The sequence below is a fragment of the Peromyscus leucopus genome, chromosome 6 (assembly GCF_004664715.2).
Source record: "Peromyscus leucopus breed LL Stock chromosome 6, UCI_PerLeu_2.1, whole genome shotgun sequence".
Taxonomy (NCBI): Eukaryota; Metazoa; Chordata; class Mammalia; order Rodentia; family Cricetidae; genus Peromyscus; species Peromyscus leucopus.
The window spans coordinates 53,157,963-54,311,395 of record NC_051068.1 but is presented as its reverse complement, the minus strand read 5'-3'; the positions used below and the strand labels follow the sequence as shown (position 1 = coordinate 54,311,395).

The following is a 1,153,433-nucleotide window of genomic DNA, read 5'->3' as shown; positions in this document are numbered from 1 at the left end:
TCTGCATTTTCACATGGGTTTAGGTGACTGGACTTAGGTTCATACTTTTCTAAGCTCTCTATTGACTGCATCATTTGAGAAGAAAAGGCAAATACCATGACAGGCTCCTAATAACTCACTTAAGAAACAGGCCTCAATTCCTGCCTCTTGAAACTAGACAAGTAGTTTCTGAGGGAGCCACAAACAATGGTCAGTCCATCTTCAATGCTCCTGATAGCAGGAACAAGAGAGATAGCACAGTGGCCCAAGCCACTGGGCCAGCCTGTAAGACGAATTGCTAAATGGTCTTATTAATAAAAAAACCCAGAGTCAGATACTAGGGTAAACACTGAGAAATCAGGGAAGCAGAAAAATGCCAGCCATGTTCTTACCACTAGAAATCCTCAGACATAAAGGCAACTACTTCCTATGTACCCACACCTTTATGCCTTTCTGTCCCCCATCTCACTTCCTCTCTCCACCCAGCTACATCATTTCCTCTTTCTGCCCAGCTCTGTCATTTCCTATCTGTCAATATAGACCTCCAGACCTCCAAGGTTAGTGCTGGAATTAAAGGTGTGCACCACCATGCCTGGCTCTGTTCCTAGTGTGGCCTTAAACTCACAGAGATCCAGATGGATCTCTGCCTCCCAAATACTAGGATTAAAGGCAATTGTCTGACTTCTGTGTTTAATATAGTGGCTGTTTTTTTTCCTCTGATCTTAAGATACACTTTATTGGGTTGCACAAATAAAATATCATCACATCAGCCCCCACAGTCAGTGGCTCAAAGTAGTAACCAAATAAGAATAAGACCTGGGGCTTGTCCAGGCCTGCCCCCAAATGGAAAAACTAGAGCCTTAGCTAGTCCCTGCCAACCCTAGCCCATTAGGAATGCACTAATATGATTGCCACTCACATAAGCCAGTCATATCTAAGATGACCTAGCTACTAAAACTCCTCTTAGCTGTGAGTAAAAGAAGTATGCAAGTCTCCTTAAAGGTCTTCATCTTGCCTTTGTGTTGGATGGGTAGCCCCAACATACTGGTACCTTTACTCTTGAGATAATAAATGCTCTTGTTGATTGCATACATAGGTGGTGGTCTTTTGTGGGACTTCTCCAGAATCCTAACACCATCCTCTCAGCATCATATTTCCTGAAGCATCTTAGATTGACATTGTTACCCTTGCCCAGGTGACGGGCATCTCTGTTGTCCTGACATTCAGCAATATTATAGCATTTTATAATTTGGTTTCATTCTCTCATAAAAATTGTTACCAGGAATGATAACCACTCTGTAGTAAATACCTGACTGTAGAGAAATATTAGGTTCACATATAATAATCAGATGAGATACAATGAAGAGGCACAACTAAAATCACTTAAACAAAAGAAACTTATTACTCAAAATTCCGGAAGGACTCGAGTGTTTCCAAGTGGCAAAGAGCTCTCTAGCACATCAAGTGAGGGGCAAAAGAGCCTGAAGGACGAGATTTTATCAATGGTGTGTTCTCCAGATTTCCCCCATGGGATTTAGAGATTGGCTGGCTTATGGAAAATGTACATGAGAAAGGAAAATGTGTACTGTACTCTTGTGTCCACTTTTGGGCTTAAATGTATTTAGTGGCTATGGAATTTGTTGAGTCTCAAGTTAATGAGAAAAAGCACAAAAAAAACTTTTCAGGGAGGGACAATTTAAATTGGCAAATGTTGATATATAGCTAGGTTTGAAAGTTAGATCTAAAGATAGCAACTCTATCAAGCAAGTTAATGACAAATATAATTACTACCACCATTCATTCCATAAAGTGTCAGTTTGTACCATATACAACTGACTGGTTTCTATAGCATGACCTAGGCAAGGTTAGAAGCAGCAGATTCACACCAGCATATTCTTGTTGACTTGTGAAAGACATTGCCATCTCAGTGATATATTTGGTAACCAGTCCACAACACCCCATGGATTATCCTGTGTCCACCTCCCTTTTCACTGAAGGAGCACTAGGATTATACACTTGTATGCCACTTTGCCTGGTTAATAAATTCTGGGACTCAAATTTAGGGCCACAGAAATGTTTGGCAAATATTTTACTCAGGCCTTCTCCCTGGCTCCACTAAAAACTAATCTTATCAAGGTAGTTTACTTATCTCACTATATAAACTATTCTCCAATTCAGCTCCAAAAATAATGTAAGAGGTAAATAAAATATAAAACTTTTATATGAAAGCATAACAAGCATAAAAGTCTTTTCAAAACTTTAGAGAATACATATCTAAATATGATTCTAGAAAATACCATTCATGAGTGAAAAAATGTTAAATGACATAAAATGAAACAATAACCTGCTGTCTAAAGTCATCATCATATAAATTAAAATTGCAGGCTAAAGTGTTTACAGTTTTTGATAATGTTTTAATAGTTTTAAGTGATTATCATTACCTAGGAGGTACACTTCATACACTCACAAAGGAGGAAATGATGAAATCCACTTAACATCATGAGTCTTTAAAGGAATAGATGTGCAAACTACAGTAAAGCATACTGAAATGCTGACTAACATAGTTAACACTATAAATGCTGTCAAAGTTAGCTATACCACACGGAAACACTGGTGCCAATGCCAGGTAACACATCCAAAAGCAGTTTACAAGGGCATGGAATTCCTTTCATGTCTATGATGAAATCCCTGACAAATGGAACAAAGGAGGCATTTATAACATCTGAGGGTGTAACTCCATAAAGGTGAACATTGCTTGACAGATGGGGCCATCCTGCAGTGGGGCAAGAGCTTGCAGACCATCTTTGTTACATCTCTGAGCACTAAGAAGCTGGGAACGCAGGAAGGGATGGAAACGGGTGGTAACCTCAAGACCTTCAAAAGTGGTCTATCTCTGCTATCTAGATAACAGTTCCAAGTGTTTTCTAGAATCTTAAAACAAGGTAATAAGATTAGGACTGAAGGTCTGAAGTCATGACAAATTGGAAATATTTTATGTTCCAACAATCGTAGCCTTTTACGGGGAGTGGGGGGAAGGTATGGCTTGCAGAAGACTCCAAACATGTTAGACAAGTTCTCTGCCTCTGAGCTATCCTTCTGTATTTGTATTCCGTGACAGTGTTTTACAAGGAGCCCTTGCTGGCCTTGTCAATTCTAATATATACACTTCTCTAAAACTATAATAAGGTGAAATGTATTCTTTTTGTCTAAGAAGCTTATAGAAACTTGATAATAAAAATATAAAATTAATCCAATAAAGACTCATTCTATTTTTAGGCAAATGGAAGTGAAATAGCTATTTTGGTTTGTGTTCACTTCCTACTTCTCTGTCAATCCACAAATGAGAGTGAATAAATGACCATCTGAGGGTGAATTCCACCTCATGTTCAGCCAAAACTCTTGAAGAATAACAATTCTTAACATATAAAAATTTGCAGAATAAATAAATTTATATGAGGTATGCTCTTAAAATGACATCAGTACTGTAATGGCTTTTCTTTTCTTTTCTTTTACAATACAATTCAGTTCTACATATCAGCCACGGATTCCCTTGTTCTCCCCCCTCCCGCCCCTCTCCCCTTCCCCCCAGCCTACTTACTCCCCATTCCCACCTCCTCCAGGGCAAAGTCTCCCCCGAGGACTGAAATCAACCTGGTAGACTCAGTCCAGTCAGGTCCAGTCCCCTTCTCCGGGGCCGAGGCTAGCAACCCTGCATAAGCCCCAGGTTTCAAACAGCCAACTCATGCAATGAGCACAGGACCTGGTCCCACTGCCTGGATGCTTCCCAAACAGATCAAGCCAATCAACTGTCTCACTCATTCAGAGGGCCTGATCCAGTTGGTGGCCCCTCAGCCACTGGTTCATAGTTCATGTGTTTCCATTAGTTTGGCTATTTGTCCCTGTGCTTTATCCAACCTTGGTTTCAACAATTCTCGCTCATATAAACCCTCCTCTTTCTCGCTAAACATCACCCTGGAAATGAAACTCCAATATTTTCATGGCTACTCCATTTCTATACATTATTATACTAAACTTTAATCTTCACCAGATACAGGAAAGACAAAGGCTGTCTTCAGCAGATTCAAGGCCAGGACAGAGAGTACAACAAAAACAAAGTAGCAATTATAGAACAAAGTTTATTTTAGCAATGCTTATTTTACTATTCTATTGAAGTGATGTAATTTCTTCCATAAAAATTAGTGAAACAATGGGGGTGTATTGAAATGTAAGAAATAGTGGAATTATTTATAAATGCATTGAGTTTGGAAATAGAGAAATAATTATTGTCTCATATAGCCAATAGAAATTGCATCACACCTATGGAAGATTATTTATCCTGAACTTCCAAATTACCATGCAGAGCAGTAGTCTTAATGTTTTTGTTTGTTATCTGTCTGTGTTGAGGACTGAAAATAGGGCTTTGCATATTCTGGGCATGAATTATTCTAGAAACCTAAACTTCAAGATAAGCATCCAACTGTTTTATTAATTCTTGTTTTACTTCACTTTTTCCTTCATAAAATTAGCACAATTAGCTAGCAAATGCATGTGTTGGTATACATCTACCAAGCATCAACAAATGATGTCATCAATACTGTATTGAAAAATCAACAGCTTCTCACCCTGAAGTTGGAGGATTCAATATGGAGTGGAACTCACTTTGCTTCTTTCTTTCTCTGTTTCTATCTCTTCTTCCTTCCTTCCTTCCTTCCTTCCTTCCTTCCTTCCTTCCTTCCTTCCTTCCTTCCTTCCTTCCACCCTTCCTTGAGAGTTTCAAGGTTCATATTCATTCCTCCCTACTTCTGGCTAGTCCAAATCCCTCTCTATTACTGTCTCCCACTTCTGATCAGCAATACCCCCTTCCATATCATCCAGCCTTGTGACCTTTAATTAAAAATTTCAAGACCAATTTGTGCTCCCCCTCTTTTTTAACACCTTCCCTTGTATAGTAGAGTCACTTGTAATCATTGCATTACAAACTTTTATATTAAACAGAACATTTGTTGATATCAGAAAAGCATTGTGGACAGTTACTTATAATAGTAAGTGTTCAATTAAGAAGTATTGGTTTATAATTTAAATCAGACAATTAGGCCAGGACAATTCTTGATGCTCGTTACTTTTCAGAATCCATTTAGTTTCTTTCAGTCAATTTTTTTTGTTCATGTTTCAAAGGCCTCCCATACTGATTTGAGGAGTTAATATACACTGTTTCTTTTTAAGTGGGGAAAAGGTATGTGATTGCCTCTAGTTTTCATTGAAATTTTCAGTAAGTCTTTGACTAGTCCACTTCAGGCTATGTGTCTGATCATTTGGTTATTTACTGAGCTCAGGGAAGACTTGTAAACTAAAGGGATAGAGTCCTGGATATGTATGAATAACTTTTCACTCCCAGTTCCTCGATTATATTGACTTACACATCATCTTTAGTACACATCTCTTTTAGCCTATTCTTTTCATTTTTTTGGCATATTCATGATAACTTGGTAATTTCTGAATTTAACACTAATATGTAGAGTCACCAAGAGTAGGTATAGCTTGCCCTTTATTGTATTTCACTTCTTTGGCATATTTCCAGTATTGCCATTTATTCTCATTTATAGAGAATCAAATCTTATCTTTTCTCATTCAGTTGATAAAAAAATGAATTGAGATTCTGAGTACTTTTCACTGCTATTAAACGTACAACATATCTTACATCTAACATTAGTAATGTTTTGTTCAACTCTTTCTTTACTGTTCTGTTATTTCAAAATGATGACTATTAAATGTCAGTAGCTTCATTCTTCCCCTTGTAAATCACAATGAATCTCCTTTTACATTATGGCAGACCCTCAAGTTTCACTAATGGAATCTTGTCTCAATAATTGCTAGAGTGTTTATTCTAACTATCAAGGAAATTGAGTAAAAAGGTAATACATTTACATGGTTTTGTGTGACTATTCTACTATTTGTAAATGTTTTTCTAAGGAAGCATGTTGTAGGATGTTCTGTGTGTCAAATTGCTCTGATTGGTCAATAAATAAAACACTGATTGGCCAGTGGCTAGGCAGGAAGTATAGGCGGGACTAACAAAGAGGAGAAAAGAAAGAACAAGAAGGCGGAAGGAGTCACTGCCAACTGCCATCAGGACAAGCATCATGTGAAGATGCCGGTAAGCCACGAGCCACGTGTCAAGGTATAGATTTATGGAAATGGATTAATTTAAGCTATAAGAACAGTTAGCAAGAAGCCTGCCATGGCCATACAGTTTGTAAGCAATATACGTCTCTGTGTTTACTTGGTTGGGTCTGAGCGACTGTGGGACTGGTGGGTGACAAAGATTTGTCCTGACTGTGGGCCAGGTAGGAAAACTCTAGCTACAGAAGCACATGATGGAGTTGGGCATGGTGGCACAAGTCTTTAATCCCAGCACTTGGGATGCAGAGGTAGGTGGATCTCTGTGAATTCAAAGCCAACCTGGTCTACAAAGAAAGTTCCAGGACAGTCAGGGCTACACAGAGACACCCTGTCTCATAAGACGAAAACAGAAACAGAAACAGAAAACAAAAAATGAGGGAGAACTTGGAGAAGAAAAATGATCACCTTTGAGTTCATCTAACATTGTTGGTTAGATACTTAGGGCAGCATGGTATTTCAGATTCACCGTATTCCTATGACCAGCTATGTTTCTATGAAAACGGTGGAGACAGGAGGGCAGAATTACTAGTGGTTTTATTGTTGCTTATGGTCTGAGCAGTGTGGTGTTTGATGGTGTTTTGGAAGACACCATCAGGCATTGCCAAACTGTGCCTTGAGAGAAGTGGCAGAAATGATGTACCTGCTAAGCTTCTACCTGAAGAATTTGCTGGGACCTTTGGCCTTAAGCCCCATAAACTCCATCAAAGAGAAGAAAGGTCATACCAAAGATAGGGTCCAACATGATGATGTCACCGTATGAGGTGACAACACTGGAATCCTACACCTTATAGATCAAAAGGAATAAATGAGACATGTTCTTTGAAAAGATCCTCTGGTGGCTGTTGGTAAATGCATATGAGGCCAAGATAAAAGATATAAGTTTGCCCTTTTACACATGTGATAGAATAAGAGAACCAAGTGTTGTATGCTGTCCTCTGATATGCCATGCAGTCCATGGCATGAGTGCACGTGTACACACATACACATACACACACACACACACACACACACACACACACACACACACACACGAACATAAGAAGACACACACAGAAATGTAATATTTTAGCTAGGAAGTGGTGGCCCACACCTTTAATGCCAGTATTTGGGAGGCAGAGACAGGCACATCTCTCTGAGTTCCAGGACAGCCTGATCTACAGAGTGAGTTCCAGGACAGGCTTCAAAGCTACACAGAGAAACTGTGTCTTGAAAAACAAAACAAAACAACAAAAACAAGTAAACAAACAAACAAAATACAATTTTTAAAATGTTCCTATAGATAGATGGAGATAATATCTTATTTTCATCAATCATAATGCTACATTTATGTTCACTTTATTTTGTCTTAACTGGTTTGCTTAAGCATTCATAATGATGGAGAACTGAAACTGTTACGCATCCCATTTATCAAATGGAAAAACATTTTAACAAAATCTTGAATAGATTTGAACTTGGTGTCACTTGAGCATTTAGAAATGCATCTTAGCTCATGTCACCTATGTGTCCTGAATGAGATGTTGAGGATGCATGATTTAGAGTGTATGTTCATTTATGAGCTAGTTCCTCATATCCTCCAGTCAGTAGAGTTTAGGGGAAAGTGAGATGATTCAAGATTTTATGAATCTCTGTTGCAAAAGTGTTTTGGGAAAAAATAGCACTGTCCTATTTAATATATTTTCCTTTGAGGCATGAGTAATAAACACAGATATATGGATAGAAGAATTTTATATCAAGTTTTAATGAAATGTTAATTACTTCAGCATCAATAAGTCATTTACTAGGAAAGGTATTCTAATTCATAACTGCAAGGTTTGATGTGTGCTTCCTTCTATTAAAATATAAGAAAAGAAAACTCAATATAATCAAACAAAATATAGCTATAAATAGCTTGGTGCTTCTTTATGCTAAGAGAGTCCTGTCAAAACAGAATCTGATTTCAAGCGACCTTGGTCAAAGTCAACTAGTACAGCAATTCAATTAACTGCTACATTAGAGTAGTAATGAGTTCACTTTATTACAGGGTGTAACTTCCCAAAGAGACAAAGCCCAAGGGTCCAGTTGGTAAGTCTGTCACAAAAGCACTTGGTGTAACAAGTTTCCTGATGTTGTAACACAGAGTCATTGCTCCTTTACAGGAAATTTCAGAACACCTGAGTGGTAGGGATGCTGCTAATAGTATCTCTGTACATATGTAAGAATGTGAGGCTGTTTTGACACACACGGCTAAGAACCAAGCTTATTCATGCTTTTTTGCACATTTTTTCTTTTTTCTTTTTTTCCTTTTTTGAAACAGGACATCACAGTGCAGTCCCCAACAGTCTGGACTTTCAGTGTATCCCATAATGTATTTGATTAGCTTTCGTAGTTCTAGTAGATCTGAGGAGTCAAGATTATTTTTATCTTCATGCTTTTGCTAAGTGAATTTTTTAAAAATATAATGTTAAGGCTTGCTTTGTTTGTTGAGCTTAGAAAAGTCTTGTCATTTGCTGCAGAATGAATGAGGCACAATTATGTATTTTAGCCACTTGAAAAGACCTTACTTCTGTTCCTTAGTTGGATACTTGCTCTGTTTTATTTTTGTTCTTTGTATTGTTTGTTTGAGACACTGTCTGTCATATGTATCTGAGACCGGCACTGCACTTGCTATGTAGCAAAGAACACCCTCAAACTCTAATCCTTCTGCTTCCACCAACCAAGTGCAGAGACTGAAGCAAACACTGCTCTATCAGATGTATGCAGTGCTGAGGACTGAACAGAGTTCCACACATGCTAGGCTATCACTTTACCAAATAACCCGTGTCTCCAGAATATATACTTCTATGTGAAATAAAGAAGACCAGATTTACCCGAAATAAAAAAAAAATGTAGTAAAAATTCCAATGATTTATCCTGAGAACCAAAATGATACAGAACTCATTGAAACTCAGCAAAACCAGAGTTCATCAGTTCTTTCCAGTTCAGGTTTCTCTGCCTGCACTCAGTGTGGCAAAGGCCTCCAGGTTTGCTATGCCCATGCTGACTCAGTGACTTGTGAGCCATGGGTTTCACAGGAAAAGATAATTGATATTATTGTTTATACTGTGTTAGAAAAAGACTTCCTTTTTGTTGTGTCTGTTTGTTTGTTGCAACTAAAGGAAACAAAAGCCTCCCTTTCACTCTACCCCATGGTATTGCAGATGAGTAGCTCAGGTGGTGGTTATAGTTAGTAATAGCAGAAATAGAGAAAAGAAATCAAACCCCATATCAATGCCTGATTCATCATGAGACAGAAAAACTAGTCCTGCTGAAATATTTATTTCATTGTTCTTACTCCAGGTGAGAATATCGCATCCTAGCATGTCCTGTTTTACCTTAGTTTCCTTCCCAATCTGCACTAATATACAATGGAGGCAGAGTTGACTGCAGAATCCCATCCCTTGTGTTTCTGCTTGCACTTTGTATGTCAGATCCCTCATATCAGGGTGTCAGCCTGTCACAAAACCATACTCCAGTTGGTTTTTTGACGGAAGCCTCTTCCCTTTTGAGACAAAGTTTACTCTACAATCAAGTTTAGTCTGATAAAGATGTAAAAAAATAATCATCCACCACATGTGATTCTTCATGGGTAATTTATGGCCTCTTGTCAACACCCATTTGTGACTCCACACCATCTCATAATGACTTGCTTCTGTCATTCCCAACTATTTACCTATGTGCTATACCTCATATATGCAGTACACTGAACAAATAAGTTTCCAGGCATTTTATATTCTAGTCTTAGTAATGGTAAACTGAATACATGTTTATTTTACCAAGATGCTACCAACTTCATTTATATAATATATGTATATATATATATATGTATGTATGTATGTATAAGTCTATATACAATGAATATATACTTCAAGCATATATAGCTGAACATTTTCTTATTCTTGAAATAAATGAACATAAGAAAAATAATGACATAATTTGCAAAAATAAATACTATGAAGTGATTTTAAAAAATCTTCCATTGGTTGAGAAGTATCAGTTTCAGGTGAGGCTGCTAATGCCAGTTTAATGGAAGAGTCAGAGACCCTTAGAGATACCCAGGAGGGAATGCAGAAATTGTATGAGCTGCAATGAGTATAGAGTTTAAGTATAGTATATGGGGGCAATAAGCTTAGTCCTGGAGGCTCTAAGGAGACACAGATCTGACAGAAGTAGTTAGTGGATGCTGAAAGTGAAGTCTGAATACAGATGAAGTGGTTCCCAGCACTAGCGCTGGATTAATGGCTAGAGACAGAATGCTCAGGTTGAGTCCAAGCTGAGACATTTAAATTGTGTGACTTTTAATGCCTACTAACAGGTTTCTGTTTCTCGCCTGTAAATAATGAATATTTTTACCTTTTAGGGTTGTTGCAAATGCTTCATACTTTATGTTATTTTCATGAGTCTTATTGTCTTATATATATTTGATTTCAGGCTGACCAGTTGGTGCCTGATAACCAATTGGGGGATTCTTCCCTGAGGAAAACTCTCCTCCCCTGCTGGCAGAATTTCTCAGTTGCCTGTAGTACTTTATACAGTTGTGCCTCGTTAGATTTACTCTATCCATGTTGTCAAGACTATTAGTGTCTTTCTTATTCAATTCTTTTTTTTTTTTTTTTTTTTTTTTTTTTTTTTTTTTTTTTTTGGTTTTTTCGAGACAGGGTTTCTCTGTGTAGCTTTGCGCCTTTCCTGGAGCTCACTTGGTAGACCAGGCTGGCCTCGAACTCACAGAGATCCGCCTGCCTCTGCCTCCCAAGTGCTGGGATTAAAGGCGTGCGCCACCACGCCCGGCATTATTCAATTCTTGTTAAGGCAGACATGTCATTAGTAACATTACGCAGACTGAACAGACTGTTATTGTTACTTATATATTCAGGAATATATATCAACAATTATAGGTAAAGCTGCCATGAAATGGAGAGAGAGCAATGTGGTAGGTACATAGTAGGGTTTGGGTGGAGAAAAAGGAAAGTGAAAATTGATTAATTATATAATAATCTTAATAAAAATACTATTAATTTCTGGTATACTGTGTCTTCTAAAATTCTTGCCCTGTTTACTGGCTTCTGAACATCTGTCTCCTTCTTTCTGTGTATATACAGTTTTTGGTTATGAGCCTAGCCTTTAATTGTTGAGGCATTTTTTCCAGCACTTTCTGGGTATATAGGTCTAACGTCCTTGAACATTTCTGCCTGCTATCTCATGATCTATTTCTTCATTTAAATTCTATCTGTTCAAACATCACATCTTTTGCTCATTCCTAGCTCATTACCTTCATTTAAAACAAAATACTTCTTACCCCTTTCTCTTTCCTTATTTTTGTATCTCCCTACATCTCTTATTGGCCCTTGTCCTAGTCACTTTTTTTTTTTTTTGGTCAATTCTATATAACCTAGAGTTATCTGAGAAAAGGAATCCCACTTAAGAAAATGCCTCCATCTGTTTGCCTGTACACAAGTCTGTGAGGAATTTTCATATTAATGATTGATGTGGGAGGGTCTAGTCAGCCCATTGTGTGTGGTATCACTCCTGATCAGGTGAACTTGGTGTGGACAGGAAAACAAACTGAGCAAGCCAGCATTTCTTCATGGCTTCTGCTTTAGACCTTGTCTCTGGATTCTTGCCTTGAGATCATGATCAACTTTTTTTAATGATGGACTGTAAAGTGGAACTATAATCTGAAATAATCCCTTTCCTCAACAGATTACCTTTTGTCATAGTGTTTAATCACAGCAGTGTAAACTTAGCTAAGACATCAGCCAACACCCAATTGTAAATTTATGAGTTTTTTAACTTTGTCTCTGTGCTAGAAAGTAAGATGAAGTAGATTTTTTACCTTCATTTTCCTGTGGTTCTCTATTCTAAATCCCTCCATTTAGAAATGGTGTAACAGAAGATACTTCCTGAGTGAAAGGTGGGAATGCAACTAAGAGAGAGTCCAGGAGCAGCTGGAACATGACAACTGCTATCACTGAGGCCTGAGAATTGTGATCCATAAGGCTGGGACTGAATTAAAGCAACATGAAATGGCTCCTTCACTGTCCTGCAACTCCAGGTACAAAATATTGAGCAGCAACTACTGCATCAGTATTGCTAGAAGAATTATGCCAGGGGAAGAGAGAAAAGAGGCTGAAATTGAGTCATCATAGAATATAAGATGTAAAGCTGAGGATGCTACAGTGAAAAAAACAGAGATATATTAGAGAAGGGAATTAAAGACAAATTATACCATAGAGGCAAATAAAGTATGAGTAATGCTGAGACACAAGTAATAGGCATAAATAGGTAAAAGAGACAAATATTTTCTTAACATGGAGAGTATGTTTGGGGACTACAAATTCTCTATGTACAAAGAAGGAAAGCACTTAGGCCATCCTTTGAAGTAGCACTGAAGACTAGTTTAGTGTGGTCACACATCATATAGAATACGCTCTAAGTACTTTCAAGTATAGATATCAGAGGCAATGAATGAAAAGGGAGTATCTATGAAAGCAACAGAATGCTGACCTAAGGTATGTCAGGTCCTAGTGTCTTCTAGACTAGGTAAGTACATTTTCCTCCATTTTCTTTCATTTTTGAGATTATAATATAGTTATATCATTTCTCCCTTTCTTCTTCCTAAACCCTCATATATACCTCTCCTTGATAGTTTTCAAATTCATGTCTCTTTCATTAATTGTTTTTACATACATATATGTAGATGCATATATATTTCTGAATATAATTTGTTCAATCTATATAATGTTACTGATATGTATGTTTTCAGGGCTTTCTATTTCATATTGGATAACCAATTGATTATTGCTATGATCTTCCTTGGGGAACACTATTTCTCCAACTCCCCGCATTCTTCAGTTGCCTGCAGTACTTTTGTAGGGTTGAGGTCTCCTGATCTCTCCCTGTCCACTTTGATATGTCTATTGCTATTGTGCTGGTTCAGCTCATGCGTAGCAGATATGTTGATGAAATTTTATGGGTGTACCTTCTGATATAACTAGGAGACACAATCTTACATCACACTCCCGATCTTCTGCTCTCATAATCTTTCTTCCACCTCCTTTATTTCCGCTAGCACACTGTCACTACTAATGCTCCAAGCTAACATCTTGTTTCTCACATTTGAGCAGTGAATATAGTCAAAATTAAGCACTGTAGTGCGAAGAAAGTGTGTCACTAAAAAGAGGGGCTAAATATATTACACACATGTTATCAATATCTAATTAGCATATTAAGACTTGATATGATTAAACAATGATGTTATTGACTTCACTTATTCACCCATGGCAACATAAATGATTTTCACTTCCTTAGGGGGCATAATGTACTTTATTTCGCATTTATAGGAGAAGCATTGACTTTTGTTGTTCTGCTTAAATAATTACACATAAATTTTGTTAGTTATTGTGTCAGCTATCCATCCCTGTAAAACAAAACAAAACAGCTTAAGAAAATTCAATTTAAAAGAGAGAAAGACACCTTTGGCACACAGTGTCAGAGCTTTGGGGCATAGTCACTTGGCTCTATCACTCTGCACTTGGTGGAATAGCAGATCACAGCACATAATGATAGAAAAAGAAAAACAAACAAATAAAACCCCACTTGCTTAATGTGGCTAAGAAGAGTAGAGAGAGGAAAGACTGGGATCCCAATTACTCTCAAGAAAGTGACCCAATGACCTAATGTCTTTCCACTAGGTCCCACCTCCTTCCATAGTGCCATGGGCTGGTAGCCATGCACTTAATTCATGACTCTTGGGAGACATTCCGTGTTTATATAGTAACTGTTACACTTCATGCTATAAATGAAGATAACTCTATAATTACATAAATTTGAAGTTCAGTCAATTTCTAGTATATGAATCCTCACTAATTCTGTGAAAACTAGTATTTCAAAACTAAAAGTTTAACTTACTTAATTTACAATATTATTTGTGTTTTAACTTCTTTTGTAGAATGTTTCAGAGTTTAGAAAAGTAACTAAAAAATGACTATTAATTTCCTGGAAATTTCTTGGAATTTATCTGCCTATAAATGAGTAGCGTAAACACTTGTTTTCTTTTTTTTTTTTTTTTTTTTTTTTAGATTTCATCCTCATTTTAACAGACATGTAATAGAAATTCAAATCAAACCTATTTTTCACACTTCCTCGGAATAATTATCCAAATTAATTATTTGTAGTCAGTAAGTGTCATGTCATGTTCAGGTAAGATTTCTAGTTAACATACTGTGACCAAACGGTGGTCACACAAGGACCTACCTAATGCCAAGATCAGGACAACAGGCATGAAACAGTAACAGTCCCAGGGCTCAGAGCCCCTGTATTAGGCATCTGCTGTCTTTTGCATGTAAGATGAAGGGCTCTGCTGGCTCTGACTTGGTCGCAGCCCTTTTTGGTCCTTTACCTGACTACTTGGAGTTCAAGATAATGAATGTAGCTCTCGAATCAGGAAGGAGAATGGAAGTAGGGCTTGAATGAAAGTGATCAAGCACTGACAATAGGAGCAAGAGACTGCAGGCAGCTCTCTTTATAGCTTTTGCAGTCCCGGCCACTGAGATGGAAAATCTGAACAGGAGAATGAGGCACCAGCATGTTACCTTAACTGTACTGTGCCTGTTGAAGATTGATGGCATTTTGTTCTTCTGGAACTGCACGTGGGATGGATGAAAAGTGTATGTGGTTTGCTTAATGCACGAGGTTAGTGTCTTGATTTATGAGCTTCATAGAGCTTTCCATCAAAGTAACGGAAAAGGTTTTACTGTTGCTTAGAGTGGCATTCTGACATCCCGACTTTTGTCTAAGAATGAAATGTGGTTTAGAGTGTATCGCCTTTTTGATGGGGAATACTAACCCCTCCCCACTGCCTAGTTTACAACTTATTTCAAATAAGTCTTTTCAGTTGGTTTTTGGTGAGTATATTTTCAGTTGTTAGAGATTTATTTTGGCTCAGACAATAACATCACAGAATAATGGTTGTGTTCTAAAAGGGAGGTACTTCTTTTTGCCTTTGGCAATGTAACAGTTTAGCAAGGGGATAATGTTCAATAACTGAATGTCTGCTCTGTGGACAGGAGCTAGCTCACATCTAGGAGTTCAGCTGCCATATGACTTAGTGAATGTAAAAAGCAAAAGAATGATAGTCTGACCAATATAGGTTTAATATTTAAAAATGATTAATAATTAAATGGGAATATTTCTAATTTTTTTACATATAACTAAGGTCCTAAAGACCACACACAGGTACACACACACACACACACACACTTAGAGATGACTAATTTTGTATATTGCTGCTTTCAGTAAAGCAAGATCCAGGATAGGTACCAAAACTACATGGAGAAACTTTGTCTCCAAAAACCAAAAAAGAAAAAAAAAAAAAAAAAAAAAAAAAAAAGAAAAGAAATTCTTCTAACTTTCATGCTTAATAATGAATTGCATTTAAAAGAAAGAGAAAACATGTGATCATAACAGAAGCTTAAAATATTAAAATATTTTTTCTCTTTTAATATTTTCAGAATTTTATTTATTTGTTTATTTGAAACTATTTTTCACTGTAGCCAAGGATGCAGGTAGGCTAGCTATAGAGTTTCACCTCTTCCTCCTCTCCTTCAAATCCATTCCCAAAGTCTCATTCTCAGCTCTGCAGCAGGACCGCTACTGATGCCTTCTCTCCTGCTTTGCCCCCACCTCCAGTGGATTCCCCAATTCACTGCTTTATCCCAGTCCTCAACTCCAGAGAGCATACCTGAGAGCAAAGGCCCACTCCAGCCAGAGAAGTAGGTAGCCTGAGGGTCTTCAACTCTCCTTCCATTCTTCTGATTTCATCATTCAAGTCTCACCCCCTACTCTGTAGCTTACCACCTACTGTGGCCTCTCCCTCCTTTCTGCCCTGGTTTCCAATGGGTCAGGCAAATCTCCCCAATCTTCCTTCCCACTCATCCTTTTATCCAAGTTTCCAAGTCTGACATTCTCTAGGAACTTGCTAGCATGCTGTGGATTCTCTTCACTCTCTGACCCTATTGCAGGGAACTAATCAAATCCTGGTGGACAACCCTGCTTTATGCCTTCCTGTAGATGTCCTCAGCTCTCCTTTCATAAGTATCAGCCCCAATATCTATATTTCACCTGGTATCCACATTGGCCACACCTAGCAGGATCCTGAAAGGATTCCCGGCAGGCAACACACAGCAATGCTCTCCTAAGAACCAGAGAGGGCCACAGAGCACCTCTCAGAGGACTTTAGCTTGTGTCATGTTGACATCAAACTATCCATCACAATATACATTAAAATCAACCTTGTGACAGATGATCGTAAAGAAAATGTCATAATTATATTTAATTGTAAGAACAAAATTGATTATTCCTTAAAGCATGGCTGCTAAAAACATTTTTAGGAACAATATGAACTATGAAGAGTCATTCAATTTTAAATTTAAAAACAATTTAATAATGATTCTCATCACAAAGAGGCTTCCCTACTCCATTTTTTGTGTCTCAATTTAAGCAAATATTTAAAAATAATTACTTATAATCTCCTTATAACACTACAAGTAGAAAAAGAACAATTCTCACATTGTGTGATTCACAATCTATAAATATGTTGTCAAACTCTTCAGCACTGGAGATTAGAAGAAAGCATCACCCTTTACTTGGACAAACATTTCTTTTCTCCTATCTCCTCACTGATTCTCTCCACCCATCCAACTCTACATCTTCTTTCTCTCTCTGTTTAGAAAACAAACAGGACAATTAAAAAAAAACAGAAAATGTAAACACATACACACACACACACACACACACACACACACACAAAGAGAGAGAGGGAGATCTGCAAAAAATACATCAATCAGAAATCTTTAAATACAAACAAAAGATTAAAAAAAAAATCCTAAGCAAAATAAAAGTGGACAAAAAGAATTCTTCAAAAGTACTATTAAGTTCATTTTGTGTTGGCCGTTTATTGCTGGGCACAGGGCTTGCACTTAAGTGTAATTTGTATGCCTAATGAGACTCCATTGGAGAAAATTAATTTTTCCTTTGCAAGTAATTATCAATTAGAGATAGTCTTTTAGTTGGGGATGGGAGTTTGTGTCCACTTTCCCATCTAACACTTGCCATCCCATCTGGCTTGAAAGTGTGCAGACCCCATGCATGCTACCACGGTCTCTTTCCATTATCAATACCCTTACTTGTTCTGTAAAATGCATTTGACCTACCCATTCAATAGGTATAGGCAGAGTTTTACCCTCCTGGGAGCCACTTTCAAATTACCACACAGAGGATTATATTAATTATAAATGTTTGACCAATAGCTCAGGCTTATTACTAACTAGCTCTTAAGTTTAAAGCATTTCTATTAATTTATATATTGCCACATGGCTCATGGCTTCCTGAGTAGCTGACTCATGTTGCTCTGACTCTGCTCCTCTCCCCTCTCCTGCCCCCCCCCCCCAGCATTTTCAGTTTAGCTTTCTGGCCTAGCCTTATTCTTGCTTGCTATAAGCCAATCTGTTTTTTATTAACCAATGAGAGTAACACATTCACAGCATACAGAGGAATATTTCATAGCAAATAGGTATCTGGTTTGCTTCCTTTATAGTCTATCATAACTTTGATTAAATAAAAAAACATTGAAGCTACAGTGCTTTGCCTGGTTCGTGTATGGTACTTACATGAATTAACATGTTTCTTTTTAGTTTTAATGCAAAAAGACAATAAGCTTAGCATATTTTTTTTTCTGTCTAGTCATTCACAAAGTAGTAATTTAAAAATAAGTTTTTTTCAGAAATGTATTATATATCAATAATTTATGTCAGTTTTATTTAAGGGTGTTATTACTAGTAGAGCAACCATATTGCAGTGGAGTTTCACACATCCATGAATATATGGGTAGCACAAACTAGACTGTATAGATGAAAACAATAAGAGGACACAAATTTGGATAAATAACGAAGGGGAAGGTGGATCTGGGAGGAGTTGGAAGGGGTGAATGTGGTTCAAAAGTCATTGTTGAAATTCTTAAAGAACTAGTTAAAAACATGCTTCCATATTAAATAAAAATAAATTTAAAATTAAAAACAAACAAAAATATCCCAATTCTCTCTCTCTACATAATTTAGAGATTTATTTTGATTTTAAATTATAGACTAACCCTCTTTCTTAAAGCAGTTCATCCCCCTGTGTAAAATATAATGTAGATATTTAAACATTTTTTCTTTCCTTTTACATACCAACTCCTGTTCCCTCTCCCTCCTCTTCTCCTGCTCCACCTACCTACCTCTATATTACCCCCATCCCTTCCTCATAGAGGGTAAGGCCTCTCTTGGGTAGTCACCATAGGCTGTCATACCAAGTTGGGGCCAAACCTAGCCCCTCCCCCTACATCAAGGCTAAGTAAGGCATTGCATCATAAAGAATAGACGCTGAAAAGCTAATTTGTGCACCCAAGATAACTTCTGGTCCCATTGCCAGGAAACCCACAAACACATCAAGACACACAACATTCACCAACATTCAGAAGCCCTAGTTTGGTCTCATGTAGGCTCCTCAGCTCTCAGTCCAGAGAAGAATTGCATTGTAACCCCCTAACTTAAAGCAGTTCATCCTCCTGTTTAAATTATATCACACATTGTTATGTTTGTTAATTGATACAATGACATTAGAATAATCCTACTTCTAAGGGTTAATCATATGGACACTCTAAGGAGATATAAAATCTCAGAGAACTAATGGTGAGTGCCATTATGCCTTCAACCCATCATCTATTGAATTACACAGTTGGCATTATAGCAACTACACAACGTTTCAAGATCATAACCAAATTACCTTTGTTCAGAGTGTTGCTTAAATATTAATAAAGGTAGGGTATACTATCCAGAAACTGACTGCCTTGACCTATGATTAAAAATAATTTCTTTGTGCAGTGGTAGAAGGAGCATACCTTAACTGGTAAGTTATACACTTATTTTTGATGTGAAAAAAAGTGTAGAACTTTGCAGATAATCCCGACTAAAATGCTGGAGGAACACTTTTTGCTAAAGTACTGAAATAATGTAAGACACGGGATAGCAGGCTCATTGCTAACTGCTGTGTAATCCAGATGCCCATTGATTGAACACTGGGGTTTGTATAAGAAAGGCATATGCTCGACTGCTAAGCTACATCCTAAGCTCATGTATCTCTGCTTTTGATTGGCTGTGTACACTGACCAAAGTACCTAATCCCAGCCATGTTTTATATTAAAATGAATGAAATATTTTTTTACATGATTTTCATTATCACTAGAAAAATAATAAGAAAACAGACTTATGCAAAAGAAAGGATGATGGGTGCTCTGGAAAGAAGAAGCAAAACAAGAGATTGAAAATATGGTTTAGGTTTATTTAGATGCATACGGTTGTTTGTTCCTATTCATTATAGTAAACTAAGCTTAAAGAAGTATAACATGTGGATAAGAAATGTATTCATCCAGTTCACACTGTCATAGAAAGTTTTTTTTTGTTTGATGAAAATGTACATTGTCAGTAATTTTATTCCACCTTCAGAATAACTCAATCATGCTGTCTCATTTAGCCAGCAGTATGCCAGCCCTCTTGCTGTTTCCAAACTGCATTGTTTATCTTCTTTCTGTCATGCCCCAAACTTACCCTTCCTTCCTGTTCAAGCTAAATCCATAATTTTACAAGTTCTTTGTCCCCTATACTAGAAATGAATGGATGCCTTCAAGTAGGTGTTCACTTGTACACAGGGTTAGTTACCATAAGTGATTCTGAAATCTCACACCCATAGCTCCATGTGGTTTTATACAGAGTTACTTTCCTTATCAGTACTGTTGCATGATCTCATCATAGCTACCGCTTGTGAATACAACACTCTTTTCTCTCCATATAGGTAAAGGAGGCTGTTCATACCAGCATGGACCCCAATAACTCGCCTCAGGTTTGATTTTATTAATAAGAACTTTTAAGATTCCTGCTACAGAGGATTCGATGATAGGTCTGTCAGCTATTTAGTTATTACATTGCATCTATCCATTTTCTATTTATGTATAATTTCTTTTATTACCATAGAATAGTTAGACTAGTTTTAATGCGGTAAAAATCAAAGCCGAAAATCAGTGACTTAATCAGCAAATATTTTCTTTTCACATTAGATCTATCAGGAGTATGTAGTCACTGTATTGCTTTGCTGTATGAAGTCACAAACTGGAATGTTACTGTAACAGAAACAAGAAATACGTGAAGGATGCTACTTACGTTTAAGTACTCTGTCCTCAAAATAGCATTCACGGTTCAATACGTAAATCCCATGTCAAGTTCATCCATGTACTCAGATTTCAGTGCTACAGAGGCTTGAAGAGAAATCCTGGCTCCCACGATAACTCACAATTCTCATCACCTTGGGAAATATAGTCGTGTCGCTCCTAAAAGAAGCAAGCGGGATATCAGTCCAACAGCATAATCATGCCATTATATTTAATGTTCAAGGTCTGTGGTATTCAGACTTTCATGGCTTGGGTCCTGGGACCCTGTCTCTGGGTAGCAAGGGAAATCAGAAAGGACAGAAACACAGACAAATGCACCATAAAGCTGAGATCATATGGGCTTGTGCACTCTGACAGAGAGCACCCACTGCTGCCATGAACCTGTAGCAGGAATCTTAAAAGTTCTTATTAATAAAATCAAACCCGAGGCGAGTTATTGAGGTCCATGATGGTAGATCAGAGAGACAGAACAAGCCACAGCTATCTCACCTTGCCAATTCCTCAGCTGGTCTTGTTTCCTCAGACTGGAGGCCTCTGAGTCCTCATCCGGAATGGGTCTCAGCTGAATTACTGCTCAAAAGCCTGAATGCTTAATCAGCCAAATGCTTAACCAGCCAAAAGCTTCTAGTTTCTGGTTCTCACGCCTTATATATCTTTCTGCTTTCTACCACCACTCCCTGGGATTAAAGGATGGCTTTCTGGGATTAAAGGTGTGTCACCATGCTTGGCTATTTCCAATGTGACCTTGAACTCACAGAGATCCAGAGGGATTTCTATCTCTGGAATGCTAGGATTAAAGGTGTGAGTGCCACCATTTTCTAGCCTTTGTATCTAGTGGCTGTCTGTTCTCTGACCCCAGATAAATTTATTAGAGTACACAATATTTTGGGGAACACAATACCACCACATTTCCTCTCTTTTTGTCTAAAATTAAAAAAGCTTATAACTAATACAAGAAAAACTATCTTCAATAAGTATATACAATATACAGTCAAGATTACATTAACAATGTCTAGTCCATTAACATTTGACAGATCCAGACAAAAAACTCCATTATATATATTAACAATGTCCAGTCCAGTAACATCTGATAAACTCAGACCAAAAAATTTTCATTACTTATCTTATTTAAAACAAGTAGTTCCTTTTTGAAAGTAGATTCCATAATCTCCCTTTTTATCTTATCATAATAGATTCATTAGTCTACCTTTTATCATTTTTATATCTTCCCCTTTTTCTTCAGTGTAGATTCAATGATCTACCTATTTATCCTATTATTTCTTTATCTTTTTTCTCAGAGTAGATTCAATGATCTATCTCATATCTATATTCTCTTTTTCTTTTTGCTTTCCAGGGGTGAAGATATCTTTAGGGAATCTTGAAAAGAAAATTTTGGGGTTAATCATCAAGTCCTTTTTCGTTTGTCCAGTCTCTGCATAATAGGAAAGTTCAGGGCTTGTTTCAAGTCCTTGTTTGAGTAGTCTGTCAGGCTGGATCATCTCAACTAGTCCTCTCGAAATTGTTCTGACCAGTTTGTAGTCCAAAGTCGATTTTTCCATGGTGTTAATCGGCTTAATGGCTTTATCATAGTCCATGTGGAATCATCGTTGTAGGATTGATTTGAAGATTTCAAAGTCACTGTTAGGCATGGTCATGGTTTCCTGCAGACTTTTTTTTTTTTTTTTTTTTTGCCTCCTCTGTGGTTGGAGCAATCATAGTCTGATAAATGTCTGTCTCTCGGAACCATGAACATTCTTCCCTAGAACAGAAAATCTTCACAGCAATTTTTCCCCACCATTTGTCTTGCCAAACTTTTCCAAACTGACCTTTGCCGATGTTTTCTTGTAACACGATGGTCCTGGCAATTCTTCTCTGAACCAGCAGCAGTAAACCCTTGTTCCCAGGTAGCAGCATCACCATAGTCACCAACAAGATGAGAAGGAGCTGGTAACGTGGAGCAGTAGCCACTGCTTCCATGGTCCCCCCACTGATTGTGGTTCAGTCTGGGCCAAAGCTTCTCCCAAACCTCCTAGGCCAGCTCAAACTCGGGATCCTCCTGCCTCTGTCTCCTTCTGCAAATCCTACCGGCGTGAGCCACCACAACCGGCTGAGTGTAACGTGGGCCTGAGCTGGGGCTCACAAGGCCACAGGCAAACAGCTTTTTCGTGAATTCGTAACACGAACGTTGGGCGCCAGATTCACTGTTATGTACAACACAAAGGGAGGCAAGGATTAGCTAGGTTCAATATAAGGTGTCTGTAGAAAAGAAGTCTCAGGCTTTAAACATTCAGGAGGAGATAGAATCTACAATTGCTAGATCTTTTATACTCAAACCTGTATGAGAAGTCTTTGCCAACTCAAAGTCTCGTTGGTATGGGCAAACAGTGTTGCCAGTTTTCCAGGAGTCTGAGGTCTGAGTTTTTGTCATGACTGTGGCCATGTCAATAATATACACTGACTCGCTCAAGGGGCTTCGTCTGATTTCTGCACTCTGGGATACCTAGAGTTGTCTCTGCACCAGGCCCAGGTGGTTATTATCTTGATCTAGATATTTATGAAATACAAAGAAAATCTTATTTCCTCTTTGTATCCTCAGCAACTTATCAGTTGTTATTGGTGAGACAGAAATAACATAAGTCTGATAAATGCCTTCATTTCATTATTTAAAGAAGAGAGAACAGTTCTTTGCACTTGGGGATGCTGAAATGCCTTTGGGCATCCAGCACTTTCCTTCATACTTCTCTAGGGAGAAACATCCTTTCTCTGCCAGGTCTTTTTCTCTCTATCTGAAAATGGGACCTTATTCAGTGTCTATCCATGTGAGTTTTGAACATCATTATTTAGCCAATATAATGGACATAGTCATCTGGAGATATATGTTTTACTCTAGGTCATGGATTATTATATTTTCTTTCAGCTACCTTAGTAAATGTGATCTTCTCCAAAGTGTAATGAGGTTTTCATCAATTAAATATAGGTCACTTCCCAATACTGACAACTTAACATATGGCCAGGGGATGTAGATCAGCAGCAGAAAGCTTGCTTAGCACATAGAAGACCCTGTATTCTATTCATATCATTCAAATCTAAAAGGAATGAATTTAGCTGCAGCTACCCGATGTCAACATAATCTCAGAGGACACCTGATTGAAACAGTGTGTCACAGATATGTGATGTTGGCAGCAACACAACATGAATTGCATATATTCAAATATTTGCAAATCTTCAAACATGTAAGAATATCATGTAATATTTTCTTTATGTCAAAAATACCTTAGTTTACAAAAAAAAAAGTTCAATATATTTGGAAGCTATTCAACGCTCCAAACTCATTTGTTTGTTTTCTCATTATGAAATAGCTAACAATTCATAAACTTCTTGTGAGTGCTATGATCCCCTTTAATTATGTCAACTCCTTTGACACAGGTTTCACACGGGGCTGAAAATATCTAGCCTCTGCTGCTGCTTTGGCTTAGTAGAATGGCAACACTCCATAATGTGGCTAAAATCATGACATGGTTCACATGATCTTTTGTTGTTGTGTGTCTACTCAATTCTTTTCTACTTTTCTTTCTCTAACACATTCTCATTTCCTAAAATTTATCCTTATCATTTTCTATATGAATTACTATATTGGTTACATCACTCTGTACAATTCATAATGAGGCTTCTGCTTTAAAAGCTCATTGTACCTTGGTACTATCGTACCTTGGTACTATCCCAGCATTTCAGAGAGATGAGATTTGTAGGTTTGATAAGCATTTTTTTTATCCTCAGGGAAAATAGCTGAGTAGGTTAAATCAGATAGAAAATATGTTGTAACACAGAGATTCTCAAAGTGAAGACTTTACTAATTCTGGCTACTGATTATTCCAGTAATGACAAAATCCTGTGAATATTGATGGACAGCCTATCTGCAAATATCATAATGATTGGACATACATGCTGTCCAATAACATGTACCACATAACAGGAAACGAGCATTGACAAAGATCATGAAACCCAATACTCTCCTTTTCCTCTGAACAGTATATGGTAAATTTATTAAATTCATGCAATTATATTACTTCACATTTGTAATAAATTTATAAATATGTGGTATTTATACTTTAAGTAAATATGGGAGTTTATCATTTCAAAATAGCATTAAATCCTCTTCTGGTCACTATCACTCTAGCAGTAGCAGTGCCATAGACAGAGACTACTTACTGGTCACTATATGAGAGAAAGGCTTTTTTTGTTTTGTTTTATTTTGATGCTCCCCTAAACCAATGGAGTAGGTGCTAAACATAAATTTCCTCTGTTTTCAAAGAGAGAACAGAGTGTTCTATAATTTTAAATAAAATTTTCAAGTACACATGATTGTTTGTACTACTTAGTTTAAAAATGTTTTATTAGCAATGTCCTATTCTTTCAATGTAATGGTTTTTAAAATCTTTGTAAGATGTAAAATTTGGCAGATATAAAGTATCATGCATTTGAATAGCATTAAATTAGAATAAACTGCAACTTGACACTAATTTTATTAAACTGTCTTTTTTCTTTTCATTTTTTAGTATAATATTATATTTAATTATGTTCATCAATTTGAACAACTTACTGGAATGAACTCTCTCTGAAAAAATTAAAACTACATTAATAAAATGAATCTTCTGAAAAATTTTATAAAGAAGCATTAGAACGATTTTCAGTAATGGAACAACAGCAAAATGGGAAATTGCTAAATATTCAAAAGGATTAATGAACTGGTAGTAATATGACTAAAAATGTCTGTTAAAAATAGAAAAATTATCAGCTTTACCAATGCAGTCAAATAATAGAAATTTCATTATATAACTATAGTATTTTAAGGACAGAAGTATACTAACATTCACATTAGACTTCAAAAAATTGTACTGAGTTCAAATTTCATAACTTACATATATAACATATATGTACATTTTATATACATAGAATTTAAATATTCATAGATTTTTATCACACTATTTATTACATTCTAAAACACAGAAAATTCCTTATAGGTTACAATGTACAGAAGTGTTTAACATACATATTTAAATGTTCTAATGTTGCCTGGCAGTTGCCTGCCTGGCATGCCTTTAATCCCAGCACTCGGGAGGCAGAGCCAGGCAGATCTCTGTGAGTTCAAGGCCTGCCTCGGCTAACAAGTGAGTTTGAGGAAAGGCACACAGCTATACAGTGAAACCCTGTCTTGAAAAACCAAAAAAAAAAAGTTCTAATGTTAATTGATATAAGAATGTACGTATTTTATAATGTATAAACAAGGGTAAATTTTCATAATCATTATTATTATTATTAAACATTTATTATATTTTAAGCTAATTTTGTAAAATAGGGACAAAGGCATTTATTTGGCTTATATGAGGGATGCCAAGGCAGGAACTCATAGCAGGAACCTGGAGGCAGGAACTGAAGCAGAGACTGGAAGAATGTTGCCTGTTAGCTTGCTGGCTTGCTTCTCACAACTTGCTTATTCTCCATTCTTAAACCACTCAGGACTAACTGCCCAGAGGTGGCATCACCCTTAGTGGACTGAACCCAACAAATTATTAATCAGGAAACTGTACCTACAGACTTCCCTACAGGCAATCCACTGATGGCATTTTGCAGTTGATATTCCTTTTCCCAGGGACCTCTGCTTAGTTCAGGTTGAAAAACAGAAGCAATTTCTTATTTGATGATCTCTGGACTCCAGTTCTGTGGTGGTCCTGTACCATTAGCTGAGCAGTGAGTTAGAAGAAGGAACTGGAAAGAGAAAAGCTTGTGGTACATGAGAACTTATTTTTTTTTTTTGGAAATAGGGACAAGACAGAGATCAGCGCCCTGTCTGTGTGCATGAGGAGAAGAAATGCTTTGACAGGTCTGGAGTGAGGTACATGGAGGGAGCAATGAAATGAAAGCTCCTATCTTAGCTGGAAAATTCTTTTCCACTAAGTAACCCTAAAAGTACAATTAAATCTGGTGAGGTAGATGAATAAGGTTGTCTTCCCAACCCCAACAATAGGGAAACGAGGAGAGGTGAAGCCCTAAAACTCCCAGAGTGGCTCTGGTGTCCAGAAGGAAAGAAACAGATCGCTTCCCTGCAAGCCTGTGGCCAAACCTAGGTCTACTGAAGTTCTTAGCTTGATGTTCCTATGCCATCTTGGTGTTTGGGTTTTACAAAAACAGACTTTAAAGTAATCTGTCTCTGATAAAGCTTAAAACATGTTCCAATCTCTCTGTCTCCCTCAACACTAACCAATACAAGCAGAGTAATAAATACTACCATGGTCACTAATTTTCTCATGGCTGCTTCTTAATATGTTCAAAATTTCTCCCAATCTCCAGAAACCAGCTTAAATCCATCTTGACAGGTCGGATCTACTTCAGGCTTTTCCTGTCTTACCAGCATCCTGTCAGACACAAAAGTGGCCAACATGCCAAGCCATGAGAAATGGACTGCTCCAGGGAAGCAGGACAGCCTAAACCACCATCCCAGGATGTTTCTCTACTTTAGAAGCTCCCCTCCCTATCCCCCCAAAGAGCTAATTGATGCTCACCAAGTCAGCTGGAAGCAGTTTTTCCAGGAGAAACAATGCCCCTATTCCTATTCACTTGTTTTTTTATAATAAGAAAAAGTCTGGAATGTTAGGATTCTGTACATGCATAGCTTGGGGCCTGGTGTCTTACATCATCAGTGAACACCATGGTCAAGCAATCCTGCCATAAAAAGCCGGATGTGGACCCCCACCCTATCTTTCTGTTTCCTCTCTGATCTCTGCTCTGCTCCTGGCTTCCCTCCCCTGCCAGGCCTGGCTTCTCCCTGCCATCCCCTTTCCTTTCTAATAAAGCTTTTTATAACTCTGGTAGTCATGGCCGTGGCCCATGACTTTTCTGCTGGCAACCAACGCCACCAACCAGTGCCATTTAACCATCATGTGGTCTTGTATATTTCTTTAAAAAAGATAAATTTTTTACTTTATTTATGCTCTGAGATCTTCTAGACTCATTCACATTGCAGAAAATGGTAGGATCCCTTCATTGTTTTAATGTTATGTAAATACTCCATTGTAAATGTGCACCGAATGTTTACTCATTCACCAACTGATTGTTGTTTATATTATTCCCATATTTTTCCTCCTGCAAAGTGGTGCAATGAATTTGAGAATAAAGCATCTTCATGAAAAAAAGAAAAGAAAAACAGAAATAAACAAATTATAAAAAAACAATAACAACAAACAAACAAAAAACCCACCAAGATACATCTTCCTGCTTAATCATAAGATTCTATTCCAAATATCTTCTAATCTCCATCTTTTAACTCACATAGAATTTGTAAATAACTTCTACCTGCATGGTGTGCCCAAGATTACAGGTAAAGAATTCTACTTTCAGGTCTTCCAATTAGTAATGACAGCAATAGTGAATGAGATACTTTATCATTTTAGACTTATGTCCAATTAAGGATGAGTAGTTTCTTAGGTAGATTATTTATTAAACACATTTAAGCTCAGAGTTATACTAGGATAGAACTTGTGTCTCTGTAACCCAAGCTAGGACACCTTACCACTGTACCTCCTACATGGTGATATTCAACTTCCCACCATTTTGCCTCTCCCAGATCCTTGGAATTTCCAATATTACCCACCTTATTTTAAAATGTTCTACTGTTCTACTTGGGCCTTTCTAGGTATTCAATCATTGTTTCAGTTAATCTTACTAAACTAAAAATTGTTGAATATTTTAAGTATGCAAAGTGACTGGAACAATTATTTCATAGTTGAAAATAGTCCTGTCAATCACACTATTCTAAGCATGCATAGTCACCTCCAAATATGTTTACATATCAAAGAAAGCAAATATATGTTTTTAAATCTATTACCATTTTATTCTAATAGCAGTCCTCTTAATATTTAGGTGGTTTATATTTAGAGGAACACTGGAGATAAATTGCACAGGTCCCATTGGACATACTCCAGTTTTTCCTAATGATTCTTAGCAAAATATCTCATTAAGGGACACTTCCTGTGTGATGGTAAGTGAAGTTTCCTGGAGTGTAAGTGGAGACACTATATAGTGCTGTGAATCAGCTTGAAGAAACCAGAAGCTCAAGTTTTACACTGAGACTTTAGAGACAGCAAGAGAGGTGCTCAGATGACACATGTGTGAAGAATATAGCTGGAGAAATCATTATGAATTCAGATAAACTTTATTAAAGGAGGATATAGTTGTCTATAGAGATGTTCACATTAAACATAGCAATATATGTACTACCCACCAATACACAGAGATACAGGCATGCACCATTGTTTGTATCCAGCCAAAACTACGAGTATTTTAAATCAAATCAAAAGAATTTTATGAATCCTAACAAATTTCACATACACACACACAAAAATGAAGTGAGAAATTCATTGTAGGGAAAATTGACTGTGGAGTCTATGAGAGGTCATCATATTCTCTTCACATTTTCTCTACAAGCCTAAAGCTCTTCTAAAATGAAAACTGTATGTTAAGATTTCTGTTTTTCTCCTGTTCTTGTTCAACCAATGATCTGTTTGTGTCTCTATCATTTTTTTTTTTTTACCAAATATCATATGAATGGAACCATACAGAATGTAAGTTCTTAGAGAACAAATGTGCATATGTACTCATCTGTGGCTTTGCACCAGTTGATAGAAATTCCTTGGATTCTGGGGCACTGTTGCTCTGTTTTTATCATCTGCTCACTTAGTGAAAACCATCTTGCTTCCTTCCAGTTTTTGTTGATATGTACAGAGCTGTTTTAAACAACCATGTGCAGATTTTAATGTGACATAAATTAACTAGAGTGAAACTGGAGCATCACATTAAAAGGCTACATTTATACAGGAGTGCCTATACTCCATACATTTGCACCTATTTGCATTTCCCCAGCTATATTTCCCGTTGCATCTGATTATGCTATTAGTTGAGTGGTCTATTTGTTCATTTTAATTGCGTTCTTTATTTACTTAAAATGCTGTTTAAAAATTTTCTTCTGTCTGGGTGAGGTATACATTTAATCCCAATACTCAGGATGCAGAAACACGAACATCCCCGTGAATCCTAGGAAGGCCTTGTCTACCTAGAAAGATTCAGGAAACTGTGTTTTTCATACACTATAGGAGAGATGCACAGGTAACCTCACAGATTATAACAGCATTCATAAGACCTACAGTAGCATAAGCCAGACAAAATCCCAGCATGGAAGAGGAGAAGTTAGTATGAAGTCCTACCTCTCACCAAAGATCTAATCAAAACTAACTATTTCTAGGAGATGGAGAATTACCCACATGAGGTAATGTCTGATAATTGTTATAAACTAAATGTGAAAGGATAGAGAGAGGGAAAGAAATATAGAGGTTTGGAGAGAATATGAAGTTGAGTGGTATGAAGACAGAGGAGGATCTGTGAGGAGTTGGAGGAAGGAGATGAATATAATCAAAATACATTAGAATTTTTCAAAGAATATAAAAAATCATTTTTTTTTCAGAGCAGAATCTAGTTAGTAAAATCAGACTTGCTAGATAGGTCATTGGCCTTAGAAAAAACCTATTCAACCCTCAGCAGAGATGCTTCTGATTGCAATAGATTGTAATTAAAGAAACCAACCACTTGCCCACTTGTGGGAGGCAAACAAGAGGCTTTGGCATGCTCAGCCTAAGTGGGATATCTATATCAAATCCCTCTTCTCAAGTCTCAGTGATCTATGTGGAAGAGAAAAAAATTCCAAAAGCCAGATTGTTAGATGATTGCAAATGAGTGAAATTGCAGCATCACATAAAACATTTAAATTTATAAGAAAGTGACTGTGTTCCACACATCTGTAACAATTTGCTCTTCTGTTGAGGGTTGAGTAGGGCACTGATCCATGGGTATGTTATTAAGTCATTAAGAGTCATTTTATTATTATAGTCATTTAGCAAAATAATAGTAGTAGATTTCCCCTAGGGACAATGACCTATCTAGCAACAGGTTTTTGCCTTCATCACCAGTGTCAAGGATGGGATAAAGCTTGTGGAGTTGAACTTAAATCCAGTAAAAAAAATTTCCATAATATTGGTACCATTATTGAATCAGTAGGCATATCTCATCAGCCAAACCATATTCTAATGCATGGGATTAGTAGCTATGTGAGATTGCAGACTTCTTTTCTCCTGCAATAGAGTGCATAACACCTTGCAATAACATGAACAGTATGGATGAAGCTTCCAGCTGCTAGATTTTTCCATGCTCTATGACTCAAGTATGTTAAAACTTCAGCAATGGAATCTTATATTAAGAAATTCCACAAGGTGACATTCGCAATGTCCGATGTTTTCAGCAGTGTCAGGGTGATGGTGGGGTTCTACAAAATTTTTCTTGCTGTAATGTTACTTGACTTTGAACATTTCCACAGTACACACATATTATCATATGAATTATTTCTGTTTTATATAAAAATGGTTACTAATAATACTTTATTGTGATCTTTGATTCTACTTACCTTTGGCTGGTAACAAGACAATAGATTTCTGTAAATTGATCTTGTGTCTAAAAAACTTATTATACACGTTTATTTATAAAAATATTAAGCATTTTGAATTTTTCTACAAAGACATGATATATAAAATTTATTGCCGGGCGGTGGTGGTGCACGCCTTTAATCCCAGCACTTGGGAGGCAGAGCCAGGTGGATCTCTGTGAGTTCGAGGCCAGCCTGGTCTCCAAAGCGAGTTCTAGGAAAGGCGCAAAGCTACACAGAGAAACCCTGTCTCGAAAAACCAAAAAAAAAAAAAAAAAAAATTATTTTTCTCCATTTCTTCCTCTATAAACTGTGTATATTTTACTCATTTCTTAAAAATTATCACACTAATAGCATGTTTGAACAGAGTGATGAGAAACAATGTTCTTGTCATCTTCCCAGATATGATAGGAACACTTTCATGCAATTACCGATCTGATGTTACCAATAGGTTTTGGTTAAAAATTCGCTATCAATGCAAAGAAGACTTCTATCCATATATATTGAGATGCATATTTTTTTCAAATTTTAACTCTTTTTTATTGAAAACATACTTTTCTTATATAATATATTTATTATAGTTTTCCCTCCCCAAACTCTTCCCAGATCTTCCCCACCTAGCCAATTCACATCCTTTCTTGATTTCTTTCATTATAAAACAGGTGTCCAGGTTCTTGCTATTACAAATAATGCTGAGATGCCCCTAAACTGAAGAATGGATAAAGAAAATGTGGCACATATACACAATGGAGTACTACTCATCAGTAAAAAACAATGACAGCATGAAATTTGCAAGCAAATGGATGGAACTAGAAAATAATCATCCTGAGTGAGGTAACCAAGATTCAGAAGAACAATCATAGTATGTACTCTGTTTTATGTTTTCCAACTTGATGAAGTGCAGGGTTTAAAATTTATCCTTATGATTCTCTGCATTTTCTCAGTGTTTGTTGTAATATCCCCCTTTGGTCTCTAATTTTGTTAATTTAGATCTCACTCTACCTTTTAGTGAATTTGGTACTGGTTTGTCAATCTTCATGATTTTATCAAAGAAGCAACTTGTTGTTTCATTGATTCTTTGTATTGGTTCTTTTTATTGTTGTTTCTATGTTATTGATTTTAGCCCTGAGTGTGATTATTTCTTGCCATCTACATCTTTGGAGTGGTGTTTCTTCTTTTTATTTATAGCTTTCAGGTGTGCTGTTATGTTAATAATATGAGACACTCATATGTATATATATAGTAACAGTACTATAAAATTGCATCTTAGAAGCACATTTCTTGAACTCTGCATCCGGTTTCCTCAGTCATTGGATGAGGTTTCTAGCGCGACAATTAGGGTATTTGGCCATCCTATCACCAGAGTAGGTCAGTTCGGGCTTTCTCTTGACCATTGCCTGTAGTCTATTGTGGAGGTATCACTGTGGATTTCTGTGGACCTCTCTAGCACTTTGCTTCTTCCTATTCTCATGTGGTCTTCATTTATCATGGTCTCTTGTTCCTTGTTCTCCCTCGGGAGTCCAATTGGCGAGAAACAGGAGGGTTTGTATGAGCGAGAATTGTTAAGACCAAGATTGGAAAAAGGTACAGGGACAAATAGCCAAACGAATGGAAACACATAAACTATGAACCAATGGCTGAGGAGCCCCCAACTGGATCAGGCCCTCTGGATAAGTGAGACAGTTGATTAGCTTTATCTGTTTGGGAGGCATCCAGGCAGTGGGACCAGGACCTGTCCTTAGTGCATGAGCTGGCTGTTTGGAACCTGGGGCTTATACAGGGACACTTTGCTCAGCCTGGGAGGAGGGGACTGGACCTGCCTGGACTGAATCTACCAGTTTGAACTCAATCCCCAGGGGAGTCTTTGCCCTGGAGGAGATGGGAATGGGGGGTGGGCTGGAGGGAAGGTGGAGAGGGAGGGGGAGGACAAGGGAATAGTGGCTGATATGTAAAATTAAATTAAATTATAAAATTAAAAAACAAAATAAATAAATAAATAATAACCACATTTATTGTGTCCCATAAATTTGGTATGTTGTGTTTCCATTTTAATACAGTTATAATTTTTTTAAATTTCCTTCTTAATTTCTGTTGAAATATTTTATTCATCCAGTAGTGAGTTGTTTAGTTTCCAGAGTTTATAAGGTTTCTGTTGTTTCTTATATCCTGCTTTAATCCATGGTTCTTAGATAGTAAAAAACAGGGTGTTTTTCCATTTTTTAATCTTTTGAGACCTGCCCATTTTGGATAAAGTTCCATGAAGAGCTAAGAAAAAGGTATATTATTTTGCGTTTGGGTAAAATGTTCTGTAAATATCTGTTAGATCTATTTAGTTTAAAATTTCACTTAACTCCAGTACTTTTTCTGTTTAGTTTTTATGTCTACTGGTGAGACAGGTATATTAAAGTTACCCACTGTTACTCGGTTGGAATCAATATGAGATTGTGACTGTAATAGTGCTTCTTTTATGAACATGATGTCCTTTTATTTGGCACATAGATATCTACAATTCTATTTTACCATGACAATATTCTCTCTGTGGATTTTTTAAATTTGTGAGTATATAGTTTCCTTCCATATCTCTTTTGATTAGGTTTGGTTTGATGTATTTTTACCAAATATTAATATTGCTCCACTGGCTTCCTTGTTTGAACTATTTGTTTGGGATATCTTTTTTATCCTTTTACCTTAAGGTTATATTTATCCTTATTGTTAAGGTGAGTTTGTTTGTTGCAGCAGAAAGCTGGATCTTGTTTTCATATCTAATCTGTTACTCTTTGTATTTTGTTGTGGATTTGATACCATTGATAATGAGAGTTATCAATGAGCAGTGTTTGTTAATTATCTTTATTCTGTTATGTTTGTATGGGGTTTTTTCTCACTCTTTTGATTTGCTAGTCTACAATTATTTACTCCTGGTGCTTGTGTGTGTCTGTGTTTGTGTGTGTGTGTGTGTGTGTGTGTGTGTGTGTGTGTGTTCAAAATTTTCTGGTTGAAGATATTCTTCTAACAGCTTCTGTTAAGCTGGAATGATAGATACTTCACAAATTTGGTTTCATTGTGGAAAGTCTTTCTGCATGTCCTGATATTGAAATTTTGGGGGGTATAATAGTCTGGGAATGGAATCTGTGATCTTGTGATATTACAGAGTTTGCAAAACAACCATCTAGGCACTACTGGCTTTTAGAGTCCCCATTGAGAAGTTGAGTGGTACTCTAACATATAAGTTCACCCTTTGTAGATTACCTGATCTTTTCCCCTTGCATCCTTTAATACTCTTTCTTTGTTCTATACATTTATTGGTTTAGTGTTTTGATTATCATATGCTATGGAGATTTTATTTTATGGTCTAGTTTGGTCTTCTCTATTCTTCTTGTATCTTGATAGACACTACCTGTAGGGAAATTTTCTTCTATGATTTTGTTGAAAATATTTTCTGTGCCTTTGGCCTGGGTTTCTTCTCCTTCCTCTGTTCTTATTATTCAAAGATTTGATGTTTTCATAGTTTTCCTAGATGCTTTGTGTCAGGAGTTTATGTAGATTTAACATTTTCTTTAACTATGCTATCCATTTATTCTTCCTTGTATTCAATGTCTGAGATTCCTTCTTCCATTTCTTGTATTCTATTGGTGAGGTTTCCTCTGATGTCCTGATGAAATTCTTAAAGTTTTTTCATTTCCATATTTTCCACTGTTGGCCTTTCTTTGTTGTTTATATTTCCTCTTTCATGTGTTAACTATTTTTTATTTTATTCTACTGTTAATTTGTCTCATGGATTTCATTAATGGATTTATGTATACCATGTTTAATGTACTTAAGCATAAACATGATAGTTATTTTTAAGTCCTTGTCTTGTCTTTCAGCTATATTGCATTTCTCCAGGCCTACTGCAGTAGGGTTACTAGATTCTAGTAGAGGCACATTGTTATGGCTGTTATTTAGTTATTTTAAAAACTGGCACCTAATCATCTGATTTCAAATAATTATGATTGTAGGTGTTGATATCTAGTCTTGTCTTTGTTGGGTGAGTTTCAAATCTTTGTTTTTTGGTGTCCTTTCTGAATCTTTGGAGTATGTGGGTGTTAGTTGCTAGGTAGGGAATTCTGATTTTCTAATAGTTGTGACCACTGGGGATCTTGAGTAGCACTTATTTCTAGATACTGGGAATCGACAAGCAAGAATCAGGATAGGCTAGGAGGAGAGGGTTTGGGTTGATTGAGAGGGTCCACAGGAAGAAGGGAAGTTGAGTCTGCCATGAAGATCTGTGGATTCCACTGGGAATGTAGAAAGACACTGAAGACAGACCCCTGCAGATGTCTGCTACAGGGCTGGGAATAAGACTGAGGAATTGGAAGGGAATGAAAGGAGAGTAGAGATCACATACCTAATGCCTGACTACCATGGCCATTACTTTTCCAGAAAGAGACTGTCTTGAGTGTTGGCAGGTGAAAGAATGGTATGGGTCGAGGAAAGAAAGACATATAAGAGAATCTGGTTGGTTCTGTGGTAGTGGGGGCAGGCAGAAATGGATGTATTTTTTTTTAAATAACTTTTTTTAGTGAACATGATTTTTTTGGTGTTCTGCTTGTTCATGTGCTGAACTCAATTATTGATTTTTATATACTGAACTTACCTTGAATTCCTAACTGTAAACAGAACCATTATTCATTTATTCATTAATATTGTATATTAATTCAGTAGGTATTATTTTAATAAGACTTTATGAGTAAATCAGGGAATATATTGATTATACTTTCTCTTATAATATCTGTGTATGGTTTTCATGTGAGTTAATGTTGGCATTATATCATTAATTAAGAAGTGGGTTTTTTTTGCCTTGATTTCTTGGAAAACTGTGAAAATTGTGGGTTTTTTTTCATAAATATTTTATGAACTTACCACCAACCCAGTATGGATGAATGTACTTATTTGACATTCATTAATTGCTCACTGAAGTTGTGTAATCAATGCAGTATTAACAAGAACTAACTTGAGCAGAAGACAGAACTGAGCTGTCAAAAGTTAAAGGATTCAATTAAAGCATCAGTATAGCAAATAAAAAAATCACAATAATGCCTGGCTGTAATCACTTAATGCAATGAAACAAGCAAAAAGCTGTAAGCTCTTAGAACTCATCGATGCTTTTAGGTTATGTTTTCCGTGGTTACTGGAGGGTCCAGTATGTCAGCACAGAAATTATAAAGTTGTTTCATTTAAGTAAAATTTGTAGGCCTGAAGTCGTCAACAGTGTTCCTGCATTACAATTTTTGAGCCGTTGTAAGACAGGAATAAGTGACTCCTGTCATTCTTAACTGCTGTTTTGTCTTTTCTCCCATGTTGTGCTGGCTAAATGTCATTTAAGTACAACAATAATTACATTGATTTTTAAAATAAGTGACAACTGGACAGTGCAGATTGCTACAGTTGTTCTGATCTCACATTCATGTAATAATTTTCTTTCCATGACCTAACCACACATTGTACTTTTCAGCTAAAATAATACTTTTCTGTCTATTTCTCTCATCCTGGTCTTATATTTTGAAGGCATTTCACTACATAAATGTGTGAGGTTGCAATGTCTTTTGGGAATATTCACCTCTTTACTCTTTGATGTCTCCTGGTCATTAACCGTCTTTCACCATCTAAACTCGAAGATGAAATTATTGTAGCTACTCCTGTTATTGTCTCTAAAGGAAAGGTGACATATATTTCTCCATCATTTTCTAGCACATGTAAGATTATACCTATTATGTAAGCTTCTTTCACAAACTACATAATTAATTGCAGATAGATGATTAATTTTAAAATGAATATTATGCAACAGAAATACTATCTCTTGCCCTGTTATTTGAATTTTCTCTCTCTTTCTCTTTCTCTCTCTCTCTCTCTCTCTCTCTTTGTCTCTCTCTCTCTCTCTCTCTCTGGTTTTTTGAGACATGTTTTCTCTGTGTAGCTTTGGAGCCTGTCCTGGAACTCACTCTGTAGCCCAGGCTGACCTCAAACTCACAGAAATCCACCTGCCTCTGCCTCCCGAGTGCTGGGATTAAAGGCGTGTGCCACCACCGCCCGGCTAATTCTCTCTTTTTTTTAATCATGTTATTTCTTCTAACTTCTCAGACTGGAGTTACTCAATTTATCATTCTTCTTGTATCCTCTCAACACATCTATTGTGCTTTGAAATTCTTTGGTATACCTTAAAATTTGAAATAACGTATAACTGTGATGATCAACTTTCATTGTGAACTTGACTGAAATTATGATTATATAGGAAATACATCCTTGGGCATATCTGTGAGTGCTTCCAGGAGGCTTACTTGAGAGGATAAAGACCTACTCTGAAAGTGTGCAGTACCTTTCAACTAGTATCCCGGATGTAAAGGCATGCAAGTTGAAGCCAGTTTCTACCTGCTTCATTACTTCCTGAGCAAGTACACCCATCCCTTCCTGCCACTTTCACTGTCCTCTACTTACACCAGACCCAGCTTCTCTGACTTGGCAGTACAGACTCAGTAGCAGAGACCCACCCGGTAACTTCCAGGTTTTCAGCATCAGACTGTAAATGTTGAGGTATCTAATTTAACAGACTGAATCACTGCCCTTATATGACCCCAACAGAGTTTTGGAGCTTAAATTCTAGTAAGAACCTCAATGATTGAAATAGTGCTCTCCTGACACATTTCTTACAGTAACAGTATAGTGCATGATGTTTCTATTTATTAAGAAGGCCCACCCTAAATGTGGACATTACCATTCTGTGGACTCGGGAGCTAGAAGTCATGAAAGAGGTGAGGGAAAAGCACTCATCACTGCTACCTGACTGCAAATGCAATGTGACAGTTTCCTTCAAGATCTTGAGGTCATGACTTCCTCATCATGACAGACTGTGAACCAAAGCAAGCCTTTTCTCCCTTAAATTGCTCTTGTGAAGTATTTTGTTGCAGCAACAAAACAGGTAACTAATTTAATGCCTACTAAAGTAACAGGCATAAATCTACTGTGAAATAGTGTTATACCACGTGCTCTATATGTTTTCACCAGAATAGCACAGTTGTTCCTCCAGTACTTGTAACCCTGCTGCTTCTGTTTTATGTGAATATAATCTATAATCACTCAGTATGCTGGAACCTCTGCTATTTTAAAAAAAGCGTTTTCTTTTTGATATCGTAAGAAAAAGTAAGTGATTTTACCTTACTCTGTAGTGTAAATTCTCTGATGTACTTTTTAATTACAGTTTCTCACTTACATCACTTTATGTCTGCTTGAATAATTTCTATTAACATTTCCTGTGGAACAGATTTGTTAAACAGTAATTCTGTCCTTGTTTCCTGAGAGGTGATTCCTTCTTATCTGTGTACAATAATTTTGCTAGGTTAAAAAAATTCTATGGTGCTTATTTATTTATTTGTTTGTTTGTTTTTGTATCTTAACACAGTTTCTCTCCCTCTTCTCCTCCCAGGACACCCCTCACATCCCTTCTCTCTCTTCCCCCATCCAGTCCTTCTCCTTTTCTCTTTGGAAAAGGACTGGCCTCCCATAGATATCAACCAGCCACAGTACATCAAGTTGCACTGAGAATACTTTAAATATTTCTACTTATTTTTATTTTTCTTAGATGGCTTCAGATGAGGATATTGTAATTCTAATTTTTTTTTTCTGCTTTGTATTTAAACTGTTACATCATTTTCATTTGGCTTTGTTCCTTCTTTGTTTTTTTCTGTATTTAGGAGACATGTTATAGCCAAACCAAACTAGTGGGAACTCATGAAATTTAGATCAACAGCTGTGGAGCCTGCATGAGACTGAGCTAGGCCCTCTGCATAGCGAGACTCTTGTGTAGCTTGCTCTGCTTAGGGGACCCCTTAGCAGTAGGATCAGAATCCATCCCTGGTGCATGAGCAGGCCTTTTAGAGCCCCCTTCTATGATGGCACATCTAGCACAGCCTTGAAGGGGCTTGGACCTGCCTCTTTTAAATGTACCTCCCCATGGGAGGCCTTACCTTCTTATAGGAGGGAATGGAAGGGGGTTTGACAGGGGGAGGTTGGAGGGGCAGGAGGAGAGAAGAGGGGGATCATTGGTTTGTAAAATGAATTTTTTTCTTAATTAAAAAAAAGAGGAAGACCTGTAATATATTTTCTTTATAGCTGTGCCATTTCAATCCATTGTGATAGTGAATGTGTGGTTGAACAGCTCACTGACCAGGTGGCCAAGGTCCTCACATTACAACTAGAGCAGGATGCAGAAAATTATAGGCTTGACAGTATTTTCCTAGTGGTCTCTGGCTACCAGGTAGACTTTACACCATGAAAACCCACAACCTTCCAAAAACAGCAACAGCAAATGGTGAACAAGTGTTCCAACATGTGGTAGGAGAAAGGGCATTTAGACCTTATATCATTACAGAAGTTACTATGCCTGGCGTATTTCTTCTTTTTACTTTTGTTTGTTTAGCTTTCTTAAAGTTCAGTGTATATTCTGCTTGGTATTCTCACAGCTTCTTCAGGCTATGGTTTTATTTACATACCTCAAATATTGTTCCTTTCCCCTTCTATTTCTGGCATTTCACTTGCACTTACATCTTGCAAAATGAAGTGTACATCTCACTTGGGTGAAAATTCCCCCTGCAGACTCAGCTCTCTATGAAATCTGAAAAGATTCAGTGGTGTTTATTTTATCTAAAGATGTTGTTGTAAGGATTCAAATCATGTCCTACAGACTTATTATACCCTAGAGCATCTGTTCATCTCTTGCCACAGGCTACTGTCTACAGAGTCCAGTTCTTCTGGTTACCAACTAATTTTTAGCATATTAATATTTCTGCATTTTCAAATGTTATTTTAAATCAATTCAAAATTCTCTAAGTTTTTAGATATTTATTGAATTAGAGAGTCCCAAATTAATATTCAAGAAAGCATCAAATGTGTTCATGTGATAATATAATTGATATGACACCTGATTTCTACATTTCTGATAAGACAGAGTTATTCAGTTCATGTGAATAAAGTAAATCCTCATCTACAAGAGGAAATTTTATTGGCCTCTGGGAAGTAATTTTAATTCCAGAATAACTTTCTTCAAACTGATATGTGAAATAGCTTTCACAAGAGATCAATCTTTTAAACCCAATGAAAAAATTTCAAATATCTCCTTGGAGAAGTAATATACTGGGTTCAGTTCTTCCAGATCAAAATTAAATAACAAGTCCTTTGTAGGCAGTAAGAACCTGAAAAAGAAATGTAATGGAGCAGGAAAACGGCAGCAATAACAAAATGAACAAAAATATAAACCTTCTCTGAAGAAACATTAAATGAGGACCAGCTCTCATTTAAACAACAAGTCTATATCCTTATACAGGAAAGTATCTCACGGTTATAGAACAAGTCCAGATATACTTCACAAACAAAGTAATTGCCAGTCAATGCCTGCAGGAAAATCACTGGCATAGTCTTGACAAAAATTTAATGATCAGTTCATTTTCACAAGCAAAAAGAGATTCAAATGGCTAGTGATCCCCCTTATATGAGAGATAACAAAAACATATGTGTAATTAGAGTAAATCTATATGAACTTTTGTCTTAATTCTTATTCTACAATAATCACTTTACTGATCTTTTATGTTCATACCAAGAATATGCAACTTAAGTTAGAAAAGCAGAATGTAGCAAAGTTTGTTCTTCATTCTTTGAACTCTAAAATTATGAGATTGGACCTGAATTCATAAATTGAAATATACAATCTATACCACAAAATCTTATAAAGAGGTGGTAAACTGAGCACATTGCTCTGGTTATTTTTTTAAGATTGTGTTATTCATCTATAATATTTTAAACTTTTGTACATTTTTGGAATGCTAGAAATTTAATGTTTAATAGATTAAAATATCAAAGCTCAGATATATGATAAAGCAATGGCATATTATTGAACAATAATTGTGAATTAACATGTGTTTTAATGAATGTTTTTATGAGTCATCCTAATTCTAGAAGAGGTCTCCCAACCTAATAAAAACAGGCACAAAATAGATAAAATACCTAAAATTACCTAAAAAAAAATTCTTGAGACAATATACATCAGAAAACAAGGGAGTCTGTTCACTGAGAATGAGAACAGAAAAACAAAGATGATTACTTAAAGTGTCCTATATCAAATCCATGGAAAAAAGTTTTCAATATATGTGGAAGCATGGAACAATCTAGTCTGATTTAACTTGCTGATAATGAAACCATATAACAAGATATGCTAAGGAAACTAGAATTCCCATAGAGAGGCATGTGGGTGAGTTTATATTTTTAAACATTACTAACGTATTTTTGAAACTACAGAGATGACCAGCCCATAAGTGCTTGTCCCTGAAGCATTCAGTTCTGCAGCACCCAAGGAAAAGCCTGGTGTGTTGGTGCATCTCTAACACTAGTGATGGTTCTAAGGAAGTAAGATGGACATATCCCTGAAGCTCACTGCCTAGTCTCCGAAGTCTAATGAATAAGCTCTGACTCATTGGGAGATTTCATCTAAAAAACATAATACAGAGACCTATCAAGGAAAGACAACAAACAAAGGCTTCTGGACATGACATGCACACGTCCACACTAACAAGTATATTCAAAATACATACATACAACATCACACACATCATATTACACATAGCAGGCACTCACAAAATTAAAACTACAAGTAGCAATGAAAGAAGTAAACAGATTCAACCATTCTAGTTAAAATCTTAGCAGGTCAACTAAAGAAAAATATGTAAAGCACAGAAATAAGCTTAATATGTGAAGTAAGAGATCTTTCACCATAAAACAAGGCAAACTCATCAATGCTTCAGGGTAAATTAGATTTGAAAATATGATAAATAAACCTTAATCTGACCTAACTTCACATAAAAACTAAATGGAAATGAAGCACCATGTAAGTAAACAACCAAAACTAGAATATTTCTGAAGTAAACATGTCAAACAAATGTTTATACCACAATTTTGCCAAACATTTCATATAGTCTCAATTATATAATGCATAACTGAAAAAATTAATAACTTGTGGCATTGTACTTAAATTTATGATATTCCTTCCTCAGGAGTGCACCCCACAGTTGGCCTAAAAGGCTTTTTTCAAAGTTTATATAAGTTAAAGTCCATGGAGGTCATTGCATAGGTTGATATCAATTACATGTACTTCTACACTCAGAAATGAGCATCATAAGTTTAAATACAGGTAATGGCCTCAGAAAAACCTTCACAAGTAAGGGTTTTCAAAAAGGAAACAGGTGCTGAGTGTAAAGACGTAGGTTTTTTTTTTTTTTTTTTTTTTTTTTTTTTTTTTTTTTTTTTTTTTTTTTTTTTTTTTTTTGTCTAGCTGTGGCTCTTAAAAACTATGAACCTAAAATTGTGGAAACATATGAGCATTTTAGTTTTGCTAAAACAGACTTTCTAAGGTAGGCTAATACAGATGCCTCCAGATTCTATGATTTCATTGCAGTAGTAAACTTCCATATTTTCTCTGAAATTGATGTTAAGTCCTTGTTTCATGGGCTCTAAATATCCATCTATATTCAGGAATGAGAAATGTTTCCTAAGCAGCAAATAGAATTAGAAAGTGATATTTGGAGATAAAATGGGGAAAAGAAACCTTTGCTAACTAACCTATTTAAACTGCTTTGCATTTTCATATATCTCTTTAGACACAAGAAGTGGGAAAAGTCTGAAGAGTTGTATGTTCCAGAGGAAGTAGGGCTTTCCAAGAACAGCTCTTGTTATGTTCCTATCTGCAGCAGTGGAATGAATATGTGTCTTGGGAAGGGAGAAAGAACAGCTTGTTGATCTGGACTAAAATGGAGAACAGATAAAGAACTAAAATGGAGAACTGGAGAGCCAAGTGCTGCTCAGCAGTGAGAGGCCATCATTCTTAATTTCTCTAAATAAAAATGAAAATTTCAATGTACACCCCCAAGTGGCAAACGCTACTAGGTAACCCAGGAAATGATAGAATCATAATGATCTGAATAAAATAATACTATGTCATCACATTCTAAAAGGTGATAAATATTGACTCAGAGTCCTAATGAACATGACAGCATATGTCAGATAACCCTCATACCAATGGAAATGAGGAAATTATCACAAGACTCCACCCTCCAATTAATGATTCCTGAAATAGGAAGAATTATATGTCCCTTTGAGAGCCCCTCAAACAGTTTCATAAACACCAAATGATCAGACTTAAATGACTATAAACATGAAATGTCCTGAGAAGGCTGTTTTATTTTTAATCTTTATCAACCATCTATCAATTTGTCTATCATCTATCTATGTATATCTCTCTACCTATCATCTATCCATCTCTCTCTATGTGTTTATAACAACAATAATTTAAAAAACAATAACTAAAAAAAGAAGCCCTAATTTTGGGAGAGGATGGAGAGGTGATACTGGAGATCCTGGAGGAAGATAAAGGTGTGAAAGATAATATTAACTATGATCTTTTATTTTATTTTTTCATGAGATTAAGAAAGGGTAAATGACAAAGTAAGAAATAAAAATGAAAAATAAATTACAGAATAAAATTTGTAGGGATTCAGAAATCCTTGTCTTTTAATCTTCAGGTTTTTAAAGATTGAAAGCTTCTTACTGGTGTCACCTTGTATCAAGGATAACTGTGAAGTGTGCTAGCCTTATTTATATAACCAAAGCTGTGTCCCAGGAGTGAGTATAAGTCTGAGAAAATGTGCAGTTTGCTTAGTGAAACGCTGCAATACATAGACCTCTATGCTTGTGTCTTTGTGAAAACCCATGAGGAGAAATATTCAATGTGGTCTATGATATAATTACAGATTATATGCAATACTGAGCCAAAATTTAGTTAGTAATAAGCTGCTCCCTTTGTAACTCATAATACCTAAAGTATTTAAGTTCAATATATTATCTAACATAAATGTTATTAAAGTTGATATCAAGAGTTTCACCATAAAATAGTCTGTTAGAGTTTAATTAGAAGTGATGTATTAATTGGGAGGAGGAATATTAACACTTTGTGATTCTGTAACCTAAGAAAACACTTGGGAATACAGATCAGCTGGCAATACCAACAGAAACATGTCTGTATCAATGAAGTTAAAGAAGCCCAAAATAATACTTAGCATATGACACATGGAACTAGACTGCATATATTGCATTTAAATTCTTGGTATAAATGTATGTTGCCTCTCATAAGATTATAAATGATTGCTGTTAAAATTGTTCACTTTTGAATTTCATGAGCATTCAGAAAACATATCCCAATCGCTTTTATGGGAGTATCCCTTTCTCTCTTTTCAGTAACACTTCTTTTTTGATATTCAGGACAATGCTTGCTGCTGTGGTTAGGGTTACTATTGATGTGATGGAATTCCATGACCACAAGCAACCTGGGTTCATCATCAAAAGTAGTGAAGGCAGAAACTTGAGCAGGGCAGAAACCTGGAAGCTGGTGCCAAAGCAGAGGCCGTGCTGGAGTGAGTGATGCTTACTGGCTTGCTGATCATGGTTTTCTCAGCCTGTTTTCTTAGAGAACCTTGAACCAACAGGCCAGGGTTGGCACCACCCACAATGGGTTGGCAGACACCCATTCATCACTAAGGAAATGCCCCCTACGGGCATATCTTATAACTAAGGCCCCCTCTGCTCCCAGTAACTCTAACCTGAGTCAAGTTTACATAGAATTAAGCAGCACACTTGCTATTATGATGTTTTACCCTAAAATGTGAGTATTGAATAACATTTCACTTTTGAGCAAGTGTTCAAACACATCAGTCAATCAGGGGATGCTCCTTACCACAATAACAATAGCTTTATTAGTAAGACAGAATATATCTATATCATAAAATACAACCCAAAATAAATTATTCTCAAAAGAATTTAGAAAATGCATTCATAATATCAAGTAAATAGCACCAATCTCTGAAATCATTTAATATTTTAAGTAATTGTGTAGTTTTTTTCCTTTTAAGTATTTACTATGGTTTGACTGTCTTCTATATCTAAGGATTAAGAGATTTTAGTCATGTGTTTATGGTATTTAATGGTGGGACCTTTTGGCAGTAATTCAAAGTAGAGGGTGTCACCACAACATGCCAGTAAAGAGACTAGGGATTTAACAAATGAGGTGGCAGGCAGAGCCGGGCTGCATAAGTCTGTATTTTCACCCACTTTGCGGTTGGGGGAAAATTACAATTTTAAGGCCTGCCTGGGCTACAGAGTGAATTCAAGGACAATATGCACAACTTATTGAGACTCATCTAGTAAAAATTTAAAACTGATCTATACAGAATGCACTGCAAATGTAAAGAGATTGTAAGAGTTTGCTTAAAATATGAAGGTCTTGCACTCAATCTCCAGAAACTGGTGAAAGAGAAGCAGAAAGAGAGAGAGGAAAAGGAGAGAGAGGGAGAAAAAGAGAGAGAGAGATGAGAGAGAGAGAGAAAGAGCATTGTGCCTCAGCATAGAATGTTTTCCACTGAATTTTGCAGTATGAAGTCTCCTGTTTTACAGCTGATTCATGTACCACATTTCCAAATCACAGAATTATGCACAATGAAACTTCTATTCTTTAAAAAGTTATCTCATTTTATGTATTTTTTCTAAAAAAAAAGTAAAATTGTATTCATCTTCATACATTTTGTCTCAAGATAATATTATATTTTAAATGTTTCACTTACAAATATAAATGCTTTTACAACTACTACTATTTTAAAATTGCTAATATTTTGCTAGTTGTAAATAAGCAAAAACATGTTGATTTTATAGGCAGCATTCATTTTCAGCACTCAGGAGAATAACATTCTAAAAGGAAAATAGTGAATTTAAAGATACTTATCTCAAGACATAAATCAAATCAAAAATTTCCTGATTTTTTTTCCCTTCTTTTTTTTTTCATTTTAAGTAAATTTATTTTACAACATCATTTAGTTCAACATAATAGCCACAGATTCCCCTGTTCTCCCACTCTCGCCCCCCTCCCCCTCCCCCATCCCACCCCCCATTCCCACCTCCTCCAGATCAAGGTCTCCCCTGAGGACCGGGATCGACCTGGTAGACTCAGTCCAGCCAGGACCAGTCCCCCCCTCCCAGACCGAGCCAAGTGTCCCTGCATATGTCCCAGGATTCAAACAGCCAACTCATGCAACAAGCCCAGGACCCGGCACCAACACACGGCTGCCTCCCAAACAGATCAAGCCAAATGACTGTCTCACCCGTTCAGGGGGCCTGATGCAGTTGGGGGCCCCTCAGCCTTTGGTTCATAGATCCTGTGCTTCCATTCGTTTGGCTATTTGTCCCTGTGCTTTATCCAACCCTGGCTTCAACAATTCTCGTTCATATAAACCCTCTTCTTTCTCACTAATTAGACTCCCAGTGCTCCACCAGGGGCCCAGCCATGGATGTCTGCATCCAGAATCCTCAGACCTTCCTTGGATGGGGTTTATGGCACAACTAACAGGGTGTCTGGCCATCCCATCACCGGGGTAGGTCAGTTCCTGCCGTCTCTCGTCCATTGCCAGCAGTCTTTTCTGGCGGTATCTTTGTGGATCTCCGTGGGCCTCCCTAGCTCTCTGCTTCCTCCCCTTCTCATGTGGTCTTCATTTACCATGGTCTCCTATTCGTTGTTCTCCCTCTCTTTTCTTGATCCAGCTAGGATCTCCCACTCTCTTTCCCTCGACCGTCGCTCTTCATTGTTCCCACTCATGACCAGGCTGTTCATGTAGATCTCATCCATTTCTCCATGTCTTTTTGGGGTCCCGTTTTCCAGGTAGCCTCACTGGTGATGTGAGTAGCAGTTCAGTCATCCTTGTTCCACATCTAGTATCTTCCTATGAGTGGGTACATACCATATTTGTCTTTCTGAGTCTGGGTCACCTCACTCAGGATGATTTTTTCTAGATCCATCCATTTGTCTGCAAACCGTATGATGTCATTGTTTTTCTCTGCTGAGTAGTATTCCATTGTGTATATGTGCCACAATTTCTTTATCCATTCTTCAGTTGAAGGGCATCTAGGTTGTTTCCAGGTTTTGGCTATTACAAACAATGCTGATATGAACATAGCTGAGCAAGTGCTCTTGTGGTATGATTGAGCATTTCTTGGGTATATGCCCAAAAGTGGTATAGCTGGATCTTGGGGGAGATTGATTCCCAATTTTCTAAGAAAGCGCCATATTGATTTCCAAAGTGGTTGTACAAGCTTGCATTCCCACCAGCAGTGGAGGAGAGTTCCTCTAGCTCCACAACCTCTCCAGCATAAAGTGTCTTCAGTGTTTTTGATCTTAGCCATTCTGACAGGCGTAAGGTGGTATCTCAGAGTTGTTTTGATTTGCATTTCCCTGATGATTAGGGATGTTGAGCAGTTCCTTAAATGTCTTTCAGCCATTTGGGTTTCCTCTGTTGAGAATTCTCTGTTTAATTCTAAAGCCCATTTCTCAATTGGACTGTTGGTCGTTTTGATGTCTAATTTCTTGAGTTCCTTATATATTCTGGATATCATTACTTCCCTTCTGGACCAGAGAGTTGGACAAGAGAACTCCCTTTTGGACAAAAGAGAGAGTCTTCCTGAATCTGTCAGCTCTTTCTGAAACAAGTACACTGATAAGACGAAGAAAGAACCACAAGGAGATGGGCAGACGTCAAGGCAGAAGTACATACAGCAAAATGAAGAGCAATACAGCATCACCAGAACCTAGCCCGCCTCCAACATCTAGACCTGAACACCAAAAATTGGAAGAAGCAGAAGAAAGTAGCCTTATGAGTAACTTCATGAAGAAGGTAGAGGCTTGTGTAGAGGAAAAGACAAGGAAATTGGAAGAACGCTATAAACAACTAGAGGAAAGAGCAAACAAATTAGAAGAAAACAATAAAGCCCTCCAAGAAAAAAATAAATTCCTGGAAGAAAACATTAAAGTCCTGGAAGAAAACATTAAAGTCCTGGAAGAAAACAATAAAACACTGAAAAAAAATCATGAAAAAGCAATGAAACAAACAAAGGAAACAGGCCAAGAACTGAAAAAGGAAATTGAAAAAATAAAGAAGACACAAACAGAGGGAATGCTGGAAATAGAAACCCTGAGTAAAAGATCAGGAACTTCGGATGCAAGTATAACCAACAGAATGCAAGACATGGAAGAGAGGATCTCTGGCATTGAAGATACAGTAGAAGAAATAGTTTCATCAGTCGAAGGAAACACTAAAGCCAACAAAGTCATGAACCAAAATGTCCAAGAAATCTGGGACACCATGAAAAGACCAAACCTACGAATTATAGGGATAGAAGAAGGTGAAGAATACCAACTCAAAGGCACAGAAAATATATTCAACAAAATTATAGAAGAAAACTTTCCCAACTTAAAGAAGGAAATGCCTATGAAGATACAAGAAGCCTATAGAACACCAAACAGACTAGACTCCCAAAAAAAATCCCCTCGACACATAATAATTAAACAACTAAATGTACAGAATAAAGAAAGAATATTAAGAGCAGCCAAGGAAAAAGGCCAAGTGACCTATAAAGGTAAACCCATCAGAATAACACCCGATTTCTCAATGGAGACTTTGAAAGCCAGAAGGACCTGGACAGATGTAATGCAGACACTAAGAAACCATGGATGTCAGCCCAGACTAATATACCCAGCAAAACTTTCAATCATCATAGACGGAAGGAATTTCCTGATTTTTATCATATTGCTTCAACGTTTGTAACTTCATGTAACCTATCGAAGACTATATTATGCTTGTAAATTCTATTAGCAATATAAATGAATATGATTGTGACCATTATTCCAAAAATAGGAGTTTGTCTAAAATGTGAATTTATTGGTATCTTACATATACTATATATCTCAAAAAATAAAATCTGATAAAAATGAGTCATTTCAAAAAACTAATTTATATTCTTTGTAATAGAAGGAATAGTGAAAATAAAACAATAATATATACATTGCCTAAGCAATCCTAAATAAATCCTACATAAACTGAGTACATTTGACTTAAGAACTAGACTAAAATGTTTTGTGTTACTCTTCACTTTCAAGAGTTTTGGAAACAATATGGGAAAATAACTATGAAATATCTTCCCTAAAGAAAATTTAAAGGGTCAATTGTGTCATTGAAAGATGTACCGAATAGCGTATATATATCTACATGGACGTATAAATGATACTATTTTGTATCTTGTTAGTATAAGTTCTTCCTCTTACTCCTTAATTCATGCATTTAGTGTGTCATTTTTATCATTACAAATCAGGAACCCATCTATATTCTGACTTCAGGAAAAGCTCTAATAATTCAGACTTAAGAATCAAATTCACTGTCAGATACTGGCAACTGCCCTGCAATAATTAAAGCTCAGAATTGGGAATTATTATGAAGAAAGGAATTGACCAAGTGCGTTTTTCACTTATTGAGCATCTTTAGCATCACGGGTACATTATGACTCTTATATTTAACCGGAAGTGTTTTCTCCTAGGGTCATAGTGAAATTTGTCTTTGAACCCTCTGTTGTTTCTGTCTCCCACTTTGCTCATTTTCTGAGATTTTGCAGTTCCTTATGCCTTGACGACCCACTGAGTTGGTGGTTCCCATGAGATAGGATTGAGGGGTTTTCATTTCATGGATATTGGGTTTTGACTCTACTTAGCACCCAAATAGCTCCCCCTAGAACTATATAAAATTAATGTTCCTGTTTGGATTTCCACGGGTTTTAGCACAAAATAGTCTCAAGGCCCACGTCACTGTGGGCTCAAGCCTGTGTTTACAAATTCTTTTTGGAAAAATAATCTTTTTTACAGATACTTTGGTTGATAAATGCAGCTCTCTGTGTTGTACATGAAGGTTGGTTCTCTCAGAGGAGGGAAACAGCCTCCCACAGAAGTCATTTCTTCAGAAGTCTTTGACCTTGTTGGATGTCCAGAGAGGAATGTCCAGGTAGAACAGCTTTCTCTCTGTTCTCATCTCTTAGATCACAAATTCTTCTGTTTTGTCACTCATGTGATTCTTAGACTCCCCAAACTACACACAGCAGACAATAAGGGCAAAAATGCCTTTGTCCCTGATACATACCCCCTTGCCAGGGCTTCGCTTGCGTGGCTTGGAACTTTTCTCTGGAAAGCAATCAGTTCTATTACTCTCTTCCTCTGTCTCTGTCTCTGTTTCTCTCTCTCTCTTCCCCTCTCTCTCTCTGTCTCTCATAATTTCTCCTGCATGCACAGCTACCTGTAAATTCAATTAATTATTTGTCATATAAATACAATTATTTATGGTATATTGCTGTGATTTTTTTCATATAGTTTTGCTAATTTTGCTATCATTTGTCTCTAGTGAAATGAGTTAGTTCTATGATGTGAGAGAAGAATCATTATTTTTTTTTCATACAGTGACTGACGTATTAGCTTCAGGGATTCCTAATTTTATTCTGATTATGTTGACCAAAGAACTGCCTAGTTATGTAACTGCCTACCTGTAACATAATTAAGAAGATGGTTACTTTATTAAAGTCAACATGTCATCCTGAGAGTCAAGCAGCAATTAAACCTATAGCTTTGCTATATGCTAGAGATGAAAACTCTTACATCTGAAGGTTAATTACATTTCACGATCCACTCCTTGTCAAGGTAGACTTTGACCACATATATTGGATTTAAGGATTTCATATCCAAAGCAACATCTTTTGAAAAATCAATGAATTTCATTTCAATTTTATGGGAGGAAGGACCATTAAGTAGAATCTTCATGCTTTCCCTTTTTTATTATCATATTAGTTTTAGAATTCTTTCTTTTTGTCTAGTTCTATAAATAATATAATTGTAATTTTGGTGAGGATCCCTTTGGATTTGTATGATATTTTCACAAATATAGCCATTTTTAAAATCTATACTTGGACATTTTATGAGCATAGAAAGTCTTTACATCTTCTGGAGTATTCTGTAATTATTCTTTTCAATGTTTTTAAAGCTTTCATTATAGAGGTCTCTCATTGCTTTGGGTAGTTTTTCCAATAGTCATGATCACTTACTGTTTTCTGATAGGACTGTAAGTGGAATTTTTTCTTTACTTCATTGTTGTTGCATAGAAAAATCTAAGAGTTTTAAAACTTTTAAACTATATCCTTCCAAATTTCTGTTATGTCTTTTCTAGCTTTAAGAATTTCCTGATTTAGTTTTAAGCACAGGATACTGCAGCTTCCAAGTAGGAGCCATTTCATTTCCCCTTTCCTATTTCTACTCCTTTCTCTCTCTTGGATTTTTGAGCAGCATGAATAATAAAAAACTGAAACAGTGGATACTTTTGATGCTTACACAGTTTTAGAAGAAATGCCTTCAGTTTTCCTCCATTTAGTACAATAGTGGCTATTGGCTTATCACATGTAGCCTTTATTATCGTGATATATGTTCCCCTTATTTATACTTTCATCTGGGCCTTTCTCTTTAAGACATTTGGAGGTGGTAAGGTGTGCATTAAAACATACAAGGAAGGACTTTCTCTTCTTGTACACTTCATTGTTTGAGCAAACCTCGTGTCATATTATTTTCTTTCAATTGACCCTACCTCCTGATCTTCATTCACCTTTATGTGTGGAACCTGTCATTAGGATGGCTTTGGAACCTCTGACATGAATTCTCTTTGTTCTCAAGTCTTTGCTTAACTTAGTTTGAAAGAGTTTTTCTTCAAACTTTTACTCTGCCACAACTTTCTGAGACATATGTTGTGATGTACTAGGTCCATGGTTGATAGGTCTATCCAGAGGATCACTGTCTCCCAAAAGGTCCCACCTGGAATTAAGGCTTGTGAGATATGAGTGTTTATTTTTAGGTAAGCAAGGTAGTCTCTGTCAATTAAGGCCATCAGGCTTGCCTTTTTCATGAGGGTTCTGCCTGCCCTTCTTCAAGGGCCTCTCAGCTGAACCCTGTGCTGCTTACATCTTTGTGTATAGTTGTCTGTCTGTTTCTTAGGCATTTTACAGCTGTCCTCTAATGCTCTTTGAAATCTCTGATGTGCTTTTTTTTTCTTTGTTAGAGTAGTTATTCTTTTGCTATCCTGACAATTTTCATTTTTTTTTCCATCACAAAAAGAGAGCTTTCAATCCACATTGCACCTAAAAGTTTTTCAAAAGTTTATATTCCTTTAATGGATGTAACAGGACCATTTATGGTAACCATACTAACTTTATTTTAGTTCATCTTCATAGATACTGATTTAACTTTTAGATTTAAGTATTTTCTGATTCTCTACTTTCAAGTCCATATGTCAAATTTCCTTCTGCAGCTCAAACATGCCTCTTTTATACTAATTTGGTGACTACATTAAAATGAAGACCTATATTTGTTATTTTTACTTATGTTAATTTATGAACCTTAGCAAAAATATAAATATATTTTCTGTTTTCCCCCACCCCATTTTCTTTCTTGTCGTGTTGTTTTTGTTTGCTATTTTTCTTTTCTTTTCTTTTTTATTCTTCCTTTCTTTTCTTTTTTTTTGTTTGTTTTTGCTTGCTTGTTTGTTTTTCAAGACAGAGTTTCTCTGTGTAACTCTGGTTGTCTTGGAACTCACTCTGTAGACCAGGCTGGCCTCAAATTCAGAGATTCACCTGTCTGTGTCTCCTGGGTGCTTGCAGTTAAAGGCATGCACCACCACTGCCCAGCTGAAAATATATTTTCAAACAGAGAAAAGAACTTGAACATGGTTTCTCATTGAAAGATTTTCTATTTTTGCCTATATTTGTATTTTCTATAGCTTTATATTGGATTTTATATATATGCAGCTCTGTTTATAATTTTCTTTTATGTTAATCCTTAATTTGCCTATCCAGTGTAGCATAATCTGGCTTATTGTTTCTCCTACAACATTTCTCTACACTTTTTTCAATGAATATTTTGATTAAAATATTCAAATTTTAAATAACAATAATGGCATTGTGCCTTGCACTAAATGACAATATAAATTAGAAATAAATTTTTATAGTTCAAAATTTGACATTCTTTTCAATAATTGGATCATTGTCTTCAGAGAGGTAAGTTTCTTCTGATTATAAAGAATATTATTCAACTATCCACTCTCATATGACATGTTCTTGAGGAATACAAAAAGAGAGAACATAATGCAATAAGAAGAGAGAGTTTCTGCTATCATAAAAACACATTTGGCTACCTATTGCATTATTACTGACACTTAGCCATGTATTTATCACTTTCGTTATGTCTCTTAAGATGAAAATATCCCCCAAAACAGCAGAAGTATTATATTTACAAACACATCATTATTTAAATATGTTATTTGACACCGTCTCTGTATTCACTTAATTTTTATAGAAAATTTATAAACTAAGCATCATTATCCTACTTGGCAGAAAGGATAACATTTCTTTATAGGTATTGTAGTTAATCAAACTCTGTTCTTTCTTGTCATCTAGATGTCAACACATCAGATGAGGTATAGGGAGACAGAAACAAAAGAGACAAAGAATGAAAAATATATAAACTGTCCTTATAGAGGATTTGGTTTAGCATAAAATTGCTTTTAAAAATATAGCATTTATGTTTCGTGCATTTTCTTTTGAGTCTTTTATTGATCAAGGTTCTGAATCAGAAAATATTCTATTCCAAATAATTTGAATTGGAACAGTTTTGTTAGAACATACCAAACATTTTGTAGAGTTGTGATATTACTGCAGAAAAAAAAGTCAAAATTTATATTCCAAAAATTGCTCTCAAATCTACACTGATGAACAAGGGTGGAAAAAGGACTTGATTGCCCTGAAAATATTAGGATGGCCTAGTGAAATCAAAAGACATCTATTATTAAGGATGTAAATGGTACAAGTGCCTCAGTTCTGAGCTGCAGTGTTAGCTTCTTCAAGTTCCTGAACATTGTTATTCTTCAGTCAGGAAACTGTTATTATGCCACAGTCTCACCCATGACATTTCTGTTCTCTAGAGTTGATTTTTGCTAGAGACTAAACACACCACATCTCCCTCAAGCCATGATAACAAAATGCATGGCCTGTTTCCTGTTCATTTCTAATTCAGTTTAGGTTCTCACATGATTACATGTGACGAGAGACCTAAATCAAATCACACTAATAACTTGAAGTAAAATGAACTGGGAAATTTATTTTTTAGATTTCTATCCTTTCTAGGGATGAGAAATCACTTCGGGAGAAAGTCTAAATACATTCACAACTGTGCTAGGAATTTATTACACCTCTCTTCCACCTTTATCTTTTTTAATTGAAACATATTACATAATTGACCCACTATCATACACAGTATTAGAGTCTATACTATTTCAACAATGAAGAACTTAAATTTCTACATATCTATATAAATATATTAATGATGGGTATTGTTAATCACATTTTATGGAATTAAACAACTCTGTATAACAAATTGTAAAGAATGAAAAATTTTCATATACTATAAAATTGCCTAATAAATTCAATTAGTCAAGAAATGATGCATAATATAAAAAGTTTTAAAGTTATCATTATAACCAAGTAATTAATGTTCATATTCTTTGTTGAGTTCTCATAGTTACATGGATTGATACCCAGGAGAACAGTGTTTGAAATGAATTGCTATAACAGCTGTTTTTGAAAAATATCAACAAACAAAACCCATAAAATTTTATAGTTCAAACAAAAATTCTAGATTATGATATATAAAAATGTAAAATTATACCCTCCACCACTCTTATAAAAACTCACCATGACTAGAAGTCGTTCTAAAATGGAAGGGCCTTATATGACAGTATTAGATTTGTGTCATTACAATGAAATGCCCTGAATTACCAGCCTATACAGAAGGAAGGCAACTTTAGATCACAGTTTTGTGGTTTACAGAGCATGATTTATTTGTCACAGAATTTGGGCCTGCCATTCGAGGCCACAATGTATGATGTAGCTCATTACTGAAAGTGTAGATGGTATGGAAAAATCCTTTCCTCTCCAGAAAAAAAAGCAAGTGAGAGTAAGTTAAGGGTCTCACAGTCACCTTCAGTACTTTGATCTAAGTCCTACTGAGGTTCTTCTGTCTCTCAGGAATGACACTGAATGACTTACTTTCCTATGCTGCAATGAAATACCATGGTCAAAAACAGCTTAGAGAAGAAAGAGTTTATTTAGACTTATAGTTCCAGAGGTTAAAACCCATGATAGTAAAACAAAGGTTGCTGGGTAAAGCAAGAAGCTGATGGCTCACATAATGAATACCAACCATGAAGCAGAGAGTGAGCATGACTCTTTAGCCCTCAAAGCCCAACCTTGGTGGCATGCTTCCTTCAAAAAGTCCAAACCCCCTAACCTTACCAAACAGTGCCACCACCTTGGGACCAATACTCAAATTCCGGAGCATCATTTTATTTAAACCTCCACAAACACCCTGGGGACCAACAAGGGATGTGTGGGATTTGGGGGAACTACCATACCATAGCAAAGAGCCCCAAACTGGTAATTTTGCATTGTCATCATTTTCTCTTATTATTGAATGAATTGATAGCTATTACTTCTATGAGTTCATGATTTCTGTTCAAACATGGCTACTTTTCAGGGTTTGTAGACCAGTAAGAACTGGTGAGTGAAAGCCAGATATGGTTATGTTATTTTATTATTTTATTTGTATGAGTATTTTGCCTGCTTGTGTGCATGTGTATGTACCACATATATGCCTGGTGCCTGTAAAGGACCCATACAGCTTCAGATTCCCAGGACCGGAGTTACATATAGTTGTAAGCTGCCTTATGGGTGCTTGGAATCAAACCATATTCATCTACAAGAACAACAAGTACTCTTAACCACTGAATCAAATTTCTAGATGAAGCCAATTATATTTAGGCTACTGGTTAAATCCATAGAAGCAGGGCTGCCTCTATAATCTGCCTCATGAGAACATCATAGGTGCTTGGGTGAGTAAAATGTAGGTGAGTCTTTTAGAATATGTTGCCTCTAGTTGTAAAGGACCTCTTATATACCAGGTATTTTTTAATGAGCTTTAAAATGGGCAAAGGCACATCCAATATCTTGGAACAAGGCTTCACTGTTTGCTGTAAGTTAGCATATGTATGTGCATGTAATTACGTCCCTTATTAGGCACAATATAAAGGGTAATGTGATAGTGTTAGTTACACCTGCTTTTAAATGTATCTTCTCTATAATTCCAAAGGCCACATAAAGACAGAACCTATGTCATTATAGTATATAGTATAGCTCTTTGGTTTCTTGTTGTATGTCCATGGTCACAAAATGTCACACATGAAGTCTAAAATGGAAGTAGAAGTAGATTCTGCAAAATTACCAGATTGGAAAAATATGTTTGGAGGAAAGAAAATTGTCCTTGAAATTAAACTGAGCTTTCCAAGTTCTTTTAGTTCTTTTGCATGAATTATAATTAATAATAGCATTCTTCTAGTCACATACAATTCAGACATCATATCAGATATGTTAGCATATCAGATAATGTTAAACATACTGTAGACAGTAAGGTATCCTAATTTTCTTTTTAAAAATTCCAATTTTTCAGTTTTCCTCAGAAAGTCATCATTCTTTTGCTTTTCTTCATCATTTTATTTTTTGATAATTATGCATAATGTATTCTGATCATAATCATGCACCTTCCCCAAATACACAAAAATTCAATGTCATGCTTACTCATCCAATTTTGCTTCCTATCTTTCTTATTTTTTTAACCAATTCAAGTCAAATATATATTCTTGGATGCTTGGTCATTCACTGAAACATGGTTGACTTACCACGGGATATGTCCTTCAAGAAAAGTGACTTTTCCTCTTCCAGTAGCTTTTATAGAACAATCTTTCTGTACACCGTGAAGCAGTGTCATTGCCAATGTGCTTTCTGATTGGTTTAATAAAAACCTAAATGACCAATAGATAGGCAGGAAGTATAGCTGGGATTTCTGGGCAAAGAGAGCTCTGGAAGGAAGAAATGCAGAGTTATCAGCTGGAAGCAGAGGAAACATGACATGCAGGAGGGGAGGTAAAAGGAACAACTCCTGTGAAAACATGTAGATGATTAGAAATTGGTTGATTTAAGTTATAAGAACTAGTTGACACAATCCTAAGCTAAAGGCCAAGCTTTAATAACTAGTAAGAAGTCTCTGTGTCATTTTTTTGTGATCTGATGGCCCAAAGAAAAATCTGTCTACAAGTATCTAAGTTCAATTAAGGAGAACAAATTCACAGAGCTTGGCTATTGCTATCATAGACTGATTTGATGTCATTCACAAAGAATCCTATAGATATTTTAATGAATTGGCTGATTGACAAGGCAAATAGAACTTGTAGAACCATTGTTCTACAGTAGTCATACCTTCCCATGGCCTAGATCCTACATAAAAAGTGAGGAATGAAAATACATTGAAAATTTTCTTTAGGTCAATAAGGTTGTCTCTTAACATTAGATAGCATAAAGTTCAGCAATGTATTCACAACATTAAAGGACTAAAACCAATTTATTTAAGTGGAAAAACCTGCCCAAAGTGTACAATGTATCAGAATCGCATGCAGCAAAATTGTGCTCATGTCTGCCAAACTTGTATCTTATTGAGTCAGACAGCAAATTGTTATTTCATAATTTGATTAATAATATTAGTTCATTAAAAGCCAATACATTAGCTTCTATGATTGAAATGGCTAAAGAGCCCACAGTTTGTACTCTGACTTTATGTATGATACGAGAATATTACCTAAGATGAACAAATAAAATTATTTAACATTCTTTATCAAAGTGGAGACAATGAGCCTTATTCACAATAAAAGTTTTAAAATATATTACAGAAAGTGTGTAAAAGAAATAAACTGAACAAAGAGAAGCAGCACACACTTCAACAATGTGAGCCTTCCAACAAGCCTCATTTCTTGTCTATACATACCTCTGTGATATTTGGGTAGCTTTGATTACTTGACTCTAAGTCAATGTTTGATGTAAGCTAGATCTTTGAATGATTTCCTTTATTTACTCAAGTTATTTTGGAATGATTAGAAATGCATTTGTATCTATTTCCTTGGTAAAGATTCTTCATACAAAATGACCAAGGAGATAAAAGATACTACCCATGAGGTAACACACAATCCATGGTTTCTTTCTGAACTAAACAGTATGTGACAACATCTTCTTTAGACCATCTTATATGAAGGAGGGTGATAGGTGATGCAGGTAAACCTATATAAATATAATATAAATCCAAGTATAGAAGAACTGAAACTGTATGGGATGTTTCCAAGGGTCCAGACACATCCATATTAATGACAAATTTAATAATTCTGGGATAAACATTTTTTTAAGATAAAAGACTGTGATTTGGGGAAAAATATATTTTCTAAGCATCAGTCTCAGTAGAAACTATGCAATGAGCACTATCCAACAACATTAGTTCTCCATGTAAAGGGGTCTTCCATAGGAGATGTTGCCAGTACTGAAAGGTAATATGACATTATTGACTTTGTACTGCAAGAAACATTATAAAGATAAATGACTAAGGAGAGCTTAAATTCATGGAAATAAAAAAAAAAGACAAAACAAAATAGGAGTCTTAGTTAAGATTTCTATTGATGTGATGAAACCTCATGGGCCCATATTAGGCTGAGGAGGAAAGGGTTTATTTGGTTTACATTTTAGATCACTGGAGGAAGTCAGAATAGGAACTCAAGAAGGGCTGGAACCTGGAGGCAGGAGCTGATGTGGAAACCATGGAGGCATGCTGCTTACTGGCTTCCTTCCCATAGCTTGCTCATCCTGCTTTCTTAAAGAACCCAGGATGGTCCAGTGATGGCACCACCCACCATCAATTGGTCCCTCCCCTACTGATCACTAATTGATAAAATGCCTTACAGCTGGATCTCATGAAGGCATTTCTTCAACTTGGACTCCTTCCTTTCTGATGACTCTAGCTTGTGTCAAGTTGGCACACAAAACCATCCAGTATAGCAGGTTTTCAGACAACATGACAATTTCTACTCAGCTGGGTAGGAAAGTTTGATTGCGTTTCTTCAGATGTATCTTATTCTGAAAGATGCTGTAAGCCTCCAAAACCTCTCAGCCTCAATGTACAGAAAAGAGTTTTCTTTCCCCTTTAATTCTCTAAGTTTCACATTAAAGCATGAGAAATGTCTGAATTTAACTGAAATATACATGAGCCAACTCTAAACTTACATAATTTTGACTGGTTTAGGATTGTAATAAAATAAATAAGACATTCTGTTAGACCACAGAATAATCCTAATTTCAAATAAATAATTGAAGGTTTGAAATATTGAAAGTTATTAGTGTTATGCCCCATGTATGTTAGTGAGAGAGAGACAGAGATAGAGACACAGAGAGAGATAAATAGAGACAGAGACACAAACACAGAAAGAGAGAAAATAATTTAACTTTTTACTCCTTGACTTCTGCAAGCCATTTTAATAAAATTCTCTGTACCCTCCATGCTCTTGCTCAGTAATCTGTTAATAGTCTTGCATTAGCTATTTCTCTCAATGCAGTGACTGATTACCTGGAAGGAAAAAAAGCAACTTATAGAAAAGAGGCTTTATTCTAGCAAACACTTCCAGAGCATACAAACCATCAAAACAAAGGAAGTATGGTGGTAGGAAGAGGAGGAGACTGATCACACTGAGTTCCCAGACATGAAGCCGAGTGATTAATTCTTATGTTCAGTTTTCTTTGTCTTTTGCCCTGAGTGCAGACCCTAGCCTGTAGCATGAATTCTAATTTGTCTTAATAATAAAAACCCTGAGTCATGTATTGCAGTAAATACTGAAAGATCAGAGAAGTAAAGGAGCAGCCCAAGTCACTTTTATCTCCACAACGCCTCAGACCAAAAAGGGGCCTGAGCTCCTGTCTTTACCTGTCTTATATATGCCTAGCCATATCACTTCTTGTCTCCTGTCTGTCCAGACCTCCAGGCTTCTATGGTTAGTTATGGCTAACTCTACCCTCTGATATTCAGGCAAGCTATATTTGTTAAAGCACAAATAAAATATCAACACATTCCTCCCTTTTTGTCTAAAATAAAAAAAAGATTATCACTACTATTAGAGAAACTTTATACATAAGTAAAATAACTATATACAATATATACAGGCAATAAATACACCAACAATTGTCAACCATAAAAAATTTGACAACTTCAGAGAAAATATTCCATTATCTAGACTATCTTGGTGAGTCCAAATGGTTGTACCTAATTCACCTTCTATTGGCACTTACAGTACCAAAACTATCTTTTAATGCCTCTCAACACTATATACCTTATATCTCTTGAGGGTATTTCTTTTCTGAATCTGGTAACAAGGGAAACTATAATTATAAAGTCTTAAGCTTCATCAGACACCAAAGAAGGAAATATTACTTGAGTAAGCAGGAAGTGCAAACAAGTGATTTCAAAAAAAAAAAAAAAAAAAAAGATGTGAGAAATGACAGAAACTGCTGGCTGCCTGGACAGTCACCCAAGGTTCCTCTTTTACATTTGGGCATCCATCTTTAGCCTACAGACCTAAAATATCTGAAAAGACAAAAACAAACCTCTTCCCCAACCCTGATTTTGGGGAGGTTCCCTTATGGCAAGTTATATCTGATCAAATAAATAGCACCTGTTAGTTTTATAAGTTAGTTTAGATTGAATGACCAGGCTGTTTGATGAACTATCACCTCTTCTAATCAATAGGTCTCTCTTGTTCAAATCTAATATTTATCAGTTTTGATGGTATCCATAGCTTTGCTTCTCCTGTGGAATAAAAGCAAAACCCCTTTCTCAACGTAACACATATCCTGGTTTCCATTCTGAGGTCATCACATCTATAACTTATACAAACTAATTTAATTTGGTAGTTTTTTCTATTATCCAACATCTCTCCATAGCTGTTGTTACTTGTTCATTAGCATTTAGAAAATTTAAAGTTAGTAAAGCATTGTGTAATCTATTTCTGGGGGGGTCTTTATTACTCTTTTCTCTTTAATAAGCATATTTTTTAGAGTTTAATTTGATCTTCCTATAACTGCTTGTCCTGTGCGATTGTGTGGTATAACTGTAATATGCTTTATAGTGTAATACACAAAAAATGTTTCATTTTACCAGAGATATATGCAGGAACAGGTATACCCATGATGGCCATAACTTCTAACAAATGTGTGATTACAGAATCAGCCTTTTCAGAACTCAAAGTAGTTACCCATTGAAATCCTGAATACATATCTATGTTAAGATGTACACATTTTAATATTTGAAATTCTAAAAAATGAAGCACATTCATCTGCAAGATTTCATTTCTTTGAATACCCTTTGGGTCACTTAATGTAGGTAGTGGAGTTTGCTTATATAAAGAACAAGTAGGACATTTCCTTATAATTTCCTTGACTAGTTGCCAAGTGATGAAAAAAATTTTTTGCAAACCTTTGCTATTGACATGGTGTTTATGAAATGCTGATGCCTCCCACATATTTCCTATCAATAGTTGATCAACTTCATCATTATCTTGTGCTAGAGGGCCTGCAGACACATCTGGGATCTGATGTGTGTAATATCTAAGGGATGGTTCCTATTCCTAATTGTTTTTTTCTGTAATTTTATGAATAACAAAGTTAATTCTTACTCATCAGGAATAAATTAAGCAGTTCAAAGTGTAGAATAACTCTCTACTGAATAAAAAATAGGACAAAACAGAAGAAAGAAATTGAAGATTTTCTAGAATTCAAAGAGAATGAATATAAGCATACAAAAATTTATGGGACACAATGAAAGTGATTTTAGAGAAGATTTCATAGCACTAAATCCTTACATTAAAAACAAATTAAAGAGATCTCATACTAACAACTTAAAAGCACACCTATAAGATCTAGATCAAAAAGAAGCTGACCCAAGATGAGTAGATGGCAAAAAGTAATCAAAATGAGGGCTAAAATCAATTAAATAGAAACAAGGAGAATGATACAAAGAATCAATGAAAAAATGATTAGTTCTTTGAGAAAATCAACAAGATAAACAAATCCTTATTTTTAACTAATTAAAAGAAAGATAGAGAATATCCAAAATAACAAAACCAGAAATTAAAAGGTGGATATGACAGAATCATAAAAGGTAATCCACAGAAACATAAAGTCATACTTTAAAAACCTGTATGCCACCAAATTGGAAAGCCTAAAAAAATGGATAATTTTTTCAATAAGCATCACTTATCAAATTTAGTGAAGATCAGATAAACAATTGAAATAGACCTTTAACCCCTAGTGAAATAGCAGCAGTAATTGAAAGTGTCCCAACCAAAACCAGCCCAGGGCCAGACAGTTTTTGTGCAGAATTCTTGTAGACTTTTAAAAAAGAATAAACACCAATACTCCTCAAATTATTCCAGAAAATAGATATAGAAAGAATATTGCCCAATTCATTATTTTAGGCTTTATTTACACTGATATACAAACCACATAAAAACTCAACAAATAATGAGAATTACAAATCAATTTCCCTCATGAACACAGATGCAAAAATACTTGCAAATTGAATCCAAGAACACATCAACAAGATCATCATGATGAAATAAACTTTATTCTAAAAGTGTTGGGATGGTTCAATATATGAAACATCAGTAAACACAATCAACCATATAAACATACTAAAAGAATAAAAAACATGATCATCTCATTAGCTACAGAAAAGACCTTTGAAATATCCAATAGAACTTCATTATAAATGTCCTGGAGAGATTAGGGATACAAAGGACATACATCAACAAATAAGATAATTCACAATGAGCCTATATACAAAACCAATCTTAATGGGGAAAACCCCAAAACTTTTCCATTAAAATAAGGACAAAGACAAGGCTGTCCACTCTTTCCATAACTACTCAATATAGTGCTTGAAGTTCTAGCTAGAGCAATAACACGACCAAAGGAAACCAAATAGATACAAAGAAAGAAAGAAGTCAAAGCATCTTCATTTGCAGATGATATGACAGTATACATAAATGACAGTGAAAATTCCACTTTGCTACTTCACACTGATAAATCCTTTCAACAAAGTTACTGAATACACGATCAACACAAAAAAAAAATTCAAAAAGAAAGAAAGATCAGTAACCTTCCTTTATATAAAATAACAAATTGACTGATAAATCAAGGAAATAGTGTCTCATAAAAACATCAAATTATATAAAATACCCTGTGTTGAATCTAACCAAGCACATAAAAGATTTGTCTAAGAAAGAAAACAAGTCGCTGAAGAAAAAAATTGAAAAAGTTAGCAGAGGATATTAAGATTTACCATTCTTATGGATTGGCAACATTAACATAGTAAAAATTGTCATCTTATCAAAAGCAATTTACATATTCTATGCAATCCTAATCAAAATTCCAACACAATTATTTATAGACCTTGAAAGTACAATTCTCAACTTCATATGGAATAACAAAAATCCAATACAGCTAAAACAATCCTGAACAATGAAAGTACTGCTGGACACATCGCCATCCCTGATTTTAAGTTGTTCTCCAGAGCTGTGGGCTAAAAACTGCATGGCAATGGCATAAAATAGATATGCTGAGAAATAGAATCAAATTAAAGACACAGATATAAGTACTCATACCCATGTACACCCGATTTTTCATAAAGAAGCTGGAAGTACACACTGGGGGGGAAAGCATCTTTAATAAATGGTTCTGGTCAATTTGAATGTCTGCATGTACAGGAATGCAAATATATACATACTTATCATCCTGCACAAAACTCAAGTTCAAGTGGGTCAAAGAACTTAGAAACATACGTGTTTTCTGGCTTCTCATTTAAATGTAAAAGTCATCAAATTCATTAACTTCTTAAGCCATTTTTTGGTGCTAATAAAACAAAATTACAAACTGGTTATGATAAAAGAAATACATTTATTTTGGCTCATGATTCTGGTCAAGCATCAATATCTAGTATCAATTGTATTGTTGGGAAATTTCCAATGACTCAAAGGATCTGAGGCTGGAAAAACAGGAACACATCCACCGAGGCTTCACTTTTTCTTTTATAATCAACACTATTAAGCACAAAACAAAACTCTTGAATTTGTCTCATCTTAGCTACTTATCACAGGCTCCACTTCTAAGAAAAAAAGTTGGATTGAATTTCTACCCTCTCAGGAACTCACACATGAGATTCCACTCCCATGTGAGTTACAGTTCCCAATTGGAGGAACAAAGCAAGCACAGTAGTGCCACAAGAAGTTCATCTGTTAAATGCATAATTGCTTCTCTTGTGAACTATAGTCTTGCTTTCTATAAAGCATATGTAGAAATTTGAAAGAAATGCATTATAAAAAGAAAATCATTAATATGCATCTTAAAAGAAGGTGTGCACTTAACAAATGTATTTCTTTACATATTTTTTTGTATTTGTCCCTTATTTTTTGAAACAATACCTAGATTACTTACACAGTTCTTTCTCTAGGGTATACAATCCTGATAGAAAATTCTAATAGTTCTGACAGTTATTAGTAATATTACGATAATATTAGTTTTTTTTTTTATAAAAGAGAAAAGTGTACAAAGTGAAAAGGTGTGAGGGGCCAGGCGGTGGTGGCGCACGCCTTTAATCCCAGCACTCGGGAGGCAGAGCCAGGCGGATCTCTGCGAGTTCGAGGCCAGCCTGGGCTACCAAGTGAGCTCCAGGAAAGGCGCAAAGCTACACAGAGAAACCCTGTCTCGAAAAAAAACAAAACAAAACAAAACAAAAAAAAAAAAAGAAAAAGAAAAAAAAAAAAAGAAAAGGTGTGAGGGAGGAAACCTGATGATGTTTTATTGAAAATGAGGAAAGAAAGCACTTCAAGAAGTGGGCTTTCTGAATAGTGGTCAAAGTGCCTAACACTCCCACAGCCACTACAAAAGGAATTGTCTAGTAGTCACTCTGCAAAGTACTTTGCAGCTTATCAGGCAGTTGAGGAAACTCTTTGAAAAAAAAATAGAAATGTTAGCGGGAAAAATGTAAGAAAAAAAGAGCCAAATATGTTTGAGCTGGCACTTCTTGGATTCCTGACTCTTTGGAGTTTCAAAATCAATACCAACTGGTGACCCTTTTTCTGGTTAATCTTCCACCCTTATGCATTAAAACAGTTCCAACATTTAAAATTATGGTATGTGCAGAAGCACCATACAATGTTACTGAGTGCATTTTAGGAAAATGCAATCATGTTAAAGAAATCTTTATTACAAAACTAAAATAGAAATGATCTCAAGTATTGTGAAAAAAGAATAAACTCATAAAATATTACTAATATGGGAGTAAGCATGCGGTGCTTTCTGAATAGACAGTTGTCTTTTAAGAAACTTTTTAAAGGTAGAGAAAGTGAAGAATTAAAAATGTAAATGAATTATACAGATGAGAATTTGCAAGGCAGGAAAATTGAATAAGCTTATCTGAAAACAGAGAGCATTCATTATATCCCTAGACAACAAGGAACCAATTTAATGCACTTGATGTTTTTTTATTTCTTTTTCATTTAAATTTACTATTACAATATACTGTATTTGTACGATTCAAAGTAAAACAATTTAACACATAAATTGAGAAAAAACTTTTGCATATTTCTATACCTAATATTTCTGCCACAGATAATCTTTTTTTTTTTTTTAACTCTCCAACATCATCTTTTCAGGTTTCTACTAATAAGTATATTTGTACTCCCTTAAAGTATTTAAAAACTATTCCAGCCATTTCATTGATTTTAGCTAATTATGGGAAGCAGATGAAACATTCTTTGCTCTTCCATTTTTCTGCTGATGTATCTTTAATTTGCTCCTGTCTGGAGTCACCTAGCTCTTGTGTCCTTTATTTAGACTGTGGGACAACTTCCATTAGTTTCTACTTCAGCTCAGTGGTTGTTCATTGTCGAGAGACTCCTAGTTTGTGCTGGATTTCTAAAACAATGATAGTAATTATTCTTTTATCAACATCTCAATTTAATTATTGATAGAAATAATCCAGTTGTGACTTTGACATATGATCACATAGGCAATGTAATATTATCCCCAAACTACACACAGAAATAGGAAGTACAAGTTGCCAGGACTCACTCCTGCTGGATTAACCTAGGAAGAAAGATAAGCAAGCTCAGTCTGGGAAAACAGGCACACACCACACTAAGTGCCCTTTTGTGTGCATGACTGTTGTCTTTGTATTTTCTCCTATAGAGCGCTCTTCACCAGAGACATACAGATAGTGATTGTGGTCTTGGTGCAAATACAGTTTTCAAACAATTTATGTCAATGGTTTGAAACAGGGCCACTTATCTGCTGAAAAGAAGAATTCATGCAGACAGGGATAAAAATCTGAAGGAGTTGTGGGTGGTTTGTAAACATGAACATGAACATGAACAGGTCTAATTGAAACTTGCTTGTGATACTGGAGCCTGCTTGTAACCGTTATAGTAATTTCTAATGTGTTGTCCTTCTTGCATTATATACATGTGGCTATGCATGCAAAACCATCTTAATATGTTGAAATGCCAATGTGTGAGTTTTATTTCTTGTTATCCTTACAAAATTTTCAGTTTAATCACAGTAAACTTCTCTACTCATTAGAAAGCGTAGAAATAATAAATATAAAAGTAATAACAGTGATGACTGTGTACTGTAGAAGGAATCTTAAAAGTTCTTATTAATAAGAGCAAACCTGGACCAAGTATTGAGGTGAACACTGGAATGATCAGAGAGACAGAACAAGCCACAGCTAACCTCACCTGGCCAACTTCTCAGCTGGTCTGTGCTGCTCCAAAGCCTGAAAGCTTAACCAGCCAAATGCTGCTTGTTTCTGGTCTTCACACCTTATATATCTTTCCTTTCTACCATCACTCCCTGGGATTAAAGGCTTGCTTTCTGCGATTAAAGCCATGTGTCACCATTCCTGGCTGTTTCCAATGTGGCCTTGAACTCACAGAGATCCAGAGACATTTCTACCTCTGAAATGCTAGGATTAAAGATGTGAGTGCCGCCATTTTCTAGCCTTTGTATCTAGTGGCTGTTCTGTCTCTGACCCCAGATAAATTTATTAGGGTGCACAATATTTTGGGGAACACAATACCACCACAGTGTACCTAGGACTAAACACAGATTTAGGTACAAATCTAACAATTCCATTTTGAATTTGCATAATTAGCTTCATTCTGTGAGTTGGATCAACGGCTGTGGAGCCTACATGGGACTGAACTGGGTAGGCCCTTTGCATGGTGAGACAGTAGTGTAGCTTGATCTGCTTGGAAGGTCCCCTGGCAGTAGAATCAGAATCCATCTCTGGTGCATGAGCAGGATTTGTGCAGCCCACTACCCATGATGGGACAACTTGTGCAGCCTTGAGGCAGGGGGAAGGGCTTGGACTTGCCTCTACTGAATGTGCCCCCCCATGGGAGGCCTTGTCTTCTTGTGGGTGGGAGTGGGGGTTGGGTTGGGAGGGGTGGCTGGGGGGGGTGAGGAGGGAATATTGGTGTGTAAAATGAATGAAAAAAATTCTTAATAAAAATTATTTAAAAAATATGCTTCTCTTTCTAAAATGTGATGAATTAAAGTGTAATTTTTCACCATATAACTGAATAATAAAACAGCCTTCAGTGAAATCCTTGTGCATCTTGCAATATTTTCATTTTTCAATTCTGGTCCAATCTACTAGTTTCTTAAGAGAGCCAACATGTATCCACTAGCCATTCCAACACATTTATCCCATTTAATCACCATTTAAATTTAACTGATAATTGTGAGAACTGTGAAATGTCATTGTGCATCCTGTCCCACGGCAAAAATGTTTGGATTAGATAATATTTATTTTATATAACTCTAGTTTTCCTGTCCTAATACATGAGACATTAAAACTTATATTCTCAAGTTACTAAAATCAATGCACATAACAATAGTCTTGCCCATGTGCAATACCTATGAATCATAACAAGGACCAGCATGGCAAAATATCCGTAAAAGTGCAGCAAGTACCATTCATATGTCAGTGACAACTAAGAGCTGTCTAATTGGACTTAAGGCCCTAACAACAGGATGGAAGCCATGCCTCTTACAAGAAATCCTGCCAACTTCCTGGGGTTAGTGACATCATGGTCCCAAGAAAATGAATCTACTCCCACCACTTTGCAAGACCAGCATAATTCCTTACTATATATGTTTTTAACATGACAAAATAAAATACAAGCCGAAACAAAAACTATCATATTGAAATTGGACCTAACAACTCAACAGGAGGGAAAAAGTCCTAGGAGTTGACACAAGAGTCAGAGACACATTCCTTCTCATAGTCAGGAGACCCATATAATACTGAACTAATAGTTTTCAAACATACACAAAGGACCTGGCGTAGACCCATGTAGGCCCTGAGCTTGTTACTTCAGTTTCTGAGTTCATATGTACCTTGATTCGTTGATTCAGAAGGCTTTCTTCTCCTGGCATCCACAATCATATCTATATCTTACCATCTTCTGCCTCCTATTCCTCTGGATTCCCTGAGATCTAGGGGGAGAGCTTTAAAGGAGACCTCCAATTTCAACTCTCTCTGTGAAAAATGTCTGACTGTGGGTCTGTGACTATGTTCTCATCTACTGCCAGAAGAAGCCTCTCTGACAATGACTGGTTAAGGGATTGGTTTATGAGTATAACAAAATATCATTAGGAATCATTTTTATTGATTTTTTTTAACCAGTAGCATTTGTTTTTGCCCCAGATCTCTGGGCTATTTAGTCTCTAGTTCTTGGTTACCCAAGCAGTTTTGCGTGTGGATTTTTTGTTCAGGAGTGAACATTAATTCAAAGCAGACATTGTTTGGCTACTCCCACAAGTTCTGTGCCACCACTGGTCTGGTGTATTTTGCATGCAGGACAGATTATAGGTCAAAGGTTTTGTGGCGCAGTCGGTGTCCACGTTTATCTTTCAGTAGCCTGCAGAGTATCTTCCAAAGAGACAAGAATGTAAGACCTAGGGCTCTATGTAGGCATCAGCTTGACTTCTCCATGTTCAATGGCTTGTATGGATGTTAACCTCATCAATCGGACCCCACTGTTAGATTGCAGAGTGCAGCCTTGTCTTAGCAACATACTGGGTTGCTTAGAGATTTCCATAGGACTTTCTTGTCCAACAACTCAACTTAATGCATTCTAGCTCCACCATCAGATGCCTTACCTGGCTACAAGTGATGGCCAGTTGAAACTTTGTATCCCCCATTACTAGGTATCCTTATTAGATTCACCTTTATAGATGCTGAAGACACATCAGTTCCCAAGTTTTTGTGGAAGCACTACCATGATTTCCATAATTCATAAAGAACTGAAGAAACTAGACATCAGAATACCAAGCAATCCAATTAAAAAAATAGGCTACACAGCTAAACAGAGAATTCTTAACAGGAGAATCTCAAATGGATGAAAAACATTTAAGGAATTTCTAGTTATCAGGGAAATGCAAATCAAAATGACTATGAGATACCCTCTTACAAGAAGTATGCATGGATAGCATTGGGAAGGGAAAAGCGATGACATAAGATCCATAACACAAATGACAGTTGATGCCAGCAAGTCTGTGGAGCCAGGGGAGTACTCCTCTATTGCTCATGAGAGTGCAAACATTTCCTACTAAGGTTCTAGTCCTAGACAAAAACTATAGGTAACTAACTAATGGCTGCAAGAATGAATCTTTCATATGGAAATATTTTTAAATTACATTAGGCAATGACTTCTTTAATATATTGCAAGATTCAATTTGTTCTACCTCTCCTTTCTTTCTTTTTTCTCTTTCTCCCTCTCTCTTCCTTTATTTCTTTCTCTCTGCTCTGCTTCATCTGCTTCATCAGTTTCTGCTCCTCTCACTCTTTGACAACTTACTCTTTTCTGACTTTCTATTTTTAGATTTCCCCCTCCCTTTTCTTCTCCCTCTTTGTTACCTGATATCTCTTTCTCCATTCCAAATCTATTCCCTTTATTAGTGAATTTCATTACGATCTCAGGACAAAGATTGACGACAGCTTTTCAGAAAGATTCCCAAGGGGTATTAATGAATAGCTTAAATTCTGAGCTTTCATTCTATCATCTGTGGACAAAGGCAATGATAAATCATTGTGCAAACACTACACTGAATAAAATACAAATACAAACACTGAAGCTAGGTTCAGTATCCTGAGGTTCCCTGTTGGTGTCATAATTAGCGATTCAATATACTTCCTAAGCCATGTAAAATTAAACTTGCTTACCCAAAGGAAACCAAACCATGAAATATTGCTTATTGTGTCACTTTCACACACATTCTGTTGACAAACATGGGAAGTGTGTGACAGCTAGGTTACAGTTTGTCACCACAGGAGCTACCACTGGGCAGCTTCACAGCATCGAACCAAAGGCGTCCAGTCACGGTCAAGCTGCCCTCTTCACTGGGAATCTGGCCTACCCTATTAACAGAAATAACTCATTTTCCTCCTTTCTCTTTTGGCTTCTGCACGCTGATTCATTTTACATTAAAAATTCTACATTGTTTTTATTTAAATTTATGGATGACTTTTTGTTCAGATTTTTCGTTGGCAAACAGTTACTTCATTATACCACAGAATTTTAACATTTTATGAAAACATTTATTTTCAAACTCACATGACAATAATTGATACTACTATTGTTAATGGTAACTTCCCCAAAAGCATTAAATTTAATTAGTATCTATATGTTTAAAATACCTATTAAGTACTTTCAGAAAGATCTATTGTAATAACAATAATTCTATTTATGACTAGTTAATATATCATTATGTTAAATATAGTTACCCACATAAATACACATGATTATAATCACATGGAGCAAAGATTATAATACTGATGCTATCTGTCAAGTAACAAATAATTACAAAATTACATACCCACAGAACTATACAATAAAGAGGCAGTGTTATTTACAGTTCAGAACTGTCTGTTACTTTCTTAATATTATGCCACTTATCTTCCAGAAGAAACCATTCCCCCAAATTAGCAACCTCATAATAACAACAAAGGTTTATTTTCTTCACTTAGAAACTTTCATTCTCAGGACCAGGAATGGAGCCCAGTGTTAGATTATTTGCCAAGGATACATAAAGCTTAGGATTTACCCTAACCACAGACAAGTAAAATGGAAAGAAAAAGAAAAGGAACAGGAAGATCTGTCAATGTTGATTAGTAAATATGAGGATATTGCTGTAATGACTCCTAAATTGTTAACCACATAAAATATATGAGCCTATTCTAACCCATGTATGTCCAGTTCTGTGATGTGCATCTTACTGTGATAATTTTGCGTGAGCAAATTAGCTGAGGAAATTAACTAATATCAGATAAGTGGTATGTTTGTTGTAGGCAGTATGATACTAAATATGGGAAAGAGACCTGAGGAAAAAGCCTCATTTTAATATGTGATAACATGTGATGTGTGGTGCCAGAAATCATCTGAGGTATTAGGTTAAACAACCAGACAAGGAGCTGAATTGAGGGAAAGCATTTACAGCCACAGAGAGTCTAGTTAGAATACAGAGATGTCAGCTATAATTGAAGAACTTGGTGTGCCTAAAGATAAAATGTCAAGATTTTTTATTTCTCTTTTTAACCTTAGTATATCTATTCACCGAAATCATGGAACTAAGGAGAACAATTAATAGAAGGTGGACTACATGAAACTGAAAGGACACCATCATTTAGATAAAGTGGGAAGCTATAGAATGAGAAAAAAAATTACCAACTTCATGACTGATAGAGGGTTAATATCTAAAACGCATCAAAGAACACATAAACACACAAAAATGGACATCAAGGAAACACTCAATTAAAAATGGATTACAGATATAAAATAGGAAACTAGTATTTGAAAACACTTAACAAACTGATTAACATCCTATGTCCTTATGGAAAACTGAAATAAAATGTCTTTCAGGTCTTATCTTATATCATCAGAATGATCAAGATCAATAAAACAAGTGACAGCTCAGGCTGGCATGGATATGGAGTAAGGGGAACTCTCATACATCACTGGTGGGAGTGCAAACTCGTACAGTATTAAGTACTAAGGCAACTCCATGTAGATAAAAGGGAGATTTATTTTGTGGGGTAACTTACAAGTAAAGGGATAGGTTATAGGTTACAGGGTTTAGGAGAGGTGAGGTACAGTCCAGTGATGTTCTCTGGAGAACTTTACTCAGTCTATTTCTAGCATCCAGGATCCAGGAACCAAGAGAGCTGGCATATCCAGATCTGAGGTCTTAAGGGCTCCCATCTTAGGCCTGCCTTGTAGGCATGACAGTTACCAGAAGCCTCAATGCGGGTAGTACCTCCAGGTCAAAGCTGGAACAGCTACCCACTACAGTACAGCCACTATGAAAATTGTTGTGGCAGTTTCTCAGGATGCTGAGACTAGATTACTTTAACATCCAGCTACATCATTCATGAGCACATACCCCAAAGATTTGACATCGTTTAACAGGGAAACATGCCCAAACTTCTTCATCGCTGCTCTATTCCTAACAGATAGAAATTAGAACCAGCCTAGATTCCCATCAATCAATCAATGAGGGAAAAAAGTACATAGTACATTTACATCATGGGAAATTGCTCAGGTGTTGAAAAAATCAAAATCATGAAATTTACAGGTAAATGGATAGAACTAGACAAAATCATCTTGAGCGAGGTATCCAGACCTCAGAACACAAATGTGGTATGTATTCACGTGTGCTAATGTTAGATAGTAACTCTTAGAAAAGTAATCTATAGTTCATATAACCACAGCCGCTAAGTAGAGAATAAGAGATTATGGGGAAGGGAAGAATCTTCAAAGGAAGGGGAAATAGAATAGATAGTTATGGCTAGATGGGGAACAGGAGCAGACTGGAACAGAAGAACAAATATAGAGGGGGATGCAGCCAGCAATAAGGGAGTGGGGTATGGTGAGGGGCAACTGAATATAAGGGGTATTTGTGGGGTGAAATGAAAACCTAATTCAACAGAAGCTTCTTAAGAAATATATAATAGAAATATAAGGAGAATTACCAAGTAATAGAGGAGACAGGTCTCAATTAGACATATTGGGTTACATGTAATTGAGTTGTTGGCTAAAGGGGCTCCATGGAAACCCTCAAACAACTCAAGCTATGGGTTGCTCTCCACAATGTGCCAGTGCTGGAAAAAAATCTGCATAACTCATTGAACAAGAAGAAGTTGAACTGGTGACTACCTAGAGCTTTCACCCTTACTGATCAATGTTTGTGGTAGTGGAAGGTATCTGCACACTCCCAGGGAAAAAAGGTAAACACCAACTCAGCTAACTTCCCTTTGACCTACAGTGGTGACCTGCCTACAAGATACACTGGTGTAATTGTGGCACAAAAGTTGCAGGTGTAACTAACCACAATCTGATCAGATTTAAGATAGAACCCATGTTCAACGTTGTTAAGATGTCAAAGAAACTGAGACTTGATAGGTTATGGACCAAGGGTAAAACAAAATAATATTGTTCTATTAATAGGACATAATAATAAAGTGTCTCCTAACAACATTCTGCTATACTTGCAGATCATCTTTTTTGCTCAGTCACCATCAGAGAAGCTTCCTCTTGCAGTAAATGGGAACAAATACAGAGCCTAACAACTGGACTATATGCCTACTGAGAGACATTGGAACACTCAGCCAAAATGAGATAGTCCAATCAAACCCCTCTCCTCAAGTGCCAGGGAAGTTTGCAGAAGAAGAGAGAGAAAGAGCATAAGAGCAAGTAAGGATGGAAGATACACACATACACACACACACACACACACACACACACACACACACACACACACAAATCAAGGCCTTCAAGATGAAATAGGATTGATGACATATGTATTCACAGAGACTGTGACAGCATGCACAGGGCCTGCAGAAGTCTACGCCAGGTCTAAGCTCTACCCAGCCCTGAGAGGCAAAGTAGATACAAGCCTCCATCTCAAAACCAGAAGCTGCCTCCAATTGATAACTGCTCACAAAGGAAAATATAGTTTTCTCCATGGAGTTTAACAGGGTATATAAACAAAAATATTGGGCATGCCCCTTTAAGAAAGTTGAGAGTTTTATTGTTTGTCTGGGTATCTCTTCTTCTTCTTCTTCTTCTTCTTCTTCTTCTTCTTCTTCTTCTTCTTCTTCTTCTTCTTCTTCTGCTTCTGCTTCTGCTTCTGCTTCTGCTTCTGCTTCTGCTTCTGCTTCTCTCTCTCTCTCTCTCTCTCTCTCTCAACAAGTCTTTTGATTATCTATTATAGTTTCACAATTTGTGTGTGTGTGTGTGTGTGTGTGTGTGTATGTGTGTGTGTGTGTGTGTGTGTTTCTTATGCTTTTTCTTTGGTTCTTTTATTCATGTTTTTTTTGTACTGTCCTCAAGTTTGTTTTTATTTTATTATTATTTTTATTTTTTAAAAGATGCTTGCATTTTTTCTCAGGAGAGATCAGGAAAGGGTATAGACTTGGGGATGTGTGGAGGTGGGGAACTCTGAAAGAGGATGGGGAGAGGAAGCTGTAGTTGGAATCTAGAGTATGAAAAATTATTTTAAATAAAAACCACACAAATCACGTAAAAGTATTTATTCTTGGTATTGCATTGAAAGCTAGAAATGAACTATACTACTGATCAAAACTAAAGTCAGCATTTTATTTTTTTTCAAACCCTTTAACTCTCTAGAAATACATGTCTACTTTGTAAGACTTCAAATGGGTATGTTCATATAGATGTTATAAGATACCATTAAATAATAAAATTGGCAAAACATAAAATGTAAGAGTGAATATTAAAATACCATAGTGCAGGGAGAAAGAAAAATAATAAGAGTGTGCCCTGATACACATCAGCCACCACCATTCAGATGTGAAACAGACTTAATACAAACCAGTCATTTTCCTCTCTTAAGCTAGTATGTGTAGTTTTTGGCCATTTATATCTGCAATAGCAAAGAGTGGAAAAAGCAGTACTGAGAATTGTAATACAGAAGTTCCCAGGATGAATGACTGCTAAGTGAACACTCGCATAGTTGGTCAGTAGAGCAGAATTACCACAATGTGGATGTAACATTCCCTGAGAATTATCTGGTTTCAATTTCACTGTCCAATACATCTAAGTGAACAAAGCTTCAAATTTAAGTTTTTGTAATGTGTTGACACTTACAATCTTTAATATGTTGCAAATACTTTAAACACCAGAAAAAAACACAGAGATCAAATATGTTTGTGAATAATGTACAGATCATGATTTCACAGTTTTCTGACTCAATGTGTGAAGCAACATCAATCCTAAGCAGGAAGAAGAGTCAATCTTGAGAACAAACTGAAGGTTGTTAAGGATAAAGGTAAATTTGTTCAACTTCAAAAAGCTTTCAGATATCAGAGTGTTCTCCCATTCATTATCATCCTCCCCAAAGAAGTTATAAGTATTCTCGTGAAAAAAAAAAATGATATAACACAGGAGACATCAATGGTGGATGCACCTGATTAATACTGGGTGGAGAGAATAAAATAAATCTTTTTCCCATGCTCAGTTTGGTGACAGTTTAGCAGGTGGATATTGGCCATGGTGGCCTGCTTCTATGACAAACCCTACACACATTAAATACCTACTAACTGTTACCGGGACAAGTTGTATGTCAGAAATTAAGTCTGTAATATTATTTTTTATTTGTAATATCTTGCACTTTTTAAATATTTCTAATTTTCACATATGAGGTTTTCCTTTGATACAGACATGGAGATGTTATGAAGATTTATAACAAGAAATTTTTGGAAGCGATGAGATTAAAATAATTTATGATTTATAATTATGTCATGTGTATAAAAAGAGAAAGAAGTAAAGACAGCACTAGGGAGAACAGCCACTCATATAGTACACCAGTAAACATGTACCTGATTTGGAAGACTCAACTCCAATTAATACCCTTAATTTAATTTCCCCCGGGTGAAAAATAATGGAGGTCACATGTTGGTTATACAAGAAAAGGTACTGAAAACCAGCCTTCACCTCTCCCTGTCTCTTTCTTACCGTAGTATACTTATTTATGATAAAATATATGAAAGTGTTTACCTAGGCGTACACACACACACACACACACACACACACACACACACACACATTCATGTATAAACTCTCACATAAATATAAATGTAAGTATCTACACATTTTTATGTTTCTCTAGATTTAAACATTGCTTGTTTAAGTAAGAATGTTTGAGCATTATATACAGATGTGTGTGTGTGTGTGTGTGTGTGTGTGTGTGTGTGTGTGTGTTTGTCATTTGAACAAAGTTGTGAATGAAGTGCAGTCTTTATTTATATTCTGGTACAAGTTCCCTATAGTACAATAGATAGATTGATTGGTAGTAGATTGATTCAGACCTCTTATCTGGCAAAAGGCTGGAAAAGATCTGAAAGGTGAGAAACAAAAGAGGAAAATAAGCTTGTTTGTATAATTTGAAAGACAGGTAGAGCTGCAAAAGACAAAAGCTGGGGATGGAAATGGATAAGGCTGAAGTAACACATAAAGATGAATTTGAAAAACTTAACTGGAAGTTGTGAGTAGTGCCAACTAATTATTAATCCAGTGGTTTTAATATAAGCAATTTATACTTTTGGTTTAATAGTGCTTTTTATTCATAAAAGAGTGCCTATGATGACAATACTTTAAAATTCAATGAGCTTTGTTTAATTGCACTGGTGAATGTTTTACATGTACTTAAAAATTCATGTGTATTCTGGTGGCCTTTTGTGAAGATCTATTGGGTCAGTTTTCATGATGGTATTTTCTCTATACCTAATATACTTAGTTTTTAATCAAATATTGAAGAATTCTATAATTCATTATATGATTTATTTCCTCTTTCTGTTTACCTCCTTTTTATTTCATGTATTCTGAAGCTCCATTATCAGTTGCTTGCATACTTAAACTTTGTTCTTTTATAAAATATAATATTAAGTTTGTATTTGCTACTACTCTCTGATCTGAAATCTGTCTACGTGATATTAAAAAAACCACCTCATTTGTATAATGTTGAAGATGTATTTGGTGCATTTTATGCTATTTAAAATGTGTAATGACTTAGTTCCTGGAAATTTTCATACATGTACCTAATGCATTCTGGTTACTCTATGTAATTTATAACTGAAAAAATGCTTTCTGAGCATGCTCAAGCACCTTGCTTCTTCTTTGAAAGAAAAATTAAAACCAAGACTCTAATCAAACAAAAACAGAAAATAAAGAAAATAAAAAACAGCAGCAAGAAATCCAAGGGTGTTAAATGCCTATGAAGCAGTTCATTTACCTTATATTTATTCTTACTTATTTATTTTACATCTGGACCTTAGTTTCCCCCTTCCTCCTCTCCTCCAAGTCTCTCCCCAAGACCTTCCCTTTGCCTCCATCTCCATCCACTCCACCTCCATTTTTATTGAGAAAAGTGCAGGCATCCCATGGATATCAATAACATATGGCATATCAAGTAGCAGTAAGGTTAAGCACCTCGTCTTGTATTAAAGCTGGTCAAAACACCCCAGTATGAGGAATAGTGTCTTAAAAGACAGTGAAAGAGTCAGAAACACCCTCTGCTCCCAGTGTTAAGAGTCCAATAAGAAGACCATGCTATACAACTGTCATACATATGCAGAATGCCTAGGTCAGTCCCGTATAGCCTCCCTGGTTGTTTGTGGGGTCCTATGAACCCATGTTAATTGATTCTGTGGGTTTTCTTGTGATTTCCTTGACTGCTCTGGCTCCTACAATCCTTCTTCCTTCTCTTCTGCAGGATTCCCAAAGCTTGGCCTAATGTCTGACTGTGGCTCTCTGCATCCACCAATTTTGGAAGAAGATTCTCTAATGACTATTGGGCTAGACATCAATCTATGAAGATAGCAGAATATCATTAGGCATCAATACACTGACATTTTTTCCTCCAGTCATATTTGTTTATATCATAGGTCTCTGGGCCATCCAATCCCTCTATCCTGGCACTCTAGGTAGTGTCAGGGGTGAGTTTACTATTCTGTCATGGGTCTCAGGCTGAACCAGTCATTGGTTGTCCATCCCTACAATCTCTGTGCCACCCTTACTTCAACACATTCCATAGGCAGGACAGAATGTAGGTTGAAGGTTATTTGGCTGGGTTGCTGTCTCATTCCCTACACTGGAAGTCTTGCCTGGTCACAGGAGATGACTAGTCCAGGCTACATATGTGCAATTGTTAGGATCCTTGTGGGATATTGGTAAAATTATTAAGGCCACTCCATGTAGTTAAAAGGGAGGTTTATTTTGTGGAGTGACTTACAAGTGAATGGATAGTTTACAGAGTCTGGAAAAGGCATGGCGCAGTGTAGCTAGAGTTTTCCTGCCTGGTCCACAGTCAGGACAAATCTTTATCACCCGCCAGTCCCACAGCTGCTCAGACCCAACCAAGTAAACACAGAGACTTATATTGCTTACAAACTGTATGGCCGTGGCAGGCTTCTTGCTAACTGTTCTTATAACTTAAATTAATCCATTTCCATAAATCTATACCTTGCCAAGTGGCTTGTGGCTTACCGGCATCTTCACATGCTGCTTGTCATGGTGGCAGCTGGCAGTGTCTCTGACTCAGCCTTCCTGTTCTTTCGTTTCTCCTCTCTGTTAGTCCCGCCTATACTTCCTGCCTAGCCACGGGCCAATCAATATTTTATTTATTGACCAATCAGAGCAACACATTTGCTATACAGAACATCCTACAGCAGTGCAGTTCAGCGGTGTTCTCTGGAGAACTCTGTTCAGTCTACCTCTAGCATCCAGGGTCCAGGAACTAAGAGAGCCCGCGCATCTAGAACCAGGGTCTTCAACATCCTCTCACACACCTTGTAGGCGTGACCATTACTGAAGCCTCAAAAGGGGTTGGAGCTTCCAGGTCAAAGCTGGAATAGCTACCCACTACAGTCTGGGGTCATCCTTGTAGACTCCTGGGAGTTTCCCTTGTTCCAGGTTTCTACCTAACCCTGAAATACCCCAGTTTTCCAATTGGCTCTTTCAGTAATCTCCCCCCATCCCATGCCCACCTGATTCCTCATGTTTCCATACCACCCACCCCTAGTACACCCACGAAATCTCTTCTATTCCTCCTTTCCAGGGAGATCAGAGTGTCCCCCTTGGACCTTCCTTGTTACCTAGCCTCTCTGGATTTGTGGATTATAGCAAGGTTATCCTTTACTTTGCATCTAATATCCACTTATTAGTGAGTACATACCTTGTTTGTCTTTCTGGGTCTTGATTACCTCACTCAGGATGATTTTTTTCTAGTTCCATCCTTTTGCCTTCAAGTTTCCTGATGTCATTAAAAAAAAAAAAAAAAAAAAAACACCTGAATAATGCTCCATTGTGTAAAAATATCACTTTTTCTTTATCCATTCTTCAGTTGAGGGACATCTGGGTTGTTTTCATGTTCTGGCTATTATGAATAACACGGCTGTGAACGTAGTTGAGTAAGTATCTTTGTGGTATGGTTGAGTGTCCTTTGGGTATATGCCCATGAATGGAATCGCTGGGTTTTGAGGTAGATCAACTCCCATTTTTCTATTTTTCTAGGAAACTATGGTACTGATTTCCAGAGTGGCTGTACAAGTTTGCACTCCCACCTGCAATGAAGGAGTGTTCTCTTTGTTCCATAGCCTCCCCAGGATGGGTTGTCTCTTGTGTTTCTGATTTTAGCCATTTTTGCAGGTATAAGATAGGATCCCAGAGGTTTTTTTTTTTTTTTTTTTTTTTTTTTTTTTTTTTTTTAATTTCCATTTCACTGATGGCTAAGAATGGAGAACATTTCTTTAAGTGTTTGTCAAACATTTGAGATTCTTTGTTGAGAATCCTCTGTCTAGCTCTGTACCCCATTTTAAAATTAGATTATTTGGGTTTTTGATGACTTGTTACTTGAGTTCTATAGATGAATTGCTAAATGGTCTTATTAATAAAAAACCTCAGAGCCAGATAGATATTGGGGTTAAAACTGAGGTCAGAAAAGCAGAAAGAAGCCAGCCACGTTCTCACCACTTAGAGATCCTCAGCCAAAGAAAGCTATTTCCTGTATACCCATGCCTATTTGGCTTTCTGTTCTGCCATCTCATTTCCTCTCTCTGTCCAGCTACATTACTTCCTCTTCCTGCCCAGCTCTGTCACTTCCTGTCTGCCTGTACAGACCTCCAGACATTTATGGTTAGTTCTGGGATTAAAAGTATATACCACCATGTCTGGCTCTGTTCCCAGTGAGGCCATGAACTAACAGAGATCCAGATGGATCTCTGGATTTCTAGTGATAATATTAAAGGCATGTGCTACTATTGCCTGACCTCCATGTTTACTATAGTGGCTGATTTTTTCCTCTTATCCTCAAATAAACTTTATTGGGATACACATATGAAATGTTACCACAGAGTTCTTTATATATTTTGAAAAGTAGTCCTTTTTCATATATGTGGTTGTTGAAGATATTTTCCCATTCTGTAGGCTGCTGCTTTGTCTTATTGACAGTGTCCTTTGCCTTACAGAAACTTTTCAGATTAGTGAGGTCCCATTTGTAATTTTTGATCTTAGTGTCTGTGCCATTAATGTTCTGTTCAGGAAGTTGTCTCCTGTGCCAGTGTACTCAAGACTATTTCCCACTTTCTCTTCTAACAGGTTCTGTGTAACTGGATTTATGTTGAGATCATTTATGTACTTGGACTTTAATTTTGTGCAGTGTGCTAGATATAGATCTATGTTGTTCAGATTTCTAAAGGTCTTATTAATAAAAAAGAAACAGTACCAGATATTGGAGTAAATGCTGAAAGATAGAGAGACAAAGGAACAAGCCTCTGCCATGTCTCACCTCACCAATTCCATGAATTCTCTGAATGAAATTCTCTGAGTCCTCACTTGAAAGGCTTCAGCCAAAAAAGCCTCTAGCTGAAAGGGTTGCTTCTGCTGAAAAGCCTTTTAGTTCCTGTCTCCTAATGCCTTATATACCTTTCTCTGCCCAGCCATCACTTCCTGGGATTGAAGGCATGAGTACTTCCCAGTACTGGGATTAAAGGTGTGTGCCACCACTATCTGGCTCTGTTTCTGTCCTATACTGAATCAATCTCATGTAGTTCAGGGTGGCTTTGAACTCACAGAGATCCAGATGGATTGCTGCCTCCCAAGTGCTAGGATTAAAGATGTGTGCTACCACTGACTGGCATCTATGTTTAATCTAGTGGCTTGTTCTGTTCTCTTATCTTCAGGCAAATTTTAATGGGGTATACAGTATGTCACTACAGATCTATATGCATTCTTCTACATGCTGACATCCAGTTATACCAGTGCCATTTGTTGAAGATGATTTTTTCCATATATAATTTTTGCTTCTTTTTTCAAAAATCAGGTGACCATAGGTTTGTGGATTTATATTTGGGTCTTCAATTCTATTCCATTGATACACTTGTCTTTTTTTATGCCAAAATCATGTGGTTTTTTTTTTTTTATTACTATATAGCCCTGTAGTAGAATTTGAAATCTGGGTTGGTGATACTGCTGGAATTTCTTTTATTGTACAGGATTATTTTAGCTATCATGAGTTTTTTTTTTTTCTTTTTCCATATGAAGTTGAGTATAGTTCTTTCAAAATCTGTAAATAATTGTATTGGGATTTTAATGGGAATTGCATAGAATCTATAGATTTCTTTTGGCAAGATAGCCATTTTTACTGTGTTAATAGTGCTGATCTATGAGCATGGAAGATCTTACCATCTAGACAACTAAATGAGATTAAGGGAATACAAAATAGAAAGGAAAAAGTCAGAGTATCATTATTCACAGATCATATAATAAGTGACCCCAATTTTACCAAGGAACCTTATAGATGGTAAACACCTTTAGTGAAATATCTGGATACAAGTGACTCAGATAAATCAGTATATATGAACGATATATACACAAATGATAAACAGGCTGAGAAAGAAATCAGACAAAGAACACCCTTCACAATAATCACAAATAGTATAAAAAATTTTTATTTATTTATTTTTTAAATTACACTCACGATATTAATTACATTTGTGGTATTCATAGATTACATTCGCAGTATTCATTCAATTATATATATATTTAATTTTAAATGTCGAATATCATTTCTTGAAGTGGGTAGGAGGTCTTAATTACAGGCTTACAGCACAATGGGAGGACCCCAGAGGGCAGAAGTTTGCTATTGATGTTTTACAATCTTGCATCTAAGCTGTTAATACCCATTATTCAGGATACACAGACAAGGAACTTCCCTTAAGCATTCAGGAGGGTGGAACCTGGCAGGGAATTAGCATTGGGAGGATATCAAGGTCAAGGTCCTCAAGCAAGGCAACAATTACCCAAAATGGGGTCCAGGACACTGCAAGACCCCCTTTTATTAAAAAATGAGCTTCTGACTTGGGTTGAGTGGGACATCAGCAGGTCACCTTACCTGTCATGGAAACACCTGCCCAGGCAACACAGGTGCTCTGTCTTAGGTTGGTGAGTGCCCCCCAGGAATTACCCGTCTCTGAATACTCATTATCATACCAGCTCAATCGTGTGTGAGCTGCATGGTTAATTGCTGCCAACGATCTCAAAATGGCACTGGGCTTGCAATCTGTGTGTTCGATACAGAAAAGACCAACAGAGGTCCTATCTCACCCATAGCCAGTAGGCTAAAGGCAACTGAGCCATTCCCTCCCTTATTGAGCCATACTGTATGTTAGAGTCCTTGTAGGATAGTATCCCAAAAGAAACTGGAACTTGAGTTGATAAATTTATAATTTTCAAAGCCAATCAAGATGTATATAACTACTGAATTAAATTTATCATGCCCAATATAATGAAAGATTAACTAACTGTAGTAGCTACTTTTGTTGCCAGGGTCTCCACTGTGCTAGCTGTAGTAAGCAGTAATGAAATGGTAATGCCAGAAACAGTAGCAGTGGTATGCACCATTGTTATAACAGCAACAGCAGCAGCAGGAATGTCAAATTCTCTTCTGGATTGTGTGGACATCCACTGGCATGGATACAACTCCAGGAACACGAACCACCAAGGCCCGTTTTTCTTGATCCGAGTATGACTTTGGCTGGCAGCTCTTCTGGAGAATACAATCTCATGGCTACAGTTCCTAGGCTTACATTAATGCTTGCCAAAGCTGGCCATATTGGGCTATAAAATTTCTTGATGTAACTCTAACAAAGAAAGTGAAAGACACGAGTGACAAGAACTTCAAATCCTTGAAGAAAGAAATTGTGAGAGTTAGTTGATTTTGATGGGTTTTACTTACTAAAAGTTAAGGGAGAAAATGACCAACAATAGACTAACAGATTAGATGTTCTGACACACTCAAGTCTCTGTGGAAATGCATCCTCAAGTTACTGTTTTCTTTTTAGTCTACAAATCTAAAGTAGTTTTTGAACATACAGTCCTTAGATGCAAGTTTATTTCATTTTATTTTAACTGTTTAATGTTTAATTTATGTATAGAACTGAAAGATTTTTTTATTGTTGTTATGTTAGAACATAAGAGAAGTGTACTTTTTTCTCATCTGTTTTATTTTATTTTTTCCTGTGTTTTGTTTTGAATTAGTTATACATCTACATCTTAACTTCAATTGTATCTTCTTTGGCATTTGTTGTTATTATTGTTGTTAACTTCCTCAATTAAAGTTTGTTTTTAATATTGAAATTTCTTTTTACAATTTTCACTGGCTTTCTGAAGTACCTTTCATGTACTTCCTCATAAGTTGTCTCCTTTGCATACTTATTCATATTTATAGTTCATTTAACTTTGCTAATTATATCATTTACATTATTTACTAGTCTTATGGACACATTTTCTCATCAAGTAATAAGTCACAATTTTCTTTTTTTCATAGAAGTTTACTATATTTTTATTGAATAACAGGCTATATGAAAGTTAGTGATTTCTTAGATTTTTAATTTATAATTATTTTTAAAATGTATTAATTGTATAAATCAAGACTGTGACATTTCAATATGTTCATAGAGACCTCTTCTTATCCATCCCTCTATTTTACCTATGTCTAGTAATCAGTATGCTATATTTAAGTCAACATTTTTTAAATATCCACCTATTGACGAGAAAATACAGTACCTGTATTGATTTAAAGACTGTTGTGTGTATTATATCATTCATTTCAATTATTTTCAGATTGGTTTGATAATCTACTCTGTATGTATGTGTAGGGATAGCCTATTGCTTATTCTAGTGGGTATATGTATCTATGTACCTAAGTTACCTATCTATTTAAGACATCACTGTGAATATCTTAAAAGATCTAATAACAGAATCTACACACATTTGTTGAAGACATTTTTATATCTTCCTACCCTCGATTAAAATCTGTGAATTGATGTTTATAATGTGGTTTTCTCACTGCTTTCCCCCAGCATCTTGGAGTTTAACATGCTTGCAGGTGAGATAAAGTAGCAAAGGAGGAAGACAGGAATAGCATACATTTCCTACACGAGTCTTTTCTCTTTCTCTTAGGAAGAAAATCCTGTTCATCTTATTGTTAAGTATCATATCAATATGATTTATTTTTTATTTCTTATATTATTTCTAGTTTTTCCTTGGTTTAACATAGGAATGCATCGTTCTCATTACTGTCTTAATAAAATATGACACTTGCTTCAGACTTATTACGTTCATTAGGTTTTTGAGTGATTTCATTTGTAAAACTTATTGATCTATAATGAAATATTAACCTTGTGAGTAGTTAACATATTTCTCCACAGTTTCCATTTTCATTGATGAACATTATACCTGACACTAAAGAAATATGTAAAAACAATCTAATTTCAAAGGTCTCCATATTTAGAAGGACATAACTATACACAGTTGAGACTAAAATCCTTTCATTTAGCATAAAATAAGATACCCACATGTGGCAATGTCTGGTACATAATAATGCTTTTAGTAAAAACTAAAGTACATTAATACTAATGCTTACCAAAGTGAATAATGGATAATGATAGCACCAGCAAAACTAAAGTACTGATATAATTTATACATAAGGTACAGGATAACCAGACTATTTATTCACATAGAAAGTTTTATCTATTCAGTATCTGACAAATAATAAGACAATTTATTTTATGCAAATTTAATAAGCAGTCTTTTCCTTTTCTCATTTTTTGTCTCTTTTTTTATTTCATCTCTCTCTCTCTCTGTGCCTTCTATAGATCTTTTTTTTTCAGGTTAAATAGATCTAAATGAAATAAATGTCAGTATATACTATTAGACTGCGTGGTTCTCTAGAACTAAGTTGCTTGTCTGGGCTGGGGTCAGCTATGCAGATTGCACTGCATCTTGAAACAATAGCTGAGGAAGGAACTTCCTTGGTTCGAAACTAACCCAAGCTCCTTGCTTTATATTTGATGTTAATAACTCGATCATCACCACTATTTATATGAATGTAATAATAAAGTGCCGCTAACGTGATTAACTCATCTTGGGCATTTTTCAGGTTAATGGAAACACATGGAAGAACAATTTTGTGACAAGAGTGATAGAAGTGATTGCCTGAATCGAGGGAATTGATAAAGCATGACACAATATAGACATATGTGGACAGGACAGTAGTCAATAGTTGCATTAGGAAACTTGTTATTATTTTAAGATCTTCTCTTGCCTGTTTGTTTAACATATTTGTCATTCTAGTGGAAATTTAGCTTTCAGTGTAAGAAATATTGAGCGACTCATTCACTTCAAATGTCTGTACAACTAAAGGAAAGGAAAAATTGCACAGGTTTATTTAAGAATTTTTTAATTTTATTTCTATTTTTGTCAATAAGTGGGGTGAATATTAATTTTTCAAAAAAAAAAATGAAGAGCTTTAAGGGATGGCTCAGCAGTTACGAATACTTGCTACTTACTCTTCCAGAGACCTGGCATTGGTTTTCAGAACCCATATGGCAACTCATAATCATCTCTAACTCCAGTTCCAGGAGATCTGATTTGCCCTCTGATGTCCATGAACACTGTAGCATGAATCTTAAAAGGTCTTATCAATAGAAACAAACCTGGAGGAGCCAGGTATTGGGGTGAACTCTGAAAGATCAGAGAAACAGAACAACCCACATCCAACCTTATCATGCCAATTCCTCAGCTGATCTTTTTTTCCTCAAACTGAAAGCTTCTGAGTCCTTATCTGAATGGCTCTCAGCTGAATTGCTACTAAAAGCCTAAAATCTTAATGAAAGACTCTAGTTCCTGGTCCTCATACCTTATATACCTTTCTGTTTCTTGCCATCACTTCCTGAGATTAAGGCATGTGTCACCATGCCTGGCTGTTTCCAGTGAGGAAATGGCTCTCTGCCTCTGAAATGTTAGGACTAAAGGCGCGCGTGCGTGTGTGTGTGTGTGTGTGTGTGCGCGTGCGCGCCACCATTTTCTAGCCTCTATGTCTGTCTAGTGGCTGTTCTGTTCTCTGATCCTAGATAAGTTTACTAGGGTGCACAGTATATTGGGGGACACAATATCACCACATTTCCATTTTTTCTTCTTTAAGATAATAAAAAAAACCTTTTAACTATATCCAATAAGTATATACAATATATACAGTCAAGAATTACACTAACAATGTCTACTCCATTAACATTTGACAGATTCAAACAAAAAACTCCATTATATACATTAACAATGACCAGTTCATTAACATTTGACAAATTCAGACAAAAAATATTTCATTACTTATCCTATTTTAAAAAAGCAGTTCTTTTTAAAAAGCATATTCAATAATATACCTTTTATATTATCATATCCATATTCTCTTTTTTTTTCTTTTCTGAGTAGATTCAAAAGTCTGCCTTTTATCTTATCATTTCTATATCTTCCCTTTTTTAAATCTACCTTTCATCTTATTACTTCTATATCTTCTCTTTTTTCTTTTTCAGACTAGATTCAATAATCTACCTCTTATCTATATCCTCTTTTTTCTTTTTCTTTTTTTAAAATAAGAATCCTGAATCTAATCTTTTTTGTTTAGCTTTTTTTTCAACCATTAACAATTAACAACTTGTAACCAACCATCATAAACAATAATAATATCCATAATTCAAACAACAAAAAATACCCATCCCACCTCTTGGGAATGTGAGTGTCATTTTCTTAAAATTACTTCCTGCTTTCTGGGGGGTGAAGACATCTTAGGGAATCCTGAAAAGAAAAATTTTGGGTTAATTGTTAAGTCTTGAGAGAGTTAGTTGTATCATTTGTCTAGTATCTGCATAATGGGAAAGTGCAGGGCTTGTCTCAAGTCCTTGTTCTAATAGCCTGTGAAGGTGAATCATCTCAGCTGGCCATCTCAAAATTGTCCTGAGCAGTTTGTCGTCCAAAGCCGAACTTTGGGTGGTGTTAATCAGCTTAATGGTATTATCATAGTCCATGTGGAATCCTCAGTCACTGTGGGGTCCCATCATCCTTTTGTAGATTTCAAAGTTGCTGTTCGGCATGATCATGGTTCCCTGTAGAAATTTTTTTTCTTTTCTTTTTGTTCTTTTTTTTTTCTTTTTTGCCTCCTGTGTGGTTTGGAGCAATCACAGTCTGATAAATGTCTGCCTCTCAGAACCACGAAAGCTCTTCTCTAGAAGAAAATAACTTGACAGCAGTTATTTTCTCCCCACCACTTGCCTCACCAAACTTCTCCAAACTGACCTTTGCCCATGTTTTCTAGTAACACGATGGGCCTGGCAATTCTTCTCTGAATAAGCAGTGGTAAACTCTTCATCTCTGGTAGCAGCGTCGCCACCGCCACCAACATGATGAGAAGCAGCTTGTAGCTCAGAGCAGAAGCCACCACCTCCATGGTCCTGTCACCACTGTTTGTGGCCCAGCTCTGGCCACAGCTCCTCCTCAGCAAGCCTCCCAGGCTGGCTTCAAACTTGGGATCCTCCTGCTTCTGTCTCCTTTAGTAAATCCTACCAGCCCCTGCATCACCACAAATGGCCACATGCAGCTCGGTCCTGAGCTGGGAACCACAAGGCCACAGGCAAGTAGCTTTTTCATGAATTTGTACCCAACAAGTTGGGCACCAGATGTAGCATGAATATTAAAAGGTCTTATTAATAAAAAGAAACCCGGAAAAGACAGGTCAATACATGTGCTATGTAAATGTACATGCAGGCTATGTACACGTACACACAAAATTAAATAAAAATATTTTAAGGGGTTGGGGATTTAGCTCAGTGGTAGAACAATTGCCTAGCAAGCACAAGACCCTGGGTTCTGTCCTTAGCTCCGAAAAAAAAAATATTTTAAACTGTAAAATAAGAGCTATAACCCAATATATCTTCATAATTTGTCTACTGTATGAGAGTCTTGTTCTTCTTCCTTAGCATATCAATAGATGTAGACACACTCTACATTCCGAATTTAGCAGGCTTTTTATTTGGCTAACCAACCAGCTCCCAAATCATGATACCGAGACTTCTTAGTTCTGAGTGCTTGGCCTTAGTTTATGCTCATTTCTGGCTAGCTTTTTTCTTTAACTTAATCTGCTTCTCTTCATGTGCATTTTACCTCAGGGCTTTTTACATATATATTACTGAGTGTCTGCTGGCTGGTGGCTGCCTGGTTAGTCCTAGGCACCTCCCTTTCTTTCTCCCTCATTCTCTCATTTCTTCTTCTTCTTTGAACCTAGATTTCTTCTTCTACTTATTCTCGATCTCCACCAGCCCCATCTATCCCTCTTCTGCCTAGCTATTGGCTGTTCGGCATTTTGTTAGACCAGTCAGGTGCCTTAGACAGGCAAGGTGAAATAAATGCAGCATATTTTTACATAATTAAACAAAAATAATATACCTTTACACAGTTAAAGTAATATTCCACAGCATGAACAAATGTAACACATCTTTGCTAGGTAAAATAATATTCTCCAACACTCATATACACAAAATAAAGTAAAATATTTAACACTATAAAAGAAGACCTATAAACCAATATATCTTCATAATTGTTCTACTGTATTATGAGAGTCTGTCTCATCTTTCTTAGTGTGGCAATAGATGTAGACACACTATGTTCCTCGAGAGTTTAAATATTCTGCCAATATAGTTTTGGAAAGCATTATAGATTTGATTTTGTCTTCTGTGTGGATGCCTGTTCCTTACTGAACTAGTGGATTCCATACACCAAACTATGTGTTATTCTTCATGATTCTTTCAGTTCCACACTCTCTTACTCAGGCCCATTTCTACTATAGTGGGGTCGCCTGAATATCTGTTTAACTCAATAATTGTGCTGAGGAAGTTTTGTGCTCTCATAGCTGCTACTTGAAAACACTTTCTTACTCGAGGTCAGAGGTTCTTAACTTGTGAGTCACCACCTCTTTGGCAAACCTCTATCTCTAAAAATATTTACATTATGATTCATAACAATAGCAAAATTACAGTTATGAAGGAACAATGAAAATAATTTTATGCTTGGGTGTCACCACAACATAAGGATAATATTAAAAGGTCACTGCATTAGAAAGGTTGAGAACCACTTCTCTAGATACTTAATTTCCCTCCTCTGTTTCCTCTCTCTGCATCAACATTAATTCATAAATAGAGTAGAAAAAAGTGCAACTTTTCATAGACTGATTAAAAAAGCTTCTCTGAATAGATTCCACTAAAGAAGAGTCTACAAGAATGTTCTGAGCTAGACAAGTAAAATAAAAGAGATAGTGAACTGAAGTCATTGTACAGAAACTCTTACTGATGGTTTAGTGTAGAACAGCAATTGGCCTAATTCCATTCCCTGGTGTATAAAATCTTGACAAGCAGATAGTATAAAACTTCTCCTTCCGTAAAAGCCTTAAATTGGTAGCTGATGCACCTTCATACTGTGGGCTGTCTATCTATGTGTGTGTGGTATATTTTCTACAAAGAATGAAATTTAATTTGTAATGCCTGACAGTAGTTAAAGCAATGTGGATAGCACATATCTGCTGGATTAATTAAAGTATTCCAGTGCTTCAACAGACAGATCTTGACATCTCTGTGTCTTGGGTTCATTGACCAAGAAAGTTGGCTTAACCTTGTCACACAAAGTTTATCATGATGATAGTTCTGGTGGAGAGAATTAGTCAGGTACCCATAGTGAGGAAGCCTCTACTTCTTTTGCATTTGACCTCTCTTATCAAGTGAGATATGGAGGAGGGAGAAAAGGAGAGAATATATCTATATGTGCCAATTGCAGATAAAGAAAAATTTACTGGAATAATAAGTTCAAATATATCGGCCAATCATTGTAAGAACTGTTGAAAAATGTTTGCTCGAAAGAAGTAGCCAAATTAGAAAAGAGTTACTTAATCTCCATGACAATGAATCACTACTGAAAGTTCTATTAAAGCACAATTTGGATTTTTCTGAAACAAATAATATTTTTTCAAGATATAATATGTAATAAACAAGTTGTATGGATGTTTTTAGATTCTTTTATTTACTATTTATTGTTATTCAAATCTATGTTAGAAAATTATATTATAAAATATTTATCCTAAGTAAAATTATACTAAATATTATTTTATAATTTTAACTGATTAATGGTCTCTATATTTTGTTACTATAAACAAACTTCTTAACTATTACTGCACAAGTGTGCTTTTGTCAGAACTACATGGAGTAGAATGCAATAGCTGATATCCATGACTTTGCAGGTCATCACAACCCTTCTCAGTCATGCTGTGTTTCTACTGGGGGTTACTGCAAAACCTCTGCTACAATAAATACTCATAGAGTTTGCAACAAATTAAGCTTCTTTGCTCAAGAGGCAAGTATAGGTTGTATATATGTAGACTAAATATCATAATTTATAGAGATTCTGCAAAGCAAGATAACAGCCCCTGCTCTACCCTCAAATTAACCCAAAATTAAGTTTTTAATGACATAAGTTTTAAATGACATAGGTTTTTATAAAAATCCTATTGGAAGGATGTTTTTCTAAAGTTTGACGTATATAATAAAGAACATTAAAGGAAAATCTTCTTATTTAAGTTACATCTGTAAGAAATATCATAGGACATCCATAAGACTCTCGTGAACTAATTTAACATTAAGCACTGCTTAGAGTTTTGAGTTACTTTTCCAGTGAGTGCTCACTCAGTTCCTAATAATTCACTCATGGCTGTGATGAATTCTATATCCTTCTTATAAACAGCAGGCATCTCTTTCATATAAACAGACATTGTACTATTAGAAAATGGTTACATTGAAAGATGAAAAGTTTGGGTATTTTACAAAATCTCGATATTCTGCTTTCCTTTTTGCTCATCATATCTTTAAATAGTTGGATTCTCCATTTTCATGTTTTACTACAAGAATTTAGTAAAATCTGAGTCACTCTTTCTCATGGTTAGAATTTACATAGCTAAATATTCATTCTCATCACTCCTAAGATCTACCTTGCAAAAACACCAGAACAGCAACATTTAATTTGTTTGTTTTGTTTTGTTTGTTTGAGACAGAATTTCTCTGCATAATCCTTGCTGTCCTGGAACTCACTCTGTAGTCCATGCTGGTCTCCAACTCACAGAGATAGGCCTGCCTCTGCCTCCTGAGTGCTAGGATTAAAGACACACCTAGCAGCCACATTTTAAACCACAGTATTCTTTGGAACATCATCAATCTTGCAGTTTTTAATAATATGTTCATTTTTTTTGCAATCTCATCAAAACCACCTAATTCCTATTAATATGTGTTTAAATGCTTTTGTTTTTTCTTAAGAACATGGGAGTTTTTTACAGCACACCTGTGTCTTTCTGAGCCCTCATCAGAATCACCTTGAAAAGACGATTCTGTGAATGTTTACCTTTTTCTGTAATGAATTTCAATTATCCTCTAGCTATAACCATTGCCCCATTCCCAAGACACTTCCACAAACTTATTTAAGGTAATATCCCATGACTTTCTTAGGTTTGACTGCCATAATAATATAACATAGATTGAATGGTGCAAACAAGAGACATTTATTTCTCACAGTTCCAAGACTAAAATGAAGTTCCATGATAAAGTACTGACATATTTTGTTTAATGAAGGCTCTATTCCTGGCTTAAGGAGAGATATCTGTGGAAATGAATGATGGGTAGAGAGAAGAGATGGGGGTACAGTAGGATATGAAGAGGATGAGGACAATAAAGGGAGATCAGAACCTGTTATGATACCCTTCTTGTAAGGACACAACACCCATCTTGTGGACATTACAATCATCTAACTTTAATTGTGTTCCAAAGGCCCCACTTCAAAACCAAGCAATGTTGAGATGGAAAGTTTCAAGATAGGAATTTGGGAAGACACAAATTTTTATTCCATAATGTTCCAAAGATAAAGCAGATAAAACAGGATGACATGGAGAGATCAACCTAAGATGGCTGCAGCTGTTAGCACTCACAGAAATGCAGAGCAGCTCAAAGAAGCCTGAGACACCCATAGAGGCTCTAGGAGAGTCTCAGTAACTCCAGAACAACTATTCTCTGATGGGAGGAGGGGAGTACAGGGCCTTGGCATTCAGACTGCAAGGACAAGATTTGTGCCTGGTAAGCCTTGGGGCAGCAGGAACTGAGAGCAGGGAGGTGTACAGCAGCCTGGAGCTCAGGCAGATCCTGTATCTGGTGTTCTGCCTAGCAGCAAGATCACCCTGACTCTGAGCAACAGCAGACTATGCAAGACTAGTCTCATTGTTAGAAATCCTAGCCATTTCTTGAGCTACATGACTGCATATGCTCTGTCCAGTAGCCAGGGAAGATGCCTAGTCATCCTAGGGTCTTCCTTCCTAAGTAATAGGTGTGCTTAGTGGTCACGTAATCTATGCCCAGCCCGTATGTGCACGGGTGTGTGTGTGTGTGTGAGAGAGAGAGGGGGTGGTGTGGGGGAGGGTCTACCTATTCCTTTTCTCTCTTCCTGTGTGGTCATTCCGTAGGCCTATGCAAACACCTTCTATTCCCTTCCCTTAATAAACTCTTATAATGTTTTTTTTTTTTTTTTTGGCTTTTTGAGACAGGGTTTCTCTGTGTAGCTTTGCGCCTTTCCTGGAACTCACTTGGTAGCCCAGGCTGGCCTCGAACTCACAGAGATCCGCCTGGCTCTGCCTCCCGAGTGCTGGGATTAAAGGCGCGCGCCACCACCGCCCGGCTTTTGTTGTGCCTTGTGGCTTCTCTCTTATGGTAAACAGCACCGCTTAATAAATAACACTCATGAATGGTTGATTATTATGGTACTTTCAGACTCCAGAAACCTTTAAACAGACCAATGACTCATTACAATGAGTATTTTCATGGAAAGGGGAAAAAAAGAAATAGATTGTGTGGCACTGTAGTTTGCAATATCACTTGGACAAACAAATACACAATGGAGAGGTGGGAAAGAGGAAAGAAAGGAGCAGTGTGCACCTGGTGAAGAGAGCAGAACTAGAGACTTGAAGGCATTGACATTTGTGGGAGAAGACTGCTGTGGACAGGAGAGCATGGTAGTATGGAGTAGGTCTGCCATGGTGGTGTGTAGTAGCCTGGAGCTCATGCAGGCTCTGCCTCCAATCATGCTGCATATCTGGGTGATGGCATTGGTTCTGAGCAACTACAGAGATGGAAGATGGTTCACTGGGTATTCTTTTTTTTTTGTTGTTGTTTTTGTTTTTGTTTTTGTTTTGTTTTCTTGAACTCACTTGGTAGCCCAGGCTGGCCTCGAACTCACAGAGATCTGCCTGCCTCTGCCTCCTGAGTGCTGGGATTAAAGGCATGTGCCACCACTGCCTGGCTCACAGGGCTTCCTTAAAAGACCTCCTTGGCCCTTGTGATACTGTAGGCCATGTTGGTGTCCTTGGTCTTTGCTACAGCCCCCAAATACGATGATATGCATGGTCTCTTCTGCTACCTGAAACCATGTTGATGTCCATGGGCCATGTTATGATCAAAGGGCATGTGGATGCCTATAGTTCATGTACTCACCAGAAACCACATGAAAATTCATGATCCACACTGCTGCTGACTTCTTTTGTAGTAGTATGAATGACTGTAGATTCACAGTTGAGAATGAGAAACAGAAGGCTTCTGTGAGAACATCTCCTCAACACCTCCACTTCTACAAGAAAACCAATCTGAAAATTGTTATAGAGTTTCTGAAGTGTAGCTCTTCACAGTTGATGGCTTTTGGTGGAGGTTGGGAAGAACCCAAGTTCTTGTTGTTGTTGCTGTTGTTTTTATTTTTTAAGCAGCTGGGCACTGGGAGTTTCACCACATTCCAGTGAGTATATGTGCAATACAAATTGGATTTGATATATACTTTTTCATTTTTTTCTTCTTTTATTTGCAGTCACAAATGTAGACCTATAGACCTGGGAGGATTGGGAAGGAAGTATAATCAGAGTACACTATGTAAAATTCCCAAATAATCAATAAAAATAATCATGTTGGAAGAAAGTGGTGTCTTCAAATTTTAAAAATGAACTTGCAAAATCTTATAAGTCTCTAACCACTGAAAGTCTCTTTCAAAAGTTATATGGACTTTTTAGACAAAATTCAGAGAAATAAATTCAAAGCTTTCTACTAGAAATATATTTAAATTAAAATTTTCAGATAGATGGAAATGGCAGCTGATAGATATAAAGATTCACAGAAAGATTGATATTAATAAAAATAAGTGGCAAATATAAAATGTCTCCATTTTCACTTTAAATTATAGTTGACTAGTAAAAAAAATAAATTATTTTGAGGATAGTAGCTAACAAAGGAAATCCTATGACAAAATGACACATTATTCAGCAGGTTTCCAGGCTATAGTATCAAAGCCTTTTTTTTTTTCCAAAAACTGTAAAAATCTCATTAATCACTATGATTGGCTCTTAAAAGTTTAAAGTTAAATTATTTCAATTTCACTGTTTCCTTCCCTCTTCCCTTCTTTCCTTTCATCTCTAGTAGCTAGGGATACATTTGTGTGCCACTGTGCCATACTTTCCATAATTTTCAATAAATATTTTAAAATGTATATCATGTTCACATGAAAATTATTCATTATTAAAATTGCAGATTCTAAGGATAAAACCTATGATATATTTCAGTAGTTTTGTATACACTTGGAGAAGTATGATAGGTTGTCTATGTATATGTAAGGATATAGATATCTTCAATAAACTTGAAGGGAACCCCTTTCCTCCAGAACTACTTGAAAAAAGAATATTATGGTGGTATTTTATTTGTATTGAAATGTGATTTTATTTGTATGTTAATAAAGTTGCTTGGGAGTCAGAGCTAATAGCAAGCCATAGCAGAGCTGGGTGGTGGTGGTACATGCCTTTAATCTCAGCACTTGATAGAAGAGCTAGGTAGATCTCTGTGTGGTCAAGGATACAGCCAGCATTGGAGACACACGCCTTTAATCTCAATACCATAGAAGACCTGGAAATCTCTATAGACAGGCAATGACGAGGCAGTCATGTGTTTGGGTTTATAACCAATGAGAAGGCAGAACAAAAAGACTATATAAAGACAAACACACAGGAAGTAGGTCTCTTTTTTGGAGAGGTCTCTTGGCTAGGTAGCAGGTGGGTAAGATCTTAGCTCTGATCTCTTGGCTTTCTTCTTTGCATTGGTTCTGTGTTTCTTATTTAACAAGTTGGTTGGTTACATCTACAGAATATGGTTAAGGACCATCAAGTTCTGTGGCCTCCCTTTCCTTTGATGTACATGGGAAGGGATTTGTTGTATATAGAGAGAATCATGGAGTAGCCATACAAGTCTATAAATTGTCTTGCAAAGAAAATATGCAGTCTGTATAACTTTTCTTTCATAGTGCTGAGTTTATTTTATGATCCAATTGTGAGTGGAGTGTCTGTGATCATTACATGGCTCTACTTGTGTTATTGATTGGAGAAAGTGCATAGCACTGAGAAAGAGAACAGAATATTGGCATAAGAGTTTTTTCTCCCAACTCATTGAATATATGTCATTAGATTATCCTAATTCCTTAAATTCGGTTACAAGTTAATTATTTTTATGTGGATGAGCATTTTTTTGCATGCATGAGTGTGCACAGTATCTATAAATAGGACAGAAGAGGATGTCAGATCCCCTGGAACTGATTGTCATGAACTGTTAGGAACAAAGCAAGTAGTCAAGTGCTAGGAACAAAACCCAGGTCCTTTGCTAGAACATCAAGTGCTATTAACTGCTGAGACATCTGTCAAGTTCCTAGGTTAATTTTTTATGTTAGAGAAAAATACCACTCTGGAAAACATTTTCAAAACTATCATAAACATAGAAACAACTAGCTGTTTTCTGATCTTGGGTCCAGGAGACATTCAATGGTTTCATCTCTCTTCATGGTGCCATCAATAGTGTTGGTCTGGTTTCCAGTGAAGTGTGAGACATTCTTAAGCAGTATATTTAATTATATTTATTTATAGAAGCTAAATGTGCAATTAACATGTCCAGAGGAGGTAAAGTAGGTGTTGGCTTGAGCCCATTAAGTGTCATCTAATCAAATTCAAGAATTAATGCTTTCAGCAAGCAGAGTCTCCTGGAGATGTATTGGCTAAGGTGTGAAATGTAGAGGCATATAAATTGAAAATCATTTTTGTACCAAATAATAGGCTCTCAGGTTGTTTCTCACTGTAGATAAACCTAAAGTCACTTTGGATAATATAAAGTAAAAAAAAGGTAAATGCTCAGCCTTCTTGACTTGATTCATTATCTAATAATGTCCAGTTTCACAATTATGACCAGCTGGCAGATGTATCCCATGTGTGGACAATCACATTATTTGATTTTGAAACTATATTTAATTTTTATGTGTGTGATTATTTATTTTGTAGCGTCTCTGATTATTGACCTCTACCACTGGATATTGCAACCCTGTAATACAGTTCATCTTTAAGCTTCTTAGAGTATTCTTTCTTCAATTAGACATTTATAGTGAAGAAATAGTAAAATGAAGCATTGCATTGAAAAGGTCATTAAATGACTAAATTCATAAGTAAGCCTAACTGCTTCTATAATAGCAAGTTCATGAGCACTAAAAGAATTCTTAAAGATGTATTATTGCTGGAATAAAACAGAAAATATAGAGGTAAAATCAATTATTCCCTGACTTGGAGCACAAGAACCTTACAATACTAAAGGCCATTTAGTTTTTCCCTTGTGTGACCTGGTAACACGTTAGCTTACTTTTATCTTCAGAAGCCCCTATTCGGTGAGACAAATTGAGGAACTAGAAATTTATATGGGAAAGGTAACTACAAAATGCAGAGTTCTCAGATAATTAATTCCAGGACAGGTATCTGTATAAATATATAGCAACCACTGATCAAGAATAGGATTTTCAACATATGCTGTTTTTTGTTTGAATAGGTATGAGCCCCAATAGACTCATGGGTTTGAATGCTTGACCCATAGGGAGTGGCGCTATTAGGAGGTGTGGCCTTATTGGAGGAAATGGGTCACTGTGGGGGCATTATTTGGGGTCTCATATGCTCAAGCTACAATCTCTTCTTCTGCTGCCTGTGGATTGATATTGAACTCTCAGCTTCTTCTCCAGCACCATGTGTGCCTGCATGCTGCCATGTCCAATCATGATACTAACAGACTAAACCTCTGAAACTGTAAGCCAGCTCCCATTCAATGATTTCCTCATAAGAGTTGTTGTGGTCATGGTGTCTCTTCACAGCAATAGAAATTCTGACTAAGACCTGTGTAAAAGAAAATGATATGAATAAATGATAATAAAAGAAATATATTTTTAACATATTTGAAATTTTGTCTTGTACCTAAATTTAGAGAAAAAGAGAAAGTTAGTACCAATAACTTCAGCACAGGTAATGGTAGTGATTTAATTTGCTTTTTTTGTTTTGTTCTGATAAAACTTTCTGACCTAATCAACTTGAGGTGGGAAGAGATTATTTCATCTTATACTTCCAGGTCAAAGTCCCTCATCACTGAGGGAAGTCATGGCAGCAGCTCAGGGCAGAAACTGAAACAGAGAACATGGAGCAGTACTGATTGTTCTCTGGCTTATGTCCACTTAGGTTTCCTTTACAATTTAGGCCCCCCTACCTAGGTGTGGTGCCACCCACAGTAGACTGGCCTACTCTCTTATTCATCATTAATCAAGGTAGTCTCTAATAGATATGCCAAACAAGCCAAAGTTATCTGGGCAAAAACTCAAAGTTTCCCTCCCCACAGGTTATTCTACTTTGTCAAGTTGATGAAATCAACACAGCACAGGTATTATTTCAATATTTTTCATACAGTAATCCTTGCCTCTATATTATGACTAAACTTGCCTGATCTGGTTATTTTAAATGACATATATGTTTATAAATCACTGAAATTAGATAACGTTATGTATAATAAACTGTAAATTTCACACTATGTCCCTTGGGTGCACATTCTACTTTCTTCCTCAGACTATTCAAGTAAAATCCTCTTCCAGGAACATAATTCCAGGTATCTTCTCTCATATCACATGGAAGTATCATTCTATAGGTTATTATCATGTCTTATATACCTATATGACTTAGAAATCATAGATTAGCCGGGCGGTGGTGGTGCACGCCTTTAATCCCAGCACTCGGGAGGCAGAGCCAGGCGGATCTCTGTGAGTTCGAGGCCAGCCTGGGCTACCAAGTGAGTTCCAGGAAAGGCGCAAAGCTACACAGAGAAACCCTGACTCGAAAAACCAAAAAAAAAAAAAAAAAAAAAAAAAAAAAAAGAAATCATAGATTATAGTTTAATACATTTCAATTAAATCCTAAGACTATGATTTTAAAAAACAAACCAAACAGTGCATTCTCTTTTATCAGTTCAGATTTTCTGGCTCTTCTACCTAAACATACATGCTACATTTGTTTTTATGTCCTTTTTCCATTAAAAAATCCATGAGCAGTTCTTGTAATCCATATTTTCAAACCACTAAATATTTTTATGGTTTTCCAAACATGATTTTCCATGAATTTAGAATCTAGAGTTTATAAAAAATATGTTTTGTTTGTCTGTATTTGTTTCTACAACCACTATAAAATGTAATTTTTATTTCTAGAACCTCCATTATTTCTGATGAGTAGGTGGAAATTCATGGTACTGTTTCCTGGTATACAGCATTCTTTTTTTCTCAGAATTTTTCAAATTATCTTTGATTTCCTGTTGAATTTACTTGAATATGTGTTTTGATTCATTTCTCTCATGCTTAGGAAATTATTCTCAATTTACTTCTCAGAATGTTCAAACCTGTCCATAGGTTCATATTTTGGAATTCTTATTCTATGTACACTAAACTGGTTCCTTTTATCCTTAAATTGCCAGCTGTTCTCTGTATTTTTATTTCAGCCTTATTTCTCTCTGTTATTTAGCTAGTATAATTTCTGTGAGCACAAAAACACAAATTTTATTCCAGATATTGTAACTGTCATTTCTAGAAGTTTCTCCATTTTGTAGATACTACTTCCCTGACAATGTTTCATATACTTTTATTTATTATCATCTCATGTCTCAAAAATATACTAGTAATTTTCAAGTGTTGGAAAACCTCTTTATTTCCATGAACTGATAAATAGTCTTAAACTGGCTGTCCCATACCTAAAAGCAAGCCATTTCTGGCTTGATTTCTACTGGTTTCTTATTTTATTAGCTGCTAGTCACAGTGTCCTTTTTTTTTTTTTTTTTGACGTAGCTAACTCTTTAAATTATTTTGTGATAAAAATTACTTATGAGACATTGTATACATTCAAGATTGTGCTGGATCCTGAAGCATACTCATTTCTTCTGGCAGAGCTTAATTACTGGCTTGTTACCTCATCCTCACAGAGACTTTACTAACATACTTTGGGATGGATTTTGAAAAACTAAAATGAGTTTTAGTCCTTTGTCCCTCCAGATTCTGTTTTGTGGCCCTTTCAAGGACTGATTCAAGATCTGTCCGGGGTGGGGGGAGTAAAGTGATATTTCTCTAACTTGTAACATTTTTTTTTTACAATGTTTTTGTTTTCTGGTGTCTCCACTGGTTTAAATATAAGTGAGATGGTGTTGGTGATGTGTTTCCAATGTGTCTGTGTTGTACTATTTGCCTTCTCATGTTTCTACTTCACCCCAAACTCTACTGTCATAGCTGTATGAGAATCTTGCAATCTTGTGTTATATATATATATATATATATATATGAATCCTAATTCTTAGGCTTGTGCTTCTGAGGAAACCTCACTCTTGTTTCTGGCAGTACCCTGTGTAAAACCCCTCTGGGGTGACTTTATCCATAGACCATAACTGCATGAACTATAACAGTCCTATGTTTCCCTCCTCATCACTGTTTCATCACTACAGTTCTGCTTAGAAACCTGTTTGTTTAACCAGCAGACTTGTCCTGGCAGAGAGGTAGGTGACTGTGGACCTAATCATTTCAATTTCCACAAATGTCAAAGTTTGCATTTTTGCTCTGTCTAATGGATATGCAGGGTATGCAATAATAATATGCTTTGTCTTTTTATCAGTTATTTAGATTAGGATGTAGACTATTGTCACTTTATCATTTGCAGAAATGAATCTCAATCTCAGTGTTGATTTGTAATAGTGGGTTCTAATAAAGTACATGAGACTCAATTGTGACTATAGAAGAAGATAAAATTATTTTCAACCTTGACAAAACATATTTATAGTTCACATAAGAATAGGGCATAAAGAATAAGTATGCTCGTTCCTGTTCTCATAAAGAAATATATCAATAAATAATGCTTAAATTAGTGTAAAATGGATTATATTAATAAAAGAATCATCTGAGGGTTTTAAAATATCATGCTATTTCTCATTGATTAAAATAAAGATAGATATAAGCACAGTAGCGCCAAGAAGATAATTGTTATCTTTTATGACCGAAAGTTACTAGATCCTATCTAACACTGACATTCAAAATTAACAGAGGAACTTCACCATGCACATAAGTCAAAGATGGTAGAACACCACCACAGAGGAAAGTGTTGTTCTCCTTTCTAATCTGCTTTCAAATTCCATAGACAAAGACAGACATAAAGTATATCTATATGTATATACATATACCCATAAATGAATACACACATAAGTAACACATATACAACAAAGTGTACACTGTTATACAATAAATTAGAATATCCTTTCTGGCTTCTACTCATCAATAATTATTGGTCAGTTTTAAGTTACACATTAAAAATTCCCCCTTTATTTCTTAATGGTTTTATATAACCTTAAGTGATTTAAATAACTATCTCATTTTTATGTTCAGAATGTTAGCAAAATCAGTCTGACATTTAACAGAGGACTTGTGTGGCAGGGTCCTGTGCTGTTCCTTTTGGGGGAGGGGGTGAGTAGGCACAGAGTTAACAACACAGACTCTGAGAGATGTTGAAACAAGCTCAGTTTATTTAGGAAGAGACAAACCTTGTATACCCTCCACCTCCACACGGCTCTGGGGGAAGGTCTGATGAATATGAATGTGAAGGTGTGACATGGCGGCCTGTCATTGGTCCAGGTCATCTCCGATCATGTTTCAGCTGCTGTTGCTAAGGCCCTTAGGCAGATCCAGGTTGGCTCTCAGGGAGTATCTTGTTACTGATTTGGGCCAGCTGGCCCTCAGGTCTGTTAGGGCTGAGTCATTCCACAGACTTGAGTTGGATTTTTATCTAAATGTTTTTCAGTAAATACTTGAAAGGAGATTATGTATCAGGTAATGGTCTGATTCATATTTCTTCAGTGTACTAAAGACACCTGCAAGTAACTCCCCCAAAATTACTCAAGGCAAACAACTGGTCCACTAATATGCCAGACATTTTTTTTTCCAATGAAGCTCTCTGCTTTTCCAATGAATTAATATTCTACCTTAGAATGATACCCAACATGTGTGCACATATTTCATTTGCTCCAATGAATTAATAGTCATCTTATAAATGGGACCACTGATGATAGGATACTGCATATAATAAATCAAGAGATAGGTACAATTTTTAATTTCATATTCTTCATTTTCATGAGTTGGATGTGATACATGAATTCAATGGTCTCCTTGGGGTATTTGGGTTCTCAATCATTGGATGAGATTGTCTGCATCTGAAAAGGAAGTAATCAAGGAATCACAGGACAGGGTGACTTATGATGTCATTTGGAAGATGACAATCTGCACATGCATCAGAGTAGTATTCAGAGACAGTGACAAGTGCCCCATGTACACCTATCCTGCAATGTGCTGTACATAACTTTATATAGTACATCACTGAATTTTGCCATAGACCATTATTCAGGCTAGTTTTAGTCAACTGAAATAAATTAGAGTCATAGGAGTAGCCTCAATTGAAAAAAACAAACAAACAAATGAACAAACAAAAAACCACTTCCATTAGATTGGGTTGTTGGCAAGCCTGTAGGACATTTTCTTAATTAGTGACTAATGTGGGAGGGCCCAGCCAATTGGGCTGGTAGTCCTGGGTTCTATAAGAAATCAGCTGATCAAGCCATAGGAAGCAATCCAGTAAGCATCTCTATGCCCTTTGCATCAGCTCCTGCCCTCAGGTTCCTGCCCTGCTTGAGCTCCTGACCTCACTGCTTTTGATTGTGACCTGTTATATGGAACTTAGTGATATAAAACCTTTTCTTCCAAAGTTGCTTTTGGTCATGGTGTTTCATCACAGAAATAGTAATTCTAACTAAGCCAATCATAAACACTCTACTATACAAAATGAGGCAGTATTTTTAACATTCTGCTATTTGCTATGCATTGTGCTTTCTACATACTTTCTGAAGTTCATCTTGGCAGACTTGCTGACACTGTACATTATTCATAAAGTTTTAGCATCAAAATTTAAGCCGAAAGGTTCATTTTCCTAAGATGATTCTTGCTTAGCTTTACTTTGCACCATTCCACATTTTATGGCACAATATAAAATATCACAGGACGGCAGCATCCATGAATCATTTAGTGTCCTAGAATATATGAACATAATTGTCATATAAGACAATAGAAAATACATAAAAGAAACTCTCAGAACTCAATGAGCATATCTTAAATCGCCAAAATATGTCTTGCCCATAGAAAACTTTATCATGGTGTAATGAGCAAGAGAAAGTAGATTGTATAATTCAATAATCATCTGCATAAAGAAGGCAGAACTCAGGCCAAGACGGTTATTTAATAGAGGAATAACTCCCATTGTTAATATGCAGAATGCTTGATATATTATGCAAGTTAGCCTGGTGTATTCCTCTGTGGTGAGGTACATTTTGCTTTAAGATTTGTCTGAGTTCATCTACAAGAAATAGGTAATTAAAACTGAAGAAGCAATGCATGTTCCCATTACGAATCATACCTCATTGTAATGCACACTTTTAGACACATTTAAAATGTATCCATCATAAATTTTTATGTTGTACATGAAGAAAAGTGGCTAATATTGCAAGTAGGTAATAACTTTATAAATTATATGGAAATGAATAGCACAAATGTGCTGGCATCCTTTTGTTTTAGAAATACACAGCAGTTCAATTCATCAAACAATCATCAGCTCAGAAATCCTCCTCCCCCATTCATCATTGACTTTTATTAATAAATAAGGAGATGGAATACAAGATCTCACATTTATGCAATTACCTGAATGATCTTTGAAGTCTAGGGACAATTCTTATAGCACCTGTTCCTTGTAACAAACAAAACTTCTTGTTCCTTATTTTCTTGGTTTGTTGTTGTTTGTTTGTTTTTCCCCTTCTCGAGTCTCAGAACATGAATAGGTTAGTAAAGAATAATGACTGCACTGAGGTACTGGCAGAGAAACTGGAAGGTAAGTTTGAAGTATTAAGAACTGTTGTGGGGAGATTAAATGCTGTTGTCTGTCATGCATGTATTCATAAACTGATGATCTCCTTTTTTCAGATATATTTTTATCCAGGAACTCAAAATGCATATTGTTGGCTTTGGGTGAAGCATGGATTCTTTACCATTCAGGCTTCACATCCTGGGGCCTCAGCCTTCTCTGAGTATCATCTTTATAACACGGGACCCAATATTTGTTGTTTGGAAACTGCTGAAGAGCGACTGGAAATTGATGTGGTGACATACTACAATAAAATAAAAAATTTGACCAAAAATTGTTGAAGAAAGTTATGAGCATTGCTTTATTTATATGCCTAAATTTAGTCTTATCCCTTGTAATAAGGAGATAAGAAAGTCCATTTTCTGAGGCTATAATGAAATTTTAATGAGGAATTTATTTTAAATGTCTTTGTCTCTTAAAAATAATAAGCTCAAAATAAATGTTAGTTTTCTTTCTCTTAGATTCACATACATAACTAAATGATTCCTGAAATAATCATGGGGCATTCCAAACAATAAGACACACACTGGAAATTACATAAACAGAAAAGAATTCTTTAGTAAGGACAAAAGAAACAAGCACTCTATTACCACGATAGAGTGGTTAGAGTGAAAGTACCTTCTCCTTACAGGCACATTCATTTAAATACTTGGTCCCCAGTTAGTGGAAACTTTTTAGAAGTATTAGGAGGTGGATTACTGCTGGAGGATATGTATTATTGGAGTGGGTTTTGAGGCTTCAGAAGCTCACATCACTCCTAGTTCTCTCTCTGTCTCTCTCTGTCTCTGTCTCTGTCTCTCTCTCTCTCTTGCACATGCACGCGCTACTGCTATAGTACCATGTCTGCCTGCTTGCTGTCATTCTCTTTAACAGACAAGTCCTCTTTAGATTATTTTATTTTCTCTTTACTAGAATTAATCATTCTGCAATACAAGAATTAATGAATGTTTCCTCCTGTTTTCATTTTAATAGACACCAATACAGTGATCTATAAAATCTCTAGGTATGTAAATCCATAAATCCATGCAAATAGGTATTCCCTCTCTTTTTAATCATGCGGTGGAATGCCTTTCTGTATGCTGTGAATATGTGTTGCTCTGATTGGTTGATAAATAAAGCTGTATTGGCCTATGGCAAGGCAGCTTAGAGGCAGGTGGAAATGCAAGCTGATAGGAAGAAAAGGAGAGACAGGATAGATGTTAGCCTGCCACCAAGGAACAACATGCCAGCAGTCTAGTAAAGCTATGGAACACGTGGCAAAGCATAGATTAATATAAATGGGTTAATTTAAGATATAAGAGCTAGCTAGTGAGAAGCCTGAGCCATTAGGCCATACATTTTGTAAAGAATATAAGCCTCTGTGTGTTTACTTGTCTGAGCAGCTGCAGGACAGGCAGGACACAGAAAAACTTCTGACTACACACTTGTCTTTTTCTTTTCTTCTTTTTTTTTCTTTCCTTGCTGAAAGACTTCTGGAAATTATACCTCAGTGTGTTCACTGAAAATTTTCAGGATGGAATTCTGACTCTAAGGGTTACTCCTCTTCATTTTCCTATCCAACACTAGTAATACACACTCAAAGGCATTTACTACATGTCATTCCATCAGGTTAATGGGAAAAAAAATCTGAGAAAACTTAGCATTTCTGACGTAGAGAAAAATAAAAGGGAAAGCAGAGATGAATATAAAATTTTAGAAGGAAAGCATATATGCATTATGAATCCATAAAGCAGAGTTTAGAAATCAGTCAGGATATTTTAGGGAATCCTAAGGATGAAAAAGCAAAGAAAACAACAGAGTAGACAATGCAAGTGTATGTAGCTACCTGGTAACCACCTAGCATAGATTGTTGTGACTCAACTCTGCAGTGGATCGTGACCACTGACATCTCTGTCTAACAAAGATAGGTTTCATTTTGCCCCCAGTTTGGTAAAACATTACATAGCATGATTCCTAATTATGAATGCCTAGTCTCTTTATCTCTAAAGAGCACTTACTTGTAAAAGCTTGCTCATAAATTATTTTGAATGCTCTTTGAGGTGTATATATATTTCAGTTTCTTCCAAGCTTTACAATATAGGCCCATGTTTCTCAAGGACTTGAAAACACTTTTTGGTAAGAAACATGTTATGAAATGGTCTATAATGCTAATTCTTTTTCCAGTTCTAATGATTTCATGGAATTTTTTATTTGGGCTGTGGATATGTGCATAAAATATTTTAAATATGGTTTCCATTCTAAATGCATATTCTAATTTCTAATTGTATAGATTTCCATTGAGTTGTGTAGACTTTGGCTTTGGTTTCTTTTGACCTGTGATATTTTTATTTTCTTCAGAGTTTTTTTTTTATAATAATATTTTTAAAGTGTAAGAGAAAATAGATGTCATGTGTAATTTTTACACTATTGCAATAGTCTCCAATCAAATACTTCCCTGTTTGACTCCAATAGTTTTTCTTTAGCATTTCATTACAAGATAATTTTGCCAGATTTGCCTTCATTGTAAAGGCTAAGAAATGACAATTTTTCAGTAATTTTATTATTGAAAATAAAGAGTCCAATTGGCGAGAAAGAGGAGGGTTTGTATGAGTGAGAATTGTTGAGACCAAGGTTGGATAAAGCACAGGGACAAATAGCCAAACGAATGGAAACACATGAACTATGAACCAAAGACTGAGGGGCCCCCAACTGGATCAGGCCCTCTGAATGGGTGAGACAGTCGATTGGCTTGATCTGTTTGGGAGGCATCCAGGCTTTGGGACCGGGTCCTGTATTCGGTGCATGAATTGACTGAAACCTGGGGCTTATACAGCAACACTTGGCTCAGCCTGGGAGGCGGGGACTGGACCTGCCTGGACTGAATCTACCAGGTTGAACTCAATCCTTAGGGAAGTCTTTACCCTGGAGGAGATGGGAATGGGGGGTGGGCTGGGGGGAAGGCAGAGGGGAGGAGGAGGGGGGAGAACAAAGGAATCCGTGGCTGATATGTAAAATTAAATTAAATTATAAAAAATATAGAATAACTTAAAAAAAAAGAAAATACAGAGAAAGAAAACAATCTGAGAAAACTGCCAAACGTGAGAACTGTTTAAAATATCCTAATATCTGATATTCATTATAATTGCCTATGATTAAGATACCTGACTTATGAGTATACTTTAACAAATATATTTTATGCATATTTGCTCAAATACTATATTACTGGTAATCACATATACTTTAATAACATGGTCCAAAACACTAGATATCCGTATTCATGCTTCACATATTACTCCAAACAACACACCTGTAGGCATTATGTGGTTATATTTAAAAGATGGTTCACTATGGTTATGACAGTTGAATCTAAATTACTCTACCCACCACAGTAGAAAGCTCATCAAGCAAGCCTTTCCTGATCTTACCTCCAATTTCCCCAGAATGTAGGAGTATATTTTAGTACCGAGAATATATTATGCATGTTTCTATACTATGATATGCTAAAGAATATAGCATATTGCTTTATCTAGGACATGAATGTCAAAAACAGACAAATTTCACTTTTTAGTGATTATTTCATTCCTTTTAAAGATACATGTCTTAAATAATTCTTCTGAAAGTAAAGTGAAGCCAAGCAGTGGTGGTGCACATGCCTTTAATCCCAGCACTTGGGAGGCAGAGTCAGGAAGATCTCTGTGAGTTTGAGGCCAGCCTGGTCTACAGAGCGAGATCCAGGATAGTCACCAAAACTACACAGAAACCCTGTCTCAAAAAACCAAAAGAAAAAAAAAAAGGAATTTAAAGTGAATGTAAAATTTCAATTAAGCTATTCTGTAATAATGTCATTATAAATTACTATTTCCCTCAAGTATCTTATATATGTAATATATAAACCTCACTACTGTTGATTCAATTTAAACAAATTTACTTTACCAAGGTCAGTCAAAAGGAAAATGGGAGGTAGGTGTTGAGGAAAGATCATATTCCAATAACATTTTGTTAGTATATTAATTCACGTACTTTTGCCTAGTAAACACTATCAAAATGAGTACACATACATTCAACAATGCTCATAATAACAACATTTAAATTACCTGAAAAAAAATACTGGGAGGGATAATTAATTCCCTAAAGAAGAAGCTTTTTGCTTAATTGTTGTCTCTGCTCACATCTGTTTCAATATATGTAAATATGCCTTTTATACAATGTTAAGAAGACAGAATTTCCTGCTCACTCTGGAGAGTCCCTCAGCTTGTCAATATTTTTTTTTCTGAGATCTTAATGAGAGAGGCTTTAAATTTCATTAAAGAATGCTTTCCCTTTTGGGAGCTCATGAAGAGCTTATAGCAATTTACTCCCAGACAGTATTTCAGAGCACCACTGTGACACAATTCTCACCAAATAATTTTACTAAAGAATTCTGTTGACAGTTGTAAAGAGTTGTACAGATCATTTTATTTTATATTTTGGCTTTTGAGACAGGGTTTCTTTTTGTAGCATTGGAGCCTGTCCTAGAACTCACTCTGTAGCCCAGGTTGACCTCGAACTCACAGAGATCTGTCTTCCTCTGCCCCCAAGTGTTGGGATTAGAGGTGTGCACCAACACCGTCCTGCAACTTGTACAGAACTTAATAGTATGAACTGATTAATATCAGTCTTCAAAAATATCACCATAATACTATTATATTGTTGAATCCCACATGTTACATTTACTAATTTCACTTTATCAATTCTTCAGTCAAAAGTAACTAAGCTAAAGAGCCCATTGATATTATTTGTAAACTATACTGTGATATACATTTTTATATTTATGAAAATTATTTGTTTGTATTATTTTGCCTCACTTGTAGGCAGATCAATATTCGTGGGAAAATGGAATATTTAGAACCTAATTTTGAGTATTTACTTCATAATACATCTAGAAACACTAATAAAATTCAACCAGACATTTGCTTTCACTCTTTAAGCATGAAATGATTTCATTTACTTCTATATTTCCTTTGTATGCACCAAATCATGCCAAAGTAATACAAGAGGAAGACTGACTTGATACTAAGAACTGCTTTTATAGTATTAAGTATACTTCATATCACGATTCAAACACTAAGCCTTTGATAAGATGTTTGCTGATAAATTTGAGCATATGGATATGTAAGTAAGTGCACCTTCAACACCTGTGAACATGGATTCTTGAACAAGGTTATGAAATTCCACTCAGAGATATGATGGATACTGTCTACACAACCTGACTAAGCTCTTAACAGTTAGTCACTACTTACTTAGTATTTTTATGCCACTTCTCATTTTTTGGAAAAAATTTAATAGTGTTTCCATTAGAAAGAAGCTTTAAATTACATTGCTTAATCATAATTATATAGACATTCATTTTCTTGAGACTTGCTTTTATGTATTCCAGGCTGGACTGGAACTTACTATGTAAATGAGAGACAAGCACTCTACCAACCTAGATACATCTCTAGCCTGTTTATATAAACTTTTGAAGTAGAGAAAACAAATCCATGATAGATTGAGAATAGATAGTTCTAATGATAGGTACTGACTAGGAATAAACAGTAAGAATTATCAGTGGTAAATTAACATATATTTCATACATTTGTAACTGGATCATGAGCAATATGGAAGTATTCATTAGTCAAAGTCATCACTTTTCCATGTTATGTCTTAGTTCTTTATATGTCAGTTTCCTTAAATGTTTTACATATGATGTTAAAATAGTCACTTATCTTATTGAGCATAGAGTAAATGTATCATAAAATTAAGCAATGGATGAGTTCCCTGAGTGATTACAGTTTAATCTTGACACTCCTCTGCTTGTTATGTGTCTGGTGATCACTGGTTTTTCTCTTTTGCCTTCATCATACATTTCTCCCCTTGCCTTCATTTGCACACAAAAGTGGAAGAGAATATAAGTCCTGCCTTAAAAGAGCTGAAATTAGAGCTCTTGGTGAGCTGGTTTAATTTGCCTTTTCATCCATAAATTGTGAGTTAGGATCTGCTAACACCTCCATAAAGATTAAGCTACATGGGGAATTCATTGTTCCTGACACAGAAGCTTAGGGCATTCTGACTTTAGATACAACTGCATCTGGAGAGTAAAATGGTGACATTTAGACTAATAATTTCTTTTTCCATTTACCAACTATGGTTTCTTTGCATTTTTTTCTTTCTTTCTTCTATGCAGGGGACTCCATCATCATGGCAGGGAAGCAGGTGATAATCCAGATACTGGCACACGTATTTATGTTAAGAACATAAATCTTCACCTTCCTGTGTCCTGATCACCTGGATGTCTTGTGTGGAAATCCTCTATAGTCATTTCATATGCTGATGAGAGAATATTTTCAGGGAAAGAGATGAACAAGATCCCAATTACAGGGAACACAGGAGCCTGCTCCAGAAAGCAGACTATGAAGGCTAAATGCTGGCTATGAGATAAATTTCACATTCTCACCATAAAGAAGGGAAGGGTATTTGACCAGATAGGTATGTTTAACATGAATTAAACTTATATACATATATGTGTGTGTATGTTTGTGTGTATGTGTATATGTATCTATGTATCTACATGTGTGTGGTGTGTGCTATATTACATATACTTCTATATATATATATAAAATGTATGATACCCCATAAATATATATGAACTAAATTTCCCAGTAGATATGCTATACCTGTTAAAAGTTATGCAACCATGATTAACTGGTTATAAATACTGTAAAATGTAATAGGTTCAGAGGCTTCAAGTTCCAACTCTACATTTGCTCTAACTTCCTTGTATGAATATTTTGGAATGCACCAACAGATCACTTGTTTCTACCAACCAAAAGGTTAAGAATGTGGTCAGACAGTGTCTGAGAACGATAGTGAAGATTTCTCCACTCTGCAGTAATCTGCTTTCACACCAAAATACTTCAAAGGTGCCTTGCATAAGGATTTCTTTTGTTCTGTTACTATAGATGCTTCAGGAAAGTATTGTCATGCTTGAAGATGCTTTTGTTAAACTTTATTCATGTTCTTTGCCTCCAAAATAACTCATTTTTGAGATATTTCATTGACATACACTTTTATTTATATAATTGTATACATACACATAAACATGTATATATACCTATACAACACATACATGCACACACACACACACACACACACACACACACACACATATATACACACACACATCAGTCAAACCTCTGTTGTTGGTGGTTGTTTTTTTTTTTTTTTTTTTTACTCTTTGTTCTTTTGACTCTGGTTCTTTGGGCTCCCACCACCCAGTTCACAATTAAACCACGCGTGGAGGCTTATTCTTTCTTATGAATGCTAGGCCTTATCTTGACTTTTCTAGCCAGCTTTTCATTCTTTCTTTTTTGTTTATTAGAGACAGGGTTTCTGAGTGTAGCTTTTGGAGACTGTCCTGAAATTTGCTCTGTAGACCAGGCTGGCCTGGAACTCACAGAGATCCACTTGCCTCTTCCTCCCAAGTACTGGGATTAAAAACATCCCAGTAACATGTAACATCACCACCTGGCTAGCCAGTTTTTATTAGACCAATCATGTTTTTTAGAGAGACACAGTAATATAGTTTCAGAGTTAAACAAATGCAACATAAAATCATGCAACACATCTTTGCATTATTAAGCAAATGTTCACAACATAAACAAATGTAACACAGTCTAAAATAATATTCCACAACACTATATTAGTAAATTTTCAAGGAAATTGCACATTTCATTTCTCTGTGGTTTTATAAATTTACTTAAATTTTTTGTGCTTCAGTTTTATAATTTATACATATAGGAATATTACAATTAATTAAAATCTGTATTATTTTTGTATCATGCTTGTGTTAATTGTTATAAACTTTAAACTTATTTTGAAATCTGTAAATGAATCATAAAGTCATAATTTTAAAATATTTCTAAATGTCCATCATGATAATTAGACCTTACCTCTTGGGATATTAACTTTTTAATGATATATGAATAGAACATGATATAACCAATGCCACTTTTGACAGATTATGTAATCAAACTAAATAGTCATCAAAATCACAGTACACTCTAACAGCTATGACACTATAGATACAAAATAGTTAATTGCTTGATACTGTCCAAGAGAAAATTGAGCAGTCAAAATTACAGTGATTAACAGCATCTCACAAATGTCAGACACTGTATTTTAGCTAAAGCTCACTAGATATAGGTAACTATCAGGATTTTAGACTTCTGAGATCTCAATAGAGTCCTTTTCATTCCATTGTGGAATTGTGGAATGTGATTACTTATCCAGAACAATTTGAAAATCTAGAGACCTCAGTAAATCCCTTTCTTTGGTCTCTTTATAGAGTTGCATATAAATACAGAGCCACTGTGATATTTTGTTTTATGTTGTATTAGCTGTGGATCAAACAGGTGCATCCCACTGAGCTCTTCGATTACATCTTGATAAAAACTAAGAGTTCTTCCTCAGTGCACTTCAGACCACAGGTAATTTCCTTTGAATCCTTACAGAGTCCAGCAATTTTATACTCTTCACTTGAGGGAGCCTCTTCTGTTGTTAAAACAAAACAAAAATAAAGTACTAAAAAAGGATTCAGTGCCTGCCTTATTTTTCAAAGTTACTTCCATCCACAGCCTACTCTAATCGAACACAGAACAGCTGTAAAAACTAAAGGCAAGGCAGCAGTCAAATATTTTCTAAAGCCTTTTTTCAATACCCCTGTTCATTTACTGCAGTTTGCCCTGTGTCATTAAGAATGGAGAAAATAAATAAACAAAAATCAAATTAGATTGACTACATTACTGTAGCCATAAAAATTGCTATTTATTGGTGAAGAACATGGAAGTTTGTTTCTATTTGCTTCTAGAAGCATGTTAAAGAAATAAGCATGAATTTATCTGTAAATGACTCTAAAATGTATACCAATACTACCCATATTCTACTTTATTGTGGCTTTTTATACTGTGAGGCATGATCGGTAAACATGTTTTTTTGTGAAATACTACTTGCTCTGAGGCTTTCTTATGGTAGAGAAATAATACTGGCCAAATTGTTAGACAATTGCATGTTCTTGTCCTCCAAAGGATCTTGCAAAATTTTCTTGGCTTTCAGGGCCAAGGTCCTTTGTATTCAGCAATTGATTTATGACCAGTTAAGATGCAAAACAAACCTAAGTATTTGTTTTTAAGCAGAAGAAATAATTATTGTTCAAAGTTTTGCTTTGAATCCATGCATTTCTTTGTGTTTACATTCCAGGGTAGGGATTAAGATAATGTTTGTCCTTCCACATAATAATTACCTGTTGTGTGGTCTTTTTGCAAAATAATGAAAGACTAAGTCTGTTCCAACCAAATCAGGAGAGTTGCTTTCCTTTTTCTGGACACAAACTTAATTAAAGGGGAAAGCTAATAAATATAATTGATGTTTACAAAATGTTTATCAAACATCAAATATAGTGCCATAAATATCCATGGAAGGTTCACATGTTGGCATCAGGCAGAGCTCAGATTGGATCTAATCTGTGTGATAACCTTAGGCAAACCACCTCCACTAAGCAATTAATAAGAAAACTACAAATAACATCAATGACCTTTAGTGATTTCTGTAATAGTTAATTAAATAAACATTTAAATCTTAACTAAATAAAAAAAAACTCAGTAAAAAACTTGCTATCTTTACACAATCACTTTGTTTATTCTTTTCAAAAAACTTAAACCATTCAGCCATGGGCAACATGCTGTGTGTTGACCAGAAAAGGAAAAGACTGCATTTATCCAGGTGATCTTGGGACTGGAGAACTAGAGACACTCCTTTTGCAGGATCTCAGTCTTGCAAATAAAAAATGGCCTTAAAAGGAAGATTGAGGTCAACTTTTGTATTAAAGTTTGAGAGAGAAACAACATAATGAGAAAACGTTAATTTCAATGGCTACCATGAAGAGGGATGTGGACAGGAGGAGAAGGAAAGACAGGCGTTTGGGATTGGAGAGTATGAGAATAGGCAAGCTCAGCATTGAAACTCTTAAAGTACCTGTTTGGAAGGTGGTGAGGGAAAGAGTGGGAACACACAGAGTGTCAGAGTAAGCAAGTTTAGGGTTTGGGCCACTGTATAAAGAAGGGAGAGAGGTTTGATAAGGCAAAAATTATACTTTTTTTTTTAACTTACAGCTCAGAAACAATGATCATCTGTAGCAGAAGACTTTGTCAGCAACTATAGTGAGGAATGGGCTTCTGGGATAATGTTGAGACAAATATAAAGTCATCCCAAAGGAAATAAGAGACAGTTTATTGTGGAGTCAAATATGAGTGACCATGTCATGGGAACACATGTCTAAGTTACCTGAACACCATCTTCCAAGGTGGTTTCCCTTCTGTTATGGTGAAAGAACTAAAATGAATCATAAATCGATATATATATATATCAGGCAATAAAGTTACAGAAAACCAAGGAAATCATTTTTATAGGCTTCAGATATTATCTGACTCTCTTCTTAGCATTTGATTGGTAGAAGCTAGGAATCTGTTGGTACAGTCACAAGACAACTGAAGGGTACCTAGTACTTAAATCAAACACAAGGTGGGCATTAAATAGCAACTAAGTGGAACATGATATTCGAAGAAAATTTGGCTCCCAACATTTAGTATTCTCTTTCTCTAAAATCAGAGAAGTTCTATTAAACTAATTAGCCATGTAAATTGCTTAACGAAGATGTGCTTCTTTTTTCCAGATAAATTCAGTTCACACTGAATAAATACATATCTCATGAAGGGGATAGTTATTCCTTCCATCTTTCTCAGCATTTCTTCAGGTAAATCAGATTTCAGGAGGGATGTCTGCTATCCAGGTGATTGAAAGGCATGTTTAGATGAACTTTTTGTCTTTGTTTTGAGCCTGGATCTCACTCTGCAGCCCAGGGTGTCCTAAAGCTCACTATTATTACCAGAGTGCCCTTAAACCTGCTGTGATTCTTCTGGCTCAGCCCCCAGAATACAGGAATGCAAGCTTGAGCTGCCCAATGCCCTGCTTCCATCGGGATTAAGTTGGAGGGAAGGGAAAATAGTAGGAATTTGTCATTTTTAAACTCTTTGGTAGGTTTAAAGTGCCATGTTTCTATTCAGAACCTGAGTCCCCAGATCAGGTAACAATCAGACTGAAGATAATGAAAGAAAACGTTCTACTTTCCTAGAAGGCAAAGCTTTCCTTTAGTGGACATCAGCATTGCCCTGCTGGCTCTGTCTTCCTCAGCTTCCCATCATTTAGGTCTTAAAGAGACATGCTGCTTCCTCCAGTCTTTAACTTTCTATTTCAAAGCACTAGAAGAACCATTGTGGTATCTTTAATTTCCTGAAATTATTGAGTTATTAGGGAAATAGGATCTAAATCAATTTTGAGGGCTGGAGGTAAGATTTGAGTCCATCCCTAGTGTTTTTCAATTCTTTTAGTTGTCTAACTAGCCGCCTGTTTCATAAAATGTTGTCACTTGTGACACTGTGGCCACTTAAGTGTAATGGTGATCCTACTCTGACTCTCAGGAAGGAAAAAAATAAATATTCAAAAGAGAGACAGTTAGGCAACTCTCTTCTATCAGACCATTGTTTTTCCCTTACAAAATCAATGTGTTCATCAGTCAGGCAGGGCATGGGGGCAAACAGCATGTGACAGTGTCAGATTTCTTGCCAGAAGACCCTGAGAAGCTTTTGTGTGGAGCTTTGAAGGATGTGGTGGAGAACACAAGATATTATGGATGCAGAGGTGTTAGACCATGCCAAACAGAACTGCTGCAAACACAATGCGGATCCACCTGAAAGAGAAATTAAAAGCAAACAAGCAGCACCCCCATAAAACAAACAAACAAACAAAAACAAAATTGTTGCCTGAGTCCTAAATGGTCTTAATAAAAACCTGGAGCCAGATATCAGGGTGAAAGCTTAAAGATCAGAGAAGCAGAGCAAGCCATAGCCACCACCTCTTACCTCACCAACTCCTCAGTCTGAAAGAGAGTGAGTTCCTGTCTCCTTCCTTATTTTCCTTTCTCTGCCCAGCTATATCACTTCCTGTCTCAACCTTCCTAGCGCTGGGGTTAAAGGTGTGTGATCCCAAGTGCTGGAATTTACATGCCACCATTGCCTGGCTCTGTTTCGCTTTTAGACTGATTAATCTCATGTATTTCAGTGTGGCCTTGAAGTCACAGAAATCCAGATGGAGCTTTGTCTCTGCCTCCTCAGTGCTGGGATTAAAGGTGTGTGCCACCACTGCCTGACCTCTATGGCTAACTTGGTGGCTTGTACTCTCCTCTGATCTTCAGGCAAACTTTATTTGTTCAAAATATCACCACACAAAATAACAAACATTCCAGGCCTGAAATGGGTGTGGTGAAGATTTTACTGCCCACAAAACCTTTAATTCTTTTCTCTTTTAAAAGTAAGCAGATCTTTCTGGCCACTAAATTTTCAGATTTGTGCCTTTGGTTCATGACATTTATGAATCAAGAGATGGCACAATAAGGAAAAAATCAGACTTTTAACCCCTACAATTCTCAATTTGTCTGAATAAAAATAAATTTATTTTTTCCTTTACTGATGTCTGCTTCCTAATTTTTTTGAAGGGCAAGAGAATTGAGGTTCTGATTTTTTTGTGAACAATCAGCATGTGAATCTACTATTAAGTACACGACAGTGTCTGTGTTAAAACCAACTATCATTCCAGCAGAGCGGAAGGATGTTATTTGTGAAGTTCTGCACTTGCTGATCGAGAACAGCAATGCACACCATTTTATGAGTACCACTGTGCACTGGTGTGGATAAGTACACAGTGCCTGTTACTATCTATATCTTTTATGATTTTTTAAACAACAGTGATTTTCCCAAAATGTACCTATTTTCAAATGATGTATGATTGTGCATTGGAATCTTCATTATAACACAGATAATTATAAAAATTATGAGAAATAAAGAAATTTGCCTATAGTGAGTGCACATAATTAAATAATTTGGACCCAATTCTGTAAAGCAAGTTTCTGTTTTATTGGGGCAATACTTACCTACTTTGTGTTTCCTGATACTTGCTAGATAACAATTGTTCTTCTCCTACTACGCATTTCATTTTGTGCATGCAGAATATAGACTTTAAGTTTAATGCATATCGTAATAAAATTCTCATTTAATGGTTACTACCAGTACTTGCTGGGTAGAGAATATAAATGAAAAATTATTCCAATTAGTTTTCAGAAAATCTGTAAACATACTTAGAACTACATTTTATTTTTTACTAAGAAACTCACAGAGGTTAAAGGCTTTATGATGATCAGGCAAGCAATGTGAGGGAGGTTCATTATTCAAAGTCGTGTCTATCACACTGTAAAGTTTTTGATAAAATCACCAAGCAACACTGGCTCACAATCTGAATACAACATAGTTAATCTTGTGTCTTTAAGAATTGCTTCTGCAAACATGACCTGACATTTACGTCTACTCCTGGACATAATTTACTCATTATACAACATATAATTATGACTTCTAGCTTTTATGGTTCCATTAGAAATATTAAAGATGTGAAAAGCTGAAAAGGCAAGCCATCTTCTTTTTGTTGTTGTTTCTTCACAATTCCATAGATTGTTCATTTTCTCATATTTTGAATATGGAGGTCTTTTTTTGGCAAGGAAGGTGGATTTCTGGACCTTTTACAATTTGATTCATACAAAGAAAAAGACAGGCTCATATTTGAGCATATTATCATCTACAAAGAATGGGACAGAAATTCCTGACCACAAATACTATCCCTAAGAACTCTCGATACTATTAGTCATATTTCACAATTTATACACCCTAATGACTTCCAATAAATCAACATGAAGTTGGACATTTCAGTCATCAATAACCTAAATGTCTGTGTGTCTAGAATTAGAAGGTGAATTTTTGTTAATACAATCAATTTTTTTTTTTTTTACTCACTTGAGGAATCCTGGAGAGAGCATGCATTGTATGGAGAAAGTTGGTGCTCATGGATTTTGGAAGTCTTCATGGAGTTATGCATGGTGGATCACAAAAGGTGCTGATGATCACAGGCTATAGCTCACCAAGGAAAGTGCAAATGATTTTCTAATTAGGTCATCATATCTTCCATTTAATAATGATGGTATAAATCTAATATTTCATGCTAAATAATGGAAATCTCATAACGAAAAATATGTTGGAGCATTCAATAAGAAAAGACAAAGGTAAAATGTTCATTGTAATTACCCATTATGGAGCTCTGATTTTATTTATGTGCATCATTTCAAAAATGACATTGCATACAAAACATGTTAACAGAAAATTAAAGTTAAATGAAGTATGTAGGGAATGATTTAGCATGGTTAAGTATTCTAAAACTTGACTGGGAAATACAATTAAATATATATATGTGTATATATATGTATATATATATATATATATATATATAGTTGTGCCCATATTTCTTGCATTTTCACATTAACCAACCTTAAACAAGGATAGTAAATACAGTCACACATATGCTAAATAATGATGAGGAAAAATAATTCATATTTTCATTGCCAGCTTTATGAATAATCCCTTAAATACTTAGATTATACAGAAGATAAAAAGCACGTCGTGTATTTTTTATGTGTGATTCTTTGCAATTGGCATTTTACAAAAAGACCATAGAAAACCCAGCCATTGATACCATGCTTAAAGCACTGTTGTTACCTTGTTACTAGAGGTTTTAGGGTCAGAACCCGATCCAAGCCATGCCTAAAAGCTAAACCTATTCTTCAATATCTCAATGAAATAAGTAAGAATTTAGATATAGGGCATTAATATGAATCACTAAGCAGTACTGGAAATACTGTCATCCTATGCAGCATTTACACATCATTGTCTCCCTTCTGGTATCTCTAATTCACCTGACATGTTTTCAGAAATTCTTGGGAGATACACTTATCCTCTGGCTCATACCATATTCACCATTTTCCTTTCACAACATGAGATACCTGGAGGAATTCCAACTCTGTGGGGACTGCTAGGTCTCAACCATTTGACAGTCAAAGGGGAGAGCATAAGTGTCCTTTAGATTATCCCTCCTCCTGCCACAGTATTATCTTCCTTCTTTGGACACAGTATTATCAAATGACTGTCACAGATTCTTGGGTTATCTGCTTCATTTTAAATTTCCATGATTCTGTAGGATGCAGGATGTAATGGTTTGAAAGGTATGGCTCCCATAGACTCATATATTTAAATGCTTGGCTCATCAGAAGTGGCACTATTGCAAGGTGTGACCTTGTTGGATATGGTCTTGCTCAAGAAAGCATGTCACTATGGGTGCAGGTGGTAAGTCTCATATGTTCATGCTATGCCCAGTGTGGCACCCAGTCTTTTTCTGCTGCCCATGGACCAAGATGTAGAACTCTCAGCTCCTCCTCCAGCACAATGTCTGCCTGTGTGCTGCCATATTCCACCATGATGATTATGGATTGAACCTCCAAAAGTGTAAGCCACCCCCAATTAAATGTTTTCCGTTATACAAGTTGCTGCGGAAATGGTGTCTCTTCAGAGCAATAGAAACCCAACTAAGACACAGGACTATCACAGGTTTTATTGCTTAAAGTCATTGAAGGATAAATTTGTTCTCTGCTTTCATATATGAGGAAATCATCTTCAATATTCCTCACAGGTATTATATAAATGAAAGTTGTTGATTTTTATTTCCATTGATTATTTTACTACAGGATAGAAGATTGTCCCTGCATCATAGAGTACTATAACTCTATAGGTGGGTTCTAAAATAGTTAATATTTTAACAAGTTAATAGTTAGCATGGAAGAAGTATTCTAGATTCAGCTTAATATTGTCATGTTCACATTTTAACAGTTGATAAGTATTTGAATATTTATAAATTTCTGAATCAGTGAACTTACTATCATCTTGCCTGCAAATACAGAGATATTTCATGGTTAAATGCATCATCCAGTGTTCTATTTATATTCTGCTTTTTCCATTTTATCCCTTTCTACTTGTAGTTTGTGATATTTCTTGGGAGAATATTATCAACACTGTAAGAAGAAACAGACTGGTTCAAAAAAAATCATTTAGATATAATTTATTTTTTCTCTTTAAAATGTTTTATTAAGAGATTTTCTATTCATTTTACATATCAACCACAGATTTCCCTGTCCTCCCTCCTCCAACCCCCCAGTCTTTCCCCCCAACCCACCCATAGACTACTGGCAATGGTCAAGAGGGTGCCTGAGCTGACCTACTCTGGTGATCAGATGGTTGAATACCCTGTCATGATACAACCCTCATCCAGTGACTGATGGAAAGAGATGCAGAGATCCACAGCCAGGTGCTATGGGATGGTCTGTATGTTAAATTGCTCTGATTGGTCAAGAAATAAAACACTGATTGGCCAGTGGCCAGGCAGGAAGTAGGTGGGACAGGGGAGAGGAGAATTCTGGGAAGCAGAAGCCTGAGGCAGAGAGACACTGCCAGCTGCCACCATGACCAGCAGCATGTGAAGACACTGGTAAGCCACCAGCCACGTGGCAAGGTATAGATTTATGGAAATGGATTAATTTAAGCTATAAGAACAGTTAGCAAGAAGCCTGCCATGGCCATACAGTTTGTAAGCAATATAAGTCTCTGTGTTTACTTGGTTGGGTCTGAGCAGCTGTGGGACTGGCAGGTGACAGAGATTTGTCCTAACTGTGGGCAAGGCGGGAAAACTCTAGCTACAGCCAGGTTCCTGGCAGAGCTCCAGGAGTCCAGTCAACAAGAGAGAGGAGGGATTCTATGAGCAAGAGATATCAAGACCATGATTGGAAAAGTTACAGAGACAAGTAGCCAAACTAATGGAAATACATGAACTGTGGACCAATAGCTGAGGACCCCCCCCCCCCCGCATGGTACTAGACTAGGCCCTTTGGAAAAGTGAGACAGTTGTTTAGCTTGAACTGTTTAGCCCCTGCCCTCCCCAGGCAGTGGGATCAGGACCTATCCTTAGTGCATGAACCGGCTTTTTGGAACCTAGTGCCTATGGTGAAACACAGCCTTGGTGCGGGCGGAGGGACTTGGACCTGCCTCAACAGAATCCACCAGGCTCTGCTGACTCCCCAGGAGGAGACCTTGCCTTAGATATAATTTAAAGACAAGTGACTGAATTTTTTTCAGGTAACAAACATGGAACATGTTTGATTTTCCTTATTAGTTCCCTGTCTTTGGCAAAATTTACAGGTGAGACTAAGATATATCTGATAGTTTTCCCTGTATTTTTTTTCTATTTGCAATACACATAAAAATGCTACACATAAGTCCTACAGTGTCTTGGTGCAGCTTCTGTATGTGTTATGTGACTATCTAATTGCATCAGTACACCTATCTCCTTGAATTCTTTATGTTGAATGTGTTTATTTACTTTTAACTATCTAACCTTAGTTAATTAGTTCAGGTTTCCAATGCTATGGAAGCTGAGCTCTATTAAACAGATAGCATTGAGCAATGAATGTTGGGACTCTACACTGAGTGCTTGCCTTTTTCACAATTGCACTCTCAGTGACTTGCCTGTGACTTGCGCTAATGAGGAAACAAATGGGATTGAAAAGTTATAATCAGAAGTACAGGATTAATGTAAGTTTCCAGTATGACCCTTCAGTTGAACAGATCCATTTAGGAGGCTACTGGTAGCCATGGATATGTGATACAAAGGAAAGAAGAGAATTTTATAGAAAACTGAAAATAGAGGTAGATGTTTTGGAAGAATGGGGCACATCATTTCAGTAGTAGGTAGTTTTTATGAGAGGCTAGGCAACCAGAATGCAGTCTTTGGATAGGAATGCCTCCTGAGGTCAAAACTGTTAGCTGTCATTTCTTTAGTAATAACAGCCACACAGATATCCGCAGACAGGATGGCGACTATTTCATTGTCTCTGTGGGAAAATGCCAAAACAGTAGTGAGAAATATATGCTGTGTTCTTTACTGCTCACTTCCAAAGAGTAGCTATTTCACACTAGAATAATAATATAAATGTCCATCAAAGAAAGACATGACTGTTCAAAAATGAGCCTTGACAGAATAAAAATCTTAGAAATTTGGGGAAGCAAGAATCTTGACCAAGCTGGCCTCCTACTTTGGATCACTGCTGATGCTTACAGATCTCTTTGTTTTTCTCTAGTTGACTCCTGGTGTCTGGGCTACAGGTGATACATTCAAAGACGCGTTGCACTTGACCTTCAGATCTCTGCTCATTCTCACATCCCTGCAATTATATAAGTTGTCTTGTATTTAGTAGAAAGGCTGGAGCTTTTCTCATACACTGAGTGTTCCATCTGAGTGTAGCCATAAGCACACATGCACCTCTTGTGAAATTAGCATAAAATAATCTTATGTCTACTAGCATTCTGTTACTAGATAAGACACTTTAATTCTGTAAATAAGCAATTGTTTTGTTTTTTTTTAACATAATCAAACCCAAGTGAAACGTCCTTTCTTACATATTGAAGTAGGCTCACATTGTTCATAATTAAAAATATGTATATTTAAAAGAGCTTGCTGTGATTTGTTAATCTCCTGTTCAAACTCCATGAAATGAGTTATTTAATTACACCTGCAAGTACTTATCTCTCTTTTCTTTCAGAAGTTTTCCTCCTGTGCATTACTCCACTCACAGCCTGCCTAAAATATAAGAAATAAGCAAAATAAAATAGCCACTCCTTCATGTATTTCTTCTGGGTACTTCTGCAACATCTGAAAGCAACTCCAGTAAATATTTCTTTCTTCATAGTCCATGTTATTATGTCCTTCTGGGAATCAATGTTTTCATAAACCCCTTCTGTGTTATTTTTCTTCTTTTTCTATTGTCTAGGTTTTAGTACTCCTAAATTTAGATTTCTTTTCATTTAACGAAAGTTTTAAAATTTCAGTGAATCCTCTATTTGTCCTTTTCAAGAGGCTTTAGCTTAAATCATTCATTTTACTTAACAAATAATTATGCACATTTGCAGAGTAAAACTCCAAGATGTTTGCTTGGTACAGGTGCCCATTGCACAAGAGTTGAATCATGTAGCTAGCTTCACCTGTCACTTCATGTACTATTTGTTCCATGGTAAAGACATTTCACGTCTATTCTCTTAGCTACTTTTAAATACATTAATCTATCTGTGCTAACTATGCTGTACAAAAGATTTGCTGAACTTACCACTTTGAAACACTTAACCCCACTTGACCAGCACTTCACCGTGGTAAAGCCTCCCTCAGAACATCCTAGTTATTACTCTGCTCTCAACTTCAGTAAGTTCTACTTCTTTATACTCAACCATTAAGAGGTCATGAAGTATGAAGATTCAGTGACATGCTCACTTTTGTTCCAATTAGTGAGTTGAAATTCAACAAAATATCCTAACTAAAAACACTTGAGAATTAAGTATTTAAAATCTTTCTTATCAGAAACTGTGGGATTTTAGAGTTGTAAGAACTGGTTTTTGCTTCTCACAAGTGTATTCTCCTTACAATGAGGATTGGTGGTGGGAGCACTATTTTTGCAAGTTAGCCGTTTGTTTTATTTGTCATATCCTCTACTTCCCAGTGCTGGAAGTATATGCATGCACATCTTCCTCTAGTTTATATGGGCTTCATGCATGCCAGGCAAGCACTGTGCTAGCTAAGCTATATCCTTAGTTCAGTACATGTGTTTTGAGGAATTATTAGCATCAGACAACTTTACCGGCAAATTTGAAAATATATTATAGTAAAAAAAAGATTATTACCTGAGTATATGGTACATCAGCTAAAGCTCCAAGGTCTTTATAAATCAGTCAAAAGATGAAAATATGTCACACGAGGCTGAGAATGAGTGAGAGAGAATGTGAGGATGTGTGTGTGTGTGTGTGTGTGTGTGTGTATGTTTCTCCGTCTTACAGTACTTATAACCACATTAACAAGCAATGCATTCCATACACTTAATTTGTATTTCTGGGAATAGCCACAATCCAAATATAGATTAAAGGAGAAACAAAAGTTACAATATTGAACATGAATTTTGAGTAATTGGAAATAACAATAAAAGATGTACTGGAAATAACATTGAAGAGATATGTTTTGGAGTTATTTCTACTAGAAAATAATTTAGTGGGTTTTATCCTTTCTACGGGTTTTAATGTGTCTTCATTATTTCTTGCTGTGGAAGTTGTCTTGGACATTCTTTTTTTTTCCTTTTATTTTATTTTACAATACCATTCAGTTCTACATATTAGCTAAGGATTCCCTTGTTCTCCCCCCTTCTACCCCTTCTACCCCCCTCCCCTTCCCCCCAGCTCACTCCCCATTCCCACCTCCTTCAGGGCAAAGCCTCCCCACAGGACTGAGATCAACCTGGTAGACTCAGTCCAGGCAGGTCCAGTCCCCTCCTCCCAGTCTGAGCCAAGCTTGCCTGCATAAGCCCCAGGTTTCAAACAGCCAACTCATGCACTAAGCACAGGCCCGGTACCACTGCCTAGATGCCTTCCAAGCAGATCAAGCCAATCAACTGTCTCACCTATTCAGAGGGCCTAATCCAGTTGGGGGCCCCTCAGTCTTCGGTTCATAGTTCATGTGTTTCCATTTGTTTGGCTATTTATCTCTGTGCTTTATCCAACCTTGGTTTCAACAATTCTCCCTCATATAAACCCTCCTCTTTCTCACTAATTAGACTCCCGGAGCTCCACCCGAGGCCTAGCCGTGGATCTCTGCATCCAGATCCCTCAGTCCTTGGATGGGGTTTCTGGCACAACTATTAGGGTGTTTGGCCATCCCATCACCAGAGTAGATCAGTCCCGGCTATCTCTTGGCCATTGCCAGCAGTCTTTTGTGGGGGTATCTTTGTGGATTTCTATGGGCCTCTTTAGCACTTTGTTTCTTCCATTTCTCATGTAGTCTTCATTTGCCATGGTCTCCTGTTCCTTGTTCTCCCTCTCTGTTCTTGATCCAGCTGGGATCTCCCGCTCCCACAGGCTCTCTTTCCCTTGACCCTCGCCCTTCATTACTCCCACTCATATCCAGGTTGTTCATGTAGATCTCAGCCATTTCTCTGGACCTGCCTAGACTGCCTCTACCAGGTCGATCTCAGTCCTCGGGGGAGGCTTTGCCCTGGAGGACGTGGGAATGGGGGGTGTGCTGGAGGGAAGGGGAGTGGGCAGGAGGGGGGAGAACAAGGGAATCCGTGGCTGATATGTAGAACTGAATGGTATTGTAAAATAAAATAAAAGGGAAAAAAAAAAAACATTTCGATGGGAAAATGAACCTAAGATGTAAATTGTCTTTGTTTTGAATATGTGAGGCATGAAAAAAAAAGTCAAGAAAATACAGAAACTAATATTACTGTTATGCTTTTACCATTTCAGGCACAAACCTCTATTATATATGACCCCATAATTATTGTTTTGTTTAGTGTTATATCTGTATAATGTCATTTTGTCTTGGCATTACATAGAGTGAGGACAGATATGTAATAAGGAGAATGATACAATTCTTGCACTATGAAGTTATTTGAGCTGTATTGAATACAATGAATATACAGACAGGTGGGTAGCAGTGACCACCTATCTAGAAACAAAACATAAAATATCATAAAAAAAACAGAGCACTAGGAAGTGATAGCCATGTCTGAGAATCTGGTGTGTGTGAATCACTGCCAAGTGACCAGGTAACACTGGAAATATGAACATCCAAAAAGAGACTCAAAGTTTATAACAGGGCAACCCACCACAGAGGGTACCCAAGTACAATACAGGATTCTAAAATCTGGAGAAGTTCTATGAGAGTCTGGATGAGAGTGAACATTCAGGCCTATCCATTTTTATAAGTTATGTCTTTCCCCTAGATATCTCTTCTACACCTCTAGTTATACACAATGTTGTCCTCACAGGTTAACTATGCCTCTCCATTCATGCCTTATTGTTCGAATTCACTTGGGTCTTCTTAATAGAAAACCAAGAGCCAGATATCAGGGTGAAAGCTGAAAGATCAGAGAAACAGAGCAGCCAGCCACTAGTTCTTACCTCCATGAAATCCTTAGCCTAAAGAGAGTGAATTCCTGTTTCCTCACACCTTATATACATTTCTCTGCCCTGCCATATTACTTCCTGGGATTAAAGGCCTGTGTGCTTCCCAAGCAAAGGCATGAAACCACAGTGCTGGGGTTAAAGGTGTATGCCACCATGCCTGGCTCTGTTTCTCTCCTATATCCCAGTGTGGCCTTGAACTCATAGAGATCCAGAAGAATCTATGCCTCACAAGTGATAGGATTAAAGTTGTGTAACACCACTGTTTGACCTCTATTTCTAATCTAGCTAGCTCTGTCCTCTGGTCCTCAAGAAAGTTTATTAGAGTACACAATATATCACCACAAAGCTCTATATTGCTTTCCTTATCAAAAAAAAAAAAAAAAAAACATGTTGAGGAGGCAGTGTAGATGGCTTAGACATAACAGCACCTAAATACTGCCTGTAATTTCAACTTTAGAGGATGCAACACACTTAATGTGCATGTGAATGCCCATGGGCCCATGTATAAAGTCAGAATCAGCAGAATGACACTGGATTTCTCATGAGAAACTTTTAAAACCAGAAGGATAATCATTTTGTTTGATATAATACAAGTTCTGAAAGACCACAGCTGCCAGAACAGACTATAATACTCAGCAAAACTGTTACATTCAGTGAAGAAATGAGTGAATGAGTATTTATAATAAAAATAGATTAGGGGAGCACTTAGCTAGATTTACAGATGATACTGGAAGGGTTTGCTTTTTCAGAATAAAGACAATGATAAGCATAACAAAAGTCTACAGAGAAATCAAAAAATATTAGAGCAGTAGTTAAACAAGTAAGGTTTAGGGAAAATCTAAGCAAAAATGAGAAATCTCAGATATAAACATCATACCAATTGCTGGTATGTTCAAGGTGTTGGTTAGTTAATATGGAACTTCCTTTGCACATTACAGAGGATTTCCCTGTAATAGCAAAGCTGATTGATATGTTGCAAAAGAGGGCAATAAATGGATATTGAGAGGCTAAAGATAGCCCATGATAATTAGGCTCTGATTTCCAACATTCCAACCTCTCTACATCATTGAAGTTCTAATCAATCACCTTTTTTACTCACAGCCTCTTTCCACATACTCTTATTTTCATATCATTTCTATCCCTAGAAATAAGTCATAGAAAGCAGAGAGAAACACACAGACATACAAACATGCACACACACATATGCACACACACGCAGCCATGCACACACCCATGAGAGAGAGAGAGAGAGAAAGAGAGAGAGAGACAGAGACAGAGAGAGAGACAGAGACAGAGACAGAGAGACAGACAGACAGACAGACAGACAGTAAGACACACAGAGACAGACAGGGACAGAGAACAGGAAGAAGTGAGGCCAGGCTATAAAACCTCAAAGTCCACACTCAGTGTCATATTTCTCCAGCAAGACATGATCTCCTAAAGATTACATACGCTTTCCCAAATGAGCCCGTGAGTGTCATCTCTCCTTTAAACTACTAAATATCACAAATAATTAAGTAATAAACTCTGAAGTCAATTGCTTTTTCAGTCATTTTCAGTGCACCCAATAATTTTACCATTTACTTTTCTTTTACTTCTGGATATGCCTACTTGAAACACTAATGTATGTTTGTATGGACATGTATGTTTCAGGCATATATTATGACACAGTAGGAACATGTTTGTAAACTTCCTTTCTCAAGCCATTAACATAGTATCTTTGAGTCTATTCAAAATTAAATAAACTCTTAAAATATTATTTGTTAACATAAAACTATTAATTGTTCTCATAAGACACGGATGTTATTAAGCTGTGTGATTTAGCATTAACTGTGGATTTGGGTAATAATTTCATTCTGAAACAGATTCTGGAAAAAACTAATTCTGTTTGATAATTCAAATAGTCATGGGTACATGAGCTGTAGGAGGTAAAATGGTTTATGATAGTTAAAAACACCTGTAAGTAACTTACATTAAAATTTCACCTTTTAGAGTAATAAATTTTTAAGAAACATTCTTAATATATGAGTGCTAAATCCAGTATTTGTGTTAAGGCTGTGATATATTTAAATTGATGGCTGTATATGTTTTTCAAAGGTCTTTATATTGAGTTTCCTTATACACTGGTAAAATTTAAATTCTATATAAGTTTATTCTGTGTATAATTAAAGTCTGTATGTTATTAAATCTTAAAATAATAATTAATTTCTAAAATTTGTAAGATAAATTTTAATGTATTACGTTAAGCTACAAATCTATTGCCTATCCTCTTGCAATTCTCTCTTTTCAAAAGTAGGATTTTTCAGGTTATTTTCTTCCCTAATTTAAACTGGGGGCTATGAAATATTATTTTAAAACTAATCTGTTAATATTTGCTTAGCCTACCTAAAAGTATATATTAATCAGGATAGTCTCTGTGAGTCTGAATTCTACTATCCTCCATGTTGCTTATGTCTGACACCATGTCTTTGCAAGTAAAGATTTTAGATTAAGAATTGCATTGTGTATATGTGCCACTATATGTGGAACAAGGATGACTGGACTGCTACTCACATCACCAGTGAGGCTACCTGGAAAACAGGACCCCAAGAAAGACACCGGGATCGCCCAATGATGGAAAATTGGCTGAGATCTACTTAAACAACCTGGACATGAGTGGGAGCAATGAAGGGCGAGGGTCGAGGGAAAGAGAGCAGGAGATCCCAGCTGGATCGAGAACAGAGAGGGAGAACAAGGAATAGGAGACCATGGTAAATGAAGACCACACGAGAAAAGGAAGAAACAAAGAGCTAAAGAGGCCCACAGAAATCCACAAAGATACCCCCACAAAAGACTGTTGGCAATGGCCGAGAGACAGCCGGGACTGACCTACTCTGGTGATGGGATGGCCAAACACCCTAATAGTTGTGCCAGAAACCCCATCCAAGGACTGAGGGATCTGGATGCAGAGATCCACGGCTAGACCCCAGGTGGAGCTCCGGGAGTCTAATTAGTGAGTAAGAAGATGGTTTATATGAGCAAGAATTGTTGAAACCAAGGTTGGATAAAGCACAGGGACAAATAGCCAAACGAATGGAAACACATGAACTATGAACCGAAGACTGAGGGGCCCCCAACTGGATCAGGCCCTCTGAACAGGTGAGACAGTCGATTGGCTTGATCTGTTTGGGAGGCATCTAGGCAGTGGTACCAGGTCCTGGGCTCATTGCATGAGTTAGCTGTTTGAAACCTGGGACTTATGCAGGGATGCTTGGCTCAGTCTGGGAGGAGGGGACTGGACCTGCCTGGACTGAGTCTATCAGGTCGATCTCAGTCCTCAGGGGAGGCCTTGCTCTGGAGGAGATGGGGATGGGGGCTGGGCTGGGGGGAAGGGGAGGGGGGTAGGAAGGGGGAGAACAAGGGAATCTGTGGCTGTTTTGTAGAACTGAATAGTATTGTAAAATAAAATAAAATAATAAAAAAATAATTACCTACTGCTATGAAAGCAAATATTAACTAAGCAATCTAAATATAAAGCTGACAGGCTAATGACATGAGGAAATCTATAAAATCTGAAGCATTTGTTCATTGATCTATCTTGCTATAAGACTATTTATATGAATACAAATGCATTCATATTCTACATGTCCTTATGTGTCTATATTATTTCTGTGGTTCAAATTTTGGCTTATAAGTAAATGATCACATGGTTTAGTACTGTTAAGTTACCCAACACTCCTTTGAGACAATTATAGAAATAATAGTATAAAAAGAAAACAAAAAGGATTATGATTTAATAGGCTTAGAGCAGATGTTATTTCATTTAATTTTATCTTAAATATGATTCTGAAAGTGGTCTGAACAAATTTGTATTCCTTTGAATATTACATTGACTATAATGTTTCCTACTTCAGAGTCAAGTTTTACCCTCAAGTACAATTACTCTAATTGGGGCATGGGCCTCTAAATCCTGCTATCCCAGAATCCAGAGATTTGTGAGAATGACTTATTTCTATGCTTTCAGCTTTTCTTGAGTAATTACTATGCTTAAAGAACAAAGATTTTGTTCTATCAAGACAGTTGCTTATAATTTCTCATGAATGTATTAAGCATCTAATTAACAAAAAATAAGTCTTAAAGAGAGTCAGAATTCATTTAAAATTCTGTTTCTATGAAACTTTGTGTTATACAAGAGCTAAATTTTAACTCTGATCTTAGTAACTGCGCAATTGATCTTCTGGGTATTGAATAATCATGCTTGGAGGCCAAAGCCAATAATCACACCTGGGCTAAAATGGTAGCTTATCTCATGCCCCCAAGTCATGTATGTCCCAGGGAAAGAAGACCCCTCTTAGGTGATTCTACAGCTCTAATGAGTCATTTGTCCTCTTTATCACAAATGCCTTGGAGACTGAGAGGTTGGACATGACCAGTTCACATTCTGTAAGAAAAGGATCAATACAGAGGAATAGGTCCATATTAATCACAACTCATATAACTTAACATTTACTTAATGCTGAATGAAAATCTGTTGTGAATATATAGCACATTTTTTCATTTTCCACTCATCTATTAATAAGCATTCAGGTTGGTCCCATTTTCTTGCTATTATAAATAGAGCAAAATAAACACAGATATTAAGTGCCCTTATGATCAGATAGAGTGTCCTTTGAGTATATGCCTAAGAGTGATAAAGTTGAGTAGTATGGTAGGTTGACTTTTATCTTATGAGAAATCCCTACACTGCTTTCTTCACTGATTTGCCACTACTTTGTATATTCCTAGGCATTGATTAACAGTTAGCTCTGCCTCATATCCTGCTCAGGATTTGTTGCTCTTTACTTTTGATAATAGCCTTTCTACCTTGGATGAAATAGATAATCAAAGTAGCTTTCATTTACAATGTCCTTATGGCTATCATCCTTATCCACATTTCTTCATTTTAAGAACCAAAGAAGAAACTATACACTTAGGAAAGTCATGCTAAGTCACCAATGTGGAAATTTAGAGCAAATTCTTCTCACACCTAACACTTCCTTTTATTATTTAGAAAATGGGAATTCTTTGTAGGAATTCTACTGCATAGAATTGAATGGGGAGCACATCTACATTCCATGCACTCTCTAACTCCATGTGTGTATAAATTTAGAGTCCCTCACCTTTTAAACATGTTTCTCTTGTTCCGCAAAGATGTAATCTCTTTTGAGGTTGCTTTCTATGTTCATAGGGCATTAAGGTTTTGCTCAATCAAAGATGTTAGAAGAAAATGCCTTTTTTTTTTTTTTTTCGAGACAGGGTTTCTCTGTGTAGCTTTGCGCCTTTCCTGGAACTCACTTGGTAGCCCAGGCTGGCCTCGAACTCACAGAGATCCGCCTGGCTCTGCCTCCCGAGTGCTGGGATTAAAGGCGTGCGCCACCACCGCCTGGCCGAAAATGCCTTTTTAATGTATATTTTTCTGTGTTTGAATTGATTCAGAGTTAACTTTGACTTAGTTTGCTTATATAAATACATAAATAATTGCTATATTTCTTCAAATATATTTTATAGTTATGATTTTATACATTAATAATATTTTGTGTAAAGTTATTTTCTCTTCCAAAAAATCTACTGATAAAATTATCTATTATATTCCATAAAATCTAATAAGATATTCCAGAAAATGATTCATATCTTTTCCATGTGTTAATATGAATAATGATTATGGTATATTTTAAAAATTAATGAAATTAGAGAATATTAACTACTGATACATAACCATTCTAAATCTATACTAAGAAAAAAATTGTACCTAGACTAATATATTTAAGCCTGTACTACCACATAATACATCAGCCAGATTGTGGTTTTAGAACATTTCTAAATGAGTAAAGATGCATTATTCATATATGTGACAAAGAATATGAATATAATATGAAATATAACCTGCATAGCCTCACATCATTTTTAAAAGAATATAGAAAGTAAGGCTACTTTTTTAAATTGAAAAAAACTCTAAAGTCTCAGATGACAAAGAACTTACTTTATAGATGTTAGTTGCAGAAATTAAAAAATGAAAATCTTCTTATCTATCAAATAATAATGCTCATAATGAAGACAGAATATGAAAGCAAAGATGTTTATAGCATCAACCTTGATACAATGGATGCACAAAAAGCTTTAAATAAACATTATCATCATGCTTTACATAAATACTGATTTATCCTAACATCATAGCTCTATAAAAGCAGCACATACTGGAATGCCACTGTCAATTACAACATGGTGCATTTGAGGAATATGTACAGAATGATCTGTGCTATTTTTATTGCAACACTAAGTCCAAAAGGAAAAACAAATCAACAAGATGATTTTAATGATGCATAAATTTTATAGGCTTTATATTAAATGTTCATAGTGATAAAAGAACCACAAGGCATTACATATCCAGATAAGGTATTTTAATGCAGAAGCACTAGCTAAAATAATGTGGTTTTCTCTGAAGATGCAAATGTAAGTATTTGTATATGTCAGTTTTAATTAGTCATGTTTTTGCGGGTTTTATTTTTATTTATTTTGGAGGGGAGTTATGTAACTTTATTCGATCCTCGGCAGTTAGTTCTCATCTACACTGACTGTCTGTAGATATTGGCATGTGATAACAGAGATATACATCATCAAAGCATAGCTCCTGTTTGGTGAATTCACATCCTCATTATTACATTTTCTGATAAATGTACATGGTTATGATTCAGAAAATTCCTTATTCCTTTGGCCCAGATGGCTTTGTTGAGCCTGGTATTGATGCACAAACTCAGAGTTCTGACCTCCTTCATGTCACATTTCTGGATTTCCTTGGATGCCTGAATGGCATGTTTCTCAAAGCTCCCTCCAGGATGTGCTTGTGTGTAGTAGATAGGCCTTGCTTCTTCTAGGTACCATTCTTTGTGTGAGTCATTCTGCTTGACCCAATTTGGAAAGGCTGGTCATACAGTTTTAATACTTTGTTTCTAAATGTAAAGAAATAATTGTAAAGAATCTTCCCAAAGAACACTGAATTTATTAAACTCTCTATCTTTAATATGACTTTCAATACTTTGTTGGCTTCTCTGTGACACATTTTTTTTCTTTTAGACTATAAATCATAAGAAAATGACATATAATACGTAGCATTTGTTTTAAGATACTTATCTTCTGTCATGTCTTATGGTATTATGGATATGTACAAAGTTAAACACAGATTTGTCTGTAAGGAGACACAGACAAATGTGTCAGTGGTACAAAAGAGTGTAATGTATGCAGGGTCCTGTAAGTTCACGCTCTTCTGTGTGGTCGGGAAAGGGGCCAGGATAAGGACTGTCAGCCTGTGTCAGGGTGTTAATGTAGATGGAATGCTTGCATTCACACTGAGAAAGAAAGTTTGGTTTTAGATGATAAAGAGGAAGAATGTCAATCTTTCAGAGAAGAGATTAGTGATGTCAGAGGGCATAGGATGTGCATGCTGTAATGAAAAAGATAAAATAGAAGTAAACATTGAGACATGGCACAAAATTTGCTGGCAAAGGCCTAAATCTTAGCCCTGAGGCAAGTGGCTCACAACTCCTTGAATAGCTTGAACATCAAAAGTAAAGAGAAAAGAAGGAAATAAAAAGAGGGAATGGGCATATGTCAAGTAGAACTGCACTAACAACAGCATAAAAATTTGTATGTTCTAAGGTAAGTGCTTTAAGACTAGGACTAGAGACTGCTGTTGGAATATTTAACGTCTTTGCATTTCAGACAATGTTTTGTTTATCTGGGTAGAATGGATGAACGTGCAACAAGGAGAAAATATGAATCAAATCTGGATGTTTAAGCCAAAATAGTAAGAGCAATCAAAAAGTAAATATACTAGTATGTCAGAACCAGCCAAGGGTCTGAGGAGCACAGAGTGAAACAATGAATAGAATGAGAAATGGGAGGGTGAGTGTGCAGAAGAAATAGAAGAAGGAAGCAAGGTGTCTATGTGTCAGGCTGGTCAATGGACAACGGCAGGGCACTCATGAACATGATAAAGACAGAGGCAGGAGGACGCTCATAAACATGATAAAGACAGGGTCAGTGAGTATTTGGGAGACAGATCATTTGAGATTGAAATATATTGTGTTAGTTGTCAATGTGACACTTCAGGGAAAATGCCATGTGGACTTTGCCTCAAAAGGACAGAGTTGGAAGTAGGTTCAGATTTACCAGTATTGGTTCTTACATATCTTTTCGTTTACTTTCTGTGACTAAGACAAATATTGAAGATGATTGAAAATGAAGGGAAACATGTTGTAATTCATCATTTTAGAAGTTTCATTTCATAACTGGTTGGTAGGCCTTGTTGTTTGGGGGGGCTGAGGTAGAAAAAAACTGCTCACTTTACCACAAGGAAGCCAAAGAGAAGAAAAGGAAGAGGCTGGGGTTCCTTTACCACCTGGGGTGGCACATGCACTTGTTCTAAAGACCTCCTGGTTGGCCCTAACTTTTGGATCTCTAACACTTACTGGGAGTTAGCACCGGCTAGAGACTATGATATAACATTCCTTTGAGGACATCAAAGATCTAAAATACAGCAATATCATAATCAACCACATATAGCTTGGCAATTATTTCCTATTGTACCCAGGCCCGAGTATTTGAGATGATGTTACCCTGGGTGGAAAAGTAAAGAAAGAAAGGCTGTAAGAGCAATAATGGAAAAGAAACAGATAAAAATAACCACACAGGTTTTCTGTAATAATTATTGAAAAGGGGTTTATATGGCTCCAAATGCTACAAACATTCATTATTTGTCATAGGTAAATCTAAGATATGGTTTTGTAAAATATAGTACATGTTTATACTATATAGGAATGAATAAATGATGCATGCATAGATATGTATGTACATATATACCTAAACTAGATTGCTTCAAGTGTATACAATGACTATAAGGGAAGACAGTTCTAGAATAGTCATAAATTTATATTTGTGTCCATACCATATATAAGAAATATATTATAAAATTTTAAAATGTACTTATCATTAGTGACAGGAAAATAACTTTCAAACAGCTCAACAACCTATTGAATAAATTGGACTGGCATTTCATTTCATTAGCTCACTTTAAATATTGCTCTATCCTGTTGCTTCAGCCTACAGATTAAATTGCCACATTCTCCCTTTAAATTCTTCTTTCTCCTGTCCACTTCACCTAATCCAGACATCTTTGAAACATGCACTGGCATAAATTTCAATCAACTGACACACGTTTCAAACCTTGTGAGTTTATTTTGTAGAAAATAAAGAGGTCTCTTGCACAAAAAGAAGTTAACATATTCTTAGTTTGCATTTGGCTTATTTTTGTAAAAGGAAATTGTGCTGCTCAGGTATTATACAATCATTTTTCATAATGTATGCAGAATGAATAGAATAAGAGCAATCTATACCTGTGCATAAGAGCCTTTTATATGTCCTGAATGAAGATTTGCTCCCTTATAAACAACAGATGATTATTTTATGATCTAATAGCTGTAGCCATTTGAACACACAGCTTCAATAGCTGATGAAATCAGGCTGCTTGCACTCTTCAATCAAGAAAAAACCTAGAGTCCTCAGGTCATAAAAAGTGCACTGCAATTAGGGTTTCCACTGGAGAAAATAGCTTAATCTAATTCCATTTATAAATAACAAAGGGAACAGTGATAGAATAGCAATTTATCATCACTCAATGCTAAGGAAATACATAGAAGGGAGTGAGCAGAAATACTAATAATGCTTGAAGGCTTGTGTGCTGGGCTACTAAACCAATGTGGGTTTAGACCTTCAAATCTTCTTGCATTTAATTTATTACTGAAAAATAAAATAAAATTATTGAAAAATAAAAGGAATTTAAAAATCACAACTTTATTTGTATGCAACTGATAGAACTATGCATATTCAAGACATAATTTTTGACATTTGTGTATATTATGAAGTAATTATTGATATCAAGCAGGCTAACATATGCCCTGTTTTACCTGTTGATCTATAGCGTACATGTGTTTGTGCCATGAGTACTGTAAAAAGCATCTAGACCAGAAGGTCAGTGGCAACCTACATAGGTCTCACCTGCTTGTTTCCTTTTTTCATAGCATTCATACTCCTCTTCACAACTTTCTAAACCAAACAGATAAGTAAAGACCTTAAGTGCAGTTTTACGAATTCATAGGATATGAATTCCAATACTGGTGCAGTTGCAGGAAGACCATTTGCTCTGCAGTGAACCAGTGGGAAAATGTGGCACATTTTTTTTTCTCTCCTCTATAACTTGCTGATCACTATACAAAGATAACTATGGAAATTCTACCATTGTGTGCATCATTGGGAATTTCATTCTTCAGTTAGTGAATTTCAGTTATACAATGTCTTAATAAATGTTCAATCATTTCTTTTCTTTTAGAAATAAATATTCTTTTTTTAAAAAAGTACAGAAATGTGAATTCAATTATCTTACTTAAAACACTGATAACAAAAAGATTCATGGTATTTTTGTCATCAATCTTTTCTTGAACTAATACTGAACCCTGGTCTGGCATTGAAGTAGCAATCTTCCTGCTTCAGTTTCAAAGTAGCTGGGTTCTATGACTATTCTGTCACTCTAGCCAATCTACCTCGTTTATGTCTAGTACTGAATAACACACCATTCTTTTTTAATTACTTTTTAAAAACAAGTTTAAGCCTCATAGTGCTGCACAAGCAAGATAAACTAACAGTGAATGCATCAGACGAGTGAAGATCTTGAAGAGAGTGGATACCTTGAAAATCATGCTTTCCTTTTCAGATAATTTAAAAATTTAGAGAAACCTAAAAACAAAAACAAACAAACAAAAATCATAAAAACAAACAAACACCCCCAAACAGAAGAATCTGGTTTGACTTGGACTGTCCACGATGAACAGTGTAGATACTGGAGCATTTAGTGGCTGGGTTGACTTGATAAAACAAGACAGCTAAGTTCGTGTCATTATACAATGGACATTTGCAAGTAAAGCTGTGTGGACAAAAGAGTATCCTGGGTGATAACACCACAGCACCCAATGCCGCTGAGGAAAGTAAAGACATAGTGGAGTGCTGGTTCTTTGGTTTTTGTTTACAGGTTTTTTCCTGTTTTTTTGTTTTGTTTTGTTTTGCTTTTTTTCTGTTTGCTTGCTTGTTCTCTTTTCTTTTTGTTTTATTTTTAATTGATATTGATATTCTTGTTTGTATTTTTTATATTTATTATTTATTTTTTATCTTTATATCACGTTTTACTATTTTTTTAGTTTTTCTTTGGAGGGCTCTACAAGGGTGTGGGATGGATATGGAGGAACTGGGAGATGAGGGACATTAGGGTGTAATATGTGAAATCCCCAAAGAATCAAGAAAACAAACAATAAAGAATTTTAAAAATTTTGAGTGTATACATTAGTATTGTTTCATTTTCTTTAAGACAGTGTCTTACATTGCTCCACTGCTCAGGGCAGGCCTCTGTGAGTACATCTTTGACTCTCTGCCCTCTGTTTCCTTTTTTCTAAGCAGTAGTTTACCAATGTACAAAATAATCCTCTCTAAAATCTTACCCTCATGATGGCCCTGAAATTCATTCTTGGAGTTTACAAGATGAACCCAGAAGACACTGGTCCATAGTGATTTTGGTGATTTGTGGTTTTCATGATCCCTAGACCCCCAAATTATAGCTCATCAGAGGTGTAGAAAACATGATCACAATTTAATACTCCCTTTTCCCCCTTTATCAGTAGATAATATAGACAGTCTTGCCACTAGGTAGACAAAGCTAGACTTGCTCTGATCCTCTGTCTCAGTGTCCTGAGTGTTGTGTTTATTATAGACATGTGCCATCACTCCAATAACTAGCTTATTAGTTTAACAATTTTGATATTAACTGGGAAAATCCTGATAGTTACATTCTAATATTTGTAAGATGAATAACTGTGACAGATCTTTAATTGTATTCTTCAAGCAAAGTACATATGGAGGTACTCTAAAAACATGTTATAACTTTCTGCTACATTTTACACAGAGAAAACACTTTTAAATTATTGAAATGTTACCTAATTTTGTTTATTTATACAAGTGGTATTTTTTTCTTCCATATTATTTGGTTTTTGAAGCAACTTTGCTACTCCTCAGGCGATTTTGCATGTCATTCCTTTTGGGACTGTCAAAGTCTGTCAGAAAAACACATCGGTACACACAACAGAATCTAGTGCATTGAGGTGCTTATAATATTCAGCTCATACAGATATATGAAATCCATGCAGCAATGTAAACAGTCCATGCTATGTGAACCCATGAATGCTATTTTTTTAGTATGAAGAATTCCTGACCATTCCCTCAAACCATGTATTTAGTTGTCTTTCTATCAATCATCCTACCTATGTTTTCATCTTGCACAACAGCATAGTTGAATTACACACTCTATTGGACAGAATGACACACCCATTCAATTGCTGTCGATGAAGACAATACAATTGATTCCTTTCACACAGAAAATAGCTTTTCGCCTTTAATCTTGGACCTAAATCTCATGCCCACCTACCCCCATATCATAAATCTAATTCCAGGACAGGGTGCTGTAAGTCACATTGTATGATGCTTACTCTTTTGGGCTCTATCCCCATACAGGATGAATCAGCACAATTTCTAAAATAAGGATTGTCAGCCACATTAAAGAGTCCTTAAGATATTTATACTGTATCAAAAGTAAAAATAAAATCTTGAAATAGGAATTTTATAATAAAATTATAGACTGTACATAAGAAAACATTACATTTAAAATAATAGTTCATTGAATTACCTAAAAAATGGCAGTGTAACACAAAATTACTAGTGCTCTTTCTAGGCTTTGGAAGAAATCAGTGAAAAACAAGCCTGTTGAAGAGTTGGTCTTCATTGAAAATCTAGTGTGCCATATCCTCTGTATAGTTGGATTGGAAATTCACTAACTGAAGAGTGAAATTCCCAATGATGCATATATTGTTAGGAATTTACACAGTCATCTTTGTATAGCCATCAGCAATTTATAGAGGATGAAAAAAAATGAGCCATATTTTTCCACTGGTCCACTGCAGAGCAAATGATCTTCCTACAACTACACCAGTATTGGAATTCTTATCCTATGAATTAGTAAAACTGCCCTTAAGGTCTTTTCTTATCAGTTTGTCTTAGAAAGTTGTAAAGAGAAGCATGAATGCTATGGAAACAAAAATATTTCAAATAAAACATTCATTGAAATATACCAAAAAAAAAAAAAAACCATTGTATTTTATAGCATTTTTTTTTTTACCTAATCCCCCCAAAGACATTAAAACCACTTTGTCTGGCATTTAGGAGTTCTATATGAATATTTAAAGTTCTATTCAGGGATGGAAGGTAGCACAGTGTTATAGTAGATGTCTAGAATTCACAAGACGCTAGGTATAATCATCAATAACAACACTCTACCACTTTCTGCACCCCTGGAAAGTAGGAAGGACAGAAGCATTACTGGACCAACAAGATGGTTAAGTAGGTAAAGATACACCTATGTAAGTTCTTTCCCCAGAACCGACTTAGTGGAAGAGCATTGGGACTCCCACAATTTGTCTTTGGCATCCCTCCACCCACACACATGTGCCATTGATCCATGACACCCCCCACGATAACTAACTAAATGAATAAATAAATAAATAAAATAAATTTTAAAGTTAAAAAGTACTCTCCAGACCAAATCTTGCCTTTTTATATGTGTCTTCTGTATTTGCTTATTTTCTTTGTCTTGGAATGTCTTGTACCTTCTGTCTATGATTGAAAGTTTTGCTGGGTATATTAGTCTGGGCTGACATCCATGGTCTCTTAGTGTCTGCATTACATCTGTCCAGGTCCTTCTGGCTTTCAAAGTCTCCATTGAGAAATGGGGTGTTATTCTGATGGGTTTACCTTCATAAGTCACTTGGCCTTTTTCCTTTGCTTCTCTTAATATTCTTTCTTTATTCTGTACATTTAGTTGTTTAATTATTATGTGTTGAGGGGACTTTTTTGGGGGGTCTAGTCTGTTTGGTGTTCTATAGGCTTCTTGTATCTTCATAGGCATTTCCTTCTTTAAGTTGGGAAAGTTTTCTTCTATAATTTTGTTGAATATATTTTCTGTGCCTTTGAGTTGGTATTCTTCACCTTCTTCTATCCCTATAATTCATAGGTTTGGTCTTTTCATGGTGTCCCAAATTTCTTGGACATTTTGGTTCATGACTTTGTTGGCTTTAGTGTTTCCTTCGACTGATGAAACTATTTCTTCTACTGTATCTTCAATGCCAGAGATCCTCTCTTCCATCTCTTGCATTCTGTTGGTTATACTTACATCTGAAGTTCCCGATCTTTTACTCAGGTTTTCTATTTCCAGCATTCCCTCTGTGTCTTCTTTGTTTTTTCAATTTCCCTTTTCAGGTCTTGGACTGTTTCCTTTATTTGTTTCATTGCTTTTTCATGATTTTCTTTCAGTACTTTATTCCAGGACTTTATTGTTTTCTTCCAGGACTTTATTGTTTTCTTCTAATTTGTTTGCCCTTTCCTCTAGTTGTTTACAGTGTTCTTCCCATTTTTTTGTCTTTTCCTCTACACAAGCCTCTACCTTCTTCATGATGTTACTCATAAGGCTATTTTCTTCTGCTTCTTCCAGTTTTTGATGTTCAGGTCTAGATGTTGGAGGCGGGCTAGGTTCTGGTGGGATGCTGTATTGTTCTTCATTTTGTTGAATGTACTTCTGCCTTGACGTCTGCCCATCTCCTTGTGGTTCCTTCTTGGTCTTATCAGTGTACTTGGTTCAGAAAGAGCTGACAGATTCAGGAAGTCTCTCTCTCTTGTCCAGAAGGGAGTTCTCTTGTCCAAATGGGAACTCCGGGGCAGGTGGAAGCTCTTATCTGTACTGGAAGTCTGGGGAAGGATGGGAGTTTTGTCTAGACAGGAAGTCTGGGGTAGGATATTCGCTCTTGTCCAGAAGGGAAGTCCAGGTCAGGATGTGAGATATTATCCAGGAGGGAAGTCCATGGCAAGATGGGAGCCCTCTTTCTCTGGTCCAGAAGGGAAGTGGGGGGGGGGGCAGGATGGAAGCTGGGGACCAGTCTCTAAGTCTCAGGAAGTGGCTGGGGTCTCAGGCAGATGGGCGTGGGGGGCAGGGCATGGAGATTGCAGGGGCTGCGGGGGGGGGGCTTGGAGAAGGGGATCCTTCCCGGTGGGGCTAGAAAGGGACCTGCCCGGTGCCTAGAACCTGGGGCCAAGTTGGGCAGGTCTTCCTGGAGTGGCTGGTGCCCAGGGTTGGGGTCCGGGTTGGGCCCAGATACTCACCTCTGGTCCAGAAGGGAAGTCAGGGGCTATTTGCTTATTTTCTTATTGTAAGAGTTCTGTTCATTTTTCTACCATCTAGGACTTTCTTTCTTCTGGAGTGTTCCACTTTTTATGTTCTAATCAGAAACTCCTCCATTTATTAACTAGCCCATTAGCGACACATTATTTCTGTCCTTAGCATTTCCATTTCTCCTTTTAATGTCAAAGAATTTATACCTTTAAAATTAGCTCAACTACACTACTACTGCACACTCATGAAGATAAAGGCCCTCCGTGTTCACTTTTATAACCATATTCTATCTTGCCAGTGGCATGAAAAATATCTAGACTATGATTATTTATTCAACAAAACAGAACTATATACATTAATAAAAACAGTATAGTTAATTATAACTTTTACCCTCTCTACATCATTTCTGGGCTACGTCTGTTCTACAAAATAGTAACAATTTTCTCTCCCTTTCAGTTTTTCTAGTTAAACAGGCCTAGTTTATACATTTGAAAATTATTTTTCTGTAATAAAAACAAAGTAAATTCACTAATAATTTATTCAGTGTTCATACACATTTGTTTTGCCTTTGTTTTATGGTTTGATCCTAATACACTGACCTAATTATTTTGACTCAGTGTTAAATAACCTTAAAAATACATCTCACTCATAGTAGTTACATTATAGAGCATGAATGGGAATGCCTGCTTCCCTCATAAATTGTCATAAATCATAAGCCATAGTCATGTTTAATGATACAATAGGACAGTGGCTGCAAGGAGGCTAAATGAGGTCCTGACAGGTTCAGAATTCAGTGGCAGGTGGCAGAAAAGTGGAATGTGAAGGAGATAGGCACTCTGTAAAAAACAATAACCATCTTTTGTTTAATGAAATGGTAGCTTAGTCTACAGTTAGACATGAGCTTTCTTGGAAAGATGCACCATGAAAGAGTAACTGAGAAAGCTAGAGTTAATGACACACTGTTAAAGGTACTGCATTTATAGCAAACCAACTATGTGCTGGTTGGTAAGCATGGTTACAGGAATATTATGAGCATCCCTGTATTTGCAGACACCCTAACAACAGTGAATAATTGCTGACAGCGCACTTACAATGTCAGTCTCGGCAGAAGTTTGTGTACTTTCCCCTAGCATTTTCCAAATTACCAGTCATACAGTACGGTCCCAGATTCATTTGGAGTTAATATTCGTACACAGATAAGGAACAAATTCATTGTTTTGTGTATGGATAATGTGGTGTTCCTGGATTCCATTTCTCGGTAAAACTGTCTTTTATCCAATGTCAGCTTTTGACATTTTTGTCAAAAAGGTGTCTGTAGCTGTGTAGGTTTATTTTTCGTGTGTCTATTCTTTCCATTGACCTACATGTCTTTTTTTTTTCTCTAAAAGTACAATGCGATTCATATTACTATGGCTCTATAGAGGAATTTGAGATCAAACATTGTGGCATTTCTACTGTTTCTCTTTCAGATTAGAATTGCTTTGGCTACATAAGGGCTTTGGGCTTCTACATAAATTTTAGAGCATTTTTTTGCAGTTCTGATCAAAATGTAATTGAAATTTTGAAGCATCTAGCTTTTACACACTTCCAATAATATAGCCATTTTGATAATACTAATTTTTTCTAATCAATAATCATAGAATGTCTGTCCAACTTCTAGTATCTTTTTCAGTTTCTTTGGTGTATATGTTTTTGTGAAAAAGGTCTTTCATCTATTTTGTAGGCATATTTCTTGAGAGTTGATTTTTGTTTGTTTCAAAGTTAATGTTAACTTTTATTTTTTATTTTTTAGTAATTTTGTTATTGATATATATAGAAAAAACAATTGTTTTCATGTGGATTCCATGCCCTGCTCATTTATTGGTACACCGTTCTTAATAATAGCTAGAAAATGGAACCTAGATTTCCACCAACAGATGACTGAGCAAAGAAACTAAGTGCACATGCATAATGGAATTTAATTCACCAATAAGAGACAATTAAATCATGAAATTTAATTCATCAACAAGAGACAATGAAATAATGAAATTTTTAAGAAAATGGATGGAGGCCGGGCGGTGGTGGCACATGCCTTTGATCCCAGCACTTGGGAGGCAGAGGCAGGCTGATCTCTATGAGTTCAAGGCCAGCCAGGGCTACAAAGTGAGTTCCAGGAAAGGCGCAAAGCTACACAGAGAAACCCTGTCTCAAAGAAACCAAAAAAAAAACAAAAAACAAAACAAAACAAAACAAAAAAAAAACAAAGAAAGAAAGAAAGAAAATGGATGAAACTAGAAGTTGTTATTTTAAATTAAGAACCCAAAATTAGAAAGACAAACATTTCATGATTTCTCTTGTGAATGAAAATTGCCATAAATAAACTGCAGATTCAGTTGGACCTTTTGCATGGCTAATTGTTGATTAGAACTTCAGTGGTTGTTGAGAAGTTTGAAAGTGGGAGGCCCTGAGCCCAGCTAGAATTTATCTTGAGCTATTTTTGGTGTCCTAAATAGACATTCCTTGCTTGTCTTTGTGTGGAACCTAACATTCTGTGACTCACACACACACACACACACACACACACACACACACACACAAAAAAAAAAAAAAAAAAAAAACATTTAAAATGTATTATCAAAGCCATATTTTCCACTACCCAAAAGTCTAAGTAAGCCACCATGTGGCATTTGAGGCTTCTGGCAGAGGTTTCCTGTCTTTTCTTCAACCTACATATTTAATATTTCCACCACTGTGTTTACAAAGTGTCTTGATTTATGATTTTGTTTTGTTTTGCTACTACAAAAGCTTCAAACTGTTACCATACTAGAGCATAGAATGTGAGGTAACCACATTCTGTGTTCTCAGGCTATTTTCACACATAATTGACTCTTGAGTAAATGATTTTTTTACCACTTTGATGTGGAAGTTGTGTTTTCTTGTGAGGATAGTCTTTAATGTTGCCTCTATATAATGTGGTTCTGTGTATATGTTGAGTGTGTGTGTGTGTGTGTGTGTGTGTGTGTAAACTACAAAGGCGACCATGAGAGATATGTACACAATCTTGATGGAAGGAGATTAATAAGAGATCAGTATATAAGATAATATGTATATATATTTGAATATATAAAATATATAGGCAGAAACAAGGTCTATTTGGGTGTACAAAGAGTACTGAGAGATCAATGAAATGAGTGGCGGGAGATGGACAGGGAATATATATACATTATGGTGAATATTTTGTATAGTAACTTAAATATTATTTTGAACCCATTGTTTTGTGCACTTACTTAAATATTTTACTAAGAAAGGAGAAAGTGATTACTATTTGGAGCAGGGGAACCGAAAGCATTAATGATATATTCAAGTAAATTATTTTTTTCTTGAGAAGTAATTCAGTCCTGGAATCAGTTGGAAATGTTTTGTGGAAAATGTATTATTGAGACAGGTGAGCAAAGCAATGTTGGAGAGAATACCCGAAACTGGTGTGTGAAAGGTTGCAGTCGTGGAAAGACTGACAGCTCTTCCTTTTCCTGGGTTTCATTCAATCAAGCAAGCAAGCTCTGAAAAACCAGTATGCATTACAAGAAGTTAAGAAAGGGACATACTATGTTAATGACATAAAAAGTCACTAAAGAACTCTTAACCACAACACTTTCCTCATCTTTTCTTTCTTGGAGAATGGCCACAGGCAAGCTATGGCACACCTCCAGGCTCCCCCTTTTGTCTCAATGAACAAAGGATCCTATAACTGTCCATGTGTCTGCACCATTTATTGTGAAGAAACAGAAGAACATGGTAGCTTCAGTTTCTGCCTTCTTAGATTTCTCCATGTATGGTAGTATTGTGTTCCCCAAAATATTGTGTGCCTTAATAAACTTATCTGGGGTCAGAGAACAGAAAAGCCACTAGATACTTAAGATAGGCAGTGTTAGTATACGCCTTTAATTCTAGCATTCCAGAGGCAGAAATCCATGTGTTCTAGGATACAGACAGGCATGGTGACTCATCACGCCTTTAATCCCAGAAAGCAAGCTTGTAATCCCAGGCAGTGGTGGTAGAAAGCAGAAAGGTATATAAGGCGTGAGGACCAGAAACTAGAAGCATTTGGCTGGTTAAGCTTTTAGCTGGTTAAGCTTCAGGCTTTTGAGCAGCAGTTCAGCTGAGAGCCACTGGGATGATGACACAGAAGCTTCCAGTATGAGAAAATAGGACCAGCTGAGAAGTTGGCCATCTGAGGTTAGCTGTGGCTCGTTCTGTCTCTCTGATCTTCCAGTATTCACCCCAATAACTGGCCTCGGGTTTGATCTTATTAATAAGAACTGTTAAGATTCATGCTACATCCATGCCTGTTAGATTCTAAAAATCGAACCACTTTTGAAATGATGGAAATTCACTTTTAAAATGTTGGAAATTCAGTCAATGCAATGAGAATCTGTAACACCAGGTTGGTAGTTAATGACTGTACTGGCTGAATTTGTGTGTAAACTTGACACAAGCTAGAGTCATTGGAGAGGAAGGATCTCCAGTTGGTGAAATGTCTCCAGGAAATCCAGTTATAAGGCATTTTCTTAATTAGTGACCAATGGAGTACAGCCCATGATGGGTAGTGTTATCCCTGAGCTGGTCTAGGGGAAGCAAGTCAGTAAACAGCATCCTTGCATGGCCTGTACATGAATTCCTGTCCTCACTTCCTTTGTTGATGAACAGCAATATTGAAGAATAGGCTAAATAAACCCTTCCTCCACAACTTTCTGTTTTTAGCCATGGTGTTTCATCACAGCAATAGAAACCCTGAATAACACAATGACTGATAGGTTGAATCCACAAATTCTTGAACCAATCTAAAGGAAACCAAAGCCCCATCAGGAAACATTCATCCAGTGCAAATAGGATAAAGCACAGTTTGCTGACTTCAGCTTCTCGTAGTGTGTGTAAATGTCTCTCTGTGTGTTTGTATGCCTCTGTGTGTGTTTTCATGTTTTCTAATTCAAGAGCTTTGGGAAGTTTAATGGGCAAATATAAAGATGTAAGGGATCCCCTGGATTGGAATAAAATTGCCATTTAGTAATTTTATTTGGAAAAACTGGTCACAAAAGTGAGCAATCCTCTAATCCCTTAACTTAAATATAAACAATGCTGGAACAATCATTTAAAATGGAGTTTAAATAGTCTATTTTTCATCAAAGTGTAAGTAGTATGAGATGTTTTTACATGATCAACTGAGTGAGTAAAACATTACTGAGCGAATTACCTGCATGGCAGTTTTATTATACTGTGCTTTGCTTCTGTGGCCTGTCCATAGAGGACCTGGCCTTGGCAATGCCTCAAAGGAAATCCATGTTCTTTGAACATAATTGAAATAATAAGGATCTGTAGGAAGAAACCGAGAAGAGGGCATAGAGTTCTCTGCTTGTTTTGAGCCAACTGCTTTAGAGCCACTGGTGTAACAACAGTGGCCACTAATTTGTGAAGCTATGAGTAACTTCTGCCACAGTGGTGTTACTTCTCTTGTTCCCTCAACACCAGTTTTAAGCTAAGTAATTAGTAGGTGTTCCTTAGCCTGCAAGACTAACACTGCTTGTTTTCTTATTTGCTCATCTTTTCCTGCCACCATTGCTATCACCTGGGAATGCCACTTAATGGGTTGCTTGTGTCTATTCTCATCAAGTTCATCACACGAAATTCTGAAATTTTTTATTATTAAGAAATTTTCTGTTCATTTAACATACCAAACACAGATCCCCTCTTCTTTCTCCCCACTCCCAGCCTTCCCCCACCCAACCCATCCCCCTATTCCCACCTCCTCCAAGGCAAGGTCTCCCATGGGGAGTCAGTAGAGCCCAGTATACTCAGGTGAGGCAGGTCCAAGCCCCTCCCCCCTCAACAAGGCTGTGCAAGGTGTCACACCCTAGGCACCGAGTTCCAAAAAGCCCACCCATGCACCAGGGATCTCCCTGCCTGAGGGCCCCCCAAACAGTTCAAGCTAAAGAACTGTCTCCCATATCCAGAGGGCCTAGTCAAGTCCCATGAGGGCTCCACAGCTATTAGTTTACAGTTACAAAACTATGAATTTTAATGTGTGTTTATTTCTAACTGGGAGGTAATTTGCACAGCAGTAACATTTTCAAATTGCTTTTTTTTTTCATTTGTGATCCCTTGTTTAATTTTATTTTTTCCCTTTAATTGAAAAATAGATTCCTTTTTCATACAATATATCCTGAGTATAACTGCCCCTCACTCTACTCTCCCCAGTTTATCCTACCTTCCCTCCCATTCAGACCCTCTCCCCTTTTGTCTCTCATTAGAAAAGAACAAGTTTCTAGAACATAATAAAATAAAACATAGTAAGGTCAAATAAAAACCATCACATTAACTTTGTAGAAAGCAAACCAACAGAAGAAAAAGAGCCCAAGAAAAGGCACAATAAACTCATTTATTCCCACACTCAGGCATCCCGTTAAAACACTAAACCAGAAGCCATAATATATAATATACACAGGGGATCTGGTGCAGACCGCTACAGGTTCTGTGTTTGCGGCTTCGGTCTTCTGATATCATATGAGCTTTGCTTATTTGATTTAGAGGGACTTCTCCTGGTGTCCCCCACCCTCTCTGGCTCTTACTTTTTTCTGCCACCTTTCCCACAGGGATCACTGAGCTCTGGGGAGGAATTTGATGGAGCTATCTAAAGCACTGATCCATAAGTATAGCAGAATACAATCAAGAATCATTTTATCACTACTGTGATTGTTTGTTTGTTTTAGGCCAGTGAGATTTGGGTTTATTTACCCTAGGTTTCTGAGTTATCTTGTCTCTGGTTCTTTGTTACCTAAGCCGTGTTGAGTATGGGTTTTATCAAGCGAAGTGAGACTTCAGTGGCTTGGACAAGTTTTTTGACATTATTACCATAGTATATTTTTCAGGTAGGTCGGCATTGTAGACCAAAAATTTTGTGTCTAGGTTGGTATATAAAGTTTCTCTTTTGGTAACCTGCACTGAGTCTTTCCATAATGAAGACACTAGTACATGGAAATTAAGGTACACCAGCTCAGTCTCCCCATGGTCAATGAGTCTTGGAAAAATGTGTTCTATGCATTATTTGCTAAGTAAGTACTTGCTTAGAATGGCTATGGCTGTCTCCACAGGATACCACAGCTCACCTTGAAAACTTGACCATCAAGCCCCCAAATTTAACTCAAATAAATAATACCCGCATCAAAAGACCAGCCAAAATGATAAATTTCCTTGGTACTATTGAACTTTAATCTTCTGAACCCTAATCTCTTAAAATAACATGTTTTGTAATATGATTATTTAAAAATTATTCATTAAATTTCACAGTCCTTTGACGAGTAGATATACTATGATTTGTGTGTGTGAGTCAGCTCTGATATTTTTAATTCTAAGTAAATACATTGCTAACAGAGTTCAGTTTTTATCATAAATATGAATTTGTGTAAGTAATCATTGACAATTACAAATTTCAAAGGTCAATATATGCCAGTACAGAGAAAAGTCATGCCCCAATCCATGATTCTCATTCTTTCTTTAAACATCTACAAAGCAGATTTTATGAAGAATGGTGTGTTGTCCCAGCCTTGACATAAGAGCATCTTTATAGATTTTAAACTTAATGTAAAGCAAATTTTCTCTTTCATAAAAGAAGTATGATTGGCACTTCAAAGGACACTTTGAAAATAAATGTCCAAACTTCCTGGAACTTTATTTCATAGAGGGTATAAATTTTGTGTAGATAATTATGCCTTCAATTATTTAATGTTAATAAAACCCTGTACATAAACATGAGGTGCTAAAGAGCATGTAATGGAAATTAGAGAGCGAGTGGTTGTCTGTGAATGTTAATCCAAGAAATAGCATTAGGGGAGAGCAGAAGGATGTAAATGTGATGAAATACAATGTGCAGCATCAGGAGAAATGAAGTGTACATTTTTAAAAAGCCCACAATTCTATTAGGCACTCAAAATAATAACTTCAGCCAATGGACCTTTTACTAGCAAACCTATTCAAAGTTCCTTTTGGAATGTTCACTTTTAACAATTGTAAAGCATTTATTGAGATATAAGATTCAGTACATGCTCATAATTGTCATAGAACCGTGACTTTCCCCAAAACATACCTATTAAGGCTCCCGGTTGTTACAGTAATATGAAAAAGCTAAGGCTGAACATTTTCCTGTACTTTAAAAACCGGTCTCTTGCTTATGAGTTTATTTGCAAATGAATCTTTTTTAGTGGTCTCTAAGGAACCTCCAATTCTTCTGTTCTTTGTCTTTCACAGGTGAGAAGCCTCAAGTGTTTCCCACCATAATTTCACTTGAGCCATGGCTAGCCTTTCAAGCAGATAAAATGGATTTAAAAAGCTGGGCTGTTCATCACTTAGCAAGAATTTAATGTATATAACATTGAAAAAAAACATGCAAAATTAACTTGAAATTGCCTATAAAAAAAAAAAACTTAAAAGGTCTTTGCAGAGTTCAGGGATTTACCTAATTTAGGCTATTTTATTGACACATTTATTATCCTTTCTTTGATTTCAAGTAATTTTAATTAAATTCATATTCATGCATGTTTGGAAATATTTCCTTACACTTATTAATAAATAATGGAAGTAAAGCCTAGAGTAAAACAGTGTTGTCTAAATTATGAGGAATCCACTTTCAATGGCACAACAAAATCCACAGATTTCTGTGGCTTATAAACAACAAAAATGCAATTCCTCATTTGGAAGCTGAAGAGTCAGCAAAAGTTGCTGAAAGTGTTACTGTCCCCTGCAGTTTGTCTACACAGGGTTCAGATTGCTGTCATCTAACCTGAATGCTCATATGGCAAAACAGTGAAATTTATTTAAGAATTATAGTTCCATTCAGAAGCTCAACCATCATTGCATTAACCACTCTCCCCAGGATCTCCTCTCCTAATTCCATTAATTTGAGTGCTATGACTGATTCTAACATGAATTCAAAGTAGACACATTCAAATTCCACAAAGCAGGCCAGTGCTATACATGTGACTCAAAGACCATTGCTTTATATTAGATATTATCAGGGATGTCACAAAAGTGACAACACTTAAGCATTACCATTGTGTTTGTCTCTTTATAGAATCACTATGAAAAATGAGAGATTATTTTGAATTCATGATTATATTTATCATGAAATTTTGAAACTTAGTTGAGATTTCAATTGTTTTACTAAATGGCTCTGTGTATTTACTGAACAATTAGTTTCAAGTTTTTTTTCCTTCAGGAGCTCAAAAGTTGATATAGTGTGAATAATCCACTGGCTTTGTATATCAGTCAAATCACAGACACACTCTTAAAGGTTCTTCTTGTCAATAATTAACATCAAGAAATGCATATGCAATACAACCTATATACAAGGACAAGGACTACTTTAGTAAACTGTGTATGCAAAGAAAATCAATCTTTTATTGACCTAACAATATCCTTGATTTTTTTTTCTGAATTTCAAACAAAAACTTAATTTTTCTTCCTTTTCAGTTGCCAAGGCCTCTTTCCTATAATTGCATTTACAAGATATATTTTATTAATAATATTGTTAGATGATAATTTTCAGTAAACATTTTGGCTTCAGAATTTTTGATTAAAGAACATCAGCAAAGAGGTTGAAGGATGATTCAATAGGCAAGATGATGGTATAGAATTTAGAGAGAGTGTTTTGCTTTATAATCATGGATATTGCTCTACTTTCCATTTGCTTGTATTCCAAGGTAAAGAAGTTACAAGTCCCCATTTATTTCATAAGCATGTATATGACAGGCTTTCTAGCTCTAGTTGCATCAATATGTTGTCCGATGTATCCAGATCCGTGTGGTAGACTGTCCAAATCCCTCCACTGTGATCTATATCCAACACCTACACTAGATGACACTAGTTGGTTCTTAATTGTTCTTTGGAGACAGAGGCTAAAAGGACCAGTGTTAAGATGATGTCATTCACTTCTAATCCAGAGACTGCACATTTCACTTTGGAATGTACATCTTAACCCTCACTTGAAAGTAAGATTCAAAGACAAAATTGTTAGAAAACGTTTCCTTGCCAAAGGTTTATGTCACAAGGAAGTCACTTTACAGGGACCAGCTTAAACTGTACTACACTGTATTCATATTGAAAAATTGTTGGGATTATCAGTAATTCAATATTTATAAAAGATCAGATTACCATTAGCCTGAAAGTCTCTTGAAACTCTAAGTTTCTACAAATGAAATTGACATATGGTCAAACTAAATTCTAAGAAAGTTGTATAACAAATATATAATTTTTAGAAAATTTAAGTTTTAGCCAACCATGATGGGTAACCAAACCATCATACTGCCTCATAAGTGACATGTCACTTGATGGCTGGAGTCAAGTGTTTCTCCATTCTCCTGGTTCTTTATTCTCCCTTTCTGCTTATGCTTTAGCTGTAAAAATCCCTGCACACAAAGTAGAGCAGATTCATCATTCATCATATGTATGTATATACATATATATGTGTGTGATATTATATATATCATTTATCACTATATATCACATATCATATCTATCACATGTCATGCATATCTATCACATATCATATATCTATCACATATCATATGTATCACTATATACATGGGGGTTGACTTTTCTTCTACTCTGTTCATTCTTGCCTAGAGTACTCCCTTCTCTGTTCTGATTCCCACATTTAAAAATATGCTCTCTCCACTGTGTTTGCTTAGATCCATTTTAAGTTAGAAGTTTCTTACTTTTTTCCTAGGTCATTTAATATCTTGTGGTTGACCTAATGATTCCGTGTGGGTTAGAAAATCTTATTGTTTCAAAGTCAATGGGTCTTTTATTTTTAAAGTGAAGATCCGGTAAAGCTGGGGTCAACATTTTTTAATAGTGTGTCAGGTTGCACACACAAATACACACACACACACACACACACACACACACACACACACACACACACGTGCGCGGACACACATACACAAATATGAAACTTAGATTGTCTTGCAGGACATTCTTCTCCCAGCTCCACCACTCATGTGTGTATTCTACCTACCAGTAAGAGGGCATAGGACTTTTACACTGTGTTTCTTCACACAGTGTAGTGGTCATTGTCCAAATCTGGGAAATTCTGCTCCTATGTGTCCCTGGAAGTAGCTAAGCAAACTTACTTCTGGTTACTATTCCTTCTTTGAGGTTATTTTTTTTTCAGGTGATGACTTTATATTTTTAGTTAACATTATAAGTCAACAGTACAGCATGGTAAATCACAAAACACAAATTAAAAGCAGCTATTAAAACTTCAGCAGATGGATATAATACTCTTTAATAAAGTAAAATATAATTGTTGTTGTGCTGTGCTTGAGTCCCACTTAGTCAAGGCAGGATCAGGTTATTGAGCACTAACCCTACCCAGAAGGGAGGAGACACGGTCAAGTATGGCTGGGACTGGGGAACAATACAGAGCCATGTTGAATACAACGGGAAAAGAACACCAGGGAGATTGTGTTGGTGGACAGCTCATTTATTGGGAGGAGGCAAAGAACATTTATACTCTAGGAAGAACAGCTGGGTGGATTCATGTGGTAGTATGTCATTGGTTTGGGCAAGGACATTGAGAATGCTTCATTTGGGCCAGGGGAAGGAACCTTATAAGGTGATATAGGAAGTCCAGCCCTGGATGTTTAGGCTATCAGATAAGCAGGAACCAGTGCCCGTAGCTTAAGTAGACACGTTGGCTAATAAGTTGCTACGTGTGTTGGGCGCCCATCTGCATTCAGAGAAGCCTAAGTGGGGGTTTGCTGGCATCTGAGCAAGACAGGGGCAGCAGTCAAACTCCTGCCACTCTCAGGATGAGAAAATCCATGGTTTTAGGCACCCGTCCACCCCCTCTTAGCTTCTGGCCAGCCCTGCATTGTTAGAGTGTTATTGTTAGTTGTATATCATCTTAGTGCTAATATTCACAAAAAAAGAAAGAAAGGAATGAAAAAAGAAAGAGAGAAAGGAAGGAAGGATGGATGGAAGGAAGGAAGGAAGGAAGAAAAAGTCATTTAAGTACCAAATCTAAACACTGTGGTTTTCAAAACAGCAGTTTATTTGAGACAAGTTAATGTAACTTGAAATTATACAGTTTCTCCTTTTAAACTGAGTCCCCTCATACGCATACATCACTCTGGTTCACAGACACAGACAACTGTATGGACAGGAGGGTGGTTCTACATAGTTCTATTTGGTCCACAGCCAGGTAGTGTTCCAATGACTGAAGAGCTTTAAGAATCTACCTTAGTCAATAGTGCATCAATTTCTCCTAAGCACTTAAAAGAAGTTAGTTATTCACATAAAGATCAGACCCTCCCAATCACATTTCAGGACCTCAGGTCGTTCCTTGGATTTAGAATCCCTGGATCTTTTGTTTTGATCAAATGTAACATAGCCTTCCATCTTAAAAAAAAATTCTAGTTAAAATAGTTGTACTTTTAAAAAATAACAAATAATTGTTTTGTAAATATTTTGCTCATCTACTGAAACCATATTTATGAATGAAACATTAGTACATTTGAGATCGACTGTCTTCTTCAAAAGATCAACTACAAAATGATTTCAGACATATGTTTTAAGGCTTGCCACACCAATAAGACACATCACATTGAAATCCTGTTCCTACTAGGTGTGGAGGAGTCTGTGGCTATGCAGCTTTCTAGAGGGATCAACCTATCTATGCCATACATGTAGACCAACCATGATTAGATTTATAGGATTTCAATATTTCTGCACTGAGGCTGTTGTAAACCATTCCCCAGGGTTGTTAAATGCTGTGCTCTGATGCCCAGGTATTCATAATATGGGCTACCTACCTGGAGTCACATCATCCACTACAGTGAGGCACACATGTTAAACTACACAGTCCAGTTGGGATTTGTCATCCAGCCTCACACCACACAGGTGTCATCAGCAGATTCAGAAATATTTGTGATTATACTCTGTTTTAGGGTACAACTTGAATGTCATAGTTGATAATGTGTTTGTTTTAAAGACATGATCATTAATTTTGTATTGCAAAGAATTTTCACATAACATAAAAACACATTAAATAATATGCCAAAACTTGTAAAGTATAGATTAGCATAGTGAAAAAAAATACGACCCTTTGGCTTTAGTTAACCAATCCTAATCAAAATCTCCAGGGTTTTTATCCTTATAAGAGCCATGAGTACTTTATTCCCTATGTTAACTTATGTAAACCAGAACGACAAAATTTGAAGCCTTTCATGCATATCAGCAGCAGTATGTACAAGAGACATTTTTTTTTTCTGTTCTGAAATTCCAGGTGGTTTATATTCTCATCATGCCAGAAGATGATCTTCTCTTCTTTATATGTGAGATTTTAGAAATTATACAGCAGAAGGCAGAGATGTTTTCTGCAATGAATTTCCTGGTATGATTTTCAAATGAGAACTACTGTCCTGCATTTATCATGAAGAATTAATAAGATTTATGTTGTAGTTCAGTTATACATTTCATTTATCTAATTATACATTTTGGAAATATGAAAATATTCTTGAACCTAAGACAATAATTACATGGCTACCAAGTGTAATGAAATATAATAGGGTACTTAGGAAATATTTAATGCTGTTGATATTTGTTTCACCTAATTTGCAAACAAGGTCAATGAATATTTATCATTATTTTCTGAAGTGCTAATTTAAGTGTTTTCCCTGAATATCTTTAGTTTATAAGCATCAATAACCATTCTAGTAAGAAAGCTGTATCCAATTATGTTAGTTAGAAAGAAATCTCATTGCAAATAATTATTTCTTTCCTTTGTGTGTCCTTATAGTACAATACTCCTGGGAAGAATATGAAATGTAAAACATAAAAGAAAATTGTCATACATTTATTAATACAAAAATTTACAAGCTTATTTAGCCTTTTATTCCCAAGTGATTAATTCTTATTTTCTGTCTTGAGTTGAACATTCTATATTCATAATATTTTCAACTGTAATAAATATGTGAAGACTTTCAGTAACAGCTGATAGAATCCAGTTCCTAGAAATGATATAATTTTGAACTAGCTGGCCTTTGTGGATATCAGATAGAGTGAGGAGAAGAATGCTACATTCCAAAATCATAAGAATTTCATGATTAAAATAGTATTAAACTATAAAGATGCTTGGGTGACTTTTAAGTAGTATAGTAATAAACTATGCATACTGTATTTACACAATGAAATGAAATCAAGCTACCAAAATATAAATTGTTGCTAGGTGTTACTTCATCCAGACCAATGGAATAATTACTTGTTAATCAATGGTCAACTTGTTCCTTTATTTTAAAATATCTCCATAATAAAACATGAGAAAATTAGGGGAGAATAACACACCAAATGCATATATCATAAAATTAAAATTTCTTAATTTAGAGATATCTTAAATCTTGTAAGGATTTACTGTACCTCTACTTTGAACATAACCTTGTAGCTTGTCTTAATAATGCAGAAGCAAGACAACCAGAGATAAATTAGCAAAGGACACAGAAAAATGGCATCAGTGTAGCCAATGAACATTGAAATCATCTCCTTTGCTAAGAAGTAAACATCATAATTCTATTGGGCATATGAAATGTTAAATTCTCACATGTTTCACCTAGGGTACTAAAACTTTGATTTGATGTTATGATTCCATTCCATCAAAATAAGCTAAGATATTTTTTATGTGGTGGGGAGAAAAAAATAAAATTGGGTTCTCTTTAAAGGTCACAGTTATAAAGATCAGGTTAAATATTAACATTCTAATACAAATGGTATGTATATTCTATATGCATATGTGCATATTAAAAAGGCATATTGCTCCAAATGTATAGATTATTACTTCAGTATAAAATACTGAGTAATTTTTTAAAGATAATAGTCACACAGGAATGGATGCAGCTGAGAGCAGAAAAACTGCCCCTGTGTTTTTCTGCTCTCAGCTGCATCCATTCCGGTGTGACTATTATTGACTAAGTATTATGTTCAAGAAGTTAACACTATAAAGTATAGTTATGAATTCACATGCGATTTTGGGTTACTTCTCCATTTTAACCTGGTTTGACAGAAATCACATTAGTGCTGTCTATTGTGCAACCACTCACTTGAAAGCCAGTTGTATTGATCAATTTACACTTATAAAAATTATATTGAATTTATATAAAGAATTATTAGTCTCCTGGAATTAAAATTCATGCTACCTTTCTGACACAGGTGTTACTCCTATTAAGTGAGACTCTTGTATAAAGTATGTCAAAGAAATAAAATAAAATTTTAGCTCCCTTCATGCTCCCATTTCCTAATTGAAAAGCAGTTAACTATCTGGACTTTTGCAGGTGTTTGTATTACATACATACCCATGAAATAGTCCCAGCCATTATATAATTTAGTATTTAGTTTTTGTCTTATTTTTGTATTATGGCATTCAGTATTTTAGGTAAAACTTAATATTATTTAAAATACTAACCTTTTTTGATTTCTGCCTGCTATCAGTGAAACTGCCTCAGACATTTTAAAGCTCAACATAGTGACATGCACGGCAAAGGTCACAGGTATTCATTGGCATATGCCATAATATTTTGACCAACTAATGCTAAATTTAACCATGAAACTCTGCTGAATAAATTTAGAGTTAGTGTTTGGCTTGTCCAGTCTACCTGTTACAGCAACGAGTACTCTTATCTGAGTTCAGTGAATGAGAGCTGCTAAAGTTTTCATGTCAAGTGAAGCCTCCTCCAAATAAAAGTTCCATGATAGGTTGAATTTTCAAACATACTGTGAATAATATATATCCTACCCATGACTCACAAATCCCAGCATGCAAAGATTGGAATATACTTCTTTTATAGACATCAGCCTCTCTGTCAGCCTTCTAGTGGAAACTTCCTTATGCCACACACATCTTCAGCCTGTTAAATTAAATGGCTAATTGGGATTTTCTTGGCACAGTTCTGCAAATATTAAATTTTTACTTCTATTTTCATAAAGTCCATAGCTGTCATTTTAACCTTTTAAAAGTGCCATGGTCTTTAAGGCACATTATCTCCCAAATAGTCTATATATTGTCTACTAGAGAAAATTTCCAGACTAGTGGTGAAACTAAAATCAAGAGGGATATCCAAGTGATTTATTACACGAAGGAGGGTTTGCTAGGACTTGCTCTAAGAAATAAAATGGGGGGAGAGTGTTTTAAAATGAAATCACAGTGTACTTGAAATGAACTTCTCCTTATGTAATGAACTGATAAACCTTATTAAAGATAATTCAATCATAAACAGAAAATGTGAGATGTATATTTGTTATGCTTTTCCTTTTATGACTAAAAACACAATTGTATGAAATAATTAATCTAAAGCCACATTGGTCACTTACAGCAGACAGAGATGTAATTCGCATGATACAGCTGACAGAGAAAGGGTACAGGAAATACGTCTACATGAGATGAAATTGTAAACTTCCCCCTGTCATTTAAACCCAACACAAGAGACTGGAAAGGAGGGAAATGTGGACAGAGACACAAGACTCTCAATCAACTGAAATAAGGGGGAAAGAGCAGCATTCAGTGCAGCACTGGCATCAGCAAGAGATGCCATAAAAAAGCACACCAAAGTAAGCAAACAACCAAACAAAACCCTCCCTTTTTTCCATAGGATGCTCTGTCACAAAGACCTGTGTCATAAGGGTGGCAGGCTGCCCAAGTCCCTCTCTGAACAGCACTGTTGGGAAACTCAAAATGCATCTCAATCATGGGACTGCTGTGGGACTCTGGAATAAGCACTTCAACACCAGTGAAAGTGAAGGCAGAAGATGTTTCCAGGATACTGAAGCCAGGATAGCTATCGAAAGGCTTCGCTCCTTTGGTTTATATTTTCCTTTTGTTCTCTTAAAGCAAAAGGTAGGGAGGAAAAACAAGCAAAATTGTACAAAAGCAATGGTGGTGGCCAGCAGCTTGTTTAGGGCAACAATCCATTGTTTCAGCTATCCCTCCAGGTCAGTGTTCCGGGTAGTAATCGAAGTCGTGCTTGGCAAATAGGCAGTACGGGCAGTATTTTAAGTAAATAACTCAATGATTCAATATCTAGTAATTGGTATTTCTTACCTTATTCTGCTTCAGGACTATATGCTGAAACATGGCCCGCAGAACAATGCTAGACTGTGGGACAATGTGTAATTAGTGCTCCAAAGACAAGAGAGGTAGAAAACTGGTAGGAAGCAGAAAGCACAGGCGAGTTAGGATAAATGGTAAGGATCAAAGAGGGGCAGAGCCAGCACTGGCAACTGGGCTCCTGAAAGAATGCTCCTGAATATGGCAGGCACTGGGCATCTTCTTTCAAAGAACAGTTTGACTTGGTTTGTAGTATCTTTATGACTCAGCTTCCTGAGAGCTGCAAATGTGCTCATTATATGGTTACATTCATTACATTCCTTTTCATTTCTCTTAATGTTGTCCCTATAGATTTTCCTTATTATTTTTTTTTTATTTATTTTATATACTGACCACCCTCTTCTCCCATTCCCTCTCCCTGCCCCACATCCCACCTACTCCTTCTTTGTCTCCTTTTAGAAAAGGGCTGGCCTCCCATGGGAGTCAAAAAAGTATGGCACATCAAGCTGAAGCAGGACCAAGCTCCTCCCCCAGCATCAATATCGGACTGGACGAGGCAACCAAGCATGGTGATTGGGTTCCCAAAAGCCATCTCAAGCCAGGGACCGGTCCTGATCCCCACTGCTAGGAGCCCCACAAACAGACAAAGCTACACAACTGTCACACACATGCAGAGGGCCTGGGTTGACCCCATGCAAGCTCCCTGGCTATTGGTCTGGAGTCAGTAAACTCCCAGGAGCTCAGGTCAGCTGTCTTTGTGAGCTGTCTTTGTGGGCTCCCTTCTCATGACTTTGACTCGCCCTGGTTTGTATGGTCCTTTCTCTCATCAACAGGACTCCAGGAGCTTGGCCCAGTGCTTGGCTGTGGATCTCTGCATCCGCTTCCATCTGTTACTAGATAAATGCTCTCTGATGACAAGTAGGGTAGTCACCAGTCTGATTACAGGAGAAAGCCAGTTCAGATACCCTCTCCACTACTGCCAAGAGTCTTAGCTGGGGTCGTCTTCATGGATCCCTGGGAATTTCCCTGGGACCAGGTTTCTCCTTAAACCCCAAATGGCTCCTTCTAACACTAAGGTATCTCTTTCATTATTTTCACCTTCCATCCTGCCCCCAACCTGCCCAACCCACTCTCTCATGTTTTATACTCACCTTGATTTATTATCTTAAGAAGCATCAAAAGTACAAAAAAGTGAGTTTGATGGAGAAGAGAAAAGAAGGAAATAAAATGAAAACCCAGGAGAGCAACGATGAACTGATGAAGAATGCTAAAAACAGAGATGTCTAGGTGTGTCTGCACTTTCTTTTGGCATTGCTTTCACATTGTATCAGCTTAACAAAGAAAAGGATCTTGTTGTAGTCAAAATACATATTCTAAGGCAAAGTATGACTTATTATAATATTTAATTTGACTTTAAATTTAATTTGACTTTAAAAATATCATTGACTTCATTGTTGGAGATAGTTTTATGGCAATTTGAGGTATCTCAAAAATAACTTTTGCTATTTTTACTTTTTAATCTCATTCATTCTTGCAGTTTAAAATATATGCTGTCTGGTTTTCAGTATCCCAAAAATAATGATGGTGATATCCATCAAAAACCTCATATAACTTCTGAAAACTTAAGCTTCCAGATCCATGCATTCTCAGACATCTGTGAGTCATGCTTGTTTTGCTGTGTAGAAGGGGAGGTGTGCACAGGTTGATCACACTCACAGATAACACCACACCACTACAGTTTATACACCTGATTCTGATTGATACTTGCAGAGAAATCTCTGCCAAGGCAAAGTGGGGAGAAGAAATATAAGGAAGAAAGGGTAGGAAAGACCTATTTTTCTTAGCATTCTTTTAACACAGTACAAAGATTCAGAATCTATAGTCAGCAGACAGTAAATCACTCTGCAGCACCTTTATCCTTGCAGACAACAGTGGAAGACTAAAGTTCCAAAATTACTTTTACTGCACAAGTATAGACTCGAGATAAGTGCAAGACTTCCTCCAATTCCTTACTGAAAAATTAATGATCCACATGATAATGAGTCCGTTTCCTCTGCAAGCCAAGTCAGGAAGTTATTTTCTTTCACAACAGAAGTGCAAAGTGAACTGGGTACTAAACACTCCAGCTTACTCCAACTTCAGATGGAAGTTTTAAATGCCAATCAATGTCATCTTTTATTTACTGAAATTTTGAGAAAAACAAAACCCCTGAGAGTATTTTCCTTCCATGATGCTTTGAGAGACAAAGTGAATGACACCATTCAATTTCAACTTTGTATCTGGCAATATTTTTTTTTAATTTATATGGAAATAAGATCATTATTGCATAGACAGAGATTATAATTAGTGATGGACAGCTAAAATGTTTACAATCCTTAGGATACAATATAATAAATGAGATTGAGTAACCTTTACAAAATTTGAAGAGAATTTGGAAATCAGTTTTTATCCTAAAACCTATAAAAATTTGAAATTAGAGAAATCCATTGTTTTGGAATTGCTTCAGCAATGAGCAATGTAATCCATATTTTCTATTCTAAAACCTTAGTCTGTATACACAAATTCATTTAATACCTTTGTTATAATTTATACTGTAGCATTAATTTTCACTCTGCAATCTCCCTTCTGCTGTGGGATGGTCTTTCTATATGCTGTGAATATGCATTGCTCTCATTGGTTGACAAATAAAGCTGTTTGGCCAATTGCAAAGCAGAATAAGGTTAGACAGTACTTTGAAGGGAGATGAAGAAGGGCGGATTAGTGGCAGACCCAGTCCATTCACCCAAAGAACAAGATGTCAGAGGACCAGTAAGCCACAGGCCACATGGCAACACATAGATTAATAGAAATGGGTTAAATAAATATAAGAGCTAGCTAGTAATAAGCCTGAGCCATCAGCCAAACATTTATAACTAGGTTTTTCAGGAACTGAAAGGCAGGAAAGAACCTTCTGGTTACACCCTTCCCTGTGGGCCATCTCATTGACAGATTTCTCCTTTACCTACTCTGGGCATAGCAGTGTTCAGGATTAGTAGCACATTTTAACTTGAACTTTACAAAAAAAAGACAATTCTTTTTATTGCAGTTACATTCTAATGTGTCTAGTCCTGTGTTATTGAGATATCTGAGCTTAGATTCTTTACAATAACTGACATTAGGTAAATTTTGATCCTCCCACCTACAGTAGATGTGGACTCAGTCTCCAGGTTAACCATTAAGGGCTCACTCTATCTCTGGGCAAGAATAGAAACTATGTTAAGTTTGAAATAATTCCATGGATGTGGATCTCTGCATTTGCTTCCATCACTTGCTAAATGAAGGCTCTATGATGACGGTTAGGGTATTCATTAATCTGATTACCAGGGTAGACTAGCTCAGGTACCTTCTCCACTATTGTTAGTAGTCTAAAGCCGGGTTCATCATTGTGGATTCCTGGGAACTTCCCTAGCACCCTGTTTCTCCCTATCCCCATGTTGTCTCCCTCTATCAAAACATATCTTTCATTGTACTCCCACTCTCCCTGTTCTAGCTTGACCATCCCATTTCCTTATGTTCTCATCCCCCATCACCTGTCCTCTAAATTGCCCACTTTGGCCCCAGTTTACTCAAGAGATCTCATCTATTTCCCATTCACGGGATGACTGATGTGTTCCTCTTAGGGTTCTGCTTGTTAGCTAGCTTCTCTGGAGCTGTGGGCTGTAGTCTGACTATATTTACCAGGCTTTGCTATCTCTCCATGGAATGCCTTACCTTTTCAGAAGAGGAGATGGGGGATGGGTTGGGTAGGAAGCCTGGGGGAGTGGGTGAAGGGATGAGAGGGGGATCCATGGTTGATATGCAAAATGAATAAAAAATTTCTTAATAAAGGAAAGAAAGACCAAAAAAAAAGAAAAAAAGAAAAAGAAAAACAACAACAAAAAGAAAGAATTCCTTGGTCTTTAGATAATTTTGGAAAGAATTTCTCTTTAGATCAAATATATAAACATGAAGCTAAACCTAGACTGAATGCCCAAATGTTGATTATTTTCTGTTGGACTTTGAGCCATTGAATTCACAGATTCTTTCATATAAGCAAATCAATATAAGATCTACAAATAAGCAACATTGACTCATGATGTTGGCTCTTAAAAACACATTTTTAAATATATTAAAATAAATATTAACTGTTTAATTGCAGCCTAGAACATTAGCTTAGAAGTGAAGAAAAACTGATTTTGATTGTAGAGTTTGGTAACCATCTCTATTGCCATTCTTAAGTCAAACAAAGATATTTTCATCTTTGGAACTGTATTCTCTCTCCTGTTTCACATTGTCTTCACTACCAAATCAAGAATGAGATTTGGTTTGATAGCATTAATATTTTAATATTTAGAAAGGCGAGAATTTCGGCCAAATGATATGCACTGCCTGTGTACATCTTGGCCTTTGTATAATATACAGTATTGTATATTATATTAGAGACTGGACAAAAATGATAACTCTTGTATCTGCCTATTTGACTCCTCTGATCTAGATTCTTCTAAGACATGCTTTACAGAAGGTGGCAAAGATAGACGGCAAGAACATAACTTCTTTAACCCCTGTTAGTGGCTCTGCTCCTGCATAGGAGTCATAACAGATTTATGTTGCTGCAATGAGTGAGTATAAACAACCATTAGGAATTTCATTTTACAGTGGTTGGTATAGAGCCTGACTGGTTGTTTTATATTCACTGAGTAGAGGGTAAGGTTGGTTGTGTACTTTCTTGCAAATTAGATATCACTCACTCAATTTTTGAAAAACAAAACACACTTGTATTTCTTTTACCCCTGCTGACTTGGGAAATACATAATGTCTCAATCCAATGAATCCAGAGGATTCATCCACTGTTAGTTTAGATTGGTGGGTGTAACACATACATTGTTAGGACACAATGAACATAGGCATGCAGGTTCTTGTCTTTTGCTCTGTCATTGACAGTATTTGTTTAGTAAGATTTCAGGCAGTAAGATTTGAAAGAGTCACATGCTTTTGTGAACAAAACATTCTAGGCCACATAAACAGCAATGACAGGCCAAGTTACATATGAAGAAATTAAAAATCCTTTAGTAAGAGTTTAATGTGTACCTATTTAACCAGATACTTTTACTTATAATTATCTCTCCCTCTCTTTTTTTTCTGCAAGTTTTGGAAATATATTAGTTGTTGTTCTATTGCTGTAAAGATACACCTTGGTCCGGGCAACTCTTATAAAAGAAAGTATTTAATTATGAAACAGTGCTTATTGTTTCAAAGGCTTAGGCTATTATCATCATGGCAGGAAGCATGGTAAGCAGGGGGGTGTGATGCTGGAGAAGTAGCTGAGGGAGAGACAAGGTGATCAACAAGCATAGAGAGTGAAGATGGGCCTGGCATGGGCCTCTGAAACCTCAAAGCCTACCACTTCCTCCAACAATGCCACACCTACTCCAACAAAGCCATACCTCCTAATTCTTCTGATTCTTTTAAACAGTTCCACTCCCTGGTGACTAATCATTCAAATGAAGGAGCCTAAGGGGGCTGTTATTATTCAAGAAGGAGGATAAATTTAGGAAAGAGGTCAAAGGGAAGGAGTGAAGAAAAATAGGAAGATAGAAAGTGACAGAGGCAGAGAGAAAGAGAGAGAGAAAGAGAGAGAGAGAGAGAGAGAGAGAGAGAGAGAGAGAGAGAGAGAGAGAGAGAGAGAGAGAACCACAGGAGACATGGTTTAGTGTTTCCATAGTGACTCTTCCTATTACACAATTCTTTTCCATTTCCATCCACAGTATCAGGATGGAGTGCTTTTTTAAACAGTTTGAACTGAAAGACAAAATAGGTCAATGAGTGATTCTAAGCAACTGATCTTTTACAAGATAGCTTTTGGCACAGTGGAAATGTGGAATCCCTTACACTGAGGTTTTAGATGTTAGCATAGCACAGTTTAGGTACATGCTTAAGGGAGTTGTGCTAAGCCTTTAAAACTTTTTTTTTTCAGTCAGAATTCAATCAGTGAAGGGGAGTTAAATGTTTTCTCTTGACAACAGATTTATCAGGCAAGCTTTTTAAACTTATGGGGTAAGCTGAGACAGCAAAGATTGGAATGGGAATTAGAAGAACAAAATGATACAGTGTTTTCAACTTGAAAAAAGAAGCATGCCCAGGCCAATTTACAGAGGAGTAACACATAGATAGAATGACCCTTAGAAAGTGACTGACTCTGATTCTCATTTCTATAGGTCCATGGTAAACCCTTTGATAACCGCCCTGCTGTCAAGGAGCTCAAGAGCTGGAAGGAGAGCTGTGATTGAGGAATGCTTCTGATATTACACTCCTCAGAAAGTAATCACTAGGGCTTCATCCCTGTTTGCCAAATATTGCATCCAATATGCTTAACCAAGTAAAATCTATTACTGTACAGAAAAAGGGACTATAGAAAAGAGGGTTCTAACTAACTTACACCAGTAGAGCACAAAGTATGACCACACTGCTGGATACTATACATAGTTAATAAGTTACCTAAAACTGCCTTTTGAGTGGAAATCAACTTAAGAGAATGAGTGTGGTGATATATCGTGTACCCCAATAAAGCTTACCTGGGGATCAGAGGACAGAGGCAGTCACTAAATTAGACATAGAGGTCAGGCAGTAGAGGCACATACCTTTAATCCTGTCACTCAGGAGACAGCTATCCATTTGGATCTCTGTGAATTCAAGGCCACACTGGGAAACATAAGAGAAATGGAGCCAGGAAGTAGTGACACACACCTTTCATCCCAGGAAGTATTATGGCAGGACACAGAAAGGTATATAAGGTGTGAAGAAACATGAACTTTCTCTCTCTTGAGGCTGAGGATTTCATAGAGGTCAGTTAGTGGCTGGCTGTTCTGCTTCTCTGATCTTTCAGTTTTCACCCCAATATCTGACTCTGGTTTTTTTTATTTTAAGACAATTTAAGATTCGTGTTACATTTGGTCCCCAACTATTACTATTTTACTAATTTGCTTTCATCTTTGGTCAGCTTTTAGGACATTGTAGTATGTCCTAGGTGCAAGGTATTTAGAGAGTTACAGCTAATGCAATGAATGGATCTAGTTTAGATTTTGAATTATAATAATAATTATAATATATAATAATATATAATAAATAGTAAGCAACAAAAAAGACTTTTTTTTTTTTTTGAGACAGGGTTTCTCTGTGTAGCTTTGCGCCTTTCCTGGGACTCACTTGGTAGCCCAGGCTGGCCTCGAACTCACAGAGATCCGCCTGCCTCTGCCTCCCGAGTGCTGGGATTAAAGGCGTTCGCCACCACCGCCCGGCCAACAAAAAAGACTTTTAAGATAATATGGTGCTGTAGGATTCATTTCTATGAATATGTGTTGCTCTGATTGGTTAGTAAACAAAGCTGCATTGGCCTATGGCAAGGCAGCTTAGAGGCAGGCAGGAAATCCAAGCAGATACACTGAGAGAAGAAAGGAGAGGAGGGGGAGGTGCCAGCTGCAGCCAAAGGAGAAATAAGATCTCAGCAGACAGGTAATGCCACAGCCTTATGGCAAAACATAGATTAATAGAAATAGGTTAATTTAAGATGAAAGAGCTAGCTAGCGAAAAGCCTGCCATAGGCCATACAGTTTGTAGATAATATTAAACCTCTGAAAGATTATTTTAAAGCGGCTGCAGGACCAGGGGGCAGGCAGGACTAGAGAAACCTTCTGGACACAAATGAGCATAGTTTAGGAAAGGAAGAGTGGTGCATGCATAGTAGAGGAGATGATGCAACATGTGACCTCAACTGAAGTTAAGGCTCCCAAAGACTTATAGTTTGTGTAGAGATGGCATTTTATTGTGACTTTGAATCATTGAGCCATAAAACCTGACATTAAAAAAAAATCAACATCATGAAAAGAGATAAAAATGATTAAGGAAAAAAAATTTCCTCAGCACACATGGAGAACAGCCTTTCACTGAACAGTAATAAACTTTAACAAGAAAATAGAAGTTTAAACAACAAGCGACAACAACAAAAAGATACACCAACCATAGTAAGAGCTGTGAAGCTGAAGGAACTTACTGGCAGCCGTATATTAAGGACACCAGTCAGCAGGCAGCCCTGGGACTGACACCATTTTAAATATCATTGGCTAGCATGTGAAATAAGGCAAATTCTAAGGGCTGAAGAGCAAAGCAAAATACTGGAAAAGCAGAGGCCCCTGCCTTAAGAGAGCTATTTTTTGCAAACATCTGAGCAGCTGTTGATGAGTAAGAAGAAACAAATAAACAAGATGATGTTTATGAACAGAAAAATAGTGTACATATGTGATACACACACATACATGATATAAATAAAACATAACTCTTAGCCTTTTAATTCATGACCATTTCCTTAGTGTATTGTTATAGACTATTTCAGAATTTACATATATTTATTAAGTAAAGTTTGATAAGTAATCCATTTGTTGTTAAAATTGGTACCCTAGAGATACTATTGAGACAATTAAAAATAAACTCGATGAACTCATCACCAGTTGGGGAGCAGGTGCCACATTGTCCTTTGTCTTAGGCATGAACTTGTCACAACTGGTGCTTGTTCTAAGAACAGTTCTCTGCATGGTGCTGTCTTTTTTGGAAGCTGTCATATATTTCCAACTCTTATATCACTTTCTTTTACCATTGTGGCTGGAAGATAAAGTAATGGTCTTATGGTAAAGATCCTCACAGATGAGGTTCTTAATTCAATTTGAAACATATATAAATTATGCTTTCATGAGGTTCTAACTTTTTCTTGCACTTTTAGTGACTACACACAGATCTTACTGTGTGTGGATATTTGTAGCTAATTATTCACTTTTTAATATGACTAAAGTTTCATGGGTGTTAAGTTCAAAACAGAGGATTCTGTTTGAACTGTTAATATTCTGCCTTTCATCCAGAATTACCAGTCCAAACTACTTCATTAAATTCTTCTTCACTGAAACAATTGGAAGGAATTTTTTTGTGGCATATTTTTTTATCATTTTTTTAATTTATTTTACAATACTATTCAGTTCTACATAATAGCCACAGATTCCCTTGTTCTCTCCCTTCCTGCCCCCCTCCCCTTCCCCCCAGCCCGCCCCCATTCCCACCTCCTAGGCAGTGGTACCAGGTCCTGGGCTCGTTGGAAGGAATTCTTACATTGGTTTCTTAAGCTATGACACATACACATTTGCCTCTATGAATCATTACATGCTCACACATACACTAACTAAAATCTTAGGAAACAACCATCTAAGGAAGAAAATTATAAAAGTTCTCTATGATCATTGTTTGGTTGGAAAGGAAAATGTGGTACTACATTGTGGAAGAGAATATTATATGAGACCTTTCCTAGAGAGACATTGCACACATTTGCTTATCCCAGAAAAAAATAACCATATCATTAAACCCAATTTGTTGAATAATGAATTTATAGAGATAGCTCACAGAAAAAAAAATAATTAGTTACTTCCTGGATCAGGTATGAATCAAAAATGTCTTCATCACTGAAAAGTCTGCACCAACATGGACGATGTGTAGCACAAGCTGGAACCTGGAGCTGTATGTACCACTTGGAGGCAGCTTAGCGGATCCAACATCCTCCTCTCTGCAACTTGACTGGTAAACTTCTCTCTCAGGAGTTTGTTTCCAGAGTCTGGAGGAGAAGAGCTCTTCTGAGTCTGGAAATTTCAACTCTCCCAGAAATGAAATATGTTTACTTCTTGAGTCTTACAAGAATCCTCTCCCCTCTTCCTGGAGGGAATACTACACAGTTGAGTGATTGACAGTAATACATTTCAAACTGCACAGAAACTAGAGAAACAATGCATATGACTTGCTTTATCCGATTTTGTCTCAATTTTCTCAAATCCTATTTGCCTAAATTAGCAATTGTGATAAAGCATATGTATAATTTTTGAAACGTGCCTAAACGACTATTGATTACATATTGTATATATTTATATTTATACAAAAACAATTACTTGCCCACAATGATGCAGATTTTTGACTTTGCACATTTGAGCAAGAAACAAATTGAGAAAGCAGAACTTGATTATCTATATTTCCCAACCATTATAAAACTTTATTTATGTTTAATATTAATGACATAACAATATGATGCCATTGCTGTTAGTCACTCTTATATCTGTTCAGACTAGAGTGTTCACATCTACCTGCCTTTCCTCAGCTAAAACTAAATGTTCATTAACTAAACATTCCACCTGCCTTTGTCCTGTACAAGGTAGTGCACACATTAGCAATCTCATATACAGAGCTGTCTGATTCTGAGATAGTCTTGATGAAACCCCAGTATCTAACATGGAGAAAATCTTTTGCTATGGATATGGCTCTGCATTCTGTGAATATGTTGCTCTGATTGGTTGATAAATAAAACGCTGATTGGCCAGTAGCCAGGCAGGAAGTATAGGTGGGATAAACACTCAAGGAGAATTATGGGAAGGCTGGAAGGCTGAGTCAGAAGACACCAGCCCACCATCCATGGAGCAGCATGTAAAGGCACACAGGTAAAGCCACGGAACATGTGGTGACATATAGATTAACAGAAATGGGCTGAGTTTAAGTGTAAGAGCTAGTCAGTGGCAGGCCTGAGCTAATGGCCAAGCAGTCTTAATTAATATAACCTTCTGAATGATTATTTTATAAGTGGCTGTGGGAAGGTTGACCACAACTTGGTCCACTGACAGTGGTCCAGAGGGGGCCTGGACCAGTCTTCTCTGGTGACCGGCCTAGCAAATAACCTAGCTGTCATCATAGAGCCTTTGTCCAGTGGCTGATGGAGGCAGATGCAGAGATCCATGCCAGGCTTCTGACTGAGCTCCAGGAATCCAATTGATGAGAGAGAGAAGAGGTTCTTCAGGCAAGGGACGTTGAGATCATGATGGGAGGACATGCAGAGATGACTGGCCACACTAGTGGGAGCCCATGAACTGTGGACTGTTGGCTCTGGAGCCCCCATGGGACTGAACTAGGCCCTCTGGATACAGAAGACTGTTGTTTGGCTCAAACTGTTTCGGGGGCACCCAGGCAGGGAGATTGGATTCTGTCCCTGGTCTATGGGCAGGCTTCTGGGAATCAAGTGCCTAAAGTGTGACACCTTGCACAGCCTTGGGGCAATGGGGAAGGGCTTGGACCTGTCTAGGCTCAGTTTGCTGGGCTCTGCTGACTCCCCATGGGAGACCACGATTTGGGGGATGTGGGGATGCTGGGTGGCTCAGGATAGAGGGCTGGGGGGAGTTGGAGGAGAGAGGAGGGAGGATCTGTGCATAATATGTGGAGTGAGTAGAAACTTTCTTAATAAAGAAAAATGAAAAGAATAATTGGCTGCATAGTCTGCGGGGCTGGACAGGACTGAAGAAAACTTCAGCTACAAGCCTTCATTATAACGACACTGTCTTTTTCCTCTGTGAGTTTCCATTGCCCACCCCACTACCATATCCACATCTGTGAAACAACGTTTGAGCCAGCCTTAACTTGCTTCCCAGCCTAAATACTCAACTCCCAACAATAAATTTAAAAAGCGGAAGCTAATAGCAATTCTGTCGTCCACGTCCATTTCCAGAGGCCTCCACCTGATTGTGGCTTTTTAGCAGTGGCGTCCCACAAGCCAACTCTCCTATTATTTGTATGTTTCCAAGAGTTGATGGTCACGGGGCTGTCACTGTCTCACATCTCACCCGATTTAACAAGCCTTTCAGCCACTGAATGCCTGCAGGATCCAAGCTAGAACTACACTTGCCTCTTAGAAGCAGAGAAGTTGGCTGTGCCATGCATTTCTGCAAATTGTGTCTTTCTCAGTCAAGCTACCTCCTCAGTCTTGCACTGTTACACTCTACCTTCTCCAGTGCCTCTTCCTCCCTGTTCTTACCAAGGAATTTTCTTTGCCTGAGAATTTCATACAGGCATAAAATGAGAAACGATCAAGTACACTACATCATTTTCTCTCTCCAACTCCTCCCAACACTGTGATCTTAAAGCCAGGTTTTCTCTTCTGGGCATGGGGACACAATTTCAGATATCCTCTTCTATTACTTTCCCCAAATCTCCTAAATGTTACTCTCTGGAAACAAGACAAGCAGACTTCAAGCATTTTTAGAAACGTATTTAAACGTGATCTTCTGAGGTGCATCTTCTTATTGTAAACAACAGGAGGTGGGAGCTTATAGGCAGCTAAATAATTATTAGCCGAGAGTATCAGACTATTTCACATTCTAGAGAGAAAGAAACACTGATTACAAGACCTCCTAAGCTGCTGCTCATGCACACTCTTGGAAACTGTTAATTTCTCAGCCAATCTTCCTGACCTGCTATTTCAATCAACAATTTTTTTTTTCTGGAGATATTACACAGATCAAAAATGAGACAGAGATGTGTTAGATGATCTTTTGTGTGTGATACCTGCTTCTTTCATGTGATTTTCTTCTGAAAGGAAAATCCTTTCATAAGGTTTGGAGTGCAATCACTTATAATGAGTGTTGTGTTTACATGTTGGCTTTATTTTGCAAGACAGGAATTGGTTCTGTTGGAATAGCAACAGGTAATTTAAAAATTTTAAAAAGAAAACATGTATTTAAGAAAGATATGCAAAATAAGTATGTATAGTTAAATATAAATATTTTATCATCTTACATGTATTCGTATAATTTAAAAATAATCAGGTGTAAATCCTATTTTCTTGACTTCATTACTTTTTTAAACTTCAACTAATTACATTTATCATACATTTGAACTTTGTTGAAAATAATGGTAACATTAGAGAATTCAGTGCAGCATTCATTAAGTATGCTATCTAATTTTAGGTGGTTACAAACATCTTTCTTCTGCTTTTTTTTTTTTTTTTTAAATAAGAACACGTTTAGCATCTGTGTTCAAGCATGAGCATTACTTGCCAGTAAGTGTCTCTTCAGGTACATGCAGACCCATACTTTGGGGTACATAGAATTCTTAAATAAATGTTCATACCATTTTTAACCCAGAAATGTCCATAAAACCATAAGCAAGCATCACATATATGAGTCATAAGGTCTAATCATAAAAGTGTTGAGTGTGACCATTACAGAGGAGAAATGAAAATAACATCTACCTATTCTAGACCCTGAAACAAGGACTTCATTATGTCATCACATTCATTGGAAAAGTAACTATACCTAAGTCTCTCATAATGAATACAAACTATCAGATATAAGTCCAGTATTATAAAGTACCTTGATTTCCCCAGAATATTCAAGAAGACTTCATAAATAATGATATGAAGCAAAAAAATCATTATTCTAAGAATCTGAAAAAAGACAATGTTATATATTTTACATATTGAATTAGAGACTGAGTATGGTATTTTACAATAACACTCTAAAATGCTACATGTTCAAAAATATATGGATAGCAGAAATCAGACTTGATAGGTTAAAAGAAAATGTGTGTGTGTGTGTGTGTGTGTGTGTGTGTGTGTGTGTACGTGTGTGTGTGTGTGTGTGTGTGTGTATTGATTAAGTAGAAAATGGATGGTAGATCTCAGAGGCATTGGCAGGAATGTGAATGTGATCCAAATCCAGAGAAGAAAATCCTCAAGAAACTAAATATAAAAATCAATAAAGTAATATATCTCTAGACAACAAAATTTGAAGAATCCATACTTCAGAAATTGGCAGATTTCTAATGCTCATATCTTTTGATTTCTTATATAAAATGGAAAAAGAAAAAAGTCTCTGCCAAGAATTATGGGACATCAATGTGGAACTGACCACTACATATAAAAAACCAATAGAAAATATGCAAGATATCCCCCCCAAATAGTAAATCAATGTGCTTTGCTACTATGAAAAATACTGATAGGAAATAAGAGACAATTGTGAAAATTCTTGATTTCCAATTCCAGTTCTTAAAAACTAAAATTAAAATTATTGAGTAAATAAATTACATTTATACTTTATATATCCTGTATTTCTCAGACATGAAAAGACACTTGAGACTGAAAAGAAATATCTGTTATGTATTAAGCAATATAAATGGTTTCCACCATTTACTTTGATGTGTTTTTATGTGTTTGTGTCTGTGATAAATAGGAATTTCAAAAGGAAAAATTAATTAATTCATTCATTAATAAATACAATTTCTAAATTAAAAGAGATTGAGGAAGTAGCAAAAATGACAGTGGTCACAGGCTCATTGCAAAAACTTGCATCAGTGAGTTTTTGGTGATGTAGTCATCATGGATCACTCATGCTCCTCTAGATAACCAATCACATGTGTTCCTATAAGTGATTCTTCACATAAGCTCCTGCAAACAACTACGATATATTTATTAGAATGAGAAACTAGACATTGGTGAAATTATTTCCTTTATTTCATCAGTATCCTATCTTGGGTGAATATATTTTTAATGTAATATTCATGAAAATATACCACTATAAACAAATGTTTATATCCTTAATTCTACATATGTCAGTATATTTTTGTACTATTGAATGAAAAGATGATGTATTTGAACTCAAGCATGACAGAAAATCCCCACAGATATTTAATATGCCAAATGAAATGCCAAATTGCTTTCAGAAAAGAAAAAGAAAAATTCTAAAAATAGTTCTTTATAGAGTAACAAAGAATGGAGCATATATATATGCATATATACATATATATTCATAATATTCAGTTTTGGCAATCATATTTGGTGCCTCACACATGCTAGGCAATCATTCTATTACAAAGCTATATTCCTGTAGCTATTCTTTCTTTGGACTACAAACTCTTGAATAATGAGTTCATCAACTCCTGAGCCTTTTTATTAATTATGAAAGCTTGGACTTAGCTTAGATTTGTTCCCAACTAGTTCTTAAAACTTAAAGTAATTCATTTATTTTAATCTATTTTCTGTCATGTGGCTTTTTACCTTTCTTCAGTACCTTATATCTGACATCCTCTGCATCTCATTGGCAAATCCCTTACCTCTCAGATTCTTCCTCTCATTTCCTCTCTCTCTACGGAAGCTTTGCCTGTTTGCTTCTGCCTAGCTATTGGCTATTTGGCTCTTTATTAAACCAATCAGGAGGTGACTTAGGCTGATGAGGTAAAACAGACACATCCTCACAGTGTACAAAAAGATTATCCTACAACGTGTCCCCCCTCCTCCCCAAAAATAAACACTCTTCAAAAGGAGTCTTTAAATTTAAATTTAACATAATTTAAAACTGAAGTTTAATTAAGGATGTATCTTTATTTTTAACATGCTATTACAATTAAAGTACTATATATGTTGTATCTTATTAATACATCCTAAAGTCAAGAAAAGATACTGTAAATGTAATTATATACTAAAATGTAAATTTTACTACAGCATAATCTAAATATAAATATTAGTTACAAAAATGTCAGATTTGTTTGGGTAGATGTGACACATGGGGAAGTGAGAGAGAAACCTTATCTAAAATCTGAATGCATATATTCCACTGAATATATGGATGAACTTAAACCTACATTTTTTTAATGTCACAATCATTGTTACTATAAGTCTAAGCCCTAACGTGTATTGGTACTGACATTCTAAACAAAGTGTCATGTATGTGTGGTCTTAGGATGAAACTTCATCTTCTCATTTGTGAGAAATAGTGGAGATGGTTTTGAAATGCTAAAATGATGTATGTAAGGAAGTGAGAACACTCAGCCTGGAGCACAATAAACACAGTGTTTTACTGCCTTTTACCAATCTCCACACACTGGCACTGGAGTGATTTCCTAGAGACTTTCTGATGGAGTAGAGGGATTGGCACATAAATCCTCCATAAAAGCCACTGTCAGAGTTGTTACAACTTACAACCACTAGTCCCTAATTTGCCTGACATCTTCCTTTTCTTCCCTACTGGTTTTCCAGATTTTTGATATTTGGTTTTTAAGTATATGTCTTTACATTTTACAACAGCCATGTTCCAAGGATAACAGAGTATCTTTTTGCTGATAAGAGTTAGTAGTACAAGGAGGTTTTGGCTGATAAAAAGAATTCCAAAGAATACAAAGCACCTGAGCAAAATAGAAATCTTTGAAAAAAATCTTGTAGACACTTCGGGAATACGATCCAAAACAAGCCCTCTTTTCCTTTGCACATACTAAAGCAATTAGGTGAGAATAAGTGGGAGCATACATGGTTGGGAATGCACCACACTGACACATTTTTGTTCTTCTCAAAGATGAGTTGCTTTGCTGTGGTACTCCCATTTCCATAATTTATAACCCACCTCCACAAACAGACTTCAAAGATAGAAGCTGTCTAATGTATCACTGTGATTCATTTACAAATGAGATGCATTGTACATTAAAAATAACCAAATTCGGAAGGCCCCAGTTTTTGAACTTGCTGAACATGGAAACGTGGCATTCCAGGCACCTGATTTTGATGCACAGAAGAAGTAGACAACAGTTATGTGTGTCAGAAGTTTAGACCCTTGTCACGGGCATTTACAAAGCAGAGTATGGTATTCATACATTGCATAATGATGGGATAGATTCTGAAAATACAATGTAAGTGCTTTTATCATTTTGATTATCATAGCCTCATGTTATTAAAGCGTATCATTCACATGAAATCACTGTCCAGTGTGCTACGTGTTGCTGACTGATATGTGATTATGTAAGGCTTCTATAAATTTCAGGTTATCCGATTAATTAATTTTTTTTCTATTTTTCACAGTAAAAACATTGTAATATTTTAAAAGCTCTACCTAGAACAACATATATATGATACTTTATAAATATGAATTCAATTTAAAAAGAATATTGTGATATGGAAGACAATACACATTGTTTCATGACTGCAAATTAGAAAGGGATATTAAATGTAGCAAAGACACAGAGCCCACTCAATAGAAAATGAGGAGAGATTTGATTCAAGACTCAAGGGTCACATAGCCATTTAGCACTACTAAGTTTCATTTGTTGTCAAAATTCACTAAATAAATCACTTCCTCCAAACCATGAATTTTTAAGCACGATATGTCCATAAAATGGATTAATATAAACACAGAAAATAAAACTGGTATGATTAATATTCTGAACTCTAAAGCACTTGAACCACAAATATTAAGAAAATAAATATTTTAAAAAGATGGTACCATAGAAGACAAATTACCCCAAAACTTCTCTGACAGAGAAAACACTAGTCACATTCTGTTCTTGTGGTTGTGATTGATTAGTAATTTAATAACAAGAAAATGATTCTAAACTTTGTGCATAGAATCCTGTAACTTAGAACAAGAATTTTTTTTCTCTGGATATTTCTTTTCCAGACCTACTAGATATCAGTAGCAAAACATAAAACAAATAATTATTTAATGTCTAGTCCGCCTATATATGAAGTTAATTATTAAACTTATTTACTACTAATAAGTGACTGCTGTATGAAGCAACCCCCAAAACTGGTCTGTAAATTCAAAATCAGTGACTTCTTCCAATTATAGAGCTATTATAATTAGCTTCTTTGTTTTGTTTCATTTTATAGCTTTGGAAAGCATGAACCACATAAGGAAAACCTTTTTATAAAATCTCACAGCATAGACTACAGATCACATGCCAATGTAAACCCTCAGCAATGCACCCACCTAACACCTACAATTTCAGGCCTTTACATACATATTCAATACACTTATTTTATAATTTCAAAAGATTCTATGCTTTAAAATAGCTCTAGACCTACAGAAATATTGGGACCAAATGCAGTGAGTCAACCAACACTGTGAGATAGTTCTTGAACTCTTAAGATTAGTGTGGGGAGATCATTATTAACAATATTGTCTTCCAATTCATAAATATTAAATGTTGCTTTATTTATGTAAAGTTTATTTCTTTAATTTTTTCTAGTTTTCATTAATATATTTGACTAAATTTTAAGCTTAAATGCTCGAATTTTTAAACTTTGTAAACTGATTTTTTTCCTCAGTAATTGAAATTTCACTAAAAGTACACATGAAGTTCATTTTTTAAATGTATTTATCTTATATTCCTCAATCTTACAGAAACCATTATTACAAATGTTTTCATGGATTCTTTGAATCCTCTGTACAGAAGATTATTACTTACAAAAACAGTTTCACCTTTAATTCCTACGGGTATGTTTTCTATTTCTTTTTCTTGCATAATTTCCCTAGTGAAAAAAAAGTCTTATATCTGTCTCAATTTGTCCTGAGATTCAGCTGTATAGCAAAGTTTCCATGAAGTTAGAACTTTTTAAGACTTAAGATATAATGGGTCAAGATGCCTGGATTAAGCACACATTAGCTAGCTAAACTCCCCAGAATAAAAAAGACCAGCTGAGCTACCTAGAAAAGGCTCAGACCCACTGAGCCACCTGGAAAGGACACTCACCTGTTGAGTTGCTGGCCGGCTATACATTGTCTCCAGTTTTCTTCATTTTGTCATCTGCCACCCAGGTTGGTGTGTCTTTGTTGACTGAACCATCTTTGAGTCATTTCTGTTCCTGTTAGTAACCTTTTACCAATACTCCTGTAAGTTATGCCCCTCCCTGGACAAAAAAAAAAACACGCCCCCCCCGCCAAAACAAACAAACAAACAAACAAACAAAAAAAAACCTTATTTTTTCATCAGCTGAAAATTTGGTAGTTTTTGTACTTTGATCTATTGTCAGTTCCCTATCTGGGATGAGAGTGTGTGTGTGTGTGTGTGTGTGTGTGTGTGTGTGTGTGTGTGTGTGTGTATGTGTTTTGTCTCCTTAAGAAAATTCTCCCATACAGCAACAGACACATGAACAGTGTGTTCACATGTATGTTTGTATTGTGTGTGAACATTTATTACAAGGACTTGACCCATATGATTGTGGAAGCTGCCTGCATACAGATCAGAAGGCTGGTGATGTTGTAGAAAGACTGATGTTTCAATCTTCAAGCAGAAATTTGCTTCCCTATAAACACAGATTTGGCTTACGCAGTATTAGAAAAGTAACCATTAGAGCAGCTGCACCAACTGGGATTCAAGTAGGTAGTTTTTGCTCTCCCTCATGCCCACAATTATAATTTTTCAGGTCCCATCACCAACCCTGTATCAGACCTCTTACAGGAGTCTGTCCTGCCACCCTACCTACACTTTCTGGGTACTTGCTGAACATTGTGGCAGATCGGTTTTCCTACTTCCTATGGACTCTTTCAGTCTTCCCCTACTAGCCCATCTTCATTCCTTCCAATCATCCCCCAGTATTTATGAACACTTTTTATCCAGGACCCCAACAGCCACACCTGGTAGGGACTCAGGCTTTTCTCCTAGCAACTCTACCATTGTCTGCCACCCACGTATACAAATCAAAGGAGGAGGGGGAAGGGATAGGATGGTAAGAGCAGGAATATGAGGAGGTGTAGCTAAAATAAAGATCCATTGGTGGGGTCCTAAGAAAACATAGCATAGTAGAAGCTTTTTAAAATATATAGATACATGATGAAAGAAATCTAAATTGAATCACCAAATAATAGGGAAGAGAAAGCTCCAACTGGACATCTCTTGTCACCAAATGGAAACTCTAGTGCCAGGAATGGGTTACATCTAATTGAGGCATTTGCCAAACCTATGGAAATCCCCAAACAATCCTAGGTATTACCAAAGGTATTGGTTGCTCTTCAAAGAGTGACAATAAAATTATTGCTAAAGACAACACTTTTATAACTCATAGAACATAGAGAATTTGAGTTATTCCTACCTGGAGCCATAACCCCACTGACTAGTGTTCAGTTCATGGTACAAGTAGGTACTCTGTTGGCTGTCAGACGAGAAAGGTAAACAGCAAACTATAAAACCTTTAATCTGCAAATATGACCTGCCTCCAAGGTGAAATAGTGGCACAAAAGTTGTGGGAGTAACCAATCACTATCTGAATGGATTTACCATCCATTCCATGTGATGGAACCAATGCCCTACACTGCTCCAGTGGCCAAGAACCTGAGAGTAGATAGGCCATGAACCTGAACAAAACCAAATACTATTGTTATGATAAAGGAATATAACCATAAAATGATTCATAACAACATTGTACTACACCTATAGACCAGTGTGTCACTCAGCTATTATCAGAGAAAATTTCTCATGCAGGAGCTAGAACCTAATACAATGACCAACAAAAGAAAATATGCAGAGGGGTAGAGAGCCTGGAACACTCAGTCCTAAATGTGGTGTCTTTATCAAATCCTTCTTTCCCTTGGAGCTTAAAGAGCTACATGGAAGAAGAGATAAAAAGATTGTTAGAGACAAAGGGTTGGAATGCAGCCAAGGAAACTGCCTTCTATATACAATAGGACAGGACTAAGTATTTATAAGCTCACAGAGAGTGTGGCAGCATGCACAGGGCCTGAACAGTTCCAAGCTAGTTGGGGTTCCAGAGCTGAGAGGTGAGGTGGATACTATCTGTCATCCTTAACCAAGAAAATGTCACCAATTGACAAGACAATTGCTTACAAAGGAAAAATTAGTTTCTCTGAGAATTACATTGGGTAGACAAATCATGTTTAAGAGAGGTTCCATGTCCCATTGTAGATGGCCAATATAAAACAAACTCAGTGGTATTTTTGGTGATTTTTTTCTTCGCATAAAACTTTGTTTTGGCATTTTTTAAAACCTTCCTGGTCTTTTGCTTATGTATGTGGTGATATTTTATTTGTGCTGAAATGTGGTGATATTTTATTTGTGCTTTAATAAATAAAGCTGGCCTGGAGAACAGGGGGAATAGCAAGCCATTTTGAGTAAACAAAGAAGTCAAGCAGCAGTAGCACATGCCCTTAATCCTACCACTTAGCAGGCAAGATCTCTGTGTGTCCAAGGCCACACTAGGGAACAGAGCCAAGTGTGGTGGCACATGCATTTAATCCCAGTACCAAACATAGATTTCTGGAGGCCAGTACAGACAGGAAGTGACAGAGCTGGCCAGGAAGAGGACGTGATGTAGCTAGACAGAGAGCAAATCAGATGGCAGAACAGCAAGGCATATAAGCCTGGGAAGACAGGAAGTCTCTCTCTTTGTAAGCTGCAGAGTTACTGAGGTGAGGTTGGCTGGTGGCTATCCCTGTTTCCCTGATCTCTCTAAGGCTTTCACCCCTATATTTGGCTCCATGTTTTTTTTTTTTATTTAATAAGAACATTTAGGAATTCATCTACATGTGTATTAACATTTTTTATTTATTTTCTGTTTTAATAGGCTTTTTGTATGAGTGCATGAGTGTATAACTGTGTTTGATTTTTTTTCTGTATTTTCTTTTCTTCACTATTTGCTTTTGTCTTTTCTTTCTTTCTTCCATTCATTCATTCTTCCTTTTCTTCTTCTTTTTTTCTTCTTCTTCTCCTCCTCCTCCTCCCCCTCCTCCTCCTCTTCCTCCTCCTCCTCCTCCTCATCCTCCTCCTCCTCCTTCTCCTTCTCCTTCTTTTTCTTTTTTGCTTGTTTGTTTTCTAGGGAGATAAAAACCATGTAAAGTAGGGTGAGTTGAGAGGATCTGGAAAGAGATGAGGTATGGGAAACTGGGATCAGAGTGTATTATAAAAAGAAAAGTTATTTTCAGTTAAAACTTTTTACAAAGCTAAAAATCCCATGGCCTTATAAATTCAAACGCTTTTAATGTTTATAAAAAAAAAACATCCAATCTCTTTTAAATTTAAAATGTTCTGTAAAACCCCCAAATCTCTTTTTTAAAAAAGCTTGAATTCTCTCAATTGTTGACTCCTATAAATCAAAATTAAAGTACTTTCTTACTTCAAGAGGAAAGAGTTGGTGCACAGTCACAATCTGTACAAAGCAAAGCAAAACTTCAAAAGTAAACATCACAATGTTCAACACTGGAATCTACTCACAGTCTTCTGGGCTCCTTCAAAGGGATTGGGTAACTTCTTCTCGGCCCCCTGGAACTTCACTAGCCAGGCCTCCATCATCTGTACTGCCCTTAGCATTCTAATCTTCAAAGCTCTGACAGAACATCCCTCTGAACTCTCAATACTCAATGGCTCTTCTAGCCCAAAGTACCAAAGTTTTTCCTTAATCCTTTCTAAAACATTGTCAGGACCATCACAGCAAGACCCTATCATCCTGGTATCAACTTGTCTTGGGGTGACTACTGCCATGATGAAATAGCATGATGAAATCATCTTGGGGAGGAAAAGCTTTATTTGATATATGCTGCCAGCTCTTCCTCAAATGATGTTAGGACAGGAACTCAAGTTGTTCACAATGGACAGGGCCCTCTGCCATCAATCATTAATTAAGAAAATGTCCCACAGTCTTGCCTACAGCCTATCAACAAGGAGAGATTTCTCCACAGAGGCTTCCTCCTTCTTGATGACTCTTGCTTGTGTCAAGTTGGCATAAAACTAATCAGAACTTTTTCTCTTTTCTTAAATCATGGTTTATTTGTTAATAAATTTATTCATTTATTTTGCATTCTAGCCATAGTTTCCCCCTCCCTCCTGTCTTCCCAATTTCCCCCATCCCTCTTCTCTTCCCACCCTCCAATCCATTCCCCGTTCCTTTCCATTTAGGAAAGAGCATGTCTCCTATGAGTATCAACAAAATATAACATATCAAGTTTCAGTAAGACTAAGCACCTGCCCATGTACTAAGACTGGGCAGGGAGATCTAGTATAAGGAGTAGGGTCCCAAAAGCCTGTAAAAGAGCCACATGAGAAGGTGAGAAGGGGAGGAAGCAGAGAGCTAGGGAGGCCCATGGAGTTCCACAAAGATACCCCCGCAAAAGATTGCTGGCAATGGCAGGAATTGACCTACTCTGGTGATGGGATGGCCAGACACCCTGATAGTTGTGCCATAAACCCCATCCAAGGACTGAGGAATCTGAATGCAGACATCCACGGCTGGGCCCCTGGTGGAGCACTGGGAGTCTAATTAGTGAGAAAGAAGAGGGTTTATATGAGCGAGAATTGTTGAAGCCAAGGTTGGATAAAGCACCGGGACAAATAACCAAATGAATGGAAGCACAGGATCTATGAACCAAAGGCTGAGGGGCCCCCAACTGGATCAGGCCCCCTGAATTCGTGAGACAGTCATTTGGCTTGATCTGTTTGGGAGGCAGCTGTGCATTGGTGACAGGTCCTGGGCTCCTTGCATGAGTTGGCTGTTTGAATCCTAGGACTTATGCAGGGACACTTGGCTCGGTCTGGGAGGGGGGAATGGACCTGCCTGGACTGAGTCTACCAGGTCGACCCTGTCCTCGGGGGAGACCTTGATCTGGAGGAGGTAGGAATGGGGGGTGGGCTGGGGGGGAGGGGGGGCGAGAGGGGGAGAACAAGGGAATCTGTGGCTATTATGTTGAACTGAATGGTGTTGTAAAATAATAATAATAATAATAATAATAATAATAATAATAATAATAATAATAAAAGAGTTAGAGACAGGCCCTGTTCCCACTGTTAGGGATCCCACAAGAGGGCCATGGCACACAACTGTAACATATATGGAGAATGGTCAATCCCATGCAGGCTCCCTGGTTGTCAGTTCAGTCTCTGTAAGCTGCTATGAGCTCAGGTTAGTTAATTCTGTTAGTTTTCTTGTATCCTTGACCTCTCTGGCTCCTACAATCTTTTCTCCTCCTCTTCTGCAGAATTCCCCAATCTCCACCTAATAAATGGCTGTAGGTCTGTATATGTTTCCATTACTTGCTGGGTGAAATCTTTCTGATGATAAATGTCCTAGGTACCAATCTGGTCACAGAAGATAGCCAGTTCAGACTATGCACCTGCTATTGCTTGGAGTCTAAGTTGGGGTCTTCCTTGTAGATTCCTGAGAGTTTCCCTTTCACCAGGTTTTTACCTGAACCTTAAGTACACTCACCCCTTTTCCAGTAGTCTTGTAGACTACTCCTGCAACCTGATTGCTCATGTTCCCAATCCCCACCTGTCAGCAGAGAAAGTAGGGAATAATCTCAAATAGGAAATAATTCAAATGAATTGGCTCAGGGGACAATTTCTTGAATAAAACACCAATAACAGTCACTGAGATCAACATTTAATAAATGAGACCTCATAAAACTGAAAAAGTTGTTATAAGGCAAAGGGGACTTTCAATAGAACAAAACAGCAGCCTACAGAATGGGAAAATACCCTCAACAACCCCACATCCAACAGAGGGCTGATTTCCAAAATATGTAAAGAACTCAAGAAGCTATGTATCAACAAAACAAAGAAATGTGGTACATTTACACAATGGAGTATTACTTGGCTATTAAGAACAAGAACACCAGGAAATGTGAAGGCAAACTGATGGAACTAGAAAAAAAAAAAAATCATCTTTAGTAAGATTTCTCAGACTGAGGAAGACAAACATACTCCATACTCACTCATAAGTGGATATTAGCTATAAAATAAAGGATAACTATGCTACAAGAGAAAAAGACTGGAGCATGACTAGAATGGCCTAAAATAACCATCCATTCCTAAAAGTTCCAACTCCTTTGACAAACACCAATCTAGAGATCAAGCATAAGCCAATTTGTCTACAAAGATCTGTAGCTGGAAGTTTTTCTGTGTCCTGCCAGGTCCTACAGCTGCTCAGACTCAAACACACAGAGGCTTATATTATTTTTAAACTATATGGCCTAATGGCTCAGGCTTCTCACTAGCTAGTTCTTACATATGAAATTAATCCATTTCTATAAATCTACACTTTGCCACATGGCTTGAGACTTACCGGTACTTAACATCTTGCTTCTTCTGGTGGCAGCTATCAGCATCTCCCAGCTCTGCCTTTCTCCTTCCTTTCTCTCTAGTTGGAATTTCCCACCTAACCTTATTCTGCTTCACCATTGGCTAAACAGCTTTACTTATCAACCAATCAGAGAAAAATACAGTCACAGCATGCAGAACATCCCACAGCAAAAAAAATCCCATATTAGCCACATCAGATAATGCCTTCTTAAGGGTCCATCTTCACAGTTTTACAGATCAGATCACCATGCACTATAACCTAGCTAACAGGATACATTATACTAATTCTTACATGCCATCCTACAAGGCATCATACTTGTATACCTTGATTTTACAACCCTGAAAATGGATACCACCTTTGTCTGAGTATCACCCTGTTTCCTGCATGTTGACATTTCTCTTTATTCATTAGTTTTAATTTTCCCCTCCTTTACATACCATAAACCTCTCAATGTCAGTTCCTTCCTAGGCTTTTTGGCTTTTTAAAGTCCCATCCTTTGAAGTATGTCTATAGGACTGTATAACTATACCCTTGCCCATTTTTCAGTGAAAGAAAAATAAAAAAATATGGAAATAAAAACAAAAATACTACTACATTGTTTTGAAAATAATCAAGATCTGTCCACTAAAAAAAAAGAAAGAAAACTTCATGTTATGCTGAGAAAAATAATTTGATATTTGTCAACCCAATGGCCTTCAAAACTCCTGTTATTCCATTTTTCAATCATATTCCTAGACTAAGTAAGATGGTTGTTACTTCCATGCAGGTCCTGTATTATAACTCTCCCTTTACTCAGATGCTACAATCACCCTGCTAGAATCTTTCCTGCTCCCATGTGTCTTTCCTAGAACATGTCTATTTCCATTAGAAATGCAGAATGCAATTCCTGTTCATTACAAGGTGATTGAAGGTGATACTCTGTCAAATTCTATTGATTTTAGATAAGCTATCTCTGTTAGAATTATAATTCTTTTAAAATAAACATGGCCTTTTTCAGCCTGACAGTCAGATCTCTGATAGTTCTGTCATTGACACAGCATAGCCCTGGGTAGATTTCCTCTTTATTTTACTATTCGATTACGTTAATTTAGACTGAGATTTCAAGAACAACTAAAAATATGATTGGATGAAATATTTATATGTGTAAATCACATTTTTTTAAATCTTAGAACATTGGTGACTTTAAAATAACACATTAGCATGAAGATAAAGTCAGTAACCATTAATAGGACAAATACTGAAGCTTCAATTTGAATTGAGTTTTGACTGAATTGAATGTTACACATACATTTTCACACCATTTTGAATGTAAATGAAGTTAAAGGTGCTGGACGCAGAAGGAATTTTGATGTGTAAAAGCCCATGAGGTTGCATGCCATATTTTTTCTTCAGTGGGTAGAAAATATTTCTCATTTCTCAGTTTCGAGGCTAAAGCTTCAAACTCATAAATAGAGATGACATGAGAGCACTATTTAACAGTAGCTCCATTGGGTAAAAATTCAAGATTTTAACAGAACAAGCAAGGTATTTGATTTATGCATTTCTACATTTGTCTCATCCTAAATATTTTAAACCGCAGATTTCTACATACAAAATCAACTGATATTTTAAAAATCTATTCCTAAGCCAGGCAGTGTTGGCGCACGCCTTTAATCCCAGCACTCGGGAGGCAGAGCCAGGCGGATCTCTGTGAGTTCAAGGCCAGCCTGGGCTACCAAGTGAGTCCCAGGAAAGGCGCAAAGCTACACAGAGAAACCTTGTCTCGAAAAACCAAAAAAAAAAAAAAAAAAAAAAAAAAAAAAAAAATCTATTCCTGAACTTAAAAGTTAAAGAAAATGTATTGATGCTTACAGAATGCCATTGCATCATTCTTGATCTTACAAAATCAATATTCTATTCATTTTCTTGACTCAATAGCTTAATGTAGACATGCATGCTATTGATATATGCATGCATGTATATTATAAAATCTCTTAAAATATCTAAATGTTATTCACTTATGACTAAAAGTGAACCATAAAACTCTTGAAGACAAATTCCATGTGACTGACAATCAACCAGGTGTATATCTCTTATTGATCTTTTCTACCTGCTTACCTCAACACTTGCCTTCTCACAAACAGAGTTCTTACTAACACTGTTCATTCCTCTATGGAAAAAAAAATGTCATTCTCTGTTCTTTAGATTTTGAAATGCTTCCAAATTTCTAAGATCAGAACACCCTACTTTCTATAATTTAAAAACTTAAACATGTCTTTATTTGTAACACCCTTTTTCATACAAATATAAAATCAGAAATAATTATACTCTCTATTCTACAAGCTATGTTTAGAGCAATTATTGTCTTTTAATCTTTCCCTTAAACATTAACACAAACAAATTATATTCTACAAATTAATATTCTTAGATGTTGTATGTAGTTGGAGTTTTCTCTAGTCCCACCCAGTCCACAGCTGCTCAGACCCAAATAAACACACAGCTCACACCCAAATAAACACACAAATGCTTGTATTAATTAAAACTGTTTGGCCTAATAGCTCAGCCTTCTTGCTAGCTAGATCTTACACTTAAATTAACCCATAATTCTTATTTATGTTTAGCCACATGGCTTGGTACCTTTTTCCAATTCTGCCTCTGTGTTTTGCTGGCAATTCTTCACTCTGCCTTCTTGTTCCCAGAATTCTGGTCTGTCTTTGTCCCACCTTCCTGCCTGACTACTGGCCAATCAGCACTTTATTTATTAACCAATCAGAGTAACACATTCACAGCATACAGAGCGATATCCACAGCAGTTGTATTTGTTGATCTGTAGCACAGCCTGTATAGATATTCAAAACATCGTAAGTACCATAAAATCTCTAAAGGAAGAAGATCCATCTGAATTGTGCTCTCTTAACCACAGGGGGATTTTTTAAACCTATATTTACAACACTTAAATTATAAATAGTAGAGAATTTGTGACTCTGAATCAGTCTTCATTAAAATTTGTCCACCCTCAGGTACTTATAAATTTTACAGAAGCAAAGAATAATTCTGTCTTGGATGCCCCATGGCAATCATAACTGTCTTCTAGCCTCTTTTCTCTCTTAGAATTAACTAAGAATTAGCCAATTCAACAAACTTTGTGTAGTACTTTAGTTAATCTCCACTTCTAATTAGACATCTTGTGAGTCTAACACATATATATTAATCTATTTAATTCATTTCTTCTTATCACCAATATAAAATCATATCACATTTGCTGTTTTTTCTTGTTTTTTTATAAAAATTTATACTTCAAGATTTTCATATATGTGTTAAGTGCATATTGATCATATTAATCCCAAGCTCCTCACAATTTCCTCTACCAGATCCATCCTCACCTCTTTATTCCCTACCAATTTTATGTGCTCTTTATTTATTATTTTCCTTGATATCCAATTTACATTGCTCATATATAGCTACTCATGAGTATTGTGGCATCCACTAGAGCCTCAGTAAGTTAATTTATTAGGAGACATGCCCTTAAAGGCAACTGCCTCTCCCCACTTTAAAAGTCATCAATCCTCAACAGATCCCTAGCATTGCAAGGCTTCTGACACCATAACCCCTTCATACTAGAGGGTCTACTGGCTCCATCTTCTTAGATCTTGTCCAGGCTACCCACAGCTGTTGTGAGGTTCTCATCATTGACATCTGACTTTTACAGTCTTTCTGCTTTCTCCTCCACAAAGGTTCATGAGCCATGAGGGGAGGGGTACCTGGTACCTATATTCAGTAGAACTTTATTTGCTGATACAAAGGTTGAAATTATAATATTTGAAGTCAAAACTGATTGTGATGAAAAACATCATCCTGAATGAAGTAACAGAGAAATACAAACACCCCACATTCTCAATCCCGTGTACGTTTTGTACTGTAAATCTTTAGACTGATTTGTTGAACTAGAAAGGGGCCAAGAATGGAGAGAATGAAGACAAATCTGAAGGAAGAGAGTAGGGGAGCATAGGTGATATAAGGGGGAAGTGGGAATAAAGGGAAAAGAGATGTCATGAGGAGAAAGATTGGAAAGGAGACTGAAGGAACAACTATATTAAGCATGTTTTAAAAAGACATATGGAAACCAACTGTTTTGTGAGTTTCTTAAATGTAGCTATACACCAGTGAGTATGATCATTTAAGAACCAAATTGTTGACAAATAAAAGTCTTTCCATGAAGCCATCATAATCATGCTACAAAAGAATATGAAAGATTCTACAAAAAAAAATTGAATCAGATCGCTACCCTCAAATGTTACAAAAACAGATGCAAAAATTCAAAAAAAATTATATTACATAACCAAATAGAGTTAGTTCATACATGAATGTCTGGTCCAATGGTTGAAAATCACTTAACTCAGAATGTCAGAAAATTACAGAGAAAAAAAAAAACACATAGGATTTTTATCAATAAATGTGGAAAACACAGTTGAAAAAAATCTATAGTCATAATAAAAAAGAACCAGAATGGAGTTTCCTCAATGCTATGGAGACTAGCTGAAAGAAATCTGGAGCCAACAGCACATTTACTGCTAAGAAATGTGAATCTGTGTGACCAAAACTAAGAAAAGAAAATGATGTCCCCTCAGTTTCCAGCCCCACAATATCCTTAACCAATGCAATACAAGAGGGAAAAAGTCTATTGATATGGAAAGGAAGAGCTAAAATTTTATTTGTTTTCAGATGAAATTCACTTCTAAGTAAAAACACAAAGGATTAAAAATAATCTTGAATCTAATAAATGATTCTCGTAGAGTTGCAGAATATAAGGTTGGTTAATATACAAAAGCCAGTCTTGAGGGCTGGGGATATGGCAAGTTAGTTAAGAGTACTCAAGGACGTTGCAGATGACTGGAGCTCAGTTTCCAGAAACCACAGTAGGCAGATCAAAAATATGTGTAACTATATCTCCCTGGGAATCTCCTGAACTTTTCTGAACTCTATATCCACTTACACACACATACACATAATAAATTATAAAATAAACTTTATTTATAAAAGCCAATCCCTTACTGATCAACATATGCAATTTGAGTAAAATTCAAATACCATTTCAATTAAGACTTTCCTCAAAAATTAAATACATGTCCATATATTCACACAGACACATAAATAAAAATAACCAAAATAAACCTTTAAAATAAACTTAGGTATAAGTCATAAAATTTATATTCATCTATAACAAAAAATGTATAAAATTCTGATGCATAAAATCAACTATATAAATGGAAACAATATCCCATGTTCATAGGAAAGCACAAAAATTTCAAAATATCATTCATTATCAATTTATTTATATGTTGATTGCACTCCCAGTCAAAACACTCACTTATTTTTTATTCATTGATAAACTTATCTTTAAGTTATACAGCAAATTTGAAATAAATATAGCAGTGGTTCTCAGTCTTCCTAACGCTTCAACCCTTTACTACATTTCATCATGTTAGGTGATCACAGCCATAAAATCATTTTTGTTGCTACTTCATAACTGTGATTTTACTGCTCTTATGAATTGTGTTATAAATATTTGAAATGTGGATCCTTGTAAAAAAAAAGGTTTTTGACCCCCAAAAGGGGTAGCAACCAACAGAGAACCACTGAAAAAAGATAGAATAATACCTAATCAAATTTTAAGACATGTTCAAGACGGTGCTCAAACTTGAAGAACTGAACACAGCTCAGTTTTAAATTTTAGCATAGAACTATACCAATTAAAATAGTTTTGTAAAGAATACACAAATAGCTAAAAGGAAAAGTGGAAGACAGGGAAGTTCGTTGACACAAATAATGACAATGAAAAGAGAGCCAGGAAGACAAGACTCAGGCTTAAAAAATAAGAAGTAATGCATACAGTACATCTCATATCTTTCAAAAATGTTTTCTTAAATTGTATCATAGACCTAATTATAAAACAAAATGATAAATCTAGAATATCATGTAGAATAAAATCTACCAATATCCTTTGTGTTTAGTAATGGTATTTGTAATGCATAGAGCCCTAAAACTATGATTCATGAATGAAAATGAATATCAACTGAATTTCATTTGAGCATTTTCTTTGTGAAAACTGCTGTTGGGTAGAAAAAATAAAAGTGAGAGGTGGAAAGGGCCGGAGAGATGGCTCAAAGGTTAAATACACTTATTGCTCTTGCTGAGGATCCAGATTTGGTTCCCCACATCCACAGGGCACCTCACAACTGTCCATATCTCCGTTAAGAGATCCTGTACCCTCTTTTGCCCTGTTTGTGTAGCCAGACACACTAGGGGTCCATATACATACATTGGAAGTAATGAAGGTGTTTTATTTAGTATATTCTTCATAAATAACTATATCATACAAGGGTATGGTCAATGAATTTTGAGAGATTCACGTATTTGAATATTCTTTCTTTCCAAGCAAAGCCACATTTCTGTCTAGTATTTCTATTGCTGTGATAAAACATCATAACCAGAAGTAACTTGAGAGGAAAGCATTGATTTGACCTAGAGTTGTAGTCCAACATAAAGCAAAGGCAGGGCAGCAACTGGTGCAGAGGCCATGAAAGAATGCTGCTTACAGGCTTCCTCCCCCTGCCTTGTTCAGCTTGCTTTCTTAGAGAGTCCATGACTACAGACCATCAGAGTCATACTCACAATGGGTTGGACCCACCCACATCAATTATTAATCAACAAAATGCCATATAGGGTAGCCTCTAGGCTAGTCATATGGAAGCACTTTTTTCAATATAGAGTGAGCCTTTAAATTGATTCTAGCTTCTATCAATCTATCAAGTTGACTTAAATTAACCATCACCATTACCATGTGCACTGCCTGACGTTTTGCTCACTTTGAAGATTTGCCTTTCTAAAAACATGTCGTTCAGGCTCGTCTCAAAAAGAACTCTAAAGCTATAGCTGGACACTTTTGAGGTGGTACCTTCATAAAGTAAAAATCTATCTTTATATAGAGCACTAGTCTTTTCTTACTCAATCACCTGATCTTGGGATCACACTAAGATACATGCTTGGGAAAAGAAGGTATTGTATCAGGAGTAGGAATCAGGGTCAATGGACAGCTTTTCCATGCAATTAACTATGCCTCTGAAATGTATCCTGATGTGACTATATATATTCTACTTTCATTTAATGATGGGTTGCTGGTTTTCATATGTAAGTTTATGGTTTGATTGGATAGCACCCAGGTTAGCTCACATGATAACTTGGTGGTCCATCATCAAACATTCAGTATTCACTAAGGCTCAGCAGCAGGCCAAGAATGTCTCTTTAAAAGAGAATAGTTGTCTGTAGATGACAGCAGAACATTGCCCCCAAATCCCAATGACCTTTTGTAAGGATTATATCCTCCATATGGTGTCCTGCAACGGTGTCCTAGCCTAGAAAGCAGGCATGCCCTCCCACGGGCCCTCTTTCCATATTTTCTCTGTACTTTCCACCGTGTGGTCTGTCTCTGTCTCTCTCTGTGTCTGTCTCTCTATCTCTCTGTCTCTCTGTCCCTGTCTCTCTCTCTGTATCTCTCTCTCTCCTCCTAATAAAGCTCTATAATGGTAACCATGGCTTGTGATTCTTCTGCCACCGCAGCATATAGCTCCAGTGCCGCATACCCACTGAGATAGCCATGGCCAGCCATGAACGTTGCCGTTTGACCCCTTCACCTTTACTGTGAGTTGTTAGGGTCTATGAATCACCCCACCAAAGACCATCACTCACGTATAGGAAGGCAAGAGCGTTTATTTCTGGAGAGAAAATTCCTGCATACAGGCATCAGCCACACAACAAAATGGTGATGACCCCGAGAGAAGCTCTCAGGCTCCCTTTATATACCACTAGGGGAATTCCAGGGATAGTTAGGTCATCTCCAGCAAACACAATTGGCTAAGCAATCAGAAATTACATTAGATTAAATTGGTCATTTGTGTCACCTTTGGACATGTCAGGACAAGCCTGGACATGTGTCAAAAAGGGGAGTGGGAGTGGCTTGCAAGATCTGCCTTTTTCTGATTGGCTGGCTCTCGTCTGCTAGGACTGGGCAGGCTGCTGGACTTGGGAACAGGATGGGGTAGAGAATCGTGAAGTAGCAAACCAGAAGCAGAGCAACAGGCCCCATACCAAAGACCAGGGCCAAGGCAAGTGGGAATGGATGACTGGGGCCTGGCTTCCAGCTGTGTGCCCAAACTCATTAGGGTATCCTGCTTCATCATGGCTTGTTGCCAGGTTTGCCAGGTGACCCACACTCCATCACAGATGCTGCTGGCCATCTCAGAGTCAAATACTAGGGCCTGCACAAGTGCCCAAAGAGCATTTCTAGCTGCCATTGAAACCTCAAGTACCGTTAGATCTGCCGGACTGTATGTTCCAAGTGGCAGAATAGTCTTCAGTGCCAGCCTGGACCAGCTATGAACCTTTTCTGAGTCCCACTCATAATTAGTAGTTTTCCAAGTCACTTGATATATGGGCTATCACAAGAAATCTACATCTGGGGGAAGAATGTGCTGTATCCACATCCAAACAAACATAATAATTATTGCACATTTTAATTCATATCCAAAGACCAAAGAAGCTGGATTCTGATGTCAGCAAAGGATAGCAGCAGTACTGGGTAGCAATTTTCTGATATAAAGAACCACATATTAAGGGGGAAGCTTGTTCCGACACAGAATGTTTTAAAGGGAGGTGAAACATTTCATCCTAAATGTAAACTCTTTCAGTTCAAGAAGTAAACAACTCAATAGCCTCAGAAAGCTCCTGAAACTGACCGGACTTACTAGGTCCCTATATCCCCACGCATATTGAAGCAGTGAAGATTGCTAAGAAACATTCTCAGACCAGGTGGTCTTGCTAGAAGAGGCAGATCAACTAAAATGCCCAGAAAAGACTTAGAGTAAGTGAGGTATGCAGAAGAGATAATCTCCAAATTTTGAGCCATTTGCAAATTACGTAGTGAGCTTTGGTTTTCGAGCGTTCAAGAGTACCACTCATGCTGGAGTGGCCATTTAGTGACATAGCTATCTTTGAGTCATCTTTTCCTTATAAGTAACCCCTCACCCATATTTGGTAAGTAACCCCAATAAACTCATTGGCTCATTGGTCTTTCACTGGTTTCTTATATAGGGTGAGCAAATGTTTCCTCAAGTCTCCCCAGAAGTAGCATCATACAGCAAACAGCTGTGCCAGCCATGGTATAGGTACATGCACCATCAAGGAGGAAAAGTAAGAAGGCAAAAGTAGCTCACCCTTTCCCTCAGATCTCCTTATATCTGGGTCACTATGGGATGTTGAGGCCCACTATGGGGGAAAGTGTTTCTCACTTTATTAATCCTTCTAGAAAATATTTTCATAGATTTGTTAGAGGCACATCTCTTAATTAACACTGACCCAATCATTGTGACAACTTTGGTTACCTACCCCAGTAGTGCTCATGAGGTAGTATCTATACCCCAATCCCTTCCTTTCCCTCTCCTTTTTTTTTTTTTTTTTTTTTGTCACAGTGTCCATTAAGTGAGCAACCCTCAGCAACCCTCAGTGACATTCATGATGATGTGCTATGATTCTACAGGCCAAAGCAACCATAATAGAAATCTTAGAAGACATGAACCAGATTAAGCACTTCCCCTTCCTAGATTTATCTTGGACATTTTGTCATAGTAATAGAGAGCTAAGTAAAGTAGGGTGATTTTTAATTCTTCCCTTGCTACTTAAAAGAACTATCAACAAGTCATTAAACTTGTCCCTATTTTCTTGTTTATAAAATAGATAAAAGACAATAGCTGTCTGAGAAAAAATTGAATTCACCAGGGACATCAGCATCAGAAATTTGCTGTGTGTTCTTTTTAATTCACTTATCTAGAATTATCTTCATTTAGCTATTTCCACATTTCTTTCATACAGAGATTAATTCCAGCCCTTCAAAGGATAATCCTATATAAGTATCTATTCAAAAAATAGTCTATAGGACTTTGTTTATATTGACTTAGTATCAAATTATTTTTTGTGATAAAGTCCAAGTTCCACCTTTGAGTAGAAGGCACAAAAGGATCAGTGAAACCTTCAGGCTTTTTGCAGCATATCTGGATTGTGTCTTCTAATGCACAGCCACTAATAACATGAGAGGTGGATGTAAAAAGTGTTTACAAGTTTACCCAAACTGTATATTCAAAGGTTTCCCTTGCATTGTCTCTGTTCACTCCCATTCTCATGACAGCTATAGATGCATCCTGCCTGCATCAACGCTCCCTTGCTCCCTTTAAATAACCCCAAGATCCCTGGCATCAGCAGTTATCAGTGAGGATCACACCCAACAGAAGTAATTCAACAAGGCAGGTGAACATGTGTGGGTGTGTTGTTACACAGAACAGAAACTATAATTAAAACAAATAAAAGCAAATCACTAAGAGTTAAATACCCCAATACAAATTAAGCTACCCATTGGTAAGTCCAGTTTGTAACTTTTTCTAAATTAAATCAAATTTCATAAATGCCAAACAAAATTCTATAGTCAGTAAGTATTTCAAGACCAAAAGTGACATTGAGAATGCAATCCCACAGAGGTTCAATATAAGTAATCTATTCCAGATTGTAATGCTGTGATCAGTCATTTGGATTCACCACTCTTCTTCAACCTCTTCAAGGATGTTTAACAGGAAGTTTCTCAGTGGCCATCTACAGCCATCATTGCTGGGGTGTCACGACTCCTCATAGATTGGCAAGGGCTGTAAAGCAATACTTCCATCCACACAGTTTAAATGTGGTGAGACAAACCCATATCTTAACCTTTCCATATAGGTGCACATTATCTTGAACTACTGAAAACAATTGTAATGTGAGCTCAGTGAAATGTCATAGTTTTATTTTTTTACATGTTACATGCTTTTATATAAAAAAGTTTTTTTTTATAAAAAAAGTGGTTGCACTATGGGATATAATAATATCTCATGCTCTTTTTATGTAGTATTTTTATTTGCTTTGATACACATTTTTTATTTTATGAAAACATGCTGATAAAGCCATAAATGTCATAGGATCATTCTATTAAATCATAAGCATCACCTCAAATTTTGATTTTTTTTGTGTGTGAGAATATTTAAAATTTATTCCATTAGCAATTGTCAGGCATAATGTATATTTTTGTTGGTAGCAATCCTCCTTTTCAACAAATTTCTAGAATGTGTTGTTCTTGTCTAGACAAATACGTACCCTCTAACCAGTGATTCATCCACCTCAAATTCCAGCTCTAACTCTAGCATGGGTCACTCTACTCGTGACTACTCTGAGTTTATGTTTTTAATATTCCACAAAAGTGAAGTCATGCCATATTCATCTAGCTATGTCAGGTTTATTTGCACTGATCTTAATGTCCTCCACTTTCATCTGTGTTATCACAGACACCACAGTGCTTTCTTCCTTCAAGCCAAAATGATCATCAGTCATACACATGTCTATTTTTTTTTTTGGTTTTTCGAGACAGGGTTTCTCTGTGTAGCTTTGCGCCTTTCCTGGAACTCACTTGGTAGCCCAGGCTGGCCTTGAACTCACAGAGATCCGCCTGGCTCTGCCTCCCGAGTGCTGGGATTAAAGGTGTGCGCCACCACCGCCCTGCTATATGTCTATTTTTTTAATCAGAGAAACTTTCATAGTTTATTCAATAGAGGCTGTATTAATTTACATCTCCATTTCTAGAGTGTGTCTATTTAAGTTGTGGTCCGCAGATGCTTGGGATGGAGATTTCACTGTATGTGAGGTCAAGTCATTAGGACTTTAGAGAATTGTAGGGCATTGGATTTCTTCTTCCATTTTGCTTCTTGTTTGATGAACACGGCACTTTGTTTCACCTGTTCCAGTCATGTGCTCCCTTGGTGATAGTCCTGAAATGAAGCTGCTCTATAATAGGCTGTAGCTTTTGTACCTTGTGATTATTATAAAAAAGCCCCAAGTGTTCTCCTTTCTCTACATCATTGCTGGTACTTATTAAAATTTGCCCCTTCGAGAAAATCTCTAAACTCTTGATAATTACTGATGTTGAACGTTTTTTCCAGTTAGACATTGTATGTCTCTTTTGAGATATGAATTTCCATGCCCTTGTCCATTTTTTTGATCAATTGTTTCTTTTCTTACTATTGTGTTGGGTTCCTTAAATATTTTGGATATTAATCCATAATCACATATATGTTTACAAATGTTTTCTTTCATTCCTAGGTTATCCCTTCACTCAGTTCATGTACTTGCTGTGAGAGAAATCTTTTAACTTTATGGGATCTTTCATTTTTTTCCCTGATGTTCTTTATTGTAATTAAAATATACCTACATCATTTCCACCCTCCAATTCCTCCCATGTTCCCTCTTTCCAATAGTAGCTACCTCTGCTTACTCCCTCTCAAATTCATGGACTCTGTCTTATTGATTATTTTTTTTTACATGCCCACATGCGTGTACACACACACACACACACACACACACACACACACACACACACACCTATATATAACTGCTGAGTCCTTTTTCTGTTGCTTGTATATACAGGATTTAAAGTTTGGCCACTTAGTATTGGAAAATCAATTCCAGACTTATCTCTTATTTGCCTATAGTTCTTTGTCTAGTAGTGCCTGCCACCATGAGATTTACCACTTCCATGTTGGCATGGCTACAAAGAATCTTTGCAGCCCATGGGGACCATCATAGAAAACAACTAACCAATGTATAAAGAACAACTGATTATGGGGTGTTTGACCCCAATGGACACATCTACAATACAATTCATGCCCCTATGACTCATGATACATTATGAATGTGGGGTGGAGAAGATTGTAAGTGGCAGAGGAGAAGAAAATCTGATATGAGATTGTGTCTTCTTGAAGAGACACAAAAGCTGTATCTATGGTTTGTCAAACATAGGGATGCCTAACAAGTCCTAAACAAATACAATACAGTCATTTATTTATTTATTTATTTATTTATTTATTTATTTATTTATTTATTTTTGTTTTTTTGAGACAGGCTTTCTCTGTGTAGCTTTGTGCCTTTCCTGAATCTCACTCTGTAGACCAGGCTGGCCTTGAACTCACAAAGATCCACCTGCCTCTGCCTCCCAAGTGCTGGGATTAAAGGCATACACCACCACCACCTGGTCATTTATTTATTTTTATGAGAGCAAATAGTTACCTATGCTCCCAAGGACATATCCAAAACCTTCTGGCCAACTCCAATCTGTGAAGCTTATAGGCCTAAGCAAGTCATTTTATGGAGTTTTGTCTTTTTATTTGTATCACATTATTTTTTAAGATGTAACCCTAGTACATTTTATTTTCAGTTAAAGAGCTGTTCTGTCCTAACAATAATCTTACTATGGGGTTCTATTATGTTATATACTGAGCAAATTACCCTACTAAAACTCAGGAAATGTTTCTAAAAGAAAATTGACCAGCTGTAAGGACTTTGGTCAAAATTTATCATACAAGTAGAAACTAGTATAATGCTTATTATTTACAGAATGCTACAATGCATTCATTAATATGCTTGTTAATACTAGTGTAATAAATCAAATAACAGAATATTTTTCTGATCAATCAAGACTACTTATAATGCCTGGATTTATGGGACTGAAAACACTTAGATGGTTTTTCCTAGGTGGTTATTTTAAATACTTATCACATATTTCTTTTTTTTTTTTTTTTTTTTTTTTTTTTTTGGTTTTTTGGTTTTTCGAGACAGGGTTTCTCCGTGTAGCTTTGCACCTTTCCTGGACAGGCTGGCCTCGAACTGACAGAGATCCGCCTGGCTCTGCCTCCCGAGTGCTGGGATTAAAGGTGTGCGCCACCACCGCGCTACCACCGCCCTGATAATCACATATTTCAAAACAAAGAACCCGTTATGAATACAAAGCCTTTATTTTGGGAACTTATTGACACTTTATTCACCTTTGTCTTCAAGTTTTGTTTGCATTTTAATTGTGTGCAGGGGGGGTATAGGGGTATATCCTGTGTGTGTGCTTGTTTGGCAAGTGGAAGACAGCATGTATCCTGCTCTATCAGTCTCTACTATATTCTACTATATTCTTTTGAGACAGTCTCTCTCTAAACCTGGAGCTAAGCTGGAAGCCAGCACACCCCAATGATGGTCCTGTCTCCAGCATCCATGGCACTGGGTTTGCAGGTACATGCTTCCATGCCCTATGTGGGATCTGAGAATGTGTACTAAGGTTTTTCATACTTTCAAAGCAAATACTTTTAGCTTCTGGGGCATCTTTCCAGACTCTGGAATAAGCATGTCTTAAAATATTTTAAATTACATTGATTAAAACATTAGAATTGAATGAAACTCACTGGGAATGCTCTGTTAGGAGGTTGGGGTGGATGACAACACTGAGAAGATTCAAAAACAATAGCTAGCCAGGAGATTCACCACTGACCAGCTTTGACCTTGCATGATCTTAGTTCTCTCCACTGTCATTTTATCCGCTAGGAAAATAAGACTATAATGAGATTAACCTTGGAGTGTGTTGTTTATGTTCAAATACTTCAGAAGACATTATTAATACTCAGACCTCTAGTGACCATCTTTCAGTGTGCTGATACACATATATTTTTATATTATTTTGAGTACTGTGAATTTTATCTTATGTAAAAAAACCCTTGTTCTATTAATAACATAAGTAATAAAGATCGAATGTCATTATGGTGATATCCTACATTTGTTTCTTTGTTGTTTTTCTATATAAAACAGCATTTTCTACTATTCCTTTGCAGTCATCATTATACTTGTATCCACAAAATTCGTTGATATTGATTGCAAATATAAATGCTATTGTGGAAAAATTAGAAACAAATAAGAAAAGGATATAGTGTATATCTCAATATGTATAGAACTTTAATTTGTGTGACATGTAATCTTGGATCATTCTCAACACTTCAAAAATAGAGAAATCATAAATAAATGAAAGCTAAGTTTTTTTGTTGTTGTTGTTGTTTTGTTACAAAAAGCAATTTGACTGTCCAGTAGTACTCTGTGTATTTTGTACTATTATTTGCAAAAGGAAAGATAGAGTTTTTATAGCATGGAGAACTAGCTAGCACAATATATTTTTAAAGCTTTCTTTTAAATAGAGCTGTCTATTAACTCCAGTGTTAAAAAAGTATTCCTGAAACATAATAAAGTCATGCAATCCCCTCCATTGCTTATGTAAGACTGTCAATCATTGCAACTGATAAGAGTTAGGCAAGAGCTGGGAAAAGCAATCTCTCACACAGATTTTAGAAAAATCAAGAAGAAATACTACAAGAAGCTAAGGTGAGTTCTCCTAAACAGCCTTTGTCTACCTCACAGCTAACAGTCCAGAGCAGCATTCTTCTGCTCTATCAGTCAAATTTAATATCACTCTTTGATAAGAAATATTAAAAGTCAATTAACTGTAAAGCAGAGAGTACTAACTTCTAGTATCAGAACATTGCAAGATTTTCTTGAGTCCTCTCAAACTTTAGAGGATGAGAGAAACAATGAGAACAAAAACCAGGAGAAAAGGTGCTGAGGAGGAGCAGGTGTAAGGCTGCTACATTGATCCATGCCTGTCCAGGAAGAAACTGTAGGAATGAAATGTGTATCTGTGATGGAGGAAATATTACAATAATCATCATGGAAAAATAGTTGATTCTTTTAAAGATATACTTGACGTGTCTTCCAAGAAATATTCTAGAATATATTTTGATTTGAAGTTTTATTCCCCACTGATACTATTTTCACTCTGCTTCTGTATAGAGTTACTTCCTGATAGATGGCTTGTATCCAGCCACTGAATGATATAATATTCATAGACATTCAAATAGAGTTGAAAAATATGTTCCATTGAGATTTATGAATTTAAGAAGAATTAAAAACAAACTTTTACTAAATAAGCAAATGTTAAAAAAACAGGGCAATTAAATAACAAACATATTTTATATTATATATTTATATGTAATATGTAGTATATTAACACAATATTAAATTTTATTTAAGATTTAAAACATTTGAAGAGCAAAATTACATATATACATTTATGTAAAAATGGGAAAGGTACAAAAATTTAAAAAAATTACATTGATATCTATATCTATATAGATATCTTTAAACTGTATCATGGGTGTACTTCTGTTATTTCATTTTTACAAGACAGAAGATGGCTTTGAAGAATGTAGGTTTGAAATGATGAGGGTAAGATTGTGTATGACTAACAGTCTCTCAGATTATAGTTTACTATGCTTTTCTAAATAGCATTTAGGGTGAAAGTAAATTCTACAAAGGAACTTAAATAAAACAAAGTGTGCATACAAATCTCAGTAACCAAGGAGATCAGATTGTAAATACCAGCATCTTTATAAGCACTGAACTCTCATGTGGAAGACCAACTTGAACACGTAAGACCCTTTCCCTCCAGCCGATTAGCACTGTGTTCCTCTCCCTGGGCACTTCTGTTTGTGCCACTGTGGAGTCTGCCCACTTCTCTGAGTGACTCAGGGAAGCATCATATCCCTGTTCCTCCCCCCTCATCTCTTTTTCTTTCAAATATTGTCCATGCATAGTTTGTGCGTGCCTTGAGGATGCTTTTGGCTTTATATATATGAGAAAGCTGCACACACCTTCCTACCTCTACCACTACCAAATGTCACCATCAAGCAATTTTCTGTCCACCATGTAGCTGCTGACAAATGGGATAGTTTTCTATCTTCCTTTTCTCTATTTCAGTTCTTGACAGCTTTGTAGTCTACAGTTCTTTGCCCTGTTGTTTTTCTCTCCTACCCCAATAAAACTGTTTGTCTTAGATAGGGTTTCTATTGCTGTGAAGAAACACCTCGATCAAGGCATACAGACCATCCCACAGCACAAAATGTTCTGAAGCCAACATTAGTTAGCTTGCTAGGGGATTGATCTTGATTGTACCTCATTCAAAGGACAGAATATTCCCTAGTTGGTCTCACCTGATGCTATATTTTGGGGTGTGATTGGCAGTTTCCAAGGGATTAGTCCCAGTAAATATCATTATGGACAACGTATTTTTTAATATTTTTATTTTATAATTAATTTAATTTCACATATCAGCCACAGATTCTCCTGTTCTCCCTCCTCCCACCCCCCAGCCCTCCCGTCAATCCACCCCCAATTCCCACCTCCTCCAAGGCAAGGTCTCCCCTGGTGAATCAGCCCAGCCTGATAGAGTCAGCCAAGACAGATCCAGTCCCCTCCTTCCTACACCAAGGCTGAGCAAAGTCCCTTATAGACAAATTATAAGCAGCTAAGATATATAGATGGGATGCTTCTTTTGTAATTTTTGTTTATTTATTTAAGAAATTTCTTTATTCATTTTACATACAAACCACAGATCCCCTTCTCATCCCTCTTCCTGCTCCCTTCCTCCAACTGCCTCACTCGATCCACCCTCCATCCCTTTCTCCAAAAAGATGAAGAATCCTATGGGGAGTCAGAAAAACCTGGTACATTCAATTGAGACAGGACCAAGCCCCTCCCCACTGCATCAAGGATGGGCAAAGCATCCCACTATAGGTAATGGTCTCCAAAAAGCCAGCTCATGAATGTGGAATAGATCTTGATCCCACTGCCAGGGGCCCCTCAAACAGACCAAGCTACAAGGGATACCAGGAAGAGAGAAGGAAGAAGGATTATATGAGCAAAGGAGGTCAAGATTATGATGGGGAAATCTACAGAGACAGCTGAACTAAGCTTGTGGGATCTCATGAACTTTAGACAAACTTCCGTGGAATCTGCATGAGACCACACTAGACCCTTTGCATATGGCAGACAGTTGTACAGATGGGATGCTTCTTAAATCAGGCTTACCAGAGTCCATTCTTGTAAATTTTGTGTGTCCTGTGAGTAATATGTGTTTAGAATCTTTCTAGAAACTGTACATATGTGGAAGGCTATCTGTTGACAGTTACAGAGTCTCACAAAAACACAAGCAACAGCAGCAAATACTGAAGGAAAACCAACTTGAAAACTAAACATTCCCTTGCCAATATACTCATTAAGTGACCAGTGTCCAATCCTTTTCTATTGTTAGGTACCAGTGTTAAAGCATACTCAATTTTGTCCTTGATTAAGGAGAATAGCCATGATACAATTAGGAACAGATTTCCCCAGGTTGTAGAAGTCAACACCACCAATAGTTCTGATTTCAGTGACAAGTAAAGTGTTCTTCTAGTCTTTGTAACTTAGAGGACTTATATATTATAACAGAAATCTAAATATATACAATACGATATATAAAGCAGCCAATAATATTTAGTGATTACAAGGAACAACACAAGAGCTCTTCAAACACTAATTTTGCATAAACTTTTCAGTCACAGTTTAGAATCTTTGGCTCATTAGGACAATAGGTCCACAATACTGGCAAAAAATGGCCTTTAATGCTTACATAATAGTGCTAATGATTATAAAGAGACTCATTTTTGGGATGTAGAAGTGCACATCATACATAAAAAACAAAATGTTTATTTTATCAAGGCAAGTCAATGTGGACCTTTTGAAATGCGAGATTGTTCAAATGATTATTTGCCTTTTCTCCTTAAGTTTCATCACTTGCATGATAATGATTAAGAAGAGCTGAAAGAAAAAGAATTCCTTCGTCATTTTCTACATTGATGGTCATTATATAATATATATTGTAAAAATCAGAGCCAATGCCAAGCTGGGTAGCACACATGTATAAGCCCTGTACTTGAGGCCGTCTCAGGCAGATTTGTTTTGGTTCTATATGTTCTAGGTCAGCAAGGCTGCATAGAGAACCTGTCTCAAAAATAAAATAAAATAAAAATATAAGAGAGCACTTCTCAGGTACTTTCCATGTATAAAATATGCATGTCTTTAACTCTGAATATTTTTGAATGATGCACAAAATTCAGACACAGAGCTCTATATGTTTCCATTCACCAAAAAATAATGTTTTGGATGTATCACCTATGTTTTTCTTATAAGTAGCCATTTAAAAGACATTAATGTAGGTACTTTGGAATGGTACATCACTCTTGGGATGATTGTGAGGTCATCTCAGAGTCTGAAGGACAATTTGAAGGATGCAGCTCCACTGAAACCAAAGATGACAGTGAACATGTATGTCAGTCTACCGCCATTAATAATCTAAGTGGACATAATATGCTGACCCATATTAATGATTCTCTGCAGTTTAATCTAAAAATGGACAGTTGCATTCTGGGTCTGCATATCATGAATTTAAGGATATACTGGCTCCATTTTCTTGACAAAACTGAAATTCCAAACTTAGAATATGAATATATCCAGAACTTCAAAATATTACAAGCCAGTTTCAAGAAGGTGAATGTTGACAAAGTAATTTCTGTGGCTAAATTAATAAAAATAATATTTCATGGCGACTTTGAATTTGTTCAGTTCTTCAAGAAGTTTTCCCATGCAAACAATGGTGAAAAAGAATGCAAATGAGAGATCCATTTCATGACCCCTACTCCCAAGGCACAGAGATCACTGCACGAGAGAGCCCAGAGATAGTGGACAACTACAGAGAAGCAGTTCTGCACAGACAGGAGAGGACTGTCATACATAGGAACTCACATCTGTCCATTGTTGTCAGGCAAAGTTGAGAAACAGAATGGCTCCTTCCCTTGGAGCTTCTGCTCTAAACAAACCAAAGAAGCCTGTCTGCTGTATATAGCAGTGCAGTTCCACAGAGAACCATTTCAACACAATGCACTACTTCCACTAGTAAGCATGGTCCAAGAACAGTGAACAAGAACACTGCTGTGGACCACTGGGCAGCTTCATTGACACAGCAGGCCAGTGCTGAAGCTTGCAGCTAAGGATTGGAGAAAGAGTTTGAAAAACTGTTTGAAAAACTGAGAAACATGAATTGATTTGCAAGGATGGTGAAGGGGGAAGCAACACTCTATCACTAAATATTATAGATATTATATGACACCGATGGGAGCTTTATGGTCCCTGATGAAGAGGCCCTACAGGAACAGTCAGAGTGTTGAAGAGCCTGGACAAGCAGAGCAACATCTGGATTCTTCACTATTAAGTATTACTTAACTGTTAAATACCTCCTGTTATTCTTAGAGGGCTTAGTGGCCTTCTTTTCATAAGCAAAGTCCAGCTCTTATTAAAAGTGAACTTTGGCCGGGCGGTGGTGGCACACGCCTTTAATCCCAGCACTTGGGAGGAAGAGCCCGGCGGATCTCTGTGAGTTCGAGGCCAGTCTGAGTTCCAGGAAAGGCGCAAAGCTACATAGAGAAACCCTGTCTCGAAAAACCAAAAAAAAAAAAAAAAAAAAAAAAAAAAAATGAACTTTGCTAATTGCCATCTGCCTCAAAACAGAAGCTTCTCTGATGATGCCTAAAAAAGCAGACACCCACAAATGGATACAGAGAATTAGAGTGTGTGAAGTGCTCAACTCTAAAGGAGACATGGACATCATAACCTCTCCTCCCAAGACACTGGGATCACTGCAGGAGCTGTGTGTGTGTGTGTGTGTGTGTGTGAGAGAGAGAGAGAGAGAGAGAGAGAGAGAGAGAGAGAGAGAGAGAGAGAGAGAGAGAGAGAGAGAGAGAGAGAGACGAGCAAATGAGAGTGAACAAGTGCAGTGAAACAGCTTTGCCCAGACAGAACAGTCATACACAAAAAACTCACCGTGTAACTGAATGTACAAGACCTGCAGATAGAGTCAGTTTAAACAAATTCCCAGCATGGATAGAGAAGGAGATCATGAAGTCCCAACCTAGCTGAGGAATTACTGGCAATTGTTGGTTACTGGAAGAGGGAGAGTAATTTCTCTCCAGAGATGTGGCATCTAAGAAATCATCCATCCATACTTCAGTAGATCTATGCCTAATGCACATACATGTAGCATAGAATGAATACAGTGGGTTTAAAAGGGTATCTGGGCCTGAACTGCTGCCAAAGGCCATGTCAGGGTTCATGGTCCTGCTGCAGCTGGAGTCTGTGGTGATGTCTATGGCCCTTGTTAGCATGGGGGTCGTTGGAAGCATGCGGTGCTAAGCTGACCCTGCCCTTCACTGATCCTGGAATCTCTTTGGTCCTGCCCTTCTTTGGATACTACAGCAGGCGAGCTGACTCTAGCCCTCATTCTACTCTATTCTTTATCTATTCTGTACTTCTACCCCGATATTTCTCTTCTTCTATTTCCTTACAACTTCCTTCTAACATTTTTATTTTTTTCTCTTACAGCTTATATACTACAATAAAATCTTTCAAGCAATATAGAAATTATATTGCAGTTACATTCTGTTTTTTAAATGAACAGTTTACAATGAATACAAGTAAAAAAAAACAGCATGTTTTCCATATTCCTTACATGATTAATTATTTTACATATTACAGGTGAAAAACAAATTATCCCCAAGAGCCCACATACATTCATGTCCAAGCAACTTGTTATAATAGATTAACAAAGTGTAAGGAAGCAAGATATTTTCTCAGCCAATTCTTTTCCTGGCAGGCTGCATATTGTGGTTACAAAGAAAAGATCAATCATATCATTTATCTCAAAAGGTAATCTTATAAAAAGAATCTTAAAACAATCACAGATCTAAACATTTATACATGAAAGACAGTCATTCCTACTTTAAGTCCTTAGGGTGCCTACCCACTCATCAACAATTTTTATTAAATCATATCAGGAAGGTGAGGGCAGAAATGGATACAAGGAATTAACCATCACCCTTGATCACCAACTCATCCTTAGCAAGAAAGGTTCATCAGCTAGCAATAGACAGGCTACCATTGTTTTGTTCCCTGACATCAAGGAGTCCCTTGCTCAATTACTAGGTGTGTCTTTACAACCTTTATATTGTTCCCCAAGATGTTTCTACCTCAAAGCCATTATTAAAAACATCTAAACCTAATCTTAAGTCTTTGTTTTAGATATCATGCACACTAAAACCCATGAACACATCTTCCAACATTATGATTATAAGAACTTGAGCTAGTTTCTGGGACTTTTTTAACCTAAGTCACAGTTCTTAATCATTAACCTAAGCCACAGTCTATATGACTCCAGAGAAACTCCTAAATCCTAGCTGTGAGACACTTCCTTCTTCCTATTCTCTATCCTCGGTAGCCCCTGTTTTATCATGGGTGGGAGCAACACCATATCCTACCTTTATCTATATTAATTTTCCCATTGAATTAACCTCTATCATAAACCATTACTTTATTTGATAGAAATCCTTAATCATTAAAATTCTACTTAAACTAACATAATTATTGTATAAAATCATTACTTCAATTAAACAGTACAGCTTAAGAAGAAATCATCTCATAATAATCCACAGGTAAAAATGTCCAGGAGAATGGGATATTTCCGTGAGATAACCACACTACATTAAAGGCATTGGGGATCCCCACACGCACACCACACCACGCCAGATACTAGATACCAGAGAAAAATAGCAGTGGAAAACATGAAAAGTTACAGCAGTAACAATGGACAGTCTGGAACCAAAGACTGTTGCTGTAGCACCCGCACTACCGCCACCCGTTCACCATGTCTGAGTGAGGGGCTGTGGATTAAAAAATAGAGACAAGAAACAGCTAGTCATTCGCCCCAGCAGAATGCTGAATGCCATTTATTGAAGGAGGCAGGAAACCTTAAATACAGGCTTACAGCACAATGGAGGATCCCTGGAGGGCAGAAGTTTGCTACCCAATGTTCTATATTCTTGCATCTAAGCTGTTCACACCAAATGCAGGATACATAAACAAAGAACCTCTGGTGAGCTTTCAGGAAGAAGGAAACCGGCAGGGAATCAGCATAGGGAGGACATGTGGTCAAGGTTGGCAAGCAGGCAGCAGCTTACTCAAAATGGGAGGGCCGAGGTCCTACAAAAGACCTTGGGGCCTTGCCAATCTGAGATTCACCCATCAGTACCTTACATTCTGGTTGGCCAAACTCCTGAATTCAAGTACTACCTTTTGCTCTTCTGACATGGCCAAGGTCATACATCCACCCCAATATCTATGAACTGCTGGAGCATGTGAAGGGGACAAACCTCAAGTTCCAAAACAGTAGGATCTCAATGGCACAGGACAACGATAGGATATCCAAGAGCAATCCCAGTGAGAGCCCATTTCAGTGGTGTAGCAGTAACCAGAAGCTTTGAGGCAGACCAATGACTCCTGGCAATGAACACTTGCCAGTAAAGATGAATGGACTAAAGAGTAAATTGTGTGTCTCAACAGGCTACACTACAGATTCCATAACAAGATTCTTCTTTGTTTGTTGTTGTTGTTTGTTTGTTTTGTTTCTTTATTTTCTTTGGTTTTAGGTTTTTCTTTTAAATTTGATTTGGATTTGGGGAGCAGGTTGCAAGGGCAGATAGGAGATGTAAGGTAGGGGAGATAAACAGGGTCAGAATGGATGATGTGCAGTTCACAAAGAATCAATAAAATAAAATTAAAAAAAAGATAGACAGATAGAAGTAGTCTGCTTGTTTTGATGTTTAGTAGTCAACAACATGGCTTTATGGTGTAAAGAATAAAAGGAGCAGTAGAAACAAAACAAACAAACAAAAAAACCAAGGGAACAAACATAATTGAAAGAGAACAACGCACTAGCATCTATTTGATTCACCTCAAGAACAAAGGAACTGTCTATAGGGCTCTCCATGTGGATGTTGATCAAACCGGCTGATGGAGAAGATCATGAAAAATCTATGAAATATTTTTTATTAAAATATGTATATATGCATGTATACTTACTCCTCAAACTCAGAAATGTTCCTGTCTTTGCGTAACTAGTGCTGGCATTGAAGGCATGGGCCACCACTGCCCCAATAAATAATTTTTTCTTTAGGTTTGGTTTATGTGTAGGAGTGTTTCACCTGCAAGTATATCTATATCTATATCTATCTATATCTATATCTATATCTATATCTATATCTATATCTATATCTATATCTATATCTATATCTCTCTCTATATATAGAGAGAGAGAGATATGAGAGAGAGTACATGTTACAATATTTAAGATGAATAGCTCAATAAAAAATTTAACATTTCTCTGATGATTGTTTTCCAACTATCTCCAAAATTCTTTTGTGTTATGCTTTTGGAAAATTGAGGTGCATACCGTTTTTTGTTTTTTGTTTGTTAGCTTGTTTTTAAATATGACATTTTCTGGAACTTGTCCATATCTCTGTGATTTGAATGGGTATCAGTTCCCATTTTCAGTGTCTTTTATATTACACACAATGCATGTCTGCTCAGGTCTCTTTAACTTCTGGGGACTCCTCTGGCATCTTCAGTTTTCTGCTGGGAGTTAGAAGTACAGCATGGAGGGTGACCATGCTGCCATATCATGCTGGACCTCTAGCGAAGGCAGTGATCAGTGAAGGCCAGCATTGTCTTTCAATTTATAAAGCAGTTCCTAGTTCTCCATTGGATTCTAAATAACTTTCCAGTGTTCTCATCTCTTTGGAGATAAAATTCACTAGTGTGTTTCAAAATGTTAATGTTTTTCCTGAAAATATAGTAATGTGACTGAATTAATCGATATTTAAAGTAGATAGTTTTTTAACTCTTCCTAATTTGCTTTGCACAGAACCTATCTATATTGGTAGAATTCTGCAAAATGTGTTATCCACAGCTGAGACTGATCAGCACTTGATGTATTCATATTCATTTGTGTTTAGCAGTAGCTTATAGCATAATGTATGTACAACATAGGTATTTTGTGACAGATGGTTCTGTAGTATATGATCTCTGTGGAATTCAAAGGAAATACCAATTCAGTAATTAAGAAGCCAAAAGGAAGCAAATTACTAGCCATTGATTATGCATACACACACATTTTAAATTAGACAAGCTGACAAGAGTAATTATGGCATGCAGTAGTTCAAAAAAGAAATGCAAAATGATATGAAAAGTGGGATGTGTGGGAAACAGCTTCCCCCATTACGAAATAACAAATTGGAGGGATCCCTAAAATGAGACAGTTTTTTTTAAACCATCCTTCAGAATTTGAAGTCAGCCTAGGCAAATGCAAAATACTTGTAGTATGAGTATGAGTGTGACACCTGCATGTATTTATGGACAGCACATGTGTTTCTGTTGCCCACAATGATCAGAAGAGTGTTAGATCACCTGGAATTAGAGTTACAAATGGTTGTGAGCTACCATGGGGATGCTGGAAACTGAACCCAGGTCCTCTACAAGAGCAACAACTGCTCTTAACCACTGAGCCAGCCTTTGTATGCATATTACACATAGATACATTATTATTATTATTATTATTATTATTATTATTATATACATTTTTAACAGCAATCTTTATGTTTTTGATCCCAAATATAAATGTCATCCCTTCATCTCTTCAACACAGGCAGGGTACTTCAGAGACTTACAGTGTATTTCCCACTTGTCTAGTCTAGTCTAATCTCTACTACTAAATCCTTATCCTTCTGGAGTGAACAGCCACCCCCCGCTCCCCCAGCACCAATTTCCTGATTATTGGGCTCAGTCATGTACCAGACTGTGTGTAACTTTTCAACCTTAAGGTAAACCGAGAGCCCCTAAACAAGTAAACACCAGCTGCCAGCAGGAAGTCAGAAGACTCATCTTCTGTTTAACTCTAACTGTTGTTCTTTGAGGAGTCCTAAACACAACTCCTTCAAAAAGTGGATAATTATTTATTTCTGATTATTCATTACTAAGTTATTTTCCAGAACTCTAGAGGCAGATTAAAATTTAACCCTCACTATCTTAGAAACCATCCTGGGGTTTGATAAACACTGAGGAACCAGAAGAAGCAGCAAGATAGTACAGGCATAATATTTTCTGGGGATAAATAAATAAATAATAGTAGAAAGATGTTTGATATCTAATATCTTTGTTTCTCTGTCTAAACACATTCAACAGAAGCCTCTTGGCTCAAAACCACAAAGATAAACATCAAACCTTTCCTGTCGTTCAACAGATGCCCAAATGCTTCAATAAAACAACAAATTTGCTCAACAGAGCTTCCAAATTGGCAAGGACTAGCAATGGCTCAGAGACTCCAAGAGATGAAACCAGTCACCAAAGAACAGTTGCCAAGTGTCCAGAAAGAATCCAAAAACTCAAAGGTGGCTTGCCAGACCCACAATGCAAAGGCACCAACAGGGAGAAACCTACCAAAGATAAGACTTTATTGAGAGACTGGCACAAAAACCAAATACGGATTTGCCTTTTGTAGGTTAAATGCAGCTGGTGCTGAGTGAAGTTTGAAGACAGAAAAGCCCTTAGAATGAACTGATTGCAGCAGTTGTATAGAATGGTGAATCCTCTTCATCAGGTCCAACTATGGCAAATGGCTGACATCCAAAATATGTTTTCTTCTGGGCATTGCTTGTCAAAATCATTACCACATTCCTTCAGCATGAGATTCTTGGGAGAAATTCTAGTGTCTTGGGAATCATGGTTTCAATAGCCTGATATTCAAACAGAATGATACAGAGTCTTTTTGCAAATTGTCTTAATTCCTGGCAGGATGTTTAACAGATCAAGGGAGTACAGTGAAAATCAGCCAAATTTCAGAATAAAAGTTTTTATTTCACAAGTCATTGACACTGTTGGATTGGTGCATAGTATATTATACTGACTACCTAACTATTAGCAAAGTCTCAGGGTCCTGCGGGGTATGGAGTCATCTGGCTTTATCATTACATGACACTGGTTAAGTTGCTGATGTTGTCCTGTGAGTTTCCATTTTAAGCAAGGAAGATGTACATGAATGTAGGACACTTTCCTGAGAATGACATGAATCAGATGTGATGTTTTTAAAAACACTTGAAATATGTGCCTTTTAATATAAAATGTTTTGACTCTTACTGAAGAAGATATCATATAATTTGACAAGAAATGACGATACTGATGTAAATAGGGGTTATTAGCTCTTACTGTCTAAAGCATAATTAGAAAGACTAACATTTTTAACTAATAATAACACCTGTGGATTTCCAGATCTGACCTATAGCTAGTAACTAACTGAATTACTTATGGTGGGTCCCAGAAGTTAATGTGTGTTAATACTTTTCTAATGCTATAATTTACTATAGATAAAATTAGATTGTTAAAAACGTTTAGATAGATAAGAAATTTGAAATTTTTAAGCAACCAAATCTGTATTAATTTCTTATTACTACCACACAAAATTCCTGTAAGTTTAGTAGCTGTTTTAGGTAGTCGTATTGCCATAAAGAAACAGCAGGACCAAAGCAGCTTGTAAAAGGAAGCATTTAATTGGGGACTGGCTTATAGTTTTGGAAGGCTGCTCTGTGATTGCGTGTAGGGAACATGGCAGCAAGCAGACAGGTGCTGGAATAGTAACTGGGAACTTACATCCTGTAGACTTAGGTTCCAGTTGAATGATCTAAGAAAGTATCAAAATTCTTTGCCCAGCTCTCCAAAGTGACATAAAAAAAAGAATCTACTGCCACAATTAACTGTGCACTGCACCATTTTGTAATACTATGACCATTTGCTCTGTATTTAAAACTTCATTGAGATACTGTCTGTGGCAGTTCACAATTGTAATCCAGCATTCCAGTGTCTGAGCTTGAGTTATATTCTCAGAACTTGTCAGAAAAAAAGATACACATAAAAATATTTTCTTTGAGAAATTTCATATATCATTGTGTGTGCTATATCTATGTGTATACATGTGGAAATGTCAGAGAATGCCAGTGTTGGAGTCTCAATAATTTATTATCATCAGTAAAATGTGTTCTGTATGCAAACGTATTAGATACACACACACACACACACACACACACACACACACACACACATTTTAAAATACTCCCACAAGAGTGATTAAATTGGCTGACTGAAATAAAAATCCAGAAATATCTTTTTCTGATTGTGGCTCATCTATTTAGAGTTTATTCTCCTATAGAGAACCAGCTATCCCCACCTTCATACTGTATTTTCCAATACAGATACAGTGAAATGACAAGGGATCATTTTATATTAAGCAAAGAAAATTCAGAAAGGTGAGTTTTATGTAACCAGCATTTGGAGTAGTGCACATGAAGTTTTAAGTCAATGTGAAGTGTGTCAAGACACTACATTTCCATTATTTTGGCTTTCTATCTTTCTTTTTCTTTCTTTTTTTTTTTTGTTTGTTTTTTCGAGACAGGGTTTCTCTGTGTAACTTTGTGCCTTTATTGGAACTAACTCTGTAGCCCAGGTGGGCCTTGAACTCACAGAGATCACCCTGCCTCTGCCTCCTGAGTGCTGGGATTAAAGGCATGTGACACCACCGTCCGGCTTTGGTGTAGGTTCTTAATTTTCTTTTTGGTGTTGGTGTATCAGTAAGGAAGTAGTTACTGAAACTTGACATTCATTGTTGATGATTGACTTTTCAGCATCATTTAGCATAGATGAAGACATAAGATGTTACAATTCACATTGTCACATTGCACCCTATTGGTGAAATTATTCAGGCCACTCCATGTAGTTAAAAGGGAGGTTTATTAGTGGCATAACTTACAAATGTAGGGATAGGCTACAAGGTCTAGGGAAGACGTAGTGCAGTCCGGCAGTGTTCTCTGGAAAACTCTGTACGGTCTACCTCTAGCATCCAAGGTCTGGGAACCAAGAGAGGGTGGTGCATCTGGATCTCGGGTTTTCAGGGCCCTCTCTTGGCCCCGCCTTGAAGGTGTGATAGTTAATGAAGCCTCAATGGGGGTTGGAACTTTCAGACCAAAGCTGGAATGGCTACCTACTACATCTCCCCCTTTTGTCTAAATAAGAAGGTTCTAACTTAATACAAGATTATATACAAAGGAATGGTTATCAAATATTGTCCAGGAGTAATGAGGGATAATGACCTAGATACAATGGAACTACAATCAATACGAACAATATCAGGCAAGAAACACATACTAAAATCCAGAGAAGTCTAGAGCATAGGTAAATGTTATTTTACAAAGATCATTCCAAAAGGTGTTCTATCCTAAAGAACCTGAATCTAATACTTAATATCTCTCTCTCTTTTTTTTTTTTTTTTTTTTTTTTTTTTTTTTTTTTTTTTTTTTGAGACAGGGTTTCTCTGTGTAGCTTTGTGCCTTTCCTGGAACTCACTTGGTAGACCAGGCTGGCCTCAAACTCACAGAGATCCACCTGGCTCTGCCTCCCGAGTGCTGGGATTAAAGGCGTGTGCCACCACCTCCCGGCTAATCGATACGAACAATATCAAGCAATCTAATACCTAATATCTTCTATCTAAGATATTATATATATACTAAATTACAACTATATCATATATATATATATATATATATATATATATATATACTAAGTTACAGTTATATTATATATACTAAGTTACAACTATATTATATATATACACACATACACACACACACACACACACACACACACATATATATATATATATATATATATATATATATATACCAAGTTGTAACTATAACTGCTAGTCTTCAATCCCATCAAAGACTTGAGAAGGAATATAATGTTACCTGAGAAATAGTAGATGGATGCAAGCAACTTTTGGGAATCTTGCAAGAGTAGACCGAGACAGCTGGCAGCCTGGACAGTTACCTAATGTTTCTTAGCATTGCTGGCACATTCAAATTGGCTACAGGCCTAGAGTATCTGACAGACCATTTTCAGAAGCAGGAATTCTGAAAGACCATCTTACCCTCTCTTGGCAGAGTAGAGTGGTCGCTTTCCTTGTGTCCCGCTTGTCCAGAAAGGACAGCATTGCATTTGTACTGTCAGCAGTCGAGGAAAGGGCAGTTCTTTGCCCAATAGGCCATTTTGTGCCAAGAAGACAAACTTCTAAATGGAAATGTCTTAGAAGCCCAACATATTCTTGGGATCAAATTGGTGCTGCCAGGAGCAATTGTGTCTCACGTCAACAGAATTCTAAGTTATTTAAATGTCATATTCTCTAGGTCTATGAAGTGTTTGAAGATTACCTGTCCATGTGACCTATGTATCTGTAAACCTAGATAACCTAACTAATGTAACTATAGAGATGACAAGCATAGGTGACTATAAATCTGTAAGTATTATCTACCGAAATACCCTAAGGATTAAGGCTTCATGTAAACAAGGTAAACAGTCTATAAGCAAATGTATGGTAAAGAATGATGACTTCAAAATTGTGACATTACACAAGATATTTATAACAGAGGTAGGAATATATAGTGCAATATGCAATATGACAATAACCTTAAATATATACAGAATATGCTAAATAGAAGTAGAACATACATAAAGTGTGACAAATATAAATTTACATTTGCATCAAACGACAAATATTTGAAATAAGAGTGGAAATATATGTACATTATAACAAATATAGTTCTGTATTTGTATCAATATGCAAATTATCTTAAACAGGAATATAAGAATAGCTTACATTTGTATCAACATATAAGAATCTATAACAGTGCAAATTACTGTACAAATTATCTAAGGCTGCTATTTTACTAAATTTGTTTACTAGTATATACAATAATCTACCATAATATCTTATACTTATCCATTCCATTTCTTTTTTCCCTTTTCTTTTGGAGAATACTGAGTTTAATATTTTCTTCCATCTCCAACCCTATAACCATCATCAATAGCCCTGAGAAATATGAAACCTTAGGGAGAAGGGGTGTCATTTTCTTAGAATTGCTTCCTGCTGTTTTGGGGGTGATGGTATCTCTATTGGGTATTGTGAGAAAGCTAAGATAGTTGAATCTCAGTCAGACTAGCTGTAGATTCTGCAGCAAGTCTTAGAGTAATGGGTAAAATTATCTGAAATTCTAGCAAGAAGTGTAGTATGATGATGATTACTATGGCATCATTCTGGATTGGGTAGAGTTGTTGTTGTTGGGGCCCCATCTTCCTTCTGGAGACTTCAGAGATTGGTATTGGAAAAACTTATTTTTTATCAAAATGGAAAGTTTGGATATAAAGAGGACATAACATGTAAGAAAGGATTCCAAGAAATCAAGAGTGAGCTTGAAGAGAATTAGAATCTTGAATACAATAGTTCCTTTTTATTGGTTTCCTTCTGTCCCACACCAGAGGGCTCTTCTGATATGGGACTGAAGGATCTCTCAAGCTTTTCTTTTATCAATATGCTTGGATTTAGAGAAGTGAGCCAATTCCATCTCCAAAGCCAGCTTGGTTTACAATTGAATTAGAACCACAACTTTTCTAGATTGATAGAGATATAGATGTTAGACAGTGAGATTTTTACCCTCTGTAGATTGGTACCAATAGATTCTGGATGTAAACATCCAGATATCCAAGGCCTTATGATTTCTGGAAGATGGGTATTTCCATTATCCTAGAAAGACAAAAACAGAACCCTACCCCATCCTTTGATTGTTAAATTTTTCTTACAACTTGTAGAGATGTCATATTGGTGGGTGATTTTTTACTTCTCATCAAGAGGTTTCTCCTGTTTGAATCAAATTTTTATTAATTTTGTTGGTATCCATAGCTTTTCTTCTCCTGCAGAAACAAAAACGAAATCCCTTCCCCAACATAGAATGTAGAGCATATCCAAGTTTCCATTCTGACGTCAGCACATCCTTGAAATAACCTGATTGGTTTAGTTCAGGAGTTTTGTCTGTCATCCAATGTCTCCCCACAGCTGTTGTTCCTTTCTCATCAGCATCGAGAAAATTCAAGGTTAATAAAGCACTATGCAATCTATTTCTAGGAGTCGTTGTTACCTGTTGTTGTTTATTTAGCATATCCTTTAAAGTTCAGTTGGATCTTTCTATGACTACTTGGCCTGTGGGATTGTCTGTCTTAATTTGTACAGGTATTCCCATGATGGCCATAACTTCTAATAAGTGTGTAATCACAGAGTCAGCTTTTTCAGAACTCATAGGAGTTGCCCACTGAAATCCTGAATAGGTGTCAATTGTATGGTGTACATTAATCTTCCATATTCTGCAAAATGAAACATATCCATCTGCCAAATTTCATTTCTTTGTGTACCTTTTGGATTGCTCCCTGCAAGTAATGGAGTTTGGTTATAGTAGCACATTTTTTCACAATATCCTTAGCTTGTTGCCAAGTGATGGAGAAATCCTTCTTCAAACCTTTGCTATTTACATGGTATTTCTTATGAAATTCTGAGGCTTCTAGCACATTACCTATTAGTAACTGAACAATCTCATCATTACCTTGTGCTAGAGGTCCTGGCAGACCTATATGGGATCTGATATGTGATATATATATATATATATATATATATATATATATATATATATATGATCTTCCCTTTTTCTGATGATTTCCTGCAATTGTATGAATAGTGATGTTAATTCTGTATCATCAGGAATAAATTTAGCAGTTTCAATATGTAAAACAACTCTCTCTGCATAGTGAGAGTCAGTGACTACATTGAGGGGTTCTGTGAAGTCCATTAGTACCATAAGAATGGCATATAGTTCTGCCTTTTGAACAGAGCTGTATGGAATTTGTATCACTTAAGTCTCCTAATTTATATCCTGCTTTCCCTGATTTATTTGCATCAGTATAGAATGTGAGGACTCCAGAAATTGGCTTTTGTCTTACAATGTGAGGAAGGACCCATTCAGTCTTCTTTATGAATTCTATTCTCTTGCTTTTGAAATAATGGTTGTTAATCTCTACCAAAAAGTTACTGCAGGCTCTCTGCCAGTATTCATTATCTTTCCGTAGTGATGAAATTTCCTCATTAGTTAAAGGTACTACAGTTTCTGCTGGGTCCATTCCTGTCAACTGGCAAAGTCTTAATTTACCCTTTTGAATCAAATCAGAGATCTTTTCTATATAAGTCTGTAATTTCTTATTTGGTTTATGTGGTAGGAATATCCATTACAATATAATATCTTCCCTCTGCATCAAAATACCTGAGGGGAAATGTCTGGAGGGGAATATGACAAGAATACATTTAAGTTCTGGATGCACAATATGCACATGTGCTTCTCAAATTGTCTTTTCTACTAGAGCCAATTCCTTCTCAGCTTCGGCTGATAATTCTCTTGGACTACTTAATTCTTTGTTCCCTTCTAGAGTATTAGCCAAATTTTGTAGTCCATCTTTGGGTATTCCCATGATACCCAGTAAGTTGGAAATGCTTCCTAATAACTTTTGAAAATCATTAAGAGTCTTCAATTGATCTCCCCTTAGTTGTACCTTTTGGGGTCTAATTTTTTTGTATCTCTATCTTATATTTTAAGTAATTAATAGAACCTCCTCTTTGTATTTTTTCAGGAGAAATTTGCAGTCTCCAGCGAGCAAAACTTTTTTTACTTCTTCAAACATGCTTTCTAATGTGTCTTTGGAGCAGCTAATAGGATATCATCCATATAGTGATAAATTATGGATTGTGGAAACTTGACATGAATTATCTCCAATGGTTTTTGCATAAAGTATTGGCACAAGGTAGGGCTGTTTAACATTCCCTGTGGGAGGACCTTCCATTGATATCTCTTGACTGGTTGAGAGTTGTTATAGTTAGGTACTGGAAAGGCAAATTTTTCTCTATCATTTTCTTGTAAGGGTATGGTAAAGAAACAGTCTTCTAAGTCAATAACTATTATAGGCCATTCTTTGGGTAGCAGAGAGGGCAAGGGCATCCCAGTCTGTAGGGAGCCCATTGGCTGAATTACTTTTTTAATAGCTCTCAGATCTGTCAGCATTCTCCAATTACCAGACTTTTTTTTTAATAACAAATACAGGAGAATTCCAAGGGCTGGTAGATTCTTCAATGTGTTGAGCATTTTTTTTTTTTTTTTGAGACAGGGTTTCTCTGTGTAGCTTTGCGCCTTTCCTGGAACTTGCTTTGGAGACCAGGCTGGCCTTGAACTCACAGAGATCTGCCTGGCTCTGCCTCCCGAGTGCTGGGATTAAAGGCGTGCGCCACCACCGCCCGGCTTGTGTTGAGCATTTAACTGCTCTTGAACCAGCTGTTCTAAAGCTTGTAGCTTCTCTTTTGTCAAAGGCCATTGTCCAACCCAGACAGGTTTATTAGTTAGCCATTTTAAATGTAAGGCAATTGGTACTTCTGAGAGTTCAACAGCATTCGTGCTCTGTTTGTATACAGCCTGAATGGTTGGTGACTGTTTTTTATAGCATGTTATGCTATTATTCCTAGAAACATGCATTGGTCTGTATTCCTTTTCTGAGAGTGTAGGAATTTTAATCTGGGTATTCCACTGTTGTAACAGATCTCAGCCCCAAAGATTTACTGCTACATTTGCTATATATGGCTTCAGCATTCCTTCTGTCCCTATGCATTCAACCCATCTCATACTCTGTTTTATCTGAGATAGGGTGCCAATCCCTAAAAGTTGGACATCTACCTCTTGAATAGGCCAATTCGGATGCCATGATTTTGGTGTAATTATGGTCACATCCACACCTGTATCTACCAGGCCCTCCAGATTCAGGCCATTAATTCGAATTCTAAGCTTTGGTCTTTGTTCATTTAGGGAAGTCTGCCAAAATATTTGTTTTATAGTATTCTTTGAAAACTGTGATCCATCTATCAGAGCTGTTTTATCATCCATTGCTGTATAGGTTTTTACATTAGGCATTGGTTTATTCAATTGTCCTGAGAGGAATTTCTTCCACAGAGTGGCTTGGAATGTTTGAACTATGTTTGATTTGGGGGCCTGCAAGAGGCCCCCCTGAGGTGTTTCCCACCAGTAAAGGGTTGCCTCATATATCTATTTTTGATCTGCACTCACTGGTCAAATGTCAGCCATTGCCACACCTCCTACATAATCCAGGAGGTGGTTGGGGTCTCCTGTTTAGGCTATTCCTAAAAGGAGTATTACTTCTAGGAGTACCACATGTACAGTTTTTACTTATATGACCTGGTGTACCACATTTAAAATATTTGGTACCACAGGGCCTTCTTTCACCTCTGTGATTTGTCTCTCCTATCTAAGCCTCATTACTGTAATTAAGAGACTCAACACCATTAGTATACTGAATCCATTCTTCCAAAGGAGCTGATCTGATCTTTAGTGGTGTAAGTATTCTCCTGCATTCTGCATTAGCATTGTCGAACACCAAGGACTCAGTTAATACTTTCCTTAATTCTTTATCTGACACAGCTTTTGTTATAGCTGTGTTCAGCCTTTGTAAAAAATCAGTGAAGGGTTTGTGTGGTCCCTGAAATATCTTTGTGTATACCTCAGTTGGTTTTCCAGCTTCTGGAATTTTTCTCCCACGCATTTAGAGCTGCTGTACGGCATAGGGATATTGTATGCTTATCATAAGTGGCTTGTACATTCCTGTCAGCGAAATATCCCTCACCAAGTATTTGATCTTGGGAGATCACAAAACCTCTGAGTTTACCTTGTTGTTCTAAATTTTTGCCTCTTCTCTCAACCAGCTTTTCCACTGTAACTGCTGGCTATATTCTAGAACAGCTGAAATTAACTGATGCTAGTCATCTGGGATGATTCTATGTGAGGTAGACCACAAATTTAACATCTGTCTTATGTATGTGGAGTGTATCCCATATGTTACTGCTGCTTCCTTTATATTTTCAAAGTCCCTTGTTGAAATTGGTTGTAATGTATATGTATTATATGGCTCAGGGTGTGTGTCATCTTCTGGCTTCTCATGGATGATAACAGAATAAGCCATTGTATGAGAGCCATTTGGAGATGTTACAACCTCTATGGTCTTACCCTTCTGCTTATTAGGTCCCTTATTATGTTTACTGAGAGTTTTTTCTAGGGCTTGCAAACAAGCACCTAGGGTCTGTTTTAGGGAGTGAACCTCCTCTCTTGCAAGGGACTCCAGATTTCTCATGGAATCATAGAAGTTTTTATGTTCTTCAAAAACACATGATTCCATGGACCTTATCTTATCAATTAATGATAATCTTTCTTCCTTATACATTTATTATCAATAAGATCAATTTTTGGTACAAGCCTGTTTTGTAAATCCTGATTAGCAGATTCCAGAGAAAGAATCTGTAAGCCTTCATTGCTATCTTTGAAAGCCTGTAAATCCTGGTTAGCAGATTCCAGAGAGAGAATCTTTTTCTGTAAGCCTTCACTGCTATCTTTGAAAGCCTGTAAATTCTAGTTAGCAGATTCCAGAGAGAGAATCTTTTTCTGTAAGCCTTTATTGCTATCTTTTAAGGTCTGTATCAGTCTCAATAATGACTCACCTTTGTTCTTATTATTAAACCAGTGTTTGAACACTGTGTGAATCACGATGAATGCCAAAATGGTACAGGCCAGATATGCCTGAGGATGGTTGTATATTTCCAGGAAAATGTCATTTATCATACAGACAAAAAGGGTTTTAAATTCTTGTGAGGTAATGTTGTCGGCCATATTACAAGAATTACTCAAAATTTGTTAGTCAGTTTTAAGGTATAAGATTATCAAGTAATTTCACTTGAAATAGGACACTGCTTTGTCTATCTTACCTTTCCGTGGTTCTGAGGGGGTATAGTAGCAATATTCAGCCAGAAGGAGGTGTTGCTATAGCGCTAAGCAGGTACTCTTGAATGCCTTGGTGGGCAGCAGAGTGAGCACAGGCAGCAGACAGTTTTTCTGGTGACCCCCTGGATCTTCAGGGGGTGGAGACTTCCAGACCGCTCTAAGCCCCTCTCTGCCTCTACAGACCATAGGTCTGCCAGCAGGCATGGCTCCAAACCCCTGCCCGCTGGGGACAGGGGACAGTACCCTGTCTATTTTAACTAGGTGAAACTGTGGAAGCCTCAGGCTAGGGCAGGGAGCCAGCACTCAGGGAGGAGGGGGAAAGCCCTACTCACAGTGATTTCACTGGTCTGGGCCTAAACTTGCAGAGGAACTGAGATCAGATTAGCTCCTTTTCAGAAATGGAACAGTGTAGGTTTTTTTTTTTTGTTTGTTTGTTTGTTTTTTTTTTTTTACGGAACTCTGCAGGTGGTAACCTGCAGCTTCAAGTGCCCACCAGCTGGGGAGGAAGCTGAGGAAGCTGAGAGCTGGAGCGACCCAGGCCTTTGGAATTTGCCCCATGTGAGCTCCAGATATTGGTGAAATTATTCAGGCCACTCCATGTAGTTAAAAGGCAGGTTTATTAGTGGGGTAACTTACAAATGAAGAGATAGGCTACAGGGTCTGGGGAAGATATAGCACAGTCAGGTGGTGTTCTCTGGAGAACTCTGTTTGGTATACCTCTAGTGTCCAGGGTCTGGGAACCAAGAGAGGGTGGTGCATCTGGATCTTGGGTCTTCAGGGCCCTCTCTTGGCCCCGCCTTGTAGGCATGATAGTTATCTAAGCCTCAATGGGGGTTGGAACTTCCAGACCAAATCTGGAATGGCTGGCTACCCACTATAGCACCCTCATTTAGATAAATGTGATGGTAATGATTACATTTAATATGGAGTCAATAGTGTCATTGAATTCTGAAGTGCTAAGAGCACAGTTGGCTGAATATTGTTTATTGACCTGACCATTCTGAACAATTCTAGAATAAATCTTGCTGACAGAAATTGGCTAAAGAAAATTACCAATAGCACTCTCTATTACTTTCCAATATGAGAAACAAAGACATATTGCATTGGATTCTCAAAAATGTCACAGAACACCAATTATACTAAGCATGTAAAAGTCTGTGACATACAAATAATAGATACTACAATATTTAAAATGAGAGTAAAATCACTGTGGGTAGAAGAAAATACATTGCAGATCAGTTGAGTTGTGGTGCCTAGGCTGACAAAATTGGAATCAGTACTATAAGTTTCTAAGATTACATTCACTCTACCTATTTCTCCTTAAAAATAATAAAAGAATAAGTTTTGTAACATATGACTTCTATACAAAATTCAACTTGAAGTAGTTTGTTTTCAGGTCACAAAATAGCATGCCATGCCCTTTCAAAAAATATTTAAGTTTTTCAAATGTTGTAGAATTACTAACAGTATTATCTCTAACGTGACCAATAATTGTATTGCTTTTTCATGTTTACATATCTGGTGGCCTTCAAATTTTTATGAGTCTTTTAAACAGGAATTTCTATCCCCTCTTCTCAGGCAACTCTGACCTCTCTTGTTGCCTTCACATGCTCTAGGCCCTCCAGGAGCTACATTTATGACTTTAATTTTCACTGTCCTGTTCTTTTTAAATGGAATCAAAACTGACCTTTAAAATACAGTAGCAGGAGTCATTGGCTATATTACCTTAATTGACTTTCCCAAAACATAGATAAAAAACTTACCAATAACTACTTATTTTTAATACAATAATAAGAGAAATGGTTATAATACAGGGATTTGATTACAGTTCTACCTCCTATTAAAATTCAAATCATACTTTAACTTGCAATATGTCTGAAGGGAATTTGAACTTTGAAAATACTAGTTATATAATAATAATGTTTACTAAATATAAAGTCCCTAGATAAATATGAATATAAACTGCACAAGTCAAAAAGAAATATTGATAATGTGAAAGTCTCTTATATCTTTAAACATCCTGGAGGTTAATTACAGTCAAAATTTTTCTCCATTGTATGCTATTTTGAAAATCTGGAAACATAGTCACTTAAAATTGATAGTTATTTTACATGTTATTTTGAATGTGTATTTGTATGTATGTATGCATGTATGTATGTAAATGATTATGCCATAACATATTTACTGGGGATTGACAGCAAAGACCCTTACCCACTGAGTCATCTTATTAATCCTTCTTTTTCTTATTTAAAAATATCTGTGAGATGATACGATTTGAAAAATAAGAGTATAGAGTTTATTAAATGGAATATCTGAAGCATAAAAATCGAAAATTTTACATCCATGCATTCATGACAGTTCTGTTTCAGTCTGTTTTATGTGTCTGTGATAAAACATTCTGACTGACAGTGAATCAATAAGGGACAGATTTATCTCATCTGATAGGTAACAGTCCAACATCAAGAAAAGACAAAACAGGAAATAAAGGAAAGTGTTTGAAGTAGATATCACAGAGCCACAGAGGAACTCTTTTTACTAGCTTGCTCAGCTGATTTCATATACAACTCAGGACCACCTGGTCAAGGGTGCCACTATCTATAGTAGGCTAGGCACTCCTCTGTAAATAATCAATCAAGAAAATGCCCCACAGATACAACAGGCCAATGTGATGGAGGCAATTCTTCAATTTGAGTTCTCTCTCTCCCAGTGTGTTAAATTCACAACCAAGATTAGCTATCACGATTACCTATGAGTGAGAATGTGGAAGGATGTGTTTCAGAAATAAAGGAATATAGTTTAGTATCTTTGCTTGGAAAATAATTTTAAAACGCAGCCCTTACTGAGACAGATCACAATGATGTGATCGCTGATCTTAGCTTTTGGGGCATGGTAGCATGTGGAAAAAGGAGTTTTGAAAGCCATTGTGGGCAACATCTTGAGTTTCAGGCTAATAATCCTTTCTTTGTCATGCTGCCTTGAATTCTGGATAAATGAGTAAAACTTAAATACTTTGCATAACAAAGCTAATGCTTGATTTTTAATCAAAATAAAATATAAAAATTTTGTAGAGAAAAAATGTAGATTCTCTGGAGTACTTTCTTGCTGAAAGTTGTAATTTGTCCAACAAAACATTGCCCATTACCCACTTTCTCCTCAGGCTGAAACACTAGTTAAATGGATCAATTTTATACATAAAACATCTTTCCAAACTCAAGTATTTGCCCCCAAAATATTTTGGGCTAGAAAAATAGAATTACTTCCCTGAGGGAATAGAAAATATATTATCAAGGGACTGCATGAAACATGTATACAACTCCATTTCCTCTCCTTCCTATTGCACAGAGAGATCACATGGGGGTGCAAGCAGGGACAATCATACACTGTGACTGATATGCAGAATGTGAGTGGATTTATTGAATGTGACTACTATTCAACTTCACACATGAAACTATAACAGAGATTTCTTTATGCTTTTAGAGTTTCTTTGGACATGATCCAATGCATATATAAGTGTAGATGTTGAAAACTCAGTCCCTCAGGATGAAAAACATACCTAGATCAAGAGAGAAAATTATAGGCATCAAAAACCTGTGCCTTTAGTGGCACAGTCAGATAATGGGTAGTAAAAAAGTCATTTTGCTAGTGTATATCTGAAGAAAAGTGTTCTTATTTGTGCTATGGCAAAATATGCTGTGAAGCTGTTATGTAGAAAGAAGGAATCTATGTACCTAGTAAACCTGCCTTGGGGTCAAGGAATAAAACACTATTGTGTATTGTCTACTGTTAGCTTCTTTTGCTGAGTTACTAGAAGAGATTAGATGAGGTAAGAAAGAACTTCTTTCTTTTAAAAAAAGCTGAATATTCAAATAAAGAAAGCCAAAGAGTTTGAAAAACCACCAGTGACTTCTGAAAACCAGTGAAAGGATATAGAACTGGAGAAAACTTGATGATAAACAGCCAACAACACTCCTAAGTCAAACAAATGTCTTCATCTTGACATAAGCATTGTGTGGGCCAACATTGATGTGCCCTTGTGGTGTACAATTCTGATGTGATATTTATATTTAAACTGAGTATGTTATATTCCAAATCGTCCTCTAAAATAACTCAGAAAACTAAGAAAAAAATGTAGCATATACCCATAAAATATTTTGAGGAAGAGACATTTCAGCTATAACTCATAACAGATATTAATCATGCATGAATCCCAAGAAAAATTTTTCTGTAAAAGTCAGTGTCTTAGTTCCTTCTGTGATGGTGTAATACAATGTCTGAGACTGGGTCCTTAATTAGAAACAGAAATTGATTGACTTGTTATTGAGAGATGGGAAGTCTCAGAACAGTGACCTCCATCTGTGCTGAATCTCTGTTTACTACCCTATGGAAAAGACCAAGACTGGGCTGGGGTGTGTGTAGGGTGGGGAAGGTGAAGCAAATGTGGCTAAAGTTTTTCTCATATTATGCTGCCACTGTCATAATTAATGATGTTAGTCAATATGTGGTAGGAGGGACTTTGGCAGGACTTCCATGATGCCTGGGTTATCTTGAATGAAGAATTGAGTAGACACAGGGAAATAGTAGTGGGAGTATGGATTTATTAGAACTGAAAAAGAAAGTTAAGTTCACTGTGCAAAGGTTGGCTTGAAAAGCATAGTGCTCAAGAGCTCAGTTTTTTTTTTTTTTTTTTTTTTTTTTTTTTTTTTTTTTGGCTTTAAGGATTTTTGGTTACACAGGGAAGTGAGTAGATCTCTGCAGGATGAACTTTTATTTAGCTCTTATAGGTGATTGATTTTTGTTGTTTGTTGGAAGGTTTACACAATCCTTGGGGCAGTCTGAGACTGACCAAGGAGTATTTTTTTGATCTGGTTACTGTGTTCCAGAGTTAACTTTCCAGTGACCTAGTCATGTGTGTCTGACCCTCCCTTCCTGCCTCATTTTGACTTTGCTTTCACAGCAAGCTTGCTCATTAATCCCCATCTCCCCAAACTGTTTTTGTTGGGAATTGAGTTTTCAGAGCAGGGTTTTTGAGGGACACATTCAAACCATAGCTGCAATGACTCACTTGGTCTTTATTTGTGTTGCCAGTTCTAAAAATATAGTGTCAAGACCCATAGAGAAAAGCTTAGAAAGACTTTTGTATTTTTATATTCTTTGTTTGATAAGGCAATGAAAAGGTTTGCAACTCTATATTGAGGTCTAACAAGCTACAACAGAATGCTCACACATTATCAGGCAATTTTTAACTCAAGCGCTTAAAATTAATTTTCTGTAGGATAACCGATTCTGAAATGGAAGGTTGAACTATTAAAAATTTTTAAATTTGATTCTTAAGAAAATCTTTTCTACAATAGTTTTCCTAAACCATCATAGATCTTTCTCAGAAATACAGTAATATAATTTTCATTTATTTCCTCTTTAAGTACAATTATTGACCAAGTGTTGTACAAAGCTGAGCACAAAATCATGAGAATGAAATTACTTGCAATATACCCAAATAGGAGATTTTAAACAAGCTGCTGAATTATTTCTCAATAAAAGAAAAAACAGTGGAAATTTTAACCTTTTGTGTTGATACTATGCTTGTCTCAGATCTGCCTGGGTGTTTACAATCTCTTAGTATTTTGTTTATCATCTGTATTATTTATATATGTTCCCAAGGTATAGGTAATTCCTGTAATTATTTGTATATGGCCAAAACAATGTGAGAAAATAACCTTTTATGGGGTCCTTCTTTATAGAATCTTTTTTCTTCTTTTAACCTATTTTTTTTATTCATTTTACATACCAAACACAGTTCCCCCTCCTTCCCCTCCTTCTGTTCCCTCCCCACCTCTCCCAACCACCACCCATCTTCTCCTCCAAAAGGGTAAGGCTTCCCATGGCGAGTCAACAAGGCCAGGCATATTTAGTTGAGGCAAGACCAAGCCACCCCCAGCCCCAACAAGGCTGAGAAAGGCATCCCACCATATGGAATGGGCTTCAAAAAGCCAGCCCATGTACCAGGGATAGACCGTGGTCCCACTGCCCAGGGTCCCAAAACTGTTGCCTGCATGCAGAGGTCCTAGTCAGTCCCATGCAGGCTCCCCAGCTGTCAGTCTAGAGTCCCTGTGTTCCCACAAGTTCAGATCATCTGTCTCTGTGGGTTTCCCCTTCATGATCTTGACGCCCCCCACCCCCTTGCTCCTATAATCCCACTTCACTTTCTTCGACTGAACTCCCACAGATCAGCCTGGTACTTGGATGTGGGTCTCTACATCTACTTCCATCAGCTACTCTTGGACCTATACCCAAAGGATGTTCAATCATACCACAAGAACACTTGCTTAACTTTGTTCATAGCAGCATTGTTCATAATATCCAGAACCTAGAAACAACCGAAATGCCCCTCAATAGAAGAATGGATAAAGAAAATGTGATACCTTTACACAATAGAGTATTACTCAGCTGTAAAAAACAATGACATTATGAAATTTGCAGGCAAATGGATGGAAGTAGAAAACAAAATCATCCTGAGTGAAGTAATTCAGGCCCAGAACAACAAACATGGTATGTACTCACTCATAAGTGGATACTAGATATAAAGCAAAGGGTAACCAGACCACAATCCAGAGCTCCAGAGAAGCTAGGTAACAAGGAGGACCATAAGAGGGATAGAAGGATACGTGGGTCTCTCTGGGAAAGGGAAAGAGATGAGATCTTCTGGGTGAACTGGGAGGGGGCCAGTAAAGGGGAAGGGATGGGGGATGAGAACTTGAAGGAATGGCATGGTCGAGCTGGCTGAGGGATGGAGTGGGAAGCAATTAAAGAGCTATCTCCTTAGGGGGAGCCATTATGGGGCTAGGGAGAAACCTGACACTAGGGAATTTCCTCATGATCCACGAGGATGACCCCAGTTAAGATCCATAGCAATAGTGGAGAGAGTGCCTAAACTTGCCTTGCCCTGTAATCAGATTGGTGACTACCTTAACTGTCATCATCGAATCTTTACTTGAATCTTAAAGATGATATATACACAGGCTGAAGGTCAGTCTTCATTGAAGGACAACTGTATGAAAGGAAAGTGTTAATATTGTAAAAGTGCTCATTACTTAAAGGTGAAGAGCAACAACAGAGTAGTTAAACCCCAGTATCAATCATAGAGGTGCCTAACAGCAACATAATTTGGAACCAAAAAAAAAAAAAAAAAAACAAAATTGTCCTCCATAAAACTTCACAGTCTTTAAATCTCACTTCTCAGAGTGTCTATCATGGTTTTCTATATGTTTTGTATAACGTGTCAAATGCTCTTGGAATATGCTTTTTTGTGGTTATTGTTTCAAAATAGAATAACAAGCATGTACAGATATACTTTTGGTAAAGTTAGAAAAGTTCTTTTTTTTTTTTTTTTTTTTTTTTGAGGAAGCCCCAATCATGTCATTATTAAATGACATAATGATGACAGTGGAAACAAAATCACTGTAAAGTGCTCAAGCTGAAAGAATGATTTGATTTCTGATAAACACAGAATGAAAAACCAAAGGGGCTCTAAATATTTTTAGATTTATGATGTGATTGTCACTGAAATGTTTCCATGTCCAATAACCATTCAGAAGAATTGGAGTAAATGACAAGCTACAACAATAACAAAACAAAGAAAGCATGAAGACATCCTCCAGTTTAGATATGTTATTAATGTAATACACACACACACTCTCTCTCTTTTCCTATGCTATGCTAATTTTTCTATGCTCTTTTCTCTAGGCTAGATATGATCATGGATGTGTTCCATTGGAGCAGGTGGGATTGCCTGCACCAGAGGCCCCGTTAGTTCAGATTGGCCTAGTTAACATCATTGCATGGGTGTTCGTGGGGACTCTCTAGTAGTGTTGCTGACGGTATGTTGAGCATGGCATTCTCTAGTGGTAAAGCTTCCTTTGAATCAACCAAACATCCCCAACAAATTAATTGATTCACCAAGATAGACACAGAGGGGATTCTTTCTTGGGTATGCTGGTTGCCTTTCTATGTCAGGTAAATACAGACTCTTTTTGCATCTTCCCAGGGCAAGTCTTATAATATTTATGTGTGTGTGTATAATATAGTTATATGCATACTACATATATATACAAATGTGGATATTATACAGACACATACACAGAGACAATTAGAAGTTTAATGGGACATGTTTTGATGGGCTCAAATGTATTTAGTAGTAGAAGATATCAGTATTGGACTTATTACTAGATTTTTAAATTCCATAATATTATTACTATTTCTTAAGTTTGTAGTCAGTAATATAATTATTTTAAACCTCAGATTTCTCTCTTATAAATAGGAAACTATTCCCCTTGAATCCTTTTCTCTCTAAAAGAATAAACTATATAATGTTATACGAAGAGTTCTAAGACAACAGCTGAATTAAAAGAAAAAAAATTCACTGAAACCTGATCCCAATGTATATTTCCAAAGAACTGTTTTCTTCATTATGATACATAGAGCAATCGTTTGGGCAGAATTTTCTAAAAGTGAAAAATACGCCAGTGGAATGGGATGCAATAGGCAGGACTCCTGGAACAGTAAAGCATGTAGTCATTTCTTTGTTCTGTTTATCCCATCACAGGGCATTCCCTACGAAGAGGACTCTATTACAGGAAAGATGACAGGTTATAGGTAACATGGCTTGGTTGGCAGGAAGATGGGATTTACCTGGAGTCTACAACAAACTTTACTGAGTTGAGATTGTCATTTATCATCACCTCTGAAATATTGACCTATCTGCCAAATACAGAGTCCAACAGGGACTATACTTCACTTCTCTTATAAGAGAATGCTACTGTGATCACTTACAATATTACAGATAAGATGACAGCTGCTTTTTCCACAGAGTTTCTGACAACATTATAATATCCCTTACATTGTCAAATGCGGTATTCACTCTTTTCCTAAAGCTTTTAGTGTGTGTGAGTGAGGGGAGTGGCAACAACCCTGTTTTCATGGATTTCACTTATTATGTTACATGTTTGTCAGTCAGAGTCAACAGCTTTGTTCTTGTCAATCAAGTTTCAAATTTAGAGTCAACTTATTTAATTATTCTACAGACATTTAACTTAATCTTAGCCTATAACCAAATTAGAGGTTGCAACAGTATGGCCAGCCTAAGTAATAGCTTTACTTATATGTGTTCTACTGCCTCATCTCCTTTCTTACTTACTAGCAACACTTCCATCAAGGTGAGAATGTATTTTTTATAGATGCCTTCCTATCTTCTAGCTATGTTGGGTTCATTGAGTCTCTTCCATTGGAAGATGCTTTCCTATTCTATATGCAATTCAGCTATCATTTATCTGTTTTTACCTGGTCTGGCCCAAGGAGACAAGATGATAAAAATCTTCCATGAGAGCAAGAAATATGCCCCCTTCCTGTTGAAAGGCTTTCTGTTTCCTGATCAGCACGAGAATGAAATAATGCCTCCCAAATTCTGTTTCAAGGTCCTACAATCTTCTCCCCAGGAAGATTTGCTGATCTTCGAGACTAAAGGTGAATTCCTCTGGAGGTGGCTTAGTGTTGTTCTTCTGTTTTCACTGCACATACCTGTATCTTTCACTGTGGCACTCTAAGTTGGAACTCAGGAACCAACACAAGATCTGAGTAACTGCTATGTACATCACGGATTTTAACTTGTGTTAGTTTCTGGCCTGAGATTCTCAGTTTTCTTAGCAATCGATGTGAAGAATTCTGAGAGGACTTAAACTCAGTTGATACCGAGTAGGTGGGAAAAATGAAGGCCTATGAGGAGGTTATAGTATTTACAAAATCAGGTTTAGGCTAAATCAAAGAAAACTGTTCCTCATTCTTTCCCCGTGTGTGGAAGTTCAGATCATTTGCATACTGTTTTCAAAAACAACCAATTAGAAGTAAGAACTTCTAATGTAGATAGCAACTCAGCAACAGACTTTGCAGATTGTTTCTTTGGGTCCCTCTGATCTACAGCTAGTAGACCAAGTATTCCCTGTGAACTGTTGTCTTCTACTCCCAAGGTCTTTATAATTCTGGCTCTTTCAATTTCCCAGATATGTTCCATCTGCTATCTCATCATGATGCTTATGAAATTTGTTCCATGGCAAAAACCCTGCTTTTTTCAGAATCCTTTGTACAAGCTTAATAATACCTATTTTAACTGCATGCATGTAGAGCTATAAATCTCAGATCTTTTGTAGCATTTTATGAAATCCTTGCCTTCTAGAAGCTTCTAGAGTTTTTCAGCTGAGGGCTAAAGCTTTGGATGCTCTCTGGGGTTTTGTTCTTTAGTTCTTTATGTTCATTAAATGTCTCTTCATTATTGTTTTTAGAACATTTATATGAAATCTTTTTGTTATAGAAATCTAAATGATAGCAAGATTATAAGGATGGAAAATTAAAAATATCTCTATCTGCTCAAAATATACTACTTTACAATTAAAATATATTATTTAATTATACTATATCAAAATATGCTTGAAATGTTTCATCACAGATTGGACTATTTTTAATATACATTATATTTTACTTTTCTTTGAGTTTTAAGCATCCTACTAATTTATTTGGTTATATGTAGTATTTTTCCTTGATTCATTCAAAATTACAAAAAAGCAGAGTTTTGTGTTAAATAACAATTGTTTTTAAGCATCAGATGTGTTTAAACTTCTATTAAGTTAGAGTTAATATTTGTCCTCCTAGTCAATATTTCAGATGTAGATCTAATATGCAGCTGCCTACCAGACTCCCATGGTTTTGTTTATTTTCTAAGCAGGTAATACATTTTTCTAATGTTTATATTTTATGTATTACTTTTACTGTTTTTTAACTTGTGCTTTGAATAAAAATCCTCTTATAAACAAATGTGCTACTGTGAAAGAGGTTGAATGAGGTGCCTGGAAGGAATATTGTAATATTTATTGACTTTAAATATTTTCATTGTAAAATACGACCATTAGAGTTGCTGTATATATCATCAAGTTTGTCATTATTCTCCTGGTTGAAGTACACATTAGGAGTCAAAGTTACTGAAGAAATCATTATCTGTCCTTACGTGTAATATAACTCATCTCTCAAAATGCTTTTCTTCTGTTTTATTTTCAAAGGAAGCATTCTTTGAATAGTTGGCTTCCTGCTGTTTAGAATAGTCTGCCTAACTAAAAAATTGTAGGTATTATAAGTATAGTGGATAAAAGGACCTTGGAACTTCATTCCACCTACTTTCCTAGACCATTGGATATCAGTATTGCTGGGTCAGGGCCACCTACACAGAAGCCTGCACATCAAAGCTCTCAGTGAGATTCTGGATCTGCCAGTTTCAGATGCTGGTCTTTCTGAATGGCTATTTTCCAAAACATGGAGAGATCAGGACATGTTTGCTTGCAGCCATCTCACTCCCTCTGGGAAAGAGTGTTAACAAGCTATGTTGTGCTGTGATTTCACACACCTACAATTTTCCTAACTTACGAAAAATATTGATTGTCAATTGGACAATATATAGAATCAGAAAATAGATAAGCCTCTTGGAATATCTCTGAGGGATTTCTACATGACACATAGCAGAGTAGGTAAGTGTTACCCATGTGCAACACAATCTGGTAGACCGAGTTTCCTGACTCTACAGAGAGAAGAAGCTAGCTATGCCCCAGAATTAATTTCTCTCTGCTTCCTGACTATGAATTTAATGTGAACAGCTGCCTGCAGATCCTGCCACCATAACGTCCTCTCATGAAGTAATGTTCCCTCAGACTGTGAACTAAATTAGATCATCCCTTTCTCCATTTGTCTTTGTCAAGTATTTTACCATCACAAGACAGATAACAAGTACAATATCTGAAGACTGTTCCTTGACTAGCAAAATATAAAACATGTTTACATATGGACAATATTAGAAACAAGACGACAAAACAAAAAGAACTGTCTTTTGGTATAAATATATTGTTTTTTACTTGAGAATAACATCGGATGAGGAGTGATGGCCCATGTCTGTAACTCCACAGCTCCAGAAGTATCTCCAACCACTGTGAGCTCAGAGCAAAGCAGGGATATATCAATTGTAAGACTCTGTCTCTCAAAAAATAGCAATTATAAAGGCATTTCCCCACATCTTATTCTAATTTGTAAAATATAATGACACTTAGATAATAAATATTTAAAGTACATGTGGCCTAATGCATTTAACGAAAGTATTTGACTGATATGCTCATCCTTGTAGTTTACATTTTATTCACAGAAATCTGTGAAATTAAAGTATTATTTGAATTTTAATAGAAGGTAGAATGGTAATCATAGTCCTGTATTATAACCAAGTCTCTTGGTAAGTTGGAAAAGATGTTTTGTTTCATTTTATTTTTCTCTCTGTCTGCTCAACAGAGTCCACATTCACAATTTGTCTGCCACCTTGATTCACCACTGACACACAGGAAAGGTGTGTCATAGCCGACATGGGCATTTCATTCTTTCAGAGTAGCTTTGTGAACTTGCTTAGAGTTTTAGTATTGACATTCTTTCTCTAATTAAGAGATTATCTTTCTTTTCTACCTATGCACTCACTCATAGGAGGAGGATACTAGATGTAAAACAAAGATGACTAGACTGCTACTCACAACTCCAGGGATTGTCTTTTTCTTAACTTGTTCATACATATATCTTAGACGAGTCTAGAAACAGAATACACTTTAGTAACTCACTTGGATTGAAAACACATCAACAGCACAGTCATAACGTGCTTACAACCCTCTAACCCATTACCCTGAACACAAGTCTACACTGCTAGTTTTTATTTTCTGATCGTCAACCACAGCCACTGAAAATGATAGCTGTCGATGATCTGTCTTCTTGCTCTATCTGGATGGCAGGATCAACAAAAGAGAGTGAGTGAAGGCATTTCTGCCTGCTATTCTTGTCACGGGCTCAGCAGCTGCTCTCCACCTAGCAGTCGTGGTTGATTCTGGCTTCTATGAGCATGTTCTTTCCTAGCGCCAGCCACCTGGTGCCACTGTGCTGGTACTCAGTCCTTGGAGCTGGAGCTCCTTTTCTGGAGGCCAGTTTCAGACAGTTTTAATCATAATTCCCACATGACCCCAACCTCCTCAAGGCTTAAGGGACGAATTCCTCTTGAGGTTGTGTCCTGCAGCTTATTTCACTGCTGTCATCATTGTACTTGTTTAGCTCACACAGTTCCTGCATAACAGATTTTCTCTCCAGTTCTTTCACTGCGAAGACATAACATGATTCCTGTTCTTCCTCTCGGGTTTGTCATTTAACAGTTTTAGGATGTTGAGTGAGTCTATATAAATCCCCATGTCTGCTTCATCTCTAAATTAGAGACTTTAAATATAATACAAATAAAGATCATTGTAAAACCAGCTATTCCAAAGAAACTACTTAGTATTGCATTATAAAATGGAAATTGCTGTCAGGTAATTCTATAGTTGCTATTTCCCCTGTTCAGTTGAGCAACACAAAGGCAATTTTTTCCTAACCAAAAATGCATTCAACAACATACTTGTGAAAAACTTCTATAAATTAGAAATAGCTGTCCATAAAAGTGAAGTATCAATGTTTCTGACAACCTCTTCCTTAGGCTTGGCTTGCTAATTGAGTGGGAAGAGCCTATGAATTCTCATTTCACACCTCTGGGGAACAGAATATAGGGGGGGGAAAACCTTGTGAAAATCTTTCCACTTCATTTCCCCTTTCCCATACGTCCCTAAAATAAATGTGAAGGTGTATGCTAAAGGGATGTGTGATTTTAATACCGCTTGTACAAAGTACCTGAAGATTAAGTTAAGGTGACCAATGCAGCTTGTTTCATTTAGACAAATTTTCTCAATCCCTTAAAAATAAATCCTTATTCTTTTCATTTTTTCAATATCTTTAGTATTTTTAGTATTGTTTAGCTGAGATTCTGAGGAGGAAAGGATGATTATCCAGGTGAGAACGTGAATCTTAAGATTTTTGAGTGTGACCATAAAATATTGAAACACTCAACTTTGGCCATCTAACTCTAATTACAAGGGGCATTTTTTAAAGGAACATGCATTTTTAGAAAAACAATGTGAATATGCTACATTTTTCCATGGAAGAAAGCAATTTCAGGAAAACAAGACACACATGACTGGCAGAACTTGAAGAAAACTCACAAATGGAGGTACCCAATTCTTGTCTTATCCTACAGAAATGTAAGAAAGGGCAAAAGGGGTGGAATGGATCTGTGTAAGTAGCGTGACAATGTGATAATTTGTGAGAGATATAACTACATCTTCAACATTTTATCCTGGGTGAAATATAATCCTCACTGGAATCAACAGACAACTCCTCTTTCATGATTAAAATCAGCTACTTTGGTCTTAGCATCTCTCTGTTTTTCCCATCTTTATCCTTCATTTCTCCTCATTTTCTTCTTTAGACCTTTCTTTTCCCTTTTATCTACTTATCAAATTATTCTCTGTATTTTATTTATTTATTTTGTTTGAGACAGAGCCTCTCTAAATAGTCCTTGCTCTCCTGGAGCTCTGCAGAACAGGCTGGTCTTGAACTCACATGTATCTGCCTGCCTCTGCCTCCAAAGTGCTGGGATTAAAGTCATATACTACCACAACCAGCTATATTCTCTATATTTTAAAACAATTTCATTTCATGAAATTTAATAGTATTTAAATTGACAAAAAAACCCCTCATGGTTTCTCAATATACACAGTTTTTAAATGGGTATGTACTTCCTGAGAACACCCACTCTCCAAACATGGGGGGAGGGGAATAAACAAAACCCAGTGGGAAGAGATAGTTACAGGGTAGTTACATATTCCAAATAGTATTTAAGTTCTTGTTTGTTAATAATTCCTCAGTTTGCCTCAGTCCATCACTCTTGAAGCCCCATTTCCAGCAATATTACCCTGAAGTCTGTACTTTTAAAAGCTTTCATACGTTAAAACCAAGGAAAGATTAAGAGTCAAGTCTATAAAAAGTGATAGGAGAAATTGTCCTGCTTCATTCTACTGTGTTTTATTGTATTTTTTAAAACAAAACTCAATTCATCAATTTGAGAGGGGGCAGAGCATAAATGTAAAGGATGCTGCCATAAAAGCTGGAAATATGTCCTCGATAACTGCTTCTGGGGCCAATCTGCATAGCAAGCTCTTGGGTGTTTATCCTACATGAAAGCTAATAAATCTATTTGTGATAACTCCTAAGAGGAGATCATTTTCAGAAAAACTCAGGCAAAAGCTATTGTTTCAACAAATGCAAATGACAAGTGCTATAATCTGGCAGCATTTGTGGTTTGAGGAATATAGCATATTTTGGATTCATAAAAGTAGTGACACATTCTGTGTAGCAAAATACCCTCTGTTGAAGTTCATCCTGCTGCACTGTGATATTCAGGGCGATGAACAATGTACTAAGAGGAGGAAGATAACACATTATAAATGTCCATAGATCTAGTCATTCTGCAAGGAAATCTTTCTTGTACTGTTTACCTTTTCATGCCTGTGTTTGGGTTATACCCACTCTCTTACTTCACATAGGAAGTCTATTGGCAGACAGCTCACTAACACTATTTATAGTTTTGTTTTATGGAATGTGTATCAGGTGTTTTAATAAAGAATTTTTACTCTATTGACAATTGCAATGAAATATAGTTCTAAATTAGTTAGTTAAACCACATTTTGTTTTGGCTATGTGCAAGCAAATGCTCTAAATTGCTTTGCAATGTGGAAAATATTTAGTATATTTCTTCAGTTTCTCTTTTGTGATTATTCCTGAGATACAGTACTCTAACCAGTGTAGAAAATGAGAAGTTGATAGGCTTTGCATGAAAGCTGACCATCTGAGAATAAAAGTCCAAGACAGGCAGAGTCAAAATAGTTGTAACAAAATAATGTAAAGATCCTTAAAAATTAAGGCAATGTGAAAGAGGGACAGTGTATAGTAAACAGAACCTGAGAAAAAGGTTATATTAGCTTGAGACTAGAAAGCCTCCTCAGCTATGTGCTGTTCAGTAATCACTAACAATTACATAAGTTCAGATACGTTTCCTGCTGTGGTTGTAGACATCACTTTTAATCATCCCTGTGATGTCCTCCTCAATCCACATTGTTCAGTGTCTAGAGACAGACACAAGTCTTTGAGGCATTCCCTCACTGTAACTCATCCCTCAGGTTTCTGCCACATCCTCTCACTCCCTCTACTTTACCCCTTAATCAATGTTTTAAGTTCTCTCTCCCATGAGTTTACCACAACTTTTACTGCTGGAGCCAAGTTCCCTGTGTCCCTGCCCTTAAGGCATTTACCTTCCTTTCTCTAACTCTAAAAACTAAAGTCCAGATGAACATTCACTTCTTCCAGGATATTGAACTTGGGTCAATGATTAAGTTATATAAAGTTTGCGTATGAGATCACTATATCTGTTTCTGTTGCTCCCTCAATTTTAGACTTTTCTGTGTGGAAATCTATACTATACTAAATAGACTACATAGTCACCTTTCTTAAATTTTCCTGAATATAATACACTCATGTTTGATATTTAACATCATTTTACTGAGGTTAAGAAAAAAAATATAATTATGTTGCTTAGACAAGGTTTTGTTTAGTACATATGTTATTAATATTCTTGTTACATTAAGTATGTTAAAGATACTAACATACTTAATGGTGCATGGAGTGGTTAAATATGATTAACATTAAGCCTTTCATTCTTATTTTTTACATTTTTCTAAGTTAAATATTTATAATAATTATTCATAAATTTCATATAATTTATTTTAATCATAATCATACTCCCAGTTCTCCTCTTAAACCATTTCAGATATACCCCACCTCCTTACCACCCCGACTTCCTGTCCTCTTTACTTTGCTTTTGGTTACTATCTCAACAAGTCCAGTTTGTGCTTCCTATACACTCTTGGGAGAGGGACCACTCACTGGAGTATGTTAGATATTCCAGGGGCAGCATCGCTAAGTAAAACTGATATCCTTTCTCTCAGAATCTATCACCTGAACTGCAACCTCAGGAAAATAGGTCCAGAGTATTGAGGTATTGAGGGGGAGGATTGGGGAGGACAAAATAAAGAAGGCATAGGTTGAGACCGGGATATGCTGCAGAAGCTGATAACTCAGCCAAGCAGTTTATTCAGTACATTGTCTTATATATTATTTACAGGAGAAAAGTGGGGCAATGTCAATAGAAAACTAATTAAGCAATGGTTACGAAGAGAACACAGGATACCTCAGACACATCTGCCTTAAGAATGGTAAACATAAGCCGGGCGGTGGTGGCGCACGCCTTTAATCCCAGCACTCGGGAGGCAGAGCCAGGCGGATCTCTGTGAGTTCGAGGCCAGCCTGGGCTACCAAGTGAGTCCCAGGAAAGGCGCAAAGCTACACAGAGAAACCCTGTCTCGAAAAACCAAAAAAAAAAAAAAAAAAAAAAAAAAAAAAAAAAAAGAATGGTAAACATATTGTATCAGGAAGAGTCAAGTGCCCAGAAACAAAAACCTTAATTCCTTCAAAGCTCTGGTCTGTGCCCCAGACCAGGTCTTCTCTTGCCCCTGGAAAAGGAAAGAATTAATATTCCCTTATTCTTTCATCAGGGTTTTTGAGGAAGCCTTGGATTCGCCTGTCTCCTCAACTATCGACCCTCAGTAGTACCAGTACAATGGCCATGTCTGTGACTCCTATTCTCCCTGACTTATGGTCTTAATCTTCCCACCCCCTTTTCTGAAATGGTCCCTGAGCATGGAGAGAGTGTCATTTAGATGTCATATTTGTGTTGAGCACCCCAGTGAAACTTATTTGCTATACTTTGAGCAGCTGCATGTTTCACTCTCCATTGCACAAGAAAACTTTTCTGATAAAGCCTGAAAGCTAAAGGCTGTACTAATATCTGCATATAGAGATACAGATTTGGAGGGAAGTTCGCTACAATGTCTGTTACCAGAGTAATACCAGTAGGTTCACCTCTGATGCCCATGAGCCCCTTAACTACAGTTTTCTTCCAGATTTACAATAGTAGGCCTATGTTTCCCACTGTACTTCACAGGGCTCATGAATGGGTATGATTGTTGATTACTTGTGTCTTATAGAAACCTGCATAGCATCTTCCAGTACCATGAAAACAAGACAGAAAGCTTCCTTTTCATCATCAACTTGATGATTTTTCCATGACAATAATGGAAGTATGAGGTATCTTCAGCAACAGGGTCATATCATCAGTTTCTGATGGGTGACTAACAATAATGGTAATGTCTTCTATTGCTGTAGGGGTCACTGGGACAGTTCAACTCCAGGGGAACTATCCAAAACCTGTCGTTAGACATTTTAACTGCAAGTATTGGCTTCTGAGATGGGAAAATATTCCCCTGTGCATGGTAACTGCAATTAAACTCTTTCATAGAAAATATAGGGTGCAAAATACTGTATTTTCACATGTACTTTTTAATGTCCTTAGTGTTGGTTTTATACATGTCAACCACCTACTGAGTCTCACATTCCCATCCCTCTTCCCACTTAAAATTCCCTTTCACATTCCCCTCTTCTTCTTACATCATTTGTGCTCCGCTGTCTGTGGTGATTGTTTGTGCTCTCACAAATAAAGCCTTCCGGGAGATCAGAGTACAGAGCTGGTAACTAGAGGCCAGCAGTGGTGGCATACACCTTTAATCCCAGCACTTGAGAGGAGGAAACAGGAAGTGATGTGGCTGGATGGAGAGAGGAAGTAATAAGGCAGGGTGGAGACAGGAGCTTGGCCCATTCAGGCTGAGGATTCAGTAGAGGTAAGAAGCCTCTCTAGTGGCTGGCTCCTTTACTGATCTTTCAGCACTCACCCTTGATGGCTGGCTCCAGGTTTTTATTATTAAGACCAATTAGGATTTGTGCTACAGCTATCTTTCCACTTAAGGAATTACTTCTCTTTCATCAGACAATCTGTTTCTAGTTTCCTGTATTCTACAGGTACTCCAAATTAAACACACTAATCTTAAGAGTCACATGAGTGAGAACATGTGACATTTGCTTTTTGGGTCTGGGTATCTTTACCGAGTACATTTTTCAGCTTTATGCTAACCTGAAAATTTTATAATTTAATTTTTCTTTACAGAAAATAAAATGTATCATATATCGGTGCCACACATTCATTATTCTTTTCTCAGTTGATGAATATCTAGACTGTTTCAGTGATCTAGTCTTTTAAAAATAGAGCACATATGAGCAGGTATGAGAATGTGTCTTTGTAGAAGGAAATAGAGTTCCTTGGATATATGTTCAGGAACAGTATATCAGGGTAATATGGAATATATATTGTTTTTCTCCTAGGGACAAACCACATTGATTTCCATAGAAGATGCACCAGTTTACACCCAAACAAACAAGCAAAATCTTTGATAAATGCCATCATCCCATCATATAAAACTCTGGAGACTCCAGGAACTGGTGCAACATATATCACCATGTTAAAGCCTATCTATGGCAAATCAACAGTCATCATTATGGTAAACAGAGGAAAATAAAAGTATACTGAGATCAGGAAAAGACAAAGATGTGCACATCCACCTATGCTATTCTATTCAGTTCTTGAAGTTCTAGCTAGAGCAAGAATTCAATATAGAGCTTGAAGTCCTAGCAGAGAAGGAAATAAAAGGGATACAAGGAGTAAAAGATAATATGTAAGCAACACTCCTTGTTGATAGCAGGACTCTATATGTAAGAGACCCTAAAGACCCTAATGAAAAAAAAATTCTTACTGCCTATAAACACATTTAGCCAAGTAGAAGTTTACAAAACTCCCTAAATCAAGCAACCTTTCTATATACTAAAGACAAAGAGACTAGTATTGAAATCATAAAAATTAACCCACTGACAATATTCTTAAAATATGAAATATTTTGGTGTAAGAGGAATTGCTAAATGATCTTATTAATAAAAAACCCAAAGCCAGATATTGGGGTAAAAACTGAGTGATCAGAAAAATAGAAAAAAAGCCAGCTACATTCTTACTACTTGAAAATCCTCAGCCAGAGACTTACTTCCTGTATACCCACGCCTGTATGCTTTTCTGTCCCTGCAATCTTACTTCCTCTCTCCGCCCAGCTGTATCACTTTCTTTTCCTGCCCAGCTCTGTCACTTCCTTTCTGTACAGACCTCTAGATTGGTGTTGGAATTAAAGGCTTTTGTCACCTTGCTTGGCTCTATTCCTCAGTGTGGACTTGAACTCACAGAGATCTAGATGGATATCTGCCTCCCAAATGCTAGGATTAAAGGCATGTGCTACCATTGCCCAACTTCTATATTTAACATAGCAGCTGGCTTTTTCCTCTGATCATCAGATAAGTTTATTAGGGTGCACAATATATTGGGGTACACAATATAGCACCATATTTTGAATAAACCTAACCAAGTAAATGAAAGGACTACAGAGTGAGAATTAAAATATTGAAGAATAGCATTGAAGAAGACACAGGAGATTGAGAGATCTCCTGTGTACATAGATTAGTAGGATTAACATTATGAAAAGATATCCTATCAAAATTTATCTGTAGGTCCAATGCAATCCCATCAAAATCCCAATGTAATTCTTCATAGAAATTGAATAAATAATCTTAAAATTCATATAGAAATACTCAAGATAGGCCAAAAAAAATGAAAGTAAAAACAAAATGCTGGTTGATTGCATCACCATTCATGATTTCAAGTTAATATTTACGGAACCATAAAAACAGCCTGCTACTGCTAAAGAAACAATTACTTTCATCAATGGACTATAATGAAAGACCCAGACATAGACACCTGATTTTTGACAAAGAAGCCACAAAACACAAAAAAGCCATTATCTTCAACAAATGGCGATGAGAAAACTGAATATCTGCACCTAAAAGAATGATTTTTCCCCTTTTTTCTTGCACAAAATTCTATTTCAAATGCATCAAAAAGCTCAGTGTCAGACCTGAAGTTCTAAAGCATCTAAAAGAATAGTGTCTCTATATCGATTCAAGATACAGGCTCAGATTAGGACTTTCTGAATTAGGAGCTCAGGCAATAAGACCAATGATCAACAAGTGTGAGTTGACAAAATTAAAAAGCTCCGTGTTGCAAAGGAAACTCACAATGACTGAAGAAGCAACCAAGAGAATGCAGGGTTTATTTTTATAATTATATATCTGTTCAATTCCTTTTCTTAAAAGGGATTGTTTGACTTGGGCATGATGATTAACTCCTCTAATTTTAACATATGGACGGTTGGAGCAGTAGTATTGCCATGACTTAAAGGGTCGGCATGGGATAAAACATAATTTCTGGAATTCGTTGTCCTAATTCCAAAAATAAAATAATAAAGGAATAAATTCGGCATTGTACTTTTGGCTTTTAGTTGGGTTTTTATTGAAATAACTTTCCAAATCTCCCATACTCATTTTATTATTAAGTAATATAAGAAGGGGAGAATGTATTCTTTTATGAATTCCAGTTGACATGATTGATACAAGGTAGAATAAAAACACATCACCTAACATATTAAGATTAAGATGTTGATGCACCTTGCACAGCACTTTCTGCAGCATTCCTTCCCCTCTCAAGGATACTGGCAGGCATCCTACTGAGGACATTGTCTGTAAATCTCCAGTTAAGACACTTCCGGGTGACTGCATGCATCACCTGGGGAACTGAGTTTACATGACTGGGGGGTCATAATGATGCCACACATCCTGCTCTGCACCTGATAATTCTCTGCCTTCTGTATTGGAATCAGAGAGCCTGGCTGCAAGCTTCTCCTATAAGCATAACACCCACCCTCAGTGAACTATAAGAAGAGATCTCTACTCCTTTCCTGTGGGTCCTCATTAGTCTCTTTCAAGCCCCACCTTGTCAGTCCCTGGTGCTGGGCTCTGACATAGATGATTATTCTTTGAGCCACCAGATCACAAAAAGATAACACCAGGACTCATTATTAATGATGAAATTGTGGCCAATAGCTTATGGTTGTTTCTAACTATCTCTTATAACTTAAATTAACTCATATCTTCTAATCTACATTCTTTTACATGGCTCAGTTACCTGTTCTTTGTAGTGCTCATGCTGCTTGCTCTGTGGTTCCTGGTTTCTCCTTCTTTTTCTTCCCAGCATCCTCTGTACCTCGAAATCCTCCTTAGTTTTTGGCCACTCAGCTTTTTATTAAACCAATCAGGGTGATATATCTTCATAGCGTACAAAAAAGACTTTTTCCACAAGAGTCTGAACTTTCCTTAAAGCCCCCTCCAAGCTCTTAACTGTCTGTCTGTCTCTGGTATTAATATACTTATTCTAATATACTCCTTAGCTACATTGATCCTTATCATCCCTCATCCAAAACCTTTAAATAATCATATTTTCTATGAACTTATACTATTTCAGGAGATATTTAATTAGTTTTGCCTTAAGTTCTGTAATATCACCACAGAGGGAATCTGTGTTCTTGTCTTCTTGAAAGAATTTAAAAAGTTTATTTAGCAAAGCAAAGCAAATATTCCTAACAGAGGTTGAACGGAACTTTCCCAAAGGGTGGCAGCAGCCCTTGAACCACCTTGCTAAAATGTTCTGTCAAGTCCAAAATATTGTGTATTTTTTTAAAAAAAGAATATTTTAAGTGTTTCCACCACTTTGAATAACATTTTTCAATTAGTGACTACTAGTCATTCTCTCCATTGAACCCTGCTTTGATTATTTCTAATATGATTTCATTAAATTTTTACAACACATACATACATGCATATACACAAATAACTTTTTATTAATATTTATGTGATGAGTGTCATATTCCCAAACATGTTGGACCAGATCTTCCTTTAGGGTATTTTTTTCTATGACACTCCCCCCCAAAAAAATCCACAAAGGCAGAAGGATCAAAACTACAATATAAACAAGATAATAACAAAATAAAGACCATGTGATGGTGTAGATCCTTAGTGCACATGTGAGTAAATACCCTGCATTTACTTGTATATGCAATGTTAACAATCTGCCTAAGCTCAAGGATTTAGCCACAAACGGACATTCTGGCCTTCTGGACAAACATGGCTGTGATTTTTTTGCCTAACTCCTTTTGGAGACTTCTCTTGTTCTCAAAATTAATTTTATGACTATCTTTGAAAACAACTTGAAGTCCTAGGGTTTGGATGATTTGTTGCTTTTAAATTCAAGTCTGCATGGAAGGCTGGGACTTGGGCTTTTGCAGTTAGATTATTGGGCTGCATAAATAGGAAATATGACTTAAGATGCCTTTAGGAACAGAGTCTCTCAGATATACCATTTATGTCTGTCTTCTACACAGTAGCATGTCTTAGTAGAATACAATATAAATTAGTGATTTGCTGATGTTATTATTATACTAACATCAGTGGCGTTACCAACATCAATATTTGTCTTGTAATGCCAAAGGGAAGAGCACACCTTAACAAGCAGCTCTGTGAAATGAGACTCAAACCCCAAACTCTCTGCTTCTCATACACATTTCCCCTACCTTCTTATCAAACCTGATGCTTTCATGTCTCAGTATAGTAAGGGGATAATAGGAAGATGCATTGGAACATATACGAATTCTTATGTAAACAAACATGTGCATGTCACTTTTCTTTATAAGAGCAAACTGATGCTGTGCAATGGATAATAATATTAATCTGTGACCAAACTGCAGGGAATCTATTTTATGTGAGCATATTAAACTTATTCCCATTTGAAATATATTACTGTGATAGTTCTCACATTTCAGAAAGGTAATGATTCAAATCCTTAGCTGCCTTTTATCCTTCTTTCCTGTTGCCCTGCTTAGGCACTCTAAAATGAAACTTACTCAGTATTTAGCAGTTTAAACTATGACCGAGCTGTCTTGTCAGTCTCCACACCTGTGCTCCTGCTGCCTGCGATTCTGGTTATTTTTCTTCTAATTGTTGCCATCAGAGATCTTCTTAAGAGAACCCTGTAGACACTGCCATGACATACTCCCTTGCTCAATCTGGTTTCCCTCTCATTATCTGACCCTTCTCACTGCACTTCATAGTTAGGAGGAGGGTCATCTGAAAGGGGCTTTAATTGTCTCTGTGAGCTAAGTATCAGATGCAGCAACCGAACAACAAAGGGCATCCAGATGAGCACTGTCACTATTGTTGAAAGCAATGCTACTTCACACACTTAAAAAAAAAATAGAGCTCTAAAGTTTCAAAAGCTTCATTGTTCAGAAACATGGGCTTGTGGAATGTTGTATGAAATATTTGTGGTGACTAATTGTGGAAGTTTGGAGCATTGCTGCTTCTCTGTCCTGAGGTTAAAACAGGCTCTGGCAGGGAAATCGTGGAGGGACAGCTCAGGAAGCTAAGCAACAGTGAAGTCCTAACTTGCCATGTGTTGATGTTTATGATTTTTGGTATCTATGGGGTCTTGGAGTTCAAGTCTTGTGATGGGATTAATGAACTAGAGAAAGGACAGAGAGCTTATCCTTTGTGTCATGTGAGAATTTAGACAGGAATTGGGGACCTCATTAGAACCCATTGTGAACCCAGACAGGAACAGAGGCTTACTAGAACATCATAGTGATGTAATGACTTGGATATCACAGTCAGTACAACTGTGAGGAAATATATTTCTGTGATTGCCATGCCATGCATTGTACTATGAGGCACAGAGACTATTATGTGCTTTGCCCAGGTGAAAAAACTCTCTTTTCTCCCTATTATCCAAAGAAAATCCATGCTCTAACATCTGGTTGTAAATATTCTTTTTGCCTGGAAGAATCTTGAAAGAAAAGAAAAGAAAAACAAAACAAAACATTTGCTTGCAATTCTTTTACTTTAGATCATTGTCCATCACATTTTTCTCATTAAAAATCATCCTTCCTGTTCTGTTGCCACATCTGAAACTCAGGCCAACCATTTTCTGGCTATGAAATCAACTCTGGATTTACTGTGCTCCATATTTTTCATAAAATACATCATTTACTAATTACATTTATTATTGAATGAAAAAAGAAAGAAAAAGAAAAGGACATGACTGCTCCTAGGTATCGGGAAGGAGAAAGTTTATTGTAGATAAAAGGAGAGCATAGCCAGAGGCAGAGTCATCTGAGGGAGTCCAGAGTGGACATGGCCAGACTGATCTGTGCCATGTGTGGAGGGTGGGAGATAAGAGAGAAGGGAGAAAGGGGAACCAGGTACAATAGTCAGGATGCCCAAAGGAGAATAAACCAGGGAACCAAAATGTTTGGGTTATATAAAGAAAAGCAGCTGAAGGGAGGGCAGCCTAGTCCCTGGGCTGGAGAATTCAGGGTAAGGGGGAGGGTATGCCAACCAGAAGGACCCTGTAACAGGTAGGGACTGAGGGACTGTATGGAGAACTTGCAGCCAGGTCTGCTTTGATATGTTAAGTAGACACCTCAGCTAATTGTCCCAGGTTTGAAATTATTAAATTATTAACAATTATTAAATGCATTACGTGACCACTAAACTATAGACCTCACGTCAGTTGTCCCCTGAATTATTTCTTCTATCCTGATGCTTTACAAGTACCTGTAAGAGAATATTGTTTTCTTTGTAATTAAGTAGCAGTTTCTAGGTTGTTTTCTTGAATTGAGAATTATTTTTTATGATCACTATTTATTAATAGAAAGGTTTATAATTTTTATTTCATTATCTGTCTTTTTTTAGCTTTTCACATTTTTTATAGTCAAATTCGGAGGTCTGATTCTTTTCAGCTTATTCACTGCCAATCCAGGTGGGAGAGACTGCTCCAACTTCTGGGTCTTCTTGTCTGTGATGACCAGGGTATAAAGGTACCTGCTGCAGCGAACTTTGAACTTCATATTATTCTTGTTCTTCTTGATCTTGACAGATTTGGCAACCCTCTGCCAGGTTGTAAGCAGAAAGCCCTTGATTTCCTTGGTTTTCCGAGGCATGGTGAAAGATGCTTGGTCCTAGATACAGCATATTGGCGAAAGCAGAGAACAGAGCAAGCCTTATTTCATTATCTTAAGCATTTTACTTTTAATCCTCATTAACATTAAATCGTGTAAGTTACAAGTTTCATATTTTTTTCATTTCCTTCTGTTAACTCATAAAATATTACTTCAAATAGGTCATTTCATTCCGAGTATTGCATTTTCTTTGTCCTAACAAGCCTATCATGCATGTGTGTGTGTGTGTGTGTGTGTGTGTGTGTGTGTGTGTGTGTGCATGTGTATATAAATCTAGAGTTATCATCACAAATCACTCATGTTACAATTAAAGATATCTGTGATATATCTGGGATACAACAAAAGTCCTTATTTTTGTCTTTATAATGTGGTTTCTTCATGTTATCGATTCGCTAGCTAAGAATCCTCCAGTTTTCAATTCCAGAAACAGACTTTCTCTGTTCATTCTTATCCAAAGAGAAAGCCCATATAGGCCACAAGACTGAATTAAATAGTCTTTTCAAAGACATTGTTTAAATTATGTACATACCACCAATCTTGTACTCTTAAATTTATAAACATTATCCTTTCATTTTGTTTTTTGTTTCAAGGAATTTTTCTAAAATTTCCATGTGTATTTCATATAGAACATTTGCTTTCTTTTTAGATATTACAAAAATGTTTTCTTTCAAGTAATTTGGTGCATGTAAAATGACTGAAAGTAAATGCAGTTAAGTAAATGCAGATAGTGCCTGCTCAGTCCCTCCCCTAGAGTACTGCTCCTAACACTCTCTGCCTTGGTTCTGTTTCATTTGCTTTTGAGAATTCCAGTCTACTATAAAACTTGTAAACTATCTGTCAGTACATTTCACTCCTTTCGTTTCTATTCTTTTGTGAAGATTCGCTTTTTCTAAAGCCTTCTTTTCATTCCATTATGAAAATGGGTTTAAGAGGTTTTAGCTGCGTGTGTATTCTGTTGTGGTCTCAAGTCCCTGCCTGAGTGTGAATTAGGCACTTAGAGAAGAATGCAAGCACAGGAAGTACACAGAATGGGACTAGCATGCCTCAGAAGCCTGGCTCCCACAGGGCTTGACTTACTTTAAGGGGAAAAAGAAAAAGCAGGATAAATAGTAGGATCCTGAGAGATTATCTGCTTTGTTCTCTGCCTTCAGACAGTTAGCTATCAATGTTTTGCAGGGCACATATATCCTCATGATCATTCCAATGTATAATGTTCATGGTTCTTCTCTGCAAACTATAAGGATGGTGCACAGCTCAGGATCCCTGATAATGCTGGCTATCATGGGTGCTTTCTGGTCCTTGTAAATGCTCACATGAGGAAATTAAATACTTTTCAATATTCAACAGTTACAATGAGTTTTCAATTCTACTCACTTAACATGTAAAGCACAGTCTAATCTTGTTGACGTATAGTGTAAGCAAACTCTTTGTGAGGAATGAGAGGAGATTCTGTCTGCTTCTGGCATCTGAGCCTTGATGTTATGTATATATATATCCTCCTTTAAAGTGGCAAAGATTTATATATATATATATATATACACACACACTACCAACCTCATTAGTTTGGTATAAAGATTAAATAAATGAATGCATGTGAAAACACTGAGAAACCCACAGATATGCTTCAGTTGTGAGGTCTCTCTTTTCTTCCCTTTTTATGGCCCACTCCGAGTTTTGTTTGTGTAGCTATTACTGCATCTGGAGCTTTATGTCTTTGTCTGTTTTTTGCTTTGTCTGTTTTTTTTCAACTCTGTAAATTTCCTACAGAAATTTGAAGTTAATATTTATGTTTTGGTCCTATTTGAAAAAGATAACCCAGAGCAAAATATTAAGGTCTAGTTTATCATTTGTGATTATGTCTGCTTCAAATATGAAAGCCCAGCATATTACACTCTAGACTAGAGAGTAATGAGATGACCTGCACTTCAAATATAGGTCAATGCATCAGTTTGGGAAGCAGGGAACCATCACGATTCCTAAAGGATAAGAATGTCTGCTACTCAAGTCTAAATATTTTGAGCCAGTGCCCAGCTTTGTAAACATGTTAACCTACTGTTTTAAAGTTGCAGTCAAGTTTTGTTTGAATATTCCTCAAATCAGATCAAAGATAATTTACCAAATACTGTGAATTAGAGTTAGGTTTAATTAAAGGAAACACACTAACATCTAAAATGTTTAGTTAAGCTTAAATGTTTGCCAGTATTGGAAGAAGGGTTTAATTCAGCATGCTTTGACAGTATTAAAATATTATTACGTGAAGAATGTTTGTGGTGTGAAGAATTAGACCATTCCCTTATAGAGAAAAAAAAAAAAAAAACTTCAAAGGCTTAGGGGACTCAAAAAGTTACAGGATTCACAAGGAATTTCTTCAGTTATTGTTAAACAATTACTGAGGCCATTAGACCATCTTCAGTGGGCTGACTGCATGTTGTGTTGTTAGTGTCAGTGATTCAGCTTTTGTGAGTCCTCACTCATCCTGGAGTGGGGATTTCAGTAACAGAGCTGCCTTGAAGTAGCCCATGCTGCTATGAGTAAACCCACTAAACCAAAGTTCACTAGGCTAGATGTGAGTGGAATCACCTCCTTGGACTGCTGTTGGTCCTTTATTTTCGATTTTAATAATTTTTACACTGTCAGACTGTCTGAGATCAAAAACAATGAGGACAGGTTATGCTGGAGAAGATGTGGAGCAAGAGGAACTCTCCTCCATTGTTGGTGGGAGTACAAACTTAAACAGCCAGAGGTGGGAATGGGGGAGTGGGCTGGGGGAAGGGGAGGGGGGCAGGAAGGGGGAGAACAAGGGAATCTGTGGCTGATATGTAGAACTGAATGGTATTGTAAAATAAAATAAAGGGGAAAAAAAGAAATGAGTCCACTTTGGAAATCAATATGGCAGTTTCTCAGAAAATTGGGAATCAGTCCACCTCTAGACCCAATGATACCCTTCTTGGGCACATACCTAAGGAATGCTCAATCACATTGCAAGGACACTTGCTCAACTATGTTCATAGCAGCTATTATGATTCATAAAACCAGATCTGGAAACAATCTAGATGCACCTCAACTGAAGAATGGATAAAGAAATGTGGTACATATACATAATGAAATACATATATACTCAGCAGTAAAAAAAACAATGACATCATGAAATTTGCAAGTGAATGTATGGAACTAGAAAATATTACCCTGAATGAGGTAACCCAGACTCAGAAAGACAAACTCGAGTGTGTACTCACTCATAAGTGGATGCTAGAAGTAAAGCAGGGACTACAACACACAGCTGCAGAGAAGCTAAGCAACAAGGAAGACCCTAAGAGGGATGCAGGGAACACCCTGGGAAGGGGAAATAGATGAGATCTCCTAAGTAAACTGGGGGTAAGACGGGAGGCAATGGAGAGAAGAGGATGGATGATGGGAGCATGGGGAATGGGATGGTTGATCGGGAACAGGAACAGAGTGGGAGAGCAATGAGGGAGATATCTTGATAGAGGGAGACATCATGGGGATAGGGAGAAACCTGGTGCGATGGAAGTTCCCAGGAATCCACAGGGATGATCCCAGCTTAGACTACTTAGCAGTGGCAGAGGGGGTGCCTGAGTTGACCTACCCTAGTGGTCAAGTTGGTAAGTGCCCTAGCTGTCATCATAGAGCCTTCATACAATAACTGATGGAAACAGATGCAGAGAGCCATCACTAAGCACCATGCAGAGCTCCAGAAGTCCAATCGAAAAGGGGGAAGAATTATGAACAAGAGGCATCAAGACCATGATGGGGAAACTTACAGATATAACTAAGCCAAGCTATGGGAACTCATTATCTTTGGACCTACAGCTATGGATCCTGCATGGGACTGGACTGGACCCTCTGCATGAGCGAGACAGTTGTGTAGTTGGGTCTGTTTGAGGGGCCCCTGATGGTGGGAGTAGGATCTACCCCTGGTGCATGAACTTGCTTTTTGGAGCCCATTGACTATGGTGGGACACCTTTCACAGCCTTGATGCAAGGGGAGGAGCTTGCTTCCCTCAGCTGAAGTGCCAGGCTTTGCTGACTCCCCATGGGAGGCCGTACCTGTTCAGAAGAAGGGATAAGAGGTAGGCTGGGGAGGAAGACTGAGTGTGGGGGGGAACAAACAGGATGAAGGGCAAGGGAGGAATCTGTGATTGACATGTGGAGTGAATAAAATAATTCTTAATAACAATAAATTAATTAAAAAATGATATTATGAAGAAATTTTAGAGATGGAGGAGGCATATCTCAACATAATACAGGGTGTATATGACAAGCCCATGGCAAACATCGTGATAAATGGAAAGAAACTCAAATCAATCACACTAACATGAGGGACAGGATAAGGGTGTCCACTCTCTCCACTCCTACTCACAATAGTGCTTGAAATCTTAGCCAGAGCAATAACACAGGAGGATGAAATCAAGGGGATACAAATATGAAATAAATAAAAAAAACCCTAATTGCCAAAGATGTAATTTTATATATGAAACCATGATAATTCTATTATTACCTCACTTGCAAAGTCCCATGATGGGATACAACAGGGATCAATTTTAAAATGTATAAACTTCTATACTTACAAAACAGATTTTTTTTTCACCTGAAATAAAGTTCATAAGGACTTGCTGAGACAAAGTTGGATTACAAAATATTTAAAGTACGTGTCACTTTTTCAGTGAGTTTTGGATTGTGAAGAGACATCGCATTCTTGGTGTCACTGTAAGAGCACATAGCATTCTCCTTTTCCCCAGGCATGTATTTAAATGGGTCAGTTTTCTTTCTCCCATCTTACCAAAGAACAAGAAACAAATGTGAGCATATCTTACAATCCCTCGTGATATGCTTGTCTAATTCTTTTGAAATCTAAGGTCTGGCAAACAGAGTTGGCCTAAAAAGCACTGAAACTGATTATCATAAGACAAAGGACTATGTGATACACTGAGGGATGATTAGCTTTGGGTTGACCGCTCACATCTTGTTGTATAACTAGTTATAAAATCAACAAACACTTGTGCAACTTTCTTTTATTTTCCCCCTTTTTTTAAAAGTTTTTTAAAAAATTAATTTGATTAATTTAATTAGTTTGAAAGCAAATGAATTTTTAAAAAATTTTATTAGTTATTCAAGGGTTTCATACAATGTAGGTGTATCATATCTCTCAACTCAGATGCAAACCTACTCCATGCCCACTCAACTTTATGTTCTTTCCTCCTTTCTTTTTTCTCTTCCTTCCTTCCTTCCTTCCTTCCTTCCTTCCTTCCTTCCTTCCTTCCTTTCTTTCTTTCTTTCTTTCTCTCTTTCTTTCTATTTTTCTTCCTTTTTCATCAATTAAGTCCAGTTTGTGACGCCTATATGTTACTGGATGTGCGAATTTCCACTGATGCATGGTATATATACCAGGGGTAACATTCTTAAGAAAACATGATTCTCCTTCCTAGCAGTTATTATTTTCCAATAGCTGCTCAGCTAGAGGTAGAATTTCATGTACTCCTTCCCTGTACATTCTGAGATTTTGCCTGGCTTGAGCTTATACAGGGCTTGTGAATGCTGTCACAATAATTGTGAGTTCATATGTAGCAGTGACATATTGCATCTGCCAGGCACTGTTTTCTTTATTCATCTATTGTCTCTAACTCCAAAAGTCTTTCTGCCCCCTTGTCTGAAGAGACATGAGTTTGTGGAAGAAATGATGTAATGTTAATGTCTCTTTTAGGGCTCAGCATTCTATAATCTCTTATTCTCTGCCCCTTGTCCAGAGTGGCTCTTGTGCTAATCTTAGACGATTTTCCTCCTTATTCTTTTAAAAGCTGTATTTTAAGGTTACCATGACTGTATTTTCGAGCTGACAAAAGTGTTTCAGGGCAATGTCGCCATCTTTAGCAGAAAAACTACCTTTCCCAGAATGCATTTCCCTTATATCAGTCCATAATAATATCAGTCCCTTATATCAGTCCCTTATATCATTTCCCATAGTTCTTTTTGGGGTCTGAGAGTCAACTGGTTCTCTTTTACTAGAGTTGCCTGGGAGGTTTGAACAAAGTCTCTTGCCTTTGCAACCGGAGATTTGAACAAGCATTTTACATTTTCAGCTATGGCACATTGGGAGATTCCTATTCTCTCCTCGTCTGCCTTCAACAGGTGTCCCTCCTTGATTTGACACTGGCCCCCAATCAGAACCACACCTGCCTCGTTAGCTGGCGTTGAGGCTGGCATTTCTGTTTGCAACTTTCCTTGGGGCTTGTGTTTGTTTTAGCCAGTCAGTGAAAGACAAGATCATGTACAACAGCTTTTCCATAGCTCCTTCAGAAGAGATTTTTCTCCCACTGGTATATCTCGTTTTGCTTGATCCCCACCCCACCCCCCCCCCCCCCGCCCGCAGATGCAGAGCTTCAGGTATCTGTGGCTCTGTACCTCTGCTAGCTGCCTTTGGAGGTAGGGGCTTTTTTTCTCCCTCCAAATCTGCTTCAAACTCTACCAGCTTTGTCAGGTCATGCATTTTCTGGGGAGGAATCTGTCCCCTCTTTTTCTTCAGAGTCTTTCTCCCTGACAGTATCCAGTTTGGTCTCAGTTTATCCCGCTACCCCAGAAACAGTTTCTGACACTACAGTGGCGGCTTTCCCTGCCACTGAAGGTAGGGGCTTTCTGTCCAGTTTTGTTTTCAGGTCTGTGTGGTTTGCATACAGACTGAAAATCTAACCTTTTTGTAGTTGTGGACCTATTGAAAGGACCAAGCAGATGCCATAACAGGCTGCTCAGTCTTGTCTCAGAGATCAGGCCTCAATTTCAGTTTCCTGAGACTGAGAAGCAGTCTTTGGGAGGGCTGTGAACAAAAGACATAGTCCTTGCAGTAGCTCCCTTTCTTCACATACTCTGACTGCTAAAAGTTCAGCCAGATGTTTACTGTCTGGGGCCCCTCACCAACTTAGAGTTATGTGCATGACGTGCTAGGCCAGCCAGCCCCCATGGCGGCTCAAGGACAAAGCCTGGGACTTGTGCTGGACAGCCCCCAAAGTGATAATTGTAACCACCAACCAGTAAATTCAAAGGTTATATACCCTCACCCAATTAAAAGAGAACAGAGATAAAAATAAACCAATCCGAGTGGCACCCGTGCAAACCCCCCTAACCCCCCTGAAGGACTTGTGGTTTTTGCCTTTAAATAGCCAGCCACACAAAGAAAGAGGAACTCCTCCCTGCCTCACTGTATTGAGTGTAGGAATGAGTCCCCTGTCTAGACTTGTATCTGCAGAATAAACCTTGCTGTTGCATTCTGGACATCCAAGGTCTTCGGTGGTCTCTTTGGGGGGGGTCACAATCTGGGCATAACACTATCAACCCAGGACTTGGAGGAAAGCAGACAACTGTGCCGTTCCCACTGGCTTTAGTTTTGTTTATTAGCAATCTTCCCCTGGGTCCTGCACCTTCCTGCCTCAGCTCTGTGCCCCAGGAAATATGCAACTGCAGGAACCCTAGTATCCCCAAAATGCACTCCAACTCAGAGACACTGGCTAGTCGCCTCAGGTTTTTGGTCAGAAGCAAGGATACAATGCTAACAGTTTGCATTGCTTCAGGGGATCGTTGCAATGGATGATTAGGAGCAAATTTTCATTCTGAAATGCTCACTCAGAAACAAAACCCTTGATGCCTCAGCATGGCTGTAACTGAAAAGCTTGGTTTTTCTCTCCTCTCCTCTCCTCTCCTCTCCTCTCCTCTCCTCCCCTCCCCTCCCCTCCCCTCCCCTCCCTGACAGACACACCCATCCTTTCTCTGCCTAGCTATTGGCCGTTCAGCTCTTAACCCATTAGGTGCTTAGGCAGGCAGAGCCAAACAGATGCAGCACATCTTTCCATAATTAAACACACATCCTTGCATCATTAAGCAAATGCAGCATCAACAAAGGTAACACAGTTTTACACACTTAAAAGTAAAATCTACAGCATAAACAAATGTAAATACATCTTTGCCTAGGTAAAATAATATTCTTCAACAGTCATTTTGTGATGTGATTTGCAAATATACATGCAGAGACACATAAAATAGGATTGAAAACTATGTAAAACCAAATCCATAGTTTAAGACTCTCCATTGCAAAAGAAGTGCAAACCATGTACCAAAATGTTAGCGGAGGTCATGTGGGGCAGGAGAATTATGTGTGATTTTCCTTCTCCCCCCCTCACATTTTCCACATTGTCTATACAGAAGCTTATTAATAGTTATTCTTCTGAGGTCAGCCTTGTCTAACCTTTCCAGCCCCCTACAAAAAAAGGTCTGTGTCTGGGTGTTAAGCTTTAATCATATACTGTACAGAGGTACAGGAGGAGGGGGAGAAGGAAGGGGAGGACGAGGTTGAGGGTGAGGAGGAGAAGGGGGAGGAAGAAAGGCAGAAGAGGAAGAGTAGGAGGGGGAGGAGAGGCAGAAGGTGGGGAGATGGGGGAGGAGGGGAGCGGCGGCGGCGGCGGCGGCGGCGGCGGCGGGGGGGGGCAGCAGCAGCAGCAGCAGCAGCAGCAGCAGTGTGTCTTCCACTTGTAATCCCTGCACTGAGGAGATAGTGACAGGCGGATCCCTGGAGCCTGCTGGCCAGTGTGACTAGCCTACTTGGTGAGTTATAGGCCAGCAAGAGACCCAGACAGAAGAGAGAAAGGAAGAGAAGGAACGAGGGAGGGAGGGAGACAGGGCTGAGAGGGGAAGAAATGTAAGGGAGGAAAGAAGGGAAGGGAAGGGTGGAGGAAGGCTCAATGACACCTCAAGACTGACATGTGACATCTGAGGTATTCCTCTTGTCTCCATGAACACTCACACATCTGCACACTCACACACATGCACACTCACACACATGCACACTCACACACATGCACACTCACACATATGCACACCTACACAGGCACAAATGTGAACACACGGACATGCAAAAGAGACTTGCTGTGACTCCAGTTAGAATAGACAGCTCCTTCCCATAGAAACCCATTAGTTCGTGGCTCCGTGGGGAAGGACCACCAGTGGACGGGATGCTTCCCCTGGGAAAGCAGCCTGGTCTCCTTGCTGTCTGCATTCCGCCCACAGGCTGGTAGGAACTGAGCAAGCAGAGCAGGTCTTTAGATCTTGGCATTCAGACCATCAGGTATTCCGGTGTCACAGAGCTGCCACTTAGCCACGGGCACATTCTGATTGTCACATCAACCCTGCATAGCCACCATCTTGACAGGCATGGGGGACAGGACTCAGAGGGGTGACTTGGAAGGTTATGCTGCTAGTGAGTGACGGTTCTACAGCTTGGATCAAATGTGTGTGACTCAACGATGTCTCCCCTTTCCACTCTGCCAAGCCATGTTTGGGCAAGCTCAATGATTTAGGCTGAGTTAGGGTCCCTTCTTCCTAAATGGCCATCATCCTGATGCAAAGGGTAGACTGTAAACAGACCGGGCACTTGCACCTTCTCAGCTCTGGGCGAGGTCCCTGGCAACAGCTGCATACTTACTGGATACAGAGGCAGTCCCAAGCCACCGCTGGAGCAGAGCCACAGGACAATCGGAAGGTAATCCCTGCTGGGTGACTCAGATGGCACAATTCCATGTTGACTTTCCAAGTCAAGCTGTGCCCATCTGAGGCATGAGCACCAACACCCTTAGATCCTTCTTGCCTGTATCTTACCTCAGCAAGGAGAGCTGGGAGGGGCTCAGGTTGTACCAGAGTTGGTAGACTGCGTGCCTGGCATTCTTAAAGCCCTGGGTTTGATTCTCAGCACTTCATAAACCAAGTGCAGTGGTACACGCCTGTTATTTCGGGGTTTGAGAGAGGGGAACCGCAGGGTCAACGTTCAACATCATTCTCAGCACATAGTGATTTTGAGGCCACCCTGGGAGGTATGAGATCCTGTCTGGGGGAGGAAAAGGTGGAAGGAAGCTGAGGAAAAAGCTCAGTAGGTAAGAGAGCTTCCTATGCAAGCCCGGGGGCCTGAGTTCAAATCCCAGCACTCACAAAAAAGTCCGGGCTTGGCTCTATGTGCCTGTAATGACAGCATTAGGGAACAGAGACCAGCAGGTCCTGGGAGTTCACAGGCTGGCCAGCCTAGCTGTGACAGAGACAGAGGCAAAAGTGACAGAGGAAGCCAGCCAACATTCTCCTCTGGCTTCTGATGCATGTGCAAGGGCACCTGCGCCACACACACACACACACACACACACACACACACACACACACACACCTATACAGACTCCTAAAGAGATAAATCTTTAAAGCAATGAAAGCTGCAACTTGGGTAAGAATTTAATTCACTTCTGGTACTGAGGAAAGCCTTCCAAGAGATGGTTGTTATGACAACAATCATGTCACCCTCCACCGGGGAGACATTTTGAAGTTAAACTGGGACCATAAGAGAAGATTACCCACGTGTTCCTGTGAGACATATTTTGGTGTCCACACACCCACCGGCAGGTGTGTGCCCAGTGCGAGCAGGCTGCCCTGCCTCTCTGTGGAAGCCCAGAGCACCAACCACATCCAGGCAACAAAGCTGCCACTCAGTGTTACGATGATGCAACATCACCCATCCTTTCTGTCATCTTCTGGAGTCACTTTCCCCATTAGCTCCTGCTTGGAGTCATCAGTGAGAAGATGCTGTTACCAAACACATTGTGCTGGGATCAGATTCAACACAAGAGGCAGCAGGGAGCCCCTGATTCCTGTTCTAAGAAGGAATTGCATAGCAATTCTTTGAGGCAGGTGGGTCTAGTAATAGCACGTCCACTTGACACTTGAAGAAACTGAGACCAAGAAGGGCAGGTGGCTGTCTGGTGATCCATCACTATTATATGTAAACAGATGTTTTCCTGTCCTGACTGCCTGCTCCCTGTCCTGGCAGCTACTTCCAAATTACCACACAGAGACTTAGTATTATTTATACATGATCAGACAATAGCTCAGACTTGTTACTAGCTAACTCTTACACTTAAATTAACCCATATTTCTATTTATGCTTTGCCACGTGGCTCATGGCCTGCCACCTCATTTTCCACATGTCCTGCTTGTTCAGCAGCTGGCTGGCATCTCTTCTGACTCCGCACTCCTTCTTCGCACCATTCTCAGTTTGGCTTTCTTTCCACCTAACTTCCTGCTCAGCTACCAGCATGTCAGCCTTTTATTAACCAATGAGAGTAACACATATTCATAGTGTCCAAAAGGATTGTTCCACAGCAATTGCATATTGCTAGCAACACTGAATCTCAAGCCTGTAGAGTCCTAGATCCTAATGCTTTCTTCCTCTGGCTAAGGGTTCTTTCCTGAAAGACACCAGAATGTAGGATGTGAGACCATGGGTGGGTGGGTGGTACAACTCACCTCAAATAACAGCAGTGAGGGTGACAAGTCAAGACAGACACCCCCCACCCCCACCCCCTGAGAACCCACTGCATAACCAGTGGGGGGCCCAGCAAACAATGAAAATGCAGGTCCCCTTGTTCAGGCATCAAGAACATGAAGATAAAGACTATGGGGGCTGAGGGATGGCTACTCAAACATGAGGACCTGAGCTCAGGTCTCCAGCACCCACATAAAAGCCAAGCCAGAGGCTTACACCTGCAGCCCCAGTGCTGGAGGGGTGGGGGGACAGGTGGATTCTGGAGGCTCACTGGCCAGGCAGTCTAACCTAAATGGTAAAGTCTAGTGAGAGACTTTGACTCAATATAGAAGGCAGAGGGTAATTCAGAAAGTCATCCGACACCAACCTCTAGCTTCCACACACATGTATGAGCACACACATCACACACGTACCACACTCACAAAAGATAGTGACAGACAAGTACTAAGTGAGCTCTGGCCTTTCTAAGCATGGCTCCCTGGGTGGCTGCAGAGGGTCACACCCCTCTAAGGACAGCCCTGGCTCTCATCCCTGATCCACAGAGGTCTAGCACACATGTGTTGCAGAGAAACTCTGCTCTCTAGCTCTGACAAGAAGTGGCTTCTCTCCCAGCACTCGGGAGGCAGAGCCAGGCGGATCTCTGTGAGTTCGAGGCCAGCCTGGGCTACCAAGTGAGTTCCAGGAAAGGCGCAAAGCTACACAGAGAAACCCTGTCTCGAAAAACCAAAAGAAAAAAAAAAAAAAAAAAAAGAAGTGGCTTCTCTTAGCTGGGTTTCAAGCCTGCCCTGATGCCAGCCTCCAGCACCCGGCCCCTCCAGCACCTGCCCCCCCATACATCTCCTGGGAAAGCTGACCTAGCACCCTGCACCGCTTACCACTTTGCAGATCTGTCCTCGCCTGGCTCACACTGCAGCTGCCTTCTTTGCTGAGAAGCCCAGTCTTTCTGGCCCAGCTTCAACTGCCCTGAGACACACCCCCATTGAGTCATGACACCAGGATGGAAACATCTTGAGGTTGAGGTGTTCTTTGGCTGGGGTGTTGTTTGTCTGAGACCCCTATTTCCTATCCCAGCACAGAGCTTGGGGTAGGAAAGAAGGGTCTCTTGCAAAGATGACCTCACACTAATAACTAGCTGTGCTCTCTTCCCACCCTCTTTTTTTTTTTTTTTTTTTTTTTTTTTTCTGGATCTGGCGACTACAGAGAAAACAGAGGCTGTCAGATTTTTATACATAAGAAAGGTAATTTGGTGTTAATGAGACATCAAACATACGCAAAAGCAGGCCTCCGGTCTTCTAAAAACTCAGGTGACTGCCCATGGGTATCTGTGACTGACAGATGTTGTTTCATTTCTCACAAATTTTAAAGTTATCATGGCACCAGCCTAGGAGCTCACTGGGACCACCCACAGTGCACCCCAGTGCTGCTTGGAAGCCTGAGTCCTAACCCAGTTAGAACTGGGACAATTCTACAGGGATTGTAGGTAGAGATACAAATAAGGAGTACCACAGCACACTGGCACATACTCTTTCATTGTCCACTCCATCGTGAGAACTGCTGCCAATCATCTTTCCTGTTCCCTGTCTCCTGTGTTATTGTGGCATAAACCCCAGTCATATTTTTATCCTAAATATTTCATTAAGCATTTCTAAAAGATATCAATCATTTTTCAATACAATAATGACAATATTTGATGGGAAATGGAAAGGAAAATATGGACAGGAGGAGAGGGATGGAAAGGGTTTAGGGATGGATATGATCACAGTATATTATATACATGTATAAAGATGTCACAATGAAACCAACCACTCTTTATATGTCATATGCACTAATAAAAACATAATGCCACTAAGTGGCCTTAAAATAACACGTCCCAGCCAGTGCCCGGATGTTTTAATGTCCATGGGTAAAGAGGAATGGTTGGCTGAGGACCATAGGCCATCATCTTCAAAATTAAGGAAGAAAAAGTAGGGAAAATAAAGATAATTCAGAAAGAAAGAAAAGGCTTCAAGAGGAGAATAATAGCATGTCTACAGAAACAAAAAATTACAAACAAGAAACCAAAAGGACATGCTGTAGTGGAGCTCAGTAGTGGAGCAGTAACATACAGAAGACATTAAGTTTGATCCCCAGTGTGAAGAATGAGAGACAAACAGGAGAAAAAGAAACAGCATAAGGAAACTAGGAGAAAGCAGAATGAGGATGTCTTGATTGGGGATGTTTGTGTTATACAAGGTCAGAGCCCTTCAAGGAGGGGACTGAGGACTATCACAAAAATTGGGGCTAGGTTAAGGAAAACCAATCATTACCAGAGAAGCCCTGCCCTCCACTCAGGACCACAAGAATCAGGAAGCCCTTCCCACTCTGGGCTGAAGAGAAGAGAGTGATAATAGAGCTTAGGGGGGCCTGAGAATGAAGTGGCCTTAAGAGCTCACCATAAGCAGCCATAAGAGGGCAGATGAGCAGCAACATTTCTGCCTTCCACTATTTCCCCAATGAACTATTGAGGGCCAGTGTCTTAGGATATAGGGCAAAATGGAGAAGGGAAGAGAGCAAGAGAGTTCTAAAAGAGGAAATAAAACACTGGGCACAAGAATCTGTTATAGTTTAGATGTGGCAGTCTCCCCCCAAAGGCTTTTGTGTTGAAGGCTGGATCCCCAGGGCAACAATGTTCAGAGGTAAACTTCAGAAAGTGTGGGGGTCATGTGAGTACTGGCCTTCTCACTGAGTTAATCCATTGATGGGTTTGTACTTTGATGAGCTATTGGGAAGTAATGGAAGTTTAAGCAACAGGCCCTATGTGTCAGTTGCCATTTACACTGCTGTGATGAAAATACCTAACAGAAACAAGGCACGAAGTATCTATTTTGACTCACAGTTGGAAGGTACAGTTCCTCATGGTGGGGTGTGTGGCACCAGAAGCATGAAGCAGCTGGTCCCGTGGAATTGCCGGTCAGGAAACAGAGGGAGATGAATGCTGGTATGCAACCTCCTTCCTCCTTTTGGGGCAGTATGGGATCCAGCCCATAGTGGCACTACCCTCATTTAGGGTAGACCTTCTCACAGTTAACTTAAACAATCTCTCACACACATGACCAAAGGCATGTCTCTTCTGTGGTCTAGAACCTGTCAAGTTGACAATATTAGCCATCACAACCTATTTGAAAGCCATTGGAGGCATGTCTCAGGGAACCATACTTTCCTTTGAGTCCTTGCTTTGTCTGTCTGTCTGTCTGTCTCAGCTTTCTAGAGGTGAACAGTTTTGTCCCACCATGCCCCTCCTCCACTATGAAATTTTAGCCTTACCTCAGGACTACAGCACTGGGCCCAGCAACCACAGGCTTAAGATTTTTGAAGCTCTGGGCCAAAGCTACCTTTTCTCCTATAGGTTAACTTTTTCTGGTGTTTTGTCACAGCAATGAAAAGCTACCTAACACAGAGTTCAAATAAAACAGGTCCGAAAAGGAAATGTTCATCATCAATGTGTTGTGAATTCTTGACTCAATGCGAAACAAGAATAAAAGGCTAGCACAGTGGAGAAAAAGAAGAGTTTTAATGGTTGGCTGTGGGTTTGGCAGTGAAGCACGGTCAGGCACACTAACAACTTGACTAACCAGTAAACAGTCAGACAAATGGCAAGGCCACGGTCTCAGGAAATATGTAAAGCTGTACATGAAGAAGACGCTACTGACAGCCATAGAGAATGCTGACCTGAGCAGAGCACATTGACATCAGTCTATCCAGAATGTGTTCTTACGTATATTGACCTGAGGTGGATTCCTTAATGATAGAAGCAGGGAACTGATTACCAAAAGTTGTCCAGTTGTCCTCTGACATCCACATGGGTGCTCTGGTACAAGACCCTGTACACTTGCCCATGAACACACACACACACATACACACACACATACATACACACACACACACACACACACACACACACAGAGAGAGAGAGAGAGAGAGAGAGAGAGAGAGAGAGAGAGAGAGAGAGAGAGAGAGAGTTTTCATGTTAAGTGGTTAAGAAATTCATTTTTACTTCCTGACCAATGCACTGATTGTCACTTTAGAGCTGGAGAGATGGCTTTAATAGTTAGAATTACTTAATGTTCTTTCATAGGACTCACATTCAGTTTCTAGCACCCACATACATGTAACTCACAACCATCTGTAGCTCCCAAGCCAAGGAATTCAATGCCCCTGCTAAGGCTCCGAAGGCACCTGCCACACATTGCACCCACACATAAAATAAAAAGACAAATATGTACTTTGCCTCTTCAAAGACCTGAGGTTTGCTAAGGAAATTGCTACAAACAGTGGCAGACATCTTGTTGTGGAGCATTGAGAAGCAAAGCAATTCTGCAAGAGGGAAAATTTGTAGAGATGATATGGGCTGGGTGTGACTCCCAACACAAGCTGGAAACTAAGGTTGCTGGGCAGTGCAGGGTGTAGAGTCTGCCTGTGTCTGCCTAGGCTCAGACCTGCTGTGTGCTGTTCTCAGCATTCACCTGGCCTTTCTGAGGACATCATCCTGCCCGGCACATGTGGACTTTTAAATTCACATCACACCACACTCAAATGTTTCCCTAATCGGCCAGTTGTGTTGGAGCAAATCTGTATTTTCAAAAAGAGCAGTCTAGCAGAACTGAGAACTCTCAGACTCATGTAGGGAAGGGACCTTTGTGGGGCTGGCAGGCAGACATTTGGCCCCAGCCACTCCCTGCTTCTGATGTTAATTGCCGGGCATCTAAGGGGTGGTTCAGCCGGCACCTGGGAACAGCTCTATTCTGCTGGCCCCACCCCAGGCCCTCTCGGAGCTCTCTCCACACTGCACACACACACACACACCTATTCTTCAGTTCTCGTTGGCCTAACATCTGAATTTCATAATTTAACAACATAGGCCACTGAGGACTGTAGCTAGAGTTTTCCTGCCTTGCCCACAGTCAGGACAAATCTTTGTCACCCGCCAGTCCCACAGCCGCTCAGACCCAACCAAGTAAACACAGAGACTTATATTGCTTACAAACTGTATGGTCGTGGCAGGCTTCTTGCTAACTGTTCTTATAGTTTAAATTAATCCATTTCCATAAATCTATACCTTGCCACGTGGCTGGTGGCTTACCAGTGTCTTCACATGCTGCTGATCATGGCGGCAGCTGGCAGTGTCTCTGCCTCAGCCTTCTTTTTCCCAGTATTCCCCTCTCTCCTTGTCCCACCTACTTCCTGCCTGGCCACTGGCCAATCAGTGTTTCATTTATTGACCAATCAGAGCAACAGATTTGACATACAGGTCATCCCACAGCAGAGGACTGTCTTGTTTTTCCACTCTTCCCTACAGATGATGGTGAAGAACTGCCACTTGCTGCAACTGCCCAATATCATGTGAGGATTATTGCATGCAGCAATCCCATTTTGGCTGAGGAGTTGATGAGGTGAAAAGTGGTTGTGGCATGTTTCCTCTGATCTTTCAGCATTTACCCTGATATCTGGCTCCAGGATTTTTTTATAAGACCATTTAGAATTCATGGAACAGACCTGTAGAAGGAAAAATACCCAGACAATGGATTATGAGACAAAATAATCAAACAAATAAAAAACACTATCCAAATACCATTAAGTTTGTTTTGTGTTGACAATCTACTACTAAACAAAGTGTCCTTAAGTGTGGTTTATACACACAGTGAAACTCCACTGGGGAAAACTGATTTTTTTCCTTTTCAAGTGGTTATCAATTGAAGATAGCTTCATGGTTAAGGTTCAGGGCTTGTCTCCACTTCTCTCCATGCTGGGACCTCATTTGTCTTAGAATCATAGTCCCTGTGTATGCTGCCATACATAGTCTTTGTGAGGTCATATGTCCATCATTCCTGCTGTGTTCTGAAGGCCTTGTTTCTCTGGTGTCCCCCATCTCCTCCGTCTCTTAAAAATCTTTCTGCATCCTCTACTTCAGAGTTCCCTGAGCCCTGAAGTGAGGGAATTGATGGAAACATCCCAGTTAGGACTCTGTTCCAATTCTCTCAAACTTTGTACTATATTTGTTCCTATCAAATGCAGAAGGAAGATTATCTGCTGATGGCTGGGTGAGAAACTGATCAGCGAGTAGACCATAATGTCTTTAGAAGTCATTTTGTTGCTACACTCCTTTAGCAGAGGTTTTCCCTAGGTCCATATCCTATCTAGTCTTGAATACTTGACTACCAAGGCAGTATCAGCCATGCATTCCATCTTATAGAGCAGACCTTAAATCCAATCAGATAATGCTTGGTTACTCCCACAACTTTAAATCAATGTGTTAAACACAATATGTATTAATATATTTTGCATGATAAAGTTACCTTCAGGGAATCTTTTGTAGTATCATTTCTTGAAGTTCAGTTCAAGAGGGAAAGCTGTATTATTGTTTAATGATTTTTTTTTTTTTTTTTTTTTGAGACAGGGTTTCTCTGTGTAGCTTTGCGCCTTTCCTGGAGCTCACTTGGTAGCCCAGGCTGGCCTCGAACTCACAGGGATCCGCCTGGCTCTGCCTCCCGAGTGCTGGGATTAAAGGCGTGCGCCACCAACGCCCGGCCTGTTTAATGATTTTAATGAACTAGGAAATGAAATTTGTCCTTGGAAAATACTCAGTGACTTAAGATTGAATAGGCAGCAGACTGCTTATAGAAAAATCATTAGTAACTCTAGAGAAAACATCCATTCTTCCTTTAGAAATGTCATGCCTTCCACCATTCCATGCATGCTGTCATTGAGAGCTTCAGCAGTAAGAATGGAGGAAAACTAATAGAACTGTGGAGAAGGATATAAACCTTATAGCACAGTAAAGAGAACTGGGAGTGACCAGAACCACAACTTTTAAAATCACCAAGAATGGTGCTAGAGGTGAGGGCAGGGGCTGTCAAAGTGGCAGAGCTAAGGTAGAAATATCAAGAGGTTTCTTCCTGTCTCTCTGTCCTCTCTGGGAAGAAAGTGCCCAAAGAAAGGCATTTTTTGTTTGTTGAATTATTGGAAATTGTTTCTTTCCTTATACAATGTATCCTGATTTCAGTTTCACCTCCCTCTACTCCTTGTGATACCTTTCCACCCCCTCTCCTCTGTGGGTGCATGCCCTTTCTACCTTCTTTAGGAAACAGCAGGCTTCTATGAGATAATAAGAAAACAAGACAAAATAATGTATAATAAGATAAAACAAAAATCATCACATCAACGTTGAACAAGGAAAACCGACTCATACAAAGGAGCCCCAACAGAAGGCATAAGAATCAGAGATCAACTTGTTCACACACTCTGGAGTCCTATAAAAAATGCTAAACTGATAACTATAATATAGACACTGAGGACCTGGTGCAAACCTGTTCAGGCTCTGTACTTGATGCTTCAGTCTCTGTGAGTTCATATGAGCTCTGCTCAGGTGATTTAGAGACATTGTTCTCCTGGTATCCTCCATCCCTCCTTCTCTTATACTCTGCCTGTCTCTTCTTACATGTGGTTCCCTTAGTTCTGAGGGAAGGGACTGCATGAAGACATCCCATTTAGAGTTGAGTATTCTATGGTCAGCCTGTCTCCTCTCTGTCTCTGTCTATCTTTCTGTCTGTCTCTCTCTCTCCCTCTGTGTAATTTCTGGCTGGTGGTATCTGAAATTGGTCCCATATCCTGCCAGAGGAAGTTTCTCAGATACTGGTTGAGTAGGGCATGGGTCTATGAGTATAGCAGATTATCATTAACATTTTATCATCTGTTTTTTTAAGACCAGTAGTATTTGGTTTTACAGTAGGGCTCTGGGATATCTGGTCTCTATTTTTTTTTTTTTTTTGTAAACCAAGAAGCATCAAGTGTTGGTTCTATTTCATGGAGTGGGCTTTAACTCAAATCAAGTCCTTTATAAGAGTAGTATTTCTATTAATTGCTGACCCATCTATCTGTGGCCTGCTTTTTGTTGTTGCTGTTTTGTTTTGCTTCTGCTTTTATTTTTCACCTTATGTATAGCCAGTAGCTTGATAAGAGCCTCACTTTAGCTCTTTAAGATCTAATTAAATGAATAATGATATGACAAAATGGATAGAGAGAGAATGTTTGGAAGATGGAACAGGCAAAGGAGATATGGAAGCAAACTCCTCTCTTGAGTAAAGTCACCAGTAACAGTGGCACCAACTCATTTCTAAAGTCCTGTCATCACTTTAAAATTATATTTTTGTTGATTCCTCCCTAGAATGGTACTTTGAGGGCAGAAACAGTACTTTAGCTGCCTATGTTTCCAGTAGTAGACAATAGGCAGCATTTATTAGTGTAATTGAATTAAATATCTAAAAGCATTCTACCCAGCCAGACTGTATAGCAGTCATCCTGGTCTCTGAAACAACAACAACAAAATGGAGGTGCTGCTGCTTTTGAAATCTTCTGCAAAACAGGTGACAGTAAGAAGATATGCCCGTGGTTTGACTACCCTGGCAAAGACACTAATTTGATCTCGTAAATGTTTCCCTCCATAATCCCATTACTTGAGGCAAGGCTTGAAATCAGTCTTGTCAGGCAGCTGTCGCCACCCACGGCTTGTCAGATGGGGGCTGTGTAGAGAAGGTGCACTGACACTGATCGTTCAGTCAGATGCTTCTGGAAAGTGTCTCCTCTAAGAAGGCAGATTGCTTACAATGAGAGTCTCGTGCTCCAGTTTGATTTGTATTGATAAAATATTATCAATATGAAAAAACTGAGCAAGAGATGAAAACACTGGGCAACAGAAGGAGACAAACACACCTTAACAGTATCACCAGAACCACAGGAGACACAAAACAGTGCAGGGCCTTAACAAATTCTCACTCTTTCATGTTCTAGACAAATTTGCAGTTCCAGAGACAACAGCTAAGTCATGTTTCCAGAGAAGGGTAAGAACAAGTCTGTGCATGAGAGATCATACTTGTTACATGTTAAGTGTTCCAGAATTTCATACTGTTTGGCAACTTAGTGTTGTTGATATATTACCCATGTGGACATAAGCTCAATTCAGTTAAAACTGGAATTCAAATGAATTTTAAAATTCACTTCCTAGCTTAGCATGTGGGCATACACCTGTTATTTCAGTACATGGAAGCCTGAGGAAGCTTGACCTAGCTTCAAGGCTAGCTTTAGTTACACAAGAAGACCATGATTCTCATATACATCCACTGTGATGTGGAATTACATAAATATTTTCAGCATGATAGAAAGACTTCAGTTAACACTTATTTTCTATCATTTTTATATTTAAACAATTTTGTCCTATTATGAAATATATTAAATTTATGTATTGGAGAGAAACAGAAATGCTTATTTATAGAGTTGCCTTAGGTAAGTTAAAAGGTTAAGTAAGGTAAAAACTGTCTATGATGCATTTATCACAATGGAGTATTGCTCAGCTGTTAAAAACAGGGACACTAAGAACCTGAAGACAAATGGAACTAGAAAAAAAATCATTCTGAATGAGGTGACCCAGACTGAGAAAGACAAACATGTCATGTACTTACTCATAAGTGGATATTAGATATAAATTAGAAGACAGCCATGCTACAATCCACAGACCTAGAGATGATTGGTAACAATAAGGGTTCATGGGGGAATACCCAGATCTCTCTGGGAAAGGGAAACAGAAGACATATCCTGAGTAGACTGAGGTCAGGTGAGGTGACATCACCTGAATGTAAGTGATCAGGTTGGTGGGATATGGAGGGGAAGAGTACTGAAAGAAACTATTGAAAAGAGTGAAACATTTTGGCTTCAGGGAAAAACCTTGTGCAAGGGAATCTCCCACAAATCTATAAAGAAGACCCTAACTTAGACTCTTACCAATAGCAGATACTTAGCCTGAACTGGCTATTTCCTGTGACCAGATTGGTGCCAGTTGTCATCAGAGAGGCTTCATCCAGCAACTGAGGGAAACAGATGCAGACCCACAGTCAATCATTAGGTGGAGTTCAGAAAATCCTGTAGAAGAGGAAGAGAAAAAATTGTAGGAGACAGAGAGATCAAGGACACCACAGGAAAACTCACAGAATCAACTAACCTGGACTCACTGGGGCTCACAGAGAATGAATTGCCAACTGGGGAGCCTTCATGGGACTCAACCAGGCACTCTGCATATGTGTTACAGTTGTGTTCTATGGTCCTCTTGTGGGACTCCTTAACAGTGGGAACAGGGGCTGTCTCCAACTCAGGATTTTACGACCCTGCTCCTCATACTGGTTCTCCTTGCACAGCTTTAATATGTTGGGAGATGCTTAGTCCTACTGCAACTTGACATAACATTTTGTTCATGATGATGGGAGGCCTGCCCTTTCCTAAACAACAATGGAGGTGGAGTGTGGACAGAGTTGACATGGGGGAAGGCAGGAACTGGGAGGAAAGGAGGAAGGAGAAACTGTGTCCAGGATGTAAAACAAATAAACAAACAAATAAATAAATAAATTTATTATTTTTTTAAAAGAATTCAAGGTCTTCTTGGTGGATTTTTCCTCTGATGAATATGTCGGTCGTGTCCTTCTTTATGTCTTCTGAGCAGATTTGATTTAAAGTCTGTTTTGTTAGGGATTGAAATGGGTACACTAGCTTCTTCCTTAAGTACATTGATTGCAATCTTTTTCCATCCTTGCAACCAGAGATGATTTCTATCATTGATGTTGAAGTTTATTTCTTGGATTCAGCAGAAGAATGTAACCTGTTTTCACACTCATTTGGTTAATCTGTGTCTTTTTATTAGGGAATTAAGATCACTGATATTAAGTGATATTTTTGGATTTATTGATTCCTAATATTTTGTTGTGGTGTGTGTGTGTGTGTGTGTGTGTGTGTATCTGTGTGTGTATGTGCTTTCCCTCTTTTGAACTACTCTTCTGGGATTATTGATGTTTTGTGTTTTTTCTTTTTTTTTTTCTTTTTGGAGTATGATTAACCTCTTTCAGTTGGAATTTTCCTTTTAGCCCCTTCTTTTTTTTTTTTTTTTTTTTGGTTTTTTGAGACAGGGTTTCTCTGTGTAGCTTTGCGCCTTTCCTGGGACTCACTTGGTAGCCCAGGCTGGCCTCGAACTCACAGAGATCCGCCTGGCTCTGCCTCCCGAGTGCTGGGATTAAAGGCGTGCGCCACCACCGCCCGGCTTAGCCCCTTCTTTAAGGCTGGATTTAGATAGATAGTGCTTATACTTGGATTTATCATTGGATGTCTGCAGTTATTTATTCCTTGTATCTTCAGGGTTGTAATAAACCTCTTTAGGTTGCAGTTTTCCTTCTAGTACCTTCTGTAGGGCTAGATTTGCAGATTGACATTGCTTAAATTTATGTTTTTCATGGGATGTCTTATTTTCTCCATCTATTTTGACTGGAAGTATTGCTGGGTATAATAGTCTCTGGTCTCTTCTAGTCTGCAGCAAATCTATCCAGGCTCTTCCAGCTTTTAAAGTCTTCATTGAGAAGTCAGGTGTAATTCTAATAGGTATGTCCTTATATGTTACTTGGTCTTTTCACCTGGTACCTTTTACTATTCTTTCTTTATTCTGTACATTAGTGTTTTGATTATGTGCCAAAGGGACTTTCTTTTATGGTCCAGTTTATTTGGTGTTCTATATGCTTCTTGTACCTTTGTAAGTGTCTCCTTCTTTAGGTTATAGATATTTTCTAGGATTTTGCTGAAAACACTTTTGTGCCTTTGACCTGTCTTGGCCTTCCTCTATTCCTAGTATTCTTACATTTGGTCTTTTCGTAGTGTCCTTGATATACTCTCTATTTTTGTGCCAGGTTTTTGGGGTTGTTATTTTTGTTTGTTTGTTTTAGATTTATCATGTTCCCTGAAAATGTCAGCTGGTTTAGGGGCTGGGATAACGTGTTGATTTGAGGGATGGAAGATCTAAGGCTAAGATTATTGCGATTCAGTTGTCCAGTGGAGGTGGGAGCAAAAAGGAAGCCCCAGCAGGTTGTCAGCTACTGAGTTTGGAATAAGACTGCAGGATTCAGGAATTTTTACCCACCATGTCTGCAAACAATGCATTTCGCTTTCTGCTTTGGGCATATCTTAATTTTCTTCAGTTTTGAAAGGCATTTTTTTTTCTTCTAGAAAATTATTTGTTTTTAATCACTTTCTGTGAGCAGTTTGGATGTCTTCCCATAGCCCTGGGCCTCCACTATCTGCAATGACACATTTACTACTCATCTCTTTGGTTGTCCTGTTTATAAAGGAAACCTAATATTTCTTCTGTGGCTCATTTTTCTGTCATTGTCTTTTTTGGAGAGGTATGGGTATATATATGTGCGGCATGCATGTGTACATATTCATGTTCAGTTGTGCATGCAAGTGTGTGGAGGCCAGAAGTTTCATCGGACATCCTTTTTGTTTACTCTCTTATTTTTTATAGAATCAGGGATTCCAGCTAAACTGGAAGCTTGCTCACTCAGCAAATGTAGCTAGCTAACTTGCTCTAAGGACCCTATTTCTGCTTCCCAAGGACAGTATTACAATGGACCTGGCATGCCTGTGCAGTGTTCGGTATGTGGATGCTAGGTATCCAAACACTGGTCATTTTGCTTGCATGCACATCTCTTTACCCAACAAGCCACCTTCTCTGTCCCTGTCATGAGCTTTTAGCAGTCTTGTTCTGTTGTGTGTATAAGCATAGACATCTTAATATTTATACAGTCTCAGGCCATCAAACATTTTTAATATGCAGGTTAATGTTTTACAAAATTTTGTGACATTTTCAGTTGTTATTTTATTTTCAAATTTTCTCCCTCTTCATTCGTTTACCCCCATTATGTATATTTGGCTATTTGAGATTTCCATTCCTTTGATATGCTTTTCTCTTGCTCTTTAAAATGGTCAACACAAAAACACAACTCCTACTTTAAAAAATAGATAAGAAATAGTTCATTGTGAAGCCAAATATTAGTGTTCTTTACCTAAGAATGCAGATTTAAGAGACCCCAAATCCCAGTTTAAACTTGGAAGTCATTTCACAAAGTTTTGAAAGTAACAGGAGGAAGAAAATCATAAATCAAGACATTTTTCAAACCCAGAGGTGGAAGCATGAGAGAAACAGGTTAGAGCCAAGTGGAGAGATCTCAGATAAAGGCCTCACATACTGTCACACAAAGTTCTTAGCTCTTTAATTCATGGCAAACGAAGGTTTTGCTAAATTAACACATTTCAAATTTTTTAAGCTTTTAATCATAGGATGTTAGGTCAGTCAAAGAGGTGGGCAAGGAATAGCTATTTAGAAGGCTGAAGATAGCCCAAGATAAACTGTAATTAATCTCTGGACATGTAGCATTCCAACTGCTCCTAATCGCTGAAATTCCAATCAGTCAATGAACCTTTGCTGACTGAGCTTCATAGGAATCCCACCCATGCATTGAACACTGTTTCCCAAGTACACTAGAGCTGTCTCTGCCAGTTCATGTTCTCTCTAGTGAAGCTTTGCCAGTTGTTCAAGTTTTAAATTCACATTTCAGGTCATTTCCCTTTTCACTTCCATCATTTTTAGTGGTATTTCCTTCTGGTAAGACTTTGCTCCGTCATTGACTTATTTAAACTCTGGGTGTTTCAGCTTCAGAGACGTGTGCAGTGCCTGCTTTGTGTTTCTCTGCTTGCCTGTTGTACCCAGTTCCCCTCACAGGCATTTTTCTGCTCATTTTAACCTTCCCCAATTTTTATTTTCCTTTATTTACATTTTCACTCTTTCTTTGTGTTAAAATAAGGCATATTATACGACACTATGGAAAATCTAAAATCTAACAGAGCAGCCTTGTGATTGCTTATTTGTTTATAAGGATTTAGCTGGACTTTTACAGTGAAATAGAGTCCCTGCAAACATTAAAGTCTTCAGCATCAGGTCACAGTGGGAGCAGCCTTGACATTTTCATAGTTACTATAGAATGAGATTAGCTAGCAGGGTTCTTTTTGGTTATTCCTTTATAGAAATGCTCTGCTCAGCTGTCTTTGCCTGCAGGTATGATGCCCAGCTGCTAGGCTACACTGATTGCTGGCTACTTTTGGTATTGTAACAGTACCCTAGGTGGTAAATTGTTCTTTAGTCTGTCCAAATTGAATTTCAGCCCTTCTGCAAGGGTAGGTTTTAAGGCTTATCTTTGCACTTCATTCTGATACCAGGAGTGGTCCCTCCAGCTGTCTCTTCACCTGATTCTTTGCAGTAACAGTAGTTGCCTTGGGATTGATTTACTTTGTTGTTTGTATGGATCTACCAGCCTCCACATTGTTGTGTAAAATGAGACCTTCATTGCTTTGAATAGTGCCGATGTGATTTTCAACACACTCAGTTTCCAGTCCTCTGGTTTTCAAGCTGATGATGGAAGTCTCAGTTGTATGATCCACTTCTCCTGGACAAAACAACTGGGTACTGCTCTGAAAGTATGGGTGAGTAGGGTTACTCAGTTTTTTGAGAGATACTCTCTCTAGAAGAGAATGACAACAAACTTAGAAACTGACTTACCTCTCCTCCCATGAACTCCCACCTTTCAAATAGGTTGGTGTTGTTATCAATGTTCCAGTCTTTTCAGCTGACATATTTTCTGCCCCGTTAGTCCACTGCCCCATGTCCGGTGATACTGATATCCTTATATGCAGTTTAAGTCATGTAGGAACTTGGTCCAACCTGGTGAGTAGTTTGTTTTCTACTTGATATGATAACAAACAAGAAGTTGCTTTTCATTTAGTGAATTCCAGAATTCCTTCTGGCCCAGCATGGTGGCATTCAGGAATTATAGGCAAGAGTATTCCCATGAGTTTAGAGCCAGTATGAGCTATATATAGTGAGATTTTGTCTGACAAGAGAGGAAAAATGAGTTCCTCTGGAAAAAGATGACAAGGCTATATACACCCAAGCTAAGGAGAAGCCAAGCAGGAGATATTCCAGTGTCACTGGGGCATCAGAGCTGGTAAGAATCAAATAGCATTTAATGTTATTAGTTAATTATTTCCTTAGGCCATTATCAACATGGCTTGTTTTAATTGTTTTCAGTATTATTGAAAAACTAATTAGAAGTTGTCCATCTTCTGGTCTCCACTGGTCTCCCTTCCATGTACCTGAGCATGTGAAGTCTGTCAACCTCCAGAGATCTGCTTTCTGCACTGTGTATTTTTATTCTGCACTTAGCATAAGAAAAACATTGCTATTTAGTTTTCACAGTTTAACAGGATATTTGAAAGTAATACTGAATGAACAAATGAAACGCAAGAAGGAAGATATGGCTACTCCTAAATGTAGACAAAATGGTTCCATGTTTGAATTTTCTGAGAAAAATGTATGTTAGAACTGCAACTAAAATTATCAATACATTTATTTGTTTTTCTACTGTAATTTTTTTAAAGCAGCATTATTTTGGGGGTGGTAATTTTTAGTCAAATATTTTTGTAATACTATAATAATCCAAATGAAAGGAGAAAATGAACCAGATGTAGAAGGAGAGACTGGGTACAAATGGACAACACAGTCTGCAGTTTTATGCACTTTAAAAGATATTGTAAGAAACAGTTCTTCATCAAGCAATGGAAATGTACTTAAATAGCATTAGACATATCTTTAACACTTCAGTTAGATCACTAGTCAAATGTTTCATGATAATATTATAATAATACATACAAAAAGAAGAAAGAGAGCTAGTTGTAGAAGGAGAGATTGGGTACAGATGGATAACACAGTCTTCAGTATTATGCATAATACATGACAATGACATTTTTTTAAAGATCATAATAGATGTGAGAAACAGATCCAGATCTTCATCAAACCATGAAAATGAACATAAATAACATTAGATACATCTTTAACACTTAATTCAATAAATTAGCATAAAGAAATATAAACCATCCTATAATATATTAATATTCCTGTATTTAAATACTCTATTCCTTATAAAATATTCTTCATGTTAGAAGGCTAATATATAAGGTAGACCTGCTTCTATAGACAACTGAAAGATTGTGAGTTCATCTTGGACTTTTTCAATACTAAGATAATAGTCTTTAACAGAAAAATGTCCTTCTATAACTAATTCAATTTAAATACAGAAAGAAAAATTTTAAAATTACATCATCTATTCAAATCACATCTTATGCCTAGTAATATTAATGTTAATATATTACAGACTATTAAATAAGAAATATCCATCAGTGTACTGCTGCTTTTATATATCATGGTTAAGAGTCATGGTATTGTTTTTGTCATATCTTTTTATTAATTATTTTTTTAATTTTTAAATATTTATTTCATATACATTGATCCTACTCTTTCCCCCCCTTCAACTCCTTCCAGATTCTCTCCATCTCCCTACCCACTAAACTTAATTCTCTTTCTGTCTCTATCTCTCTCTCAAAAACAACCCCCCCCACACACACACACTAAAAAAAAAAAAAAATAGCCCCTGGGGAATTATTTGTGTTGATCAACTTTAACTGCACATGTGTTTGATATATCTACTGTCACTCCATTGTAGAAAACTGGTCTTCCCTTTCCTGGCTAGTACTGAAAAAAGCTTCTTGAATAGGCTTAAAACCTGTCCTTCAGTTTCCCTTCTCTGTGCTGCGATTTTTGTGTAGTTTGAACCTGTGCAGGTGTAGTGCTTGCTTTCACAGTCTTTGTGAATTCATATGTATATCAGCTCTATTGTTTCTGGAAAATACTCTTTCTTTGGACTCATACACCTTTGACTCTTGCAATCTTTCTACTGCCTATTCCATATAGATCCTTGAGGCTTGAGGGGCAGGGTTTCAAAAAGACATACAATTTGTGGCCGAGTGCTCCAAAATCTCTCATTCTCTGCACATTGTTCAGTGTCTGGTCTTTGCATTAATTTCCATATACTGCAAGAGAAGCTTCTGTGATGAGGGGTGAGCGATTTTCCTGATCTATGAATATATCAGTTCATTGTTATGTTTCTTTAGCAGAATAATAGTTGTAGCATGAATCTTAAAGAGTCTTATTAATAAAATTAAACCTGAGGCCAGTTGTTGGGGTGAATGCTGGAAGGTCAGAGAAGCAGAATAAGCCACAGTCAACCTCACCTTGCTAGATCCTCAGCTGATCCTGTTTCCTCAGACTGGATACCTCTGAGTCCTCATCCAGAATGAATCTCAGCTGGACTGCTGCTCGAAAGCCTGAAAGCTTAATCAGCCAAAATGCTTCTAGTTTCTGGTCCTCACGCCTTATATACCTTTCTGTCTTCTACCACCACTCCCTGGGATTAAAGGCTCACTTTCTGGGATTAAAGGCATGAGTCACCATGCTTGGCTGTATCCTTGAACAGATGGATTTCTGCCTGTGGAATGCTAGGATTAAAGGTGTGTGCCACCACTGCTTATCCTAAGTATCTAGTGGCTGTTCTGTCTCTGACCTCAGATAAGTTTATTAGTTTACACAATATTTTGGGGAACACAATACCACCACAAATAGTAGTAAGTTTTCCTCTAGGCCTTTAATCTATCTAGACTCAGGTTTTATCAACTAAATGTTAAACATAAAACATAAAAGAAATCCAAGGATTCAATCATCTCATGTATGTTTACTGACTGCATAATATGTGTCTGATAAGCTCTGTTTTGAAACAGTATAGTAGTATAGCACGCAGACAACAGTCACTTGTCATTAAGTTAGATTATGAGTAAAATAGATGGTATGCTGATGTAATAAGCAAAATTTCAATTATGCAGGCACTTAAATGACAATAAAACTAGGAAAATATAGTCTCAGCAAACTTAGATAGTATATTTTGAAAAATGCAAAGAAATATTGCTAATTTTACATGAGGCAGGAAGAAATACTTATTGGCAAGTAGGTTTTTAAAGAAGGAAAAAAAATCCTTAAGAAGGTGGCTCATGCATGTACATCCCAGACAAAAGAAGAAGTGTTAGCCAGGCGGTGGTGGCACATGCCTTTAATCCCAGCACTCAGGAGGCAGAGCCAGGTGGATTTCTATGAGTTCGAGGCCAGCCTGGGCTACCAAGTGAGTTCCAGGAAAGGTGCAAAGCTACACAGAGAAACCCTGTCTCCAAAAACCAAAAAAGAAAAAAAAAGATCATTAAAAAAAAAAGAAAGAAACAAGAAGTGTTAAGGCCCAGAGCCAGCATTACAGAGCCTTCCAAACTAAGGAATGTGGGATGAGAGATGGTTCAGCAGTTAAGAGCACTAACTACACTCACTAACTACCTTCCCCAGGACCCACATGTAACTTGAATTCCAAGAGAATCAACACCCTTGACTGGCTTCAGCAGCCATTTTGCACATGGGTGTGATCCACATACAAAGATGCATACACATATATACACAAATAAAAACAAATTAAAAAATAAACTAAAAGTTTTAAAAGAGAAGGAAAGGAAAGTTACTGTACTAGAAAGACATGAGCTACAAGTAAGGTGGTTACTGAAGGACTGTTATGATACTGTATAATTTAGTTCTTTGCTGGCAATTTAAGGTTTCAGGCTCAGAGAGGAAAGTCCTGATGGACAGAGACGATTATTTCTCATTCAATGTCCTTGTCATATAAAGGACTTTCAGAAGATACCCCATAGACTCCAGCTCTAAATTTGAGTCTGTCCTTTGGCAGCAAGATGAGAGGCACCACATGAAGACAATAGCAGATAAAGCCTGTTTGCTCCAAAAGAAATTGAGAATTTGGTAGCAGTCAGTTAAGGGGAAGTTGGTAGGTTAAGAGGGCAGCAACATATAACAGAGGTCAGGTCAGTATCTTGAGAGAGCCATGGCAAACCATAGCAAGGAAAGTATGCCAAGTAAACTCCCAAGACTTAAAAACTACCCCAATGGAGCAGTTTGATGTTATTGGAGAGACCAATTTGTTTCCCAAGATATTCAGAGAAGGCAGAAAGACTGTAAGAGCCAGAGGGAGATAACATTAAGGAACCAATGTTTTTCAGACAGAACAGAGCAATGGCACACATGAATTCACAGAGACTTTAATAGCACACTGTTGCTCTCTTGGGCAGAGGAACTTGTATAGGGTGTCAGGCCTGTTTCCCAAAATACTTCTTGATAAAAAGAAGTGAGATGCCCTAGTTTCAGAGTGCATCTAATCTTTCTGTGGGCACTTAGTGGAGGTCTGTCAACAAATTCCTCATGTCTGAGGCATGAGACTTCCAAACGAATATACCAACCTAGCCATGGTCTTCATGAACTTGGGTAACTCCCACAAGCATTTCTTCTGTCTGTGCTATCTCAAGAGTTGAGTAGTATCCCCTATACTCACTGAGTAAACATTAGTTTACTCATGAACCTGCAAGTCAACCTCTTAGAAAGGTTAGAAAGGTTCTTTATAATTCTGTAGACTCAGTTTCTTTTTGTATTGAGTAGAGAGAAGCTTTCTTTGCAATCAGGAAGAGACCTTTCATTCTGCATTCTGAGCAATGTGGGACTTGCTTGGTTTTCTGCAGCTTATTATTTCTATTTCCATAGTAAGCACAGAAGTCAGGATATTCTGCAGGTCTCAGTATGTGTACTCTAAAATGCGATTTGTGCATATTTGTTTAAAAGTGTGTGCTTATTTTTTCTATGTATGTATTACTTAAATGATTGGAACGTTTTAATTCTCAGTGTATTTATATTTATATTTTTGTATTGTTTTTCTGAGCTGAATTTGTATTTGTATTGTCAATGTTCTGTTGCCTGGAGCATTCTTTATACTCTCTGCCTCAACGTTTCTGTTATTTGTTATCTGCTATGTGTGTTCTCTATGTTATCTGCAGTTTTTCCAATTGTGTCCTTTCCCTCCCTCAGGAAGGGAAATTTGCCGTCATGATATACTGGACTCTCAGGGTTTTTGAAGAGAACTATTATGGTTCACCTGATGAAGACTCTTTGTAATTTTTATTGATCTGTAATGCACATCTACAGGTTTCCTAGATCCAGCTATTCCCTATTCAGCTACTGTTCCAGTGGTCTGACTTAAGATATAGGGAACACCCAGTATCCCAATCAGTTCCCTTAGGTTGATCAATGGTTAACATTGGTTCAAACCTTCCCCCAACCTAGTTCAGGATTTATTCTCTAAAATATTACCCCACTGTTCTAATTTCCAGATAGCTCCTTGTGTTCTCACTCCCGACTTGGAAGCCAAGGAAGACCCTCTGGTTTCACTCCCCAATCCCTAAAATCCAGGCTCAACTCTCTAGTCTCATCCTCCTTGTCTTCTCCAGACTCACACCAACCCCTATGTGTTTTTATGGCCTTGGCCACTGGAACCCACACTGGGAGATCTCATAAATTTCAGAAAGCCTTTCTGTTCAAATGCCCTGATGGGGACCCCAGTACTTGGGCCAGTTCTTGTGCCTTGGACAAGTGTCAACGGTGATGTATGACTGGGATTGTTAGTGTAGCTTTAAAGCCCACTAGCTTGTTGCAGAGATTTTAAGAAAGAAGCCTCTGCCCCAATGGGCAGATATCTCCTTTGAAAATTAGGTACCACCCTCAACTTTGCTCCCTGGGGAGACTAAACTTTCCTTTGTAACTGCCCAGAAGCCTGATATAACTGCCTATCTGAAGGCTATCTTTCCACTTCATTCTTCCTTCCCAACCAATTCTTCTGCTTCTGCCCAGTTCTCTATCATTCAGACTGTCTCAATCCTCCTCTCTACCACTCATCTTCCATTTATACCCTTCTCCAGAGCCCAAACTTCATCAACTCCCATCTGCATTCTCTCAAAGGGCACTACAGGCCCATGCGGTGGCAGGGGAGGGGGCAGTATAAAATCTAGACATATACAACTTGCAAGTAAGGCTCCACAGCTAGGATAGGATGGCCTTTGGCACAGAGCAACTTGTGGTAGAATATTATTCTAGGATATGTTATGTTTGTTTATGCTGTGGAACATTTGTTTAATGATGCAAAGATGTGTTGCATTCCTTTGTGTTGCGTTTGTCTAACTCTATGAACTTTGCCTGTCTAAAACAACTGATGGTCTCATAAGCAGCTGAATAACCAATAGCAAGACAATAGAAAGGATAGGCAGGACTGGCAGGCAAAGAGAATAAATGGAAGGAGAAATTTGGCAATAAAAGAAGAAAGAGCGAGATCAAGGAGTGAAAAAAGAAAGGGCTAGCCACCCAGCCACACAGCCAGCCACCCAGCCACACAGCCAGCCACCCAGCCACACAGCCAGCCACCCAGCCACACAGCCAGCCACCCAGCCACACAGCCAGCCACCCAGCCACACAGCAAGCCACCCAGCCACACAGCCAGCCACAGAATAAGAATGAAAGTAAAAAATACAGAAGTAAGAAAAGGAAAGAGCCCAGAGGCAAAAGGTAGATGGGATAATTTAAAGTTATAAAAAGCTGGCAAGAACCAAGCTAAGCTAAGGCTGGGCATTTGTAATTAAGAATAAGCCTCTGTGTGTGATTTATTTGGGAGCTGGGTGGTGGGCCCCCCAAAGAGCAAACACAGCCAACAACAGCAGCAATTGACTGTTGCTGCAGGAGCCACAGAGCAGGAGCTGCTATGTGGATAGGAATGAAGTAATTTCTCCTAATGCTCTATGCATACCAAGACCCCAGGCCTTTCAGCAGCCTTGCCAGCCCATGAGTCCAGGACCCCACCTCAGAGTGTCCACAAGTCTAAGGCTAGTTTTTCTGTTTAGGAAAACCCCTTGGTTATTGCCCAATTGATAAAGCCAAGATTGCCTACACAGAAAATGTATTTTCTGGAATACACCTCAAATAAGAACACTAAAATACAGTCCCTCTTCTTAGAGAGGGCTTGAAAGTTTGTGACCTTAAATTTTATCGTTTTTAAACACTCAAAGCTCATCCCTAGTTCTAAATAACACTCCCTCATCAAAATTGCCTTACAATTTGACTTATGAAGGAAAACTCTGTAAGACAATTAAGTAAACCATCTCATGCATTTTTAACTTCTGATTTTCTTGAATTTCCTGCTCGGCTGGTTCTTACAGCTGTGTTGCAAATTCCATCCCTCCAGGGAGGTAACCTGGCAAGCACAGCATCATTCACACACCCATGGTAGTTTTGGTTGAGAGCCAAGGCTTTAATGGCTGGTCCACATCTCTACACCATAGGGTCATTGTAAAGACTCTTAAGTGTCATTCTGGAGAGGTCCACACTCATGCCTTAGGGGGTTATCCTGCCCTTTGCTTAGTCGAGTCTGTGTAAATAATAACCCCCCCCCCCCCCCCCCCCGACACAACACACTTTTCTTTATTCAAGATCATCCCAAAATCTTTTCTGCATTCTAGTTGAAGATCTGGATTTACTTGGTTGGTGGTGACTAAAGCTGGAAGCTGAAGGACCCTGGCTGGCAATGATGTTAGCTCCCCCGAAGCTTTCTACCTCTGATGCATTATGACGGTTATAGGATGTAGTCCTCCAGGAAGAGGGGAATATTCACCGTGACTGAACAGGAGGATTTGTGTAATATCAGTTTCAGATTATATCTCACCATGAAATTTATCAGCAGAGATTATCGTTGGAGGAAACATTAAATCAGACTTTCGAGAAGTGTGACATCCCTCTTACCCTTCCCACAATTACTAATGAAAAACAAAAATACTGACAGGTGACATTAGCCTCGTGTGAGCTCCTGAAGTTGTGACATTGGGTTTTTTATATTATTCTCTGATAAATTAGTATTTGTGAACAGTAAAATTGTTCTTAAATTTTTTTCTGATTTTACAAACTTACGTAATATTATAACCTTTCAGATGCAAGTAAACCCATTGTTTCACCCCATAAAAACTTAGTGAATATAAAATTCAATTTAATTAATTTATTTCTTAGAAGGAATGTCTCTAAAGGAGGTCTAAAGGTGCACCTGGCAGGTGATACAATTCTGAACTGAATGTCATGTTTTTATAGTTTGTCATCCTCACACACAGAGATTTAGTTAACCAGGCAGGGATGATCTTGGAAATAGCACAGGTTTGCTGTGCAGGCCTTCACTTCTCTTGGTGTACCATTGTTCTCTTTGATTCAGTTTCTCTTTCATCTGACTCCACATTCTCTCTCCCTAAATCCACTTCTCCCTCACACATTTTGGAGTTCCCTTGATGATATGTCATGCAAGGCCTATCATATCTGTCCCTTTTTATGAACCATGTTAATTAAGCTACCATGTCAGATATGATTCTTTAATAATGCTTAATTAAGTATATATTTCAAATGTATCATTATATATTAAAGACCAAAAGCTGGCATTCTTAAAAATATCTACCTAATTGGTATCTTTCTTCTAATTTATTTTTTTAATTGAATTCTATTCTATTAAAACAAAGTTTTTAAATGTTGCTATCACTAGGATTTCTTTCTGCTTATACAATTGTTATTGTTTATGTTCATATTTTTATGGATACCACTACACATAGAGGCCAGAGGTCAGACTAAGCTCTCTTTCACCTTGAACCATCCAGACATACACATTTGAGAAAGAACTTCTCTGTAGAGCAGTAATTAGAATACCCTGGATGGTCTATTTGGCAAGTTCTTTACAAACATAGCCATAACCCAGCCCTGAAAATATTGGTGATCCTCTACCATAGTCCAGTCTTTATTTTTCTTTTAAATTTTTTATTCATTTTACATAACAACCACAGATGCCCCTCTTCCCTCCTCCTGCCCCACAGGATCCTCCCCCCAACCCATCCCTCATTCCTTCTTTCCACAATGTAAGACTTCCCATGGGGAGTCAGCAGAGTCTGGTACATTCATTTGAGGCAGGTCCAAGCCCCTCCCCCTACATCAAGACTGTGCAAGGTGTTCCCCATATGTAGTGGGCTGCAAAAAGCCATCTAATGCACCAGGGATGGACCCTGCCCCCATCTGCCAGATCTCTGCTTAAGATCTGCCTCTTATGCAGATAAAGCTACACAACTGTCTTGCTTATCCAGAGGGCCTAGTCCAGTCCCACGCAGGCTCCACAGCTGACAGTCTAAAGTTCATGAGTTCCCACTAGCTTGGTTCAGTTGTCTCTGTAGATTTCCCCATCATGATCTTAATGCCCCTTGCTTATAGAATCTCTCTCCTCTGTCTTCCCATGGACTCCTGGAGCTCAGCCTGGTGCTTGGCTGTGGATCTCTGCATCTGCTTCCATCTGTTACTGGATGAAGGCTCTATGATGACAGTTAGGGTCTTCACTGAGCTGATTATTGGGGTAAGCCAGTTCAGGCACCCTCTCCACTATTGCCAGTAGTCTCAGCCGGGGTCATCCTTGTGCATTCCTGGGAACTCCCCTAGTGCCTGGTTTCTCCCGATTCCCATGATGTCACATTGCTTTCCCACTCTGTCCTTATTCCAGCTCAATTTTCTCATTCCCTTATGTTCTCATCTCCCAACCCCTACCCTCTTTTCTCCCCCTCACTCCCTGTTTATTCATGGAGATCTCATCTATTTCTTCTTTCCAGGGTGATCTATGCATCCTTCTTAGAGGCCTCCTTGTTAGCTAGCTTCTCTGGAGCTGTGGGTTGTAGTCTTTGCTTTACATCTAGTATCCATATCCCAGTATTTAAAGGGCTTTCAGTCTGTGCTTCTATCTCAGAACCTGACCACAAGAACCCTTTTCCTTAACTAAGTTTCTTTTCCAATAACTGTCTACTTCCTGTGGCTGGCTTTGCTCAGAGGCCTTTCCACGCCATGCCTCCTTTCCCCTCTGTTGATCATTTTACTCTTTATAGCTCTAACTTCCTTTTTTCTTCTACTGACTTCCACTCGCTGAAGTTGCAGCCTTTTTGTAAGTCATGTTTCTCCCGAATATCTTGCTTTTCTTTTACCTTCAGATTTTGCACAGTGCTTTTGAGATGGCTATTTGCAATACATCTTTAGTCACTAAGTGCAGAGTGATGCTGATGTCTTATCAGATATTTCTGCTCTGTCTTTGAAGAAGGAAGTGTCAACATCAAAATAATTGCAACATAAATATAATGTGAGCTTTTTGCTGGTTTACAAGTCTGTATTTTAGCTGTTCTGCTAAAAAAGTGGTGCAGCTAGCAAGCATGGCTCTGTAAGAGAGCATTAGATTAACAAAGCTAAGGCCCTGGTTTCTTCAACAATGAAAACAGAATAGAGCTTTTTTTGTGTATTTAACATATATAGATACAGGCAAAAAAGCATTGATTTTGAGTTTGCTTTTGGGGACTTGTTCTGACATAATTCCTTAATGTATGAGCGATTTTGAAGAAACAAACATCACAGGAACAGGTTTTGGAACAAACACTAAATAGTGAAGATGTGACAGAGAAAGACAGTACAGAGTTCCCTCCATCTGCTATTCTTGTTGAGGCCCTTTTAAGTGAACGAGAATTTCACTTCCCCAACTCTATTCTAGGACTTGGGGTCAAGACACCTCAGGTAATTTATTTTGACTTCTGTTAAACTGCCTATGCATTCAAATATCCCCATCCAGGTAACTGCTTATCATATTGTCTTTTAAACTGCTTGTTTGCACAAAACCTCACCCTGAAGCTCTAGAGCAAGATAACAGGATATAGATTTGTTCTTTTAAAATTCCCTTGCTCTGAACACTGTGGCCTATACTTGGGTCCATAATACCTGGGTGTAGTCCCAACCAGCTGGAATAAAGTCCTTTGTTTTGGCATAAACTGTGTCTAAGTGGTCTTCTCTGGTGGGCTCCCCATAACAAAGGGATATAGTAAAGGCTGATATATTTTATGAAAAGATGAACTGAAATTTTCTTTGATAGGCCTCCCTTTATTTTTCTTCCATATCGTCCTTCACCATCATTTTTATAAAAATATGGGGCACAAAATTATATATGAAGCCTATGGAAGCATACAATGTCACACACACCAAAGAATTCCTGAGCACACAAGCAATAAAACATAAGAGGTTTATTCTTTTATCAAGCAATGACTACAGACAGCATCCACATGGTATAAGCTTCTAAAGAAGGATGTACATGTACAGGACAGACTTACACCAAATCATTAACACAAAGACATTGCATGATTCATGTTCACAGGGGAGGAAGTTAGAAAGAGTAAAACAGACTCAATCAGTAAAAACATAAGCTGATTTTTGTTGTTTATTAAATCTATCTCCCTTAATGTTCCCTTAAGCTAAGAAGAAATCTATTATCACACAGCCCAGGGTGCTATATACACACAAGAGAGTGCACACTATAAAATTCCAGGATTCTATGCAGTTTTACACAATTTAAGCTTGAGTAAAATTTGTATTTAAAAAGAGATTTTATTGGATTACCTTCAGCAAATGGACATTATTTCAATAGCTCATTAGGAGTTTTAACAACAATAAGAAGAAAAATAAGTAGAAAAGTTTCTCAAACCATTACTATTTCCTTAAACCAGGGTAGTTTTCTCCTATTCCAATAACCCAACTTACTGGTATTAGTCTATTTCTACTGGTCTTCTATTGTCTCCTTTATTAAAGAGGAAAAAGGCAGTCAGTTTTACTTCTCTACAATGTCTCAAGAGACTCAGTTGGGTCACAGCTAGAGCACACATTTAGAGAGAAGGTACTTTAGGTTGTGAAGGAGTAGAAGTCATTTTGGAAAAATGATGAAGGATGGGCTTCTTTGCTAGATATATCTGAATAGCAAAAGCAATGGAGGAGTTTAGCTCCACTCTCCACTGTGACCTCATCTTATCCTCTTTCTGTTAAAAAGCATCCATCTTATTTGGACCGACCAAGGGAAGGCTGGAGGCAACCGCACTGCAAAGAGTGGTTTCGGTTCTGTCTCACTGTCTGTCTCTTTATCACCAGTGGGTTTTGTGCAGATGCAGTAATGCTCCTTTCCTAGAACTGAGGAAGTTCCTGACTTATGCAACAGTAGGCTACATAAAAAGTTCAGTCCTAAAAAATGTAATCTTCTGTAAGCAGTTGAATTCCCAGATAAACTTGCACCGATAACCTAATGCACTCTAGTGAATGAAAGTAAAATCTATGCACAATACATTGCAAAAGGTTTTGACATACATATTTTTCTCCCTTCCTGTCCATTTTCTATAGCAAAATGCACATTGTACAGTGAATGCTGGATAGTTTCTCATCTGTATATGGCCTGAGGCCAAATTATGCCTTCACATGACATTTCATTGAAGGTCAAACAAATGCCTGAAGGCAGGATTTGGCGCAAGATATAAACATCTCTTAATAACAGTAGATTCATAGCTATGAGGTTGTCCAATATGCAGAGTTTAGCCTTCCTTTTTCTCCTATGACATTTCCTTCAAGGCACAAAAGATTATAAACAGTGGACGGGACAGAGTATTTTGAATTAAGAATTTTAAGGTTTCCACAAGACCTTATATTTCAGATTTAAGCATAGCAAAAGGACAGAGAAAAAATAAAATGCCTTAAAAAATGACATGATGCTTAGGTCATCTGAAATTCCCTGCAGTTTACATTTTTAAAAGAATTTTAAAATCTCATTTTATTGGTTCAAAATATAGTTACATGTTTGATTTTTGTGAGTGTTGTAATTGCTAATTAAGTATTGTGTGAAATATTTCTAATCTGCCAATATTATTGTAAAAAAAATCTAGCTTATTTGGACAAACAAAGGGGGTTCTGACTAGAATATAAACTTGGAAAAGATAAGCTGTAATTTACATAAGGACCAAGTGCAATGTACTGTAAAATTATTTCTCCATAATTAGGTAACAGGGCTCCTTAGGCATCTCCAACCCAAACGACAGTATTTCCTTTCTGAACTTCTGTGATCTCACAGTTTAACTTATTAAGGCGACCATCCAGAATGAAGAGAGAATCCTTGGAAGGTGTCATCAGGTACTGTCCAAACAGGCCACTGCCTTGGATGTGCCTGTTCTTCTGACTCCAGGGCCAGTCTTCTGTCTTGAGAGGGTCTTTGAGGCTTTTGATCATCTTGACTTTCCCAGAGGAGAGCTCCACAAAGAGCACATCCGTTTGTTGGCTTGAACTGCCGTAGATGTTGTACTGGTGGGCTTCTGTGAAGGATGGCTGGAAGGCCAGGTCAGATATATGCAGGTTGGTATGGATGTCAAATGCATCCAGGATTTCTCCTCTGATGGTGATATACTGGACTCTCACAAGGCCTTTCACATCGTTAACGCTGACAAGATAGTGTCCATCTGGAGAGGTGTAAGGGGTGCCAGTCACATCACTATTGAAGCCAATGACTGAGTCAGTCACACTGTCCACCACAAGCTGTGGTGGAAGGGCTCCAGTGATGTCAGGCTTGCAGCTAACAAAGTAGTATCCTCCCAGATGAGTGTATGCCAAGGATAGAGGAATGCACTTTGAGTCTTTCAGGTTAATTGTTTTGATGTAGGACATGGTTTCAAGATCAATCTTATGCAGTGCTGCTTCATCTTTATGAAGAATAAATCCAAACCTGAAGAGATAAAACCAAAGTTATAAAGGAAACTATAGAGTTGTTACCCAGTGACGAACATCAGAGACAGAAACAAGATCTATCCCAAGGTAGGTTCTGGATTATTGTGGGGGAAATCTACTGTGTACCAGTAATTTTAGAATTAGTATTGGTGTGTCCTGTTCCAATGCTTTCTTAAAGTTATTTAATTGCTCTTTACATCCAAATAATTACAAATCCTGCTGAAAAAAGTAATATAATTTAAAGTAATGGGTCTAGTTAATGTAAACAAGCAAGTTTACTTTTAACATGGAGAGATAATGAAATGTTACCTTTATATTTCTAAAGATGATACTATATGAAACTGGTTGACTAATACTAAGGCTAGCAAGGATAACAAGTTTGAAAAGGGAAGGAGATCAGAGAGACAGAAAGGGAGAGAGAGAGAGAGAGAGAGAGAGAGAGAGAGAGAGAGAGAGAGAGAAGAGAAGAGAAGAGAAGAGAAGAGAAGAGAGGAGAGAGAGAAATGTGGGAGTCCCGCTCCCATCTTTTGAAGGGTTCTTAGGTGGAGGAGAGAAGAATGAAGAAATGATAGCTAGAAAGAGAGACCTAGCCAATGAGAAGAAAGACAGAAACACAGGATAGCTTTGGGAGGGCTGGGTCAATACCAACCCCCCTTGTTCCATATTGATAAGGGCTTTTCACAATACTCCAAAGGAAGAGGCAAAAGACCTCCCCCTTGCAAGATCAAAGCACACCATATAGCCAAGTGTAGACCCTTTCAAACAACTGGTAAACATGTCCATGACCAAATCATCCATTTTGTAGCCCTGCTGGGTAAAGCAAGATCAGATTCTCTGACCCTAAGTATTTTGGGCCTCCACAGAGAGAGCACCTATTAAACAAAATTATAGCCAAAGAGTTAGCATTCAGTTTTTGCTATGAATAATATTGATGGTATAACTTTCTGATAGTTCTAAATCCTCATGAATTAAAGGCCAGAGAAATATTGTTCTCTGTTCACATAAGAGGAAAATAGAAGCTTGTATTGCATTAAGATGGAATAAAACAATATAAGCAGACAAAGAGGACAATGAGAAAAATGAGAAGACAGGACAATACAAAAGAAGAGAGGATGGGAAAAACACAATTAGAATTTTTTTTAAAAGACACAGGGAATAATTATTTCATATTGACCTAAAAATTCATAAAATATACATTATTTGGATATATACATACATAGTTTTAAAATGAAGTTATGTCACTTGGAGTGATAATATTTTTCACAAGAATCATAGACTATTTAACAAAACCTTAGTACAAGGTATCAAATTTTTGGTCAGGAGAGTCCAAAAGGACACGAAAACAATATAGCTTATTGCTATAGCACTTGGTTGCTTTCAGACATTGAAAGGAATGTGTCACTAATATCTAGCTTTCATATAAATGGAAATTGATGAGCAGGCTACCAAGAAAGGAAAGCAATGAATGGTCCTATTCAGCTATGGTGTCTATGACACACAGCAATGACCAACATAGCAATATATCCTTAGAAGTGCAATAGTGGCACGTCTATCCTACAGTAACCAGAAGAGGTCTAAGTGGGCTTAAGGGACACGTCACAGGAGGAAAAACATCACACATTTACTTTATACCTAGCAAAAGACCTGTAGCTAGTGAGATCATAGATATTAGAGCATAACCCCTTTCCTAAACCAGTGTAATTCCTAACTGCATTATAAAGATTTATACCCACAAATAAGTACAGATCTCACTTCTCACCAAATAACCTTCTTTTTGAAGCAGAAGGATATCATTACAGAAAGGCAGGTCTAGCAAAATTGCAGAGGACAATTGACTTTAGGGTGTCCTCTCCCTACAACACAACTTTCACATCTAAGACTCAAAGAGCATCCCAGAGGAGGGGGAGCAGGAATTTTGTTAGAGCCATAGGACCAGGAAGTCTGCTGTGAGTTTCTGGACTCTAGTTATGATAGGACAGCTACACTCATGAAATCTTAACAGCATGACTGCAAACAAACAAACAAACAACAACCTGAAGACCACTCCATCACTAAATGACAACCCAGTACACATAGAAAAATCTCACTGGGCCCCACCACTAGAAAAAGATCTACAAGCAATTAACAAGTGTTTATATATAGACTTATTGAACTCAGCAGGTTGTATTTGTGTTTGTTTGTTATGTTTGTTATGTTTGTTTTTTTATACACACACACACATATGTAGCAACAATGATTAATGAAGAGGCTGTAAATTTGGAAAGAGTTATTGGGGTAGGAAACAAATGTGGGAGAGGTAGGAAAAATGAGAGAGGGGGAAATTAAGTAGTTATGTAAATTAAAAATAATTGTAAAGATAATCAGCTATGCCACATGAAGTTTATTTTATATATAGTAATAATCATGGGGATTTTATCTACATAAATAAAATTATTTCCACATAAAATACAAAAATAGTTCCAGCTGTATTTTCTTATCAGGGCATTAATATTAATAAGAATATAGGTTTACTACAATAAAAATTTCAGAAATCAGCAGTTTGTATGATTATGAAAGAGAAGTAATGGTTTAGTATAGAAGTTTACTAAGTATTTCATAAAATTGTGACTGTTCCTACATTTCTTATAATTCATATAGTTTTAAGTTTTATATTAAAGACTTAAATGTACAGAAAATCCTTTCAAGAGCTTTCTAAATATTTATTGAAGAAGGTATTGCAGACATATTGAAGATTAAGACTTCCTGATTAATAAGGCTAGAAATTTTAAGATAATAAAAATTTGAAGCATTATTAGTGATTAATGCTTAGTCTTCTTACCGATTCTAACTTAGTAACTATTATCATCTCTGTGTACTTGAGGTAATATAATTGAAAACAGTATTTCTATTGTATTTCTCAATGATAGCCACCATTTCTGATTTGTTTCTGGATTCATTATTCCCCTGTACATTAAAACTGTATCTTTGGTCTTTGAATAAACAACTTATCATATCCATAATAGATAAAATATTAGTCCGGAACATTCACATTAACAGACTTCTCAGTATTCTTAATAATGTCTAATGTAGAAGTATATTGCACCAATCCTTTCCTAAATAATATAAAACAAAAAATCCTTTAAAAACTAGATGATTCACATATTTTTATAACTCAGAATCAAAAAATATAAAAACTAGGTTTTGCTATCCATGTTCAGATTTGTCTTAATAAACCTTTCCAATCCACTGTCAAATAAAACATGTTGTCTTTCCATTAATGAATAATTATTATGAATACATTGGTACAGAAGTATACCATTACTAAGATTATGAGTTCTAATGGCAGATATTCGTTTCAGATATAAATTGTACATGAGCTCATAGGAAAAGCAATATTGGACTCATTTAATGAAAGCAATAATCCAACCAAGTCTTTGGCATTTAAGCTTTTCTAGTAATGTTTAGTACTCCAGCCCCTTTAGGAAATGGGTTGTACTTGCTAATGAGAAGCGATGAGCCAAGCTCTCTGTTCACCTGAACTCCTTCAACTGTGTTTGTGATGGATGCACCCACATTTTCTGAGATATGTCTCGGCTTCTTTTCCATACTTAAACTGTTCCATTTGAAAATGCAGGAGCCCCCAAAATGATGATAAAATGGTACTTATTTTAGCCTCATACTGTGCTTCAGGATTGAGGACTGAGCCCATAAGCAGATGCAGGAAAGTACCTTTAGTTCTCATCATTGCTTTATTGACTAGAAGTGATGTTTCAAAATAAAAGTATTCTCTCAAAGCAGCTTGGTATTCAGAAGGCTCCACTGTTCATTAGGCTGTGATTAATACTTATGAGACTCAACTTTCATGCATGCTTATTATCTTCATAAAATCCTGCATGGTGCTGGTTTGTCTAGCATTTGTAAAAATATTAGCATAGAAGTTTGGAGCAAACAGCATTAGAATTGCTCTCAAACTCATATTTTGACTGGAAATTATTGTTATTTAATCTGTATGGCCCTATGTGGGGTGGTTACATTTGGTGTGGTGAGTTCTGTTTCTTCTTTATTTGTTTGCTTGGTTGTTTTCCAGAGCGTCTAGTCAATGGAGTTTATTTGGAAGTTGTAAAAAAGTCCTCACTTTAGTGACTTTCTCTATGTTCTGCTGTGTCCTGGAGTCCTGCTGGCTGCAGTGAAGTAGTGTCTTCTTTCTACCCTGACTTAGTTTCCTGACACAGTTTTCACTGTAATAGACCTTGTGGAAACATGATCTTCTGTAGAGTCCTTACTTCCATAAGTTTCGATTTCTGCCTCAGCAGGAAGAGGACACAGCATCAGCATACTTTGAGGAAGGGAGAAGTGTGTATATTGCCAAGCACAAAACCAACAACCTTGCACGCTTAAGGAGAGTGTTTTCCTGCATACACTACATTTGCTCTGTAACTTTATTCTTTGTGTATCTATTTCCTACTTACCAAGTAAATAAAGGTTTGTTTTTTGTTATTGTAATGGTTTTTGTCTTTTTCATTTGCTCAATTTTAACTTTCATCATATATGCATATTGTATGCAACTACACAACTATGCAAAGCACATTTCCCCCACACTCACACCTCCAACCTTTCACTTTCTACCCTCTCACCCATTAGTCCTATTCCTTTTGACAATTTCCCTTCAATCCTAATGTTGTATATACATGCATGATTTATTTGTAACAAAATACCCCAATCCATGACATGCAGAGCAAAAACACACTTGGAATCCACTTTCGGTTACAGCTACCATCTCCACGGTGCCACCCAATCTTCTGGTTCAGATGCTATTGTTCCCCAAGAGTGCATGATGGGAAGCTTGGTTCTCAGTGTGAAGTGTACATGGGATGGAAGACTTAAGGAGCAGAGACTGTGGCCTCAGAAGGAATTGTGGAATTCTCAGCCTCTTGGCTTCCTGTTCTGATATTCAGTCTTAAAACCTTCCTCCTACCTTGATTGCATTGAAATGTTTGGTCCTTCAAAGACAAACTGTTAGGACTGCTCCATGCTGAGCTTTCAGCATCCAAAACTGTGAGTTAAATAAATTTACTTCATTTATAAAATGGGCTGCCTTAGGTATTTTGTTATACAAATAAAAAAAAATGGACTAATACATACAGATATATTGTTCCATACTTGAGAGATCAGGGTGACAATGGGAACCTTGTGTTCATTTTTATTATACTCTCATTTATATCCATAGGATGAATACTCAGTTTATACCTTACCTGGCCTCTAAATTTATCACACTATGAAGGAGTAAATCATTCATTCCACTTTTTCTTTATATTCAATACAGTGTCTCATTAAGTTGTTCAGTGGGGTCTCTGACTTCTTCACACAAATAATCATTCTGACAGCCTCTGAACTAGCTAGGATGATGATTCGTGCCTCTACCTGGCCAGACTGTCACTGAACCCTCTTCAGAGGTTCTGCCTCAGCACTTACTGAAGAGATGGCCTACTGGCTGTGGTGAACTAGGTGATGCACAAATATTGGCATCAGAAGTAGATACTTGTGTTACTTATGAGTTTTTTTTTTGTTGTTCTTTTATTGCTAACAACAGAGAATGTTCTAGTTGGTGTTAGGATCAAGGTATCTAAGGGAAGAGAGGAGCAGTCAGTGTCATCTCATGATAATCTAGGATTATTGCACGGAAACTACCGTGTGCTGGCTACAGTGGGAACAGCAGTTGTGCAGAGAGGAGAATGGCCGAGTCCTTGCGAAGCCTGCCAGCATAAAAGCTGAAGATTCCACAGGGCCAGGCGCACACACTGAAGTGCCACACCAATGCTTCCCTCCTTGTCCTTTTCTCATACCGCCCCCAAATGCGTCAGTTCACTGAAAGTGTCTCAAAACCATCTCCAGTCACTACCATCACATAGCAGCTTCCAAGTAGTCCAGATTTGTTTAAGCCCTGAGATACATTCCCTGATATACTGAGAAAGAAGTTACATGATATCTATTAGTACTCATTAAAAGTTGCCATCGTGGGTGCTAAGAGCATTGTTCTCCCATGGTGGCAGATGCACCTAATGTGGGAATGAAATAACCACGTGTAAGATCTGAAGATTAACAATGATTTCCTTGATCTTCATGAAGAACTTCTACTCACAGAGTTCTTAGAACTTCTCAACAAAGCTATTGTCCATATTGCTTATTTTTAATGTTTAACCATATAGATTTAAAATCGTTATCAGCAGCTAAGGATTCACAAAAAGCCACTCCTTCCCTCTGACTTGAGCTTCCCTGAACGTCTACAGACCTTAGCATCAATATGTCCACACAAACTGATGGGCAGAAATATAAATCAGCAAGTGGAGCCTGAGTGTATTTAAGCAACGACAGGTATTATGTCCTCTCCTGAAAATCATGTGCCTTTAATTAACACCCCCAGAAAGAGAATTGCCTAAAGCTTGTCAAAGATTTCTTATTGAATACATAGTCCTTTAAATAAAATTCCATAGCAAAAAAATTTCAACAGGAAATATTTTTATGGACATGTCTGTGGTTAACCCTTTATCCAAAACATATGATTATGTGGTACACATCTCCTAAACAAGGATATATAGAATTATTTACATCAAGCTTTCTTAATCAGACTATGATTATTGTTTAGACTGGAAGAGAAGAAATGCTAAATACATAAAGGAAAGAGATGGCCAAGTCTTATTCCAAATAGTAAGCAGACAAAAGTAAACCACATTTCACCCTATGGGGCACCACACTTTGCCACTGCAAAGATGTCTTCTCGTCTTCACCACTGACAGTCTCTGTGGACAAAAGCCATGTGTGTGACATGAGCCACCATTCACTACTTAGCAATTACTTGCTCTTAGTGCTTTCTACTATCATAGACTGGCCCATGTAAGAAAAACATAAAATCAGTTCCTGTCTAAACACTAGATTTAGACTGTATCTGAATTTCACAGAAATGAGTAAAAGTCATATTAGATATGACCATGTTCACATTTTGGGGAGTGATAACAAGAACGGGAATTGCCACATTTACTAATGTTTTAAACTAAAACAAGAACAGATTCAAAGCAATATGATACTTTAGTGAAATGATGACACTCAGAAGGTTTCTGGTTTTGAAACATAGGCTAAAAAGCTAAAAAAACACTAAACTGAAAAATGTCCTCCCACCCATAATATATTAGTGTGTATATTACTGAAATTTCATAGGATAGACTGCACTTTTCCTCTTTAATTTTGATTTTGATATTAGTTTCTTTAAAAAGAAGTAGAACATCTTTCTAAACACTAAATCTCCTATTCTTTGTTCTCTGGTGCTGTTATACTGATATGTTGGCAATTTGGTTCATCCAAGGTACATTAAAAAATAAATGTGTAATTTAATTATATTACATTTAGAGTGTACGTTTCTTGAATTTTAGTACGTAACTTGAACCTATGTGAAAATCAGCATTAAGAATTCTATGCACATCATGCATACTATAGACTGTTTTTCAAGGATTAAAAACCTTTACCTTTTTCCAATTTGTTAAGAGCTTGGAACATAAAACTGACAAACCTTCAGATGATGTTTCAGAAGACTGGGTGAGATTGTGATTGTAAATCATATTAGCAGTCTTAGTACCATGTCTTCAATGGGACATGTTTTGTGTACAAGTTGATGAATGGACAAAAGATGACATGGCAGACATGTACTAAGAGAACAGAAAGAGATCATTCATGGATACATGAATAATAACAGAAAACAAGAAGGCAAAAGCAAATTGAAGTCTATTCCTCATACCAGAAATTTTATCACAGAAGAAAAAAACCCACAAGAAATCATATCATTAACTACTCACCTAAAAAAATGTATGGAGCATGTAATTTTTCATACAAATATACAATGCAGTCTCAATGGACTTTTCTTATCTGAGCTGACGACACTTCCTTCAAGATCCAAAGACCAACTAACAAAAATTCCAATACAGGACATGAGAAGTCTTCTTTAGGGTTTTTGGTCAAAGATGTCTAAGAGACTCCCAAAACATACATGTTATTGTTGTTCACCTTGGTTACTCTCCTGAGGTAAATGGTAAGCTCTCATTGTACTTCAGAAACAGCACCCAGTGGCCCCTGAACTGGAACTGATCTGCATTTCTGCTTTCTGAGGACTTGTTTCATGGTACCAGAAGACACCATGCAAGCTTCCAAAAGAGGGGGGCAAACTACTGTCCTACCTAGCTGTGGCACTTATAACCAGCTTCAATAGATAATCTTACAGGTATAGTAGTGGCACACATACCTTGATAGTAACCAACTGCTCTCTGTTTGGATTTAAGACACCCTCAACAAGGGTGATACTATATCTGGTATAAGAAAGGTAGCTAAATACTCCGTGTTAGTGAAATCATGGTTATTGGAGAAGAATCTATACTCACTAATTTACTAATCCAGAATAATCCCTAATAATTTATAACTATCTGTCTTTCTATCTACAGATAGATATACTCTTTACCCCTCATTTTCAATATGAAGAGAACATGGTAAAAAACCACAACCAATTAAAATTCGTAGTCATGTTCCCCCAATCCCTATGACCACATCTATAAAACATTCATCACACCTAAGGCTCAGCAAACCTTGTGGAAGAAAAGACAGAAATATCTTAAGAGCCAGATGATGATCAGGGACTTTGTTTTTATGTTTATGTTAAGATTATGTTTCCTTGTGACATCAGAAACTATACCCATAAATACATCTCACCAATATGACCACTAAAACATGAGCTGAATAAGGGAGAACACAAACAAACATGCCAAATTGCATGGGGAAAAGTCCATGAGACCTCACCCATACACAAAGTATTACAGACAATGTGGGAGTAGAAGAGGAGGTCCTCCTCACCTAAGAGAACAATGGCTGTCTGTCTAATGACAAATGATCAACCTTGAAAATATACATGCAAGTAACAGTGTATGGAAATAACAGGCCAGTTTTGGGAATATATATATATATATATATATATATATATATATATATATATACTACATTGTCTTCAATGGGACATGTTTTGTGTATGAGTTGATGAATGAACACATATATTTTCAATAACAATGATTGAAAAGGAAGTCATAAATTTGAATAAGAGTAAAAAGGTATATATGTAAGCCTTTGGAGGAAAGAAATGGAAAAGGAAAATGTAATTAAAATACAGGATCACCATTTAAAAAAAGTAAAGCATTTTAAAAAGTAAAGGATTTTAAATGCTTGCACTATAAAGAAATTTGAATATATGTGACAAAAGTTTACCTATGCAGTTCCATTGATTTATTCTGTAGGTAAGATTTATAAATGGTATTGATTAAGATTAGTGTTACATATCAATTAAAGCAGAAAGGTAAAAATTGAAATCCAAATATCAATGACAGAATAAGAAAGAATTGAGAAAATCCTATATATGTAGTCCAACCCTCCAAAAGAAGTCATCTCTATGAGATTCAGAGATACAAAGTACAGGGTTACCACAGAAATGAGAGATGAAGAGACTGAGAGGGCACTACCACATTTGTAAATGTATCAGCTTGTCAGTTGCAAAGTTGCTGGCATTTAATAGCCTACATCTATTTATACGTCTTTGTTTACTTGCAAAGAAACTCAGAAGGTTTAGTCATCCTGAATGAATAAAAGTAAAATCACAAGAATGATAAACACTAGACACTTGTACAGTAATCCAGAAAGGTTTTATGTGTTTATTCAATGAAACACATTGAATTCCTATAAAAATAATCTTATCATATCATCTATTTCATATCTGCATGTAGAAATGCGCAATATTTGGAGGCACTCTACACTTGGAAACTCTCTGACTATACTGGCCTATGAATCCTAGAGGGGTTCTTCAAACTAATTTCTACACTCTATTTTTAACCCCCAACTCACATTTCTAGTCCTGTAGCAGACCACTTGTAAGGACTGTCTTTCTTCTCCGACTCCGCTGTCTAGGAAGTCCACCAAACCTCATAACAAGCCCAGTTTTTCCTTTTCCTGTGGACCCTTTCAGAAACTGCCCCCTTGTATCCCATATCCATACCTTTGTGGCAGTCCCCTGTGAGGACACTGGGAAGGAATTCAGAAGCAATCCCTACCAAGCAAACCAGAGCCACCACACATTCTTAAGATGCAGAGACAGAAACAAACCAAGGAAAAGAACACACACCCAACAAAGACAAGAACAGATATCTATAAATACCAAGTCAAGCAAAAGTAGGTGTCATGAGCATTTAGAATAAGAGTGAAATAAGACAGGTTTAAAAGACACATGTTTTCATGACATATATTTGTGTTCAGGTTTTCAACCATGTGAACTTTCTAACCATTTGGCAGATTTTATTTTTTAGGAAAAAATATTGAAGAAATTTGTTTACTATCACAATCATTCCAAACCTAGATACATAGAGGACAGTACAAAAAATGTTGTCATTAATATCCAAGACAGCATACCTCAATGGAAACCCAGCTACATTAGGCCTTAGAAATGCAGTATTGCTGAAGTCCAAGACAATGACTTTAAATTAGAAATAGTGGTAAAAAACACAGAACCTGGTTTGACTGGAATTGGCATTTAGGTACACTGTGAACTAGTCCAGTGCTTTCTATACACCATGTCTAGTATCTATGTCAGCCCGATGAAGGAAATGGAAAAGAAGTAAATGGCCTGAATCCTCAAGGGAAACTTCAGTCATCCAGCAGCAGATGCTTAATAATTATAATCTCAACTTTCTAAGAGGATATTGGGAGCTTCTGTAAAGACAAGCAAAGTGGCAGATGAAACTACATTCCTGTTTTGACTACTAAATCACATTTCTATTATGCCAGGACTCTTCCGGAGATTCTGTATTAGCCTGCATCCCAGAAGGAAAGTGAAATTTACAATTAGAATAAAAAAGAGCAAAATAAAACAATTGCTTGTAGGGAATGGAAATCTGGCCACAAGGATGGGATGGTGGTGTAACATGGGACTATATTAATAAAGCTGTTATATGCCAGAGCCTGAGAAAATAGAGTTACATGCAGATTTGTGTTTTGTGCAGAGCTGTGGATTTGAGCTGAAGAAACCGTTGCTTATACACAAATCCACAGATAATATGCAGATGTTAGAAGCAATATAGTGGGGTTTCAATATTTAGTATACATTTCTGTCAGGCTTTTCATTGGTCATAGCAACAGGAAGTCATCTTTCTAGGACATCGGAACAAAGTCACATAAAGAAATCAAAATAAAAAAAATATATAAAATAATTAAAGGAAAATTGTAAAAATGAAGAATCATTCTATGCTATAAAATAGGTATAATTAAATATAAAGGCAAAAGAATATACATGTTTTTCAAGATATATATATTTATGCACAATGTTGAATCATGTGAATTTATTAACCAATTGATATTTTTTAGGAAAAAAAATAGAATAAATCTGTTTAATGACATCTTACCTTATAAAATATTAGTTTACTAATTTTATATAATAAGTACATAAATATATACATATAAAAGTGCATGCACTACATATCTAGGTATACACATACATTATACTCCACTGATAAAATCTGAATTATACACATATGTAATACTCCACTGATAAAATCTGAAGTACATAAAGGTATTTAATTTAAATGAAAAATATTGCTGGAATAAATTGTTCATAAGTACCTTTATGACATATGTATCAATTAAAAACATACTGTGTTATTTAACATTATAGACAAGATATAGGCTACATGTATACTATCTTAAACAATCAGCCTAACATGATGTAAAAATGTGTGTATACCTAACTTTTACACAAAATGAAATCTATAGGAGTGAAATAATAATACTGATAACAATAAAATAAACAAATAATGGGAATGATGATATGTCCTTAGTTCAAACACAAAATTGCATAAATGCAATTGATAAGGTTTAATGAATTCAGCCATATTATTAAATCATATTCAGAGAACCCTGAAAGAATGAAAGAAATTTTGACAGGAACAGATCAATATTCATCTATATCATTAATTAGTAAGAATTGAAAGGTATAGTGATTAAGTAAACAAATGGGTATTCCCTTCCACTGAAAGACACTAATGGCCTCTAACATAAATATTCAAATTCTGTAAAGAACTAGGTGAACTTAAGTCAATGGCAAAGAATCTCATGAATTTGTTGGCAATAGCAGTAGAAGATGCTAAGATTGAGAGCCAATGTTGATTTGGAGGAACCGATACTCTCAGAAACACTTTTAGAAATGGAATCATTTTAGAGTTTCATATTATTCTGAATAATAAGTTAGCATATTCTTCTAAAAATGAAATGGGTATCTGCTTAAATAGGCAATAATTATTCTCACTTCATTTCCTTAATAAATGCTCACATGCACAAATAATCACTACAACAATGGCTTCAGTAAGGATTTTTTTAAATCTAAATATCAAACAATAGAGGAAGGAAAGAACTATATACCAATGACACTCCATATTGAAGTTATAAAAATAATAATGTGTAGAACTGACAGAGGTATTTACATTTTATTTTAATACTTCTTAATTTTTCTTTTTATGTATGTGTGCCTCAGTATATGTATGTATACTATGTGTGTGCAGAGGCCTGCAGAGATCAGAAGAAGGCATTGGATTCCCTTGATTTGGAGTTACAGGTAACTGTGTGGTGCCATCAACTGAACCTGGCTCCTCTTCTAGAGCAGCAGTAAGTGCCCTTAAATACAGAGCCATCTCTCTAGACCCAGGTGTTGATTTTAAAATAAATACATCCTACATTGAATGGAATATTTTGTAATTTATAATACTTTGGCAAACTTTCTTTAATAATTGATCTCAAAGATCATTCAAAAATTACTATTGCTCTGAAGATAAAAGTTTTACATGTCCTTCAGAAACATAAGAGGAGAATTTTTATTATAGCTATATACATTTTTTAGTGGTTTGGTTACTGTAAATAAGAAGCCAAATATATAAAGACAATGTTTCATGGCTGATGTGGTGCACTGTTAAAGTGATTAGCTAGCACTCTTGTGGATCTAGATTTCATCCATACCCAAATGTTGGGAGTGAGTAGGGGTGAGTGTGTGTGTGTGTGCACACGCGCACGTGTGTTCATAATCAACCTTGTTATTTATCAGCTGAATACATTTAAATAAATGAGAAAATAACTTCCTTTAACAAATTAGGAATATGTGCTAAAAGATGCTAAAAAGCGGAATTTTCTCACACTACTAATGACACATTTACTTGCATGTAGACAATAACTAGTAATTAGCATTGAGGATCTTTGTCATGTTTATGTACCTTGCGATAATAACTTATTTTCTCATTAATTACCCTGAAGAGATAATGATAAATGTGTATGAAGTTTTGGTGAAAATACATTCATAACACCATTATGTATAACTGAAAAAAAATGTGTAAGCAGTTTAAAAGCATAAATGTAAGTGAGTATGTACAAAATGCTGATATAGTCATGTGATGCTAACATACCAGATAAATTGCTGATAATAAAACGTTAACTTTACATTAACAATTGTTTAAAAATTCTATAAAGAGAATAATATTGTGTGAATGCTATAATTAAACCTTTAGAAATAAAATAAGCAAACCCACACATGAACTGAAGAGAAAATTGAGTTCAACTATGGTCATGTTCAGAGAGTGGATCAGGCTTGCTTTGTTTTATTTGTTTCAGTTTTATAGGCTTTGTTCATGAGCATAGTCTATGTCTTTGATAAGAAACTTATATAGAAAGTCACTGATAAATGAATGATCAATATACATACAAACATAAGTATCTCTTAGTTCTAAATAAAACTTCAGTAGCTCTTACAATTGGTTACCATCAATTTGTACTTCAATAAGCATTAAAATTCATGTAGATATATGTAAGGATTTCTCATGATGCTTTAATAAAATGATTCATATATGCAAAGCCTCACATTCTGACGTAAGTATGTTGAATTAATTTTAGGTGTCATGATATGCTTCCATATTAAATGAATGGAAAAGATTTTAAATACAAATATTATTTGTACCATCAATGAATATAGGAAGATAATTAAGAGCTAATAGTGTAGTTAAAAAGGGAACAACAGCTAATACCAGACTGAGGGTCAGTGCTTCCATCTGTGATAGCATTAAAGAATTGTCAAAGTAGAATTAAACTACAGCATCACCAATAAAAATGTGTGCATCTGTGGTTCTTATAGGGACAGGGTACATTAACAAAGACCTCTGGTGAAAATGAAAACAAATGCTTTCCCCCTAATGAAATCTTCCCCTAAAATAAGCCGGGGATCACATTTTATATATATCTAAGTATTCATTTTTTCAAAATTACATATATATATATATATATATATATATATATATATATAAATTTTAAAAATTAAAACATAACTACATCATTTCCCCTTCCCCTTCCTTCCTCATGTATTCTCAGTGTTTTGTAAATTTGTTAGCACCTTTTTTTTAATTGTTGTTTTCACCTAGATGTATAAATAAAGAAATGTATGAATACAATCTGCTGAATACATTTAGTGTTGTTGTATGTGCATGATTTCAGGGATGATTATTTGGAATTAACTAATCTATTAAGGAGCTCATTATCATAGGAGACTAATGTTCCCTCTCTCTCTCTGGTCCTTAGATACCTATAGGGCTTTGTTTGTGTGTTGGGCCTTAAAATTTTCCTGTGGGTGCTGTCATTATTCAGACTCCTGTTTAGGTTGCCATCATATTGAGCCATCATGGATGTACTTTCTCTGTCATTTCCAGAATACTTCATTTTACAAAATTTGCCAAGAACTTCATCCTTTTACTAGCCCAAATTCTGTACTTAAAATTGTACGTGGGCTACTGATCTGCATTTTAATTTTTAAAAGCATTTTGAAGAACTTTCATTTTTTCAGTCTATTTCACACAGTTTGATGACTGCATTCCAGGTGTAAAATTCAGTGTTCTGTTATTTTATATTGGAAAAGGTGGACCTTTGCAGAGCCTGAACTGAGCAGACAAAATGCAACAGAGAGAAACAACAAACTGTAAGGAGTTGAACTTTTAACTGTGCTTAGGAATAGGCTTGTCTGAATTCAGTAGCCTTTCCCTAGTGACCCCTACTTTTAATTTCTCTAATGATACTATGGAGAAATGTATGAAATATTATCAAGATAATTGTAGAATAGAAAGCCCAAAATGTTCCTGATATTAATGCTCTAAATCTCCCAAAGACTATAATCTCATGGATTTAAATTCTGTTTGTATAATGGTTGGTTGTGCTAGCTAAGTCCCAGGATACTCTGAGAATAAATTAGTTTTAGGAACCTCCATGTTTTAAATAATGGCACAACTATGAAGGATGAAGAATACATAGTTAGTATTGATAACAATGGGCTAAAATTGGTTGTAGTTCACTTGGAAGGAAATCCTACTGCTGTTATTCATAAGTTATATAGTTCATGCTAATGAATTTAGAATGTAATAATGACAGCCTTTTCTTTGTATCTTAAATTGATTTATATTCTCTTACTATTGTTTGATTTTATCTTAGATTTTACTTAAAATCTTTTGAAGTGATTAAAATATATTTATGTATAGCTGAAAATTGTGCATCCATTATGATCAGATGGAAGACACAAAGAGTCTGCTTCTAAAGAAGTCTTGTTAATAGGATAGAGCTCACATTGCTGACCAGGAGAGTAAATGAAGACAGGCACATTCAAACATTCTCTCCTGAAGACAGTGTTCAAGACAAATGAATGTGGGAACTAATAGGAAAAATTTTGCATAAAATATAGTTGTTAAGCCGGGCGGTGGTGGCGCACGCCTTTAATCCCAGCACTCGGGAGGCAGAGCCAGGCGGATCTCTGTGAGTTCGAGGCCAGCCTGGGCTACCAAGTGAGTTCCAGGAAAGGCGCAAAGCTACACAGAGAAACCCTGTCTCGAAAAACCAAATATATATATATATATATATATATATATATATATATATATATGTATATATAGTTGTTAAAGCTCATTCAAATAAAATTGTTTTAAGCAAAAAAAAAAAAATGTAAGTAATACCCTGAATTGCTGATGTTAATTTTATGTTAATTTTTAATTCTTTTCTGGAAGGATCTAAAGATCTGAACCTGATTGGTTGTTGATTGAGACATTATTACTGAATTGAGAAGGTCCTCTTTGGAATAAGTCAATATTGCACTTTCTTTTCAGAATGTATTCATAGCATCTATGGGATGTAAAGCATCCTTTGCTTCAACTCAGTAGAATTGGTAAGCTTTATTTATGTTAGGTCAGCCTACAGTGTTTTCCCTTGTTATCTCTTTATAAGTGACAGGCACATGGGGAACTTGGTCTTTGAGGTGGGGCAAATCACGACGCATTGAATGGCTGCCACCACCATCTTCTAAAGAGATTTAAAAACATAACTTCAAAATCTTTTTATGCAATCTACTATGTACATTTTCTTGAAGCCCATGTTTTCCTGAAATGTCAAAATAGTATTTAGAACTTCCAGAAACTAGTAGTAATTATTGAACATAAATGAAAATCCGAACATTGACTTATCATGACAAGAGCTTTGAACTCTTCACCAACCGGAAAAGAATTGCCACGTTGTAATTTCTATAGTTTCCTGTTTTCAAAGCATTTGTGACTCCAGATTATCTTACTATCTTTATAAAATTAACAGTTTGTTTTTATTTGAAAACAAAGAAAGCTTATTCTAAATTACTAAACGCCATAAAAATCTTCACATATTAGAAGTTCTACTAATTGCTCTAGCTAGTTTATTATAATTCACCAGTATTGAAATGATTCAGCAGCACACCAGTTTCTTTTGATCTCTTCTCAGGAAGTCTCCAGAATTTTCTCTGCCTTTACTCTATTACTGATCTCTGTTCAAAATTCTTTTCATGTTGCCAACTTGCCTCTTCATAAACAAAATCATTAAGGGTTTATAATAAAGAATTGTATAGTAAGCATATCTTTGGTCCATCCTTATATTTAGTCAATGTTCTTTAAGAGAGAAAGGTAACCATTCCATAGACGACTGTCAAGGTTATTAGACTTATAAACAAGATAAAGATGATTAATTCAATTAAACAGATATCTGTTTGGAAATAGTAAAGAATAACCACATTTAGTGCATGAATAAAAGTCTGCTACATATACTGTATCTATGTGGCATATATACTTCTAGAGTCTTTTGGTGATTTTAGTTGTCATAGGTCATTTTGCAACCTAGAAATATCTCATAGGTGGCATTATACATCATAATTTATAATAAAAAGTAGATAAGAACCCAGAAAAATTACTGTAAAATATTCACTAAGTAAATTCAACAAAAATGTATAACAAGCACTGGTAGTCAAGGAAAAGTTAGAATATGAATGACTTAAGAATAACATATAAATGAAAATAACAATGATATATCAGGAATTCAAGTATATTTTAATTGGAACTCATTTTGTCCTCCATCTGGATTGATTAGTGACTTGATGTTTTTGTCCATTAGAGATACGGGTTTTAAGGCTCAAAGAGAGTATTCTGACCTGAGTTACTGTTGCTTGTTTTCCCAGACACTTAAAAATGTGCTTTATTGCCAGGCTGGCTTTGAATTTTGGTCTCTTACCTTGAAAGGTTTACTTTCTTTGAACTTTGGAGCTATTTTTTTAACTATGTCTTTCTAAATAATGGTTCTTTAGTTCTCTCTAAATAATGTATAATCAGCAAGAATTAGAAAATATGTGTACAAAGTCTGATATATTATAGGTACTTAGTAAATTACAGCTATTATCATTAAGAAAAATAATAAAATGTCAAGAAAATATATTGAAATTACAAAGACTGCAAATATCAGTGAGTAGCTTATTCTTGCCTGGAATTTAGGCCATTTTCTTGAGAAAGACTGATGCACAGAAAGATTTAGGGGCATAACTCTCTCCTTGTTCCATTTTCTTACATGTTTACTTTTATGGCTCATTTAGTTTTTTTAGACTAATTTTATACCTTTGACTACACAAAAGAGATATGCAGCAAAATAATGCAACATGAAGAACACTTCATAACACTACCTGCTAATTACTTTTGACATTCTTTTTAATTTATGTCAACAGAGGGCAGGAGATGATGGATGGCCAGTTTATGTAACTTGTTAATTTACAGCCATAAGGAACTGTTTCTACTTTAGGTATGTAAGTATTTGTGGCAGTATTTACATTAATTCTGAGCATATACATGTCCAAATTTGTTGATGGGCTTTTCAATAACAACCCATCAATAGCAATATATGGAGTAGTAAATAATTTTCTTGAAGTATCATGACCTATTGCAATAAATGTCATCATGACTACTATTCTAAAAGAGAGCTTTTAAAGCATCATGTGATGATGGGTCACCACAGTCTGGTGTGTGTTGTCTGATTGATGTGTCCCAATATATCAAACACTTCAGAGAACTGACCAGGCCTCTGGCACTTCATCTGGTTCCTTTAATGTATTTGTGTTGTTACCATTGAAAGCAGATGTTTCCTAAAAGCTTTTGCTATTACTTTTTTGTTTCTTCTTAAGATTTTTGTCCTGGCCTTCATCCTTGCTGTCATGTCAGCACAGTGATGACTGAGTACTTCATGAAGGACAGCACAGTGATGACTAAGTAGTTCACGAAGGACAGCACTCTGCAGGCTGGGTTAGGCAGGGACAAAAGCACCAGTCTGGGGACTGCTTCTTGGGGAGTCCTCACATGGTAGAAGGTTAAAAGGATAGAGAGTAGCTCCCTCTCTTATTTAGTTCTCTTCAGGAGGCAGAGCCTCATTGCTCAATCTAAACCCTCCCCAAAGTGCTGCATTGTAGCTCAAATTACAGGGACATGTTTGGAGGGCACAAAAAATCAGGCAAGTCATGGTAGTGCCCTGGTTTTCGTCTGCTTAATCTGAAATATTATTGATATTCTTATTACTCCCATCAATATATAATAGCTTCAGTTACATAAAGAGTGCTATTTATGTCACATTTAATAACATACCCCTCTTAACCTTTAATATTCTTTTTTAATTGTAATCTGTTAAATTCATGCTGGAGGCTAGAAATCTCTCACTGACTGCCCCTAAGGATTTTATAGATAAAGAATGAAAATATGGGAACAGGGCTAGGGTTTGTCTGTTTTCAGATTTCACTATTAGCTAAATCTTGGCTTCTCGGGATTTAAATTTCTCATCTGTAAAATGAGAGCAGCAAGGTGAGATATCATATTTTTTGAAGACTGTATTAATGCAATCAAGCAATAAAGGTATCTTACTTATACTACAAATTAATTAAATGAATATGTTAAGATATTTGTGAATTCATTAATCCCTTTAATTCTGTGTATATAATATTGTATTAGGTACAAACTTCCATTGGGGGGAGAAATTATAATGCTCTTCACTTCTGAGTTACTATTGCTGTGATGAAACACCATGACCAAAGCAACTTGGGGAAGAAAGTGTTTATTTCAGTTTATACCTCCATATTGTTGTTCATCTTGGAAGGAAGGAAGTACATGGACTCAAACTCATGCAGAGACTACATAGATGTGCTGCTTACTGGCTTACTCATCATGGCTTGCTCATCCTGCTTTCTTATAGAACTCAGGACCACCAGCCCAGGGATAGATAGCATCACCTGCAATGGGCTGGGTCCTCCCCCACCAATCACCAATTAAAAACACACCCTACAGGCTTGCCCATATCCCCATCTTATTGAGGCATTTTCTCATTTGAGGTTCACTCTTCTCAAATGACTTTAGTTTCTGTCAAGTCAACATAAAACTATCCAGATACTCTTAAAGAATATGAAAGTCTTTCTCAGGAAATGAAGCCAAAAGTTACAAAGCATGGGTCAGATGGAGAAGTAGGAAATAAACACAAGAAACAAGACAGGTAGCATGTTCTAACAGCCCAAGGAGTTCTTGAATTTCACAAGTGAAATGTCTAATGTGGAGCTGTTTACTTAAGCTCTTTTCTAAGACCCTGAGAATTGAGCATTGGGCAGGCTGATCTGCAGAACTGGTTCTTTCCAGCACTGAGCTCTATCAAAGAGACAATCATCAGCATGCATTTTTTCTCTAACAGCTTCCAAATAGCCCGAGACACTCTGCTCCATTACTTTGCAGAAGACTTTGCAGGGCTTCTGCAGGGGTTCAAGGATAACTTATGATCTTTCAGGAGAGTGGAGTTCAGAGCTTCAGTTGCTGTGGATTACCAGTTGTGTTGGAGACATATCACCCTGTGATCACTCTGCATGTGTTTCTTGCCTTATGGCCTCTTTATTCTTTATTACAGATTCTCTGTTCTCTATAAATCATATATACTGATGTTTCTGTTCATAGACTACACATCGGTTTTCTGACAGTGATATGCCCTTTTTACTCATCATTCTTTGAGTATAGAGGCTTTTTTTTTTTTTTTTTTTTTTCTTTTTTTTTGGTTTTTCGAGACAGGGTTTCTCTGTGTAGCTTTGCGCCTTTCCTGGAACTCACTTGGTAGCCCAGGCTGGCCTCGAACTCACAGAGATCCGCCTGCCTCTGCTTCCCAAGTGCTGGGATTAAAGGCGTGCGCCACCACCGCCCGGCTGAGTATAGAGGCTTTTGAAGTAGGAAAAAGGTAGGGAATAACAGCAAACAAACAAAATACTTGTGAAGGCAGGAGGTCTAGTCTCCTAAGCACCCTCTCAAAATTGAAATACTTCCTCCAGTGATGGCTCTTTGTCAATGAGGATCAGGTTCACTCACAGTTCTGGTCAGCATCTGACCCTTCACCAAGAATGAAACACTCCCAGTCCCTCCTCTCTGAAGGACTGCCTCCCTGGCCCTAGCATGCCAAACATGGCACCAGGAGGGCTTACCCTTTACTCTTCTCTCTTGCTTGCTAAAAACTGTTAGATTGCATTCCTAAAGCTAGCCTCCTGTTTCCTTATCTGACCACCGATTCATTCCTCAGACTAAACACAAGGTCGAACATTCGAAATTCATTACTTGACAACACTGGCTAACATGTCCAATCAGAACTTAGCAACAAACCCTAGCACAGTCGGCCCCACCTCCGCACCCTTTTTTTTTCTCTCCTTAAAACCCACTTCTCACAAAAAAGAAGAAAAAAAGAAAAAAATTCTACTGCTTTCTTTCTGCCTTTGCCTGATCTAGAGGCAGCGCCTCCTCCACTCTCCCTGCTCCCAGGGTAATAAATTTGTTTCTGGTGAGAATTTGGTGTCTGGGTGTGTCCTATATTAACTATGAGGGCTGCCCAACCCCTACATTGGTTCCAGAACTTGGATTAGTTTACAGGACTCCCAATTCTCACACTTTCTGGACCAGCCTGTGTCCATTCACTTCATCCAAGTGGCTGATTGATGAGCTTTCCCTTACTACCCATCCTAAACATTCCCCAATATATCTGGCTTACTTGGGTCTATTGAGCCTTTATAACCACATGAGCAAGGACCTTATAATAAATCAGATCCTGTATCAGTATCCACTGCTGGTTCTTTCTTTGGTGATCTTACCATAACGTAACAGCTTTGATATTGTATAATTTAGACATTTAATTCTTGATTAATGTTTATAAATTCCTCTTGTGCAAAGTTATTGAAGACCACCTGAGCATTGCACATAAAATACTAGGTAGACTGTCTCACCACAGCTGATAAAATGGGCTAGCGAGATGGCTGAGAGAGTAAAGGCATCTGCTGCCAATTCTGCTTGTCTCACCCACATAGTAAAGGGAGAGAGCCAACTCCGTCAAGCTACACCCACACACCTCTGTACATGTGCACACACATCCAACAACAAGGACAACAACAACAGCAAAACATACACATATATACAGACATAAGTGAATGAATGTAAAAAAAAATTACAAAGAAAAGACGATTCGGGAGCTCCTTTGTGCAATACGGGGAATGGAACCCAGACCTCGCACATGCACATGTGCGACCAATGCTCACCACTAAGCTACACACTCAGAACTTGTCTTTATTAGACAGAGCCTCAAAGCTCCAGATGGTTTTGAAATTGGCACTGTAGAACAAGATGGCTTAGAACTCACAATCTTACCTCTATTGCAAAATGATGGTTACAGGTGGGAGCCAACTTAGAAGAATACTTAGTATTACTGCTAATGATTGTCTATGGAAGTCCATGAGATTTCTGACCATGAACATGTAGCTTTTACTCTTGAATTAATGGGACTCATACATCTAAAGGTATTTATTATTATTATTTATACTACTTGGGAATGTTGGGAAAGTAAGGTGAGTTGGGGAAATTCAAGGCGAGAAGGTAGGATTCCTGGGGTTTGATGTATACACTGGAAGCAACAGCAAGTTTTTGAGCACCTAGGTTTCCACAGAAGGCCTTAAAGATGCCTGTCTAACTTGCCATTGCTTTCTTCAAACAGACTGTGTAATAATAACAACAACAGACATGATTTGAGCATCCCTGCAGGACTCCTAAATGTTACTCTTCAATGTTCCCTAAAGAATTTGTTTTATTTTTCAGAAATAGGTAATAATATAATGTGCCACATTTCTTGCTTAGAAAAAAGTATGGCAGAAGCCAGAGCACTGCCTGGGAATGGGCTGGTGGTCTGAAAACATTACAGTGCATTACAACCCGATCACAGCTCCACTTATCTATTTGGAAAGGCATTTATATTGCTCTTATTACCTAGTACCTGCTAAAGCTGTTTATGGAAACCACAAGGAAGAAATAATTTTTATGCTCCTTTTAGTTTGCTATAAATTCAGAAACAATTTTGCTTGAACAGCTGATCTGTGAATTAATAATGAGAGACTATAACTTTTTTTCACTACAGTATGTCAAGCACTTCCTTTGTGTTTAAAAATTGATGAGGCTCAAAACTCCATTTCTTTACATGAAACAGATTTCAAAAGCATATTGGGTAATCACCACTTCTCTCATATGGAAAGTTCTTTCCAAGCTCATGTCTTGGCTAGTAAAAATGAAATAAAAACAGCATTCAGCTCAATATAAAATGTGATAATCCTCCTTTAAAGACTTCCAGAAAATGCTGTCTTGAAAAATCATGCCAAGAATTATTTCTAGTAAAAATGCCTCATGCTCTGTCTCAGAAACATTGTCTATCTAAACCAACAGTTTAGAATTTTTTTAAAAATTGAAAATAGATTCTTCTCTCATACAACACATTCTAGCAAGTTTCCCCTCCCTCTACTCCTCCTAGCCCCTCCCCTCCACTTCCCCTCTCCCCCACATCCACTTTCTCTCTGCTTCCTCTTCAGAAAAAAACAAGGTCTCCAAGAGACCAAAGGCAGACAGGACAAAAAAAGATACAATAAAATAAGGCAAAATAATACGAATAAACTTCCCATGTGTTTGCAGTTTCTCCTGCACCCTTTTATTTTTGCATACTTAATTTACATCTACTTTCTTCAACTAAGAAGACTTCGCTTTTAGTCCTACTAAAAGTTCCGTTCACTCTGGGACTGGCAGTGAGCCTTCCATCACAGGATAACAGGACAGATCCAGGACAGGATTAAACTCTTGTTCTCCTGGGATGCTGATGTCAGCTGTGTGTAGTCACACCAGCAGCTGAGCCAAACCAATTTGAAGGTTGCCCAAGGCAGCAGACAGGGCTTGACTCCTTCTAGTATTTTATACTGTGTCTCAGTAGATAGAGGTTGAGTAGAAACAAGATTTAAATAAACCTGAAAACTTGTCCAAATTACCCATAAAGAAAGAACATCTTTTTTTTTTTTTTAAAGAAGTTTTCAAATTAGTGAACAAAGTTGAGGTCGTTGTGGGTGGTGTTTTCATGCAGACTTTCTTCTGCTGGTCTTCCTCTGCTATCTCTAAAGTCCCTGCCTGGTCCTACTGTTTCCCCCTTGCTGATGCCTGGGCTTTCTCTGCTTTTATGTCGCATGTAATTCATTACACTCTATTTTCTTCTTTGTCCTTACTTTAACAGCTGCATTTTTCTCTCTCATGGTACCCCTTGTAGTTCGATCACCTATGCCCACCCCAAATCTACACACACACAAAAAAATATTAAAATACAGGATCTGGCTGGGCAGTGGTGGCACAGGCCTTTAATCCCAGCACTCGGGAGGCAGAGGCAGGCTGATCTCTGTGAATTCCAGCTCAGCCTGGTCTCCAAAGCAAGTTCTAGGAAAGGCGCAAAGCTACACAGAGAAACCCTGTCTGGAAACAAAACAAAACAAAACATAACAATACAGGATCTATATATGAAGGGAAGGATATGGTATTTGGCTTTCTGTGTCAGGGTTACTGTACTGTGCTTAATATAATAATTCAGTTGTATCCATGTCTCAGAAAATGTCACAAAATTCTACTTTGTATATGTAACACATTTTAGCAAGAACAATTATTAAAGCAGTGTTACTATAATTGCTTTATCTCATGAATAAATGGTTAATACTTTTCTAAATAGTTGTTAAGTGTTAGGATATAGGTCACTGTGTTAAACAACATAATGTTCTAGAAGTAACTAGTCGAAAATGCTTGAAGTTTTGAATGTCTGGGATAGGGAAACATTCCCACAGAAACTGAAGTAAAGTAACTGAGTATTGTTGTAAAGGTAAAGCTTATAGCTCTTCTTCTAAGTTTTGTTAATGATTGCTTTTCAGATTACTTTATCACTTTCTCAGTATTCTACATTATTTTTCTGCTTCTATTCTATTTTCTCCTAGGACTCAATTATAATGTTTTGAGATTTTTGCACCTAAGGTGGTAAAATCTAACTTGAGTCTTTACAGAAAGATACTCTGCAATGAGATTCAATTTTAGGAAGTAAAAATTATAAGAAATTTAATTGAATCTGGAAGTTTTAGAGGCAAACACGAAGATTAGAAAGAAAGTAGAAATGGGGTTATATTTAAATACCAAAACATGTCATTATATGAATGTGGGTCTGTCCATGTATGCCCTATGTAAACATTAGTTATGTCAAGGAGTGAAAGACATCAGATCCATGGAAACTTGACCCATGGATTTCTGGAATAACATCAATGAAATAAGTCAAGAATAGGATTTATTTATATTAAGTGTGTCCTCAGGAATTTGGGGTGCAGTATGAGGATCCAGTGGCAGCATGCTTTCTGTACAAGAATAAGTTTTGAGTTCCATTTACTATACCCAGATTCAGAAAAACATGACTTGGGGCTTGCTGGCCCCACAGGGTAGACAAATCAGCCAGCTCCAGGTCCTGTGGTAGACTTCGTCTCAAAAAATAAGGAGAGGAAGAGTTGAAAAAGAAATCCATCCTGGCCATGGCCTTCATGTATGTATACTGACACACTCACATACACACACACACACACAAACACACATACTCCCTCACTCACACATAGGTATAATTGGCACCATAGTAAACTGAGCTACTTTAGAGATGGCATGGGTCTTTCAAACTTTGTAATGGTACTTACTGTACAGGGGTTCCCATTCCACAAAATGCATGCCCATTCTGAGCACATGGCTAACCCTGGCAGCTGTGTGCTGACAAACCACATCCTGAGGAGGAGACAGCTGGATATTCCTGGCTGAGGCAAGCATAAGACTTCAGAGTTTGCTCTGGAGCTGGAGGACTTTGGAGATGATCTGTTTCAATCCCTTCATTTTACACACGAATATCTTGAGACCCAGTGAGATCAAAGGACATACCTGAAGTCACACAGCCCTATTATTGAAGAGCTTGTATTAGATCCTAAGCCCCTAAGTTCTTTTTACTCAGGAGTGAGGTGGTTGGTCAAGGTGAGAATTTCAAACTCATTGTCGGGCGTTTTTTCAAAGAATCATTTGCTGTCCAATGAAAAACTAAGGCTATTTAGGTCTCTTGAAGTTTCTACAAGGAGAGGAGCTGGTAAGTGTAATTGAACTGATATCTTGTCTATGCTATGAGCCTAGTATTGTCTTATATGTCTTACAGTTTGTATCTATACAGTCTTTAGTACACACAAGGATTAAGTATTAAAATAACAATGTACTATGCATGGTAATTTTAGCTAATAAAGGTTGCTGGTCATTGCATGCCATGGAAGTTTACTTTAATATTGCACCCTTACAACCTTAATATCTGAAAACTCAAATACAAAAGCATTTGATAGAAAGTATAACATAGTAAATTGTGCAATGGCATTAGTATAAGCTTTGACTAAGCACTTAGAGTAAGCATTTAGCTGCTGAAATTGTTCCATCTGTTCTATCTATGTACAGAAAAAAAAAGTTGAAAGATACTTTGTAAATTACAGACACAATTTTAAGGGTTTTCAACCAAAGGTAACCTTGGTTTGCAGAAATGAAGGATAGTCATTCAGTGCCAAAATTATTCTGAGTCAACTTCTGTCACCTACTTTCACTTCTCTCCAGGCTGAGATCATGATTCACAAGCAGAACTGATTCAAGATAAATAAATTGATGTTTTGGAGTTAAGCAAAAATGGAGGACTTTTATTCAAGTTTCTGGGTGTGCACTCTCTAATACTTTCACATGCTCGGTTTTACATTCTGTCCTTCTTCAAAAACCATGATAGGGATAACTGCTCATGCCACATCTCTGAATTTTCTAGCATGGATGTGCCTCTTCTCTATGACAACTGCTACACTTACATGATGCATCAGGATGTAGCTGTATGTTATACTCTTTACTAGGTCATGAAGAAAAGAGGGACTATCTTAGTTACACATATGTAATTAAGTTTAAGTTCTTTATCAAAACACTCCATCTATGAGTCTAACTCTTTACAGATTTCTTCTGCATGTCAAAAACTGAAACATTATAGGAATGGAGAGATGATTTCTCCAGAAGGTATATATATATATATATATATATCAGCTTAAAGATGGCACAGTGGTACAGTGGGAAGGGGCTTGGACCTGCCTAGGCTCAGTGTGCTGGGCTTTGCTGACTCCCAATTGGAGACATCGATTTGGGGGATATGAGGATACAGGGTGGCTTGGGAAAGAGGGCTGGGGGGTGGGAGGAGGGAGGAGGAGGTATGTGGATAGCACAAGGAGTGAGTAGAAAATTTCTTAATAAAGAAAAATAAAATTAAGAAAAGATGGCAGAGAAAATTAAAATTGCCTGCAAGTAACTCTTTAATGTATTTCACGATTTCATTATATTCTGGGTTGGTAGTATCTGTCAGGAAATAGGCAATGTTCTGAGGACAACAATGCAGTGATTATGATTCTGTTACTAGGATTTTAATCTTGTGATATATTATATATAAATGAAGGACAGGGAGATGTCTCAATGGGTAAAGTCCAACTACTACAAGTTGTCCTCTAATTTTCACAATCATGCAAGCCCCGCCAAACAAAACAGAACAAAACAATATAACAATGATTAAAGCTTTTAAATGGCTTGAGAGATGGCTCATTGGCAAACACAGAACCAAGGCTGAAAAATGGAGTTCAATCCCTCTGACCCACCTGATGGAAGCAGAGAAATGATTCTTGTGAATTGATTTCTGGCCTCCACATAATTGTAATATATGTGTATGCAGACACACAATAACTAAATAATTGTAAAATTAAATACATATAATTAAATAATACATATAATACTGTCATGGGAGCTTATACATAATTATAGTTCAACATCAACATGAGGTTTGGAATATGTTTAACACGTTAAGCTATTCCAGAGATAGACATTCAAGCGTAAGGAACTGACATTAGCTAGTCACAATAAGCAAATTTATGGAAGTAGATGAACAGAAGTGAAGGAAATGGCACCTAGAAGATAAAATAATAGAAATAACTCAGTTGCAAAATATCTTAATGGTCTTAAAACCTTTGAAAGGATTTTTTTTTCTACACCATCCCCTAAATGCCCCCAATTCTAGTTGCCTTTCCCTACATTCTCCGCTATATACAACTAATGCCTCCTTCTCTCATCCCTACCTGCTCCCAGTTCCCAGCAAGATCTATGCTATTTCCCCTTCCCAGGAATATCCACATAGCCACACTAGAGCCCTCCTCTTTACGTGACCCCTTTGGGTTTGTCAATTGTAGCTTGATTATCATTTACTTAACAGCCTAACTGTCATCATTTACCTAACACTTATTTGAGAGTCACTGATACTATTATAAAACCTTCGCTAATAATCTGATTCTCAGTGTAATAGGGAATGATAAAGGAAAGAAAAGCTTTGTCATATATGTTGGTGAGTTGATGCACTGACATCTGGGGATCTTGTGAAAGTGGGAAAATGGGTTGGTAGGTAAGATTGCACGCACGGAAGCAGCAATCACTATGAGTTGACATCGAGAGAAAAGTGTCACAGTAGGTTGCCAATTACTGTGTGGAGGCAGATAATGGCTTAGATAACATGTAAGAAGAAGTGAGAGTGATAAAATTGGTGTGAAAAATTGAGAGTGTCTAAAGTAGATTCTTCTTTCAACTTTCTAAAGAGGTTGGTGAAGGACTGTATGCAAACCCAAGAAAGGTAAACAATTTTACTCCCCATGCTCACAAGCATCCAGGTCGTCTAGAAGCAGCTAAATGCTTCTAAAGGTAAGCAATGATCCCGATAAACTAAAAAGTATAGACTAAGATTTAATTTAAACAGTTGTCTATAAAATGAATATTTTTAGCCACCTGAAATGATTCTCTGCCTTTTAGCTGGAATCACCATTTGAGGTTATCTCCATTTATCTGTAAGAGGGCCAAAGCACATCAGTACAGTTTCCTGCCTTATGTATATAATGTCCTGGAGAGATAATAACAACTGCCACTCAGGAGCAGGTGAGCATCTGAATGATAGAAATGAAAATCCCACTTTATCCAAATCTTTTATGTGTTGACTTTTAATTTACACCTTTATCTCTTGCTGATGATTTCTTTAGAAGGAAATCTAATTAGCTTCTTATAGAGCTACAGAATAGAGTGCTTGCCATGCCGCATTATGAAAGTATTTATGAAGGTTCAGGAAACATGAGTGGCTATTTTTTTAGTTATATAATTCCTAAAAACAAATGAGCACAGTATATTGGAAGTGGATTAAAGCATATCACTAATGTGTGAAATGGAATTAATTAACTTAATTTTTGTTTAATGATTACACTTTAAATGCTAGATATTTTTCATTTTATTTTATTTTACAATACCATTCAGTTCTACATATCAGCCATGGATTCCCTTGTTCTCCCCCATCCTGCCCCTCTCCTCTTCCCCCCAGCCCACCCCCCATTCCCACCTCCTCCAGGGCAAAGCCTCCCCCGAGGACAGAGATCAACCTGGTAGACTCAGTCCAGGCAGGTCCAGTCCCCTCCTCCCAGACTGAGCCAAGCATCCCTGTAAATGCTAGACTTTTTTAACTAATTATCATATATGAAATAGTATTGTGAAAGAGACTGTGTGCACTGATGTAAGAGATGGGAAATAAAAGTCTATCAATTCCAGATTTTCCAGATTTTTAAAATTTATTTGTGGCATCTTTGAAACTTATGCTGGTTTTATGTCTGAATGAGTACAAATATGGATGCCCATAGTTGTTTTTTTTAATACATTGACAACTATAAAGGGTGGTCTTAGATAAGGTTGAAATAATAAATACTAATTTTTCTTGCCTACGGAATAAGATAAACCATAAAAACTGCATATTGTAGTCACTACCCAACTGTCACATAAAATGTACTATAATCTATACAGCTTAATTGGACCAATGCCATAAATATCAACTAGTACTTTTTGTACATTAACCATAGGTATACATCAAAATAAAACAATGTATTTGATGACATAATAGTTTCAATATGCATTCATAAAGCAAAACAAAGAAAAAAACACACATAATAGAAAATTACCTTGTAAAACACATATCAAAAGAAAACGTGGATATGTGCTTGAGAGAGAGAGAGAGAGAAAGACAGAGAGACAGAGAGAGAAAGACAGAGAGACAGAGAGAGACAGACAGACAGCCACACACAGAGAGAAAGACAGAGAGAGAAAAAGACAGAGAGACATACAGAGAGAGAGAGAGACAGAGAGAGAGAGAGCATGTGTGGGTGTATGTGTGGGTGTAGGTGAGCTAGGGCTGTCAGTTCCAGGTACACAACAGAGTCATTTGGAAGACACTCTCTGAGTTCCAACCAGAGTATAGACTTCTGCTTTATAGATCCATCATTTAGCCACCATATAATACTGAGTAAATTATTTAATTTCTTTGAGACTTTAGTCCCTATTTTATGAAACGAGAAGAGTACGGTGGCTTTGAAAATAAAGACTGAAATCACAAAGAGTAAAATTTTGCATTGTAGATTAGCTCACAACACTAAATAATTGGGATATATGCCATCTGCTCTACACAAAGACCTGAAGATGACTTACCTTTATACATGTGAACAAAGATAGAAGAGTATACACACACAGTATGATTTGAAGCAAACTAAAACTTGAAGATTATTATTTCTCAAAAATCAAGTCATTTAGGTACCAAATGATAGCCAATGTTAGCTGTCCGTGAATGAAGAATTGTCTAGCTCCTAGCTGGAAACATTTTCTGGGGTGCAGAATGAATATGAGTTGTTTCTGTCCTCAGATACATCAAACTTTTGCAGAAGGAGGTAGTGCCAAGCCCCACACTTGGATCATTTTAGCCATAGGAAACTGTAAGATGATTTGTAGTTCACTAAACAATGCCATGCCCATTATTTATTGTTTCTTCATGTGTGGAAAAGAGAATGTTCATAATGTTCCACACCAATGATATACTGTGTTGGGCATATAAAGAGTTTCTAATGAACATCTACCATACTGCCAAGATGGTTATTCTCATAGAAATATACACATGCCTCAGAACATTCTTGATCTCACAGGCTGTGTTACAGTCATTCTGAGTGCCCAATGAGAATAATATCACATATCTGTATTTGTCAATCCTGATTTTTTCCCTCATACCCACAGATATCTCAAACAACCTTGTTCTCCAGCTGAATGAGGTTCCACCTTATTCCCTCATGGCATTCTGAGATTCTGATCAACATTTACCACCCTGCCAAGATGGGTACTCTCATCAAAACACAAGTATGCTAAGGACCTTCTAGACATCACATCTCCATGATTATTTTAGAGATTTGTGGTTTTGACACATTTTCTCTTCAGCCTCAAGGAAACAAAGGTCTCCATCAAAACTATATTTCAACTCACTAATGGCTTTTTACCTCAAAGGCTCTGAGGTGAATTACTGTAGGATTGGTGTGTAGTTTTAGACCAGTGGATATATTGTGCCATGCAGAAGTAACTGTGAGTGACAACTTTTGCATTTTCAGTGCATAATGACACACTGATTAAACTGAGTGCTATGTTTTGGGAGTATTTAAACACTTATATTCTTAATCCTCATTAATTAGTATGTATGTGTTTGTTATTTGATAACTTCACTATTGATATCAAGAAAAATAATCTAGTCTTTGTCAGAATTCTCCCGTGTCATCATTGTTACACAAGCTTCCATCTAAATATCTCTGATTAGATATAAGACAGTTGGGGAAACTTTGACTTGCTTTCTCTAAATACCAATATTAAGCTCCTAATTAAAATTAACAAATGAACAAGGTTCCTCATGCTTTATAGATTTGTTCTTGTTGCTGCTACTGATGATGATAGAGCCTAGGGCTTTACACTTGCCCAGGAGCTCCTACCTCTGAGCTTGAGCCTCAAATGTTTTATATAGATTAAGTGATAAATGTTTTCAATGTCAATTACTGAGGGCATTTCCTTCATTGTCTTACAATTTGATATATTTCACTTTATGAAAACAAATTGCACATTTTGCAGAAATATTAGCCATAAGCTGGTGGAGTAACTGTCTTACTTATAAACCCAATCTATCATTTTTTATTTTTATAAACTGTGTTGATATCAAATAAAAACTGAGAAACCAATGAAATATTCACTCCAGTATATATTGCTTTGAACAAGGAAAAAAAAAGCTTCACAGAGAAAAGAGCTCCTAGGGAATTTTTCGAATTGCATGAAAGACATAAATCTCAAACAAGTAACCCAGAATATTTATAATGAAATCAACCTAAGTTTTAAAAAAGAAAGATTCTCTAAGGCTTAGAAGACCTATATAATATTCCTAGTGTTCAAGATTTTGTTCAATCACAAGTTTCTTTCAAACTCTAAATGAAATAAGAATTTGTCTATGAGTAAAGTCCACGTAGGTCTCTTCTTAGTGTTATGAACAAAGTCGAGGTGACGTTTGAGAGACCCCTGTAGACAAAGCCAGGTCAGTTCTGCCATCCAGGAGAATTTGACCTTGCTTAATTTTCACATATAACAGAATTATAATTGAGGCTATTGGCTAACATAAGTAAAAGTTGGGATATTTGTGAAAATTCTATTTGAAAGTGAAATAAACCATAAACTCATCCAAAAAGCCACCTTTGCAAAAGGGCAGACCACATAAAGTGTTCAGGTATGTGCCACCACGTGTTGGCTTCCATTCTTCCTGCCAGTCTCCTCCTCTTCCCTCAGCAAGACAGGAACCCCTTTCAGTCAGGGCTTCCCTGATCCCTGATCCACTGTTTCCCCCAAATAAATGTTTCATAGTTTTATTGTTAATTTCATTTCCCTGATAGAATGTGCTTCCTAATTTTCTAGCAGAAATTGGAAAAGCAGTTGTGGATTTTTAAAAGCCATATAGATCAGGGACACAGACAGAGAAAACCAGTGGCTTCATGGACATTGGTTATAGTTTGCAATAATGTAAAAGACACTAAGAAAAGTTCCAGAGATAGCAAGTCTCTATGCATGGTGTTACTCTTGAGTTAACTCCAGTGACCCAAATATGTTCAGCACTAGCTGCTGCCCTACAGTGTTACACAGATAATTCCTGCTGGCAATTCCCTTCCCTTTTTTGTACTTAAAGCCACAGAGAAATGCACAGTAGACTAACACTGAATTTAAGCCCATCGTGCCTTTTCCTTTCCTGAAAATCGCTGTGCTAGCCAGATGTTAAGAAAAATAATTTTTTAATAAAAATATACTGAGTGTTAATTACCATAATCACTGTGGGAGATACTATAATGGACAATTCATTATCCTAATTGTTAGTGACATATTGTATGCCAGGAACTGTGCATAGATTTCGCACATAACAATGTCATGTGCATGCTTTAGACAAAAAAAGAACCACGTTTAGTCTTCAATTTTAATAATAAAATGCTAAATCCAAATGTTTTTTAAAGAAAATCTGTCAACTCACAGGTAGCAAATTTGAATTTAGGATAAGGTCAATTATAGCTGAATTTGTTTCTGGAGTAACATAAGCATAGCACATTTTCTTAACAACTTACAAAGTTGTATCTGATATGTCTTTGACAGCAGACCCAGGCTCTGTGTTAGATAACCATCACCACATCTCATATGGCCTCCTCCTTCTGGGCTGAACTACCATAGCAAACATGCAAAAGTATTGTTGCAACATAGAGACTCCTTGGGTCACATGTCTACTATAACCAGTAAATGTTAAGAAGCATTGCTGACGCTTGAATAAATTTAGAAAAAAGATACATATTTGTCTTAAACTTTAAAAATATTTTTCTGGATGAGTGTTTTGTCTTCATGAGTGTTTATGTATCATATGTGTGCATTGCCCACAGAGACTAGAAGAGGGCATCGGATCCACTGGAACTGGAGACGCTGATGGGTTTGAGTCAGTATGCAGGTGCTGGGAATACAATCTGTGCCCTCTGGAAAAGCAGACATCACTCTTATACACTGATCCATATGTTCATGCCCTGTCTAAATATCCTTGATAGACAACTTTTTCTTAAATTCTATAAGAATAGTTCTGAGAAGGTTACACCCACAAGCTTACAACTAATTTAAATGCTTAACATATTATTTCAGTCAGGTGCACTATGAATCATTTTTACAGCTTCAAATTGCAAAAATGACTATCTATGTAATCAATACCATTCTTTCAGTGACCATCTCTGACTTTGTTTTATACTCATTTTGAATTTACAGAAAAATCCAACAGACCTTGGAGAGATCAGGGATACAAGGGACATACCTAAACATAATAAAAGCAATATGCAGCAAGCCAATTGTCAACATTAAATTAAATGGAGAGAAACTCAAAGCAATTCCATTACAATCAGGAACAAGACAAGGTTATCCACTTGCTCCATACCTATTCAATATAGTACTTGATATTCTAGCTAGAACAATAAGTCAACTAAAGGAAATCAAGGGGGTACAATTTGGAAAGGAAGGAGTCAAAGTACTATATTTTCACACACAATATGATAGTATTTATAAACAACCATAAAAACTCTACCAGAGATCTCATACAGCTGATAAACACCTTTAATCGAGGACTTTTCACAAAATTAACTAAAACTAAATCAGTAGCCCTCCTATATACAAATAATAAATGGACTGAGAAAGAAATCAGTGAATCAACACCCTTTACAATAGCCTCAAATAATATAAAATATCTTGGTGGAACTCTAACCAAGCAAGTGAGAACCTGTATGAAAAGAACTTCAAGTCCATGAAGAAAGAAATTGAAGAAGATATCAGAAGAGAGAAAAATCTCCCATGCTCATGGATTGGTAGGATTAACATAATAAAAATGGCAATCTTACAAAAAGTCACCTACAGATTCAACACAATCCCCAATAAAATCTCAATACAATTCTTCACAGACCTTGAAAGGACAATACTCAACTTCATATGGTAAAACAAAAAACCCAGGATAGCTAAAGCAATTCTGTACAATAATGGAACTTCCTTAGATATTCCATCTCTGAACTCAAGCTCTAGTACAGAGAGAGATTAATAAAATCCACATAGGACTGACATAAAAAGAGACAGATAGATCAAAGGAATCGAATCTAAGACCCAGGTGTACATCCACACACCTATGGATGCCTCATTTTCAACAATTAAGCCAAAATTATACAGTGTAAAAAAGCAAGCAACTTCAACAAATGGTCCTGGTCTGTGGTGATATTTTATTTGTGATGAAATGTGGTGATATTTTATTTGTTTGTTAATAAATAAAGTTTGCCTGGAGATCAGAGGAAATAGCAAGCTCTTTTAAGTAAACACAAAAGTCAGGCAGTGGTAGCACTCACCCTTAATCTGATCACTTGGCAGGTAGGGTCTCTGTGTGTTCAAGGCCATACTAGGGAACAGAGCCAAGTGTGGTGACACACGCCTTTAATCCCAGTACCAACCATAGAGACCTGGAGGTCTGTATATACAGGCATTAACAAGGAAGTGAGGTAGCTGGGCTAAGAGCTAATGAGAGGGCAGAACAGCAAGGCAATAAAAGCCTAGGTAGACAGGAAGTTGTGGCATTTTGGAAGCTACAGAGCTGGTGAGGTAAGGTGGTTGGTGGCTCTCACTAAATCACCTGATCTCTAAGGCTTTCACCCCTATATTGGGCTCCATGATCTTTATTTAATAAGACCACTTAGAAATTCATCTACACTGGTCTAAGTGTATGTTGGCATGTAGAAGAATCCAAATAGATCCATATTCATCACCCTGTACAAAAACTCAAGTCCAAGTGGATCAAAGACCTCAACGTAAATCCAGTTTCACTGAACCTGATAGGAGAGAAAGTGGGAAATAATCTCGAACACATTGGCCCAGGAGACAACTTCCTGAACAGAACACCAAAGCACAGGCGCTAAGATAAACAATTAAATATGGGACCTCATGAAACTGAAAAGTTTCTGTAAGGCAAAGGACACTGTCAACAGGACAAATGCTAGCCCACAAGAGGGGAAAAGTTCTTCACCAACCCCACATCTGATAGAGGGCTGATTTCCAAAATATATAAAGAACTTGAGAAACTAGATATCAACAAACCAAATAATCCAATTAAAAAATGAGGTATAGATCTAAACAGAGAATTTGCAACAGAAGAATCTCAAAAGCTGAGAAACACTTAACGGGTTCAGCATCCTTGCCCATCAGGGAAATGCAAATCAAAATGACTCTAACATTCCTTCTTACACCTGTCAGTATGGCTAAGATCAAAACCATGTGACAGCTCATACTGGAAAGGATGATAAATAACAGGAACACTCCTCCATTGCTGGTAGGAGTGCAAACTTATACAGCCACTTTGGAAATCAGTGTGGCTATTTCTCAGAAAACTGGGAATAGATCTACCACAAGACCCAGCTATACCTCTCTTGAGCATACTCCTAAAGGATAGTCAATCATACTACAAGGAGACTTGATTAACTATGTTCATAACAGTTTTATTTGTAATAGCCAGAACCTAAAAACAACCTAGATGTTCCTCAACCAAGGAATGTATAAAAAATATGGTCCATTTTCACAATGGAATATTACTCAGGTGAGAAAAACAAAGACACCAGGAAATTTGAATGAAAATGGATGGAACTAGAAAAAATCATTCTGAGTGAGGTAACCCAGACCAAGAAAGACAAACATGTTATGTACTCACTCATAAGTGGATATTAGCTGTAAAATAAAGGATAACTCTGCTACAATTCACAGACCCAGAGAGACTAGGTAACAAGGAGGGTTCTTGGGGTATGCCTGGATCTTTCTGGGAAGGGGAAATAGAAGAGATTTTGTAAGTGCATTGAGGAAGGGTGGGGATGGGAACATGATCAGTCAGGTTGTTGGGGTCATGGAGGGGACAGTGCTAATAAGGATCCCTGGGGCTGCATTTCAGGGTCAGGTAGAAGCCTGCTATGGGGGAATCTCCCAGGAGTCTATAGGACATACTCCAGCTTAGACTCCTAGCAATAGTGAATAGGTAGCCTGAACTGGCCATCTCCTGTGACCAGATTAGTACCTGGCCCAATCATCATCAGATAGGAGCCATCTAGCAACTGATGGAAGCAAATGCAGAGACCAACAGTCAAACATTAGTCAAAGTTTAGGAAGAAGAAAACCCACAGAATCAACTAACCTAGGCTCATAGGGGCTCACAGAGACTGAAAGGACAACCAGCGAGCCTGCATGAGATTGACCTAGGCATTCTGTACTTATGTTACAGTTGTGCAGTTTGGCCATCTTGCAGGACTCCTAACAGTGAGAACAGGGACTGTCTCCAATTCTTTTACAGGCCTTTGAGGCCCTACTCCCCATACTAGGTCTCCTTTCCCAACCTTAATCATGGGAAGTGCTTAGTCTTACTGCAACTTGAAATGCCATGGTTATTGATTCTCATGAGAGACCTGCCCTTTCTTGGATGGAGATGGAAGAAGAGGAGATTTCAGGGATGGGAATGGGGGAGGGAATGATGAGAGCGACTGGAAGGGGAGGATAGGGGGTAGGGTGAGGTTCGAATGTAAAATAAGCTATGAATTAAAAAAAAAAAAAGTAGTATTCAGGTTTGCTGAAGTATGCAATGGGGACACTACAAGTTCATAACCAAAGTTGTCAAGATACATTAATAAACTATTCTATGTGTCCACTTTACCCAAGAAACATAAAATTGTGAAATATTAATTTCTGTTCCATGATGAATCTATAAAAATGAACTTGTGATGAGAATGTTTGATTTGCACATGACAGACAACAAACAAGATTTATTTTGCAAAAATAAATATAAATAAATAAATAAATAAATAAAATAAAACAGTTGTCAGAGCTGCAATGTGGAGTGCTTTGTATACTGCATGATATTAGAGCTCTGATCTAATTAGTAAATTCCTGCAGCATTAGTCTATTTAGTGTTTGTTAAATGCTAGCACTTAGAGTGATACCTGAATAAAATATTTTCTTTAAACCGTTCATCTGCAAGATTTATTTACATCTCCATATTTGAATATCACTCTCCTTAATTATTAAATTATTTTATTTTTTTATAGAAATAATAATTAAATTATTTCTATTTTTATTTTATTGAAGAGATTTTTATATAATATATTCAGATTACAGTTTCCTTTCCCCCTAACTCCTCTATGTTCTGCCCCTACCTCTTGTCCCATTCAGATCCACATCCATTCTGTCTCTCATTAGAAAATAAATAAGCATCTAAAGAATAATTTAAAAATTAATAAAGTAAAACAAAAAATACAAATCATAAGAAAAATTAAACTGAAATAAAATAGTCAAAGAAAAAGCACAAGAAACACATATAGACTCAGAAACAAGAGCTAGCACACCCAGGGATCCTGTAAAAACACAAAACAGGAAGCCATGATGTTTACACAAAGGACCTATTATGTTTAAAAACATGTCCTAATGAAACATTATGAGACAGAGGCCCTCCAAAATGGCATTGAGTTCCTTTGTTTTGGGTATTTACTTCTGGCATGGGGGCTGCCTCTAAAGTGGGTTGGTTCCCCAGTCAAACCTTGGAAACAACTGATTTTTCATTTGGGAGTGGTTATCAATGGCTGATTGTAGCCAGAAGCTTCTTGGTTAGGGATAGGCTTGTGTTCACTTTCTCCATTCACCAACAGTGAAATCTCTCAGAAAAGATTAATTAGAAATTCTTTAAAGGAATTGCTGGCTGCTTACTTCAACCATTTAGGGCACTAGGCATTGTTTTGTTGTAGGATTAAAGCAGAATTGAGAGAGTCCTGGAATTACAGGGAATTACTAGGCAGGGAAAAAGACAGGACTTTGTAACTCAATAAGTAATGAAAACAACAAACTGACTCTCTCTCTCTCTCTCTCTCTCCCTGTGTGTGTGTCTGTCTCTTTCTGTCTGTCTGTCTGTCTGTCTCTGTGTGTGTGTGTGTGTGTGTGTATGTGTGTGTATAAACATGTCTGTGTGTCTACTTTCACACACACAAGCATACACAAATGCACATGCACGAACACTCAGAATTTGTCTTAAGTGTTTAGATACAGCAACAGTACTGTACTAGAGAAGGTTTAAAGTCTTATTAAAAATAGAAGTAAGAGGCAGACTGAAATCAGAGATCCGGGGAATATGCTTCTTACTTCAGAACTAAGATGTCACTGCTATTCAAAACAATATGGAAGCTTCTAGAAAAGTATACTAGTTCTGGTTATTATGCCTGTAGGACTCTAAATCAAAATATCCCAGAAATACATGCACATTATTATTTATTGCTATAGAAATCATATTAAGTAAAATGTCTAAATAGCCTAAGAGTCGATCACCTGATTAGTGAATAAAGAAAATGTGAAGGGCCGGGTGGTGGTGGCACACACCTTTAAACCCAGCACTCAGGAGGCAGAGCCAGGCGGATCTCTGTGAGTTGGAGGCCAGCCTGGTCTAGAGAGTGAGATCCAGGACAGGCACCAAAACTACACTGAGAAACCCTGTCTCGAAAAAAACCAGGAAAAAATGAAAAGAAAATATGAAATAAATAGACAATGAAAATTTTTAGTCACAGAGAAAATAAAACTATGAAATTTTCAAGAAAATAAATTAAAAGTTATATCAAATGAAATAAACCAAAACAGAGGGAAAATGTCACATTTTCTGTCATACGTAGACTCTGGATGTGTGTGTGTGTGTGTGTGTGTGTGTGTGTGTCCATTTGTGTGTACCTGTGCATGTGCATGTGTGTATGTGTGCATGTGTTTATGTATGTGTGTAGGGAAGTAAATCATAAAATGACAGAGGAATGCAGGAAGAGAAGGAAGTGATTTGAAGTGGTGGTGGAGATGGTAGGGATATAAGGACAAAGAACTATTTTGGTGAGAAAGGGATCAAGGAAGAGAATGAGTGAACAGAGGAGTCAGTACAAGCACATTAGAATAACAATAAATGGTAAACATGTTTGAAATGCCCATAAAAAACTCATTGTTTTGTATGCTAAATTAAGAAGTTAATTTTACAAGGAAGTAAGATGAAGTTATTCAGTATTTTCAAATTCCACACTTTGGATACACATATGCACAAAGATCCAAATAAACTATTGGAAGATCTGCCAAGAATAACTTGCAGATGTAGGTTTGTGTCTATACATGTATGTTCCTTGTTTTTTAAACAATTTATAAATCCTCTTGGCCTTTGGGGTGTGGTGATCCCACTGATAGGCCATGTCAAATTACAGCTGACTTCAATTTGAGCTTCAGAAATTGAATAAAGAAGTATCTGAAATGATAAGTCCTCAAATATTCATTTTGAGAGTGTATAGAGTTTGGCAGCTTGGTATATTCAGACACATTTTTGTTAAATTTTCTTATCTTATTTCTCTATATGAGTTGATTAGCTTGTAAGTATGAATGAAATAAGAAAATTCCTGCACTGATTTGCATTTAGAAATAATTTTGCATTCCTTTTTGTCCTTCTGTATTTTTCTTTTAGATTTTGTTGTTGTTGTTGTTGTTGTTCATTTCTTTCTTTGTTTTTGAAACAGAGTCTCACTACATAGCCCTGGTTGGCCTGGAAAGCTTGTAAACTAGGCTGGCCTTGAACTCACAGAGATCCAGAGATCCACTTGCCTTTGTCTCTAAAATGCTGGAATTTAAGGTTACACTAGCACCCCTTGAGTTATTACCTATCATCAGGAGATTGCACTTTCATTCAATGCTCTTGAACAGCATATATTCTCTATTACTTTCATGAGAAGATTTCAAATGCAAGCTGACAATTTTAGTGGCAACATTGTGCCTCCACACACCTGGCCTGTCTCTGACAAGAATGGGGATATACTGATCTATGTCTCACTATACATACACACACACACATACATGCATATCTCTCTATATATAATATTGCTTCAACATATTTCATAAAAATGAAGGAGAATGATGTACTTTAACTTTCACAGAATGTTTATTTTCCCTGCAGGAGAAATATTTTCTCCTTGGAGGAGTTTTAAGGAAACATATATCAAACCCAATGTCTTCTCAACCATTTTTTGCTATAATTTATAACAGGAAAAGTGCACTGTAGACACTCTCAGACAGCAGGAAAGTGTCTCTTGCTTCTCACTTCAGGTGGTTGCTGTGTCAGCTGCTATGGAGTCCTGGCAATGGACTTGGCTAGGGCTATGGTCCATCTGAGACTCCACAGGTCTTTAGTGTCTTACTGCCTCATTGTGCCCCAAACATTCCTATGTACACTCCTAGCACACAAAGTCACCAAGGAGTGCCTACCAACTAGCCTTGTTCTTTCCAAACTGAAGGGTCAACCAGTCTAAGAAATTCAGTCCAGAACAGCATCATACTGGAATAGAGAGTGGGAAATGGAAGAAAATTTGAGAAAAACCTTTCTACATGAGCTACGGTGTGTCTTTGCTTGTTATATTTAGCAGGTCTTGTTCAGAGCAATATAACCATGTGGAAATTGAATTTTCAGTATTCTGTGTTAATGTGTGTGTTTTTTTAGAGATCTTTTCAGTATAATTTGCAGGTGTGATCATTGATTAAAGAAAGAAACCTACCTACACATGGGCACATGCACATTAAAACATTGCATGAAGAAAGAGATGGGAAAGAGAGGAGAGTGGCAATGTTGCTCCTCTCACTCACTCCAAACATTTGCACTGCCTTGTAATTTCTATAAATGTCATGTGTCACCTGACATCAGCATATTCGGCCTCGTAGGATTAAAATTTCTACTGGAACCCTAATATGGAGAACTAAAAGAAGAGAAAGGATGACTGAACTGAACACAGATGTGTGTGTGTGTGTGTGTGTGTGTGTGTGTGTGTGTGTGTGTGTGTGTAATAAAAAAAATCCCACGGCATCTATATCTAAAAACTATTATTACAGTCAGTGAAAACTGTAAGTAATTCTTGCTGACCATACCATTTGACCCAAGTATTAACTATGCCCTTGCAACTAAGAAGATACATTTTAAAAATTAGGATCATTTTAGTTATGTGTATATGAATGCTTTGCCTACGTGCTTATCTTTGCACCACATTCTTATCTGCTTCCTTCAGAAACCAGAACACAGCATCAGATCCCCTGAAACAGAGTTACAAATGGCAATAAGCCAAATTGAGGGTATTGAATATACAAACTGAGTCTTCTGCAAGAGCAGCAAATGCTGTTAACAGCGGAGCCATCTCTCTAGTACATTAGAAGGTATGATGCTATCATTGTCTTTCCAATACAATTCATTCAAGCCTTCCATTTTTTTGCATTTGTTATAGATCACACTTTCTGGCCTTGTTGGAAGCATTCACTAAGTTTTGATAACACTTCTCTGCTCACATCTGCATTCATCAAGCTAGATTTCACTCCCTCACTACTGGACACATGTTGGAAAGTGCTTTTGAAAACATTTATATTTTGAAAATAACATAATCACCTATTCCTATTCTTTTCCCACTCCTCTGCTTTTCAGTCCTGCCTTTTCCTCTAATTTCAGACATTAGCAGAAAATATAATATCATAACATAGTTGGTACAACCCTGTTTCCTTTATGTAGATTCTAGTAGCACATGTGTGAGAATTGACTTGTGAAGTTCCTCCTAGAAGTAATACCACAAAAATCAGATGATTATATAAAATATATATTCATAATATTTTATTGTTTGGGGTTTAAACAGTCAATGTTAAAATATTTTCTGAAAAAATCATTTTAAATTGATTTCTGATTTCTTGACTAATAATGATTGAAAACCAGTTATACCAAGTATTTCATACAATTTCCATACCATAAGAAACTAAATGTGGTATAAATATCAAATTATACTAGTATATTTGTATATATAATTTAAGATTAATTTGACAATATGATCATATAATAACTTCTTTGCATACAATTATAAGGGAAATAATAAAATAATTTTCTAATACTTATAGACCACATTTATTTAAAATTGTTGGAAATTCATTTCAGTCTATATTACATTAAGTAAACACAATTGATTTCTATAAAATTACATTCTTTCATTTTAATAGTATCTCCTTCAATTATATCTATCCATATTTTTATGTCAAAGTTAAACTTTTAAAGAATTTTTTAAATTTATACTTCTCAAGCCTTTGCAAAATATATTATTTTGAGGATATAAGCTCTTTAACCTTTAAGTTTCATTCAATTTATTAATATGCTGAAAAGTTTGAGGCTTTTTAAAAAATGCATGCCATTTTAACTCATTTAAAATTTTCCTTGGAAGAAAGAGACTAAATAAATCAACTTAAAATTTGACTTATTGAAGTTAAGGTTTGTACATTGTACAAAGTACACAATTATCTATGTACTTTCAATAGCTCATCAGGTTATAGAGGGACATCAGAATTTGCAGCATACTACATGCTCTTGTACCCTACAGAAAACTGAATCAAGTGAGACTTCTTTAGGGAAAGAAAAGGTGGAGACACACACTTGGTCCTCTAACCAGATCTGAAAAGTTTAAGGAAACTATGACAAAAATCCAATGTTGTACGGCATTGCTAATTCCCGCTGGCCCAAGCTGAGGGCTTGAATAGGCTCCTAATCACTTTAGAGAGGAGTTAGAAGATTAGTAAGACACAAAAGGAATATTTTGTCTAAGAATTACTTATTCTGTTGGATAATGTCTAATGGCAGCATCAGACATAGGCTGTATTATCCTTATGAGTAGACAGAGTTCTTTAAGGACCTGGGGGAAAAGGTTACCTGGCCCGTATTTTCACAAAACCCAGCCATGAACAATTTCCTCATAAAAGTCAAATTCCTAAAGCAGTTCAGAAATAGCCTGAGGATTGCAAAAATTTTGGATATGTTCAAATAAACTGTCCAAACTTTGTGAAGTTTAATAACTTTTTAAACAATGTTGATAAAAAAAATTTAGAACAATATATGACATCATTATGGTATTTTGTCATATACATATATAGTTTGTAACATGATATATTGTATATGCACATTGTATATATTTTTTTAATCTCAAGGTAAATATTTAAGCATATACACACACACAAATAGTTATGTACATATGTATGTCAAACTTGTGTGTATGTGCTTCACTGTATAAACCAAGGAATAAAAATACAAAAATGCATGCATAATGAATTCATTTTGAATTGAAACAAACAATTATATGCACTTTGGTATTTTAAATTCTTCCTACTTAACCTACCTTAGAGACAAGAATAAAGAAGCCTGAAGATTATAGTTACAAAAACAAAATAGATGATAAAGAAATGTGGCAGGGGTAAATATATAAATGAAGCCAGACCAAGAAATATATAGATGTTTAACATAATTGCAAATAATCCCCAAATGACTCGGCTTACTTGTATTGATTGTGAATTGTCCAGGCAGCTATCACTGGACAAAGGATTTCTGGAGCAACATTTCATGCCAGTCTTTAGAAGGAAATGAATTGGTTGCTGCCATACAGGGACAATGGTGTTGCTAGTGAAACAGGAGTTACCTCTCCATACTCAGAACAGCAAAGGCTCATGGGATACTTACAAACTGGTCACATGAATTTGACAAGAAAGAAGCTAGCAGTCAATGTAGGAAACTATCAATATCTTAAGATAATGACTGGTAAGGACAGCCAGTGACGTAGGAACCAGTGGATGAGCCAACACTAGCAGCTAACAAAGCAAATGAAAGATGACCAGGGGAAGGGAAGCTTCAGTCCCCCTAACTGGACTGAGCAGTGCATGTGCAGCCCATGATCATTTCTTAGATTGGGTCACAAGGGCATGCACAGAGAGCAAGACCCCATATTGACTGGGCCCAAGGCACGCATGGAGAATTAACTCCCATAGTCTAAATGCCCTTAGTCTTTATCCAGTTTCAGCCATAAATCCTATAAAAAGTCCCCAGAAAAGAAGCTCAACATGGTATCTCTTTTCTTGAGACTCTTCCCACTCTTGGGAGTTTCCGTCATTGTTCTCTGTTTCCACACAATCCATGTGTCCTGGATGTTATGTGGCCAGTTGTGTTAGACATGGAAAAACCCAGTATGTCTGAAAGACAGCTCTTGCCCAAGTCAAATCATACAAAATGTGACACTTTCCTTCTTCCCTTGAGAAACATAAATTAAGTATCCATCATTTTTGACACTAAGAATATAATATCCTGACTCTGGCCCAGGTGTGTTCCAGACATTAAGATATCAATTATAGGAAGTGAGGATGATGCAATCTGGGAATAAAGCAGATTAATGGGATGCCAGGTCAAAGGAAGAAAGCCAGTATTCATCAGACACATATTATGTGTCAGGCCCTCTGCCTGAAGATGTAGAAGTATCTTTGAAATACAAAAGTGAAGAAGTACTGTCAAATTAGGAATATACAGTTCACAGAAATCCAGTCTACAACACATTTATACACATGGGAAATTCATTTGATAATTTACTCCACAAAATTGGTAGAACAAATCATTTTTACTAGCAAGGTGTTTCAAGTGTCAAATAAATTCTAGTTGTTTTAAAGAAACAGTATATAAGTAACAATTTAATTTGGGAAACAAATACAACATTTTTATTGTTGTTCTTGATCATCATTATTGCAGTAATTGTGAGAATTACTTTGAGATGAAATATAGGAAATTTGATGATCATCTATGTTTATTAAAATTTGGTTCTATGTGGAGATAGGATTTTTATGGTTAATGTTTACTATTACTTTAATTACTTATAGAGCACAGTTTAGACATTCATGTATGTCAATATACAGCCCTAAAGAATACAAATGCTAAGAAATTAAAATATCATCAATCATAACTTTAATGCCATTTCAATAATACATAGCAATGAAATAAAATCATGTCTCTGTTTGTAGACAATATTTGGTTGTTTTTCTAATTATCATCAGCTCTCTCCAGTTATGTAGAAATCATTCCAAGCCTAAAACCACATAATTTTCTGACAACATGTCAACTATATGCAGTAACCCAAAATGGCACAATATAGACTGATGTGAATGCTGTCTGCACATGTAAGTACGTTTTGTGAAGTCTTAGGCACATACCACTCTGTGTGTTAATGTTACCTTCACACCTTGTAAATAATCGGAGAAAGAGAAAAAAGTACCCCTTTAGAAAGATCATGCTTCAAACATTCCATATGGACTTATTATACTTCCTAATGGAATTTCATATTAATCTCATCAAGAACCAAAACTGTTATGGTATGATCAAATACCCCGAACAGACATGTGAATCTGTGGCTCTTCCTCATGTCACACTCAAAAGAACATTCTCTGTATTTGAGTATTAATTCATCAGAATCATTTCATTTTTTTTTCAGGAAATATGAGCATTTTATAAGATTCTAGGAAAAATCATTAATAAGAATTTGGAAAAGTGTCAGAGTTAAATTGACACAAATAACAAAATGCATTTTTGTCATTAGAAATTTGTTCATTAGACATGAAACAAAAAACGTCATGTTGGTAAGCTCCCCACTGATACTGATAAATCACATCAAACAGACATGAGAAGCCAAAAATCATGTGACTGTTTTTTGCATTTGTTTTATAAATAAATTCCTTCTTGATTTTATGTGTCTTTAATTAAGATTAGAGAAAAGCTTTAAAAATGGGCTTAGCATTCATCTTTGCACTTACCTCATATGGGTGATAATAAGTGTTGTGGTGGGAATGAAAAAATCATCCACTCGGTCAAACTGTTTCCCCACTGGCTGTGTGTGGATGGTGTGGTGTGGCACATTCCCACTGGCCAGGGTTATCACCTATACACAATACACCAGGTTTAGACCAAAGCAGTACAGAGTATGAGGCTTAAATTTATTCAAGATAAATACATTTGTGTCAATAAACTCTATATTCCTTTTGAGAGTTGGTATCTTAGTAGCAAAGTGTGATGTGTAATATGTAGCTAATTTTTGACAGGAAAACTTCTTTCTACAAAGAAGTCTTGTAGCATATGATTTTTGCACAAGGCAGACAACTTAGGACTTAACATTCTCAGAACATATCTGATTGTTAAGAAATACAGAACTGTAAATATACATATGCAGCCTGTGCATTGTGGAAGCTGTGAAAATAGTAAACCAGCAAACAAAGAGCAATATAAAAGAATTACTATGATATAATTTCTTCTATAGAGCAGAGATAGCGATATGGCCATGAAAACAAAAATAAAGCATAGCATCTTAATTTTTAAAAATCTTGGACTAATGAAATTTTATTTTAAAAACTTTTATTCATTTTTGAAATTTATTTATTCATGTGTATGTGCTCATATTCATATGTGTATGCAATGCCACAAATGTGAAAATCAGAGGGCTATCTTCAGGAGGCAATTCTACATAAAATATGGTTATATTTAAAGTACTTTATTCCTCATATTCCACAATATATCGAGTTCTGGAAGTCCCCTAAATGTCCTGTACCTTGTCAGTGTTGAAAGAAACAATTACTTGATTAAAATTTTGTTCAAATAATGAGTATGCAGGGGGCTGGATTGTGGCTTGGTAAGTAAATGTGCTCCCTGCCCAGCCTGATGACTTTTTCTACATTTGAAAACATACTCCTCACCAACTGTGAAACTGTAGAACACACTTTCATCATGACTTTTAGAATAGCAACTTTTACATTTTATAAGGCATCAATATCATTTTAAAAGTAAAATCAGGGTTGGTGATTTAGATCAGTGGTAGAGCATTTATTTGCCTAGCAGGCACAAGGCCTCAGTCCTCAGCTATGAAAAAAAAAAAAAAAAAGTAAAATCAACTACGATGCAATTGAAACTCCGTGGAGAATCACTAGTTAGTATGATAGCTCATGGGATTTCTTAATAGTAAAAATTACAGAAAACTAATAATTTTCCTGAATATCTGTCAAAAATGTATAGCTTAAAAATATAAAATGAAAATATATGTAGGTTTTCTATTATTGAGAAATTGAGAAACTGCTGTTGCACCTTCCTGAGTAGATGGGTTATAACATGCAATGTGCTGAAACAAAGACTTCTCAGCCTTTAGAGTCCAGTGTCTGGCTTTCACCAGTTGTCACTGTGAATGGAATAACATAGAAACACAAACTCCGCAGTGAGGCCCTGCCCACAGCTTTATTATGAATTGAGTTTCTCAAAAGGAGTATTCAGTCCTACTTTCACATGACTAAAATCCTATTTCCTTTGTAGATGTATCATGATAATCCTAGTGGGTGATAAATTTCATGATTATTGGACATTTCTGCAGAGTCATGGTTTTCTTAGCAAAGGGAACTGGCAAGCCACTCAAGGAAATGTGGGCTGATACGTGGGCTTAGGAGCTTTTAGTGGTGAATTGATCCCAAAACAATAGTCAAGATCTCACGGGAACCAAGATGTAACATTTTAAGCTCTTGTCTGTCATCTATCTATCTATCTATCTATCTATCTATCTACCTATCTATCATCTATCAACTATCACCTATCTTTCCATCCAGCTATCTAGCATCATCTATCTGTCTGTCTGTCTGTCTATCTATCTGTCTGTCTATCTAATCTTTTGGAATCTACCTATCCTCTATCCTCTGATAGAAAAATCTTACTTTCTGCCTTTTATTTTATATTTTCAGATATGATCTAATGTCTACTTAGAAATTTGTTTTAAAAATAACTGTGTTTTATAACTTAAAGATTTTATTAGGTTTTCAGAGGAAAAAAAGAAGTCTTTTTAGATGATTGAGCAATGTAGATAAAATTACTTTTTAGGATGTCTATAAAGTCTTTGAGGGGTTAAGCCTGTATAATGTTAAAGGGTTTATCTAAAAAACTTCTGTGAATATTACAACACTTGCTATTTTAATCCATCTGAGTAGCTTCAACCAAAGGAGAATTGAAGTAATTGATTTTAAAATAGACACAAACAGCAGCAACAAAAAATAGTATATTAAAAGCATATGCTGTCATTTTAAAAGAAAATATTTAAGCTTGTAAAAACATACCTTAATCTTTAAAAAATCAATTAAAAAAATAACACCATTGAAATGTTTTATAATTTTGTGCCTAAGAAAGCCAGAAGAGGGAATCAGATTCCCTCAGATTGAAGTCACAGATGATTCTGAGTGGCCATGCTGGTGCTGGGAATATAACATTTATCCTCTGGCAGAAAAGTCAAATCTATAAACCATCCCAGAAATACATCATTTTATAGTCACCCATATTGGCTTGCTTTGCCTTACCAAGATTAGACTTAAATATCAAGTCTCCAATAATTAGGATGACTTCCTTGTCTGGACATATGTCACTTTTGCAGTCTTCCACTGTGAAGAGTAGTGGTGTTACTCAGCCTCCCTCACTGTGGCAAGCAGAGAGATTTTGCTGGGCTTAATGAGATATGGCAAAAGCGACTGTGAATTCTCGTCCAAATGCTAAGTCCCCTTGAGTTTTGACTTTTGTCTTCTGAAAGTGCTGGGCTTTGCAAGTATCTGGCTTGAGGTCACAAAGAGGAGATGCAAGTACTCTAAGGGTCCCACTGCCTTTTGATGGATCTGGAAATGAGCCAGTGGGGACAGGGGGACTGGAGCCACATTGACAAATATAAATCTCACTTACATACAGCTCAAATGGCTATTTTCCAAACTAGATTGCTACTTTAACTTAAGTCTAGGATATTCACAGTTTAAAACATGAATTTATAGAATGATTTGAGTTGTAAAATAGGTAACTGATATAATATACTCTGTTCCTGACATTTAAAATGTCTCTCATTTCTAAATATAAAGTGAACTGTCTTTATCATAGATAATTAAAATAATTCATCTCAAGAGCTCTAGCATTTGAATAAAATATTACAGTACTGAAAAATCCTCAGAAACATTTAAAACGCTGTTAATGACAACTAATGGGGAATCAAAATACTACATCTAAACTACCTTCCTCAAATTTGTAAAATGTTTGATGCCTTAGGGGTCTGCATTAGTGGCACACTCCAGAGAGTACTGTGTCCACAGGCAGTGGGAGGAAGTAGTTCATAAAAAATTTCCAGCACCCATCTCCTTTCCCTTTAAACTTGTTTCTGAGGATCTGAAGGCTGTGGCACAAGGTCACAGTCAATTGATTATTTTTTTCTCTGCTTATGTGACATCATCATGTAAATGACCTCAAAAAGAGACAATAGTCCCAAGTAAGCCTGTGCTCCTATTACCAAAATCTAGAAGCTAAAGACTATAGAACATCCTTTGCTCTTGTGGTTAGATTCCATGGTCTCTATCTACCTCATGGCCTCACTCAAAGTACTGAAGCAAGGCCACAGTTCAAATGTGTCCTTACCTGTCTATTAATGGATGGATGGTTACTGAGGATGTGGATCAGTTATATCACTAAACCTTCTCTGGCACACATGCTTTGCTGCGTCATATGAGGCTCTTGACAGAAGCTGCCAGTATGGTCTTATAGTTCACAGGTTCTGTTACAGCAACAGCACACAGAGTAAGGTAAATTATAATGCTCCTTCTTCTAATGTCATTAACTGTTTACTCTCATTCATTATTTTAGCATATGACTGTAATCTTTAGTAAATATTACTTGTGGTCATCCAAGACTGAAATTATTAGAGTTTTACATATTTTTTTTTTCCTTTTCCAATGCATAGACGGTGATTGAAACTACAGTTACTATAAAGAAGAGTGTCGTAGTTAAATGCTCATGAACATCTCTGAGATACCTAAAGGTTTAAAAATCACTTCCTCAGGTCCCCTGACATTGTTACCTGTAGAGTTGGTGATGTCTTGTCCATGCTGCCCCAGCTCAGCACCCACACCTGGTCATGTGACTTGTCATAGTGTAATTTAACTGGTACAGGGTCTGTGCTCACTGCCTGTAATTAAGAACAATTGAAAACATAAGTTTTAAAACCTTGGTAATATTGGAAAACTGTACCAGAAGTGAAGGAGGAATCCAGTAATTCAGGAATGAGATTAAAGATCATATTTGGCCAGATATCTGGTTTTTCTATAATCTATTAGATTAACCTAAAAATATCATATTCAATCTCAATTTCTTTCAATATTTGCACAATTTTATATAGTATTATTTTGTTCAACTGTCTGAATGTGAATTTTGAGTCAAGGAGAGCTGTTTAGAAAATGAAGGGTTGTAAAATGTGGTATGTATGTTCACTACAGTTCAGTGATGACATAGTTCCGCTGTGTTTGCATTCTCAGTTTTCACCATCTTCATGAAGGACCTGACTCAACTGAAGTCAGCAGGGAACAAACGCCACATCTGCATTGAAGGTCTTATGAGGCCTACGGACTATAGTGGGTAGCCATTCCAGCTTGGATCTGGAAGTTCCAACCCCCATTGAGACTCTGGCAACTGTCACGCCTACAAGGCGGGGCGAGGGGAGGTGCCTGGGGACCGGAGAGCTGGATGGGCCTGCGCTCTCTCCGTGCTGGGACGCTGAACGGTGAAGGTGGACTGTGCAGAGCTCTGGAGAACACCGCTGGACTGTGTAACACCTTCCCCAGACCCTGTGACCTACCCATTACTTAATTTGTGAGTTACGCCATTAAATAAATATCCTTTTAACTACGTGGAGTGGCCAAAATAATTTCTCCAATAACGGACAGATTAGAATCCATGATGGCAATGCTGCAACTCCAAGCTGATGTGCCCTGGGTCATCTTAGGAACCTTAATAGCCATTCATGGTTTACCTGTGTCTGAACAAAGCCTTCCAGCCACCAGGTACAACCATGGAGTGTACTGACAGGCCACAAACTTACTCTAGTCCCCAGTGTCATCAAATAGCTTCAAAAGCCTACAGAAACAAATTTCTGGTTTCTTGAAACCAACCCAGGTACTTGAAAATGTCAAGATTTTGACTTTCTATTGTTTTATGACTGTAACCGGTCATGCCACCATTTCCACATTGGAACATATTATTCAGGACAACATGACTCCATGTTCCCAGGCATGGCCACTCTCATTTGGCTTAGAATAAAGTTTCCTGTTTGATTTGGTAACTGAATTGCATGGTATGTCCTTTCATAAACTCAAAATGGCAACAGTTTGACCAAGGGGCTTAAATGTACTACCTGGTTACATAAAAATTATTTTAATGAGTTATCTAATATCACCCAATGGATTTTTTAAATCGTTTGTGACATAATTGGTATAATATGTATATTTTTTCTAACAATATTTATAATATTAAGCATCTACTTTAAATATAATTACCAGAAAATAAATTGTTGCTAGGAAGTCATTTTGCTCTCCCTAATTTCATCCTGTTTACATTATAAAACTAACAGCTGTAAGGTAATTTACTGTAGTTGTTACTTATATGTGCTTTCTAAGTTTATAATATGAAATAAATTAGATTCAGTCAAAAGTTATCCAGTTATGACAGTGTTTCTTCCCAAAGCTATTGACTATTAGCAAAATTCCCCAAGATGTAACTCACAGTAATATGCAGTTCTTGGTGGATTAGCAAAAGTTAAATTAAAGTTGTGGTTAGGCATATGGAAATTGATATTTCAATTTGTATTAGAAATTTAGGTTTACATATTTTTTATGTTTTATAATTCATAGTATCTAAGGATTATTAAAATAATGGGTGGATTTTGGAAAAGAGCTGTTAAAAATTTCTGTACTGATGTTCTTATCCCTTGCTTCTTGGATGTTACACTTGTATCATAGTTTATGGTCCAGGTAAGCAGAAATGTTTTGGTGTGGGTATATTGCCACTAACACCACTGAGAAGTAATCCTTTGCTTTGACAGATATTAAGCTTCCCAGCTTCCCAGGGGATGCTCTAGTCTCTGAATTGTAACCATGAAGTTGCTTCACAATTTTTTGAGAATGATACTGCATTTCACAAACCAAGACAGCCACAGAACATCCTCCTCGACTCATTTTCCATGCCCTTCCTGCTTTGAATGCTATCTTGAGAGGATGTTGCTCTATGTTTCTAAGGCATTTTGAGTTGATGAAAAAGTAAGTTCAAATAGGAACAGACAATAGTTGAGGTAGTAGGAGAAAAAGAAGCCTGAATTTTCATTAATGAACCTCAATTTATGCTGCATAAACACATAGAAAGACCCGACTAGACTTGGCATTATTAGAGTACTTCACTAGTTTTATTACTTAAGAAATGGCTATGATTGTATTTACATAACTGTTTTTGTATCTATGTCAGATGTTGTATTGAAAATTTTGCATGCATTAATCAATAACTTGTGAGCAACGAAAGAGCTGCCTCCTATCAGTGAAGTGGTGACAAAGAGGATTTCTTTGGCTTTTCACATCTTCTCTTTTATACTGTAAACTTGATTTGTACGTGGTTATTACAGCCTAGTTTTCCATGCTGTCTAAAATAGAATGATCATCAGGTCACCAGATTCTGAAGAAATATCTCAGTGTAAATAACAGCAACAACCAGGAAAACATTTTTGATATTTGACTTTTGGGAATACAATAGGACACGTGATAAAGGTTTGTAAATGACTGTTTAGGATCAAGAAGAGATTTTAATGGGAATTCCCACTCTGATACAGCTTAGACACTGCTTTTGCTTTTATAAGGCTTTTCCTAGCTAATACCCTACATGGATGCACAATCATACACAGGGCTAAGAAAACTGTGGCTGTCACATCAGAGGCCATCTATCCTATCTACTAGGTACTGCACTACTTCCTATAAGGGATATCTCTATGAACACAAAAACTGCCCTGCCTAGATCCTTAAATTTATACCTCATATACATAAAGATTTGGGAGACACTGTTCTCCTTTGGAAGATGGCCAAAAACTCAAGGAGGCTTCAACATCTGTATCTGTATGTGTGTGTAGAAGAAGTACAGTCCACAGTGCAGAGCCAGGGAGGCACAGGATATCTTATGTTCATGAACACTCATTCTAAAACCTTTCATATAATACAATAGCAAAACCTTACAAAAACATTAAGCTTATTTTTCTTATAAAGAACTAAAAATACCTATTTTAAAAAATTCTTGTGACTGTTAGGATAAGCAATGAATGTCTGTGTCTGGTGAATATTAAGCACTCCTGAACTATTACTGCAACTATTACAAGAACTAGGCTGCATTGCAGCTCCCTTACTGGTAGATGCTTCCTTAGCATGCTCTTCAAGGAGCCTTTGCTTCCACATTGTAGATGGGTGCACACTAACAAATGTTGAGTAATTTTCATGATTGTGTTATTAACATTACAATGTTTCAGTAATCAAATGAAGATACTGAAGAAAATTAAGGAGCACAGTCTCTTTCTTTAAAGAATTTACAGAATACAGAGATTTATATGGACTTAGAATAACTCATATGGGCTTAGAATGACTTGACATGTTTATACATGATTACCTCCTTAGGAGGTTCCTGTACACAAGCTGTCAGTGAAAACTCATCTATTCTCAGTTCTCACTATTTATTCCAGAAGGAATAAATATCATGTGTTGACTCTTTACAAAACTTCTGTAAATATACTTTTGAAATTTAAACGATCAGAAAAGTGGGATATCTGCTTTTGAAAAGTAGAAAAGTAGTACTGAGTAAATATATTATTTATTTACCAAGAATAAACCTGTGAGCCTGTGATGCATAACGTAATTTAAGAATATCTGAACATTTTGTAGGAATGACTCCCAGCATTCCTGTGAGTATAAACAAGCTGCAAAATTATACAGCATGCTAAAGGTAATTTCTTTTATTAAGAAAATTAATATTGTTCTATTTATCAAAATCTATTATACTATTCACATGTTTTTATGAGTACTTATAAGTAACTAGAACATTTAAATATTGACTATCCTAGTGGACTTCTGTGGGGGTGGGTTCCATTCTTAGCTTCCATTATCAGTCATTGTAGGAAATGGTTTTAAAGTGTAATGTGATTATTCCATCATAAGATAGAAACAAGTATAAACAAATGTGCTGAGGTCACCTCCCCATGGCTTCTCATCTGTTAACTCAAACCGGAGTTCATGCAGTGGATACCACCTGGAGTGTCCAACTGTTTGACATTATGACATGATGGCATTTCCAAATAGGTTGGGCCAAGTTCATGCCTATTTGGGACTCAAGAACTCCATAAGGCTGGAGGGCCACAGAGTTGATATGCAAAGCTGCACACACTCCTTTTTTGTGTTTTTATTTGTTTCTCAGTTCAACTACCTCTTCTATTTCCATGAAAGCGGTATTTGTTAAAAGGCAGTGATTTGGAATGTATGCCTGGAATGTGGTGTACTGGCATGTGCTTATGTCTCTTCCAAGTTCAGCCTGTGTTGAATTCTACTTTGTGCTTTGGCATGGTTTATATTAGCCTATAGATAATATTTTATAGAATAATCTGTTTTCAGACTCTTCCACTAGAAGCCTCTAGAAACAAAGGCCTATCGCATAATTCTGGAGAAAATCCTTTTTTAACAAAAATGAGGGAACCAATCACAGTTGACTTAATGAATTATTCTGGCTATGATATTTTTGGTTAATTTTTTTTCTTCTTGACAATAAGCTATAATTTTATGCACAACTATTTGTCTGCTTTGTCTTATCCTATACCAATTCTACTACAACACATTCTCTTAACCTCTGTTGAAATATTAACCTTTACTGAAATACTTTTCAAATACCAAGCATGTTATTGTCCTACATGTATGGCCTCTAGAATGATTTCTAATGTAAGTACTATGCTCAGTGATATAGTTTAGTAGTGAGCTCAACTCATTTCCTACTTGTTTTGTAAAAATCATTGAAAATATATCAAATATGCAACAGTAAAGAAAAGATTTCATTTGATACCCGATAGCTTTATATAGCCATTAACAGAATCATTCTTTCTGTAATATAAAAACTGTTGACAGCCAAACTTCATATGTGCTTTCAGATTTAATTTAATTTTTTATATGTATTTATGTCTGTGTTGACCTATAGAAATTAATGTTCATATACATAAGTGGTGTATTGAGTCATCAGGCTTTCTTGGGCAAGTACAATAAATACAAAAAACTGAATGTACAGTGCACTTCTCATGGACAAGGTGCATCAGATTCTGTGAAGACGGTTCAGTTTGTTAGGGAGAAACAATGGCAATAGCAGCAAGACACAGAAGAAGGGCTGAGACTTGACATGCGGGAACAGTGGAGCACAGCTTGTTTACCAGTCTGACAAGGAGAGTACCAGCTGGCTAATTAAGTGAACCTAATTTAAACTAATGATGTAGATTCCCAAGATAATGTGCTAATGGCTGGAGGAGACTGCTGATGATCCCAAGAATACTCGTGAGGTGTCACACTAAGCCTCTTCTGCACCCAGGCAGAACAGAATCTTGTTCCATAGAAAATGAAATGAGGTCAGTTGTTTACCAGTTAATCAGCTATAAAGCAAAACATCATCTGTATGTCACTCTAGGAAATAATTGAAACAATTTGACATTTAAAACAATACAAGTTTAGGGAAACTGTTAAATTATTGTCACCTTATACTTTTGGATACAGACAAAAATGATGTGGATAGATCTACTGAAAACACATATACAATTGTTTCTGGATTGTTATCAAATTCAGACCTAAGCTGGAAAAACTAGTCACATTTCTAAAACTGATGTGTAGCAATACAGCTAAAATTTGAAGGAAAAAACAAAACAAAACAATCCCAGCACTCCTGGGGAGGTCACAGAAGGATCACCAGTTCCTGTATGGCTTAAGCCACATACCTATTCTCATCTCAAGAACAACAAGGACTGGTTATGTATCTCTGGAGCAGAGACACTTAGGTTGGCCAAGGCCTTTGTGTCAACCCCAGCCCCTTATAAGTTACTGTGATGTACTTGAATCAAAGCAGAAACCTTGAAGGACACATTTAATGAAGTCTACTGACTTTGCTCTTGCTAATTCCAGGAACAATGCATTTGCTTCTGGACTGCATTGTTCCATTTACAAAGCGTATAAAGAACTCCATAGCATTTTATCTAGTGTTTAGGAGACAACTAATTTTTATTATGGACACTATTTTTGTCTTAGTATACTATATAAGGGATAGAAAAAGAAAAGGATACAGGCAGGAAGGATCAAGCATTGGAATTTGGGAAAAAGCAGGGTTCAAGTTAGAGCTTAATTGTGGTCAAACCATAAAGGCAATATATTCTAATATTTTCTCTATACCATTCACAATAAACTTTATCTGCTCTGCCTTTGGATAAAGTTTTAAATAAAATAATATATTTTATTTAAATTTTAATGGGTAGGAATATTGTCTTTAAATTTGAGCTGAATGGATTATAGCTTCATCAGCATAGTAGTTTATCTAAATCTATGAAATCAGTCTTTTTAGATTTTTTTTTTAATTTAGGGAAAATCATGGGGGGATTAAACACCATAAAAGTTACTGGGAATCAAATCTCCAGGATATACACAGTTAGTTTTTAAGCATGTACGTTTTTAACAGTCAAATTAATACCCTGCTAAGGTAATTTAAGACAAATATAAAGATAGATTATTTCACACAGCAGGTAATAGGATTAGGAAACTCATTATCAGAAGATATGAAAGAGCTAAAGTTATATGTGAAGAGTGAACAGAGAGTTTAAATTAATTCAAAATTACCTAACCTTGTTATTTTTTAATAAAGAAATACGTGTATTCTAGTAGCTTGTCTTTACATTGAGATGGTGAGGATTTAACTTTTTTAGGCAGTACTTGCCTACCAAACTCAAGGCCCTGAGTTTGATCTCTCCTCCTAGAGGAAAATAAAGGCAGGGGGTAATTTTGAGGTTATTTGGAGAAAACAGGCCTTAATATATATTAGAAAGAGTAAAATATATATCCTAAAAAGGGGGTGGGCAAGGAGGTGGCTCAGTGGTTAAGCATTTATCCTGTTACACATACAAGGAGGTTGGAGTTGGGATTCCCCAGACCTGCATAGGTGCTGAATGGATGTCAGTTGCTTACAATTCCAGCCTTGCTAGGCAGAGACAGAATATCACTTTTTAATGAATGAATAAATACTCCATTATATCATATGTCACATTTTCTTTATGCATTCATTCACCGAAGGGCATCAGCATTGAGCCCTTATCTCACTTTCCGTACTGTGTGGATATATACAGACATTCCTTTGCTATGTTGCATAGTGAGGCCATTTTAATTTGGACAAGTCATGGTTCTCCTCTGTGTTCAACCCTAGTTACATTGTGCAAAAGGTCAAATTTTGGCACATTCTTGTCAACATATTCTGCTTGGTTTAATGATAAGTGTGAATTGAATCTCACTGTAGATTTCATTTTCATTTTCTTAAAATTTCAAATGAGGATCATCCTTTTCTGTGCTTGCTGGCTGCTTATATCCATTCTATAAGAAAATATATATTCAAATGCTTGGACTTGGTCAAGTCTATTAGCCTATTTTCTGTTTAGAAATTTTCTGTAGGTTCTAGATGTCAATCCCTGTTAGAAATATAAGTGGTATGTTTATTTTATGTCATGTGCTATGAAAGCTTTACATATGTTTATGCTGTCCATTGTATCTACTATTTTTTAATTACCCACAGCTTCGGTTTCTTATCCAAGATGGCATCGGCAAATCTAGTGTACTGTAGCTTTGTGTTTGGTTTCTTCTAGAAGTTTATACTTTATGTTTGTCTTCCATTTTTGAGATAATATTGTCTGTGGTGTTGGATAAGGATACAGCTTCATTCTTTCTTGTATGCATATCCACTTTAGTAAAAGCTTAAGATATCTTCACTAAGTAGTTCTTCTGAGACAATATTTCAAATATAATTTGTGCATATATTTAGGAATTTTTTGAATTTGTATTCTATTTCATGATCTGTATGTCTCTTTCTGAGTATTATTTTGATTACTGTTGCTTTCCATAAAGTTTATGAATAAGAAAATAAAGGTCCTCCAATTGTATTCTTTTTTATTGACATTGATATGACTCCTTCGGGTGCAGTACACTATTTAGGATGTACTTTTCTACCTCTCTTATATCTTTCTGTTCAGATTTTGCTTTGAACCAATAGATCACTGTAATTATGATTAACATCTAATAAATATGATGTATCCCAAATCATGAGCATTAGACATATTTCCATTTATTTAATTAATTACTTATAGCAATATGATAGTTTTCTTTATGTACGTTTTTACCTCATTTGTTTGTATTAGCTGTTTTATCATTTGATTCATTGCCAATCAAAATCTTTTAAATTTTTAGATTATTCACTACTGTACAATCTTAGTAATTTGAGACTTTCAACTTTTTCATTGTCCAGCAGAATAAGTTTGGAGAAATGCTGCTTATCTTTAAGACGGCTGAATTTTAGTTTCAACATTTGACTTGGTATTTACTATTTCGTTTACTTCAGTCTGCTCCTTTCTATTTCTTTTTTTAAACCTCTTTGTGATTAACAGTCACTTATGAAATATTTTAATTGCTCTCATTCTCTTAAATGATATAAAAAGATGGAGTATTTTTAGAAATGGATGGTAACCTATTGGCCTTAAAGCACAGTGGCTTTTAAATGCATAACTTTTCATTTATATTGCTTCCAAATTATATAGGAAGCTCAAAATTAACTTTGGAAAAGTATAATCACTAGTTCTTATTATTGCCCATGAATTTACCTATATTAAAATGATTATTTAGTCTGTCAATTGAATGTGTCATTTCACCAGAATTTTTGGTGGAATTTCAGAAGGTCATCATGAGGGGTAATGAACATAATGGGCTTTTGCTTATGTAGGAAAGCCTTAAATTTTCTCTCAATTTTAGGATACAATTTTTTCCTGGATATAGTATTATTCTTCATGAATTGCTCCTTTATTTCCATTCTACCTTCTCTCATGTCTAGCATCTATTCTCTCTTTTTAAAAATTTATTAGTTAAATTTTTAGTGTATGTACATATGTTTGTGTATACATATGTTTGAGGGAATACTTACGTGCATGCATGTAGAGCCTAGAGGAGAACATTGAGTGTCTTTCCCTAACACTTTCAGTCTATTCACTCCAGACAGGTTCTGTTACTAAACATGAAGCTTGCCATTTAGCTAGGCTGTCTGGCTTGGGAGCTCCAGGAATATATCTCCCTCCACATCACCTCTCCCAACACTGGCCAAGTTCAGCTTTTTTATTTTTATGTAGATGCTGGATATTCAAATTCAAGTCCTGGTACTTGTACAGTGAGTGAGCCTGCTTTTGTTCTCCTTTAATACTTTTAATACTTCCATGTAACATTGAAACATTCTGATGAGATACTTCTTAACTGACACTGACCGGTTAGGGAGTCTTTGTCTGTATTTCTCTTACTGCTTCTAAGATCCATACAGAAGTGCACAGGACAGAATGGGTTTAGCCACTTTGAAGTCTTCCTTGGAGATTAATAAACTCCTGGGTATTTGTACAGGTAGTATTCTTTGACTATAAAATTGTTGACACACTAATTTTCTGAATGCTCTAACATTTCATTTCTGCAGCTTTTGCTTTTGGAATTTTCATAGTCAATGTATCTATCAGAATTGTAGTGTATCTTGGGTCTTAGAGGTTATATTGATGTGTCCTTCATCTATTTTCTTTCTCTTCATTACCCTCAACCATTTTCACTTTTTAAAGTTCAGGAACAGTATTTCCAAACATGTTATACTTGCCATTGACTAACAATAGTGTGCAGAAATGTTAAACTTTTATATAATGTGTGTATTTGTGTGTGAATGCATGCATGCTGTGTCTCACATGTGGAGGTAGGAGGACAAATTTGTGGAGTATACACTACACACTGTCCTTCCACCAGTCAGTTCTGGTGATCAAACTTAGGTTTGGCAGCAAGGGCTTTGACTCATGCAAGGTTACATTTTATTACAATTAAACCTTAAACAGAGAGAATATCCTGTTGACAGTTAAATTTCAATAAATCATGGATATAACCATTTCTTTGTTCGTTAGCACATGAAATTTAATGTTTAAGTAAGTTTTCTCATTCTGAATATAAACAATTTCAGTTTCAATTTCAATTTTAGGTCATTTTTGTGGGTAAAATACGAATTTCTGCAAAACAGACAAAGAAATCAACCTGAGCTGTGGTTTTGTAATTTTTCCAGTGGATTCGAATAGTACCCAAAGATTTGATTTCTCCTGCTCAGTCTTTCAAGGATGTGGCTTTACTTGCCTCTTGTGTATCTCTGAAGAAGCCCTCAGGTCCATTTGCTTCCTCCACACACAGTGATTTACCTGCTTCTCTGCACCAGCATTGCCTTGATGTTGGATCGTATGCCTGCACTATTATTAATTCAGAACTGCTTCTGTATTTTAATTTTGCTTAAAGTTCTATTGCCCTTATTTAAAATGTTATTTAGCATTGTTTTAATGTTTATTTCAATCTGATTAAATTTTAGGTTACACTGTAGCATTTTTTGCATTTTTTTTTTGTTTTTGCTTTTTTGGTTTTTTCGAGACAGGGTTTCTCTGCGTAGCTTTGCGCCTTTCCTGGAACTCACTTGGTAGCCCAGGCTGGCCTCAAACTCACAGAGATCTGCCTGGCTCTGCCTCCCGAGTGCTGGGATTAAAGGCGTGCGCCACCACTGCCCGGCCACACTGTAGCATTTTTAATTTCAAAGTTGATTGCAATGCAAAAAAAATTAACACCTAAATGAAGTTATTCCCAGTTTTAAAATCTTACATTAATGTATAATTATGAGAAATAATACCACCAAAGAAATGTTTTGCTAATTTTACTAGCATATTCATCATTGTGCTAATTAAAATTTTTAATTTTTTTCATAGAAATTAACCACTAATACAAACACATGCTATTTTAGAATTGTTTAACCGTATGTTTCAAAAATTTGCACATTAAAATTAAACACATGCCCACAACCTTAAAAACAATGTTGCTTTTCATATTTAACCTGTATACTGCATTCAGGTTGGTATATTTTTAATTATGTGTATATATATATATATATATATATATATATATATATATATATATCAGTGTATATAAGATGGTTGGATATATGATCATGTATATACAGTTGTATACACACATATGTAATTTGATATCTCACATACACCAAAATACATCACACAAATATATAGCTAGTGGCCTTATTTATATTAGTCAAATTTGATTATGCTTTAATTGTTCATTAATTTTAAATAGTTACAGCATTGTCTGATATGTACAAACACTACTGATTTTAATTATTTGTGAAAATTACTGTCACATTATCACTAACATTAAATTACTAAATACTATTGTTTTATAGGAATTAGAAGACCAGGTACTACTGGTTCTGGCTATAATATTTTAGCCACTTGATCAAACCCTTGTGTGTGTGTGTGTGTGTGTGTGTGTGTGTGTGTGTGTGTGTGTGTGTGTGTTTTGAATTTAAGTTACTTAACATATATTGCTCATTTGCTAACACTGAGGATAAGTACACTATGATTCATCTGTAGAAATAGTTTAACTCTAGGCACATGAGAGCCCTTTATTTGAAGCTTAGGATCATTCTAAACAATTTCTGTATGTGAAAAAATTATAAAATTATCAACTGAAAGCATGTATATCCAGTGACAATGTCTCTACAACTCTGATCCTACAGAAAACTAAAAAATGCCTTGATTGCAGATTTAGAGGTTATACTTGATTTTACTTTGGTGAAAATATAAGTACATACTCCATAATTATGAATAATTAATTGTAGTCAATTTGTTACAGCAAAATAATAATACAAACAAAATCTACATAGAAATAAAACTCCATTGCAGTAATAATTACCAGACTTAGGAGATAGAATAAAATAATATCTACTATCCATTTCCATGCATATAATGTCCAAAATCTAGCAATAAAAATGGTGGCAAAATATATGCAATTATATATTTGGGTAAGATTATTATGAATGGGTAATAATAATATCATTATTTCAACAACATATCTATAAGAATCCATTTGGACTCCCATAAAATTCTCTAATCTAGGTGTTAAACTTGAGGTGAAAACCCTCCACAGAGTTGTGTCAGAATCTACTTTCTCTGTTTTAGCATTGCATGAGTTCTTAAAATGTCCTTGCATTTTATAGATATAACAGGGACTTAGAAAATAATGATTTATGTGATCATTGCATAGCATTTGACCATTTTATTATCCATTATTTCTATTAATTTTTAATTTGACAACATTGTCTGAAGGCAAAAATTGTATGAATAATAAGTGATGTTGGCTTTTTCCACTTTCGAATATCTAGTAGGAAATATATATTCAGTAAATGTCTGTCTCTACTTAAAATTGAATTTAAAGACCAACCTGATTAGTCTCAGATCATGCATCTAATTTTAAAATTTTGGCAAAGAGTCCTGATCATTTCAGACCAAATTCTTCTAATTTACACTGGCCTATCTCAGAGTAAATCAAAATAAAACTACTCTTGTCAAAATTCAACAGCCTCGAAATCACATGCAAATGAACTGTAACATACAAGCTATTTGTTCTCATAATAGGTAAGGGACCATTAAATTGGAGAGCCATGATAAATGTGTGAGCCTGGAAGCCTTAGAATTTTCTAGTAGAATAGCTATTCATGATTTTGTTCAAGATTTCACTATCCATTCTCACATCAGAATCTAAACCATCAGACTAAATGTCAGTGAAGAACTTAGATTCTGGCAGGTAGCAGATCCTTGTGTTAGAACCAATTCTATTAATTTATTTAAAGCCAATACATCTTATAATAGCAATCAATCCATGAATATAACATGAATAGAGGAATGATTGGCTGGATGGCTGGATGGCTGGATGGCTGGATGAATTCATGTGGGGTGTTAATAACACAATTACTTTTTCATCGTTGTACTTGTTAGTAATTCTTATTCCTTTAGAAAGGAATCAAGATCTGTGGGCTAAATAGTAATATTGACTATAAAGTTTATCTATACATATAAATGTTGGTTTGACTCCATTTTGTCTAAGGTACATTGATAGTAGATAGATAATAGATCTATGTGGCTCTTCATATGCCATGGTATGTTGTAAATGCATAACCTGAATGAATGTATTTGAGCTTCAATGTTACTCTAAAATATAAAAGTGATTATGCCCATTTAAGAGGAATGTGTATCTCATAATGCTAGTTTGAGTTTATTTGTTTTTCTTCATTGAAGCCAAAGGTCTTAACTGTTCAGATGTAAATTTGGACACAGATATTCAAGATATAATGCCTTCCATGTGTTATTTTACATTTGAATTTGAGCAAATTGCCTCATAGCATAGTCTTGGAAGGAATAAAAACTCAACCATGGTGGTTCATACTGGAAATATGAACTAAACATATTGTGATTCCATCATCATGGCAGGGTCTATTAAATGTTGGCTTCTGTATCAACCTGTTTTATTATTTATAGCAATATAATATTCTTTACTAACTTGTGAATTTGAATATTGTCTCAGCTTTTGTTAAGATGATAACTAGGGATATCTCAGTTGACTACCAAACATGATTTTCCTGTGTGGAATTAGAATAAGAAAATAAAAAGGCAATTAATCATGTTAATATTACATGTGAGTCCAAAATTCAAATATTATAAAATAAAAGATGCTGAAAATTTTCCCTTAATTCACTACATGCAAAGAGAAGAGTTAGAAGAAAACTCTGAGAAGACATAAATGTTTTTAGTCACCCAAGTAATGAAAGACATCTTAATAATTAAATGGAAGTAGACTAGTTAGGTTTTAGTGACTCTAAGATGAATGCAAATATTTCTTTTAAGTTTCATTTTCAAAAGTAGCCATCAATCATACCTGAACAACTTTTTGAGACTGCACATCAACAATTAAGATTCTATCCAAAGTTGGCTGAGCAACATAAATGAACTTGTCTTTTACATTAACAGCAGAAGCCCACACACATCTCTGCACTTCATCCTCTTCATCTTTGGGACAGACTTCATCCTTTAGTTTAGGAAACAGAAAAACAAATTTACATCCTATACTATAACATGGTAAGGAAATATCTTGAGTAAAATTAATATTTAATGATTTAGTACACTCAGCATAAAATGTTGAATATTCAAATAAGGAAAGTGGCAATGGAATGCAGAGAAAATTTAAGTTCATTGCAGATGTACAGAAAACAATATAAATAAGATTCCAAATCCCAAGATTAAGTGGGGGAGCAGAAAAAAAAAAACACTGAGATGATTTCCCATTATTATGAGGAAGGTTTTTATTGTGGATAAGAGAGTGAAAATATCCAGGGGCATGTAAAAGAGTCCAGAGCATAGAAAAAAGAATCCGGTTGGACGTGGCCAGACCTAGGGAGTAAGAATCATAGAGAATAACAAGAAAAAAAAATAGTGAGAATAGCCAAGGCATGGGGAAAACATTACCATTACACAGGGAATGAACGAAGGGTATCTGTGATGATGGAAGTCTGTGAGTTACAGTAATCTCTATGTGTGATTAAGGGCTAAAGAGGCCTGGAGGCTAGCATGAACTTTGATACGTTGAAAGGTGTCATAGGCATATGTCAATAAAGCAGTATGTCCCTCTGCCAGAGGTAAGGAGAATGACTTCTTTCAGCAGACAGGAACCCATTTCACAATTCCTGAGGAATGCTGGCTTTTATCTAACTGCCAAAAAAATCCTTCTATAGTCCAGCTTGAGCTGAGCCTCCACTCAATTTTGGACAAAGTCAATGGGCTTCCCTTTCTGTGAAGGTAATGGAGTTTCCTATGGAGCTGATATTCAGTTACTTATTTTACTAGTGAAATGCAAACCCTTTTCATTTTTATTGTTTGTTTATTCACTCAATATTTAACTAAAACTTAATAAATCTAATTTTCTTCCAAGACCTTCCAGTGTCAAGTACCTTTAAGAAAACAAACCTCATGCAAAGATAAATTCAGTTTCTCTATCTTCTTTTTTCCCCCTTTTAAATTGAAAATGGATTTTTCTCTCAAGCAATACATCCCAGTCACAGGAGGCAATACAATCCACTCCTCCTAGCTCCTGACACCTCTCCTCTCTTTCTGATCCACTCCTCCTCCTTATCCTCTTCAGAAAAGAGTAGGCCCCTAAGAGATGAGAACTAAACAGGACAAAAGCAGATACAATAGGACAAAGCAAAAGCCCTCATGTTGAGGCTGGGCAAGACAAACCAACAGGAGGAAAAGAGTCCCAAGAGCAGGCAAAGGAGTAAGAAGCATACCCACTTCCACTGTTCGAGACCTACAAAAGCACCAAGCAAACATGACAAAAATGCCAGCAGCTGCCTCGGTGTACCAGAGTTCTGAGTGTACACACATGCACAAAAATCTGATGAATGACCATTGTAGACATTTACATGGGTTTTTATTTAGGACTGACAAATGCTGCTAAAGTCAACTTTCTTTTATTTGTACACTCCTGCACACAGTATTTGTAGACTATCAAATCCCAAACTACTTTATAGTACCTGCTTTCTTTTCTAATTCATACAAAATAGTGTTCCCTGGATGTTCCATTTAATGTCCTTGATTAAAAGGATTTAGCAAAACCAATGATAATATCCACATAAGACATGACTGATTACATTAATATCCAATGATACAACATAGCTCAGGTAGCACAGCCATTGCAGGTAGTTTGCAAGTTTGTCGTAAAATCTGTAAACAATCGAAATACCAGAGCACTTTGTAACCGGGTATTTGTGGTTTACAGTTTGCATTATGCAACATCAGGTGTAACTCAAGGAGGACATAGAGCATCTGCCAGCTGAAATCAGTTCAGTTTGTAAGGTTCAGGAACATTCCAGCTCCCTATTCGTTAAGGCATTCTATTCTTCATAGAATAACCTGTAAATAACCTACAATCCAACAGCCAGTTTTGAATGATACAGATAGCTTTGGGTTAGGAAATGAATGTTGTTTAGTAACTTGGGGCACAATGGCTGATTAGCAGTGGGGCCATGGAGAGGGCCATGGCAGATTGAAGACGTCTTGCCAAGCTGGAGGCAGAACCTATTTAAAACAGAGTGTAGTTTTGAAATTTCACTCATCAGTTCCCATGAAACACCTGGGTAACTTTTCTTCAGAACTGTACTGAATATCACTGACAAGACCCTATGTTTTTGAGAGATAAACACCAGATAAAATATTTATGGAGGTACAAAGTGCTGGGAGGGAAGTTAGACCTAAGGTTGATATCTGATGAAAGGCCCTGAATATAAGGAAATTGTTTACAAATGTGTTGCTCTTGTGTAAAATCTTCCCATTAAGTCTGCAGTAGTAATACAATGTGAATGACCTGACACAAACCTGTCAGGCAAATAACTGCCAGACCAGGAGCAATTTCCACAGCGTTGGTGCTTCAGAACTATTCAACAGTAAACTAAATTGCTCAACTTGGGAATGATTTTCTATTTGTATGCCATTCCCAAAAGGCACCCCTGGCCAGACTTGTAATCATTTTCAAAAAGCCCTTAGGAGCTTCCTCACAGACACCTTGAATTTCCTTTCCTTTGCCTATGTCGTTATTTCTGATTAAAGTCTTTTAGGTTCCACTTAATGATAATGCTACTCTTCTTCAGATTAAACATATTAGTACTTATATTTGTGGATGGCAATTATAGAGAGATGTTACTCACATGTATTAAGCATTTAATGGGAAAGGACAAAAATACCAACAATAAAAACAACACTTAAATAATATATGCTAATAGAATAAGAGTTAGAAAGAAAAATATGATTCTAGTTCAAAATTAGAACTTTTTCTGGTTGGGTCATTTCCATATTAAATCTATATCTGTTATGTTATCTGAAAACATTAAAGGTCTATGAGATTTATGCTGGCTATGTTAGAAGTTATAAATTTATACTTTAATAGTGCTGTTGGTACCTTCTTTGCAGGACCCTAATAAGTCAAACTGGAAATTACATCCACTTGTTTAAAATTGGGAACTCATCATTCTATTTTTTTATATTGATTACCCATTACAACAATCTGGCCTCAAATATCTACTTTATTGTCTTCCCTCTTATTCTCTTATTCTTCATACTCTTACCTTCAACAAATCTTGCATTACTGTCCTTGGGAAAGACAATTTTATTTTTTCATTTGCATTAAGTACTCCCATGTTTCCATCACTCAACCAGTTTCTGCTAATAGTTTGTCTTCCTTTGTACCTTCTTTGTTTCCTTCCTTCCTGTCATTGATTGTTTGAGACAAGATCTTATATATCCCAAGGTGGACTTTCACCTCTATATGTAGCCAACAATGGCTTTGAACTCATATTCTTCCTGCCTCTATCTCTTGTCAGTATATCCATGAGTCACTGTGCTTAGTATGCAGTGCTCAAGACTGAATCTTGGGAGTCATGGTTAAAATCAAGTACTCTACCAATTAAGGTACATGTCTAGGCCCCTGGAGTCTTTCTTTCCACTCTCTCTGATCTTAGGATACTTGCCCACACTTCCCTGTTTTCAGTAATGCTAACAATGCATTACTTCCTCAAAGTTAAACTACAAATTATGAACCACTTAATTAAATCAATTTGCTTTTCCACTCTAAACATGCATTTTATTTTATTCAAATCTTTTGAGAACATCATAGAATCATAATTCTTTTTTCTTGATGGAGGGGGTTTCTGCAACCACCAAGGCCAGCAAAAAATGATCTACGGGAGTTAAAGTAGTTTGGTTCAGCAGGACTCTGTAGCCAGTGATGGTTCAAACTTTGACAGTGCAGCCCAGGGTTGTTTATTTTAGGCTTTTTAAAGCACAGGACAATTTGGTAAAATTTGTCTAGTGATAATTAACTCAATCCCATGTGCACAACAAGCTAAAAACATGCCCACATGGAAACTCTTCATAAAGTACGAGTGACATCTTCCATAATGGTAATTTCTATAGATTAACTAAAAGAAAAACAGACTCAGATTAAACAAGCTAATGATAAGGATCTGTGGGAGGAAGGATAGAACTTCAGATTGATTGAGACAAACAAGCTCAAGATAAGGGTCTGGTGGAATCAGTGTATTCTGGCCACACAGATAGCGCAAAAGTCACCAGGCTATTTATTAATCATGTCTGTTCCCAGCCTTCTAGGTGGAAAACAGTTATACATCTTTCTCTTTGAAGAGAAATCCCTTGTGTTTAACATTTCTGGCTCACCTAGTACTTATCTGTGAACACAAGGACCTCCATGCCTCTTCTACTTCACCTCTCCCTGCTAAGTTCATCATATTTATGCTAGCCCCTTTATATCACCTTCATTAGGGGACAGTTTTTCAAAGCCAACAGAGAACTTCAAATTTTAGATCTGAGGATGGGGCGATGTCAGCCATGAATATGGCAAATATTTTCCAAATATTGTCGGTGATCATGTAGGGTGACCCACAGCATTATGTAACTCCAGCTCTAGTAGATGTTACACACTTCACTCACCTGGGCATACATCCTGAACACACACATAAACACATATATGAAGTTAAAAGAAAAGTTTTAAGAAAGAAAATAAAGAAGTTTATTTCTTTAGTGAGAGAGGCTAAACTTTCCATCTTCTGTCTCAGGCTCCTAAGTAGCTAAGATTATAGAGCCTGACCACCAGGCTCATACCAACCACTAGTTTTCAGTCCTTGGGCTGCTTTAATTGAGTAGTTACTATGTGCCTGATATGGTGCATAGCCTTACTTGCAAATAAAGCATAATTATGAAAGCATGCTTATTATTTTCTTGTGCAATGTTCTTTCATTACTGTGAGACAGGGTCAGAAAATAAGGGGCCTAGAAACACTTTCAGTCGACTGTCTATTTCACTATCAACCAGGAGTTAAAACTGTTTTTTTTTATATTGTTTAAAGGACAAAATAAAATAGAAAAAAGATAACAAATGAATAATGTGTAAATTGTGTATAAAATTCAAGTTTCTGTAAATAAAGTGTCTTTGAGATAGAGCTTCACTAACCCATTCATTTAAGAGGAAAAAAAAATGGCTGTCTCTCTGCTACAGTGGCCATGAATGCATGGACTGCAAAGCCTAAAAAAACTTGGCTGTGTAGAAAATTTTGCTGATTTCTGATTTTATACAATCCCTACCATAGTTAGAAGGTTAGTTCTTAATTAAATTATTTTTGATCCAGGTTGCATTATTTTCTGCTACTTGTGGAAAGCCAAAGCTCAAATCTGGATTCCTCGATCCATTTCTCAAAGGTAGGTGGTCATCCATACTGAGGACCTACTATGATCACATGACATAAGAGAGTAATCTCCAGTTATCCCATTATCAGACATCCTTCCATTTAAATCTTTCTAGAAAAAAAAAACTATAAAGTGTAGAGTACAGAACAAACATACTACATTGAAAAAGGAATACATAAAGTGGTGAAAACTTGAATCAAAACTCAAACAAAGATAAGGTAACTTATTTGCTGTGTGGGGGCATAGATAGGCAGATAGGTGGAGAGAGAAAGTAAAGCTTGGTTTATGTTAGGGAAACTCAAAAAATAAAAAGAAAGAAGGAAAGAAAAGAAAAAGAGAAAGAGAGAGAGGAAGGAAGGAAGGAAGGAAGGAAGGAAGGAAGGAAGGGAGGAAGGGAGGAAGGAAGGAAGGAAGGAAAAAACAAAGAAACAAAGACAGATAGAAAGAAAGAGAAAGGAAGGAAAATTGAGGTTGCAGTTCTATAAATTATTAGAAGTAAAAGAACAGGGACAGAGAAAAATTGAGAATTAAAGTTATTTCTAAACACACACACACACACACACACACTGTGTGTGTGTGTGTGTGTGTGTGTGTGTGTGTAAGAATTGGTATGTAAAATAGCCTGACAATTAGGAGTGAAAAGGAAAGTGTAAGTTATAATATCTAAAAACTGACCTATGTAATAGTAAGAGAATCGAATGTGCTGAGACTAATTAAAAGCCAGGCCAGGTTCTCTCAACTATAAGGAGAGGTTATCTGGTGGTCTGAATAGTCTGTACAATCACTGTTTTATACAATTTAAAGAGTTGTGAATGGAAAAGTTGACACTAGTATGATGACTCATAACAGTGCATTAGTGATGGCACATGAGATGTCCTAAGATTTGCACAAATTATTATGGACACTGAATGAAGCAGCAGCATGTGTTTATCCCAGAGTGTGTTGTAGACAGCCATAGGTAGACAGGGAAGAAATGGAAAGGTGTTGGAACAAAGAAGCCAGGGGCTGACCGCTTAATTAAATAGGTACACACAAGCGCTTAGGTAGACAGCTTCTGCACACTGTTCTTGTAGCTTGTCAGTAGTCGCTGAACAGACATTGGTTTGAGCATTTTTGCCTTATCTCACTTTTGTGCTTTTCCACCAAGCAGTTCGTCAGGGCCTGAGAATTCTCTCCATTGGCTAAGAATGAGTAGAACTGGGAGAGTTGTACTCACTGCTGACTATTTATGAGTCATTGCACTCTCTTTTCCTTAAAGCTACAAACTCCGTACATCACTTCAGAGAATGAAGATGAGGGACCACTGTGTTTCATTATGCACTAATGATTCCTTCCTAGCACACGTGTTTTGTAAACTAATGTTTTGGGGTTTTTTTTGAGACTGTTTCTCTGTGTAGTTTTGGTGCCTGTTCTGGATCTCACTCTGTAGAACAGGCTGGCCTTGAACTCACAGAGCTCTGCCTGGGTCTACCTCCCGAGTGCTGGTATTAAAGGCGGGCACCACCACTGCTCAGCAAACTAATAGTATTAATTGATTAAAATAATTTTACTAAAATCATTTTATTGTAAAGAACTTCCAAATAATAAACAGCAGACAGCTGGACTGATGTAACCTCTCAAGCAAGTAGTTGGCTAAAACCAGTCTTTACATCTAGACAAACCTCTCTATATACATACACTAATTGTTCAGAAATCACAAAACATACAACTCAATTTATACTGTCTTCAATAAGTTTTCTTGCTCAAAGTATATTTCATTAAAATAATAGAAACAATGATTTTCTTCAGCTCTTGAAAACACACCACCCATTTTCTTAATTAATGTGTTTTCAATGTGGAGTTGAAATAGTCCCATTTTCTGCATGTGGACCTTCTATCACAATGTGTCTCAGGGATCTTCTTGCTTAGAGTTCCTCAGAGATTATAGTTGTATTCAACAGGTTGGCAAAGTCATATCCTGTTGTACACAATGAAAATGTTAGCCTTTGGAAATTTTACTAAAGATGAGGCACAAAATTTGGGGCATGAATATGTATTTAAATCTTACTTGTGATAGATAATAAATGGATCAAGATTTAGTCTTTTATGTGCCATCTTTTAGTCACAATCTAGGAAGTCCAACTCTACAGCAGTACTAACCATAATGTGGTCTGTGCACTGCGGTCTTTTAGACCACTATCAGTAAGTAAACTAAAACTAACCTATAGTTTAAAACAGCTGTTTAGTGCCTCCTGAATTCTTGAATAGATCAGGCTTGGGTGTATGTTATTGGATTATCTGGAGGATTTCATTTGCACCAACTACTTACTAACCAAAAGCAAACAAACAAAATTAGATTGAGCTCCTGTGTCACAAATTCTCCCTTAAAAAATATATGTGTGCTATATTCACATATGTGTATAACCAGTGTGATAACAATTTGATTCCACTCTGTCAACAAAATAATAAAGTCATACTTGGAAAATTATGTGATAGGATACAAACTTTTTTTGGCTGGGTGATTTGTTCAATTTCTGATAAATAAATAATATAAAATAAACATTTAAAATTGCATTGAAATATATAGTTCTATGTTATAATGATATCTCTTACAGCCTTTTAGAAATATGTGTATATAAAACTCTGTGTACATATATATTTTATCTACCTGAGCTCTTTGTAAATTTCTAGTTATAATAATTTTGAATATTTATTTGCACAATGATTACAACTAATATTTAAAATAAAGTATTAAGTAATTTAGAACCAAAGACATTTTACTTTCCCTCTTTTGCTGCTGTGGATGAAAACTCAAGGATTTGCTTTCATTAAGCAAGGGCTCTATCATTGAGCTATAACTAGGACTCTGAGGATAACATACTCATTTTTAAAAAATACTAACAGGAACTGAGATACAAATATTTTCCTCCATCTTCTAATTAGGATCCACTGCTTATAACCCATAAAATATACCACTCACCTTCAAAAATGGAGTACAATGAATTTGACACATTCTATTAAAGACTTCATTTATGTCCATGTAAGCCAGAGCACTTTTGGACATACAATACAGGGTCTATTTTTACCTGAATTGAGGCTACACTAGAATACTACATATTGTATGGTTTTGATTTTAGGACATCAAAAAGCACAAAGAATACACTACAGAAATTCTTATTTTCAACCAAATCCAAATACGTTTATGTATTTTCCTGTCAGTGTAAAAATTAGGCTGAGGGCAGTGTGCAGGCAGAAGCCAGTGCTGGAAAGGGAAACCTGAACAATCTGCCTGGAGGCTAATCACGCCCAGGTGTAACACGCAGCAATACCCACATATTAGCTGTGAAATACTTTTCATAAGCCCTGATTACCTCTTTAGTGAAATGCATATAATAATGCCTTCCATCAGACAGAGTCATTGTGAGGATTAAACAAAATCATGTTTGTATTGTTCAAGTAATCAGTACTACTCACCTCTTATTTTCAGGTAGAATTTTCTCTGGGGATTGCACTTCATGAAATTACACTTGTCTACATATTTCACATAAACTTTGTTTTCACTTCCCATAACTGTTTGCACAGGTTTGACTGCATGTATTTAAGAGTTTCTGGGTAATCTGAAGTGTGGCAAATACATATTTCTCTCTGTCATTGGTTGCTCAGATTGAGCTTATTGGGGCATTTCTCATTTACTGATCTAGATTTTGATAACATTGAATTCAAATTCTAGCAACTATATTTTAATTCATGGATGAAAAAAATCAAAAATATTGAATGACTGAACTGTATCTAAATGCAGAATGTTTATCAAAATTTAAATTACTTATGAATAGTTGATATGATAAATAATAGTGTGTTAGATATTAAATATAAAATATAGTGAGAAAACTGGAGACATTATAAGTAAGTGCAAAATGGAGAGCATTTCAGTTCTCCTAGTGGTTTCAAGGGATTGAAATTCTGGGTTGGGGCAGAATATTAAAGGGCTGAGATTTCAGGGACAGCAGTTTTGTGGCTACTGTACAGGCTTGTGTTTCAAACAGTGAAACAGTGAGAGAATCCAAACTAACTCTCCAGGCCAAAGGTCTCAAGTTATGTCATATAATCAGAAGAAAGTCATTGGCAAAAGGTGTTGAACTGAAAGCAAATACCAAAACCCCAGTGAGATATAGTAATGATGGCAATTATCAATAAATGTGAATTAGGTAGAAACTGGAGCTTCACATTCAATCAACTTTCTTAATAACTAGCAGGAACATTTGGAATTAAAAGACTCAGTTTAATTTTGCTTCTCAACCTATTGAAGGTATTTTATCATAATGTAGTAATAAGTTTATCTTACAAAGTGAACTTAGCAAGGTGGATAGCAAAGAAAAAATAATAATGAAAAACCTGTTACTTCATAACATACATACATTCTACTGTTCTATTCTTAAAATAATGGAAAGTTAAGTATAATCACAGTGCCCAAGAGAAGCAGTCAGTTACCTTCGAAACACTGATGTTCCTTTCAAATATATTGTATACCCTAGTCATCCTACAAGGAGAGAATACTAACCTCAAACACACTGTGTAACCTAATTTTATTTGTGTTTGCCTGAACACTCCAACTAACTGTCAATACATTCTTTGAATTAAAGAGAGCAATAAAACAGTGATCCCTCATTATATGCCACACAGAATGATTTTCTGACTTTGAAAGGTAGACTTTTGGTTATATGTCAGTGTAGCTGTTTAAACACAGCCAAGATCTGAACTTCAGAGTTTCCTTCCTCAAGTCCTCAAGTCTGACTTGGGCTATTCATTTACCTGATCAACCAACGCTGTAACAGTATTTTAAAAACTAGCAATGGCATTATAAATATGGCATTATAAATATGGTATGAAATCTTAGATGTGAAATAGGTTCAAAGGTAAAATCTAGCCATTTTAAACATTTCAAATGACCTCAGTTGGATTTAATTTACCTTGGATGCTCATCGTATTTGAAGTAAAATATTTCTCATCATTATAAATCCATACAAGAAAAAAGGAACAAACTTCTAAGAAGAAGTAGTTAAATAATTTTAATGACCTGGAGTGTGAGCTGTGGGCCTCCTTCCTCTCAGAGTTTTTTTTTTTTTTTTTTTTCTTAGTATGGCATTGAGTAATGTGCATTTTATAGGTTTCTCTTTTTTTTTTTTTTTTTTTTTTTTTTTGTTTTGTTTTGTTTTGTTTTTTTCAAGACAGGGTTTCTCTGTGTAGCTTTGCGCCTTTCCTGGAACTCACTTGGTAGCCCAGGCTGGCCTCGAACTCACAGAGATCTGCCTGCCTCTGCCTCCCAAGTGCTGGGATTAAAGGCATGTGCCACCACTGCCCAGCTTATAGGTTTCTCTTTTCAGTGATTTTAGTTGTGAAATAAGATTCTCCATCTCAATATGTAGAATATCTGTATCCTCTTTCTATGCATTATCGGTGAGATGGGAGTATGTATTAAGCTCCTTGTCAGTCTGTTGACATCTCCATTATTCAACCCATGTAATACCACTTAAGCATCCCACTTTGATCCAGCAGTGAACAGTGTCAGAGGCAGATGGTGCCTATCATTTGGATGAGATTCTTCCATCCTCACATATTGTCCAGCTAAAAGTGCCTGATGTGGAAGACAGGCTGCCTAGTTTTGTGAGCCTGCTACTGGCTGAAAAATATATTCTGACATAACAGATTTATCTCCCCTAGATTATAAATCTATCTGCAGATATAATTATATACATTTCTATTTTTAAACCTGATTGCATTTCACGCAGAAATCTGTGCCACATAAAAATGCTAATGAAGAGCAACACTGCATCTGATTAACCTTTTTTTTCCTCCAGCATCAGGGATGGAACCCAGAGCTTCACACATGTGAAGCAAGCCCACTGCCACTCAGCCATAGGACAAGATTTCAAATAATTTCACATTTTTCCTAATACTTATTGCTTGATGATTGTTTTAGAAGACTTAAAGTTTATGTGTTTTTAAGATGGAGTCTTAACTATGTAGCCCTGCCTATCCTGGACTCATAATGTAGACAGGACTTAGCCTTGACATTGCAACAGTCATCCTACCTCAGCCTCCTGCATGCAGAAAATACAGTAGCAAATTTTATTGTGTACAGGTTTATGGTGAAAAGATAATATGAAAAATTACATGGAAGTAAATTCATTTTATCAATTACAGGAAAAAATATGAAAAAATGATCAGTTGCATAAAATCACATTTTCAATTATTTTAAAATATTATATTTGTAAAAAATATATCAGTTAATAAGTATATCCAATGTTACAGATTAAAGCACCAACCATAATGAAAATAGGGCTGTAGATATAAAAATTTTTGAGCAGGGTCTTATAATGTTCCTCTGTTCTTATCATAAAGACCATATTTTTTCATCTTAAAATACGGTTGAAACTGAAAGCCTTGAGCTTATGGACATGACATTTAGAGATGGCCCAGGGCAGGCACAATCCCTGTGGACACCCAGCCACATTTCCAGCAACTGAGTTGTGTTGTCCATGATGCACTCCCTTCAGCCCATTGTCTGTGCAGCAGTGAGGTGAGACTCACAATAGAACATCTTTTGCATGGCCCCATGCCAATCTGTCCTGCTACTTCTCTTCTAGCTTCATGGCAGTGCACTTCCCTGATCTAGGGAAAGATGCTTCATTCAAAGAAAGTTCAGCAGGGTGATTGTCTTTAACATGCTCCTTTATTCATATTCCTATAAGAGCAATGGCCACACATACACAGGCCTGTAATTTATAGCTCATGTGTGTCCTCCTCTTTCCTCTTCAAGACATTATTACCACAAAATCTGACACAATGGGAGTTTTCAATCAAGACCTATGTATTAACAATTAAACAAAACTCATTTAAGATGGGTATGAGTGATAATATAGAGTTTAATATTAGAGAAATTTATTTTAGATTACAATGAATAGATAAGGAAATGGGGTACAACACACAACGGCATATTAAATAGCTCTAACAATCCTGACAACCTGTTGTTTGTTAGAAAATAGATGTAACTTAATGTTATATTTAGTGAAATAGTCCAAAGTGAGACAGAAAGACAAATTGCTACAAATTTCTCTTATGCAGAAAAAATAAAACTAAAATCTGATGTCATAGCACTGTAGATCAACTGAGAAGTACTAGAGGATAAGGGTTTTGAGTAGATAGGCGAGAAAAAAGGCTGATCAGTAGGTACCAAGTTAAAATTAGCAAGGTAGCAAGACATTCTGGGGAGCTGTTGAAAAGCACAGTGATTATGGCTAATTTTAAAATGGTAAAAGAGTTAGGATTCTTTTTCTCCACAAAAAAACCCTTATTTGAAATCATATATATCTAATCTGATATAAAAAATATGCAATGACTACATGTATTGAAATACTGTATTGTGCTGAAGAATATATACCATACCATTTTATGTTTTATGTACCTTTTAAAAATAAATTTATATTAAAAATATGGTTTAATTTCATCTGAAAGCTCCCAGACTTCCCATCAGGAAACTCCTATTGTCATCCTTTTGAGTTTTCACTAGGAAATAATTTTTGACAAATAGGACTGAAACAGAAGTTTGTGTGTCTGTTGGTGTTATATAACATGCTGCTTTGTGCATGTTCATTTCCATAAGAGAACAGTAGCTATTGTAATTATTTTGTATATTAAGCTTTAGAGATAAATGAACAGTGTAGCTGATGGTGCAGCTTTACTATAGCTTAGCAAGCTCTGGGAAAGATTGACTGCATTATTAAAGTGTTGAAAAGTCCATAATAATTTCCTAAAATGATTCAACAAAAATTTAAAAATAAATCAACAATCAGAAACTAATTCTTCTGGGCAATGACTTAACGGCCTCTTTAGGTAAGACCAGTGAATTTTAGATTTCAGGCATTGTCATTTGAATTCTTATTAGGTGACTATATCTTAATTTCAGCATGGAAAATCCATTGAATAAAATAATCACAAAGCATATAAAAATTTAAATTTCAATACTGAACAGTTTTGGAATATCTACAGATTTAAATATTTAATAAAATTAATGCTAATAATTTGCTGATTTATGCTTCCTTTCCTTCCTGAAAAATTCAGTTGATGTTTGTAACCTGATAGAGTTTTTAGTACACTTTAAAAATGAAAATGGGGATTGTTTGACTAAAATGATTAATTGTCAAAAACATACCCACATAAAATATTTAATAGTGATAGTTCAGGCTGGGCGGTGGTGGCACATACCTTTAATCCCAGCACTCGGGAGGCAGAGGCAGGCAGATCTCTGTGAGTTTGAGGCCAGCCTGGTCTCCAAAGCGAGTTCCAGGAAAGGCACAAAGCTACACAGAGAAACCCTGTCTCAAAAAAACAAAACAAAACAAAACAAAAATAGTGATAGTTCAAAATACATTATGTGCCAAGGACAAAAAAAAATGTTTAATTTAATATATAAAGTGTGGAGTGGACATGAGGAGACATGGTGGAACAAACCATTATTTCTTAAAAATAAACAACAATAAACTTTTATTTCTTAGCAATAAATTTCTGTATTTTCATTATACAAATACAATAAACTCTACAAAACCTGTAATTTAAGTCATATATGGTAAGGAATTGTATGGCATTTTAAATATCAAGTATTTTTATGCTTAATAACATTTGTTTCAATACTTTTTTAAATCACTTAACATCTCTACCATTAAAAAAATCTAGGGAAAAATTCAAGTAACTTTGAATGCACTAATCATTCTGCTCACAGTGATTAACACAGCTTGGCTATCAATAGCTCCTTGAAGAGCCTTAATACGGTGTCTCTATAACCTTATTGTGCCTAATGCACAAGGGAACTGCACACGTCCATCGGGACGCTGCTACCTGCTTTAAACCCCCACCCTCAGCCAAAGTCACCCTAGTGGGAGCTTCCAAACAGATGTTCAACAGAAACACAGAGGAAGAATGTTACAACAGTGTGCATTTTTAGAAATATCAGAAGATCTCTTTACATCTAGCACTTCAAAGAACAGTTTCATAAACGTATTTCTTTTGAAATCTAGAGAGTAATCTCTGAAGGAATATTTAGAAGGCATCTATATTACTCTCCATAGGAAGTTCTTTGCATGATGTCACCGCACATGCAAAGGAACAAAAGCATAAACTCTTATCGCTCCACAGTTCTGCAAATTAAGCCCTGTTTGAGCAGTGCCCCACTGAGACAGCACTCTGTGGGGGAGTCTCCTGCTTGTGTTTTCCAGACCCCATTGTAGTGTGGAACTCCGAGAGCTGCCCACTGGCTATACCTGGATGTAATGGGTCCACACAACCTAAGAGGGCTGCTGTTTAAATCAGTGTTTGGGGTACCTAATATCAAAAAGTAGTAATTGAATTAGAAACAGAACAAGAAGCAAAGGGAAACTGGAATCGTCACTAGGAGAGTTGGTGAGTTGGTTGCTCACTGTGGAGAAACGTGGTCTGTTCCTGCTTGCTGACTTGTGTCACTCTTGCCTCATCCAGGTATTGTGCTGTGGATCTCCTATCCCTAGGTATACTCTGTATTCTGATAAAGTACTGATGTTGACTTCTCAAAGGAAATTAGTTTTCAAAGGAGGAAGCTCCTTTGTGCAGGAATCTTAGAGATCCGTGTTAGGTGTGCTACAAAAGGCTGTGAGTTCTGGTTGGCTTCTCAGAACGCTTTAAATTGGCACTGAATGCAGGTAAACAACCTTTGGGGGCATGTTCTAGATTAGTTAAGCATGATAATTCATGGGCCATTTTCTCACAGCTGGACCAGTAGCTGGTCAGAGTAGGACCCTGGTTTTTGTCAAGATTAGCAGCTGGATCCAAAGAATGCTCTATCTGTAAGGCCTGGGGTTGACTGAATTAAAAACCTTGAAAGGCCATGTGAGTGGTAGATGAGATTGACAGTCCTTGATATCCAAGAGAATGAAAAGTAAGTAATCTAAAGAGTTTTAAACATTTTTCCCCAAAACTTAGTTCAATTTGAATATGAATCCATAAGTCTGAAGGAGAAATATATTTGCTTGAAGATCATACCCTCCCTGACAAGAAGAAATCTTGTGTAGATCTAATATAAATAAAGCAAGAGTCCTGCCAACCAGAGATACAAAACAAAGGGCAAAAATCAACCCAGGAGATGAAAGAATAACACAGTTCACTGAACGAATCCTCGCCAGTGCTCTCCCAAAGTCTGAAACCTAATGCAAACTGACGTTGCACCAAAATAGAATTTTTATTTAGAGCAAGCAAACAGCACCTTTTGAAGAATTTGATGGAAGATTCGAAGTGTATCAGTCCTTATCTACACTTCATTGATCCACACACCCTGTGTGGGGAACTGAACTGTTACTACCTTAATGTTGAAATGACTTTGAAAAATATCTTATCAATGTTTATTTTTTATTCATGAGGAAAAAATGATTCCAAACGATTTCTCCCCTACCACTTATATCCAAGAGAGGTATTCTCTAAAATCAGATAAGATAGATTTAATTTCACTACTCCAAGAAAGGATGTTTTCCCTCATCCAAATAGTACTTCAGATCCTATCATCATAAATTAATAGGCACTAGAGATTATATTTATCCCCTAAAACCTCAGTGATAAATTATTCTTGGAAATGTTTTGAGAAACAACAAAAGGAAAACACTGTTTAGTGTAATTACAAAGCAGGGATTAATGTTAAAATAGGGACGGAATGAGATGTATCCCTTTTAAACAAAACTGAGTGACTCGCAGTGGATGAAGGCAATGAGCTTTTTGTTAAATTGTTTCAACTATTGCTCCTTGTCCATGTTTATGAGCAGCAGCATTTGAGCTTGTCATGAATACACACCTCATCACACACTAAAGGAAGAACAGGCGAAAGTGGCCACCTACGTCTCCCTGACTAGCCCTGGGTATTCAAATGCTTAGCCAAATCCCAATACAGATAGGAAGAAGGTGTTTATGTAGGTGACTGACATCATCCAGTATGGTCTGCATGTCCCCAAACTCACGCGCCCAAACAGAGACAAAATTCTGTCTCAAGATTTTAATATTGAAACCTAGACTGAGTTTTCTACCTGTCCTAAAATTCAACTTTCAGGTTAATTTGAGTTTCCAGCCTGATGTACTGGCCGACAGCACTTAGACAGACAGTTCCTCTCTCACCTAAATATTCTACTGTCGGTCAGTCCAACTGTCATTGGACTTCACACCTTAGCCCACAATTCTGAGTCAATGTTTCAAAATAAATGTATGTGTAGATAAACAGAAAGAGGAGAGGAGGAGAGGGAAGTATGGGAGGGAGAGGGATTAAGGAAGGGGATGAGGGAAGGGAGGATGAGGAAAGGAGAGGAGGAGGAAGTGAGAGAAAGGAAGAGGAAGAGAGAGACAGGGAGATACAAAGAAAGAGAGATGCAAACACAGAGACAGACACAGAGTAATAGATGTCCCTAATGAAACATTGTCATCTTATGTAACACTCGACTATCTTCCCATGAACTTACTTAACAGTTGGAAACTTGAAGCCGTGGAGTCCAGTACCACATGTGCACAGTGGACTAACCATACTTTCTATGTTTAAACATAGAAAAAATACTTCATGTAATAAATAATTATTTAATTCAATTTAATATTATGTGCTCCCCATTTTACTACTATATATGTTTGCTTTTCATCTGTGGGCATTAGTTTTATCTGTGAATGGTGTCTTCATATATCAATATACAGCAGCACTACCAGCCTCTAATGGGCTGGATGAAGATATAAAATCAAGTTCTAAATCACAATCTTAAATGTCTTCTTTAGTCACATGGCCTTGTCAACTTTAAATATGGGAATTAGGAAATAATTTTGTCTGAAAGTATGTTCATTATATTTTAAATAATCACATTTTGAGTGTTTAGCATAAGCTTATAAATTTGTGTGGGAGAAGACAGGCAAAATAAGTTTGGTATCAAAAATATATATATTCTAAAAATTATCCTGTTTTCTTTTACTTTGTTAAAGAAATGGTGTCCTAAAAAACTAGAGATGTTCTAAATTACATAGACTGAGAAAGTTATTAAATGTTGTGTTTACTGTTGAAATTTCATCCCTATCAATTTCTTGATAACACAAGTATTAACACTGTAAAATATATTATTTTCCCTTCGTGAAATCACAGACAGCATCACGAATTTAGAATTTTCTTCCCTCACAAGTTTCACAGAGTTATACACTTCATTGTCCTTCTACAACATAATTTTACTTTATAAATTTTTCTCATAAAACTTTAAAGGAACTTTTCAGATACTTGCCTGAAATCCAAGGAGCTTTTCACTGGGTTTAATGTGCCTCTGGAATTCACATTCTGTGGGTTGTATCACTTTGATTCCATCTTCATAAAAAACGTAGAACATGTTCCCAATTCCAAGACCTTAGGAATAAAACACATTTCAAAAGTTCAAAATAGAATTATCAGAAACCTTTACAACAAAACCTGAGCGCCTATCATGTCCCTAGCAATGCTGCATTGAAGATGTTACATAATGCTAATAAAACAAAGTACAGGGATGTCTCTGCAGGAGACAACACAGGCATTTTCCTGGTCTTCCTGACCTGCAGTGAGGTGGATCCCTGTGTATAAATCAGTGCATGTCTCCAAACAAGCAAAAATGGAGTTATGAGCTCTTTGAAACAGAGATTAGAATGGAATATTTCCCTATTTATTGTGGATATTAGTTAAGGGGTAAAAGTCACTAATGAAGAATAAATTCCATTGTAATATTTATCATAGTTCCCCCAAAAAGGAAGAAATTTCACTCATTTGGGAGGTCACTGTTTATAAAGACTTTTAGAAATGAAAAAGACCAAATGTACAAGATTTTGGAGAATGTATACTGTCAAACATCCTACACCCAGATCTGAAGTATCAGTGTTTTTTTTTTAAGTTCATAGTTTTGAAAGTCTCTTTCTTCAGTCTGAAATAAACTAATTTTTTTACAAGAATCTGTAATTTTTTAACTAAGTATTTTAACTGTTGCCTGAAGGCATTACATATAAAATTTCCCACTCTTTCATAAATACACGCCAAGAGGCACAGGAAGGTCAAAGGATGCCACTTGATAGGTGGATGAGGTTCGCTGAAATCTAAGCCCTAAAGCTCTTGCCACAACTTAAGAAACACTTGTCCTTGCAGAGTGTTTACCTACCTGGATCTCCCACATCCTCATACATACCTATTTGAAAGTGTACACACCTGTACAAACAAATTGTCATTTGTCCTGAGAAAATACATACATGTAGTATGGGACCCCCATATTGATGAGCACCTGTTTTGAAAGTATACACTTCTGTCTGAAAGCATCCATATCCTCATTTACACCTGTCCATGCTGTCTAGGGATACTATGTACTCATGTAAAACTGTCCTGGCAACATACAAACCTGACTTGCAGCTCTTACATATTCATGTCTGCATGCCTGGGAGTCTATAAATTTGTCTAGGCACCCATGTGTACATTCTTATCTATTCTGAGAGAGTAAACACCAGTTCTGGGTACCTACAAGCTTATCCACACCTGTCCTAGGAGCTTACACACCTGCTACAGGCCCCCAATACTCATGTAGTCTATTCTTTGTGGATTCAGCCTCTGCTTATATTCACTATACTCAGCTCTAACCCCATGGATCTTCCTTTTCTAAACTGGGTGATCAGTTTATTTTTCCAATTATATTGTTTACTTCTAATTTATTCAGCCAACTTATATTTTACACAGTGCATGATCTTAGAAGGATGGGGGATGATACTTAAATCTTGATAAGTTGAAAAGTCAATTGTTGGTTAAAATGCTTAACTTCTCAAAATACCCATAAGGTCTAAAGTAATTCATTTAAATTTTAACAACAAAAATTGACTAAGAATTTTCATGTTTTTCCATTGAGATCACTGCCAGTCTGCCAAGTTCACTATCAGGCTTTGTAGCCATAGAGGAACAAAATAAATTTCCTCATTTATACAAATATTTGCCTATGGAATTTAAAACATATTTAATCTTGTAAATCTGGTGCTACTAAATGTAAAGTCACACATTTTGATGTATAGAATCATATCTCTTTTATTTTCATAATTGAAAGAGAAATATATTGAAAGATTAATTCTGACTTTATGGTTTTTATACATAGTATGTTTTTCTTGTAGCACATAGATTTACATCATGCAGTAACTCATATGGCTTGAAATGACTATAGATTAGTTCAACAATGATCTGTTAATTATATTACCAAAGAATACCTCATTAAAAGAAGATATTCCTGAACAGTAGCAGATATGACAAGACCTACATGCAAGCCATAAAAAATTCCATAAGAAAGAATTCACTCATTGTCAGCTTTAAGCTCTCTCTCTCTCTCCCTATATATATGTATATATGTGTGTGTGTGTGTATACCTTTGTGTAATATAAATTTCATGTACATATAACAAGGCTTAAAAATATTACTACTTTTTATTTGTATTAGTAAAGCCTACACGTAGACACTAGCAGGATTTACATATGCTATACATTAGTAACCATCAATTTAATATTATTGGTTCCTGTATATTGCTGTTGAAACATATCAATCAAACATAAACAAGTCACACTGTGGCGTCTGTCTGAATTGTGCAGAAACCTCTAATGTACTTCATGTTTCTTACTATGCTCTCTCAATTTTGAGTGAGTAGCCATCTACCTTGAGCTGCTCCTGATGACTCCCATGATGAATTAGAGCACATGTGGAACAGACAATTAGTTATCATCCAGATATCTGCTGATTTTCTTGAACTATTTTCATCCCTCACCTCTCTTTATACTTCCATTATGTTGTTTGTTTGTTTGGATTTTTTTATCCTGTTTTTTACATAACATGCTCAACGGGATCCCATTCTGAGTTACTGAACTGATTCAATTTCTGAGTTGAAGTGTCCTTTAAAACACATAATTTATCCAAATCACACATGTAAGCCTGCAACTGTATTTCTTACCTTTAAAATGTGAATTCACATTAGTAATTTTATAAACCATAAAACATATCCCAGTACACCAGTCACAAGTAAAATATAAATAAATATCTTTATCTGAGATTTACTCTGTTTTCTTCATTTTAATTTTCTTCAGTAGAAATATATTCCCTAGGTGTTTATGAAATCATCGTGAAAACACTCACTTTTGGGCACATAATTATAATTGTGAGATCATTGCCCATATTGGATTTAGAGGTAAGAAGTATAAGGCACAGCTATTATGAGAATTAAATGATATTGAGGGGTACATAATTAAAAGAATGATTGGCAGACAATAATATTTTAAGAAGCAGTAAATGTTGAGAATTTAATGATGCTATATCTCATGGAAAGGTTGAATGCAGGTAAGAAGTCTGTTCATCACTGTATTCATTTTTCCTCAAACCTAATTGGGTTCCCTGTTCTGTGTTAAACTTCTGTCTTCTCTACTATATCCAATTTTATATCTTCTTTCCCAAGAATTCACGAACCTACTAAAATTTTAATTTGATTTTCTAGTGGAACATTTCTCATACTTTGTCCCCACAGATTTCCCCAAGAGCTTTCTGTTCATATTCATGTGTAGTAAAATGCCATTCACATTTTCTAGCTCAATCTTCTACAAAGACAGTGTGTTGTTCTTGAAGGCTACCAGATGTGGTGTCATTTGCATCTTTAACAATCAATTCATAAACAGGTAAGTAAGCCAGGACCTGCTGTTGAGCCCATCACAAAAAATTGGAAAAATATGGAGAAAGTTCAAGTCTACTAATTACTTTTGAAAACAATATTTAAAACAGTGCTGTATTCTTTAGGTAACATTTTGACTTCCTTTTATAACTAGGACTGAACCCGGGGCATTTTTCATTCTAAGTACCTGCTCCAAAGCAAAGCTCTCCCTTACCTCATAAGTAACTCAAACAAGTTAACCTCTACATACCCAATGTTTTTTCAAGTTCTAATACATACATTCATATTAGAAATAGTATTTGTAAACAATATATACTGCTGTAAAGGCAGAGGGGTCCTGATTTTCAGAATAAGGAATAAATAGTCCTATTGTTTTTAATTACACTGAATTTTATTGGGTGTCCAATGTTATAACACATTACAAACACCCTGGAATTCAGTGAAAGCTTCTGCCATTCAAGTTCTAATATCTCTCTCTCTTTTTTTAAATTTTCTATACGTTGATGGAGACAAACACATGTATCATGTCTTTCCCAAATCAATTGTTAATCTAGCTGTTAATCTATAAATTAGTTCATGCTTACCTTAACTCCTTTGTATTCTGCTTTCTTTCTACACAGAGTGTATAGAAGGCACAGAAATAATTTTATACCCTCTAATGAGTAGATGTATTTCTGATCTATACTGAACATTTAATACAATACTAATGTACTGAAGGACTATGGTTGCAGTGTGTACTCGTATCTAACCCCTGGGTCAGGACACCAATAGAGTGATTTTATACCCTGTTAACTATGATATTTATTTTAAACAATACATACATTATGAAATTTGTTCTAATACAACTTGAGTCATTTCTGGATATTGGGTGCATATTTAAACCAATATAAAAAAGAGTCTTGTAATAATACTTTTTTGGATTAAACTGTCAAATGGCCTTAGTATATATAATATGATCAGTAGCAACTTTAAGTTCTATGATGATTTGCTAATCAAAGGTATATCAGTGGATTTAAAAAGTTACAAAATATTTACTTAATACTATCTTTCCACTTTTCAATGGCTATTAATATATATTTGCATGCATATATATATTATATATATGCAAAACTTTCAGTATACATTCACATGTTAAAAACAAAATCTCATTTTTAGCTAAAACTTTAATATGGACAGTTCTAGCCTTGACTAGGATATTTTCTTTTGTGTTTTCAAATGTTACCATTATTTGTATCATGGTTTTGCAGCTAAATATATCTTCAGACACTGGAAACATTCATATTAATTCATGAAAATAATGTCTTTGTGTTATGCTTACTAAAGTAACATTTGCTTATATACAAAGCCCTGGGTTCAGTCCCAAAAATAACAGAAAATATATCTTGCTTGTTGTTTCATTTTTTGCTGTAAAGACTTTTGGGGATGATGGCATCCTGACTTTTACAGACACTAATAGTACAGAAGTATGTACCATCTTACGACCAATGCATCAGCCAGAATTATTTACATTACTGTCCCTTTCAGTGTCTGTCTGAGATGAGCCAGTGGGTGGATAATTATTATACTAATATTACATAATGATTGTGAATTGATTGTTATAAATTAATAATTCTAACACTTATAAAAGTTAAAATATATGAACTTTTTCATGTACTTTAGGTTGATTTCCATATCACAGACTTGAAGAGGGAGTGATCAGCACATGGGGACGAATGTTATGAAAAGTTAAGTGATAAAACAATTCATTTAATTTGTCCAACAGTCAACCACCAGAACCAGGCCTGTGATCCCTGATCTCCTGCTCAGCAGAAGTTATACTCTCCATCGCAATGATAAATTAAAATAAATATTTTAATGGTCAGAGAAATAGGTTTTGCTCTTAAGAGGACATATGGTATAAAGAAACACTAATAGACATGTCAATGCAGGTTTTGGCATAAATGAGCTATGTACATTGGAAGGTGAAATATTCAAGTGGAGTAAAAAGGTGATGTGGTCACACTAGAACTGCTTCAGTAATAAGTTACTAGAGAAGATCATGAAGGAGGCTTGGAGAGCTTAAGGTAGAAAGTCAGAATGCCTTCTCTTTGGCAAGAGAAGTGAGAAGACCATTTTCCTCAGTCTTTTTGACTAGAGAAGAGGACAACAAAAATCGTGTTCCTGAGTTATATTGTATAACATTTTTTTTCAATGCTGTCTACTATTCAAAAGCCAAGAGCAGCCTTACTGAGTATTAGTAAGAGCTATAAGTATTTTAGAAATAAATATGAAGACGATACAAAGTGGCAGTGAAACTATTTGAATTATGCTTAAACTTAGTAACTAATTTTTCTGAAAAATATAATCATTTCGTAAGACAGTTGTATAATTATTCTTATACTATGGAAAGTATGGTAATTTCAATTGCTTTTACAGTTTTAACCTCTTTTAAACTTTGAAAACCACTTAAAATATTTTTTTTTTTGGTTTTTTGAGACAGGGTTTCTCTGTGTAGCTTTGTGCCTTTCCTGGATCTTGCTCTGTAGACCAGGCTGGCCTCGAACTCACAAAGATCTGCCTGCCTCTACCTACCTGAGTGCTGGGATTAAAGGCGTGCGCCACCACCTCCCGGCCACTTAAAAATATTATAATGGAAGTTTCTGACTATTTTAATGAATCAAAGTGACCTGTAGTGAAGTAGTAATTGCTATGTTTTACATTCACTTAGGGGTGTGTGTGTGTGTGTGTGTGTGTGTGTGTGTGTGTGTGTGTGTGCTTGCTTGTGTGTATGGCAAAGCATGCAGAAGGAGGCAAGAGGATAATCTGTAGAAGTTGGTACCAGGCTTTGCTGACTCCCCATGTGGGGCCTTACCTTTTCAGAGGAGGAAATAAAGGGTGGGTTGAGGGAAAGGCTGGTGAGGGAGCGGGAGGAGGGAAGAAAGGGGGATCTGTGGTTGCTATGTAAAATGAATAAACAATTTCTTAATAAAGAAAAAAAAAAGAAATTGGTTCTCTCCTGTTACCCCATGTGTCCCAGGATCAAATTCATGTTTTCAGGTTTGGTTTCAAGGGCCTTTACCCACTGAGCTATTTGCTGTCCTATTCAAGTGATAAATATTTCAATAGCACCAGGTTTATAGTAGAAAATTGGAGTACAATAAAAAAAATCTTGAGTCAAAGTAAAAATAAGCCAAATATTGAAACAAATGAGTCTGCAAATATAGTAAAATCAAGCCAAGAAGCCAGAACAATATAAAATATAATTTAATTCGGTACCTTCTTCTCTCCATAATATGTTAGCTACTGCAGCATGTCAAAGAAAGAAAGAGAAGAGAAATACAAGTCAGGAGAAGTTAGTTGACTAGTGATAAGAATACCTGCTATCGAGGTCAAACTCTAGAAAAGAAAGCGTCTGTGTGTTTTGAGGTGTACTTGAAAGGCCTCCAAGCTCAGCAAGTGGTGAAAGCATGAATGGGTGCACAGTTTTGAAATAGCCTAGTTATTGGAACACAGACTTTGTAACAGACTAAGACCATTTTTACATCCCTAACAGAGGATAGCTCAGTTGGTTTTTTTTTTTTATTATTACACATTTAGAGCAAATATTGGTAGTTAAAACTATGGAATCAGTTGACAATTTAAAGTCACCAATAAAAAAGTTATAATTTTCCCTGTTTTTACAATATGTAATATTCTCCCACAATGGGAACTACCTGTAATGAAGCATCAGTCTAGAAGATAAGGGATCCTGAACATAGTTTGCACTTATTTTTATGTAGTACATTCATTCATTGGTCCAAACCAGACATGATGATAATATATGTAAAAGTACTTTGCTGATTTCAGGACACACTGAAAATCTGTGAAGATAGGTTTATTAAATATTAAATAGAGACTAAACCAATAGCCATTTAAAAATTAGAACAGCATTAATGGAAAATGCCATTTAACTTTTTAAAATCTGAAGTTAAGAGTCTTTACAATTTTGTGAAAAAAATACAATATAAATTAAAAGAATTGTAAAATAATAGAAATTGCTTACATATATAATTATTCTCTGGGTGTTGACACTTATTTTTCTTAAAGTAAGTCAACATAAGTGTGGAGCCAAAACCACACATTTCTGTCTTGTTTGTTTTAGTGAATCAGTGTCTCACATTATAGCCTTGACTGGCCTGAAACTGATCAGGTAGCCCAGGCTGGTCACAAATGCTCTGCAGTCTGCCTGCCTTGGATACTTGCATGTTAGTATTACAAGTATACCACATGTTTAGCTAAAAATTTCTACAAGAAATGGGAGTTATGTCAAGTCACAAGCATTCAATAAGAATACACATAAAGTGAGTCTATCAGGGCAGTTATATAGGAAGATACAAAATACATAATGATAGATTCATATTCACTTCTGCAAGGACTAGAAGACACACTATAAGATCGTGTTCATGCCTGAACAGTATAGCATATTGGTGGCTTCTTGTTATACAAAAATGTGGGCACTGTGTTTATTAAATGTACATTTGTTTTTTAAGACTGGGACAATGAATATGATATAGATAGAAACTGTTCAGATATTACAGAACTTTAAAATGTATGTAGCAGGAATTAGAAGTCAGCCACTTAGTACCCACGCCCTGTGATTAATACCACAATGTGTATAAAAACAAAAAATAAACCACTTTGACTCTAATTACTCAAGTCAAATAATCAAGACATCTTCCTTTCACATTTTTTCATTGCTTTTTGTTGACATTCGTATGAAATATGCATAAGTAGATAACAATGTTTGTGATCCATTCATGACTATGTAATACTGAAATAAAAATTTACAGCATGCTTATTCAATTACATTAGCATATCTAACCTGGCCTTCAGATGGTACATTTTTGTAAGTTTCAGATATGAACTTCTACTATTTAAAATGTATTTTGTTTTTGCCCATTTGTCAGTCTAAACCTATTGCATGGATTAGAGGCTAGCACAAAGTGATGGAGCATCTCAAACCCATTAGTCATAAAGACATGTAAAGTGTGTATATCCTTGCTGTGGTATCTACCTTTTATTTAGCTAATTCCATTAATACATGTTCCTCCAATTGCTGTGGGGATTTTTTTTTTTTTTTTTTTTTGGTTTTTCGAGACAGGGTTTCTCTGTGTAGCTTTGCACCTTTCCTGGAGCTCACTTGGTAGCCCAGGCTGGCCTCGAACTCATAGAGATCCGCCTGGCTCTGCCTCCCGAGTGCTGGGATTAAAGGCGTGCGCCACCAATGCCCGGCTGCTGGGGGGATTTTTAAAGCTCGCTTTAATTTTATTTTTAAGTTATAATTGCATCATTTTCCTTTCCGTTTTCTCCCTCCACCCCTTCTATATACTTGTTCTTGCTCTTTTTCAAATTCATAGCATCTTTTTCATTTGTTATCCATGTGTATGATAAGTCAGAGATTGTATAACTAATTGGTTTGCTCTTCTCTGAGGAACTTTTTCTGCCAAGGGATTTGCTGTATGTTTTCAGCAGCAGCACCAATAACTGCTTGTGGAATTCCTCATTGAGTTGCTTCAGGGAGATGATTACTGCTATCTGACTTTGCACAAACACCTGTGAACAAAACTTATTGAATGTTTAAATATAAATTACAGTACATGAACAAACTTGAAAATTAGTGATCTGAAAACATGTTTCCAAGTAGTATAAACAAATATCATACTCATATGCCCGCATTAATCCTATAATTATGCAATAATTTATTTATTTATTTGGAAATTTATTGGATACTTATATATTAGAATGGTTTTATTTAGCCGTATGTACATATGGATAGTATATGGATACACACATTCAAACATGGGAAACATGTCCTCCAAATCTTTGTAAAAATATTTAAATGTTTTTATTTATGTGTGTGTGAGTGTGTGTGTGTGTGTGTGTGTGTGTGTGTGTGTGTGTGTGTGTGTATGTGATGTAAATTCAAGTATGTATTGGGCAAATGAAGACATCAGAACCTTAAGAACTGGAGTTAGACATGATTGTGTTCTGCCTGATATGGGAATTGAAAGAGCAGCAGATGGTCTTACCATCGAAGCCACCACTCCTGCATGTATTGTCTCCCAGGATGTACCTTTTTTTTTTTTTTTATACCAACTCCTATACCCAATGCTATGTCTTCCTGAATCTCCTACCAGAGTTCTTCACCTAGCATATTATTAGTGAGTGATTTCTTTGTTTCATTTTAATATAATCTTATTATATTACCTATAGATACCCTGTCTGTAAATGAGAGTTTAGATTAAGAAAAATATTCACATAACCTGATGAAAGACTTAAATTATTTGGTATCATGACATAACAGTTATCATTTCTTATCCATTGGACAATAAGGTTTTTAAAATTGTAGACCTCACAGTTCAGTACTTGGTTAGTAAATAAGATTGTTTCAGAAGATAATAAACACATTCAATTGAAAATGCAGATTAATAAGGCAGATACCAGACCTGGTAACTTAATACTCTATTATTAATTCTTTTACTGGTTTGCTGTACTTTATATATTATGAGCCTGTGATTCTCTTTTACTGAGACAGGGTTTCTTCATGTAGTTTTGGTGGCTATCCTGGATCTTGCTTTGTAGACCAGGATGGCCTCCAACTCACAGAGATCCACCCAGCTCTGCCTCCCAAGTGCTGGGATTAAAGCCGTGTGCCACCACTGTCTGGTGAGCCTGTGCGTCTCTTTAAAGTGATTGGTCTCACACTGATATTCTCTATGAGGAAGTGCATTTGCAGAGTTGGAATATTATAAAAGCAACAGTAGTAAGACAGTTAATGACATAACACTGCACTGTAGTGCAGAACTGCTGTTTCCCTTGTCTATGCCTGCATATGCTTTCTGGGTTTCACCTCAGCATGTCTGTTCCTTGCCTTTCTCCTTGTCTGAAAGCCTACAGTTTTTTGCCACTGCAAGACATTTTTTTTATAAAGTGCATTTGTGTGAGCATAACATTTAAGCTAAATGTCTTATTGTCTGCTTTCCTACTAGATTTAAGAAAACGACTTAACATTTACATTAGCAAGTAAATGTAAAAAGACAAGCTTAAGATAAAAAATTTAATGTATCTAAAAATCTGTATGGTTAGCATTATAGAATGTGAAATTTCTTTGAATGTACATATGGGAAATGAAATGAGTTGTTTTTAAATGCCATTTTTAGGCTAGAAACTATATTAGCTATGTCAAGTTCACTGCCTGCCATATGCTTGATTCAAAGACCCATTTAAAGGAAACTAATTTTCTTTTTACCCTGAATGAAGGCAATTCCCCAGTTGCTAGAGTCACAACCTGTGTTTTATAATAGCAGACTAGGCCATGGTGTCCAGAGTCTTTATTAGGAGGTGATCATAAAGTGGCCAGGAAATGATAGCCCCAGGTTTAAACTGATGAGATGGGACAATCCAATTATTGGGTTGGGGGGTTGTAATAGGCAGGAACTAAGAAACTATTCCAGAAAATGGAGAATAAAAAGAACAGACACCTTAAGATTATACAACAGATGGTTCTGTGAGGTATAAGGTAGACCCTGGAAAAGAACAGTCTGTGCAAGTCAAGAGAGGTGTCCATGATAGAGTGTAAGTCATCGACTGTCTAATGTAGGCTTTCAAATACTGAATAAGAGTCCATCACTGACCACTGTATAATGTCAGCTTAGTGTTCACAGAAATTTAAAAATAAAAAATAATTCAAGCAAGAGAGAAAGTCTACTACTGGCAATTAAGTGCCTGTGATAAATCCCAAATGAGGTGAGAGCTGTTGCTTTGTGAAAGTATTAAAAACCACATGATACATAGCATCACCTCCAAGTAAGCATACAAAATACAGAGGCAATATCATGGTTGTTTCCAAAAATGATTAACTTACTGGTTTAGAAAAAAAAAATGTACTAAGTAGCATTGGTATGGCTGGGCAGGTCCTGGACTGCAGCCTCTTAATGAATTGTGTGGCATTAATGTGGTTGACAGGGTTGAAGCCAGCAGTCTATAAAGTATTATGGGGCATCAGCAGGCATGGAAGTCTCCTAGACAACATCCTATCATGAACCACTCTCACCTGGAAGGCTGAAAGGGGTTGCAGAGTTAGATTTTAAACAGGCTCACTGAGAATACTGATAACTTTATTTTTTTTCCTGTTAAGAGATTTTCTATTCATTTTACATACTAACCACGGATTCCCCTGTCCTCCCTCCTCCCACCCACCAGCATTCCCCCCAACCCACCCCTCATTCCCACCTCTTCCAAGTCAAGGTCTCCCATGGGGAGTCCGCAGAGCCTGGTACATTCAGCTGAGGCAAGTCCAAGCCCCTCCTCCCTGCAACCAAGGCTGCACAAAGTGTCTCACCATAGGCACTAGGTTCCAAAAAAGCCAGCTCATGAACAAGGGACAGGTCCCAACCCCACTGCTTGGGGGTGAGCCATCCGATCAATGTTGGTATCTTGATGCTAGATGATGGCAAGTGGTCTGAATTCTTCACTGTCCCTCTGGTCAGGGCTATACAAGTGTTCTCCCATTCTGGTAAGGAGCTTCTTCTAGAATGAATTTTCTGAAGCTCTCAGGCATAGGTCATAATGCCCCTATAGCCTGCCTTAAAATCATTTTCTTTTTCCAGCCTACACAACTGAGACTTTCCCGCCTCTGTGTTGCACGTGACTCTAGGCTAAGTAAGATAGAAGACATTAGGTAAGTAAGTGTTCGGCAAGTCACCTTGGACCTAACTATTCTTAGTACAAGAAAACAAAATTTAAGAATACTTTTTAGTTAACACCCACCAATCCCTACCACTAGCACCCAAGCTCCCCAAACATGAAAATTCTGAGTTCACTATTGTCTGGAAGTATGAATGAACTTTCATAATCCATCACTCAACTAATTGCTTAATGTCATGCAATAAATGCTAACATTAGCATTGTATTGGTGATTGATTATAGATAAACTGGGAGAAATGGTGTCTTTTAATTTGATTATGTACCATGTCATCATGTGACAGAAGCCAAGTGATTTCATCTTTGTTCTTCCACTCTAGAAAATACACCACAGTAGTAATCAAAGAAGTAACATAAAATGATTATAAAATATCTTCAGTACTTGGCATGTAAACAGTTGTTAGAAGTTACTGTCTATGAAGACATATATATCACAGAAAAAAAAACTAAAGATGATCAAACTAATAAAAAAACCTCAAAAGTGGAACACTGTAGAAAATTATATTGCAGTCCAACAATGTGTCCATGTCTATTTCTTATCAGCCAAGAGATAAAATTATCAGAAAAAACAGAAGACCAATTGGGTATTTATTAGCTTATATGCTAATTAGTAAAAATAGAAAATCTCTGTTTCTCTAAAACTGTTGCACGTACTATATGATTTTATAAAAGACATTTTTTTCTAGTTTTAGACAGGGTTTATATGTGTAGCCCCGACTGTCCTGAAATTCACACTGCAGACCAGGCTGGTCTCAAACTCAGAAACTCAGAAATCTGTCTCCTCTGCCTCCCAAGTGCTAGGATTACAAGCATGAGCCACCATTACCTGGCTATAAAACACCATTCTTCATAACACTATTTATTATTAATCATGTATTTCAAGCACCATGTTACTTAATATATCTTTAACTGCAAAATTAATATAGTTATATAATAATATAATTTTACATACAGGCATAATTATATAAAAATTGAGTCAAATCAATATCTTCTTTAACGGTAATGGACATCTTTAAAAGTGATTTATCAAGATAAGTACAGATTGTTAGATATTTCATTCAGGAAGTTACAAATTATAATTTCAAAACAAATAATTTAGTGATGCTTGGCCATTCTGGCAAATGCAATTTATACTTTAGTAAAATTAGCTTAACATTACACTTAAAAAATAGAACAGATATAGATACAAGGTCAACAAAACCTGAGCAGAATAATCTCTGATGTAGGTTAGAAATACTGCTTCTGGAATCATTAACAGATACAGATAATAACTAAAATACCTGTGGTATCACACTGAGAAAACTGTGCTCATATGGAAGAAAAAAAAAACATGTCTTATAAAAAAGCTGACTCTAAGGTAACCCTGATGAACTTCATCCTAACTTATATTTGAAGAAAAATGTATTTCAGGGACTCTGAGAAACAAAGAGCTAGCATTGGCTTTATGAGCATCAAATAAAACAAAATTTCAAAGTCTTTAGAACAGTGTTTAGCACAAACACAATTCATGAGTATATGTATGTGGACACCTATAAGTACAACACATTTGCATATGTATAGATACTAAACATATTTTAAGGAATAAAATGTACACAGAAACATTATTAATGGTAAATCCTTTAACTTGTGATGAAATATCAAGAAACTTGAGGCAACAACATGGTTTTTTTTTTTTTTTGGTTTTTTTTTTTTGTTTGTTTTTTTGCAATAACTGCGGATAGGCTCTGGAGTAGAGGATCTATGTAAACTGTGCAAAGCCTTAGGTTCCATTTATAATACATAGAACTATTTAAATAGAATCATCTAGATTTTCTAGATGGTGTACAGCTGCTTTCTCAGCACTGAGGAAGCTGAGTCAGGGGAACTTTAGTCACTTGTAAGGCCAGCCTTACCTATTGAAAACTACCTGTCTCTAAAATTGGAAGACAGGAAGGAAAGTTTGGCAGTATAGCTCAGGGGCAGAAGTCTTGCAAGCATGCATGAACTCTGAATTTTGTCACTAGTACCAAACTGGGTAGGGCTATTAGTATACAGTACGTCAGGGAAACGTGGCCTTCAGCAGAGCCGTTAGTTTCCAGTTGATATCCAAGAGGACAACACCGTAAAGCTGTAAAGCTCCACAAACCACTATATTGAGATTGCCTAAGTAAAAGTGCAGGAAAAACTGGCCAAAGTCAAAGTCAGTCATGGAAATTTTAATACAAGGTGGCCAAAGCCAGGTCAAGCTTAATCTACATATATTAATAATCAAATTACACATGAGTTTTAGAGGTGACGTTCTAAGCATATGGAACATTAATATCTAAGATCGAATAAAAAGAAGACACTTCTGTCCCACAAATTTAAATAGCAACTTAGAGGCTGTGGTATATATTATTATCTCTTGTCTTTCCCTTTGAACTATTAATGCTCCTGCTAAGCTAGACCACTACTTCTAATTGTTTCTCTAGAAAAATGGATGTTGTAAAAGGGCCAAAGGAACATCCTCCCCCATTCTTCTGTAGTCTGTGTTGCACCTCTGCACTTCCTTATTCTGTATACTCCCCAACAGTAGCGTCTGAACTAAGAGGAGAACAATGCCAGCTGCTCCATGCATTATCCCAGCCAGAAAAGGATCAGAATAAGCAACAGCGGCAGTGATGCTCTGGCAGTTGCCATTAGGGGGGACAGACTGGAAAGGAAGGGGGTCAAAGATTCTTAACAGAGGAAATGCAGTGAGAGCAAATACACTCCGTCAGCTAGTGGTGTGGAGAGAAGTTTCAAGAAAAAGAACGCTGGTTTCTACTGCAGTGGATTTCAGTGCAGCCGCATGAAAGCACAGACTCTAAAACAACATCATTATCAAGCATGATGAGTAAGATGTAAAGAGCACTTGCTCTTCTCTTTAGGTACATACTTTCTTAAAACAATATATTTCTCATACTCACACCATCAGAACAATGTAACACAAAAACTCAGAGCCAGCTATTGGGGTAAATTCTGAAAGATCAGAGAGACAGAACAAGCCACAGCTCACCTCACCTCGCCAACTTCTCAGCTGATCCTGTTTCCTCAGACTGAAAGCCTCTGTGTCCACATCCAAGCTTAAAAGCCTCTAGTTCCTGGTCCTCACACCTTATATGCTTTTCTGCTTCCTGCCATCACTTCCTGAGATTAAATGCAAGAGCCACCATGTCTGGCTGCTTTCCAGTGTGGCCTTGAACTCACAGAGATCCACATGGATCTCTGCCTCCCAAATGATAGGATTAAAGGTGTGTGCCACCATTTTCTGGCCTCTTTGTCTATCTAGTGGCTGTTCTGTTCTCTGACCCCAGACAAGTTTATTAGGGTCAATATTGGGGGACACAAATGACCATAATTTAATAAAACTATACATCTTATGTTTGTGAAGTACATTTTAAATTTCAGAAAGAATGTGCTGTTTAAACATAAACCACAAAAACTTAGTTACTTTGAGCAGTAATAAAATAAGATTTAAAATAAAATATTAAACAGTTGCTATGCCTTTTAAAATTGGATCAAATAATTTATAAAACACTATGCCTTAAATATTTTGATATTAAGTACAAAATAACTAAATTGCTTTTTTTCTTTAAGAGTCTCATATCCTAAATATATTGTTGACAGTTTTATTCATGTAGCGGTTTCTATCCATTATTCAGAGCAGAGTAATAATGATAATTGCAACCATGTGAAACATCTGAGTTCTTTGTATATGCTAGACACTTCCAAGGTTTTCAGATCCACTGGAGAGTCATTCCTACAAATATCTTCAATGATGTGAACTTGTGTCACAGTTAAATCTAAAAATGTAAAATAACATAATCAAAATCTAATGGAGGAAGTAAATAGTTGGAATTAATGCAATATTTTGAAAGTCAGAGGATGAGTTGGCCAGCCACTTTTCTTGGGTATTACAAAAAATACTTCTAAGTAAAGCTCTGTAGCCAGAAGTATCCCTCACAATTTTTGTCCAAGTCACATAGGTATGTGGAAAGTTGCAGGTAGATGATCTCCTAGGCTTTGTCACAGTAGGCTCTTTATGGTGGAAGAGTAGCTTAAAGTTCACAATGAACTAAACAAACATAAGAAGCCTAAAGACAAAGATTTAGTCCCTGGTTATATGTATGTGCTTATATTTTTATGAAGAAGTACTCTTGTAAAAATATTGATTTTCTTCTCAGAACCCCGAGTAAGCTAATAAAGCAAATTGTAGTATGCTTTGTGAAAATCATATTATGCCAAGCAATCTTTAGAAGGTAACCCAACTGCATACTGTTAACCCACATTATTATATTCCATCAGGGAGGTGTAATGAGTTTCTAATACATATTTTTCCCCTGAGATTTAACAGAAAACACAAAGAATATCTCTCTTACCATGATGGAGATTGAAATTTGGCTAACTCATACTTAGATAATAAAAAGAAATGCACAAGTGCTTGATATATATTAAAAATAAATTCCAGCAAAACAAAAGAAACCTTGCTTATTTTGATAAATCTTAGAAAAGGCCTCAAAGATAAATATGCTGAAGAATGGAAGTCATTTGCAGCATAAAGCATTCATGCCTTTCTCAATGTTACCTATTCGAGTTATGCTGTTCAAAAAGCCCAATGATTAGTCTATTTTAACCATGTCTTGTGAATTACAGGTGATTATTTTGTGATAATATTACAGTGTGATCCCAAAGTTGACTTAATGTAGAATGTACTTCATGTTTCTTCTCTAGCTTGAATTTTCTCCTAAGTCTCTAACCCAATGGGGATATTGTACAACACATTACAATTGTTTTCTTTTACAGTGACTTACCACAACTGGCTTATGTGACTATCATGCATCATACTATATACTTGGTTGTTATAAATATAACCTGAACTAAATTTGAGCTTTTTGAATGTTGAGAAATTATTTATAAAGTTAACTAAATATCAAAAACACATTTGTTACTAACAGGTAGAACCGTGAACAAACCAATGTTTTGTTTTCTGTAAATATTTTATTCTCCTTAAAATGAAAGTTTTAAATGAGAATCTAAATTTTATGAGTGCTTATTTTTTAATTGCCAATTAATAAAGAAATGGTGAAGTCTGTGGTGATATATTGTGTCCAGCAATATATTGTGCACCCTAATAAAGCTTATCTGAAGATCAGAGCATAAAGCCAGCCACTTGATTAAACCTAGAAGTCAGGCAATAGTAGCACACACCTTTATTCCTAGCATTCAGGAAGCAGAGATGCAGATGGATCTCTGTGAGTTCAAGACCACATTGGGGAATAGAGCCAGGCATGGTGACACATACCTTTAATCCTAGCACTAACCATAGAGATCTGGAGGTCTATATAGACAGACAAAAAGTGATGTAGCTGGTCAGAGAGAGGAAGTGAGATGCAGAACAGAAAGACATGTATGTGTGGGTATACAGGAAATAGGTCTCTTTGGCTAAGGATTTCCAAGTAGTAAGAATGTTTTTGCTGGCTTCTTTCTGCTTTTCTGATCACTCAGTTTTTGCCCCAATATCTGGCTCTGAGTTATTTTTATTAATAAGATTGTTTAGCAATTTGTCTTACAGAAGTCTGAAGTTTAATAATTCATCCAATTTACAGGGTAACCAGTTTTATAGACATTTATATGGCACAAATCATGCAGGCATTTCATAGACAGTAGCAGAAGGATCATAGGTTTGAGACCAGATTGTTCCTCAGTGAGCTCAGACCTTATTACTCCTCCTCCTATAAACTTTACATCAATCAACTTATTGATATTGTGAAGAATTTATATAAGTTAAATCAATTTGTTTGTAATGAAAATTTGAAAAAAAAAATCCCAAGGGAGGTGCAAAATTACAGCAAAACGTCAGACCATATCATTTTCTTCCTCAACAGTGCCTAAATGCAGGCCAACCCCATAACTCTACCGTGTGTGATTTCTGAATGTGAGGAATATGCAAACTCAAATCCGGAGGATTTTGCCAATGCTATTTGCAAGGGTGTAAACGTGAGAGTGGCAAGAGCAATCTGCACTTAGTCCTGCTCCCCATGCCCACTGATATTTGGATCAACATTTCAAATTTTGTCATCTTGTAGAAGTGAAGTGGCGCTACCCTTTGACTGTATGGCAAGTTTCTTTTATAAATGAGGGGTATGACAATGTGAAGAATGTTCATTGGAAGTTTCGGCTTCCTCATCTCTGAAATGTCTTTGAAGACTACAGGTGAGTTCCCATTTAGGCTGTGTATTCATATGTATCATATGTGTATTTATTTAGCAGAATATTTCCCATGCATTGTGTTACTATATCCCTTGGTAATTTTTTTTTCAGACACAGTAGCACACAGTTGTAGTCTATGGACCACACAGCCCGAGGAAGATGATCACATGAATACAGGAAGTGGTGTCTAGTCTGGACATCAACCCTATCTCAAAGACAAATGCACAAATAGCAAAAAGGATAACATACTGTTAATATATCTACCTTATTTTCTCTGACATTCCATTATTTATTATGGAAGATAACTGAAATTACATTATGATATTATTAATAATATAATTATAATTAGTAAATAGATGTTCCAAGCACCTATGTGCATATACACAGACTATATTCTTTACTTGACTTTACTATATTATTAAAATTACAATGTACATTTTTTTCTAAAGTATAATCTCCATCTTATGAAGTCAGACTATATCTAGGAAACATTTGGTTTCTAAATGAATTATAACATGTTAGAAATAGGAACCTAAATATTTCACCTATGCATTGTACAGATTTACTGTTCAAAATGATAGGAATGAGCATAAATACACTCCTGAGAGAGACAGTGATCGACATGGAGAAGGGCCAATCCACTGGGGATATAACTCATGCATGACTTAGATGTCTTTCTAGAAATCTAATAACAACATTTCATGTGTAATACATGTATTTAAACAACCATGTAGTTGTAAAATAAGGATGCAGAGTAATCATCCTGCTTGGCACGTTTCCCGTAATATATTCTTATCAGAATCAGAGATAATGGTGCACAGCCTGGGGTTTGTCCACATTCATGAAAATATTTCTACTCACCACAGTCACTATGTAAAAATGTCACAGGCCAAAAGGACAGGAATGTACAGTCTGAGCTCTCTGCAAATGTTTAATAAAAACATGTGCCACAGGTTGACATTTCAACACTCTGAGGAAGTGTCTCATTCTAACTTCTCACCCTAATCTGGCTATGTCAAAGACACACACACACACACATTTTATTTTCTCTCTGTGTATTTACATTATATCTCATTGATTTCTTTTTCAGATAACCTTCAGAAAATTATGAAAAAATTGTGATTGTACTGTTTTAAAATTAAGCACATAGTTATTTAACCAAAGTTCACTAAGTTTAATGTAGGTTTTGAAATTATAGAATCTCAAAAGAAATACCACCATTATATCAGTAAAATCAACAAAAATTTAATAGATTTTATAAAATTATCTAACTATGGTTGTCATTAAAAATTCTCAATAATTTTAAAATACAAATAAATAAACATGAGGTTTATTTATGGTATCTTATCAGAATCATTTTATGACAATTTTATTCTATAATATCTTTTGGAGTATTTAAATGTAATTTCAGTACACATACTTTTTCTGTTCATGAAACTTTATATGTCTTTAAATAGAAATGGATATAGACTTACATCATTAATTTTCATAATAACAGTGTGTCCTACTGTAAAGCTTTACACATTTATTTAACTAATTTATTACTGATGGATATTGAGGTCCAGTAAATATAATAACTAGGACTTATTGTTCTTATTTATCTTTTAATTTTTTTTCAAAGTTTACACAGAGTATTTTATATTTAACAATGCCACTATTCAAAAGTTAATTTAGCTAGCATACCTAAATTTATGTAAATAAAATATGTCATTGAATAATAATTGCACTTTGTGTAATAGAAAACCTTAAATATATAATACATGCATATAAACTTGAGTGAATAAAATTAATTACATCAGGTTTCATCTTTATTTGTCATAAGCAATAGTGATTTCTAATTGCCCACAATTGCTATAAACTTACCAATTTAGTGACATTCGGATACTCTACCATATTACAGGACCAAGTACTAACCCACATATTAGTAATAGATTAAATTAATACAATTGGAAATAGCATTATTTTTTACTACAAGTATAAGCTTCAGATATTTAATGATGAGGCTGGTAATTTCAGCATGAGCTGGTCAATAGATGAAAAGATTTATTGTACAATTTACTTCATGGATGTGATAATGTTGGGTAAATTAAATAGCATAAATATTTTAAGTTATGTAAGAAAATTCTATAGAATAATAAAACCTTGTAAACCAAATTTTCATAGTAAACTTACTGTTGAAACATTTATGACAAATATAAAACATGTAGGTTTAGAAATTTCCCAACTGAAATGTGCATTTTTCATTGTACTTTAAAACATTATTAGTGTAGATTTCTATTCAATGCTATTTAAAATACTTAGTCAGAAGTAACATTTCACTCCTATTAGCTTATTTCATTTGCCCACATAGGCTTATTTCTATTTGGCATTTGTCTGAGGCACTGAGCACCAAGCAGTGAGCACCTCATTTTACCATTTATGACAGGCTTTGCCTACTCCTCACTAGTCTTTATTACATTTGTGGACCATGAAGAAACAAATAATAAGCTGAGGACTATTCTACCTATCTTCATTTTTGCTTGATCACTTCTGAATTTACCTCCACTTGATACATTATTTTCATGCAGACATTCACAATATTTCATTGAATCCATACAACTTTCCTTTTATACATTTCTCCTTTCTTACAAATGGCTCATTGCTGTGCTTGCAATATCAGAATTTGCACTGATTCCAGGTTTTCATTGGCATATTCAGATAAGGCCATGCTTTAAGACCTTTAAAACGTCCTTCTTCTTCTAGAATAAACAAATACATCATTAAGACTTTGTATATCATGGATTATGAGAGCTTGCTGTTCTCAGAGAGAACCCGAGTTCAGTCCTCTATAGCCATTTGGGGCAGCTCACAAGCAGTTTTGTAACTCCACCTCCAAAGGATCCAACTCAGGCTTCAGACTACTGTGGGTATCTGTACCATCATCCATATCAGTGAACATATTCATGTATAGAAAAAAACAAAACAAATACATACATATACATATATATATATTAATGAAATTAAAATCTTCAATATTTTTAATTTTTGCACAAAATAACTTGCCTTTTGCCATATATTTAAATGTTTGCAAGTTAAATGAAGGTTATTGGAATTTTACATAATCATTATCATCTTAACGTCACATGCTTAAATTATTTACTCAAATCTTATTGTAGAATTTAACCCATTTAATACATTCTTGTAGTGTGCAAAGATGTTAAAATTCCTACAGGAATTCCTAATATAAGAATAGCCAAAACTTTCTATGGAGAGAGGCACAGGGAATGTAGTGAGGGAACTGTTCTATAGCAATGCATTTGTAGATAAAATGTGAAGGACCAATGCCAGAAGAGAATACAGATTTAGAACAGGTCTCTGACAACTTTAGAAACACTATGACCCAGCATTACAAATGGCAAAGGAAACCCTTTGGCAAGTGGTACTCAGATGAACGGTCATATACTTTTATAACTAATTTCATTTCTAAAAATAAGTGTTCTCTTCAAGAATCTTAAATTTTGTTTCATAATAATAAACTTTAAAACAAAAAATATTAACTCATGTTATCAAAGAAAGCCTCTCTTGATGTATTTAACTTATATAAGGATTCTTGTGATAATCAAATATTTACAACTGTAACCATGTGACAACGAAAAAGGAAAGAATACATAACATATAGATCATCATGCATATATATTATATTTAGACCACAATGTGCTATTATAACAAATTTGTATCCAATATTTCAGCATGTTCAATTAGCTGTATTAACCCCATTTCTTACTAAAATTCTGGCCAGCTGTGATGTAATGCTTGCTTGGTTTTATGTAGCCAGTAGCTTAGATACTTCCCATGGAAGACAGATTGCTCATCATGCACTTTAACCCTGAAGATGAGTCTACATCAGCTGAGCTCTACTGGGAGTGAAGATGTGGAAAGTGTTTGCCAAAGGCAAGATGTTTTCTTATAAATAGCATGTGTCCTTTGTCTAAACCCACACATGTGCCTCACACCATTCTCTCCTAATTCCTACTATATGCACCACACAGCCCTTTAGCCCTATATAATAGCTAATATAACTTCCATAACTACTTTATAAAATGGTATTTATATCAACATCATAGCACTGGAGAGAAAAATCAAAGCAATGAAGCCAAACATTATGAATACAATCATAAATAACAAATACAAAGCAAGTTTTCAGTTACTTATAATTAAATTTTAAGAAAAAAAAGTTAAGAAATGATAGCTGTTTGGAAAAACAAAAGGGATAAAGAAATTATGAGTTTGTTTAGGTTAGCAAGTTGGCTTTCATTTTTACTTTTATGCCTTAAAACTTATCTATTTAAATATTCATTTATATTGACGATTGCTCTTCCCAGAAAAACTATAGAAAAACTTGGGCTGATTGGCAAGTCTGGGCAGCCTTCTGATGATTCACTGGTACTTACCTGTGATCACTGGTGTAAGAGTGGGTAACATGACTATTTTGAGATGTTTCTACATTCATCGAAATTAGACTCAGAGAAATAGGCCCCAAATGAGAGGTCCAAAACATCAGAGACTATCAAAATTGACATTAGTCAAGGAATGATCAATGAACGAAGGTGACAACCTGTTCAAATACACACATTCTAAGTCATCACACAGCCAGCCACACTATGGTAAATGTGAGCAGAATATCAAGAAAAATCTATGCCTTTGCCTAGAGGAGTTTACTTAATAAGAAACCTTCAGCTCTAGCACAAATGTGTTGTTTTCATCATTCCCTTTCTGTGTCCACTGTTATGACACAACAGAATGAGTAAAATTAAAAATATTGCATCCCATATCATAGAATAGAGATAAATAAAAATGTCATCGTGACCAACAATTTTAAAAAAAGTTTAAACTGGAGGAAACTCTAATTAGCTTGAGTTCACCACTACCCAAGAATGCTAGAACTCAAATACCCATTGGAATATACAAATGTGTACACATGAAATAAGCTTTCAGTGTGTATGTGCAGTCCACTTTTATCCTAACTCCGAGGGATGACCATACGGCACATGTCAGGATGACAAAGGATTTTCATTGCTAATGGACACTGGGGCAGGGAGGCTCTGCGGCAGAGGAGGTCACAGCACAGCTGCTGCTTCCATGGCTGCTGCGCCTCTGGCAGGCTCAGAAAGAGGCTGAGTTAAAACCGTCCATAAACACACTGATGATCATTTGAGGACATTACATTTTACAAACGGTGTGGAAAAGGGACTTTACAAGGATTGAAATTCTCACATGAGCACACAGGAAGTCAGTGTCTGGAACATCTTATGTACATTGGTGCGCTGATGCTCGAGCTGGAGGGAAAATTGCGTCAGTTGTCAGACATCTTCAAACCTATTTTGAGTAGTTTAAGGTTTTTCTTGTTCATGAACACAGATTTTCTTTTTTTTTTTTATGTTCTGTGCCTGTCACAAACTACAAGGACAACACTATAATATGTGCAATGTGCATGTGTGTATATGTATGTGTGCACACACATGTGTTGGGGGAGGGTGGACTCAATACATACGGGTCTTCCTGGCAGAATCTTCCACAAAAAGGGAAGAGATGTCTTCATCCACGCCTGCTTCATTCCTAGCAATGCACGTGTATGCTCCAGTATCTTCATAGCGCACATTGCTTATGTGGACCTCACTGCCATTTGCTGGGAACAGAAGGCAAATGCAACTTGTAAACTACAGTTTCAGTTTTGGTACTGTGCATTCTGATTACACAGGCAAACAGCTCACTGAGCTTGTCCTAATTAAACCGTTTCCCTTCCTTCCCCCATAATTTGGAGATATGCCAAATTACTCCAGAGGCTCTCAAGTGTTTGTGCATTGTGTTGTCACTCCATTGATGAGAGCTTACCACCAGCAAATGCAAACACTCTACGTTTTATAGCCTTTCCTTTTCCTACAATGCATATGAAATATTTCTTATTAGTAACTATCATCTTCTTGATGTATTTATATTTAAAACCCAATCTATCAACTAAGATTTTTTTTTTTAGAACAAACAATAGCAATCTTGTTCACTTATAGAAACACATATGAAAAATCACTGGCATGGATTGAGTGTATTCTATCAATAAGTCTATCATCTCATTTATGGGAATCCACTGATATGAATTAAGTGAATTATATCAACATGTCTATTGTCTCATTAAGGAAATTTACAGTGTACCACTGTCACTTAAGCAACCTTATTAGATATTTGGAAATATTAGAGAAAGAGAATAGGGAGATAATAACATGGTTATCTGAAATTTCCACAAAAACTTACCTTCAACTATAATTAAGATATATAATCACTGTAAGTACAAAATTTCAAATATTGTTGAGAGAATATTTTAATCAAATCCTTAAATAATAAGTTGAATCTTCCAACACCAAAGCCAAAGTGTAATTAATCATGTATGACATGCTGGACAAATGCTAGAACCTTCATATATCTTATCATGTAATCTATACAAATGGCATTTCATTACCAGATGAAGAGCCTTAGATTCATAGAATGAATTCTTACAAGTACTCAAGTAAAAGGGCTTGATTTTTATGAAAACGTTGTACTTCCAAACTCGTGTTCTCTTGCTATCATGAGTTTTGATTTCTCTTTTCCCTTTTATGTAGATGTCTCTCTGGTGTCTGTTATCTATGCTCCATGTTGCTCAGTGACAAAACAACATATAGTGGCTTAGAACACAACTCTGTGGCAAGTGAATGACAGGTAAACTGGTGTGGTTGAATTAGAGAAAAAAGTATTGGTTGAGACAGAAAGATTGGTGAGAAGGGGAGAGGGTGTCTTCTCCCACAAAAGCCTATCCGGAAATGTTGTTTGAAATTGAAATGCCTCCATAGGCTCATGTGTTTCAACACTTGGTCCCCTGAAGGTGCCACTGTTTGGGAAGTTTGTGTATCCTTTAGGAGGTAGACACAGTCTAGGGGAAATGAGTCACTGGAAATAAGCCTTGGTGTTTCATAAAATAGGTGCATTACCTGCTCACTCTCTAGTACCTAACTAGGAAAACAATGTGGTCAGCCAAACTCCTGCCATCATGCCTTTGTTGCCATGGAATGTATCTCTCCAAGTGAAAGACAGAATAAACCCATCTTTGCTTACTGTTATTGTCAGCTATTTTGTCTCAAAAAATGAGACAAGTTACTAATACAGGTGAAGACACTTGACTCAACTTGTCTGCCTGAGTGATTGAGATCAACAACACTTCTATTTGCCTGTAGAGTCTCTGCCAAAAAAAAAAAAAAATCAGTGTCGAGCAATTCTCCAAGGAGGAAATGATAATAACCAAGGTTTACTTCTACCTCATGTTATTTACTAATTTCAATTTTCCTTCATTATTTTTAATTTTGTATTTTTGCTGTGAAGATGTTGTGTAGCTGATAGTGCATCTGAACAAGGCTTCTAATACTGCCCTTCCTTTCTCTGTCCCTATCCTACACTGTTTTCTCTGGCATTTCTTATACCTGTGACTAAATATGTTTTCTTATTCATTCACCCTTATCCTTTATCCCCAATTTTCCATCTCCTCCTAATTGACTCTTGTTTGGTGTTGTTGTTTTTGTTTTTTGTTTTTTGTTTTTTGAGACAGGTTCTCTCTGTGTAGCTTTGAGCCTTTCCTGGGACTCACTCTGTAGCCCAGGCTGGCCTCAAACTCACAGAGATCTGCCTGCCTCTGCCTCCCGAGTGCTGGGTTCAAAGGTGTGTGCCATGACTGCCTTATTTGTAATTATTCATAATCTGAAAGTCTTTGTAATTTTCTGAATATCTGTGGGGTAAATATAATAGTTTTTAAAATTTGCTATATATTATTTGGCTTTTCTTATTTTCCTAGAATTTTAAGGTTCATCATTAAATTATTTATTTCAGATCTCTCAGTTTTGTTTTTTCATTTTGGTGTGTGTGTTTGTGTCTATGTCTCTGTAAACACTTAGAACTATAAGTTGTCCTCTCAAAACTCCCTGTTTCTTGTTCTGACAAATTGCCCTATTTTAATTTAATTACACGATATTTAAATTTGTTCTTCAGTTTACTCATTGACTGAAAATTATTGCTTAGTCTCTAAACATGCTTATAGTTTCTGTTGTTGATTTCCAGTTATACTTTAATCTGATAATAGACAAGGATTGTTTTTAATGCTAGCCTTATGACCTAGAATGTGATAAATCTTAGAGAAGCTTCCATGGATCACTGAGAAGAGTATGTATTCCATGTATAGTTGAACATTGTGTAGATAGCTATAAATTCAGTTGACCTATGTTATAGTTAAGCTTGGAAGCTTCTTTGTGGTCTTTCATTTTTTAGGAAATATCTGAAGAGTGGAATATTGAAGTCTTCCACTTTTGTCTATCATTCTAAGCAAATGGTTTTGATTTCTAAATAATGAAATAAATGGAAATGATCAGGAAGTAATACTTAAACTTCCTGCTGTCAGTAAATCATTAATAAGGATACCCAGAAGAATCACAGAGGATGGGGTCTCATGGCCCTCTTTCTTACTGATTTCTATGATTCTTTCTGCATCATCACTTCTATCCTACCTCTTTACAATATTCCCCACCAATCAATAACTTTCCAGCAAGAGACTGCCTTTTCTTAGTCTTTTTTTTCAAAATCTGTAATTTTTTTTGTATATAATTCTTCATTATCATTTATAATCTCACCAAAGAGAATGTTATTGATGCTCTTCTTAAAACAACTTCAGGTCAAGCTGGATGATGACCCAGCACAGGGATGCACTTCAAGTTTCTCCTCTTTGTTTTCTATGTATCTGGCACTGCAGAATATGTCCCTCAATTTTACTTTTCCTATTTCTTCTGTAGTATCACCAAGTCTTGTCTCCTTCTTGAAGTTTAATATTCTTCTACCAAATATCTGCACTTGTATGCTACTAAAATGTCTGTGCTATGTGCTATGGTAAGATTTTATTTTTCTTCATTCATATATTACCCTATAATACATAGTTATTCAGACCAAGCACAGGCTTTGACCTAATGCACAAATGCTAAAGAACATATCTGGATAAATAAATGACTAAATAATCATAGTATCAAACTACAGTCACAAACTACAACAGTGAATAACACTTACATTTTTCCTTTTAAGTTGTCCTTCCTACACTTATCTAAAATTTGTATTCATTTTTCTCAAAGCTACCTATTCACATTTATAATTATAATTGAAAATAACTATTTTTCCTGGAATTCCAATTTTTATGTTGCAGACTGGAATGAACAACTCATACAATTTATCTTCTTGATATTCCTGCAAACAGACAGATACATGTATGTATAATTTAGGTTAATGTCACAAAGGTAGGGCAGGAGAGAGGGATAACTTGCTGTGGGATGTTCTGTATGGCACATGTGTTGCTCTGATTGGTCAATAAATAAAACACTGATTGGCCAGTGACTAACAGAGAGGAGAATTGAGAGAACAGGAAGGCAGAAGGAGTCACTGCCAGCAGCAGCCAGGACAAGCAGCATGTGAAGATGCCAGTAAGCCACGAGCCACGTGGCAAGGTATAGATTTTTGAAAATGGATTATTTTAAGCTATAAGAACAGTTAGCAAGAAGCCTGCCACGGCCATACAGTTTGTAAGCAATGTAAGTCTGTGTGTTTACTTGGTTGGGTCTGAGCAGCTGTGGGACTGGTGGGTGACAAAGATTTGTCCTGACTGTGGGCAAGGCAGGAAAACTCTAGCTACAATAACTGGACTTTTCTTTATTCTATTTCTATTAGTTTGATTAGTTTTTAGGGCATAGGCTACAAGCATTGTTATTGTACTTATTTTTATATTCAGATAGTGAGATTAATAATTGAAAAATAGGCCTAAACTTCTATGTCCTCACTTTCGGCACTGAGAGTAAGGGGTTTCCAGCCCTTAAGCAATCACCCAAACTTCCCATTTTTCTTATCTCCTGGCACCAAGAGCTAAGGTGTCAAAGACACTGAACAGTCAGGCCAAGCTCAGCCCCCTACCTATAGTGCATACAAGTACATCTTCCAGAATCCCAAAGCACTGGACCCAAACTTCTAGCACCTCCTAGCACTTGATACAAACAGGTAAGTCTGGTGATTGATATTTTATTTGTGTACCCCAATAAAGCTTATCTGAGGATCAGAGAAAAAATCCAGTCACTATATTAAACATAGAGGTCAGGGAGTCATAGCATATGCCTTTAATCCTAGCATTCGGTGGGCAAAGATTCATCTGGATCTCTGTGGATTCAAGGCCACACTGGAACAGAGTCAGGCATGGTGGCACATGCCTTTAAATTCCAGCACTAACCATAGAGGTCTGGAGGTCTGTACAGACAAACAGGAAATGATAGAGCTGGGCAGAAATAGAAAACTGATGTAGCTGGGCAGAAAGGTGAACTAAGATGGCAGGCACAGAAAGGATATAGACATGGGTATACAGGAAGTAGGTCTCTCTTTGAGGATTCTTGCAGTAAGAATGTGGCTGGCTTCTTTCTGCTTTCCTGGTCTCTCAGTTTTCACCCCAATATCTGGCTCTAGGTTTTTTTCTATTAATAAGACTGTTTACCAATTTGTCTTTCAGATAAGGAGTCCCCAGACCCTGATAATTCAGTTATCCAACTGATAACTTCTGATGATGACTAGTAAGTGGTACTTATTTCCCCACACCCTTGCACCTGCTGTGGACAGATGTGTAGTCCCCAGACCATCAAACTTTGTTTCACCCTTTCACTCTACAAACTCCAGACGTGAAAGTTCCAGTGCAGAACTGAAAACAACATGTGGCCTCCAAAATTTACTAATCCCATGACAAGCCAACCCAATGCAAACTACCTGGAAGAACTTACAGACAAGAAATTCAAAGAATTATTTTAACTCTGGTAAAACAACATCACAATGACAAAACTGTTCTCCAAGAGAGGCTTTTCCATGAGGTTTTTGTTTTGGTATATTCAGGAAAACATTTCCAGCATCAGTTTAGCTTTTCTTCAATGATGATACTACCTCTTTTTATCGAATTATATATTCATGTCCTGTACTGGAATGCCACAACTATCAACCCAGACTATTATACTCAGGAAAGCTACCTATTAAATTAGTGGAGAAATAAAAAAAAAACATTTCAATGGTAAAAATTGTTTAAAGGAATTTTAAACTAATAAGTAAGTTCTAGCTCTACAGAGAATACAAGAAGTGACACTTCAATCTGAAGATAATGATAAACATACTCAAGATGTCATGGGGAATAAATAAATAATTACAGAACAATTAATCAAAAGAGGTGCATAATTAAATATAGTACTTGTGACCAAAATAATGGCATCCTGTATTAATCTCTATGACAAGACTATATTTACAACAGTAAACATATTATAGAACTGTATCAGTTTTTTTTCTTAGATGCAACCATGTTTTAATATTCTCAACTGCTGCTACAATAATTCGTTGGTTCACAAGTGCTGTGTGTTGTAATTTTTTTTCCCTAAAATTCAATACAAAAGATGTGCACATTCATTTAAGGAAAAGAATGTAAGAAACAGGTACCTTGAAGTGTGAGCTGTTTGGAGAGCTTTGGTGTAATGTCAATTCCATTCTTCAGCCAGGCAAGCTGAGGGTCTGGTATGCCCTCTGCATGGCACCTAAGGCTTGCAGTTACCCCTGGTTCTCTGGCCTGGCTCTCTGGATACACCCGGATGACAGGAGGAACTGAATGTGGGAGAAAAAATAGATAAGTAATCATCATTTACCATCTTGGAAAATGAACAAAAATTATAAGATGATCCCTTATGAATTATACATTTTCATTAGGTTGTATAATCAGTTTCCTGGTATAATTCTCTACTAAAATGTCCCAGGGATGCTTGGGGAAAGGTAATTCTGGGCCTATGTCAGGAAAAATACAATTCAAACATGGAATATCATGTTTCAGAAACTATAAAATCTTGAAAACATAATACTGAAATAGGCTCCCACTTGCCTACTACAGGATGACTTATGCATTAAATTACCACTTAAAAATCATTATAAAGAATTAAAAGCTTATGGATTCAGTTATTTAAATAAATAAGTATGTAGTTAGAAGGGAATGTGTTTCCTTACCACAGCACAATTTATACATAATAGTATACTAAAAACACACTATTAACAATAAATTTTGTTAAAAACATGCCAGACTTTACACTAAGCCCTGGAAAACATTGTTCAAAGTATTTAAAGTAAATGAAATGCAAGATAAAGTATATTCATAAATAGAAAGAATTGGTTGGTAAAATGAAAGCAATCACTGGTAAAATTTAATATGCCCTAATTGATCTGAAAATATAAGGTAACCCTGAAAAAATTTTCAAATGCAGATTCAGGAAGAGTTACTAGGGGCCCCAGTGACTATAATAATCTCCAGAAAGGCAGAGGAACACTAAAGGGACAGCACTTTGGTCTTTAGAGCCACGAGAAACGGATGTGAGGATCAGCACAGAGTACTGCAGAGCAGAGTTGGGAGCAGAGGAATGACCACACACTACTGTGGTCAACTCATGTTTCGCATAGCACCAAGGTGTCTATTTTTCAGGAATGTTTAGTACAACTGTCAATATGTTACAAGAACATGAACTTGAACTCCTACTTCATACTATGTTCACGTGATTTGAATCAAGTTAAATCATAGCTCTAATTGTCCAAATAAAACACTTTAACTCTTAATAAACAGCTCTGAAAACATGTATGAGTAACATTATATGTACTTAATGAACAGTTTATATCTAGGAATATACATATATATGAATATACAAATATGCATATCATAACGATCAGTGAAAATGGAGGCCAAAAAATTTGAAGGAGAGTGGGGAGGGTTTTGAAGAGAGGAAATGGAAGGGAGAGTTATAATTACAAAAATAAATTTTAAAGAAAGAAAAATAACAAATATGAGTCATAGGAAATACTACAGTGTTTTAATCAATGTATTCATACATATCTCCATTTATAGAATAAACAGCACATATAAGTGAAATAAAAGAGAGAAACAAAGAAAACATCAGAATAAATGAATAACTCATTCTATCATTGAATTTGACGAAGATTTCTTAGCTATGGCCCCATAATCACAAGCACCAACATAAAAATAAATAAATGGATCCTCAATTGAATTAAAATTTTTGAATCATCACATGACATGATCAAGAAAGAAAAGGAGGGAGCTCATGGGGAAATGTGACTTAGTGGCTTGAGTATTGGTTCCTATTTCAGAAGGCTTGAGTTCACTTTCCAGTTGAAGAGAACCTGATAATCTTCTCTGACATCTCTTTAAATTAAGCACATACATGGCATATTTACAAGACATACACCCTTGGAGGAGAAACACTCATGCACATAAAATAAAATAATCTAAAACAATAAGAAAGAATGGAAGGAAGGAAGAAAACCTAGGAGACAGTGCAGTCTATAATGTCCTTAACACACAAACACAGGGCTTGAACATTGTCCCCAGAATACACATTAATAAAAAGCCAGTATAGAGGTGCAAGTTTGTAATCTGAGTAATTGAGAGGAATAAACATATGATCCTTGAGGCTCACTGCATAGTCAGCCTTACTTATTTAGTGAGTAACGACCAGTGAAAGGTCCTGTCTCTAAAAAGAAAGTTGGCTGCTGCTAAAGAATGGCAAAAAGCTTCTCCTTTAGCCAGAAAATACACTTACATACAAATACACTTCCTCACACACACTGTCACACAAACATATCCACAGACAAACCCACACACAAGTGGTAGATTAAATATAACTCACAGAACACAGAATAATTTACAATTTATGTTTGATAAGAGACTAATATGCAGAATCTATAAAAATTATTGCAATTCAGAAGATAAATGACAAAGAACTCAATTAAAATATGGGGCACTAGGGCTTGAAAGGTTCAGTGACAAAGAGCACACTGCTCTTGCAGAGCAATTGGGTTCACTTCTCAAAGGTCCAGGGCGATCTGATGCCTTTGGCCTCAAATGAGTAACATACTCAGATGTGTATATCCTGCATAGATACCCATACATACAAATAATACAAATAAATCTTTAAAAGCTACATGAAGAAAAAGGCAAGAATAAATGTGTCTTACAATAAGACATACAAATAGCAAGTAAAAGTTAAGATGTCAAAATACAGAGTAACACAAACAAAAGTTTCAAATACCTTTGTCAGTTTCTCTCTGTCTGTCTTTCACTCTTTCTGTCTGTCCCCTTCTATGTGTGTATGTATGTATGTGTGTGTGTGTGTGTGTGTGTGTGTGTGTGTGGCTGTGAGTGTTTGTGTATATGCCAGCTTGCATATACACACACACATATGTGTAAATACACATGTACACATTTACCCACTAAAATGGCTATTGAAACAAACAACAAAACATCATGTACAGATAGGAGATATGAAGGATCTAGAACACTTATACCACCCTGGTTGGGCTATGGAAGAATGTAGCCATTCAGAGAGTGTGAACAATAGTTTGGTTATCTATTAACATCTGAAACATAAAGTTAGAATTAACAAGGATTCCCATTAACAGGCATTAATGAGCTATTTCTAATCTAGGTTTCTTTCAGAGACTTGAAACTGGTTTTAAAAATAATTCAAAATAAAAATCCAATCCTAATATTAAGGAAAAGTTAAAATGCAAATGAACTAATGACTAGTGACTGAAAAAAATGACTAGTGGCTGAAAAACAGCATGTTGTTTTTTACAACATACAACAATTTCAGGAGGGAACCTAAGTTCTTAGGGTGCTTCAATACAAATATTGAAGATCTGATACTAAGCGAAATCAGTCTAACAGGAAAGGTCAGACACAATAACAGTTAATTTGTGTGAGACAGCAGCAGAATGGGTAAATGTGTCAAAACAGATTGATAGGGAGCGAGGAGGAAGGAACAGAACATTGACTAATTGGTTGAGTATAAGGTTTATTTTGGAAGAGACGTTTAAGGATTAGATAGCAGTGATGGGCATACAATGTTGTATCTGAACTATTTACACTGAATTTACACCCTATCTGGCTATATACCAGAATCTACACAAATAACAGAAGTTTGAAAAAAAAAAGTCTTATAACAGTTACCTAAATTAAATCTATTAGTAAAAGTTCTTAAAGGTGTCTGTATTGTTTCAGTAAAAGAAGTAACAACATCTTACAAAACGTATTGCAGATAATGGAAAACAGATGATGTGTGTCATAGGGTATAGGTCTTTGAAAGCATCAAAATATTTCTCCACATTCTTTGGCATGATTGTCTTTAAAATGTGAAAACTAATTCTCACCTTTCAGGGTAGGCTATATTAAACAATTCAAAGTTACATGGCAAGAGGTCCAAAGTGTGGAACATTTGGACATAAAAAGTTAAACAAGATTTGTTCTAGTCTTGGTTCTCTGTACCATGGTTTCAGCTAGCTTTACTAATTCGTGGTCATAAAACATGAAATGGGAAAATGGCTAACATAAATAATCCACAAATTTTAAATACCATGCTGTTATAAGCACACGGTGAAATCTCACACTGTCCCTCTTTGTCCTATCAATGGCATGAATGAGTATTATCTCATTCATGTATTCATACTCTGCACCTTAACCTCCTATTAGTCATTGAATAAGTGCCCTGGATATCAAATTAACCGTGACAATATGTTGGTGTTTGTGTAAGTTTTATTCTTCTCCACATATTCAGTTTCAAGGTCTCAAGAGGTATCTTACATGGAGAAGTAGGCTATTGTACTAAGTTATCACATGATAACTTGGTTTGGATGATTTGACTATGACTTTATAAAGATAACCCACCTCATGGAGATGTTTATGCATAAATACTAGACAGAAAATCTTCAGTGATGGCAGCAGTCAAGCAATAAATAATTCTGATGAGAGATAAGTGAAGGAATCTCTTGGGAACAGTCCCAACATTCCATTCAAGTTTCCAGACGACCAAAGATTAGTTAATGTATAAAAAAATATGCACCAAGCCTAGATGTTCTCAATTTATTGTCTCTACTTGTAACTCTACCTCTCTACTTTCTTTTTATTATATCAAAAATTAATGAATACACAATTTTTAAGCAATTACCTTTAGGAAACTTATGATATACCTTATGATATGCTTTAGTGAAATTTCCATTCCATAATACAAGAGAAAATAATTATTGTTTAACCTCACTCATGATATGCTAAAATCTCAAACAAAATATCGTCAAAGGAAATCCACTAAATTATTAAAATGATAATACAGAATAAATTATTAGATTTATGAAGGATATTTTAAATATCACTCAATATAGTTCACCTAAGCACATACACAGTTTAAAAGAAAAAAAGAATTTGATTTCTTCAACAATTACAGAAAGATTTTGTATTATTAGAAGACAAAAAGAGAACTTGTCTTCCTATCATACTAAAGAATATCACAATCATTTGCAAAAGGCATGCTTGAATAAATTATAGTAAAAGAGCTTGTATGGAGAAGTTGGGAAAATAATGAAATTTATAAAATTTGTCTTGTATATATTATGTATTTGTATACATCACTAACAAACACTTAAAATACTTCATGAGATGACAGTTAATAGGTAACAAACTCATTATCTATGAATATATATGCAGATAATGCTCATTTTCTTTCCATAAATATTGTAATATATGACTAGAATATAAGTATTACTGAGGAAGTACAGTAAATCTTAAATCAACGGAAGGGTAAATAAAATTTTAGTTTGGCTTCCAGTTGCAATTCTTCAGTTGATTTTAACCATCATAAGTTATTTATTCCTTTTTATTACTATTTGAATAGGTATTAAAATCTTGCCAACATTATCTAAATGCTCTATTTTACTCACTTATTGAGCAACCATACATTAATTACATGATATCTGTATTAAATCATAAAATTACAGATTGATTCAGATCTGGAAAGACATCTCATACACTTAAAATACATGGTGTTCTACCATGAAAGTAATAATAATAACTATTATTGTTATAAAGTACTTATACCATAGTGCTACATGTGCTACAATTGAGTTGATAAAGATGAGATAGGGAAAGACTTTTCAGGAAGGTGCTAGGCTGTGTTTGAAGTTTATTTTATTTTATCTTCATGAGTACTTTATATACCTAAATGTATATGGGCATGGGACAGCAGAGACTCAGTGTTTACTAATGTAATTTCGATCAATGTACACTTTTTGAACTTGTGTTATATGTAATAAAATAAATGCCATATGTTTTTTCCATCAGTTCCCTCTGACATGAAACATTTCATTCTGTAGAACTAAGGAAGCACAGAAATCTTACAATGCTCAGATGTAAACAATTTACAAGTTTCAACAAATTCTTGAAACTTCCATGAAACTTGCTCCTTAAAGTTAAATAAGCAGCTGGAACTGCAGCAGAGACTAGAATTTCTAAGTAGCAACGGTTCTCGCCACAGAGTAATGGAGCATCTCTCCAGTACTTCAGTAGGCTATCATCCATGTAGAAATGCGATTCTCAGTGATGCAACTGCCTTTGACTCATCAACGCTCCTGCAAACCACCTCTTAAATATACTCTTCTACTTATTAGTAGCACTGATGTACTCATTGGTTTCCCAAGTCAGACTTTGGTGGAATCATTTTGGTCAATCACTGGTGTCCTGTCTCTAGTAAGTAGATGTCTTTCACATCTACTCAGGAAAAGTCAAACGATGCAATTGTCATGGAAACTGAGGCTTAAATAAAGAAAGAACAGTTATGATTAGTGGTTGCATATCCCTTGTAAATGATTCTGGAACATGCAACAAAAACTGACCCACCAGAGGATGAAACATCCATGAGAACTATTCTGATAAGGCTTCTTTTTCTATGTGGTATCTGGTGATGTACCTTCTTATCATAGTGGTGGATACTATCTCTCTATGATCAATGATAGTCTGTGTAACTGTTTGAGGATGTTTCTGTAGGAGATAGTTCAGGAAATGACAAAAGACAAAAATAATATTGTCCAGGATTATTCTTCACTTTGGTTAATATAATATATGTATATATATATATATATATATATATATATATATATATATATTATGTAAACATTAACATTAGATTAATATGATTGTTTCAATGAGAAATGACTGTCAAACACTGGCACCTTTTAGCTCCTGGTCCACAACTGGTAGCTCTTTCGGGGGAGGTTATGGAACCTTTAGGGGGTTTGTAATTCTTGGAGGAAGTGCAGGAGCAGGTTTTAGGAGTTTATATCCTTTTCCACACATCCGGTTTTCTCTTTGCTTCAAGTGTGTTTTGAAGATCTGTTCTTGCAATGTCCTTCTCCTGCCACGTGTTGCCATTATGGATTCTTCTTATAGTACCATTAGCGATTTTACACTAATTCTCCACTAATGTTGCTTTGGGTCATAGTATTTTATCGAAGGAATAAGAATTAACTAATTCAAAAGTTGATACCAATATAGAGCGAATTGTTGTTGTGAGGAACATGGCCATGTCAATTTTTGGAGGAATGTAGAAGACTTTGGAACGCTGCACTAGAGAATCAGTTGAATGCTATAATAATAAGAGCTGAACAGTATGTTCTATTACAAGCTTGGAATAAAACAATAGTGCTAAGGATATTACTTCCTTGGTGGCACAGCTTAAGGGTTCTAGAGAGAAGCAAGGACATTATTAACACCTGGATTAGACACTGTACTTGTAATATTTTGACAAATAATTTGACTGCCATGTGCTTGTGCCCTAAGAATTAGCCCAAGGTTAAATTTTAAAGTAATGGAATACTGGAGGAAACTTCAAGACCACATAATAATGTTGAGTTTGTAGATGGTCATTACTAGTAATTCTTCTGAGAATATACCATGAAAAAGAGTAAATGGAGCAGAAACACAAAATGTATAATCTGTAAAGTAAGAAGAGCCATAGGGAATCATGAAAAAAAAAGAGAGAGAGTGGCCTTTAATTGTTAAGATTACCACTATTAAGAGAGGCTCCCTATTTTGTACTGGAATAATGGGAAAAGTACCCTCAAGGCAAGATCTACACAGTCAAGATTCAAACTTACGAAAAGAGGAAGACTAAGAGTTTTCTTGCTCCTAGGAATCAGTCAACTCAACATTCAAAAGTTTCTGCTAATGTGACCCAAGAAGACAAGGCTTCACACCAAGTGAGAAGCTGAATGTGGCAATTTCTATCATATGGTACTAGCTTTGGTTCAGATGAGATGCATTAATGAGGAGGTCCTTGATTCTTCCTTTGAAGTTTCAGAGAGATGCTGAACCAGGCAGACTTATGTATCATGTGGCAGGGGAGTTGCTGTGGCCAGACAATGAGAACCTATCGTGTGAAGCTATGGATGTAAATCCCGAGTTAGAGAAAAGACCCAAAGATTTTGGAGAGGACAGAACAGTGAGAAATCTGCCAAGGAGAGCTGCATAAAGGGAGTGGAATCATCCATAGAAAGACAGCAAATCTAGAGGTGTGGGGCCATATAAGCTCTTAGAGTCCTAGACATTGGGCATGGGGTGACACAGTTTGGTATTTTCCCTCTTGAGATTTGGCTTTACTTTCTTCCACCAAGTTTTCTCACTATTCTCTTATGCCTGTCTTTTTGAATGGGGATGTATAGTCTGTGACATTGTTTGTTAGATATATGAAATTTTCTGTTTGATTTTATAACTGGCCACAATAGTCTTGATTCTCAAAAGACTGTTTGGATTTTGGACTTTTGAGCAATGAGCAATTTTGAGACTGTACAAACCATGGGAATTTTTGAAATAAATACAATTTTATTCATGACATGAGCATGAGGTCTTTGGGAACCAGTAATGCAATGTGATAGTTAGATTGAGAAATGTCATAATGTCATATAATAACATTACATGGACTAGATAGGGTATACTGAGAAATATATATGCATTTACATATATATGTGTGTGTATGCAATAACAATTAGTGTAAAAAGAATACATTTAACTTGAAGGAGAGCAGTGTGGGGTATGTTAGAAAGATTGGAGGGAGGAAAGAGAAGAGAGTAATATTGTTAATTAAATTGTGTTCTCAAGCGACGGTGGAAGGAAAGAGAGTGGGAGATCCTAGCTGGATCAAGAAAAGAGAGGGAGAACAAGGAATAGGAGACCATGGTAAATGAAGGCCACATGAGAAGGGGAGGAAGCAGAGACCTAGGGAGGCCCACGGAGATCCACAAAGATACCCCCGCAAAAGACTGCTGGCAATGGTCGAGAGACGGCAGGAACTGACCTACTCTGGTGATGGGATGGCCAGACACCCTCATAGTTGTGCCATAAATCCCACCCAAGGACTGAGGAATCTGGATGCAGACATCCACGGCTGGGCCCCTGGTGGAGCACTGGGAGTCTAATTAGTGAGAAAGAAGAGGGTTTATATGAGCGAGAATTGTTGAAGCCAAGGTTGGATAAATCACAGGGACAAATAACCAAATGAATGGAAGCACAGTATCTATGAACCAAAGGCTGAGGGCCCCCCAACTGGATCAGGCCCCCTGAATGGGTGAGACAGTCATTTGGCTTGATCTGTTTGTGAGGCAGCTGTGCATTGGTGCCGGGTCCTGGGCTCGTTGCATGAGTTGGCTGTTTGAATCCTGGGACTTATGCAGGGACGCTTGGCTCGGTCTGGGAGGGGGGGACTGGACCTGCCTGGACAGAGTCTACCAGGTCCACCCCGGTCCTCGGGGAAGACCTTGATCTGGAGGAGGTGGGAATGGGGGGTGGGCTGGCGGGAGGGGGAGGGGGGCGAGAGGGGGAGAACAGGGGAATCTGTGGCTATTATGTTGAACTGAATGGTGGTGTAAAATAAATTTAAAAAAAATTGTGTTCTCAAAAAAAAAAAATAATAATAGGGAAATATCCCCCAGAGGCTCATGCATTTTGACACTTAGTCACAGTTTTTGGTGCTTGGGATGTCATAAAATCTTTGCCATCTGCGTACCAGCTGGTGGAAGTGTGTCATCAGAGGCAGACTTTGAGGGCTTCTCTCCTCACCCAATGTCTAGGTCACTGTCCCTGTTTTATGTCTGAGGTTAAAGGTATAAGCTTTCAGCTTCCTGCTCCTGGAAATTGTTGCCACGACTTCCCTGCCATTATGGACTCTCCCTCTTATATAATCTAAACAAATAAACAAATAAAACCAACAAGTTGAAAAACCCAAGACTCTTTCTTCCTTGAGGGTTTTTTCTTTCTTTTTCTTCCTTCCTTCCTTCCTTCCTTCCTTCCTTCCTTCCTTCCTTCCTTCCTTCCTTCCTTCCTTTCTTCTTTCTTCTTTCTTCTTCTTCTTCTTCTTCTTCTTCTTCTTCTTCTTCTTCTTCTTCTTCTTCTTCTTGGTAATGATATTTTATCACATTAACAAAAAGTAACTATTACACCCGATATCCTCTGTGTTCAATTAAATGCTTTTGCTTTAGTGTCAAAAAGTCTAAGATACAACGACTGTAAGGTTCTCCTTAGTATTTAAATCTGGCTCAAATTTAATTTCAGGAAACCTCTGTCTAATGATTTGTTGCTTATTAAAAGTCTGATTTACAAGGAAAATACAGTCTTTTTTCCATATATATATATATATATATATATATATATATATATATATATATATATATATATATATATACAGACCTACTGACACTATAAATCCTGTGTAGATCACACACTAGTTTCAGTGATAAGGTCGAGACTATAGCTACCTCTCAAACCTGATTCCTTATTTCTCTTTCCCATGATGCTCTACAGTTCTAAAATGAGTCAGTCACCAACTATAACAAAGATGAAACAGAAGAATGAGAAAAGACCTTAGAAAGTTGTGCAGGCTAGACTATGTTGATACTGCCTTTAGCATTCTTAAACCTGGGACCCTCACAGATATCCAAAGTCATAAACATAGGAAGTTTCTGCATCCTTTCTCCCTCTGAAACTGTAATTCAAGAAATATAACATAGGCATGATGGGGAGTTAATGCCTGGTTATATTTCTTTACCACCGATTACAACTTAATTTGTTTTGATGTATCAGATATGACTTTAAAGGCCCTCGTAATAACTTTGGCCCAGGTCTCATGTTCAAATTTAAATTTGTCTCATATATCTACCACTGAGCAACTTTCATAGCATTTTACTTTGTTTAAGTTCAAAACAAACAGCTTTTTAAAAGGATATGCTGGTACACCTGTCAAATCCACATGAACATGTACAAAATACCTGTGAAGCAATCACACCCCATTTCTAATCTCCTAACATCCAAGGAGACTGCAAATGAGCTTTTAGTAAAGACTTCTATAAGGAGCCAGAAGGGAAAACAACTCTTAATAAATGTTTAATAAAAGAAAGTGTATCTTGCCACAGAATTTATGACCAAAATGAGAATCAATACAATCGGCAGCATTTCTTCCAGGAAAGAAAATAAGAGACAACATAAATATATTAGAGCATTAATTTTAAAGAGTAGCCATCAATCAACTCAAAGAGAAAGATGGGTTCTACATTACCCATATAGAATATATAGCTTTTATGTAGACTGCCTATAGTCACACTAATCCTCACTGTCAAAGGAAAGGGTTTCAAAGAGGTTCAGTTGCTTCCTGCATGGTTACTGGTCTCTGATTTGCCGAATATTCTGTTAGAGGAACAAAACTATTGAATGCTACATCTTCAATATTGAAGTTTAATACTCAAATCAATTGTGTGTTGAGGAAACAACCGATTCCTGAGGAAATATACATCTCACTTATTTTGTTGACATTAAGTGGTGGTCAACAACAGAATTAGAGTGCAATAAGGGGTTGGTATAGTGTAGTGGTATGTGCTCTGCTCATGACCTCGGGCTATAGGCCCCAAAGGAGGCACTGCTTCTTGCCATTGTATGTGACCTCTTACCAGGAAAGAGAGAAGGGCCATGAGCCCTTTCTCCCTGCTGCCTGCTTCTTGGTCTGATCAAACCACCAGGATTCACTCCGGATCAGAACAGAGGTCAGAACAAACTTCAGCTGTTTACTTGGTTCTATATTTGTGAGTGTATTTCCTCAATTTCTATCTTAATAAATCCCTATTACCCATTAAATAAACTCACATGGATTGATCTTAATAAGTGGTACCCACGTGACAAAAGGACCCCACACTCCCTGTGGCTCCTGCCCACAGCCTCCATGGCAGCTGCGGCAAGTTAGCTTAGGGGCGCCTGTGCTCCTGTGACCACGCCTAATATTAATGGGTGGCTGCTGGTGAGTTTCTCCACCCTGCAGAGCCCATGTGCAGCCCAAATGCCCCAAGGGACTGCTCAGGTGACTGACTGCATACAACAGCTGTGCAGGAAGCATGTAGGCCAGGCAGGTCACGCCCAGGCCAGGCAGGTCACATGGCAGTGGTTACAAGAACCACTGCCAGAAGCACCTGTATTCTGCAGCACATAAAGCACCATTTCAGAGAGAAAGGTGCCCACGATGGGCGATTTCCTAGTTCTGTGCTTGTAGCAGCTGGATCGGTTAGAGACTACCAGCAAACTGTTCCTTTTCTTTTAAAACTGTTCAGTGTAGCTGCTGCCAACTCCATCTTTTGAAACTTCTGCTGCCACCACCGCCACTTGGTGTGCAGCCCTGCAGAATGTCTGCAGGTGTCCCAGGAAGCGTTTCTACTTGTTTGGTCTATTGACTCATCTGTTGTGATCCATGCAGCTCGGTCCACTATTCACAGTTAAGGTTGGTTGCCTGGGTTAGTGTTACATTCACAGAGCTCCTTCAGAAAGTTGAGTCAGCCCACACCAGATCCTCCTTGTACGCTACACCTGCGACACCTGCTGGCCAAATATCGCTACTACGCCCAAAAAAACCATCACAAGAACTGGGACTTCTTGAACACCTGCTACTGTAAGAACCAGCTCTCAAGGATTTCCTCTGAGGTAAAATTACTTAATAATTTAATACCTTAAACTTAAACCTTTCCTGATGAGGATAACACAAGGAAAAGCGACTACTGAACTCTGCCATGACAGGGTAAGACGGTCTTTTAAAATTCTTGTTTCTGAAAATGGTCTGTTAGATATTCTAGGCCCGTAGCCAAATTGGATGTCCCAACAATGCGGAGAAACTTTAGCTGACTGTTCAGGCTGCCAGTTGTCCCTGTCAATTCTCGAAAGAATGTCAGAAATTGCTTGCTTGCATTTTTCGTTTTCTCAAGTATTATTATGTTCCTTCTCAAATCTTTGATGGGGTTGAAGACTAGATGGTTACAGTTATAATCCTCTCGTATCTTAGCTAAGAACGTAATAGGTACTAGAGTTAGATTCTTCAGGATGGGACAGCTATTGAAGTTATCTCAGTAATTTGCCATTTACCTATGTTCTGGACATGTCTGGACATTTAGCATGTTTTTCTTGTTTGATGTTGTTCTTGTTGGCTGTATTTCCATTTTTGTTTATGTTATTACCCTTTGTTTTTCCTGGACAATATTTGATAATCATTCTTATTGTATAGAGTTTGCATTAAGTTTAGAACCTTCTTATTTAGACAAAGAGGAGAAATGTAGTGGTATTTGCTCCACCCATGACTTTCGGCTATAGGGCCCAAAGGAGGTGGTGCTTCTTGCCATTGTATGTAGCCTCTTAAAAGGAAAGGGAGAAGGGTCATGAGCTCCTTCTCCCTGTTTCCTGCTTCCTGCTCTGACTGAACCACCAAGTGGATTTGCTCCCAGTCAAAACAGAGGATGACTTCAACTGTTTACTTGGTTCTATATTGGTGAGTGTATTTTCTCAATTTGTACCTTAATAAAGTCCTATTACCCATTAAATAGAGTAATGCAGATTGATATGAATAGTATAGCAAATATTGAACCTGAATAACAAGCTAAACATTCAAAAGCAGTACATTCTTGAGATATAGGTTTTAAAGTATAAATGTTTTAAAGGATTGTTGGCAGCCTCAATTCAAAAGTTGATAATCCTTATATTTATATACTCGGGAGGCAGAGCCAGGCGGATCGCTGTGAGTTCGAGGCCAGCCTGGGCTACCAAGTGAGCTCCAGGAAAGGCGCAAAGCTACGCAGAGAAACCCTGTCTCAAAAAACCAAAAAAAAAAAAAAAGTTGATATCCTTTAAAGAATATTTCAAGTCCTTTTGGGACAGTCATTTTTAGTAAGGAAGTCATTATGAACTTGCCTTTCATTTTTCACTGTTAGTGAGTAAAAGTGAAAATACATACATTTATCTATGTAAAAGGTTTGCCATGGCTAGTTTTATATAAACTTAACATGAGCTAGATTCATCTGAAAGCAAGAAACCTCAATTGAAAACACAAAACAAACAAACAACAACAACAACAAAAAAAAAAAAAAAAAAAAAAAAAAAAAACGCTTCCCTAAGATCTAGCTACAGGATATTTTCTTATTTAGTGATTAATGGAGGAGGGCCCAACCCACTGTAAGTGATGCCATTCCTGGGCTGATGGTTCTGGATTCTCTAAGAAAGCAGGCTGAGCAAGGCCCAATGGACATCAGCTCCTGCCTCCAGCTTCCTGCCCTGTTTGAGCTCCAGTTCTGACTTCCTTTATTGATGGACTACAATGTAGAAGTGTAAGCCAAGTAAGCCCTTTCCTCCCCAGCTTGCTTTTGGTGTCAATGTTTCATCCTAACAATAGAAACCCTAACTAAGACAAGCTTCTTCAGATTAGATTGAGCAACCTACTTGCCCGCATTGACATGAAGTCTTCAATCAGACTTCCAATGCTGTACATAAAGGTAGGTTTCTGAATATTCTCTCTGCTATCCATTTTTTTAACTTTCCTTTCTTTTCTATTATTTAGGAGGAGGGAGATGGGTCAGGTGTTAAGACTGCATCCTTCTTTGTATGGCTTTGTTTGGCCTCATAATCCTCCTGCCTCAGCCCCCTGGGCACTGAGATCATTACAATGTGTGGGTTCAAGTTTTCCTGATGATATTTGATATTTCACAAAAAAAGAAATTATGAATTATTTCTAATAAGAATAGTCTAAATTGTTTGACTTAATTCACACTATATTGCCCAATTATGGGCTGGTCGAATGGCTCAGTAAAGTCTTTGCTACACAAGTGTGAGGACCAGAATCATATCCACAGAAACAATCTAAAAATAGAGCAGGTGAGTGACAACATACAATCCTACCACTTAGGAAGCAGAGATGAGACTGCCCAGGGCTGGCTGGAAAGTTGAACTGCAAGAACTGAAGAGTTAAACGTTCAACAAGGAAATCTGCTTCAATAAACTGCAGAATTCTTGATGAAGACATTGGCTATCAATTTAAGGTCTACACACACACACACACACAATTATGTTTATGCACACCTGCCCATATATATGTACCCACACATATATGTAATACACATACACACATACATGATAAAACAATCAAATAAAAGCAATGCAGAATAATAAAAAAAAACTGTGTTCATATCCAAGCTTATTTAACAACTGTGTTTATGCTGTTAAAATAATCCACAATTATTACCAGAATTGAATTTTCCTAAAATAAAAGGGGGCACAAATGTTATGGAATGTATAAATTTTACTCATGCAAAAATTTTAAGAAAGCATGGGATTCGTTTGTTTATAATATTTAGGTTAAAAAATGAACAAAGTTTACATTACTACCCACGTTTTATTTCCTTCCTTTTTCTTCATTAATATGTTGAAATGTGCTGAGTTCACAACTGCCAAATGAAACAAGGAAAAATATAGTGTTTCTCACCCAAATGTTTATCATCTGGTCCTGATCATAAATGCCTCCTTATATGGTTCTACTGAGACTCAACCATTTCATATTAAAATCTAAACTAGACTTTTAGTTAAACTATATATGATGTACTGACAACATAAAGATATATTAAAATTTTTATTATAGAGTATTGTGTTATAAATGAATGTATCTATAGAAGTTTTCAATGTCTTGTAGTACAAATTTTCAAGGAAATTGGATAATATTCTATTGTTCAGTAAGAATAAATATATAAGTAAATTGGAGGAAAATAATCAAAAGTTGTCTAAAAGTTCTCATATAGTAAATGCAAATAAGAGACTGTTAGTGGGTAAATAGCTTGTTCAAGAAGATGTGAGACATTTTCATGTGTCATGCATCTGTAATGTATAGATAGGACTCTGATATTCAAAAGTACAACTTAAAATGTAAATAAAGTGAAGTATATTTATAATTATATTTACTTATGTCTTTCTGGAAATTTTGATTTTTAAAACGAACATTTCCTAAATATTTATCAACTTAAAATTATGCTCTATTCAGCAAAAGTTGGCATAAAATTGTCAAGCACATGGATCTATTCTCAAAGACTCACAATGCTCATTGTATATGGACAGACAGGTGTTTTCCTCTAAGTTAGGAAAGATCTAATAGAACAATTTCATCCAAATAACTTTTCTATCCTAAGAGTAAAAAAACATCTAATGAGAAGAAATTTTCTCCACAGCATTAAAGATACTTCTGTTTCTATCTCCATACTTTCAGAATGTGATTTTTCTTAGAAGCTACAGCACTTTGCCTGCACAGTATGCGAGCAGCAGAGCTTGGAGGCTCTGGAGCAGGAATTTAACTAGAGGCAGAGATCCAGACCAAAGTGATGACTTCATTCTCACCAAAGGTCCATAGTTAGGTCACTGATTACTTTTCATTTGTTTGGTGCCATTATCTTGCACTCTTTTGACAAATTCTATCACAGCTCGCCCACAAATTATTCAAACAGCTGCAACTGTTAGAAAGGATTCTGAGAAAGCTTGAGGGTAGGAATATAAATGTGTCTGAACTAGTGCTGATTCACAGCAGCATCTGGATTGTTCTGTTTGTATTATGACTTTCTTTGTCATTAAAGCAACTTTCCTATGAAAAATTACAGACTGGGTTTAATAAATATTTTAAATGCTACTGAGCCAGTCCAATGCCTTTTGTCTCTGACATTATTAAAGCCATCAATTTCTCTTTAACATTGTCCCAAAGCAGTCTTTTTATATTCATGAGATTCACAATGCCTCTTGTCAATATTACAGAGCTCTCTGATCACATTATTACGGTCTCCATGAAAGGATAGGCTGTAACAAATGTTGAAGGTAAAATATAAAATTAAGATCAGTATGCATATACGTATAATCTTTTGTGAGATTTGTTTATTAGGTCTTTCTCTCCTGTACTATGCTGAGAAATCACTCATTTTAAAGCTACTTTGATGGCAACAGTTTATCTCAGTTTGATTAAATTAGATCAGATATACTTGTTCTTAATGTTGTGGACACTTTCAAACTCCAGTTTCTAAGTTTCAAAAGCTATTAGTTTCAGGAACTCTACCTGAAACTCACAACACACACACACACACACACACACACACACACACACACACACACACACATTCTCTCTATATCTCTATCTCCCCATGCAGATGTCTTTGGACAACACATAAGATTTTGCTTTTCCAAACCTATAACAGAAACTATTAATGAAAAAGAGAAAGTTACTGACATATAGCCTAGTATCATTTTCATTTTATTTTGTTTTTATAGCTTCATGTTTAATTGACTTACATGATTCATTAGTGGGTCTCAAATTACTTATCTGATGATGTTCTAGCCTAGCTCAGTAGACTTTTAAAGCTGCTCTCCCACTTGTTTCTGTGCTCTGCTGAGTAATATGTTCAGTTTCTTGGATGGAATTACAACGCTGCACCATCAGGCCAGGCTACAAACTGCTCTAAGCAGAGTAGGGTTGTGGCTTCAAGGAATGAAGTCTGTGAGATCAAGAACAGCCTGAGCTGTACAGAGAGGTTCTGGCTCTGTGCTAGTTAGATTTTGTAAACATAACACAACCCCGATAAAACTGGCCTGTAGGCAAGTCTGTAAGGAATTTTCTTGACTAATAATGTTGTAGCCTGGCCCTCTGAGGCAGCACCATTACTTGGCTGTTGGTGCCGAGTTACATGAAAAAGGCAAGATGAGAAAATCAGGAGGAGTAAGTCAGTAAGAAGTGCTCCTCCATGTTCTTTGCTTCAGTCTTTGCCTCCAGGTTCCTGCATTCACTTCCTGCTGGGACTATTGCCTGGAAGTGTAAGATAAAACAAAGCCTTTCTTCCCTGAGTTGTTTTTGGTCCAAGTAGTACCAGAGCAAGAGACACTAAAGTAAGACAGTGGTACAATTAATTAATTAATTGATTAATGAATAAGCAAAGACTTGAATAAAATAATCTTATCTTTTAATACTACATTAAAAAGTATGTTAAGATGTATATAATCATGTAATTTTTAAAAATATTTTTATTTTATAATTAGCTTAATTTCACATATCAGCCATGGATTCCCCCGTCCTCCCTCCTTCCACCCCACAGCCTTCTCCCCAATCCACCCCCTATTCCCATCTCTTCCAAGGCAAGGTCTCCTCTGGGGAGTCAGTCCAGCCTGGTAGACTCAGCCTAGGCAGGTCCAGTCCCCTCCTCCCTACACCAAGGCTGAGCAAAGTGTGTCATCACAGTCCCCAGGCTCCAAAAAGCCAGCCTATGCACCAAGGACAGGTCCTGGCTCCACTGCCTAGGGGCCTCCCAAACAGTTCAAGCTAATCAAGTGTCTCACTTATCCAGAGGGCCTGGTCCAGTTCCATGGGGGCTCCTCAGCCATTGGTTCACAGTTCATGCGTTTCAATTAGCTTGGCTATTTGTCCCTGTGCTTTTTCCAATCATGGTCTCAATATCTCTTGCTCATACAATGCCTCCTCTCTTTCACCCATTGGACTCCCAGAGCTCTACCTGGGACTTGGAAGGGAGTGGGAGGTCCCAACTGAGTCATGTAAGTTTTATTCATCCTTTTCTACAACTTGTAGCCTTGCTAAATTACTTTTCTTCCATCTGTGGCATGCACCTGCCAGAAAGCACTTAATGGGGAGAAGGCCTATTTGCACACATGTTTAACAGTGTTTCAGTCTGCTGTCCAGGGAGAGGCATGTGCTCATTTGTTGCCAGTACTGCAGTCTGTCATGGAGGGAAAGGCCTGATGATAAGGCTATGTAGCAGTTCATTCACATGTAGCACCTGGCTATCTGCTGGGGCATGTCTTTCTATACACTGTGAATATATGTTGTGCCCATTAGTTAATAAATAAGTTGCTTTGGCCTATGGCAAGGCAGTTTAAAGACATGTAGGAAATCCAAGGGAAAAGAAAAGAAAGAGAGAGGTGGAGTCTGGAGAGATACCAGCCTGCCACCCAAGGAGAAACATGCCAGCAGACTGGTAAAGCCACAGAACACGTGGCAAAGCAGATTAATAGAAATGGGTTAATTTAAGATAAATGGTATGATATAACAGCTAGCTAGCAAGAGGCCTGCCTTAGGTCATACAGTTTGTAAATAATAATAAGCCTCTGAGTGATTATTTTATAAGCAGCTGATGGACCAAGGGGCTGGACGGGACTGGAAAAAACTTACTTACGGCTATAGCTACCTTTCTCTTTTCTTTCCTTACTCAATCTAGGACTCAGAGTGTGGAAAGATAAAGCCCACATTTAGGGTGCAACTTCTCCCCTGTTAGTCATACATGGAATGTCCACACAGAGACACCTCAAAGGTATGTAGCAGGAATGCCATAGGCATTTCTTTTTTTCCTCTCTTCCTTCCTCCCTCCCTTCCTCCCTCCCTCCCTCCCTCCCTCCCTTCCTCCCTCCCTCCCTCCCTCCCTCCCTTCCTTCCTTCCTTCCTTTCTTTTTTTGATTTTTAGAGACAGGGTTTCTCTGTGTAGCTTTGCACCTTTCCTGGAACTCAGTCTGTATTCAAGCTGGCCTCGAACTCAGAGATCTGCCTGTCTCTGCCTCCCAAGTGCTGAGATTAAAGGTGTGTGCCACCACAGCCTGGCCTGCCATAGGCATTTCTTAATCCAATGAAGTGGACAAATTTATTATCATACCAATTCTGTTCCACCATTTGTACAGGAGGAAAAGAACATAACACATATGACCACACAAGCAGAAATGCCGTGTATCACACAAAATTATTTGAGAGGCAGGTTTTAGACACAACCTGTTTTTACCTAGATATATGACTTAGGAAGACTTGCTTTTGCTACTTCAATACCTTTTTTTTTACTTAAAATATGAAATATGAATATTTTAATGAAATAATGAGTAATAGAACTTTAAAATATGAAATCTTATACAGATAGATAGAAATTAAATCATGGCAATATTGTTGGTTACAATGTTATTAAGGCATTTTTCAACAGAGAAAAATGTAAAAATATTGATATTAAATACCTTAGTTTGGACTTTTGCAAGAAAATTTGTATAATAAAAGAAAAAATTGAAAACTTCTACTAGTTTAAGAAAAAATGTATCTATAGATATGACCCACTTTGTCTAACCTACCACTCCAAGAGAGCTTGTGTACTTTGATGGCAGGTTGAACTCACTAAGAGAAAAGAAATACTTTGGAAATTATCTATTTTTGAAGAGTGTTGAAAAAGCTAATATTTTGAGATTTATAAATATAATTTTCTAATTTCACAATAAATTTTAAATATGAATTATAAATTTTATTTGTATTGGAAACAGTTATGATGTTAATTTAGTTAGTAACCTGTGTATCCCAAATTTTAAAAGACACTCTCATATAAGGCTCTCAAAACCATTGCTGGGACTAACTAATGTTTAACACATTAATAAACATTTATTTTCAAAGCCAATCTTAATGTTACAAAACTAAGGTAATAAAGACAAGTCTAAAAGTAATAAATGGATATACTAAGAAAAAACCTAGTTGAGCAAAGAGGAAATTACCTTGTATGACTTTTTAACTTAGCAATGCATATTATCCTCATTCTTTCCTTGCTACATAAGATGGTATTTTAATATTCATCTATTAAAAAACTCAGCAGAGCCTGGGGGCGTAGCTCAAGCTTAGAGTGCTGAACTGGGAACACATGAAGCTAGGGTTCCTGCTTAGCACACCAATACAATGCGAGAACACATACACACACACACACAGCACCACCAACATCAAACACTCATATCAGAGACAATTACATACACACATACACACACACACACACACACACACACACACACACACACACACAGTACCACCCCCCCAAAAACACTCATATGAGAGACAAGTGATTTTATTTTATACTTTTAGAATATTTCTTCATTTCCTTACTAAATGGACATTCTCTTTCTCCCCCCAAAAAATTGTTATTTTTATTTTATCGAAACAAGAGATAACCCAGTATGTAATTCCACTTCTTCTATACCAAAGGCCACTGGACTTCATGTCAACCACAAGCTGGGGTCCCCATTCAACAAGTGCCATTCAACTTGGGGAGTCATGCTCCTAAGCAATCCACATCCCAGTTTTTTTTCCATCATAAAGTCAGTCTAACAACAATACCTCATAGCATTTTTGAAATATTAATTGTGTTTACAGACAAGTGTTTGGAATCATAGTCATTATATTTTCCTTTCAAATTTTTCTATTTTATGAATTACCTGATGTATTTAACTTATTTCCTCCCTCCACTTTAGGTTTTGTATTAACTAAAGTTAGCATTTATTACACTTTAGTTTTTATTCTCTCTATATATAAAACACATACATATGTGCTCATCTAGAATGTGTGAGCTTTCAAAATTCCACAGCTAAAACAAATACATCAATAATCTATGTATTAAAAGTAATTCAATTAGAAAATTGACTAAAACCTGAAGGCTTAGGAAGATATACAGATGGTAACTAATTGTATGGGAATATCTGGTGTTATTTACCATTAATTAAATGCAGAATATGATGTCACTAGGATACTATTAGCAATGCCAGATGCTATAAAGGCTGTAAGTCAACCTAATAACTCACACATTGCTAGTGAGAATACAATATATTAACACTATTCCCTGTTCCTTAATAAAACAAAGTAGAAAGTAAAATAAAAACCTAGCATATTACTAATCAGTCAAACTTAAGCATTTATCCCAGAAAATGTACTTTTTGTTCACATAAAGTCTGTATATTATTGTGTTGACTTTTATCTGTAGTAGGATGCAATTGTAACTATTGTAGTTGTCTTTTAAAGGGTGTATGGTTAGACAAACTTGTGCTTACTTACAGGGAACCACACTACTAACCAATAGCAGCATGAATGTAATAAGAGCAACCACCTGCTTTCTGATTGTATTTAAAGCAGTTCAAGAGAAGGAAATTCATGCTTTCTATCCCTAAAAGATCCCAGAACCCAGAGTTGGGAAGCTCACAGGTCCCAGGCCTGACTTATTACTATGATAATGCTAAATGAATGTATTTTCATTACCAAACTGCTTTGTAGATTTGTATCTCTGTACTGATAGATATTCCATCTCTCAGCTTTTATCAGAGAAATTTCTTAGTGCATAGGAGGTAGTTAGTGTGGAAACTCATAACTTGTTAAAATGCACAGAAAAAGTGTTAATAGTCATTCAGCCACAAATGGGACATCTATCTCACACCACCTCCCTAAGGTTCAGAAACCACCACAGAAGAGGAGGAAGAAAGATTGTAAGGGCCAAAGGACTTGGAAGACCAGAGCAAAACAGTCTTCTGGATATGATAAGACCTCGGTACTCATGAACTCACAGCAGCTATCCTTGCAAGCACCAGACTTGCATAGCATTGAGACAGGCCACATTTGAACATGGAGAAGGAAGGGGTTCATGAGCACCACCACTAACTGAAACTATATTAACAGTTGAAAAGTAAAGGCATGGAGTTCAGAGGGTAGAAAAGTTTGGGTGTAGTACTTGAAAGAACAAATTAGTAGAAGTAGTGGTAGATAAATATGATCAAATATATGAAATTAAAAGATAATTAATAAAAGACTATGTTTATAAACCTTCTACACTTCTAAAATGTTTGATACCTCTCCAACAATTTGGCTAGAAGGCATACACATGGTTCTTACCAAATAGTACATGGCAAATTTGAACATAATTCATAGATACAGAAAATTACTTTAAGTCAATTCTAAAGAGCCAACCTAATTGGAGAGTTTTCTAGTCCACTTCAAGTTATTAAGCTAAAATCTTAAAAAAGAAACATACAAAAATCATAATAGTGTGTTAAAAATGTTACTTTATTGAAAAATATTATAGATGTGTTCAAAATAATGGATAAAAATGAAACCATGACTATTTCCTCACTATACAGGTATTCATTGCTTATATTTTTAAAGAAGATAAGTATTACATTAACTTATATGTGGAATAATTATATTTATTATTTAAATTAATATTGAGCATTATTCAAATTAATATTGATAGTGACTTGAGGTCACCATCCCTGACCCCAAGCTCTACTATAGAGTTACATTAATAAAAACAGCTTGGTATTAGCATAAAAACCAACAGTTGGATCAATGGAATCAAAATGAAGATCATGACATTAATCCACACACCTATGATTAAGACTGTACAATGGAAAACAGAAAACATCTTCAACAAATGGTGCTGGCATAACTGGATATCAACATGTAGAGGATTGCAAATAGATCCATATCTATAGCCATGCATAAAACTCAAGTCCAAGTGGATCAAAGACCTCAACATAAATCCAGTTACACTGAACCTGATAGAAGACAAAGTAGGAAGTAGCTTTGAATGCATTGGCATAAGATCCCACTTCCTAAATATAACAACAGTAGCACAGACACTGAGTGCAATAATTAATAAATGAGACCTTCTGAAATTGAGAGCTTCTGTAAGGCATTAATTATATTTTTAAAGAAAATAAGTATTAAATTAACTTATCTACAGAATGATCACATTTATTATTCAAATTAATATCATTAAAATTAATCATAGACAGGCTGATTAAATTTAAATACTTATTATTATATATTATCATAAGCATCCCCATTCTTAGGCATACCTGCACATTAAATCATTATTAACCATACACATGTGTTTATACATATGTGAATACATACACATGTCTGACTACATATAAGCAAATTATTTTAAAATAATTTTCATATTTTGGCATGATAACTTTATTGTGATAATTATAACAGCAAAGAATGCTTAGCTTGGGAAGCCTTGACCTATGAATATTGAAGTATTAATTATCCTTATTCAAAGAGAAACTGCAGTTTTCACTTTTATCAATAGATGGCAGACCATTTACAATACTAAAAATAACAATATTTACTCAAACATATCAACTGATAAGTGATATAATTTATCTAATAAGTGATATAAAAAACTAGGTGTGCATAGTTTATCTTCCCAATCAGTAAAAAGTTTATCCTTTCTTTGATTTATTTATGCATTACTTTATTCTATATGTTATATTTGTTTTCAGAAACAGCACCTACAATAGTCTCTGCAATAGACAGTATTTTTATAAACATTTTCATTATCCTTAAATTCCCACTACATTGAAACCATCTTTTTTGTTAATATATTTGGGCATTTGATTAAAGAACTTTTTATAGGCTAAATAATCATTGTAGATTTTAGTAGTACTGCTGTCATAGAAACTTACATATTTATTAACTTATTTTATTTTTCTGTACCTTAATTTATTTTAATTGATATAGGTCTTTATTTATACCAGACTGTCCTGGAACTCTCTTTTTAGAATAGGAAGCTTGCATACTCCTGATCTTTCTGCCTCACCCTCCTGAGGTTAAAACTGTTTTATTGTGAAATAACTAGTGGTCTTTAATCAAAAACTGAATTGTTTGGCAGCACTTTAATAGCATAAATAATCTATTCAGAGTGATGGAATTATACTGACAGCCACAAATGACACATATGTTAACCATCATTTATTAAAAAAACATGATAGCAAACATTTACAGATTGTTTTTAGTAGATTTTAGATAATTTGTATATACATAATGAGATAGTTTAGGGATCTTACACAACTATAAATATAAAACTCAATTATGTTTACTGTAACTCATTATGACGCCTGAAGAATAACATCATACAAGATGTTTGGTGTGTCTCACTTTCATCTATGATTTATCACATGAGGTTAGGTGTGAAATTTTTCTCTTTGTGCAGTATGTCAGCACTGAAACATTTGCAGAAGCTGGGGCACATGGGATTTCAGGGTTGTGTGTTAGCAATGCCTAGCCTCTGTTTTGTCTTATTAGTCACTCAGTGAATGATAGGCAGATTGCATTTCATTTTGAAGCATATTCTCACATCACAATTGGAGATTTTCAGCAGAAAAATCCCATTTCCCCTTGAGAAAGCTATCTTGAAGTATTATGTATTAGTTGGGAATTCATCAGAAAAGAGACAGACACAGAGACCGACAGAGACAGACAGACAGAGAAACAGAGACAGACACAGAGAGAGAATGTTCACATTTCCTTAAAAACAGTAAAGCAATCATGGTGACTTTCCTTGTTATTTTGCCTTTCCATGCTTGTCAGTATCATCACATTTATCATATTAGCCAGAAAAGCAGTAACTTTTTCACTGGATCAATGTGAAATTTTTGATTTGCATTAAACTGTTCAAGGTTAATTTGTCTACAGATCTCAATAAAACAGAGGCCCCTTTTAACTTGATATAATCTCAATAAATACTGAAATCAATTCACATATAGTAAATCAAAATTCTGCAAGGCTAGAATTTCACCCAGATAGCTATACTTATTTATCTTTCTGACTTGCAATCATTTTTATTAATAGGAAACTTAAAGAAGCCAGGGATATATTCTTGGCACATTTTGAGACAGCTTTCTTCTTCAAATTGTACACTGCTTTCTGAATTTCTTTGTCATGTTAAGCTTCAAAAACTCTCTTGAGGAGTACATTTTTACTTGTGCCAATAAAACAAATATGGTTAGGACAATTTATGCTTTACCAAAAAACATTTTTTGATGAAAATAGTTCAATCAATAATACCAAGATTTCTAGTCCACATAATTACACAAGAACAAACAATGAATTTATGGAATAAATTCATCATTCAAATCTAATAACAAATCTACATATATATTAAAATCTAAAAGGATGGTAGTATAGTTTTCAAATTAAATAGTGATTGAATAAAGAACTATCATGTCACGTATCCTGTGGAGGCTGACAAAAGTTTCCTTGTGAGATCTGAGCTTGCTTTACCCAGGAAAGCTGCATTAGATGATTGCTTGACCATGTGCATGGTTACTAAGTGATTGGAAGGGTCTACATTTAGCTGAGCTGGGAGGGGGGTCTTTGTTCCAAACTTTGGCATGCCTATAAATAGCCCTTTAGAAGAGACAGAAGGGCCTGGTAGGTAAGGATCCAGGCCCTCCTGAGGCTATCATGTGTTTCTATCTGTTTCTCTCCCCTTTATCCTTGTATCTAAATATTTCTCATTTTACCCTCCCTCAAGAGTACCTCTGAGAGGAAAAATGTGGGAGCCGGTCTCCCACAGATTGTAGTATAATTTTCAAGTTAAATATTGATTGAATAAAGAACTATCATGGCAATTATTCGAAGTGGAAGCAATTTATTTGAGTTGCATTATTTATTGACATATTTGAGGAGAGAAATAAAGTATCAGATGGATCTCAGGAAAATGGTGTGACATCAACCAAAGGAAATGAGAAGACAATGATGAAGAATGTACACTAATTATTTTAAATTTTAATGTGGTGTACAAGCAAAATCCATGGACAAGGTCTTAAGAGATCTCACCAGAGTAAGTGATAAAGGACCATGGAAGTGGATTTATTAATAAATAAATAAATAAATAAATAAATAAATAAATAAATAAGGGAAGATAAAAATGTACTAATCCAAAGATCTCATAAATGCTTGTATGTACATTTTAAAATGTGTTCCATTGCCCCATAGTGTCAGAAGACAGTATATAAGTGATTGAATAAGTACAGCAGAGGGTGGTCTATTTCTCTATAAGTTTAATTCCTACACCCATCTATTCGACCACAATTAAAAATTATATATATATGTGAATAAAGTGAAGTTTACTGATAAATAAACTTCAATAAAATATTCTAATCACATGAGAATTAATTTCATGAGTGTAGCTATAGATTTCCATAACTCCATTAATCATACAAAGCTATTGATTTGAAGTTTAAAGATGTCATTGTAACTACTTGGACTTGAACTACAACTCAAATAATATACAGAAGAAATAACCACAGATTTTATTCAGTAGACAAGAATCTGAGATCACTCCACCAATAACAGCAAAGCAAACCCTGGACACAAAGTAGATGCATTATTAGTTTAAATGAAGTGAAATTTATTTTTAGATCAAAGGTATTAACAAGTGCACATGCAAATTGCAAAGAGTGCTTAAATTCTAATTAAGCTATCGAGAATGTCCTCATGTTAAATCTTTAAGCTCAAATCGGCATCATTACCACATTAACCTCCTTTGACTCTCTTGTTATACAAGTATCATTACATTAATTAGTCTTTATGCTCTTCTTAAAGTGTTGGCCACCTCATGATTATTTTGGAGTTTTCTCATTACTTCCAAACACAGCAGCAATCTACCCTGTGTGAAATCTTCCTGTGGAGTGTTGCATTCTAGCCTAGTAAATCATATCATGATAATTTGAATATATATCTCCAATTATAATCAGATTATAGTTTTATGAACAAATGTGATACCAAAATATCTAATCAAGACTCAGTACTTTCACTTGCCCCTGTTAAAAATAGTTCTGGCTTACAAAAACCTGAGTATAAGTTAATGAAAGCTGTGAACCAGGTAATAGTATCTATGAATGACTTGCCTGCCTGAGAGATCTGCTTTTAATAACAAGACTGTATGTTTCTTTGACTTAGAGGACTATCCTTATCCTGTCCTGAGTCCTCAGAACAGGAGAGAAAAACAGATCTCATCAGTCTGTTGTAGAAAGTGTGGACATGCTAAGCTCATGCTTTGGGATCTGCTTTGCTGTCCCAAGAAATGACACTGGTGCAGCTGTGTCTCTCCAGGAGGACCCTCTTCAGCAGCTCAGGGGTGGAGGAGGAACTATGTAGTTGGTGAACTAGTCACTCAATTAACTTTCCTATCTGAGGGAGTTATCTGGAGTCACTGAGGGGGGCAAAACTTAACCCTCTGGCACTGGCACAAAAGGGAAACACACACACACACACACACACACACACACACACACACACACACCTCCAACATGTCAGGGTCTCACCTAGGGTGCTGATGAATGGCAAGCCTTCAGTAGCTCAGTGAAACTGAAGAGGAGATGCAGAGCAGATGAACTACTGGGCAGACAAACCGATACAAAAGGACTTTTCTAAGACCCAAAGCTCAGTTTCTCATTGTATTATTCTTTCTGTTGCTTGTTCTCATCAATACTTTGTTCTGTTTTTCTATTCTGATGTCTACCTTATATCTCTTTTGATGTCTTGATTTGTTGGACTTTATTTTAGCTAACTTTATTTTTTCCTTTACAATGTATATACCCCAGCAAAATCTCTCAAGCATTATAAAAAAATTGCAGAGTGGTTACATTCTATTTTTTAAGTGAATAATTACAATGAATACAAGTAAAAACCAGTATGTTTTCCATTTCCCTTACATGCTTAAATATTTTATGTTACAGGTGAAAAACAAGTTGTCCCAAGAACTCACATATATTACACCCAAGCAATTTTTTATAGATTAACCAAATATAGGCAAGCAAGGTATTTTTCTCAGCCAGTTCATTTGCTGGCAGACTGCATTTTTCAGTTACAACGAAAGGATCAATCACTTTATTATTTATCTCAAAAGGTAATTTTATAATAAATCTTTAAACAATCACAAATCTAAATTTTATATATAAAAACCAACAGTTAGTTCTAATTTAAATCCTCTGGGTGCATGCTCATTCATCAACAGTTGCTGTGGGATGGTCTGTATGTCAAATTGCTCTGATTGGTCAATAAATAAAACACTGATTGGCCAGTGGCCCGGCAGGAAGTAGGTGGGACAAGGAGAGAGGGGAATTCTGGGAAGCGGAAGGAGAGGCAGAGAAACACTGCCAGCCACCGCCTTGACCAGCAGCATGTAAAGACACCAGTAAGCCACCAGCCACGTGGCAAGGTATAGATTTATGGAAATGGATTAATTTAAGCTATAAGAACAGTTAACAAGAAGCCTGCCACAGCCATACAGTTTGTATGCAATATAAGTCTCTGTGTTTACTTGGTTGGGTCTGAGCAGCTGTTGGGACTGGCGGGTGACAAAGATTTATCCTGACTGTGGGCAAGGCAGGAAAACTCTAGCTACAAACAGTTTTTATAACAGGAAGCTGAGGACAGGAATAGATACAAGGAATTAATTATCACCCTTGATCAACAACCCATCCTGGCAAGAAAGGCACTTCAGCCAGCAATAGCCAGGCTGCCATTTTTCCTATTCCCTGACCTCATCGAGTCCCTTGTTCAACTATTAAAAGTGTGTCTTTATAAACTTTAAATTGTTCCCTAAGATTTTCTACCTCAAAGCATTAACAAAAGAATCTTAACTTAACCTTAAGTCATTATTTAAAGCTTTTTTTTTTTTTAACTATGACGCACACCAAAAGTGTGAACATATCTCCCAACATAAAGATTAAAAGAACTTGACCTAGATTAGCTGCTGGGACTCTTGATTTTTAAATCATTGACCTAAGCCACAGTCTATATGGTTGCTCAAGAGAAAGTCTTAAGTCCTAGATGCATGACAATTCCTTGCAGCCCCTGTTTTATCTGGAGTGGGAGCACCACCGTATCCTGTCTTTACTTTTTCCACTAAACTAACCTCTATCAGAATTCCTTACTATATTTATTAAAAACCCTCAATCATAAAAATTCTATTTAAGTTAACATGACTGTTGTATAAAATCATTGTTCCAGTTGAACAGTATAGCTTAAGAGGAAATCATCTTCATAACAATCCACAGGTAAAAATGTCCAATAGAATGGGATAAATTCCATAAGATAATTATACTACATTAAGGGCAGTGGGTATCCCACAACACACCCATTCATATTATGCCAGATACCAGAGAAAAATGGCAGCAGCAAATTTGTAAAGGCACAGCAGTAGCAAATGACATTCTGGAGGCCAAACCCTTGGGGCCTTGCATATCTTTGATTCACCCATTAGTGCACTGCATTCTGGTAGGCCAATTTCCTGAAGTCAATTGCCACCTGCTGCTCCTGCATGGCCACCAGCACACTAGAATAACCACTATGGGATGTCCAGACATGCCTATGAGTCTCTGAGAAACAGCATCCACAATGGAACTAACATTTGTCCTTGCTTTGACTTATTACTGTATTTTGCACTTAGTTATTAATTTAAAAGCAGAAAGAAAAGAGAGTTATGTTATTTTGTATTTGCTGCACACAATGTATTAGATTTTGGGAAACTGACAGACTTCTGAGTGATTGGTAAGATAAAATCAGAAAAGACTGAGGATTTTGAGATGAATTCAGTGATGCTACACTCCTTGCAACTGATCATTTTTTACTATTCCAGTGTTAATTTCTATGTTCTCCAGCCTCAGTGGGTAGCATTAGGCCTTCTTAAATATGGCTAATTATATTTGACATCAGTGAGTCACAGATCATCAGTGAATATCTGTGTTCATGTAGGCAGAGCTATCTAAATGATGTAGATCTTAAGAAGCAGATCACCTTACATACAGGCTGTCAGTACTCAATTTAAAGTTGCACAGATACAATGTGGTCTTTTCTTTTTAATAAAGCTGAAGCAGATAAGTTCTTTTAAATTACCATTCAGTAGCTTTTGTTTTGTTTCAAATGTATCTATAGATATGGTGGGATTTGGGTGGCTTTTTCTTTTTTTTTTCCATCTTTTTTTTTTTTTTCTTTTTGAGCTAATTTCCACTAGCACTCCAAAACACAAAACATAGGATAGAGATTTGAGTTACTGATAGCAGCTTTAGGTAGGCAGTACCAAAGTGACATTTAATGCTCCATTATATAGGAGGCTCTTTTAGGCTACTTTGCTGTACAGAGGAACATGTCAGGCTTCTTAACCACCATCCCATTGCTATGTGGCAACATGGCTCTAATTATGCTGTTCATGTTAGTTGAGCTAAATCTACACTGTCCATACCCAAAGAAAATTTGTATTTTTAAGTTAATGAGAAAATACTAACCCAAAGCCATGGCTACCAAAGAAAAGTTCGTCATTCCCAAGATATAGTCCCCAACTACCAGAATTTTATGGAGAAAGCTATGGTAGCCATCACCTTTCATGTATTCCTGGTTGTGAAGGATGTCCACAACTGTTAAATCATCAAATGCACCATAGTTTAAGGAGTTTGATTAAGAAATAACTTGATGCAGACTATAAAAAATATTAAAAATTAACCAGCAATGAAATTTTGTTGTTCTGTTGTCTCTAAAAACATCTAAGAAGTAAACTTGCTAAAGGTATTAAGTATTAAAGAATGAAAACAATAATAAAAACTCATAGTAGCTCCAGAATTATTAAGAGAACATTTTCAAGGAATAAATTAACCAGATATCAATGGAAAGTTAAAATTCTGAAGCTGCCCTGCCCAGCATATACATATGCATACAGAGAACTCTTAAGGAAAGTATCATTTGAATTTGAGATTTTTTTGTAGTCTAGATGATATAAACATGTATAAGGCCCCAAAATCTGAAAAGCCAGAAGAACTAAAAATCCCAGGGAACAGATAAAATGGTATCTTTGATAGTATCTAGAAGCAAGAATGAAGGTAAGCTGTCTATTATGAAAGCATACACACCTGTTAAGGAAATAATGATTCATAACTACAAGTAAGATATTACTGTAGGTAACTGAATATAATAAGAGAGGAAGAGAGAATGACAGAAAAACAGAGGGATAAAGAGAGAGACATAAAAGGAGAAAGAATACATTTTGAATAAGAGTAGTCCATTAATAATCTTCAATTATATAACACAAATATTTTTTATTTAATTAAATTCAATATACTATTATTAATATGAGTAGCTATGGACAAAAGAGATCCATTTAATAGCACTCTGGCTTGTAAATAACCTAGTAGAATGTATCTTTCTTTCAAAAAATAATAAAATAGGAAGGAAAAAGTTTATATTTGCATTTCTGCTGTGCACTATGCAAGAAGGTGTTTGTGTCTTGGATTTAGGGACGTGGTTAAGATTAACTATAGGGAATAGAGATGGAGGTTAAGTAGCATTTAATTTTAAATTGTGTAAGCTAGGCTTCAATGAGAAAGTAACATTTTTTAAAGAAAGAATTTGGAATCTAATCTGCTAGAGATCTGCCAAAGTATCTGTTGGGTCAAGAGAATGGCCAGGTAAAGACACTTGTTGATCTTATGGTGGAGAAGAGGGTGGGCATCAAGAGCAATAGGACTAGGTCTTCCTTTTTGGGTGAGCGGTATTGCTTGATGGTTAGACAGGAGGAAAACTGGTATGTGTGTTCACAGCTTTATAGGGTATCCCAGACACTTACCTCCAATCTGAAAAACACTGCTATCACAAATGTGATGTTAGGGATACACAAAAACAAACCAAAACAGAACAAAACTTGGAGGAGGGATTTTGAGATTTCAAAGAAAAGAAACAGGGTAATAGTGCTTGCCCCCAAGCTTGATGAACTGAGTTAGATCACCTGGACCCTCAAGAAAGAGAAGAAGCAATTAAAACAAATTGTCCTCTGGCTTATCCTTGTGAGCAGTAGCATGAATACGCATACACACATCATAAATAAATAAGCACAAACAAACTTTTGCTTTGAAAGTTTGGGTATTTCAAAGGTCTGTTATTAAGAATTTATACAAATTGTGGATAAAATTGTACAGAAATATAGAAAAAAACAATCTAAAAATTATCCTGGAATTTCCGAAGGTATTCCAAAGAAACAGTGATTGCAGGGATTGTATCAAGTTCTCTTCTAGACATAAGGGCACATGACTAAGAAGTCTATTTAATTGAGAATCTGAGGTTAGGAACTGCCAAGATAAAATACACACACCAAAAAAAAAGAAAGAAAAAAAATAGAAATCTGGGGAAGAAAATAATGGATTCTGTCTGGGCACAGGTTACACACTGTTCTGATAGAAGAAAAGCCCCTGGGTGGGATTAGTCAAATCACTGAGGACAAGGTGGAAATATTTGCTTGAACTGTGAGTGGTGTTGGCAGACAGATGTAATATTTTCCTATCTCTCGCTGTGACAGATCCCACAGGACAACGGAGAGAGACATACAAGTCCAAGTCTGAGCTAGAAAGCAAAGAAGCAACAAAATGGAGAGAGATAAATTTCTTACAAACTTTCCAGCCAAAGGGGAAAAAAAGGTAAGCTACAGATGAAAAAGATGGCTGACCTGCTGGAAGAGACTTCTCTCTCCAGGGAGAAAGAGTGGAAGAACTAAGGGAAACTCAGCAGTACAAGCAAAGGAAAGACAACAAGATATGAAACACAATAAACACAACACAAGGCCTTGAACATTTATATCTCAAGGCAAGACTACACCAAAGAACTGTTAGTGAGGAGCAGGCTTCCAATTGTCTCAGGGGAAATGGTCTTCAGAAACATTAATCGCAGTTTTGATTTCAAAGTCAGCCAATGAATGTGGACCAGCTGAGTTTGTTAGGGGTGTTTACTGTGATTGCTGTGCATCCAACTCCAAAAGCATATGGAATTCTGCTGTAGCAGTAGATAAAAAACTGCCTGCTCCCAGGAGACCATCTTGTGGGATTTTAGAAGTAGCCTTTGTTATTCCTCCTTCAAGAAAGCTTGTGAACACTATGTTCTTGGGAAAACAATAGGCCGCATACACACTGTATGTATCCCCTCCTCTATTATAATCACATCTGCGACCCTTTTCAGAATGAAGTGTTTGGCTGCTCAGGGAAGAGAAATACTGCTTTTCACCATCAGGTTTCCCTGGAAAACCTCCCCATGTTTGACCTGTCCCTTTTACTGTGTTCTGAGTAGAAGTAGCAATCTTTAAGGCCTTCCTTGGGAATGTGATTTGGAAACTATCTATTGCACACACACACACACACACACACACACACACACATTTTCTATAGTCACTTGTGAAAAGGTGAGACATTCACAGCTAATTTTATTTCTACACTTTATTTGATGGAAAAGTAACAAGTCATTCACAATATGGAATTCAGATGAAAAGTGTCATTGTGCTGTGTAGTACTGTCATCTCTGATAGAAAGACTAGGTCACTGAAGACTGCTTGAACCAGACTGAACTCCACTACCAAGTCCTGAAACAAGTGCTATACAAATGAGAAACAAAGATGAAAAGGCAGGGTATCACTAGGTGACAAAACATGAAAAAGAAGAACATGTAACAGTGATGTATTCATGTGAATGCCAAATTACTGGTCTGGCTAAAGAAAGCTTGGATGACAATGCCTAAAAAACAGATACTGTGCCACTAAAATCAGGAAGAAGACAATGGCATGCACTTTCTCCATAACTATTCAATAAAATTCTTGAAGCCTTAACCAGTGCAATAATACAACTGGGGAAAAGAAGGGAATACCAAGGAAAGAAGAAGTCCAAATATCTTTATTTGCAGATGATAGGATAGTATATATAATTCACCCTAAAATTTCCACTGGTAAACTCATAGTTGATTAACACTTTCAAAGTAATTGGATATAAAATTAACTCACAAAAAAACCCACTAGCATTCCTATAAACAAATGATTAAAGAACTTTCACAATAGTCTGAAATTATATAAAATATTTTGGTGTAACTCTAACCAGGCAAGTGAAAAACTTGTTAGATAAAAACTTCAGGTCTTTGAAAAAGAAATCAAAGAAGGAATCAGAAGTTGGAAAGATCTCCCATGCTCATGAATCATTAAGATTAATATATTAAAAATGTCCATCCTACCAAAGGCAATATACAGATTGAATGCAATCCCTGTCAAAATTCCAACAATTCTTCACAGACCCTGAAAGGACAATTTCCAGCTTCATATAAACAAATATAGCTAAAACAACCTTGAATAATTATCCATCTTCTGGAGGTATCCCCTTCCCTGATTTCAAGTTGTACTACAGAGCTACAGTCATAAAAACTGCAAATTATTTGCACAAAGACACATAGTTCAAGGAAATCAAATTGAAGACCCAGACATAAATCTAAATGCCTATGGACACCTGATTTTTTATAAAGAGGCCAGAAATACAAATGGATAAAAGACAACATCCTCAACAAATAGCACTGGCCAATCTGGATGTCTGCATGTAGAAGCAAGATAGATCTGTACTTATCAGTCTGCACAAAAATAAACTCCAAATAAATCAAAGACCTCAACTAAAACCAGATACATTGAATCTGTTAGAAGAGAATGTGTGGAATAGTCTTGAACTCATTGGCACAGGGAATGACATTCTTAACAGAACATCATTAGCAGAGGCACTAAGAAAAACAATTAATAAATGGACCTTCATGAAACTGAAAAGTTTCTGTAGGGCAAGGACACAATCATTTAGAAAAAGTGGCAGGCTAGGAAATGGTAAAAGATATTCACAAACTACATAGCCTATAGAAGACCAACTTTCAAAATATATAAAGAACTCAAGAAACTAGATATCAAAAAAATCCAAATAAACAATTTCAAAAGTGGTACAGATCTAAAACATAATTCTCAAAGGAAGAAACTCAAATAGCTGAGAAATATTTAAAAGAATGTTCAACATCCTTAGCCATCAAGGAAATGCAATTCAAAACTACTTTGAGGTTTTATCTCACACTGGTCAGAATGACCTAATTAATAAAACAAATGGTAGTTCATGCTGACAATGTTGTGGAGTAAGGTGAACACTTATACATTGCTTGTGGGACTGCAAGTATGTTTGCCTACTATGGAAATCAATCAGTTTGAATGTCTCTCAGACAGATGGGATTGATTTACTTCAAGATCCAGCAATACCACTCTTTAGCATATGCCCAAATGATGTCACATCCTACCACAGGAACACTTCTTCAACTATGTAAATTAATGATCGTTCATAATCATCAGAAATGGGAATTAACATAGTTTGTCCCTCAACAGATGAATGAATAAAGAAAGTGTGGTATATTTACAAAATAAAGTACTACTAAGCCATTATAAATAATAAAATCATGAAATTTGCTGGCAATAAATGGAACTAGAAGAAAAGTCATCCTTATGTGAGGTAACATAGACCCAGAAAAACAAATATGATATGTTCATTTATATGTAGATATTATATGTTAAGGAAATGACAAGCTACAATCCCTACACCCACAGAAATTAGGTATAAAGTAGTGAATTAGGAGGAAAACCTTTATCTCACAGGAAAGACAAATTGAATAGTTAGGGATGGATGTGGAGCTGGGGGTTGAACAAGATGATCAAGTGAGGAGGGAAGTGAGGAATGAGGGAGTTAATTTGGTGAGAGACATCTAAAATTAAATGCCATTTGAGGGGTAGTATGGAAATCTTAAAATATGAAGGTAGTCTCAATGAAATTGCCAAATAATGGGTGAAACAACCCTGATTGTAGACTGTTTTTCAACAAATGAAACTTCCTATAGCAGTAATGAGTTACATCTATTTGAGTTGTTTGCCTAAATGGTCTCATTGGAAACCCCTATCAACCAAGACTATTACAAAGAATGTAGGCTGCTTTCTGCAAACTGTTGGCAACGCCCCATTGCTGAAGACAACATTTATAGAAGTCATTGAACATGGAGAGGTTGAGCTGGTGCCAACAAAGAGCCTTCACCCCCAGTGACTAATGTTCATTGCATGAAGGTTCTCTTCGTGCTACCAAAGCAAAAAATGGAAACACCAACACAGCCACAAACCCTCTGATCTATAATGGTGTTCTGCCTGTAAGATACATTAATGCAATGGTGGAACAAAGCTTGTGGGAGTAATCAACCTATATCAAATTGGACTTAAGCCGTCTCCATGAGACATAACCCATTCCCAACACTCTTTGGGGGACCAAGAACCTGAAACTAGATAGACCAGAGACATAGTGGAAAACCAGATACTACTGTTCTACTAAAAGAACATAGCAACAAAATGACTCTTAATGACATTCTGCTACACTCATAAATCAGTGCCTTCCTCAGACATCATCAGAGAAGATTCTTCCTGCATGAAATGGGAACAAACACAGAGACCTTACATCCAGACAATATCCAGAGAATGAGAGACCTTGGGACATCCAGTCCTTAATGGGATGTCTCCATCAGATCCCTCCCATAAGAGCTGAGGGAACCCTGCAGAAAAGGAGGAAAAGTATAAGATCCAGAAGGAATGGAGGACACCAAAGAAATAAGGCTCTCTAATTCAGCAGAATTGTCACACATATAAATCCAGAGACTGAGGCAGCAAGTATAGGAATATTCATGGGTTTGTTCCAGATAGGTTCCTAGAACTGAAGGAAGAAATGCCTAACTCTGAACTATCTCAAAATGATAAATATGCACAAAGGAAAAGTAAGTTTTGTCCTGGGGAGTTTCACTAGAGGGAACAAAGTACTCTTAAATGTAGGCTGCATGTCCAGTACTATATGGTCAACCGAATAAGAATTCAATGATATCTTTGGAAGATCCTTGTCTCATAATGTGGTGTCAGGGTTTTTTTTTTTCAATTTTGTTTATTTTTGTTTTATTCTTCTCTCTTTTTAACCCATAGATCCTTTGGGCATATAGTATGGCCTTCAGCTTTAGTATTTTCACAGGATTCCTGAATGTGCAAATGAGTGTGTCTGTATGTCTATATCTGCTTCATGTGACTTTCATTGAGTTATTTTCCTTCTATTTGTTTCTGATGTGTTAGTTTTTGCTTTATCTACTTTATTTTATGTATTCTTATCTGTTAGATGTCTATTTTTTTCCTCTTGAGAGACAGAAAGGGGATTGATCTGGATGGCAGGTAAGGTGGGGAGGAACTGAAAGAATAAAGAGAAGGGAAACTGTAATCAGAATATATTATGTGAGAACAAAATCTATTTTCAGTGAAAGACTAAAAAAGACTTAAGCCCTTTGACATGTGCAAGGATGTCTTGATGAATAGAGAACTCAGTGTACTACTAGCTCCCTACAAGTGCTTAAAAAGTGCATTCCATTCAAGGGCCAATGAGATGGCTCAGCAGGTCAAACATTTGTGAGTAGAGGTTACTGACCTGAGTTCAATCCCCAGGATACCTTGTAGAATGAGGGAAACAGCACTAGAAATTTGTCTTCTGATTTCCACACATGTGGGTGACATTTAAGCATGCTTACACACACACACACACACACACACACACACACACACACACACACTCACTCACTCAAAATTTTATTGCCTTGTATAACACCATTCCTTATATGTGTTTTGTTTCCATATACCATCTATTATAATTAGAGGATACAGGTATCATGATGTAAAATCTGATCACAGAATAAATATTTAAAGTGTTTAATGTATTATTATTCACTATAACTGGATGTAATATAGCCCAGGAAATAAATGTGAAATAGGCAATCCTAGGTCTTTTACTAATACATTGTTCTATCATGCTTTGAAACCTTCCAGAAATATGTTACCACTAGATTTTTCCAGGAAGAGCAAAAAAAAAAAAGTACGTATCAGAGAAAGGACTCCCCTGTGTCTGAGTATTTTCAAAAACAGAAACAAAGAAAGAATTGGTCTCCAATAGTTTGGGGAAAAAATAAGACAACAACAAATAAATACAAAAAAAAAGAAAGAAAATAGAATCATGAGCACCATTATGATGGTCCAGAAGAACTTGATTCTAGTGCTCAATTTCTGAAAGGCCATGCAGAAAGAAAGGTGGTTCAGAATGTTCCACCTGCAGGAGATGGACATTGAGCTTCCTTCCCAACAATGAGTCCACACTTGGAATGACTATCCCATGACATGTTGCCTCTGCTTTGAGAGCTGATAGATATTTAGGAAATGGTACAGATGGACTCTTGCAGCAAGTGGCTGCAGGTGGTGGTTATCCTTCATCATTGCACTGCCTGTGTTAGACAAGAAGCCAGTCATACACAATGCCTTTCCCAGAGCCTTAGCAGGGAGAAGAATAAAACCTTACATCATTGAAAGCAATCAATGTGGAGTAACCATTCTTCTCCTTCCCTGTAAGACTAGACATTCAAGTCAAAGTTCTATTTTCCTAGGAGTAAAATATCCAAACTTTATTACCAAATATAATAGGAATAGGCATAGATGAAACTTCACTGAGCATGGAATTGCTGATCTAGTGAGAGGAGTCCCAAAAACTTGCACTTTTTGATGTTGTTTTGCTTGTTTGTTTTTCTTTTCAAAAAGGACCAACAGATGACCAAACCAGAAGAGCCTCTCTTTGCCTATCCTTTATTAACTCACTATGTGATAAGGATGATAAAGAGGCAGGCAGCTTCTTTCTTCCTGTGTTCTGCATCACAGAGCTTGCAGAAATATTTTATTCTTTTCTGAACTTTGACCATGTAGAAAGCTTAGCAGAGCAGTGTTAGCTCCTGAACAGAAGTCTCCATTTTGCTAGTGGACCTGCAGGAAATATCGTTCTAAAGTGCAAGGAGCAAACCCATCATGGTTCTTCCTTCAATCCCTTTGTCCAAATTTCCTTTTCAGTAGTGAAGATTAGATTTCAATAACTCTGTGTTTGAATTTTCTTTTAGATCTTTTCCAATTTGGACAGAGAAAAATATAAATATTCAATATAAATATTTTATAAAACCACCAGTTTTATTCAGGACTATTTTTGACATAAATAGGAAAATGAATCTGTTTAATATTATGTGTGAGGGCTTAAATTTGAATGACAGAGCAATAGCAACATACATACAAGTCAGTTCTGAATATAGACAAGCATTTTGCCCAGAGGGTAGTATAAACACTGATGACTTCTAAAATTTTCAAACATTCTGTATTGGATCTAAAGGCAGTTTGCTTTATGTAGACAGAAAAATAAAAGCATGAAATGAATTCCACTGGAGATTCAAAATCCTTTGATAGAAACAATGCTTTTTCAAACAAGGACACAGAACCATGCTTATATTTCAACAATCTAATTCTACATTGTCAGAAAAGAAACATGGCTATGGGTAAACTTTTATTCTGTTAGAACCCTGAGATATTTAAATTACTTTGCATTTCAAAACACTCACATATTTCAATATCTGTGGTGGTTTCCAGAGAATGTCATAGTAACAGGTCATATATTTGGTTTTTATTACTAATTGCTGGATGTACAGTTTTAAATCCCACATGATAACCTAATTTCCTAAAGGTATTCTTTCACTTTTTGAAAAACGTGACAGAGAATTTAAAGTTTTCTATCTAGGGATGTGTCAGATGCACAAATGCACTAACTGCTTTGCATTCAGTTATACATTCTTAGTGTTTCACTAGTGTCACTCCTTGGGTCCCACTATTCTTTTGTTATTGGCCTAAAGCAACTAAGTAAGGCCAATTTTCCTGTATTGATTTATACAAAAAAAACCCATGCATGTTTTAAGATATTGTATCAAATGCCAAACACTGCAAAAAGAAAATAAAATGTTTAAAAATTCGTATATACTATAGTATTTTAACGAATACTCTTATTTTATATATTTTACTATTTAAATACTTCTGTATAAAATTCTCCTACATAACAGAAGCCTATGGAAAAATTATGGCTTGTAATTTAACCAGTATTTTTTAATTCCTTCTTATTCATTAAAATTTTGTTGGTAGACTACTTAAAGATCACAGAAATATAAGCATTTTCAATTTAATGGTAGTCAATGAAAATTATTTTGGGTGCTTTTTATTAAAGCTCCTTTAAGTATTTTCTCATAGGCAAGGTGCCATTTCCCTTTCTTCTATCTTTTATTTTTTCTGTTCATATATAAAAAGAATTTCCATGGATATTTTGAAAACTATGGGCTGCTGTAAGCATATTCCCTCTTGAGAATACCCTATCTAGACCACCAAGAGGCCCCTTTTTTCACATCCAAATAAATTACATCTCTACCTCCTATAAGTTTTTGTTTTGGGGGGAGTGGGAGAGATAGGAGCCAAAATCCTTACTGCTGGACTGACCTTTCATTTTCTTATCTGGCTTCTCCAAATATAAGCATTATAATCCATGAAATGTGTTTATTGTAGAAGTTTGTGGCCCCATGGTAGCTGAATTTGATCAATCAGAATTACTTCCTATTGTTTCTTTTTTGGTTAATGCTAGAACCAGCCAATCTAATTTAAAACATTTGAGCTGCTGAATGTTTTAGGAAACCTGTGCTGGCTAGTGTTTTGTTAATTTAACACAAGCTAGAGTCATCTGGGAAAAGGGAACTTCTGTTGAGAAAATGCTCCTACCAAATTGATCTTCAGGCAAGCCCGTGGGGCATTTTCTTGGTTAATGATTGATGTGGGAGAACCCTTCCCACTGTGGATGGTACCAATGCTGGGTTGGGTGGTCCTGAATTATTTTTTTTAAAGGACTAAGCAAGCCGTGGGGAACATGCCATTGAACAACAGTCCTTCATGGTCTGCTTCAGTACCTTCCTTTATGTTCCTGTCTTGAGTTCTCATACTGACCTCCCTTAGTGACTGATTACTACCTAAAAGTATAAAATGCAATAAATTCTTTGCTTCTCAAGTGGCTATGGGTAGTGGTGTTTTAGCACAGAAACAGAATCCCTAAATAAGACAAAACCTTAGTGGGCAGTAAACCATTTCTTTATACTTTAAACTGTTTATTATTAGATTTTTCCAGATGTTTGGAGAAAATGTTAGAGTCCCAAATGGCATATCTTTCTCCCTAGTACCTCATTCTATTAAGATCTGGCTAAAGTGCAAACTTCAGCTAACTTCATTACTCATCACATTTTATATAGCTGCAGTTCTGTCCCTACATTCCACATGGCCTGTGCCTTCTTTGTAAGTTTGCTTAATTTACTTTTATGTGTCTTCTAGACACTTATAAGACAAGTGTAATGTTTGCTATATCTAAGTGTCTTTGCTCTCTGATTTCCAGTTCATAGTCAAGTACAACAGAAGGAAAGAGTGTACTGGAACAAGAACCATCTCAATAACACTTCAAGTCCTGCTCATCATTCTAAGGACATGGGACTATTTCCATCCCTCCACTTGCTCAGCAGACAATTATTTCCTTCTTTTCAAGCCATTTCACATTCACAAATTTCCCTTTATGCTTTCATTCTTCATCTCACCAAAGAACTCCCAAGCAGTGCTGATGCTCTTCTTCAGCTGATACATTGAACATACTCACCCCAGAGGTTTTCTTTTCTCCCGGCTACATAACACAAGAATGTACCTCCCAAAGACCAACCTGCATTTATTTTTTTAATCATATTCCTTCCCTTGACTCTAGGGTCTCTCCAGACACAACTCTCTATTGTTTGTTATACACTGCCCACCAGTGCCACCTAGAAGGAGTCTCATCCTAGTGAAATTTAAAAATATTTCTATGTCTTATAATTCATAATGTACCTGTTTAATCACAGTTTGTGCCTAGCAGTAACACAGAAGTGGAAGAAGGGGAGCTGACTGAGTAAGTAAAACATTCGTCTGGAAACCATGAAGGTTTGACTTTCTATTTCAAACAGGACTAAAAGACTAGCTGTAGGCAGCTGTAAAAGCACTTACGTAACATCAGTGCTTGAAGGAAGTACACAGGCAGGTGTGTTTGCATCTGCAGATCTCCCTGGTAAGCTTAGACTAGTCAACAAAGAAGCTTCTAACTTAGTGAAGTGACCATGACTATAAATGATAATAAATGACTATATAAATATATAAACAACCAACCAAGCAAATAAGACTATGGAAACTAGAGCAGTGGATAAAGAATTTGCTGTGCAAGTCAAAAATAAAATAAAATAAAATAAAAAGTGTAGTGTTCTACAAGCTCTAAGAGACCACAGATGCCAGTGCAGACTACTATACCCAGCAAAACTGTCAAACAAAATATACAGAGAAAAAATCCACAAAAATATAGAAAATTAAGTAGTATAATCTGCCAATCCAGCTCCACATAAGGGGATATAAGGAAACTTAAATCTAAAGAGGTGAACCATACCAAAGAAAATTTGAGGAATAAGTAATCCCAGAGAAGAAAATTTTTTAAAAGGATGATAAACTCACACAAAAAATGCAAAATAATAGGGATAAATAATCACTGTTCATTGATAACTCAATGTAAATGGACTCAGTTCCTCTAAATACCAAGACATTTACTAACATATTGTATTAAAAAATAATATCTGCGCCGGGCGGTGGTGGCGCACGCCTTTAATCCCAGCACTCGGGAGGCAGAGCCAGGCGGATCTCTGTGAGTTCGAGGCCAGCCTGGGCTACCAAGTGAGTTCCAGGAAAGGTGCAAAGCTACACAGAGAAACCCTGTCTCAAAAAACCAAAAAATAAAAATAAAAAAAATAAAAAATAATATCTGCAATATACAAGAAACACATCTTACTGTGAACAATAGACATCACCTTAGGGTAAAAAGAATGGAAAAGATAGTCCAAGAAACAAGCAGGTATAGCCATTTTAATATCTGACCAAAAAATATTTCAAGTCAAAACTAATCAGAAAAGATAAAGAAGGACACTACATACCCACTTAAAGGAAAAAGAAATACACCAAAAGGATATTGCAATTTTAAACATTTATGCACCAAACACAAGGACAACCAAGTTCATAAAAGAAACACTACTATAGTGAAAATCACATACGGATCCTTGCATGTTGATAGTGGGTTACTTCAGTATTCAACTCTCACTAGAGACAGTTCATCCAGACAAAAATAAAATAGAGAAATGCTTGATTTAAAGTATATCATAAATCAAATGAACCCAGCAAATATTAACAGTACATTTCATCCAAACATAAAACAATCTAGCTTCTCGGCAGCTCATGGACACAAAGCACATCTCAACAGATACAAGACTATTGAAAAACCATGCCTCATATTGCCTACAATGGATTAAAACTGGATATCAACAGAAACAGAAACAACAGACTGTATAATAACTCATGGAAACAGAACAACTCACTTCTGAATGAAATAAAGGTCAGGAAAGAGTTAAGAAGGAAATTAAAAACTATTTACTTGAATGAAAATGGATTTCTGAATAGGACGCCGATAGCACAGGCATTAAGAACAATAATTAATAAATGGGAGCTCATGAAACTGAAAAGTTTTTGTATTTTAAAGAACATAAATAATATTGACAAAGTGGCAGACTAAAGGATGTGAAAACATCTGTGCCAATCACAAATCCACTTCTAGTGGGATTGCAAATTTGTAGAGGCACCATGAAAACAAGTGAGGCTCTTCCTCAGGAAGCTGTGAATAGATCCACCCAAGATCTAGCTATAACCTTCTCAGGCATAAACCCGAAGGACTGCATGCGGCTATATATACACATGCTCGTCTTTGTTTACTGTTGTATCGTTAAAGCCAGCTAGAAATTAAAAACCACCTAGAGGTCCATCAACAAATGAATGGGTCAATAAAATGTGGTACATTTATACAATGAAATATTTTTCACTTGTGAAACAAATAAATCACATAATTTGCAGGTAAATAAATGGAGCTAAAAAGGAAAAGAAAATCACTGTGAGTGAGGAAACCCAAACACAAAAGGGAAACGGTGAATATGTTTGATTATCTGTGGATTTTTGCTTTTAGGCCTTTGATAAACATGCTATAATCCATATAACCACAGAGGTTATTTTTATAGAGTAAAGGACTAGTCAGGAGGGAATGAAATCTCTAGGAAAAGGAAACAGAGTGTAGTGTAATGGAGAAACAGGGTACAGACTGGAACTGAGGATCTAAAAGTGGAGGGGAGAGAAGAGGGTAAAAGAGAGGCAATGCAGGGATCTACAACTGACACTAAGGGCCATTTGATGGTCATATGGAACACTACTACTCTAGAAACATCTTAGAATAAATGAAGTGCTGGTTTTATTTCTAATTTGATGCTGATTTGAGTAACTATATACCCAGGATAGTAGGGAGCACATAGAATTCCATACAGGTGATAACTTTTATGTTGCATTCCTTGTAATAAATTCATATTAAGGTTGATGGTAGATGGAGCCTTCATGTCTGAGGTCTCTTTTTTCTTTTTTTAACAATATTGCCATCTTTGAGAAAAAAACTGATATCAGAGAACAAGCGGTTCATTCACTGGAGAGAGTAAAACAAGGGGCAAACCTGGTAGTTGGGCATGAGTCCTAAAACATAGAAACCTACAGTTTGGCTCAGGTCTCAGGATTCTGCAGCTGGAGCTCAGAAAGTGGGTGACTTGCAGAATAAACTTGCCTCAGAGGGGAGCAAAGAAGAGGAAGTGTTAAAGGCAGCCATGCACAGCGATTCCCCTGCCTTCCCATGATACACAAGCTCCCTGCAGCACATTTTCCAGCTTGTCTCGGAGTACCAACTGCAAACCAAACTTCCAGAACAGCTAAGAAAACTGGTTTAGCGCTTTTAATATTTTAAAATATAGCGCTTAAGCATATGGAATATGAACGAGGCTCATTAAAGAAGGACCAAGAGGCTAGGCAGAAAGATTAGGAGCGAGACTGACAGTAAATGATGCTAAGAGACAAAATATAATTGCTAGCAATACAGTGAAGTAGAACATCTGTGCTTTAATTACAAAAAAAAAAAGTAAGTTCAGGGTGCCGGACTTGCCAGTCAGCTTGAAGTCAATTACTACTAAAAGGGAAATGAGCATGGGTCTTGTATCATTTACACTGCGTCTAATGTATTCAGACTGGAAGTAGCCACAGCATAGACTCAACTGAAAGAGAGATGCAAATGTGGCTCCAGTTCAAAGCGCCTGAAACTCCAACAATGTATATCATTGTTTTGTCTTCTTCACTGTTCCCCTTGGAAGCTGACTTCCAACTAGACCCAGGGCTAGTTTCCTGCTGCGTTTGGCCCAGAAACCACAGCCAGGATCGGCTACTGTTGTGTGTCAAGGATCATCAGACTCCTCATGGCGTCCAGCTTTATTTTACTTCTTAGTGTCTTTTTAAAAGAGAGTCCCAAGCTAGCTTCAAAATCCCATGTAGCTGAGAAAGAATTGAATTTCAGATGCCCCTGCCTCCGTCTCCTGGAACAGGCATGTACTAGGACACTTGGTCCATTGCGTGCTGGGAACTGAGCTCAAGGCTTCACGCTTGCTACACAAGCAATCTGCCAACTGAGCTCGACCCCTAGCTCCATTTTCCAACATTTTAGAGCATTTTCTTAATTATGTTTCTGGACATTGGTTTCCGCACACTCACGGTCCCTTGGCTTAGTTCTATGTGTAATTTTTGTTCCAAGGCTCTGACTGCACATCCAATCTACACACACTCTTAAGGCAATCTAATCAAGTTTGAGCTTGATTTGATTAAAACTTTAATTGAAGTACCTAAATGTACAACTATGGCTGTCAGTCCTTTCTTGACTTTTGCATCAATAATTATGCCTAAATTAACATAATAAAAGCTAATCTCACCCAGTCTCTTGATGTTCTCTCTCTCTCTCTTCATTGCAGGCTCTACCTACTCTTTATCTCACATCTCTAAGATCTGTTTACACTCTCTCTCACACTTACATGTGATTGTCAGTGACAGTGGCAGGTCTCTTAAGCATTCTCCAAATCTGACCCCTATTGTATTACTGCACAGCCAACACTATAAGTACTTATTTCCCAGTGATTACAATATTTTAAAAATTCATTCATTTGAAACAAATAAAAATATCCCAGTTCTCTACATTAAACACTTTCGTAGCTTTCCAGGACACCTACGAAAGAAAGAAAGAAAGAAAGAAAGAAAGAAAGAAAGAAAGAAAGAAAGAAAGAGAAAGAGAAAAAAAGAAGAGAGAGAAAGAGAGAAAGAGAGAGAGAGAGAAGAAAGGAAAAGAAAAGAAAACACCCAACGTAGAGACATATCTACAAGACCCTAGTCTAGACCTCCAAACTCATAGCCTAATTTTTCTTTTGCAAATGCAGGCATGCATGCCAGTCACACTGTCTACTCCTCAAAGCCACCTCTGCTTAGTTTTATAGATCACAGTATAGATAAATATTGCATCTGATAAAGTATGGAACATAGTATGGACACATACATACATAGCATTCTTTGTCAACTCAGGTTAAATTTCTGCTAAATTGGTTTTGATATGTTTGTTTCATTAACATCCCAAACCACTGAATAAAGCATCACAGTGTAAGATGAGCTTCACATAAATGATACTGTCCTTAAATAAAAATTAGGCAATGTCCCATGTTTCCCAGAGTATTCTCAGTTATAGGTATGGATGGTCTTCAACTCCTAATCTTCTTCCCTCTACAACACAGGGACTGGAGTTACAGCTGATACCTTGACACAATTTAAGTAGGAGTTTTCTATGGTGTTGGTAAGAGTAATCCAATCGTTGGTGGTTTGACTTAAATTCTAAATTGCTAATCCTATCAATTCTCGAAATGCATGTTTGTATAATGTTTGATATTTCAATTAAAACTAATAACTTAAATTTCCTGTGCCTTAAAATGTTACTTTGCAGTAGTTTATAATGATTAAATTGTTACTAATATATAGTGACTCTTCACTTGAGGACTTAAAAAATAAATGATACTACAATAACAGTAAGTCTAATAACTAAAATTAGAACCTTAAATTAAGGAACTGTCCATTCAATTGTGACATTATCGGGTGAAGCAAAACTGATGACAGTAACAATATTCTTCTTACCATTCACTTGAAAGATGTGCGTCTGATGTACATGTTCATAGCCATCTGCATAGCAGGTATAATTGCCCATGTGGACTGTGGTAACTTTGGTGATATACAAGGACCCATCATCTCCAAAGTCCTACAAAAAGAAAATAAATCACAGAGTTGGCTACTTGAAGAATCATTACTATTCAGGAGGAAAATAAATATATTAAACATTTAAAGGATATAAATTATCTATGTAAATATGAAGGATATTGATTTATCTTAATATTTCTTCAATATATTCTTTCTTTAAAAGTGAACTTTCATTGATAAATATAACTTTCCCATGTTAATTTGAAATACATGAATTAACAAAGTATACTAGGATAATTTAATTTTATAATCTGAATTTTAGATAATTAAAGCTCTACCAAGAACTTTACTTACAACTAGAAATAAATTTTTAGTTACATTTTTAGTATTATAATTATCCACAATTTTTTTTTTTTTGGTTTTTCGAGACAGGGTTTCTCTGTGTAGCTTTGCGCCTTTCCTGGAACTCGCTTTGGAGACCAGGCTGGCCTCGAACTCACAGAGATCCGCCTGCCTCTGCCTCCCGAGTGCTGGGATTAAAGGCGTGCGCCACCACCGCCCGGCTATCCACAATTTTTATATCACTTAGAATTATAAATATCAAGGAAAATAGCTACCAAACCAGTATGTTCTCAGTGAAAGCATTTATAGCTGTATCCTGAGATATGATGTTTTGTTTTATTTTGTTTTGTTTGAGGGCCAGTGGAGACTAAATCATATCCTCAATCATGCTAAGCATGAACTCTAACATAATACTAAATTCTCTGCAAGGGTTTAATTTTAAAGATTGTAATCTATGGGCTATGTGGATAAACAGCCATGCTATTTGGTATTCTGGAGAATAAATGCATAATCATACCTAGGGAAATATATTAAAGACTCACCTCTTTTTATCACAACTAAGTCCAAACATTAGCCTTGGAACTGCAGGGTACAACCCAGAAAGTCTCCTCTTTATGAGTCAATGTGTGCAAGGGGGAAAACTGTCAAATCTGTTTTTCAGGTCTTTGGAAAATCTGCTCTCATAATCTGCAGAGTGTTTATTAAAGTGTGACTGCCTGATCTCTGTGAGATGTCTATTAGTAGCCATTTTGACCTCTCTTCCTCCTCTCACATTCGGGCTCCCATGGTAACTTTCAATCAATAGCTTGTACTCATTCATGCTCTCTGCAAACTCCACTATCTTCATGGACTGGAGGGGAGGGAAAAGCTTCAAGCTCCCCTATAGGGAAGTGTCTCTGTGGGACCCTTCTACAGTCATCAAAATCTTAGGTTTCCATGACTTTGCTTTATTTAAACATAACATAGGTATCCCTCTGTTTAACAATTCTGTCCCACAGTGATTTTGGTAAAACAAAATCACGGAACTTTTTACCATGAGATTTTATTGAACATACTTATTTGAGATCACAGTATGCTAAAGAACAGTTTTCTAAGCAAAACTGGAGAACAGGACAGCCACACACCAATTGACAGTTGAATTTTGACAAAGAGGTCAGAAGTACATGCATGATAAAAGAAAGCATCTTCAACTATTGGAGCTGGTCAAACTAGATGGGTTCATCTTGGGTGCATATATATCACCCTGCGCAAAACATAAAACATAACTCCAAATGGATCAATGATATCAACACAAAACAAGATACACTGCATGTGAAAAAACAGAAATTGGGGAATAGCCTTGAATTCGTTGGCACAGGAAAATGATTTTTGAACAGAACACTTGTAGCATAGAAACTAATAGCAAAAATTAACAAGTTGGTCCTCATTTGATTTTTTGTAGACCTCCTTCTCACTTCTTCTTGAATTGAAGGAAGAGAGCAGCCTCCTCCCTGAGCTGCCCAGAACCTCTACAGTCTGTCTGTGTTGAGTCCTTTTAACTTGACAAAGTACTTCTATGGCAGTAGGCCTAGGGTAATGAGCATAAACTTCCCTGCTTTAGTTAACTCAAATGCTTTATCCCTAATAATTTTCTGGTATACATCAAGTTTGTAGGAACACTTATGGATTCAGCATGTGTTTTATGAGATAATTTTGCTAGGGAGATGCAACATACATATGCATGTACTCACATCAAATGGGAACTCATGTTCAGATCCCATGGCTCAATCAAAGTCCAGTGACTCTCAGTACACTGCTGACTGTGGGCAAATACTGGATAACACTGTGCTATCTTTATATACTGTTCTACTTTCAAATTCCACTTTACAAGTCCCAAGAAATAAAGTATATTTCAATTTGTTTTATTAAATACTTTACACAATGGCAATATTGTAGTCAGCTCAGAAAAATTTGTCGTGAAATAAAACTCAGTGAAATGTTTTACTAAAGAATTAAAAATAAATAAATAAATAAATTGAACTGAAAAAGCTTTTGTATGGCAAAGGACACCATAATTTGGACAAATTGGCATGATACATACAAAATATTTACCAATTGCATACCCAGTATTGGGTAATATCTAAAATATACATAACTAAAAAAAACCTGGACATCAAGAAAACAAATAACATAATAAAAATGGCACATGACAAATGTGTACGAAACATTTAAAGAAATATTCAACATTTTTAATCATCAGGAAAATACACCTAAAAACTACTTTGATATTTCATTTTATAGCAATCAGAATGCCAAAATCAATTTAATAAACATTGCAAGTCGTGATGTAGAGGATATGGGGAAAGAGGAACACTCATCCATTTCTGGTGGGACTAAAAACTTCTACAGTGGCATTTCCTCAGAAAGCTATGAATAGCTCTACCTCAAGATCTGGGTATAATACTCTGGTATATACACCAAAAGAAAACTACATGATGCTAGGGAAACCCTTGTTTATCCATGTTCCTTGATGCTGTATTCATAATAGCTAGAAACTGAAAGCAGCCTTGATGTCCATCAACAAATGAATGGATATAGAAAAAGAAAGCATTCTGAGTGATTAATCCAGACCCAAAAAGACAAATATAATGTGTATAGTCTTATATAGAGATATTTGCTTTTAAGCCTTTGATAAGCAGGCTACAATCCATATGACTACAGAGCTTATGCATGGAGTAAAGGACTAGTGGGGAAGGTGGGATCTCCCAAGGAAGGAAGAAATGAATATGTAGTTATGGAGAGGAAGGGGACAGACTAAAATGGGAAGATTAACATGCAGTGGAGGAGAAGAGAGTATAAGGGAAGGAATACAGAGAGTGACAACTAACAATAAAGGGCATTTGATGAGTCAAAGGGAAACCTATTACAGTACAAACTTCTTAAAGCATATACAAACACGAATGAAATCTAAATGGAGTCCTCAAATAGTGGGGGAGTAAATGCTCTAACCAGACATCTTTTTACCATCGGTAAAATGTCAAGTGCCAGGAATGGGCCACATCTAATTAAGTTCTTGACCAAGGAGCCTGTAGAAATCATATAAAACCTCTGGCCTACAAGCTGTGCTATGGTAAAGGTGGCACAGAAAGTATGGGAGCAACCAACCAATGGGTGATCCAGCTTGAGGACAATATTATAAGAAGAAGCCCACCCATAGCACTTCCTGAAGGGCCAGGATCCAGAGACTGGGCAGCCCAGAGACCTAGGATAGAACCACACATTACTGGGGAAAAAAAATCAATGAAATTATTCTTAGTGTATTCTGCTACACTCATAGATTGTTGCCTAGCCCAAATGTCATGAGAGAAGTTTCACCCCACAACACTACAAGAAAACCCACAGAATAAACTAACTTGGCTCATGGGGGCTCACATAGACTAAACTGAAACCCAGAGAGCTGGCATGGGACTGACCTAGGCCCTCTGCACGTATGTCACAGTTGTGTAGCTTGGTTTTCTTGTGGGAATCCTAACAGTGGGAGCAGGGTCTATCTCAGATTATGTTACCTGCTTTGGGGACCCATCCCTATACTGGGTTGCATAGTTCAGCCACAATTGGAGAGGAAGTGCCTAGTCTTACTGGTACTTGATGTGCCATGGCTTGCTCATATACATGGGAGGCCGGTCCTTTTCTAAGAGAAAGAACTAGTGGGTGGCAAGGGGGTAGCAGAGAGGGAGGGAAGGAGGAAGGGTGAAATTTTATTGAGCTGGAGAAAATAAATTAATATAATAAAATTATTATTATAATAGAAGAAGTAGGAACCTGACTTTATCTTCCTGCTGGTTTAAGTGCTTGCTGCCCTTCACATGTGCTCTTACCACTGTGATCCCACAATAAGGTCCTCAACAGAGTGGAGATGAGGTCATGATAATGCCCTTAAATTATCAAAACTATGAACCCCCTTCTATAAAAATTGCCTAAATAGATACTTTATTATAGTGGCAGCAAATGAACTAATGGATTCATGTGCTTTTCAAGAATTGTTTACTTTTCTTTTTCCCATTTTAATTTTAACATTAGTACTTTCATGTTGGCCTTCAATTTTCAAATGTGCTGTTCAATATTTAATTTATACACAGTATGAATATTATGTGGTATAAATATAATATGTATGTAATATGAATGTAACCTAGACTTAAAGTAATGTAATATGGACTTCACATTACCTGTTTTTGTAAAACGTCATTAACTCTGTCAACACCATACATCAAAGAATACTTTCCCTTCAAATTTTAATTTTTTTAAAACAAGCACTTTGTCTTAAAGATGTTGTAGAGCCCAGTGAAATTCCGATATATTTATAGCAGTGTCCAAAGTATTTGTGATACACTGACTTTATTTGTATTTGTATTATATGCATTTCTGTTAAAAATAGCTTCACTCAATTTCAGATTGATTGAAATTTAAAAAAATCACTATTAGGGTACTGAACCTGGTCCTGACAGTGTCCAAAAACACATTTTAAAAAGATAGAGCTAGTGTGGGCAAGATGGCTCAGCAGATAAAGGAGCCATAGGTAAAGAGATACTGGAGTCTACAAATTGTCTTCTGGACTTCATATGTGTACTCTCACAAGGACTCATACAACAACAACAATGATAATAGCAAATAATAATTATAATAATAAAATACAGAAAGAAATAAGAGAGGAAATAATAAAAGGAGGAAGGAGAGAATAGGAAGATGGAGGAGAGTAGAAGATAAAGGGAAGTCAGGAGCAGAAGAGGGAATGGTCAAGATCAGGGTAAACAAATCACACATTGGCAACAATACTAGAATATTTTCATGAGTACAAGGTAAAGTACAAATACCTTACTGCCACATCATATAATATCCATACATAATTTCTACAACTCCCTGAAGTAGAAGTAACTGATGCTGTCACAGAGAAAGTTATAGGAGCTATACTAGTGGAGGAGAACTTGGAGCTCCAGCCCAAATGCCATGTTAAAACTCCCTGCTAAAAGTCTTCCATGAGAAATGTGGCTTCAAACAACAAAAGTCCAGGAGGGAACAAAAACCAGAGACAAAGACTATTTTGAAAGAATCATACTCAGGTAGTTGGCTTTTTACTGGGCTTAATAGGAGAAAAACAAAGTTTTATAAAAATGTAGTGAGAAATATCAGAGCTAAAATGTTTGCAAAATAAGAACAGGAAGCAATTGCTAAGTGATTTAAAGTATCTCATATCTGGTGAAGACAAAATAGACATGTATATGGGATACACATGCAGCTCATTACAAAGAAGGCAAGTCACCAAAACCAGATCAGGACAAATGTGTTCTTCCACTGGACAAAAGAATTTAAAATGATAAGGGAGATAGATGATATACCTGATGTTTATGATCATGCTTATATACACATATACTAAACTCTATGTAACTTTTGAATGTGTAACCCTACATTACTGTCTGGAATTATGTTTTCAAATTTCTATCTGAACTTCTCTAAATATGTCTGATATGGACAAGTGCTTTTTGGTGTATGTATCTACCTGCATAGCATGAGCCTTCTCTCTTAGTCTGGTTTCTGAATATCTTTCCAGCTTTCTGAGCCTTTAAAAGTACGGTTTTAGGGGCATGTGATCAGTTATCCACTATTATATAGAAAATGCTTACTGACTGTGTCTTATTGCAACCAAAAATCTTCTATCCATAGGCTTTTTCAATACATAACTGTGCAAAGGCATTCATAGAGCAGATTTTTCTAATAATTCAAATTGTAATATCCAATTGCTATTTTGAATAAAGTAAGGATCCTTTCAACACACTTAAAAGACACCTCAAATGTTTACCAGGCACTTAAGCATCTCAAGTGCTATGCTGTATTTACTTTTAAATATAGACATTCGTCTTCTGCATAACCCTTTTAAGAGGGCAGTGTCATTAGCTTCATTTTGCAAATCAAAAGGTTGAAATATGATGCTGAATAAATTTGTGGAAGTCTTCAAGCTGGGTAAGATAAGTCAGTTTCTTCTGTAATTTTTAACATGCTTTCTACTTTGCAGATTCTCCATTAATTCTAACTTAAATTTAAGATTACCTGGTGCTATTTTACACAGACATCAGAACTGTTCTTTACTTTCCTCCTAGTGTTACACCTCTAATCTTTCAAACTAGTATATTCTCAGAACTTTTCTAATCTAAGTAGTACCCCTGAACTGTGTGATTTTATTGCTCAGCCATGGTTGAGAGCTATGGTCTGAGAATAGGCACTCTGAATTCAGGAACAAAATATGTCCTCATTCTGAATTCCATTACATCTTCACACTCTGTAAGTAGATAAAATCTTTATGTACCCCTTCACAATTATAAAATAGCCTCAAGCACAGATGTCTGGGAAGAGCTGTTCGGAAAATATTCCAAATCATGTATTCTGTTGAGATTATCGCTCATATTCTTTTCAAAGCAGAGCAAACAGAGAAGAACATATGTAGTACATTTCCAAACTTTAGAGAATTCTTATGGCAACTCCACACTGACTACAGTTAATCAAGTAAAAGTAATATCAAAACATTTAACAATCAGTGGATGATCAGCACTATAAGAGTCTACAAAGAAATAATGTGCCAGTGTGGTTATTCTGAACACAAAAGATGTGTTTTGGGCCTGTCTTTCTTCACAAGCATTATTTAAACAGTTGTAATAAAAGAGATAAACACAATCTATTGAAAAATAGTTTCTAAATGTAATTTCAGTTTTCTTTTTATATTATGATTCTCTACAAATTTCTAAATTGGTATTAATATTACTGCATTTCAAATGTTGTTTTCTATGCCAAATACCTCACCAATACCTCAGTTTGATTATATCAATATTAAAGTAATTCTCTTTTTAATACTGATTATTGTAGTGTGTTTTCACTTTGTCATATAATGAAAACTATACTTAGTTTTCTTCAGATAAAAAACTTATGTTTATAAAATAGTAATAAATTATGCAATCATGAAATTGTCTAAAGTACTGCTGTTGTTGAAAGGCTTGGGTCAAAAGAGAGTTCTTTCATGAATCTTTCTTGATGAGATAATTCTTACACTTATGAAGAATTTACATCTGAGGGCTGGAGAGATGGTTCAGCAGTTAAGATTTGTATTCTTGTTGCTCTCATGGAGGACCCAGGTTTTGTCCCCAGATACCTGGTGGTTCACAGTCACCTGTAACTCCCTTCCATGAGTCCTGATCTCCTGTTTTGACCTATGTTGGCACCAGTCACTCAATTTGGGCACATGCACACATGAAGAAAAAACAGTCATACACATGCAGGGTTTTTTTTTTAATCTATTTAAAAAAATAAGAATGCATAGTGTGACTCCTTTACAATATGAATGAAAACACCCTGGGGTTTGGGCAAAGATAAATATCTCTCTAAATCTTTACTACTAAAAACTCCTATCCTTTAGAACAGGGCAAAAATGCCAAGCAAGTTCCAGATAGTAGACTCAGAGACCCATAACTACAGAACTGATGTTGAGTGAGTAGAAAGTGGATACTTTGCCACCCACCACTCATCACAAATCAGGAAACTAGCAACATCTAGCAAATGTCAAAATGACAAGAGCATGGAGAAATAAGTTCTGCAAGTCACAGGTACACAGGCAAAACCTAAATTGAGCATAATCAGGAATTTACTTAGAAAACCGATTCCATCTACAAGGACGAGGTAACACTGGAGAAATCAACATGGTGTTCCAATTATAGAAATCAACCAAACTAAAAATCTCACCTTTCTTTTTCTGTGATTTTTTTTAATAGTTCATTTTTTTAATCCCCCCCCCTTTTTTTTTTTTTTTGGTTTTTGAGACAGGGTTTCTCTGTGTAGTTTTGCGCCTTTCCTGGAGCTCATTTGGTAGCCCAGGCTGGCATCGAACTCACAGAAATCTGCCTGGCTCTGTCTCCCGAGTGCTGGGATTAAAGGTGTGCGCCACCACCGCCCGGCTAAATTCCTTTTATATACCAACCTCAGAGTCCCCTCTCACCTCTCCTCTCAGCTCTAGCACCATGTCTGCCTGTATGCCACCATGCTCCTTGCCATGATGATAATGGACTGAACTTATGAAATTGTAAGTGAGCCTCCCCAATTAAATGTTTTCTTTCTAGGAGTTGCTGTCTTCATGGGGTCTCTTCACAGCAACAGGAAAACTAATTAAAACAGTGTTCTAATCTGAAACTATTGTCAACTCTCCAGTTCAATGTATAGTTTTGTACTTTTCATTTAACAGAAGATATTGAGTGTCCTCACAAAAGGCTGGTTATCTAGCATACTTGAATGTGTATATATCTTTTCTGGTGATTTTTCCTTCAGCTATGTCTGGATATTATATTTCAACATTTACCATCGAATTGATCTTCCTAAAGGAGTCATGCTTTTTTTTTAACTTTAGAAAGTTCAAATCCAATTATCTGTTTGGATAATAGTGATTTGAAAACACTGACCTAGATTGAAATATAGCTTCACTACTGAGACATTTCAAGAAACCAAAGAATGTTTTGTCTTTTCTCTAAGCTTAATTTCCAAACATATATGACATGGGTATGGTGGTTTGAAAGAAAATGACCTCTAAAGGGAATGGTATTTTTAGGAAGTGTGTGTGTGGCCTTGTTGGAGGAAGTATGTCAGTGTGCGGGTAGGCTTTGAGGTCTATTTTCTCAAGCTTCACTCACTGTGACAGTCAGTAGAATTCCTATTGCTTTTGAGTCAAGATGTAGGACTCTCAGCTCCAGCACCACATCTGCCTTTATGCCACCATTGCTGCTCATCTTGAAGATAATAGACTGAACATCTGGAACTGTATGTGAGCCACCTCAATTAAATGCTTTTATTTATATGAGTTGCCACAGTCATGGTGTCTCTTCACAGCAATAAAAAAACCCTAAAACAATGAGTATCAAAACACTAGCTCAGTTGATCACATAGGATACATAAGAACAAATAAAACTGATTAATGGAAAGTACTTGGTGAGTTATAATAAACATGTTTCATTATAAAGAAAAATGTGAAATCCTAGTGCTTTGGATCACACTTATCCTCACATAGAGGCTGACACAGGAAGATTCAAGTTCAGCATCAGACTTGGCCACAGAGTGAATTGCAGTTTTAAAAATGACGGAAAGACAGAGAAACAAGTGATAGACAGAAATAATCTACTTTACAAATTTTGTACACAATTCTGAGATCATAAAAAAACTAATATAGAATCATGACTATGAATCTGTTAAAAATGTAATAAGATTTCTAGAGTATATATTATAGTGAATTTGAAGATGAGTCAGGAAGTATATAGAAGTGTTTGGATGGGGAAAGGGAAGAGAAAAAAAGTAATTATATAATAATCTTAAAAGGTAGGAAAATATGATAATGAATAATCAATAACTATTTTCTAATATTTCTTTCTGCATTATTTAGTCCTTCCCAGTTCTTAATCATGAGCACTGTTGCTGTTCACTTCTCAGTCAGCATGCAGTTCAGTGCTTCTAATAGAAGCAGTGTTCAGTGAGCATGCACATGAATTAATCAATACAGTCATTATAATTACCGTATTTTAGCTTCTACTCAATTACTTGGAAAATATTAGTAATGAATAATATTTTAAAACATGTCATTAGCAACTCAATTTGATTTTCATTTCTTAAGAAGTGAGATATCATTAATTTTTGTTACTTAGATTTTCAAGAATTTCTTTTATTTTTATTTTAATTTTACAACACCATTCAGTTCAACATAATAGCCACAGATTCCCCTGTTCTCCCACTCACGCCCCCCCCTCCCCCCAGCCCACCCCCCATTCCCACCTCCTCCAGATCAAGGTCTCCCCGAGGACCTGGATCAACCTGGTAGACTCAGTCCAGGCAGGTACAGTCCCCCCCTCCCAGACCGAGCCAAGCGTCCCTGCATAAGTCCCAGGATTCAAACAGCCAACTCATGCAACGAGCCTAGGACCCGGCACCAACGCACAGCTGCCTCCCAAACAGATCAAGCCAAATGACTGTCTCACCCATTCAGGGGGCCTGATCCAGTTGGGGGCCCCTCAGCCTTTGGTTCATAGATCCTGTGCTTCCATTCATTTGGTTATTTGTCCCTGTGCTTTATCCAACCTTGGCTTCAACAATTCTCGCTCATATAAACCCTCTTCTTTCTCACTAATTAGACTCCCAGTGCTCCACCAGGGGCCCAGCCGTGGATGTCTGCATCCAGATTTCTCAGTCCTTGGATGGGGTTTATGGCACAACTATCAGGGTGTCTGGCCATCGCATCACCAGAGTAGGTCAGTTCCTGCCGTCTCTCGACCATTGCCAGCAGTCTTTTGTGGGGGTATCTTTGTGGATCTCCGTGGGCCTCCTTAGCTCTCTGCTTCCTCCTCTTCTCATGTGGTCTTCATTTACCATGGTCTCCTATTCCTTGTTCTCCCTCTCTTTTCTTGATCCAGCTAGGATCTCCCACTCTCTTTCCCTTGACCGTCGCCCTTCATTGTTCCCACTCATGACCAGGCTGTTCATGTAGATCTCATCCATTTCTCCGTGTCTTTTTTGGGGTCCCATTTTCCAGGTAGCCTCACTGGTGATGTGAGTAGCAGTCCAGTCATCTTTGTTCCACATCTAGCATCTTCTTATGAGTGAGTACATACCATACTTGTCTTTCTGAGTCTGGGTTACCTCACTCAGGATGCCCTCCACTGTTGGTGGGAATGCAAGCTTGTACAACCACTTTGGAAATCAATATGGCGCTTTCTTAGAAAATTGGGAATCAATCTCCCCCAAGATCCAGCTATACCACTCCTGGGCATATACCCAAGAAATGCTCAATCATACCACAAGAGCACTTGCTCAGCTATGTTCATATCAGCATTGTTTGTAATAGCCAAAACCTGGAAACAACCTAGATGCCCTTCAACTGAAGAATGGATAAATAAATTGTGGCACATATACACAATGGAATACTACTCAGCAGAGAAAAACAATGACATCATATGGTTTGCAGGCAAATGGATGGATCTAGAAAAAATCATCCTGAGTGAGGTAACCCAGACACAGAAAGACAAATATGGTATGTACTCACTCATAGGAAGATGCTAGATGTGGAACAAGGATGACTGGACTGCTACTCACATCACCAGTGAGGCTACCTGGAAAACGGGACCCCAAAAAAGACACGGAAAAATGGATGAGATCTACATGAACAGCCTGGTCATGAGTGGGAACAATGAAGGGCGATGGTCGAGGGAAAGAGAGAGGGAGATCCTAGCTGGATCAAGAAAAGAGAGGGAGAACAAGGAATAGGAGACCATGGTAAATCAAGAATTTCTTATACAACAGTTTTATTGTTGTTTCTGTCGTCATATGTATTATCATGTAAGCTATACTACAATATACTATTTTTAAAACCAGATAATATATAAAACACATATTATCTCTTTGAATTATGTGTCAATATTTTTATTTAGAGATTATAAAAATTAAATTTCATCTCATGGCTCCTATACTTTGCTAGATTGAGGGATCACAGAAGAACTATAGAAGTTGCTTCTTTATCACACAGAAAACAGTGTAAACCTCATGCTGATGTCTTTACCCTTGCCTTGTAGGCCAATGCCCAAAAGACTAGACAAATAAAAAGGAAGACACTGTTTTTCCTTTCTTAGATGCTTTACTGTACAGACAGCTTCTTAGCTTGCAATCAGAATGAAAAATCCAAGTGTCTCTGATGGGGAGTTGTAGAAATACAGCAAAGATTTTGAGAAAATGGTCTCCCAAAGCATCCTTTTCATATTAGCTGCTCTGAAGCAGTTTCCTCTGGGATTGAAACATACCATCCTACAGGTAATCTCCTTATACCAGAAGATAAATAACTCAAAATAGTCAGGAAGTCCCTAAAACTGAGCAGATTCACTAAGTCCCTCTCTTCTAAGAGTAAGAAATAAAACTGCTGAGAGTTTCCCTCAGACAAGAAAAGCTGTACAGAAGACTCTGATACCAGACCTGTTCCCTGGAAGAAGCAGAGACCAGCCAAGTTGCCTGCAAGAGGTTTAGATCAATTGAGTTACTTGGAAAGAACACTTTCCAAATTATTGAGCTTCCTGCAGGCTGTGAAGTGTGCTCCAGATTCCCAAATTTTGTGAAACCATGTTGGGGTGGGTTTTGGTGATACAGCTGCCCTTGAGTTATTCCTTCTCCTCCAAGTAACCATTCACCTACATACCTATAAGTTATCCCAATAAAACTCAGTGGTTCACCAATTTGGAATTCAGTAGAATCTGCATTTTGATCTGTTATGGGCTCCTGATACACCAGCTCAATTGTGCAATTTATATGCTAGAAAAACAGTGTACTTCTATCAGAGAAGTACATATGTATGTAACAGGTGATTTCAATTTCAATAAGAAAAATTTGAGCTTACTATATACTATGCTGGCAAAATATACACTGTCTTGTTGAAACTTCTTGAAGTGAAAAACAGACATGAAAATATTTTAAGGCAATGAATTTGATCTGAGGAGATAGCTCAGTAATTAAAATGCCTGCTGTGTAAGAGAACCAGAGTTCTGTCTCCAGAATTCAAACAAGCACCTGCTAAGCACAGGCACACCTGTGATTCCAGCCTTGAACGTCAGAAACGGGAGCAAGCTGGCTGGAGATACTAGTTATATTGTTCACATCTAGTTTGATTAAGAGAGCTTGCTTTGATTAATATGGTAGAAAACCAATCAGGTATGATTTGCGAAAGCAACCTCCAGTCTCTACCTATGTTCCTGCATACACATATGTATCCACAAATGTAAGAAAAAGAATATATGAACATACATGTGCCTCATGCACATACACATGAAAAGATGAAAAATAAGTAATGAACACTGTCCTGCTTTCTTTCAGATTGCTTTTATACAGTTAACTTCACACAATTGTAAAATATACTTCTGTATGAGTTAAAGCAAAATATTCTGTAAACACACTATAGTACAGAAATTTATGATGGATGCACAAATAAATGTGTCTTAGATATAGTGCACAGTATCAAAAGTACATTGTATACACTTCAGCCCAGCCTGTACTGCAACTCTTAAAACCTGTTTTACCCAATTAAAACTCAATGGTATTTAAATCTGAGCATCCAGATGTTGTGAATAAAAACAGCCCAAATTTCCAGGACATGGTAGTCAGAGCCACTTCTGACAAGAAAATGGGTGGAGACCCTCAGTGTAGAGAGAGTTTTCTCCACTCAAGGAAGGAAAGCCCAAGACATCAAACAAAGACAAGCAGAAATGGAAACCTGGATGTTGCTGGGAATTTCTTTCAGTAATGATAAGACAGCTTGTTGGTCCACTGACAAATATGTTTTACACACTTAAGTCCATTTTTTCTATAATATGCTTCATTTATACATCAGTTGTGAAAGGAACATTTCTATATCATGGTTTATCAGTGGTTAATTCAGGTAGTTTAATTGCATTTAAATTGGGAAGACCATAAAGATTGTATAGAACACCAACTAAAGGGCACACATGAAATTATGAAATTTCAGGCATGTGGACTTACAAACTGACTAAGTTGTAGAAAAATGATACTGAAATTGTCAATGAAATAGAAGAAAGAATTGTGAGATATACACAAGAAATGTCAATACTTTTATCTGAATTATTATCTATGAAATAGGGGGTGTGTGTCACCAGGTCCAGCAGTGGTTTACTCCGGAATGTGTCAAATATTTCAGTGGGTCTATGGATAGAAAGGGACAGTTAATTGTATAGCTATGTGTCCATACCAGATAGAATACAGTCTCAATGCTTGGATCTAAGCAGGAGGCGAGAAGAAGTCATTGTGTAAAATCAGTTCTTTTTATAGTAAAACATGGAAAATATGGGGAAAAAATAGGGTACTAATCAATCATAATACTGAATGATTTAATGACACAAAAATCCTACAAATTTGACTCTATAACTACCAATGCAATGAACATGAATTATTGCATATTTGTAGTTACAAATTATCTTGATATTATACTTTAAAATAGATAAGCATTGGCATTCAAAGAGCTTGACAGTACATAGGAACTTAGCGACATCTGCAGCCTGATCTGTTTCTCTCTGCATGAACTTCCGGTCTTATACTTAGGTTCCTTCTACCTCACTCTTGTAAGTGCTAGGATTACATACATTAACATCCATGACTAGCCAGGAACAGATTTTCAACCAAGTCTTAGTGGCATTTCCAGTGAAACAAAAAACAAAGTGACAAATGTCTTGGCTTGTAGCACTAACAAATTAAAACTCACTAAGGTGGTACACAGTGTACTTCCTACAACACTTCCCATGATGGTCTAATCCCTATTAGACCTTGAGACTGCTGATAGGAAAGGAAAAAGAGTCATAAGGTAGGAAACCTGAATGTAGGTTAAAGTGGTAAATTGTAGGCAGTATTACAATATTTAACTAAGTTATTTAAAAATCCTGTATTGCCATTGAATATATTTCTTTACATATATATCACTTTCTATAGAGCAATTAAAATTGACAAAGGGATTGAATTATACTTATTAGAACAACTAACTTTAAAAACCAGATGATACTGGTATACTTAAATCTTACACTGCTTCTGTATAAAACATTATTCTACTTTTGACAACAGCCAATAATAAATACAACCAAATACAAAGTTTTGTGCAAAACTTTGTTGTTGAAAGCATCATGACATGGACAAATCCTTTATAGATAAAATGTATGTGTTTTTCTTTATCCTTTCTCTTTAATGTTCTCTTTCATCTGATTTAAAATTCACTACTGCTATTGTTTTGTTGTTTTGAATATAATCTATGTACTACTTCTACTACAATGCCAATGGGAACTTTTTTACATGTTGATTACTTCCTCTACCTGGGCTAGTTATGATGTTTGGAGAGAGGACAAAGCTGTGCACTATTAAAAACCTTCTAAGGTGATTTGAATATATATTGAAATTTGAGATCAATTCCATGAATCTTTCATCTTTGTCAAAGAGAATACGTCAAAACTCTCCCATTTACTAAAAGGAAATACTTATTTTTCTTCACTGAATACTACACATTTTCTTCTTAATTCTTACAAAATGTCCTGTTTTCCTTAGTATCTTTACCAGCTATATAGTCTTCTTCTGTCTACACAAATAGTCAGTTTTCCCATATTGACAAGCTGCACCTGAGCCCCCATATCTGGTGATATTGTCCTGCACCTCAGTGCCAACATTTCTTATATCTGTTGTGAACAGTTGTCTTCAAACAATACTTGGCCTGGCACTGCTTCACCATCCATGCTGATACTTTTCATATTTGTATATTTAAATCTGAACTTGTGCTATTTTATTTAGCTAAGGCTCATTTACTTATTTAATTTACACTGACGAAGAGATGTAAGAATCAATCAGGAAATTCAAAATTCAAAATCTCCACATTGTTGCAATGAGTACTTAAAACCATCTTCTGCGTTGGTATTTTCACCAAAGAATGATCACTTCTTTAGCTTAGAAATCAATCCAATGTGGTTACTGGGTGTAAACAACAAAATGTATTGGCTAATTAAGAGTGCATGCCAAGAACTTGCTGTTGGGACATCATCATCTCTAAACATAGAAGTCATTGTTTCATGGGGAGACGATTAGAGCAGAAAGGGAAGAAGAAGAAGCAGACAAATTTAGAAGAGTAGATCACACAATCTCTGCCCTTGATGCAGCATTTCTCCTGGAATATTTAAACATTGATTCATAAACCTCATTTCTAGGACTTCATTAGTATGTTCTCACCACACACCCTTGTCCAGGTGTTATTCTCCTGTCTGAGCCTTATGTGTTCCATTATGGATTGCATTGTATAAAGGAGAGAACAGAGCTTTCCATTCCTGCAGGGATTGCAATCTGTAGGAGAATTTGAGAACTCAGACAAGTTTGAGTTAATCAGATTATCTCCATTTGTAATAAAACTGCTCACTTCTCAAAGGAAGCACATGAAACTTAACAGTGTTCTGGCATTACTGTTATTCTTATTGTCTGGTGTTTAAGTTAAAAAATGAACACATTTCTATGAAAGAACAAAAATCTAGACTATTTTAAAAGTATTATTATAATTATCTTATGTCTGTGTAAAAATCCATTAAATATACAAAAAGAGAATGTGATCAAACACAGGGAAAAAAACTACACTAAAATCAATATCAGTAAAAACAGAACATTAGATCATGTACCTATTTCGGTGAGTAAAGTGGGATATTAGAAAAATACAAACATAAGGAGACAATACATAATTCAAATAAAATATGTATAAATTATAAATTTGAAAAGTCATAAAATTAAACATCTCTGAAATAGTTTGAATGATGTTGGTTATAACTTAAGGGAGTGTTTGCTTGGAGGCAAATAGAAATCATACCTCAAATAAATTATTTTCACAAAGATAAAATTCAAAAGGAAATCAAAAGAGTGCTCTAGCTAGACCAGAGTAAAATATCAGTACTGAATGAAAGTAATTGAAATGGTAAGAGAGTAATTGAGAAAACATAAATAGAAAAGTAACTATTAACTTCAAATTTGGATGACTGCTTTAGATTATGTGTCTAGAAACTTAACAAAAGTACTGAACAAATGTACGTAAAAGGTAACTCTAAAAGTTTTCTGTTTGGTCAGCAGGTGACTGGTCTAACCTTTAACACATGATCATGACCCTGACTCTACCTACCAAATGCCGGGATTGCAGACCTCTGTCACGATTCAGAATAAGAAATATGGAGATCATGATTGTCTTCTTAATATGACTTTTTAATAATAACTTCTTCCACAATTGTGTTTATAATTAAACTGTTCTGCCACAAAAAGCACATGCAGATTGAGAAGTTTCAAAAGTGAATCTTCAGAATAAATAAATTTCAATTTTATGCTGCTTTCATAAAGAAAAGGGCCAACTCTGAAAGCATACATGAGGCTAAGAAAATGCTGGTCACATAACACGACTAAAGGCTCGAGAGATTGTGCAGCGGGTAATGCATGAGGCCCTAAGTTTGAATTCCGAGAACCAAACAAATCAGGGTATGGTAACCTCCAGGTGTCTGAAATCCTAGGACTCCTGATGTGAAATGAGAGATGGGAAAATCACCAGGTTCCTTGCTAGCCTAGTATGTGCAGTGACAAACAATGAAAGATTTTGTCTCAGACAGAAAGAAGGCAAGGGCTGATGCCTGATGATTTTCTCTGACTTTCACATGTGTGCCGTGGTAGTTGTGCACCTGCATTCACACACATGAACAGTTTCACATACTCAGATGTTAATATCATAGATACAAAATAATTAAAAATGGCAAATTTCACTAATGTAGAAAAAATTGAGTTATTTTTCTTGAATACAGGCAATAAGTATTTTACTCAATATTAGCAATTTGAATTTTAATATGTGTAGGTAATAAGACATAGGGGTAATATGCTTTGATCAAGTATGGTTATAGTAACAGTGGAGGATGACTTGATAATTTGAAAGCCAAGCACTATAATTTATTATGCTACCATAATAATGTGGTTACCTTAGTTGATGGATAAAGCACTACATAATTTTCTATACTTGCTAATGGAACCATTTTCTACACACCAGGAATAGAAAATAAGTATCTCCTTGTGACAAGGGTCATTTTGGGCATGACTGCACATCATAGAAACTTTGTTTAATTCAGGAAGCCAAGGTCAATTTATGTCATACAAAGAAACTGCCCACAGTGAAAGACTAAATTAAAAATTGAAAAACTTTGTGCATAACTGATGAGAAACGAAGAGTTCTAATAGAATAGAATCCTTTGTATTTTTCACATTCTCAGATTCATCTTCACATGCATTATCTGCCACAGGTACATTCCAACTGAATAGTAAACATACTTTATAAGGCTCTAACCCTATCAGCTTCCACTTGATGTTTGCCAAAGGGAAGGATAGCTACTAATATCACTCCATTAACTTCTAGAAGGTGCAGTGAGTACAGGGAAGAAAGTATGGGAAGGAGAAAGAAAGGAAGGAAAGAAAAAAGAAAGGCAATAGGGAGAAGGTGGGAGGAGAGAAGAGAAAGAAGGAGGAGGGCATTAGGAGGGAGAGAAGCAGCAAAGAAGGAAAGAAGGAAGGAACCTCATGTATGTATTCACATATAGGAACTTGAACTAAGGCAGTTTCAACAAGAACTATTTCAACTAAGATAGTTTCAACAACTATCAATCAAGAATGCATTTAGTCAGCACAAACATGCCTTCTCAATAAAAATATTATTTAGATCAACTGCTTGAGGGTTTGTTTTAAATGTGCAAAATATTGAAACAGAAAGTCTCCTTACCCTTGTTAATAGTTTCCTGGCAAACTCGATAAAATGACAAGCTCCAAAAGGCAGAAGGGATACCAAAATTATGTTTAAATACATGGACAAATGTAAATATTTCCACTTGAAGTTTTACTCTGTGTTAGAGCAATACCCAACAATGAATAGGCTCTATCTTAACATATTGGCAACTGTGGATGATATATTGTACACTCTAATAAAGCTTTCCTGGGGATCAGAGAACAGAATAGCCATTAGATTAGACATAAATGCCAAACAGTCGTGGCACACATTCATTTAATCCTATCACTTGGGAGGCAGAGATCCTGCTGGATCTCTGTGAGTTCAAAGCCACACTGGGAACAAAGCCAGGCATGATGGCACACAGCTTTAATCCCAGCACTTGAGGTCTCATGTCTTTGCTTGGGAAAGACACACGCCTTTAATCCCAGGTATTGATAGAAGAAAACAGAAAAATATGTAAGGCGTGAGGACCAGGAACTAGAGGCTTTTAGCAGCAGTTCAACTGAGACCCTCAGCGGTGAGGACTCAGAGGATTTCAGACTGAAGATTCATGGAAACAGGATTGGCTGAGGAATTGACGAAGTGAGGTGGGCTGTTACTCTGATCTTTCAGGGTTCACCCCAATATTTGGCTCTGGGTATTTTATTAATAAGATAAAACCTTATAAAATTCGTGTTACATGCAGCTTTATTTTCATAATAAATTATATCCACTCAAAATTATATATGAATGGATTCAGCTGTCATCACATTGTCACATGTACCACCAAGAAGGCAAAAATATTACCTAAAGCTAAATTTGTTTTTAGCACTTTTAAATTATATTTATACATATATGTTCATAAATTTTAATCTCAAATCTTGGGTGGTATTAAACTGAAAATTTTTCATGTATTTAAGTGCATTAATATGAAATATTCTTATACTCTACAGAAGACATGGTGTGATTATTACTGTTTATTGAGATTGCATAGAATTTCCTTCTGGTTTAACTAGATAACCATTTATCAGAAATTTATAGTGAATGCTATGGTAACAAAGAACCTACTTCCTATGTAATTGTGATGATATTGTTTTCTAAATTAGTTTTATGTTAGGTACATTTCATCTTCAGAAAGTCATTTTTGATATTGGATATTGTGTAAATCAAAAGTTTGCTCCTTAATTACTGGCAAAAGTCTTGCATGTAACATCAAGCAAACCCCTGTTGTCTAAGAAGATATGAGTCAGAAGAATTTCAACCTGATCTATGGGTAATTTCAGGAATTCTTGGTCTCACATTATAGTTACTTTATTTTGCTATTCTTTGTTGTAATTGTCCTCAGAAGGAAGAAAGTCTGCTTTTAACTAGTCTATCTCTGACTGAGTGTTCCTAGTAGTGATCTATTAACATTTGGTAGTGAACTTGGGTCACCATCTCCATCATCATTCATTACAATTCTTCCAACATGCTTTTTATGATCACAGGTTGCTTGGTAGTTTCCACATCCATCACAAATATAACTCTGTAACTTAGTTGAAAGTGCAGTGTTTGATCTCTAGTTCCCAAGCCCAAGATGATGGGTGCAGGGCTAAATTCACACATGGAATAAAGAATGACAGAGGACAAGGTCTCTCAAGATGTGTTGTAATGAGCTGTAGACATAGCTAAGTAGCAGAGTGTTCAGCAAACATTAGTGAACTCCTATGTTCAATCCCCAGACTACAGAAAAACTGACTTATAGTAAACAAAGCTGTAGACTTATAATAACAGGGTACATTAAGACCTTAAAATCTTCAGTATAAACATTTTGTATGGTGTTATACTAATATGTATAGTGCTCCACTTCAAAACAAAACAAAACAAAATCATGTAGTAGTTGAGAAAATAGAACATTATTTGTTCTTTTGCAATAAACTAAGCCTTAGAAAGAAATAGTCCCTCGTGTGCTGCTAAGGTGAGGTGGAAGCCAGTGGTGCTGGGTGGGGCTTTCCAGAAGTAGTGGGCAGCTCTCCTGTTGCAGTATATTATGAGGGGCAGGGCAAGGCATTACAGTGCCAATGAGGGACATGGGCAGCTCAACACAGCCCTTGGATTTCAGGTGCATGGTGTTTTTGACCACTTGTGAGCCAGCGAGCCCTGAGGGAGTGAGTGCAGCAGAGCTGAACTGAGCCTGCCCCCTTGACTGCTGTATGTTAGCATGGGTGATGGAAAAGATGGCCTATATCAACAACCTTTTGCTATCTGAGGCTAGTTAAAGAGTTGGCCATGGAGGGGGTTATTAAGGAAGAGTGTTCAGAATGAATGTAAGAGCCAAAGTTTGGGGAAAGCACAAAACACTGTTTTGGGTTTTTTGTTGTTGTTGTTGTTTTGTTTTGTTTTGTTTTTGACAAGACACAACAACTGCATCCATGAACTCACTGTACCAATGAATACGTATATAATACCTGCACATCATTCGGCCTATTAACATTTCATCATGTAAGGACAAAAGACTTATCAAGTTCCATTCCTTCCTTAGTGACTATGAATAGTTAAATGTGGCTGGGAAAGTACTGTCACCTTTGACAATGTTATAACCATTGGTATCTTGCCAAATATCAAGTATGTAACTTCCGCCTTATGCAGACAACATTATTTAAACCTAGCTGGTTATATACATAAAGGACATGGAAGGAGGAGGGAGAGGTAGGGAGAAAAGAAGAGTTGTAGTATGAGAATGGGGAATGAGGCAAAGAAATAAGAGACATTCAGTGCATGCATAAAACTGCCAAAGAAAAGCTAATATAATAAATTAAAATAAAAATTTAAAATGAAAGTTATAGACTTTGAAAAGCATATGTTATATGTTATGATTATACTCAGTCAGTTATCACTTAAAATTCTCTTTAGGCTACAGTAACTTTGGAAATCAGTATGACAGTTTCTCAGAAAATTAAGAATCAATCTACCTCAAGACCCAGTAATACCACTCTTGGGCATATATCCAAGGAATGTTAAATCATTCCAAAAGGACACTTGCTCAACTATGTTCATAGCAGCATTATTCATAATAGTCAGAACCTGGAAACAATCTAGTTGCCTCTCAACTCAAGAATGGATAAGCAAAATGTGGTACACATACACAATGGAGTACTACTCAGCTGTAAAAAAATAAAATAATGGCATCATGAAATTTTCAGGCAAATGGATGGAACTAGATAATATCATCCTGAGTAAGGTAACCCAGACTCAGAAAGACAAACATGGTATGTACTCACTCATAAGTGGATTCTAGATATAAACAAAGGATAACCAGACTGCAACTCACAGCTCCAGAGAAGCTAGCTAGCAAGGGCTCTAAGAGGGATGCATGGATTCACCCTGGGAAGGGGAAATAGATGAGATCTCCTGAGTAAACAGGGAGCAAGAGGTGGGCAATATAGAAGAGGGGATGGGGGATGAGGGAACATAAGGGAACATAAGGGAACTGGATGGTAGAGGTAGAGACTGGGAGAGCAATGAAAGAGTTATGACAGGGGGAGACATCATAGGAGTAGAGAGAAACCTGGTGCAAGGGAAGGTTCTGAGAATCTACAAGGAAAACCCCAGCTTAGACTACTGGCAATAGTGGAAAAGGTTCCTGAGCTGGCCTAACCTGGTAATTCAGGTTGGTAAATATTCTAACTGTCATCATAGAGCCTTACTCCAGTAATTGATGGAAGCACATGCAAAGATCCACAGCCAAGGACCAGGCTGAGCGCTAGGAGTCCAGTCGAAGAAAGGAAAGAGGGATTCTATGAACAAGGGGCATCAAGAACATGATGGGGAAACCTACAGAGACAACTGAACCAAGGTAATGGGAACTCACAAACTTTAGACCAACAGCTATGGAACATACATGAAACTGGACTAGGACCTCTGCATAAGTGAGACAGTTGTGTAGCTTGGTCTGCTTAAGGGTTCCCTGGCAATGGGATCATCATCTATCCCTGGTACATGAGCTGGCTTTTTGGGGCCCATTATGTATGGTGGTACAGCTTGCACAGGCTTGATGCAGGGGGAGGGGCTTGGACCTGCATCAGTTGAATATACGAAGATTTTCTGACTCCCAATGGGAGGACTTACTTTTTCAGAGGAGAGGATTGAGGGTGGGTTGTGGGGGGGTGGGGGGAGGAGGCTGGAGGAGTAGTAGGAAGGATATGGGGGGTTATATGGTTGGATTGCAAGATGAATAAAAAATTTCTTAACAAAGAAAAAGTTTTCTTTAAGCATATTTAAACTTAAAGTTCAAAAATGTGATATGACTGTTTATATTGTTAGTTTTAATATTACTATTTTGGAAAAATCTTATGGAATGTCTTTTTTGATAGAAAGCCTGTCAAAAATAAGTAAGCTTCTCTATTTTATTTCTGTTTTTGTAGTGCTGGATGTGGAACTTGGGGTGTTGTGCTTGCTAAGCAATTGCACTATAACTGAGTTATGCCTACAACACAGTGAACTAGAAATATACATTTTTTTCTTTATTGTTATAGGTGCTATAGCTGTCTTAAATTATTTTATGATGTGTATCAGATTAAATGATAATTGCAATACTTCTGGTGGCACCTCATGAATGATGAGATTAAAAGGCTAAGCCACCAGGCCTACCCCAGATTAAATTCTTTTTCTACTAATATTTCCCTTATAGCCTTTACAATCAAAACTCTAATATGGTCAACACCAGAACTGCATCTGTAGCCTAAGCCAAATATTCTAGTGGCGAGTTAAATGGAAGTAATTTTTATAAACTATCATAAGTTTATATTGATCACTGTTAATGCTGTGATGCATATGATTAAATTATTCCCCCTATTATATTTAGGACACTATGCAACAATACACTTGAGTATTAAAGTGGAAAACAACTAAAATATATGATAGCTTCTACATATAAATTATATAATTTCATGTCTGATATGCAACATGTTAAGAAGAATTGTGGTTTATGTTGGTATTATCATAAAGATGTAGACAATGGAACAGACTGATGATACCATTTGCAAAAATCACTTTTTTAATTCAAATCTACTATAAAGAGAAGAATGAAGCTAGAATGGAAAAATTGCCCCCAAAAATAAAATAATACTTAGGGACCAACAAATCCATCTTATAAATCTACATGTAAATCCAACTCCTCCTCTTTTTTTTTTTTTATTTTGGTCAGATAAATCTTTTCACCATCATTTCCTTATTCCTCTTGAGAAAAGAAATACTGACAGTGCCATGATGCTTTTCCTGTGAACACCCTATGCACAACCTCACTGTCATACACAGCTCCTTCTACAGTTTTATTCTATATGCTCAATGTATAATCTCAAATTCTGAATTGCTAAAAACAAATTAGCAAAAGATTTAAAATAAACAGTGAAGCCCTGACAAGTGTAGAAACATAGTAGCAATAATAGAAATCATACCAGGAAATACATAGATAGAAGACCTACTTTAAAAATTAGGTCTGTGACAAATTATCATATAATATAATATCTTGGAAAAATTATTTCACATTTTTGGGTTAACCAAAGATGAATGGCAGTCATAATCCTCTTAATGTGCAAAGAGGTGCCAAAAAGGACATCTAAAAATCTACTTTAGATCATTAAATGTAACATTAAATTCAAATGAAATTTAACTTTAATATCACAGTATAGATCAATTTGAAATTTCCATTCCCGGTTAGTAATTCTCTCCTTTTAACTTCCTATCAGGTTGGCCTCGCCAAACTTATTCCCTTGATCACACTTTTCACTAGCTCATTCCTAGTGTCAAAGGTCAGACTGTTAATGAACAGCCAGACAATTAAGTCCTTGATCTCCAGAAACAATGAACCTCTATATTCTTAATGAATATTATATTCAGCTCAATAATATTTTCATAAATGTTCTATGTGAAAATTTTTTCATAATTAATATAAAGGGCAATTTAGTAAAGACCCTGGTATTTATCAGAAGAGCTAAAGCAAAATGTTTGTAGTTCTGTTTAAAAGAAAGTAGAAATGCTCATCAATATTTATCAATTAAATCTCAGATACATTAGGTCTAGTACAGCAATGACATTTACGATCCAGCTAAATCACAAAAACCTATGGTTCCAACAGAAGTCCCAGTGCAAGTGTTTCCGGTTTCCTTCATTTTACTCTTTCTTCTCTTTTTGGTTTAGTTTTCCTTTAAAATTTCCTATGATGTGTTTTGATTATATTCCCCCACTACACACAGCTAACATTGAATCTCACTGTGGTTTTAGAGCACATTGGTTCCAATTTATACTGCCCATACACCCTTGGGTGTTTGGTCATCCGCCAGAGTGTAATGGACCTATAAGGGATCGCATTTTTAAAGAAACCTGAGTTTCCTATCTCTTAGCAGCTATCTTAGCAGCTATCAATTGCCAATAGTTCCTCAGCTAGGGATGAGACTTTTTGGTCAACTACCCCTATGTGCTGTGATTTTGTCTGATTTTCCTATGTACGTGTCATGTGTATGTTGTTGCAACAGCTATTGGCAACTGCCTTGTTGTATTTGGAAGGCATTGTTTTCTTGTACTCTACTTACTCTGGTTCTCTGCATTCTTCAAATCACTTTTTCATGATCCCTGAGCGTTGGAAGGAAAGTATATGATGTAGATGTCCTGCTTAGTACTAGGCAGTCCACTGTCTCTATGCTAATCACTATCTATTGCTAATATGGTCTTCTTTTAAAAGGATTGAAAAATGTACCAAGCTATAGGTATAGCAAGAAATCATTAGAAGTTGGTATAAGTCTGCCTCTATTTAGCAGAAAAATAGAGTAGGATTTCTTCTTTAGCCTATGACTTGTCTAGACACAGGGTCTTTATTTTCCACTGACCTGTGACTCTATTCCCGACTCTATGTTGTACAGTAAAGATCATAAGACAGATATTATAGTAAGGCATCATTAAACTATGAGATTCTGTGAAATATATGACAATGACATCATAGTAATTCACACTAAAATATGATTTTTTCTTATATGAGATAAATATATCTTTATTGAAAGAAATATGATTTTTCTCCCCACCTATGCCAGTATAGCTCCATGGCAGTTGGTGGTAAAATTCTTGAGGAGTCTGGTTCATTGACAAAAACCTGAGCAACATTACGCCTGGCTATAAACAAATATAAAACCTTGACCTAGAATCTTTCGTGGAGGGAAACTCTCATTGTTACAGAGGACATGAAGCACTGTCAGTTCATTACTGCTCCATGGGAAGTATTGTTCAGAGCTCAGGATGCCTTCTTCCTGCATTCCTAAATATCACCTCCTGGGTGTCTTTCTCAGACACTTTCACTGAGATCTCACAATGGGGACCTTGCAGACATGTTTACCACTATCCCTTAGCAGTTCTCTTTTCCTCGCCCTCATGTTCATAAAATGCCACTGTTCTTTTGTGTAGTGTCTCTGGGTGGTGATCTGATTCACTATGTGTCAATTAATCTGATCCTTAACAATTGAAGTTTTGTTTTGTTTTGTTTTGTTTTTTGTTGGAAATAAACAATGGAAGTCCTAGAAAGTTCTGTAATTTGGGCTCTTGATTATATTTCACATTAAGTCATTGGTGTTACATTCATACAAGCTTGATTTTATCAATCAGCTACTATTTAGCACATTTACATATAAACCTGGTCAAGCATACTTTTATATTCACCTAGTTGTGATATCCTAACTTGTTTTTTACAATTATAACTTAGAAATTCTATCCTTTGAATTTATGTCAAGAAACATACATTTCTAAATTACTAAGACTCTTAGATACAAGGAATACTTTCTTAACAATTACTTTTCATTTTGAGTAAGAATGAAATCTGATACAATCCTATGAAATCGTCAATTCCGTTCATCTAGAGTTTTGTATTTCATGTAGTAGGTGATATTCAATACTTTGATTAATAAAACATTCAAACAGTTAAATTTTATTAACTCATTTTTTGACCAGGAAATTTCTTGTAATACTACACCAAAATGCTGATTAAAGTTACATAACAATATGATGTAACAATATACTCTATAGACAAACCCAGTCCTAATAAAGAGCTAGAAGGAAAACGACAACCTAAGAAGGTTTACTACATCCACAAAAACATGGGAAATAAATAATCTCATACCAGCAAATTAAAAACAAGGAAAGCACAAAAACACAACACCACCACCAACAAACAATAACAACAACAACAAAATACAGGAATCAATAATCATTGGTCATTGATTACTCTCAATATTAATGGGCTCAATTCTCCAATAAAAAAGGCACATACTGAAAGAATGAATGTGAAAAACGTTTCTGTCCTTCTTCTACACCCAGGAAACACACTTAAGTTTCAAGGGTAGACAATGTCTCAGGTTTAAGGATTGGAGAATAGTATTCCAATTAGGAGAACCTAAGAAGCAAATTGATATACCCATTTTAATACTTACCAAAACACACTTCAAACCAAAACTAATTAAAAGTATTGAGAAGGACACTATATATTCATCCAAGAAAAACAATCCATCAAGATGGCATGTCAATTTTTAAGATTTATGCCAAAAACACAAGGGCTCCCAAGTTTATAAAACAACAACATCACTACTACAGTTCACGTGTTGATCCCCATACACTGATAATGAGAGGCTTCAATATTCCATCCTCATCAATGAACACATCATCCAGATAAAAACTGAATAGAAATATTGAGATTAACAGACATTACAAACCAGTTAACCTAAAAGATACTTACAGAATATGTATTTCACACATACAAAATGATTATATCCTTTTTTCTGTACCACATGCAACATTAGACACAAAGCAAATCTCCAAAGAAACAAGAACGTTCAAACAACTCCTTGCATCCTATCAGACAACCATGGATTTAAGATGGATATCAACAAAATCAGAAACAACAGAGAGTTTAAAAACTTGTGGAAAATCTCTATTGAATGAAAAATAAGACAAGATAGAAACAAAGAAATCAAAGACTTTCTAGAATTCAGTGAAAATAAATACATGCATACTCAAACTTATAGAAACAATGAAAACAAATGTAAGATAAAGTTTATAGCACTAAATGCCTACATTAAAAAAAGGAAAAAGAAAAAGGATGGCTCTCCAGTCCCATAGCAGCACACCTGAAAGCTCTAGAACAAAAAAGAAATAATCACACCCAAGAGGAGTAGATAGCAATAGATGATCACACTCGGGGGCTGAAACCAGTAAAAGACAATACAAATAAACAATGAAACAAAGATTTGGTCCTTTGTTAAAAAAACAAACCAAAAAAAAGCTTGTTGATTTTTTTTAGACAAACCCTTAACTAACTAAAAGGCAGCTAGATAGAGAAGACCATATTAACAATAAGAACCAGAAGGGGGACAAAACCACAGACACCAAGGAAGTCAGAGAATCAGGACATACTTTAAAAACTTGCACTCCACAAAATTGGAAACTCTAAAAGAAATGAATGATTTTCTCAGTAGATACTTCTTAGTTAAGTCAAAATCAGAAAGAGATTTAAATAGATCTATAACACCTAATAAAATAGAAACAGTCATTAAAATTATCCCAATGCAAAGAAGCCCAGGGCTAAATAGTTTTTTGTTCTTGTTGTTTTTTGTTGGTTGGTTTTTTTAGAGACAGGGTTTCTTTGTGTAGTTTTGTGTCTTTCCTGGAACTCATTCTGTAGCCCAGGCTTGCCTCAAACTCACAGAGATCTGCCTGGCTCTGCCTCCCAAGTGCTGTGATTAAAGACGTGTGCCACCAGCACTCGGGTAGGTGGATCTCTGTGAGTTCAAGGCCAGCCTGGTCTACAAAGTGAGATCCAGGATAAGCACCAAAGCTACATAGAGAAACCCTGTCTCAAAAAAAATGTTTTAGAGTACAATTCTACTAGACTTTCTGAGAATAATTAATGCCAATATTCCTCAAATTATTCCACAAAATAAAAGCAAAAGGAACATTGCCCAATTTATTTTATGAAGCTATAATTACCCTGATATCCAAACTACGTAAAGACCCCAAAAGGGCAAATTATAGACCAATTTCCCTTAGGAACACAGAATTAAAAAATTGTCAATAAAATACATGCATTATAAAGACAGTTTACAGCAAGCCCATAGCCAACATCAACTTAAATAGAGAGAAAGTCAATGCTGTTCCACTAAAATCAGGAATAAAACAAGGTTTTACATTTTCTCCATATCTATTCAATATAGTTCTTGAATTCTTACTTAGAGCAATAAGACAACTGGAGGAGATTAAGGAGATATAAAGTAGAAGAGAAGCAGTCAAACTGTCTTTATTTGTTGATGATATGCTAGTATAAATAAGTGACCCTACAATGTCCACTACGAAAGTCCTACAGCTATTTAACATTTTCAGCAAGGTAGGTGGAAACAAAATTAATTCATAAGAATTGGTAGCCCTCCTAAATCAAATTATAAATAGATTGAGAAAGAAATCAGAGAAACAAAAACTTTCACAATAGCTTTAAATAATATAAAATATCTTGGGGTAACAGTAACCAAGCAAGTGAAAGGCTTGTATGATAAAAATTTCAAGTATTTGAAAAAAGAATTAGGAGAAGAAATCAGAAGATGGGAAGACTGACTACTATGCTCACGGATCTGCAGGATTAACATAGTAAAATGGCCACTCAACTAAAAGCAATCTACAGATTCAATGCAATTCCCATCAAAATTCCAACAGAATTCTTCACAGACCTTGAAAGGATAATTTCCAACTTCATATTTAAGCACACACACACACACACACACACACACACACACACACACACACACCAAGGTAGCTAAAACAATCCTGAACAATAAAAGTGCTCCTGGAGCTCTCACAATGCCCAATTTCAAATTGCACTACAGAGCTATAATAATACAAACCACATGACATTGACCTAATTACAGACACATTGGTCAATGGAACTGAACTGAAGGACCAGACATAAATCCACACACTTATGAATACCTGATTTTTTATAGAGATGCCAGAAATACACACTATAAATGACAGCATCTTCAAAAAATCGTGCTGTTCAAACTGGATGTCTGCTTTTAGAAGAGTACAAATAGATCCATATTTATCACTCTACACAAAACTCAAGTTCAAATGGATCAAAGCCATCAACATAAAACCAGAAACACTGAAATTGACAGAAAAGAATGTGGGGAAGCCTGGAACTTCTAGGCCAGGCAAAGACTTCATGAACAAGTACACTGATACCACAGGTACTATGGTAAATAATAAATGAGACCTCAAAAAACTGAAAACCTTCTGTAAAGCAAAGGACACTATCATTCAGATGAAGGAGGAGCCTACAGAATTTTAAAATAATTTTACCAACTTCAAATGTAATAGCGCACTAATATCCAAAATTTATAAAGAACTAAGAAACTAGATACCAAAAAACCCCCAAATATTCCAATAAAAATTTGGATACATACATAAACAGAGAATTCTCAATAGAGGAATCTCAAATGACTGAGAAGCACTTAAAGAAATGTTCAACATTCTTAGCCATCAGGGAGATACAATTAAAAACTACTTTGAGATTCTATCTTGTGCCTGTCAGAATGGCTAAGATCAATAATACAAGTGGCAATTCAGGCTGGTTAGGATGTGGAGCAAGGGGAACACTCCTACATTGCTGGAGGGTGTCCACTTTCTCCAGCCCCTCTGGAAATTAATATGGTGTTCTTTGGAAAGTTGGGAATCAATCTACCTCAAGATCTAGCTATACCATTCTTAGGCATAGATCCAAAGGATGCAACATCTTACCCCAAGGACACTTGTTTAACCACATTCCATGCTGCTCTATTCATAATAGCCAGAAACTATTGGGAACTATTCTGAGAATATCCTAGATGGCCCTCTCCAGAAAAATGGATACAGATAATGTGGTACAGTTACAAAACAGAGTATTACTCAGCTGCTAATGATATCATAACATTTTCAGACAAATGGATGGACCTAGAAAAATTATGCTGAGAGATATAAGCAAGGCCCCAAAATATAAATATGGTATATTTACTTATATGTGTATATTAGTCATTAAATAAATGACAATGAATCTACAATTCATAGACACAGAGAGGTTTGACATGGAGGAAGAAGGTAGGGAGTGTACATAGATCTCCATAGGATGGGGGATGGTATAGATTTTATGGGCAGATTAGTTGCAGGTAGGGATGAGAATGGGAAGGCCTGGTGAGGAGGGGAAGGGGAAATACAGTTGAGAGAGGAAATTCAAATAGAGACCTCTGGAATTGAAGGACATTTCAGGATGATGTGGAAACAGTGCAGTGGAAACTTCCTAAAACATATGAGGGCAAGCCTAATGAGGTCTCCTAATAATGGGGGATATTGAGTCCCACGTTTCCATCCCTTGTCACCAAATGAGGCTTCCAGCTGCATTGGCTTTCATTCAATTGAATTGTTGACCAAGAAGATTTCATGGAAACCCCTAAAAAACCCAAGCTGTTGCATAAGACAGTGGGTTACTTTCTGATGATAGTGGAACCCCATTGCCAAGGACAACATCCACACAAATAATTGAACATGGAAAAGGCAAGTTAGTGTCCATGTAGAACCTTCATTCCTATGTTATAGTATCTTTGTTGTGGGAAGATACTTTGCAGGCTATCAAAGGAGAAACATAAATATCAACCCAGGTATAAAACCTTTGTCCTACAATTTGTCTTCCAGACAAGATATGCTAGGGAAATAGTGGCACAGAACTTGTCAGAGCAGCAAATCAACATCTCATTTGACATAAGGCCTACTCTGTGAAAGGGAACCCATACCAAACATTGCTTGGGTGACCCAGAACCAGTGACTAGAGATCCCAAAGACCTAGGGTACAACAAAATACCACATACACACACACACACACACACACACACACACACACACACACACACACACAGAGAGAGAGAGAGAGAGAGAGAGAGAGAGAGAGAGAGAGAGAGAGAGAGAGAGAACAACAAAATGACTTCTAATGGCAATACTTACATATTAGTGCCTTATTCAGTCATCATCAGAGAAACTTCTTTGTTCGGCAGATAAAAGCAAATATCTGAGATCAAGAGCCATCAAATATATGCCCTCAGACCTCATGGATTCCCTTCAAAAGAGGAGGCAGAGAGAGTAAGAGCCAGAGGGGATGGAAGACAACGTCCTCTGAATCAACTAAGCAAGGCTCGTGAACTCACAGAGACAGCAGCAACAAGCACAGAGTCTGCATGGGTTTGATCCAGGTCCTCTGTGTACATACTATAGCATTCAGCTTAGTGTTTTTATGGGGCCAGTGAGTATGTGTTCAAGTGGGTTTCTGATTCTTGTGTTTGCTCTTGGTGTTCTTTCCCTTTTATTGGGTTACCTTGTCCAGGCTTGTTGTGATGGTTTTGCTTTATCTCATTATTTTTTGTTTGTCATGTTTGATTGTTAACATTTTGAGGCCTGATTTCTTCTCATGAGAGTAGATTCAGAGGGGAATGAGGCTGGGGAGAAACTGAGGGGAACAGAGGGAGGTAAAGCTTTAATCAGCATATATTTTATGAGTAAAGAGTCTCTTTTTAATAAAAGTTTATATATATATATATATATATATATATATATATATTTAAATAACATGATGACCAATTTATTCAAGGAAAATTTTAAATATCTTTATTATTTCAGGTTAAAATTGTGAGGGAGAGATGTTTTGGGTTTTTTTGGCTGTTTTATTTTGATTTATGAGACATGGTTTCATAGACTGAAAGGTGGTCTTGAAGAAGTTATGTAACTAAGAATGACTTGGAACTTTTAATCCCTTTGCCTTCTCCTCCTCAGTGCTGGGATTATGGGAATGCCCTATCAGATTCAGTAAATACCTGATGATTTACAGAGGCACAATGTCATTGTTTTTAGTCAACCACTAGGTTTGTTGATTTCCTCTATTATATCTAAATATAATAGATATTTGAATATCACAGTCCCCTCTGGCTCTTACTCTCTCTGCCTCCTCTTTTGAAGGGAATCCATGAGGTCTGAGGGCATATATTTGATGGCTCTTGATCTCAGATATTTGCTTTTATCTGCTGAACAAAGAAGTTTCTCTGATGATGACTGAATAAGGCACTAATATATAAGTATTGCCATTAGAAGTCACTTTGTTGTTCTCTCTCTCTCTCTCTCTCTCTCTCTCTCTCTCTCTCTCTCTCTGTGTGTGTGGGTGTGTAAATAATATAGCTAAATATTCTGTGTTGTTTTTTAACATAGTAAACAGAAATCTTAATAATTTGTATTTAATTTTTATAATTACTTTAATTAAATAATTTTGTATTAGTGACATCAATTTGGGTTACAAATTGCCACCCTAAAAATACAAAAATGTCTTTATATATGTATATGCATAAAAAACATAAATATGTATAACTATAAAATGTCTTATATAGTATATAAAAGTAATATGAATTATATATACAGTCTATAGTATATTTTTTGTATATATTTTGATTGTAAAAGAAACTAGTTTTTATCTCATTGCTCTAAGAATTAAAATTACATGACGTAGTTAACATATTCTACTAGTAGAATCCCTACATATAGGTTGTAGATGCTTGATACCACTGGCTGATTCTAATGACAAATATATACCACAGTAGATATTATGAAACATTTTTGAATATCTATAGTTCTCTATATTATGTGTGTCATGGCTTAAAATTCTTACACACAATGGCAGTTTTATTCTTCCTATATGTTACCTTCCTAGACTGAATTAGTTGCTGGCCTCAGAGCTGTTTCTCTGTCTACAATCTAAGAATCTGTTGAGCTGCCACCTCCATGACTGAATCTGTTTTGTTTCAAGTGAGAGCTTCAATTGCTTGTGATCCACCTGTAACATCTTTCCATGTAATACTTCTCTTTAAATGAAGAGCAACTGTGTGACAATCCCATTGAACACATTCCAGAAATTGTAATAACTTGAAGTGATTGTGTCTACTTGGAAACATATTCTTACCTACATCTGGCATCGAGTGACAGGAGGCTCTCATGCATTACATTTCTTTATTTGACCTCTCGCCCTGCCTCAGATTGCCTCAGATATGATGTACACAATGCCAAGATGGGGCATTCTTTTCTCTTTTTATCTCAGAGAAAAACGCATAACATTTACCATCAAGTTCTTTCTGTTCCTGGTTTATTAACTGTTTTTGTCATGAAAGTATGTTGATTTGGTAAACTTTGTACAAATTATAAGCATAATAATAATAACAGTAAATAACATTTAACTCAAGCAAAATTGGGCACAGAAACTTAGTAGACTTTTCATCCAAGAAAATATACAAATTACATGAGATATGTACACTAGTGCTCCACAACCTTAATAGTTAGTAAACTGCAAACTCATACCATAAAGTAGGGCCAGTGAGATGCGTCATGCATAAAGGCACTTACTGCTCAACCCAGGAAACCTTTGCCCTCCACATGAACCCTATATTGCATGCACATACTTACACATCATATATGCATAATAACAACAATAGTAGATATAATAGTAAAATTTAAACCATGAACATTACTTTTGCATTAGGATTACTATTATTCGACATATAGATAGATAAAAAATAGCAAGATTAGTCAAAGCTGTAATATAAATAAACTGGAACCCATGGACCTTTGCTTGCAATGTACAACAGAGATGTAGCTTGATCTGCTTAATAGTCTCCCTGGCAATAAGATTGGGATCCATCTCTGGTGCATGAGCTGGCTTTTTGGAGCCCATCATCTATGGTGAGACACCTTGCACAACCCTGATGCAGGGGGAGGGGCTTGGACCTGCCTCAACTGAATGTACCTAACCCTGTTGATTCCCATGGGAGGTCTTACCTTGTTGAAGGAGGAAGTGGGAAGTGGGTTGGGGGAAAGGAAGCTGGGGGAGGCAGGAGGAGGGAAGAGAAGAGGATCTGTGGTTGGTATGTAAAATAAATAAAATATTTAATAAAAAAAGATAGCACGTAGCTTTTTCAAAAAATATAATAAATTATCATATACACAGTCAATCCCATTTATGGAGTATATAAAAATAATTGTAATCACTATCTCAAAATATATTTATATGTGTATGTCCATTTCAATATAGCCAAAGTAAGGAAATTATTAAGTAGACTAAAGAGAGCGGACACACCATTTTTTATTCTTATAATAGCAACATTGATAAACTTGAAGGTCATTATGCTTAGGGAAATAAGCAGTCACAAAGAATAATCTCCACATGAACCCACTTTATGGGGAAGCTACAAAAGTCAAGATCACAGAAATATAGTGTAGAATAATGGTCGCTGTGAACTGTGGGAGGGAAATGAGTTATTACCAGGGGTCTGTTATGGAAGATAAATAAGTTCTAGAGATGTGCTGTAAAATAGTGTGCCTATTGTTAACATGACTTTATTGTGCACTTAAAAATTTAGGAAGATTGATCTGACACTACATATTTTCACCACAGTGAAAAAAGGGGGGGGGGAAAGAAAGCACAATGGGAATTTGCAGCCACCCATACTTCTTTCCTCACTAATACACATGACTTTAAGAATGGCATCCAACAAATAATAAAGCAGGACAGGGAAAAACCACGGATTTGTGGTTACTAGAGTTCATGTAATTTCAGTTGATTTCTTGTTAAGAAAGGTGATACACAATTATGAAAAAATATGTAATAATCCCTCTGGAAGTATAACATCTCTGCAATTGAGACACTCACCACAATAAACCTCAGCATTCTCATTATCAGGTACTTCTTCTCAGGCAGAAAAAGAATGCCATTTGTTGATCAGTAGCTATCAAAATCCTCACACACTACATATTTTTCACAGACTAATTGGCTTCTGAATGTGAACATGACAGAATGTTTTACAGATACAGGAGTTAGAAGACAGTGTTTCAGACCATGACCAGATCTGCCACAACTTATGAAGAGCTGCAATGGGATTGGAGAAATCAATAGCTCAGGTCAATGAGAGTCAATAAAATATTAGCTACTAAAGTCAGGAAAGAAAAGAACTGAATCTCAACATACCCTATGCTGACAGGTGACAGTCAGTGGAGATGATCACAAAACAGATATTCAGTTGCCTAGAGGCACACATTTGATCTAATTTAAATTCTGAAAACTATCCAGGGAGTGATAAATCGGGAAATCTGCATGTGGGCCCAGTATTCCAGTGGTACACTAGCACATCTGTATATTTCTTTTCTCAGACTAAACACAAAGTGATTTTATACTTCCTATTGAAACAGTATAAATTCTAGTTAAGCTAGTTTTATTTGATAGATGAATTAAACTCAAGGTCAATAGGGAGAAAATAGTTATCCAAGGGAAGAAATATCACCTACAAGGCAATGGGGGGGCGGTAAAAAGGACTATTGAAGAAAGTTCTGTTCAACAAGCCAAACACATCAACAAATGAGTTCTTCCTCAATTTAGCACAGAAAATAAATGATGTTTAGTGTTGCTAAGGCTTAAGCCAGATGGCTAATCATATTTAACCAGTGCAGAAAACAAACAACAAAGATAGTATAAATTAGAATATTATGGGTCCTTTCAGATGTCATTATTTACAGTGTCAAAGATTTCTTGTTGTCAGCAATTATCTATCTTCCACTTTACTTAACCATCAAAGAATGACACTATTTGGAAGGATTAGGAATGTGCCGTTGTTGGAGGAAGTCAGTGGAGGTAAGCTTTGAAGTTTCAAAAGCCTAAGCTAGGTCCAGTTTTTGGCTCTTTCTACTGCCTGCGAATCTGGATGGAGAACTCCTAACCGCTCCTCCAGCATCAGGTCTGCTTTCATGCCACCATGCTCTCTGCCATGATAATAATATACTAAACTTCTGAAACTGTAAGCAAGCCTCTTTTACAAGATTTGCCATGGTCATGGTGTCTCTTCACAGAAGTAAAACAGTAACTAAGATAATTAATATTTCTTGATGCCAATGAATTGTAAAATAAAACTTCATTTTGTCTCAGCTGGCTTTTCACAAGCTACTGGCTGTTACTCAACCATGATGACATTGCAATGAGATTAATTAACTATATTTAGAGATATTCTCAGGAGTCCTTGACAAATATGGCTTCCAGAGATGCTTAATCAATAGTAGTGCTCACCGGATTTATTTTACTTTCATTTATTTACTTATTTATTAGTTAGTTTGTTTGTTAGTTTTACTTGCCCAGATCTATCAATTCCTTAAGAAAATACTCAGGCTTGTTCAATATTAAATCAGTTCATCCTATGAGGGACATGGTCTCCCTTTTCCCAGTGAACATAGAGAGTATTCTGTAGCAATTCATTTCACCAGAGAAAGCCATGTTATGACAGACATGCAAGCTCATGTTCTTTCTATAATGTGTTCTCTAATATCAAAACTTCATTAAAAATGCACAACTCAATATATTTTAAAGCATTTTCTTCTTAAGAATTAATATATGAACAAGTAAGAAGTTGCAAAAGGTACTTCCATCCCTCATCCTTAGTACCATTGCATGCTGGGAATTAATTCAGAGAGAGACCCCAGATACATTTCATAAATTAGCAATATATATTTTTAGGTGAAGAGACATATTTTATATTAAAGGAATTTGTATTATACAAACACATCATGCCTATACTTTCAGATAACTAAATATTACTTCTCCTCTGGAACTCTTAACAGCTATCAATGCGCGCACGCACACACACACACACATACACACACACACACACACACACACACACACACACACCACATACGCACATCTTATACTCATGCACATCTTCTTATGGGTAGCAGTCTTAACTTTTTATTCTTGGACTCTGAGCATTCACAATTTCATGCATGTAAATTTGAGCTTATAGGACTGTGTTCCTGGAATACTTAATTGATGTGAATTTACTAGGAAGACAATTTGCATATTAAAACTAAAGAGATATTTATAAAATGTTGTGCTAATACATTTTCTGACTAATATACAGCTACATAATCTTACTACACCAGTACAAATGATTTGCATAATTACAACTGCTCTGTTGGGTAGCTACCAACTGTAGGATGGATATACAACCTTTTAATAATTCTCTTACACTCTGTATCCAGTATTCATTTAGCTCCCCAGAAACAACAGAGCCCAAGGTAAATTTGCAAAATGCACACACTGGACAGCATCTCTGTTTCACATACTCACATTGATGTCTTCCAAATCTAAGTTATTTAGAACAATATTGTTCCTCTTCCATATGATAGGGGGTCTCAGGGCTCCCACAATGGCACAACTCAGAACAGCACTTTGTCCCACGGTGGCTGCAGTAATGCTTACTCTCTGATCTTCAGGTAGACTCAGCTGAATAACTTCTGCAATGACAAAGTGTCAGTATATTGGTGAGTAGGTCATTTTCCAACATTAATTATTATAACGTTTTTGAATATGAATGATTTTGGCTTTGAATTTGAATGACAGAGGAAAAAAGCTCCCAATGAAATGGAGAAAAGAGTAAATTGTTTCCAATTAAAGGTCAGAATGACATTTCAATTTAATTGATTGACAAGCATCCTCATGAGGCTATGAACTATTAAACATGAAATGCGTATCAGAAGGAGAGTTACAAAAAGCCTGGCAGATTGCACCTGAAAGAGAAATAAATTATTTAACTACCAATTCGACATGTACTGTGTCATCCTTATTGAATTAAAAATGATGTTGTTTATTGTCTGATGGATTTATACTGTAGGTGAGGTGAGATCATTGTTGGCCAGCTTCAGAGAGCAGTTGCAGAGCTATATGGGCAAAATGCATCATTAAGCTGGGAAATATAAATTGGCTCTAAGAAAAATGGATTTATTTGGGAAGTTGTAAGAGGAGAGGAAAAATAAAAACATACTCCAGATTTGTCCAACCACAGAGCAATGAAGTGGCATTACATCTGCCCTCCCTGAGTGAGTGTTGGTACAGTACCATCATTTTCAGGTCATTGAATTTTACACTTAAACATTTTTTTAAACCTAGTGCTTATAAGTCTGCCAACGATTATGCAGAGTCATGAGCACATTGTTGAAAAAATGAATGTGGATTTTCTCTTGTCAGTCAATCCTTACCAGCTGAGAATTAGCATCCAGCCCCTGATGCATCACCATTAAGATGTCTGAAACAGTGTCTCCCATTTCTGCATCCATGTAGATCTGCCTTGTGGTTCCTGCCTATTGTTTAGATCCTTATTCTGACACACTCTGTTTAAATATTACATTTTAACCTGCTGAACTGTTCTACCTATAACCTTGAAGTACCTGCCTCTGGGGCATGGCCTCAGGGCTACCCTTATGACCTGAGACACACATACATTGTCTCTTCTCTCATTCCTGGGCTTGGATGGTGTGGACTGATTCAGGCAGCAGAAAAGCCTGGATCTGTATCTCAACATTCCAGGACCCTGCAATGATTCTCCTATTCTGTCTAGTGAATTTTCTTTCCTTTTTTTTTTTTTTTTTTTTTTGTTTCTTTGTTTTTCGAGACAGGGTTTCTCTGTGTAGCTTTGCGCTTTTCCTGGAACTTGTTTTGTAGACCAGGCTGGCCTTGAACTCACAGAGATCCACCTGCCTCTGCCTCCCGAGTGCTGGGATTAAAGGCATGCGCCACTGCCCGGCTGAATTTTCTTTCCTAATAAATTCTTTTTACCCTTTAAGCAGGCTCCCAGGGATTTCTTGTTATACATATGTGTGTATATATACATTTATATACACACTTATACATATATATGTGTATATATACATATATATATATAAATATATACACACACACACTTAAATGCATTTATCCATGTGGTAAAATTCACATATACAATAAATAGGCACAACTAATTGTTATGTTGATTAGGAATAGAAATAGTTTGAAATTTTCAGAGAATTCTTTTTATAGTTTAAAAAAATTAAAAACATAGAACATTATAAACATAATACATATAGATATCATAAAAACTATTAATAATTCTCTTTTTGTGTTCCTGAAAGATAGCATCTGAGCTTTTCTTTAAATAACAAAAAAGATAATAGAACCTCTAATCTTAATAGCATAATATTATTGTGGTCTATTTCAATACTTAGAATATAATTGCCACTAGGTTATCATGAAAACCTCCTCATCAACTCTTTCACCTGGAATTGGTATGCCACTTGAAGTTGTTGTGCTTTTTATAGTGATATATTACATTTTAATTTGATAACATGATCATCTTATAATAAACATTGACAATGTGTTAGCCATCAAAAATATATTTTAAAGGGAACTTATAATTTGGAAAAAAATACTATTCAGGCAATAATAAAATATAAAGAAAAATTTCTCTACAACTATATTTTAATTTGTTTTAGAAACTTTTTAATTATTAACTGTAGATATTTTGAAAAAATATTTAGAATTTTGTATATCCCTCGCTACATTATAGAAAATTTTATCTACATAAACAATCATTTTTATTGAAACTGATGCAACTCAGATCAACAGGGTCTTCCCCAGACAAACTGAACAGATGGCCTTCTTTCTAGGAGGCCCATCCTGTCCATATTTAGTATTTTAAATATGATTTATTTTCCAATATTAAAAGTGAGGCATCTTTATTCTTAACTCATAATAAGAACACTTTATGGTGAATGATGTGCTTATACAAACATGCAAAATGTATTATTATCATACCCTATTATAGTGTGTATGGATGAAGCTATCATTCAATTTAAAACTTCAAAATTTATCAGAATAAGGGGTGTTTCTTCATTGTGTGTGTGTGTGTGTGTGTGCACCTATATTGTAGTGCTTGTGATTGTAAGCTTATAAACAAAGATTCAAAGAGAAGCATAATTGTGGTGGTATTGTGTTCCCCAAAATATTGTGCAGCCTAATAAATTTATCTGGGGTCAGAGAACAGACAGACACTAGATAGAGGCTAGAAAATGGTGGCATTCATGCCTTTAATCCTAGCATTCCAAAGACAGAAATCCCTCTGGATCTCTGTGAGTTCAAGGCCACATTGGAAACAGCCAGGCATGGTGACACACGCCTTTAATCCCAGGGAGTGATGGTAGAAGGCAGAAAGATATATAAGGCATGAGGACCAGGAACTAGAAGCTTCAGGCTTTTGAGCAGCAGTTCAGCTGAGAGCCATTGGGATGAGGACACAGAAGCTTCCAGTCTGAGGAAACAAGACCAGCTGAAAAGTTGGCCAGGTGAGATTAGCTGTGGCTTATTCTGGTTCTCTGATTTTCCCGTGTTCACCCCAATACCTGCCTGGGCTTGATTTTATTAATAAGACCTTCTAAGATTCCTGCTACACATAATCTTTTATCTGCATTTTCTTGAATACTTACGAATGATAGCATTTTGTTGTTGTTGTTTTTTAGCATTCTATCTAGAGTCATCTTTTGCTATTTATATGCAGAATACTGCTTGCAGTCATAACAGCAGCCATCTTAGTTCTCTTCCCTGTACCTTTACGCTAGTGATAAAACATTTCAATGGAATGAGCTTTAAGAAAAAGCATATGTAACATGATGCCAAGTATCCTGTGGGCCTGTTATGGTGATGCGCTTTTGTGAAGCCCATGGTTGGACAGCTGAGGTAGGAGGACAAGTTTAATTACCTCTTGAGCTACATAGTAAGACTGTTTAAAACAACAACAATAATGATAACAACCCTCCCAAATCAAAACAAACAAACAAACAAAAACCACATAGTATTCTTGTTAAAGGGAAACCTACATGGAGTACACATAGGAATGTTTTGAAATACTTCTGCATTTTACTGACTCATGAGTGTCTCATCTCCCTGGCAGTTTTGTTTTTTTTTTTTTCCTCATATATAAGGAAAAAAGTCAGAATTCTTATATTTTGAATACAAGACACTTCCACTGTAGATCTTTTTGTTTTCTGTCTGATAATTTAGCTAAACAAAATCATGTAAATTAATTGCTTATTGTGGGTTACTATGTACTTTTTCTTATCTTCATGACTAGAATTAGGGGAATTATAAGAATGCATTTTCAGGGCTGAGGCGATACTTGCCACAAAATCAAGAAAATTAGTTGAAACATCAGCACCCCAAAGAAAAGCTAGACATGGTGACCTGTGCTTGTAACACCAGAGCTAAGAATGGAGGGGGGGGGTCTTGTTGTTGGCTAGTGAGCCTAGGCTAATCAACCAGCTCCATATTCCAGTGAGACTGAAATAAGATGGATGGCTCATGCGGTGTAACACTTGAGTTTGTCCTCTATGCACGTTATGTGCACACATGCATGAATGTATGCAGGCACACATGTACACACACACACACACACACACACACACACACACACACACACATGTACACACTTTCTCAAGGGAAAGCTCTTTTATTGAAAATGGGCACTTTTCTTATACAATATATACTGATTATAATATACCCTGATTATGGTTTCCCCTCCTTCTACTCCTCCCAGTTTCTTCCCACCTCCCCTCCCATCTGTATGCACTCCTTTCTGTTTCTCATTACAAAAAAGCAAAACAAACAAACAAACAAACAAAAAACCCAGATTTCTAAAGAATGACAACAAAATATGGCAAAATAAATTATAACAAGATAAAATCAAAACCATCAGATTGATGATGGACAAGACACCAGAACAGAACAGAAGGAAAAGAGCACCCAGAGAAGGTACAAGAAGCAGAGACCCACTTGTTCACACATTCACAAGTCATATAAAAATACTAAACAGCTCTAGCTCGACCATCCCGTTGTAGTTGTGGGTTTTAGTCTGGTTATGCTTTGCTTTATATGTAGTATCCACTTATGAGTGAGTACATATCATGTTTGTCTTTCTGAGTCTGGGTTACCTCACTAAGGATGATATTATCTAGCTCTTATCCATTTGCCTGCAAATTTCATGAGGTCATTGTTTTTCACTGCTGAGTAATACTTCATTGTGTATATGTACCACATTTTCGTTATTCATTCTTTGGTTGATGGTCATCTAGGTCATTTCCAGGTTCTGGCTATTATGAATAATGCTGCTACGAACATAGTTGAGCAAGTGTCCTTATGGAATGACTAAGCATTCCTTGGGTATATTCACAAAAATGGTATCATTGGGGCTTGAGATGGAGTGGGAGAGCAATGAAAGAGATACCTTGATAGAGGGAGACATCATGGGGATAGGGAGAAACCTGGTGCTAGGGAAGTTTCCAGGAATTCACAAGGATGACCCCAGCTTAGACTACTAGCAATAGTGGAGAGGGTACCTGAGCTGGCTTACCGTGGTAATCAGATCACTGAATACCCTAACTGTCATCATAGAGCTTTCATCCAGTAACTGATGGAAGCAAATATAGTGATCCACAGCCAAGCAGCCAAGCACCAGACCAAGCTCCAGGAGTCCAGTGGAAGAGAGGGAAGAGGGATTCTATCAGCAAAGCACAATAGATCATGATGGGAAACCAAGCAACTCATGAACTTTAGACCAGCAGCTGTGGAGCCTCCATGGGACTGGACTAGGCCCTCTGCATAAGCAAGACAGTTGCGTGGTTTGGTCTGTTTAAGGGGCCTTGGCAATGGGATCAGTATCTATCCCTGGTACTTTAGCTGGCTCTTGGGGCCCGTTATTCTGGTGGAACACCTTGCACAGCCTTGATGCAGAGGGAAAGGATTGGACCTGTCTCATCTGATTGTACCAGGCTTTGCTGACTCACCATGGGAGGCCTTATCTTTTTGGAAGAGGGAATTGTGGGTGAGTTGTGGGAGGAAGGCTGGGAGAGGGAGTGGGAATATGGAAGAGAGGGGGATCTGTGGTTGGTATGTAAAATTAATAAAAAAAAAATTCTTAATAAAGAAAAAGTACTAAACTGAAATTATAAAATACATGTAGAGGACCTTGTTCAGACCCATGTAGGCCCTGTGTTTGCTGCTTCAGTCTCTGATAAATACATTTTCAAAAAAACAAAACAAAATCAAATAAAGGGTAGGAAACTTCCTCCAAAAGCAAAAGTTCAAAAGACAAATCTGGTCTAATGTCACTGATATCTAAAATATTTGTGGAATATTCATTTAATAATGACTGCATGATACATAAAAATGGGAATATTTGTATAAATATGTGACTACAGTAAGAATATAAATTAAGAATTTGGGAATCATGGTGTATCTAAAATGAGAATGATGATATTAAGCTAGACATTTACTTTTAAATCAGGAGAACTGAGCATCTTTACCAAGACTATATTATATTAACTATGTATCTTTTGTCCAGTAGCTAAGTATAGATTCTGCTGCATTCTAACTTACTGACAGTAGTCTCACAATGTTAGTACCCTGGGTTGCATATAATTCCTACTATGACAATGAAGCATAAAAGAAATTAAATCAGTGACATATCAAATAACATATACTTCTCCCTTCTTTACTCTAGTAAAAGACAACTAATTAAAAGTAAATCCTAGTAGCATAATGAGTAAGAAACATATCAAAAAAGATAATTAAGTATCCTAGATGGAGTAAATTGATTCTTCTCATAATGAGAGGTCTATGATGACTCAATATCCTGATTTTAAATAACTGTGAAATCTAAATTATATTTTTGTCAAGGAATGAAGAAATAACAAAGTAAATGCTAGTCTGGCTTAGATAGGCCAAGTTATATACTAATTAATTGTAGTAAAGTATATAAAATTGTAGACTAAATGTATATAAAATATTCTATATATATGTTGCCTTGTAAAACAAAAAAGTAATGAATCAAAAGAGTAAGCAGAAACTAATTTTTCTTTGTCAAAAACAGACTAGATCATGTGGCTTTATGTATCCACATCAATGGCACAAATATACATGCTAGAAGGGTATATATGATCCCCTGGGGCTAAGTTACTGGGCATTATCATCCACTTGATGCTCAGAACCAAACCAGTCATCTGCAAGAGCAAAAGAGAGATCTTAACCTTCCAGCCAGTATGGTTGCACAAAGATAGTTCAGTCTGAAAGACCTTTTTATCCTGTGTCCCAGGAGGGAGTGTTGTCACTTACAAGAAATATTGCATCTGGAGCCATACTTTTACTTCATTGATCTTCATAGCAAAATCCCATTTTAACATTTTTATACACATTGAAATTGAGAAGAAAATAAATACTTTTTCCAGAGAGACGTGAGGAACAAAGTGAGGGAGGAAAGAAGTGACAAAGAAGGAAGAAAAAGAAAGGAAAGAAGGAAGAAGAAAGGAAGGAAAAGAGAAAGAGAAGGGGGAGGAAAAGGAGGAGAGAGGGAGGGAAAGAGGAAGGGAGAAAGGAGAGAGGAAGAAATGGAAGGTGGGCATGATTGAGAGGGCTGGGGAAGGAGAGAGGGAAGGAGGAAGGGGCAAAGGAGAGAGGGAGGAATAGAAGAGGAGACAGAAGGGCTGAGGGAGCTGCAGAGGGAATGGCCAGCCAGAGATCGAAGCCAGCAGAGCAGTCCGCCATTGGCCCTGAAGCTGTTCCTCCAGTAGATCATAAATGACTACAGCTGGAAGCTCAAACTTGCAAAACGGAAGTGAAAAAAAAAAAAAAAAAAAGAGGCCACAGATTTAAGAGGGAGCTTGGGATAGTGCTGGACATTTAACAAAGAGGTAGAAATGTTAGGAATACACTACATAAATGTAAAATAAAAGAAAAATTTAATTTAATAAAAGACCCTGAGAGGAATTACAACCAAACTTCAATCTTCGAGTGTTATGCTTTTGAGCACTTTTGTAATCTTGGTTAAGGAAAAGACTTCTTAAGTCAACCACAGAAGTCGAACTTTTATCTTAATCATTAAATTATTTAAAGACACTATTAAGCGACCAAATCCACGAGTCACAGAGCAGGAAATGTACTGCTCAAAAATCTAACAAAATCACATGTGCAAAATGAATAAAGACCTGCAGATGATTGCAAGCTGTTAAATAATCAATAGGACTAACAAAAGATTTGAGCAAATGTTCATGGATCACTGTAAGCTATGTGGCTAACAATACTCTGAATAAAGGTAGTGCTCAGCAGTCCATGAAATCAGGGAAAGAACTCTCATTCTAGAGCCTACAGGACTCTCTGTAGCTAAAATTAACAATAACAATGGTTGAGAGTGTTTGGGTATATGCAAACTTTAAATTCCTTAAACATGAGTGTAATTTATATATACACTTTCTTTCTCCACTTGGAGATGAAGTCAAGGCAAACCTGCCTGTATAGACATGTTTCTCCAAACAAGCTAACACCCTGTCTTACAGATGCATTGAGCTGTGAAACTGAGCAGCACGTTTTTTTGTGGGGGGGGTTTGTTGTTGTTGTTTTTTTCTTTTTCTTTTCTTTTTTTTTTTTTTTTTTTGGGTTTTTCGAGACAGGGTTTCTCGGTGTAGCTTTGTGCCTTTCCTGGATCTCACTCTGTAGACCAGGCTGGCCTTGAACTCACAGAGATCCGCCTGCCTCTGCTTCCCAAGTGCTGGGATTAAAGACTTAAAGGCATGCACCACCACTGCCCGGCTCTGAGCAGCAAGTTTTAGGCCTTAGGATGGCTTGGCATAAACACAATGCATACACACTTATATATTAAAGTCCACATACACAAAGTACATTATGAAAAATGTAAATCCCACTGACAATGAAGAAATGGAGAAGAGCACGGAAAATATTATGAACTAGGCAACATGGCCTTGCTGCTACCTCAGTTGTATTTCTAATGAATTCAGGGGCTTTCAACAGATTACTGTCTGTTTCTATAAGTCCTCCATTTTTAAAATAAACATGATATCTAAACTTTTAAAGTTAATGTTAACATTAAATATGATATGGAATGCTTATTAAGGTAATTTTTGGACCTGGTATCAAATGAATTTTAAACAGACTGAAGCTGCCATTACTAATAAAAAGCAGTTGATACATATCTGAGTTGAGATGGGCACTAATTCATCATGTTTAGGAGTATACTTTATTTTACATGCAAAAGTCACATAATTTAATATACTTTAATAAATCACAAGTACAGCACTCAGCCTCATGACCATAGGCTTCAGATGCTACACTTTAATGCTAATTTTGAACTAGGTGCTTTTGGGATTATTCTGAAGTGTACATACTTTTGCAAAACATCATTCAATATTATGATGATCCCTATTCTACATTGAAAAATAATAGAACACTGAAACAGCCAAGCATCTTTTCCCCATATGATTTATTTCAAAATCACATACTGAAGAAATTTGATAATACAGTCTAAGTTTGTGGACTAAAAATACCTATAATTTTCTATATACAAGGTGACTTGAATCTGACATGGACCAGTAGGCTTGTGTGAACATGAGCTGTTGGCACTGTTTGAAGAACTTTGGGAGTCTCTAAGACTGGTGTCTGTCTGGTATAACAAGCCACTATCTGGTCACTAGGGGAAGGTCTTCCAAAGCTGTGTTGATCAAGCATCTCTTTCTCTTTGTCAGTCAACAGGATGTGATGATCCACCTGGCACTCTGATAGATACAGACCCTTCTCCCACCGGTATTTTTCTGGTACAATGACTTCATGTCTCAAAGGTTTGAGCTAAAGTGGACCCTTCCTTCCTCTTGCTTCTGTCAGGTATTTGGTCAGGACAGTGAGAATGGTGATGCAATAGGTTTTACAGTTTTTGTTGTGATCACTTTTAAACGGAATTCATATGCATCCCAGAGTCCTATGTACCCAGCAATATAATGGAATTCATGTGAGCAGATCATAAATGGAAGTTGTGCTGTTTCGTAATGGGAAAAATCTAGTTATCCATTTGGGAATTCTTTTCTGTCTGGGGAAAGAAAATAGTTATTCATACACATTTCTAATCAACATAGTGCCCCCATGCTGTGTTAGGAGCTGTTACAGGCATGAGGGAAGAATTTGATCCTGTGTGTGTGTGTTCATTTTTGGAATTTGTCTAAGGCAATCCCAGAATCTTGTTTGGAAAAAAATTAAATGATACATTATTTTTAATTCAATTTTTCCTTCCTTCCTTCCTTCCTTCCTCCCTCCCTCCCTCCCTCCCTCCCTCCCTTCCTTCCTTCCTTCCTTCCTTCCTTCCTTCCTTCCTTCATTTTTACTTACAGACAAGCAGAAAGGTTTCTTTCATGTGATAAGATAAAATTTTGTTATATCAGGCTACATAATGCCTTTTATATTATTGTCTAATTAACAGAATTCTGCTAAGAGACTGCTATCTGCCTCATGGCTCACCTCACTACTGAGAAACTGCAAATGAGATCAGAGCATTGGCTTCCATAGGAAGCCTTACAGAGCGTGTCTCTTTAAAAGTTTATAGCAAATAGATATGAAGGTCCTGGGAACCAAGAGCAGCCTTCTCATTTCTGGCCACTTTTCACAGGAACCAAGGATGGGCCTCAGCTATGCAAATGACGAAATAAATTTAACACTTCAACCAGAATTAATTAGGCTATTGAGAGTTGACAGAGCTAATCAAAACACCAAGTTTATGCTGGAGCATCACATCCTTTACTGACAGTGGGAAAGCATCATGATTAGTCACAAGCTTTGGAGGTGACTCTGGGAATCTCTCTTGCAATACACAAGTCAAAAGCTTCAAAGAATTGATAAATAGAAACAAACAGTAAAGGGAGGGGACTATTCCCAGGCAGTAAAGTTGATCTGCTCTTTCAACACTAGGATTTCACTATCTCAGATCTTTCTTTTTCACTTTCAAGGGTTTTATGAAAGGGTGTATGTGTGACAAATCTTCATTCTTTGAGAACTTTTTTTTCCTATGCACATCCCTGTATCTGTAAAACTATTACATTAATTCAGGTACACTACAGAACTGAAAGGTTTTTTTGTTTTTGTTTTTTGGGTTTTTTGTTAGTTTGTTTGTTTACTTGTTTTTCAGAGGCTTCTTCATTTCATCAAATATTCCTACTATGTTTGGCAAACCAGGCCGAAAGACAGAATCCATCTACCAAGCCTCTTTGTAGGGATGGAGCACAGCCCTACAATCCTCCTAGGATTTCCTTGTTAACTGTGGCTGCTTTGAGCTGTGCAGGCAATATATAAATATATGCAAAGCCTTAAGTATGTACTCCCTGAGCAGATGCAGCCTGTTTAGTGAACATTTCCTATTCATCTGTACTTATTTAAATAGGATCCATTTGACTCTGCCCATTCTCTATGACTGAAACAGGAAACATAACTACCTAGAAAGTACAAAAAGATTATTCATATGTATGTGAGGGTGATTTCACAAACCACCTTTTCCAGCCACTGGGCAGCAGCAGCATGGGATGGACAGCTGCTTCTTCTCCCACCCACCACTCAACAATTAAGAAGGGAGTGTTTGTCACTTTGCCATGCTTGCCCAGCATTCACCAGCTCCATCTTTTCTATGTCTGATGTACCAAACAATGATCCTTTCTTCTCTCTTCTTGATACCCAGTCAAAATACTACTTTTCAGGAAACGGAAAAAAAAGTTAATTATTCCATGCAAATCATCATTCATACTACTAATCTGAGAATGGGAACATGGTTGGTTCTGCTTAAGAGTATTCAAATGTTAATAGGGCTTATTTTAATTTAAATGCACCCTTAACCACCAAAGTGTTAATAGAATACCTCTAAAGGGAAAATCTTCTCACTTTATGTGGCAACTTGGTAGATCTCAGAAGGACCAAGATCTAACTAAGATGTCCTTGATAAACTCCAGGCCTGCAGTCAGATTTATTTCTAATTCTAGGTCTCTAGTAGCCTAGGATATTTTTACTTTAGAAAACATGCAACTGTAGATCTTTGTGACGACCTTGAGATAGAAGGGTCTTATCCCTTGACAGTTTTTATTATTGTTAATTGATATAAATCAATTGAACAATTTGAAGCTATTGCATTCATTCCAGGGTCTCATACACACCCAACAAGTACTGTACCATCAATCAACATCACTGGCTATGGACAGTTTTCTAATCCTGGCCTATCTTTCTTTAAAGGTCCTGTGGCATTCTGTGAAATTCAATCACTGAGGGCAATGGAGCCTGCACTTCCGTCACCATGGGAAGACAGGAGTCCCTCTAATGATTAGCAATCACAAGTGGCCCACCAAGTTAACCTGTCCCACCTCACCCACAGTGTCCCCCAGCATTTGCACACTTGCCAACCACAGTAGTGAGTAAGCCCAGTCCGCAGCCCCAATGCAGTCATCTCACCACAGTGACCTGAGCTTTAGTTCATCTGCTGGGACGAGTCTGTGACAGTTAGCATCTGGGTTTGACTTTTGCAAACTGGCCAATTTTTTGCTGTTTCTTCACTCATTCTCACTTATACTTCAGAAGGAGTTTAAAAAGAAATTAATGAGAAACTAGGAACATTCATCCATGGCCCACTACACTAGAAAGACACGGGATACAGAGAAATACAAATGTAGTTATTTTTACCTTCACAGGCTGGAAATAATTGCCACAAAACAAGCTTAGTTGCCATGTCATCAGTTTATGTCCATTTCTGCCTATGTACACATAGTTGTGGAGGAACAGTTCTTCGTACACATAGGTATAAAGGCCAGTAGTATTTATAGACACTCATTTCAGAAGTAGATATGACTTTAAATACATCTATTTGGATGTTACACAACATTTTAGTAAAAGTCTAGAAAAAATAACCAATGAATACTTAATTTAACCTTGTAAATATAAACATGCTATAAAAAATCAGGTATGGAGTCAGAGGGATGGCTCCGTGGGTAAAGACTCTTTGCAACTCAAGCCAGGCAACCTGGGTCGGATCCTAGGAACTGGACTTCGGGCCTCTGTACACATGCAATGCAATATGTGTCTCCAGCACATGCATCATGTATACGTATGCACAAGTACGCCAAAAATAAATGTTTTTAAAAATGCACACGTAGCTGTATTTCATGAAGCAGTAGTTTCCCTTTAGAAACTTCATAAATCTAAACCAGCATCTTATTTTTGAATTCGTGTCATGAAAATGTCAAGTCATATTCGCTAAAACCAAATTAACTAGTAGTTCCAGTAACTATTATTTGACTCATTCTGAAAATAATAATCTAATAAATGGAGGGCACAACATGTCTCCAATGTTTCATTATTATCAATTTAGTAAAATCTAACTCATATATGACCCATTCACTTGTGTTAAATAGCTACCAGGAACATAGCAAAATCCTTAGCTAACCCTTCTGGCCCTCAAAAACAGGAAGCTTTATGAGTAACACAGCTGCATAGAAATATTTTGTATTATCCATTTTCTTTTTTATCAGAATTTCCACTTTTAGAAACAGGGATTAACTGCATTATCACTGAAGCATGAAATTGGATGTATTAATTCCCTGAGAAGTAAAAATATTAACATTCTAATGAGACGATAACTTGTAACTTTTTGTTATACAATCAGATTCTGGTTCCTTGCTTAAAAATGTAAATGAGCTCTAAAGAAACATATTTCAAAACGCAAACCTTAAATCGGCCTCTAAGTTATGCTAATGAGATGCCATCTGATAGAAAATCTTTAAAAGTTATTACGAGATATGTATAATAATGATAAATGTGAATATACTTGGTCAAAGTAACCCTTTAAATGAATGCACTAGGTTTAAGTTGCATGGATATACTATGGCTTATAAGGTACATCTTTGCCACGAGGCACATTATCTGAATCAATAGTGGGGTATGATATAATTGCAGGCAGTAAATCTCCTTAAGTAAGAAAAAAACTGCCTTTTTGCATGATTCTGAATTTTAATTCTGAAAGGCTAATTATATGCTTTTGTTTTTCTTTTTTTTGTTGTTGTTTTTTGTTTTTATGCTTTTTTGTTTATCAAGACAGGTTTGCTCTGTGAAACATCCTTGGCTGTCCTGGAACTCACTCTGTAGATCAGGCTGGCCTTGAATTCACAGAGATCCACCTGCCTCTGCTTCCTGAGTGCTGGGACTGGAGGTATTCCCTACCACCACCCGGCTTGTTTTCTTTGTCTAGAATTTGAAGCTGTATTAAAAATGTTTGTTGGAATATGTTAATAATGAAAGCCTCAGTAGCAATCCATTAGTGGAGCTTTTAATATAATTGAGTTAACAAACATCATCGTTCTAACTAGTCCCAACTTTATGGCATGACATGTTTGTTGTTTAAAATAGACAGAATTGTCTACTTCAGAAAGTAAAAGAACATATCACATTTAAAAGATTGCATACTCTGAGAACATAGGAAAACACTTGCTTTCCTTAGAACAGATCTGTGTTGTTATAAAATATGTATAGATTTTGTCATTTTTGTTACAGGTACTAATTTTAATATTAAATAATTAAAATACTTTTTAGCAAAACAAGTCAAGATAGAACTATTGTAAATTATATTGTAATTGGTTGGTTAGTTGGTCAAAATATTAATAATTTCATCCTAAATCAATCTAATGCCTAAATAAATAATTATATATAACTATTGAAAATTACTTCTGAATTGAAAATCTACCTCATCAAAGAGGATTTATATAAAACCAACATATACTTTTTGATAAGAAAATTACAGAAGGTCTTTGAAACTATAGAAGATATTTCCTTAAGACATGTAAAATCAATTATAAACTTTATTTAGTGAGTAAGTAAGTAATTATTTAGTAAGTAAGGAAGGTATGGCATATTGGGGGATTGCTCAGAAGGGATTAAAGATCCAAAAAGAGAGAAAGAGAGACAGACAGACAGAAAGACACAAGAAAAGGGACGCACAGAAAGAGGAGAGCCACAGAAAGGGAAATGCAATTAAATTGTTAAAATATTGCATCTCAGGAATAAATAGAAGATAGAATCAATTATCAATTAAGATTAGGTTGCTTTATTGAAAAACAGTCTTTTACTGACATACTGACTATGTGCTTATTATCTGTCATACATTAAATTAAAAAAATTATCACCGGCTCTACTGATGAACCTACTAATGCTATGGGAAAATAATAGAGTAGAAACACAGGTTCAAGGTTTTCAGCAAGTGAAGTACTGAACCCTGGTTCCTGTTGACTCATGGGAGATTTATGTATTCAGTTTGTATAATAAGCAAAGACAGTTGCTATTTAAAAATTTTTAAGAAACAACAGGTTTAATTAAATATTCTCTCAAGTAATTTTCAAGTGTTCACTGAATTTTTTTTCAGTGAACTTTTGTACTTTTCTGCAATGTCATCACAAAGATAAATGTATTAATTGATTTGTGTTCCTAGTTTTATTTTTGTTGCTGGGAGGTAATGGGCTGACCAAAAAGATTCAGGGAGGGAAAAAAATTCCATTGCAGATTAGATGTTAGAGTCATCATTTTGGCAGAGCAGGAATATGAAGCAGGTACCATAGCAGGCTTGAGTGTCTCAACGATTAAGAGTACTCACTTTTGGGAGGAGGTGGGATCTGTGGGTGATATGTAGAGTGAGTAGAAAATTTCTTAATAAAGAAAAATGGGGAAAAAAGTAGTACTAACTTTTGCAAGAGTACCTGAGAATGGTTCCCAGCACCCTCATAATGGCTCACACTCACATGGATCACCATTTCAAGGGAATCTGTAGCCTTCCGACATCATGGACACCAAATATGTTTGTGGTACCCATACATATATGTAGACCAAGTTCTCATACACATAACATGAGTAAATCTGACTTTTTGAACCAGTGGATGTGAAGAGTGGAGGCTTTAACATTTTTATTTTATTTTATTTTATTTTATGTGTTTACTTATTTTTTATATTTATTTTATTTTCTATTACTTCATTATAAAACTAGAATGTACTATAGATCATCATTTTCTAGGTATTATAAACTATACTAAACTTTATTAGAAATCACAATTAATTTTTAAGTATTTTCCTTTTCCTATATCCTACAATGAGAAATTAAGGGAGGGATTTTAGTAAGTTACATAGTTTCAAACATACTTCCAAATTTTCCATGGGAGGAACATCTAAAAAGACATTCTGTCAAATAAGACACTTACACATATTTAACTGAAATTTTTGGAAGACACGAACAATGACATTACGACAGACTGAAAATGTAAAATATTAAAAGGCCAAAAAACCAGAAAAACAAATAAACAAAACCCCCAGCATTTCTGGGTTCCCTTGACTGCTTGTAAGTCTCTATCTGGCACTAACAAAAAGGAAAACAGCACATTAAGGAAGCACAGTAATGTGTGCTTCCACGTAACAACTATGGGAAGAAGCAGGGTAAGAGCCTGACTGAACTACAGCCTCAGCCAAAATTCCATTATATGAACCTGACTATGAAAATCAATTAATGATGTGGCTAAACCAAAGCCTGGGTTCAAATGAAAATAAAAATGGCCATTTTTGTGCCTACAGCCATATGTTGACGTGTGCGTTTGAACTGGAATTACCATTATATCCTAGAAATTATCCCACTCAAAAGGTTTTAATTCTAGAGTTTATAATAAATACTGAAGGTCCCGTAGCTCCTTTTGTTTTATTTCATTGTTTCCATGATGAAAGCAAAAATCAATAACCATAGAACCACATCACTGAATGTGAGAAATAGAAAATTTGATTAAGAGACGAAGTGGTGAACTTCAGAGCTCGCTGTAGATTTCCTTCCAGCTTATTCCTAGGACCGGATGGTTATTAATGAGTTCTAAACATGTGAAGCTCTGTGAACAGGCATACACTAAACACATTTCACAAGCAGTGTGACACTGGTACTGACCAGTGAGTATAGGTGGTCACCAGCATCCACCCACAGCAGATCTGCTCAGGCCAGATTCTGAAAAAGGTAGAAGTTTGCTTATATGTGGAATCTCTTCATGATCTTGACTACCATGCTCTAAGGACTATGTTAAATATAAATATTTTCCAAGGATAATAAAGATAACATAATAAAGTACATGCTTGGGATCTTATGTTTGTCTTGTATTATTTTGTCTTAACTAAAAGGTCAAAGTTAATAAATTTTAAGATGCATAGATGTGTTGCAAATTTGGTTCACTAAATAATAGTAATCTTATTTTAAACATTCTAATATGATTGTATCTACATTAATTTTGGACTTGGGATTACTTGGCTTTCTCCAGGATGAGAAACAGTAGTATAAAATATTTCCCCTTGCACATATTTGCTTTCTGATAAGATGGCATACTCTGGATAAAATTATTCTAATGTTTGGGATAAAAGAGAAAACAGGAGAATGCTCAGATGACAAAGTTGTTTTTCACATGACTTCAGAGTATTGTGAATGAGTCTGCAAGAACTGAACAAGCCTAAGCCAGACAAAACCTTCGCTTAGATAGGAAAGTCCATCTTTATCTGAGAAGCTATTGGTGATTGTTGAGTTAGACAAAAAAAAAAAAAAAAAAAAAAAAAAAAAAAAAAAGAAGAAGAAGAAGAAGAAAGAAAAACTTGTCAGAGACTATGTATTTAGCTATTCTATATTTATATATATATATATATAATTTTATGACACCTTTTAAATTTTGTTAGATGTATATGAATATGTGTTAGATGTATATATGTGTGTGTGTATGTGTATGTAGGTGTATACGTGTGTCCTGTGTGTGCACACATATGCATTTATTCGTGAATATAGTAAAATGAAATATATGAAATATTAAATGACATATATTTATCTAAACACATAGGTCCTTGTTCTCTAACATGATGTTTTATAACACCTACTCCACAAATATGCTTCACTTTTTGCTGCAATATTGCAATTCTTCCACAGTTTTTCTAATTATGATTAAACACATTTAGTATGCTCTAATACCCCCTGTTCTTTATTTCTGAAACAATTCCTATTAAATATTTTATATATGAAATGGAAATACAATAAAATATTATTTTAATATTTACATTAATTTGAATTAGACATTTGTACAAAAGAGTGAGCAAAAAGGTTTTAGTCTCTCAGATTCTGAGTATAAAGTGAAGGCAGTGTCAACACATATATAAGATCTTTTCCTCCCTCCCTCCCTCCTTCCTTCCTTCTACATTCCTCCTTCCCTCCCTCCCATTCTTTCTGTCTGTCTCTCTGTCACACATGCATACACACAGAGAAACAGATTTATAGTAATAAAATAACAATATTTTATTTGATAAAATACACTATATTAACTGAGTCCTTTATTCCACGTGTTTTAATTAACTTTGTTGCTTTGAGTACGTTTGTGATTCTCATGAATTTATTTTTAATTGACAAAATTAGTGTATCAGATTTTTAACTCTATTTCCATAATTAACTTTAAGACTTAGTTGTTAATGCAGTTGGGGGCCCCTCAGCCTTTGGTTCATAGATCCTGTGCTTCCATTCGTTTGGCTATTTGTCCCTGTGCTTTATCCAACCCTGGCTTCAACAATTCTCGCTCATATAAACCCTCTTCTTTCTCACTAATTAGACTCCCAGTGCTCCACCAGGGGCCCAGCCATGGATGTCTGCATCCAGATTCCTCAGACCTTCCTTGGATGGGGTTTATGGCACAACTAACAGGGTGTCTGGCCATCCCATCACCGGAGTAGGTCAGTTCCTGCCGTCTCTCGTCCATTGCCAGCAGTCTTTTCTGGCAGTATCTTTGTGGATCTCCGTGGGCCTCCCTAGCTCTCTGCTTCCTCCCCTTCTCATGTGGTCTTCATTTACCATGGTCTCCTATTCGTTGTTCTCCCTCTCTTTTCTTGATCCAGCTAGGATCTCCCACTCTCTTTCCCTCCCGTGTGTTAGTGCCGGGTCCTGGGCTTGTTGCATGAGTTGACTGTTTGAATCGTGGGACATATGCAGGGACACTTGGCTCGGTCTGGGAGGGGGGACTGGTCCTGGCTGGACTGAGTCTACCAGGTCGATCCCGGTCCTCGGGGGAGACCTTGATCTGGAGGAGGTGGGAATGGGGGGTGGGATGGGGGAAGGGGGAAGGGGGGCGAGAGTGGGAGAACAGGGGAATCTGTGGCTATTATGTTGAACTAAATGATGTTGTAAAATAAAAAAATAAAAATAAAAATAAAAATCATTCAGCAAAGTTAAAAAAAAAAAAAAGACTTAGTTGTTAAATATGAGAAACACTGTATTCACTCTGGTTTAGCTCAGACTTCAATCTCATGTCTCTTGGGCTATTATTCTGCTCTAGGACTTTCAGATTTCCTCATTCTGCTGCCAAATGCACAAAGTTATGCTGTGAGCAAGCCAGAGAGGAGGTCAAATGGCCCACTGTAGGATGCAGACATGATGTTCCTCTGCCTAGACACGAGGGAAGCACATCATCTCTAACTTTAGAAATATGCTTTTACAGGTACTATTACATAGAATATGTACTTGCAATCTAAGGAAAATTAATACAAGGTAATTATTCGTCTTCTCAGTACAGACCTTACCATCTTCCATACTATTTTCTAGTGTTTATGCTGGACTCAGAAATATTTCTTTACTCCCCTGTCTGAAAACAACAGCCTTTGAATCATAATCATTTTTAGGCTGTGTAGATTAGCAGTTGCATTATTTACAAATAAGAATTGACTAAGCTCTACATCACACTTACATTAATAGTCCTTTTGTGGGCAGTTAATTTCAAAATAGGCAAATAAAGTTATGAGCCATTCATTCCAAGAAGTACTTGGGATATTTTAGGGGGGTAGAATTTATACTACTACACACATCTATGGATACTCTATTCATATGATAGAGTAAATTACTATTTTATAAGTCAGTATAATAGGCAAAAAGTGGAATTACTTTTAGCAGAAATGAAATTGTTTGCCTGAGAAAATTCTTGTTACTTTTCTGTATTAAAAATACTGAATTTGCCTTTCCACATGTAAAAGTTTCTTCACAAAATAAAGTCTGTAGAGAAAACTGTTCTTTATAACAAGGTGACTTTTGCAAAGTTCCATAGATTGTGCTCTGAATTTCTAGTATGCATTTCAGAGCAGGCAAAAGTCCCATGTAAACATGAAAAACTTGAAATGAACCTAGTTTGAGTTGTGATATCCTGTGGTTTAAAATATGCATTTGAGTTAGTCAGCATTACAAAAACTATACAAATATATCATTGTCACAACAGTCATATACTGAATTAATTTACTTATCTATTTTGCAGTTTTATATGGCAAGAAATGCTGGAATAATACATAGACATCCTGAAAGTATAATAAAAAAGCATTATTTTATGGAACTTTTTAGATAACAGAATGACAATTTACATATCATACAGTTTACTATTTTAAAATGTACAATTCATTGCATTATGTGCATTCACATATTATACAAACCCATCTATCTACAGTTCAAACCTTATTCTTCCTTAGGAGGACATTGTCTATTAAACACTCAGCCCTGATTTTACCTCTCAAGCCCCTAGGGAACAATCATCAATTTTCTTAATCTGTACAAGAACCTGATCGAAATAGTGCACATTCAGTAAATAAACTTGTTGTCATTATTTTCCGGATCACAATACTATAAGATTTTGAATTTACTATGTAGCTGAGATTGGCCTTAAACTCCTCCCTCATCATCCTACCTCCACTTCCATAGTGTTAGGATCCCAAGCATGCATGCCTGGCCCCAGGCATCTCATTATCCCAATGCTACTCTCTCTTGGATTAGGATTTGCCAGCCTTTTGGGTTACTTAAAAAAAAAAAAAAAAAAAACAATTTGCCACTAATGTTGTTTTGCTGTGAAGACACATGACCAAGGCAACTCGTAAAAAAGAAAGCATTTAATTGAGGGCTTGCTTATAATTTCAAAGGCTTACATTCATATATGGATAGTTGGATAATACTCATATTTACATTCTGAAGTTGCCTTGTATACTTGATTGTAGGTGAACATTTTGAGTATTTTTACATTTTTTTTACTGCTATGAATTTTAATGAACAAGTTTTTTTTTTTTTTTTTTTTTAGTATTTGTCCATAGTTCCTGAGGAATATAAAAAGAGTGAAATTGCTGGATATATGGTAATGGTTGAAGGTCTTGAGGAACCACCAAACATTCTTTACTGTATAACCTATTTCACTTTACCACCAGCAAAGTACTGGAGTCTCTGTTTCACTGCAGGTTTGCCAAATTATTTTCTATTTTTGATTACAGCAATTACAGCAGGTGCACAGTGGTCTAGAATATGGATTGTGAATTGAACCTCTTCACAAAATGAATGATGCTTAACTAATTTTCAGGTGCTCATCAAACTTGCTGTGGAACCTGCCTGGGACCAGATAAGGCCCTGTGCATACAGAAGACAGTTATATAGCTTGGTCTGTTTGAGGGAACTATGGAAGTGTGATCAGAATCTATCCCTAGTGCATGAGTTGGCTTTCTAGATTCCATTGCCTATGGTCAGATGCCTTGCTTACCCTTGATGCAGTGGGGAGGGGTTTGATCCTGCCTCAATTGAATGTACCAGGTTTTGCTGACTCCACATGGGAGACCTTACCCTCTTGGATGAGGTGATAGGGGGTAGTTAAGGAGGGAAGGCTGGGTGGAGTAGTAGGAGGAATGAAAGGGGTTTCTGGGGTTTGTTTGCCATAGATCCCCCACCAACCATGGTCACTGTCACTGAAACAGATGGTTCTGAAAACACACGTCAGCTCAGTAGCTGTACCATGAAAGCAGAGACGTCCAGGAGATGCTTACTCCAACACGTCTGTAAAATTCTATCATGTGATATTGAGAGCAATCAACAAAAATAAAAGTAAATCAAAGAGGAAGCCTAGAAATCGATAAACAGAAACGAAAATCTAGAGTAAATTGGGAAGTGAGACAAAGTGAACCAAAGAAGAGGATAAATGATTTTATGGGCCATTTAAAACTCCAGAGAAATATTTACAATTGTTCTTCAGAATAACATCAGTATATATATATATATATATATATATATATAAATAACTTTATTTTTAATTAACAATTATTCTTAGGAGTGATCTACTAAGTAGACATTTTTTTATGTACAAAAGAAATAAAAAAATACTGAAAATAGGGAAGGGAGACTTAAAATCATATTAAATTCTGGGAAGTACTTTCTAACTGTGTTGCTTTTTCTACCTCTACACATGTATTTTATAATGTATGCAAATTCTACAATTTTTATAACAATAAGACAGAAATGATTTCACTGAATATATCTTGCAATTACATAATCTATTAACAAGGGCATAATTTTGAATTTTTTGTTGCTTTTTCAATTTCTAATTAACAGCTTTCAAAAAGTAACAATGAATCTCAAATCTTATTAATTAATCTAATGAAAACATATTTAATTCTGAAATAAGACTGAATTAAACTTATATTCATCTGTTTAGAATGTAGTTTAAAAAAACTTTAACAAAATTCTTTAATCGAAGAAATTGCATATTTATAATGAATATGCACTATGCAAACATATGTAATTTGATGCATCCTGCTGTTTGTTATTATCTGTAAAAAGAAAAGAAATATTCAATGGAAAATTTTTTTTCCAAAAGATTTCAATTTTTATTTGGGAACTAATTTCCCAAAGGGGTAAAATAATTCACACTATCAAACATCTTTAAGACAGATTGACTGTCAAGCACTTATTACCAATGAAAGTTGTGGTGGTATTCTAATTGTACTGAAATGTGATTTTAATTGTATGTTAATAAATAAAGTTGCCAGGGGGTCAGAGCTATTAGAGCCATAGACAGAGTGTGGTGGTGGCGGCGGCGGCGGCGGCGGCAGCGGCGGCAGCGGCGGCGGCGGTGCACGCCTTTAATCCCATAGGTCTCTGTGTGTTCAGGGATACAGCCAGCATTGGAGACATATGCCTTTAAGACCTGGGGGGCTGTACATACAGTGACGAGGCAATCACGTGTTTGGGTTTACAACCAATGAGAAGGCAGAACAAAAGACTATGAAAAGACGGACAGACAGGAAATAGCTCTCTTTTGGGAAGCTAGGACCACTGCAGGAGGAAGGGTGAGATTTTAGCTCTGAGCTCTGACCTCTTGGCTTTCTCTTTTACATTGGTTCTGTGTTTCTTATTTAATAAGATGGTTGGTTACATCTACAGAAAGTTATAAGTGTCTCACAACAAAAGAGAATTCTGACATTTTCCACAACATGGATGACACTGGAGGACCTTATGCTAATAGAATCAAACAGACTTAGAAGGGTAAGTATTACATGATCCCACTTAGGAAAAGAATCTCAGATAGTCAAAAATCACAAAAACATCAAAGGAGAGTTTTGATTACCTGGGGTTGTGGGCTACATAAAGGGAGAAGAAAGTGCTTAGGGAGATACTTGAGTCATGCAAGACGAATCAATCACTGCCCACCTGATACCTGTTGTAAAGTGCACAGCATAGAGTTAACCATTTTGCAAACAGCTGTTTTCCTTCTGTTTGTTTCACTCAGTTCCAGTGTGTTAGGTTTTGTTTTATCTTACTCTATTTTATTTTAATTTTATTATTGTCACTTAGAAGTCTGTTTGTTTTCTAATGAGAGAAAGGAGAGACCATGATATAGTGAGAATGGGCCTTCAACATTGTAACCTATATTTTTATTAGTTTAAAAAAAACACAAAACAGCTAGAATGTGGAAGAAGGGAGGGTGTAAGGAGTGGAGGGAATCCTGAGTGGAATGTGTAAAGTTAGCAGATAAAGTCCTGAGGAAATATGTCCTGTTGACATTGGAACATACAGTCATGTGAAACACACCAGTGTCTCAAATCCATGGTTAATAGCAAAGCTTTCCCCAGTTGAGGCTCATAGTGATGGCAAAGCCGCCTTCTGGTTTGAGTGGGAACATTGATGATATATGTAGAAACTACCAATGATGATATATGTAGAAACTACCAGTCGCAGCTTCCTCCCCTGAAATGACTGCAGTCTGACACTGATGCCCTATAGAGACCTACTACCAAGATTAGCTAAAGTTGCTAGGCAGTGGTGGCACATGCCTTTAATCTCAGCACTCTGGAGTCAGATCCAGGAGGATTTCTGTGAGTTTTGAGGCCAATCTGGTCTACAGAACGAGATCCAGGATAGGCACCAAAACTACACAGAGAAACCCTGTCTCGAAAAACAAAACAAAACTAAAAAAGATTAGCTAAACCTACCTCCTTAACCTCCTTATTCATCTGTATGCAATAAATCAGCCGCCTCCATTCAGAGGATACTGAATGCATAAAATAAACATTGTGAGGTTCTGGGTTTAAAAAGATGCAAAAGCATAAACCCATATTTTATCAATATTGGGGTTCACCACATGGCTCTTTGCATCATGGAAATAGGTCTACCACTAAGTCATATCATCAGCAATTTAAAAGTTACTTAAGACAGCATCTGACTGAGGTACCCATAAAATTTCCCTGAGTTCACTCTTAAGCTCATAGTGATTGTGTTCCTCCTAGTTCATTCTATCTAGTGGGTGTGTAGGATTCTAGGTAATTATCACCCTTTTTTTTCTGGATGATTTTCTATTAATTAGTCAATAAAATTTAGTAATGAGTCGGGGAGGAAACATTGAGTTATGTTGGAGATACTCATGAAATCCATCATGTTCTTAATTCTGAGTGTGTGCTCATCTACAAACTCATTAAGTTGCAAATATTAAACATTGCAGCATCTTGAATGTCAATCTATAAGGATTTTTTTTTCAAAAGTTAAACTGTTGAAGCTGAGACAGAAAATGATGGTTCTATACTCCCAACCAGGTTTCTTCCAGTTTCCAAATACTCTCTGAGTTACTCCAGTAAGCTATTGGTTCACATTTTGCAAACTCTGACCTCATAAGTTAGAAAAAGTCCTATTATATCAGAAAAGAAGAAGCAAGAAAAAAAAATGAAGTCTTCACATCTAGGCATGCTTTTCATTGTAATAAAGCAATTTATTAAAAATATTTCATTCTCTCTCTCTCTCTCTCTCTCTCTCTCTCTCTCTTTCTCTCTCTCTCTCTCTCTCTGTGTATTTTTCTTTTAGTACAAATTCTAGAAGAAATAGTGAATATTACAGTACTTGCAAAGCTTTATTAGCAAGATCATAACCAGGTATCATTGGAAGGATGAACTAGGGGTCAAAGCAATTTAGTTTTTAAAAAGACACAAAGGATATCTCACAAATTGCATTATAATTATGAAGAGAAAGTGTCTTCCTTTTATGTATAATATAGATGCAAATATAAATGAAAAGACTTTAAAAATGTATTTCTTTTTCATTTCAGTTCTCTTCCTAATGACATGACTAGCTTCTATTTTCTTGCCTTAAGGAGCATGTGGATGTCTGGGATTAGTTCCCAGAAATGTTAATATTACTTTATTTTCATTCTCTCAAAGCTACTAAAACACAGCTGGGAAATTAAATGCAAATGCAAACATTTTCCTTAGCAAAATTCTTTCTTCTTTACCAAAAACCTCTTCTATCCATTTGTTTTAATGATGAATCCTATTCAACATTTGTCATTAACTTTAATGAATTCACAACATGGATTTGATTCAAACTGAATAGTTGGGTCATCTAAATCTTTTCAGACTGCTGATTCAAAGCTGCCTGAGTTATAGAAATCTGAGTTACAAGTACCTCTTAGTCTATGGATGAATTGCCTTGGATGCTCAACTCCCATTTCCTGTATCTCTTTTCTCTTCTTTATTTTAGGTGATGTTCCCCGACTGTATGTCTGTAGCACCTAATATTCCAATATATGTAAATTGCAATGATATATATCCATATAATGACACTGCTGATCCATCTATATGCAGAACTAACCCTGCAGCACTTAAAAAGCTATTTCCTCCATCTAGAGCTCTAGACAATTTCCATTTTAATCATTCTCACAGCTTTTATTCCCTTAAATAGATTGAATTACATCCTTAGCCAAACTATTTTTGAAATGGCATATATCAGAAGGCATGATTAACTACCTATTAATACCAGATATGCTAAATGTCACTGGATAGACATCATGGAGGTATGTTAATCCTTCTGGTCACTGCTCTACCCTGGAAGTTTCAGGACCTTTACCAGCTACAGTTAAAACATATCTTTAGTAAATATATTAAAATGCACGGAGCTTTTTATAATGATATCCCTATATTTTCAGGAAGCAACATCATTCCGTCTAAGAAAGTACACAATTTATAAGAACAGAAATTATCAATATCCAATTATCCAAAGACCAAGACAGAAAGCACATGTATCAAGTGAGAATGCAGGTTTATACCTAGTAAGCATATGTTAAATGCATTTTGTTTGTTAAATTTGGGAAAAAAACAAAATAATATGTTTCTATATGAAGCTATGTAGCCAAACATCAGTTTGTATACATACATTTACTTCAAAATTCTTTCTCTTACCATTGAACTAATTGTGAAAGTAAAAATATCTAAGCCAAAGTTTGGAATGATACATAATATATCTGGAAAGTTCATATAATTCCCGCTTACTGAGCTCAACTAAACTTAACTACCATCAGTATATGACTTAGACTTTTTCTAAACTAAGCAATCAGTTATTTTCCCACAACTGTCCTCTAAGTCATCCAGTGTGCATATAAAAATTTTAAGACTGTGTACTGTTTTTAGGATGATCTAGATATTTTGATTTTCTTTCCTACCTTGTATCTGTAAATAATATTTCATTGGATGCACTGAAGGGGGCTGCTTGGCAAAGTTAGGGGGTAAGTTGGAGCCAGTATTCAGATCTCCAGCACTCGAGAAATGATGGGGGTATAAGCTGGCTCACCTCTGATTGCAGCACAGGAAAGGCAGAAAGGTGGTCCCCCAAGCAAGCTTCATTAGCCTATATTGATATCAGGCCTCCATATACAAACAACTATGTACAAATACACACATGTGTGTGCCTACAAAAAGTGAGAAAGCACACACAACAACCATACAAACACACACACTATAGATATGTGTGAAAAATACACAGCCAAAAGCAAAATCTGAGGTGGCAACATAGCTCAGTGACAGAGGTCTAGTGAGTGTCCAAAATGGCACTGATTGCACTGATTGCACTGTCCAGCTCCACACATTAAAAAAAAAAAAAAACAGGCTGAAGGAATAGCTCAGGACTAGGCTGTTCACCTGTCATAACCTGCAATTCAATCCTTAGTACAAGTAAAATTTTGAGCCATGTATTATATACATAGTTGGAATCCCAGTACTTAGGATACTGAGGCAGGAAAACCAAGAATTCCTGTTGTATGGTCATATAGAGTTGTACTCCAGCTCATCCAGAGAGATTCTGCTTTAATGAATAAAAGTATTTTTTAAATAAATGAACAAGTAGAAATGTGAGGAGATGAATACCAAATGTGCACTGCATCATGGGATAAGAAATGACTTTAAGAAAACTAGACTAGCACATCCAAACCAAGAGATGGACATCAAGGTATGAACAATTTTGTACACATCTATGAAAATAAAAATTAACACTGGCTACTGATCCAATATCTAGACAAACATCTGCATTGAGGAGAGCTAATAAAAACAAAAACATTGAACAATATTAAACTATCACAAGATAAATTAAAACTTCATCCCCAATCATCAGGGAAATGCACATTAAAATGACTCTGAGATACCACCTTACACCTATCAGAATGGCTAAGATTGAAGACACCTTATGCTGGAGAGGATGTGGATCTAGGGGAACTCTCCTCCACTGCTGGTGGGAATGCAAGCTTGTACAACTACTTTGGAAATCAATAGGGTGCTTTCTTAGAAAATTGGGAATCAGTCTCCCCTAAGACCCAGCTATACCACTCTTGGGCATATACCCAAGGAATGCTCAATCATACCACAAGAGCACTTGCTCAGCTATGTTCATAGCAGCATTGTGTGTAATAGCCAGAACCTGGAAACAACCTAGATGCCCTTCAACTGAAGAATGGATAAATAAAATGTGGTACATATACACAATGGAATACTACTCAGCAGAGAAAAACAATAACATCATGAGTTTTGCAGGCAAATGGATGGATCTAGAAAATAAATCATCCTGAGTGAGCTAACCCAGACTCAGAAAGACAAACATGGTATGCACTCACTCATAGGAGGATACTAGATTTAAAACAAAGAGGACTAGACTGCTAATCACAACTCCAGGAAGGCTACCTAGAAAACAGGACCCCAAGAAAGACACAGGGATCACTCAATGACAGAGAAATGGATGAGTTCTACATGAACAACCTGGACATATGTGGGGGTAATGAAGGGCAAGGGTCGAGGGAAGAAGAGCTTAGGGGAACAGGAGATCCCAGCTGGATTAAGAACAGAGAGAGAGAACAAGGAATAAGAGGCCACGATAAACAAAGACCACATGAGAATAGAAAGAAGCAAAATGCTAGAGAGGTCCACAGAAATCCACAAAGATACCTCCACAACAGACTTCTGGCAATGGTTGAAAGAAAGCCCAAACTGACCTACTCTGGAGATAGGATGGCCAAACACCCTAATAGTTGTGCCATAAACCCCATCCAAGGACTGAGGAATCTGCATGCAGACATCCACGGCTCGGCCCCGAGTGGAGTGCCGGGAGTCTAATTAGTGAGAAAGAGGAGGGTTTATATGAGCGAGAATTTTTGAAACCAAGGTTGGATAAAGCACAGGGACAAATAGCCAAATGAATGGAAACACATAAACTATGAACCAATACCTGAGGAGCCCCCAACTGGATCAGACCCTCTAGATAAGTGAGACAGTTGATTAGCTTAATCAGTTTTGGAGGCATCCAGGCACTGGGACCAGGACCTGCCCTCAGTGCATGAGCTGACTGTTTGGAACCTGGGGCTTATACAGGGACACTTGGCTCAGCCTGGGAGGAGGGAACTGGCCCTGCCTGGGTTGATTCTACCAGGTTGAACTCAATCCCCAGGGGAGTCTTTGCCCTGGGAGAGATAGGAATGTGGGGTGGTCTTGGGGGAATGGGGGGGGGGAAAACAAGGGAATCCGTGGCTGATATGTAAAATTAAATTAAATTATAAAATTTAAAAAAAGAAAAAAAGAATACCTTATACTCAAGATAAAGATTTACATCTATATCTTCCAAAAAAGAAAAAGAAAAAAGAAAAGATGCCCAAGAAGAGTAAACACAAATTTTGAAAAAATTTCACAAAATAGGTGTGCTTGGTAAAATTTAATAATATTAAAACTATGAAGAAATTGGAGACTTTAAAAAAGAATAAAGTACTATTGAAAGGATAAGAGGTTGAAATGAGAGTAAAGTGAGATAAGTTTTACATGAATAGTTTTTGGAAAGAAAACATCAGAGAGGAGATAGTATTAGCCTAATTAAAAAACATATTGACAGTAATAAGAACCTGTGATAACACACAATCATATGTCCAATCCACAGAACTTTGCTAAATCACATCCTAGAAGAATGAGATGAAACAAATTTAACCTTGAAGATTTATGCAAGTTCATACTTCTAAAAAATAGAGTGGAAATCTTTTTAGATTTAATTAGAAACATCCTGATGATACTGTTAATGGAGAAAGATGATAGAAATTTTCATATTCTCAGCTCATGTTAGGTCACACACTTCTAGGATAACTCTTTAAATCTACATAGGCTACTGCCGAATGTGTGCCTCCAAGAGGCAGATTGTGATTTTTGCAAACTTCTCATTCCCAGTGTTTTAGATTTTGAATTATTGGTTATTGCTTATTGTTTATTTGGGCCCCGTTTTTCTGAATAAGTATAAGGAGAAAACTCTAATTTGAAAATGTTATTATAATTTGACAAATTTGAATACTAGAAAAAGTAAATAGTTTAATCTAAGTATATACTCAAAATAGTTACTATACAAAGTTATTAAAAGATAGAACAGCGCACATGAATAATAGAATGTGTCGTTTAATTAATTTATAAACTTTTTGTTGAAAAATTCATTTATTGACAAAATTCAGCATCATTTGGTACCTTGCAGCACTGATCCCATTAATATAAACTGTTAACATTTATAATATAAGTAATCTTTAAATTCTATTAATTTGAACATTTTGCTATTGTTTCTAGTGAAATTATAGAAAGATATACTTCATGATTTGAATAAAAATACTGAATGGATGCTATTCTCATTTTTTGATGTTATGATAATTGAGAAAACAAAATAAATGTGAGTCTCAATAAATTATCTGAAATCTATTTTATAAAATAATTACATTAATACTGCACAAAAGTGGGAGAGATTTTAAATCTGCTGATATCAGAAAGTGATTACTTAGAACCACTATAATTAAAGACTGAAATGTACAATTTTTTTCAATATCAGAGTAGTATTGTTTGTGAATAAATAGCTAGCCAGATTGCTACTAAGTAAACAAATTATGTGGACACCGATATTCACAGTATAAAACATTCAAAACTTTAGCAACAACACCTCATTTCTAATCTAACCAGTGATCTAGCAACACACACACACACACACAGAGAGAGAGAGAGAGAGAGAGAGAGAGAGAGAGAGAGAGAGAGAGAGAGAGATGGGTGAGAAAGAAAGACATAAAGTGAGAGAGGGAGTGATAAAGGGAGAAAGGGAGGGAGGGAAGGAGAGAGACAGAGGGAGAAAATAATTATGGATTAACATATCTATTCCTAAATTAAGTGAAAATCATCTCCATTTCTGCATGTGTAAGCAGAAACAGCTGTGCCTTTCAGCTGAACTGGAAGGGAAATACATTATTAAATCAATGAAGGTAGTCAACTCCCCAAGTTCTTTCTATCCACCTCACTCATTTTTCTGATTGAACAACCTGAGAAATATTTTCAGAACTTTCTTGAAGTTTCTGAAACTCTGGTCAGCTTTAATCTGTGCCCTTGATCCTGTCTTTATTTTCACAGAGAATTGTCTGTGATATTTGTTATAATTGCATGAAAACTGTTTTCTGATGTTAAAATGTGGTTTTAGGGTTTACTTCCCAGCTGTTGTTCACCACTAGCCTCTTACTTTTATAGTCACCATAAAGAAATGGGTAGAAATAACAATGAAATACAAGGTTCCCTTTGTAAAGGGACTTAGTTTTGCAAACTAGAACTAGATATGTGATAGAAAGATGTGTTTGTGGAAAGGAACCTGGGATTTTAATACTATAGACTTTTATAACTATAGCTAGACTTTTAAAACAGGAATATGAATTCTGAAACTTCTCCCACTAAAACATACATGGTATGAAATATCCAAGTCCTAATTAGTTAGTAAAGATGTGGATAAACATGAGTTCTGAAAGATATACAATTAAGCAGATTCATTGATTCTTGCCTATAAATAATTATATATAGAAGGTAAGGGCAATGGGAAGCACATCAAAGGAAAATAGTAATGTTCATTTGTTGATTTATTTTTATTAAAATGTTAATAGAACCATACAAAGGAACGTTAAATTATATAATCATAAGATATAGGTACTTGTGTGTTTGAGTTCAGTTTCAGATGGCAAAGGAAACAATGTCAAACATCTTGTATAAAGGATTCACTAATATCTACCATGTGAATTATTTCCCACAGAACCACATAGTATGGTTAACTTTGGGTGCATTTAATTTTTTTTTTGAATGAGAAATGTTTTATACGTGGAGTGGTACAGGTGTGCAGTGGTTTGTTATCCCTTTCAAACATAGTAAAGGCATTTAAAACAGGTTTTATAACTCTTCTCTAACAAAGTGAATTGATATGTTGTTGCTTTTAGTCAACATTGCTATACTGAAGCTCATGTACGACTAACTGCTTTATGCAACTTCCTGGTAGCTCCTCTGAGGAGCTACACATTGCCTTCACAAGTCCCAGGAGTCAGTCACAAGATCATCGTGAACCATCCATCACATTCAGAAGCCTCTCTTCAAAAGCAGGCACTGGGGTCTGAACTATGATGTATAAACTCAGCTCTCCACTTAGGGAGCAGCAAAGCCCCCCCTTTCCTTTGTTACAATTTAAATAAGCCTGAGCCATATCTCTTCCCACCATGTCCAGCCAACCAAGAATATCAAAATGCAAGGACATCAATATTTTTATACAGTTTAGGTATAAATCTTAGTACATAGTCATCACCACTTTTATTTACCATCCCCCAACATGGCTCATGAAATAAACATTCCACTGTCCCCTTCCCATCAGCTTTTCTGTAATGGAATGAAAAGCAGGAACAGAAACAGTGGAATTGTTTTACTATGTTGAGTATGTGAGAATTCAAGCTTCCTGAGTTTTAAGCACATGAGTATAAAAACTCTGTCCTTATACTTGATCTTTCCAGATGAACAATCATAAAGAAATGCAGCAATTACTATTCCATCAAGTCCAGTGATAAATGATTTCTGCCTTAAAAAAAAACTACTTTCAATGATCTCAAAACTCATAAGAAAGAATAGGTAAGTATTTTAGGCAAAGGGAAGTCTGAAATGTGAAAATATATTAAAACATATACAACACCACACTTTCTTACAGCTTTGAAATAAAAGCCGATAAAATTTTACTTGTCTATATACAAGCATTCTGTTATGCCCACAAGCATTTATAATAAAGAGGGTAATAACAGCAGATCCTGATTGAAAGGAAAGGTGCAAAGCTACACAGAGAAACCCTGTCTCAAAAAACCAGAAAAAAAAGTGAACCTCAAGGAATTTCAGGAGCAAACAGATGTTAAAGATGTGGGGGCAGGTATCCTATGTTCTTGTGCACCCCATGAAAGATGCAGGGATTAAATGAGTCTCCAACAGCTCATTTACTATGGTGGGTAAAAAGCTGCACCCATGGTTTACTCATTTATGTTAGCAATATCCTGCAAATGATTTCAGCCTGTAATAACAGGTTGCCACTTAATGCAATGTATGGGAACATTTTATTATTTTTTAAAGTAAATACACAACAGTCTTTTGTGTCAATCATGTGGCTTCAGTTTCGGTGTATGTATAATTATGTTTCATATACTTATCTCAGGGAAGATTTCCTGTGATATGAAAGTGATGTTCTTTTTAAAAATAGGAAGGGCCTATGTTGTAAACTTCGCCTCTATAATATGGTATCAAAGGAATTACAAATATGTGAAGAATTTTTTTTTGTTTTATAATTTAATGGTAAATAGATTCTTTTTAACTCATTTACAAAAAAAGGGGGAAATTGAGAGTACTATTAAGTACCTGAATCCAGGGCTATTTCTCATATTTCTCACTGCCAAAAGACATATTTTCTGCTTTTAAGGTGCTGAAGAAAACACAACTGCTATATTGATAGGAACTGTATCCCAAAAGATTGAAAACATGGACCAAGAAGACAACAACTTAATCTCACATTTAAACCTGTGGCTGCTGCTGTTTTCTACATCTGCAGCTTATACATCTTGGGGGCACAGAAAGAAGGAATGCTATGCCAACAAAAACTCTTTTTCTTTCAAATAAAATATTAAGATACTATTATTCAGTTTCAGTGTGGGATGCAGTGTTTAGTGCACTTCTGTCTACTGTTTAAACATATGTAACAAGTGTAAAAATATTTCATTATACTTTTCAGTAGCATAGCAAATGCCTAACGATGCAGATGAAAGACCAGTATGTTTAAAAAGATTTCACAAAAAAATATAACTTATACAGAAAATGTGTCTACAGTCGCACTGAATACAGTCATAATACAAATTTAATATCTGGACAAAATGCTTCCAGTTAATATATTCTAGTAATGATGGAAGTATGAAAAAGAAACTTGCTTTTATAAAATAATTCTAGTAAAATTAATTTCATCAAACATAGTATATATTATCCATGTACTGTATACCAAAATTACTAGTTTACATCTTCAGTGTTTTCACCTAGCTTAATTTGACATTGTTTCAAGCTACATTTTTCATTAGTAATGGAAAATTTAGTTTAAAACTTCAAAAAGTTAATTTACTCTTGACTCAGTAGAAAAAGATAGGGGAGAAATCATTTTATTATGATACATTTATAAATTATTCCTGCCATAATAGTTATAAAATTTTCTGGTAGTAATGTGAACTGCTCTATAATATGATGTTTTATAAAGCCAAACTTATGACTTGTTTATCTAAATGTCTTTTTAAGATATAGCAAAACTTGTTGAAAGGATTATTGACTTTGGTTGTGCTTCCTGGATGAAAATTAACACATTTTTCTGGTTTCCTGAAAATATTAGTATTAAACATAGCTCACATTTTATTTATATACAACTGAGATATGTACTGAACTCCATATTTCAGATAATAAGGATATTGTTAGTATGCTTCAGAACAATGATGTGATTATAGTTCACCAATACCTGTTGTATATTTTAATATAACTAAGAGAGAAAAGCAAGGGCTCTGGATACAAAGTGATCAGGAGAATGAAACATTAGTCACTCTTATTTGATTGGAGTTGATATTCAACTGAGATATCATGTTTTACTGTTTATGTACAAATAATCACTATATCTCAAAAGTTTTACATGTTTCAGGAGAGTAAAAAGTTAATCACTTCAATTTGAGGATTACATAGTGCATAAAGTTATTACCTTACTATGCCCTACATGATGATACAATTAACAATATTAAAAATAATGCTAAGGTTTTGGTGCCAGGCTGCAGCATCTATTAAGGCCCAGAAGCGTCCACCTCAGGAAAAATCCTCACTTGGCATCATCTAGAGTAACATCAAGGAAAATATGCTGAGAATATTGAAGCCTAGTTATGTGTCATAGTCTTACAGAACTTCCAAATCCTTGCCTTTGTGAAGAAAGCTCTATCCACACATATTTTCAGAACTATACAAAATGCAGCATAACCCTCAGTCAAAGGAGTTTCTGAGAAATTTCTATCAATATTCTCGGTCTAGAAAAGCCAACATAGCAATGATTTTTCATAAATAATATAAAAAGCAGAGCATATACCTTAAGAAAGCACAGCCCAGAATATTACACTACTAATTAGGATTAGTTTTAGTTAGATGAATTTTTATGACTGACAAGATACATGAGAGTGTATAAATGAGGGACGATTGATCAATTCACACATTATTCTTTTGATTTCAATTTCATTAAGCCACAAAGTGCCTTCCTTTCTCAATATTTGTACAATACAAAGAGACAACAGCGTAAAAGTTAATATTGAAAGTTTCAAATTAAATAAAAGAGAAACTGATGGATCTGATTGTGTCTGGTTTAATGCTACATAGAAATTGCACTAGCAGACACAATTTATTAATGAGAGACCAACAAGGGGGGATTTTGTGAGATGAAAATATAGAGAAATCTGCAGAGGCAGAACATCTAAAACAATTTTTTTTTTTATAAATCACCTTAAAATGTAAAACTGGAGTTCAAGGTGGAGGACAGGGCCATCTGAAGTGGAGAGAAACCTAACATTTCCATTCTATTTTAAATCATACTTCACATCAATATTGCTTCTCTGTGCCCCTTATGATAATAGTTGCTCTAAAAAAAGAAATATTTTGTTTCTAAGCAAGAGAACCTTTGAAGTGCATGTGTGAACCATTCTGTTCCTGCCTATTCTAAAGAATTCAGAGAGACAGGAGCCAAGGCAAGCAACAAGTTCTTAGAAGCAATTGTGAGAGTGATGCTTACCAGTCAGGGGACATTTACAAATGTAAACACTTTAAGTTACAATTATAAATAAACATGTTCATTACTAGTTTAATAGCCCCACTGTGTCTCAGAAGAATTAATCCTCCAATGTCTGAGCCCTTTTGAGTCTGCTAACAGGTTTCATATAGTTCTGTCTAGGATTAGTTTATAAGATTTAAATTAACATATAATGAAGTAACCTCCAAATTAGGGTGAACTTAAAATTGTACATAGCTTTGTTTGTTCATGTACTAATCATCTTTCATGAATAATTCATGAGACCCTTCACAGAGACTAAATTTGGTAATGTTAATAGACTATAGTTTTATTTAAATTAATAAGAATTTGAAACAATGGCAAACTATAGTGTAATGCATGAAAATCAGAAAATTAGCACAAAGTAAAGGCTCAATAGGTATTATCAAAAACTTCAAAGAAGAAAAAAGAATATTAGCACCAGCATCCAACTTGTGTAGTACAATAAAGTTAGGCTAATGAGAAACTGGAGCAAAAGATGGAGGACAGACAGGAGCATCCTAAAGTGCAGAGGTTTGCCCTCCCTTTTTCTCCCTCAGAGGCCACAATCATAATGACTTTAAAAGCACACATGAGCTTTAGCTGCCTGGTTGTTTTCTATATATAACCATGTTCGATGCATGCTTGTGTGTGCAGCTTCTCTAATGAACATTACTGTTTTTCATGTTTCTTTAGTCACCCTCCCAATCACGACTGCTTTTGCAGATTCTATTCATGACTTCCTGCTGAAAGATTTAAGACCAAAGTTATTTTTGCTGACAAAGCAGACATTCTTGCCTCGGCATTAGCCTTGGATAATGTTGGTCTATTTCTTATTAAAATGTAATACTTTGTTTCTTTAATTCCTTCCTTTCTGTGTGTTTTTCATTTTTAGTTCATGCTGACAACGATTTATAGCCTCTCCTCCCTGTGAAGGATGTACTCCCGACTTTTACTCTTAACTTGATAATATCTTTAAAGAGCTTTAATGAGGAATTGTCAAGATCAGGTGGTCATGTGGACCTGTCTTTGGGGGATTGTCTTGATTGTTAGTTGATGTTGGAAGAGGGCCCCACTGCAGCTAGCAGTCTTCCCTAAGCAGAGGGTCCTGGGTTGTATGGGAGTGGAAAAAAAAACAGCTACTAAGGATTCTTATCCTCATTTTGTTTTTGCTCCTGAACTTAGACTTGATGCTTTAAGTTCCTATCTTGACTTCCTTACAGGAAATGACTATGCCAAGGAGTTGTAAGTGAAGTAAACCATTTCATACTCTAAATTACTTTTAGACAAAGTATTAGTCACAGCAATAGAGATGAGGCAAAGCCAATTCTAAACTCTCAAGGAATGGTAACTGCAGGCAGATAGGTCTGTAAAGAGTTCATTAATATCATGTTTATCTTTCTGAGGGAGGGCTGGGGAGTGGGAGGAGAGAGGATGGGGGAATCCGTGGCTGATATGTGAAATTAAGTTAATTATAAAATAAAAATATGTAAAAAAGAGTTCATTAATATTTAATCAACTATAAGTGGGGATGAATTCCAGTATGAGTGTCTTTATAAAAGTGACACTATACCCCTGCTTCAACTGTGAGGACACACTAAACCTACAGACATTTATTGGTATTCCAGGAATACTGCAAATAAGAAACACTTGGGGCACCTTGTACGGCCTTGGTGCAGGGGAAAGCAGCTTGGACCTGCCTCAACTGAATGTACCAGGCTGTGCTGACTCTCCATGGGAGGCCTTGCCTTGGAAGAGGTGGGAACGGGCAGTGTGACAGGAGGGAAGGCTGGGGGGCAGGAGGAAGGAGGAGAGGGGGATCTGTGGTTGGTATGTAAAATGGATAGAAAATTCCTTTATAATAAAAAAAGATTTAAAAAAAAAGAAGAAACACTGAATAGATTGGGATTTTTCAACAATTTTTCAGCTTTGAAAACTAATATAAGAAACTCATCCTTGTTCTGTGTAGTGTGCTGTGGAAGCTTCTTAAGAAAGGCCCCTTAAATTCCATTTCACCATCGTTTCTCCTTTACACACACAAAATGAGAAGTACAAAAGATATAGTTTCCACTTGAGGACTCCAGATCTGTTTTGCTGTCTTGGGTCCCTCACTAGAGTATACATTATTCTTGAGCTAGATGCTTCTCTTTGACTATGCCAGGATGTTCAAGTTTAATCCTATTCTTTTCCCAAACTTGCTTTCCATTCCCCACTTTAGCAGGGAACATCACTATTCCCAAGCTAGAATTCTGACCTTAATCTCCAATCTGCCCTCCCCCTGGCTGTCTATAGAACCACCCACTGAAGAAAACTGGTTGTGCATGTGATTTATTGTCCAGACATGGCTTCTTCTGGCACTTCTACATTTGCTACTTGGTCCTGACCTCATCACATTTACCATTTAATGAGATAATCTTAATTATATTTACTAGCTGCTACTATTTTTTTAAAATAAAGTTCTTCCTAAATTCATGCTTTAGCATACAAAAAGATTAATATGACATTCATCTTTTCTTCTCTAGTCGCTAAATGGTTCCAATAAGTAATATTTTAACATAGTGATTATAATTTCTTAGAAAAACTATTTGCTTTTCCTTATATTATAATTATTAAATCCATACTTTATTAAAAAGTATTTAATCTAGAGCAAAAAACATTTTGCATACAATCATGCATTCTTATGTACTTTCAAGTAGCTATTCAATCATTTTAAATATCTAAGAATATTTAATCTATCATTTTTAAGAAGAGGAAACATAAGAATTGTTAAACAATCATTGTAAATACATTCATAGCTAATATGTGGTCTGTACAAATATAATTGTCACTGGGAGAAACATAGCATTTCTTTGAATTCTTTATGTTATGATCATTTTGAACTAATAAGTACTAATTAATTGTCACGTTAGAGGTTCAACATTGTAAAATGCTAACACAACTCAACATATTCACATTGATCTGAAGAAGGCTAATATAAAACGGGACCTCTGCAATCTCTCAGAATTACTAGTGCAGTGAGATGGCTCATCTGGTAAAGGCATCTGCCATTTGAAGACACAAGCCAGACAACCTGAGCTTGTACCCTGGAACCCATGGAAAGTTGGAAAGAGAGAATCAGCTGTACAAAGTTGACCTCTGACCTCCCATATGTGCTGTACACCTGAGTAACCACCTCACAACACACACACACACACACACACACACACACACACACATCATGCATGAAACAGATGTACAAATAATAATAAATTAAACTAAATTAAAATAATTACCAACCAGACACTGGCTTCAATAGGTTTTCTAAAATTAAATGCCTAAAGTATATAGTTACTTCCTGTATTATTAAAATTTACATTTCCCTACAGATTTAAATTATAGATGTAGAATTTTATCCAATTCACATTTAACCTTACAAATTTTATTTAATTTTAGCTGAGAAGAACAGCACTGCTTTGCCTGAATACAACTCATTTCTCACGCTCAAAGAAAACTGAACATATGGTGTACATGTTTGGCTGAAAGTATTCAAGACAACAGAATGCCATGGTAAGGGTGCATGTCACCTGACAAGAGACTTAGTATTTATTCTAGACATGAAAAACTGTCAGGGCTTTGCTGACTCTTTATTGGATCTCATTAAACAGCTTTCCAAGTCTCCTGATCAAACAAGGCCTGTAGAGAAAGCCTGATGCTCACACTAAGCACTTGTACTTAAATCTCTGGAGAAAAAAAATGAGAGTAATTGGCCATTCAGTGCTTTTGGGAAATTATTAAAGTACTTTATCCTACCTACAAAGCAAAAAAGACTTTTAATGAAAATAACTTAAAAACAATAATTGCAATGGCCACAATAACATTACAGCAGTGTAATAATACTTAATGATGCACAATTTTTATCATTAACTTTCTTTGCTAACAAACTACCCTTGACCCTCCAAATTTTATAATATGTCAGAAAGAATGATTAACTGGAACTCAAGAAATATGTCTATCTTTGTGCATGTTTCTTGTTTCTTAGTTTATGGCTCCACATATTCACAAAGAACTCTGCAAGTTTACTGAGACACTGTTTAGAAATTATATGGAGAAATATACCCCAGGTGTGAAAAAAGACTGCTTATACATTTACTTCTATTACAACCATCGCTTTTAAAAAAACATCTGAGGTCATACACTCCTGGTGGGAGGTGGGAATCAAATTTTAAATTGTATTGACCATCACATCCCTCTAGATAAAAAGACACTTGGTGTATGTTTTTAATTAAATGGATTTACCATTATTGATACACAATTTTATTTGTAATACCTAAACAATTTTAACTGGACAACTTTTAAATATGTACCATTATACATAGCTTGCAATTAAGCTTCAAAAAATCCAATGAGGACAAAGAGACACCCATTTTAAATTCACATTTTTGTATAAACACTGTTAGTGCATCCAGCCCTTAAAAGTCACTTTATTTCATTTGATGGTTTATAATTTGACTCTTGTTGCAAATGAAGGTGAAGAACTGAGATGATAATACCATGCAAAGGCTGCTGCTTCATGAGACCACAAAAGAACTAAAATATCCTCCAAAATTGCAGCCTTGTTTGGAAAAATATGCCATTAAGCAATATAATTTTAACATTCAAACTGAATACATCTATATAACAACAAAACTTTCATTACTTGATGGATAGTTGCCAAACACATTTTCTTGTGTTTATTTTCTTTTTAAAATGTGTACTTCATTTATCTTTTGTGTTTATATGTATGTAGTATGAACAGAGTTGTTAGCATGTGGATGGAGACACTTGTGTGCAGGTTGATGTAGATACCCAAAGTTGACATCAGGTACTCCCCTCAATTTTTCTCTACTTTATTGGTTGACTTGGAAGCTCTTTGTTCATCATAGACTTTACCAGTTAGGATAGTAAAGCTAGGCAGCTCATCTTTTCCCTGAGATACATGTCTCCCAATTCTTCATGAAATAATTACAGATAGATCTACACACACACCATTTACATGGGCTCTGGGCATCTGTACTGGAGTGCTAATGCTTGCACAGCAGTTGATCCAGCTTTAGGTTTTTCTTTTCTTGTTTTACTTGTTATTTTTGCTGTTTGTTTGTTTGTTTGTTTTGAGGCAGAGTCATGATACATAGCCCAGGCTGTCTTAGTTTTGATCTTCCCATCTTTAAAATTTGAGTTTTGGTGTTCAAAGTGTGAGCCAGCATGCTGGGCCGCTAAGTGCTTTTCTTACCTATCATATTCCTATGTTTCAAATATTGAAGGTTTAGACTCTTAAGTTATTTTAACTTTGACCTAAGGACAGAATCATTACAATAACCATTAAGTTAATTGTATGTACTATAAATGTTTCCCATCACATTATATCTGAGTTACAGTCTAAGAGTAAATAGAACCTCATTACTTTTTTTTTCAATTTAGATAGTTCTTATATAGAGTAGCTTTGTGACCAGACAATGATGTTTTATCACATTTGAGTTTCATTGGCTATTGATTTTGAGTTTTAAAATGCCACTTATCAGAACAATATACTTCCACATCAACACCAAATCATATTCCAAAGCCCCCGGCCCCCCAAGAAAAACAAGTAGCAATAATGTAGCAAGACTCTTATCTGTTGACACATTCAGATATAATTGCATAGAATCCTCATGAGCTGGCTTAAAATAGCACACTGTTCACATTTATCTTTGTTTCTTTCTCCACTGTTTCACCACTAACAAAACACAAATATTTCCCTTTAACATTCTTCTCAATGCTTTGTAAACTGTATATCACTCAGTTATTTCCAGATAATGCTAAGTATTACTTCACTTATTTAATTCAGCTCATGTTTTCTCCTAGTGTAAAATATGGGTAAGGGTTGGGGCATTAGACAGATGATTAATGAAATTAGCAACTAAAAAAAATAACCTATAGTTCAATAGAACTTTATACAGAACATACTCATGATGAACAATTTACTTTAAATACTCATAAATCTCAAGTACCTGCCTTCTTGATTATGCCATTTTTCTATTCTCTGACCTTTGGTCTTTTTCCCCAAGTTTAAAGCCACTTAACCTAAATAGTTATATTGCTATAATCTTTATAAAGACTCTACCCACCAAAGCACAGACGACAATCTCCAGTCATTATTAAAAGTTACTTTTATAACCTACTGACTTGTGTACCATGACAGAATAATAGATGCTGAGATTTTGTATTAAATTATATGTATATATTTTTAACTAATAAACTATCATTTTTTCTCTTTTCTTCTGCCTCCTGAGGTCCCCAAAAAAATGCCTAATATTGGGTATAAAATGCACTGTTTTAACAACAAAATCGACATAGGCTTGACAGAATACTTAGCAATTTTCCTTTATCTCTATGCCTTTCACCTTCTTCATATAAACTTACAATGATTTATTTCTCTCATTTCCTCATTTTGCAAGGCATATTAGCTTTGAAAACCCTCTTAAGGGACCAAGAACTTACTGAGTCATCTTGTCTGATAAATTTCCCTTTCTCATCTAAAAGAACATGCAAAACTGACTAAATCCCGAGAACATATTATAACCTTATCTCAAAATATATAGCCTCCTGCTATTGTTTTATACTTATGAGTAAGTGTGGTATCTCTGCATGAGTATTCCATGTATAAGCATGTTGTTGCAAGGGCCAGAAAAAAACAGTGGATCCCATAGAACCATCTCACAGAGGTGGGGACAACGGAAACCAGGTTTTCTTTAAAATCATCAGGTGGTCTTAACTACTGAGTCATCTGCCCAGCCTGAAGAAATAATATTTTTAATTAACCCCTTGCAAAGTAGTCACCTATTAAATGGAAGCTGGTTTATTTCAAAGTAAATCTTTTCACATTAATTGTACATCGTATTTCTTTTTCAGCTAAGCATATCTCTCTAGCTCCAATCCATTTCTCTGTCTCATGGTGTGCTTCCACATGCTCAGTTCAATGTGTCATAGGCTTCTCTAGTACTTTGCAAACACTCACACCATGTGTTTGTTTTTCTCTTGAGCACAGATCTTGATTCTTTCATTGTTTTTGTTGTGACTTCCTAGTTCCTTCTCTTTCAGTTATTTTTAAAGAGTAGACTGATAGGAAATTTAAACTGACTAAATTATTTTCGTGATTTTTTGTTTGTCTGATAAAGCACAGTTCATCATTCTAAGAAACATTCAAGCAACGCAAACAAATATAAATAGTTCTGGAATACCTTAGCATGGATATAATGTTTCATTCCAATGAAAGAAAGGACAATTCTAAAATGCAAGGCCTCCTGGAATGTTCATTTTGCCTTCCCAATGAAGTTGTAAATGTCACTGCATAAGTAATTAAATTTTTTTGTGATGCATGGTGGCTACAGGTCAGTGTTGCTCCTCCTCCAGAGCAACCACAAAGGCACCTTGGTAAACTGTCTCTCACACCAGTCAGTAGGACACAAGATACCCTAGGAAAGAGAGCATAGCCACAAAATGCAAAATCTCCTAGCTTTGCATATGTTCTGGAGGAGCCAACTCCTTAAATTCTCTTCAGTATAACACTTCTTCTAAGAAACAGCTTGTACTTTGGGATCAAGCTTACAGACCATATTGCTTAAAGCAACAGGAAAAAAAAAAGAGCAAATGAAATAAGGATTGACTCTGTACTCACGAAATGCTCTATAGAATTCTTCAAGAGCCAAGTGCTTGTCAGCATTGAAGTCATCATACTTGAGCAGATCATACAAAGTACAGCCAGAAAGGTCCTTGTTCAGTTCTTCCTGTTTAATCACCTAGCAATCAACACAGTAAAACGTTTGTATTTCTCTTAATGCTTCAATATAATATAATTATTTGTAGATAACAATCACACAATAGATTACTTTAAATCTGAAAAGCAGTAAAAAAAATTAAATCAATGACAAACAGATTTTTATTATTGAACAATTATTTTTAACTACCATAATGACACAATTAAGATACAGCCTTAGACTTTGTCTAATCCTCACAGCACAACTTAACAAATCTGCACATTTTATATTCAGCTTGTATAATTTGCTTTATTTACACCAACTTAAGGAGACACCTGCACAGGAAAACCATGCTCTATTCCTCATTGACCCATGTCGGAAGGAAATACTGTTGCATTCTGTCCCGAAAAGTGCACATGCTGTGACGACTTCCTTCTTCATATTATTTGTGAAAAATGAAGTTAGATTTTATTTTCCCCTTATGCCTCAGCTCCTCTGTAGCTGGGAGATGAGTCATTTGAGATTGGGCCAGACTCCCTGCTCACAAAAGAACTATTACGCAAATGACTGTTTCTAGGAGCCAGACAGAATTAATGCACCGATTGATAACAAGTCTACTCATGCATGGTGAGGCAAACCATCATTGTCATTCCTACTCTGTGTACACCCATGAACTGAGGTTCAACATTTTTATACTCTGATGATTTTGACTATTGCTTGTCAGAAAGCAGAGTTCACACAATTTAACAGACATTCCTATACATGGTGTGTATCTGCATTGCTGTGTCCGCGGTTCCTCAGTCCTTGGTATTCTACCACATACAGAGGCAGCAATTCCTACTGCGTGTAGATCAGCCTCTGAATAGTTTGTTGTTCTCCTTGCTTTGAAAGGTGAGGCAATGCATAATATCTGTAGTCATCATGAGTATGCTTGGGTTCTGCCAAAGCTACTTATTAGCTGTCTAATTTTAAGTTAATTCACATGACTCAATTAAAATATAAATACAAATAGTATACCTCCCTTCATATAGAACTAGTCAAGTATAATCAATTTGTGAAATGTTCACTCAAAAATGGTCCTTTAACATTAGAAAGTCATTTCTCTTTATGTAATATATATCGCTAAATAATCTCCTACAGGTTTTCAGGCATCAGCTTATGTGTGCTATGGCTATGCATTCACATGTGTTTTTCTTCCTTTTGGCAAAACATAGAATTTCACATATATTTTGTTATAGAGGCAGGCGTTGGTCCCATTCTCAGGATCCTCTAGTGCTTTTAATGAATATTTTAACCCTTTGGGGGGTTTGATGACCCACATTGCATGACACTGCTTTGGTGGCTAAGTATATGTTAATCCCATCTTCAGAGGAAGCTTGTAAGTCATTCCCACTCCATTCTGAATCTGCCAACTTTCACTTGAATTTTACACTTTAACTATCAACTATATTCTTACAGATATTATTAAATTTTTATTGATTAAGCTGCAATTTGCAAAATAAGGGTGGGGAGGGCATAGTATCCTCTGGCATAACTAGTCTTATAAATAGATGCTGTAGATGTGATTATTATACCATATGCTCTACACATTCTAGCCACAGGGATTAACAATACTGCCTAATGGCTGAAGCCATCTCCGCTATAAGCCTTGGGAAAAATAAAGCCCTTCTTTTCCATTTAGAAGCAATGGATCCCTCAGTCGTTATCCATCTGTTATTGATTAGACTGCATAGAATGCTTTTGCTCTGGGCTGGGAGTTGGCAGTGCATCTCATCATGCCACACTGTGGTTTTTCCTGAAGATTCTCATTGTTGGTATTAAGGCAATACTTAGGATACATTAACACCAAAGTTTATCAGACATTTTTATTTTAGGTACTTCTAAATCACATAAGTTTATAAATGGATAGGTTGAAAAAAGGCATTGGGTTTAATTTTTGTCATTTTAGCCTCGTATTTTTCTAATTTTTTGCTAAAACTGAATTCATTTTTAGACCTGGAAAATGAGTTTTCAGCTTTTTGGTACTTGATGGTCTTGTATATTTTTGTTTTTTTCTAAACTGGATTATGATTGTACAGCCCAAGATCAGCATGCTGCTGTAATCAGTATGTATGAAAGTTTGGTTCTTTTATCTCCATAAAATGTCTATAGAATTTTTTAATTAATGCCATAATTCAGAGATAATTCAGTCCTTTGATATTGTATCATTTCTGATCTGGAATTTTTTTTTTTAACTTTCCTTTTAGTAAATTATGTTCCCTGTTCTTCTTAGTCATGGACTTAATGGTTAGTTTCTAATTGTGATTCTTATCAGCCACTGCCCCAGAGTTTGAAATATAGCTTATGATAAGACACCAAAAATTGTCCTTAACTGAGAGCAGAGCAAGACTCTGGGAAAAGTTATTAAGAGGTATATATTTGGAGAAATATTAGTTGAAAGAACTACTTTGCAAGGAAACATATTTAAAAGAACTGTGGAAATCAGGCACTTTATGGAACTATGGAAAGACAGCAGCATGCTAGCATAGTCATAAGCGAAGACCCACTTGAAGTCAAGAAGGAAAGAATTGTCTATTTAACCTTCTCCAAACTCGAGGCAGTGCATCATGGGGCAGGTGGCTCCTTTGTTGAAGAGAGATTGTGATGTCCTTCTCTTGGAACTTAGAGACAGACCTACCATGGAAACATAGTGCTGGACCAGGCACTCTAGTTTTGCTTCATGTTAACAGATTGGATAAAGCCTCTGGACTCAACACTGACAGTCAATGAGGAACTGAATCTATCAGCACTATTCTAAGTGTGAGATACAGAGCACAGAGAAAAATCTCCCTGTGGTGGAAGGTGAGATGGAGAATGAATCACAGAAGTTTCCTTGAAACAATACTGGGCTCTCATAGTGAAACTCAACACTAGGCAAAGCCCAAAAGAACCTGTATCCAAGACACTCCATACTGATGAATCTTCTGGATCTTCATTTTGTGAAAAGAGGTCTGCACCCAACAGAGTGGTTTTGTCCTACCATAATGAAAGTTGAGGTGCAGGCCTGAGACACACCTAAGGAGACAGTAGAGATGGTTGTAGTTAAAAGTCCTCGGGTGCCATCCTACTTAGTGCTCTCCTCGGTGACCAAGGCACTCCCTCCACCATCGCTTCTCTAGATTTAGCTAGTACCGTCTGATGGATGACTCTGTCTGCATTGGGATAGAATAGATGTGTTTTTGAATTGCTAAGCATCTTATGGCCAGGCTTGTCATAGTAAAACCCAGCAAATGTAAGACACAATGACCCTTGACCTCAAGCAAGTGCCTGTGGAATTTGCTAGATTTTGGGGATTCTTCCTGGTGATAAGCTCAGGCTTACAGCCCTGGTAGGACAGATTTGCAGTCTAGCCTACATTGTATCTGGCAGGTATCTCAGTCCATGGGTTTGGGTTCGTCTCTTTGTTGTGCTCTTATTAGATAGTTGAGCATTTCAGGGGCCTTAGTGGTCTGGAAGTTATCACTCCATCCCCTCATCAACCTCAGAAAGCACACAGTAGTCTCAGTGTCTGCCCAGGTGATGGGTGATGTTGCTTTGTATGCTATGAATGTGTCACTCTGATCGGTTGATAAATAAAATGCTGATTGGCCAGTAGCCAGGCAGGAAGTATAGGCGGGATAAGCAGACAAGGAGAATTCTGGAAGAGGAAGGCTGAGTCAGCAGTCGCCAGCCAGACACAGAGGAAGCAAGATGTGAAGGCAGAACTGAGAAAAGGTACCAAGTCAAATGGCTAAACATAGATAAGAATTATGGGTTAATTTATGTGTAAGAGCTAGTCAATAATAAGACTGAGCAAATGGCCAAGCAGTTATAATTAATATAAGCTTCTGTGTGTTTACTAAGGTCTGAGCAGCTGTGGACCAGGCACAGGACACAGGAAAACTCCTGACTATACCCAGAAGAAGAATGAATGAATAGGCACTCATTCTGTGGCAAAGCTTGGGATATTAAAAGCAAAGGTTTTAAAGGTTTAAAAATATCTAACACTTCAATGTTTATAAATAAACCTTTCAAGTAATCATTACATTCCATAATGGAATAAGGTACCAAAATCCAACCATAAAGTGGTAATAGGCGAGGTCTCCAACAATGTAAATTAACTATTTTAAGAAACAATATGAACTTCAAATAGTGAGTAAAAACAATTGAATAATTTGTCATATAAACTTAGCAGAGAGATTCAACAGTTCTTTTGAATCAAACATAAATCCTGGAATGAAAACTCTACTAGATGAAATGGAAATAATCAGAAACAAATAACAAAACAAAATTAGCAAGTTTGAGGAAAAACTAGATGCAAATATATATTGAACGAGGAAAAAATCAGGAAAATAAATAATTAAGTGGGACCAAAAAAGTTTAAAAAGTGATTTGACAGCATTAGATAACAAATATTAGATCACTTAGATTCAAGACAGATTTGCTACTCTGAGTGGATTTGAAAGACAATTCACTGAGAACAAATCAAACAACCCACAGAGTGGTACAAACATCCAGGTAGTAAGAAGTCAAAGAATGACCTGAACAAAATAAACCCTACAACATATTAATGAACCACTTCAAAATTAACAAGGGATTTAAAAAGTGGAGGGTGAAAGGAAGAAAATAGCCCAAAAGGGCTTACCAAGTTATTCTATAGTAGACTTCTTTGAAGAAACTGTCAAAGCAAAGAGAAAGATGAATAAGACTGCCATAATGAAGAAGGAAGAGGAGGTAGAGGAGGAGAGGGAGAAGAAGAAGAAGAAAACATGGTTTATGTACTAAGCAGACAGGCCACAGTCTAAGAATGAAGTTATGCAAAGGGAATTCTGAGTGCTTATAATAATGCCCCCTCCCCCCACACACACATACAAAAAGGAAAAGACAAATGTCTGGTGACCCCTGTTACTTAAAAAACATGGAACTGTTCATGGGATGTGCTTCCATGCCCCTCCCAGGTGTAGCACATAAAAGTGAGTTTAATTTAAATTATTTATTGTAACTGGCTATTTTTGTTTATATACCTCTATGCAAAAACATATTTTTGCCATGTGCAGCCTGTCCTTGTGATTATATACACCTTTTACTCATAAGAACATTACTCAGATGATCTTTCTTAACCCTCAGTATATAAATTGATGCTTTGAATAAAATTGGCTATTGCATGAGACTTTAGTCTGCCTCATTTTTAGGCTCTGTTCTCCAAGGTTCCATTGTCTCTAAGGTGGTTATCACCAAGCCAAGCCTGTCCTCCTGGTATAAAGGAGAACTTGGGCTATAGCTCAGTGGTAGCTCTCTCTCTCTCTCTCTCTCTCTCTCTCTCTCTCTCTCTCTCTCTCTCTCTCTCTCTCTCTCTCACACACACACACACACACACACACACACACACACACACACATGTTCACACACACATGTTCACACACACACACACACACAGAGAGAGAGAGAGAGAGAGAGAGAGAGAGAGAGAGAGAGAGAGAGAGAGAGAGAAACACAGTAAGACACAGGACATATTAGCAATGAGGGAGATAATGGAGCACAGATATTCCCAAACAGTCAGATGCTGAACAAATATCATCTCAAGTTTTATATAAAATTCTAACAGAAGTTCTTCAAGATGAAAGGGAAAAGAGTGAGTACATGATAATTAAATCGATATGTTAGGAGAAAGGCAACGGAAGATGTAAAAAGTGCCATCAAAAATGAGAGTTTGGGAAAAAAGTCGAGTACACTTGTAGTTAGTAATTATGTTTTTCCCCTGTTGTTCTCTCATTTTTAAGATCATTTTAAAGTATCTGCATATAATCAAAGGATAGCTTTTGTGGGTCTTGTGAAAATAACAAAGCAAAGTTTAATATTACACTTTTCCAGTCTGCTTTCCATTGCTGTGATAAAACACTGACCAAAACCAACTTGGGGGACGTAAGTTTATTTGGCTTCTGCTTCCATATGAGAGTCCATTATCAAGAGAAGTCTACAGAGGAACTCCAGGAAGACCCTGCAAGGCTGCAACTCAAGCAGAAACCTTGCAGAAACGCTGCTTACTGGCTTGCTTTCTCTGGTTTACTTGGCAACTTTTCTTACTTAACACACAATGCACAAAGATCTGGGCCTGTTCACATTAATCATTAATCAAGAAAATGTTCCACAGGCTTGACTACAGGCTAATCTGATGGAGACAATTCCTCAACTGAGGTTCTCTCTTCTCAAATTCTGTGGTGTGTGACAAGTTGACCAAACAATCAGCACTTTTACACAATAAAAATTATAAGAGTCAAAATATAACAATGAAGACAAATTAACCATAAAAGAATGAGATAGAAATAGAGAAACTGCAAAACCCCTAAAAATAGGTAACAAAATGGCAGTAATAAAACAATGCTAGATCATAATGCAGTGTAAATAGATTAAATTTTCTAATTAAAAACAGAGTGATTAAATGTCTAAAAATGAAAAGCAAAACAGACAAAAACAACCACATGCTGCTTACAAGAAACTGAGTCATATTTTAGAATATATTTGTGTTAAAAGACAAAGTGAAAAAATGTATTCTATTTAAGTGGATGGTTTTAAACAAGCAGTAATAATCATATTTTTGTCTATGGAAATAAACTATTCAAATCAGTTAAAAGAAAAAAAGTAAAGACAATTTACAATGAGAAGGAAGTTGGCTCTGATAAATCAAAAGAACTCCGAATATAAAAGCATTAAGTATCATAGAACTCAAGTATAAAGAGGAAATATTAGTACAGATAAAGTGAGTCACAAACTAAATACAGGAATATCAGGTACTTCAACACCCTACATTCAGTGATGGGCATAATATCTTGACAGAAAACCAACTAGGAACCCAGAACTAAACTACACCTGAACCAAATGGAGCTGACATTTATATGCAGTACATTCCATACAGCTGCTGCAGAACTCATTTGATGAACACTACATTGAAACTTCCTCTAGGATAGCTCATATAGCTGTTCCTAAAATAGTACTGATAACAATTTTAAAAACTTAAACTTGTGAAGAATTTATTTAGAAACCTCAATAGAGCAAAAGTAGAAATCAATAGCATAAATATCTTTGGAAACTTTGTAGATATATTCAAATCGACATTATTGAAAATCTCACAAAATTAATTCAAAATTTAAAAAAATTGAAATTTATTGAGACAAACTATAATGGAAAATAACATACTCAAACCTCAAGGATACAGCAACATCAGTACTAAAAGCAAATTTTATAGCAGCCACTTATATGAAAAAAGAATCAAGATCTCAAACAATTATCATTGCATTTCAAGGAGCTAGGAAAACAAAAAGAAAACTGAAAATTAGTAGCAAGAAAGTAAGACAGAAGATCAGAAGAGAAATAAAATACATAGAAGAAACCATACAAAGGTCCATTAAATGGTAGTTGTTTTTTGTATATCATTATTTAAATAAAATAAACAAATCCTTAGTTTAACCAATAAGAAAGACAATAAAAGACAACAAAAGAAAGAAGACAATAATAATAAAAACACAAATGAAAATGGAGATATTACAATTTTCACAAAATAAAATCGCTGGATATTATTTGTATATAAAGAACTATAAGCCCTCAAGTTTGACAATACAGAAGAAATGAGTTCAAATTCCTGAACATATACACAATTTCTATGTTTGAATCAGATAATAATAATTTATGAAATAAAAACCATCCCAGTAACAAGTAAGAAGATAGTAATAATAATGTCTTCCATCAAAGGAAAAAACAAGGTCTGATAACACCACTGCTGAATTCTGCCAACGATTTAAGAGTAATACAAATGCTTTTTAGATCACTCACAAAACCTTGAAGCAGATCTAAATCTTCTATAGCACATTCTCATAGGGTTACATTATCCTGACACCAAAAGCCAGAAATCAGAAGAAAGAAGAAGCAAAGAGACATGGGAGGGAAGAAGAGGAGAGGATGAAGGATGGAAGTAACAGGAGAGAGAAAGGGAATGGTAGAAGGCTGGAAGCTACAGATAAATGTCTCTACTGAACATACCTACAAAGACTTCAACAATATTCTAGAAAGCCTGATCCAATTATACATTAAGTTTACTCCCAGAATCATCTGACCATCATGTGAAGAATTAAATGAGCATTCATATGCATGAATTCATAAATACATTTTAGCACACGAACAGAATGAAGAACAGATGCTATACGGTTATCTCATTAGACAGAAAGGGCTTAATCAAATTCAGAATGCTTTCATGATAAAAATTCAGACAATAAACTTCATATAGCAGTAACATGGACCAACATATTGCAACACACCCATTGTGTAATCATAATATTCAGTAAGAGGAATGGTAAGTTTTGCCTGGGGTGACTGGAATGGAACAAAGGTACCACTATCTTCACGAACATAGTACTGGAAATTCTACATGAAACAAGAGGTCTAAAGGGATGAGGACATCCCAAGGAAGAAGTCAAATATTCACTATTAGATGCAACATGATCTTACATTAAAAAAAAAATCCAAAATTCTAAACAAAAGTCTCTTAGGAAAAATAAGTTCATCATCATTTTAAGAAACAAAATCAACATACAAAAATAAAAAAGCAAATGCTTATCCTGACTTGAATATTATACTATAAAATGTGTGTGTCAGATGGTGCCTCCATAAGTAGGTAGAGATCCTATGTGTCAATTAAAATTTTAAAATACATTTAAACCATCTTGCTTATGAAATTTAATTTTTAATAAAGATAAGCATACAACCACATTCTTGCACACTCTCATACAAATACCCTCAAACCCTTACACATACTTACACATTCATGAACACACACACTAACACACTCATGCACATAAACACACAACATTAAATGTTTATGGTGATGAGAGACCATGAGTCTAGAGAGGAGATGCTGAGAGGTGTGGGTTTTTTCATGTAGGTGTGGCTTTTTTCTTGCTAGATAGAGTACAGAAAGTATGTTGAGAATGCATAGAGAGGGGTATGATTATGCCCTGGAAATTTGCATTCTCCTTCTCCCTCTCAAATTAATTTTCCTGAACAAATTATGATCATGATATGTGCATGGTAAAGTTTAAGTTCAAGGCTTTTCTATTCTTAAGAAGGAGTACTAAAGTCATTGATTAAGTCGAAAAGCAAGGTAAATTTGTTAATTTCTGTACCCAGTAAATGTGTACATTGCATAAGAGTTTTAAAAGTCAGAAAACACAGATACCTCTTTTGTGAGAATGCATATACTGAAGTATTAGATTCAAACCCCTCATTCTCTGTAGCTTCTAGCATTCTGTTGCCCTCTTCCATTCCTCCTCTTTTCCTGCCCCTCCCTCCTGTGTCTCTGCCTCTTTATTCTTTTCTTCTGGTTTCTGGCTTCTGATATCAGCATAACGCAGGAATGTGAGAATGTACTATAGAAAATTGAGATCCTCTTCAAGGCTTTGTGACTGATCTGAAAAGCATTTTTATTATTCTTAAATGTATGGGAGAATTCAGCAGTGGTGTCCTCAGACCTTGGTTTTTTCCTATGATGGAGGACATGATTATTTCTATTTTCTTACTTTTTCCTGTACTCCATAGACAGGAAACTTTTTATTTCTTGTATTTCTTTCTTTCCTTACTTCATTTTATGCGTTTTTTTACAAACTTCTTTTCAGTTACCATGAATGTGGAGAATGTCATGTACAGAAATAAGTTAGCAGAGCAGGATGCACAGACCTCAGCCTGATGGAGTCTCTATGCTAAAGAAATTGAATAGGAGCATGAGATGGTATAAATAAGTAACATAATTATAAACTATCTACAATGCTCTAAATAAAAACAACTTGAAAAGACAGAATAAATGGTCAATAGTACAAATTTTATTTGTTTAAGCATATGAAATGCATATTATCCTATAAGAAAAATAAAATCAAAAGGAAATTGTTGAATATTCTATTATCTTTTATGTTTTCTAACATGCCTAATATAACTCTTAGAAATCAGCATGGATGAGTTGGCACGATGGTTGCTCATCAGGTAAATGCACTTGCTGCCAAGTCTAAATGACTGTCTATCAATCTGCTATGGTAGAAGGAAAGATCCACCTCTCTTACATATGATATCTCTGACAGTGCACACACTAAGGAATGCACACACATGCATATGCACATCAAATAAACAAAATTCAATTTAAAATAATACAGCAATTATTTTGAAAATTCATATGAATGATATGTTGATTAAAGAATTGTTGGTTTAAAAAAAAAGCATTTTATTCATGTGGCATTCTATTTATCCAATGAGGGTTTTCAAAACCAGGATATAAAACTTTTAAATGAAGACAGGTGGTGGTGGCACATGCCTTTAATTCCAGCACTTGGGAAGGAGAGCCAGGAGGATCTCTGTGAGTTTGAGGCCAGCCTAGTCTACAGAGAGAGATCCAGGACAGGCACAAAAAACTACACAGAAAAACCCTGTCTCAAAAAAAAAAAAACTAAAATAAATAAATAAATAAATAAATAAATAAATAAAACTTTTAAATGAGTTTTACATTCTAATGAAAAAAATAAATAGTGCTTAAAATCTCTAAATTATAATATTGCAGTTTCCCTGGAGCATATTGGAAACAACATTTTACACACACACACACACACACACACACACACACACACACACACACTATCCTTGAGAGTTTTCTCTTTCCTTTCAATTGCCCACTGTTGCTATTATTCTTAGCACTGAAGGAATTTCCATAACTTCTCAGCTGTATATTCCTTATTGACAATGGTGGCATAAAGCAAACACGCAAGAACGTGGTTTTCATTGAACTATTTTGCATAAAGGATAAGATTATGCCCTTTCAATCTGAAAATACTTACCAATTCACCATTAACAGGTGATCTGGACAAATACCTTGGTACTTTTTACTATTGTGTATTAAATGGGATTAATCCCTATAAAATCCCCAGGGGACCCTCACTTAACCAATCTCTGTATTCACAGAAGTTCTTGCAAGTTTGCTTCTACTTAGTTACCACTGAAATAGCTTTTTGTTCATAAGACAAAACAATACTTACTAGTCTCACAGTAAATAAGTACCCTAGGTGACTGAGAATTAAAGAAAAGAGAGAAAAATATAATAGTGTTCATCAATTCAAAATAAGCTTTAATAGTCCCTATATAACTATTTTAATTATGTTAAGACAAACACTTGCTACATGGAAATACTGCAAAAATGATCATTACCATGCCACCTTGTTAGCTAAATAATAAAAAAAAAACTTCCTTTTATTTATTTTTACTTTTTACTTAAATTTGTAAATGTATCCACATGTGCTTGTCATTGAGCAAATGGATATAACAGGCTAATCTAAATCATGTAAAGAAGTAGTTCTTCCTATAATTTTATTAAAGAGTTGCCATATGTGCCCATTAGAAAAACATTTCATTTTAATATGCATTTATAATGCAAATTGGCTTATTAAGACGACAGAATCTAAATGGAGAAAAACTGAAACCAATGTAATCACTACTGCTGCAATATAAAAGTCAGTATCACATGGGGACTCTATGAGCAAATCCCATAGCCACCTTCCTCTATTTTTACGAATTTATTTTTTTTTTAAATTTGGCACACACACACACACACACACACACACACACACACATCTATACATATTAAATACTCATATTCATGTGTCTGAGTGTATGTCTGCATGCCAGGTGTATGCTAGTGCCTGAGAAGGTTAGGGAAGACATCAGACTCTGTAAAACTGGGTTACCAGGTAGTTGTGAGCTACCAAATGTGAATGCTGTGGCTCCAACCTGTGTCTTCCTCAAAGGAAGCAAGAGCTCGCTCCTATCATCTGAACCATTTATCTGTATAGCTTACTCACATTCCATAGGAGATATTCTTTCAAGTAGGGGAAGGCTGCATGTTTCTAAGGAGTAATCAGCGTTTTACTCTAAATGTCACAGATTTACTGCTAATACAAAATATACCATTCTGCTTTTTACTGTTGGTGTGCAAAATCCTACTCAGAACAAAAGCAATTTTGGGGAGGAAGGGCCTATTTTGGAAGTCAAGTTCACCAGAGTTTGAGGCCACTTCTCCCATTATGTCCACAGTCAAGAGGAAGAGAGAGATGAGGTGCTGTGGGGATGGCCCAGAGGATAAAAGGCTTGCTATGCAAGTGTGAGATCAGCATCTGGTTGCTGGCACACTGGCACCCATATAAATGCTGAGCAGGCATGAACTGCCTGTAATCCCAGCAAGTAGTAGCAGAGACAAGATGCACAAAAGTAAATGTGTGAATGAGTCTGAGTTGAGGAAGTAGTCTGACATAAATAAAGTGGAGAACAGTCAATGAAATCACCTAACACACATTTTTACTCTCACACATGTACACATGAGTGCATATAATACAAACACACAAAGACAAGGGGGCAGAGACTGAGAGGGAGATGGAGGAAGGCAGAGAAAGAGGGAGAGATGTTTTTGTTCAGCTATCTTCTTTTGTAGTCCATGAACAAAGTCCAGGGAAGGGTACACCCCTCCTTTAGGCTGAATCTTTTCATGCCAATTTTCCTAAATAAGATGATCCTTGAAAGACTTACCCAGAGACCTAATTTAAAAAGTCTGTCATGATTCCTTATCTCCTCGGTATTTGCAGATTCGGTCAAGTTGACAACACTTATCATTGTTGGCATTCTGTCATACTGGCTCTTTGTCATTTTATTTGACCAAAATAGTAATAAACTGCTACTTTCTTACCTGACATTTTGCTTCCCATGATCTTAATTTAGCCATGGTCAATGTCACATCTGCCCTGTGTGTGTGTGTGTGTGTGTGTGTGTGTGTGTGTGTGTTAGTAATGGAAAATTTCAGAATTCATTTTGTTTCTGTACATTTCAGTAATTATTCTATTTTATTACTTGTTTGTACTACCTTTTAACAGTGACAAGCTGATAAACTACATAAAAAAGCATACATATACATGAATCAGTACATATAAAGTTTAGAATTTACATGTTATTAAGGCTCCCAATTGGATCCTTAGAATGTATTTCCACAAACAAGGAAGAGCTACCCTACAGATTACAGTGTAGAAATTGATTATTCTTCTCTGAAAGACAATTTGGACATTCTCTGGTTACTAGGCACTGAGGCACACTAGAAAGCCAAGAAATATTTTGGGGAGACAGGAAAGATCAGGGCCCCTTTACCTCTCATGCATGTCAAGTTACAGCCTCTCAGCAGCTGAGAAGTAAGAATTCCAGGACAGTTAGCAATATCTCTGTGAAGGCTGCTAGTATAACATTGATATTCCTTTTACATTGAAATATTAAGCTAAAATAACAATGAACTCTGCTTGAGACCTAAGCCAATTCAATGTTTAAGTGATGTCTCATTTTTCTCTTGGATATTTTTTTAGGAATCTCATGAACAAAATCATTAACTTTGATTATAATGAGGATATCCTAATTTCTACATTTATACTTTGACCTTATCAATTGAAATTCAGTCTTATGTACCTCAGAGGCTACCATATAACACCACTGAGGTTCCTTGGTCGCCCTTGACAGATTAGCTTCAAAACATACTGAAATGGAGTCTACAGCTATTTTGGAGACAGTGAAGCATTTCTTCTTTGAGAAACCCATGTCACACAAAAGTACATCATACTACGGTACCGTTCCTGATGGTCTTTTCTTCTTTTGTGTACTCTACATTATAATCTTTTAATATAAACTCCAAATCTGCTTTATACTGTGCTGTATTGAAATTATTTTCTATGATGTCAAGAATCCTGGGTTTCGCTTAATGGAAGTCCCTATATGAGAAATTGAAAACCCCAGTAACAATGTGGAACTATGCTTCAGTCCCCATTTACATGACACTATGAAGTCTCATTCTCCCTGTTTCAATCTACACCTATTACTTCCCTTCCAAGTCTAATATGTTGCTCTGAGGAAACCCGGTTCTCTGAACAGAGAATAATTTTCCCTTAAATTTCTTTCAAAAACTTTGTATCTCTTGAGTTGGGTATACTGATTCACACTCTTATATGTAACTTGGGAAGCTAGTGAATAAACAGTAAAGTTTGGGCCACCTCCTGAGATTGTGTCAAGAGCAATGACAACAACAAAAAAGGAAGCAAAGAGAAGAAAATGAATGAAAGTGAAACAAAGAGGGAACGAGAGAAAGAAGAGGGGGAAGAAAAACTGGCTATCACCTAAAAATTTACTTGGAAGCTATTTTTATCCTACACCATTCTAATGTAGTACAAGCAAGGCAAAAGATAACTTGGTATTTTAGATTATTTCTTCTTCCCAAATTAACCTTCTTCAGTCAGATAAATGGAAAGATGAACAGAATAGATACTTGGTTGATCAATAATAGATAAACTCACTCCTTTGAGTCTTGGGCAGTTCAGATACATGATTACTCCCTCATAATCCAGAAATGATTCCTTGTTTCTGTCCACTCATGTCCTTCAACATTCTTGCTAACTTCATTACCAGGTGCAATGTCCCATTTCACTGTAAATGATCACTATCCACTTATTCTCCAATGACTAGTCTTCTATGTTAAGAACTCTGCCCATACATGCTCAGTTGTTTCATAATGAAATCTTGATTTCAAGTATACATATTCACATCGTTTTTTAATAATAGTGTGCATGTTTAAAACCATGAGTAAAACAATTCTATATGACAGTGTCTAGCCCCAGAAGGAGACACAGGTAAACACTTACGAGAAATAACAGTTCATCTTGGTTATACTTGTGACTACATTCTTTTTTAAATTGGTATTTATTAAGATTTTGCAGTGAGCAATGATACACATGCACATATTACGCCAATTTTAAGAATATTGCTTCAAAAACAATAGTCTTCAAAGCAAGGGTTATTGAAGCCATATTTTGTGACAAATTCAAAGAGAGTGTTGAATGTTTAGAGTTAGAGAAGAAAATTTAATGGAAGAGAAAGACCACATGACAGACAACAAATAAAATTTAATGGAAGAGAGACCCCATGACACAAACCTGTATAGGTTTGGGGAAGGAAGAAAGTTGGTGACCTCCCAAATCCACATCATAGATCTCAGGCAAAAGTTCACATGACTACTTTCATGTAAAGTAAGAGCAATCACTCAGAATGAGATCCAGTCGATAGGGTACTAATATGAGAAGAGACTGAAGTTTACCATAATTGAGCAAATACCACATCATCCTACCCATTTTCAACCAAGGGTGAGCTTTCAAAGGGAAAAAGCAAAATAATTTAACTGGGTTGAAATCCAAATGTGTATAAGCATGGCAGAAGATATAGGCCATAGATCTCACCAGCTTCTGTCTATAGACAGGTGAGCCACTTCAGGGAAGATTATGGCAAGCATTTTCTTCAGATTTCATTGATTTTATACTTTTCAATTTAGTATGTAAGGAACTTTTATATGATCAACTATGAAATATTATATATTTGACTACATAAATTTTTGATTAGATGATAACATAGACTATATTATTCTCAATGTTGATGAAATTGCAACCACCAGGAAATACAAATTTATAGCTGATAATTATGAATACTGTATCATGGGTGCTAAACTATAAGAAGCTTCATGATCATTATGCTTCAGCACCACATCTTAATGTATTCCATCTGTGACATCTGAGGTCATTTAACCATTCTGCCTACCTGTAGCATCCCTTCAGCACCACACAGATTTTACTTCTGGGGTCAGAGGCTACCTATCCCAGCCAAGCTGCAAACATGTGAACTAAACTAATACAAATTAGTCAATACAAAGTATCTCTGCAACAAACTTTAAGTACTATCTATCCAAGTCAAGGCCAGTTATGCCCAAACTTCTTTTCTGAACAATACATTACACTTTGCCCTATTTATAAAAGACTCTTACTCCTCACAAGACATCTTATTTAGTGTTCTTGAAGTGAAAGTGGACTGGACCACACAGTTCCACCTTTAATGCCATGGGACTCTATATCAAACTGTAGAAGTTTGGCTACTGAGAGCTGAGTGCCTTTTAGAAGAATTGCATCACTCCATCTTCTGTGAGTGTCAATACACAAAAGCTGGTTCGTGGGCAAAAGCGCAACTGCCTTACATCTCAACTTGAGACATTGGAAAGATTACCCCAGCTCCCAAGATGCCTTTGACTTGGCAGTGCCTATTGCTTTCACTAAATCACAGCTCAGCTTCAGCCTGGTCCAGCTACCTTTACTCCTCTCCAGGTGTTGAGCCCAAAGCCACTTCCTGATAAATGTTTCACATGTTCATCTCTGTTTCAGAACCTGCTTTCTGAGACAGGTCTTATTTGTGATGGATTCATACTTATAGTTAGCTAGAATCTTTTTTTTAAAAATTTTAAATTTTGACAGTTATATTTACCAGTCATGGCAAATCCCAAGTAATTTTGTGTCATATTTAATCCCACAGTGCACTGCAACCAGTTAGGGGAGAGACTTTATCGGAAGGCCTGGCTTCCAATCGCTGCCGAATCCACAGTGCATTTTTAAACTAAATATTTATTTCTGTAGGACTGGAAAAGGAATATAAAGGGGGCAATGGAATCCAGATTATGATAATGATAACTGAATATAAACTCACATACAATATTTTGAAACAATTAATATACTTAATCAAAAGGCACTAGTTCATAAATATGTTACAATATTTAAAAACAATAATTTCCTTCTTTTTAATATACTATTTTAAATGTAATATCTTACTTAATTTTTAATATACATTTTTCAAATTCCTTTAGAATTATAAATATATAAATTACATTTTGATCAACTATAACTTAATTTGATAGGAAAAAAACTATATGTACATGTGCTTAAATTTTTCTAGAACTACTTTAGCACAATGTTTATCAGCATCTCAAAGTTTAATATTTGTTATCTACCTTATATTTGGTTCAGATTAACATCTACCTGTAAAGATAAGAACACTATGTATTCTAGGAAACATAGATCTCAGTGATTGCAGAAGAAAATATTTATACATGTCTCTGGACCAGACTGAACTCATGACTTAATAATACACTAATTATATGAGATGATAGATAAGAGCCTTTAGGGATGGATAAAATAGATACCACACCATCATTTATTTTTAATTTATAAGAATAACCAAATATATTTGTCTATTTATATTACAATTTTTTCTATCATTAAACCTCCACTTAAAATGTTTTGCATGTTTGAAGCTATGCAAACAGATTACAGAGTTATAATAGCTTCGAGTACTATTTCATTGTTTTCACCCACCACTCATAAAGGTGCCAAGGTTAAGCATAATTGAAATATTAGTCAACTTCTCCTCCACAAATTCAAGCAAAAGTGTCTTCTTCTCCTCCATTATTATTTTACTATGACGACATAAAAATCTGATTTCAATGTGTCATATTCAAAATCATGCTAAGTACTTATTAAGTTTATACAAAGTTTGTATATCTCAATCACAACAGTGTCATATGGTAATATTTTATTTGTACTAAAATGTTATTTGTATATTAATAAATAAAGTTGCCTGGGGGTCAGAGCTGTTAGCAAGCCATAGGAAAGCTGGGCAGTGGTGTTGCACGCTTTTAATCCCAGTACTTGGTAGGCAGAGCTAGGTAGATCTCTGTGTGTTCAAGGATACAGCCAGCATTGGAGACACACACCTTTAATCTCAATATCAACCATAGAAGACCTGGAGGTCTGTACAGACCGGCAGTGACAAGGCGGTCATGTGGTTGGGTTTACAACTAATGAGAAGGCAGAACAGAGAGTCTTTATAAAGACAAATACATAGGAAGTAGATCTCTTTCGGAGAGGTAGGACCACCGTGAGAGGAAGGGTAAGGTTTTTAGCTCTTAGCTCTGACCTCTTGGCTTTCTTCTTTGCATTGGTTCTGTGTTTCTTATTTAATAAGACGGTTGGTTACATCTACAGTGTCACATCAAATTTAAGTAGTAATTATTATTGACATTATTAGTTTATCAACAATTTGAGAAATTGAGGATTTAAGTGACTTGCCAAATATTACACAGCCAGTTATTATTTAATAATTCTGTAATTAAAGTTCTTGATTGACACCTTATGATCACAAAAATTGATAACTCAAAAGTATTTTAGGAATTCTCTACTTTAGGTTCTAATTCCTTTGCCAATGAAATATTTTCTTTTCATCTTGGGAAAGGAATATCCTGTATTAATATTTATTGACACTGTTCAATATTGCATTTTTAAACTCTTCTAGAATTTCAAATGTCAATGAAAAAATATCTCCAGTGCTCTAACACCAATTTTTTCAATTGTATGAACTATTATTCCTTTAAATATTTAAGACTTTACATTAAATTATTATTTCATTTGGAAGTATTCTGCTTACCAAAACAACATAAGTGTGTTTATTGTCACCCATTTTAAAGTATAATAAAAAAAGGAGATTTGAATGTTTATTTCTACAACCAGTCAGTTCATTGTAGCTAACATTTTTCATCTGGCTGACAAGTTTTTAGTATGATGCCTTCAAGTCGTTAACTGTAATCTTGTCATCTCCAATTACTGCTTTTTATTATGAATTTTTTTCTCAAAAAGACAAGACTGTAGCTGCCTATTCACTTTAAAATATTCATGAAAAACTCTAGAGTATAACTTCACTGTGTGCAGTAAGGAAAAAATGCATGCAGACAGATTCCCAGCTGTATTCATAACATCTCAGAGATAAGTTATAAACTTTAATTATCACTTGTAACTTGTACAATTTAGAATCACTTATAACTTGTATGCTAGAACAACATGTTATATAATATTCTGTGAAAATTAATTGCAGATATCATGAAAACCTTTTCATTTTACTTCTTAAAATCTAATTATTTTTAATTTTTACATTATTATAGGATATCTTTTTAAGGTTGTAAGAAAATATAATGCATATCAAGTATTATAACGCTTGACATAACATACATAGATTAAAGAAACAAACCTTCAAAACCACAGGTAAAAACATTTTTTTTTTTTTTTTGGTTTTTTTAAGACAGGGTTTCTCTGTGTAGCTTTGTGCCTTTCCTGGAACTCATTTTGGAGACCAGGCTGGCCTTGAAATCACAGAGATCCACCTGCCTTTGCCTCCTGAGTGTTGGGATTAAAGGCGTGTGCCACCACTGCCCAGCAAAACATTTTAAAAAGTATTTATGATATATTTTCCAAGGAGCCCATATAAAAGCTGTATTATTGTCCTAAGCAACTACTGATAGATGAGATATTAACACTTTCACTATATACTGTAGGAGGTGGAAGACACTAATGTGTTATGGGAAGATATAAAGTGACATCACTAAAAATCCTGTGAATACTTATAAGTGCATGCTAACTGTTAAGTAAATGATAATCATCTACAATCCAGACTCAGAATGGTTAGGTAAAGAGTGCTCTAGAGGGAACACATGAACCCCTCTGGGAAGGGGATATACATGAAATGTTGTAAGTGGACTGGAGATGGATAGGTATGGGAACAGGAAGGAGAAGGAGATGAGATGGAAGAGAATGAAGGGAGAGACAGTTGGAATTGGGGAGCATTGTCAGGGTGGTATAGAAACCTAATGTGATAAAACTTCCTGTAATCTGTGAGGAGGACTCCTAGTAATGGAGGATATGGAGTCTGAACTTGCTGTCTTTTTAGCCAGGCAAGGATTCCAGTGGTGGGACTAGGTTACATTCAGTTGAGTTGACTAGGAGGGTCCTGTGGAGATCCCTAAACAACCCATGCTAATACTAGGACAAATAGTCACTCTCTGAAAACTGACAGCAGGTTCCATGGCCAAGAACAACACAGCTTATTGAACTTAGATGAGGTCTAGCTGGTGCCTGCATGGAGCCTTCCACCCTAGTTTCTAATCTCTTTGGCATGAGAAGGTACTCTGCAAGCTATTGAAAGAGAAATCTGGACACCAACTCAGCTACAAAACCCACCATCTACAATCTGTCTTGGCTGCAAGATTTGCTGGTAGCACAGAATTTGCAGGAGTGGCCAACCAAGATTTGGTTTTATTTGAAGCACATATCCCAAGAGGGAGCCCAGCCCATGTCCCACACTGCCTGGATGGATAGAAATAGAGGCTGGATAGCGCTAAGACCTAGGTTAGAAACAAAAACAACTGATTAAAAAATCATTGAAATGAAATACTCTTAATGAAATTCTGTTATATCCATAGATCAGTGGCTTGCCCAGTTGCCATCATGCTATCAGTGAGGCTTTCTCCAGGAGCAGATGGGAGCAGGTGCACAGACCCACAAGCCAGACATTATGCTGAGAAACTCTTAATTGGAGATCCCCATCAGGTCCCTCACCTTGGATGTTATAGAACCATGCAGAGTAGGAGAAGAAAGATTGTAGGAGTCAGGGGAGATAGGGAACACCAGGAGAAATCAATTAAGCAAGGCTCACATAGGCACACAGAGACTGAAACAGCAAGCATGGGGCTTGAATGAGTATGCGCCATGTTCTCTGCATATATGTTATGGCTGTTAAATTGGTGTTTTTGTGGGACTCCTAATAGTGGGAATGGGTGTTTCTCTGACTCTGTTCCCTGCTCTTGGGACTCTTTTCCTCCTACTGGGTTGCTTTGCCCAGTCTTGATATGAAGGCTTTAGCCTTATTTACTGAATCTTTTTTGTTGTTGTTGTTCTGTCTGACAGTTGTTTCTTGGAGGCCTGTTCTTTTCTGAAGAGGAAGTGGAGGGGGAATGGATCTGGGGGAGAAGGGAAGGGAGGGGCAGGGAGTACTTGGGAGAAATGAAGGCAGAGGAAACTGTGATCAGGATTATTGTATGAGAGAAGAATCTATTTGCAACAAAAATTTAAAAGAAGAGAGTCAGTGAATATTAAGAAGGAAAATAAGTGTGTATTAGGAACAACTCTATATTCCAAATTTGATAGCATGGAAAACTAAGTAAATGCTTGAAGAATATCATTTAGTAAAGTTGACATGTCAAAATATACCCATATCTTTAATGACATTATCTCACCAATTACTGAAATTCCAAACTAACAAGTCTAGGCTGAGATGTATTCTATTAAACTCCAGAGATATAAATTATAACATATTTATTTCAGAAGCTAGAAATGAGTACTTTCTAACCCATCCATCGGGCCCTGCATTGCTTCAGTATCTAAGACAGACAAGGACAGTAGACTGCAGATAAACAACCTGCCTGAATATATATGCAGTAGTAAAGCAAATGATGATGCATTGTAATCAACCTCTTGATCAGTTTAAGTTCAGAGCTGTATTTCACAATAGTACACAACATTGTCATCACCAGCATGTGTACACCCTCTGCTTCAAATGACTACTAAGACACATTTTATACATTGACAGAAACTGAACATTACATACATTTCAAAATATACCAGGAGAAATTTTACAAGTTTCATAACATAGCTTATATTTTTGTTTAAAGTACAGATGTACCATATTTCTTTTAAACTATAAAATACTACTAATAAATGTTGCTGATAAATTAGCTAAGTCTTTTTTTTTTGTTTTCCACTATAGTTGGTGATGGTGACAGAAGTCTAGCATATATATACACTTAATGGTATTCCAAGCCTTGTCTTTCTGAGTCAGGATCAAATTATGTATCTCAGCCTGGCTTCAACACCACTATACACTTTCATATACCTCCATAATCAGTTATGTAGGCAAATATTAACATAATATTTCATTTCAACTCTTTTGGTATTATGAATTAAATATATTATTATATACAGTAAATTCTAATAAAAATACAACTATCTGCTATAAGCAAGACATTTTATTTAATTGTTGGTCATACCTGAGTTAGTTCATTAATATCTATAAGTCCATTACTGTCTGCATCAAAATGCTTGAACATTTGATCCACCAACGGCTTCTTCCTAGATATGTCATCATCGTTAGAATTTTCATTTTCTTGTGTAATGTACTTTTGATTTTGTAAATCTAAAAGCATACTTTTCATCTTGCTGTACTCAGTGGCCAAGCAGTTGTCTCCTGTAACAAAAAATTTGAGTTATTTTTGAATTAATCTCACTGAGAAGAAATTATTTTATTAATATTTAGAAATTGATGTTGTATGGTCAATGTATGCAATACAAAAATTTTAATTTCCAATTTTGCATACTTTAAAACTTTTCTCCAGATGATAGAAAACTTTCTGCCAAGTTTATAAAATTTACTTTTTTATCTATGAGAAAGACATTAATATTTTAAGAAACATAGAGTAACATGCTATCAAGTGGCTGTAGAGTTTAAATTAATTGCTTTAGTTTTTATCCTCACACTACAGCTCTATGTTGATAAACTCAAATATGCAGAAAATAATGGGCAGGGTCTGGAGAATGGTCCTATGTATAAGAGCACTTTCTGCACTTATAGAAGATTAAAATTCAGTTATTTCCACCCATATCAGTTGGTTCACAACAGCCTCTTACTCTAGCTCCAGAGGTTCGTCATGCTGTTCTGACCTCCACAGATATCCTACATAGGTGCCCATATGCGTTCACACAGACAAACCACAGATAAAAGTAGAACAAACCTGTTTTTTTTTTTTTAAAAAGAAAATGAGGTTCAGATAAGAAGACAAAGGGTTAGAGTCTGCCTGATTTTGCACTTAAACTCATTTACATCTTGCTCCACAATAATTGTACCACATTACACAGGATTAAGTTAAATATATTTAAAATATTTTGATTTGTTTTAAGAAACTATCCCGCATTTCAACCTGTCTGTCTAAATTTAACATTTTCTCTCCCCATCTGAAAATACCCTTAATAGCAGAAACTTCATATTAGGATCTGCACACCTGCCTTTTCTTTCTGCCATGGTACCCACTTACTGCCTCCTAAAGTACTGACATTATCATATAATAATGTGTTTTCATTTTATCCTGTGAAGTTTTAACTTTACAAATCTCATCTCCAAGTTAAATTCATTGCAATAAAGATATTAACACACTTTTAGTATCCTCTGGGTATAACAGGGGCATTAGAATTAATTAAAATAATTGCATACCTAATGTTTCTTACAAAAACAAAACAAAACAAAATACCAAAACTAATATTAATGATCTGGTATCTTCACATAATTATTTCACAAAGGAGTTGACTTCACATGGTCTTATGACGAGGCCTGTAGTAAAAGTAGAATATTGAGATAACTATCTGCTGATAGGAAACATGACATAAAATATATTATAAAGTGACAGTGAATAGTGCAATTATGAATGGAACAGAGGTACTATATTAGGTGGGAATTTTACAACATACTTTTAGTTAAATATAGTTCTATAATTGAGTTTCTTTTTACAATTAGGCTTAGCAGTATTGACAATTTCCAAGGAAGATTTCTAAAGAGGTATTATTATATGTCTGGGAAGCGTAAGGTTGAAAACAGTACTTGAAGCTCCATTGTCAAGACAAGATGGAAAACAATGTATTCCAGAGAGAAAAGAGAAGGTCTCACTTCTTTAAAGGGCAACAAAATGACTGCTGTGCAGTGATTTTGGTGTTTGGTAATCCTTTCAAGAAGTCCTCTTTCTAAAATGAAAAGTAAATGTGGTGCAATACAAGAAGTCGATTTCACATTATTCTGTTCTCACTGAAGAATAATAATATCACATAACAGCAAAGAACTCACTGACAAAGGAGCAAAGTGATCGAATCTAGATTCAATAACCAGCAATTTGGGTGTCTGGAAGAACAGCACAAAAGCAAAGCTTCAGTCATGTGGGTGTAGTTAGGCACATATGTACACCATGAAGTAAAGACTCCTGTGAGAAAGAATGGCAAACCATAGCAAACCATTCCAATAGGTCGGGCTTAGCATTCTGTTTCAGCCGGAAACACAAGATAACTTATCCAAAACAAACCTCCATGTGTTATGGTAGTTAGTTCATCTAGGGTAATGTGGAACAATCTTTAGGAGCTGATATAAATGAGTTTCAGTAAAAAATTTGCAAACTCTCCTGCAGGTCAGAGGATGGAAAGTGGGTATTTGGAGGCTGATTTTAGACTACAGAGAACTTGGAAGTCAGAATGTCAATGAGAAGTGTAACAGGGGTAAGCATGACATGTACCTTAATAAATATTTACATTTGAAGTCTATATATTTGAAACTTCGTTAGTCTATTGTTTTTTCATTTTTCTTTATTAAGAAATTTTCTACTCACTCCACATGCTATCCACAGACCCCTCCTCCTCCGTTCTCCTACCCCCAGCCCTCTTTCCCAAGCCACCCCACAACCCGACATCCCCCAAATCAAGGTCTCCCATGGGGAGTTAGCAGAGCCCAGCACACTGAGCCTAGGCAGGTCCAAGCCCCTTCCCACTGCACCAAGGCTATGCAAGGTGTCACACCACAGGCATCAGATTCCAGAAGCCTACCCATAGACCAGGGAAAGAGAGCTGGAAAGGAAAAAGGCCAAGTAACATATGAAGGCAGACCCATAAGAATAACACCTGACTTCTCAATGGAGACTCTAAAAGCCAGAAGGTCCTGGTCAGATGTTACGCAGATACTAAGAGACCCTGGATGCCAACCCAGACTATTATACCCAGCAAAACTCTCAATCAATATAGACGGAGTAAACAAAATATTCCATGATAAAACCACATTTAAACAATATCTCTCCACCAATCCAGCCCTACAGAAAGCACTCGAAGGAAAAATCCAACCTAAGGAAGTTAGATACACCCATGAAAACACAGGCAATAGATAGTCCCATACCAACTAATACCAAAGAAGGGAAACTATAACACTACCACCAAAAAATAAAAGGAATTAACAATAACTGGTCATTAATATCCATCAATATCAATGGTCTCAATTTACCTATAAAAAGACACAGGCTAACAGAATGGATATGAAAACAAGATCCATCCATTTGCTGCATACAAGAAACACACCTCAACTTCAAAGGCAGACACCACATCGGAATAAAAGGCTGGGAAAAGACATTCCAATCAAATGGATTTAAGAAGCAAGCTGGTGTAGCTACCCTAATATCTAATAAAATAGACTTCAAACTAAAATCAATTGAAAGAGATCAGGAAGGACACTACATATTTATCACAGGGAAAATCCTACAAGATGAAGTCTCAATTCTGAATATTTATGACCCAAATACAAGGGCACAGGCATTCATAAAAAACATTACTAAAGCTCAAATAGCACATCAAACCCCATACACCAGTAGTGGGAGACTTAAACACCCCACTCTCACCAATGGACAGGTCTGCCAGACAGAACCTTAACAGAGAAATAAGGGAACTAACAGACATAATGGCTCAAATAGACTTAAAAGATATCTACAGAATATTCCACCCTAACACAAAAGAATATACCTTCTTTCAGCACCCCATGGAACCTTCTCCAAAATTGACCACATGCTTGGTCACAAATCTCAACAGATACAAAAAAAAAAAAAAAAATGAAATAACCTCCTGTGTCTTATCAGACTACCATGGCTTAAAGTTAGATTTCAACAACAACAAAAATTACAATCTCATGGAAACTGAATAATGCCCATTTGAATCACCAATGGGTCAAGGAATAAAGAAAGAAAGAAAATAAAGATTTCCTAGAATTCAATTAAAAAGGAATGTACAACATACCCAAACTTATGGGACACCATGAAAGCAGTGCTAAGAGGAAAATTCATACCTCTAAATGCCCACATAAAGAAGTTGGAGAAATCTCACACTAGTGACTTAACAACACATCTGAAAGCTCTAGAACAAGAAGAAGCAAACTCACCCAGGAGAAACAGACACCAGGAAATAATCAAATTGAGAGCTGAAATCAATACAATAGAAACAAAGAGAACAATACAAAGAATCAATGAAACAAAGAGTTGGTTCTTTGAGAAAATCAACAAGATAGACAAGCCCTTATCCAAACTAACCAAAAGACAGAGAGAGAGAGAGCATCCAAATTAACAAAATCAGAAATGAAAAGGGGGACATAACAACAGATAATGAGGAAATCCATAGAATTATCAGGTCATACTGCAAAAACCTGTACTCCACAAAATTGGAAAATCTGAAAGAAATGGACTATTTTTCTGGATAGGTACCCCATACCTAAGTTAAATCAAGACCAGATAAACTATTTAAATATACCAATAACCCCTAAGGAAATAGAAACAGTCATTAAAAGTCTCCCAAACAAACAAACAAACAAAACAGGACCAGATGGTTTCAGCGCAGAATTCTATCAGATTTTCAAAGAAGAGCTAATACCAATACTCTTCAAATTGTTCCATACCATAGAAACAGAAGGAACATTACCAATTTTTTTTATGAAGCTATAGTTACCCTGATACCCAAACCACACAAAGATGCAACAAAAAAAGAGAGAGAGAGAGAATTACAGACCAATCTCCCTCATGAACATTGATACAAAAATACTAAATAAAATACTGGCTAATGGAATCCAGGAACACACCAAAAAAATTATTCACCATGACCAAGTAGGCTTCATCCCAGGGATGCAAGGATGCTTCAACATACAAAAATCTGTCAATGTAATACACCATATAAACAAACTGAAAGAAAAAAAAAAAAAACACATGATCATCTCATTGGATGCTGAAAAAGCCTTTGACAAAATCCAACACCCCTTCATGATAAAGGTTCTAGAGAGATCAAGAATACAAGGAACATACCTAAACATAATAAAGGCAATTTACAGCAAGCCAACAGCCAACATCACATTGAATGGAGAGAAAACCAAAGTGATTCCAGTAAAATCAGGAATAAGGCAAGGCTGTCTACTCTCCCCTTACTTATTCAATATAGTACTTGAAGCTCTAGCTAGAGCAATCAGACAACAAAAGGAGATCAAGGGGATATAAATTGGAAAGGAAGAAGTGAAACTTCGGTTATTTGCAGACGATATGATAGTATACATAAGTGACCCCCAAAAATTCTACCAGGGAACTCCTACAGCTGATAAACTGTTTCAGTAAGGTGGCATGATACAAGATTAACTAAAAAAAAAAATCAGGAGCCCTCCTATATACAAATGAAAAAGGGGCTGAGAAAAAAATCAGAGAAACATCACCCTTTACAATAGCTAGAAATAATATAAAATACCTTGGGGTAACTCTAACCAAGCAAGTGATAGACCTGTATGATAAGAACTTTAAGTCTCTGAAGAAAGAAATTGAAGAAGGTATCAGAAAATGGAAAGATCTCCCATGTTAGTCTAAATTTTTTTCTATTTAAAATAATGTGGGAACTAGAAAGATGGCTCAAAGGTTAAGATCATTTGATGCGTTTGCAGAGGACCCAGATTTAATAAACAACAATCACGTAAGATGGCTCACAACCACCTGTAACACCAGCTCCATAGGAACAGACATCCTTTTCTAGCCCCTTCAGGAAAGCACATTAATGTGCACAAACCTGCCTATACAGACACACACACACACACACACACACACACACACACACACACACACACACACAAAATAAATTTAATCTTTAAAATTATATTTTTTAGTAAATTTTATAATTATTGTATCCATCTTGTTGAGAAAGTCTTAAAGCATTGGTTACGACCAAAACATATGTGCCATTATGGATCCTGAAGGGTTATTGTGCTATGCTGATTATTGATGTGGTGATAGAGACCACTATCAAAAACCACAACTAATATGCATGGCGTGGAGCTCAGTTCAGATATTTTGTGATGAGTTAGTAACAACTACTTTCTGAATTTTGACCAGTTGTTTCTGTGTTAAACATCTACTGTGCAAAGATTTCCTTGATATGATATGGAAGCTACTAATCTGTGGATAGACAGAAATGAATTCAGAAGGCAGTTTGACACTGACTATTTAACAGAATAATGATAGGTTACTTCTAAGGTTGATGAGCTCCAAAACCATAGGGTTTTTTTTTGTTTTGTTTTTTGTTTTTTTTGTTTTTTGTTTTTTTTTTTTTTTACCATACCAGACATTCATTTCCTCCTATGAGCAGTCCTTAAGTACAATCATAAAGTAGTTGGTTACTGTCATAACATTTCTGCCACTATTATACACATTGACAGCATGGCAGCGATTTCTCTAAAAGAAGGTGCAATAATAACTAGTTTATTAGAAGAAGAGGAAATGACAATATATTTTTCATGTAAAATTATACATTAAAGTCTATTTCTTGAAAAATAAAAACATAATCTGACAACTCCCAACTAGTTGAATGAATATGGAAGAAAAAGATTCCTCCCATTTTTGTAAAGCAGAAGTATTTCATGAAAGCCAGTCAGTGATTTGGTATTTTATCATCTGCAAAAGATGTGTGTTTTTGTCTGTACAGAGGACAAAATTAGTATCTTTATTTAAAAGATGAATACAAGTTCATATAGAGGTATGGTTCTTTGATGTGGTATTGACTTATGTTTAGAAAAAGCCTGTAAACTGTATTTGCAAGATTTACTTCAAGATAACTCATACCATGGAAAAATTACATTTTATTACCTTGACTTTATTCTGGCCACTTTTGATGAATAGTTATTAATCTAAATTTGCAACATCCTCACATATATACTTCTCTAAGTTGTACAAAACTTCTAAACTCAACTGTGTTTTAAAATTTCTAATGTTTACCACATAAATAAATAGCATAAGAAGATAGCTTTGGTTCTTTCCCTTTTCATGTTTTCCTTCAAATGAAATGAACTAGAGAACTTTGAATTTAAAGTCAGTCATCTTCACAAGTTTATAGCAGAATACTTCCTGAATACATTTTTGAAAGGATGACTAGATCTCAAATTTGTAAAGATAAAAAAAATAACAACAGAGATTTGAATGTCATGTGTACTCCATATTTCTTGTTTTCTTTTTTTTCTTACTTAAATTGCCTGTTTATCATGGAGGAAAACATTCTCTGAAGGTTACATATCAATATTTGTTATTTTATTTTATATATGTGTGTATCTACATATTAATGTAAGATATGTAATATATCATTGACATAAATTCTACTTGGTTTTCTATGATTTCATGAAATTGACAAGGTATTTCACACTTTATGACCAATCAGTGTTTCTTTCTTTGATTTGGATGTTTTTCAGGCTATGATAACTAATATTGTTGGGTAAATGTTAAAAATACTCAGACATTATAAAATTCTGCTTAATTATTCATTGTTAATATCATGACCTTGTACATTGTCTGGTTACAGCCCTTGCATGTCTTTGAGGTATTTTACTATCCCATACACGGTACATTATTTAGCAATGGGCAGTAAATCTTGTCTGTGGATGTTCAAGTGATAGCAAATATTTGGTCAACATCTCCTTTTGTGGAAAAGCCAGCTTTAAACGTATTTGTAGATTTATTTCCATGATTTTTTGTGTATGTGTGTGTTTGTGTTCATGTATATTCAAATATATGTGGGAATACATATTCATCTATGAGCATGTGGAAACCAGAGGTCAATATCTAGTGTCTTCTTTAATATCTATCCACTTTACTCTTCTGAGCCAGGTTCTCACACTACAGTTGGTGCTTGCTGACCTGGCCAGCATGCCTGGCCATTAGGTCTCAGGGATCATCCTATCTTTGCTTCCACAGCATTGGGATTACATGGATGATGCTCTGGGACAAATATTTTTTTTAATCATAATAGCTAGTGTTAAGAATTTGGTCCTCATGCTTGAGTAGGGAAATAAATTATTACATGAGCCATCTATTTGCATAGAACACTGAAATTATTTAAGCTATATGGATTTGTGACTTTTAACTTTCTCTGAACTAAGGATGTCTGTCCATTTCTCTCATAATCATGACAGACAAAATAAAATGTTAATGAGTTCATTTTGTAACTGCATGATATGTGTGTGTGTGTGTGTGTGTGTGTGTGTGTGTATCAGCATTTAAAACACTAATTTTAACTTGCCAAATATATATTTTTTATAATGGATGCCTAATAATGGTTCAAACTGCTTTGATATCTGTAAACATAAGTGACATGCATGCCCCATGACAGGAGTAAATTTCCACAAGTGAAATCTCATAATTCAATTCATGGTTGGCCTCAAAGAGAATAGCATAGAACATAAGAAAAACAGTATTGCCAGGCAGTGGTGGTGCACGCCTTTAATCCCAGCACTCGGGAGGCAGAGTCAGGCAGATCTCTGTCAGTTCGAGGTCAGCCTGGGCTACCAAGTGAGTCCCAGGAAAGGCACAAAGCTACACAGAGAAACCCTGTCTCGAAAAAACGGAAAAAGAAAAAAGAAATCAAGAAAAAGAAAAACAGTGTCCTAAAGGAAACAAATAGAGCCTATTTTAAACTTTCTACTCTTGAAAAGTATATAAAACAAGTTGCCCAAAACATACAGAACTCACTAAGTGAACCCTTCACCATTTAAAACAGCTGCCCTCTGTGAATTGAGAAAAGTGCCCACTTCCCATGATCACAGCTCCATCCTACGGCACTGGCCTTGTAAATTCAGCACCATTTGCATCCCAGGTCCACCTACTGCCCCAGCTACATGCCTTAGAGCAGTGTGTAGTGAACCAGTAACACTGCCTTCATGCTTTTACTCAGGCCTAAATGCTCTACTCAAACTTCTAACAGGGATACATACTACTATTTTATCATAATGTGGATTTTCTTTATCATAAATTTGCTTGAATCTAAAGAGATTACCTTACAAATTTTGAAATAGTGATCAAATGTATTGTGAAAATATGAGCTTTTTCTTCTGATTGTTTGTTTTGCGTTATTTTATTAGGTTGTTTTCAATTTATCTTATTTTACTTTTATTATTATTATTATTTCAATGTCTGTTTTCTAAGAAGCAACAGAAATGATATAGATTCAGATGAGTGTGGAGATGGGGAGGATCTGAGGGGAGTTGCAGGAGGGGAAACTAATCAGAATCTATTGTATTAAAAAAAGCTATTCAGAAAAGGAAAAGAAGGAATGTTGAGTGAACCAGAACTCAGAACTCAGGCTCCACAGAAAATAGTGCCTCCTTTGTTAGACACCACAATCTCTGCTGAAGGTACACTTTTGATATTTCAGCTTGCTCATTCAGAGCATGCATTTGGTATTAACACTGGAAACAGGAACCCCTGATTTTGTGGATTGCTTCCGGTTGTTATCTGATCAGAGTTTCCCAGAGAACAGACAAGATTTTGGCTGCTAGTCAGTACTTAATTCAGAACCTGCCCCTCAGAACAAGCCTATGTCTTTGGAAGGCTGCCAGATTAGAAACTAAACGGGGAGTTATATAAGGCATGGCCTTCATTTCCATTTCATGTCAATGTTTTTTTTTTTTTTTTTTTTTTTTTAATCTTACACAGTTTTTCCGTACTGACTTGGACTCTGTGAAGCAAAGCAAATCTTAGCACACGATTTGTGCAAAGTTTAAAAGCAACTGAAAAGTCCAAGGAAATAATAAAGCAACAATGAATTAATGATGACAACTGTTTTCAGGCTGTTCATATTGAAGACCAGACTTGTTTAATCAAGAACACATTTCCCTCCATTTACTTATTAAATTACAAGAATAATTTAAAAGAATTTAAAATTACAAATTATTCAGAATTACTAATTTGAAAAATCTACAATACATTTTGCAAACTTTTCTTTAATAAAGGGCTGGGGTTAAATATTTCAGTCTTACTGATCTAAACTGTCACCACTGAAACAGAATACAAAGGGCAGGGAAAACTCTGGGTATGGGAAAAGCAAAGACACCCCTATCAACCTGGATACATACTGAAGTTTCTCCCCAAAGACGTGATTCCAGCACAATTAAGATTTTCTGTGAGGTCCCCTTCATAAGGTCAGTATTTCTCTTATATAGCGATTTAAAATACATTAAAATAGCCATGAATCTTTCATAAAGTTTGTATATATTCTTATTACTTTTTACAATATTCTCTTGTTATCTCACACACAGAAATGTAAACTTTCATTGATAGTAAAAAACAAAAAGCAATAAAAACAAAACAAAACAAAAAATCTCCTGCAGCCCACTGCTATGTTTTTACTTTGGCAGGTATAATAATGTCCAGTGTGTGTCAGAAACTATCCTATTATCTCATTCACCAAAAGGAGGGATGGAAAATAAAATTCCTTAGCAATCTTTGAGATGAGATTTGAGAGGCGCTGAAATCATGCAATTGCAGCTAAGTTAAAGATAACTAATCATGACTTTCTTGTGAAGATTTATACTTATGCTTTCCTGTGTCATATCTTTTCTCTGAGTACTTATCCTCTATTAGCTATTTGCTGCTTAAATCTAAGTTAAAATCTATTGTTAATAAATTCCAAGTCTGCCCCATACTGTCTGGGAATTCCATTTTGTAGCTAAGACTCTAGATTTATCTGGATCTGAAAAGATTCCTCAGGCTTCCATAAATTTTATTTGGAGCTATGTCTTCAGCACCCCCCTCACTTGCAATGACAACCAACTCAGCTCTTGAGAATTGAGTTGAGTTGATTTCCAAAGGTCAGGACTTGCTTGGTGTCAGATTATGTGGCTATGCTTAGGAATTACCTGGTGCTTCTTTTATTTGAGTCTGTAAAACTCAAGAAATTCCTAGCTTAAATTTGCTGTTGAATTTGGAAAAGAAATAGCAAAACCATTTTGTATTTGATGTGTAAAGTAAGATCTATATATTTCCATCAAAATGATACAGATATGTTCTCTAAACTTCAAACTTTAGTTAAAAGCTTCTCCCACCTGCATACCTTTCAAAAACAAATTGTGATTCTTCAAAATTACATATAAGTTATTGAAGAATAAAATTGACCTGAAGATTCTCTATATGGTATCTTTTCAATACTTGATTATAGCTGCAGTCTTAAATCTTATAAACTAAGGATATGTAGTTTGTTAAATATTGAGTGTGGGGAAGATATAATAAAATTGCAATCATATAAATTATGTTATCTGAGACTTACAAAAAGTGAAGAAAAATTTAGGGAGGAATAAGATTGACTATGATCAAAACATATTTTATGAATCCACAAAGAATTAGTTTAAAATATTTGACCTCTGTTTTTGAATTGTTGTAATCATTATGCTATTAAATATACCTAGCATAATTTTTATTTTGTGCTAGTTATTGATTTTGTTTTGTATGTTTCCTTGCTGGATGGTTTGAATTTTATTTTCTCTGCTTCTGAGAGTGTAACTCATCATTTTCCTCTTAGCAAATTTGCTTTTTACCCTTTTCTGTCTATTTGAGAAATTTGTTTTGGTTTTGTTTATTAATGGTTGACATGTTTTATGAGATTGCCACTTTACCTTAATTTTATTAGAGCTTTAAGAAGAGGGGAAGTCAATCCTTAGCCTCTGTTGACTCTTTCCTGTTCTGTCTTCTTAATCTTTATTGGAATTGTTTGTCTGCCAATATGAAACTAAATAAGTTAACTTCAAGACTAAAAAAATGTCCCTTATTATATTATAGCATTACTTTCCTTACTTGTTAAAATTTCTTTTTGTTTGCAATCTTGCCAATTTTAATCATTTCCACATTACCATTATGTTAAGATTTGCGATGTTTTGGATGCTTTAAACCATTATGTCTCTAATCTTGTCCATATATAAGTGATATTATGTTTTTATTTTCATTAGTCTACTGATTATTCATTTTCTATTGTACTTGCCTCATATACTTTGAAATTCCTGGAACTTCACTTTACTTACTGGCTGATAAATTATTTTAGGGAATAATTTATTTATGTCTATTCAGCAAGATTATGTCACAAAAGCAGAATGAAAATTGCAGAGTAAGCATTATAGTTCACTCAATTTGGACAAACATGCAAATATGTCATAAAAATATTGTGAATTGGATACTTTAGTGTCCTGGAAACTAATTAACTATATTTAGTTTGGTATTTAATTTCACTACAATCATTTGTTTTGTTAATTTCATTTTACTCAAACACTCTTCTTTTCTGCATGTGATATATTAGCTACTCTTTGATGAACAATATCAAGTTTTCTCAAAAATTTAAAACTGAACTACATAATACAGTCAAATAACTGAGGAATTCTAATAATAATCTTTAATTATAAGGTTCATAGAACACCTACAAAATGGATTTTCAAGCAAAAAGGAGTGCTTCCTAAGTTTTTTATCTTCTAACAGACTTAAATAGATCTTGGGTGATTGCAGTACATTGAAAAAGACATATTTTAATCATTATTAGAAAATTCTATTTGATAATGCATTGGTATTCTGGTTTTGGAGTTCTTTTTTCTCATTACACATATTTCAAGTAAAGCTACTAGGAATATTCCAATAAAATTCCAGAAATAAAATTGTTTTGGTTGATTTTATTCCCATTTTTAGTATTTGAGTTGTTATTCATTCATACTTTAACAGAATCCATCCCCATTTCTTCCATTTCAATTCCTCCCTCATTTCCACCATTCCTTTTCTCTCCCAATTCTTTAGTCTCCTTTCATTTCTTTAAAACTCACTGAACTCACTTAGTGCTCTCAGTATGTGCATTGTTGTAGAAACATCTACTAAAGAATGAAGAGCATCTTAGGAGCCAAATCACTGAAGCAAAGAGATTTCCTCTTCCCTGGCCACCATCATCTGCCAATAGCTCTCTCAACTAAGGGTGGTACTTCATGAGTTCCTATCTTATCCATTCTGGGCTTTTTATCTGGTTTGATAATGCACTCTGACACCTTAATGATAGGTCGTTTTGATACCTCACTCTGACCAATGTATAGGTCATTCACATATAAATGAAAAGATAAATCATAGCACTAAATGACATAGATCTAACACACTTAAGGAAAATCTACAAGACAATACATACAAGCACTAGATAGCACAAATTTTTCTCAATAGCCCCATGGAAACTTCACTATAATAGACCATGTTTTGAGACATAAAGCATCTCTCAACAAATAGAACAAAACTGAAAAACTTCTTATTGGATTCTAGTAGAACAGAGCTTGTATTAGCAGCAGTAGGAAGATGAATAAAATATGCATGGTCATCGAGATTGAACAAAACAGTATTGAATAATGAATGGATCATTGAAGATACAGAAAAGAAAACTAATTTTTTAGAGGTGTATAAAAATGAAACATAAGATACCATAATCTATGACATAATAAAGTTAGAGTCCTATGAGGAAAGATTATAGCTCTAAATGCCTATATAAAAAAGATAACTTAGAGAGAACCCAAATAAAGAAATGATGATATATTTAAGACTTTGGAAGTATAAAAACAAACAGCTCTCAAAAACAATCAAGGGTGGGTAATCATGACCAGAGCATAAATTAATAGAATAGATATGTGAAAAACAATACAAACAATAAAATAAAGAATTGATTATTGGAAAACAATAACAAGATTGATATACCTTAAATAAAATCAGTCAAAAGAAAGAGAGAAAATAAAACATATTTAATACATTTGGAAGAGCAACTGATGAGAACACATGCAGAGACCCACAGCCAAACATTATGCGAAGCTTGAGGAATTCATGGAAGAGAGGCTGGAAGAATTATAGGAACCATAGGGTTCAAGAACACAAAAAGAAAACCCACAGAACCAACTAACCTGGGCTCATAGAGGCTCACAGAGACTGAAAGGACACCTCGGGAGCCTGCATGGAACTGACTTAGGCGCTCTGCACATATGTTGCAGTTGTATAACCTGGTCTTCTAGTGAGATTCCTAACAGTGAGAGCAGGGGCTGTATCTGAATCTGATGCCTGTTTTTATGTCACCCATTCCTCCTGCCAGATTCCCTCATCCAGCCTTAATAGAAGAGGAGCCTAGTCTCACTGCGACTTGATATGCCTTGGCTGGTTGATATCCATGGGAGGCCCAACTGTATCTAAAGAGAAACAGGGGAGGAGTAGCTTGAAGGGGTAGAAGGGAGGTAGGGGGGATTGGAAGGAGGGGGGAAGGGAAATTTTGGTTAAGATGTATTAACAATAAAGTAAGTAATTGATTAATTAATTTGGAGGGATAAAAGGAGTAATTACAAAAGACAGCAATAGAACCCAGGGAACTGTAAATACATAACTTTTAAAAAAAATCTGTCTTCTTCCCAATTGGAAAACCTAAAGAAAATATATTATTTTCTTAATGAGTACAAGAAGTCAGTGTTAAGCCAAGAACAGATGAAAAGATTATGCAGATACTTCACAGGACACAAAATTGAAACAACAGTTAAAAACAAAACAAAACAAACAAACAAACAAACAAAAAACTCCCAATCCAATGAACCCAAAACAACAGCAAAACCAGGTGAATTTACCACAGAATTTTTTTTTCTCTTTTTTTTTTATTTTTTTATTTTACAACACCATTCAGTTCAACATAATAGCCACAGATTCCCCTGTTCTCCCACTCTCGCCCCCTTCCCCCTCCCCCCAGCCCACCCCCCATTCCCACCTCCTCCAGATCAAGGTCTCCCCTGAGGACCTGGATCAACCTGGTAGACTCAGTCCAACCAGGTCCAGTCCCCCCCTCCCAGACCGAGCCAAGCGTCCCTGCATAGGTCCCAGGATTCAAATAGCCAACTCATGCAATGAGCCCAGGACCCGGCACCAACACACAGCTGCCTCCCAAACAGATCAAGCCAAATGACTGTCTCACCCATTCAGGGGGCCTGATCCAGTTGGGGGCCCCTCAGCCTTTGGTTCATAGATCCTGTGCTTCCATTCATTTGGTTATTTGTCCCTGTGCTTTATCCAACCTTGGCTTCAACAATTCTCGCTCATATAAACCCTCTTCTTTCTCACTAATTAGACTCCCAGTAAAGAACTCAACCCAAAACTTCTCAAGCTTTCTAGAATACAGAGGAAAGATGGCTTCCAAATCTCATGTAAACAGCATTTTCCTCATAGATTACTATATACATCACAATTTATCTGTTAAAAATCTCCAAGTGAAATATTTTTGTACACAAAGGATAATGTCAGTCATTAAAGAAACGTCTAAAATCCATGTACCATTGTGTATTTTATTTTCTAAAATATATTAAATGTTTATCAATAGTAAAGTACCAAATGTGTAACAAACAACATGCTTTCAAGCTATGCAGATTCTCCTATATTTTCAACTGAGACAGAACTTACCTGCCCTCTACATGCTATGTAGTGATTACTTATAATTGAAAGTTTATTGGGATGCAATTTTCCTGAATTAACACTTCTCAGATACAGAGACAGTATCCAGAACTTAGTAAGTTCATTTCTTTCAAGGTACAATGATGTATTAATTCAGACAGAACCATGAAAATCATTAGACAAAGAAAAATATGAATAATTTTCCACAATTACTTCCTGAAATTGATTATTCTTCAAGTGATAAAAACAACAAACTATCAACCTTAAGGTTATTGTTTCCATGCTTTGAATGAAGACACAAAGCAGAGAGTGTGATGGTTAATGCTGGTTGTCAGCTTGGAAGGATTTGAAATCACTGAGAAGACAAGGATTTTTTGGGCTTTTCTATGAGGGATTTTCTTTGTGTTAATAGAACTGGGAAAGCCTTTGACACATTTTGTGGAGTGCTGGACTGAATGACAAGGCAGAGCCCTGAGAAACGACATTCATTCTTTCTGATTCCTAGCTGGGTGCAGTAGGACCTGCTACCTCAATTTCCCTGCCATGATTCCTTTCTCAGCATTGTAGATTGTTATTGAAATTTGTGAGCCCAAATAAACCCTTCTTTCCTTAAGTGTCACCTAGATATTTTGTCATGGCAATGAGAAAAGGGACTAATACACAGAGGTCAAGTAATTTAATGAGTAAAAGATATATGTAGCTGAAATTTATATTCAAGTGCTGAGGCCCAGTGACTGTTATTGTAACCATCTCAGAGAATGCCTGGAACAGCTTGAAATACGATATTTACAAAGTCATATTGGTGGGTAGTCACAATAGCAATTCAAATATTGTCATATCAGGAAGACATTTGTTCAATTATAGAATACCATTATCATGCAGAATAACATAAATAACTAACGTTAAACCTGATTTGTTATTCAAACAGTGATTAATGTCTTATATGGAAGCACTGATTAAACATTTTAGTTTCCCATCACTGAGATAAAATTTTTCTCACATTTTCAACTTGATTGTGATTCTAACTCTAATTTCCAGATGTTCTTGCTCAAGATTTGAAAGAAGAGTTTTTTTTTTTTATTTTTAAGTAGATATTTAGAAAATGAAATCCTAAGTTACAAGTTTTTCCTCTACATGATAAGTTAAACACAGCAAGGAAATAGAACACTAATGCACAAAATCTTTCTAAACCAGGGTGAGGTACATCTTAGAGGCAAGTCCAAGAGGAGCATTGCTAGAGAGTTCCGTTCTTCAGAACACAAGAACTAGTCCTTCCAAAAGACTGAGACAGAAACTGCAAATTTAGCAAGTTTTTTTTCCCCTTAAGGTACAGCGATGTATTAGTTGAGAAAATACCATGAAATTTGGTAGATTAAAAATATGGGTAATTACCAAACATATTTGCTGAACTATGTTGTTCTTCAGGTGATAAAACAATCATGTGTTATGAGTATTTTGATTTTCATAACAGCCTACATGATCTTGGGTACTATCAAAGAATCAGTAATCACTTTGCTGCATATTTGTTCATACATTAAGGTTTCTGTCTAGGTTATTAGAGTCTATATGATTTTAGTTTCTGTTGATAAAACCCTACAAATTTCCAGAACCCTTACGAAATCATGATACATGGTTAAATGTTTCACTACCTGACTACAGAATTTTATCAGCTGATGAAAAAACATGTTACATTTTTTGAGTCATGAAGACAAACAATAAACAAGGTTACAGTTCCTAGTTCCAGCCAAAGATAAAAACTATTGTAAATACATAAATATTTGCAAGATATTTTGGTTGGTTCATTTTGCTTTCTGGGAGGGTTGGGGGCTGGAGAAGTAGCTCAGAGGTTAAGAAAACTGGCTGCTTTTCCAGAGGACCCATGTTCAATTATCAGCAACCACATAGCAGCTCATTTTGCTTTCTGTTGTTGAGGGAGAAGTGTTTCTGAGGGGATAAGAATTGTTGATGGTATGGGGAGATGGCTCATCTGGTGATGTGCTGTGGGATGGTCTGTATGTCAAATTGCTCTGATTGGTCAATAAATAAAATACTGATTGGCCAGTGGCCAGGCAGGAAGTAGGTGGGACAAGGAGAGAGGAGAATTCTGGGAAGCGGAAGGCTGAGAGGGGAGACACCGCCAGCCGCCGCCATGACCAGCAGCATGTGAAGACGCCGGTAAGCCACCAGCCACGTAGCAAGGTATAGATGTATGGAAATGGATTAATTTAAGCTATAAGAACAGTTAGCAAGAAGCTTGCCACGGCCATACAGTTTGTAAGCAATATAAGTCTCTGTGTTTACTTGGTTGGGTCTGAGCAGCTGTGAGACTGGCAGGTGACAAAGATTTGTCCTGACTGTGGGCAAGGCAGAAAAACTCTAGCTACAGTGATGTGCTTGCCTTGGAAGCCTGAGGATCCAAGTATATTGCCCCAGAACTCAAGTAAAACTAGACACAGATTACTAGATGAGAGGCAGAAACTAGGGGATGCTTACAATCCACAACTCAGATATCCTGGCACACACAGCAGTGACAAAGAGACCCTGTGTTGAACAAGGTAGAAGGAAAGGAAAGGAACAACACTTAAGTTAATTGTTGTACCTTCATATTCATGATGTGAAGTAAACAAGTAAGTAACCACACACAGAAGTGTGTAACCTACACCCACACAAACCAAGTTTATAATACAAAGCTTCACATTTTATGTATAAACTACACTATTCCTTCTTATTCTTCTATGGCTAACACAACAAAAAAATTAGGGGTTCCATTCATTCATTCATTCATTCATTGAATGTTTATTTTTTTGAAGTAACAAAGGACCTCAACTCTGTGGTTTTCTGGAATTGGGAATTGTCTCTATAGGAAAGTGCCATGGAATAATCCTTTCGTACACTGTAAACAAGAATTGCCCTCATTGTTAATAAAAATCTAATTGGTCGATAGTTGGGCAGGAAGAGATTGACCAAAACAGCCTGAGACAGACTGAATGCTGGGACAAAGAAAGGCAGAATCAGGAGATGCCACTCAGCTGCTGAGGGAGCAAGATGTGTAGAAAATGAGGTAACAAGCCATGAGCCACATGGCAAAGCATAGATAAGAAATATAGGTTAATTTAAATGTAAGAGTTAGCTAGTAACAAGCCTGACCTTTCGGCTGAGCATTTATAATTCATATTTAGTCTTTGAGTCAGTTATTTGGGAGAGGAATTTGGCTACCAATTATTTGGGAGAAGGTAGTTGGGACTGGAAGTCTATGCCTATAGAAAACATCCCCAGTGAAATACAACAAAGTGTGATCCCTGCTGTGTAGTGAGGTCACTCTGGTGTATCAATCTAGGTTCTTAATGAGAAAACAAAGTCCTGTGTTTTTTCCAGACAGTGTAGGTCCCAGGTTGAAAATCCCTTATTTAGCAGAGTTCAGCTTTAAACTTCCTACAATCACAGTTTTCAGGAAGGCTGATATATACTTGTGAGATTGTGTTGAAAAATATCAATTTTTACTGTGTTGGATATAAATATTTATAAGTATCTTACCAGCCAATATGACAATTTTTAAAACAGCTTTTTGAGAAAAATGTCTCCACCTAGCAGGCATTCCCTCAATTTTCTTGAACACCTGATGAGCTGTGAATGAAATGTGTGAAGAACAGATTAAAAGGAACTTCCTGTTGGGATTTTCATACTAATATGCCTGCTTCCTTTCCCTAAGCATGTTATTTCATTTTCTGGCATTCTTGGATGACATCTTTCTCTCAATTTACACAATACTCAGCTATTATTATTATTATTATTTACTTTATAGCTATTTTACCATGACAATGAGTAAAACTGTCAGAGATCTGATAAATACATATAGTTAAAAAAAAATTTTGATTATGTGAAACTCTTATTTATTTATTTATTTATTTATTTATTTATTTATTTAGGTTTTTCGAGACAGGGTTTCTCTGTGTAGCTTTGCGCCTTTCCTGGGACTCACTTGGTAGTCCAGGCTGGCCTAAAACTCGAGGAGATCTGCCTGGCTCTCCCTCCCAAGTGCTGGGATTAAAGGTGTGCGCCACCACCGCCCGGCCTGTGAAACTCTTTTTTAATTAATATTTATTTATTTTCATTTTATATGTGTGTTTATTTGGTATGTATTTGCACCACATGTGTACCTGGTATCCACTCAGCCCAGAAGAAGTTATCACATTCTCTGAACATGTAGTTTTAGATGGTTCTGAGAGATAACATGGGCACTGGTAGTTGAACTGAGGTCCTAAACAAGGGTAGGTGGTGTTCTTGACTGGTTAGCTGTCTTTCCAGCCTGTACCATGCTACATTTTGAGAAAGAAGATGGCTATTATTTTTTGTAGTTTTTGTTAGGAAGAAATGGATTATTTTATCTGGAAATCAATGGCAGTTGCCCATTCTAAAAAAAAAAAAAAAAAGTGAATGTTCTAGAATGTAGTTATACTCACTCAGGTGATTTTCTAACTAGTTATCATGTAGGTAGTATGTATGTGTGTGGGGAGGGTCTTTCAGAATCTAACTTCAACTTCTTCAGCATATTTATAATTATATAATCCCCACTGATCATTGTCTAGAAGGTTGGCAAAGCTCTCACTCTGCTCTTCTTCTGAGTCTGTCCATCTGGTGCAGAAGAAGACAGTAAGCTCAGTACTACAGAGCCTGCCTGCTCCACAATTCACTCTTTGGTGATACTGAGCAAGCATTCTTGCACTTTAAGTGACAATGACAGGTAACTAAGTGCTATGGCTCCAAAAGCCTCTTCAAGTCAAGGTTAGCTGCTGCCAGAGCATGGGATAAACAGAACATAAACACTGTAAGTGAGCAGAAGTCCTCCACAAGCATGGAATAAGAAGATAAAACATGGTTATTCTTTTTGACCATTGTTCACCATTCAATGACATAGTGATTAATTTTAACTTGAAGACAGAGCTGAGTAGAGTATGATCTGTGTCAGTAGGTTGGAAATACATTTTAAAACTTTATAAAGTACATCCTTTGTAAATGTTCTCAGGTATTTTATGGTAATGATATATAAACAGGAGTACAGTATAAAGTAAATATACTGAATTAGAAACTTTCTAGCTGTCCTAGCATCTGATTTATTTTTTTTTACTTTGTTTACAAATTTAGAAATGAGTTAACTTGGTATTTTATTCAAAGGAATATTCATGGCTTCTGCATTATGCCGTTAGTTAATTTATGCTTCCTTTTTTGATTAGCATGTGGAATGGTTTGCAGTATTTATCTCTGGTTTGTGATTTATTAATTGGGTAAAATTTATCTTGTAGAATAGCATATTTCATGTTGAAACTGAAAATCCATATGAAATGTTCCATATAAATAAAATATTGGCATTGATTTAATATACCAGCATGTGTTGTGTTTAAAAACAGAGTTGGCAAAATATTGATGGTCAAACATTTTAATCACTAATTTAATCACAATAGTGAAAATTTTTATTTTAAAATTTGTAATACTAGTAGTTACATGTAGTAAAAAACTATTACTACATCAATTAAGTTGCATGAGCAGATGATTTTTCTATCTGTGAAGATAACAATCAAAATATATGTAAAATTATACTGAAATTGTTGCCTTTCAGCTGAGACTCTAGCAAATTTTCATCCACGTTTCTTTCTCTGCTGACCTCAGAAGGAAATATGTTCTCAGCAGGAAATATTCTCTTGTGTGTTTAAATTACTCCTACTGAAGTAATGCAGTACAATCTCTACATTAAGGACCCTACATGTAAAGGGTTCACTGCCGGGTAAAGTAGTGTAATAATATAATTTAAAGGCTCAGAAGTAGGTGAATTTGGACACAGACAATTTCTGAATCATTTTACATTTTTACTATTGGATTATTTCAATCTAAAATAATATGTAAAATTTAGATTCAGCAGATTCTTCTAAAATCATGTATTTTCTAAACATAAGTTTGTGGTGATATGTTGTGTATGACCTTACAAATAAAGCTCGCCTACTGATCAAAGGGCAAAGCCAGCCAGTAATTGGCCATAGAGGTCAGGCAGTGATGGCACATGCCTTTAATCCCAGCACTCTGAGGCTGAGACAGAGGAATCTTTGTGAGTTCAAGGCCACCTGGGCTACACAAGATTGATCCAGTCTAAAGGAGAAACAGAGCCAGGCAGTGGTGGCACACACCTTTGATCCCAGCACTTGGGATCTCATTCCTTTAATCCCAGTACTAGGGAGGTGGAGACAAGAAGTGATATGGCTGGGCAGAGAGAGGAATACAAGGCAGGAGGAGACAGATTTCAGCTGAGGATTTATTAGAGGTGAAAACTGGTGGCTGACTGCTCTGCTTTACTGATCATTCAGGATTCACCCCGATATCGGGCTCTGAGTTTTTACTAGGACCAATTAGGATTCATGCTACATGAGTTATTTTCTTGAGATGTAAAAAAAAAAAAAAAAAAAACTGTTATACTTTTCTATTCATAAGATATATCTAAAAATACAAATGTAAGTTTTCATCTTTTAAATGAAAATTAAACAATATTGAATAAAAAGTATCTATTTCAATAGCTACAGTGTTCTGAAAAGTTGTACCTAAAATTTAAAAAAAAAATTAAATTATGTTTTTATTAATTCTCTAGGGTTGGGCAACAAGGGGGACTGTATGAACTATATGTCCTGCATGACCCAGCCCAGCTGGTAGAGGTCCAAGGACCACCGAAGGAGTCAGTTCTCTCTTTCCATCATGTGGGTTCCAAGTATTGAGATTAGGCCACAGGGATGATGACAAGAGCTTTTATCCTCTGAGACAATTTGCCTTGCCAGATACCCAGTTTCTTAAAAGCATGACACAAATATACTTAAACACAGAGAAATGATGGCAAGGATAAAAAAAGAAACAAAAGAAGACACCAATAATAACTACTACATTGAAGGAATGAGATGCTCCTTATGTCAGCTTTTACAACATTCTGTTCTAGACCACACAGAGTTTCCTATCACGGTCCTAGATGGGAAATATTCTTAGATTCCATTAGTGGCAGAGAACTACAGAAAGATCACTTCATGATGAGATCACTCCCATGCTTGTCCCTTCAAGCGACAAGGACTTTTTTGCCACCCTCTTACAGAAATAGAACTGAGATAATGATCAGTAGAGCCCACTTGACCAAATTTTCTGACCTTTCTCTCTTCAATCTTTTCCTACTCTCTAGCTCTTCCTCTATTTAAACCTGCCAATACCCTGAAGATTGAGGAGATGCTTAATTTTCACCTTCCCCCAAACGGCCTTTAGGATTGAAATCTTCCCTGACCTTTCTCCATTACTTTTGTTAGTTTTTTGAGTTGTTTTGAGTTTTTTGGTTTTTTGTTTTTGTTTTTGTTTTTTTTTGTTTGTTTGTTTTGGCAAGCATTTCCACTTGACATGAAAGAATCCCCAAGGTTGAAAAGATACATGGCCTAGGGCTCCAGTTACAGCATCAAATATTAATATCTGAACAAATATGAACAGACTTAACTTAGAATGCCTCTCAGGTCTGCATCACTGAACACTAGCTGGGTACTCTAGAGAATCCCTGTTGCCAAATGATTTTGATTTGACTTCATTAAGAGTGTTTCAGGATTTGGAATATAATTCATTGACAGACTACTTGCCTAAAATGCACATGGTTTTGGCTCTGATCCTAAACACTGTGTAACCTAGGCGTGATAACACACCAGAAACTGAAACACTTGAAAGGTGGAGATAGGGGTCAGTAAATTCTACAACTGAGATTAACGAAAATACCTAACTGAATAAGTAGCAACATTTAAGTGGTCGTGGAGGCCTATTAAATTTATTTGAATTTTAATTTGTACTTTATTTTAATGAAGCAAGGGGTTATTGCTCAAAGCAGTCCTTTTGTGTGCTCTTCATTGGTACCTTGCATGGCTCAGCCTTACTTTTCAGAAATAGGGTATCTATAGAAATTGACTTCTTAACCGGAGATATTTTGTCTAAATGATAACTTGAATAATTACTTCTCTCAAGGTGAAAATAAGAGAGTATATTCTTAATTATATTTATTGAATTATTTTACATGAACAATTGGAAACTAGAACAAAATTTGTTTGTTGGTTTGTTTGTTTTTGAGAAAGAAACTATATTACCCTTGCTGGCTTGAATCTCTCTTTGTAGATCAGGGTAGACTTGAAATTACTGAGCACTTCATGCCTTTGCCTTCTGAGTACTGGGAATAAAGTGTACAAAAACATGCCTCAAAAGAAGGAGTTTTTGGTAAGCTATCTGACCATGATAACACTGTAGATAGAAAAAAATACCCAATTTAAAAAAAAAAAAAATATCTTCCCAGGCGGTGGCGGTGCACGCCTTTAATCCCAGCACTCGCAAGGCAGAGACAGATAGATCTCTGTGAGTTCAAGGCCTGGTCTACAAAGTGAGTTCCAGGACAGGCTCTCATGAAAACTAAACAGCCTACTACTGAATGAAAAGTGGGTAAAGAAAGAAATTAAAAATGTTTTAAGAAAAAAATATTTTAGATGTAAATGAAAACAAAACAGAACATATCCAAACCTATGGGGCACAATGAAGATGGTTCAAATAAAAAGGTTAATAGCACAGTGCCCACATTAAAACAAACAACAAAAAACAAAGACAAAAACTAGCTGTGAAGATCTCATACTAGTAACATACAACACACCTGAAAAGCTCTAGAACAAAAATAGGAAATAAAAGCCAAAATGAATAGATGGTGAGAAATGATCAAACTCAGGACTGAAATAAATATAACAGAAAAAAAAAACAAATAAAACAATACAAAGAACAATGAAACTGAGTTGATTCTTTGAGAAATTCACTAAGACTGATAAACTCTTCACCAAATTAATTAAAAGGTGGAAAAAGAAAACCCAAATTAATAAAATTAGAGAAAGAAATGGAGAGGTTAAAAACAGACACTCAGGAAATACAGATATCATAAGAATATACTTTTAAAATATTTCCTTAACCTAATTTGAAAATTTAAAAAATTGATAATTTTTCATATATAACACCTGCCAAAATTAAATAAAGAAAATTAAACAAACCTATAGACCCAAGTGAAATGGGAGTAATTATATTTCCTCAACCAAAACCAAAAAAATAAATAAATAAAATTACCAGAGCCAGATTTATTCAATGCAATATTCTACCAGACTTTCAAAAAATTAACACCAATGGTCCTTAAATTATTCTGCAAAATAGAAACAGAAGGAATATTGCTTAATTCTTTCTATGAGGCCACATTTACCCTGATATCACATATATACCCAACAAAAACAGACAACTATGGACCTTATGAATATAAATACAAAAGTTCTCAATAAAATACTAACAAAGAACAAAAAAAAAAGATCATCCATTATGATTAAGCAGGATTTATCCTGTAGAAGCAGGAACAGTTTAACAACTTTAAATTAATAAATATTATCAACCATATAAACAGACTGAAAGACCAAAACCACATGATCACGACCCTAGATTAAGGAAAAAAAATTGGCAAGACCTAACACTCCTTCCTAGTAAATTTTCTAGAGACTACTGATACAAGGGACATATTTCACCTTAATATAGACAATTACAGCATCTCATACCAATCAGCAAACTAAATGGAAAGAAACTCAAAACATTTCCACTAAAGTCAGGATTGAGACAAGGATGAGCATCTCTCCATATCTATTCTTTATAGTACTTTAATTCTTAGCTAGAACAATAAGACAACTGAAGGAGATCAAGGGCTTACAAATTGAAAAGGAAGAAGTCAAAGTATATTTTCAGATGACATGATTTTTTGCATACTAGAGTCTAAAACCTCAATGGAAATTTCAATAACTGATAGGCACTTTTGACAAAGTATTAGGATACATAATTAGCACACAAAAATCAGTACCCCTCCTATATGCTAACAACATAAAGACTGAAAAAATTTTTCAGGGAAACATACCTTTTAACTAGCATCAAAAACAATCCTGGGATAACTATAGCAAAGCAAGCAGAAATCTTGTGTAATAAAAAATGTAAGTTATTGAAAAAAGAAATTGCAGAAGACAACAAAAATGGAAAGGTCTCCCTTGCCCACTGATCATTAGGATTATTATACTAAAAATCACCACCCTACAAAATACAACCTGTAACACAAATTCTAAATGGATTTTAATTAAAAAAAAACTCAGATCCTGATATTGGTGTGAAAGTTTAAAAATCTGAGAAGCAGATCAAGCCACAGCCACCATCTCTTACCTCACCAATTCATCAGCCTGAAAAAGTCTCTAGCCAAAAGACTTTATTTAGTTCCTGTCTCCTCATGCTTTATATACCTGTCTCCACCTACCCATATCATTTCCTGTCTTAACTTTTCTAGTGCTGGGATTAAAGGCACGTGAATCCCAAGTATTGGGATTAAAAGTGTGTGCCACCACTACCTGGCTATGTTTCTCTCCTAGACTGAATCAATCTCATGTAGTCCTGGGTGGCTTTGAACTCACAGAGATCCAGATAGATCTCTGCCTCCCAATTGCTAGGATTTAAGGTGTGTGCCACCACTGCCTGGCTTTTATGTTTAATCTAGTGACTTGTTTGGGTCTCTGATCTTCAGGCAAATTTACTAGGTACACAATGTATCACCACAGCTATGGTGGTATTTTATTTGTACTGAAATGTGATTTTAATTGTATGTTAATAAATAAAGTTGCCCGGGGATCAGAGCTATAAGAGCCATAGCAAGAGCATGGCGGTGGTGGCTCATGCCTTTAATCCCAGCACTTGGTAGACAGAGCTAGGTAGATCTCTGTGTGTTCAAGGATACAGCCAGCATTGCAGACACACGCCTTTAATCTCAATACCATAGAAGACCTGGAAGTCTCTACAGACAGGTAGTGGAGAGGCAGTCATGTATTTGGGTTTACAACCAATGAGAAGGCATAACAGAAAGACTATATAAAGACAACCACACAGGAAGTAGGTCCTCTTATGGAGAGATCTCTTGGCTTAAGAGGCTAGTTGCAGGCGGTAAGGCTCTTAGCTCTGATCTCTTGGCTTTCTTCTTTGCATTGGTTCTATGTTTCTTATTTAATAAGACAGTTGGTTACATCTATGCCACAGCAATCTACAAATTCAAGGCAATCTCCATCAAAAGTGCAACATATTTCTTCACAGAAATTAAAATAAATATTCAGCTTCATGTGAAAAAAAAAGACAGGATATCAAAAACATTCTTGAATAATAAAAGAACTGCTGGAGATTTTGACCATCTCATATTTCAAATCATTCCATAGATATATAGTAATAAATACAATGAGGTATTGGAACAAAACGACATGATGAATAGTGTAATTGAATTCAAGTAATATATATATAATCACATACCTATGGAAATCTGGCTTTTTACAAAGAAGTCAGAAACACACACTAGAATTAGAGGCAGCATCATTAACAATTGGTGGTTCTGGTCAAATGGATGGCTGCATGTAGAAGACTGAAAATAGATTTATACTTTCCACCCTGCACAAGACTCAACTCTAAATGGATCAAAGAACTCAAATAAAAAAGACTGGATACTCAAAATGGTATAGAAGAGAAAGTAGAGAATCATCTTGAACTCATTAGCACAAGAAGGACTTTCTGAATAGAGCACCCACTGATTATAAAAACACTAAGATCAACAATTTTAAATGGAATCTCATGAAAACTAAAATCTACATGGCAAAGGACATCATCATTTGGACAAAGAAACAAATTACAGAATGGGAAACTATTTTTACCAAATATATACTCTATAGATGGCTATCTTAAATATATAAAGAACTCAGAACATCTGATATCAAGATAAAAAATAACCTCATTTTTAATGGGATACAGATATTAAAAGAGAGTTCTCAAAATAGGAAACACAAATAACTTAAAAACAAAGAAATTCCTGACATTTTTAATCATCAGTTAAGTTTAAATCAAAACTACTTTGAGATTTCATATTATACTGTCAGAATGGCCCAAACTAAAAAACTAAATAGCTCATGCTAGAGAAAATGTGTTGTAAGGTGAACACTCCTACACTGAAGGTGGACTTCAGCCTTGTACAGCCACTATGGAATTAGTGTGGCACTTCCTTGGGAAACTGGAAATAGATCTACATTGACATCCATCTATACTACTGTTGGATACATTCTCAAATATCTCTACATCCTACTACAGAGATAGTTGATCAAACACATTCATTGCTGCTCTATTCATAATAGCCAGAAATTGGAAAAAGCTTGGATATATGTTAAGGAAAGAATAGATGGAGAATATCCAGTATATTTACACAATGTAAAATTACTCAGCTGTTAAAAAAATCAAATCATGAAATTAACCAGTAAATTGATGGAGTGAGAGGTAGAAAAAAATTGTCCAGAGTGAGGTGACCCAGACCCCAAAAGACAAATATGGTATGCATTTCCTTATAAGTGGATGTTATCTGTTAAGTCTTCAATATTCAGGTGCCAATCTATATAACCACAGAGGTTAGGTATAGAAGAATGTGCTAGGGTCAAGGTAAGGGTCTCCCTAGGAAAAGGAAATAGAATAGACAATTATATATGGGCAGAGTGCTCTGGGAGCATCAGAGTGGGAGGATCAAATTGGGAAGAAGAGGGAAGAGAGTTATAAGGGAGGTGATGTGGGGAGGCACAACTAAAATGAAGTGACATTTGAGGAGTCACATACAAACTTACAACAGTAGAAGCATTAAAAAATATATGCATATGTGATAGAAATGTAAATTGGTATCACCTGAATAAGACATCTCTCACCAGTTTATAAGCTCAAGTTCCAGGACTGGGTTATAAAGCTTGGATATATGTTAAGGAAAGAATAGATGGAGATCCAGTTCAGTTATTGGATAAGGAGCCTCATGGAAATCCCAATCAACTGGTCTAATAGATAGCTATTGGTTGCTCTCCACAAATTGATAGTAAGGTCTTAGTGCTGAAAACAACATCTATACACCTCACTAAACATGAAGAAGTTGTGATGGTGCCTACCTAGAGCTTTCATTACTAATGTCTCCTGTTCACGGTACTGGAAGATACTGTGGACACTATCAGAGGAAAAATGTAAATCACAGGGTTTGTAGCATGAGAGCCTTACACACTATGAGTGGTACCATCCACAGGCAGTGGTATTAGGTGTGTAAGAAAGGTAGCTGAGTGTGAGATGGGGGTCTATCTCATCTCCTTACCTAACAGAAGATGAACATTTCTCGTTCATACAGTGGGGCATGGCTGGGACCCATTACAAAGGCGTAAAGTGGAAAGATGGCATCTTCAGGCCTGGACCAGGGGCAGCTTTTTCTAGTTAGCTAGTCTGTTTCTCTGGAGTTAAATACATGTCACTACTCTCCCGAGACCAGAACTTAGTTAAGTTTAACAAATAACCAATCTTCAATACATTTCAATAGAATGTGTTAATAAATTGTGTATAATACATCCAATTTAACTATAATTGAGATATATTTGAAAAGGAGAGCAACAGAGAGATGAATTGTTTGTCTTGTTCTAGCTAAACAAAGCGACCAGTTCCTGTAAAGATGCATTTTAGTCAAATGTTACAGAGCAAAATAAGCATCTCTGATTTGGGCCAAGTCACAGGCTAGAACCAGGACAAGTAGGATTCAACACTTAGTAGCTTCTAATTATGGTTTCTTAAACCTGTTTAAAAATATATTTTCTCTAAGGAAACAAATTAGATGAATAGCCAACAGCCTTACAAGAATGGATAATGAGCTGCAGAAGGAGAGCAGGGTCTCCTACCCGGCAGTGAATGCTTTTAAATTTAGATTATTTCTAAATGAAAATTCTTTAAGTTAGTATATTGATGGACTGTTTTTTATGCTGCAACTACATATTATATACATTGATAGGTGCCTTTAGGTATGTATTTAAGTGCATATTTTTATTTATAAAAGTGTAATCTTATAAAATATTAATTTTGATGAGCAAATCTGCAAAAATATTAAATGTTTTCATTTTATGATTAGGAAATAAAAGAACAAAAATTAAGCAATTTAACTTAAGGATTATCAGTGAAAAAGAGGAATTATGCCATAACAATGGCAAAAAAGAATAAACAATAGAACAATTACACTTTAAGCACAAAATCAACACAGATAACATGATGAATGTATAGCAGTTGATCTATGACAGTACATGATATACGTTAAAACTAATTTTTCTTCACATTTCTTGTTTTAAGTATTTCATAGGATTGAAAACAATTCCTAGTCTGTTTTGTGCCATCAAATAACAAAGACCTTGTAAATGAGGAGGAAACAAGAATCCATTTGGCTACTGTGCAAAGAAAGACCTTAACAGCAGGTGATGACAATAAAGCTACCTTGTTGTTATATGGTTAACATCTGTGCTTTCTAAATGATAAAGTAAATGAACATAATGGATACAGTCTGGGATTCACAATTTGCCACCTGCCTTTGTATAACTAGATACAATGTGTCTTCAAACCACATAGACCAAAACTCAAAGGCATCTTGCCAGTTCCCTGTGAATATGCATTAGTGGCTGGGAATAAGCACACTTGTGCAATTTAGTCTCAAGGAAAGAATAATACTTAAATTTATCATAATAAAAGGCTAAATTAGCACATCTTTATACATCTGCAAAGACCACCATGGCACTATTGTCTCTTCAAATTTAAGAAACAATATTTTGGAAAATTTTATAAGAAACAGAAGATAACACCAAACTGGAAAACCAAAAATAAAAGCATACTTTTATTCATAGATATGACCTATCAAAGTTAAACCAAGATCCAATAAGCAAACTAAATAGACCCATAACCTCTACTGAAATAATGGAGTCAATAAGAGTCTTCCAAACAAAAAGAGCCCAGGATCAGATGGATTAAGCACAGAATTCTACCAGGCCTTCAAAGAAGAATTAACATTGATACTCTTCAAATTATTCTGCTAAATAGAAATTGAAGGAATATTTCCTAATTCTTTTTATGAAGACACCCTAGCACCAAAACCAATCAAAGATCCAACAAAAAATAGGAAAATTATAGATCAGTATCCCTAAGAACATAGATGCAAGAATTATCAATAAAATATTTGCAAACCAAATTCAAAAAAAATCCAAGATATTAAACACTTATTGAAGAAAAGACAATCTGTGAACTTTGGGGTTTGTTGTATAATATTATTTTAAGATGCAATACATTTGTTTATGCTGTAGAACATTTGTTTAATGATGCAAAAATGTCTTGCATTCTTTTATATTGCATTTGTTTAACTCTGGGAAGCTGTGTTACCTGTCTAAAATACCTGATGATCTAATAAAGAGCTCAACGACCAATAGCAAGGCAGGGGAAAGGATAGTTGGGGCTGGCAGGCAGAGAGAGAATGAGGAGAAAGAAGAAAGAGCAAGAGAACAAGGAGAGGAGGACACTGGGAGCCAGCCACCCAGGCACGCAGCCAGCCATGGAGTAAGAGTGAAAGTAAGATTTACAGAAGTAAAAGAAATGTAAAAGCCCAGAGTTAAAAGGTAGATGGCACAATCCAAAGTTAAAAAATCTGGCAATAATCAAGCCAAGCTGAGGCCAGGCATTTATAATTAAAAATAAGCCTCCGTGTATGATTTATTTTGGAGCTGAGTGGCAGGACCCCTAAAAGAAGAAAAATGAACTATAGGAATTGATATAATAAAATTAATACGATTTTTATATTTAGTGAATTATGTGATTTTTTTACAACTAAAACTGTTTAGGTGGGGGTTGGGGCAGGCAGTCCCCAGTGCGTGAGCCAGCTTTTTGGAGCCTAGTGCCTATGGTGAGACACTTTGCAAAGCCTTGGTGCAGGGAGGAGGGGCTTGGACCTGTCTCAATTGAATGTACCAGGCTCTGTTGCCTCCCCATGGGAGACCTTGCCTTGTAGGAGGTGGGAATGGGGGTGGTATAGGGGGTGCTGAGGGGCAGGAATATGGAGGTGAGGGGTATCTGTGGTTGGTATGTAAAATGAATAGAAAAATCTCTTAATAATAATAAAAATGAAAAAAAATTCATGGTTACTTGTGGTCTTTGGCTATTCTGCACAGAAAATCTTGCAGATCCATTCAGAAATGTTGTTTTGTATTTTTTAATATACTGAGAAATATTTCAATGGGGTTGTATTTACAAATACATAGACCTGCTCTGTAGTAACTCCAGAGATACTGTTGATTCTCATGTTTTAATTTATAAATTCACAAAGGATGAGCAACAGTTAAGAGTAAAGGGGATAATTGTAGTTGGAGTGGTGCTTATTGCTCGTAATATTGCAAGTTTATGTTGGCCTACTTAAACACTTGATTAAGAATACAGTTGTATTTGTTAACATAGAGTTCAGTAGATACTTTTAATTATTTGTGAGCAAAGTCCTAAAATTTCTATGTGATGAGGGGCTAAAAGAAAATACTTCAAATTTCTTGCCTTAAGATTCTCTTAGCTTCAAAAGGAAGGTTCTGATTTCACAGTCTTATAAACACTGTAAGCAGAGGTGTTTTTGATTCAAAGTCACATAATGAAATGCACAGTATCTCTTGAGATGTTTAGATAGTAATCACTCCACAGACTCTTTATAAACAATTCATGAACCTAAATAATACAATTAAAATAAATTATAAAAATAAATAAAATAGCATTTATTCAAATTATTTGAAAATAGTGATATATCAAGAATGCATTAACACCTCTGCCCCTGAGGATACTGTGTTTTTATTTCAATGAAAAGGTCATGTTATATAACTATGAGTTATTAACATCAACAGAGTCTTGTGATGCAATGAGTATCTGAAAAACATGCAAAGTTGCATGTGCCTCCAGAAGATGAAATGAGACTGTCAGGTCTTTTCCAGGATGTGAAATAATTTTACCTTTTCCCTATTTATTCTAAAATCCAATCATTAGTGACATTAAAGGGTTTATCTCTAGAATCAAAATTCCACTTCAGAAACCGAGGATCTTCTTCTCTCTCTACGTCTTTAGACTTTGTGAAGAAAATCATTCAATTTTAGAATAATGTCTAAAATCATAAAAATATAATTAACATGCACAAAATATTTGATAAAGGTCATCTAAGGGTTTGAATAGGTTAAGTATACATTTCTGACCTATAAAGTGAATGTATCATTTCTGTAGTGCATGTAATATTATTTTCTTTATTCACGAAACAAAAATGCCATAGTTGACATACTGAACATTTCTTCATTGTAAATTAAATGTTTGCTGTCTAGTGTCTATTGTACAACTGTTAATAAGTCATTGTGTAAGACATGCAATTTTTCATATCTTGACTTGAGATTTTCATACCCAACAGGGGTGTCTTTATAACATTATTTTAATGTTAGTTTGTTACTTTTCAATATGGGGAAACAGGAGTGGATTGAGCACAACATATCCAGAATTTAAAAATTCATAATAATTATAAATAATGTTTCAAGGGAAAAGTCAAAGTAAAATTTTATCAAGTAAGCAAAAATAAAAACAAAAGGGATGGAAATGAGAAATTATTTTTTTGTTTTGTCTCCTTATGCGTGAAATATAAATATCTTCAATTTTCTTTCTTATTTGTAAATTTAACCTATGGAGAAAAGAATATCAAGAGATGATATTGATGCACATTACAAACTGTAGAACTGGTTCACTTCCATAAAAATGTTCTCTTTACTCTATACCCTCTCTATAGACACATACTGAGTCATAAAACATGTAGGTATCAAGATGGTATGGACTTGGAAGCTTTATTTCTACTGGCTGGTTTTCAAAGTACTGGAAGGTGCTATGTATGGTACCAGAAGAAAATCATCAGTTTTATCCAACTATGAATCCCATACAACAACAATTGGTCTATTAGACGTACACACTGATGTAAAAACAGCATGAATACCTTGGAGTAACTGTGGTAACACCAAATTGTGCTTCTTCAAGTCCTCCTGCAAAGGATAAAACTTGTACTGGCCATACCAGGCCAAATTCAAGTTCAGTTCTACATAATGGCATTAAATTACATTGCTGATTTTTCTTTAATGCTTTTATGTCTTCCCAATCTTCAAGATTAATCTACTATTTAAATTAAATATCTTCTAATCAGAAAAGTATCTGTTGTTGAGATTTTTAACAAATCTCAAGGTGCATTTGAGTATCAGTGGTTTTTCCATGAAACCGTTTACAAAGAGAATGCTTTAGTTCAACTAATAACCACATATGCTGAAGTTCTGATTTCATTGTAATATATAAGCATATGTCTTAAGACAGGAAAATACTTTTTGATCTATAACATTTGACTCACAGTGAGGTAAACCTCCCTTTACAATCATGTGTGCTTCAAATAGTTCATTAATATTACAATAAAATTAACAATATTTTTAGCCTACATCTGATAATTTAACTACTTTGGAACCACTGTATTTTTAAAAGTTAGTTAATTGTTTCATAAGAATTAATTTTTGTTACTATTAAGCTATTGTAAAGAGCTCACTCTTCTTTTGTGTGGAACTTTTCTTTTGAAGTCTTTTTTTTTTATTGTTCTCTGACAGTCCTTTATTGTTCAGAGGCCTCCTCTACATTTCATAAAACTTCTGTTGACTTTCTCTTATGTTCCTTGCCACAGGGCCTTCAAAATTTTTGTAATAGTGGTGCACTCGGGAAGCTCACTTGGATCTTAAATTAAAGAATATAACCAAAAGGAAAAGAAAACAGAAGAATAAACAAACAAACAAAAAGTTAAAAAAAAAACCTACTTTAATGAGTTCAATGTGGCTTCATTGTTTCCATAATGATTTTAAATACCAGGCATATAATCTTCAAATTTTATGCTTAAGAACCCTTTGTACTATGATTTATTGCTACCAACAATTTTTAATGGTTGTATTAATGCACTACTCTCAATTATAGTTAAAAATCATTTACAATTTAAACCTAAAAGAAAGCATGTTTTTTTCTTCCAGGATTTCTTTGAACGTCAGCTGTTGTCTTTTTATGCATGCCAGGCAACAACCCTGAGTGAGGACACAGTACTTCATAAAGAAGCTTGAGATTGCATTCAGACCTCATAGGCCCAAGAAGCTGCCCTTGTGCTGGATCACATCTCACTGATAAATGGAGGACTGGATCTGAGGCTATAGGTTATATGGCCAAGGTTTTCTTTTCACCTTATTCATCAAGTAGTAAAGGGTATTCTCTTAAAAGACAGCATCCTGTGTTCATAGGGGCTCACAGAGACTGAACCAACAACAAAGAAGCCTGCACGGGACTAACCTAGACCCTTGGCATGTTTGTGACAAATGTATAGCTTGGTCTTCTTATGGAACCCATTAACAGTGGTAGCAGGGTCTGTCTCTAACTCTTTTGCAGTTTTTTTCAGAATCCTATTCTTCATACTGGGTTGCCTTGCCTGGCCTTAATACAAATGTTTAAATTGCTTTCTGTAATCATGTAAAAAGTGAGCATATTTGTTTTAGATGCATGATTTTAAACTCTCTTACCTGTTAATAATTTTGAAAATTTACCATGTGTTTTAGCATTTATTAAATTATTAAAACATAATAGCAGTCATTGAAAATGGACTTGTGAAACAAACTTTTCTCAGAGATTATATATCACAGATAACATAACTCATGTATATATTTTATTTACATTACCAGCTGAAATGTCTACTTTAGCATTTATATGTTTCCTTATTATTAATATGCCAGTAATGATTACAGCAAATGCTAAGATTTTCAAAAATTCTGTAGATATGTAGTTACTGCATAAATTTCTATGAATGGGGCTTCATAATGGCTAACCAAACTTGATGGATGTTTCTTTCTTTCTTTTTTTTTTTTTTTTTTTTTTTTTTTTTGGTTTTTCGAGACAGGGTTTCTCTGTGTAGCTTTGCACCTTTCCTGGAACTCACTTGGTAGCCCAGGCTGGCTTCGAACTCACAGAGATCCACCTGGCTCTGCCTCCCGAGTGCTGGGATTAAAGGCGTGCGCCACCACCGCCCGGCTGATGGATGTTTATTTCTATTTGTTCCATATTTATACTTATTTATTACCCTGTAGCTAGAGTTTTCCTGCCTTGCCCACAGTTAGGACAAATCTCTGTCACCCGCCAGTCCCACAGCCGCTCAGACCCAACCAAGTAAACACAGAGGCTTATGTTGCTTACAAACTGTATGGCCGTGGCAGGCTTCTTACTAACTGTTCTTATAGCTTAAATTAATCCATTTCCATAAATCTATACCTTGCCACGTGGCTTGTGGGTTACTGGCATCTTCACATTCGGCTTGTCATGTTGGAGGCTGGCAGTTTCTCTGACTCAGCCTTCCACTTCCCACAATTCTTCTCCTCCTTGTCCCACCTATACTTCCTCCTGCCTGGACACTGGCCAATCAGTGTTTTATTTATTGACAAATCAGAGCAACAGATTTGACCTACAGACCATCCCACAGCATTACCCACTCTTTATATAGGATTGAAATGAAACCTAGGTCCTCATACAAGAGAGACAAGCATTCTACCACTGAGCTACACTATCTAATTTACCATAAAATCTATAATATCCAGTGTGTTTTATTGCTAATTTACAGACAATACAACTGTATTTAAATTTAAGGCATTTAATTTGGATATTTGCTAGATTAAGACTAGTCATACTTGCGTGGAGGCTTAAAATTCAAGTATTCTCTGACCTGAAGATGATATCTCAGCCCAAAATAACCACACAGTCAAGAATTAGTCTGATGACTGTGAACTTTCTCTGTGATGAAGACAAATATGAAATATTTGGATAAATATAGGTACATATGTTTACTTAAATGAACCAGGCCTAATTGTAATTAATACTTAAATATTCTAATGGGACATTGTACTTTGCTGTTATTTCAAGTACCTTGTAAGAAATATAAGTTCATATTTAAACATAATACATGTTAAACTGTGGTAACTAAACAGTTAATGTCTAAATAGTCATGTTTGTGTTATTCGAATATCATATGTTATGTATAGGATATAAGTGCTAGGGAATATCAAAATTGGGGTAATACAAAATTAAACGTTTCATTCAAAATATCAAAAGATGTATTACTTTTCCAAAGTGGTGTATGTGCATATGTTTTCTCCAAGTACAATTTAGGGTCTTTATATTTTGTTTTTGTTTTTGCACAGGGTTCACTCTGCCTGTCATGGAACTCAATAACTCACTATGTAGTCTCAGTCTAGTCCTGGACTTCTGTGTGTGCTCCTGTGTCAACCTAGTAAGTGTTATGATTGAAGACGTATACCACCATGCCTATGTTTTCAGAGGAATTTATTTAAAAAATTCTAAAATAACTTACCTATTTACCATGTTTTTACAGTTATAACTTCCAAAAATTCTAATTTTGCATAATACTAAAGTCAGTTTCAACTTCAAAATTGTTAAAGAATTTCAGGGCTTAAATTTATATTTTTTTATGATTTTTTTAAACAAGAAAAAGCAATAGTTTGTAGCACAGGAAACTACAGTAATCATGGGATAAAATGCTTCACTGTTTATCAATAATGTAGCTTTTCCAAGACTTACTCATAAAAATGATCTCAGGTATAATTAGACTTTTCATAAATATACCAATACTATAAAATAATCACCAGTCTAGTACTTTGCATGGGGTTGATTTCTGGATGACTAAAGATTTGATTTGGAAAATCAAAGTTCTTAATTCTGAAATTATATTTTGAGATTATATTTATATTAGGTTAATCTTTTATCACTTTTCTATTTGTCCCTGTGCTTTATCCAACCTTGGTTTAAACAATTCTCGCTCATATAAACCCTCCTCTTTCTTGCTAATTAGACTCCCAGAGCTCCACCTGGGGCCTAGCCATGGATCTCTGCATCCAGATCCCTCATTCGTTGGATGGGGTTTCTAGCACAACTATTAGGGTGTTTGGCCATCCCATCACCAGAGTAGGTCAGTTCTGGCTGTGTCTTGACCATAGCCAGCAGTCCATTGTGGGGGTATCTTTGTGGATTTCTGTGGGCCTCTCTAGCACTTTGTTTCTTCCTTTTCTCATGTGGTCTTCATTTACCATGGTCCCTATTCCTTGTTTTCCCTCTCTGTTCTTGATCCAGCTGGGATCTCCTGCTCCCACAGGCTCTCTTTCCCTCGACCCTCGCCCTTCATTGCTCCCACTTATGTTCAGGTTGTTCATGTAGATCTCAGCCATTTCTCCATCATTGGGTGATCCCCGTGTCTTTCCTGGGGTCTTGTTTTCCAGGTAAAAGCAAAGGGACAAATAACCAAACTAATGGAAACACATGAACTATGAACCAAAGACTGAGGGGACCCCAAATGGATCAGGCCCTCTGAATAGGTGAGACAGTTGATTGGCTTGATCTGTTTGGGAGGCATCTAGGCAGTGATACCAGGTCCTGTGCTCATTGCATGAGTTGGCTGTTTGAAACCTGGGGCTTATGGAGGGACGCTTGGCTCAGTCTGGGAGGAGGGGACTGGACCTGCCTGGAAGGAGTCTACCAGGTTGATCTCAGTCCTTGGGGGAGGCTTTGCCTTGGAGGAGGTGGGAATGCAGGGTGGGCTGGGGGGAAGGGGATGATGCAGGAGTGGGGAGAACAAGGGAATCTGTGGGGGATATGTAGAACTGAATGGTATTGTAAAATAAAATAAAAGGAAAAAAATCTTTTATCACTTTTCTAACCAATGATATTTTAAGCCTATTCATAAGTAAACTTCAATAAAGTATTATTTTATTGCCTTTTCCTTTATCTATTTTTTCCTACCATCAATTTTAGTCATGCAAGGATAAATGCTGTTTAATGAACCTTGACTTAATATACTAGCCTACAAAGTATAATTTGAATAATTTAATATAGTATTTGCATATTCTAGATGCTATTCTGTCCATTTGGAATGAAAAGTAAAAGTTCTACTCTATCTCATTATTACTGAGGGACTCAGCCTCTTGGTATGTCTTTTACATGAAAGCTGCAGACTCTGACGAAAGAGGAGCGAAAATTGATCAGTGCTTACACTATTGAAAACCAAGACTACTACCACTTTTGCTTCCATTCAGTTCATTTGAGTGTCACAGAGCCATCTTAGTCTATTAAGATGGGAAACATAATGATCTGTGCTCGATTGACCTTGCAAGACATGCGATGAGAACTGACATGGAAGATAATATGTCCTTTATCCTTCTCTGGAAAAAAAAAAAAAAATATATATATATATATATATATATATATATATATATATATATATATATGTGTGTGTGTGTGTGTGTGTGTGTGTGTGTGTGTGTGTGTATGTGTGTGTGTGTGTGCACGCGCATGCACACGTGCGTGTGTGCATGTGTATGTATATATATATGTGTGTGTATGTGCATGTGTGTGTTTGTGTGTGTGTATGTTTGATGTATGGATTGTTCAAGTTAATGACACAAATACTGACTTATTTAGGTAAACTATACTTTTTTTATAAAGTATAGTAACAAAATCTTTCAAAATCAAACAAGGAAATACAACAGTTAATCTCATGAAAAATAATAAAGTCATTGTCTTAACTTTTAGTGTTCATTAGGTTGTGAGAGTTGGCATCTAATGATCACAAAGTATTATCTTTGCTTTCTTTGGAATTACCACTGCTGCAGTAAATATCATTGTCAAAGGTGGGTGTAGCTTGAGTTTTTCTGCCTTGCCCACAGTCAGGACAAATCTCTTTTACCCGCCAGTCCCACAGCCGCTCAGACCCAACCAAGTAAACACAGAGACTTATATTGCTTACAAACTGTATGGCTGTGGCCGGCTTCTTGCTAACTGTTCTTTTATCTTAAATTAACCATTTCCACAAATCTATACCTTGCCACGTGGCTGGTGGCTTACCAGTGTCTTCACATGCTGCTGGTCATGGCGGCGGCTGTAGCCAGTCCTTCTGCCTTCCTGTCCTTTTATTTCTCCTCTCTGTTAGTCCCGCCTATCCTTCCTGCCTAGCCACAGCCGATCAGGTTTTATATATTGATCAATCAGAACAACTTGACATACAGACCATCCCCCAGCACAGCCAAGTGCAGACCATCTCAAACACCTGCACTCAGGCCCATGGTCCTAATCATCCTCTATATGGACCTGCTGGGTAACGCCACAAAGAACCCAAGAAGGGCTCCCACAGGACATACAGATCATCCCACAGCAGGTGGGTGTTTGATGCCCTGCTGTGACAAAAATCAACAAAATAAATGTCTATGTTTAAATCTGTATATTTTGTGCCATAAAAATTGAAGTGTTTGAAATCACAAAGATCAGAAATAAACAGGTAAATTTACATAGCAGATGTACAATAATCATACCCTATTATTTCTAGTGAAAATGTATATTGTAAAAATTTGAGGGTATAGTTATAAGTATCTTTCATCATACAAGTCCTAAGTTCCAAGAACACTTTCACTAGTCAGTCACTGGTTTTATACTCTCAGGAGATTTTAGCTAAAAATAATTGAAATTATTACTTAGACAGATGATTAATAAGTTTTAATATTTCATATTTATTTACTATTTGTTTCCATGTGTATACAGATTATGTGGTGTATACATGCCACAGGTGCACATATGGAGGTTTCAGTAAAATTTTGTGAAATTAATTCTCTATTTCCACCCTTATGAGGGTTCTACAGTGTAAACTCAGGTTGCCAATTGTGCCTCTACCCATTGAGCAATTTCACTGGCACCATATAGCATATTTTTAAAGTCTTCATTGTTGAGAAAAAGTTGCTGTTTATGAAGGGAAAGTAAACTAAAATATGATGGTATCACTGTGAGACAGATCCATTAACAATTACTTAAGCTCTTCTTTGATAAAACAAGTATAGAAAATAATTAAGCACAGAAATCTTTCATACACAGAAACTCTGTGTGTGTGTGTGTGTGTGTGTGTGGGGGGGGGGGGGGGGTGAGAGAGAGAGAGAGAGAGAGAGAGAGAGAGAGAGAGAGAGAGAGCAACAGAGAGCAACAGAGAGCAAATGAGACAGAGAGAGAGAAAGAGAAGGTCTGTCTGTGTGTGCATGTGTATATGATGCTCACACTGGTACAGATGAAGCCAGTTGTAGATTATATAAAGAAACATTTTTCTTTGTTCACAGCTCATATTCCAGGGTTAACATGAAAATAGGAAATGTGCACACTGCTACATCAGTGGAACCAAAGCTGATAAGTTCAGAATGTATAAATTTCATGATGAGTGTAGATTTTAATTTTGAGTTTTTTAAAAAAATCACAGAAATTTTAAAACAAAAATGATTTAAGCAAAATCTAGTTTACTGTAGACTTTACTATTCCTATAATCTACATTACAAAGCTGAAGCTTAAAGTCTAAATCTTTGCTTAACTGTTTAAATGATGCCTAGGAGGGACAAGATATGAAACATAATTATGCAGACTAAAGAGTTTCTATATTTATATGATATGTAATATGTTGAAATAAAGAAACTGCTCTTTTATCCAATAGTCAAGCACTTTAAATGTAGAGAAAGACTTTCGCAGTATGTTGCTGATTTCAGGCAGGCTACCTCCAGCTGAGAATGGGTAGCCTCCTGGGGAATTGTTTCAGTACATTTTCAGACTTACATGATGAAAAAGAAGTTTTATATATATATATATATATATATATATATATATATATATATATATATATGCGCGCGCGCGTGTGTGTGTGTGTGTGTGTGTGTGTGTGTGTGTGTTTGTGTATTGTAAAACATTATTATATCATATTTGGTAACTGAAAATATTTTATTTGTACATTTCCAACATGTTAAGTGATTTATTTCTGAAATTTGTAGTCTTTTTAAAATGTTAGCAGAAATTTTACTGTAGCTCAGGATATAAATGATATATTCATATGTATTTCATTTCCTATTTGAGAAATATAATTTGATTTGCTTCCTTCTGTTACCTAAATGAAGGCTAATTTCACTTTGTTTTATAACTTTATTTTACCCAAATTATTAAAGCAAGTCTTTACATGCTATAGTTAATTGGTATAAAGAAAATTTTAATTTCTCTCATACCACACACCTAAACTACTTTACTGTACTTAAATTTGCATTTTTATTTTACTAGTAGCAATTCTTCTTGAAAGTTTTGTCATTTTACTAACTCATAACATTATCAGAAAATACATTGGAAGCTGATTAAACTATTCTCCAAACTTACTCAGGAAGAATTTGTACTTAAAGAATAATTATTGTTTATTGTTCTGTAAGTTTAAGGACACTTAACCTTTAGACCTTACAAAGTATCCATTAATACATGCTTTTAATTTGGGAAAATCTAGCACATAATACACGTGTAAAACCAAGAATAAAGATTGTCAAAGTCATAAGACCTAAAAACTGTCATCAGAAGAAAATGGAAGTTAAAATCAACCAATCACATTAAAAAATCAGTATACTTCTAATATTTTTATATATTACTGAATAATTTAATTGAAACATAAATGCCTTCTTAACAATACCTCCAACAAATTAAATGCTTAAGTCTCATTATGCTTAGCTGATTCATATTGTAACAGTTACAATATAATTTACAATCGGGATAGTTATAAGACTCTATACTCATGGATGTTTAATTAATTTTTAAATTGTACATATTCCATGAAAATAAGGCATTATTCAGAATTACCATGTTAAGATATGTGGCCTTTTGTTTGAGTATATACCCACTTTTGCTAGTATTTTCATGCCTTTTATTATTTGATACTATTGACAGCATAAAGAGAAAAAAATCTAAGCCTTTACAAGGTGCATATTTATTTTTCATTTCACTTAAAATGCAATAAAATGACTGTAGGTGTTCAAATCGCATAAGACAAAGAACGGATGAAGACTCTTACATGATGGTGATAGCAGTTAAGATCAGAAACTCATTTTGTTCATGTGATATGGATAGTTATCTTCATGTTATTATTATAACAGAATAATTTACTCATTTATAGGTTTGAATAAAATATTCTGTCTAAACGATAGTTCAAAATAAAAATAATCATGAGAAGATATATTTTCACATGTGGCTCACAACTAGCACAGGTTTCTTTTTAGCAATGAATTTGATGTTAAGCATAAGCTCACTCTAGAACTCAAAATTGAAAGTGTGTAAGACTAGCTAGGAAAGGACAACAGAAATAATAGAGCAAAATGCAGTCTTTCCTAAATATACACAGAACCACAGTCTCGAAATAGTTAATATGTACAATTTATTCTAGATCTAGGTATTATAAAATTAACATCTAAGCAAAAACACTGACTCTTAAATCAGTAGTGAAGAAGTGGCTGTCATAGCAAAAGCAATCTACATATTCAATCCAATCTCCATAAAAATTCCAACACTTTCTTAACAGAAGTACTAAAGCGGTCTTTAAAAATTCACATGAAAGCAAAGCAAAAATGTCTTGATAACCAAAGAAATCTGATCCAAAGAAATATTGCTAGATATATCATCATTCTTGATTTTGAGTTTTATCACATTGTTGTAATAAAAACAGCATGCTACTGTAACCAAGACAGACATATAGTTCAATGGATAAAACACAGGGCTCAAATTAAACACATTCTATTAGAATCACTTGATTTTTGGCAAAGCTGTTAAAAATATACAGTAAAGGGGGAGAATAATCTTTTAAAAGTTTCCTGGGAAACCTGGACATTTTTGTGGAGCTAAATGAAACTAGATCACTATCTCTTTCCTTGAACTAAAATTAACATCAGAGGGATCAATGTTCCTAATGTAAGACTTGAGAGTATAAGGCATAAACCTCTGAAACTGCTAGAAAAATCGTAGGTAAAATGCCCAACAAGATAATAAAGGGTTTTCTGAGTATGACTCTAGTTGCTTTGTAAGATAGTAACAGTTTTCAAATGGGGTCTAATGATATTAGAAAATTGTGCACAGCAAATGAAACAGATCATAAAGTGAGAAAACAGTCCACAAAATGAAATAAAATCCTTTCAAGATGTATATATGACTGAATTGATACCTGGAATACACAAAAATTAAAAAACAAACAAAAAACCAAATGAGCTAATGAAGCAGAGTCAGTTCTCAAAAGATGAAGTATAAATGGCCAATAAACCAATGGACAAATGTTCACCCTCACTAGTTATCACATAAGCACTAATTGAAAGGACAGTGAGATTTCATCTTACCTCAGTCCCAAACCGAAGGCCACACAGATGGGTTCTAGTTAAAATCACTAAGACACAAAGCAAACAGGCATGAAACTGGGAAATGGAGGATCAGGAGAAAGAAGGACATAATAATACAAGTGAGAGGGAGGGAGGTTTGGGAGGATTGAGATGACCATAAACAGAATGTTCTACATGAAGTGTGTGAAATTTTCCAAGAACAAATTTAGTCAATAAAAGTAAAAAATAAACAAAAGCAAACCCTATTGGCAATATGGTCATTTATAGACTGCTGTGGGAAAATAGACAGATCTAGCCACTATGGAAATTATATGAAGCTTCCACACAAATCAGAACTAAGATCTACCATGTGACCAGGCTAAACCACTCCAGGGTATGTCCCCAAAAGCCTCCAAGTCAGACAGCCCAAAGATATGTGCACATTGCTGTTGACCACATCACAATTCAGAGCAGCTATGTCATAGAAACAGTCTGTTTTCAACATAGAAATGCATGAAGATAGCATGGTGTAGATGAACAACCAAAGTATTTAAGCAGTAAATAACAATGAAGTGGCTTTTGCCTGTTAACATTTGTAACTGGAGAAATTCATTTTAAATAAACTAAGACAATCTCTGAAAGGCAAGCGTTATATATTTTCCCATCTCATATGTGGTTACTAGATTTTATATAGATACATGAAAGAATCTGTAGATGTGACATTAAAATGAGAGCAAGCCCATATAAAGAAACCAGGGGGCCCAATTGGAGTGGGGAGAGTGGAGATATGGGAGGATATAAGGGATGGTGGGGGGTGGGAGAATATACTCAATGTAAAATAGATACTTATATGAAGATGTTCTTTTGTAACACAGCATGTACAATTTATTTGCACACTAAAACTTAAATAATGAGATGGAAAAGATGTTCAGTGGATCATGGTAAATATTAAACAAAGAACATATTTAAAAACTGTATATTAATTTAAATTAATTTGACTCAGATTACAAATCCAATGACTACAACCTTACTTTTTAATCAATCTGAATCTATCTCTTTGTAAACAAATTCAAATTAATATTATTGCTTCAATGACGGCTTCCCCACTCCTTATTGCAACCTTTGCTATTCCTGCCTATAGATTATGATATGTGGTTTTATGTCAATCTTTCTACAAAAATGAAAACTGCTTAAGAATATTCCTTTATCTATCAAAAGTACTAAACTTTAGTAGTTTCATAATACAGGCATCACATTTGCATACCCATTTTCACAATGCATCTCTTTATATATTTGGAAGAAAGAAAAAGAAAAAGTAACTGGCGTGTTGTGAGGAGATTTCAAAAGAAAATCCCAATCATGACCCTATTTTATATCACATCATGGTAGCCTTCACTAACACAATATTTTTTTTTTCTTTTAACCAGAGTTTGGATTGATCTGCAATACATTTGAAACTCAAAAATTTTTTCCTTCTTTTATTAAGAGATTCTTTATTCATTTTTTCCTTTTATTTTATTTTACAATACCATTCAGTTCTACGCAACAGTCACAGATTCCCTTGTTCTCCCCCTTCCTGCCCCCCTCCCCTTCCCCCCAGCCCACCCCATCCCCACCTCCTCCAGGGCAAAGCCTCACACCAGGAATGAGATCCACCTAGTAGACTCAGTCCAGACAGGTCCAGTCCCCTCCTCCCAGATTGAGCCAAGCGTCCCTGCATCAGCTCCAGGTTTCAAACAGCCAACTCATGCAATGAGCACAGGACCCCGTACCACTGCCTAGATCCCTCCCAAACAGACCAAGTCAATCAACTGTCTCATCTATTCAGAGGGCCTGATCCAGTTGGAGGTCCCTCAGCCTTTGGTTCATAGTTCATGTGTTTCCATTCGTTTGGCTATTTGTTCCTGTGCTTTATCCAACCTTAGTTTCAACAATTCTCGCTCATATAAACCCTCTTTCTCGCTGAGACTCCCGGCGCTCCACCTGGGGCCTAGCCATGGATCTCTGCATCCAGATTCCTCAGTCCTTGGCTGGGGTTTCTGGCACAAGTATTAGGGTGTTTGGCCATCCCATCACCAGAGTAGGTCAGTTCTGGCTGTCTCTCGACAATTGACAGCAGTCTTTTTTGGGAGTATCTTTGTGGATTTCTGTGGGCCTCTTTAGCACTTTGTTTCTTCCTTTTCTCATGTGGTCTTCATTTACCATGCTCTCCTATTCCTTGTTCTTCCTCTCTGTTCTTGATCCAGCTGGGATCTCCTGCTCCCACAGGCTCTTTTTCCCTCGACCCTTGCCCTTCATTGCTCCCACTTATGTTCAGGTTGTTCATGTAGATCTCAGCCATTTCTCCATCATTGGGCAATCCCCGTGTCTTTCTTGGGGTCCTGTTTTCCAGGTAGCCTCACTGGTGATGTGAGTAGCAGTCCAGTCATCCTTGTTCCACATCTAGTATCCTCCTATGAATGAGTACATACCATATTTGTCTTTCTGAGTCTGGGTTACCTCACTCAGGATGATTTTTTTCTAGATCCATCCATTTGCCTGCAAACCTCATGATGTCATTGTTTTTCTCTGCTGAGTAGTATTCCATTGTGTATATGTGCCACAATTTATTTATCCATTCTTCAGTTGAAGGGCATCTAGCCTGTTTCCAGGTTCTGGCTATTACAAACAATGAAACAACCTCTGGAGGCATCATGATCCTTGACCTCAAGCTCTGCTATAGAGCTACAGTAATAAAACCAGCTTGGCACTGGCATAAAAACTGACATGTGGACCAATGGAATCGAATTGAAGACCCTGACATTAACCCACACACCTATGAACATATAATTTTTGACAAAGAAGCCAAAACTGTACAATGGAAAAAAGAAAGCATCTTCAACAAATTGTGCTGGCATAACTGGATATCAACATGTAGAAGGCTGCAAATAGATCCATATCTGTCACCGTACACAAAACTTAAGTTCAAGTGGATCAAGGACCTCAACATAAATCCAGCTACTCTGAACCTGCTAGAAGAAAAAGTAGAAAGTAGTCTTGAATGCATTGGCATAGGAAATCACTTCCTAAATACAACACAAGTAGCACAGACACTGAGAGAATCAATCAATCAATGGGACCTCTTGAAACTGAGAAATTTTTGTAGAGCAAAGGATATGGTCAACAAGGCAAAGTGACAGCCTACAGAATGGGAAAAGATCTTCACCAACCCCACATCAGACAGAGGACTGATATCCAGAATATATAAGGAACTCAAAAAATTAGACATCAAAATGCCCAACAGTCCAATTAAGAAATGGGCTATAGAACTAAATAGAGAATTCTCAACAGAGGAAGCTCAAATGGCTGAAAGACACTTAAGGAATTGCTCAACATCCCTAATCATCAGGGAAATGCAAATCAAAACAACTCTGAGATACCACCTTACGCCTGTCAGAATGGCTAAGATCAAAAACACTGAAGGCACTTTATGCTGGAGAGGATGTGGAACTAGGCGAACTCTCCTCCATTGTTTATTCATTTTTACATACCAATCACAGATCCCCCTCTTCTCTCTTCCTGCCCCACCAGGACCCCCCCATTAACCCCCATTCCCTCCTACAAGAATGTATGGCCTCCCATGGGAAGTCTACCGAGCTCGGTACATTCAGTAGAATCAGGCCCAAGCCCCTCCCTCTGACTCAAGGCTGTATGAAATACCCTACCATAGGTAGTGGGCTCCAAAAAGCCAGCTCATGCACCAGGGATGGATCCTGACCCTACTGCCTGGGGACACTTAAGCAGATCAAGCTACACAACTGTCTGGCTTATGCAGAAGGCCTAGGCTAGTCCCCTGGAGGCTCCACAGGTAACTCAACAAATTCTTACTGGATAAATAGTGTCATCTACCTTTTTAAGCAATTGCTGATATAAAGAAGGTTGATAATGCTCATCTCAAATTTTATTAAGACCTAATTAAATAAAGCAGATTATTATTATGTATACTATAGACGTTCAATATGTATTAATTATTTTCTGTCTTTATTTTCCAACAATGTTCTGCTTAAGAAATATCTGACACACTGGATCTCAAACAAGTGAATTAAATGGGTAAAATTTTCCTCATAATGAACACAAAGCCAAAGAGAATGACAGTTATGAAAAATAAAAAAAGGCTTGCTTTTGCAGAATGCCTGAATAATATGCAAGTTTTTTTTTTAATTCAGTAATTGCATTTTTAATTTAGTTATAATAAGCTTATATTTACAATGTTTCTACACTGGCATAGACTTCTAATTAGCATCACAGTTATATATATATATTTTTTTCCTAGTTGAGAACAATGAAACAATATTGAGAATCTTGCAAGTTTTGTCAAGTAATACTCAATGAGACCAAAAATTATGAAAATAGCATGATTTTTCTGATCTCATAATTATAGTGATAAGCACAAGAACACAATTTAATACAGCTTACATAATTAATATTCATCTTCATAATGCATCATGAAGCTCATGTATTTGTCCATCCTGTGTCCTGTATTCAGATAGAGGTGGAATGCCTGAATTTTTAAATTGTGGTTAATCTGTCACATAATCTCACCAATATTTTTGTAGTTTTAAATACATAATTAAAAATAAGTGCATTCTAATAGTATATTTCAGTCACATTAGCATGTTTGAGAAAAACAATCATAGCAGGGGAACCTTATTTCACTACTAAAGCCATATGTCAGAATGTTCTGAATGACTGGTAAAATTTTAAATCTGATTGATTAATTTTACAGACTTTTATTCCTTCAATATGTGTGTAATATTTTCCTTTAAATTCATATGTAAAGCTTTTATATTGTCTAACCATGGGTATGGCTATTTTGTCTCTTAATCTGTGTCTTCTCACTTGGGTTCTCCAAGTGAAAAATGATTTGTTTTTTCGGGAGTTATATTTACTAAGATTCTGTTTCAGTAGGACTATCTGATTCTAACCCTACAGTGTGTTGATAAAGAACACAATTTTGCTCCTTGTTACGCCCTGGTGCCCATATTATGCCCTATTATCAAAAACCCTTTTTGAAATAAATGCACTGTAGATTGTTTCATAGGGTGCATATTATGTAAGTTAGAGTTAAATCCCTGCAGAATGACTGTAATTATTATTCATAGGAATATGGCCTTCTTAACCTACCTACTACTAAGATAGATAAACACTTTTATTGTCTCCTTTGAGAAACAAATTAATTCCTATTTTGGAAGCAGAATTCAATCCCACCAGCCACTTCTCTGCACACGAACCTTTGCAAACATAACTGAAAGTCTGATACCTTATTTCACCATGCTTGGCTAGTGTAAGCAGATAGACTGACACATTTAAAGATTTTTTCCTCCACTTTTAATTGCTACTATTACTTTGCATTGATCTAAGAAAAACTACTTTTTTTAAAAAAAAATAATAATTTGCTTACATTTTTGTGTGCGTTTTAGGTGCTTTTACATTTTCCTTTTGGTAATTGGCTGCTATATATATTAGATCAATGCCACAACTGGAAAGCATTTTGTTTGTAATGACCATAATGTAAACCGGTGAGAATTATTCTTAAACCTCATAGGTTGACAACTGAGTTACTTTAGCTCAGTGGAGTGCCATGGCTCTGGGGGTTGCTGTGTGAGTGTTTCCAGAGACAATGTGAAGATGAGAGTTTTGTCCCGACAAGTGGATTAAATCCTAGAAGGCATTATGAGGAAAAGGTGGACATGTTGTCCACATGGTGCACAGACACAAATGCAGACAAAACCCTCATATTTGTTACAGTCTTATTTCTTGTTGGCTAACTAATTTCTTCTGGTGGTCATCATTGTCATTTGTTATAAATACTCCAGTGAAAAAGGAGTACAGGCTGTGACTGTCTACTCACAGAGGGGCAAATGTTACTGTTTTATTTTGCTTTTATAAGAGAATACTGGTCTATTTTTTCATGGGCTTGGTGGTGGTCTGGTTACAAGAGGAATAGTCTGCCCAGAGTGATACTGAATGACCATCTAAAATTACAGTCAAAAAAGCCTTTCACCCAATTCCCTGGTTCTAAATATAACATCTTAACTGGTAGATCTCCTAATCCCTAAAAGGCCAGCAAGTAATCATGTCTCTTGTATCATGGCCTCCAGGTGACTGATTTAACTTCCTGACGAGGTCACACCCTTCATCAGATCATTTAAATTTTTCATTTGATCAGGCTGATTGAAGCAGAAATAGTCACTGACCTTCCAAATGTTCAAAATATAATTCTGATATTCTACATGTTTCATGAAATTGTTTTCAGTTGTGTTAAGGTCTTTCTTTTCCAGCTCTGTGCTCTTTCAGGCTCTGGCTAAACGTTTTCCAGACTGAGGATCATCTCTAATATTTCCTTCCTCTTATAAAATCTAAGCCAGTGGTAATGGGCTTTAAGCTGATCACTGTCTTATCTGAAATTGTTTCTCTTTAATTCAGGATTTGCTCAAATCACTGCTGACCCACAGCTTGAAACTCACAAATCTCCAACTAATTCCTGATGGTTGTTCAGCACTCCATACACTCATATAGCTTTGGAAACCTCTTTTAGCAACATGGTTTTCTCTTCCTTGTCTATTTTAATGCGCTGTATGCATGGTTATCCAAAGGGTATTGTTTTTAAAATAGAACAAGAAAACATTAAAACACGATGAATATTATTTGTAAATCCAAAATAAGTTCTGTTTCATAAAAGATAAAAATGATAAATGATGTATAAGAACATTACATCTAGGACATTTACCACTCGAATGCACAAAGAATTAATTCAGAACGCTTCTTGAATGTATATGTCACATCCACATTTTCTTCATCTCTACTGCATTTTCATTTTTATCACAACCATCATTTCACAAAGTAGTTACTTTCCCAGGAGAATGAAGAGCCACGGTAGGTAGCCACCATCCTTTATACTGTTTTCTGGTTATATATTGAGAAAATTGTTTTTAAAACTAAAGTTCTTTTAGATGAATAATTTTTATTTTATTTTACATCCAAAAGATACCTCAATGTGTTCATACCATTTCATTTGAACCAGTAGTGAATTATTGATCTTTGTGAAATCACTCTCAAATCACACACACACACACACACACACACACACACACACACACACACACAATTTTGTGTAATGTCACCATGAGCTTTTTTTTTCTGTTATGAGAACATACTACTCAATAAAGAGTTATTTCTTATTAGATCATGAGATTACAGCTTGAAAAAGCTGGAAAACATGGAACTTGAGAAGAGTATAATACATAACCACAACACTTTCATCTCTCTCCACAAACTTTAGCTCTTCGGAGACTGCCATTAAGGGTTTGATTGAAATAGAATCAAGAACACTTAGTTGGAGAAGCCTCATTCATTCAACACTCAGTAAGACAAAGTTCAAGTGACTAACATCAATGATTTGTTTTCGGGTTGTATGAAATTGTGCCCTTTCCCATCGTGCTTCTTAATGGGACACTAACTCCATTACTGTCACGAGCTCTATACCTTAATCACATGCAGCTTTTACTAAATAACTTAAGATTTAAGTAGAGATCTCCCTTGGTACTTACTGTAATGAATAGAGAAAAAAAATAAGCCATTTGTGATGATGAATTTGCATCTATGGAAGGACTCTCACATTCAACAATCATAGGCTGCTTTATCATTTATATGTTTTAATTTAAATGTATTTTAGTGAGCACATCAAAACATAAAATTGTGTACATTAATGAGATACTATGTGATGTTTTGATGAATATATATGCTGTGTAATATTTGAATCAGGTAATCAAGAACCTTTCTCAGAAATGGAGCATAAAAGTCATTATAGTTTATGAATTGAAAGTAGGTACTGGTAAGTAATGGCATGAAGCTCTTATGAGTCAGAGACAGGAGACTCATGTGTCTACAAATCTCCCCAACTGTCTCTAGTTACAACAACAGTACAGCAGGTAATTCCCTGAAGCTCACAGTCCAAGGTGTATTATTCTATGTTCTATGTAAAAAATGCCTTCCATACTTTTTGAACATATTCTGTGAAATCTGTTCAATATTTTTAAAAGGAAATTTTCATATTTCCAAACTCAAGTTCAGCATTTTCACTCAGAAATAAAACTTGGAGTTGCAAATCTTATAAATAATTTTACATTTTGATTATTAACCTATTTTAATCACTGAAGTTGAGAATGATCATATGTAAGAGAAACAGGTTGAAACGTAAGTTGTAGGTATTTATGGAGAGAGATGCACTTTTCTTGTATGCTTGAGTCCAAGAATTCAACAACTCACAAAGGAAAAGTAGGGCAAAAAAATTAATAATTACAAAAGAAAGAAACCATCAGAGCATCTTCACAGGAAAAAAAAGAGTAATTTAAATGTGTGTCTACATGAAGAATTCAGTCAATAAATTTGCCATGTTGTTATTACTATTTCTATGTACACTAGTATAAATGTTTGCAGGAACTGACATCTGTCTCAGTCATAGTCATGTTACTACAATGACATTCTAGGGGCAAGTAACTTATAAGTACAAAAAATTGTTTGGCTCATGGTTCTGGAAGTTACTGTCGGAACTGAGCTGCCCTTTTGTTTTTAAGACATCAAGGAAAAAGCATGTGGTGTGGCAAACTAATAACATCTCAAAATGAGAGAGACATGGTCTTTAGGAGAGGTCATATAATTCTTGTGATTAGTTAGGACTCACTGACCCATGGTCTTATAGCTCGGCTTCATCTCCTGCAGGTTCCCTTAGTGCTATCCTCGGGACCAAGCTTCCAGCCTGTGGGCTTTAGGAAGAAGCTCATCCAATCATAGCCTAGGAAGTAATTGATGGATGGACATACAAGGGACCTGCATTGAGTCACTACTGCCTTTTTCTCTCTCCCTGTACTGTTTCCTGATTGTCCAGTGGAAGATAGTGGATAATATAATGCTAAGCACACTCTGTTGATAATCAAAGGGCACAGAAACAATTGAAGCAATATAATCTAAAATTCACAGTGCAAAAAAAGTATAAATAAACTAAAATTGACTCTGCTTGAAATAAGAACACATTTAATTAAACCAGGTTGTCGTTTGGTTAGGTGCTTCTTATTCACTTATTTAGAAAATTAACAAATTTATGAGCAAAAACCATTTCCTATGAAAGATTCATTTAAAAGTATTTACATAATATTGCACTTTTCCAAACCTACTCATTCATCCCAATTATAAATCTCTAGAGCACTCATTACCACACAGCCCAGGGTACTTACCACTATACTATCTAGTATTATGCAAATAAGAGCAATTGATAATGAATGCTATCACAAGAGAATTCTGGAAGTGCTAGAAGGTTAGAAAAGCTTCTTCATTATAGCCCTTCAGTTTACTCTGTACTCTTTTGAAAGAAAAATAGGTTGAAATGCATACTAAATAATGATATATTCAGTAACAAAAGATGTATTTTCCTATATTTTTGCTTTTTTAAATAGTCTTATATAGAGTTTGAAATGTCATATGGCTTTCATTTTCTTTTGTATGTAAATAATCTTTATGCATGAGCAATGCTGTGATAAACATAGGCACACTGAAAATGAGAAACATCTAATTTAAATTTATAATTAATAGGTGGATTTATGGTTAAGCCTATTGAAATATAGGGGAAAAAAACAAGAGAAGCTTTATCCTATATAAGTGAAGAGTGTGGGACACCTTAAAGTCTGATGCTGATATACTTCGGGGTTTGAGATCTCAAACATGCCCAAAATCCAATTTCTGCCATTGACTAGATAAAAGTCAGGGGCCAACTCTAGATGAATTATTCGGGTGACAGACAGTCTTTGATGGTCATAAAGTTTGAATGATTTAATAAATCCTGTAGTTGGAAGACAGCCATCAGAGTTAATGGTTTACATGACCACAAGGGTTGGACAGAAAGCAAATCTTCAAAATTTTCAAAGTAAGGTTATCGTATTAAAAAGGATATTTGGAAATTTGAGCTTGAAAAGTTTATCATAGTCTAAAAACAGTAAATTTAAATGTGAAAATAATTTATATGGTGACAATTAGGGTAGTCACTAATCTAATTATAGGGGAAGGTAAGTCCAGGCACCCTCTACATTATTACTAGGAGTCTTAGCCGGTGTTATCTTTATGGATTCCTGGGGATTTCCCTAGAACCAGGTTTTCCCCTAACCCCATAATGCTTACCTCTACCAAGACTTCTTTTTAATTGCTCTCCCTCTCTGTCCCTCTCCCAACTAGGTCATCTCAGTCCCTCTTGTTACCATCCCGCATCGCTTCCCTTCTACTCCCCTGCCCCCCCCCCTCCAGCCAGTTTACCCAGGAGATCTTATTAACTATGTATACTTCCTGGTGCTGCCCTCCATGTGTGTCCCTCTTAGGGTCCTCCTTTTTAACCTAGCTTCTCTGGGTTTGTGGATTATAGCCTGGTTATCCTTTGCTTTGCATCTAATATAAATTTAAGAGTGAGTACATGCTGTGTTTGTCTTTCTGGTTCTGAGTTACCTCACTCAGGATGATTCTTCTACTTCCATCCATTTGCTTACAAATTTCATGGTGTCATTGTTTTTTACCACTGAGTAATACTCCATTTTAAATATTGTATAGACATTTCATCTTTTTTATCAATGTCCTGAATAACAGATAATGTGATTTTATTTTCTAGATCACTATCTTTATATAGTTTATAGGATTTCATATTTAATTTTTCCTGTGGTTATATATACTTAAGAGGAAAACCAAAGTTAATTGATATCATACACCATTAAATATCTATCTTATATATAGAAAGATAGATGATAGATAGATGGATAGATGGATAGATGCATATAACAATCTTCCAAATCAATTCACTTTTTTCTTTAAGCCAAGTTGTTGTAAAACTGAATACCATAGTGATTCTACCACATAGAAAGATGTTCAATATACACCATAATACAATCCATACATTTTAAAATTTGTCTTATTTTCTTTAATTATAATACAATTGCATCACTTCCCCCTTCCTATTTACTACTTCAAACCTCCTATATATCTCTCCATGCTCTCTTTCAAATCACTAATTTTTTTTTTTTTGGTTTTTCGAGACAGAGTTTCTCTGCGTGGCTTTGCGCCTTTCCTGGAACTCACTTGGTAGCCCAGGCTGGCCTCGAACTCACAGAGATTGGCCTGGCTCTGCCTCCCGAGTGCTGGGATTAAAGGCGTGCGCCACCACCACCCGGCTTCACTAATGTTTTTATACATTATAATCCATATAATTTACAAAGAAGACACTGAAGTCCAGAAAAAAATGACACCTCACTTTAAAACTCAATATTCAGGACAGCAAGATGATTCAGTCAGTGAAAAGCTTTTGTTTAGCATTCTGGACATTCTAAGTTTGATCATGAAGCGATCGTCTGATATGGACATGCACACTATGCAAATATACTCACACATTCACTCACACATAAACAGTAAAATCTTAAATGAATAAAATGAATGTAGAATCCACTAATTATCTATTTCCTGTGTATCAATTCTCCTACCAAGTCTATTTTCTTTTCTTTTTCCTTCATTTAATCACCAATTTGCATAAAATATAACTAAAAGCTCTTGGAGCATTTCTCTGAGAAATAACCAAAGATAGATGGTGACTCTGGAAGGGACTGACATTCATCACAGCATTTGTTTTCTTCCTTTGAATACAATGCGGCCGAATCTCCCAACCACCCCTGCAGAAAGGCACAGCGAAGTGATTGAATGGAATAATAATATGTACCATTTTCTGCTTGGCCTCTTAAGATCTACCTAGGTTTTGTTTTTTTTTTTTTTGTTTTTTTTTTTTTTTTTTTTTTTTTTTTCTCACTATCCTTTTACTGCTGAGTGAATAGGACATATGTGACATAAAATATAACAGAAACCAAAGATGGAAGAAGTTTGTGTCTCTGAATTCAAATGAGCAAGGTTTACTTGAAGCTAAAATCAGAGGCTAGAACCTAGTAGATACAGGAAGGCATCTTTCCCTGTGTCGCAGTGGATCTAAAAACCCTGTGTTGTATCACGTAAGAATCAGCTCATATTACAAAACCTTGCCAAGGAAATTTAACCTTTGAGATTTTAAATAGCATTTAACTAGAAATTTCATTGGCCTTTGTTTACTAATATATATGGTGTCTTAATACAAACATAATGAATATTCAAATGAACAAGGAATGGTTGTATATGATACTGTCTTTGATGTTTACTTAAACTTTTTTAATAAATATTTTTATTTTATAATTAATTCAATTTTACATATGAGCCACGGATTCCCCTGTCCTCCTTCATCCTGCCCCCAGCCTTCCCCCCCAACTGCCCCCCCATTCCCACCTCCCCCAAGGCAAGGTCTTCCCTGGGGATTCAGCCCAGCCTGGTAGATTCAGTTGAGGCAGATCCAGTCCCCTCCTCCCTGCACCAAGGCTAAGCAAAGTGTCTCAGCATAGGCCCTAGGATCCAAAAAGCCAGCTTTTGCATGAAGGACGGGTCCCAATCCCACTGCCTGGGGGCCTCCTAACAGTTCAAACTCACTAATTGTCTCACTTATCCAGAGGGTCTAGTTCAGTTCCATGGGGGCTCCTCGGCTATCGGTTCATAGTTCATGTGTTTCCGCTAGTTTGGCTATTTGTCCCTGTGCTTTTTCCAGTCATGATCTCAATATCTCTTGCTCATGTAATCATCTTCCTCCTCCCCCTCCCCTCCCCCTCCCCCTCCCCCTCCCCCCCCTCTCTCTCTCTCTCTCTCTCTCTCTCTCTCTCTCTCTCTCTCTCTCTCGCAGGTTGGACTCCTGGAGCTTCACGTGGGGTTTGGCCGTGGATCTCTGCATCTGCTTCCACTAGTCACTGGATTAGAGTTCTATCATGACAGTTAGGATGTTCGGCCATCTGATCACCCGAGCAGATCAACTCAGGCACCCTCTTGCCCATTGCCAGTAGTCTATTATGGAGGCATCTTTGTGGATTCCTGGGGACCTCTCTAGCACTCTGTTTCTTCCTATTCCTATGGGGTCTTCATTTATCATGATGTTTACTTAAACTTTTTTTTATCAATTTATGTTTAAATAGATATAATTAATAACCAGTCACAATTTGACTCATGGGTCATGAGGATGTGGGGATGCCTCCTTACTGAGCAGGTGGGTTTGGTTTTGTTTTTTCCCTAAACAGCAGTGCTTTACAGCTGTTTACATACCATTTAGATTGTGTTAGGTATTGTGAGAAGTCTCAATTAAAGTTAAAATTCAATTTAATAATTTATATTTTAAAGTGATATATTTTCTCTAAGTGCTGTTTTATAGTTAATAAAATTTATTCATATTTTAGAATGTGATCAACGATCATTCTCACATTTCCTACCAACTTTTTCACTCGTCTATTTTGATTTAGTTTTTACTTCTTTCCACTGTTAGTTACAAACACACTGAATGCTTATTTTCTTATTCATGTTTAAAAATCACTACTACCATTATGTTAGTCAATTAAGAAATCCAAGATGAATTCTCTTTTATATAATTCATTATATGTTTATTTGCCTTGACTTCAGAAAACAAATAAAATAGAGAGGAATCATTGTAGTGGGCTTTCATTTTGAAATTCTTCTCAATTAATTCAATCACTATATGAATACCACCAAAGATATTCTTTGTCAAAAAAATGTAATAATAGCATCAGTTGAGTATTCCTATGCAAATGATTATTAAGTATTTGAGGGTTCAAATATACATTGAGTACATCAATTCAAATAGTCTCAACAGGTTCTTAAATTTGAAAAATTAAAACATAAATAAGCTTGTGGTATTGTACATAAACGCAAAAATGATCAAATAATATTGTATTTATTATTAACTGCCATTAACACATAGAAACTATTGCTAATATATACAGTAAATATTTTTTCATAGAAGTTATCATATCTAGAGCTGTTAGCGTAATAATTTAACAGCTGAAGGACAATCTGCTAAATGTAAATTCCTAAGAATTTTATTTGAAAAAAGTTGTTACAAACTGCAAACATTATAAGACACTATTTTATATCTTATTTTCCTTTTAACTAAAATTATTCAAGTATAGAAGTACATTCTTTAAGAATTTTTCCTAGTGATTTTTTTTAAGATTTATTTATTCATTATGTATATAGCATGTATGACTGCAGGCCAGAAGAGGGCATCAGATCTCATTACAGATGGCTGTGAGCCACCATGTGGGTGATGGGAATTGAACTCAGGACCTCTGGAAGAGCAGTCAGTGCTCTTAACCTCTGAGCCATCTCTCCAGCCCATCCTAATGATTTTTAATGGGTGCATACATCCATTTGTGTGTCTTACAATAAATGTAAGCATTTATTAATGCTGGTTTTAAGATGATACAATCAATCGGTGTTTTTGCATCATAGGTAAATTTCTACTTCATTTTACAGAAAAAAAATGGAAATATTCCCTGAACATCCATCTACCATCTGTTTAAGCACACACATATAATACTTCCGCATATATGATCATTGACAACCTATTTAGTAAAAGGCAGAGGCTGGATTCAAAATGATGAGTGTATAGCTGTAGTTGGAACCATTAAGGATGAATAAAATCATTATGTACCATTTGCATGGCAAGGACCATAATTAAAGAGAAGCTCAAATAACTAGATAAAAAAGAAATGATTCTTTTAGCAGTTGTTTTAAATTGAAGACAGATAATGGAACACCTAAGTCATCATTAGCTTTTAACATACTGAGATTGTTTTGAAGTTTTGTATTCCATATTAATGTTAACTTTAAGCTTATTTTACTGTAATTCTTTTATTGGCTTTCATCTCATGTTTCTAATGGTGTGATCAATGCAAAATAAAATTGTCCCAGTTACTTTCCAATTAATAGAGCAATAGAAAGAAAATAACCAATGTATTTAAACTATAAATGGTGAGCAAACAATTTCTCTTATCTGGTAATTTAATAACTCTATCTAAACACTGTATATTTTGTGTGGTCCCTGTTAACAGAGTAATTCCTAAAAATTGTAAAAAAGTACTTTACAAGAACTTTTAAGGTAGAGCAAGTAAACACAATAGTATGCTCATTGTGCTAACAGCACTAATTAACAATTATCCTTGAAAATTTCCATGTTCTAAATCATCAACAATTTTATTTATATACATTTTCTCTAATTGTAAAATTCCATAATCATGGTGCCTAAATATATTAATTCTGTCCAAGATTGATAGGTAAGGCCAATTTTTCGCTTCTGACAAACTAATATTAGATATGTTTCCTGAGAGAATTCCTAAAGATGTAGAAATATAACCATCAGAATAATAATAGATAAGCTTTCTACCAGTACCTATGAGGTATTTTATAAAGTATCTGGACGTGAAGACTACTCTACTGTCCTGTGCTTAGAGTTTCAAGTGTAGGGCTTATTGACACCAAATTAATCCAGTGTTATAGACATAGATCAGAAAATTAAAACTTAGATGATCACTTGGACAAAATCACACTGACATAACAAATATGGTTTACTGTCTGGCCTGACCTAGAATTCAATGTAGTCTCTACCACAATATGATGATGTCACATGTGACCTAAGAAAACAAGAACACATTTGTGCAGGTTTGATACCACACAATTCCTTTTAATCTATACTCTGTCATGACAGGATCATCACAATGCCCAATATCTTATATCATTTGAACAACTGATAAGCACACATAGATTGTTTTGGGTATAACTATATGTCTTCCTATGGAAAAACTCTGAAGATATATACACAATGCTAATTTGTGTGATGTGTATTTTTGTCATATCCCTTATTGAACATGTAGCTTCTGTTAGAAAACATATCATGACATTATTAAAGAATATGCACAATATTTTGGGTAAATCTTTTATGATTTTGCTTGCATTTTTCTAAATCAAATGAAGCTTAGACAAAACGATTATATTAATAGCTCACATTTGCCTGGTGATCACTATATCACAGGGGTGTGCTTTGTGATATGTTAATTAAATATATAATGAATTTAACTATTAGGTGAAGTAGGTGTCATGAAAGAATCTAGAATTGAACTGATCACATGCTCAAGGTAAAGCTAACATTAGCAGGGAAGTGAGAACTTGAGAGTTCCTACTTCAGGAGCACTATCTTATTCTCCGTGCCATACTGCTTTTCATTGTTTCACTTCAAATCTGGGAATTATTTGTCCCTCCTATTGTTCAAAAAGGATTAATTTCGAAAGGGACATGTCCCTTTTACTGATACTGAGCTGTATGGCTATGAATCTGCTTACAAGTAATAGTAACAGAAGCTGAACGCAACATTTTAAGACCAGAACCACTTCAGCTACGAAAAAAAAACACAAAGAAGAATTTATTTTGAGTTCATTTTGCAGGGTTTAGAGTTGCCTGCTATGGTTGTATTTATACTTCAGGAAAGACTACAACAAGCAGTACAAATATGATATTACTGTTGATGCTTAAAAATTACTTTAAAATGCTTTGAACAGCCACTGAGATGATCTCTCTCTCTCTCTCTCACTCACTCACTCACACACACACACACAATTTGTGTACATGTATTTAGAGAGAATATGTATTCATATAGACATGCATAGACACACATAGATGATAGATAGATAGATGATAGATAGATAGATAGATAATATGTATATATACAGAGGGATAATGGAGAGAAAGAAAGCATGTTTTTTGGTATTCTGCTACTGCAGCACCTGAGAAAGTCAATTTAAAAAAAGAAAGCTTTATTTTGGCTCACAGTTTTGTAGGTTTCAGTCCATGGTCAGTTGGCTTGTTGCTTTTGGACATGTGGCAAGGTGGTACATCATGGAGGGAGCACATGGCACACCAAGTTTCTTATTTCATTACAGCTGAGAAGTAAAGAGAGAGGAAGAGGAGGGACTGGGGTCCCATTATCAAGGACATGCCTCCCAGTAACCTAACTTCCTCCCATTGGATCCCACTTTTTAAATGTTCCACCAATTCCCAATAGCACTGCATGGGGAAATATATAGATCTCAGGGAACATTAAATATCAAAAGATATCAGTCCTTAATCTTCACAAAACACTACTAGGGTTATGTTTCACATGTCACATGATTTCTTATGTACTAGTTGTTGATCAGAAGGCCAATGACTTTAATGTCCAGTGAGATCACACTACCACTGACAAGGTGATGATGGGCGAATGTCTTTCTGTTTGCTGTGAATACATGTTGCTCTGATTGGTTGATAAATAAAGCCGTTTGGCTTATGGCAAGACAGCTTAGAGGTGGGTAGGAAACCCAAACAGATAGACAGGAAAAGAAAGGAGAGGCAAAGAAGATGCTGCTAGCCACCACCAGGAGAAGCAAGATGTAAAGATATCAGTAAGCCATGAGCCATGTGGCAAAGTATAGATTTATAGAAAAAGGTTAATTTAAGATATAAGAGCTAGCTAGCAAGAAGCCTGCCATGGCCATGGTTTAAAAATAATACAAGCCGTGTGTGTTTATTTGCATCTGAGCAGTTGCGGACCAGGTGGAACACAGGAAAACTTCCAACTACAAGGTAAGTAAACTACTTTTCTATATATAATGTTCCTTTAGATTGCTGAAGACATAACACTGTCAATGATAAAGATAAGGGAAGAATACTTCCTTCCTCTTCCTAATTAGAAATCAATTTTTAGTTCCTTAACTTAATTTATAATAATAGATTACATGATTTATTGAAAAAATTAAAAATATTGTTTTGCAGGATAGTTAAAAGAGGTGGTACATGGACAACCTAAAACAGGTGACATGATTGTTAACACAAAAAATGTATTGACTGAAGAAAGATGTGTTTCTGTTTTTAATACTTTCAGAATATAACTTTTGTGGGTGAACTTAATCCTTCTTGGATTTTATATTATCTTCCCCACATTTGATAACTCGCCACTGTTAAAGTTTATAATTGCTCTCACCTAGTTGAAGAGTGAGATCTAATTAACTCAAATGATTAGGTGCTATTATAGCTGAAGCCAGACTTTGTCAAACACCTTTCTTAGACATTTGTGGTATTGGTTTACTAGATCTTTTCCTAACTGATGTCACATTCCAAGGTCTCCTTTTTGTTCATGCTCTTCATTCAATATTTTTCTTCATTAGGCCCTCTGGGAATTATTCTCCTCATTTATGTGCTATCAGTTTAAACAAATTTAAAAGACACCATTGAAGAGACTGGCCCCAAGTGTTCTTCTCAAATATAATTTCCATTTCCTTCTGGCATAAAAGCTAATTTAATTTTTTTACAAAAAAGAAAAATTCCTATCCAAACCATTATATCTTTCATCTGTAAATGTCAGTAAAATGACTAATGCTTTGTTAGCAATTTCTTCACTTTATTACATGAACCTATGCTTTCAAAACTACTGTCCTGCCATTTTTGAAGATAGAATTTATTACAATGTGATCATTTTAAGTCCATTAGAAATTTAATAAAATACAGAGCATAGAAATAACAAGCTTGCAAATATTTTTTTTTTTCGAGACAAGGTTTCTCTGTGTAGCTTTGAGCCTTTCCTGGAACTCACTTGGTAGCCCAGGCTGGCCTCGAACTCACAGAGATCCGCCTGCCTCTGCCTCCCAAGTGCTGGGATTAAAGGCGTGCGCCACCACCGCCCGGCCAACTTGCAAATATTTTATTGAAAACCAGATATCTCAATTTTGGACATATCATTAGATTTCCACACAGACACACACACACACAGAAAATCAAATTTTACTGAGCATACAGAGAATTGGGAGTTTGCGGTTTACTACAGTAGTCTCTCTTTAGAAAATACCATGATTTCTCCCAAGAGTTTGTAACTGATATTTTTCTAGATTCAAAGGAAGACAGATTAACCACTAAATGAAAATCAACCTCAAGGCCTGTAAAATGTCACTCTGTGCCCCATGAATCTTCCAAGTCTTCACCTTTGTTATTAGTAGCAATGGCAAGCCAGCCACAGTTGTGACAAAAACATCAGATAATATGCTTCTTTGGCTGTCCTTAAAGTACATTAAGATAGCCCTGTATGGGACAATCTGCATTTGTGTACAGATTTAAAGTATAAATGTTGAAATAGAGATGCCCAAGCACATAAGACCTACTGGATGCTGTGCTTTTGTCCTTACCACAGCCTCAGCTCTTAGTTATCACTGGATTGGCTCAGGAACTGGGGGTGCAGTAATGAATGTTGATGATTCTGTGTCTGTCAACAGCTGAGTCACAAGTTTCATTTACTAAAATTGTCCACAAGTCCACATCCTCAAATGCATTAGGACTTGATAATTAGGAAAGGGAAATACTATATTTTGAAAATTCAAGCCAAGAACAAATATGAAAAATGTCCCACTCATTTTTTCTTAAGATGTAAATTTTTATTTTGAAAGCTATATAATTCTTCTCAATAATTAAAAAATCCCACTAGTGTTGTTCAGTTTACAAGATAAAGAAAGTCATTTTATTTGCTTATTTAAGGAGAAAGGGAACATTTCATATTTAATGGGAACTCAACTTATTAAAACACAAAAAATTGTCACTTATCATACATGTACATGTTTACCCAACAAAAACTCTAAACTAATTATTATTTGCAAATTCAAACAAAATAATTGTACATGTCAATTTATGTAAAAATGTTAGTGATCTTGAGCCAATGGTGATGAAGGCACACTATCTGGTGTGAATACCTTTCATTCAAAGGAGTCATTGGATTTGGGTTGTAGTTGGGAAAACAAAGACTGCCAGTATTGCTATTGATTCTAAATTTAAATAAATGTTAATATGCATAAGTATATATATATATATATATATATATATATATATATATATATATATATATTATTGTGTCTAAATATATATTTCTGAATTACTTAAATCATTCAGACTGTTATTAATTCATTATTGCACATCTATCATAGCAATGGGAAGTTGGTACATATTGTTTTAATAAAGCTGTTATATAAAAGTTCAGTTAAAGTAAATTATTATAAGGGAATCAATAGTTTTAATAGTTTTGTTAAATAATTTCATGTATATATTTGTTGTTTTTTTAAGAGGGTTTCTTTGTGTAACTCTGCATATCCTAGACCCCTTTTGGTAGACCAGGCTGTTCCATAACTACCAGAAACACGTCTGCTTCTGTCTTGTGAGTGCTAGGTTTAAGAATGTACACCACCACTGCACAGGTCTCATGTAGCTTTGTCACATGTTATTTTAAATTATATATGCAAAGTCCTTATAGATAGCATTGGTGCCAGAGTTGAATATGATAGACAGGATGCATCTGTAGGACAAACTGGTATGTAATTGGTATGCCTGGCCAGAAAGCACATGGCCAAAATATGCTCACACAAATACATTGCTGCTAAAACAGGCAATTTGGTTTCAAGATATAAGGCCCCTGAATAGTTTCCTTTGATGGTATGGATATAATATGAATGAAAGACTTCATTAGGGAAAATTATGGTCAAAATTAATCAATATGTGTTTTACTTAAAAAATAAGAAATAGTCAAAATGAAGCTCCTCCTGTAAATGAAATTGAAGCCTGGGGATGGGAGCTCACAGATACTTAAGAAAGGCACAACCTCAGCCATTGATCCTCACACCTATGGAAACCTAATGGTTAAATAGGCAGTCATGACTGAGATTGAACAACAGAAAAGGATACAGAGCCTTGAAAGCCCAGCTGAACAGAATGGAAAGAGGAAAGCCCTGTCTCTTTGACTGTGGCCTCATCAGACACACTTGTACAAAAATCTTTTAAGTTTGAGTCTAGATCCTGAAGTTAGAGTCCATCATATACAATCCTGTACCAGGTCCTCAAAATCAGTCCTTCTAGTGTCTTAGTGAGCAGAAATGTAGATTCCACACAGGAGAGGGGAACTGAACCCTAAGTGCTAGAAGATGAGATACATGTAAGTCCAGTCAGAAAATGACAGGTAAACAGAGTGGGCTCTGCCAAGCTGAGGTGCCATCAACAATAACCATGCATTCAGTTCTTCCAGCAGCAAGAGAGTACATAGAGGGGAGAAATCACACCAGTGTTCTGGAGCAAGAGCAGGTGAAACAGAACATAATTGATAAGTAGCATGGTGAAAAGAAAGTTTTGGAGTAGACACTCTCTCTAATTGATCATTCACATCAGTCTGATTGAAAATAAGCTTGGAACACATTTTACTTTCTACACACTTAACAGTTCTTTCATCCTGATCCTTTATAAAACACTGTAGGGATGACACTCAAACAGGGTCTATACATTGTCTTTTTGAAAAAAAAACCCAATGTAATGGCAAATTTCTATCACATTTCCTACCTTTAGGATCTGAAATGTGCCCTGGGCATGTGATACAAACTTAGTTCCAGCTTGCTACCCTATTAGGAGGTCATAGCGCTTTTAAAGTATGAATGGAAAGGTCTTACATCATTGGGATTTATTATAATAATGTTAATTGTCATCTGCAGGAAAATCTAGCATCACATGGGCTATGTGCCTCTGCTCATGGCAGGTGGTGGCATTCCTTATTATGTTAGTTGAGATAGGAACACCTGTCCACTCTGGATGGCCACTGCCCTTAGCTGGGATTCTAGACAGTATGGTATAAATGGTGAAAGATGAGCACCAGCATGTATTTCCTCCTCTGTTTCTTTACTGTGGATGAAATATGACCAGTTTCAACCAGTTCCTGTGACCTTGACTAGCTCATGAAGAACTGTATCCTATATCTGTTAACCAGAGTAAACTCTTAAAAACAATGTAAGGAATTTTCTTTAGCCATGATATTTTATCACAGCAATAGGAAAATAATCTAAGCATGTGCTTTGGAATCTCTAGGACCTTCATCATTCTCTTGTCCTTACCTAACCACCTTGAGGTGAGGAGTCACCCCTGCTACATGCTCTAACCATGATGTGTTAAGCCTCCACATGTCCAGATCAACAGAGCCAATAATAGATTTAGACTTCTAAACCTTTAGTCAAATTAAACCATGTCCTTAGTATGTAATTTATACTTTAGTCAGAAATGGCATTGGCTATGTGGTAAAGGATTGTTCTTCATTTGTTGGATCTAATCACTGGAAGGTAATTGTATCTGGAAGGCTCTTATTTAATCAATGGCTTATTCCATTCAGAGTTTGATGACATTTCTAGTTGTGGAGGAAACTAGAAGGTGAGGCTTAGAGGATAGAGGATAGTGGGTAACCTTGATTGAAAGGTATATAATATTATCCCTGACCCCTTTCTTTCTTTTAGTTACTTTCTGGGCATTGGGGGCAGGCCCCTGCACCAAATGTTTCCGCCACCAAAACATTCTGATTTCCCTCAGGCTCTAAGCAATGGAGCCAGATGAGAGTGAGGTTGAAACAACTGAAACCAGGTACTGAAAGAAATCATTGTCTTTATATTATGTCAAGTATTTTGACACATTTTTGAAGCATCAACTAACACCATCAATTTTCTCAGATACTGCTTTCAAACCTCAGGAAACAATGGTCGACTCCCATTGGAAGATGGAAGTGCCTAGAGGGTAAAGCAAAGTGGGTGGAGGGTGCAAACAGAGGCCTTGCAAATATATTGAAATCAAATTTATATTTAAAGTGACCTGCAGTCAAACATCCCTAATGCTTGTAAGATAATGGCTAGATATATGGCTGAGGCTTGCACTGAATTTTTTTGCATTCTACGGTAAGATGACTAGAATTACATTTAAAAGAGTGACATAATCTTTTTATATATTTATAGATGTTCTTTATGCTGATTCTCATGCCTGTTGTTGTCAGTAGATGTAGACTCAGCAGTCAAACATTTATAGATGAGTCAGTTTGAGTGTCTACTGTGGAATCAATGAACAAAAGCTGTTGCTATGTTGTAACCAGCCCCTTTGGAGTGGTGGAGAATGTACTAATGTGTCATGTAAATGTTTCCACTTGTCAAAATTTCTAAAGGCCAAAACATGTGTTATATTACTCAGGAATATTTTTCTCTGGGACTTGAAAGAAAATTTGACATAAATTTAATTAAATCCCCAAGTGCGACTGCTTTGCTTTGTAGACTGTCATCACAACTAAATACCATACTTATTATTCTGATCCTATAAACACACAGCATTCACGTTTACACATTCCTTAATATTCCACACAAAGTACTATTAATGAAAGCCTAGGTATATTTTAACAAGAGAAGCAAATCTATAATATTTGTTCTGTTGGTTTACACACTTGGTTTCTTTTACATACACAGTTCTTTTTGAAATGTTTATATATGGAGAAGCATAAATGAAATACTTGTTTCTCCTTGTGCCAGGGAAACTCCTAAGAATCCACAAAGATGACCCAAGCTCAGACTCCTAGCAATAGTGGAGAAGGTGAACTGGCCTTCCCCTGTCATCAGGTTGGTGATTACCCTAATTGTCATCCTAGAACCTCCATCCAGTAACTGATGGAAACAGATTTAGAGATCCACATCCAAGCACTGGACTGGGCTGGGAGTCAAGTTGAAGAGAGGGAGGGGGGATTATATGAGCAAGGGGCTCAAGATCATAACAAAGAACCTCACAGAGACAGCTCACACAAGCTCCTGAGAGCTCATGGACTCTAGATCAACAATTAGGGAGCCTGCATTGGACCAACCTAAGTCCTCTGCATGTGGGTGACTTTTGTATAGCTTGGTCTGTTTGTGGACCCTAGCAGTGCTACCAAAATCTGTCCCTGGCTCATGAGCTAGCTTTTTGGAACCTAATCTCTATGGTGGAATGCCTTGCTCAGCCTTGATGCAGAGGGGAGGAGTTTGGTCCCATCTCAACTTAGTGTGGCATGCTTTGTTGACTCCCATCAGATGCCTTACCCTTTTTGAGGAGTGGATGGGTGGGGGGAGTTGAAAGGAAGTGGAGGGAGTGAACAGGATGAGAGCAGGGAGGCGAATCTGAGGTTGGTATGTACAATAAATTTTAAAAAAATAAAATAATACTGGTTTCTGATAATTCTTGAAATAACTGAAATTTGAGTTCTATGGCTGTTGAAATGTAGGGTGAATAACCAGGTGACCTGAAGGTGAGTAGATCAAAATCTCTCTGCTTCAAAATGTTAGCATGTGTTAAAGCCCACCATTTGTCATTCTAGATTCTCCATCATTTTACACTATATATAAATATATATATACACAAATTTATATTTATTTCTTAAATGATAAGGTGAGTAATAACATCCGTGTAGGTGTCTATAGTCATATTAGAAAGTTAGAGACATCCATTACATTTCAAAGATTTATCTATTATTAATTTTATGTGTATGAGTGTTTTGTCTGAATATATAACCATGCACAACATGCATGCAGAGCCTACAGAGGCCATACTGGGCATAGAATCCTCTGAAACTGGAGTTACACACGGTTGTGACCTGACATTTAGAGAAACTGAACTTCTGAGCCATTTCTCCAGTCCCAAGACATGTGTTCTGATTAAAGAATACTGCCCCCTTATTAAAGCAACCATTAAATAACCATTAAAGCTATAGAAAATTCACATACATGAATAAAGGCAAAATTAATTCTCCATCCACTCCATGCTATTTTATAAATTTAATTATTGCTATAGATAGTCCCCCTTAAATTTGAAACACAACACAGTCAATAAGTATAAATTGTTAATAAAAAAAGCCTTGTCTATGAATGAAGATTGACTCCAATATAGAAGCTGAATACTAAGAAAAATACCTCGGTTAACAGACAGGTATCCTTTGACATCAAGTCATTTCAATGTTCCTAAGAGATGTTCATCTAGCAAGGTCTCATATGTTAGGATATGTAATGGGCAATTAGGTGATTCACTGAACTCATCACCACAAAGAAGGTTAAAGTAAGGACTGCATCATGTCTCCATCTTTGAATAAAACCTTAAGTATCAGAAAATTATCATCAGTGAATGATCATCAGTGAGAAAACATATATTCTCAAACGTGCAGACCTATAATAAGTGTATGTACTTATTTGACATCTGTAAGCATATTAAAGGAGTTTACATGAAGCCTTCATGTTAACAAAAGAATATGATTATTAAGACTTTGATGATGAACATTATTTTGATAAAATATTTTTAGTAAGTATTGTTGTATGGCGACTTCCTCCAGGTGGAAACATTCTAACCTCAAGAGAGGCTCATTAAGACCCAAGTAAACATATCATGAACCTCAGGAAGTCCCTGAATCTTCTGGATTCACGATGCCCTTCCCTCCTCAAGAAAATATATGTAGTAAGAGCTGCTAAGGGGGAAAGACGTCCATCTTCTGAGCTGCCTGAAAGTCATGACAACCACTGTCCCCCACGCTGGAGGGGGCTTTTCGGTGAAGCAGTTGCCTTAAATCAGCCAAAGTTCCTCTAATTTCTCCTATATCCACTCTCTGAGGCACCCTATAAACTCATTGGCTATAAAGTTTCACTTTGATAGATCCCGTTAATTGGTCTGTCATTGGTACTTTATCTAGAATTAGCAAACTTTTGTTCTCATGTTCCCGGGAAATGTCACAACAAGCATATAGCATTTTGAGCAGCTATAAAACTAATAATGTAATATTCATGTCAATTATTGATGCAACATTCAATTAAATTCATCAAAAGCACATGATTTTTTCTATTATTTTCAGAAAACATTTTAATCTTTGAATATTTCTTCCTAAAAATGATTTATATACTAGTCATTCTGAAAATGCCTGTGGTAACTAAATCAATCTATATTTCAATATGATTTGAAATAAATGAATTAAAGCATACATAAAGAGATAATGTTTAACAGAAATTTTAGGAACTATTTTAGCTACTTCAAACTTCCAAAACTTGGTTTGCCTAAGTAATGCAATACTTTTCTCAGGGCATGCTCAAGTATTTCCAGTTATTCATGTTTTCAAACAAGTTTTTCTCAATTATATCGAGTTACACACATCCCATCTATATAACTATTAATAAAATAAGATGGTACTATGTGTGTTTACAAACAAATTTTGCACTCATGCCCCTTGTGGAGAGTTATGTATCAAGAATCTTTTTTTTATTCTAGCTGAGACCAGAAATGGATACCTCATCAAGATATTCCAGCTGTGTGCTACTACAAGCTTTCTAATGAACTAAAAAGATGCAGCATGTTTTGTCATTTAAACAGATTCCATTATCAATTACTTTCAATAAGAAACAGATATAAAATGACTGGCAGCATTAGGAAATGATGAAATAGTGTGTAACACAAGGTAGAGATGTTGAAACCCACTTTTGTCTACAGTGATCCTCTAGTTTTACCATAAGACTAGAGGATCTATGTATTCTAAGAACCCCAATAGCTGTCTAAAACCATCATTAGTACCACATTTCTCACTTTTGTATGGTACATATCTGTGAAAATTTAACTTATAAATTGAGTAAAATATCACATTCAGATTAACTGATGAGAAAACAAAACACTTATGAAAATGTTACTCTGAAAGTCATGTTAGTGTGATATGTCTTTCTCTTTAACAATACTTTTGTCTACTAAGCTGATATTCCTTATAATATGGGAGTCAGAACATTGCCTGTGTAGTGACAAGTGTGGTAAGTGGCATAGACATTATGGCTTCGATATATATATATATATATATATATATATATATATATATATATATATATATATATTCCGTATCAGGAAAAGAAGCTTTTTTTTTTTCATTGAAAGGAATCCCCTTTTGGCTGTCCTTTCCATCTCTACAGGGCTAGTATCTATGATTTGTGGGTAGTACTAAGTGAAATAAGAGTTACATGAACCCACGGAGGGCAAACACCTCTACAGTTGGTGTGACCACCCAGGTGATCACTCAATTATTAGCAGATGAATATCGATTTCATGGAGGATACATGAAACAGAAAGGATGATTCATTTCCTGCCCAGGAAAGAGCAAGATGAACCATGGTGGGAGATTTATTCATCCTCTTCAACTTGATAAGCAATTTAAACTTATGTAGGACTTTTTTCTGGGATTTTCCATTCAGTACTTTAAAACTGTGGTGGATTAGGCACACCTGAAACTGTTGAAAGAAAGAAAAAATGGATAACAGAGGCCTCCTGTATGTGCTAAAAACTATTTCAAAAGTCGTTCTGAAGCAGGAATATACATAAATAGGAGAGCATGATCCTTCTTCCCCAACAGAACCAGGGAACATTACTTTGGACCCTTACTATCTCTTTCTTGTTAAAATTAGAATCTTAGCTAAACTTCGTTTTTTATCCATTTAGTGCCTTAATAAAAGCAATTATTCCTTTTCAGAGAAGAAATAGACAGAATATTCTCACTGTGAGTTTATAAGCAGTGGTATGACAGGATTGTGACAATTGTAGGAAATCCTGCTTGATTCTCTTCCCCCCACCCCCCTCATTGTGGGAAATGGTACTTAATTCCCCCTACACCATGTAAAATATTATTTGATCTCCACCCTTCTCTTTCACGGCCTGGTTTATTGTCTCCCAGAATTTCTTCCACTACTCAAAACTGCAAGAACTTTGTACACTGCTATTTTCAACCAAATATTAATTTACTTCAATAAAAAAATAATTACATAAAGTGTACATAATTATATGGCCCTGGGGGGACCTATTCTATTTTTCAGGTGGACTACGGATAGTGAATGTTCTTTGCCCCTGTGCCTTGGGTCTCAACTTTGCTGGCCAGCACAATCCCTCTCTTGAATTATCTCCAGTTTGTGTCCCATCACCGTTCATTTAGCTACTTTCCTGTTCCAATCATGTGCCATACTTGGCAGGACACATTGACACATTCCTGCCTTTATTCAAGTCACATTCTAATGCATTTGCTATCTCATTTCCTCTGGGCTAATTTTCTATCTCCTCACTCTTTCCAAAGTTCAACATGACCTAAAGCTTTCCAAATCAGTGTTCATTTCCCAACACCTAGCCTAACCAACTTCAGAAAGATTTAATACAGTTCATAAGTCTGTCCATTTACAAATTTCCTGTTTATGTTCTACATCTCAGCACTGTCTTAATGTGTGTCCTGTACCAGCAGTAATTATGCAGTTGTGTCCTGCCTGTGCTGGGCTCTGCCCATGCTTGGAAGTATAAAGTGCATCATATTTTTGTCCTGAGCTCTGTGATTTTCTGAGTTTGCTCTTAATTTCTAACTACATTTTAGTGGCAGAGACCCTTAGATTTGGAACTCTGTCAATGAATCTATAATTCTCAATTGTACACCTCCCACTTCAAGCTCTCTTTCAGTGTCCTCACTGACATCCCAATGCAAAATAGCAATTGTTCATTTGACTATAATATGATTTTAGCTAAATATTTGTAATAGTTATTTAAAATGTATGAACCCCCTACTGTTTCACATATATCTATTCATGGTTCAACACCAGAATCTAGAAAGGAAATCTTTTATGGTGATTCGTAAGTGTGCAATTTAGGTTAGGCCAAAAGAAAAATATACTGAAAAAAGAATGTATTGACAGTTAATGTCCGGATTTCATGGGATAACTTTAGAAACCCATTATGCAAAGCATTAGATATGCGTATTTTGATTAGAAGCATCCCTTAGGGTGATTATTATGTAGAGAATACATTAAATGTGGATGATCTGCTTTAGTATATACTACACAAACATTGAATCTCTGCTCTGTGTGATTGATAAATCACTACATATAACATTCTGATTCTTCTTCTAAAACTTATTGAATATTATTCAGTTAAATTTATTTACACTGATACTAATAAAGCTGAAGACACTCTTCATTTATTGAATTTTTACATTTTTGTTGTTTGTTTGCTTGTTTTGTTTTCTGGAAAGGCTTTTCTGTAACTAAGACTCGCCTTAAACTGGCTACACAAGGGTCTGACAACCTTGAAATGATTCTCCTGCCTCTATCACTTGAGTGTTAAAATTGCAGGTATTTTGCTACCATAACCAACCTAAAGATGTGTTTTTCTATTTTTCTTAACCAGTGTCAAAGGAGCAGCATTGCTAACTAACCATAATATATTTACATTGTGCTTGGAAGTATCTAGTTTTCTTTATCGAATGTAATTGTGTGTAAATGTTTTCCTTCCACATAGCTGTCCAGAGGAAAACATGCAAAGCTATCCCCTTTTACATTTGGTTTTAATTTTTATCATGAATAAATTTGCAAATGTTCTCTGAAATAGCTGGGGGAAAGTTTGAAAAACAATTTAAAAAGGAATATAACTCAAATTAAGAGAGAACAATTATCATACTCATTTTTAAAGATATTTTATCCCAGTTTTGTATGTAAAATATAATAAATTATTATTTTCATTATCCTGAATTTCAAAGACACAAGTTAAGGCTGAAAGTTAACCATATTGAACGTAATGGTTTGGTTTTGGTTTGTTTAAAAAAAAAAAACATTCTTCACTTTTTAACATTCTGAAGATATAGCACTGTCATATTTGGCAACTGAAAACAAGATAGTAAGAAAATGAACATAATGCTAAAGTTACTGTTGATCAAGGATGGCCAAACTGTGTCTAAAGAGCCTGAAGAGAGAAGTAGTATTTGAATTACTAAAATGGCTTTGAGTTGTTGCCTCCTTTAATATTATGCTCACAACTGTTATGAGAAGTTCTTACAGTCATAGAAAATAAAACATGAAATAGCAAGATGCAATACTTAAAACTGGGAAGAAGTTATAGTTTAAAAATATAACATAACAAAATTTTATAAATATTTAAAAGTTAAATTTAACTACCACATACCACAAATGAGGAATTTTGAAAAAATTAAATATGACAAACCTACTTCTTAACCTTTAATATTGGTATGAGAATTAAGAAGAAAACTTAGAGGGTAAAATAATATTTTTAACTATCCAATAAATATTCTATGTATGATATAATTTAAACACAATTATTCTGTACGTGGTAAAAATTATAAAATTATTGTTTTCAAATGGCATTAAATAAAAAGTATAATCCCAAACTTATTTAATTTTTTTGTAAATATTCTCATTAAAAATCAGAACATTTACTACAATCACTTTGTTATAACCTGGATAATTTAGTTTTTTTGACAATTTGACCACCAACATGTCTAGACTTTAAACCATGTGTGACCTCACACAAAACTGTCAACTTGCATTCAAACAAATGTGTGTGGATAGTGAAGTTCTAGTGATATGTTCAGTAATTTTCTACCACTGTTTTGTTCCAATAGTCAAGAACTGCTAAATTTATGAATTATTCTCTACAAATACTATTAAAGTCAGAGTGTGTTAGAGCGGAAATGTGTGGTGCAAACTACTATTGCCCATTTGCGCAGTAAAGGTAAACACAGCATCCCTTATTTTCTAACTGAGGTCAACATTCACTTTCCACTTGAATGCTGTCAGGTCATTTATATTTCCCTGAGCTTGTTGACTTCCTTTCAGTACATTGATTCACTGTGATGAATTAGAACCACTGCTACAAGTTTCTTTAAATGATTGACTATTGCTGGTATCCTCCTGGTCTTCCTCTGCTGCCCTCTCAAGTTCTCCCTGTTTGAAAGCTTACTTGCTTCTTTTCTTCTTTTCCTTCCTTCCTTCCTTCCTTCTTCCCTTCATATATATAATTATGTGTGTGTGTGTGTGTGTGTGTGTGTGTGTGTGTGTGTGTATGTGTGTGTATAATTCCTATATAATTTCCTTCTTTCTTTCTCTCTCTTTCTGATCTGGGTTTTGTACTCTGGGTCTCCCGCATGTTAAGCAAATGTTCTCCCAATGATCTGTTCTTCCAGGCATTGTTATATATGTAACACTTGTTGAGTATCCCTCATAAAAACCCTCATTGAGTGATTTATTTAGCCTAAATATTATTTTAATGCTTAGCTCATTTTCATTTTATATTGCACATCTATATATCATGAATCTAATAGCTATTTATAAATGATAGGTAAATATATAATCATGTACATTTTAGCAAATATATTACATATGTCTTTAAAATTAGGGGAAACATTGTATCAAGCTAATGTCAACATGAAGTGAGTCAACTGTTTTATACCAGCAAATTCAGAAAATTTTCACATAAATTCAGCAAAAGTAATGAAATTAAAGCATTTTTTGATGAGTGCTGAGTAAATTCAGAGAAACAACCTCTTCTGATTGTCCATTTGGGTGAGTTTGCCAACTTTATCATTGCTCATGTTACTAATCTCACCATCAACCTGAATTTCAGATGATTAATACTCACCAAACAAGTAAACAAATAAAAATCTGTGTGTTAGTCCTCCAAGTTTACTTTTTTTTTTCTTAAAGTGGTATAACAGAATGTTTAAACATAAAATAAAATAGAAGGCTTTTGAAGATGCACTTTGCAAAAGAAAGGCATCCTAAATATATGTGCTAAGTAGCTCATGATATTCACTGATGTGTTGAAAAAATACCACTCTCAGCCATTTTCAACTGTAGCTTCTGTAATTCTCTGATTTAAAAGTCATGATAAAAACACATAAAATGGTATGGAAATGCCTGTTCAGATTATGTGAGGAAAAAGGAAACAATGTGAAATTTCATTCATATAGTGCATGGATAAATGTAACAACCAGATCTCCAAGTTCTTACTGTTTGTGATGTACACTTAAGTGCACAGAACATTTGCCTTTATGGCAGTTTTATTCCCAGCACAGTAAATGGCAAAAGGGTTTCTGTTCAATTGACTTTCTCATAAGAGGTTTAATTCCCTCTTTGTTTTGGCCTTGTTTGTATCTGGGTTGTCGTGCTACGGCTAACCTGTACATTCTGAGTAACGAAATCCCACTTTGTGTGACGGACTGACCCAGTGTCAGGAAATGGTACTTGTAGTGCTAGTGTGAATGCATACAGTTTGGACAACCCTTAAAAACATGACTTTTAGGCAAGAGTCTCTTAACACAAAAACAAATGGTTTGGAATTGTGTAAAAGTGTAACATTTAAGTTACACTGCACATTACTACAAAGTAGCTGATGCCAATAAACAAATGCTACACCTTATATCCAACCAGAGCCACTGTCTCCCGATGGAATAAATGGAGATGGAACTACTTTAGAAAATAAATGTGTTCATGAAATATTGTGTACCTCTAGGTCCACAAGTCACATATCACTAAAATAAATTTTGGTAAAATCATTTATACATTTCATTTTTAGTAAATACTATGATTGCTGCAGAGATATTTTAATATTTAATAATAAGTAATAGATGAGACAGAAGTAAGACTATATAAAATATTTAACAGGATACAGATATTTTAATGTATATTATAAGCACAAGTTCGATCAATCAATCAATACACATGATTACACAAATTAAATCTACTTTGATAATTTAAACACAAATACCAAACATGTACCTGGTAAACTCACTTTACAAAACAAATAGGAATAACTTAAAATCAAGCAAGTAGTGAAGAGTATAACTGCTGCCTTCTTTAAATAATGACTATTTTCTACTATTTTCAATACTTTATGATTTAATATTTTGTAATAATTGTTGATTCACATAAATTTGTAGAAAATAATATGTAGATCACATGTGCCTTGCATGCAGTTTCTTCCAAGGGCAGTGTTGTTCTAACTGTGGTACTACATTATAACTAGGATTCTGACTCTCATCCAGTTCCCACACATGACTCAGACTTACTCACTTATTCACGATTTTGTGCATGTATTTGCTCTATTCAAATTTATGGCACATGGCAGTCCCCTTATTTACCTCAGTCGTCAAAATGATACAAATAGTAAAGATCTAATATAACTTAAGAAGTGGATTTTTAGAGTAAGGACAATATCTTAAAGCAATGGCCAGAAACATCTTAGTCTCAGTGTCATAACAGCTATTGTACATCCTGCATTCAAGTCCCTACCTGTAGCAGGCTACTGAAAGGTGGGTGTGTCTCTGCTCTGTAAAACGATGGGGAAAATAAAGGAGTCAGAGGAAGGGAATGGAGTTTGGATTTCATCCAAACACATTACGTCAATGTATGCGATTCTTAAACAATAGAAACGTTGATTTAAAAATTAACCTGGTTTAGCTAACAGATCTTTGTTAATTTCTTATCTAAGATTTTCACAGTTGTCAATTTTCAGTCTTAAAATACAAAATGTGTTGTATGTTTGATTTGTTTTGACGTAAATTGACTTTACATTTGAATAATCTAACTAATTACAAGATTTTTCAGTTGTGAACTTAATATTTTTAATTGTTTCTACCAATATGACATTGTAAGGAACAAGGTAAACAACTACAATTCTGGAAAAAAAAATAGTTCATAATCACAGCATCTATTACAAAACACTGCAATAAAGCCAGCTTCTGAGAGTGGAATCTATTTCACATTTCAAAGTGGCCACATGTACACTCCTAACAGGACAAGTACTTTGTTTTGTTTTTTATTTACTCCTTCTCTGCTCAAATAAAGGCATTTTAGAAACTAACTTCCTTAGGCATAATGCTAAAACAAACAAACATAAAAACCTCAACTTCTGGGAGCTAGAAATGTGTTAATGTTAACTCTAAATAAAATGGTATTTCAATACTCTGTAATGAAAATGTATTTTGAAGCATACATAAATTTAATTAAGATTCAGGATGAGTCTAAAGGACAGAAGTTTTTATTTTATTTATTTATTTATTTTTTATTTTTTTTGGTTTTTGGAGACAGGGTTTCTCTGTGTAGCTTTGCGCCTTTCCTGGAACTCACTTGGTAGCCCCGGCTGAGGACAGAAGTTTTTCAGACAATCATTGAATGGTTAAATTCTAAATAGGCCCAGACTATTGTTCATACATTTCTTGTTGATTTAAATATTTGGTGACATTGTAAATGAGTGCTCAGTTATCAGGCACAACACTAAATACACTGGTTTTCTCCTAAAATGATATTTAATCACGTTTCCATATGTTCAATGGTACATGTCAGGTGAACAGAATCTCACTTTAAAACAGGATTGTATAGATAAGTGTCCACTGTACTCTTCCAGATGTCCTGGTCTTGTTCCCCAGTACCCACACAAGGTAACTCACAATCACCCAGTTCCAATGGATCTGAAAGCCTGGGCTTTTGTGGACACTGTTGGCATACACATGCACATATGTCAGCATGCACATACACACACATGTTATTGAAAAAGAATAAGACTATAACTTAATGTACTTATTCAGTTACATATTAAATACTATTTCCTTAAGTTTATGATATCAGTGTGGTAGTATAATATTTTATTCTATTATCTTAGGTTAAAATGACTGAAAAAATTCTCTTTAAAAGTCTAACATAAACAATTAAATATTGACGACATTGATTGAACTGAAAAGACAAAGAGATGAATTTGAATCCGTAACATCTCCCATTTAGTAAAAGAGGGGAATCTACTGTGGCAAAACTCTTCGAAAAATGTCCCCCGAAATGCAGGGCATAGCTACAGTGTTCTTCCTCTTTCACATCACAGGTTGCTTCTAGAAGCCACAATGACCACAGCATACCAGATCTTATGCTATCTTAAAAGTGTCCTGATAGCATTTTTGCCTCCTTGAAATACACTTTATTGAAAAATTATATTGAACATTGACAACTGTAAATCATCATCATTTTTTTTAATAAATTGGCAAATGAAGGGTTGCAATTTATTTTAACCCAAATTCAAGAAAGAAATGCCCTGTCATTTATATAGTGTGAGCACAGTTAAGGAGTATTCTGATTAACTGAGATGCAGGAATTCACCAAACTTCAAGAATCAACTTGATCACAGACCTGTTGGAATGATAGATGTTTTATACTTTACTCTAGAATTTAAATAAGTCATAACACACACACACACACACAAAACCCACTTCCTCCAACTTAAATAACCAAGTAATAAACCAAGTTATAAATAAATACATGATGCTAAAGTCTTTTGGTGATTTATCTATAGAACATGATAAAGTGGCATATCTCATTACTAATTCAGAAGTACTATTCACTAGACCATCATTTCAATTGTATGAATGCAAACAATAACACTTTAAAATGTTAAACCATCAGTGCCTCAGATTTGCTAATTGAGTTTCTTATGACACAATTGTTATTGAAGTGAGTAATTAGAGGTCCCATATAATTTGAGTTATGTGGTGCAAACTGAAACTGTTCTGCAGATCAAGAAGAAATGAGAAACTGCCAGAGCATGGCTTGGCATTCCCTGTGTCTTCAATAGCATTTTAGGTGTTTTGCACTGGGGAGATTTTATCTACAGACTAAACTGACTACCCTCTGTCCCTATAATAACTCCATGATTGGGAAGCCATATGGTGCAATGCTGAATGCTATATTAAATTGTGAGTCAGATATTGGCCAGCTTTATTCTCATAAATGAATATCAGAATTCTATCCATGCAAATTTCTGTACACTGATGCTTCTTGGTTTTGTTAATCTTATTTTGTCATTTTCCTTTTTTTTTCACACTTTTTTAGAGATAAAATCATACTATATTTAAATCTTAACAGCACTAACAGAGAATAGGAAAGATAGAGGTTTATGACAGTGTAGGCCTCACCCTGCTCTTACCTTTAAAGAAGCAGTCGTCATTGTGAACGATGGTGATCTTTTGCTTTTTCAGGCAGGCAGCTCTGTGCACTTCACAGTGGTTTTCATAGAATTCCCCATCAGATCCACACACGGGTTTGTAGTGCTGTTTGCAAACGTCCATGCAGGCACACTCTGCATGCCTTGTCTCTCTGCTGATGACACAGTGCCTCCCCAAGCCACAGTACTTATTTTCACAAGATCCAAAAGGGCCATCCTGAATTAGAAATTCTGGAAATAAAAAAAAAAGGAAATCATTTGGTTCTCTTGTTGAAATAACCAGTTCATTTCAAAATATCAGGTGAACAGTGTGTTCAAAAACTATTACAGAAATTCAAATACACAATGAAGGAACTTGCAATAAAACCAAATGAGGAACCATTTCAAATGCTGTCAGATTCTTCTCCAGTTTCTCTCCTTGAGTTCTACTTTCCCTTTTCAGAGTACATTGAAATTTGCGGACTTATTATTATTATTAAGTATAATATTAGACATTTTGAAGGTGCTATGCAGTGCATATTGACCAGTCTCACCCCCCCCATCTCTTCTTACTATCCGTCCCCTTTACAAATCTCTTTCTCATGTTCATGTCTGATATTTTTGTTTTGTGACCCACTGAGGTTATCTAGGTCCGTCTATGTAACTATAAGTTTGGAGTTAATCTTTGGAGTCCTATTGAACCTATTGATGTCACCATAATAATTACAAGAATAAATGTGTAAGCAGAGTTCAAAGTGCGCCTTGAGTAACACTAAAGGATTTTACATGCATGAAGCTTTATTTCTTAGCTATTATTATTGGCCCTTCAAAATCAACTTCATGGGACATAAATACAATTGAGAAAAGTTAAAACACTAGTTTGATATTATAAATTAAGCTCATAAATTGCTTTAATTTTAATCTTCATACTTTGATTACAAGTCCAATTTAGATCAGCTAAATTAAAATTATACAAAAGCATACCAATATCAATGGCATAGTACAAACAGTAACCTAACTCAGGACATATATAGACCAAACCAAAATCTCGGGGTACACAGCTTTAACAAATAGCTGAGTTGCTGACAAGTGGAAATAGCCAGAGTTCCATCAACCATAGGCCTTCAAATCATCATATCATATCCAAACTAAGTAACAACTCTTCATGCCATGCCCAAATACCATGGTTGTTATTGGTTGCCAGTAAGTTAATTTCTCTAATCTGTTTCCATTGTGTATAAAAAAAACCTTCTTATCACATTGCAGAAGGATGCTTAGTCTTTTTTGGTTTTGAGTGATACAGAGCTCAAAAATCATGTAGTAGTGTGCTCTTTCTTTTACTGGGCATAACATGACCATTCCAGCACCATCTTGGGCTAGAGACTACTTTGCTCAGTAGTCATCGCAAATAACTGAGCAGACTATTACAGAGAAATGATAGCTTAGCTTTTGGCAGTAGGCAAGAGGGTAGCAGGACTCCAGCCACTACTCCACCCTCCTCTTCCATATGCAAGGGATCTTGGGAGATGCTAGATGGTATGCTATATAAAAAGTACAGGTCAGAATGTTAAGACTGGGAAATGAATTGATATGAAATCACCCTACAGAATAAGAATTATTAGGATATTGAACCTCAGGATGATGTGAGAGAGGCTATCATGATTGGGCCTTGAAGTGAGAGGGCATTAGGAGTACAAAGGTGTGATATAATAGCATACAAGAGTCAGACTGATAAGAGAGGGGGAAAGAGAGAGACAGGAAGACTGACAGACAGAAGAGAGAGAGAGAGAGAGAGAGAGAGAGAGAGAGAGAGAGAGAGAGAGAGAGAGAGAGAGAGAAACTGATCTCTAACCTGGACAGGGGGCTGCATTGGGATAGCCACCATATATTATGACAGAGGTTTGGAAGGAACATGTTCTTCAGTTCCCAGAAACTAAAAAAATTCATTACTTGTATTGGTTTCATGGGGTGTCAGAGGTGTATGTATGCTAGATGATTAAGTCTGGTCTAGCCTACATATTAAGGGACAAGGATGATGATAAACTTGCATGGAGTAGGGGGCTGGGCTTGCTATTCCCAGTGAATCCTAATACCTTCACAGTATGCTGTTTGACAGACTATCAGGAATTTTTCTGTCATTATTATGTTTTAGATAATTTTATATCTTTATTTTTACAGGTAAATACTAAAATTTATCAAGAAAGTATTTATTTATTAAGTGGTGGTTTATTAAAAGAGTGATAATTTCACCAGTTAGTAAAGCTGAGGTAGCTCATAAAAATTTCGCAGTTTCCCTTGGCTGAGTTGTGGTACCAGGTGGTGGTACTATCTGGTATGCCAATGTTGGTGTGATAACAGGTGGTGGCATTACCTGGCACACCAATGTTGGTGTGATAACAGGTGGCACTATATGGTACACAAGGTTGGTGTGATAACAGGTGGCTATGTGGTACACTAATGTTGGTTTGGTAACAGATTGCTCCTTCCGATTCACTGAGATTGATGTGTGTCTCCAAGAGTCTCTATTCCTAGATTCTTGCTTTTATATACTGTTCTGATTCAGAGATTTCAATGAAAGTGCTGGCCATTTTGTGTACATTAATAGAGTATTTTACATTCTAGTTAGAAGTTTTTGTTGCTTATTGCTACTGCATTTAAAATAAATGCAATTGATTTTTTGTTTTGTTTTTCGAGACAGGGTTTCTCTGTTTAGCTTTGCGCCTTTCCTGGAACCTGGAACTCACTTGGTAGCCCAGGCTGGCCTCGAAATCACAGAGACCCGCCTGGCTCTGCCTCCCGGGTGCTGGGATTAAAGGCGTGTGCCACCACCGCCCGGCTGCAATTGATTTATATGAATTCCTTGAGAAAGTTTATTTATGTAAATGAAAAGCAAAGACATATCCTTTGTGAGAGTAATTAACCATAACTAATGTTAAATTTAAGTTTCAGCTAATGTTAAATCAATTAAATTTGATCAGCATGTCAAAGATTTTTTTTGAAGTAGAGTCAGATAACACATTTAATTAATTTTAATTAAGGATTGACTTGTAGCTTGGTAAAGCAGCATTTGCTTCTCCAACAGTGGACTCTATATTTGCATCATTTGATAATTTCTGTGCCTTCCTAGTATTACTAAATGTTCAAATTATAAACACTGAAACATTAAAAGCTAAATATCACACCAAAAAGCAGAGTTACACAATATTATATTAAAGACATTTGTCATAGATTCCCAATCATAATTTGCTATATATATATATGATAATATTAGATACATAGCTAACATTGAGTGAAACCTTTGAAAGTGAATTTTTTTTATGTGTAAGTTGTGATATAACTTGTCTGGAATGCAAAAAAAATAATTGATAATTTCTTCAAATGCTTTACAAAGGGAATAAGATAGTACTTTAGAGGCAAAGATTTAGAGACTTGGTAAAGGGCACAAAAAAAGATAAAGAGACACAGCACCAAGGTAGATGTCATAATGCACTCAACACAGCTGAGGTATATAGAATATTATTTTAAGATGTGTTAATTTTGTTTATTTTGCATTTGTTTAACTCTGTAAAGTTGTGTTACTCTGCCTGTCTAAAATACCTGATGTCGAATAAAGAATTGAATGGCTAATAGTGAGGCAGGAATGAGAAATAGGCATAGCTGTCTGGCAGAGAGGATAAATAGAAGGACAAATTTGGGAGAAGAAGAAGCCAGAAAAGGAGGAGGACTCCTGGTCAGCCACCCAGATACACAGCAAGCCACAGAGTAAGAATAAGATTTACAGGGGTAAGAGAATGGGATAAGCCCAGAGGCAAAAGACAGATAGAGTGAATTTAAGCTAAGAAAAGCTAGCAAGAAACAAGCCAAGCTAAGGCTGGGCATTTATAATTAAGAATAACTCTCTGTGTGTGATTTATTTGGGAATGACTGGTGGTCCCCCAAAGGAGTGAAAGAAAACAACAAACAACAACAACAGAGGTATTTAAACAATGAGCATTCAGAAAGCTGATGATGACAGGATATGGAGAAAAGACTGAATCAAGATTTAAAATGATAATGGGGGAGGGAAAACAACAGATTAGGTGACCTGAGTTAATTATTATATGGAATATATACATATCATTTACTTAGTGTCATTATTTCACATGTTGTCTCCTAACGTGTGATGCTGAAGTGTAAGATGTATTTAATAGCAACTCTAATTTATTAACAATTTAGTTGAAGAAGAGGGCTCATTTTCTTTTGTTTTTAAACTGTAGTTTTGTCTGACCTGATCTTCTATTCATAAAACAAGGTGTAACTAACAAGTTGCTTTTAGTCTCTCAATAATGTAATCCCTTTGTTTAAACTTGTCTGCTAAAGCATTGAAGTTGATGTATGTAAAATACACTTAGATGTCTCTAAAATGACCAAGATGTATTTATTTTCCACCTGCATTGAAGTATCACATATTGACAATGCTCAACTTAAAAATATTTACATAATCTAAAATATCAACTATACCAAATACAAACTAATTTTGACTTATATATTGTAAGTTGATCTATTAATCTAAGGCTTTGTTATTTGATTTTGTTTCATATGGGTAAGTGCAACTTTGACTTTTAAAACCTAAAATTTTATTATCAGTCTTCCCTGATAATGGTATTAGCGAATTAATTAAATGCTCAAGCCTCATTTTTTATCAAATAACAACATAATTAGAATTCATTATGTATTACTTAAATAAATAAGAGAGAAATATCAACAAAGTTAATAATGTTATCATGCAGTTGCTGAGAAGGTTCAGTACACATGGCACTGGAAGTGTCTGGTATTAAAAATTTGATTAAGGAATGCAGTGATTATGATTAAAAATGATAAGTTATTATGGATCTAGCAATAGGATATACATATAAAATTGTTATAATAATTGTCTTTCCCAACAAACTGCGTTAAAATGTCTATTGAGACTGGGCGGGTATTATATGCCTGTATTCTGGGAATTCTATAAATGGATGTAGATAGACATCAAGTTCTAGGCCAACATGGTCTACATAACAAACCCCATTACAAAATAAAGACACAGGCAAGGTACATCAAGGAAGTGTTTGAACTAGTGTGCTTCAAAATAACACTCCTAAATTTGCCAAGAAATTCTAACACGATATTTTTCTCAGATGCCAAAAAGTTAAAAATAATGAAAACCTTTAAAAATTGAAATGAAAAAGAGAAACAAGGAATACAGAAAGTGGGGGAAGATACAAAAGTTCCATTTCCATAATTATATATTTTGATTTAGAGCTGCAAGCATCCATTTTCATGATAATTTGCCTCCCACGTATAGAAAGTTGGGAAACCAAAATAAAATTTTGTTTTGTATATTGTAAAGTAACAAAATGGTTTCATTTCTCATAAGTTTCATGGCATGTGACAAGTGTAGCAAACAACTGGAAGGCATGCAGAGGACTACACAGCGTGACCTTTCTGTGACCTCTGTGATATCTCCTGGTGTTGCTCCTGTGTCCCTACTGAAGACAACCCATGAGAAGAGAGGTTGTCTCTACCTTGGATTTGGTACTGTCTCCCTATCTTATTTGGAACAACTTATGAGATCTTCAGCTAATTCTGCAATAGTGTATTTTTAAAAACAAAATAAACAGAAGTCCAGAGACGTCTCCTGCAATCTGCCACCACCTGGAACACACAGGCTCCCCAGCATCGGCATATTCCATCAATGTTGTAGCAAGAACTGCACCATGGCTGGGCATTGTCAAATGTTTTCTTTGAGAGTGAGTCTATGCAACCATTTCTTTCTGTCCTTGGTCTCCTGAGCCCCTGGCAACCTCTGGTCTCCATCTTAGAGCATTCCAGAATGTCCTATATTTGAAATTAAACATTATGTATCCCATTTTAACAGTTTTTTTTTATTATAATATAATTATATTTTTCCTTCCTTTTCTTAACTTAAAACCCTTCCGTATACTTTTTCCCAATTTTTTCTCAAATTAATGTTATCTTCTTTCATTAATGGTATTCATGCATATATGTATATGTGTATGCGTATATATTCCAAAATATAAATTGCTCAATCCATATAATGTTACTTGTGTGTATGTTTTCAGGCCTGATTTAGTGTTCTTCTTTACTAAACAATATGCCTTATGGATTGCCCCATATCTATTCACGGGTTTTTAGGAAATTTCATTTTTAGTGCTGCCTAGTATCCTACTTTATAGATTATCAATCTGTTTATTCATTCACCTATTGAAAAATGTCTAAGTTACTTCTAATATTTGACTTTATAAAGATCACATAAACAAATGTTCTCAGATATGTTTTACATGTTCAGAGTATTTTAATGGTAGTTCTTAACTTGTGGGTTGCAACTCCTTACACAGGTGTTAACTAAGACCATTGGAAAACACATATATTTACATTGTGATTCATAACAGTAGCAAAATTACAGTTATGAAGCAACCATGAAAATAACTTTGTGGTTGGAGGTCATCATGACATAAGGAACTGTATTAAAAGGACAGAGCATTAAAAAGGGTGAGCACCACTGGTTTAGTAAATAGTAGGAGTGCACATGCTTTATCAAATGGTAAGTGCATAATTTCAAAGTGAATACACTATTCTATATTTCTCCAACAATAAACATGCATTTCTATCGATCTAGCCTGATATCTCACTGATAGTTTGCATTTCAATAGTTTGTATTTCCTTTTCACTTAAAATAAAATATAAGCATTTTTCTTTATTAGGAGGTTCAAGAATGAACAAACCCCTACAATGCTCTTCAAGTAATAAAAAAATGCATTTGATCTATGCTGTGGGACAAAAATGGTAAGGTCTCTCACAGTGGGTGTCAAATTGCTCCATGAAAAATCCCCATTCACTAAGGAGAGGATGTTTTCAGGATTGTAATGTCTCTGCTGTAGATTCCAGTCAAATAGCCACAATTTTCCTGGAATCCTTTATTCTGACCCCAATAGACTGATCCTTGTTCCTGACTCTCTTCAATATCCAGTCAATCAAACCCACCCAGGCTGTCTCTGGTGCCTGCAGAACATCTGTTTGAATTGTTACTGCCCTAAAACCCTTAAGAGCACAGTTGAGAGTTGGGTAAGATTATAAAGTTACATCAAGAATATAGGAGAACGTTGATGAATGGCACTTTGACATAAGTATAATGTTATCCAACTTCTGCTTTAAATGATAGGTGTGAGGGGAACTGCTACTCAAAGCAAACTCCTCAGTCATGGAGACATTTACAGAGATCCAGTGTACAAAGGTATGAGTTACTGTCATCCTGCTCTGCACAGATGAAGGAGGAGTTTGCAAAGGAAAGTAGACACTGTCACTCCCTTAGGTTTCTGGTTCTTCCAGATGTTAAATGCTGACATTTGGTCTCTCACCTGTCTTAGGTAGCATTTTATTTTCTTTTTTTAAGGGTGACTAAAAAACAATAGTAAAAGAGAGGATGTGGGGACAATGCATCACTGGAAGACAAATTAAAAATACTTAAACCAAATGTAGCACAATATTATGATCAAATATGGCTGAAAACAATACATGCTAATCAACTATATGATATACAACTAAGGTGGGAGTTGACGGGAAGGGGTAGAAGCCGCATGTGTACATCAGGAGCCTTTCAATGAATGGGATGGATCTGCTGCTTTCACTGAAAGCCTTCTTTGATTGTGACAGAACAGGTGAAGCCGGAACTAGAGACACACAGGCACAAATACATAGGGGAGAGTCTTGTCTTCCCACAGCTGTGGGAGATGCAGGATGATCTCAAAGGCCTCAGCATCTCATGCCATCACAATGAACTCAGAGATACCCCTATTGAGGGTTTTGGTGGCCAAACTGACTCTTTTCTGACTGCTGAACAAAGTCAAGTAGCTTCTTGGTGTGGTGGGCAACTGCAAAGGGGTAGGCCTTCAGAATCAATCATGGTTGCACTACACAGGCCTCTCTGTGATTCAAGACCAGGCCACCTCAGATAGAAAAAAGTGCTGCACAGCGATAATTTGTGTTTTTCGATTCTATTTATCTGTTTCTTTTCTTTTTATTTATTCTATATGTCTTTTACATTATGTGCCTTGATCTCATTCATTTCCCCATCCCTTGGCATCTGCCTCCTGCCCATGAACTCTCCCCTAACTAAAACAAAATTTCAGAGAAAAAAGGAAAAAAAAAATAAAAGGGGGAGGGGGATTAAGAATATCATCATGGAAGCTGCAGTATGACACAGTGAGTTACACAGTAAACCCCTTTGTCCATATATCTTTACTTGTAAGTGTTCATTGCAAAGAGTCATTGGTTTCCTTCTAGGTCTCTGGTTTCTACTACACTGTCAATTCTGAGCCCTCACTAGAACTCTTCCTGGATATCCTGTTGTTGTCTCCTGTTGTAGAGAAACTGCAGCTTTGTGTCTGAAGGTCAGGTCCCTTCATGTGCTCCAGCCGATCATAGGTGGAGTAGATGTTGGGGTGGGCCAAACCCTGGATCTGGGTCTGCGCAGCTGTCTGGTTGGTCCTCCAACCAGTTCTTCCCTGTCCTCACCACCAGGGTGAGCTCTCCAGCATTGTCCAGGCTAATTCACCTCTTGCAGCAACAAGTGTGGGTGGGAACAGTTCTGTTGCTTTCATGCCCTCAGGGTCAGCTCTCCAACACTACACCTTTAGGGAAGGTTCTATTGTGTTACCCAGGTTAGGTACAGGGACCACTCTCCTTTGTACTGCAGCTGGTGAGCAGTAGGGACAGCTTTCTCACTCTTAGGACCCCAGGTATTTATCAGTTTCTATGTAGTAGTTGTATCTATGCATATTAATTTAAAATCCCCTGATTATGTAAGGTGGAGAACATAATTGCATTTGCATTTTTGCCTTTCTCAGATCATCTTTGGCAAGATTCCTACTCAGGACTTTTACATAGCCTTAGAAACTAAGTGATTTTATTTTATTGACACATTGGAAAATGTAAATATTTTATGAAATACAATGTGATGTTCCTCAAGGCCTTAAAAAACATGTATAAGCAAAATGCTGAAGCAATATACAGTAAGAAATGATAAAGACCGGGGAAGAAAAGAAATGAAAGCTAAAATAAAATGCACATACTACCATAAAAATATTTTTCTCTTAAGTTAACTTCTGTTTAATAAGGAGTATTGAAGACTTAAATACAATCTTGCTCCTTTTTAAAATTTTTGAACCCACTATAAATTAGTGATTTTAAAATATATATGTAGAGTTCTGGAGATGTAGTCCAAAAATAGAGACATCCTGTTATATAAATAATGGGAACTTGTTTAGTGGTTCTTTGAAAGCTGACTCTAAGCTTTTAGGTGAGTAAGCTGGAAATATTGTTTACTGGGCAAATTCCCTTTGTACATAAATTTCCAAGTACCTAGCAATATAAGACTTACAATTATTACTAGAATACAGAGGTCTTATTTGATCAATCATTAGATTACTAGTTACCCACCAATGTACAATCATGTTAAAAGTCTAGAAGTGTATACACTCATAACAGAGATGGAAAATGTTGAATTTAGAAGACTAAGAACATCCCTGACACTGTGGCTTGTCCTCCCACAACCACACAAAATTTTTCACTGTCATAGCATTAGCTTTTGTGTTAAGGATCTTTTGAACAAGATACTGGGAGTTTACTAAAAAGCATTCACATGTGTCATCCTCAGTGAAGCTTACAGTTGAAGACATTTACCCAATGATCTGAAATACAAAAGCATGATTTTTGTTGTTCCATCTTTTCTCATCCTCCTCTTTATCTCCCTCATCTTGCAGCCCATTCTAGCCTTGAACTTGTAGTCATCTGTTAGTTCTGCCCCTGTCATAGCCTCCTGAAAACTGGACTTGACCGTGTGAACTGTCACCACAAAGTGTGTCCCTCTCTTAATCAAGAGATGAAAGCTTACATGAGGTAGACAGCTGAGAAAACCCTCATATGGATCATCAGTTCAAAATAAACATGTAAACAATGTGAAATGAGATTAAACAGTGGGGACAAGTTCTATAGGAACAAAACAAAATAGCCCTGTAACTTACTGATTTACACTCATAGAAATGAGACCACAGCTAATCCTTAAAATGAACCAAGAATAGACTTTATAAAAAATAGAATGTTCTACTTGAATTTATTTTAAAAGATATGATCCTTAAAGTATCCAACAGCAATACAGGATACAAAAGTAAGAAAAGTATATGGAAAATAAATAAGTAAACATAAAATAAAATATAGAAAAGAAAAAATGTCAAGCCATATGACTGTCAGTTCCTGAATTTCTAAAGCCAAATAATAGAAGGTCCAGATGGGCAGGGAAGAAAAACAGATGGGAAGAAATAATTAATAAATTATTAAAGTATTTCCTAGAACTGAAAAAAAATGGATTGCCAAATTTAGAGACTTCACTCAGCACCCAGGATGAATGAATTACAGTGTACACTTATCATGACATACTTTGAAATTTAGAAATAATGAAAGTTTAGAATAGAATTTTTATCAGTTTGTGAAAAATAGTAAAATGTTCATCCAGATCAAATTGAGTACAAATTCAATTGCATTTGATTTTTTTTAGCAGCAACAGAATCATAAAGCCAGACAGTACACAATTCTGAATAGAAAAGGACCCTGCTCAGAAGTCATTGCCCTAGTCTATCTACAGGTCTGACTGATACAACAGGCAGGTTATTTCCTTCTTTCCACAGAGGAATGTCAGCGTTGACATTCTCCTGACAGTTGGAGGAAGGAAATGATAAATATACAAGCAAAACTCACAACCCTCTTCTTCCCCATACCTAAACTGTCACCTCTACTAGCCTATACTACAAAATACTAGACTTTACCATCTAGGTATCCATCAACAGGTGAATGAGTAGATTAAACACTGTGGAACAAGTCAACAGCACATCAAAAAGATCATTCACCCCAACCAAGATGGAATCCTTCTGTGTTACAAAGTTGTTTCAATGTATCAATACAGAAAACATCACATAAATAGACCTAAGTATAGAAATCATATGATGAGCCTGAAAGATGCAGCAAGAAAAACCTTTGATAACAGCCCTTCTTAACCCTAAATTTATTAGTATTAAAAAATATACACCAGAGAATGTTTCTATTGCAGCCAGGAACTAAAGCAGAGACCAACCATCAAGGAAAGCTGCTTACTGCCATATCCAGACTTGCTCAACTACTATTCTCACACAGTCCAGTCCCCCTGGTCATAAATGGTGCTGTCCACAGGGATGTGGCCCTATTAAAACAACTAGCAATATGACACATGGACCCACAGAAACCACACAGGCTAATTTGATGGAGGTATTTCTCATCTTAAATTTCCTGTTCCTATATGTCAAGGTTTATGTCGTTGACAAAAACAAATTGGCACAGAAAGTAGCAGTGAATGAAAATCTGGATAAGGACAAGAAAGTGTTATATGCTTTAGACACAGTAGGAAAAGAACTGAACCTCAGTAGAAAGTAACTCAAACCATCATAAAATCATAAATAAGAAGCAATCATGTACTATCTCTACCTAAGGTTTCTAAATATGCCTGAGACTTCTACTTTGCTTTGATAAAGACACCTGTTTACTAACTCAAAAGGGCAGACATTCATCCCTGTGCATCAAACATTCTGTAGTGGAGGAATGCCACTTGGCTTTAAGAAATATGTAAGGAATGATGCCAAACTTAGTAATAAAATAGCAATCAGAATATTTTAATTTCTTTTGTGATAGACAATAGAATCCTATTGCTAATCTTGAGGTTAAATACAGTGACAGTACATAATTTAGCCACTTTAGGAGGAGTAACCAAAAGAATTGGTGTATTAGTTACTTAAGAGATGGCTCAGTACGTAAAGTAACATTTTGCCAAGGCTGAAGACCTGGGTTTTTTCCCTGGAATCCACAAATCAGAAGGAGAAAAACAATGCCTAAATGCTGTACTGTGATGTGCAGGCAAGTATGTGCTTCCTTGCACAGACAGACAGACAGACACACACACACACACACACACACACACACACACACACACACACACTCGCACTAATGAATAAATACTGAAGTAAATGCAGAAAAATATGAGATATATCATTTTATTCTGAAGAAGTATGAAAGAAATAAAAACATTCCTTTTAAAAATTGTTATTGAAAATAGATCATCTCAGTTGCTTCAGTGTGGTGGTGCAGCCGGTCACGTCCCGTGCGTGGTCACTCCGCAAAGATGCCTGAGGAAACCCAGACCCAAGACCAACCCATGGAGGAGGAGGAGGTCGAGACTTTCGCCTTTCAGGCAGAAATCGCCCAGTTGATGTCCTTGATCATCAATACTTTCTATTCAAACAAAGAGATCTTTCTGAGGGAGCTGATTTCAAATTCATCAGATGCTCTGGACAAAATCAGATACGAGAGTCTGACGGACCCTAGTAAACTAGACTCTGGGAAGGAGCTGCACATTAATCTTATTCCCAACAAACAAGATCGAACCCTTACTATTGTGGATACAGGAATTGGAATGACCAAGGCTGACCTGATCAATAACCTTGGTACTATTGCCAAGTCTGGTACCAAAGCCTCTATGGAGGCTTTGCAGGCTGGTGCAGATATCTCTATGATTGGCCAGTTTGGTGTTGGTTTTTACTCTGCATATTTGGTTGCTGAGAAAGTGACTGTGATCACCAAACATAATGATGATGAGCAGTATGCCTGGGAGTCCTCAGCAGGGGGCTCATTCACAGTGAGGACTGACACAGGTGAACCAATGGGCCGTGGAACAAAGGTTATCTTACACCTGAAAGAAGACCAAACCGAGTATTTGGAGGAACGGAGAATAAAGGAGATTGTAAAGAAACATTCTCAGTTTATTGGCTATCCCATCACTCTCTTTGTGGAGAAGGAACGTGATAAGGAAGTCAGTGATGATGAAGCTGAAGAAAAAGAAGATAAAGAGGAAGAGAAAGAAAAAGAAGAAAAGGAGTCAGAGGACAAGCCTGAAATAGAAGATGTTGGTTCTGATGAAGAAGAAGAAAAGAAAGATGGTGACAAGAAGAAGAAGAAGATAAGAGAAAAGTACATTGATCAAGAAGAACTCAACAAAACAAAGCCTATTTGGACCAGAAATCCTGATGACATTACTAATGAAGAATATGGAGAATTTTACAAGAGCTTAACCAACGATTGGGAAGAACATTTGGCAGTGAAGCATTTTTCTGTTGAAGGACAATTGGAGTTCCGGGCCCTTCTTTTTGTCCCAAGACGTGCTCCTTTTGATCTGTTTGAAAACAGAAAGAAAAAGAACAACATCAAGTTGTATGTGCGCAGAGTTTTCATCATGGATAACTGTGAGGAGTTAATCCCTGAGTATCTGAATTTCATTAGAGGAGTGGTGGATTCTGAGGATCTTCCTCTAAATATTTCCCGTGAAATGTTGCAGCAAAGCAAAATTTTGAAAGTTATCAGAAAGAATTTGGTCAAGAAATGTTTAGAACTATTTACTGAACTGGCAGAAGATAAAGAAAACTACAAAAAGTTTTATGAGCAGTTCTCAAAAAATATAAAGCTTGGAATTCATGAAGACTCTCAAAATCGGAAGAAGCTTTCAGAGCTGTTGCGGTACTACACATCTGCTTCTGGAGATGAGATGGTTTCTCTCAAGGACTATTGCACCAGAATGAAGGAAAACCAGAAGCACATCTACTTTATCACAGGTGAGACCAAGGACCAAGTTGCTAACTCGGCCTTTGTGGAACGTCTCCGAAAGCATGGCTTAGAAGTAATCTATATGATTGAGCCCATTGATGAGTATTGTGTGCAACAGCTGAAGGAATTTGAGGGTAAGACCTTGGTGTCAGTTACCAAAGAAGGACTGGAACTCCCAGAAGATGAAGAGGAGAAAAAGAAACAGGAAGAGAAAAAGACAAAATTTGAAAACCTCTGCAAAATTATGAAAGATATTTTGGAGAAAAAGGTTGAAAAGGTGGTTGTATCAAACCGACTGGTGACATCCCCATGCTGTATTGTCACGAACACATACGGCTGGACAGCAAACATGGAGAGAATCATGAAAGCTCAAGCCCTCAGAGACAACTCAACAATGGGTTACATGGCAGCAAAGAAGCACCTGGAGATAAACCCTGATCACTCCATTATTGAAACCCTACGGCAAAAGGCGGAGGCTGACAAGAATGACAAGTCTGTGAAGGATCTGGTCATCTTGCTGTATGAAACTGCACTCCTGTCTTCTGGCTTTAGTCTGGAAGATCCCCAGACACATGCTAACAGGATCTACAGGATGATCAAGCTTGGTCTAGGTATTGATGAAGATGATCCTACTGTGGATGATACCAGTGCTGCTGTAACTGAAGAGATGCCACCCCTGGAAGGAGATGACGACACATCGCGCATGGAAGAAGTAGACTAAACTTCACCAGAACTTTGACGCTTACCTTCATTCCTTCTCTGATAATATATTTTCCAGGATTTTTGTTTATTTTTGTTAACGTTTAAAACATCTGTGTGGCATGTAAACTAAGGGGAAGATAAAAATTTCTTTCTACTTGTGATACTGTGATACTATAGGTTTAATTCAACAGGTTGGTAGAACGTTTGTTGTAAGACGTAATGTAACCTATTAACTGTGGTCTGAAGTGTTTAGCTGTTCAGAAGCTGGATTCCTTAGTAGACCAAATAATTTGTCACTTGGGAGTATTCTGAGATTTAGCTTCATGTTTAAAAGGAAAAAAATTAAGATGGCTTAAGTTTCATCTTAAAATTTTTCATCCCCTGTAGTCATTCTGCATGTTGTAGTCTTAGAAGAACAAAAGCTAAAACAGAAGAATTCCCCATGTGGCTTGTTTTCCAAAGTACCGAGAACAAAAACCCTATGCTTCCCTAGGTCTTGTAACCCTTCAAGTCTGAATGGAAATATAGTGCTTGGTCATATTCTACTTTAAAAGATAAATACAGATGAGATAAAAAGAAAAAAAAAAAAAAAAAAAGAAAATAGATCATCTCTCATACAATGCATCTTGATCACAGTTTCTGCTTGCTCTACTCATCCTTGCTCACTCCACACATATTCTCTCACCCAGATCCACTTCCCCTCCATTTCCTCCTCAGAAAAGAGCAGGCCTCCAAGAGAGGACAGCCAAAGAGGATGAAACAAAATACAATTAGAGGAGGCAAAATCCCTACTATGAAAGCTGGACAAGGCAATCCAACAGGAGGTAAAAAGTTTTAGGAGTAGACAAAAGAGTTAGAGAAACACACCCCCACTGTTAGGAGTCTCCCAAATCACCAGTCTAACAGCCATCACATATACTCAGGACCTGGTGTAGACCCACTCAGGTCCTGTGCTTGCAGTTTCAGTCTTTCTGAACCCATGTGAGCCCTGCCTAGTGGATTTGGTGGATGATAATTCTCCTGGCATCCTCCATCCCCTCTGACTCCTACAGCCATTCATTTCTTAAAGGGAAAAAATGATGAGCTTGAAATGAGCTAAGTATACATTAAATTATAGAACTGTTTGCTATTGGCCCAGAGCAAGGTTCATTATCTCCACTAACACTAGACATAATTCTTATAAATAATTTTAGATACATATATGCCTGAAATCCTTGAAGACTGTTGGATCAAAAGGATTATTTTAACTGCCTTTTTACACTTAACATTATATTACATCCTGGACAATCAAAATACACCCTTATAAAGTATCCTTTTAAAACATAATTGCTCACTTTCAGTATTAAAGAATTGTGTGTTAACCTGAAATATAATGAATTGGGCTTGAAGGTTGGCTCAGAGGTTAAGAGAATGTACTATTCTTACAAAGAAACTAGTTCAGTTTCAAGCAATCATATTGAGCAGTTCATCTGGATTCCAACTCTAACTCCAGGGCACCTGTTTCCTCTGACCTCCTGTGGACTCACATGCAGACCCATACCTAAACATGATTAAAAATATAAAATAAAGCTTTAAAGATAAATGTAAATCCAGAGTAAGGAAGAGCTATTAGAACTGTTTGAAATCTATTTCCAGGGAAAAATTCTTTCTTCAGCTGTGACCCAGCTCCCCACATTTTCTTCTTTCTAAAGGAGTTTCCTAAGGAAATTCTCATTTCTTGAAGCCATTGTTTCTATAGTATGACAGTCTGATTGAAGGACACAAGTGTCTTTTTAGAACATCTGTGTTTCTTCCAGGCCAGTTACACACATGTTTGTTGTTTATTGGTTTGCTTGTTTGTTTCTGTGGTTTGCCTGTCTCCTTTCCTATGCCGCAGACTCTCCTCCCCAATTCCCTCATCCCCCTCCACCTCAGGAAGATGAAAACCACAGAAATAACTCATCATCAAAACCTTTCGAGTCACCTTGGATTTCCAGAACAGAAAGGGATTAAAACTACACCCAAGCCGGGCGGTGGTGGCGCACGCCTTTAATCCCAGCACTTGGGAGGCAGAGGCAGGCGGATCTCTGTAAGTTCGAGGCCAGCCTGGGCTACCAAGTGAGTTCCAGGAAAGGCGCAAAGCTACACAGAGAAACCCTGTCTCGAAAAACCAAAAAAAAAAAAAAAACTACACCCAAAGATGAGCCCTCAGGGCTATACAACCCTGATGAGACCAAATACCTGTGAAGGCTAAGTCACATCCTGAAGCGGATGTGATAGGAGCTTCTGTCTGGATAGGCTAATGATTAAGACACTAACAATCTATGTGACTCTATGCAGGACCTCAGCAGAGAACATGTGGGACCGCAACCTGATTGTGATGACTGAATCATTGCCTCTTGTCCCTTGCCTCAGTCTTTGATCTATTTTAATCGATAGCTCATCAGTGATCAGAAGATTAAATTAAGGTATGAACCCCTTTTACTGTTTCTTTTCCCAATGTTCCCACATTGAATGGCCTCACATTGCTTTTTATCATTATTCATCTTTGTGACTGTCTGATAGGCATGTATGGCTAAGCATTTGGGAATGTCTATGGAAGCCAGAAGAGGGCATCAGAACTGGAACTGCACTTACACATGAGCTGCATTGTGGGTGTTGGGACTAAGTTGGATTTTCTACAAGATACATAAAATATTTAAATTTAAAATATGTCAAAAACATAGGCTTAGGGATATCACAGAAGAGCAGGTAGGAATACTGTAAGAGCCAGAGACCCAGGAAATCTGCTATAAATTTGTGTCTCTGAGAAATGACTGACAGAGAGGTTAAACGCCTGATACCTCAAATATATGGCTGCCTAAATAAGACCTGAGCAGTGGCAACACCAATAAATATGCTAACTTGACATATAAAGATTTCACAGGGCTTCATCTTTAGGCAATGAACTACGGGGAATTAATTCTCCTTAAAAGAGGGAAGATTAATCTTTCCCAGGAATGAACCCACTAATCAGTTATCTAATATCAAGTGATCAGCCCTGATATCATATGCACACATGTAACAAAAGTGGACTCAGCAGATTGTATTTACATACTGATATGCTTAAACACACAAACATTTAACAATAATAGTCGAATAAAAAGAGGTAATTATATTGTGTTTATATTGTAATTAAATTTTAGTGTTTTTTAAATTAACAAAAATATATTTTCATAGTAAAATTAAAATTTTAAGTTTAATCAATCATTAACTATGCATCCACCCAACTTTACTGCTTTAAGGGATTGTTAAGCTTTGTCTTCATTAGAGTTTCTATTGCTGTGACCCAACACCGTGACCAAAAGGCAAGTTGGGGAGAAAAGTTTATTTGGCTTACACCTCCATATTGCTGTTCATATTGAAGAAAGTCAGGGCAGGAACTCAGGAGGCAGGAACTGATGCAGAGGCCATGGAAGGGTGCTGCTTACTGACTTGCTCAGTCTGCTTTCTTCTAGAACTCAGGTCTAGCAGTCCAGGGATAGCACCACCCACTGTGGGCTGGGTCCTCCCTTATTGATCACTGATTGAGAATCTCATGGAGGCATTTCCTCAACTGAGGCTCCTTTTTCTCTGATGACTCTAGCTTGTGTCAAGTTGACACACAAACTAACCAGCACAAGCTCTATAGTATCACAAATCTTTTTTTTTTTTGAGTTAAGAAATTTTCTATTCATTCTACATACCAACCACAGATCAATCTCCCATCCCTCTTCCCACCCTCAGCCTTCCCCTACAACCCACCTCCCCATTCCCACTTCATCCAAGGCAAGGTCTCCCATGGGGAGTCAGCAGAGCCAGGTACATTCAGTTGAGGCTGATCCAAGGTCCTCCCCACTGCACCAAGGCTGTATAAGGTATCCCACCATAGGCACTGGGCTCCAAAAAGCTGGCTCATGAACCAGGGACAGATCCTGATCCCACTGCCTGGGGGCCCTCTAAATAGTTCAAGCTAGACAACTGCCTTGCCTATCCAAAGGGCCTAGTCCAATACCATAGGAGTCCATAGCTATTATTCCACATTTCATGTGTTTCCACTAGTTTCGCTAGTCATCTCTGTATGCTTTCCCATCATGATCTAGATGTCCCTTGCTCATAGAATCCCTCTTCTCTCTCACTAATTAGACTTCTGGAGCTGGGCCTGGCTCCCGGCCATGGATCTCTGCATATGCCTCCATCAGTCACTGAGTGAAGGCTCTATGATGACAGTTAGGGTATTCACCAATCTGATCACCAGAGCAAGCCAGTTCAGGTACCCTCTCCACTATTGTCAGTAGTCTAAGGTGGGGTCACCCTTGTGGATTCCTGGGAACTTCCCTAGCATTCTGTTTCTCCCTATTCCCACGATGTCTTCATTTATCATGGTATGTCTTTCATTGCTCTCCCACTCTGTCCCTGTTCCAGCTCAAACCTCCCATTCCCCTATTTTCTCATCTCCCATACCTTGCCCTCCATTACCCTCCCTCACCCCCAGTTTGCTCATGTACATCTCATCTACTGCTCCTTCGCTGGGTGATACATGCATCCCTCCTAGGGTCTTCCTTGTTGGCTAGCCTCCCTAGAGCTATGGGTTTCAATCTGGTTATCCTTTGCTTTACATCTAGTATTCACTTATGAATGAGTATATGACATGTTTGTCCTTCTAAGTCTGGGTTACCTCACTCAGGATGATATTTTTTGGCACTGGCATAACTGGAATTCAACATGTAGAAGATTGCAAATGGTTCCATATCTTTCACCATGCACAACACTCAAGTCCAGGTGGATCAAAGGCCTCAACATAAATCCATGTTGAACTTGATAGAAGAGAAAATAGGAAGTAGTCCTGAATGCATTGGCACAGGAGACTACTTCATAAATATAACACCAGTAGCACAGACACTGAGAGTAACATGAATCTTAAATGGTCTTATAAATAAAAAAAAAAAAAAAGAAACCCAGAGCCAGATATTGGGATGAATACTAAAGGATCAGAGAAATAGTAAAAGCCACAGCCAACCTAATCTCTCCAACTTTTCAGCCGATTCTGTTTCCTCAGACTGAATGCCTCTGAGTCCTCACCTGGAAGGGATCTCAGCTGAACTACTTAAAAGATCAAAAGCTTAAAAGCCTCTAGTTCCTGGTCCTCACACCTTATATACCTTTCTGATTCCTGCCCTCACTTCCTGGGATTAAAGCTGTGTGTCCTTCCCAAGCAAAGACATGAGAACTCAAGTGCTGGGATTAAAGGTGTGCGCCACCATTGTTTGGCCTCTGTGTCTAATCCAGTAACTGTTCTGTTCTCTGACCCTAGATTAGATTTGTTAGGGTACACAATATGTTGGGGGACACAATATATCACCATATTATGCGTTCTCTGGCTTGTAGTTTTTTTTTAACAAAATTGAAAATCAGGTGTTTCTGTTCCCCTTCCCCTCTGTTCCAGTAACTCAATTACATATATTTTCCTGCCTGTAATTTGCCTACTGGTGACTAAAACCCTTTTTCTCAATATTATCTCTCTCATTATTTAGTTTTAGATATATTCTGCTCTTAAATATTCAATGTAAGAAACTTCACTTTCTCATGTATTAGTCCTTCCAGTGTCTTTTTCATTATGGAATGTGTTTTTCAACTTAGAGGTATAATTTGCATTTGAGTCTATGTTCTATATTTCTAATTAACACACTAAATCTTTCTTCTAGTGGTTTGAATATGTGCAATGAGTTATGATATCTCTATAATGTTCTTAGCTACTGCATCTATCATGTCTGTCATAGAAAGGTTTAAGTAATTGCTACTTCTCATTTTTATTTTAGCTTTCTTAAATTTTTTATATGGCAAGTGAATTCTTTTTTCTTTCTTTATGTTTTTGTTGTTATTGTTCATTATTGTTATTGTTTGTTGTTTGAGGCAAGGTCACATGTAGCTCGGGCTGACTTCAAGCTCACTCTGTAGTCAATGATGGCTTCCTCCTGAGCCTGCCTCTAGAATGCTGGGATTGTATGTGCTTGCCACGCCACACAGCTCCGGACTACTGAATATCGTCTGAATAGAAACTATCGTAAAACTGACCTAAGATCCTTTATACTTTTTTATTTAAATATTTTTACATAATTTTCTTCAAGAAAATAACTTACTTAGAAATAATTTGATCTATTTTGTATACCAAGCTTTTAAGCGCTGTCCAACTTTTAAGCTTTCTGGTTTAGAACTGTCATTACAATTCATCACAATATTTGACCTAAAGCACCACTCAGGAACTCCAGCAGCCCTTCCTTCCCGTGTTGTGAACTGTTTTCTCCCAAAGTATTACTCCAGTTCCTCCGTGGGATACAAGAGCTATGCCAGTCAATCTTTCACTTGATTGCTGTAGCCACCCCCACACCCTGCCACAGTGTGTTTTCTCATTTCCACGGTGGAATGCAGCGGCAAAGGGGTTAATGGTAGACCAGATGCCGTAAAGAAAACACCGTAAACCCTGAGGACACAAGCGAAGACTGGAGTGAGAGCTTCTGCTGATGCTCTTTTTTCCCCCTCTGCGGTCCTTTCCAAGTAATGTGTGCTTTGAACTCTTGCTGCCTGAGCCTCCACAGACTCTGTTCAATTCAGAGAAACTGCTGTGTCCTCCCTTTGTGAAAGTCTACAAACTGTCTAATCCATTCCCTACAGAGCCATATATCTTGCATGGGTGATTGCCTTTGCTGGGGGTCACTGCCCCTTTCTTCCCTGAGGTCTCCATCTTGTAAAAGCTTTCATATATTTGGCCTCTGTTTTTAGCTGCTTCCTTAGGAGCAGAAATCCTTCATCTGAGCTAGAAACACAAGTATTGTAAGAAATTTAAGTTTTATTATCATAAAATAACCATGTTATAAACAGTGGCAAAATACGTGATCATCAGTAAAATACAACATGTAAAAATTTATGCACCTGACTGATTCTAAGATATATGTTTTTAATCGCAAGGTTTTATTGTATGGTTAGTGTGAAAATAAAATCTGACAATTAATTCAAATAACTCTACAATTTGAATCATGTGTTACCTCAGGTAATTATAGTTTCTTTAGGTAAATCATTCCAAAATACAATGTATATGTCTACATTTTCTTGTTAAAAAGATAGACCTCTTACATAATGGAAGTTATAATGATGATGATGATGATGATGGCGACAATGATAGTAAACTGAGAACAATACAGTTATTTTTTCATTAAATAACATTTTAGAAATGCCATAGTTGTTAACCTTTTTAGCACAAAGTACATGAATATGAAAATATCACACATTTAGATTAAAAGTAGTTCTGCTTTGTATGTAGTTCTTCTTTGTATGTAGGTGGTTTGGGGAATTTATTACCAACACTTTTTTAGCACTTTCATGACTTGAAATTTATTTGTGTGGGAGTTGTTTAATCCATCTTTATTTCAAATCACTAACTAGTGTCTTTGTTGCCTCAACAGAAGAACTCAGCTGTGAATTTACAGTGAAGAAAGTTAAGGAAAGACCAGATCTTGCTTCTTGTTTCCTTAGAAGAGCTAAGTTGGCATTTTAATATAGTACAGGTGCCAGGTTAAAACCATGCTGAAAGGTACTTAGAAACATATGTAGCTCATGAGTGAGTGTATGTCATCTACTGATGAGCTGAGAACTGAAAGGTAGACTTACTTGTTTGATGATTTCTGTTTTAATGTTAAATATTTATATTATAACATATACAAACTGAGAAACCCAAAATATCATAATCCCATACCAGGAAATTCTAAATACATGTTCAAGAATGCTCAAAACATATGTATGGTGGGTTATGGTATAAGAAAATTTCTATTGAGTAGTTGATTAAAACAACATGATCTATAATAGGGTATATTTTGTTCATGCTTAAATAAATTCTTTCATATTACTTAAGCATACAGTTGTTCTTACATCTGTTGATTCTTGTTTTTTTTTTCAATATGGAAGAGAATTGATAGTTAAAATGTATGCTTTCCATCAAACACAAACAAGGTTTCATCAAAACCTAAAGAGGCCCAGAAAAACCAAGAGTAAGAAGAACTTCACAAGCACCAGACAGAAATGAGAAAAAACAGCTAACAATTTAAGGTGGAGAAGGATCATGAGCCTCTGTGAAAACAAGCTAGGGATGGTAGGAAATACACACATAATCAGAATGAAACCCTTTTGAATTTAATATTACCTTGTAGTTTTTCTTTTTCTTGTTTAGTCTGAAAAGTAATGGGATTCATTATGGCAAATCCACCAATAAAAATTTGGGGCTTTTTTTGTTGATTTCCCTCCTCCATTGATCTCCCCTACCTCCCAGCCCTTCAACTCTCCTCCCTAACTAGTCACCTTTTTAGTTCACCCTTATATGCATCTCATTAAAAGCAACCTCCCTTAGGGATTCTGATTTCACTCAGGCTATTTTAGCCATCCTACACTCTAATATATATATATATATATATATATATATATATATATATATATATATATATAAAAAAATCTCAGATCTGCACCTAAGAAAAATTTCATTTTTTATGGATGGATAAACTTCTTTGCCATATGTATCATGTTTTTTAAATCTATGTATCTATGAATGGATATATAAATTTTTTCCATATTTTAGAAATTTTAATAATGTAGCAAGAAATATGGATGTACAAGAATTTTTCTGGTACAACTAAGATTTCTTTGTTATAATCTGAGGAATGGTTTTATAAGGTCATACAATGACTTTACTGTTTTATTTGTGGAAACACATCCTTATTGACTTCCTCAGTGGCTGAAATAGTTTACATTTCACTAGCATCATGGTGGAGTTCCTTTTGTTCACACCATCACTAACATTTGAAATGATTTTTTTAATGATTAGCATTCTGCCATTCTAATTGGTATGAGAAGAAATTAATCTCTTTAAATTTTAAATTTGTGTTTACTTAGTGGTTAAAAACAGGGATATTTGTAAAAAATACTTATTTGCCAGTGTTTTTCTTTTGAGAGCTTTATGTTCAACTTATTAGTTTATTTGTTGATTAGAGAATTTTCTTTTGGTTTAGGTTTTGAAGGAAAATTTTTGTGTTCAGTTTCACAATTACTTATAATCTATATGTGACAACCAATCTAAAGTATCATTGGCCTTTGCTGTATTTTCCATCCATTCTTTAGGGTGTCATTCATTTTGTTAATAGTATCTTTGGCTATAGAGAAGTTTTTATTCCAAATAATGTGTTAACTCAAGGTTATTTCCTATGATAGTATGTAGTTGTTATCACATCTCATGAAAGAATTCCTAAGAATATGTTAAAGGCTAACACTATCTTGGCTACGACTGGTCTCTAGACCAGTCCTTACTTCCTGTACAATGTGACTCTGGGCTAAAGGTTAACTTGCCTGACCATTCAGCTGTTATCTCTCTGATTCTGTTACAATGCTTGCTTTCTGTGTATTTTACAACTGCATTTTTTTTCCTTTAAAAATTCAAGCCAATTGGAAGTCAGGGCTGCTTTCTGATAATCTGCTTGGTACAACCCCATTGGCAATTGGTACAGCCCCATTCAGGGCTCTTAGAGTTCTCTTCAAGTGCCTGATAACAACTGGAGTCATGCTCAGAAGCCACTATATATTGAATGATATTCCCCTATTAGTTTCAATGTTTCTGGTCTTATATTATGGTCTTTGATTGTTATGAATTATTTATATGAAATACAACAGACATGGATCAAATGACATTCATTTTGCATATGGATAATTGGTTTTCTCAACACTATTTTGTGAAGAGGTTTTTATCCAGTTTAGGTTTTTGACCCTTTATGAAAAAATTATGTGGCTGTAGTTGTGAGCTTATTTCTAAGTCCTTTATTCAACTTTATTGTTCCGTGTATTTGTTTTTGTGTGGAAACCACAGCATTTTGTTATACTAGTACTACATCAGATTCTGAGGTCAGGGATTGTATTATCTCTAGCAACATACTTTCTGTTTAAGAATGATTTGACTATGCAGGATTTTCAGTGTTTTGTATGAGTTTTAATGTTCTTAAGGATTCGGAGAATATATAATTTTAGGAGAATTGCATTGACTCTCACATACTTTATAGCTTTTGTAGTATAGTCAGTTTCTCAAGATTAGTTCGCCCAGTCCTTGTAAACAGAGCCTTCACTTCATTTAATAATGATTTGTAGTTACTTTCTTCAGTTTCTTGAGGTTTTCACTGAGCAGTAATCAACTTGTTTAGATTCACTGCTAAATGTTCTTGTTCTTTTTTAAAGGAAATTAAAATGGGATTTTTTTCCTAATTTCTCAGATGGCTCATTATTGGGATATAGGGCAGTTGCTAGGTTTGTATCCTGATTTGGCGTACTAAATTTTGCTTAAAGATTTCTATTATCCAAGATTTTTTTGTGATGAAGCAGTTTTTAAGTATGAAATTATGACATTAACAACTAATGTTAGCTTTCTTTTTTCCCCATTTGTTTCCATTTGATTTTTATCCCTGATAGCCGTAGCAAACTCTTCAACTATATACTGAAAGAATGATTCCCAAGCATCATTCCATATTTTAGAAGACATACTCTTGGTTTCCCCTCACTTAATATAATATTGGCTATAAAATGTTTAATATAAACTCTAATAGGTTAAAATATGTAATGAACTCTAGCACAACTAATTTACTCAAACTCCTACTGTACTAATGAAACATATCAACTCTAATACTGTAAGGAAGGATTAGTTTAGACTTCAGTCTCACAAATATATTTATACAATCAAGGTAAAATTTCAAGAAAAGCACTCAAATGTAAATGATTGTATAGATGGAATGAACTATAGAATGTACCATCCAAAAGCTGGAAAACATACATCTTTATTAGCAAAAATATCAAACTAGACTATATTTTGATGTAAATACTAAAAAATACAAAAATTGTGATAACTCTTTATAATCTATCTGATCACAATGATATAAAATATCAATAGAGAGAGATAAGCTGAAACTATCAAATTTTGTTCAATGAACATTTAAAAAAGTAAATCTTAAAAAATAGATAAATTTCAAAACATATGCAAATATATGTAAATTATTTAATAAACTATGCAGAATTCAATGGGTTATAAAAGAGATAAGAAGGAAACATTTTTAAATTCCTAGGATCAAATAATATGAAAAAGCAATATGTTAGAATAAACCATCTCCTTCAAGATGTTCTCAGACTTTTACAGGTTCACTGTGACACACACTCACAGTGTAATTAATATTTATTATTTTAAAAAATAAAAAAAAAACAAATAAACAACCTAATGATACATTTCAAAATCTTAGAAAAACAATGGCAAGCCAAATATTGATAGAAATCACAAATAAAGACCATTGGAGAAATTAATTAAGTGGAAATAAAAACAAAGAAAGGGTGAGACAGATAGGTAATTCTTTTTTTTTTTTTTTTTTTGGTTTTTCGAGACAGGGTTTCTCTGTGTAGCTTTGTGCCTTTCCTGGGACTCACTTGGTAGTCCAGGCTGGCCTCAAACTCACAGAAATCTGCCTGCCTCTGCCTCCCGAGTGCTGGGAATAAAGGCGTGTGCCACCACTGCCTGGCAAGGTAATTCTTTGTAAAGATAAACTCTTAGCCAAACTACCCAAAAGAAAAACCCAAATTTAAAAGGATGGCAGGAAATAAGGAATATTAGAGTCAACCAAAAAGAAATTAAAACAATCATCAAGGAATACATTGAAAACTTATATTCTAATATATTAGAAAATGTAGAATAAATAGATATATTTTTATACATGAATGATATGTAATTTAACAAGATGATATAAATAGTTTTGACAGTTATTAATAATATATAAGACTGTCATTTCTCAATGAAATAAAACCTAGGACCAGGACTATTAATTACTGAATTCCATAAAACCATTAAAGAATTAACCAATAATGTTTCTCAAGTTAAGGGAAATTACCAAGCTCATTTTACAATGCCATTGTTACCACAATACAAAATGTTCATGAAAATGTGGGCAAAAACTATGAAATAACTTTGCTGATAATTATTCTTACAAAAATTCACAATAAATTTTACAAATTCAATTCAACAATCTAGCTCATAGACTATAGCTAAGTTAGCATCATTACTGAAATGTATGAACTGTCCAATTACAATAGAATAAATGTCATACCCTTTTGGAGGAGCAGATGAGGGGTGGGTCAGGGGGGAAAAGGTGGGGGAGCAGGAGGAGGGAGGAGAGGGGGATCTGTGGTTGGTATGTAAAAATGAATAAAAAATAAACAGAACCATAGACTAAATGTAATATAATACATAAATATACTCGATATTGAAGTCACATGATTAGCTGAATATATATAAAAGAGACCTTTGATGAAATTTATTATTGTATCATAAAAAAAATCCTTGAAAAATAGCAAGGACTATAAGTAAAATGTTTCAATACAATAAGAGCCGTATCAGAAAAAACATTAAACAATTTCATACTGGATAGGAAAAAACTGAAGCATTTCCTCTGAAATTATGGAAGGCAGGGTGCCCACTATTGTTATTGTTATTTTACACAGTGCTTGAGGACTTATCCTGAGCAAGAAGGCAGGGGAAAATTATAAAAGTGTATAAATAAGAAAAGAAGTCACACTATCACAGTGCAGTATTTAATGAGATTTTTTTCCTTGTAGGATTATTTATTTAAACAACTTGTCTCCAGTTGGTGGCACTGTTTGGGGGTTTATGGAACTTTGCTAAAGGAAGTACAATGCAGGGTGGGCTTTACTGGTTCAACCCTTATCTCTATTTCTGACGGTATAAAAAAAATCAACTCAAAATAGATGGAAGGCGTTAATGTAAGACCTAAACTCTGAAATGACAATAAGAAAATTTCAGGAAATCTATCATGATACAGATTATCAAGGCCTTATGAAAGGTATTCTTATAACTCAAGAAATAATAGCAAAAAAAACTATAAATATAATTTATAGTGTGGTGGTTTAACTAAGAATAGTCCCCCAAAGGCTCATATACTTGAATACTTAGTTATCACAGTGGCACTACTTGGGAGTGATTAAATGTGGCCTTATTGGAAAAAAAAATGTATTACTGGGGTTGGCTTTGGAGGTTCAAAAACCAGGCCAGTGACTCTCTTACATCTGCATGTGGATTCACCATGTGTTCCTGAATGCTGCCGTACTTCCTGCCCTGATAAAAATGGACTAAACCTTAGAAACTGAAAGCAAGCCACAACTAAATGCTTCTTTTCTAGGAGTTGCTCCTCTCATGGTATTTCTTTATAGAAATAGGACACTGACTAAAACACTAAGTATTAAAAAGTTTCTGCATGGCCAAATAAATTTAAGTGAGTAAAGAAACAACCCATAAATTTGTAGAAAATCTTTTCCAACTACACATCAGAAATGAGATTAACATTTGTGATATGTAAAGAAATGAAAAAGTAAACATCAAAATCAGGTGAATAAATGAGTTAATGCACTTAATAGACAGCCCTGTATTTAAGATAAGTATTCAAAAAACTTAAGATAAGTATTTGAAAAAAAGGGCTGGACATACTTAGCTATAAGTAAGTACAAGTTAAAATGGTTTTAACAGTCCTCTTCAATCCAGTCAGTATGACTAACATAAAGAAATTAACAGACATCAAATGCTAGCAAGGATGTAAGAAGAGAAAATCTTTTACACATGGGTGACAGGAAGGTAAAATACTATAGCCATGTGGAAATTAGTATGAATTTTCCTCAAAAAACTAAAGCTAGATCTATCATAACTCCAGGTATATTACTGAGTATATATCTGAAGGCCTATAAAATCTCTATACTGTAAAGATTCTTGCAAATTCATGTTTATTTAAATACTATTTACAAGTCAAATTTTTTAATGAACCTAGATGTCCCCCAACAGGTGAATGCACAATCAAAGTTGTGTGTGTGTGTGTTTGTGTGTGTGTGTGTGTGTGTGTGTGTGTGTGTGAATAGATAAAAGTGAAGAACATCCTAAAAGGGAAATAACACCATAACAAGAAATGTATCAAAATAATTTATTATTGGATTATGGCTTACTCCACAAGATAGAACTCATACTTAAAATATTATCTGACCTAAGAACATGTAACTTTGTAGATCATAAACCCTAGGGAAGGACCTACAACTACTACTTTACTAAAAGGATATAGTATTAAGCCAAACATCATTGAAATTTTGCTTGTTATGCCCACAGGTCAGTGTCTCTCACAATGTTCATCAGACAGTTTTTTTTTTTTTTCAGAGATTGTAATTAACACAGAGACCCACAACTGGATACCATGCAGAGAATAAGATTAATTGGTTTGTTGTTGTTGCTTTTGTTTTGATTGTTTGTTTTTAATTATGGAACAAATAGGTATTCCAAAATGTGACAGCTATGTACTTTACACCCCATTCTCCCAAGATTCAGAGTTTATCATAGAAGAGGAAAAGACTGTCAAATCCAGAGCCAATGAAGACTACAATGAAACAGAGCTTTGAGCCAGGCAGTGGTGACACACACCTTTAATCCCAGCACTTGGGAGGCAGAGGCAGGTAGATCTCTGTGAGTTCGAGGCTAGCCTGGGCTACAGAGTGAGTTCCAGGAAAGGCTTCAAAGCTACACAGAGAAACCCTACCTCAGAAAACAACAACCAAAAAACAGTGTTTTGTTACACTGGAGTATTTGCACATATAAATTACAGCAGTTATATCAATATGCACAAAAGCTATGCAAGCTCAAGTCTGACCAAAAAAAAAAAAAAAAAAAAAAAAAAAAACCAAAAAAAAAAAAAACAAAACAAAACAAAACAAACAAACAAAAAACAAAAACAAAAACAAAAAAACACAAAACAGTGAGATTGGGGGAAGATAGACATGAAGTGTCACTCCTAGCCAAAACATTATTGGCAACTGGTGGCTTCTGGGAGAATGGTCAGTTTTTTGTTTGTTTTTTTTTTTTCCCCAGGGGTATGCCCTCTAAAGGGTTACCCATGCTCCAGAATATGACTCTATAACTGTGTAAACATACTAGTATCACTGAGTAATCTCTGTGAGTTTTGACAAAAGAAAAAAAAGGAAAGGAAAAAGAAAGAAAGGGTGGGAAGGAGGGAGAGAGAGAGAGAGAGAGAGAGAGAGAGAGAGAGAGAGAGAGAGAGGGAGGGAGGGAGGGAGGGAGGGAGGGACAGAGGGACAGAGGGAGGGACGGATGGAGGGACAGAGGGACGGAGGGGAGGGTGGGGAGGGAAGGTAGGGAAGGTAGGGAAGAGAGAAAGGAGAAAGAAAAGTTAAGAACATATGAAGTTGGGAGAGAATAGAGTGGAGGGAGACATTTGAGCAGAGAAAATAGGGAAGGACTTGGTAAAAATACATTGTGTACATATACAAGTTTTTTGGTTTTTTTGTTTGTTTGTTTTTCGAGACAGGGTTTCTCTGTAGCTTTGGAGCCTGTCCTGGAACTCACTCTGTAGCCGAGGCTGGCCTCGAACTCACAGAGATCCGCCTGCCTCTTCCTCCTGAGTGCTGGGATTAAAAGCGTGCACCACCATCACCCGGCTCCATATATAAGTTTGAAAACAGCAAAAAAGAAATAATACATATATGTAATATATACATACATGTAATATATATAATATATAATATATGTGCATATGATATCATATAGAGGAGGACCTACCTGAGAAATAGAAAGGGTCTGGTGGATATGGGAGGGGAACAGATGAAGATAATGTTCAAAGTACATGGCACACTTTCAAATATCTCTGTGTCACCAATCACTTTGTACACTAATTGAAATTATGAAAAAAAAACAAATTATTACTAGTTTCTGTTGTCAATTTTACCATTGCCTTAATCCAATAGCATTGTCCATGCTGACAAAAATATCATTAGACAAGGATTATATTTATGAACTTTGTTGCAAACTTTTAGCCTATGTTATTTTAGTTGTTATTATTTTCTTTTTCTTAATTTTTTAAGCTCACGTCTTGGAATGGCACTTAGCACTTCACTCATGACAGACAAGCTTTTTACTACTGCGCTTTATTTTCAGCCCTGCTGTGATATTTTAAATGAAATAACTAGTTCTCTCCCATAGATTTGAAATCTACCCTACTTATAGTAAAGATAAAACATTTATAGTAAAATACAAAACATGTTCGTTGTGATATTCTTTCAATTAAGTCCAATAGGAGTAAAATCTGATAAAACAGCCACATTTTTTCATCTTTTCTACAAATTAAATAAGTTTATTTACTACTGTTGACAGCATTCATTTCAGGATATATACAAAATGAAAGTTGATGAATAACATGTCATTTCTATTTTAATAGGTATAAATATGCATACATAGAGAGATACACATTAGGTGTACGTGTAAATAAGCCAGACAGAAATTTTTGCATGCTCAAATTTCTTTCTCCTACAATCCTTCAGAAAAGTAAAAGTGTGTGTGTGTGCATGCGTGCGTGTGTGCGTAAGTGTGTGTGTGTGTGTGTGTGTGTGTGTGTGTAAAAGTAAAACACTGCATTTGGGGAGATCTCATTATGGGAGAAGAGCATAGATTTGAAAAAAATCCAACTTTAATCTGGATTATGCAACTTGCTTGCTAGAACTTTCAGCTTCAGTTTATTCCCACTATTTGGGGACATCAATAATCTTACTGATTTACTATAATTTAAATAAAACTATTTAAGCCAAGCAATTTGTATACACATGGCAATATAAAAAGATAGTGTTTAACTTCTTCTTATTTCTTATAATTATATTCCATATATCTCAAAAATTATTTCACTAGTACAAGAATATTTATATATGCTCAGCTATAAGACACACGAATTTTTTATTAACGTATGTTTTAAATATTGTCTATGTTGCATGTACTTGCTAGAAAAATGCATTAAGAAGTTGATTTGAAAATTTTGAAAATATAAATTAAACAATACAAAAGATTCTCAGCTAGTTTTCAACTAAAAGGTTATTAATTGTGCAAATGAAATGTTGCAGTAACCTATTCTCCCCCTCAGATGGTGTAAATCCTTCTAAAATATTTCCAATTTGAAGGGGTCTAGGCACTATATGAAATAGAGCTCATTAAGCATATATGCTTGAACACTCTTAAAAGCACTGGAAGTCAATGTTTGAACTGTTGGTTTCTGTGAACTTTCCATGTCCAGTTACCTTCCCTTCTTGTGATAAATTCACTGTTCAGGAGAAATAGTTTCTATGTTTTTACAAAAGTCTCCCAACTAACATTGCTCTCATTTATTTGTTAATTAATGCCAATTAATAGTCTTGTCTATGTATGAATATAATAAAAGTAAGCACAGTATGAGGGACAAATGCAAAGGAATATTTCCTTTCATGTGTGGTGTATGTATAGTTGTAAGATACACTAGAAAATTATTTAATTGATTATTGATCTATCAGAACACTCAGTATTGCTTTAAAAATAATCATATAATAGGGTTTACATTTAGTACTCATGAATAAAATTATAGTTATGAACTCTGAGTTATAAATGGATATCTACAACAAGGACAAATGTTTTTGAAAAATGGGAAATATTATTCATCAATGGAACATTTCTCTAATCTTCTGTAAACTCTATAAATGAAAATTGCTTGTTATTCATTTATTTATAGTTTGGGGCTAGAGTGAAGTCTATGTAACCCTCATAGGTGATGCCTATTAAATAAAAACACGAAATAAAAAAAGGTGCTTTCTTCATATCATGAAGACTCTTCATAAGAATAGGATATGTTCTGAATTAGTAGTCATTTAATGAAGATAAAAATTTCAAGTAATATTTCATTCTAACAGAAAAATGGCATTTGCACATGTCAGTTCATTGATAAGTTTTTAAATTTTTATTAAGTTATTAATGAATTACTCATACTTTCCACGGGATTCCACAGAGTGTTTCTGTAGCTACTTTACCATGGGTTCCATTTTCATGTGGATTGCTTCCCATGTGGCTTTCTTTCCAAATTACAGCACTATACAAAGTTTTACATAAAACATGAGAGAGTTGTTCATTATTTACTTCAGGGAATCTTAGGATCTTGCATAAATTAAAATGAGAGATTTAATAGAATCTAGGGTTAACCACTTCAAATGACTACCCTTGCTTATTCTCTTTCTGTTATTATAGAAGCATGTGATATTAAGGGTAAGTTTACTTTTTTCTCCTAAAATGCAGACACTATAATTTGTAATGTCTGCTTTATTCTTATTACGGAAGTATTAACAAACTTTGGTGTCTCTTAGAACATAAGATAATAGTGATGGAAATTTTGTGAAACATGAGGCTTTTTGTTTCTATTTATAAGCTATATTTTGAATTAATTTCCTCCCAACTTTATAACACATGCAGTCACAATTCCATATAATTACTTCCTTTGGTTTCTAACCAGTATAATAAAAAGTTTTTTTCAATGACTAAGGCCCACTTTAATTGTTTCATTATACCATTGCTTTGTTGGATTCTAGAGGGAGATAATGCTTCCTTAATTAAAAGGGAAACATTTGCAGTTGATAAAAAAAAAAAAAAGCACAGTTCCCCAAAGCATTACAATACCTGAAAATAAACACAAATTGTTTGAACACTTTTTCTAAAGTACCTTTATTCACTGGAATATTAAAGTTATTAAGTTTTCTCTAGCCATCCTGTCTCTCTTTAGTGGGTCTACTTCCATTCCATTCATCTTGATTTAACTTCTGTGCAACAACCCAGATTCCTGAAGAACTTATTTTCAGAATCACTGCCACACGCTTCCTGCTACCAGCTCTTCCAAGAGCCCCAAATATCCAGGACTATGGGATGCTTGGCCTATAATATGACTATGGGAGTAAGACTATTTCAAATCCCATTTGCAGATAAGCTTAGGAGAAGTTCAGAGATTCTAAATCCTCTGCATGGAATAGTAAATGGGTTTTACCTACACTACAGAAAGAGGAAATGTTAATTTGCATTCCTTTTCATATACATATTTAGTTATAACAAACCACATGGTGGCATGCTGTTCCCAGCAAGACAGGATGAGATTTGTCTTACTACAAGATGTAAGGCTTAGAAGGAACCTGCAGATAGGAGGCCAATATTTTTTATTATTTTGCAAATCTTTTAGAAAGAATATTGTTTAGTTAATATTTTTATTGAAAGTACTTTCAACTAATACATGGATCATGCATTTTATACATAATAAAGAGGACAATGTGATATCTCAACACATACATACATTGTACAATGCTTAAGAAAAATTAAGCCTTTGGAAGCTCCTTTATTGTACATGATTGTTTTAGTTATCCATTTTTTTTCATATGAAGTTGAGTATTGTCTGTGAACTGTGTTGGGATTTTGATGGAGACTGCATTGAATGATAGATTCAATCTGTAGCTTGCTTTTTGTACGACTGCCATTTTTACTCTGTTAATCCTACCTATCAAAGAACATGGGAGATATTCACATTTTCTGATATCTCTTTCTATTTCTTTCTCTGAAGATTTGAAGTTCTTGTCACACAGGTCTTTCACTTGCTTAGTTAGAGTTACCCCAAGGTATTTTATATTATTTGTGGCTATTGTAAGGGGTAATGTTTACCTGATTTCTTTCTCAGCCAATTTATCATTTGTTTATAGGAGGGCTACTGATTTTTTGAGTTAATCCTTCCTCATTACTGAAGGTGTTTATCAGCTGTAGGAGTAGCAGTGGGACCAGGATCTGTCCCTGGCACGTGAACTGGCTTTTTGGAACCTATTCCCTATGGTGAGATGCCTAGCTTAGCCTTGATGCAAGGGAGAGGAGCTTGATCCTGCCTCAACTGCCTTGCTTTCTTGACTCCCATAGGAGGCCTCACTCTTTCTGAGGAGTGGATTGGAGACAAGGACAGAAAGGAGGTGGGGAAGGACTGTGAGGAGAGGAGGGAAGGAAAACTGTGGTTGGTATGTTTAATAATAATAATAATAATAATAATAATAATAAAAGAAAATTAAGTCTACCTATTTCTTCAAAACAATGTCATTTCTTTATGGTGAATATTCACATATATAAGCCCATGATAGCAAACACCTTATTGCACCCAGCTTGTTGAATGCTGAACACAGTGTTCATTAAGCTGTTCTTTGATCTTTTGGGTTAAGACATTTAATGGGTGAGAATGGCTGATGTAGTTAGACCTTACCAGTATTCACATTGAAAATAGTTTCAGGAATCCATTCATCACTTACCAAAGTACTGTGGATTATCTATTATCATTTCTAAAATCCCCACATTCTTTGTTTATTAGCTTAAGCTATAGACCTTCAATAGCCAGATAAAATGGATGAAATGCAAAACTGAGACCTGATATATCACAATACACCTGTGCACATGTTAAAATGCATACATTTATATGAATTGTATGTGTGTGTGTGTTGCGCGCGCGTGCAAGTGCACGCATCTGTAGCTTGTTTCACAGAGATCATCAAGCTCTAATATGCTCTTGAGGAACAACACATAGAACTATACTAAGAAAATGTTATGCTTGTTCTGACTCATGCTCAAGTCTGCCACTGGGTAAGAAGAAGGTTTGAAAGCCTAAAATTTCGGTCACTCTGATGTTCGGCTTAGAGCTCTACAATTAAATCCATCAATTCTGATTTTGTTGACTATAAGCTGTTCATTCTAGGTTTTATTATGCCCTTCACTTAATACACTAACTATAACAAAAATATTAAGCAAGTTATTCATGATATTTTTAGAACCATTTTTACAGCATTTAAGGAAATTCCTAAAAAGACACTAATATTGGTTAAACTCCAACTCAACACTCATATGCTGAGGTACACTGAGTACTTCAGAGTGTGACTCTATTCAGAGATGAGTCTGTGCAAGGTCACTGATTTTGCAACTCATTGAGGTGGATCTAAAAAAGGAAACAGAAAACAAAACTAATATGTTGGTGGCTCAATGAAAATTCTGCATAAGAAATGTCACAGAAGAAGTCATATGGCAAAGGCAGAGTGGGACCATCTGGTAGCTCAGACTAGTTTAAAAGAAAAGTGGCCAACTCAGCTGGCATGAACCTTAAGAGAAGTAAATATGTACATTCATATAGATAGATAGATAGATAGATAGATAGATAGATAGATAGATAGCTGGATAAATGATAGATAGATAGATAGATAGATAGATAGATAGATAGATAGATAGATATGATATAGATGTGTTAGATGTGTGTGTGCACCTACATGTGTGTATGCACATTCATATGTAAGTATTTGTGTGTGTATATGTATGTGTGTATTGTATGTACAGTTTAAGTAAAGTTATGACACACAGGAGATAATGCTTTATCAAAAAGCCTTAGACTACCTAATAAAAAAACACAGTGCCAGGCATAAGAAAACCTCCCTTGGAGTATTTGGTCAGGGAGTCCAAGCCACTATTTAAACAGTAGAAGCTACTTTCACTGCCCATGGTTGCTTCCTGGAGCCTGAATGTAACCACTGTTACAGGACACACACACTCCAAACATAGGATTTAGAGCAATTGATCTAGATGCTTCCTTGAAGACTAACTCTTATAGATGATATGCAAACTGCCAAGAGAGAAAGACAATCAGTTTTACTGTCCATATTTAAAACAAATGAACCACAATTATGACCAACAGACAAGAAATTAACAATGATACAATGGTGGTTCTTTTATCTGCAGGATGCGCAGCAGCTTTCTAATTGTATTTAAGTATCACTCAATTGGAAATAATTAATACTTGGTACTGTTAAGATGACCAAAAATACCCACGGAAATAGAGGTTGTAGACCCTAGAGGAAACCATTGTTGCCATTTTTCCAAACCAATAATACCTCTAAACATATTTTAAATACTGTCCTTAAAGTCATAGATAAGTATAACTCTGACTTTTCATCCCAAAAAGTTCTTTTGGCAGCAGATGCAGGCTTTTACAAAGACCTATGACTGGTCTAACCATAGAGAATCAGTGACCTTTGGAGTACAGTTGTTGAAGAGAAAGACTTTTGTTGTATTTCTGATTTTATTCATTACTCCAATAATCCAATAAGCTGTGAAACTTTAATAATTTATTATGCTACACATCGATTATCTCAATGTGAAATGTATTTTTCTGGAAGTTAACTGGCATACAAACTAAGTTCAGTGTCTGACCAAAATGATAGAAACATTGATAGAGAAAGAAATACACCTTCAATATTAGTTAAGTAAAATTAAATGCAGTGCACATTGAAAATATAATCTCTTTGAAAACAGTCATCCTTATTCCAAATTTATGTAAGTGACAGAATTCAAAAAGAGAGATAAAATCTTCTCGAAATGAAAAGTAGTGCATATAAACCAAATAAATGCATCGCTTTGATCAAGAATGCACAAAGGGACATAAAGAACTATAAAATCTTTAATCGCTGTAAAGGACAGATATTTTCCACTAAAGAGTTGTACTTCATGCAGCTGCTGCAATGTCACAGTAGGGAGAATGCTTGACTTGCAAGCCTGAAAGACAATCTGTGTTTGATTCTCAGAACCTATATAAACTGGAAAGAAAGAAATGACTCCATAAGGCAGTCCTCTGATCTTCACACATATGTGGTGGTACATGCAGAGATTCACACATGTACATCATGTGCACATATAATAATAACAAATTGAATAATTATAATAATAATATAATTGAATTAATTAAAACTTAAAGAAATATTGAAACTTTGAGAAGAAGATACTATTGTAAAAATAAAATAAATTTTTGGAGACTTAGAAAAGTCATCAGAAATAGTCAAAGTCAATTATTCATTTAATATTTTAATGTCAACAGAGGTCTAGCCAAGCCATCATTCCCTCTACATACAGAAACCTCCTGTGAGGGCAGTACCACATACAACTCGTCAAAACTGTCTCTAGCATCTCCATCATACAAATCTAGCATGCAGTTTACATTGAGTCAAATGTATTCAAGTTATTCTTAACTCATCAATCCCATTAGACAGAAAAAAAGAGGAAAATCCTCCTTTTCTAAGAGATTCACAGTGAGTAAAGTTAATTAGTATACCTCTTACTATCACAATGAACACATGCATGTGCATATCTCCTAAGAGAATATTTCCAAGGTTAATAAATTTGCAATTTCGATATGAATTTTGCCATGATGTTTGGAGTTATTTGTATAATTGGGAGGGGATCTATTTGGGAAGTTATTGATTAAATGACTTAAAAAAATTCCACCATGTTGAGTTCAATGGAATACAATAATCATTTCATCTATTATGCCATTTAACTTATAAAGTATGGACTACTAGATATAGTTTATAATAGCTTCTGATACATGTCTTCCATTTCCTTTTTTTACATCTAGCAAGTTATTATCATAAAAATGTTAAAAATAGTCATTTTTAACTTAAAAATATTAAATTCTCCAAATATTACCATATTTAGGGTTACAAAATACCAATCTAGTTTATTGTATACTGGTATTATGTGGCTATTAGTGCTTTTTCCACATCCTTTGTAGAGCACTTGCAGGGCATGAGCAAAGTCTTGACCTTGATTACCCCACAGCTCAAATACCAGAACACAAAGAGAAGTGTCATAACAATGGGAGAAACTCATTACAGGCTATAGTGACACATCAACACTAAAATGTACTCAGTTCCCAACAATGATGAAAACAAGAACTAATTCCAAAACAGTAGCACTAATGCATTTACTCCAAGTGCTTACTGGATATTCTGTAAACCATGGTTCAACCCTTCCTTATGTCATCAAAGCCAACTTGATGATACTTTCTAAAATAAAGTTCCATCAGTTTTTTTGCACCACTAGCTAAATACCAAATAAAAGATACTTGGGTGGAGATGATAAGATGGTCCTCCAAGATTTCTACATCTGGTATTTATTTACTTTTAACATATATTCTCCCCCAATAATCTTCCTTTTAATTATTTTGGCTCAGGCAAGCTTCCTTGCACAAGGTAGTTCAGTGTCAAGAAGTCCTGAGGAAGACTTCTTGCTGAGAGAAAGGAAAAAAAAAAAAAAAACATGATCTTCATTGAAATAGACCCAATTTACTTCAGAACCTTCCATCAATAGTCAATCACAATGAGACCTTTCCTCGTGAAGTTTTGGGTGAGCTGCATGATTGCTACCTGGCAAGTGAGAGCTCTGAGGGAAATACACACACACACACACACACACACACACACACACACACACACACACACACACACATTACACATACTTTCTTGCTAAGTAGTCCAGTATGGCCTCCTATGCTTTATCCTCTTTCCTGTGCTCCCAACTACTTAAATTACATGCCTAACCTTACTCTTTTCACCCACAGAATTGACTACATACAAATGCACTGTGGTTTATGATAGTTCATTACTAAGAATAGAAAATCCAGTCACATTAGCCTCAGGTCAGGTGCTATCTTAGACAGCATCTCCTCTGGATACTTCCAAAACTCTCCCCACCTCAGAATCCAAACTCAGTACTAACACTTTCTACTTTCAATCATTTGTACTGCTAAAACACTTCCCCTGGATGGCTTCTCATTGACTCCAAAGCATTCACAATTTCCTAAAAAAAAAACTTAAAATCACACATGAATAGCCATTCCCCATCTCTCCAACCTCTCTCTCATCATTGTCCCTAAGTCAGGTGTTTTCTCCAGTCTTTGTTCCCAGTGACAATGAAGTCAGCTGCTACAGTGAATGTTTCTCTTGTGTTAGTTAGTAAAAGTATATTTCATAAGAGTAATAACTGCAAAATATTAAGTGCAAAAATGATCTGAGGGCAGGAGATAAAGGCTCAGCAATTAGATTACTTACTTCTCTATCATGAAGACCCACATACCTGGTCACTCTGGCATATACAAACTTACAAAGACAGAGATAGACATACACATTAAATATATTCTTTTAAAAAGAAATATGATTTTAAACTGCCAAACTTATTTTCTTCTCTCATTTGTCTCTTTATTCACTGTAATGGTCTGTCTATATATTTTGATTTTCTTTCTTATTGTTTTATCTTCATTTGTCTCTCCTTTGTCATCACTACAAAAGAGAAATTATGAGAAGTTAATGGTATTTTTATTTTCTAATGGACACCAGTTCCTGAATTGTGGATGTGGCTCAAGGGGCAGATCAGTTTCCAAACCTGAAAGAGGCTCTGCAATCCTTCTTCAGTAATGACAAATATAAAAGTAAAATAAAACAATGTTGCCATTTCCTATAAAGATCAAAAGCATAAAAAGAATTTGATCTTAAAAATAGAGTAAGGCATTTCCTTCAAGATAGTTTTGCAAAATGCAACATACATTAGACCTTTGTTAGACCTTTGCCTTTTCTGCAGGATGCAGAAGTTTAGTTTTCAATTCTAAGATGCACATTTACTGAAAATCTAGTAGTAACAGATATAATGTGAATGCTGACTCTATCACAAATGTTCCCCCCAGTAAGATGCAGATATGATATCAGAGTTTCCTCGACTGTGGGTCACTGCCAAGTGCACATACACTTCATCCTGCAATGTAGATCCATTAAAAGATAATGAACAGGCTTTGCTCTTATAATGATGATCATCATTTCACAATAAACATTACAGTAAGAAAGCAGAGTATAGACTTCCAGGGATTATCTCAAGAAGCACTTTGTGTTTGATAATTTGCCACCAGAAATTTAAGACTGTTACTGTATAATGTCATTGCTCTGTTTAGGGTTGCCTTTGTAACTTCAGGTGTAGGACAGCACTACGCAATCCACATGCATTCACAGATTTTATATGCATAGTCAGCACATTCCTCCTGTGTTTTCATATATTGCTATGCTTTCCATAATGACATATGTATTCTCCACATAAGCACATGACAAACTCATCTTAAAAATACTGAATAGCGAAGGCAGTTTGGAATCTTGTCTCTTTGATTCTTTGAGCTTAGTTTTGTTTTTACGATTAAAAGAAACTTTTTTTCCTCACCAATCCTCATTTTAATTTTTACTCTAAATGTTGACATTAGATGAGTTCTTAAAATCAATGTATATTCTATATGGTTAAATTCTACTAATATATACTAATTGTGAACATAACTGATTCATGTAAAAATTTATGGATATTATGGTCATCCCTGAAAACATATATACAGGTAACATTATACATAGTGAATAGAATATATTTAGGGATATATATGTTTAAGTATATATTTATAATATAACTTTATAAATATATAAATATATACATTTATAAATGTACAAATATGCAAATTTATACATGCAATGGCAATTAGTGTATTAAAGAGGCCAGGAATTTAAAGGAAAGTGGTATAAGTAAGGACTTGGAGGGAGTAAAGAGAAAGGAGTGGTGTTGTAATTATATTAAAAATCTCAAAATAAAGAAAATTAAAAATTACCTACACTATATATTTTAGTCTAGTTTTCTTTAGAGAGCCAGTTACTGCATGAAGATTAGCTACACCCCATGGATCTTTAATACTGTTTGTTTTCTTGACATTGAAATGCTTTCTGAGACCTTCTGTGGGTCTGACTCTTTCTGGTCATCAGAAGGTAAAGGAATAACCTTAAACTGTCTATTGTAAGAGTAAAGAGACTCTTAATAATTTCAAAATTCATGTGTTCTCTACAAATAATTATTATTTTTAGCAACACATAGATGCATAAAACATGTACTTTTTTATAGTACATGCTGATAAAATAAATAAAGTTGTGCTTTTAAAAGTATAAACTTTCCGATCTCATCTATTTTCTTGGTCTGTTAGTAGCTATATACTCCATAACTTCACCCACTGGTCATAAAAAAGCCATTAATATCTCTACAGAAAACTATGTTCTTCATGCAGATTGTGAATACAAGACTAACACTGGAATAATATTTGACTTAACTTGTGATATGCAGCTAAACGGATGATTTATATTACAGCAACTATTTGCTTCTGTATTCTACAATATCCTTTTTATATAATAATTACTGAAAGTTATAAAAAAAAAAATCCTGAAGGTGTAGGTGAGAAATAACTGTTTAACATAAAAAAGTCCCAGGTTCATTCTCCAGAACTAGTCCCTCAACAAGAAATAAGAGTTTTAAAGGAAACCACCCCATTTTTATTCATGAATTAAAATTATTCATTGACTACTTGTTAGGATTATAAGGCAAAGAACCTTAGTGGTGTTTACAGAACTCTAATTACATTGTAACTGGATAAAATGGATTTATTATGATCAAAAGATGTAACATTATTTAGTTTTGAAAGCTTTTTATAATAGTACCTTATTGGAATTCAGTCAGATAGCTTATTTTAATTAAAAATCGTGAATGACTGAAGGGAATATCATTATAGCAAATGATAAATTAATCCAATGAAAGGAAGACCATTCTTGTTCAGGTACTCCTTATGCTTACACATCAGGACAGACAGATGAAAAAGCATCTGAAAGTTTACAAATCATGTAAACTGTTCAAAAAATGGTCGATCTTTCATGCCACTTTAACATGCCACATAGAAGTGATTGATTGACTGTTGATCCCACCATGTGCGGCTCTTGGCCCTTCTGTCTTTATGACTATTGTTGAACAGGTATCAAGGAGCCTGTTTCTCCCAACGAATTTCTGAGGCAGACAAAAGCAGCAACATTTCCTCCAAAAGTCTTTCCTAGCTTTCTACTCCAGTTGTGGGAAAAGTTTTTATGGAAATGCCCCTTGCCTTTAGATGCTGAACTTCTGCTACATCTTGCAATCAAGTCAGTAATAGGCCTGAAACTGCTGTACTGGATGTGATCCCTTGCTGTGTATCCAGTCCACTTAAGTTTAACATTCCTTTAAGAAAGCAATGGTGGGGGGAGCAGAAGAAGTGGAAGAAGCAGAAGCAGAAGGAAGAGAAAGAGAAGGCTGAGGAGAGGAGGAGGGGAGGAGGAGGAGGAGCAGGAGGAGGAGGACGAGGAGGAGGAGGAAGAAGAAGAAGAGGAAGAGGAAGAAGAGGAAATAGAAGAAGAAGGGGACGGGGGAAAGGGAAGAAGAAAGAAGGAAAAGAAAAGTAAACAATACAACCAACCTTACTATTCCTTAAATTCCCTATGATCAGCCTTTAAAGACTATGCTGAATGCATAGCTTTAGTATTAAACTAATGTTCTCCTCCATCACCCTGACACAGAACAATGTATGTGTGTGTGTGTGTGTGTGTGTGTGTGTGTTGTGTTGTGGTAATCATTTACTAAAAGCAGCAAACAGGCTGAAAGCAACCTTCATTAAAGACAACAAGTATCACATAAATATTGGAAGCACATGTGGATATAAGTAGACAACATCCATTCATGGTTTCAAGTGCTACCTTGGAGTCAGTAAAGTATCTTCTATCAATATAAAACTATGATAGATGATTTTCCCCAGGGGAGATCATAGCAATTGTTTGTCCATTTGGGATATATATAAGATTTTTATGGAGGAAATGGAAGCAGAAAACTTTGTAATTAAGATACAATATCATATTAATTTTTCTGTGATGTTTACAAAACATAGACCAAAGCATTTTGATAAGGATAGGTAGACTTCAGACATATACAACAGAAAGATAACAGTTAAGCCACAGCCCAGACTACAGGCAGACATAAGACACAAGGAGGGAAGTAAAGAATTTGAATCAGGGATGGCTTTTTGTCTAAATTACTTCAAGAAGAAGATTTTTTTTCATTCCTTAATGTCTTGTCAACATAGAGCATATAAAATGCTAAATATTGCTACGTTGTTCAACTGTAAGGGTAGAAATGGAACAAGGACTCTTTAAGAATGTTCCATGGTGTTTCCAGTGAATCTAATATAACACTGATTCTTAACTATCAATGTATAAAAAAGATTATTTGAATCATGTCTGTGGCTTCAGATTAATATTTATCACTTTAGTAAAAACATGAAATATGTGTCATTGCTTTGAGTTCTAAAGATCAATGTACAACTTAAACATGACCAACATTGATTAAAGTAGAATGTAGTGTACTCAATCATCCACATAATGACCCTTTTCTTATTAAATGTGTTTTGTTGTAGCATGCCATTCAACCAGGTAGCATGGGAATCAAACTACATAAAGCAAACTAAAACAGAATCTCATAGTTAAGACATTATTTTGCTTCTTATGATCATCATCATTACATCCCTTTCTTTACAATTACACTTTTGCAAATCCTTTCAAAAAAATCTATACATCTTCTTACACTACATTAAATAAATGACCTCTAGAAAATTTCTGTACTGAAATAAATTCATGTAAGGCTTCTTACTCTATTACCTTTCCTTTTGATTTAAGACACAGTATCAGCCTCAGATCTTTTAACTGTTCTCTTTGTTTCATAAACATATTTATCCATCTCCTTTAATGGTGAAGTTTAAGTTACTGCTATATTTATATACCTTACCATAATATTAAAAATCTATGTTTTCTGTAAATTAAAAAATATCTATAGTCAGGGCTGTTGAGATAGCTAAGCAGTTAAGAGACTTTGCTTCCCTTCCATAGGACCCAAGTTTACTACCCAGGACATGGTGGCTTACAACTCACAACTGCCTGTAAGTCCAGCTCCAGAGGAGGATCTTTTACCCATATCTGGTTTGAGTATCAATCACTGCAAATATCACACACATAAATAAATAAATACATATTTAAAATTCTTTTAAAAATATTACACGTAAAACTGACAACATCTTTTTCAAAACTAGAAAGGGATTTGATGAAACTACTTAGTAATTATTTAGGATTACATTACATCAGTTTTCTGTGCTTCAGATTGTGCTATATTTTTTTTCTGTACTAGAATTCAATTTGGACACTTAATTCATACTTCCTTTTATTTATATTACAAAAATATTATCAGTGTCTACAAGATGTATGTGTATCATAAAGTTTAGTATCCCAACTATTATACATAGACTTGGTATGATGAAATAAAAGAGCATACCAAACCTACCCCATTAACATTAGAATCTGATTTTTAAAATGCAAGCATGTGCACATTCGAATTTGTATGCTTGTGTATGTGTGTAGGTCAGAAGACAACTTTTCTCAGAATCATTTGTCTTTTTTCTAAAATGTGGTTTCCAAGGATTGTCCTTAGATTACCAGGTCTGGGTGACATGTGTCTTTATCTGCTTAGCCATATTGCTAGCTTACTAGAAACTGATTTCAAAAAAGGTTTTCCATTAATCTTTTTTTAATTAATTAATTTATTTATTTATTTTACAATACTATTCAGTTCTACATAATAGCCACAGATTCCCTTGTTCTCTCCCTTCCTGCCCCCCTCCCCTTCCCCCCAGCCCACCCCCCATTCCCACTGCCTCCAGATCAAGGTCTCCCCCGAGGACTGGGATCGACCTGATAGACTCAGTCCAGGCAGGTCCAGTCCCCTCTGTGAATATCTTAGATCACTGAGGATTAGTCTTGAAGGACATTATGGGAGTCTCCTCCTATTCTGGTTTGCTTTCCAGCTGCCATGAGACAAGCAGCTACAGTAAAGAAAACAGCTTGGTACTAGCATAAAAACCAACATGTGGACCAATGGAATCGAATTGAAGACCCTGACATTAATTCGCACACCAATGAACATACAATTTTTGACAAAGAAGCCAGAACTGTACAATGGAGGAGTTCCCCTTCCTCTACATCCTCTCCAACATAAGATGTTATCAGTGTTTTTTGATCTTAGCCTTTCTGACAGGTGTAAAATGGTATCTCAGAGTCTTTTTGTTGTTGTTGTTGTTGTTTTTGTTTTGTTTTGTTTTGTTTTTCGAGACAGGGTTTCTCTGTGTAGACCTACAATTTATTTCCTTTCATTCATGTGACCTCTTTACAATTTATAGAAAGCAGGAGAACAAAGGCTTAAACCTGTGCTAATTTTTTTTTTTTTTTTTTTTTTTTTTTTTTTTTTTTTTTTTTTTTTTTTTTGGCTTTTCGAGACAGGGTTTCTCTGTGTAGTTTTGTGCCTCTCCTGGAACTCACTTGGTACCCAGGCTGGCCTCGAACTCACAGAGATCCACCTGGCTCTGCCTCCCGAGTGCTGGGATTAAAGGTGTTTGCCACCACCGCCCGGCAAACCTGTGCTAATTTAACTACGGGATAGGTTGTGGGTTTTTTTTTCCTATAGTAAAGACGACATAGACACAGATCATTTCTATCATTTCTCTTCTGTTACACAGACAGTAGTTTATTCAATTTTGACTGAGAACAAAATGGTTTTCTACGGATCCCCCTACTTTGAAAGAGACATCGGGTTGGGGGTTGGGAAGTATGTCACCACACACTCCAGGTCTAGAGTCCTTTGTTAAGTTCATTCCTTTGATAGGAGGGGTAGAAACATTTTATATAATATCTTTCTTTCTTTTTTTTTTTGTTTTTTTTTTTTGTTTGTTTGTTTTTTTTTGTTTTTTCGAGACAGGGTTTCTCTGTGTAGCTTTGCACCTTTCCTGGAACTCATTCTGTAGCCCAGGCTGGCCTCGAACTCACAGAGATCTGCCTGGCTCTGCCTCCCGAGTGCTGGAATTAAAGGCGTGTGCCACCGGTTTTAATTTGCATTTCCCTGATGACTAAGGATGTTGAGGAATTCCTTAAATGTCTTTTAGCCATTTGAGATTCTTCTGTTGAGAATTCTCTGTTTAGCTCTATAGCCCATTTTTCAATAGGATTGTTCAGTATTTTGATGGCTAGTTTCTTGCGTTCTTTATATATTTTGGAGATCAGCCTTCTGTCAGATGTGGGGTGGTGAAGATCTTTTCCCATTCTGTAGGCTGTCGTTTTTTTGTCTTAATTACAATCTCCTTTCCCTTACAGAAGCTTCTCAGTTTCAGGAGGTCCCATTTATTAATTGTTGCTCTCAGTGTCTGTGCTACTGTTGTTATACTTAGGAGGTAGTCTCCTGTGCCAATACATTCAAGACTACTTCCTGCTTTCTCTTCTATCAGGTTCAGTGTAACTGGTTTTATGCTGAGATCTTTGATCCACTTGGACTTGACATATCCATGAGTAAACTGGGGATGAGTGGAGGGGGAAAGGAGGGTAGAGGATGGGGCATGAGAACATGAGGGAACAGGATGATCAAGCTGAAACAGGGATGGAGTGGGAGAACAATGAAAGAGATACCATGATAGAGGGAGATTTCATGGAGATAGGGAGAAACCAGGTACTAGACAAGTTCCCAGGAATCCACAAGGATGACACCAGCTCAGACTACTAGCAATAGTGGAGAGGGTGCCTGAACTGACTTATCCCAGTAATCAGATCAGTGAATACCCTAACTGTCATCATAGAGCCTTTCTCCAATAACTGATGGAAGCAGATGCAGAGATCCACAGCAAACACCAGGCTGAGCTCCAGGAGTCGAGTTGAAGAGAGGGAAGAGGGATTCTATGAGCAAGGAGCATCAAGATCATGATCAGGAAACCTACAGAGACAATCAAACCAAACTAGTGGGAACTCATGAAATTTAGACCAACACCTGTGGAGCCTCCATGGGACTGGACTAGGCCCTGTACATAAGGAAGACAGCTATATAGGTTGATCTGCTTAAGCCCCCCCCCCCCACCGGCAGTAGGATCAGGTTACATCCCTGATTGTATGATCTGGCTTTTTGGAGCCTACTCACTACCTATAGTGGGACACCTAGCACAACCTTGAGGCAGGGGGAGGGGCTTGGACCTGCCTCTACTGAATATACCAGGCTCTGCTGATTTTCCATGGGAGGTCTTACCTTCTTGTAAGAGATAATGGGGGATGGGTTGTTGAGGGAAGACTGGAGGGATGGGAGGAGAGAAGAGGAGGATCTGTGATTGGTATGCAAAATAAAAAATTTCTCAATAAATACAACTTTAAACATAAGGATGCCTCATATTTTTAAAGCAACAATTTACTATATAAAAAGAAAAGTCAGTGAGCTTACATAGACTAGGAGAAGAACGCTTACTCAGTGAAATATTCAAATCAATGCCTCAGACAAATGCTGACCTTTAGTCTATACATTCTCAATGAAGGGCATGACCCACACCTCAACCAAATTCATTAAAGCAAACACTGAGGTAGAGAGCTTCTATCTTTTTATTATATATATATATATATATATATATATATATATATATATTATTTTACAATACCATTCAGTTCTACATATCAGCCATGGGTTCCCCTATTCTCCCCCCTCCCATCCCCTCCCCTTACCCCCAGCCCACCCTCCATTCCCACCTCCTCCAGGACAAGTCCTCCACCGAGGACTGCGATCAACCTGGTAGACTCAGTCCAGGGAGGTCCAGTCCCTTCCTCCCAGACTGAGCCAAGTGTCCCTGCATAAGTTCCAGGTTTCAAACAGCCAACTCATGCAATGAGCACAGGACTTGGTCCCACTGCCTAGTTGCCTCCCAAACTGATCAAGCCAATCAACTGTCACACCTATTCAGAGGGCATGATCCAGCTGGGGGCCCCTCATCCTTTGGTTCATAGTTCATGTGTTTCCATTCATTTGGCTATTTTTTTCAATAATTGAGTAAAACTGAAATTTATTATAAGCCACAGTCGTCCTAGGGACCTCCATGCTATATATATAGCCTCCATGGTTCTATGGGTTGTGGTCTGATTGTTCTTTATTTTATATCTAGAATCCACCTATGAGTGAGTACATACCATAACTGTCTTTCTGGGTTTGGGTTACCTCACTCAGGATGATTTTTTTCTAGTTCCATCCATTTGCCTGCAAATTTCATACTTTCATTGTTTTTCTCTGCTGAGTAGTACTCCATTGTGTATATGTACCACAATTTTTTCATCCATTCTTCCATTGGTGGGCATCTAGGTTGTTTCCAGGTTCTGGCTATTACAAATAGTGCTGCTATAAACATAGCTGAGCATGTATCTTTATGGTATGAATCAGCATTCCTTGGGTATATGCCCAAAAGTGGGATGGCTGGGTCTTGAGGTAGTTTGATTCCTAATTTTCTGAGAAACCGCCATACTGATTTCCACAGTGGTTGTACAAGTTTACATTCCCACCAACAGTGGAGGAGTGTTCCCTTTGCTCCACATCCTCTCCAACATTGGTTGTCATTGGTGTTTTTGATTGTAGCCATTCTAACAGGTGTAAGGTGGTATCTCAGAGTCGTTTTGATTTGCATTTCTCTGATGATTAAGGATGTTGAGCATTTCTTTAAATGTCTTTCAGCCATTTGTAGTTCTTGTTTTGTGAATTCTCTGTTTAGCTCTTTAGCCCATTTTTTAATTGGACTGTTCAGTACTTTGATGTCTAGTTTCTTGAGTTCTTTATATATTGTGGAGATCAATCCTCTGTCAGATGTGGGGTTGGTGAAGATCTTTTCCCAATCTGTTAGCTGTCTTTTTGTCTTATTGACTGTGTCTTTTGCCCTGCAAAAGCTTCTCAGTTTCGAGAGGTCCCATTTATTAATGGTTGTGCTCAGGGTCTGTGCTGTTGGTGTTTTATTTAGGAAATGGTCTCTGGTGCCAATGCGTTCAAGAGTGCTTCCTATTTTCTTTTCTATTAAGTTTAGTGTAACTGGATTTATGTTTAGGTCTTTGATCCACTTGGACTTGAGTTTTGTGCATGCTGACAGATATGGATCTATTTGTAATCTTTTACATGTTGACATCCAGTTATGCCAGCACCATTTGTTGAAGATACTTTCTTTTTTCCATTGTATAGTTTTGGCTCCTTTGTCAAAAACCAGGTGTTCATATGTGCATGGATTAATGTCAGGGTCTTCAATTCGATTCCATTGGTCCGTATGTCGGTTTTTATACCAGTACCAAGCTGTTTTTATTACTATAGGAGAGCTTCTATCTTTAACTTGTCTAAGATCACAAAGATGTAACAAGTTTGATCACAATGACCTGAATTTGATTACCAACAATCTTGTGTAAGTGGAAGATGAGGACTAACGCCACAGATTTGTCCTCTGACTTCCATGTTGGGGGTCTCCTTGGGGCTACTCAAGACCACACATACAGGCTATATAAGACCTGGTAGCTATATTTGCAGTGTGACTCTTACCCTGCATTTCCAAGGGTCACCCAAGTTTGTTTTGCTGTGTTCATTTAACATGGATTTATTAATTTGGCTTGATTGGCTTATTACAACAGCAGTGTTAGATATTCAGCAACCAGGGATTCAGAACTTATTACTCCAAAAAAATTGTGGCAAGCATATGTCTGCAAATAGCCCCTACACATCACACACACACACACACACACACACACACACACACACACACACACACTTACATTTAAAATTTAGCCTAATAAGAGATAAAAATATAACTTTTGTGTAATGTTGTAGAATCCATAGATTTTTGTTGGCTTCTCAAAATTTGGATATATAATACGACCAGAATAAGTGGATGAATTTTGTCTGATGCAATTATTTAGCAAGATCTATCAATTTTCATAATATGTTGACCACAGCCATGAGAAATCAAACACAATTTCATATAGAGCTCAACAGGCAAAGAACTTTCTGTTGCATTTAAGCTAATAGAAAAAAATTGAGAGGAATAATTTAAAAATATAGGTTGATACAGGACAAAAAAGTAACAATAGAATAGAATGTCCCAGAATTATAGTGAATAGCATCCAGTTATCCCCAGAGCAGCACAACAATTTCTAAGATAAAACTATTGCATAGAAAGTAAAGCTAAGAAATTGATTATCATTCAAAAACTGTGACAGTATGATTCTCATGTGAAGCCAATTGAGTTCTACTAAAATATCAGAAACTTCCAGGAAAGATGAATTCCTTTAATGCATACATTCTAAAGATTAAATGAACTGAGAATAAATTAAAAATTTTGAAAATGTATTTACATGCATAATCCACCATTTATGAGCAAATAAGCTAGTTCTTAAATATTTAAAATTTTTCCTTTTCTAGTGATCATTGAATTAAGAAATCTAAAATGCTAAGTCTGTTTAACTTAAAGTTGCAGCAAAACTAATTCCAATAATGAAACAACCCATTACAGCAAGTCTTTGAATTATTAGAGGATTTTCAGATAATTTCTTGTGACTGCAAACAAGATGATCATAGAAGTGTGTATATCAAGTAGCCCATTCTTCAAACACTAGTGGTCATGCATATTCAACAGAATGCAAATATTGACTTTTCTGATAGCAGTAGAACAGATTGAAAAGGTGTCTGATGGGAAATTATAATCGTCTGTAAAATATGGCAATGACCTTCATACCCCCTAAGCCAAGTGTATTCTACTTGAACAATTCCAGTAACTTAAGAAATAAAACACATATCTAGAAAAAGGTAGTCTGCCCCAGGACAAGAAAGGCTACAGAGAGAAAGAAAAAGCAAGCCTAGTGTCCGAAAATGTTCCTCAGGGTGGTTCTGCAAGAGAGATCCTCACGTTGTAAGTGACAAAATGAGAAAGCAGTACAAGAAAAGCCTCCCCACTTTACATATAAAGGGAAGATAATGAGAACTGTCAGCAACTATCTACCAAGCGCTGCCATCTGTATACCCCCGAACTATAACACTCAGTTTCCACTTAACTATTTATTAGGTGTTTTAAGGGATAAACTACAAACCTCCAGTGATGAGAACAGGAGAGAACTAGTCAGAACCAGCAGGACAGTCAAGCAGCACATCTGAGAATACAAAGACCCCTCCCTCTGGGTACTTTATTGTCTGGTACAGGAGCCTGGGGTCGTACCTCATGAGGTGACTGCATCTAACAGGAGGCACCTGGACACTTTGTAATTGAAACAACTGGGCTGTCCACTCATCACCCTCTCCATATTTCACCCATGTTTCTCCTTTAAGCTCTTAGAAGGTTCGAAGATTGGCATCCTCGGGGTACCTATCAGGAGACCCCCACCTTTGAATCCATACTCAAGTCAGTGCAGGAGCTTAGTCTAACCCCTCTCAATTCTTCACCTTTGAATCAATACTGAAGACAATGGAGGAGGTCTCCACCCCTCTCAAGGACCACTTTTGAATCAATACTAATCTTCTATCCAATCCCACCCTCAGTGAGTCATGAATTTCATTCTTTGAATTTGGAATAAAAGAACCCACTGACTCAAAGACTTTTAGTAGTCTGCGATTTTTGACCCTAGCTCCCCAAATTTATGCTTGCCATGAAAAGGGGAGAGGCTTATGTTGAACTTGACACCCCAAAGTTTACCATATCACTAGAACCACTGATTTTATTTTCATGATTTTTATTTCATAAACCAGACTTATTAAGCTTTAAGCACAAGGCAAAGGCAGAGCTACAGAATCAAGTTTTAATGCCAAGAGGTCTGACCTTAACTTTTATGCAGGTTTCTCACCACATTAAAAATAGATGATACTTATCAATTTAGCAAACCAGTAAATACAATAAAAGAAGCCAATCTTATTAAAAGGTTCCATATGACAATTATTCTCTCATTATATACTCTGTATAAATTAGGGGACAGAAAATAAATAAATGTTTTTAAAAGGTTGAGATGAGAAGGAGAAGTTTTGTCTAAAAGGATGTACATTTGAAAATATATGTAGGTGATGGATCTTTTTAGTATCCTAGCAGTCATAGTGATTACAGGAAGTTTAATAGATATTTAAATTCACATAGCTATACTCCAAAATGGAATATCTAATAAATATATTTTCATATGGACATATACACAATATGTGGCTATATATTTGGCTATGTTTGTGACTATTGCATGTATGAATATATTGAATATATTGCACCACTAAGGCTATCACACTAGTGAAAGAGTGGACCCAGAGAGCTGAAATTGCTTGTGAAATCTCGTGCTGTTAAAAGAAAAACCCTAAAGCCTGGACTAGGCACAGAGCAAATTTCTCTTTTGGAGATAAATTTACAATGTGCTAGCCCACTTTACAGAAGATGCAATGGAGGGTCAGTGGCTGGTGGGGAGATCACAGCTTGAGCAGCCTAACTCAAATATATCCTGAAGATGGATTTGGGGGGTACTTTGGATCTTTTATGTCACTTTTGTCCATGAGGCCACATTGAATAAATCTTTCCCTGTTCTTCAGTGTCACTTTGGTTGCTGTGACATACAACAGCTCACGAAGGATGTGTGGTTGAACTTGACTTGTTGGGGCACAGAGTGTGACCATAAGTCCAGGAACACTACTTCTAAAGATGATATATATTGATAAAGTTAGGACAGTAGCAAAAATGAAAATACAATAAAATGCACTAGGTATTCTCATAAAATGTTAGCATTTAGGCACATAAATTATATTCCCACCTTATGCAATGTTCTCAGTGTAAGCCATTAAGAAAGCACAGTGTCATATACAGTTCAAGGATATCTGGAAGCTGACAGCAATGTGACAAAGGGAGACATTTCAATACTTTACTGCAGGTAGAGTTTTTGCTCTTTTTTGAGTAATATTTTCATCCTACATCCCTATGAATCACCATAATGTTATGTCAAGATGGTCCAAATTAACACCCCTTTTCTGAATTATTTCTTTGTAAAAGAAATGTGTAAGAGTCAATGCACATAGGTTTGAGTTGCATGGCACATACCTACCCTGCCTAGGTGGAAGGCATTTATACCCAAGTTTATGTCTCTCATCATCTAAAGAACAAAGTGCAACAGCTTCTACACAGTTATTAATAATGAGTTTGCATATCTAAGCAAATGGAAATATTCTTGGAAAAAAATGTCTCCAATCATAGATGAAATTCCAGCACTAATTTCACATCAAAATTTATTATAATGTTATTGATTCTTAAATATGGTTATTATGTAAAATTGAAGGAGCTATTATGATTTTCATCCTGGAAATACCATGTTTTAATTTTAAATTATTTTGCATTCCTTTTTGATGTAAATTAATTCTCATAACTCACTGGCTTTTCTAACATCTTGATAATGGCTGTCATTTTATAATTTACATCATTTTTTATACCTTGGATAATCAAAACAACAATTAAATACTGAAGAATTAAGAAATGAAAAAAAAAATGCCAGAGTCAGGCAATTCCCCTCTCTGTCTCCTTTACCTCATCACTAGTATTTTTGATGGAAAAAATATGATGGAAAATGTGTAGATAACATTTTAAGACACAAGTATAATACAAGCATTCACATTATTAATTGAATAAAATTATCTATCCATGATGCATTATGTGCCAAGAAATATGCCTGAGACAGGATATGCAGCAGTGACTGAGCCAATGTCTCCAGGAGACAGCAGGTAGGATAATTTTGGTATAAAGTAAAATGACTATGATCAAAGAAAATGCAGAGGGTAGGAAGGCATAAGAGAATGGAGGATTTTAGTTATAAGTAGGAGAGTCAGAATAGTGCTTCCATAGAAGGTGCCTTCAGCTTTAAATCTGTAAAATCAATGAGAAACAAGTCTTTCACTGTGAGCATGACTCAGATGCATAAGCTGTTACATGTAATTTTACCATATTAAAATGCAAACCTTCCCTTTCTATTAGATAGAAAAGAGGAGGTCCTGTGAGGTAGTCTTTCTGTATACTTTGAATATGGGTTGCTACCATTGGTTAATAAAGAAGCTGCTACGGCCTCTGGCAAGGCAGAATAGAGCCAGGCAGGGAATCCAAGGAGAGAGAGAAAGAGAAGAAGGCAGAGTCAGAGAAGATGCTGAGTTCTGCCAGGGGAGCAAGATGTAATGGAGCATAGGTAACACCATGAAGCCACATGGCAAAACATAGATTAATAGAAATGGGTTGAATTAAGTTGTAAGAGCTAGTTAATGATAAGGCTGAGCCATAGGTCAAACAGTTTGTAATTGATATAAGCCTGAGTGTTTACTTGGGACCAAGGGGGTGTGGGACACATGAAAACTTCTATCTACAATAAGCTACAGGAGAGTAACTCATCAACACAAAAGATACTTGTGGTTTGTATTTAATGCAACAGGTTTTGCAATACCTAAGATATGGAATTGTCTTAGTTGTCAACCAACATGTGAATAAAGTCAATCGTATATCTTAATAAATCCTTGATATACTTTTAACAGATTCTCATGGCTTTGCGTGCAAGTATGAATTCACTTACAGAAGTCTGAATTGCATTTTACCTTTGCTCAGATTTTAACTGTAGTATAAATGATTCAAAAATCAATGGGAAAAACAATAATCTTACACTTTGTGTGTATGTTAATGACAGGGAGTTTTCAGGACGTAGGTTTAGGAAGCCTTTTTTTTTTTTTTCCCAAAATCTCACTATGTAGCCTTGACTGGAAATCACTATGTACATAGACCAGGCTCTCCTCTAGTCTAGTTACAGAGACATACAACAGAAGATACCTGCTTCTGCTTCTAGAGTTCTAAAATTAAAGCTGTGTTACCATGCCAGCTCAAAGGTGATTTTCTACTAGAGATGTTAGTCATCTGTACACATTTCAGGAAGGGGAAGTTGAAGCAAGTAAAACCTAATACAATATTATGCTTGCCTTGTTTTCAGCTTTAGTCATAGGTTGTTGCCTGGGTATATTTGTCTAATTAGAAATATATAATTGGGGATCAGCCCTTTGTCAGATGTGGGGTTGGTGAAGATCTTTTCCCATTCTGTAAGCTGCCATTTTGTCTTATTGACCATGTGCTTTTCCTTATCAAAGCTTCTCAGTTTCAGGAGGACCCATTTAATAATTGTTGCTCTCAGTGTCTGTGGTATATTATATTTAGGAAGTGATCTCCTGTGCCAATGCGTTCAAGGCTACTTCCAACTTTTCTCTTCTCCAGGATCAGTGTTACTGGCTTTATGTTGAGGTCTTTGATCCATGTGGGCTTGAGTTTTGTGCATGGGGATAGAGATGGATAGATTTGCATTCTTCTACATGCCGACATCCAGTTATGCCAACACCATTTGTTGAAGATGCTTTCTTTTTCCATTGTACAATTTGGGTTTCTTTGTGAAAAATCAGGTGTTCACCAAACCAAATTAGTGGGAACTCATGAAATTTAGACCAACACCTGTGGAGCCTCTGTGGTACTGGACTAGGCTCTCTACATGGTGTGACAGTTTTGTAGCTTGATCTGCTTAAGGGGCTCCCTTGCAGTAGGATCTGAATACATCCCTGGTACATGAGCTGGTATTTTGGAGCCCACTACCTATGGTGAGACACCTCATACAGCCTTGAGGCAGGGGGAAGGGCTTGGAGCTGCCTCTACTGAATGTACCAGGTTCTACTGACTCCCCATGGGAGGTCTCACCTTCTTGTAGGAGGGAATTGGGGGGTGGGTTGAGGGAGGGAGACTTGATGGGTAGGAGGAGGGAAGAGGGGGAACTGTGATTGATATGTAAAGTGGATAAAAAAATCTTAATAAAAATCAGTGTTCATATGTATGTGGATTAATCTCAGGATCTTCATTTTGATTCTACTGAGCCATGTGTCTGTCTTTATGCCAATACTAAGCTGTTTTATTACTATAGCTCTATAGTAGAGCTAGAAGTCAGGGATGGTGATGCCTCCAGAAGTTCCTTTATTATACAGGATTGTTTTAGCTATCTTGGATTTTTTGTTTTTTCACATAAAGTTGAGTATTGTTCTTTTAAGGTCTGTGAAGAATTGTGTTGAGATATTGATGGGGATTGAATTGAGTAATCAATAGATTTATTTTGCTAAGATTGCCATTTTTACTATGTCGCTCCTACCTATCCAAGAGCAAGGGAGATCTTTCCATTTTCTAATATCTTCTTCAACTTCTTCAAAAACTGACAGTTCTTGTCATACAGTTCTTTCACTTGTTTGGTTAGAGTTACCCCAAAAATCTTTTATGTTATTTGTGTTTATTGAAAAGGGTCATGTTTCTCATTTCTATCTCAGCCTGTTATCATTTGTATATAGGAAGGCTACTGATTTTTTTTGGAGTTAATCTTGTATCCTGCCACATTACTGAAGGTGTTTATCAGCTGTAGGATTTCCCTGGTATAATTTTTGGGGTCACTTACATACACTACCATATCATCTGCAAATAGTGAAATTTTGACTACTTCCTATAAAGAACTCAAATAACTAGATATCAAAATACCAAATAATCCAATTTAAAAAGTGGTGTACAGACCTAAATAGGGAATTCTCAACAGAATACTCTCAAATTGTTGAAAGACATTTAAGGAATCACTTAACATCTCTAGCCATCAGGGAAATGCAAATCAAAACAACTCTGAGATTCCATCTTACAACCGTCAGAATGGCTAAGATCAAAAACACTGATGATAGCTTATGTTGGAGAGGATGTGGAGTAAAGGGAATACTCCTCCACTGCTGGTAGGAGTGCAATCTGGTACAACCACTCTGGAAATCAGTATGGCAGTTTCTCAGTAAATTGTGAATCAATCTACCTCAAGACCCAGCAATAACACTCTTGGGTATATACTGAAAAGATACTCAACCATACCACAAGAACACTTGTTCAATTATGTTCACAAGCATTATGTGTAATAGCCAGAACCTGGAAACAAACTAGATGGTCCTCAATTGAAGAATGGATAAAGAAAATGTGGTACATTTACAAAATGGAGTATTACTCGACCGTAAAAATCAAAGACATCATAATCTCTGTGTTCACATGTCCCTTTGAGTGACTGTCCCTTGCTAAACAAATGAACTTGTAGTACATACTCTATTTGAATAAAAAAATTATTTGCTTTACAAAATTCAGAAACTTCCAGCCACCTTAAAGTCATTTACAATATACATTCCTTTCCTTGCATACATATACTCTGCAGACCAGAAACACACTTTTCAAGATTCTAACCATTTCCTTTGACATGCAATCATCCACAGAAATTAGTTGCCTGCCTTTTTTTTCAAAATTCTTGTTTTATAAATCTCACAAAAGAGCCATAGTTTAATAATATTCCATTGCCTAGATTTTGAGTCTTTTCTTTCTCAAAATTAGCAAATTATACTTCATCTATGAAATCAAAATCTTACTCTGAGAAAAGCAGCAACATACTGGGAAATTAATTTTGTGAATTCAAATGTATAAAGATAATGTAAAGAAGCTCTCTTAAGATTTATCTTTAAATAAAATAATTTTTAACAATCTAATTGCTTAGGAGGAAACTAGAAAAAAATGTACTCTGAATCTGCATTTTGATATTGTTACCACAAGCAAATATATTTACAAATAAATGTAGTTTTGTTTTGTAGAAAACTTAACTTCATGGTCATGTACTTGAACATATCCCTAATTCCTGTTGTCAAGTAATTTGTCTAAAAGAGTCATCTCATCATGGTAATGGGAAATATCTTTTAAGGATATTGTACAAGCAATGAGCTATTAAAACTGTATTCTAGTATGTAAACTTATTACCACTACATCAAATAAATAGGCAAAATTTCCCACAGGCTACATCATCCATGGTAGGCATTTCGCAAAATCACATATACAAAATAGTAACATTTGAAAAATAAAAGTAATAATTACACTTACTTAACTATTAAAAATTATATCCTTTTATCAAATTATTGTACCCTTTAATACACATAACTATTATAAATTAAAAAAATAATTAGATAAAATAGATTTTTAAAAGACAAATGGTAAAAGCATTTGAAGATACTGTGTATTTCTATCAGAATAATTTTATGGAAAAAACATAATTGCTATATTATTTTTTAAATGTTAAGAACAGGAAAAAAGAATAAAAATGTCTCATGGGAAATCAATGGCAAATTAAAATGGATAAACTACAGAAAAAATTTTTAGGAAGCATCATGAATTAAAGAAAGGAAGGAGTACTTAGATTGAAAATACTGGCATCCATTTATAATCAAGCATTTTATGTATAGTCTGAGAAATAATTCAAATTACTCACACTTTGGGGATATTAGTAACCAGCAACAATTGGAATAATGTACCTGCAAAGATTCCTAACCACATAGTATATCCTCTAGAGTAATCAGCCTCATGCCCAGCAAACTATAATGAATCTTTCAGAACGAAGTGAACACTGGCTGAAACACTGATTATATGAAAATCAAAGATGCTTTTGGAGATGTCTGAAATAACATAAATGATAACAAAAGACCCATAACTGAATTTGCTACTGTGTTAAAATAAGAAAAATATATTGGGATAGGGATATTTAGTTGTAGAGCATTTGCAAAATATCCTTAAGGTCTTAGGTTTAAAGCCTGGTATGTGCACACACACACACACACACACACACACACACACACACACACACACAGAGAGAGAGAGAGAGAGAGAGAGAGAGAGAGAGAGAGAGAGAGAGAGAGAGGGAGAACCTCAACTTGTGCTAAGGGAGAGTTTCAGAATATACATGGTTTTAATATTGCTTTTAAAAAGCAGATATTGCTCAAATAACTATGAGATGCAACAAGAATTATGTTCAAGAAACAAGGTAACAAAACTACTATTATTACATTTCCTGTCCTTAGATATACTCATGTTTTAATTGGGACTATTCAGTAAAGACATGAATTTAATTTATTTTCACACTGAAGAAATTTGTATTCAATTTTAAAGAAGGATAGGAAATCATAAGATTTTCATGTAAATTGATTTCATGTAATTGAATATATATATATATATATATATATATATATACATTTTTATATATGTATATGCTAGAAACCATGTCCCCAAGTGAAGCAATCCAACCCCCCAAAAAAAACATTTAATCTTTTATCTTATTTGTGGATGTTAGCATTTATCTTTCAAATATGTGTGTTTCTTTTAGAATATCCACAGAGATTAAGTAACTAGGAAGGTAGCAGGGATTATGAAGGACCATTCCAATAAGAGTGCTATAGAATATAAGTTATAAAAGGATATAGAAGACATTAAAAAGTATTAAGTGGAACAGAAATCAGAAGGAAGATGTGTAGGGGGAAGTCTAGGAAGTGACAACTAACACTAAAGGCCTTTCAAAAAAACATGTAGACACCTACTAAAATCGATTTCTAAAATGGATACATATGTAAAAGTCTTTTGTGGTGATATTTTATTTGTGCTGAAATGTGATTTTATTTGTACGTTAATAAATAAGGTTTGCCTGGAGATCAGAGTTCATAGTGAGCCAGGGACAGCAGAGTCAGGCAGTGGTGGCACATGCCTTTAATCCGATCACATGGCAGGCAGAGTCTCTGTGTGGTCAAGGACACAGCCAAGCATGGTGACATGAACTTTTAATCCCAGTACCAACCATAGAGACCTGGAGGTCTGTATAGACAGGCAAGGAAGAGGAAGTCATACGGTTGGGTTTAGAGCCAATGAGAAGCCAGAACGGAAAGCCAATAAAAAGATAAGTCAGACAGGAAGAAACTCTCTCGGGAAGCGACAGCGGGGAGTGGTAAGCTAAAACTAGGTGTGGCTCTTGCTCTGATCTCTTTGGCTATTAACTCTGTATTTGGCTCTGTGCTTCTTATTTAATAAGACTGTTTAGAATTTCATCTACACTCTTCAACTTGAGTTATAAAATGGAATATTCATTATCCCTTTTAGATGTTATATACTACCAAATAAAATCCCTGTACCAGGAATAGGTTACATCTTTCTGAGACAGTGGCCAAAGGGTTCCCATAGACCTCCAAACATTACAAGATAGCGCCAAGGTTCAGGGAGATACGCAGAAGAGAAGACAGAAAGCCTGTAAGAGGAAGAGATGCAAGATGACTTAAATGAAACAGTGTCCAGATAAAACAGGAGTGATGTACGTATGAATTAACACAGACTGTTACTATTAGGTATCTGCATTGTTCAAAACAGACAAAATTCCAGAACAGAGTTGAGAAAGTGCTAGCCAAGACTTAGTCATTGCTTCTAAGAGAGAGAAAATCAGTTTTTTTTTTTTTCAATAGAGTGACATTGTTTATATCAACCACATTCCAGGGCATATTCGGAAGTGTTGGTCAACACATGTGAAACTCCATTTTTGTTTGGTTTGTTGTTTAGTTTGTGTGTATATGCTTTCTTGGCCTTCTTTTCTTCTTCTTCGTCTCCTCCTCCTCCTCCTCCTCCTCCTCCTCCTCCTCCTCTTCCATCTTCTGGTGCTGATACTTATCTATTGCTGATGCTTTTTATTATTATTATTATTAAGAGACAAAACATAAATTTGCTTTGTAGTGAGGTGAAAGAGGTCTGGAAGAGGGAAAGAATACTATCGAGATATATTTTTGTGAAATCCTCAAAGAGTAAATCAATACCTTCTCATAAATCTAAAAAAAGAAGATGGTAAACTCCTCTAGAGAACTGACAATAGAAATAAATACTACCCTGCAGATGAAAGTTCCATGCATGCTTAAAATACTGACTGAAAATAAACATCAAATAATTCTTTAAAAATGAAGTTAAACTTCCTAGATGTAATATGAACATTAGCTTGATAATAATAATTTAGATTAATGAATAACAAATTTATGATGAATTGTCCTCTTTAGTATATAGTAAATCTCTTTCTAATTATCTCCATATAGTAAATACTTCATGGTCCACTGACATATCTGTATTCACCAGCAAACAGATTATCTAGGATTGTCTCAAAAGAAGAACACTACACTCTTCTGGTAAAATTATACTAGATTACATATTCACAAGTGATCTAATGAGTAAGATACTTCAATTCAACTAAATTACTTCTGCAAGGGTCTGTACATTTCATTCATGTCTTAATCCCATCTCAATTTCAAAATATGTATCTTTAATAGATTACATGTTCATACAGATAAACACAATACTGAAAATATGGTGTAAAATATTCTCATGGACATGCTTCCTTCAACAATTCCCACAGAAGTAACCACAGTAAGTCCTACTATATATAGTTTAAAATAGAAAATATTTTAGGAGCTAACTTTTCCTCTCATTTCCCAATGAACACACAAGCAGATTTCAAAATAAAGTAACAGTATTTGCTGATTCCACAAACATTGTAAAATGAGCCAGTACTGCATGACTGAAGGCTGAGACTCTGATGAGGTGAACTGATATACTAGATATGAACTTCTTTGCTAAGAGTTATCAGGAAAAAGAGTATCCAGAGGGTTGACACGGGAACACAAGTCAGTTGCTGTACGTATTCTCCTTGCTGGATACAATGACAAAGACATCTGTAAGACTCAGAATCCCAGCCTTTAAAATTGATAATTAACTAAAACTAAGCACCTAAAGTTTCCTAAGACATTTTAAAGGTCTACTTTATACACAAATTACATTTCTTCAGTTTTTTTGTTAAATGAAATAACAAGTTAAGATCATATACTTGGGTAATTGTGCAAATATTCCTGAATGATGACCTCTGATATTAGGGGGTACTGAGAATTTGCATTCCCCAAAACAAATAAATTATGTCATTAGCTTCCACTAGAAGGCTGTAACTATAAACTCGACTACAGGGGGCTGGGATGTGGGCATTAATTATGTCACAGCCCTTGACACAAGTCACAGTCCTTAGCAAAAATTGAAATAATAAATTAAAAGGAAAAAAAATCAAATAATTCCCCCAAAAAGTGAAGTGAAACATCAAAGATATAATATCATTCGGGAGCTGCTCAATACCACAATTACAGGGTATTTTAGCTCAGACTCTAGACCTGCCATGTGCTTTCTCCACATCCCTCACCCACCTCACTTCTCAGGAGATTGAGAGTTACCCAGGGGTACTTTGTTCATTAAACCTGGTCTTTTTGATTTGGCTTGATCTATCCTATTGTGTCAGTGGAGAAACCTACTACCAGGGATTCAAAAATACTTATCATCTGGTGCCCCAAATCAGAAAGAGTTGAGACTATCTAGTGACCATGTGGCTATGGAAAGCCTCATTATAGCCAGGAAACATCTTTTATTCCTATGTTTTCTTACATACTGCTCTACACTATAAATTGTTTTTTCAGGATTTGTAAGTTGCTCATCTGACATGGTTTCTCATGGAAACTATTATTTGTCTTTCTGTTAAAAAGGTCCCATCTATTTTGTGTATATAAATGTAAATATATGTGGCCACTGCATGCTTGTTTCTGACTGGTCTTGGATGCCTGAGGTTATGTGTTCCATGTGTCAGCCATTGTGATTTCAACTAGCTACCTGGGCTCAGAATTTGCCTCTGGGTTTTTCTGGTGCCTAATCTTATGTAATGACAGAGAAAGCTACTTTATGCTGTTCTACCTTATTACACACACACACACACACACACACACACACACACACACAAAAAAAAAAAAAAAAAACTAAGAAATTGGGTTGATCAAAAATCTGTAATAAAAAAATAACTTAAAACTTCTAAGTACAAATTGGAACTGCTTTGGAAAACAACACATGATCTGCCACCACCTAAATTAAGCACAGCCACGTGAGCAGCCACCATTTTGACTAAGGATGGGGAAGAGGGAGGTCATATGACTTCATTGACATCTTGAATAATGGTGAGTATATGGAGTGGGTCCACCAACAGACAACAAGTCTCCAAGATATTTTGGATTAGGATAGACTTCTGTATGATAGTTCCTGTCCTGTCATAAAAAACAAGGTTTATGAAAAATAGGATTTAAAACAATGTAGGTTTAATGAGGTATTAAAGCTGAACCTCCATGCATTCATGTACAGAGTCGTATCTTGCTGGCAGCCAGATTTTGTAATGGAAGACTAATCCCCTTGGTATTGGTTATAGAAACACTAAATTGTTTACACTGTGGAAACTGGGTTTTGCCTTCTAGAGTTACTAAACTGCTTACCTAACAGATAATGGTCCCCTGATCCTCAAATGCTTCGGAGATCTGAGAATATGACATTGAAGACTTATACTTCCCTGGGACCCCTGTCCCCAGTGACCATGGAGAAACCTGTGGTACCTGCCTAGGTAGCCAGTAAGCTGTCTCACTTCTGCTAACGAGTGAAATTTATCCTTCTCCAATCTGAGGGTGTTTGACAATTACGGTACTGATAGATTTACCAGTTTAATAGTTCTCCCCTGACCTTCCAAGGCTACAACCATCTTGGTAGCTCATTAGTTCATTAGTTAAGGATAAACAGCTTTCAAATGTAACTTCCCACTTAAGGTTTGTAAAGACGTATCAGACTTCTGTCCCCTTTCTATCCAATTATTATACTTGTGGTTGATATATTGTGCACCCCAATAAACTTGTCTGGGGGTCAGAGAACAGAACAACCACTCTATTAAGCATAGGTTTAGGCAATGGTAGCACATGCTTTTAATCCTAACATTCAGGAAGCAGAGATCCATCTGTCTGGATCTGTGAGTTCAAAGCCACACTGGAAACAGCCAGGCATGGTGACACATGCCTTTAATCCCAGGAAGTGATGGCAGAAAGCAAAAATATATATAAGGCATGAGGACCAGTAACTAGAGGCTTTTTAGGTTTGTTAAGCTTTTAGGCTTTTAGCAGCAGTTCAGTTGAGATCCATTTGGATAAGGACACAGAGGTTTCCAGTTGGAGGAAACAAGATCAGCTGAGTAATTGGCCAGGTGGTTTTGGCTGTGGCTTGTTCTGTTTCTCTGATCTTTCAGCATTCACCCCAATACCTGGCTCCAGGTTTGTTATTATTAATAAGACCTTTTAAGATTTGTGCTACATATACTAGAATTTTAGAGGTTCAAGGGTTAGCATTGATAAATGAAGTTTTGAAAATTTCTGCTAATTTTACTCATCCCAGCTATTAGGCCTACATAGAAGTTGTTTCAATTGTCTCCAGGCACACATATGGAAAACCTCTGCTGAAATGCCAACTCCTCCCCCTCTGGAACAGGTTAGCATAAGAGAGAGTATGGACACCTGCAGGTGTGTTCAACTCTGTTCCTCCTCCCCCACTCCTCAGCCTCCTTCCCTCCTCCCCCTTTTCTCACTCAACCTCTTTCATTCAGTAAATTTTTTTTTTGGTTGCCACATTAGGCTAACACTTGTCCCTAGGAAAAAATGTTTTAACCCAAAGACATAGCCTTGGCTATGCCACCAAGGTATAAATCTGTTACAGCTGTTTTTCAGACACCTGCATGTTCCTAGGGAAAGAGTTTTGCTACTGTATCAAGGAATCTGGCTTGGTGGAAATTAATATCAGATATGCCAGCCCCTGCACCAGCTCGAAGGACAGCAAGTGGGTGACTGGCAGGTTGATTTCACCCACATGCGCATTCATAAAAAGCTCTATTATCTCTTAACTCTTGTTAACACAGTCACAGGATGGATGGAGGCACTCCCCATCTCCAGGGAAACAGCAGATGTAATAAATCAGGTACTGCTGGAACATATCATGCTCCACCTTGGCATGCCATCCCCCAAAGCTCCTGGGACATCAGTGCTGATACCACCTCTCCAGGCTCAAGGGGACACCTGTCCAGGATAAATGGTCTGTCTGGCAACTGGAACCCTTCACCCTCTGTTTTTTCAAAATTTCCCAGTGAGGGATCTATCTGTTCTTCTTGCTCATTTACATTTGCCATTCATCCTTGCCTTTCCTATATAATAACCAGGAAACATCTCCATTTCATTTTTTTGGAAGTCTTCACTCTTCCCATGGCTAGCCCCATTCAGAGGACTGATGTTAATAATCATTTTTTTTTCTCCTGCTTCCTCAAGAAATAGATTCCTGAGGTCATGGCAATTGACCAAATGCTTATTCACCCACACCTCCTGCCAAGCATGAGCCCACTGACTCCCGACTCCCCAACCCCACATTGCCTCATGCTAACAGCAAGTAGCCAGACTTGAACCAGTGCCCATATATCCAAGAAGGTTGGGATGTTCAGATGGAAGCTCCACTTTGATCCCACTTCCCCTCAGAAATTCCACCAAGCAGCAGCTCCTCCCACAGAGCTCCTCAATATCACACCTACAGGGTATTTAAGCTCCTCCCCTGTCTCACGTCTGGGGGGGCTTGAGAGTCACCCAGTTTGTTCTTTTTAAACCTGATCTTTTTGACTCAGCTTGATCTGGCTTGTTTTGTTATTGGAGAAACCTACTACCATTGAGGATACAGAAATACTTCTCAAGGGGGTACAAAGGGGAGTAGTTTTTTCAGTGCTTTGAGGCAGATCATGAAAAAGTACAGTTAGCAAGGGGAGTGTGCAGAGGATAAATTCATGGTTAGTCAGGCTGATAATACAAACAGCACTTACCAATATCATGTCGATATCAGTTTCAGTAATTTACTAATGGTGAAATAAACCCTCTTCTCTGAAATCATTTTGAAACAGTGTTTTTGTGTGAATCAATGGTAAAAGCTGTGCCATGTGTCCCCCACCCGATATTATGCATACACAAGGATCCAGCAAATACCTATCTAGCTGAGTACATCTTTGAAGTGTATTGTGTAATCATAATCTTAAATTTCAAACTCAAACCAGATAAATAATTGTGTACATTTTTAAGAAACAACAAACAGTTTCTACCTTGTCTCATAGTTTTGTAAAATTTAATAATAGATCTTGTGGATAATAACTAGTTCGAACTTTTACTTCATTGAATCATAATGAATTCATCTTCTGAGCACTCCTCCACCTATTTATAGTTTAACTGTAGAACAACATTTTGATAACTCTAGTGACTAAGAAAATGAAAAATGAGATGAATGTACTGCTACTTTCCTTTATACATGTTTTCCTGAACATTAGATTATGAGACATTATTAGAAAGGGGCATTCACAATCTTACTCATGCAGTTTATTCGTCTCTCATACTCCCACATCTATTTACATTTGCTGTGTGCCAGCTTTCTTGTCTGGCTTACTCATTCTCATACCCAGAAACATGGGCACTACTACTAAAGATGATCAGCCAAGGCATAGCATGACTTCAGTGAAGTGTGTCCCATTTGTTTCTGTATACTTGTTCTGTCTTCCAGCAGAATAGATAGGTGATAGAGCTAAGTTCTTGAAAAAGAATGCAGGAAACTATGTTCACTAGAAGATCACTGAGGTAAGGAAAGCCTGCCACAAAACTTCAGAGACAAAGAGGCCTACGAACCTGCTGGAAGAAGGAGGGAACTCTTATAAGCGTTCCTCCTTTGTTACAGGAACATACACAGAGACTAGTTCTGAATGCCAAGCACAATTCAGATCTCTTTCTATAAACTGTCACTTTTGGAAAAAAACAGTAAGTGGCTAAAATTGGCTTTGTACTGAAAATTCAGTTCTCTCTCTCTCTCTCTCTCTGCACATGGCTTCTCCTGTTCCTATTTACAGATCCTGATTGAATGTACAAGTTATTTTCACGTTTATTCCAAATAATGTGTATTCACATGCATTTGCACCACCTTCTGACATGCATGATTAAATGCTGGCAGCTTCACATTCATCCAAAGTATTATCCACCATTATTGCATAAGTGAGGACAGCACGAGATTTAATGTTAGATGTTGTAAATCAGGAACACAAAGAATGGAGAGGTACCTGGTTGTGATTTTAAGAGGACTAAATTATATTTGCATATTTTGTGTAATGGGGGGTTGATTCCTGAACATTTAAAACACATTTATTTTTATTGTTCACAGTATTAATAACTGTAATAAGAGTTAGAATACTTTCCTTCCATTCTAAATATTGTTAATTTAGGGCCCCATTAATTTTGGAGAAAATGAAAGAAAAATAAGTAGCAGAGTTTTAAAAATATTTTTTGCTTTCCATTTGTAAAACAAAACTAATGAAAATGTAAGAATTATGAGAATTAATTTTTAAATCAGATGTATTATATTAAAATATATGTTTGTGAAGAAGTTTTATGTGTTCTTTTTATACAAGTAAAATAGATTTCTGATTACTGATCAACTTTCTATGCTAAAATGTGTATTTCTAAATTAGAAATATTATTTTTAAAGATTTACTTTTTCTTGTGTGTGTGTGTGTGTGTGTGGTGTGTGTGTGTGTGTGTGTGTGTGTGTGTGTGTGTGTGTGTGTGCATATATGTATCTGCCACATGTGTGAAGATGGCTGCAGAGGCCAGAAGAGAATATGTGAGTCTTTGGAGCTAGATTGTCAGGTAGTTGTGAGCTGCCTGATGTGAGTGCTAGGAGTGGAAGTCGGATCCCTGGAAGAATAGTAGGTGCTCTTAATTTCTAAGTCATCTCTCCATCCCCAAATGTTGCTTTACATGTGACTGGACAATCAACACATATTTATGGAGCCTGTTCAATATCACAAATATCACAAGCTGTCTATTGACAAAAACCAATTAAATAATCACCTTGTACTTAGCAAGGACTGCTTGGTATTTAAATTATTCCATCAGTTATGAGAATTTTTAATTCAATGCTAGGTCATGTTTGCTGCTGACGCTTATGTTACTTCGTTGAGTTGCTCTGACTTCAAGACATATTAGCTCAGCTTTGTCACATAGTCCAGTATTAATTGACTCAAGTTGATGGTTCCATTATTCTATGAAAATCATCAATGCTTGGTAACATATAAGTTACTATAAATAAAATTAAAGAAATAAAGTAGCTGTTACTCAGCATAATGAGGCTATTAATTGAACAGGACTACAAGAAACTACTGTATATTTAATTGCTATTCCTACGAAATCATTTTACAAAAGTCAATATACTTTAAAATAAAATACACAGACAGTTAAAATAAACTCATGTGTGATTCCCAGGATTTTTGTTGCTGTTGTTGTTATTTTGTTTAAAACTCAGACCTCTTCCTGAGTCTGGTGAAACTTACATTGTGGTTACATGTAACAACCTCCCATGTTAACTTCCCAATGTTTAACCCATCACACCACCCAACTGTTCAAAAATTAGAGGAGGAGGGTTTATTAAAAGTTGACATACAAAAATCTAAAAATACTTGCAAAATCCCCAGACTTTAACAATCAGTTCATGGCCATTTGTCCTTGACTGATGTCTATACAGACATCAGTACCTAACTTCTAGTGTCCAAAGGTGACTTAGAGAAACAACTGGTTTCAAGAAAAAAAAAAAAAAAGCTTATGCTGCAAAATTTACTACTGAACAAAATAATAAAAGATTCTATTTTTTTTACTCAAGTACAGAACCCTAACAACAGCTCACAAAGATAATATCAAGTAACTTTCTAACTGCTATAAAAATTTTCACTCCCTCTCAGTCATGATATTCTCTCTCTGGAATCTTACTTGCTGCTGTCTTGAAGTGTATTTTAATAACTTCACTTTTTGGTCCTTTGGTAAATTTTTACTGCCCACATGTCAGAAGCAGTATAGATTCAAGAGATAAATTCCTGCTGTATAAGTGGCAAATACTTCTCAATAGTTCAATGGTAATGTATTGTGATTTACTCATAAAATGGAGTGCTACAGAATAATGAAAATAAAGAAAACACAGTTTTAATACACAAAACTCACTCACTCAACTATGAACACAGAACAATCTGTGTTAAATGACTCCATTTCTACTTATTTATGACTAAAACTGGAAAGTAAACTAGCATCATTACCCATGAACATGGTCAATCCTTGAAGTTGGTAATAACCAGACTATGAGTGACACTTAAATGTATAAAAGCATTTCATAAGCTTATTAGTATTCTGTTAATAGATTGGCTACACATCACGTTGAGACAATATTCTTTTATTGAGCCAGCTCTTTCTACATTACGGACTTATAATATTTTTTCAATAGAAATTATAAAAAAGCTGTCCTGGTTAAAATTTTTTGCCAACTTGACACAAGCCAGGGTCACCTGGGAAGAGAGACCTTCCATTGAGAAAATGCCTCCAACTAGATTGTTTTTTCGGCAATTCAGTGTGGCATTTCTTTGATTAGTGGATGATGTGGAAGGACATTTGGAAAGGTGGCCCTGGGTTGTATAAGCAAGCATTCTGAGCAAACTTCGAAGAGCCAGCTAGTAAACAACAGTCCTCCATGTTCTCTATCTGCTTCAGTGCCTGCCTTCAAGTATCTTCTCCAAATTCCCCTCTTGATGGACCTTAACCTGTAAAATGAAATAAACCCTTTCCTTCTCTAGTTGCTTTTTGTCATGATCTTTATCACAGCCATATAAAGTGAGCTAATACAGAAAAATATATTTAAAACATATAACTAAAACTAATTTGATGTTTATTGTACATATATTTTTGAAAATTTAAAGACTAAACAGATTGTCTAGATTAATTCAATGCCCACGAGAACAACAATTCTTAACTATTGCTTATTTATATCCCCATTAATATAGAACATATAGTATAAAATTAAAGATAGTATAAGTACTTCATCATTATAGGAACAATACATCCCCCTAATAAATGATGGTATGACAAGACTTAGTTTTAAAGTTAGGATCCAGTGTTCTTAATATTAATTAAACTCAGTGTTCTTAATATTTTTATTGTAACTATTATTTATTTATCTTAAAATGCTTAGAATCCTCTCATTTTGATTAAGAATAAGTACCATTTAATAAAAACAGTCTCAGATTATACATATTTTAATAAAAATCCACATTTTTGAAAATCTTCAGTCTGGAGACTGAGTTACTCCTGCAGCTTTTCAGAATGCTGTGACAGTCTAACAGGAAGTTGTTCTTCTGCAGAAACAATGGCGTGATTGCAGGGAAGTTGGTCAGGTTAATCAGGAAGAAGAAAGGAGTCATTAACTATAATTTCCATCTGTCAAAGAAACAGACTTTACCTAAAGCACAATAAACTAGGTAGAAAATTGCTGATCTTTGATGTCTTTTAACATAAATGTCTTCGGGCCATTTTTGTTCTATCAGAGATGAGTTGCTAAACTTCAGCTTGAGGTGCTAGTTCTTTAGAGATAATTTACATTATGTATTTCTTATTAAAAAATATTTCATCTCCCAAAAGTCAATTGAAGTGCAGCATTTCTCTCTCTATTTAGTCTGCATAAAGATGTTGGATTTGAAGAATGTAAAATGGCTCATTGGGTAAAGGTGCTTGCTTCCAAGACTGAAAACATGAGTTTGGTCCTTAGAAATGACACAGTGGTGAGAGAAACTTCCAAATGTGTGAAGAAGCATGCTAACACACACACACACACACGTGCATGTGCAATAATCAATATAAAAATAAAAGTTTTTAAATATTTTGTTGTCATTCAAAAGACTACTTTCCTGTTTTTATAAAGGGAAACATGAAAAACTTTAGTTTTGATTGACAGAAACATCTAATTTTTAGAAAATATTCCCATAATTACATATAATTAAACTACTAGTTAATAATAGATTTGTATTTTTAAGACTTCTTAGAGACATCATTCCTTTCACAATAATCAGAACTGACACCCTCATCCACCTTTGATGCTAATGTAGCACACTGTCTTGTTAATCTAACCCACTGAAATTAATGAAATATGTATAAGTGTCTAGTGTAATTGTTAGCAGTAGTGTTTTAGTAAGGCTTAATTTAGACTCCACTGTAATATCTCATCACAAGTCTGATACTAAAGTTAACCAGAGCTGGCACTTTTAATTATATGCTCAGATTGAAGAGCAGGGCAAAAGAGTTTACTCAGAACTAGGATATGACCTTAATTGTTAATGAAATGCAGAGATTTTTGTGAGAAGCCAAAAGCACAACATGAATATGATAATTGTTCCAGCAGAAGTGTGTACAATACAAGAGGTCATGATTATAAGTATGCTGTGTGAAAAGCACACTTGGATTCATATTTCAAGGTTATATAAGAGTTGGCCCATATGTTACAAGTAGACACTATTTAGTAGGAGGTTAATACAATTAATAAAAATTAGAAGTATTAACTCATGATTAGTAGTTAACAAGTGGCATAAATAAAACTAATCTGCTACATCAAGAAGATAATTTTTATTCTCATAATATTTAATCATATAAGTGTTTCATCATAATTTTGTATTTTCAGTTTCTTCCTGTGTACATTATATTTAGTTCATCAATTCAACTAAATCTAACCCTAGGCTCATGAAAAGCAAAGGAAGATGAGTTTCAAAGAATGTAATAGCCAATAGCCAATGATGTGGAAATGTACAGCCCAAGTTATTTTCTTTTCATATCATGTAAATCATTCACATTTCATTGTTTTCCTTATAATTACAAAATAATAACATATTATTTTATTCTTGTTCAAAACTGTCCTTCACTTGATGGAAATTTTACATCTTTTCCAATTTCTCTTATGATAAAGGCTCCTATGAAGACTGTATGAAACATTATGTATGATTATATGTTTTTTATTTTTCTTGGGTTAATATTAGGTGGTTGAATGGCAATGTCAGGCTATAAGTCTGTGTTCAAGATAATTAGATTTCAATATAATTAATACAACAAAAAAATAAAGACATAATCACATGACCATTTAATAGACACGGAAACATCATCTGATAAAGTTCAGCATGCCTTTATGATAAAATTCCTGAAGAAAAATGGAATAAAAGGAATATACCTCATGCTAATAAAGTACATATATAGTAAAACTATAGCTTAAATTTAACTAAATTTGCAAGAAAACTTAGAGCATTTCTATTTAACTTTTTAATTTTTCATTCATATTTATTAGGGGATTTGGCTTACATTTTAAGATAACTTGATTGGGTTTATGACTGTTTTAAACATTTCAACACCCAATCTGTGGTATATGCTCCTATTCTTCTTTGTGCATACTTTCCATCTAAATCAGTCTCTCTTCTCCACTCCATATTCCTTTTTACCTCATCTTTATAATCTCCCTAGATAACAAGTCTTTAAACACTTTGGATACTGAAAATAGGAAAACAACCACCATTTACTCTTCTCACATTGACTTTTTAATTCAGTTGATCTAATACTAATGCCTATCATGGTATTGCCTGTCATTATCTTCAAGTTCTAACTCAACTAGCTGATATATGAATAACTGAGCGAAACAAGGATATCAACACCAGATATGACAGAATTCAGAAGAGTTAGAAACAGTCAGAAATGTTCAAATTGAAATATTAGAAATGAAAAGTAAATCAAACTAAGTAAAATTTTCAGTTATAGTAAAAAAAAATAGGTCAGTGGAGGACAGAATAACAAGTGTGGAAGACAAATAGGTTAGTTTGAATATTCAACAGTGGCAATGATAAAAAAAATGAGAAAGTTTGAGTGCAACATATGAGATTGTGGGACAAACAGAAAGGCCACATTTATAAATCATGATGTGTGGTGACACTTTATTTGTGCTGAAATGTGATTTTATTTGTATGCTAATAAATAAAGTTTGCCTGGAGATCAGAGGTCACATAGCAAGGTCACATAGCCATAAACAGAAGTCAGGCGGTGGTAGCACATGTCCTTAATCCTATCATATGGTAGGCAGAGTCTCTGTGTGGTCAAGGACAAAACCAAGTGTGGTGACAGAAACCTTTAATCCCAGTACCAACATAGAAACCTGGAGTTCTGTATAGACAGGCAGTGATGAGGAAGTCATGTGGCTGGGGTTAGAGCCAATGAGAAGGCAGAACAGAAAGGCAGTAAAAACACAAGTCAGACAGGAAGAAGCTCTCTGTGTGGAAGCTACTGCATGGTGATAAGCTAAGGCTAGTTGTGGCCAATCGCTCTGATCCCTTCAGCTATTACCTCTGTATTTGGCTCTGTGTTTCTTATTTAAGAAGACTATTTAGAAATTTGTCTACAATGATGAAAGCAGAGAAGAAATTAAGGCAAATGACTAAATCATAAGAGAAACGTCCCCACATGTAGGTAAAAACATGAGCATATAGATTCAGGAGGTGCTGAGAATGCAAGATCAAAAAAAAAAAAATTCACCAATGGCCTATTATAATTAAAATCCTAAGCCTGGAGAAGAAAGAAAAAACACTGAGAATTTGGGAGAAGAGCACCAGGTAACATGCAAAGGTAACCCACCAAAACTGTAGCATACATTGCAATAGAAAACCAAAAAGCCAAGAGGGCAGGGGATGAAATATCACATGTTATTAAAGACAATAATTGTCAGTATAGATTTGCTATGTCCAGTGAAGCGACTCATTACAATGATGCAGAGAGAAAACTTTCCATAACACAAAGCACACAAATTCATGATCATTAAGTCACCATGATGAGCAAATACAACTAGAAACAACTGTTTTGAAGGGCAACAAATTAGACTTCAAGTCAAAATAAGTCAGAATACCATTGTTAAATTTCACTCCATTACTCTGGAAATGGGTCAGCAGGAAGAAGTGCTTGTCATCCAAGTCTGATAAACTGAGTAGGGCACCTGAGAGACACTGTGGAAGGAGCAAACCAACAATTGAAAACTGTCCTCTGAACATATAAAAACTGTGGCACATGCACACCCACATGTGTGTACATATGTACACGTGGTTATGCACAGCAATCAATAATAATAATCCAAAATAAAATTGTAAAATTTAAAATAAAATGCTAAAATTTGTAAAAATTGACTAATGGAAGAATCTAGTAAAGAATGTACTCAATATATAATCGCATCAAAGCAAACATTACCAGATAAAAAGACAGATTAATCCCAACACAAGCAAAGTGAGTGACTGGGGCCCAGACCTCAAATCTGGACAAGAGGTGAGTGCTTGGGCTCAGCCTAGATCCCATTTCTGGGCATCAACCATTCTGGGTGAGACCTGCCTAACTTGGCCCCAGGTTCTGGCCAGCAGGCAGGATCCTCTCCATCTTCACCGGGAAGGCTCCCCTTCTCCAAGACTCCCGGCAGATCTTGCAGTCTTCACACCCTGGCCCCATGCCCATCTGCCCAAGATCCAAGACACTTCCTGAGACTTAGAGACCAGCCCCTAGCTCCCATCCTGCCACAGACCTCCCATCTGGACAAGAGCGCCCATCCTACCCCTGAGTTCCCATCTGGACAAGAGAGAGGCTTCCTGAATCTGTCAGATCTATCTGGACCAAGTGCGCTGATAAGACCAAGAATGAATCCACAAGGAGATGGACAGACTTCAAGGCAGAAGTACGTACAACAAAATGAAGAGCAATACACCATCACCAGAACCTAGCCCTCCTCCAACAGCTAGACCTGAACATCAAAAAAAAAAAAAAAAAAGGAAGAAACAGAAGAAACCAGCCTTATGAATAACAACATGAAGAGAGTAAAGGCTTATATAGAAGGAATCACAAATGAAATTGAGGAAAAAGCAAACAAAAAATGGGAAGAACGCTATAAAAAAAACTAGAAGAAGGACAAATAAAGCAGAAGAAAAAAATAAAGCACTGAAAGAAAATCATGAAAAAGCAATGAAACAGATGAAGGAAACAGTCCAAGACCTAACAAGGGAAATAGAAAAAATGAAGAAGACACAAACAGAGGGAATGCTGGAAATAGAAAATCTGAGTAAACGAATGGGAACTGCACACGTGAGTATAACCAACAGAATGCAAGAGATGGAATAGAGGATCTCTGGTGTTGAAGATACGGTATAGGAAATAAATTCATCAGTCAAAGAAAACACTAAGGCCAACAAAGTCATGGCCCAAAATGTCCAAGAAAGTTGGGACACCATGAAAAGACCAAACCTACAAATAATAGGGATAGAGGAAGGAGAAGACTACCAACGCAAAGGCACAAAAATATATTCAACAAGATCATAAAATAAAACTTTCCCAACTTAAAAAAGAAAATGTCTATGAAGATACAAGAAGGCTATAGAACACCAAACACACTAGACCCCCCAAAAAAGTCCCCTCGCAACATAATAATTAAACAACTAAATGTACAGAATAAAAAAGAATATTAAGAGCATCAAAGGAAAAAGGCCAAGTGACTTATAAAGGCAAACCCATCAGAATAACACCAGATTTCTCAATGGAGACTTTTGAAAGCCAGAAGGACCAGGACAGATGTAATACAGACACTAAGAGACCATGGATGCCAGTCTAGACTAATATACCCAGCAAAACTTTCAATCATCATAGACAGAGGGAACAAGACATTCCAAGACAAAAACAGATTTAAACAATACTTATCCACAAGCCCAGCCCTATAGAAGCACTAGAAGGAAAATTCCAACCTAAGGCAGTCAGATACACCCTTGAAAACACAGGCAATAAATAGATAATGTCACAGCAATAAACCCCAAAGAAGAGAAGTAGACACCACCATACCACCAAAAAAATAACAGGAATGAACAACCACTGGTCATTAATATCCCTTAATATCAATGGAATTAATTCACCCATAAAAAGACACAGGCTTACAAAACAGATACGAAAGCAGGACACATCTTTCTGCTGCATACAAGAAACACACCTCAAATTCAAAGATAGACACTACCTAAGAATAAAAGGCTAGGAAAAGACTTTCCAATCAAATGGTCTTAAGAAACAAGTGGGTGTAGCCATTCTAATGTCCATCAAGATAGACTTCAAACTAAAATCAGTCAAAAAAGATCAAGAAGGGCATTACATACTCATCACAGGAAAGATCCACCAAGATGAAGTTTCAATTCAGAACATTTTTTATGCCCCAAACACAAGGGCACCCCCATATGTAAAAGAAATATTACTAAAGCTTAAACCACATATAAAACCCCACACATTAATAATGGGAGACTTCAACAACCCACTTTCACCACTGGACAGATCTCCCAAAGTGAAACTTAATAGAGAAATAAAGGACTTACCTGATGTTATGACTCAAATGGACTTAATCAATATCTACAGAACATTCCATCCTAACAAAAAAGAATATACCATCTTCTCAGCACCCCATGGAACTTTCTCTAAAATCGACCACATACTTGGCCACAAAGCAAATCTCAACAGATACAAAACAATTGGAATAACCTCCTGTGTTCTATCAGACCACCATGGTTTAATGTTAGATTTCAACAACAAAAACTACAGAAAGCCTACAATCTCATGAAAACTGAATAATGTTCAACTGAATCACCAATGGGTTAAGGAAGAAATAAAAAAAGAAATTAAAGACTTCCTAGAGATCAACAAAAATGAAGACACCACATACATAAACTTATGGGACACTATGAAAACAGTGCTAAGAGGGAAATTCATAGCACTAAATGCCCACATAAAGAAGTTGGATAAATCTCACTCTAGTGACTTAACAGCACACCTGAAAGCTCTAGAACAAGAAAGAAGCAAAGTCTCCCAGGAAGAATAGACTCCAGGAAATTATCAAATTGAGAGCTGAAATCAATAAAATAGAAACAAAGAGAACAATATAAAAAATTAATGAAAGAAAGAGTTGGTTCTTTGAGATAATCAACAAGATAGACAAGCCCTTATCCAAACTAACCAAAAGACAGAAAGAGAGCATCCAAATTAATAAAATCAGAAATGAAAAGGGAGAGATAACAACAGACATTGAGGAAATGCAGAAAATCATCAGGTCATATTTCAAAAACCTCTACTCCACAAAACTGGAAAACCTAAAAGAAATGGATAATTTTCTGGATAGGTACCACATCCCTAAGTTAAATCAAGAGCAGATAAACCATTTAAATAGTCCAATAACCCCTAAGGAAATAGAAACAGTCATTAAAAGTCTCCCAACCAAAAAAGCCCAGGACCAGATGGTTTCAGCATAGAATCCTATCAGATCTTCAAAGAAGAGTTAATACCAATACTCTCTAAATTGTTCCACATAATAGAAACAGAAGGAACATTACCAAACTCCTTCCATGAGGCTACAATTACCCTGATTCCTAAACCTAACAAAGATACAACAAAGAAAGAGAACTACAGACCGATCTCCCTCATGAACATTGATGCAAAAATACTCAATAAAAAACTGGCAAATAGATTCCAAGAACACATCAGAACAATTATCCACCATGATCAAGTAGGCTTCATCCCAGGGATGCAAGGGTGGTTCAACATATGAAAGTCTGTCAATGTAATACACCATATAAACAAACTCAAAGCAAAAAACTACATGATCATCTCACTAGATGCAGAAAAGGCATTTGATAAAATCCAACACCCCTTCATGATAAAGGTATTGGAGCGATCAGGAATACAGGGAACATACCTAAACATAATAAAGGATATTTACAGCATGACAACAACCAATATCAAATTAAATGGAGAGAAACTCAAAGCGATTCCACTAAAATCAGGAATGAGGCAAGGCTGTCCGCTCTCCACATTCTTATTCAATATAGCACTTGAAGTTCTAGCCAGAGCAATAAGACACCATAAGGAGATTAAGGGGATACAAATTGGAAAGGAAGAAATCAAGCTTTACCTATTTGTAGATGACATGATAGTATACTTGAGTGACCCCAAAGATTCAACCAACGAACTGATACAGCTTATAAACACCTTCAGCAACATAGCAGGATACAAGATAACTCAAAAACATCAGTAGCCCTCCTACATACAATTGACAAACAGGGTGAGAAAGAAATCTGAGATACATCATCCTTTACAATAGCCACAAATGATATAAAATACCTTGGGGTAACACTAACCAAGCAAGTGAAGTACCTATATGACAAGAACTTTAAGTCCTTGAAAAAAGAAATTGAAGAAGATGTCAGAAAATGGAAAGATCTCCCATGATCATGGATAGGCAGGGCCAACATAGTAAAAATGGCAATTTTACCAAAAGCAATCTACAGATTCAATGCAATCCCCATCAAAATACCAACACAATTCTTCACAGACCTGGAAAGAATAATACTAAACTTCATATGGAAAAACAAAAAACCCAGGATAGCCAAAAGAATCCTGTACAATAAAACAACCTCTGGAGGCATCATGATTCCTGACCTCAAGCTCTAATATAGAGCTACAGTAATAAAAACAGCTTGGTACTGGCATAAAAACCAACATGTGGACCAATGGAATCAAATTGAAGACCCTGAAATTAATCTGCACACCTATGAACATATAATTTTTGACAAAGAAGCCAAAAGTGTACAATGGAAAAAAGAAAGCATCTTCAACAAATGGTGCTGGCATAACTGGATGTCAACATGTAAAAGGCTGCAAATAGATCCATATCTGTTACCATGCACAAAACTTAAGTCCAAGTGGATCAAAGACCTCAACATAAATCTACCTACTCTGAACCTGCTAGAAGAGAAATTAGGAAGTAGTCTTGAATGTGTTGGCATAGTAGATTACTTCCTAAATATAACACCAGTAGCACAGAAACTGAGAGAAACAATCAATCAATGGGACCTCTTGAAACTGAGAAGATTTTGTAGAGCAAAAGATGTGGTCAACATGGCAAAGCAACAGCCTACAGAATGGAAAAGGTCTTCACCAACCCCACATCTGACAGAGGACTGATATCCAGAATATATAAAGAACTCAAGAAATTAGACATCAAAATGCCCAACAGTCCAATTAAGAAATGGGATATAGAACTAAACAGAGAATCCTCAACAGAGGAAACTCAAATGGCTGAAAGACATTTAAGGAATTGCTCAACATCCCTAATCATCAGGGAAATTCAAATCAAAACAACTCTGAGATACCACCTTATGCCTATCAGAATGGCTAACATCAAAAACACTGAAGACACCTTATTCTGGAGAGGATGTGGAGCCAGGGGAACTCCCCTCCACTGCTGGTGGGAATGCAAGTTTGTACAACCACTTTGGAAATCAATATGGTGCTTTCTTAGAAAATTGGGAATCAATCTCCCCCAAGACCCAGCTATACCACTCTTAGGCATAACCAAGGAATGTTCAATCATACCACAAGGGCACTTGTTCAACTATGTTCATATCAGCATTGTTTTTAATAGCCAAAACCTGGAAACAACCTAGATGCCCTTCAACTGAAGAATGGATAAATAAAATGTGGTACGTATACACAATGGAATACTACTCAGCAGAGAAAAACAATGACATCATACGGTTTGCAGGCAAATGGATGGATCTAGAAAAAATCATCCTGAGTGAGATAACCCAGATTCAGAAAGACATACATGGTATGTACTCACTCATAGGATAGTAGATGTAAAACAAAGATGACTAGACTGCTACTCACAACTCCAGGAAGGCTACCTAGAAAACAGAACCCCAAAAAGACACAGGGATCATCCAATGACAGAGAAATGGATGAGATCTACATGAACAACATGGATGTGAGTGGGAGTAAGGAAGGGCAATGGTCGAGGGAAAGAGAGCTCAGGGGAGCGGGAGATCCAAGCTGGATCAAGAACAGAGAGGGAGAACAAGGAATAAAAGATCATGATAAATGAAGAGCACATGAGAATAGGAAGAAGCAAAATGCTAAAGAGGCCCACAGAAATCCACAAAGATACCCCCACAATAGATTACTGGCAATGGTCGCGAGACAACCAGAACTGACCTACTCTGGTGATTTGATGGCCAAACACCCTAATAGTTGTGCTAGAAACCCCATCCAATGACTGAGGGAACCAGATGCAGAGATCCACGCCCAGGCCACAGGTAGAGCTCCAGGAGTCCAAATGGCGAGAAAGAAGAGGGTTTGTATGAGCGAGAATTGTTGAGACCAAGGTTGGAAAAAGCACAGGGACAAATATACAAACGAAAGGAAACACATGAACTATGAACCAATAGCTGAGGAGCCCCCAACTGGATCAAGCCCTCTGAATGGGTGAGACAGTTGATTAGCTTGATCTGCTTGGGAGGCATCCACACAGTGGGACCGGGTCCCATCCTCAGTGCATGAACTGGCTGTTTGGAACTTGGGGCTTATACAGGGACACTTTGCTCAGCCTGGGAGGAGGGTACTGGACCTACCTAGACTGAATCTACCAGGTTGAACTCAATCCTCAGGGGAGTCTTTGCCCTGGAGGAGATGGGAATGGGGGGTGGGTGGGCTGGGGGGGAAGGCAGGGGGGAGGCAGGAGGGGGGAGAGCAAGGGAATCTGTGGCTGATATGTAAAATTAAACTTAATAAATAAATTTTTAAAAAAGGTGAGTGACTGGGATACCCAACTCTGATCGATAGAGTGGTCATCCTGGTAAAAATATAGATAAGTATCTCAATTAATTATCATCATAAAATTAATTAATCTAACACGTAGCTGCTGAATATTTTATCCTAAGTCTCCTGAATACACATGCTTGTATTCTGCCAATGGTACTTTTCATAAAATAGGTTACATATAATAGTACAAAGTAAGTCTTAGGAAAATGTAAAAAATAGTATGTCACATATGATTATATTGTGATAAAATGAAACTGAACAATAAGATAAACAAAAGAATATTCACAGACTCCTGCTGATTAAATAATACAGCATTGAATGATTCATGGAACATTGAAGAAATCAGGAAGAAATTCTTCTGAATGCTTAGACTACAAGGAAAATTAAAATGCAACATAGCGAGGCCTCTAAGATACAATGACAGCATCATTGAAAGTGATTTTTTAAATCTACAAATGCTTTTTTTGTTTTTGTTTTTCAAGACAGGGTTTTCCTATGTAGTTTTGGTGCCTGTCCTGGATTTCGCTCTGTAGACCAGACTGACCTAAAAATCAGAAATCTGACTGGCTCTGCCTCCTGTGTGCTATGATTAAAGGCATGCATCACCACCACCCAGCTCCTTTATTTAAAAAAGGAAAAATCAATCAGAATTCAAGTAAATGACATAATGTCCCTTAGCAGTTGAAGCAGTAATCAACAACTCTCCCCTATTGCTGAAGACAGCATCTACATAACTCATCGGACCATGAGGAAGTCAATCTGGTGCCTACCCAGAGCCTTCACCCCTCTGACTAGTGTGTGTTGATAAAAGATTCTCTGCAGCTTCCAAAGGAGAAAGGTAAAGGGCAGCCCTGCTGCAATCCCTGAGATCTACAACAGTGACCAGACTGAATGGGTCACGAGTGTAACAGAGGCACAAGCTCTGAGGGAGGAACCAGCCACTATCTGATGGGAATTAAGACCCACTCCATGAAATGGAACCCATCTCTGAGACAGCTCAGGTTGCCAAGAACCTGAGACTAGGCAGGTAATGGACCTATGGGAAAATTTGCCTAATGGAACATAGTAATAAAATGACCCCTAACAACATTTTGATGTGCTCATAGATGAGTAACTTGTTCAGCTATCATCAGAGAAGCTTCTACCTTCAGCAAATGGGAACAAAAACAGAGAGTCACAATGGGACAATGTGCAGAAAGTGAAAAAGACTTCATTACACTCCCTCCTAAATGGGATGTCTCTATCATATCCCTTCCCTCATGCCTCAGAGAACCCTGCAGAAGAGGAGAAAAGATTGAAAACCAGTGAAAATGGAGGAAGCCAAGGGAAGAAAGTCTTCTACACAAAGCATGACTGACTGACACGCATACAAACTCAGGGAAACTATGGCAACATGCCAGGACCTGCACTGGTCTAAGCCACATAGGGTCCAAGAATTGAGAGGGAAAGTGGATACAAGCTACAATTCCCAAGCCGGAAGCTATCTCCAATCGATCAGCACTTTCAAAGGAAAAATTAGCCTTCTCCAACGGAGTCTCACTGAATATACAAAGCACACTTAAGACTCCATGCCCAAAAGTAGATGGCCAACATAAAACAAATTCAGTGATAATTTTGGTGGTTCTTTGTCTCATTATTCTTTGTCCAGGCTTTTTATCATTCTATTTTTCTTCCTTAAATGTCAATATATATATATATATATATATATATATATATATATATATATATATGCAAATATATTATGGTTTCCAGTTTTGTGTTTTTATGGGGCCTCTGTCTGCATCTAGTACCTGCACAGCTTCCTTTCTTGGGCAGACAATATTTGTTGTTTGTATAAAGTACACAGCATTAATGTGTAGGACAGTATGAGAGCACGATGAGATCTACAGACTTGAAGAAGGGCAAGACCCTTGACTCAAAGCTGAGAGTAGGATAGGAGCTGAGGATGGGACCAAAGGAAAGGAGATATGAAGCAGGCTCTCAGGCTGTGCTACAGTGATCTGCAGGAGTGGGGGTAGGCAAGAGCTAGAGCCCAAGAGTCTGTTTTGCTTTCAGGGAAGGGTTGGAGAGGTCTGCAAGCTTGCAGTGGCAGTGGATGGGGAATGAGTTATAGCTTTGTTTTCCTTAGCCTTAGGAACAGCTTCCACCAATGAAATTCTAGCCAAGTTCTTTCCCTATTTGGTCTCAAGGTACTTAGAGTTGGGGACCTACATGTCAGAGTCAATGAAACAATACATGTAGTATGTAGCAGCAATAGAAACCATCTTGCTGATAGTATGGAATATCTGCATATTATTCACACCAAATCACTGCTAGAGTTTTTCAGGGAGGAACTCCTAGACCTATGTCACATGCAGCCTTGGTCCAGCCACTTCTTGCCTTGCCTCCTCATATTTGTTCATGACTTTCTCCCTGTACAGCTTGGTTCAGTTACACACAGGCTCCTTGAAGACCTCCAGCTGGTGCTTGAAGTACTCCATGTGCTGGCAGATGGCCATCTCAATCTTAGTGAAGAATATTTATTTACACATCATAAACTATTTCCAAATATTTTCTATATAACTTTTTTCAATAAATTTTCTATATAATTTGTGGAAATGGCATTTGCTGCATATTTAGAATAATATAGAAATGGATGGCTTGATTTTATCCATTTATAAGTGGAGTGCTTCTTTGAACATGTTATAGTGTATATATTATAAAACATAATAGCCTTCAAATGCCAGAGTCAATTTTGTAATTTTACTTATCTTAACATGTATGTAGAAATATATTATCTTGTTCTTAGCAGATTTTGTTTTTGTATAATTTTATAGAAATATAAAATTATGATTTTGTCACATAAGTATAAATAGGCATATAGACATATAGAACACATATAGTCATAAACTGAAATTAGATTCAGATTTTATTAGCATTGACTGAACATCAATTACCTTCCAGTTGATAAGTTAATTATCATTTCATACCTTGTCACATCCTCTATCTTCTTTGGACTTCACAAGAAAACCTTATTATACATTAAACATATAAGAAATAAGTACATAAATGATTTATCCAGATTTCTCATGTGAATTAATATTATAGAAAGTTCCTCCCATAATTGACTAGGATCAGGGAAAGAAAATCCTATGGATAAATGCAAATTATAAATAAAACTAATTGGTGGGTGGTGAAAGATAGTAGAATTTGGACAAAGAACACTAAACTATTACCTTTAAATTTTAAAGAAAACATTTGATTTTTGACTGCCCAAGGAGGGAAGATGAATGGAAATGTACGAGACGATGCATTCATCATAAACATCATACAGTAAGAGATGATTCACATTCATAAATACTAACAATTACATTTAAAAAATGAATAGCAGATCCAACTTAGAACACTCCTTCTGTCTCTTACTACTGGTACACAAACAAAATAGAAAAGGAAAGATCTCAAAAGAAGAACCATAGTCAAAATTTCCTATTGCAATTAGGCAAGTTGCTTGAAACAAAAACAGGGACATGGACCAGTGCTGTGGGATGGTCTTTAATCAAAAAACAACTGTTAAACTTACATATTTTATATCAATATGGATTTAGTTTATTGACACAAATTTAAAATTAATTTTGTTGTATTATACATATTTTTTCTGTATGCTATAAATATATTTTGCTACCATTGGTTAAAAAAGAAGTTGTTTTGGCCTAAGGCAATACAGGTTATAGCCAGATGGGAAATTCAAGAGAGATACAGGGAAAAGAAAGGTGGGGTAGAGAAGATGCTGTGAGCCACCAGGGGAGCAAGATGTAATAGAACACAGGTAAAGTAGTAAGACATGTGACAATACATAGATTAAAAGAAATTGGTTAATTTGAGATGAAAGCACTAATTAATAATAAGCTTGAGCCATAGAGCAAACAGTCTGTAATATAAGCCTCTATGTGTTTATTTGGGACCAAGTGTCTGCAGGACACAGAAATACTTCTATCTACAATTAGCGCACAGACATGTGGAAAGAATTTCCACATAAAACCTGAGAGCTTAAAAAAAAGATTTTAAAATGGAGCTAAGATCAGCTTCCTAGTTCAGGTCTCACTACAAGCAATGGTACAGAGATGTGCCACAGTGGGCTTCACCAGCAACATGGCAGACTCTCATGGTCTCTCATGGGCTGCAGTACAAAGAGGCTTCCCCCAGCCACTGCCTGTGGGCTTAAAGATACATGCATGCTCCTTAATACTGCTTCTCAGAATTGGGGAGGTAAGCATGACATGTTGGTTCCTGCACCATGTTGGAAAGCCTGAGCAGGATGGAGCCAGCAGCCAGTCCTAGCCATGAAGCTTAGCAATTTAACCCCCCCCCCCCCGGTCAGAAAAGGATTAAAGATACACAATAAAACAGATTCAGATAGAAGAGAAAAAAAAAAACCTCTAAACGGGTTACAGTATGTTTAAAAATATACATAGACGTGGGAGAGAAAAGAAAAGGGATAGAGAAAGTCCTTAATAAAGAAATAGAGTAATGAAAAAATATCCACATAAAGATGCAAAATACACAGAGTCTAGATACTGTATATTATTATATTGTCTTTGGGATTTTTAACTGCAGAGAGACATTCGATTGTACGGTCTGCTAAGTTAAAGCAAGATATATATATATTAAAGGTATCTTGATTTCAAAATTTGGGTCTAAGGATATGTTGCTTTGGGGAAAAGGTTCTGCTTTTACTTCAACAAATAATTAGAGGCTGTGGATTCATTCTGTGTTAAGAAAAATCAGATTTGATAGAGGAAGACCCCCTTAAAAGTCTCCAATGAGAACAGATGGCCCAGATGATTGATGTTTTAGAATACCTCTATTACAGTTTCCTCTTAGTTCTATATCCAGAAAGGCTTCAAGGCGGCTGACTGAGATGATCCAGCCTCATAGACTATCCAGTCAGGACTTGATCATAATCCTAAATTTTCTCAGGGTCCCCAAAAGATTAATAACACCCTCAGTCTACAGGGGGTAGTCTAGATAACTATGTCCACATTCATACAAGATGGATTATGGATGTTTGTCTTTGTTTAGGGGGATTGGTTACAAGTTATTATTGATCATAATCAATCTTTTTTTCCAAAAAGGTAGATTATTAAATCTACTTTAATCCAAAAAACAACTGTTAATCTTAATATTTTACATCAATATGGATTTTAGTTTATTGATGCAAATTTAAAGTTTTATATATATTTCTAATTTTTAGGGCATTATGTTTATGCAGCTCATTTAAAATGTAATATATAATTAAAAATACAACTTAATAGTCATCTTAACAGTCAAACTTAGCCATAATACATAGGTTCTCTGGATATAGAGAGTTATATTTCAGATAGATAGGTAATCTTCAAACACTTCAAAGACCTACAGAATATAGCATTTAAAACATTTTAAGAATTTAGACATAACCACTGGTGCATTAGTGTTATGAACATTATGCTAGCAACCAACTGCTTTCTGCTTGTATTTATGATCAGATACATAAAGCAGTAGTCATGTGTGACACCATTATGAGGTTCAAGAAACTGTTGCTAGATAGGTTGTAGACCCTAGGGGAGAGCAAGTACCACACTACTCTGCAAAATGAGCACAGTGTTAAATCAATCCTAATGATTTCTTTCTATACAGATAGGTAAGTGCGTTTCTTAGTCTTCATCAGAGAAGCTTCTTGTTGCAGTCAGTGATGGCTAAAACAGAGACCCATACCAGGTCAACGTGAAGAAGATATGAAACTATGGAGGGCTCAGCCCTAAATGGAATGACTATATCATCCCCCCTTCTCCTAAAGCTTACAAAACTTTGCAAAAGAAGGTGTGAAAGACTATAAGAGATAGAGATGGTATTTAACTACATTGAAATAGTGTTTTAGCATTTTAGACCTAAAAGGGAACTTGCACATATGAAATCACAGTGGTTATAGCAGAATACACAAGACTGGCCCTAGACAAAATTTTAGCATAGATAGATAGATAGATAGATAGATAGATAGATAGATAGATAGATAGATAGATAAACAAAGGAGGTGGTCATGAACTCCCACCCTTTAGTTGAACTCCCACCCTTTAGTTGAAGAGCTACTGGCAATTAATAGCTACTGACAGGTATAGCTTAGGTTCAGTTTATAGTCAGTATTGTTTGTGTCCTATGTCCTCACTACTCAAAGTAATTGCAATCTCAATGTAGTGCCTATCCACATTTCAGAATATAATATAGGGCACTAAAAAGAATAACCTTAAATTTATGTTTATCTAACACTATTATAACACCAGTTCAAGGTTCTAAAGCTGTCTGGAGAAAAAACAAATTGGAAACATGGTATTACTTGAGTTAAAAATAATCTGCCCAGCTTAAAGAGTATCAAAACAGCATTGTTCTTTCCTAAACTACAGTTATAAAACAGAGAAGATTAGCAGTAACTTGACATACCTTTCAGCAACTGGTGTTTCAGAAATATGAAGCAAACACAGGTTGCAGAACACAGTCTTTTCAGCAAATGATGCTGAGAAAATTGGACATCGCATGGGCAAGAATAGAAATAGACTCTTGTCTCTTGCCACTTAAAAGAAGTTACCTAAAATGGATTACGTACTTAATGATTAGAGTGAGAACTAGGAAACTACCACTGGGAACACTAGGTAATATCCTTTCCTTTCAGGGATTAGAAACAGATATTTAAAAATCTCCCCTATTTCTAGCAGCTTTCTGAGAAGATTTAATAAGATGGAGGATAAGTTTTTGATATGTGGTAAGCTATTGATAAATAGTCTCCACAGTATGTTTTGGGGAAAAAAAAAAGAAGACAAGAAGGCAAATCACAAGTCATCACTCAGTGCCGTACCTGCATTGGACTAGGAATGTAACTCAGCATTAAAATGCTTGGTTACCATATGAATGTCTTTGACTTTCATCTTCATCACCATAAATAAAAACACCATGACTGCATTAATGGATATTATTTAGAAAATACATTACTTATATTCAACCAAATATATTTTATATGTGGGCATTTTATTAAAACAAATGTATATTACAAATATTCTCTATGCCAAAACTTTTATAGAAAAAAAGTTTAAGAAGCAGTGATTAAAAATTAAAAGATAATATCCTGAGTTACTCATGGGAAAATAACAAATCTTACAGTCATTGCAGAACATTTACTGTACTGAAAGTCCAGAAATCATGATATCTTCAGAAGTAATTCAGAGTTAGATTGCTGCATGTTCTCAGGCACTATTCAGGACCTTTCTGCTAATCCTGCTGAGATAATAAAATGAATAATAAACATGGCCTATGTGTGGCATGGAGTCCTTTGTGGATTTATGGGAATCATAAAAATTAGAAAATTTATTTGATTCTGAGAAGAATTGTAAGATAAAATAAAGAGATTGCTCATGGTTATCACAGTGTATAAAAAATCTTGCCTGATCTTCTAAGCAGTTTAGTGGCTCTGTGTTGTAGACACATGTTTAAGAATCAATAACCTAAGATTCATCAAAGTAGATTTTTTTTTCTTAGGATGATTACTGCATTCTGGTAACCATTGCTATATTTAAACACAGCTGACATTTAGCTTTTAAGTTTGAAAGGGAGACATTTATGAACCACTATTGTATCTGACTTAATAATTTCTTACATTATGTCCCAATGCTGAATTGACCGATCTTATTCTACCATGTACCTAAAATCTGAACATGCTACTGATTATCTACAGGGGCTATGTTGGTGAGCTTGCTTCCTGAAGTCTTTCCCAATGACCAAGAAATTCCAGTTTATTTATTTTTTATTTGAATACAGTTTAAGTAAAAGAGAATTATATCACATTATTCATTCCCTTTCTTTATTATGGCCCCCCAGGTACCCCCTCAAACCTTTTCATGTCTCACAAACACACACACACACACACACACACACACACACATTGTAGTAGAATATTATTTTAAGATGTGTTACTTTTGTTAATGTTGCATTTGCTTAACTCTGTGAAGCTGTGTTACTGTGCCTGTCTAAAACATCTGATGGTCTAATAAAAATCTGAATGGCCAGTGGAGAGGCAGGAGAAAGGATAGGCAGGGTTGGCAGGCAAAGAGAATACATAGAAGGAGAAATCTGGAAGAAGAGAAATGAAGAACCAGAGAAGGAGGAGGACTCCATAGGCCAGCCACCCAGCATCACAGCAAGCCACAGAGTAGGAAGGAAAAGGTATACAGAAATAGTGAATGGGAAAAGCCAGAGGCAAAAAGTACAAGGGATAATTTAAGTTAAGGAAAGCTGACAAAAAAAAAAAAACCGTCAAGTTAAGGTCAAGGGCATTTATAATTAAGAATAAGCCTCAGTGTGTGATTTATTTGAGAACTGAGTGGAAGCAGAAAAAATAAAGAACACACACACACACACAAAGTCCATTTTTGGTGTTTGTGTGGATATGGTCTCAGGGCTGTCCACATTGTATTAGGAAAAATCAGTTATTGCCATTACTTCATCCTTTCTTTTGTCCCTTCTGGGTCATGTCTAGCTATTGTCCTAGAATGGATTTATGATTTGATTAAAGGCCTGAACTATAACCAATAGCATTCACACTACTTAATTGATGTAGAAGACATTTACTAATGGGTATAGAAAATAACAAATATGGGTGGGTTAAAAATCTGACTGGAGAGCCACTACAAAAGTATCTTTTCGAAGTCCTGCTATCTAGGCATTATAAGGACTGACTAAACAAAGAATCTACCCTCTTACATGCTAGCTTCCAGGTCTACTCTGACTTATCACTGCCTCTGAAAAGAATACAACTGTTCCACTAAAACGTGTTTTTATTCCATGTGGCCACTCCATAAAATACCCTGCTAGTATGACTCTGACAAGGGAAACTTAAACCACACCAGGAAGGCCAGCTCCAAAGAACTCCATGACAAGTGGTTTCTAGTTCCTGAGACTGAAAAGCCTGTGAAAAGGACAGCATGCTAACTGCTCTTAGAAACAGTTATTAACTGATTCCATCTCAAAGCCTATACCAAGTTTTTAAAAACATGAGTGATTTTGAGGATCTATAAAAATATGTGTGCTAGATTTCTTTTTTAACTTTTGAAATCATCATTACATCATTTCTCACTTCCTTCCCCCCCCCCATATAGTCTCCTTGTTCTCTTTCAAAGTCATGTCCTCCCTTCACATTGACTGTTATTACATACCTATATGGACATTTACATACATATGTTTTCCCAATATAACCTTCTCAATCTTTCTAATGGCACTTGTATGTTTTCAGGGATGGCAATTCAGTATTGAATAAACAATCTCAGTTGCTATGCTCTTCCCTGAAGAATACAATTTCTCCAACTCGCAGTATTCCTTAATTGTGGTAGTTCTTTATGCAGGTTGAGGCCTCCTGGGCTTTCCCCCATTCACTTTGGAATATCTATTGGTGTCATCCTTGGTCAACTCACATTTAAACAGTTACAAAAGATGGAGATCTCAGCTATTTTTCCTTTGCAGAGCCATCCATGTGTCCCTCTTATGGTCCTCCTTGTTAGCTAGCTTCTCTGAGGCTGTAGGTTACCCTTGACTTTACATTTAATATCCACTTAAGAGTGAGTACATAACATATTTGTCCTTTTGGGTCTGGGTTACCTCATTCAGAATATTTTCTAGTTTCATCCATTTGCCTGCAAATTTCATGATGTCATTGTTTTTTTTTTTTTTTTTTTTTTTTTTTTTTTACTGCTGAGTAGTACTCCATTGTGTATATGTGCCACATTTTCTTTATCCATTCTTTGTTTGAGGGGCATCTAGGTCTTTTCCAGGTTCTGGCTATTATGAATATTATGAACATAGTTGAGCATATGTCTTTGTGGTATGATTGAACACTCCATGGGTATATGCCCAAGGGTGGTATATCTAGGACTTGAGATAGATAGATGAATTCCCAATTTTCTGAGAAACTGCCATATTGATTTCCCAAGTGGCTGTACTGGTTTGCAATCCGGTACAAACAGTGGAGGAGTTCCCCTTGCTCCACAACCTCTCCAACATAAGATGTTATCAGTGTTTTTGATCATAGCCATTCTGACAGTTATAAGATGTTTTCTCAGAGTCATTTTGATTTGCACTTCCCTGATGACTAAAGATGTTGAGCAATTCCTTAAATGTCTTTCAACCATTTGAAATTCTTTTGTTGAGAATAGTCTGTTTAGCTATGGAGTCCATTTTTTAATTGGATTGTTTGGTATTTTGATGTCCAGTTTCTTGAATTTTTTAATATATTTTGGAGATCAGTCCTCTGTCAGATGTGCAGTTGGTGAAGATCTTTCCCCAATCTGTAGCTGTCATTTGGTTTTGTCTTATTGTCCATGTCCTTTGCCCAACAAAAGCTTCTCAGTTTTAGGAGGTCCCATTTATTGTTTCTCTCAGTGTCTGTGCTACTGGTATTATATTTAGGAAGTAGTCTCCTGTGCCAATGTGTTAAAGACTATTTTCTACTTTCTTTTATATCAGGTTCAGTATAACTGGATTTATGTTAGGTCTTTGATCCACTTGGACTTGAGTTTTGTGCATGGTGACAGATACAGATCTTTTTGCAATCTTCTACATGCAATCTTTTTTTTTTTAGATTTATTATTTATTATGTATATAGTGTTCTGCCTACATGCCAGAAGAGGGCACCAGATTGAATTTTAGATGGCTGTGAGCCACCATGAGGTTGCTGGGAATTGAACTCAGGACCTCTGGAAGAACAGCCAGTGCTCTTAACCTCTGAGCCATTGCTCCAGCCCTCTGCATGCAATCTTGACATCCAGTTATGCCAGCACCATTTGTTGAAGATGCTTTCTTTTTTTCATTTTACAGTTTTGACTTCTTTGTCCAAAATCAAGAGTTCATGGGTGTGTGGGTTAATGTCAAGGTCTTCAATTCGATTCCATTGGTCCACAGATTGGTTTTTATGCCAGTACCAGGCTGTTTTTATTATTATAGCTCTATACTAGAGCTTGAGGTCAGGGATCGTGATGCCTCTAGAGGCTGCTTTATTGTACAGGATTCTTTTAGCTGTCCTGGGCTCCTTGTTTTTCCATATCAAATTGAGTATTATTCTTTCCAAGTCTGTGAAGAATTGTGTTGGGATTTTGATGGGGATTGCATTGAATCTGTAGATTGTTTTTGGTAAGATTGACATTTTTACTATGTTAATCCTACCTGTCCATGAGCATGGGAGATCTTTCCATTTTCTGATATCTTTTTCGGTTTCTTCTTCAGAGACTTAATATGAAGGTCATTGGAATAAACCAAACAATCAAAATGCAGAGTTGAAGAGCACAGTTCCAGGAGATTTCTATTTTTATAATAAAATTACTGATAAAATCAACTTACATAGTAAATGGGAGTGTTTTGGCTTATAATTTTGTAGATTACAGTTGTAAATGATAGATAAGTCACTAGATTTTGAACTAGAGTGAGGGCACAAATCATGACAGGAAAGTGGTAGAGAGATACTAACCTAGAAAGGAGGAGAAAAATATGAAGTGATAGGTGTTGCTGGAAGGCTTCTCTCCAGGTTCCCCAAGCCCCGCAGTCCCACAATCCACTTACAAAGTAATCACTCAGACACTTATATCACTTATAAACTGTATGGCCATGGCAGGCTTCTTGCTAACTGTTCTTTTATCTTAAATTAACCCATTTTTATAAATCTAAACCTTGCCACGTGGCTGGTGGCTTACCAGAGTCTTTATATGCTGCTTGTCCTGGCGGTGGCTGCAGTGTCTCCCCCCTCAGCCTTCCGCTTCCCAGAATTCTCCTCTGTCCTTGTCCCACCTACTTCCTGCCTGGCTACCTACTTCCTGCCTGGTCACTGGCCATCAGTGTTTTATTTATATAGAACAGCAGATAGGATTCTATAATTTTCTTTGATGGCATGCCTCCACTTCCCTAAATACATCCCACTAGTTTGAAGATGTACATTTCATTAGCATCACTCTTAGGACCAAGCTTTTAACTCATGGACATCTGGGGAATAATTGATATTCAAAATATAGAAATTTCTGATTTCACATATAAAAATGTTAACAATGGTCAATTTTATATAGATAGTCAATAAAAGTTACTTGTCAGTGTATATCATTCTTATACCGGTATAATTCCTGTTCATTTAAAATTTGAGCTTCCTGAACTGAGTGTGGCAAGATGGTAAGGCATTGGCTATCCCACTTTTCATCTCTCTGTTCAGCCACAGTTAATGAAATGGATCTTTTCTCTGATAAGAGAACCTCATCTTTACTGCCGGTGTCATAGTTTTGCTTTCTTTTGCTGTGATAAAATTCCCTGACAAAAGAAACTAAAGAGAAAAAGGGGTCATTTGGCATAATATATTGCTGGGCCATGGTCAATCATATTCTGGGCCTGAACAAACTATCTCTTATTCACTTTGCTGTGATAATTGTGTTTTTATGTTGACATAGAAGTAGTTAGTCTAAACAGTCATGACAGGGCACTTCAGGCCTACTCATCATTAGTAGACTAGATCTATACAAAATAATTAAAATCATGAGAAAATATAAAAGTTATTATGACTTGATTTTTCATGTTTGTGTGTTTATGAATTGAGGCCTTTGTCATAAGTATGTTTCTACCATTGTATATTAAACAGGATTCTCTAAAAACTTATAAATGAAGCACTCAAAAACATATACTATAAAAAGAGATTATTGGATTAGCTTACGTAATAGAGCTGGGTAATTCATAGTAATCACCTGTGTGCCAAAGATGTTGAAAATCCAGTAATTGTTCAGTCCAAGTAGCTCAATACTTCATTAGTCTAGATCCAGGCCTAATAGCCCCACCGCCCCATAGACTTGCTGATATTAAGTCCATACAATGAGGCTGAAGAATCTGGAGTCTTCTGCTCAGAAAGATGAGGCAAAGGCAGATCTATGCACACAGCATTTCCCTTGGACCCTGCTCTATCAGTGCTGCCTGTTGGAAGGTACCACCCATAGTCAGGGCCAGCTTGTCACTTCAGTTATTCCTCTCTGGCATCCCCACAGAGTCACCATAGTTATGATTCCTAGATGATTCTAAATTCAGTCAAGTTGACAATCAAGATCAACCATCAAACATGGATGTATTAAAAATTAGTGTAAATGACACATTGAATACCATATGAGTAATCACTCATATAATCTAAGAGCATTTCATTTATTCAATGGGTCAAAAAATAAATGCTTTACTTCATTTAATCCTTAGGCCAGCAGCCTTTGGTATATTAACATTAACAGTGAGAAGAGATAATACAGTGAGCTTCATGAAAGGATAAATAATTGATTAATGTAGCAGAAATCAGCTCTTCTTCAAATGTGAGTCTAATTACTCTAATGCTGTGACCGATGATCGAAATTTCCTGAAAGGAGGGTGATAAGGAAGGGGATCCTTAACTCAATTAAATACATGAAATGTGTATTTAGACAAAGGTAAGCAACACTATGAGTATGGAGAGATCTTACAATGTTATGATGCATATTTGAATCACATCTGCATTTTTTCTTTTGCATTGGGATTCATGTACCAATAATTTTAGAAAGTTATCATTTTAGTATAATGTATAAGTGTGGTCACTATGCATATTATGCAAGACTTTAAAATATCCACATAAAGCAGTAAAATGGGAATGTATCATAATTTATAAAGGACAACTATTACATATTTGACAAACTGAATCATAAGTTACCTAGGTTGCCATAGCTGGACAAGAGATCTTTAATTAACAGCAGAGAAAAAAACTAAATAAAATATAACCTTTTAGTATAATTCTCTTTATTTCAAAGAAGCTCAGATATCTACCTCACAAAACATTTAAAATTCATATTAAATGTTAAGTTCTTGGGAAAGAAAGAATAGATACATATTCCAAAATCACAAGATAATAAACTCCTTTTAATGAAGTAAAATGTCATGCTTAATGTGCCTGAAGTGTCAAAGCAAAAAAGGAAAGCAAAATGTGTAATGGACCATAGAATTTTCTCTTTGACCTATAAAACAGAGACTCTTGTACAAAACAAAATTCAAATATTCAGCCACATGACCATTTCAGTATTTATCCTTTCATAAAATTATTAATTGCAAGAGAAATGATTTCTTCACACTAAATACATGAAATATCAAATACAGTTTAGGTGTCTTATTGAAATATTAGCTATGTGAAGAAATACAATATACACTTTTTAAAATCTCTGCTGCAAGTCATTTCGCTTCTTTTTTAAAAGTCCATAGTAAGAGATGCTTTTAAAGGAAAAGTCAACATTGATATGGTAGTGTATTGTTTAAAATGTATTGAATCATGAAAATTCTGACTTAAATATCTAAAATTTCCATTTCATTTCATATGAAGCATTAAATTATTGAGAAAATATAATTAGTTATTCGGGGTCTGGTTCCTCATCATCTCCCATCCATTTGTGCTCTTTTTTTTTTAATTTTTGTATCAATATTTGTTAACTTGACAGGATCTAGAATCACAAATGTTGCAAGCTTCTGGACATGTTTGTGAAGAATTATTAAAGTAAATGGAATAGGAGGACACACCATAAATGTGGGTATTACCATCCCATGGGCTTGGATCCTAGACTAAATAAAAAGGAGAAAACAAGCTGCATATCAACATTCATCTCCCTCTGCTTCCTGACTGGGAATGGAATGTGATCAGTGACCTTACACTTCAGTCACCGTGCCATCCTAACCATAATAGATTTACCATCCACCTGTAAGCCAAAATAAGCTTTTCAGGTGTTGTTGTGAGATATTTTCTTGTAATCAAAAGAAGCAACTAATAGAGAATGTACTGGGAATTTCAATGTTTTGGAAGATGGATGTTTATCATAATAAAATTATCCAAGGCTCTTATTGAATCATAAGATTTAAAATTTCAGATGTGTCGAGCCTTTTATTACCATGAAATCAATTGTGCCATTTACCATAAAAAATGAATTGTACGTAGATCAGTTAAATTACTTCTCAAGGACCACACGATATAGTTTGTCAGAACAGGACCTAAACAACTTCTCTAGAACAGGATTATGCTTCATAATTCATGTGTTTCCATTCGTTTGGCTATTTGTCTCTGTGCTTTATCCAACCTTGGTTTCAACAATTCTTGTTCATATAAACCCTCCTCTTTCTCGCTAATTAGACTCCCGGCACTCCACCTGGGGCCTAGCCATGGATCTCTGCATCCAGATCCCTCAGTCGTTGGATGGGGTTTCTAGCACGACAATTAGGGTGTTTGGCCATCCCATCACCAGAGTAGGTCAGTTTGGGCTGTCTCTCGACCATTGCCAGCAGTCTATTGTGGGGGTATCTTTGTGGATTTCTGTGGGCCTCTCTAGCACTTTGCTTCTTCCTATTCTCGTGTGGTCTTCATTTACCATGGTCTCCTATTCCTTGTTCTCCCTCTCTGTTCTTGATCTAGCTGAGATCTCCCGCTCCCCTAAGCTCTCTTTCCCTCAACCCTCACCTTTCATTACCCCCACTCATGTCCAGGCTGTTCATGGGGCCCCCAACTGGATCAGGCCCTCTGAATGGGTGAGACAGTTGATTGGCTTGATCTGTTTGGGAGGCATCCAGGCAGTGGGACCAGATCCTGGGCTCATTGCATGAGTTAGCTGTTTGAAACTTGGGACTTATGCAGGGACGCTTGGCTCAATCTGGGAGGAGGGGACTGGACCTGTCTGGACTGAGTCTATCAGGTGGATCTCAGTCCTGGGGGAGGCTTTGCCCTGGAGTAGGTGAAAATGGGGGATGGACAGGGGGAAGGGAGGTGGCAGGAGGAGGGAGAACAAAGGAATCCGTGGCTGATATGTAGAACTGAATTGTATTGTAAAAGAAAAGAAAAGAAAAAAAAAAAAGGACAGGATTATGCTGCATTTCCCCACTCTCATTTTAAAATAGTATTTTTTAAATTGTAAATTCATCATTTCTGCCTTCTTTTTTATCCCTTCAAATCATTTCATATATCTTTCCTTCTTCTCTTTCAAATTTATGGCCTTTTTATTTTCACTAATTATTGTTACATATATACATATGTGTGTTTCTAAATATACAGATACAACCTACTCAGTACAGTGTATGTTTTCATTTAAAAAGTTACAAAGTACTTAGCAGAATATATATGAATTGCAAGTTGAACAATATTTGTAACTCTGACATTAAGGAAAAATAACAGAAAATAGTAAAATTCATATCTTCAAATTCTGAATATAGAAAAAAAACCATTTCTAGTTAAACATTGCTAATTTCTCAATCAACAACTAATAATTGGTTAAAGTGTGATTTATTTAAAATAAAACACATATTATGATATCAAGACAAATTATTTACTTTTGGTGTGATTTTTCAATATTTTATCATTTTTATCACTAAATCTTATCTAATTTATTTCATTGAGAATTAAACTGATGTCGTATGAACAAATAGTTCAACCCTGTGTCTGAGATTTAGTAAGAATTTAACAAACAATTGCACCTATGGAGAAAGTAACTTAAGGGTCGCTTTCTCTCTACTGTAGGATATTAGATTAACCAAAATATATCTAGTATCAGAAGATATACATCTTTTCTTTCTATCATTCCTCAAGGAGAACACAGTTGTTCATTTAAAAATAGGAGGAAAGTAGCTTGGGTGTAGACCCACAGGATCACATGGTGGATGATATTTTGTCTTTCATTTACAGAACAAAACTGAAGATAATATTCAAAATTTCTTCAACATATAAGCACTTGCAAACTATCCTTAGATAATTTCAACAGGTGTTTTCAACTATGTGAGCAACTTAAAATGTGTCAACTTGGTACAAATGTTAAGTTATTTGTGATTCAAATATTATTTAAATCTTAATCAAAATGTTGTTTCACCACTATGGTCTATGAAAACATTATTGTACTTCTTTGAGAAATATTTGCATATTTTAACTAATTTGTTGTGTTGCGTATTTTCAAATAATCTTCAAAATTAATTATTTCCCAATAGTATTTTTACAAAACTTAATGGATTTCAATGATATGCTAATGTGTACATAACATCCCTATGAAAGCATGTTAGAGATTGTTTGATGCAGCATTAATCCTTCCAAACCTATAGCACTGTCTTGATTTCCTTACTGTGACCTTCAGTACAACCCCAAGCACAAAAGATTATCTTAAGTAATTGTTAACCTCCAAAATTAGAAATCTAATACAGAGTCACCCCTGACTCATTAAATATAGGAAATTTATAAATTAAAGCTATTTAAAATGTAAAGGAATGTGTTTTGTCCATTAAATTACACAAAAACATAATTTTATAACATATAATGATATTATATTCCATATTTCAAAAGATCATATTCTACAAATATTAACATGTAATACAGTTATAAGTTTACAAGCATTTTAAAATTTACTACTGTGTACATGAATAAAGTAGAAATCAAGTTTCATTGAAGTACTTTGTGATTTGTTTATTAAAGATCACTGGAAACATTAAGCTAGAATCATTAATTTGGGGATGTTGTTATGAGCGAAACTAAGCACCATAGCAGCAAATTAGATTAAAGCCCTCAACTGGACTTAATTCTATATTATAAACTTGTTTGGATAAATGAGATTAGTGGTTAATCAGGAAGTCCAGGGAACCACTGGATGAAAATGCTATAAAAAATTATTAAGATAAATTTCAATGATTAGTTTCTACAAAACATAAATTATTTAATTTTCAAAATTGTTTATGAGCACATGAAAAGTGTTAGCTCCATGCTGTGTTGTTTGCTTTTGTTTTATTTCGTATTGACACCATAAAACCTAGTCTTTAGCAGATGACATCATTCCCACACCCAAGGAAACAGCAGTCCTTTCTAGATGAAATAAGGAAGTTCTGGTATCAGAATTCACCTCTTATTTACATACAAGTCAGTAATTAAAAAAAATCCTGTGTGTGCTAGTTTTGAGTCATATGTGAGCTAAGAACAGGGGAAGAGCTGGCAAACATCATCTCAAAATTTTATTCTATTGCTAAAACATGTTCCCAGACAATGCTTGCAAAACATAATTTCTACTTGAGATGGTGTGATTTATATGTCCAGGGTAATAAAACATCAAGAAGAATGTTTCACTAAACTTATTTCTGCTTCAACAACAGAGTTACAAATATGATTTAATGTTAACATGATACACTGGGGCGGGAAGATGTGCAATCAGTATGCCAGAAATTCATGTCATTTGAATAAATATCAGACAGCACATCTTAGAACAGAAATTCTTATTTGCAACACAAAAGTGTGAGCCTTAAATATAATAGTGTTTTGAAGTTAAATAAGCGTAATAATTTCACATACAAAATATTCCATATTTTCTATTTCTAAGAATTAAAGTAATTAGCTTGGAAACTCCTCAATTGACAATCTTATGTAATCCATTTGACCAGAATGTATCATACACACACACACACAAACACACACACACTATTTTTACTCCTTGTTGCAGTATACTTATGCGGAAATTATTGTAGGAGTAGCAAGTTGTTGAAAACTTTGTAAGTGGAAGTGTACTTGGAAGTGTTATTTAAAATGAATTTTGGCCTTGAGAGCTGTTGCTCTTCTAGAGCACCTGGTTAGATTCCACAACCTACATGGTGGCTTACAACTACCTCTGCATCCAGTGACAAGGGATCTGAGACCTTCTGTCATCCAGGAGTACTAGCTATACTAGCACTGCCTCCATAGTACATAGACATGCATGCAAGCAAACACCCATACACATGCAATCAATTCATAATTTAAAGAGTTTTTAAAGAAGCATCATTGTCTAAAGATACTAAGGAATATGCCTATCCTTCTACCATGTCAGGAGCAGAGGCCAGCTTGCATGACTCTTAATTTTAAATTTTTATATCTCTGAAAAAATCTTCCAATACAAGAAATATGGAAAGAAACACTATGCTTGTATTTTCCTCCATGGTCATGCTTGGATTGGGATGCTTTAGAGAATGTAGAAGTCCTCAGGAAATTCCAAATGTAAAATAAAGATCAACACTTAAATGGAGAAGCCATGAAAATTAAGCCAAGAAAATTCTGTATTTTTCCTCATTATTATCAGTAAGAATTATTTTGTTAAAAACTACAACCATAAAGAATGACTTCTTGTATCAAAAAAATAAACTTCAAAACTAAGAATGCTTCTATAGGGAAATCTTCTTTTTCTTACTAGAGATATTTCATTCTATGTTGTTACCAATTTAAATGCATAAATAAATATCTTCAGTATTTTATGTACAAGTCAAGTAAGATAACAATGGCTAAATGCTGAGTTCTCTATAGCATGTATTTTAAAACTTGTCACTTGTCAATTTGTAGATATGACAGGATGACATAGGGACAATGGTTGAGGCAGGATTTTCATCTGGACAACATAGAGAAATAAGAACTTATATTGAGATCATCAGAGCACCCTACGAAATAAAAAGACAATTTCAATAGAGAAGTCTACTGGCCACACAATCATCAGATATTCAAATAGTTTTAAAATTACATTGCAGATTATGAATTGTCCTTATTTTAACTGTATTTACAAGATGGTATCACATCATTTTTCTTTATCTTTGAGAGGTAATTTTAAAATATTTATTTCTTACCTTTGATTCTTGAGCTTTCTTGACTTTTTTCCTGCTGAAATGGAAACATAAATATGTCAAAATCTTTATACTTTGCCACAAAAACTTATCATTAGCAATAGTTAAATACCTTTTATACATATACCTAAAAATATACTTTTAGAAATTATCTATCAAAGTCATACTAGTTCTCTGTGCACAAGTTTATCTAAGAAACCCATACATATGTTACAGATAAATTAATGGTTAATGAATAATAGTCATTCATGCCTCTCTAATTCTCATTTCATTTAATCTAAATATATAAGCAATAATGTGTTCGAAATTTTATTTTGACTCAATATTAATCATAAAGTGTTGGCAATGGTAAAAACTTAAGGATAGATACAGAGAGAAAACTCTTACTAAAATGGTATAAAAGTCTGTTCAACTACCTTACTTCAATTTCAGTTAGAACTGATCTTACTTTAATGTTAATATTGAAAAATTTTTTTCATTTAAAAGCTGCTCCAGTCAAACCTGTCCATCAACTTGGCATCCTCTTTATTGATTACCATATAACCTGAAAAAAATTATCTTACTTTCAAGTTTTAAATTAGATATTGTGCAATATGTAACTTCCCAATTATGATTTAGAATTTACTATCATTACAAATTCAAGATCTCATCTAAAAAATTTTAAAAAGTGTTTCAAATAAAATGTCAAATATTAAATATATATATACACACACAGATAGAATTACATGAACGCCAACCAAATTTTGTTCCAGTAAAAAGGAAAAGAGACTCATATGCTGTTACAAACATTAAACCGAAATTTCAAACTCAAGATTGGGTGTATGTGTGTGTGTGTGTGTGTGTGTGTGTGTGTGTGTGATGGTGGTGGTGGTGGTGGTGGTAGTGGTTTGAATAGGTATGGCTCCTATTCGAACTCATGTGTTTGAAAGCTTGGCCCATAGGAAATGGCACTATTAGGAGGTGTGGCCTTGCTGAAGTAGGTGTGGCCTTGTTGGAAGAAGTGTGTCACTGTGGAGTTGGGCTTTAAGGTTTTATACGATCAAGCTGTGCCCAGTGTGACACAGTGGTTTCTGCTGCCTGCAGATGTAGAACTCTCAGCCTCTTCTCCAGAACCATGTCTGCCTTTACACCACTACCATGAAGATAATGGACTAAACCTCTGAAACTGTAAGCCAGCCCCAATTAAATGTTTTCCTTTGTAAGAGTTGCCAAATTCATGGCATCTCTTCACAGCGGTAGAAACGCTAAGACAATATATTATTAATAATTAATAAGTATTAGTAAAATAACTGAAAATAAAAATAAATTTATATATAAATTTATATATAAATTTAATAAATAATGGAGTCAATGCTGTGATTTTGAAATACTATTATATGTAAAACTTCATATAATTCTCTATTTATACATATGTAGTTTTATTATATCGTCATTTCATATGTGGATGGTTTCAAAAACTTCATTTTATACATGACTGTCAAGTACTTTGAGCATATTGAACCAACTTCCTCCTTCTCTTCCCTCCTGCTATTCCCATTGTTCCTCCAGTACTGTCTTGCTTCTAGCTTTCTTTCTCATAAATAAGTGATTTCGTGTATCTACCTAAAATACTGAATCTAATACAGGAAGAAAGCAAATAGTATTTGTCTTTCTGTATCTGCCTCATTACCCTTAATGTTATGCTCTCCAGTTGCATCCATGTTCCTGCAAACAACATAATTATGCTCTTCCTTAGGACTCTATAAGCTCTATTTATAGTACACTACCCTTTTTTTCAGTTCCTTTTTTTATGCATTATACATTTAGGCTGCTGTCACATATTTGAGATTTTGAAAAATTTAATAAACAAAGATGTACAAGCATTTCAATTATATGCTGAAATAATATCCTTGGTACATATACCCGAACTTTTGTTGTGTTTGATGTGGTAGTTATAATTTTTTCAATATTTCTACTATCGTTAGGCACATTTCTGTTGTGTTTAAACTTACTTTAATTCCCACTAGCCCCATCTAGAGTTCCTGCTTTCCCTGCAATGGCACCAGCATTTACTTTTTCTTAATGGACAGCCATTCTGACTAGTGTAAGTTAAAATTTTAATGTAATTTTATTTTAAATATCTCTGATTATAGAGGATATTGAACATTTTTCATCTTTACTGGTTATTGTTATTTCATCTTTTGGAAGCTAAATATTCATTTCATTAACTCATGTATTGATTGAAAGATTTGGAAAGCTGTTTTGACATTAGGTTTTTATAGTTCCATATTTGCATGTATAAATATATATACTAGCTATTAACCCCATCTGATACATAGCAGGCAAAAATTTGGTTTTTCCATTCCAGTCTGTGTCTTTACTCAGGATAATTCCTTTTCCTGTAAAGAAGCTTTAATTTCATATGACTCCATCAGCATTTGGGATTACTTCCAGGGGTACTGGAACCTTATAGAGAAAACTCATGATTATGATTACTACTACATCCTCAAGTGTTCTGTTCCCTCTAGATTTTTAAATTTTCAGTTGTGACATTCTTCATTTGATTCTGCTTTTTTTTTTTTTTTTTTTTTTTGCATGGGAGGGATTTTGATCTAGTTTTATTCTCTTACATGAGGAAAGCTCTTTTCCCAGCAACATTTATTAAAGAGACCTTTTTGAATCCACTGTTTGTTTGGTGATCACTGTCAAAATTCACTTGGCTGTCCTTAATTGTGTGGGTTATTTCTGGGTTTTCTGTTTTATTCTGTTTATCGTTGCATCTGTTTCTTGTTGTTTCTTATGCCAACACAGCTATATGGTGATACCTTCATCATTGTACTTTATGCTCAGAGCTGCTTTAAATTCAAGCTCTTTTTCCTTTCATATGAATTTTATGATTGCCTTCACTTCCATTTTTGATTGTAAAGAACAACACTGGAATATCAATAAGGATTGTCTGACTCTAAAGATTTTTTTTTTGTACTACAGATGTGGGAATGATATTGAATCTACTGATCCATGACCATGGGTTATCTTTTGATATTGCTTTTTTTTTTTTTCAATTTCTTTCTTTGGTACTTAAAATTTTTTTACTATAGTGAATTTCTACAGCAGAAGATTTCCATAAATGGAAATACCATATAATTCAATGGATTTATTCATTTGCCCTGTCTGGAACCAATAGACATTCATTGTGTTCCTAAGAAAAGTTCACACAAGAAAGAAAAAACAATTACAAATACATTACCATTATGTCCTTGTATTTTCAAAAATATGAAGTTTCCAGAATTACTGGACTGGATTGAGTAGACAAGAAAGTGCTATCAGCAAAGCCACGAAATATTTATAATAATTTTGGATTTTAGTCTGAGAGCATTAAGTATTCAATGAATATCTCTTATTAAGCTAGTAATATTATTGGAATGACATTTGAATACAAACATTCATCTCTTTAGAATAGTTTGTGAAAGGCAAGGATAAAACTAGGAAGCAGGAACCAAGAATGTGTTACTGTGGTAACACAGGTAGATGGTGGCAATGACATAGAATAGTGTGGCACTGGATTTGGAGCATCTTATCAGAACTGGCACAGTGACAACTAGACTAAACATTGGGCATGACAATCAGAGGAGACAAGGATTCTGCCAGGATCATGGGATTGTGGAAGAATGGAGCTATTTCTAGCTAGGTAAGTTATTGACTGAAAAATAAGCATTTTAATTTCTTCATTTGTTTTCTAACACACTACACTCAGTTTTCTTTTAATTCTCTGGTTGTTCCTATCAAATATTCATGGTGATTCTTCCTGATTCTGACTTACTGACACAACTTCTTCAGGTATCAACCTTCTAAAAGCTTTGGTGAATTTACCTGATATTCTGGCTTTGAGAACCATCCTTATTATAAAGCATCACAGATTTTTATTCTTTATGCAACATCAAACTTATATTTAAAATTTCTACCTACAAACATGGCATATGTATCTAGATATCTAATAATATAGCTTACTGATTACATCCAATAGTTTTGATCTTCCCTTCCTTGGACATCATACACTAGATAGAAACAACAACTCCAACATTCTACTTACTCAGACTTTGAGATTCATCTTTATCACCCTTTCTTTTGAGACTTAATAGACAGCAAGATTTTTCAATTTATTTTTTATGTGTAAATGTAACTATAATCCTATGCAAAAATTCTGATGGGATAGGAGACATCCTCTTGCATTCCCCTCAGCCATCAAACTCCTGAAATAATGGATTACAGAGAATGAAGAGTTCCTCAGAAATTCCTGATGAGGGAAAGGAAAGATCTAGTGCCCACCAGAGTAGGAAGGGTTTTCATAGGGAAAAACCCATAGTTGTAGTGACTTAACTCATATATGTCACATGTATTCAGAATATATATATATATATATGTATATATATAATTATGTTATATGTATATAATTTCATGAATTTTGTTTTATATTTTCTATAAAATGGTAACATTGCTGTAGGAATGGTGGAAAGTAGTTGTCTTTTTCTTGCTTAGCCAAACTACATCTAAATCTATTTTCCCTTACTAATTTCTGCCTCATAACTTAAAATACAGTGAAACAAGGTAAGAGAACTGTGGATTCAAGGAAGACAGATCCTAAGGTTCAGAATTCATAGGAGACTATTTCTAGAAGATACATAAAATTTGAAACCATTTGCTTCTATGTAAATAACCACAGTCTTTATGAGGAGAAGACAGTTAAATAAAATATTATAGAATTAAATATTCAAAAATGAGGAAAAAATAAAGTTTAATTATCCAGTGAAAGAGAATGGAAAGACAGAAATTGGTGGGATTAAAAAACCTGTGTGCAAGAAATCATAGAGTCCCAGGTAATGCATTATTTATGAAGTGAGTTTTCAGTTGTATAGATTCTTCTCAGAGGTCAAGTACAATTATCTCTTTAAAGTGCTCATTAGAGTTATTGAGATAGGTAGAATCTTTGCCTTCAGATAAAATACTATTTTGTTTCTCATGTGGGTTTAGAAGCAATATTGGAATTATTCAGGTAAAGAAAAGGATACTATGACATGTACACACTGATAAAAATTTTCATGATAAACCTAACTAGTAAAGAGTGACTTGAGTTGTGTGTTTTTGTTCACATGATGTGTTGTTTCATTTTCTCTAGTTGTCATTTAATTTTATGATGGTATTATTATTTGTGTGTTTATAACAGTAGAGTCTGAAGAAGTCTAAAAAATGGGAGGAGAATAATGTAAAAGAGAATGACAATGTTACTGATTTTAAATTATTGACACACAGAATGAGTAGAAAAAGTGTGATAGAAGAAAGACCAGTTTTGTAACATGACATGTGGAGATAAAACAAACTGAGGTATGCAGGTCTGATAAATTAATTATGCAAGTTCAATATGATAATTTATTTTACGTAGTGAGAGGAGAAATAGCTCAACATTGAAGGTTAAATGGTTTGTCAAAGTTCAAGAAGCTCCCAGTGATTTAAATATACTATTTCATGAAAGCAGGAAGAATATCATATCACACAACTTTGATATTCTTGAGCCAGTCCTAACAGAATACAGCCAGCATGACTTTATGATACACATCTTTGACATACATTTTATAAGGACAAATAGGCTAAATAATCACTGACACAGTATTTTAGTTATAGCAACATATTAATATCTGTTTATATAAATCAGTTTTAATATTATTTCAAAGTATTTTCTGATATGTTGATCAATTTTTAAAATAAGAAGAATATTTTGTCTACCTATTAAATTTGATAATAGGAACACCATTCACTTTTCACTTTGTATTATAAAATTTCTTGGAAATTTTTCAGAGCATTGTAATTTGATTATATATAAACACACACCATAAAATCTACCCCAGAGTTTAAGTAGCTAATAAGACTTGTGTCAATTCACCTTTAATGATTCTACTTCCCTGGGCAATTATCTCTTAGCTTTTTTCTAATCTTTCTTCTACCTATTCCTTGATGATGATACCTTGTCTGACATGTTTGGGAGCATCTTTGTTACAACAAAAATATACAAAGCAATATGGACAGAAAGATAGATTCAGAAGACTCACACTGATATTGTGGTAGTTTGAATATAATTGCCCCCCATAGGCTTATAATTATTGGCACTATTAGGAGGTGTGGCCTTGTTGGAGTATGGTGAGGCATTGTTAAAGAAAGTGTGTCAAGTTCACTTCCTGCTGCCTGTGGATCAAGATGTAGGACTCCTAGCTCCTTCTACAGCACCATGTCTTGTTGGGAAATATCTGATCACACTGTGAACCCCAGATTACATTTGCATCAATTAAATAAAATTAACCTTGGTTCATGAGGCTGAGTTAGCAACTAGTTAAGAGAAAGTAATCATAGAGCACCAGAAGGCATCCAGGAGAGAAAAAGAGACACAGTAAGTAGTAGGGTGGGGTTTGGAGTGGAGAAGCTTCTTGTGCTTTGGCAAAGTGGAAACATGTGTCTTCTGTGAATGCCAGCAAAGAGAGAGGGTTAGCTAGTTGTTACTCAGGCTCTGAGCTTGCAGGTTTTCACCTAGCCTTTGAATCTCAGGTCTTAATTATAATTAGAATGATATTTAGTTAGAGCTGCCTTTAGCAGCAATGACAGGGAGCAGAATTCTCACCAGGTTGTGGCCCGAGCAGCCAGGCCCCTGCTAGATAAGCAGGCCATTAACTCTGGAGTTGCAATTGCTGGCTAAGTAGCCAAAGTTTAAAAAAAAATTTAAATCTGCCTGCATGCCACCCACCATAATGATAATGGACTAAATAAACCTCTGAAATTTCAAGCCAGCCCCAATTAAATGTTTTTCTTTATCAGAGTTGCCATGGTCATGGTATCTCTTCACAGTAATAAAACCCTAACTAAGGCAAAAGTTGGTACCAGGGACTGGGATATTGAGGTGATCTGACAATGAGCTTGTTTGGAGGAATCTGGATTTGGGGATTTGGGATTAGGAATTCAGTGGAATGCTTTAAGCACTGCTTAACAGGCCATACTAGTAGAAATATGGAAGACAGTGATGCTGAGGGTGATTGAACTGTGGGGGTAGGACTGGCTCAAGAGGTTTCAGAGGAGAATTTTAATATGTTGCCTAGAGATTTTTCTTGTGATATTTTGGTGAAGAAGATGACTGCTTTTTGTCCCTGTCTGAAGAGTCTGCCTGATGTTAAACAGAATAAAAGAAGTGGTGATCTCAAGGCAAGACCCCACCCAGCTAAGCTTCCACTTTCTGAAAAGAAATTAAAGAACAGATTAGATACAGGCATGGTGGTACATGCCTTTGAGCCCAGAGCTCAGGAGATAGAGGCATGCAGATCTCTGAATTCAAGGTCAACCTAGTCTACAGAGCAAGTATCAGGACAGCCAAGCTTAGGCAGTGAAGGAAACCATGAAAAATAGAAAGCTGGTGAAGATGCAATTGATCAAGGGGCCATGTTCCAGACCCAGCAAGCAATACAACTTGGCAGCTTCAGCCACATGGTTCAGGGTTTAGAGTTAAGGATAGGAGAAAGGGATAATAGATTCCCTCTCTATGACTAAGGAAAGCCTCTGAAGCCAGGCTTGTGTCAGGGGTTCCCTGTATAGAGGCCTAGAGATGCCATTGTGGGAAGCTTTGAAGGTGAAGCCTCAATTGCCTTGGAGACTGCAAGATGTTGGATATGTCATTGGATATCTGTCAAGGAAAGCTGCTAACAAGAAATGGAACCAGTCCAAGAGAAAGAAGTATGTTGCAGTAAACAAACTGAAAAGAGTTGGGCATCTAAAGAGTTCTTTGACATCAGACATTGAGATAGATAATTTGGAGTTTGGAGTTTGCCAGCGAGTTTTCGATATTGCTTTGGTCTAGTATTTACTTACTATGTTCCTTTTCCTCAATTTTGGAATGTGTGTGTATATATATATATATCTTGTGCCATTATACATTTGAAGAATGTGACCTGCTTTTTTATTTTTATTGTGTGGGTATTGCAGTTAAGAGATTACATGAGTCTCAGAAGATACTTTGATCTTTGGATATTAAACAAGTTTGAAACTTTTATATATTATGGGAACTTTTGAGGCATTTTGCATTATGATATAGTTACAAACCTATGGAGGCCAGGGAGTGGAATGTGGCAGTTTGGATGTAATAGGCCCCCATAAGCTCGTAGTGATTGGCACTATTAGGAGGTATCCCTTGTTGGAGTAGGTGTAGCATTGTTGGAGGAAGTGTGTCACTTCCTACTGCCTGCAGATTAAGATGTAGAACTCTCAGGACCTTATCCAGCACAATGTGTGCCACATACCACCCACTATGACAATAATAGACTAAACCTCTGAAAATGTAAGCCAGCCCCAATTAAATGTTTTCCTTTATAAAATTACCATGATCATGGTAACTCTTCATGGCATTAAAATTCTAACACAGGTATAAACAAGAGTCTCTTAAATATTTTAAACCAATTAAATCAGTGTAAAATAGCTAATATAAAATGAAGTTGTATTGGCATATAAAATAGTTTTTAAGCAAATTTAGTGGTCCTAAAAGATTTATGCAACCTGGTATATAACCACATACACCAAGCCACATACTAGCAGTTTCTTAGCTTAGTATTATCAAAAAATATAAAATATAATTTAGACTGTTCATTATCAACATTTTAATTTATAGCATGAAAATCATTAACATAGTAGGTTATTTATTTTAAATTTCTTTTCAAAACTTTTATGTCTGATATTTATTTCCCAAATTAATGCCACAAACAAAAATAGGAAAGTAGGAATTTTCAGAAAATGCATATGTAACATATAATTATTTACATTAGTATATGGCAAAAACAAAGAAACTTTTTTAAAACTAACTATTGGAGTTATGATGCTTTGAAGTTTGTAAATTAATGGAAGTGGCCAATAGGAGACTTATTTAGTATAAATAAGTCATTATAATTTGATAATACATTTATTTTTTGACATTCCAGCACACAAATATCACAAAATACACAAGACTTTTCATCTACTGTCCTAACCATTTTCTCAGTAACATTAATTATGCTGGTGGTAATTTAATTATAAAAATGCCTGGCAAATAAAGCACATTAGTAAATATGAAATAGTGCATGTGGCTTACCCAGCCTTGGTGACAAAAAAAAATAATGTAAGTAAACTATGATAAAATTTATGAAATTAATTTTAAAAGAATTTTATTTTATTTTATTTCAAATACTTTTTCTTGGCATTTTTATAATGTTCCTGATCCACTGTTTCCTGAAAAATGCCTTCTTTGGATCTTTAGTCGAAAACAGTATCTCTATTACTTGATGATCATAACCAGCTTGCATTCTTCACAGATAGTACTTCTCCCTTCAATGATGTGTGTGATCATGCCTGTTCACCTTAATGGAACTGTGATTTGAGAGACAGAGAGATTGAGGACTTTGATGTCTCCACTTATAAACCCTCAGGATCTAGATAAGTATCTACTAGAAAGTGGCCTCTCTTTCACACAACCTCTGGCTCTAGAATTCAGTAGTTGGGTGTCAAGAAGAGGCACGTGCGCACATGTGCAGACACACACACACACACACACACACACACACACACACGGTGGGGAAATGATAAAAATATACCAATCAATTATGAAATTATACACTGCTTGGAGTAAATTCATGAAGAATTATGGCCCTCTTGTAAGTTGCATGGCTTAAGGTAAATAATGAGTAGTAAGAAACTGAAAGCCCATGTGAGAAGAGATTGTAGAATAAAGTAGTTTCTTTACACAGTTATCCCATGACATCACATTCTATCATAGGCTCAGAAATAGTAAACACATGTTCTCTTTCACAGGTGAATCCTAACTTCTAATCTTCAGATGCATGTGTTCAATCTGGAATACCTGTAAAAGTAAGGAAATTATGAATGTACTATTAGGGTTGGAGATGTCTTAAGAGATGGGGATAGTCCAAAATCAATGATATGAAAACAGTGTGGGAATTTGAGGGGTAGAACATTTAAGTAGGTAAAGTTGTATGGATACAAGATGATGGAGGATGGAGGCCAAACCAAAACTATGTGTAAAAGTTTTGTGGAAACTTAATACTTTGTAATTCAATTTAAATACATGGGTTTCAGAGACACAGAACAGGGAGAGAAAAAGAGGGAGGGAGGGAGAGAGGGGGAGGGAAAGAAAGCGAGGATAGGAGAAAGAGAGAGAGAAAGGGACGTATTCTCTACATCTGGATAATGCTGCTCCTGAAAGTCAAGGTCTTAGCCTCTTGGTAGAAACTTAATACTACTTCTTGTTAAATTATCCTGGTACCAAGTTGACTTGTAAATGTCTATGTTTATACCCATAGACAGATACTAATTCACCCTTGGCTCTAATCAGACAATCTCCTGTCTGCAATTAATGGTGGTAGATGTAGATATACATGCCTGACAAAGTGCTGAAATAAGTGATGGTTAAGTGCTCAGCCATAGACAGGACTTTCACACTACTCCTCTAAGGTTCCGGTAACATTGCAGAGGAGGAAGTGGAAATATTAAGAGTTTGGACATTAGCTGAAGGGATGTGAAATGCTGTTTTTCTGGGCATAAAACAGCATATTCAGTCATGACCTCACAAGAGCTGTGGCTATCTCAGGAAGGCCTATAGAAGACTGGGTCTCTCAGCAGTCGGTTGTGGGCTGGGAGAATTTAATGAGGTCCCACACATTTATGATGAAGTGTTGTCTCCTGATACATGTAACTGAAAGTTTCTCTGTGTCCTGGCCTGCCGGCGCTCGGGACAAATCTCTCCCACTTGCGTCCCCAAGTAAACACACATAGGCTTATATTAATTAAAACTGCTCAGCCATTAGGTTAGTCTTCCTACTCACTAGCTCTTACACTTAAACTCAGCCCATTTCTGTTAATCTATATGTGGCCACATGTCCCGTGGCTTTGTCTGTGTGCCATTACATGCTGCTCCCTGGACAGCAGTCTGGCTTCTTCTGATTCAACCTTCCTCTTCCCAGAATTCTCCTTGTCTGCTTATCCTGCCTATACTTCCTGCCTGGCTACTGGCCAATCAGCATTTTATTATACCAGTATACAATGGCATTATCCCACAGCAGATATATTCAGTATTCAAACTACCAAAAAGATGATAACAAAAGGGATATGCTGGACTTGAAATTTACAAAGTATAAATGAATTCATCTACTCATTTTTTCAATGTGCAATGACATGTGAACTACTATTGCATCACATATGTCCCAAATTAAATGTTTACTTATTGTTTAGATGTTTCATATGATGAAAGTATCAAATAAAATGAATAGTAACTCTGAAAAACACATAAATAATTACATTACAGTTTAAATTTGCTTAAAAAGAGCAAAAGGTGTATTTCTGTTTTTGTTTTTTATGGTGATATTTTATTTGTGCTGAAATGTGATTTTATTTGTATGTTAATAAATAAATTTGCCTGGAGATCAGAGGTCATAGCCTCTAAGCAGAAGTCTGGCAGTGGTATCACAAATCCTTAATCTGATCACATGGCAGGCAGAGTCTCTGTGTGGTCAAGGACACAGACAAGCAGTGCCCCGAACCTTTAATCCCAGTACCAACCATAGAGACCTGGAGGTCTGTATAGACAGGCAGGGATGAGGAAATCATGTGGTTGGAAATCATGAGCCAATGAGAAGGTTGAACAGAAAGCTAATAAAAATACAGGTAACAGAGGAGGAGGTCTCTCAAGAGAAGGATGGCAGTGAGTGGTAAGCTAAAGGTTATTCACTAGTGCTCTGATCTCTTGGGCTTTTAACTCTGTATATGCCTGTGTGTTTCTTATTTAATAAGACCATTTAGAATTTCATCTACAGTTTTTTTCACCAAGATCATATGCATTAAAATTATTAAAATTAAGAGCATAACCAAGACCTGAAAACAATCAGGATGTACTGTGTCAAAGATTATAAAACATAATTTTGCAAAAGTGCCACAGAGAATATTTTTGCTTTATGGACTCTAAAATGCATTAACACCCTTGGTCTCAAATATCAGTGTTTAACAACATAAAGGAACTGTTGACATACAGATCAGAAAAAATTTCATATGGAGGGAAGAAATTAAATGGTAATATATGTTCAGAAAAACACAGAGGCACATAGTAAGCACAGTAGATAGACAAAAGAACCAAAATGATGACCATTCATTAAAAATCTCTATGTTGTTTTATATATATACTCATATATAAAATATATGTATATATTTTTATATATGTATATATATACATTATTCTTCATAATAAATTAATAGTTCTTTGTCTTTTTTTATAATTTTAAATTGAAGAATTGAAAGTCTGGTATACACCTTATGCCTGTCAGAATGGCTAAGATCAAAAACACTGAAGACACCTTATGCAGGAGAGGATGTGGAGCTAGGGGAAATCTCCTCCACTGCTGGTGGGAATGCAAACTTATACAACCACTTTGGAAATCAATATGGTGCTTTCTTAGAAAATTGGGAATCAATCTCCCCCAAAATCCAGCTATACCATTCTTGGGCATATACCCAAGAAATGCTCAATCATACCACAAGAGCACTTGCTCAGCTATGTTTATATCAGCATTGTTTGTAATAGCCAAAACCTGGAAACAACCTAGATGCCCTTCAACTGAAGAATGGATGAATAAATTGTGGCAAATATACACAATGGAATACTACTCAACAGAAAAAAAAAAATGACATCATGAGGTTTGCAGGCAAATGGATGGATCTAGAAAAAATCATCCTGAATGAGATAACCCAGATGCAGAAAGACAAATATGGTAATGTACTCACTGATAGGAGGATACTAGATGTGGAACAAGGATGACTGGACTGCTACTCACGTCACCAGCGAGGCTACCTGGGAAACAGGACCCCAAAAAAGACACAAGGATCGTCCAATAATGGAGAAATGGCTGAGATCTACATGAAAATCCTAGACATGAGTGGGAGTAATGAAGGGTGAGGGTCAAGGGAAAGGGAGCCTGTGGAAGCGGGAGATCCCAGCTGGATCAAGAACAGAGAGGGAAAACAAGGAATAGGGACCATGGTAAATGAAGACCACATGAGAAAAAGAAGAAACAAAGTGCTAGAAACAAAGTGCTAGAGAGGCCCACAGAAATCCACAAAGATACCCCCACAATAGACTGCTGGCAAAGGTCGAGAGACAGCCAGAACTGACCGACTCTGGTGATGGGATATCCAAACACCCTAATAGTCGTGCTAGAAACCCCATCCAATGACTGAGGGATCTGGATGCAGACATCCACAGCTAGGCCCCGGGTGGAGCTCCAGGAGTTTAATTAGTGAGAAAGAGGAGGATTTATATGAGCGAGAATTGTTGAAACCAAGGTTGGATAAAGCACAGGGACAAATAGCCAAACAAATGGAAACACATGAACTATGAACCAAAGGCTGAGGGGCCGCCAACTGGATCAGGCCCTCTGAATGGGTGAGACAGTTGATTGGCTTGATCTGTTTGGGTGGCATCTAGGCAGTGGTACCGGGTCCTGTGCTCATTGCATGAGTTGGCTGTTTGAAACCTGGGGCTTATGCAGGGACACTTGGCTCAGTCTGGGAGGAGGAGACTGGACCTGCCTGGAATGAGTCTACAAGGTTGATCTCAGTCCTCGGGGGAGGCTTTGCCCTAGAGGAGGTAGGAATGGGAGGTGGGCTGGGGGGAAGGGGAGGGGGGCAGGAGGGAGGAGAACAAGGGCATCCGTGGCTGATATGTAGAACTGAATGGTATTGTAAAATAAAATAAAAGGAAAAGAAAGATTAAATCAAAAAATAAAGTCTGCTATAAAAGAAATATCTGATCTGAGATCAAATTTTTAAATAATGATATTTTAAATATTAATACTAGCATTATTTTTCACTATTATATTTTGACTTAACATATGAGGAGAATGTAAAAGTAAACTCATCTGATGAGACAATTATATTCTATTTTCTAAGGAAACTTCATATTAAGTATTAGAGCTAAAATTATTTCTACAGATCCCAAAATTAGATAAGCATAGCAATCATCATAATAGTTTTGTGCAGTATACTTTATGAATGAGAAACATAGTGTTGATTTTCCAGTAAAAATAAGTAATTAAAGAATTTTTAATAAGTGAAAATACTAATCACTAATTAATGAATTTGTCATGGAAATTAGAGTTACTGAATGATTTTAAACTCAGACAATCACATTATAATTTCTTCTATATTTTTTCTTTTTAAGAACTTGAGTTGGTAATTTACTGTTTGTAGATAGTTGCTGAGTAATAATTGTTATAGCAATAAAATCATTAGCTTTTTTAATATTCCATATTGGGGATACAGCACTTTAATAAAATAAGCTTTCAAGAGCTGGATTAATAAGGCATAGTTTTATACATTTCTGGCAGAAAGTAAATACCGTAAAGAGAAAGGAATTATATATTATCAGGCATTCCATAACAAGAGTCTTATAACATGATGGTTGGATATTACTTCATACATAGGAATTAAATAAAATGATTTTGACTTTTATATTTACCTTTATAATACATATATCTTTAAGGATAGAAGCAACACAACTAATTTCAATATTTTAAGTTACCTAAATTTGAGCATAAGTGAGATAATGTGATGAAGAGCAGCACCTACTGTTACTGAGAACCTTGATTTCATTCCCAGCAAGCACAAGGAAGTTCACTACTGTCTGTAACTTGAGCTCCAAGGGGTCTGATGCTGTCTGTTCTTCCCCAAAGGCAGCAGGCATGCTTGTGGACACAGACATACCAGCAGGGAAACCATCCATACACATATAACTTTAAATAATGAGCTTTTAGAATGCAGCAGAGTTCTTCACTATTCTGTGTAGGCCATCGTCTCTCTCAAAATGTTAAAAACCATTCTTGAAATAGACATTAAAGAAAAACTAAGAAACTTTGACATGAAAATAACTTCATAACTTCAACGGCATTGTTTCCTAAATTAGTACAAGAAGGGGAATAAATAGCTCTAAAGTTGAAGTGATGTGATGTACGAAGCAACAGTGTGGCAGCTTTGGGATGGATGAGAGCAGAAGGAAAGGGTCTGAACTTCAACCCCAAAACATTGCCCTTTGTTGGGAAGACAGAAATATTAATAACATCCATAAATTTAAAAAGAATAAATAAATGCATATATCTAAGCCGAGACATCGGCCATGAATTTTATTATCACAGGAAAATATGTTGGTACATGGAGATATTTGATTATATGTGTCTTCAAAAGAGCATGATTAAACTACTGCTTCATATTAAAAGTCCTGTGTGCAGCAGGTGGCAAATAGGTCATGAGGGGATGGAGCATCCAGATGGAGTGTCTGGCCCATCTGCCTGCGAAATACTATGGCTGAGGGGATCTGACAGCAGCTTCATTTTTATCTAGCTTTAAATGCTGCAAACCTCATATCACTAAGTCATAGCTTTCTAATCTGACTAGAAAAGTTTTTTCTGTCTTCCTTTTTAATCTAGCTTTTTTTCTAGAGCTCCACACATAGAAGGCTGCTATTCTGATAAGCTCTCCTATATCCCAGTCATAACATTTTTTTAAAGTAAATCACTTCAGCTGAAATTAAAATAAAAACGTTTCTAATGGTTAGTTTACCCAGTTTTTACTCTGGTATAACCTATTTTTAATAAATTTATAGGTTAATAATTCATTCAATCTACATTTTTGCATTATGCAAAGTATAAAACAATATGTAAAATTAATATAATTTCAATTATGTTATTTTGCTTTAAAAGGCAATAAAAATGTAACTATGAATGTGTTACGTATTCCAACCATTCTTCTTTTAAAGTATCTTCGGGTAGTTATAACCAAACAAGTGAAAGACTCATATGATAAAAATTTCAAGTCTATGAAGAAATTGAAGACAATATTTGACCATGGAAAGATCTTCCATGCTCATGATTCAGTAGGATTAGTATAGTAAAAGTGCCCATCCTACCAAAAGCAATCTACAGCTTCAGTGCAATTCCCATAAAAATCCCAACACAATTCTTTCCAGAACTTGAAAGGACAATTCTCATCTTTGAATAGAAAAACAACTATGGTGGGAGCTTCAACAATCCTGAAAAGTAAAAGAACTTCTGGAGGTATTACCATTAGCAATTTAAAGTTCCACTACACAGCCATGGTAATAAAAACAGCATGGTATTGGCATAAAGACAGACAAATGGATCAATGGATCAAATTGAAGACTCAGACATAAATCCACACACCTATGGACACCTGATTTTTGACAAAGAAGCCAAAATTATACAGTGGGGGAAAAAAAGTATCTTCAACAAATTGTGCTGGCATAACTGGATGTCAACATACAAAAGGATGAAAATAGATCCGTATCTATCACCCTAAACACAACTCAAGTCCAAGTAGATCAAAGTCCCTAATTTAAAATCAGACACACTGAACTGAGAGAAGAGAAAATGGGGAATAGCCTTGAATTCATTAGCACAGGAGATAACTTTTTGAACAGAACATCAACATTTTAGTGCAGACACTAAGATCAACAATTAATAAATGGACCTCATGAAACTGAAAAGCATCTGTAAGGCAAAGGACACCACCAATCAGCAAAAGAGGCAGCCCAAGGAATAAGAAAAGATTTTTGCCAACTCCACATCCTATATCCAAATCCAAATTGATATAACAGCCTGTGTTGACTAACAAAGGGAGGCCTTACTCTCTATGGGGAGAGGATGGGAATGGGATGGTGGTAGATGGGGGAAGTGGGAGAAGAGGAGGGAGGGGGAAAGGGTTGGTATGTAAAAGGAAAGAAAATCTTTTTAAGTAAAAAATTTCATATATATATATATATATATATATATATATATATATATGAAAAAATAACTCAAGAAACTAGTTATTAAAAACCAAATAATGGGGTCCAGATCTAAATAGAGAATTCAGTTTTGAGGAATAGAGGAATCTCAAATTGTGAGAAACACTTTAGAAAATGTTCTACACCCTTAGCCATCAGGGAAATGAAATTCAAAACTACTTTGAGATTCCATTTGCTCAACTATGTTCATTGCAGCTTTATACATAATAGCCAGAAACTGTAAACAACTTAGATGTCCCTCAGCTGAAAAATCAATAGAGAATTTGTGGTACATTTACACAATATAGTATTACTCAGTAGTTTAAAAAAAATGACATCTTGAAATTTGTAGGGAAATGAATTCAACAAGAAAAACTCATAGGGAATGATGTAGCTCAGACCCATAAAGACAAATGTATGTATTCATTTATAAGTAGATATTGGTTGTTAAGTAAATTATAATCAAGCTATAATCCACAGACACAGAGAGGTTAGATAGAGAGAAGCATGGATCTCCCTAAGAAGGAAATAGAATAGATTCTGAAGGTGGACAGGAGCTGGAGGGGATAGGAGCAGGCAGGATCAGACTGGGGCAGGGTGGATGGAGAAAGTGCAGGAAGAAACAGCTGAAACTGGAGGCCATTTGGAGGGCAATGTGGGAACCTAGTGCGCTGGAAACGCCCTGGAATCAATGAGGGTGATCCTCGTGTGAAATCCCCATAATAGAGGATATGGGGTCTGAACTGGCCGTCTTTTGTAGCCAGGCAAGGCTTCCAGTGGTGGATTTGGGTTGCATTTGGTTGAGTTGCTGGCCAAGCGGAGCCCTTGAAGATATAACAACCCAAACTAATGCTAAGACAGAAGGTTGCTCTCTGAAAACTGACAGCCTGTGGCGGGTAGGGGGACATTACTGAGGGAAATTTCCATACAGCTCGTTGAATGTAGAGAAGTTGAGCTGGTGCAGGCGTTTTAGCTTTTATGGCTACAGTGTAGTCTCTTTGGAATGAGAAGGTCCTCTGCAGGCAGTAGTGAAAGAGAAGCCTGGACAGCACCAGCCACAAAACCCTCCACCTACACTCTGTCCCTAGTGCAAGATGCACAGGGGCAATGGTGATGCAGAACACATGGGAATGGACAATCAAGTGTGGTGTAACTTCGAGTCCACCCCACGAGGGAGAGCCCATGCCCTACAGTGCCCGGCTGGCTGGCAAGTGGAGACTGGATGTTCCGGAAACCTAGTATAGAACAAAACACAACTGAAAAAAAAAATGTTAAAGTGATTTCTAGGGCTATTGTGTTATACTTAGATTGGTGCCTTGTCCAGTCATCATCAGAAGGTTTCGTCTGGCAGCAGATGGAAGGGGGTGCCGAGATCCACAGCCAGACCTCATGCAGAAACTCTAGATTGGAGGTCTCCATCGGGTCCCTCCCCTCAGAGTTTGGGAACCTCATGAAAGATAGGGAGGAAAGACAGTAGTCATCAGAGGGGATGGAGAAGACCAGGAGGACACCAGGATAGTCTACCAAATCCACTAAGCAGGGCTCACATAGGCTCACAGAGACTGAGATGGCATGCACAGGGCCTGCATGGGTCTACACCAGGTTCTCTGCTATGTTATGGCTGTTAGCTTGGTGCTCTTGTGAGACTCCTAACAGTGGGAGTAGGTGTATCTCTGACTCTTTTGCCTCTCTTGGGACTCCTTTCCTCCTATTGAGTTGCCTTGCCCAGGCTTGACATAAGGGCTTTTGCCTTCTCTTATTCCTTATTGTATCTTGTTCTGTCCTCTTGGAATTCTACTCTTTGATTAAGATGAAAAAGAGGGTGAATGGATCTGGGGAAGGAGAGGGCTAAGAATAGTGGAGGGAGGAGAAATGGTGGGTGGGATTCATTGTAGGAGAGAAGAATCTTTTTTGAAAAGTTCATAAAAATTGTCTTTAATTTCGCTCTATATCAACGTATTCTTATATTTGAAATCTCTAGCACTGAGAGTAAAGAGAAATGTCTGAATGCACATTCTGAAAAGTAAGGTGATAAGGGAACATTTTAGGATTTAGTCAATCACATATAGAGATACTTAACTGATTCCATTTGTACAAGGAATTGCAGCAGAGTGTAGGTAATAAAATACATGAAGTTGAGGATGGTAGAAGAGGAATGAACCATACACATGTTATATCATATGTGATGAAACAATTTCAATTTTAAATACAGAATAGCAAAAAAAAATTGGGGGAGGGGCATTCAGGACAGGGTTTCTCTGTGTAGCTTTTGGAGCCTATCCTGGATCTCACTCTGTAGACAAGGCTGGCCTTGAACTCACAGAAATTTGCCTGCCTCTGCTTCCCAAGTGCTGGGATTAAAGGCATATGCCACCACAGCCTGGCTTTGGAAGATGATGTACCTGAGTCATTACTTCATAGGAAAGCAAACATGTAAGAAGGCAGGGAAATAAGAGCAGACTTGGACTTCACTTTTCTAGAAATGAGAATAAATATGATCCACTTAACCACCTTTAAGCTACTGTTTGTTCTAACAAAATATTTGTTTAGGAATGTCATTAAATGGAGTCAGATTTCTGAACTAATACAAAGAGGACAGAGTTCTTCCTCTGAATCAAACAATAGAGACTAAAGAAAATTAACTATATTGGCATTGTTCAAATGGATGGAAAAGTGGTCTAAAAGTTACTAGCGATAAAATTCTTTATTGTATCCAAAATATGTCATCAGTGCATTAAAAGTAAATAGATGTTTAATATTTGAGCAGACTTCTTTTAGAGGGTGTTTTGAAACAGGGTTTCTCTGTTTAGTCCTAAAAGTCACTTTGTAGAACAGGCTGGCCTCAAACTCACAGAGAACTACCTGCCTCTGCTTCTCTAGTGCTAGGGTTAAAGATATGTACCACCATGCTGGGCTGAGTGAGCAGACTTTTAAAAAAAGTTACAAATCTCAAAATATTGAAAGTTATTATAAACTAACTACCAGATGAGTAACAAATATTTAAAATAGTAATCTAAATGTCTAACCTACTACGAAGAAAAAAAAACCCTAAACTTCGACACAATCTAATATTATTTGGTAATTAAATGACAGCAAGTGTAAAGAGACATATTTTTAATACTAAGAAAGGCACAACTCCTGCACCTAAAGCTGAGGGAGCATGAGAGAATAGGAGGCAGAAAGGCTATAAGCATCTGCTGTGAGATTGTGTCTTCTCTTATGAATGAAAAGGAAGCCACACCCATGATACCTCAATAATTCCGGGGGCCTAAACAAGACCTGAACAGTGAAAACACAGACATGTGAAAGTAGAAGGAGGAACTCTCACAGGGTCTCAAAACTAGACAAAGAGCTACAGGCAGCTAATGAGTGCTGGGAGAGGGAGAATTCATTTTCCTGGGGGATGAGTCTCCTAACTTGTTATAAACTAACAGGTGGACTGACCTTAAATAATGTACATGGAGGCAACACTAAACAGACTCAGCAGGCTGGATTTCTATGTTTATTCTGTGTGTGTGTGTGTGTGTGTGTGTGTGTGTGTGTGTGTGTAGCAATAATAATCAAGAGAGAGTGGCCAGTAAATAGTCAACAAATTGTATTTATGTATATATTCATATGTGCATCTATATGCATGTCTGTATGCATACACATAGGAACGTAATGCATATATATGTGTGCGTGTGTGTAACAATAATGATCAAGTAAAAGGCAAAAAATTGAAAGTGAGTAAGAGGAAAACAGAGAAGGAAATGATGAGATTAAATGAAAAGGGGGAGATTGTGTAACTACATTTTAATTAAATTTTAAAAATTATTTTTGCAAAGAAGAAAAAACATTGAGGAAGCATGTACAAATTTTATACTAATTGCCAAATATTTCTCAGAATGAAAATATTAGATAGTACATCATCCATATTAGTGCATTTCATTCTTACTTAGAAGTACCATAATTATGTTACAGCATACAGATGTTTAAAATAGTTCTCGTTCAAATAAAAATCAACTTGTTGACTAATGTATTTATATTCAGAGCTCCAAAATTCACAACCATATTGGCAATTGAGAAGAAAATTACAACGTGCCATGGTGCAATGGTGTCACTCTGTGGGTAGGAGTAAAAGGAGTCCTCCCTGTGACAGACTGTGAAGCTGAAATGAGGCCAGAACCAGAGGCAAGCATAAATCTTGAAGTCCCGACTCCAAAGATCCCCTCCTTCCAGCCAAGTCACAGATGCTGAAGGCTACCCATGTTCACAAAACAGCACCTCCAGCTGGGAACAGATATTTAAGGCAGACCTATATATTGCCATTGGTCTTTTGAGTACTGAAAGTGATTTTCATTTTGCAATAAAGCAGTATCATGTTAGTCTGCAAGTCAGTGCACCATAACAAATGTCAGGAAAAATCAAAAGTCATAATGGAATCAAAATACTAATAATGATCCTTAAATAGCAAGACAATGGAGGTATGTGGAAAATACTAGAGTGAGGAAGTCCAGGCCCCAGAAAGCAAATATTTTATGTTTTCTCTCATATGTGGACCACACCTTTTAACTTTTAGCTTTATTTCTTTATGTTGGAGCAACTGCTGTGGAGGACTGGACACTAGAAAAATGGCCGTACTGTGAGAAAAAGAGACATTAAGGAGAGGTGGGATGTTTGTGTGAAAACAGCAGAGGCAAGACTGGAGCTGACAAAGTTTAAACAGAGATAGAATATGGAATGGAGAGGAGAAAGAGTGTGGAGGGTGGGGGCACCTAAACTAAAGAGGTCTGATGAAGCCACCATGAAACCTACTTCATAAGCTAAATTATTATGCCTATAGGAACAGACATGTACATCACAGCAATTAACTATAAACAAAGCCATGACTTTGAAAGAGAACAAGAATAGATGTATGTGAGCGATTGAGGGGATGAAAGAAAAGGGGAAATAATGTAATCGCAGTATAATCTCAAAAAATAAAGGAAATAATTTTTAAAGTCACTACATGAATGATAAGCAGATGGAAAGATAACAGAAGTCAAGTAGTAACAGATGGATAGTTCTTAAAAACATAATTAAAAAATAATTTGAATCGGTGTATTGCATTGATGGACAATGTCAATCCCAGAAAGCTGTGGGTTGCTAAACAGCAACTCCAAGTATAGGACACCTTCCTAAGAATTGCTAGCCAACGTGGCTCCCAAAACAATACAGGCTATTGATAATTCATTTGGTTCCTCACCAAAAAATGGAATGGTAACACCTTATAAATTAATACACTATACAGAGTTGCAAAATAGAGTGAAACCATTCTGGAAGTGAGCTGGAAGCTTTCTCCCTAATGCCTGGGAATTTCTCTGCAGGCAGCAGAATGAGAGAAGAGACTGTGGCTCTAGCATGATAAAATAACAATCTGCCGCCTCCTGCAAGAATGACACTTTTATCATAGTGGTAACCAATGGATTTTCTGCTTACATCAAAGGCCTGATCCACATAAAGGAATTCATGCCTAGCACTGTGGATTTGGTAAACGGCTCATGGCTTTCAGAGGTCATAGATACTAGGGGTGAATCTACTATGTTGTTTTGATAAATGAGTATGTTTTCAAACTGCCTCCTAAATATTTATGTTTCTTTTCCTTTTTTTTTTTTTTTTTTTTTTTGGTTTTTCGAGACAGGGTTTCTCTTTGTAGCTTTGCGCCATTCCTGGAAATCACTTGGTAGCCCACGCTGGCCTTGAACTCACAGAGATGCGCCTGCCTCTGCCTCCCTCGTGCTGAGATTAAAGGCGTGCGCCACCACCACCCGGCAATATTTATGTTTCTACATATAGACAAGTGCTGCCCTCAGCCTTCATCAAAAAAGCTACTATTTGTAGATAATAGCAGTTAATGAAGAGTCATGGCTACTCAGGATGCTGAGAATAATGACTACTCTATTATCAGGGGATAAGAAAGCCTCTTACTCCTTTCAAGTCTCAGAAAACCCTGCAGAAGACACAGAAAGAATGTCAGAGCCAGACAATGGGAATGAGAAGTGTGATATGTTATTTTATGGGCATGTCATGAGCATGGTGTTAGTGAACTCCCAGCAGCTACAGTTGTCTGCACAAACTTAAGCCAGTAAGCATTTGGGAGGAAGTGGATCATGGGTGCCATCCTTCCCAGGAAAACAGTAAAGGGCAGCTGAGATGAAGGAGAAAAATCCAGTGTTTTCAGTGATGTATTCACTGATGAGTTTTTCCTGCCCCAGTAGATAGACTAGTAAAATGCCATTAAAAAAAAGCATAAACACATGAAAATGGAATGAAGATTCTTGGGGCTGTAGATCAACTTGGTGGTGGTGTGCAGAAGATAAGAAAGGGCAGAGAGATGATAATGACAAGAATGTGTTAGATACATAAAAATTATCAAATAAAAAATAATCCTTAATAAATAAGTAAAATGGTAGTTCTGGTGATTAATTTGGCAGTCAGCTTGAATATCTGCTAATTGCATTTGGGGTTTGCTACTTCAAAGTGTGTGAGCTCCTATCAAAGATGATATAGATGATAAATCTTTTGACTGGGCACTGATGTGTCTAGAGGTGTGTACAAACATTCCATGTGTTTCTTCATCAATCAACATTTGAATACTAGACTGAGTAAAGCACATTGCCCTCTCTCACATTGGTTTGACATCACCCAATTCACAGAAGACCTATAGAGAGTGTAAATGTTGCCTCTCATTATTTAAAGCTCAGGGAACATCAAGTATGAAGGAAATGGAAACAATATAATACCTAGTGGATTAGGAGAATTACAAAATCTATGACCTATGAAAAAGCTGTTGTTCACATCATATAATTAGGAGCTGTGCTTGCTGGCACAAGATGAGCACAATATCACATTTTAGAGCATGATTGGGGGGGGGGGGTGGCTGGAGAGATGGCTCAGAGGTTAAGAGCACTGACTGCTTTTCCAGAGGTCCTGAGTTCAATTCCCAGCAACCACATGGTGGCTCACAACCATCTGTAAAGAGATCTGGTGCCCTCTTCTGGCCTGCAGTCATACACACATAATAAATAAATAAATCTTTTTTTTTTTTTTTTAAAAAAAAAAAAAAAGCTTCCCAGGAAGATGGAGCCAGTTCACAACACTAGCCATTCATTAGAGCCTGATGGGGAAGAGATCTTCAATCCTCTGTCTATGTCATGGAGCCAATGGCTGTTAAGGGCTTTGGGGATGTGTACTCTAGTAGGGTCCTCATGTGCTTACAGACAATACTAATTGGACTCAGGAGATTATTAACAAAAAACAAGTAAATGAGAAATAGTTCAGAGGGACATGAGACAGGGGATTAGGGAGAATTGGAAGGAGGTAGTGGTTGTTGTAAGTGATTAATATACATTGTATAAATATATGGAATTTTTCAAAGGATAAAAATAATATTAAAAAAAAGGAAAAGTGGCATAAGAAGCATATATTTTGGCCTACAGTATGCAATTGCATTTACATATCTAACTGCTGTAAGTCTTAGAGGGAGGGAGCCATTGTCTCATTCTGAGTTTTAATCCTTCCAATTATCAGATGAGATCTCCATATCAGTTTGCTCGGGTCTCCAGCCTGCCAAGTATAAATCTTGATCGTTCTAAGATTCCATAATTGAATGATCTAATTCCATAATTTACATGATTTAACAGGATACTTCCTGAAGAACTTAGTTTAATAACATATGTAAGAAACCCCATATCCTTGGCAAAGATTATAAAACTTTGTAAGAAAAAGGATATGAAAGGGATCACTTTCTACCTAAAATACTTTACTGCTCTGGGGACACCCAATCCTAATAACATTGAAAGGACAATTCTTTCTCCACTGTGCTTCCTTTGTATAGTTATAAAAATATATTAATAATGTGTTCATATTTAAGATATATCCACACCTTTTTCTGTGCAATTTTAAAAATGTGTATTTTGCTGTTGCATAGTGATTTATTCTATATATGGCTTGTTGATTTTTATGGAGCAATGTAGTCAAGTCTCCTATAGATCTGCTGATTTTTCTCATTACCATCTAAGACAAAGCAGCATGAACAATATTTATTCTAATTGTGGACTTGTCCTTATCAATGTTTCTTTCAGTCCACAAATTTGTACTTCCTTTATTTGGAAATTCCATTAGTAATTTACTTGCACATTTCAAAAGATTTTAGTATTTCATTAATTTGATTTTTAATGGTTTACAAATATTATTTAAATATATATATATATTCCTAAATATAAGCTGCTCAGTCTGATAATGCTGCATATACATATGTTTTCAAATCTGACAGCTTGGTATTTGATAACCAATTAGTGCACTCTTCCCTGGGGAAGGCTATTTCTCCGTCTCTCAGAATTCTTTAGTTTCCTGTAGTTCTGTGTAGGTTTGAAGCCTCATGAGATTTTTGCCATCTGCTTTAGCATGTCTGTTTGTTTTCCTTGTTCAGCTCATGTTTAGCCTATCATGATAGAATTTTTTAAACAAAAACAAGATGAAAATTTGCATTATATTTTCTTGGCTGTCCTAATTTATAGATGTCAGTGGGAAAATAATGTAAGTATCAACAAAAATTGATCTGGGAAACTATGTTATAGTAATATGTTTTATAGTTTTGTTATGAAATCTTAATAGTTGGAGATAAAATGGAAAGTACACAAGATCCAGAGATAGGGTGTAGGGATGTAAAATACTATTCTCTAGACTCACATGTGGAGGCCCACAGAGGTTTCCTGGTGAGATCTGAGCTTGCTTTACCCAGCAGAGCTGCATTAGAGGATTGTTTGACCATGTGCATAGTGTCTATGTGACTGGAACGGTGTACACTTGGATTAGGGGGAAGAAGTCTTTTGCTCCACCCCTTGGCATTCCTACAAATAGCCCTTTAGAAGAGACAAGAAGGGCCAGTGGATAAGGAACCAGGCCCTCCCATGGCTATCCTGTGTTTCTATCTTTTTCTCCTCCCCCTAGCTTTCTATCTAAATTTCTTATCCCTCACCCCTCAAGAATACCCTTGGGCTAAATGTAGGATCCTGTCTCCCAGCTGGCGTCCCACATTCACACAAACATTGCAATCACTAACTCACAAAAACTGTTATTACATGCATTCAGCCCAAACAAGACAGGACCTATCAGTCAAAGAAAGGGGAGGAGCTTGTGGGACCCTATTCTTTAGCTCTGAAATATTGGCTATGATAGAACTGAAAGAAGAACTATGGTCTTTAGCTATGTATTCAACCACTGAATCCAGCAGCCGTCAGTGAATGATGTCACACACATAGCTCTGCTTAATTTCAGTGGATCACAAAATAAAATGAATAGACATGAACATGAGAAAAATATATGGAGAGAAGAAAGACAGGCAGGAAAGGAGGAAGGCCAGGCCTGAGAGCAGTCCTTGTACATTGTGTACATGTGAGAAATTATCTGAAACACACTTAATTTAAAAAGTGGGTATTGCTCAAAACAATTTAAACAGATTGCTCATATTTGGCTGCGGTGATATTTTCTTTGTGCACCCCAATAAAGCTTATCTGAGGATCAGAGGGAAAAGCCAGCTATTGTAGTAAACATAGAAGTCAGGCAGTGCTAGCACACACCTTTAATCCTACCTTTTGGGAGGCAGAGATCCATCGAGATCTCTGTGAGTTCAAGGCCACACTGGGAACAGAGCTAGGCATGGTAGCACACACCTCTGATTGCAGCACTAACCATAGAAGTCTGGAAGTCTGTACAGACAGACAGGAAGTGATGTAGCTGGTCAGATAGAGGAAGTTAGATGGCAGAACAGAAAGGCATATAGGCATGGGTAAACAGGAAGTAGGTCTCTTTGAAAGCTGAGGAGTTGGGGAGGTGCAGTTGGCTGTGGCTTGACCAATTCCTCTGATCTCTCAGTTTAACCCCAATATCTGGCTCTGGGTTTTTTTTATTAATAAGACCATTTAGCAATTTGTCTTATATTGGCTATGATAGCAAATAGTTTCATTCAAGATATATTCAATTATGGATTGCTTAACATTTAAACTTAGCATGTATGGTACTTAATTGTATGTGCTCACTCAACTAAATTATACAATGTCCATGTTTTCTCAACATTATTATAGACTTTTCTATGAGGGTGTTTATGGCAGGTTTATGTTGTCATTTTTAAATTAGAAAATGCTGTCCATTATTCTTAGTTCTGGGGACTCTGTTTAATGATTTGCAGGTTTAACAGCACCCCCCCTTCCTACTAAATTCCAACTAGGATAGTTTTTTTCTACTATGGCTTTAGGTGAAATATAGGCTCTTTCTAGGTGTGCAACAGCACCCTCCGCCATCCAGCCTTCAAATTTGTTGACATATCCTGCTGATGCTGTGGGGAAAAATTATTTCAGAATTATTAGTTAAGGAAATATTTGTGTCTAGGTGTTCTATTGATATGGAGAGACAACATGACCAAAGCAACTCATTAAACAAAGCATGTAGGTGGGGTTAGTTTATCATTTCAAAGAGTTAGTCCATGACCATCATGGCAGGGAACTTGGTGGGAGGCAGGCGCAGTGCTGGAACAGTAGATGAGAGATTACATTCTGATCCTCAGACTGGAAGGAGAGAGAGAGAGAGAGAGAGAGAGAGAGAGAGAGAGAGAGAGAGAGAGAGAGAGAGAGAAGAGAGAAGAGAGCAGGAATGGGCCTGACACAGACCTTTGAAACTTCAAAGCTCAGAAGCAGTAGCAAATTTCTTCCAACAAGGCCACACTTGATCCAACAAGGCAATACCTGCCCCAACAAGACCACACCTCCTAATTCTGCCACAACCATTTTACCACAGAAGATCAAGCTTTCAAGCATATGTAGCTGGGGCGGTGCGGGGGGGGGGGGGAGGATTCTCATTCAAACCACCACAGTTTGTTTCTTACTGAGTTGTTTCTAACAAGAAATTGTTTAATTGACAAATGTAAACACCCAATGACACAAATATCTATCTAAAATAAAGCCTAACACATTTTGTGTTTTGTTTTTAATTATGTCAAAGATAAGAGAATTTGAAACCAAAGTTCACTTTATAAATCAGGAAAGGAGTGTGTTTCTTTTATTTATTTTTTAAATAAAAATTATATAACTGGCATTTGTTTGTAATAGAAAAATTGAAAAACAAAATGTGTCCCTCTGCTCAACATAGACATAAAGAGAAAACCTGTAGGGAAACCAGTCGTTCTTAATTTTAACATGCTCCCCTTTTCTACTCTAAGCAGACATAGAATTATATATAGCCTCACTACTTTTCTTTTACAGAAACAAAATAAGTATTACTAGGAAATATTGTCATTTTTACAAACTTTTCTTTGAAAAGTTCAAGTCAGTGAATTTTCAAAATAAGAACTATATTGCCCATCTTACATTATTTTGGCTTAAATGTGGGATAGTAATATTATCTAAACGCCAATTTTGCATTTTTCTTTCTCTCTCTCTCTCGATTGTTTCTTGCATAACAAACTAACTCTAATGTAAAAATCTATTAAATTAGCTCATCACAATTAGTCTTCATACAATCAAATATATTGTTTACAAATACTTTCCAGTTTTAGGTGACTAGAAATTATATTTAAAGTGACCAAATAATCCCAAGGCAGAAGTGTTTTGTGTACCATTTAATGTTTTATAGATTTATCATTCCTCCTTTCCTAAGCAGATTTTTAAAAATATGTTTTATCAATTACAGTTTTATTTTTATAATGGTGATAATGCACATTTCTTGGAATGTTTAATATTCTTAAATGACATCATTCTTGGTAAAGAATACAAATTTGTTTTTATACCCATTTTGAGGCTTTAAATTTTCCCAAATTTATTAGTATGCATTTTCTCTCAATGACCAAAGTATTTTCAGCATAGATTTTAAGATGCTCTATGGAATACTCAAATGGCACTGATAAATTTATTACCATAATGTGTCAGTTTGTCATCTGGCACCACTAATAGTCTGCAAATAAACATTTGAAAGAATTGTATCAGATACAATATGGGCACTCAGAAGACACTTTTGCTAAAAATCATTGAGTCCTCACTTGGGTCCAAACCAAAATCAGAACATAATCAACGTCTTTTCTGAGGTTTTATACCTGTCTCTGTTGTAGGGGTCACTTGCTTACATCTGCACACAAGGCATGTTAATCACTCAAGTAGTGGCATTCAAATGTACTTCACTTTCCGTCAAAGCACAGTGTTAAGTCATTGCTCTAACCTTGCAATAATGTTGGATTCCAGGATGAGCAGAACCTCTCAAAAGAACCCAAGCCTCAGATTAAGTCAATTAATAGAGGGGATCAAGGTGGCTGCACCTACCCTAAAGCTGATGTAAAGATCATCTGAGAGCTATCTTGATCCCCTCAAACAATGATAGTAATAAGGACATTCTTTAAAAAAAAATAACACACACACACACACACACACACACACACACACACACACACACACGCTTTTCAAATGGATGAACAATGTAGCAAACTGCTCCTTGACCAAGGCTTCTCAATTATGGATACTTCTTTAAATATTTGCCCCAATTATTTCTCCAAACCCAAAGCTAATGGAATTACCTCAAAGATGGACTGGGATCACTAATAACTTTGTTCCTCTTTCTAGTATAGATATTCTGATAAATGTGTCCATTTAATTGGCCCCCATAAATTCATAAAGAGTGATACTATTAGGAGGCATGGCTTTGTTGGAGTGAGTCTGGCCTTTTTTGAAATGTCACTGTTGGGGTGGCTTTGGGGTTCTTCTATGCTCAGGATACCACACAGTGTGTCAGTCAATGTACTGTTGCCTGCATATAGGACTCTCAGATACTCCAACACCATATCTGACTGCATGCCACCATGCTCCCCCATCATGGTGATAATGGACTGAACCTCTGAAATTGTAAGCGAGACACCCCAATTAAATGTTTTCTTTATAAGAGTTACCATGGTCATTCTGTCTTCACAGCAATAAAAAACTTAACTAAGACATGAGCCTAGCTGTCTAAAATCTAGACGTTTTCCCTAGAAAGAAATATAGTTAAGTAGAGTGAGATGTGGCATGAGTATGATATGGTAGAATCAGAGATAGCCATTTATGACTCTCCACGGTGTCAAAATTTATTGAATACCAATATACTAACAAGTTGGGGTGATTTGATTAGTATTAATCTACCATGTACCACTTGTCTTGGTATTCCTGGGAAGGTAAATACAGATTCTTCTATGCAACTCTTAATAACTAACAAAATACACAAACCACACAATAAATCTGTGTCTGTGTGTGTGTGTGTGTGTGTGTGTGTGTGTGTGTGTGTGTGTGTTACAAAATGACGGTAAATGTTTAAGGAGCCCCACAATAGTTCCATAGGTAGCAGAGATCTGGAAAGCAGAAAACTGACAGGGATATAAGTAGGGTACACAGTGGGATAAGTTCTTAAGTACTGGCTGGGTGTTGACTAAAGATGAGGAATTTGCTGAGGCTGCAATTGGAGTTGGGCTGTAGACGAGAAGTGCCATATACCTTGGAGACTGCAGATGTAGCCACTACCAAGAGTATATACATTCAGCTTCTGGGGAAAAGAGTCAGCTATGTGGCAACTTTAATAGCTTTCTGAACTGGAGAAGCTGGGAGAAGTTCTTCTTTACATACTGATGAAAGTTTTCCAGTTTTGCTGGTGGCAGGAAATACCAGTCTCCTGCATCATGAGAAAATAACTAAACCATTACTGACAGAACAGAAAGTTTAAGAATGTTGCCATTTATTATTATATACCACCTTACCCCATGCAGTGTGAAAATAGTCAAATAAATTCTGTATTTATTTCTTAGGAACAACCACCATGGTGACTAGCTAAAAACAAGTTACAAAGTTTATCATCCTTGTGCAAAACTAGGCCACCCTAGGACTCCCTTTGGGGATTATCAGGACCCAGATTGCAGCCTCACTGTAAATTAACTCCTTCCTCTGCACACTCCTATCAGCATTATGAGATAAGGATGGTTTTCTCAGGACTTCTCCAACAGAAGTCCTTCAAATTTCTATTTTAGCAGAAAACGCCAACTCTAAATATAACATATAGCAGACAGAAAACAGGCATGATTGCTGGTAGTACAAATATTTTAAGCAAATTTCCTGAAAATAAGCTGAACCTTCCATTATGTCTTTCTGCAAGGCTAGTGAACTAAAATAAATTACAACTATAGTCGTGAATTCTGGAATATTTCAGTTCCAGACCCACATTATCTTAGGGCATCTTCAGCCCCCTTAATCACCATTCATTGTCATACTCTTTATGTTGCCTAGCATCTTTCTGACCATTAGATACATCTTTGGAATTTATAAACAAAATACTTCTTTCAAACCAACAAAAAGATAATCATGCCATCAAATATTTCCTGGTACCTATAACAGACATTTTTCCACTTTGCTTTAGCCAACATTTAATGTTTCCATCAATGTATTTGGAAAGTGACTCATTTATAACATTCCTGTTTGTTATTATTGAAACTGCTTCCACATTGGAACATGATATTTGGGGTAACCTAAATCTGTGTTCCTGGACCACAATCATTCAAACTTGGCACAAGAATACACTCCCTCTTTGTCCTTTGAAGTGAGAGTTGGGTTTATTCATTGACAGCACAAACACAGGTGCTCTTGAATGCAGGTGGAATTCCATCCCAATACACATAATACTTTGCAATTTCATTTTATGTACCATAAAACAACCACACATATCAGAGTTTAAAGACACATTACAGTCCAGAGAGCTCATTGTTTCCCATTGTGATAGCTTTGCCCAGCATGCTCTCAGAGATGGCATTGTGTCACATGTCAGTAAGAGAGTAAAGGTGAAACATCAGAATCTGAAGATGAGTTCTGTTGCTTTCATATCATATTCATTCCACTGCCAGATGTTGGCTGTACCTGAGCCTCTGTTTGGGACTTCTACAAAAATATTGGAGGGCTGAACAGGTGCATCTTTGGTATTGGAACTGGTATGCAAAATGCAGAAACACTGTGATAAAGCATCTGAAGCTGTGTTGGAGCATAGTTCTTCATAGTTCTGTAGGATTAATACATATTTCTTAAAAAGAAACTAAATGATATCTTTTTCTATACTATCTTCTCAAAGGTATTTATAAGAACATGAGATTTTAGAAAGTGAAGAGAAGCTCTCCAGCAACAGATAACTGTGTACATTTGTAGTAGGGAACATTTGTTTTCTTGTGTTATTATTTGCAATTAAAACTTCAGCTGGTTTAGTGCCAGCTTTGGGCTGTTTGGCTGAGAATGTCTTCCAGGTACTCATATGTTTAACTATTTGGTCCCCAGTTTGTTGAACTGTTTGGAAAGAATTAGGAGGTATGGCCAGTTTAGAGCAGATGTATCACTGGAGGATGACTTTGAGATTTCAAAAGCCATGTCATTCTTTCTAGTCACATACTTGCGAATCAGCTTACAGCACTCCACTACTGCTCTAGCACCATGCCTGCCTGCCTGCTGCCATGTTCCCTGTCTTATAGTCATGGACACTAACCCTCTGAAACCATGACCCCTTATTTATATCTTTTCTTTTATAAGATACCTTGGTCATGGGTTTTGTTACAACAATAGAAAAAGTAACTATTACAAGATATTACAAAAGGATTGGGATTGTAAGATGTGGGTCCTTTAGCTATGAGATCCTAAATTCTTTAATGGCAACAGTTGACATAAACTAGGGCCTTGAATTCTCATCCATTGAACTACAAAGTATAATCAATCTTTCAATGGGTGAAATGGCTGTTGGGATACAAGATGAGATCAAAATGAAGAATAAAAATATGAGTCTGATGCACTGGCTGCTTTGAAGTAGAAAATATTCTAAGATAAGAGATTATATATTCAAATGAAAGTATAAAACCACCTTAAATAATACATAATGGCCTAAGATATCTTCTATTCCTGGACAGAGGATATTGCAAAATAATCAGTGTTGGGACTAAATTGTGTGACAATCTATGCATATGAATTTTATTTATAACTTTCCCATGTCTCTATAATGAGTTCTGTACCAATTAATAGAAGTGGATCTTGGAAAACTAAGAGTAACATAACTGGATATTTTGAGATACAGTCTCAGAAAACTTTGAAAAAAAAAGTCTTTCTGTTTTGTCTGTTATATCAGAAAGTCTGAAATATTGTTTTGTAAGGAAGAATAATATTAACTGCTGTAGAGCTCACTTCCTAGATATAATACCAGTAGCACAGACACTGAGAGAAACAATTAATAAATGGGACCTCCTGAAACTGAGAAGCTTTTGTAGAGCAAAGAACAGAGTCAAAAAGACAAAACGACAGACTACAGAATGGGAAAAGGTCTTTACCATCCCCACATCTGACAGAGGGCTGATCTCCAAAATATATAAAGAACTCAAAAAGCTAGACATCAAAATACTGAACAACCCAATTAAAAAATGGGCTACAAAGCTTAATAGAGAATTCTCAACAGAAGAATTTCAAATGACTGAAAGAAATTTAAGGAATTGCTCAACATCCTTAGTCATAAGGCAAATGCAAATCAAAACAACCCTGAGATACCATCTTACACCTGTCAGAATGGCTAAGATCAAAAACACTGAACATAGCTTATGTTGGAGAGGATTTGGAGCAAGGGGAACACTCCTCCATTGTTGGTGGGGATGCAAACTTGTACAGCTACTCTGTACTCTCTATTATGGGGGTTTCTCAGAAAATTGGGAATAAGTCTTCCTTAAGACCCAGCTATACCACTCTTAGGCATATACCCAAGGAATCCTCAATCTTACCACAAAGATACATGCTCAACTATGTTCATATCAGCACTCTTCATATTGGCAAGAACCTGGAAACAGCCCAGATGCCCCTCAACTGAAGAATGGATAAAGAAAATGTGGCACATATACACAATGGAGTACTATTCAGCAGTAAAAAACAATGATATCATGATATCATGAAATTTGCAGGCAAATGGATGGAACTAGAAAATATCATCTTGAGTGAGGTAACCCAGACTCAGAAGGACAAACATAGTATGTACTCATTCATAAGTAGATACTAGATGTGAGGGAAGGGATGGCCAGACCACAACCCACAGCTCCAGAGAGACTAGCTAACAGGAAAAGACCCTAGGAGGGACACATGGATGACCCTGTGAAGGAGAAGTGGATGAGATCTACATGAGCAGACTGGGTGCGGCGGGGGGCATGGGGGGGGGGAAGGAGTGGGGGATGAGAACATAGGGAAATGGGAGGTTCAAGCTGGAACAGGGACAGAGTGGGAGGGCAGGGAAGGAGATACCATGATAAATGAGGACATCATGGGAATAGGAAGAAGGGGCACCCAGGCAGGAGGAACATGGGCAGGCTTTTGGAAATCCAGTGCTTGTGGTGTGACACCTTGCACAGCGTTGGTGCTGTGGGAAGGAGCTTGAAACTGCCTAGGTTCAGTGTACCAGGCTCTGATGACGCCCTATGGGAGACCTTCATTTGGGGGATGTGGAGATATGGGGTGGCTTGGGAGAAAGGGACAGGGGTGGGAGGAGGGAGGAGGTGGGATTTGTGGGTGGTATTTAGAGTGAATAGAAAATTTTTTAATAAAGAAATATGAAAAAAAATGTTAACTTCTGGAATGGGGAAATTCCCCCCCCCTTGAAAAAAATCTTCTGGCAAGGCAATTCTAGTTCCATCATTCCATGAGAAAAGAGAAAGGATAAGAGAAATCAAGAGGTACCAAACCCTTCCTTTTACAATGTAGTCCCTAAATAAACAATATCAGATCAAGAGGCCAACACCATCATAAGTCAACAAGTAAACACTATTACTGCATTGTGGATCAAATTCAAAACCCTTGATTGTGGGATATATACATTCTAATCACAGCAATAGATTCAATCAAGTAACTTCTTCCATGCTTAATCATCATTAAGCATGTAATAATCTTACTTGAGACCATAACTGGACATGCTAATATATATTCGTATTTTATTGGTGTCTCTGAGGGGCATCATAGATTAGTGGGAAAAGAAAATACCTGTGAAATCATTTAGATCAAAAAAAATCCTGACAAACTTCTGTGAGGGTGAATTTTAAGAATAATAAGCAACAGAGTATTTATCAATGGAGTTGTAATTATGAATATTCTGTATTTATTGGATTCATTTTTAAAATATGACTGCTAATTCTTTTGCTTGATTAATTGGCCATAGCAAGAATGTGCAACAGAGCTTTAAATTAAATAATGCTTAGGGTTTTAAATATCCTTGCTTAGTACAAAAGATTAAAAAAACTCACAGTTCTAGTGAAGTTAAAATAGCATTTAGCTACATACTCAAAATGTTTAATAATATTTCCCAGATAAACCAGAGCATTAAAAACTTCAGGAAGGCATTGGTGAGTAATCACAAGAATCCTTACAATGTTCCTTAATTATGCAAAAAGCAAGAAGAACCCCTAAATTCTTGATATAGAACCTGTGTGCACAGGGACTGCTTGACTACTTTTGGTAAGTTGACTGTGCTAAGTGCATTCCCACATGGAGTAAGTAGCGTTTTCCATACTAGAGTAGACAATCATCTGCAAATAGATTTGTGGGAGTTTGTTGTTGCTGTTGTCATTGTTGTTAGTACCATTTTGGAGCTGTCTCTTTATTTCACATTCACCAAATGCCTCATTTAACACTATAGACAGCTCACAATATAACTGATGGACCGAGTAATTCATTTTACATTAAAACAGGTTTTCAGTGTGGCAATGGAACAAGTTTGTTTTGCTGGAAATTCCAATATCTAAAAGAAGCTAGCTCTACAAATAGGATTAACCACTTAGTGAATACTCAGTGACAGTTCCAGAGAAGAGAAACAATCCTTGTAAACTGGCTCTACAAATTGATAGGTGCTATAAATTCATAACTAACACATGCTATTGTTGCATATTCTATAAGACGAGGGTAAAAAAAGGAAGATAGGGAGAAGTGGTCTGGCAACTCTACTTAATAACCTACTTTCAAATCTGGTTCAGATTTCTTCTGATACTGAGTTATGCTATTTTGTGCACCAGAGGACACACAGAACTATACCCAAGAACTGTATATTTAACTCACCATTGGATAATTTTATGCCTTAATGTAATTGAAGCACACAAGAACACAAGAAACCTGTCTAAAACTCAGGAAATTCCCTGCACTAACTCATATTTCCAGATGCATTATTAAATAATAATAGGAAGTGAGGGAAATCTAATGGAAGAAAAATCATTTAGACATTTACTAGTTTCAGAGCTTAACAGAGAGAATACAGGAAAACAATAAAATTCTAGTGAGTGATTATTATCTAGGAACTGGTCAGTGCAGGGTCATTTAAGCTTTTACTGTGATTGCTTAAGATTCTTAGATGATAGAAATGACCTTCAATTCCTACATTCCTTTATATTCCAAACCTGCTAGAAATCTTAGCCAAATTTTCACATATTTATTTTCAAATTTTCAACTTTATTTCACCCAAAGATTTCCATAACTTATATTGGTAATATAAGGTTCAGGATAGAGTATATCTAGCTGAGTTCCATGGCTAAATTGTTGCAATGAATGTTACCCAGAGATGCAACACATTACTACCTACATTCAGTGTATCTTTCTGATTATGTCAGTAGAGAGATATGGTTGTGGAGATGATGGAGAGTAGCAGGAAGAAGGTAAATTCTTATCTGTATGTATTTTACATGATTTTTAACAGAGATATCAATGGAAATTGTACTTAAATGTTTATGAACACATAGGTTTTTGTTATATTTTTATCTGCTATGATATGTGTAGGTTATAAAGCCCATAAAATTAAAACATTAAGGATAGATTTATGTTTATTTGAATTTATATTTCTATAGATAAATATACTGATATGTTGAAAACTGTCTTTCATTTGTAGAAATATTACATTTTCACAGCAGAACAGGGCAACACTGAAGTATTTTATATTCCCAAGTGCAAAATATTTATAAAGGAGAAAGGCAGAAGGATTTGAAATAAAAGGCATATTTAGGTTACAGAAGGAAAAACTATCTATTTCTTTATTTCTATTAATAGACTTTGGAATGATCTAAATAGAGTTGATTCAGCTGTAATGTTGGACTATACAAAGATGAGCAGAAAGTCACTATTGATCCTAGGAGTGCATTGATAGAGTAGATTAAGTGTGTAATTGCACTTTAGGAAATCAGGAAAGGATTTCAAATGGTCAAATTTGATAGTAGTTGCTAGAAAAGAAAGTGCATGCATTTATTACTGAAAGTATTACAATATTCAAGCAAGAAAATGAAACAGACTGCAGTAAGGACAGCTACAGTGGTCTTTCAAGACTTACTTCATTTTCAGTGGTTTTCCAAGTAGATATTATACACCCTATCTAGTTCATATACACTGAGCAAAATTGCTTGAACCAACATGGTGTTGAAATTGCTCTATGTGTGATGGATTCTCTGTTCTACTTAAGATTTGTTTCAAACATATTTAATGGTACTTGTACTTACTTAAATCTTGATATTTGTTTTTCTATAGAAAACCATATACAGATTTATTCTGATTAATATATTTCATGTGTGTTCCAACACTGTCAAGGATAACAAAAATCTTATACTAGAGGGCATAAGCTTATAGGTAGATGGTTCTAAGGAAGAATGATCTTACAGTACTCAAAATCCTGTAAAGACAGAGGGCAGAAGCTCTGTAACATTCCACATAAGAGGCTAATTCTTCACATTTATGGAGTCTTATGGCATATACTCTGTAAAAATTGTACCTATGTATAATTTAGTTACCTATTTTTCAGTGTTCTACCATTTTCTTGTATAATTTTTCATTTCATCATCTTATGTCAAAAATGTTACTTTTTGTTTACTATATCAGTAACTTGAAATTAGATCTGGCCAAAATCCTTATTTTTGGAAATTTGCTCATGTGTTCTGCTTCTTATTAAGGTTTTTAATACAAAATTGAAAAAAAAATTGTAGTAGATTGAGTATTGAGCTTCTTAAATGCAATTTCTTTAATAATAAAGTCCTAAATAAATTGGCTAAGAGGACCCTAGTGTAATTAAGTTGTTAAAGTTTAAAATATATGTTGCACACCTAACATTATTAAGCTGTGTTGCTTTACACAAAATTATTCTGTGAAAATTATGCCCATGGGATTCTTTTCTTTTTTTTTAACTAAACTATAAGTTGAAATTTCTAAGAGTGAAATGCACCATTTGTTTGACTGAACTGGAAAGCACCTTTATGACAGGTATTTACCTGGCCTCTGAATAAACTTCATTTTAGGAATCATTCCAATTATTTAATAATAAGTATGTAATCACCCCCTATCTATTGGCAAAGCTCACAGACTTGCAATACTGGGGCTTATCCAAAGTGCTACTGGGTCATAGATACCAAAAGACTCTTAACCAGTCACATTTCCATAACAGAAAATCAAAATGAACAGGATATAATGGATCACAGTGGAACTCAGAGTTCAAGAGGCCATGAGGCTCTCTGCTAATGAAGTAGATCAGAGCAAGAATCAGAAGGATTTAATTCTCCTTTATCTCTGGCCTTGCATTTGGCGAGCCAAAGGCCAATTTTCAAAGTGATTATCTTTGTCTATAAACAGAAGTAAGATAAACAATGTGGAGAAAAAAACAAATCAAGGTCAATATTTCATCTTTGCCCTTAGAAAGCAGAATACACATGAATAGCATACAGAATTGATACTTTCTTAGTAGAATCTGGCAGTAGTAGCAATGAGGTTTAGAATATTCCTTTGCTTTTAAGAAGAATTTCCTAATAGAAATCTGTTTATTTAACAACAAAATGGAGTCATGTACTGAGGAAGATGCTGTGGGATGGTCTGTATGTCAAATGCGTGCTCTGATTCGTCAATAAATAAAACACTGATTGGCCAGTGGCCACGCGGGAAGTATAGGTGGGACTAACAGAGAGGAGAATTCAGAGAACAGGAAGGCAGAGGGAGACACTGCCAGCCGACGCCATGACAAGAAGCATGTGAAGATGCCAGTAAGCCACGAGCCATGTGGCAAGGTATAGATTTATAAAAATGGATTAATTTAAGATGTAAGAACTAGATAGCTAGAAGCCTGAGCCATTGGGCCAAACAGCTTAAATAATATAAACATCTGTGTGTTTATTTTATAAGTGGGCTCTGGGACTGGCAGGACTTGGCAGGAGCTGGAGAAAAATTCTCCAGCTACAGGAAGTGCTCATATATAATATGGCATCTTTTTCACATATATGCTGAGAAATACAAACACAAAATGCAAAAAACACATTCACGAAGAAAGTTACTTCTCTCACCTCCTCCCTCACCAAACACACACACACATACACACACACACACACACACACACACACACACACACACACACACACATACACATACACTCACATACACACATACACATTCATTGTAGAGAAATTTAGAAAAGTACATATCTCAAAGATCTGTAGAATTTATCAGTCCTAATAAAATCTCAAAATAATTGGTTAAAATATTCTTCAAAATTATTTTGACCTAAAATTCTTTTACAAGATTTGAAGTACTATATTGAACAGATATGGAGAGAGCAGACAGCCTAAATCTTGTTCCTGATTTAAGTGGAATTTCATTGAGTTTCTCTCCATTTAAATTGATGTTGGCTATTGGCTCTCTGTATATTGCCTTTATTATGTTTAGACATATTCCTTGAATCTCTGTTGTCTCCCCAAGACATTTATCATGAAGAGGTGCTGGATTTTTCAGCAGCTAGTGAGGTAATCACATGTTTTTTTTTTCTTTCAGTTTGTCTATATGGTAGATTATATCTCTGATATGAAGCCTACCTGATCATGGTGGATGATCTTTTTGTTATGTTCTTAGATTAGATTTTATTTGTTAGTATTTTTACATCAATATTCCTGATGGAGATTGGTGTTTGTGTAGTTCGGGTATCAGAGTAACTGTGGTCTCATAAAATTAATTTGCAATGTTCCTTCTGTTTCTCTTTTGTGGAATAATTTGAGGAGTATTGGTATTAGCTCTTCTTTGAAAGTCTGCTATTATTCTGTGCTAAAACCATCTGGCCCTGGGTCTTTTTTTTGGTTGGAAGACTATTAATGATTTCTTCTATTTCTTTAGGGCTTATAGGTCCATTTAAATTGCTTATCTGATCTTGATTTAACTTTGGTAAGTGGTATTGATCAATAAATTTGTCCATTTCTTTTAGATTTCCCAATTTTGTGGAGTACAGGTTTTTTAAAGTATGACCTAATGATTCTTTGGATTTCCTCAGTACCTGTTGTTACTTCCTCGGTATCCCCTTTTCATTTCTGATTTTGTTAACTTGAATATTCTCTCTCTGCCTTTTAGTTGGTTTGGATAATAATTTGTCTCTGTCACTGTTTTTCTCAAAGAACCAACTCTGTGTTTCATTGATTCTTCGTATTGTCTTCTGTCTCTATTTTATTGATTTCAACATTGAGTTTGATTATTTCCTGCCATCTACTCCTCTTGGGTATGCCCTCTTCTTCTTTTTTTTTTTTTCTAGAGCTTTGAAGTGTGCTGTTAAATCACTGTTCTGAGAATTCTCTAATTTCTTTATGCAGGCACATAGTGCTATGAATTTTCCTCTTAGCACCACTTTCATTGTGTCCCATGAGTTTGGGTATATTGTACATTCATTTTCATTAAGTTCTAGGAAGACTTTAATTTCATTCTTTATTTCTTACCATGATTAAGTAGAGAGCGGTTCAGTCTCCATAAGTTTGTAGGCTTTCTGTTGTTTCTATTCTTGAAATCCAACTTTAATCCACAATGGTCTGATAGGATATAGGGGATTATTTCAATTTTCTTTTATCTGTTGGGATTTTCTTTTTTTTTTTTTTTTTATTTGTTTAGAGTTTCACTGAAAAGCAAGGGACAGGAAGCAAGTCACAGTGAAAAGAAAACTCTGTTATCAAGGCAAAAGGGGCTTCAGATGGCCAAGAGACTGGATGAGGCTACTCTGGACTTTGCTATCCACAATGAAAGTTCTGATCAAGTATGTGGTCAATTTTGGAAAAGGTTGCATGAGGGGCTAAGAAGAAGGTATATTCTTTTGTGTTGGGGCAAAATATTTCATATATATCTGTTAGGTCCATTTGAGTTGTACATTTGTTCTTTTATTTACTTGTTTAGTTTCTGGATGGAGGGGGAGATTACTGAAAGGGGGTTTATTTCAGTTTATTTCGAGGTGAGGTAGAAACCTGGTGCAGGGGAAACTCCCAGCAATCTACAAGGATAATCCCAGCTAAGACTCCTGGCAATAGCAGATACATAACTTGAACTCGCTATCTCCTGTGACCAGGCAAGACTTCCAGTTTTGGGATTGGGACACCAACTCAGCCATATAACTTTCAGTCTACAATCTACAAAATGTGCTGGCTTAAGAAAGCATAGAGATTTTGGAGTGGTGAACTAATGATTGGTCCAGCTTGAGACCCATGCCACTGCCTGGAATGCCAGGACCTAGAGGCTGGGTGATGGCCTAGAGAACTAGGATAGAACCAATCAAAATTGGAAAATGAAAAAAAAAGTCAATGTAATGCCTAATGATATTCTCATAGATTTTTGCTGAAAACAATTGTCACCAGAGAGGCTTCATCTTGTAACTGATGGAAACAGATGCAGAGACCCCCCAGCCCCAAACATTAAGCCAAGCTCAGGGAGAATCCTGCTGCAAAGAGGGAGGAGCTAGAGGGGTCAAGGACATTACTAGAAAACCCACAGAATCAACTAACCTCAGCTCATACAAGCTCACGGAGTCTGAACCGACAACCATGTAGCCTTCATGGAACTAACCTAGGGCCTCTGCATTTAGGGGCCAATTGTGTAGTTTGGGTTTCTTGTGGAACTCCTAACAGTGGGAGCAGGGGCTGTGCCTAAGGCTTTGGCTGGGTTTTAGGAGCATATTCCTCATACTGAATTGCCTTGACCAGCCTTAATACAAGAGAAAGTACTTAGTCTTACTCCAACTTGATATGCCATGTTTTGTTGTTATCCATGGGAGCTCAACCCTTTCCTGAAGAGAAACAAGAGGAGAAATGGATTGTGGCAAGGGGGAGAGAGAGGAGAGTTGGAGGAAGGAATGGGAGGAGAGGAAGGAGGGTAAGCTGTGGTTGGAGTTTTAATATAAATAAATAAATTTTTGATAAAAATTGAAAAAATTTGAAGTAACCCCAAAATTAAAAAATTGAGGTATTATATACTAATGTGAATGGTTTTTTTATTTCTTTTTGAAGTACTGTAATGATGCTTAAATACCATTAGCTTTATCAGAATTATATGTTAGATTCTGGTAAATGATGATGGTAGGATTTGAAACTATTTGGTTAGATTTTTCTTGTCAGTATTGATCTATAATTTTCTTCCTGTTCTTTTCTGTGAGCTAAAAATAAAATTGCCACATTCATTTGTGCTGCCTTTGAGAATTTGCATTTTTGATGAAACTATCCATTTTTCTCTACATTTTTCAAATTCCTACAATTGAGTTTCTTCAACAACTGTACCTAACTTTTTTTTTTTTATCTCTGGTGTTATTTCTTATTACTCTTCCTTGATCTGGCTTATGTATTTGATAGTAATTTAAAGGAACAACTTTAGGGTTTATGAACTTTTTTCACTGAATTTATTATCTGCTTTTATTTTAAGCCTTTATTGTTGCTTACATTTTACTTATTGTCTCATATTTAAATAAAACAAGCAAGTGTTTTCCAAATCACTTAATGATCAAAGCATTTAACATTAAGCACTTTTACACTAAGTATTATAACTATCATTGTGCCCACCAAACCCAGTTAATTTATGGGATTTTGGAATGCCAGATTCACATGAATTTTCATTTCCACTTGTGAGGACTCATAATTAAGAGCACATTAAAGGCATAAATAAATAGATGTCTTCTGATATTAGGATCATATTATATGTGAACAATATATACACAATGGCATATAATATTTTTAATATTAATACTCTCACCTATCAACCTCATGTGGCATTCCAAACACATAATTGGAAACTAGCACAAATTAAAAAAATTTTAAAAATTGCACTAGTTTACACTGTGAAGCAAATCAATACAGAATAGACAAATGCTAATTTTGAAGCTACCTTATAGTGAAATTTTATAAGCTTGCTAAACAGTCTGTGTCAGTCAGAACAGGTGCAAATTTGTAGGGCTTGCTCAATAACAGTTTTTTTTTATGAAACATTCATTTGAAAAGAGAAGAGTCATCAAAGAAATAACACACTATCTTTTCTACATTTTAAACAAAATGACTAGATGTAATACTTTGCGATATTGATTTATCATAGACATATTGAAACATGGAGAACATGTAGTTAGCAATTGATCACTGCCTTGTACTTTAATGACTAAGTAAGTATAATAAAAGTCTTTGGAGCATTAGATTTATAAAACTCAATAAGCTGTCATCATAGGATATGATCTAATTCCTGTTGAATGAATGTTGTGAATTCAGTTGACTTAAGGCATGATAAAAGGATAAAGTTCAAGTTGATGGCAAAAGATTTCCTTTTTCCTAAAAGGGTATGAAATCAGATAGACATGTTTTCTCATTCAAATAATTAATGCTTAGACTGCAGAACTTCATTATGAAAAAAATTAAAGAAGTCACATTTTTAGGCAGACATTTATTCCTTTTAAAATACAATTATAAGCTGAAAACATATGAGAATCAATGAGAAAACTCATGAAGTTGATTGCTTATAAAAATTAATTTGAAAACTATACAATATTTTATTTACCTGTAGGGAATGATTTCAAATTGTTAATATAAAATAAATTGCAGAACTTGTAAAACAGTTGAAATTACACCTATCATATGGAGCATCAATACTGGAAGAATAATGAAACATAGAGTGAGGTACAGGAGAAATCAGTTGCTTTATCATGCAAAAAGTTAAATTTTTATAGATGTAAAATTAGCATCAATGGCTATTAACATATATTTGATTAAGAAAGAGTTGATTGTAATGCAAGAAATAATTCTGAATTTTTTCACATAATTTATATTTGTAGAAAAAAAAAGAAAACATGGCAAAAAAGCAGAAAAAAATCTTAGAAGAAAATTATACAAACTTTTGGCTCAACCAGACCCTGCACATCCTTCCAGAATCTCTAACAGAGTGAGTCTACCTGATCCTCCCATCCATGCATACTTGAAAATTCTCCAGATAGACTTAAGTCCCATATCCAGAGCCCAGTCTAGTCTGGCTACCTCTGCTACCATGACTCTGGCCTCTAAAGTCTGGCTAGAACGGGACTGCCCATTTTCAACATCCAGGCTCCCCGTGCATCGTCCACATTCTCTGTCTATCCAGATCCATACATTGTGTGCTAAGATCTAGTTCGGTGAGTCTGTCTGGTCCCCCACTTCCTAATCTCTCTCTAGCCCTCACATCAGTTCCCAAACTCCAGGCCTGAGTATGCATGTCAGTCCAGCCTCTGTACCCATCTGACTTCATCCCATCTAAGCCATATCCAAACTTAAGATGACATGACTATACTTCCTGTATTCTACTCCAACCTACTCTGTCCATATCACCTGGAGAACTAACAATGAAGTTCACAGGAGCAGGTTTCAATGTAAAATGCAAACATATTAAAGATCAATACAGTATTACCTGCACACACACACACACACACACACACACACACACACACACACACACACACACACAAATTCCACCAATTCTGTAGAAATGTTCAACAATGAGAGCTACCTAATTGAGCAAATTCCACCAATTCTGTAGAAATGTTCAACAATGAGAACTACCTAATTGAGCATAGGACACAGAATTTAAAGGAACTTCATAAACTCATCAAAGGATTCATGAAGTTTCAACAAGTCATTTTTTTGCCTGCTTTTGGGACTATTTTTCTTCTATTGGATTGTTTTGTCCAGCCTCAAGGGGTTTTGCCTCATCCTATTATATCTTCTTTTGCCCTGTTTGACTGTCATCTCTTGGAGGTCTGCTCTTTTCTGATGAAAAAAATGGTGGGAAATGGATCTGGGGGAGAGGGGAGGTTAGTGTAGTGGGAGGAGCAGAGGGAGAGGAAAAATGTATTGTATGAGATGTATTGTATGATGTATTATTGTATGAGCGAAGAATTTATTTTTAGAAAAAAAAAGTCACAAAAAAACAATGTGAAGGATATAAAGAGAATAAATATAAATTGCTTAAGTGACACTCAAGGAAACACTAATATCTCAGTGATGGACATGATGAAGACGTTCCAGAATTTGAAAATAGAATTTGATAAAGAGATAGAAATATTAAAGGAACCTCAAGCTGAAGTAAAGATGTGACTGAAAAAAATTGATAACCCAAATAGAAAACTTGAGAGAAAGTCTTGTAGGTAGAATGAGGCAAAAAAAAAAATGTGGAAGATAATATGGAGGATCAAACAAAATAACTAAATAGTGTGAAAGAAAAAATGTAAGACATAGTAAAGGAACATGCAAGAAATTTTCAAATTATAGACACTGATGGAGAAGAATCTCAGATCAATGGTATAGATCATATTTTCAACAAGACATAGAATAAAACTTCCACAAACTAAGGCATACCTGTACATGAACAAGAATCATAAAGAACCCCAAATAGACAAGAACAGGGAGAAATTCACTATGGCATACCATAGTTAAAATACTGGACAGATCAAAGAAAGAGTATTGAAAGCTGCAAAGCAAATAAATAAATAAATAAGAAGAATACCTCACAAGAACAAGATCTGATTAGCAACGGAAACTTTGAAAGAACGAAATGCATGGAAGAAGGCATTCCAAGTCCTAAAATACCAAGACTGACAACCTAGACTAATGTACACAGTAAACTATCTGCCATAGTTTATGGAAAGGAAAGCTTCCAATGATATAAACACCTCTAAAACATTACATCCAACTCAAAGAAAAGCTATAGAGCATACACAAAGCAATATTTCAAGATAAAGAGAAGAATGAACAGAGCTAAGAAACTTCAACATTCCTAACAATCAGGAAACTACAAACCAAAGACAAATTTGAGATTTCATCTTATCCTAATCAAAGTGGAAAGATCAGCAAATCAACCAAAACAAATGCTGGAGAGAACATTTGGGGAGAAGGAACCCTCATCCGTTGTTGATAGGATTGCCAATTAATGCACACATGGGAAATCAGTATGTAGAATTTTTAAAAGATAAGAATAAATATAACACATGGCCCAGCTATAACATTCCTTGGCATTAACCCTAAGCACTCCACATCCTACTCTATAGAAACCTTCTCAACCATGTTCATTGTTGCTCTATTTACAATAACTAGGGAATGAAATCAACCTTAATTTCCTTTAATTGAATAGTTGATTATGAAAATATGATATACATTCACTATGGAATAATATTCATCAGTAAGGAAAAATAAAAAATTTAGGTAAATGGATGGAACTATAAAATATAATATTGAGTTATATAACCCTAAGCCAGAAAGATATACACTTGATGTCTCTCATAGACAGTTCCTAGCACCAAATCTTCGTATGTGGTTATATAACCTGAAGTAACTGCAGAAATCAGAAAAATAAAGGAGAACAATAGGGTGGAGACGTTGATAGGGGAATAGAAGAGTATGAGTCATTTAAAACAGAAAATGTGAAAATGGAAGGAACTTGAATTAGGGAGATGTTAGGAAATTAATACAGAAGATGGTTTAATAACAGCTAGGATGTCTGAAAAAACATAAGGAATCATATTATTGTCTATATGCCTAATTCTATACACTATGAGTTTGAATGTGTGTGTGTGTGTGTGTGTGTGTGTGTGTGTGTGTGTGTGTGTGGTGTAATTACATTTGCCCATCTGAGCTGACAATGCATCCCAAGGAGCACAGACTATCTTACAAAAAACCCACAGCATGAGTAAGAAACCTCTTTCAAGTTGTTGGTCAGGCTTGTCCAAGAGACTCCCAAAACATTGTAGGCTTTTGGTGTTCTTGGTTCTTTGTTTAGAGATGGGGTGGGAGAAAGTAAGTCCCTATTTCTGAAGACACCATGTACTTTGGTCACTGGATTTAGAGGACCTGAGCCAGATCTGATCCAAATCCTCCTCCCTGAGAACAAGCATTCTTTCTGTTGTTGTAATAAACTATGAGCAAAAACAATGTGAACGAGGAAAGAGTTTATTTTGGCTTACATTTTTTGTTCATTTTTAAGATTATAATTTAATCAGAATATTTCTTCCTTTTCTTTTCTCCCTCCTATACACCCCTTCATGCTCTCCTTCAAATTTATGACCTTTTTTTCATTAATTACTACTATATGCATATATATATATATATATATATATATATATATATATATATACTCTCAAATATAACCTATAAAGATCATAAATGTTACATATAGGTATATTTTCAGAGCTGACTGGCTGACTGCTTGGCATTGGACAATTAGTTGATGTACTCTTCCGTAGGGAGGACTACCTCTCTGGCTCCCAGCTTTACTCTATTGTCTACACAGTCCATCATTGAGGGAAGTTGGGACAGGAACGTGGAGGCAGGAACTGAAGCAGGGCCTATGGAGTAATTTTACTTAGTGGCTTCCTTTCCATTACTTTCTCAGTTTGATTCCTTATCTAACCCATGATGACCTGCCCAGAAATGGCACTGCACAAAGTGGATGGAGTCTTCCAATATCAATCATTAATAATGAAAACATCCCACAGACATGCTCATTGTTCAATCTGATAGAAGCAGCTCTTAACAGAGGATTCCTATTCCCAAGTGATTAGTTTGTGTCAAGTTGTCAAAATGTGGTTTTCCATCAACGAGTGCTGCAAATATCCAATTACCTAAAGAACTGAACTAAAACAAACAAGCAGGATGCTGAAACAGTTTATAGAAAATATATGTACTGATATTTTTATTGCATAGTTCACATCCCATATTGTCACTTCTCTCTGTGTCTCTCCCTCTCCCTCTGCCTCAACTTCTCCCCCTCCATGCCTCCCCTCGTGTGTGTGTGTGTGTGTGTGTGTGTGTCTGTGTGTCTGATTCCTTCTACTTTTTTTGTTTACTATTATTTCTTATATAATGGAGATTATTTACTCAATTACATCTAATCAGGTAGATTAGAATCCATGCTTTCATTCTCCTGGCATGAGAAGACACCTTAAAGATGTGTGTTTCTACCACTGACTATCAAACTACTGAAACAATTGTCCCCACAGAATTTTCTTAAGGAATCCAGAGTTGAAGGTATGGAAACGCTGAAGATCTGTTGTCAATGGGAGAAAGAACTTGTCTCTCTGAAAGAGATCCACACCTTTCTGACAATAATATATATGTACAAAAACACTAGATAAGAATGAAAACAGTGATGCTCAGTGATAGAGAAGAGTACAGATTGACCAGGACTGATTGGTTACTTGAATCTCTTTTAAAGATTTCATTTTATTATTTCTAACTATGGAGAGTTGTGTATGTCTTCATATGAATGTAGATATCCTTGGAAGTCAGAGTTGTCAAAGCCTCTGGAGCTGAAGTTATAGTTGTGAGCTACCATGTCGGTGCTAAGAGTCAAACCTACATCTGGAAGAGTACTCCATGCTTTTAACCCTGAGTGATCTCTCCAACTCCCTCATATGCACTCTCTGGCTCTATTTAAATCTTAGCATATGTCAGTGCCCAAAGATGGATTTCAAACTAGTTAGATCTTGTTCTCCTTTCTGGTATCAGGGACAATATAAACAATATATGGGGGTATGCTTAAAGTTCTCAGTTATGGTATAGATGATATGAAGTATGTGATATTATTATTTTTAAGCAATAAAGCATATGTCTGTCTCTGTGGGAACATTTAGAAAATTGGTAAAGTCTAAAAATGATATTTATTAAGACTCTTTTAATAATGAATTTTGAGAATAAATAATTTTATGCTTTATTCCAAATGCACTTTGCCTAGGGGCCTTCTTTTTGGTTTCCCAATGTTTTAAAAATCTGAAAGCTATAGATTTTTCTTAATTCTTTCAGAGGGCAAAATCTTCATTATTGTGTATTCAATAAAATTATGTTACAAGATGAAAATATTTTAATAATATTAAATAGTTAAGGAAAATTGAGTCAACTCCATTTGATAACTTCATTAAACTTCAGTTAGCAAATGACATTCCACTATTAAGATTTACCTTGTGAATGTGGAGATGACTGTTTTAATATTTGAAAGTAATAACTTGTTAATCATGGAAAGATGAGCATTCATATCCACAAAATCTTAATTCATCAATGTAGATAATTTGGAGTGTATTTGCAAGTAAATACATGCCTTACTCATGGTGAGGATATCAGAGTTTTCAAAGCACTGGTGTTTGCTTTCAACTCAGCCAGTGATGTTATATTTCAGCATGAAGGAATAAACCAAACCAAGGATTGAAAAAAAGAATTATATTAAAATGAAAATACATTCAAATTCAAAGCCTGTCCAAATGAAAAATATAATGGTATTAATTGAGACTTATTTGAGTCTTTTTTTTATAGTCTTTTAAGACTATTAAAAAAATCTACCTGAATTAATGAAATGTAGTTCTACAAAAACACATTTGGTAACTAATTGGGTTTATAATTTTCTGAAACTGTCTATAAGCATGGGAACTTGAATTATCATCACCATGAGTGATAAAAATATTTTCCCATTAGGTATAAAGATGAAGTTATTTTCCATATGAGGAATAAAATAAAAAACTCAGTATATGTGGTATAAAAAGAAACATTAGCAGAGCCGTGTGAACACTCATCAAAGCTACCTAAGGCTCCAACCTTCTGTGCTTCAACTACTATAGAAAACATGAAATCCATTGATATTAAGGGACATTTGTAAAGGCAAAATGAAATATGCCATCATTATTCTGCTTTATAAATAATTGTTAACATATCTTTAGCAAGCATCTCAGAGAGTTTCTATTGTTCTTTCCATTAGTGTGACTCAAGAGGCATGTCACATGACATAGTGGTACATAACTCAGGCTCACAACATTGCCATACATAAATCTCAGTACACATGCATACACACAAGTACACACACACACACATACACACACAGTTATCACAATCACTAGTGAAATTTCTGTATCATTGAGATATATTCAGCTCAAGTTGCAACCTTATAAGCTACCAAACAACCATTGTTATGTTACTGTTATTAGTGCTATTCTTAGATTATGACAATACATCCACTCTACCACCCTGGTTTAAGACAAATCTCACAAGATAGTGCTTACCTTTCACAAATGTTCCAAAGATTTGAATAGCAGTTTGGGCAATGATAGGACATGGAAAAAGAAAGAAGTGGAGAAATGGGAAAGAAGCCCCTCACCCTGGAAATCTAGTTTCTGTTTCTGACTCAAATAGTCCCTCAAACCTCTAAATGGAATGAATGGTATGAAGATAACCTTCAAGGGCAAAGTTCATTCATTTGCTGTGAGATATATCCAAAAAGAATGTCGAAGCAGCTAGCACGCTATCCTTGAAGCCAGATTGTGTGTAATCTCGAAGGTTAACATTACTGGTACTGTCTTTCATGAGTAAACCTGAGCAGTGGACTTCATAACCCATCTTAGCATTTTACTTACAAAGAAAATTATTTAAGAGACAATAAATATAAATAAGCCAATTCACATGTTTTTTTATTTCTAAATGTTACTTAATATTATAGAAGTTTTTTCTAAAATTTTCTTTAAATGTTTCTATTTGGCATAATATAAACACCCAGTTTCTAAGATTTTTCTCATTATTTGATACAAAATAGAATTTTAATATGGTAGCTAATACTTAAGCTCTTCATTTACTTTTTGAAGTGCTGGGAACAAGCCCAGGGCTGAGCACACCTTTATGTTCTTTAAGAAAGATAATTTGAAACAGTCGGCTATTATTCTTGATCTCTGTTGGAATGGGCTTTGATGGTATTTGTCAAAGTGATGGTTTACATTGAATGTCAAGCTGGCAGAATGAAAAGTCACGTTACCCAGGAGACCAGGCTTTGGACGTGCTTGTGAGGCATTTTCCAAACTGGATGCATTGAGGTGGGAAGATGCCCCTTAACTGTGGACAGCACCGTTTCAGTGCTGGGTGATGGACTGAATAAGAATAAAAGCAAGCATTAGAATTCAAACCTCTCTGCTTCCTGACCACAGACCAGCTGCTTCATGATCTTTCCTCCATGCCTACACACAGAAGCAAACCCGTCCTTCGTTAATTGGCTTTTGTCTGGCTACTTTATTTCAGGAACAGGGCGGCACAACAAGTATGCTAATCATTGATAAAGTTACCTTACTGTAGAAAACTATTCTCTCTAATAGACTCCTGATTACACTTTATTTTAGAGAAGTGTTGGCATTTCTTAGAAGACATTTCACATAATTGTTTTTTGGCAAGCCAGATTTCCCTGAAGTGAAACACATTCTAAGAATATAAGAATATTAAAGCAGTTACAAAGCCAACAAAACTAAATAAATGTATGAAATTAACTTAAGCACTGTCATATTTGGGTGGTTTTCATTTGTGTCAACTGGGACATCAAGTTCTTAATCTATAGTCAAGTTTTCCCACCTGTGTTTCTAATTTATTCTCCTGTTGAGTGACACATGATGCTTATTTTTCAGTTATCTATCTTCATCATAGTCTTATTTCCATTGTTACTGGGAAATTAATGAAGGTAATAGTTCATGAACACCTGCTTAGCTCTTCAGGCTTCAACCCTCACCATTGAAACACATGACTGTTAGCAAAAAAAACCCAAAAAACAAAAACAAGCAAACAAACAAACAAAAAAAAAACACCAATATCTTGGATAAAGAAACAAAAGCAATATAATGATTGTGCACACAGATAATACATTAAATCTAGCACACACACACACACACACAAGTAATAGGATCTAGGCCAAACACTAAATCTTTCAAAAAAAAAAATTGAAAGTAGAAAAGTAGAACTTTACAAAAGAAACCACTTCCAAAAAAATTACAAAAAATAGATGATTACACAAAACATCTGCTAAGAAAAACAAGGAAAAGTTTTCAAGAAACTTCTAAAAGACACCTGCAAATGTTAACCCAAGCATAGAAGGAACTCTTTACATTCAAGGGGAGATAAAACTAAGAGTTCGCTGAAAAACGTACTCATAAACCTGGTCATATATCATCATCAAAGAAGACCCATGAGGACAGTTGGCCTAAAGACCTTAAATGTTCGTAATTATGTTATTAAACATTAAATAAGATAACATAATACAACCATAGAATGGGTGAAATCCCAAATGCTGGGAAAGGTGGGGAACAATAGAACTCTACTACCCTGTATATAGTACTTTGAAATGTAGTTTGACAATTTCTTTCAAAGCTAAATGCATACTTACCATATGAGCCAGCAATCATGCTGAAAATTTATGCCCATAGTCAAATGTAAACATATAGACTGATATTTATAGCCGCTTTCTTCAAAAACTATGAACTGAGCAAACAAAATGTCCTTTAGCAGGTGAGCGAATATATACATAAAATGTGTGCATACAGATCATGGAATTTTATTTAGTGCTAAATATACCATGAAGTCATAAAAATCTATTTAGGAAACTTGACTGTATATTACTATGTGAAAGAGCCCAATATGTATAACCCAGTTACTGTGTGATTCCATTTATATAGGAGGGAAAATTATGAAAAGAAGAGTTATCTTTTAGAAGACATAATAGGCAGAATGAAGAAATTTATGCTATAAAAATATGCTGTTTATGTTACTTCATACTCATCAAAGCTTCACATGCTTTCAAACCAAGGCCACAAATGAATCTTTTTTGCTGACTGTGGGCTTTGGATCAAGCATCACTGGGTGATTGTAACAAGTTCCCCACTCTGCTCCACAGCCTGAGTAACTGAAAAGCTATCTATGTGGAAATGTGAACAATGGGAATCTTATCATTTTTACTGTTAACTGACAATGGCCCTTATAATTAAAATTAATTACTAAAAAAAACTGTCATTAAAAAAAAGAAACAGATAATACAACCAAGATTTTGGGCAAACACTGGACTGACTGTCTATTAAAATAGACACTTATTATTGGACATCTCTATCATAATGGTTGACAGCTCCATGTGTGAGGAGGGTCCTGTGTTTAATCCACGTAGCTGATAAATACATTCTCAGTGAGAATCCTTCAGCTCAACACCTTTAGTCTAAGCCTGTTTACACAGTTAATTGCCTCATTTATTTTCTTGTAGACAGCTTACTATAAAGCAAACTTTGTCCTAGCTCTCCCTAAGAGACACTTGCCTTATTATACATTTCAATACATATTGAATCATGTTTTCATTGAATCATGTTTTCAGTTAATTCATTTGAGATGTTCACGTCACTAACAATCATATGATGAATTAGTGTATTTTCCAGAGAATTCAATAGGGAATCATCTATTCAATACTATGCATATACTAGGCACTTAATAAAAATGCGTTGCAATAATAAGTAAATGCAATTTTCTTGTTAAAAGAAAACATGCAGAAAAGGATTTGCTTAAGGCTAGAGTATTAAACACAACAGGAAGGTGAGAAACATGGGTTCTAGTTTCATGTTTAGAGCAGCTCCGTGTCATTTTCAACAGAGAGTGTGGTTTGTCAGCTCTCAGTTGTGCTACCTGCAGCGCATGTGTGTATGCCTGTGTGTGTGAAAATATTATATGTGTATTCAACATACTTTCTATTTATTATTATAACTCTAGAAACAGAAAAGTACAACTCTAAAGAATAACAGTTGATAAAAATAACACTGCTCTTTCAATTGTTTATTTTATTTTATTTTTTTTTTTTTTTTTGGTTTTTCGAGACAGGGTTTCTCTGTGTAGCTTTGCGCCTTTCCTGGAACTCACTTGGTAGCCCAGGCTGGCCTCGAACTCACAGAGATCCGCCTGGCTCTGCCTCCCGAGTGCTGGGATTAAAGGCGTGCGCCACCACCGCCCGGCTTTTCAATTGTTTATATGCTACAAAGTTTTTAATTACTTAACCATGCTGACTATCAAGCTCATGAACTGAGATTTCTTCTCATTTGTAATACAGAACTTTCCTAATTGAATTCACAATGAATTTTTTTAAAAATTAAAGATGCATGGAATAATATATAATTCATTTATACATTAAAGTAATGACTGCAAATGCCAACTTGAAACTATATTAATTTTAAAAATCAAATGAGTGTATCTTTACTTATTCAACATCATAGCCCTTCTTTCATTTATTATGTCTATACACACACATATATATTTAAAGTATCTGTATAAAAATCTGCTAAATAAAACCATGTCTCTCTTTTGTTTTTAAAGTGTGTTGGTGAAATGTGATCAACTAATATACATTCAGATGTGTTTTCTTTACAGAACCTATATGATCATGTATCATTTTCCCACATGTAAAAAAAAATGACAATTAGCTACGATGATAAGAAGATTTGAAAGTTAAACAGAAATATGAAAAGAAAAGAAAAATTATGACAACATATTTTACAACACCCATGTCTTAATATACTCGTGATCATTGATCAATGACTCTTCTCAAAGGAGAGAAAAAGTCATATACTATAAACACAGAAACACACATACATTGAATGGACTAAGAAACAGAATTGTGACTCATGTCTTTGGAAAAATGTATATTTGTATGAGACAAAACTATTATATGTGCCCAAATTTATATATAGTGGAATATATGGAATCCTGACAAGCAATTTAATTTTAATGTGCTATATGCTTGATTATCTTTGACTACATCTTTAGCTTAGTAATTGGAAATAAGTAGAATGATAATTCAGCACACATTTTTGCATTTTAATCTTTGAATTCTTCAAAGGAAATCACTAGTTTTTCAGGTCATAGATATGTTTAAAGCTTTGAGTAACATAATCTTTTTTCCAACTGACATGAATTTATTTTGAAGATTAGAGGCATGTGCAAAGGTAAGCACACATTCTTATCTTTTTTAAGTGGTGGTAATGCTTTAAAGAAAAATTTTTGCTATGTCTTTTTTTATTTATTTAATTTTTTTTCATTTTACATACAAACCACAGTTCCCCCTCCCTCCCCTCTGAATGTGAGTGAGAGTTGTGTGACTTGATCTGTTTGTGGGGGCTTTGGCAGTGGAGGCAGGTCTTTCCCACATACATGAACTGACTTTTCAGAGTACATTCCCTGTGGTGTGATATCTTGTTCAGCCTTGATGCAGTGGGGAGGGGGTTATTCCTGCCTGCCCCAACTTGATATGCCAGCCTGTCTTGACTCCCCAAGGGAGGCATTACCCCCTATGAGGAGTGGATGGGGAATGGGGTGGGAGGGAGGTAGAGGGGGAACAGGAGAAGGAGTAGCAGGTTCTAATGTGAGATCACAGAGGTAAGAGGAGTGTCATTTTGCAAACCACCTACTACCATGAGAATTCATTCTCTGTCATAGAGCCTTATCTTGAGAGTTTCATACTCCAGATATATGCTTGTGTTTGTTTTTGTTAAACAAATTGACTTTGGACATCAAATGCCAAATAATTTTCCCCAGAGGAACAACTAAACTTTGGCTAGAAATAATAAACAACATTTCCAAAGCTTAACACAACACTATTTTCTTAAAGATTTTAAGAAGATTTTCACTGGGTGTGAGAAGGAATGAATCTGTAGCCACACACCTGGTTTTTAGTCAACTTTGCCCATATAGTACTGAAGTTTAATCAGATTTATTAAGTATTAGTTCTGACTTGATACATGGCCCAGTCCCAATATATATTGGAAGATAATCCAAACATAGCTTTTTGTGCTCCTACAAATCTGATGACCTGAGCCACAAACTGACCATTATTTAATCTAGGCTACCTATTGAGGCATCAAAAGAGATTCCCAGTAAAAAGAAGCCATTGCTGTGTTGAAGATACTACAATGTTAACTTCATGACTGTGTTGAAGAACCCAAGAAGTACCGTGGGTTCCCTTTAATAGTCTTTTTAATAATCATTCATTTCCCACCACTGGCTCTGACATAACATCACTGTGTATATCTGTTAAAAAGCCATGGATTGTTTCTTAGTAGAACATTCGTTTGTACCAACATCAAACTATATAAACATTATATAGTTCAAATACTGATACTATGCCGACTGTCATTGCTGAATATTGGAATGTTCTTTGTCTCTAACTCGAGGGACTTCTGTTACTAATTGTGAAACTATGTATGCTTAAAGAAAACTATTATCTATAAAGTGGGTGAAAGGAAAAATCTCAGACCTTTCATGGTTACTGGCAGCATACAAATATACTCACTGAACAAACCTTAATACATCTTTCTCTGCCCTCCCAATATTTGTAAGAAAAAAAAATGATCAATGAACTCAGAAGAATTCCTCTTTGTCAGCAGTACACCATTATAATATTTCTTTTAAAGTCTTTTATCATGAGAATAATAAAATTCAGAAAGTATATAAACCTATCAGTAATCCAAGCACAACACATTTCTAAAAGGGTTTCTATTTTATATGTTCTTTATTTTACCTTTACTAACATCTTTGACAAAATTTTTGTACACTTAAGGACCACCACCAGATATGTAAATGAACATATATAATGAATTAACCATTATCACTGAGCTAGTAAAGATACCATTACTCACATATTTATTATTTTTTCTATGTGTATGTGTGTATGGCAAGAATTCTTTAGATCTACCCTCTCACAAATAAGTAGAAATGCATTACTTTTAGCTGTAGCCAGCACATCATACATCAAATCTCCAGAAGTTATTCATCTTGCATGACAAAAAACTTTTTCAAAACTCTTGGCTCAGCAAGTGTTGCCACAGTCTCTTAAATTAAGGGAGAAAACATTTTCTTGTTTTTGAATATGAGACAGGTTTTCACACTGTAACTTAAGATGGCCTGAAAATCACTTTGTACCCCAGGCTGGCCTAGAACTCACAGCAATGGGCCTCTGAGGTTCCTTTAGTGTTTATCTTTGTCCCTATACTTCTCTCCTGCTGCTTTCCATTAGTCCATATCTATCAGCGTTAGTACAAAAGCAAAAGAAAAGAAAAAATCTTATCTCACAAAGCAGTTCTTTGAATTATATGGTATCACCATGAACAGCTACACTCTCAAGAATGATTAAATTTCACACAGTCTTTGCCTCATTCACACAGTGATCCTCACAGAGAAATTCTTTGATTTCAGGGGGAAAAATCATAGATCAGCTTCAATTTGCCAGGTTAGCTGGATAAGACACTCTGGTCAAAGAGAGATACAGACACTTAACAGCCTTTAAGTGGCCCCATTAGAGACACTCAAAGAATACTATGGTCCTCATACAGTCTTCCATCAGTCAATACAGTGGCAGTATGATCAGCACTACAGATGGAGAAGTAGGCAAGGTAGGCGCTGATACAAGGAAGATGTACAGTCCAGCAAGTAGAGTGCTTGTTGATATTTGGAGATGCCATTACATAAATATTACAGGTTATACAAAGAAGAGGAGGCTAACTTATTCTGAGATGTTACATGTAAGCAACTAGAAGGTGGCAGCTGAATAAGGGAAAAATGAAGATGCGCAAAATTCAAAAATGATAATGAAACAAGGAGCAAAAAAAAAGGAACAGAAAAAAAAGCATCATATGGGAATGATGTGCAATAGATACAGGAAAGAGTTCTAGTTTTGTTTTTATCTGTGAAGAGAAGCTGGGGAGCACAAGAAGATGACAGACAAATCCCAAATTCAATGAATTAACATAATAAAGAGCTTTCCTCCAATCCTTGTTCCATGATACCCTAACTAACAGGTTATATTTTTCATCATGTGTTTTGGACAGACTGGAAAGTTAAATGGTTAATATTTGTCATGCTATAGGGTAAAGGAGAGTTCTGGGAGATTTTTTTTTCAGTTATGGGAAAATATACTGACAATTATGCTTCACACAGCTCTGTTCTTAACTCACTGGCCACAATGTTACCTTATTTTCTCCAAGACAAATTTCTTTCTTTAACATACTAGCAGACAGCATGCGGCCACAGAGGGGATACTAAGCAAGGAGTTAAGACTTTACTCAATGGCCCATAAAAGACCAGAACTGAGAGTCTAACTCAGTGCTGCCCCCAACATTACCAGAAGATTAAAAGTCATATACTTTCATGGGATGGGAAGATCAACAGATTGGTAAGTGTAGAATATTCTTAACATATCTAGGAGAGTGTCACAGTCTCTCCAAGGATCTGCCCTCTTCTTTCTGATTGATTATTTAGTCAGTTTCAAGGTTGTCATGGAAATTGTAAACCATCACGGCACTGTAAATGAGGAATTTACTAAGAGGATTAGTTTTCAAAAAGTAGTAATGAAACTGGAGGACTAGCAGAGGTCAAGATGGCAGGCAAGTATATTTGAAGTGGTATTCTGCTACATCTTTTATCTCACTTTTTACAGGAATTCGCCATTATCGCACAACCAGGCATTGTAACGCACATGCTGAACAAGCAAGGAGACTTGGGCAGGGGTGAGGAAAGGAAAATAAGGGGAAAAAATGAAGAGATGGAGAAAAGAGTACACATAACCACAAAGAGATCCAAACAACTATTGTGGGGGCTGGAGAGACATCTCAGCAGATAAAAGGGCGTGTTCCTCTTGTAGCCAACTCAGATTTTATTTCTAGTGCCCACATGGTGGTTTATAATAATCTGTGATTCCAGTTCTGGGGATTCCAATGCCCTCTTCTGACTGCTCTGGACACCAAACAGGCAAGTGACAAACATACATTCGTGTACCCAAAATGCTTGCACATTAAAAATAAAATAAATAAATATGATAAAACATGTAATTCTACTTTTATAAGGACCACAAGGATAAGAATGTAGCAAAATTGTGAACACATGGCACAGAGTTCTAATACTATTAAAACACTCATTTTTTAAAAAAAAATCTATATCAAATTATTTGACTCTATTTTTAAAATCCTAATCTGTAATTTAGGGTGACATTAAAATAAATAGATTCTAAACATCCATGAAATCACATTCCCTTATCTATAAAACAGCAATAAATCCATTTCTTCCATGAGAATGCCCATAAAATTGAAGGATCTAACGTAGAGAATGAAGCCAATAATATAAAATCAAAATAGAGGCAATACGAAAATTATGGGACCTAACATAGAGAATAAAGTTAGAGTGGCAGCTACATAAAAATAAATATCTGGTGACACAGTTACATCTGATGCTGTCTGGTACTCCAACTACACTAATTCTCAAGTGGCACCAATGTCTCAAAATTTTGAAACTCTTCACAATGCACATGCTAGTCTATCATTATTGAACTATGCATATGATGCAAATTTCTGATATCAAAACAATAACCCAGGTGATTTCTATTTCTCCCAGTATGTCCTCACTAGAAGGCTGCCCTAAGCCAGGCTACAACCACCATCAGGAGATACTCATTTCAGAAAACAATATGAACATACAGTTGTTTCGCTTTGTGGGGAGCAGAGGCAACAGTCTAAGAAACAGACATTTCTCTCAGGTCATTATCACGTTACTTTATGATCACTGTCTTTAATTTTAGGGTGCATCTGCCCATCCTCTGTCCTACATTCTTATTTTCCTGTCTTGTTGATGGCTGTAGCATTTTCTTCCTCTCAGTAAGGCTACTTCAGTTCACCTCACTGAGTTATAATAACATCACTCAAATGAAGAGGAAGAGCAGTCCTGTATCCCAGATGACACCACAATTAAATGACAATGTGTAAGAAAGTGGCATGTACAACAGTACACCATGTCTAAGTTTAAAAACATAAATAAAAGCAGAACTTTATGGGGTTTGCATTTTGCAGTTCCTGAGTGCTAATGAAATGCCTCAGATGATGCTGCATAAATGTAGTGAGATAAACACATTAGTAAAACACACAATCAGCTCTCCCTCAGACTTATATTTGTAGAGTATAATTAAGATTTCTATAATTAGCATGGCAAGTTTATTGTTACTCATTTTACTGCAAGATACAGACATATGAATTTTAATCACATTTTTGATACATACAGCTGGAGATGATGAAATATGTACGCATATGTTCATATCTGTTGTAACATTTCAATATGATTTGACAAATTAGTCCCTTTTTTGTTTGCTTCAAAATGTACTGAGTATGTAGGTTGTCTTAGTTTGCTTTCTTTACTATGATAAACACCATGACCAAAAGCAACTTGGGTGTTATTTGGCTTACTTGTCATAACCACAGTTGTTCATTGAGGGAACTCGGGATGGGAACCCAGGGCTGAAACCTAGAGGCAGCCAGTGAAGCAAACACTATGAAGAAATGCTACTTACTGTCTTGCTTCCCACAGCTTGTTCAGTTTGCTTTCTTTCACTCTTTTTAAATATCCACTTTCACACACACACACACACACACACACACACACACACACACACACACAAACAGACACGTATGAGCACATACAGGCTTACAGACATACACACTGTCACTAGGTACCTTTTATATGCAGCTTCATCTTAGAGCTGAACAAAGCTGTTTAAAAGTGATGTGTTTTCATGGCAATTCCTGCCCTGTTTTCTAAATACCAACCATCACACACCATTGCTATTGATTTAGAAATAGGGGTACAATAAAAATATTAAGATATAATAATTGTTAGAGCATGCATGCTCTTCTCAAGGTTAATTCATCCAGTTATGTCTTTTCTTTTAAAAATAGGTCAAATTGCATAGATAAGTATATGGATATTTTAACTTGTAAATTTAACTGAAAAACATTCTCATAAATATTCACACTGATGCACAAATCTGGGGTCTTGTATTATGCAGAAAACCAATGAGATGTAATTAAGCATTTTATCCATTAGTTCTCTACCAAAGGTTGACCCCAACAGTGTCTCACAGAACCAGGAAAGGCATGGATGCAGTTTCTGACCTCAACACGTGCATTTTAAAGCAAAGAAGCGGCACAAAATTATCCTTTACTAGATATGTTACATCGTAAGTTAAACTTGTTTATTTTGAAGTTAAAAAAGTTGAACATGAAAAAGGTTTTTTCCAAGAAACACTTCTCTTTTTATGTACAGAACCCAAAATTTAATGATTTTTGATGACATAAAAATATCCAATAATTTCTATTGAAGCTGAACTTTTCCAACATACACATGTATATGTGAACATGCATCTTTGTAGAGATTTACAGAAAGTAATACGTTGTTTTTGCTTTAAAACACTCTGAGATATGTATGAAAATAATAGAAATTAACTGACTGACTCAGTCTTAACTCTTGGTATATAAGTCATTACTAATACTCAGGAGAAATTTTAACATGTTTTTAATGAATGATTTTGTTTTTTAGTGATGTGCACATGTGTGTGACCTTGTTTTATGCACATGTGTGTGCAACTGGCATAAAATCTAGAAGAGGATGCTAGATCGCCTGGAGCTGGAGTGGATATGAGATACCAGATAAACTGTGCACCAAACTCAGGTTCTTTGCAACAACCATATGTGCTCTTACCCATTAATCTCTCTCCCCAGCTCCTACCTGCTGTACTATGTTTTATAATCAGAATACATCTATTCATCATCAAGACAGTATTCTATTCACAAAACTGTAATTTTTCAGTTGCTGATATTTCCCATTTTTAAAGCTTCATTGTTTTTACAAAATGGAAATTATTGAAAGCATATTGGGATATAAATGTCCCTAAATGAACAGTAAATTCACATTTAATTTCTTAGTTCACAAATCAACTAGAGGGCATTTGAATAGACTGACAAATAGGCCATACCTTATGTCGTAATCTCATAAGAGGTTGATAAGATTTAATGCCATATCCTGATTCTTTTGTTGGCCTCCCTTCGGACTCCAGAAAGATGCATCCAAGAATCAAAACAGCTGTCCAGGACTTAAACATCCTTATTGATTTTTCACCTGCCAAAATTAGAATTTTAAAAATCAAAGAAAATACTTCATATGATAAAGAAATATATCAAAAAATTCAATATCATTAAGAAATCCTTATACATTGAATCAGAGCTCTCTGGTGTGTGAGTATGTATTTGGTACACACCCCCCAATGAACACTACCCTCTGTTCATTACAAAACACTGGTACTTTTTAAAATCAATCTCACAAATGACAAAATTTAAAAAGTAGGCCTTGATAAAAAATCTTTTGGGGGAATATTCAATAAAAGGTAGATTTAAAAATGTAAATAAACCATGACTAATATTCTAAATATTTGTACAAAATACAACTATAACTATACTCATACACTTTAACTACTCTTTAGTATAAATCTTTACTACTCTATACAGTTTTAGTTCTCTGTTAAGGACTTGTTAGAAGTTCATAAGATACTAGTCTATGGCACAAACTCAGTATAGTTCAGCAGAACTTAAGCAGGTGAGGCCTACTGAGTTACTAATGATTGTCTCAATATTATTTAAAATGGAACATCTTAGAATATTGGTATACAAAGGATTTTTGCTATCATCCTGTGATATTTATATTATTCGGTACTTTGGATGGAGCAGAGAAGATACAAAATGGCATAAGGTTGTCACAGAAACATCAACACTTTTCAAACATACACTAATCTTATGTTTTGAGTAAAACTGCATTTCATTTTGCCACTTTTACCAGGACACCTCATTCCTTATTAACATATAAAAGTGTTTTCTTTTTACATTTAAACCAATGATATGAATAACTTCTTGAAAACTGAAATCAATTATTTAACCCCAAGCTATAGTGTATTTTTCTCAGCAATTTTCTTCAATCTGTAAACTAAATCACTCTTATTTTAATATATTTTATCCCCAACTTCCCAAATTCCTCAAGTATTTGAAGAAAGAAATTGAGAAGATATCAGAAGATGGAAAGATCTCCCATTCTCAAGGATCACTAGAATTAACAACAAAAATGGTCATCTTACCATAAGCAATCTAAAGACTGAATGCAATACCCATCAAAATTCCAACACCATTTTTTACAGACCCTGAAAGTACAGTACTCAACTTCATGTGGATAAAGAAAAAACTCAAGATAGCTAAAACAATCCTGTACAATAAAAGAACTTCCAGAGGTATCACCAACACTTCTTTCAAGCTCTACTACAGAGCTATAGTAATAAAAACTGCATGGTATTGGCATAAAAAGAGACAGGTGGATCAATGGAATAGAATTGAAGATCCAGATATAAATTCACACAACTATGGACACTTAATTTTTGACAAAGAAGTCAAAGTTATACAATAGAAAAAAGAAATCATCTTCAAGAAAAGGTGTTGGTATAAACGGATGCCAGCATGTAGAAGAATGGAAATAAATCCATAACCCATATCTGTCACCCTGTTCAAAACTCAAGTCAAAGTGGATCAAAGACCTCAACCTAAATCAAGCAAATTTGGAATCAATCTACCTCAAGACCCAATTGTACCACTCTAGGGCATATACCCAAAGGATACACAATCATACCACAAGGATACTTGCTCAATTATGTTCATAGAAGCTTCATTTGTAATAGCCACAACCTAGAAACAACATAGATATCGCTCAAATGAAGAAAGGATGAAGAAAATATGGTGCATTTACACAATGGAATATTATTTAGCTGTTAAAAACAATGACATCATGAAATGTGAAGAGAAATGAATGGACATAGAAAAAAATCATCCTGAGTGAAGTAACCCAGACCCAGAAAGACAAACATGCTGTGGGATGGTCTGTATGTGCTCTGATTGGTCAATAAATAAAACACTGATTGGCCAGTGGCCAGGCAGGAAGTATAGGTGGGACTAACAGAGAGGAGAATTGAGAAAACAGGAAGGTGGGAGGAGACACTGCCAGCTGCCGCCATGACAAGCAGCATATGAAGATGCTGGTAAGCCACAAGCCACATGGCAAGGTATAGATTTATAGAAATGGATTAATTTAAGATGTAAGAACTAGATAACTAGAAGCCTGAGCCATTAGGCCAAACAGTTTAAATAAATATAAGTGTATGTGAGTTTATTTTATAAGTGGGCTGTTGGACTGCCGGGGCTTGGTGGGACCAGAGAGAAAAAACTCTAGCTATACAAACATGATTGGTGATTACCCTAATAGTCATGAGAGAGCCTTCATCCAGTAACTGATTGAAACAGATACACAGATTCATCACGAAATATCAGGCTGAGCTCTAGAAATCCTGGACAGAGGGAGCGGGGATTGTACAAGTCAGAGTAGTCAGGGACATCACAAGAAAACCCACAGATACAAGTAGCCTGGGCTCATGGGAGCTCACAGAGTCAGAGCCAAAAATGAGGAGTTCTACATGGGACCAGCCTAGGTCCTCTGATATATGTAATAGTTGTGTAGCTTGGTATACTTGTGGGACTTCTAGAAGTGGGAGCAGGGCCTGTCTCTAATGCTGGTTTTTGGAACCCTGTTCTTCATACTGGGTCCTTGGTATAGAGAGAGGTTCGTAGTCTTACAGCAACTTGATGTGCCATGCTTTGTTGATATCCATGGGAGGCCTACCCTTCTCTAAACAGAAACAGGGGAGGAATGGATTGAAGAGGTGGGCAAGGGAGGGAAGGGAATGGAAGGGAAGGAGGGAAGGGTCATTTATTTTACATCCTTCAGTCAGGATGTAAAATAAATAAATAGATAGATAAATAAATAAATAAATTTTAAAAAGTAATATAAACATAGTTTTAGCCATTTTCTTTTTCTGCCACTTAACTCACGATTCCCTGCTCATTTCTCCATCAAGAAAACTTTTAACTACCTCATGCACAAGCTGTACCATCCATGTTACAAAAGAACATTAAATATGCATAACACATATTTTACAAAGCATCTACACCAACGCTCCTGTAAAGAGACCCCTCAACTATGTTCCCAGAGGAACCCTAATAAAATTATCAGTTAACCATGTTAGGCTTGAGGAGAATGTTTGTGGTGTATCATTGGTACCCTGTTTGAAACGAATAGGTATTTATTCATGTCTCAACAGGACAAGTCACACAAGTCACACCCTGTAATACTGCTCCCAAGTTATTATTTATTGTTATATGTCAATTGCCCTTCAATTGAAAGCATTTGCTTGTGATTATATATCACTATTATGATCCTTGAAAAACACTATTTCCAGTAGATCATGTGTCTGTCTTCTCCAACTTTCTCTCTTTCTCTCTCTCTCTCTCTCTCTCTCTCTCTCTCTCTCTCTCTCTCTCTCTCTCTCTCTCTCTCCCTCATACACACACACACACACACACACACACACACACACACACACACACACACACAAAATCATTAGTCAATGTTGTATATCTTTTCACATTTTTAGTATCATACCACCTGGATCTAGCAAAGACCCTGTATCTAGTAAATACTCAACAAACTAATAAAAAAAATGACCCTCTTCTTGAATTCTGAGGATAAGGAAAGATTGTATATCTTTGATGTCAGACAATTTGAACGGCAGCTCTGTGGTGGTATTGTGTTCCCCAAAATATTGCGCACCCTAATAAACTTATCTGGAGTCAGAGAACAGGAAAGCCACTAGATAGAGAGGCCAGAAAATGGTGGCACACATGCCTTTAATCCTATTACTTGGGATGCAGAAATCCAGGCAGATCTCTGTGTTTCAAGGCCACACTGGAAACAGCCAAGCATGGTGACTCACACGTTTAATCCCAGGAAGTGATGGCAGAAAGCAGAAAGGTATTTAAGGTGTGAGGACCAGGAACTAGAGCTGGTTAAGCTTTCAGGCTTTTGAGAAGCAGTTCAGCTGAGATTCATTTGGATAAGGACTCAGAAGCTTCTAGTCTGAGGAAACAGGATCAGCTGAGGAACTGGAGAGGTGAAGTGGCTGTGGCTTGTTCTGCTTCTCTGATCTTCCTGCATTCACCCCAATAACTGGCCTTGGGTTTGTGTTTATTCACAAGACTCTTAAAGATTCCTGCTACACAACTCCTCTTTGCACTGCTGTTACAAGTCATGTGAGAACCTGAGAAAACCATGTATTTTCCTTTACATTTATCTCTTTTCTCTTATTTTGATGCACACCCTAATGAATAATCTTCCATTCAGAAACCAATTTAAACCAATTTCAAATATACATCTTATGAGCAATTTTAAACTCTTCATTTTGATATATAGTTTATTCATTCTTTCAGAGTAAATATTTGTTTATAAGACTCTAGATAGAACATTTTAGTTGTAAGAGAGATGATTAAAAAGAGATCAGCTCAGGTATAGAGATAGATTCCACAATACTTCTGCTGTCTATATACTTAACCAAGAGGGTGAAGGAAAAGACTGCAAAAGCCTTGTCCTATAATGACTAGGCTTGGTGAGGGTGGGCATTGCCTAAAGGAGGTCAATCGAGGACACCCTCAATCTTCTCTCAGTCTCCCCAATGGCATTTTTTACTCTCTCTCTCTCTCTCTCTCTCTCTCTCTCTCTCTCTCTCTCTCTCTCTGTGTGTGTGTGTGTGTGTATGTGTGTGTGTGTATGCAGAGAAAGAGACTCAAACGCACATGACTAAAATTTAATTCATTTTAATACATCACCCCAATCATTTATATTTGGTATTTAAAATTCTACACAATTATAATTAAAATAATGTTATCCTCTAATATTTGTGTCAAAGGCAGGAAATAAAAAAATGTTTCTTTAAATTTCACTGAAAGCTTGTTATCATTAAGTCAGAATGTACTTCTTGAGTCAAGCACAGTCATGTACAAAAACATTTCAGTCAATCACAGTTAACATTTATGATAGTTGCCACATAAGATAATAATGAAACTGAAAGACCACTATATCCAATTCTGTCATAGCGGCCTTGCTATAAGACAAAACATTGTTCCCCTTCTTGTGATAATGCTGAATAGATAGATAGATAGATTATTGTGCTGTCAATCATAGCAAAGAATACTACAGTTGATCTGAGCATCCCAGTTGATAATGCTCATAAATGACTGTACATATAATATATATATATATATATATATATATATATACACTTTTACCATTATATTTTTAATATATCTGTACAATGTACTTGTGTTTTCAGCATATTACTTTTTCATCTAAAATTCTTCATACAACAAATATATTTTGATATTATTTTCCCTCCATCAACTCTTCTTTCTAGATTTTTCTCAGTCACCCAACTTCATGTTCTTTCATTCTCTTAAAAAAAATTCAAAACCAAAACAACAACAAAAATGGAATCCATTTTGCGATGACCAACCTCTCTGTATCGTGAAGACAACAATGTGGTTCAAAAGGTAATTATATGAAAATTTATAGTGTCACAATCGACTCAAGTGACCTCATGATTGAAGAAAGGCCCAATAAAAATGACACTAAGTGAAGAACAAGTGTGAAATGCTTATAAAGTCCACAATAGCATTCAGGAATGCCCAAGGTCCTTGTGTTTGCTCATTGATTCACCTAGACAACTTCTACTTCTCCAAGGTCAATTCATAGTGAGCTCCACATAAAACTGGAGTGCTTTTCAATCTGGTGTGTAATTTTTAACTGGACTTTCCAACATTCAAATATATTTAAACATATAAATATTTACCATTGTGTTATAATTGCCATAGCATGCAGTATTGTATCCTGCTATATAGATTTGCAGCTTGTGAGAAAGAGGCAACAGCCTATAATATAACTGTGTACAGTTGTTATCTATACATTCCAAGATAAAGAATTCTCTAAGATATTATCCCAAATAAAATATGATTTAATGATGCCTCATTATTAATTGATGTATGACTATGAAGCCTACTTTTCCTATCTAGTCTATAACTTTCATAAAATTTACCATGATTATTTTTATTGATAGTCCTGATTTTCAAGTCAAAAAATCCTAATAATAAGGACCTTTGAAAAAATTAAATATATATATATATATATATATATGTATATATATATATATATATATATATACATATATATCATCACAGTGAAAGCTACATGGCTGGAGTCCTTTCACTCAGAATCATGGACAGATTTAATATTAAAATTCAAATTACTTCTTCCTTGGTAGAACTACAGTTTTGATTAACAAATAAACATTTAATCTTATCAGCATAGACTGAAACATTAGAAGATAAATAAAGCTTATTTCTATGTTTATCTTTTGTGTGTAGGTATGTTGAATATTTGCCATGGGTACATCACTAAAAAATAAATGAATACAATAGTAACAATAATCTGCCAAGTAAATAGATTACACCTCTGTGCTGGTCAATCTGCATCGTCAACTTGGTTGGACAAATCTCTGGGCAGGTCCATGAATGAGGATGTTACCAGAACTGTTTGAGTGAGAAGGGAAGGCACACTGTGAACCTGGTCAGCATTGTACCAGGGGGTAGGGCTCCAGACTGAGTGAAAAGGAGTGAACTGAGCATCTTACTCACTTCTCTCTGCTTCCTGACTGCATGTGATCAGGTGCCTCATGCTTCGGCCACCTCAGTCAGAGCTGCACTAGCCAGGCCCCCTCATCATGATGAATTGTAGCATCAATGTGTAAGCCAAAATAAATCTTTCTTTAAGTTGTTTTGATGTGGTATTTTGTGATAGCAATGAGATAAGTGACTAGAAGAGAAAGAGAGAGAGGGGAAGGAAGGAAGGAAGGAAGGAAGGAAGGAAGGAAGGAAGGAAGGAAGGAAGGAAGGAAGGAAGGAAGGAAGGAAGGAAGGGAGAAAGACAAAGAAAAACAGAAAAGAAAAAAGGAAATGAAACCAATAAATGAAGTCATTGGAATGTAGGAGAGGTTAGAGCCAGAAAGCTCACAGGCAAGTGTAAACAGAGCTTAATAGAACTGAGGACAGCAAAAAAAATTCTCATGTTTCAGAAAGGAGCAAGGACATTGTTGGGAACATGGATTCAGGCTATTTGTGTTACATTCTGGCAAAGAATCAGGGTTCATTCAGCTTATGCTCTGAGGATTTCCATGGCTTTGAACACAATGTGATCAACTGCCCCGTGTTCCTTATCTTATATCAGTAGTTGTTGTAACTGACACGCCTTCATGAGCTGTAGTAATCTCCCTTGTCCTCAAGTTGCTCCCATTAGGTGTTTGTCACAACAAGCAGAAGAATAATTGGTGCATCTCCTTAATGGGAGCTCAAAAAGCAATTAGGATCATCTCATTGCTCTTTGGGGTACTATCATATCTTCCAAAGTTAAATCATCCTCACAAAGGGTACTAGGAACTGTAAATGAGCAGAAATCAGGACCATACTTGGACTTTTTTAACTTTAATAACTTCTGACAACCTGTTAAATTTAACAGTTAATTGGCACTTGTTTGACAGCACATTGGGACCACTGAGAAGCATGTGAGTAAAATACCAGCCAGAACATATGATACAGTGATAGCCCCATGGCATTTTGTAACCCCTTCATTTATGCAGAACATAAAAACACCTCATTTTTAACTAACAGAAAAATGTACCTAAAAATGATCTGCCTAATTAGATTAATAAAATTATATTTTGAAGTGGTGAGGAAACCTGATATTCCAAGCATTCAGAAGGCAGAGGCTAGAGGATTACCACAATTAGAGGTAAGGACTTAGGCCAGGAACTAAGGCCAGCCAGAGCTACACAATAAGTTCCCGTCTTAGTAAAAAGCAGACACATAGAGCCTCCCATGGCAAGACCCCTTGAGAACATCTGTCTCTGCCTCTGGCTATGCCCTGGGACCTAGCCCAAGTGGTACACAGAACTAGCAGTGATAAGAAACCTCTATCTCACTCTACCACCTGCTCTGGGACAAAACATTGAAAGCCAAACAAATGGCAGCTGGAAGTAGACCACTGAACACCACACAGATGCCCACTGTATGGCATTGCTAAGGAAGCTATTAATATTCCCTGCTGGTGGTAACAATCCTCAGTCCCACTCTTTCAATTGCCCCTAGGAACTTGCTCAAGCAGCCATGCATGCAGCCTGTAGGACCCTAGTGACACCTTCCTCCCCAAGTAGTCACAGAACTGGAATGCCCTCAGCCTCCACACAAATCAACACATAGTGATCAAAATAACAAGTTTCAGACACAGTTTCCCTAATCAAAAACCAATCAAGATAGGGTGACAGCAAAACAGAACAAAAATCCCACTTAACAAAGATGGACCATAAATTAATACCAGAAAACATAGTCAACAACCAAAATCAGAGTTGCCCAGGTCCCAACACAAAAATATAAGTAAAGTAAAAAATGTAGACAATGTTTTCTCCTCAATGTCATCAATCTTATACTAACGTTCTGAAAGGAAATCAACATATATGAATCTCAAAATGTACAACTGGAAGGAGCAACTATAGAGACATCGAAGAATCCAAGGAGTTCAGAGAAGATGTCAACAAACATCTGAATAAACTTAGAAAGAATAAACTCCTGACTGAAGCCCAGACACAAACACAAATGGCTAACTGAAATTGAAATAATGAAGATAGTTTAAGACACGAAAAGTAAATTCAGCAAAGAGAAACACTGAAAAATACAAATGAAATGAATTTGTATATGAAAATAATAGTATATCAAATAAAAAACTGGGTTGGAATTCTGATTAACAGAATAGATTATGTAAATGACAGAATAGCAAGATATGAAAACAGAGTAGAGAAATTAATTCTTTCATAGAAAATGGTAGATTTTTTTTTTCAAAAGAAACCTCATGAACATAATATTCAGGAACTTTGGAAAGCCATGAAAAGTCCAGATCCATGGACACAAAAAGAGAATAATTCTAAGTCAACAACACAGAATAAATGTATTTCTTAGAAAAACGGCATAGCATTTATCAGAGATGTTTCTTATGACAGCAAATAGTGGTTAACTCAAAAAACCATAAATTGCCAAAATTCTGAGAATAAGTGATGATGGCATGCTCTGTCCCAAATGGGAAGCTACAATATCCCTGATCTAAGTCTTAGAAAACATTATAGAAGAGGGGTTAGAAAGAATGTTAAAACCCAGAAGATAGGAAGAAGGGCTATGAAATGCCATCATCTTAGAATGACACAGGCATTTCAAAAGTGAACTCAATGCAGCTATGTTCAAGGAACCTAGCAAAAGGCAGATAGGAAGATTATAAAGTTAAGGATGAGAAGACATGCAACACAAAGGTGTCTGTGAGAAGCAACATAGCCAGAGCACCCATGAACTCACTGTCACCATTGTTATCTGTGTAAGACAAAAATGTTTTGGCCTATCAATTCATGGAAGAGTTGATGGTAGATGTCACTTACTTCAGTGGTATAGCCACAGATCCACTGTCTTTCTTCCACCGAATAATTTCCCACCTATGCTCTGGGAAGTAACTCTAATTAAACTCAGTGGGTTATACACAAAAAGATGATGACATGAAGTAGGAAATGGACTTGCTGAAAAGAATGATGTGAGAGGGAGGGGTAGAGTGAAGCGGTATTGTCTTAGTTGGGGTTTCTATTGCTGTCATGATAAACCATGACCAAAGCAACTTGAAGAGGAAAGGGTTTATTTGATTGCCACATCCTAGTCCATTGAGGGAAGTGAAAACAGGAACTCAAACAGGGAAGGTACCTGGAGACAGGAGCTAATACTCAGGCCCAGAGAGGAATGTAGTTTATTGGCTTGCTCCCCATGGCTCAATCAGCCTGCTTTCTTATAGAATCAAGGACCAGCAGCCTAGAAATAGCACCACCCACAGTGGATTTCCTCTCCCATCCATCAATAATTAAGAAAATGCACTACTACAGCTGGTTTTTATGCAGGTAGTGTCTCAATTAGGGCCCTATGTATCAGATGACTCTAGCATTTGTCAAACTGATATAAAAATAAGAAGCACAGAATGCAGGAGAAAAGGTTTCCTTTTCAGTATATAACTCAGTAGACCATGGTTTTTATGGTGGTAACATCTACGTCAGTTACATTGCTTCAAAATTTAAATTTGTGTGATTTGGATTGGAACTTCCTTCTTATAATTTTGGGAAACAAATAAAATGTCTTCTAAAGATAAAACAATATAGAATTTAAGACATTGAGGGAATTGTTACATATATATATTATGTATGATTGGGAAAATGCTGTCAAATGATAGAAAGCTGCCGATCTCATCAAATGTGGCAGATAGGGAAAGTGGTTTGCAGGCTTCAGCTACGGTTACTTCAGCTGCTTCTCACTCCATCATGGCACCTCTTAACACTGTCTTGGGAAAATAGCAGAGTTTCAAGGAACAAGCTTCAGTGCTGTCATTTGGCCTCTGACAAAGTCACACCAGCCTTCCTGACCTCTGCTGACATTTTCTATAGCTCCTTTAAGTGACATTTCACTGTAGTTGGTTGTTCCAGACAGGTTCTCATTCCCATCCAGGACAAAATGAAAGTGGACTGTAGTAGTGACAGTGTGCCCAGGTTCTTCATTTTAGGTCAAATCATTGCTCTGTTCTGAAACAGGAGGGAGGCCTACTTGATCATTAAGATCCTTTACTTTCAGCCATTTGAGTTTCCCCTGTTGAGAATTCTGTTTAGTTCTAAAGCCCATTTCTCAATTGGACTGTTGGTCGTTTTGATGTCTAATTTCTTGAGTTCCTTATATATTCTGAATATCAGTCCTCTGTCACATGTGGGGTTGGTGAAGATCTTTTCCCATTCTGTAGGCTGTCGCTTTGCCTTGTTGACCATATCCTTTGCTCTACAAAAGCTTCTCAGTTTCAAGAGGTCCCATTGATTGATTGTTTCTCTCAGTGTCTGTGCTACTGGTGTTATATTTAGGAAGTGATCTCCTATGCCAATGTGTTCAAGACTCCTTCCTTGACTGGACTGCTACTCACATCACCAGTGAGGCTACCTGGAAAATGGGGCCCCAAGAAAGACTCGGAGAAATGGATGAGATCTACATGAACAGCCTGGACATATGGGAGCAATGAAGGGCAAGGGTCGAGGGAAAGACAGCGGGAGATCCCAGCTGGATCAAGAACAGAGAGGGAGAACAAGGAATAGGAGACCATGGTAAATGAAGACCACATGAAAAAAGGAAGAAACAAAGAGCTAAAGAGGCCCACAGAAATCCACAAAGATACCCCCACAAAAGACTGCTGGCAATGGTGGAGAGACAGCCGGGACTGACCTACTCTGGTAATGGGTTGGCCAAACACCCTAATAGTTGTGCCATAAACCCCATCCAATGACTGAGGAATCTGGATGCAGACATCCACAGCTAGGTCCCGGGTGGAGAGATGGGAGTCTAATTAGTGAGAAAGAGGAGGGTTTATATGAGCGAGAATTATTGAAACCAAGGTTGGATAAAGCACAGGGACAAATAGCCAAACGAATAGAAACACATGAACTATGAACCAAAGGCTGAGGGGCCCCCAACTGGATCAGGCCCTCTGAATAGGTGAGACAGTCGATTGGCTTGATCTGTTTGGGAGGCATCTAGACAGTGGTACCAGGTCCTGGGCTCATTGCATGAGTTAGCTGTTTGAAACCTGGGACTTATGCAGGGATGCTTGGCTCAATCTGAGAGGAGGGGACTGGACCTGCCTGGACTGAATCTATCAGGTCGATCCCAGTCCTCAGGGGAGACCTTGATCTGGAGGAGGTGGGAATGAGGGGGTGATGGGCTGGGGGGAAGGAGAGGGGGGCAAGAAGGAAGAGAACAAGGGAATCTGTGGCTATTATGTAGAACTGAATAGTATTGTAAAATAAAAAAAAATAAAAAGAAGGAAAAAAAAAGATCCTTTACTTTACTGGCTTCTAGAATTCTGTGAAAGAGGAATTGACCCCTTTAGATCTCAGTATGTGACATAAGTAGAGACATTAGTCTAATCATCCATGCTGACTCATGATTTCTGAGTAGATTCAAAGTCACAGACATGTGGAAGCCCATATCTGAGAGAACTTGTTATAATCCCTTTTTATAATCTCTATCCCAAGGTGACTTTTAATCTCTAGTCCAAAATACAAACAGGAGTATCAACTAGGTTTCAGGATACAGGAAACTGGAGTTCATCAAGCATATACTAGAAAGAGATAATAATGTTCTTGGTATTTATAACTCACCTAATCCAGCTATAAGGTGGGGACAAATGTGTCTGAAGAAGAAAGAAAATCCAAAGGTACATTTTCAGATATGCCCAATCAAAATAGGTTAAATTTTTCTAGAAGTTAAGGAAATTTAGGAGAGTAAAATGGATATTTTGGAAAAATGAAAGTGAAAATTGTATTGCAATAGAATAATTGGAAATCATAATTCCTGTCAATGTTTGATACTCTATGTATTAATTGATTTATTCTCATCTGTATTTAAATGAAAAATTATCTCTGAGTCAGGGCTTTTTATTTATTTCTGTGAATTAGAGCAGAAGTTAACACAGGGTATACATTCAACAAATATATTTGAATAAATAAATGAATGGTGATTAGTAATTAATTTGAAATCCATTAAGAGGCTTAACATTCTTCACTTCCCTGAAAACACTTGTTTATGCTGACTGTGAAGTCAGCCAAGAACTGCGTCCTTGCACTCCTAAGTGCAGGGACTCCTGGCATAGGTTAGGCAAGCTGTTTTTGCAGCATTCTCATCCTTCTGCTCACTTTATGTTCTTGTTAATACGCTGAACTCTATGTGGTATTGTAAGTTAGTACCTGTCTAAAATGTGCTTGAACAGTCTAAAAAGAATCCAGTCTTATGAAGTGAAATGGATTTACCCCTTAGGCAGCGGAGTCTCACCAAGAAGATATGTGTTCTCCAGCATCTCACCTGCTTCAGACATTCATACTACCCCAAATCAGCAAAAGTAAAAGTAACTTAGAAAACTAAGAATCTCTACCTTCCTTGTGATAATCAACAAGAACAAGCAGAAGATGAAAATAGGCCATGCCTGTCCTACTAGATATATGTCAGTGAGACTGCACAGTATTTAATACTAAAAATAAGCTTTGATATTTTGATATTTATTTCTTAGATATAAGTAACATATAAAAGAGAAGTTTACAAGTGATAAAATGCCCAAGTTAAGAAAGTTAGTTGTTACTCAAAGGTGTATGACCCAAGCTAAACCCAATCAAGTTTCACTCAGGCTTCTGATCTATAATTCTACTTTTGATTCACATGATAATGCTTCTGAAAAAACTCCTATGTAAAAGAAAACCATAATTCTCATTAAAGATCACTTTGGAAGGGAGGTGTTTTTTTATACTAACTGTAGATCTAGGTGAATGGCAACATGGGACACAGAATGCTAGGATGTCAGAAGAACAACAGCTTGGGGACTGTGTCCAAACAGAGTGGGCATTTTCATGTTGACAAAGCATTTCTTAGTACTGACTTCCTCCTTATTTCACTAGATATGATTGTCCAGAGACTTTTCTTTGAGGTTTTCTGAGCAAAAAATATATATAAACTGTTCAGTATGCCTTTTACTCAGCATGTGAAAGTAGAAAAGAATTTTAAGTTGAGTAAAAAATATTTTTAATTATTTAAATTTATTTAAATAATTTTAAAATTATTTTAATTCCACTTATCAAAACAGGAATTTTTATTTTAGTGACACCTTAATCATTAATCTGAACAAAACTGTTCAAATTCTAATTGATTATACCTTTCAATAAACAGCTTCATTAGAAACCAAAAAGAAGAAGCTAGATTTAGTTTAAAATATTCTTTGCTGTTTTAAAGATGACTACATGGTAAATGCATAGTCATTTAAGTTTGCACTAAGAAAAAGCATTTTTGCTGAATTATGCTAATTTGTTTACAAAGGTATGTGCACTCTGACTTAAACAAACACCATTTATGAAAATATCATGTTATTAAAAGCATGTTATGTGGTAAATGTTTGTTTTTTTTAAAACAATTAAATTCTGTAAGGCCAGAGAAATGGTACAGAGGGGAGAGCAATTAATTCACAAGACTGATAACCCAAGTTTGGTTCCTAGAACACACAAGGACAGGAGAGAATTGACTCCATAGGGTTATCCTCGGACCTTCACTAGTGTACCATGGCACATTCACACACACACACACACACACACACACACACACACACACACACACACACACACTAACAAACATAAATAGTGATTATAGATAGATAAATGATAGAAGAAACATAGATAGATATATAGATAGATAGACAGACAGATAGATAGGTGTAAATCTGTAGCTAGATTATTTCATAACACTAAAATCAATAGATATAGTGAATTAAGAAAAGATCAAAATTTGGCCGGGCGGTGGTGGCGCACGCCTTTAATCCCAGCACTCGGGAGGCAGAGCCAGGCGGATCTCTGTGAGTTCGAGGCCAGCCTGGGCTACCAAGTGAGTCCCAGGAAAGGCGCAAAGCTACACAGAGAAACTCTGTCTCGAAAAATTAAAAAAAAAAAAAAAAGAAAAGAAAAGATCAAAATTTAATCAAGAGCAACATAGTTCAACACAGAACATAACATCAAATAGCAGAAATGGCAAGCAACCCTCCTTTCCACATATGAAGGAAATGACAGTTGGTAAGGTGGGTGCATGTATCCATCATATATGGTAGGTGTAGTGGATCTAGCTATTCTGATTTTGGTATTGCATTGTTAAAATGCACCAATATTACTAACTAGAAATTCACTCTGTAAAGGTCCAAAGTAAATCTCAAAATGTCTATTCAAGGTACTGCTTAAAAGTGACAACTCTGAAGTAATACAAGCCATCCAAAGTCACAATCTTATATAAGCCTTCATATATAAATTAGATGTCTGAGCTTACTGCATATTTCCCCCACTGATGATAAACAAATTGAAATAGCAAAGCACCAACTTCACAGAATCAAACTGACCAAGTTTAAATTTTGTAAGTGTTCCTATTTCATTGATAGATGATGATGATGGTGATGATAGGTAGATAGATGATTGATGATAGATAGATAGATAGATAGATAGATAGACAGATAGATAGATAGATATGTGATAGATGATAGATTGATAATACATAGAAGATGGATGCAGTTATGGTGAGCTTATATAAATGTTTACACATATAAATATGTGTTGATACACAGAAATACATGTGCTATCACACAGAGACTTACTGAGTTACACATAACTATATATGGTTCAAATTGTAATCTTAAGGCCTCATTGACAACTGTAAACCAAAAGGAAGATTAGAATTTAACTAGTAAAGAAATTTTTAAATCTATATAATCTTGCTACACACTGGAGCTTCATATTATACACAGTAATGTCTCAACTTTAAGTAGTTTTACACAAAACAACAGACAATGGCTCATTAACTGTTTTTCAGAAGAGGTCCTCAGGCTTTTCTTTGATTTCAACCATAATTGGATCATTAAAATATAATATATTTAGCCTCAAATGAAATTAATTCTGGTGACAAAGCAGTAAACTCCTCGCCTTGAATACCCGAGGCCTGGATTTGGTCAACGGTACTGAAATTAACTGTGTATGTCTACTTTAAATGATTTTCAGTTAACAATCTTTAAAATATGCTTTATTCAAGTTGTAATGTACCTTATTAAATCAATTGTAATTGGTTTTATCTTCACAATAAACAAACTTGGTTATTTTTCAAAGGTGGTTTAAATTTGAAATAAATGGTTTAAGTTCTGTTATATGACATAAAATGACTGAATAAAACACATGTCAAATGTGTCCAAGGCAAGGTGGTACATACCAGTTGACTACCCGTAGATCTTATCCTTGGATAGCGCCTGATTTCCATGTGACAGTGGAAAGAAGAAGCTATTCTGATTTTGTAAGAAATGTATTTTATGTATTAAAATTTCTAGATTCTAATTCACTTTCACAAAAGGTTGACATTAAACCATTTCTTCTTACTGGGGATAAACTGGCAATGCTTCTTTTAAATATGTCCCAATTCAGGACAAATGTCCACACTCCTTAGCAAACTGTTGGCAGGAGAAAGAGCAGGAGGGCAAAAGTCAAGAGAGCTGATCCTAAGCAGCTTGTCCAGCACTGACCCGCTGGCCTCACCACATTGCTGCTTCACCTGCTGACACACTACACCACACGCTTGCAAATCTGATTTCACCTGAACTATCCCATTGTTGGCTTCAGTCACATTGTATCCTCTAGGTGCCCATGCCCATGCCAAGTCTCTTCTTGTAGTCTTCTTCTGCACTTTCCTCTATTCATCTCTGATTTTTTTTTTTTTTTTTTGGTTTTTCGAGACAGGGTTTCTCTGTGTAGCTTTGCGCCTTTCCTGGGACTCATTTGGTAGCCCAGGCTGGCCTCGAACTCACAGAGATCCACCTGGCTCTGCCTCCTGAGTGCTGGGATTAAAGGCATGTGCCACTACCGCCTGGCTCATCTCTGATTTTTAAAACAGAGAATCGAATCCCATGTGAAACTGATGAAAACACAACGTCATCAGAACAGTTGTCAACATTTTCCTCCCATGTTTTGTTATTAATAGAGAATTATGAGAAGTGAAGTGGAAGTAGTGAGAAAGCCCTTGTTTCTCTACAGAATAAATCCAAAGCAGACATTAGCATGCAAATGAGAACCACCCATTCAAACGATCTCTGCTATATATTTTCTCCAGCCCACTGTGGTTATACCTCATTGAACATCTCACATGTACTCTGTGTGAAAGAGTTATTACCCTGCTTTGTATCTGAGCTGCATGCAGATGTGTTTGATATAGGATGAAAAATGATGTTTTAAGAGTTTTAAAATAATATATTATTTGACCTTGAAAATCTTGCCCTGATTAAAGAAATGAAAGAAATTATTACAGCCTTTCTCTTCTGGATCCGTTGCTCTTGACTATGATTAGCACTTAAGATGTAAATTAAGGGGGAATACAGCTCTTAGGACTGACTTTGCATGAAATCCCAAAGGTACTATGTTACACTTTTTATTTGCTATTAAAGAATCGCTACGGTTCTGTCAATGTCAGATTTCAAACTCAACCTGTATAATAGCAAAGCCTCCTACAACCTGTGTTCCTTAAGTCTAGGGCAGTGTTTCTTATCAGAGGAAAAACTGTCAAGAGTTTTACAATGGAACTGCTTAATTTTCTCTCGACTTAAAAATAAATGTCATGGGGGAAATGGCCTAATCATGGGCATTAGCTGAGCTTCCGAGGCATTTGGGTTTACTATCAAGAAACTGTAGAGAATATAAGAAGGGAGTTGACAGTTAGTGAAGGTCATTACCACCCAATGTATTTCCCAGAAGACTTCCTAAAGACACTGGTCTCCCAGATGTGCAAGGCAAAGAAAGAAGATAATTAGAATGCTCCCCAATGAGGTGTTTTACTTCCTGCTCGACTTAAAGGGGAATATGAAAACCAGCGTGAGATGAACCAGGCCAATCAGCAGACACCTTGAGAACTTTCTCAATACTCTGAACAAAGCAAGCAAGAGTAACTGAAAATTTCAAAAATAAAGGCCGAAACATCATGACCAAACTCTAGTACTGCCGTCATCGCACCAAGTGTTTCTGTGACCAACAGCAGCCAGTGATGAAGAACAAGTCATCAGCAACTGTCACAGAAATAGGTGATTGATTTTCCACAAACAAGTCTTCTACTTCATTTCATACCACTTTTTCAATTTGATATTAAGCCACAGAGAAAATCATGTCAAACTTGAAAGAAATAAAAACTAAAACAGGGAGGTGCAAGCCCCTCCTCCTGCCTCAAGGCTGCACAAGGTGTCCCATCATAGGTAGTGGGCTCCCAAAAGCCTGCTCCTGCACCAGGGATGGATTCTGATCCTAACCTCAGGGGGCCTCCCAAGCAGATGAAGCTACACAATTGTTTCACCATGCAGAGGGCCTAGCCCAGTCCCATGCAGGCTCCACAGCTGTTGATCCAACTTCCATGAGTTCCCACTAGTTTGGTTTGGTTGTCTCTGCAGGTTTCCCCATCATGATCTTAGAGGCCTTGTCTTCTTGTGGGGAGGAGTGGGGGTAGGTTGGGAGGGGAAGACTGAGGGGGCTGGAAGGAGTGAAGAGGGGGATCTTTGATTGGTGTGTAAAATGAATAGAAAAAAATTCTTAATAAAAAAAGAAATTAAAATAAATAAATAAATAAATAAATAAATAAATAAACACCTCAGTAACATTTAAAAAAAAAAAAAAACACTGAAACAGGGTTGGAGAGATGGCTTGGTGCTTGAGAGCACTGGATGCTCTTCCAAAGAACCCTGGTTCAATTCCCAGCACCCACGTGGCAGCTCACATCTGTCTGTAGCTCATTCCAGAGGATTTAACACCCTCACACAGACATATAAGGCAGGAAAAAACACCAGTGAATGTAAAATAACACAAAAGAAGATAGAGAGATGATTCAGCCATTAAGGGTGTTTGCTGCTTTCTCAGAAGACATGAGTTGCATCTCTCACAACTGCCTTAAGTGTAACACTAGAAGATTTGTCTTCTGTCCTCCTTGAATATCCACATAAATGTGACCTACACACACACACACACACACACACACACACACACACGCATGTGCATGCAGAAAAGAATTAACATGTGTTCAATCGATATCCAATAGCCATTTTCTAAGTGGTGTAATGCTATGATTTGGACAAATGCTCCCTCCCCTAGATTCCATGTCATGTTATAGGTGTAAGCAAACATTCCTGGCAAGACGTCATACCTTCCACCAAAACCCCTGCAAGACTGAATAACTGAGTAGAACTTTAATAATTGCAAAGAAGTTAGAATGTTACAGATCCAAAGCCTCTTTAGAATTCATCTTGGGCTATCTTTAGTTCCCTACATAGTCATCCATTGACCACTTCTGCATTTAACCTAACATCATGTGTCCACAAATGAACCCTTTTTGGAATCCATTTACTTACCATAGGCCTAATTTCAGTCAATTATGTCATCATACAGCATTTGATGTCTATATCTGAGATTTCCCCCAATTCATTATTACCCATGTAATAAATGTTTCTACCAATGTATATGAAATATGCCTTGACTTAGGACTTTCTTTGTTATATTACTAAAAAAAAAAGTTATCAAAGTGTTATGACATGGTATTTGAAGTGACCTAAATCTGTATTCTCAGGCCATGGCCATGTTTGGCTTCAAAATAAACTATTTCTTATCCCCTTTGAGGTGACAGTTGTGATTTTTGGCTACACAGGGTATGCTCCATGGACACAGTATCAGAATGTGTTCTGTACCTTTAACATATGAGACCTATTGAAGGTGTTTAGGCCATGGAGGGCTTCCAAATAGGAACTAGGAGGCCTGGGCTCTTTCACTGGCTCTTCCAGGTTTAACATGTGATGTCTGCCAGCATGCACAGTACCACTAATACTCTGCTCCATCAACTGGGAGGGAAATTAGTTTTTATTTCTATTAAGTTAGTTGCCACAGATATTTCATTTCAGTAATGCGAAGCTGGCTAATAATGTTTCCAGCAATATGCTTGAAAAGCGCTATGATTTATGTCTTTGTTCTGTTACTAGAAAACAAAATTGCTAAAAAAAAATGTTACTATTCTAGAATGTGGAATTTGGGGTAACTTAAATCTGTGATTTTGGGCCACAGTCATTCATATTTAGTTTCAGAATAAACTCTTACCCCTCAGCTTGAGGTGATAGCTGTGAATTCACTACATATCAAAGGATGACCTCGAACTTCTGATCCTCCAGCCTCTGCCTCCTTATGTAAGGATTACAGCTGTGTGCACCAGAGTTGGCTTCAAGAATTTTGCTTTTAATGGATTTCTCAAGCAATTTTTTTCCCTTAACCTCATTATTTTTCCTTATTGTATATAATATAATGTACAACTAATCTGTCTTTTAAATTTGTTTAAATGTCTATAACTATTCTTGTCAAGACTTTCATTTGTTTGTCTTTCAACGGTACCAATTGTTTATGTTATTTAGTCAGACATTCTCTAGTAATTTTTTATTATTTTTAGACCTTATTCCTTTTCAAAACAACCTGGATATGTCTATTATTTTGTATTTCTTGACTTTTTCCTGAATTCTGTTTCTGTGATATGAATTTATTTTACTTATTTATTCATTTACTTGTCTGGAAAATTGGGAAACATCCACATGCACGTGTGCCTGACAGTTGGTTGCTTTTCTGTGGTTGCCTCCTTCCCCATCTGGGGGGAATCTGCATGTGTCCCTCAGAGCCGGGTGCTGTGCCTGGGCCTGCTTAGAACATGGTTTGTCTTCTTGATCGATCTTGTTCAACACAAATGTCATCTAAGTGAGTAGACACCTTCCTCCTTAGCCAAAATGAATGCAATCCCAGGATGTGGATTTGAACAGTTTCATTATAGCATCTTGCAAAAAAAGGCATAAAAAGTTTTCATTCTCATTATCTCTGGCTGTCACTTGGCATGCTGCTACGCCTACCTCCCTGTAAATCCTCGGCTTTTGTCATCTGCTGTTCCTTCCTCAGAAATTATGCTCCTGCTGTTCTTTTTCTATGATTTATCTACTATTATATTATCCTTCATATTTTTACTATCATCTCAAAGGATGAGAAAATATTAGAATATCTTCTTTAAAATTGCATTTTTACTCTACCAGATATATGATCACACTGTAATTTGATTGACAAAATATGAAATCTTTTAAGTAAATGCAAAAGCTAATTGAATAGTTGTGAAAAGTTCAAAGAAATATAGTCTCACAGAAACATTGTTACAAAATGCATACTTTATATTTTGGAATAATTTATTTCTTTGAATGTACATAGATAAATCAATAGCATCTTTAATAACTTTCCTGATGAAAGTTAACTGTTCAATTTTATATATGCATTTATGAACACAGATACTAATTTGAATAAAGTACACACACATGCATGTATGTGTTTATATATAGTGAGAATCCAGTTCTAAGCTTCCTATATACAATTAAAATCTAGAAAAGAAAGAATATGCCAGCTTAAATCCTGACATGTTATTATTGGATTTCTATATTGAAATAGAAATGCTTGGGTAAAGAAAATTGATGACACTTACACATTAATTAATTAATTATCTCGACAGTTTTATAAATAAACCACTTACGGACTGAGAAGGTTATTATAAAAGAAATTTCTTTTCAAAAATTTCTATGGTTTAACTGATTTAAAATATATATGGCATAAGTAATTAACATAATAACCTTAGCTTCATACAAAATTATTCTAATTTATTAAACATGTAACCCTAAAACTTTATCTTTGAAGGGCACCTTTAACTTATACTGTTAAATATAATAGATTGCTGAATATATTTCTCAAAGATACATTGCAGGAGTCAATAGCAAAACTTCTATTGGTACCTAAATTCAGTGATTTGCCTAGAACATATGTAGATACATGTAGAAGTATATATATCCCAAACCTAAATTTTTATTGACGATTCTTCTTTGGAACAAATGTTTATGCTGTTCACAAATTTCTATGATGAAATGGGAAGTGTAGGAGACGCCACTATGAACTGGCTTCTTGGTGTGGTGATTAGGTCATGAAAAAGCAGCCTGAAGAATGAGATCGATGCCATTATAACTAGGATGCAAAAAAGTCTCCTTCCTCCTTCCACCATGTATGGCTTCCAGTGTGAAGCCACCTTCTATGAAACAGGAAGCTGGATGTCACAGAAGCCTGATTGGTCTTTATACTCAGAAGTAATATTTTTGCCATCTCTAATCTCCCCATGTTAGAAGCTCTAACAGATTGAGATAGAATCTAAATAACCTAGGGTACAATAAAAGCTGTAGAGAATGTTCATAATGAGAAGGTAGATAGATCTGCTAGTATTTTTTTAATACTGACCTTCCTAACAACATATTCCTTTATTTACTATACAGTATTTTTAAATTACAACCTTTGAAAAAGTGACAGGCCCAGTTAAGTCTTATACCAAAGAATTTTGGAAGTATGCTATCTCAGATTTAGTTTTACTCTATTTTTAGTTTTAAAAACTAAACTCTAGTTATAGTCCTTCATTCTTCAATATTATATATTTTTAGTCTTAATTAACCCACATGTTTGTTAAGATGAACATCTTACCTGTAGTTTGACCCTTTGTGCATAACAGTGTGAATTTACTGGATACCATTTGTGCTTCAAGTTTTAGCAATCTTTCCATGTTTGGAATAAGTCTCTGTAAGTTACAACATTATTTACAAAATAATACAGGAAACAAAAACCTTTGATTACATAGTTATACAGCAAGGTCCTAAGGTATAAAAAATAATCACAGACCCACTAATCAAAATTATCAAATGAATATTCCTTTCAGTCTACCATAGAAAAGAGAAATAAGCCTTGTTGTACATGAGAGCATTTTCTGTTGCTAATAACATAATATCAAAGACTTGGTTAATTACAGGGAAAAGATACAGGGCTACATCTCAGAATGGCCTCCTTGATGATGAAGCCCTATGGTAACTCCACATCATATGGCAAGGAGAAAAGGGGACACGTTTGCATTCTAGGTCTCTGTCTTCTTTTAATCATGTCCAGATCCAGTGGAGCTCTGCTCTCATGACCTTATCAAACTTAATCACCCCCCAAACCTCCCCCTCCCATCTCTATAACAAGCATAGTTGAATTATGTTTCTAACCTTTAACAACTCAAAATGGCAGCAAAACGCCAACATGACTTTCAGAGGGCAAAAACCGCATTCAAATCACAGCTAGCATATAGCTTTGAAATCTTTCAAAATCATCATGAATATGCCTTAGTAAGAAAACATCCTAACCAATTTGTTTTGTTAACAGAATAAAATAGAAAAAAAACACTCACATATTTGTCTTAACAATTAATATGAACCAAATTATTTATTTTTGTAAATATAAAACACAAATTCTCAGATAATGTAATAAAACATAAATTTCCAGATTCTGTAACTTTGAATACAATGCTCAGAAACTTACAATATGAAGGCTAGAGGAGGTACCAGTCACGTAAAATCATCTAATATTTGTACACACATGCATCACAATATTTAAAATGTGCTTATTTTTTTTTTTTTTACGAAAGTAGCGTGTCAGATCTATAAGTGTGTTTTAGGAAGACAAAGGAGTGCATACAGAATGCAGGGATTCCAAGGAACCCCCAGTCCTCCCAGAAAGTGAGCTTCTGTCACTTTCTGAATGACACCATTTTAAGTAATGAACTGAAAGTTTGATATGATGATTGTGTTCTTCTCTTTTGAAGCACTTAGCAAAGACTATGTGAGAAAAGAAATCAGTATTTGAAAGATTAGTTTTTTATGCTTTTTTTCATTGTCTGTATGATTTTATTTTTAGAAAGGACTATTCTAAATTCATCACAAGTTGCATCATTGATAGAACCATGGGTCTGCGCATATTACTCTTCTAAAAGCTCAGTCTAGTCCAGACATGTGAGCATTCTACGTAACTGAGAAGAACTATGCATGCACTAAATACCTATGGCCTTTGAAGAGACAGAACCTTAGTATCCTGACAGCACCTTTTTCTCGAATAACTGGAAGTTAATATTAAATAAGAGAAAAGCTCAAGTGGATAGAGCTTTTAAAATTCTTGCTTTTATATTTATATATACTATATACATCAATAAGACCTATTAAAAAGTACTTCCTGGATATAGCAAGATTTATAGAGTGAAAATAATATAATAATATTTTAAACCAAGAATGAATGATTGCTAGACTTCATACTGTGACTCATATGCATAAATAAACTTATTCTTGGCAAGGAAAAACCCATAAAATTCAGAAATATGCAGTTGGTTAGCCAAGTTAACTGTGCTGACAAAAGATTTGAAGACTTATTACTTGTAAAAATCAAAACCAGTTTTTCCTAATGATAAATTCATATGAATTTCTAAATATTTGCATTATCATTATTTTCATAATATAACTTCAGTATAAAATATGAAAAATAGCCAATGATTATGCACTGGTTATGTGTCCTACTACTTTGCATGGTTTTTTGATACTCTTTGTTAATACATCCTTTTAATCCCAGAAATAACATCCTTAAACCATACTAATCATTCATTTCATAAATAAAATTAAAAAAAAATAAATTACTTCTCAGAATGCTATTTTATGCCCATAATCTCTAACTCAAAGATCTATAGTCCATAGAAATATAACATGTGAATCAGAATACAATTTGCATTATGTGCATTACAAATGTGGCTGTATAGTGGGTTTGTAGGCAATTGCCTACTGTTTAAAGTATAACATAATCCCAGGGGATGCATTAAAATTAACTTAAACAAGATAAGCATAAAGTAATGCAGTTGTTCCTTGGTAGAATGAGGACCTCAGATATTACTGAAATCATTTGAACTATTACAACATCGGATTCCTCATTGGAAAAAGAATGGGATACCCTATTACTCGTAGCAAAATAATAAACTTCCGAAGACACAGTATTTTTAAGAAATTAGTCATTTAAAATGTTTATTTCTAATCATAAACCATGAAAAAATACAGATAGAAACCATTACAACATCAAAACTATTCAACATCAGTACCTGAGAGATTGCCTTATGGGTAGAGGAGCTTACCACAATGCTTGACACCCTGAATTCAATACCCAGGACACATGTGGTAGAAAGAAAAAATTGAGTCATACAAGTTCTCTGATCTTGTGCACTTCCCCACACATACATGTATGTACACAACAAATAAATGAGTATATTAGAACCTGTAAAATATTTTTAAGTGGATTTAAAAGCATAGGAATGACTGGGCTATTTAAGAATAAGTTCCTGGGATTCTCTAAATGGAACATTTGGTCGCATCATTTCAAAGTGCGGTCACATTCCAAAAGATACACTTAAGTTCTCTAAAGATGTGCCTAAACAATTGAAATTGATTTACAGAATTATAATAATTGAATATCACAATTGTGCAAAATTAGTCCATTGATAGTTGCTATGGATATCACTCTATATGCTGTGAATGCGTTGCTCTGATTGGTTAATAAATAAAGTGCTGAGGCCAGTAGCCAGGAAGGAAGTATAGGCAGGACAAAGAGAGAAGAGAATTCTGGAAATAGGAAGGCTGAGTCAAGAGTCACCAGCCAGACACAGAGGAAGCAAGATATAAAAGCACTGGTAAGCCACAAGCCACATGGCAATGTATAGATTTATAGAAATGGGCTAATATGAGATATAAGAACTAGATAGCAAGAAGCCTGCCATGACCATACAGTTTATAAGTAATGTAAGTCTCTGTGTGTTTAATTAGGTCTGAGCGGCCACAGAAGCTGGGTAGATACAGGAAAACTCCAGCTACAGATGGTACCTAAATGAGCAGGGCCTTCTTACTAAGAAGAGAAACTCTAGGCCAGACATGCAAATGAGTCACCACAAAGTAAGAAATAGGGAATGCTGGTATGCATGCCCAAACTGAAATGCATTTTGACAGCTTTCCCTCCCCAATTGCTCCAAACTGTGCTATCCTTTCTCTGCACTCAGACATTTACACTGTGTCAAAATTGAGACTTCAGTGAATTAAATAATTAAGAATAGACAGTGCTTGTTGAAATTTCCTATACTCAAGAAATAAAGTGTGATTCCAGGGGTCACAGATGAAATAACAACTGTGTATTTTTAACAGGGATTTAAAAATGATACTAACAGATTTGAAGCAAAACCTACTTAAATCCCTACCATGTAGTATCTTTTGTAATCTTAAAGAAATCGATTTATGCCAAATTATGTCATTTAAAAATGGGACAAGAAAGTCTGGAGGATGTTTGTGAATGATCACATTGTTGGCTGAGTATGTTCTAAGAAATAAAGAGAATTATTTTAGAGCCTGAATACTGGCTTTGTTTTCTACCTAAGCAGACAGGATTACAAATATAAAGAGAGTTCATATTGATAAGGTTAAGGGTCAGAAACAAACATATGACGATGTATGTATATTGTGTTTATGTTTCTGAAACCTTCATCACTGAAAAAAATGTCACACTCTTGAGACTCTTTAAAATCCAGTTTATGTAATCTCACATGTAATTGCTGGAGGCATTGAGATTAGATGTCCTATAAAATGTTCTTAAGGTAATAGGGCAGTTTTACTAAAGGTGAGATTGAAAATTTTCATAGCATACATGGGAAGATGTACCCAGGAAATCACACAGCATCTAAATTTCTCTTCACATTCCACTTTGCTCTCTTGGAGGAGCTTTCTCCATCTCATAGTCGTGAAGAATTTGCTACCAAGATTATAAACTTAAAAATTCCTGCTATAACTGGGTGGTGGTGGTGAATGCCTTTAATCCCAGCACTTGGGAGGCAGAGCCAGGTGGACCTCTGTGAGTTTGAGGCCAGCCTGGGCTACCAAGTGAGTTCCAGGAAAGGCACAAAGCTACACAGAGAAACCCTGTCTCCAAAAACCAAAAAAAAAAAAAAAAAAAAAAAAAAAAAACTCCTGCTAATCATTAACTGATTACAACTGTTTTTATTAAGATTTGAATTTTTACTTTTAGAAGTATGTGGTGCATGCTTTTAATCCAGCACTCAGAATGCAGAGGCAGGTGAATCTCTATGAGCTTGAGGCCAGCCTGATCTACAGAGTGAGTTCCAGGACAGCCAGGGCTACACAGAGAAACCCTATCTCGAAAAGAAAAAAAAAGTACTTCTAACCTGCACTGTACTCTGTAACTCCTTCAATTAAGAGGTTTTAACTGGAGGATTGCTGCAATTTTGAGCCTAGTCTGATCTATACAATGTTTCAAGCAATCACAAGCTTCAGGGTGAGCCACATCTCAAAAACAAACAAAGAAACAGAACACTCTTCAAAATTTAATCAAATAAGCAAGCAAAAGCCAAGAAAAATTAAACAAATAGAGCAGAGAAGTGATGATCATAGGATTCTAACAACTGTACAGAAGTGTATCATGCTGGCTCTAATATTTTCAAATGCAGTTGAGTTTTCTACTGCATCCATGGTTCTTTAATTATTTAAAAAAAAAAAAAAGACAGAGAGTATCTGCTCTTCAGAATGCAGTTTAACAAATGTAGCTGAAAGAGCCAGATCTTCTTAAGGTCATACAGTGAATTTCAAGGTCACTTGACAAACAGTTCTTACAGTCCTGTTGGTGGTGTTCTACAACATACCTCTTAGAAGAGGTACACAGAGCATATCCATTGTTCGCTGAGGGCGTTTCCTCAGTTCCTAATGCTTTCTTCTCTTTTCCTCTCAGCCTAATATTTATTTTATTTTTATATGGTGTAGACACTACTTGCATAGTTTAAAATATAAGATAAAATATATTTATAAATACTGCTAATGCTATATGCTTTAAAATACCCTCTCAGACCAGTTCGTTGTTAACAGTCACATGGTAAAATATTGGTATGAGAATCATGTTTAGCCTTGTTAGGCTCCCTTGAAATAATACAATTTCCTATATTTGACAACTAGTTTTATAAAACCATGCTTCATTGCTTCCACTTCTATGTAAGATGCTTTAAAATGATAAGAGACAGAAGTAATGCCAGGTATAGCCGGGAAGTCTCACCCTTTCACTCTTTCACAGAAAGGCAGAGCAAGCCGGATGCTCTCTGAGTTTCTCTGGATTCATTCCACCTTCAGGAGAAAGTGGATTTGGTGCTGGCACTAGATAAAATGACTAATCCTGAAAACCAGGAATCTGTGACGTGATCTGATATTAAGCTGCATTGGGTAGATCAGTCAATTGGCATTGGTGCATTAATGTTAAGTACAGGGCCAAGAATGGAAGGTTGTCATGTTTCTTACAGCCTAGAATTCTTATCTCTAATGTACACTTATTTATCCTTTTTTCTTGAAAGTGTATCCAGATGGTTGTATTATAAAATTCTGACAAACGAGAATAATCCTGTAAGCTTTAAGTGCTGTGGTATCTCATAATGCACATTTCAAGGGCATGTAAATTTAGAAAGTGGAACCTAGACAGAGATGTACTCAGTACCACAAAGTAGTCAGCTTTTGCAGTATGTGACTTCATTGTTCCTAGAGTTTCACATCTTAGAAAGTGTTCATCAATCTGAAATTGGTTGATGGCTTACAATTATGCCCTATTTTCTATTAAAGGACATGAAATATGTTTTGAAGTATTAATTTATTTGTGCAAGCACCTTGAAAAGAACCTTAATAGCTTGCAGTTTTCTGGAGTGCTTTTAATAATGTGATGACATAGGAAGAAATGAATTTAACCTTCTCTCATTTAGCTCTTGCAGACTGGGATCCCGTGTTCCTACTCATAAGTCCTAGAAATGGAGAATAAAGGTATTATCCTATGGAGTCCCCTGAGGACTTGTTTTAATAGAAGAGAATCACAGCTGATTAAGCCATTTTCCCATAAATGCTCGCAGCTCACTCTCATGGAATGGCCATGTTTCCCATCACCATTGTTTCTAATGTTATAATCAGTGTTAACACAGGAAACTTGTACAGTGAGCCAAGCAGCGTTTTTCTTCTGTTGTTAACTAGGCTTGTTATTACAGTTTCTTCCATTTCCTAGAGGATTCATGTACATAATCATGTAGCTACTAAACTGCTGAGAATTGAAGCTATTCTACATTTGAAAGCATTAGCATCTGCCAATGTAAGAACTCCACAAATTAGTGCCTGACTTCCCACTCTTTGAAAACTTCTATGAGCTCTTAGCTTCATGGATGTGTATTGTCAGATAGAGAGGATTTGGGCAATTACCTTCTTAACTAGAACATTATAGCAACAATTGGAGCAATGAAGGCCTCGAAGTGGGTTTGTTCAGGTTTTGTTCATTTAGGTGGTTTGAATAATTTTGTTTGACTTTGTACACTTATCACACTACTAAACTATAAACAGCATCTCACCATCTCATCCAATGAAACTCATCTGAACAATGTATATTATAATTTATATTTTTCTTATTATAAGAAGTCTATGCCATCAAGGTAGACATCTGTTCAAATATTTATGAGTGAAATGCGTAGATGAGGAAAGGTGTAATTACAGATCACTTGTGGTCCCACTGCACAATGATGGTAATAATGTTGGATATTTTGGCAAATCTGCCTTCCTACTCCACAGAATCCTATTTCTATGGGTGCTTCGTGTATTTATTGTTGTTAAATTTAATGAAAAACTAAATGCATTCATGTGTGTCTTGACTTTGTAAGAATGTAGCTACTATTGAGCATTTCTAGCATCATAAGGTCAGAAATCAAACTTATTTATTTATCATTGTAGAACTCTAGTACTTAGTAGATAGTAGCTAATACCCAGCACATGGTACATTAAATAAATTGTGTGCACAATTTCAATCTGAATTTTAATTGAAAGTAGTGAATTAGACTTTCATAACTAACAGAGAGGTGTTCAAAATCGCTTTCATGACTTTGGAGTTCTGTAAACATTTCTATGGCCAAGAACTTTTTGTTTCGAGCTCTGTTATTCACTGTTTACCTGGGTGTTGATGTACTCTTATCTCCTCAGTTTCTATATTTGTAGTTATCATTCTTAAACCAAAACAGTTCACGATTCCAAGATGGAGGTGTGATCACCACGTGTCAGTTTCCACACTGTTACGACATCTTAGAAATACAAGTCCAAAAATTCACTCTCTCCCTCTCAGCCCCCTACAACTTGTGCCTGTGGGGTGTGTAGGAGTAGTCATGCTGAAACAGGCTTGTCTATGAAGACTTGTGTGATTCTATTTACCAAAGAAAAGGGAAGAAATTGAAAATACAACTGAAAGGAAAAAAAAGAACAAACCATGATGTCTATAATTGTTGAAAATGCACCAGGAACCAAAAATCCAGACTAAAAGCAGAGCAGACTGAGGTTTTTTACAACATGCTAGGCACACAAGAATTCTTAAATAAATGATCAGGAAAGAGGAGGAGATTGGTTAGCGTAATAACAAATGAACATAGACAGCATTCAGCAGTGGCAGATAGGATTGATATTTATATAAAATAGAAAGTATTTGATTCTGTACAATAAAATTCAGCCTGTTTGCACATATACACACACACACACACACACACACACACACTCACGTAATTGCAACATTATATGTTTCTTTCCCCAATTTTTTTCCAAAAAAATATTTTTATAATACTAGATAAACTTTTTTTACTCATAAAATAAGGAAAGAGACTAATATAAACAAATAAAGTTAGGAAAATCATACATGTTTTTCTCCAGTAATGTCCAGATATATCAAAAAAATTGCTGTTGTAGTGTCAAGAGTGTCTTGGGTATATTTAACAAAAGTTTTTACTTTAAAAAAAATGCCATGTTAAAGACAAATAAAGCTTAGAATTTGCCTAAGTAGTTGTATTGGTTACTTTTTGTTGCTGTGATAAACACCATTGTGAAAATTGTCTTGGATAAAAGAATTTATTTTGGCTTGCATTATAGCACCACCCACAGAGGACCAAATCTTCAAACTAAACAACAATCTGTCATGGAACAGGAAGGGGTTTGCGAGCTCCAACTGAGGAGGTGTGGAGAGTGGATGACACCCAGAAGAGAGAAACAGCTTCCTTTAGGTTCCAATCTTGCTATGGTACATGGCTCCACACCCATCAGTGTATAGACAGCATTGGAGTGGATTGGTTATTATTAAAAAAAAAAAACAAAAAAGGAAAACATAAAGTTGGTGGAGAGAGAAGAGTTGTGAGTGAATATTACCAAAATGCATTGCTTGACATTCTGGCAAATTAACAAGAATATAAATAAATAAAAAGACCTAATCGAACTATGAAATAGAAATGGAAACAGAGCCACATATAATGAGTACTAAGTAAAGCTAAGAAATACACTGTTCTAAACAAGAAAGTTGAAATGCTGAAAATATGCTTAACATTTTTGCAGAAATATCACAAAAGTTACTCATTTTCTATTCCAAAACATTTCTAGATGTATATTTACTTGCTCCTGAAGGAAAAACTTATCAAAAATTATGTAGATCACAACAAAGCAAATTCCATTATTCAAAACTATAGTGAACAATAATTAACACCTAATATATTTTTAATAAATTATAGTAAACATGTATCTGGGGGCAGGGGATGGTAATCATACTGCAAAATATCCCATAAGTGTAGGTCATTTTGTGAATGCAATAAGGGCAAAAAAGTAGATACCACATGATCTAACATTTCAAACTCTGAAATAACTGATGTCATAAAAGTTTGGGATGTATGGTGGTCAGCATAGGTTCTTGGGGAAAGGGAACACTGATCCGTGAACACTAAGTTAGGGGACAGGTGCAAAATGAAACTGTAGTGTACTGCTATATAATGGGATTATTTGATAACAAGCAGATACTGCATTTTGCAAAGCTAGAGGATTCCAAAGGTTATTGCTATAAGGAATATATAAATATGTGCTGTGATAGAATTGATTTAAGTATTTCGCTTGGTATCAGTATAACAAGGCATCACTAGTACTATGTACCAGTTTTGTGTTTTCATGTAGAAGGTAAAAACTTTACTGATACTTTTGACAGCCATAGAGCAATATTGTGAAAGTCAAAGTGAAATGAAAGTTGAAGAGAGCACACATCCACATATACTGACAACGTGTGCAAATGTGAATGTGAACCTTCCCAATTTTCGATGTAATAAGCAATTTCAATGAAGAAAGTAAAAGCTATCTCCAATCTGAATTGGAAGCAGTTTTTTTGAGAAAGGTTGGTATTATAAAAGAGGTCTTCAGAGTTATAGAACTTTAATTAGGCACTTAGCTGGATTATTACCTTGATGAGTATTTATTGTAATATACCCCATTGGCAATTAAAGGAGAGTGACTCTGATGTTGGAGGTCATGCAGATACAGCTAGCAAAGTAATATCACAAGGTGAACATGACAAAAGAAAGCATGTCTAATTTTTAAAAAAACATCAAGAATGGTCATTCTTATTGAAATACCTTTTATATAAAACAAGCATTTTGAAAGACATTTGTTATTCTTCCTTATATTAGAATGGTTTGTAGTCTTGCTTAGTGTCATAAACTAAGGATTTAAAATACAGAGACTAAATTCCTTGTTTTTAATAAACTAGTTTTTTATGTATATAGAAAAATTTTAAAATTATTTTTGTTATTAAATTAAATGAGGATGAGCATAAACAAAGTTATTTTGGACATTTTTGGAGTAAAACACTTAAATTTTTGACAGGGGACCAACAAAATCACACTAATATCTGTTTAGGAAAATGTTAAAATTAAAACAAAGAGAGATACTGAGCATGTTTTCTGGAAAGGACTAACAAAATTTGTTATAGAATCAATGTTACACCAATTAAAATCCCAAAGAGAGATTTTTTTTAATTGTTGTTTGTTAATTTCTTTTTCAGAATTGAAACAAGGGCCTTGCATATGTCACATAATTGTTCTAAAATTCAACTGCATCTCCAGTTACTTTTTCTTTATAACAAAAATATCTTAAATTGAACTTTCTTTGAACTTTATAGCCTGAGTAGACCTTGAATATGATTCGCCACCTAAATATCCTGCTACAACTCCAGGTTTCTGCTACAAGGCCCAGTTCCAAATGAGATCTTCCTTGAAATTAATAAAATGATTTTGAATTATGTATAAAGAACGAAATCACTGAAGATCACCATTTTAACAAATGGTGCTGAAAAGTGGATAGTTTGAGGATGCTGAATGGAGCCAGACATTTATCTTTCACCTTGCATAAAATCATCTCCAAGTGAATCAAAGACTTTAATGAGACTTGAAACTCTGAAACTGATAAAGAAAAAGTAGAGAAAATGTTCCAAGATAGAGATCAAGATAAGGACTCCAGTTCCTCAGAAAACAAATTCAATAATTGAAAAGTAAGTGGGGCGGGGGTGGCCTGGGTGGGGATAGGTGGGGGGTGTTCTCATGAAATCAAAAAACTTTCAGTATAGAAAATGAGGCAGTCACAGAAAGTGAGAAAATCTTGACAACTATACATCTCACAGGGAATTACTATTCAAGATACAGAAAGAAATAAAAATAATAACAATAAAATAATAATTAAGTAACACAAAACAAACAACCCAGTCTGAAAGTGGGCTAAGCGTCTGCACAGAAGATTCTTACAGGATAAACAAACATAAGACAATAACAAAAACTTTTTAAAGTCTTCAACACCATTAGTCATTATGAAACTCAAATTAAAACTGCTTTGTAATTGCATTTCACACGAATTATATTGACAATCTTCACAAAAACAAATGGCAGCAAATAGCGAGAAGATGTGGTAACAGAGAATCTTTGCTTGCTTTGGCTATGAGTAAAAACTGGTAGAGCCACTATGAAAATGGGTCAAGCTCCAGGAATCCAATCGGTGAGAAAGAGGAGGGGTTGTATGAGGGAGAATTGTTGACACCATGATTGGAAAAAGCACAGGAACAAATAGCCAAACTAGTGGAAACACATGAACTATGAACCAATAGCTGAGGAGCCCCCAACTGGATCAGGCCCTCTGGATAAGTGAGACAGTTGATTAGCTTGAACTGTTTGGGAGACCCCTAAGCAGCGGGACCGGGACCTGTCCTTAGTACATGAGCTGGCTGTTTGGAACCTGGGGCCTATGCAGGGACACTTTGCTCAGCCTGGATGAAGGGAGGAGGGGACTGGACTTGCCTCCACTGAATCTACCAGGCTGAGCTGAATCTCCAGGGGAGTTCTTGCTCTGGAGGTGATGGGAATGGGGGGTGGGCTGGGGAGAGGGTGGGGCAGGGGGTGGTTGGAGGAGGGAGGACGGGGGAATCCGTGGCTGTTATGTAAAATTAAATTATAAAATTAAATAAAAAAAAGAAAATGAAAATGAAGTCAGGTTCCTCAAAAGTAAAATAGAACTACCATAGAGCCGGCTATAGACAGTATGGGCATAGTCCCAAAGGACTTTATATAGTGCCCCCACTTCCTATTCATCTTAATCACAGCTCTGCAACAGCAAGGGTATAGATTCAGTCTAGATATTCATCAACTGATGAATCAATAATGAATATGCATCACAGGGATACAATGAAATTTTGTTCAGCCATAAAGAAAATTGAAACTAAAAATTTGGAGAGAAAAAATAAAGACAAAACTAGAAAATATATCAAGTGAAATCTTAAAAATCAGAAAAGAGAGTGTGAATTTTCGCATACGTGTCTCCTAGATTGTAATTTTTATGTAAGTTGTGTATTTGGAAGTCAGTGGCTACAGCGACAAAAGAATGAAGAGCATCCCATGAGAGGAGGAAAGGAGCCTTAAGTGGAGGGGAGTGGAACACATGTTGTATGAAAACTGAAGAGAGAGTACTAAGTGTGAGAATGTTCAGGAAGGTACAAGTGGGGCCGGGAGGAAGAAGTTGGGCAAGCCAATGGTGCATTAAAAGGCCATAGTCAAACATAACCCTTGTAAAGCTAACTTAAAACCAAAGCTGCTTCCAGAAGCCACACCTGCCTGGTTTAACTCTGACTGTTTTGTAGATTTACAGAATGAAGTTCAGTCTTTTTCATCACCCATCCTGCATTGTTATCGTTCCTTTCTCCCTGAAACCCTCTTCTTAACAAATCCCTTCCTATCCCCATACCTTCCCTTTTGTGTGACTCACTGAGTTTAATTAGATTTCTTGCCAGAGCATGGATGGGACATGATTTACTGGAGCAATGGCAAACTATCAATGTCTACCCTAATGAATATATAAACACTGGGAATGGATCATTATACAATAAATAAGCAGCTGACATTTTAAAGGACCAACAATTACATACAAAAATCATGCAAAAAAACAAATACTATGAAGCTATCATTTGATGTAATCTCATTAGAAAGCTAATGTGTCTATAAGGGTTGGATACTTACATTCTTAGCAATTCTAGAGAATTTTTCATCCATGTGCATGTAGAAATAACTACTCAAATATTTACAGTAGCCCTGACCTTTTCTGGAAACAAAATAGGAAGTCACTGGAGAAGCTGGCATGGGAGTATCCTACTTGGGAGGATTTTATAATCCCTCCAAGAGTGTCATATGGATACCTAAAGGAAGAGCTAAAAGCAAGGAGGTTAAAATCCAGAGAAACAAAAATCCAAGTGAAGTAAGGGAAACTTCTTGAAGGACAGCAGCTTGGAGGGTGAAAGAGCAATGTTTGGATTATACATGTATGGTGAGATTAACATAATGTAATTACTAAACAGACATTAGGAGAGGCATAGAAGATAATTAGGAAGGTAGAATGGCCACAAGACATTGAATTATTCAAAAAAGCAAAGCTATCTGCAGGGCAAGTAGAATGTTGATCATTATAATTGCAATATGTGAAACATCACCATCTGTGTCATATTAAGTTCAGGAGCCTTACTATATGGGGAGGAGGAAGCAATTCCATTGAGACCTATGAGATGGCATGATGTTCTCCTAAGAGTTGAGAACTGCTAACACTTATCAAAAGGTAAAATATGAAAGTAAAAGCATGGCCTCTTTAGTATGTATGCATACTTGGGTAAATGGTATTTGGACTCTGCCAGTTACTGGCTATTGGATTTTGGTCATGTTATCTAAGTTTCTTCTGCTTCAGCAGTTATTTCTTATGATCAATAAGTCCTTAGAAACTCTTTTAGGACTATATACAACTTTACATATATAGTTGCTGACATGTTGCTTTGACACACATTGGGTTATCAAATAGGGCTAGAGTATTAGAAGAGCTTTAATACAAAAACTCAGCCAATCATCCCTTTATCTCCAGCCCCATCCCCAGCAGGCATGCTCTGGGACCATCCCTCCACCTGTAGGCCAGGAAGGCAGGAAGGTTAACTGCAGCTGTTCATCTCACACCCCTCCTCCAAATCCAGTCTCCCAGTCTCCCAGTCTCCCAGTCCCCCTCCATTGCTATAGCACAATGCACCTCATGCACCCTCCCCTTCCTGATGCCCCCATCACCAATAGATAACACAGACATTTTTCTTCAACTTTTCTCCTTTCTCGTCCCTTTATCCAGCCTACAATTCTAGTAGGATTTCCTGGAAACCACCAGTCAGATCTGGCAGGGCAACAAGTAGGCCAGTGAGGCAGGAAGGCTAGCTTCAGATCTTTACTCTCCCTCCTCTGCTCCAAATCAAATCAATCCTGACCCCTGCTCTGTAGTAGACTACCTGCTGGATCCTCTCCTCATCCTCTGCCTCTATTGCTTGGGGACTAAATAGATCATGGTGGAACACACAGCTTTCTTCTGTCATGTGGACCACTTCAAACACCCTGCACCTTTTAGTCATACCCATTCCTAAACATCAGCTCCCAATACTTAGAAATATATTGTACACAGAAAACCCAGGGGGCAACAACAAGTACTATCCCAGAAACATTCTATGTCAGGCAACATACAGCCACCACACTACCCTGAAAGCCAGAGCAGGCAACAGAAACCAAGAAATAAAGCACCCACACAACAAAGACAAAACCAGATATCAGCACATCAAGTTAAAATTATCCTAAAAAAGATGCCTAGATAACAGTGTTAGAAACACAATAACAGCCAAGAAAATATGTCCTAAATAGGGCCCAGACACCCTTTTACAATAGGCCTTGAAAAATGGAACATGACAAAGCATAAAATAAGAACTTTAAAATACCTTTTAGAAATATGGCAGAGGACCTTATAGAGCAAACTAATAAATCTATTAAAGGAAATGATGAAAACACAAACAAACACTGGAACTAAATGAATAAATTCATCTAAGACTTAGTAAAGAAAACCTAAATTGAGGGAAATAAATAAACAAAAATTTTAGGAATTTGAACAAGAGCCTCAGAGGCAAGACTCACCAAGAGAATACAAGAAGACATTGAAGAGAGAATCTCAAGCATTAAAGATAAGACAGAAGAACTGGATACATCAGGCAAAGAAAATGTTAAATATTAAAAAAAAAAAACCTTGATGAATTAGACTTTATCCCAGAGATGTAGGGATGGTTAAACATATATAAATCAATAAATGCAGTATATCCTATAAACAAACAAATATAAAAAAAGTGAGCATCGCATTAGATACAGAAAAGACCCTTAACAAAATACAAAATTGCTTTGTAACAAATGTCGTGGGGATTAGAGATACAAGAGACATATCTCAACATGATAAAGATGGTTTTCAGCACACCTATAGCCAACATTGCCCTAAATGGAGAGAAACCCAAAATAATTTCACTAAAGTCAGGAATGAGATAAGGCTGTCCACTTTCTCCATACATATTTAATATAGTAATTGAAGTCTTGGCTAGATCAATAAGAAAACTGAAGAGAATCAGCGGGATAAAAATAAGAAAAGAAGCCGGGCAGTGGTGGATCTTTGTGAGTTCGAGTCCAGCCTGGTCTACAGAGTGAGATCCAGGAAAGGCGCAAAGCTACACAGAGAAACCCTGTCTCAAAAAAATCAAAAAAAAAAAAAAAAAAAAAAAAAAGAAAAGAAATTATAAAAAAAAATAAGAAAAGAAGAAATCAAAGTAACTTTAGTTGCATATGATACAATAATATACATAAGTGACCCTAAAAATTACACCAATAAACTCCTACAGATGATAAACACTTTTAGCAAAGTCACAGAATACAAAATTAATTAAAAAATTCAGTAGCCTTCCTGTACACAAATGACAGATGGACAAAAAAGAAATCAAGAAAACAATACCCTTCACAGCAACCTCAAAAAAAAAGTGAAAACTAACTAAGTAGGTGAAAGACTTGTATGATTAAAATCTTGAAGGCATTGGAGAGAGAAATTGAAGAAGATATCAAAAGATGTAACCACTTCCCATGCTCATGGATAATGAGATTAATATAATTAAAATAGCCATACTATCAAAAGTACCAAATACAATTTACAGATTCAATTCAACCCTCTTCAAGATTTCAAAACAATTCTTCATAGGAATTAATGGGGCAGTTTTCAGCTTCATGTGGACACACACACACACACACACACACACACACACACACACACACACACACGATGAATGCACATAAAAGAATGCACACAAATCCATTTTTATCATCCAACACAAAACACAACTCCAAATGGGTGAAAGACCTCAACATAAGGTAGATACACTGAATCTAATAGAATAAGAAGTAGAGAATAATCTTGAAATTATTGGCACAAAAATAATTTCTGAACAGAACAATGATGGCCTGAGCACTAAGGCTAACCATTAGCAAATGGGACCTCATAAATAGAAAAGCTTCTGTATAACAAAAGACACCATAATTTGGACAATGTGGCAGACAACAAAATGGAAAAGGATTTCTATCCATGACACCTCCAATTCAGAGCTCATATCTAAAATATATAAACAACTCAAATACTAGCCATCAAGAAAACAAATTACCCAATTAAAAATGGGGTACATGTCTAAACAGAATATTCTCAAGAGGAGATTGCATGAGAAACACAAAGAGAAATGTTCAACATTGTTAGTCATCAAGGAACTGCAAATGAAAACTACTTTGATGTTTCATCTTACACTAGCCAGAATGGCCAATGTCAATAAAACAAACAGCTCATGCTGACAAGCATGTGTGGAAAGGGAAAATCTCATGCACTGCAGGTAGGAATTCAAACTTGCACAGCCACGATAGAAATCAGTGGGTCATTTCCTCAAGAAGTTTGGAAGAGGTCTACCTCAAGATCCATCTGTGCCACTCATATAAATGAACAAAGGACTCTAAAACTTACTTCAGAGCCAGTTCCTCAACTACAGTCATTGCTGCTCTATTCATAATAGACAGAAATTGGAAACAGACTAGATGTCTATCGTTAGATAAATGAATAGAGAAACTGTGGTAAACTTATAGAATAGACTATCACTCAGTTGTTAAAAAACAAAAAAGAAATCGTGAAATTTGCAGGGAAATGGAGGGAGCTTAAAAATTCCATCTGAGTGAGGTAACCCAGACCCAAAAGGAAAAACATAGTATGCATTCACATATACGTGGATGTTAGTTCTTAAGTTTTTAATTAATAAGCTATAATCCATGTTACCAGAGAAGTTGGGTATAGAGTAAAAGACAACAGGAAAAGGTTGGATTACGCTAGGGATGGAGAAATAGAATAGATATTTATGATGAGGAAGGGCAGGAATGAGATGATGGAGAAGGACAGAAGATGGGGGTAAGGGAGAAACTGAAAGGAGAGATAACAAAAACTAGGAGCAATTTGAGGGTCACCAGAAACATAATACAGAAGAAGCTTGTGTGTGTGTGTGTGTGTGTGTGTGTGTGTGTGTGTGTGTGTGTGTGTGCCATGAATGGATTTGCAAAATAATAGTGGATGCAGAGCATCAGCTGGACATTTCTCATCTCCAAATGAAGCCTCCATTCAGGAACCTCATTCAGTTGCTGGTCAAAAGGGCCACACATGAACCCCCAAACAAATCAGGCTACTGCCAAATTTATTGGTTGCTTTACACAAACTGGTGACAAGGAAATATTCCTGAAAACAATGCCTATACAAACAAACAAATATGGAGAAATCAAGCTGGTGGCCTACCTAAGGCCTTCACCCTTCAGACTAGTTTTCATGGTATTGGAAGGTACTTTTCATGCTACCAACAGAGAAAGGCAAACACCATGCTGTAAACCAACATGGATGATGCCATTCAAAGCTGCAAAGCAGTGAGTGAGTAAAAACCCTTCCATCTACAACAGTGTCTTGCTTGCAAGATGTAATAGTGAAATAGTGGCACAAAGCTTGTGTGAATAATCAATCAATATCGACTCTGACTTAGGGCCTACTCCATGAGATGGAACCCCTCCCCAACACTCCTGCGTAGGCCAAGAACCTGAAATTAGATAGGCTGCTGACTAGGATAGATCGAAGACAGTCATATTTTGTAAGGTGACCAGATTTTTTAAATCATTTTACAGTTTAAAATACTAAAGTTTGGAATGTTACATTTTAACAGCTTAAATGATATTGCATGTCATATCACATGTATCCAACCACACACACACACACACACACACACACATCTAATACAAGCTTTTGCATCTACAGTGTTCCTAAGTTGAAGAACATTTTCTAAAATTTTTTATGTTTTGTCAAAACTGAAACATAACACTACTTTTCTCATAGTATTTTGCATTTTATTATCAAAATTATTTCCTCAGAAAACTTAAAATATTGATCTTCCTAGGGTACTGTAACAATTTCTAAAATTCTATAATTATCTCTGAAACAAAAGCAGCAGATTTTAAAGTTTCCATTGTAGTTACGTAAATGCAAGCCAAGTTCCTGTAGGGTCAATAAGAAAGAATTGCCTAACCACTGGTCTGTGGGAGATAAACAAAGTGTTTTCTAATGTGCTCCAAAGTTAATGAACTTTAAGGCATGCAGAAAGGAATCAAAATTCGAATGCACACATCAGTGATTTATATAGTTATAACTTAATTATTTGGGAAGAATTTCCATTTGTATTATATGTTCTATTATTGATGTAACTCAATTGGATTGCCTTTTATATTTGCATTTTAATGCACTAAGAGGATTTAATTTGAACTTTCCTCCTACAAAGCTATTTCAAATGGAAATTTATTTCTAAGTTACTATTTGAGCTATATTATATTTATCACAATCAAACATGTCAGAGTAGTTATGTCATATACAATCTCTTTATTGCAGAGCACATGATTAGGGTGAATCAAATTCAACTGAAAATTTTAAACATCTTTGTTGGTTCTGGAGGATGACACAGGTACATTCTCTGTGATGGGATTGTAAACATCAAGAACATTGTGGTTCTTTTAAAAGAAAAATAATTTAGTACAAAGCTTCAGTTAAGAAAAGTAAATCTGATATTTTTAGGTAAGTTGTATAGCATGCTGACACGTGAAAGTAGAAATAGAATCAATAAAGAAAATAGAGTAAAGAATACTCAAACTGTTAGAAAATGGAAATGGAACAGGAACTTAAGAGACAAACAGAGAAATGCTAGAGTTAATTGACATCCTAACATCATAAACCAAATGAACCTAGCAGATATTTACAGAACATATCACCTAAATACAAAAGAACACACCTGCCTTTCATCAGGTTATGGCACTTTCTCCAAAACTTGCACACATACTTGGAAACAAATAAGTCACAACAATACAAAAAAAAAAATAGAAATGAAACCTTGAATCCTTTCTGACCACCATGAATTAAAGTTGCCTAGCAACAACTAGTTTTCCAGTTTTCCAAAGCTGGAAAACTCATAAAAACCCAACATCACATACTCAATGAAAAGGTAGTCAAGACAGAAATTAAAGAAGAAATGGAAAGGAAAGCTTTCTAGAATTGAATAAAAATGAAAGGACAACATAAACTTACGTGTGATTCTAAAAGGCAGGTTCACAGTATTAACTGGCAACATGAAATAATTGCAGAGATCTCATGTTTGTAATTTAATAGCACACCTGAAAGCTCTAACAAAAGGAAGAAGTAATACCCAAAAGAGGACAAGAAATAATCAAACTCAGGACTGAAATAAATGAAACAGAAACAAACAAATACAAAAATCAATGAAGTTGGCTCATTGAGAAAATCAATTAGACTGAAATTCTTAATCAAATTTATTAAAAGAAAGATATGTGAAGTTCAAATTTTAAGAAATTTAGATACAAAAAGTAAGATTTAACAAAAGATCCTAAGGAAATCCAAAGACTCTTGAGTGCATACTTTAAATAACTATACTCTACCAATTGGAAAATATAAAAGAAATGAATAATTTTCTCAATACATACCTTCTACAAAACTAAAATCATTATCAGATAAGCAATTTAAACAGACCTATACCATGCAATGGATAAGAAGTAGTGACCACAAGTCTCACAACAGCAATAACAAAAATAGCCTTAGCCCAGATTGTTTTAGCACAGAGTTCTATCAGACTTTCAAATAATTTCAAAGATAATGCCAATACTCATCAAATTGTTCCACAAATAGAAATAGAATATTAAAGTACAATTCATTATATGAGATCACAGTGACCTTGATAGCTAAAACACATAAAGATCCAACAAAGAAAGAGAATTACAAATCAATTTCCTTTATGGACATGGATGCAAAAAATATTAATGAAATACTTGAAAACTCGATACAGGAACACAGAAAAAGGATCATCCACCATGATCAAGTATGCTTCATCCCAGAAGTTCAAGGATGTAAACATATATAAATTGATAAATGTAATCCACAATATAAGCAGAATAAAAAATAAAATCCACAGGATCATTTCATTAATCCAGAAAAGGACTTTGACAAAAATCCAACACCCCTTCATTATAAAAGTCCTGAGGAGACTAGAGATTCAAGAGACATTCCTCAATAGAGTAAAGGCAATTCACAATAAGCCCTCGGCCAACATCAACCTAAATGAAGAGAAATGAAAAATATTTCCACTAAAATCAGGAATCAGACAAAGGTGTCCACTCTCTCCATGTCTATGCCTATTAAATATAGTACTGAAATATTAACTAGAGCAATAAGACAACTGAAGAAGACTAGAGGAATACAAATCAAAACGGAAAAAAGAAATCAAAGTATCTTTATTTGTAGACAATATAATAGTATACATAATTGACCCTAAAAATTCAACCAGGAAACTCCTACAGCTGATGAACACTTTCATCAAATTAGCAAGACACAAAATTAATTCAAAAAATCGGTAGCATTCCTATCTACAAATGACAAACAGCTGGAGAAAGAGCTCAGAGAAACAATATAATTCACAATAGTATCAAAACAAACAAAAACACCATGCCTTGGGGTTACTCCACCCAAACAAGTGAAAGAACTGCATATAAAAACTTTAAGACATTAAAGAAAGAAACTGAGAAGATATCAGAAGAAGTAAAAATATCCCATGCTCAAGGATTAGTAGGATTAATATAGTAAAAAATAACTATCCTACAAAAAGCAATCTACAGATTCAATACAATCCCGATCAAAATTCAAACACAATTCTTCACAGAATATCACACACACACACACACACACGCACGCACGCACGCACGCACGCACGCACGCACTCACGCACATACAGACACACAAAGGATAGTTAAAACAATCCTGAAAAATAAATGAAATGCAGGGGATATCACTATTCTTTTCTTGAAACTGTACTATGGAGCTATATTAATAAAAAGAATCATGGTATTGGAATAAAAACAGACACACTGGTGTCTAACTTCCATATGAACTCACAGAGACTACAGCAGCAGGCACAGGTCCTATACACGTTTAGGCCTGATAGGGGCTAGCTTTGAGAAGCTGAGAGTAGAAGTGGACATAAGCCCACATCCCTAGCTTAGAAGCTGTCTCTAATGGATAACTATTCCCAAAGGAGTATCACTGGGTTTATGGACCACTCCTTAAGGCCAGGCCCCATTTCCAGCAGTAGATGGCCAAAACAAAAGAAAATGGGTATTTGGGGATATTTTTTTTCCTCATAATGTTCTGTCTGGTATTTTCTTTCTTTCTTTCTTATCCCATAATTATTTTGTTTATTATTATATTTTCTGATTATGTGTTTTTCAGGGATTTCTGTTTCATGTCACTGGGTGTGTGTCTCTATGTCTATATGTATTTCATATGCTTTTTCTTTGGCTCAGTGTGTTTCTACTCATTTGTTTATTTTATCCTATTCATGTTTGTTTGTTTGTTTTTAACTTACTTTATTATTTTTTAGGTGCCTGTTTGCTTTCTAATGAAAGAGATCAAGAATAAATGTTACTTTAGGTGGCTGGGGAAGTGGGAAGGATCTCAGAGCAGAAGGAAAAGGAAAATCATAATCAAAATATTGTGTATGAAAATTCTATTTTCAAAATAAAGAGAAAGAAAAACTAGTGAATATCTGTGAGAGTGATGAATCAACACAGAGAGGCAAGAAGAGTTGAGAGAGCGGGCAGGTATTATTGTGATCTATTTCATTGATTAATTTCTTAAATCTATTTCAATTTTCAGCTGATTGATTTCTCTTAGCATGTCCAATAATAAAGTCTGTAATACTTCTTGGTAGTGTAGAATTATATGTTTGTACCAATACATAAAAAATAGGAGACACAGTGATAAATCCAATTAGAATCACATTTTTATTACCATCTAAGTTAGAGTTATCTCTTTATCCTGTCTTGGAGTAGGCTTTCTGCATAGTTTAATAGAATATTTCAACTGTATTGCTGTCTTCCTCCAACTATTTTTCAGTGATCTGCCCCTACAAGATAGTGTTTGAAGTATATAGACTACTTAAGCTAATGAAAAGCATGTTTCTAGTTGGTTTACCTGGTTAGTTAGCATAATTTTGATCTCAGAGATGAAGTCTGATGAGTTACCTTGAGTCTAGCAAGTTTCTAAGCATTTTTTAAAGAAACTTGACAACTAAAATTGATGAATACAAAATATTTCACTACAATTTCAGAAAACACTTAAAAATAAACATATAAGATTCACATTTTATATTTTAGCATGATTATTGTTGTTGCACAATAGTTCTTCTGCGTCCTGCTTTCAGGCTCAGTCACCATGGCCTAAACACACACAATTCCAGGATTACAGTGTATTCTTCAGACTTCATACATCAATACACAGATATAGTAAAACATGTTTATCTTCGTAATAAGCATGCAAACTCCAACTGATTTGATCATTTTAGAGGCTATCTGTATATTATAACACATTATAAAACTAGAATATTCCACATTTCAGGCTAAGCATGGTTAAGTTAGTGCCTACTGACAAACAGAATGATTATTTATATGGTTGGCAATTCCACAAGCTATATTTGTGTTCATTTTAACATGTAAAAGTGTTTTACAGTCCCACTCACAACAACAATGTATGAAACTTCTCCAAGTCTAAGTGATTTATGACTATACCTGAGTCAGGCATTATTAACTTGCATTTCAAAAAGAAATGATCTGTCAAACCATTTTAGAAAGGAATGCAGTTTATTTCATCTGAAGTGAATTTAAAGTACTATAATGATTGTATAGTATAAATTGTAGAAAAATACCACATTTGTAGACCACCAAAAAGAAATATGTGCTTATAACAAGCCAGTAAACAAGCAAAACAACCTTTAAGGTTACTTTGCTTGAGCTCATTTGAGAAAAAATAGTATAAAGTCAGAAGTAGAACCTCTCATTTGTACAGTACACCATTCATCACCCACCCTTGTATGAAGCTCCCACATAAAAGTAATTATGAGCTGGGTGTGGTGGTGCATGCCTTTAGTCCCAGCACTTGGAAGGCAGAGGCAGGGGGACCTCTGTGAGTTTGAGGTCAGCCTGGTGTACAAGAGCGAGTTTCAGGACATCCAGATGTAGTGGGTAGTCATTCCAGCTTGGATCTGGAAGTTCCAACCCCCATTGAGACTCTGGCAACTGTCACGCCTATGAGGCGGGGCCAGAGGAGGTGCCTGGAGACCCGAGATCTGGATGGGCTAGCGCTCGCTCTGTTCCAGGATCCTGAAAGGTGGAGATGGACGGAGCAGAGCTCCAGAGAACACCGCTGGATTGTGATACACCTTCCCCAGACCCTGCGACCTACCTTTCCCTTTTTGTAAGTTACCCACTAAATAAATCTTCCTTTTAACTAAGTGGAGTGTCCTTAATAATTTCCCCAATATCCAGAACTGTTACACAGAGAAACCCTGTCTCAAAAGAAAAAGAAAAGAAAAAGAAAAAGAAAAAGAAAAAAGAAAAGAAAAGAAAAAAAGAAAAAAACAAATAATTATGAAAAGATCCCAAAAAAATGAAATGGTTGAGTGTATCTGATTAGAATTACCCTTAAATCTGAAAGGGTGAAGAAATTAAAGTGAGATCCATACATTGTTAACACTAATCCCACATGAAGTAAAATGAATACATATCTCATTAACAGGTCATATGATAACTAGAAATCATGAGATTTGAATTCTATGTAGGTTTAGTCAATTTTCCTCCACATTTGAATCATTTACATTGTATAGTACACATATACACATGTATGCCTATGTAAAGAAGATGAAGTTTTTAATTTGTAGAAACACTACCTCCTGGTACTAATGTGTAAGACAATCTCAGTACCATGTTGTCTTTCAAACGGTCATAAAGATAAAATATTTGCAATATACCAAAAGTAGAAGTCCCACTATTTCATTCATTTAGTAATAAGATTTGCATAATATAGTACCATAGACTGAGTGAGGTTCATAATAATTTAGTATGTTTCATTACAAGAAGTTCAAGGCTTCCCAATACAAGGAATAAAGCATGTTTAAGAAATGGAAATGAGGGGCTGGAGAGATGGCTCAGTGGTGAAGAGTAATTCCTGCTATGGCAAAAGGACCCAAGTTCTGTTCCCAGAACCCACATGGCCTCTCAAACTTCTGCAGTGCCCGGTTTGTAACACTCTCTACTGACTGGCACAGGCACCAGGCACACGCATGTCCACATGAAATAAATAGATAAATCTCAACAAATGTCTACTTAAAAAGAGGTAGATCTAGGAGTAGCTTCTCTGACTCCTCTAGGAGACACAATCTCACAGCAAATTTTCTGGGCCTCTGGCTCTCACAATCTTTCCACCATCTCTGCTGCAAGGATCCCTGAGCCTTAGATGTCAGTAGTTGGGTTGTGAATGTATCAGTTGGGGACAGGCTCCACAACTCCATATTTGTGGATTTTGTAATGGTCCCTCTGTTTCAAAGAGAAGTCTCCTTGATGAGAGTAAACATGACCTAAATGAGGAAGACACCAATAGACACGCTCATGGAGAAGAGGGAAAGTCCAGCAGATCTCAACACTAGACCATTACAGACAACTGAAGAATCTACAGAGAGGAAGAACTAGTTTTTTTCCAGGGAAGGACACACATACACTCATAAGAAAAAGAACACTTAAATAAATAGCAAAGATCTTTATTTTTGGTTAACATTTTGGTTCTCTGTAATCAAACAATATTTGATAGAATTACATCAGGATAATATATTTTATTTAGACTCATATTTTATATATGTTACTTTGAAGAAATATCTGTGCCCTTGAGAAACCCAAGTGCTCTATAAACTATAAACACAGAGTGAGCAAGACATTTTTCTTGAAAGTAGTATATACTAAAAGAGAATATTCTTCTTAAATGGAAATTTAAAGCTGAAATGTAAGAGTTGTGGGTACACACACACAAAAGGCAGTGAAGCTGTAGAGCTGTCAGTAACCCTGTATGCTTCCTATCTGACAGTTATGAACCCTAACTTTCCAGGTATCCTGGTCCCCACCTTACAGATCTTGGTGAGCTAGCTTATGTCTCTCATAAACCTCAGAGTGACTAACTGACACACACTGTAATGATTTCACAGCTTCGACACAATCCAGCTCTATTTCTCTTGAACTGACCAAGAAGCGGTCAAGAAACAAGAACTGTTTCAACTTCTAAGAAAAATAACAAAGCCAGGCAGTGGTGGCATGTGCCTTTAATCCCAGCACTGGGGAGGAGGAGACAGGTAGATCTATGAGTTTGAGGCCAGCGTGGGCTACAGAGTGAGTTCCAAGAAAGGCTCCAAAACTACACAGAGAAACCCTGTTTCAAAAACCCAAAAATAAAGAAAAATAACATATGTCATATTCACTAATAAGCAGAGGTAGCTAAAAATCCAGAAGTTCCTTTTTCCCTACCAATAAAAATGCAACAAGAAACTATGATATCATAACCCCAAGCCTGTGTATGTGAGGTTGTCACAGAAATAGAGCAGAAACTTTTCTCCGTACTCAAAAGTGACCATGGGATATTTACCCAGTGACTAAGTAAAACACATGTTGATGTCATATAGAAAAAGTCAATTAATTTAAAAAGTATTACACCAGAATAAAATCTAATAAAATGCAAAGTAAGGAGTTAATGATACTTTTACAATGAAATTATGTAAATAAATTATTAGAAATAAGAGGAGGTATTGTGATATACTTTTCTAGCCTCAACAATGAGGAGGCTGAGGAAGGAGGGTTATAAAGTGCAGGATAGCCTGACTTCACTGTGAACTTGGGGCCAATTTATTTTATTTTTTTTTTATTTTTTGTTTTTTTTGAGACAGGGTTTCTCTGCCTAGTTTTGGTGCATGTCCTGGCTCTCACACTGTAGACCCAGCTGGCCTTGAACTCACAGAAGTCAGCCTGGCTCTGCTTCCTGAGTGCTGGGATTAAAGGCATGTGCCACCATCGGCCAGCTTGAGGCCAATTATTACATAGGTATATATTCTGTTTCTTCTTCAATGAATTATGCTGTGCAGTAGGTAATTATACAGCATTGTAGATTTTTCAACTGAATTCTGAGAATATATTTAATAATTTCTGATAGAAATAAATTTTGAAATGGAAAGTCCTTAAACTGAAAATGTTTTCTATTTGAGAAAGACTTTTAAAACACATGCAGCAAAGCCTCAATAAAGTGTAACCTGAGATATTCGCTACCCTGAAGTTCATGGGGATAAATGTATCAGACATGTTCAGCAGTTTCAGATGATGCATGTGTTTAGCTTTGTGAGATTTTTTTTTTTAAGTTTGGAAAGTTGTGTGGTAAAACAATAATTAGTATTTATCTCCTGTCTATTTGAGCTAAGGAACAAAATTTGAGAACTGAGCCTACACTATTCTCCTGGCAAGCACAGAATTTAATTTAACCTGTTGATGTTGCTTCAAGTTCTCTTAGATGTTTTTTAAAACAATGACCCAGTGCAAAGAGCTATACACTGAGACACTAAATGGCTGGTATTCCACACGGGGTTTGTCATAGTTTAAGTGCCCAAAGCCCATGTACAGGTGACAACAAAGAGGAGACAGACATTCCAAGAGAAACGCTACAGATCCGGCAGATGTGTACGTGACGGTGGATTTCCTAAACTCATAAGGGTTATTTTGCATTTGAAAACATCTTTTCTCCTACATCTGAAGACAATTTTTGAAGAAAACCACAGTGGTACCCTAAAGCTCATAACAAAATCCCCTGATTGCCTTCCTGAACTCTCTCCACTGATTTAGAGGTGGTGGTTAAACGAGATGTTCCGCAAAACATATATAATTAACGGGCTGGCCAGCAGAGTGCCATCCCAGAGAGCTGTTGTCACAGCTGGCACACGGTTAGCCCCAGATTTCATCAGCTACGTTGTGCTATTCATGTCCAGACAATGAGCCTTTCACCTTCTTCCAGCCTCAGGAAACAAAGAAGCAGCACACTTGTCAAAAGAAAATGAATGGTTTCAGAAAGTGTTTATTTCCAACTGTTTTTGTGAAATGTAAAGGCATATACTTAAAGCAAAGAAAAAAAAGTTCCTAGAATGTGTTTTCTATTTTTTATTAAAGATGTTAAGCTCAAGGAATTATAGCATTATGAGAACTCTCACCAAAGGAAATAATTCAAGCAAAACTTTGGCACAGTTTAGGGGGAGTTCTTTCAAGCTTTAATTTTTTGCAGAGGTGCTAACTTTTGGTATCCTGCCAAGGAAGAGAAAATAAACATGCATTTAATCATGACATTTATTTTGTAAAGTTAAGGGGTTTTATTTTTTTGGTTTTTTTTTTTTTTAGTTTAACATTATTTCCTTTTGTTTTGTCTTTACATGTTCACATGGTATAATATTTTCCAGGAACAGGGTAGCATAGTAACTTTAAGATAAACACTGGTTCTCAAGCATGTGCACATACCCCAAACATTCTAGGCATCTCTGTCTCCCTCATAATGGCAGACTATCTGGAATACTAGATCATCTGAAAAGAATGCTGGGTTAGAAGTAACATAGGTTTTAGAATGTATAAGCTTTCTATTAAAGTGTAAAATTCTGAACCAGTTCATTACATAATTCAGGAAGAACAAAATTTTATCTTTAGATATTCATTCACTTAAAGCTGCAGAATGTCACTGTGAATGGGACAGATCACCTGGAAAATGTCAGAAAGGAGAAGAACTTATTTAGACTCAGTGTTTTGGTTTCAGCCCAAAGAACTTTGTTCTGTTTATTACAGGTCCACAGTGGGTTAGAACATGATCACAATATCACGGCGGTGGGCAGCAGATGGATGAGGCTGCTCACTTCAATAGGCAAGAGAGGATGGACAGAAAGAATACACAATTGAGAGAGAGAAAGAGTCAGAAAATGATACTACCCCATGGACAGCCCCAATGACTGATGGGCTCTAGCTAAGCTCCACCTTGGAACAATTGCAATTCCTTCAAAATAAGCCATCAAAGAGGAAACAAGCTGTCAATACCTGAGCCTGTGGGTAGCATTCCATTTAAAATTCAAATAAAATTTAAATTTTAAAATTTTGTTCTTTTCCACCACTCCCAACAAAGGCTAGTGATGGTCACTTCATATTGCAAAATGAGTGCACTAAGACCCCATAAGTTCTTAGAGTCTTGATTATTTCAGTATTGCTCCAACATAGAAGTCCAAAGGCTCTTCTGAGACCAGGAAAACTCTGTGCATATTTATGTTACAACAGTACAGAGTAAATATCCCTTGTACCCTGGGAGACTTAAGAAGAGTGGATAGAACAAAACATCCAGGCAGAGAAATACTAAATTAAGTATATCCATGTCCAACATTCAGGACACATAGCATCATGATGTAAACTGCAAAAGGTCTGGGCAGCTTCACCCCTGTGGCTTTTCATGAGCTATCTCCACCTTCAAAATGTAACTTTCCATTCTGAGTGCCTGGGTACCTGAGAACTGCAGATGAATCCTGGGGAAACAATCTCCCAAGTGGATTTACATGCAGTGAATCCAGGAAACACCTTCAAGAAAGATTCAGATGACTTCTTTCACATCCTTGATTACATACGGAAGTCTAGATATGCTTCTGGATATCTTCTAAGATATGCTCAAGGCGACGTACCTACTGTCCCAGTGCAAAATACTTGGTTTCTTTTCTTTTCTTTAGAAATGCTGCTCTTCCTTCCTCTACCCCAACTTTACACAGACTTTTCCAACCCAAATCACAAGTGCATAAAATCTGTCTTCTCTGGCATCTGCTCCTGATTTCCACTGTGGAGCTATCTAAAAGCATCCAGAAAAACCTAAGCTAAAGCCTGAATACCATGACATTTCCTCTGCCATATTAACTAGTCTGTTACCTTAAATTCAGCCAGACACAAAGTCCAGGGGCATGAATAAAATGTAGATGAATTCTTTTCCAGGATGTAATATGAAAATATGTATAATATTTACTCCACTCTCAATAAGTCCTGTTCCTACTGCCTCCCATAAACAGTCTTTATTGTCCTTATTTCTTTTGGCATGCTAGTCTTCTGAGCTCTCACTCAGAACCTTAAGTAGTGTAGCATCACTAGCATTCTCAAACTTCTGCAGACTGCCACCTTCAAACTCTTCAAAATTTCCCTCACAAATAACCTCTAAGGTGTTAGATCCATACTGCCAGGTTTAGTCACAGCGACAACATCCCTTCTCTGGTATCAGTGTTTTGGGTTAGGGAGAGTTTGAAGTCACCACAATCGATATATGATATAAGGAATGAAATTTCAATGTTGGCTAGCAGTTTCTGAGGTTTCAGTCCACAGTGAAGGAAATGGGTTCAAGAACACAACAGCTCACACCATAGTCACCAGTAGACGGAAAACAGGGTCCACATTGGACTGGCATGATTCTTTTCCTTCTTCCTGAATTTGAACCGATAGCCTATGAGACAGTGCCCCTACCACATTAGTTAAATATTTCATACAAGTGGAACCTTTGACAAGACCAGAGGTGTGCTTAACTAGATAGATGATTGATAGATGACAGATAGACAGACAGACAGATAGATTGACTTTTTCAATATACCCAAGGGACAGTCAACATTATCTCACACATTCTCATTACTGAACTTAGACTATTTCTCACCCTGCTACAGTATAGATGAAGTGCCGTACTTCTTAATAAACTTCCTTAGCATAAGAAGAGTTGTATGCAAAACCTCCTGACCCCAACTAATCTTCTCTATCTTTCTCATGCCCCTGACCATCCCAACAGAACCCTGTCATTGAAGAACAAGCTGCTGGTTCAGGTCATCAAACAAAAAGAATAATTTGCCATGAGCCTTCAAAAAATTTTCCAATAAGATAACACTTAATAGTGTGTACTACTTTACAAAATGATGTTCATTCTACAAGAGTTTACAGTACCACATAAATTAAGACATTTTAATTGTATGTTCTTTTCTACAAGGAGGTGTCCAGTATATAACATTCTTCCAGCTATAATTAATTTACTATTTGTTTAAATATAAGTTTTATTTCCTAATAATTAAAATCTCACATCACTGAAGTGTATTAATGCCATTTCTATCACAGTCAAACTTAATTAAATGAATTAATATATTTTAGAAAACTATATTTTGTGGAGCAGAAGTGCTAGGGGTGTAAATCAGTGAGAAGCACTAACAGGACCTGGGTTCCTTCTCCAAATCAAAAGTCAATCAATCAATCAATCAATCAATCAATAATAGTATTGTTGCCTTTGGACGGGAGTTATTTAATGGATACCTGGAAATGCTACTAAGTTGTGCTTAGGATAACCTCTCCTCTAGGTTGCACCCTTTACCTTTAGTAATCCTTGCCTTGTCTCATTTTAATCATAGCAAATACACACATGGAGGAAGTATCTTTTCCATTTATTGATTTGCTTATAGTCAGTCTTTCAAAAGAGATATCAGACCAAGTCTCTGTCACTGTTGCTCAATCCGCGCACCTAGGAGAGTGACTGCTAAGGAGTTGGTGTGTAATATGTTCACTTTATTTATCTACACTATAATGAATATGATCTGAAATGTCTTCAGAAAATTAGCATTTATTTAAAAAATGTAAAAATGAATTATGTACTAGCTAATCTTTGTTAACTTATATCAAGGTAAAAATTCCTTGTATTATTAAGTAAATTTAAAAATATGTAAGTGCAATGTAATTTTGACATGACTAATGTTTTTAAAAACAATAGCCAAATCATTTGCCAACCTATAACTTAATAATAAAGAAAATATTATCATATGTGTGATAAATTTTTTAAATGTATTTTTTTCTTTCAGAGTAAATATAAAATAAATTTATTTTACTGTTACTAACAAATATAAAGTGCCATTTTTCCTTTTCCTTTCATGTTTATATTATCTGTTAATTTGATACTAAATATGTATTTCTGATTTACATGGTAAAGAATAACATAATAATGAAACCTGCTTTGGAAAATTTTCAGTTAGCAACTGAAGACAAGAATAAGAAAATGATAGATGCTAAAAACTTAAAAACCTAAACAGACTATCCATCACCACAATCTTTCTATAGTCTTACACACATAAAACACTTAACAAGTTTATTACAGTTTTGTATGAGCAAAATATAACAATGAAACCAAAGCGAAATAGAATAAACTCCATTGAGCAATAAAAGATATAAATATGAAACCACTTTGTGTGCGTGATGGATGAATGGATGTATTTATGGGTCTCTGGTCGTGTAATAAAAACACGGGGGTGTATGTATAAAGATGTATGTGGAAGCCAGAGATCAATGGTACCAGGTACCTTCCTCAGTATCTTTCCACATTGTTTTTGTGATCCAAGGTCTTTCAGTGAGCATGCCCTCACAGATTCAGCTCGAGGGGTGAACCAAAAACCCCATGGAACTAGCTGTCTCCACACTGCTGGTGTTGTAGGTATGTACCACCACTCTCTCAGACCCATAAATATACAATTTTAATATGCAAGGGTTTTGTACATTTAAAAAAACCCTAGGCTCTTTCCCATGAAAAAAATAATTTGGAATAATAGTATAAAGCATATTTGAATTACAAAATCAATTTTGGACTCTCCACTGCACAACTTGCCCCACAAACAGTAGATTGAAAAAGAGAAACTTGGGTATCATATCAGTGAAGGGGATTCCACAATTAAGGAAGAAGTCTAATCAGACACATTAGGCTGAATCCCAGTTTGAATCTTTAGGGCCACACTCTAATATGCAGACAGCTTACTCTTTGACTAGTTGGGATCCATGACTTAATTTAAAATAACACAATAAAACAAAGATGAACTGATATCATCTTGGTAATTATATGGTAAAGAGAAAGGGATCATAAAGTTGCAAAATCTCAAGTTAGTTCACTTTAACAGACGGATCACTATACGAGCTGAACCTGACCTAATGAAGTAGATCTAAACTAATGAGATGAGTCCTTTCAATATTCTAACAGCCTTCCAGAACAGGCTTCTGTGAGTTTTGAACTGCAAATAAATAAATTATGAGGATAATCAGGTAATATTGATGAAGACTTGGCCTCAAATGAGAACCAAACCTTGGCTGAATAAATGCAAAATTTTAAGCTCAGGACCCAACTAACCTTTCCCCTAACTTGGTGTTCATAAAAAAAAGAAAGAAAGAAAAAACGACAAGGAAAGATTAAATTAAATGTTTGTATTTTTTATCAAACAGTAAAAAACATGCTTTCTCAAAAGTGACTATTTTGTGATGTCAATAATACATTCATTGCAATAGAACCAGGAAGACTAGGAGAAGTACATATAAACATAATGTTCTTAGAGCCATAAGAAGATGACAGTATAAAGAAGTTGGTGAAGAAGCTGGAATTCTTAAAACTACAACAGTGCAGACAGCATTTGCTTATTTGGAAGAAAGAACTCATTTTATATTTTGTTTTCTTTGGTTTACACAGCTTAAGTGAATACACAAAACAACTGAAAGTCAGATTGACCATTTGCAAGATTTAGAACCAATTAGCAAGAACAGGCATTAAAAAACCAGCAGAGAATTTCTACTTGACATCATAAAACTAGAGATATATGGATGACTCCAGAGCAACCCAGGATTAGAAATCCAACTCTAATCATAGAAAACCTTGAAGAAGTCTAGAAAATATGTTAGCAGAGGTTGATCACTGTCATTCAATCATACAACAGGATTAAAATAGACACAGTCTCAAGTCCATAGACTGAAATTATTTAAAGTTTGATCTCTACCTACACCTGTTTTTTTGTTTTTTGTTTGTTTGTTTGTTTGTTTAATTGATTGTTTGTTTGTTTGTTTTGGTTTTTTGAGACAGGGTTTCTCTGTGTAGCTTTGCGCCTTTCCTGGAACTCGCTTTGTAGACCAGGACAGCCTTGAACTCATAGAGATCCGCCTGGCTCTGCCTCCTGAGTGTTGGGATTAAAGGTGTGCGCCACCACCCAGCTACCTAGGGGTTTTAAGTACATGGAATGAAGCTATGTTGATCAATGACAACATGTATGCTATAATATGTGTCATCAAATAATTTAGCTGTTAATTCATGATTGTTATAGCAGGAAATGAGATCGTTATAGAATGTGAAAGTATTACTGCATGACTGGGCAGTCTGGGCCAGAACAAAAGTAACAAAAGGAAAGCATACAGAATGGAAACTAAGTACAGCTACATTAGAGGTGGGGTGGTATTTTAAGATATCTACGTTTTGAAACAGTGTATGGAAAAGAATGTTCAATTAACTGATAGGATATGGAATTAGGGAGAGAGGGCATGTTAGGGGTGGTGATATATTGAATTTATGGCATTTGTGCTATTGCTGTGAAATAAGAAGTAAAATGTCCAGAAAAAAAATCTCTGGAAGCATATTAATGGAATTTAAATCTAGGTAAGAGCTATGGGTTTGCAAAGTATCCCTGAAAAGACAATGATTTTACTCTGAATTGAAAGAGCTTCCTATATGACTTCACAGAGGTGGCCTAAGGTTGATTTGAAGGAATGGCAGATGCAACAGAATAAACCTCCCAAAATCACAGATATTTTCTAGTAGGTTCACGTTTAAAATAGAAACACTGTGTATTAGACCAAAAAAGGAGGGGAGGGCTCTACTATCTTTCCACTTTGAACTTTCTTCACATCTCCACAAAAACAACCTTACAAACTTTCCTTAAAATTTCCTTTGAGATTCATTTGATAAGACAAGCATAAACTTGTATAATGGGGATGCACTTGGGAATGTGATGCAAGTCTGTGGCTGCCCTGGGAGCTGGGCTGGGCTAGGGTTACACCAACAGGGTGTGTTCTTCACCTGAGTCTTCTGACCTTCTGAAAACAAAGAGCCTCAGCTAGTGGTCAGTATGCACCTTTCCCTCCTAAGGAGCTCAAAACAACAAAGTGTGATGCTAAGCAGTGTAGCACCCACCTACACCTCTCTTTTTGGAATTGTACTTCGAGGCTGGGAAGTTTATTTTGATTATTTTATTTGATCTTGCAAACTATTAAAAATTTTGGCAACTTACTGACCTGAAGGTTTGAATATGAGTAGCAGCCTGCAAACACAGATTGCTTAAGTGGGCTGAACTTCCTGTTGCATTTGTACTTGAATTTTGTTACCTAGTTAGGAAAAAAATAATGGATTCTTAAGAAACTAATTGCTCTGTTCTGCAGTTTCTTCTGCTGCTGGAGATAAAATGGAAAACACTTGTCAATTCTAAAACTTAAGTAGTCTATGAGATCAGACAATGCAGCATTCTTGATAACATTAACTACGGGTGAAATTGAGATCATGCACTGAAAAGTATGCATACTCATTAGCAATGTTTATAATAATTTCAATATATTTTAACAATTAAGGAAATACCTTAAGGAAATAATGAGGGTCATTCACTGTAGCAAAAAGTGTAAAACAGGAACAAACATGCCAGCTGAACAAGTGACCACAGCTGACAGCTAGACATGTACAGTGGTCTGGAGAGCTTGCTTTGTTCTGAAGATCCTAGGCCAGGGTAAAGCTACTCATCTTCCCAAAATTTACCATGTCTGTACCCTAAAATAATCGAATACAAGGAGCAAATACATTTCACGTATATGGATATTCATACACATGAAGTTTATGGCTCATTACCAGATGATATGGAAGAAACCTCTCTTCTATATAGATATTTCTTTTACAGGAAGTAATTCCCTAAGTTCTTATAAAAAGATCTTGGAAATGTCTGATATGAGTTTTTGGGTTTATATGTAAAGTGGCAATAGTACCAACCTTCACAAGATTATGTAAGTGTTAAATGATGAGTAAAAATGACCTAAGTTAAAGAACAGTATATATATATATATATATATATATATATATATATATATTAAAAATTTTGATGGTTTCGTGTGTGTGTGTGTGTGTGTGTGTGTGTGTGTGTGTGTTTTCAGACATGAATAAGCAAATCCTGCCTGCAAAACCACAGATTTAAATATCAACAGGTAGGGCATGGTGGAGCAGCAAATGAAACTACTGTTAGCATCTCTGAGGCTTTGCCTTAGAAACCTGGAGGGCTGACCTCCTTATTCCCCAGTGAGATAGCTCAGGCCCTAACTGATGCTGGCTTGTGGCTAAGACTACGAATTTCAGAAAATTAAGAGTACATGATCACAGAGAGCATGAGGCATGGGCCTTTCATGTACATAAAGAAATTATAGGATTTTTACAGACTAAAAAAAATGTCTTTGTGGTTTTTAAAACAATATTGAATGTGCTGGAAATGATCTAGCTCTGAAAGCAAAGGTAAAATGTTTTCATCTTAGCACTCATGAAGAATGTGGTTTGTGCATATGTTTTAATTGCTACCTTTGCGTTACTTAGCTAGGAACTGACATCTGTAAAGTATGTTTGCCTTAACTGTCAATCATAATGAGTACATTGAAATAAAACTCAGTGACAAAGTACTTCTAAGTCTTTTGCGTTATGTTTTAGAATTGCTGCCAGTACTGTGATCCAGTTATGAGTTATAATAATATTTTCAGTATTGACATGCAAATGAACTCACTAAGCAACATCTTTACTTATAGATTTATGTAGTTTAAAACCAAAAGCTACTTTTCCTTTAGAAATACATGATTTATTATCAGAAGATAAAGAAATTCATTTTCTTTTATAACTATTCCTTTTACATGGAGTAATTTTCAAATTCTTTATCAAGTGTATTTTCTCAGATGTCTGTACAACTTCCTCACTGTGCATACATCCTTTCTGTTTTCTTATTTCTACAATGTTTAATTTTCAGTTGGCTATCTACTCCAAGAGCCTTTGAAGAACATTTTTATCAAAGACCAAATAAGTGAACAATCTCCCTCCCAAAGCCCATGTGTCCTCAACTAAACCAGTCTAAATAAAATGATAGATATTAGAAGAAAAATTTGCCAACCAAAAGCATACATTGTGTATTAAGGCCCATTATTTTCATTACTTCTGTATTAACCAGTGTGTCTTGAACCCACATCTTTCAGACTGTCTTCTTGGCATGGTTATTGTAGTCCATCAAAGATGTAAACACACACACACACACACACACACACACACACACACACAGAATGACTCTCATTAAACTAACCCCCAATGACATTGTTTAAATCTTTCTCTTTCAGAAGACTCCTGTTAAGACACACAAGAACCCTGAGATCATCAAAACACTATTCCAACCCTTATAACAACAGTAATTGGTGAATACATGATGATTTAAAGCACAAAGGGATCAATTACTTGGTTGTTTATTACTGGTTAATTTGGAAAACTGGCATCTTTCCACAAGGGACCATCTAGCTCACCTTAAGGAAACTATACCCAAAGGACATTCGTGGTCCTGAATCAGAGGATGATTAAGATTGTTTGGAAGGAATAATTGGCCACCTGGCTGTTGAAAGGGTTATAACTATAAAAAGTGCTTTTCCTGGCCTACTAGTTCTCATCAAATTTTTAGCTGGATATTATCATGTATGCTGCCATAAGTACAGTCATTTGACCAAATATGAAAGACTAACAGTACATATGAGCTAAGACTTTGTGGTCTCATTGATAATCCTTATGAACATAATCCTTACAATCAATCTCAAAAGATATACATACAAGTTTGTTGTATCTGTATGAAAAAAATTAAAATAAATCCATGTAGCAATCTCCTTTTTATTTGATTTTACCTCAGTGTGCTTTAAAATGTTGAAAACAACTTACACAAGTGATATGATGTATAATTAAATTATTGCAATAATTTATACACATGCCAAAGCAAGCAGTGGTGCATTTGCATAGTTTCTGTAATGACATAAAGTATTATTTTAATAATATATCTAGTGTTTTGCTTTCAAATATTGCTTTTTTATTTTCATGTATAAATTAAAATTCATTGTATGATTGTTTTTCTGGAAGAGCAATCAATGAATTACCACATTTAACTGTCTTCTCAGTTTCTTTAAGACTGGCAGTTTTATTATTTTACAGTGTGTGTCTTATTCTCCATTGAAATAGAATTTTCTAAATGCAAACTTTGGACTCACTATGGGAACCCAATTATCTTACCTCATAACAAAGATATAAAAACTAAATGTGTATAAAATCAGGGGTGTATTAATTTGTCCCACTGAATTAAATTATCAGTGACCTAGAATGATGCAATTACTATTAACATATTTAACTTGTATTCAAATATCTCATTGTGATATCAATAACTTCATTTGTAAGAATACCAGATATTGGTGACAATTTACATCTGAATAAGAACAGAAAACTTTCTGGAGATGGAAACCAATGGTATCTCAAAAAAAAATGAAATGAATGTAAGGTTCATATGTGATTGCCTTTTAAACAATTTGTATAATTAAGGTTTGCATGAATGTCTCAAGATTAATAGATTGTAAAATAACCATCATTCTGCTTGAAATTCCAAAGTCTGGATATCTATTTCACTGTAATTAATTTATAAAAAAAAATTCGATAAGTAGTAATGAACAACCATTATATAAAACAGAGAAATATGTATCAAAACTTCCTGACTACTCCATGTGTCTTATTTATTATCTATTGTGTATATGTGTTCACATTTTTATTATGAATATTTAAACACAAGATCACATGACTAACATGAAACCTACAAAGAACATTTATTAAGGGAGAAACAGGAAACAACTTAAGAGGATTTACTTTTGCTTGGGAGAATCTGTAGCAATATACATTTCTTATAGCAAATCTTCCTTAGAAGCTTTGATATAAATATAATGAAAATCTCTATGAAGATAAATGAGTTGTAATCATTTACACTGAAACTTCATCTCAGTAACTACAGTGCAAAAGTCTAAGACATTGTAAAATCCAAATACATGAACTTTACTTACTACACTCTGATGTTCTGCACAGCATACCCTTAGTGAGTTCAGACAGTTAAGCATGAAGCATTACAGTTCACCTCTTCCAATTAACACAAGACAACCTACTTGCAACCTGAACTCTATCTCTGAAACGTAAAGAAGCAAGCTCTGCCTTTTACCAGGCATTATTTCTCCTTCACCTAATGTCACTGCATGACATAAATGGAAGATCACAATACCATTTCTAAGACAAGCCTCACATCTATATAATACATGCATGAACAATAGCAAGAGCTATGGGAACACCAAGTAACTTTCACCGTTTAGTAGTTGCTCACTATGAATAGTCTTGTTCAGTGCTTATCCACACTGAGTTCTCCTTTCAAAACACATTCAGATCACACTGCCAAACGACAAAAGGAACATAGCTTCAAATGAAAAACCTAAGTAGAGAAATGCTCTCTGTTAAGCATGCAAGAGGTTAAAAACCGATGAAACAGCAAGACGTCTTCTCAACCCTAAGCTTGCCTGCCCCATTCACTCACCATAGCAGTCAAGAATTTATAATGTAAGCTAATACTACATTATTAAATCAGTAAACCTCATTTACATTCACCTCTGAACTGAGGGGGTGGGGAGGGATGACATAGATTAGTCAATAACAGAACAAACAGTCCCCAACTTGGAAATTCACACGACCTTGGATGTGAAATTCTTACAGACCGAGTTTCACTAGTTTTATTTGCATCCACAGCACAACAACATATGTAAATGAAGCCAGCATGGCAGAAATATTCCTATCCCTCCCGTCTCCCCTCCAAAACATGCCAACAAGCTCAGCACTTTGCAGTCCATTTTTTTTTTTGGGGGGGGACATGGGAAATATTATTTATTAACCTGATAGTAGGTCATTCAAATATGTTTTTGAATTACATTCATATTAAAGAACTTGGAGAATTCTATGGCATCCTCACACATATATGGGGGCTTGATATTGAACGTTTACTAACCCAAGCCACCCTAGAAGTGTTCATCTAAAATGCTCTTATTGACAAAGAGAGGTGTATCATAACATTAACTTCACAAAAACAAACGGCTCTCAACTTCCCTAATACTTTAATAATCACTGTCTTCAGTATTGTTAGAACATCTCATGTTGTACCAAATTATTCATTTTTTATAATTATTACCAAAGTACTGTCTCAAATCATAGAAATCAACATAACTTATTTTTAATTTTTTGCATAGCTGTCTGTATTTCTCACCCACTTGCAATCATTTACAACAATATTCCATTCTTACCTTATTTTAAATAATAAAAAAAGTCCCCCAAGAAGATTCCTAAGCGGTGTGGAAATATGAGTCACAGTTTTAAAAATAAAAAAAGAAGAAGAAGAAAATAATGGATGAAAAGATCGTCTTAGTTTGGGGGAAAAAAAATCGAAATACTTTGAGCAAAAACTACAGAAATCTCTGAAGTCACGCCTGAGTGGGCGCCCGGGTTGCAAACAGAGGAGTCTCTCCCACGTCCGAGTCGCACTCCTTTGTCAAGTTAAATTGGGTCCTGCTGGTGAAGCGGGTCCCACCAGGCACAGAGGGTTCCAGTGGGCGTTGCCTCCAGGTGCCCAAGCTGGCGATCCGCTCACACCCCGGGTTCAGCACCGACACACTGTGGACAGCACCAGCTCCGCTCACGTCCAGTTTGTCTCAGTCACTGAACCAGGCTGATTCTCGCGCCTCCTCCCTCGGCAAGAGCCGGGCTGCTTGTCAACCCCGGTGTGCCCCGCCCCCACATCTGACGTAACTGTTTTGCATATCAACTCTCCAGGAGGTGAGGGGCGGCCCCTTGACTGGGCTTCTGATGGGTTCAGCCGCCGCTCTCCAGAAGACCAGATCCAGGCTTAAAATCAGCGGTGGGATTGGCATGGTTGCACTTGACTCTCCGTTCGGCGAGCCCAGCCGAAAAACTAGAAGCTGTGGCGGCGTCTGTGCCTCCGCCTTCGCTGGGACCTCGGCTCCCGGGACTCTGTGACCGCACAGCATGCTAGTGCTAGGGAAAGGAGGCTGCCTAATCAGGGACTGTGAGGGAAAGAACTGAGCACCAGGAAACCATCCAGCCATGCCCCATGCATCAGACCTAAACTTTGCTCTGTCTCATTTGGTTGCGGAAAGGCACCTGATTTAGAGTTCTGCTCCTCCGTTCTCAGGGCTGGAGGAGGGAGTCCCTGCTGCAGAAACTTGTCTGGGGAAAAAAAATTAAAAATATCTGAGCGCAGGAAGAATATTTGAAAGCTTATAATGCTCATCATCACTCGGAAACAGATTTTTTTTAAGTCATGTGACTGTTCCCTATTTAGTTTATGATAAGCTTCATGGAGTTGGAGATCCCAAGATTTTAAAAAATCATTTTAATTATGTTTTGTTTTAAAGCTCTCAGCTTCAACTCCCATCGCCAAATCTACAAACGTGTGCAGTGTTTATTGTCCAATACATCACTTGCTCAATGAAAGACTGGATAAGCTGGAAGCAATGTCATGGTTTTTAACAGTTCTCTCGGTGTTTTTGATCTTCCTTGCCCCAGGGATGCTCTTAAAAGGACTTTGACCAAGAAAAGGGGCCTGTTATGCCAAGTTCACAGTGAGCTCCAACTTGTAAACAAGCACACTTGAATCATTCACCTACACATAATGTTAATTGCACAAAAAGAACGGCGTGTATAAAACTAAACCTGAGATTTTTTAATTTCATAAAGCTTTTTCATAAAGATGTGTGTCATTTTTAAAAAACCATACTATTTAATGTGATGTTTTCCATCAGATTGCACAAGTGTGTCATCGTTTTCCAGGAATCTAAGCTAACTTAACACTGAATCCACTCCTGTGTTCTCAGAAACATTAATTAGATGATAAACCTGAGTTTCCTGGGAAAACATCTTTAACACACAAAGACAATAATTCTTCCATTCAGAGCAATCTGCTATGCTTTATTTTTCTCTGGCAGCTACCAACTTTATGTTAATATATAAATGACAAATGTTATTTTGGACTGCTCATTATGTGTACACACACGCATTTGTTGCCTCTGTTCCCACTGTACTTTTAATAACAATGTCAGACACCGTGGCAGGAAATGAAAGGTAATACATGGGAGCAGGTGGGCATTGTCAATTACAATTACAATAGAGCCAGTTGAATAGCCTGCCCTTAGGCTAGTTGTGGGAAGGGAAATAACCCAGACATTACTTTGATGTCCTTTATGCTATCCTGTTGGAGATTTGATAGTTTACTGCAGAAATACATATGATATCTTATTTATTCTTGTAAAAGTCCAAGAAAACTCATGCCAATTATTTAATCGGCATCAATTTTCAATTTACTCCAGTAGTAAGACTTTTAGGCTATGAATCCAAAGGCAGCAATCATAAAACTATTCAAAGACTAAAGAGAGTGAAATTGGGAAACTTCCAAACAGAAAGGGGAAAGCTAATTTTTCTTCTCATTGTCTCTAAAAAGAGTGGAAAAGAGCAAAGCAGAGAGACAAAAAAAGAGAACAGCAAGAGGAAGTAGAGCAATTTTGGCAAGCTTGCATGAAGATACATACGCAAAGCAACGCATGACAAACTCCAGTGCATCCTCCACTGGAGTGTCCCAGCTGGGTTTTTATGTCCTAATGAAATGTGGCGACTTTCAAATTATACTGAAACCTTCATGACTCTCTGTACTTGTATGACTTGAGTTTTGTTACTTATTTGTTATTTTGTTAATCTATAGGATCAGAAAAACTTCAGAAATTTCTACTTTAACATCTACAATTCTTTAAAATACAAAACTTAATGAAGTTTCCGCTGAGTACGATAATTTTTGCACCTATCTACTATGTTTATTAAAGCAGACCTCGGTGTAAATAGGCTGGGAGATGAGGAGGGGTGAGTGGGAAATTAAATCAAGTAGGATCTGAGAGGGAAGGATGTTTCATCTACCCAGGGAAAAGTCAGAAAATACAGAATGGGGCCTCCACACTAGTCATTGATTGTGCAAGCATATTAGTATTATGTCTTCTCACATGTGGTCATAATAAAGCTCAATGTGTGATGGCTGATGAGTTCAGCTAACGTTAGACTCCTGTAGTGTGCCATTATTTCAAAATCTTTATCCAATTATAATTATTTTAGAGTATGTACTATACCAAACTTGCAAATAATCAAATAAAAGCAATGATTTATCATTTATTTATGTTTTACCTTTGAGCCTTATGCTGGCTAGTTTTTTGGCCAACTTGACAAAGTGTGGGTCATCTGGCAACAGGGAACTGCAACTGAGAAAATGTCTCCATCAGCTAGGCAAGCCTGAGATGCATTTTCTTTAGGAAAGATTGATGTGAGAGGACCCAGCCAACTGAGGGTGATACCACCCCTGGGCAGGTAGTCATGGGTGTAAAGAAAGCATGCTGAGCAAGCCATGAGGAGCAAATCAGGTCCCTAGGATAATGCCTCTGCTTTGACATCAGCTTCCAGGTTTCTTTCTGCCTTGTGGTTTGACCCTGACTTCCCTCCATGACAGACTACCATTGTAAGCTGAAATAAACCCCCTCCTCCCCAAGGTGCTTTTGGTCATGGTGTTAATCACAGCAAGAGAAGGCAGACTAAGATAAACTTTTCATGAGATCCACTATCAATGAAGAGCCTGCTTGCTTGACAAGCAGAGGTCTAGCACTCCTTACTCTGTGATCTTTCTTAGTGCAGGGAATGAAAACATAACAAAGCAAAGAGAAACCGAATTGCAACAAATAATCAAAATACCTTTAATTCAACAAATTAATTGTGAATTTTCAGCATAGCGTGAATGTTCCAGAGTCCCCACATGCCTACAATGTTGTTTCTACATAATGGTACTGTCTCCTAATAGCATAAGGGTGTATGTTTTCAAAAAGTAGATGTTATATTTATGGTTCATTTTGTTACAAAAGAATGATTGATATTATGTCTTTGTGTTGTGGCCTTTTTTTTTTTTTTTTTACAACAATCCCATTTGTTAAATGCAACATACAAATGATGTTATAGTTGACATTTGAAAATTTATAATTTCTTCTGTTTCTTCTACTATTACTTCCTTTTCTCTGTGCTTTTTACCTATTCTTTCAAGCGAGTTTAGGTCCTGTATTTAAAGCTATTATATTCTAATTCACTATTCAAATAGTTCACTAGTTATATGTGTGCTGTGCCAATAGGAGTCTTAAATGCACAATCATGTTACTGAAGAGACTATAGATTTAGCTTACTTTTGTGTGCGTGTGGTTAATGACTTTATCTAACCCCAAATAGAAACTATAAAGATATTCCTCATATTTGTGTGGAAAACAGGTTGTTATAAACAGATTTTCAAGATTATTTTCTTTAAAATAGAGGTAAGAATAGGACATCCGGGGCCGAGGAGATGCCTAAGCAGGTAAAGACATACGCTGCCAAGCCTGAAGACCTGAGTTCAATCCCTGGTGCCCACACAGGGGACAGAGAAGCTGCTTTCATAACCTGCCTTCTGTTCTCTACCAGTACCAAGGATTGTACCCCAAATAAAGAACAAGATGAACGTAATAAAAATAAGTCTCCCAGTAATTAAACTTCAATGCTGAAATATAAAGTTGCACTTTGGAAGCTAGTAGTTCATCATGCATATATCTCTATTAGTTTTAAGTGTAGATTGTAACTACTGCATCCTTTTACCATGAGATTACGGAAATTTCCAATATACATTACAAATGGAAGCCACTTTAAAAAAAATTTGTCCTATTTACCCAGTATAAGATTTTCATTGGTCTTAGGTAATAGATTTTAAATTAAATTTGGAATAATAAAGTTCTTTTTTTAAATATTTACTTTTTTAAAAAATGTATCTGTATTTATTTTTATTATATGAATGTTTTGCTTTCAAGTCTGTTTGTCAGTGTGAGTGGTCCCTGCGGTGGTCAGAAAAGAGCATTATATTCTCTGGAACAGGAGTTACAGTGGAGAGAGACAGACAGACAGACAGACAGACACTCATATTACCCATGTGGAAGTCAGAGGATACCTTGCTGAAGTTGGCCCTTCATGTCTATCATGTGGGTTCTGTGGATCTAACCCAGGTGGTTAGGCTTAGCAGTAATCAACTTTATTCACTGCCCTGTTTTGTTGGCTGTAAAATTATCTTAGTGCTAATATCTTCAATAACACGTAGAAACTTACATTAACCTCCTTTTTTGTTTGTAATCATGAACTTATCATCATTACATGACCTTTCGTCAAAGATTAAAGGCCATTCTTAGGAATGTTAAAGGTTGGGTCGATCAGTGCAAGTATCAGCTTTGGTTCCTGCTGTGTAAAGAGGCCTTTTCAAATTTCACGGTAACAAGAGCCAATGTAAAGTATAAATAAAAGTAGGAGTGCAAACCACAACTGGTACCAAGCGGTACTCAAGTAAGAGGTACTCAAGTAACATTAAACAGAGAAGGAAAGAGCACGTGATAAGGATCGTTGCCTAATTGGAAAGCTATAATAACATATTCAGGCTGAACTATAAGTAATAAATTTGCTCATGCTCATCCACAATTTGGGGTGAAAGCAAATTCAGAATTACACCCTATGGTGAGCCATTCAAGACCAGGAAGGACTGTGGTCAAAGGCTTGCACCGTGATCAACAGAAGGAAACACACAGAAGCATGTTTTCCTAATGATAAGCATTAATCGCATTCACTGATCTTCTGATACTCCATCTAGCTTCCAAATTCTGAGCTTCCCCATGCTCTGGTGATGTTATTTGATCATGGTCAACAGTAGTTGCTTTTTCAAAATCAGGTGCTAACAATGGAAACAAGCATCTAATAACAGTTGACATATATCAGTATGACCATATACATACTTTTCAAGCACCCAACAGGTAGTTTCAAAATACATTGATCTGTTAAATAAAGTATATTAACTGACATGATTAATTAAGGAAATATTTCATAACAAGAATAATAAAAATAACAATTGTTATAATGTTGTAGTCTGCGGCAGGAGATAAAGTCACACCATACAACAAACTCACATGGGAGGTTTATTGAAGAATAAGAGCTCAGAGAACAGTTTCTGAGGGAGAAGCAGCAGAGAAGGGACCAGAGTTTGTCTGGTGCCTTTTATTAAGAGGACTTAGCCCATGAGCACAGAAACTACAATGAGGCTTAGGGGATGACGTATTCTGAGGACCCTGAGCTGGCCAGCGTACCTGCCTGAATATTGCCAAACTCATGTGCACTGGGGGAGCTCTTAGTGGTTGTAGCTGAGGACCTTGAGCAGGCCAGCGTGATGCCTGAATGCTGGCAAGTACAAGTACACAGGAATGACGTATACTGCCAGGTCCCAAGGGCAGGCCAGTGTAATACCTGAATACTAACAACAATCTAAATTATTTTTATGTCTGTATATTTTTTTAATTTTGAGGTTGCTTTATTAACAGAATGCTACATAAGTACATGAGCATAGACACACATAATTTAGACTTTTCTTTTAAATACCAGTGTTTTTAACCAGAAAACTAAAGGTAGAGAAAGAAAAGCATAGTTCTGTTTTGCTAGATGTATATGTATGCAAACATTCATGACTAATATTTATGTAAAATACTAGATGTTACCTATAAATCAAAAGCTGTAATTAAGATCTCATCTCTTATTATGTTTATGTGTAAACTCAGTTACATTATAAAAAAAACCGAGATAATAGTAAATTCAGAAAAAAAAAGAAAAGCAACTAATTCAAAAATATTGTACAAACCAGCCTCATCCTCTTTCATAAAATTACTCCATCATGTTTATGCAACGCAATAACAATATTGGCGCATTTATGAAATGTAAAATAATTATCTGGATTGCTGCCTTTATTTCAGTTTTGAAAATCATCAATTTTGCAAAAGTTTCCTTTTCTTTCTTTTTTGACTTTAATAAGCAGAATTTGTAGAAATAATTCAAGATTTTGGTAATCTTAAGAGTCTTTAGAATGTAAAAATATGGTGCGAAATTATCATTTCACGAGTGCAATTGAAACTGAGAACAGGGAATAAGAACTTGATGTTCAGACACAAGGTCCAGGTGTAGATTTCTTATGTTTGGAGCTCTTCTCCCATCTAGTGGCCAAATTAAGTATTGCAAGAGTGGATTTCCGTTCACACAACTCCATTATGTATTTCTAAACAATTGTTAAAAGGTGTGCTGCGGGGTGGGTTGGGGAGGGAAGGCTGGCGGGGAGCAAGAGGAGGGATAAGGGGGAGATCTGTGGTTGGTATGTGGAAAGCATAAAAAATTTCTTAAGAAGTAAACAAACAAACAAAGCTGTCTTGTCGCTGCACAAGTTAAAGCCAGATGGAGTCCCAGCACAGAGAAGTCGAAGTGGACCCGTTTCCCACTCCTACTCCGCAAAAATCTATCTGCAATATATCCCTGCTGGAAAAGAAAAACTTAGTTTTCTCCAATGGAATTTTACGGGTTGTATTAACCACATTTCACGGGTAATTGGCCAATATAACAAAACCCAATCGTTCTTTTGTAGAGTTTTTGTCTCACTTTGCTTTGCTCAGACTTTTCTTTCTTATCAGTCTTGCGTTTGGTTTGATTTCCATTTCTGTGTTTTCGTGGGGTTTGTGTGCATTTCTTGTGGTAGTGGTTGTTTGGGTTTTTTTTGTTTTTGTTTTGTTTTGCTTTGTTTTCGTCTGTCAGTCTGTTTGTGTTAAGGAGATAATGAGGGATAAAATGAACATAACATTGGATGAGTAGGGAAAGGGGAAATTTTTTTCATTAAAAATGTTTTTTTTTTAATATGTGCTGCTGAAGAGGTCTAAAATGAAAATCTCTAATATTTGTTATTGAATCTACAGAATTAAGTAAATACACAAAACAAGTGTGATATGGGAATAGGTCTTATAAAACAATGGTAATATAACATGGGCCATTTTGACTCTTTCAAAATATATTTTATATATTGTTTAGAAAACATTTAAACCAAAAATAAATAATAAATTAATATATCAGCATTCAAACTAGTTGCCACCAATGTTTTATTTTAACTTTTATATTTTACTGTGAGATCAAAGTAACTTTTCACTCAAATGTTTTTGACATTGTAGTCTGTGAAAGTAGAGTGTACAAGGACATAGACACTATAGTTGTATGTTGTGCATTCGTATAGATTATAACTGTAAGTAAATCTAATGCTTAGAGTAGGGATCATATAACTATTTGAGCTCTTAAGTTACTCTGCCTATCACAGTGACTATTGTTTAAAAAGAGGCAAGCCAAGACAAAGGACAGGAAAGGGTCCAGAGCCTGCCTTGCAAGTTTTATAATGTTGTGTAGAATACTGTGCAATAAGTCATATATTAATAAAGTTATAAGTGAAAACCCAATATAAAACCATGAAAGTGTAAATGGGAATTATTAGAAATACAAAGAAAATATTACAGGTTAAAAAAAAAATAGTTAGATCTTAAACCCCAAGCTATGGATCCTAAAAGCAAGAAAAGTAATGGGTAAATACTGGGATTTTCCCTTGTTCTTTTCTCTTTTCCATATAGAGAATATCCTTCTCGAGCATATGGCCCAGCCTTTAAATCACAATGGCAGGATGACTGTCTAGGAGGGGCACAGCCATGTCTGATGAGAACAGCAAAGATCATAAAGCCAGCACAGCTGCTTGACAAAGATCCAGCAAAACTGAGCCACATCATGGCCACTGTGCCACCTTTGGTTTTTATCTCTACCTGCTGCATACTTAGGAGACGTTTAATGTTTGTAGAATTGGGGACATTGGATTGGTGGAAATTTGCTTATGAATCATTTGTGCCTTCTCCCACTTTGCTGCTAAGGTTCCCTAGGAAAGACCTGGACATACTGCCCCTCCCAATTTTAGGGAAATATCCTTATCTACTTGAAGGTCTTGGAGGTTGTGACACATAAAGAAGCCAGGGATCTCTTTATGAGGCTGTGAGATATTCTTGAAACATCTATCCCTGTACTTACAACCAAAACAAAGTAAACTTACAAGGTCAACAAGACTCAGTGGGCTAGAAGAGTTGGCCACAGATCAGGTTACAAACCTCTTTCCACTGTACACTCAGGCAATTACGTGACATATTTAGCAACAAAGTTAGATTAGCTGGAGATTTTGTCTTGGTCTAGTGTGCTTGAAGCCACAAAAGTTAAATTATCTGGAGATTTTGTTTTGGTCTAGTATGCTTGAAGCCACAAAAGCTACTAGCTTGAAAACAAGCTATCATATGAGTCTAGATTCTTAAAAATTGAATTATGGGGTTGAGGAGTAAAAAATGCCTATAAAAGATAACTGTTTATCAATGATGATTAAAGTTGAGGGAGAATAATTGTAAAGATAACTCTGTTCCATCACAGTTTAGCAGTGATGACTAAAAGATATGCAAGAGGAAGTGAAACACATGTCCAAAACCAAAAATGATGTGATCTATGCTTTGGAACAACATGAATCTATCCCTCCTTACTGAATTGTGCATAAAGAAATACTCTGGCTGCTAGTCAGGCTGCAAGACTCTCCATCATGCCTGCCTCACTTCTTCCCTGGCTGACACCTTATATCCTCTTGGGATCTGTCGACTGTTGGGGCTGGCCCCTACATAGGAGAAATGTGCTGAAGGACAGATGAAGAATGCTTCTGTCACTTTTTGAACTCTCACTCCTTTAAGATCTAACTTTCTCATTTGGTGACACAGATTTGAACAAAAAAAGGGGGGGAGCAAATAATGCCACCACAACACCACAAACCTTCTAAATTACAAAGGAATAGACTGAGTTTTCATGAAGTATGTGGCTCTTTGGAATCTGCTGCTATTACTCACCTCTTCAGTCTAGCTTCCATCCTGTGAGAAAATTCAGACACACAATTGACTCCGGGAGTGAAGCGTCATCTGTAACAAAATTTGGAAGGCCTGCTCTGGTGAGCTGTGAGGTTGCTTCTGCTGGAGACTAGAGTTCTAATGTAAAACTTATCCTAAAGCATTGACTGCTGCTTCCCACAGACCTGGCTCCTACCCATCAAATAACTGATTTCTAAACTTGAAAATAATGTGCCCTGTCCTCCTCTTCAGTACTGTATATGTGATTTACAGCAGCTAGTTGGATATATGATATCCTACTATGCATCTAAGAATGACCACAGAGCATCGCTTCCTCTGAGTAATGTCATTTGCTCAGTTGCATAAATTTCAGCAATTAGTCTACATATATGTACACACACACACACACACACACACACACACACACACACACACACACATATGTGCATGCCTGTAGGTACTGAGATTGAGGTTGTATGTTGTCCTCAAACATTTTCTACATGAAGTTATGAGCTAGGGTGTCTCATTAAACCTGGAGCTCACTGCTTCTGTGGATGTTATGGCTGAGCACCGCTGTGCATGAGTTTACACACAGGTGCTGAGGGACTGAATGTGGGTTCTTATGCTTGTACAAAAAACTCTCCTAAATGAGCAGTCCCCTCTGCCTCTACCAATCTTCTGTATTTCTTCTTTAAAACACTGAGTTGGGCTATTTGTTTCACATTCTTCTACTCTATTCCCCAGCTCATTCAAACACAAATTGCAACTCTATTGACTAAATATCTGTCCCAGTGACTTTTCTCATTTCCATGACAAAATATTTGAAAAATGCATCTTGAAGCAAGAGGTTTGTTTTGACTCAATATGGGGCAATATAGACCATCTTGATAGAGAAGTCATGGTAACAGAAGTGTAAGGAACTGATCACATAGTGGCCTTAGTCAGGAGGCAGAAGGAGGTCACTGAGATCACTCAGCACGTAAAAGGACTTGCTGTACAAGGCCTTAGTTGATTCCTTGGAACTCACAGTGCAAGAGAGAACATAACCTCCCCCCAAAATTGTCCTCTGACATTCACACACATGTTGTTGTATGCATGTGTCCACCCTCACACATACATAATAACAAGTTTTTTAAAAAATGGAAAAGGAAGAAGGAAAAAATGAATACTGGTGCTCACTCACCCCTGCCCTCCTCATTTTATTCAGCATGAGACCGTATCCTGTGGAGTTGTACCTGCCAAATTCAGGATGGGCCCTCTCTTCCCAAAATCTCTCTTAAAACTCCTTCAGAGACATCATAGACACACCCAGAGATCAGTCTACATGGAGACTCTCATCCCTCATCCAAGGAAGTTGATGGTGATGGCTAACTATGACAATATCTAAGAATTTTCATTCAGAATCCTATGACAGAAGGAAAACAGTTTTCAATGAGATAATGAATGTTTCATAATAAACACAGCTACATCCTCTATAACTATGTCTTTTGTAGCCACTGTTGTTTAGACCGATAATTTAGAGTAGAGGGGAAAAAATGAATTTTCCAATAATGAAAGTCAATTAGGTTCAATATACAAGAATTAGCACAAATCTGACTGAAACATCGTACCATTTGCCACGATACCAAATCTCCACAACCCTCCACACATTAAAGTATCTTTGTTCAGGCAGGCAAAAGAAATATTATTCAAGAAATCCCTGAGACAATAAACATAAAAAGAAGAATTATCATTTCAGAGGTTCAGTCCATGGCCCTCTGATTTCACTGCTTTGGGCTTTGACAAGGGAACACATCACAGTAGAAGCATATGGTAAAGAAAGCTGACTAGAGAATGAAGGGGGCAGGAAAAGAGTTTGAGTTTGGGAGTCAAATGTCCCTGTCAATGGCATTCCTTCAGTGACCTGAATACTTCCTGCTAGGCCTCCCCTTTAATAGGTTCCAGTATTTCCCAAGAACACAACAAAGAGGGCCTAAAGACTTCAACGTGCAGGCCTGTAGGGACACTTACCCAAACCACAGGAAAGAGTGAGAATACGTCCAATTCTCTTTAAAGAAACTTAAGATTACTTCACAGAGAAGAAAAAGACATTTCATATGAAAGAGAAAAAGAGACATTGGAGCTTAAAAATACTATTGTTCTATGATTCATGAATCAATGCAGTCTAGAAAAGAATTGGCCCATAAGATTTATAGAAGAGAGTAAAACAAGACAGAAAGAATTTCATTTAAAACACATTGCCAACGATAATCTGTACTTTCATCTCTTCCGTCCATTTCTCCATATCCTCTTCCCTTTACTGTGTTTGTGCCAAACACTCTTCAGGACCTGTGGTAGTCAGGACCAAAATGCTCTCCCAATTACCTCAAGGGTATCTTTATGTCTCAGAATCTCTTAATGCTCTTCCACATTCACGAATGGAAACACATTCATTTGGTCTGGAGAAGCTATGATCTACTGTTTTAATCAAATGTCAGACCACTTTCAGGAAACCCTGATCCCAGATGCCCTACCTAGCAGCCTCAAGATCACCCTGACTCTGAGCAACAGCAGGATATCCGAGACCAGTCTCGGTGATGGTCCAGTATCTATGGTGCTTAAGAAAACAGAAACCTTGAACCAGACCAATGACTCCTTTAAAGAGTATCTACATGTAAAGCTGTTTGGGCTGTGTGTGTGTGTGTGTGTGTGTGTGTGTGTGTGTGTGTGTGTGTGTGTGTGAGAGAGAGAGAGAGAGAGAGAGAGAGAGAGAGAGAGACTGCAGCTCCGAATGCCACTATAATGAATGGAGTAATGGGAAAGACAGAGGAGCAAAGTTGTGAGTGAGCGGTGGAGAGAAACAGAACTAGAGGCCCTATGACAAGGACAACTGTGAGCAAAGGCTGTGGTGGATGGAGGAGCATGTCCTTGCTGAGTAGGCCTGACAGGGTGGTGTACACCAGACACCAGACTGGAACTTGTGCAGACTCAATCTCCAAACATACTGCCCAGCAGCATGATTGCCCTGGTTCTGAACAATGACAGGATGTCCAAGGTCCATTTTCTGAAGTGGACCTCCTTGAAAGACCTCTATAGTCCATGCTTCCTTTGGAAGCCACTTTGGTATCTGTTGTCCACTGCTCCAGATCATGTTGAAGCCTGAGGTTCATGTGGATATGCATGGTCCTATTCTAGTCCCAGGCTGCGTTGATGATGTCCATGACTCCTGTTGTCACAGAAGGCCATGCAGATGCCTGTGGTCTGTGCTGCTGCCTGAAGCCATATTGATATACATGAACCGTACTGCTGCTGGGACCATGGAGATGTGAGTGGTCCTGCACTGCCACCTTAGGTCATGCTGATGGCCATGGTTCATGCTTCAGCACAGGGCTATGTCTGTGTCTGTTGTCCTACTGCATCCCAGGGCCATGCTGATGTGAGTGGCCTGTGCAGGCACTTGGGACCACATGGATGTTTGTGGTCAGAGCTGCCACCAAGGGCCATGTCTGGGTCCATGGTCCTACAGCAGTCCGGTGCTGTGTTGATATCTGTGTCCCGTGTTGCCAACAGAGATCACACAGATGTCCCTAGTCTGTATTCCCAAGAAAGATACAGGGAAAGGAAGATGCTTTTTCTTTGGTGTAGATGGCTGTAAATTCACAACTAAGAAAAAGGACTGGTGGGAGCTGAGGAAAAGAGGACATAGAAGGCTTCTGTGACAACCCCTACTCCCATATAGGACTCTGCCCCACCCCACCAAAGTGTAACAGCCTAGACAGAAAGTCATCAAAGAGAGCTCTTAAAAATTGTGATAAGGATGCTGAAGTGTGGCTCTCCACAGCTGATGGCTTCTGGCGAGGGTGTGGGTTGGGAAGGACTCAGTTTTCTTTAAAGGACTGGCCACTGGGAATTTTACCATGCTTCAGTGAGTATATAGGCAACAAATTTTGAACTTGAGTTTGTTTCTTATTATTATTCTTTTTGGGGGGAAGGGTATAGAAAGAAGTCAGAAGTTGTAGGGAAGACTAGAACCTCCCAGTCTACTTCAAAGTTATGTGTGTGACTTCCCATTAGTGCAAATGAAAAGAACAATAAGGCCATCTATGGCAAAGCTAAGAAGAAGACACAAAAAGGAGGCTCTCTTGGGCAAAGATTTCCTAAAATCTGATAATCAGTGACATTTGATGTTATTATATAAAGTAGAACACCTGCAGAAGCAGCCATGGCTGGGGAGTTAAACCATATGTTGTTTTGATGTTTTAGTAAAAGATAAGAAAAAGAAGCACAGGAAATCCATCCCCAATATTTGAAAAGAATGTTCAAGTTATAGAAAAAAAAATTATCCTTCAAATTTCATGCTCCAAAATAGAAGGCACATTTTAAACCAAAATTCTAAAAGTCATTTAGAATTATGTTAAGTATGGAAATGACAGAATTTATTAAATGCAAAGTTTTAAATTGTCCTTAAGAGATAAATTATGTATAAGATACAATATTATTTGAGACTAATTGTCATACATATAAATAGGATGTAATGTGTAATTAAGAAGATTAGTAGTCATGGGCTATTGTCTGAGATTACAGAGACACAGTGAATGACAAGGTTTAGTAACAGAATTCTAAACTTCAAAGTTCTACAACTATTGTAGAATATTATTTTAAGGTGTTTTACATTTGTTTATGCTCTGGACCATTTGTTTGATGATGTGAAGGTGTGTTGCAATCTTTTGTGTTGCATTTGTTTAACTCTGTGAAGCCATGCTACTATGCTTGTCTAAAATATCTGATGGGCTAATAAAGAGCTAAACGACCAATAGTGAAATGAGAGAAACCATAGGCAGGGGTGGCAGGCGGAGAGAATATATAGAATGAGAAATCTGGGAGGAAAAGAAGAAAGAGGAAGAGAACAAGGATGCCAGGGGCCAGCCACATCGCCAAACAGCCAGCCACAGAGTAAGAATGTAGTGGGTAACTCTTCCAGCTATGACCTGGAAGTATTTCCCCTAGTGAGGCTTCCGGTAACTGTCATGCCTACCTATGACCTGCCCCTGAGGCGGGGCTGAGACAGGAGCCCTTAAGACCCCAGATCTGGATGTGCTGATGCTCTTGGTTGCTGGAGATCCTGGATGCTGGGTGGTAGACCAAGCAGAGTTCTCCAAAGAACACTGCTGGACTGCACATCACCTCTCCTAGATCCTGTAACCTAATCCTTTACTTGTTGCAAGCTACCCCAAAATAAACCTCCCTTTTAACTACATGGAGTTGCCTTAATAAATCCCCCAATACAAGAGTGAAAGTAAGATTACAGAAGTAAGAAAGGGAAAAGCCCAAAGGCTAAAGGTAGACAAGATAATTTAAAGTTAAGAAAAGCTAGCAAGAAATAAACCAAGCTAAGGCCAGACATTTATAAATAAGAATAAGCCTCCATGTGTGATTTATTTGTGAGCTGGGTGGCAGGTGCCCCCCCCAAAAGTCAAAAAAAGTAAAGAGCAAAAACAACCAAATACCTACAGCTCAAAACATTGTCTTAATATTGAACAAAGAAGGTAGATAGAAATATGATGTCGATGGACATACTCAAAACAATTTTAAGAGTAGTCATAGTCTTTATTTTTAATTAAACTTACTACAGTGGCTACACAAAACCTACATATTAGTGGGGATCACATGTTATGTTCCAATATGTGTGTATATTTTGTAGTGTCTAAATCAGAATTAGCATGTGTATATTCTCAAATGCCATTTCTTTATGCTGAAACCTTCAAATACCTTCTTCAAACTCTTCAAAGCATACAGTACCTTCCTGTTATCTATCACCAATCTATGATCCACAGGAGCAACAGGAGTCCTTGCTTCTTTCTAATTGCAACTTTACACCCTGTGATTAACCTCCCTCCATCACTCTTTCCCACCCCAAAGCATTGTATGGCCAGGGTTAAGAGAAACAGGAAGGAATGAGAGGGGCAATGGAAGACTGACAGGGAGATGGGCAGCTTAATAAAAAGAGAGGCATAAACAATCTGGTGATGAGATGAAGAAGAAAAGGCAAAGGGAGAAAGGGGAAGAAAAGATGAAGGAAGAGAAATAAAGGATAAGAAGAAGGAAACTCTCAAGAGAAGGAAGGAGAAGTAGAGGGAGAACATTTGAAAGATTGAAGAATTTCTCTCTAAGAAGGCACACCTCTCAAGTAATGATGTGTTTGAGAAATGTATGTGCTGTCTATAGGGAGAACATGTTGGATAAATAGTCCTGCACTACAGAATTTAAATATCATGCACATTCTAGTTATTTTACATAAAACAAAAAATTAAAGTAGGCAACCATTTGCAGAAAGAAAAATGTAGAACAAATGCAATATAGGTGTCATACATAAACATAATCATATTTAAATTATCCTCAATGGTGCAGAGCAATTACAAATAAAAACACAGTGTTATGAAATTATTTCATAAAATGTTAGCCCAAAGAATTTTATAGCATCACAGATTTTATAGAATGCAGCTTAAATTATTGAAAATTGTTCTGTGAGGACATTTTACACTGAATAAATAAGATTATTCTGTTAGCCAGCAAAATATAAGAAATTAAAACTTGTAAACAAAGAGAAATATATGTTTTAAATTGAGTCCTGAAGATTCGTATGTCCTACTTGCTTTATCTATTACTTGAAGATAAAGTATCCCAACAAACTGTACAGAAGGTTTGTGAGGAAATGTTAATCAGATGCCCAAGATTCTAGTAGCTAGCTATTCAGCACACTACCATGCAATGTTTTGCCTGGTTATTCACATGAATTTTATTTCAAATAAGGTCTTATACTGGAACACTATTTTTATTTTATTTATTTATTTATTTTTTTTTACAAAATTTTGTGTTCTATCTGTTCTATCAAAGTCCTCATTTTTCAATGTATTGGTTATTTTCACATTTGACAAAACACTTGTCGAAAGCAGCTTGAAAAAGAAAGGGCCTATTTTGACTCACAGTTCAGGGAAATAGTCCTTTGTGGTAGGGAAGGCATGGTGTCAGGAGTGCGAAGCTGGTGGCTACATCACACCTGCAGTCAGGAGGCAGGGAGACGTGAAGGCTGGTGCTCAGCTTGCTTTCTCGTTTTCATAAAGTTTACGACTCCAGCAGTTGCGGCGGCGCGGCCCACATTCAGGGTGAGTTTCTCTTCCCAGTTCCATCTCTTTGGAAGCACCCCAAAGAGACATTTAAAAGTGTTTCATGGGGCTGGAGAGATAATGGTTCAGTATTAAAGAGCACTTGTTCTTGCAGAGGACCTGGATTCAATTCCCAGCATCTACATGGTGGCTTACAACCATCCATAACTCCAGGTCCAGGGGATCTAGCATCCTCTTCTGACCTCCTCTGGCGTCAGGAATGCATGTGGTACACACAGATACATACAAGCAAACACTCATAAAGATAAATAAAGAAATTAAGAAAATCTAAAAAAAATTAGTCTGTTTCCTAGGTGATATCAAATCCCCTCGACTTGATAATGAAGATTAACAATCTCATGCTGTGTCTATTTTGGGGATCAGATATTTTGACTCTTGAGTTTTCTCTAAGCCCTGTTTCATATTATATCTATTTTTGTTATATCTATTATCTACCCTAATATCTAATTTTTGGCCCACAGAATTGAATTCTGTCTATATTTAGAACTCCACCCCCATATGAGAAAGGCTGTGGTTCTATTAGCACATAGAAGAAATGAATTTGCTGGTTTCTGTAAATTGGTTGAGAAAGGAATGCATTTACTTCGGAACACTATTTTTAAAACATAGTGCTGAGCAAGTGACAAGGGTCTCTCAAAATCACAATATATATCCCAAAATAATTGCAGATGATGCCACAATATGATTTCTGTCTTGTTCACAGACGCCTTGTCTTTTTACCTATTTCAGTGTCAATTAACGTTTCCAGATCCCTTGCTTAATTTGCATATAAGTATTTACAATCCTAAATAAACTTAAAGTCAAGTTTCCTGAGGTTTTCAGTTACTCTATAATAGAAATTCATAGTATTTTCCTACAAATATCCATTACATTTACTACAACTTCTCATTTTCATAAAATACTTGGATGAAAAGTTTTCTTAATAGGTCAATTTTAACCATTTTTGAAGTCCATTTTCTAAATTTGAAAGAGAACATCTTATAAGTAAATAAGATTTAGTCCCAAATTGTTTTACATATCTACTGTCTTATGTATGAGCACATTTAATTAATATCATCATATACTTAAAGTAAGCAGTTATAGATTTTGAGGAAGATCCTAAAGTAAACTATTAGAAAGGAATTTTATTATTTAATTTGTTTATAACTCATTAAAGAAATACTTAATGTCTTTGTTGGCTAGTTACTATAATAGACATTAGGAAAAGAATAAATCAGTTTTTTAAAAAAGTTGAAGTATTGGCTGGCATATATTGTTGGGAATACAAAGTATTACAGTAGTTATAGTAAACACTATAAGGCTTCCTAAAAATATAAAAACAGAATTGTCATGTGACCTAGTAATTCTATTTCTGAGTATATTCTCTAAAGTATTGCTGAATTTTATGTCTCTTGAGATTTGTTTTTTGCCCAAGTATGTAGTCTATTCTGAAGAAAACTCCATGAGCTGATGAGAAGTTATATTCTTTTGTGTTTTGGTGTAATGTTCTTTAAATATCTGCTAGGTCCATTTGGTTTATCATGTTATTTAACTCCAGCATTTCTCTGGTTAGGTTTTGTCTGCATGACCTGTCTTCTGATGAGAGAGGGATATTAAAGTCACCCACTATCACTGTGTGAGGGTCAATATGAGCTTTAAACTTTAGTAGTGTTTCTTTTATGAACTTGGGTGTGTAGATTTGTATTTGGTGTGTAGATGTTTATAATTACAATATACTCTTGGTGGATTTTCCTCTGATGAGTATGTAATGTCCTTTTCTATCTCTTTGAATTAGTTTTGGCTTGAAGTCTTCTTTGTCAGACATTAAAATGGCTATACTTGCTTGCTTCTTAGGTCCAATTGATTAGAATATCTTCTCCCATCCTTTTACCATGAAGTGATGTTTATCCTTGATGGCAAGGTATATTTCTTGGATGCAACAGAAAGCTGCATGTTGTTTTCTAAATTAATCAGTTATTCTGCGTCCTTTTTTTTTTTTGAAGGAGATATTGGGACCATCAATATTGATTGTTATCATTGAGCAATGACTACTGATTCCTATTTTGTTGTTACGGTGTGGTGTTTTCCCACTCCTTCAATTTGTTGGTCTTGAATTATCTATTCCTAGTGCTTTCTTGGATGTAGCTAATGTCTTCATATTGAAGTCTTCCTTCTATAACCATCTGTAGAGCTGGAATTTTAGATAGAATGCTTAAATTTAGTCTTATTCTGAAATGTTTTTCTTTCTCTGTCTATTGTGGTTGATAGTTTTGCCATGTATAGTAGTCTGGGCTGGCATCTGTAGTCTCTTAGAATTTGTAGAACAACTGCCCAGGCCTTGTTAGCTTCTAGGTCAGGCGTCATTATTTCTTAACATATTTTATATAACTTTTTAATCTTCCTCCACAAACAGTAATTCATATGGTTCACAAATTTACTCATTTATACATTAATTGCTTTTCATCTTACATATGGTGATGCTCATTTACTCTAAAAAGAATAAAATATCTTTCTCTTCTCTTTTTAATGGCAAAGTCTCACTCTACAGCCTATGCTGTCATGGAACCCATAACAATCATCTCAACCTCTTGGGGCCAAATTTACAGATGTATATCACTATAACTGACTAAATAACACATTTTAATGGATAATAATTTCTGCATACAATATATTCTGATTATGGTTTCTCCTCCCCCAGTTCCTCACAGCTCTTCCCACTTCAGTATGCACCCAAATCCACACATCATGAGACAAAGACATCCATAAAATAACATTGTTTCGTGTTAGCCATCTACTGCTGGGCCTGTTGACTTTAAGAGTGTGTGTGTACTCAGTGAGACTCCATTGAAGAAAGATATTTTTTTCTTTGTGAGCAGTTATCAAATGGATAAAGCCTCTGTTAGGGATGGGGCCTTATAACTACTTCCCATGTCAGCACTGTGACCACAACTGGCCTAGATCCATTCAGACCATGTGCATATTGCACAGTCTCTGTAAGTTAATATGTGTGTAATATCCATGAGATATTATAACCCATTCCCGGAACTCTAAGCTTTATTTGGTGATGAGAGATATACATTTGAGGCTCTATTTCTCACACTTATTGGTGGTTTCATTTAGATCACTTTCATACATGTATAAATATTTAGGAAGCTTTTATTCTATTAGGTTTCTTAAGACCTTTCAAATGCCCCTTAATTCTAGCTTCCCTCCCTTACTGTTTCCTCCTTACCCCTTCCTATTAAATCCTCCAACCCCAGTGCCCTCCTCCCCGTCCATCCAAAACTATCTAATGTATTTTCCCTTCCTAGGAAACTCCCTGAAGTCCCTCACTCTATATGCAACCTTAATGATTATTTGGATTTTAACATGCTTTTTGAAGGCTTAATAGCTAACATCATACAAAAGTGAATATATACCATATTTGTATTTTTAGGTCTGGTCTTCCCTCTCTCCCTCCATACTCCAGGAATCTGTAATCCTTTGTAGGACCTAGCCTTCCTCCTTTACCTCATCCCATTGTGTCAGCTGTCTATACCTGAAGGCACTCTTCACCAGGGAACCTTCTGGCCTGCTGGCCTAGGAATTAAGTAGGCAGTCTTCACTCTCCTTCCTGTCTGCCACTGCAGATTCCTTGGTTGCATGCCCAGCCCTGTAGCAGAAGTCAGTTTGATTCTAATGGGTTTGAGTTTACATGTTACTTGGTCTTTTTCCATTGCAGCTTTTAATATTCTTTCTTTGTTCTGAACATTTAGTGTTTTGATTATTATGTGTTATGGGGAAATTTCTTTTCTGGTCTAGTCTATTTGGTGTTCTGTATGCTTCTTGTACCTTGATAGGCACCTACTTTATAGGTTAGGAAAATTTTCTTCTGTGATTTTGTTGAAAATGCTTTCTGTACCCTGGATGTGGGTTTCTCTCCCTTCCTTTATAGATATTATTCTTAGACTTAGTCTTTTCATATTGCCCCAGATTTCCTGAATGTTTTGTGCCTATATTTTTTTTTTAGATTTAACATTTTTCTTTGACTGAGGTATCCATATTTTCTACTTTATCTTCAATGCCTTAGATTCTTGCTTCTGTGTCTTGTTGATGCAGCTCAAATCTGAGAATTTTGTTTGACTGCCTAAGTTTTTCATTTCCAGTTTTATCTCAGGTTGGAGTTTCTTTAGTGATTCTATTTTTTATTAGATTAGACTTTCATATCTTGGATTAATTTCATTCTACTGTTTATGTTTCACGGTGTTTGTTAAAGTATTTATTTATGTCATCACCTTCAACATATTCATAATAGCTATTTTAAAGTCCTTGTCTTGGGCTTCAGCTCTATTGAGTTTCTTAGCACCTGCTGCAGTAGGGTGACTGGATTCTGGTGAAGTCATATTGTCTTAGCTATTAACAATTGGGTTTTTATGCTAACTAGACATCTGGTGTTGGGGTTATGATGTATCTAGGTGTTGATATCTGGGCTTATCTCAATTGGTTATGTGTTCTGTTCCTTGATTTCTGTTCCTCTCTCTCTGGATCTTAGAAAAGTGTAGTCACTGTGGGTTTCTTGACAGAGGGTGCTTCTACAGGTTGGTGAGTGGTAAAGAGGAATAGAGGTGGGCAAGGAAAAAAGACAAAGAGGGGCTGCAGGAAAAAGTTAGGGGGATCCTGTTCACTCTAAGAGGCAGGGTCCAAAGGAAGTCAGTGATGTGGTGGGCAGGGAGGATCCTGCAAGTACATTGCAGTAAGGCAAAGAATTACCTAGAGAAACAGTTTTTCCACAGTGGGACCTGGTTCTGAATCAAGAGTTGGAGTCTCCAGTGGAGTTGAGGTGGGAGGAGGGGCTCCTGTAAGAATGTTGTTAATGGGCTGAGTGTTATTGGGCTGAGGGTGAGAACGGAGAGATCATAAAGAATCGGAATGATAATGTGATTCACCTGCCTGAGTACCTGCCAGGTGTAAATGTAGCCGTGGGGGATCCTAAGTAGAGACTATTTCTAGGTATTGGGGAGGTCAGGAAGAAAAGGAAATGGACTAGAAGGGTATTCTGTAGGGTGCACTGGGAGAAGAAAAGCTGGGCTCAAGGCATGGTTCAGTGGAGTCCCTAGGGAATGGAAGGGGGAAGGGGGAGGCCCCTACAAACAGTGTGCCACAAGAATAAGAATGAGACTGGTGAGATTGTAATGAAGGACAGGAAGGGCAGTGGAAATCACCTACCTGAGTCACTGCCAGAAGTGGCCACTGACCATCCTTGGCAGAAATTGTATCTGGATATTAGGAACTGACAGGAAGGAATGGGGATGGGCTAGAAGAGAAGTCCGAAAAGATCTGCAGGAAGCAGGAAAGCTGTGTTCACACAGTAAGTTTCAGCTGAGTCCCCAGGAAATGGAGGTTGGGCAGGAAGACAGGCCCCTGCAAGAGGTCTGTTTCAGAGCTGGTGATGAGTGTACACTATGAAAATGTCATAAAGAGACAGTCATTTTTGTATAGAAATGCAACCTAATAAGACATTTTTAAAAGAAAGGTTAACTTCATATGATAATAAATTGAACTAGATGTGTTCATAAATGCAAATTAAATTAATCAATTAATATTTTGGCTTCTAAAGATAATGGGAAAATACAATATATAATTCTCCAATTTGAATGTCCTCGATGTCTCTGTCTCACAGACACATACACATACAATGTTAGAAATTTTAGTTTTTTCTTTGTTTGCTTGTATGTGCATGCGTGTATGTTTTGAGTAAAGAACATGTCATGAATTGGACAGTTGTCAGAAACAGAAGAGTTTCATAAGTAGCCAGATTTTATCAGCTGGACATAGAAGCATCATAGGGAAACAATAATTCTTAGATATAGCTAAATGTTTACTCTGTTTGGCCAAGATCTGCTGTTACCTGCTTATACTTGACTAAATCTTCTTGCAACTATTTGTTACAAAATATGTATCCATTACAAATGTTACAGTTTTGAGTAAGACTGAACGGGAGATGGGAGACAAAATCCACATGGGGGTCCTAGGCTATCCACTCCAGACCCAGAGGGAAAAAAAAATGGGCTCTATTATAGTGAGCAAATCTATGGTGGGGTATGGAAGATTAGAGAGACAGCATGATCCATGTCCTGTGGAGAGAGGCAGATCTGAAGAGCTATGGCAGTGAGGAGTGGGTTGAGCTGATTGATCTGCTTATCACCTGGGGCCACAGTGATGTCCTGGCCTGAGCCTTGGCCAAGAGCCATGTCTGTGACCTTGGCCCTCCTGCCGCTATGGTCTGTGTTCATGTGTGGACTCCTGTTATCACTGAAAGCAGAGAGGATGGGGCCGCAGAGAGTTGGAGCCACCCCTTACTAGCTGCAGCACCACGAGGAGAACTGGTCCTGCCCCTCAGCAGTTGCAGCTCTAGAGAGAGTGGATCCTGCACCTCACCTGGCTGCAGGACAGAGCTGACCCTGAGGGTCTGGGAATGGGAAAGCTGGTCCCACCCCCTTCGTCTGCCATGTGGCATGGGTGAGGGAAAGATGCCCTCACCCCTCACTACCTATGTGTGGCAGACCAGCCCCCACATTTATTTACCCCAGGGATTCTTGAGAAATGAAAAAGAGACTTAGTTAGAAATAGAGGAGAGAGGAAACACAGGATAGACTCAGGTGGGCCTGGAACCTTATTCACCAGCCCAGAACTTTATTCCAAAGGTCTATTGATAACAATGCCAAGGAGTGGAGCAAAAGACCTCCCCGCTGCTAGTTACAGTCAAGTGTAGACCCTTCCAAACACCTGATACTCAGGCCCATGGTCCAATCAACCTCTTATGCAGTGCTGCTGGGTACAGCCACTAGGAAACCTAGTGGGCTCCAATACCTATGGCAGGTGGGAGATCTGACCCAGCCCCTCACCAACTGCAGCATTACTATGAGAGCAGGCCCTGAACCTCGCCTAGGCAGCAGAGTGGAGCTGACTGTTCACAGGGGACACAGTTGAGACAGACCCAAGAATGTGAGCATGGGAGATCTGGACCTGCCCCTCATCTGTCATATGGTACTATGAGCAAGGAGATGTCTCTCCTGCTCTCTCCCCTCATCCCTCACCATGAAAGGCAGGCAGGAAAGGTGTCACTGAGGTCATAAGAACCAATGAATGCCAGGTGGTAGTGGCACACATCTTTAATCCCAGCACTTGGGAAGCCGAGGCAGGCAGATCTCTGTGAGTTTGAGGCCAGCCTGGTCTACAGAGAAAGTTCCAGGACAGCCAAGACTGTTTCACAGAGAAACTTTGTCTTGATAAAACAAACAAACAAAAAAAAAAAAAAAAAAAAAAAAAAAAAAAAAAACCCGTAAACTGGTCCAGCATCTCACACACTGTGGCACTATGACCCTGCACCTCAAGTGGGCAACACAGTAGAGTTGACCCTGCTCGGGATGGCAGGGGTGAGTTGGCCCGGAGGGTGTAAACATGAGAGAGCTAGCAGCTGTATGGGCCAGGGAGAGACGACCCCCCCTTCCCCCCTGGCTCCTTCCCCCTCGCTGCCTGCAGCAAGTGGGAGACTGGGTCCCTGGCTCATGAGAATGGAAAGACTAATCCTGCCACTCCCCAGCTGCAGCATTCAGGAAAGCAGGCCCTGCACCTCCTCTGGGCAGCACTCTAGTACTGACCCTGCAGGCAAGGGTTCAGGTAAGCCTGCCCTGAGATCATGGAAGCAGGCTGGTCCCTCACCCCTTGTCCACCATGTGGTGATGAGGGTGAGGGAAAGATGCCCCCTCACTTGCCCCTTACCACTTGCAGCAGCTCAGAGCTGACCCCTGCTCCTCATTGGCGGCAACCCTGGGGAGAGCAGGCCCTGCATCTCACCTGGGCAGCACAGAAGAGCTGATCCTGCTGGCAGGGTGTGAGTGTGCTGGCCGCCCTGAGAATGTGAGCTGCCACACAGCCCTGCCTCTCCTCTGCCACATGGTGATGAGAGCGAGGAGGAGAGGTCCTCGCCACCTCACTACCCCTCACCACTTGTAGCAGGTGGGAGAGCTGGACCTGAGGTCATGAGAGTCAGTGAACTGGTCTGACACCTCACTGGCTGAGGGATCAGGGAGAGTAGGTCCTGCACCATGCCTGGAAAGCACAGTAGAGCTGGCCCTGTTGGCAGGGACATGGGTGAGCCTGGCCCAGGGCATGAATGTGGGAGAGCTGATCCCACTACTTGTCTGTCTTGTGGCAAGGTTAGCAGGGGAGAGATGCCTCGCCTTACCCCTCTCCCCTTGGTGCCTGTGGCAAGCAGAACTGGTCTCTGGACCATGAGAGTGGAAGAGCTGGCCCTGCCCTTCACTGGTTGCAGCATTCAGTAAGGCAGGCCCTCAACCTTGCCTGAGCAGCATAGTAGTGCTGACCCTGCTGGAGAGGGAGAGGTTATGCCTGCACCCCTCATCTGCCAAGTGGTGGTGAGGGTGAGGGAGAGATGCCCTTGCCACCTGCAGCTAGCAAGAGAATTGATCCTGCTCCTCACCCGATGCAGCTCTCAGGAGAGCGGGCCTGCACCTCACCTGGGCAGCACAGTAGATCTGACCTCATTGATAGGCACAAGGATCAGGCCCCGCCCCTCATCTGCCATGTGGTGGTATGGGTGAGAGAAGCACCCACTCCTGCCCCTTGAAGCATGTGGTAGAAGCCTCAGAGCTGGCCCTGTAGTCACAAGAGAGAGCTGGCCATGCCTCTAACCAAATGTAGCACTAGGCAAAGTGGCCCCTACATCTCACCTGGGCAGCACAGTAGAGCTGGTCCTGGGGCTTTAGGTGTAGTTGAGCTGGCCTGAGGACTTGAGAGCAGGAGAATCAGGAGGAGACCTGACCCTGGCTGCCTATTACATAGGGTGAGCTAGCTGGGTCAGTGCTAGAGAGCTCACTCTGGGGGTGAGGATGAGGAAGATCTGGCAGTTTGACCAACCCAGAAAACACCAGACCCAGAAATAAGAGTTGTCCCATTCCAGGGTCCACCCCATCTAGGATCTTCTGAAGCACAAGAAGGGGCTGGTCCAGCAAACTCAACATTTCAGGATCTCCTTGACACAGGACAACGATAGGACATCCAAGAGGAGCCCCACTGAGGGCTGAGTATTGATGATGTAGCAAAAACCAGAGGCTTCGAACCAGACCAATGAATCATTGCAATGAACATTTACAAGTAAAGATGTATGGACTGAAGGGTTTACTGTGTGACCCACTGTGTCATGGGACAGCTTCCAGGATGAGATTTTTCTTTTCTTTTAAATTTTATTTTGTTTTGTCCTGGGGTAGAGATTCCAAAAGTAGAGGGCAGATGGGAAGGGAAGGGGAGATAAGTGGGATCAAGATGCATGATATGAAATCCACAAAGAATCAATAAAAAAAAACTAAATTGGAAAAAAGATTAGCAGAAATAAAAAAAGTTACAGTTAGACTTACTCCCAAGGTATTTTATATGGTTGGAGGCTGATGTGAAAGGTGTCATTTCCCTGATTTCTTTCTCAGTCCTTTTGTCATTTTTATATATGTTAGAAATGAAAGTATGGAAGCAGTCTTAGACTAATGACTTTCTGTTTATTCAGCCTTGACCACACACACACACACACACACACACACACACACACTTTCTCATACATAACTGAGAAGCATCCAGACTATCCTTTCAGCAATTGATGTGATCAAAATCTTAAGAAATCATCACCCTGAGATGTGGGTTATAACCTAAATGATGCAGCACTGCTTATTTAATTGTCACAGTTTTCCTGAAAAAAAAAAAAAAGAATCCAATTTTAGTGTACTGGTAGTTGTTAGAGAACAGAAGAAAAACGGGAGTCTGATGAGGAAATCAGCTCAACAGCAGAGGTAGGGGTGCTTGGGAAAACCTCAAAAGGGTTCACACTATGCAAATAATGAGAGCACTTCTCTTACTGATTTGGGACCTTTAATTTGATTAGAAGGAAGGAGAAGGACTTTGTGGGTAAGCAGGTGGCCACTTTTATTAGTCTTTATAGAACGGGGTTGGGTTTTAGGCTTTGGATGTTTTTTTTTTCAAGTTTCCTGGATGCTTGCAGAACATTCTGCACTGTTCTTGGAATCAGATTTTCAGGTTAGCCTGGAGACAGGAACTAAGATGGCTGGACAGGTGTTCTGTCAGTAGCAACTTAACAAACAAGACGACTGTTTTAGATAAGAAATCATTCCTTGCTCTGTACTTTGTGTGCTACAGTGATACATATTTCATTTAATTTAACTGCTACTGTTTTTCAACACTCTAAAAATGTAAGATATTAATTAGTATGGATTGTTTTCTTCAAAATATTAATTTATAAATGCTATATAATATGTGCAAGTTCAGAAGAATGAGATGAAAACTTACTTATTAAGTTACATGACTATGCATTGTTTTATCATTATTTATTATTTATATTCTTTATGAAATTATCAGTGAATGTTTTAAGTTAATAGAAACCTCAAATGAATTGATCATAATTAGTTTGTTCTTCTTTGCTCATATGTGTTATTTAAAAGAATTTTTTTCACTTTTCATTTTTTTAAGAACCTCAAATAAAACTTTTATTCAGGCTCACATTAACAAATGTCTACTATGGTCAATTCAGTTAGTGTTCTAGGTTTTGTTTTGTACTTTTGTTTGTTTGTATTTTAATGAGCTAAATTGTACACCAACTTTGAAAGTGTTACTTTTGGTTTCAAAAAGACAAAGCATGAAATAATACTTCCTATTTTAATTTTCTTCCCCCAATTTCTAAATAAAACTCATCACTTACGAATTTGCAAATGCTGAATATCAAATGCCAAGTGCATATGCATGCCCCACATACACACATACAAATTCTAAGCACTTTTAAATTATCTGACTAAATATGAAGCAGCAAATGGGAGTGGTGAGGATTATTATTTATGGAGAAGTACAAAGAACTCTCACAAAGCATTTCGGCAGAGACCCGTAAGTTGTGAGAAAGCTGTAACTTATCAAGTCAAAGATACTAGGCTGAGAAAAGTAACAAATTATGGTGTCTAAAACAAGTCTACACAGTAAGTTCTAGAAGTAGGAAAGGCCAGAGTGATTGGAGCAGAGTGAATTTGCACATGGAGGAAACATTGATCTATAAAGCTGGGAAGTCTTACCAGGGCTGACGATGGTTCAAAGGAGAGAACAATTTTAGCAAGTTACAGAATCTGGTTGAACTGCTACTGGTGCTCATAGCAATAAGATCATAAAAAATTAATGGGTGGCTGTTGTTTTTTTGTCTAGATTCCTCTTTTTACTCTAAGGCTGAGACCACACCCTGATCAAAGTCTATGATTAACTATTTCTTGATCAGTTGCATTCAGTTGCGGCTCTCACGGGAGTTTGTTTTCTACCATTTTGGTTACCACTCTTTCCTTTCTGTTCACTGTCATGAAGAAGATGACGTTACATCCATCCCAAGTAGGTTTGTTAATACATAGTAGTTTTCTTGGTTGAGGAGTGTATTTGCTTACTAGAGCCACGGGCATAGGACAACCTAGCTGGCTTAAGAATATAGGCTTCTAGCTGGGTCGTGGTGGCCCACGCCTTTAATCCCAGCACTCTGAGGCAGAGGCAGGTGGGTCTCAGTGAGTTCGAGGCCAGCCTGGTCTATAGAGCAAGATCCAGGACAGGAACCAAAACTACATGGAGAAGCCCTGTCTCAAAAAACTCCCCAAATAATAATAATAATAATAATAATAATAATAATAATAGGATTCTATCGCCTCATAGTTCTAGTGGGACTAGCCTGGAGCCAGAGTTATGTCAGCATGGCGTGGCTCTCTAGGTTGGCTTTCTCCTAACTAACTCCTATGGATAAGCCAATTTTCATGATTTGCAACATGGCTCATAAGGCATGCCTGTTGTGTCCTTATCTTGACATCTTACAGTGTCAACAGCTATACTGGATTACCAGCCCATCATCCTCCAATATACCCACGTCTTGATTTGACTAATTACCTGGAGAACAGCAGCATGTTCAAAGCCAGTGAGACACTGAGGCCCTGAGGGATACAAACTTAACATATGCACTAGAAAATGGAATTACAGGCTCATTGTGAGGGTGTTTGTGTGTACTATTTCACATGACCAGCCAAATTGTGTGACTTTACACTCTCTCACACAAAAATGAGTGAGGACTCTAGTTTCACAAAGTTATTCTAGCAATGTGAATTAATAATCTTGGTTATTTATCATTTTCTGATGTATTGATTATTTGTCTTACTTCCTTTTGAGTTTTAAATATAACATTATACACGAATTACAATAAATTTTTGCTAAGTAGAGATATTTCCCAGTGATTTATAAATTCTTCTTTTATTAAAATTCCTTTTCCAAGTGCTTATTTAAAATATATAGAGTTATAACTGAATTTTCTTACTAACTTAGTGTACTAGCAACTTGATAAATCACCAAAATGCTGTGGATATAACACTGTTGATAGAGTGATTGCCTAAAATGCACATGGCCCTGACTTTGATCTCCAGCCCCTCATAATACAGGTATGATGCTACACACCTATGATCCAAAAACTTGAGAAGTGGAGGCAGGATGATCAAAAGTTTAATTTAATGCTCAGCTATGTAGTGAAGCTCAAGGCCAGCCTGGGATACATGAGAATGTGTGTCAACAAAATAAATTAAACGTACTTTATCAGTTGTAACAAATCATTGCACAAATTTAGAATTTTCCACATCACCACAATCTTTTTGCACTTTCTGGGTATTCTGATTATTTTTTCTTCTTTGAGTTACTATTAATCAAGCATTGACTAAAACATAGGTGGACAAGCCTGTGCTCTGATGGCAAATGCACCCTGCCTTACACTATTAACACACTTTTAGTTGTAGAAGTTTTGTTGGTGTCTTCTGGAAAACTAATGTAGTTATCTTCTATTTCTGCTTTTCTTAAAACTTATTTAGAAGTAGACAAATATGGAATTTCTTTACAAGATTTTTTGCACTGATTAAGTGGATTGTTTAATTTGACTCTTATTCTTTTACTGTGGTAAAACATTTTAATTGATCATGCAATGTTGCTATGCCAATCAAATTAATAAATCCCATTTTACACTATTGTTTCACAGCTTTGTGCATTGCTAAATCTGATTTGTTACTATGTGATAAAACCAATTTTGTATTTGTATTCATAAAAAATATCTATTCTTGCCAGCTTTGAAAGATAAAGTACTGGTTTCATAGTGAACTTTATAATGCTCTGGTTGGGTTTGTCTATAAATATTTTTATCACTAAGCAATTATACAAAAGTCAATGTGGCATCCATCTTAGTCTAATATCTTCATTGTGAGCATATTCTGAGTATCCAAATATAAATATAATTCTAGCAATATTATCTATGCTTAGTCCTAGTTACATTTTTCTGCCAACTTCCTCTTTCATTTTCAGCCCTTCTTATTGCCCCATTATCACAAACTGTTTTAATTTATCCCTCTTCCTCTGATATTTAAAATTAAGCATCATGAGAGGTCATATTATGCGTAAGCTGATGCATTTGGCCCATTTGACACCTTTAAGACTCACTGTACAGGTTTTAGTAATGTTGAAATATACTTAGGTTTGATCGGTGTGTTCTTCCCAATAAAACTATAATTTCCTGTGTCCTCATGGCTGGAAGTTCTTGCCATTTTTTGGAATGATGAGTTCTCGCTATGATTATGCCTCACTGGGAACACAAACCACACTTAATATGCTTTAATGAAACTCAATTATGTATCATAACTTAGTCATATCAGTTTCTTATTTGATTTGAATTTTCATTCATTTTATCCCAGGGAATTTGCAATTTCTCCCATTTCAGTTGCACCAGAACAGCAAGTATCTTTACTCATTTGGTCTGAGAGCCAAATGCAGCACAGCTTTGATCACTTCCAATTTTCTGTTCTTCTCAACTCCTGTAGACAGCTGTGGCTTTTTTTATGGAATTACAGACTCTGCATAAGCAGCAATTTTTTTTTACTGTGTCAAGTGCATACTCTCACTACTGTTTCCAAACCTTTTTGTGTAGAGCATAAGTCTTTATGTCAACGGAAGTAATTATATTTTCTTTTCTGAAGGATATTATATGATACCATAACACAGAACACAGTGTATGCAGCTACAAAACCACACATCATAGTAAAAACAGTTCTTCTTGAGTGCAGAACTCTGGCCACATTGCTTCATGCATGCCACTGCGTAATAGAATTCTTAATGTTGTTTGATCGGCATGGTTATGGGTTCAATTTGTAGCCTGGCAGTTGATTTTTATCTTGTATTTGGTATTTCACATATTTAAATTTTATCCATTTTAAGTATGTCCTCCAAAATCATGTGGAAGACATCATAAGAATTGCCCTGTTTCTCCTTAAATGTGAGGGAAATGAGAGTTATAAATTTAGCATACTGTAGGTGACTAGACTTTGCTGTGAATTGATTTTCTGAACTGGTGTTTTAATTTTGTTTTTATTTGTATTAAAATATAGTAGTGTTCATTTCCCTTAGTCTCTTAATTTAGTAATTTAATAATTTTATAAGACTTTTTAAAACATAGATCTACCCTTCCCTTTATATATATAAAAAAAAAAATCCCAGCATCATTTGCTCCTACTTTTGCGTCTGGCACCGTGGTAACAATGCCAATGTTTCAAAGATGCTTTATGTCGCCAGCTGTTGAGTTTCTCTCCATCTCAGATTCGCTTTTGCTTGTTGCTTTTCATTTTGACAGCTGAGTGGTTAATTAACCATTACAATCTTCAAACTATATATGCACTCACATGTGCTCCCACTTTCATAGTATATTTTGAGTACATCTTTAATTAGACTGACATTCAGTGATTGTCTTCGTTAGGGGTCTTGTTGCTATGAAGAGACACCATGACAATGGCAACTCTTATCAAGGATATCATTCAACTGGGGACTGGCTTCCAGTTCTGGGGTTTAGTCCATTATTTTCATGGCAGGAAGCATGGCAGCATGGAGACAGATAGGGAACTGTGAAATTTGAGCCACTGGTCCTGGTTTAAGCTTCTGAGAATACCCCCTAGTGATGAACTTCCTCTAACAAAGCCACACCTACTCCAACAAGGCCATACCTCCTAATACTGCCACTCTCTATGGGCTTATGGAGGCATTTTTATTCAAACCACCATATTCCACTCCTTGTCCCCTGTAGACTTGTAGCCATATCGTAAGGCAAATTTCATTTAGTCCTTCAAAATTCCCCTTAGTCTATCACAGTGTGAGCACTGTTTAAAAGTCCAAAGTTCAGCCTGGCGATGGTGGCGCACGCCTTTAATCCCAGCACTCGGGAGGCAGAGGCAGGCGGATCTCTGTGAGTTCGAGGCCAGCCTGGTCTCCAAAGCAAGTTCCAGGAAAGGTGCAAAGCTACACAGAGAAACCCTGTCTTGAAAAACCAAAAAAAAAAAAGTCCAAAGTTCAAAGTCTCTTCTGAGACTCATTCAGTCTCTTAACTGTAATCCCCTGTAAAATCAAAATGAAAAAGGTAGATCACGTACTTCCAACATACAATGGTGCAGGGTATATATTCCCTTCAAAAAGGGAGCATAGTGAGAAAATACAGGACCGAAAACCAGCTGGGCAAACTTCAAACTCTGCATCTCCGTGTCTGATGTCAAAACACTCCTCAGATCACAAACAACTTCTTTCAGCTTTGTTAGCTACAACATACTTCTTTCTCTCTGATTGGTTCTACTCCCTGTTAGCAGCTCTCCTAGGAAGGTATCCTATGGTTCTGGCATCTCTAACATCTTAGGGTCTCTAAGGCAAGCTAGGCTTCTCCTTTACATCTTCAAGCAATGATCTCTCTAGGCCTCCATGCAGTAGCACCCTGACATATGCCTTGCCTCATCAGCTTTCCTTAGTTTTGGAAGGAGATTCCATAACACCTTTCTTCTGTCCTTGACTCTAAAGCTAGAACCTTGTGGCCAAAGCTGCCAAGTTCTGCTGCTTACTGGGGCTGGAACATGACCTGCTTGTTCAATAACATCTTTATTAGCTTTCTGTTTTTGATGATTTCCTTCACTGCCTAAGCTTGGCTGTCCCAGAATTCATTCTACAGACCAGGCTGGACTTGAACTCAGAGATCTACCAGCCTCTGCCTTCTGATTAAAGGTTATGGGATTAAAGGTATACACCACCACACCAGACTAAGCTTTTCTTTAATTCTTTTTCACAAGTTGGAAGCTTAGCTGGGTGGGATCTTGCCCTGAGGTCACCACTTCCTTTATTCTATTTAACACTGTGTTTTTCTTTAATGTGTTTATCTCCTCGAACACAGGATTTAGCTCCATTCCAATTCCTGGTGCCCTTTACTCCTTATATTGTACATTTTGTATTTTTCCTTGCTCAGGTTTCAGCTTTTCATTATAGATCTTTATAATAGTGAACACTAATAACTAGACAACAGTGTCAATACTAGGCTGTTTTAAGATATCCTCTACTAATGTAATTAACCCCAAACTCTTGAATTTAGTCTCAGGCAGATTCTTTTAGACAAAGGCAAAAAGCAGCCATATTCTTTACCAAGTCTCAGGTGATGTGAACAGATTCTTAGAAATAAAAAAATTACCAAAACTGACTCAAGAAAATATGAAACACTTGAATACAACTATAGCAAATAAACAAGTTGAATTAATAGTCAGTTAATTCATTCATTAATAGAAAGAATAAGTGACTTTATTCATTCAAGTAAAACTCCAGGTACAAATTACACTGGTAATTTCCATCATATACATGAGAAGTAACATAAATTTCAAACAAATTTTCAAAAGAAAGAAAGAAAAATTAAGAGTTGGGAATATTTCCAAAAACATTTTATAGAGCCAATATTACCTGACTATCTATCTACACTGTGCAAAGACATTGGAAATAAATAAAAAACAACAATAATATATTAAAAAATTATGGATAGAAACATGGACATACACAACCAAAAATTGTTGGTTTGAATTATGTAATTATTTTATTATTATTATTATCATTAATAATAATTATCATATAGCATGGCCAAATATCCTATTGATGCAATGAGATTTTAACATAGATTTTTCTTAAAAATCAATAAAATATACCACAATGACAGAAAAAAAAAAAAGAAAATCACATTCTGATTATTTTAATTGACTAAAAAACATCACTTGGAGGACAAAGCACGGGTCTGCCCAGCACCATCATGGACTGAGTGGGACAAGGAGACCCCCACAAATGCCTGGGGCAGTCCACTCCAGGCCCTGAGGAGAAAACACAGGTCCACCCTCTTGGAGCCAGGCAGTCAGTCAGGCACTATTATGCTGAGAAATTTATGGTGTGGTATGCGAGAGAGGCAGGGTGGTTCATGCCTGGTGAACAGAGGCATATCTGAAGAGGTGAAAGTGGAGAGGAGTGGGCTGGAGTGGATGGTTTGATTATCATCCAGGGCAATGCTGATGTCTGGGCCCTGGCAACATAGCAGCTATGGTCTGTGTTGATGTCCTTGGCTCCTGATACCACAAAAGGGGAGATGATAGGGCTGTACAGAGTTGGACCCACAGCTCACTGGCTACAACACTAGGAACAGCTTGTCCTGCCCTTCACCGGCTAAAGCCCTCAGGAGAACAGATCCTAGATCTCATCTGGGCAGCACAGTAGAGCGGATCCTGTAGACAGGGGTGCTGGTGAGCTGGCCCTGAGGGCGTGAGAGTGGGATAGCTGGTACCACTCCCTTCGCCTGTGGTGTGGCTGTGAGAGTAAAGGAAAGATGCCCCTACCATCTGCAGCTGGCGGGGGAGCTAATCCTCCCCTTACACAGTGGCAGCACTCGGGGAAGCAGACCCTGCACTCCGTCTGGGTAGCACAGTGGAGCTGACCGGACAGGGGTATGAGTGAGCTGAGAACATGATCACGGAAGAGCTGGCCCTGCCCCTCATTGACCATATGGAAGCATGCACAGGGGAGAGATGTCTCCCCTCTTTCTCCGTATCTCTGCATCGCAAGAATTAACATTTTATGCATGGTGAAATTTTATTTTTAACTGTTTTAAAAGGTAAAAAATATTGGATTTACATTTTTCAATTATGTAAAGAAAAATACAATGAACTAAAGAACTTTCCCAGCTTAAAAAAATCACTTGACAAAATATTGCATGCCTTCATGGTAAAAGCAATAAATAAAGTAGGAATTTAAAAGATCTTCCAAAAACTTATAAAAGAGTTCTATTAAAAAAATAAAGAGAGAGACAGAGATGCTCAGTGTTTAAGAGCCCTGACTGCTCTTCTAGAGGACCCTGGTTTTATTCCAGCACCCACATAGCAGCTAACAAACATCTGTAACTCCATATGGAACTCCAGTTCCATATGATCTGTTGTCTTATTCTGACTTCTGTTGCTACTACACATTTACAGATGCAAGCAAAATATTCATGCACATAAAAGTATACACTTAAATGTCAAAAACATAAAGATTTAAAAAGGACAGGCTGAAGATATGGCTCACTGTGTATGGTGCTTGCCATTCGAGTCTGATGACCTGAGTTAGAATCCAATAGAGCACACATGAAGCCAGCTGTGCTGGTGTGCATCTGTAATTCCAGTGTTATATGGCAGGATGAGAGGCAGAGACAGGAAAATCCTGGAAGCTGACACCAAAGCCAGCTACTGGGTGTACGTAGCAGCACAAAAATAGCCATGCTTAACATGAAAGATCAAGCATCTTTCTGCTAACATAAGACAGGAGAAATTGTTTAAATGCCTGTTTCTATCACTTCAATGTAATATTGTATTGGAAGGCCAACACCATGAAATCTGGAACTATAAAGAAGGGCACCTAGGCCAAAATAAAAAGGAAAGAATAAAAACAGGAAAGAGCTTCTAAATTAAAAATGAAAAAGTGAACCTTCCTCCGTGGACACGTGGCAATAACATGATAATGTATTGAAATAGCTCAAAACAGTTTTGCATTTAATCATTCAAACAATTGTATTCTACTGACTACAAAAGAATAATAGACATTTGTCAATGATGACCATAGATAGATGAAATGGCATTCATTTTTCACAGATAAGAGCATAATACTGCTTAAATTACTGTATTTTCTAAATCCATGTAGATAACCATCGTAGACATCAACTGTAAAACAAAACCACCTAGGCTCAATGTGCATATGAAAATCCAGGTGAGCTAGAATGTAAATAAATTTCAACAAAATGAGTGAATTTGGGGATCCTGATATGAAAAGTTACTATAAAGCTGAAATCAGACAGTTGGATTCTGAATAGAAATTAGAATACAAATCAATAGAACAGTGCTGAGAGTCAAGGACTAAACTCCTACAATTAATGTCAATTGATTTTTAACTAGGTAGCAAGGCAGTTCAGTGTGGAAAGGCTATTTAATAAATAGTGCTAGACAACTATAGATCCATCAGTCAACAAATAAAGCTAGATTCAAATTTTTCTAAAATATGAATAAGTGAACTCAAAACACATAACTCACTGAAATGTAGAAGTTAAAACTATTATTTTTTGAAGGAAATAGAAACAAATATTCATGGCTTGGGCTGGGGGCCCACTTGTTTTGGGTGTCTCAGACATACCACAGAAAGCACAAATGACAAGCTCGGAAGCCAACCAAATTCCATTAAATTGAGGTACAAAACAATTTGTCTTCTTCAGAGGGTAAGAGAAGTTACAATTATAACAAGTGAAACTGCAAAAAAAAAATCAGAAATATTATGAGATTCTTTTTTTAATCATTTATTTTTAGTTTATGTGCATTGGTGCTTCACTTACATATATGTCTGTGTGAGGGTGTCAGATCCTCTGGAACTGGAGTTGCAGACAGTTGTGAGCAGCCATGTGGGTGCTGGGAATTGAACCCAGATCCCCTGGAAGAACAGCCAGTGTTCTTAACTGCTGAACAATCTCTCTAGCCCATTTTAGGAGAATCTTTAACAGCTATAACTCAATTAGTAGACAAACCAATCAAAAAAATGGGCAAGAGGTTTAAAAAGACCTTTCTACAAAAAAGAAAAGATAAACAAATAATACACACACACACACACACATACACACACACACACACCACATTTGGTATAGTCACTGGCAATGTGAACACGAAAATCTCAGAAATATACTCCCTACTCACTAGAATTAGCTTTTTAAGCTAGATTCATGTTATGTTGATATGGACAAATCAGAACTTTCATATATTTCCAATGGGAATGCAAAATCCCCAGTACCTTTTGGAAATACATTGGCAGTTACTCATGAGTAACGCTGTCCTACTCATATCCCCTAAGTATATAAAGAGGAGAATTAAGAACACATGCTCAGGCCAACATATGTATACAAATGTTTAAATCAATAGTTTTTAGAATGGCATAAAAGTAATATCAAAATTTAATAGCTGATGAATTGATAAAATATGATATAGATATACATATATACGTACATATATATGATAAAATATCACTTGACAATAAAATGCATCAAAATCAGCTGGGGGTGGTAGTGTCTGCCTTTGATACCTGCACTTGGGAGGCAAAGACAGGCAGATCTCTGCGAGTTCAAGGCCAGCCTGTCTACAAAGCTAGTTCCAGTACAGGCAAGGAAAGCTACACAAAGAAACTCTGTCTCAAAAAAAAAAAGTATCAAAATCTTATATCAAGTTCTGAGGATAAACTTTGAAAAAATTAGACTAAATCAAAGAACTAATGGTAAACTATCATAGTGTGTGCAATTACATGAGAATGAGCCCTAGATCATGCAAATCTACATGGTTACAAAATATATTAGTAGTTGTTTAATGGCTGAGAGAGGAAAAGCAGTGAGAGACAGCTCTTTTCTAAAAATTAACTCTATGAGAGTTTCTTCCAATATATTTTGATCATATTTGCCCTTTTCCTCAACTCCTCCAAGATTTGCCCTTTCCTCTATCCATCGAAATTTTTGCATATGTTTTTTGAATCACCATTCAAGTCCAGTTTATACCACTCATATATTCTTGCATGTGTGGCTTTCCAAAGGAGTATGGTCAACCTGCCAGGTCAACACTCTAAAAGAAAACGTACTCTTCTTTGTCAAAAGCTATCAATGTTGATAGCTCCGTGGCTGGAGTGAGATTTTGTCTATGACCCATCCCCATGATGAGATTTGGTCTGGCTTGGGCTTGAATGGAGTCATGCACACTTTCACAATTTCTAAGTTTGTGTGTGCAGCTGCCCTGTTGTATCTGAAGGATGTTGTTCACTTGTGGTCACCCTCTGCCTCTAGCTCTTACAGTTTTTCTGACCCCTCTTAGGGAAAGATCCTTTAGCCTTGTGTTAAAGGAAAGTAATATAGATGTCCTATGTAGGACTGAGTATTCTGCAGTCTCTTATTCTGTGCTCCTTTACTAATTGTAGGTCTCTGTGTTAAACATCATCTATCTACTGCAACTTCTCAAATGAGGACTGAGAGATGCATTAATCTATGGGTATAAAGGTATGTCATCAATTTAAAGCTATTTTAATTTACCAGAATAGTAGTAAGTTCTCCCTTAAGGCCTATGACCTGCCTATCTTTAGGTTCCTGGGCTGGCAATGTTGCCCAGTATAGGTTTCATCTAGTGAAGCAGCCTTAAATACAATAAGAAAGTATTGGGTGTTTCCCAGAACATCTATGCTACTATTCCACAAGTGGACATCTTTTGCCAGTCCAGACATGATTGTTGCTAACCGATTTCACATCTGGGTAAGACTGATGATTTTTTTCTTCAGGTAGCAGGCATAGCATCTTCCAAAACTATGACCACTTGCCAGTAGGGATGAAGCTTCCAGGTCAATACCAATCTGAGAGCCTTATGCTCCAACAAACTGCTGTACATGCAGAACTTATTTTCTGGAGTGGACAATACCCCCACAGCTCTGGATTCACATTCAAATTCACTCAATTAAGAACTTAGAAAGGTTAGGTCATCACATTAAAACTGTATATTAAAGAGTGCTTAAGAAAAAGAAGAAAATATAATCAAATATCTATTGACTCTGGGAAATGAAGTGGATTTGGAAAATGGAGGATGCTTTAATTATCAATAAAATTTTCAAATATTAGCACAAGGAAAATTGAGACTCATTTACTCATTTTGAACAGTAGGAAATATGAATCATGGTGACCTATTCAGGAAGTGGCTGAGATTTCCTTGCTTTGCTCTTTGAGGCCCTTCACAGTTTTATTTAAAGCTGTTTACCCAAGGACTTTCTTGCTGCTAATGAGTGGTTTGTTCATATTGATCTTTCTGAGATGGGATTTTATGTGATGTGTTAAAGACCTTATTTCAGCTCCTTGTGTTCCGAGTGGTACTGTAATGCAAATTTGAAGCTAAGACATCTTTTATGAATCTATTATTTTCCCTTGTTCTTTGGCTGATAAAATATGAATTATGCTCTTTAGTGAATTCTATGTATACATTGTTATTCAACACACATTAGCATTAAGGATTAAAAATGAAGTCATTCTATTATTATAAAAGCACAAACATTTATATAATGCTTGTAAAGGAATAAAATCAATAGCACAAATGTATATGTATATCACTCTGATCCCTATAATTAAAAGTGTTTTATAGATATTTAAGCTTTTAAATATATTTTAATGGGTTATTCAATACTTGAATGGAGATTTTGCTTCAGTGCAAAGCAGAAAACAATGTAATATATATGTTGCTAACCTATCCAATGAAATACTCATAAAAGGAAATATCTTAAGAGACAATTTAAAAATAACCTCATTGGCTGCTAAATTTCAATCTTCTTTATCCATTTTATATAATCAGTAGGATCATTTACGTTCAATGAACAGATAGCTACCTGTACATACACATGCATGAGTACACACATACACAAAATTTTTAAAACTTAAAAATTCAAAATAGAGCCGGGCGTTGGTGGCGCACGCCTTTAATCCCAGCACTCGGGAGGCAGAGGCAGGTGGATCTCTGTGAGTTCGAGGCCAGCCTGGGCTACCAAGTGAGCTCCAGGAAAGGCGCAAAGCTACACAGAGAAACCCTGTCTCGAAAAACCAAAAAAAAAAAAAAAAAAAAAAAATTCAAAATAGAATCTTTCCATTAAGATCAATGTGCAAGTTAGATAGTTTGTTGTTGTTATTGTTGTTTATTTGTTTGTTTGTCAAATTGACACAAGCCAGGGTCATCTTAGAAGAGGGAACTTCAACTGAGAAAATTACCTGTAGGCAGACTGTGGCTCATTTTTCTTGATTAATCTTTGATGTGGAAGGAGCCAGCCCACTGTGGTTGGTACCACCTCTGGTCATGAACTGTATAAGAAAGCAAGGTGAGCAAATCATGTGGAGAAAGCCAGTAATGCATCTTTCTGCTTCAGTTCTTATATCCAGGTCCCTGGCCTGATTGAGTTTCTACCTTGGTATTCCTTAATGATAGACTATGATCTGTGACTTGGGTGGTAATCTAAATAAATCTTTTCCTTCTAAGTTGTTTTGGTCATGGTCTTTATCACATCAATAGAAAAAAAAAGGACAGAAATAGGTACCAGGAACATGGAGTATTGCTGTGATGGGCTTTTATACCTTCTGGCTTTTGTACCTTGGGATATTTTGTAAGAGAAAAGGGAAGGATTCTGGAGATTTGAGGCTAGAAAAGTCACTGAATGACTCAGAGCTTAACAAGCTATTGTGGGAATTTAAGGATAATGGTGAGAACAATTCGATAATGAAGCCTGGCTTGTGACATTTCAAAGGAAAGTTTGAGAACCACTCAAAAACTCTATAGGGACTGTTTATGTCATATATCTGAATTAAGAAGCTGTAGGTTCTAGTTAGCGAGATCTGAAGATTCAGCCATGATCACCAAGAGACCAGAACTACTGAAGCAATTGATGCTGGCTAGCTAAGGCTGGAAAATCAGCCATGATTAACAAAAGACTGGCATTGCTTGGGCAAAATCTTATGGGAAGCATTTCTTTAGAGCCCATAGGGAACCAAGGCTGCATCTCAAGCTGGTAGCTAAACTTCATAATGTGTAAGAGATTGCCACATTGTATTTGTTTTAAAGGCATGAAGGGATCATGGACAGAAGCACTTTATTCAATAAAAGTGTGGAGAGTAAGCATCTTGTCGTCTTACTTTTTAGTAAAAACATTTGAATAGTTCCACTTTTAGCATATTTGTCATGTGTAACATTTATTGTGTTTTATGTGTTCCCTTAATTCCTAGTTATTTAGGGCTTATATAACGAATGGATTTTGTATTTGATGAGGGGGGAGTCTTAATTCATTGCATATCTTGAGATGACCATATGATTTCTACCACTGAGTCCATTTATGAGATACATTGCAATTCTTGGCTTATTATGTTGAACCCCTTTAATACCAGAAATAAAACTTACTTGATCATGATGAATTAATTTTTTATGTGTACTTGATAGTGGTTTACAAAAAATTTACCAAAACAGTTTATATCTATGTTCATCAAGGAGATTAACCTACAGTTTTCCGTTTTGTGCCTTCATGTTTTTTATGAGGGTAATGATGGCTGAATAAGAAATATATACATAATATATTAAATAATAGTATTAGTTGTAAATAAGTAATAATATATAAGAAGGTATTATAAGAGTTAGTTATACAGTCTGATGAGCATTTGCATTGATTCTTCTGAATCAGAACTGGATGTTAATTAATTGGAGGAGATATATATATGTGTTAATACATATTAACAACCATTCCTAGAGCTATGAACTTTCCTTTAAGGACTGCCTTCATTGTATCCCACAGATTTTGATATATTGTGCTTTAATTTTTAGTACATTTTAGAAATTTGTATTTTCTTATTTTCTATAATTTTATTGAAAATTGATTTTTTTCATGCAATACACTCTAGTTACCCACTAGCTCCTACCAGATGCACCCCACTTTGCAACCCACCTAAATTCATACCATTTCTTTCACACTTTCATTAAAATAAAAAGTCATCTAAAAAATTAATAATAATAAGTTAAAATTAAAAAAAATACATGTCAGGACAAAGCAAACAGTAGAAAAATATCCAAAGAAAAGTACAAATAACACACATACACAAGAAGACACACACATTCACACACACACACAGAAACTCCATAAAAACAGAACAAGAAAACATAGCACTTCCAAGGTAAAAAGCAAACAAACAAAAATTGACTAAACATGAGACAAAGAAACTCCTAAAATGTTATTGAGTTCATTTCCAGTTAGCTATCTATTTCTACACATAGGCCCTGCCCATAAGCAGGACTTTGAATACCTTATAAGATTTTGTTGGAGAAAACTATTTTTTTATTTGCAAGCAGATATCAACTGAAGACAACTTCTAGGTTAAGGATAGAGGCCTGTATCCACTTTCCCTCCAGCACTAGGACTGCATGTGGCCCAGACCTGTGCAGGCCTTGTACATGCTGCCATAGTCTCTGTGTAATCCTTGATGTTGATATCTGGTCTTGTCTTCATTGGATGGGTTTTCTGTTTCTTGATTTCTGTGAGTTTTCTATTTCTTGATTTCTGTTGTCCTCTTTGGGTCTTAGATCTGCATAGTGGCTATGGGTTGCATGATAGAGAGTGTTTCTGAGTCCCTGTCAGGTATGGCCACTGGTAGTCCCAGGTAGATTGTGTTTCTAGGTATTAGGAGCTGACATGAAGGAATTGTGTAGACAAATTACTAAAGGTCTTATTAAATAAAAACCCAGAGCCAGATATAGAGATGAAAATCTGAGAGATCAGAGGAATAGGAAAAGTCACAGCTAACCTCACCTCACCAATACCTCATTCTCCAAAGAGGCCTACATCCTGTATACCCATGCCTATATGCCTTTCTCTTCTGTTCACTCATTTGCTCTCTCAGCCCAGCTACATCACTTCCTCTTCTTTCCCAGCTTTGTCACTTCCCGTCTGTTTGTACAGACCTCCAGACCTCTATGGTTACTGCTGGGAATAAAGGCATGTGTCACCACACTTGGCTGTATTCCCAGTGTGGCTTTGAACTCACAGAGATCCAGACAGATCCCTGCCTCCCAAATGATAGGATTAAAGTCATGTGCTACCATTGCCTGACTTCTATGTTTAATATAGTGGCTGGCTTTTTCCTCTGATCTCCGAACAAGCTTTATTTATTAGAGCACAAATAAAATATCACCACAGATTTGGGATAAGCTAGAAGGGCAGAAGGGTTGAAAGGGTCCATGGGAGGAAGGACAAATGGGTGTGCCAGGAGAATCTGTGGAACCTCCAGGGAGTGAAGAAAGAAAAGGCAGATGATCTGCTACAGGGCTGTAGATGAGAGTGATGATTTGGAATTGGAGGATGGAATGGAGAGTAAAGATTACCTACCTGATTCCCTAGCTGGAGTGTCCAGCAGGTTTCCAAGAAGAATGTATATTAAAATTAAAAATTCTTCTTAATTTCTTCTATGAGTCATATGTAATTCAACATCATGTCCTTTAGACTCCATAATTTTATATCATTTATCTTGTTGTTGATATCTATCTTTATTCCTCTACAGTCAGTGAGAATATAAAACATTACTGCAATTTCTTTCTGAATTGTTTTGTGTCCTAATATGTGAGCTATTTTGGAGAAACTTCTATAATATCCTGAAAATGCATATTTGAATGGAATATTCTGTAAATACCTCATAAGTCAATTTGATTTATGAGTTACTTAAGTCTAATTTTTCTGTTTATTTTCTGTCTAGATAGTTTGTGTGTTCATCAGAGTTGAGTATTGTACTCACTCAATAATATATTGAATTCAGTCCATGACTTTTTATTTATTTGTATATGTTTTACAGTATTGGATACACCTGTGTTTCTTGTATATATATATTCATAATTGCAATGTAATCTTGATATATTATTGCTTTACTGGTATAAAGTGAACTTCTTTGTCTCTTAGGACTAGATTTTGTTGGAAGTTTATTTTGTCAAGTATTAGAATAGCTATGCCTACTTATTTATAAGGGCTTTCAGTCTTCCTGTGCAAACTGACTTTAAATGGTAATCTTAATGTGTTTTTTTTTAGTCCCTACACTCTTCTCATAGAAAGATTAAGAGAGAAATGCAGAACTCCTGTATTGTGGAATATTTGTATACTGTATGTGATGATGTGTGTAACAAAAAGCTAAAGAGACAATAGCTAATCAGGAGAGTATAGGCAGGACTTCTGGGTAGAGAAAGAACTCAGGGAAGAAGAAAGATGGAGTTACCAGCCAGATATGGAGGAAGCAGCATGGGCAGTAGAGAGATGAGTTAATGAGCCTTATGAAAGCATGCAGATTAAAAAATATGGGTTAATTTAAGTTATAAAAACTAGTTAGGAACAAGCCTAAGTTAAGGCTGAGCTTTTATCATTAATAAAAAGTCACCATGTCATTATTTGGGACAGACAGATGAAAAGAAAGTCCTACTACATATGTTGTCCAAAATAGAGACTCAAATATCTAAATATAGGGCCTGAGAAAGCTAAGAAAAGTTCTGGGAAAAGGATCTGGACATGGCCTCCTAGTCCTGCAGTTTCTCAGGCTGGCTGGTGCTCAGCACACAGAGGTGCAGCTACCAGCCACTGCCTGCAGGCTTGAGCCAGCCACTAGCTCAGAGTCATGTGAAGGATGGACTGGCCCTTTAAGGTTGGCTCATGTAGTCAGAGAATGCTGCAGATGTGCAGAAAGCCAGGTCCAGACACAGAAAACCTCTAAAAAGGCACAGTGTGCCTAAAAAGGTGCTTAGATGCTAAACAAAGAAAAGAAAATGGGTATAGACAGTCATAGAAAAAAAAAATAGTTTAAAAGTAATAAACTCTGTAAAGAGAAAGTAAAGTAATAGAAAAAATAATAAGCTATATCAGGATGGGAAATATTGTAACACAGGTAGTTTGTACCTTATATGGTGCTTTGCTAATTTTAAATTTTTTGAATGCTAATGAACAGAGAATGGCATCTGTTGAGAGACACTGGATTATGGAAGGGACTGCTGAATCAAACCAGCTTTTATACTTTAGGGATGTCTTGGCTTCCTAATGAAAGTCAGGAAGTGTTTTGTTTCCACAAAATTAATAAAGATAGGATTTGATCGGGGGAGACCTTCTGAGGATCCTGACAACAGACATGAGGGAGGAAGCCAGGAAAGACTACAGGACAGGTGACGTATTCTGATCACTCTGCATGGGAGCAGCTCTGAGACTGGCTGAGACACAATAAATCTTGTTGACTACAGAGCCCTCATGACTTATTATTATATGGCATTCTTTCATATGCATGAATAGAGATTTATATTACAGTTTGGTTATACAGTCCAAACTGACTTATAAAGTTGACAGATGCCTTTTACCTTCACAAACATAAAACAAAAAAATTATCCTTAGCTGATTTGTGCACATCACACATTCCTTACTTATATTGGTGCAGATTTGTATGTTACCTTTAAAAGGCAATGAAGACAAGTACCCCAGGTGATGCAGCCTCTCAAAATGCCTCTGTAGCAGTTTCCTCAAAATTCTGCACCCAGAGAAACTTCAAAGCTGCTAGCTGAGATGATCCAGCCTCACAGACTACTCCAGCAAGGACTTCAGAAAAGTTCTACATTTCCCATCACACAGAGACTAAAATAATAATAATAATAATAATAATAATAATAGTAATAATAGTAATAATAATAATAATAGAGCTAGCTCTCCTAGGACTGGAACATTATCCCAATTTTCTCAGGGTCCCCTAAAGATGTCATCATCCCCAGACAACAGAAAGAAGTCTAGAGAACATGATACCCACATTCCCAAGAGGTGGAGTGGTTTTACATCATTCAGTGGGTTATGGATGTTTGTTTAAAGGGGGGTTGTTTGCAAGTTGTACTAGTCATTGTCAGAGAAATACTAAGTAAAGGAAATTAGATTCAGGGATATGGTTCTGAAAAGAAAAAAGGGGGATATAGGAATTAGGATAAAACAGTAGATTATTGAATCTACTTTTAAACTAAAAGAGTAACTACTAGTCTCAAATAATTTACATTGGATTTTTGTATTTTGATACAAATTTAAAGCTATCTTTGTTATACTGTATGTATATTTCTACTCTTGCTTAAAATATTTTTGCATATTAATACAAATTTAAGGTTATTTTTGTTACACTGTATATATGTTCCATTCTTGATTACATATTGTATCTATGCAGGTCATTTAAAAATTTAAATGTAAAGTTTTAGTTCTTAAAAGGTATTTAGGATAATAAAGACAGGTTAGTAGCTATTTGCCTAAATAATCAATGTGTAGTCATGTTAGATATGTTTTCAAGGTCAAATAGAGAAATATTTTAGATAGATAAAGTTGAATATGAGATAGTAGAAGTTACAGTTTTCCTTGTTACCAAATTCAGAAAAGAAACTCACAAAAGAAGTATAAAGTGTATATGGTTGAGAGACATAAAAGCTTAAATTGTTTCTCTAAGAAAAATTTTTGGGGTCCAAGAAGATAGTTTTAGGATGATAATAAGAGTTATGATAAAAATGGTTTAGGTATAAATCTTTAAATTCATCAATATAGGATAGATATTAGAGTATTTTTTCTGAATATGCCAAATATAAATGGACTGGACATTGTAAATGTAATTATCTGGTAATTGTTCTTATTGTATATAGTTTTACTATGCTAGAGTTAAAACCTTTCCTTTTTATTTAGACAAAAAGGAGAAAATGTTGTGGGATAGTTGTATACTGTATGAAGATGTATTGCTGTGATGGGTGTAATAAAAAGGTGAAGGGCCAATAATTAGGCAAGAGATTATAGGTGGGAATGTAGTAGTATTTGCTCTGCCCATGACCTTGGGCTATATGGCCCAAAGGAGGGGGTGCTTCCTGCCATTGTATGTGACTGACTCTGTTATTCAATACCTATTAGAAGTTATGGCCATTATGGGAATACCTGTACAAATTAAGACTGACAATGCTCCAGCATATGTCTCAAATAAAACAAGACAGTTTTTTGTTTATTACCATATAAAGCATGTTACAGGTATACCACAGAATCCCACAGGCCAAGCAGTCATAGAAAGATCCAATCAAACTTTAAAGGATACACTAAATAAACAACAACATGTAACAATGACGCCTAGAAATAGATTATATAATAATTTATTAACCTTGAATTTTTTTAATGCTGATGAGAAAGGAACAACAGCTGCAGAGAGACATTGGACAACAAAAAAATCCTGAGCTAAACCAACCGGTTTACTTCAAAGATATGTTGACCTTGGAATGGAAACTGGGATACAACTTACCTTGGAGAAGGGGTTTTACTTTTGTTTCTGCGGGAGAAGAAAAGCTATTAATAACAACAAAATTAATAAAAATTTGCTTTGAACAGGAAAAACCCTTTGATGAGGAGAAGTAATAGCTTATTCACTGATGTGACAACTCTACAAGTTGTAAGCAAACTCAACAAACAAGAATCAGGGCTGAGTTCTGTTTTTTGGAATACCCATCTTCAGGAAATCATATGGCCTTGGAGACCCAGGCATCTACAGCAGAAGAGAAGAACTTATTGTTACCAATATAAACTATATGGTAATATCTTACTGCCTAACATTAATATCTCTTTAGTTCTGGAATAGGTGTGGTCTCAATTCAATAATAAATTAAGCTGGCTTTGGAGTTGGAATGTGGTTCTCTCTTTTTCTAAACACAAGCATGTTGTTAAAAGAAAAAATTAAGAGATTCTGTTTCATATCGAAAGAGCAAACTAGTGTGAGACAGAAGAAAACCAATAATCTAAAGACCATTGTTATCAAGATTCTCTTTCTCTCCATGCTTATTCTTGATTTCTCGGAATTCTTCCTTACATGTCATGTCATCTTTAGACCCAAACTTCTCATTTTGATATCAATAATGTTCAAATTTTCCATAGTTAAAATAACTCTTCCCAATTGCAATCTCTGAAGTCTCCAGAAGGAAGATGGGATGTGGTGGTATTGTGTTCCCCAAAATATTGTGCATGCTAATAAACTTATCTGTGGTCAGAGAAGAGAACAGCCACAATGTTAAATGTAGAGAATAGGCAGTGGTAGCACATGCCTTTAATCCTAGCATTCCAGAGACAGAAATCACTCTGGATCTCTGTGTGTTCAAGGCCACATTGGAAATAGACAGGCATATGACTCATGCCTTTAATCCCAGAAAGTGAGCTTTTAATCCCAGGGAATGATGGCAGAAAACAAAAAGATATATAAGGTGTGAAGACCAGAAACTAGAAGCATTTGACTGGTTAAGCTTTTAGGCTTTGGAGCAACAGTTCAGCTGAGACCCATTCTGGATGAGGACTCAGAGGCTTCCAGTCTGAGGAAACAGGATCAGCTGAGGAACTGGCAAGGTGAGGTAGCTGTGGCTTATTCTGCTTCTCTGCTTCCAGCATTCACCCCAATAACTGGCACCAGGTTTGATTTTATTAATAAGAACTTTTAAGATTCAAGCTACATAGGTACCCCACAACAATGACTCTACTTGGTCCAGAAAGATACCATGGTACCTAAGAACATTACTCAATGATCAGCTTTGGACTGAAAACTCTTGAGGACAGTTCTAAGATGAGCTGGTCCATCATATTATATTTCTAGCCAGAATCTCAGACAATCCTACTCATTACTGAGACTGGCTGCTGACTCTATGGCTAGCCCTATTGAGACCTAACTATCTAAGCTTTCTTATAGAACCCCACAGAGATACTATTGCCTTCTAAACAGCAGGAAGTAATTCTAAGAAAATGACACCCATCTCCCAAAGGTTTTATTTTTCTCAGGGTTATAGATAGATGGTTATATGGTTGGGGATGGAACAATAAAATTTGGACTCAATATTCTCCTTTAGAAAAGAAAAAGGGGACTGGATAGGTAGAGGATATTAAGTTAGATTATTATATTTACTAGTAAACTAATTCAGTAAAGTATCAGTCTTGGATAATTTGTACTGATATGGATTCTTGTATATTGATACAAAAGAAAACTATTCTTACATTCCTATTTAAGATAATTTATATATTGATACAAATACAAAATTATATTTGTTGTATTGAACACATATTCCTACTCCTGTTTGAAATATTTTATATATTGATACAAGTACAATATCATACTTATTATACTGTAATATACTGTTCTACCTCTGTTTAGGACATTTTGTATACTGATACGTATCGAGGATATTGTTGTCATATTGCATATTGCACTATACATTTCTACCTCTGTTTAAGATATTTTGTGTATTGTCACAATTTTGATGTCATTGTCCTTATATGGTACATCTACTTACAGACTGTGTACCTTGTTAATGTGAAGCCTTAGTCCTTAAGTTATTTAGGTAGGTAAGACTTAAAGAAATATAGTCACGCATGCTTGTCATTTCTGTAGTATGTTAGTTAGGTTGTCCAGATTTACAGAAACATATATCAGATGGATAGATAATTATGAAACACTTCATAGACCTAGAGAATATGGCATTTAAATGTTTTGATAACTTAGAATTCTGTTTATGTGAGATATAATTGCTCCTGGGAGCACTGCTCTGATCCCAAGAGAATGTTGGGCTTCTAAGACATTTCTTTTAGAAAATTTGTCTTCCTGGCACAAATTGGCCAGCTGGGCAAAGAACTGTCCTTGCCTTGAGTGCTGACAGTATGAACACTGTCCTTTCAGGATGAGCAGGACACAAGGAAAAGCACTATTGAACTCTGCCAAGACAGGGAAAGATGGTCTTTTAAAATACCTGCTTCTGAAAATGATCTGTCAGATATTCTAGGCCTGTAGCCAAATAGAATGCCTCAGTGATGCTGAGAAACTTTAGGTGACTGCCCAAGCTTCTTAGCTGTCTCTGTCTATTCTCACAAGAATTTTGGAAATTGCTTGCTTGCATTTTCCATTTTCTCAATTATTATTATGTTCCTTCTCAGGTCTTTGATGGAATTGAAGACTAGATAGTCACAGTTACACTCTTCTCATATCTTAGCTAGAACTTACTAGTACTAGTTAGAATCTTCAAGACAGGACAGCTATTGGAGTACTCTAGGTAATTTGCCATTTACCCATGTTCTGGACATTTAGTATGTCTTTCTTGTTTGATGTTATTTTTGTTGGTTATAGTTCCATTTTTGCTGGTTATAGTTACCCTTTGTTTTTCCTGAACAATACTTGATGATCGTTCTTATTGTATATAGTTTGCATTAAGATTAGAACCTACCTTGCTTGTGGGTTCCTGGGAATTTTCCTAGTACCATGTTTCTCCCTTACCCCAAAATGTCTCCCTTTGTCAAGATATCTCTTTCACTGCAGATTAGACTACTATCAATAGTGGTGAGGGTGCCGGAACTGGCCTACCCTGGTAAGCAGATTGGTGAATACCTTAACTGCCATCATAGATCCTCCATCTAGTATCTGATGGAAGCAGATGCAGAGATCCACAACCAAGCTGAGCCCAGGGAGTCCAGTCAAAGAGAGGGAAGAGGGATTATATGAGCAAGGGGTTCAAGATAATGATGGGGAAAGCTATAGAGACAACTGAGCCAAGCTCATAGGAACTCGCGAACATTAGACCAACAGTTGTGGAACCTCCATGGCACCGGACTAGACCCTCTGCATATGTGAGAGAGATATGTAGGTGGGTCTGTAGGGACCCCTGGCAGTGTGTTTCAGGATCTATCCCCGTGCATGAACTGGCTTTCTGGGGTCCTTTACCTATGGTCAGACACTTTGCTCACTTTTGATGCAGAGGAGAAAAGGCTGGGTCCTGCCTCAACTGAATGTACCAGGCTTAGCTGTCTCCCCATGCGAGAAATTACCCTTTTGGAGGAGGGGATAAGCAGTTGGTTGGGAAAGGGGAAGGTGGGAGGGAGAGGAGGAGGGATGAGGGGGACCTGTGGTTGGCATGTAAAATGAATTTAAAAAAAATAATTTTTTTTTTAAAAAAGAGACTTCCAACACCAAAAAAAAAAAAAAGATTATAACCTTCTTATTTAGACAAAAGGGGGAAATATAGTGATATTTGCTCTGCCCATGACCCAAGGAAGGTGGTGCTTCTGTTGTAGGTGACCTCTTATAAGGAGTTAGAGAAGGGTCACATGCTCCTTCTCCTGACTCTTGCCTGGAGGGTGGATTCACCCCCTTTCAGATCAGAGGACAACTTTAGCTGTCTATTCCACTTTGTATTTGTGAGTGTATTTCCTCAATTTATATATTAATAAATTCTGTTAACCATTTAATAGACTCATGTGGATTGATCATAATAGTGGGACTTCCGGACAGACAGAGAACTCTGGGAAGAAGAAAGGTGTGGAATCCCCAAGCCATATGCAGAGAAAACAGGATGGGCAGTATGGAGATGAGGTGATGAGCCTCATAGAAAAATGTAGATTTAAAAAATATGGATTAATTTAAGTTATTAAAAGTAGTTAGGAACAAGTCTAAGCTAAGGCTGAGCTTTTATAATTCATAAGTTTCCATGTCATTATTTGAGGCTGGTGGAAGAGATGAAAGTCCTGCTATACTGCTGTATCACAGGAGGGAACCCTAGGTTTGGAATGCCACTGAGAGTCACTGGTTGAAGTTCATAAGACTTTACAATAATGGAGAGTTAGATGACCAGTTCACTTTTCATTCCAGGAGCTTTGTTGTTTTATTCATGGCCTCAGTATGGTTTCCAGGAAAGGAATACTCTTTTAACAGAAAAGAGATTAAGAACAACCACATCAATATAGAAATGGGTCACTTTTCATGTTTAAAATGACGTGGACAGTATCTTATATCTTCTCTTTTTATCATTCGTCCCAACCCCCAACCTCAGCCCCTAACCCCCAGCTCCACTTCTGCAGCTCAGGCCAACTTTCTATGGAGCCAGCTCCACTCTGTTCTTCAAGTTTTCAATACTGACATCCATGGCCCCAGCATCTAAGAAACCTGTAGTCTTCTTTGTGACTTAAGCTTTAACTTTATAGCTTCACAATGAAATTTTCAATTTGTTGACATTGTCTCCTTTCCCATAACCTATGATATGGGTTGTAACTGAAAGTTTTCCTGTGTTCCACCCAGTCTGTAGCCACTCAGACCCAAGTAAACACACAGAGGCTTATATTAAAACTACTCGGCCATTAGCTCAGGCCTACCACTGACTAGCTCTTACACTTAAACACAGCCCATTTCTGTTAATCTATATGTTGCCATGTGTTCCGTGGCTTTACCTATGTGCCATTATATGCTGCTCCCTGGATGGCAGGCTGGCATCTCCTGACTCAGCCTTCCTCTTCCCAGAATTCTCCTTAAGTGCCTATCCCACCTATACTCCCTGCCTGGCTACTGGCCAATCAGCATTTTATTAAATCAGTGTACAAAAGCATTATTCCACAGCATTTCCCCTTTTCTGTTTAATTAAAAAGGAAAGTTTTAACTTTAGCATGGTAAAATTATATATAACAAAACAGTTATCAAGCAAGAATTACAGTTACAATATCTAGTCTATTTATATTTGGCAAATTCAAAGAAAATATTCTATTTATCCTGTATTTGTGATTCTAAGGTTTCATATCTAACTTATCTTTTATCATAATCATAAAAATTATAACTATCTAGTCTTCAACTACATCAAAGACCCCAGAAGGATATAATATTACCTAAGTAAACAAGAAGAGCATTGTAAGCAACTTCCAAAAGTCTAGAATGAAAGAAACAGCTGTCTGGACAGTCATCCAAAGTTCCTCTGCAATGTTGGGGCATCCATCCTCAGCCCATAGGCCTAAAGTCTCTCAATCACTTCTCTCTGTGTCCTGTAGAATGTCGGGTAGTTTCCTCTGTGAAGCAGGAACCTGAAGGACCATTTTGCCTTGCAAACTTCAATGGTCACCTTTCTATGGATCCTGCATGTCCAGTTGATACAAAATTGTGTCAAGTAGTCTGGGCAAGAACAGTTTCTTGCCCAAATGGCTATTTTTGCCAAGAAGAAGATAAATTCCATATGGAGTGTCTTTGACGCCCATCTTTCTTTTGAAGTAAATCAGTGCTTCCAGGAGCAGACATGTCTCACTGTCCCTAAAGTCTGGTTAGACTCACACAAAGAAATTAACTCTCAAATGAGAAATGCTATGCCAAATATTTTTCTTAGTGCCCAAGGACATCAGAAACAACTAGTATTCAAGAAAATGTCAAAGTTTATCAAAACCCATGAAATATGACTATTAAATAGAATTTGGTATCCTAAAAGGCATTCTAGCACAGGAAAAAGGGCTATCATGGGGAAAACAAAGGAATGCCAAAATGGTATGACTTACTTAATAACATTGGTTAAGGAATTCACAAAACTCATTAATGTAACACTTTATCATCAGCCACAATGAACAGAAAAAACAAAACTGAAAACAAACAGGAATTGTACTAGCTCCCCTACCACCACCCCACCATGTATATCTAGGATATTTTAAAGAACAAGCCTTAGAGGATTTTTATCAGTGATAGAACACTTGCCTGGCATGCATGAGTCTCTGGATTCAGTCTTCAAACACCGTTAAAAAAAATACAATGTTAGTGATAAAGCTGCATGGCTCAGAGACCTGAAGCAGAATCAAACATCACTGGCTGAAATAAAATAAAATAAAATAAAAATGAAATGAAATAATTCCTAATAATATTTTGCTTTACTCATAGATCAGTGCCTAGCCCAATTGTCATTAGAGAGACTTCCTCCAGGAGCTGACAGGAGCAGATGCAGAGATCTATAGCCAAACAATAGATGGAGCTTGGGGAACCCTTCAGAAGAGAGGGAGGAAGGATTGTAGGAGCCGGATGGGTCCAGGACACCGGGAGAACACAGCCCATAGAATAAACTAAGCAGGGCTCATAGAGGATCAAAGAGACTGAAGCGGTAACCAGAACATGCATGGGATCTGAGCTGAGCCCTTTGCGTAAATGTTGCAGCTATTAGCTTGGTGTTTCTGTGGGACTCCTACCAGTGGGAGTGGGGATGTCTCTGACTCTTTTGCCTGTTATAGGGACACGTTTCCTCCCACTGAGTTGTCTCCTTTAGCCTTGGTATGAGGATTTGTGTCCAGCCTTTTTGCATCTTGTTGTGCCATGTTCAGTTGATATCCCTGTGAGGCCTCTTGTTCTCTGAAGGGAAATGGAGGAGCACTGGATCTGAGGGAGAGGAGAGGTGTGAGGAGGGGATGGGAAGAGTGGAGGGAGAGGAGGCTATGGCCAGGATATAATATATGAGAGAAGAATAAAAATACAGTATTTACCAGATGTGCGACATTCTAGAAAAGCAATTCTCTCACAGACTTATAAAAAGTAAGTACTTTTCATCTGAGCAAAAGCAATATTGACGATAAGGCTGATAGAAAACATTTATTGAGACTTTTTTTCTCCAGTTGGGCTTTAAGTGATTTAAATTCTTGAATATAGCTTAAACAGGCTAAGCTATAACGCAATTTCCTTGTTTATACATGACAATTATAGTAATGCTTGTGTTAGGAATCTTACCCCTTGCTTTGACAAAGTCCCTGGACAAAAGCAGTCTCAGGAAGGAAGGTTTGCTTTGACTCACCCCTGACAGTCCATCATGGCGGGAAAACCGTGGCGGCAACAGGGGGAGTTTACATGCACCCACAGTGAGAAGAAGCCCGGGGATGAATGCTGAGGCTCAGATAACTTCCTCTTTTTTATGAGTCCCAGACCTCAGCCCACGGAATGATGTCACCCATGTGTAGACAAATTTCTAAGCAGTCTTATTTGAAAAAAACAAAAAAACAAACAAACAAACAAAAAAACCCAGGAGCCAGATAATTCGGGTGAATGCTGAAAGATCAGAGAAACAGAACAAGCCTCAGCCAACCTCACCTCACCAATTCCTCAGCTGATCTGATTTCAAACTGGAAGCCTCTGTGTCCTCATCTGAATGGATCTTAGCTGAACTGCTGCTAAAAGCTAAAAGCTTAAAAAGGCTCTAGTTCCTGGTCCTCATGCCTTATATACCTTTCTGCTTCCTGCTATCACCTCCTGGGATTAAAGGTGTGTGTCACCGTGCCTGGCTGTTTCCAGTGTGGCTTTGAACTCACAGAGATCCAGACATATCTCTGCCTCTGGAGTACTAGGATTAAAGGCATGTGCTGCCACTGACCACTGCCTAAACCTATGTTTAATATAGTGACTGTTCTGTTCTCTGACTCCCAGATAAGTTTATTGGAGTGTACAGTATATCAACCACACCCATGGTAAGGTTGGTCTGTTAATCCTGAAATTCATGAAAGGAAAACCAGTTCTATAATTTGGAGCTAAACTGAAGGCTAGCTTTAATAAATACAAATACTGACCAGGATGGACCTTAGTCAGATCCACTCTCTGGGATTTCCAGTTGGTGATGAGGCACATGTTGTAGTGGCTTTTTAAGGATGAAACCACATGGCTCCCATATTTCCCATGTGGCTTTGCTGTTTTCCAATAACTACAATTCCCAGTTTCCAGGAAGTTACCTTGTCCTTGGGTAGGTGGAGATTATAGGCTGACTTGGACTCTTACAAATAATCCTGTATGAAGTGATCAAATCTTAAAAAAATCCCCCCCACATATACCCAGATTGGGTATTAATATATTCCACAAACCTCAAGATTTATTTGTAGAAAATTAATACCAGCTCATTCTCTCTCTCTCTCTCTCTCTCTCTCTCTCTCTCTCTCTCTCTCTCTCTCTCTCTTAACTGCTATAAACCTACCCTTATTTTCTGGTACCTAATTATTCAATATATAAACTTTTACATTATGTTTCCTTCTTCCCTCTTTCTACATAACCCGCGTCATCACTAAGGGTCTTCCCCATCCCATGTCACCCCACTCTTTTATATCAGCAGAAATCTATACATTGTTACCACATAAATTATCTTGAACAAATGACTAGTATTTCATCTCTAAAACAAAAATTGCCTTTAAAAATTTTTCAGCTTTGGCAGAAGATAGCCAGAGGCCACAGCCAGAGTGTGGCAGCTGGCAGAAGACAGCCATGGTGTCCCTATGATGAGCAAGTATGTGGTGGGGAGATGAGAGACAAAGAGAAGCAGAGTGGTTTGTTCACTGTGAAGAGAAGTGAAACCCGGAGACAAAGCAACTGTGAGGAACAACCTGATGAAAGATGTCTGTGCTTCCACCTGGGGCCACAGTGACGTCTCAGCCCATGCTGCCACCCAGGGTCATATCTGGGTCCATGGTTCTACTTCAGCGAAGGTCTGTGTTGATGCCCATGGCCCATGTTACTGTTCATGGTCTGTGCTGCAGCCTGAAGCCATGTTGATGTCAGAGCTGGGGTGAGCTGACTCCACCCCTCACTGGCCACCACATGATGGTGCCAATGGAGACCTGTGCTCAGGAAAGCTGGCCCTGATAGTGTGAGTATGGGAGAACTGACCGTGCCCCTGGCTGTGTGGCATGGGCACAGGAGAGCTGGTCCCATCCCTTTCCCAAGGCAGCATGGGAGAGACTAAACGCATGTTTCTCAAGCTCTTCAGAGATCTGCTAAATATGACATTTAAAATGGTTAATGTAAAAGCTTCCCATAATAGAAAGAAATGCTCCTAGTGGGAACACTAAAGTTACAAAGAGAGATAGATAGGGCACAACTCCACCTGAATTATGATAACACTAACCACTTGACAAAGCTTCCTTATGCCCTTGCCTAATGCCAGGGCTCTGCTCAAACTGTGGACTGTTGATTGCCCTGCTCTGACTGGCAAAAGTAAGGTCAGTCCCCCAACTTCCTTCTCCACAGGAAAATCTCTAGACCTGGGTTTGGCAGCCAGAGGCCAGTGCTGCTCTGTGTGGCAGCTAAAGATTGAATCCTGAGCCGGGTGGTGGTGGCACACGCCTTTAATCCCAGCACTCGGGAGGCAGAGGCAGGTGGATCTTTGTGAGTTCAAGGCTAGCCTGGTCTGCAGAGTGCAATCCGGGAAAGGCGCAAAGCTGCACAGAGAAACCCTGCCTTGAAAAACCAAAAAAAAAAAAAAAGATTGAGTCCTGTCCTGTCTGATAGCTGAAGACCAGCCACTGCCCCCAGCAAAGTCATCGAGATCACGGGAGCCTAAGGCAACCATCTAGGTCGTGGGTAAGTCTTTGGCATTTTAACTGATACAGATTTAGACTATGTCTCCTGCTATAATTTACCCTTCTCAGTTCTTTGATGATATTGACTGACTAACTGTAGCTTTAACAGCAGCAAGCACAGCAGCTGCTCCCCTAAGGCTGAAGCTGCCTTCATTTCATATGTAAAAAATCAGGCTTAGGGCCTCACTTTCCTAGAGCTACTAGGTCTCCAGCTGAGAAAGACAGTTTCTACATTGCTACCAGACTCTGAAAGGAGAGAAACTCACAGATGCGGTATTAGTCAGAGTTCTCTAGAGTCACAGAACTTATAGAATGAGTATGCACATGTATGAATTTATTGGAATGACTTACAGGCTGCAGTCCAATAATGAGTAGCTGTTAATGGCAAGTCCAAGAATCTAGCAGTTTCTCAGTCCCACAAGGCTGGGTGTCTCAGCTGGTCTTCTGTATATGCTGGAATCCCAAAGAAGTAGGCTCCAATAACAGTGGAGGAATGGATGTGCTCTCAAGGAGAGGGCAAGCAGGCAAAGAATGAACAATCCCTTCCTTCTTCCCTTGTTCTTATATAGGATTCCAGCAGAAGCTGTAGTCCAGATTAAAGATGTGCCCCTTCAGGCCTCAATATCTGCATCAAGCCTGTGTCTTCCAGCTTCAAGATCTGAATCAAAGACATGTTGTCTTCCTACCTCAGGATCCAGTCCACTAGTGTGCCCTCCATTTCTAGATTATAGTTCATTCCAGATATAATCAATTTGACAACCAAGAAGAGCCATCACAATGTACCCCTTGTCAATTTGACACACAATTGTATCTCCCTATGTCATGATTAGTTTCTAGATGAAAACAGTAACCAGGTCATAATAACACTGAAACATAATAAAATTATCTCACCTACAATCACAAATGCATAATATATTTAACCAGGTCATAATTATGCCTAACATGATATAACTATCTTCCATACAACTGAAAACAAATTACAAATTTAGAATAGGTAGCAATGTCCTTTGGGAGACATCCTTTTAGTATCTCAAACTTACATATGATATTCTCTTGGATGTTACAACATATAGTAAGGAAATTGAAAGAAACACAAATACCTGTTATTTCCACAGAGGGCTAATGTAGTCAACCTGCCACCAGGTTGCTGGCTGGTCACCCCAGGGAATGGTGTCATATCTGGGGTTCAGTATTGGTCTCTGCTGTTGGCAGATCTGGCACTCAGCAGCAGCTATAACCAGATCAGCCATGGTGAGTGGAAGTCCATGTTCTTGGACCCATGCATAAGCCCCATCTCTGCCATCATGGCCACTTTGTTTATGGGCTCACTGGGCAATGACAGGAATAGCTGGGGAAAGAGGCTGACTGTCCACAGAATTGGTCATCCTATCTACTTGAATTCTCAACTCCTGCTCAGCTGAGTCACCTTCTGTTGAGCATTTACATGGGACACAAGTATCTTCAAATCCTTTGCCCATTTGGAGAGATCTATCCACATACTTTTTTTCCTAGATGTCTTTCTCACCAATTTTCCAACTGCACTCTTTAGAAGTCCCTGACCATCCAACCAATCCATTGGCTACAGCCCATGAATCAGTGAATAATCACACATATGGCCATTTCTCCTTTCAAACAAACTGTAATACCATATGTACTGTCCCAAGTTCTGCCCACTGTGAATATTTCCCTTTGCCAGTATCTTTCAGGGTTGGCCCAGAGAGGGGTTGTAATGCTACAGCTGACCACTTCTGGGTGATGCCTACATAACGTGCATAACCATCAATAAACCAGGAACTAATCTCTTCCTTAGTCAACCAATCATAGGGGACACCACCATGAGGCTATAGGTGAATGCTTGGCAACAGAGAGCATTATAGAAGGAATAGAAATCACAGCCATTTGGGCAACTTCTTCATGTAACTTGCTTATGCTTTCAGGACTTGCTCAGACCAGATCTCATATATACCACTTCCATTTGAAAACATTTTGCTACTGTATCATACTACACATGGACTTTATGACTTTGTGGGTCCAATAACACCCAGTTCATGGTGGCCAGTTCAGGTCTCGTGGTAACTTGGTGGCCCATTTTCAAATGTTCATTTTCCACTAAGGCTCAATAGGAAGCCAACAGCTGTCTTTCAAAGGGAAAGTAGTTGTCTATAGATGATGGCAAAGCCTTGCTTCAAAATCCCAAAGGTGTCTTCTGTGATTCACTTATAAGGAAACTGCCAAAGGCTCCAAACAGCATCCCTGTCACTGACACCTCAAGTGTTGTAAGGCCTGCTGGATCATATGGTCCAAGTGGTAGAGTAGCCTGCACAACAGCATGGACCTGTTGAAGTGCCTTCTCCAGGTCCCACACTATATATATGTGTGTGTGTGTGTGTGTGTGTGTGTGTGTGTATAGTGTGTATGTATATATATGCATATATATGTGTATATATATGTATATATATATATACATATATATATATATATTCTATGAGTTCTGTGACTCTAGAGAACCCTGACTAATACAGATTTTGGTACCAGAAGTGGGTCTAGAGAAACAGAAGTATAAAAGTGAATCTGGAATAGAATTTTAATTTGCTCGCACCTTTAAATTCACCAGCACCTTCAGCTACTGAAACTTTTCCAGACGCTTTCTCTCCTGGGAGCTCAGAAAGTACTGAAATCCCCTGGTATAAACTATATTTCAAACTGGAAGAGATAAAAAAAACTTTGATTATCTTGATTCACCAATGGGGCAGCAATGGATTTAGTGAAATTTTGACGGTTTGGGGGAAAATGATTCTCCTGGTTATTGATCTTAATATGTCTGGATAAATTGATAAAGGATAGTAATGAGCTCCATGAGAAAATTAACCAACTTCAGAATACAGTGAAGGACAACCATGAACTTAGTAATAAAACTGACCAGCTCCAGATGTGAATAAACAGTAGAAAGTTTTCTAAATGTGCTGTGGAAGAGCATCTTCTCTCAAGCAGCCACAGAGCTCAAGTTGCAGAAAATAAAATGAAAGTGCTCATTATAAGGTTGGCTAAATTACAGCAAAGATTCAAGTCTCAGCCTCAGAGGGTGTCAGCAGTTAAAGTAAGGTCATTAATTGGTGAAGAGTGGGATCCTGTGATTTGGGGTGGCAAAGTGTGGGAGGACCCCACTGAAGCTGAGAACTTTGAATCTTCATATCTCTAGGGTTTATCTCACCTCGGAAAATAGCACCCTTGGCCCAACCTCTTGAAATATTGCCCTTTTCACCTTTCATTGAAGAAATTAATCATTCAGTGTCTGCTAAAATAGCAGTGAGTTTTTCTGAAGGAAATTCCAAGCAAGACAATACTGAGGTCCCTCAAGGTCACCCATAGTTGCCTCTAAACCTATAACCAGACTCAAGGCAAAGCAGGCTCCCAAAGGGGAGGTAGAAAGTGTAGTCCATGAGGAAGTGTGCTGCACTATTAAGGAACTTAATGAGTTTGTTAATTTGTTCAGGCAGATGTCTGGGGAATATGTGTGGGAATGGGTTTTAAGGGTGAGAGATAATGGTGGAAGAAAGATAAAACTAGATCAGACTGAGTTTATTGATGTGGGCACACTGAGTGGAGATTCTAGGTTTATTATAAAAGCTTATACAGTCAAGGCCGGGCAGTAGCGGCACATGCATTTAATCCCAGCACTCAGTAGGCAGAGACAGGTGGATCTCTGTGAGTTCGAGGCCAGGAAGTGAGTTCCAGGAAAGGCGCAAAGCTACACAGAGAACCCTGTCTCAAAAAAAAAAAAAAAAAAAAAAAAAAAAAAGTGTCAAAAGTTTGTTTCCATAGTTGGCTGAAGCGTTTATTAGAAAATAGCCTACTGAAAGGGAGTTGGAGTTTGTTTCCCTTTATTAATGCTGGTGAAGGAATTTTAAGGCTCAGGGAAATTGCAGTGCTAGAGTGGGTAGGCACTGTGTAAAACCTAATCTTTCACAATGTGAAGGCCCAGAAGACATGCCCTTCATGAATCCTCTAAGATGCAAAATAGTGAGAGGGACATCAGCACATTTGAAAAGATTTGTTGTCTCTGTTTTCCTTGTGCCCGACCTTAGAATTGGAGATTCTGCTGCTCAACTGGATGAATTAAATGCAGTTGGTTTATTTGGGCCCTGTTGTAGCAATGGGCAGGTAGCAGCATTGAATTTCCAGAGGCAAAATGATTGCAGTTATCATAATGGGCATTGTAAACAATACAATGTTCGTAATGGCCTAACCTGTAATGGTCAGCAAAGGCAGGGTGAATTTTATCATGTTCTAAGTTTTATGGACCTTTAGCACTGGCTCATCAATCGTGGTGGGTGTTTCCAGAAAAATAAATAGATAAGAAGCCTACCACATTTCTGTTTAATCTGTATAAGCAGAAAGTTTCTCATACAAATGAAAGAAAAGATGCACTGGATTGTGGCAAAAGCCAATCTAAGCCAGTGAATCAATTTCCAGATTTGAACCAGTTTGCAGACCCAGTACCTCTCAAATGAAGGGATGGACAGATTCCCCTGAGGAAGGATCCTGATAAGACACCTAAAAGTTTTACAGTTACCCTTTCTCAAGTTCTTCCACCAAAGGGAACTCAGGAAGAGGAAACATTCAGATTTTCTGGGGCTTTGTTGGATACTAGTTCTGTATTGACACTGATTCCAGAAGATCTCTACATTGTGGCCCTCTAGTTAAAGTAGGGGCTTATGGAGGCTAGGTTAGTGGAATTTTAATAATAATTAATGGTGTTTTGGCTAATGTCTTACTCACAGTAGATCCAGTAGGTCTCCAAACTCATCCTGTGGTTATTTTTCCAGATTCAGAGTGTGTAATTGGGATAGATAAACTTAGAAGTTGGAAGAATTCTCACATTGATTCCCTGGCCTGTGGAGTAAAGGCTATTAGGGCTGAAAAGCCTTTAGAGTTACCTCTGCCAAAGAAAATAGTGAATCAAAACCGGTATCGCACCCTTGGAGGAATTGCAGAAATCAGTGCCACCATCAAGGACTTCAAAGATGCAGGGGTGGTGGTTCCCACCACATCTCCCTTTAACTCTGTCTGGCCAATGCAGAAGACAGATGGATCATGGAGAATGACAATTGACTATCGAAAACTCAAGCAGGTAGTGACTCTGATTGCAGCTTCTGTACCAGATGTAGTGTCCTTACTTAAAAAAAAAATTAACACATATCCTGGTACATGGTATGTAGCTACTGATTTAATAAATGTCTTTTTCTTGGTATCTGTCCAGGACCACCAGAAGCAATTCACTTTTAGTTGGCAAGGCCAGAAGTATACCTTTACAGTTTTGCCTCAGGGATATATTAACTTCCTGCCCTGTCTCATAACTTAGTTAGAAGGGGTCTTGATCATCTGTCTCTTTCACAAATTATCACACTGGTACACTATATTGATGAGATTATGCTGATTGGACAAAGTGAGCAGGAGGTAGCAACCACTTTGAACTCACTGGTAATACATACTTGTATCAGAATATGGGAAATAAATTTAAAGACCTTCTACTTCAGTGAAATTCTTAGGAGTCCATTGGTTTGGGGAATGCAGAGATATTCCTCCTAAGGTGAAGGGTAAATTATTGTACCTGGGCCCTCCCACCACCAAGAAAGAAGTACAATGCTTAGTGGGCCTATTTGGATTCTAGAGAAAGAACATTTCTCACTTGAGTGTGTTACTCTGGTCCATATACCAAGTGACTCAGAAAACTGATACATATGTGTGCGTGTGTGTGTGTGTGTGTGTGTGTGTGTGTGTGTGTGTGAATTTATTGTAATGACATACAGGTTGCAGTTAACAATGGCTATCTGTGAATGGAACGTCCAAGAATCTAGTAGCTGTTCAGTGGCATGAGGCTGTGTGTCTCAAGCTGGTCTTCTGTACATGCTGGAATCACAGAGAAGTAGGCGCCAATGCCAGTGAAGGAACAGATGTACTGACCAAGTAGGGGCAAGCAGGTGAAGAACAAACCATCCCTTCCTTCTTCCATTGCCCTCATGTAGATAGTATAGGGCTGGAGAAATAGGTCAATGGATAAAGTGCCTGCAGTATGAGAGTGAGGAATAGAGTTCAGACTCCCAGCACCAACATAAATGCCAGGTAGACATGGGGCCTGTGTGTAATTCTAGCTCTTAGTAGAGAGAGGTAGGATCACCAGGGCAAGCTGGCAAGGGAAATGAGCCCTATCTGTGAGCTCTGATTCAACTTAAGACACTTTGCTTCCATGAGCAAGGTAGACAGTGATGGAGGAAGATTCCTCAAGTCAGACTCAGGTATGTATGTGCACCTGCCAACCATGTGCAACCTTGCATGCACATGAGCACCATATCACACACAGAGACACACATTAAAAATTGGAATAAACTCCATTTAAATAGAAGTAACATTCTGGGGTATGATTTCTGATATTTTAAACCATCAGTCTCTTCTACTTTGTTACAGAGATTTTTGAGAAATGAATTCAGACATCTTTGTAAGATAGGTTATGTGTTGGCATTTTATTGGTTTGATGCTCTTTTTTAGTTTTAAAAGTTAGCATATGAAGTGAAGGGTTTTGTTGTGATATTCCGATAGATAGCTATCCTTACTCTTCCCTTCCCTTGCTATCATTTCTTGACCTTTGCTCTATTTCTTACTGGTCTGCTGCTTCCTTCCACAAGCCCCTTCTCCTTTCATATCACAAGCATTTATTACCCTCTCTTTTATTGCTGAAAAAACAAAAGCCTTCCAAGCTAAGCAGGTATATTAGCACATAACTGTAAACAGATAAGAATAGGCCCAAAGTTAATTATAATTCATTACTAACTTAACTATCTTTGGTTCTCTAATTAAAAGAGGAAGCAAATGACTCCCTGAGGAACATAACAAAATATTAATTGTGAAATGATGAAATAGCATTGTTTGCACACAGCATAGAGCACACATGTCCAAGCACATAATGATTATTTGATCATTGCAATTATTAGGATGAACCTATGTTTAGGAAAGTGGTACTTGAAAGAAAAAGGTACTTCTCACTGTTGATATCAAGGAGGAGAAATCAAAAAAAGAATAAGTAATGTGAAAACTTCAACACATATCTTACTTCTAGTCAAAATACAAAATAAGAAGATAGTGAAATAAACAAAGAAGGGACACAACTTACCAAGTGTTTTATGAACAAGAATAGACAAAGATACAAGGACATTTTTAAGATAATCAGCTAGATAGATGTCAGAGATGGTGGGAACACTGTTAGTCTCATTGCTACAGTGCATTCTTGATTGGTCAGGATGATAAAGGAGGAACAGAAACAGAATTTTCCCTAGTTCAGACATGGACCAGTTGAGTCCCTCTTTCGCATGAAGAAATAAAGCGAATTTGAAAATATTGATCCTGGGGCACCAGCCATTCCAGGGAAGACCTGCCCTACTTGGCCCCAGGTTCTGGCCTTCAGGCAGGACCCCCCCACACACACACTCCCATCGGGAAGGTTCCCCTTCACCAAGACCCCCGCATGACCCTACAATCTCCATGCCCAGTCCCCATGCCCATCTGCCCGAGACCCCAGCCACTTCATGAGACTCAGAGCCCAGCCCCCAGCTGCCATCCTGCCCAGAGCCCCACCTGGACCAGAGGGTACCTGTGGTCATACCCAGAGAGGCCGGCCCCTAGGTCCCATCCCTGGGCACCAGCCATTCCAGGGAAGACCTGCCCAACTTGGCCCCAGGTTCTGGCCATCGGGCAGAAACCCCCCCCCCCCCGCCCCAAGGTTCCCCTTTTCCAAGACCCCCCCTCGCAGACCCTGCAATCTCCATGCCCTGCCCCCTCACCCATCCACCCAGAGACCCCAGCCACCGCCTGAGACTCAGAGACCAGCCCCCATCTCCCATCTGGTCCATAGCTTCCATCTGGACCAGAGAGAGGCTTCCTGAATCTGTCAGCTTTGTCTGGACCAAGTGCACTGATAAGACCAAGAACGAATCCATAAGGAGATGGGCAGACATCAAGGCAGAAGTACATACAACAAAATAAAGAGCAATACAGCATCACCAGAACCTAGCCCTCCTCCAACAGCTAGACCTGAACATCACAAAATGGAAGAAGCAGAAGAAAGCAACCTTATGAATAACATCATGAATAGGCTAGAGACTTATAAAGAAGAAATCAAAAATGAAATTGAGGAACAGACAAACAAAAAATGGGAAGAACACTATAAAAAAAAAAAACTAGAGGAAAGGACAAATAAAGCAGAAGAAAACAATAAATCCCCAAAAGAAAATCATAAAAAAGCAATGAAACAGATGAAGGAAACAGTCCAAGACCTGAAAAGGGAAATAGAAAAAATAAAGAAGACACAAACAGAGGGAATGCTGGAAATAGAAAATCGGAGTAAACAAAAGGGAACTTCAGATGCAAGTATAACCAACATAATGCAAGAGATGGAAGAGAGGATCTCTGGCATTGAAGATATGGTAGGAGAAATAGATTCATCATTCAAATAAAACACTAAAGCCAACAAAGTCAAGACCCAAAATGTCCAAGAAATTTGGGACACCATGAAAGACCAAACCTATGAATAATAGGGATAGAGCAAGGAGAAGAATACCAACTCAAAGGCACAGAAAATATATTCAACAAGATCATAGAAGGAAACTTTTCCAACTTAAAGAAGGAAATGCCTATGAAGATACAAGATGCCTATAGAACACCAAACAGAGTAGACATCCCAAAAATGTCCCCTCACAACATAATATTTAAACAACTAAACATACAGAATAAAGAAAGAATATTAAGAGCAGCAAAGAAAAAAGGCCAAGTGACTTATAAAGTCAAACCTATCAGAATAACACCTGATTTCTCAATGGAGACTTTGAAAGCCAGAAGGACCAAGACAGATGTAATGCAGACACTAAGAGACGATGGATCCCAGCCTAGACTAATATATGCAGCAAAACTTTCAATCACCATAGACGGAGTGAACAAGACATTCCAAGACAAAGCCAGATTTAAACAATACTTATCCACAAACTCAGCCCTACAGAAAAAACTAGAAGGAAAATTCCAATCTAAGGAAGTCAGATACACCCTTGAAAACACAGGCAATAGATAACGCCACAGCAGTAAACCCCAAAGAAGAGAAGTACACACACATTACCACCAAAAAATAACAGGAATGAACAATCACTGGCCATTAATATCCCTTAATATCAATGAACTTAATTCACCTATAAAAAGACACAGGCTTACAGAATGGATATGAAAACAGGACCCATCTTTCTGCTGCATGCAAGAAACACATCTCAAATTCAAAGATAGACACTACCTAAGAATAAAAGGCTGGGAAAAGACTTTCCAATCAAATGGTCTTAAAAAGCAAGCAGTGTAGCCATCCTAATATCCAGCAAAATAGACTTCAAACTAAAATCAATCAAAAGAGATCAAGAAGAGCATTGCATACTCATCACAGAAAAGATCCACCAAGATGAAGTTTCAATTCTGCACATTATTGCCCCAAACACAAGGGCACCCACATATGTACAAGAAACATTACTAAAGCTTAAACCACATATAAACCCCCACACATTAATAGTGGGAGTCTTCAACATCCCAATTTCACCATTAGACAGATCCCCAAAATCAAAACTTAACAGAGAAATAAAAGACTTAACTGATGTTATGACTCAAATCAATATCTATAGAACATTCCATCCTAACAAAAAAGAATATACCTTCTTCTCAGCACCCCATGGAACCTTCTCTAAAATCAACCACATACTTGGCCACAAAGCAGATCTCAACAGATACAAAACAATTGGAATAACCTCCTGCATTCTATCGGACCACCATGGTTTAAAGTTAGATTTCAACAACAACAAAAACTACAGAAAACCTACAATCTCATGGAAACTGAATAATTCCCAACTGAATCACCAATGGTTTAAGGAAGAAATAAAGAAAGAAATTAAAGACTTCCTAGAGATCAATGAAAATGAAGACACCACATACCTGAACTTATGGTACACTATGAAAGCAGTGCTAAGAGGGAAATTCATAACACTAAATGCCCACATAAAGAAGTTGGATAAATCTCACACTAGTGACTTAACAGCACAACTGAAAGCTCTAGAACAAGAAGAAGCAAAGTCTCCCAGGAAGAATAGACACCAGGAAGTTATCAAAGTGAGAGCTGAAATCAATAAAATAGAAACAAAGAGAACAATAAAAAAATTAATGAAACAAAGAGTTGGTTCTTTGAGAAAATCAACAAGATAGACAAGCCCTTATCCAAACTAACCAAAAGACAGAGAGAGAGAGAGAGCATCCAAATTAACAAAATCAGAAATGAAAAGGGGGCATAACACAGACACTGAGGAAATCCAGAGAATCATCAGGTCATACTTCAAAAACCTCTACTCCACATAACTGGAAAATCTAAAAGAAATGGATAATTTTCTGGATAGGTACCACATACCTAAGTTAAATCAAGACCAGATAAACTATTTAAATAGTCCAATAACCCCTAAGGAAATAGAAATAGTCATTAAAAGTCTCCCAACCAAAAAAAGCCCAGGACCAGATGGTTTCAGCACAGAATTCTACCAGATCTTCAAAGCAGAGTTAATACCAATACACTCTAAATTGTTCTACACAATAGCAACAGAAGGGACATTACCAAACTCCTTCTATGAGGCTACAATTACCCTCATTCCTAAACCAAACAAAGATGCAACAAAGAAAGAGAACTACAGACCGATCTTCCTCATGAACATTGATGTAAAAATACTCAATAAAATACTGGCAAACAGACTCCAAGAACACATCAAAACAATTATCCACCATGATCAAGTAGGCTTCATCCCAGGGATGCAAGGGTGGTTCAACATAGGAAAGTCCTTCAATGTAATACACCATATAAACAAACTCAAAGAAAAAAACCACATGATCATCTCACTAGATGCAGAAAAGGCATTTGACAAAATCCAACACCCCTTCATGATAAAGGTCTTGGGGAGATCAGGAATACAGGGAACATACCTAAACATAATAAAGGCAATTTACAGCAAGCCAACTGCCAACATCAAATTAAACAGAGAGAAACTCAAAGCGATTCCACTAAAATCAGGAACAAGGCATGGCTGTTCGCTCTCCCCATACTTATTCAATATATTACTTGAAGGTCTAGCCAGAGCAATAAGACAACATAAGGAGATTAAAGGGATACAAATTGGAAAGGAAGAAGTCAAGCTTTCCCTATTTGCAGATGACATGATAGTATACTTGGGTGACCCCAAAGATTCAACCACAGAACTGATACAGCTTATAAATACCTTCAGCAACATAGCAGGATACAAGATCAACTCAAAAAAAAAAAAACAGTAGCCCTCCTATATACAATTGACTAACAAGCTGAGAAGGAAATCAGAGATACATCACCCTTTACAATAGCCACAAATGATATAAAATACCTTTGGGTAACTCTAACTAAGCAAGTGAAGGACCTATGTGACAAGAAATTTAAATCCCTGAAAAAAGAAATTGAAGAAGATGTAGGAAAATGGAAAGATGTCCTCATGGATAGGCAGGATTAACATAGTAAAAATGGCAATCTTACCAAAAGCAATATACAGATTCAATGCAATCCCCATCAAAAATCAACACAATTCTTCACAGACTTGGAAAGAATAATACTCAACTTCATATGGAAAAACAAAAAACCCAGGATATCCCAAAGAATCCTGTACAATAAAACAACCTCTGGAGATATCACAATCCCTGACCTCAAGCTCTACTATAGAGCTACAGTCATAAAAACAGCTTGGTACTGACATGTGGAGCAATAGAATTGAATTGAAGACCCTGACATTAATCTACACATACAATTTTTGACAAGGAAGCCAAAACTGTACAATGTAAAAAAGAAAGCATCTTCAACAAATGGTGCTGGCATAACTGGATATCAACATGTAGAAGGCTGCAAATAGATCCATATCTGTCACCATGCACAAAACTTAAGTCCAAGTGGATCAAAGACCTCAACATAAATCCAGTTACTCTGAACCTGATAGAAGTAGAAAGTAGTCTTGAGCACATTGGCATAGGAGATCACTTCCTAAATATAACACCAGTAGCTCAGACACTGAGAGAAACAATCAATCAATGGGCCCTCTTGAAACTGAGAAGCTTTTGTAGAGCAAAGGACGCGGGCAACAAGGCAAAGTGACAGACTACAGAATGGGAAAAGGTCTTCACCAACCCCACATGTGACAGAGGACTGATATCCAGAATATATAAAGAACTCAAGAAATTAGACATCAAAATGCCCAACAGTCCAATTAAGAAATGGGCTATAGAACTAAACAGAGAATTCTCAACAGAGGAAGCTCAAATGGCTGAAAGACATTTAAGGAATTGCTCAACATCCCTAACCATCAGGGAAATACAAATCAAAATGACTCTGAGATACCTTACACCTCTCAGAATGGCTAAGACCAAAAACACTGGAGACACCTTATGCTGGAGATGATGTGGAGCAAGGGGAAATCTCCTCCACTGCTAGTGGAAATGCAAGCTTGTATAGCCACTTTGGAAATCAATATGGTGTTTTCTTAGAAAATTGGGCATCTATCTCCCCCAAGACCCAGCTATACCACTCTTGGGCATATACCCAAGGAATGCTCAATCATACCACAAGGGCACTTGCTCAGCTATGTTCATATCAGCACTGTTTGTAACAGCCAGAAACTGGAAACAACCTAGATGCCCTTCAACTGAAGAATGGATAAATAAAATGTAGTACATATACACAATGGAATACTACTCAGCAGAGAAAAACAATGGCATCTTGAGGTTTGCAGGCACATGGATGGATCTAGAAAAAATCATCCTGAGTGAGGTAACCCAGACTCACGAAGACAAACATGATATTACTCACTCTTAGGAGGATACTAGATGTAAAACAAAGATGACTAGAATGCTACTCACAACTCCAGGGGGGCTACCTAGAAAACAGGACCCTCAGAAAGGCACAGGGATCACCCAATGACAGAGAAATGGATGAGATCTACATGAGCAACCTGGATGTGAGTGGGGGTAATGAAGAGCAAGTTTCAAGGGAAAGAGAGTTTATGGGAGTGGGAGATCCCAGATGGATCAAGAACAGAGAGGGAGAGCAAGGAATAAGAGACCATGATAAATGAAGACCACATGAGAATAGGAAGAAGCAAATTGCTAGAGAGGTCCCCAGAAAACCACAAAGATACCTCCACAATAGACTACTGGCAATGGTCAAGAGAAAGCCCAAACTGACCTACTCTGGTGATAGTACAGCCAAACAACCTACCTGTAGTGCTACAAATCTCATGACTGAGGGAATCTGATGCAGAGATCCATGGCCAGGCCCCAGGTGGAGCTCCAGGAGTCCAATTCGTGAGAAAGAGGAGGGTTTGTATGAGTGAGAATTGTTGAGACCAAGGTTGGAAAAAGCACAGGGACAAATAGCCAAACAAATGGAAACACATGAACTATGAACCAATAGCTGAGGAGCCCCCACCTAATCAGGCCCTCTGGATAAGAGAGATAGTTGATTAGCTTGAACTCTTTGGGAGGCATCCAGGCAGTGGGACCAGGACCTGTCCTCAGTGCATGAGCTGGCTGTATGGAACCTGGAGCTTATGCAGGAACACTTTGTTCAGCCTGGGAGGAGGGGACTGGACCTGCCTGGACTGAATCTACCAGGTTGAGCTGAATCCCCAGGGGAGTCTTTGCCCTGGAGGAGATGGGAATGGGGTGTGGGCTTGGGGGGAAGGTGGGAGGGAGCGGGAGTGGGAGGACAAGGGAATCCATGGCTGATATGTAAAATTAACTTATAAAATAAAATTTAAAAAAAGAAAGTGTCATTGAGATACTTGAACAAAAAATATAGAAATTGAACAAAAAACAAAATAAATGCTTTGGCAACATTACTGGGGGAAAAAAAAAGAAAATATCGTTAAGTTTGATGTTTCATCCTGTGCCCAGTAAGGGATTCTTAAAAGGCAGAGGAAGTAAATTTTATGATAGCCATGGAGATTGGTGAGAAAACAACTGAAGTGCCAGAAGAGCCCTCATAAGTACTGCCTGGTATGGATATGAATTACCCAAATTCTAGGAAAATAAACAGTAATTGAAAGAAAATCAAGAATTCTAATGTGAGTTTGATGTTTACAATTCCTGTTGTTTTGTGTCTAATCTAAAAGATGCATGTGGAATGATGATAAAAAATAATTGACACTTTGGTGTGGGGTTGTTCTTTTCAACTGAGGAAGCTATAAGAAAAAAAATCAGGAACATATTTCACGCAATGATTGAATTGGCTCATTAAAAAACAATGCCGAGCCAAAACTTATAACAGAATGTGATGCTTGGGCTGGATGCTTGGGCTCCTACACTCTCACACAGCATCCTGCCTTTGTGACTTCATCACTGGCAGCCACTTACATTTAGCAAAGCTTCGCTTCTCTCACCACCGTTAACACTAGCAAACTGGACCAAAGTCCTTTCTACCATACCTGAAAGTAGTTTTGGCAAACCTGACTGCAACCCCCTCTCCGTATGATATAGGATAGAAGGAGAAAACATATTTTGATTAGACTAATATTCAAACACCAACTCCCTTATTAACTGGTTGTAGGCCTCATCATTTCTCCTTCCTTTGTAAAAGTCAGTGTCTTTACTTATGAGACAAGGCAGATAAAATCTTACTGTGCACCTGCCTTAACTCAGATGAATTTTATTTTAAAGGACAGCATCATGCCTTGTTTATTACTGTTTCTAATTGTTTGCCCATCTGTCTATCATCTGTCTGACTGTCATCAATCTCTCAATCTGTCATCTAAAATTTCAAGATTATAAGATATCTCAGGCAAATAATGGAGAGTTGATCTTTCCAGTGTTTAACACTATTGGAAGTTTAACAGCTACTCATTACATTTTGTTATGTTCAAAGGTCATCAGACAATATAGCACACACATGTGTCTATACATGCTCATTCACATCATATATTATGTATGTCATATGTATATATTATAATGCTGTACATATAGTCTGGTAGTTTTAAAGTCATGAAGTCAAGCAGAATAAAGTTTCACTAAGTATGGTGTAGCTTAAACAGTATAAAACTGTAGTATTTGAATCATTATAAAAAGTAGTTCATTTTATAAATTCATCAGTCTCCTTCAAATTTTTATAATTGATTCAGATTAAGACTTGGCTTCAAAATTCACCAACTATAAGAAGTTGTCATTTAATATAGTTAATCTAAGGGACAAGGAATTAAATGTGTAAATGTTTAAATTAAATGTAAATAATGTTAAAATATATCAAACCCACTGTTGCAGTATTTATCATTCATATATTTATAACATCAATTACAACGAACACTATCTAACTAATCTTGAGCATTGCATTTTCCTAGACTCTGTTTTGTTAAGTATTTTTGTGCTTCTTGTGCCCATCTCTAGAGTAAGCTGAGAAAAACCTGTTTATTTTGGTGCAGTGGTTTATGAACAAGAATTTAAAAATATTACTATAATTATCCTTACTTTAAATGCTCTTATTAGTGACTTTATCTTCATTACAATAATACCCACATTGAAACACGTTTTTCATTCCATTCACAGTACTGTAATCCCTCACTCTGATCAGCTAGGACATCCTTTAAAAATCTTTCATAATAGAATTTAGTTATGAATTTCACTGTGTAAATCCCATATACTACTGTATCCTGGATTGATTGCTTTATTTCCTAAGTTTTATACATTTCATTTTTAATGCTTTTTTACCTAGATGTTATATAAAAGATTATTTTCATATGTTTTCATCAGTATCTATTTAAAATTAAAGGATACTTAGAGAAAACATGAACATACTACATAAAAGCACTTTAAATAAAAATGCTCTAGATGTAGTTTATGTTACATTTTTTTAAAGAGGAAGCCCACAATAAATACACAATTCTCAAAATATCATAGAAACTAAGAGTTTAATTTCATCTTTTTCTTTTCATTTTATATAACTCTAATTAAAAAAAAAAACCCTACTTACAGAATTTCTTCTGTATTTCACCCTAGACATCTCACTTTGATATTAAGGTGATTCTTCATTTTGTATCTTAACCCAGTCTGAAGTTTTGTGTAGTGTAATTTTTAACATTATTCAAAAAATACAGTCTGCCAGAAAGGCTAGGTAACAAGCAGGGCTCAAGGGGTCTGATCCTTAGATCTGCCTGTGAGGGAAAACAGAATGAATCAGGGAAGACTGGGGGTTGGAGGGAGTGGAGACAGGAGGGATCATGTAGGAGGCATGGAGAAAGAGAGTACTGGGAGAGATGACTGGAATTTGGTGGCCATTTCTGGGAGAGGTAGAAGTCTAGTGAAGTGGAAACTCCCTGGATCTACAAGCGTGACTCTAGAAAAGACTCCCAGTAATTGGGGGGTATGAGGCCTGAACCATCCATCTTCTATAACCAGGCAAGGCTTCCAGTAGAACTGGGAAACCAACCTAGCCACAAAATCTTCAACCTACAATTTTTCCTGCATGTAAGAAGTACAGAGGTGTGTGGGTTTGGTGGGTAAAGAAGGCACAGAACTTGTGGGAGTGGCCAGCCAATGACTCCTCCACAAGAGGGAGCCCATGCCTGACACTGCCTGGATGGCCAGGAGTCATAGACCTGTTAGCCCAGAGACCTGAAATAGAACCAAGCACAATTGGGGGGGTGGGCAATGAAATGATTCCTAATGATATTCTGCTACACTTGTAGACAACTATGGAGCCTAGCATAACTATCGTCAGAGAGGCCCTACCCAGCAAATGATAGGAACAGGTACAGAGACCCACAGTCAAACATTAGGTGGAGTTGGAGAATCCTGCAAAAGACTGGGAAGAAGGATTATAGAAGCCAGAGAGGTCCAGGATACCACAAGAACAGCTAAACAAGCCTCAAAGGGGCTCACTGAGTGTGAAGGGATAATCAGGGATCCAGGATGGGTCTGATCTAGGTCCTCTACATACATGTTATGGTTGTGTAGCTTGGTATTCTTGTAGGACTCTTAACAGTGGGAGCATGGCTGTCTCTGACTCTTTTGCCTGCTTTTGGGACCCTTTTCCTCTGGCTGGGTTGCATTGTCCAGCCTTAATGATGGGGTATGCCTAGTCTTATTGCAAGTTGATATGCAATGTTTGATTGATATCCCTGGGAGATCGGGTCTTTTCTGAAGGGAAACAAAGAAGGAGGGACTGGGAGGAAAGGAGGGGAGGGAAACTGCAGTTGGGATATACTATATGAAAGAAGAAAAGAGTAAATACATTTGAAGACCTCATTCTTGCCCATTCCCAATTTCCATCCATGGAGAGCAAAAAGACACTTCAAGGAACTGTTCTTGCTAAGACTCATCTCAAACCATGCTTCAGTTTAAAAGCATATTAAGATAACACTTAGACTTCTGACCAGATGATGTTTCTTCATAGAAGTGCTTCCCCTTCATCAGAATGCCATCTTCCTTCCCTGTTTCACTGTTTTCTGTTACTATAATAAATACCCAAGATAATCTGTTTGTAAATAGAAAAGATTTGTTTTGGCTTTGTCTTGAAGATACACACAGTCCATGATCCATTTATCCCATGGTCTGAAAGCTCAAAGAGAGACAATGAGTCATGCCCAGAAGTGTGTGGCAAAGCAAAACCATTCACTGAATGGCTCAGAAGCAAAGGCGAGGGGGTAAAGTGACTGGAGTCCCAAAATACCCATCAGGGTCACACCTTCAATGACCTAAAAACTTCTCTCTTAGTTTCAACTCTTAAAGGTTCCGTTGCTCCCCAACTAGCACCACACGGGGGACACAAGTGTTCAGTGTCTGAGTGGAGCAACATATAAGATCCTAACTAGAAAACACTTATTCCCACACCTCACATCCTCCTGGATTGGCTGACTCTCCATGTTTTTACTGTGATGTGATGCCTTATATAAGAAGGGCTACTGATGACTTGCTTTCTTCATGTTGGGTCATATCCCTTCTTCTCAGACTCTTAGCAGATATCCTATTATAAAGAAATGATCTTTTAAAGTCTATAATTTCCTTACAGCATAAAAGATTATGGTTTATTCATCTATGCTATCTTTTAAACCAGAGTTCAGTACAATAGTACATGTGCATGATGTTATTGTGGTTTATAAAGGACAGTCATAGACCAGTAATGATTTATGTAGCAACAAGCCACCATGAGGTGTAGTTAAAAAATATCCTGTGATAATGGTTTCATCACTACTTTTCTGGGTTATGTAATATGCTTTTCCTTCATTGTGGATTGATTTTATTACCAAAGAAGCTCATTCAAAGGAAGATATTTGCTTATTATAAATCTTCAAATATTTTTCATTTTTCCTTTGTTGTTTAAAAGGTCTGTGAGAATTTATCCTACACATTGATCTCAGATAATTGACATATGGTCTTACTATCTACAACCCTTGCTGTAATGCACATTGCAGTGTGAATTCACACAAATATAACAAGAATGTGCCTGAGGGAATGAATATTATCATAATTTCAAAATTGGCTTTTCCGTTGATAGTGCTCTTTCAGCAATTTAATACATCTTGAAAAACTTATCTGTACTGTGGCCATATGTCAAAAGTCAGAAGTACTTTATTTACCTGCTGGAAAAATCAGATTCTCTATCCCTATACACATGTCTAAACATCATTTATTTTGTGACCTTGACCAATGTGAAACTTGTTGAGTACATCACAAATTGGTATTAGAGATAGATTGCAGACAGCAGGTCATTGAGGCTGGTAGGAATAATTTATCTTAACAGCGTGATAGAATGATCACGTCCTGGTAGGGTATATAAAATGCTCAAAGATGAAGACTTTGAAGACAAAGTCCAGGAAAATTAATGATTTCCAAACTCAGAGATGCTTCCATATTTGTGCATATTTTCTCCAATTAGCCAATACTGTTCTTTGGAAAGCATAACTATACCTTTGTGCCCAGTGTAAAAATGTGGAGAATTATAATAACTGACTAAAATTAGAGACTGTTTGCAAAAGTTTCTTCTGAGTTAAGTAATGTGGAGTATATAATCTCTTTGTATTTGGTTTTCTGTTTTGTAATAAAAATGCACAAAAACTCCATTACTGTCCATCCTCCCTGTTGTTTTTACCCCTTCCTTTATTCTCTTTTTTTCCTTTGTGCTATTTTTGTCTAAAGAATTATGATTACCATTGTAGCATGGTTACTGCAGTGAGGAGAAGAACATTAGTAAAATTTTGCATGATACAATTTACCATGTCATTTTTAACACAAATTTATTTCAATATATTCTTACAAGTGATTTTTTTTACCTGTTCATATATAAAAGTCAGAGCAAATGGTAATCTTGTTGAGAGGACCAAGTTTTGTTTTTAGAAATGAAAAGGCGCAAAGAAGGGCATGATTGTGCATGCCTGCAACCAGGAAGCAGAGAGAGGTGTTCGTCACAAGTTTGAGATTAACATGGTCTTCATAGTAAGTACTACATCAGCGGGGAAGTACAGAATGATTCTGTCTTAAAATAAGCAAACAAAAAGACAAAAGCAAGCAAAATGAAAACTCCAAATTGAAAGACAGATAAGAAGATACATAATTATTTTATATTAGTATGTTTTCATTGTTCATAGTGGTAGACTTTATGAAGACATTTCACCGAAGAATATCATGTATCATCCCCCACACCCATTCCTACGCCCTGTGTTCTCTCTCCCCTCCTGCATCCTGATGGTTTCCTTCCTTCTTTATATCTGACGTCCACCTTGAATTCTGTGTGTGTGTGTGTGTGTGTGTGTGTGTGTGTGTTCGTGTGTGTGTGTGTGTGTGTGTGTGTGTGATTTTATGAATTTATAACACCTACAATCTATAAGTGGGAAAGCATATGCTATTTGTGTCTCTCGAGGTATCTAGCTTATTTTTCCTAATATGATCCTTTCTATTTGCATCTACTTCACCGAACATAATTTTGTTCTTCTTTGTGGCTAATAAAATATTCCACATTTTCTTTATTGGTTCATCCATTGACAGATACATAGGCTGATTCCATAACATGCTAACAAGGAGCTCTAAGGCTCAATTATTTAGAGTCCATTGGGGATATATGCAGGAGTAATATTCCAAGGTCATAGAGTAAAGTTATTTTAATCTTTTTTAAGGATATCCCCCATGATTTTTGATAGTGTCTGTGCTAATTTATCTTTCTCCTACATGGATTAATGTTACCTTTACATCCATTAACCTTGTTGTCTTTATTTAATAGTAGCAGTGACGACTGACCTGAAATGGAATTTTTAGGCAGTTTTAATTTGCGTTTTTCTGATGACTGGTGATGATGAAAAAGTTTTTGTTATATCATGAGTCTGCCCCTTTAAAATGCTGGTCACTAGTTTGGCTAGATCTTATTGCCTAAAGAAATTAGATCATGACCCCTGACTTCTGTGTGTGGGTGCGCGCGTGCGCGCCCGCGCGTGTGCGTGCGTGCGTGCGTGCGTGCGTGTGTGTGTGTGTGTGTGTGTTGTATGTGTGTATGTATGTGTCATGCATGCTTGTGACAGTTATGATAATTCCCAAGCTCTTTGTCATATAGACTATCTTGAACTAAATCACATGATGCATAATATCCTACTATACCTGCAAAGATAAAATGTTAGATATTTAAACAGGTTGACATCCTTGATCATCAAAAAAATACAAATTAAAACTAAATTGAGATTTAATCTTACCCTCATCAGACTGTAAAGATCAAGAAAACAGTTCAGAAGAGATACTGGTAAGGATACGAGGAAAAAAGGAAAACCTACTTACAATGAATTCATACACAGTACAAAGTTGACTCATAAAGAAAAAGGAAATCATAAAGTTTTCAGATACATATATGAAACTAGAAAATACTACAGTAAGCAGGGTAAGCCATTACATAAAAGTAAACATACACTGTTCTCTCTTATTTATAGATCCTAGCACTAAATCCTTAAATCTGAACACACAATCTGCAATAACCTCAGAAGCCAAGAAAGTAAAAGGGACAATGAGTATACAGGGAGAAAGAAGAGAAACAAGAGGAACTTATCTGGAAAAGGGAGTGAGGACAATTCAGAAGTATAGGAAGAAAGAAGAGATAGATAATGCTAAGGTTTTTTGAAAAAGACATAGCAAAATATTATTGTACATGCATATTAAAGGTATATATTCAGGTATATTTGGGCCTAGAGAGATGGCTCATTAGTTAAGAGCACTTGCTGATCTTGCAGGGGACCATAGTTCAGTTTCCAGCACTCCCAGCTGAGGGAGAAAATTGATCAATAGTCCTTTCCAGCTATTAAACATGGGAACCACAATGGCTTGTTTTGTAGATCCTGTGCAATTCTTGATTGTCAGTTCCTGAGAGGTTTTCACCAAACTCCTTTCTCCTTATGGACCCTTATTTTGTCTGTCTTTCTATTCTTCTTTACCGAGCATATTCAAACTATAAGCCAATGTTTATCTAAGTATTGAAAAATATGCAATAGTTACTTGTAAAATTATTTGATTTTATCAATTCTTTTCACGTTCTTTTTCTACTTTTTTGATGTAGATAGATGAATTAGTTAAATGATCAAAAGTTATGGAGGAATGTAGAGGGCACAAGGTCCTTGAACTCACAGGTAAGCATTAGGGAAACCAAGAATTTTAAACACACACAGGTGTCTCCTCAATGGAAGGAATGTATACCTGCATTCCACTCAGAAAGGTGAGAGTGGACATTATTAATGACCTGGGGACCTTTGCTATCTGTAGAGCCAGACCTGACTGAAATCTCTGAGAAGATTTATCCCAGACTCATCCTCCTTAGACCTTTATCTTTAGTTCCCTGTTAAAAGAACCCATTGTTAAGGGAGATGTCATAGGTACTTTGTGATCTGCTGACCTCTATGCTATCTCCATCTGAGATCACACCAGATCCCAGGTCGGTAAGCTATAGAACTCATCTTTGCAGTCACATGTACTCTGCAAACGAGTTTCTATATCGTCAATGCCTTAAGCTTTATTGTGCACATGGAATTGGAATGATTGTTACCTGGAAACTTTTTTTCCAGATAGAACTGTGTTTAAATATTTTCACAGTAAGCCACTTAGCATCAGACTGTCTGGAAGTTTGAGACAGCCTGACTAAGTTGGGCTGAAGCAAGTTTTCATTCTCACCTCTTCCTGGGTCAAGTCACTACCAATCATGACACCTGCAGCAATCCCTACAGAAGAAATACTCAAGTCTCAGACCATCCAGCAATTCTGTTTATTACACACATTCCTTCCCTGTCAGATGGGATGGTTTTACGATAGTCTTTAAGCCTGCTGAAAATGTGCTGTGTTTTCTTCTCTCTTCTGTTCAGTTCCAACTATTCATTCTATTTGAGGAGCTAGAGTTTCTGTGTATTATTTTTTTTCTCATTTGTGATGTTTCCATTTCTTTGATGAATTATTCTTATATTTAGTCTGGAGCCCTTCAATGACAAGTATTCAACTTCTTTTCTGATAATGTCAAAGTTGGGGTCACTTTGGTTCTCTGTTTTTCCTTTCCTTATAATGACTCTATTTATAAGACTTTTCATATGCTAAGTAATTTGGGGGCAGCTCCCTAGAATTTATGAATGTTGAATTGTGGGATCACAATTCTTTTGCATTTTTTTCTGAAAGGAGATGGTATTGTTGTGTAGCGAAATCTAAGTCAAACACAAATTCTTCTAACTTTGGTGGCTAGGAATGCAATTTTGTAAGCCAGAAACATTTTTAATCAGTGTGCTCACACATCAGACATTGGTTCAGAGTTCGGCAATTATTCCCTGGTCCTCTCTCTTTTTGGAGAACTTCTGGTCACTTACAGCTGATCCAGACTCCTCAGGCACTTCTCCTAGGTCTTACAACCTGAAATACAGCTGGACTTTTGATTATTTTAGCCACACCTATACTAAAATATAAAACATCAGTGAGATTTCTTTCTATAAGTTTGAATTCTCTCAAAATGTGCCTATCTGTACTCATTCTTCAGAGCCAGGCATCTAAAATTACATAGCATGTGTTAGAATAATTTATTTTTATTTTAGACACTTGTACTGTTACCTGTGGAAATTAGTAATAAGTGACTACTGGTGTCATAAAAACTAATAAAATGACTGTCTCACCCATTCAGGGGGCCTGGTCCAGTTGGGGGCCCCTCAGCCTTTGGTTCATAGATCCTGTGCCTCCATTCATTTGGTTATTTGTCCCTGTGCTTTATCCAACCTTGGCTTCAACAATTCTCGCTCATATAAACCCTCTTCTTTCTCACTAATTAGACTCCCAGTGCTCCACCAGGGGCCCAGCCATGGATGTCTGCATCCAGATTCCTCAGTCCTTGGATGGGGTTTATGGCACAACTATCAGGGTGTCTGGCCATCCCATCACCAGAGTAGGTCAGTTCCTGCTGTCTCTCGACCATTGCCAGCAGTCTTTTGCGGGGGTATCTTTGTGGATCTCCGTGGGCCTCCCTAGCTCTCTGCTTCCTCCCCTTCTCATGTGGGATTCATTTACCATGGTCTCCTATTCCTTGTTCTCCCTCTCTTTTCTTGATCCAGCTAGGATCTCCAACTCTCTTTCCCTTGACCGTCGCCCTTCATTGTTCCCACTCATGACCAGGCTGTTCATGTAGATCTCGTCCATTTCTCCGTGTCTTTTTGGGGGGTCCCGTTTTCCAGGTAGCCTCACTGGTGATGTGAGTAGCAGTCCAGTCATCCTTGTTCCACATCTAGCATCTTCCTATGAGTGAGTACATACCATATTTGTCTTTCTGAGTCTGGGTTACCTCACTCAGGATGATTTTTTCTAGATCCATCCATTTGCCTACAAACCGTATGATGTCATTGTTTTTCTCTGCTGAGTAGTATTCCATTGTGTATATGTGCCACAATTTATTTATCCATTCTTCAGTTGAAGGGCATCTAGGTTGTTTCCAGGTTTTGGCTATTACAAACAATGCTGATATGAACATAGCTGAGCATGTGCTGGGCTCGTTGCATGAGTTGGCTGTTTGAATCCTGGGACTTATGCAGGGACACTTGGCTCAGTCTGGGAGCGGGGGAATGGACCTGCCTGGACTGAGTCTACCAGGTCGATCCGGTCCTCGGGGGAGACCTTGATCTGGAGGAGGTGGGAATGGGGGTGGGCTGGGGGGAGGGGGAGGGGGCGAGAGGGGGAGAATAGGGGAATCTGTGGCTATTATGTTGAACTGAATGGTGTTAAAAAAATAAAAAAAACTAATAAAAATCTATCTACATAAAAGTAATCTTTTTGATAATATTAGTGGCTTAAGGAATATTGATAATGATAAAACTTAGATGTAGAATGCTTACTTAATACACACACACACACCCTGTTTTAGGGTTTCTATTGCTGGGAAGAGACACCATGACTATGGCAACTCTTATAAAGGAAAATATTTAGTTTGGGCTGGCTTACAGTTCAGAGGTTTAGAACATCATTGTTATGGCAGGAAACATGGTGGCATGTATGTAGACATATGCTTGAAAGGTAGCAGAGAGTTCTTAATATGACTGACAGGCAGCAGAAAGAGAGAGTAACTCTGTGTCTAGTTTGAACTTCTGAAACCTCAAAGTTCACCCTCAGTGACACACTTCCTCCACCAAGGCCACAACTACAACTGCAAGACCACAGCTTCTATTTATCACCAGTCCCTATAAGCCTATAGGGGACATTTTCATTCAAACCACTACATGCACTTAATGACTGACACAGTATATAAACTCAGACATAAAGTGTTCATCAAAAACTTTCAGACAATCATATTAGCATGTATTTCTGTGTTCAAAATTTTAGTTTTTGTGATAAATATATTATTTATTAAAGATATTTGCTCTTTATTATATTGCCCTTATTAGATTTTGTAGATATTATTGAAAGAAGTTCACACATAAATTAAATATTTGTCTATCTCAGAGATGTCTAAGTCCATACCACTATAAAGGTTTAGTACAATGTATAATATATACTAAATACATATACCAAATAGTATCCTGTATACACATTTTTTCACTCCCAGACTTCATTTTAGAAGCACATATGAAACTGCTTCATTTAGTATTTATTGTAATTTAAAACAGCCTTTAATATGCTTCTAAATAGTACACTGATTCTCATAATTTTGTTTTTTATTGGAACTCTAAAAGATATAATCTCTTTCAAATACCAAATTTAGTTAAACGTCTTTCAGCGATCATACTAAATGATTTTCATTTTCCTTAGCAACACTAATATCCATAGCATCTTACTCCTTGCACCTGTTGGTAATTTGAAGCATTCTGATGGTTGAGACAGTTAGCTGAAAGAACTTTTCATCTTGCTGTGGATAGTGTTTGGCCATTATAAGGCACTGGGGTTTTGTTGTTGTTTTTATGGGCAAGATAATGACATTCATTAGAAGCTTTCTGTTTGAGAACCAGGTTGAATACTGTAGCAAATCTGCATCACAATGTTCTACCCTCCTTTCAATACATGAGATAGGACAGAGATTTAATGACATTTCTTATGACTTTCGCAGTGCATTCCTTGTATAATAATGGGTTGGTACTGGATCATTTAAGATATTTTACAAGAATATTAATCAATAATGTGCAAGAAAATTTCATCTGTTTGATATATATAATATATTTAACTCATCTTTTCTATCATATTATGTAATTATACATTATATGTTATATGATACATACATAATATCTTTAACTCATCTTTTTAAATAAGTTCTTTTTTCTGTGTGCCTGGAGAGAAAGTTCAGCAGCTATTGAACACATATTGCTTTAGAGACCTGAGTTTGTTTTCCAGAATTGTAATTATGTAGGATCCAAGGCCTCTTTACCTCCAAGAGCACTCATGCTTCCCTGCACACACCTCACACAAGGCACCCATGCTTTCGCCTCTCTCTCTCTCTCTCTCTCTCTCTCTCTCTCTCTCTCTCTCTCTCTCTCTCATATGCATGCACACACACAGAGAATTTACAATGAAATAAATCTTAAATCCATTTTGAAAATTAAGCAGATGAAATGGTTTATGTCTTAGAATGTCACCTGAACAAGGGCATATGCCAGCCCTATGTTGACATAGAAAATGATAAAGTGATTGTTTTAGGAAGAGGAAGTATGAGAGAAAATCATTTGATTACATTCAAGCCTGGTATAATCACAGGAGAATAAACAGGGAATAATCATTTTGGGGGGTTCACACACTGAGGAACAAAATCACTAATTTCATGAGTATCATGATAGTAGTTGTGAAAAGTACTAAAATAGGACAATTTCATTTTTCCCCTTGAAAAATGCTTACCAATAAACATGTATTTGTTGATATCTGGGCAATTAATTGGATCCAAAAATTCTATAGCAAAAAAAAAGTAGGGATGATTTCAGGCCACATGAAACTTAATGTTATATGTAGTAATTAGATAGTGAGTTGTAATTTCTAAGTGGTGGTTTCAGTGCTATGAGGGAAAGGTATAGAGAATTATGTAGTCACATGATTATAGCATCTGTTTTAGTCTTAGCTTTAACATGTGAACTGAAAGGCAAATAGGAATCAGTCCATGGCAACAGCAAAATTATCAGCCTTTCAGTGAAAGGATATAGAAGGTTTTGTAAGGCTAAGTATGGCATACTTGAGAAACTATTGAGTTGTTTCTGTAATGAGAGAGAGAGCATATGGTCAATGAACCCAAATGATGGGAACAACACAAGAATTTCAAACCATATTCATGTCTGGCCTTTATTTACTAAGTTCTGAAAAGCTTTGAGTTTTCAAAGAAGAGGTGGCATGGCATTCTTTTCACGGTGTTTACTCCCATCTCCCTCTGTCCTTCACTTGGTGCCGCAGTCTTCATGTTTTCTATAGAAAGAATTCAGACGAAGCACTTTATTACAAGGTATTACAAGAGTGATGTTTGCTCAAGGATGAGATCAGGCAGAAGTCAAATGGATCATTGGCATAATTTCCTTAACAACCTGTTTCTTAGCAGTTCTCAAGGTTCATTTTTCCTATTCTATGATTGACAACCCCATTCCATTCTTTTAATCAGGAAAAAATGTAACAACATAGCAGATTATGTGGAATTAAACAAAAGAAGGATAAAAGTGAATTTATAAAAGTAGACATCTGTAGGCATGTTAATCCATGCAAGTACGTGTGGACCCCAGAGGCTGATGTCAGTATGTCCTTCTCATTCACTATGCTACCTTATTGTTTTGTGATGGGGTCTCTCATCAAGCCTGTAGTTAGGCATTTAGCTAGACTGCCTGGCCAGGCAACCCCAGGGGCCTGCCTGTCTCTGTCTGGCAGCACTGAAGTTTCATATATGCACTGCCATGCCTAGTTTACGTGAGCACCAAGGATCCAAACTCAGGTCCTGTGCTTGACAATTTACCCACCGAGCCATTTCCCCATCCTCTTTCCCCTTCCTTGGCCTAGCACTATTTTTTGCTAATAAGATTAGTGTGTAAACAGAGTCACAGAAGATTATCCAAAGCTTATTTTCAGTAGAAAGATAGAGTCTGTCTCTGCTCTATAAAATTTTCCAGTCAAAAAGGACAAAAATATTTAGTGTCTAGAGACAAAGCTCTGCCTTTCATAGAAATCTCACATTCACAGTGACCACATCCCATGAAATCCTTCCTTTTGGAAAATGAGGAGCACTATTCTTTGAGAATGACAGCTTTTACCCAATTTCTGACTGAACTAAACCTCTTCTAAAGTCCATGTGCTAGTTTCTTTCAGCTATGGAGGTTATTAGGACCTCGCAGGGTCCACTAACAATTAGAACCTTGCATTTTCTGTTCTTTATTTTATCAGCTGATGATTATGAGGAAGGCATACATCCTCAATGAGATTCAAGTCTGTTAGTGCCTATCTACCCATCATCCAGTGTAACCTCATTTGATGCATGTAATGACCACAATGAATAAAGCAGGTGTATATATAATAGAAACTCGGTAGGAGCCTATCCCATCAGAACTGCCGTAAAGAAACATTGAAACAATACAGAGCTACTCCAAATGAAGAGAAGCTGATTTATCTAGAGATACTCAGTAAATGTGGTAGAGTGGGAAGTTCACTCTCAAGCAGGTTTTCATCGTAAATAGAAAGAAGGTTTCTAGTTTACAGAACAAATTTTACATGACCTGACTCATAGGTCTATAAACACACTGCAGAGTTTCCCTATATTCTGAAAATTCAGAAAGAGCAATTGGCACAGCAAAATGGATTCTATGGTTTGGCCAAACCAAGAGGACGGGAGAGACCTACAATTTATTTCCTTTCATTCATGTGACCTCTTTACAATTTATAGAAAGCAGGGAAACAAAGGCTTAAACCTGTGCTAATTTTTTTTTTTTTTTTCGAGACAGGGTTTCTCTGTGTAGCTTTGTGCCTCTCCTGGAACTCACTTGGTAGCCCAGGCTGGCCTCGAACTCACAGAGATCCACCTGGCTCTGCCTCCCGAGTGCTGGGATTAAAGGCGTGAGCCACCACCGCCCGGCAAACCTGTGCTAATTTAACTATGGAATAGGTTGTGGTTTTTTTTTTTTCCTATAGTAAAGACGACATAGACACAGATCATTTCTATCATTTCTCTTCTGTTACACAGACAGTAGTTTATTCAATTTTGACTGAGAACAAAATGGTTTTCTACCAATCCCCCTACTTTGAAAGAGACATCGGGTTGGGGGTTGGGAAGTATGTCACCACACACTCCAGGCCTAGAGTCCTTTGTTAAGTTCATTCCTTTGATAGGAGGCGTAGAAACATTTTATATAATTTCTTAAGAAATACCTTCAAGTTCTGATTTCTGCAAGCCTGTTAAAAACAATTCCTCTGTTGAGAATTTTTTGCTTAGATCTGTTCCCCATTTTTTAATTGGATTTTTTTTTGATGTCTAGTTTCTTTAGTTCTTTATATATTTTGGAGATTAGCCCTCTGTTGGATGTGGGATTGTGGAAGATCTTTTCCCATTCTTTAGGCTGTCATTCTGTCCAATTGACAGTGTCCTTTGTCCTACAGAATCTTTTTAGTTTCATGAAGTCCCATCTATTAATTTTCAGTTCTTTTTATGTTGTTGTATCTATCTCTATCTGTCTGTCTATCTATCTATCTATCTATCTATCTATCTATCTATCTATCTATCTATTTGGCTTTTCGAGGCAGGGTTTCTCTGTATCTTTGGAGTCTCTCCTGAAACTTGCTCTGTAGACCAAGTTGGCCTTGAACTCACAAAGATCTGCCTGTCTCTGCCTTCTGAGTGCTGGGATTAAAAACATTCACCACCTCCCTCCCTCCCACTCTCTCTACCTCGCTCTTTCTGCCTGTTGCCTTCTGATCAGGATGTACAGCTCTCAGCTACTGCTCTAGCACCTCGCCTGTCTGATTCCTGCCATGGACTAACCCTCTAAAACTGTAAACAAGCCCCAATTAAATGCTTTCTTTTATAAAAAAAAAAAAAAAATTCACCACCATCACCCAGCTAACTGTCAATCTTAATGTCTGTGCTAATGCCATTCTATTCAGGATATTATCTCCAGTGCCAATGCATTCAAGGCTATTTCCCACTTTCTCTTCCTTCAGGTTCAGTGTAACTGAATTTATGATGAGGTATTTGATCCACTTGGACTTGAGTTCTATGCAGGGTGATAGATCTGGATCTATTTGCATTCTTCTACCAGTCAACATCCAGTTATGTCAGCACCATTTGCTGAAGATGCTTTCTTTTTTCCATTGTACAATTTTGGCTTCTTTGTCAAAAATCAGGTGTCCATAGGTATGTGGATTTATGTCTGGGTCTTTGACTTGAATCCATTGATCCACCTGTTTTTTTTTTAATTTTTTTATTTTTATGCCAGCACCATAACATTTTTATCACTATAGCTCTTTAATAACATTTGAAATCAGAAATCGTAATACTCCCAGAAGTTCTTTTATTGGGTAGAATTGATAGCTATCTGGAGTTTGTTGCTTTTCCATATGATGTTGAGTATTGTCCTTTCAAGTTCTGTAAAGATTTGTGCTTGAATTTTGATGGAGACAGCATTGAATCTGTAGATTGCTTTTGGTAAGATAGCCTTTTTCCTATGTCATTTATACTGATCCATGAGCATGGAGATCTTCCTATCTTCTGATATTTTCTCCAATTTCTTTATTCAAGGATTTGAAGTTCTTGCCATACAAGTCTTTCACTTGCTTGGTTAGAGTTACCCCAAGATACTTTATATTTTTGTGATGGTGCTATTTCTTTGATTTTTTCCCAGTTTGTGTATTGTTTGTAAAGAAATGTTCAACATCCTTAGCCATCAGGGAAATGCAATCAAATGCAAATCAAAATGACTCTGAGATTCCATATTTCACCTGTCAGGAGGCACAATGTCTCTCTTTAGACTATCTCTGCTTTTGCTAGGGCTTCAACACAGGACTGTGGTTACACTTCCACTAAGATGAGAGTCACTGTTTTCCCTCTAAGAGAGCCATTTGAGATCCTGTTGAGATGAGCCAATTCCAGACTGACACCCATAGAAGTGAGGCTTATTCAGCAATGCATTTCAGATACAAAACATGTTATAAATAGCTCCTTTTATGCATGACACATCCCAATTCCTGTTCTGATCCTTAAATTTTCCTTAATTTAGATCCTTAAATTAGAAATATATTCGAATTTTACTAGTTCAGGAGCTATCTGCAAAGATAGTAGGCTCTGGTACAGAAAATCTACTAACATCCTTCCTAACATCACATTTCTAATTTGCATTTACAACTTCAAACTTTTCTTCTTGTGAAACTCTAAATCAGGGGGTCTGCCTAACTTTCCAATGCCATAGTAGATGAATCTAGACATCATGGTTCTCAGTTCATGAATGGCTAAAAGCATACCTACTATGTATACCTAACTATGTATCTAAACTATCATAAAAAGATATAATATGGTGTACTAAGAAAAGGCATACAGTGGATAACAAAGAGGGAAATCAACCACCTAAATGTGAAAGCCAGAAGAAAAAAAAACACCCAACACCATGTACATAGCTGTATTCGACAGACCAGTGAGGACTAGTCCTGGCTGGAAACTCATTGTGTGGCCTCCAAGTTTGAAAACTGTACAAACCATCAATATTTATCTCAGTCTAAGAAAATCATGGTGAATTTTCCAGGTTGGAATACTGAAGGCCAGTGACATCTAGTCCAGATGGGAAGTTCAGTGCTCCTCACTGGTCTACATGGAAAAAGACTCACAAGTGGAGCAAAAAGATGTGAAAATGTGCTGTTTAATAGGAAAAGGGGGGAGTTTAAAATTGTAGATAAGATGAATTCAAAAAAAAAAAAGCTGTAATTATTAAAGATATTAGCACCACTAAGGAAAACCATCCCAAAGGCTAGGGAGATGGGTCAGTCATTAAAAGCACTTGTTCTTTCAGAGGACCTAGGCTAGTTCCCAGCACTCACATGATGGTTCATAATTATCAATAACTCCAGTTCCAAAGGATGCAACACCTACTTCTGGGCTCCACGGACACCGTACCACACACACAAGTGCATATACTGACAAGCAAGCAGAACACTCACACACATAAAATAAAATTTAAAAATCTTAATTTAAAAAAGTTTTTCCCTTCTCTGGGACAAAAGCAAAGGATTCCTGAGACCAAGACCTATGGTCTCACCTTCTTGTGAAAAAACAAATTCAACCAAAAGGAGAGAACTGAAACTGAAAATGTTACTGAACAGGTTTCCTCATCAAAAGTAGCCAGCAGAGAAGTGTTTCCTCGGGACCAACCTGGGAGTTCAACAGAGGCCCTGGGGGCCAGTCCAGACCTTGACATAGAAGACTTGACAATGCCATTAGATGATACCGGTTTTATGGGCACAGTAAGGCTATCATAGAGGCTCATGTCAAAGTGCAAGAAGGCTGCTAAGACAAAGCAATGGAGGGCAGTGCCAGATTTACAAAAAGGCCTTGAAATGTGGTTGTGTTAGAGTTTTCTCCAAGATAAAACATTCTGTCTTATCTCTGTGAGTTCGAGGCCAGCCTGGGCTACCAAGTGAGTTCCAGGAAAGGCGCAAAGCTACACAGAGAAACCCTGTCTCGAAAAACCAAAAAAAAAAAAAGAAAGAAAGAAAGAAAGAAAGAAAGAAAGAAAGAAAGAAAGAAAGAAAGAAAGAAAGAAAGAAAGAAAGAAAGAAAGAAAGAAAGAAAAAAAGAAAGAAAAAAAGAAAGAAAGAAAGAAAACACACATTCTGTCTTACAGGGAAGCTCATGAAGACACAGGATGCTGTTCTAAAGGGAACTGAATCGGTGATGCAGCTGTTTATCAGGCATCTCTGCTCCTATCAGTAACCCCAATAAAACTCACTGGCTCAACAAGTTGGATGTTTGTGGTATCCTTACTTGGGTCTGTCACTGGTTTCCTATGTGGGATGAGTAGACATTTGTTCATGCCTCTCTAGGAATCGCATCACACAGCGCTGTCATTGTGAAGTTCTCACAGTGAAGCCTAAGTTGCAGCTGACACCCCAGCATGTGGAAGGGGACAAGAGCATCAGCTATCCAACAAGGAAGCCTTCATACACAGAGGAAACACTGTGGTACTCACAGTGGGTCTTGTATCTCCTAAACCCTCCTATTCACTCCTGGTGTGTACTACCAAAAACCATTCGAAGATTGATCTTCAGACTCCACCTCTCCAAATCAATAATAAATACTATTTATTTTCCTTTATACTTGCTTCCAGACTAATAACTTGCAAAGTATGCTATATCTGTGTGCTGAAATTAGACCACTTTTGTGAGAATTTAGAAAAAAAAATTTTTTTGAGATTCCTTCTGACCAGGACTTAATGGCCTTGTCACGGGACCACCAGAAGAATGAAGAATGCTTCATATAACTTAATAAATTTTTGTATACTGGCCTCTATCTTATAAACTCATTCTAGAGGATATTTTTCATGATGTAAGATGAATTACTAAATGGTCTTATTAATAAAAACCCAGAGCCAGATATTGGGGTCAAAACTGAGAGATCAGAGGACTAGGACAAGCTACAGCCAACCTTACTTCACTGTCACCTCAGTCTCCGAAGAGACCTACTTCCTGTATTCCCATGCCTATATGCCTTTCTGTTCTGTCAACTCACTTCCTCTCTCTGCCCAGCTATATCACTTCCTGTCTGTCTGTACAAACCTCCAGATATCTATGGTTACTGCTGGGATTAAAGGCATGTGCCACCATGCCTGGCTCTATTCCCAGTGTGGCCTTGAACTCACAGAGATCTGGATGAATCTCTGCCTCCCAAATGCTAGGATTAAAGGCATGTGCTACCATTGCCTGACTTCTGTGTTTAACATAGTGGCTGGGTTTTTCTTCTGATCCTCAGATAAGCTTTATTAGGGTGCACAATATATTGGAGGACACAGTATATCACCACAACCAGCTTTGTAAGCACAGTGTCCTTGCAGTCTCTGGCTTTCCCAGCATGAGAGTCCCATCTACTTCACAGCTCTGCTCTTGCTTCCCCCTCTCCTCCCTTTCCTCTTCTTTCAGCTCTGTATTAGTGGAATTCTCACCAACCACTCCGCATCACTACCTAGATGTTCTTTCTCCATCATACACCCACTTGGGATTTCATACAGGGAACTCAGAGGCAAGTGAAAGTTTTCCACCCCTCTCCCCAGAAAACATCTTTCCACTCTGAAAGGTTGCTACTGGGATTTGGGGCAGCCCCTGAGAACTGCTCCTTTCCCCATGTCTCAGCTGTCCCCTGTACAACCAAACTAGGGGCATTTGGCCAAGATCTCTCCACTTTCATCAGAAAACTCCCAGGAAAAACCCAGTATTCGTGTTTTGATTTTTTTTTTTATATAGATACCTGAATAGATGAGGTTCACGCTCATAACCCATACATACCTTGGTTAGGCTTTTATGGTGGGCCTAACACAGAGCTCCACTGATCATATCAGACACTCATGTAGGAAATGAGGTGTGGTGAGGGGACACACCTAGTACTATACAATAAACTTCAGGGAATAAAAAGAGGATCTATCAAACCCATTAACTATAATTTAGGGAAAACGCAGAAGATGTCTAAAAGTCTTCCAAATTTTACACTCTAGATGAGCTGAAACCATGTGCAAGCATATTAATCTGTGCTCACGGAACCAGATTACCAAACCATCCCTGATGTGTATAAGAAAAGCCTTTTCAGACATTAGACAAATCTACATACATCAAAAAGAAAATGCACAAGGAATCCCAGATTTACTTCTCTATACTATTAATCAGGACTTTCACGATCTTTAATAACAGCGAGGAGACCTTGTGAGCCAGAAACAGCAAACTGAAGGAATAAACAGACAAGCGCCGCCTGCAAGTAGTAGTGTTTGAAGCCGCCCTGCCAATCTCAAGAAATCCTAGAGCTCCATCTACTGGCCGCTCAGTGCAGTTTAAGGGACTTAACCAAGTCTTATGCAAAAGGATTCCTGCTATCGTCAAAGTGGTGAGCGAGGAACTTCAACCAAGACTGCTCAAGCCCACCAGACCACAGGCACCCTTAGGGCCATGTGTACTTTGCGAACTAGGGGCACATTGAAGCAGGAATGTCCTTCCCTTCTTTATGACAGGAGGTCCGCCTCATCCAACGACGCCAAGCTCAGGTAAAACCTGAAAAAGGACAAATTCCCTTGACTTTGTTTCTGTGCAAAAAGGTTTCCCAACAAGGAAAGCGGTCCCCATTCCATTATAGACTGTTGAGGTCCTAAGGCTGTATAAGTTCCCATGTTCTCTACCACTATGGATGAGCTCAGATAATTCTAGATGTGACAAAGTGGCAACGTTAACTATGTTGTGGACACTGGGGCTGATTTTTGACTCCTGATCACCTTCTCCAGTTTAACCTTTTGGTCTCTGATTCTGCTCTCTGATACTGATGACAATATCAAACCAACCTGGTTGCTATTCCTTTTAAACTGTGTAGTAGCCATATATCTTCTCACTCATTCTTTTCCGGGCCTAAATTTTCCCAATTTCCTCTGAGGTGCTAATGTAAATCTAAATTTTAGGTCCATTTAAGACTCTTTGAGATGCCACAAAATAACTTGTGACATTCCTAACACCAAGTCTCCTGTCTCATAATGGACCAGAGCTGCCTGCAGCCTCAAAGGCCTCTCCTGCAATAAACATCTTCATCACCAACATGTTCCCCCTGGAGTATGGAATAGCTCCTTACCCTTCACTAACAAGCACAATTTCTCCAAAGGACTGACATCTTTTTCCCAAAGAACCCTTTTACCCTGAACACATGAAAACAAAGGTTTTGCAGTCTCTCAGTACTGCAATTCTCACTATTACACCCCATAACTCTTTTGTAACACCATTATCTTGTAAAATAAGTTAGATGGGCCTTACAGAATGATCCAGAACCTGAGGATCACAAATAAAGCAGTTGTTCCAATCTATGTCATAATTCATAATACTTGCACATCTAATCACACCTGCTTCACGGCATGAGGTTTTAAGAATGCTTTTTCTTCTTCATGCCTGCATACCTAGACTCACAGTTCCTATTTGCCTTTGAATGATAGTAACTCTCTAGCCAGGTCACTTGACATCGTACCTGGAGTGACTTGCTTGTGGAATTTTGAAGTCGCCCTCACACTTCTGGACAGGCTATAGGCAAAGACCTACAATCCCTTAAAGTTTCCCCCTAAGAGCAGCCTTCTCCAGTGTGTCAATGACTTATTAAGATGCACCCTAGACACAGTCTCTTCAGATGAACCACTGGTCTAACTCCTCCAAAAGTGGCCTTTTGTGTGGATGTGAAACTACTTGTTAGAATAATCAAATCTCCTAAGAAAAGATCCAGTTTCTTGGACTAATGTTAACCACAGGCAAAAGAAGCCTTTCCGGTCATCATCACGAGGATCTCACTTTCGCCATGGGGAATTCCCAACAAAACATCTGGGAGTGTCATGATATAAAGGATACTACAGGATTCAGATGCTGGATCTGAGGCTTTGACTAACCTCCTTTGTGAGACCTAAGAGGGCAGAGGAAGAACTGCTTGATGGGACTCTTGTAATTACAGAACGTAAACCTCTTAAATCACTCACCTACCTCTGTCCCAGTGTTAGCCCTCCCTGATCCTACTAAACCCTTTTCTCTATATGTACGTGAGCAAAAAAGAGTGGCACTGTTGAGTATTAACCTGAACTTTGGGGCCTCTCAAGTGTCAAGTCGTGTATCTTTACAAAGTATTGGAGCTGGTGGTGCAGGATGGCCTCCTTGCCTGGGTAGCAAGCAGCTGCGCTATTGTGACTGATTAATTATCCATGGGAATTTTAATCCTTGAACAGGGTAGGATGGATTGCATGATTCACTTGTTCCTTGAAACTTAATTCCAGGTCTTTCCATTGGATCTTAGATATCAAAATCAATAAGTATCAAACTCTTCTCTTGAACTTCAATAAAAATCTCACCAAGCTAAAAACTGACAGACTCTAAGCCCATGACCTCTCTATATTATTTCTATGAAGAGCCAATTGATCTCCCCTGAAGTCCTAGACCAGACATATAAAACTGCTCACTTTCCCCAAACTGAGGCTGCGTGGTTCAGAGATGGAAGTAATTTAATGGTGGCAGCACAGAGATTTTCAGAGAATATGACAGCAAGAATAAGAGAGTTCATAGAATATGAGGTTCGTCCAAGGAGTTCCACATCAGTCCCAAAGAGGAACTAATTATTCTCCCTAGAGCTCTCTAGCTGGTGGAAGGAATGAGTCTCAATGCATTTTTTACACAGATTATATCTATGCTTTCCATGCAATACATACCCATGCAACCATCTAGAAAGAAGTCTTCCTTTCATTGCCCATAATACTCCACATAAACCTGTCCTTGAGATTTTGGCCTTATTCAAAACCATTTAGTCCAAATTATGTCACTATTATGCATTGCAAAACCCACCAAAAGGACCACTCTACGTTTCTCTGGATAGCAACCAAGCTGATCAATAGGCAGCTTGGCTTCTACTCTACGTGGCCTTATTTCTCAGCTTCAGTCTCTTTTGTTTCCAGTATACTCCCCTTGGAAACCCAGCAACTTTTAGAACAGAGCTGTATAGTCTACCTAGTGGGATGAGGGCTGGACCACCCAGAAAACAAGTTGTTACTCCCTGGATACATTGTTATTAAAAGTATCACCTGAAATAATCAGTTTAACAAGAAGGGTTTATTTTGGCTCACACTTTTAATCCCATTGCTTTAGTATCATGCTATATCATGGCTGGAGTACATGGTGGAGGAGTCCATTAATCTCATGTCTAGGAGAAAACAAGGAGCGGAAAAGGTCAGCATCCCACAATCTTATTCAAGAACAACACACTCAATGATCAAAGTCTACTATGACCTACCTAATGAAGCTTCTACTACCTCCCAATAGCATTGTAACCATGAGACAAAGTCTTTAATACATACATTTTGGGGAAGCATTCCAAATCAAAAATGTAGCATTTTATTTAATTCTCTGGGAATTCCACTGTTATTCCATGAGGCTAACCAATTAATCAGACATGTGGAAACACTACACATGTCTCTTATTAATTTCCACATGAGTAAGCTTGAAAGAGAACCTTCACTCCTAGCAAATTTTTTAAATGACTACACCCTTGGTCAACAACTCAGCTGAGACAAAATGTCAATAGAGTCAAAATTAATCATTTAAGCTTCCTCTGAAAAGTGATCTTCAGCATGTCATGTTTTACTATTTTCTAAGATGATTTTTTTTTTTTAACACAGCTATGGATTACTGCTATATATCAGCTCTGGAATGGCTCAAACTGTGGGAGGGAATAGAAACTTTAATGAATGCAGCAGTGGGAGGTTCTTAGGTCAATGGAGGTGAGACCTTAAAGGAATTTGTGATTTCCTGGACCGTTCATCTTTCTCTTTTGTGTTCCTGCACTATGAGATGAACTATTCTGTTCCATTACATATATCTGTTTCCCGCAAACCTGAAGGTATATAGGTATACAATTGCTCATCGACTGAAAGCTCTAAAATTGTGAGCAAAGTTAATCTTTCAGTTTTCTAAGTTGATTATCTCAGAAATGAGTTATATGCTTGTGGAAATATGTAGATGAAATTCTAAACAGTCTTAGTAAATAAACACAGAGCCAAATACAGTGGTGAATAGCCAAAGACATCAGAGCAATAGCCACAACTAACTTTAGCTTACCACCAGAAGTAGCTTCCCCAGAGAGAGAGTTTCTTCCTGTCTGACGTGTCTTTTTATTGCCTTTCTCTTCTGTGTTCTCATTGGCTCTAAACCCAACCGCACGACTTCCTCATCACTGCCTGTCTATTCAGACCTCCAGGTCTCTATGGTTGGTACTGGGATTAAAGGTTCGTGTCACCAAACTTGGCTGTGTCCTTGACCACACAGAGACTCTGTCTGCCCTGTGATCGGATTAAGGGCGTGGGCTACCACCGCCTGATTGCTGTCCCTGGCTTGCTATGACCTCTGATCTCCAGGCAAACTTTATTTATTAACATACAAATAAAATCACATTTCAGCACAAATAAAATATTACCATAGAAATACGATCAACAATGTTAACTAATACCTGGTTTGGTTCTGGAAGTAGGTATTACAACATAATAAAAACAAACTTTTTAAGTAGATTTAGAAGCTGAAAAACATTTAAGGAAAGTGTTTGGAAATAAACCATGACATTTGAAGGGTTAATCATCTTTTTAATGATATTTCAATGCTTCAGATCATGATTTAAAGACTTAAAATATCACTGGAAACTAGAAACAGGATGATCTTTGTTAGGACATAGATGTTTGTAAAAAAAAAAAAAAAGTCACTGGTGATCATGGAGATAATAGAAAAATGCCTGAGTGGTCTAACCATACAGATTGTGTTTGGTTGAATGAGAAATGTTCCTATAATCACTTGGTCACCAGTTGGTGGCCATATTTTGGGAGTTTGAGGTGGAGCTGCCTTGTTGGCAGAAGTATGTCACCGGAATGACTGAGGTCTTATTACATTAAAAAGAGAGATACCGTAGTCCTAAAGGAGACAGATATACTACCTTCCCACCCAAGGCTCAGGAAACATCATGGCAGAAGCAGTAGAGAAAAATTAAAACTGAAACAAGGGGAATGAGTGGTAGGAATAAGTGTCTTCTGGACATGACATTGGTGTTTTATTCATCAGCTCACTATAGCTATGACTATATGGGGGACCATCAATGTCCCACCAAGCATGGGAAAGGGGTTCATGAGGCTGTAAACAGAAGTTTTTGTCACACCAACAACTCTCAAATACTTGGCAGCCATTCCCAAATAATTGACTTAATATCAATTATAATATATATTATAATTATATATAATTATATATATTATAATTATAATTGGCTTAATATCATTTATAAATGATCAGGTTTATTACTAACTAGCTCTTACACTTGAATTAGCCCATAATTCTTATCTATGTTTAGCCATGTGCCTTGGTATCTGTTCTCTGTATGACATTCTCATCTTGCTTCCTCTGCATGTGGCTGGCAACTCCTGACTCCACCCTTCCTCTTCCCAGTATTCTTAGTTTGGTTGCCCCACCTATACTTCCTGCCTGGCTATTGGTCAATTGCTGTTTTATTAAACCAATTTGAGTGACAAATCTTTACAGTGTACAAGAGGGTTATTCCACAGCATGAAGCTCCACCTTTGCTGGACATCTTCAAAAAGTTAATTCTTGCTAAGACAAAGGGTATCATTTTCTTGACTAGTGTAGCCACTGATAAATTGCCTGTGCTCTAGTAAATAATACTCCCCCAGGCATACACACTCATGCTCAAGCAAACTACCACAATTAAACTCAGTGGTTCACAAATAAGACCTCAAACCATGAAAAGAGCTCATTGAGAAGAATAAGTGGGAGAAGGATGGAAAGGAGAAAGGGTAGTTGGAGGTAAAAGTTTACTGAACACATATATGAAATTGTAAAATACCAATAGTGATTGAAAAAAAAGAAATGGCTGCATTCTTATGATACAAAGTGGTAAAATTAATGCTTAAAATCTATCAAGCACAAAAATCTATTTATCTAGTAACAGAGTAGCAAGCAATAGAGCAATTTTTTTATCATAAAATCTAAGAATTATATAAAGATAAGTGGAAAAAAACCACTAAGTAAAACTAATACTTTCTTCAAGACCGTGTTAAAATAGCCAAAGAAACTATCTAAACAAGCAAGTAGACTTACTGAACATTTGAAAGGTAGAATATATGAAGAAATCTCAAATACTTCATGCCCAAATAAAAAAAAATATGATCAAAACACATTGTATGAAATTCTCAAAGAAATAGTAAAATACTTTTAAAAAATAGAATATTCTTTCTTCACATGAACAATAGAAACATGCATTAAGTATGTGGGAACATATGAAGCACATATGTTAATTCTTACAATCAGGATATTTCACAGGATTCAACAAAACTGGAAATAAATAACAATCTAAAAGTTCTTAACATGAAATTTAAATAATTCTATTAGGCCAATTTAATGTCCTTTTTGTATATATTTATTTTTGATAAAAGTTAAACTTAATAAAGTCCAACTTATCAGTTTTCATTTACACAGGTGTGCAATTTAATAGTATTTTAATGTGAATATTTGCATGATGCAGCACTAGTTTTAGGAAAGTTACTTGCCAAAACTAAATGAACAGCATGTGAGTGATTCATTGTTTGCAGTGTACAGTTTAATTCTCTGGGAATTCCACTGTTATTCCATGAGGCTAACCAATTAATCAGACATGTGGAAACACTACACATGTCTCTTATTAATTTCCACATGAGTAAGCTTGAAAGAGAACCTTCACTCCTAGCAAATTTTTTAAATGACTACACCCTTGGTCAACAACTCAGCTGAGACAAAATGTCAATAGAGTCAAAATTAATCATTTAAGCTTCCTCTGAAAAGTGATCTTCAGCATGTCATGTTTTACTATTTTCTAAGATGATTTTTTTTTTTTTTAACACAGCTATGGATTACTGCTATATATCAGCTCTGGAATGGCTCAAACTGTGGGAGGGAATAGAAACTTTAATGAATGCAGCAGTGGGAGGTTCTTAGGTCAATGGAGGTGAGACCTTAAAGGAATTTGTGATTTCCTGGACCGTTCATCTTTCTCTTTTGTGTTCCTGCACTATGAGATGAACTATTCTGTTCCATTACATATATCTGTTTCCCGCAAACCTGAAGGTATATAGGTATACAATTGCTCATCGACTGAAAGCTCTAAAATTGTGAGCAAAGTTAATCTTTCAGTTTTCTAAGTTGATTATCTCAGAAATGAGTTATATGCTTGTGGAAATATGTAGATGAAATTCTAAACAGTCTTAGTAAATAAACACAGAGCCAAATACAGTGGTGAATAGCCAAAGACATCAGAGCAATAGCCACAACTAACTTTAGCTTACCACCAGAAGTAGCTTCCCAGAGAGAGAGTTTCTTCCTGTCTGACGTGTCTTTTTATTGCCTTTCTCTTCTGTGTTCTCATTGGCTCTAAACCCAACCGCACGACTTCCTCATCACTGCCTGTCTATTCAGACCTCCAGGTCTCTATGGTTGGTACTGGGATTAAAGGTTCGTGTCACCAAACTTGGCTGTGTCCTTGACCACACAGAGACTCTGTCTGCCCTGTGATCGGATTAAGGGCGTGGGCTACCACCGCCTGATTGCTGTCCCTGGCTTGCTATGACCTCTGATCTCTAGGCAAACTTTATTTATTAACATACAAATAAAATCACATTTCAGCACAAATAAAATATTACCATAGAAATACGATCAACAATGTTAACTAATACCTGGTTTGGTTCTGGAAGTAGGTATTACAACATAATAAAAACAAACTTTTTAAGTAGATTTAGAAGCTGAAAAACATTTAAGGAAAGTGTTTGGAAATAAACCATGACATTTGAAGGGTTAATCATCTTTTTAATGATATTTCAATGCTTCAGATCATGATTTAAAGACTTAAAATATCACTGGAAACTAGAAACAGGATGATCTTTGTTAGGACATAGATGTTTGTAAAAAAAAAAAAAAGTCACTGGTGATCATGGAGATAATAGAAAAATGCCTGAGTGGTCTAACCATACAGATTGTGTTTGGTTGAATGAGAAATGTTCCTATAATCACTTGGTCACCAGTTGGTGGCCATATTTTGGGAGTTTGAGGTGGAGCTGCCTTGTTGGCAGAAGTATGTCACCGGAGGGGATGGCTTTAGGTGCTTACAGCCTTACTCTACTTACAGTTCCCTCTCTCTATTTTATGATAATGTGAGAGATGTGAGCACTCAGGTTCTTGCCTGTCACTTGCTGGCATACTTCCAAGTCAGGAGGGACTCATATCCTTCTGGAGTGGTAAGCTCAAATAGATTCTTTCCTCTATACGTTGCTTTTGGTCCTGGTCCTCTACCACAGCAATAGAAAAGTCACTGGTAAACAAGCTACATGACAAAGCATTCAAATGCCACCTGTTAGTCTCAATGCTCATAATAAAGTATGAGAAAAAAGATGGTAAAACGAATGGGAACTGTACACTGCAAACAATGAATCACTCACATGCTGTTCATTTAGTTTTGGCAAGTAACTTTCCTAAAACTAGTGCTGCATCATGCAAATATTCACATTAAAATACTATTAAATTGCACACCTGTGTAAATGAAAACTGATAAGTTGGACTTTATTAAGTTTAACTTTTATCAAAAATAAATATATACAAAAAGGACATTAAATTGGCCTAATAGAATTATTTAAATTTCATGTTAAGAACTTTTAGATTGTTATTTATTTCCAGTTTTGTTGAATCCTGTGAAATATCCTGATTGTAAGAATTAACATATGTGCTTCATATGTTCCCACATACTTAATGCATGTTTCTATTGTTCATGTGAAGAAAGAATATTCTATTTTTTAAAAGTATTTTACTATTTCTTTGAGAATTTCATACAATGTGTTTTGATCATATTTTTTTTTATTTGGGCATGAAGTATTTGAGATTTCTTCATATATTCTACCTTTCAAATGTTCAGTAAGTCTACTTGCTTGTTTAGATAGTTTCTTTGGCTATTTTAACACGGTCTTGAAGAAAGTATTAGTTTTACTTAGTGGTTTTTTTCCACTTATCTTTATATAATTCTTAGATTTTATGATAAAAAAATTGCTCTATTGCTTGCTACTCTGTTACTAGATAAATAGATTTTTGTGCTTGATAGATTTTAAGCATTAATTTTACCACTTTGTATCATAAGAATGCAGCCATTTCTTTTTTTTCAATCACTATTGGTATTTTACAATTTCATATATGTGTTCAGTAAACTTTTACCTCCAACTACCCTGTCTCCTTTCCATCCTTCTCCCACTTATTCTTCTCAATGAGCTCTTTTCATGGTTTGAGGTCTTATTTGTGAACCACTGAGTTTAATTGTGGTAGTTTGCTTGAGCATGAGTGTGTATGCCTGGGGGAGTATTATTTACTAGAGCACAGGCAATTTATCAGTGGCTACACTAGTCAAGAAAATGATACCCTTTGTCTTAGCAAGAATTAACTTTTTGAAGATGTCCAGCAAAGGTGGAGCTTCATGCTGTGGAATAACCCTCTTGTACACTGTAAAGATTTGTCACTCAAATTGGTTTAATAAAACAGCAATTGACCAATAGCCAGGCAGGAAGTATAGGTGGGGCAACCAAACTAAGAATACTGGGAAGAGGAAGGGTGGAGTCAGGAGTTGCCAGCCACATGCAGAGGAAGCAAGATGAGAATGTCATACAGAGAACAGATACCAAGGCACATGGCTAAACATAGATAAGAATTATGGGCTAATTCAAGTGTAAGAGCTAGTTAGTAATAAACCTGATCATTTATAAATGATATTAAGCCAATTATAATTATAATATATATAATTATATATAATTATAATATATATTATAATTGATATTAAGTCAATTATTTGGGAATGGCTGCCAAGTATTTGAGAGTTGTTGGTGTGACAAAAACTTCTGTTTACAGCCTCATGAACCCCTTTCCCATGCTTGGTGGGACATTGATGGTCCCCCATATAGTCATAGCTATAGTGAGCTGATGAATAAAACACCAATGTCATGTCCAGAAGACACTTATTCCTACCACTCATTCCCCTTGTTTCAGTTTTAATTTTTCTCTACTGCTTCTGCCATGATGTTTCCTGAGCCTTGGGTGGGAAGGTAGTATATCTGTCTCCTTTAGGACTACGGTATCTCTCTTTTTAATGTAATAAGACCTCAGTCATTCCTTAATGTTTTAACATTGAACTGGCTTAATCATACTTTCATTTGCCTAACACTATTTTGAACAACACATAAATGTTGTTTTCTGTTAGATCCTAATCACTGAGTCAATGAACTCCAATAGATATAAGTTTAGTCACAATTCTTGGAAACACTTGAAGGGGGAATCTTATTTTAGATACTTAAAATATAATTACAACATTGTCCCCTCACTCTTTTCTTGTAACATCTTCCACAGCTCACCTACTCCTGCTCCCTTTCAAATTCACAGCCTCTTATTCTTTATTTTTGCTACATCTCTGTGTGTAAATAATGTATAAATGGACCTGCTGAGTTTGTTTAGTCTTGTTCATATGTATATGTTCTAGGACTCACTACATAGTGTTGGATAACCAATCAGGGGGCTCATAGTAAGGATGAGTAATTCTCCTTCTCCAGGTAGTGTTCTATTGCCTGTAGCATTTCATTTAAGACTGGGAGCCCCATCAGATTTCGCCAGTTAAGGTTGACATGTCAACTGGTGTTTCCATTGTTCAAGTCTTGTTTAAGCAGCCGTATTGTTGAGATGCCATAGATTTAGCTTCTTTCTCATGTTCTAAATGATACAATTTCATGACAGACTTTGTTATTCTCTGGCTCTTAGAGTCTTTCTGCAGCCTCTTCTATAATATTCCTTGAAAGATAAGGGCAGAGGTTCTTTGTGGATGTATCAACTGGGGACAGGCACCCCACAGACAGTTGTTCTCTGCATTTTGACTAGTTGTGGCTTTCTATCATAGTCTCTGTTTTCTATAAAAAGAAGCTTCTTTGATGAGGGGTCTGTTCTAAAATTGTGAGTGTAAGAAAAAGTACTTAGAATGCAGTTAGAAGTATAATGGCTAAAGAAAGCTGTATTGGTAGGTTATCCTCTGAGATTTATGACCTCATAGCACAGGCAATTGACTACATTTACATTACCAGGCATGAATTCACTCATGGTAAATAAAATCCAATTAGACAGCTATTGGTTACTGCCAAGATATGAGTGCCACTGTTCATTTTATAGATATCTTGCCATGCTGGTCATTTTCATGCTTTATAAGTATCATAAGCATCTGCTTAGGACTGTCCAATGTTTTCTTTCCTCAGCAGCTTGCACAACATCTTCCAGTACCATGAAAAATAGTTCTCAAGAAGGAGGCTTGGGGTCATATCCAGCTTGATTCTTCTTTTGTTCTTATGCATGATGTCTTCAGCAATGGGTACTTACGTTCCACCTCTGCGAGGCAGTCAAGGGTGACAGCAGTAGCTTATATTACTTTTTTAATAAAAGGCCTTAATTCCTTGTTACACAAGAACATACTACTGTCAAAGTGAAAGGAGTCCTCTGGTAGCCACTGGCAAAACAAACAGAAAGAAAGCAAAACATACTTCCTTCTTTTATACATCGAGAGAAGTAACATTTTTAAAAAAGACTTTTTAAGTTCATGCATGTGAATTTTTCCATTCTTTTTAAACACTTTATTTGAGGTCACAATGTAATTACAACATTTCTCCTTCCCCTTTCTCCTTCTAAACCTTCCAACATATCCCTATCTATTCTCCTTCAAATCCATTTCCTCTTCTTTCACTAAGCCTTACTGTAAGCACTTCTTTTGCTGGGCAAGTAAGTATGTGTAACTTGTACATCCACAGCCTGCAGAGGGCAGAAGAGGGCAACAGATAGTGAGGAAATGCAAGCACAGGTTTTGATCATCCTGGAAAACAAACTTTAGCCTCAGCTACAGCAGCCAGTGCTGACTTCTCAGCCCTCTCTCCAGCCCTTCTGGAAATAATTTTGGTAAGTTTCCGGACTGTGTGTCTTATACTATGACTTTGCTAGAATTCTTCCTATACTGTTCACTGTTACCGCTTCAAAAAGGGACGAACTCGGAAGCTTAAGACAGATTTCATTACTTGCACTTCAAAAGAGAAGTTAAGTGGACAAAACTATAGCACCAACACAATGCTGTCTGAACAGTAAGACTTCACCTTTTTCATGTGACAAGGATATTGTCAAAGCGAAAATAAACCTATTCCAGTGTATGGATAGCCAAAAGTTTAGAAAGCAGGTAAATGTGTTTCTTTCTTTCGTTCCTTGAGATCAGCAGGTTTGTTTAATCAGGTTCTTGAACACACCTTACTGAGTGAGTTCTATAAACCATTTCACCATGGATTGGTAACTATTGGCAGAGGCCTGAAATACCACTTCAAAAAGCAGTGCTCCCAGAAATATGAGAGTGGGTGTGTTAGCTTCACTCCACAAGGGAAGAGAAGTGTCTGAGCTGGGGTTTCTATTGCTGTGCTAACCCACCACTGGCAAAAGCAACTCAGGGAGGAAAGGGTTTATTTTAGCTTACAGTTTATATTCCATCATCCAGGGAAGTCAGGGCAAGAACTCAAAGCTAAAAACTGGAGGCAGGACAAATTCCTTCATGCTGAGACCATGAAGGAATGCTGCTTACTGTTTTGCTCTGCCTGCTTTCTAATAACACCCCGGACCACCAAACTAGAAGTAGCACCACCCACAATGGGTGGAGTCCTCCTGCATCAATCACTAATTCAGAAAATGCACTCTGGGCATGGCTGCAGGCCAGTCTTGTGAAGACATTTACTCAACTGTGAGTCATTCTTTCTAAATGACCCTAGCACAGTAAATAATGAAGCTCCAAAACAGCAGAGATATTTTCAGGATAATAAGCCATATTTCTCGTTGCATGTGAACACAGTTTTCTCAACAGGAAAGCGGTCTTTGAAAAAAATCATGGTTAAGAATCAAATGAACAAGATTTATTTGTTTGGTTTTTGGTTTGTTTGGTTTGTTTGTTTTTTGAGACAGGGTTTCTCTGTATAGTTTTGATGGCTGTCCTGGAGCTCGCTCTATAGACCAGGCTGGCCTCAAACTCACAGAGATCCGCCTGGCTCTGCCTCCCCAGTGCTGGGATTAAAGGCATGTGCCACTGCCACCTGGCCAAGATTTCTTTGTTGACACCTTGGCATAATAAGTCCTTGAATGTTTCTCAATGGTTGACTATTCTATATAAGCATTCTTTCCTTCCAATTTATCACACATGCTCACTACAGTAAAGAGGCCTGGGTGATTACTTCAAAATGCAGTCCTCTGAGAGTACAAGACTAATTTTGTCTGGATTCATTACAAGAGAGAAATGGACAAAACTCAAAATTTAGCAAAAAAAAAAACACTCGCTAAGGAACAACCCATCATTTCTTGCTGCATGTGAACATGTTACTGTCAAAGAGTAAAGAATTCACATGTGATGGCTATTATTGGTTGTCAACTTGACTGTATCTGGAATGAGCTATAATCCAGAAATGAAAGGTAGACCTGTGATCTGTATCTTGAGGCAGAAAGACAACATGCCTTTGATCCAGATCTTGAAGGTGGAAGACACTAGATTTTGATCTGGATTTGAAGTGGCACACCTTTAATCTGGGCCACACTTTTTGCTGGAAGCCTCTATAAGGACAATGGAAGAAGAAAGGGATCATTCATTCTTTGCCTGCTTGTTGTTGCCTTGCCAACACACCTATCCCTTCTCTGGCATTGGGGCCTACTTCTTAAGGGTTCCAGCATATACAGAAGACCAGTTTGGATACTCAGCCTCTTGAGACTGAGCAACTACTGGATTCTTGGTCTTTCCATTCACAGCTATCCATTGTTGAATTAGTTGGACTGCAGCCCATAAGTCTTTCCAATAAATTCTCTTTATATATATATATATATATATATATATATATATATATATATATATATATTAAACACATGTATATATATATTTATACACACACACACATATATATATATATATATATATATATAGAGAGAGAGAGAGAGATGGAGAGACAGAGACAGAGAGAAAGACAGAGAGACGGAGAGAGAGTCATCCCATAAGTTCTGTAACTCTAAAGAACCCTGACTAATACACTGTGGAACTGGAGTTACAGGCAGTTGTGAGCCATCATGTGTGTGCTGAAAACTGAACCTGGACACTTGGCAAGAGCAACAAATTTTCTTACCTGTTGACCCATTTATCCAGTCCAAAGAAAAATAACTTTAATGTTTCTTTAATGTCTCTCAAAGGTTGATTGTTTTACCGTCTTTCCTTCTGATTCGTGATACATTCTTTACTATACTACCTCTTCAAAAAGAAATAATCTTGACATTCCAAGATTGAGTTTGTTACTCAAAATCGCAAAGAGAAGGTAGAAATATAAAGCTGGATCAGCCAGTACAGATGCTTTCTGAGTAATAAGCCTCCATCTTTTATTGCATTTGAACATGCTATAATCACAGAGAGAAAAAGCTTTTTGTGGACTTTGAAAAAGAAAAGAGACAGGAAATAACTGATTGTGGGCTCTTCTTTGACTCTATGAGAGAAGACAATATTTTAAGAGATTTGTTTTTATTCATCTTTTTTAAAATTTTGTATGAGGGTTTTGTCTACACACATACACACACATGCATGCATGATATGCAAGCACATTGCTCACTTGTGACCTGCAGAGACAGAAGAGGGCAACATATCCTGTGTAACTAGTTACAAGCAGTCATGAGCCACCATGTGGATACATGAAAACTAAATAAGAATCCTTGGCAGCTACACTAACATAGGATTTTTGAAATAAGATTTAGAATACATTAAGTAATTAATGCTTGTGTAGCAAAGTGGTGATAGCAGTTGATTTTTCTAAGGTCCATGACTTTATCAGCCCCAGGAAACAAGATGGGCTTCCCATCTTGTTTGATTTCAGTATGATTTCCCTCCATTTAGTGAGTCTCAGGTCCAACTAGACAGTGGTTGATTACTGCCAACATGTGAGTGTCATTTATTGCTCCTTTGCACATCCCTTGCCATGCTGGTCATTGTCATACATGGTCTGTAGGTGTTGCAGCTAGGTAGGATGTTTTAACTGCTTCCCTCCCTTGAAAGCATGCATAGTATTTTCAGGAACCATGGGAGGTAGGTCACAGGAAAGGCACTCTCAGGTCAGATACAGTTGAAGCAATCTGAATCATGTGTCCTAAATGTATGGTATCCAGCAGCAGGAGCTCACTTTCAACCTCTGAGAGGCAACTAAGGGCTACATCAACAAGGGCTATATTGTTTTATTCTAAATCTTATTCCAGTACCTAGATAACCTATCATAGAAAAACCACTACAGGGCACAACACAGAGACCAAGAGATTGTGGGGGTTCCAGTCCCAGGGGATACATCACAGCTCCTGCAACAAGGTCTCAGGAAAAAAATCTTAGAAGATGGGGTGGAAAGACTGTAAGAGTGAGAATGCCAGAAAGTCTCTGTGAAACAGTCCCTCTTCTAAATAGCTAGATAAACAGTATCTCTTAGATATGCCTACATAAGCCAGGCAGTGGGGGCTCAAGCCTCTAATCCTAGCACTGGGGAGGCAGAGCCAGGCAGATCTCTATGAGTTCAAGGCCAGCTTGGTCTACAGAGCGAGCTCCAGGACAGACACCAAAACTACACAGAGAAACCCTATCTCGGAAAACCTCCCGCCAAATAAATAAATAGTAAGAAAGAAATGGCTGCATAAATCAGAATGAAACAGTAGTAATATCAATGGACATGTTAACCTCAAAGGGGAAATTTTTCTTTCTAGACAAAGAACTACAGGTAACTATTGACTGCTAGGGGGAGAAAATCTCTCCTATGGATGAGCCCCATTATTGATTGTCCAATGTAGAGTAATCAGACTTGAAGCCATATACACATAAACAACAAAATATGAACTCAGAAAGTTTAATGTAGATTTATATATGTGTATAAGTATATACATATATGTAACAAATACAATTTTAAAAGGGGCTACCAACATTAGAATGTAGGAGGCATGGGAAAGATTTAAGGGAGAACAACTAGGAAGGACTGGAGGGAAGAAAGGGAGAAGAGAAATGATGTAATTAATTCCAATTAAAAGCATTTTAAAAAACAGAGTCCTGTACAAGCATGATGAACTGCTAAGCCATTTCTCCAGCCCCTAACAGAAGTCAGTTTAATAAGTTCATTTTATGCATATTTAATAAGCAGTTCTTCTATTTCATCATTTTTTTTTAGTTGCTCTTGAAAGAGAAATGGACCTATCTCTTACAGGTAACACAAATACTTTGTGAGTAATAAGCCTCTGTTTCTTGTTTCATGTGAATAGGTTACACAAAGGGAAATGAAGCCTAATGAGGCAATTGAACATCATTCTTTCCTTGACCCCTTGAGAGGAGTAAGTTTAATAAGATTCTTGGATGCACCTCAAAGGTTGAGTGTGTTATAAATGGTCTCTCCTTCCAATTTTCCATGCATTGTGCACACCTGGTAAAGATGCTGATATCATCACTTTAAAAGGCAATTCCCTGAAACCTGAGATTGACTTTGTTAGACGCTCTTCAAAGAGAACTTAAGTGGGTAGCTCTAACAGTCCACTCAAATAATTTTTGAGTAATAAGCATTCGTTTCTTCTTGGATATGAGCCCATCATTGTCACTGGGAAGAGCAGTCTATTAGTGTAGCCTTTGCAATAGCAAATAGAAGGAAGCAAATTATCATGTTCTCTTCCTTGACACTTTGAGAGAAATACATTCAATGAATTTCTTGAATGTACATCAAAGAATGGCTGTGTTATCAGCAGTCTAACTTTCCAACCCACCACACATTTTTATTGTGGGTGATGAAGTCTGTATTCATAATTCAAAAATCAAAACTTGTGTGAACCTAAGGGTGATATTGTTAGATGCACCCCCAAAGAGAGTTAAAAGGACAAACTCTAATACCTGGCACAAGTACTCTCTGAGTATTGGGGCTTTGATTTTTTGCTATATATAAGTACATTATTGGCAAAGGTATAAAAGCCTATTGTAGCCTTTGTAAAAGCAAGCAGTTAGGAGCTAAGTGGACATGCTGCCTTGTTTGACTCTTTATGAGATGTAGAGTTAGTAAGTTTCCTGGATAACTGTCCAAAGGTGTTTATATTATAAACAGTGTTTCCTTTTTGTTCATCACGGATTATTTACAGTAAGTAAAGAGAGCATTGCCACTTCAAAAAGCAATACTCCTGGAAGTTTAAGACTGATTTTGTCACTTGCACTTCAACACAGAAGTTTCATTCTTTGGCACTTTGAGAGAAGTAAAGGTACAAGTATTTTTTGAGAAATAACCATTCATTTCTCGCTGCATATGAACACACTACTGTCAATGGGAAAGGAAATTTTAAGTAGCCTTTGAAAAAACAAACAGGAAGCAATCAAATGTGTTTCCTTCTCTGTCTTATTGACAAAAGCAATCTTAACATGCATGAAGGATGCAGTCTGTGGGTGAGTACATTACAAGTTATCTTTCCTTCCAATTCACCATGCAGAATAGACTACAGAAAAAACACCTATGTTTCCAATTAAAAGAGAAACACTCACAGAAAATGCAGACTGATTTTATTAATTCCATTCCAAAAAGAAATTAAGTACTCAAAGTGGCCATCACAAATACTTTCTGAGGAATAATCTTTCATATCTTACTTCACATCATGAAAGAGAAAAAGATGCCTATTATAGCCTTTGAAAAGGAAAGCTGTTGGAAGGCCAAGGGAAAAAATTTCACTCTGACTGATAGACATTTGTAAGTTTTGAAAGGGTCTTCCATGTATCTTGAAGGGTGGCTATGTTAGAATCAGTCTTTCTTCCTATACACTATGTCTTATTTACCATTTTTTTTTAAAAAGAGGACCTATACTGCTTCTAGAAAACATTCCAGAAACCTAAGATTGACTTTGTCAGTTATATTTCTAAAAGAAGTTACGTGCAGACAACTCAAATAGCCTGCGCAAACATCTTCTGAATCATAAGCATTCCTTTCTTGTTGCATGTTAATATATTATTGTCAACGTGAAAAGCTACATAATGTAGCCTTTATAAAAAGTAAATCATCTACCTGCTTCCTGTTGAGCCACTCAAGCCACATGGAATCCAACCTGTACCTATAGGTTGAGAGCTGCCCCAGAGAGGATCCACCCACCTATCAGTGACCCTACCTACTATGCCAATCTGGAACCTCATGGAGTCTAGAAACCTAGAACACCAGTTAGGGATCTTCAGAGCCAATCTGCTTTCCTGCCTGGCAGTCACCTCATCCATCATGACACTCCAGTCCCACATGGTTTCCTGTGGCCCAGACTTCAGATAGGGACCCTCATACTTTATCCACACATCCATCCACCCAACCTCATAGATCAGCCCAGGAAACCACATGGAACCCTTCTGTGCCTTACCCCAGATAAGGAACCATCAGAATGGCTTTCACTCCACCTAACTCCACCTGAAGCCAGCCTGGCATCCTATGCCCCACCCCCACATACCACAAAACACCCTCCAGTGCAAGATCATGCATCTAAAAATATTTGTGCAGCAAAATTTGTCTTGAAAAAATTTTTTAAAGACACTAAGTTGGATGGAGAAGAAGGTGTAGATCTGGAAAAACTGGAAGAACAGGAGAGAATACAATAAACACCCAAACAATGAATAAAAATTAATGAATAAAATATCTTGAGATAAATCTAACTAAGGAAGTGAAAGACTTGTACAATGAAAACTCTCGGGCACTGACAAAAAATCTAAAGAAGCATCAGAAGGTAGAAAGACTCTTGGGGTATTATTCAGCTGTTAAAAATATGACATCATGAAATCTGCAAGCAAATAAATGGAATTAGAAAACATGATGTTAAGTGAGGTAATCCCAACCCAGAAAGACAAACATGGTGTGTACTCACTCATAAGTGGATATTAGCTGTTAAGTAAAGGATAATCTCACTATAAACCACAGACCCAAAGAGGCTAAGTAACAAGAAGGGCTGTAGGTGGGATTCATGGATCTCCCTGGGAAGGGGAAATAGAATAGATTTCATGCATGAACTAGGGGCAAGTGAGTATGGAAACAGGAGGGATCAGGTAAGGGGGGCAGTGGAGGGAATTATTACAGAGAGAAACAACTGGAATTGGAAGGCATCTTGTAGTCAGAGTTTCTCCAGTCTAGCCCAGCCCCACGGTCCTGCAGTCACTTATAAAATAATCACTCAGAAGCTTATATTAAGTATAACGGCTTGGCCATTAGCTCAGGCTTATTACTAACTAGCTCTTACACTTAAATTAACCCATAATTCTTATCTATGTTTAGCCATGTGGCTTGGCACCTTTTCTCAGTTCTGCCTTGTCATCTTGCTTCCTCTGTGTCTGGCCAGCAACTCCTCACTCTTCCCTTCCTCTTCTCAGCATTCTCCTAGTCTGCTCACCCGCCTATACTTCCTGCCTGGCTACTGGCCAATCAGCATTGTATTAAACCAGTATACAAGAGCATTCTCCCACAGTAGCATCTAGGGGATGATGTAGAAACCTAGTGCAGTGGGAACTTCCTGGAACCTATGAGGGTGACTCTAGCAGGGATTCCTGGCAATGGAGGAGATGGAGCCTGAACTTGCCATCTTCTGTAACCAGGTAAGGCATTCAGTGGTGGCCCTGGGACACCCAATCCAACCATAAAACCTTAGACCTACAACCTATCCTGCCTGCAAGATGTGATGGGGCAGTGGTGGCTCAGAGCTTGTGCGAGTAGCCAACCAATGACTGGGTCTAACTTGAGTCCTACACTACAAAAGGGAACCCATGCTCAATACTGCCTGGATGGCCAGGAACTGGAAGCTGGATGGCCCGGAGACCTGAGGTAAAACCAAACACCACTGGCCAACAAAAAGGAAAAAGAAAAGAAAAAAGTCAATGACATGATTCTAAATGATATTTGCTATACTCATAGTTTGGTGCCTAACCCAATCAACATGAGATAGGCTTCCTCTAGCAGCTGATGGGAGAAGATACAGAGACCTACAGCTAAACATTAGGTGGAGTTAAGGGAGCCTCATGGAAGAAGAGGAGGAAGGATTGGAGGAGCCAGAGGGGTCAATGATGCCAGGAGAATATGGCCCACAGAATCAACTAAGCAAAGCTTATAGGGGTTCACAGAGACTAAAGAGGCAATCACTGAACCTGCATGAGTCTGTATTAGGTCTTCTGCAAATATGTTGCAGTTGTTTGGCTTGGGTTTTTTGAGGGACTCTTAACAGTTGGAATAGGGGTATCTCTGACCCTTTTGCATGCACTTAGAACCCCCTACCCCCTACTGAGTTGCCTTGTCCAGCCTTAAGTGCCTACTCTTGTTCCATCTTCTTATGCCATGTTTAGTTGATATCACTGGGAGGCCTGCTCTTTTCTGACAGGAAATGGAGAAACAGAGGATCTGGGAGAAAGGGGAGGTAGGAGGAGGCTGGGAGGAGTGGAGAGAGGGGAGGCTATTGGGATGTGTTGTATGAAAGAATAGACTTTTAAAAAAAGAAGAAAAAATTCAAATTGTAAAAAAAGACAAACAAAACAAAAACAAAGAAAAACAACAACAACACAAAAGAAACAAAAAAGACCTCCTATACTCCGGAATTGAATTGATAAGATTAGTATTCTGAATATGGCTATTTGACCAAGACCAATTTGTAGATTTAATGAAAATGCCATCAAAATTCCAATACAATTCTTTAAAATAATTGAAAGAGGATTAAATTTCATACTGAAATGCAGAAACACCAGGGCAGCCTAAACAACACTGAAGAACAGAAGAAGAGCTAGAGGTATCGCTGTCACCAATTTTAAGTCACACTGCAGAGTTGTGGTAGTAATACAAACATCAAGGTACTGGTAGAAAAATATACATGTCGATCAAGGGAATAGAATTGAAGACCAGCATGGAAGTTTATACACTTGTGGCCACCTCGAAACACTACAGGCTATCGCTATCACTCTTTACTCTCAAGAACTTGATTATTAGAGCCTGTTCCTGAAGCCACCACATACTTGAGTCATAAAACATAGAAAGATCAGATGGATACTAATCAGGTAGTTTGATCTCTACTGGCTACCCTTCTTAGTGAAGGATGGTACTATGCATGTTACCGGAGAAGCCAAATAGCCATTGATCTTACCTGTTTATGAGTATTGGGAGCTACAATAATAACTGGCCTGGTAAAAACATGCCCCGTGGAATAATGGCATAAATGTTATGGGAGAAATTACTACTTTTTTGATTGAATCTAAGGCATACTCCACAACTTGGAACTCATACCTGGAAGAGTTAACAAGGCCAAGAACCTATAGCTAAATATGACATAGTATCTTAGGAAGAATCTAATATACTTTGAGTCTTCTTATGCCGTGCTCAGTTGATATCCCTTGGAAGACTGCACTTTTCTGAAGAAAAATGGGGGAACAGAGGATCTGGGGGGAAGTGGGTGGAGGGGAGGCTGTGATTAATATGTATTGTATGAGAGAAAAATGAATATTTTTAAAAGGAAAAAATTTAAATAGTGAAAAGGAGGAAAAAGTTTTAGCAATAGTTTTGCTAGATGGACATAGCATTAAAATGACTCCTAATGACTTGCTATATCCATTTATCAGTCCATCCTTCAACACTTGTCATAAAAGCTTATTTCTGCAGTAGGTGACAGTAACACTGAGATCTACAACTGGTCAATGTACAGAGAATAGGAATCTCTAGAATTCTCAGCCCTAAATAGGATGACTTGATTATACCTGTGCTGGTCAGTTTTATGTCAACTTGATGCAAGTTACCATCCTTTAGGAAGAGGGACTCTCATTTGTGAAAATACCTCCATAAGGCAAGTGTAGTTGATTTTCTTCATTAATGATTGATGTGGGAGGGCCCCAACTCACTGTGGGCACTGCCACCCTTGGGCTGATGGTCCAGGATGCTATAATAAAGCATATTGAGCAAGTCACAAGTAGGAAGCCTGTAAGCAGTGTTCCTCCACAGCCTCCACATCAGCTCTTGCCTCCAGGTTCCAGCCTTAGTTCCTTCCCTGACTTCCCTGGATGATGGAATACAAGGTACAAGCTAAAATAAATGCTTTCCTCTCCAAGTGGCTTTTGGTCATGTTTTATAACCAGAATAGAAACTCTAAGACAGCATCCCTCCCTCCAAAATTTAGGGATATTCAGAGAAGAGAGCTTGGGGATATTGTAAGAGCCAGAGACTGTAGATAACTGCATGGTAACAGCATTTTCCAGACACACAGAAGTTTCACAGATGATCTTACAGTGATTGTGACAACATTCATAAGCCCTGCAAACACTCGAACCAGACAAAATCTCAGCACGGGATGGGGAGGGGCTAGCTAGACACATAGTCCCATGCCTATCTTAAGAGAGCTTGATATTTGATAGTTGCTGGGAGAAGAAGAGCTAATTTTCTTTAATAGTGTGACCCCTGGTAGGTTGACCACACTACAACACAGGTCCACACCCGAGAGTGTTGGCACAATTCAAATTGAAATTGATGGGTTAAAAGGAAAAAAAAAATGAGGACATGAAATTTAGTGGATAGGTGGATTAGGGTAGATCTAGGAGGAGATGAGGGAGATGGGTGTATATATATATATAAATATATATATATATATATATTATATAATATATGTGTTTTATGTATGTGTTTTATATATATAATACATTGAATGAACTTATCAGATAATTAATAAAAATACCATTTTTTTTATTTCTTTAAAAAACAGAAAGCAGATTGGAAGCAAGTAGATGTATTCCCTTTAGTGACTTCCGTATGAAAGTTCAGTATGATTATTGAACATGTATCAAAGACAGGCTATATTTTAGGCAGTCTTTCCCTGTAATTAACCATCATATTACCACTTAAAAATCAACTGTCCCAGAAGCCAAGAACTAATTTTATTAGTTTACTCTGAAAGAGATTGTAAGTATTCAAAACTCTAAGCCAGAAAATAAATTCTAAGTTGTAATCCTTCATTTTCACTCCACATATGAAGAAGCCTATTGTGGCCTTAGAGAAAATAAACAGATAGGAAGAAAAGTGAATACTTTTCCTTCTTTGACTCCCTAATACAAGTAAGTTATGTTTCTAGGATGCATCTCAATGGGCAGCTGTGATATTAGGAGTCTTTCCTTCTAATGCACCTTACATTTTCATTGTAGGTAAAGAAGCTAGTGTTATAAATGGTAAAAACAGCACTTTAAGAAGACTAAGACTGGTTACGCTAGTTGCATTCAGAAGATAAGTGAACAATGCTCTAGTGTAGGCAGAGTTATCCTGTCCTGGGAGCAGCTTCCAAATTACCATGCACAGGCCTATATTAATTGTAAATACTCAGCCGATAGCTCAGACTTCATACTAGCTAACCCTTACATTTAAATTAACCCATTTCTATTAATCTATGTATTGCCATGTAGCTTATGTCTTTACCTGTCCTCTAGCATCTCTTGCTTCCTCAGCGGCTAGTTAGAGTCTTGCCAGACTCCGTCCTTCTTCCCTATCCTTAGTTTGGTTTAACCTGCCTAACTGTATCCTGTCCAGCTCTTGGCCAATCAGTTTCATTATTAGACCAATCACAGAGACAGTGTAAAGGAATATTCCACAGCATAATAGCTACCCAAAACAGTTTCCAAGCAATATGCCTGTATTTTTTGTTTTATATGATTCCATTATTTTCAAAGAGAAAAGAAACCTATTTTGAAAAAAGTCAATTAGAAATCAATTAAATATGTTCTGTTCTTTTACTAATTGAAAGAAGTAAATTTTGTGGTGAAATGTTGTTTCTCCCAATATATTGTGCACCCTAATAAAGTTCATTTGAGGATCAGAGGAGAAAGCCACCCACTATAGTAAACATAGAGTTCAGGCAATGGAAGTACACGCCTTTAATCCTATCACTGAGAAGGCAGAGATCCATCTGGATCTCTGTGAGTTCAAGGCCACAGTGGGAACAGAGCCAGGCTTGGTAGCACATGCCTTAAATTCTAGTTAACCATAAAGGTCTGGAGGTCTATACAGACAGCCAGGAATTGATATAGCTGGGCGGAGAGAGGAAATGAGATGGCAGAACAGAAAGGCATATAGGCATTGGTATACAGGAAGTAAGTCTCTTTGGAGACTGAGGTGTTGGTGAGGTGAGGTTGTCTGTGGCTTGTCCTATTCCTCTGATCTCTCAGTTTTTCACCTCAATATCTGGCTCCAGCTTTTTATTACTAAGACCATTTAGCAATTCGTTTTACAACTTTACTGAGTATCTTGGATGTATATCAAACAGTGTCATAAACAGCCTAGACTTCTAGTCCACCATGCATTTTCATAGTAAATAAAGAGGCCTGTATGAGCATTTCATAAAGCAACTCAGCCAGAAGCCTAAGAATAATTTTTAGTTGCACTCTAAAGAATAAATTAAATGGACAAAACTTTAATCACTAATAGTAATATATTTTGAGTAATAAGCCTTCATTTAATGTTATTGTTAAGTGTTACAGAAGCCTACTGAGCCTTTGAAAACTTAACAGGAAGCAAGTTATTATGTAGCCTTCTTGACTTCTGGAAAATAGTGAGTTTAAATAGTTTTGAAGCATCTCAAAGTGTAGCTGTGTTGCAAGCTGTTTTGATGCCAATTTACCATCTATTGTTCACTATAGGTAAAGAGCCTATATCACTCCTACATTAAAAAAAATTCCAGAAGCCTAAAACAAATTTTGTTACATGCACTCCAAAACATGATTACATGATGCCTTAATTAATGTTCTATTGCTATGAAGAGGTACCATGACAACTCATAAAAGAAAGGCTTTAATTGGGTCTTGCTTACAGTTTCAGAAAGTCAGTCCACTGTCATCATAATGACGAGTATGGTTTCACACAGACAAGCTTGATGCTGGAGGAGTATCTGAAAGCTACATTCTGATCTGTGGACAGCAGTTAGGGAGAGACAGAAAGACAATGTGACTTTTGAAACCTCAAAGCCCACCTCAAGTGACACACTTAATCCAATAAAGCCACACCTCCTAATCTTTGTCATAGTTCCACTCCCTGGTTACTAATCATTCAAATATCTGAGCCTATGTGGTCATTCCCATTCAAACCACCACAGGTAGACAAAGCTCCAACAACTAGCACAAATACTTTCTTTGTTATAAGCCTTCATTTCCTCCTGTATATAAACACATTATGGTCATAGAGTAAGAAGCCTATTGTAGCCTTTGAAAAACCTCTGACTTCTCAACAGAGACTCTAAAAGCCAGAAGGGCCTGGAAAGATGTCTTGCAGAGTCTAAGAGACAACAAATGCCAGCTGAGACTACTATACCCAGCAAAACACTTTCGAACAACATAGATGGAGAAAACAGTATTCCATGACAAAGTCAAATTTAAGCAATATCTATCCACAAATCCAACCCTACAGAAGAAACTAGAAGGCAAACTCCACCCAAAGGAGGTGCCTTAGGCAGGTCAGGAAGGACAGAGACATACCTTTACATAGTGTACAAAAGACTATCCCAACACACTATTTATTCAAAGACCTGAGATAGAAAAATAAAGTTATCCTATTTCTTTTCTTTTTGTTATGGTAAACCATCCTGAAGATTCCTGATGTCATTTATTTTATCGTTTATGTGATAATGAATTTTGTGCCAGCTTGACTGGGTCACTGGTACTGTTTTATTTGGCTGCTTTTCTGAGTGGCACATCCCATCTTGGTATGAGATTAGCATTTGAATTAGTAGGCTGAGTAGGTTCATATAATGTAAGAGAGGTCTAAACTGAATAAAAGACTGAGTAAGAAACATTTTCTTCTGTGCCACATTATGTTCAAAGACCTCTATCTTCTTTCTCAGACTTGAACTCAGATGGGAATTTACCCTTTTGGTCTTTAGGATCCTAAAGCCCTTGGCTGGAACAATATCATTAGTGCTCTTAGTTATCCACCTTTGAGACTTGAGCACTGGACTTTCAGCCTCCATAACCATGCAGAAACTCTCTTATGTTAAATCTATTTCTGTGAAAAAGACATATGCATACCCTCTCACTTCTTTTCTCCTGGAGAACTGTATTGTCTCTGAAGTTGTAGACAATGGTTCTTGCCTTGTTCAAACTGTGTTCCTCCAACATTCCTATGTTTAAAGTTAATCATAATATGAAATATCAATGAATGAGGCCCTTTGGTGGGTGATTAAGTCATGAGGATTCTAGTGATAAATAATACTGGCACTATTATAGAAGAAACTTAAGGGAGCATATTTGTCTTTCCCAAATGTTGAGGATGTAACAGGAAAATGTCACCTTCAAAGCAGAGAATGAGGCCTCCACAGAATTGAATTTCTTGATTTTATACTTTCCAGGTTCCAAAAATGTGAGAAATTTTTCTGTTTATAAATTGTCCACTATGAAATATTTTTATTGCAGCAGTCTGAAAGGACGTTGGGTACCATTAAACTTGAAGATACTAATCACTCTAATTCTATTAGTAAAGAGGTGATGACAATCTATCAAATGATCAAATGATCGGGAAACAGAAGTACGCAAAGTATTACAAATAAGTATCTCCAATTGTCAGGGTAAGGAAGTTGCTGCCATGCTGGCTGTGATCATTGATCCTAGCTCCTAAGAGGAAATTAAACCCTAGTACACAACAGTAGAGGCAAGGAAGAACGAGTTTGAAAGTTTCCTAAACATTTTTATTTTATTGCTATTACTATGCCTTACAAACAAAAATAAAAAGATCAAAATATGATCTAGTAAAGTCTAGTAATGATCTAGTTTCTCTGGCAAGAAAGACTTGTAGCACTGCACCAGGTAAAGAAACATGTCTAGCTGCAGTGTTTGTTGGATACAAAGGAAATATAAACTAGATAATTGAATAAAGAATGTTATACACAGAGCCTAGAGCCACATGACCAGTTACTGGAATGTTGACTTAGATTATTATAAGCATCACTTAGTTGCTTTGTTTTAAATATCTGTGTACCATCTACCTATGTACCATCTGTCTACATATCATCTAGCATTATTAATCATATATCTATCATCATTATCTATCTCTATCATCTATCTATCATCTATCTATATCTGTTGTTTATCTATAACTATATATAACATTATCTTTTACCTATCCATCATTTTATCTGTGTATCATGTATCAAACATGTATACCATCTATATATCATGTATCTCATATATCATCTGTCAATATGTCTATATCTATGTATCTCTATGTATCTATATATAACCTATCATCTATCTATATCTGTCTATCACCTGCCTATCATGTATCAATAATTATCTGTTGATAACCAACTATTTATTTATCATCTATCATCATTATCATCTACCAACTATCTATTTATTATCTATCTACCTATTAATGATTTATCTAGAGATCAATTGATCTATTATCTATCATTAGTGTTCTTAGATATCCATCTATCTATCATATTATGTATCTATCTGTATATATAGATAAATGATAATCTATCTCCATCTATCAATCTATCTATCTGTCTATCCATCTATCTATCTAAAATATGCTGTTTATACAATACTTTCTTTAACTATTCTGTTAGAATTAACCACTTGGGTCTTATATCCTATAGAAACTAATTGTATTGCTTTGGTTTTTATTAGAATAATAAAATACTTGGGGCTGGGAAACTTGCAAGGGAAGGGAGTTTATTGAGTTCATAGTTCTTGAGACTGAAAGTCCAAATATCATCATGCTAGAACTTGTGAGGGCCTTGTGTCACATCACAGCCCATGGCAATTTGGGCAGAAAGATGTCTGAGAGGAAGAAGGCACATCGTGCAAGAGTGTAAAGAATGAGGGAAGGCCCAGACCTCCTGTACCTCTAGCCATCCATTCATAAGAACTAACTCAAGTTCCCAGGAGAACAACCTTGATTTCTTCTGATAACAATGCCCAATGATGTCACATTAGGCTCACTTGCCTCTTATATTACTCATTGCTTTGAAGACAAATCTTCCAACATATGAAAAGTGGAGGAAAAAAACCATGCCCAAAGAACAACACTTACTTTGCAATGATACTCTTTCCATGCAAATTGCTTCGAGATTATGTTTGTGAGGAGACTGCATTTCTGTGGGTGCATTTTTAGAAAAGAAAATTGCAAATCAAAAGAGATGAATATTTTATGGTACTTGAATTACACTGCCAACTTGCCAGAAAATGTGTCCTCTTTTAAAGTTCTTTTTGAATTATCTTTTTCAAATATTTTACATCAGGTCCAATTTAATATAAATTTTAAAATGTGACTGTTAATAGAAGGATTAACAGTATTGTTTTCATTTCTTTGATTACTAAGATGATTGAGGAAAAATGAGTATTTTCCTGTTATCAATTATAAATTTGTGAAATTTTTGACTTTTACTAATTCTTAGTGTTTTGCCAACATATGTAATATTATATAAGATTGTTAAACCTGTGTATATTTTTATCTACACAAATGTTTTCTTTTTTAAAAATTTATAATATATATGTATATATATGTGCATATACACACACACACACACACACACACACACACATATATATATATATATATGCATGTATGCATATACCACTTGTGTGCCTGGTGCCACAGAGAACAGAGGAGTTATATAGGCAGTCATAAGCCACCATGTGGCTCTTCATTTGGAAGAGCAACAAGTACTCTTAGGCACTGAGCTATCTCTTCAGCCCCACAAATGTTCCCTTATGTTCTATTTACATTTCAACTTTAGCTGCACTGTTTGAAATGCAATAGCTTGGCTGGAGAGATGATTCGGTGCTTCTGAGCACTTGACACTCTTACAGTTTCTTGCATCTAGATCTGTGCCTCACAACCGCCTGTAGCTCCAGCTCAAGAAGGTTGAACTGGCTTTGGTAGGCATCTGCACACACATATACATATATACTTAGACACAGTCACGCACACGTAAACAGTTAATAAAATACAAAATAATCTATTAATTCACCTCCTATGTTATTCCTTCAAATGTGTTTCTACTTACAAAGCTGCACTAAATGTAAAACCAGATTTCACCCCCTTTTCTCTGCAGAAGTTTAATATTTATTCTTTTTTTTCTTCTCATTTATTTTTAATGGTTCTGTTTTTGTGTTTAAGGTTTAAATGTTTGGCATGGGTAGAAAACAGATTCCAGCTCATAGACAGAGTCTATTTACTGAGTAGAAATGTATTCATTGTTTGTTACATATCAGGCACAAGCCTAGATATGACTACTCGAGGCAGATGTTGGAATAAGTATTAAATTACATTTCAAATTATCTGAAAAGTGCACTTGACAGACAATCGGGATGGATATTGTGACTAGAGTTTGAAACACTCCCCGCAGACTTGCATTCTAAACTCCTTACTCCCAGTTGGTATTTATGGAGACTGTGTAATCTAAATGGAGCCTGGATAGTTAAGCAGATTTCACCAGGGCTGGGTATGGTGATATTTTATTTGTACTAAAATGTGATTTGTATGTTAATAAATAAAGTTGCCCAGGGGTCAGAGCTATTAGCAAGCCATAGCAAAAGCTGGGTGGTGGTGGTGCATGCCTTTAATCCCAGCACTTGGTAGGTAGAGCTAGGTAGATTTCTGTGTGTTCAAGGATACTGCCAGGATTGGAGACATATGCCTTTAATCTCAATACCAACCATAGACGACCTGGAGGTCTGTACAGACAGGCAGTGACTAGAAGGTCATGTGGTCGGGTTTACAACCAATGAGAAGGCAGAACAGAAACCCTATAGAAAAGACAGGCACACAGGAAGTAGGTTTCATTTGGAGAGGTAGGACAACAGCGACAGTGAAGGGTAAGGTTTTTAGCTCTTAGCTATTGCTCTGACCTCTTGGCTTTCATCTCTGTATTGGCTCTGTGTTTCTTATTTAATAAGACAGTTACATCTACAGCCGGGTCTTTGTAGACCATAACCAGGCAGCAGCTCTCAGTTACTTTTTGCTTCCTGATCTATTTCTGCTTGAACATGTGCTTCCGCTATGTACTGAGACACTCTGTCAGGCCTTTACCAAGCTACAGAACTGGGACCCTCTGAAACTGTACACTGAATTATATCCTTTTTCTCTTACTTGACTTCTGTTAGCCACTTTTTCCTAGCAACCAGGAAAATAACTAATATAATGAGAAAGAAAGGGAAAGATGGAAATGTGTGGAATAGTAGCCTAGGTGCTAGGAACTTTGCCTGTTATTTATATGCTATGATATTAATTCATTCCTTATAGAAAACAGGTCTTATAATCAATAGTATGCTCAATAATGTTAAAACTCCAAATGAGATTAATTCGTTATTCTTTTGGACAGAGTGCATTTGCATAGGTTACTGATAATATTACCATGTTTATCTCTTCATAGAATTTCCTAAATGTCTTAAAATTGAGAAAATACTTTTCTACATTATTAATCATATAGTTCATAAAAATAAACATTGCAGTTGTTCCCTTTAATGTGGTAAAGCATTTCCATACATTGTACATCAAGAAGTCTCACCTGAGGATTTAAGTGCCTCATCACTGTTTCAAAGCAGACTTTGTTTCTCTTCTTTAATGGAAATGTTGGGTAGATTCTGTCTTTGTGATACTGTCACTCACTTACGCCTCAAATTGGGTATACATATTTAATGAAACTGAAAAAATACAAGTGTCCAACACTTTAGGACATCAAACAAAGTTTTATTTCATTTTTTCTAGGATATATCTTCAATTTCATCTTGTTAATAGTTTTGAAATAACTTCTTGTAGAGCTTCTAGCATAAAACAAAAACCGAGACCAAAATGGCGCATACATTCTAGTGTTCACTTCTTAAATTTTTGTTTTGTTTCTTTTTTTCTCTTTGGTTCTCTTTAATTGAAAATAGTTTTATACATTATATTCTGATCGCAGTGCCTCCTATCCCTCCCATCTCCTCCCAATCCTCCTTACTTCCCCACCATTCAAACTCCATGCCTTTTTTCTCACTCTCGTAAGAAAACACACAGGAAAAAAATTTTTTAACACAAACTCAAAGGCAGAGAACAGGAATTGCACACACATACAAGAAACACACACACACACACACACACACACACACACACACACACACACACACAAAGCTCATACAAACACAAAATCTAAAACCGTAATACACAAGAAGACCAATAAGGTAAAAAATTAAAAAAAAAAAAACACACCAAAACAAAGCAATATGAATAAAATTTCCCCAAAATACCATAGAGTTTATTTTGTGTGTTGGCCATCCACTGCTGTGACTATCTACCCATAAATGTGGTTTTTGTACACAGTGTGACTCCTTTGGAGAAACTAATTTTTTTTTTTTGTTGCAAGCAGTTGTCAACTGGAGATATATTTTTGGTTAGGGATGAGTGCTTGTGTCCACTTCCCTGTCTCAGCACATCTGTTGACCTCTGCAGACTATGTGCCTGCTGTCACAATCCCTATGAATTCATGTGTTTCAATCTTGTTGTGTCTTGGAGACACTTTCCTTGGTAACATCTATCCACTGTGGATACTACAACATTTTTTCCTCTTTTTAGGCATTGTTCTTGAGACCTGAGGGGAAGGGTTTGATAATGACATCCTACTTAGCAGAGTGTAGTCCATGGTCTCTCACTCTCTGAACATTGTAGGTCTCTGTATTTGTTCTCATCTACTGTAGGAGGAAGCTTCTGTAATGATGGCTGAGCAAGATAATAACATATGACTACAGCAGAATGCCATTAGCAGTAATTTTATTGCTGCATTACTGTAGCAGTACAATATTCCCCTATGTCCATGACCTATCTAGTCTCAGGTTCTTGGCTGCCCAAGCAATGTCAGGAGTGGGTTTAATCCCATGGAGCAGGCCTTAAATCCAATAAGATAGTAGCTGGTTATCCCCACAACCCATGCACCATTATTTCACTATCATATCATGCAGACGAATTACCTTTATAGATGCAAGAGTTTATAGCTTTGTTGATGGTTACCTTTCTTTTCTATTAGTGTGAAGAAGACCTTTTATTATCATGAATAGTAGTCTTGGTATAAGGCCCTAGGTAGGCACTAGATATCTACATGTTCAATGAGATATGTTAAGTATCACCAGCAGTGATAGGTCCTTACCTATCAGTAAGATAGAATAGAGAGCAACCAATAGCCTTGGTATTTAGCATGGGTTGTTTGGGACTTTTCATGGGGCCACTTTGGTAAACAACTCAGTTAGATTTAAGACATTTTTTCTACTGGAGGTTTCACTTGGTAGATAAAGATGTCCACATGACCCTTTGTCTCCCCCACCACTTGGTGATTTGATTTAATTTTATTTCATGTATGTATATATGTTAAGAAACTTCTATGCAGTAGGTTTCTATATGAGCCTTCAAGTGGCCCTTCATGTTAACTATTTCTCCACATATTGCCTCTGTTATTTCCCTCATCGCTCCCCTCTGCATTTAATACTCCCATACCAATCTCCCTCTGTCTCTCTCTAACAATGTATTCAATTTCCCTTCGATTGGAGTTTATTCCCTTACCCATAGTTCTTTAGCCTATGCCCAAACTCTGTGGTTATACAATTGATAGCAGGCTTAGTGAAGGGTTAAAAGTGAGCATCCACATATCAGGGAATGCACACAATATTTGTCTTTTGAAGGCCAAGTTACTTCACATAGAATTATTTTTTTCTAGCTCTATCCATTTACTTATGAATGTCTTGATTTCATTTTTTAAACTGCTGAATAATATTCCACTGTGTAAATGTACCACATTTTCATTATCTATACATCTATGGATGGACATTTAAGCTCTTTCAAACTTCTGGCTATTATGAATGAGTAGCAATGAATATGGATGAGCAAGTGTCTCTGTAGTAACATGAAGAGTCCTTTGGGTATATGCTCAAAAATAATATAACTAGACAAAGGTAAGTTTATTCCCAGCTTCCTGAATGAACACCACACTGACAAGTGTTCCTTTTACCTCACACCCTTATCAACATGGGCTCTATTTGTTTTATTGATATAGGACATTCTGACCGGTGTAAGATGAAATCTCAAAGTAGTTCTGATTTGCATTTCCCTACTGACTAAGGATGTTGAGCATTTCTTTAAGTATTTCTATTTTATCTGTGCTCCATCTTTTAGTACTCTCTGTTCTCTATACCCCATTTTTAAATTAGGTTACCTGTTTTCCTCATTCCCAGCATTTTTAGTTCTTTATATATTTTAGATATTAACCCTCTATTGGATTGGATTTTTTTCCCATTCTGTAGCTGCCACTTTGTCCAGATGCATTTTTTGCCATGCAGAAGCTTTCCAGTTTCATGAGATCCTATTTATTAATTGTTGGTCTCAGTGTTTATATTTTCTGTGTCATGTATGGAAAGTCTTTTTCTGTGCCAATGAATTCAAGATTATTCTCCACTTTCTCTTCTATCAGATTCAGGGTATCTGGCTTTATATTGATTCATTTGGAGATGAGTAAGTAGTACACAGGGTGAGAATATGTAACTATTTGTATTCTTCTACATGCAGTGATGCAGTTTGACTAACACCAATTACTAAAGATATTATCTTTCTTCCAATGTGCATTTCTGGCTTCTTTATCAGATTTCACATGTTCATAGTTTTGTAGATTTATGTCTGGCTCTTCAGTTTGGTCCCATTGATCAATATGTCTGCTTTTATGCTAATACCATGGTAATTTTATTACTATAGGTTTGTAGTACAACTTGAGGTTAGAGATGATATATTCCCAGAAGTTCTTTTATTATTGAAGATTCCTTTAGCTATCCTGTTTTGTGTTGTTTTGCTTTGTTTTTGTTTTTGGGGTGTGTGTATGTGTGTATACGTGTGTGTGTGTGTGTGTGTGTGTGTGTGTGTGTGTGTGCTTAATGTGTGTATGTGTTTTCATATGAAGCTGACAACTGTCCTTTTAAGATCTCTAAAGAATTGTGCTGGAGTTTTAAAGGGGATTGCATTGAATCTGTGGATTGTTTTTGGTAGGATAACTGTTTTCATTATGTTAATCCTATTGATCAAAGAACATGGGGGGATCTTTTCATTATCTGACATCTCCTTTACTTTCTTTCTTCAGTGTCTTAAAGATTTTATCATACAAGACTTTGACTTGCCAGGTTAGAGCTACCACAAGTTATTTTATATTTTTGATACTATTGTGATAGATGTTGTTTTTCCCAATTTCTTTCTGAGTCTATTGGACATTTGTATATAGGAAGTCTACTGATATTTTTAGTTAATATTTTCCCCTGCTACATTGCTGAAAATGTTTATCAGCTCCAGGAAATCCCTGGTGGAATTTTTAGGGTCATTTATGTATAAATTGATATCACAAATACTTACATAAAGATATTGACTTCTTCCTTTCCAGTTTGTGTTTCCTGGATCTCCTTCCATTGTATTATTTCTCTAGTTAACACTTCAAGTACTATATTAAATATGTCTATAGAGTGTAAATCCCTGTCTTCTTCCTGATTTTAGTTAAAATGCTTTGTGTTTTTCTCTATTTACATTGATGTAGGCTGTGTGCTTGTTATAAATTGCCTGTATTAACACTGAGGTAAGTTCCTTGTATTCCTCGTATCTCTAGGACATTTATCATGAAGAGATGTTGGATTTTGTCTAAGACCTTTTCTGTATCTAATGAGATGATCGTGTGATTTTTGTCTTTCAGCTTTTATGCATGTAGTGGGTTGTATTCATCAGTTTACATATATTGAACCATTCCTGCATTTCTGGAATAAAGCCTACCTCATCATGGTGGATCATATTTGTTGTATTCTTGGATTCAGTTTGCCAGATTTTATTGAGAATTTTAGAATCTATTTTTATTAGAGAAACTGGTCTGCACTTCTTTTGCTTTGTTGGGTCTTTGTGTGGTTTCAGTATGAGGTTAATTGTGGTCTCATAAAAAGAATTGGGACAGCCTCCTTTTGTTTCTATTTTGGGGAATGATTTAAGGGTATTGACATTAATTTTTTTTTTGTGAAGGTCTGGTAGAATTTTGTGCTGAATCAATCTGACCCTGGACTTACTTTTCTGGGGGAACTTTTAATTACTGCTTCTATTTCACTAGGAGTTATAGGCTTGTTTAAATTGCTTATCTTGTCTTGATTTAACTTTGTTACATCATGTATATCAAGCAATTTATTCATTTCTTTTAGGTTTTCCAATTTGGTGGAGCACAGCTTTTTTTTTAAAGTATGTCCCCTGGATTTCAATGATGTCTGTTGTTATGTTCCTCTTTTCATCTCTAATTTTATTGATTTGGATCTTATTTCTCCATCTTTTAGTTAATTTGGCTAAAGGTTTATCTATCCTATTGATTTTCTCAAAGAAACAATTCTTCATTTTATTGATTTTTTGTCTCTATTCTATTTATTTCATCTCCCAGTTTGATTATTTCTTGCAATGTACTCTTGGGAGTGTTAGTTCTTTTTCTCTAGAGTCTTCAGTGTGCATTGCAGTTGTTAATATGAGATTGCTCCAACTTTTTATGTAGGCACTTAGTGGTATGACTTGTCTCTTAGAATCTCCTTCACTGTGTCCCATAGGTTTGGGTACCTTGTGTTTTACTTTGATTCAATTCTAAAAAAGTTTTAAATTTATTTCTTAATCTGTGTCTTGACCCACTTTTCATTCAGTGGTGAGTTGTTCAAGTTTTCATGAATTTGTAAGAATTTCTGTTGCAGTTGATCTCTAGCTTTAATCCAAGGTGATTAGAAAGACACATGATATAATGTCAGCATTCTTATATCTGTTGAGACTTGCTTTTTGTCCAAGTATGTGGTTAGTTTTGGAGAAAGTTCTATGACTTCCTAGAAGAAGGAATATTCTTTTTGTTTGGGTGAAATGCTCTGTAAATACCTGCTAAAACCTTTTGATTTATGACATTATTTAACTCCAAAATTTCTCTACTTAGTTTTTGTCTGGAAGACATGTCAATTGACAAGAATTCGGTATTGAAATCACCCATTGTAACTGTATGGGAAAACAAGTGATTTCAGCTGTAGTAGTGTTTCTTCTATGAACTTGGGTGCTCATGCATTTGGAGCATATATGTTTACAATTACAGTATTCTCTTGGTGGATTTTTTTCATTTGTTGAGTATGTAGTGTCTTTCCCTATCTCTTTTGATTAGGTTTGGTTTTCAGTCTTTTTTCATACATTAAAATGACTTAAGTGGCTTGCTTCTTGGGTCCATTTGCTTGGAATGTTTTCTTCTGTCATACTTTCACCCTGAGGTGATGTCTGTCCTTGATGATAAGGTGTGTGTCTTGGATGCAGCAAAAGGGGGGGGGAATAGTTTTATAAACCAATATGGTAATCTCTGCCTTTTGTTGAATATTTTCCATGCTCTGACCTGAGTTTCTTCTTCTAATCTTATTATTTGTAGGTGTATTCTTTTCATAGTGTCCCATATTTCCTCAATGTTTGTGCTTGTAATTTTTAGATTCAAAATTTTCCTTGATTGAGGTATCCTTGTTTACTATTTTGTCTTCAACTCCTGAGATTTTTTCTTCCATGTCTTATACTCTGTTGATGAGGCTTACCGCTGAGATTTTTGTTTAACTTCCTGAATATTTTATTTCAGTTTGAGGTTTCTTTAGTGATTCTATTTCTTTGTTAAATTCTACATGTTTTACATTACTTTCATTATTTCATTTTCCAGTTTCATTGTGTTTTCATGTACTCAATTTATGGGTTTATTTATATTTTCTTTAAGGTCCTTGAACATATTCAGAATCACTATTTGAAATCCTTGTCTTGGGCTCCCCCTGTGTTGCATTTCTCAGTGCCTACTGTGACTGAGGGTTACTGAGTTCTGTGGGGACACACTGTCCTGGCTGGTAATGTTTTTGTTTTGTGCTGGTGTTTAGGCATCTGGGATTGGGATGATCATGATCATTTTAAGTGTTGGTATCTCATCGTGTCTTTGTTGGGTAGGTGCTCCATTTCTTTGTTTCTGTTGCTTTCTCTGGATCTTACGAAAGTATGATGGCCATGTTTTGCCTGGTAGGGAGTGCTTCTGGAGGTTCATTAGAAAGAGGGGATCTTGCATGTAGGTTGTGGTAAGGCACAGAATTGTCTGGAGAGATGGGAATGAAAGGACCAGGGGGACCCTGGTTCTGAACCAAGAGTTGGAGTCCCCAGTGGATGGAGCTAAAGTGAGAGGAGGGGCTCCTGTAAGAATGTTGTTGTGGGCTGAGCATCAGAATAGAGAGATCGTAAAGGAGGACAGCAAGGACAGTGTGACTCACCTGCCCGAGTCCCTGACAGTGGTGGACACTGGACATCTTGAGTAGAAAGTGTTTCTAGGTATGGGGCCTGACAGAAAGGAAGCAGATGAGCTAAAAGGAGTGGGGGTGGGGTCAAGAGAGAGCACTGGGGTTAGTAAAGCTGAATCCACACCAAGGTTTGGAGTAGTCACAGGGGATGGAAGTTGGGATAGAGGAGAGGCCCCCATAAGCAGTCTCCTATAGAGCCTGGGAGACACTGGAGATACTGGAATGGTGGACAGGAAGGAGATGAGAAATCGCCTACCAGATTCCATGTCCAGAGTCACCACAGGGGATACCAGGTAGAAAGTGTTTCTAGGTACAGGCAGCTGGCACAAGGGAACAGGAACACCTCAGAATATATAAATGCAGCAGCACATGGCATCATTAATCTGTCCAACTCTGCTTACTACTTGCTCCTTTTCCCCAAATCAACAAATACGTCCTATCTACCAGCCAAAAGCAAAGGGAAAAGCAAATCTCATAGAGAAAACCCCAAACTTTCTCTTGAGCTGGTTTCTTCCTGAACCCACACTCAGTTTTCTCCCCTTTCAGTCAAGAACCGGGAAAGTAGAGTCTCTGCTACCCCTCCATTCCTACTACCTTACACACCTTTGACCTTTTCATTCCTCAATCCATTTCAATCATCTATATCACCCATAGACTTAGCTTTTGTTTTAAAAGGCTTGTGTTTTCTTTCTTAGCAGCAAAACGCCCACCCCTTTACCCTGAATGGTTCTCTTCCCAGTCCCTTTGTGTTTTTGCTTCCTTCTTTCCCTCTTTCTTTCTTTTTACATTTTGTAGATTGTGTGTGTTTACATGATGGGGAATATGTGGTTACAGAGGACAGCTATTGGGAGACAATTCATTAGTGCTGTCACGTAAGTGCTGGGGATCAAACTCAGGTCGTAAGACTTAGTCTTAACTGTATTTTGTTTCTGCACCATCTTGGTGACCCTCTTCCTTCTTCTTCATGACTGGTTTATCCCTTTACCTCACTAGCTTGCAAAGTAAGGGAATAATTGCAGGATATAACTCCAACAAAGCAAGTCATTCGTTTAAAGAAGGTTCTTCCCTATGAGGTGAGCAGGTATATGAATCTTCTCCAGAAGACCACTGAGGACCACAGAAGGCACATCAACTAAAACCTTTAGGGCCTGTACTTTCCTACTGAGCTAGGTAGAGACTGTTGATGCTCTGATAACTGATTATGTAATTTCACTCTCTTTAGTTGTGTGATACAGTTCAATGTTATATAAAGCAAGAAGTTTGGAAGTTAAAAATTAGTTGTTTCTATAGAAATTCAGATGAATGTTTTGAAAGCTCTACAGAACTCTTAACTTGGAGAAAAATAAAATCACAGCCAAATTAGGTGAAAAATAAGACCACAAAAAACATAATTTCAATCTGACTTTATTCTGCACTGAAATCATCTTACTAGGGACTACTCAAGGAAGCTACAACTGGAAATCGTGAGTGACACACTAAGGCTGAGATGGCTAAGCTGAGTTTTAACTAATGATGGATTCAAACCTGCAAGCCAAGGCTTGGCCTAACATTAGAGGAAAACTTAATGAAAGTACGCATATATGTTTTAAGGTGTCTGAATGTCACTTTAATGATCCTTGGCTTTCATAGACTCTAATTAACCAACTGTTTGTGCTAATTGCCATGCCTCAGAGGCTGCCTTCCCAGGAGTCCTGACTGCACCATGAGGCCACTTCTGTTCTTGTTCTTTTTCTTGGAACGATTAAAACCCCAAGATCTTCAATATAGCATTGAAGATATAAACCCCACACCTGAAGGTTCTTGGTAACAAGGCCTCACTTCATCCTGTCACTACATCCACTACTTCCTTCTGTCCTTCTTCCACATGCCATGCACAGTAGCTATTTTTAAAAAGTTGAGATGTAATGTCTACTGAAAATATCAATCCATATACTGGAACCTAAGAATTAGAAGTCCAGCTTTTATGAATAGAAGTCCCATGTAAATCCTTCTGTTGTGAAATCAACTTCCACAAGTGAAGAAAAGATGCTCAGTTATGGGGTAGCATTATCATTTTAATTGGCAAGTTGAGCTTAATTTTCAAAATATCAAATATGGATTTCTAGGACCATCTAGATATGGATAAATGCCATTACAGCTTTTAGTTCGATCTCCAGTCTGAATATTTGCTTCCATCTTGATCCCTGTGGGTCTTCTGCAATGCACATGGGAATATTCTTTTTATTTTATAAACCCTGGAACTAATTGTCTTAATCGTTACAGACTTACTCATGATGTGGTAGATAATGTGTGACTAAATGAGGCTTGAACCTGGCAGTGTGCATCTCAAGCCGCCTTTGAAATGTTCCCAAGCATCTTTCCAACTGGCAAGGAGCATTGTCAGGGACTCAGTAAGAAACCGTTAAACCTTATGATACAAAAACCATTGCTTGTCTATTTCCTAGCTGTTCTTAGTCATAGTAGTAGAGTTTAGCTTTTTACTTCCACAATGTTCTTTGTGTGGTGGGGTGGGGTTGGATAGATGCATGTGGGTTCCATACCATACATGAAGAGGTCAGGGGACAATGTTAAGTGGAGGTCCTCCCCTTTCACCATTTTTGAAACAGGCTCTCCTTTTTGTACCTTCCTAAGCCAGGTTAAGCCTATGAGCTAGAGAACTTTCTGTTTCCACTTCCCAACTCAATGCAGGAGTGCAGAAATTATAGATGTGTGCTACTGATCCTAGTGTCTTTAAGTAGGTTCTGGACATCAGAAGTCAGGACCTAATGCCTAAATGACAAGTGCTTTACCCACTGAGCAATCCTGCCAACCCAGTTGGCTACTGAAAAGGACTTGACTTACGAGAACTGATTACCCATTTACTCCTTTTCCCTCTTTTAACTCCTCACATAGTCGAAAATTACAAAGATAGCCATTCAGAAAACAGGCCCAAAAAAGGCACCAAGACATGCTGAGCAGGATAAACCACTCAGTTATGCCCCCAGTCCCATGCTTACCTTCTTGTTTCGTTAATGTACTGACAGTTACTTCCAGGTCATTAACAAAACCTTTAGAAAAAGGAGTTTCAGCCCATTTCTCATGAACCCTCAAAATGACAGAATGCCCTTGTTCCTAGAACAGGTCTTAAATGTGACAAGACAAGAGGTGAAGGTACTAATTAGGTGTTAACAAATGGGTGGAGCTGCAAAAAAGCAACAAAACACAGGGTGAAAGTTCTTGGAAGAAAGAGAGGAGAGTTATTTCTGTAACTGTTACATGATGAAGTTCAAACTGAGTTATTGACACTTAAAAGCTATGTTACATTTTGTTGATTCAGCTACCAGTTATTTAGTTACTGTTCTAGGATCCTTTATCTTGCTGTGATAAAGCATCCCAGCCAAAAACATGTCTGGGGAAGAAAGGGCTTATACTTCCAGGCCATAGGCCATCACTGAGAGAAATAAGGGTAAGAACTTAAAGCAAATACCATAAAGGGGCACTGTTTGTTGCCTTGCCCACTGGTTCATGCTTAGCTAGCTGTCTAACACAGGACAATCTCTGTAGGGATGTTATACTTCCTATGAGCTGTGCTGTCCTGTATCAATTAGCAATAAAGAAAATCCTCCACAAACCTGTCCAGATCAATCTGGAGTCGACTTTCCTCTCAGATGTCAAGTTTCTAACTAAACCAGGAAACATAAATGCTGGAAGTTGAGCCCCCGGGTTTGCATATGCTAGACAAGCATACCCTAACAACAGCCCATATCCTGAGCTCACCATTTTAAAGTTGAATGCTCAGCACTCCTTTTGGGTGGTGTTTGTTTCTCCAACAAGTTAAAGCGTATTTGTAGGAAAGATATTTCAATAAAAGTTTTCATGCAATGGAGACTACTCAGACTACATTACTAATGATAATTAGATTATTGCGAATTACACATCACCTGCTTCTCTCAAATTTATTTTTCTTAACGTCCCCTCTTGGGAACATAAACATATCTGAACACCATTCATTTAAGGTAGAGAACATCTAATGTTCTCAAACGCTGTCTTAACTCTTCTAGGATGTAAGGCTCTACTTGTCTTTTTCCTGACTTAGAAGCAAAATACTAAATGGAGGAAATTCCTCAGTATTTGTAATTTCTAAATTATATGCATATGCTATGAAATATATTGTCTATGGATATTTAATTATGAAGGGTTGGTCTTTAAAATACTAAAGAAACAAAATAAAATAGAACTAACAATAGATCTTCCAAGACTAGTGTAAATAGCTCATACATTATAAACTCTACCTAAAGGCAGTGCTATGCAAATTTAATTTATAGGCCCTGGATGCCTCCCATGTTAGCTGCTGAAAAGCACTATACTTGTATATTCAAGAATCCAGAGGCAATGTTCACCTTGGAAATGTAATATTATAAAGACACTGCCATTAGTGATTTTATGTTCTTCTGCAAACCCTTCTTGAATTTGAAATAATGAATAAGTTCAAGTAATAACTTTCTTCTCTTTCAAGTTTTATGACTAAAATATTGAGCTGTGTTTTATGGCCTTCATTTATTATATTCCATAGAATCAGTTGTCCGCTTTAGGCAAAGAAGACCTTAAGAAAGTGAAATGAAACTGATGTTAAGAAATCCGAGTTTTAAAATGAGTAATCATGAATTTAAGAAGCTCAAGATTTTCCAAAGGTTGGAAATACAATTGAATACCATGTGCTGTGTAACTTGTGAGCAGACTTTCCATGCCTCTCTACTGTACAATCCTCCCTCCCTCTCTCTCTCTCTCTCTCTCTCTCTCTCTCTCTCTCTCTCTCTCTCTCTCTCTGTGTGTGTGTGTGTGTGTGTGTGTGTGTGTGTGTGTCCGTGTGTCCGTGTGTCCAGAATAGTCTCATATTCATCTCATATTCGAGTACAGGCTAAGATTATTGCTGAAAAAAATCTGAACATTTCATTTCCTTTAGAGAAGTTTGCACAGAGATTTTGGACAGCTTATGAGCAAATTTAGTTCTGAGGAATTCTAAAGGAATCCTACTAATTACTCCCAATTTCTGTGAGTAAAACAGAAAGAGGAAACCTTAAACAGTGGGAAATTCCATAAGACTCGTGACCATGGGAGTTACACCATCACCATGGAACAAAACTAAGCTTCTTTAGTCAGCTTTCTTTTTATATTGGGCATTCTTGTCTTTTTTTTTTTTTTTTCTTTTCTGGGACTGGGGATTGAAGTTGTGTCTACTATGTGCTAGGTAAGTGTTCTAACACTAAGCTACCATCCCTAGGATTTTTTTCACTTTTGATTTGAAACAAGAGCTCTCTAAATTGTCCAGGCTGACCTAGGAATCCTATTGCCTTGATCTCGCCAGTAGCTGGGATTACAGGCTTGTACCATCAGGCCTGGGATAGGTTCAAATTTTAGCAGACTACAGTTCTTGACTACTTTTTATGAGAACTAGATAGTCCTAGAACTATTTATGTCATCTTGGTCAAATTTGGTTTGTTTCCAACATGTGAATAGAATACCCTAAGTATCCCTGTATGCATTTTGAACAATGTAACGTGCTTTTAATTAGTTAAGTGCATATACCAATTCTGCTTATTTTTCACAGTGAGATAAATGCTCCAGCCTGCCTGTGTGGCTCTTGTTAACTGATGATTTCATAGTTGACCTAAAAACATTCAGGACAGGGACTATCTTTATGAACCTGGCTTAAGCAGATCTTCCTTCATCTTAAGCATTCTCTCTCCCATAATTGATGGCGATGACTAAAACCTAGTCAGGATATCACAAAAATTATGCAGAATGTAATAAGTGCAACTGCACTACTGATTCTTTTCAGAAATAATGTATTTCCCTTAGACTCCAGGTCAAGAGGGGAAACAAAATTATCATTTATGTGTAACCTCAATTCCACACGCCCTCTCATTAGATGGAAGAAACAAATGCACCATGGATTTCTTTGAAGTGGTTTGGAGTTATTATGCTTGTCTAGCTTTTCTAGTTAGGATTTTTTTTTGTTGGCCCTGAAAATGTAATTTTAAATTGTAACTGATGCATTTCTGTCACCATTACGAGAAATACACATAGCAAAATGAATGCATACTCATTTCAGCCTGTAAGATTTGTTTTTAAATTATTCCATTTGAAGCCAGAGGAAACATATGAGATCATTTCTTTTCCTCTGCCAACAAAGTGATTTCCCCACCCCACGTGGACAGTCAAGTGAGCTTCGGGGTTCCAGCTTGCTTCCTACCATCTATGAACTCAGGCTAGTGTCCCTGAAGACTCAGTAGGCAGCCCTTGAGAGATTTGTGCCTTCTGTGCAAAGAACGCACTGTCTGCAATCTGAGCTCACTCTAGGATAAGAAGTGAGCAGGACTTAGCAGAGTGCACGTCCTGCTGCTTTGCGGTCCTCGGCGTGTGTAAGCACTGTACTCTTTCTCCACGTGCATTCCAAGTGCCAGCACACACATGCACACACATGCGTACACGTGCGCAATGATCATCACCAAGTCTCAGGCCAGGACAAGTCCCCAGCACTCCCAGCCCAGCTCCTCCGCCTATTCCCACCCACCCGGGCTCCATGTGGGCGCACCCAGGCGCCAGGCGGCCGCGCGGCCCACGGAGCCCAGGGCCTGCCCAGAGCTGAGAGGGAGGGCGCGGCCCGGGGCGGGACAGACAAAGCTGGCGTCCAATGGAGCCCAGCATTGACTCCCCGAAAGGAGGGAGCGGCGGCTTGCGGGGACCCAATGAGCTGGGAGCCCGAGTGAGACTTCCTCCCGGAATCCCGTTGGCCATGATAGCGGGGCCGTGGGTGACACGTAAGTTGGGTGGGAGGTGGCGGACCACTGGAGCCTCCAGATCAGTGACACCGGCCCTCCGTCTCCCCCCGCCCTTACCCGATCAGAACAACCTGTCCCCCATCTCTCCACCATCCGAGGTGGACCGCGCGCTGGGACGCCGCCGGGAGCCAGGTCCCTTTGTTGGGCGCGCGTCCCCTACCAGCGGTAGCCACAAAGTCCAGCAGCGGGAGCCGGCGCGAGGGGCGGGGACAGACGGTGGGGACAGCGAGGCCAAAAAGTGAGGAGGAAGGAAAGCCGGGCAGTCGGCGCGCGTGGAGACCGGCAGCAAGGGCAGCGGGCTCTGAAGTATGCAAAGGGACCCCACGGGGCCCCAGCCACTCGCGGAGATCCGACGTCGCAGAAGTTTAGTGGCCGCTGCCCGGGTGGCGTCGATGGCCTGGCGCCCCGCCGCGCGCGGGGGCTGAGCGGCCGCCTCTTCCCCTCTGGCCACGGCTTTTGTGTCTCGCGTCTTTCTGCTCATGCCGCGTCCGGCTGCTTCCCGCGGTGGCCGCTGCTGAGCCGCCCGACTCAGCCGAGGACCCGAGGACACGACGGCGCCCGCCGCCGCCGCAGCGCGGGGCGCAGGAGGGACTATGGGAAACGGGATGTGCTCCCGAAAGCAGAAGCGGATCTTCCAGACGTTGCTGCTACTCACGGTGGTCTTCGGCTTCCTCTATGGCGCGATGCTCTACTTGGAACTGCAGACCCAGCTGCGCAAAGCCGAGGCGGTGGCGCTCAAGTACCAGCAGCACCAGGAGTCACTCTCTGCCCAATTGCAAGGTACAGGGAAGGGGACGCGCGCGCGCGGCCAACTTCGCTCCGCGCTAGTGCTGGGGCTGGAAAAGTAGTTTTGATGTGCAGTTGGCCTTGCAGGTGTCATCCGTTGACCTTCTGGGACAGCAGCACGGGGCTGTTGGCTCTGAGTGTGTGTGGAGAGGTAACATCCCGGTTTTCCTCTTCCTGGCAGGAGTTATTTTTGAAATCCACAGCACCAGCCCATGGCTTTGGGGGGGTTACATACAATACGGGATATTTTGCCCAAAGCACTTGTCAAAGGCCCAGCTGCAATCTAAGCAAACAGCCCTCCTGCCACATCTGCCAACCCTTTCCCAAGAGGCATGCCCTGGTTTGTAGATATGGAGAGTTATGTAGACACTTAACTGGGTCTCCTTTTCAAGAAAAAAAAAAATAGGCTATACATTCGTGGCTGGTGAATGGAACTGGCTAGCTTGTTTTATTATTATGCTGATTTAATAGGTAACTTGAGAAATATGGGGTGTGATGGAAAAGTCCACACTACTTGACTAATTATCCTCCAGATGATTGTTTTTTAAAAAGACTTGTCTTCCTGTGGTTGCCTTTAGCTGATCACAGAGCTTTGTGTGTGTATATGCATGAATGCACATGCGTGTTTTACAGTTGTTAGCTTTGGGAAGTCAAAAAGAAGAAACGTAAGATTTCACATTGCCAGCCACAGAAGACACAACTTGTGCAAGACGTTCGAAGCTTGTATCCTTCTGTTTTAAAAATCACATTGACTATGAATTTCTAAGGCCCAAATGATTCGTGAGTGAGTGCATGTAAACCCTTGGTGGTTCCCTTAAGGACACGCTCATTGTATATGTTTTTTATAAGCTCATTGTATATGTTTTTTATAAATGCTTTTACCTGTCCTACTCGTTTGTTTTCAACACTCACACAACTCTCTCTCCAACACAAAGGAAGCAAGAAATAAAAAGCCCTATCTAAACAGTCATACCACAGCCGTCCTTGTTGATAATGCAGATATGGCTTACTGAATCTTCCTGGGCGCATGTAAGCTGAAGGGGTGTTCCTAACAGGGGATGTGGATACAAATATAAAACAGATGCTTTTGCCTTGATCCAGCTATACAGAGCGTTTTCTAGTAAGACTTTTCAGATAGGAGAAAATGATATGCAGCTATTTGCTTGGTCTGATTTGTTCTTCCAAACTTAGAAGAAAAGAAAGTATTTTTAGCTTCTTCAAACTGCACTGCCCCAGGCAATGAAAATATGTGGCTGGCCTTTTTTTTTTTTTAAAGGAAAGCCTGTTTTGACTGTCTCTTAGATTAAAAAAAAAAAAAGTATAGGTGTGGGAATTTACCCGTGAGTTGTTGGTATGAGAAGGGTGGATACTTAGTTTATTTACTTAGAAAAGTATGAGTTGATTCCCCATGAGCTTCAATGTGGGTGTGAATGTGTGGATGTGCCGTTTGCACATGTGAGGGCCAGAGGTTGATACTAGGAGGTCATCCTTGATGGAGTCTCTACTTTATTTTTCTGATACAGGGTCTCTCACTGAAAGTTGAATACCTGTTTTAGCTAGATTGACCAGCCAGCTAGCACCTAGGATGTGTGTGTGTGTGTGTGTGTGTGTGTGTGTGTGTGTGTGTGTGTGCACTAGCCTATATGTATGCTCCTCTGTGGAGGCCGGAGAGTGATGTCCAGTGTATTTGTTTTTCACTCTCCATCTTATTTCTTGAGACAGCCAGACTGTCTGGCCATTGAGCTCCATGGATCCTGTCTTCAGCCCCCCAGCACTCAGATTGCAGGCATACACCACCATACCTGGGTTTTTACATGGGTCAGAGGGATCCAAACTGAGGTCTTCAGCTCGCACAGCAAGCAAGCGAATGACTGGCTGAGCTGTGCATCCAGCCCCTGAAATATTTATTCATTTGTCTATTTATTTGTTTTTTTAATTGATTTTTGGGTTTTTTTCCGAGACTGGGTTTCTCTGTGTAGTTTTGGCGCCTTTCCTGGATCTCCCTCTGTAGACTAGGCTGGCCTCGGACTCACAGAGATCCGCCTGCCTCTGCCTCCCGAACGCTGGGATTAAAGGTGTGCGCCTTCACCTCCGCTGCTGCCGCCGCCGCCGCCGCCGCCGCCGCCGCCGCCACCACCACCCAACTGAAATCTTTCTTAATAGATGCTTTTTGCCATTTCCTTTTGGCGGGCAGCGCAACAGTTGCAATGATTGTGTAGGGAGAAATTAGTTCACAAGCTGGCTGGAGTTTCTGCTTTTTTTCAGAAGAGGCTTCAGACTTGCCTTTAGCAACATCCATTGTCACCTCTGCAGGCTGTTTAGTAGTGAGCATTTTCTGGTGGCATGTGGCTTTTGTTTTCCCTTCTCCAGGACAAATGACATTTTATCTAGTGGTGCTACATCCTACCTTCATACACAAGTCTTTAGAGCACCTCACTCTATCCTTTTTTGGTTTGGGTGTGTATGTCTATGTGTGGGTGTGCATGAGCGTGGAGGCCACAGTTGATACCAGGTGCCTTTTCTCATTTACTCTTCATCCACCCTTACTTTCTGAGATGGGGTCTTTCTCTGAACCTGATGCTTACTGACTCAGCTAGGCTGATTGGCTAGAGATATCTGCTTGTTTCTCCTCCACAGTCAGTGGGTTACAGAGCAAAAGGTAGGTCTCCAGGCGGCACAACAGGGACTTTACTGACTGGGCCATCTCCCGACACCCTCCCTCCCTCCCTCCCTCCCTCCCACCTTTGTTCCTTTAGACCTCTTTAGTTCAGTGAGATTGCTTTATTTGGCTTGGATAAAGGTCAGAGTTAATTTTGAGTGGTCTTCTTTTAAAACATGACTCTTGACAGAGTCGAAGCAAGTGTTTCTCTATCAAATGGTACTCATTTGTTAAGTGAGCACAGTTGAGATATCTTCATTTGAAGAACAGGGTGTACTCCAGGGTCCTTTGGACAGAGATTACTCTTTTTTATAATAGCCCTATAATTGGAACTGGAGAATGACATGGAAAGGCTCAGAGACCAGATTACCATCTCCACAAAAATCCATGACACTATCTTCTGCATCTATGTATGTATGTATGTATGTATGTATGTATGTATGTATGTATCATCTATCTATCTATCTATCTATCTATCTATCTATCTATCATCTACCACCTATCATTCATCTATCATCTATCTACAATCTATGTGTCTATCAATCATCTATGTATCTAGTTCTCATATTAGTACCTTAATTATACCAAAGAACGGGGCGGGGATCACATACTAGTAGCAGAGGTAGTAGCAACCTTTGTTCCGTGCACAGTTTAGTTAACATTTCTAAGTTTCCTCTTGCTGCTTTCAGATGAGCCGCCTGCCACACTGTTCTGCAAGCAGCCTGCCTCTGGCTACACTGCCTGTTTGGAGCACCTTGCAGCTGCCACATCAATTAGATCACATCTGGGGGGGGGGATGATGAGGGATGAGGGGGGATGGGGGGTGGAACCCAGGCTTCAACCAACAGTCTTTAAGGCTCCCTAGGTGATTGCACAGGCAGCCAGGGTTAGGAGCCCTGGCTCTCTAATCTTAAAGCTAAGCCACTTCAAACATCCTCCTCTTCACTTGCTAGGCCCCAGGGGTGTTTCCATCGCTTATCCTGGGCGTGTGATTAAAAGCAGACTGGCTTCTGGACTGCGTTCCAATTCTAGTTCCCCATTTATTTATTTATTTATTTATTTATTTATTTATTTATTTATTTATTTATTTTTGTGTGTGTGTGTGTGTGTGTGTGTGAAGTTGGGCCTCATTTTTCTTACTTATCAAAGGGAGATTAGAGTGACTCATTTCATCAGGGTTATTGTGAAGATTAATCAAAATAATTCCCAGGGAACCCTCGGCACCAACCTGGAATACAGGAGAACTATGTGATCATCCGGCTCCCACTTTGAGGTCGACGACCATCCATGTCTTTATCTCTTCCCAGCTTGGCCCTGGGTCATTTTGAGATTGGCTAAGTTCTTAGTTCCGTTATCTACCCTCCTTTGTTTCTAAGCAGGTATTAGAAAAGTAGCTAAACTGACATGAGCTGGTGCACTCTACCCTGAAGAAGGAACGGCTCTTCCCTGACAACTTAAACTCAGAATTCAAGTTTCGTTACTGATTAACCACTCTGTGCCACATTAGATTAGGAGAGGTGTGCAGCTCCCGAGGCAGTGACTGTGTGCAGTAAGTTCCGGAATAAGATGTAAGGAGCACATGTTTAAGAATATTAAGGGCGTGGGAGATGGCTCAGCGGTTAGAAGCACTGGCTGCTCTTCTAGAGGACCTGGGTTCAATTCCCAGCACCCACATGGCAGCTCACAACTGTCTGTAACTCCAGTTCCAGGGGATCTGACACCTTCACACAGACATGCACGCAGGCAAAAAAAAACACCAATGTACACAAAATAAAAATGAATAAATTTTTAAAAAAGAATGTTAAGTGTACTCTCCCGAAACACTGTGCCGTAATATGACATTGATGACCAGATACCACTGAAGACAATTAATACAATGTTTTACATGCTCTACATTCAAACCAGTATGTTGTAATTACTTAAAAGAAAAGAGTTTGACAGTTTGTGTTTCTGAGAGTCCTATTTGTTACTGAAGTTTGCTGCCACCAGGACAACACCCTAGCCTGACCAGGAAGGTATCACATTGTGTTAAGGGCCTTTTTGTTTTCCAAAGCTCCTACATTTGCTTTAAAACAAAAGCCCTTCAGTTCAAGCTCAGGCCTTTGAAGTCCTTCCTCTTTGGTGCCTGGCATATAATTAGTGCTCAGTAAACAGCAGGTGTATGTCAACAGACATTCTTAGTGATGGTGGGTGGGATAGTGTTCCTTGATACTGCCTCGTGAGGCAGAGGACATCAGTCTGTTGTGCTTTCTTTTAGCTGTGTGATCCTGGACAAGTAATTTAACCTCTCCATGGCATTGGTTTCTTCTCATATAGTTATCAAGATAGCTCTCTTATAGGTTTCCCTGTGGTCCGTTACCCAGTGTTCTACGCCAGATGAGTGGAGCTTGCATTTGGACTACCCTTGAAGGCTTCTGGGCAACAGAGTCCTTGAGAGACCTTGATGATTCAGTCTTTAGGTGTGCGAGTATGGATGATGTTTGGAAGGTAGAATCATTTCCGTGTGCAAAGTTAAGGCATGCAACAGCAATCAAACATTTCTTTTGAATGGCCATCTGTACTAAAGTATATCTAACATGTAAAAAGACACACTTTCCTTAAAAATGCTGAGGTGGCTGAAGTGTGAAATGTGCCCCTGGGGTTTAGGTGTCTGAACAGTGGATTGTCAGTCACTGTCAGTGACAGTGATATTGGCAGCTTGTGAAACTTTAGGGAGTGCAGCCTAGCCAAAAGTGGGTCATTGTGTGGAGCGGGTGAAGGTTATAGTCCACTCTGATTTCAGGGGAGGTCTCCCTGCTGTATCTATGGTTTGTGGGATATGAGGAGTCCCAGACTCTCTACCCCATCACCAGGCGTTCCTGAACTTGTTGGACCATGCTCTTGCTAACTGTGAGGCAAATAAATCCTTCCTCCTTTAAGTTGCTTCTCTTAGGTCTTTTGCTACAGCCACTAAGAAGGCAATTAATAGATGTTTGTATTTTACATGTAAAATTCATTCCCTAACTAAAAGATAAAACTTTTAAATATTTTATGCAACTCCCAAGTAAAGCATTCTGTCCCACGTAAATGATGGATACAAGAATCCACAGCCATATGTCATGCTTGCATCAGCCATCCCTGTGAAGGGGAGTGAGCCTGCTCTGTGATAAGGGAAACACTGGTTGAGTATGTCAGAATTGTGCATGACCCAGAGACCTCCTAGTGTGAGTTCCAGAGAGATGGAAAACCTCACCTTAATGTTGCTCAGTTTTCCTGTCCTTTGCAAGAACATTGTCCCCTAGACACTGGCTGAAAGACTATGAGAGCAGGAGTTGGGGAAATGAGGACTAAAGATGAAGTGAACTAAAAATCAGAGCTTTGAAGAAGAACCAGCATATGGGAGAGAGTGGGAAAGGGATTGGTAGCCGCTGGTGAGTGTTCAAGGAATTATGACTCTTCCTTAGAACTTCATGTTCTTTAAAAAAAATAGAAAGAATGGAAGGAAAGGAAGGAAGGAAGGAAGGGAGCAAGAAAAGAAAGCCATAGGGAATGGAAAAGGAGAGTGGGCTTCAAGGTTGGAGGGTGCGTGAAGGCCACTTCAGTAGAACATTTGACTGGCAGCGTGTATTAGGCAATGGGACAGCAGTTGCTGGATCTATTGGACTTTGTTTACTTACTGGTCTGCCTTTTACTACATGTACTTGGTGTGACTAGTCCAAGTTTAAATGGAGCAATTTCGGAACTTGGTGCCCAGTTTTGCTGTAATTTTATGACACTCTTGTTATCTTTCTTTTTACTTCTTTTTTTAACCCTATTTAGCAGAAGAAAAATACATGAAAGTATTATATACAACAGTGACTAAGAACTATTGCTTTCATTTTGACCAAAAAGTGCTTGTGTTCTATCATGGAGGTCAAAATGTATTTGTGACTTTTGTTTGTAGTTGGTTTGTGGGGTTCATAGCCTTGTTTAGTAGTGAAAGCTTCATGTGACTATCCTAAGGTCAAGGAAGAATGGTAAGCCCTTTGCTTTTGAGCATAAATTTGTTCTGATAGAATTTCAGAGTCTATTTCTACTGTATTGAGTGCCCACCATGCCAAGGTGCTCCGTTGAGCACCACTTCAGACTGAAGGAGCAGTCTGGGATTTGGGGGGATAAGTACCTTGCTGTGTCAAGATGGCATCTAATGAAAGCAAGTGTGGAACGCTGCTAGGGATATCTTTCTGTATGCTGTGAATGTGTTGCTCTGGTTGATTGATACAAACACTGATTGGCCAGTAGCCAGGCAGGAAGTATAGTATAGGCGGGATAAGCCGAGAGGAGAATTCTGGGAAGTGGAAGGCTGAGTCAGGAGACGCTGCCAGCTCCTGCTGCTATGAGAAGCAAGATGTAAAGTACCAGTAAGCCACAACCCACGTGGCAACTTACAGATTAATAGAAATGGGTTAATTTAAGATATAAGAACTAGATAACAAGAAGCCTGCTACGGCCATACAGTTTGTAAGTAATATAAGTCTCTGTGTGTTTACTTGGGTGTGAGTGGCTGCAGGCCCTGGTTAGACTGGAGAAATCTCCAGCTACAGAATGCTAGTATAACTTCCTGTCTGGGTTGCTTCCTCCATGATGTTAGTGCTTCTCATGATGAAATGAATGTGTTTTGAGAAAGTCATTCCTATGAAGATTGAAATAAAATTTAGACCAAGAAGTAAGAGGCGTCACCATCCTTGGCAGCATGTTAGGGTTTAGGACATAGGCTGCCACTTGACTTTAGTTGTTACCAGATATAGCAAGTGCTATCTGAAATAACACTGGATCACATGGTATAAAACTTACTATTCCTACTCAATGCTTTCTTGACAAGTCAAGGAGAAACTCTTGGTTTGATGTTAGCATCTGTCTCCAAGATTGAGAGTCTCCTGTTTCATAAAAGGAAGTGGACTTCAGTCAAATAACAACCTAGAAGCCAGAATTTGTTTTATGATATGTAATCTTTTAATTAAACAATCTATTATTTGCCATTCATTAATGCCGTGTATATCACAGTTTTTATTTACAAGGCAATGGGTAAAGTTTTCTTTTCAGAAATCTATTGTAGGGCAAGACAAACACTTGGCAACCCTCTGTAGTTGACAGGTGTAGACAGTCCTGGTGAGAACTCATGTGAGTTGGCCTTCATGCTTGAGATTTAGAAATGCAACTAACTGATCAGATCTGCTAGGAACCCGGAATTTTGCAATTCCCGAAATTCTGAGATGGGTCACTTACTCACCCTGTGGTTCAAGCTGAGCTCAGAGCTAGATCCCATGACTTCTAGTTAAAGGCAGCATTCTTCATTGGCCTGTGCTCTCTGAGGACCACCAGCATCCCTTTCTCAGCTTCAACTTTCTTGGCATTGCTATTTTTTAAAAAAATGCTGTGCGCTTCTGAATGGAATGTTTATGCTCTTTGTTTTCATTGGCTCATGAATGCTTATGCTGAAAACATGTCTGTCAGTCATTGCCCTTCACTAATAGGCCTTTACTAAATGGCCTCGTAGCCTAGAGGGACAAGGCGATGAGATAAATTGCTCTGTGACTGTCTGACATTTAGAAAATATTTCGGTAACTATTTTTCACACATGAAGTGCCACAATGTGATAGTGAGTAGAACACTCAACGATGTGGTGTCATTGTGAAGGATAGGCACTGTAAAACATGTGAATGATATAATTTGCTTTCCTTTGAGGATAAGTGAATCAAAAAATGAGAATCACTTTAGGGGAGTCAAACACTCCATCTTCCAGTTTTCATTTCATTAACCATGCACTTTTTAATTGAGGTTTTTGTTACAAACCACAGAATCTTTTATAAATAATGATCTCCAAGAGAGCTTTGATGTGGCTTATGAGCTCTCTTAAATATAGGTGCAGTGCTAAAAATGAATATAAACAAATTACAGTTGGGCAGATGATAATTATTTGGTTACTTAACTTTGAATACAACAATTTATCATGTGTATATTAGGGTGCTTTTGTGTTATAAATCTAGTTTCTGTGACACTGATTCAACTACTCAGCCATTTTGTGTGTTTGTCTCTGTGTTGGGAGGGCAAACATGCACATGTATGTGCCTGTGTGTAGAGGTCAGACCATTGTACTCAACTTAAAAAAAGTGTGTGTGTGTGTGTGTGTGTGTGTGTGTGTGTATGCACATGTTTGTAATCTATGGGTATGGTGTGTGTCGGTGTGCATGTTCATGTGTGAGTGCAGGTGCACACACGCTACAGCATGCCAATAGAGGTCATGGGTCAGCCCTGGGTGCCATCTGTAACTTCAGTCTTGTTGAGGCTGTTCCTTTTGTTTTGCCTCTGCATTACACTAAGCTTGCTGGCCTTCAGATGTCTGCGGTTTCTCCTGTTTCTGCCTCCCATCTCACCATAGCAGTACTGAGATTACAGGTGTGATCTACTGCATCTGGCTGCATGTGGCTCCTGTGGAGTCCAACTCGAGTATTTATGCTTGTGTGCCCAGCATTTTCACTCACTGAGTCATCTAGTCCTTGTCTTGTTTGCTTGCATGGGTTTTGGGGGATCAAACTCTGGTCTTCATGAACGTTACTGACTGAGTCATATATCTAGTTTCATTGCTCAAGCGTTTCATTAACGTGGAGAGAGGTTTTTAAACAGACTAGAAGTTCTATTTAGAGGTCTAGATGATGCTGTAAGACAAATTAAGTAATACTGATGTCAAGGATCACTTTTACCCAGGCAAATGTGCCACCCATGCAACTTCCAAAAAGCAATCCTTCCTATTGTATAAATGAGTAATGGCTCCAAATTCAGAAACCATCAAGTTCCATCTTGGCATGGATGAGGCTCCTTGGGTATCCTTTGATACAGTTTTTCAGTGCAACGCCTACAAGTTTAGTCCTCCTCTTCTCTGGAGTGTCGAAACTGAAAAATGGCCAATTCTTAACCCCGTCAACATTCAGAAGACAGGCAGGAGACACTGAGATATTTGCATTCTGAAGTGTCAGTAGAGGTGAGGAACTAGGAAGTCATAGCAATCCTGAAACCCAAGCTGACATCCTGAATTAGGTCCCTGGGCCTCCGCATCACTCTCCAGGTGTTTTGTAGCTGGAGGCTCTTGGTTAAACTTGTTCATGCTTGCTGCTGCTCTGGCTTTACCACAGCATTCCCTGTCAGTAAGAGGTGGGTGGGTCTGTAGTGTCTTCTCATCAGGCCCTGTCTCTTTCCCCTTCCCTCCAAGCTGGCAGTATTGCTCCTGATAAAATCTTCTCCAAGACTTTGTGAGTGTCCTGTGACATTTTGTAAAGTTTGGTTCGCTCGAGCCTGTCCCATCTGCGTAGCCTCTAGAAAGGAGTCCTTGGCTTTGTGCTCACACCGGGACAGATAGAGGCAGTTCTCTTAAAGGTCTGCCTTTGCTTTGAGCTCATCCATAGTGCACAAAACTTCTTAAAACCCAAACATCTGGGAAGAATGTGATCCAAGCTCGTTACACTTCTGTTGAGAGGATCTGTGACACTCTTGGGAGGTCATGTAGTATGGCATTCTTTTTTAACCTTTCCATGACCTTAGCAGAATGATTTTGTAGCTACAAGTTGGGCTTTTATGTAATGTAATGGTTTTCTTGTAGTGCTGTGTGTGGTATGACCTTTGTTCTGATCCCATCTTTCAAAAAAAATAGGTATTCATTTCATTCTCTCTCTCTCTCTCTCTCTCTCTCTCTCTCTCTCTCTCTCTCTGTGTGTGTGTGTGTGTGTGTGTTCTAGAATATATATATATATGTACACCAAATGTGTACAGGAGCTATAGGGGGGCAGAGAGTGAGCCAGGTCCCCAGGAACTGGAGCTAGAGATGATTGTGAGATGCTATATGGGTATGAGGAGCCAACCTGTGTCTTCTGCAAGAGCAGCAAGTGTTCTTAACTACTGAGCCATCTCTCCAACTCTGGTGTTATCTTTTTTATTTTTACAACTATTTGGCTGTCTAGAGAGACCGAGAATCCTAAATTCATCAAGTCATGGATTTTTTTTTTTTATTAACTATCCTTCCTTCAATTTACCTTTTCCTACAGTGTCTTGTAACACAGTAAAAAGAAACCTAGTGACATTTCAATTTTTTTTTCTAGGAAATCTCTTTAATTGCATCACCCAACTCATTTGACAGTTTTTACTCCCAATATACTTGCAAGTGACTGGATCACATAACTACATGGAAGTGTGGGCCTTGCTGAAAATTCTATGCTACATCATTTCTAATTTCCATTGAACTTTTTCTTACATTAAAAAAAAATGGCTGTCTGTCCATCCATCCATCATCTATCTACCAATATATCATCTTAAATTTCAAACTTCTCTAAACCATGTGATTCAAACTAGCACTCTTATTAGCATACACAATTCTAAGCCTCTCTCACATTTATATTTACTTATTTTGGTGGCAGGGTCTTACTATGTAGCCCTGGCTAACCTGGAACTCGTAGATATCTGCCTGCTTGTGCCTCCCCAAGTGCTGGCATCAAAGGCGTGCACCATCATGCCCAGTCTCCTATCTTTAGTTTTTTATGGTAGCACTGTACTCTAAAACCTTCAGTAATTATCTTTTTGCAAAGCACATTATCCCCAAACTAACTGGTTCCAAAAGATAAGCATTGCCCCAGGAGTTCTGTAGGAAGTGAATGAGTCAGTCGCAGCCTTATTGTTAAGCAAGACATGGGTCATCTCAGAACTCCACTGCTATTGGGGCCTGCTTCAGGGTTCACTTGGGTTGTTGAAAGGCCTTGGAAGATTCCTCCCAATCTTGTGCTCATCTAGGCCCTTTTACAGCGCTATCTCAAACATAATAGCAGACAGAAATCCCAGAAACCCAGAACAAGTGAGACACAGTAAAATGACAGTACATTAACGGTACATGGAAGAAAACAAAACTCTTTATTTTGGTTTATGTTTCCTGCTGGCATAGGGAGGGTCAGGAACATCAACATAACCAACAGACTCAGGCATTCCCTTTTCCAAGAGATACAAGGTCCTCCAACCAGGACCTTATAAACAACGGAAAAACTGCGCTTGTTTAGAACTAGAGTATTTGTGACCTATAAGTGTAACCATACCCACACCTCTCTCATCCCTCCTTCTAAACCGTGTGCCTCATGAAGCCACATTTGCACAGAGGAAACACATTAGGAGAAATAAGTAAACTCGCTCGTACTTTTGTACCTAATTTCTGATCTTCACTTAATCTTTAAACCATATCGAGAATTGCATCCTTTGAGCCATGCAACTTAAGCCACAGAATCACATATACAGCTCGTACAAAGATGTCTACGTGTGACACTCTTAAGAAGCCTGTAACTACACTGGAGTGCACACTGTCCTTTCTTGCGTGCATCAGTGCTGGCTCTTAAGTCTAAACCAGGCACTCTCCTTGATTTCTGCTGGAAAAGTGTGTGGTGGGGCCATTCCTGTTTCTTCCTCATTTGTCCCGGAACTCTTCCCTGTGACGGATTCAAAGCTTTGTCTTTACCTGAACTAGAGTCCCAGGAAGGCAGAGCACCGCAGACTACCTGCAGCAGTGCTGGATGTGTGTCCTCCAGGTACCCAGGATGAAAGGGAGGCATTTCAATAACTGGGTCTTGGAAGTCACTTCTCATCATTTTGCCATATTCTGTTAGTTTAAAATGGACTATTAAGTTCTGCTTACAGTCGGGGGGACATGACTGAAGGATGTGGGTAATAGAAAGTCAGGGCCCTTGGAAGCTAGCATAATGTGAGATTTATTTAATTATTGCTTGTTGTTATTTGGCAGTATCAATAAAGCTTAAGCCATCGTGAGATAGCGTTTATAGAGCTCTGCATGGGTACCAGGCATTGTTCTAAATCATTTTCTTGGATTTATTGACAAACGTTTTTGTAAAAATACTTTAATATGCGCTACAATGTGGATTTTAACTAAATTTGAAGCATATTAGCAATAAGTGGATAGGGAAATCTCACTTTAAAACATTCAGGCTTAGAAAGTTAAAATTCTGTGTGACTGCTTGAAGTGTAAACACAGGTGATAGGTTTTTGCAGTAAATATTAAAGGGGAGGTCATTGCATACCTGGAAAGTCCATAGTCCCTTGGTAACACGTATGTGAATATTTGTCACGTCTAAATGTGACTGGATTACTTTGGCAGTAGAGAGGAAAAGCAGTGTCTTGTGTGTTCACTGAGGATGATTTTCTGCTTCTGGCTTGGGGATTACAGTCCTTGGTGAAGATCTGATTTAGCAGAAGCTCTTTACGTTATACAGTTTACTGCTCTTGAAAGACATCTTTGTCTCGAAGAAGTAGTATTAGTTGCATGTCTGGTAATTTCAGTTTATTCATTTACCCTTACTTTGAAAAGCAAGTCTAAAATTTTGTTATAAACAGTCTTATATAATATTAGTAGAATCAAAAGTTCAGCATAAAAGCTTATTAAGGGAAAAGTCATTTGATGTTTTCTGAGTAGTTGTAATTCTAGGTCCATAGTTTTCTCATTCTCCTAAGCATATTTTTATAATTAAGAACATGTGAGATAAGTGTTTCTACTTTCCATTTGACCTCTATTGAACTTCCTAAATATATTTTGCTCTTTCACTGCTTTGACTCTGCTGAAATGCTTCATCTGTTCTAATCAGGTTAATATCTGATACATCCTTTATCTAAATTTATTCTTTTATTAATTTTCATGTCATCACACAATGTAATGGGCTTCAACATAGCATTTTAATAATACTAAGGTATATTTCGGGTCTGAGGAGACAGCTGAATGGATAAAGTGCTTGCTGTGTGTAAGCCTGATGACTGGAGTTCAAATCTCCACAACTCACTTTAAAAATCAGATACAGTGATACATGATTATAATCCCATAGCTGAATATGTATTTCTGGTCTCCACATGTATGCACACACAGAAACCTGTATACAGATGCATGCGTGCGCACGTGTGCACATGCACGCATGCACACACACACACACACTCACACACATCTATAAGCTTTGAGAAGTGAGTAGATGGTATTTTGTTAAAAGTTGTATGGTGCTATATTCCATTCAAGACTCAAGGAGAGTTGTACTCCAGTCAGTGAGAAGTTGCTGTTGATTTTCTGTAGTATCTACCATTCAACTCCTACAAGATAGCACTGTGTATATCAGATTGTTGCTTTGATACCAGCTGACACTGGTCTTTGGCTTACTGTGGTATTAACATGGATAACTTAGGTTCCCTTGGGTGTGTAATCTTTCTTCTGTTCTATGTTCCAGAAGTCAAAATTGGGAACAATTCTCTGCATGTTCTGCAATAATTGTATTGAGATTATGTAGTATGGCTTTTAGAGAGACTGACATTTTTCTTCTTGGTTCTGTAGTTGGCAAGGGTCCACCTGGCTTAAACTCCAGGATGCTTGGATTTATTGAAACTATCCAAGGAAGAAGTAGCAATTAGCTAGCTGAGATAATGGTATTTGTGAATGCATGTGAGATCTTGTATGTAAATTCCAAAAAGTCAAGTCACTCGAGGACTCCACAAGAATGATGTTGTGAATGAGCTTTTCGGGTGGGGCTGGGTCTTTATAAAGCAAGTCTGTTTGGTTCTTACCCTTGGCCTCCAGATGTTCTCAAAACACCTCCTATTTCAAAACAGCTATTGCATAAGACCACTCTGAGCGTCTGACCTGTAACCTTCTCTCCCTTAAAGGTGACATTCTCAATGGAGGATCTGTGAGAATCCTTGAACCATCTAAAAATATGTGTCAGTTCTCTATAGGTGCCCTTGTCCAAGACAGAAACCGATGTTTCAATCAAATCCTAAAAGCATCGGTGACCTGAAGAAGGTTAAAAACCTACTGCTTTAGGGCACATTCCTCCTTCACAGGTTTTTCAAGTGCATCTTAGAATTTTACCTCCTCTGTGTCCAGCCCGAGAACACATTAGACATGGCTTTCTGGAGCCCGAGTTTGTACTGGACGGTTAGTGTTTTCTGATAGTCATTAACTCAGAGCCTTAACCATCTAACTACCATTCCTATCCTCGGTTAAATAAGAATCCCGATGAAAAATTTGCATGGCATTTAATCAACTGACTGCCTAGAATTGATCAGTAGTAACTGCTTGGTAATTTAATAACAATAAATAAATAATAAAAGAATTGAAATTTCATGAAAAATTTACTCTTTCAAATGATGTTATTTGACTTGAAAACAAGCCCCTACATTATTACTATTTTAAATTTAGGAAAACTGCAAACACCTGGCAAGATACTGACAAATGGAAAACTGCTGTGCAGGCTGCCTAATTTATAACAAGGTTTCTTACTAATAGAATCAATCCCCAGTTTCCAACACTCCCTCATCCTGGAACTAAAAATGAACCTGTTATAGTTTTCACAAAAATGAGATGGCTTTCTAGCTTTGACTCCTCTGAGACCATGTTAAACTTCTCAGAATCTGCCAGGGTTAAGAATATTCACAGAGTGAGGTAGGCCAAGCACACTTACACATAACCTCAGCCTTTAAAAGGTGAAGGAAGGAGGGTTATGAGTTTATAAGTTACATGCTGTAGCCTGAATTCCATCGTGAGGCAACTCATGTGGAGTTACATTAAGGGCTGGTCTCCTGGGAGACCCCTTTCCATTTTTTTTTTAAGTAAATTTATTTTACAACATCATTCAGTTCAACATAATAGCCACAGATTCCCCTGTTCTCCCACTCTCGCCCCCCCTCCCCCTCCCCCCACCCCACCCCCCATTCCCACCTCCTCCAGATCAAGGTCTCCCCCGAGGACCGGGATCGACCTGGTAGTCTCAGTCCAGCCAGGTCCAGTCCCCCCCTCCCAGACCGAGCCAAGTGTCCCTGCATAGGTCCCAGGATTCAAACAGCCAACTCATGCAACAAGCCCAGGACCCGGCACCAACACACGGCTGCCTCCCAAACAGATCAAGCCAAATGACTGTCTCACCCGTTCAGGGGGCCTGATCCAGTTGGGGGCCCCTCAGCCTTTGGTTCATAGATCCTGTGCTTCCATTCATTTGGTTATTTGTCCCTGTGCTTTATCCAACCCTGGCTTCAACAATTCTCGTTCATATAAACCCTCTTCTTTCTCACTAATTAGACTCCCAGTGCTCCACCAGGGGCCCAGCCGTGGATGTCTGCATCCAGATTCCTCAGACCTTCCTTGGATGGGGTTTATGGCACAACTAACAGGGTGTCTGGCCATCCCATCACCGGAGTAGGTCAGTTCCTGCCGTCTCTCGACCATTGCCAGCAGTCTTTTGTACCCCTTTCCATTTTTAGTAGCTGCGTTCTTGGACAATGCTGATGGTTACTCCAGCTTCCAACAAGGACTCACTTCCATAGCTTTTCACTTCCAGTTTCATCTGTACATGGCTTTTCTGGAGATCCCATATCCTTCTAGGATCCAAGCTTGCTTCGTAGGGACCAGGTCCTGGGACAGGAAGGGTGGGAGTCCCTCTGGTGAACTCAGCTTCACCATCCTTTCCCTCTCCCTCCAGTACATTCTGCTTGATCCAGGATTTGTAGGCTTAGACTGTTCTTTAACAATATCAAACACCTATCTGCCCTGTCACGTGGTCAGGCATTCAGCTCCCCCTTATAGACAGTGTAGACTGCCAAGTACCTTCCACTTGACACTGAGTTCACAGGGGTGTGTAGCTTGAGTTTTCCTGCCTTGCCCACAGTCAGGACAAATCTTTGTCACCCGCCAGTCCCACAGCTGCTCAGACCCAACCAAGTAAACACAGAGACTTATATTATAAGCTTACAAACTGTATGGCCGTGGCAGGCTTCTTGCTAACTGTTCTTATAGCTTAAATTAACCATTTCCATAAATCTATACCTTGCCACATGGCTGGTGGCTTACCGGCGTCTTCACATGCTGCGGTCATGGCGGCAGCTGCAGTGTCTCTCCCCGTCAGCCTTCCACTTCCCAGAATTCTCCTATCTCCTTGTCCCACCTACTTCCTGCCTGGCCACTGGCCAGTGTTTTATTTATTGACCAATCAGAGAAATTTGACATGCAGACCATCCCACAGCAGAGGTGCTTTGAAGCTCACCTTCAACTGATTGTCCTGCGTATGTTTCTTAACTTCCAGACGAGGCAAGTCCTATCACTAGAATCTGTCAGATTGGTAGAGTAAGAATATTTCTTAGAGCCCAGGTTACAACTGCCAATTCATATGGATAGGTTTGGGTTTAGTTCCTAGAGTACTCTGAAAATTTCACATATCATCTTGATGTGGGGGGAAAAAAAGAAGATTTTTAAACACAAACATCTGGCTTTCCAAGTTCACTGCAAAAGCTTTGATAACCTTGTAGCATTGTATCTGCGTTCCTGTGTATTAAACGGTTGTCTTTCTGCTTCCCTTGGCCAAAATCCCAACTGCCTTTACTTGGGGCATTTGTATGACTGGCTGAGCCTTCCTAGGCACCTGCATTTGAACCTCTGTGTCTTGACTAACTTCACTATCGGTGGAGACAGTGAGCCTGAGAGAGATGGAATGACTTAACAACTGGTTTTGTATTTTAAATAAATGTTACTGGGTGGCATGCACGCGTACCTGTCTCATCTCTTATGCTGAGAGATCCACCCCAAATTACAGGTGATTGGTATCTTTTGGGATGCCATTGTATAAGTCTGCCACATTCTTCTGTTTTATCCATTGATGATGTTTGGATAATATCAGCTAGTGCTAATGTGAGTGTTGTTGTTTTAAAGGCTAACAGCGTCTTCATAGACAACAATTTTGGGGAAGATAATGCCGCTTAAGGATTGCTTTTGCAAGTTATCTTAGTGTTCCCTTGCTAGTAATACAACCCCATGCATTATGTATACAAGCGCAGGGCTGTTTATTAGCACAGGTTTTAAAATATGATAAAAAGGAAAAACAATCAAAACTTAAATCTCAAAACAAGCATTTATGGTACTTTTAAGCCAACAGATAAATTGCCCTTGTGATTGCCTGGGCATGAGTGGCCTATCTGCTCACTATTTACCATTGAGCATACTCATTCTGTACGTGGATTTTCACTTGTATATAATTAAGAGGTCATTTAAAAATTATTTATAGGACTTATACAATTATTTATATCTATGGGCTTCAAGAGCTGGGGAAAATGCTTAGTTGGTAAAGAGGACCTGAGTTCTATAATCTAGAACTCATATAACAGAAAACTGATGATGTGGGAGCAGGCTTGTAAGCTCCAAGCTGAGGGGCAAGAATAGAGGAGGGTCCAGAGAGTGGCCTCAGTCTTGCAGTGGACCTGAGTTCGGGTTTGAGCACCCACATCAGATGGTTCACAGCGACCCATGTAACTTCATATCCAGGCGATCTGATGCTGTCTTCCAGCAAATACATAAAATAAACTAATAAAATAAATAAAAATAATAGAATAGGTCTTTAAGGAAAAGAAATAGAGTATAAACCAGACTTTGTGGTATATGAGTGTAACCCCAGCCACTGGAAAGCTGAAACAGGAGGACTGTGAATTTAAGCATGGCTTGAGCTACGGAGTGAGTTCCAGGAAAGCCTGGCCTATTCAGTGAGACTGTGTCAAAATAAAAAAGTACAAAAGTTGCTGGACTCATCACTCAGTGGCAGAGTACTCACCTAGTACAACTGAGGCCCTGGACTCAATCCTAGGATGAAGAAAAAGAGTAACTAGTTAAGTGCTTTTCCCACTGGAGTGTACAACAGTTCTTTTAGTGATAGAGAGTAAGTGGAACATCTTTTCCCGATTATTCTGTCAATTAGTATTCTGATTTTATTAGCATAAGTTTTGCTAAGGCACTGGGTTTATTTTATATGCTGATATATACAAGATAAAAGACAGTAGAGAAGGTTAAAGCATGCATCTACAGACAGGTTATGCAAGATTCTGCTGGGTAAATGTTCTGCTTTCCCTTAAATGTAAATATTCACTTAAATTATTTTGTGAACAAAACTAAACAAAGAAATGATATCATTGCTGTTTATGTATCGTTTCTGTACCTATCAAGGCAGCCATGTCTGCTTATATCCAGAGTCTTGGGGGAGGATTGTGGGAAATTCAGACATGGTGAGGCCTTGCCGTCGTCTGTCTTCAAAAGAGCTCGGTTGATTTCGAGCATTTCTGCTTTTCAAGTTGCACATTTATTCTTCGCGTTTTCTGTGAGAGTTCTTCGTGTGTATATGTAATGTGTGTGTACACCAATATGTGGTTATCATTTTTGTATGTTGATGGCAGTTATTCAATCATCACATTAGCTGGATAACCCTAACAGCAGTCTGTTTACCTTTTCTTTGTAAACTTCAGTTCTGTATGTCTCAGCCTAAGAATGTCAGAAGCTCAGTGCTGCTCTCAGTAGACAAATAGAGACTTGACTTGTAATGGATATTTCCTGTTAGTCATCGTCATATGATTTTTGTATATGCAATGAGAAACTGTCTTTTTAATGTCCTTCTTGTGAATACTGTCTTCTAAGAACGCTTTCAGAGTGGGAACATGTCTGTTCTTGTTAAGCCCCACTGAGTGGAACTCTAAGTCCTTTATCAAACCAAGAGCGACTCTCCCAGGACTCAGGATACTGAACTCTACCTGGGAGTTTCCTGTCTTTAATTCAGTTCCTTAGAAATGAGCTGATGTGAAAAGAGAAATCTAGCCTCACCTGTGGTATCCTTCATCTTTATTTTATTAACTTACCTTTTCCCCCTTCCCTTTGCTAGTTTTTCCTTAAATATTTATTCAACAGTCTGGTTAGCACCAATTACAATGGACTCCGAAAAACCACTTCTCTTTAAACCTTTTGTATACAGAGGTCTTTCTTTCTATGCCCTACAACATTTTAATTACAAGAGATAAGTTCCCATTACCACGTCTACAACTTGTTTGTGTGTCTCACGGAGTGACATCTAATGCTAACGTTATCTAGGTTTATCTTGTTGAGTGAGTCACGGCAAAACCTGAACCTCTTGGCTGGGTAGAGGCTACTGAGTGAGATCTTCATATAATTATATTGCACTTCTTTTAAAATACAGATGTATTGTATGTATGCATGGAAATGGCTTATAAACCCATTATTTTATGCAATAGCTAATAAAATAGAGGGATATGTTGCATATCACCGACCTATAATATTTTTATTGATAAGATTTTATATGTTGGTCAGGAAGAGGCTGGCATATTGGAGGCCAAATGACAATGTCAGGGGTCCTTTCTCAGGCACCATCCACCTTGTGTTATGAGACGGTGTGTTTCTCTAGTCTAGAACTTGCTAAGTAGGCCAGGCAGGCTGGTCACTGAACCTTAGGGATCTGCATGTCTCTTCCTTCCTGGTGCTGAAATAGAAAGGAAACATTGTCACATCTGGCTTTCTCATATATATGTGAAATTGAAATATAACCACATCATTTTCCCTTTCTTCTTCCTCCCTACATCTCATCCACTGTACCCCCTGCTATCTCAGATCCATGGCCTTTTGGCCTGTAATTAGGTATATATTCCTAAATACATAAATACAATCTTAATAATCTTGCTTGTAAGTATATGATTTCAAGGCTGATCACTTGGCATTGGATAACCAATTTATGTGACTCTTCCCTCGGGAGGACTATTTCACTTGCTCTTGGTGTTTTATTGCCTGTAGTTCTTTGTCTAGGGTTGGAGACCCATAAAATTCCCCTCTTCCTGGTTAGCATATTGTGTATTGGTCTAGCAATGTCAGGGAAGCTACATCCATGAAGTCTCAATAAAATGGTTGCCTAAACCAGATCCCAACAAGGATATCTTGCTTTTTTACCTAGGTTTTCAGGACTTAATTCAGGTCTTCAGGCTTGGAAGGTGAGCCACTTTACTGTCTGATTCAGCTTCCCAGCCTATTTTTAAGGTTTTATTCTGAGTTTTATTCTTTCAACTAGACTAAGCAAATAGGTGTCACATAGAGTTTTTTTTTTTCTTTTGTTTATTTCCATTACTTCCCACATAGTACCCCAGGAGTTTATAACAATTGGTTAAAAATATAAAATAGGTATGCAATTTTTCATTTGTCTTTAAAATTTATTTTGAAGTTTATTTTACTGTATAGTTTTATTTAACCAACATGATTCCCTCAACATAAATCTGTCAGCTATTTCAGGGACTTCCGGAGCTCATGCCCTTCTCAAGATCTTAAGACCTACTCCTTGGTCTTTCTAGAATGTTCTTCCCTGTTAACCACTGGTTCTTCAGCTCTCAGCTCCGATTTCCACCACATGGGCCCTTCCTTGCAAAGGAAGCTGGAATGATCCGTTGCTGCATAACAATTACTCCAAAATACAGTTCTTTCAAACGACAAAAAGTACCACATTTGTTATTTCAAGCACTGCTTTGTTTTTTGTTTTTCCCATAAATCTAAAAGTAGCATTTCTGAGTGGTCCTAACTCAGGGATTTTCATAAGGTCATCTTTTTTTTTTTTTTGGTTTTTTTGAGACAGGGTTTCTCTGTGTAGCTTTGCACGTTTCCTGGAACTCACTTGGTAGTCCAGGCTGGCCTTGAACTCACAGGGATCCGCCTGGCTCTGCCTCCCGAGTACTGGGATTAAAGGCATGCGCCACCACCACCCGGCCATAAGGTCATCTTACTTGTTGCCTATCTTATTTGCTTTCACGAGGCTGTAAGGACTGCCAATGTGGAAGACTGATATTTCATCCCAATATTCCACAGATCAAATTTAGAATAATGTCTAAAATATAGCAGACAATTAGTACTCTTGATAAATCCATGTATGTAGGTTTACAATGAAGCCCAATTTTATTATCTTTATTTCTAAGGTTTTCTTTTTTATTTTATTTTATTGAGAATAGATTTTTTTCATACAATATATTCCAAATATATATTTCCCTGCCCCTACCTCCTCACAGTTCCTTTTTACCTCCCTCTCATCAAGAGCCATCCCTTTCTGTCTCTCATTAAAAAACAAATAGGCAATAATAAAACAAACAGGATAATAATAAAATATAATAAGACAAAAAAAGCCAATTGGAATAGGACAAAACAAATAAACAGAAAAAGGGCAAAGAAGAAGCATAAGACACACATACAGACACTGAGACACTCATGTTTGCAGCCAGAGGAATCCCATAAAAACACAAAACTGGAAGCCATAATATAGATACAAAGAATCTTTAAGGTTTAAAAAAAATGCCAATATAGCATTATGAGAAAAAGACTCTCCAAATATATCATTGAGTTTGTTTTCTCTTGATTCTCCCCTGCTGGGTATGGGGTAAGAATAGTTTGTTGCCACACTGAAATTCCCTTCTGTAAATTTTTTTCATTTGCAAGTGGAGATAGCTTCTCAGTTAGTGGTAGTGCTATGTGCCCTTTTCTCCTTTCAGGTCTAGGTACAGACACTTGCTGACTTTCTGCATGCTCCCACAGTCTCTGAGAGTTCATGGGGGCTTCTGTCCTGCTGTGTTCAGGCCTTGTTTCCTTGGTGTTTTCTATCCCCTCTGGCTCTTACATTCTTTCCACCATCTCAGGGTAGCCTGAGTCCAGAGGGGAGGGATTTGATGGAGACATTCCATCGAGAGCTGAATGTTACAAGGTCTCTCACTCTCTGCATATTGTCTGACTGTAGATGTTTGTATTTGTTCCCATCTACTGCAGGAAGAAGCTTCTCTGATGATGGCTAGGCACGGCACCGAATTATGAATATAACAGAATGTCACTAAGAGTCTTTTTATTGCTATATTTCCTTAGTAGAATAGTAGTACTTGGTTTTTCCCTAGGTCCCTGGACTATCTAATCTCAGGTTCATGGTCACCCAAGCAGCAACAGAAATGGGGACTGTTGTGGATATCACTCTGTGTAAATAAAATGCTGATTGGCCAGTAGCCAGGCAGGAAGTATAGGCGAGACAAACAGAGAAGAGAATTCTGGGAACAGGAAGGCTGAGTCAGAGAGACGCTGCCAGCCGTCACCATGACAAGCAAGATGTAAGGTACCAGAAGGCCATGAGCCACGTGGCAACATATAGATTAATAGAAATGGGTTAATTTAAGATATAGAATAGTTAGCAAGAAGCCTGAGCCATTAGGCCAAACAGTTTAAATAATGTAAGCGTCTGTGTGTTTATTTTATAAGTGGGCTGTCGGACTGCTTGGGCTTGGCGGGACCTGGAGGGAAAACTCCAGCTACAGGGGACCATCTCATGGGGTGGGCCTTAAATCAAATCAGATATCAGTTGGTTAGTCCCACAAGCTTTGTACCATCACTGCACTATCGTACCTTGCAGATGAGACACCACTGTGCAGGTTTGTAGCTAGGTTTGTGTTTATGTTCCTTCTTTGTTAGTTTAGACATCCTAGAACAATGTGCCTTAAGAATTAGATCGCTGAGTGATGATTTTAATACTATTCTGTGGATTCACTAACTTCTCACTGTAGCTATCTCTCCTTAAGATGATTAGTCCACTATAGCCATGAACTGGAAAGTCACATAACCATTCTTGATGCAATTGTATGTAAGAATACACAAAACTACCCCTCAAAGTTTCTTTCAAGAAATAAAGTTAAGGGAGATGTAGTCTTTAGTTTCTTTATTTGTAGGCCATTTTTACATTGCTGTAGAACTCATATCTTTTTTAATACAATGTTCTTATTAAAATTTTATACATTCATAAAACATATTTCGGTCTTATCTCCTCTACTCCTCCAATTTCCAGATCTCTACCACCACCACATACCCCTCCCAATTTTGTGTCTTCGTCCTTTCTTAAAAAAACAAAACAAAAAACAAAACCAGCCCAATGCCTGTATGTGTATGGATATAGGATCTACCTTTATTCTATTTTTAACAACATCGTTTAGCAGACAGCTGTAGGAGGCACAGAGGTCCTTGTGCTCACAGACAAGCACTGGGGGAACCAGGAATATTAAACACTCAAGGGCTGTCTCTTAAAAGGGAGAAACAATGTGTAACCAGAAGGCTGAGAGTAGAGGTAATTTATAGTCTGGTGATATTTGCATTATCTGTGTGCTTGAGATCATACCAGGTCCTCCCACAGACCCTTATCATTAGCTTGTTTTTCCCAGTCAGATAGAACCTATCTTTAAACAGGCTGTCACGTGTACTTTACATAGAGTTTTGTGTCTTAAGCTTTATTGTGCACTCAGAATTGAGTTAATTATCATCAGGAACCTTTTTCCAAATTGTGTTGCACTTGAATATACCTAAAATAAACTACTGGGCATCAGAGTTTGAACTAACACCAGCTACTGAGTTGTACTGAACCACATTTTCTTTTGCCTTTCCTGAGTTGACAGTCTACTGACCATGACATTGGCAGAGAACCCCACAGACAAGATGTTATCCTACTGAAGTTTTCTGTTTTACGTTTTGCCTCTGATCAGTATCATAGCTTTGTAGTAAGACATCCTCATAGCTGCACCGTGTTCAATTGTCTGTCCTCCGCAACTGTTGAGTATTTCTGATCTTCATGTAAAAATACCCAGTGGTATAAATAGTAGATGAGTAAGTGAAGGGCAGCATTCTTCTGGGCAGTTCATTTCCTTCCTCATTAGTTCCTGACCAGGGTGATCTGAATTTTGCCCTCTAACCTGATGACTAGTGAAATGCCTTCAGAAGCAGCATCCCAAAAGCTTCCTTCCTTGTTCTGCAGGGATGCTCTGCTTTGTATCCTGCAATGTAGGGCTGGACCAGAATACTACTCTTTAAGGCAGCTTTCTTTCCAAAGACTGTGGTGGTCAATGTTGATCAACTCGACAGGAACTAGACTCATTTGGTTCTTTCTGTGAGAGATTATCTAGCTTGGGTTAGCTGAAGTGTGACAACAGCATCATCTTATGGCCTGGTGCCTTGTGCTGAATAAAAATGAGAAAGGAAGTACAGCACTAGAATTTTCCTTCCCCTCCCTCTTCCTGGCGGCACAGACCCTGCAAGAAGCTTGCCCCAAACTCCTGTTGTCTCCACTTCTGGGCCAAACACTGAGCCACATTAAACCCTTTCTTCGTTAAGTTGAACATCTTGAGTGTTTTGTTAGAACAAGAGAAAAGTATCAACACAGGAGCCACTCCAGTTGAATTTCGCTGCAGTAGTATTAGGCATCTTACACTGTGCAAAATTTCAAGTTCAGGGCTGATCATGACATTGGACTCATTCTTTCCGTGACCTTCAGAGGGTAGAAGCTTGTTGAACAGCTACTTAGCACTTTCGCCTCCCCTGGCGAGAATAACAATGACATTGGCCAGGCATCCCAGGCTCTGAGAGTAAACCCATAAGTGTTTCTGTAGGAGGATCTACTGCTCACAGCAGGTCCACAAAGTCAACAAAACATTCAGGGGAAGGAATTTTTTAATTAAATTTCCACACTATCCATTAATTATCTACATTTTCCCACTCCTTCCCATATTTTCTCAGGGTTCCCACCCGCTTGACTCACTTGGGAGTGAAATCAAATGAAGTCAGCATTTTCTTTGGGTCATCAAGCTGAACCGGGTTCATCTGTCTGGCTTACTGGATCAGTGTGTCTGCCTGAGAGTCTCATCTCTGGCTGGCCCTCTTCCTGCTGCCATGTTGCCTTGGTTTCCCTTTGGTTCAGTTTTCATCACCCCTCAGAATGTGTCATGATGATTACCCCCCTTGAGAACGTGGCATTTCTTAGTCTTTTGTCCTCTGTGTCCTCGGAACAGTGTTGAGACACTGTTCTTGTCCCACTCTAAATTCAGCTGAACTTCACTGTGTATCTTTTGTGCAAAGAATGAGAAGCAACTAGAGACTTACATCTAACATGAGGAAAAAACAAAACAAAAAAAGCAAAAGCTCAGAAAGTCTATGTCCGAAATTACAAATATCTAAGCACAAAATTACAAAAGGCACCGCCAAGGAGGTGTGCAGCTGAATTCTTGGCACAGGGACCTTTTTGAGGCAGGAGATTGTATTTGAGACCTTTGGGCTACATAACAATATCCATCCTCAAAAACTCAGAAGTATAACAAAACCAGCTGTAGCATGAAACTTTTCCTTGGGAAATAGGTTACAAAGAGGTCCCAGTCACCCCAGATGGGAAACCCACAACAGACCAAAGTAATAATTCTAAGTCCAACCTGTGTACCAATGAGTTTATTGGAGTTACTTACAGAAGTCTGCATGAGGAGCTCCTTACAGGAGGAGGAATAACTCAAAAGCAACTACATCGGGGAAAAGTCTGCCCCAAGGCTAGCGATGATTCACCAAGCTTCAGCCATGAAGTTCTTTACACAATTTTCAGACAGGCAGCGAGACAGCTCAGAGAGTATCTTCCAGGCAGCTAGGCTTTCTCCCAGCAGCTGAGGTGGCCAGAGATTCCTCTGGCAGTTATCTACTAAGTCCTTCACCTTGGGAAGGGACTCTCGTGCATGGTATGTTTCCACCACCTTATGGTAATTTCCACAGGTGGAAAAAAACTGACAAGTTATTTAACTGAGTTAGTGAAAGAGAATCGTAACAATATTTCATTCTCAGTTTCTTTTGTGTATGTTTTTAGTTCATCTTTGAATCTGTATTTGGCAAAACATATTACTTCAGAGATTTTGCTGAAACCATGGTATGAATGCCCAGCTAAGGAAGGCAGAGAAGCTACATGCTTCCCCAATATTTGAAATTCATGTAAACCCGAGTTCAAATGTGTACTCTACTATATGTATGTATATGTATATATATGTATACTCTAACCTTTGGCAAGCTTCATATGTACTTAGCCTGTACCACTGTCCACTAAGGGAAAGACTGTGCTTGTTCTTCTAGAGTTCTGGATATGGTAACAGTACCAACACTGTGCATAACACGTGATAGACAGAAAAGTCAGTCAGCAGCCCCCTTCCCACCATCACCCCTTCTAATTCATACAGTACAACTGAGGAAAAGCCAAACCAACAGGCATACCTTAGGAATGCCCCATGAGTTAATACCCTCGTCTTTCTGTTCTGGAGCTTTATAGTTGCCCTTGAATGCTGAACACTAGCCATTAGATGGAATGGGTTTACGTGAGAGCAGCTTAGGAAGTAAAATGGAGATTTCATAGAGCTCTAATGATGTCTTAAGATCTCCCTGAAGGAAAGTCAGTTTAGTATATTCTAACACATGATGTCTCCAGCTGCATATTTTGGAGCAATCTTTGAATACCTGCTGTTCCTGTCATTAATTCACTTTACTCATGGATTCTGAACATCAAAGCAACAAAACTCAATTAAGTAGAGTACTGAGGAAGTGGAATATTCTGATGAATTTTGGTATCTGTGTTAAATAATAAACATACTACCTTCTGTTCCTGGACGATTTCTGTCTCAGTGTTTAAATAATTCTATTGCATTTGAGTTTATATTGAAAGTTGTGTGACATCCTATTTCCCCCCATGTATTAGTGAAAATCCTTAGAAGCTTTATTAATTACTTTGTGTCATTGGAAGTAAGAAAGGCTGTTATCAGGAACATTGGTTCTCATGTTGTTGTGTTAATGTAGGTCAGATGGGAAGGTTCAACACATTGTGGATTTTCCCCTGGGTATGACACTTAACTGGCCTTGTTAATAGATAGACATCAGTCTTTTTCTTTCTTCTAAAAATTGCATGCAAGAAAATTAAAGCCAATCAGCTATAGCAAAGTTAGAATGGCAATATTAACAATTCAGTATAAAGTCAGAGCACTAGTTTATGCTTGCATAGAAATTTTAATGGTCTGGAGAGTTCTAAGAAGTAAAGGGTTGTCTGTCACTGTATCTTCAAAGAGCTGGAATTTTGGTTAAATTTTAGGGTTTGTTCTACTTTTTATCTCCAGAATAAAGTGGATAAATAGATCTTCTTCTCACCCCAAGGTAGTGTTTTGACTTATGTATCTTATTTCCAGTTTAAATTGTAGCAAAATTATGGTGAGCGTTAGAAGAACAATGGAAATAAAGCATCTCTCTGGTTTAAATGTTTCCACATACTCAGTACTGCAATGCCCTGTTCAGCCTAGGGAGAAAAGAAGAAATGCGTTGTGGACACTTGGCTCACACACTGAGTTGATAGACTAAAAAAAACGATAGTTGTTTCCAGAATTCCAAAAATAGTCATTCTGAAAGTGGCGCCATTCAAAAGCCACATTTTAGTAATTCTTTTGTTTTCTCTGCTGGGAGTGTTAAGTGAGCAATTTTAATCATCACCTTCTGTTGGTTCTCTCTCATGCTCATCATGGCAAAGAACATAAACCTTGCAGGAAAATTATTCACACCTTATGAATATTTGGAGAAAGCTGTTTTAAGGTTTTGGTTCAGTATTAAATATATGCCTTTCTACCTGATGGTGATATTTTGTAAACATATTTAAATTAAGAATGAAAAATTTTGATAGCATCCTCTATTTTTTAGTTCTGTAGTGAGAAGAACTAAAAATATTTTGTGTATTTCTAGTGAAATACCAGGATAGAATATATAAATATATTTTGTTAGATTTCATCTCTATTCTTTTTTGAGTCACGAGACTCTGGACATTTGATAGAAATATTGCCCTCTGCCCCATCCATAAATGTCATATATATTCTACATATTGATAATGCAGAGCTGTCTTTTCTGCCTTAGAGGAATTCTTTATGAGCACTGGTCTCATTTTTTGATTTCTCAAATGTCTGTCATATCCTCTGATAGGTTTAGTGTCAGTCTTATTTACTGAGTTCTGTCAGTATTTTGACAACTACTTTAGATCAAAAGGTGTCTTCATCTTTGTGTGTATGTGTGTGCCGCAATAGTGTAATACCCGAGGCTGGATAATATATAAGGTACACAAAATTATTTCTTAAAGTTTTGGAGGCTGAGAGGTCTTGAGGGGACCGCATCTGGTGTTGAACTCAATGCTATATAGCATGCCACAGTGGAGGGCAGAGATGGTGAGAGGTGGGAGATGAAGAGAGAGGGGAGGAGAGGGAGGGAATAAAAGGGGTGGAGGGGAGAAGAAACAGAGACCATAAACAAACAAAAATGAGAGATTGATTCTGAAGCTTCGAACCCTTTCATACTCACCAAAACTGTATGCATGAAGTGGGGAACACGTATGACCTAAACTTGTTGAGATTAGGTCTACCTCTTCTATTATAGAACTCACGATTAATTATCCAGCACATGCTTTGGGGGAGAAAGTAAAATAATGTAATTCTGTCCTTTACACTCCAATCTCATGTCCTCTCACAGACAAAATGCCTTCATCCCATTGTGATAGTCTCCAGTGCCTTTAGATCTTTCTTGCATCAACCCCAAAGTTCAAAGTTCATACTATCTTCTAAATTAAGAACAGGTAAGACCCAATATGCACAGTTTATTCTGGGGAATGTTTCTGTCCAGCTCTGAGCCTCTGACATTGAACTGGTTACCTGCTTACAGAATACAATGATAGATAGACATCCATACACCTGAAGGGAAAATCAGACAAGAGCAGTCAATCCTATGGAAATTCAAAGCCCAACAGAGGAAACAACTTGAAATAAAAGTTGCAGCTTAATCTCCTTTGGTTTCATAACCAGCATCCTGGGCACATAGCAAGAGGCTTGGACCCAAAGGCATCCTGTGGCCTCGTCCTTGTGACTTTACAGGGTACGCAGTTCATCAAAGAGCTCATCTGATTGGAATCTTGGGCCACAGCTTTCGTAGGCTAGATTAGTGTACTGTAGTTTTGGGGACTCTTGGGATGTTCCATTTTCGGACTCCACTGGGCACTTCTCTAGTGGGGACTCTTAATTCTGACTGTGACTTTGGAGCAGGTTTTTAACAGGCCTTTTCATATGGCCCCTGAAGTCTAAAAGTCACTGCCATGGACCCATGGCTCTTGCGTTCTGCACATGTGCCTTCTGGAGCTGAACCTGGGCCCCTCTTAGCCTCAGCTGCAGGTCTGAGGAACACAGCATCTGTATCTGGTCCTGGGCAGTGCATGCTTTGCACTACAGATGGTCCTAGAACTTTTGTCCCAAAATCTCTTGATATTTTATACATATTGCATCGGGAATTGGCTTTCCAACATATGTCCAGAGGAAAGAGTCAACCATTACAGAAAGGGCTTATTCATACTTTCTAAGATTTCTATATTGGGTGAATGTATTAATTTCTGAAGCAAAGTTATCTTTCCAGGATTTTTGTTTGCCAACATACATTGCTGATTGTGCCTTCATTTAGATACCTGCTTAATGTGTGTTCCCGGGCTCATTGAATTGATTCAGGATAGGGGGATTCTTGGTTCATAAATGTATGGTAATGAAGGATTGGACTACTTGGAAGCACAGTTATTCTCATTTTATAATCCAATAAGAAATAAAGGAGCCACAAGCTTATCGTTACTAAAATTAGCAATCAAAAATGGGTTGTTTACAATGTCGAACAGAAATTTACTGAGTACATTCTCAAAATTCTAAAGCAAGGATGCAAGAGGCAAACATGAATGTTAACTGAATATTGTTCTGTCTTTCTTACTTGTGTTAATGCAGCTTTATCATTTGGGTGACATGGTGCATAAACGATTTAAGGGTAAATTGGAGGGCAGTTTGCCCTTTCTTTTCAAGTTCTCTATGACCCAAATTTGCCATAAGGCTTATTTTAAGCAGAAATTGAGAGCAATAAAAGAAGACCTAAACCATACTGATTCACTGCCCCCAAATGGAATGATTTTTAAATAATAGCATTTTTAAGTACTGTAAATATAAGATGAGCTAATAGCTCAAGATTGGCCCAAGATCCTCTAATGAGCAGATAGTTGTAACTTCTAATTATCATGTTCCTTGTTCTCCCACCCTTAATTAGAGTGAATCGGACTTAAAAGTTCTTTGTATACACACTGAAATGGACCATGAAATTATAATTTTTGTGATTACCACTAAAAGATACTTTTCTTCTGAATACATACATGCACATTCATCTCCAAATATATTTAACCTCTTAGGGACAGTTATCTACAAGGTGATGAAGAAAAGGAGAAATTTTTCCCTGAGAAATTTTCATTTACCTCTTGTCCATGGAAAAATAATGTAAAATAAAGGTGAAATGTCTAGTGTGCTAATGAGCCTTTGCTTTAAAGGCCTTGGCTATAATTAGGTTTACTGTCGATTGCTTGAAAATGAATATGCAACATAAAAATGAATGTCAGCTACTCCAAATGGATGCTGAACTGGCAGAATTTGGAACCACTAAGCTTATTTTGTGCCAGAGCATTCCTGTTTCCACCTTCTCCACAATTTTTTTTTGTAGCTGTTAAAACAATACTTTGCAGAAAAAAAGGAAATCACAAGTCATTTACCTCTCATCATGGGTCTTAAACTGGCAGCTAAGGAGATGTTGCTTCTCTTAGGCTTCACATTTTTTTTTCCTTCCTGGGTCCTTGATTCTTCCTAGGCTATCGTTCTTTCTGAGCTGCATTATTAATTTGAACATCAAACCATTTACCCATGTCCTTTAACAATCTGGTATCTGTATCTTTGCCTGCTAGACCATCTCAAAGAATAAGAGAATGCCCCAGATAGAGCAAGAGGAAGCCCCTGAAGTCACTTGCTAGGGTCTTCTGTTTTGTCAGTGATGAAATTTGAGGCATTAATACTTTAATACTTGGATTACATGCAAATTAAACATTAAAGTAAATCTCTGGACTTCATGTTTTCGCCACGTCGTGCTATGCCACATGGCACACAAAGCCTGCAACTTGACGTGTGAGGATCTCTGCTTGCCCTGTGGAGAAGTACTTCTCATTGTTCTATTCCTCTGTTTAGGCTATCTGCCTCATGTACTTGGCTATTTCTCAACACGTGATGACTAACTTTAATTTTAAACTTGACACAACTGAGAATCACCTGAGAAGAGAGTATCAAAGAAAGAATGAATGTCTGCACTGTACTGTTTTTTTTTTTCTTTTGGGGGGGGGTTGTTTTAATTATTGATGTGGGAATACAGAGCCAAGTGTAAGAAACACCAATTCCTAAGCAAGGAATCCTGAACTGTATGGGAGTGTAGAATTAAGCTGAGCACAAGTAAGCACTCGAGAATGTATGGATTTTTTTTTCTACTATTGACAGGAAATGTGGTATAACTGTCTGAAGTTCCTGACTTGACCTACTCACAATAATAGCATTATAAGAGGAAATAAACCCATTTATTCCTGAAGGGTATTTTACTACAACAACAGAAATTAAACGAGGACACAGTATGTAAAAGAGTTTTCATGAGAAGAGTGAATGGAAACTTATATGTAAAAAAGGGAAAGTCCAAGAGGGACCACTTATTCAAACCACTTTCAATTAATCAGTTATATTTGTATGCATTGGTCATTTATTATTCCTTGTCAGCAAAATAATAATGTGTGTGTATGTGTTTGTGTGTAACATATATAAAGTATTATAATTATATATAACACATATACAAAGTATTATGTATATATAGAGAAAGCATATATAGTAGTATAGAGACATAAATGGGCACTTTAAGAAGTATAGTTTTAGATTATATTAATATTATACTAATATTTAGTAGCTTTTAAGTTACTATATTGTAGTAATCATAGGTGACAAATAAAATAGAATATCTCCCTTTGTCAGAGCCTTCAATGTTCTGATAATCTGGCTTTTTTCCTTTCCTGTTCAAATGTAAGTCATCAGGAATGTTCAAAGCCAGTTTGAATTGAATTGTTTCATCGGTATGGTGGTTGCTACTGTAGGAACACCTCAGCACACAATGGGATCACCTGATAAACTCATCACAAGTTGAAAATATTACAAGTCAATAATGCATTCAACACATCTACCCCAGAACACAGCTGAGCAAAACAGGACATTGCTGAGTAGCCATCATTCACCCTGGAGACCATGTGACTGACTGGGAATACAGTGGTTTGAATGAGAATAGCCCTGTAGGCTCATATAGTTGAATAATTGGTTCCCAATTGATGAAACTGTTTGGGAAGGATTAGGAGATGTGTCCTTTTTGAAGGGTCGTGTCACTAGGGAGGAGCTTTGAGGTTTCAAAAGCCCACACCATTCCTAGTTAACTCTTACCCTCTCTGTCCGCCTCATGGTTGTTGTCTCAACATGAAAGCTCTCAACTACTGCTGCAGCACTATGCCTGCACCTTGATGATCATGGACTAGCCCTCTGAAATGATACGCAAGTCTCCACTTCAATGCTTTCTCTTATAAGTTGCCTTGGTCATAGTGTCCCTTCACAGCAGTAGAACAGTGACTATGACAGGGAACTTCATCTCTAGGCTTCTGGAAAGCATTACCATGGTATTACTGGCCTGGGAAATGATCACAATTTGAAGGGCTCTTCCCAGTGAATGAGTATCTCTACCACATAGTTGTAAAGTTGAAAAATCCACGCTTTGTTAAGCTGAGTTCCACCATCTACATACCCACTTTGTCATTACTACAATTATGTGTCATCAAATTTTAGCATTGGAATGATGTTGCTGACTCAACTCCCTACCCACTTAACTTTATTCCAGAGAAAACAGACATTAAAAGGTGGAATTTCTTAGCCCTGTGCTCAGAACTGATCAGTGTCAGGTAGCCTTTGGCTCTGGCCAGTGTTATTTTCCATAGACTGCTTGAAAATCCTCACTTAATGATCTCTTGGCACTGTCTGCGTCTGCCTGTTTTTCTATTTCTTTTTCCTTCTGTTTTTCATTCCGAGCTTACTCTATTTTATTCTCCTTCAACTTATTTTCAGTAAATTTTATCTGAATTCTGATTATGGAATAAAGTTGAAAAGAAAACTAGGAAGTCTTGCTGGAATGCTGATGTCCTCAAATAAATAATTTGTCTTTATTTTTTATTGTCTTGTCATATGCTTTCAATGGATCCCGTTTGTTGATTTTATTCTACTTCTTTCAAAAATCCCCACGTACTTTGTTAAAGGATGGAGGGATTTTCTCTGCCTCTCATATAGAAATATTAGAAGTTGCAGAATATAATAGTGTCTGTGTTGGTAGAAATAAGCTGTCTCAAATTTAAGGTTTATTTAAATTGGACTCAGAATGCTGTCTTGATATGCAGCCATTTGTATCCTTCATAGGTAAAGGTCAGAGCTAAAGATTGGCAAGAAGAGTGAAGTGCTCATGTTTCTCTTTGGATTCAGGCATTCATTCATTTGTATTAGTCCAGTAACTTAACAAACATTCTTTTATTCTAAAACTTATTGATTTTTTGTGTGTTTATGCATACACCATGGCACATATGGAAGTCAGAAGACATCACTTGGATTCCAGATATGCAACTCCGTTCCTCAGGCTCTGTGACAAGAACCTTTACCCAAGCTGAGCCATCTTGCTGGTCCCACTTAACAAATATACTGCAGAAAATGACATTGTTCTCCACTCAAGGCTACCCAATAGTACAGATTTGTAGAGACTGACATTTCCTAAGTAATCCCACAATGCCGTGGAAATGACAGTACATACGTGAAGTACTGTAAAAAAGGTTCTGCATAGAGATGTGTAGAGCCCTAAGGGGACTGAGGAAGATAATCCCCTATTGCCTCTCAAAGCCTGGGTGAACTCCAGTCAAGCTTGTAACAAGCTTCCTTGTCAGACTGTCTTTGGATCGTCAGACCCCAAATAATGACAGGGAGACTTATTATTAATTATGAAAGCTTGGAGTCTAGATTCCTCCTCCTTCTCTCTCTCTCTCTCTCTCTCTCTCTCTCTCTCAATCTTGCCTAGCCTCTCCTACATAGCGATCAGTCATTCAGCTCTTTATTAAACCAATCGAAAGGCACCTTAGGCAGAGACACATCTTTGTGGTGCACACAAATATTTTGCAACAAAACCTGACACAGATCTTGCATCTGCAGTCCCTGGCGGTTTACCCTGTGCATGCCAGTGTGAAGGAAGTACTCAAGCTTGCTCAGAGAAAGCTTTCCAAAAATCCTCCAAATCCTCAGATCATCGTGGAGAATCTCCTCTAATCCTCTCCAAAACCCACACCTCCTATAAAGACTATGTCCTTTCTTAAAGAAGGAGAAAGAGAACTCTTGTATTTGACCTTCAGGGGTGTCACGGAGTGATCTCAGCCTTCTACACTGTAGGGCTTTCCCCAGCAGTGTAGGGATTAGTGGCTGACATGTGCCCCTTCCCCTTGCCAAGCTCTGCCTGGGATCTCAGTGTAGAAGTCAGTCCTATTCATAGAGCCCCATGTGTCCTTGGAGAACCATCGAGAAAACACCCATTTTCTGCAGTAACTTAAGCAAAAGAAAGAGTGGTACAGAGAGGCGTGGGGGAGCTCTGTACCTTTCATTAAACTTACTTATATGAGCCTGAACATTCTCCTTCCAAAGTCTTAGAAAGCGTTTGCTTAAGCAGCCTGTCATGCCAAAGGAGAGTTTGCATCCAAAAATGAGCCAGGTGTGAAGGATGTACTGGGAATTTTAGTCAAGCTGTTGAAATGAACTTTGGGTATCTAGTGCCAGTTTGGGCCTCCTGTGCTTACTCCTCCCCCCCCCCTCGAGAAACCCCCGAGTTTCTTCTGATTAGCAGGGTTTTAAGACTCTTCACTAGTGAACATTAGTAGCTAAGCAGTATGGCCAAAGTGGGACATAAACTGCCAGGTAGAGTAAGCAGTTGCTGTGGGCAGACAGGGCTTGAATTCCGAGACTTCTGTGTTAGGCCTCAGCGATGCAATGTGACCGGGAAACGCACCTGGAGAGTTCGAGTACTCTGTGCTTCTGTGCCCATACCCCAGCAAACATAAAGTGTGACTGAAACTGAGTGCATCATGTGTCCTCCCCTTCCTCATCCTTAGTTCTGGTTATAATAGTTCATCCAGTAGCTAGACTAGAAATAGTAATCCCATCATCCTTGAATCAATTTTCCTTCATAATTTTTTTTCTTGAAGTTTTTGTGCATTTCTGTATTGCACATTGAGTATCTTCTCTCTCAGACCCTGGTACTGTCTTTTTTCTTATCCCTCCCCTCCTGTACCTCTAGAGAATTTCACTTACTTTAATATCATTTAGATAAATAGGTAGGTAGATAGATAGAAAGATAGACAGATAGGTAGATAGATCATAGAAAGACACATTTACAAATTTACATAGTGGCTTGTTTTTTTAATGTATGAGACAAGGTCTCAGGGATCCACGACCTTGAACTCACTGGGTATGTGGCCAAGGATGACTGTGAACTCCTGATTCTGCTGCCTCCACTGTCTCCACTTGTCTCTACCTCCCAGTGCTTCCTGCATGCTAAGAAATTACGTTGCCAGACACACTGCATCCCCCACCCCTTGGATTTATATTTATAGTGCGCTTCTAATCATTCACTCAGGCCCTTTGATTTGTTTGGCTGAAGATATCTAAATTCTGTATATTCCTCTCTTTGTCAGTGGTTGTCATCCATGCTCACATACTAGATCATGTTCTCTTCTTGCAAAATCAGTCCTCTGAAAGAATTCATTTCACACTGGAATCAGGACAGAGCCTTTGCAGTCCCTGGGTACCGTCTCCACTGCTTCATTGCAAGCGGCAGAGCTGTTTAAGGAAGACACTTGAGCTCAAAATGACCTCATTTAATGCAGTTAGATATTTATGGAAGGCACCTGACAGAATCTTTTTTTGAAGCCTGCAGGAACATTTAAAAACAGTGGGTATTTATTCCCAGGAATGTGTCCTCACAATTGCATATACAAAACGTCTTTGGAAACAAAGCTTTCCACAAAAATAAAACAAAATCAATCCGTCTAGAAGTTGGCCAGACAGAAAGCATGACTGTGCTCTTACAGGACAAATGGAGGTGACAGTCATCCTAATTTTTGTCAGATCATCCTGAGACTTAGGGCAAAGTTTCCAGCAAGGCACCAGACACAAATCCTCCTATGTTAATATCTAGAGAAGAGTTGTTTCCTCTAGAAACTCCAAGAGAACTAAATACTCGGCTTATGTCGATATTGATGTCACTCATGTGTATGACAAGTTTAAATCTAATTATGTTTACAGAGAGCTAACGGCCTTTTAAATGTATTTTTAATTCTTAATTTTACTCAATTAATTGCAATAGCATGTGCCATAATTTTGCTTCTATTTCCTACCAAGATTATTTTCGTTTTTGTAAAATGTAATTTTATTCTATTTTAAGTGTTGTGAAAGTTCCTGTCCTCAGTCTTTTTGTTTGTCTGTCTGTCCTTGAGAACTCCTCTGTTTTTCTGCTGTTAAACTGAAGTCTTGATGCTAACGTTTGTGTAAGTTGGGAAGGTAAGCTTCAAATGTCAGAGCTGAGTTCAGTTCTCAGTGTTTGGAGACGCACTTCCATAAATTCCCTGTCAGAAGTCATGATGCTCTTGATGCCAACAAAGGCTTTGTTTGTTGAAATGGACATTTGTTTGATTGGTTTTTAGTTGTTTAAAATTTTGTTGAAATATTCCTTATATGCAGTACTGTGTTACATGCAGGTATAGATTGTGTGTTTATTATATCTTCTCATAACCACCTACCCTCCTCCTGCCTCCCCCTTCTATTTGTTCCTCTGGACAGATTCACTCCCACCTTCATGTCATGTGTACATACCTGACTTTATGTATCTGCAACTGCAATACCATAGTAAATCAATTAAGCCAGTCTCAGATAAAATTCTGTATTTTCCTGTGTGTGTTTTCTAGATATTTATATAGATATGATCTAAGTTTTTGATAAACGATCGAGTTCTACACTTATCGTACTTGAATTATGAAGACAGAACATAATGACTTTGGGAAAAACAAGCAATTCAACTGGCCCTTTCACTGAGGATCCAGACCTCCCCACCACTGGAAACCTTTTCCCCTGGCTGCCTCACACAGCCTACCACACATACAGTACCAACAGTAGCCCATGACCATTAGTTTGCTTGCTCGTGAACCTTTTATAAATGGAATTATTTAGTAATCACTTACTTGCTCCCTGGCTTAATTTTTTAAAAAATATTTTACTATTTTTGATAACTTTATAAATATGTTTTGATCTTATCCACCCTCACGTCTCTCCTTAATTCCTCTCAGATCCACCCCAAACTCATGTCTTTCTTTTTTTTTCTTTTTTAAGTTACCGACCAACTCGAGTTTTTGGTAACCATATCTTCGTAGGTGTAGAGCTATCCCCTTGAATGTACCTGACCTACCAAGAGCTGCAAACTCGAGCAAAACTGACTGTCCCTCCTGTGGAAGCCATCAACGGTTCCCAGCTCTTCAGTCATGAGCACGCATGAACCCCTTCCCACTGTGTGCTAGAATGGTGACTGTCTTGGTCTAGCTCCGTGGTCCAGTGAGATCATTGGGGCTACTTACAGGAACATGAATGAAAGGTATCATTGATGAGCATGGGCCACTGAAGGGCAGGCAGCACATCAGCAAGCAGCCTACTCTCGCATGCGTTAATTCACAAAACCTGCACTCCGAGACCATCCTGTGTGACTGACAAGCAGTTCAGTGGAGAGAGTCTCCTCTCTGCAACAGTCCTTACTGCTCTTCCCTGGGGAGGAGCCGTGTGGATTTTGTAACTGACTGAGCTCCTGAGCCTTGCAAGTTATGTTAGCTCCTGAGTCCTGAGCCTCCTTCTTTCCTCAGGAGGTAATGCTTCAGTTTGGGGGAAATGGCTAGACAACACCCTGACTGGATCTTGTACCCCACGTAGTCTCATTCGTATAAATGTTCCCATCACATTTCTGTTCAGAACCAGTTGTTCCCTGTGTCCCTGTGGATAAAAGTCTAAGTTAGAGACCTATGGAAAGTGTCCCCTTCCCTATCCCCAAGCCTTTGCCCTCCAGGCTGGCCATGATCAGGTGCTCTGACCTCTGACCTTCTGTCTTTTAGGTATATACATGCTTGTGATCAACTTTCTGTATCTGCAACACTCTTCCTCTCCATGTCTGTAACCTGGGTCCTTCTTAAAGAGGACTTATGTCACCTTGCACTCGGAAGAGAAGTCTACCTCCCCATCTCTTTCCACACTTCCAATATCCTTCAGTCTCTTTTTTATCTTACTCTTGTGATTGCCATCTAATATAGTATTTATTTTGTTAATTATTTATTATTTTATGTGTCTGTCAGACCCAAATATTAGTTTCTTTTTTTATTTTATTTTATAATTTAATTTAATTTTACATATCAGCCACGGATCATATATTAGTTTCTATAAGGCAGATTTAAAAAAAAAATCTATTTTGTTCATGACATAATCCCAGATGTCAGAACAATGCCTGGCATGTAATGTGTACTCAATAAATATTTGTTTGTAACATAGAAACCACTGAGGAGCTGGTATTTAAATACTGACTTTCCATCTTTGGTAGAATTATTTGCCCTACCAATTGCCAAATTCTCATGAAAAAAAAAAAAGTTAGGTGACTTTTAGGCTTGCTTCAAGCACATCAATTGCGAAGAATATAGATCCATTATTTCATTATAAAATCCATGCACCCTTAATACTGCATTAGACACTTGTCTTATTGATGTGACCAAATACCTGAAAAAACAACTTGAAAAATGAAGAATTTAGTTTGGCCAATGTTCAAAGAGACACCACCCATCATGCTAGAGCAGGCTTGTGGACAGTAACTTTAGGCAGCTGGGCACATTGGCCGTGAGGTAAGGAAGCCTTGAGCAGACAGCACGTGGGGCAGGCATGTGAAGCCCTCTTCTTCCAAAAGGTCATCATCAGCTAGTTGGGGTATTTTACATTCACACCACGACATAGGTCTAGCCCATCTTAAGAGGGTTTGGGTGCATCTCTGCACACACACACACAGGTATGAAACACTAGAAACAACCCCTCTCTCCCGCCCTTCGTTCATCTCCTATTTCCCTCTCCTTTTTCTCTCCTCCATTATTTTCCTAAAATACTTTGGAGTGGTCTGGCTGAAATCCTGCTGCTGGATAGAAAGATTCCTGTATAAGGTCTTTATATACACTGTATCTTTCTTTGGAGCAGCTCTGCTTCTATTAGCCCAGCTCATAAACTTCTAACCCCTGTGCCTGAACAGCCATGCATGTCTTTGAAAACGTCGCTTTGCCCCGGACAGTGCAAGACTCTCACGTGGCAAGACATTTTCCTTTCAGCTTTGAAGACTTTCCATAAACAGTCCACCAGCTCGGTCTCTGTTGTTTTAAGGGGGTTTCCAGATGGGTCCTCATGCTTGTCCTCTAAGCACTCCTGCCTTCTTAGCCGTCTCCCCAGCCCTGAGGAGGTGAAGGAAAGGCAGGCACTATTTACGCAGGTACCTGAAGAAAAAGCAGTTAGTACTCAAGAAAAGGATGGTAAGCTGCTGAGTTAAATATGCATCTTGCATCTTCGGAAAGAAACAAGAAAGATGTGGGGCTGGAATATGAACAACAAGGCGGAGCCTTTTGAGGCCTTTGGGTGTCATTCGGCATGTGAACGGAAGGCAGGAGAAGGCAGTATCTCAAAGTCTGGGTCTTGAATATAAGGGGCGTTAGATAACAACTGAATTAAAGTATAAATTATAAATCAAGCAGGAAAGGTTGTAATGGAAGATATGTGTGTTAGGTTCCTGCCACCATAACGAATCCCTGAGACAATTACTTTATCTAGAGTAAAGGTTTGTTTTGGCTCGCAGTCTTGAAAGTTCCAGTCTGTAATGCTTGGCCCTGGTTTTTTGGCATGTGGTGGTGGAAAAAAAATCTGTTCACTGATAGCCAAGCCGGTAGAAATCACTGTCACAGGACACTCCAGTGACCAAGGGACCCCTCACTAGGTCTTACCTGCTAAAAGTTCCCCTCCTTCCGTGTGGTGTCACTCCAGGACTGAGCCTGTAACACCTGGGTCTTGGAACACACTCAAAATCCAAACTGTAGCAGCCTGAACTTACGGACCTTAGCATCTGCCTTAGTGGTGCCTTCTCGCTCTCCTGGGAGCTCTATGAAAGGTCCAGTATGAGGACCAGATGGTAGCTGTTACGTCCTCTGTTCCTTTATTGTTTGCTGTGGATTTTCTTAGGTTTTCTATATTCATTCTCAGACTTTGTATGAAGTAAAATTACTAAAGCAAGAAGAAAATATAACAGAAAAAAAGACACCTGTAATGCTATTTTCATGTTAAGTCACCATCATCTGCACCCTAGAGAAAGGGCTTTGGGATGGCCTCCACCCCATTTACAGTGAATTAGGACTACAGGTCAAAGTGGTTCTTAAAGGCTGTCATCATGGGGCTGGGGAGAGAACTGGGTTGGTGAGGTGCCTGCTCCACAAACATGAAGGCTTATGTTCAATCCCCCAGCACCCACATAAAGAGCCAGGGGCAAGGGAGCATCTCTTAACTTGGGGGCATCCCATGTGGATCCCCTGGAGGTCATTGGCTGGCTGGCCTAGCTGAGTGGATAGATTTCAGGTTCTGTGAAAGGTCCTTTCTCAAGTACAAGACTCAGGTTCTGTGAGTGCTCATGTGCACCCAAACACATCCATAGAAATGTGTATAAAACACACACAGATTATCACAAATACCTGATTTTAGTCCTAAACTTACCCACAAGCCTTTACAACATTCTGTCCTGAGAACTGTATGTACTGCCTTGAATTTATTTCCCCTCTTCTTTTTTGTTAACTGGCTGTCTTTCTACAGCCACAATTTTTGAAATTTTAAATTTATTCATTTAAAGTTGGATTACTGGCAAACCTTAATTATTCCACCGGTTGAACTGTGTGACTCTTAACCAAGTTTTGGTAAAATGTTATACTGTAGTAGGATCTGAAGGAGGGGAACCAAAAAACAAACAATAACAACAACAAAAAATCCACGGGCTATTATTGGATCTGCTAAAGAAGCATTTTCCATCCATTGGTTTAAGAAGTCAAGACATCTGGTGGTGCTTTTTGCAGAATTTTTGACTGTTGCTTTCTTTTAAATTCTTGAATATTTATCTATCTTTTGTGTCTAGGTGTTTGTGTGCATGTGTTTATGTGAACCACAGGCATTATGGTGCTTGTGAAGGTCAGAAGGGGGCATCCTGACCCCCTGGACCTGGAGTTACCAGGGGCTGTGAGCCATCATTTGGGTGCTGGTGACAAAACCGGGGTTCTCTTCCAGAGCGGCAAGAGCTTCTAACCACTGAGCTGTCTCTCCAGCCCCGGCCAGAGTTGCTTCTCAATTCTGAGTTGGAGCGTTTTACTTTGAACTTCTGAGAATAGACCTTCTCCCAGAAGCAAATGCACACAGCATTTCTTTTGTAACTTGTAGATGAAAGACAGTGTTTAAATGCCAAATGGCTACGGAAGCTTGTATGTTGCTTTAAACTCCTAAACCCTCTTTCTGTTCTTTGCTGCATGGAAAATATTACATCCTCTTTCAACAAGCCTGGGAGGAGACGAGCATTACAGAGTTTTATTTATTTATTTATTCTTCACGAGTTCTTACGTTTCAAATCTTATTCCTGTGTAGGCTTGCATCAGATTAAAGAGTTTGAATGCCAGATTTGAGCCATTGTTTTAAACTTCCTTCACTAGACTTGCTTGGTGCTGTGAGAATATCCATTATATGCCGTTGTGTAGCTTTAGTTCGTCTTGAATGATGCCCTTGACTTCGAAGTATAAATAGAAAACGGAGACAGGTGACAAGGATTGATTAGCAGTCTTTCTTCTAACAGAAACAATAAGTGCACTGGATGAATTGCTAGCTCGCAAACCTGGAAAATACCTAGTGAAGTGTGTGTGTGTGTGTGTGTGTGTGTGTGTGTGTGTGTGTGTGTGTGTAAAATCATGATTACATTTACTAGAAGGACTTAAAGAGTCTATCTGGTCTATCTTTACTACCTATGAATTTTTATGGAAAAATAGACTTCCAGATTCTAATGAACCGAAAAATGCTTACTTGCCATCTCTTCAGGGGAATTTTTCAGGTAAAAAGAAATAGGCCAATATTATTGCCAATGAATAAACAATATGCATATCATAATTACTACTATAACATTTAGCTTTTCCTGCCTTTCTGGTTCCAGAAATCCCTCAGGGTGGGGATTTTAGTTCAAATCAAGGCCACAGAGGAAGGAGAGCAGCCGCCACTAGTAACAGGAAGCTGTGACTGGGAGAGGGCTGAGGGGCAGGCAGTCCCGTCAGCAGCAAGGGCTCATGGGAGGAGGAAGAAGAGGGGGGTTGCTGGGATCCTGACAACTTTGGCAGCAGCCAGTTGTGTGGAGACGGTTCTTGTGTTGTAGATAGACAGCTATTGACCAAAGATGATGGAACTGTATGTAGCCAAGGGGCGCTTGGGTCTGATCGAAGAATGGAATAACAGAATTGGCTTAGTTTGCTGGAGAATGAGATCATAGTTGACATAATGCTGGACAAACAGGAGTTGGAGGGTACATCTGAAATTGAATTTATTTTCTTCTCAGCCCTCACTGCCTGTTCAGACCACTCTGCAGCTGAGGCTTCTGTTCCCAGATAAAGTCTGAGACACATTTGGTGGTTTCTCAGGCTCCACTGGGAATTAAAACAAAATCAAATGCCCCTGAAATTTTCAATAGCTTATACCTGTATACATGGCATTAGTTTGTTGATTGTTATTTCTGATCTAGTCTAGTCTAATATATCATGTTTCATTCATTCCAAGGTGAAATGTCTCTCACTTTCAGCTTCTGCTTGCTACAGATATATATATATATATATATATATATATATATATATATATATATATATATATATCCCCACCACTGCATTAAGAGCTGTGGTGAGCATTGTTCTCTCCACAGGTCCATCTTCCTCCATAGTCTCCAAGAACGTCTTGTCTGACTTCTTCACAGTGTATGAATAAGCAGAGAGCAGAGAAGGCAGGAAGACTTTCCAGAATGGACATCAGTTTGCTCTCATGGATAGTGAACTGACTCTTTGTGGGCACTTTTAAGGGGTCTTAGGGGAGTCTCTCCATCCTCTTTCATTGTGTTTCTCTTACGTGTTGGCTCCATCATGAAGGAAGTGGAAAGAGATTCTCCTCTTAGTGGAATCATAGTGGCGTGCTGCTTTCTGTGGCAGCTGCTTTTGGTTGAGATGCAGGGCACACTGACTTAGCAGATGAGGGATACTGACAGGGAAATGCTCTTCTGGCACTTGCCAGGGAAGTGATTGCAGGGGATGTATATGAGGGTGCAACTCCTGTGTGGACTGTGGTTGAAGTCTTGCGAGTGGACACCATTGCCCAGGAAGAGATGTGGTGGGCCTTCTAGAGACGTAATATGTAGTTAAGAGGCAGCAGACCTCTTAAGGAGTTGCTGGCTAACTGACATATCAACTTTGGCTAGGGAGTCCTCCTGGAATTGTGCCCAATAACATATGTATTACTTGTGCATATTATTTGCACAGAATCCGGATCTTTGAATACATCCACCTGTTTATTCTTTACCCCAGATGTGAAACTTTATATTTCTACCTTAATTGAATGTGGGCACTGGTTTATGTTTCTATTGGTTTATGTTTTTAAAATTGTTATTAACTTTACCCTGGACCTCTTAGTTCTCTGACAAATTTAACTCTATCTTTTCCAGTTGTATATGAACACAGATCAAGATTAGAGAAATCTTTGCAAAAAGAAAGGCTCGAACACAAGAAAGCAAAGGAAGGTAAGACAATGTGAGCCTGTGCCCTTTGGTTTCCGCCTACCCCTTCTTTGATGTACCATTACTTGGCCTAGGATGCTTTTTGGTTTTGTATTTTTGTTGTTGTTGCTGAGTTGTTTCTCAAATGAGCCTGAAGCCAGTGGCGGGCAGAGGAAGATCTGTCAATAAATGTGTCAGGCGTGGCGCAGACATTTGATATAGTCTCAGTGATGGGAAGTAGCCGTTTCTTCTCCTTTCGGAGCTCAAGTCAGATAGTAAGTGGAAGATGTGCAAGCTTTATCATCCAGGTCACGACTCAAGGGTCTTCACTTCCTTCCATCCCACAGAGAAGCCTTTGCATCAGAGGCTCAGGTGTGGGTTTAGAAGCTCCTGCTTCGGCAGCCTTCATGATGGTCGCACATCAGCACACAAATTATTTCAGAAATAGCACACGAGTTCCCTTCTACATTACATAGGTGTATTTCTAATGCATCAAGCCTCTGTCCACCGTTGGGGTTTGGGAAAACATGCATTGTTTAGAACACGTTTCATACACGCCATCTTACGTCTGTAACATGGTGAGTTGACCCACTACCTTGAATGAAGCAGTTGTTATTATTTCATAAAAAATTTCTCTGACATAGTTGTTCAGTCAGAAATTAACAGGCAACACTGGCAATGCTGTCAAATGCTGTCAGAGCTTTTTAAGAAAGCATGCATTCCAACAGCTAGCTACTAAATGTTATCTGCATTCTTATTTTTTATTTTACATTTTGTGATGAGTCTCAGAATTTAAGCTCTTGACTCCCTTGGTGGAATAAAAGGGTAGGTGCCATGGTAGATGTGTGATACCATGCAATGCTCTCCTGACTCTTGGGTTGAGCAGACTTCAGAATCTTGAGAGATGCTCTGAGACTTATCTTTGCCGTGTCTTCCACTGCAGAGTGATTTTATAGAGCCATCTAGTGGATAATAAAGTTTTCAGAGCATTGAAGATGGCTTAGATGGCTTGATTGTCTTTTCAGTTCCTGAAGGAATTTAGTGTGCCCTCTAGTGGGTAGCAATAAATCACCCTGTCTCCACATGCACCCGCTGCCTCTCAGTTTCCAAGGCAGCTTTTCACAGTGCTATTATAAGAGTGCTATTAGTCACTTGATTCAAACATGGATTCTGCGGATGCAGGCTTCGCAGAGAGAAGGGAAATCGGAAGACTGCATGCTTTGTCATCCGCTTTCCAAAGTTTGAGAGGTAAAATGAAATACATAAATCACCAAATAGATTAATTTGAATTGGAAACATTTTTGCAAGTCTGAGTAAAGTATACCTTTTTTTCTCATGGATGTTTAAAAATTTTTAAGTGGATTAACTTATTGCTTTCTTTCTCTGCATTTTTATCTTTCCTAGATTTCCTTGTTTATAAGTTAGAAGCACAAGAAACACTAAACAAAGGAAGGGTAAGGCTTTGCTCTATTTTGGCTTTTAATTTATTTTCATGCACCTTGAGAGAGATGAAAATATTACTGTGAAAAATTTTCTCTATCGATCACTAGCATTGTAGGTTGAACATGCATTTTTGTTACAAAAAAATAATAAAGAAATCCTAAGAGGAAAACTTGAAGCACTGCTCATTTAAAACCTACCTTTTCTTGCATCTGGACACATCAATGATTAGTGATAAATTGAGATAGCCTCACTGTGTCATATAAAGTGAAGGCTTTGTTTGGTTGATTGGTTTGGTTCTGGAGTTTTGAGATAGGTTCTCTTTTCCCCAAGAAAGTCTTAAACTCATTGTATAGCAATGGATGACCTTGAACTCCTGATCCTCCTGCCTCTACCTCCTGCCTCTACTTCCTTTGTGCTGGAATTACAGATATGTGCTAGTCTGTGTGGCCAGCGGGGTGGGAGGGATTATTATTCACTTTTTTATTTGCTCGAGGTGTCTCTTTCCTATGACATGTAAGACTTCTGTTTGCCTTTACAAAATCCTATCAAACAGGAGATCTGCCTTAGTGCTGACATTTGCAAATATCTGAAGAATGAATTATGGACAGAATGAATGATGTTGGCATTTAAAAATATTTTAAAGTTAAAATTGACTGGCAAAAAGCCAATCTTTCTCTTAACACTAGAAAAATGTATGAGTGTTAGTTGAATAAAACATTAGTGTTTAGGGATTTCAAAACGGAGAAAAGTCAGTTCCTGGGAGAAGCTTTCAGCTTTCAACTCCTACTTGCTTTTAGAAGCCCCAACCAGACCTGTATGCTTACCATCATATGATTGTGCATTTTGTAATGTAATTTCTTTGTAAACTAAAAAAAAAAGAAAAGAAGTCAGGGGATGAGATGATAAAGCAAAAATGTGGCTTATTTTAGGAGCTATGAAAAGAAAACACAGGGGCGCACCTGTGTGGTGACCGCGCACAGCAGGGGGATGCCCTGCCAAGGTAAATCAGCCTAGGGAACGGAGGGAGCCTGAAGGTTCCAGGTGTCCTCAGGATGTTGATTGAGAGTGGCAGCCTAGGATGTTGAAACCAGGAGGCCGGTGTGGACAGCTGCTCTGCTCCCTTAGGTTGCAGGGATGGTCTAGAACATGGGATGGGAAGGGAGAGTTCAGCCACCATGAACTTGGGCTCCGTTCCCCCCTCTGCTGCTGGTGGATTCCTTGCTCCAGTTCTGCCTTTTCACCCTGGTGTTTGTAAAATGAAGATTATGTGAGCGCCCACCGCAGTTGAGAGAAGGAGGGTCCCTCTCTTCCTCCCTTAAGACATGCTGAGTTTGTGAGGCCTGCTCTTAACTGGTGTATCCCCCATCCCTCCTCACCACCCTGGGCATTAGACTGTGTATTTAGACAGAACGGTGACTTTCAGAAGTGCACTGTGTGTCTGGGCCACTAGGCTTCTCTAGATCATAAGAACCAGAACCAAATTATCTCTAAGAGCCCTGTCCACTCATCACGTTATGATTCTATTCCCATTCGTTATGTTACTAAATTCTAACAAACCCAGGAGAAAGGTGAAACCTTGTTTCTGCTCTTAAATGAAGAAATAGGAGTTCTTAGGGGGTGGCTCAGTGGTAGAGTGATTGCCTAGTATTTGCAAGGCCCTGAGTTCAATCTCCAATCCTGCTAAATAAATAAAGAAAAGAGATGGCCCTCAAGAGATACCGTCTCTATCACAGAATTTATGTTAGCTTACCAAGCAAAACTGAAAATCTTTTATTAAGCGAGTCAAGCTGTCCTTGGCAAAATACCCAGATCAGCTATCTTTTGTTGATTTGATTTTCTTTTTATTTACAGCAAGATTCCAATAGCAGATACAGTGCATTGAATGTCCAGCATCAGATGCTGAAAGTAAGTAACCTAATGTGTCCTATATGAATGAAGAAAGGAGCAGGCAATATTTGAACTAATTAACCATCATTAATGTAATAAAAGAGAAGGTTTGTAGAAAGCTGACTTAGTGTATAGAGTCATAATTGGCTAAAAATTGTAGTTTTAGTTCCTCAACATGATTATTACCTTTATACAAAAAAAGGTGGCTAATATATTGCCCATTTTCTTATTTAATAATTGGACTCTCTGGCAAGCTACTTTGTCAATGTTGTTCCCTTTGGTTTCTTTAAAGTTCATTGTTTACATGGTCTCTCGTGGTGGTTTTTCTTTTATCTTAGACAGACTGGAGTGTGTACAACTCAAAGGCTTCCTCTGTGTTGCTAATGTTTAAGAGATGTACTTTCATCTACCCCAAGAACATAATTTATTATCAGATATCTTCCTTGGGCCCTGGGTAAAACTCACTATCAAGTGTCAAGAAGATCAAAACCACAAAAAAGTGAAGGGAGAGAGTCATTGATTCTATCAAGCTGGGAGAGAGGAGTAGCAGAGCGTCCAGCACCTTGTGCAAATCCTGCCATGGTCTCTGCCCATGGATTAGTTCAGTGTTTTCTATGTTTTCGCATCAGCAGAGCACACACTTTCCACTGAAACCAGAGCCTCTGCCACATTCAAGAGTGCGGTACATGACTTAAGGCGGGGCATCTTCCACATAACTATTTGGAGAATGTAGCATTTAAATACCTCATGATGTCTGTGTAGAACTATAATATAAAATCAAATAAATGAAAATTAATTCTAGAAACAGTTCATTACTTTCCCCAAAGGGAAGAGAGTCGGTTCCCTCTCCTGCTCCATCTCCTCTACACCCACCACTCTCTCTCAAACTGGATTACCAGAACACTGAAAATCAAAGAGATATTGAATAAAGTGGTCCTTTGGGGTCAAAAGTCCTGCCTTTGTATATTTCTAAGATGTCTAGCAGAGAATTGAGTGCATACTGAACATAATCAGACTGTCTCTTGCCTTTTCTTGGTATTGCAGTCAATAGTATTTATGGTGAATTAGGTAGCACAAGCAATCTAGAAATGATTGAAAACATGGAAGTGAATATGTATAAATACTATCCTATAAACGGTCTTGAGCATTTTCAGATTTAAGTAGCTTAAGCTTAGAGTTGCCCTGAATCGTCCCGTGAATACTGTGGAGCCTTGATCTTGCCTGTTAAGTCCAGAAAATACACAAAATGGCTAAGGTTAAGTTTTATTGTTTCCTTACTGTGTTTCTACAATAATTTGAATCCAAGGAATACCCTCAGATTCCCCCACCCCACCCACCCTTTCTCATCTCTGATGCTAGCTCTGAGGAAGCTCTTAGTGATGTTTAGAAGTAAGGGGAGATTTGTGTTTTCCCATGGTCTCGATTGAAGAGGAAAGGAAACAAAAAGGAACTACACAAACAGAACACAACCTGGCCTGAGCTCACACCTTCATTCACTCTCTCCTTCTGATGAGAGAAAGGCCATGTGCCAAGAAATAGACTCTCGCGTGATTTCGAGAATGCATTTTTGCTTAAGTGTTCATGTTGCAGAGTCAGCATGAGGAGCTGAAGAAACAGCACAGTGACTTGGAAGAGGAACATCGTAAGCAAGGGGAGGACTTCAGCAGAACGTTCAATGACCACAAACAGAGATACCTGCAGCTTCAGCAAGAAAAGGAACAAGAGCTTTCTAAGCTGAAAGGTATTTGATAGGGTTAGAGATGCCTTTGTCCGCCGTCTCAACAGGAACACACACAGAGGCTACACACCGATGCTGGGCTCCTTGGAGGTCTTTGTATTATGTAGTGCAGTTAACTTTGGAAGTCATACTGATTATCAGCCTCTCTTATGCACATAATCCATTGGTTTTGTTTTTTGTTTTTTGTTTTTTTTTTTAGTTCTTGTTTTATTTATATGGTGTTTCGTGTGCACATGTGTCTGTGCACTGCTAGCCTGTTAGCATGCCTCATGTTTCTGGAGGCCCCAAAGGGGCATTAGATCTCCCAGAAGTGGAGTTACAGATGGTTTTGAGCTGCCCTGTGGGTGCTGGGAATTGAACCAGGATTCTCTGGAAGAGCAGTAAGTGCTCTCAAACTCTGAACCATCTCTCCATCTTCTTTCTCATTATTTTTAAAGCAAGATACATATATAGTAAAATTTTGGTAGTCCATATGGAAGAAATCAGAGCTACAGAAAATAGGAGGATACATATATGTGATTCTGACTATTAAGTTATTTCAGCCTCAGAACTTTGCACCCAGGACAAAAGTGGAAAGGCAAGATGCCTTAGAGAGCTGGTCATCCTTAAAAAAAGACATCACACACACACACACACACACACACACACACACACACACACACACACACCACTTAGGAGAGACAGAAAGTGAAAAACCACACTTTCAGAATCAACTTTTGGAAGAGGTTTCCTGAAGGGATCTGAAACTGAGTTGAGTAGTGTCTCAACCTGATTGTGAACAGCATCATTTCATGGTTGAGTCCTGGACTGAATGAAAATGATTGAGGGAGCTGAGTATAGATCTCAATTCCTCTCCACTTCCTGACTATCAATGCAATGTGAACAGATGTCCCAAGCTCCTGCTGCTGTGATTTCGCAACAGGGGTGGAGTGTAACCCGGCACTGTGAAGTAAAGTGAACCTCTTCTCCCCCGAGGTGCTTTGGCCAGAGTATTTTATCCCAGAAGCCGAAGTGGAACTAAGACATGACTCTGGGTAAAAGGTTTAGGCAACAAAGTTAAAGCATTTTGTGATCAATGAAGGGCAGCGGTGGCTAGGCGATGAAGCATGGGCAATCTTGGGTAGCTTGATGCGACACAAGAAGAGTATCTACACCTCTCCCTCTCTCTCCCAAGGAAGGATGACAGCATGGAAACTTAGATAATTGTTCTTGATTATTATGACTATAATAGCTGATAACACATTTGTGTAATGTATTAGGACCAGGTGAAATCCTTCCAGTGGATGGTTCTACTGAATTCTCATCACAAACCTGCAGGCAGGCAGCCAGGTGTCTTGTTTTATTTAACGTATGAAGAACTGGAGGGTGCTGAGCAAAACTTGCTGGCAGAAGCCCAGGGAAGGCATGGAAGCCACTGCCAATAAATTTGCAAACTAAAATTCACAACTAGCTAGTCAAGTTGAGGTAGTTCCAGTGTTGAAAGCCCCATGCAGCCTGTAGTACACGAAAGGTTCTTAGTGATGGCCAGTGGTGTCCTGCTTTGACTTCTGGAAAAATCCACTATGATGGGAAGGCCCGGTCCTACTTTGTTCTTAGTTTTTTTTTTTTTTTGGTTTTTCGAGACAGGGTTTCTCTATGTTGCTTTGCGCCTTTCCTGGAACTCACTTGGTAGCCCAGGCTGGCCTCGAACTCACAGAGATCCGCCTGCCTCTGCCTCCCAAGTGCTGGGATTAAAGGCGTGCGCCACCACCGCCCGGCCTTAGTTTTTTTTTTCCCCAAATGTAGTCATAAATCGTGTGCCCGGGTGTCGAGAAGGGGCAGGCTGTAAGAAAGTAAAACTCTCCAAGGGGACTGAAACTCTCCTTTCGTGCTTAACATACCCTGCAGAGATGGAGTCTTGTCTGCCGACGTATCCCTGTACGGGCACAGTTTGCCTGGGGCAGTCCAGATTTATATAATGCCTGCTGTCCTGGCTCATCTATTAATCGTGCTCCCTTTCTTTCTCACAGCATTGCCTCTTCCAAAATAAGTTATGCAATCACCCTGCCAGCATTCAGCTTCCCTTGTGTTATTTATGTATTGCCACAAAATCATTGGCCTAATATTGCCAGATATTCTTAGATCCGTCTTTAAACACTGATGAATATTCAAATATGGAAAAAGACTATGTAGACAAAATTTTCAAAAACCACTAAGTTTGTGTGTTTGAATAGTACTTGTAAGACACATGGAATGATAGAATTTCTGAAACTAGAGAGGTAGATCTAGAATTTGCAAGAGGAAGCTGGTAACTGAACAGAGCTTGGAGGGAAGGTTTTAGGACCACACCCTGATTCCACACGCTCACATTTTATCTCTGAGAAGACCTACTCAGAGTAGAATTTAGATTAACCAAGAACTCAGTGATAGCAGTAAGAAAAATTAGAGGCTATCAGTTAAGGAGGGTTTCTATTGTCTCTAATTGAAGTACCTTGTGAAGGGGATGTGAAAATTATTCATGCTATGAGAAAGAATCTATTCTGTTCATAACTATTTTTCATTGGTAAAGATCCTCAAATCAGAGAGCACCTGCCCATACATTTAGTCCCAAGGGCTCGTTTATTAACAGAAACATTTCATTTTCAACACCCATGTGATTAAAATTGTTGACTTCATATGTAATGCATAGCCTATTTCCAGAAGCTTAAGCCAATGAACCAGGTCATTTTGCATTGAGCCTTTGAACCCACGCTGTGTACCAATATGATACAGTCTTTTGTTGATTTGGAGTATTTTACTGTTAAAGTCCAAAACACATTCTTAAATAAGTTTTCAGGTTTCAAATAATGACATATAAAACTAGATTATTCCCAGTGTTCATGTATGATTGTTCTTGTTATAAAACAGAAACTGTCTATAATTTGAGAGAAGAGAATAAACAACTAAGAAAGGCACACCAAGACATTCACACACAGCTTCAAGATGTCAAGGTAAGGTGAAATCAGACTTGGGCGCTGGGGAATTTGTCTCTTTTATTTTGCAGAATGGATTCAAACGTCATTCCTGGAAGCTGAGAAGATAGCTCAAAGGTTATGAGTGCTTGCTGCTCTTGCAGAGGAACCAAGTTTGGCTCCCAGTACCATAGCTCACAACCAACAATATGTCCATCTCCAGGAAATCCAATGTCCTCCTCTGTCCTCTGTGGTCACATGTGTGCCCCATGACTACCACCACACACACACACACACACACACACACACACTTAAAAAATAAAAATAAAGTTTTTTTTTCTTCTTTTAAATTAATTCCCAAATGCTCTGCTTTGCAAACCCAGATTACCACCGTAGGCTTGCATACCTGGAGTATATCTGATACTTTTGCTGCTTCAGCATCATAAACTAAAAGTGGCCTAGGGTGTCTGAATATTCGTATAAAAAATACTGAACTCATTCTTTTATTGGCTGATTACACTTTAAGATGGTTTTTCATTTACTAAAACTGATGATGACTAATGAAATGTTTATCTGTGTAGCCCTGTTGATAGGTTTTAGAATATACCATACATCACACCTCTTGCTAGGGATTTTTAAACTTAACAAATGCTGCTACAACAACAAGCAAATAACATTTGGGTGCCCACATCAAAGAACTGTGTTTTGTGACGTGAATTCAGCTCAACGTGTAAACTTCTTTTTTGTGTAGCAACAGCATAAGAATTTACTCTCCGAGCATGAACGGCTTGTAGTGACTTTGGAAGACCACAAGAGTGCACTGGCTGCTGCTCAGGTTAGGAGGGAAGCAGCCGTTGTTGGGTCCTTTTAAGGTCTGCTTACTACTTCTGAGTTCCTTTATGCATGGAGGTTTTCACAACACAGTCTTCAGAGAGTTACTTCTGACAGCACTCCTAATCCTGGGGACAATGCATGCTTTTCAAAGTCACCGAAGAGACCGCTAAATAAACTTTCCATTGCTTTTGGTACATGACTGTTTCTGCCTCTGCCACATCCTGCAGGAAAGGTTCTGATACTTAACTCACATTGTGGCCGTGAATCCGGTCTTTTGCACCTCTCTGGCCCGGGTCGTGTCTTAGGATACAGGGCTGTGTGATGCTGACTACCTAAGAAAAGCATCCCCAGACCTCTTCTCTTTTCCTTCCCTTATTCCCAGTATTGCAGGCTGTATGTATGGACTCCTTTTGGGACAAGACTTAGATAGGGCTGTTCATAGCCCAGAAAAGCAGAAGAGTCAGTGGAAAGTGGAAAACAAAGAGTCTTCATCTCCATTTGTTCAGAGACTAGAGTAGCCCCTGACATCAGCCATGCTCTTGCTGTATGTCTGTTAGCTGAATGGACAATCAAATACGAGCTATGGAGAGCTTGTTAAGGAGAGATCTAAATGAGAAGAGCTCAAGAGCCAGAGAATTAGGAGTGCCTGGCTTAGTCACTCACTTTTATTATTAAAATTATTAACAGCTGTAATGCATTGGGCTCAGACCTATTTCAAAGACTCGTTTCTTTCTGCATTTAGGGGACTAGGGTTTTTTTTTTTTTAACATAAAAATGATTCATTTTGCTTTTTAATTTTGTAAGTATACTCTCACATTAATTTTTCTTCAATATTTTAAGTTAATCCCTGATAATTTCCTATGTGTGTACACAATGCTTGATGATATTTACCTAGCATTTCCCTCTTAAATTCCCTTGAACCCCCAACTCATCCCCCTTCCAACTTCATGTCCTCCATTTTTTTTTTTTACCTCACTGTGCCCACTTCAGCTTTCTATATGTGCACAGGGGTGGGACATATGGTGGAGCACTGGAAACCTAACACTCAGAGAATTTTGATTATCCCTCTCCCGGCTGCCAGCAGCTGCCCATAGCGTCCTCAGCTAGGGGTAGGGCCTTGTGAGCCGCCCCTCCTTGGGGACCTTTGTCAACTGGGTGTCTCCTACTCTGTTGCTCATGATGATTTTTATCTATATATGAAGTGGTTGACTCCACACACTTGCATTCCATGTCTTCTTCATAAGATTTGTTAAGTGCTATTTTCTGTGAGGTTCATGGAGCAAAATGGGGTAAGCTGATTTGAACACTGTGCTGTAATAGTTGTAAATATTACAATAAGCATCAATCTGAAAATGTGCAGAAATAGAATTAAAATGGTTGGTTTAATGACCCAAACCAAGTTCTTAACACTAAGCACATTAGCAGTATTACTGAGCCAGTTTTTGAACTTTCCATTATTATTATACACATGTTTGTGTGCATACATGTGTGGGTGGAAGCCACACATGTATGTCAAGCAAAGTGTCATTCCTCAGGACATCCTCCATTTTGAGACAGTCTTTTGTTGTTCTGGAACTCATTGATTCCAGTCACCTCCAGGAATCCACGTGGTTTCCTCTCCCCAGCCCTGAAAGAATTCTACAATAAAAAAAAATTTATATACACACAAAAAATATGTATAGTTTTCTATTTAATTATTTAGTATATTTAACTGCTTTTGTAACTCCCAAGTATTTTGATTGGAAGGTGATCAAAATTCTGCCTTATGAGGTTTTTGTTGTTGTTTTTTCATTTGTTTGTTTTGTCTTAATACTTATGCTATAACTTAGTGCCTCCCTTAATTCCCTTAATTAGAGCCATATGTCTCTATTAATTTGCACTGATGTAAAAAAAAAAATACCATTGACTGGCGGCTTAGACACAACAAAGTTGTCATAGTTCCAGAAGCTGGGAGTCCCAGATTCCAATGTCTACATTCAGACTCTTATGAGGACCTTCCTCTGGGTTGTTGGCTCCTGGCTTCTTGTGTTGTCTTGGATTCCTTTTATGAGGGCACTAACTTCATTGATGAGGATTCCACCCTTAGGACCTGAGTACCTTCTAATATACCAACCTTCTATTGCCATCACAAAAGAGATCAAACTTCAAATATACACACATTCAGTAAATAACATCGTATCAGAACTTTATCCAAATTTCCAAGGAAGGGAAAATTGCTGTTTCTGGCTTCTACACCTTATGCAAAATCCTCTTTCGAGATTCTTCCTTGACAGGTTCATTTTTAAATATGGCTGAGAATTTTATTTAATCTTCATAATCTTGGGCTCAGTGGGTAAAATGCTTGCCACACAAGCCTTTCAAGTAGAGTTTGGACCCCAGAATCCAGTAGACATGGAAAGGAAGTCCTCTGACATGCACAGATGTGCTGTGGCATGCAATTACACACACACACACACACACACACACACACACACACAGAGAGAGAGAGAGAGAGAGAGAGAGAGAGAGAGAGAGAGAGAGAGGCTGAGACAAAGAGAAACACACACACACACACACACATATATATATCACATTGCACAATAATAAAATTAATTTAAAAAAATCTTCATAATCTAGTATATACCCTGTGTTCCTTTATAACTAAGTAAACTAGTAAACTGAGGTCAAAAGGAAGTTAAGTAGTTAGCCTGAGAAAAGTACCTACCCACCCAAAATTGTAACTCGGGTGCCTGGTGTCAAAGTCACATTCTTGGTTGTGTTGATGAGACTTATTTATTCAGCAGCACCACAGGTGTGTAGGCTCTTCCTCAGACCTTGTGGACTGTGACTGCTTGGGCCTAGGGGGATGGCTCAGCAGTTGAGAGCAGGTACTGCTCTTGCTGATAACCTAAGTTCATTTCTCAGCACTCACATTCAGAGACTTCAACCACTCTAGCCCCAGGGGGACCCCACATCCTCTTCTGACCACCAGGCACTCTTGCATTCGCTGGACACATATCTGCACAGAGACACATATGTATATATTCATAATTTAAAAATAAAATGTTTCTAAAAGTGTAATTTCTGGAGCGGAGGCCACGGTCTCTACGTATTTTAATATGGTCCTTAATATACACTGATATCAAAACCACAACTTGACTACCTTCATGGATTGTACATCTTAGAGCAGTGGGTTCTCAACCTTCCTAATGCTGTGACCCCTTAATACAGTACCTCATGTTGTGGTGACCCCCAACCATAAAGTTATTTTTGTTGCTACTTTGTATATGTATTTTTGCTACTGTTATGAGTCATAATAAATTTCTGATATGAAGATGACCTTGGGTAACCCCAATGAAAGGGTTGTTCAACCCCTAAAGAGGCCATGAACCACAGGTTGAGAACCATTGCCTTGGAGGAAGAGAAAAAGAATGCAGGGAATTGAATTTTATATATCCCGCCACATAAAAGCATTACTATGTGAATGCCATTGTTTTGTTTTGTTTGATCTCAAACGTTGATTCCTAAATGTTATGACTGATTTTTTTTTTCCTGAGGTAAAGGCCACTGTCAGCTACATTGTTACACTTTTATACAAATTATAAGCCAGTACTCCTCTGATGCATAGTTAGCTAGCTAACATCTTCATTCTTTGAAAACTAGAAAAGACAAAACAGAGCTGGGAGGTGGCTCCATCAGTATAATGCCTGCCATGCAACCATGAGGACCTGGGTTCAGATCCCCAGTCCCCACAGCAAAGGTCAGATGTGGAAGCATAAACATAATTCCAACTATGAGTTGGCTGGAGACAGGTGGACCCTTGACCCACCATCCTAGCTGAATCAGTGAGCTTCAGGTCTATGAGAAGCCTTGTTATTAAAAAATGAGTAAGATGAATAGCAACAGAGGAAAGCCATCTGATATTGACTTTGGCCTCCACATACATGTGCCCACATGTGCATGCACACTTTTATGCATATTTGCATGTACCCTGTATGCATATCACATATGTACACAAAAACACATACGCACGACACATTTTTTAAAAAGGAGGTAAAACAGTGGTTCTCCCTAGTCATGGAGGAACAAAAGTTCTGTGTAAGTGTTTATTTACACAGTAATTCTGGTTTTAGGATAAGAGTGGTAGTGTGCATGAAGTGTGTATATGCAATATCTACTGATTTTGTTTAAGCTATTGGCCTATTTTCTACCTTTCTAGATGTTTGTTAAAAAAAAAAAGAAATAAGCAACAGACTGTTGTCCGTTCCACATCAGACATACTCAGATGTTCCAGTATGAGAGCATTCCAGTCCTGTACTTGTCCTGTACTAGTTCTGTTCTAGTCCTGTACTAGTCCTGTACCAGTCCTGTACTAGTCCTGTACTCACACACTGCCTTCGTCCATTTAAGCCTGAAGGACATTCAGAATTGATGAATAAAAATCCAGCTTTATTTCCCCCCTATGTCACTGCTCTCTGCTACCTCTGAGCACAGTATAGAAAGCAATCTGGAAAGTAGCAAGTAAAGGACCTGACTTGAGCATAAATCAACTAAGGAGAAGAGGGTAAACATAGATAGATAGATAGATAGATAGATAGATAGATAGATAGATAGATAGATAGATAGATAGATAGATGATAGAAGATAGATAGATGATAGAAGATAGATAGATGATAGAAGATAGATGGATACAATGATAGAAGATAGATGATAGGTGATAGATACATGATAGATAGATGATAGATAGACAGTCCATTGAAATTATTACTCAGGATATAGTTTAAGGGGTCTCAGTTTGAATAACCATGTAAGTCTTAAGCTGATATGATATGATAAATAGGATAAAACGTTGATTGCATAGCTGTCCTTTATTAATGATGTTTATAATAGAATGATTGACAAAGTTCTGATTTTGACTCACATAGCCTGGGCAACTAACCTGTCTTGGATATTTTTTCTGGCTCTTAATTCTGACTCTAATTTGCATGTGCTCAGAGATGGTCAAGCATGACCAAAGAGGAAGTTTTAGTGCATGAAGGTCGTCCGCAACTTTGCTAACAAACTTAGGTTTAATGTTTTTCTAGTCATCCAGTGAACCTAAGAGCCCGTCTAATTAATTAATCTCCTTTTTCTCATCAAATTGTGCAATTTTCTCTCAACTGTACCATTTATATGCAGACTCAAGTTGCAGAATATAAACAGCTGAAAGATACTCTGAACAGGATTCCGAGCTTTCGAAATCCTGACCCAGCAGAGCAGCGAAATGTCACCTTTCCCCGCGGGACTCCACAAGGTTACAACATAAGAGAGAAGCCGACTGGAGAGCTACGAGAGGTGAGGGGTGTGCCCTGGGGGTCCCTGATAGGTGGCGTGCCCTGTGGAAAAATGCTCTCTGTACAGCCCACTCTTCCTTCCCTGCAGATTCCCAGAAGTTCTTATACATCAGCATCCTTAGTACAGTATGTTTAAATGCAGGCTTCTCAGCCCTAGCTCCACGTTCCAATTCAGTTCCTTTGAGGTTTGGCCTGGGGATTTGTATTTCTAACCAATTCAGCTAGTCTGGGAAAAAACACTGATAAATTAAATCTGTAGCGTTTACTGGGAAAGGCTTTCCTGGCTTTGTTTTTCTCTATGTAAATTTACATGTGTTAAAGGAGGTCTGGTATCTGAATATTTGAAAGTGAGATGATTTTTCTCTCCGTTGAGTAGGTGAAAAGGTTTTAAATGGCATGAGAATAGTATGTGGCAGCCCACTTTGTTATTAACATTAATATAATGAACTTGCTACACTGCAGGGTCTGTATAGAGCATGCCAAAATCATATTAAAGCAGCTGTGTAACCCGACCGTGATCCACTTTATTCTTGTTCTTCATGAAAATCAACACTTGCTTGAGTGTGTTTCAAAAGGGGAGCATCACCAGTGTGGTTATGCTTATCACTAATTCTTACAAGTTACTTGTATGGATTGGCAAATGGCTCAGCAGGTAAAGACCCTTTCCCTCGGGGATTAATGAGCTGAGTTTAATTGACAGGACCCAAATGAAGGAAGGTAAAGGAGTGTTCTCTGACCTCCACATGCTTGCTATGATGGGTTTGCAGTAAATGGTTGAGAGTCTTGTCTCCAAGTGGCCAGTTTATGGCGGTAACGAAGTCAACATCGATGGAGTTCTCATATGAAGCATCATCAGAGCAATCCTTCACAAACAGGCTTGAGGTCCTTGCAATCTGGTCCTTTCTTGGGGATTTATAACCACAAGTTTAAGATGGCAGGATGGGATCACATGTCTGTCGTTTGACTCTGTGTCCTGTTAAGCTGACGTCCAGCTCATTGGGTTCACCGTCTGATGACTGAGAGTTTGGTTTGTTCCGCCTGTGAGCTGGAGATAGTAGTTATCTGCCCCTAGCATTCCTCACAGGGACAGACTGGGGATAAATGGCAGTGTTTGAAAGTACTTAGAGCCCTTGAGAGAAATGTTTTCTACAAGGCAGTTTTGTAACAAACTTGCCAGAAGACTTTGTCAAAATGTACACTTGTAGACATTCCCAGATATTCAAGGAAGAACTTTTCTTCCCACTTCATGATTTACTTTCTTGACATTTTAAAGAGTGATACTTATATCTCTACTAGCTTCAGAGTAGGGCTTCCCATTTCAAATTGCTCATGGTGTGTTCCCCTAGGCATTTAATTATAAGAAATTAATCTGACCAAGGAAGTAACTTCCTTTTTGATGAAGAAGAGGGAAAAGGCACTACAGAGTTTCCTATCAGTGTCTTTATCTTCCTAACTAATATAGATCAAAGGAAGGTTGGAAACTTACAGAAAATATGGATATGACTCAACAGATTTTAGAGAAGACATTTTCTAAAAAAAGTTTTTTTTCTTGGTTTAGTTTTCTGTATTGACAGTATAAAATAAATACACAGACTGGCTTCGGTTTACAGAAGATGTAATAAGGAACATTAATATTTTATTGGGGCTGGGGAAAAGTAAGTCAGCAAAATTCTTGCCACATGCCTACGTTCAATCCCTAGCACCCATTTAAAAAGCCTCACATTGTAGCATGTGCTTAGAATGCCAGTGCTGGGGAAGCAGAGACACAGGGATCATGGGGCCCGTTGACTAGCCAGTCTAGTCTAATTCGTGAGCCCGTGGACCTAAGGGGGCCCGTTGACTAGCCAGTCTAGTCTGATTCGTGAGCCCATGGACCCTAAGGAGGGACCCTGTCTCAGCATCCAAGATGGATAGCTCCTGAGGCTGACCTCCAACATCAACAGCTGTGTCTGTGCAGTACAAACGCTGGCATAAATTGAAACGTAACAAAGAACATTTTGTGTCTTGTTGAGCTGAAACTATTTTAAAGTGCCATGGATGTCTATTGATAATACAAGTCCCTCTGATTACTAGCTGATGAAGCTAATAAGAAACAGCCTACTGTTTAATCCACTGAATCTCACATCGTATCCTAGTCCTTTCCAATATCTGTTGAGAAGGCAGTTGACCTTGAAGAAACTTTCAGAAGCCGTAAGCAGGAGGATTGAAAGTTTCTTGATTTTATTGTTTTGCTTGTTGTTTATTTCCTTTCTTTTCTGAGGAAAGCTTGAGTCGGGTTTCCTTTGGGGTAAGTTTTCTCCTGATGCATGGTTGCTGGAAGGCTTCACTTTCGTGGTCACTGACTATTCTCTGAGATAGAATTTTACCTAAATTATTTCTGTCTTAGGGAGAAATGACACAGTGAGAATTAAATCACTCCATCACACCTGTTTTCTTTTTTAAGTCACAGTTGTGTATATTTCTAAACTCTAGGACTTTGCTTATGCTGTAGCCCTTTAAAAGTGGTATTACAAGAATAATGTCACTACTTTTGAAATAGTTTTGTTTGTTTGTTTGTTTTGTGCTATGCTAATCTTAGGTGTCTCTAAACAATGAGGTGTGGCAGAACCATGAAGCAGCGCCTAGGAGAACAGAAGAGAAATCTTTCTCTTCCATGCAGAAGGAAGCAGGATTTCAGGCTCCAGCAGAGCAGAACCAAGTGGAACCCAGAGAGCCAGAGGAGCATCAGGTGGAAGAGGAGCACAGGAAGGCCCTGGAGGAGGAGGAAATGGAGCAGGTGGGGCAGGCAGAGCATCTAGAGGAAGAACATGATCCATCACCAGAGGAGCAGGACCGGGAGTGGCGAGATCAGCAGGGTCAGGACGCAGCCCACCTTCTGGATGGCCGCCCTCAAGCTGAGGTGCATGGGTACTCAAAGTTCTCTCTGATGGGGAATCGGGCTTTGGTTTTAGGTACTAATGAAACCACAGTGGGGCTGTGGGGATGCTCAGTCAGCGACGTGCAAGCATGTCGACCTTAGTTCGGTCCCCAGATTCCATGTAAAAAGCTGGATGTAGTGGTGTGCTCTCTTGTAGTCCTGCACTAGGGAAGCAGCCCCATGGCTCCCTGGGGCTCCCTGGTCAGCCTAGCCTAACTAGAAAGTCCAGGTTTTGGAGAGAGATCGTGTTTTTAAAAAGCAAGGTGAATAGCATTTAAAGAAGGACACTTGAGGTACACACACACACACACACACACACACACACACGCCTCCTTATGAATCAGTCTCTACAAATGTTTTTGAAAGATTTCACTGAATGTTCTTTGCTTGTATTTAAATATCCTGCTGTAATACTAATGGCACAGTATAGCTCCAGAAGGTGGTTGGTGATCAAAGCAATGCTCCTTGTAGACCTATATATCCCCCCATTGTTAGTATTGCACAAGAGACTTGTCCTCATATCCCCGCCAGTGCAGCAGGTGAGCTCCCAACTGGGTGCCTCCCCAGAAAAGCCTAAGTCCCACCTGGAGTATCCTGATGTGGAAATACGTCTACTTTTCTGTGATAAAGAGTCCTCCTTCTAGTCATTGACTTCCAGTTACAATGCCAGCCTTTGCCCCATTGCTGTCAAAGATGACTCAAAAGCTCTTACCTCTCTGCCACATACTTACCACTTACCACTTACACACATGCCACTTACACACCTGCACACTTACCACTTACACACATGCCTGTGAGTGAATACCTTTCCCAGGCTCTCCTCGGGAACTGCTTCCTCAGCTTGTGGCTGACATCTGAGACACATTCCTACCTTCAAAACAAGCAAAAGCAGCCAGTGTCTTTAAAGGAATTTAATGTCAACCAGCACTGAGTGCAGCCAGGGACCTTTCTTCACCGTCTCCGAACTCATACCCAACGATAATGCCCATGGATGCTGATGATTTCTTTGTGACGCTGAGGCTTTATTTGTCCACCTAGTCTCTGAGACACGAAGCTGTGTGACGCTTCGGCCTTCGTAGGTGTGAAGACCTCTCTTGTTGCCCCTCATGTCCTTGCAAACTTTCTATCCCAATGCCATTGCCATCCTCCCCTTAGCCCCGTGGTCCTCAACTCTGCCCTTTTCCTTTTGCTGACAATTGGATGTGCGTATTTTAATTGGGGAGGGAAGGGAAGGAAGCTGGATAACTCATTGGGGAGCAGAATTTTAAGAACTGCTGTGTTTGATGTTCCTCTAATCAGAATGTATTTCTGCATCCATGCATAGTTTATTTATATAAAATCTCTTCTCTGGGGCAGGCAGGCATGATGGCTCAGTCAGTAAACTGCCCACCTTGCAAGCATGAGGTCTCAGGTTCAGTGTCCAAGAACCCAAAAAGAAAACAAGGTGTAACTCGGTCCCAGTTCTGGGTGGCAGAGAAAGGCAGATTCCTGGGCCTCACGGGCCTTGTTAACTCAGCAAGTCCCAGGCCAAGGGGAGACCCTGTCTTAAACAAACACAGAACAAAACAAACATCAACAAGGTGGCATTTGAGGAATGAGAGCTGAGGTTCTCCTGTAGCCTCCAACCCATATTCACGTCTGAACAGCACAACACACAGGCATTCTCTCTCTCTCTCTCTCTCTCTCTCTCTCTCTCTCTCTCTCTCTCTCTCTCTCTCTCACACACACACACACACACACACACACACATCTCTAGCTCTACCTCTTTCCCTTCTCCGCTTCCTCCGTATAAACTGAGATTTGACATTTTGTTTAGCCCGAGACTGCCATGTCCATTGTTGGAGTTAATTAGCATCCTTGGGTCTCTAACTCTTCCTAGGCAAAGCCTTAGCCCCACAAATTGTGCATTTAGTGTGGGGTTACCAAGTGCCAACTTGATTCAGAACCTCTGAGCATAAATTTAATTAAGGGTGGAACTGACTTCTTGTGTTGTGCTCTGTTCCATTTGAGCTGGAACACCCTGGAAGACGGCTTTCCAGCTGGCAGGTCTGCTATAAGACGGCCGAGGCCATTCAGAGAAAGATGGAAATTATGAGATATTGGACTTTATGGATAATTGGGGGGGGGGGGTCACCTGCCGTAAAGTGTTAAGAAACCCACCCTGCCTCCTGCGATTGCCCTGACAAGAAAACGCAGGGAGGGCCCGGAGGGTCCAGCCCCTCTGGTTTAGCATCAATTCCTTTTGTTCCAGGAGGACCATTCAACCAAGGCAGTCACCAAATTCCGCTCCCCGTATGAGGAGCAGCTGGAACAGCAGAGGCTGGCGGCAAGGAGGGATGAGGAAGCCCAGAGGCTGAGAGAACACCAGGAAGCTTTGCACCAACAGAGGCTACATGGACACTTGCTACGGCAGCAGCAGCAGCAGCAGCTCCTGGCCAGAGAGATGGCTCAGCGGAAGCAGGCAGAACATGAGGACGCCCAGCAGCCCCAGCACCCGCAGCAGCTACGGTACCCTGCCCCTCCCCTGGGTGGGTGTAGACAGTCCTTCCTCTGGTGTCAGTCAAATCGGCTTTGTGTGTGTGTAGCCCCTCAACCCGTGGCTCCTATTGCTCATGTAGACAAGGTAGGAAAAAAATATGGGGGAATTAAATGCTAGCTACTTAATTTTAGCCTAATTTTTTTCTTCCTAACTGTAGCAGTTATGGGCTGAGAAGGTGGCTTGGTGATAAAGGGCTTGACCCATGAACATGAGGACCTAAGTTCAAGTCCCCAGAATCTTTGTCAATCTAAGTACCATGGCTCACAGCCTGTAATTCCAGGGCTAGTACACCAGGGTGGGAGATGGAGAGAGGAGACTCCCTGGAAGCTCACAGCCAAATAACCTGGAGAATGTGGAGGCAAACAACAAGGGGCAGGGGGTGGGGTTGTCTCAAACAAGGTTGACGTCGAGGACAGTGTGCAAGGTTTTCTTCTGACCACCTGGCATGTGCTGTAGCATGGTGGTACACCTCTCACAAAACTTACATGCACACCCATCACACGCAAACCCCACAAAATAATGATCTCAAAATAGACTAACCGACTTAGTGCTGACTTTATTATTCATCATGAAATGACATTTTACCTCTTCACGGTATGCTTTGAAAACGTATCTGGTGTCACTACTATACTTTAGTGTGTATCTAAATCTCAGAAACAAGTTATGGCTCATTTTAAAAGTGGAAAATCCCTTTTTATCCCTGTCTTGAAAGATAAATGACCTTTCCAAGCTGTGGCTGTTAATTTCTATTTCTGAATTTATGTTCCTGGCAGGCAGCAAGTTAATTACAATGCTGTAGAGAATGACGTCGTGCATGGAGCTGAGGACCAGGGAATCCATGAAGAAGAGGGAGGAGGTGAGACTCCTCAGACGGTGACCCTTCCATCCAATGACTCCGTCATATCACACCATATGGGGAAGCACGTTCCGTAGCATCCACAGGCAGAGTGCATACCTGTGCAAATACAGAGAGCAGCTGTGACTCACACTTACGCTGTTACTACGTTTGGTCTGGGTCCTGGCAAAAAGATTTAGCACTAGTGAAAACTGATGAAGAGAACGGCCTTTTTCCTACAACATTCTCCCCTCTGTTGAATCTCATTGTGTGCTTAATGGTTGTGTCTGACAAACAATCATAGGGTTAGTATTCTTCAGGAACTTTCTCTGTTTTCTACTTAGCCTAGAAATCTTGCGCCCATGCTTATATTTATGACAAACATCAAGTATGAAATTTGTCAAATGCTGCTTCCTGTGGAGGCAAAGCTGAAGTTAACTCTGCTTGGTGCCAGTGACTCTTAAAAATGTTTGATTTTCTAGAAAGCGTCTAAAGAAAAGCAAAGGCATGCACTTACTCAATCAGCAGCCTATTGTGGTATTTTATAACCCTACGAGTCAAGAAATTGTCGCCTTCACATCCCCCGTGGGTCACTTTAACTTCTTCCGTTTGTTAGTCATAAGACTGGGAGCTGTTTGCTGCCTTCTTGTTTAGTAAGTCCCCCTGTGCTCTAGCGTCTCGTCAGCAGGCTCCCCTGTTTCTTTATTATGCCCAGACTAAGTAACTCTCTGTATACTTAACCTTCTCTCTTATGTCCTACTTTTAAATGATTTACAGTTTTTGTGTGCTCTTATAATTCTGTTAATCTGAGTACCCCCCCCATAAAGAATGTCAAGTTAACTCTTATGTCAATGTAGGCACAGGGTATGTTTTTCTGGCAGCAATCTGTCTGTTTCTGAGTTCACAGTTGTTGTTGTCCATTTTTAAATGTCCAAGTTTTGGAAAACTCTTTTTCTGACATTAACCAAAAAATTTAATCGTATAGAATTTCTTTTATTATGAGAATTTTGATTATTCTTTTCATATCTGGTGGGGAAATGTCAGTCTGCTATCAACATCCCTTAACCATGATAGAATGGGACATTCACCCGTCCATTTGACATACAGTCCAGAAAAAGGACAGAACTGCTCAGAAAACAAAAATAAAAACAAAAACAAAGTAAGACAGAGACATACTGCTACCCAAGACGGAGGTGAGATAGATTGATGTGATCTCCTGGGAAGCCACTGTAGGCTGCTTTGTGAGAGGAAAATCCTGCCTAATCCACTTAGGGCTGATTATGGTTCCTTTGCTTTGTTAGCCTATGAGAGAGAGAACCAACGCCAAGATGAAGCTGAAGAAGACCCAGGCAACAGACAGGAACCTCACGAACCAGGACCCCAAGAAGCTGACCCTGAAGCTGAGGCAGATGTAAGTTTCCTCCTCTGCTGGTCCCAACCGTTAGTAACTCACAGGGCAGGCAGGAAGAAAAAGTGTGCGACTCAGGCTTCTGGCTCCAGATGTGCTTTCTCCTCGGACAGAGGAGGACATCTTACCCAACTGTGTAGGAACGAAACACAAGTGTTCCACTGAAAACCCTGAGGTAGAGTGTTGCAGGTCCCTGCAGGAATCACAGCCAGCAGAGAAATGAGCAGCAAAGAGGTAAGAGTGAAAACTCAGAACCGCCGGACTCGGTCAGTCAAAGGGATCAAAACATCCAAAGTCTGAACCCGTGGTTTAATTTCCTTAACACATTAAACACAGTAGAACTTTGTGGCGAAAGTCTCCATGTGACAATTCTTATAACAAAGCTTTAGGGATGGCTACATAGAAATTTCCCTTGCAAAATACACCACTCTGGCAAAGTACCTGAGACCTTTATCATGAGAATGAGTTCTCTTGACTGGCCAACAGTGCTCAAACCTAGGATCTAGAGAGGAAAAATTGTAATAAACGGAAGTCTGAATTCTATTGATAGAGGATGCCGAGTACATGGGGCTTCTTAAGGGTACGTTCTATTCACTGAGAGGCAAAACCCAGGATTAGGGCCTAAACAGTTCTCGAGATCTGGGGGAATTCAGGCGAAGGCTGGCTCCAAAAGGAGTAGCCAAGGGTCACCAGCTTGTCTGACCACCTTCACTCCAGCATTCCAAGTGAACAGGAGACAGTTTTCCTACCGTTGCAGAAAGCAGGCCTGCGTGTGTGCTTAACAATTCTGGTTTCTCCAAGCTGTGATTCCGACAGTGGGGGTGTGCGGAGTGTGCGGAGATGGGCTGGAGGTTGCTTTAAGGATTTAGAAAAACCACTTTGGAAGCTTTTAGGTTGAGCAAAATTGAAAAGCATTGAAAAATATAGTGACTCGTAAAGACTGAGAGGAGAGGGCAAGCCAGCATAAATGTTAGAGAGAGGACTAGAGAAAGGACTTCATGTTTGCTGAGCATGTTGTATGGGTCTGTTGGGTTGTGTCATGTGATGTATGGCTTCAGATTTGAAAAGAGGGGCTCAGGTGCCAAGATAGTGTCCACAATTCAGAATGTAATTATGTAGATGCTAGGTTAGCCTTTGCATTGATTGAAAACAAGACACTCACCTTTCAACCTGGGCAGTCTAGGTCCTTAACCCTACTCAGGAGCAATACAGGCATTTGTGGAATGAATCCAACCCTGTGTTTTGTGCAGATGATGTTTACAGACTACATTAGTTGTCTTATTTTATATGTGTGTATAAAATATTGCTAATTATATATATATATACATATATATATATATATATTATTTTATTCTGATATTTTATGAGTTCTGTCTAAATTAATCCAGGGACCTGGAAGGAAGAGCCAGGTCCTTTATAATTGTCAGTGCCAAAGTCTTTCTGGTCATTACTTGGAGCCCTTCGATGCAGACGGCTTTCCGACTTACCTTGCACTAAGGTGGGCACAATACCTTCTCCTTCCCTCTTCTGCAACAGCATTTAGGAAACTCTGCAGCTGGGAACCTAGCTCTGAATTTTCCCAGTAATTGAAGCAGGAACACATGAGGGAATGAGACAATCTCCCTTGAGAGCAAGAAAGCCGGAGCACAGAAGGCTGCAAGTGTGTAAGAGGAGTCAGAGGCTGCCAGTGGGGAAGGGGTGGGTATGACAGACACTTTAGGATCTGCTGCAGGACCCCTCGCTGATGGGATCTCCTGACATCTTTTTGTTTATTCTAGCCAATGCACTGGAAAAGATAGGCCTTTTAACTAGACGTTGTGAACCACCTCTTGTCCCAGGCTGTTGTATTTGATGTAACATTTTTTTTTTCATTTTTATGAACTTTTTCTTTTTAATAAAAAGGTGCTTAGTGTTTTTTTTTTTTTTAAACGGGGATTAGATTACAGTTTCTTTTTTATCTCCCACACAAATGACCAATAATTCATACAAGAAAGCCTATGAGGCAAGAGATTACAAAGTAATTGGAACTGGGTGTGAAGGGGATGACTTCTCATTTGTATGGAGAGCAGTGTCATTTGCACTTGAAGCTCCCAGCCAGGCTATGCAGTAATAAGCCACCTGACACTGCAGGGAGCTCTTGACCATGCCTGAGCAGAGCCCCTTGCCTGCACAGTGCTGAGAGGCTGAGTCCCACTCCATGGCTCCGTGTCCCATGGAGAGCAATTCCCACTTCAGTAAGTGTCCCATGGCTTACCAAGGGATTGGGGATGCCCATCTCAGGATCACTGTGAGGATGGGTATTATTTAACAGGTGTGCTAGGGTCTTAAATGGATAACCGAAGTAATTGCGATGTCAATTCATTTGAAAGGCATTTGTGGAACACAGTTACTCAGAACTGCTGTGGAAATACCTTTGACAGTGCAAAGTCTGATTCTTCCTATCCCATTCTTAAGCAATTGTTACTCTGCTTCATGGTAGCCCTAGTTGATAAAAGAAATTTGGCATGCTACACCTAAAGCATTTACTGTGGAGTTCTTTTCTACCCTGTCTCTTTGGTAGGTCTTCCTCTTGGGTCCTTCCACTATGGGCTTTCTTTCCCATCAGCTACTTTTTCCCTGTTTACATTTAATGTTCTTGCAGGGAGCTGCAGAGATACCTCAGTTAGTCAAGTGCTGGCTGCTTCCTCTCCAGCACTGACATATAAAGTCAATTGTGGTGATGCATCTTACAATACCAGTGCTGGAGAGCTGGAAACGGAATGCCCAGGGTTCCATAACATAGCATAATGGATGGGCCTCACGTCTCACTGTAAGATATCCTATCTAAACATAGAATGTGAACTGCTCCTGAGACATGACACCTGAAGTTAACCTCTGGCCTCCACACTCATGTACACTCCTGGGCAGCTACAAATAGGTGCAAGTGCACACACTTGTACACATGCAACCGACACGTCCACCTCACACTCACAGATTTCTCTCCGAGGGAAGTGGGTGTGAAAGCCAATGTAGCAGTGAAAGGAGTTGCTATTTGCCCCCACAACTCTCCCATCTTGATTATTACTGATCTGTTTTTCTCCACTTAGCCCTCTGACTTGTATGAGCACTGTTGGCTGGGTAGTGAAGTGTACATTACTTACTACTAGAATGTTGAGGAATCACTCTCACAAATGAAGTGCCCCTCCTCCATCAATCTGTTTCCTCCTACTGACAAAGCCAGGGGAGCTCCATCATGAACATGGAGATGTTCCATGCTCTGCAAGTCTTGGGGAAAAAAATTAATTTGAGCTGTCCGGCGAAGGACAGTTTCCTTTCCTGCCAGTGCGTGCGTGTGTGTGTGTGTGTGTGTGTGTGTGTGTGACCTTTGCAATGAACTTAAACTTGAGCCTCAGTTTTGAAGCGGTGGGCGCTTTTTATGAACATTTTCCAGAGGGCGGCTGTGGAGGATATAAACCCAGCAGATGACCCCAACAATCAAGGGGAAGATGAATTTGAGGAAGCTGAGCAAGTGAGGGAAGAGAATTTGCCAGAGGAAAGTGAGGAGCAGAAACAAGGGGAAGCAAAGCAAGACAATGCAGAAATGGATGAGCACTTGGTGGTAAGATGATGCCTGCTATAAAGGGTGGGTTCAGCCTGAGCGTTTCCGTAAATGCCTAACTGATGGGAAAGGCGCATGCTTATGTGGGTTGAGAGACGATTTGCCACATCAGCACATCATTGGGTTTTGGACCCTTAGGTAAGATGATATGCCTCTACTCCAAGAGGGAGATAAGGAGTGACTTCTTTTGAGAAATGAACACTCAGCATTTTCTGGCTACTGATGCCTTTGCCAGGATGCTTTTCATCCTGGTGTGCTCATCCTTTGACCCAGCATCCTAAGAGACGCTTCTCCAGGGTGCAGTAACATGAGCCTCTCCTTTTGTTCCTACAGATGGCAGGGAATCCAGACCAGCAGGAGGATAATGTTGATGAACAGTACCAGGAGGAAGGAGAGGAGGAGGTATAAGATTGGGTGCATGCAACCGGGCACACTGGGCATACTACCCTCAAACAAACCTCAGCTCTGTTGACTTTGACATTCAGACTTAAACGGGGTGAGCAAGGGATGGGAGCTTGAAGAAGAAATGGATCATGGCCGTCGAAACACTTAGAAGATAAGAAACCAGAGTGATTTTAAATGACCAAAAGTTTGCAATCAAGAAGACCTCTGGCCTAGTTAGATACATGTGATCTTTTTGAGAGTATCCATGCATGCGTTTTCTTGCATCCAGGAGAGAAGAACAAGGGTCTGCACTTCCAGGGAGTGTGTACTGACCCCTGTATCTTTCTCTCTGGAATATTCCCCATGCTGTCTCAGGGAGAACCTAGAGAGTAAAGTGGGACCCATCTAACCCACTCCAAGTCACCAATTGTTTCTTGTGACCTCTTCCCTATATGAATGCAGAATCTTAATTAAGCTTGACAAATGAGAGGTCTTGAGTTCAGTCTCTAGCAGACCCCCTCCACCAAAAGAAAAAAGGAAAGAAAAAGAAAGGAGGAGGTAAAATATGGAAAGGACTGGATCCCATTTGAATTAAGATGTATTTAGATAGAGTTTCTTAATATTAAATTTTAATTTGCTTTCCACTGTAGATTTCTGACATATTACCACAAATGAATCTTATATAAAAACTATCCCATTGTCTTATTTCCATGATTAATCAGCTGGTGAGTGCAGTGTGTGAGGGATTATCTCTAGCTTCTATCTCTCTAGTGAATTGTATGTGGTTGTGTCTTAAGGTTTCATTACTGTGAAGAGATACCATGACCACAGCAACACTTATAAAGAAAAACATTTAATTCAGGCTGACTTACAGTTCAGAGGTTTAGTCTGTTATTATCACAGTGGGAAGCATGACAACACACAGGCAGATGTGCTAAAGAGGCAGCTGAGAGTTCTACATCCCTATGGGCAGGCAGCAGGAAGAGAGAGCCACTGGGCCTGGCTTAAGCTTCTGAAACCTCAAAGCTCACCCCCAATGATACACTTCCTCCATTAAGGGCACATCTACTCCCACAAGGGCACGTGTCCTAATGTTTTCAAATAATGCTGCTCCCTATGAGCCTCTGGGGCCAATTTGCACTCAAACTACCACAGAATGTATGGTTTGCATCTGTTCAAGACCTCACATTTACTCCCTTTACAGACAAGTCAGTATTTTCCAAGTTAAAGCACTGGTTAAGGGCCACTTCATAACGAGAGTCTTGCAAACAGAAGGCTTTGTCGCTGGGGGGAAGGACAGGTGAGATGGTAGCCACAGACAAGTGACATGACATGACGACCTAAAGCCAGGCCCCCAGGAAGAGGGCAAGCTCAGAGTTTGTGCTCTGCAACTCACACCGCCCCCTCTGCTGCCTTCATGAATCACTGCCTCATTCTTACTGATTGTACTCAGCTTTTTAGAGCCAATGCTAGAATTGTGCTTATCCCAAGAAAAGAGAAAAGCCTGCCGCCCTTTATGACCACAGCCGTGTTTTCTGTAACGGGCTTGATCATTGCATTCCCTTGCATTTCCCCTCCTGCTGTTCATCTTCATGAAGACCCAGAGATTAGCTTTTCAGAAAGAGCGTTGGAGAAAGTAGCAGCCTTGAATATTAAGACATTTGCAGGAGAAAGCTGTTCATCAGGACTGCTCTTGTAACAGCATGTCTAGACCAATAGTCCTTTGTTTCCTCAAGTCAGATCAGGGGGAGCTTTGAGGGATTAAGAGCGAAACGGTTCACCTTGGCTTCCTTTTAAAAATTCAGAAGGGTAAACATAAAAGTTTAATCACTGTTTGCCGATTCCCTCTCAGCTCGGTAGTATGATCAGTTAAAGGGAAGGATAGAAACCCTGAGATGTGAGAGCAATGGAGGACAGTAAAAAAAGACAGACAGGCTAGGGCAGGCAACAAGGCAGAGGCTTGGGCTGTTCCACTGCAGCCGGCACCCAGAGGCGGTCCTTCCACTCCACTGTTCTGTTGTCCCTCTCCAAGGCTGCTAACACTGTTCCCGAAGCCCCAGGCCCTGCCTTGAGGCCTTGTAACAATGTGTCTATATTTTTTAACCCCCTCTTGCATTGGATCTGGAATCTCTCTCTCTTTCTCTCTCTCTGTCTCTCTCTGTCTCTGTCTCTCTCTCTCATACAAACACCTGTCATTTAAGACTAAATTCTAAAACTCTCAGAAAGCTTTTCTTTCCAGTCTTAACTGCCTCCCTGTCCACTGAGCATCCCTTGCACAGGCTGTGTTGAATTTTACCAACTCTTTCCATTATTCCAAGGCCTTCTGTGGAGGTGGGGAGATGAGCAGATGCCATATTTCTTTCAAACACAAATAATAAAGATGAGGTGCTGAGCAACCTGTGGCAAGATGAGCAGTGAACTAAAAGCATGGATGCACTGCATAGTTTTAGTGTCAGGGGTAGAGGGGCAGCATTCATGGACACACTTTAACAACAATGAAATACTGAGTGGTTTCATCCCACTGGTCTCTTTTTAGCCTGAGTGTCCTAGCTGTTCTAGAATGGCTAGGCTGTAGACTTACAATAGTGCCCAGTTTTCTTCCCTCCCGGGCAAAACTCAGATGTGTAGGTGTTAGTGTATTACTGTGTTGGTATTAGTGAGGGTACACATTCACGTCTATACCCATGAGTGTAATGGCCAGAGGGCAACCTTGGATGTCATCCCTCAGGGGATATCCACCTTTATTTTCTTAAATAAAGTCTGTCATTTGGTCTGGCATTCACTAAGTAGGCAGGCTGCCTAGCCAGACAAGCCTGTGTCTGCCTCACTGATACTAGGGTTATGTACATGGCACATGGGCTCTGAAGATTGAATTTGAGGTCCAATTGCTTACACAGCAAACACTTCAATGACTACTCTATGGCTCCAGCTTTCCACTACCTTCTTTTGTCTCAGCCATATTATCGTTCTAAGACATAAAAATGATGATTCATGACCATCATTTTTTTGTTTATTTAAGAGTTTTAGAGTGAAAATACTTGTTGAACTATTTCTCTCATATTGCTAGCATTCCAGATATTTTATTTCCTTTTGAGTGAAGAGACATATTTTGACGTATCTAAAAAAAAAAAAGTTTATGTATTTTAAAGTATTTAAATGTTAAAAATAGATTAAATGGCTGCTTTAAAAATCCAGATACTTTAATGTCTATAGTACAACAACAACAAAAAAGCAGATTAATATGAACATTCCAGGAGGAGAAGTAAAAGGTTGTTTGTCCATGTTCTGTAGACAGAAGGGCACACACCTGACACCACAAGAGCCTGAAAATCAGCTTTCCCAGGCCTGGGCTCAGGTGATAGAGTTCTGGCCCAGCAGGCCAGAAGCTGACAGCTCTGTCTCAGTCAACACATGAACTGGCTGTGGTGGAGCACACCCAAAATCCTGGCACTTTGGGAGTAGAGGCAGGGGGATCACAAGTTCAAGGTTGTTCTCAGCTACACAGCAAGTTTGAAGCCATCCAGGGATGTAAGGTCCGGCTAGGAAGAAAGGAAAGAAGGCCTTTTCAATGGGCACAGATTCTTCTTCTTCTTCTTCTTCTTCTTCTTCTTCTTCTTCTTCTCCTCCTCCTCCTCCTCCTCCTCCTCCTCCTCCTCCTCCTCCTCCTCCTCCTTCTTCTTCTTCTCCTTCTTCTTCTTCTTTTCGAGACAGGGTTTCTCTGTGTAGCTTTGCGCCTTTCCTGGAACTCACTTGGTAGCCCAGGCTGGCCTTGAACTCACAGAGATCCGCCTGGCTCTTCCTCCCGAGTGCTGGGATTAAAGGCGTGCGCCACCACCGCCTGGCGGGCACAGATTCTTTTAAACCTTGCTGAGCAGCCATTGTCACTAATGTTGTTGAAGGCTTTTGACTGTCTAGCATGCCAGTACTTCTGAATCCTCCCATGTTCAGCTTCTTAAAGTGAAGCCTCCTGGTTTCTAGCTAGGTACAGTTTCTCTCACATGTACAAGTGTTACTACATATGCTAGCACAGGATAGCTAGCCAACACTAAATTCAGATCCAGGGTCTGCTTTGTTTTGTTTAACCGTTAAGCAATGTTGGCCCCACTTGGTGGGATTCTTTGCTGAAATTTCTAAAGCACAGTTTTTGGAGTTACAAATGAGAAGTAGCAGTGTTGAGATGTCTTTGATAAAGCATGGTGCCAGCTGAGGCAGGATATTAAGGCAGACTGTTGTGGAAGACGTACATGATCAAAGGTGAGCTTTTGATCTGGGGCTATCAGCTTCAGCATATTGTAAAGCTCAAGAATACAATATCATCTGTTCTTCAGTAATGCAGTTAAGATGAGCTTGGGTTACTTTGGTCTCGAACATGATAAATGCATTAATATTATATATGTAAGAGTCTGTTGTCTCTATGGCTAGAATATTACAGACTATCATTTCTTGATTAATCAAAGAGCCATTTACATCATCAGTTCACAACTATAATTAGAATGACAACTGGATCATAAGCTAAAATTTGTACAGTAGGTCCACCAAGTAGAGAAAAGGAAAAACAGTCTTAGAAAGTTTATTTCCCAGCCAGCCATTCTTAACCATCATCCATTGTACTCAAAAAAATAGTGTCCTGTCTCAGCTATGACCAAAAGTCACCTTAAGAAGTTCATGAAAAATACAAACCCCTAGACCAACTCTACCCTGCAGTATTTGTATTTATCTTTTGAGGGCTCTAGAAATCTGAACCCTTCAAAAGCTCTACCTTCCAAGCAGCAGATATTGATATTTTGGGAACCTCTGTTTAGATAAATAGTCCTAGGGAAAGCAGCTACCTAGATAGTCTTCGGAAAGTATGACCTCTTAAACTTATGTGAGTGGTCACACCCATTTGCTAAACATTTTTTCACTAAATGCTTAAAAGGACCCACAGCTCTCAGACCACTCCTCCCTGAAACACACATATAAACACCAAGGGTCATGGACTTTATTCAACATTTTTATTTCGTGTATAAGAAATTTGAGCTTCAGAGAGGTCAGTTAAGTTTTTCAGAATCACATAATTTGTTTATTTATTGTTGAATTCTAACCACGGCTTACCGAGGGCTGGCATGAGGTTGACATTATTAAACATCCCAAGAACTGAAAGTTAATGTGGGAGATTTCTTGGTGGAAATGAATATGGAAAGAATGGTGGAACCAGAAAGTCACCATGTTGTGACCCCCAAATCAAACCATCAACTTAAGACGTAATCATCAATGAATGATGTCACTACATGAACAGAGCTCAGGGAACTTTCTACGGAGCACGGAGTGACTGGGCGGTGTCAACATCTGCTGTCACTGACCAAGGACAACCTTACTGTTAATAGGACAAACACGCATAGGATGCCCGCTGAGGAGATGAAAGTAGGGAGTTTTCAGCACCACTTCTGAAATGCCCTGGGCTCTTGAGTTGAAGCTGAATTTGTTCACACTTTATGAAATTTGTTCACTCACACACAATATAAGGCCCTAGAGGGATGGCTGCAGGCATAGCAGACAGAAGTGAACTTGGAATTTTTTAAGGAGGAAAGGAAGCCCGTGTCATGCATGATCCTTGTTCAGATTTTGATTAAGACAAAGCGACTGTACGTATATCTTTTATGACAGCAGCCAGGTGTGGTGACTCACAGTTGAGTTGTAGTCCCTGCACTCAAAAGGCCATGGGACAAAAGGACCACTGGTTGATGCCCGATTGGGTCACTTAGAGGGTGTCCATGTCTGCCTGGGTGGCAGGGTAAGGCTTTAATTTCAAAACAAAGTAAAAACATTTTCAAAAAGGCAGTCAAGAAAGAGTGTGAGTGTGGTCCAGCCAGCAGACTATAGCACAGGGTTTGGAAGCTGTCAGATGTCTAGAGAGACATGCATTGCCAGAGATGGATGCTGTGGGATGTAAATGGCTTTACATGGAAATTGCATGATGTGTAGAAAACTTAAGACTAATTCAGCAAAGGCCTGAGGAGATGGCTCAATTGGTAAAATATTTACGATATAAGCTTGAATGCTTGAGTTAGGTGAACAGCACTCCCATTAAAAAACAAACAAACAAACAAAAAACTAACAAACATGATAGCACACACTTGTTTTTGTTTTTGTTTGTTTTTCCTAGATAAGAATTTCTTTACTGCTGTTGGTTTTTTATAAAGTAGCTGTTCCCATAGTATTCATGGGAATCCTGGGATAACCTGAAGACATTTACATAAGGTTAATGAGGGTTAATGAGGTTATTTACATTACAGACAATAGTTATGGGTGAGATCAGAGTTACTTCACATATGTTAACATAACACAGCACACCGTAATGAATTATATGCAAGAACAGTTATATTCTTAAGTGTTTTATTAATATATTTTTTTAAATTTTGTAACTTTCTTTTTTTAAATTTTTTTCTATTAAGAAATTTTTTATTCATTTCCCATACCAACCACAGATCTCTCTCTCCTCCCTCCTGCCCCCAGCCTTCCTGAGCCAGCCCCATTCCCTCCTCCTCTGACAAAGTAAGGCTTCCCATGGGGAGTCAGCAGAGTCTGGAACATTCAGCTGAAGCAGGTCCACACCTCTCCCCCTGCATCGAAGATGGATAGCACACACTTGGAATCCCACCACTGAGAAGACAGACAGGAGCACCCCTGAGGCTCACAGGCCAGACTAGGGAAATAGGTGACCGTCAGGGTCAATGAGAGACTGAGTTTAAAAAAAAAAAAATAGGGTGAAAGCCTGAGGAAAACACCCGACATTGGTTTCTGACCTCCAACTTCCGGTGCACCTGCACACACACACACACGCACACGCACACACACACACACATATGCGCACACACATGCACATATACAGGTGTATACATAATTCATTGAAAAGGGTAGGCATGTCATAGATGATACAAGTATGGCCATGTTGACATTAGTGGCTGTAAGAGTCTTAGTAAGTGATTCTATTTATTGGCATGCACTTGAAGGTTTTCATAATGAAAACTGTTATCCCAGTATGCTATAAGAGATTTGTAATCATAGCACTCCAGGAGCTGAGGCAGGAGGATTGTGAGTTTGAGATGAGACCCTGTCTAAACCAAAGCAAAACAACAAAATTGACCTCACTGTTTATATAGAAAGAAATATTCAGAGGCAAGCCTTTGGTTCAGGTTGGTCTATCCACACAGTATATGTTAAGAGGTAGAAAACTCCCATAAGCATAGTCTATTTTGTAAATAAAGTTTTATTGGAATAGAGCCAGGCCTATTTATTTGCATATTGTGTACAGCTGTTTTGCTCTACATCGGTAGAGTTGTGTTGTGTGACAGAGACAGAATGGTTGAGGAAGCCTGAGCAGTTACTATCCCCCCCCCCCAACAAAAAAGAGTTCCATCCTCTGATTTAGGAATTTTTCTCACTGCACTGCAAGGGTTCTAAGCACTTCTTCCATTCTCAACTAACTCACTTTTAGCCAAGTAATGCATTCTTCATTAAAGTTACAGAACTTTAATTCTGTCTTTGTTGGTCGAAGTCGACAGGAACACTTGAGCAATTTAATAATGCTTCTGTTTGTCAGCTCTGAATGTAATGAAGAATATATGTTCCACTGCCCTCATCCCAGTATCCTATGGAATGTCACTGTGAGAGTCTATGACTAATGGCAGAAGAGATGTCATGGACCATTGATAAAGACATAAAGTGAGACACAAATATCTTTAGCTCACCCTATCAGAAGTTGTGAATACAGAGGACGTTCTATGCCTCTGATCTAATTATTTGGAATGAATACAGTGTAGGGGCTCTAGGTCCAGCTGATAGTAGAATGACTAGACTCATGAAGACTTCCACCCGGCCTGGATAGCTTGGAAAAGACATCCTTTCAGGCTACAGACAGGCCAACATCTATCCACAGCTCATTGGGAGACTGAACTGTTCTCATTTCCCTCATCCTGTTTGGATGCTTTGACTGTAGCACCTCACCCATTTTGTACAGTGCCAACAGCCACTCCTCCATCTCTTCTTCTCCCAAATCTCTTACTGCCCAGTGCTGTTCAAGAGGGCTCAATCATGTACCATGATCCTAGAAGAGACTGGCTTGGTACCAGCACAGTCTTCTGAGACTCTTTGTAATATATGCAAATGACTTCTGTCTTTTGGCATACATATGATTTCAGAAGTTAACAAGTTAGAAACTGCATTATCGTCTATTTCTATAAGATGTGATCATTAGAGGTTATTTAGTAAGAGTATTTGGATGCTTTCTTTGATTTACATTTTCAGATAAATGCTTTCGATCAATGAAACTATGATAATAGTGAACACAACATAAAACAATTTCAAACAGAAATGTGCTAGAACATTAGAAACATTAGAAATAAAATATTTCATAAAGAAGTTATGATTATTTTGTCCTATTTTCTATACATTTTAGCTAGATAAATTTATTCCTAGATACATCAGTTTTCTACCTCATTTTACATAGACAATGGTATCTTTTGTACCTATGGAGAAGAGATATTTTTGCATTTATTTATTCATCCACCTCATTGTTTAGCTGTTACTTATTAAAAAATTCTGACTTGCTGATGGAAGCAAATGCAGAGACCCACAGCCAAGAACTTGGCTAAGCTCCTGGAGTTCGTTTAAGAGAGGGAGTAGGGATTATAGGAGCAAGCGGGTCAGGATTATGATGGGGAAAACCACAGAGATATCTGACCCCAAGCTAGTGGGAGCTCATGGACTCTGGACTGACAGCTGGGGAGCCTGCAGGGGACCGCACTAGGCCCTCTGAATGTGGGTGAAAGTTTTGTGGCTTTATATGTTTGTGGGTCTCCTGGCAATGAACCAGGACTTATCAGAGGTACAGGAACTGGCTTTTTAGAGTCCATTCCCTATGGTGCAATGCCTTACTCAGCTGTGATGCAGGGGGGGGGCTTGATCCTGCTCCAGTTTAATATGCTAGCTAGCCTGAGTTGACTACCTAAGGGAGGCTTTACCCCCATGAGGGGAGAATGGAGGAAGTAGGAGAAGAGGAGGAAGGGGGAACAGGGATTGATATGTAAAATGAAAAAAAGTTTTAAATAAATAAAAAAAGAGAGAAAATTCTGACTTGCCTGGAACGTACCTGGTTATTGATAACAGCAAATAAGACAGGCTATTTTGCCTTTCTAAGACTTCTGTCCCATCAGCCTTGTAGATTCCTGGGTTTCTTCCATTTGGACGTGGAAATACAACAGTTTGTAAAGAAAGCTGAATCCCTTTATCGGTTGACTTTGTAGAGCTCACCCATATTCAAACAAAACAGAAATCAAATCCATGGGTCCTTCTTTGAGAATCACATTGATTTTGAGACTTTTCTTCTTGACAGTTTCATATATTTATATAGTGAATTTTAACCATTTTCCTCCCCGTTGCCCCTTCCCATCCTCCTCCTTGGCCTCACTCCCTCCCCCTCTAGATGCTTCTTTTCAACCAGTCTTCCTATGTTCTTGTCTTCCTTTGGGGTGTGGCCCACCGAGTCTCATTAGTGTTTCTTGCCCAAGCATGAGAGGGAGTCATTTACTGGAGCAAATGTTTCTTCTGGGTTCTACAGCGCCGAAGAGAACAGCGTCTGTTCCTCCAGCGACCATCACCTGCCAATGCTTCCTCCAGAGGCATATCGCACATCTTCTCACATCCACAGGACAAGTTAAACTTTGGGCTTGTATCACTTTTCAACTTGAGTTTTAGTTCCTTTTTTTTGCAAAGATGTGCAATTTTGAGTGAATATCTTAGAAATCGAATCGTTTTGTTTACAAGTGTTTAAATGGGAAAGCATCACTCAGTCTGTGTGATTGTGTTTTAGGTTCAGGAAGATTTGACTGAAGAGAAGAAAAGGGAGTTGGAACATAATGCTGAAGAGACTTATGGTGAAAACGTATGTTGATTTCTTTGGATATGGGCATGAGTGTGTATGTGTGCCTGCATGTATATATGTGTGTCGTGTGTATATATGTATGTATGTATGCAGGAATGTGTGTGTTGGCCTACTCTGCCCTGGAATGTCACATTTCCATATAGAAATCAAACACATGCACACAGACAGGGACCAGCAGCATATTCTCTGCACCTCTAAGGCAATGAAAAATTTAGCAGGCCCATCTAGAATAAAGGAAAGTTATGATAACTGGAATGTTGAGAGGCTGTAGTATTGTTTATGAAATCATTTTCTTCGCACCTTCTGTTCCTCCAAAATGAATAACTTTCCATCTTTGTTGAAGAGAATTATCAGTCACAAATGCTGCATCCTCTCTTAGATTTGTTTTTTCTCTTATCCTTTAGGCTGATGATAAAAATAATGATGGCGAAGAACCAGGAGCTCAAGATGGTGCCCATCCCAAAGGAAGAGAGGAGCATTATGAGGAGGAGGAAGATGAGGAAGAAGACGGAGCTGCTATCGCTGAGAAATCACATCGCAGAGCCGAAATGTAGCCGGACCCAATTTCTAGACTATGCTCAGCCAACACATTTTTTTTCAAGCTGCTCTAAAACGAATCCCGCCTACTGAATTCTAGAATATTTAATGACATACAAAAGTGAGGGTTTAGACTTTTTTAACTTTTATATTAGAAATGCTATACATTTATATGAATATATTTTGATAACTTAGCTTAGAACTTCTTTTATAGTCAAGTTAAACATGGACAAGAAGACAAACAATGAGACATGCCCTCAGGTCTGAATCTCATTCCTCAGAGATGGTGTGATGTTGTAAAGTGCGTGGCTTTTGTGCATGTCTCGGCTCATTACTTTTTTGTTTTCTGGCTTCCAGGTAGTCTACTGTTTATATTGGATAAAAGGCAGGATTGGATTTAGAAACAAGGCCTACTGAAAAAAACTGTGCGAATGTCGAGGGAGTGGCTGGTAGCTAAGTGGCTGTTCTTGCAGGTTCTTATGTACAGCTCTGATAGGATGTCACTACTGCAGGCTGTCTGGAAATGAGGTCCATCTGCACAGTTGACATGCAATTGGAAAGCCTTTTTTTTTTTGTGGTGGAGCAAAGATGTTGTTTTTTAAACTTTCAGGTCAGTTAGAAGAATATTTACCACTGCTTAAAATCACAGCTGTCATGCTTGAGGGGAACCAAGTATGAAAGTTGAATAATATTAATATGAAAGTATCCTGGACTTAGTCTTTTGTTATAGAGGCCAAACAGGGGCTGACACACTTAAAAACTGATGTAGTATGTGTGATGGTGCTTCCTGGGTGAACTCCCAGTTTCCATCATTTCTTATCTAAATTTTCTTAGTTCTAAGCTCATCAGTATCCTGTTTCTACAGCATATGTTTCTCCCTTAAGCTCTGTGCCTTGGTGTGTAACTATTTGGATCATAGTTATGGATATGAAAGCATGCAATGCTACAGTTTAATAAGATTATTTTTCAGAACTATATAGTGAAATATCTTTAGCACTATGATAGGAATTCCCCTCTCAATGACTTTAACTATGTACCCAGAATTGACCTGCCTTTGCCTATATATAAGGTATTTTAATGGCTATGAATAATAATATATCCCTGAGGAAAAAATTCAAAGTGAAAATTTTTTCCTAAAATGAGCACATATTTTAGTTTGTACCATTAATATTGTTAAACACGTAGAACTGGGCCACAATTCATCTTTGTGTGGTTTTTAGATACTACTTTCAAAATAATAAAAATGAGTTTCAGTTTCTGCTATTATTGTATGAATGTAATTTTAGTTTTTAATAACCACACTTATATATGGTTTTGATTTTCCCAGCTGAGCAATTGTGTATGTGTGCATAGAAATGTTCTGTTCAATTGTATTTTGGATAACCAGTAACCATAAATCAAATCTCATCTTTATGTATAAAAGCCCCTTATGTAATGTAAAATGTATGATATTGTACATAATACTCAGAATACAATTATTTTGGTAAATTAGTTTGTATTTTAATGTCCCAGTTGCAGTATTTAATTATTTGAAACTTGGGTAATAATCAATAAAGCTATGAAAAGTGATGGGTAAGTCTTCTAAAGCATATAATTTCCTGGTTTGTGATCTATGGTTTTTCTTTATAAGAAGAATATAAATTAATGAATTATTAAATGCCTTTCCCAAACTGCTTCATTTTCTTTCTTTTTCTACTTTGGCACTTGACTTCTCATAGCCCATCCTCTTACCTAAAGAAGAAGCTAAGGACTTTTGTTGTCTTTAATCTAACTTTGGGGGCTAGAATGATCTAGAAAAACATGAGAAAGCGTGAGTATCATGTTCACAATCCATGTGTACATCTCTCTATTAAGTCACCAATCATGAACTATTCTGGAATATTTCTAACTCCATGTTAGAAGAACATTCTAGTGAGAACTAAATCAGACCTGATCTCCATTAATGACCAGAATCGATGTAAATTATCACTTAAATTCATCTTGCCAATTAGTGTATAACTTTGGGTTGACCAAGAGTCAGAGGAGGGTTGGGAGCTGATTCAGTTGCTTCAGGACTTGGCTGCCCAAGTATGAGGACTTGAGTTACGTCCCTAGCACCTAGCATCTTAGCATTGGAAAGGTATAAACAAGAGGATCTCTGGGGCTTGTGGGCCAGCAGGGTAGCCAAAAAAGTGAGTTCCAAGTTCAGAGAAAGACTCTGCCTCAATAAATAAGAGAATGAGAAATGAAGATACTGAATGTGGAACTCAAAGTATTCCATGCCTGTGCATTTATTAGAAGGACAAGAAAGCACTCAGTTGGGCATGTGTGCAAACAAAAGAGCACAGATGTGATGACTGGGTCTTTGCAACTGTGATCAGAGAAGATCTAGCAATGTAGAGCATAACCTTAGCCACAGGCACCAATGACTCACTCTTACCAAGGAAAAGGACTGACATGTATTGAAAGCCTTCACAGTGTGAGGAGTGTTTGACCTGGACTCTTCAACTCCCAGTGCCCCCTTGACACTGAGGGCATTTCCCTTAAGGTTGATGGAGTGGCCATTGGAACGTTTGACATTGTTTACCTCTCCGAGCTTATCATTTTGTGTGTTTGGCTCTTTGGACACTTTGTGATCCATGATCATGTTGTGTCTTTGGCTCTTTGGACACTTCATGATCCATTCCTAATAAGGCAGGTTGCACAGGAGTGGGCTACATAGCCAGACACTTTTCTCTCTCCCACTCCGGTCCCACAGTCATGCAGCCACTTTTAAAATCATCACTCAGAGACTTAATATCAATTACAAACTGTTTGGTCTACAGCTCAGGTTTGTTGATAGCTAGCTCTAACATCTTAAATTAACCCATTTCTATTAAACTATATTTTGCCACGAAGCCATGGCATTACCGGTCTGCTGGAATATTTTCCTTGGGTGATTGGATGGCGTCCGTCCAACTCTGCCTTTCTTCTCCCTGTTTCTCTTTTGGATTTCCCACCTGGCTATAACCTGTCTTGCCATAGGCCAGAGCAGCTTCTTTATTAACCAATGGTAGCAACACATATTCACAACCTACAGAAAGACCATTCCATAGCAGGGTTATGTCACTTCCATTCAGATATCTCCCTGCAGCTCTTCTGTCTTCTCTGTTTCCTTCATGTGCACTTCTTGGTTGCTTTCTCAGTCAATGGCATTGCTTCTTGCACTTCCCCTTAAATTCTCGTGCTTTTCAAATTGATTGCCAGAGATCTTGTCTCTGTTTGACCCTTCTCCCATGTCTCATTCATTTTCTCAGCCTAATTTTCTACATCCCATTCTTCCCCCAACGTCATCAAAACTTCATTTTCTTATACCTTATGGAACCTACTTCTCTTTCTAAATTGTCTTCTTTCACTAAGTTTTACCAAATAGAGTCCATCCTTAATTCTGTCTTCCCACCCCACAGCCTACTACCAACATACCTTCCATCTACCCACTGCCCTGGTCCAGGCCCCACTTAGCAATATTTACCTGGAGAGTTCCCTTGCTTCTTTTTTCACTTTCTTGTTCCTAATCCCTAAAGCCTGAGCCAGTAGGACTTTTAATAATAAACTTACTACTACAGTATTGTGCAATCATTTAAGAAATTTCCATTGCATGGGAGAAAACCTCCCAAATCTGCTACCATGGTCTATAAAATTCTTCATGATCTAATCCCACCTTAATTCTTCAGCCTAGTAAGTTACTTTTTAATATGAACTACAATAAGTATGATTTGTGTATGTCAAATACATCCTCCCCCAATTTCCTTGATAGCCATCCTTGGCCCTGGTCTCTGGATGGAAAATTGACTAGCAGAGCTGATGGTACTCCCTCATCTATATGCAAAATAAGCACATGATTCAGGCAGAACAGATAATTGACTCAACACATATCAATTAGATTTCCTCTCTGGGATGTTGTTGTTGGAAGGCAATTTTAATATGGTATCCCCAAGCACCTTGTAACAGTGTTTATCACGCACTCTTTTTCAAGGATATGAGCAGAACAAGCAGCCTTCTGGGGCCATAGGGTGGGTTTGTCTTCTGGTTTGCCTTCAGGCCAAGATTTGGACAAGTTTGCTAGAAGAACCTTTATAAAGTGAGAGTTCCCTAAGATGGGGCGTCACACGTTATGTCAGGAGCTTACAAGGGTGCAATATGCTCTCATCCCATGACACTTAGAAAGGAGGAAACTGATGTGGAGGTGAAAAGGTAAAGCCAGTGTTGCCTTGGATCCAGCTTTGCAGAGTTCTGTCTTTTTCTGGATGGTTTAGTTGAGTCTCACCTTAGCTAACAGTTCTTTCAGGAACTGATTTTCAAGTTGGAATATGCTTTATGAACAGTTGAGACTCACAGAGACCTGTCATGAGGAGTCACTACCACAAAGTGAGAGCTGCTAGATACAATACAAAGAAGTTTCAGCATGGCTGTATTCTCATAAAACTTTATGTGAGCAAAGCAGAGTGCCTCTACAACTACAGGATGCTGATCTACATGGCCCAAATACAGTAAAAAACAGTATTTCACTAGTAAACAAGATTTTGAGGTCTTCAAGTGTTATGGATTTCTATTCCTTTGTTATTATCCCTTTCATTTTTTAGTTGGCAAGCACTCAACAGTATTTGGGCTGCTACATCTGTACACGATTTTAAGTAATTGGAAATGAAATATTTTTGTCCTTTACCATCTTGGCTGACCTTGTTCTCTCCATTCCCTGTATGTTACTAATGGAGCTTGAAATTAAATGTCATTTCTGTTTATCTGTTAACACATTTCTGTTTTTATATTAGCACATATACAGCATTGCCCTGAAAGTACATGTCTTCTAAAGACCTGGTTCATTGGACAACATGGGCTTGAGCAAGATGAGATGATGTCTTTTTATCTGGTTATTTTGTGTGTTCTCTCCTCTCTGAATATATGTGTACCAATTATACTGGGTGGCACATTCACTCCTTACAGCTTTGAAAGTTTGGTTTTTATGGGTTTTTGTTAAGTTCATGTACTCTACTAGAATTAGTCATTAAGATTTTATTTATTTATTTATTTTTATTTTAATTTTGATGCACAGTCCTGCTAAGTTACCCAGGATGGACTTGAAGGTTCAGTTCTCCTAGCTTTCATCCTCTAGTAGTTGGAATTAATGGTCTGCAACCCCTGGGTCTAGCTGAGATATATGTGTGAGAGTATGCACATGTTCATCTGTAGGTCCATGGCAGTATGGGGGTGCATAAGCATATATATATATATATATATATATATATATATATATGCTGTAGAATTCAGAGACCAACCTCAGATGTCATTGCTCATGAGTTCTCCGCCTCTGTTTTCAAAGGGGGATCTTTTGATGTGTTTTCATTTGTCTGGAACTTGCCACCCAAGTAGCTAGGTTGCCTGGACATTGAGTCTCAGAGACTTGCCCTTGTTTATATCCTTAACACCAGGATTACAAGTGAGTAGCACTATTCCTGGCATTTTTAGAATATGGGTCTAATAATCAAACTCAGATGCTCACACCTGTGCAGCATGCATGTAACCTACTGAGGTATCCTTCCTTGCTTGCTTTAAACATTTCAGTACATACAATCAAGATATCTATTATAACCCTCAACCCTAGCCAATTACTTTCTCTGATGGTTTCAAAATGTGTTGAGGAAATCTTCTGTAGTCTAACTTTCCTTCTCTTGAGTGTGTAAAAGATTTGTTTATTGATTTAAGAAAAATAAAATTTATGAGCAATAACTATGTGGGACACAGAGGTCAGATCATAAAAGATAATGTTACCTCCTTGCTCTGGGTTTTGGATCACTCCCTATGAAAGCACCAGCCACCACAACTCGGGAGCTATTCAGACAGCCTTTGGAGATGCCCTACATTCCACACAGAATGGAACTGATGTTTTCTGACAACGGCAACATGAGAGAACTTGGATCGAGTGAATCCTCAAAATCCTGTCAAGCCTTCAAATGATGCAATTTCATCGTATGTCATGGGAAACTCAGGCAGAACATCCCAGAAAAGTCATTACAGACTCCCCTAGATCTTGAAGAACTGGGTACACAGCAGTAGCTAAGGCATCCATTTTCTGAGCAGTTTGTAAGTCAAAAGAGGGCAGTGTATGGCTACCCTACCAGTGCCTCTGGCCATCTAACCAGGTGCCCCACTGTGTTAGTGTGGAAGGTAGCGTTCAACTCAACGAACCGAACAAGTTTAAGCCAATTTATTTTTTGAAAATTATTAATAGGTGTTGATAGCCTCTTGAGCTTGTCTATACACTCGGTAATTTTTTGTTTGTTTTATTTTTTGTTTTTCTGTGTTGTTTTGCTCTAGAGATTTCAAGCCTTTTCTCAATATAATGAGATCAAGATCTCTAAGAGAAAAGCCTAGACACTACTATTTTTTTTTAATTTATCCCCACAAATTGTCATTGCAGGAACATTGACTCTAGGTGAATACAGCAGGCAAGGCAGTTTCGTGGGGGCCTAAATTCTGACTGTAGAGGTGGTTATACAAATCTATAGGTGTATTAAAATTCATAGAATTGCCCACAACAAAGAAAATAAATGGTTCTTTTACTGAATGGTAATTGAAAATGAAATAATGTAGCCTGTACATTGTTTTTGAAAGCCCCCAGATGATTAATGTTCAGCCAGGATCAATTGCCTGGATCTGTGCTTTTAAGGGGTGATCAACCATCTCTGCTGTAAGCATTCATAGCTAGGGCCCATCTGTGTTAACATCCCCCCTTAACAAACTGCCTGTATCTAAACACACACCCCGAACCTCCTATATGGATGTATCGAATTATCTATGCTGAAGTATCTTACAGTAAATTACAAATGCTGTAAACTTGAGCTGTAGCTGTCTGGTGGAGATTCACACTGGGGAATTTCAGAATACTGCATGGGGGAAATGTTCGAGCCAAAAGTCCTATTAGTCTCTGCTCTTAGAGGAAAAACACAAAACAGAAAACCTCATCACATAATTGCTTTGCCTCCAAACATTGCTTTGCAGGTCCGTAAACTGAGGCTTTCAGAGAACAACAAAGAATTCCCAAAGAAGAATATTTTAGATGTCTAATCTTATTTCTGACTAGAACAACAGAAAGAAAGAAATTTATCACAAAGCTGTAAAATATGTAAGTATGTATTATATGTGTGAGATACAAATTTCAAGAACCAATACTCTGGCCTTCTGTATTTCATCCAAGGTCACCATCTTGTAACACATCTCTGGAAAAGAAATCATAACTAATATTCCCTGGGACGTCTTCACTTCCTCCTGTGTAGAGTAAGGTGGCAATACTTTTATCACAAGTGGCTCCAGGCCCTGCTGGTGAACGTTGCACAAACTCCTTGGTCCCCTTGTGCTTGCCTTATCAAGTATAATTTTGGCATAATTGTGGCTTCGTTCAGATACGGGTTAGAGGCTGGCTACTAAATCATCTGATCTACTCACTCAATTCCTTCATTTTCTTCCCTCCTTTCACATTCTTACTGAGCAAGAAGCTGGAAATCAAAAGCAAATTCTTGTTTTAAAGGCCCCAGACCCAAATCTGGCTATGTCATCTTCCTGTGTAAGGAAATGTGATAGCTGAAGCCTCCTTAGAACTTTCAATGTATAAAATACTGAAAGATTTCAAAAGAAGTAGAAATTCTTTTTGCTCTCATGATTTGAGGTATTCTGTCTGGAAGAGTAAGAAAAGCCTAGGTAGTTTGTTGGACAAAAGCTGAAGAATAAATAATCCATGCAAACCTGCCCCATTCATACCCTTAACCTTAAAATAACCAGGCAAGTTTTGCTTTTATGGTTTTCACTTGTGACAGACTAAGAGCATATATTAGGGAGAATGAAATAACTCTCTGAGCTAAGTAAAATCAGACAGTTTCCATGGAAAGATAACACACTCCAATAGCCCTGGCTGCTTTCCTGATCCGTTGTTCCCTATGGAGGCTTCTGGGGCAAATCTGGAGTTAGCAAAGTCAGTTTATTTGGATTATTTACTAGGGAACTTCAAGAACTTTAAAGGCATGTAAAAATGTGCTCTGCAGATATGAAAATAAATCACTGCAAATACAGGTAAATATCAGAAAGTAAAACTGCAAGTCACTAGCAGCTGTGTTTTTGGCCTCTTGATTCTGTTATTTCTGGCAAGAGTAATGAAGGCCTTTCTCCCAGCAGTCTTTGCTGCTGCTTGTTCACACATTAACAGCAGGTCAAATTCACAAGCATATGCTCTCAGTCCAACATCTGTCTGTTTAAGCTCGAACCAGACACTATTTTGGGACATGGAAGAAAACATCCTGATTTTTAATGCAAAGGGTGTAAATCTAGGAGAACTTGGGGGAGGGGAAACCATAGTCAGCATATATTGTGTGAAAAAACAAAGGTTTGGTTAAGTTTCTATTTTAGTAAGGGAAACCTCTATGGCAGTTTTTAGGTTGTAAAAGCACATGCAGAATTTGATATATTAAGGTAGCCAAAAAGCACAATGTCTGCTTAATAAGAATTATAGTAAAAAACCCTGGGAAAATAAATGGTTAAGTTATACATTTAGAAAGGGAAGTGATGCCAGGATTTAACTTGAAATCAGTTAAGTTTATTCAATTTGGGGCAATGGAGAGGACTCCATGATAAAATATTGGCTTCTGTCTTAGAACATGCATTTTATTTAATATGCACACGTTCATTAAAGTTTTGACCTTTGGATAATACAAGTTAGTTACATCATAAGACAGTCGGGGTCAGGTTCATCTATGTCCAAATGCCCCGGGAATATTTTCCTGGCCTTATGAGTAATATCACAGAAGATTATTGCAAATGTCAGTGAACCACAATAACCTATATGCCCATTTTTCATTTTTCTCTTTTTGTTAATGAGCTTACTGAGATTTAGAATTTTCTTGAGTGGTCATTAACATTAGAAGACATAAAGCTAACAACTGGGTCAAGCTGGTTGGCTCAGGGGCTCTACCTGTTTGCCCAGAGCAATGAAGAGTTACAAAGCTATCTGTTGCTGAAGTTCAAAGACTGTGGGCCTTTGCCAATTCTGGTTACTTCCATCCATCCAAGCCATCCCGTTACATGATCTTGATCTGGATGTTTACAGGTTTCAACAATGTTCTTCTACATTTCTACTTCACAGGAGGCATCCACAGCCCTTGAACCTTCTGCCCTCCCTTGTTGTATGTAGCCTTTCATTTCCACTTCTTCATTGCTGTCATAAGTCACACAGGCAGAGGCCGGAACAACGGAAGGGAGACCAGGATACCGAGAATTCTCCTCCATTCAGCTCCATGTCTATAAATGTGCTTGGTTTTTTATAATAGACTCACTGGATTAACAAATACCTGTACATCTATCTGTACATGGAGCAGATTACACATGTGGAGATTAGCTTTCTGGCACCTGCCTTGGCCTAGTCTTAGCACTGACGTGACATGTGATCTGTACTTTCCAGCAACACTGGCTGTGGCCCTCTGCTACCCACCCTTCCTCTCCTTCTCCTAGACAGTTCTACTAAGTCTTTTTTTTTTTTTTGGTTTTTTGTTTTTTTTTTTTTTTTTTGGTTTTTTCGAGACAGGGTTTCTCTGTGTAGCTTTGTGCCTTTCCTGGAACTCACTTTTGTAGACCAGGCTGGCCTCGAACTCACAGAAATCCGCCTGCCTCTGCCTACTGAGTGCTGGGATTAAAGGTGTGCGCCACCACCGGCCCGGCTTCTACTAAGTCTTTACTCAAGACACTTTCCTGAATGTGTTTATTTTTCAGAATTTTTAACTTAATTTTTTAAATTTTTTTGCATATGGGGGTTTGCCTGCATGTATGTCTGTGGACCTCTTACACTCCTGGTGCCCATGGGTACTAGGAAAGGACATCAGATCCCCTGAAACTGTAGTCATAAATAGTTGTTTTTGTAAAAAGTCGTGTGGGTCCTGGGAGTCAAATTCAGGCCCTTTGGAAGAGTAGTCTTAACCACTGAGCCATGTCTCCAGCTCTTTTTCAATTTTTTTTATATACTTTATTTTCTGTCATATATTACATACTAAATGCCTTTTCTCTTCTCTATTCTCCTCCCAGCCCCTCCCCCTCCCCCATCCACTCCTCCTGTGCATCACAAGAGTAACAATAAAAACAAAGTCCATAGTAAGCCATAATTTACTTCTTTTTCTATTTTTAAACAACTTAGGAAAACAAACGTCTGAAATCAATAATTTTTACATAATGTCATTATAGTGAAATTACTTGTGTATGTGGAGCTTTTGGTAGCCATTAAGGATAGTCACAGACATTGTTGTTTTGTTTGTTTGTTTGTTTGTTTTCTACAGACATTGTTAAACTAGTCCCATAAGAACTTCATCATGCATGATCACAGTGACATGTAGCTGAGAACCTGAGAGAAGCACTGAGGGCTTGGACTAAAAAGGACACTCAACAGACCCCATCTGAATATGGGATGGAGGAAGATGAGTTCGTTTGCATGTAGCCCCCAGCCTAAAATTTGAAGAGGAAATCATTTTATCATTATACTGTATCACCAAGTGCTTTTTGCTGCTGAGAAATTATAGTCATACCATTATCTTACATCTGAAAAATTAATGAAATATCATATATATTTAAAAATTTTATTGTAATGATCTCACAAATAAAAAATTTATACTTTCAGAGCTAAAACGGGAACCATTCAGAGTCTATTGCATGTTCTTCTTCGCATTCTTTCCCTGTTATTGTCCATCAGGGACACAGTTATAGAATATCTTCATTTGTGTGGATGATACCAATAACAGATAGCCTTTTCTAGGAATTTAAGCATATGTCATCCCAAATGCAGTTGCCAAAAATACTCAAATAGTAAAGATTACTTTTATACTAATTGGAAAATGACCTATTTCTCCCTATTACGTGGGAATATATTTAGTCTCTCAACTAATACTTCTCAAAAGAATATCAAGGAAAAAACTGAGTAATTATAAGTGCTAGTTAAAGTTGCCATTGTGGTTAGTGTCTTTAGACTATGTTTTTGTAATTTAATGTGGTTTTCAAGTTATATTAAGAGCAAAATATAATTATATGAATATCATGTTTAGCCTATCATTTCAAAGTAAAAATTTTAGAGTGAAGAAGAGGGACATGTGTCAGAAAATTAAATGTTTTTGTGTAGCTACTAGAGGGCCTTGTGTGATCAGGACTGATGTAGCAATTTCTTTTGTTTCCTTAATAAAACGATTGTTGAACTCATCATCCAATAATTTCATACTCAGTTGATGACTGGACTAAATTCAGTTTTGGAAATTGTTAACAAGCTGTTCTGTGATCTTGAATGAACAATGGAGAGAGCAAAGTCATTGTTTGGGAAAGTCAGTGTGCAGGTCTGCCATGCCCTTCATCAAGGGCTCTATGAAATTTATGGTAAGTTAGGAGAATCCAAAAACATGTTACTACCAGCCAGGTAGAGAACAACACAGCAATCCATCATTAATGCTACTGGAACAAATATAACTGCATACCATTGTGCACAGGAATTCATTGATGGAATTGTTTACTTAAAAGCCTGAATAAGATGTTTAAATCGTGCTTTGAACAAGCTCACTTTAGATAACCTAAGATCACATATGTATAAAAAAGAGTGATACTTCAAAACTATATGTTTTGCTAATGCTTAAACAACAAATGTCTTCAAAATTTCCACCTACAGATGGACAAGTGTTGAAAGCTGACATTTGTGTCCCCTTTCTAGCATTTCCATGACTACTTAGCCAAATAGTGACTCAAACAATACCTATTTATTTATTCCCTCAAAGTTTTGAAAGATAGACATCTAAAAACCAGGCATTTGCAAGATGGAGTCCTCTACCTTAGATTTTGGGGGCTGTGGCCATACTTCCTATGTGCCTTTCTTTCTTTTTTTTTTTTTTGGTTTTTCGAGACAGGGTTTCTCTGTGTAGCTTTGCGCCTTTCCTGGAACTCACTTGGTAGCCCAGGCTGGCCTCGAACTCACAGAGATCCGCCTGCCTCTGCCTCCCAAGTGCTGGGATTAAAGGCGTGCGCCACCAACGCCCGGCCCTATGTGCCTTTCTTTACAGATGCCTTACAGGAATCTCCATCAGTAGATTTCATTCATACTTAGTCTTAGCCAGGTATGCCTGCAAAGTCTTTCCAAGAAAGATCACATACCAAGAATCTGGCTGAACACTAAACTGGAGAAACAATGTTTAACCCAACACATGCTTTTTGTTTGTTTGTTTGTTTTTGTTTTTTTCTTCCCAGATGTGTGTTTTAACTTTTACAATGAAAAAAATTACTGTTAAAAATAGTCTACTTAAAATGAATTTGGTTTAAAACAGTTAAAAATAGTCTACTTAAAATGAACTGTCAGCTTTATTGAAGTAATATGCTGCCCAACTTTTATGAAAATTTTTGGCAAAGGGGTAGAAAAAAACTCAATACTAAAGTCTTTGAGAACGCTTGCAACATTTTCATATTTTATAGCAGAAATAACCGCCCCAAGTATTTATTGATTTTAGTGTGTCTGGAATATATTTTCATAGACTACTGATCTTCTAGTTGTCTTAACAATGACTACTGATGACTTTGTTATTGTGTCTGCTTTGACTGCTACTAATGCCAAGAGAAAGGCGGGTGATGTTGGAGACAGCAAGGCATAAGAGTCAGTGCTCATAGGAAATGCTCAAAGAAATACACTACTGCAGAAAGAGCAGTCTTGGGACAGACTGTACCCTTCTGCCACCTACCAGGCCAATAATCACCTAGAAATGGGTCAACTTCTTCTTCCCTCATGTGTAAATGGCATCATGCTGTCTGTACTTATCTCAGAAGACTCTTAAAGGGCCTAAATAAGATGTGTGAAAAGTGTTCCAAATGGTGCCTAGATGTCTGAAAACTTGGTATAAAGGTTGAATACTATTTCAAAAACTTTTTTTTTAAAGGTTAAAAAAAAACTTTCTAAAAGGTTTCTGCACAGCAAAAGAAAGGGACAGCCACTGAATGAAAGAAAAATCTTGAAACCATTCTTGAGCACATATCCAGAGAAAGCCACATCCATACATAGGGCTGCTCCTTTCCGGATAGCAAGGAAAGAAGCCTAAACGTCTATCAGCTGGTGATAGGATGAGGAAGTGTGGCACATGTACACAAGGGAATTTTACTCAGTTGAAAGGAGAAACAAATCACATAATTTGCTGAAAAGTGGGTGGATTCGGTAAGTGCATTAAGTGAGATGACGAAAGATCAGAAAGACAAAATCCACATTTCCTCTCACATGTGGGTCTAAGTCTGTAATATGCAGGCACATAGAAAGTGGGTATAAATGGAGGCCAAACAGATAAAATTAGAGAGGAGGCAAAGAGAGGGTGAGAACAGGTGATACGGAGGACAGGGGTGGCCAAAAGGACCTGTGAGATGTGAAGGAGGAAGAGACTTTGGGGTAGCAGGGAGGGGAGAGGAAGGAGAGCCTATTATAACATATGTTGTTCAAAACTGCCATAAAGATAGAGGAGGGGGATCCCTCACCAACAAGAAAATGGAAAAGTAAACCAGCCCCTGGGAGTGTTTAATGGTGGTGATAATGTGGAAAAAACTGGAAAGTTCGTGAGGAAACAAAATTGGCTTCCAGGGACACTAAGTAACTTGGTAGTTACAACCTATTGGAAACCGCAATTGATTTTCTTTTCTTCTTTATAGAAGGCTTTGTTAAAAAAGAAAAAAATTCTGTATTTATAAGTGTTTTCCTCTGTAGATGTCTGTACAATGTGCCTGTAGTGCTGAGGAAGCCCAGAACAGGGGCGGGCACCATCCCTGGGAACTGGAGTTACAGTAGGTTATGAGCTGCCATGTTAGGGCTAGGAACTGAAATCAGGCTCTCTAGAAGAATAACAAGTACTCTTAATCACAGAGGCATTTCTCCAGCCCTGAAACTCATTTTCTTATTAGCGAAATCATGTACCAATATTGGTGTACTGACCAGTTTTTGTTTTTTGTTTGTTTGTTTATTTTTGGCTTGGATAGTATAAGTATGTATTTTCTTATTGTCTTTGGTTTTAAAGTTTAAGAGCTTGCTTGGGCTATTTTGCCTGCATTACATGGTATGTTCTAGGCCAGCCTGGACTCCAGAGTAAAAACCCATTTCAACAGAAGCAGAAACAGTAAGCATACAGAAAATAATATAATATTGGATATTAATGGTATTGGTATGGTTTTGCCATGTATGTGTTGGCATGGCTCCCTACATGAGGTCCCACAGGACCTAACAGCTGGTCCTAACAGCTGTCTGATTCTTCCTCTTAGAACACATCAAAGTGATACTGTCTCAAATAAAATGTGACAGTTACCTTGAACACACCTCAGTATAGGTTTCTGTTTCGAAAGAGAAATCCTCTGCCACGGTTGGTGGTACTTCTTGGGTCATCTGCAATGACAGACAAAAATAGACCACCCAGAGCAGACACATGAGTGGTCTTGCGTGAGCAGCCTTGATGGTACTTCCCTCCCTAACCTAGACAAACTGGTGTGCATAATGGAAGGAGGATGGAGGATGGCACACTCCCCGACTCCACCATTCAGTGCTGGTCAGCACTCCGATCCACTCCGCTGTTCATGTTGATTAGCAATGTAAGGGTGATGAAGAGGAAGAAAGGGCTGAGGAAATTTGGATGACCTCCACAGGAAAGGAAGCAGCTGCTGAACCTTGCTGCTGCAGAGCTCAGCTGTAATCCAGCCAGTCTATTTGTTGTCGTGCAGCTGTCCCGGGGAGGGTTCCACTCTTGACTACAACGAGGTGGACCAGATGTTCCTTAACTCCAATTCAACAATGTCCTCAGCCCAGACAAGGCCACACACTCACGTTCCTTTCCCACGTGTGTTCAAACTTTTTTCTCTCACATGTGCTATCTGAAAGTGAGTTGTATAGTCATTGCCAGAAGGATGCCAATAAATTCTCATAAAATTAGAATAATGGGAGACATTATCTTAAGTACTAATTAGGAAAGCTCTAAATGGCACATCCTCGGGAGGTTGGTGAGCACTGAGAGAAGAGTGGTTTCCCTGGTGAAATAAGGTTGGAAGACGGTAGCTTAAACCATGCTACTGAAGTTATTGGGGTGTTATGAGGATACTTGTTGGAGCTAGAGTTTTCCTGCCTGGCCCATAGTCAAGACAAATCTCTCTCACCTGCCAGTCCGACAGCCTCTCAGACCCAAACCAAGTAAACACACAGAGACTTATATTGTTTACAAACTGTATGGCCATGGCAGGCTTCTAGCTATCTAATTCTTCTATCTTAAATTAACCCATGTCTATTAGTCTATAAGTTGCCACATGGCTCATGGCCTTCCAGTACCTTACATCTTGCTTGTCATAGCAGCAGCTGGCAGCGGCTCTCTGACTCAGCCTTCTACTTCCCAGAATTCTCTTCTCTCCTTGTCCCGCCTATACTTCCTGCCTGGCTACTGGCCAATCAGCATTTTATTTATTAACCAGTCAGAGCAACACATTTAACATATAGAACATCCCACAGCACATACTGATAATGACTCCAGAGTAAAGATAAAGATATGAGAACTCAAGGCTGTCCCAGTTGTATTCACTATATTTTGCATTGCTGTGACCAAATGACTGAGAACTAGAAATTTAAAGGGAGCAGTTTTCTCTGACTTAGGGCCCAGGGGATGCTTTCCATATAGCATCAGGAACATGGAGTTGGCTACTCACACTGAATTTCCAGTCAAGAATCAGAGAGAGGACAGGAATAGGGGTAGCCATAAAATCTCACTGCCATCTGCCAGTCACCCACTTCTTCCAGCAAGACTCCACTCATAAAAGTTTCACACCTTTCTCAAACAACATCACCCCCTGGGGACTGAGTGTCCAAATGTGTGAGACTATGAAGGATAACTCACATTCAAGCCACTACATTGGCAAGTACTAAAGGAGTATAAAAGAGGCCACAGTTGTGCTACAAGATTCTACAAGATTGATTGACTGACTGAACTGTCATTGGGGAGAGGTGGAATGTTGCAGATCTAGAGTCAAATTATCTTGAGTTATCTTTAACCTTCTTAATAGTCACCCATTGCCCATGTATTTCTGACATAATATCCTAGAGACTATCAGATGAAATACATTGATTTTCAGATGTATGTCTTAGGGTTTCAATTGCTGTGAAGAGACACCATGACTATGGCAACTTTTTTTTTAAAGGAAACCATTTAATTGGGGCTAGCTTACAGTTTCAGAAGTTTAGTTCATTATCATCATCATGGGAAACATGGTGAGATGCAGGCAGGCATGGAGCTGGAGAAAGAGCTGAGAGCTCTACATCTTGATCTGTAGGCAACCAGCAGTGGACTGTCTACCACACTGAGTGTAGCTTGAACAAAGGAGACTGTAAAGCCCACCCCCACAGTGACACACTTCCTCCACAAGGCCGTACCTACTCCAACAAAGCCACACCTAGTAATGCCACTCTCTTTGGGGGCCATTTTCTTTCAAACCACTACAATGTATTAATGTAAAAGACTACTAGCTTCTACCAACCCCAAACCTAAGGATGTTATATTACATAGCATCTGAAATCTACAGCAGAATTTCTTCACTTAGCTATAACCCAGCTACCTGATGTTTCCACCAAAAGTATATGAAAAGTGTCTTTAGCTCTGTATGCACAAAAACTTTGTGAAGCTATTAGGAAGTTGGAAGATGGAATTTGGAGTGATCTGAATCTGTGTTCCTGGACACAGTCAGACGTACTAACTCCTGAATGATCCATCATATTCTCGTTGGAGTAAGATCGGTTTTGTATGGATGGTTTTATTTATTTCATATCCAATTTATTGTATATCCTCCTAGAATCTTTTAGATGATGATAAATTCTTTCTTGGCAAAGAAATAGTGGACAGCATTTCCCCATAATACATTTGCGATGTGTCAAGGGTCTGGGATTGAACTGAGTGAACACTGCTTTAAAAAATGGACCTAGGACGCAAGGCTCTGTGTTCATATTCTTGGCTCAAATGTGAAAAGGAACTTCATAAAGACATAAAGGCAAATTGTCATCTCTCCATAAATTTAAATGCCTATGGATGATGCTAAATTCTTTAATGAGGAGTATAATGATGTAATATAAATCCTTGGGAATTAAGGCTTTTTATGATGGCTGATGTCATTAACATTTTAATAACTCTGACATACACCAGGAGGAAATCAGGTTTATTCTTAAAGCTGTTGAAACATCAGGCCTGCGTGGCCTACATTTTCTTCATGGTGACTTTTGATTCTAAGAATCTTCAATGATTGTTTCAGGGAAATGCTTTATTGAGAGTCTTCCCATGTGTAGACATAAGACCATCTAAATGCAGACTCCCTGGCTGCAGAAATTGCCCCTTCTAATTCTAGTGAGTACTTTCAACTTTACCAAATGAGAATGTGAGCTTAATAGACCTCTTCACCCTCAAGGAAAAAATATTTTCTAGCACATTAGAGATGCCGAGATGGCTTTCCTTAGAAGATAAAGAACAAACCTGACCCCAGTTCTCAAGCCATTGTTATCCAGTAGATAATAGGTCATTATTTCTTAGCCTGTTGCAATCTGTTTCCAGAGTGCCTGAATTCACTAATTAAAATTTCTTAGGGGGAACAGGACAGAATCATGATTTAAATGAAGTATTGAATCAAAGAGGACACTAGTTCACAAGAGAATCAATAATCTTTCAAGTGATGCAGTGCTGTGAACAGACTGTTGTCTGCTCTATTTAGGTCACTGGGTTAAGCCAATGAAGATACAGGAAGGTTCAGAGTGGTAGCCAGTAGAAGGATGTGGAAAAGTCCTGCAGGTGGGAGTGGAAGAAACAGGCAAAGCGCAGCCTATCTTAGGATAGCATCTGAGGTCTAGCAGTACTCACGGGTGGCTCACTGTTTAGCGAGAATTTGCTAGGACAGTGAAAGGCTCACATCAATTAGTCCTTCCTTGTTACTCTGCCAATGCTAACACATTGAGTGGCAAATTTTATCTGAACATGGACAGATGACAGACTAAAATAGTTTATTTTTTCCTTAAATCATAAAACTGTGAAGAATAAGTATATACAGTCATCTCTTTCCCCTTAAGCCAACCATCAAGATTCAGATTATTTCCAATTTTAGACAATTGTAATTCGTTTACCTTCCCCAGCAGACTGAGGAACAAATGATATAGTTCATTTAGATGTATTGTGCAAGCATGCTGGATTATTATTCCTTAAGGAAATACCAGTGATTTCCTTTGCAAACCTAATTCTCATTGAGCAAGTAATGAAACATGTGGTGGTATTGTGTTCCCCAAAATATTGTGTACTCTAATAAATTTATCTGGGGTCAGAGAACAGACAGCCACTAGATACAAAGGCTAGAAAAAGGTGGCACTCACACCTTTAATCCTAGCATTCCAGAGATAGAAATCCCTCTGGATCTCTGTGAGTTCAAGGCCACACTGGAAATAGCCAAGCATGGTGACACACGCCTTTAATCCCAGAAAGCCAGCCTTTAATCCCAGGGAGTGGTGGTAGAAAGAGAAAGATATATAAGGCGTGAGAACCAGAAACGAGAAGTTTTTAGCTGGTTAAGCATACAGGCTTTTGAGCAGTAATTCAGCTGAGACCCATTCCGGATGAGGACTCAGAGGCCTCCAGTCTGAGGAGACAAGACCAGCTGAGGAATTGGCAAGGTGAGATAGCTGTGGCTTGTTCTGTCTCTCTGATCTACCAGCATTGACCCCAATAACTGGCCTCGGGTTTGATTTTATTAATAAGAACATTTAAGATTCCTGCTACAGAAACATCTACTTATGAAGGAGATGCTGCCTTTCTCAGATGCAATGTACTGCATGTGTGTTGGCTCTTCATAGAGTTGCATGGGTGGGAGATTCTGAACTTCTCAGTGGATTTTTGAGTAGACTGGATAGCATTTATTTTTGTCTATTATTTCTTTCAAGAAATTGATTTAGCTAGTCATGATAGGCTTAAGGCATTGGTATGTTTTTAAAGCCCCATGGTCCTAGTGGATAATTCTAAAATTCTTTCTAGATAATTCAATTATTGAATTCATTACAGGCCAAAGATAGAGTGGAAAGAATATAAAAAGAAGTCCTTTATTTCTTTGTCAAATATCTGCTAAATATCTAAAAACTAAAGTTCTAGCCACTGGAATGGGTCACATTGATAAATAACACACACACACAAATGTTTTGTCTTTCTTGACCATATATTCTACTTTGAAAGATGATAAATAAATAAAACTTTTGTTGTTGCTTCATTTTTGTTAAAGTATGATTGACAAATTAATACGTATGCTTATTGTTCACAATATAATACTCATATATATGTTTACACTACAAATGATCAAATTAAGAGATCATGCCACATGCTCATCATTTATTTGTGTGTGACAAGCACATTCGTGATCTATATCCAGCAATCCCTACCTGTATAAGACACTGATAGTAATTATAGTTGGCATACTATAAAATAAATCTCCTAAACTTACTCCTATCTGATTAAAATGCTGTAAATTTGCCCAACATCTCCTCATTAGTCCTAGTATAAACATTACCTGCAAGCGCCATTCTGGTCTCTGCTTATATAATCTTGACATTATTTAGGCTACACATGTAAGAAAAACTATCTTTCCATGTTTAGCTCATTTCATTTAGTATAATGTTCTCCAGGTTCATCTATGTTTTTGGAGGTGACAGAATTTCCTTCTTGTTTAATGATGGACAGTACACATATGTATCACATTGTCTTTTCTTGCTCACTTGTTGATGGATAACTCAAGTTGATGCTACAGCCGATGAAGCTACTAGTAGAAAACTATCAGCAGTTTTCCTATTTTGTAGATGAGGAATCTAAGGCTTAGAGACAGGAGTAATTTATCTAGATGCCAAGAAAAAAAAAGAAAAGAAAAGAAAAGAAAAAGAAAGGAAGAGCTCGGACAGAAGTCTAAGTGTCCTAGAAGCCTTCTCCTTGCACCTAAAACAAGATATCAAAATGTATCACTATAGCCTTAAGAAATAAACACCACCAAACCAATTCCTATGCTTTAAGGGAAATCTAAAGACAGCATACTAAACTTTGATTCCTCTTTGAAATCACTTTTGGCTGAGACAAGCTGTTTTTATGGTGCTCCTCAACATAGACAACATGAAGATAACAGCACTCTAGGGCCAAATCATTCGTGTGCCCCAACTTTAACGTGTTTATGTTATGTACACAAACATTGTGGGATGCAGGGAATCCAAGCCAACGCATTTCTATTCTGTTTTTGGGCATTTTTAATTTTTTATAGTTCATTCCTTTAAAAAAGGATATTGGCTTTATTCACTAAAATAACATGCTATTATTTCAATGCTGCATCAGAAGTAATGTTGAAAAAGAACAGAAATAAATCATATTGTTGTGTTCTACTTTAAATCTCCTTTGAATATTTTCTGTGAACACAATAATAAAAGGCATTACAAATCTTGCTAAGCACACCCAGGGTGGAAGAGGAGGTTATATTTATGTTTTCCTGTTGCTGTTAATAATGGAAATGTTCCAGTATGCTTCACTTATATGCTATCTGGGTTTTTTAAACTGATGAATCCAAAGGTGATAAATATGCGTATGACTGACATTATGATAAACAGCTTGTGTAGTGGTGCTCATTTTCTGAAATTGTCTTCAGTAGAGCAGTTCTTCACTCAGCTTTCTACTGAGTTATTCTCTGACATGAGAGATACCTTAAAGTTTGTTGGCTTTTGGGTATGTTAGAGAGGAAAAGCCGGCATATTTTGTTTGTAAAGGGTGGTGGAATGAAAATCTCTCTCTGTTTCTCTGTTTCTCTCTGTGTGTCTCTGTCTGTCTGTCTGTCTGTCTCTTTCTCTCTCTCTCTCTCTCTCTCTCTCTCTCTCTCTCTCTCCACTTAACACATATGGAAATTATTTACATTCACATATGAGTGATTGAGTTGTATTTGTGTTGAACAAGCATTATATCCCAATGCACACTGGGACCAACTTCATGAAATCAGCTACACTTTCTTTCGAGTGTACATCATAGTCAGGTCTGTGGACTGCTGACAGTCCCTCCTAAGGGGATGGGAAGGGTTATCTGAGTCAGCCTCTCCTCCAGATGTTGGCTTCTGTGAACTTACTTATTGGTAGCTATTTTAAGAATGCAGAACAAACATTTACTCTTGGCTCAACACAGCAGTTTTACTTGAACTGAGCTTCCTCTTTGAACATTTTCTGATATTTTTCTTCAGGTAACATTCACAAAAAGCTAATTTAAGTTTGTTCTTAATGCAGGTGGGGTTGCTTGGACAGATGTTTGACAATCATGAAAAATGTAATTTAGTAATGACTCAGAACTATGAAGGATAGCTACAATCCCTAAAACCCTGGGTTAGAGAACCTCTGAAATATAATTAGATATCTTGATAAGTGTTTTAACCCATAAAATCATATTAATTTTTAAAAATTGTTGTATTTAGAAGCAAATGTTCTTATGCCTTAATTGGATGTGTATCCTGACTTCTGTTATTGTGTGTGTGTCTTGATTTGTCTCTCTTACTAGATGGTCAGCTGGGATATCATCTGCTCTGCCTCACTGTGACTTGGACTAGACAAAGTTCCATCCCTTTAGAGGCAATTGTCTATAAAGACAGCAAAACACAGAATTCCTTTCTGTGGTTATTTCATTACAGGTATAGCCTTTCATCTATAGAAACAAAATATGGATGTTTACTACTATGATATAAATAGTTTGAAAGAACTAAGCCACATCTGTCGAAGCCCCTTGAGCTGTGACAGATGTCCATCTGTATGTATTCTTACATGTAAAGCCATAGGTTCCTAGACTCTTAGTATTTTTTTTTTCAGAATACCATATCCCGTAGGACTGACAAACTCTAAAAAGATGGTATTTGTTTGTTTATAAGATTTGATTTTTTTTCTTTTTAGATAAGTGTCTGGAACTCACTGTGTAACATGAGTAACACAACTTTTTTTCCAGGTAAATATAAATTCACCGTCTGCTCTGAAATGATCTTTCTCTCTCTTTAGAGATTAACCTCTAACCAGGCTGTCTCCTGGGTGTATATTAAGACAGTACACAATGTGGAGGGGTGTTTAACCAGAGATCTTTGGTACTGCCACATTGTAAACTAAGACTTAGAATTCCCTGTTTTTATCTGTTTGGGAGACTGTGCCATCATTATTCACATAAAAACTCTGCTAATGTAACTAAAGAATTTCCTTTGGTTAGGTTTCCATTCCTTACCACTTCACTGGATAATTGTTGCATTTTATAGGAACTAACATAGTAAAGAGAAAAAGATGTCTAAGAGCACTTGTTAAAGATTCGGGTTGTTCTGTTTGAAGGTAGACAAGGCATCTACTTGCATGTATGAGTCAACACAGGTCCTTGTACATGCTAGAATGAGTGGACCTCCCTTTATGGCAAACAGAGACCAGAACCATCAGCCACATCAGCCTGCCAAACACTAATGTGCTCAGGTTGGCCAAAACCAACTTCCATCCAGAAGTCAACAGAGCTGGACAGTGGCGAATGAAAATGTGTATGCTGTGTAATTCCTCACTGTAGAACTTTCACTGGCGAGTCCTGAAATGTAAGTCTGCTTTTCCTCAACCCCAAAGCCTGTGCATCCCAAGATTCTCCTGTGAGCACTGGCTCAGCAGTCAGTAGCCATAGGAGTAGAAGAAACCCTTCCTAAATAGGCACTATAGGCACACACACACACACACACACACACACACACACACACCAAGCACACGCTCACCTTTACCAAATATACTTTTTTTTTGACAGTCAACTCTTGACATGCATTTTCATGAAATACTTTGTAGCAGTGTAGAAGCAGCAAGAGCTCCTGAACCCTGTTGAACAAAGATAGCTTTGGTCACTAGGCCAGCATTTCTATAACATCAAACAAATTTATACCATTGTTTCCAAACAAGATTATTTCACATATACCTTTTTTAATTTTATGTTTATATTTATTAGTGATATTTGGATGAATGTGCTCTTATAGTCTGTAGGGACTCAGGAGAGAAATTTTTTCATCCCAGATCACATCTGAAACCCAAAATAACTCACTTATTTCAATATTTAAAGTGTCCTTTTCACGTGCTTGCTACATATCTCCTGCTCACTATCTACCTGAGAATTTTATTTAGGAAAGAGGAAACCCCAATGTAGGTTATAATAACATACACACAAACAAACACACATGATATGCACACATGCACACACATATTTCACATGTATCTTAAATATCTGTTTACATTTATTGGCAGCATTGATGTTGTAAGTCAGTTTCTGTCAGTAAATACTTGTTTTAGTTTATCCTCTGATTCTGTTTGACAGCATAAATTTAACAAGATATTTGCTGACAAAATTATAAATTAAAAATACTATGCCTGAGAAATGTCTGTAATGAAAAATATATCATGATGTCACAATATAATTTGCAAGAATCTGGTGTGTGAAAATTTCACTGACGTGTGCTTAATACCTCTTACCCTTTTTGGTCCAAGCAAATCTTTATCCCAAAGGTCTAACCATGCCACCAACACCTGCTTCTTTCTTTCCCAGTCCAACTTCTTATTGCTCAGCATGTCAGTTTGTCCCATCAGTTCCTGAAGCTTGTCCTCACAAGAAGAAGCCTTAGCAAGTGTAGAAAAATGAGATACATTTCAAAAGAGTGAGGCAGGAGCAGGAGGGATTTCTGCATCACTCTGTGAGGCTTCATCACTTCCTTAAATGGCTCGTTTTTTTAAAGAGGAAGAAGCCCCAAAGCTGCAAGCAGGTCTCTTAAATTTGCATGCAACTTTGCCCTAATCACACTTGGTTGCCTGAGAGGCTTTTGGGGGGCAGTTGTACTGGGGAGCACTATGGAAGTCATCATCTGCATCTTTCACGAAAAGATGAAGACTTTGCAGTATACCTGCTTTGGGGGAAATGCATTAATCTGTAAATAGCCCTTAACTTGTGCTCTATATTTAGACTCATAAACATGGTTTAGACTCATAAACAGGGCAAATTGTGGTGGGATTCTACTTTAGTTTGTTATTAAGAACTTAGAAAGACAGAATAGACAGTGTTCACACCTCCTCTAGGGAAAGAAATTTAGTAATAATTGGGGGTATTTTACACTTATTCTGACCTTCTTTGTCTGTTTGTTGTTTGTTTTGTTTTAAGCACAATGATAATGTTAAAATGCCAGTTGCTGGGATTACATTATGCTACCTAGATAATGCCATCTGAACTATTTTTATTTCTTCATTATAGACACAAATTATTAAAAGTCGGTAGTGTATGACTGGAGAGGGAGTGTTATTCCTGAGAGTCAGAAGAGAAAAACCAATTCCACCATTTTGAGTCAAATTTGAAACAAGCTTTATTAAATATTAAATACTGGCCAGGTAGATGGGTTCTGGCCAGATCTACTCCCTGGAATTCCTACCTGAGTGGCCCAGAGACAAGTGTTATAGGGCCTTTTAAAGACAAACCCATAAGGTCACTGTATTTTTCCCATGTGGCTTGACTGTTATTTTCCAAGAACTATAACTTCCAGTGTTCCAGGAAGTTACCTTGTCCTTGGGCAGGCAGGGCTTACAGGTTAACTTTGGGTCTTACATTCCCCACTTGAGTTGTATCCTGGGTCAAATCCTTGACTCTATGGTAGGTACTTGTTTATGTTTGGATCTAATAACCATGAGCTTAATGTTACCCAAATAGGAATTATCACCTAGTTATTATATCAGTGATGTAAGAGCTAACAGTAATTAGTAGAAGCAGTAGGGTCAAAGGCCCTGGGACAGCTGACATCAGAGTTACTATCTAGAAGGAACCTGGAAATGGACTGGGTACCAGTCATTTATTTTTTCTCAGGTCTACTTTTTATAATATTTCTTTGAGTATGGCCAGATTATAATCCCAAAATGGTTTTGTGGAAACATTTTAAAAACCATATAATACCTCTTTGTTCTGCATAAAGCAGGCCAAGTGCCCTATCATATTGTAGAATATTTTAGTTAATGAATCTAACAGTTGATAAATCTGGGCCCACTTTCCTATTATGTCATTGGCATTATAGGTAGCCATTTTGTTCCCCATGTCAGGGAGTTTTGTTTGACTTAACATTTCAGCCTGCCAGTGAGGCAAGGGATGATGTTTCTCTTCTGTAACTACTTTCAGTTAAAACTAGGACATTGTTGTCAGGGCCCAAGAAGGCTGAAAGGCTAGTCAAAAGATGAGCATTGGGCCATTTATCAGAAATATCTGATTAGCTGATCCAGATGAAGAGAGAGGGAGCAATCACATCAACTGGACTGATTCATACCAGCTATCAGCAAGTCCAGAGCTTAGCAGTTTTCTAAGTAATCTCTGGATGGTGTCTGTCAGCCACATGAAAATATGCTGAGACAAATATAAACTAGGGACAGAAGTCAAAATTTAGGAACTTAAAAGAAAACTTTACATTTGGAAATTTCAGGTCCATAGTCCTAGTAACTGGGGAAAGAGAGGAATCCAAAGACCAGGGGAAAGATATATCACGTCCTCAGGAATAGACAGGCTGTACTTATCTGGAGTCAATTTGACCTGTGACAGGTGAGTCTAAGTCTTATAACTTCTTTAACTCCATGAAGCTTACCTGATTTTTTAGTTTACAGAAAGAGATAAATGTTCTAGATATATTATTATTAACAATGCACTAAAATCCACATTGTAGAAAAAGCAGTTTATGGGTATCTGTAAAACAGCTAAAACTGATTTATACCTTGGAGTCATAGAAAAAGCTATGGCTTTGTGTTAAAAAGCATGAACTTTTTTTTTCTATTTCCAAAAAGCCAGATATATAATTTTAGCCTGATGAAAAGCACCTTTAAGTCTATACTTAGAAGAAAAACCAAAGGAAGTTTAAAATCTGAGCTTTTGACTGAATAGTAAGTAATCAGTACTCTATTAGATTATCAGAACTCTACTGGTCAATGATAAAACTCTCAACCTTTGAAATATCAGTGAGACAATAGCATAGAAAAGAAAAGAAAATCTAAAATATCTTCCATTACTTATGCATCTTAAATTATTTTTTATACATTTACAACTTGTATTTATATATCTTAAGTCATTTCCAAGACCCTCAGAATTTATTTAATCTTTTACATCCTCAGGTATGGACTTTTGAAAGCTTTTTATCATCTAATCATTTACCAGAGACACAAGTAGTTCTTACTGAGAACAATCATTACAAAATATGTCCCTTTAGTGGAAAGTTATACCTGATACCTGCTTATCCTTCAATATGAAGCCTGTGAGAAAGGCAAATATGCCTACCTTTTCTTTAAACAAGAAACCTAGCAGTGTTAACTAATGAACTGATTACTGAACTAACAAGGTGGTTGCAGCCACTTTGTGATTGTCTGCTATTGACTAGCTGACAAAGTTATGGTTATCCTAGTCATCAATGTCATCAGAGATTTGAGGATAAATTATTGCATGAAGTATTATCCAAATGGCCTATGTATCAATCAAAATGACAAAAGCAGATCCCAGCTGCCTGTGGTCTCTATGGCATTGGGGCAGAGGTACCAGGACATCAGTCTTTGGCCTGCCAGGTCCAGAAAATGAAAGGCTTTTCTTATAGAAGAGGAATTTGGGGGACTGACCTTACTTTGTCTACGTAAAGTGGGGCAGTCAACTTTCTATTGTCCTTCTTGTCCACAATTTGGATTGGGTCTTGGTGGCAGGTGAGGTATTGGAGCAGTCTTGTCCAGAGGGTAGCATTACCACAATCATCAGGTGGAGTAATCATCATTGCTGTGCCCATTATTGTCTTGGAGACTTTGGGGATCACAGCTAGGATCTGAGAGTCTTTGTCTGTCATAGTAAGTTTAAACATCTTGAATGTCATATTCAGAAGATTTCTGAGGACTATTACCTATTAAGTATATCTGAGCTAAAGAACCCTTATTTGTTTTTAGTTATTTGCTTTAGGATATACCTTGAAGACTTATACAGAAGGCCAAATAAAACTTTTTTTTCTGAAATTTGTTATATTAGTACTTAACTTGACTATCAGTATAGTTCTGAACATCTCAAAGCTTAATAATCTTTAATAGTTTATAATAAAAATATCAAATTCTGAAGCTCTTTTTGTATCAAGATAAGACTTTTAACTCATAAACACAGTCCACAAAGAGACTGGGAACTTTTTTTGTCATTTTATAATGTACCATTACAGAATATAACAGTTTCTTATATGACTTAATTTACCAAAATAGTGACAATTTAACAATGTTAGCAAAAATAGAGAAGATAAACATACATTCTTAAATCAGTCTCTGTTAGCCTGAATAGAGCTTAGATAAAGATTGTTTCGTTCACTGTCTTGCTGCATCATAAGATAGGAATACCTCGGTCTCTGGTGTTTAGCTGTGGCTCTAATTTTTAACCTTTATTTATCTAATTATTAAGGTCACATTTTAATAAAGATATTATAATAAAATACATTATAAACTTTAAAATGTCCCATAACCTTATAAACTTAAATATTTTTAAAAACTGTTCTTTATTTTGGGGGCTGGAGAAATGGCTCAGTAGTTAAGAACACTAGCTGCTCTTCCAGATGTCCTGAGTTCAATTCCAAGCAACAACATGGTAGTTCACAACCATCTATAGTGAGACCTAATGCCCTCTTCTGGCATAAAGTCTTGCATGCAGATAGAGCACTCATGTATAAAATAAATAAATCTTTTTAAATATCGTTATTTTTTAATTTAAACTTTCTGTAAAACTCTAAAATTTCCTCTTAAAGAAATTTAAAATCTCTCAACTCTGTGCTCTTGCAATATCAAAATAAAGTACCTTTTTTTTTTAATTTCAAGAGTGAAGATACAAGGCCCAACAATAATCTGTAGGAGGCAAAACCAAGTTCCAACATTGCAACAATTTAGTGTCTCTAGATTCAATACCTTCTGGGTGATTTTTATGTCACATAGTTTAGCTGTCAGCAAGGTACATTCTTGTATATGAATACATGGAGGTACAGGTTTAATACAGCCTAGAACAAGCATTGTTTTTAAATCCTATATTTTGTAAACCTTATTTTAAGACAGGATCATAAATAAATCCCATCCCAATTGAAAAGTAACTTCGGAGATCTATTGTCTCCTTGGTCAGCCCATACCACAAGGTTGTCCTTAATTAAGATCTCTGTGAAGCTATAAGATATCCATCTTCTCTAACCCTAGGAGGGATGGCTGCCAGCCACATGGCTGCCAAAGATGGTGGTGAAGTCACATGACATCTGCCCTCTCTAATCCTAGTAAATATGGCAATCAACTACCTGGCTGCCTAAAGATGGCGGCAAGCCATGTGTTGCTTATATCCCAAAATGAAATCATGCCACTTGGTTCCTTTAAAATTACCTATACACAGACTTTCAATTATCGAACCCATGTTACAAATTTTAAGTTAACTTTTTGTTACAGATATTACAGGCTTTTAACCATAGAAATGTTATACAATAGGTTTAGGCAATTAAATGAAACCAGCAATCCATTTAGCTGTATTGCTTTGCTCTTTCTTCCCTGTCTCAGCTCTTGACTCCAGACATAGAGACTTTAAAAGCATGCCTGGGTCTGAGAAAAGGGCAAGCCATAACCCAATTTAGAGCCAGCTTTTCAATAAAGTAGAATAGCATAAAAATAACTCTAATATATCCATACCCAAATGACATTTGAATGACTATTACATTAGATCAAGTGGCAAGAAGGCCCAGGGGTAAACTCTGAGCCCAGAAGGCTAGCTGCAATACTAAGCTAAGCTACAACTAAGACGCACAGAACACAGTAAACTCACACATTCAGGAGTGACCAGTCAAAAACAAACATGCAATGGTCATGTCTTCACATTACAAGACAGACAGACAAAGCTTTCCATACTTCCGCCAGTGCTATAATTTCCAGAGGAGAGGGGCCATAGGAACCATGTGTAACGAAATCAGAGGGTCATGCTTAGCTGGCCCACCCTTTATTGTACCTGGGATAGCTGCCCCTCCCTGGACACTGAGGCAAGAGAGCTGGCCCCAAAGCTCATGGGAGAGTTGGCTCCCCACACTGGGAAGAGATGGCCCCACCCCTCACCATAGTTGAAGGAGAACTGAACCTGATGGTCTGGGCTTAGGGGAGTTGGCTCTACCCCTCACCTGAGGGGGGTAGCCCCAGTGACCTGGACTGACTAGCTCAACTACCACCCAGGCCCACAGTAGGGCTGGGGTTGGCCCACCCTGATTGCTACCCTATCTAGGAACTCCTGGAGCTCCTGAAGGGATTGATCCTGTAGAACAATACCCACAGGATCTCCATGACTCAGGGAAACTGAGGGATGTCCAAGAAGAATTTTTGTGAGGATCCAAGGATGATGATGTACCAGAAACCCCTGAGGTGACTTGTGCCACATACTCCAGCTGCAGCAGGACTAAGGAACCAGACATGGCTCTCAGCAGCAGCTTGGATGCAGACGACATCCTGGTTCTGGCTAGAAGCACAGGCCACTCAGATGATAGTTCCAGTGGCGGCATGGCCCCTTGACACCAACAAGGCCACAGGTTGAGGCCCCAGCCTGGGCATCCACATAAACTTCGGTGGCAACATGGGTCTCAGACTTCAACACAGACCCTGGCTGTGGTAGTACCAGACCTTGAACCAGACCAATGACTCATAGCAATGAACTCACTGCAAGTGAAACTGATTGGATGAAATGTGACACATTGTGGTTCCCAATTCCATCAGAAAGAATGTAGAGGTCTTGGAGAGTCAGGAAAGATGGAGGAGCAATTAGGTGTTTTTTGTTTGTTTTTTAATTATCTTTGGGTGGGATGAAATTCCCCAAGATTCAATAAAGGAATTATGTTAAAAAATGTGTATAGCTCCAAATAAATCCAGTGTTCTGAAAAGAAACTGAACAAGGAGGAGAAGGAGAAGAGGAAGAGGAGGAGGAGGAAGAGAAGGAAGAAGAAGAAGAAGAAGAAGAAGAAGAAGAAGAAGAAGAAGAAGAAGAAGAAGAAGAAGAAGAAGAAGAAGAAGAAGAAGAAGGGCACTTACAGGTCTTGCAGAGGACCAGGTTCAGTTCCCAGCATCCACATGTCAGTTCACAATTATAACTCCTGTTCCAGAATGTATGAAACCTTCTAACCTCCAATGGCACAGGCATTCACATGGTGTACATCCATACAAGTAGGCAAAGCACCTGCACATAAATAAAATAAGTAAATGTCTAAAAAAATGATGGTGGGATTAACTAATCCAGTAAGAGGCAAATGAGTACCTATAAGAATGGTGGTGACTGCAAAATACAAAGCCACTTATTTAAGACTGAGAGCATTTTGAGTGGGGTCCTGCCAAGGAAAGAGGATGTGGCTGCAACAGTAGAACAAGTCAGCAGGGCAGGGCTGTAATACATGATCCTAATTCATCATCATAACGTAGAATCCAGTATGTTAAGGCCACTTGATGTAGAACATCAAAATAGAAGATAGGAGAAAGACAGTCCTTGGCCTGTTTCAGTAAAAAAGTGTGGGGTGGTTTTTCCAGAATGCTAAATACCTCCCATTATCTAACTGAAGAGGCCCATTTGAAAGTTTTCCCTATGACCCTGTCATTCACTTAGTAAATACTGACATGGAACATTTGAGGTTCATTTTGGTGTTGCTTAATAGGTGCTCAGCAACATAAAACAAAAAAGGAATTTTGTTCTATAATGAAAATTTTGCTTATCATTTATTAAACAACTCTACAGTGTCTCTTGTTCTCTTAGGCACATATGAATCTGATTAGCTTTCATGATGACAGTAACAGTGTCCCATTTTTCAGTTTATTACAGTTGGAAGAACTTTCAAATTATAATTAATTTTCATCCTGAGTTTTTAATTAAAATTAATAATATTTTTAAAATGCATGATAACCTTGTGAGTTTGGTATCAGGTAGCATTTTGCATGTGCATCACACCATTTGTCTTAAATAAAGATTAATCTCCCCTTCCCCAAGCACTTCTTAAATTATACTCTGCTACAATTAATTGTTACATATTTCCATCTGAATAGTTTATGAATTCCTTGAGGGGGAAAAATAACTTGTTAACACTTAATTCTCATAAAACCCATGATAGACTTCTCTACATAGTTGGACTTCAAAATAACTTAGTCAATTGAAGTGAATTTGTTTATAAAGGACAAAGAGCCAGTAAAATCCATACACACAGTTCTCAGACAGAGAAAGCAACCAAATTAATAATGAGGGTGGTATGTGTCCTTAAGGCAAGCTCAAGGGGTCACATGTTAGGGTGGACATCTGTCATCCCAGCACTTGAAAGCAGAAGTGTGAATCAGGACATTGGAATTGTCCTTGCCTGACTAGTGAGTTTGAAGTTAGTCTGGGCTATGTGAGCAGACTAGATTTTTTTTTTTCTAAAAAGGAAAGGGCTTAGATTTTTTTTGTTTTTTGCAAAAAAAAAAAAAAAATCTGTTCGTAGGTTTCAAAAATCTAAAGAATAAACAAATAAAAAAGAATGTGTTTCCAGAGTAGCAGAAAACATTAACTTGAGATAATGAAGAAATTCTTAGAATGATGACACAAGAATAAACAATGATGCTTTTGGCATCTATCATTCTAGGGAAAGGAATAGATTGGATGGTAGATCATTCATGCCAAGTATGAGAAGAGGAAGATTCATAGATGAAGAAGCAACTAAAATGGTTCTCGGAGTATCTGTGCCTGGGATGTAAAATGAGGGGGAGGAAAAGGTATAGGAACCTCCACAAGGGCAGAGGCACAGTGCAGAGGGCAAGTGAGACACAGGTCAACCAGGACTACCTGTGACCCCAGGACTGCCTGTGACCCCAGGTCTGTCTGTGACTCTAGGTCTGCTTGTGAACCAAGGTCTGACAGACTGATGTTACATTTCTTCTGGACCTTGAGCTTTATCTGTGATCTATTTTCCTAAAGACTTGTAGAATTGGAATGTGAAGGACAAACAAGAGATTTCTCCATGAAGAATTTCTATATGGAGAAAAGGGGACAGTGGGAAAATTGATGGAGAACCTTGCCAGTTTTAACTGTCTTTAGGAACAGCTACTCTCCTTCCTTTTTGACCACTATGTCAACTAAAGTTCAGGGAGATTAACACATTCATCAGGACAAATCACCCGACAGTGGCAGAACTAAGTGCAGACCCTTATCTTCTCTTCTACAACCCAGTAATCTTTCCTGAGAGAAACAAAAAACTGTGTCATGAGAGGATCCCTGAGCATCGAAGACAGATAAACCTTCTCTGTCACTCTTGGTAGGAAAACTGGACAAGTAATCTGTACTAACAGGGACGAAGTTGTTTGTCTCATTAGTTTGTTGTGATGATGAAATATTAGAGGTGGCTAAGAACAGGACAAAGTTATTTTGGGTGATATGTGTTTGTGTGTGTGTGTGTGTGTGTGTGTGTGTGTGTGTGTGTACGTGGGTGTTTGTGCATGTGCATGTGCATGCGTGTGTGTGTGTGTGTGTGTGTGTGTGTGTGTGTGTGTGTGTGTGTGTATGATCCAAGGACTTACTCATTGCAGACACATGCCCTACCACTGATTTTCTCCTATAACATTTATGGTAGTATTATTTTTCAGAAAATAAAAACATTTTGTTTACATTATATATTACTTCATACTTTAATTACAAGCAAAAACATTGTTGTCTTTCATTACAGAATATCAGAAATTTGTTCTTTCTGACAGCTAAGTTCTTATCTTTTATCAGTCCTCCAAGGATGGTTGTAGAAGAGGGAGTCTATAATAAACAAACATTTCCTCATATCTCTCCAGGAAAAGTCACACAACACTTGACTTTAAAACTTAGCTTGCAAATTTAGAAAGATTTAGATAGCGTGACAATGGCATTTCACTCAAACACAATAACCAGTAGGATGTGCCTTTGTCTGACATTTCATTTAAGAATGACTAGACTCCAGTGTCCCTGTACTCCAAATGCCATTATGTCAGGGACAAGTGCAGCCCCATGACTGCTCAAGCTCTGTCAAAAAGAAGACTCACTGGGTTGAGTCAAGGCCACATAAATTTTGAAAATACTGAGAAGGGCAACAGAAAAGGACTGTGTGTGGGCCCCACAAGTCAAGAGGACTGAACATGTAATCAGTGGGTGAGCCAGATCTGCTGTCTAATAACTCAAGAACCGATGACACCTGGCAGAATGCTGTGCAGACTATATTCTGAGCAAGGAAGACAGAGGTCGTAGCAGAATGAGACCACCATTAAGAAACTAGTTTAGATGTACTACTCACCTCCTCCCTAATAACAGAAAATTGGATCAATCCATATCACCCCTTTGTGGTAGGACAAAGATGCTATAGTCTTCTTTGGGCCTCCTCTCAGACATTTTTTTCCCCAATTTGTCTGATACCCTTACTTGGAATCTCAAATTTTTGCTATTTCTTATCTTTATATCATACCATCTACCCCAACCAAAATCAACATAGAGATTCTTGATCGTTACAGGGAAACTCAGTCATGGTGAGGTTGCTGGCACTGGGCTGAGATGTAACCCAAAAGTTAGCAGAAAGCTCAGTGGAAAAGTGTGTCTGATAAGCACTTGGATCAGGGCACTAAGGAAGGGAAGGGGGATCCTGCAAGGCTTCACCACTGCTGTCCCAGAAGCAGACAATTCTGTCCCATTTGCCTGCCTTTCCCAGATGGCAGCTGCCTCTTGTTGCTCACGTTCATGTCCACAGCTTGTTAAAACTCACTCTCTTTAAAGACCCCACCCAGAAAGGTACCTGCCTGCAAAACAAGAAGATGAGTGTGTGTGTTGGTAGGGGCATTGAATGAGCCAAGGATGGATTGCCTGAGCCGAGGATGTCTACCTCATCCATGTTTCAGCTGTGACCTTTGTGTTGAAGGGCTCCACTGTGTATCTGAGGCAAAGATCTGCATTTTTCAGCTTCCTGTTAAGAGAGAAAATAACTTACTCCCAGCATTCAAGACACACCTGTTTAATAAGTAACACTGTGATTATTTTTTAAATAATTATTTGTTTTAAATCTGGTTTTGTCCACTATATTTAGAATCACCAGTGGAAATCTCTGGACGTCTTTTCACCACTCTGCTTTCTGAGGTTTGAATTTATCAGATCTCTCTGAGGCTGTGGCTCTTCAGCTTCCCTTGGAAATGGGTGAGAAAGCAAACAACGTTTCTTAAAGATACGCCATTTTTGATTGTACACCAATACACTAACCATAGATGATTAACCCCTTAGTTCCCCACTCACCACAGCCTTGTTTCTTACTATTTTTTTTTTTTTATTCTGTAGAGGTGGTTTCTCAGCCTGGAAAACCCTCATGCCCTCAACGGTGGTTCTCCTGGGACCTGACTCTATTCCTAGGAAAGAATCTGTCATCACCTCTTGGTTTTAACATGACTCTGCTTTTCTGTTTGTTTATAATAATATTTATTTATTTATTTTAAATTTTATGCATGCATATAGTAAATCTTGATCTTCTCTACCTTCCACCACCCACCTTGAAGTCTACACTCATTAACTCCCCATCACACCTCCCTCTCAAAGGGTTACTAAGTCTGAGACTTGGGGTGCACACTGCAGGATGATGGGGTGTGGGAAAAGTTGAATTCCTCCTCTTTGCATTTCATATTCATTGAAGAAAACATTGGATATCTTTTTTTCCATTTCTTGCCTTTAGCTTTGGAAAAGCCCTGATTATCTGACAACACCATTGGCATTTTGCTTGCTTAAAGTTCTCACTTAAAATTCTACTTTATAAAATGTAGACTCAATGGATGTGGACTTTAAAAAATTGTCTACAGTGTATCTTTTTTGCACTAGTAAACTCCATAAGGAATTGTTTAAGACTTTGTGGCCTTAAGGGTGGTGCTCATCATTTTATTTTCATGAAACAAATCTTCTAAAGGAATGGACCATGAGTGATTTCTACTTCTTGTTTTCTAAAGCTTCTGTGTGTGGTCTTTTCCCTTGGGGCTGGAAGCTTATTGTTTAAAACTACAAGGACGAATAATTTTATTTTCACTATGGGATTGTTCCTGCAAAGCCAGATATTGATTTTCTTTTCTTTTCTTTTGGAAATAGTAATGACATTTTAAAATTTCTGTTTGTTCTTTTTCCTTAAGAGTAAGTATTTTAGATGAGTGTGCCTGCTCTTTCTGGTCAATCACTACCTAATTTAAGTTCCCCACATAATTTCATTTATATTTTTTTCTGTCTATGGAAATAAATAGAAAAAAGTATTTGGGAAAGTGAATACATTAAAAAAAATCTCTTCTGTGTCAAGTCTCATGATTCTCTTCTGCCCTGTGAGTTTTGTGAGAAGCCATTTTGCAGGAAGTGTGCATGAGAATAAACCTGCAGGTGATTCAGAGTTGATGAAAGCTTTTCACATAATGAAACACTTGCATTCTGCTCCTTTTTAGTATTTGTTGAGTAATAATAGACACTACTTCTCTCTGACACAGAACTTCATATTGATTATATAACAAACTGGTTATGAATTTAATCATAAATATTTGCTTCACACACCACTGAAGGGACTGCAAACTAGAATATTTATAGAGAAAAACTTGCCTCTCTTCATCATTATAAAAGACCTTCTTGGCTTTAGATATATTGCCTCCACTCTGGGGAATTTTTTTCTTCAGACACAGTGTTTTACATGCAAAATGATCCACGAACAGGTTAATTGCTGAGCATTGCCCCCTCCCAAGTTGGAAAACAATGAATATGATCAATGTTGGGTTAAATATAAAGTATAGCACAGCCACATAATGAACAATTGTACAGGTATTAATATTTCAAACCCTAGTAAAGAAATGTTAACGTGCACCAATTATGAAATGATATATAAAAGAACTAAAGCATCAGAACGACATACCTAAAATGATACTATCTGTCATAGGAGAAAGAGATGAACATTTATATATTGATTACAAGTGCCATAGGTTTGTTTTTAAAGATTCTGCAATAATTCCAAATGACACTAGTTGCAAGCAAGAAGCAAAATAATTTCAGCAGAAAGCTGAAAATGGGGTAGAACCTTCCATTGAGTCCTGGTAAAAGCCTTTCTTTGAAATAACTTGCTGTGGATGATTGATTGATAAATAAAACACTGATTGGCCAGTAGCCAGGCAGGAAATATAGGCGGGACTAACAGAGAGGAGAATTGAGAGAACAGGAAGACGGGGAGGAGGAGATGCCAGCCTGCCATCCAGGAAGCATCATATAGAGGCAGCAGGTAAAGCCGTGGAACACATGGTGACATATAGATTAACAGAAATGGGCTGAATATAAGAGTAAGAGCTAGACAATGGTAGGCCTGAGCTAATGGCCAAGCAGTTTAAATAATATAAACGTCTGTATGTTTATTTTATAAGTGGGCTACGGGACTGCCGCGGCTTGGCGGGACCCAGAGAGAAAAACTCTATCTACAATAACTGAGTTTCTTTGCTGTATCTGTCCCCAGCATCTCTGTTAAAGGTGTCCACGTGATACCACCGAACACACGTGTGAGGAGCTGTGTACACTGGGTCTCGTGAGGTACCATAAACTGCTCTTAACCCAACACTCTCACCATTGACCATGTTGTAGCTGGTGAATTATGAACTGTGGGAATTTAAGACTTATTCAAAAATAAATAAAACAAAAATGGGTGCTCATGCTGAATGATTTTTAATTCAGCAATCAGATATTTTCGGCATAAACCCAAGGTTTTGTTAGAGTCATGAGAATATGAATGTAAGAAAATATGTATTTTTTAACCAAACTTTGAGTTTCTAAGTTTTCTGCTTTCAAAATACTGATCATCAATATATTTATATTTATTTAAGGATTTCCATATTTCCCAGTTCCAGTGTTGTTTTTTTTTTTTCTTTTTTCTTTTTTTAACAATCTTAACTATTTGATGAAATGAAGAGAATAGAGAATTCTTAGTAGGCCAATAAGGAATCTTTTCATGTGGTTTTAGTTTATGCTGCTTTGTCTGGCTTTTTCATGTGAATTTTGGAAATTCAAATTCCAGTTTGCACTGAACTATCAAGTACCCACTGAACCATCTCCCCAGTTAACAGGGCACATATTTAATGAAAATGATGTGTCATAATGTATTTGTTAGTTCCTAAGTTGTAAGCAATAAGGAAGATCTTCCTACCTTATGAAGTATTTCTTCAGAACATTTTCTTTCCTACTTGTGCATGTGTGTATGTGGGTCATCTGGGTGTGGGTGTGATATATGTTCATATATATGTATATCTGTATGTACATGGAGAACCAGGGTTAATGTTGAAGTCTTCCTTGATCACTTTTCCACCTTATTTTTTGATCAAGGGTCTCCCAATCAAACCCAAAGCTCTCTGAAATGGATAGTCTTGTTAACCAGATTGGGGATCCCTGTCCCCCACCTTTTGAGGCTGTCACACTTACCCAGGATTTACATGGAATCTGGGAATCTGACTCCAGCTCTTCTGGACACACAGAAAGTACTTGAACCACTGAGCATTATTATCTCCAGCCTCTCAAGTCTGGTCAAGAATTCTCTTCCTACCATCATTCCATTCTGTAATTTTCCCCAGAGCTGATGGACCCACAGCATAACCCTGCACTAGGTGTGTGTTTGATGAGATAAAAACAAACAAGCAAACAAATGCAATGATAGAGTTTTTATAAAAAGAAATGAACAGAAACTTGAGATGAAGTTTGTAATACACGTCAGGGTCAAAACACACAAGTCAAATCATACAAGCCTAAATTTCATCTATAACATGAACCTTGATGAGTCTTGCAAAGATCACTGTAGATATTTCATGAAGAATAAACCACAATAGGAAGAAATGAAAGTCTGGAACAAGAAAGTTGCTATAGAAATAGAGTATAAATGAAAAGAATAAATTTATTTTTTGTTATTGTTTCGTTTTTATTTAAAATTTTTTTCATGAAATATTTTGATTATATTCTTTTCCCTTGCCCAACTCCTCCAAGATTCTTCCCATTTCCCTACACTCCTAACTTCATGTTCTGTCTCTTTTTCTCTTAAAAATAACAGAAAATGAAAATCAGACAAAAATTCAAGAATATAAAAAATACCTAAACAAAACAAAAAGACCCCTTCCCCTAAAAAGAATTCTGTTTTGTGTTGGCCAGCTATTCCTGAGTATGAGGTCTGCCATAGATGTGGCTGATATAGCTAGTGATACTCAATTAGATAAACCTGATTTTTTTTTCTTTCTCAGTAGGTGTCGATGGCAAATAGCTTCTTGATTAGGGATGGGACTTTGTCTACTTCCCCTTCTCAATTCTGTTTTTTTTGTTTGGTTGGAACCTGTGCACACCTTGTGCATGCCGTGGCTGTCTATGCTAGTTCATACATGTTCCACTCCTGTTGTGTCCAGATGCTTTTCCTTGCATTCATAAACCACCTGTAGCACTGATGATCTTGCTGTAGTCTTATAGTCCTCTTCCATAAAGATCCCTGAACCTCTAAGGGAAGAGTTTGATAAAGACTTCCCATTTAGGGCTGAGCAGGTCTTTGTGTTCATTTCCATCTACCTCAAGAAGAAGCTTCTCTGGTGTGTGTTGAGCAAGATACTGATCTATAGATATAGCAACATATTATTAGGAATTATTTTATTGCTACATTCTTTTAATAGACTGATAGTAATAGGTTACCTCTAGGGTCTATGACTCATCTAAATCTCAGGCTCTTGGATACTTTAGCAGAGTCAGATATGGGTTTCGTCTCTTGAAGTGGGACTTCAATCCAATCCAATAGTGGTTAGTTACTTCCACCATGTTTGTGTTACTATATACCAGTGTATCTTGCAGGCAAATTGTTACTGTAGCTCACAGGTTTTGTAGCTTGGTGAGACTGATGATTATTTTTCTTCTCCTATAACATGCATAGTACCTTTAACCCTATGAATGTTAGTCAGCAGGGGGAAAATTTCTAGTTAAGCACCAGCTCTGTTTCCCCATGTCTACACCTTACGCAATGATGTAAATTCACCACTAGGGCCTTACTATTAGGTTGTGAAGAGTAACCAATAGCCTTGGCATTAACTTGTGATATTTATTAGGGAACCCAATCTTGTTGGGAATATAGAAGGAAAGAAGCTGAGATTTTTGAGACTGAGTTGATCATAAAAGTAGGTAGGAAGAGATACCGCATGCAAAGGAAGCTGGTGAGGGAATTTTGGAACGCATCATAACTCGTGGACTTAAAGAATACTTAAGCAACCAAACACAAGAAAAGTAAATACAAGACCTGCTCTTTTCTGGTAGTAGACAGAGGGGGAATGTATCTGAGGAAGAGGGAAGGTGTGGGGGAGCTGAGAAGAGTGGAGGGAGGAGAAACTGTAGTCGGGATGTATTGTATGAGAGAAGAATCTATTTTCAATTTTTAAAAAAAAGTACTTAAGCCATTTCTATATATGGCCACAGTATCATGAAGAGAATGAAATGGAAGATATAAATCCGGAGACTATTGCCCTAGGTATTATTCTATGGAGTCAATGTGTTTGGGTGAGTCATCCTTTAAAATAATAAAGATACAAGAGAGAAAGCCCTTCCAATGGCTTCTCACAGATACTTCACAGCAATTATAAACTGAAATTTCTGTGCATTTCTACTGCTATGAGTTACTGATAATGTCTGGATATTTGTTTTCCAGCTTTCCAACTTGAGCCAAAAAAGAATAAATGACTGAATGGTAGTGCTTGAAACATGACTATAAATAAAATATTATATTTATGAGACATGGATCTTTTGTTTTGAGAAATGAAGAAAACAGATCAGAGAGAATAAATATTGCTATAAATAATCAGATACGATAGTCAACCCGAAAGCATCCTGCTTTTGAAAATCAAGCCATCAACTGTCTAAGAATTTTGGCAGGTAGAGGAGAGGCTGAGGCCAAATGAGAACTACAGCGACCAGATGGCTGTCCTTGGGTGACAAACGTTTAACAAGAGACACGGAGAGAATTCCTCAATAATATCTTCATGATCTAAAATCCATTTTGTCTCTGCTTCAGTAAAAGGGATCGTCTGCACTCTAGGCCCGCCGGGCAGGAAGCTGTCCTCGACCTAACATTGATGGGGCATACTGGAAAGGGGGGAGAAGACTGCAAGGCAGTGGTTACTCACCTTTCTCCATTCCTGGGTCTCTCAGCGTTTTATAATTATATACATTTTCATAATGTATTTTGCTTTTGACTCTATAGTATCCTTGGGCCAAAAGAAATATCTGACCGTGAATTGTATTAAACTTTCCTGATTTGGAGATTCTAACTACCCTGGGGCTCACGGTAGGAAGCTCCAGGGACCCTCCTGCGTCTGCTTCCCCAGTGCAAAGATTTCAAGTGGGAAACACCATGCTCACTTTTTTTTTTTCTTTAACATGGACTCTGGGAATTTAAGGAAGGTCCTTGATGCTTGTGTGCCAAGTGCCTAACCCACTCATCATCCCTTAAACTATAATCATTGCTTTTTACGGTAGCAACTGTTGGGCACCCAGCTCCTAAGAGATATGATGTTATCCAAGGGAATTTTATAAAAGCTATGATTGATCTTGATCTTGCCATTAATATTCATTTAAATTGATCAATTTTAAGTATCACTTTGATTGCCTTAAAAATATGAGATAATTCATGATCCTCCCTATAAATATGCTGTATCACCTTAAAATGTCTTAGCACACATCAGGAGAAATGATCCTTTAGAGAACTGAGGCATCAAGTCAAATTGGATCAGGGAACAAAAGAACCTTCAGAAGACTATCTCTTTGCTTGACAATTTTGCTTCCTCACTGTAAGAAGATAAGACATATTGAATCCATAAGAACCCTTATAACGTATTCCCAGTTATACGTTGATATGAGTTTGTATAACTTCCTTTCTAAAGGTTATAATTAGTTTCAAGATAAAGCAGTAGCCCCTTTGTCTAAGGTCCCAGCAGAATACCCAAGTATAATGGAAAGGTCAGACCATGTCATTACTTCAGCAGCAGAATCCAGGAGTCATGTAGTTCTGACAAGCTGTGATTTGTATTCCTCTTGGAATGTCCTGAGCTGTTTCTTTGGCACTTTGTTAAAGGACACAGTGTCAGAACTGTTATCTATTAGAGGGGACAGGAAATGATCCTGTGTCTAATCACTAGCAAGTCTAGAGCTGTTTTATTGATGAATAAAATACTAGGCTCCTATATCACCTTAATTGGTTTCTAAACTGGATCTTAGAATTCGATTCTTGTTTCCTGTCTCCTGTTGCTTAACTTGCTTTATTTTGTTGTGCTACGGCAGCATATTCACTTAACTCATAATTTATCATCAGTAATCATTAGGTAGACAACAACCTCTAACTACCAGGGCAGCTATAGAGAACACACATTCTCCTCTACCATTTTACTTGGGTAAACTTGAATCTGGAATATATTATTGGTAAATAGAGCAGAAATGAGAGCAATTACTTTGCACACCTATTCTGTACTTATCCACTTTGCTTAAATTAACAAATATAGAACTCAAAAGAATACTGTCAGGAAAAACAGCCATTTTTACTGATTAAAACATTCCTAAGAATTAGTGTTAATATGTAAATTCAAGCATTAACATCTATGTCATCTTCGCTATTTACTGTCTTTCTCTCTCTCTAGTACATATGCACCAAGCAAAAGCTGTGAAAATCCTACACTGAATCTGTGTTCCTCCATTCTAGTATCACAGAATGAGGATTAAGCAAAGTTATGGTTGGTAATAGTGTCACATATTGAGAAGGTTCCCACAGCCAATATATATAGAGTGCTTCCTTAGACTCCCAACTTAACATCACAAGAGCATCTAGAACTTTATCCAAAAGTCCAAACAAAAATGCATTCAAAGAAGATTCAATTTGTGCCTGGAAGAAACATTAGGGAAAAAATTATCCCAATGCATTATAGATGAGGAAACAGGGACCAGAGTAGTTATGCCTCATCTCAAATCAGAGGCAGCTGAGCTAAGACAAAAACCTCACATTATACCACACTTTGACCAGCATGACATTGTGGCTCATGCTTTACTTATTTATTTTTATTTGTATGTATGTTTGTGCCTGCATGAATTTATGTGCACCATCTGCGTGCAGGTGAGTTCAGAGGCCAGAAAAGGGCCTCGGATTCCATGGAACTGGACTTAAAGTTAGCTGTGAATTACTCAAACAGGGTCCTCTGCAATAACAGTAAGTGCTCTTAACCACTAAGCCATTTCTCTAGTTCTGAATTTTAGACTTTAAAAATTAATTTATTGGAGTCATGCATGTGTACATGATGTATTTGGAAATGTGTCATACAGTGAGCATGTAGACAACCTAGTCCACGTCTTAGGAGTCCTTTTCTTCTTCCTATCAGGAGTTGTGGACACTGAACTCAAGGTTTCAGACTTGCATGTCAAACATCTCATGCTCTAAGCTATCTTGCCAGCTATGACTTTTATGTTTTTAAATAACAGCAATGTATCTTCTTCTTCTTCTTTTTCTTCTTCTTCTTCTTCTTCTTCTTCTTCTTCTTCTTCTTCTTCTTCTTCTTCTTCTTCTTCTTCTTCTTCTTCTTCTTCTTCTTGGTTTTTTCGAGACAGGGTTTCTCTGTGTAGCTTTGGTGCCTGTCCTGGAACTCATGCTGTAGCCCAGGCTGGCCTCAAACTCAGAGAGATCTGCCTGGCTCTGCCTCCCGAGTGCTGGGATTAAAGGCGTGCACCACCACCGCCCAGCCATAGTACCTTCTTGAAGCTTACTTCTAACAATTTAATCCTGTGCACATACACATATTTTATTATGTATAATAATTAGCAATCATTATAGTGAATAATTTATAAGTCCTATTCCTTGTAAATAATTGCACCCAAACCACAAGGTTTGATATAATAGCATGATGTATCATACAGAGTTTTGCTGTGGGTGTTTGTATTTCCTAAGCAGTTGGTCCTGGGCTGTGTAGGAAAGCAAGCTGAGCAAGCCATAAAAAGAAAGCCAGGAAGCAGTGTTCCACCAAGACCTGTGCTTCAGTTCTTGACTCCAGACTCCTGAGCTGTCTTCCCTCAAAGATGGACTATGATTGGGAAATATAAACCAGATGAACCCTTTCCTCCCCATTGCTTTTAGGCAGAGTCACACCAACATAAAGCAAACTTAAAAATGAAACATATAAATTTTTTTCTTTGTCAAGAAACATGGTATCACTCTTTCTCACTTGATATCAAGAAACCTATGCTATAAAAACTTTTTTGTTGCTGTTGTACATATGCGAATACTTTTATTTTCTGAATGGTTCTTTTTACATACAAAATGGGAGACTGATAATTTTAAATTCTGAGATTTCTGTATTTATAATCTCTAAAATGAAAATACTATAATTCAGAACATTCCAAGGTACATTATCATCATGTACATTTTTGGAATTTAAAACTGCTATAACCTTTATCAAAGACAGAACATAATTAATACACACTATGCTGAGCCACCTAAGATCCATGATTCCATTTTGAAGGCTGATGTTTCTCAAATAATTTGAGAACATCATGTATAGCACTATTGTATGGATTCATCCATGAACATTTGAGTTATTGGACCAGATCTCTCTCCTGGTGTTCTGCTGATCAGATTGGAAAGGAAATGAAGGAGCCAGATTTCATGAAGTAACCATTCCATCTTTGTGCTTTTTATAGAATGAATGTGATCTTGTCTTTCTTATTTACCCTATGACTTCACCTGCTTCCATTATTCATGGATGATCATCTTGGCTGAATCAATATGTTTGCTTCTTATTATACAGCAGTATCACAGAAGCATGGTAATAAGTAGTCTTTGATAATTCTTAACCAAAGAAAACATAGTACCAAGTATTTGAGATGTTCAATAGCCAACCGAAGTCACAAAAGAAGTTATTAGAAAGAAGCTATTCTCACAGAATAATTGATTCTTCCCAAAGCTTTTCAGTTTTTAAAAATCTAGTCTTTATCTTTCTTTATACCCATACAACTTTCTCTTCTAGCTTTTGTTCAAACTTTCTGTCTCATAATGAGGCCCAGTTTATAATACCAAATGAATAGTTCATGCTGAGCTGTGTGTCCTCTACCAAGACCCAGAATATATTCACCAAAACTGCACACTGAGAATGTTAACATTTTCTTTTCTTTTCTTAAAATTAGTAATGATGATTGTACTCAGTTATCTACCAGTAAAGAAGGAAGGCATGCATTCTAAGAAATCAGCTGTGCAGATTGGACACACATCATTTGTGGCTACTCAATACGTTTGATTGGTTTTTCTACATTTTGAAAATTACACGTGCTTTAAGATTTGGCTTTGCAAAGAAGAATTCAAGAAAGTCACTTTTCTCGGTGGTCTTTCTCTGGAACTGAGAGCAGGGACTCTGGATTCTGTCATCCACATTCTGGATTATTGACTCAAAAGTCAGACCCCTGAGTGTGTAGCATCCCTCTTTCTAGAAGGAGTGAGAGTTGTGATGTGAAACTTTGGTTACAGTGATTTCTTCACCTGGCTAAATGAGAGTTGTGCTACGATGCTTCGTCTGCTTCAGAAACTGAGCTAGTTGAAATGATGAGTTCCTTGCCAGCATTGAACAACCCCTCTCCCTATTTAGATTAAGCAAAGTGTACTTCAAAGATGAAGACAGTAAAAGAGATATTGAAACTGATTTTTTTTCATTTATTTACAGTTCAATTACTAGTAAAAGTCATTTTTAGTAACTTTCATTGATTCTTCTCATGCTTCCTTCTTTTTGACGTCTGAATTACTTAACTTTTTCTGTAGCTGTCACATGTGGATTTTGCCTACTATCCTAAAGATACATGCTTCTCTTTTTCATACTTACTACCCATACTTTCCTATGTTTTCGGAATGCCTTTATAAAACATGACTTGTCATCCTGTGTGAGGTAACCCCAAAAGACTAATATAGTATGTTTTCACTTATTATATGTAGAAATTAGCTGTTAAATTCAATAAGCAGGCTATAATCCATATGGTACATAAGGTATAGACTAAGGGACCTGGTGAAGGGAGGGATCTCCCCAGGAAGGAGAAATAGAAGAGATTGTTATGGATGGGCAGCTTGGGTCACAGGGAATGGAGCAGGAAGGTCAAACAGGAAGGGAAAGGGAACAAGCATGGTGAGAGACGGCAAAAGCTAAGAGTCACTGAAAAGGCCCCACAGTTATGCTCCCTACAATATACACATATATGAAAGAGATCGAAGTGGAGTCACCAAATAACAGGGAGAAAAAGCCCCCTCTCCACATCTCTCTCCACCAAATGAAACCTCCAGTGGTAGGCATGGGTTACATCTGATAGAGTAGTTTGGTCACTAGAACCCCATAGAAACCCTCAGTCACCCAGGCTTTGGGCAAGACTATTGATTGCTCTCCACAAACTGACAGTAAGGAGTGGTTGCTGAAGACAACACCTACATTGCTCACTGAGCACAAAGAAACTGAGCTGGTACCTAACTAAAGCCTTCATCCCTACCCCAGCTGAACACTGTTCATGGTCCTGGAAGGTACTCTGCCTGTTACCAGTGGGGACAAGTAGCACCAAACCAGTTATAACCCCTTCAGTCTACAATGGTGACCAACCCACTTGAGGAATATGCTGGTGCAGTAGTGGCATTAAGTGTTGTGAGAGTAACCAATCAATATCTGATTGGATTTAAGGCCCACTCCAGGAGACTGAAGCCATGTCATAGCATTGCCTAGGTGGCCAAGAACCTGAGAATCGATAGCTGATGGACCTAGAAGAAAACAAAATACTACTGTTCTACTAGAATGTATCAAAAAAATGACTCCTAAAGACATTTTGCAATACTAGTAGTTCAGTGCCTTGCTCAGCCATTATCAGAGAAGCTTCTGGCATTACATGGGATCAAATACAGAGACCCACAACTAGACATGTGAATGACCTTGAAACACTCAACACTCCATGGGATGTCACTACCAAATACCTCTTCTTTTGGTTCAGGGAACTCTGCTGAATAGGAAACAGAAAGATTGTTCTAGCCTATGGGGACGGAAGACACCAAAGAGAAAGGCCTTCTAGACATAGCAGGACTGGTACACATAAAACCTCAGAGAGAGTGGGATAGCATTCACGGCGCCTGCACAGGTCTAAGCTAGATGTGGTCCCAGCGTTGATAGGAGAAATGGACATTAGCTTTCGTCCCTAACCTAGAAGCTATCAACTAATAACCACTCACAAAGAAAACATAGTTTTTTCCTAGAGTCTCACGGTGTATACAATCCACACTTAAACGCAGGCCCCATGTCTAGTAGCATATAGCTAACACAAAAGAAACTCAGTGGTATTTTTGGAGGACTTATGGTCTCATAGTGCTTTCGGTGGACATTTCTCCCCCTTTTACCCTCTAGGTCTTTTGCTTACATGGTGCAGTTTATTATTTTGCGTCTTTATAGAATGTCTGTGTGTGCTAATGCTTGTGTCTCTCCATCTATATTTGTTTCTTGTGCTTTTTCTTTGGCTTTGTTTGTTTGTTTTTGTCTTATTCAGGTTTGTGTTTATTTATTATTTACTCCTAATTTTTCCTTTTTTAAATTTTCTTTGTCTTTCACATCATGCTTCTCAATCCCATTCATCTCCCTGTCCTTTCATATCTAATCTCGGCCCTTGCAGCCTCCACACAAAAATTAAAATAAAATAAAATTTAAGAGGAAAAAAAAGAAGAAAGTAAAGAAAAAAATCTTGCCATTAATCTCTTCATGGAAGCTAAACCCTTTTATTCATGTATCTTTACTTGTAAGTGTTCTTTGGTCTGGTTCGAGGCCTCTGGTTTCTGCTACACCATTGATATTGGGCCCTCACTGGGACTCTCTGGTGATGTATTGTGTCCCCAGTATATTGTGCACCCTAATAAACTTTATCTGAAGATAGGAAGAAAAAGCCAGCCACTATAGTAAACATAGAGGTCAGGCAATGGTAGCACATGCCTTTAATCCTATCAGTCGGGAGGCAGAGATCTGTCTGGATCTCTATGCGTTCAAGACCACACTGGGAACAGAGCCAGGCATGGTGGCACATGCCTTAAATTCCATCACTAGTTAACCATAAAGGTCTGGTGGTCTGTATAGACAGACAGGAAGTGATGTAGCTGGGTGGAGACAGGAAATGAGATGGCAAAACAGAAAGGCATATAGGCATGGATATACAGGAAGTAGGTCTCTGGAGACTGAGGCAACGGTGAGGTGAGGTTGTCTGTGGCTTGTCCTATTTCTCTGATCTCTCAGTTTTTCACCCCAATATCTGGCTCTGGGTTTTTATTCAGCCCGTTTAGCAATTCGTCTTACGGGATTCCTCTTGGCTATTCTATTGTTACCCTGTGTCATGGAGATCCCGTAGCTTTGGATCTGCAGGACATGCCCCCTTCTCAATCTCCCGCAGATCATAGGTGGGGTGGATGTTGGGGTGGGCTAACTCATCACCTTGGTTCTGGCCTGGGCAGTTGCAGTTTGTCAGCCCGCAAGCTCTCCCCTATCTTCAGCACGTTAGTGAGCTCTCCAGCATTGATTGCCCTGGCGAGTTCACCCTTTGCAATGATGAGCAAGGGGCAGGGCCAGTTCTCCTGCTTTCAGGCCCTCAGGATCTGCTTACCCACACCTGCACCATTAGGGCCGACTCTACTGTGTTTCCCAGGCAAGGTGCAGGGGCCACTCTCTTGAGTGCTGCAGCTGGTGAGGACAGGGACAACTCTCCCTGTCTTAGGACCTCAGGGCCAGCCCTCTCAACAGCCACAAGCAGCAAGAGGCTGGGCGGGGTTTGGGGAAGCTTTCCCCAATTCTGCAGCTGGTAAACTAGACTGGACGGTCAGCTCCCTTGCCCACCTCAGGAAGCACTGGTGATGGGGCAGGCTATCTTTCCCTCACTGTCATCACCACATAGCAGATGAGCGAAGATCCCTCAGGGCCTACTCACCTGTGTCCCTGTCAACAAGGTCAGAACCACTATGCTGCCCAGGCAAGGTGCAGGGCCCACTTCCCCGGTTGCTAAAGTGGGTAAAGGGAGGGTTAGCTTCCTCGACTGTCATGCTTGTTTTCTAATGAAAGAGAGAAACAAAGTTTGTAGGTTTGGGTGGGTGAGGAGGATCTGGGAAGAGTTGGGGGGGGGCTCTAATCAGAATTATTGCATGAAAAATGGAAGCTTAATAAAATAAGTAAGAAGTACTGATGAAAGTGAAGGGGTATTTCTCTAACAGGGAGTGTAAATTCTCTAGGAAACACCAATTAAAAGTATATAAGCTTCTCTCCAAGGAGTTAAGTTGCTAACATTTTGTTTTAGCTGTCATAAATTTGGTATGTCAGTGTTTACTTGTACAGTAATGTACACATGGGAGGCAATAGCTAAGAGTAACTGCAATGCATAGATTGATGACAGATCTAGTAAATCCTTAACTAGGAAAGCTCACTGGCTTTTATTGCTGTGGATACATGTGGTTATGCCAATTTTACACAATTATAAATTAGAAAGTTTCTCTAAAGACTGCACGTTCTGGCTCTTGTTTTCTCAGCGTCTTAGACACTCCATGGTATGTGCTGTCACTGTCTCCTCCTGGATTAGAAGCTCCAGGGAAATCAGGACTGTGATTAATTGCCACCTTTTGCATTTACCCCAATGGCTACCCTCTTACTTTGTACATAGAGGTCTTTAATTTTTCTGCAACTGAGTCAGCAAGCATTAGCTGACTCTCCACCAGGTTCAGCAATGTAAAAACACATTGCTACCAAAGAAAATGTGTATGAGTGTAAAGAATGGGGCAGAAATGTACAGGGAGAATAGGCAGATATAATAACATATCTTTAAAAAAGCAATTCAAGATTCCGCAATAATATGGGTATAGATAGATGTTAGATTCACGGCTTCTGAGGCTCTAAGCTCTGGGAGTCAGGCTTACACAGCAGGTAGGTTTCCCTCTGAGCCTTCTCTGCATCCCAGCTCTTGTTATCTTTATTCATTTTACACAGCTCTTGTTATCTTTATTCATTTTACATAGCCGTTGACAGGAATGAGGTGGCATTTCCTTGTAGTTCTGATTTGCATTTCCGTAGGGACTAACAGTATTTAACGTTTTTTCATGTCTGTGGGGCATTGTTTAGGTCAACTGCCCTTTCCTTAAATGTTGCCCCATTAGGAGCATGGACATCTTTTGTTTTTTCTATTGTTGTTTGAGTTCTTAGTATAATCCTGGCACCAACCCTTGTTAAATGAATTGCAGATCCTTCTCTCCTCTGTACTCTGCTGAAGTTTCCTGTGCTATACTGAACCTTTACAGTTTGCTGTAATCCCACTTTTCTATTTTTGCATTATATCCTATGATTTTTGAATCAACTCCAAAAATATCTCTGAACATGACAATGTCCCCAAACTCCATCCTATCCTTCTTCTAGATTTGTTTTACATTCAACCCTTTAATACATTTCTTTTTTAGCTTTCGGAACTGATAAGAGTGAGAAGTCTGTTCTATTGATTGATATGTCTATTTTCAATGCTAGAACCATGTAGTTTGTTGACTACAGCTTTGGATAATAGTCTAATACCAGATGGTATGAACAGTTTTGTGTTCTTTGTCTGCTAAGGATTATTTTGTTCAACACATAATCTCTCTGTGAAGCCTTGGGAGTCCTAGATATTGCTCTGTAGAACAGGTTGGCCTTGAACTCACAGAGATCTGCCTGCCTCTGCCTTCTGAGTGCTGGGATTAAAGGTGTGCACCACCATCGTCTGGCAGGATTTTTGTTTTTGCATATGGATTTTATGGTTACTTTTCCTATTTTTTCCAAACCTTGAAAAAGTATAGTTGCTTGTTCATTTGTATATCCCTTCATTTCATTTAATCTTTTGAAAAAGTTATTGTAATTTTAGTTACGTATCTCTAACAGACTCCATGTAATACTTGTTTTATTACATAACTGGTAATTACCAAATGGGAGTAATTTACTAACTCTCAATGTGTTTCAGTATTTCTGATCAACACATGAAGTTTGTGTGAATATATAATACACTGTGATATATCTGCATGTATATACAATATGTATTTATCAAACCAGGATAACTAATGCTCTTTTGTACTTAATATGTTAACTCTGGAGTCTTCAAGCACTTTTTACTTAATCATAAAATATATAATTATTGTTAACTGTATTTCTCCCAATATTCTATAAAACAACATAATTTAGAATTTCTTCCTAACCCTTACTCATCATCCAACATTCCTTTACCTTCCCTTTCTAATGTCCTTCCAAGCCCTGAGCAACCACTAAATCACACTGAGATTCATTTTTGTGGGTTGGAGATGTAGCTCAGTTAGTAGAGTTCTTGCCTTCTATGTGTGAGGACCTGGGTTTGATCCCCAGCACTCCATAAACATCACTTGGTGGGGTGGCTCTTGTCTAAAATCTCAGCACTTGGAAGGAGACAGAAAGACCAGCAGTTCTCATGTGATCACATGCTTTATAGAGACTGAGGCCAGCATGGGCCACAAGAATAATATTTTTATGTTTGTTTTTTCTTTTTATCTTTCTTTTTTTCTTTTTTTGGCTTCCACAAATGACAAAGAGTATTCAGTGTTTGTCTTTCTGTGTTTTACTTACTTTATTTCATATGCATTTCCCATTTCTATCTACTTGGTGTAAACCATACAGACATTTCACCTTCTTTATGTCTAAGTACTTTACTTCTTGTAGCTACTATAAATTAGACTATTCTCTTGATCTGTTCTATGGATAACTTGTTGGTATAAAAATATGTTTTTTATATTGATTTTTGTATCCTGATACTTTACTTAATTCAGTTACTGCTTTTAATAGAAACTTAGGAGCCTTTAGGGAAGGGCTTAAAAATATAATTTCATCATCAACAAACAAGGATAATTTTCCTTCTTAAATTAGGATGCCCCTTTAACAGATTTTTCATTGAAAAAAACATATTATGCTATTGTTCAGCAGGATAGTCTCTATATTTTTGATAGATCCATTGGTTTAAAGCATTTTTTTCAGCCCAAATTTTCCCTACTAATTCTGTTTGGATGATCTGTTCTTCACTGGAAATTGGACATCAAAATACTTAACTTTTATCGTATTCTAATGTCTCCAGTTTGAGGCCCCTTATCAGTTGTTTTATTTTATCTTTTAGTACACTTGTGGGCTATATTACACATAGCTAGGTAGATATGTATATCCCTACAGATAAAGCCTCTGATGATTTGACCATTTTACCATTATATTATGTTCTTCACTCTGCTTTTTCAAAACTTAAACTGTGTGTTTTCTGCTATAAATTCAGATGCTCCTGTTGTGTTAGTTTCCATTTGTATGAAGTATTTTTTATGTCTTCACTTTCTATGTATGTCATGAAAATAGAGTAAGTTCCAGTTACAAGAATGTAGATCGATCCCAATTTTTTCAATTCAAACTCTGGGTTTTTATTGGAGAACTTAATTCATTCACATAGTACTTACAACAGACATTTTGTTCTTTGTTTCCTGGTTATTTCCAAGGTGGTTTGTTTCTTTCTCCCTCACTTGCTGTCTTCCTCTGTTGTTCCACTGCTTCCTACCCAGGTAAGTTTTGAATAATTTCTACTTGTGTTTGATTTGTGGTGATATGCATTACTATTAATTCCTGAGATTTCAAAACATTGATGTATTTTAAAATATTTTAAATTGGATTTCAAAATAAAGATCATGGTGTAAATGAGGCCCCCCATTTGATAATAAAGAGGAATAATTCATGGCATCATTGGTAATACGATGGAATGTAAGCCACAGTTATAGAGGTAAAGGGAGCCTCACCAGGATCATGAGGGTTAGCAGCTCCTGTCTCATAGGCTCAAGATGAATGCTGTCAGGGAATACGTGCCACTCTGCTTCACATCAGCACAAGTGCACATGTAGAATCTGTCAGTGTCAGGGTATAGGGTCTAGTACTGCTGAGTGTCAACCAGAGCTGGAATGAGTTGACATAATTATTAATCTGATATGGGGACTGTATTCTAAGTAGCCTCATTTGTCTATCATGTGAGTTCTGCTTGGGCTCTTTTGGCAGAAGTACTTCAGTTTTACAATTAATACATAAAGTTTTAAATGCCGCATTTAGTGGACAGTTGTAAGAGAGTTCCTTGCTGGATATATTAACTTCTACTCGTCGTCAAAACTTGAAAGGTGGGTTTTTGATAAGTACTTTCAAAGACCAGGGATGTTATCTTTCATTGGGAAATGTCATCATCAAAATAAATCATATTTCAAATAAAAGGCAAAGATTTAACTATCTACATCTGGCTGTGTCAAGGTAACCTCACTAGCATATTAATAGATAAATTATTCCTAGTATGAATTTATTGTGGAATATTTCAATTTTCTTTAGAAATTTTGCTTTTATAAACTAGAAACATGATATTCTCTTAGTTTTATTTTTCTTCATTAAAAAAAAATGGACACTGCAAAGTTTCCAGATTAAATGGCACTCATGTAATAACTCACCATTCTGTTAACCGTACATTCGGGCTTTGTTCTCAGGCTCTCCCAGTGCTGAAATCAAGGTGTCAGCAAGGCTGCACTCTAGTATACCCTATTTTCTAGCACATTCAGTTATTGGCAGGGCCTTGTTGCTTGAGTTCTCTTACTAGTTCTCATCTTGAGATCACCCTAAGCTCCTAGAAGCTGCCCACAATGTCTTTCCATCTCTGAAAAAGACAGTGGCCCTGCCTCAAATCTCTGACTTCTTTGCCTCTGATTGTTTATCCAGATTTAAGGGATCTTTTGTTTTGGGTCAAGTCATTTATTTGTAAAGAAAACTATGTCATATCCACAGTCAAAGTACAAAGCATTGTACTAGGGTTAGACAATCTTTTCAAAGTGACCTTAAAATCTGTCCTCTACTCCTGAACAACATAAATTGCTTCCAAGGTAGCACCTGAAAACTGACTTCCAAAGGGTGTAAACCCTTTGATGGTATTTACAGCTTTGACCAATTAAAAGTTCTTAAGTTTAAAGCCACAGAATACGTAGAGTGTTTCAGGCCATCATGCTACTATTGATTCTTCAAGGAATATTGGAGTCTGAATAGAGTATTTCCACTTGGTCATTTTATAAGACCAGATATATTTTATATGTGTATGGTCTATGTAACTGTTCATAAGTATGTGTAAATGCATGTGCATGTCTATATACACGAGTGTAGAGACCAGAAAATGATGTTGTGTATCATCCTCCATAACTATTTACCTTTATTTTTTTATACAGGGTTATCTTAGGATTTTATTGCTGTGAAAAGGTGCTATTACCAGGACAGCTCTTAAAAAAGAAACCATTTAATTGGGGCTTGCTTTCATTCAGAGGTTTAGTTCATTATCATCATGGTAGGATGCAGGGTGGCATGCAGGCAGACATGGTGCTGGAGAGGAAGCTGAGAGTTTTACATCTGGATCCAAAGGGAGCAGGAAGAATGAGTGAACCACTGGGCCTGGCTTGAGCTTCTGAAATGTCTAAGCCCACCCCCAGTGACATACCTATTCCAGCAAGGCCACATGTTCTAATCCCTTCAAATAATGCCACTCCCTATTTTCATAGGGGCTATTTTCATTCAAACCACCAAAAATGTCTCTCCCTGCACTCAGAGCTCTGCCATTTGGCTAGGCTGGTTGGCCACTGAACTTCAGGAATCCTCCTATCTATGCTTCTCCACCTCATGGATGGCAAGCAAGCCACCATGAACAGCTTTTTCAGTGGTTACTAGCAATTCACACTGAGGTCCTTATGCCTGTACAGTAAACACTATACCAACTGAGCCATCTCTTCAGCCCATTTCACATTATCATGATGCACATGTTCAGTTCAAAATTCCAGATTTCTGTCTCTGGAATGCTAGGATTAAAGGCGTGAGTGCCACGAAGCAAGCTTACTTTTGATACCGACTCTAAATGTAAAAATGAGAGCACTGGAATAATAAATTGGGAATAGAAGTTAATAAATCAGAATAAAAATGCATGCATTTAAGGGGTCACTATCCCACAGAAAGATATCCAGAAAGGAGCAGTTAGAAGTAATTATTAAAAACAAACAATAAAAATCAAACACATGTGTAGCAGGAATCTTAAAGAGTCTTATTAATAAAACAACCCTGTGGCCAGTTATTGGGGTGAACACTGGAAGGTCAGAGAGACAGAACAAGCCACAGCTAACCTCACCTGGCCAAACTTCTCAGCTGATCTTGTTTCCTCAGACTGGAAGCCTCTGTGTCCTCATATCCAAATGGCTCTCAGCTGGACTGTGCTGCTCAAAACCTAAAAGCTTAACCAGCCAAATGCTTAACCAGGCCAAATGCTTCTAGTTTCTGCTCCTCACACCTTATATACCTTTCTCTTTCTACCACCACTCCCTGAGATTAAAGGCTTGCTTTCTGGGATTAAAGGTGTGAGTCACCATGCTTGGCTGTATCCTTGAACACATGGATTTCTGTCTCTGGAATGCTAGGATTAAAGGCGTGAGTGCCACCATTTTCTAGCCTTTGTATCTAGTGGTGGCTGTTCTGTCTCTGACCCCAGATAAGTTTATTAGGGTGAACAATATTTTGGGGAACACAATACCACCACACACATGTTTATATACTAGCAAACTGTAATAAAAGATATTAGGTCACATAAGAAATATAGCAGTTGTAGAGTGCATATCTATTATATCAAGAAAAGAGAATGGATTGTAAGGTCAAAAGTACTTGGGCCAGGAATCATGTGGTTTAGACTTGGTCATAATCCAATTGCTTAGGGATGAGTGATGGGAAGAGATGGCATGGTCACATGTACACAGTAGAATTACTATTCAGAGAACATTTTCAGAGATGGTTCTGAGAGTAGTAGGGACATAGAATGGGAAGACACCCTAAAAAAATGTGCTGCTACCAAACTCACAAAGGCTAGGTGGCAATCATGCCATCATAGTTGTGGGTCATATCTGCCTGAAAGAATACTAATAGCACTGAAACCAATAGATCTCCTATCCTATTCCAAAGTGCTTCTGTTGTGGAATACTACTTTAACTATGTAGAGGTGTGTTGCATTTGTTTATGCTACATTTGTTTAATTATATATGTAAAGATGTGTTGCTTTGCCTTCCTAAGGCACCTGATAGTTCTAGTAAAAAGCTGAACAGCCAATAGTTAAGCAGTAGAAGGATAGGCAAGGCTGGCAGACAGAGAGAATAAGTAGTAGAAGGATCTAGGCTCTGAGTAGAGAGGAGAGAATGAGGGAGAAAGAAAGGCAGATGCCCAGATGCAGCCTGCCAGGCAGCTCCAGCTAGTCAGACAAGGAGAAAACAGTGAAAGTAGGACATACATAAGGAAAGAAAGATAAAAAGCCCTGAGGCAAAATGTAGATGGAAAGAAACAAATTAAATCAAGTTTTAAGAGCTAATGGGACAAGCATAAGATAAGGCTGAGCATGCAAAAATTTCTTTTTGGCTACCGATCAGCTCCCAAATCAAGTCTCTGTGTCTTGATTTGGGAGCTGATCGGTAGCCAAAAAGAAAGCTTGCTACATACATCTACAATTAAACAACTAAATGAACCACAAAATCTCTTACCTCATTTTTAACTATAGTTGTTATAGCATCATATGGGATTGCATTAATTGTTACTAACACAGGGGCATCATGGCATATTTGTCATAAATCCTTTTAAAATTTCAATTTATAGATTCTGACTTAAATAAATGAGTGAAGTTATTTTTTAACTACTTTCAGCTCAGTGTCTATACATAATATATGTGTATGTGCATGATAAGTTGTTATGGATATTATAGAAAATGTTTTTCAAGTGTGCCTGGATCTCAGAAAGTGCTATTTGTTAGTTATCTCTTCACTATAAAGACAAAACACAAACAGGGACTAATATACAAGTCCAGAGAGGCCATGATAGGTCACTTTTCTTGCAAGTCAAAGTCATGAGCTTGAAAATTTATTATGTACCTGGAAGAGCTGAACTGACTTTTCACTAGAAGAGCATCTATAAGAGATAAAAGCTGCTCTGTTCACAATAGATAGGAAATGGAGTCACCAATACATGTGAATAATGAAAGTGCCATATATATACAATGGAGTTTTATTGTCATAAAGAAAAGTGAAGTTGCGGCATTTCTGGAAAATGGAACTTGAGATTTGTTAAGTGAAGAGGCCTATATGCATGAAAATACGAGGAGGAATCCCATTGCTATGCACAGTGTAGCTATTAGTAAGGTGTTCATGTTTTTGTAATAACATCCCACCCATGCTCACGTAAACAACCCTGATTAAGCTTATTGGGTCACACACACACAAAAGGACATGAAAATAGAAAGAGAACTTTTGGGGAAGAGAAAGATCAGGCGTAGGAGGGGGACAAGAAGGTAATGGAAGTGAATATGATCAAAACATATTATATAATGTGCAAAAAATTTTATTAAAAATCCATTATTATGTATAATTACTATACTTCAGCCATTTTTTTTATGAAAAAACTGAAATTAAAAGAAAGATTATGACAGTTCATTCACTCAAGCCAGTGAGGCAGCTGATATACCTCATTTCTTTTGCTGTATTTGCTTTAGACTAGTTTATGCTGTAACCTGAGTCAGGTTTTACCTCCTGTAAAAGAAAAAGAGGCAACAAGTTTATATGCTTTCTTCTCTTTGGGCCTTTAATCTTACTAAGGTGTATCATATGAGAAGATGATTCAGCTAAGTCCAGAAACATAATTTAGATTTTTATTCACCTATAAAGAATTTGTTTCAGAGATTTTTTCAGATGAAGTTTTTCAAATCAAGGACTTATTAAAATTTTAGTCATCTAAAAGCGCCAATTTGTCAGATCCTTCATGAGTCACAAGATTGAATTCTTTACTGATAAGACACCCAACATACTTAAAACCTAAGGGAATGAAAGAAAACAAGTTTATTTTTTATTTGTTCCAAGTGATGATAGTTCAGATTCAAAATCGCTGTGTGTGTAGCTGGGTTGCCACTTCAGCTGAGTATGCTATTGGAGCCAACACATGACCAGGCATACTTGCAGGACAAGTGTAGCTTGGTCAGCTCACGTCTATTTATGGAATGATGAAGCTTCTCCTAGGAGATGAAGAGTAAGAGGCCCCTTGGATCTGTTACTCCAGTAGGAATACTAAGCAAACTGACAGTTAATTTTGAGTGCAGCATGGTTACATTCTCAACTTTCTTCTAATTTTCTAGCATTTCAATTGATTTAAGAAACTGAAATTTTGAGATATAACCTTGGTTAAGAGATGTCAGCTGATAAATCATTTCTAGATATCTATGGGATGTTTCCAGATTAACATTAGAATCAGTGTAACAGGCAGATTCATCATCTGATCTATTGAAGGTTCCGAACAAGGGACATTATCTCTACTTTTGAGCGTTCTCTCTGTCTCTGTCTCTGTCTGTCTTTGTCTGTCTGTCTGTCTGTCTCTCTCTCTCTCTCTCTCTCTCACACACACACACACACACACACACACACACACACACACACACACACTTCACCTTCTTATGCCCAAGATACCCCTATTTTCCTCTTCTTAAATTTTAGGTTCTTCAGATTTTAAAACATAGGACCTGCACAGCAATAAATTTGGTGCCACAGCTGTAAACAATAGGAAAATAATCTGCAGGAGCTACTTAGATTAAGGAGTAGTGTCAAATATAAACTAATTCACCAATTCCAACACTGATTAACACTTTGCTTCAGAGGGGGAAATCAGATGAATTAATGAGATAAGTGGCAGAAATTGTGATTTGTATGGAGAACTGTACATTAAATCCAATATTGTTAAGAACTTTATGATGCAATAATAATAATGAAGAGGTGGATGATAAACAGCTGGCATGCATGTCCACTTCTTGGTAAACTTGTCAAGAAATGTTTGAGTTACAAAACCTCTCATCACATTTCTACAATGATAGGAGTCAATTTGGTTAAAGGTTTTAAAGATCTATAGAGATGCTAGAGGCTAGACCCTTTTCTTTCACATTTGTAGCATTTCTGATGGTCTTTAAGTATGAAAGGAACACATGTTTTCTAAAAGATGGTAAGAATAAATGCAAAAAGGAACTTATTTGAGGAACAGTTTCTGCAATGTTTAACAGCAGGGGTCACAGTTGACAACTACATGTGCTGGAGGTGGTCTTCCCACACCAGTGGACGAAGCTTCCATTAGCTGCTTTTGGAGGTAGACAGTGTGGGCATGCTTGCCTGAGGTATGCATATACAGTTGATCTCTTACACAAGCAATTGCTATGTTTCCTCCTCGCCTTGGCTTTTCAACCCTCTTTACTTGTCCCCACTGTTCAACTTCCTAACAGATCAAGAAATTAAAAAGCACGGGTATTTAAAATTAACCTTTTTTTCCCTAACTAAAAGCATTTGTGATTCGTCTTTTGCTAAATAATTGTCTTCCATTGTACTAGATAACTGATAATGGTGAAGGTGATTGTTAATAGGAGCACTTTAGGGCTCTAATAATTAACAGAATCTGAAGTATATGTCTCTTTTGTCCTCTTCCTGGAAAAGCACACTTTACAAAACTCAAATGCACCTTTGACTGCCATTGAAAGTGATGCATTAAATCTTTTGCAATTCTTGGCATGATGCCATAAAAGCTTTTAAAATGGTATTTTAAGGGGAGAGGTGTTCTGGTGATCACAACCCACTGTTATAATCAAATTATGCCCTCAAATTCCATGCTTTATTTTCCTTATACTCCATTCAAGACCTCTGGTGAAAAACTGCCTGATCCTTTCACTGACTTTTCAAACCCAGGGAAAGTTACGGGGGATTATGCCACCAACAAGTGTGCTTCTCTCTGGTACCTACTCTCTGGAGTCAACAAGCAGCAGCAACTGGTTCTGACTGGTGCATGCATGAAGTGCTACATTTGATGTTAATTGTAAAAATGTGTTTTCCATCTTAACTTTTTTTTTTTAGTTATGTTATGTCTTTTTTTGTTTTTCTTTTACTGGAAATACATTTTTCTTACATAATATATCATGATTATGATTTCTACTCCCTCAGTTCCTTCTAGTTCATCCCCACCTCTCCTTCTATCTGGATCCACTCCTTTCTGTCTCTCATTAGAAAAAAGTCTTCTAACAAAAATATAATAATAATATAGTAAAATGTAATAAGAAAATATGCATCAGAATAGGACAAAACTTACAGAAGGGCAAGAGTCCCAGAAGAGGCACAAGAAACAGAGAGAGACACAGAGACTGACTCATTTGTATACTTAGGAATCCCACAAAAAGACTAAGCTGGGAGCCATAATATATACCCAAAGGATCTGTAGGATTTAAAGAGATGGGGGGAAAAGCCTTCACATGACAATATAAGACAAGGAACCTCCAAAGATGCCTTTGACTTTCTTTTCTATTGGCCATCTACTGCTGGGAATGCAGCCAACTCTTAAGAGTAGTTTTTTCCTCAGTGAGACTCCCTTAGAGAAAACTACAATTTCACTTGTGAGTTGTTGTCAATTGGAAATAGCTTCTATGTTAGGGGTAGAGGCATGTGTCCACTTCTTTTAGCTCTAAGACCTCATCTGGTGCTGATTCTATGCATGCTGCCACAATCTCTGTGAGTTCACATATTCATCCATCCTGTTGATTTAGAGGTCCTTGCCTCCTTGGTGTCCTCCATTCCCTCTGGCTCTCTCAATCTTTCTGCCTCCTTTTCCGCAGGGTTCTCAAACTCAGGGGAGGGATTTGAGGGAAGCATACCATTTAGGGCTGAGTGTTCTCTTGCCTCTCACTCTCTTCATTTTGTCTGCCTATGGATCTCTGTATTAGTTCCCACCTGTAGAGGTAGGTAAGTTCTTTGATTATGGCTGAGCAAGACACTGATCTATGAGTATAGCAGAATGTCATTAGGAGTCATTTATTGCTACATTTATTAGCATAACAGCAGTATATGGTTTTATCCTAGATCCACGGGCTACCTAGACTCTGGTTCTTGTCTCCCAAGGAATAGATGGATATAGGTTCCATTTTGTAGAGTGTGATTTAAGTCAAATCACATACTGATTGGTTAATCCCACAAGTTTTGTGCTACCACAGCACTGGCATATCTTGCAGGCTGGACACCATTGTAGACCAAAGTGTTTGTAGCTCGGTGAGTGTTTAGATTTATCCTTTGATGGTCTATAGAACACCTTCCTGGAATGAGTCTTTCTCTGTCCTGCCAGCCAGCTCCTAAATAATGACACAGAGACATTAGTTAGAGAGTTTGGTATTAGCTTAGGCTTGTTCTAAACTAACTCATAAAAAATTAACCCATTTCTATTCATCTACGTTCTGTTGCATGGTTCATTACCTCATGTCTCTGTACTGCTCATGCTGCTTCCTCTGTGTCTGGCTGGTGACCCCACCTTCTTCTTCCCAGAGTTCTCTCTCTTCTCTGAAGTCTCGTTAACACCTCCTGCCTAGCTACTGGCTGTTCAGATTTTTATTATACCAATCACAGTAATACATTTATACACAGTGTAAAAATATCCCACAACACTTTGCTGTACCAAAGATGCTAGCACACAGGGATGAAGGCTCTAAGTAGCTACCAGCTTGACTTCTTGGTATTTAATGAGTTGGGTAGGTGTTGTCTTCAGTAATAAGGCTTTACTGTCAATTTGTGGAGAACAACCTATAGTCTTGTCAGCAGCCTTAGTAGTCTGGGAGTTTCACTGGGACCCTTTCGTCAACATTTCAGTTAGATGTAAAACATTCCTGGTACTTAAAGCTATGTTTGATGACAAAAGATGTCCAGCTAAGGCTCTGTATTCCTCATTTTTTTTGGTGATTTTATTTAGATATATACACTTTCGTGTATATATTAGGAAGCTTCTACAGTATTAGGTTTTCATACTACCCCTCAAATGGCCCTTAATTGTAGCTGTCTCTCTCCTGTATTCATTCCCTCATTTCTGTCTTTCTTCCCCCAACCCACTTGATCCTCCCATTACAGCCCCCTTCTCCCATCCATCCATAACTATGTATTCTATTTCTCTTTCCTAGAGAGGTTCATCTGACACCACCCTGCCATCACTCAGGGTGATGTTTTTCTACTTGCATTCATTTACCTGTGAATTTAATGATGTCACTTTTTTTTTTAAATGATTTCACTTTTTAAACATCTGAGTAATAAATGTATAAATGTGCAACATTTTGTTATATATTCATCTGTTTATGGGCATCCAGGTTGTTTGCAATTTTTGGCTAATATGAATAGAATACCAATGAATGTGGTTGAGCAAGTATCTATGTGGTAGGATGAAATGACCTCTGGAAATATGACCAAAAGGGATACAGTTACATCTTGAGGTAGGTCGATTTCTGACCTTCTGAGGAACCTCCATGCTTTCTTGGTGGCTGGACAAGTTTGCACTCCTACCAGCAAAGGATCAGTATTCCTTTTACTCCATATCCTCACCATCATATATTGTCATTTGTTCTATTGATCTTAGCCTTTCAGACAGGTGAAGGATGACACCTCAAAGTAGCTTTGGTTTGCATTTTTCTGATAGCTAATGATGTAGAACATTTCTTTAAGTGCTTCTCAGCTTTGTGAAGTTCTTCTGAGAATTCTCTGTTTAGATGTATATCACTTTTGCAATTGGGTTATTTGTTTTCTTGATATCCTTTTTCTAGTTCTTTATGTATTTTAGATATTAACCCTCTATCAGATGTTTAGTTGGTAAAAATCTTTTCCCATTCTGTAGCTGGCCAATTTGTCTGAGAGATGATGCCCTTTGCCATGCAGAAGCTTTTCTTTTTCATGAGGTCCAATATATTAGTTGTTGATCTTAGTACCTACACTAATAGTGTTCTGTACAGAAAGCTTTTTCATCTACCAATGAATTCAAGACTATTTTCCACTTTTTCTTTATTGAGTTCAGTGTATCTGGTTTTACATTGAGGTTTTTGATCCATTTGTAGTCGAGTTTTGTGCAGAGAGATTAATATGGATCTATTTGCATTTTAATGCAGTCATCCTGTTTACACAGCACGATTTTTGGAAATGCTATCTTGTTTGCAGTATATATTTCTGGGTTCTTTATAAAAAAAATCAGGTCTCCATAGAAGTATAGATAGATTTGTGTCTGTGTCTTTAATTGGAGTCCATTGATCAATGTGTCTGTTTTTGTGTCAATATCAAGCTGTTTTTATTACTAGAGTGCTGTCGAACTAGTGGAGACGTGGTATGGTGATACCTCCAGCAGTTCCTTTATTATTTAGGATTGTATTAGGGTTTTTATGTTTCCATATGAAACTGAAAATTGTCCCAACAAGATCTGTAAAGAATTGTGTTGGAATTTTGATGGGGATTGCATTGAATCTGAACATTATTTGGGTAGGATATTAATTTTACTAAATTAATTCTACTGATCCATGAGTATGAGAGATCTTACCATCTTCTGATATCTTCTTCAATTTCTTTCTTCAATCTCTTAAAGTTTGGATTATATAGGTCTTTCACTTCCTATATTTTTGAGGTTATTGTGAAAGATATTGTTTCTCTCATTTCATTCACCATCTATTTGTCATTTGTATATAAGAAGGCTACTGATGTTTGTGAGTTAAGTTTGTTTTCAGTTATGTTGCAAAAGTGTTTATTAGCTATAGAAATTTCCCAGGGGAATTTTTAGGGTGACTTATGTACTATAAATATCATCTGCAAATCATGATACTTTGACTTCTTCCTTTCTAAGTTGAATACTCTTGATTTCCTTCAGTTGTCTTACAGGTCTAGCTAAGACTTCAAGTCCTATATTGAATAGGTATGGAGATAATGAGTATTCTTGTCTTATTCCCAATTTTAGTGGAATTGCTTGGAGTTTTTTTCCATTTAAGTTGATATTAGCTATAGACTCTCAGTAAATTGTTTTAATCATAAAGCAATGTTGGATTTTGTCAAAGGCATTTTTGGCATCTAAAATACGATCATGTTGCTTTTTCTCTCAGTTAATTCATATGGTGGATTACATTTATCTATTTATCTCATATATTTATATTGACATTATTATAACTTTCTAGATTTTTTTTGACATTTCTAGAGCTTTCTTTAATTTCTCCTTTGGGTTCTCCAAAGACACTCATTTCAAAATTAGTTTGAACATTTTCCAGGGCCCCTGCCTTTCCTCAAGCCTCAAACCCATCAAAAGGATCTAATCTTCATCCTAATCCAATGTAATTCATGATTTTATTACCTCTTGAAAGCCTCATCTCCTAATGATTTCACATGGCAATAAAGTTTCCACATACAATGTTTAACGAACATTTAGACCTCAGCCTACTCTACTAGTGAGAACTCACTAATTTTTCCACTCTTTTTGGAGACACAATTTCAAAAATGAAGTCACCAGATTGCATCTCCCTGAGCTTAGCTAGCACCTGAGGGAGCGGGACTGTGGGTAACATTACTTCTAAGTTGATGTGGCGTCTGACTGACATGCCAAAAGAAAGATCATCACACAAAAAGACCTGCTGGGTTCTTATAGTAATCCTACATCAGCACAGCACAGAGTAGGTGCCTTCTTTGTTTGACTAGACTGACTTTCTCTCTCTCATGTGTATAATGAGCCATGGTCCAAGCCTCTCCTTTAGTTCTCACAGCAATTAATTTCCAGAATGTTATTGGTGGAAGACACTGAATCTTCCCTTCCTGTTCTTCATATGAGCTAACTGAAGCTTGAGGTGAAGTCTGGGTCTCACAGCTGCTTCAGGTGACAGTGGACATGAGAGTCTATTGCAATGTCTTTGCTTTCATATCAAGGGATTTCAGTGCCTAGGCTTCTCCTACATGAGGATCACCTGAGTTGATTAGCAAAATGGCAAAAATAATAATACCTAAATTTTATACCAATCAAGTCAGACTGTCTTTAGGGTTGGGTTCAACTTTTGTTATATTTTTAAGAACCTGATGATTCTATTCCAAACCAGGACTGATAATACTGTTTTATGGTATTGTATTGCAGAATGGCAATATTTACAAATATTATCTGGATTTTAAAACTTTCTCTCATGATTTCTTTTGCCTCTGGCTCTCTAAGTACAGATACACAAATATCCATTGATCTTTAAAGTAAGAAAGATAAAAACCAAAACAAAAAGTCATTGTCTAGCTTTGACATTGGCTTTCTAAGCATAGATACACAAATATCCATTTAGTTTAAAGAAAGGAAGATAAAAACCACAACAAAAAAGTCATCGTCCAGCTTTGACTTTCAAAATGACTTTTAAAAGTACATAGCAAAAAGATTTGAAGAGCTACACTTTCAATGAAAGAGATGAAAAACTTGGGGGCTTTTTGTTTTCTGGATTAGACCTTTTAAGTTTCAGAAGTTAGAGTGGATGGACTCTGACATGAAGAATAAGTGAATCACAGAAGAAGAAAGGTGAAGGGTATACTACAAGAGTCAGAAACATGAAATAAAAACAGTAAGTAATGATGGCCACTTTTTTGGATGGAGCTTGTAAAAACCAGAAGCCAAAACAAAGGTGTGTGTGTGTGTGTGTGGTATACACATTGGGCTGATTACCTTGTATCTTGTGTATTAGTCAAGGTTCTCCTGAAAATCAGAACCAAAATAACAGAAAAGGGAAGGGAGAAAGGGAGAGGAGAAGGGAGAAGAGAGGGAGATAAGAGGGGAGGATAAGAGAGGAGAAGGGGGAGAAGCCTCTGTGAAGAGAAGAATATGCAGAGCAATTCCAGATAGGAGTCTGTCTGTGGGCAAAATTTCTTCATAAGTGGTCAGAGCAGAGAATTAATCTTATTCTGTTCAAGTCTTCATTTTACTGGATGAAGCTTATTTATTTTAAGACGGATTATTTAAATCAGAATCTACCCATTTAAATGTTAATATCATCCAAAAACTTTTCAAAGAAACATCTCACATGAATTATGCCAACCAAGTTGAAATATAAAATTAGCCATCACATCCAGTCAGTTGTGCTCATATCAAATTTACCCTTTCTCTATCAACTCTGATTCCGTGAAAACAAAATATTTGCTGCTAGGTGGATCTGAGGGCCAGAATGTAAAAAGGAGTCCCTGGAGACAACTTTGTAGACAAGAAGGACAGCATGAAGGCCCTCATATCCCAAAGCATTATTTGGTTTTAGAACAATTAAAAAAAAAAAAAGAAAAAAAGACTAGGAGAGAAGTTACATGTATGACACCCACAGATCTACAAAGGATCACACAGTCTTGAATACTGCAGCTACTAAATCAATGTCAGTTACACTCAGAACATTCCAGAATGTCTGAGTCATCTGTAGGGACTTGCCACCACATCTGGATGCAATTTGAGCTTCACAAGTCTTAGTGAGAGTTAGTTTACATGGTCTCATTTTGTGCAGATGTCGGAAAAAATTATGTATGGAAAGATCAGAGACAGAGATGTACAGATGTCTTCCTTGAAAACAGTAAGGCATGCTGGAATTCATTCTCTCGTTATGAATGTGTTTCCTTTCACAAGAAAGACACTTTATATGTTGATACATGGTAATTTGCTAAGAGAATAAGGTACAAAGACTTTTTTTATAATGTATTTTGGACTGACACTTGTTTTAACAATGAAAAAAGTATAATCTAGTCATTGAACTCATATATGCTTGTGAAAACAGGAAATAAACATTTTGAAACATTTTTTCCACCAATATGACTTTCATTTCTAAAAGGTGGAGTGATAGCCTTATAGATATATACATTTATATAAATTCATGTGAATGGCACCTTAGATCTTTTTACTTAGTAGTTAATGGCTTTGTTATTATTTTTATTTTAGGAGATAGGGGGAATAGTCTCTCTGAATAAATAGACTAACATATAGCTATTGCTTGAATTTGATAGTTCCATGTAAGAATAAACATAAATTCTTATTTTTTTCTTATTTTCATTAGTTAATTAAACAACAAGGCTCTTTTATATGTTAGAGACCAGCTCTGACCTGCAGAAGGGTACTTGTCGGGGAGGAGAGAGGAACAAGCAGTATTAGATAGAAATATAGATGGAGATAGAAGGACAGAGACACAGCATAGCTTTGGGAGGGCCCTAGGTCAATACCCAGCCACCCAAAGTTTTATTCTAATGAGCTTTTTATACACTGCCAAGGGGAGAGGCAAAAGACCTCCTCCTTTCAAGATCAAAGCACAATGTACAGCCAAGTGTAGACCCTTCAAAATACCTAGTAGCCACGTCCTGGCCAAATCATTTTATGATGTAGTCCTGCTGGGTAAAGCAAGTTCAGACTTTCTGACCTTGAGTAAAGACTTACTAGGTAGCATCTGTGGGCCCCCACACTTACGTTATTAGCTTTTGCATTATATAGTATATAAAATATTCATAATATGAATAGGGAATATCTTTTACATAAATAGGAACAACAGGTTGAACGACTATATGCTTGATACCTGTAAGACTTAAGATATTGCTTTAGTGTTTGCAGTAGTGTTTGAGTGAGGTAAACTGTTAATACTTAATATGTATCTATAAGCACATTTTTATTTTATATGAAAGCATAAACCCTATTGAGACTGGGTGATATTAACATGATATTAAAATAACATTTGACCAGAGTACTTTTCTAGGAAAAAAAATACCTATTTAATGATCTGAATAGAGATAGATCATGATAATCAATCTATCTCAAAAACCAGCTGTGTCATTCTTGGGTATATGCCCAAAGGATGCCACAAGGACACTTGCTCAACTATGTTCATAGCAGCTTTATTCATAGTAGCCAGAATCTAGAAATGCCCCTTAACCAAAGAATGGATGGAGAAAATGTAGTACATTTATACAATGAAGTATTATTCAGCTGTTAAAAACAATTGCATCAGGAAATTTGAAGACAAATGGATGGAACTTGGGAAAATCATCCTTGAGTGAGGTAACCCAGACCCAGAAAGATAAGCATAGTATGTATTCACTGTATATTAAGGGATATTAGCTGTAAAGTAAAGGATAACCATGCTGTAATCCACAAATCCAGAGAGGTTAAGTAACAAGGAGGGCCCAAGGTGGTGGTGGGGAATGCATGGATCTCCATGGGAAGGAGAAAAAGAAGAGATCTCCTGGGTGGACTGGGGTGGATGGCGATGGAAACTTGAGGGATTAGGTGGGGGCGGTGGATGGAGGGGTAGAGTACTGAAAGAGATGAATGGAAAGGGAGGCATTTCAGGGTCAGGTAGAAACTTGATGCAAAGGACACTTGCTCGAATCTACAAGGATGACCCCAGCTAAGACTCTTAGCAATAGTGGATATGTTGCTTGAACTGGCCATCTCCTGTGATCACAATGGTGACTACCCTAATTGTCAGTAGAGAGCCTTCATCCAGTAACTGATGGAAACAGATACAGAAACCCACAGTCAAACATTAGGCCAAGCCAAGGAATCCTGCTGAAGAGAGGGGGGAAGGATTCTGTGAGCCAGAGGGGGGTTTCACAAGAAAACACACAGAAACAACAAACCTGGCTCAAAGGAACTTATAGAATCTGGACCAACAACCAGGGAGCCTGCATGGTATCAACCTAGGCCCTCTACATATATGTGGTAGTTGTGTAGCTTGGTCTACTTGTGGGACACCCAACAATGGGAGCCGGAACTATCCCTAATGCTTTGGCTGGTTCTTAGGAAACTATTCCTCACACTAGATTATTTTGCCCAGCCTTAATTCAAGGGGAGCAACTTGATATGCCATGCTTTGTTGATACCCATGGGAGGCCTGCCCCTTTCTGAACAGTAACAGAGGAGTAGTGGATGGGCAAGGGGGTGGGTGTTGTGGAAGAACAATGGGGGAAGGAATGGGAGGGGAGGAGGGAGGAGAAAATGTGGTTGGGATGTAAGATAAATAAATAATTTAAATAAATAAACATATACATGAAGCAAGTAGAAAGGCTTGAGTTCCACTTATCAAGCTTTCAGACAAGACCACCTACCACAGTGCCCCCACCCCCATGTGTTTCTGCTCTGTGTGTGCACAGAGAGGAGGACTGGGGAAGAGAGGGCCTGGTCCTACAAGGGGCAAGGTTGGGGAGGGACTGACCAGGAAACAGACAATGACAGCAGTTCTCTGAATGTTTTTTTCAATGAGTGAAAGGGAGAGCATTAGGAAAAGATAACAAAGCCCTCTTCAAAGTTCCAACTATAAATTCCTCAGCTGTGTTGTTAATCAGAATCCAAGCAGTAAACCCCTGTCCTCAGAGGGAAGGAACCATGAGTGCAGAACTGTTGATCCGACTTGGTCATGGGAAGAAGTGAAAAGTAGATCAGAGCAAACCCAAGATTAGCATCCTCTGCCCCATACAAAAGTTCATGATTCTGAGGTTTTTCAATTTTCAAAAAAACAGTTCTTAAACCCTATAACTTTTATTCCTTTAGACATTTAAAATGTGACTGATGCTTTTCCAGCACTAGAAATCTCTTTATGAAAACATAAATGTGTTTTAGAGATATAAAGAGGCGTGAAGATGAGGCTTTGAAGATGGCTCTGTGAGAAAACACTTGTGACACAAACACGAAGATCTGAGTTCAAATCCCCAAACCAGTGTGAAGCCAGACAAGGCAGTGTAGTATGGGAATCCCCATGCTCCTCTGACAAGATGGGAAGCTGAATATTCAGTTATGGACAAGAGACCTTATCTCAAACAAGGTGAAACGTAGACTCAACATTCAAGCTTATCCTCTGACTGCCTCAAGATATGCACCATGACATACTCATACCTAAAACTACACATCTGCACATACATGTATATATATGCATCATATGGGATATCTAATGCATAGACACTTACAATCATATGCACTATATACATATTATACTCAAATCATAAATGCACAGTACACATATCACACACACCATACATAATATCATATCATACCATTCATAAAAATCATATGCATGTCATAGATAAACATACATCACATACATACATATACACACAAATATACAAAAGATGTCTCTACTTTTTCAAGAACAGGTATTTTGGGATATATTGTAAAAAGTAACTGGATATAAAATATAAGGAAAATATGACATGGAAAATGTTCAAGGACACCGACACACTACAGAAATAAAGATTTTATTAGCCACAGGTTTCCCAAGGCATTTTATAAAGTAGTGTGAATGGTTTGATTTGATTGTTCAGAAATTCTAAACAAAAACCAAAGATGAATTCTTCTTTTGAGATACAACAAATAAGAGAAGCAAACATACACTTGCAGTGATACAGTATTGGTTCATTTGCTCCAGAACACTAAAACCAATCCGAAATTTGTTTCACAGTTGTAAGTAGCCTTTTAAGAGCTGCTGATTCACCGATGTTATTTGGTAGTATAATAATAAGAAATGAGTTATATTTTTTCTACTGTAGAAAGAAATAATAACTGAAAGCAGGTGACATCTAAGAGAATAAATAATAAGCTTACTATTATTGGAGAAACACTAAATATTTTAGCATAAAGGCATAACCAAAAGTTTCATGGGAGATCTGTGTTCTGTAGCATTAAATAGTAGCCAGAAGTTGGCAGTTTTCATTTGGTGTGCATAAATTTACAGAATTACAGATTTGTTGCTGATTTGAAAAGTCCCTGTATACTTCTTAACATAGTATGTCTAAAGGTAATGCTAAGACTTAAGAGTGAGTCAGGTCTCTGGGCATCCTAGGAGGTACAAGGAAAGCCATGTGAGTGGACATAATTGAAATGCCCTCTTTAATGTGTAAGCCATGGAAGCTGCTAGAGTTGGTGAGCAGAGCCAAGTCCTAGGCCTGTGTAGTCAGTTCATGAACTTTCTCTGTTCAGTTCTCCTCCAGCATAGGCAGCAACTACTTAAACCCAGCAGCTTTGGCCATCCCGCCCATGGCATATTGACTTGTTAAGTCTAGCAAATGCAAATTACAAGCCAAACATAGGCTATGTCTTTGGGATTTTGTTATGCACATATTTAGATCCCTAACCTAAGGTCTAGTAGATCTAGCCACTGTTTCTAAGAGATAAGTGCAGCAGTCCTGCAACTCTTATTTTCCATGTATGAAACCCATGGTTTTCTTGCTGTTTATGTTTTCACCATAAACATTTTCTGCATTTTCCCAGAAAACCCAACTCAAATTAGTGTAACTGATGAAATATTATTCCCCCATTGTGTTCAATTTCCAGCATTCTCATATCAGTTTTAAAATTTCCAACATTTATTATTCCAAAGAAAGTTTTTAATTTCACCAAAACTCCCAAAATTGTATTCTACTTGGTGGTTCTACCCAGCACTAATGTTTTTCTGCAGTGGTCGCATGCATTCACTCAACATTTTGAATGCTTACTGTGCTATTTGGGGGTGGAAGGAAACACATCATTGATAAGGTACGTTTCAGTCCTTAAATTTATGGAGACATTAGGTGGTAGAGGTGAGTCTATAGTAAAACATCATGAAATTAATTTTGTATATATACATCTTCCCTAGGACTGATGATGGCTCTGTCCTTCAACCACAATCATGTCAGGCCCTGTGAAGCAACTTTTATCTGCCTATTGCTCACTGGTGTGATACAATTTTGAAAAATATACCAAAATACAAACGTGATACTCAAATTTCTGCCTGTAAGTTGATCTGTAACACAATCCCTCTATCTCACTAGTGGAAGAAAGTTCTTTAACATGGCTGACTTCAGGAGGGGTGGGGGATAAATGCCTCTTCCAGAGAAAGCAGATGAATTTGGTGACGAGTAATGCAATCAACACTGTGACATTGAAACTTTGAGCAGAAGTCAACAAAATCCATGACATCATGGTGCTGTGGATATTGCTTTGGATATCACTCTATATAAATAAAACACTGATGGCCAGTGACCAGGCAGGAAGTAGGTTGCCAGGCAGGAAGTAGGTGGGACAAGGAGAGAGGAGAATTCTGGGAAGCAGAAGGCTGAGGGGAGAGACACTGCAGCCACCACCAGGACAAGCAGCATGTAAAGACTCTGGTAAGCCACCAGCCACGTGGCAAGGTATAGATTTATAAAAATGGGTTAATTTAAGATAAAAGAACAGTTAGCAAGAAGCCTGCCATGGCCATACAGTTTATAAGTGATATAAGCATCTGAGTGATTATTTTATACATGGATTGTGGAACTGTGGGGCTTGGGGAACCTGGAGAGAAGCCCTCCAGCAACATCATGGTTTTGGAAGACAAGTTTTCCAGGGACATTGCCACACTCAAACTTTTCTGTATTGTCTATGGCAGACGTTGCTCCACAGGTCTGAGGTGAGCAAGTGAAACAAAACCATAGCCAATAGTCAAAAATGATCCTTTATTTGTGTAGTGCATGGCATCGAACCTAGAGCTTTATGCTTGGTCCACCCTGTCTGTGAAATGATCTGTTAAGGAAATATTCTCCTATCATGATTAGAGGCAGAATATACATGTATGTATTGTATAAATATATATCCAGGGAGTATTTGATCACACATTACCTTTATTTTTAGCTGTTTATCAGCAACAGTTAACTGATTTACTTCTATGCAGAGTGTGTTATGATAAAATACATAATTTTGAAAAGGAATTATGTTCTGGAGGTGAACAATCTTCAGGTAACTTCAAGATCCCATCTAGAATCTTTAAGTTTGGCAAACAGGAGAACACTCTACAGCAAAACAAAATGAAAATTAAGTAAGTATATTGAACAAAGCATTTTATTTCACTTACTTCCTCTGAATAAATGTACTTAGGCTATTCAAATAAGAAAGGTGCTTGACTGCCACTTTATTCTGCTCTCCTTAACTTTGCAGGGGGGGTTAAAACAAGCCAACATTCATATTCCTTGAGCTAATGACCTGGGTGGGCATAGTTCTCCCTTTCTTGGATCTAATGGAGATCTTTCAACAGATGTAAATATTGATCAGAGAAGTGAGACAGCACGCAGCCTGCTTTTTATAAGAGAACTCCATTCCTGTTTCCCTAAACTCCTCTAAGGAAAACAATTCAGTGAACAGATGCAGCGAATATATCATAAGGGAAATAATGAGACTGTGATGGAAAATGTGCCTGTTATAAAGTTAAAAGTTGAGTGAGGCTTTGGGGAAGGCAGTGTTGTTTATGGGAGATGAGAGGTATAAAAGTAGGATGAGAAATATGTTCTGTAAGCTATTTTGTTTTGACAGAAAGTTCTTCTGAGGGTAATATTTCAAATTTAGGAAGTCAATTCCAAGGTCAAAAGAGATCCTTCTAATCAGTACATTTAAAAAGTGATCATATGCAGAAAACTGTCGGAAGGCAGTATCTTGGTTCAAGTGGACAGATGTCCTACATTTGGGAACTCTTAGACCTCAAGCAAGTGTAATCTATGACCTTTGCAATGAAAATGAAAAATTCTAAACCTGTCATAAGATATTCTGGGTCATCCCATGTTGGCACTGACCTGCTTAAGAGTTCCTGTTATCCCCTGCCTGCTTTTCTCAGGAAAAAAAATACATTCTGAACATTATTTCATTCAAACCTCACAGCAGCTCTATCAAGTGGATTCACTGCTTTATGTATTTTTATTCCAGATCTCAGTCTTGGCCAAAGAAAAAAGTAAAATCAAAGTCTTCTGGGGCCATTGTTCAGACTTAGCTCATGAGATTCCCTTAGTATTCAGCTTTCAAAACACAATCTGTGGTGAAAATCATATCACATTGATTTCTGAAAAGTGGTAGAGAATATAGCTTGTAATATATTAGCATTCCTGCAAGTGGGGTTCCCTGCCATCTGGGATTTATACTATTAACTCTCTCATTGAGGCCTTTCTCTTTAGAATCATGTTATCTTCTGTCATCTTCTGTTATAGCAACCTGTCATCTGAACACAGGGAGGAAAAAGGAAAGTCATCATTCCAGGCGACAATAACCCAGAGGAGCTACATCTGAAATAATTTTAAGCATGGTGTCAAGGATCTCTAGAGACTGACCCAAATCCTGAGTGTGAACACCTAGTGAAAAAAAATAAATGTGGCTATAATCTTCAAAGTGTGGATTACTGGTTTGGTAACTGAACTTAAATTTAGATGAACTCTGAACTCCATCTTAGCTGCTCAGCATGAGTGGAAGCTTAAATCCTCTCTTCATCTGTTAAAACTACCTCATCCTTCTTTTCAAAGCAACCTTGAAGTGCCCAAGTAAACATATCCTGCCTTTTGTAGCTTAAAAGTCAGTATACATCCATGTTGGACCCAATCCAATGGAAATACTGAAAAAGCAGGAGAGACTTATTCTCATCTAACTGTATGCCACAACATGGATTCTGAAGACAGAATTAGAGGGAAATGGCAGGAGATATCAGATTTCAGACCATCTTAATGCTCCTATTGTAAGGTGTTTTGCAGAGGAAGGCAAGTAACTGAGCTGGCACCAAAATGCTTTATAAAATGCCACATATTAACGAAACTGAAATATCATACTGTTCAATTATCCTTATGACTAGGAATGTGCCTTCTTATGAATGATATTGAAATGTTCAGCTAAACCACCTCTGAAGATAGGAAATATAATTTTAAGCTCCAAAACTTTATTATGATTAAATATTAGCTCAATATTAAAGTCACTATGCTGCCAGTTTTCACTACTTTGTAAAAGCAATTTGAGAATTTATGATCACCAACATGAAATTTTGCTTCCTAACTACAGTTATAGGGGAGATAACTGAAATAATGAGATTTATGTAGTAACTACAGAGATTAGAATTCATATTTTGACAATTTTTCACTGTACGCCAGTCATTGAGCACTTTAATATTACCTAAAGCTCTTTTGCTATTGTGGGGAAACCAGCATCATGAGAAGTAAAGATGGGAAGAACTACATCTGTTGTTGAAGCTGCATGTCTGAGAAGGGTTTGGATCGTAGAATAGGATTAGACTGTCCCTAGAGATAATTTGACCCTTAGTAGATCAAAATTAGCTGTGAGATAAGATAATCTCTGGTTATACGGGTCAAGTATGAGATTGGAATTTAGCTACGTGCTCTTATCTTTTCAACTCCCTTAAGAATACCAAGAGTACATAGAAAATTAGCTAGAGATGTTTATCTATCTATCAATCAATCAATCTATCATTTATATATTTATCATCTATCTGTCTATCTATCTATCTATCATCTATATATCTAGGAACCTGTACTTAGAAAAAATAGCTAAAGACAGAGTATCTCTTAAACCTAGGTGTAGATGAATTTCTAAATGGTCTTATTAAATAAAAAACACGGGGCCAAATATAGTGGTGAAAGCCTTAGAGAGATCAGGGAAATGGGGAAAGCCACAGCTAACCTTATCTCACCAGCTCTGCAGCTGCCAAATGCCAGTTACTTCCTGTCTACTAATACCTCTATGCCTTGCTGTTCTGCCCTCTCATTGGCTATCTTAGTCCAGCTACCTCACTTCCTCTTTGTACACAGCTGTCACTTTCTGTCTGTTTGTACAGACCTCCATCCAGGTCCTTGTGGTTGGTACTCAGATTAAAGGCGTGTGTCACCATGCTTGGCTCTGTTTCCTAGTGTGGCCTTGAACACACAAAGATCCTGTCTGCTAAGGGATTAAGGGCGTGTGCTGCCTGACCTCTTTGTTTACTTAAAATGGCTTGCTATTTCCTCTGATCTCCAGGCAAACTTTATTTATTGAAGCACAAATAAAAGTAGCACCACATTTCAGCACAAATAAAATATCACCACACCTCAGAGAGGAAATATTATAAATTCGGAAGCAAAGTGAAATATCTTTTTATATCTGGAAAGTCACATTACAGGGATCGAATGAAGACAGTGAGTGAGGACAAACAACACTCTCATATGACCCTATAAAAATGAAAGAAGAAGCCTGATCTGTGACTCCAAAAGGAAGATGAGGCACTTGGAAAGGCACGGTTGGCTCACTGTCAATAACAGGCTGTGAGAGATTCAACAAAATATAGAAATATGGAATATTCAGTTTATTGAGGAATAAACAGGTTCTAGCCCAGAGAGCTCTAAACAAAGCAGTAGATGAGAGGAGAAAAGCCTTTAATGGTGCCTCTTCTCTGGAACCACACACTAATGGAAAAGGAAGATCTTCAGTGACAAAGACATTAAAGACAAAATTTTGCTGATAGAGCCACCAGCCATGTGACGTCGACACTGGAAAATTAGCCAGGGCCACGTGTTCGGTGTCAGTCTACTATCCTGCAGCAAATCTTCAAAGGGATTGTGAACAAAACGGCACAAGCACATATACAAGCCCCAAAGCTTCTCCTCAGTGCATTGAGGTCACAAGACCTGGAGAATCATAGAACCACATTTAAGCTGAGCTGAACTAAAACTCAGAGGAGCAAACATGCGCACATTAGACGGTGGACACTAACAGAAAGGCATAAAAGGCCTGGCAAGATGAGATCACCACGCTGCAAGGGCGTCTGCTCTAGCTGTGGTTGCTTCTGTAGTTAGTATTCTATGCTTACGTGATATGAACAATGGTGCCTGTTTCTCTCAACACATGGGTGGAGGATTTCCTTGCTGAGCCCTCCCTCCATTGCAAAGGAGAGGAATAACAACAGGACTCGGGATAAGCTAGTTCCTTTCTTCAACTGAAAGAAAATCAATTAGAACAATGTAACCAATGTTATCAGAGCAAAACCATAAATCTCAAGACAAAAATGTAAGAAATCTTAAAAAAAAATCAAGGCAACAAGATTCCTTTGGAAGATGCCAATTCAATAATAATAAACTCCAATGAGAGTCAGAAGAAATCCTAAAGAATTTGAAAGAATGGTTACAAGACTATTCAACAAAATTAAAAATGAGAGAGCTGGAGTGATTGTCCCATGGTTAAGAGTACCTGGTGCTATGATTAAGGGTCAGACTTCAGTTCTCAGCACCCACATTAGGAGGCCCACAATTGCATGTAACTCCAGTGCCAAGAGATTTGACACTCTCTTCTGGCCTCTGCAGGCATAAAGCATGCATGTAGTACATATATATGCATGCAGGGAAAACATTAATATACATCTTTTTTTTTAATTCTAAGAAAAGGGACATAATTACATGCCTGAATCAGTTAAAAGAGGACACACACACAGCTAAATGAGAGAAGCAGGCAATTTAGAATGTGGAAAAATTTAATAAAAAGATTTTAAAATGCTGGAAAAATAGTCAAAGTAGATTTTGGAAATGAAAATCACACTGAGTCAAATAAAAACTTTAGTGGAAATCTTTGCCAAAAGTAGTAATCAAGTAGAATATACAAACATCAGGGCTTAAAGAAAAGGTAGATTAAATTAGAACTTTCAGACAGCAGTAATGATAAAACAATAATAAAGTACAAACACATAAGAGGTAGGTAATACCTTAGAAGACCAAATTGGGTACAGAAGGAAGAGAAAAAGTATAAGGTAACAACAGAAAATTATATATTAAGTAAAATCATAACAGAATAGTCCCCAAATCTAGAGGAAAGGGTGGCCACCCAGACACAGGAGACATTAAGAATAACAAACAAGACCATGAAAGATTCACCTACATCAGAGATTAAACAGTGAGTATACTGAGCACAGACTGTCATACACTGCAAGAGAGAATCATTGAAGCACATATAAAGGCAAAGCCATCAGAGCAGTAGAATTCTCAAGACTTTAAGGGCTCCAAAGAGTGGAAAAATTTATTTTAATCTCTGAAAAGCAATAGCTCCCAACCTACATTTATGTTTTCTGTAACAATACCTTTCATAATTAAAGTAAAGAAGTGTATCATGCCTAGCACAAAGTAAAGAAATGCATTATTACTAAGCAAGCCCTGCAGAAGGTAACTGAAGGAATCCAACACACGGAAGGAAAAAAATAGAAATACCCATGAAGTCACCACAAAGAATCAACCGCACTAGAGTATAATAAAGAAAAACAAAACAAAAACAAGGATTATCGAAGTACCAAATGCTATAAAAACAGAGAAATGTAAAGTATTACTATATACTTAAGAAAACTATCAATGTCCACTGCTTCAATTCTCTAATCAAAGAAAAAGGCAAGGATATTCATTTAAAAGACAGAAGACATCTATTAGTTATCTACAAGAAAAACAACTCAACACAATAACAGTGGCTGGATTTATTATAATTATTGTAGCACTGACCACAAAAGCTAAGTTATGAAATCAGTCCTGGTGTACACCAACATATACATGAATTAATAATGTGGTATATTTGAACAATGTAGTTTTATTCTGCCACAAAGAAAAACAAAATTATTTTATTTTCTAGAAATGGATGCAACTGGAAATTATAATTTAACCAAAAAATAATAATTTGCAAAAAGACAAATACTGGTTTTCTTTCCTTATTAGATTCTTTATTTTATATAGAGATAAATAAAATCACATATATGTGTATGTGTGTATGTGACATGAAAACAGAAATAAGACTGTGTGGGGAAGGAAGGGCTGTGGAGTAGGGAAGGGAAATGAAAACGCTGTAGAGAGGAGGTGTGAGACAAACATGGTCAAAGAACATGATATGCTTGTATGAAAAAAAAGTATGAAGCACATCATTATGTACATGAATAATGCCATAATATTAAATTCATGTTATACTATGGGCCTATTATCAGTACTAATACCATAAAGTTAACTAAGGAAGCCATCCTTTAAAGACAAAAATCACATGTGTATTGGTTCATTGTTTCTAATATGATGAATATTTTTGGAGCTAGAGAGATGTCTAAGTTCCCAGCACCCACATGCTGGCTTACAAAAGCCTGTACCTCCTGGTCCAGGGGATCTAACACCCTCTCTGGCCTCCACAGGCACCTACATGCAAGTGGTGCACATGCATGCACTCAGGTACACACACATGCACTCAAAAGAAAAAAAAAAAACCTTTGCTACATGAGTGTAAAAAAGAAAGAAACAACATGCAATGTGGCTACCAGTACACCACTCAACAAAAGATAACCCAGGCATTTGAGCCTTACTGTTTTCTGTAGTTTTGGTGAAACTCACAGGGATTCCTCTTCAGGATGAGGGTTTCCAATGGTGTATACCGTAAACTGGAGAGGCCAGCCAGTGTCTCAATGTGGTTTTCAGCCAGTGATAAATGTTGTATTTGAGGTATCATTGGTAGTTGTTTGAAAGATGTGAAATAGTTTTTGCTCATATTTAAAACTCTGCAGCTGGAGACAATGCGAAGGTCTTGTCATTTGCTTTCTAAAGTGGGCAGTGAACTACCAAATCTCACACCATTTCCTGTCCTGCTAAGACCATGGCCACACCAGAGAGTGACAGTGAGAACAACCACAAAGAAAATTAAATTATCAAGAGCCACAGTAACCACTGGCGTGAAGTGAGTAGATCGTCAGCCTGCTACGCACAGGCATCTCTTCCCTTGTGTTCAATAGGTGTTGAATGCCTCTTTTTTTCTTGAAAGAGTGACTTGTTCCATACTATTTCCTCAGCATAAAAGAATATAAAGTAACTCAACTTGTGAAGAATATAGCCTCTAAGAAATGAAGGAGTTGGAAGGAGTTGTCCCTCCTCATTTTGGTGTACTGAAGAAATTATATAATGAGAAAATGGCATTTTAAATCAGAAGTAAATTTTGTTTTATATAAAAAAGAAATCTACAGAATACCCTTAAGAGACTAAAAGCATGTTAGGCACTTAAGTTCAATAGATTTTATGATATATAATGTTTCTCAATATTTTTGCCTTAAAATAATAGTTGTATGAGACTGTGATAATGGAAAAAATAATACAAAATCTATCTCTAGCACACTACCTTAATATATGAATAAAGGTGAATTCAATATTCCAAGTCAAAATTTTCTAGTTCAGTGTTCTAAATATGCTCTGAGCCTATGTGACCATCAAGTTGCCTTTGTTGAATCTCTGTTTCTGTAATTATTGGCCAAATATAACTGATGCGTCCCTCCCAGCTTAATCAGCCAATTATGTCACTAAGTTTAATAGTAAAAGTATAGGAGGTGGTATAGGAGGTGTGTGTGTGTGTGTGTGTGTGTGTGTGTGTGTGTGTGTGTGTGTGTTTTAGTATTACAGAGTTTCTTTGAAAGTTTTTGTTGTTCTTTTAAACTCATTTATAAAATGATCAGGAGTAGATTTAAATATTATGTAAGTAGTCTGAGGTGTCACATGGACTTTGAAAATTACTGAAGGTGGTGATGGATACATGGGCACTTTGCATATTCTGATGCATTTTACATCTCCCTGGCTATTTCCTGTCTCCTGTACAGTGATGCTGTTATGTTTCTGTGGTTTTGTCAGCCCCGGGTCAGAGACTTTTTAATTGTCCTGGCATTGACTTTCCTTTTATGTGGAGTCTCTGTCTCCTTCTTCTCTGTTCTCATTCGCTTCCTGCGATGTCATAATAAAAGCAAGTGGGTGGGTTATTTAACTTAGAGGTTACAGTTCATCACCAAAGAAAACCAAGGCAAGAGCTTGGAGCTGAACCCCTGGAGGAATGATGTTTTTGGATTGCCCTCAGGTTTATATTCAGCTAGCTTTCTTATATAGCTCAGGCTACCTTGCCTAGGGATGGTATTGCTTACAATGGCCTGGGCCCTCCCATGTCAATCAGTAATCAAGAAAATGCCAGATAGTCATGCCAACAGACCAATATGATGGAGGCAATTATTCAGTGAATTTCTGTCTTCCCAGGTGTGTCAAGGTGACAACAAAATTAACCATGACAGTCTTCTAATCAACTCTGGAAGACTTCATCCTGCCTCTTAAGGCATCCAGTGCTCATGCCACCTGCCCAGTCTATCTGATGGAGCTGAAAGCAGCTCTCTGAAGAGTACTCTTGCACCACTCTGACTGGAGACAAAGAGTGGCTTGTCTAACAGGAATTTGGAATCTTTTGAGTGAAGAAGGGTTTCATGAGAAATTTTTCTTATAAAATATTTTGTTTAATCTTGTATTTATTTTTGTCTTGATGATGGCAACCTTAACCGCTATATTATGCCACCTTGCAGATAATTCTCTTGTTAACTACTTTTTAGGGTTTCTCCACATAAGTCTTCAATAAGTGCAGCCATGTAAAATTTACTAACTTACAACCATAGTGTGTGTGGAATGGAATTGTATTTTCTAGTTTACAACACAAGGAAAATGGCAAGAATTTCTGCTCACAGAGTTCATGATTTCAATTACTGTGCTAAGAATTGGCAAAAACAAAGGTATATATTTGGAAGAAAACATTTTTATTTCTAAAGTATGATATTTTGATGTAAACATTTTGTTGTTGCCCGGCCATATGTGCACTTTAGCATAAATGGTCGTTTCTGAGATCCATTTGACCTCATAAATGAAGGTGTGTTCTACGGATACACTAGGCACATGTGTCCAAGAAGCAAATATTAAATTGAGAATGGTCACTGGTACCTTGGCAATCTTATGGCACTTAGATTCACCAGTGAATTATCCACCAACCATAGGGTTTCTACTCGAATCAATCTTCTAAGAATCCTGTTGAAATTTTCAAGTTGATAAGGGTCCCCCAAATCCTGAAATGAAATGTTCAACTGCTGAAGAAAAAAAAAACAAAAATAATAACTTGTCAGTTTTAATGCAGTTATTACTCAAAATGCTCTAATGCATTTTTATTAAACTTTTATTAAATCATCTCTCTATTCGTCTTCAGTGTTGTTCATCCTCCAAAACAATCACAGTTATCTTGCCAGGATCCTTGAAGGAAGCTGGGAGTTTCCTAATCAGAATTGTTGAGTGGTACAAGGATAGAGGGAAATGAGAGAAGGTTAGGATCCTCAAGAAACTTCTGAAACTGTCTAGGGGCACAGATTATAGTCAGTAAAAATCTGTGGGAGAGTGACTGGTCTAAATGATCAGTCCATTGGCCTCATTTGGAAATACTCAGAAATCATACTTATAAAAAAAAAATCCAGAGAAAGAGCATTATTCAGAACATTAAAACTTTGGTTTCTTTTTCTAGTAACAAACATGTATTCATAAATGACTTTATTTCAAGCAAGGTAACTTAATGTTTACTTTTGATATTGGTCAAATTTTGGGTATAGGAAGTCATTACTATCCCTGGGGGTAACATTGCTCTAAAACCTCCATTCATAAAGGACAACATAATGTTTGAAACTAGATCTCACCACCAACTGCTGCCAATAAAAGCTGTTCAGTAGAATAGTAACCCCCTTAAAGTGCTGAAGCAAAATAATTTGCTGTATTTAAGGAACTACAGGCATCTTGCTTGAGGAAGATTAATGTCTGAGGCTGGGGAGATAGCTGAGTGGATAAAATGCTTACCACTCAATAGTGAGGACCTAAGCCTGAACTTCCAGAACCCATTTAAAAAGTGAGCATGATAGCAACAATCTGTAATCCTGGTTCTATCTTGAGATGGGAGGTGGAGAAAAAGGAGCCTCCCCAAAGCTCCCAGGCCAGCTAGCCTGAAATATATAGGATGATCAACAAACATATCCTTGTCTCAAAGAAGGTGAAAGACAAGAACTGACACCTAAGGTCATTCTCTGATCTCCACATGTTCCACAGGGTATGCGCGCGTGTGTGCGTGCACGCGTGCTCGTGTGCGCACACACACACACACACACATACACGTGCATGCACACACATACGTGCATGCACACACACACATACACACACACATATGTGCATGCACACATCATACACACACACACATACGTGCATGCGCACGTGCACACACACACACACATACGTGCATGCACACATCATACACACAAGAAGGCTAAATAAAATAAAAATGGAGTTCTTGATATTCTGGACATTAAACATTACAAAATTTCACACTTAAAATTCTGTTTTATATAAGCATAGAAGACTCTTATCTAAAAATAAAACATAAGGAATGAGAATAATCATACCCATCTCCTACACATCAATGTCACTGATCAGTTTTCTTATTTACTGTTATCTTGCAATTAGGTTTTCCACGATAGTTTACAGTTTATTAAGTCAGCTTTTTATAGTTACCTAAAAGTTGATTGTATTTTTAACATTCTTTTTTATATTTATTCTTTGTGCCTTTCACATCATGCATCCCGATCCCACCCATCTCCCCTCCAATTGCATCTGCCCTCTGCCCCTGCAATGCCCCCCCAAATAAAACAAAATAAAAATTTAAGATAAAAAAGGAAGAAAGAAAAAAGTCTCGTCATGGAAGCTGCAGTGTGACACAGTGAGTCACACAGTAAACCCCTTTGTTCATACATCTTTACATGCAGGTGTCCATCACAAAGATTGATGGTTTGGTTCTAGGCCCCTGGCCTCTGCTACACCATTGACACTGGGCCCCCACTGTGTCCCTGCCCAGACAACCCTCGCTGCCCTATGTTGTGGAGATACTGTAGCCCTGGGATTTGCAAGACAGCCCCCCACCAGTCTTTCTCTCTCTCTCTCTCTCTCTCTCTCTCTCTCTCTCTCTCTCTCTCTCTCTCACACACACACACACACACACACACACACACACACACACACACACACACACACACACACACACACACACACACACACACACACACACGCTCCAGCAGATCACAGATGGGGCGGATGTTGGGGTGGGCCAACACATAACCCTGGCTCTGGACCTGGGTAGTTGCAGGGTTGGTCAGCCCTCCAGCCCTCCCCTGTCTTCACCACCAGGGGGAGCTCTCCAGCATTGCCCTGGCTAGTTCAACCCTTGCAGCAGTGAGCAAGGGCCTGGGCCAGTTCACCCACTTTCACATCCTCAGGGTCTGTTCTCCCACACCTACATCTTCAGGGCCAGCTCTATTGTGTTGCCCAGTCATGGTGTAGGGGCCAATCTTCTGGGTGCTGCAGCTGATGAGGGGCAGAGACAGCTCTCTTGCTCTTATGACTTCAGAGCCAGCTCTCCCACCTGAACCAGTTGAGGAGGGGCTCTCCTGCCCATGCTGCCACATGACAGATGAGTACTGAGGACAGCTCTCCTACCCTCCTCAGGCATTGATGGGTGAGGAATAGCTGGAGGGAGTGCTTATATTTTTGTTGGTAATTGATTAGCAAGTTCCATTGACCTTTATGTTAGCCAAATGCTTTAAATTACAGATGTAAAGAATGAATAGACCAAAATAATCACCAAGAAAGAGAAGACTGGAACTGGAGGTCAGAGCCTTGGGTGCAGGGTTTCTCTTTTTAAAATAAGTGAGTGGGTATGCTGGCTGTTAAATTAGAAAGGGTAGTGTGTACCCATTTATTTTAGAGAAATGATTTAAAATTAATTTTAAAAAAGCATTATATCATAAACATGGTATTCTTTTTATCTTCCACTAATAATCCCTGCAACCTTGGGAAAACAACTTTTTTTACTGGACTTCTTCTGAAAGGAGGAATTTAAAACAGAGCCTCTTTGGAATTCCTTCCCATACACTACCAATTCTATGACATACAAAGTCAGCTTGTGAAGTAAAGTAAGAATCAGGAGGACCCAACCCAAAGCTTCAGAACTCACACTCATCTCTAAATGTCCTAAAACCCTCAAGTGTAATTTAATCATTTCCAGAAGAGTTTGCAAGAGAATGATTTTTTCTCTTCTATTGCTGTCAATGCTACCAACCATATTGCCAAATAAATATGCAATCCTCTGCCTACTTGTGGTTTTTTAAAGACTTATTTATTTAATTTGTATGCAGTATTCTGCCTGCGTGTCATAAGAAGGCACCAGATCTCCTTTTCATTATTGTTGTTTTTTGAGACCGGGTTTCTCTGTGTAGTCCTGGTGCCTGTCCTGGATCTGGTTCTGTAGACCTGGCTGGCCTCACAGAGATCCGCCTGGCTCTGCCTCACCAAGTACTGGGACACTGCTGCCCAGCCACCAGATCTCATTACAGAGGGTTGTGAGCCACATGTGGTTGCTGGGAATTGAACTCAGGACCTCTGGAAGAATAGCTAGTGCTCTTAACCTCTGAGCCATCTCTCCAGCCCCCTACATGTGATTTTTATGGGGACTAAATTAGAAGGCAAGTGACCACAGGCTCTGTCACCTATAAGTTAGCAGGATGACTAATCAAAATGGCTGATTCAGTGTGAGCAACTCAGTCAGCTGAGCTGCACCTTGTGAAACCGAAGCTCATGTCTTCCCTGGTGAAAAAGCTCATTTGCACAGGTTCCGTGCAGAGGAGCTCAGCCACCTTAGGTGTCTAAAACTTTTACGATGACCCATCAGTCAAGAAAATCTAGATAGCATCATAAACTTGCTGATATAATTACACTAAATTTGACATTAAAAAATCCTTTTATTTTTTATTTTACGTGTTGGATGTTTTGCATGCATTTTTGTCTATGCACACCAAATTGATACAGTGACCACAGAGAGGGCATTGGATCTTCTAGGCCTGGAGTTACAGACAGTGTGAGCCACAATATGGGGCCTGGAGACTGAACTTGGGTCCTCTGGAAGAGCAGCCAGGGCTTTTAATAATGGAGCATCTATCCTATCTTAAATTCAACTTGTTTTAAACAAAGAGAACGGTTTCGTTGTCAATTATTTTCAGCTTTTCCAATGTTTAGCAATACTACCGTACAGGTAGAAAATACACAGCATTGTCATGATGAAGAGAAAGCGGGAGGAGAGATGAAGGAAAGATGAATTTTCTCACGGAAATCTGGAGATGGTGGACTTTTTGGTTCTTATGCTGACAATTGCCCTTAAGAAAGACATACTCTGTGAAATTCTCAAAGTATTTTTAAATGAGTCATGCTGTAACTGATCAGATGGGAGCGCAGGCTTTACCAGAGCTCACCTTGCAGTCTTCCCAGTTTTCCTGCAACCACATTTCCCATTTGTTTTTCTCAAGGACTCTGTTCTTTGGAGCCAAGATGCATCCCATTTGTCTGGAGAGTAACCATTCTTCAGAGGGTCCTAAACCAAAAACACACTGTGAAACCTCAGAAGAGTTGAGGAGAGCAGGTTTGGCATTTTTGCTTGCTCGGTTTTTTGTTTGTTTGTTTGTTTTGGTTTGGTTTGGTTTTTGTCAAGTGTTTGAAACTTTACTCTTTACCTAGATGGAAAAGAACATGCATTTATTTAAAAGTTCATATTTTTCCCATCTGATGTGTGCTCTACCCCATTACCATGCCTAATCCAGGTAGAAGGAAGCTGGATCACTTTACCACATCACATGACTTCCCTACATGTTCCTCTATCTAAATATCACCAGAAATGTTTTTCTTAAAGTTTACCCAATGTACTTTTTCTCTTATATTGCAAAGTCCTGCCAAGCTTCTGCATCTACAGGTTCTCTGTCATTGACTGAAATTATGGATGTAGAACCCATAGTAGATGTTCAACTGGGGAAGCTGAACTCCTGATTTGAAAACAGGGAATTAGATTCATAGATATATCTCTGGCGGAGAGTTAAGGCCCTGCCCCTGGTTTTCTTGTTCCTTCCTCGTTGAAGAAGCTCTGTCCAATAGCTTATTCTGTAAATTCTTCCATCACAGGATGAGTTACACAAACAATTTTATTTCTTTTTTATTTATCAGTTTTAATTTTCAGTAGAACTGACAGAAAAGAGAGTATAGTTAACAGAAAAAAAGGACGGATGCAGATTATTTGAATTTACATATGTATGGACCATTGGAAATATATGTATATAGTAATATATATGTGTAGTACATACATATAACCAATGCTTCATGTTTCCAAAGATAATTAAGAGTAAATTTTTACCTGTATGAGTTGAGTGTGAATCAGTGGTAGAACAATTGCCTGACATATGGAAGGCCCAGAGTTTGGTTTGCAGTAACTACATACATACACACACACACACCAACACAAATTCATATGTAGATTCCTTTTAAAATTTGAAGTAGCATATTACTATGGAAAATGATATTTAAACTATACATCATCTGTCATTTTATTAGACCACCCTAAATTCTGGGAGTATATTTTAAAGCTCAAATACAATTTAATCTTTTTTTTCTACAACTACTAAAATGTGAAAAGAGTTCATTTAATTAGTGGAAGAAAAATCAGTATGTAGAATGAGCCTTTATCTCTATGCAAATTTTAACTAGTACATCAAAATGAGGAGAGTCACTAGTATATCTAATTTTGATATAATCTATGTAGAGGAATGTGAAGTTGTTACTGACTCTCTCCCTTTGGTCTCTCAATTCAGTGAGTTTTTATCTGATCACTTTTCATTATCAGACTCCATCCCTTTTCAATGTTTGGATACTCACATCTTCCCCTTAAACTGCAGCTGCTTTCTCAGGAACCTCTTTGTAAGTTGCCACCCATCCTTCAAGCATTTATGATAGAACATGCACATTTGAAACATGACATATCTTATTGCCTGCCCACAAACCCAGTCTTGTCCAGCAGAGCTGCCCACATTTTAATCTAATTTGCATTTCCAGAGAGGTTTTCTCCTACTTCAATACTCTTCTCCAAATAAGATTTTTTCACAATTCTCAAGGTTATGAAAGATTGTTCTGCTGTTGATGTTGAGGTCAGTGAAAAGGAGCCACAGGACTCCAGATAAAGGATTTTCAGGTACTGACTTTCATTCAGTTCTTTGCATCTCTAAAAATACCAGAAAGGTCAGATGCAAGGACTTAATGTGAGCTGAGTTTTGAGGGAAAACATACTTGTTTGGCATCTATAGTTGTTTATAAAATATTTATTTCTAAAAAAAAAATTGGCCAACATATTCTCTCTTATTTCTTCAATCTTCAGCATTGTTTATTGAGCTCCCCCAGCAAAGCTCATTCTTCTATCATCTGTGGCCCCTGAAACAACTTGATGGTGAGCTTTAAAGGCTGCCTCCCAACTCTAATATACTGTATTTGTATGTGTTGTACCTGTGGCCTTTGTATTCATTTCTGTAAATTATTTTTTTTCCTGAAATTCATAGTTCTACTCTTTTCAAAGATAAAGGTAATAGAAAAAAGAACACTG

At 37.0% G+C, this 1,153,433-nt stretch overlaps 4 protein-coding genes and 1 pseudogene across 10 annotated transcripts; 2 read left to right on the top strand and 3 right to left on the bottom strand.

Annotated features, from left to right (window-relative positions):
* Positions 1–245,108: 245,108 nt before the first annotated feature.
* LOC114691740 (60S ribosomal protein L38-like) lies at positions 245,109–245,360 on the bottom strand. Its single transcript, XM_037207297.1, has one exon. It carries the CDS (start codon positions 245,358–245,360, stop codon positions 245,109–245,111), a length of 252 nt encoding a protein of 83 aa, XP_037063192.1.
* A 37,186-nt stretch (positions 245,361–282,546) lies between these two features.
* Positions 282,547–850,520, bottom strand: Fstl5 (follistatin like 5). 4 transcript variants are annotated; one of them, XM_028867183.2, is made up of 16 exons: positions 849,689–850,518; positions 788,119–788,261; positions 726,328–726,358; positions 626,418–626,666; positions 547,333–547,529; positions 525,392–525,512; positions 482,403–482,569; positions 444,430–444,550; positions 397,210–397,371; positions 391,196–391,330; positions 373,990–374,016; positions 367,321–367,439; positions 349,654–349,803; positions 335,613–335,720; positions 331,519–331,643; positions 282,547–285,068 (listed from the first exon to the last, which is right to left on the bottom strand). In XM_028867183.2, exons 2-16 carry the CDS (start codon positions 788,242–788,244, stop codon positions 284,366–284,368), a joined length of 2,541 nt encoding a protein of 846 aa, XP_028723016.1. In that variant the 5' UTR covers positions 788,245–788,261; positions 849,689–850,518; the 3' UTR covers positions 282,547–284,365. The 4 variants fall into 4 exon arrangements, with proteins under 4 accessions (XP_028723016.1, XP_028723015.1, XP_037062567.1 ...); XM_028867182.2 differs by having other exon boundaries at positions 726,328–726,361; positions 849,689–850,517; XM_037206672.1 differs by lacking the exon at positions 373,990–374,016 and having other exon boundaries at positions 849,689–850,520.
* Positions 638,602–641,288, top strand: LOC114691694 (heat shock protein HSP 90-alpha-like). Its single transcript, XM_037206673.1, has one exon. It carries the CDS (start codon positions 638,656–638,658, stop codon positions 640,849–640,851), a length of 2,196 nt encoding a protein of 731 aa, XP_037062568.1. The 5' UTR covers positions 638,602–638,655; the 3' UTR covers positions 640,852–641,288.
* A 57,120-nt stretch (positions 850,521–907,640) lies between the features above and the next one.
* On the bottom strand, positions 907,641–985,003 carry LOC114691741 (annotated as a pseudogene).
* A 617-nt stretch (positions 985,004–985,620) lies between these two features.
* On the top strand, positions 985,621–1,067,898 carry Golim4 (golgi integral membrane protein 4). Of its 4 annotated transcripts, none has more exons than XM_028867185.2 (16): positions 985,621–985,827; positions 1,029,975–1,030,049; positions 1,031,430–1,031,479; positions 1,033,320–1,033,373; positions 1,034,946–1,035,096; positions 1,037,980–1,038,062; positions 1,038,775–1,038,858; positions 1,044,015–1,044,170; positions 1,046,829–1,047,068; positions 1,049,338–1,049,594; positions 1,050,399–1,050,481; positions 1,051,762–1,051,871; positions 1,055,299–1,055,466; positions 1,055,800–1,055,868; positions 1,065,701–1,065,772; positions 1,066,177–1,067,898. In XM_028867185.2, the coding sequence occupies exons 1-16, from the start codon at positions 985,641–985,643 to the stop codon at positions 1,066,324–1,066,326; spliced, it is 1,989 nt and encodes a 662-aa protein (XP_028723018.1). In that variant the 5' UTR covers positions 985,621–985,640; the 3' UTR covers positions 1,066,327–1,067,898. The 4 variants fall into 4 exon arrangements, with proteins under 4 accessions (XP_028723018.1, XP_028723017.1, XP_028723019.1 ...); XM_028867184.2 differs by having other exon boundaries at positions 1,046,748–1,047,068; XM_028867186.2 differs by lacking the exon at positions 1,038,775–1,038,858 and having other exon boundaries at positions 1,046,748–1,047,068.
* The last annotated feature ends 85,535 nt before the right edge of the window (positions 1,067,899–1,153,433 follow it).

Bases quoted from the DNA above. Each gene is read 5' to 3' on its own strand.
- Fstl5 (XM_028867182.2), bottom strand. From the start codon at position 788,244: ATGTTTAAGTCCTGGACAGCTGTTTTGATTCTTGGATGCATCTTTCTG. The intron at 391,331-397,209 runs GTACCTGTTTCT...TTCTGTTCCCAG, and splicing joins CAAACAGCTCACACTTCAAG to CAAATGGCAGTGAGGTCCAC. The intron at 367,440-373,989 runs GTACCGAATTAA...TTTATTCCTAAG, and splicing joins CATATTATGGAGAGAAGAAG to GTCTTGGAATTGGGAACATG.
- LOC114691694 (XM_037206673.1), top strand. From the start codon at position 638,656: ATGCCTGAGGAAACCCAGACCCAAGACCAACCCATGGAGGAGGAGGAG.
- Golim4 (XM_028867184.2), top strand. From the start codon at position 985,641: ATGGGAAACGGGATGTGCTCCCGAAAGCAGAAGCGGATCTTCCAGACG. The intron at 1,030,050-1,031,429 runs GTAAGACAATGT...TATCTTTCCTAG, and splicing joins ACACAAGAAAGCAAAGGAAG to ATTTCCTTGTTTATAAGTTA. The intron at 1,035,097-1,037,979 runs GTATTTGATAGG...GTTATAAAACAG, and splicing joins AGAGCTTTCTAAGCTGAAAG to AAACTGTCTATAATTTGAGA.
- LOC114691740 (XM_037207297.1), bottom strand. From the start codon at position 245,360: ATGCCTCGGAAAACCAAGGAAATCAAGGGCTTTCTGCTTACAACCTGG.